A 1,026,001-nucleotide genomic window follows, 5' to 3' on the forward strand; every position below is an offset into this window, starting at 1 on the left:
ATATTAGGATTCATGGTTTATTTCCATGATAAAGTCATCTTTCCCTTACTTTCTCTGCTAATAAGCTCCGCATTCTGTATAACTCCGTAACTGTATTACATAATAAAGGAAAAACCAGTGTGCATGAATTGTGAGTGATTAAAATAATTAATTATGCCTTTTTTAGGTGTCATAGAAATTATAGTAAGTAGCATGTAATATTTAGTCATTACGAATTCACTCACAGCATCATGATGCAAATCATGTTAAATATTATGGTTACATTTATTATATTAGTTATTCATTTTCACCAAATAACTCAAGCGAATGGTTTCTTGTAATAATGTATAAAACTTTTATCTTTAGGTTTAACACTGGAATAGTATGCAAAGTAACTGGTTAACCGATACTTACCACCCATTCCTACTGTTCAAACAAAGGTCATAGGCTCAAGTCCTGCCTGGATAGGTTGGTCCCTCCTTATTTGTGAATGAGAATTAAATTCAATTGCTTGGAGGAGTAGACTAAATGATATATGTATCCACCGTTTTTGCTCGGTAACAATTTATTTTCAGAAAAGTGGATTGTTATAACGCTTGAGAATTACTGAATAAATTTTAAGTTTCAATAGAAACCAAATTAGCTCTAATGCGTAGTGAGGTAATGAGGGACTAACTAGAAAGTCAGGGGCTTGCAACTTTTTATATGTATTTAATTATTTTTCATTGAAAGACCTTTAGAAGAGAGTCTATTCATTTTTTACACTGGCCAATAAATAGACTAAATCTGTATCTTCCATCAAACTCAATATCATTAGCATATTTAATGATTGTAAGTTCCTTTCTTCAAAATATGTACTGGTAAAAATAACAAAGACTTTACGAGCTAAATTCATTTGGTGTCATATAAACTGACTCATTGCATAATTTTTTATAATTAGTGACAAACATTACATTCTTACATCCACACACAATAGTGGGTGCATAAAATATAATTCTGCATAAACGTGCTCACATACACCCAAGTTTCAATCTCTAAAGTTCCTTCAGGCTAATAATGCAGCAACTGCTGGCTGGATATTTAATTTGTACATAAATTATAGCCTTACTCTGGCTATATCACTAATTTTTAGTGCTAGAAAAAGTTAATCTCGAGAGTTTTCCATTAAATGAGGCTGCATATCCTTCAAGAACATTTGTCCCATACTCAAGAAGTGGGCCATTATGCGACTGTATTAACTTCACTGGCAACTAAGCACAGGAATTAAACAGCCAAAACCTCTTTCTTCAATGCTTCTTCCTGCCCGTTTTCTTCAGATCCCGATTCCTTTTCAGTCACTGCACTTGTTCCTTCAATGTCTCCAGGAGCTCCAGTAGATTCTTCTGAATTGGAAGATGCATGTACGGAATCACATGAAGTTTCACTCTCATTTTTTTCTTTCTTCTCACCTTTCACATCTGGAACAGCTTCCAACGATGATTTAGAAGGCTTTTCAGTGCCTTCCTTATCTTCATCTGAGTCATCACTGTCACAGGAACTTATGTCATCTATGTCAGCCACCCTGATGAATAGAGAATATAAATTGGTATCATGAAATGCTCAGTATCTGTATGGGATTAAAATAAAAAATTTTTTGTAAAAGAAATGAGAGACAGGATTAAATAATAAGATGTTCTAATATCCATAAATTGTAGCAAAATAAAGGAATATTATAAGGGTGAGGGAACATGAAACAGTTACCAGTAGTAAAATAATTCTTAACATCTCATTATGCAAAACTAGAGGAGATTATTTAGTGTAGCTAACGCACAACCTCTGTATTTGCAGCACGATTAAAATAAGTAACATACATCTGGACATGTTAGAAAAAAGAAGATTACGAATGACGGTGGCCTGTTGGTAAAAATTTTGGTAGGTACTCCTATCGTGGTGGTGAATATATACAATACCTTTAAGAATTAGATTTAAGGATTTAAAAAGGTCACAATGGCCAACTTAAATAAATATTATGGTCACTCTGAAAGAAATTATTGTGATAACTTTGCCGATGTTGGAACTTGGTAATTTAGCAAAATGGGCTTAATTTTCCAACTACATACATAACATCATTCCAAGTGGGAGATGAAAACTAATCAGATTATGATATTACGAGATTAAAACAAGAAAACAAAAATCATGAGAAATTATGGAGCAGCAATAAGTGAAGTAAAACGCACTAATCAATCAACTCACCATAGGCAGGACTTCTTAGAAGGCTTCTTTGGTTCAGGAAGCTTCCTCTTCTGTGAAGTTGATGGCATACTACAACTGGAAGTTGAGGCCTTCATGCCTGTAAAAATTTTAGCGAAAAACATGTTATAAAATAAGGCCATAGCCAGAAAACATTTTCTGGAGGAGGGCTTACTTAGAGCAGGGAATACATTTTGGAGTGCTCATTCCAGGAAGAGTTACACCAGTGACTTATCACCTACTATGGGCGATGGGTGCCAGAAGAAAAATTGTTGAGAAGGCGCATTAAGTGCCGTACCTGGGGCATTCTGTAACCAGATGTCATAATAAAACATCTGTTTAAACAGTAAAAAAAATGGTATTTTTGAGAAAAATTACTTTTTTCTGTTGCTCTTATTTGTATTTTTTTCCTTTTCTAAATGCACAGTCTCTATTCAAATTGCAAAATTTGTCAGTACAATCATTTCCCAAAAACTTTCACTAGTCAGGGGGTTGCAAGCGCCCAAGCTACCATATTTCAGGGGGGATTTGAACCCTTCAACACCCCAATTTCTATTGAATTACCAGTAATGTGCAAGTACTTTGCAGTCATGCAATAACCCAGCTACAAATTAAGAAGGTTTAGGGGCACCTGCAAACCTACAGCAGGTCAAGGTGGAAGGAGTAGAAGATTCAATTGCAGTAAACTGATGGTAAACTAGGTCTTTTCATACGTCAGCTTTTAACACACTGTCATTTATTACAACATTGAGGGTGGGCTTGATGTTTTCCACATCTAATATTCTATTTCAACTCTATGTCACTGACTTTAACAATGAAAATCTCCATGCTGTGAAATCAAAGGACAAGAAGTAAAATCTTACATGGACAATGATGAGAGGTTGACAGAATCACAAAATATGATAGGGGAGTATATTCAAAACCTTACCACAAATTATGATGCAACATTGAACATCTATGCTTTCAACTTACTTCCAGGCATCAACAACAAAGATTTCTACTGATGACAAACCACATTGACAAAGTACCTTGATCAACAGCATCCCATACTTTCTCACTGAGGTCTGATCTCTGCTTTTCATATTCCTTATCTTGGAATTCATGCTTTGGTTCAGCACATAATCTTTCTAGTTTCTTCTTCCGCTTTTCTGCAGCTTCTCTCTCACGGTCAGCTTGCTGAGCAATCCAGTTCTTTAGCCTGCGTGTGAATGAGGAAATGCAAAGTGTGAACAAAATTATGCACAACCCCAACAGAGGGAAAAACAAAGTTATACATAAAAAGTCGAAAGACAAATCCTACTTTTCCGAACTTTCGGAGGTCAAATTACACAATTGTATCAGTCATGAGTATCATTCCACAACTGGTATTGATATCAGTGATGAGTGCAGTAGGGCACTTCTGGGTTCTGTCCACATTGTCATTTTAGATGGTGGCGTTTCACCAACCATGCTGTAGGTGTCCTCAGGCCTAGCTGAAACATCGCCATCAAAAATGACAATGCAGATGGAACCCGGAAGTCTACCCAACAGTGAACCAGAACACTGCAAAAACCTACACCAGTGATGAGCATTTACAAACAGATAGCTTATCAGCCTTTACAGTGCCTTTGATTCGATAAGCCAGGGTAACCATCATCAACCAAAACTTGATGACACATGGACCATCAAAGAGATTATGATCCCACAACCAGAATCATAACCACTGATGTTGTATCTCAGTTTTTGCTATGATTATCAGCTGATAGTTAAAGAAAATAGAAATTTTTGTGGTGATTAGTTGAGTAGAAATTCTAATATAGTTTTAAACAACTGCAACTTACTTGAATAATCCATCTAAAACAAATAAATATAATGCTAGCATAATACTATAGGGTTCCTTTCATTACTACCTGAACACATATACTGTCTAATTGATATTTAGCTGCCACCTCCTTCTACAGTAATAATAGATAATTTGATACAACATCCCTTGGTAACACTCATGCTAGATGGCTTTAAGTTGAGAAGATTTCTGGCTAAGCCTAACATTTGTGATAATCACGGCACAAGTACATAATAGAATATGAATAGCTGTATGGAACTCATATAAATAGCCCACATAAGACATCAAGAGAGTTCAGGGAAATAATATGTTTACACAAGAATGATGTTTCAAGAGATGAAATAAATGCCACATGCATTAATGCTTCTTATTGTGTACGAGGAATTTAGCTCTTTATTAAATTATTTAGGAGGAAACGATGGATGAAAAAGGTCGATGAATCCAGTTTTTGCTTTGAAGTAGATGATATATAAAAAATGCATGCACAAGAGGACTAGTCAATACAAATGTGTAAAACCTAATGGTTGTTTCCAAAAGCAAGGTAATCACAAATGATAAACCCATTAACATCCAACACTACCTTTGTTACCAGCTGGTAGTGTATGCCTATACCTGACTTAAATAATATTTTCCATGGACTTTTAGAAAAATCAATAATCGAAGCCCAACAATTTGAACAAGTATTGAAGTATGAATTCGATAACGAAAAATCTGTCATTCGACAGTCATAGTTAAACCTATAATTTCATTTTGCCCCTTAAAAAGTTGGATCGTCACACATTGCATTTCTATGTTCATGCGTTAACAGATTAACTGTTTTCGTTACTGTTGTTGTAATTATTATTACATTTTCGGCGGTGGAATTACTGGTCAACAGTTTTTCACCATTATAATATTAGCCCTTTAGTCGTACTTTCAGCAGAGTCACTGTATCGTGTAGCCAGTATTACAGACATTATGAGCACAAGGAAAATCAAATAATTCCATATTTTCAGTCCAGGAAGACCAAAATCAAAATGCTTAGAGCTATGGAAATGCGGGCATTTCCAGAACCCAATTCTTTTCGATTGAATGTTGCGTGGGTTTTCGGGACCCCAATTTATAAGGTAAACCAGGCGAAAGTGGGCATATTTTGCCATAATGAATACAAGAAGAGTGTACCTCTTTTCCTCATTGATGTCCCTCAATCTTCTTCCACTCAAGTCTCGACAGGCCTCACGGTTGGTTGTCTTCTCAATTTGGGCCCCGATTGCCCGCAGCATTGAACCAAATCCTATGAAACGATATAATATTAAAAAGGGAAATGCACAAATTTCAGTCAATCGAATGAAAATTAAAAGTACCTCCTTTTCCTCCACGAAGGCGAGGAACTGCATGAATGACTCCATCGTTGATTTCATCCGAAGGGTCGACACGTTTTCCATTACGGACATAGTAGAAGTCTTCAACATTACCCTAGATAACATACATGGAAAATCAATAACAAAAAAAACTCAATTTCACTTAAACTGTTAACATGTTGAATATTGGCTACTCACAGTGTATTCTGGTAGAATTCCATCTAATATTTCAACGTTAACTTGTGGTTCCGTTAAAACAACTGTCTTTTTCAAGTGGCTTATGTATAAAAGGAGCATATTTGAAAATATTTTTCCACCACAATTATTGCCACTTTCATAAATACTCTACACTCTTTAGTAATGTAAACTCTATGGCCACTTTTTAAGCAAGTTGACGAGGATCGCTTAAATTTCTTCAGTTGTTCGAAAAAACTTCATAACATAGGTGGCGCCTGGATACGTTTTGTTTTCACTGCAAATGAGGCCAAGGGGGCGGGGACGGCGAATGATGATGAGGATGATGAGCAGTGTAAAAATAGTGGGATGAGCGTACAATATGGGCGATGTGGGTTTCCGAAGTGTGTCAATGAATGCATGCAACGTAATGAGGACCTAGTAGGTTTTTTCCATCGGTGCCTACTCCTGTTAATGCACCATGGAATAAATGCAATTGCTTCCAATCGGAGGCATCTGTAACTAATGTTTCATCGAACTGCTATTTATAGCTACCTGCTTTGGAGTTACCTCCAATGTCATCTCACTCTATCATTTATTTATTATTTTCATTAAATCGCTATATACTCGTCGTTATAACATACATTTTTGCCTCTAAGCCAACGTAACAGAATTTAGAATTCGTTTAAATTTGGAAGAGTAATCAAAATCCAGAGATTTATCCTTCTTCGCAGATTCTCTTCTTCAAATATGACACATTCTCTTCTTATCTCGCGATGTAGAGCTGTAGGAACACTTGTTTTGATAACATATCATGTGTTTGCAAGTGGCTCCGTGGCTCCAATGCGGTGGTTTGCGAGCCTACCACGCAGAGGAACGAATGAAACGACATGAGCGTTCCAAGTTTTCCTGCAATGATATCATCAGGGTTGGGCGTTGTGATGTGACGCTTTATATTGATACGGTGTTCTATTCTCTCGAGATTTTCGTGTATCTATACATATTTGCAGAAAAATGGGTAATTTTTAAGATGTAGTTGTACATGAAGCTTAATTTTTAAGGATTTAAATGTATTTGCATTGCAACCGATTTGTTTATATGTCCCCAGCTGGACGGTATTATGTGCGTAAACTTGGCTTGTTTATTGTTGTGGACTTAATCGCATTGATTTAATCTCTTGGATGTGATATTTTTCGCTATTTTTATTTGACGGGGAATTACTTATAATTATTATAGCGAGGAGTTTTCTCAATATTGATCTTAATTGGTTGACTTTTCGTGTGTCAACATTGCAACCCGTTTCCCATCATTGCAAAAGCAGTAAATAATACATATAGGCGTTTGGGTATTGTCTCAAATTATGGGCATTACTCAGTGCCGTGATATGTTACCACTGGAATAGAGTATCTAGCTCTTTGCAAATATTCGACGCTGATCCGTATCTTTTATTCACTCGACACCTCCGGAATTGCTTATTGAATACGCTAGGCAATTGCCGATTTCTAATCAAGTTTGCCGAGAAATGAATAAATACATGTTTATGTTATGATTGTATTAATCGTCTTTTTAAAACTTTTTGACGGTGAAATTTGGTTACTGTGATGAGTCGTGCGTATTTTACTTTGAAGTAAATGTTCATTGATGGAATCAATAGTACTACCTTTATCTTTTGCATTAAAAATATTTGTACCGACCTATGTTTTGAAAACATTTACGGCTTTAGCAGACTACTGTCGAGACTTATTGAATAAGTTGTTGAGACGAATGAAAATATATGTTTGGATGGATAATCTATAAGTTACATTTGTTAGTTTTCTCCACAATTTTTTAAATCTTGAGAAGTGTTTTTGACCATTTTTAGTGTAAAATCACGTCACTAAAAAATCGTGAATGTATTTACTTGTCCTTGAATAATTCAACCTATCACCGTAGTAAATTAAGTTTTAATATGCGGGTAATACATAGAAATGTTTCATTTCAGTGGAGGCCCTTGTGGAATTTGATTACGCTGCTCAAGCTCCAGATGAGCTCACACTAAAGAAAGGAGATATAATCACTGCCATAAAGACCGAACCTGGGAATGGTTGGTGGGAAGGAAGCCTCAAAGGTCGCAGAGGCTTGTTTCCTGACAATTTTGTCAAGGTTTGACATTTTATATTTTTAATTAATTATTTTTAGCTTAATTTTTTAAACTATTATGCATCTTAAGTACAAGTGTTGATTTATTTAGCTAGTTTCCCGAGATTAAAGAAATATTAGTTATTTGTGTAATAAAATGATCTCTGATAAATAATTTGTCTTGAAGTTGTTGTGAACCGGTAGTGGAAACAATAAGGGGTCGTGATCAGTTGAATATTCCAAGAACTGGAAGCTCGTTACCATGAAACAAGACTAACAAAAAACGTGGAAGGGGACTTAAAGAGGTTATACTTAATACTAATAAGGAATAACTGCTATTCTGGGTAAGGACAATGAGGTAAGTTACCTCATTGTTCTTACCCAGAAATGTTGTGAAAATAGTTCTTTGCTTGTTTAACAGGAATCCCTCAAGGCCTTGAGACAGCAAATGCATTAACTACTTTTAATAGTATTTCCACTTGATAACTCTGCTTAAAATAAGCAACTATCATTTGTTCTCATTGGTGAAGAGATGTGAGAAAAAAGAAGAAATTGCCAGACACAGTGCTGGCCGACAGACGTGAGACCTTTAATGATGAACAAATATTGTGTTCATTTGTAGAATTTATGGACTTCAGGATTTAAAGAAATACTTCCTTTGCAATTCTGGTATTGAGCTTTCCGTTTTATTCAGTCAAGTAAGACAGCAGTGTAACAACTACAATGAACATGATATTCATAGAAACAGCTAAAGCTTTAAATTGTAAGATCAACATCATTAAATGTGTTATAGATTTTCGGTGAAAATAAAGGATTCAATTTTAATCCAAACTATAGCATAATGAAAAACATGATTAATAACTGACAATGAGTAGTCATCCTCCACACTCAACGTATATTCTTAAAGCTTCACGTGTAATAATGTGGTTTAATAGAACACAGATCAATGCCCCAATCACTTATGGAGGTCATTTATCGGTCATGGAATCAATTATTTAATATTGATAACTTTTTAAAATATATATTACCAATGGAACAGTGCTTGCTATTTACTGAGCTTGTGCTTCCTTGCTATTTACTGAGATCTGGGAGAAGTAAAACTTAGCTGCCTAATTAAAATTATTTCAAATGACCTGGCGGCTTGGAAGGGTGGAAATGGTGGATAGGATCAGCATTAGTCCAGTCAAATGGTCTTGGAATAGATTCCATTTGGAAGCTCATGACCCCTAAATATGCTGAATGGCTGTGAGTGAAGGGGAGGTTTCATGTGGGTAACTTGGAGGAGAAAGAGAGAAAGGTGACCTATGCCATCAGAATGGTGACCTATGCCATTAAGAAGAGATAGATAATCACCCTTGGGTGATGTTTAGAAGAGATTTATGAATTCTGCCTGTGCCTGCTATGAGATCGTTACTTTGCACCCAAAATCGCCATCAATGAAATAAATTCTCACTATTTTAGAAAGAAAAGTGTCAATATCCTCCCTCTTTTCATGAGTTGGTATCATCATCAGGATTTTGGTTCCGTAATTTGTCCTGGGAGAACCATTCATTGAGGGAAGAAATAATTGACAGGAGAGTAAACAACAATGAACCCTGCGAGGCCCAGTACAGATTAGCAAAAGTTTGTAATGTCATCAACTCATCTGTGTAAGGCCATGAATTTTTCACGGGGAATAGAGAAGTAGGTGATATACCAAGAAGCATAGAAATATGTACCTGTCTCTTCATCAGTCAAACTCTATCACAATTGTGAGAAATGGCTCTTGCCAAACTGTACTAAACCCCTATTTGTAGCTGTTCACACAATATTAGAATGGACATGCATGCACTACTTAAAGTGGTGAAATTCTATGACATTTCAATTAAAGACTTCGTAATGTTCTGCCACTTGAATTATTTTCCTGGCTGGATTTATTAGAGGAGTAAAAAGGGCCTAATGAGATCAGCTGTATGGTATTGGAAGGCAACAAGGTCTATTTTGTAAACACATACTTCCTAAAATAAACTTCGTTCTCAAGGATCACAAAGCTGAAGATTTATGAAATCCCAATGAGACCAGAAGTTATGGTGCTGAAGTGAGAACTCTGTCAAAATATGGTGAAGAAAGATTACTGGAGGGATCTATTGTTCAATGTAAGACAGAGACAGTGAGGGTGAGGAGGAACATGGTGATAAATGAACTTATAGAAGAGAAGGACGTAGTAAGATTCTCTTAGGTATTAAAGGTGGCAATGGTGGTTCATCTGAGAAGAATGGAAATTTAAAGAATGACAAAATAGAGTGCTATCCTATTTTTTTTAATTTCCTAAATCGAAAGATTATTACTCCTGGAGTACGTACTTAACGTTTTTGGATTTTTAAAACACAATATGTATTTTTTGCAATTAAATAAAAAGTGAAAATTTTCAAGCATGCGAAAACGCGATGGGTAAGTATGAATGCTGGGAAAAGCCCATGTGGCATCATTCTGGTTCTGGCTGCCGCTGTGTGGGGCCACCTTGGTGTGAGGTTATGAGCGCTGCAACGATGTAGGCTGCTAACAGCTAGCTCTTGGCTTAAATAAGGATTATTAATACCCTGTCAAATGAAGGAAACTCTCCGACCACAGCTAATTTTAATTGGTGATTATTGCGAGATGTTTCCCTGATGTCTGTGCCTCTTGTATGCAATGGTAATCTCAGGCAACTTAGAATTGCTGACTACTCGTATAGCATCTGGGCCCCTGTGACGCCACGTGGAGTGGCATTGCATGGCAGCCTATGTGGCCTTTTTTAAATGAGGTTAAAATTGACCATTAACATTCGTCTATACTGGGGCTTCTAAAACTAAATAATTTGTATATTATGAATACACTAATGGTGGGTAACGAATCGCAATCAATGCCTTTCGTTTTCTTTGATGAAGGAAACTACCCTATTATGGTGGATGGCTAGATTTTAAAGTAGTTGAGATGAGAGGTAGACTGTGGAAGGATGGCCTTAGGGTGCTGAATAAGACTTCCAAGCAATGGGAGTCGTTAGATGAAGGGAGAGAGCACGAAGAAGGGCTGAACAGAGATGCCTATATTAAAGCTTGCAATTACTTGTATGGGTTGGGGAAATGCAGGGTGGAGAAAAGTTATTTCACGAAATTTTAATCCTGGATAGCTGATGCCAACGGAAACCAAAATTACTGTTGGTGTTTAGGTTGAAAACGCACCATTTTTAAATTACAGAAACTTTGAGCCAAGAGCTCTGATTGGCTGTGATTTTGCCCTATTGCTAGATGCCTTAGATACATCATGATCATTGGCGGACAAAGAATTTGAAGTTGTGAATGCCTAGAGCATGCAGTAACAAGGCAAACTCACAGCCAGTGTGAGTGCTTGGCTCAAAGTTTCTGTAGTTTAAAAATGGTAAGTTTCCAACCTAACCGTAATTGGTAATTTTGGTTACCACTGGCATCAGCTATCGAGGGTTAAAATTTCGTGATTTACTTTTTCTCCACCCTGCATATCAGGTTTTAGAATTTGTGAAGTGTTTAATTCACGTGATTGGGTTTCAGTGCTGACATATCAGCATCATGTAGAAGATCCTCCTTATTTTCATGCTCTTTACCCCTCATTTCTCTTTTTCTTCCCCTTCCGTTCAATAGTAACTATACGTACAAATTGGCTCTGCCATGTACTGCTTGTTACCTGAAGATGGTCTATCAATATTGAAATCCACATCAAAGTACATGTTTTATTTTGTGGAAGAAATAACCTCATGAATTCAGTTGGAACAAATTTGGCTTTATTTTTTGAGAATTCTCAGGATATAAGTTTGATTGCCTAAATAATAAACTGTAGGTCTGTAATGACCATTACTATGTAATTTTTTGTGTTCCTAATGATAGGTATGGATATTTATATTTTGGTTAATCGCATCTTGATTGAAACTTGATTGTTTTTGGTGAGATGTGGTGGAACCATTCCTTCATAAATGAAATAGGCTTTGCAGGTTTATTTAAAGATTTTAGGTTTAGGTTTGACTATAAATGTTAATTTTCAATCTTGAATTTCATTCCAGGTGATTAAAAAAGATGCCCCCACAGAATCCCATAAGGATGAAAAGAATGGTGTTGTTCTGAGATCAGGTGAGTTGTTTGCTCGGTGATCTCGTGTTTTACAAAAAATTTGACACTTGTCAGTCAAATGCAAATTTGACTGTCCATTAAAAGTGAAATTTTTCTTTTTACCTTTTTTACGTTATGATGTCTATACTTAATGATTGTATAAGTTTTGCTCTTGTGTTTATCTTTTTTGGCAATTGTATGAATATTTTTTAAAATGAAGTTATACATATTTAGCTGGCTGTGCTTCTGTGTAAAAAAGATTAAAAGTTTCTTGTTTTTATAATGGTGAGAAAATTGGCGATTCTTTCCATGGTCCATGCCTGCATTTCAATGACTAAGTACGTGAGATGTTAAGAAAATGGCTGAGATCAGTCTATTGAACTAAGTGCGAATGTTTTTGAAAAATCTATCTTGCAAGATGTTTTCAGCCCTGTCATTTTACTTTGCTTCAGCCGTTGGAAATTTAGAAGAGGCAATGCTATACTTTGGTTGAAAACAAGTTTCAGCCAAACTTCTCTTTGTATGCAAGTTTTTAAAGTAAATCATAATAGGGAAATCTATCAAGGTGAGGATTCAGTCTTGCACAACCCAAGTAATAAAACTAATGACTGAAAAGGCTTAGCTTTACTTATGCCTGGTTTGAAGTCACCTTCTAAATGTTGCTAATGCTGTTAACCCAACGAGCACTGCCCCTTTACTCAACCCTATTTGGCTGTATTTTCATCAATAATGTTGCTGCAGCCATTGTTGCACTTATTATTAGAGTGATTGTGATGACTAATGGATGCCTACTAGTCCTTACTTTTACTGCCAGTGATGAGACGTTATTAGTTCAAGAGGAGAAGATGGCTCTTGTGTTCAATAACTCATTTACGTATTTATTTGTTTTGTGCCACTGTCTAATTTAAAAAATAAAAGTTACTACTTTGATTTCACCATCCTCTTTTGAAGTCCCATGTCATTGATGTTTGAGATGCATGCGTCTAAATTATTAATGATAAGGTTATGACATGAAAAAGTATTAAATTATAGTAAGCTGTCTTTTCCCCCTTTTTTATGCATGAATTTCCACTATTTTCCCCTTGTGGTTTATTTTAAACCTTTCACCGATTTAACAATCTCCCATAGCCATGTGTCGATCAGTTAGAAAAACAAGATTTCTTTAGAGTGGGCTGAAAAATTACTTTTTTTTCAGGAAAGAATTTTCTGTACGCATGAAACATATCTGCTCATATTCGGGTCTCAGACACAAATTTTTTTCAAAATCAGATAATATTAACCTCTGTCGTCTGAGCCCTTAAGGTTTAATATGTTACAATTTAATATTGGCAAAATTTTGAGACAAACATCTATGGATAAGAGATCACTACTACCAAGTATATTTTGGCCTTAACTAATCTTGAGGATATCTTTCAGCATTATATTTGCTGAGTTTGTAGTTTGTGTAAATAATTTTATCATATCGCGGTTCAAGAGAATGATCAGCAAATGTCAAGTAAAGGGAACCTGTGCACCAGCCAAAATGTCTGTCTGGGTGTGGCATCACTGCAGTAGGGGATACTGAAAAAACTCAAGCGGGGTCAAAAGATACCTTGTGTTACCTTTACTTTTATGGTAATAAAAAATAATCAAGTCATATTCAAAGTTTACGAAGGTTTTAATTAAAGTGATTATGTAAAAATATCAGACAATGCCATGTTATGACATAAAAAAGTTAAAACTTTGGTTCTGCAATGTTTGACATTACAGGCAGCCCCTCAAGGGGGGGGGGGGGGTGCGTGCCCCCTGCACCTCCTATCTGTATCCACCACTGCATCTCTGCACATGTTTCCTTTTGAAAATTGAATTAGCGGTAAATGAACTACAGTGGAACCTCGTTAAAGCGAGTACGGGCTATAGCGACACTACCGCTATAACGAGAGATAGCCGATGCACCGTCAATTGACCCTATAATAAGCGTGTTAAAAAATTCGTTTTTACGACACCCTTTTGGTGCTGCCTCTCGCCATAGCGAGGGTTTCACCGCCGGAAGACTTTCATCAAGACTCCTTAACCTCTGTAATTGCTAGCAATCTGTTAGAAATGAAGTTAATGGAGTGCTCAGTCTCAAATTTATGTGGTAAACTGTCGTTCGATAAATAAGTAGTTAATTTTGGTGAAAATATTGTGGCATTAGCATTCGCGAATGCTTCATCTTCTTTTGTTCCTCGGACGGCAGAAAGCAGTCGGCAGCATACCCGCACGCCCGTGAGTTGCGTGAAAAGAAAGCATTTGATGGCAGACACCATGGCCAAAAAAACACCAAACACGTCTAAGCGAGAAAATAAAAATAAAGGTGTAATATGAGAGTGTCGAAATTAATTTATCTTCCTATTCGCTCTGCAAAATTATAAAAACACAGAAGCGCCCAAGGAATGCAGACGATGAATAGTTATAAGGAGCTTTGTTCGAGTGGTTTTGCCCATTCAAATCTGCGGGAACTTCTGAGAAAGGGGCTACGCCCAAGCCTAAAGTGGAACATTTCAGGGATAGATTGCGAATCGAGAATTTTAAGAGTGCAGAAGGTTGATTATACTATTGCGAAGCACCAAAGCGTTATCTCCCCTCATAATTACTGGTCATGCCTGCGGTGTAAACCCGAAGTCGTGGAAGAAAGGACTCCGATCATAAGTATCTTTAGAAGTATTCCCCGCGTCATATAACATAGACGAAACGGAACTGTTTTACATACAACTCCCCGACAAAACCCTTGCAGTATGAGGTATTTCTTGCAATGATGCCTCTAAAGGTAGGTAGTGCGCCTTAGCGATGATGTAGAATGTACGAAGCAATGATACTCAGCGTGAATTGTCCGGATGGACGTATTTATTCTCCGTTGCGGATTTACAAAGGTGAACTATTCGCGTCAGTGGTCGGAGTCGTACTGGCGCTCTCTTTTGTCACGTGGGTAGCCGAGCATCCCCTGGTGGCCGCTGGAAGAACTCGCAGAACAACTAACTCTCGTTTGCAGTGCCGTGGTAAACTCGGTGTATTACTTCAAATACGTCGCGAGCGTAACACTCGAAAAGAAACTTTTTTTCAACAACGGCAATTTTAATCACATCATTTTTCAAGCTTAGCAAACTTTTTACCGTAGATGATGTAGGTATTACATTATTTGATAGAAAAAGTCTTCCAAGGCGGGAACGTTATACAACCTTCCACCGTTTTCGCCTGTAGAAACAAATGTAATGCATTATTTCACTTCACTGCCGCTTAACGTACAGAAACAATAAACATACACCAATGGAAACATTTGAGGCATTAAATAACCACAATACTGTTTTATCAATTAATTTTTGAATTTTCAGTGGAAAATACCAAAATAATAGAATGATCACGTAAATGAACTAATTAAGTGCATCGAAAAATGGCTTCGTCGGTTGTGCATTGGCATAATGATTGACGAAACAATGCTTTCCATGATTTTTATTCAGTGCGGCGCTTATAAATTGTTTGAATAGTTAGTCATTCTTTGAGTAAGGAAATTTAGTGATGCAAAAAAACATCGCCTTTCGTCTGGATTTATGCTTACGTTTATCGGATAGATGTTTATCTGTCGCCGCACCACTCCTGTTCCTGTATATCTGTTCGCAACAGGTATATTGGCTATTATTTGCTCCACCTCCGGTAAAGCGACAATTCGCTATAGCGAGTGTTTATTAGTACACCGTGGGGTGTCGTTATATCGAGGTTGCACTGTAGTTTTCCAAATATTACCCCCTTTTAGAAATATGATTTTCAGATAAATATGCAGCGTAAAAGAAAATTGATTAAAGCTTTATATACTTAGCCATTGGGCTTAAGAATACCAGTCCTCTATCATTGTTGTAAGTTCTTTAAAAAGCGGAAAATGAGACCAATGTAATATAATGACCAATGGATAATATCTTCTTTCTTTGGTGATGATTTAGGCTTCGTCAAATTTTATGTTGTGTCTGAAATGCAAGAAATTTTCTGAGTTTCTGTCAGCTGGTTCAAGTATGATAATTTTCTGCCATTTTAGTAATGATTTGATGAAGTAAGATGTGATACCATAAAATTTTTATGTTCTGAACATTTAATAAATACTTAATCAATTGAAATGATCATTCCTTCTGTCTAGTTTTCCTTAAATTCTCCAATATGTATCACCTAGTCACACCCTTAGCTGGGCCCCATCTATGACCATGGGCTTGTTTCAGCTCTCTTTTATTTTTTACAGTCAGTTTTAGACAGATTTAGAACTGAATTTTGGGAAGCATTTATTGACGGCATCCTGAATCGTTTGTGCTGAGGACCTGTTTTTCATCTCTTATTTTGCATTTCTCCGTTGCAAAATTTTTTATGCTTGATAATTTGGAACATTTAATCCAATGACATACTTTATTTGAGATCTAATGCTGGGAAGTATAGTTTATAACTCAGCAGAAGCAAATAATATTTAGCAATAATTTATAATAATGGGACCATTGCAATTGACTATTAAAATGACACTTTGGGTATTGGTCTTAACACGTTGCGTACGGATGGCGAGAATTCTCGTCATTTAGGCGCGTCAACCTAAACAATTTTAAAGCGTACAATACGTATTCGTCAGTACGTTTTCAGTTGTTGTTCGTTATTCATAATGAATTGATGCATCATAGCGTTCGATTGCGTAAAGTTATATTCTAAACATTAGCATTTTAACCATGTTTAAACCAAAGGCATTACGCCCTAATAGGCACATATTTCCAAATCAGCGTTCCTAGGAATTTAAATACCCCGGTATGCAACGTGTTAAGATTGTTAATTATTGTTATACATGTGTTTGGCTAGTTAAAATGAATTTCTTTCTATAGCTTTGTATTGTCGTTTCTGAAAAGTGTTGTTTTAGACAGGTGAAGTACATCTCTCTGAAGAACAGGCTTCGTCTATGTGAAATTAATTTTTAGTGTGGATATATGTGTATATTTCCTCAAGCCTTCCTGTCTCATATTTTTAATGAAGAAAGATGAAGTATTGTTGCATATTATTCTTCTTGTACATAGTTTGACAAGTTAGAGGCGTTACAAATAGATTGTCATAACATAATAAATAGAGGTGATTCAAATCGCATGCATGGGTTTTGTGTGGTGGTATGAAATACTTGTGTGTCACCTAAAATGGATATTTGCTATTAATTCAGCATGAAAACTACAAATGTTAGGATAAATCTAATAATCACCCTATAGGTTTTAGATGTAGTGGAATGAGAATGATTTTTTTAAACAGTTAATATAATTCTTCCTTTAAATTAATAAATGTGCTTAATTATTTTCTTTGGCTTTCTCTAGGATCTAAACGACGATGTCGAGCAATTTTCAGCTATAAGCCAGTGAATGAAGATGAGTTGGAGCTAAAAGTGAATGACCTCATAGAGTTTATATCTGAAGTTGAAGAGGGATGGTGGAAAGGAAGATTAAGAAGCAAAGTATGTATATCTATGTCAGATCTAACTCAGTGGAGTACGTAGAATTAATAAGCTTGTGCAAAAATTTTATCTTACCTGAGAGTGAGAAAAATTAGTGTTATGGATTAGTTGGTGATGGTTTTCCGGGTTTACACCGCGTTGATTCATGTTTTTACAACGCGGTGTAAACCCGGAAAACCATCACCAATCAACTCACTGCGGAAGCCTCCGTAAAAGTTATGGATTAGTTGTTGACTTTACCAGATTTTTTGCCTATTGCCTTCTGCTATAAATTGCTCATGTAGTTCAGAACCATTTTGTGGGGAACCCTGTGTAGAAGTGCCTGCTTTATTGTGCTGGGAAAAAATAAATTCCTGTACCAAGGGGCGCAGCTAGGAATTAAGGCTGGGGGGTATTTTAGGTGCAACTAAGCCTGTGGGGTGTGGCATACCCGTCAGGGTAAGCGTGAGGTGCGGGGGCCCTCGCCCAGAAAATTTAAAGATAAATGGTTCAATATGGTGAGTTTTACAGCTCTCTGAGGGATATTTTATTGATACTTACACTCTTATATAAGTAATATCAATCAAATTAAGTAAAATGGATTAAACTTAAAAGTTTCTCTGAGCTCCGAAGGGGGGGGTTTATCCCCCAAAACCACCCCGTCGCAGCGCCACTGCCCATACCTATCTGTTTATCAAAATATCTCTCTTACTTTATCCTTATATTAGACATGGAAAAATAGTGGGGTTTGTATATAATTTTCTCCCTGTCGCTCTGAAAGATATCTATTCTCAATTGTTCAAGCAATCTAAGCCTAGTTGGTAGTCTCTTATTGCTCTCAGCCTAATTGGTTTAACATTTGTATAATGCTTTCTATGTACCCGTAGCAGTTTTCGATGAATCTCATAGCCTTCCTTTGTATTTTATAAAGTTCATGGATTGAGTCTTTCTGTGCCAGATTCCATATGCTTGCTGCTGTTTCTAGGTGTGGCAGGAAGAGTGCAAAATAGCACCTCTTTTTTTCTTTTTCATTGTAAAATATTCCCATAACTTAGTTGACAAATTCTAGCTTCTTCTGGGCTCTACCACAAATATTTCTTATATGTGTTCCCCGCGATATGCGTTCAAAGTTATCGTAACTCCCAGATACTTCACGTCTCTACGTTGACCTCATCTTCAACTTATATGTACTTGGGATTGGTTGGACAACCTATGCAAGAAATCTACTGCCTCCCATTTACTCAGATAAAGGTCTAGTCCCCACTCTTGGCTCCAGCCATGAACATCGTTTAAATTAATTGATAGAATGCTGAAGTAAGAGTGACCACTATTTTCATCATAGATTGTCAACATTGTCAGCAAATAAATGCTAATGTAACCATCAAACGTGTGGGAATGCACTCTAGCTCCTATTCCATTTTCTGTTCTAGAAATAGAAAATCTTCTGATTTGGTACATGCATTCATCCATGCTCACTCTAGTCCAACAAAATTCTTCATACATTCACGCATTAACTTATGCATGTCGAAATACAGTGAGTCCTCGTTCTACGTCACTCCGTTGAACATCATTTCGCGATAACGTCAAGGCTTTTAAATTTCGCGCGAGAAAAAAATGCGAAGCGGCGGGCGTTGCAGGTTGTTCGTATTGTGGGCGGTAATACAGTCAGTCTAAACGAAGTGTAAAACGGTACGTTTATTGTTAATTGTAGGGATGTGCGAATAGTATCCGCGAATACTCGAATACCTCGAATACTAGAAAGTATTCGATATTCGAGGTTTCGAATAGTTATGCGAAAAGTACCGCCTCGAATACCTCGAATACTTTGAATTTCGCGTCATACACTGTCGCACGCACGTCGTTGGTAGTTGACTCGGAAAAATGTAGAGAACTGTAGTCATTTAGTGCTCGCAGCGCCGTTTTACGCAAGTTGACGAATTACATCAAATTCGTGGATTTTAGCGGTGAAAAGAGTTCGACGAGGGGAACCGAAAATGGTCGGGTGAAAAAATCCGAAAATCCCCGATTCCCCCCACCAGGAGAACCTCAGTGCCGTGGGATAGCAACCTTAGGGCATTTCCCACGATCCGCTATCCCCCTCCATTCAGCACTCGCCTCACCCACTCTGACGCTTTCCTCTTCTCCGAAATCAAACAAAAGGTCCCAGCTCGCGCAGGGATCGCATTACGAAGACCCCTGCTTCGAAAAAAATATCGAGTTACGAGAACAATAAAAACGTGTTTCACGCCCTCCCCCCTTTTCTCACCCACTGACCTTTTTCTGGCTACCTGCTTCGAAGTTCCCCATTTCTGGAGGTCAACTGCTGTGTGAGTACCGTGGGATACTTACATTAGCGCATTTCCCAAGATCCGGTATCCCTCTCCATTCAGCACTAGTCCCCCCCCCCCTCTGAGGTTTTCCTCTTCTTCGAAATAAAAAAAAGGTCACAGCTCGCGCAGGGATCATATTACGAAGACCTTAGCTTCGAAAAAATACCAAGTTACACGAGAACAATAGAAACGTGTTTCGGGCCCTCCCTTTTCTCCCACACTGACCTTTTTTTTCCTACCAGCTTCGAAGTTCCCCATTTCTGTGGAGGTCAACCGCTGCATGAGTCATCTATTAGCACAAAAGGTGTCTAAGAATGACTTTCGTCAATTGATGTTACACCTTTATTGAATTGAAATATTAGTAATGTGCGCGTAATTTCAAAAAGAATAAGGCCAAACGCGACGTATTTCTGAGTTTATTTATGCATTTTACGCAAAGAAATAAATGTCAAAATACGACGGAGACTTAGCATTCTGGCAAAACTCGATATGAGCAGCAGAGCTTCTCGGAAGTTGATGCGGTATTTTTTTCCGAAAACATATATCAAGTTACAATTTATGAGTGGTGCTATAAATCTTTATTGTTACAGTCGCAGACAAAGGGATATTTTCCCAGAATATTTGGTTTCTCCCTGATAGCAATTCCAATTCATCTTCTTATCTCGTGAGAACACTCAAAGATGGACTAAAAATAATTGAAGAAAATCTGGTGGAAAAGAGCTTGTATTTTGCAAAATGCCTCAGATTGTCAGCTAGCACTTGGCAGCAGGAGTGGGGGTAAAGCGATGTTAGTTGAATTAATTATATGCCCAATTGTTTCCATAAAATTAAAATATTCATTAATGAGCTAAATTCCTGTTCCAATCATTTAAAGGAAATCAAAATTACTCCCCAAAATCTTGTGTTGCCTGCTGCATAGGCAAATGAGTCAAACATTCCAGCATTCATCATTTAGTATTCGAGGTATTCGAAATTCGAGGTATTCGAATATTCGAGCAATGATTTAATATTCGAATTCGATATTCGAATTCGAGAAATCTACTATTCGACCCATCTCTAGTTAATTGCGATTACGGTTTTAGCAAATTTTCTGCAAAATGAATTCTTAGGTAGGTGCACAAGGTTTTACTTGACATAATGGTTTTCAGGAACCTTAAAAGTGATTTCAAGGAATTTTTCCATGTAGAACTTGGAGTTTTTGTCGCCACTTTTTTCGCCGTGTTCACAATAATTTTGGTTCCTGTAAATGCGACGATGTTTCAGCGATGATGATGCCCTGGCGACGCTCGCTCGGGCGACCACCATAGCGAAGCTGAAGAGCAAATGCGGGATGATACAAAAATGGAGAAGGATTTACGTCAGTGCTGCTTTTGTCGTCGATGAATACAGGAACTGGTATTTATGCCATAGTTTGGCATTCCCATCGTAAAAAATGCCCCAGATATGATGCGCTAAAATTTTTTCGCGTAGGAAGTGTGAGGTCTAGAAGCCGATATTCACTTTTTACATTGTTTCTTATGGGATATTATGTTTCGATTAACGTCATTTCGTTTAACGTCACATTTTTCAGGAACGGTAAGTGACGTTAAACGAGGACTCACTGTACTGTGTAACGAGGTATAATGAGGACCATAATGGGAATGAAAGCCAAAAAGATCTAGTTAAAATATAATAAAGCTGCAAATTGATTACCCACTGACTGACTCATCACAATTCGCAGCCCAAGCTGTGATAGGCGTGGGTATTTGGCTTATTGGACGTAAAAGTAAAAAAAAATTCATCGGGAGGAAAAATCTTAAAACTTGAAAAAATCGATTAGTTTTCGAGATATATCGACTTGAATTAACATGGGAGCCTTATGGGACTAAAACGTTTTCGCTTTAGTTTTGTATTTTTCAACGTTTGAGGAACATGATATTCAATGGACATAAACTAGATTTTTTGGTTGATTTTTTGGTATGGTTGCCATTGCGACAAATTGATATTTAGTATTTTTTATTATAGTTTGAACGTTTTCTATGCTTTTCTTATGGAAAAAGTTTAGGAATTTTTTTGACCAACTTGCAATAATTGTAGGACAAATTCCTTGAAATATAAGGTGTAGGATTTTTTTGTTGATTTTTTGGGTATCTTGGAATTTTCATATGTCGAAACAATTCCGAGGAATAAACGATTTCGATTTAACATTGTCGTGATGGGCGAATTTTCAAATTCGGATTTCGGCCTTGAGACATGTGCCATATGAAAATTTGGAATCTCTTAGAAAAACCGTAGAGGGTACTTTGTACCCTCACGATCTACCTTACTTTTCCCGTAACCATCTTTGTTAATTCATAATAAAATTCCGAAAAATATCCTGCACGCGAAAAATCATTGTCGCCATTTTTTTGTGGAGCATACAATCTTGGATATCTTAGCAACCATTCAAGCTAGATGAATGAAATTTTCAGGGTAATACTTTTATCAATAAGGTCAACTTTTGCAATTATGACCATTTCACTCGAACGATTCATTAGCGAGTTATATCGATACTAATCTCCTTAGTTACGCTTTAATCGCCAATAACTTTTTTGTTAATCAAGTTTTGAACATGAAAATCATACACAATACAACTTTTAATGTGTTTTATCCGACAAAAGTTAAAACAAGCCGATCCGATGATTAAAACCGATATTATCATCGATGGAAGTGTGCATTCGATATATCCCTTTTTCTGAGTTATTTATATAGTTACGGAGATATAAATTTTAATAATTTTGTGAGAAAGAAAAGCTCTATGCACACATGTAAATAATTTCGATAGATAACGATTCCTATTGAAAATATATCGATATGAATTTATATCGATAGGTCTCTTTTTCTCCTTTGCTATTGACCGTACCTGTCCGTAATTTTCAGGGTAGTATCTGACTGGCAATATAAATGTTTCTTTATAATTAGGGCTCCATGGCTACCATAGTTTTCATTTTATATCGACATTTAATTTCAATGTAAAGTAAATGGCAATACACTCATATCGTTTTTACGTACGATTTCATTCAGGATTTCGAAGTGGTTGCTAAGGCTGGAAGTGATTGTTGATGTCTGGTAAACCAACTCTACTACACGTAATTATGCTTAAGCGTAACCAATTCATTATTTTGGTTTAAACATTGACTTATTTTTTTTACTTTCAATGACGTTTGCATGCATTACACCATTTCAAAATGCTTAACTGTATTTATGTATTTTTTATATTTGAATGTTTTTAACAGTTTTAATTTCCCTTTGATAATATATCTCCTTTCCAAAATTACATACTACATTATGCATCATTGAAATACGAAAAATTAAATATTCAAGGCGCATCCTTACCCATTCTTTCATCAAATCATTTCAGCCGCAGTATTGATTGCCTAATGTGCGGAATAATTTCAATCATTGTAACCGGTAATACTGACCATTATATACCAGGGTTGCTTTTTCCCGTGGTTATTTAACCACACGAAATTACGGATAGTATGCTATTAAAATATTTACTTACGTTTTCTAGCATACGTAGGGCCTATATGTTATGCCTTTCGCATACTTCTTTACCAACGCTGAAATTTGGGGTTACGGAGACTACACCCTCACGTCGTTTACGTCCCTTACGTACGTTTACACCCTCACGTCACGTCACCCACACACATCGTTTAAGAATGTTTTACATTATATGGGATTCAAATAGTCGGGAATCGATATCTAATAAAGCTCGCTTAAGGCGTCACGACAAATGAATGCCATAACCAAAAATTGAGTTAATTCGGCGAAGATAATTTGCTGTGAATATGTAATGATTATGAACAAATCTTGCGCGACCTGTTATGAAAGCCGTGTTACGCTGATTTGCGTTGGTTGCACCATCTATAGTGTGATAATAAAAATATATTTTAGAATATCTATTTTCATGTGTATTGTTAATAAAATAAACTTTCGTGCATGGTGATACTTTTGAGTGCCGATATTTCGCGTTCATATTGCCATCTCCCACCTCACAAATAAGAGCAGGTTTTAGAATAGCTAATTTTATGGCTGTGTGTGAAAATAATTTACAGGCCAGGCGATAGCTATCTTTCACATTATTCCGCACTCATGCATTTAAGAATAGATGAACAGTTATGATGTGTGTGATTTGTCGAATTTTTATAAATAAACCTCAAGGAATATGCGAACGCTGGATTTTTGAGGACAGAGCGTTTGAGCTTCTCTCGGTTGAAAGGTGGTAACATTTAATAGATCCGCGCTTTTTGGATTTCTGTCATCGAAATTAACTTGATCGGCTGGGCATTGGTGCATTGAATTGGTCTCAGTCCGATAGTAAAAAAACTGTTATATTTTTTAAGTATGTTGGGTTCAAATCTTCATAATCAGAAAGAGAAAAGCTACAAGTCTAGGACAAGGGTCAAAATACGAAAAATCGGCGATATTTCACAAGTGCTTCCGTGGTTAATTTTATATTTCTCTCCATTACGTAAATATTCTATTCAAAACGGTCTTAACGCTTATATCATCGTGGTTACTAAGACGACGTTAAGTATTGTTGAGCGTATCCTCCGTCTATTTCATCTATTAAAAGGATATTGTAAGTGTTTTCTTTCCCTTTTTAAGCAACTTATGGACCCAATAGTCGAACACGCGTGACACAAACATGTTCCCACCCCCCTCTCGAACCCGCTTGATGAAATCAAGCGCCTATCGACTCGTTCCAATATAATGTGAGTCAAACCCAATCTGAAAACTTCTCTGGAGCACAATAAACATTGCATGCACAGATATAATGATGTTATGGATTCAATCACTTGAAAGATAATTTGGTATCGTAATAATAACCTTACAAAATTGATGTAATCCATTATAGTGAAGCACTCAATTTGGAACTGATACTTCTACTCAGATTTTTAATTTAAAAACTGATGCTAGTAGCTGAACCAGAATCAGAACCAAAAAACAGTGTTATCAACCCATCTGTTTTTAGAATAAAATGAGTTACGGTACACAATATTACTTGTTTCATGTTTTAACTAATATGACCGAATTTATTGTAAAACTTAAACCAATAGGTAGAAACTCTGGAACGATGGCTTCATTGCCTGCATTAAACTCAGCTATAAAGGCAACTTTTCTGACCTCTGTCTTCCAAGTATCTGAAATATAATTTATGACGGTCACACCTAATGAATACCCTTCCATGGAATATGTGGATGAGTGTTTATGCCAATTTTGTACTTTTGTCATAGAATCCCAAAAAATGCCTATTTTATTGCAATTGTCAAACCAGACTGTAAAGGTATAAGGTATTCATTAGAGCTATCATTGATGGTATCCCTGAAAAGTAATGACAAAAATAATTGTGGGATCTGAGGTTAGCAATCCTTGGCACTGCAGTTTCATTCTATTTTCTTACTCCCCTTTATTCTTCAGCCTTGCATACTTTACGTCTTTCCATGCCTAATTCCTCTAACCCAAGTCTCCTCCACCCTGTCTGGTACAGTCAACTCTCAATTACCTATTCATGTCAATGAATGTAAAGTGAGGTCTGGATGATTGGCAAGCATGGATAATCGAGAATACAACAATTGCTGCCGCATTATGGACATTTTACTTAATGATGTGGAAAATACTTAGGATACATACATTTACATATACATACAGTAAAACCTCTATGTAGTGAACCCCTTAACATCATGAACCTCCATACTTCATACCACCCCTACGGTCCCGTCAAATTTACTTGTAAATTTATAGGCAAACCTCTCTGTAGTGAACCTCTTTATCTCGTAAAACCTCTACTCATCATACCAAGGAGACGCCCCCGAGATGGCCTAACTACCTCCGTAGATCATACCGAGACAACTAGGGACTATTAATGCAGCCGCGATTATGTACATGGAATGACATTTTCAGCAGTAAATGTTTCACGCTTATTTTTTTTCATTTACACCTTTAATATGTTGTAACTTTCACGTTAACCATTAGTTACGGCCATTTTGTTCAATATGAGAGCATACCTAACAGTAAGTAATAAAAAAGGTATCCAACTATCCTAATCATTTTAAGTGATTGTGGAATTAAGAGAGGTCACATTGTGTTCTCTTGAATCATGGTAAAAATTACGTGATAGCGCTCGCTTTCTGTTGTCATTAAATAATAAATATATGTTCATTAATGCATGCATTTTTATTTAAACGCATAAATATAATGGTTTAAATATATTACAGTAGAGCCTTTCATTTCCAAAGGATATGAAAAAAATGCTGCCTATCACTTAAACCTCTCTATAGTGAACATCCATAGATAAAATTGCTTAAATTTTGACCCTCTCCATTACGATGTTAAGAGGTTTTACTGTATTAATGAATTTTGTTGTGACAAAATCCAACTTATTTTGTATTCTGTTATCGTTGCCTTCAATTTTTTTAAATTCAATGTCTAGATATAAAAAAATAGCTCAGATAATCCATAAACCGGATTATTGGGAACTGGATGAACAAGGGTTGACAGTATTAGATTTTTCAGCGTGACGTAGCTTCTTATAAGCCATTCCAGCCTCTTTATACCACTTTCCTTTCTCATCCCTTTACTCATGCTCAGGCGTGCAACTAGGAATTAAGGCTAGGGAGAGTTTAAGGACTAACTAATATTGGGGGGTATGGAATACTGGAGATGCGGGTGCCCTCCCCTAGAAACTTTTTAAAATAAATAGTGAGTTTTTAGGCTTTCTGTGGGATCTTTTATTAATCCTTGCACTATTCTATAAGTAATATTTATCCACTTCGGTAAAATGGAATAAATTTTAAAATTTCTCTGAGTTCTGGGGGGGGGGGGGGGGTTATCCCCCACTGCACCACTGCTCATGCTACATGCTGGCTGGCCAATTTTTCATTCCTGTTTCTTTTTTCACTTCAGGTTGGAGTGTTTCCGTCAAATTTCGTTCAAGAAGAGGTTGTGACTGAGAGCCTGCTAAGTGATGCTTCTGAAAAGAGTGTCCCTAAAACCAAGGGCGACTCAAAAAGATTAAGTAAGTACCTAATTCTTTTCTTTCCCTGTCTTTTGTTGTTTTTTCCATAACTTTGTTGTTAATGAAAAGCTTCATGTTTTGTGAAATATCAACCAACTTTTTTTTTTTTTCGTTTCAATCAAGATTTTCATTTATCTATTGTATGCTTAGGGTCTGGCATGGTTCAATAATTTAACTCTCTTTTTTTTGTTTAAGTGGTGTGAAACAAAGCTCTAATTGTAACATCAGTGCTTACATTTTTTGGTGAAAAAATTCTCTGAAATTATTCTAAATACTCTGCTCTTTATCCAAATTCAATGTTAAATCTAGTGTAAAAGCAGTGATGACAGTTCTCTTTGCCTGTGTAGGGTGAATGCTTATTTGCTGTGATTTTGCTGCCAATGAAATGCTCAAAAATTTTTGTTGTGTTTGGCTTCATGTTAGTGTTTTATGTTAGAGTATAAAGATGGTTAAAATACTGATTAATTAATGGCTGATATTGCTGTCTGAGACTTCAGCCCAAAGTTTCACATTTACTGTATTTCTCCGAATATAGTCCCTCTCTGAATATAGTCCCCCCCCCCCTAATTTTGAGATTTCAGTTTGAGAAAATAATGTAAAAAATTCGTTTGAATATAGTCCCCCCTTTACTTTACCACCGACATTTTTGGGAAAAAAGGGGGGACTATATTCAGACATATACGGTAATTTTCAGGTTTTACTGCCAAATGTGCTAGTGAAACTTGGTGTCAAATTGAAAAATTGGAACGCTCTTGTGCTGAATGCTTCCCTCTCTCAAATTCCTAGTTAGATTATAGTTTGTGAAATCCAAATCATTTTGCTTTTTTTTTAATCTTTGAATCCTAATAAATAATGAAATAATAATGGAAAACTTCTCATGTATTGTGGTTCAAAAAAGTCTTAAAAATGTGATGTTTGAAATTTTAGGTTATGTAGATCCTCAATACCCTCATTACAATGTTCAATTTTACTTTACAAATCAAATATGTAAATATAAATTAGAATCACAAGTGTCCAGGGTAATTACTCACGAAGGAAAATCGGAAGTGACAACACATACCATTACTTCACTAATCAAATTAACGTAATTTTTAGACAGGATTGATAAGTATTCAGGACGAAAAATTCTCAGTGACTACGTGTGTGAACAAACGCAACTACTTTCATTACCTGACCCCCTTTTTGTTTATTTTCGCATCCTCAGCAAGAATTGTTGGCCATTATTATTATTCACCATTGTTTTTCTCCCATTGTCATAAAGAATTGTTACATCAGTGTCTATACTACAACTTCCTGGTAGATATAATCTCTGTTCTACACCCTCTGGTTGTTATACTCTCTCACCTGAATGAATTATTTCATAATTTGTTCAGTGTTTGATGCCTTTTGGGTGTCAAAGACTATGTTCATGCAGTGGCGTATCTATGAGGGGGGTTCAAGCCCCCCACTTGGGTATCCAATTTACTCTACATAGAACGGTTATTTTTTTCTGACCCCCACTACTGCTCGAATTTTAAACCTCACTTAGCCACCCTCTTGTCCCTATCCTGGATCCGCCACTGTGTACATGGAAAGAATGTAAATCTTCATCATTAAGCAAGGTAATGCCCGCGGAAGTAAGCTGCCGAGTTGGTGGTTATGGTAGAGGGAAGAAGTGTTTTACTGCAGGGAACTGAGAACGCTCAATAGACCTGAAGAATTTTACTGTCGCAAGCTGCCGATAGCCAAAATTCAATAATTTACAAAAGCTTTTAAAATTTGACTTGCATTCATTTTAAGTCTTGAGAATAATCTAAAATGACTTCGAACACCTAGCACTGGGGCTTTCACTCAGGCCAAAAATCACATTTCATTAAAATAATGGGACAGACAGAACAGAAAAGTAAGTTCCAGCAAAAAATTACATCATTCAGTTATCCTCTCATAATTTCCCTGTAAAAAAAGGAGAAAGTTGCCAACCACATTTTAGTATTAGGTGACGTCATGAGAGTTCCATTTCATAAACTTGTTCAGACATAACCATTCATTAAGACAGTGAATCACTCACATGAAGGTTAAAAACAGCAAACCATGGTCAGGTCAAAGAGTAGTGATCTGAGAAGTAGTGATCTTCTTGGTGGGAGTTTATGGCATAATCAACTTTTCAGTGGAAGGATTAATGCTGTTGATTATTTGCTACAAATATACTGAGAGGTAGGCAGCAGAGTGAACAATGGAAAGATTCTGGTCTCTTTATTTTTCAACCCCATGCGATAAACTGCAAGTATTTCTGGTAATCTAGATTAATGGGGAGGCATCCTTTGTTGATCAATGAGAGCTGTACGAATTCAGCAATTTATGACCTTTGTTATGAGATGGGCTACATTGTCACATTAGCCTGTTGAGATAGGAAGTGATGTCTTCATAGTATCTTTTGATTAATTTTGAATTTCTAGTTTATTGCATGATGGAGTTGGGTTTGTAGCTACTTGAAATGTGTTTGGTGGCACTGCTAGTGTTTTTTTTTGCACCAGTATGGATTGTCTGAGTCCGTAAGAGTTAGTGTTCACCACCAGAGTTTGAATAACTTATGTCATAAATGTGTGGAACTTCATTTACTTTTGTTAGCTATCTCATATTTCATTCAAGAATAGTCTCTTGGTAAAAGTTTCAAGTCAATAATAGATAAAGATTTTTAACTGATTCATTTCTCAGTGATCCAGTGTTAAATTCAATTAGAATTGAAACAAATTGAATTCCAAGTGAATGCTAACAGTGGAGTGCTCTCATCACTGTCACTTGCTTGACACCTGAAATTTTATTGTACTAAATTGAGCTACATTTCTCTTTCTTTAATGTCAGCATTGAACCTTTTTTTCTGTATGAGCAGCCAGATATACTCCAGAGTAAGGTGGAGAAAAAATTTTTGAAATAAGATATTGAAACCTTTTTCTTTATTGCATAAATCAAAAAACACAAATCTTGAACACAATTGATAAATATTTAGGACAAGAAATTGGGTGCGACAATGCGTAAGACTAAATGCCACTATTTCCATTATATTTCTCCCCTTGTTTGTTTATTTTCACGTCTTCCAAGAGAATTATCTTTCACCATTATTTGACTCTCATTAGTTTCTCCTGTTGTCAAGGATAATTGTTTCGTTAGCCCCATTTTAAAGAAAACGTTTGAGGGACTTAAAGTCATTTTCTTTTAAATGTCTTCGAAACACAACTCTTAAACTTTAATAATGCAGCAAAAAATTTTTGTAACATAACCTTCCTTAACTTCTCCAGTGGAAGCCCCTGTGCCTTCGAGTTTGACCTTTCCTTTTTTTTTTCTTTTGTATCTATGAACTCCACCACTGCCACCCAGGCCAGCTACTTATTTTAAATATCTGAATGGACTCTCTCCATCATTTTTTACTATAGTTTTAGTTGTTCTCGTGATTCATGAATTCACAGCTGATGAAGGAGCAATGCAATTCTGAAATGTTGGCTGATTAAAGAGTCCGAAAGCCTAAGAGCAAAACTTTTCCTGGGCCAAGAATTGAACTAGAGATTATTGCCTTTTCTGGCCACTGTGCAGAGCAATATACAGCAAAACCTCTTTATATCGTAATGGAGGGGACCAAAATTTGGGCAGTTTGATGTATGGAGGTTCACTATAGAGAGGTTTTTGCGATAGGCACCATTTTTTCATATAATTCGGGAATGTATTAGGTTCCTTGATTCTCATATCACTTTACCAAGGTATAAGGGGATAGATGTTAGGCCTAGTTGTGGTCCAAAAGGTGAAGGTCGGTGCTATTATTCCATGAGGGAATTTTTTCCCATTGCAATTCATATAAATTTCACCACTTTTCAAGTTCCAGGATTGAAATTATAAATAAAAGTATCATTTTAAGACTATTTTGCTACTTGCTTACGTGCTTATTTCGTAAATTTTGAGGACTAGGAGAGGGAACATCATATTCTTTAACCAATGGCAAAAGTTATTTTGTTTATAGTTGTCTTTTAATGCTTATTAGCGTGTTTGTTGAATATTTTTTCATTTAATTATCTTGTCAACTCATGTAATAGCATTCATAAACCTTTATCAGGCATTCCAAATGTTGAGGAAACATTATATCCTAGTCTGGGAGATTCACAAAGCCATGTCACGGAAACCCAGGGCACTGAAAGTGAGGCGGGAGTTCCATCATTGCCCCCAAAACCAGGTATTATTTTTTGCTAGTGGTTTGATAGGTGGACTCTTGAGGACTTCTTGGAATAACACTCCTGGTTCTTTTTAATGTACTAGCATGAAATCCTGGGAAAACTAATCATCTTAGGAATACTAATCAAAGGCAGTGTATGAGGTGGCTAATACTTTCTACATTATGACGGTTATGGGATAGGATAAATTCTAATCTTAGAATGTGTTTGTAGAGTAGCTGTATATGTAAACTTGGTTTCCGACAGCTAATTATGGGTTGAAGAATCCATCAAGGAAGTGGATAATAAATTTCCCAATACTTGACTGAATACCTTGTTACTTGTCTTGTCTCATCTAAGTGTATATTTGTCTTTCTTTATTGTAGCTTAAAGCATTCCTTACTGCTCTTACATATGCATGTGAGTGGTTTTAGCTGTAATCTTTAAATATCTTCTAGATGTGCATTATATGGTGGGGTACAAACATACATTACTATGGAAATTTTGTGAGATAAGTCTTAATCTTCTGTTGCAATCAGGCTGTGGCTTGTGGCTGTTGTTCCTTGCCATAGTTAGAAAGTTAATGAATCAGTTATCATTGCAGTATAAATATATGTGAATGGTCTTAAAAGTATTATCTATTATTAATGCCTCACCATTACTAGGATTTAATGAAGCCACACTTAAATTTTAGATGTGCATGCAAAAATATACTTAATTGGAATGACCTCATATTTCTTGTTCTGGCAAGTAGAATTTTTTATGTCTGTGATTAAATTATTAGAAATAACACTCAAATGTAATGTGTGCACGAACATGCAGTGAGTGTGTTTGAATGAACCACACATTAAAAATTATCAAGTAAATACCCAAATTTTCAATTTAATAATGTTCAGCTAATGTAGGTCTGTATAGCAAATTTTGGCATGGCTGCAGTCTTATTAAAGATTGATTTAATGGCCTCTGTTATGCACTGATAATGATGGCTATTCCACCAAATCAAAAGCACTGTTGCTCTGTTCCCTGACTATTGCCACAAAGTGAAAGCACCCACATATGTTTGTATGCATGAATGAATTGGCCAGAAAGTTCACTAGTAGTAACTGTTGTACATTTTTTGTATGCTTTCTTGTGTACTTGTTGTACAGTTTTGTTTTGTTGTACAGTTCTCGAAGAGAGATGGAAGACTTCTTTCTTTGCAGACTTATTGGCTTCTTATCCTTATTTTTGCTCTTTTCACCCATCAATCTACTCAGCCCTTACTGTTTTTTAATGTAAGATTGTTTTAGAAGCATGCTTTCACTTTCATAATCATTATTTTTCTTTTTTACGACTTATGGTGTTGTTCCCATAAAATGTTGAGTATGTGTTTGAGCACTAAGCCATTTAAAATCATTTTACCTTGAAATAGTCTACACAAAAAGTTCAAATGGATGAAATGCCTTAATATACCTTGAGCCTTACTTGAATTATGTCAAATACTCTTTTACATAATACCATGACAAGCGATTAAGTTAAGAGTGCCTAAAAAAATATCATTAATTTTCCTAAAATTGGCCATGTTGGACACTTATTTTAAAGTTTGTTGGAACTTCCTTGATCTATGTGGAAACTTGTAAAACAGTTCGTCTCTTTCCAATATTCATTGTACCAATGTGGTAGTTTCAAAGGAGCCATTTAATTGCAGCTTCCATTCCTATTCTCTCCTTAGTAAAATTGATGCAAACATTCACAGTGCACAGTTTATGTGTGCTCTTGTTTAAAATGTTGATTGGCTTGGTATTATTTACTCTCAACCGATGTGAACAATGTATTCTGCATCAAGTTTTAAGTAAAGAAATATACATTCTAGAATTTTTAACCTAATAGGTGTGGTGAGAACTTTTTATTTGTAGATCCATTGAATTTTGTGTCTGTTTTAGTGTGAAATAAGTGATTAATTAGCAGACTGGGGGGAACCATACTTCTTTGTTGTTCATCTCTTTCAGTTACCAGATTCTATGTACATATGTAACAATTTCCTGACAACTTTTGCCGACCCGTATGTCTGCTTTGTCAGGGAATGGCCAAAGAAGTCACCATAAAGGTTGACTAAAGCTGGGCAAAAATAATCTAAAACAGTTTAACCGAAAGTCTCAACTACAAATGTACTACATGTAGTAAAAACTGACATGACCTATGTCTCTGTTAATATTTTTAATTTTTTGTGTATTTTGAGTTTGACAATGGCAGTTACATGTTAATAACTTTATGTAAAATCCTTTCTCTTGACATACATTTTTTATTTTAGCTAAAGAGTACTGTAGAGTACTCTTTCCTTATGAAGCAGCCAATGAGGATGAACTTACACTTACCAAGGGAGACACAGTGCTTATTTTGAGTAAGGTGGTTCAAGACAAAGGATGGTGGAAGGGAGAGTTGAAAGGAAAGATTGGAGTCTTCCCAGATAATTTTGTGGAACTCATTCCTGCAGATGTGGTAATTCAACTTCATATCCATTAAATTGTTCATACATATTTTTGTCCTTCGGATGATATTCAAAGTAAATACTCAGTATGTTTTTACTGTCATTTCATTTGTCTTTACATATAATAAAAAGTTTGGTAAAAATGAGCTGGAAAAATTTGAGATGAATTGAGTGTTCTCTGTTTTATAGGTACATATTTGAATTTTAAAAGGGATTTAATGTTTAATTTGATTTCAGTTTTTAGTGATATGTAATTTAAAAAAAAATCAGTGATTCACTTTTTAATCAATCTCTGAATTGTGCATTCACATAGATATATTTATACTGTGAATTTGGTAGAATTCTAATTTTGCATTTGACAATCTCTGCCAATAAAATTTTGAGGAAGTGTTGAAATAACAGCTAAAGCCACTGTAAAGCACCTTGTGTACTGTCTCTTACAGATTTTGTGCTACTTAAAATGAAGGTGCTGATACAGCAAAACTCATTGCTTGCCCAATAGTTCACCATTTAATTTGAAATTGAAAATACATGATATGTATGAATCTTCCTGGGAATTAATTATTTTGGCCAAGCAGCAATTTACTATTTATCTTACTATGGTACAGTGGAACCTCGTTAAAGCGAGTACGGGCTATAACGACACCCCCGCTATTACGAGATATAGCCGATGCACCGTCAATTGACCCTATAATAAGCGTGTTAAAAAATTTGTTTTTACGAGACCCTTTCGGTGTTGGCTCTCGCTATAGCGAGGGTTTCACCGCCGGAGGACTTTCATCAAGACTCCTTAACCTCTGTAATTGCTAGCGATCTGTTAGAAATGAAGTTAATGGAGTGCTCAGTCTCAAATTTATGTGGTAAACTGTCGTTCGATAAATATAATGATTGACGAAACAATGCTCTGCATGATTTTTATTCAGTGCGGCACTTATAAATTGTTTGAATAGTTAGTCGTTATTTGAGTAAGGAAATTTAGTGATGCAAAAAAACATCGCCTTTCGTCTGGATTTATGCTTACGTTTATCGGATAGATGTTTATCTGTCGCCGCACCACTCCTGTTCCTGTATATCTGTTCGCAACAGGTATATTGGCTATTATTTGCTCCACCTCCGGTAAAGCGACAATTCGCTATAGCGAGTGTTTATTAGTGCACCGTGGGGTGTCGTTATATCGAGGTTTCACTGTACTATGTAATTACCGTATATGTCTGAATATAGTCCCCCCTTTTTTTCCAAAAATGCCCGTGGTAAAAGTAAAGGGAGGGACAATATTCAAATGCATTTTTTTTTTTTTTTTTTTTAACTTTTTCCGAAACTGAAGCCTCAAAATTAGGGGGGGAGGACTATATTCAGAAGAGGACTATATTCGGAGAAATACGGTAATTGTTATGGCAAAGCAGCAATTTACTATTAATAGTTGTACAGATTTTAATCGCTACTTTAATAGGAGAACTGGAAAATAGATGTGGTGTAGCATATATTTTAATAGGCTTGAATTGACTGCATGTTTGTTATTCATTGTATTCCCAAGGGTCCCAAGAAGGCAGATAGACTGACTGGTGGCACTGCTATCACAGATGCTGGTGCGAAAGCTGCCTTGAAATCTGAACCAGCTCATCAGCATGAAGCAACCACCTCTCATTCAGAGCCTGTTGAATCACCGAGTAAAGGTAATGGTAATTATTTGTTTTTCAGAGAAAACATTATCAATGAAAGCTGCACCAAAACATTTCATGTATCAGTTGAACACGGTGAAAGCATAACTATTTACCACTGCACTGTCATCAATTTGGTGTTTACATTGAGATTTATTATGGGCCTCACCTTCTTAACCTGATATTAATGGTTGGCAAACTTTTCTATATCTCAATGAATCTGATGATGATGGTCAGTAGAATTTTCTGTTTCTATTTTCTCCAATTTCTCTTGCGGGCCTTGGTGGCTGTAAGGTAAAGTCCTCGCCTGCTAATATGAAGGTTGCAGGTTTTGTGTCGTGTCTGGATAAGCTACCTCAATTCAAGTTTTCGTGCCTGTACAATTGTTAATTTTTGGGATCCTTTTTGGGCTAATGTAGGCATTTTTCTTTTTATGTGGAAAAATATAAATTGAAGCAAGTAAACTAGATGAATAACATGATATCTTGCTTTTGTTGTATGACTTTTATATTTGCCTAAAGTCAATAGTTTTTTTGTAATCCTTGCTAGATGTCATCTTCCTGAAATGTAGGTAATTAGGACAATTTCAAATCTTAGCTGGGGGAATTTTTAACATCACAGTTCATCTCAAATTTATGCAGTTTATTTAGTAGGCCACACCAGAATGGGGAGGTAGATTTATATATTTGTATTGAATTTGTTTGACTTCAGTCATACTACTCATGCTGGTATGAGTATGCTTGTTCATCTGCTCTGTTTAATTTAGTTCATATTTTTCTAGGAGATGATAAGCCTCAGATCCCACCTATTCCTGGGAAAAAGCCACAACTACCACCCCCTTATAAGAAGCCAGCTCGCCCATCAGCTGCGCCTCCCCCCTCTTCTGGTGCCAGCGGTATGTCGGCTATCAAACGCATCTCAGGCGAGTTTGAGGCTTGGGGAGCCGCAGGAGATTCCCCTGATGGTGCCAGGATGAGTTGTATGTCTAAGTCCAATAGCCACACCAGTAAGTTCCATGTCACTTTGATCATATGTGTTAATAGATATGCCTCGTTATGCACTTCACCATGTAGGCAGTTGGTCCCAGCATCAAACCAAACCACTGATGCCACGCTGTTTATGTTTCAACTAGGGATGGACGGATCCAGGATTATTTTCGGATGGGGATTCGGATCAGATCCTTGATTTTTGGAGCCGTATCTTTCGGATCGGATGTTTTCGGAGCCAAATGCATTTTCAAATTCCTGATGCTGAGATTCCCCCGTTTATCGTTCAATCTCTTGGGAAGAGTCACACTATGAGCCAGTCGTATTTTGCCTTTTTTATTTCCACGGCTGAAATTCTGCGTAACATCCACGAGAGATTTTCAACAAAACGGTTCATGAGTAGGACAAGAATCGCATGCGACGGCACATTTGAAGATAGAATCAGAACTCTTTCCACCCTTTAGGGGTGTTGCTTTCACTGAAGCTATTATTTAAAATTTCTGATCCAGATCCGATGTCTTCCGCGACTTTGGATCCGATGTATCCGATGAAGGGCAATATCTGCGGATATTTGGATCCGAGGTATCTTATCCGACCATCCCTAGTTTTAATCTGAAGAACCCATTCATGTTGTAGTTTTCAGATTGTTGGTTTATGAGGAGCATGCACAGCAGAGGCATGTAATGCTAGTGATCCATATTTTAGGAGTTTTAATGAATTAATAAATTAGCAATGAATTATATTTGTCAATTATGTTACATTTGTGATTATCATAGTTAACAACTGAATGTATTACTCAAGTGATATAGTATTTTTTCTGATCTATCAGCTGAGATCTGCCAGTGTGAAAGTGTTGAAGAGCATTTGTATTGGAAAATCATTGAAATGGTACATAATATAGCTATAAATTGTCTTGTAATGTGATGCCAAATATCCCTCTGAGCTTTTAAACAGGATCATACTGTAATTAATGGTGTATCTAAACAATATTTAGCAAGTTATTTATTTAATTTTTGACACTGTATCTGTTCGGTATTCGCGGCTGCATTAATGGTCTCTAGTTGTCTCGGTACGATTTGCGGAGGTAGTTAGGCCGCCTCGGGGCTGTCTTGTTGGTACGATGTATGGAGGTTTTACGAGATAAAGAGGTTCACTACATAGAGGTTTTACTGTAATTAATTTGTCTACTCAAAGAATTTCTTTTGAATGATGATAGCACAATATTAGCATATGGCTTATTTTTTACATACCTTTCAAAGAAATGTTCATTCTAGTTCAAAACCAATTTATTGTAATAATGTTTATCCTAACTTCACATTGTTTTTAGTTGGGTACTACCCGTGTTTTTACTCGTAGACTGATGTTTTGGTGCAGGAAATTCTATTTTTCTTTGGTAATTGTTATTGGGTTTATCTTTTCAGATCCAGTGAGTGCTGTGAGGTTAAGGAGAGTGGAAGCAAATGTTCCTGCTCCAGCAATCATATCAGAAAGTGCTGGAGGCTTACCTCCATCTGGAGAAATGGATTTTGACAGTGTCGAGAGGTCTGCAATGCTCTCGCATCCAACTGCGTCAAGAGCCAAGGCTCCAAGGAGAAGACCCCCATCTGCTATGTTCCCGGGCAAGGAATCTGTAAGTGTCTCTTGCACAATCATTTTTGAATGGTTTCTGCATTTTCTTCGGGTTCTCACAGCATCCAATGATTTTTGCTGTTAGCAGTTTTGCTGACTGCAATTTCAGTAAAACTGTTGCCGATAAAAGCCGACGGATGCTATTGAAATGAAAGGTAGTTGCACTTTTCCGCAATAATTTAATATGTATGGTGCGTTTCGGCTCACAGAGCCATCATCTGGTACTAGGCACTGTAGTACAAAAGAACATCACATTTATGCCTTTGAGGAAGGGATAGGGAGGATTTAACTAGTTTGAGGAAGGGGCAGGAAACAGGCGTGCAGTGGGGAGACAGTGAGAAAATATACAACTATAGGATTTTTCTCACTGTTAACCCACTGTATGCCTGTTTCTCTACCCTTCCTCAAACTTGTCAAATCCTCTCCCATCCCTTCCTCAAAGGCAGAAATGTGATGTTCTTATGTACTGCAGTGCCATCTGATCATCGTCGTGAAATTCTTGAAATCTTTTGTACTCGAACATTTCTGTACTCAAAGAGTGAGTTATGTATTCTATTTAGTCACCGCCCTCAGTTTGCAGTGACCATTTGATAAAATGTATAGGTAGAGATGGATATTTTGTGGCTGTGATTTAAAAAAACTCACATAAGGAATGAAATTTATCACTAAACTATGCATAGGGCAATGGTCTAGCCACATTGACTCAACATTCGGTTTTTCACATCTAGACTTTTCCCTCCATTTTGTGAGACTCCACTGTGAACCAAATTTCAAATCTATTTTGGATTTAAAAATAAAGCCTGAATCACTTGACCATTTCTCTGTAAATTTTGGTTGACCACTCAAAATTTCACTTAAAAATGATTATTTAACAAGATCAATTTCAGATGACACCAGCAATAGACTTTCCGTAGCTTTTTCTAAATCCTTGCATGTTCCTTTTCCTGTTGCTGAAAACCTCATTTTGTTAAGCTGATCCAAAAGGTGGCAGAAAGCCATTGTAACCCCTCATTTATTTTTCTGCAGTGAAAGTTGTAAATATTACGTGGACTGCAAAATTCATGGAAATAGTGATAGTAAAAATGGCTTGTGTGATCCAGGAAATGGATTCCTTTCACTCCAATTTTCGTAGTCTCTTTAGAGAGATCTGTGCATTTATACTTAGAGGGACAGAAAAAGTGATTTTATTGTTCAATTCCCTTTTGGGAGAAATTTGGAATCTTTGTGCCTCATTGAATGCGCTAACCTATTTCAGGAGGGAGGTGGCATGATGAATGGCACCTCCGAGACAGATGAAGCACCTGCGGAAGCACTGAGGACCCACGTGGAAAATGGTGCAGCTTCTGAAGACTCGGCGAAAGAGGTGGAAGGCACGCCGGCAGCTACAGCGAATGGCGGGAGTGTCGACTTACGGGAGAAGAAGAGTCCGGCAGGTGCGGCGAGCAGGCCTCCGTTCATGGAGGAGCTGAAGATGAGTCAGGCCAAGAGGGGGACCACCACGGCAGCGAGTGGCGGGACGAAACCATCCCCTGTCCAGCCGTCCGCAGCACCACCTGCCAGCACCACCACCACCACTCCCCCGAGACATCTGTCCCAGGTGTCCCCCCCTCACCCACACCCTGGCCATGGCGTGCACATACACCACAGTAGTGAGGCAGTTGAGAAGGTTGGTCAGGTGAAGCAGCAGCAACGGTCTTTCCAGTCAAGGATGGAAGAGGGTGAGTAACCAAAAAAAACCATAATACCTAGATTTTTTGGAAATTCCTCCGAGAAAAATATCGACCTTGCTTAACACTTTCATCAACATGATGGTCATAGTGACTGGTAATGAAAGTTCCTGCCATGCCGTATATAATGCCCGTCCACAGAATGATTAAATCCTTATGGATTTAGGGCACCACATGTGACTGGACCGATTTTCTTGGCATAGATCATAAATGAAGTGGCCACAATTCTTTGAAAAAGAGTAAACTTCATTTCAGATTATTTCCAGTGACATTTGAGTTATAATTGATTCTTGTAAAAAAGCACTTATGGTGTCAAAGGAAATACAGTAGAACTTGTCAAGTATGTTTCTGGAGGGACCACAAAAAGTGAATGTGCTATCCAGGAAAATGTGCTAACCAGGCAGGTAGATAATAGCAATTGGGGTAATTGCACACTGTGGAAAAGTCATCATAATTGCAATTACATTAGGAAGTTCTCGTAGGATCGTCTTCCTTAAATCTTTCCACATTGAAAATGAAGAAAATGAGCACTGCATTGCAAAAACAGTGCCATGTGAATGAAAATCAATGTTTCATGGATTTCCCTGAGACAATAACAGCGTCATTCTCCCTTGATTTGTCATGCATATATTTTTAAGACGACAAGTTGGGCTAAGTAATATCTTCTTTCTCACAGCTTTCTCGAATAATATGATGATAACTCTTGAGTATAACATTTGGTTATTTTAAAACATTGTAAATATTGGCAAAACTTTTTTACCATTAATCACGGCAACCGCCTTACGCATTCGTTCTTGGAATGAAACCGACACGATATATTGATATAACGATTAATAGAGCACTAAAAGATTTTTACAAGCACATTTTTATATTTTACTGTTTAAATTCACTTAAAAAAATTTGTCGAATGTAGTCTACTCTCTATTGCTTGTGCTTAGATCAAAGATTTTAGTGTTAAGCTTCACGTAGAGATCCAAAGCATCTCCTGCTCCCGCAACACTTGCAAAGCAATGACGCACATATCCCTCGCATTGAGAAATGCATTTAGATGCATCATGGTAGTAGGAAGAGAAGTGTGGGATGGAAGTAAGAAGATATATGGCTGATAATGATAAAATGACTTATGAATTTGAAAGTTTAAACATCTTAAAAAAATACGAGGAAACGATTTGCGGGAGTGCTTCATGGCAAGTAATTGAGTGTACTACCCAGGAAAGTGCCACTATTTAAAACGTACTAACCAAATAGTATTAACTGTATTTTGCTTGGATGGTACTGGGACTGAGAAAAACCGCCGTGTTAAGGAGGAAAACATGCTAAAGAGGAACATACTAACCAAGTTCCACTGTATATATTGAAACATCAAGGTGGTCAACATGTTAATTAATGCCACTATTCAGCAATCGGTATAGAAATCTAGAAAATTCTCTCTTATGTACCCAGAGATTTAGACGGAGAGAAATTGCTACCAGAGTACTGAGAGCTTATTTATTATCCATGCTGTGTAGGTAGCATATGCTCATTTCAAATAGTAATCACTTGTGAACATTATTTTGAAAGAAGGAAATTCCACTCGGACTAATCAATCGTCTTGACCTGGTTTTGAACCTGGATCTCCTAAATTTGTGCAAGGTGTTGTACCTCATTATCTAAAGCACCATCTTCCCTTGTGGAGATTTGTTTCCAAGGGAAGAATATGCTATGCCGTTGGGGGGTCTGGGTTAGAATTGTGGTCAAGACAAATGATATTTCCACCGTGGGAATTTTGCACTGTTAGTGCACTTGTGGATGTTTCCATATAAGTCCACTGGATAGTCTAGCTTAAGTTCCTTGAAATATTAAAATAAGAAATCGTAGATCTAGGGCTAAATATTTTGCCAGAAAATTCTACTTCTTTATAGAGCTAGGAACAAAGTGTTGTTCATTCCAAATTATCTCAAAGACGAATAAAGTACACGCATACCTTCCAGAGTCTAAATTTATTGTATGGAAGGTGCTTCTACTTTCATTGATATATAAAGGAAATATTATTGTCATTACGGAAGGTCCTGGGAGTGTGGCAACCCTATCAACTTTTCATCGATGTTATGCGGGTTGCACTGGTTCAGGATACCTATGGTTTTAGCCATTTCCAGCACCTTCTTCAGAAATTTAGCTTTCAGTCTTCTCAGCCTTTTTTATCCATGCTATCGGCTTAGTTTTCAATTTCGTTTAAACTTTGTTTATGTGAGTGGTGGCTGATGGCTCAAACAATGTTCCATCATATCAGGGAAATTATCAATATCTGCAGACACTAGGATAATTTTAATCAATATCAGTGGCTGATGCTTATTGAATTGTAAAGCCCCATAATTTTAAAATGCTCACAAAAAGCCAGTTTCGAATTGTCAACATTAATGAATATTATTACGGTAAACCTCTGAGTTGAATGAACTGCTAAGTACAGCTTGTTTTGATTTTTAAATAGAGATTAATGAGGTATATTCTGTTCTTGAATTTATTATTTAAAGTATTTGAGGGTAATGGGATCATTTAATGGTGTGCGTTAAGGTTGAATTTTTATAATGCATGTTTTGATGGGAAGCCTTTCTTTAGTTGATTTACTTTTTCTTTCCTTTTGTTCCTAATTTCTCTATCATTGTGTGATCTTCATAGTAGCATAGAGTAAGTATATACTTACTCTATGATAGTAGTAAAACTAGTATTTACTGCAATCTACCATTCAGTTGAAATTGAATCCATCATATTCAAGCATCTGAGGAGCTAAAGTAATGGCTATCATTCATGCACACCACCATCAGCAATCTGTTTTCAGCAAATTTTGCACAAGGGCAACATTTTTCTCGCATTTGTGTTTTAATTGACTTCTAGCTTGGGGTTCATTGGCTATCTCTTCCTAGTCACTATTTAATAATTTTAGCAATTTGGAGATGTAGGAATATGAAAATGCTAAACCCCCTGTAACTTATGTAGTCATTATTTAATTGTACATTTTTCTTTTTCATTGTAATTTTTTTTTTTAATTTTTGTGCGAAATTTGAAGGCAACTCTTGTCTATATGAATTTTCCATCACTCATCTTGATATACAGCGAACAGGTGTAAAATGAGTAATGAAGTATACTTCCAAAGCTTGTATTGGATTGTAATTGGTTGCATAAGGCAGCTGAAGCCTTACCCCACCCAACCCAACCAGTTTGCCCGTGGTACAAACAATATGCAAGTGGGAATGTTTGCATTATTTACCATACAGTCATATATGTTACTCATATATATTTTCAACTTGCCACTGGTTTATACAGGGTGGGGCATCATAACTACCTTTTTTTAGAATTTACTAAAACGCATTGTATGAATCAGACAATTTTTATTTGGTTTTAATAATGTAGGTGCATACCTAAGGTTTTGATTATACATAATAGTCTTGAAGATCAAGTCATGTAGATGAGGTCCTCCATTCTTGATACATTGAGTATACCGATTTCTGGTGTTTGTTATGACCCTTTCAAGCATAGGAGGCGTCATGTTGGCAATTTCTTCCTGGATGTTGTTGTTTAAATCTTGTAGAGTCCTTGCACGGTTCACATAAACCTGGGATTTCAGAAAACCCCACTGAAAAAAATCACAAGGGGACAAATCGGGAGATCAGGCTGGCCACTGGAAATCGCCCCTAATTGAGATAAGGTGTTCTGGGAACTGTTCTCTCAAAACAGCCATCGATGCTCTTGCAGTGTGTGCTGTTGCACCGTCTTGTTGGAACCAAATGTCCCCCAAGTCCAACCCATTTAGCTGTGAGAAAAAGAATTCCTGTAACATTCCTGTTGGGTTGCGATCTTAGAACATTCGCTCGAAAAGTAGGCCTCAACGGCAAACGCATGCTCCTCACTATTCCAACGCATGATGGCGATTGAACTGTGCTTCAATAAAACTTTATAGCACTGCCTGTCAAACAAGACCACAAGCACTTTGCTACGATACCAATCGACCGAATGCCGTGCATTACAAAAGAGGAAGTTACTCAGCCCCACCCTGTACCGGAATGGATTTTGGGAAACTGCGTGTAAGGGGGAACTGATGGAAAACTTTGGAAAAATCAAATTAGTTTAATTGAAATCTTGTAAATCAAGGTATGCCTTCAATATTTTGTCGCCTATTTTTTCAATGCAATTTTTTCTAGGGTTGTTGTATGGCATTACGTTAATGCCCTTAGTATCGAATTCATTTTAATTTTATTTTCAAATTCTCATTATATTTTTTTTGTTTTATTTTATCTAACTTCTTCATTGTTTTTATCCCTCTGGCTTGTGATCTGCATTGGCCATGGATTTTTGGTGGCTCAGTTGATGCATCCTCAAGTACCTCAACCTCTGTTCATCTCTCCACCCCACCTTTGGCTCACAAAGAGACTTCTCCGAGAAAACCCCCTCGGAAAAGCCGAAAGCCAACTTATGATGGTGACAGTTCGCTTGACCTGTCGGATGGTGATGGTGATCTGGTGATTGATGAAATTTTGGGTGCTTGTCTTTTTTTTAAACTTTAATTTACTTACATTTCAATAACCTTGACATTAATCCACAATAGGGTTGTGCACTAAAACTTTTTCGTTGCTGAATTTGAAAGTTAAAAAAGAAATAATTTTTCATCATTTTTCTCTTTGGCACTCTACAAGTGTATTATAAAATGCTCCAAAAGTAGGGAAATTTCAATCTGTGCTCATGTAGCCTACCAACATGTTGATTGGAAAGAGACGTCACTGGGTGGTACCTCTATCTTTGTCCCCTTTGTCTGGGGGCATTGAGAGAATCACGATAATTATTGATCCGATGGCTCAATTGGAATCCTAAAAGCGCAGCAAAATTTAGCGAAAGAGACCAGAGTGAAGGTATGGCACTTTTTCTCTCAGATTGCCCACAAATTTAGCATAAATGTCCGAAGTGCTCTATAATGGTGTTTATGGTGTTTAAGGGAATACGCCCTTAACATAACCATTTTGTCATGAACCAAAATCAGTGGAGTTGTCCTACATGGGAATTCTAAGCATTTATACTTCCTGCTGATGTCATGGCTTACGGTATGGCTTTTCAACAAAATTTTTTCTGTGTGTACTTTAAGCCAATTGTCCATTTTGCAGGGGACAAGAGCTTGCACAAATTGCATCGAGTAAAGCGGTGAATTCCTAGAATGCATGTGAGAACTCATGAATATGTGATGTTGAAATAGCCCGTTCTAATTTTGTTCATACATTCATGCAAATACATGTCAGATCAATTACATGCTCTATGTAAAACAACCTTATGAATTGTTCCTTAGACTTAAAAATTGGAATAATTTTTAAGTAACTCTCCCAAATGTAATTTACAACCATTTCTTGGCCCTTTAAACATTGGTGCACAACTCTATTCATGATTATTTTTAAATCAAAGGCTCAATTTTGTAACTACATTTAATAAAATATTCTATGCATCTTTATGATTTAATAAGTATTTCAGAGAGGAAGTCCAGCAATTTTGAATAGCTCTGATCTGTTGTGCATAATGGTGTTTAGCTCTCTAAAGTTGCTATAGCTTCTCTTAGCACGTAATTTTATGTCATTTTTTTAGTTGGATGGTGACACTTGGGCTTTATACCTTACAGCAGTGAAGGTTTTCTGCATTGTTGAGGTCAGAAAAATTAGGTTTTTGTTGACAGTGCCTGGTGCGCCAGATTCTGATTCTAATTCAACCCATGTATCAGAAAAATACAGAAAACCTACTGTTGCAATGTCACCATGTAACTCATATCACACTTTACTCAAAAAGGTGATGAGTTGAAGCAAGCACCTGTGATTCTAGTGGTCATTTTCATTGTTATACTGTTGATTTATTAAAAAAATGCTGGACCTCCTTCAAGAGCTACTTATATCGTGAAGATACAGTGAATAGTTAATGAAATATGGTTTTGATAATAGAGTCCACCATTTTTGATCTCCCTATATTTCATAGGTTGATAGAGGCTAAAACTCATCTCCTCCTGCTTATGTATACTTTGTGTTCATATCCTCTTTCATATTCACGAGGGTTAGATCCTGTATCATCCACTTGCATATGCCAAATCAGTAGATGGCAGATTTTTGCCAGAGGTCATTACTTTCTGTGTCAGACTAAGTTTACTAAAGTAACAGTACCATTTGCCATTCATCTACCGTAGACCCTCTGTTTGCACCCACCAAACGTTCTTGACTTAGATTTGTGGGTGGAGAGATTGGTGTAGTGTGTGCCTACTTTTGGATTGAGATATGCATCAGTTAATAATGTCTTGTATTTTTGACTTAAGGAAACAGACGGATTAGGGATGGCTTGCATGTGGTAGCCTCTATCAACCTATTAGATTTTCATGTCTGGTTAAGCTTCTAGTGCCTTGTGGTCCCATTTGAATAACTTTTGGTAGAAAAAAAGATTTATTTGGTGTTGTTTAGCCTGCTTCATTATTTGCTCTTATTATTTTGTAAATTTAGTATTTAGACTTTCCATGTAGCTTTCATAATGGCTGAGCTCTAGGTGTTGGAACTTGATAGTTCACTAATCTGTTTTATTTTATGTTTTCTTTGGGTGCCAAAGTAACTTTTTGTTATCTATGCATTTGTTCTACATATTTTGCATTTTAAATGTTCAACATCATTTCTTTAACTTTAAGTCTTACTGCCGGTTGTTATTGTAACTAACCTTACTCATGCACATCAAGTTTTTAAATATTTTACCATTAATTACCTTTATCATCATCAATTCTTTAAAATTCAATACATAATGAGGAATGTTTTTTATGTTGTTGATGCTTTTATACCAAGGCTACTTAAAGCAAAATCTGGCTGTATTTATGATCTTGTTCTGGATTGTCAGTATGACATTTTTCAAATGAGATTTTTTCTCTATTAGGTTTAAAGTAGTGATGGGTCGGTTCGATTCCTCGATTCTTCGATTCCTCGATTCTCGGCCAAGAACCGGAATCGAAAACGAGTACTTGCCAAGGCGAAAAATCGATTCCGATTCCAGCAGTACTTCAAACAACAAAATATACGACCGCATTTCCAATAGTCATTTGAATTTTCGCGCCACGTAACCGTAATAACAAAACACATATCTTCTTGGGATGTACGAGTACTCGAAAATTCAAGTCGATCGAGTAGTTGGTACTCGACTCGAGCGTTTCGAGTAGCATTACGGATGTCGAGTCGAATAGTTAAGGTTACAGAGCATTCGAGGCTAGTAGGTCCAGCAATCTGCCGACAGGAAGCGCTATCATGAAACTCATGTTATAATGCAGTTTTTAAAGCCGATAAGTCATTCTAATGCCTTGGCCTGGTAGTTTCAGTGGTTTCAGCTTGCCGAATACACTATTGTTGTTGTCGACGTGGGCGCCGAATACCTTTACGCCAGCCGCGGCGGCCGATCGTCTTCCTACCCCGCGCACACTGGTCCGAAATCGGAAAAAGCTGGAATAAAGTCCAAAATGACCTTTTTGGAGATAGAGACTTGAAACTCAGCGTCAATACTCATAAATCATTACCAAATATTGATTTATATGCCATTTTACATAAATGCGAACCTTTAGTGAGATACAGAGGCCCAAACATGACCAATTTTTCAATGCCACACGAGATATAGTTTTTCCTCAAAAAATCTTTGAATTTATCCCAGTGGTTTTGCGTTGGTATGAGTTTTGTGGAATAAAAAACGCAATATTCCTTTGATTTGGTGCTTTGCCTATGCTTTCAATGACTTTTGAAGATTCTGGCTCTCATCTGTCTGGTTTTACAACGCAAAAATGCCGACCCGTTTTTCACGTGAAATTTGACATTGCGTAGACATTATCTTTCGTTTACGAAAAATATAACTCGGAAAATTTAAACCACAATATTAAGTAGAGATATCTAAAGAGTACTAAGTAGAAGTCTTGAAAAAAAAGTTTGCGACGAAGGAAATAAGAGCGATTTATCAATCGCTCGTCAAGGCTGACCTACACGCCGCGGACCTCTGAGGCTCGGTAACTGAGGCCGATTTTTCAAGTTTTTTAAAACATTAGTCCTGAAAATCGTCATTTAAAGCATGGATAATCGTCTTCATTGACTTAAAACACTAAACTGAGGATGTTAAAAAGGATTATGTATAGATCGACTAGACCATTTAGCACATTACTCGAGTGAAAATACTAAGGATACGATATTTTTCGGAACCATCCCGCGCGTAAGAAATATGCCTTGGGTATTGAAGTAAAGTGAAGAGATTAAGTCAGCACGCTTAAGAGAGAGAAAAATGAACTGTTTCCGTGAAAGGCAACAAGCAATACCCTTTTTCCCTTTCCACTCTCGCCGAGGTGAGTCGCGCGGTAGGGGAAGTTTTCACACCACAAGGCTCTTTTAGCCTTTTCTATTACTGCGTCCGTCCGATGTAATATTCATTTGTAGCGTTTAGTTTCTTTCTTGAACTTAAAAAAGCAAGAGATTTAAAGGTTGATTGAATGGCGTGAGAAGTATAGCATTTTTTTTGGCTCTACAAAACTAAAGTATAGTTCTATAGTTGTTCGCTTCGTCCACTTGAATTCCATTAAGATTCAAGATCCAACAAATCGTTGATATAATTTTTAATAAAAATTCCAAAGTCCCCGAAATCTTGCAATTTTGGTGGGAAAGTACTTGCCCAATAACACACATGTGTAGCAAAAGGCAATTTTCTGCAGGCAGATATACTGTAACATGGAGACGTCAAAACCTGCTGGCTGAGCATGTAGAATAATTGGATTTTCTGCTTGAGAATTTGAAAGGGCCAAATATTACATGATTCATATACGTAGTATGTAATCTTTATTACAGCTATGAAAATTCCTGTACTCAGGGCTCTCCCTTGTATATATATATATATATATATATAAATAGTTTAAGTTAATGTCAATACACACAGAGACACAAAAAAGAAACACTCACATTGAATAAATAAACTTGTGAAGCTATCGAAGCACTTCCGGCTTCTTCGTCAGCTGAAGAATGAATGGTGAGGAAAGGAGAGGGTTGGAAAAGGGAAAAGAGGGGTAAGGGGAGAGGTGTATGGGGAGGGGGAGTTAGGAATAGGGGTTAGGATGCAACGTTGAGACCCGGGAAGCTATTGGCTTGAAAGTGCCAAATGCACGCCAATTCGAGGGTGTGGAGGTTGAGGGCGGAGTCGGTGGGAGGGAGGGAGGCAATAATGGATACTTTGTAGCATTGATTGAAAATGGAATCATGTGAAAGACAATGTGTGGGAACTGGTAGAGAGGAGTGGGGGGAAGATGGACAACAGGAGGCGCGATGATTGTTAATTCTGAGATTGAGAGGGGTAGTGCATAGGCCTATATAAAAAGCGGGGCAGAAGTTGCATTGAAGGAGGTATATGATGTTGGTGGAGGTACAGGTGGTGGAAGGAGATATCGGGAGGAATTTTAGTTTGGAGAGGAAAGAGGCTGGGGGTGGAGAGAGAATTTTACAGGTTTTACATCTAGGACGGTTGCACGGTGAGGGTGGGGTAGTGGGGACTGAATTCAATTTTTGAAGGGGGCGGGTGGCTTTGAAGATGGTGCTGAGGTTAGGTGGTCTCTTATACGTGATCCGTGGAAGAGAGGGGAAAATTTGTGAGGTGGATTTGTGGTTGGAGAGAATGGGGTACAAGTCCTTCAGGATGTCCTGTAAGGCATGAGCACCGGGGAAGTAAGTGGTGAGAAGAGATGGAGAGCAATTATTTTCGGTACGGGGTTTATTGGACCTGTAGGGTTTTTTTCTAATTTTGTTGATTAACAGTTTATCGGGATACCCGCGGCGTAGAAGAGAAGTGTGTAGATTGGAAAGGAACTTCTCGAGGTCTTCGGGGTTGTTGCAGATTTTGTGACCACGGACGGAGAGAGAAAAAGGGATTGAACGCTTGGTATGTGGTGGGTGGCAACTGTCATAGTCTTTCAAGCCAATAGCTTCCCGGGTCTCAACGTTGCATCCTAACCCCTATTCCTAACTCCCCCTCCCCATACACCTCTCCCCTTACCCCTCTTTTCCCTTTTCCAACCCTCTCCTTTCCTCACCATTCATTCTTCAGCTGACGAAGAAGCCGGAAGTGCTTCGATAGCTTCACAAGTTTATTTATTCAATGTGAGTGTTTCTTTTTTGTGTCTCTGTGTGTATTGACATCAACTTAAACTATTTATATTACGTGCCACGTGCATTTCGGATTTTCCAATACATTATATATATATATATATATATATATATATATTGTCGACATATTATGAGTGCCAATATTCTAAAGTAATACCTATCATGTAACACCACTTTTCAGGTATGTTCTGTTTTGAAATTTAGCTATTATATTTTAATTACATATTAATGATATGAAAGATTCCTTTGTCAACTGATTCTTTCACAGAGTAATATTTTTAAAAGTAGTTTTCTTGTTGCCTGGAATTAAGTGATATTTTTCTTGGAGCCTATGGCATCAGAATCGATGGAATCGGTATCGGTAGAATCGGAATCGAAATGTCAGAATCGGAATCGGGATCGGAATCGATAAAATTTTGGAATCGACCCATCACTAGTTTAAAGTTTTATATTATGCGGAATTTGGCTTTCTCGCCTAATATTCAAGTTTAATCATTGTTAACTTGAATTATCCAAAATAAATATGGAAGCATTCCTCTAATAATGAATGAGAAATAAGCGGTTTTAAGTCTGTAAAAATAATAATTATTTCTAGAAAACGTGGAAATCCAAGGAATTTTTTTAATGGCCTGGAGTTAAACAGCCTATGTAGCCTGTTTGCCTGATTTATTTGTTTTTGTGTGTATTTTTTATTACAGTTGGGCTACTCTGATAAATGAGGCTATAGAATGTCCAACTTTAGGTTTTTTTGCCCCAGATTTATATGTTTTTAAAACATAAACTTTGTAGTGGATTTTGTCTTGAGCAGCATAAAGAGGAGAATGCATAAAAAATGGAGGAATGTTGTATGTTACTTGTATTTGAAATTTTCTCGGTATTGGCGTTTAGTTCCATTTCATTCCATCAAGAGGTTATTTCTAGGGATGAGTCGATTCCACTTTTTTTCGATTCCGATTCCAATTTCGATTCCTTCAAATCGATTCCCGATTCTCGATTCCGATTCCATCGATTCTTACTCCTTATAGCAGGTGGAATATTGATTTATCTATAGTATTGCTGTCATTAAAATTTATAATAATAATATAATAAATAATAAAATAACTAGGGATGGACGGATCCAGGATTTTTGGAGCCAGATCTTTCGAATCGGATATTCTCGAATCCAAATGCATTTTCAAATTCCTGCGATTTCACAAAGTCATTATTCAAGTTTATTGTGGGTACATACAATCAATGGAATGCTTTTTAGATTTTCATACACATTTTAATATTTTTATAAATTATTTTATGGGCTTTCAAGTTGTTTTTTAAAAACATCTTACATACTCAGGGCCTTTAGTGTTACGCTTGGGTTTGGAAATGAAAATAGGAAAAATCTTAGGATGAACCACTGACCAGTGGCGTAGCGAGAGGACCCCCCAAAATATAAAAACACAATTACTTTCCTTCATAAAAGGGAACAAAATATTTACAAATCATGAATTTACAAAAATGAAAAAAAAAAAAATCTCTGAAAAGTGAAGTTTTTTCTATTAAGAAGGGCGTTAAAATTAGTTTGAAAACCTCTCCTTTGTACCCTGTTGTTTAAAAATTTTCCCCTCTGGTTTTGGACCCCCCCTTAACAAAATTCCTGGCTACCATCTGGCCATCGACTGAATTCAAATTTTCCTCACGCATGTTTCCCCCGAATTTTACTTTCTCATCGCATACGGACTTGTGTTTCATCCGAGAATGCTTCAGTATGGTGAGGTGGATTTAGCACATCCTCGCGATAATTTACGCCACAGTGCATGCACACGGCATTCATTGGTTCTCCTTATCTCAATGGAAATGTTTATACACAATGAAAGACATTTTTATTGGTGTATCATTAAATTAAATTGCAACTGCGCAATCAGCAACACAAATAACAGTATTTAAAACGGCATTAACGTAACGTGCGACGAGGTACTCAACCGCTCAGCATGAGGAAGGAGTGGGCAGCAAAAGCGTGTAAAGGAGAGGTGGAGGGGAAGGAGCAGAGGCGTAGCCAGGAATTTCAATTGGGGGGGATCCAAAACCGGGGGGGAAAATTGTTGAAAAAACCGGGCACTAAATAATGGTTTTTAAACTAATTTTAACACTTTTTATAATCGAAAAACTTAATTTGTTAAAGAAAAATTTTGTAAATTCCTGATTTTTCAATATTTTGTTTTCTTTTGTGAAGGACAATAACTGCGTTTTTATATTTCGGAGTCCGGACCCTTCCCATGGCTACGCCACTGGGAAGGAGCGCGTAAAGGAGAGGTGGAGAGGAAGGAGCACGCTCCCTCCGTATTTCAAACAACAAGGCCACAAATGAGGGACTCAAGGATGAAGAAGTCAGACCTTGCTTCAATGACGTCGTTGCCTTCAAAGTGAAGCCAGGCGCGCTACGTGATATATGTAGTTGGCGTTTCCAATCCGTCTCTAATTGTTTGAGGGGTTAATGCTGCGCTTGTTTCTTTGAAAATTATGCTGTTTGGACAATGTTGCATATCAGTAAAGTGTAATTGTAGAATTGTAGATAGAAAACTGAGTGGCAATCAATTAGAGCTGAAAAATAAACAGAAATATCGTCAGGAATGCCACTCGTTTGGTCTAATTCTTTTTTAAATCTTGTACATATCATTTAATTGTCGAACCTATCAAGATATCTTCGGGCCGGGAAAGTCACTCTCCTAGCATTTGTCGTCTAGAAACGGAGAATTGAAGCAGGTAGGCCAAAAAAGGTCAGTTGGTGAGACGAGGTAGGGATGAAACACGCTTCAATTGTTTTCGTGTGATTTGATATTTTCCTTAGAAGACAATGATTTTTGGTCCGTGTGATTTCGGATGCGAAAGAAAACAACAGAGGCACGGGCTGATGGACGGCCGAGGGTGGTTTTCTGAAATCTGCGACGTAGTTACTTTTGACGTGGTTATCATCCTACGGCGCTGAGATTCCTCCGATGATTGTTCAATCTCTTGGGAAGAGTCACACTATGTGCCAGTCGTATTTTGCCTTTTTTATTTTCTGGCTGAAAATCCTGGCCACGGCTGAAATTCTACTTGCAACCTCTGCGAGAACTTTCAGACAAAACGGTTCATGAGTAGGACAAGAATCACGTGCGACGACGCATTCGAAGATATAATTGGAACTCTTTCCACCCTTATGAGGCGTTGCATTCACTGAAGCTATTATTTAAAATTTCGGATTCAGATCCGATGTCTTCCGCGACTTTGGATCCGATGAAGGGCAATATCCGCGGGTATTTGGATCCGAGATATCCGATCCGACCATCCCTAAAAATAACAATAGCCGCGGTGGCTACATTCTCGTTTGGCCGCGGTGGCTAAACAATAATGTAGCGTTCAAGGCGTCCATACATACTAGTGCAGCCTGGCGGGTGCGCGGTGGCGGCCGAACGCAACCAGTCGAGTCCGCCCGGAGGCCGCGGCGGCTTATGCCAAGCAAGTATCAACTTCCTCAAGGGTTGCATTGATGAAACTGGGCTATACAAACGCGAATGTGTCTATTTTTTATTATTGACGCAGGCGCGTGTTAGTCTAAAAAAGTTTCATATATAAAAAAACCGCTCTCAGCGCGTATTTATAAGAAACTTTTTTCACAGGAAAACTCGCTCTCTGCACGTTTTTATTATCATCAGACTTCAAATATCATTCGAAAATAAAAAAGTATATTTCGATCTATTATACTTTAAAATTGGTGGTCCAGATGAATTCTCCGAATGTGATTCATAATCGTAACAATTTGATTTGCCGTGACCAGAGGTTAATAAAAGAACGGAAAACGCATGCCTTGCTTCCCGATCCCGAGGTTTCCAATTTTTTTTCTCTGAGAGTTGCTCATGAACACGCGCCATTTCAGGGTTCGTCGGTTTGTCGCTCTTGTCGATATTTTCATGTTTCCGAGGCCGCTTAGGTATGTTCGTCGCAGCTCCCGCGTGCCGGGCGTACCCTCCGCGCGGGCAAGGCTGACACCGCGGCCGCTTAGGTGTGTGGCAGCATTTATGTCCCAAACTTATAGTCTATGCTCAAACCATTTATCTTCCTGGAATCGATGGAATCGGAATCGACTTTAGGCGATCGATTCTCGATTCCGATTCCGTGCCCAAGAATCGGTGGAATCGAGAATCGACATTTGGAATCGACTCATCCCTAGTTATTTCCTCTCACTTTGTCCTGTGTGGTACAGTTAAGGAAAAGGGTTGATTGTGCTTCTAAAGGCTAGTTTAATATTGTTGTCAATTAGACGATGTATCTCTATTATTATGATTCTTAGAAAAATAAGAAATTATCATTAGCTTTTGTTTGGTTAGCCTCATGGTTCATTTATGTAGATAACAGCATATATAAACCATGGAATCACCCCTATAAATATTTATTCACTTATTCCTTAAGAGTTATTAATGCCACCAGTCAGCAGCCTTTTCCCCTGGCATCACTGTACTTTGAGCACTTTTGGGAGTGACTTTGTGGCACTAGTAGGGCGGATCGGAAGAATCGATTTTTTTCAAATCTATCTGGCCCAATTAAAAAAAGTTTTGGGACTGATCAAATATAAGGCCTGGAGTGGCCTCTTCATAGACCGTAGGTTCCTTGCCTGCGTTCTTGGATCTAAAAATATTGCAAACATTACAAAAATATTTCATCTTTTCTCTAAAAGTTGGAAATGTTGATTTGTTTAATGCCGATGGGAGGCCTAAAAAGGGACGAGTCGTCTCACTACGCATTCTATTTTATCTTCTGCCATCTGCTGATTTATGTTATCAAAGATAAGCGCTGTCCTAGTAGGACACGCAGGATGAACTTTGCTGTATTTAGGGTGTGGGAGGGGGAGAAGCGTGCAGGGAGGGGATGGGAACAGCCTGCTGCTCCTCTATCCGCATCACTGCGTGGGCGGTGGAATATTTTCTTCATGGACGTGCACTTAAATTAGGCATTTGTGGCTTAATAGTGGCAGATATGTCGAAATGCAGGAAATTTTTGTCCTCAAGGGCAGTAACTCTGCAAAATCTATAGGGAATGACCATAAAATATTATTTTTTTATATTTTTGACCCTTCCCCTAAATGGTATTTAAGCAAGGGTCAGGGGCTCACCTAGAGGTCTCAAAATTTTCAGGTCTTATTTTTGATCAGTCCCGCAACTTTTTTTCATTAGGCCCGATGGATTTGAAAAAAAATCGACTGTCTAGTCCATGGTTTTTTCATTAAAAAACACCTCTGCAAACCCCTTAATGTTCATATTTCAGCTTTTGCCTCAGGATTGCGGTGTAATGCAAATGGTTGCTCTGCACTGCCTTCTGGCGCATGGGCGTACCCAGCTGGGGGGGGGGGGCAGGAGGGGGCAGCTGCCTCCCCTAGAAGCAATAGTAAATTTAGTTCAAATGAAATTTTTGAACTAATTTTCTTGCAATCCTAGAAAAGTGATAGTAGTATCAAAGATGTAATTAAAATAAAAATGTTTTTTCGTTGCAAATAATTTTCAAAACAGATAAAGCGTGGTTTTAATTTTCTTGAAATTTTGGTTTCATAATCTTTTCCGTGTTACAACTTGAATGACCACAGCTTGCCCCCCTCTGGTTGTAATCCTGGGTACGCCGTTGTTCTGGCATTTTATTTTTGCAATAATTTTTTATTTTTGAATTTTGTACCATTTTGTCCCCTTGAAGCCCTCAGAAATCATATTGAAAATACATATGCCAAAGTATTGTGATTGGTTAGGTCTCTTGGTATAAGTTTTGGGGATCCTGGTTCAGATCCATGTAAAGACAAATGATTTTTTCACTTTGAAAGCTTAGTGTAGTGTGTCTCAATTCTGCAGTTATTGTATTCAGGCTTGTCTCTTGTATTTATCCAGGTAAAGGCATACCCTGTTTCATGTCTGAGTGCAGATTTGTTCATGCAGAATCTTCGCTATGAGTAGTGAATACTCTCATGTTTCAGGGTTAAAACCTTGTTGTTTGATGTCTGATGATGACAGTTGTACCAGCTCTATCTACCTACCAGAAGAAGGTGGAAACTATGAGAACATCTGAATACAGATACTTTTTCTATTTTATATTACTTTGTGACATGGCAATGTTAGAATTCTACTGAATGTAACCTTGTTATTAATGTTGCTTTGATGGTATCTTAACAGGCTCAGGGAAGTCAACGACTGTCATTTCTGGTGCAAGTCATGTTTCCATTAGTTCCACTGCTGCCGATTCTACGTCAGGAGCTTCAGCACCATTTTCAGCAGCAGTTGATACGTCTGCACCTGCAGTTGTCAGCAGTAGAATATCTGTCGGGGAAGGGCCTGCTCCTACTGCAGTAACGAGAAGACCTGTATCTGCATACGCGAGTGACACTCCGAGCCAGAGACGTGTAGCAGCACAGTTTAGCTCTTGGCAAGAGCCAATTCCAGATGGTGACTCAGTCAAAGTCACTCCCCAGATGTATCGGGAACTTAGGGAAAGGGTAAGATCCTTTGCTTCCTATCGACTTAGTCATTATTTTTCTTTGAATATGCACTTATCATCTTTACCACAAAAGTCCTAAGTTGGCACTTACTAAATTTTCATCCATGTTTATGTAAAAATAAATTTGTGGACTTACTCAGTTTTAACGTGAACCTTGGCTGGGTTCAACTTAACACAGTGCGTACGGATGGCGAGAATTCTCGTCATTTTTTTCCCGAACGTTCCGGACGGATGACGAAGATTCTCGTCATTTAGGCGCGTCAACCTAAACAATTTTAAATCTTACAATACGTATTTGTTGGTACGTTTTCAGTTGTTGTTCGTTATTCATAATGAATTGATACATCATAACATTTGATTGGGTGAAGTTATATTCTAAACATAAGCTTTTTAACCATGTTTAAACCAAAGGCATTACGCCCTAATAAGCACATATTTCCAGAATCGGCGCTCCTAGGAATTTAAATACCCCAGTATGCAACGTGTTAAGATGGAGTTCAACTATTGTCTCACATATTCAGAGAAAACTTAAAATGTTAATTTTTTGTGATTAGTCAATTAGTACATATAAATTCAGAGGTTAGGAAAGGAAAATATATATATATTTCAAAGCATTTTTGAAGCCTCTGCACTTCTTAATTTTTGTTCATAAAGTCATATGTGGTTTTTATAATGTCAATATTGTTGGTAATCACTTACGGTTTAACTATATGGAGGCTGTATAAACTTGTAATGAAACTAACTTTTTTTTCAAATCCACACTTCATCAGTCTCCCTAAAGAGTATTGAAAAGTTTGTGCGTAGCGAATCCCCCTCCAAATGCATCAGTTAATTGTGATAATAACTAGATTTTGTATTTGTAATGTTTGCTTTTCAAATTTGGCATGCCATAAGTTGCCTTGAATTTAAAATATCAGAGGTTTTTTTCAAGGAGTTTTGTTATATAGTCTGGCTGTGAAAATCCTTTGAATGTTCCATTTATAAAAATGTTAACATTTCTTTGGTATTTTTTTCAGGTGGAGCAGCTGGAGAATAGTTTAGAAAGCCAATCTGAGAGGTTTACGCAAATGTTTAACCAGTTGAAGGAAGAGTTGAGTGTTGAGCGTGAGAGAAGAAAAATTCTCCAGGAGAGTGTTAACCAGCTTCAAAGCCTCCTCACTCATGTATAGCACAGAGGGGTTTATGTGTAAAAGGTCGAAGAAGGTTTTATTCTTCTGCGAAGTGAGTTCATATGGTTGATTTTAGGGAAAAGGAATTTGCTGTCCTTGTGGCTTTGTCCGCAGATACTACGAGGTGAAATGCTTGCTGAGTAAACTCTACGGTTCCTCTGGAGAAATTTTTTTACCATCTAGTCTCTTTTGTAACCACTTCAGAGGTAATCAGATGTAATGTTGTTTTTTTTCATCCTTTTCAAAAGTTAAATTGCTGGAGATGGTTGAAAGTGTTGCAAAAAGATGTTGGACATGTAACAATTAGAAGTATGACTCTCCAATAGGGTGCTAGACCTAATTACAAGGCCTTATGTATTAAACTTTGAAGGCAGCCTATAGGTCTCTACAAATTTATGTAACAAGTGCTTTTGTTTTGTGTTATTTACCTGTTTACAGCGGAATCTTCTGTATTTCTGTCTTCAAAGGAGTTTTAATCATCCTACGAGTGCTTAACTTATGGCCACTCTTCAGTTTTTCTCTCTCTATCCGGAAGTAAATATTGTACAGTGTAGAGGAAAGTGTCAAGATTTCTCATGGCAGAAAATGGTCTTGTGTATCCTCAGCATAGAATTTTTCCTCTCGAATGGGAGTGAAAGGAATAATTTATTCACCAAAATATGGAGAGTAGACTCCATCAAACCATGTTGATTGGTGGTTAATTTTTTTGCAATGCACCACTCATCTTGTTTGTTTATACCTCTTGCTTGCCATTGTTTTCATTTTTTATTTTGGATAGCGTTTTTGTTGGAGTAAGCTACATGCTAGCTGAGCTCATCTATCAAACCAGACCTATCCAGTATGGAAAAATGTGAGAGATACTCGGACAAACCTATAGGGACATGCTGGTGCTGAATAAATGTGACTAGTCCCCAATTAGGAAATTGTGAAGATTTTTTTAGAGGGTGAGTTTGCAATTATGATGCATTTATACATATATAATATATATATGGGTATAGACTACTGCTGCAGTGTGTTTTCATTCCGTGTTAAAAAAAAATGTGCAATTCCACTGCCAGGGTACATTTTTTTATACATACTCTACAGCCATAGAGCAGGTTTCTGGTATATACTTAAAACAGTAGATTGTGCCATCAACTGGTGATTGCACTTGTAATACGCATAGTGTGACGTGAAGTTTTTATAATTTCCGCTGTTAAATCTGTGATTTAAAGGAAGTGTACTGCGAGTATCCTTTTTTTTACAATATTGTTTTGCTTCCACAATGCCAGCTATTGTCATTCCTGCAGTAAAACTCCAATCATTCCCAAGAATTGATGGGAATTAATAGATAGGATTGTTACTTATTCCATTATGAATGTAAACTAAAGAAAGGGACCTGAAATTCAGTGCATTTCATGTAAGTTAAGCTGAAAATATTGCAGATTTTAGCTGTGATTTTTGTGGTAATGCCGGAATTATTGTGGTGGATCGCTGAAATAGCTGTTGCATAGTTTTCTTATGATTCCTCAGATTGTGCTGAAGTAATTAATAAGAACTCGATGTGAGTTTTTTTATTGATTCCCGTAGCTATAGTTCACCTGTGCGCCGTATTACATTATTGCCTTCATAAATAAAACCAAGTCTTAGTTTTCAGTATTTGCTATGTATCAGCTCATCATTTATGCTAGAAAGTGTGTCTAAATTTTATTTTTCCCATCATCAAGAAATTATTAATTGGTAACTATTACCATTTCACTAATTTGTATCGTGCTATTCAGATTTAAAATCTTTTTAGTTTTTTTGTTACATTAGAATCATGTTAGTGATCTCATATTAATAAATTGATGGTGAACATCTATGTTTAGGCATCATTAAGCCCTTTATAGCAAAGAAGGGTCATGTCTGGGACAATATTATTTGAGAAGTTTACAGATTAGGAGAATTTTATAATATCACCACTGTATTTTGATCCTAGATTTTGAAGTGTAGGGAAAATGGTGGTGATACTATGAATTAGTTTGGAAAATATAAATGAATGTGGCTTGTGGTATCAGGAAACAGCTTTTTTGTTTTGCCCTTGAATCAATTATGAATGGCTACCGATTTAGCCGTTGAAAATATTGTTCCCTTATGAATTGAAAATTTCATTCATGAATCCACGTATAGTTTGTAGGCTGTGACCCATTCCATAATTGAAAGAAAAATACTTAATACCATGAATATTTCTTGCATATTTATTTGTTAATTGTACATATTGTAACCATTTGATTACATTAACTTTGTAATGAACAAGAAGCAGAGAATAGCTTAAATATCCCTCACTATTTTTTCTCCATCAGTATTACCAATTTAAATGTTAACTAACAAAACAACTAACGCATTTTATGTGGTCTTCAATATTCCCAAGTACACATAATGACAATTATTAATACATTGTAAAATGGCAGTATTTAATTTGATGAGTGATAAAGCCACTTCTCGGGGGTTTAGGAATCGTATTGAAAATTAATTGTGAATATGTTTGACTTAATCAATTTTTCCATTTTGTCGGTGATTGGGATATTTGAAATGTCCTATAATTTCTAAGATTTGTGATTATCCTTCCCAATCCATGGAGTCGTGTTGTTTGACGATGGTCTGCTGTATGTGTAAGTAAGAATGCATTGTTGCATGATGGCATTGTTTGTACTGTGCGTATGATGTGTGGAACGTTTGGTTGTACCACTCCAGCAAAGTCCTATTCCACTTGCTGAGAGTTGGACGGTGAGCATTATTTCTGCCGAGCGATTAACAGCAAAATGATATTCAGTGATTGGATTTATTTTTATTCTGCATGTGGTGAGCGATGGACAAGATAGAAAGTCATGTAAAGCAATATTTTTTTGAGAAATGGTGCACACGATGAAGGCGAGGCAAGATTTGTACAGTGTTTGGTCTATTTATTTAATAATCTAATGAAGAATGTGGGAGGATTGCCTAAAAATTGTTGCATTCTTGAACTGATAGAATGTAGTGATATTTTATAATTTTGGTGTCTATTCCTTTAGTGTACTGGTTTTGGGAAGTTAATTATCCTACTATCTGCCATAAACCATACCTCTTGTGCGCTCCCTAAAAAGAGTTGTATAAAGTATATTTTTATTGATGAGGTCAAAGCATTCTCATAATTTGTGAAGTCAATATATAATATGAGTTGAATAAATGTGGTATCACTCAGCTATCTCTAATTTTAAAAAGTTAAATGTTGAACTTCAATGACTATTCCTCGAATGCTTGTTATATCCTTAAACATATTTCTTATCCATGAGTAAATTATTCCAATTGTTTCATATCACTTTGCACAAGAAATGCATAAATATCTCTGCTTCATTATTTTGTGGTAAGCATTGAATCATTATTTTTTGTGTGTTGCTCAAATATTTTTGTACAGTTTTTCCTCCACAAGAATCAAGATTTATTTTGCATTGAAAAATTTGTATATTATACTTTTTATAGTTTAGCCAAAAGGTATTCTGTGGAGAGACTAAGGAATTTGCTACTGCTTTTGTTTCCATTGTACCAACTGTTAATTTGAAATCGACTCCAATGAAAATGTAAATTAAACATTCAACAGTACAATTTTCACTGTAGCATTTGGACGAATTTTTTACTAATTTTGATGAAATATTTATGGTCAGCCTGATTTTTGTACACTATTAAATGATGCAACAAAATAAACTTGGGGTGCTTTCACTTGTGTTATAATATTTTTATTTAATTTAGCGATAGAAACATTTTTCACCGCTACTTAGACTCATCCACAGCTGTGAAGTTAAACGCGTTTGTATTTTTCTTATTGTGCAATATTCAGCTTTTCTTTCATTTGGTTTGCAATGTACAACTTTTTTCATCAGAATATCTTCCTTATGTACTTTTAAGTTAAACAAAATTTAATATTATATTTTTAAGATGCCAGAGACCAAATAATACTACCTATATTAGCTCTCACCATGTCATTTTCCTTTAAGCCAGAAGAGTAGCTTTTGCAGTATTTTGTATATAGCCGGCTAAACCGTTTATTCAAACTCTTTTTAACAAAATCTGAGACTCATGAAAGTATCCTGGTATACTTTCATAAGTCCAGAGCGAACACCTCTAGTGTTCAAAGTTCGGGCTTTGCTCTCCGGCTGTGGCGCCATGCGCACGACCTGGACTGCTAGTCGCATCATATGCTCAGCAGTCCATACCACCTTGTCCGGTAAAGTCCACAAATTTCCACAGGGGAGAATGACGCCTCGGTAGCTTAACTGGCTAAAGCACTCGGCCGGAAATCGAGGGATCCGGGTTCGAATCCCGGTCAAGGCGAATGATTTTTCCTCTGTGGATTTTTCGCAAAATCTGAGAGTTGGTGATGTACAATTTGATACCATGCAGAGGAGAATGCTTTATCATTTTTAAATTTTCGTTATTGCTATGCTGCCATTGGTTCATTTTCTAATCTCTCGTCTAAACACGAGGCTTCTAAACCCTCTTGTCTCCTGGCAATCGGGTCTTAAAGTATCCTTTTCTTACGCAACATGTCTTGCACTGTCTCTTTCTGTTTCTCCTTCATCTATTCTTCCATTCACTTTCTCCATTCTCTTCTACATTCTAATGCCTCCAGTTATTTCTCATCCTCTCTCCTCAGCATCCGAATTATGCACAATGAAGCTCTACACTCCAGTCCTCACTAGTGTTTTCATTGCTCTATAATATGACGATTCCCTCAACAGCTCTTTCAGAATCGTTGGCATCTTTTTTCAACCAAACTTTGATTCCCTTATTATTGTGTCCACTTTCCTAAAATGTTCCATTAGTCCACATTATTATCATTACTGATGCATTGCACAGGTCAAGGTAGGTTTTCATGGAGCATTTTTTCGGATTTCCACGGCCCGTCTTTCCTCCCAACTTTGAGTTCTCTCTTCAATTCCCAATTGGGCCCTCCCCCTTCATCCCATCTAAAAATCCTATTCTATTACTTCCCCTCCAAGGGCAGTGTGGGGTGATTTGACGCCCTTGGTGGGGGGTCATTATGGGGAACTCCTTACCATAGGATTCAGGGATCCTCCCCCAGAATATTTTAGGAAATTGCATGCCCAGAAATGGATTTTAACGCTATTCCGACTGTTAAAAAATAGGTAAAAGTTATTAAGAAGCAATTTCGCAAGAAAAAATACTATGATACATGAGAATTTCACAGCTAATAAAATTTAATAATGTATTACGGGTCTATTATATGTATTTAGTGAATTTGTTCCTTGAAGCTGCACTGCAATCTAGAAAAAACCTCTAAAATAATCTTACCCTAATAGGTAACCCTTTCAAAAAAGCATCAGGCAGGGCCGGCCTTAGGGTGGGGCGACCGCCCTGTGCCCCGCGCTTAAGGGCCCCCCGTTCGTGAAAAAAAAATTAAAATATACGATAGTTTTGAAAACACAATTTCAACTATTATTGTATTATTAAGTCCGTGCTAGACAAAAAATAATATTATGAAAAAGGAATAATAATGCAGTAATTTTTATTGTGCAATTGCGTTTGTCAGTAAGCATTTTTGTAAACTTAACTAAGTAATTGCTTTAGGCTTACAACTAATTACCTTTCATTATCTAACTTATAAAAATACGTACTTATTGAAAAAGCACGCTTTTTGTGTTTATTTTATGTTATAATTGTATGAATAAATATAATTATAAATTTTATTTGTATTATACTATTTTGAACTCAACTGCGTGATGGTATCATAACGGCGTAATTACAAAGTCTAAAATAGGGTAGTTTCCTTCATCAAAGAAAACAAAAGGCAATAATTGCGATTCGTTACCCACCATTAGTGTATTCATAATATACAAATTATTTCGTTTTATAAATGCCGGTGTAGACGAATGGCAATGGTCCATTTTTATCCTCATTTGAAAAGGGCCAGATTGGCGCCCATGCGATGCCACTCCACGTGACGTCACAGGGACCTAGTTTCTACAGGAGAAGATAGGAGTTATACGTCGTCTGAGGTTACCAATGCATGCATGAGGCGCAGAGCTCAGGGAAACATGTCTTAATAATCACTTATTAAAACTGGCTAAGGTCGGAAAGTTTTCCTCGTTTGATAAGGTATTAATAATCCTTATTTAAGCCAAGCGCTACCAGCTAGCATGGTACTCTGCTACCTGCTAGCATCCTGTGACGTATCAGCGCTAAGCCTCGCCTCAAGGTCACCTCACCGGGTGGAGGGGGAACCAGAAATACGACGTACGAAGAGATTTCCCATCATTCCTACTAACGCGTCGCATTTTCGCGCGCTTGAAAATTTTCACTTTTCATTTAATCGCGAAAAATAGATATTATCATTTAAAAATCTAAAAGCGTGAAATACGTACTCCAGGAGTAATAATCTTTCGATTAAGGCAATAAAAAAATAATAGGAAACCACCCTATTGGGAGGGGAACACATACTTAGCCAGAGAGTGGTAGGGATTCAAAATGCTCGAGTTTGTAGATGGGGTATAGAGTTTAATATTTTAAGTGAAGGGCCCTGCACTGAAGGTTTGCCCTTAGCCCCGCACCTGCTAGGGCCGGCCCTGGCATCAGGTTCTCTTTTATCATGTGTTGTTTTTAATCCATTTGTTTTTTAATATCTTTTTGCATGAGTATGTTGTAAATAAGGCTACTAATGAAAACTTAGATTTTTATAATTGCAAAAAATACTTTGGTTCAAGTAATTGGTTTTCTTTTATTAAAGCTTCCATACATGCTTTACAATAGACTTAAGCTTTTTGGGGCCTTTGACGATTGCTGACCTGGCTAAAACGTCCCTGTTCCCCTCCTTCTCCCAAGATTCTTCAATCTAACACATAATTAGAGTTGGCATATTTACCCTGCTAAGTAGTACATACATCTTAACCTTTTCTCCCTTACATCTCATGTAGAGGCTGCCTCTTCTCATCCAACATGTTCAGCACTTGGTCGTTTCTCCTCCTCTCTGTCCACTTCTCTATTTTTTGCCATACACACATTTTGAAAGCCTCAAGTATTTTCCCATCCTCATTCTAACTGTCCATGTATCAGGACTGTAAAGTGCTACACTTTATAATGGACCCTTCACTAGCCTTTATTTAAACTCTTATATAACAATCTTCTCATCAGCGTTTTCCTGTTTATGAAAGTATACCATACTGGGTGTAATTTTCACGTCTATTGCTAATTAAAAGAAATATTACCATGGTGAGTGATGTCCCTTGCCCAATCTTAGTTTCTTTTCTATGTCCACCAAGGGAAAAAAGAAAAGAGGAATTCAGTTTGCTCTTGCAATGTAGCTTGCGGTAGGAAGGTACCTTTGACAGTGATGCAAGTGTTTTTGTTCCTCTTCAAGCCAACATTATGTCTATTAATGAACGCCTCCTTTACTAATACAATTCTTTCTGATTGTCTCACTGCTACATCCGTTTTCCTCTAATGTACTGCCCAAATAGCGGAAGATTGTGCCCCTCATACCTTTATATGGAGCCTCTCATTCCTAGCTTGCGATGCTTCACAAAACTTAGATCTTGCCAAGTTCCTTGCAGTACTTGTCCAATGTATCTAGTAAAGCATGGAGCCCTCTTGGTGGCTGGCTAATCAATGCCTGATCATCCGTGAACCTCACTGATTTAAACATCATTCCTCCTATTCACATCCCCATCGCATTCAGTCTCACTAAGCGAGTGAGCGCACTGAAATCACCTCACTGAGCAGTCGCCATTTTGGTAATCGCTGAGACCAAGAAGACTCTATTATTCCTACTGTTATATTCATAGTGGAAACACCAGGCTCACTTCCGCTCATTGTAGAGCAAAAAGGAGGAAAACAATCGAGAATCATGCTCAGGGGGGTGATCCAGCATCAAATTTGGGGGTGGTCATGACCAGTGGCGGATACAGAAAAAACTCAAGGGGGGGGCGCAACATATCTTGAGTTGTCTTTACTTTTATCGTAATAAAAGATGATCAAGTCACAGGCAAAGAATATGAAAATTTATTTAAAGTGATTATAAACATGTAAAAGACAATGCCATCTTATGATATAAAAAAGTTACAATTGTGGTTTTGCAATGTTCGGCAATACAGGCGGACCCGCAAGGGGGGGGGCACGCGCCCCCTATCTGTATCCGCCATTGGTCATGACCTGTATTCGGAGTGAATTGGAATATCCCCGGGAAAGGGGCATCCTACCGTGTAAATAAAAAAAAATACCTATATTTTAAACTATATTTGGAGAATAAAATGTAATTTTTAATTCTTAAAAACAGATGAAAATGATTTGGGATATAAAAACTATTGAAGTCATAAAAATTAAGATAAAATTTTGGTGGGTCATGACCCCTTTAACCCCCCTAAATCCGCCCCTGGTGATGCTACATACTATCACTTTCGGTACGCTCTCACCTCTTGAGCATGACGTCATGATCATCTGCTCTCTGAGCACAGTTGGACTGAATGGACCCCATGTTAATTCTGATTTTAATGTCTTCAGGGTAACGGAGAAGTAGGTACCTACTTGAAATGATGAGTGGGCCGGGGAAACAACAAGAGTTGGTAATGGGGCATCCATGAATTACGCCCGGACCCCCCCAAAATATAAAAAACTATTATTTTGTTACGTAAAAGAAAAAAAATATTGAAACATCATAAATTTACTTTTTCAGATTTTACAGATTTCTCAGAAAAATATTTTTCAAAAATCGATTGTTCGATTATACGCGGTTTTTTCGATTATGAAAAGTGTTAAAATTTGTTTAAAACCCTCTACTAACAATAAGTACCCTGTTTTTCAAAAACTTTCCCTTTATTTTGGACACTCCTCGAACGAAATTCCTGGCTATCCACTGGAGGGAGGGGATCGAACCAAATCCCACTAAGGAGGGAGAGGGGGTCCAAAAATCGCCAAAATCACCTCACTTAACTAATGGACGCACTCTATCGAGGCGGAAGGGGTAAAGGATGGCGGTGCGTGCATATAAATTCGAGCGCAAATGACCGCTCACCGCAAACGAAGACCTATCGTAAATTCCGGGCAGATTCCCCGGCTGGGGGGCAGTAAGTTCGCCCGGACACCGAGTGTCGCGCTGCTGTCGCTGGAGTGAAAATCGCGGGGGGTATCCCTTCCAATACGCAGCGCTCAGTAGCTCGAGCTCCTCCCCTTTCCCTGACGTCACACCCCGCCGCGGGTCGGGAGAGTGTTCCACACACCCTGAAAACAATTCAGTGCGGTTTTACACATCCGTGGGAAACGTTCGCGGTGTCGGTCCCTGGTCGTCAGGAGAGGGTCTGTCCTCAGATGACGGACTCGTTAGGGCATCGCGACGGCCGAGTGCATCGTCTTTTGACCTCGCCGTGAGGTCAGAACATTTCGCTGGAGATACGTTCGCGAAGGAAAAATTGCAACAAAAAAAATTCCTCACCTCGTGGTCGACTCGTTTTTCGCAAAGTTTTTTGAACTGCGTGACCGACATTCGTTTGTCACTCGCCTCGCTAATTATTACCCTCGAGTTAGTCCTGAAAACCTTTTTTTTGATCACGTTGTTTGTTGGTCCGAGATAGTGTCACCGGTGTGTTCTCCACGTGCCAGGGTGCTGGATAATTGGAGGCCGCGGAAATGGAAGAACGAAGGCTTGGACCTCTGAGTCAAGCGGATACATTTTCTTAGGTAGGTAAATACCTTTACGGCCTACTTACAATTAGTAGTTGAAATTTATTAAGTGATTCATTACCCTGACTGCTGTCTGAATTATTCGACATGTTAGGTAGTAATGACGTTATAATACCAGCTTAAATAATTTCCTGAATAGTCAGATTTGTCTTTCAGAACTTTCACTCTTTTGTTGGTTGCCATGGTAATCGTGGAATTTTCATCTCCATCCATCGTTGACATCACCGCATCGTGTTTAGGGGATGGATTGAATTTCATTGTTGTTCTTAACTTAAATATTTCGTTTTGCTAGGTTGTGTATCATGGTTGGATTTTGAGTTGGTATCAACTGTTGGTTTTCTTTGGGACCGTCCTTCAATTCCAAAGAGCTATTTTATATTTTACACCGTCTATTTTACATCAGTCCCCAGATGGCACAGAATCCTCCGTATCTAATTTGTATGCAGATAGTATCCATTGACTACCGCTCCGTCGCTTTTCGTCAATGGATACTATCTGCATACGAATTAGATACGGAGGATTCTGTGCCATCTGGGTCATCCCCCATGTTTGCCTGTGAGTAGGCTTGTTTATCGCAAAATGTGTGGATCAGAAAGGAGTGATTGGGAGTGGATTAGGAGTAATTTATATTTTGTGTCTATAATACATCGTAAATGTTTTTTGCCCATCTTTGGCTGTTCGTTTTCTTGAAATTTCATTTCAAAGTTTTGGAAGTCAAATATATTTTGTCGGAGAATTTATTTCGCGTTAAAGAACTTTCCTTCAAGAGCCTTTTAAACTTTGAATATGTAATTTCAAGTGAAACGAATAGCCAGAGGTGGGCAAAATACATTTACAGTGTATTTTAGATACCAAATGTAAATTACCCCTAAAACATGTATTTCGTATACAAAATACTTAATTGGCTCAAGACATGTGCGGATGTGGTGGATGGTAGGTATTTGTGTCTTCATATCTTTTCGTAATCTTATTTACTATTTATCATGGTTTATGGTAGGTCAAGTGAAGTAGGACGCCTCGAAAAGTTCTCAGCGCACTTTCGTGCATGGTGTTCGCACGACATTCCATTTTGTGATCTGGTAGCTCACATGCTATTTTAGCACTCCTTCCTATTGGGTTCATCAATATTTTGAGGATAAGAAAGATTTTCGGTGGTTTCTCGAACCTTTTATTTAAACCAGGGGTGCCGACTTACAAAAAATATTGGGGGGGCCCAAACCGGGGATCTTGCCCCGGGAAATTTTATAAGTAGTGAGTTTTAAGTTTTTTTAAGCATTTCAGAATAGTCATATGATCAGCATTAGAACCCTGATAACTCGAACCTCGATATCTGGACATTCCGGGAAAATCGACAAGCCTGACACATTTTTCCCTCACACCCATAACGAATTTTTGAGGGGGCTCGGGCCCCCTCAGGCCCCATGGAGTCGGCGCCACTGCTTTAAACTCTTATGAGAGTAACGATATGTAGCTAAGAGTTTTACAAAAAGGTTGTTGAAGAGGATAGAGTGCGGTGCGGAAACATGGACACTTTGGAAGGAGGACGAGAGAAGACTGGATGCATTTGAGATGTGGGTAACAGTGACGCAGCGAGGGTGGGTTTGGGGGATAAACCACCCCCCCCCCCCAGAGCTCAGAGAAATTTTGAGTTTAATCCACTTTACTTAATTGGATTGATATTACTAAAATAATGAAATATCCCTCAGAAAGCCGTAAAACTCACCATTTTGAACCAGTTCTCTTAAAATTCCGCAGCAATTTATTAATATCGCACATACCGCTTATCCTGGTGGGTATTCCATACCCCCACACACCCCGGTGTTGGTTGCACCTAAACCCCCCCAGCCTTGATTCCTAGCTGCGCCCCTGGTGGGTCAGGAGGGGAATTGAGAAGGTTAAGTGGACGGAGAGGAGGAACGACGAAGTGCTGGACGTGGATTGTGTGTGAGGATAGGCAGCTTCTAGATGAGAATCTGTGGGGACAGAACAAGTGGCGGGGAAGTGATATTGAAAACGGTATTAGAGGGTAGAATGTTGGGTAAACGAAGGAGAGGAAGGAAGAGAATGGGATTTTAAGATGGAATGTAAGGGGTAAACCTCATTGTGAATTAAAGAAGGAAGTTAATGATATGAGGCTGCCAGAATGCAAATCTAAAGTAGCCCATGGAAATCTACCTTAATCGGTAGAATACGTAAAATAATAATTATAATAACGGCATGTAAAATGGTCAATTTCATGGCGTTTCGATCGAAGAAAAATTGTGTTTCAATGATTCTAGTAAAACTTTGTCGAGGTCCGGTGAGGGATAGTAATTAAGCTGATGATAGAGATTTAATCATTTTTAATGTTAGCTGGCTATTATCTTTGCATATTCTTTTAACATTTCAATTCCTCTGAGTCATTACTTTCGCATGGGAAAGAGCAGTTTTAATTGGCCAGGTTACACAGAATGCAGGCGCCATCCGTTATCGTAAATAACGCGGAAGTAGATCTGGAGACAATTCAGAAGTGATCATATTGCAATCGCTTGAACAAGATGCGGTATATTTGTATCTTGCGTTTTCAACTTCGCGACATTAACCATTTAGTTCATTTTTCCTTCAAAGCATGAGCCTAACTTGGTCAACTGCGAAGTGTAATAATTCCAATTTCCCAAAATGTTCTGCACATTCTTGCAGCAGCTAATTCTTGTGTTCCTTGAGGGACCGAGGGGATCAAAGGGACCAAGGGGCACAGGCTCTAGGCCACCTAACCAAGGGGCACCCACCAAGTATGTGAGCCTTACGCCAACGTGGAGGTAAATCTCACTAAAACGGAAAACAGAAAAAAAGCATCATATATGAGGAGATTCGAAGCGAAGCCAGTGGCGGATACGGTTAACGGGGGGGACAGGGGGTGCGTCCCCCCCTTGCGGGGCCGCTCGCATTGCCGAACATTACAGAACTACAATTGTAACTTTTTTTATATCATAAGATATCATTGTCTCGTGTATGCGTATGATCAGTTGTCATATAACTTTCTTAAACTTAGCATGAAACTTGATCATTTTTCATTCATTTAAAGGTATCTAGGTAGTTCAAAATATCTTTTGCGCCCCCAGCCCCTTGAGTTTTTCCTGTATCCGTTACTGAGTGATGCTGGGTTGTTTTTTGATTAACGTGTAATCGTCAACATTGGCGTTAACAAATGTGTAACGCTGCTGATAAAAAAAAACACTTAATCCTTTGGCGTTGTTAATGTAGCTTTGAACGCTACCGGTGGCACGCCTTTCCTGTTATTACGTTACAAATTGCTACACCTTGAAACAGTGGGCCTCCCATTAAAATGGCCTCTAGGCCTCCCACATGTTAAATCCGGCCCTGTTGAGAAATATTATTTAAGGAATCCACCAATAAAAAATAAATTACTTTGGTAGTCATTGGAAAATGTTCAGATTGGCTGTTTAAAGATAACAAATTTATTAAGTATAGTTTTTAGTGCACCTCTGCGGTAAGAGGGTCATGTATTTTCAATTCGAATAATCATTTAACAAATGAGTGCTTCGAAAACTGGAATGTCTAATTTTCCATTTATACGACAACTTTCACTTGTTCGAGGAAACTTTGCGTTGGTAGCGATGCGTGCATTTATTTAGTTTCAAGGGTGGTTGCTATGGTAACGACGAATGAGGGCCATGACGGAGCGCTAGTCAGCACTCGAAACTGACTTGCTCTTTGATGCTGAGCTGGAAACATCCTTTAATCAAGGAAAGTTGGTATTTGCCATTAAAAATTTCTTTTGTTCATCATATTTTATATGAAAGTACTTTGCGTGTTTATTTTAACAAATTTTATTAACTATTATTTTATGAACAAGCCAGGCCTTTTTCATCGAAATAATCAATTAAGTACGAGTAAGTTTCCAGGAATCCTAAAACATCTTTTCTCATCTATCGTTCTACAACTGGAAAGTTGGTATATATATTGGTGAATTCAAGTTATATGGAGTGGAATTCTGTTAATTTAATTCTGCTCATTACCTCGCGCCATTTGAATTGGCAAGCATTGCAATATCATCACTTATGATTGCAGCGGATCAATGATTCTAATTTAGGTGAGAGTGGAGGTAACCTCATATTATGCTACAGGTGTGTGAATCTTAGCAGATCCAAGTTAGGGGAGATAACTTCTTCCCCTGGGCCATCTCGTAATTAGGTTGAAATAGGCGAGGGTAGAGGTCGTCCTGGACTAAGCCGCATGCATAGGAATCTCCACAGATTCAGTGTAGAGGGAGGGGCAGGTTCTTTCCCTAGGCAACCTTGTACTTTCAGTATTTTTAAAGGGTTGTGTTATAAGATTTCACCTAGACTTTGAGCCCGGGAATCTTCTGTAAGCAGCTGTGTGCCTTACCCACTAAGCTATCCCGCTCTTCTTATGTTAGATTTAGCAGTTTTAAATGGGAACACCCCGTGATATTGAACGTAAATTATTATTAAATTATTCTACTGCATAAAGTAGGTTTGCATGGAGTATTTAAGAATTATTCTGGGAGTCTCTCCTCCTTTCATGGACCTACATCTTCAAATCAAAATAAGGCGTACTCCCTTTCATTCTATCTAAAAATCCTATTATCTTCCCTCCCTCGTTTACCTAACATTCTACCCTCTAACTCTGTTTTCAACTTCCCCTCCCCCCTAATGACTCCATCCATACCTTCTGTCTCCTCCATATCTCATCTAGAAGCTGCAGCACTTCGCCGTTCCCCCTCCTCTCCGCCTTCTTCACCTTCTCCATTCTTCTCCTGACCCACATATCAAACGCCTCCAGTATTCCCACGCCCTTAGATTCCATGTTTCAGCACTGTAGATCGCTACACTCCTTATCAAACTCTTCACTAACCTCTTTAAACTCTTACATAACGATCCCCTCATAAGCTCCTTCCTGCTCATGAACGCCTCTTTGCTAACGAAATTCTATTCCTAATGTCCTTACCGTTAACGAAATTGTAAAATTAAAAACATGTATGGTTATTTTTAACGTAAATGGAAAATAAAAAAAGCTCAATAGCACTAATAAGATGGAGAAAACTGCAAAATCGCTCTAAATGGTTCGCGATAGACAGCTTGAATGCCGCGACGTCCATATATTTTTCCTTTATTTTGAGAGGAGCCCTGGATACCCCTGTTTCCCCTTATAATTGCTGGGAATTTTAATACCCCATGGTGTTTAAACCATCATAAAGGTATGCCTATGAATGATGTGGTTTATTTAATTTGCCTTGTATTTCTTTCACTCGGGAAATTGGGTTGCAAATTGCACAGTTGTAGAAGGAAGAATATTCTTTTTCTTTATCCGCGATTTTATTTATCTTTTTTGTATACTATATATGTAATTTTTTGGATTTTTCGCGGTAAAATTTTCCGTTTATGATTATTTTATATCCATGCATTTCTTCTGAGTATTCCTGCCTGCGTGTTATTGTCATATCTTATATTTTATGCATGTGATTTATTTTGTTCCCAAGTTGTTAGTGTCTGCTCGAAAAACAAATATGCTTATGATATTGTGTCCGTTTAATGTGCTGCTTTTTTACTGTGATGATTTCAGTGATAAAAGTCGATGATATGACATATATATGTATATTTCTAAAAAGGTATCGTCGCGGTTTTTGGCTTGGCTTCGGTTTGGGCCTCATCCGAGAATTCAAATGAGAGGTTCGAGGCGGAAGTAGGTATATTAGCACCTTGTTAATATCTCCTCATGAAATTTCGCGGGAGCAGTCTGGAAAATTTTTGACGCAACGGTTTACTTTTCGACATGGCCGAGCCTAACGTAGTTTTAAGGGGAAATCAATTGAAACCAGTTTAAATTCACAAAAAGATTTTTGTATTTTAATTAATCCTTTACGTCAGTCGTGGGAGTTCTTTATCGACTCACTTCTGTTACCGATCAAATTTCCATGAGAGCTATTTTCACCGGTTGCGTTCTCCCAATCCTCGAGTACTGCTCCGTTATTTACTCCACTGCCAGTCCCTCCAACCTTAAAATTCCTGAACGCCCAGTTAATTTCTTTATTTCAGTAGTCGTACACCGTGTTCCTCACCTCCGTAATTCTTCTCGCTCTGAAGTAATGTCTGCCCTATTATTGGTCCCACTATCCTCCCGTAGGAATTTCCATGATATTTCCTTCATTTACAATGCCTTAAGTGGCAAGTTTCGATCCTCAGATATGCTGCCTTTCTTTTCACTCCACATTCCCACCCGCTCCTTCCGTAATAACCACATACTATGCCTACCTAAATTCCGTCTTTCTCTCTCTCAGAGATCACTTTTTTACAGACTCCCTACCTCCTTCAATACCTTTCAATGCCCATCAGATTATTCAAGAGACAGCTTCGAAAAGCCATCTTCATCTTCTGAATCCCTTTTTTCTTTTTATGTCCTTTTTATAGTTTTTTTTTTAGTTTATATTAACTAAAGCTTCAGATTTTATGTTTTTTATTCAATGTAAAGGCCATTTTGGCTGTTTTTGAATCATTAAATAAATAAATAAAGGGCCGTACACAGGGCGGGTGTATGGCGCAAGGTGGGCCCTCAAGATCTCCTCTTTGCCATTTATGAACAAAAAAATTTGATATGATTAGAGTGGAAAATAGAAATTCCCTTTCGGCTCTCGTTCCGAGAATTATTTAATTTTCTTCACCAGGCCACCAAAAATGCGTAGGCTTTACGTTTTGCGTAGGGGGATAATGATTTCTTTATGATTATTTTTATACAAATATCAGGTAACTAGTCTATTCAATATTTTCACCCCGCTGATATGTGCAATGCTCTCCTGCGACGAGATTGCACTAATTGTATATGTGATTAAAGTATTTCCCTACTCAACAATCTCCAAAGCTGGTCATTTGGGAATTCCTACGATTTATGACGAGGGAAAGTTTTCTAGCTTAATACAACACGTTTCTAAATCATACATTATGCCTGTAATCTTTAGTAGCAAAGCTGTGTTTCTTATTTTTTGTTTGAATAAGTAGGGCACAATCGTATTTGGCTTAATTGTATCTAAATATCAAATAGCTGAACAGTTTTTTTTTCTTTCAATTTTTGTAAGCAACACCATCTACCGACCAAATTATTCTAATTTTATGAGTGTAATGTACTTGTAATGATGTATTATCGTGCTTGGAGACCCCCACTGGGAGTCAGTTGAGAGTTCCTGACGGTTAAAGTGTGCTACTAAGAAAGGGAACGGGGCTATTTAATCTCAAATCAGGCAGATATTAAAAAATCATGTCAGGTGACTATCACCGATTTCTCTGAAAGTTATAAATATGAAAGCAGTATCCTTATGATGAATAATGATGACTCTATCTCAGCTCACAACTGTACCGTCCTTTGAACATTGTAGTGTCAGGCCTCAGAGTAAAGAATGAAAAACATTGTAGTGTCAGGCCTCAGAGTAAAAAATGAAAAATCACATAAATGCTGATTACTAAGGAACTATGGCCCTTAAAGCAGTGGTTACTGTTTCATTTTGAAGAGAATTCATTTATGCACATTATGGCATACCTTGTAAGTCATTTGAAGCAATAATAAACAAATATGACTTGTTTTATGGCTTCCTTGTGTGTTTCCGAAAAACCTGGTGAATTTCTAAAATCACCGCAGTGTGTTTAGAAGAGAATGATTAGTGTCTCGTTTATGCATCCACATGGTCCATCCAAATGTTTCTCATGGCCCAAAGTAGAAGACTTATGTGAAGTGCCATTGAAAAATACTCTGTGCAAATTACGACTCATTCACAGTTTCCAGCCAGTAGCAGTGGGTGTATGCACATATTGGATACCATGAAAGTAAACAAGATTGAACTTGCTTTCAGTCAATAGATGTAACCAATCATTCTGATATGAACTTTTCACTGTTATGAATGCTAACATAACTTGAATGGAACTTCATTTTTCCCCCTTGAAGGTGTGCAATCTTGGTGTAAAAGAGTCGAAAACATGCCTAACTTTAACATGCCTTATAACAAAAAGTATAAAAATACTACCTTTTTATTTTTTAATTGAAAGCAGAACATTTAAACTACCCGCTGAGAAATTTTATAGAAAATAAAAGGTGACCTTTTTTAGTAATAAATTGTTAAATAATGACTAATTTTTATTGTTTAAACAAGTTCTATGTGTTTATTATAGCTTCAAATGACTTAAAAGTTATGCCAGAATGTGCATAAATAAATTCTCTTTAAAATGAAACAATAACCACTGCTTTACGGGCCATGGTTCCTTAGTAATTAGCATTTATGTGATTTTTCATTTTTTACTCTGAGGCCTGACACTGCAATGTTCAAAGGACGGTAACTTTATGACGGTTCAGTTCTGAGCTGAGATAGAGTCATCATTATTCATCATAAGAATACTGCTTTCATATTTATAACTTTCAGAGAAATCGGTGATGGTCACCTGACACATCTCTGCCTGATTGAGATTAAATCCCCCAACATTCAAAAGTTGTTGTTATGCCTCTACTTTGGAATAAAGGTTTTTCCGCTCTAAAAATTATTGACAAGCTGTGGTATAATGGTTATAAGCATATTTTCATCAAAGCATTAGGTTGCCATTCTGTGTATCATCTTCGCCAGGGTATTTTTTTAAGTGCCTATTAAGTACGCTCTTTCACCAAAATTCCAGTAATCGTATTTTCCTGTTTTTTTTATTTCCCTGTTCGACATCCCTCTCCAGCGAGTCATTTGAGATTCCTGCGGGGGAAAGTGAGGGTTGCCAGCGAATTTTCACTGCTCCACCGCAAGGCGTCGTGCGGTGCGATTCCCGGAATATTGTTCCGCGGGGCGAAATTGATTGAATTGGGAATCCATTTCCCTCTCATGTTGTGCAAAGGGGTGTGCGTTTCCCGCATTGGAACTGGAGCCGCATTTCAAGGGTGCGTGAGGCGATGGAAAATATCTGAATCATCGACTAGATTATTCGCTATTTGGCGGGGGAGGGGGGGGGTAAAGTCCTTACCTGTCACCCAAGATGTCTGGGAATCGAGTCTCAGCTTGTTAGGCGGCTTTCATTCGTGGCATAGATGTTCGTGTACGTTAAATCCATAATGACCCTATGCTGCTTTTAAGTAACATAAAAAATGTGTACATTTTCAGCTTTATTCGGTAAAGGTTTAAACTATGTGTTCTTTCGTATCGTAAATTTTAATGGTGAAATGTGTAGCTGTCACAATAATTAAGATTGTGAAGATAATTTTCATTCTGGGAGAAAATACATTTTATAAAAACTTTTATAATATGCAATTTCTACCAGAAGTAGCTCTGGGTTAGAAAAGGTTAGTTTTTTAGGGTAAAATCTCATGTGTAGAAAGCTAATGGTGCTCTTTATTGTAGGTACAGGAATAAATAAATAAATAAATTAATAGAAAAATTTAGGACATGAAATCAGATTTGAAATTTAAGGCAATAATTAAGATTGAGAAGACAATTTTCACTTTCATAAAATTTAATTTCTCCTAGAAGCAGCTCTGGGTTAGAAAAGGTTAGTTGTTAAGGTAAAATCTCATGTGCAAGAGGCTAATGGTGCTTTTTTCGTAGGTATAGGAATAAATAAATAAATTAATTGATTGGTAGAAAATTTTAGGGCATGAAATCGGATGTGAAATTTAAGGCTCCGTAGTCGAACATCTCGCTTGGGACTAGGACAGGGACATATACAGGATGGAGAAAAATTGTTTCACGAAATTTTGATCATGGGCAGCTGATGCCATTAGGATTCAAAATTACAAATGATATTTACGTCGAAAACGCACCATTTTTGAAACGGATGAAACTTGATCCATTTGCTCCGATTTGTCGCCTGTTAACTCTATTGCTGGATGGCTTGGATGCGTTGCGATGTCCGGCCGGCAAAGCATTGGAAGTCATGAGTGGTCCAGAGTATCCGGGAACGGGAGAAACTCGAGGCCAATCGGAGCAATTTGATCACAGTTTCTGCAGTTTAAAAATGGCGCGTTTTCGACCTAAACAGTAAAAGTAATTTGGTTCCTACTGGTATCAGCTGTCCATGGTCAGAATTTCATGACAAAATTTTTCTCCATCCTGTATATCGATGGCTAAGTTCTAACGACACGTTTCTCAAAAATCGCAACTTTTCATGAAAAGTATTTTTGCTCTCCTGTATCTCAAAAATAGCCACTATAATAAACAAATTTTGCAGAAAAAGAGAGCAAAATAAACAATTCATATTTTTAATCGTACACTGAAATCAAAACCAAAAAATCATTGAACTGAAAAAGAAACATATATTTGCAAACAAGTAGTTGTTTTTTGCTTGAATTTCATTTTTTAAATGTCATTACACTTTGTTTAAGATACCTGTCTCAAACTGGCCAAATTTTGAGATACGTGTTGTTAGAACTTAGCCATCGATGTGTCCGTGCCCTAGTCTCAAGCAAGGTTTTCCACTTCGGAGCCTTAAAATTCATGCCCTAAAATGTCCTATTTATTTATATCTATTTTTTCCCGAAATAAAGGCGATCCTAAGCATTGAAAATGTCTACCGCTCGCCGATTTAAGTTATCGTAGTAATGGCTGTGCACCTACTAGTACTACCGTGCTCCCTTTGTTTAAATTGACATTTATTTTAGAAATTGTAAATCAGAGGTCCGCTTTTGAAATGGTATAAAACCAACCCTAAATCGTGGAGTTAATAATTTTTTTAATGCCAAAAATAAAGGTCGATTCTTGCTGTTTTCTGGACTCTCGGGAAATAAATTTGCTTTGACTGGCATGGCTTAAGTCTGTATATCCCCAAACAGTTTGGAAAGGTATATTTGAACCCCTAAGTCCCTCCCTACTTCCTCCGGTCCTGATAGATCAGTAAAATCTTACTGGGATCTAAATGCACTTGCTATTATAGGCTTATTAAGTTTGATAATTTCGATAAAATCAATTCAGTTTGCCCGGATTCAGTAATTAATGCCGAGTGACTCTGAACACAATGGAGCGGTAAGGTCCCTAGGGATTTGTAGTCGCGCGCAACAAGTGACCCTTTTTCTGTTCTTGACCTTTCCCCCAGCTCCCGTTCAACACCTACCTCCTGTTGAATGCCCCTTTTTATCACTCCATGATCTCTTCATCGCAGTGGTCCCTTCTACCTCATATTACACAGCGAGAGCGTAAAAGAGGAAAGAATTTATCGCAAAAAGATTTTTCTATTGCACGTCTAGTTTATGAACTGAGTTTCTGGGGAAAGGAACATAGGATGACGCTTAATTCCCTCTCCACCGGTCGTGCTGTCTTCTTTTTGTGGCGTATTACTCGTTCAAAACTTGCGATATCTGCTTGAAACTGTTGAATATCTACATATATATAAAAGAGGATGTCTGTTTGTCTGTCCGCTATGCGTTTCCATACGGATGCACGGATTGTGACAACAGTTAGTACTTAGGTGCATCTCATGCTCTCAATTCTCCTTTAGGTCGCGTCCTTTGGGCCGTATTATCATTGCTATTTGTTACGTCACTTCATACAATTTCTGTGGTTGGAAATCCTGCCGGTCAGGCTCACCTCTTTACACGATCCAAGGGAATATATAACACAAAGGATTCTACATTTTAATATTAATCCTCTTGGTGCAAACCTTTTTGCTGGGGTGTGCGTTCACACGACGTATTTGTCTACGCACGTATGGGGACACAACGGTCTATATTTTGGACCGAGGTACAAGCTGAACTAGTACGTGTCGTATGGAAATCGTTTTTTCCATTGTTTGCTGTTACATACGCATACCATCATAATACCTGCTTTGTTCCTTTACCTAAAAATCCTGCTATGAGGCCATGAATTCCAAGTTCCAAGTTTTTCACTTCTGTGGGTACTATCCTTCCTGAGCAACTCCGGGTGGCCATCTAGTATGGAATAAAATCCTATAAGCAGTATCCCACGTCTCAGATTTGAAAATTTTACATCTGAAAATATATCAATTGATGCAATGCACCCTGAAAATTTCACATCGGTAGCGAAGTTTTTCTACTTGAGTTCATTTCAAATATCCTTGCGACTGAGAGACAGGCCCTTTTTATTGGAGCGGAGTGCACGTGACTTCCTGAAAACCAACCAAAATGCAATAGCCGGAGCCTAGACTACGAGGAATACAGTCTCTTTCTGACCTCCAATGCGCAAGCTTCACGGATAAGTTAGATGTGTTGCCAAGTAATTTTTGAGACAGTCCATTGTTTCCATTCACTGAAAAAGTCTTTTGAGGAAACATGACAACGATCTCCCCTTCCTCTCTCTCTCTCCCCAATCCACATACGCTAGTGTCGTAAGTCCGACCTCCTGCCGCGACGCCTCTCGAAACATTCCGAGCTTGCACGATTGGACCAGTCGCAAAGATATTTGAAAAGTATGATAGCAATACGAGACCGAACATACAGTTAAATTGGCATGGTGATGTGCCCTCTTAAATCTCTTTTATGATTGTGTGATAGGAAAATATTGTACTTAGGAAAATGGCCTAACTAGAATGAAACCTGATAATGAAATGTATTTTGCGAAATTATTTTGTTGCAAAAGAGGTGTGCCAGTAATGTTGATGACTTACTTCTACGCTTGTGGATGGATATTTCCGTACATATTTCCACACAATAAGTTATGGATAATCATGCACTATTGCTGAAGTATGTAAGTCTAATTCCAATTGATTTCGCAGTAATCATCGTGTGGCATATAATAATAATAATATTTAAAATGATAAAAATTAATTTATTCATTAAATTCGACTATGATAGTTTGTTTGCTTACTTTGTTTCATTAGAAACTTTGAAAGAATAAACCTATTATTAATGGATATGTTATTTAATAATATTTAATAATATTATTAATGGATATGATATGGCAATCTAATCTATTATATAATTATAACCCTCTTTTCTCGTCATTAAACGAAAATGGAACGCGATCGATATTAAACTCTTCCAGATATCTACTTGGTCAAAAACTAAAGTCAAGGTGTGCATTCAAAACCCGACACATCCGGCCTAGTGAAAAATTTCTCATGGCATCAACATGACGGGGATGGAGTGCATTATTTTCTCTGGGCAGAAAAAAGTCGAAACTCGCATATGATGAAGGCCTTGTCGTAGGAGCGTATCGCATTAGCTTATGGGAAAAGCTTTTCTTTCGAGGCTCGCTTCAATCTTCGCATAGTGCTGGAGTAATCTTCGTCCGCGAAGTGTCCTTAGAAGTACATGGGATTGTGGCGCGATATAATAGTAGGGGACGCGAGAGGAAGTTCTCTGTGGTCTCCCAGCTTTTCAATTGCACGTCAAAGGAGGAACGGCTTAGAAGTTTGTCGTCCTCTTTGCTTTTTATCTCTTCGTTTCGTCTTCCTACGTTTGCGCCGACGCCCACACCCGCTGAAAGTATTGCAGAGGCCGTGGCAGATAGGAGTTTTTTTTTAATCGATCGTAGGAATTCCTTAAACGATGGACGGAGTGGCTCAATTGTAATATCAGCGGAATGAAAGTATTGAAGAGGACATATAACCGGAAGTTTTTTGGATTTTTGCGTATTTGTGAAACTTTCTTTGTCATTGAGGAAGAGTTTTCGGATTTCCAGCCGGGTCCAAGGGTTTTTCAGCACCGACGTTTCAGGGTGACGATGGCAGACTTCGCCCTCGAAACGTCGCGACGTTTCTAAAGCTAAAAGGAGTTCAAACCAAAAACAAGTTCGAAGGACTCGGCACTACAACAACACTATAAAACGACCGTTGTCCGAAGGCCTTTAAATATGTATGACAGGTTAGGAAGTGGAGGCCATGGATCATCGAGGGCTCTTGCCTAGAAAAAGAGCTTGCTAGTTAATAAAAGAGTCCGTTTCCCCAGTTTAAGCACGCGATTTAAGTCCATTCTCCATGGAATGCACTCAAAGAAAGAAACCTTTCAGTGCACCTCTTTCAGTGCCCAGCGATTGCATAATGAGAGTCATTCGTAGCAATATTTATAAATTTTACTTTCTGGTGATTATTTTCTGTCACTAATATATCTGTTATCCACACATAAAAGTGAATGAGACCATATTGCATCCACCCGCTTGCCGCGTCGCCGTACTCTCCGCCGCCGCCGGCCAGAACCGGAGTCGTCCGTGCGTTCGAAAAAACGATTTAAAATTCGGGGTTGCAAATTGGTGCAAGGTTTGACTTTAGATTCACAATGTAGAAGCTTCAAAGAACGACATGATATAAGTTACTTAGTGTAAGCCGGTGACAATGTCTACTTTTTTTCTACGTTTATGTAAAAAAATGGGTTGAAAACAGGCTCCGCCATTTTGTTATGTATCTATGGTTATTGATGAAACAAAATCTTTAAAACCTTTTAAATGAAAGAATAAGAAGTGTCAATTAAGATGGTATAACAGTTTTGTCGTTAAAACTATTTATAAAACCACTGCACGAGGATAAAGTTGGCAATTTTCAGAAAAAATCGAGGGTGGTCGTTTTTCGCTAAATTTGCTCAACTTTGACCTCACATATATTGTTAAAGTGAAAACACAGGACCAAAATAATCTGGGTAGTTATGCAAAATTTATTTTAGAATGTGTATGCGAAGTTTCAACTTCCTAGCTCAAAAAAATCGATTTTGAGGTTTTGGCCAGCTTTTTTCGATTCTAGCCCACTGTGCGACGTTTCGAGGGCGAAGTCTGCCATCGTCACCCTGAAACGTCGGTGCTGAAAAACCCTTGGACCCGGCTGGAAACCCGAGAACTCTTCCTCCAGTCTATTCGCCGGGAAAATCTTAGATCCTTCATTTATTTGTCATATTTAAATTTCCAAGTTAGGTATACTGGAGGAATCTGCATTCAGGAGGTGGTATGGGAGACAATTTTAAGCACTTTTTGTCCATAACAAAGGAGTCGAAACTCCTTAGATACTGAGGTATTATTATTATTATAGTATTCTACCGATTAAGGTAGGTTTCCATGGAGTACTCAAGAAGTGATCTGGGAGCCTCCCTTTCCTTCCAGCACTGCCTTCTTTAATTCACAGTAAGGCCTACTCTCTTTCAATCTATCTAAAAATCCTATTCTTTTCCTTCCCCTCCCTCGTTTCCCTAACATTCTACCCTCTAACACCATTTTCAACATCCCCTCACCGCTAAGCACTAACTCCATCCATACATTCCGTCTCCTCCGTATCTCATCTAAAAGCTGCCTCTCCTCGCCAACCATATCCAGCACTTCGTCGTTCCTTTTCCTCTCCGTCCATTTCACCCTCTCCATTCTTCTCCATACCTACATCTCGAATGCCTCCAATCTTCTCTCGTCTTCTTTCCTCAGTGTACCTACACGTTTCCGCACCGTGGCAACGCAAAAATGTTTTTGATGTACTTTGTAGATACAATGAATACTGGTTTCTCTTGGGTATCCAGATTTTTCAACATTTTATGTAATACTCTGAATTTCAACATTTTATTTAATACTAAAAATTACGGTTGGATGAAAATTTGCGATAAATATCGAATCTCAAATTGGATGAGATTGCGTAATTGTATTGTTGATACTTGCAAAAACTCTCGTTTAATTAAGCTCAAATATTAATCGATGGAGACTATTATAATCACAAAATGCTTAAAATTACCTCCCCTTCCACCTCCTGTAGTGTTGCAAATTTTTCCGGAAACACCTTGTTTAGATTAGAGCTTCGACAAATTTTTTTTTCTATCTAAAGTATAAAAATGTTTCATTTGACAATATATATAAATACAAAAAATTTCATGGCGACACCTTCAAAGATTCAAACTAGTTATTCATCCCGAAAATTGACCAAATTTATTCTAGCGGATGTGATACGTCCCCTTAAATAAGTTCCTCTGGCATCACGCAAAGTATTTTATCACTTGCTGTGAATTTTTTAAACAGAAGATTAGCTGGAAGACAGATTCTTGGTAAAGGAGCTAAGGGGGTTCACGTAAGCGCGAAGTGATTACGATCTCTGTCACATCGTAACGTTTTGTAGTTTAAAATTAATAGAATTTGCAAATACTAATGTGACCGTAAAACGTTCAGTTTCTCGAATACGATAGGATTAGGCGTGTATCTGATACATATCTTTTAAAACAGTTGAAATAGGATTTTTGTTGTTTGGGGAGTGAAAAAATCGAGTGAATGAAAAAACAATCTTCCCGTCTTTACAAATTATGGAGAGAGGATGTTAAGAAGAATTAAACATGTGGAAGGTATGGCTGGTGATATTGGAGAAATTTTTAAAACATGGGCTACCTTGTTTAGTTAGGGCCACAACGGGGTCGTTAATGTCATATTTGTTTGGAACATAATGTAATGGCTAATGATGGCTGATGATCAAAAGGTAACCAAGGCATTATTTCTGTGCTATTGTTATCGCTTACCTAGTGTGAAGTAAAGATATTATTCCAGGAAATGAAGCTCATAAAAGTACAAAACCTTGCAATTTTTTCGAACTGAATAGATTTACACAAAAATTTGGGATTAGACTAATCCTACCCTCTACTTCAAAATCTATACTATGCCGATGGGCGCTTTTTATTTTTTATGGGTGAAAACTACCCCTAAATGGCAAAAGAAACTACAGTTGAAAGTATTATATCGGTAAAATTTAGCTTGGATTAGTTGTATAATGATTGTTTTATGCTTTGGAACATAATTTCAGAATATTTCAATCCTTAAAAATCACCCGGGGAGGGGGAGGAGAGGAAGGGAAAAGGAAAGAGGCGCCGCCGCGATAGGATCCCGACGACGCCTCTGGGAGAGGAAAGGTGCGGAAGGGACGGGAGGGGGAAAAACACCCCAACGATATAAAAGCGAAGAGGGCCCTACTAATTAGCGAAACCAGGCGAAGCCATTAATGTGCCAGTGATTTTAGAGGATTTTCCTATGAGGAAGAAAAATCCATCGATCAAATCGCTAGATAAAGCGCCAGTCGGCATGATATAGATTTTGATCCTTGGTCTATTCCCTACCTACTGTAAAAATTTCAAGTAAATCCATCCAGTTTAAAAAAATTGCCAGCCAAAGTGCTTCATTTCCTGGACTATACCTCTTGGTGTACCTGATGGGTCGAGATGTCTTGAATTTTAGAAAACTGTGAGTTTCCCGTGAAGTGCGAAGCCCCTTAATTTTCCTTGAGAGTAAATTTTAATCATTGTCTCGGAGGAGACATTTTTTTACCGTGAGTGCGCTTCAGGAGAGAGAGTGGCTGTCGTGATTTTTAAATATTAAAAAAAAATAATATACGCCTTGTTTGCGGCGGTCTTCTCAGCTTGGGTGATGAATGTCCTTTGAAGTGGCTCCTGGCCTTTTCTTCGTGATTTTCCCAAGGGCCATAAATTTCGGATGAGACTTAGTGTAAACATTTGGAGGAGAAAGATCAAGAAGTTAAACCACACGTCATGCCCCACGAGGGACTTGAGAGGGCGGTCACGTCGTTACCGACGTTGTTTGGACAGGAGCTTGGATAGGTACCCGTCCTAGTAAATTTACTTCGACGTTTTTAATGGGGAACATGCATGAAATTTGTTCATCATGCTACTGAGTCTCCTTGAAGAGACAATTTTCTCACGAGTCCAAATATATAAGTCAAAACTCTCCTGGTGTTTCACAAACGTCATTAAACGGTAATTAAAAGTGTTCGAAAATCGCTTGAAGTCACGTGACCTGAAACGCCTTCTGACGTCATCGGACGGTACACCATTCACTTCGCTAAGACAGTAGAGCGATAGAGCCTTAATACAAGATATCTAAGTAAAAATAGCAATAATTTTCGCCAGATATGCCTTTGAGCCCCAGTATAGACCAATAGGGTGGTTTCATATTATTTTTTTACAGCCTAAATCGAAAGATTATTACTCCTGGAGTACGTATTTCACGCTTTTAGATTTTTAAATGACGATATCTATTTTTCGCGATTAAATGAAAAGTGAAAATTTTCTAGCGCGCGAAAACGCGACGCGTTAGTATGAATCCCGGGAAATCTCTCCGTGTGACGTATTTCTGGTTCCGGCTGCGGCCCTGTGAGGCGAGTTGAGCGCTGATACGACGCAGGCTGCTAGCGGGTAGCTGAGTACCCTGCTGGCTGGTAGCGCTTGGCTTAAATAAGGATTATTAATGCCTTATCAAATGAAGAAAACTTTCCGACCTTAGCCAGTTTTAATATGTGATTATTAAGACATGCTTCCCTGAGCTCTGCGCCTCATGCATGCATTGGTAACCTCAGACGACGTATAACTCCTATCTTCTCGTATAGAAACTAGGTCCCTGTGACGTCACGTGGAGTGGCATCGCATGGGCGCCAATCTGGCCCTTTTCAAATGAGGATAAAAATGGACCATTGCCATTCGTCTAAACAGGTTTTTCTAAAACGAAATAATTTGTATATTATGAATACAGTAATGGTGGGTAACGAATCGCAACCAATGACTTTCGTTTTCTTTGATGAAGGAAACTACCCTATTTTCTATCCACTTCCTCATTCTGCCATCAGTGGATACCGTACCGTGACGTCACGCTCCGATGACGTCGTGCTTTCGAGCACCCGATGAAGATTAATTTTTAAAGGATCATAACTCGGCTATTAATTTTTAAAGGATCATAAAAAAACATTATTCATCAGCCATATTTTCGGCGAGTACATGTGAGGTAGGGACCTTCTCATTATAGTTTTAAAAAATTGTGCATGTTCCCCATTTTATGGAAGATTAAAGAATAAAATTTAGTCAGATACACTTTTATACAGGGTTGAAAAAAAATTGTCTCTCGAAATTTTAACCCTGGATGGCTGTTGCCAGAATGAAATAAAATTACTAACGATGTTTATGCCGAAAACGCGCCATTTTTAAACGACAGAAAATTTGAGCCAAGCGCTTCGTTTGGCCGCGAGCTTGCCGTGTTGCCAAATGCCTTGGATACATCACGATTTCCAGCATGCAAAGCATTTGAAGTCATGAGTTGTCAAGAGCTTCCGGCGACAGGGTAAACTCGCGGCCAATGGGAACGCTTGGTTCAAAGTATTTGTATTGTAAAATGGTACGTTTTCGACGTAAACATCATCAGTAATTTTTGTTCCTGCTGGAATCGGCTATCCTGGGTAAAATTTCGTGGCACAATTTTTCTCAGCTCTGTATTTAACTAGGCACACCCCGGTTTCACAACATGTTTACATCTTCAGGTCATTCATGCATTTACTTTTATAACAAGTCGGGTGCGCACATCCAACTATCGTAAAGGTTTTGTGCCTTCGCTAATCCTTCCTTTCTCGTCCTGCTTTACAACCCTCTTTAGCCTCTCGTTTCCCCACCAATGCATGCTTGCATTGATGTATACAAATACAAGAAATATGCATGCATGTTTCTTGTATTTGTATACGTCCAATACATTATCTCTTTCTCAGTAGGCTCTAGCAGGTTTTTCACGCCCCCCTTCATATGTGGCGTTTTCCTGCTGTGAGTTTTTTCCAATAAGGACGAAAGTCAATATCCATAGATTTTTTCCCGGGTTTGTTCACATCTTTTTGCGCTTGGCAGATGTAGCTTTGTTCACTCTTCATTTTTGTTTGTTGATTTTTTAAAATCATGCTTACGTAACTATATTGTTACAATTTGACTGCATTTAATTTAAAAAGTAACTTGACAATATTTCTACCAGTACTTGACAGTATTTCTTCGCAATAATTCCCCTCTTACCTAGGGAGATTCGAGGGTCTTCCCCCGGAAAGTTTTACGAAATTGGATGCCCAGAAATGGATATTGACGTTATTCTGTCATAATGAAAATGAAAAAGCAGGAGCAATTTCCACAATTTTACATTTATTAGGTACCTGATGATGCTGAAAAGCGAAACCGGTGGTATTAATAAATGTAAAATTGTGGAAATTGCTCCTGCTTTTTCATTTTCATTATGTCACGTTTCCACTCCATCTCGCCTGAAACCTCAGACTGTATGTTATTCTGTCACTTAAAAGCCAGATAATAGTTAATAAAAAATAGCAGTTTCTTCATAAAATTATAATGAAAAGTGAGAACTTCACAGCTTATAAACTTTAATAATGCATAATGGTTCTTTATCTATTTTTGAGTGTATTTTTTCCTTGAAACTGTGCTGAAATCTAAAAAATCCTCTAAAATTACCTTTTCGAATAACACTTTCAAAAAAGCATCAAGTTCTCTTTTATCTTCTGACAACTTTATTTTATTTTTTATATAATCTTATTACACAGAGTATGTTGTGAATAAAGCAACCAATGGAATTTCATAACGGCAAAAAAAACTTTGGCTCAAGTACTCTTGAGTCTTTTTATTTCACTTTTCATATACGCTTCACGATAGATGCGAGCGTTGTGGGAGCCCCCTAAGCTCAGGGCCCTCGGCGATCGCCGACCGGCCGACCTGGCCAGACCGCCCCTGGCCTAGAAATATGCATTTCCAATATAATATTCTCCGTGTCGCCCTGAATCTGAGCGTTGCACGAAGTCTCCGACATTCAAGCGGTTCCCAACTTAATTCTTGCTTCTTAAAACTGTCTCTGATTCTTTGTACGCTCTGGTGGCACACTGTTCGCTCATAGAAATGTTTAATGTGTCTCTTCGCTTTTCTTATTGTTTTATTTAGTACATGCAATTGTTTATTTTTTACCAATCCACCTCTAAATTCGCGGAAACCACTGAAAGAAAAACCTTTCGAATAGCCCGTACACGTGTTGGAAATCCTATCTGAATTTGGTTATCTGGGAGACTGAGGAAATGCAGACAATTTGTGAATATATAATTAATGAATTAGATATATCGATATTTATCGGAATTATATCGGTATGTATCGATGCATCGTTTTATTGAAATTTCACGAGGACATTCAGCGCCCGGCACATGGCAAAGCACCTTCGGTTAATAAGCATCGTGCGCCGTGGGCTGGTTAATTTTCTTCCGAAAACAAAGGTCGGTTAGGCTTGTAAGCAAGAGCATTGGCGACCCAACACTACCTGTAACCAAAGTCTACCTCCCTCCCATCGAGTATGTGATAGCAGCGAGAAGTCAGATGAGGAGCGCGTTGTTTTAAGCTCAGCACGAGGGACCGCAATGTTATGTTTCGTCAAATTCAAAACACAACCCTTGTATGTGTTTCGATACGGAGTTGGATGAGAAGTTGAGTTTGTTGGAGAGGTATAGGAAAGAGAAAGTGGCCGGTACGGTAGGAGAGGAAGTTTTATTAATTCCAACAATTATGAGTGGTATTATAACAAATAAAATGATAAAAAGGTTTGTGTAATTTACTTGCGTATTAAAAAAGTTACCTTACCCAATTTATGGTACTCATATGTCGCTATTCAAATCTCATTTCAATGCTTCATGCAGTACCTACTATTCTCGCTCATGCACCTAAATATCTAGTTTCAATATCTTTGCGATTTGTCGGAAACAATCATTGTGACATTCTTTAATACTTACAATTGATGATGACGATTACCGGTAAAGTAAGAGAGTGGAGAAATAGACATGAAAAAGCTATCCTCGTCAATGTTGATGGTGCATCCCTGCAAAAGAATAAATTCTTATTCCCACCCGCGAACAGGCACTCAATCAAGACTAATATTTGATATCGTGTCCCACTCATTACCTGATTAATCATGATACTCTCACTATTATTCTACTTAGCGTTTAACGTTAATTAGATTCAGACCATTTGGATTCCCAAGAAAATTGCTGTACGTGGTTAAAATTAGGGATAGGTCGGTTGGTTCAACTTTTGGATTCCACCGGTACTTAGGACCGAAATCGTGACCGAAGCCAAAAAGAGTCGTTACCGAAATAATTATCCCTAATTCTAATTCGAAAACGTTTTATTATCTGAAAAAATGAATGCATTAGGTCAAAGGTGAAGGAAATAATTAGGTTTGGTACCAATTGGTGCGATCTTTTACGCAGTAAATTCTATAGAAATGGTATGATGATACCTGTTCACAATAATCATGAGTAAGCAATTCGAAGTTAGACGCAACTCCTCACTCAATACTCATAACGGGTAATCTTTTAATAATATATGTGTATGTGCTCAGGAAATAACGGGATCCAAATTCTTTAATTCCTCGCTGGAATGGAGAGTGCAAAAGTCAATTTTTTTATTATGTCATTATTTCATGTTATTATTATCCATGCCCAAGAATTATGATAAAATTCTCAGCATTATTTATTGTTTACTCTTTCTATGGCAGCCGCTAAGGTTAGAAGTATTTTTAAGAGCTTCGCGAGTTTTGGCTCATACCTCATTGCTCTTTCGTGAATGTTTGGCCAAAAACAATACTGTAACCTCCATATTCGCCAGGTATTATTGGTCAACGCCAAGGTCAGTAAAAGGCTTTTACCGACCTTGGTCAACGCCAAGTCGAGTCACGCCACCTGTTGGCGATGCCACGAACTTTGAGTTTTCGATTTGATTTTGTTTTTTATCACTCCGCGAACGGGAGTGAATTTGTGTTTTCTGCCAGTCGTCCTGTGAACTTCCTTAGTGCATCATCCAAGGGCATCCCTGGGAGACGGAGCCATCGGCTTGCCCGCGGCACGAGCAGGACCGGTGAGTGGTATGCGCCAGCATTGCTCGACTTGGATCAAATTAATTGTAATAGTAAGCAGTAACATACAGTCCACAAACCAGTTAATCACGTTCGAGAGTGATCACCTTCCTTTGTCATCATTCTCTTCCGTTTGTCCTTCAACGATTTTTTTCTTTAGACAATCGTATCCCATGATGAAGCCGATTAAATGTGTTGCGAAGATTTTCAGAAGACTTCTCCCTTATTAAAAATTCCAATTGCTCTCACAATATAACCATTTGATCTTAAAAATTTATCCTTAAAACCGTATTTCAAAAGATCCCAACCTTTTCCAAAGCTTTCAATCAGCTCTAGCACATTCAACTAAGGTTTGACGTGAAAAAGTTGATGATTACTCAAAAACCGAAACCGGAGTAAAATAAATTTCATGTTGAATGACAAAGTTTTCGCTTACATTCTAAAAATTTTAAGTGTGTTCAACCAGGTTCCGCCTGGCGCAATCAAATCCAACATGTCACTTTCTTTTCTTATCTTTAATTGTAACTATGTTATAACTTCAACGTATCCCGGTGAAGAAGTACGTTAATGTATGCATGCACTGTCCATTAATGGAAAAAACTAAGCAGCAACTGTAGTATCCCTATAGATTCTCCATAAATTTTCATATCTAATTCCTGGAAAGTAAACTTGCGTCGTTTTAAAAATCATGGCTTTCATTTTTAAATCCTTTTTTTCATTTAGTAGTGAGCAATACTCTTAGGGGTCGGAGTCTTGAAAATTCCTCTCGCGGACTAATTTAATTCATTCCTTTCCTTTATCCACGCTTTTATTTGCACATCGATTTCCTTTTTTTTCTCAAACAAAAACGTATTTTTCTTCCTGGTAGAGGGCGATACGACTGTTATCGTATTCAGAAGGTTTCTTTTCCCTCTCCACAATGGGTTCCCGATTGATTGTTACGTTTCAATTCCGAGGATACGGAAAAGCACCCCGTACACCATGGCTCGGTTTAAATAAAAGAAAGCGAGAGAGGGAACAGATAAGGGGAATCCTAGTGTGATATAAAACTGAATCGAAAACCGCTTCCAGTAGATACGGCTTTTCTCTCCATAGGTTTCCTCGTCATTCTGTGTCACAGTCTCTGTTTAACTTCGTCGCAATTTTTCTCTTCCAAAACAGATTTCATGATCTAGCGTTCAATGCTAGACTCATTAACATGTTAAGGCGGGAACGTCTTTGAGTGTGACCTTTTATATTCATTATTATATATTCATTCCTTCATTCATTGTATTGCAATATTAATAATTTTATCGGATCGATTTTCGACGAGTTTATTTTGTTAAAATTTATGGTAACAAGATAGAAACAGCCGTTATGACGGGCCAGAAAAGGAAGAGGAGATGGAGTATTAGAAATTCGCGGAAGGAGAGTTAAGGGTGGTTCTTTTTGCTTGGTTCTTCAGTGACTGAAGGACCCAAAGAGGAAAAAATCTATTATTATTGTTGTTATTATTATTATATAAGTATTCCACCTATTAAGGTATGTTTGCATGGAGTACTCAAGAAGAATTTTGGTAGACTCCCCTTCCTTCATGATCTTCCCCCTTCAATTCACTGCTAGGAATACTCCCTTTCATTCCATTTAAAATCCTATTATCTTCTTTCTTCTCCCTCGTTTACCCAACCTTTTACCTACAAAAACTGTTTTCAACATCCCCTCCCCGCTCAGTACTCGCTCCATTCATACCTTCTGTCTCCTCCGTATCTCAGCCCCTATGAAAAAATTGTATAAACCTGTTTCAAAATTTTATACAATCATATACATTGCCATGGCAATTGTATAAATTGTATAAAATTTTGAAACAGGTTTATACAATTTTTTCATAGGGGAGGAGACAGAAGGTATGGATGGAGCGAGTACTTAGCGGGGAAATAATGTGTGATGATTGGAAGGAATGGAGGGGGGACTTAAAAGGTCAGCAAGGGTCAAGGAGTAAAGAATTAAGGTTTTAACAGTCATGCGCGAAGTAATTATGAACCAACCTTCGTCAATTCATTTCCTAAATGCGAGCTAAGTTGCTGCAGTCTCAACTTGCCACCCAAGCCAATCCTCTTCGTTTCGCTACGTGTCCTACATTCCTTCTCATTGATCGTTGCTTTTAAATAGGAAGTTCTCGGTCGTTCTCTTTAAACTTCCTGCGTGGAATTTTTAAATATCAGATTTTGGGCGATGACTTCATGTTCGAACAGCTTTACAATGAATTTCACTTTTATTTTTCTGAATATCCACATCAGGTCTGCTCGTGTGGCCTGTCTTTTTTCCCGAGCCTGTTTAATTTGATAATATATTTTGTCCAGTTGATGATTCCAACCTTACGAATATTCATACTGAGGGAAAGAGGTCGCCAAAAACTTACCGTGGGGAATTTGATTCACTATCTTACGCAAGATTATTACTTCATACCGTTTGCCAGTATTTCATTTTCCTTTGAGTAAACACCTGTTGGCATATCAGTACTTTTTTGGAATACGCATCGAGTTAAATCTAACCTCAAGGAAGGGGAAAATTATCAAGTTAGGAAAAATAACCATAGTTTCGATTCGCTGCCTCATTTTATTATTTCATTGTTATAAGCTCATTGTCAATACTTATTTTTTTAAGAAATTTTTAAAGGAATGAATACTTAAGGTATTAAATGGTAAAAGAATTAAAAATTAGCATGCTTTAGTGAGATTAGTTTCAGTTTCCAATGGCATTAAATACTCAAGCCTTTCCATTGGATATGAAGCATTCTAATCGCAGAAGTAGTTAAAAATGTGTGTGTGGATAAAAAATCAAAGATGCAGTTTCCGGCGTAATAAAGTGGAAATATTTTTTATTTAACATTAAGAGAAGTACTTTTGTATTTCCACGCTTATTTATTAATTACAGCCGACCCAGATTTTTTAGCACATAATGCCATTTTCAAGGTCTCATTTTGTGCCGAATTTACGAACACCATACGTTGCGGAACCTTGCAAGGTATTACAAAGTAATTTAATTATTAATTGACCACCCGCCCATTAGTACTAGTAGGCAAATAACAGGTAATATATAATTAACATCAATTCTTCAAATTCACGCTTTTGATTTTATCACATATAAACCTGTTTGTCTATCCAAGGTGGAATATCTTACCATTTAAAAAATTATTTAAGAAAAGATTGCTACATCACTCAATATTTTCGTTATTCCAGTTCGTGTTGAGCTTTGATTCTCGACAATTTCGCGGCGAAAACCCTTAAAGAAGGATATCAAGAGTAACGCGGCAACCCGATACAAAAGAGTGCCATTTTGAAGGTCGTATTATGTGCCGAAACCTGGGCCGACAGAAATAAGAAGTGTCGAAATAGACAAGTACTTTTCTTATGTTACATAAAAGAAAATTCAAGGCAACCTGAAATAACGTTCCCTAGAAAAAGGCGACCAGCATCGGTCAAGAAACGTCGGGGCTTCCCTAGCAGTGTAGCGGAGACACCCCCAGAAAGTTTTTTATACCTATTATGTTGAAAATCTATTAGTCGACCCAACTTCCTCGCACGTAAAATCCCCCCCCCCTCTCCATCAAAGCCAAATGGTACCTCCTCCTCTGCTACAGTTCCTTTCTCTTGCCTTGCTACTACTCCTCTTACCTTACTTTCTCTCCCCTAACCAAAACTTCCCCGTTTGGAGTTTCCGTGTGATTCTTCCCCCGGCCATACCCTGCCCTCGCTGCGGATGGGCTCCCACTTTTGACGTGCGGCGAATAGTGGGGGGTAGATGGCTATATTCCTTAGTGTGGAGAGAGAGGTAGGTAGGTAGGTACATGGGGGCTCCTTAGATCGATATTAACGGGAGAGGGAGGCGAGAGGCTACAGGTTGAATCGCTCACCTCCTGCCTCCCCTTGCGAGGGGCGGGCGGTCACGTAAATGGGGAGGGGGTCCCGGGGAGAGACAGGCTAGTAAGCGAGTGGCCGCGCGATGCTCATGAGTTCCGGTATTGTCTGTATTTTTAAAATATCGTCTCGGGTTTTCCAACGGGTGAGTTGATTGTAGTCCGACGTTTCGATCGCTTCCTTTTCAATCGTCCTCATTGACTGCAATTTTTAAATTCTCGTCTCGGGTTTTTCACTGGGTTAGATGCTTGTTGTCCGACGTTTCAATGACTGCCTCTGTCATCGTCCTCACTGTGCATTTTTTAAAAATCATTTAGGGTTTTCCAACGGGTGAGTTGATTTTAGTCCGACGTTTCGATTGCTTATTTTTCCATCGTCCTCATTGTGTGCATTTTTTAAAATCTCGTCTAGGGGTTTTCACCGGGTTAGATACTTGAAGTCTAACGTTTCGATGGATGCCTCTGCCATCGTTCTAATAGTGTTCATTTTTTCAAAACCGTCTCGGGTTTTCCACCGGGTGAGTGTCTTGTATGCCAAAGTTTCGATGGCTGCCTCTGCCATCGTTCTCATCGTGTGCATTTAAAAAAATCGTTTCGGGTTTTTCACCGGGTGAGTTGCTTGTATGCCGACGTTTCGATGGCTTCCTCTGCCATCGTCCTCAGGGTAAGACGACCCGATTTCAATTCAGATCAGCAATTGTTTATTTCCGTAAGTAGCAACAAATATGGCATAAAATATGTAACACCTTGAGAAAGTAACAAAAATATAACTAAGAATCCGGGGCGATTTCAATTCAGAACAGCAATTATTTATTTCCGCGAGAAACAATAAATATATCATCAAATGTGTAACACCTTGACAAAATAAAAATATTTATAGGAACCCGGGGCGGAACGCGGGAGCGATTTTTTTTTAAGTGCGAAAAAAGGTGCTGCGCAAGTGGCAATAACTATATCTCGACAGATATAGTTATTGCCACTGTTGTTTGTTTATAAGTTGAGAAACACCAATCTGGGCTATTTATAGTTATTGCCGCTTTTTTCGCCCCTAAAAATCGCTTAGCCCATTCCGCCCCGGGTTTCCCTACTCGCGGATATGCTTAGGCTAGCGCCTATTAAGTATTACTGGGGTTGAAAACTGGTAAGGGAGTGGTATTAGCCCGGTATTTAACCAACCCGTAAAACCACCGACAGGCCTCCACGGTACAATAACCTATATAAAAAAATCAACATTTCAAATATGTCGATACAATGACAAGGTAAAAATAAATAAACAGTTAAATAATGACAATCGTAAAATGGTGTCTTGTTATATTGCGGTATGTTTCGCGCCAAAAGTTGCCGTATTATTTCTGAATGGCTCGCGTTAATTTTCTGCCTTTCTTCCTTGATTTCTTCCTTCCTTCTTTGAAGGTATGAAATTAGCGCGAGACAATCAGAAGGAGTCTGAAAACTTTTTTGCGCGAAACAGACCGTAATGTAACAAAGAACAATTTTAGGATTTTCATTCCCTGAGGACTATGGCAGAGGTAGCCATCGAAACGTCGGCCTATGAGCAACCCACCCGGTGGAAAACCCAAGAATATTTCACCACTATCATACGCCGGGAAAGAAAAAAATCACATCGTGTGTATTTGTGAGCGCATCGCACTGTCAAACTTTTGTGCGACTAAAATCTATTTCGGACACGAAATGTGGGGATGCAAAATGATCACGAGAGAAAAATGTAATCGACCGCTTGAGTGGTAAGTGCGAGGAAAGACATGGATTACAAATGCTCCACTTTACAGACTTCATTTCTCTATTTTTAAGATTCTTTCTTTTTCATGCAGGGTGAAGAAAAATTGTCACGTATTTTTATCGGCAGAAAATTCCTCGTCAGTCTCCTGTCCATTCAAAACGACGGAAAAAAAACGCAGAGAAAAAAAGCGAATGTTCGTTCTCTTTCCCAAACACCAATCCGTAGTCTTTATATTCATCTCCCTTCCATCATCCCAGTCAGCGATAACGGGGTCTCAGGCCATTTCGGACCGATTTTTTATACTTTTTATTTTTCCTCCAATTTACGATGTTCCCAACAGGCCCGGACATTCGCAGGATCAACCCAAAAGGGAGAGAACAATGGCGCTTCTTTGGCGCCGTCGTATTCACAAGTTGAAGGTTCATTTACGTGTTTTCTCCCTGAAAATCTTGAGTGGAGGCTCCAGCCGTTGTCAGCTGAGCATTTCAGTGGTGTATATGAGCACAAATGGCGCCTTAAGGGCAAGCTATTTCTTTACATAATTATTAATAAGTATTCTAGCGTAGGTATACTGGCTGGAGAACAATTATGTCACGAAATTTTAACCCCCTATAGTCAATGCCAGTACGAACCAAAATTAATTACGGAATTTCTCCGAATATAGTCCCACTCTGAATATAGTCCCTCCCTAATTTTGAGGCTTCAGTTTTGGGAAAAATTAAAAAAATGCATTTGAATTTAGTCCCCTCCCCCATTTATAGAAAAAAGGGGAATCTAAGGAGGGGGGGAGCAATTTTCCCATCTCCGTGGTCCATAAAATCTTTAAAATCTTTCCGCTAAAAACAACTCTTGACATATTCTATGCATCTACATTCATATTCAGATAAATACAGAATTATGATTAGGTCGAAAACGCACCATCTTCAATTTATAGAAACTTTGGGCCAAGCGCTCCGGTTGGCCGCGTGTTTTTCTTGTTGCCGGATGCTCTGGGCAACTCATGACTTCGAATGCTTTTCCTGTCGGAGGTCGCGTTCTATCCTAGGCATTCGGCAACAGAGCAAGCTCGCGGCCAATCGAAGCGCTTGGCTCAAAGCTTCTGTAGTTTAAGAATGATGGGTTTGCGACCTAAATAGTATCAGCAGTGCTGTAGTTGGAAAAAACATTTAGGCGGTACTAACCAAAAATTGCAACAGCTGAGAATGTATTATACATCCGGCCGCGAAGGTATTTTATCCGGTACGCTTATAAAGTTTGGATTTTAGGGGTACGCCGTACCGGCCCAACTACAGCACTGAGTATCAGTAAATTTAGTTCGTACAAGCATCAACTATCCAGGGTTAAAATTTCATGGCACAATTTTTCTCTTCCCGTATACATTACTTTAATCGTTATCTGTTATGTCTGACTACGTGTCGTTAGCTATTATCTCTGACGTCAGCCTATGAGTAATGAGGAAGTGGAGATGAAGTTTGATGACAACCACAAGGAGAAAACGAAACAACTCTATCGGTCAAATCACGAGGCATGGTGATCTGAAGGTGACAGTCGTCAAGGGAAATGTGAATGGGTAATGACGGCCTCAGATACGTGAAGCACTAAATCACATTTATATCTCCTTCTAAGGAGAAAATTAGGTTAAAATCATTCATCAAACAGTCTGGGAGACTGCAAGAATACACTCTGGAAAAATCAGGGAATTTCATTTTTATGTTTGAGTTGCCACTCTGATATGACGTATTCGTGACCTCCTTCTGCAATTTTTCCCGTCCACTTGGTCTTGATCGAGATGGAATAAATTTTTCTTCAGGTGAAATGATTATTTTATCCCACTTTTGCTTTTCAATCCTCCCATCTCCGCGGTCCATTAGCATCCATAAAATCTATCCACTAAAAACAACACTAGGCATATTCTATGTATCAGTGGCGTAACTAGGAATATGCCTTGGGGGGTATGGGGTGATCTGGGGTGGTGGACCCCCCAGGGAAAATTTGTTGAAGTTTTTGAAAAATGGCATATCTGGAAATACATTTTACATACTTTTGGCTCTAAAAATTGAACTTTAAGCAGATGCAGTTATCATATGCCAAAACTAGATAATATTTTAAAAATTTATCTGAGGCTTTGGGGGAGATCAATCCCATCATCCCCCCATAGTTACGTCACTGCTAAAATTTATCTGAGGCTTTGGGGGAGACCAATCCCATCATAGTTACGTCACTGCTATGTATCTACATTCTACTTGCCACGCGAAAATACATTAAAATTTATGCAGCATATCACAGCAAAAATTATTTTTGCTCAAGCATCAAAAATCTTTCTGAAAATTATGATTCACCGATTACATTGAGCGTTTGAACTCTATTAATTTCTTGCTCCAAAATATGATTCATCATCACGTTATGAACGTTAAAAGGATTTATTACATGGTTTTTATTAATGGATTCTGCGCGTCAGTGTTAGTGGAAGAAGGTAGAAATTCCAAATGCTCCGCTTTAGACCTAATTTCTCTGAGGTACATGGTACTTATTTTCATAAATTATAATCTGTATTCTCTAGAAGTGTTTTTATCCAAAAAACAGGGAACGCGGGTTTCAAAATTTTCAAAAAGGTATTCTATTGTGTTCCTTCAATTGAAGACCCTCCCTCTATATCCTTTTCTCTGTGAATATCCGGGCTCTTCTTCGAGGTATTCCTTCAGGGGAACTTGATTTCATTGAGTCCCACCCGTTCTCCTTTCTGAATGGGGATGTATTTGTATTATTCATGATATTTGAGCTGCCTATTCTCTTGTAAACCGTGGATATCGTCAACTGTTATCTTTCCCCTTCAATCCCTCTGAGACATTATCATTGTCTTCTCCTTTCTTTTCTATCTTGCACGAAATATTTTCCATTTTTACAATCCCTCTTTATATCCCTCATCTGGTGAATTTTTTCATGATATCCTCAAAGTGGTATTATCGGAGTGTACGAAGAGGAGGAGGGACGATGAAGTCTTGGACATGTTGGGTGGGGATAGGCAGCTTCTAGATGAGATGCAGAGGACACATAATGTATGATGGAGGGAGTACTTAGCGGGGAGAGTATGTTGAAAACTTTGTAAGAAGGTAGAATGTCAGGTAAACGATGGAGAGGAAGGAAGAGAATAGGATTTTTAGATAGAACGAAAGGGAGTAGGCCTTGTAGTGAATTTTTTAATTGAGGGAAGCGCTTGAAGGAAGGGAAGGCTCCCAGAATGCTTAAGTACTGCACGGAAACCTACCGGTAGAAAACTGTAATGAATAAATTCTCAAAGGTGTTATCTATTTTAGTCAGAAACTCCTTTAATTTTAAAAATTAAAATTTTATTTTGTCAGAGCGTAGGTTTCCGCGGCGATGGTTTGATCTCTGCATTTCTCCAGGGTTTTCTTCCGCGTCAGATTGTTGGTTGACAACAGTTTCGCTGGCTATCCTGCCAGCGTCTTCAGGTCGAAGGTGTCGGCTGTTGGTTTCTGTCTCGCTTATATACTTTCACATAATCTTATCTTATTTTGTCATTTTCACTTTTGAACCGATTTCTGTGGTTTTATTTGTCTTTTTATTCAAATTGAGTTTTCGTAACCGTCGGTGTAATTAGGGGAGGTGTGGATTCAAAACACACCAAAGCTAAAATGAGATTTCGTATTAGGTATTTTTGAATTGAGGTTGCATTGAGCAGAATAGCCATTCGGAAATAGTCAATTTTTTTATATTTTATCATTAAAATCATGTTTTAATTTATTTCTACCATTTATTTAGGTATACATTGCAGTTTAAAACTGACTCTTCCATAAAATATTTCAAATTTTAAATTTAGTTTTGTTTTTAAGTAGATCTCTCCCTCAGATGGTAGGATAAGAATACGGTTAAGACAGGAAATGTTCAAGATTTTGATGTTCAGGATGGAGGAGCAGAGCAAATGAATGGAGATAAAAAGGAACGAGCATGTGCACGACGTGGTGGGCTAGGAGAATAAACTTCTAGATGAGATATGAATGAGACAGAGCGTTTGAATGGACCGAGTGATGAGAGGACCGGAGATTTTGATAGTTGTGAAAGCTAGAAGTAATTTAGGTGTGGGCTGGGCAGTATCTAGATGAAAAGAGGCCCATAGGCTATTCCACTTACGAGGTCCTTTCACCTCTTATTTTTAAGTTTATAAATTACAAGAGAGATAATAAAATACACCATTACTGCGATATGTGTCAATATGTTAAATGAAACATTTTCTGATTGTTACCAACCTATGTAAAAAATAAATAATGGTTTTCACTGTTTTTAGAATATTGTAATTGCAAATTTTTCCAGCAATTTGAATGTAGGACTGTCTAGGAATCTTGAGGGCATAGGCTGAAGTCTAGTCAGCCTATATGAAAATAGGCCCTGGTTATGGGTGGAAGTGAGAAGAATAGAGTAGATTTCTTGGATAGAATGAACATTCAAGGAGGTAGTTATATAAGGAAAAAAAGAGGAGAAGCCGAGGTCATTCGTACAATTTTCCGTGCCTTGGAAGGTAAATTACCGTTAATGATTTTGATACACACACAGATACTAATTTACTCACTTTAATTTGCTCTCTAGGACAAAAACGTGTATGCTACAAATGTAATAGAAAACCCTCAATAACTCCACGTATAAAGTTGTCATGGAAAAAACCAATAATGGGTTGTTGTTTATGTTTGGGGACGACAGAGATAAAACGCGGAAGTTTATATAATCTCTTTGTACTTAAAAAGATAAAGAGGAAGGATAAAGAAAGTAAACAAAACTGTAAGTAGTGATAAGATATTTAATTTTATCGCTACAATACGATACAATATCCGAGTTGATATTTAGCCTAATCAATCAATGCCCCGATAATTAGCCCGTTTGGTCCTCTGCCTCCACCTTCTATATCTTGTCCAGATTCTTTTTCATTTGACCCCTTCACTTCAAGCATGTTTTTCCATCCCCCGGGTCCTCAGGATCAGCTACAAATAACTTCCTCAGCCAACTTTCTTCGTCCTTGCTTAAGCTGTTTCCTTTCTATCTCATTCTTCTTCATTTAATCTCACTTGTTAAGACCGAGATATTTCTTAAATAATTGATATTTTTGCCTCAATTATCATTTTCCGTCATTAGCCGGACTATACTGTGATACGTTGTTCTCAAACATACATTTTTCTCCTCCTTTTTTGGACAAATCCCACGTTTCAGAACCGTCCGTCGGCGCCGGACCTGTCCCCCCTGGCAACGGCCCTGGTCCCCATGTCCGAAGTGTTCACCTGAAGTTGCACCCGGAACATTCGATCCATGGGGCCAAGTAGTATACACCCACTGTTTTCCCCCGTCCTATGCTTTTACACGCATGGGAATACAGAATTCTCCCTCCCTACTCTTTCGAAGCCCTGGCGGAGAGAAAGGGAATCAAAACAATCGCCCCCTCCCCTCATACCACCTCCCTCCCTCCACCGCGTCTGATTCCCCTACCTCTCGCTCAACCTCCCCTTCGCACAGGGCCTCTGCAGAAACCTCCCCTACCTCATTCCAATCTCGCTGAAAGCGCGCTCCTTTTTACCCCAATGCCCCTTCCGGGGGAGACCTCTCCCCCCATCCAGGAAAGCCTTCTATCATTTCTCACGCCCAAGTGCCCCTTTCCAGCCGTGCCCAAGTGCTTGAAATTACCTAGTACCACCCTCGGTGATGGGTGCGAGGTATTTCGATTCGCATAGTGCAGAACACGATCATCGTACTGTAATGTTCACTTCTACGATTTAAAATCAAATGAACCCAAGTTACTTACCTACACAATAGGGTGGTTTCCTATTTCTTTTTTACAGTCTTTATATCAACTCACCAACCTGTCTGTTTGTTTGTCTGTTTGTTTGTCTGGTACAAATCTTGTAACTCAAATTTGACTCACTTCCTGTGAAGCAAAAACGCTGAAATTTTGCACACTTCTTCATTTCCGATGACAATACATGAAAATATAACTTTTTCTCTCCAACCCCCCTTTAACCACCCCCCAGTCAACCTATAGCCCCCCAAAACATATTTTTGATCTAAGAAGTTCCAAATGGTCGATTTTCGTGTTTCGTGGCATTTTTAACATAGGGGTAGGCATTTAAAAGCATAGGGGTGGCATTTTGAAACATAGGGGGCTTACCATTCACTGAAAATTTAATAAATATAGTGACTTTTTTAATACGTCACTTTTGGTTTTTCGGGGTCACTGAGTTTTTTTGCTTTGTGTCATATATAAACGTTGCTCATCCCCTGTAATCTAAATATAAAGGCTGGTTTTTAAAAAAATTTTTTTATAACAGCTTATTATTGCCTAAATCGAAAGATAATTACTCCAAAGCGTGACATACGCACTCCTGGAGTGCGTATTTCACGCTTTTAGATTTTAAATGACGATATCTATTTTTCGCGATTAAATGAATAGTGCAAGTTTTCAAGCGCGCGAAAACACGACGGCTACGTATGAATGCTGGGAAAAGCCCGTGTGACGTTGTTCTGGTTCCCGCTGCGGTAAGTGAGGTGACCTTGGGGCGAGGCTTAGAGCGCTGATACGACGCAGGATGCTATCAGGTAGCAGAGTACCCTGCTGGCTGGTAGCGCTTGGCTAAAATAAGGATTATTAATACCTTATCAAACGAAGGAAACTTTCCGACCATAGGCAGTTTTAATAGGTGATTATTAAGAGACGTTTCCCTGAGCTCTGTGCCTCATGCATGGATTGGTAATCTCAGACGATGTGAAACTCCTATCTATTCGTATAGAAACTAGGTCCCTGTGACGTCACGTGGAGTGGCATCGCATGGGCGCCAATCAGGCCTTCTTCAAATGAGGTTAAAATTGACCATTAACATTCGTCTAAACCGGTATTTCAAAAACCAAATAATTTGTATATTATGAATACACTAATGGTGGGTAACGAATCGCAATCAGTGCCTTTCGTTTTCTTTGATGAAGGAAACTACTCTATTGCCCATCCTGTGAGGCCACCTTGGTGCAAGGCTATAAGCTCCGCTACGATGCAGGCTGCTAGCAGGTAACAGAGTACCCTGCTAGCAGGTAGCGCTTGGCTTAAATAAGAATTATTAATACACTATCAAACGAAGGAAACTTTCCGACCTTACTCAATTTTAATACCGTATTTATCCGTGTAAGCCACGTCTTCGTGTATCCCGCGCACCCCCATTTCTGGGCCGGCTCGTGAGGAAAAGAAAAAAACTTCCCAGCGCTTTTTGGGTGCGGTCTAATATAGGTACCCGTGATTCGTTGCTAAATCGATAAATTTACGTTTCCATGATCAATAAGGTTAAATAATGTTAGAAATATAATTCTTGCCAAGGTTTCCTAGTATCAATGCTAAACTCAGAAAAAATTAACGAAAAGAGTTTGAAGGAAAACAGAACGCGGCTTACATTAAAATTTGGAGGATTCGTGTAATCCGCGCAACCCCCTTTTTTCATCGGCTTTTCCGGAAAAAAGGTGCGCGCCTTCTACGGGTAAATACGGTAAGTGATTATTAAGAGATGTTTCCCTAGCTCTGTGCCTCATGGATGCATTGGTAATCTCAGACGATGTAAAACTCCTGACTACTCGCATAGCATCTAGATCCCTATGACTTCACGTGGAGTGGCATCGCATGGGCGCCAATGTGGCCTTTTCTAATGAGGTTAAAATTGACCATTAACCCATTATAACCCAATATTGCTTATAAGCAACATCAAAAATGTATACATTTTCTACTCTATTTAGGGAAATATCTAAACTACGCATTATTTTGTGGTGTGAATTTTAATGACGAAATGTTAAGCTAACAGGATAATTATGATTGAGTGCAAAATTTTCATGGTTTCAAAATGAAAAATCGTGAAATTTGATTTCTCCCAGAAGCAGCTCTGGGTTAGAAAGGGTTAACACTGGTCTAAACTGGGATTAGTACAACCAAATAATTTGTATATAATGAATACACTAATGGTGGGTTACGAATCGCAAATAATGCCTTTCGTTTTCTTTGATGAAAGAAACTACACTATTGCCACAGTACCCTCTGCCCTGTAATTTTCCGATCCCCGTAGCTACTCCATAGCTACCGTTGGATACTCGGAGGCTATGTGCTAGGCTTACTTAAGAAAGAATAGATACCTTTCGGATTGAGACGGAGAACAGCATCCAGAAACCTCGCTGTATAAATCTAGTTCCGACAAAAAAAATTAAGACATATTTTTCCAAACGGTTGGGTCTTAAATATTTGAATTATAAATTACTTCAATAAATACTTGGTGGAATTTATTACGCGCATTTACTCTTCTTTTTACAACGTTTTCATAAACTCGCTTTGTTGTTAGCCAACTTGTCCGGGTAAAATATTGCGACTCAATTTTAACCCACTTTCCGATTAGCTATCAGGCTGAAATTTTCAGGATAATTAGAACCAGATAAAAATGTAATCTTGTAACACTTTCATTGAAACTGTAACTGTATATTTATTTTTATTCAGAATTGAAAAGTAATAATGGAGATAAGTCGTTTTTGCCGCGAACTAATGAGAGAGCATGTAAATTTTTGTTCGATCGATTTTTCAACGAACTTTGATGCAAACAAATTTTTTTGTTATCACTCTATCATTCTCGTTACTGTGAATTATCGCAGGGCCGCCATCGGATTTTGGTGGACGTTTTTTTGAACTCGTTTCCATATTCAATTTTTAACTCCGGAAAAAATCGTGATAAATTTAAAATCATGCAAGCGTTAGAATATTGCATCGTCTCCTGGTTCTGAGTTATCCTGAAAATTTGAGCTTGGTAACCAATCGCAAAGTGGGTTAAAATTGAGTTGCTAGATTTGACCCGGACAAGATGACAAACAACAAAGCGAGTTCATGAAAACCCTTTAAAAATATAATAATCACTATCCCATTGTTGTCGGCATTGAGGAACTTCGAGGAACGGTTTAGCACTCATCAGTCCCGTTTACGTTCAAACTAAGCTGGAGAACGGTCACGAATCACCATAACGCACGCTCGTTATCACCATAGTTACGTTAATAATGCTGAGACTTAATCGGATTATCATACTCTAGAAAGTTCGGTGCGAAATCCATTGTCGTTCTTCGAATAGCATCGTTGCCGAGCGTGTCGTGATGCATGTCGGGCATGAAAATGATCGTTACGGAAGAAATGGTCGTCGTGTGAGGCGATCAAGATAACGAGTGGGATGAGATTCGACTCCTCCCACCAGTGTCTCCCATCATCTGGGTCGCAACCCATACGGAACAAAGACAGGAGATGGAGGCAGAATAAGGGGTGAGTCACTGAGCCAGACGGGGTGTGGAATAGTGAAGAACTTATATGAGGGGGTGAGATGCCAAGGGGACCGTGGCGTGGCCAGGAATTTCGTTCGGGGGGGATTCAAAACCAGGGGGGAAAATTTTTGAAAAACAGGCTACTAAGTAGAGGGTTTTAAACTAATTTTAACACTTTTCATAATCGTAAAAACTTCATTTATTGAAGAAATGTTTTGTAAATTCGTGATGAAATTTTTTGTAAATTCATGATTTTTTAATAATTTTTTTTCTCTTATGCAGGAAAATAATTGTGTTTTTATTTTTCGGGGGTGTGGGGGTCCCGATCCCCCCCCCCCCCGGCTACGCCACTGCAATTGTTACAAGCGATTTTGTTTTCTAAACAGAGTTAGGTATAAAAATTTGGTAAGGAAAAGAAACGAGGTCAAATGGGTGTTCAGCAGTGCATTTGATTTTCCACAATATGTCGGCCTAGAACAGAGAATCACTCGTATCCCTCCGTCACCAAGTTTTTGTAATTTTTTAAATCAATTTCTGCACCTAACTCTGTTTAGAAAGAAAATCACTTGTACCTCTTGGCCAATGGCGGATCAATGGGGCAGGATGAGTGGGCTATGGCCGCACGTAGTGGAAATGCCTTATATCCATGGTAAAATATAAACAAAAAGTGGCAATTCCCAAACTTTAATGTGTACCTTACTACATCACGGGCTATTGGCGATGCAAAGATTCTCCCCAGCGCCCCTGGCGGCCGCGCCTGGAAGCACTCTAACTCAGACACATTCGTTGCTCGTATATCTTTGTTTACGTTGCGGAAATCATGGACCACGATTATTTGTCGGTGCCGCACTCCCAGAAAAACTCTAGAAACACCACGTACTGTAGCGTTCCAGAGTGTTCAAGTTATAATGCCCCCGAAGTAAGCTTCCATTTTTTCCGTAGGAAGAAAGTTTACGGCAAAAGTGTGTTATAGTACTAAAGATGGGAAAACGAGTGTCCAAACAGAAATTATTTTAAGCACACACGTCCTTCACTAGCACGCATGTTGAAGTCAGTGATACCCTGGCCTGATCAAGCTACGATCCGAGCCAACCTACCATCATCATTTTCAAAATACAAGTTCACCAAGATTGTACTGGATTGCATGGAAATTCCTATAGAAAAATGTAAGTGTCTCAAATGTAGAATTTTAACGTATTCCCAGTACAAGAGAGGTCACACTGCGAAGGTCAATCTTGGCATTGCCCCATCTGGACTAATAACTGAGATAAGTTCTTTATACGGTGGACGAGCCTCGGACAAGTTTATTGTCACTGATAGCTGCGAGTTGGATAGATTAGACTTCCAAGATGGAGTGATGTTGGACAAAGAATACAGAATTGAAAATGAGTGTCGCCCGGTAAGATATTTTTGAATTTATTTTCTTGAAGTAATGTAATTTTGCAGGTGCATAAGTAAGATTGTCCTCTCTTGTAGAGAAATTTAAGACTCATCCGCCCTCAATTTCTTCAGAAGAAAGTCAGTTATCTAAGGATGATGCTGACATTGCCAGAGCTAGAGGTCATGTTGAGATTCAACGCCTGCGGGCATATGAAATGATACTGGGTCCAATATAATGGACGCTACTCCCATATGCTGATGAAATTCTTTTTATTGTGTGTTGATTAACTAATTTTGGACCTCCAATCATGAATATTGACAAGTTCATGTAATGCTATTACACACAAGTATTGTGTTTGTGACTAGAGAGACTGAACTGTGAATAAGAACTGAGAACTTTTTATCTGAGATCTGTTCATCAACATTTGTCTTTTCTCCTTGTTTTGTGTTATATTAACTTGCATATGGAATTGTCAACCACGTACTTCTCCATATACACTGCTTTTGAGAGAGAGAAATATAAATGAAGCAGTTGCAAAAGAAATCCTAGCATATTTTCTGATTAGATACATAAAATAAAGTTACGGGCATTACGGATCAAAAATTGGTAAAATGGAAAATATTATAGTAAAATATTGAAAATAAAACTTCACACTGGTAACTTACTACTGGCACATCAAAATACATAGACTATAACATCACAGTTGAGCAAGAGAAAAAGAACTAGGTGAAGACAATATTTCTGGACAAATCAAATAGTTCAAGAATACAAAAAAACACAATGACAAACACTAAAACTGAAAAACAAACATGTAAACATAAGCTGACTCAGTTTTAATTAAAAAAATCAGTTCTATGACAAATTTCAGGAGAAAAAAATGAAGGAAAAAGCACCTCAAGAGAGGCTTAAGAGTTAGCATAATGATCCTCCATCATTAGAGGAAGAAAATGATCAAAATGAACATAACACAATCTTCTTAAGAGATTGAACACATAATCCGAATGAAAAGGAACACGTACTTTAAGATAATCATTACCAGCCTGAGAATACACAATGTAATCACATTCTGGGATGCCACTCAAAGCCCTATTTGAACTTGGGCAAAATAGTCAGTATTCTTCTTCAAATTAACATTGTTGTCCAAGGTCTTCACTGCTCTTTAATCCAAAAACTCAGCTGCCGTCAAAGTCTCACCATCCTTAAATGTCTTAATTTCAACATTTCTTACTAACCTGCCATCAACCAAAGCTGTTCCATCCAAACTTGCTCTCACCCAAGGAATTTCTGGACGGACTAGAAGTCCTGATTCCACCACATGACAACCCTCAAGCTCCTCATACCTCTTTCTCGCGACAGTTTCAAGTTTGTTGCCTCTGTCTGTGTACTTGTTACCAGTAAAATTGCTGTAGTACAAATCTGCTTAACGTTTTTTCCAGTTAGCTTTAGGATTTACCGCATAAGTGGACTGGCTGTATGCCTTAGATGCTGGGATAGACATATTTCTGCCTTTGAACCAAGCATCAGTCCTCTGCGGGGTTGCGAAGAGCGAAGCCACTTGGTCTTAGGTCACGGTAACATTTTGCTCATAAAATTCCAGCAGAACTGCATCCACACTTTGGAGTTTTATCGGGGTGAGTGCTTCCACGTTCGAAATCACCTCGAAGAGACTCTCAAACAAGCTGAAGAGACTGCTAATGATATGGAAGTCCTGAGACGCAGAGGAGGAGGACCGGGAAGTACAGAACGAAAGTCCTTCACCCACTCTAATCCCCAAGTAAAACATAGATATTTTACTACCAGGGGCACCTGAAGTGTATAAAGGAGGTTAATGATGCGCCAGTACTAAAAAGTTACACAACAATACGGCCACACTCTAAACTCTGATCCCTCGATAACCGATCGGCGTAATTCTGAGATAAATCAATCCACTAATCCACGGAATATGGATGCTCAGAAGTCAGGCCCGAGGTGCGAAGGACCAAAGCCTGCACATGAACCACCGACTCTTTTTCCTCACCGAAATCACAAAGCCAGCATTGAAAACTTCTTCTCCCTCACGCATGGGCCTCACATACCCTGAGGTTGCTTTCATTGGCGTCCACAACCGATAACATCTTCAAGAAATTACCGTCTTCCAACGCTTTTCACGTTGAAACACATGCAGTAAATACGACAAAGGATGGAGTGTGTCTGAGTTAGAGTGATTCCAGGCGCGGCCGCTAGGGGCGCTGCGGTAATCTTTGCATCGCCAATAGTTTCGGCACTAGAAAATGACGTATAGTGTGTAAACCATGGCCGGTAGTGGAGTTTTACAGGGTGGAGAAAAATTGTGTCATGAAATTTTTTACCCAGGTGAGCTGATGCCAGTAGGAACCAACATTAGTAATTATAGTTAGGTCGAAAACACATCAATTTTTAACCACAGAAACTTAGAGCCAAGCGCTTCGATTGGACGCGAGTTTCCCCTGTTGCCAGATGCCGTGGACAACTCGTGACTTCGAATGCTTTGCCTCCCGGAGATCGCGATTTATCCTAGGCAACCGGCAACAGAGCTAACTCGCGGCCAATTCCCGCAAGGAAGAAGCGTTCGTTATGATGTTGTTGTTATCGATTTGAAATTGCATTGAATTGATTTTACTCTCGAAGATTGTATCAGTCTATAGTAGAAACAGGATCTTAATTAAATCTATTTTTGAGAACTACATTAGCTAAACGTCTTCATTTCTCGTGATGATATGGAAGTTAGGAGTTACAATGTTGGACTCAGATTTTGATTACTGCGCATTCAACTGAAGGGGTACTATGTGTGAGCTAGGAATCTTTGCGAAAGGAGCTATTCAAGTCAAACATTTCGCTTTATATTACTAAAATCTGGAATCGATAACGCCCATTTACGGGCTATAATTAACAATACGCCAGTAAAAACCTCTTTTTTCGACCGATAGGGAGACTGGTCAGCTATAGAAAAATATCTACCAGACTGAATAAGACTGAATATGTACCAGATTTTTCCCTGCATATGTCATTCATAATTGTAGATATCGTCTATACCTTCGAAGGAGTTTTAAACGAGCAATACCTCACGGAATAAGACAACATACAAAGTAAGATAATAATAAGTACCATAAGACTAAAGTCGAGCTACCTATGCGTCTTCTTAACCCGTTAACGCCTAGCGGTACCAAATGGTACCAGCAGGTAGTGCAGTGCTAAACATAACTTTTTTGTCGTTTATCGCAATTTGTTAGGGTTTTTGAGAGTTTTAAATTAATAAACATATATGCATTAATAATTTTCCGAAAAGTTTTCTATTCAAAAGCTGTAATTAACGCATTTAAAGCCGTTTTGAAAATTGAGAATTATCAACTAGCCCAAAAAACGGAATTTTTAGAGCAAGCATTTCAATTTTCTTTACTTACGCCTTATTTACTGTTAATACAAACTTTTATTATGTAATTATGATTGTTATAACATTTTTATACCGTATGAAGTATGGTTATTTAATGTGAGCCTAATATTTATGATGCAAAATATTTTGGTGGTACCTTATGGTACCGACAGACGTAACTATTAGTGGCAAAAGAATAAATTTTGCACCTAATGACTCAGAATTTCATTGACATTTAGTTACATAATTACCACAAAAATCGCAGAAACTTTTTAATTCAGGCGTTACCGGGTTAATGGCATTGATTACTTGATTCTGGGATGATAGAAGTAGTTTAGAAGCCATAGAAGGCGAGGGTAAAAGAGAAGCTAAAGTGCTCCCCAAATCTGCCCTCTTCAGACCTTCTACCAAGAGCCGAAACGGGAATTAATAGTGAGATACGGTTTTGCAAAGCTACTGAAATAATAGTGAAGTACTCACTCTAGGGTTATTTTTCGTCTATGAAACTTTTTGGTGATAACGCAATTGTAATTGGTATGACAGCATGAAGCCTTGTTGACTGAGACAGCAGCGCTTGAAAAGCGAGGAGACGAGAATGAGTTGGTTCGAGGAAGTCATTTGGAGGAATCTATGGGTGGAAAAAGTTACTCGAGGAATAAAGTATTTCATAAGTGCAGCAAAAAACCATGAAGCTGAATTTTTCAGTAACTTGAAACTTCAAACTTGAATTTTTAAAGCACTATACTCTGTTCATTTTATCTCTGCGGGTGAGCTGGTGTGGCCAAAGAAAGTGGAGATGAGGGAAGGGAAAGTTTCTCGACATGTGACTTTGCCTTTGCCAATCAGCAAACAGTAGGTTGCCAAACCTCACGCGTTCTTCTCGTATGTGACTAAGTACGCCTTCCACCTACGGTGCCTCATTCAGCGCGGTAGCTGACAATGTCATGGGCTTCTGTGAAAAGATTATCTCCGATGCCTTCCAAATTTGTAGATATATTGTCTCGGAGTTGGGGCCAAAATACCTCTGGCCTGACTATGACTCGCACGCTTTCAGTGACAAAGTAGGGCGGCTATGTACATTTGGCAACGTTATGTTCGCTCCTCCTCTCTTTCTCGGTACTACCCCTCCTCTATTAGCGAAGCTATCCGAGATTGTCCGGGCTATAACGAAAGCTCACCCGCAGACATAAAATTAATAGAGTATAGTGTAGGTGAAAGTACTTAGAGAAAGTAATTGGGCTCAAATACAGCTACTTCGTACACAAATTAATCAATTACGAGTTAAAATTACTGTTTTTAAAAAGTAATCAGTAAAATTAAAGTTACAATCACTATTACTTCTTGTAAAATTGTCCCTTCTAGAGACCACCTGGCAACTGTGGAATATTTTAGTAAAATGTGGAATAATTGAGTCGTATAAATCGCTAATTGCAATTTCACTTGCGTTGCATACAATTGTAACTCCTATAACATCACAAGGGGTGTCATATTTTGTGCCCATCATAAGTGGGCCTCAACGTAAGAGTAGCTGAACCTTAAAAAGCAAATGATGGTGCTCAGGGACTTGAAGTTATCTTCAGTTTCAGGTTAATCAGAGTAATCAGTAAAGTAATCGTCGATTACGAGCAAGTAACGATCACAACGAGAGTAACGATTACTCTCTCACCGCAGGGAGTAAATTACAAATAAAAATTACGTTTCATTAAAAGTAATCGTTACGAGTGCAGCTAACTGCAAAAGTAATCGTCGGTCGGTAGTTGAAGATGCCTCGATATACCGCTTCATTCTCCATTTTTGGGCTTACAATTAAGAAGTTTCAGGTTTGCTGTCCAAGTAAAAATAAATTATTACTAAAATTGCGGTATAAAAATTACATTTCGTAAAAAGTAATCTTAACAAGTCATCTGATTTATTTTTCTCCATTTATCACCAACACTGGGTGTCGATCCTGTGGGGGGACTAGGGGGTATGCGTCCCCCCAATATTTCATGCATAGGATATGTCTCCCTAGATATTTAAATAAGGTTATTATGAATAAGCGCTATTAAAAGAAAATACTTTTAGGGGGGTCCCCAGATCCTTCTTATATACCCTCCAAACCTCCCGGAAGCCCGTCTCCCAAAACGTTTTCACCGCAATCGTCGGCAATGTATGAAAATAAAATTAATGTTACCTCCAACTCTAATGTGCCTCAATTATTCTTCTTAATTATACACGATGTTGTTGTCTCTTTCAACTTATTTATTCAACTGCTCTGGTAACTAGTCAACAACCTTTTTACCCTTGACAACCCTTTGCTTATTTATAAACTTCAACACTTTCCCTTGTTGATTTAAATTAACATTTAGTTGAAACAATTACTATTTACTTCAACAAACTCCTTGGATGAAATCCTCAAGCAACATCCAGACTCGCGCTTCGTGTCACATTTTTCCAATCCGTCGAAATGTAGACATAAGGCGGGATATGAATCCGAGGATGACTCACAATCAGCCCGTCAGACGGGTGTGGGATGATAAGCTTATAGGTCTGGGCGCCTCCGCTCACGCGCTGTAGTCGAAAAGGCCACTCCGGCGGGACAATGCGTCTCCAGAGGGCTGAGCTGCTCGAATATAACGGCGGGAATCAAGAGGTTGGCGTCAGAGTAAACAATATGAACAAGGGCTATTTTTAGCTTGTGTTCTTGCGATCAAGATTTTAATGGCAAAGACCCAGATATAGTGATCCATGATGGGTCTGATGGCCTGCCTATGAGCCAGGGTAGCGGTTATTATCATGCTATTTATTTCGATTAGAAAATTATTATTATAAATTATAGATTATTAATTTCGAGATTAATTACATGTTAGATTCCCCTTACTAAATGTAATACCCGCTGAATTAGAGAAATGACAAGAATTTAATGGAATGAATTTATGGGTATTCATTTTTCTTGTCGCATTTTTCCATTTCGTGAAATTATATTGAAATTGGGGTTTCAACCTCCTCAACCTCTTGCGATCAAGATTTTAATTGCAAAGACCCAGATCAAGTGGTCCCTGGTGGATCTGATGGGCTGCCTATGCGAGGGTAGCGGATGTTTTCATGTATTTCAATTAGAAAATTATAGTTATAAATTATAGATAATTATTAATTAAGTTCGATTTCCCTTACTAAATGTAATACTCGATGAATTAGAGAAGTATCGAGAATTTTATTAAATGAATTTATGAGCATTCATTTTTCTTGCTACCTTTTTTCCATTTCGTAAAATGATATTGAAATTGGGGTTTCAATGTTGGCCTCAGCTTTTGGTTTGCAATATCACCTTGGAATCTTTGGTTGCTGTGCAGCGCTCTAGTAGATATCTATTCTTATATGTATATTATATGTACAAAAGAGGATGTCTGTTTGTCTGTCCGCTATGAATTTCCATGCGGCTGCATGGATTGCAACCAAAGTTAGTACATCGGTGCCACTCATGCTCCCAAACCCCGTAGTTCTACTTATGATTGTGTCCGTAGCGTCCTTTACGTCGTTTTCTCATTTCCGTTTGATACGTCAAATCATACACACGCCTCGCCATCAGCCAATTTAGCAGCTTGCAGATTAGTGTTCACATTGTAGTTTTAAAACATTTCATGGCTTAATTCTGTTTTTGGTGAAAGTGTTCATTTTTAGTGTATTTTTTTGCTTAACTTCCGTAATCAAGAGACATCCATGTATTCTTGAAGATCTAATTGTAAGAAACCAATATAATTTGCCGTTCCCCCCTTTGAATTTATGCATGACTTCTTATTAAGTTAATTTAATAAACGTGTTGCAAAAGCTCATTGTTTTGAAGTATTGTGAGTAATTATTCAAAGCAAATTAAATTTTGCCAGCCATTGGAGATTATCCGCCAAAAATATTTAAATTATATTCTTACGTCTTACGATGATTACATGAAGAGTTGATGTATTTAGGGTGCATTAATGCAAACAAAATTATTTACAAAGTTAGGAATTTTCATTGAGTGTACGTGTGGAATTTTTGCATATTTTTCATTGTTCCCAGCGCTTGAACAGTTTGTTGTTAACATTTTGCTTGGAGGCTTTTTTTTACGTGTTTGATGAAAACGAGATATAGTAATGACTACAGCATTCGTTAGTGTCGTGGTAGAACGATGATCAACATAATTAATTAGTTGTGGGAAATAAATGTCTATTCGGAATCAGAATTTTTCAAAAGTCTTACACAAATGCTACTTCCTCCTAAATACCTCGGATATGCCTCTACGAGCTGTTTCGCTTATGTTTCAGATATAAAAATGATACAAGTTAAAGTAGATGTGCTTCGTGGCTGCCAAAGGGATGTAACCCTCGGTAATAATTACCTTATGACTGCAATTCGCAAGGCTTGGCGAAATATCGGAGATGATGAGAGCGCTCCTAGCGGGGAACTCGGGCGCGAAATTAAACGAAACGCTGGCAGAGACGTATATCCATTCCTTTTTTTTGTACCTAGACATATTTTCTTCAATATATGAATGGCTTAGGCTTCAGCCGCATGGTAGGGCTAATCTCTTCATTCCGGCTCACCCAGGAATTAATCTACGGAGCCCTCTTAATTAATTCGAAATGTTTTCCGTGTCGTGAGGTTGGAATTAATTTTTTTCAAGAGCGTTATAGAGGGGAAAAAACATCAGTATGAGGTACCTCAAGGTTGCCAGATTTTGTGTGACGGTATTTTTTTTTTTTTTATTTACGTTATAACGATATCAAATGGCCCCTTGATGTGGGTAGACCTTTTAAAACTCCCTAGTCAGAAAGTTTAATGGATCTATTTTACCTGGAAATCGCCCAACTTTGAAACTATTCAGCTTATTCTCCATACTGTATGGAGACGACTTTTTCAGTGTTAACAAATTTTTATTTTTAGAGATATTAGGTGAAGTTGAACGATTTAATTTAATTCCCGAAAGAAGTGGTTTGGTAAAATATGAAACGTAGTTATTCATTATAGCAGCTTCAATTTTGAATAGCGCTCAAATCTAATCGTGTGAAATGAAAGATATTTTGTCATAAAATCAGTTGTGGATTTGAAAATTATAAACATGACAGATAAAGGTATTCCAGTCTCAAAATCCATGTTGCGAGAACGTTCAAAATTATCAGTGTACCTACAGTTACTCGTTGCGACATGCATAGATGGTAGGTGCATTGTCGTCTTCATAAATTTTTCTTTACGATATAAATTAATGGAAATTTGCACAGTTTCCCGACGTGTTACCTTCATTTAACTTGTTTAAAATATAATTACCTTATCCGAAATTGTGTTCTTTGAAAAACGGAGATAACAATTTAACGTTTTAATCATGAGCTAGTCTATTCCAATCGTCTATAGTATATCTCTGCTCTAGTATATCATTTCATCCCTGTATATAATACATAATTAATGCCATGATCTCTTTAACAACTAATCATGTGAGTGATAATATTAATATAACGGCTGGAGAAAAATTATTCCACGAAATTTTAGTCCTGAGTAGCTGATGCCATTGCGAGCCAAAGTTACTAATGACGTTCAGGTCAAAAACGCATCACTTTTAACTACAGAAACTCATTTCTTTCATCGTGCCCCTTCCTCTGAGCCCTTGTGTTAATATGCTCAATGAAATTCATAATTAATTAATCGCTTAATTATGAATGTTGGGAAAAGCCCGTGTGACGTCATTCTGGTTCCCGCTGCCGCCGTGTGAGGCCACCTTCGTGTGAGGATATGACCGCCGCTACGATGCAGGCTGCTGGCAGGTAGCAGAGTACCCTGCTAGTAGGTAGCGCTTGGCTTAAATAAGGATTATTAATACCCTATCAAACGAAGGAAACTTTCCAACCATTGGCAATTTTAAAGTGATTATACCTGAGCTCTGAGCCTCACGCATGTATTGGTAATCTCAGACGATGTAAAACTCCTGACTACTCGTATTCGTGATTCCAGCCAACTACACGCCAACTACCGGGCGAAAGTAGAATCACTGGTCCGGGTATACTTTTGCGCACGGCTCATTCAGAAAAGGTTCTTCTGTGGAGAAGTAGTGTCGTTTGCTTGCGATGGAGAATATTCCGATGACTTTTTTCCAAGAAAAGGGAAATCTAACAAGAATTGCTGTGTGCCACAGTGTTCTTTAAGGCCTGTAGGGACACCGTAGTTCGATTTCACGAATTTCCAAAGCAAGGCGATGTTTTCTATCGCAGGAATGATTGGTGTGAGATGGAGAAGGTCGATCGACGGAATTTGTGGATCCACCGGCTGAGAATCGGGAAAAAGATGACGAAGAGTATGCTGGTGTGTTCTTTGCACTTCATAAAGAACGATTATATATTACCGGGTACGTATACATTTTTCTATTTCACTTTTTTTCTCTTAATTTGTTTCAACGTGGCTGAGATCACGTTGTGAAGTCGATGCGAATGTTAACCTCCTTGTAGTTATCTATGTTTTAACGTGTTCTTTCTCAATAGATTTTCCAGCAAGACATCGATTTTTGAAGAGATGTGCTGTCCCGTCTATGAATTTACCAATATCGTCGATAGAAAAATCTCCAGTTTGAGTACACAGACGGCATGGACGACGAGGAGAGCCAATTAAGGTAGGTATTTCAAAGGAATGTATTATTTAATCTTGTAGTTTTCAGCCGTATATTAAAAATCAAAATTCATTGATTAGCAACCATAGTTAAGGCTAACTGAGTAGTAACAAGGAAGTGGTTATTAGCTGTTTTGGTTATAGAGTGCTGAACTTGCTATCTTTCTCGTATTTAGTGGTTGTGGTAGTATATTGGGACACTACATAAGTTGTGATTTTTTCGAATGAATTGTGGCTTGGAAGTGCAGCCCTATTTTTTATAGATGTTTAAAAACGTTGCCGAAAAATAAAAGTGCATACATCATGCAAAAGGTTGCATTATATCAGCGTGATGTGATGCAGCTATTGAAAAAAATTTTTATTTAGATATTTTAGGTTTTCAACTAGAGGCATGTAATTTAGATAAATATGGGAACAGTCAATCTTGAGTAATTGCGTGAGTAACACTAGAGAAATTGTTAGAAAAATAACAAATTATGGTATTTATGGTTATTCAAAAATAAAGTTTCCACTAAGGCCATACACTTGGTTGTTTACCTATTGGCCAAATTTCTATGGCATCAACTTATCGGATTGAAAAAATGTTTTCATATATTATATTATCGTTTTATCTCTTATAATTTGGGTAAAGATCAGTTTACATATTACTGTAGAGAACTAAATCTTCAGTCGTTTCTTTGGTCCATCTTAGCTAAGTATTACCAAATTCAGCACTGAAAGATGGTTATCATTTCATGTGTCTCACAGTAACAAACTCAGTTTTAATTAAAAATGATGATCATTGAAAGCTTTTATTAATTTTATGGAATTTATACTTAAAAGTCCCTAATCCGTCATTTACCTTAAACAATGAGGAAGGGGAACAGGAAATTTTTCGTTTTGGCCTCATCTTTTTAATTGTCTCAATTGCCCGAATTCATAGAGATTTGGAAAGAGTTTCACTGAGGACATTTGTCATTTACCATTCTTCTGTGAGGGATCTTCCGTGTTATTGTTTTTTACCAATGCCAAGTACTGTTTTTAATCATTGTAATCTGGTTATTTTTTATTTAGATCCAAAGTGGAGGGTTTGTGGAGGCAGTTGCTGAGTGTGATGAGGCCGATATCCACCAGATTATTGCAAGCCCCATTGATGAGCCCACTAAAGATTTTTCGATGTAAACTCAAGAGGTTGCAGCTGCTGAGGCCCTGATATCCATTGGAAATGGAGATGTTAGGGGTGTACAATGTAGTATTGGCACTCAATGTGTGAATGAGACAAGGGATTTTGGGTGCCAGGTAACTAGTGGTGACTTTCACTCGACGGTGGCTGACATGATCGTCAGTGAGAGGAACCTATACACGATGACTGGCCTCGATTCCTTTCTGCAATTGGCCAGTTTAGTTACTTTGTTTTCGGAACTTCAGCCTGACAACATGAGGTACTTCTTAAACAACAAGTGCAAAATAATTTTATCGCTCACGAAAATGAAGCTAAACTTATCCTTTGCCGTGCTGGCACATATTTTACACATTGTATGGCAGTATATAATAATTTTTTTCATTCCATGGCTTCATCATGTACTTGTATCACATTCTTCCATATCAAGTGTAATTTTATTTGTTTTTGCATTGTTTTGCCTTCCTTAAAAGGGGGGATGAATGACATTAGTTCCATGGTGTAACTCGGCTGTTATTGAAGTCTAAATCTAGTTTGAACATTGTAAATCAGCCCAGATATTACCATCGTATAATTATGGGGAGTTACACCACTTAGACATATTTTACTTATTGTATTGCACTGTATTATATATTTTGTCATTCTGCCTTCATTAATGTACCACAAACTTCCATATCAAGTGTATTTTTTGCAGTGTTTTGCCTTCCTTATAAAGAAGGATAAATATCATTAATTCCATTTTGCAAACTGGCTGTTATTAAAATCTAAATCTAGTTTGAACATTGTAAATCATCCAAGATATGACTATAACTGTTGGATATTACACCACTTGGGCATATTTTACTTATTGTATTGCCGACTTCTTTGGAAAACATATATCGACTGATATAAATTTTGTTATCTTGTTTCATTTAACTCCTTCAAGACCCCAGTTGCTTGCTGTCCATGTCACCAAGGTTACCTCTTTTGCATGTTAGAATGTATTTCTTATGTTCTCTATGTAGCTTACTGTGAATGACATCTTTTCACTCCATACTCCTTTTGAGGGAAGAAGGTACGTATTCCATGCAGGGACAATGGGCGTACATAAAATACATGAATTTCTTTTTATCTGCGCATATTTTCTGAGAAACAGATGCCATTATGGAAAAGCATTGGTCTAACCTTTGGGGGTATAATTGGTCTTAGCTAAAGGGGCTGCTGGTATCTCATGGGTCTGGGGAGGGAGGGGATAAATCCGCCTATGAGTCAGTATGTGGATGTATTGCTGTCATATATGATGAATTGATGATTTCATACAGGTAGGTAAGTTCTGTACATTTTTCAGTGGGCCCAATTTTAATCCTTAATCTGAGTATTTACATGTATAATTGCAGTCATATACGACCAGTGAATTGTTTAGGTAATACCTAACTAACTAATTATCTTTCGGCTTGATTATAGTTTTTGATCGAAGCTGTAACTTTATTTATTTTTTTTATTCGAGGCATAGGATAGAGAATTGAAGGATATGTACCAGAGAAAGAGGTCAGTGTAGCCCAAAGTGGTCGTGGTCTATGGTTAAAACAGCTCCTCTTTAAGGTACCTGGCACAAAAGTTTTCTCCATTCAGTTATATCCCAACAAAAACAATTTTAATGTAAATTTAATTTATTTTGAAATTAGTAAGAAGCTTGAAATTTCTCCTTTATGACTGCTTATTTGTTAAATTTCTTTCCTTCATATTAGCTTTCTTCTGCCATAATTGTATGGTACTCTTACCACTGACTTGATGGACACTGCAACATCCACAAAGTAGTAATAAATGATTGGCATTTTTTGCATTATTATTCATGAATACTAAAGGTTAAATTAATGTAGCATAAAATTATTAACCATTAATAGCTACTAATGTAACTGGGTTGTCTACGAATGGTTTCTACCTATTCCTAAACAATTCCCGCTTTGCGAGAACAATCAAACTTCCGGATCTCGATTTTTTCATCAATTGTTAGGCTAATGAGACCGTTTATTTGAAGCGGTTCCTTGGTAAGGCCACTTGTTTGAAGAACAAGAGCCATTATTTTTAATTCACAGCCATTTCCTTGGTGAAGCCCCACAGTGATCATCAAACCCGCGTTTAAAACGCTCTCCCCTTCAAAGATATTTCGTTGGCTGCAATTTCCACCCAAATATCACACAATTTCTTAATAGGTCACAAAAACTTTGCTACTCATGTTCCTTAGAATACAATTTAGTCCGAAAACGAAGAACGGTGCCGATATGCGCAATCGAATCCACAGCAATAAGGAGAATCACGGAGATTGCAATTGAAATGTGTTGTTGAAATTGAAATTCACGAGAAGTATACCCGGACTGACGGCCATTTTGGATTATGACGTCAGCGACGACAGCGCCGCTAGTGGTGATTTGGTTTCCGATATTCCGGTATCTAGGTTGTGACATCACGTGGAGTGGCATCGTATGGGCGCCAATCTGGCCTTTTTCAAATGAGGTTAAAATTAGCCGTTAACATTCGTCTAAACTGGGATTTCTAAAACCAAATAATATGTATATTATGAATACACAAATCGTGGGTAACGAATCGCAATCAATGCCTTTCGTTTACTATGATGAAGGAAACTACTCTATTGCCCATCCTGAATATGAGAAATTCACACTTTTGTGGCTAAGGCTGGTGTAAGCTTTACCCTTGCGTATCCAAATCAACCATCGGGATGAAATACCGACATGAGTGAGTGAGGGATGATGTGCGTATTTCAACCCTTATCTCAAAGTTTCTGTAGTTAAAAAAATGGCGCGTTATCGATCTAAACATCGGTAATTTTCCTGGGTTCGTGACACTATTTGACTTCACCCTGCATACAGTAGAATACTTACTAAAAATAATATCGAGAGTGTACTTACCCTTAAGGAGCTATTTTTACTCCTGTACACAGCTGGACAGTTCAGCTGAAATGCGGTGTCGCCTCAGCTCAAGATTGTTACGAGAAAAAAAGCACGTAAAAAGACCTTCAGCTTCCACGTTTTGAACGCGACGGCGCCATAGAAGCGCTATTGTTCTCTCCCTTTTGGCTTGATCCTGCGAATGTCCAGCCCCGTTGGGAACATCGTAAATTGGAGGAAAGATAAAAAGAATTAAAAAAATCGGACCGAAATGGCCAGAGACCCCGTTATCGCTGACTGGGATGACTGAAGGGAGATGAAAATAAAGACTACAGATCGGTGTTTGGGAAAGAGAACGAACGTTCGCTTTTTTTCTCTCTATCGCTTTTCTTTTTCTTTAGCATCGTTTTGAATGGACAGGAGACTGACGAGGAGTTTCCCGCAAATCCCGCATGGCGCCCTCATCAAATATTTTTTTCCCCTTTGATGATCAATCTTTCTCTCTCTTTGGGTTTTGCTATCGCAACCTACACACAGAGATGAAGATCGAGAAGAGATGGGTTCAGTGAAAGGAAATACATGTTTTGGGTCTCTTTTTAAAAAAAAAGAAAAGAGCCCCACGTGCCTAGTCATACGTATCTATGTTGCCAAAGAGCTTGCGATCATTTCCGAAAGCACCGGTTGCTAAAGATTTATTTTCTTCTTTAGTCCATCACAAAAGGCTTCACCAATCAGTTCCGAAAAGTGGATAGAGGATGAAAGGCTTAATATAGTACGAATTTCCATTGGGCCGCAGTTTACGATCTCCGTTTATTGCCGGCAGCGTGGTATGGATTATTTTTTCAAAATATGAAGTATTAAAGTGTAACGTATTGAAAAGATAATTTATTTTTTTATTCCACCGCGATTTTATTTGCTCTACTATGATTCTACCAATGCAGATTATGATAAAAATCAGGGAAGACATGGTCTTGTAGAAAATAAAGTTTTCTTCTTAACTCCTGCCCCGTCGCGGTATAGCATGTGATGATGCGTAATAAAGAGTGTTGACCCTATGCGAGATGGGCGTTATTCATGGCTCGGCTGTGTACGCAGATAATTTCCATGTTCCAGTACGTTCATTTATGTGAAATGGCTATGGATACCTACGACATATGGATACCTGAGAGGGGTTTTAAGACAAGGTTTGGTAAAAAAAATGCACTATAACGCAGTTGTTACGTAGAAAATTACTAATATCCGGACCAATCAATAATTAACACCAACAATATTGATATTTCTTTGATTAAGTTTCAATAAAAATTAGCAAATATAAGTGTAGCACTGTGATCCCTAATAATGGGAATAAATCATATTTTTTATTTTCTACATCCCATAAAAACAATAAATTATTGCCTCCGCAGGGTGTTTCAGGATGAACCTACAATAATTACTGCAGGAGGAGGTAGAGGAGACAATTTTAAGCACTTTTTGTCTATAAACATGGGGACGCAAGTGACTCCTTAGTTACTGAGCTATGGAAGCGCAAACATCTTTTTGGATGCGTTTTGCAGTTACCATGAAAGCGATTTTTTTTGGTATCCAGCCTTCTCCAGACATATTATTTAGTACTCCGGGGTTTTCAAGGACATGAAATAATTAAGGTTGGATGAAATTGTGCCTGAAACAATAGTTTATCCCAAATTCGGCGAGCTTGTCCAATCGGATTGTTGATACTAGCTCAAAGCTCTCGTTCAATTAAGATCAAACATAAATTGTTTCTGACTACAATAATCGCGATGTATTAACGGGAGAGAGTGGCTGAATTTGAGGAAGTTTTATTTCTCTTGACTTATCTTTCACTTACATCGCCCGAATTCTTTTACAGAATAGCGAATTAAGGCCCGATTGAACGACCCCATTAATTTTAAATTTGTTTTCTAATCGATGATAACTTCTACCTTAGATAAAAGTTGGTGTTTCAAAATTAGGTAATGAGTAGCTCTTCAGTTTCGAAATTTTTATCTTATTAGCTAGACTCTTATCTTTTAGTGGATAGGGGTTTGTAAAAATGTTATTCCCTTCTCTTTAATTGCCAATTCTGTTTTAAGCCTTGAATAAGGGTTCGTGATGAAGGCAGTGTGTTAGTATTGTATTCGAAATAAAATCTGCATTTGGTCCATGATTCAAAGGCTTTACCTCTTCAACAATAATTTCGCCAGTATGCCGGTGTACGGTTCAGTTCGTAACGTTCGGTTACGAGTGACGACTTTTGCGTACAAAAGTTTTTGCTTTGCTATTTTTTTGTTATCGCGCGGTGGATGAAAGCACATTTAGTGGCCGACCGGAGAATCCTCGATTGTAATATTCGCAGGAAAGACCTCTAACGTGGCTCAGTTTGGACAGAGCTCGCAGGACGAATATCTGCTTTTCCAATGGAAAGAGGGGTTTGAAGACGACAGCTTGAGTCACCGTTCCTCCCTCCCCACCGCTCCGAACTCATCATCACACCCACTCCCGTAATTTCAATGCCTCTCTTCCTAATGAGAACACAATTTGCTGTCAAAAGACTCCATGCACGTATGCTTTACGGGTCGCAGGTGTAATGACCTGGGAGAACGTCTGCCACTCCAGATGAGGTGGTTATTGGCGAGAGTAGGTGCTAGCTGCTATAACTGCTCCTACTCATTGCGTTTCAAGGTAGAGTACTGAGAGAGTAGTACTTATATGCCTGTTTACACGGTGCATTAACCCGTACGGGTTAATGTCTAAATGTATGAACGCGAGAATGAACGCCAAAATGCACCGTGTAACCACCCAACTTGTGCGAATGCATGCACAGAAAATAGAACCTGTTCTAATTTGGTTCATGCATTCGTACATGTTTCGTTCCGGTCCACAAAAATCATTCACGCAAACGTTACATTAACTCGTACGTGTTAATGTACCGTGTAAACAGGCCTTATGACCTGTTTACACGATGCATTAACACGTATGAGTTAATGTCTGATTGCATGAACGATTTTTGGTGGATCGGAACGGAACATGTAGGAATCCATGAATCGAATTAGAACAGTTTCTTTTTTCTATTCGTACATTTGCGCGAGGTGGGTGGTAACACGGTGCATTTTGGCGTTCATTTTCGCTCTCCTTCATTTACATATGAATTTTTGCAATCTAATTTACCGTGTAAACACTGTTTTAGATCGATGATGAGAATAACTATGGATTCCTACTGCAAGCTGTTATACATCTACGTATTCCCTTTAAAATGACGCATCACAACCTCTCGACCGGTCACATTTTGTCTTTTTTTGCATCAGATCACGCGTTTAATACCTACTTTTCATAAAAGTATTTGTGGTAGGCTAGATATTATGGAAAGACACCAAAATTCAATCAAACTAGATGGCACTTTTTCCACTTTGCGAACGACGTGTGGAGACTTTTAAGTAATTGTCGAGTGCACTCCCCCGCAAGTAGTGTACCTTCTTGATAATGACTCAGCATTCGAAACATGTCGTTTGTTGGTAAAAATTTAAGGAAGTGCCGTCTTGCTTGATTAACGTTACATTGTCACATTGAGAATTTCGGGGTTTATAGCACCTCGGTCAGAACTTGCCTGTGTCTTAATTATTGAAAAAAATCATCACGGATAATACTGAAGTCAGATATGTCAAATTTGAGGTACGGACAAATGTTGGCCAGGGACCTTGCTTGAGTATTTTATTTGTTCCAATTTCTTCTCTTAAGCACTCAATAAACATTTCCCAATTATATGCTTTAATCAATTCATTTATTTTTCACCCCCCGCTGGCCGAACTTATTATGACCGTAGTATTTCGTAAAACGTATGGTGTTATTGGGTCCACCGCATTTGCACGAGTCACAATATTAAGATCGGATCTTCATCGGCTTTCAAGTATCTTGGGAAGGTGGCGAAAAAATTCAGCCCCCCCAAAGAATGACATTTTTTTGCTGGCATGTGAAAATTAATTTTTTCCCCTAATATTTCGTTACCTCTCATAATCTTTTCATTTGCCCTTTCATCTAAGGTTTCATTTTTTCACGGAAATGCGTCATTGCAAGTGTGCTGAATTATAAAATTATTTGAGCTATCTGCACGTGTGAAGTTCGCGTCTGACTTCAAAGATTTCTATATTAAAATAGCAATTGTTTGGGTTCTTGTTCCATCCCATATCACTCGTAGTTGCTATATGAATATACATAGGCATAAAACGCCATGGTATTTATAGCTTATGATAATCGACCAGGGTAAAGGCCCTGGAGGGTGAATGAAGAATAATTGTTTCCCACGCGAAAGAGGGTTGTAATGAAGGAATGAGAAACGTGATATTTTGGTACTAGCGCAAAGTTTTCGAAAACAGACCTTCTCCTTCCATTTATCTAGAACCATTTATGGAGGAATTACGGAGAGTCAGCAACAATATGATTGAAGTAGATGAACAATTGAACCGCTCTCATAGTTAAGTCAATGTAGTAGATCCAAGTCTACGAGAAAATTGTGGATGGTAAAAGACACAAATAATGCCCTTAGTATTTTTTCAGAATGCTATTTTTATGCTATGAGGGAAAATGTCTGTGAAATGTTTGTTTCTTTAGTCTAATTTTCAATTTGATTATCTCTATAAAGCTTTTTAATTATGTTGTGCTAAAAAATCAAGAGGAGAAGAATCCTCAGCTATTCCCGTAGAATATAATTAAGAGGAATTTCCCTATTAATTGTCCGCCTGAAGGTTTATCGGTGATGATTCGAAGTAAGAGATATTTATTCTTCAGGTCTGCGTTCCTTTGTCTCCCTTCCTTGAAGCAATCACTTATTTAAGTCGTGCCCTCTCTTCGGTGATGTTAAATACCTCGATGTTTATAAATCAGAATAAATACTCATAGAGTTTTATCCAATGCTCATTAAACTGCACTGTATTTGATGATAAAATACAGTGCAGTTTACTCATAATGAACTTACCTTTAAATTGAAACACCCGTGGTGGGACCATTCGGTTTCGTGAGTTAGGATTTTCAGTAGCGCGTTGGTGATTATCTATGAAATGTGTACCCAATTTATCTCATTAATTTCGAAAAAATAATGCTATTAACTGCGTTCGGAATAAAAGTTTAATATAATGCAGGAATCTCAGACTTTGCTAATATTTTTTCGGTGAACTTTAATCGTATTTATACTAAAAAGTTGGCGACTGAAAATTGGATATTACTCGAAAATTACCATTGATTTTAACCCCTTCACTGGGGAGAGCGACTATAGTCGCAAGAGCGGACTCCGCTCCCCATGTGGGGAGCGGGACTAAAGTCGCGCGTGCCGTCGCGTCGCAATGTTATGCGGAGAAGGCGTGAATATTCATTCTTTAAGAATCATTGCATGTTTTTTGCTTTGTCAGAGGTTCTATACCAATATATTTTAAGTATATTGCCATTTTTGTGCGATAGCTTTACTATAAATTTTTTTTCGAAAACGGCATCTCCGAAAATCGGTGGATTTGCTCCCCACCAGGTGAAAGATAAGGAAATTTCTGCCCCCAACCAAGGGGTTAATTAAGTCGTAAAGCGGATTTTTATTCCTTTAGCCCTGAAAACATGCCCGAACTCAACTCCTTACTAAAATTGTTTCCTCAATGGGCTTCGCAAATATTGCTTTTCTTCAGAAAAGTAAAAATATCGCAGGAAATTTAATGAATATCAGTTATTATAAATTCCTTTTGGAACAAGAAACCAATACGACCCGTGGTAAAATTTATATTTGACAGGTCTACGGATCATTGGTCCCGGATAACGGAGGCAAATGTTTTTTTCCGATGATAATGGCATCCATTTTCCTCTTCCTCGATAAACTCACCACTTTTCTTAAAATGCAGCAATATTGAAAGTATTTCCTTAACTCTTTTAGAACTCTCTAAGGCAGAGGTGGGCAAATTGCGGACGCCGCATAATTTGTGATAGCCCGGCGCAGAATTAAAAAAAGTGATAGGGAATACTTGTCTCATGAAATTGATTATATAATTAAATGTGTTTGCTAGAAATCCTCCTAATATAAAATTAACCAAATAGATAAGTAGAATAGATATAAAGGAGTAAAACTTTGTCAGGTTCACTATTAAATTAATATGGGTGCGACCTGGGTTTTGTAACGTAGTTACATCTTCAGGTGTAATGACCCGAAGGTGTTACCCGAACGTATAACCTATAGGTAACCTGAAGATGTAACTACTAGAGGTGGGTTAAACTGTTCATTTTTATGAACCGTTCACTTTGATCCTGTTCAGTAAAAAGAACAGTTCAAAATATCGGTTCATAGTGAACAGGTAGGGTCATTCGGTAGAAAATATTGTTTATCATGCGTTTAGAGTACATGAAAGCTTAGTGTGGTATCGTAAGGCTTGTGGAGAGTGTTATGGTAATTTCGAGCAAGAATCGCGTTTTAAACAATATTTTTGGAGATGCATCCACATTAAAAAATTTCATCGTAGGCGCCATAAACTAAGTCCAAAGATCATCTTGGTAAAGGGGCCGAAAAAAATGTTCCACAATCGTGAGTTCAATCGTTTCCTAAGTTCATGAATCGCGTTTTAAACAATATTTTTGGAGATGCATCCACAAATCCACAAATGTTCAAAAAACGAAATCAAAATGAACGCGATATCCCAACTGAACGCCCCGAGGAAACTAATATTTAATCTAATATTTCGAACGGTTTGAAAGAACTGATATTTTAAATATCAGTTTAAATATTAGTTATGTCGAACGGTTCGAATGAACTGATATTTTAAATATCAGTTCAAATATTAGTTAGAACGAACGGTTCGAATGAACTGATATTTTAAATATCAGTTCAAATATTAGTTAGAACGAACTGTTCGTTTTCGTCGACGGAGGGGAATAGTAGAGAAAGAAGGGGAGGGGCTCGGTCGTCTACGACGCACTTCGGCGGCCTTGGATGGCCTCCGTCGTAACCGCCATCTGTTGTACCCACAACGCACTTGCTCGAGTAAGCTGCAGTTCAAAATGCCTCTTGATGATCATACCTACTGTACCGAGTATGCCGCAATTGTGCAGTGCCGACATGAACAGTGAACAGGGTGTTTTAGAGAACGGTTCATTTTCGAACCGGTTCATTTCAGTGAACAGTTCGTTTTGGCAGTTCGGTTCTTTTTGACCCATCTCTAGTAACTACGTTACGAAACCCAGACAAGTTTTACTCCTTTATTTCCCATATGGAGAGGTTTCACAAAGTTTAGCCTTAAGTTATCAGTTATGTAAAGTAGAATAGAACTTTAATTTTTATGATCCAATTTATATTTTCTCTGAAATTAAATATAATGCTAATTGATGAATACAATCAGTGTAAACGTGCGGCCCTCCGATAACCTCCGCTCATACAAAGTGGCCCTCGAGCCCACACAATTGTCCACCCCTGCTCTAAGGCCATCTGTATCATAGACGATACTTAGTCGCATCAATAAAGTACTTCATGTTTCTTTTATAATCGCTACTATCTTTCCCCGGTACTTCCATGCTTGGCCCATGCATCTCAGAAGCGCGTGGTCTTCCCCAGGGATCAATCCTTCCTTCTGAGTTCCTGCGCAGTAGGTGCGGTCATTCAATTTAGATTTATTCTTATTATTTTCCGATGTCAGTGGGCGTAGTATTTTGACATTAACTTTTATACTTGTTTTATTATTTTTATTACTACTGCGAAAATTGTTTAAAGTCGACCATAAAGTCGGGTGGCAACATAAAATCAGAAAGTATATAAAGAGAAAAAATATAAAATACGAAGTACCAGCTTGGTCGATAGATTTCATCGCACACAAAAATATACAAAAACCAAAATACAAACGTAAAATAGGAAGTCAAAAAAAGTTTTTAAAAAAGCTCTCAAAATCCATTTTGCACGAAACATTTTTTACATAACACACAAGAATATATGAAGACCAAATAAAAAAAACATGAAACACCGAATTCTAAACGTTTGGAAAAGCCCTCAGAAATCAATTTTATTAAACCTAGTCATAAATATCTTGGCGTTTGTTGGGAATGAGCTAAAAAAATCCATAAGAATTATACTTGGTCTTTGTGGTAATTTTCCGCGTTGTTTTTTCGCCATGGACGAAATGTTTTAAACTTATTTTTCCGCTAATTCACCTAAATTCCGCGCCCATGTTTTAAAAAGTACTCCGCCATTGATATTAGAGTTCAAGAATCTTACGCCAATTTACACGTTAAGGTGATGACTGGTTAGTTCTTCTTTTTTCGTGACGTAGGTAATTCTCTTTTGATTATAACAGGTTACTTTGTCTTTCTTCATGATAATATACTCGTGTGAAACGTACCCCATCTCCTGGAAATTTTCAGGTTGCATAGAGTGGAAATTTTTCAGAATTGCGTGGGTCACAAATAAAAAAAATTACACCTGAGAAAATAACATGAATATATTCTAATAATTCATTTATGTGGGTTTTAAGCAATGCTTACAGAAGTGAAACTATATCATTCCACGGGGTAGCGTGCTGATTGCTAGCTGCTGGCTCGCTTTGGGGAGTTTTCACAATTGTCAGCAACCCAATTTTGGTCATTAAATAATTATGAGAATACATTATATGTTCAGTATCATTGTGAATTGACTTTTTTTTCGATACTTTGAGCTTTTTTCCTGAAACGATAATCTTGCGAGACAGGCGACTAAAATAAAAAAAAACGTTTAAAAAGGAATCCTTAAAATTAACTGAGATTTTAATCCACACAATAAAACACCTCATGCATTCTAAAGATAAACCAAGGCAGTAAGAGATCATAAGTGTCTTAAATATCGGGATGGTACTCTAATTATAGACATTAGGCAATGATAGTTGTTTTACATTGCATAGATACAACTATCATGAAGTCACGCATAGCTAAAGTTACACTTTTGGCAAAATATTCCTAACACTAGGTCCTGTTTTCAATCTTGGAGAATAGCCAATTAATGGAATTGAGACACGTTGCTGTTTCCACTGTTGGTGGAAAACGAATGAAAAAAATCTTTCCGTGTTTAAATGAACCGTATGAAATGTTTCAATCCTGAGTTTTGATCTATCAAAATCGGAGCCGCCATAAGTTATTATTTTATTTATTTTATTATTAATTTATTTAATTTATAAATAGGGATATATAACAGTTTTCTGAGATTGCAATGATAGGAGCCATAAGGCTCTAACGAACAGGTGTTCTAATGTCATGGCCAGACCCTCCTGATCTTCGAAGAGGAATTTTTTTTAATTTTCAGGATTCCCAGACGCCCGCTTTGACGTGACGAGAATTGCGCTCAAAAGAGGTTAAGCGTCGAAGAAGGAACACAAGGGACACTAATGATAATCCCACGGATTAACCTTTGAGTGTGCCTAAGACCCTTTCAGACGGTCAAGTTTAACACCGAACTTTGCTCGATATATAGGAAGGCAGGAACATGAGTACGGAGGAAGGACCAGCATTGGACTGTAAGTTTGGAAGCTCCCGAAAGAGTCAAGCGCCCAAGCAACTAGCGATCAGCACGCTACTCCGCGTAATAAAATGAAATCACTTCTGTAAACATATAATGTAAAATTCTCATTACTCTACAGTCTACCCCGCAAGCCGCCTAAAAGGCGTGTGGCAGAGGGTGTTAGAACACCAGCCGTTTACACATAAAATGAAGTGCTCTAATGAATTTGGGACTAGCGTTTATTATAGTCTTTTATGGTTCGAGGGAAAAAGGAATTCGCACATCTATCCGTTCGGCAAAACATCTCTCTTAATGTATCGCTTCTATCGGACCTGGAAATACAGTGTAGCTCTAAAGTTATGTTCTCCGTGCCGCTCTTAAAGATATCCATTCTAAATTGTTCAAGCAATCTAAGCCTAGCGCCAGCCTCCGAGTCTCTAGCGGCTCCCAGCCTAATTCGCTTAACGTCTAGGTAACGCTGTCGGTTCGCTCGTAACAGTTTTTGACGAATCGCGCAGCTTTTCTTTGTATTTTATTTAGTTCGCGGATTAAGTCTTCCTGCACCGGATCCAATATACTCGCTCATAAATGTATTATCAGATTGAGTAATGTTATTCGGATCGATAGAAAGATTTTACTAGTTTAAATCGATTACTGCAAATTTGATTTGCTACAATCATAAGGGAATTACCGAATGTAATCGAATCTTCTAATGATCCACAGTAACGCAGTTCTCAGTAAAATCTCTCGTGCCCAAAACTATGATGGGGGCCATTTTGATAACTTTTTCCTCATCATGAAAAATCTGGCGCAAAGTTGAAAACAAGATAATTCGCGAGGATCAAACTGGCTGAGAGAGGGGAAAAATAACCTCCGGTTTCGAACTAATAAACTGGGGACGCAGATCCATCCCTGTGTTACCATTTGTCATCGCACGTCGAAGAACACGTGAAGGCTGGCATTCGAAACCTATTTTGGAGTCCCGTCTCAAGGCAAGGAGATCGTATTTCATTGCGTGAATGGAAATGCTCATTATTTTATCGAAGCCCGGGCTCATATTGCAAAGAAGTATCCTTCCCAAATATGTTGTACGTTTTTTCTTTCTTCTCCTTCCGGATTAATAGCCATCGCACCATTTATTGAGGTAGTAAACAATTATTTACCTGCCTGTTCGATGATTATACCGCAGGAATAGGGATTGATTTATTAAGGGATGGAGCATATTGATAGGTTTTTAACCTTTTTAAATAGGAAATAATCGTCTCAGCACTTATCTTTCGACGGCGGTATTATCTTCCGATGTCGAGAATGGAAGATGGTCATTTAGATATCACTGTTGTTTGATAATTTATATCCTGCGTGATATTTTTTCGTAAGGAGTTAGGACTACTGACCGAAAATGGCTGGAGGAAATAGCTTGATTTATACCTTCGTATTTGATTTTAATATATTGATGTGTACATTGTCCATTGTCACTGGGATGCTTCGGTGGAAATGAATCTGTATTATATGGAGAGTTAAATATATACGTTTAGCAATTCGAGGTCTGACAGTGCAGAAACGTGAAACTTCGCCTACCCTGGACCTCATGCCTTAATCTGTCCTTTGGCAATACATATATAATACACTGTTTTAATTATACCAATGAGCCTTTCAATGAGACATTAATTTCAAACACGATATTAACTTAGCAGAATCTGTCTTTACAAGCTATCATTGTTGTATAGAGGCACTCTTCGAAGGATCCTCCAATAAGTAAAAATGTAGGCATTAGGAAGCCTAAAGACCTTGGAACATGTGCATTTTAACAGAAATTTGCTTACGACATTTGAGGGAGTGAGAAGGCAAGGCATAAAAGTGATTTTTTTGTAAAGAGAGTTAGGTACAGACTGGGGCGGACGCAGGATTTTTTCCTGGGGGGGGGGGGGGAACAAGGGTCTAACAGGTCTTCTCATATTTAAGATTGAAAACAAAATACAATAATCACTGTAGAAAGTATTCTCTTTATTTTGATATGAGAGTTATTAGTATTAAATAAAATGATTGAGGCTCCGAAATACATAAAATAAAACGAACGTAATGATAACCGTATTAAAAATCTTGTCTAATTTTCAAGCGCCTGGGGGGGGGGGGGCACGGGCCCCCGAGCCCCCCCCCCTAAATCCGCCTATGGGTACAGATATTGATAGAAGGGTTATTAATTTCTTCGACATTAATTTATTGCGCATAGTGAGAATTATACACGCGAAAGAATGATGTTTCAGTTACACACCATATTTTTTCACGTAACCTCCGTCTCGTTTTATGGCCTTTCAGCAGCGCGAAACAGTAGCTTATTTTCCCTGTTGGTACCAATCCTCGATTAGGCCTCCGACCGCTGCAAATCCTGTAGCGTCGCCGAACCGCCTTCTGATTATTATTATTATTATCCATTGCTGCAAGTAGGATATTGCCTGGTGGCAGCATTAGATGTACATGAATAACAAATGTGTTCATACCAAGTTTCTATCTATCTAATACAAAGTTTAGAAACAGAATAAACACCCATGGTAAAAATAATACCCTTATTCTAATCTCATACAACTAAGAATTTAACATTGTCCCAATAAACCATTTTCAAATAATCCATTAAATAAATTAATTCCAATGTAATACAACTAAAAAATGAACATTGACCCAATTTCACACTCCCTTTTAAACCACTTTGTAATTAATCAATAAGTGATGCACACTTCTTCCTAAAAATTTTCGCATTTGCAGGGAAGATCTTATAAATAACTTCAGGTAGGTCTTTCCACTCCTTCATTCCTCTATGTAGGAAGGATTTTTTCAAAATTTCTGTTTTCTATTTTTTTAAATCTAATTTTGAATTTATGATCTTTCCTTCCTATGTAGCAGGGTGAGTCCAGCTTCAGACCTATTTCTTTCCAACCCCGCTCATTTTTAAAGGCTTTGCACACCCCGCATAGCATATTTATGGTTCTAATGTCCTCGTCCTTCGAGCCCAGCGACTAGCTATACTCCTGTTGACATCAGATACTCCGTTGACTTTGCGCAAACGTTTTTTTAATATTCCCCCCCAGTTTCTTTATCTGCATCGAGAAATTCAATGACGACACGCTGCTTGTTACGTATAAGTATCACTTGCAGACGCCAATTTGAAGCGGTCCTGCAGCTCCGTTATCTATCACAAGAGCCAGAAATTTTGCGTGCGCACCCATTAAACCTCAAATAATGCACACGTGACGTTTCGTATTCGCACCATTGTTGTCGGCTGAGGAAAAAATAATATTGCATTTCTTTCTGGGCATCCCTCGTACAAAAATTTGGTGTCCAGAGATACGAGTGAGTCCCTGTTCTATGCTGACATCGTGTGGAAAATGGAATGCACTGCTAAATATCCAGTTGATCTCGTGTGTTCTCTTTCCTTAATTTCAGTACATAACTCTGTTTAGAACAAAATCACTTGTACTCTATGGATTTTAACCCCCTCATATACTATTTGCATTCCTAGCGAAGGATGAAAACACTTTCCGTCCCTGTTTCAATGATTTAATAAACCACAGAACACTTAATTCTACAAAAGCCTTGCGAGCCATCAGTGGAGGAAAACCTCAAAAGGGATTCCAAAAGTCATCCTATTGATCAAGCTATGAATTTTATCTGGGTCGTATATCAGGACTAGCCATGGTGAAAACTTTACGGAGTCATCCGCAATGCACAGATTGTGCGGAAATTCTTGTCATGCATAGTCCACAAATTTCCGTGCAGGGAAAGGTTCGACCGGAAAAATGGTGGATCCGGGTTCGAACCCCGTTCAATGCAAGTGGTTTTTCTTCTGGGAAGTTTCCGCACAATTTGTACAGAGCACTTTTTCAGTCTCAATGAGGGATAGCTTCGGTGGAAGCCATAATTAAAGCACAAATGGTAATACCCACACTATTTTATTTACCTATCACTTAACCGACCATGGTTTCGACACTTGGTGTCATTTTCAAGGTACTTTCAAGGTCCTTATAAAATCGTTTCAGGCTTAATTTTGTGGAATAATGCTATATCCATGATTAAAGCACAAATGGTAATATCCACACTATTTTATTTGTCACTTAACTGACCATGCCTTCGACACTCGGTGTCATTTTCAAGGTACTTTAAGGTCCTTGAAAATGACACCAAGTGTCGAAACTATGGTCGGTTAAGTGATAAATAAAATAGTGTGGATATTACCATTTGTGCTTTAATCATGGATATAGCATTATTCCACAAAATTAAGCCTGAAAAGATTTTATAAGTTCGGTGAAAACCTTTCATGCACCAATTAAATGATAGTTGGAGCCGTAATTTTCTTAATCACGTAGTAATTTTCGCCATCACTTTTTCCTTCGTTTTCATCATCCTATCATTGTGGCCGATTTTCGTTCTATTGAAAACCGATGGCAGCTTTACAATATCTTGTTATTGCGATAAACGATATTGGGGTTCTGATGGGTTCTCAGGGGCGATTAAAGGCACGCGATCAAATGAACGTTTAAACGTTGGGATTCAATGGAGACATCCTTGGAATTTTTCTCCCAAAGTGGACATTCATTCTCCAACGGTCTTGCGAGCCATCAAAATTAGATAAAAAGGGTTTCAAAAATCTTGCTATTAATCCAGCTATGGATTCTATGTGGGAGTCGTAAAGTTAGGCTCGTAAGGAGCACGTTAGTGTCTCTGATTCGTACATGATATATGATAAATTGGTCACATCACTCGTCCACAAACGGTCATATTTTGTGTTTTTTTGTGACTTATATCTTATGATACAGTACAGTTCTTATTGTTTTAGTTGATATTTCTATTGCTCCTGGTTTATCCGGATTTTCGTTTAACCGGTATTAGATACCTACTCCGGATTAACGAGGTTATGCTGTTTCGTCACTTTTCGTGATATTATTATATTATTTCGTGATATATTTCGTTGTATTCGTCACTTTACTTGTATTTAATCGGCCATTTATGACAATCTTGTGACTTTGAAATGGGACATTGCGTGCGAAAGGAGGATGGCTTAAGTTTTGAGAAAGTGTCACATCTCGCAAAAAAAATAGTCGAGCGAGAGTGATGCATCATCTTAATCCCTTCTTCTTCAATTTATTTTCTGAATAACGTGTTCCTATCCTCTATTTATTTATTTCTGTGGCTCTTTTTACAGAGAATGGTAGGTGATGGAATGATACTTTGCAGTTTGCAATCAACGTTGAAAAGTGAAATAAAAAGTGATTATTATTTCATTTTGTAAAGTATCTAGTAAATTACATCGATAACACAGTTATCTGTGCTCGTATAATATCATTTTTTCACTTCCAATACATTATATTTCATGAAATATGTGTGCTTTCTGTACAGCATAAATGTTTTGACATCGCTAATTTTTCAAAATAAATGTATTGTTCCCTTAAATAGAGCTAAAATTAAGAAAATTTGATGACAAGCTACACACGTCATTATCGTGCTCCTGTATTTTTTCTGTGGAATTTCTTTTTTCTGTTTTAAATGGAATGGTAGGTAGTAGAATCATATTTTGTGATGATTATTTCAAATTGTAAATTATTTTGCTAAATACATTTAGAACATATCAATCGTTACTCGTTTACATTATATATTATATCATATTTAATGAAATATGAGTTCTTTATGGATGTTTTAACATTGTTAAACTTTTCAAATATTTCAATTTTCTCCCTAAATAGTGCTCATATTATGAAAATCTGATGACGAGATACACATGTCATTGCGTTATTTGGTATCGTAAGTTCATGACCACCTACTACTGGTAGTAAACTCATCATTTCAGCGCAAGGGGTTAAAGGTGCGGTTTTTTTGTGTTGCGAGGTCTTTCCTCCTTCCTCGGTTCTGTGCAAATTCCAGGACGAAGGCGTTGGTGGCGTCTCGGAAGAGGGCCTTTTGCCAGCCATTTCTTATCTCCCGAATTTATCTCTTGCCTCTCCTAGAGGGCGTGGCATCTTGACTTTTCGTGTCTCGACGCGGGCCCCGCCTGCGAATATATCCTCCTCTTCTCCTGTGGCATTCTTGAGCAACCTCAGCTTTGAGCTCGGCTCTTTACCTGGAATTTTCATGTCCACTGGAGCGAGTAGAGACATAAATTGAACAGTTAAAAGGAGGTTGGTCTCAGAGAAGAGGTATCTGTCATTTTCGTGGAAGTTTCAAAATATGTTTGTCTCGCTACACGTTTTCGAATGCTGGACACAAAAAATAGGATTCCCGTGCAATTCTTTCTGAAAATAAAAAAAATCAGCATTTTCCGCGGTCTCTTCCCCTGTGAAAAAATTGTATAAACCTGTTTCAAAATTTTATACAATTTATACAATCGCCATGGCAATTGTATAAATTGTATAAAATTTTGAAACAGGTTTATACAATTTTTTCATAGGGGTTGTGGCGATATTTGTTTAAGTATGTGTGCAAATGTAAGCTAATTCTAGAATATATATATGTGTCGTTTAGACAAAAACTGATATCACATTCGTAGTATCTACTTTAAGAATCATGATGAAAATCTTTCTAAGGATCTTCACTCGACTGAAGTTTGATTTTTTAACAAATTCTGTAATTTCAACATATATGTGATAATGATTGAATTATAATTTTCTGAGCCCTTATTTTGCTTTATCCGGAATTTTCATAGCCACTGGAGCAAATAGAGGTATAAATGGAACAGTTGAGAGGAGGTTGGTCCCAGAGACGAAGCATTTGTCATTTTCATGGAAGTTTGAAGTATGTTTGTCTAACTGTAAGTTCGCGACTGTTGGGCACAAACGAATAAAATTACCGCGCTATTAATTCTGGAAATTTGTCGTTTTAAATCAGCATTCCAAGCGGTCCTTAGTGGCGGAGATCTGCCTAATCGTCTAATAAATGCAAAATAGTTCTAGAACACATGCATTTGCTGTTTATGGTAAAAACTGATATAATATTCGTAATACTTTGAGAATATTGTTAATTAGGATATTCAACCGACTGGATTTTGATTTTTTTAGCTAATGAATGATACAATTGAAGTCCATTTACGTGTATATATATGTATGGATAGAATTATCAACATTTTCTGGGTCCTTACGTTGCTTTTTAAGTGCAATGTTGGCTAACCGTTTTTTTAAAAGCAAACGCGAAAGCAATTTTCTTTTTAATTACGCAGTCTTGAACCTACCTCCACAATGAGGCTCCACCACGCCGTGGCTATGAGATACAAAATATAATCGGTGAATGGCGAAGTACACCCTTCTTACCCTTTGAAAGTGCCATTCGCTGTGGGATGACACCAACTTATGAAGGTGCAAAAAATACCTGCGAAGTTGGAGATTAAGTCGGAGATTGGACTTGTTTTATTAAATGTGTATGTGAGGTATTGTCATGAGTATGTATCAAAATTATAGGTTTGGAATTTGGATGAGGCGACCGACAGCTGAGGGCATTTGCGCTATGAGGGAAGGGTATGGAAGGAAGGATGGAGAGAAACCCGGCGTCGGAGTTAGCCCGCTATTAACGAAATACGCCAAAAGGGGACCACGGCTTATTTTCCCATCCGACGGAAGGAGTTTTGCTCTTGACACGTCATTTACACAACATTCAAGCAGGGATGGGGCTGCCTCTGAAAATTATATGTCGCCGCCGGGATTTGAACCCACGGTGTTCGAAACCAACACTCTAACCACCACACCAACGCGATCCCCTATCAATGTGTAAAGTTATTACATGTATGATAAGTATCGAAGTGTATTTGCCGGTAGCCAAGTATGAACTGCATTTTTCAGATCCCTGATTTATTCCATATATTCGATTAAAAAGTGCTTTTTCCTTTCTTTTTATACGCTTTTTCTTAACTTAGTTTGTATGTTCCTCGGTTTTATCCAGGAAATCTTGTTATCGATTTTAACCCTCTTCTCATTGTAGCATCAGTTTGAAATTTTGCGCACTTGGTTTTTTTCTGATGACGATATAATACTAAATAATCAGGCATTAGAAATTTTGTTCCACTGTGCTCTAATTAATTTAAAGTTGAAATAGTTTTCCATGGATATAATTAGCTCTCTTTTGCGAATTGTCATTGATGAAACTCCTGTTAAACTATTCATCATCCCCCGCTTCATTAAAGATTTTTTACATCACAGTTTACAGTAATAATGATGTCATTAATATCCAGACATCTCTGGACTTTCACTTTTTTTTACTATTTTACATTTGCGAACATGCTGAGCTCGAGCCCGCAACCTTTACCTGGCCAAGACTTAATTTCGTAACTACCGAGGAAAACAGTGTGTTTGCTGACTCAACCGCAGCAACCCCATGTTTTCGTCTTATAATTCCTCAAACTTCCTCTTTTTTTTTAGAAATAAAGGATGAAAACTACACAAAACATGGGAAAAGGTATAGCCTCGTGTTTTCTGCGAGTGAAGGTGCCCGCATGTTGTCGGTGACATGTTATCATTTTGTTTGTGTCACATCATTCGCAGGCCGCCATAATCTCACCTTCCTCGTATCAGGGTTAAGATCTCACGGGCCTCTTTCCAGTGACGCTCTTATGTCATTGCCTTGTTATCACATGGTTTCAAAGGTTCTGCTGATTTTCAAAGGCTCTACTGGTTTCAAAAGCACGGTGCTACGTTAGTACTGACCATTTTCTGTGCCGGGCATACAGTTTCGTTACTGAAGTTCTTTACTCTGGCCTCTTGAAAATCTCTCAAGTAAATAAGATATTTACAAGGGTAAACGCGTGCAAAAAAACACGAAATACATTCCGATAGTGCAATAGCTTAAATCATTCTCGGCAAATCTTAACGCTGGAACCGCGAATGGTACATCCACTTTTGCCTCAATTGAAAATTCAAAGTATCCCCTTACCTTCAATATTTATGGATGTTGGATCGAGGTGACTTTTATTCGATTCAGGAGTATATTTCAGGAATATTTTGACGATTGATGGAAAACAGTATATGTAGTACCTGTAACAGCAGTTTTGGATATCCCATCCCATACTGTAATTGCTTCATCGATCAAAATAGTTTCCCAGCGATTGGAGTGGCACCGCAACTACTATAGTTGAAAATTCATCTCTTGTAGTATATTACTCCTAGTTCTCGCTGCTGCGACGAAATTTAACACAATAACGCAGGCGAATATTTAACGGAAGCCATATGGAATGCGATTAATCGCCTGACCAAAACAAGTATAAGATAAAGCACTTATTTTGTCACCAAATTCTCTCTCCAGCTCACCAACGATCATTCCTCGATGGGTTTTCGATAATTTCGAGTAAGTAAAAGGGTTCCATCGTAATAAGTGTAGTTTTCTAATTTTCACTCAATTTTTAAGGTGCTTAAAGGTTATTTTTGTATGTTTCATTTTAATTTTTTTCTTTAATTAATTTTCCGTAAGCAGTAGGCATTATAGATTAAGCTTCAAAGGATATGACAATACGGTATTACAATTTCGGTCTTTATGGGCAAGGACTTAAAGGAGCAGGGAACAATAAAGGAAGGCAAAAATCGTCCACAAGTATATGTGGCGCCGCTCCATTTTCAGGAAAAATGTTTGTTACCCATATTTCATATTTACTAATGCTTTACATCAATTTTTGAATGGCTGACAACGACAATAGCTTTTTAATCATGTTTTTTTAAATTTTGATTTGATATAGGGGATTGAGGGGCAAGAGTACGCATCCAACAAACAATTATAAAAATTAGGCATTCTCTCAACCGACAACTTTTATTTTTACACAATTTTTTCATTGCTACATCTACTAAAATTCTTCCATTTCTGCAGAAAAAATAAATATCTGCTGTTAATTCATCAATAAGTAAGTGAAAAAGAAATAGGTATCTCGCCCTTCACGTGGGGCAAGTTTCCTAACCATATGGGGCAAGAGTCCTAATCACAGTTTTCACATATGAACTTTCCCTTTTCAGAATATGTGGCACAAGGTTCTTTCCTCTATGTTTTACATTCATAACACATTATCCAATCAACAATAGGTGGATCTGAGTACAATTTTCCACGACGTCCACAGTGATGATCAGTTTTTCCGGTTAACCGAATTTTGCGTCTTCCGCCGCTAAGCACCGCAAGCAACCATTTACCTTGTTTTTATATGTATTCACGTTTAGTTTCTAGGTGTAGGGTTTGCTCGTAAGAATTTAAGAACGCTTTGAGTTACTGAGCTCCTAACTCCTCAGTGTCCTCCAAAATTTGTTGTTGGACTAATGCTTTCCGGTCGGTTTTGCTCTTGTAGTTTCGCATTTTCATTCAATAGAATTATTAAATATATACATGTGATATTTATTGAAGAAACTGTGAGGTTACAGAAAAAGCAATGGTATAAATTGAGCAGGAGTGGCGTCCGTGGGGCAAGAGTCCTCATGCGGGCACTTGACCCAGGACTCTTACCCCAACGGCACTTGAAACACTTAATACGTCATAGCACAATCACATGGTGAGCTGCGAACCAGCTAACTGCATGGATTTTCGAGCTAAGGAATGAATATATAGGATCGCTAGACAAACATAGTACTTAAATAAACGCCCAAAGCACAGATAAAAACTACGCTGTCATGCAAGTTAGATAAACGTTGCGTAAAAATGAAAAATAAGAAAAACTCACGATCTGTCGTTCGTTGTCTTCCATTGAACGCACACCTGTGCTACAATCGGTCACGGAAATGAAACTGATTGGCTATAAGTGGCATCATCCCGGTGTTTAGGGAACTATGTCGGAAAAGGAATCTTGTCCCATGCGGACTCTTGCCCCTCACTACCCTACTAACTCACTTTAAATTTAATTTTCGTCGAGACGGAGAAGTATGTGGATTTTAAGCAAATCTATTTGATCAACAACTTGAGCGCTCTTGTGTTTGTTAACTCTGAGGTTTCCTCAACACCAACGGGTTGGCGGGGGAGTGGATAAAAAGGATACCATTTTTCACCCTAAACCTATTATATCTTATCTTTGCTCAGACTTACGATCGGCTTATAAAAGCTATAAGTCAATTTTATACATTAAATCACTGCGTTGAGCCTCTTATAGAAGGGTCTGGGGTTCCCGAAATTGCAAATCTCGAGTGAAATGCCTTCGGATTCCTCCGTGCCAAAGTCTTCGAAGTGCGAGGTGGCCCAGGGAAAGGAACTGGCCTTCCAACCCTGAATGTGTGAAGTTCCCACGCTTCTGGCCTAGTACGAGGAGAGCTCTACCCTCACCAAATGAAAACCAACCTTCGGGTTGAATCACTGAGTGAGTGGGCGAGGATGCGTTTAATTCAATCCTTGTATTTTGAATTTGTTCTTTTCCGAGGTATTAATTTATTATTACATGTTATATGCATACATTATTGCATGCTACAAGTAGGCTGTTTCGTGGTGATGGCATTAGATTTAAAGTAAATGAATGAAAAGCCTATTTACCTGCGAGCAAAGTAAAGGCTCATAAAATACACCTAGAGCATACATAAAAATACACTAATTCGACCACTTTACAAAAAAAGTTTGAACGAAATAACCCAATGCCCAACTCTCCCTAATAAATCGCAATGGCATCAACCAAGAATCGAAGAACTCTTACCCTTACAAATGTTTATATTTTCGGGAAATATATATCAAAAATATTTTCTGGTAGGTCGTTCCACTTCTTTATTCCTCTCTGCAGGAAGGATTTTTTCAAAATTTTCGTTTTCTGCTTTTTGGGGTCCAGCCAGCCGTTGGATCATTTTATATAAGTATCGTTTTGTTAATTAAATTACAGCTTCAGTTGTCGATAACTGAAGCAGTAGAACGTTGACGTGCTTCATTTTTATTTTTGTACTATGATTTGTCTCGCGAAACGAAATTTCCATCAGAATGTTTTCAAAATTACTATTCTATAGCTGTCATTATAGCGAAAATATATCTCGTGAAGCATGGTTTTTTTGGCCTTTAACCGATGGGGTGCAATTCATAGAGCATATTTTGAAATGTTCATTAAAATAACTCACGTCTCGTTTCTCATACAAAACTCCTTAATATTGACGCATTGATGTTGGTCTGGGGTTCGTGTGCTCAGGTGCCATGTCGGGCGCCTGTTGCGTGCAGCGTGCCTGCGGCAGAACCCTGTTGATTCGCCCCGTGTGAAATATTTGCCCCAGCACGCCGACGGCGGCGCGACGCAACAAGTGTTCTTTTTATCCTCTCCCCCCTGCCAACCTGTTGGTGTTGAGGAAACCTCGCTGTCAGAGTTACGTACACAAGAGCGCACTAGTTGGCCGTGCAGTAACCAAAAGCAGAGGTCTAAACCGAATATCCAGCTTCAGTATTTAATGTAATGATAGCACTTCTTTCCTGTCTTCTTTATTTCTACCAGCCCTTGTTTCACCGTGTAATAATTCGGCCATTTTCTAGGTATTTTTCGGCCCTTTTGGATTACAGCCAGTTCGGTGAGATTTCCACCGATTTAGGCCGGAAACTATCTTCTACCCAACTTAAGTATTGTTACGGGAAAAATTAATGAATAAAATGCTTAAAAATAGATTTTCTGAAAATCTTGATACTTCACCGTCTTCGTGCGAATGAAATGTTTAGTAAATTAGATTATCTCATTGAATTTAATACCATGAATGATAAGGTATCGTCGCTGTCAACTATTCAGACCACAGCATTCATCCCTTTATCTCGGATTTTTGCATCTAAAATTTTGGTTTCATGCGTGTAAACTGAAAGTCGCTCTTTTTTGTGTGTAGTCTGATGTAGCAGAAATATCGATCGTCACCTTAATGCTGATTATTACGGTGGTTAGATCTACTGCGATTTAAAGGGAGGCTTAGGATTCATTTTTAGCGGTTTAGGGAAGGAAAGCAATGCTTTTTTATCGATGAATCTCATTTTCACTTCGTGATTTGGGTAACTTAAATGTTTCGGTGAATACACAGTTTTTTGGGTATTTATCAATGGGAAAATTTGTTTAAATATGGAAGACTTTACTCTTTAGCATATTAAATGCCCAGGATAAGAGTATGTATTTGTTTAATGAGTCATTTCATGAAGCAGCATTTAATAATTATTTCGCGTTTCATTTGAGGAAAGAAATTTTAATTCATACTCTTGATACCGAAGTCCTTACAGTGGTCAAATCGAGGGTGGATATCGCTCGTGACTTTTGTCGCTACATATTACGTACTGCAGCTCTTCCGAGATCCCAATTAGTGGAAGTCAAGTTATTTTGACTCGTGAGGAAGTGAAAAACTTTCTGGTGAATCATTAGGAGTTAGGAGTTTTTGAAATCGCGCATGATAGGACGGTAGTTATTTATAGTAGTTCTCAGATTATTACATGTATTTCTCTTGATCGATAAAAGATTTAAAATTTTCCGGTTCTTGATTTTTCGTTGCGATGATTATTTGCACAATATGAACGAGCAAGGCAGAGTCTCTATTAGTAGCTTCTAGACCGATATCGGGTGGTGCCGCTCTTGATCACTTAAAATGGCGGAAACAGTTTGAATGAATTGCCGTGAGGTGATGCGAGCTGATGAATTCGAAGAAACAGCTGAGAAACTCGATCTGAGGAGCTCATACTGGGACTAAGCATTTTTACGTTCACGCTCACTGGAAACTAAGCTCAGAAAAATTGCTAGCATGCAGCAATGAAATTGAAAAACTTGTAAAAATTATAATAATATTAACCTGTCTGTTTTAAAACCCGGAACTATTACCTCTTTTATCTAACACTTAGTTATTCTTAGGCTTAATTCTTTTAAATTTGTATTGTATTTTAAGTCCATTTATATAATAAGAGAGAAATGTTGCATGTAAAATATTAAAAGATTAAAAAATACAATGAGGATAAACTTACATTATTTAAAATAAAAATAGAAGCTAAGAAATGACTATAATTTTCTTGAAAAGGGAAATCACGCGGGTGAAGCTGCTTATAATTGAGCTTAAATCCTGTACGCAAAATATTAAATAAAACGACTGCCCCCGTCATCTTACCCCCAAGAACGTTGACAGTAATTGTTATTCTATTCTATTTATTTTTTAAATTTTTTGATGGGTGTAGTTAAAATCATTATGCTTCATAGAAGATATTGTGAGTTGAATTCAACGGATTCAGGCTTTATATAATGGAAGTTCGGTATTTAAATAAAAGATAGTTTCAGTTTTCCACGATTATTCAAAAAAAGTAATATATAAAATAAAAATTAAAATAACTGTGGAAATCTGCAATGATCCAATTAGAATTTTTATGTATAAAAAAGACTGGGTCATAAAGCTGGTTTCAATTAGCTTCTTGGGTGGAGAAAGGCATTCGTTGATGAGGAATTTTTTATTTCACGCAAGAAATAATGAGTATTTTTAAACGATTTTCACGGTCTTTGAATCAGAATATGATTAGTAAAGTTATTATCGTTAATATTAAATTAAAAAAGGCCAATAATTAAATAATTATTTTCGTAAAGGTGATGCGATTTCAATGAAAATACTTCAAAATGATTAATGGCCATAGTTTTCTGGGAAAAAATTATGTTTTCAAATAGTAATCCGGTTTAATTTCTGTTCCATTGGTAAATACAGAAGCGATTGCACTTCATCTTTAAATCATCCACGTTATGACCTACGAGATTATATGTTGGTCTCCGATAAAAATTCTGCGTGGCCATCTTTATACCGGAAAAAACCATCCTCACCATAAAAGTCAGACTAGCCAGTGAATGAAGTGAAGATAACCCTTTGGCTGTCATGCATCGTAGATAAGACACGTTCACCTTTTCGATTTCACCACTATTTCATTCGTGCGAAGGTGAGATAGGATCTGCTGACGCATGCGAAGTGGAAACATTTTTTAAACCGTAGAAGACCAATTCAACGGTCGATAGAGGAAAACAGGCATAAGAGAGCCAATCGCAGAGCTGCTTGCGATAACCATGCTACACAAGACTGTGTGTATCAACCAATTCCAAGCAGTCATCACTTTTCATGCCATGAGGACGGTAGACCACCTAGTCACTGAAAATTGTCCGAGATGGAGTAACTTACCCGGTTGTAAACCAAAGAAGCTTAGCTAATGAGGAAACCGCTTAAAGAAATTATCTCAATGCAATTATTTGGACGAAACACTAGAGGAAAGTGGGTACAGCAGTATGGTCATCAGGAAGAGAATTGCGTTCATGAACAGAAATAAGACTATGAGAGGATCGTTATGTTCGAGTTTAAAGAAAAGGTTAGTGAAGAGGTTGATCTGGAGAGTAGCTCTCTACGGTGCGGAGACGTGGACTCTAAGGAAGAAGGAAGAGAGAAGATTGGAGGGTATGGAGAAGAATGGAGAAGGTGAAGTGGACGGAGAGGAGGAGGAATGACGAAGTGCTGGACGTGGTGGGTGAGGAGAGGCAGCTTTTAGATGAGATACGGAGGAGACAGGAGGTATGGATGGAGGGAGTACTTATTGGGGAGGGGATATTGAAAACAGTGTTAGAGGACAGAATGTTTAGTAAACGAGGGAAAGGAAGGAAGAGAATGGGATTTTTAGATAGAATGAAAGGGAGTAGGCCTTATTGTGAATTGAAGGGAGAAGTACTTGAAGGAAGGGGAGGCTGCCAGAATACTTCTCAATGACTCCATGGAAACCTATCTATATTGGTAGAATACTTAAATAACCCTCTCCCTCGCATCAGCTTTGACACCTAGTTCCATGTCCTTCGATAAATTTGCCATAGGAATCAACGAAACAGTGTAGCGTAGCGATCCACGCAGTGTATCAAGAAAGCCGAATTTCCTTGGTTCGATCCCTGGTCCATAGAGACTTTTTAAATCGAGTTAATTAATGTTAATTACACCGCCGTGTGAACGGCGAGCTTGAAATCCATTAAGCTTGAACAACACGATCATTTTTTTCCCCCGCCCCTCAGAATGACAGCTTCAACGATAGCTTTTCAGGGATCAATGAAATGATCGCTCGACCTATCGTTTTATGAATCACACGGTCGTTTCCACCGCCTCTTTTTCTGTAATTACGACTGTCATTCAATTAAAAGCCAAGCGTGGAGTCACAATCGCGTTCAGCGGACATGGCAGTGGCGGAGCGAGGGATCCGAACCTTCCCGAAATATAGAAAAAATTCTTTCCTTCATAAAAGTAAACAAAATATTGAATAATCACGGATTCATAAAATATTTATTTGACAGATGTAGTTTATTCGATAGTGAAAAGTGTTAAAATTAGTTTGAAGCCCTCTACTTATTGTTAGTACCCTGTTTTTCCAAAAATTTCATCCCTGGATTTGGACCCCGTCCCGAACGAAAGTCCTGGCTACCCCACTGTGCCATGGGATCTGATTGGCTAAAAGACGGCGCCAGCAGTGGTTTCAGCGACGTAAATAGGGACGTGCCGAGTGATGGGAAAAGGATGGGATTTCTATCGCTCGAGCCATCGCGGAAAATGACGGAATGAAACGGTCTTTTTTTCCGCCATCATTAGAGCATTCTGTAACAGCATCTGTAACTGCCCAATGGAAGGGATGGAAAAAATGATCGCGTTATTCAGGCTTTACTTCAGCGATTTCCACCAAAAGAGAGACCTGCTTACAGTGGGAAACTTAAATATGGAAGTAAAGAAACAATTTATAAGAACCTACATTTGGAGTATGCTCCTATACGGAAGTGAGGCATGGACATTGGACAATGACCGCAGCGGAGAAAGCAAGGATAGAGGCCTTTGAAATGTGGTGCTACAGAAGAATGATGAAAATCAAATGGATCGACCGAGTTAGTAACGAGGAAGTCCTAAGAAGGGTAGGAGAGAAGAGAAGCCTCATGAAAACCTTAATAAGAAGACGGAACAACCTTATAGGCCACATCTTGAGACATGATGGCCTGATGAAGACAATCGTCGAAGGACAAGTGGAAGGCAAGAATGGAAAAGGAAGACCCCGAACAAAATATAAATATATGGAACAAGTAAAGAGAGATGTGAAAGAGAAGAAATACGTAGGTGTGAAAAGATAAGCTGATAGGACAACTGAGTGGAGAGCTGCGTCAAACCAATCCTAGGGTTGTTGACCAGTGATGATGATGATGATGACTTCAGCGATGATCAGTGCTGCAGAAAAACGATCGGTAATGCGACATATCTAATTAAAACCACGTACAGTGGTCCAGAGACCCCGAAATTAAGGCTCGACACAAAAATTTACATTCTTTCCCACCCATTTGAAGGGTCAGGGGTTATAAGAAAAATCCCATTTACTTCTACTAATGACCGTAACAGGTTCCAGTGGCACAGCCAGGGGGAGTTTTGGGGGATAAACCCCCCCCCCCCCCAGAGCTCAGAGAAATTTTTAAGTTTAATCAATTTTACTTATTTGGATCAGTACTTATAGAATAGTATTAGGATTTATCAAACATCTCTCAGAAAGCCGCAAAACTCACCATTTTGAACCATTATTCTTAATTTTTTTCTGGAGGAGGGCCCCCGAAACTCCTGCTTACCCTGTTAGGTATACAATACCCCCACACCCGTAAGTATTAGTTGGGCCTAAAACCCCCCCTATCCTCTATTCCTGGCTGCGCCCCTAACAGGTTCCATGGAATACACAGTTGGCAATGGCCAGTTGACAATGAAAAAGATCGCACTCGATTCAATCTTAACACTCTGAAGAAGGCTTGCTTGGTATAATGCAGTACATACATTAGAAGACGCTGACGGGCCTAATGACGGACGCTGGTTTCCTCCGAAGGAATCAGTGCGCATTACGGCCACCTTTGAGCACCCCGTGATGGTCGTTCGCTTGGACGGGAGAAAGCCATTAGCATTCATCATTTAAGTGCTGCTCCCCATTCACGGAGAAGCCCGGTCACGCGCGCCAAATTAGTGGACCAAAGAGATTCGCCCGATTTCGGGCTGCTCACCGCGCGCCACCTAAACGTGAACGGCTGGACTAAGTAGTCGGCACGAAAATGGCGAAGTTGCATTCGGGTCACGGACCAAAACTCGTCTTGAGAAAAGACCGCGAAATGGGCCCTCTTGATGATGATCACCGCCATCATTGGCTGAGATGAGGCAGGCCCTGATGGAATCACCTGAAATGGAAGGGTCATGAGGAATCCTATTGAGGACAGGCACGTTTTCAGGTGGGGAGGGAACTGTCCCCCAAAACCCCCCTAATTTTTTCCCTTGTTGCGGCTACCCGTGGTTCATACTCTTAAGGAGACCACTGGCCGAGGGACGTCTATCCTCTGAAACTTCGTTTTTCGATATAGTTTCATTTTGGAATTCCTGAAAAATTAAACTCTGCTTAATAAATTAGACCCTGTACATTATATATATCGTTAAATTTGAATCCTTGTTCCTTTATTATCTCGTAATTATTTCTGTGTCCTACTGCTTTATCGATATTACTTTTGTTTGATTTTTCAATTGCGTTTTGCTCCAATGGTGTTGCCCAGAGTGAAAATAAATATATATTCTATTCAAATAAAAATCCATGAATTTTACGTAGACTTTGCCCAAATGTCTAAGGGTATTTATTCTGTGACACTGCATTTTTCGGTATAGTTGCCTTTTATAATTTTCGCGAAGAAAGAAAACGATGAATTTTACTGTCATGATTACGCAAACGAAATAATAGCTGACTTAATGAAATGTATGATTTTCCGTTTCGTGCAACTTCCGTTTGCCAACAAAACGGCAGTATAGGCAACCCGTATACGTCTAATGAGTCAATTTTCAAATATAAGAGCTGATGGTGGATGTAAAAGAGAAGAAATACGTCGCTATGAAAAGGTAAGCGGATGGGAGAGAGAAACGGAGAGCTACGTCAAACCAATCTTAGGATGATTGACTTATGGCGATGAAGAGCTGAAGATTCTACATGATTGTTTTTTAACATTCTGAGCATTCCATTGAAACACCGTGCTATGTCAGGTTTAACCAAAAATCACGATAATTTTAAATAAAAAAAACACGATATTGGATAGTGGAAGGTTACTCGGGATTTCCACCGGGTCAGGTTCTCTAACTCCATCTCGGCCGACGTTTCGATGGACAACTCGCCCATCGAAACGTCGTCCGAGATGGTGTTGGAAAACCTGACCCGGTGGAAATCCTGTGTAACCTTCCACAATTCTATACGCCGGGAAAGCCTACGATCTTCCTTCACGATATCGGATAGCTAAACTACCCTCACGGCAACATTTTTAACTCACAAAAATATTGTGATGAAGAAATAAATTATTGTGTAAGTTATGGTTTAGCTTATCCACCGCATCCAATATCCGTGTCCAAAATTATCCACTGAACAACCATGAGCAACGTCATGGGGAGATGGAAAAACCGACCCTAATTATTTTTCTTCCGCACTCGCGTGACATAAATTGGTATGTGCGGATATAACACCACGAGTCCCTCAGAGCACGGCCGTTACATGAATCAGGTGTGGCCTCCTGGGGCGTTAATTGCCGTGTCCGCCCGGGGGAGTGGGGAGAGAGAGAGCCTTTGATCGATGCCACGGCCGTTGTCATCACGCGGGTGTAGGCGTGTCGGCTGGTGCTATTCGACGCGGAGGCTTCCGTTTTTGGCTACGAATTCTGGCTATATCCATACACCCACGTACGAGGTTTGTGAGGAAAATAATGAAACTAATTTTTCATTTATTATCCCGTTCCAATTCGAATAATTTTCCGATTATCACGCTCCTATTCTCTATTTCATTTTTTCTGTGGTTCTTTTTTAAATGGTAGGCAATGAAATGATATTTTGTAATTTGTAACAAACGTAGAATCGTGAAATAAAATGTGATTATTAGTCATGGAGAACTCGCCACTGGAATAGAATAATTTTAATCCTTCCGATGCATCAGGTTTCATTAAATATGAATTATTTATGTATACTATGTATGTTTTAACATTTTTAAGCTTACAAAATAATTATATTGTTTCTCTAAATAGTGCTAAAATTATGAAAATCCGATGACGAGATACGCTCGTCATTGCGCGGTTTGGCGTCGAAAGTTCATGACGAGCTAGACTCGTCATTACAGCGCAAGGGGTTAAGGTTTTTATGTTTAAAAAAAATATGATTCGCTTCTTAGTACAGAGTATTTCAAAATGATTAGCGGCATCGTCGGATTCAGGGGGAGGGGCACGGTGGCACGTTCAAATTTGGCTAGGTTTTAGAAAATGGATGCCCATGAGTTTGCAGGTTTTGTTTCAGCCGCCAAAACTGAATACTTTTCGAAATATTAGAGACGGAAAGGGTGAAAAAACAGGGAAACACCTAGATGTATGCAACCCGCTGCATAACGAACACCGTCAGTGATCTTCGTCCTAGCGACGGAGTATAAACAAGGTGATAGAAACTAGTGCACTTCATTCTCTACTCCTTCCTAATTTTCGAATACTTCGAAAAAGTATTCAATATAATTCAATAAATATTAATCTGGAGCTATATTTGTGTGAACGACTTTTATTCTCTAAAATTATTCATCATCCAAAATAATCACAACAGCGCATCGATTTTCTGGCCTGTGTAAGGGTATATAAAGTCGCAGCCTAACGTTACACCTTCAGTGATCTTCGTCCTAGCAACGGAGTATAAACAAGGTGATACACACTAGTGCACTTCATTCTCTACTCCTTCCTAATTTTCGGATATTTCGAAAAACTATTCAATATAATAAAATAAATATTAATCTGGAGCTATATTTGTGTGAACGACTTTTATTCTCTAAAATTATTCATCATCCAAAATAATCATAACAATGCATCGATTTTCTGGCCTGTGTAAGGGTATATAAAGTCCCTTCATTCTAGCTTTACTAGAGCTGTTAGAGCACGTAACTACCGTACAACGCTTTCTTTATAGTGCTTACACAACGCACAAGTAGTGGTATAGGAGCAGTAAAATGTATGTACCGCAATATTAGTTGACAGAACTGAATTTTCATGCGGTGAGTATGTCGAGTATGGCTGGGTGTCTGCTGTGACATCTCAGGTCTTCGGCGGTGGACACTGAGACTATCTCTCCCTTATCACATTGAGTATAAAGACGTAATGCTATGTTGCGGGTTTTATAAATTTCCGCGTTTTCCTGGTACTTTTCGTCGCTGATATCTCAAAAAGTATACAGCCTTGGCGGCTGAAATAAAAACTACACCTCGTGGTTATCCATTTCCTATCACCTAGCCTAATTCTGGCAGTGATACTTGAGGGACTTTCTTTGTAAGACGTTTATTGCCTTCAGAGTGAGAGCAATTTTAAGTAACCATAGATAACTGACAGACGGAGCTCCCAGGTGAATGCCTGGGTCGAAAGCTTCCGTAGAAGTGACAGTGTGACAGGAAGCACGCCGCTGCTCGTCCCTGATTGGCGCAGCAGCGCTTCTCGTGGTTTCTTCCGAAAAACAACTGAATCATCTTTTGAGCGTACAATTTAAATAAATAAAAGATCGTAGCGCCTTTCCACAGAATTAAAAGAAAATTCTGTGGAAAAGTTCTGCGATCATTTATTTATTTAAATAGGTCTAACTTCCACCAATGGAAGCCCGAATCAGTTGAACTTATTTTGAACGTACTCATAAACCCTCCAAACTCTTCTCTCTTTCTCAAGCTATTTACGTACTTAAGGTTCGTGATTTTCTTCGTCATTGTGCCTTTCTTTATCCGTCCCAATTTCTAATTTCTTTGCATTCATGGGAGACTCCAAGTTTTTCATCCATTATATTATATTTCACGTGATTACTGTCTCTGCTGTAGCCTCTGGAAGATGGCCGTGTGAACTTTCGATGTCGGCCAATGTGAGTAAAGTTAGTGCGGCAGATTACTGTTATGCATTTTTAATCTCTTGACTATGATAGATGGTCTGATATAAATTGAAAATAGATAGAATTTGGAGTGCGTAGAGGGTAAGGGAATGATGAAGATTTGGGAGTATAGAGAAAATGAAATTTATGAGTTACTGCTGTCAGCGCTGTTTAGGGCGGAAACGTCGACGTTGAGGAATAAAAAATTATAAATTCATTTATTTTTCTAAGAGTGAACTGCTTTAGAGCATAGTATGGATTTAAAATAGTGTGAAAAACAATTAGTAGGGAAATTATGTTATCAGTCACTCAGGAAACATTAAGAGAAATTGTCATAGGAATTGTTTACAATAGACATGAAGGTAACAACGCTTTCAATCAAGTTATTGGAATAGGATCTGAATTGCTACTTCTAACAGAAAAACGATCATTAAACTTATCAATAAACGAATTAATGAATTAACTTATTGTTAGAGTGTAACAAAGTAATAAAACTCAGTGACTCGGTCACATTAATAATTTCAATAAACGGACAGGAAGGGATATGAGATGGAAAAGTGAGGTCATCGAGGTTTGTCATAGGGAAGGTTAGAGGAAGTGAGGTGCGCAAAAAGTAAAGGGTAGGAAGGAGTGTTAGTATTTTGGGTGAGTTTAGAAAATGGCTAGACGAGATTAGGAGGAGGGAGACAGGGTGGATGAGAGATTACGAAGCGGAAAAGTGATGCTGAAAATATAGGGAAGGAATTTGGGTACGCGTGGAAGGTTAAAATATCGTGTCACCAGGCCTTTGGTGAGGAAGAATGGTGCCCTTCAGAAATAAACGGCACTGAGTGTATTGTATCATATATGATACAAAATGGGTTAAGACTGAGATGGAGTTGCAAACCGTTAGATTTATTTATTTATCAAAAGTCCACCCGTGAACAGCACAATGAGTCCTTTACATCGACGGTGTCAACAATAAATATCGTTAGCTATCACACACATCCATGCTCTGGATTGGGGAAACCATTTATTAGGCGGGACTCGAGCCCGCGACCTTTGGTATGCTAGGTGAGGACTAGTCCTCCTTGGCATCAAAGCCGACAAAATACGAGAGGAACGTATATTTTATGTTGGTTTGTTCACATTATTAATGTAGTGAGCTTTGTTTGAGAATAAGAATGCAAACAAGAAAAACGAGTTGAAAAGAGGGGTCCGAAAATGTTCTGTTGAAAAGAATTTAGACGTGGGTTTTCTTGAGGAGAATAGAGCTACGAAAGATGTCCGCTGTCGGGTGGGATTCTTGGAGGAAGCAGGGAAGTTTGAAGAAGATTGATGAACATTGAATATTTGAAGGGAAGAGGTCTCCTTAAGATGGGAAGGAATTAGAAGGTAGAGAAAAGAATGAGCTTGAGAAGCCCACACATAGAGATGGATGGTGAATATATATTTTATTCTGCAAACGCACCCTCTTGCACTCAATTTTTTTCTATTGTGTCGCCTCTGTTATATCAAGATTCTTTCCTTTAAGATCCCCTCCGCGTTTTATTTCCATCTCCGCGTTGTCATCCCATTCGAAGGAAGCTGCTCACAATATTTACGCGAAGACTTCTCTTCACTGAATGCAGTTAATTTATATCTATGTTTAAGACACTTTAGTGACAGTAAAAGGATTGTCGCTGCTCCTGTCGCAACTATTCGTTATTAGTGTCAAAATTCGTTCTATTTGATAAGTTTAAAAAATAGGTCACCGCTGAATTTTTAACTTTTTTGCTGTTATTTGGTTCGGCATTTATCAAATACATTTCATTATTAGTGTCAAAATTCGTTGTATTTGATAAGTTTGAAAATCAGGTTACCGCTGAATTTAAAAAATTTTTTGTTGTTATTTGATTACTTGTCATGTATTGAATGGCTTTATATTTCTATTAAAATTTCAATTACGTTTCATCTTATATTTTATGTTGTTATCACATACCCGTAAAATGATTCTTTAAGTTTAAAATACCACGTTTTACAATTCTTAATGCCAATACAGTCTTTATTAGTCTTCAGTTGTGCAAACCTAGTTTTTTTTTATTTTTATCGAACGTTTTCATTTTCCAAATTTTCTGCTTGGTTAAGATTGATTGATGTCGAAGTTATACATTTAATGTTTACCCTTTTGCGGTTCCTCCTTAGCGTAAATATATGAGAACTTATCCTTATAAACGTACTTTATAATTATCCTACCCTAAGCGTACAAGATACGAGGGTGTATTGAAAAGTAAGGCCTCCAACGACCCCAATGCCAAACGCGAGCCGCTAGGCAAAAATTGACTACAGCATTGCATTCCTTGGTTCCTACGCTGAAATAAACATCCACTCGCGTTACCTTAGGTCACTCAGTCGCTGTGTAGCAGTCGTTAAGGATGAAGCTCCCGCTTAGTGCGCACGCCAGGTGCGAACTACGCTTAGTCACTCGATTTTTGTAATCGAAAAAGTTTTCTTCGATAGAAATTCGTCACCTGTTAGTGGAAGTATATGACGAGAAGTGTATGGGCATCAAAAACGTGCGGAAATTGTGTCGGGAGTTTTATGATGGACGGGAAAACGTCCATGACGAGCAGCGGTCGGGGAGGCCGTGTTTGCCGGGATCAACTGCGGCTCGAATTGACGAGATGGTGCACAATAACCGATAAATAACCCTTCATGAGATAAAGGAAGGTCTTAATGAAGGGCGTGGCAACTTCTTCATGCAGAATATTGTGTCGGAGGTACTCCGTTACGACATGGTGTCTTCCAGGTGGGTCCCGAAGAAGCTCACCGATGAACACAAGAAAAAGTGCGTCCACATGTGTCACATCAAACGATCGCCATACTCAATGAATTTGGCTGGGATATCATCGACCACACTCCTTACAGCCCAAAAGTTGCCCCGAGCGACTAACACCTTTTTTCCGCTTTCAAAAAACTCGTGGGACATAGATTCAAGGCAGACAAGGAAATGCAAGACGTAGTCGACAGCTGGCTGCGAGACGCGGCGGGAGAGTGGTTTGACGTCGGTATTAAAAAACTGGTTAAAAGGATGCAAAAAGTAATTGATCATCAAGGCGTCTATGTAGAAAAATAGCAAAATGATCAGCCTTTCCAATGATATACGCAAAGTTGAGAATAAATTTATTTTCCATTAAAAAAAATAGTAGACCTTACTTTTGTGATGACTTACTTGATGACACTACGCATTCCTGCTCGCAAAACCCGTAATACTGACGCTCTACACCAGCCCAATTTCCGTCTGGCAATATCTCATAGATCCCTCTTTTTCCGCCTACCTTCTATTTTCAATTCAATCTCCAATACTTCTTCCTCTCTTGACATCTTTGCCTCCCGCACCAGTTTTAATAACCAAGTGAAAAGTCTATCTTTTTGACACCGACCTTTGGTATGTATTGTGTATGTTGAAAATGGTTGTTATTTTTGATATTATTTTTATACATGTTTATTAATTATTTTTTCGTAATTTATTTTGTTTATAAACCCAATGTAAAGGCCTTAGTGCTGTTTTTGGTGTGATATAAATAAATGAATAAATAACAAATTTTCAATACCCGCTCCTATTTAGCTTGCCACAAACGTGATTTCCCATTCAAATTTCAAATTAGTGAATTAAATTGCGATTACTAGTGAGAATAAACGACCTCGTTGGGCCTAGAGATCTCCCTCGGTTAGTCGTGCCTCAGATCGCAATTGCGAGCTACCCATCCTCTTGTTGAATCTGCATCAATTGCCTCATCGCAATGGTTCAGATGTCCGCTCCCGGCCGGGCCAACAATGATGTGCGCGGGCCGGACACTTGGGAACATGAACGGACCCTAGGCCACTCACCGTGTGGAATTGGAAATGTCGAAAACAATGGGACGCAAGACAAAAGACTCACGCAAACGCGCACGCTTTTGCTTTATCCTTTATCCCGCTGCATGTGAGACGACCAGCGCACACGCATGGTTTTGACCCTTCCGGGGTTTGCGAAAGAGTCTTATCAAATCACTGCAGGCTATCAGCCTTTTAACCTTTTGCGAGTTCCTTTTATATGGTAAGGCGATAAAATGTCACCGGATATAATTAATTGCAGTGAACATCTAAGGCTCCTTAGTACTGGATGTTTTTATCGAGGTGATCTCCGAGTTATGGTAACAGAATGCAATGGAAATTAAGGTGCTGGGAATACAGTTGGTTTCTGGTAAATTAAGTTAAATTTTACGACCGCCATACTGGATGACGAATAATCGAGGGGTTAGATACTTACATTATTGGGAATTTATGCATGGTATTGTACCTCATTATCACGATGGGTATAATACCGCAATTCAACTAACGTTTGGCCATCAGAGTCTAAAATAAGATTTTAATAGCAGTTTTTTATTCGCCTCAAACTATGTACCTACCCCGAGGCTGTTAAAACAATTATGCGATTTGTGCACATTTTAATTTTTTACATTTTGCCAAAGATTTACCTACCTTTACCTATTCACATTAAAGTCTTTAAGCTCGTTTATTTATATCTCGTTATAAACCTTTAACTTTTATCAACACATTCAATATATAATATAAATATTCAATGCTTTTTCCTATTATTTTAATATTTAAATGTTTTAATAATAATTTTTGATCCAGATTCATCAAATACTCTATGACAGAATCATCACAACTTATAGATGGATTTCTAAAAAAATATTCAAACATTTATTTTTTCTCCGTGTTCTCATTCGATATACTCGACTCCCTCATTAGATATAAATAGGTATATAGATCCGGATCATTATTCGTACAGGGAGAAAATTTTATTGACGAAAAGGATCGGCGTCCATGTACAATGCCGAAGGGCAACAGTGAAGCGGAGACCCTCTCGGCATAAGCACGTGACGTAATCAACTTATCTATACTTACCCGGGCTTCTGACCGCGCTGCGGACATTTATGGAAACATTAAAATTCACTCAATTGTCGAAAAACTAACAACCATACTAGGCCCATGCGCAAGGTCGAAGAGCAGCAGTAAATCGGAGACTCACTCGTCATGAGTTCCTGACGTCATAAACTTATCTACGAAAAGACCGTCGACTTTTCGTCGCGAACAGCTCCCGAAGCAGACAATATTTATTTTTCAAACCCTCATCTCATCCTAAAATAAAATTTGGTGAACTAGTTCATCAGTCGATCAGAAACCAGTATTGATTTATTTCTTTCTTGCGTTAGCTTTTCCCCGTCTGCCTTGACCGTGGGATAATTTGCCCGTCCGTGTCCGTTTAAAATGAAATCGATAACACGCTCGCACGTGCGTGCTTCTATTTATAAACGCTCCGTGCCCGAGTAATGACGTCGCATCGCAAGGTTTGGAAGGGATTTGGATGGGTCCCTGGGCGTGGAAGAGGTCGCTTCCTGCTCAAGAGGTCGCCGTGTCTTTCTGTTGCGAGTACCCGAAACCGAGATATGTAGGCGGGCCCACGGTTGCATGTGACTGGTTTCAGACTGGTTTGAGATCGTCAAAAACCAGTCGCGTCGTGTGCGCCTCCCCACTCCAATACATTGTCGACGTCACAAAACAGTTGCGCGCGCAACTGGTTTTCAACGGTTGTGTTAAAACAGTCACACCGTGTGCGCTGGGCCTTAGTGGTCTTTTGCAAGTGAAGTATGCAACGCAACTGCAACCGCGATCCCACTGTTGTATTTGACTGGTTTGAGATCATCAAAAACCAGTCGGGTCGTTTGCGCCTCGAGACTCCCCAACATTATCGAGGACACAAAACAGTTGTGCGGTCCACTGTTTTGCAACTGTAGTTGCAGAACAGTCGCACCATGTGCGCTGGGCCTTACTGAAATGAAAGATGTTGTAAGAATTCTTATTGACGATATGAAGAAACAATGAGAGTCATCTGATAATGGACAACAATTCTTGTTGACGATGCGAGAAAAACAAAAAGGAAGTATTGTAATGAAAATAGTGGCGTTCGTTTGCACGCTTCGTCGCTCCCGATGTTTCGCCTAAAGTAATTATTAATTGTGTTCGCAATGTGTGTGTATTTTGATTTGTGAAGTAAGATACGTGTTGTCGCTCCAAATTTTCTTCGTGAGTATTAACCCTGGACAATTGTGTCTCTAATTTGTGTAAATTTGATTTGTCAAATAACATCACTCCCAAATTTTCCTCGTGAGCACTTTTACTGGACAATAGGGTAGTTTCCTTCATCAAAGAAAACGATAGGCATTGATTGAGATTCCTTACCCACCATTAGTTTATTCATATTATGCAAATTATTTGGTTTTAGAAATACCGGTTTAGACGAAAGGCAAAGGGTCAATTTTATCCTCATTTGAAAAAGGCCAGATTGGCGCCAATGCGATGCCACTCCACGTGACGTCACAGGGACCTAGTTTCTACACGAGAGGATAGGAGTTTTACATCGTCTGAGGTTACCAATGCATGCATGAGCACAGAGCTCAGGGAAACATGTCTTAATAATCACCTATAAAAACTGGCTAAGGTCGGAAAGTTTTCTTCGTTTGATAAGGTATTCATAATCCTTATTTAAGCCAAGCGCTACCAGCTAGCATGGAACTCTGCTACCTGCTAGCATCCTGCGTCGTATCAGCGCTCAGAGCCTCGCCCCAAGATCACCTCACTTGCGGCAGCGGGAACCAGAATGACGTCACACGGAGTTTTCCCGGCATTCATACTTACCCATCGCGTTTTCGCGCGCTTGAAAATTTTCTCTTTTCATTTAATCGCGAAAAATAGATATCGTCATTTAAAAATCTAAAAGCGTGAAATACGTACTCGAGGAGTAATAATCTTTCGATTTAGGCAATAAAAAATAACAGGAAACCACCCTATTGTGTTTGTGATTTGTATTTATTTGATTTGTCGAATTAAAAAGTGAAAAATACAAAGATGTTAAAGTAAACGTTTAATCATATTTACATTGACGCAAATTCATTAATTTGACTATTTTATAGAAGCTACGGTGAGAATGAAATTTTAAATTCACATTTTTTTCGGCCAATTCAGAGGGAAAAATGTAAAAAAATGGAGGATTCCCAAAAATTTCCTTAAAAAACGTATTTTTTTCGGCAGGTTGCAGTGGAAAGCCTTCACTCCATGCAAGATCATTAAAGTGAGTTTTCAATTTTCCATGTACTTGTTTTAAATGAAATGGAAATAAAATTCTTTCTCGAATCCAAGGAACCTACTGCTACGACTGAAATAATGCTGTGAGTCAATCTGCGGCCTTTCTAGACGTGGACGGGCGAATTAATTGGGGAAGGTCACGTGTTTTTCAATCCTTGCCTCGAAAGCAGAATCCATAAATCGCTCTTTTCTATCATTACTGTAGGCCATAAAAGTTTGGTGGAGTGTATCTGAGTGTAGTTTGGAAGAGAAATGGTCAAGGCGTGAACTAGAAGGGTATGATTTCTCGTTAGCAACGTTATCATCAAGTGAGGTTTAACCGATGAGAATGTTTTTTTAGAACTTCGATTGCATTGAATCTTGGGTCTTTCATTTATCTTTGGAGTTCTAGGGGTTGGAAAAACGCCATTATATTTACTATTTATGGAGTGGTTGGCGACAGTGGCGTAACTATGGGGGGGATGAGGGGATAGATCCCCCCAAAGCATCAGAGAAATAAAAAACGTTATTTAAAATATTGCCTAATTTTGATATATAAGAACTGCATCTGCTTACATTTAAATGTTTAATGCCAAAATTACTTATGTAAAATGTAAATTCAGGCATGTCATTTTTCAAAAATTTTCCCGCTCCAGGCAATCTCATTCCCCCAAAGCATTCCTAGTTACGCCACAGGTTGACGAATATAAAGGTGGCGTTGTTATTCACGCATTTTTTTCAGAATATCCATTTTTGTCTAGCTGAAATTACGCTTGTCCAGCGATGAGTTGCACTCACGGTAGGGAGAACCCCTGCCTTGGGTTCCAAGGACTGTGCTCTAAATATCAGCCGCAGTGGTGCTTTTTCATCGGAATTCCGATCGCAGCGTTCCGTGTGGTACAAGCGTCGTCATCATCTTTGAGGGTTCGAATCTCGCCCGAAAAAGTTTCGGTCCACTTCCCCGGATGAAAGGAAAATCGATGGGAGCCCACGTGCTTGCTGCTATTTATAAGCTCTCCTTGTTCGTATTGTCGTCGGAAGCTGCGGAACCTCTTTGCCATTTAAGGGAGACAAAAAATTTGCTGCGGGGACCCCCTCCCTTATTTTTCTCGCATTTTGAAAAACTGAGGGAAAAATGGGATTGACCGTGGTGATGAACGATAGCCTTGGAGCACATATTTCGCTGAGGCGACTTTGGTTATCTTTGGTTGTCTTTGTGCTGGAATCATTGACACTGTTGGATAAGCTAGCAGTCTCTTTCCTGATCCCACGAACATCTATATATAAATCGCTAAGTGCAGAAAGGCATCATGTCTAAGTCGGACGATTTTCATTTTTTTCTTTAAGTTGTTGCTAGGTACAAGACTCAGCGTTTCCTACTAAAAGGAAACGAGTCATGGTAATAGCACCGAGCGGATATGTTTCCTTTTAGTAGGGAAACCTTGAGTTTTGCACCTAGTGACAGCTTAAAGAAATAAAAGAGAAAAATCGACCAACTTGGACGTGATGCCTTTCTGCTCTTAGCGATTCAAATATGAGAAGGTGAGAAGCCAGTTGGTACTGGTGATTTTTCTCTAAACAGAGTGTGGATTCCGTAGTTTCTTTTAATGTAATAACGAGTTATGGCAATACATTTCACCGCATAGTAAGCATTGACCCTTATGGGATTGTCGATGTTTAGGTCAAAGTAGGTAGTGTCTAATCCTACCCAAGCACCCCCATTCCTGCCACGCTTCGCTCCACGCTTGAAACCAGTGATGCCCCCTCCAGATATTTAGAACCTCCTTGGCGACAACGCAACGACCGGTAGCGCAGCAGTCAACCTGGCTGTTGAACAGGACGTTTGACACCTTTAGTCCAGTTATTAGTTTATTTTCGATGCCGGTAAAAATAAGCCCACTTGCAGAAACAGCAGGATGAAACGGAATTTCAATATATACTGTATGAAACTGTATGAAAAAAATATTTTACCCTTGCATGAATGCGGACGTATTTTTTGTTATTATGCGTTATATTTATATGACCGTGTGGAGTGCACGGTGGCATAATATAAATTATGGCATAGGATAAGTGATTTTAATTAACGTTACTCCATCCAATTTTTTCTTGACTTAAAGAATTTATCCTTTTTATCTAGTTAAATGACTGTAAATGAATAACGTGCGATTATCATCCCTTTAGCGCCCAGTGTAGTCACATGATTTCGGGTCTGTTTGAGAAAATAGTCCACAAAAATATTTTGCAGTATTACTTTAGACGATCATTTATGCAAGATTTTTAAACATCTTCAAAATCGCTAACAGAATTTTATGGGCGGAAATAGGTTAATGGATTTGCGAAATTGTCACTCCTCGCGTCGCTGACGGCAGAGCGATCCGAATTCCACGGGAAAAGAAGCCACAATCAGGGCTATTTACCAAAATTTATATACGTGTTTATATAATCCGTTGTACTCACGAATTTTCAATGCTCCCTGTGTGTGCAAATACTCTATTGCATATCCTGAGAATAAGTGGCTCCCTCCGTGATTATCGCCACGCTGCAAACAAAACAGATCTATCTATGGAAACAGATTAAAATGTGTCTCCATTGGCAACAAAACAAACCTCACTCACCGTACAACTACCGACTTTCTGATTTATTTCCATTATTTATAAAATCAATAGTCTTCTTAAAACAGCATGAATTTGCTATTAATGCATTGTACTGCTACCGCCAACTTATTTATAGAAATATGCTTTGCATTGAGCTTTAAGAGTTCCTTGTTGCATTACAAATTATTATTAATCGCCATTGTTTAGCATAAGTTGCGGTTTACGATGATCACCTAACAATCTCAGGGTTTAACTGAAATCCGGAGGTTATAGTGACAATATAGATTGCTTACAAGTCTTGCATTTGTGGAAACTTATTCACTAAGAAGCATTTGAATTTAATTTTCGCTCTGAGCTGCACCGTTACCGCATCACTTCCTTCATAATCGCAGAGACGGAAGTGCATATCTATTTTTCTCTGTATCATTTCCCCGCCGCTATCTGCCGTCTACTTCCTGGGCACACATGCGTCGCGCATTCATGAAAGGGGTCGTGGTTAAATTTTAAAATACTTACTCAGTGTTGATGATAGATTTTCTAGTCCCACCGTCAAAAAGTATCCTATTCACAACCTATTCTCTTCCTTCATTATACATGAAGACTTTAATTGAGACAGTTTTTTTTGATGCAATTGTCTACGTTAAATTGATTGAAATGAAATGTTTGTGGAACATCTTTGATAAACGGTCATTTATTAATTACGTGAGGCGTAGGGTGGGCCGAAAAAACGTTTCTTTTCCCGATCAAATTTGCCCTGTGCGGGAAAGTTGCGAAATGATATAAGGATCTCGCACACAAACTTTTTTTCAAATCGGATGATATAAACCACTGCCGCCCGAGCTCAAAAGTTTAAAATTTTGCGAAAAATCAGGCTGATCTCAGAATCAAACGGTTAGGAAGACGAATTTTATGAAAATATGGGGTAATGGATAATATAAAGAGTGGATACATGTTTATGGTTTATAAAATTGAAATTTGAAGTTTATTTGACATAATCTATGGTTTAAACAATGTCTATGAATTAACAACTAAATTATAGTATAGACCACCCGGACATCACAACTCATTTTTGCCTACGTTTCTAAAATTCCATTTTGGGGGCTAAATCTCAGATAAAATAATATTTATTTCAATTGAATTTAAGTTTTTAGCAAATAAGTCATCTTATGGTAGTGAATAATCCCACAAAAAGTAATAATAAGGTAAATTATGTTAAATTAACATCATTCATGATAATGAATAACGTACCCGTGGAGCTATTTTCAACAAGAAATTCAGCCAAGGCTGAGAAAGAGCAGAACCTGAACACCAAGCATTTCACTCAGTAGCTTTCCGCTAGTTTCCTGAAGAAACTACCCATCACTGAGGCGTTTAGGAGGGATGAGGGGGTCAAGCAGGTTCTCGCCCAATCTCACGTGGGGGATTGTGGACGGATCCTAGCAAGTATCACATAATTTTTTCCTCGCAAGAAACACTGTACAATTGCAATCTTTGTATTCTTAAATATTAGTCTTAACAAATCTCAAATAAAAATAATCTTTTTTTTTTTAATCCTACGCAATGAATCAATGATAAACGTACTTAGAATGAAATATATACGCATTTTGAACAGTCTCACGTGTGGTTAGATGGAGGGGGTTGAGTCAAATCTCACGAAATTGAGTCAAATCTCATTACATCGAAACTTGAAGCTTGCACGCGGTGGAAGGGTCCGTATCATCAATAGCAGACACTTTGTTGCTTCCACAAAATATTTATAAAAAATTCTATTTAATGACCGGTTTCGGCAGTTACACCATTATCAAATGTTATTAATATTTTTCGATATTTTCTTTATTTGATAATGGTGTAAAAGCCGAAACCGGTCATGAAATAGAAATTTTTATAAATATTTTGTGGAAGTAACAAAGTTTTTCGCATTCTGACTCAGAAATGATGAATAACACCCATCTAGTGGAAGAAGCACAAAATATAGGAGTGATTTCCGTTCTGTTATTTTTGTGTCCCCCTTCGTAACATTAACGAGTCGATTAACGCTTGAATTCTTCAAGCGGGTTACCATTGGTAAATAGAAGTGGTTGTGTCCCTTGCGTACATTAATTGAGTGGGTTGGAAGTCAAGGGGTACAAGCGATTTCTCTTTTCTATACAGAATTAGGTACAGAAAACAAACGAGATCAATTAGATACTTAAGGCCGTATCACACTAGCGACTGCGACCGCGATTTCGGCTGCGGCTGCGACTGCACCCGATCACACATTGCGGCCGACGCCACGGTCGCGCATGCGCACTTATGAACGTTTCTGCTTGTGGCTTGTTTGTTTACGAAAGCCCAAAGAATGGATAGAGAGCAGCAATTGTTGAAATTTTTCCTAAAATATGTTAAAACGTACTTCATTATTACTCACCTGTGTACTCGGGTCCAATATCTTATATGCTGGGCTTCCATCTTCACTTTAAAAATCCGAGATTATCTCAGCGTTATCTCACAACCTTCTTGAACTACCATCGCTTCGATAACTAAAATAAACACGTCTGCCGCAAGCGCGCGAGATTGTAATAGAGCTCTCTGATTGGCTGCGAATGTGACTGCGACTTAGAAGAATAGCCGGTCGGCTATTCTTCTGAGTTGCAGTCGCAGCGTCGACTTCCTCGCTCTGATTGGTCGACGGGCCCGTCGCAGCCGCAGTCGCGGTCGCAGTCGCTAGTGTGATACGGCCTTTAGTAGTGCATTTGATTTTCCGCTCGATGTCGGCACAGAACAGAGACTCACTCGTTTACCTTGGGAACCAGGTTTTTGTGTATTTATTCTAACAATTAACTTTGCCTAACTCTGTTGGGAAAAAATCACTTGTACCCCTTGGCTTCCAACCCACTCAATTGTTCATATAGTTTGAATAGCGGAAAAGTCAATCATAATTTCGTTTAAATGGAATGAGCAGACGTAGTGTACCCCTATTTGCCCTAAACAATGCTTTACGTCGCCTTAGTAACCATTTCAAAGACGATCGAGCCGAGAGATCTTTTCAATTGAATGATATAAGTACGTAATGGAGAGAAATTTAAAAATAAATATCTGGTGAGCATATCTGACTACCATTTTTCAATTATATTTAATCATTGATTTCTCGCATCAAAAGCCTAAATCGATTTTTATACGTTCCCCTCCTCACCCGCCATGTCTGGCACTTCCTTGTACCTCTTTCTATTCCGTCTGGATCACTTTCTCCATCCTTTTCCGTGGCCCCATCTTTTAACCCCTTAATCTACAACGGCACATGAAAAATTCAACGACCAATTCGAACTTATCGGGGCGTGATGCGACGTAAATCCAAGTAAGCACCCCGCCAGCACACAATATAATCTCGCTCGCGCGGAACAAGTTGGGCGACACATTCTTCGTGACACCTGCTAGCCGAATCTCCTCCCTCAGGTGTAATTTGGTGGCACAAATTCGCTGCATGCCGACGTGAATAAATAAGTGGGAGCAGGGGATGAGTGACGTATGGAGAGCGGCTTTGCATAATTGCGATGCGTCAATCCGTCCATTTCGATCGACCGATGTATCCATCATGTTTGCCCGGGGCGGTGGAATGTGACATCAAAGGGGTGCAGTTTTGGACGTAGGGGATTATTATCATGTATATAATTTCGGTTCATTTTGATGGAAATTTTGCTCGGAGAATTTCGTTACCATTAACCGTTTGCAAACCAATGTTCCCATTTGGGAACCGATTTATAAAAATTCACAAAAATTATATTTCGTATCTGTGCTTACTTTTATAGCTTTTGTGATGTAAATAAAGTATGGAGGTATTTTTTAAAAGTGAATCGCATGGCTTGTGTATACATTGGTCGTTACTTAAGTATATAGGTACCTTTTCAAAATTGGTTATTTTCATCACCTCTGTTTGCGGTTTATTCGATATTTTCGCCTGGACTCGCTCTCCAGTAACAAATGTTCATTTCAAAAGATCAATATTTGTTACATTGTTAAACTTAGTTATTTTAGTGTATATTGCGTGCATAAATGTGTATTTAATTTTCAATCGAATGCAAAATTGTGTCGCGTGTTCCTATTTGGGAACATGATTGAAAACGTATTTAAAAATTTTTGTTCGGGTTTTCTTTCATAATATCTCTTAATTGGTTGTAAAATAAATACGATGTGCAAAAAAAAATAAAAATGATTTGGTAAGTAAGGGTCTTTAAAGGGTTAAGAATAAGATTTGCAGCTCTTCATGAGCAACTAGATTAAAATTATGAATCGAAATGAAAGGTGGTTACGCTTTTTCACAATTGTTGGGGGCGTGAGCAACAATTGTTGGGGGTTTGTTTCGATATTTCGAACTTCCACTTCATCACGCTTGAATCAGTTGAATTTATTCGAAATTATAAAATTATAAATTTTGAATGACTTTACCTACTCTTTGCACACTATTTTCTATGGCGGTTCTTTTCTGGAAATTTGGTCCATTTTTTATTTTGACATCAGTAATTTTCTTTTACTTATAAAGACACCGCGAATCAAATTCGCAATCAAATTTCGCAATCAAATTCGCAAAATGAAGTTAAAACGTTGCATTCTTATCATTGGCGGTGGCCACATAAGTTTGACTATCTGACAATAGTTCATTATATTTTCATCCTAATCCTCCATGTCTGAAATAATGATGATGCAGGAGATTTGAGCGATACCATTAAAAGCTAAAATTTTAGCGGCACATCTCGGAGACCCGTAATTGAAGCAAATGGCTGAAACTTCTTATGGAGGAATTTATGACAGTGAAGATGAAATTTTCGCATTCGGCGCTGCCGGTGACGGAGTAGCGATCAAAGGTGGCGATGATATCACCTGCAATTATACACTTAGGTACACCTGTTGTTCGAATCTCACCTCGTGTACAAGGAAGGATGCAAATGAACCAGAAGCCTGGAATGTCATTTTATATTTCTGGCATGCAATCCGCTCAGAATCTCATACTCATATGCATAGCACCCTACGTAGTGTTTACAATTTGTCTTAATTTAATTTTCGTCTTAATCTATATTAATTTAGTTCAGTTTTTTATTCTATGCTTCTATGGATTGTATTTTAATTTTTGTTGTGATTGATTTGAGAAAGTGGATTTTTTGGTTAATGATATTTATTAATATTAAGGGGGATAGTTGTTTTGGTGAAGATTGAAATCTGATAAAGCCACTCTGTGGAAAAGGAGGGATTTCGTTGGAAAAAAACTGTTTTTAGTTTTCACTTAGGGGCTTTATCAGATGGCACGCCTACTTTTCACATCTAAGTTATTTAGCTGGGGGTGAATTTATATTTTATCCCACCCGTGCGTGTATATGTAGTTGAGGTTTACCCTCTTATTGCATGCACCATGCACTCTCTTGCCAAGTCATTATATCATAGAACTGCAACAGGGGTTGAGAACAAACTTTTTGTATTTTAACCTGTTTGTATTAAAACTTGGATTATTAATTAAAAACTGGATGTGTAGTAAACTAAACAACTCTTGTACAGGATTAAAGACGGGATTTTAGGTAGCCATCAATTCTGTGGTGATCTTTTATCATAGTCATAAATATCATCGCAGGTAGTCTACGGAATGTTATACTTTAGGTATATTTATATCGTTCATTTTATCAACTGCCCCATCTATAGAGGCTTTCTATGTATCGATGCTGCTGCATCACAAGCTCTTGGAAAACCGTAATTGACGACAATTGATTTTCTCTCTGCTCGCTTGAGAATATTTTGTCGGTAGCTCTAACGAAAAATGTCGATTATCTCTAAAATAGTTACCTTTAAAAAATAGCCAAATCTATTCTTGACACATTATGAATGGAAACATCAATCCCAAGCAGCAGTGTGATATTTTAAATATTATTTTATGCCTATTTTGTATTACTCAATAATAAAAATGACATATCTGATGACACATCTCATACGTCGAAAATGATAGCATATATATCACTCTTGTGGTAAAAATTGTATAATTTTCGACGTATTCACCATTTAGTTATCATCATCTAAAATAGTATTTATTGGCAATGCTAACTAATATACCAAAAAATACCTTGTAATCGATTAATGAAAACTGCTTTGGTACGGTGACATGGAAAATATTCACTTGGCAAAGTTTGGCCAGTTTATAATACTTATGAGGAGCCATTTTATTGCGATCACTTTTTTATTATTAGCCACGATATCACATTTTGATGTACGAGATTATTTTTATAATAAATATTTAATGCCCGAAAATATAAAAGTGATATTAGTAACATAAATTTTATATTCTTTAGATTAAAAAATGACACATGCATGGAATGTTATTTGCATTTTTCATGAATGTTCGTAATTACAAACGTTTATTCTGAGTTTTCAATGAACGCATTATTTTTGTTTCAAAATTTTGTATGGAATTAAAAAAAAATATTTACTTAAAAACACGTTTCGTTTATATTTAAGCTGAATTACTTTTTTTAAATACCTGCATTTATTTGTGGTACATCTACGCATGCATTATGTATGCATGGATTTTGTCTAATTGCATTTTGTGGTCCTGATTTAAGTATGAACATGATTTAATATGTGCGATCAATTCGATTTGCGCAAAATAACCTTATCTTTGATATATTTGCACGCAACTGTTAATGAAAATGTTATTGAATTCGTCGCACAATTTTATGTTGGTTTATAAACTATTACCAGGACTACCAATTTTGAAAATTGTTGCTCCAGGCGGAAATTCTTTTGGCATGACCGTATTGCATCGTAGCATGCACGAGGGCCGTTTTTTTCAAGCTCCGATGGGCCATGAACAGAAGACGAAATGATTGACTAAAAATTATTTCATAGCTAAATATTTAGCACTTTATGGTGTCCTCTCGACATAATCGCCGCGGCGATTGAGGAATTGGTCGTGGCTGTAGACAAGCTCCATTATAACTTCTTCATAGGATGTTGCCGCCAATGACTTCCTATGGATGTTGCCTTTGTCCTGAAGCTCTTCGTCCGTTTGAAAACGCTTCCCTCCTAGCCACATCTTTATTTCAGCGTAAAGATGGAAATTACACGTCACTAGGTCGGCATTGCACGGCGCGCCGCGGCGGGTGATCGAAAATGTCCCATTGAAATTGCTTAAGGAGCAGTTGGGCTGCATCAGCACTGGGATGACGGGCTTTGACATGGATCAGAAAACTTCCTGAAGTTAGCATGTCTCTTCTTTTGTTTAGAATGGGAACGCATTTAATGTTTCACCCTGAGCAGCTGCATTAACGTTAAAATTCTCTTTTATCGGCATAAAGGTGAAGACAAGTCAATGCTGAAGCCATTCGGCGAGTTTTCCGGCTGTCGATCCGCAGTTTACTCATGGTGGGAGAATTGAGTGAGGCAGTGTAGTTAATGAGATTGCTACAAACCTTTAACTTACAACTTACGGTCAGAAATTACTTGAGTGTGTGGTGTTGAGGACGTGTATTTGCCCTATCCGCGCAGTACCTGCCTCTCGCTTGGGTGGTGTTTTTGCTGAGCCATCGGAGGTTGAAAAAAATGGCCCTCGTAAGTACAGGTAGTTGTTGATAAAAAGGAATGAAGAATATATATTAGTGCTCCGGACTTTTTAAAGGCCGTTTTATGCGATACACGGAATTGCGCAATCTGACGCACGTGCGAAGGCGCAATCAAAATTGCGTCGTGTAAAGCGGTGAATTGCCAGAACACATGCGAGAATGCGTGGATGCGAGACGGCAAAATAGCCCCTGTTCTAATTTCGTTCATGCATTCGCGCAATTCCACGCCATTTTAGAAATTAACGCAGCTCTAACCTGCGCAATTCCGTGCCCCGTGTAAAGCGGCCTTAAGAATTGAATGCAAAATCTTGGGACGACGTTTCCGTATATTTTTGTGCCTTATCCAGGCTATGTTTTGCAGTGGATATTATTTTTTATTCTAAATTTGCTTATTCAATAAACAAATCATTATCATTACAAAGAATCCCTGATGAAGGTATCAAAATATGAAACGATGGCCAACCTTTATGCATTTAATTCTTAAGGACCTACACTCCATGGCACAAATTAACGTTAAAAATTAAAGTCAAGCGGAAGAAACAAATCTAAATTTATATTATTAAGGTAATCATAATAAACTTGCCGACGAGGGAATCGCTTCTTGTCTCAACAAGAATAATCCACACTATTTCCTATCCAATGTCAATGAATTATTTGGCAAAAATGACACTTCAATTAACCCAATGTTACTTCTTAGTAACATCAAAAATGTATATATTTTCCGCTCTATTCTGGAAAGATTTAAGCTAACTGTTCTTTTGTGCTATAAATTTTAATGGTGAAATACGTATCTACCGCAATAATTATGATTGAGTAGAAAACTTTCACCTTTTTAAAATGCGAATTCTTGAAACTAAATTTCTCCCAGAAGCAGCTCTGGGTTAGAAAGGGTTAAAAAAAATTATTGATCACCCAGTTTAAATTTCCTCTACGTTAAATTAGGCTCTTTCTAGGTTTAATTCTTACAGACCTACTCACCAATGCAGTAAACAACGTTAAAAATTGATGAGGTCTAGAGAAAGAAAAAAAACTTAATATAGAATGTATTCATTTAGTCGTTGCTATTCTCTTTGATTTCCAGATGACCCTCAGTAGGTGGTCCTGAGGCCGCGTCTCCCATATACATCGACCGGCAACCCAGTTCGGCCCTTGACAAAGCTTCCAACACCTCGCAATGGAGCCAGAAGATAACCCACTGCCCAGGCGTCCGGCTCCCCGGCAACCGCGCCTCCTACCGAGGGCGGGCCGTGTGCCTAGCTGGGCTCGGGGCCGAAGCCCCATGAGGACCGGCCGGGGACACCGAAGGATACCCGTCCCGCGGAGGCCCGGCCCAGGCGGTTGCGGGCCCGAAGGCTTCTGGGCCGTGCAGGAAGGTGGCGTGACGGCGGGAAGGGGTTCATCGCCGGTGCCCGGAGCTTACGGATACCACAACGGAGGGCCGTCTGACTGGAAGGGCCCCTTGGCGGAGGAGGGCCCTTCGCCCGTTCCCAGCGTCGGGCAGAGGAGGGCCCAGGGTCCGGTGAGGGGTCACAGCGTTCCGGACCCTTATCACGGCGCGGAGGCCGGGGAGGGTTGGGAGGAGGTGGCGTTGCCTCCCGTGTCCACCAGCTACTCACTGCCGGAGCTGCCGAACCTGTCCGAGGAGGAGAGGCAGTGCATCATGGAGGTGATAAGGAGGGACGAACATCTGAGGAGGCAGGACGACCTGCGAGTCATGTGAGTACATGACCACTTTAACTATGATCATTTTCAAATATTTATACACCAAGGATTTTTTTTCCATATCTTGACCTCGTTTAATTCATGTTAAAATAGTCCTTGGAGTGTAGGTCAATGTATGTTGTGCAAAAAAGTTTTAGCCAACGTTCCTGTTTATTTTAAACTATCATCAGGGCTTAGATTTGCACAGATTTATTGATAAATTAATTGAAAAATATGTGCAAAGCTAAGCCCTGATGATAGCTTAAAATAAACAGAAACGTCGGCTAAAACGTTTTGCATAACATACATTGACCTACACTCCAAGAACTATTTTAACATACACCAAGGATGAAGTTCGCCGGATTGCTGTTCATATGTCTTTGATAGTTGTACGAACATTCCACTCATTGGAATTAGTCTAGAGCGAACACCTCTTGGTGTTCAAAGTTCGGGCTTTGCTCTCCGGATGCGGCGCGGTGTGAACGACTTGGATTACTAAAAAAAATATGGAACAGGAGTATAAGAGTCGCAGATTGCGATGCGCAGGGCACATAATACCAAGAGACCAAGATGCCCTAGTAAAACAAGTCTGGGTGGAAAACCCTGATGGAAGACGACCTCCAGGAAGACCGCGAAAAAGTTGGAAGGATGAGGTGCTGATTGATATGGGGATAATGGGGGTCATCGAGTTGGGTGCAGAAATTAGAAAGAGTTGGAGGCAGACAGTTGGCGAGGCTAAATACCATTTAGGGTACAAATGGCCATGGGAGTGAGCGGGTGAAATGCAATGGTCCGATGTCTTCGCGAATCGCATATTTCCTATCCTTTTCTTTGTTCTCCTTCTATTTGGTTGATTTTCACGTTCTCTCCTGAACTGCTGAGTGAATAAACGGATGACAACACCTCTCTCTCTCATCCCTATCAATGCAAATACAGACAAATATCGACAAAAGCTGGCGATTTTATCACCTGTATTTTCGCACGTATTTGTCCCTGTTTTGCGAATCGTATCACCCATACAATAAAGGATGCGAAGAAGTCAGAACCATTTGTGCCATTCAATCCGCTCCGAATCCATTCGCCATGTACATTATACCCTGTTTAACGTTTGTGATTTGTTTTAATTTAATTTTTTGAACTATTATAATGTGGTTCAGTTTATTTTCAACGATTTGATTTATTGTATTTGATTTTTTTTGTAATGGAGAACCCATAATCATATACCAACACGTTTTTATTCTGCTGCAATGGCACTAAATTGCATATTTGATGCGAAACTGAAACGAGGATCCAGGAGGAAGTAAATGCTTTTGGAGAATATTACAGAATTTATGAATGAAATGCGATCCGATGTCTTAGTTTAGGCTTTGTGGAAAAATTCATTACGAGTTAATGATGGTCTCACTTCAAACAGTACCCGTTTAAAGACGTTTTTATTCTTTTTTATCTAACCGATGGAGTGAAATAAATTTATTGCTCTGAGTTAGTAATAACTGTGGAACCTACAATGGCCACAGAAATATAGAAAAGTATGCAAAGGAGCTCGAAATGATTCGTGAGATACTCTCGATTAGTTATTTGACATCAAGCGATCTAATGATTTGCAAATACACGTATTTTTCTGAAACAATGATAAAAAAATAAGAGAAAACAGCTAACAAATAAATGGCATCAACAATCCCATCAAACACCCATTGTCATAGCATAAAATATCACTCAGAAAAATGTTTTCAGTATGACGTAATAGCGCAAATGTGGATATTTGCTTGGAAACTGAAAGGAGTATTATAAACGAGATAAATTCTGTTTCGAGAATGCCACGGAATTTAGAAATTAAATGCAATGGTCTGATGTTATCGCGCTTCACATATTTCCTATCCTTTCCTTTATTCTCCTTCTGTATGGTTTTTACATTGTCTCCTGAGCTGTTGGGTGAATAAACGGATGACAAGATCTTTCTCTTCCTGATCAATACAGATACTGAAAAATATCGAGGAGGCATTATAATTCACCGAGTATTTTCAGTCTGATGTAATTGTAAAAACGTGGATATTTGCCTGGAAATTGAAAGCAAGATCCATAGCGACATAAATGCCGTTTTCGAGAATATTTCTGAATTCATAAATTGAATGCGGCTATATATATCGTCTCAGACTCAGCGTTGTGGAAGTTCATTTCATCGTTAATGAAACGAAAAACTTTGTTGTATTCCACCAATTTATTTTAAGGCACGATTAGTTTCGACGCAGCAATATCACCCCAGGGAACTCGAGGATTGACATTAAATGCGGAGTTTGTGCTTCGCATGTTTCCAATTCTTCTTTGTTCCCCTTCTGTCTGGCTGAGTTTTACGTTCTCCCCTGAGCTGCTGAGTGAATAAACGGATGACAACACCTCTCTCTTCCCTATCAATGGAGATACAGATAGAAACCTCTTTTCCACGGTCCCCTTTTTCCCCCTTTTTTCATTCTCTCGCTCGCTATACGCATTTCCGCTCCCGTCAAACGGTCGACAATGGTTCCAAAGTTGCATCGCAGATATGGAGAACGGAGGAAGAGAAAATATTTTTCTTTGGAAAGGAGTGTTGTTGTTTGTTTGGGGGTAGAACGACGAAAAAGGATCCTTACCAATTTTTTCCCGCTATTTTTTTCCACTTTCTCTCCTTCCTCCTCCATCTATCTCGCGCCCATGATCCCTTTTTTTCAGTCTCTTTATATCCCCTGCGATGGGGAATGGTAGGGTTGAACGAAGCGAACGCCTGCAAAGAGGATTACGCGACCAGGCTTTTGGTCAAGAGGGACGGAGAAAAGGCTTGGAGGAGCGTAAAAAATTCACGCGTCGATCATTTCGCTCCGTAGGATTTTTGTGTTCGTCCCTTCGAGCTTATTCTCTGATGCTTCGAGCGACTGTTGCTTTCCTTGTATAGTTATGTACTCGCTTTCGCTCGCTAAGAGGCTCCGCCCCCTAAAACCCCCGGAGCCGGCTTCGCCGTCTAATTGTTTTGGTGTTCCAATAAGTTTAATGCGAGACATGGCAAATTTTCCACTTTTTTCATATAAAAATATGAGATCTATTTGGGGAAAATCAAATTTTCAATAAGAAAATCGATAAAATTTATTCAGATTTATTTTAATACGATGTCAGAAATGCGTCATATATTGGAGTCATATTTTTTTACATTTGGTGCACTAGCATGCATTTCGAATTTATGATGGTTATGGTCTCACTACAATCAATACTCCACCAAACTCGTTTTCCTCTCTTTTTTTAACCTTATCAACGGAATTGAATAAAAATTGATTGTTCTCTGTTAGCATTGACCCTGAAACCTACAATGGGGTGTTTGCATGGATTTTTTTAGCGATATATGCGGAAACTTCACTTCATCCTAGATACGGAAATGCTATTTAAACTCAAATTTAGGGTAATTTTGGCCATTTCTGGCTGCGTAAAAAATTACCCGGTTTGAACGTTCGCGAAAACAAGAAAAATGAACATGGCCGCCTGTGACGTCACGTGCCCGTAACTTCGAGTACTTGCCGTACGGGTTTGCTATAGTTTATGGTTACGCGCTCTCTAGAACGAAAGTCAGGGATAAACTGTGCGCAATGTCGGCGTATAAATGGTGTTTTGTACCAAAGTGTACAAATACAAGCAGCAGGAACCCTAGCAAAGTGTTTTTCGCGGTTCCGAAGGAAGAGAAACGGAGGAAGAAATGGTTTAGAGCTGCAAGGAGGGACTTCAATGTCTCTCTGAAATCAACCCTTTATTGTTGCGAGGACCATTTTAAGGTATTTTAATATTTATTACTGACGCTTATTGAATAGATGCTAATGTATGTATATGACACGTAAATTATTCATGATGAAGAGCCTTTAACATCTGCTGAATGAATCTATTAATCGTACAAAATAGCCAACGTAATGAAATGGAAAATAGATGCTTCCAAAAAACTGCATATTCAAAGGATGTAAATTTTTACGAAGAAAACCTTGGAAGAAGCATCTAGTAGATCAGAAATAAACAGTTTGAGCTATGATTTTGGTATATACAGTTAAAAATATATATGTACCTAATGCTTTTGTTCATAGATGGAGGACGACATGGAAAATTTCATGAGGTGCAAAATGGTAGGAGGGCATAAGCTATTGAAAAAAAATTGCTTTTCCCCACGTATTTGGCTGCCAGGAAGATCGGCAGAGAGCATTTGCGTCAACCACCCGAAAATTACCCATGAAGAGGACTCAGCAGAGATTAATAGATGACGCACTGAGTGTAAGTTATACATATGCAGCCCTCCCTAGGCTGGTTCTAAAGATATTTGTAGCCTCAATGTGAATTGATGAATATTACAGTCTTATTATGGGAACTCTTTACAGATACCTACTTTAAGTGTAGACTGCATTGTTTAAATTTGCCCTTTAAATAAATTAATATTTTAATTAATGAATAAAATAAACGATAATCACCAAATAGAAACAGTTACAGAGACATAAATGTGTTTTACAGGTATAGACTGACTAATATATGATATGCTGCCACATCATAGGCGGATCTAGGGGGGGGGGGGGGGCACGTGCCCCCCCAGACCCTTAAAAATGTGCTAGATTTTTAATACAGTCCCATTATCATTGCCACATCATAGGCGGATCTAAGGGGGGGGGGGCACGTGCCCCCCCAGACCCTTAAAAATGTGCTAGATTTTTAATACAGTCCCATTATCATTTCGTTCGTTTTGTATGACGAGGTATCCTTGTGCCTGCCCTGAACAAAATCCTGGATCCGCCCCTGTGCAACATTGAAGTCTAATAACATCAGAGCAGTTAATATTTCTGAAAAATATTTCATATTAATATGTGGCATCCATACTCTTGGCGTCTAACTATTGGCTATACTTGGATTCTAACCCCGTCATATCTGAAATAAAATGGGCAAAATAATAAGCTTGAAAGTGAAATAAAATGTTGTTTACCATATATTTAATTCTATACTTATATGCCCAGTAGGAGTTTGAATATTTTCATATAAGCTCAAGTGATTATTGAAAATTTTGAAGTGAAGAGTTTGGTGCTGCTCAGGTACTCAATTTAAAAAAAATATCAACTTGGTACTATGGAGATAAGGGTCTCGTTAAATGTATGTCAGTTACTTGCAAATTATTGCTTGAATTATACAACTCATAAAATATATGCTTTTCTCTTAGGTTGATAAACATGTCCCTCCCCATATAACCAGTCACGATTTGGATGAGGAGTCAGTGGACATAGAACTAGACTGCTCTGAAGCTCATGAGGGTGGAAATGCTGCATCCAACTATGAGCCATTGACTCTTACTAAGACATTTAGTGAAGCTAGTGTTCAAACTTCTGTTTCTCATAGGAGTAAGGGTATTAATTGCAATATGACAAAAAAGAAAGTACTTAACATTGCCACATCACCTATCAAGTTACAGAGAGATGTGTCGACATCTCCACTGAAGAGAATAGGTGGGGCTGTGGATGAAGAGGAATTGGAGTCAGTCACAACAACTGAGGGTGTGGAAAATGGCAGTGGGAGTGAATATGAGCCATGCTCATCTGAGAGTGATGAGTTTGGTCATGAATTTCAGGACCCTGATGCAATTCTCTCTTGTGTAATTAGGAAATCCAAAATGTCTATTGGCGTGCCAGATGAGTGGTTTCCTCATGCAATGTCTTTGATAATGAAATACACTAAACTTGGCCAGAGAGACATTGTATTTACTCTCATGAAAATCAAGGTAAATGATTCTTTTGAAAGGCTTGCGGATTTTGCATATCATGTGGCCATGCATGTAAAATTTTTTACAGAACTGTGCCAATCCTGGCACACACATTGAAGGAACTGATCTATTGGCCTGATAAGGTGACTATAAAAAGGCAGCTTCCCATACCTATCATTGTACTATGGAGATGAAATCATCAGGTAACTTACCGAAGTGCCTTCGTTCCTCTAACTTCCGGAATGCTGAAGTAGTCATTTCCCTTCAAATACTCCGACACCATAAATACATCTTCTTTTGGTAGATTATTTGTATTTCCATTATCAAAATTTACCTCTAATGCCATGTTTTCGACAATTTTCCCAGTCGCAATGAGGCCTCATACGGGTAACTACGGGCAAGTGACGTCACCAACCGTTTCTTCTCCCGCTGATTTCCTTGGCATTTTAGCGATTTTATTATTCATTTAATAATATATTTCTCCATTTTAATGCATTAAAACCTATGTTTTTTTTCATCTACTTCCTTTCCTATTTACGATAAAGAAATATTTAAGCGCAAAAAATTTTTATGCTAACACCCCATTGCCACAAATATGTAGAACATGCAAAGGGAGCGACATGTCGTTCCATTGTCATCATGTCAACGACATGTCGCGACACGCATTTATTGTTTTTTCAGGCCTGGAAACTTACTGGTGTTTAAGGTTATGTTCTCTGAGTTGGTGTCAAAGATGTGTGTTCTTAATAGCTCAAGTAATGTAAGTTTTCATTTAGGGCTTTAGGTGTATTGGGCACAGCACGACGTAGATAGGAGTCTCTTAACGTAGTTTTCTATTGCTATCTTTTGAATTCTTAATTTTTGGGGACACAACTGCTCTTTTGCATGAAATTACGCCTAAAAATAAAATTGATTGTATTCGGAAGCGGACTATAATTTTTCCCTGGGCGTAAATTTCTTGCATAAAAAATTACATGTGCATTAGAAATTGAAAATATACTTGTTCTAATGCTAAATTGGTTTTCCCTGAGAAAGCGTAGGAACCGCACAGAAGTGAATAGACTTTAATTTCTCACGAGGGTTCGCAAAAATAGAACAGACAGGTATCTATGATGAACTCTAATTATGGGGATCATTCTGACGAATAATTGAGCTTATTTTATTGCTAGCTATAGGCGTAAAATTAATTCGGAATAGTATTGAATTACTTATACGCTCATGAAAAACTTTCTTTGCTTCTTCTTTAATGCAAATTATATCAAGCTAAAGGAAGAGTTGGCTTTCAATTTAGTATGGAATACAGAACTTGGATCACGTATCCTGACGCGCCAAGAATAAGTTTTCATTTCATGGAAGCATTTCATCTTGGTCACCATGACCCCCAGCTCAATTTATAAGGAATTCTCCATTAGATTCTCAGCGTATGTGCGACCAAGGAACTGGGAAGAAAGATCGTGCTTTGAATGCATAATTTAACTCTTGAATTGTAACCTTAATCAAGGGAGATAAATGTGAAAGGATATCTTGCCATCGTCAAATTGTGCCTTTATTCTAATCAAACTGCCTATGTTGATTAGTGTAATCCGAGGAGCCGCCTTCTCAAACTGGGTGAGCGGCGTCTCACTCACTGGTTCAGCCCGAAGGCTGGTTTCCTTTGGTGAGGATAGAGCTCAGCTCGGACTTGACCAAAGGGAATGTGAAATTTACTTAATCAGGGGCCACTACTGGATCATTTTGTAACCTCTTCAAATGTAAAATTGGAATCAGGTATGGCATCCTAAAATAGGCTCAGGCTCAACTTTATGGATGTTTATTTTATCGTTAATGAAATGAAAAACTTTGTTCGCCAATTGATTTATAGGTACGACTAGTTTCAACGCAAAGGCGACTTCTTTAGGTACCTAAAAATAAATTGGTGGAATGCAGTAAAGATTTCCATTTACGATCAAGTATATCAGGTATTTTTTACATTAAATGTCGCTCAAGAGCCGTGCATGTAATAACAATTAATTATCTTGATTTGACCAAATAAAGTTTTTTAAAGAGGCAACACTCTCAGTTTTTAAAAGTATTTTTGGGCCAAAATCAACACAATTTTCACGAGAGATAAACTACTTTCGAGGAATAAAATAATAAGGCTTAGATCACAGCCACGCGCTGTGCCGTAAACGCCACGTATGGTGTTTCCAAGCCCCCGTCACGATCAGCCGATAGGTCCTGTTCTTCTTATTAACATCGGCTTTCGTGGCATATCGAAACTCTTTAGCCCCGAGGTCAATTCACTTCCTTGAATCCATCGTATTAGGTCATGGAAAAGGAAATGCATGCCTATCGTACTATTCTCCAATATCCTATGACGACTGCAACCCACCAAACCTCATCCAACACAATATGATAGATATCTCGCGCCTATTCGTAATTTGATGGCATGTAACGTAGTAAATAATGAAATATGTGATGACATCATTTATTTCTGGGAAATTCTCTGATAAAAAAATGGCACTAGATAAATATCTGTTGGCACTAATGGCGGTACTTGTTTGTACTGTAAAACATGTAGGTTTCAAGTGCAATATGTATTTTATTCTGATAAAAAATAATATTATTTGCATCATAATTATTGAATGATCATAAAAATAAAACGCAAGTACCTCACCAAGCCCCTGATTTATTTTCAAAGCTAGTCAAAGTCTATCAAAAGCTATCTCTATGTATATGGTGTAAAAGTTGACTTAAAATTTTAGGTAAAGTTTTCATTGGAATAAATTTTAATTTTATCGTACAATTATGTTCTTTATTTTTCTAATAGTATGGAAGAATTATATGCATGAAGGTAGTATTTAAAATTTTATGGAGAAAAGTGGGAATGAAGTATTTATTTCGAAATGCGAGATCCACAGAGCATCCTCTTCGAACGTAAGTTGAGACGTTAATTGTGGTTCTCTTGTTTATGGTATGGTTTTGCTTCTGAAATTCTAAACTTAACCATGTCATATCATTCAACTACCCTTATTCAGAATTTGGTAGTGAATCGCCTTTGTTTTTATCCAACCCTACGCATAGGGATTACAAACGATTTGTAAACTATTTCTAAAATATGTTAAGTCGAAAAAACTTTGCAACTACATCTGACGTTGTCGCACACCCAGATCGAGATTTAAGTTACCTAGGTGAAATCCACTTAAGTTTTTTCTAATCAACTTTTTCATTCACGAGGTCACGCTTCAAATAGGGTAGTTTCCTTCATCAAAGAAAACGAGAGACATTGATTGCAATTCGTTAACCACCATTAGTGTATTCATAATATACAAATTTTTTAGTCTTAGAAATACCGGTTTGGACGAATGGAATTGGTCAATCTTATCCTCATTTGAAAAAGGCCAGATTGGCACCCATGCGATGCCACTCCACGTGACGTCACAGGGAGCTAGTTTGTATACGAGTAGATAGGAGTTTTACATGGTCTGAGATTACCAATGCATGCATGAGGCAAAGAGCTCAGGGAAACATGTCTTAATAATCACCTATTAAAACTGGCTAAGGTCGGAAAGTTTTCTTCGTTTGATAAGGTATTAAAAATCCTTATTTAAGCCAAGCGCTATCAGCTAGCTGGGTACTCTGCTACTTGCTAGCATCCTGCGTCGTATCAGCGCTCAAAACCTCGCCCCAAGGTCACCTCACTTGCGGCAGCGGGAACCAGAGCGACGTCACTCGGAGTTTTCCCAGCATTTATACTTAGCCGTCGCGTTTTCGCGCGCTTGAAAATTTTCACTTTTCATTCAATCGCGAAAAATAGATATCATCATTTAAAAATCTAAAAGCGTGAAATACGTACTCCAGGAGTAATAATCTTTCGATTTAGGCAATAAAAAATAATAGGAAACTACCCTATTGTATTTTATTAGTTTCTAGGATAAGTGCGACTGGAGAAACATTCTTATTAGGCTATAGAGTAGTGTGCGTTTTAGTTAAAAAATGTATTTATTGGATAAACTGCATGTTATGGCGAGGTCATAGCGATGTTGTGTGGTCTAAAGGTTCAAATACGCCTCGGAAGTGTTCGGAAGAATCGTGTTCGGGTGTACCCTCTCCGAATGAACTCCCAGAAATGTACCCCTTCTTTAAGCTGATCGTACCCCACGATTTATTCGCTGGCTAGGGCCTTTTGCCATGAAGCGTGAAATAATATTTGCGAAAAGTTGGGATTAAGTAATTGTTCTAAGAGATTGTTTTCAGAAATTTCTTAACCCTCTCTTGCATGAGTTACTAAATTCGAGCGATCAAAAATTTTCAAAATAGCGTTTCTACGTGTAATTGACCATAATACTGAAGTAATATAGTTGTAAATAAACATTTTCGCCATGCAATGGCTAAATTTTGACACCTCATTATACGAGAATATTATGCTACAAACAGATCATCGTGATTTAATACGCTGTAATTATAAATTGGATCTTTTGCGTTGAAAAATGTTCAAAACCTTTTTGAGTGTTATTACGTATATCTTTTATTGTTTATGTAACGTTCGTGGGAGCATTTTGCGGGCTTTTTGTGACTACATTTGGTTAAAAAATATTTATATATGTTATCAAGTTCAAGATTAATCTCAGGAAACCAACTCAATGACATTTAGTGGCATTATTGCGATAAACATTTGGCGTCCTCGTATGTGGGCACCGTGCATGAAAGGGTTAAACGGTTTCTCTGCTCCTCATGTGGAAGCATCTCTTGACTTGCGAGAACCTTTTTGACATAGAAATAGACTTTTTTCGCAATCAATCGGAAATGCAGGGGTTGCAATCACTATTTCTGGAATATGTTGAATCGAAAAAAATCATAGATTTCTCTTAGATAACTTTAATCTTGACCAGAATCGTTGCGGTGCATCGACGTTGACCTGACAATGTCGCGCATCGAGGAAACTGGTCAAAGATAAAAGTTATATATGTGTGATCCACTAAGTTTTTTCGATTCAACTTGAAGACATTTCATGAGGTCATCCTTCAAACTGTCAATTTTGTTAGGTCCTAGGATAAGTCCGACTTGAGAAATATTCTTATCGGTTTATGTAGTACTTGTTATGTGGCTCATTTCTCCTTAGCAAATAAGAGCTTATCACTTCTTCTAGTAGAATTTGTGAAATCTTATACGCACAAATTTATACACCAAGAGTGGAGTTCGTAATGAAAAAATATTTAGGCAAAAATAGAAACCCATTCTGAAGTTCACCCTGAGAATATGGCTTGGAGGTATATCTGGTGCACATGCCTGACCGGCAATCGGGAAATCCGGGTTCGAATCCAGGTTAAGGTTTCGTCAGGCACAATATTGGAATTGCTGAGTTCAGGCGCAATGTGCCTGACAGGCACAAATGTGAAAAACATTATTAACCCTTGGCATGGCTCATTGGTACACCTTCTAAGTTAAAAGTACTACTATTAGTGTAGTCGAACACTGACATGTCTTTCGTGATCTGCATAGACCCCTGTACCTGCCGTAATACGGCACCAGAACGATCCGGCAAGGTGCGATTTTAAGTGCTCTGTAGGCTATTAAGTATTATTATATCTAATGTATTTTAGCGTGTGAATTTATAAGATCAGTGTTTTTACTTTTGCCATCTTATTTATTTAATAATGCTTATATGTTGCATTATTGTGCCATTATTTTGCTTACTTATGCTAAATAATTCGTCACTGATCAGTCGGCATAAATGCGTGAAGTGAAAGGCTGCATCGAGTGTGTCAAAACAATAAGTTACTACAATCTCCAAGGGTCTATGCCGCCTAGTGGTGCGGAGAAATGAAAAAAAAAACTCGCGCAGAGCCCGTCAGATCCATTGCACCCGACGGAAGGTTAAGCCAAACATTTTTTCATGGCGAACTCCATCCGTTGGTGTATTTAACTTTGCACCCGTGCACGTGACTGCGTACAAAGTCACTTGTTTCATGAAGTGCTCTGAATATTTACGAAGTTGTATTTTTTTCCTAAACCACGTCTGAAGTCATGTCGGAAACCTCTCCATCCAACGCGTAAAGTTCTCCCTGCTCCTCGAGTGGAAGAATTTTCCTGGACTACGGGAGACCTGTGCGTTCTGACCTAAAAATAGCGGGGACGAAAAAAATTGGGTCGTTACTTTTAGGCGGGACACACTTAGTGCGCGCCCTCTCCGACATTGCCTCCATTGCAGAAGGATCGTCCACCAGAAAGTTCCTCTTTTTTTATATAAATAGCAGGGCGCAACCCCCTGTGGTGGTGGTGGTTCGGGGAAATAATGGCAGTTTTATCCGATGTTTGGGGGGGGGGGGTTTATTCCGGAAAGGGGTCGAGAGAGCTTTTCTGCTGGTGGGGGTGGGGCGAATTGGGGGCGTCGATGGATGGCTGGGGCGATATTACTCCAGGGCAACGGTCGGAAACAAGCCAATGAGGGCATTGGAACCGCGCTTGGATATTGGGGAGGCGTAAGTGTACTTTCGGAAATGGTATCTCGAACCTGGGGGAGAAAAAAAACTGGGCGTTTTCGAGCGATTTCTCCCTCCCCAAACATGGTCGTAATAAGATAAGCTTGGGAGATCCGGCGAGACCTTTTTGTTTTTTCTTTTTAAGCCGGCGCTTTTGGTCGCCTTCTTGCGTAAAAGGCAACATAGTCGCCAACATCTGAATGGCTGATGATTTCAGGCTTAACTGTGTGTAACCTTTCCGAACAGAATCGATTGCTTTTTGTAGAATGGAAATAAAAACTTGTAAAACTGATGGATTTAGACTTAACTGTGTGAAACCTTTCCGTCATGGAAAATGCTCTTTCCGGCCTCGGTGGCGGTGGGGTAAAGTAGGACGTGGGTTCGAATCCCGCCTGGAGAGGTGGTCCCTATCTTGGTTATGGATGTTTGTGTTGTGCTTTGTTACTCCTCTGTTGTAAAGGCCCCTCTGTGCTGTTTACGGGGAAGTTGAAAATAAATAAAAAAATAGCTATTAAATGAAAGAGTAAATTTTTTTAGATTCACTTATATATTTGAAAAAGCACGACCTGGGTTTCGTAACATAGTTACATCATCAAATGCATGTATCATGCATGCATCCCCTTTTACATCAAGATTGATGTAATTAATGTCGCAACAGACTTGATATAATAAGAAATGCATACATGAAAGATGCACTTGAATGGCTTTTCATTTTCCATCTGAATGGCTTTTGTGAAGAGACTGCGGGAGCCAGGCGCTCAATGCGAATTCATTGTAACTACCAGCATCCTGCATCATATACTCTGACAGATATGCTCATCTTTACTCTTTACCATTGAGACTGTTGCTCCCTACATCCAGGAACGGATTCAGCAGGGGTCATGACCTGGATCCGGGCAGCATGGAATATCCCCCGGGAGAGAGGGGCGTTCTTATGTGTGAAATGTTTTAAAATAACAATTTTTTACGCATTTTGATGCCCAAAATTTCATTTTTATTCTTTTAAGATGAAATTAAACAATTTTTGACATGTAAGGTTACAAAGAGTATTGAACCATTAAAGATTTAAAAAAAAATTATTAAATTGATGCAGAGGAGTCATGACCCTTGTGACTCCTGCTAGAATCAACTCTGACCTCTGACGTCACACTGTTTTAAATTTTTATCTGACGAAAAAACTCATATATATATGAAGATTTCTGCTTGGGGCTTTCCCAGCGCTGGATTGCAGTTCTCTCTATAGTTTCCGGTGTAGCTACGTCGAAGTTCATCTCAGATGTCGTTTCGTGGCCCATGCTGGCCACATCTTCAGATCAGGTCTGCCATTTATTGGGGAATCTTTTATAGTAGCTTATACAATCATGAGGCATGTTTTCCTAGTGGTCCGCAGCGAACTTTTCATGAAAACATTTAGCTGTTGAGACCTCTATTTTGCCATTGAAACGCATCCATGTACTGTAAAATTTATTTTCAATTTCCTTCCACTTACTTTGGGGATGCCTAATTTCTTTGTTCCCCGTTTCACATAAGCGATCCTGGCGGCAGCGGGTATGCAAACACTTCTTAAAGAATCACTATCCATACCGTGTTGTATGTAAGAGACGTGGTCTACCATATTTCATGAACCCTCTTGGATCCTCTGTTGAGCATAAGAAAAAAATTGCCTCGAGACTTAAATCGTGTTTATGTGCTTATTGCCTAAAATTATGATTTATAATTAAAAAATTCAAATTTAATCGTTAATTTCGATGTTTCTATAGAGATAAGGAGGGAACTGAAGGTATGGATCGAGGGAGTACTTAGCGGAGAGGGGATGTTGAAAACAGCGTTTGTGGTTAGAATGTTTGGTAAACGAAGGAAAGGAAGAAAGAGACGAGGATTTTTTTGTTAGAATGAAAGAGAGAAGACCATATTATGAAGTTAAGAGAGAGGTCCATGGGGGAGGGGAGACTACCAGAATACTTCTAAAATAGTCCATGCAAATCTGCCTTAATCGGTAGAATACTTTCATAATGAAGTCATTTAGGTAGCCTAGTTACTAGAGCAAGTGGGATAAGAGTGGGTAGAGTTTAGAGTTCGTAAGTGGAAAGAGTAGGCCTTACAGTGAATTGAAGAGGGAATTACGTGAAGGAAGGGTAGTATCCCAGAATGCTTCTTAAGTACTCCATGGAAGCCTACCTAAATCGGGTAGGATACTTTAATAATAATTTCAATGTTTTTTCAAAGCCGTAATTTGGTATGAGTACCCATTACCGTCGTAACCATTACTTACAACTTAAAACAAGTGTCTTATGGAGATCTCTGCTTGAGAATTGCGAATATTTTTCACCTGGGATTTCCACTTAGACGAATTTCATGTTGGAGATAACTCTAGAAGAATAAAAATTTTTGATGAAAACACTTCATTTCCATTCCACGCAGAAAGATATCTCCGTTCTTGTATCCCGTCGTATGAATTCAGCCGAGGGAAAAAAATCAAAATGGAGAGTTAATATCCAGCTGTTGTGGATCTCACGAAGTTTCAATGCTGCACATATCTTTGTTACTACCTTGCCTCCAGTATTCCGGAAATTAAATTTCGGCGTGCCAGTCTTCCTTCTTTTAATTTTTATTCGATGTTGTACCATGTTTTATCTGCATTTTTTGACATGTTTTCGGGTAGATAGACCGAGAATTTTGTAGTCGTCAGAGACAGTCACTCTATGGCATTTAATTAAGTTCTTTATTGATCAAGTTCTCATTGAGAACAGAAATCAAAGGTTTTGTCTACCATCCCTGTATTTGGTGTTTTGATCATTAATTCCTTTACTTTTTCCGGAAGCTTTACAGTTCATTGGAGTGTCTTACTGGAAGATTTTAATATTTGTTAAGGTCACTGTTATAATTTGGAAGTAGTCAATTCTGCGTAGAAACTTAGTAGTTTAACATCGTAGGTCAGGGAAAAAAATCATAAGGAAATTATAATTAGAATATTTTTTAGTTTCCTTTATTCATGTTCCTTAATAATATCTTAATTTGTATTTGTTTGCGGAGATTTTTATGCAAATACCAATATTATAAATTCCTTGGATGAGCCATGAGCTATAATTTGGACAAATTCTACTATTTTAAATAATTTGACCACTGCGTACTCATTGTGGATTCTGAGATAGAATTTGAAAGTGAGGCAAGTCATACTATCCATATTTTTCCTCTCTGGTTTCCGGCTACGCAACTTTGTCATGCATTCTTTGTACATATACATCCATTCTCTTTCCATATTCAAGAGTGTACTTGTTAATTGTTTCGTGCACACTCTAACCGTCGTTTTTTCCAAAGTAAGAGTAGATTATGTTGTTTCTATAATTTATTCATCACGGCTACCGTATTCTGTATCTTCCTATAGTTCCTGTCATCGATTGAGAAGTTATTCCTGTCTGGATTCCTCATGTATTATCGACGTCATATTATTGACTGAAAAGTTTTCAATATTGTTCTTACCTCTTTTGTAATGCAAGTATAAACCCTGATCTTGCCAATTCTCGCAACCTTGTTTATCACTTGCCGAAGTAATTGTTTCTGATTTGTCATGCTCTTTACAGTTTTCAGGTGTTTGGGAATCAATTCTAAAACATGTAGTACCTAGTTCATGTAGTTAAATTCAGAGCTCAATGAAAGTTCCGGCGTTTTTGTCATGAAAAATATTAGTGAAGACCATCGTTTGTATACCATGTCGGTTTCTACATATCTTCCAGTATTTTTATGAACTTCTCTTCCGTCTTAATCTGTGGTAAACGTAGATCTAGGGCAAAATTTTCCCAAGGAAACTGACTGATAATCTGTCTATCCTTTTTTCCCCTCCATTTTTTTCTACCGGGAATAAGTTAACTCTGGTGAATATGGAATTGAATTTCCGCGGATTTGCCTCCAATCCAAGATCAAAAAACGTGAGGTATCAGTCTCTATCTGGGTTAAACTCGAATTCTTCCATCTCGAGTGTCTCGCAGTCACGGAGGCAAGTGAACAATATCCATAGACTGGAGACAAGGGAGGCAAAAGATGACGATGGAGAAAAAGAAAAGGAAACATTGAGCTCCGAAGTGAATCCTTTCTCCGTGTGTTCGGAACGGGGGGACTAGATGTTCTGCGAGGGATCATCGGAGCGAAAACGAACAAAGGAAGGTGATTGACGGCGAGAGAAGTGGTTCGGGTCTGTTCCTTCGACAATCGATTCCCCATTGTTGTCTCCGACCGAACTATAGATATATCGAAAAGGGAACAACGGCTCATTCCTTCAGTAAAGGCGAGTTTTCCTCACGGTGAGGACGTTCTTATTATCCATTTTTCCTCATGCTGAAAAATATTCCTCTTTTTGTCCTAGGGATAGTGTTTCTAGGTCAAATATTCTCAGAAAATCTCCGCCCGTGGAGTCTAATTTAAAAGGAATATTTTACGCAACAACGTATATTAGCTCGAATATAGGTGGCAAAAAATATTTAAAAATCTAAGATTGGAAACAATATTCAACGATGCTCTTTTTTCAGGTGGAGTGCGAAATGATAGTACTTATAACAGGGGAGTGTGTCATCATCAGGACCATGGTCATCATAATGAATTGTGCTGAAAATTTTTGGGGAATTTACCAAATGTATGCAGCAGAATATCCGTGTATTTTTTGTTTAGGAGTTTTGAAAATACATAGGTTCCGGTCGTTCTTTTCCTTATGCTCAAGTTCATCGTCTTAATGAGGTTACATTAATGATAAAAAGTAGGTTTTACTGAAAATTGTGATTGAATTAGTATATTTTTTCATTTTTTTAATTGAGTATTTTTATGTTTTTTTATAACTCTCCACATTGCAATTGCCGTCGTTCAAGGAAGCTGTACTTAGCGCTATCAAAATCGTGCCCAGGACAGGACATTCATTGTTTCTCCAAATTAGGAGACATTTATACCGTGGTCAGAAGTTACTAATAAAACGGATTCTCTTAAAAAAATTCCTTATATCATAATAGTCACAACTTTACTCATTATTAACATGTATAACATCAACTCGGTTGATTAATTTCATTACGCTGAATATATATGCTTTTTATCATATTCAATGATTGCTTTCAAAATATTCTCGTAAAGAATGAAATCTAGAGAATAGCGACTTAATAATATTGCTGCATAATGCTTTACTTATCTACACGTCTTAACTTTTCAGGCGTCTTAAAAATGACCTTAATCGCGGAAACAAGGGCCACTACGACCCTGTGCGAACATTCACGTGGGAAATAACGCTTTATAAACCTCTCGAGTCGGAACCATAAGACGTGAAAACTTCAATAAGCTATCTTTACACCGTAATAATTAGATTTGCTTCCATATTGAAAGCGTTTATGCGATGCAGAAATTTTAAAGATAAAAGTGACAACGTAAAACTTTTTATTTCACATTAAACTGGTGATGCGTAAATATTTGTAACATTATTTGGGACATTTTCATCATAAAACAATCCTCGGTGATTTATGATTCGTGAAATTGATTTTGACAGGTTGTGTTAATTGACAGGACTAATTAATGTGTATGATCGTTTTAAATCTTTTCTCCCTATCGACTTTCAAAATGCCCCTTTGTATAGTGAATACATATTTTTATAAAACTCTTATAATCTTATTTATTAGATTTGTGATTTTATCATATAATGTTTTACGCCTTTCAATTTTCAAAATTCACGATACATTGTGCATACGGAATTTTTTCCAATTGTAAAATCAAGGACAGACTGCTTCTGCTGATATATGGAGCGAGGAGTACATATTATAAGCTTTGCTATTTCATTTTAGAGCCCTGAGGTTTATACGTATTCCATTCTGTTGAAAAATACAGTCATTTTAACGATATTTGTGTCCAAAAAGTTAAACTGTTGCTATTTACCGGCAAAGTAGACGACCACAATTCTTCGACGTTGGGCACAATTCTGCATAACTACGTAGCTTGGGAGTTATTTACGTTGTCATCAGACTTGGTCTAACCGTAAAAAAATTCTTATGCTAGTCACTATTTTTTGGAGATTTTCAGGGTGGAGTTAATTTGGATTCATTTGAGTTCAGCATTCTTTCGGGCTGCATCCGCGTCCGTTGTCGAAGAACCACAACAGTTTCGCCAGCTCTCCTGCCAGCGCCCTCAGGTGAAGGATGAAGTGAAGCTTTTAGTCCTCTCTTATAAAGTCAATTTTTGGCGCCAATTCGGTGGATTTCTTTCGACCAATCAGGGAACGTCCTCGTATTTGCGTCGAATATACCTTTTCTACGCGCTGTGCAAAGGATAGCCATCCTCCCTGTTAAAGTTCGCTGGTCTTTTGACTATCTCAATGGCCTCTCTTATTATTCTCGGGAAGTACTTGTCTTCTCTCAGACAAGTACTTCAAGAATGCTGAACTCAAGTAATCACCGCGGAAACCTGCGTACGAACATTGGATTCATTTATTTATTAAAAATCGAATATTTACTTATTTATAAAGATACTGCGTAAGTATAAAATAGTTTTAGGCTTGATGAGGTGGAAATACCGTATATTTATGATAAGATATTAACTAAAAATGGTAATTTTCATAATTAATATGTAATTCCACTACCGACAATGGTTTTGACACTATGTCATTTTCAAGATGACAGTGTGTAGAAAATGATAGATAATAATGTCGAAACCATGGTCGGCAGTGGAGTTATATGAGGAGATGAAACGCCAAGGGGTAGAAGTGATTTTTTTAAACAGAGATAGATACAGAAATTGATAAAAGAAATGAAAACTTGGTAGTCCAGTTGTACGAGTGAGTCCTGTTCTATAATGATATTGATTGGATAATCAAAGGCACTACTAATTATCAAGTTGATTTTTTAGTTATCTTAACCCAACTTTTAACAATCTGCCATTGTTTAGAAAAAAAGATCAATTGCACCCAATTTGGCTTATCACCTCCTAATATATTAAAACGTGAAAATGCCTATCTGTTCTTTATATTTTATCATGGATGCTGCGCAAGAATTCAAAATGGCTGGGTGGAAATTGACGTCACTATATTGTACACTCCCTTGGGAATAAACAGCGAAGAGGAGTGGTTAGGGAGGACGCCAGGCTTCTTCTTGAGGACGTCCCTTGAGATGTAACCGAGATGCTTCCGGAAGGACACGTACCGTGAGAGAGTCGAGTAATACTTTCTCCGAAAGTCAGACCTACCTCCCAGGGTGGATCGCTAGGTTCGAGGGAATTGGAGGGAAATGTGAAATTGGTGCTGAAGGAGCTTCGTTCTTTTCTTGGGTTTAGTGTCTCAAGAGGGATCCAGTTGGTGCTTTGGGTGGTGGCGTACCTATCCCAATCCCGTGGAAACTTTGGAGTGGATTGGAAAGTCTTGGCTAAGTGCTAAAAGGGAGGTTCAAGAATATCGGTGCAAAGAACTCTGTGGAAATACTGATGAGATCGCTTCCTGTAGGAACCCGAGCGAGCCTGACAGTTTGGACTCGAACCTACTACAGTAGTATCTCGGAAATCCCGGCAGATATCGGACCAGTGCAGCCGGATTATTGATACATCACAAATAATGACGCAATTAAACGGCAGAAGCTATGTTTTATTGTATGCATAAATGCAGCCGCGTAGATAGGAATTACGGCTTGGGGGGGTTTAGGAGAAACTAATACTGGGGGATATGCAATAAGGGAGGTGTGGGTGCCCTCCCCCATAAATTTTTTAAGATAAATGGTTCAAAATGGTGAGTTTTACGGTTTTCTGAGGGATATTTTATTAATATTTACACTATTCTATAAGTAATATTTATTCAATGAAGTAAAAAGGATAAAATTTTAAAATTTCTCTGAGTTCTAGGGCGGGTTTTATCCTCCAAAATCCCCCCCTCGCTGCGCCACTGCATAGATGTCTATAATATATTGTACCTATTATGCACTCACTACACTATAGCATTCACGCAATTTAAGTGTTAACGTAAAGTTAAATTACAATAAAGAAAAAATAAACTTACATTACAGTACTGAATTTTTTCGTATCAATAGACCGCATTATTAGATTGACGTGGAAGGCACAATAGTTGGTGCATGTCTCCCCTCTGAGTAAGCACCACTTCCCTTATTTTCTGCGCTCTCGTATCAATGCTTTTTATGGAAATTTGTTTTCTATACGAATCACGTTATCTCGTTTCCATAAAAAACGATTTGATGTAAATTATCTGTATTTATCAATAGGATCATTGAACTATTTTTTTCTATTTCGTACCTACTCTTAGCACCCTGTCGATTCACCTGTCGATATAGTATATATTGCGTGCTTTTAGACTGCTCCTGGTTTGCTAAATATCTTCCACTCTTTCAAAAAGACAAAGTTCCATTCGTTTAGCGGTATACGTGAAGGGAATCGGAAAGTCTGAAAAGGAAGGGAAATTGAAAAATAAAGTGGAAGATGTATCTGCTGAATGATATTTGCATAAAACCTTTTTATTGTATCTTCTGGGAGTACCAGCCTCTTACTCAGGTAATTGTTTGCCAAAAAGACTTTTCTCCTTTAATTTCCTGGATATTTTTGGAGCGAGATTTTATTTACCCTTTTCAATAGAAGGCAGTGAGAAATATGATGCTTGCCAAAGTAAATATTGGTATAAACCCCCTTTCAGTTATGCTGCTTTTATTGTTTCCCTCTTCTCAAGTGAAAGTTGAAATGTATTTATTCGCAACCGATTCAAACAGCTTGTATACTGTTTACCCGTCGTTATGTGTAGCGCTCTGATGAGATTATTTGAACGTTTATTAATCATGTTTGCCAAGTTCTTTTGAGAACCGCAAGTTTTCTCACAAAGAAACACAAATTTACAAAAATAGCGCCGGATACTGATTGCCTAACAGGCTTTATTACCATATTTCCAATTCATCAGGAAGAATCCGGAAAGTTTAATAATTAGGTGGTGCGAGAGAATTGTTTATTTTATACACATTCGTTATTGTACATGAATATTTCTCGAGGCGAAGTTACTAAATTTAGAGGTCAATAATGACACACGACCAGTGGGACAGTCTGCATATTGTTGAAGGTGCACTTAACACAGTCACTGAATTTGAATATTTTATACCAAATTTACTTTCGGGTTTGTTGTTGTCTGTTACATGAAGCTTCTGTAAAAAATATTCTAGAGGTCAAAGGAATAATCTGAAGATTATTTAATCACTCATTAGTAATTGCTGCGATTGATCAAAGCTATAAATATGAGAGAAGAAGGCAAGATTTCCATACTTCAAAGGCCAATTCTTATATCTTACCTCTGCACTTGATTAGAGACTTTCACATTAATTGTCCTTAAAAAAAGGTATGTTATCTTAACTTTAAAATTATCATTGTACAATTTTTATAAATACGGCTGAGCATTGATTAAGATGTAGGTAATAAACCAAGTTAATAACGAGGTCGTGCACTAATAAAAGTTGGTGACGAGAGAAGTCTTCTAAAAACCTCAAGATTTAGATGGGACGCCTCAGTCGGCCAAGTCATGAGGCATGATGACTTGCTAGTCCGGTCAATGAACGTCAAAAATCCCCGAATAGAAGGAAAAAGTCGTTTAGTCGCAAAGTTTTTTCTCATTAGCGCGGCCTAGCTTCATAAACTCACTAAAACCATGGGGAATGGCAGAGGATCTGGAAGCCCCCCCTAAAAGTTTCGTTTGTACGTTTTTCAGGATCATCTAGAAGCCGTGACATTTAGCGGATCAAAGCAAGGAGAAAATATGAACTATTTAAAATAAACCACAGAAAACGTCCTCTAAATATTTTTGTTCAAGCTGTAGTTAACGAGTTACAGGCGTTATAATAAAAAAACCGCATTTCGACGGCTTCAAATGGACGTTTTAATTTAAATTAACTTCGATATAGCAGCAAAATTTGTAATTTATTGAAAAGATATCTTGTATGATATTAGGCACGATGTGGTGGAAGTTCGTAATATTGTTGAAATGACACATTGCAATATTTCCACTTATAGATTTATTTTACACTACGCGTTTCGTCGTTACTGCGACATTTTCAAGTGTGGACACTTGAAAATGTCGCAGTAACGACGAAACGCGTAGTGTAAAATAAATCTATAAGTGGAAATATTGCAATGTGTCATTTCAACAATATTATTGAAAAGAAGTAACTACTGTAAGTTTTTACTGTGCTCTTCGCGAATTTGGATGATCCTGGATCGTATCCAGTTGATTCAGTTTTCGTCTTAACTTCTCTTTTCCTTACATCTCCCGCATTCTTTTGGCTTAATGCGATTTCGGGTCTGGCGATGAGTGCGGGACCCTTATTGCTTCCCTATCTGCTTCCTAGGATCCGTCGCCCGGCCCAGCATCCGCAACCGACTGACCATGAGTCCAATCCGCAATCACTCTTTCGCATCACGTGCGTCGCTAAGCGCCGAGGGAATTCCCCCGTCTGCCCCGGACCCTCCTATCCCCTTGCGCCATTGTCCCGCACCTGATCGCCCGTGGGGACTTCAAAGGCGCACCTGGCCTCAGCGACGGAAGTCTCAGAACACAAACACACTCGCACCACCGGCAGAATGACGATCATAACCAGTCTCGTGGGCCCTGACGATTTCTGAATTTTTTCATTCTATTTTTAAGGTCGTGGACGTCAGTGGCGCAGCGAGGGGGTGGTTTTGGGGGATATCCCCCCCCAGAGCTCAGAGAATTTTTAAAAGTTTAATCCATTTTACCTAATTGGATTGATATTACTAATAGAATAGTGTAAGGATGAATAAAATAGCCCTCAGAAAGCCGTAAAACTCACTATTTTGAACCATATCTCTTTAAAATTCCGCAATTTATTAATTTCAACCTACCGCTTATTCTGGTGGGTATACTATACACCACACACCCCGGTATTAGTTGCACGTAAACCCCTCCCAGCCTTAATTCCTAGCCGCGCCCCTGGTGGACGTTGAGGAAGAGGGTCGGGATTAGACAAGAGGCGCTCGAGACGTGGTTGTGTTAGAGAATGGAGAAGGTGAAGTGGACGGAGAGGTGGAAGAAGTGCTGGACATGGTGGGTGAGGAAAGGCAACTTTAAAATGAGATACGGAGGAGACAGATGGTATGGATGAAGCGGGTACTTAGCGGGGAGGGGATTAGAAGGTAGAATGTTGGGTAAAAGAGGTAGAGAAAAGAAGAGAATAGGATTTATAGATAGAATGAAAGGGAGTGGGCCTTATTGTGAATTGAAGGTGGAAGGAAGTCAATGATGGGAGCAAAGACTGCCGGAAAAATTCGGGACTCCTTCAAGCAAATCCACCTTAACCGGTCGCAGGTAGTGATGAAAAAATTTCGGTCACAATCGATTTTTCGAGCAATCGATTTTTAATCCGATTGGAAAACTCGACTTTTCAACTATAATCGAAATTTTGAACTTAAAGATTAATTAATCGAAAAAAATCTATGGTTATTTAAAAAACAGTATGTATACATGTATGATTTTACACTTTCCTGGCGAACAGGATATTTAAACTTTTCTCGGGTTTTCATGCGGGTAAGATATTCGAAGAGCGGGTCAGATATTTGGCGCTCATCGGATATCTTACCCGCGCGGAAACTCGAGAAAAGTTTTAAAAGTGTGCATACATTTTTCTATTATTCAATCGAAAAACATTCAAAATGCTCATTTGATCCGTAGATTAAAATATCGCATAAAATCTGCTTAAAATACATGCTTGAATTTTTAGCGGTAATAATTTACAAATAAACGCACTTAATAGTTTAGGATCACCGCTTGTAACCATTCTGATTCGAGGGTCCTAGAGTATTCGAAATAGATAACCCATTATTGCTCATCTTCTGAAGCAATGTTGGTTCAGTTGATTGGATGTCAACATGTGAACTTGAATTGTGTGAGCTTCAGCCGTTGTTTTCTAACTTCGGAAGAGTTTTTATCGATGGTATGTCATATTCAAGCATTTAAATAACAGCAATCCTTAGTATGTGGTTAAAGTACATGTAATTATCGTTAGTTTCGTATAATTGAACCTCTGAATAAACGTTAGTTTCGTGCATCAGTTTCTAGGTAAGCGTAAACGTGTTCTTGGGGTAGAACGGCTGGGACGGAACGGGGAAGTAAGAAAAATGAAAAAAAGAATGATGGGTTGGGAAAAGACAACTCTATGTTTACACTGCAGCGATTTTAATTAAAATCAGTTGAAGGCTGAGTCGCTTGTGCCATTTGTATGAAGTTGGTTCACAGCTCGTGTGCAGGAGTGGATAGCGAAACAGATGATTCTGTATTTGTGACTGAATGTTGTAATTAGGCTTCAAAAAAGACAAAGAAAAGGTGTACTGCACTTAAAAATTCATTGAAATAAAAGGACAAGAACATAAAAGTTCCGTTTTTCTTTCCGTCTTTCTACATATTTAATTTGTTTTGCATTACGAATGCTACGTATTTCATTTTCGCACTACCCCAAATCCATGCCTGGGGAAGAACGGGGAAAATTACATACCTTTTTGATTTTGGGAAAAATATATGATTACGATTTTTCCCACTGTATTATTGTATTTTTTTGTTCAATACATTTCAAAAGGTCAATTAAAAATGTGAGGCAATTTTCTTAAATCGTTCTGTGCTTTTTTTTTTAAATGTTTTGAACTTGATACCCCATTCTGCCCCGAGTTCCCCCGTTAGAAGTAAAATAGATGGTCATTGAAAAAATGATGTTAACTTTCCTTCATTGAAAAATATGCTTTCCGTGAAGATTATTTTTTTTAATTTTTTTGCTGGTAGAAAACAGATTACTTTAGATTTTGACTCCGTTTCCGCCTAGCGTAGCTATTTGGCTACTGGTCATTCCGAGAAAGCTCTGTGATGAATGCATCGACAAAATATTTAGAAGGATTACATAAAACGGCCGAAGGAGCTTAGCACCTAAATATCTTCAAAAACGCCAGCAGACATTTTTCTGAGCGGAAATGGGTAAACTGAAGACGAATTCCGAGAAATTACCCTCTACTCCTCAATTTATACGCGGTATCCAGTAGCCGGTTCAATTTCTCAGAGATTCAGGTGTGGAGGAAAAAAGTTACGCCCTTTTTTTTTGCGATACATCTGGATACAGTCGTGTAGGTGGTCAGTGCCCACTTGTTTCGCTAATGCAACCGCAAATAAAAAAAAGACTCCGTAAGCAGCGATCTTCGCTCGAGATGATAACCACAAAATGATGGGAGTTTTTTGGAGCAACCATGAACATTACCGAGAGAGAAAGAGCTACTGTTTTTCCGCAAACGCAGTAAATGTATCCTTGGAGCCTGGTGAGGTTCTGTCGGCTATCATTACGAACGCTACCGAGAACATCTGAATTTTTTCACCTCGAATCGGATTAAGAATCTCGGTTTCGATGTTCTCTTTTTACGTCTATCTTGGCCACAATGAGGAGAAGTGAAAACGATTTTGAAACCTCGTGTGCAAACCCCAAAGATTAGGTAGACATCCTTGACGTATCTGCGACAATGTAGGCCGGTACTAAAAAGTTTCCGCCGCTAGAAATTGGTAAATCCGTTTTTGTTGGTTGCTGTTAGTTTTATCATTCATTCTACTGATGCACGTGCAAACTTGTGTTTTAAACCCCATCTTTTGGAGCCGTGAATGTATCGTGAAATCGTGTGAAAATTTATGGACACAAGGTGGCAAATAGCTCCTACTATAGCAATAACATGATTTCACGCTCTATCGAGAAATCCACGCAGTTTTCTTTCGGACAAAAATTCCGCAAAAATGAGGCGATCTTTAGAAAGGAGCTATCTCCCCCTATCCTGAATGTGTGAAATTAACACTCCTTGCCAAAGTTTGGGGTGAGCCCTACCCTAAGCAACCTTTGGGTTCAAACAAGTAGTGATTTGTTTTCGCCATTACTTGTATGTTCTATATTCTTTCTTCTACTTCTGGCCATCAATTAATATTCAATTTTATTTGGATTTTTCAATTAAATTATCCTTGGGAAAAGGTTTACATTACGGAAAAACAAAGTTGAATTGTAATCAGTCTCATGTATACCAACCGCATGTAATGATTTTGCTGAGGTGTATTTGAATGCCACTCAGTAATAATGCTTCATTTTTTCTGCGCTGTTCAATAAGTATGCTAAATAATATAGTAGAATAGTCGTTCCAGCTAACGAAAAGAATTCACCCTAACCTTGATATTCCAATAGTAGTGGCCCAGGAATGATTTTTCTATCTTCATACAATTTTTCTATTTATTTCAAGCCTTCAGATATGAAAATAAATGAAACTTGATATTTTTTCGTGCTAAATGTATAGCATTTAGAGTTTAATTACTATCCCTACTAGTAGTGGCAGCCGCTATTTCCATACTATTATTTTCACTGAAGCAACAATATTTGTAAGTCTTTCATCAGACTTCGTTCAAAACAGGCTGATGACATGGTGCGGTGTATAATTACAGAAACAGCATTCTACGGATATTCTCATTGCAGCTACTTGTATTTTTGGTACTTCGCGAATTATGAATGCGCAATGACATATTCACGGGAGAAAAACGTGTGCCCTTCTTTTCACCGCAGATTCGGTGGTGAAATCAAGATATTTTGGTGGATAAAACGCTAATATTTCGGTAAAAAGTGAGGAGGAAATCGAGTTTTATTCACATGCTATGATTGTCCTTCAGTATTAAATGTTTAATATTAGTAATCAAGCAGCCGAAAAGAAAGTGCAATAAATTCTCATTGCACGCTTTGCTGGCAGGATTATTTCATGCCGTTTAATTTGGAATTTCTCTGGTAATTAGACACAAGCCTCGGAAATAAGCTTCAAAGGGATCAGAATGTGAGGAGAGATCGCTCAATTCAATTCTGCCCTTTACATTCCATGGGCTTCCCCTCCATCGGAATTAAGTGATAAATGCTCGTCTTGGCTTCCAGTTCAGCACGTAACAGGAGGCTTTAACCTGACTCTAGCCCACGTTATCCTCCCTAAGTTGTAGAAAGGAGTGCTCACAAGACTGACGGAGAAGATAAAATAATATTTGGGCGCTACGGAAAATGTATATACCAGCATCTTGTAAAATTAATAAGTACCCTAATTATTTGCCTGCTCCTCAAGAAGCTAATATGCTAATTATTTGTCATTCTATCCAAATTCTACTATTCTCTATAACTGTAAATAATTTTGCATTATTAGGGACAAAAATGGAGTAATAAGTCACCAAAGATACAACTTCCACCGCGGAAACGGAGTCTTTTCTTTGTCTTGCGGTGTAAACATTAACTAATATCTTAAAAAATTGAAATTATTATCAAAATTGAAATATGAGCTGATGAAACTTCACATGACCTTATCATAACAATGGCAAAGGTTATTTAAGGTCAAAACAAGTTGTCTGATAATGACAAGTAATGGTGTCGGATCGAGTAAATACTGAAAATATGCTATTGGCTGTAATTATTAGTGAATGTGTTATTTTATGAAACCAATTTCTTCAGAATCCAAACATTTCAATTATTTTTCTCGAAAATATTACGGCTTGTCGGTAATATGGAAATAGATGCTGTTACTACAGATAGAGAAAATCGTATTCTCTCTAAATTTAAGATCTTTAGCCGAAATAAATGATCATATTTGATATATTTGCATATCTGAAGACTGAAATAAATGGAAAAATTGCATGAAGACAAAAATTGCATCAAGTGAAATTTTGTTTATTTCGACATAATATTATTAAATGAAGCTTATATACTTAATAAAATTTAATGTTTATACTTTAAGATAAAGAAAGAACCTCTTTTCCGTGCCGAATGTTGTAATTTTGGTGACAAATTACTCCATTTTCATCCCTTATAATCGAAAATTATTTTCAGTTAGAATACATTAGTAGCATTTTAATAGAAAGACAGTGATACAAATTAGCAGCATATTAACTTCTTAAGGTGCAGGCTTGTAAATTTTTATAGACCTACATCTCAAGAAATTAATCTGCTAATTCATTAAATTGTTGTCAAGGATACCTAACCATTAATTCAAAATGAAATTTTTAATGATTAGCAAGCTTCTTTGCACCTGCTGGTGGTGGATGCTAAGGTTATCCTCTTCCATCTTATTTCCTTACGAGGAAATGTGGTGATATTTCTCTTACCGTTGGATATGTTTTGAAATTTCAACATAAACAAGTTATGCATCCATAATTTGTCAACAGAATGTCTCCTTGTTATTCTCATGGAATGTGTGAGTTAACCCGGTAACGCCTGAACTAAAAAAAATTCTGCGATTTTTGTGGTAATAATGTATCTAAATGTCAATGAAATTCTGAGTCATTAGGTGCAAAATTTTTTCTTTTACCACTAATAATTACGCGTAGTGGTGCCATATGGTACCACCAAAATGTTTTGCATCATACCATCCCAAATATTAAGCTCACACCAAATAACAATACTTTATACGATAAAAAAATGTTATGCCCATCATAATTAAAGAATAAAACTTTTGTATTAACAGTACATAAGGCGTAAGTAAAGAAAATCGAAATGCTTGCTCTAAAAATCCCGTTATTTTTTGCTAGTTGATAATTCTCAATTTTCAAACAGCTCTAAATACGTTAATTACAGATTTAAAACAGCAAAATTTTGGGAAATATATTATTGAAAATATTCTTATTAATTTTAAACTCTCAAAAATCCTAATAAATTACGATGAATGACAAAAAAAGTTACGTTTAGCATTGCGCTACCAGCTGGTACCATTTGGTACCGCTAGGCGTTAACGGGTTAATTTTTCTTTTAAACCCTGATAAATCGTGTAATTTGACTTTTAGGATGACCTCATAATTTACGCAGTCCCTTCAGGTCAGAGCCTTCCAATTTCAAGGATGCTCTGCGAAACTAATATTTTTACCTCCTTGCGTCCGATTCTCGCGCCAAACACCGATATGCCCGTAGTGAAACCTTGACCGTCGTGGGTAAAAAGACTGAAGGTATGCGTAAAAGTGACGGCAAACTTATGAGCGAGGCATGCACGAGTGAATGCGCCTCGTGTCAATGCGTTGCAAGTTTGTTCCGCAGCTGATCAAAATGTGAAGCCGTTTATCGTCGTTCCAACAGCGCGACGAAACTATACCCGTGTTTGCAAAGAAAAATTCATGATCGAAAAATATTGCAAAAAATAAAAAAGAAAAAAAAAACGGTTTAAAAATACGAAATGAGAAATGAGACTGCTTGCCCACAAAAAAAATCCAATGGGATGTAGATAAATAATAAAAGTTGTACGATGACTTCCAAATTCCGGGGTTTCTGGGTCATCGTGTACATCGCCGCGGAAATCTACGCATGGATTTAATAAAAATTCTATTTTAGTTATGGCATTTTTCGCTCTATAACTGAAATTTAAAATGTATAATGGACCGTTATTTTTGGCCACTTTTCCGCTTTATGTTCATGCCGATTAATTTTAATTTTTAATAGCGCATTGTATTTCGATGCATCAAGGTTTTTCTATTGATTTATTTTTAGTTTTAGTCTTCTTAATTTAGTGTACATTGCAAGTGTTCCTTAGTAGCCTTACTTTCAACCTCACTCACACTGGTACCTGTGCACTCTTGAAATGCAATTCCTTTATTCGTGCCTCTGCGCTGAAGAGGTAGATTGCATCGTACCGAACGAAGCAGCTGAACAAATTTTCCGGACCGCAAGGTCCAGCCGAAGGAGTCGTGAAGTAGTGCATGAAACAAGTGACTTTGTACGAAGTCACGCGCACGGGGACAAAGTTCTATAAACAAAGGAGTTGTGTCGTAGTTTGTTCCGCACGAATCGGCGCTACCGTTGTGAGGTGGGAGTTTCGCAAGGAGGTTGTGAATATCTGGAGGCGCTGCATTCGAGTTTTAAGCGTGGTCAGAATTCCGCCATCTTGGTTTGACAATTTTCGGACTTATTGTTAGTCTCAAACAGTGTACGTATATAATTATGTATTCTATTCCTTATATCGCCTCTGATTTATAAAATGAAAATGCAACAATCTCTTCTTGATTGTCGTCGGAGTTTTCCAATCGTTCATCATACTACTGTGTATATTGAACTGTCCATATAGTCATATCGTGGTGATGATATATCGTCGTGAACATACGTTCGTACTATTATTGCGACCGGTCCGCCATAGTGAGATTTCCATTGGCTGTAATCTTGTTAATTACCCGTATAAGTGCAGGGGATGGATATTTTACACTTGTGAAATTTTATTTTCGGCTAAGCTAGTTGCACTGCGGAACCGTGGGGATTGACAATAATTTTCTTTTGGGAAAAGGTATTCGAGGCATATTTTGTCGAAGCCTTCCCATAATGACAGAAAAAAGGTTTACTGTATTCGTTTGCGAAAGTTTATTTTAACGTAACAACGATCATGTCTGAATATATCACCAAATAGTTAGCATTGACTCTTATGGGATGATCAATATTTTGGTCAAAGTAGGCGTAGGCTATGTAAGTATTTATGCGTAGGCTATCCTATCCAAGCACACCCATTCCTGCCATACTGCGCTCAACGCTCGGAACCAGTGGTGCCCCCTCCAGTATATTTACAACCTCATTCGAGTTTCGGGTCATTTTGAAGATTCAGTGCACGTGACTTGATTCATGACGATGATTCGATTCTTCAAATCGTTCATAATGAAATAAATTATAAAATTACATGGCTCCTGAATTGAATAATGTTCACAAATGCAGCAGGGAGATTAATATACTGGGTATTTCAAAATGGAATTGACAAATTTGAAAAATCAAATGCAAACGTTCTCTCAACGCACACCAAACCAGGGGCGGTCTGGCAAGATCGGCTGGTCGGCGATCGCCGAGGGCCCTGAGCTTAGGGGGCTCCCAAAACTCTCGCTTCCATCTTGAAGCGTGCATGAAATGTGTAATACTAAAAGACTCAGATTAATTGAACCGAACTTTTTTGCAATCATAGCATTCTGAGTTTTCATTAGTTGCTTCAAGGTAGTTGTTAAAATTGATTGCGTAAAGCTTTATATAAAAAAGTAAATAAAATGAAGGTGTCATAAGATGAAAGAGAACCTAATGCTTTTTGAAAGGGTTATTTTAGAGCTTTTTTTTATTTCAGTACAGTTTCAAGGAGAAAATTCACTAAATAGATAATAGAACCGTAACACATCATTAAATTTAATAAGCTGTGAAGCTCTCACTTTTAATTGTATTGGCGGGCATGGAATTTCCTAAACTTTTCCGGGGTTGGACCTCCGAATCTATCGGTAAGGTGGGCCCCATCCGAGGGCCCCCAATAACCCCAGGCCACCCCTGCGCCAAACCGTTGTATGTGGGACTTGCTGCTCAAGAAAAGCAGGCCAGGTCAATGTTGTTGGGATGTTAACAAAACTTTGTCTCACTTGCTCAACGACTTCGTCAGATGTGCTCGGACGACGTGATGATTTATTACTGAGCACCCCGTTTCCACAAAACATTTATGCCACTCATGAACTGTGGGCCTACTATGAGGATCTTCACCGTACTTGTTACAAAAATCACGCTAAACCGTTGTCGCCGACTGTGATTCTTCAAAACCAAAACACTGCTAGCTCGGGTCCTGCAAAGGCAGACATATTTAACGTAACCGCTGCCAGTTCTTGTTACAGCATGATTCTGCGCTAGCAAACTACGCGAATCAACACTTGATGCGTGGGTTCCCTTTAAAACAACACCAAAACCAGCACTATACCTTTTTTTTTGTTGATACATTTGTATAAATTTTGAAAGTCGTGAAGTCCTTTTTGAAACTCCATGTATTTAAAGTAGAGAATACACTGATAATGCTGTTTATTTCCTTACGTGTTCTTGTGTGTGCTCAAGTTTAATGGAATCCATGCGTAGACGGTGTTGACTTTCATACTCCCGCCGCCGTGAGTTATTCAGTGGACGATGCGTGGCGCCACCTCCGACGCGCCGGTCAGCTGATCGCAAGCAGTTGCCAGGAGACGAGACGACGGAGGAGACAAGGACAGTCAAGCAAGGAAGGAATTGGTGGCAGAGACGATTGGAGGTGTAACCTACAGACTGTACTTGCTACCGCAATATAACAATTCTCGATCTCACCATTTTCCTCGATCAGCCACAAAAAACAGCAGGCCTGCAGCGGCAACAGACGGTTTACTGAACCTCATCTAATTGGGGTAACTTGCAGGTGTAGATAAGTTTCTATCACCTCATGGTGTTACTCACAGCAGTGTAATCACTTGGCAACTGTTTCTGTGGTCAGTAACTATTACCCCGCGAGCAATATTTAGCAAAAAATTCTTATGCTCAGGGCTGGATAAGACCCTGGGAAACGAAGAATGCTTATGTAAAACCTGAAATTTTAATATCTACTTAGCTAAAACCCGTAATAATTTTCGCACAAGTTATTAATATATATTTAGGCATCATAGAAGACATCAATTGAGTTTAAAAAGTACATTCAGATAGTGAAATTGATATAATTTAATCATTTTATTCGTATGTTTCCAACTATTTGAGCCGTCGTTAGCTCCATTTTCATCTAAAGAAGTTGATTTGAATTCAACTACGGCAATAATTTTTATTAAAAATTCTAAAGTCTACTTCTTGAGTCATTTGCTAATGCATGCTCCATTCTAAGCTCGTAATTAAAATGCAATTAATCCACCATCCATCTTGTCCGGTATAGTCCACAAATTTCGGCAGGGGAGAAAAGGGTATCTTAACTTGCTGAAGCACTCGACCGGAAATCGAGGGATCCGGGTTCGAATCCTGGTCAAGACGAATGATTAATTTTCTCTGTGGAATTTTTGCGTAAATACAGTGACGCTAATGTTGGCTCAGGCCGCGGAGTAAGTGTAAAAAGTAAACAAAAACTCATCGACCTATCTGCGCGATCAGTACTCTAATATACCTCTCAAGACATAAAGGCAATACGGGCGTGAAGTTGGTATTAATTATTTGTTTTGATCGAATTCGGTTGTTTCTGCGGAACTCCGATAAGAATGTAAAATGAATGCAAGCCTTATGACTAGAGATACGTGAAAATCGCAATTTCATTTTTATTTTATCGCACTTTCTATCGCACTTTTATTCTATCGCACAGTTTATCGCATTTTGTAGCGTCTATTTTTTTCATAATGAGGTAGGTGACGATGAAATGTAGTGAAACACAGTTATATGACAAAATACAGAGTATTTTAAATAATTATGATGTAGAACAATAATAAATTAAGGAATAAGACATGTAGAGCTTGCCCGCGCCCACTTGTAGTTCGCGGCCACGTAGAGTCCCAGCCAACTAGCAGCTGGCCAGTCGCTCACATGCTTAAGCGGTGAGTGTCAGCGGAGCATTTAAACTGCGCTCGGCACAAAATGTACGAATTTAGCCGTCGAAAAGGCACATTTGCGTAAAGATATCATAAAAGTCCAGTCGTCGCATCTATGTCGCATTTATTTGCGCACGTCGCATCTATATCGCATTTGCGATTTTCACGCATCTCTACTTATGACTATTCTGTCCCATCTCTTCATTCCGTCACGAGCGTGGTTGCCGGGTAACATTGGAACTCCAGGCATCGCGTAGCCGACGCACGTCCTCAAATGCTTCAGTCCGCAGAGCATGAAGCCAGACACTACCCACTGCGCATGCGCCACCGATCTTACGTCTTTTTTCCCATTCCCCCTCCCTCTCCTCCATTCCCTTCTATTGTGTCTGTATGAGTGAAGGATATCTAGCAGCGATGAGGCAGTGCGAGGAAAAAATCGAAGGTGCGTGGGAGGGATAAATCAAAGAAGGCGAAAATAGGTAATAGAGATTTTTGAACGATCCTCACCTCCTTTTAACGCATGAGAATGATTTACATTTACGGATTTTACGGGTCTATCAATGTTCAAAAGGCCGTTTTACAAGGGGCACGTACTTGTACAATCTGACGTGTGTACGAAGACTCAACCAAAATTGCGTCGTGCAAAGCGTTGAATTGCTATAATACATGCGAGAATGCGTGGCATGAGATGGCAAAATAGCCCCTGTTCTGATTTCGTTCATGCATTTGCGCAAATTCCTAGAAATTAATGCAGTTCTAACCTGCGCAATTCCGTGCACCGTGTAAAACGGCGCGGCCTTTACACGTGCGACGCGGCTGGAGCTGAAATAAATTTCGCTGCCCGCGGGAAGCAAGAACGGGTGAAACACTGAACATTTCCTGCCTCCACAACGGTTGAATTGATACATGAAATGATATCATTATATTTCATATTTATTTGTCACATCCGCGGATGTAATAATTACTATTTACTACTATTTAACTACTATTAGATTAATAACTACGGTCACGGCAAAGAATTCGTCACGCACGTTAGGCCCATTGTGCGAGATCATATATAGGACCATAGTGCGCCTCGTCGACAGTCGCATCGGTCAACTCCAAAGACGTCAAATCTGAAATTTCGGGCACGCTTGAATTTTTCGATTGGCTATGACTGTTCGTGTCTCGGGAAGTTCGTAAGTTTAGGACTTACTGCATGTGGATGAATCATAACCATGATAAATCACAATAAATCATAAGAGAGGACTAATCTTGGCTCCTGAGTCGAACCGGTTGAGTAGGAGTCTGTGGCACATTAACTTAGAGAGAATATTCATGCTAAGGCGGCAGATGTAACTTTCAATATCTTTTCCCATCATTCACTCTTTCCTATCCGAATGAAGTCCGTTCAAACGTCGCGTACGCGGAGAAAAGATCATCTGAGTCATGATGTTCCGTGGAAATGCCGCTCTCCTCACAAGGCGTCGGTGGTGTAATGGTCAGCATAGTTGCCTTCCAAGCAGTTGATCCGGGTTCGATTCCCGGCCGACGCACTTTTTTTCGTTTCTTTTGAGGATATTTCCCTTTTTCTATTTTTCTCTTTTCCTTAACTTTTTGGAAATTACGCTTGTTGTGTATTTTTGATAAATATGCTGTTCAGGTTCTATAATTTATAAAATTTTCTGAATGACTAAATAAAATTATTTTTCATGGACAACGCCAGTTATCACGAAGGGATATTTGTGGTTACGGGAACTCTCTTGAATTAAAATGGTTGTTTTAAGTGTCCTCACTTTCACAAGTAAACTGTCTCATCTCTCTGCATGTATTAAAACGAGGGAACTTTCATTCTCCACAGCCTTAACTTTATTCTTGTCCATGGTACTATTTGGTACTGTTTATTTTTATTACTTTTATTCGTAGAAAGGTTGCTATGGCCTCTTAATTTTTATTTCGCAATAATTTATATTGCTGGCGAGGATTCGAAATCAGTTATTTACATGAATGTTTATTTAATGATTATTTTGAATGAAAGACCCGATTAGTCAACATCTTGTTAAATAATCCTTAGTTATCTTCCATTCTTTCGGCTGAATTCGAAAGTGTTGCCTTCTGACGGAACGTCAATGCTAAAAACGGTTTGTGGTAAAGGTAAGAACAAACCTGGGTCTTATTACCTTGCGAGAAGTGGCCAGTGGGAAATATTTTTACTTAAAACATGAAATGGTAGATGAAAAAAGCATAAACTGTTAATAATTCTGTTTTCATTTAAAACGTATTCAAAACCACACTATTCTCTTATGATAGCCCTGTATGGTGCGGTTCAGTATAAGCACAATTTCTTCAAGCGTTGCACCACGAAGCATTTTTTTGCAATGAGCTGGTACGTAACACCCAGCTCTCGGATGATTATATTATCAGTAACTTTCGTTGTTGATGATAAATGAATTCATGAAAATTTGAGGAAATATCTCCACAAGAGCCTTGACCTGCAATATTACAAAACTCAGGGGTGGTGACTCGTGTAGAAATCTTTCATTGAACCATTTATACTCTCGAATGTAACCTAAGCGTTTTTCGTTGTTTCTATTCTTCACCCACATTTGATATAATTATAATCCTTTCAAGCGACAGTCAAACTTACGTGATTATGATTACAGACTGTAAAAATGAATTTGAATTTCAATATCACTAGGGTAATACTTTTTAGTGCACACAATTTTGAAACGTTTTTTCTGTGAATTATTTTATTTGAACAGTTTCAGCACCAAGCAGTATTTAAGAAAGAATTATGTGATCATAAAAGGGCATCAAAAAGAAATCAATCGTTATTCAAATCGACTATTTTCGTGGTTTTTAAAAACATGGAATGGGTCATTCATGAACGACATACCTAAAACCCTTATAATACCGCTGCATATGCATACCGAATGACTTTACATGCTTCTCGATGCTCGTTGAAATTCTTAAATCAAAATGGATTATTGCTATAACTTTAGTCATAAATACACTTGCTGCCATAAATGTTTGCTATATCACCACGTTGAAGTGCATCAACCCGAAGTTTGGATTAAATAGGCGAGAGTAGAGCTCGCTCCGTACTAAGCCACAGGCGTGTGAATCACACACTAAGGGTAGGGCGACCAATTTATTTCCCAGCTACAACTCGCGATTGCTTTTATTTTTATAAGAGCTCCAGGAAACTTTCACTCGGGATATGAATGCGGGACTCATCGGTCTGAACCCCAAGCTCATCCGCTAGGCTACCACGCTTCCACGTGTACTAAGAGTTATGAGCAACTAAAGACTGTCCCACAGGTCGTGTGTCATGTTTGACCTCCAATTTTAGCAACTTCGCCTGAAGCAATATTCATGAAAATTGGCATACTTATGGAGAAAGATCCTCAGGTTTGTTGAGTGCAAACAAAAGTTTACAATTTTGACTTTTTGGCCTCACAATGTGCGTCCAAACAGAAATTTTGAATTTGCCTTATGGGGTTTCAATGTTAAAAAAATCGACATGTTAAAAAAGTCTGAATTTCATTGACCAAGATGTCAATTATTAGGTTTTCGGACATGAGAAAACCGAAAATAACACTTTTATTTACGAAAACCTAACAGTTGACCATGTGAGATCACAGTGAAGGTCCTAGGGGTGGAAAAAGAATGGCACGCCAATAAAGGTGTCGATTCATACGTTTTAAAGATTGCCCAAGTCATTGGTATTGTCCAAATACCTGTCTTATCCGCTAATTTACCTCCAAGGCTAATACGGAGGTGAAAGGTCATAGAGTTAAACGTCGAGCCATCATGGCAACCAACTTCTGGAATCATTATTATTATTATAGTATTCTACGAATTAAGGTGGGTTTCCATGGAGTACTAAAGAAGTGACCTGGGAGCCTCCCTTTCCTTCCAGCACTGCCTTCTTCAACTCACTGTAAGGCCTACTACCTTTCAATCTACCAAAAAATCCTATTCTTTTCCTTCCACTCCCTCGTTTCCCTATCATTCTACCCTCTAACACCATTTTCAACATCCCCTCCCCGCTAAGTACTCCTACCATCCATACCTTCTCTCTCCTTTGTATCTCATCTAAAAGCTGCCTCTCATCGCCAACCATATCCAGCACTTTCGTGGAACCATAGGCTTTACAGAGGTCCCACTCAACCTTGAAATCCTTAAAACCGTGAATAAGCCGTGAATTTCGTACACCGTGAAAAAACTTCGAAAAAGCCGTGAATTTCGTCCCAAAGCCTTAAAAATCTCTCGAATATTGATTTTTAGATCGTAGAACTGCGAATGATAGATTAAAAGATAAATCGATATTTCGATCATATTTCATTCGCACTTTCCTATCCGAATGACGTCTCTTCAAACGGCGCGTACGCGGAGAAAAGATCACCTGAGTCATCACTTTCCTTGGAAATACTTATGTATTATAAGGCGTCGGTGGTGTAATGGTCAGCATAGTTGCCTTCCAAGCAGTTGATCCGGGTTCGATTCCCGGCCGACGCACTTTTTTACGTTTCTTTTGAGGCATTTCCCTTTTTCTATTTTTCTCTCTACCTTAACTTTTTGGAAATTACGCTTGTTGTGTATTTTTGATAAATATGCTGTTCAGGTTCTATAATTTATAAAATATTCTGAATGACTAAATAAAATTATTTTTCATGGACAACGCCAGTTATCACGAAGGGATATTTATGGTTACGGGAACTCTCTTGAATTAAAATGGTTGTTTTAAGTGTCCACACTTTCACAAGTAAACTGTCTCATCTCTCTGCATGTATTAAAACGAGGGAACTTTCATTCTCCGCAGCCTTAACTTTACTCTTGTCCATGGTACAATTTGGTACTTTTTATTTTTATTACTTTTATTCGTGGAAAGCTTGCTATCGCCTCCTAATTTTTATTTCGCAATAATTTATATTGTTGGCGAGAATTCGGAATCAGTTATTTCCATGAATGTTTATTAAATGATTATTTTGTAGCGCAGGCGTGGCCATGGATTTATCTGGACACGTCTTTTTAAGGGCAATTATTGGTCCGTGTGCCATGATGACACATTGACCTGTATCAAAGCCGGAAGACTGGTAACCAGAGTGTTCATTAACACTTGCGAAAATCCAGACACCTCTTAACTTCTCTGGCTCCCTGGTCCCTCCATTTTCCCACTCACAACCTTTAGCCGGAGCTGAATTTTGTAAAACGATATGTGATGTCAGGAGAGATGGCACTTTCATTGCTGCGTTTGCATTGATGTCTGTTGCGTTTCTTAAATTTGTAGTTAACGTGCCACCGATGATTGTAACGCGATCAATATTTCTGCCTAAAATGGTTTATCTACAAACCGTGAATTCGAAGACATTGAGACCGTGAAATCCTGGAAATAACCTTGAATTTTATAATTTAGATTGATTGGGAACTCTGTTTGAAATTAGAGGTCAAAAATGACACACGACCTGTGGGACAGTATGTTTAAATTAGATATTACAATTTTTACACTTGCCTCTGTCTTCTTCATCTTCGATGTTTATGAAGTCTCTGGTACATTTGTATCTGAGAGAACCATCCGCCCACCACCTCAATTTCCGCCCAAAGCGTTACCTTCAGTAGTGATATAGTGCCCGAGATTCGTTATGGATGGATGATTTCAGAGCCTGGCCCCTACCCGTTGATTTTTATCAGGATAATCACCGACTCCGATCAGATTCCTAATATAGAGGTTGAATTTATTTTTCGCTCGTGTGGTTTTCGATGCAAAACATTTTCGAAAATGACTACAGGTCGGTTATGATCCGATGGAAAAATATTTGTTGAATAAGTAAAACGGTTTCTTCGGTGGAAAAAAACACCGAGTGTACGACAGACCAAACTACATATTGCGGGGTCAAGGTCGTTACTCGCAAGGAGACTTCTTCCCATGGACAGAGGTCATGCATTTGTCAACGAACGACGCGCACTACAGAAATACGAATCTGAAACTCATCATGGGTATCGCCGTGGTAACCTACCCAATAATTCATTACTTCTACATGCTACCAAGCACGGCGTAACTAGGAATATGATTTGGAGGGGGGGATGAGGGGCCCATGGGGCATCTCCCCCCCCCAAGCTATCGGGGTCCGAGAAAATAGGGTAGTTTCCTTCACCAAAGAAAACGAAAGGCATTGATTTCGATTCGTTACCCATCATTTGTTTATACATAATATACAAATTATTTGGTTTTAGAAATCCCACTTTAGACGAATGGTAATGGTCAATTTTAACCGCATTTGAAAAAGGTCAGATTGGCGCCCATGCGATGCCACTCCAGGTGACGTCACAGGGACCTTGTTTCTATTCGAGTAGATAGGAGTTTTACATGGTCTGAGATGCATGCATGCATCAATCATATACTCCCTGAGCTGTGAGCTCTGTGCCTCATGCATACCAATGCATGCATGAGGCACAGAGCTCAGGGAAACGTGTCGTAATAATCACCAATTAAAACTGCCTGTGGTCGGAAAGTTTCCTTCTTTTGATAAGGTATTAATAATCCTTATTTAAGCCAAGCCCTATCTGCTAGCAGGGTACTCTGTTACCTGCCAGCAGCCCGCATCGTAGCGGCGCTCATATCCTCGCACCAAGGGGGCCTCACACGGCGGCAGCGGGAACCAGAATGACGTCACACGGGCTTTACCCAGCATTCATACTTAGCCGTCGCCTTTTCGCGGGCTTGAAATTTTTCACTCATCATGCAATCGCGAAAAATAGATATCGTCATTTAAAAATCTAAAAGCGTGAAATGCGTACTCCAGGGGTAATAATCTTTCAATTTAGGCATTAAAAAAATAGAAGGAAACCACCCTATTTTTTAAAAATGACATGCCTGGATATGAATTTTACATCATTTTGGTACTTAAAATTTAACTTCAAATAGATGCAATTATTGTGTATCAAAACTAGGCAATAGTTTTATAATATTTTTTTTCTATGATGCTTTGGGGGGAATCTATCCACCCCATTGTTACGCCACTGATACCAAGTAAGCCGCCTTGATAATTGTCTGGCGGGGGTGTAAGGACACCAGCCGCGTACGTATCAAAAGGAAATGTTCCAAAGAAATCACGCCTACGCTTTTATTACAGCCTTTTATCGTGCGGAGGAAGAACGAATTCCCATTCCTATCCGTTCGGCAATATATCTCTCTTAATTGATCGTTTCTGTCGGACCTAGAAATATAGTGGCCTTTATGATATTTTCCGTATCGCTCTTTAAGATATCCATTCTCAATTGCTCAACCAATCTAAGCCTAGCGTATAGCCCATGGCTGTCTGTAGTGAGCTTTGACCCCACCTATTCAAACAACCTTCAAGTTTTTCACTAGGTTCTAACCTTAAACTCAGCTTTTTGAATGAGCTTCAATATATCCTATTCAAATAACCGTCTGGTTTTTGAGTGAGCTCTAACCTCACCTATTCAAACGATATTCAGGTCCAGTGAACTCTAACCTCACCTATTCAAATAACCGTCTGGTTTTTGAGTGTGCCCGAATCTCACCTATTCAAACGAGATTCATGTTCAGTGAGCTCTAACCTCACCTATTAAACAAACCTTCATGTTTTTGAATGAGATTTACTCTCACCTATTCAAGCAACCTTTAGGTTTTTCGGGGAGCTCTAGCCTCACCAATTCAAACAACCTTCGATTCTTTTGAATGATCTATAACCTCACCAATTAAATAACCTTTATGTTTCTGAATGAGCTTTACCCTCACCTATTCAAGCAACCTTTAGGTTTTTCGATGAGCTCTAGCCTCACCAATTCAAACAACCTTCGATTCTTTTGAATGATCTATAACCTCACCAATTAAATAACCTTTATGTTTCTGAATGAGCTTTACCCTCACCTATTCAAGCAACCTTTAGGATTTTCAGTGAGCTCTAGCCTCACCAATTCAAACAACCTTCGAATCCTCACCTGCTCAAACGAGCTCTAACCTCACCTATTTAATCAATCTTCAGGTCCTCGAGTTTTCCGTGGTTATCTCTCCCGCACTACTTACGCACGCATTCAACTCACCGCCCTCCCCTTCAACTTACCACCCCTCCTTTCCCCCTCTCTCTTCCTTTCTCCTTCCCCCCTCTTCCTCCTCCCCCTCACACACAGTCGCTGACTGGCCTTCCCCGCCAACCCGTGATTATTTCTTCTTCTTTTTCTCTATCCCTCCTCTCCTTATATTTTCTCCTCTCCCTCTCTCCTTCTCGCTGGCGCCGGGAATACTCATCTACTCCACCGTTCCAGTCACCGGGAGCATTCCAATCTCTATTTTCTTCCCCTTCCACTCACAAACACCTCCCCCACCCACAAAAGCAGTCCACCCTCCTGCGTTTACGTCCCGAACAACTCCGCCTATTCCACGTGCGTTTCGACCTCGAGCCATCCTTTCGATTCCATCCAAATCCGCCGAACTCTCGTTTTCACCGTCTCACTGAATCTCATACAATCTTATTTATAATGCAGGCGTAAATAATATTACCATAAAAATATTATTCTTTAGATCTATTGTATGTTTCACTCGTTTCCGTAATAAATTTCTTCGAGAATAGGGGCCAAAAACCTTTCGTCGGGGGGCAATGAATCTGATAGGCACAATGCGAGTGTTTTTTCATTTATTCGCGCCACTTAGCGGCACAGAACCTAGACGCTCAAGATAGCTGTTTGTTTTGACAGGCACTATGAGGCCTTTTGATTTTCGCATTTATGCCAACAGATCAGTGGCGGATTATTTAGATTAATTGAACAAAATAATGGCATATAAAATTAAAATAAAACCATCATTACCTAAATAAGTTAGCAAAATAAGAAAACTGATCTTATAGAATTCACTCGATAAAATAAATTACATGTAATAATATTTACTGGCCTAATGATCACGTTAAATCGCACCTTGCTGGATCGGTCTGGGGTCTTATGACAGCGTATAAAGGGATAAATATGCGTAGTAATCATCATTGAAGTGTTAGTGCTACACTAATAGCTAATTATTTTTTTTTTCCTCTTCTATTCTTGTCCTTGTTTAATACATTAAATAATATTTCTTGGAGTTTAGGTCAATGTAAAAACAAGTTATAGCCAACGTTTCGATTTATTTAAAATCATCCTCAGGGCTATGAAAGAGAAAACATGAACAATATAAAATACAAAGATGACAACGATATTCAATATTTTTACATAAAAATGTTACGATCGCGTATTTTATACAGTAATATAATTTAAAGTATACACATATATATATAAGAACAGAAAAGAATACACAAAAATTTTTGACATACCTCTTATCTTTGTACATATGTATTGATGTTTTGTTACTAAGGTATTGCCAAACCTAGTTACCATTAATTTTGATTTTCAATAATTTAATACACTAATAGCTTAAGCTACACTAATAACGGTGCTTTAAACCACTGAGCCATGCCAGTTAATAATGTTTTATCATCTCTGTGCCTGTCAGGCACATTGCGCCTGAACTCAGCAGTTCAAATATTGCGCCTGACGAAAGGTTAATTCCTTAATTTTTCCGGCAAAAATTATTCAGCATGACGTATACCTACAGCACGCTAGGCCAACCAATGCGATCTATGTATCTCAAGGTAAGGCTCACGATGTCTCATAATGCCGCGGCTCTCATAAAATCAGATATTAGTATTTACATTTACTTAATGTTTCACTCGTTTCCGTATCAAATTTCTTCCAGAATTAGGGCTTTCATTTCCTTAATTTTTCTAGCATAAATTAATTGGCATGACGTATATTTGATACTATAAATCTTTAATCCATATACAGGGTATTTCAGGAGGGTTCTGCAATACTTCAGGAGACGGTAGGAAAGACAAATTTACGCATTTTGTGTACTATAAACATGGGATCGCAACTCCTTATTTAGTGAGCTATGGTAATGCAAACATTTTTGGGATGCACTTAGAAGTTACCATGAATACAGGTATTCTTGATTATCCAACCTTTTCTACATTTTATTTACTACCCTGAATTTCTGAACATTTTATAATTTAGGTTAAACGAAAAATTGAGATTATAATTGCCTGTAAAAATTAATCTTTGAGCTTAATTAAGAGAGCTGTGAGCGAGTATCAGCAATGCGATTTCCCAATCCTACCCATTTTGAGATTAATGGTAGTGTAACGAGATGGTCGCGTAACTCCTGCTTTGTCGTTTTGGTCACCCATTAAAATAATATTCTGGTAAGCACTATAGTCGGCTATATAGTAATTCCGCCATACAATAGAAATTAATTTATTAATAACTCAAACTTTAATTCTTTTTTAATAACTGCAATACTAATTTATTTTTGAATTCTGCTCCTCCAATACCAGATTTTTGAAAAAAACAAGCAATGAACTCTAGTGCAACAACAAGCAACAACTTGTATGCAAGCACTTTTGGATATGTTCAGAATAACTTTGTGCGTATTGTGGCGATAGTAAAGAGCGTGCTGTGGTTCCTGTTAGCAGCAATTATCGCGATCACGTCAATGATTTTTATTCATCCCCTCCTCAGCGTTTTTGTGATTCGTCAGTGAGGAGTCGATACTCTGAATCACAATAACGCAATGTTGCCACCTTAATTTTCTCAGGAAATCATTTCCGGTGAGCATGGCCGTATGGTCGCCGTTGAAATGAGTTCACATGTTTTTGCTGGCCTCAAGGTGTATGCATGTGGAATATAGTCGGGCTGTAAAATTTCTCAGAGCGTAAAGTTAGCGGAAAACTCGATGACGTATGCCTTTCACCAAAGAGTATCGGCAATGTTATAATCATTAATGTTATCGTAAATAGCATCTTAAAATTAGTGTAACCATCTACAAACATCTACATGATACCCAGCGAGCCACCTATAGGGTGTTTGGCAGGGGGAACTTTTGATAGTTAATACAATTGTAGATAGATGTTGATAATTGTTGATATTAGTTTCAAGATAGGAAGTGACGAGGACCATTGATAGAATGTGATTCCAGGAGCACCAGCAGTCTAATGTTTGTCTGTAAAGATTTACAATCAGCAATTTTTAGCTTAATTTACCAGAACTTTGCGAAAGGCAAAACTTGCCAACTACTTATGAAAGCAATCTGCCTATGAAGCTAGATCATGGAAAACATGCTGTTAGAAATAAGAGAATATAATTAAGAATTGTCATATGAAATATAAAGTAATTTTTAGGCACCATTCATTTATGTAATTATTTATGATACAGCGTTTGTCCCTCGGAGTTTACCTGAGTCGGTATCTGAACAAGCGATGTTTTGGTCTCTGTAATGACCTTATCATACCTGCCCATTCATATGGTGAACGATACCGCACAAGAAATTTAAACAGCTAGTTAGGCATGAGGTTGCTGGAGACCTAACTGTACCTTCCGTGTCTTCCCTAGCTATCTTAAGTACCCTATAGTACCTTTCAGACACCGGTTTGCACCTGGGGTAATCGGCCTCAACATTTTCTACGAAGAAAGATGCGTTTTATGCGGTACATTTTCCCATTAATCTTCGGATCCCTTTTTCGATCGTTGAAGTCACCCCTTGGTATCGAAGCACTTCGGCTATATAATAATAATAATATAATAATTTATTCTTCCATGCATACATATTTATTACAGATTATTACATCCATTCAAGGAAGTAAGGAAGCGTGTAAGGCAATAAGCCTGTGTTTAGGCTAACTTCAAATTTCATAAATTGCGGAAATGACAACACATACAACCAAAATACACAATACCTTGAGGAAAAAACATTATGTGCGTAATAATATCATAACTAAGCTGACCGAAAGATGAGGGCCTATCTAAGGGCTTTGTTGCGTCATCGTTGTCAATCAACGTTGTTTTCTAATAAATATACCAAATATCTTCGGGATGTCACATATCTACATCTAGGTGATGCCCTGTGAGCTTCCTGTAGCGCCCTAGAGGTAGCTCATAGATAATGTGTGATGTCGTGCCTAAATGCGATGGATACGCCGCATGCTAACCGCATGCTGCGTACCCCGAGGAGTACGCAATGAACCAGCTGGGTGTACGCCGAAAATAATCGGTAATGGCGGACGCCAGGAACTATGTACCTCTTAACCTGGAAATAAGCATGCATACTATATGGGGTATTTGCAACAAAGTTACGCTACGTTATATTTTGTAACTGTTTTACCAGTTTCTGTTGGTACAAGTATTTATGACTAAAAGTGACTCCTACGCGCAGTGAAATAATCTAATAAAATGTGCACGTTACATTTTTGGTGGTGCAATATTAGTTATATACATATAGAGGTGTACGGAAGGAAACCGCTGCTCTAAAATGATTTATGAACATCAACAATTTTAAATTGTAAATGCAAATATTTTATTGATTATGTAGCCATGCGCCAACTAGCTCAGTTTGCGTTCTCGCAGATTTCAAAATCAAGTTCATAAGAGTATTCCAGTCCGTAATTCGCGAATGTTTTTTTTCTCTTTCCTTTTTCCGTCTGGAAAGTGAAAGGATTGGTGGGGAGGGGAAGCGTTGGCCTGGCTGGTATAAGGATGTATAGAGGAGGAAGACGAAGGAGTGGTATAAGAATTGTGTGGAGAGGGAGGGGAAGGTGGATGAGGAGGAGGGGGAAAGCACGAGGTTAGCTCGTAGTCATGGCCAACAGGCAGCGCTGTTGTCGGCGTAATGGCGCTGAAACCAGAAGAGACGGAGGAGAGGTATGAGGAGGAACTCCGGAGGGTCTCGGGTGTGAGGTGTCCGCCTGGTTTTAGCCGAGGGCTGGTGTGGGGAGTCAGAAGCGTGGTGTGGGGCATAGGGGAATGTTGTGGGAGAAATAGGGATGGGAGGGCGAGGTTACCTCAGGGGGCAGTCGACCGGTGAAGCCCAAGACGCGAAGTCGAGTTATTCTTGTGTGCGTCGGCGACCATCGGGAAGATATACTCGCCGCTTCAACCCCTTTCCCTATACAACCTGTGCCCCATAACAGTGTCTTTGGCTTATTATCTTCTAGTAGTCTAAACCAAAAGTGTTTTACGTATGTGGCGTGTGAAATATATGTAAATCTATACATGAATGATTACTTGTGAGAGTTCATCGGGAGTGTGAAATAAGAGAACATCTTTTCTCTGATCCGCGATATTCGTCCGTTCTGTGGTTGTTTGTGATGTAGTTTCGAATATCACTCGTTGGAAGCTCCGGACCGGCCATGTTCGTCTTCTCCAACCTTCGCCAGTGGTCTCCATGGGAGTAAGGCCGGACGCTGGGATATCCGTAAGGAGTGCGGGAGGAGGATGGCTACTGTTACCGTGAGGAGCTCCAGGGAGGAGGAATGCAGGTAAAGGATAAGTGATAGAATCTCGGACTGGCCGGTTTATTCACGTGAATCGCCTCCACGGACTCGGGATGTTGTGGAGTCCGATGTCCATCAGGTTTCGCGGGACCCCTATCTTAAATCAAGCACTTGAGCGTGTAAATGGCAGTGCGTATGCCAAAGTAGGGAAGCTGTGAGATCTCGGCGTGTCGGGGTAGAGAGGATTCTCTAGTTATCCTTCGGGTAATTGGCCGCATATCTCCCGACGTTTCGGACGAAGAACAACATACGCTGGGGATCTCCCGAATGTCTACACAATGTATGATAGGATTCTGGTCGAATAGATCGCCGAAGGATGAGCAAACGAATCTCGATATTAAGTAGTGATCTCGGATGAATTGTCAGCGTGAAATCTTACTTGAACGTTTGCAATTGGGATCTACATCTACATAATACCCTGCGAGCCACCTCTATGAGCCACCTCTAGTGGCAGGGGGTGATCAATCACCAGCATGCCAGAGTATTCCCACAGGCACACCGTACGGTCATGAAAATGTTGCTCATAGTAACTAATGATACATCCAAATCTTCTGTTATTTCATTCATTTCAGCAAATGAAATGAATATAAATGGCTATAACTTCTTCCTTGTAGAACGGTCTTTACATCTTTCAGCTTATTCATGTGAAATGCTTACTTGTATCAAATGGGCTTTAGTTTACTAACAAGGAGACATCGCCTAAGTGATGTTCGGGATCTGCACACGGATGTTATTAACTGAAACTATATAGGTAAGGTAGAAAAAGTATCACGGCTTTCTTCCATATAGGCTCGGGTTCGAGAGATATTCGCTTGTTAAGATTTCGCGCAGCATGACATCCCTTGAGTAATCACTAATCTCTTAACTACGGCCGTATTTTTCTCTCTTCTAATTTTTGAAATCACTATTACATTTTATCCCCATTCGTTTTATTTAGTTACTTCGTGATTTTTTAAAATTTAATATCAATTTATGGAGTTTAAAGGAAACTCCGAATTGTGCCTTACCTCGGCGATTACTCAAGGGATGTCATGTTGCACGAAGTCTTTACGAGCGAATATCTATCGAGACGTCGCGAAATCTCCTTGTAAGACGTAAAAAAAGTCCTCAAGTTTTGTTCCACTGAGCCCTCCAACCATCTTTTTCTAAGATCGTGCCTCCAACCAAGAAGTGATTTTTTTTTACAAAGACACGCGCCCCGGTGCTAAGTTTACCCATTATGTGATAGCATACCGACCGGTAGTTGGGAGATCCAGGTTCGGCTCCTGCCTTAGCGAAATGATTTTTTCATAGTAAACTACCTCCCTGGTGTGTGTAGGTTTATCTTTTCTCTTCGTTTAATCCGATACAGATGGGGTTTAAGTGCGATAATCATGAGGACACAACGCGCAAATGTATATTGGATCTTTTTATTTCTTTTCTAGGGAATTCGAAAACAGAAGGAAAAGTTCTTTTTAATGATTAAATTGAAAAAATGCGAGTAAGACAGGTAGGTTGGAAACCTTTGCCTACGCAAGTCCTTTACAACGATTATTGTGAGTAATGTTTAAATGGATGATTTTGAGGAAGGAAGCTACTGATGTAATTCCCTATGCTTTCCTGGCTAACAGAATATAACGAAGATATCATGGGTTTTACTCTTGTTAAGGTTCTCCTTGCTTCTTCCGACGTTTCGACGGGATTCAGTGGATGACTTATGCGGCCGCCAGGATTGGCAATAGTGTATTGTAAAGTTATTTAGGCAATTATGCGTCTCTTCTGTAATTTTAGAATGGGAAAATAGCTTCCCGAAGCATCTCAAAGGCTGAATCACGCTCGGGTTTGTACTATCGCTAAATCCTGAATAATTTTTTCCATCCCTACAAGAGGTGTGGATGGAGCGAGTACCTACTTGGCAGATAAGGATGTTGAAAACAGTATTAGAGGGAAGAATGTTGGGTAAACGAGGGAAGAAAGGAAGATAATAGAATTTTTAGATAGAGTGAAAGGGAATAGGTCTTACAGGAAATTGAAGAGAGCAGTTCTTGAAGGAAAGGGAGGCTCCTAGGAATACTTCTTTAGTACTCCATGGAAGCCTACCTTAATTGGTAGAATATCATAATAATAATTCTTGAAAAAGCATTAAAAATTTGTGTTTAGGTTTTATTTCATAATATATCTAAATTAGTTGTTAAATAAGTTGGATATACATAAAAATAATAAAAATCAGTTGGTAAGTTGTTTCGGTATTAAAAGGTTTAAGTACCCCATCGTAACCTACCGTAATTGGTAGAATACTCTAAAAAAATAGAGGAACAGCTCCAGTAGGTAGGTGTCACTTTTAGTCATAAATAATTGTACCGACAGAAACTGGTAAAATAGTTACAAAATATAACTTAGCGTAACTTTGTTTTAAATGTCCCTTATAATATGCATGCATATTTCCTGGTTAAGAGTTACATACTTTTCTGGCGTCCTCCATTACCCCCGATGGGTACGCGTACCCCACAGCTGGGAACCGCTGTTTTAGAGTATTAACCCTGAGTCACACGATCATTTACCCATCCCTTTGGAGGGACAGTTCCAGCGATCCCTCTAGCGATGGCGGAAAAATGACCGTTTGACGCGGCAATTTTCCGCGATGGCTCCAGGGATGGGAATGCTATCCCTTTTTCCATCACTCGTAACGTCCCTTTTTACGTCGCTGAAACCGTCTTTGGAACCGTACTTTAGCCTTTTAGAACGCACGGCCGCTTACAGCAGTGGTATCGACACGTTTGCATTTTTATTGAGTGACAGTTGTATTTACGTAAAAAGATGGAAAAAGGGGCGATGGCAATGACCATGAGATTAAGAAAATGATGTGTCGAGGGATAACCATTCTTGTCCTTGAAAACCTATCACTGGAGACTACTCTGTGAGGTACAAAAGATATGATAGTGGGATTCAGGATTTAGGAGATATCTCCATGGGCCATCCAGAACCATAACTCTAACACAATAGCCCCAAATCCGTAAAATAGAGAATAATATGCCGTCATATGAAGATTATCAAGTCCTTTGTCGAGAATGCTAGATAAAAATTATCAGATTCTGTTGTGAAATTATTTTGCTCTAGCAATTCGATAATTCTTACATGGTCGAAAATCTGTACCTTCGACAATTGAATATATGTCTCATAATGTGTGTCCATCGGACCTTGAAATAACGTGCGCTTACAGAATTATGTTCTTATAAAAATATGTTGAAAAAGGTATTTTATCTCTTCTCTATTTCTTTTACAATTGCTCTAGCATATAGCATGTGAGCTTCTTGCGGCTCCCAACCTAGCCCAATCTCAGGAACAATCCGATAGCCAATGGCAGTTTCTTTGAACGATTCGCGTGTATTTCCTTTGTAAATTGATGATCGTTCGAAAGATATACATAAAATATAACTTCTGATGAATGTGCTCGTAGAGTGTGGTATTTTCCTTTCCAATAACTCTCAAACTGGAGTCAGCATCATCAAATAATGCCTCGTTCCTACTTGGAAGTCTTGATTCAAGCTTGCTGAATGACTTTCGAATTTATTGTATCGGTGGCCTTAGCCTGTCCTCGCCTTGCTCCAAAGCTGGATTTCATTTCCTGCTGTGTCCTTCAACCTCGCCTCGAAAGTTCATAGTCATGTCGAGTCTCTCAAAACGATACCTTCTGGGAAATTTATCCATTTGTGGGGCAAATTACGGCTAAAGAAGTCGTTTGTAATTAATGGTTATAAGAAATTGAGCGCAGTAAGATATTGAAACCACTTTTAACATTTTTATCGCATCCTTAACAAGAAAAAGGCAAGTAGCATATGCATCTACATAATACTTTGCGAGCTTGATTCGCGATTACTATTACCACCCTAAGAGTGGCTCGCAGTTGTAGTAATCGCCAAATTTTTTGATAATAGGGTGTCATTGACTATAAATAGAAAGTTAGGGCTACCCTACTACCTGCGGGGGCTGGGCAAATAATATACTTTGTGTAAGAATAATTATAAAATCTTCATAAATAATTGCACAAACGCTTGTTCAAATAATAAGTAGGACAAAGCCTTACATAGCATGAATAGCATCATCATCATCACTGGTCAACAATCCTATTATAGGATTGGTTTGACGCAGCTCTCCACTCAGTTCTCCTATCAGCTAATCTTTTCACACCTACGTATTTCTTCTCTTTCACATCTCTCTTTACTTGTTCCATATATTTTGTTCAGGGTCTTCCTTTTCCAATAAGGGTGAAATATACAATGAAGAATATGAGAACAAAAATCAGTTGCATAATCTGAAACCAGCCAACCAAAGCCATTTTGTCCATGATTTAAACCAAGGTTAACATAATTGTGTACTATCCGTCTTACGCTTAAATTCGTAGACACAATTAAAATGAAATAATCCATCTGTGTGCGGGGATAATGTTGCCCACATGGTTTTGGGAATCAAGTTTGGGCTTGTCTTGCGATTTTCAAGGGCCGTTACCGCCTCAGCTGGTGGGATGTTTATTCCTCTAGAAGCACCACTTTCAGTGGAAAGAAAAAAAAAGTTTTTCAAGTTCCTCCGGGTCCAAGCAGGTTCCTCAGACCGGAGTGGAAGGATTGGAGATGGAAGCGGAGGACGAGAGTCAAGTGGATGTCTGGTAATCAGTGGGTGCACCAAAAGCCAACGTCCATAGGGAGGACGAACGAGTGTTTCTTATATTCAGAAAGAGGACACGGCTTCAATTAAACCTAACCTTAAAAAGTTTATTTTTGGTGGTTCAGGTGGCTATCTTGTTTCCTCTTTTCTATTTTAGGAATTTGAAAATAATTGATCCAAGCATTTAGCTGACACGGATGATAACACTAGAATGACCGGAGGCGGTCAATTGACCGTTCACGTTTTTCTTTCGCTCGCCTATTCGTTATTACATGATCTGTGACGCTGAGATTTTTTTAGTATTAATATTTTGGAACAACTAATGTCAAAATGAAGTTTTTTTTGGGAAGAGTTCAGGTCAAGAGAAATGTCAACTTTTGCCTTTAATGATCAATATTATTTTGTTTTTATACCGTTATTTAGCTCTCTTCGTCTATTCTTGGTGTCAATTTTGTCAAATATTATATAGCGTGCAATTTTCCACTCGCGCACACTACTCAAAGGTTCTCATGTCTTTAAAACAGTTGTTGATAGTCCCTATAGTTTAACCTTTTACTGCACATTTTGTATAAAAGCGACCTTTTTTGTTTTGACGTGTGCATAAATAAGGTCTCCCTTTAGTTTCTCGTTCATGTTTAGTAATGTAAAACACAAATGATGAACGCAATCGAAAAAATGTAGAAATATTACATTGAATTGAAATGCTTGTTCTGGGATTTTGTCCTTTGGAACATGCATGCCATTTATTTCCACTCCCATTTGGCATATTGACATTGTAGAATAACCATTAGAAAGTAGGTAATTATCGGCATAAAACACAGGAAAAATCTACACTTTTTTAATCTGCGCTGTAACCTTTAAGACCGGATGTCTTGTTTTCGAACTTACCCATATGGCCGGTTATATTTTCCAGCAAGCTTGGTTTTTTGGAGTCAATTATAATTAATTCAATTGCTCAATAACTAATGGAAACATCAAGGAAATTGAGTTTAATACCTCGTCTACTGATGTAGTAGGTAGTGCCTTGAAAAAGTAGTTACGATAAGTATTACAGGTGGCGTGTAAAGATAGAATATAGAAGATGCGAGTAAACTCGTGATCCTTCCACAATGTGTTAAATTATATTTTTTTGACACCAATTAAGCTGGTGTTATTAGCCTGCTATTTATGCAGGTATAATTATTCTGAAACTCTGTTTGTGTTGGAATCGGATGGCAATGAAACGACTGGCGTGCTTAAAGGTTATCATTTGAAATTTTAGACGACGTTGCAATTTTATTCGAGCTAAGTAAAAATGATTTAACCAATTTGTACTGAAGATTAAATATAGGACTCCTGTATTTATTAAAATTTGACGTTATTGCGAAATAATGTTTGTGACGCACAAATTAAAATGATGATTTCTTACATCTGTGTGTTTTCTTCTGCCCAGGTGTTTACGATGCTTAAATGGGCTTATTATTGGCGTTCCCTTTCATATCTTCATTTGGCCCTAAGAGCTCTAACGGTGACCGCGAGCCAGTCTGGGATGCGTTGCCAGATTGACTGAAATTTCGGCTAAGGGATCGTTTTCCGCATCGCGTGTCCATGTGGTTCAGGGAAAATAGCGGCTAGCAAAGTTTTTTGAGTGAAATAAACAACAATTATTTTAAAGTATACTACCAATTAAGATTGGTCTCTACGTAGTGCTTAAAAAGAATTCTGGGAGCACCCATTTAAGTACTTCCCTATTCAATTCAGAATAAGGCCTACTCCCTTTAATTCTATCTAAAAATCCTATTCTCTTCCTTCCCCTCCCTCATTTACCTAACATTCTACCCCCTAACACCATTTTCAACACCCCGTCCCCGCTAAGTACGCGCTCCATATCTTCAGTCTCCTCCGTATCTCATCTATAAGCTGACTCTCCTCACCCACCGTCTCCAGCACTTCGTCGTTCCTCCTCCTCTCCGTCCTATTCACCTTCTCCATTTTTCTCCACAGCCACATCTCAAACGCCTCCCGTCTTCTCTCATCCTCCTTCCTCAGTGTCCACGTTTCCGCCGTGTAAAGCGCTACACTACAGATCAGAATCTTCACTAGAATTTTCTTTTAACTCTTACATAACGATCCTCTCATATAAATAAGATCTATATAATTCTCTTAACTTGCTTTGAGAAAAAATATCCCTGAATAGGAGCTCCACTGCGCAGCCTGAAATGGCAATAATATCGGTACTCGTGTGGCTAGATATTTTATGTCAAATGGCAGGATAGTGGCTCGAAAAGAGGTCACTTTGGGTCAAATCCCGGTCTAGGAGAATGCATTTTTTGCATCATGTACGTGAGTTTCATATATTTCACAACATTTTTAAATGTTGATGGAATTAATTTGATAATATTATATTCACAAACCTTTAGATGCCTTAAGTTCGCCTGAGTTTGCCGACGTAGGATTTATATATATCTACTAACATTATGGATCCTATCAAAATAGAATGTTCTCACGAAAGAGTGCGTGATGTATGTAGTGGATTCATATTTCAATCGGGTTTCTTCGGGGTGTGGTTAAACATCCAAAAGTATCTCATTGTCGCGCATCTGTTAATGTGGATCAGTGCCGCGGTCTGTGGGCCGTATTTTTCACCCCATAATTTCATGTGATCCAAGGAACTTTTTTATATTTTAAAATTTTCACACATCAGATTCGTGAAGCATTTATGCAGACGGAACTTTGAAAGTTTCCGGGTTAGAATCTTTCTGTTTGACTTGATACAGAATTTCTTTATTCGCCAACATGCAACGTGAGATTATTCGTTGTTTTCATCCCTTTTATCGATATTAGGTTGAACGTTCGTCCCAAATGCTCAATAGGGTTGCAGACGTCTGATTTTTATTATTTTTTTGTTTTTTTGTTTTTGGGAATGGCACGCTCTCCATCTTCAAGAAAGTATCTCGGTCAGTTAATATTTCTCATTGAATTTATTGAATCCGAATTGTTCCAAACGGTGACTCCAAAACTTAAGGTTAGTGCATTTGTATATTTTGACTACCATATTCATGCTTGTATTCTATAAGTACCTTTTTTGAATTTTTCCTGCATCTCAGAATGTGCATTTTGAGTATTTTTCGAACAAAAAGTCGAGATTTTTATTTGGATTTGAAATCAATTACTCGAAAAATATATAATAAACATGTATTTAATGTTTAATAAGCATGTTCGGATTCATTATATTAATAATAATAATTATTATTTATATATATCTGCTGATGTAATGGATTGTATCTAAATTGAATGTTCTCGTGAAAGGGTGCAGAAATGCGTGTAATGGTTTCATATTTCAATCTGGGTTTCTTTGGTGAAAGTTACACCTCCCTTGCGTTTTTCATCGCGTTACCTATACTACCGCACGATTATCGCGGCCAATTTTCCTTCCGCCGCAACCTTGCAGTGAGCTTGCTGATTGCAGAGCGGCCTGTGTTTATTTTAATTTCGCACTGCAGTCAAGCGAGCCGGGAAAACGAAACCGAAGTGCACATTCTCTTCCTGTGGTGTATTATAATTCCAAGCTCCTATTATAAAAGTATTCTACCCTTTGAGGTCGGTTTCCATGGAGTACTTAATATTTCTGGCAGCCTCCCCTTCCTTCATGGACTTCCCTCTTCAGTTCGTATTAAGGCCTACCACCTTTCATTCTCTCTAAAAATCCTATTCTCTTATTTTTTCATCACTACCTAAAACCGGTTAAGGTAGGTTTGCATGAAGTAGTCGCGCATTATTCATGCAGTCTCTGCTCCCATAATGGACTTTAATAATAATAAAAATTAAGGTCTTACATAAAATTACAAGGTAAAATTAATTACATAGGTACGTGTGCAGCAATTTCATGTAAGTTAATTTTAACGATGACATTCCACCGAGTTAAGGCGCAAACCATTCAATGACAGTAATAGTTTGCTAAGGTTCGATCGGGTTATTATGATAGTGTTCTACCGATTAAGGTGGGTTTCCATGAAGTACTGAAGAAGTATTCTAGGAATGTAATCTGAGGTTTCAGGCGAGATGGAGTGGAAACGTGACACAATGAAAAATGAAAAAGCAGGAGCAATTTCCGCAATTTTTAAATTTAATAGTACTACCGGTATTACAGCATCATGTACACCTTCATTACAGCAGCAGGTACCCATGTCTTCAATTCACAATGAGGCCTACGACATTTATTTCTATCTAAAAACCCTATTCTCTTTCTTCCTCTCCCTCGCTTATCCAACATTCAATCCTCTAACAGAGTTTTAAACATCCTCTCCCCGCTAAGTACTCGCTCCATCCATACCTTCGGTCTCCTCCGTGTCTCATCTAAAACCTGCCCCTCCTCAGCAACCATGTCCAGCAATTTCGAATCCAGTCTAAAATCGAGTTTTATATGCCAAAGATCGAGGAAATCGAGATCGGGCCTTGATCTTCGAGTTTCGATCCAAAATCGATTTTTCAACTTCGATCTTGAACATATCTAATGGTCTCAGCAGCGTCAATGTAGGTCTATGACAACGTCATCAGTCCCATGTGGCAGACTTCTCTCTAAAGCCGATAATGTTGGAAAGGCACGCCCTCGATCTTCAAGAAAGTATCTCAGTCAGTTTATCTTTCTCATTAAATTTATTGAATACGAATTGTTCCAAGCGGTGACCCCAAAACTTTTGTGTGTTAGTGCATTTGTGTGTTTTACTACTATATTCATGCATGTATTCTATTAATAGATTTTTGGGACTTTTTCTGCATCTCAGAATGTGTATTTTGAGTATTTTTGGACAAAAAGTCGGGATATTTATTGGGATTTAAATAAATTACTCGAAAAATATATGATAAACATGTTTTTAATGTTCAATAAGCAAGTTCGGATGCATTATAAGTATGTTTTTTTACGAATTGTATTTTTTTTAAATGTCGTTATTTTTCGATTAATCGATTTTTCGCCTCATATTTCGATTTTTATTGAAAGTCGAGTTTTTGCATTTCGATTAAAATCGATTGCTGGAAAATGATCTTCTACCACCAACTCAAGCACAGCGAGCGTCAACTCGACCGTTTCCTGAGGCGTTCTTGTCAATGCGATTAGTGCCGGTGTTAGTGCGACCGCTTAAAATCCCTCTCTCCCCCTTCTCACAGAGTGTCTCTCTCTCGCATCTTGTGTGAGCCTCTTTTGAGTTTTTGCGTGAGTAGTGAAGCAGCGAGGTAATCGCGTGTTTCATTCTTTAGCCGAGATAATCACGCTGATCGATCGACGCTCAGCCTCTCCCCGTTGATATCCACGAAAGCGGAAGTGACGGCCAGGATTGGTTTCCCACGCTCATCAATCCTTTCGAAAACCTTTCATTGAGCTCTCACCTCAGTGGTATGAAATTCCCAAGTTAAATAAGGTCAATTTTTAAACAAAATAAAAATAAAATAAAAAAAAGGTGCGAAATAACTCACTTTGTAATGTTCCGCAAAGATTTATTATTCTGACCCTGGGTTTTGACTTCTAGATAGTATCTATGAATAGTGCGAATTCATTCACTCTGTAATGTTCCAAAAAACTTTATTATTCCAAACCTGGGCTTCAATTAAGAGATTACTACTAGTAGTTGAAGAAGAGCTGTTAAAGAAATTTCTGTCAATGAAGAAAATATTATTTTTCTTGCATTTTACACTGTTTTTGGGAAAAGCGTGTTTTTAATCTTTTTTTAATTTTATATATCAAGTGCTCAGGCCTCATATGGTTGAACCTCATATTTACGGTGCGAAATAGCTCACCTCGTAGCTTTCCACAAAAACTACTAGTTAGCCCTTGTTAACCCTAGGTTTCAACTTATAGATGGGTCATTCCATGTCAACTCAACCAGGGTCCCACGCCCACCATCTCAGATTTTGATAATTTTTTCCCTGTTGTTAGTTTCAACCTTAGTTAAGAAAATTCCAAAATATTAAAGACCCATTGCAAGTATTTTCCAAGATATGAGTGTTTTAAGTCAATGAGGCACACACAAAAATTCTGCGCACCAGTCAAATTATTCAAAACTACCATATTTGTGCCCCTGTGAAACCTAAACCAAACGAGTGAAGCTAGTAAACAATTTAGAGCTCCAACTCCAACCGGAGAATGAATACCTCGATTCCACTCAAAGCGGATAGATCTCAACAAAACTGGTTAGCAAAAGACATAATAGTCAGATAACACTTTAATCAATGTTGTTGCCTGAAAATGTCTAATTTATACATTCGTAATCAAAACAAAAAAAGTAATAAAATATAATTATGTACTTGTAATAAAAAGCACACATTAATATTTCACTTCTAAAGAAAGTTAAGAAAAGTGCGTTCCGGCAGTGATAATTTTGCCATGACGTCACTGATATTAATGTGTGCGATGAGTTTCGGCTCACGGATTAATGATCTGTTACAAGATCCATTATCTGGTATTGCATTCATTTTAAGGATTCATTTAACTAGCTACTACCCAGTTTATTAAATAAGATGGAATGTGAGCCTGCCGTTTATTCGCGTTGCTAACAATACATATTATCTACCTTATCGTAAACAAATAGATAGTTTTCTACAGCTGAATCAGAAACGCGTTGTACGCATTGATATAACTGTGAAAAAGTGCGACCACCTTTTATTTCAATACTCGACTGTGTGACTGGATATGCCAACGCTTGTATTCCAGTACTTCTGAAATAGTCGTATTTGAATCGACTTGCGTTGTCTCAATAGAACTTCCTTCGTGCATGGTTTTGCGTGTCTGCTAGAGATCTATCCGCTTTGAGTGGAATCGAGGTATTCATTCTCCGGTCGGAGCGGGGTGGGTGAAAAAAAGTGAAGCGCGAGTTGCGCAAAACGGAGCAACATGCATTCGCGAGCTTGAGAGGGTGATTTTTTTTCTTGCTTTATCGCCAGCGTGCGGCCACTCTGCGCTTTTTGACGTCCCTGAGGGAAAGCTGGTTGTTCAATGGACAGGGATGGACTATTAGGTGTAAGACGTCACGGAATGGCTATCAGCATTTATCTCTGCTGGCCTCTTTTGTAGCTCCACTTAGAGGAGCTTGCATATCAGAGTTAAATGTGTGCAATACTCGTGTTCGTACATGAATAGGTGGGTATGCATTGAGACAAGAGTGGTGCTTTGGCAGAGGAATGTGAACAGAAAACTCACATATTCCTCGCTCATTATTCAGAGCAAGTTTTAAAATTAAGTTGAGCAAATGAATTATCTTTCTATATATTTTGCCGTTGTGCTGCAGGTGTAAAAAGAATTCTAATTTTTAGGATGCGGTCGATAATAACGTATGGTGAGTAATGTTAATAAATGGCAAGCTAACATTCGGTCTTACTGAATTAATTAAATAATTACTGGTTAATAATAACTGAATTCAGGCAGAAAATAAAAATAATAACCGAATTAAATTAACGAAAATTTGTATCACAGCTTAATAGCACCAGTTCTGTTGGAACAATGTATGATATTAGCCCCAAAACCGGTTCATATATTCCTCTGCTTTTTTACTGGGCATGCTGTAATTGCGTATGAATGGAATAAAGTTGTATTATTATTTTAAATCATTATATTAAATAGTCCTCTTATACGCTGTATATGGTGACTTTTCTCTTCTCACGCTTTGGAAAGCAAAACTTCGACGCCTTGTTTATTTTTAACGGAAAATCATCTGATTTTTCTTGTATTCTTACAGAATGGAAATTTAGTCTCACCCGAAAAATTAAATACGTTTGAAAGACTAAATTTTTGCATATTTTTATTATCTTTCAGAAATAAATATCTCTGTTGGAGATCATATTGTAGGACGCCACGTAATGAAAATTGACTGAGGTAATTTTTGTCCAGACGTCCCACTTAGCTGTTGCCTGATAAAAAGCCTGATCACCACGAGGAGTTGAATTTTCGGTTCGCTAGAAATTGTGGTGGAGCTGCCAATTTGCTTTCTACGGAGTAAATTATACCACTTAGTCTTTCCCGGGAGCTGGAATTCTATCGGCATTGTTTTACAATAACTTTCCCCGTCGGCGTAGATGGAGTTTTCTTCCCCATAATCGACATTATTAGGCCCCTTCACCTACGCGAATTAAGTTTTCCTTACTGGGAACCCTACAAGGGAAATAGATGCCGCTACACCTGTAGCTCTCCGCTAGAGGCTCTGAGGCTGCGCGATAGGCTAAGATTGCTTGAGCGATTGAGAATGGATATCTTTAGGAGGGACACGGAGAACATCACATTAGAGCTCCACTATATTTCCATGTCCGACAGAAGCGATAAATTAAGAGAAATATTTTGCTGAACGGATTTGTATGGGAATTCATTTACCCCCGAACCATAAAAGACTTTAATAAATGCTTTGCTTTGTATATGTAAACAAACGGTGTCCTAACACCCCCGTTACATGCCTTTTTAGGCGGATTGCGACGTATGTGGTTGCAGCCAGCCTGCGGGAAACAAAGAGAAATGGTAGTAGAGAGAAGGCGTTATCCATCGAAAATAGCTTGTTGTTACTTCTTGGATATTTTAATCATATTCATCGTCAGGAAGCGTAATGTTTAGGAGTTCTCCACTACCCTCTCCTCCAGAGAACTCTTGTCTTGTCCCTTCCTCTTCATCCTCTGGCAGCCTGTCTATTCTTAATTATCCGACCCTTACTTTCTTCTTCAACCTCGTTTACCATTTCATTGAATGTTTCCTTCTAATAACTCCTTCATCAATAATTTTCTATATAACCCAGCCTGGTTTGTTACCTTGTTTTGCCTCCATCTATCGTCTATCTTCCCCCACTCCTATTAATACGTCTTCATTCCTCATTATATTTACTTAATTTAACCTCCTGCTCTACAGCATTCTTCTCTCAAATCCCTTAATCCATTTTTATCTCTTTTTCCAAGCTGCACTTACACCAAAACAGTGTGGCTAAACGCAATGAAAATACTTAGCCAACCTTCTCCTGAGCTCAATATCCATTTTTATAGACATCAAGTTTTTGTTTTCGATGAAAATATCTCTGGCCATCGAAATTGAGCACCCTGACCCAATGGGTGCAAGTGCAATTTTTATAATCTTGGAGATAAGAGCAGTAATAGTTGGTGGGGTGCACAATATAGTTGTTTTATCAAATGGACACAAGTGAATCGCTGAATCTACACAGAGTGGAGAAAAATTAGTAACGAAATTTTGACCTTGGATAGCTGTGTCCGGTATAAGCCAAAATAACCGATAGGTCCGAAACGCACCATTTTTAAACTGCATAAACTTTGAGGCAAGCGCTCCGATTGGCCGCGAGTTTGCCCTGTTGCCGGATGCTATGGACAACTCATGACTTCGAATGCTTTGCTTACCGGAGATTGCGATGTATCCAAGGCGACAGGCAACAGGGCAAACTCAGAGTCAATCGGAGCGTTTTGCTCAAAGTTTCCATAGTTTAAAAAGTGTGCGTATTCGTCCTGAACGTCAATAGTCATTTTGGATCCTACTGGCATCAGGATTCAGGCAGCTATCCAAGATTAAAATTTGGTTTGACTATTTTTCTCCACCCAGCAAACATATCCTTGTCTACGACTCCTTTTTATCCCTATGTTACAACAGTATTGTGTTCCCTATTGACTATTATGTGCATTTATATCCAAAATAGTTGGTGCAAATGACCCTAGTTGTCGAGGCACCCTAAAACAAAATACTACTACTCCAAAATAGTAACAATTGAACGTGTACCCCTTGGCTTCTGTGGTCCTCAATTCTACTCTCAATCACCTTATCTTATTTCCATTCCTGTGTAATTTTACATTTCAGGATACTTCTAAGAGTGATCTTATGTATCTCCTCTGATAATAAATTGTGGTAATCTCTCTCTACCCTAATGGTAGATGGGATTTTCCCGCATGTTTTTCAGCCATTTATCTTCGGTGCAAATTAATTGCGGTCTCTTTGTCGAATTATCTTGGGAATGTTGCCCAATATGTATCTCCTCAGAAAATGAGGTCGGTATTTGGTGAGAAACATACATCTTAGAGTCTGAAAAACTCCGCAATTAGTGTGCGTCATTCTGGAAGGAAATTTCTCTTAAAAAATCCCTCAATTTTATGTTTCCGTTTCCATGGAAACTGCCATTACCTTGGTAGTGGTGCAGTCAGGAGATTTTTTTCCCTTCAATTTCAAGAATCAGAACATGTCGGAGCTGTTAGGAAACGTTACGTGATCTCCTCTCCTATAATCACTAGTGGCCACAGCAACTTACCTTGTCCTTGACCCAGTTTTTTTAGTCTTTCTTTAAGTCTCGTGGATGTTGGCGGGGTAAGTTAATTGATTAGATTTCGTGGACCGTATCTTTTTCCTGTGGAAGTCTCTTTTGATTTTTAGGGGAAATAAAATATTTCAGAAATTAAATAGTCATGATTTCATCGCTGGGAATTTTTCTTATGAAATATATATGGTGGTGATAATTGCGTTAAGCGTCTTACAGATTACTAGTAGGATTATTAGTGCCACACTGTATTAATAAATGATTGCGCTTCTTCAGATTAACTGCGCTTCACTCGATTTTTAATTGTGCGGAGCAGTGTTGACTGCTACTTTTACAGTAGTAAAAAGAAATTTAAAAAACATACTTTTTCCAAAAACTTCTGGTCAGGTTTATTAAAAATAACTGTAGAAGATCGTGATAAGTTCATACTGCCTTTGAAGACCTAGAAATAGTTTAAGAATGCGCTGTCATCTAATTCTGATCTGCACTGAAAATTTCAAACCGATCCGGCAATGGGAAGTGGGTTAAAAACCAATTACAAGATTTCATCGACGCAACGGACAAACAGGCTAAGCAAGTTAAGAAAAAGCATAGAAAAATTGCTCTGGTGATTGAATCGCGTCCGGCGATATCGAAATTCGTGCGGCCCATCAACGGCTTCGCGTGTTTTCTCCACGTTCGCATACTTTTACCTTTTCGCAACTCCACAGGTGTGGGCGTTATTCATGTCAAACGTGAGAGACGTGTTGCCCATTAACACTTCATGAAGTTGACGGGGCAATTGCGGTCTATTTTTGCGTCTAGGGCGTGGTCAACTCGCTCGTTATACCGCAGTTGACTAAGGTTTAAAAATAAATAATCGGAGAGATTGCTGATAGCACGAGTTGAAATTATCGTAACGGATCAGGAAACCTTTTTTTCTACCTCGGTTTTGGCCGTCAAACGTTGCTTTCCTCGGGATTTACCGCGACTTTTATTATATAGCATTCTCAAGTTGGCCTATGGATGTGTTGTTACCCTCTACGTATTTAAATGGTATTACAAAAGTCGCTGACGGGCATCCTGATTTCTCGGAAAATAATCTATCATTAGCGCGGGTAATCAAAATTAAAATTCCTGGTGTCGTGGTCTTTTCAATGCAAAACTTTTAAATGCTATTTTTCGCAATGGGCTTCTGAACCGATTACCTGAAAGTGAAATGAAAAATTCTTTCCGTCAATATATATATTCGGTTATTAGTGACTTTCGCAAAAAGAACAGTCTTTTAGGCAAAAATTAACGAAAAAGAGTAGAAGAATTCGAACGGTTGCTAAAACAGCAGGAACACGGCATTGTGGGAAAAGGACGTCACCAGTCATACCGAGTTGCTTGTGCATTGTTTACTACGGCATTCACTGGTGTGGAACTGCAGAAATTGCAACTGCTACGTAAGCTATGGTTTCTGTAGCTCAAAGTAAGTGGTACTCTGTACCGATGAGTATTAATACATTTTATAAACTCGCCTGAAATGGTATGTGTCATGGAGCCGTACTGTACTGCCTGGAAAATGAAATAATAAACTTTGCAAGGTTCCCTAATATTTGATTAAAAAGTAGGACCCGAATTTCCTATCATGTTTACATCTCCCAAAAATGTAATCATGTTACGAAACCCGCATCATGCTTTTTAAATATTTAGTAAATCTTACAAAGTTTATTATACAATTTTCCACAATGAAAAAGTTTCACAAAGTTAATCCTGATAACATTAGTTATTCTGTTCTGCCTGTCAGCATGTTCGTACATTAGAATGATCTCAGAGGATCTGTGTGTCAATGAGCCTTTTTAGTGCCATTTGAGGGTGTTAAATTTCAAGAATTTTAAAACACGCTAATATCTAACGGCATACCTTCACCCAAAATCATTTGATGTAATTACTAGTGGAATATCTGAGTTTTCTATGATGGATATCAGCTGGTAATTAACCCTTATCCTTTTAGAGCGTATCATTCTCTATGTAGGTTGATGGATACGCAGTTCCGGGTTCTTTCGCCACATTTTTTCTACAGTATGGAAAGCCATACTTTCGTCTTCATGTCTTTTGTCGGCCTCGGTGGTGGAGGGGATAAGTCCTCGCCTACTATACCGAAGGTCGCGGGTTCGTGTCCCACCTGGATAGGTTGCCCCTTCCCGGACATGGCTGTGTGTGATCGTCCGTTGTTGATTGTTTTATCTCCCGATCTAAAGGCCTCATTGTGATGTTTTCAGGGGCAATTGAGATAAATTAAAAAATGTGTGAGGAGCTATGTTTGCCGCCTCTCTGGCGGTCCTTCCCCTGAGCACTGATAGGTCAGCAATCTTTTCCACATGTTGCTGATTAAATAGCCATGGTCTCTATTAATGCTATCGGTGTTGCGGAATTCTAAGGCTTCCCTGATCTGCCTTGGATAGCAGCGACTCTCCTTTGCCACTATCTTTGCTCATTCAAAATCAGTCTTATGTCTCCCATCACTCCAAACGTGTTCTGCAACGGCTGAGAAATGGTTTTGTTCTGTGGCCTTCACATGCTCCTTAACCTAGTCGCGATTCTTCGGCATGTTTCTCCAAAATATGAGTATCTGCAGGAGTACAAGTCTTTGCAAAGCTACTCTGGGATGCGATCCTTTGGTCCCGATACTATGTTTTGGGTCTTGGTCACGCCATTAAATATTGTGACTACGTCATGCTTCCACAGGATCCTTGCTATTCATTCCGACACTACCGCAATGCATGGGGTTGTCAGTCGTGATGCGGGCTTGGTCGATTCCCCCCTCCTCTTTGGCGTGGCGTACCGGACATGATGGTGAGTGTATCTTATCCACCTAGGCGGCCCTTCTGAGGACCATTCGCTGGTTGTAGCCATTATGAGTAGTGCTGCGGCTAGGTAATTTTCAAGGGGACTGCATAGAGGAGACCCAATTCCATCCGACAGAAGGCTGATTTCTGTTGCCATTTCGGTCGCATTTTAATCAGTTTTCAAAAATGTCTGGTGATGAGTGCAATACGATCCAATATTTTGCAGTATGGTGTTTGCAAATGCAAGGAATAATATTAAAGAGTTACGAATTCGATAAATAAAATCATCATGAATGTAAATATTGCACCTTATTTCCCCGTGAAAATCTGATCGATTTGTTCGTCAGGGACGCGGTGGCTGACAACGCATTTCCTGGTCGACTTGAGGATCCTCTTTTGTAATATTCGTGGTATTTCTTCTCCGAATCGAAGGAATTCGGTGTCCGAAATAGTGAAGGCTCGTTGGAGTAGAGAGCCTTTAAGGCAGTGTTGGTGTCATACCACGTTTTAGTATCGGTCGATGTGAGTTTCCTTTACAGGATATGCCCAAGATTTCCATCGTCTATCCTCTTAATCATGACGTCCAGGAAGAATAACTTGCCGTCTCTCATTCTTTTCCATAGCGAAACGGATCCTTTCCTGTTGCCTGTTTAGATGTATCAGAAATTTGCCCTACTCTTCTCCACCGTGTGGCTAGATGATTAATGCATCAGCGACATATCGCAACCATGGTTTGGGTTGCTTGTAGTATGTGTTGACGGCCTAAACTTTTGTATGATGAGACTGGCCATCACAGGATAAGGGGACGATACCATCGCTGCTTCGTCCGATTGATCGTAGTAAATGCCATTTCACAGGAGTAAGTTGTTTCTTAGGCAGTGCTCCACAGGCTTCAGGAAATCAATTGGAATTCCGGAGCTGGCCGAGGTTACCACTATGATCACTGATTCGTCGATATGCACGTTCATAATAAAGCAACACCACATCGAAGCTGATCATGATGTCTTCTCTTTTGATGGTGATTCCTCTCATAATATCCTGGAAGTACGTAGGAGCGTTTTTAACGTAATCCTGTATAGCTTGGACTAAATATTGGGCGAGACGATGGATTGGAGAGTAGATTTGGCCACGCAACAATTTCTGTATGTAGGTCACTCGGATAAAGTATCGTCGCCGTAGTGCAATTTCCATTACCGAATGGGTAAATTATGTATCGGGGAATTCTTAATGAATAGTGCTTGATGCTAGTTTTCATTTTGGATCATATTTGCTCTAACTTAAGCGGAGCCTAATACGTAGCCTGCTTTAATTTTCCGTCGGCGCACAATTGAGAATTTACGCTGTCTCTGCCGCTGCTACTTGCCCTAGATCCGCTCATTATGGAAATTAGCATCGTGGTCGACTATATTCTGCTGGCTTATTCTTGTTTGCTTACTGTATAAGAGGCACCAAGAAAGACTGTGGATTCAATTAACTCGTTATAAAAAAACTGTTGAAAAAAGTGACTTGCTCTTTTTCCGTATCACGTGCACTGCACGTCGTGCAGTTGATTGTACTACTCTCTAAGTGATGAAGGAGTTGTCGATGAGCCAACACAATGATAGGTTACGGGATGGTGGTCTCAGGTTCGATTCTTGGTCATTTATTTCTAATACGTGAGGAGCGCCGTGTACAGTATTCCTGAACTGCATACTCGTAGAATATTTCAGACTTCTCCCTATTCTCTTAGTAAAATTATCTAGCCTTTTTCTATGGATATGTTTATTTCACTACGTCCTAGATCTGGGATTAAGCCGCTATGATCTTGCCGAAATCAGTCTGTGAGTTCTAATATTTTTGGACTTATTATTTAAAAATATATAACTAATGCACTTTTTCATACCGTGCCACGATGGCCTATTTCTCTAACATCTGAATCAAGTACCCAGCACCTTGTCTTGCCTCATTTTGCAACGTTATAGCGTGTTGTACTGTAATTATGCATGTTTATTTGCATCTATTCCCTTAAGTATTTTTTTTTAAAGAGTTCGAATTCTGCCTGAAGGTATTTATCATGCTGGTTACTGACCTTTCTTTGCCTGCAGTCCGACTGATACGTAATATTTCAAGAATTTTCGGCCGACTTGAAAGCATAAATATTTTATTGTCGTGCAAGCTCCTGGGCACTCGTTGCGATTCTGGTGGATGTGCGTAAGTATTGTCCTTAGAGAACTCGAATAATGCATTTTTTTCATGCATTAAGCTCTCAACCCATGAAAATTTATCCTGTCGTGCAAGCTTTGCTAATTGGCAAAAAAATTGGAACGGTCTTCACAGTAGTGATAATGGAATTCTGTTTAATTAGAGTGCATGCGGATGGAAAATCATACGGGCATTCCTTTGGATTCGTGAAGATATCTCGGTAAGTGCTTTAAAGGATGTAAGCTGCATTATTATAAGTTTCTTCCTCAAAGTGACGCCCGAGTTGACTGAGCACATTCTTGTGCATACTTTAGCTTACGAGAAAATAGGTTACCTGAATTTTTCAATTGTGGTGTCGCGAATATTGTTGAATGAGCTTATATTTGCAGATTTTGCAACGCGGTTCAATAATTTAACATTTAATTTCTGTATAGGTGTATATGCATTATAGTCTTGTGATTCATGGAGCTATGCGGGCTCAAAATTGGCTTTTGCTGCGTAACGGCGACAGATACGTCAAAATGCACGAAATATTTGCCCAAAAGGGCAGTAACTCGGCAGTGGCTCGGTTAAATCTGGGGAATGATCATGAAATATTCAATACGTCGATTTGTTACACTATCCCCCATGAATGGCCGATGAACGAGGGTCAGGGGTTCATATAGAGTACTCAATTTGTTTTACTTTATTTTTTATCTACTTACTCCACAGCTTTTTTTTCAATAGGCCAGGTTTCCTTAAAAGAAATCTGCGAAGTGTGTAAGCGCGTGTATAGCGTTGGCTTTTGTTTTTATTTGTTATGCATATATTTATTATACATTGCGTATACATTATTATACATTGATTTCCGTCATTTCTTTCCTTTTCCCTTTCTCATAATTTTCCCAGTAAAGAGTGCGGCAGAGCTGAATTTATTTTATTCAATCGCAGCGGCTTAATCAAATGATATCACCGGATTTGCATCATTGCATCCGGATTTGGCGTCATTCTCCAAGTGGTGCTAATTACATGGCCGGATCACTTTTCATGAGTGTTTAATGAAGAAGCATGGCTTTGAGGAAAACATTCTTGTTCAATTAGAGTGAGTTTTTAATTTCCTCTTGTGCTGTACGTATCGTGAAGCTTTTTGACGTTGCCGGAACACTGTTTAGACGGACGGCTTGCGTAAAGGTTAACTAGTCTCCTCTTCCGGGTGGACGATTACTGTTGATTTTCATGCGAGGCTTGACGTACAAATTGGAATCCTTTCACATCCACGGCTCTCATGGAACGAATACGTGCACCACTCTCGTATTTGAGCAGGTAGGGCAATTCAACTATTTGAGCAGCGCATTAGAGGAAAACGTATACAGTAGTAAGGACATCAGGAATATAATTTCATTAGCAAAGGAGTCGTTCATGAACAGGAAAAAGCTTATGAGAGGATCGTTATTTAAGAGTTTAAAGAAAAGGTCGGTGAAGAGTCTGATCTGGAGTGTAGCTCTATACGGTGTGGAAGCGTGGACATTATGGAAGGAGAACGAGAGGAGACTTGTGGCGTTAAAGATGAGAGTGTGGCGAAGAATGGAGAAGGTAAAGTGGACAGAGATGAGGAGGAACGACGATGTGCTGGTCATGGTGGGCGAGGAGAGGCAGATTTTAGATGAGATACGGAGGAGAAAGAAGGTATGGATGGAGCGAGTACTTAGCGGGGAGAGGATGTTTAAAACGAGTGTAGAATATAGGTAAACGAGGGAGGGAAGGAAGAGAATAGGATTTTTAGATAGAACGAAAGGGAGTAGGCGTTATTGTAAATTTAAGACGGCAGTGATGGAAGGAAAGGGAGGCTCCTAGAATACTTCTTTAGTACTCCATGGAAACCTACCTTAATCGGTAGAATACTAAAATAATAAACCGATTCTTAGGTAACTATTCCTGTCATTGAATGGTTTGCGGCTCAACTTGTTGGAATATCATCGTTGAAATTGACTTTGATGAAATTGTTTCACACCTGCCTATGTAAGTGAAAATTAGAATGATGAATCAAATGTTTCAACCCTAACATATTAAAGGAGTTATGAGGACCTTAATTTTTGTTATTATAAAAATATTCTGCTGAAAAAGGTATGTTTTCATGGAGTACTTAAGAAGAGTTCTAGGAGCTTCCATCATGTCCTACCTCTTCAATTCACTACTAGGAATACTCCGTTTCATTCTATCTAAAATCCTATTCTTCCTCACCCTCGTTTACGCAACATTCTACCCTCTAACACTATTTTCAATATCCCCTTCCCGCTAAGTGCTCGCTCCATCCATACTTTATGTCATCTCCTTTAGACAAAATATTTAAAAATTATTTACTGGTAGTTTTCAACGTGGCATCCTGATTGGGTAACCCGGACTCAGTGATTCAAATACTGCTCTGGTAGAGGGGGACTGTAGTCAGAGGAAAGCTGATGAAAACTCAGCTATTCACTGCTGCTGCTACTGCATCTGGTAATTATAATCGAGAACTTGAACTTGAGGGTTCCATGTCCCTAAAAATTACGTCTTTGGATGAGTGTATACAATCTATCCAGTAAAACTGAACACTGTCCTTATCGCAGCCTGCCGTAGGTGTGAACGCTTGCTTGATCAGGGCTCTTGACTAGGCCCGGCTTTGCCGCTGTCCGGCATTCCATTCCATGAGGTTGGTTCGATGTGAACCAGCGGCATTTTATTTTCCCTTAGAGATTGTATGTCTTTCAAAACTGGTTGAGCGACACGAGTCATGCCTTGGAGTATTCGGAAATCTGTCTCGCATTGTTGCATCTCCTCCGTCTGAGGGCAAGTACCTTCCTTATTCATTCTGGAGAGCTGGTTTTTATCTAACTTGGGAAGTGGAGAATTTTTCCTGCGGAATGCGACGTGTTTATCTTCTGCGTCTCTACTCATCGCTCAGTGTTTTGCTCACAAAGGATACACAATTTTTGTCTCTTTTTTATTACAATGAAACCTCTCATTTGCGAACGCTAACGGAATTAAGAAACGTGCTCATGTGAGAGGTGTCCGTAAGTCGGAGGTGACTTAAAGAAAAACCTCTTTTTTAAGCTTAATATCATCCCGCAAGTATTATAGCGTAGGAATTTAAGCCAGCATAATGAAATCCTTTTATTAAAAAAAACCTCTCCATTTTTGAGAGATAGATAAACTCGATGATTTTAGGCTTTACTTTGTGAAAACCCATGGTAAAGAAATGAAAAGGTATGGTACATTTTTCACAGAATTTATTTAAGTCGACCGGTTTCGTCGCAAAGGCGACATCTTCAGGTACAGAGTTTGTTATTTTAGTTGTTAAATAACTATCAAATTTACTAATTTTTTACAACCAAATAAACTACGAAATAACAGCCAAAATAACACACTCTGTACCCGAAGATGTCGTCTTTGCAACGAAACCGTTCGACTTAAATAAATTCTATGAAAAAAGTACTATGCCTTTTTAATTCTTTTGAGAGATTGGTGGGAAAACCCATGAGGATGGTATCCATAAAAGAGTAAAATTTTGCCTAAAATAGTCCATCTCCGTAAGTGGGAGATTATGTTTGCTAGAAGTTCTATCCTCATAGCAATGCATTTCATTCTGCCGGGGATTTGAGTTCTGTCCTTAATTCAGAGGTGTCCTTGAACATTGGTTTCACTGTAATTTGAACGTGAATTCTTTCTTTTTTATTTTATTAATGGAAAAACATTGTTATAACCCTCTTAAGTTTTATGCATAAAAATGATGTTCTCGTATTCATTCATAGCCTTCACAAAGGTGTCTTAATATACCGAAAAGTTGGAAAAATTTGGATTTAAAATTCTTCAAAACCTATACTCCAAGGCACTGAATCAGCACAATAGATGATACTCTAATCGACTAGAAAATTTGCTGTCACCCCTAGTGCATTTATATAGGTTTGCCAAACTTGCTACTCGCGACCCTGATGGTAGAGTGATCCATATTTATCCGGGAACTAAACTGCAATTAGAGCTCTTGACCGATATTTATATCCCAGTTGATATCACTCCCCGAAATAATTACATTTCCATTCTATTCTTCGCTAGTAGTAATACTCGAACATTTGACTCAGTAAACCTTCAAATAGTATCAATAAAATTAATAAAAATTATTATGCTTGTATCTGAAGTGTTCCATGAATTGGCTCTACGGCTACCTTAGCATTATTCATCAGTGTGTGCGTATGAATATCTATACTAAGCAAGGGACGTAAATTACATGTGGAGATCCTCAGGGTTCAGTTTTGGGGCCATTGCTATTTCTTATTTATGTGAAGGACTTGTGTAATGGTAATTTTAAAGATAATGCAGCATTTTGTTAATCAGCCAAACATATAAAGAACTACGACTGCACTCATCTCCGTGCTTCCATAATATTTGATGTCCAATTAAAGAGCGTCCGAAGTGGCAGAATAAATCAAGCTTCCACGGGATGGAATTGAGCCTCAATGTTTTCTCGTTGACTTTGGTAATTGCATCTGCTGCGCGGCAAAACTTACGACTTTTTCCAGTTGGCAGTTGAATGGCGATGAAATCATGCATGCAATGATTTTCTCTTTTCTTTTGTGACAGTTCGACCGTTGTATTTGTTTTGATTCTGCTTTGAGTCTTTCATTTATCCTTTCAGTAAATGTTCTTTTTCATTTCAATAAGATAAGAAACATTTTACAGAAAAAATATGTGCTCTCATTAATTTTTTCGCTACGAATGTATTTACCCGAATCCAAAGTGATATCTTCATCTAAGTTCTAGTACAGTACTTCTATATTTTAGTGAATAATCTCAGCAAATTGATTTTTCAAACGTGCTCACTTTTGAACTACTGACTGAAAAAATTTATATTTTGTATGGTGGAAGTGTGACAAGTGGTGTTCAAAACTCTCACGTCAACTTCTTCCAGACTCAAGGCCCAAAAACAGAGCTCTAATACGTAAGTGACGGTGTGATATTAAGATAAATCTACGTACTACCTTACAAGTCGCCTCGAAGGCGTGTGGCGGGAGCGATTAGGACCACCAACCTCTAAGAAATAAAAAAATATTGGCACATTCCGGGAAAGCAGGGCTGCAGAAAGATACCTTTTAAAGAAATATAATATGTGGCTTAAACTCCCTCACGTTCTAAGTGATCACAGTTTTTGCGTCATCCTCAGTAGAAAAATTAAATAGTTACTACTTTGGAGCCAAAAGGAGCAGTAGAAGCGGAGGTCACTCGTATTTTTTATTTTAAAAAGTAATAAAAATAAAAAATAAATGTATGGCTTTTACTGTGTTATTTTGTTCATATTATCCCAAAACCTTAAAAAGATAGACTGCTCAGACAAATCTTGTTTGTAATACCCTTATTTTTTAGTGTTTACCTTAGGTAAAAATGCATTATTAAATACCCCTCCTTCTTGTTTTTTCTCATAAATTCGTGTAAACTGTTCAAAGCATTTACTTTTTCCTACTGGAAAATTATTTTACATTTGCAAATGATGCATTTCTGTGCTCGCGTTCGCAAATTTTACTGCCGAGCAACGTAGACAGTACTGGTACTCATTGTCGGAAACTTAGCTCTCCTCCAGTCTCTGTTAGATTATCATAAGGTGCCCTGGTTTGGAGAAATTATTGGGCCACCCTCGGAGAACGTACTATTAAAGGATATACCTATGTGCCTACTTTGTTTGGCCACCGCCGTTCAAACTTCGGTATTGGAAAAGCTCGCAGTCTGGTCGGCCGGATGAAAATTGTAATTACCGCCGTCTAATCGCGGAGAAAACATTGCGAGTGCACGAGGAGATAATTGCCTCGCGTATGTGGGAGGAGTTTACGGTGCAGCATCTGCACTTGTTGGTTCATTAGCCGTTGAAGTTATGGAAAAGGGAGGGAAACGATTGCAGTCTCGAAAACGGGCGGCTCGCTACTACTGTTCAGGAGAATGATTCAGGGTGCTTGATGGTTATTTTTCGCATGCATCGTCGGCAAACGCTACCGGGAAAAAAGGCGTGACAACGTGGTAGTGTTATGGCTGGACTGAGTTGTCGGTTGGCCAATTCAGACAACCGTTCATTTCCTGAGCCGATAGCAGCGTCCTTCAATACGTTGCTAATTTATGTTTTTAATTTAGTGAGAGCATCAATGGAGAGGAGTTTTAACGTTTGCGAGAATTCATATTGTTGTCCATTTATCGTTTTGAACGTGGGGATGCAACCATGATTACAACGTAAGAGAGGACGATCCTATTGGCTAGTGGTCTTCTTTCACCGGCCTTTTTCTGAACTTGTTGTTTTATAATTCAAATTACACAGGCCAAAAAAAAATTTTGTTTGAAAACTTTTTAATTTTAATAGCTGATCTTTATAGATATTTATGTGCCCAATCCAAACCTGGCCTTAGTTATTTTGTATCACCCATAGTTTCCAAGCAATATGTATTTAATATTTAGTCTAATACCCCTGTATGGTATATAGGAAAATCAATGAAACACTGTGTTAAATCATAAAATTGTTTGTATTTACTGTTCACTACATCGTGATAAAATTGTTTGTATTTACTACAGCGTGATAATACAGGGTTCACTTTTCAACTGGAATTGGTCTACATTTTCTTTCCCTTTATTCCTTGAAGCTTCTTGTGTAGCTTTTTCTGCAATGAATCGCTTGCTGAACTTCTCGGTGAAGTACCAGCAGTAATCCCCCATTATCTTCGTTCATTAGACCTACTTTTTCAATTTTATTATAACTATAAAAAAACTGTTAAATTCTAAAAATATCGCTTGATTTCATAAATGCAACTGTTAATTGTGAATGAATGTTGGGTGATACAACTTTAAAACCATCATATTTGGATTCAGCAACTTAAAAAACATAAGAATAAGGTATTTTCAGTAAAAAAGTTTTTTTCATTGTTGGCCTGTGTTATTACCGATGCCATATTTTTCATGATTTCTTTTTGCTATAAGCCTCAATGTTCAGAAACGTTTTCTTTTCCATTGGTAGAAATTATGCTCATCTATCCTTAGGTATCTTGCATTTTCTCTCTAACTGCCTAAATGATGCTGTACTATTTTCATCTTATTAAATAGTTTTATATTGGAAGATTTTTTTTCGAAATATTTTTATTTCTTTGAACAATTGTTGACCAATGTTTCAAACTTCCTCCACCACCATATTTTCTTTTTTCATTCTTCTTTTATACTTTCTTTTCTCTTTATTTCTTCCCTCTATGAGTCTTATGTATTTATTTCATTTATTCCAAATTATTCATTCTCAGCAAATACTTGAAGGAATTATACCAACCAAAGTGAGAGAATGCCGAATTTGTTATTAATTTTTCTCACAACTTTATGAAATAAATTCCTTGAGTGATCGGTTAAGTTCAGTGATCTAAAAAAGATAAATTCTTCTGCATATATGCCCGTAACTAAGCGTTGATGGGTGTGATATCAGGAGTAATGATCCTTGAGTATCTAAATTAATATTGCGGATATAGCGCTAAAGACACCTGTCTAATACTAAGTTCTCTTCCCAAAGTTTGGGAATGTCGGATTTTTCATTCAATTTCTCACGAATGTGTGAAAGAAATTCCATGAGTGGTAAATTTCCCGTGGTGATCTAAAAAAAAAGAATAGTTCTTCTCGATACTAGATACTTAGTGTTCATAGCTGTGATAATTGACGTGATGATCCTGAAACATGGAAATGAATATTTCGGTCCTAGCGCTTAATAAACGTGCCTCAACCTAACTTCTCTTCGGCAAGTAAATGGACGTCTTGCGCTCCATCAATTGCTCTCCTGGGAACGACTTCGAAACAGATTTTCGCCTGCTTAGCGTGTTGCTCTGACTCGGCTCTCTAATCTCCTTCGGGCGAGAAATATAAGCCTCGAACTCCAAAGTGCGAACTAACTTTTGATAGTGTGCTCGTATTGCGACGTGAGAGTTCGGCTTTCGCTTGCAGACGAAGGGATTGTTGGGCATCTTTGCGGTTAAGTTTTAAGATGTAGGATTTGCGTGAAATGTTCTTGCTCGTTTATTCAGACAGTCCTCTCCACGCGTATTAATTATCGTGCGGGAAATAACGTGACTTATAAACAGTTAAAAAACAGATACGGCATGTGTTATTATTATTATAGTATTCTACCGATTAAGGTAGGTTTCCATGGAGTACTAAAGAAGTATTCTAGGAGCCTCCCTTTCCTTCCAGCACTGCCCTTTTCAATTCACTGTAAGGTCTACTCCCCTTCAATATATCTAAAAATCCTATTATTTTCCTTCCCCTCCTTCGTTTCCCTAACATTCTACCCTCGAACACCATTTTCAATATCCCCTCCTCGCTAAGTACTCCTCCCAACCATACCTTCTGTCTCCTCCGTATTTCATCTAAAAGCTGTCTCTCCTTGCCAACCATATCCAGCACTTCGTCGTCCCTTTTCCTCTCCGTCCATTTCACCCTCTCCATTCTTCTCCATACCCACATCTCGAATGCCTCCAATCTCCTCTCGTCTTCTTTCCCCAGTGTCTACGTTTCCGCACCGTGGAGAGGTACACTCCAGATCAAACTCTTCACGAACCTTTTCTTTAAAATCTTACATAACGATCCTCTCAAAATCTCCTTCCTGTTCATGAACGCCTCCTTTGCTAGTGCAGTTCCTGTGTAATAGCTGGCGAAAATCGCGTGGAAATAATGAAAAGTATATTGTAAAAGGTTCGCATCTTACTTTATTACAAATACGGCCGTTAATTATTGAAAGCATTTTAACCAAAAAAATATGTGTGGCTCTGACTTGGAGGAAGGAGTCCATAGTAAGAATGAATGAAAGTAGTGTGTTTCTCTCTAACAATGAGTGGCATGTAAATAGATGCACTACTTTTTTTGCGGTGGCTCACCAGTCGAAACCGGTTTTCCACGTAAGTTCAATGAATGGTGCAAATTTTTTTAATTTCATACATTTTAATCATTTATACAGAAGTGTGTATTTCGTTCTTTCAAAATCAGAATATGTAGGTGCAAGAATAATATTTTCTTGTCGAACGTAAATATTTATACGATTGTTTTTATACAAAATCACTTATGTAGCAAGTTTAATCAATTTATACCAATGTAGTTTGGAATCCATTAATTATGTTTCTTTATCTCTAATTATATTTTTATTCGTTAAATTGTTTTCTCAATGTCGTTTTAATATGTCACTCAGTTACGTGTCGATATGAATGGCGTAAAAGGAACGCTTTAGCAATCCATGAGACGTAGAGAGGTCGTGTCTGTTAAAGTGTGAAGGACTTTGAAAAAACGTTGAACTCTCTTAAATTAGGAGCGCCTACTATTCCTTTATATTTTCCTCAAAAGATAAAAAAAGCTTAACCTGTATCATAATGGAATTCCATGATGTTTGGATGTTTTTCCTGATTTTTTTTTGGCTGTCGTGTTACTTGATATCCTGGGGAGAAAACATGATGTAGATGAGGAAAAACATAAGCTAGTAACCAGAGTCGGTAATTGGGGCGAAAATATTTGAAATCTGATGTGTATTAGGGATGTGGTGTGATTGGGGCAATGGAAGAATGACAAGAAGCTTTGTGGATAGTATGAACTGTGACAGGGTGTACGGTCGGCGGAGTCATAGAATAGCACAGGTGATTAAGCTTTCTTATGGCATGGTCAATCCACCTGTTCTTCTCTTGCGAATATTCTTCCTTGCTACACTGTGGCCTTTCTTCACCTTCTCATTTCTCGCTATATTCTTTGTTATTAAGAACCCTGCTCCAGTTCTTTAAATTTGCTTCTTTCAATTTAATTATGTGTTTGAATTCCGCCTGATTAAGCCTCAAACAACTGTGTATGTAACGTAATCGGCATGTAATTTTCGGTACGTTTAAAGAGGACCCTTTTCACCATTTACCTGTTTGTCAGATTGGATACGTTTTCTCTGTATTTTTCTGAGTTGTAAATTTTTGTTTGATAATTGGGGACTCGAACTTAATTTGAGCAAATGCATGTCGGTACATTTCTTGCGGAATTCGTCCAACTATAACCATGTTTATGCTGTGGATAGTATTAACATAAAGACTACAGATGAAGTGAAGTACCTGGGAGTTACGATAACCTCGAACCTCTCGTGGGGAACACATATAAAGAATGTTTGCGGCATAGCCCTGACGAAATTAGGATTCGTCAAGCGTATTGTGGGAAGATTTTCGGATGAGAAAGTAAGAGAAAGGTGCTATTTCGCTCTCGTCCGACCACGCCTTGAATATGCTGCGAGCGTATGGGACCCGGTGCAGAAATACTTAATCCGCGAACTGAATAAAATACAAAGGAAGGCTGCACGTTTCGTCAAAAACTGCTACGGGCGTACAGACAGCGTTAACCAAATGTTAAGCGAATTAGGATGGGAGCCACTGGAGACTCGGAGGCTGCGCGCTAGGCTTAGATTGCTTGCAATTTAGAATGGATATCTTGAAGAGCGACACGGAGAACATAACATTAGAGCTACACTGTATTTCCAGATCCGATAGAAGCGATACATTAAGAGAGATGTTTTGCCGAACGGATAGATGTGCGAATTCCTTATTCCCTCGAGCCATAAAGGACTATAATAAACGCTAGTCCCAACTTCGTTGGAGCACTTCATTTTATGTGTAAACGGCTGGTGTCCTAATATCCCCTGCCGAATAGGTCCTTACCCTTAGCCACCTACCAAGCATGAGCCTTCCGCCAATGTAGAGGTAAATCTCACAAAGTTGGAAAAAAATAAAAAAATCATTCACGAGGGAATGGATGTGAGCTGTTTTTTTTTGTGGTTAACATGTAGTCGTCAACATTGATGTTAATAAATACTTATTGCTAAAAATTGTTTTACTTGCTTTCCCCGTTATTACGTCACAGATTGCAACACCTTGAAACTCTGGACCTCCCGCCGAAATGGGCCTCGGGCCACGCAAATTCTAAATCCGGCCCTTGTAACCCCTGCGTGACATGGACGTCCAAATCTCTGGTCTAGAGGCTGTGATTGCTTTGGCTCAATGTCTTATACCGCGACTTGCTGTTCGCAAAATAAGATCGACAGTATTCACCCTACGTCCGTGTTTTTAATGAGGCTATCGGGAAGTTGGTGGAAGAACGAATGGTTGTAATTTACGTTAATTAGGTCCGCGGTTGACTGAGCTCCGAGAAAGTGTTACATACGTCCAAGGGATAAAACGCACATGCTATCCGAGATTTCTATCTGTTGAGTGACAGCCTCAGTGTTCTTGTTGGAACGGAGGAGTGCGGAGAAAGCCATACTTATAACGGAGCACGTGTATTAATGCGTGAGCGACTAGGAAGCCTGTGTTTTTTTTGCATATTTGATGTGAACATGCTCATTTCGCCGCTTGTTTGACATTATTCATGAGCTTGCGAAATTATGTCTTGGTTACTCAATCTTGAGAATAAAAGTTTAGCAGGTTACCGTTTTAAACGTTTCGGAAGTCCAGAAGAAATGATCGCCTCTGATTCATTTTCAAATGGGGTTGGTTCGAGATACAAAGTATCCACCATTCACAGAAAATTAAAAAATATGCTTTTCCCATTGTAATTTTTCGTTACACGGGCACAGAGAATAGGCTTCACTGGCTACTTCCTGGAAATGCACTTTTTTTTAACTCCAAAGACGAAAACTAAATTATTGCGCTAAAATTTTGAGGATTGCCAGAATAAATGCATCGTTTTGACCAAACACTGATATTGTGCTCGTTATATCTTACGAATCATGATGATAGTAATACTTAGGCTCTTCACCGTTCTATACTTAGAATTACTAGGTGATGAATTTTGTAATTGCAGTGAAATCACGCGACATATTTAATTGGATATGGCGCTGCTGTCGGCTTAAGTAGCTTGTACAACTGCGGAATTAAAAATATATTAATTCTCCTACCTAACTCTGAGGAAGGTGATAATGTGCCACCGAAAATTTAGTACTGTGAGTGTTATCTTTTTTGTGTCCTATGATGCTGCCCAACCTGTTTTTTTTATGTTAAGAAATACTTCTATGCATAAAACAGCAAATTATGAGGACTTTAATGAATCCTACACTGTGAATATTTTTACATTATTCGCCGAAAATTTATATTGTTTTGAGTTCACAGTTTAGTGTTTAGCTTAGCTGGTGAACTCTGTATTCGTCCAACAATTCATTACTAATTAATGCATCATTAACTGTTGATCCTTTTTTGCTCTATTTTTGTATCTGTTAATTCAAAACAATATTCGTGCTTAAGTTTGAAAACTTAATTGTTTTTGATCCTTGCTTATAAATTATCACATATTTTGGGTATCCATTGTTACTTCATAAATAGGTGCCTTTAAAAATATACGTTTTATTTGAAATAAAAGCATATTAAATGCTGAGAGAGAGTGTAAATAATGACATGGACGGATCAAAAAAGGAATGGCGATGTTCTAGACATGGTGGTAGAGGAGATAGATTCACTTACTGGCAGCGCCGAAGGCGTGAGGCTACCGATTAGCCAATCTCACATCAACCAGTGAGATAGCTGAAGTACAAAAGGTGACGTGCACATATGTACTGTTGTAGTCTGTAGTGCTGTTTGTGTGAAGATGAAACTTAAAATGTAAATGGTACTTGAGATCTTTGAACTCAAGAAGAAACATTAATTTTCATTGTTATTATTTCTCTTTTATTTATTATTATTATTATTTTGATACAATTGTTGAATATTAACAATTGATTATTATTTTTTGTGATTTTCTTTTTTTATTATAATTTTTTAAGTCCGCAACAGCGAATTCAAATATACTTGAAAATGTGATGCAAATGCATTTTTGATAGACGGAGGAGATAAGCTATGTAAGATAAGATACGCTATGACTGCTAGAAAAGATATGTAGAAGACTGAGGGTCTAGATGGAGCGAGCAGTTTTCGAGGAGGAAATGCTCAAAACATGATAGATGGAAGGATATTGATTAAAGAGTGAAGCGGGAGGAAAAGAAGTGTTTTCATGAATAAATTGAATGCTATACGGCTATATGCGGGGTGGAGAAAAATTTTCTCTCGAAGTTTTAACCCTGGATAGCTGGTGCCAGTAGAAACCAAAATTACTGATGATGTTTAGGTCGAAATCGCACCATTGATTACTCAAACAAATCATGATTTCACTATTGCAATTCCGGGTGTAGCTATACTGTTGCGTGCTGACTATTGAACTCAACGTTTCGTTCATCCTGCTGGGAACGTCGTCAGGAGACTGAAGATGTAAACATTTTTTTCTCGTACCGTTGGAAAACTGGTCAATTGTTGTCATGGGTTTAAAAAATATAAATTAAAATAAAAGAACACAATATCTTTGAAATATCAACTATAAAAACGGGATATGAGGAGAGGAATATCGTTATTCAAATATTGTTATATGTGGGTCTAATTATATGGACAGACCAAAGGGAAGATAGAGACCAGGCTGAAAGAGCTTAAAAGGGCGCTGAAGGCAAGACAATGGGAGACTTCAGCTATCGCCGAACATTTCATGTCGGGGCCAGGCCACAAGATCCTCCTAGATGAATCCATAGCCATTGAAAGAACATCTGCTTATTATCCACGTTTAATTAGTGAGGCAATTTAAATTTCTAAACGAGCTTTAAATTTTAATAGGGATAATGGGTATAATTTGAGCCATGCGTAGCAAAGATACCTTTCACAAAAAATTTTAAGGATCTATTTGTTTGAGGTACTTTAGAGCATCCATGATTATGGTGTAATAAATATGCTCGGGCATTTATGTATTTGGTACTTATTTACCCTTAGCCATAAATGTAAGCACTTAAATGCTCTTTCTTCCTGACTTCAAAGCTTCTTCATGTCTGCCTCACGTAGACACCATTACAAATATAACAAAGATGAAAAAGTAATTTTGCTTAACACTTAATATGAAACTGCCATAGGAGAGATTTTAAAATGAATATCTTAAAATTATGCAATGACCGCCGTGAATTGGACTCGTGAGAGCAGTTATAAATTTTAAAAATTATTGAAAGCCAGGACAGTACTCTGATAAATGAATATCTTTCCCCATCCTTTTCCCCTATTCTGGCGTCCATTTTAAAATTCATCTGGTAACTAGGTAACAAGAATAAGATAAATAAATCATAATTTGCGCCTGAAGATGAATATAATTTATCGAAACCCGGGTCGCGCTTTTTAAAAAAGAAGTGGTATAAGTATTAGTGTAAATTCCAAGAAAATTTATAATGGAATACCACATTGTTAGTAATGAGTTAGTGGATTATATTATTACTGCACTTTCTGCTTACGGTAGATAACGTACCATTCATGCGAGAAATACCATATCAGTCAGCTAAATTACTACTTTACGTGGTAAAAGCAGTGAGATTTCCTCTTTAAGATTTTCAGTCGGGTAAAATCTCCAAAAACTGCAGTAAATATTGGACCGCTGTTTACTGGCATTACGTGTGTTAGGTTTTACGCAGTGTTAGGGTATAAACTGACCGGTAATTTAGGTAGCAATACTTGATTTTATATTCAGTGTCACGGTGATTTATTGGTAGTCCAACCAGTTATGCATTCCATGGTTATGTTTCCGAAGAAAGTAATTTCCTACCCTATTGGTTATTTAATCATATGTTTAGATACACTTTGGTATCTAAACATATGATTAAATAACCAACTTTAAATAACTTTATGGTAGGCTTAGGTACACTTTTTTCTCCTTTTTGCATGATAGAAGATGAATTTTAATCTTCCCTTGGGCATTTCCTCTTTTTCCATGCCATTTTATTTGTTTCTCATTTCCGCGATGCTCGTTTCCTTCCCGCAAAACCTTTAGTCGGATTTTAGAATCTTACGTAGATCTCCTCCGAAGCATTTCGTACACTCTTGTTATCCCTGGATCTTTCTTTTGCCATCAGTGCAACCGCATTCGGGGTCATAAATTATGCATTCATAGCTCACAGGTGCTCGGATATCCTGAAGAATCGTGTGAGCAAGAAAAAGGCGAAAGGCCTTGGGTGTTCACATTACACGAGGCGAGCGAGTTTTTTTTTGTTCATTTTCGTTCGGTTTTTGTTTTTGAGCGCGTTAGCTGGCTGTCGATACATTTTGAAATCTCCTAAGAGACTCTAAGCAACGAGCTTGGATCAATGGTGCATCTCATTTGCTATCACTGCGCGCGGTTTTTTCCTCAATACCTCTTCGTATCGTGTGTTTCATCCGCTGTATTCTCTCTCGTGGCCTCCTGAAAATAAAAGAAAAAAATGGGCACATAAATCCGATCTCTCGCTACATCATTCCTTCGTATCTTGCTTCCCTCGGGAAGCATTTCCTTAAAATTTAACGGATAGGTCAAGAAAAACGTTAAAAAGTTTTCCCTTTTGCTGAAATTCGAGGTAAATTATTTTTTTGTGAGCAAATGCGTAATATTTTTAAGTAATAATCCCTTGGGCATAATTTTGACAAAGTCAATAACATAGCAAAGATATATCAAATATAGACATAGATCACTGGTGTTAGCTAGTGATGACAAATTGTCGGTCAAAATCCATTTTCAGAGCTATCTCAAAGGAAGGTCCAATGTACTTTCTACTTATTATGAATTTGCTTACCCAGTTATGACAATTTTAGATAATGAGAGGACTTCAGTTGCAAGAGAATTTCACTTTAATCCTGCCAAAATATATCTACGTACGTACATACGCAATACGCATGTAAAATACTACATATTCTTTTGTCTTCTAATTCCGAAGAAGAAATTACGTCACAAAACCACATTATACTATTGATAATGACGCTTTCTATGTTGAATCAGGGGCCTGCCTCTTTTAAATAAGTCAGGTTAAAAAATGAATTTTCTTGGTACATATTAAGACCTATTAAAAAAAAGTGATTCTTCTCATTTGTGTAGCCATGCAGTGGGAAGCTATATATATTTCCCATTTCTTTTGATCGTAGTCGAAGCCCTTTGTGCGAGTAGCCTCATGCGATTGGTTTCGTTCACTCCTCATGTTTTCCTTTGTTCTATACGCCCACAGTGTGGGTTATTTTGATGACACACTACTTCTTCCACCATAATTTTTTACGTATTCCGAAATACGCTTAAACTGATTGGTATTGTCAACCTCAAGTCCTTCCACTCTCGTTCAGAATCGGTTACAATATTATGGTGTTTTTCAATGTGGTCACTCCACGTAAACAATCATATCGGAAAAACGCAGGCGCATATTTTTTAAGGAAGTCAAATAATTAATAAAAATTTAGGCTGTGAAACTGGCCCTGCGAAGCTTTTACCGAGTTTGTTTTTCGAGGATTAGTGTCCAGATTTTGGCTCAGTTTTTCAAAACAGTCGATACAAAAAAAAATATAAATCGTTACTGAAAGGTGGCCGAAAGTGGTATGGGGGGGTTTAGGGAAATCCGTCTGTTGTCCCTTGAGTCACATTTCGTCATTTGAATGAATGATGGGATTTAACATACATTTCAGTGGTACTGCATCAATAATTTGCCTTGCAGCTGCGCTCTGTTAAAATCTTTTTTTTTTGGAGTTTCCTGCCTGTGCGTGATAAAATGGTTTCCCATTTCGAGGAAAAACCTATTTCAACGCTCTCTGGGATTACCGATACTCTTTAAAAAGTTATCGAATTGGTCTAAAAATAGCCCAAAAAAGGGTGGTATTATTGGGGAGTTTAAAGTAAAAAACAAAAACGTTTGAATTTGGGAAACTAATATTATTTTCTGCAATATGTCATTAATATCTAGTCAACTAGCATGGGCCCTTAAAATTAATTTTGGTGTATAAAGGAAAAAAATTGTAGGGAACTAGGGATATTGACCTTAACCTAATAATGGAATATAATATTCTGCAATAATTTAGCGTCGAAAATGGAATTGTAAAGAATTTTTGATTAAAAATAGAATAAGAATTTAAATAATAAGAATTCAAATTTCTTTCGGGTATTTTGAGATTTTTCACTGGATTTTAGGTTTTTTAGTGCAGTTGAAGAAAGGCGTTGATTTTTTTAGACCGAATTCGTCAACTCGCTGGTTTAAAACGGAATTTAATTGAAACATTAAAAAAAAACCTTAGAGCATAAAGTAGCTATGAATATTTTATTGGAAAGAAAAAATATTTCTTCAAAAAGTAGAGTAATTAGTTTTAATTTAAAATACAATATATGACGGAGAAAAAATATTAGATACAGATGTTCAGTAATCGTACTGAGTACGCATAATGGCGTTGAGTGGTTAAAGTTGAGGAGAATTATTTTTAAACTAACGTTGTTTTCCCAGTTTTACTACGAATATTCGGTTTCGACTCTATTAATGGAGATATCACGTAATAGCTGCAAATGATAGTCCTTCATCGTCGAATGATTTTACACACGTTTTAATTAATTTGTGGTTAAAAACGTGCAATATTCAAATTTCTTTCGGGTATTTTGAGGTTTTTCACTGGGTGCGCTGTTTTGGAGAGGACTTACATTATGCGCCAGTATATTCTATATAGTACTGTGTACCTCGTTTAGGGTCATCGCTGGCTATTCCTGAGGTTCTTAACGATGAATTTGTGCACGAGAGATAGTTCATTTTAGCCTCGAGGAAAATTATATTTAGACTAAGGGTTTTTCCCCAGTTTTACTATGAATATTCGGTTTCCATTCCATACATGCATACATAACGTATAGCTGTAAGTCATAGTTCTTATCTTCGAATTTAAAATAAATGAATTACTTAATTTGATTAAAAACCTGCATTAATCAAAATACTTGTTGATATTTCGAATTTTACACTGGTGTTTGTGCGGCGTTTTTTACTGATCCTACATTATACGATAGTTTGTTCTATAGTTAACTGTGGATCGCCACAGACTACTACTGTGGTTCCTAATTTTTTTAATACCAGTTGTAGGTGTTCAAAGATCACCCATAGTCCAGTGTACTAATTCCTTACAAACTTGTTAGCTTCATGCCAAGGTTTTATCGGAGAATCACCCAGCGAAGTGAGTCCCGTTTGGCATCCACGTCAGATTCCTGGTATAATAGAGTTTCCTTTGGCTCCGAAGAAGATTTGATCCCGCATAATTTTCCCAAGCGCACAGTTCGCGTCCGGCAGAAGATAGGATAATGGAACGCGCAGTAGACCCACATACCTCCCTCGTGGGGTCATGCGTATCGAATCTGCTGCCTCGCTCTTCTCCTAAACGCCTGTGCGGGAATGCGCTGTGATGGAAAGTAGTGAGGCCGCAGGGTCAGCGGAAGGATGGGGTCAGGTGGTGATAGGGGTCACTCGGGCCGGGGAAAGAATCCCATTCTTGACGTGGCGTGACTATAGGAAACGAGCCTGCCCTTCAAAACGCTAAGGAGGTTCACTGGAATGACGGGTCTAGCTCGCGGTGAACTTCCGATGCCAAAATATTACTGATGACTTCAGGCTTGACTCTGTGAAACCTCTCCATGTTGGAAATATCCTCCAAAAAGAAGTGGCATTGAGGCCTTTGGTCGAAATGTCATGGATAGAAATTAGTAAATTTAGTTTTAATTAAGAAGACTTCTACAATTTTTCCAAGGGTTTCAGACGATTTTGGAGATGGTCGATTCTATGAGTTTTTGTCGTATCTCGTCTCGCGCACCCCTAACATTTGTACGAATCAGTCAGTGGTTAGAAGTGAGTTTTATAATGCATAGATTCTTTGCTCTCAAAGCTCCACAAAACTGCATGAAATCATCCTTTCTGTGATTTACTTTCGTTCCGCATTCATCGCAACTGTTTATTTGGATCAGCAATTAGTGCCAACAACACTCTAGTCAACGAACAGTGGAAGCAATCTTATTCGAACAAATACTACAAAATACTGGATTTTTATCTCGGATTAATTTTGAATCGCGTTGACTCGGTGAAACCTAAACCCATCCCACTTCAATATATTTTCCGCACAACGTGCTCCTATCCTCTACTGGAAGCCTGGAACTGTTTGGTATTCCTAAGATTCACTTTAAGTAGGTTAATAACGAAATTATAAATTAAATTAAATTTTGAATGAACGAAACAAGACCTGGCAGAGTGATCAGAAAAGGCCGTGGGCCTTAGCGAAAGCTAGTCTATATCTGCAATCCTAGCCGTCTCAATAGGCGTGTGGTGAGGAGTGTTAAGATACCAGCCGTATAAGAAAAATGAAGAAGTAAAAGAAGAAAATGCTCTTACTAAGTTCCGCCTTGCTTTTATTGAAGTCTTTTATTGTTCGGGGGAAAAAGAATTCCCATACCTGTCCGTTCGGCAAGATATCTCTCTTAATTTATCGTTTCTGTTGGGCATTCACTGAATCTTACAATTGTAAGTCGGAAAATATAAGTAGTTAGTCACCAAATGGAACAGGAATTTAATATAAATTTTTGGGCAGCACACCAGAGGTAAAAGGTCATAACAGTAAAGATATCTGCAAGAAAATTGCGTTTTCCAAGGAGGTCTTTGCTAACAGGAAAGAGATTGATCTAAGAGCTATCTATGTCTAGGAAAAAGTGGATCGTTGGGATTACCAAAAGTCATTTCAATTTACCTTCTTTTTAAAAAGCCATTTTATAAATCTACATTGATGCTTGCAAATTATTGTTGAAGATGAATGCTGTAGGCGTAGTAGTTTTCCCTAGGTTGAGTTACAAAGTTCATGTAGTTGACAAAATGGCTAATTTTACGGTGCGCGGAGTCATTTATTGCACTGGCGTGTCTTAATTTTTTTTTAAATTTTCATAAAACAAAAAATAAATCCGAATTTAAATGAACTTTTCTTAAAAATGATGTATTATTCATTATTATAGCATGCGCTTAAGCCCAGATATAAATTTGCGAAGTACAGCGGCACATCTTATTGACGCCGTCAGTAGCTAGTGATAGGTGTCAATCTGGCCAGGAAATGCCTGTATTAGACGTGGAATGTTGAAAGGAAACGAACCTGACGCGAAAAAGTTGATCTGAAATACAAGGAGTATGTTATTTTAATGAAAATTTCCAAATTTGCCTTTTTTACGTAGGTACTTACATTTGATCTATTATAAAATGGGAAGACATTATGAAAAAATTCAAGAATATTTTATTTAGTAATATTAATGATTGCTCTTAAAAATATTTAATTCTTATAAAAAATGCATGAGTTTTTTAAAGACATTCCTATATCCCTCTTGACTTTTCTTATTTTCCCTGCCACAATCAACATTATAGCCATGAACGGGATGAAATATGAGCCCCGTATTTTCAATCGAGATAGGATAGTAAGAAGGATTTACCTATTTTAGAATTGATAAAAAAATTTATTATTTTTATTCTCACCTAAACCTTTGCGATGCATTTATAACGTCTGTAGAATCAAAAACACCCAGCCTAACACCTACAGAGAAGAAACAGAATTTAAACGAGAGTTGTCTGGGTGCAAGCTCGCCAAACTCCCACGGCCAACGGGCCAATCCGTGGGAAGATCTGCGTCGCCAGTCATAACCTCGCCACCGAAAGAAACAAGAGATGGAATATCTAGGAAAAAGAAAACGAGAGAAAACTCCGTCTTCCGGCGGAAGAAAAAAAAACAGGCGAATTCCACGAGTAATTGAATTGTGAGAATTGAGTTTAGTTGTGTTGTGCGACGGACGGTCATGAACTAAAATTTTATCTCAAAGATTCTTCAAGGGCAGAAGTATAAACGGAATTTCATGCCATCGCTGACAGACTAATGTTCGTAAAATATTCAAAATACTTCCCTAGTGATTTCAATGATTCAATTTCCTAATTTACAACTTTTAGCTTGTACATTGGTTAATATTCCATGGTACAATCATTTTCATGGGTGCACTCACTGAGAGCTTTTACTCCAAGAAACTTTGGTGTTTTCATTTATAACATCATCACTGGCCAACAATCCTAAGATTCTCCAACAATCAGAACAATCCAACAATCTCTCCACTCAGTTCCACTATCAGCCAATCTTTTCTCACCCAGTATTTCTTCTGTTTCGCCTCTTTCTTTACCTGTTCCATATGTTTCCTTCGAGGTCTTCCTTTTCCGTTCTTGCCATCCACTTGTCCCTCGACGATGCTCTTCATCAGTCCATCATGTCTCATGATATGGGCTTAAGGCTGTTCCGTCTTCCTATCGAGACATTCATGAGGCTTCTTTTCCCTCCAACTTATCTCATTACTTATTCGGTCATTCCATTTGGAAATTTCAAAATAAATGTTTTAAAGTGCATTCCTGGAGCTGAGGAAATAAGTTCCGTTTCTATATTGGTGAAGAATACTTATAAACCCCCACCCTCTGCTTTATTAACTATTGGGCATTCATTATGAATTACTCTTAATGAATATTGCTCATTTTTTCAGTAAAAAGGCGAGAAAATGAATGCAAACTTTGTTAGATATAACTGCTTCGGTGCTCCTCTTTGGATTGATACCACTCGCATATACTCAGTCAGCCATAGTTTTCATTGCATACTCAGCTTTCCATATCCGCATTGAAAATGGCTTTTATGAAAAGTGTAGGTAGGCACCATACCTCTCCCCCGAATTTAATAATTATCGCAAATTTCATCTTCGAACTTATAAGCCAATTTGCCGAATCAATAAGTTGTAGAAATGGTGATTGTCATTTTGAACCGGAGCCATTTTTCCATGGTCATAAAATTTATGGATGAACACGCTTCCTCTCTTTATTGGAATCATTGAACACGAATAAACAATGAAATAGGACCATTATTCACATCCGGTTTCTCTACAGCAGCGCCCATCGTGGAAACGTTTTTTCGGGATTGAATTACAGTGAATTCAGGTTAATGGGAACATATCCGGACCGGTACTATTTGCCATAATAAGCGGCTACCTTATTTATCTGAACCATTACGAACATGTGCATTAATGGTTGTTGAAATGAAGACAATTCTAAAGGTGAAATATATTACTGATCTGTCCCCTATTAGTTAAACTGTAATTATTAAATGGCGCTAAAAAATTAAACAACTGTCTAAGATTCTTAGAGTAGGTTAAATATTTTGTACTTATAGGTATTTTATGCCTTTCTATGCGTAGGGGATATTGTGTTTATCAGCAATGCAATGGTAAGAGAGTTGACGGAAGGGGATACGTGATTAGGATTGTTTCATTGGAATTGCGAGTGTACGAAATGATTTTCTTGTGTTTATTTACTTGTACGAATTTTTCTCGCGGGTATTGAATGAATACCACCGATAAATGGTCCATTTAAACGGATATTTGTCCCACTTAATTTGAGAAAATTCGAGGTAATTCCTCGATTTGATTCTTTTGTTGGTGATTTATCCCAAGGAAGTAGTTGCCCTGCTATCCGTCGGCAATTGTATTGCTTGACACCCAGGGATTTAACTGTAAGGTTCTTATAAAGGGATTGGGTTATAAATAATAGTAATAATGCCTTTATTCGGGCGAGGCGTAGGCTAAGAAGTCCCCTCTTCCACCTAACCCCTCGATAGCGTCAATGCAAACATATTAAAAAATGGTATTTAAACCTTTACTATACAAAATATATACAATATGCACTATTAGTGAAATGTCAAAAAAGATAAACAAGTATGTGTGAACATTTTGTGTGAAAAAGATTCCTGTGTGTGGGAAAAAACATGAGTATAAGTGCGATGGTGGTTGGCGTAACATGGTGAAACTCCTTCATGATGCACAAAGGTTAAGAAAAGACTTCGCTGTTCCACAAAATAAAATATATTTGCGACCGGCTTCGATACAGCGTATCATCATCAGGTGATGATACGCTGTATCGAAACCGGTCGCAAATATATTTTATTTTGTGAAACAGCGAAGTCTTTTCTTAACCTTTGTGCATCATAAGGATAAGGGTGTAATATCCTTCAGCGAAAAAACCCACTGCAGGAAAACGTCCACACAAGAAGGGGGCGTGAAAAACCTGCGAAAAACTACTGAGTGAAAGCTAATGTCATGTTACATGTTAAATACAACATAGTTAATGAGGTACAAAGCTAGAGTTTATAGCTCAACCCAGAAACAACTTGCACAAATATGGGTATGGTGCAGAGTGGAGCACTTTAAGTTTTTTTCTTTTCACTAAAGAAATCTTTAAATGTCAAATAATTTAGTTTCAGCGACTTTTCAAATGACAAAACATATCTTTGGATTGAATGCTGTCATACTATTCATTCATCCACCAGTTCCTTTCCCTGGGCCTACTAATTGTAAGCAGCCGTTCTTCCCGCTAATAGCGAGGCTATCATCCCCCCTGGTATTGCTTATCGAATTATAGACTCGACGGAGAGTCTTGTGCGCTAATGTCCGTGGAAATCATAAAAAAGAAGTATTAAAAAAAAGATGCGATAAATTCGCAACTGCGATTTCAAGTCAAATAAAATAATGAAGAAACCCAGTTTATTAACAGAAAAATAATAAAAATGAAAAAAATAACTGTAAAAATATCGATCTTTGAATTCTGTTGCCATTTCTTCAATCATTTCATGTATTTTGCTAAAAAAGTATTAATTTTAGGTTTCATTTTCGTACAAACAGCATTTTAATACCGACAACGCATACACATGCGCCAATCAAGTTAAACATTTTGTAAACTGGACGTTTGGGGTGAGTTTTTGATTCACCGGTACAGCATTTGGAAATGATTGTCGTGAGGAAACGCCAGCGAGGCGATACCTAAATCAAGAAATATCGCAGAACTCTTGTTTTAGCCAGCTGGTTGTGTACATTCTTGTCGGCTTGAGAGGTTTTTTTAGTGGTTCGTTTGTCACGCAAGTGAGCGTTTATAAGACACCCTTTGCAACCAAGAGTTCAGCCGGCCGTGACGGAAATCCGAATCATTTTATGCCTTCTCCCACGCTCCCAAGCGAAAGGGAAATTTTAACAGTTTTTCCCCCCCTTGTCCCACAGAATGGAAGGAATTCTTTCTTTCAGTTCTCCTCGCCTCTAAAGTGTGGCATTTGGGCGAATAAAAACTAACCAAGGACTTATGTCGTTTCGTTCCGTTGGATTGTTTATTCCTCCATGATAAATCAGATAAAGCGGGTTTATGAAATTGTATGGTAAGGCAGTGGCGGATACAGAAAAAACTCAAGGGGGGGGGCGCAACATATCTTGAATTGTCTTTAATTTTATCGTAATAAAAGATGATCAAGTCACAAGAATCCCTCTCCCCTCCCACGCAATTTTATTTAAAGTGATTATAAACATGTAAAAGACAATGCCATCTTATGATATATGAAAATTTTATTTAAAGTTATTATAAACATGTAAAAGACAATGCCATCTTATGATATAAAAAAGTTACAATTGTGGTTTTGCAATGTTTGGCAATACATGCGGACCCGCAAAGGGGGGGCGCGCGCCCCCTGCGCCCCCCATCTGTATCCGCCACTGTGGTAAGGTAGTTGGGGGAGGCGACCGACAGCTTCGGTTTTGTACAATAGGATTCTTAGATGGAATGAAAGGGAGTAGGCCTTATTTTGAATTGCAAACGGAAATACATGAAGGGAGGCTGCCAGAATGCTTCTTATGTTTTCTTGGGTAGTACACAATTACTTATACCACTTATTTTTTACAGAGCGCGACCCGGGTTTCGATGAATCATCATCATTTTCAGGCGCAAATTATGATTTGTTTATCTTATTATTGTTGCCTTGTTACTTGTTGAAGTTTAAAACGGACGCCAGAATAAGGGAAAAGAATGGATAAATATATTCATTTATAAGAGCACTGTTCTGACTTTCAATATTCATTTTAAAATCGCTCCTATAGCAGTTGCATATTGAGCGTTAGCAAAATTACTTTTTTCATCTTTGTTATTTTTGTGATCACTTAAATGTTCTTTCTTCCTGATTTCAAAACTTACTCCTGTCTGCCCCACGTATACACCATTGCAATCGCTGCATTTCAGTGAATACACTCCACATCTATCCAATTGGTCTATCTGATCCTTTCATTTAACAATCAGTCCGGTCAGAGTGGCATAAAGTTTAAAAGCCATGCGGAATTTGTCCTTGGGTAAATGATGAGCCATTTTTAGTGGTGCACAGTGACGTACTTCGATGCACTTTCTCAATGGTAGCCTACCTTGATCGATAGAATGCGTTAATAATGGTAGTGATGATGCTAGGTGAGGATGGTACCCTAGCAATATTAGCGGGGTGTATGGTAGCTTAGTGGGTAAATCACATTCAAATCACGAATAATTTAATAGCAATTGGTGCGTTTTCTCCTCTTGTATTGATCCAGTCATCAAGGGAAAGGAACTGCCACCATCATTTCCTGAATATGTGGCATTCATAAGCCTTTGGCTTAGTCCAGGTTGAGCTCTACCATTATATATCAAATTCAACATTCGGATTGGATCCATGGTTTAGAAAGTGAGTGAGCCCTTATTATATCATATCTATTTCTCCATGAAATCCAATCCAATCAATCGTAACCAATCACAACTTGATCGTTAAATCCGAGTATCTGAGCGCGATGGAGTGGAATTATTCCATGTTGAAATAAATGCTTTCAATTTTCCGCGATAATTCGAGCTCTTCTGCATATTTCTACTGTTAATTATAAAAGCCTTCAACTTATTATTTATTTTTCGTGGAAAATTGCAAGTATTTATTTCAACATCGACTTGATTAAATCCGTGTACGGCGGGTGGCAGCACATCTAGTCCACTGACGAATCCTCTATTGTAAAATTCGTGACACGTTTACCATGAGAGAAAACCACTTGTCGCGTTGTTTACGACTTGTTCCTCTTTCCCTCACTTTTTTCGATTCAGTCTCAATCCCTCTCTTTCTCTCTCCGAGGCATATTTTTAGGGCGTCCACCTATCGAAGGGGATATTTCTTTTCGGGGTGCATCCCGCTGGCCTTGAACTTTCTCTCTCTCTCTCCACTGCCTCCCCTCATTCCCCTCCACCCCCCTCTCCCCCCTTGCCCGAAATAGTTGCACTCCTCGACGCGGCGGCGCGCTCCGGCTGATTGTTGTGCCTTTGGCCTTCGCGACCGGGAAGATGAAAAACGATTCGATCACTGCCGCCCGCCTTGGGACTTTCTACTTTTCCCCTTGACTTGCAGTGGCGGTGAAAAACCTCTTTTGTTTCCTTAAGGCCGTTTTACACGGGGCACGGAATTGCGCAGGTTAGAGCTGCATTAATTTCTAAAATGGCGTGGAATTGCGTGAATGTATGAACGAAATTAGAACAGGGGCTATTTTTTCGTCTCGCATCCACTCATTCTCGCATGTGCTGTAGCAATTCACTGTTGTACACGACGCAATCAAAATTGCGTCGATTCCGTGAGAAAAAGTAATTCGTCTTGAAAAAATTGCGACGATTGCGCAATTCCGTGTACCGTGTAAAACGGCCTTTAAAGATGAAGCTGGATCAGTAGTGTGAGTAGAGAACGTAATAAGTTACGAACAGCTGTAGTAATTTATTCACACTATCTTATTCGCTCAACCGGTTTCAACGTTTCGCTCAATCGTTTGGCCGTTTTCTACGAAAAACGATGAAACTGGTTGAGGGAATTAAAACGGTGTGAAAAATTACTACAGCTGTTCGTACCTTAATACGATGAATTTCCGCAAAGTGAACAATAGATGTGAATTAAGTTGCGTTTACACTGTGTAACATGTTATATAAAACAAGTTACATGTATAACGTGTTTTACGAAAAAGTTACGAATCCGTGTAATATATTTCCGGTAACATTGTGTTTTAAAACTCGTGTCGTACAACAAGTATTTGGTTTTAAGTATACCGGGACTAGCCACGGTGATCACTTCTAAAGGGAGTCACCCGCAATGCATAAATTGTGCGAAATATTCACCGAGAAAAAGTCATTCGCTTGTATGTATTTATGTAATCCTGGTCATGACGAATGACTTTTTCTCTGTGGTTGTTTCGCACTACTAGTTTTTGGTTTCCCGCTTCGTGTGGGAAACCAAAAACTTATTGTTAACACGATATTTTGTTTTATAACAATGCTACGCGTAACATGTTACACGGATTTGTAACTTTTTCGTATGACATGTTATGTACAACTTGTTTTATATAATATGTTACTCAGTGTAAACGCACCATAAGCGAACGCTTCCCTCCCGTTCCATCTATCTTTTGCGTGGCATATTTCTCGTTCAGATTTTATGTTACCACCTTTAAAATATCAGAGTATTTTAAGAAAGCCGTATTAGTCTCTCGAATTTTTTTCCGATTGATTTTTCAGGTTATAATTTTCATATTAGAAGTGCAAGAAAATGTTCAGAAATCTTCTCCGTATATTATAGCAATGCGCCACAGAGGCGATGACGTCAATTTTATACGAGTGTCACGTCACGAAAAAACAGCAAAATACGACTTATGAAGAGGGGCGGCATCCGGAGCTAATGTGTATGATATTTTGACGTGTTACACGGGGTACGTGATTCCGCAGGGTTGAACTGCATTAAATTACTTATTATGGCGTGTAATTGCGCTAATGCACGGACGAAATTAGAACAGGGGCTGTTTTGGCATTTCCCGTCTATTGTCTCTCGCATGCTTTTTAGCATATAGTAAGCATATTTATTTATTTTTTTATTTATTAATTACCATACCACCGAAAACAGCTCTTAGCGGCCTTTTAATTCGGGGTTATTTAACATGTCAAAATTTTAACGCACACAAACATCTATGCCCTGGATGGGGGTAACTTACCCGGGCGGGACTCGAGCCCGCGGCCTCCTGTTTGTCAGGCGAGGACTTTACACCGCCAGCACCGAGGCCGGAAAAAATATTACCCTCTCGCGTTCTCTGGGGCGAAGGGCATTCAAAACCGATTCTCGGTATATCCTTACTCCATGGTTCTAGCAATTCACCGCTTTACTCCTCGCAATTTTGTCTGCGCCTTTCTACACACGTCAGGTTGTTCAATTGAATGACCTGTGTAAAACGGCCTTAATGTTTCAGCTGGTCTCCAACGAATGAATATTGGGCGCTAAGGGTTATGACGTGCAAAACAGAGATTTTATATAATGTTGGTATGTTTCCTGGTACAGGGTTAATGTATTGAGATGCGCTATGGTTGTTAATCTACCTCGGTGTCGCGTTGTGGACCAATTGGAGGTGTCGGCGGCGCACAAGTCTAACGCAGATATAAAGTAATCGTGCCGCGGGTCACGCTGAGTGGGGCACGGTAAATGTTAAAGTATCCACGACGTCGTTGGAGTGAATGCCTGGAACTTTGCCATGAAAAAGTAAAGCACTGGTCAGTGTGATGTCGGCTCTTAAGATTTCACCTCTTTTCCATTCGTGTGGTATTATTCTGGAATTCCAAACTGGGTGACAACGATTGCAAAGAACGATAAAACCGGATGACAGATGACTTTAAATCAAATAAATGTTTCGTGAGATGTTCTATACGCCATTGATTATTATGGAATTATTCTACCGATTAAGGTAGGTATCCATGTAGTGTGGACGAAATATTCTGGCAGTCTTCCCTCCCTTAAACTTCCATTTTCAATTCGTAGTAAAGCCTACTCCATTACAATTGCGCAATCTCATCCATTTTGAGCTCAGTCTCTCAAACCTCTCGTTTAATTAAGCCCAAATATTAAGAGTTTCAGACAATTATAGTCTCATATTTTCGTCCAACCTTAACAATTTAATGTCTTTAAAAATCCAGAGTATCAAATGAAATGCCGAAAAGGCTGGGTATCCTAGAAAAACTGTTTTAATGGTAACCTTGAAGTTCATCCGAAAAAAATGTTTGCGTTGCCATAGTTGAGTAACTAAAAAGTTGCGAACCTATTTTCATGGGAAAAAAAATGCTTAAAATTGTCTCCCTTATCCCCTCCTGAAGTATTTCAAGTTCCTCCTGAAACACCCTTTATAGCCTTAGTTTTGCATTTCTTAATCCTTTGAACTCAAGTTGTAATCGTTTGTGACTAGTTCGTATCGAAAAGACCATCGACAATTACGCCGCTAAAAATACGCCCGGACGCCGCTTTGAATTTGTACTGCCTTCATCGATGTCTACAATCCATTATCTAAATGCAGAGAAGCCAGGCGTATGAGGGTGATTCAAGAAGTCATTAGAAGAAGGAAGGAAAACAAATTATTCTCGGTCAGAATAGTTTTTTTTCAAAATAGTTTCCTTTACGATCTATACGCTTTTCTGCTGTAAGCGCTTTTCCAAACATTTAAAGCCGTCCAATAAGTAGACCTACGGAAGCTCCTCAAAATAGTTATTTTTTTCGACGATGAGCTCTTTTTTTAGACGTAAACCTTTGTCCGCCAAGCCATTTCTTCAAGTTGGCTTGATAAGTTCCTGAAAAATCCCTCTCATTGCCTGGATTTGATACAGGGCTAGCCATCATACGAAAGATTCCCCGTTATCTCTCCCGGATTTGTTGTAGTTGTCGTTCCACGACTCCTACTGCTACGAGAAAAATCCGAGGGAGTGGAGAGTAACTACCTCCTACCAGCCGACGTTTCTTTTTTGCTCGAATGTGAAGAAAGTGGGCTATTCCTAATAGGCGGTGGCATCAAGGTCTGTTGCTGGAGGTGCCGGGAAGGTCGGCGTAATCGTTGGGACGAAACAGCGGCCGAGTTATTGTGGTCCAGCATGGACACTAGCCACCTTGATTTTATTGCTTATTTTTAAACGGGGATTCCCTCTGAGTACACATCAGAAAGAGTGATTTTTGGCTGTTGGTTGTGGGGTCTAATTGTGTGAACTATAATCCTTTTCAAACATGCTTGCGACTGGCCCATTGGTGCAAGCTCGGTATGTTTCGAGCGGCGTCGCGGCAGGAGGTGGGACTTGCATAAAAAAAGGTGTGGGATGAATGAATGAATGCAGTGGCGTAACAATGAGGGGATAGATCCTCCCCAAAGCCTTTGAGGAATAAAAAAAATATTTAAATCTATTTTCTACTTTTGACATATAATTAAGTTTAACCTATCCTTAAAATGAAACCCAAATTTAAGTGCCAAAATGATGTAAAATATATTTTCAGCCATGTCATTTTTTTTTAATTCCCGGACACCCGTTGCTTGGGGGGTCGCTTCCACAAACCCCCTCATCCCACCAAACCATATTCCTAGTTACGACACTGAATGAATAAATGTTTATTATGCTCTTGGATAACCTGTTAGAGGGAAGAAAAGAAAATGCACATCATGTTCTGGGGGGAGAGAGAGAAAATTAAAGTGTTACGCATGCTAACAATATACACTTTCAAATTCGCGCAAATGCAAAACTTCGTACCAAATACTCACGGAGGCAATCTGCCTCGGATAAGTCAATGCTTTCTGCAGGCCGTCACTCTTTCAGCTTTGACGAGGACTTTCCTTGTCTCCAGTGATTTAAGAGTTTTATCGCCTCCCTCGTTCCGTCAGCGTTGGCTCCCGAAGACTCGATTCCTTCTGTCTCTTTTATTTTTAACGCGTTTGCGGTGGCGAGAAAGGGCAGAGGGTGGGGAGAGAGGATGGAAGAGTGCTGGGGTGGAGGAGGGATGAGTAGGAGCCGGCTGAGGTGAAGGGAGTGACTTGGAGGAGGAGGAGGAGTTAACCACAAGGGCATTGTCCTCTCTCCTCTTCTTCTTCTTCCCTTCACTCTCTCCACCTGTTCCTTCCTCCGTCCGACAACCTGTCTCCGATGCTGCTTCTCCTCTTCTCTAGATCGCTCGTTACCTTTCGGTGTTGCTGTGGCGTGTTGCGCTCTTCTTACCACGTTCCGACGAGCAAAGCTCGATTTATCAATAGTCCATATTTCTTCGGAGACAGCAGTGGCGTAACTTGGGGTATGAGGGGATAGATCCCACCCAAAAGCCTCAGAGAAATTAAAAAACATATTTAAAACCATTGTTTAGTTTTCACTTATAATAACTGCATCTGCCTTCAGTTAAATTTTTAGTGCCAAAATGATGTAAAATGTGTTTCCTGGCATGCCATTATTTTAAATTTTCCCGAACTCCTGTTGCCTGGGAGGGGGGGGGGGGGGGGGGGAAGGGTTTGCCAGCACAGGCCATTTCATCCCCCCCAAAGATTATTCCTAGTTACGCCACTGGGAGACAGCAGCTATAAAAAACAGGGATGGCAACAGAAACTAAACGAAAGTCAAAACCAGTAAAATTTCAATATTGGTAATGAAGGAATAAAACTTTGTAATGTAAGTGAGAACTTCAGGCTTGACTTTGTGAAACCTCTCCATATTGGAAATAAAGGAGTAAAACTTTGTCAACTTCACTATTATATTAATATGGGCACGACCCGGGTTTCGTAACGTAGTTACCTGAGTGAGTTACCCGTAGTTACCTTAGTGAGTCACCTGAAGATGTAACTACGTTAACTCCTTTATTTACAAAACTTTGTAAGGTGGCTGCGGTATTCGACACCTACCCGAAGGTCGTAGGATCCATTCCTCGATGCGGCCCTTGTTTTCGTAAATTGTTTCTACCTTTCATTTTACTGCAGCCTGCTGTTCAGCATTATTTCCATGATTTACAATGAAAATTTTATTTTTCATGTTAGGTTTTGTGACGCTGCCCTTGTGAGTGAACTACCCCGTTGTTGAATTTAAAATTTAGTGAAAGTGCTCGAATTAAACAATTTTAGTGTGATTGATTACCGTAGCAATTTAACAACATATTACTGAAGGAATTAGAGGCGTTAGTCGAATTTTATTGCCATGAGAAAAATGCCTAAACAAAGAATCGAGCCCGGGAAGAGTTTCCGGGCCACTCCGCCGACTACTGTGCAATCCAGGTTCCGAATATTATGCTGACTCTTAACTTTTCACTTGACCGAGTGTATTTCACATTTTGAACTTGAAAAAATGGTAAATTTTCGCGAGTGGTGATGAATTTCACCTGACATACAAGTAGATGACGGAAAGCGACGTCTTTTCTTTCCACGCGTATTACATGAGGTTGACCTGGAAAAGTGGGTGGTTGCCAAAATCATAGCCGCAATGCCTACGTAAGAGAACATGGAGTTGAATACAATATTGCAGATAACTTCGTACGTAACACGTGAAAGTAACATTGAAATAATTTTTTCCTTCGTCGGCTACCTTGTTCTGCTAAATTAGAATCTCATTTTTTCGGCCCGTGCATACTGGCCTTCATACCAGCATTGCTCGCCGTCATTGAGGCTATTTTTATTTTGAATTAACAAAACCTATCTTAACTACCCAGACTTAGCAATTATTATACTTGACGATACTTGGTAGTGCTTTTTTTTAATTATTCAGAATTTTACTTCAGAAAATTTTAACATTTAGAATGCTGAAGGAATTTCTGCGTTGCTGGATAAAGGGAAGCCCATCTCAAGTCAAACAAATGCAAGCATCTTATTTTTAACATTGAAAAATTAGGCATCCTAGGTGATAATAGTCTTTTTTTGGGAAATTGTTTAAACTTTTTCTGCGTTGCGAGGAAATACGTACGGAGAGCCTGAAATGTATCAATATTGTAGCATGTTAGTGTTGCATGAGGCATAAAAATTCTTGCAATAACAAAAAATTACTTTGCAACTTAATGAATGATTATTGAACAAAGACTGAAATTAAAGTTACGTTTTCCATAATATCACGAGGCAATCATTGTTTAAATTGACTTAAAATTACAATACTTGGTTATAATCCACATAGTTTGCGATTTACTCTCGCGGAATTTTGAAGTCTTTGTTAATAAATTCATTACTTCGTAGGTTTCCACTCTTTGATTTGACCTCAACTGGTTGCTAAGTTTACATTGCTCTTTAATTCCTTACGTTTTAATCGATTGCCCTGTCAAACGGGTGTAGCAGAAAGAAGCTCAAGTAATCAGCAGAATTGGTCACAAGCAGTATTTGGTTGCGAAATGTTCTCCTCGCACTGGGTCAAGGCGCTCTAGGTTAAGGTGAACGAAGGAAGAGCAGTGATTCTTGAGGCTGCTTTCGTATGCTTTAGTTATTTGGACTGGTTGCTGGCACTATTTCAATGCTTCACTGCTCGTCAATGTGTAGGAATATCCTTGTAGTAGTCGTATTGTCTCATGCACTTCTTTAGGCTACTATTAAATGCAAGGTCAAAACGTCGTCAGTTTTTCGGGGTATATTAACAGATTAATATTGATATATTTGAAGCGAATTATTCATTTTAGGTACATCTGGGACCCATTGGATGAGATGAAAATGCTCTTTCGCGAGGCGGTGAATAACCGTTAACGGTCTGACTTCATTTTCGCACACCACTGACTAAAAATGACGGCAGGGGTCGCTTAGTCTCCCAACTCGGTACGGTATATATCCACTTGGCTTATTATCTCTCAGACTCGTGAGTGTAATATCCCCCCAATCACAGCACAACTCACCTCAGAAAACTCAAACATTGCCGCCCACTCTACATGAGTTGATGGCGTCATTTGAGTTCTGGTTTGTTTACTGGTTGAGGAGAACCTTTCATTGACGGAATGAATAGCTCACGAGAGTATGAATAAAAACGAACCACGCGAAGTCCGTGCACAATTCTAAGCTTTAGGGAAGACGCGGTGATCCGCTAGGTAAGAATTCGTGACGTCATCCACTTAACTGCAAAAGGGCGATTTTTCCTTGCTGATAGCTTGAGAACTATATGGAGGATTCATATATCCCACTAATCACAGCTCAAATCAGCTCAGAAAACCCAAAAATTGCCGCCCACTATACTTGAGTTGATGGCGTCATAAGAAGTGTGGTTCATATACTCGATCAGGAGAACCCTTCATTGACAGAAGGAGGACGTAACGTCACAAAAGTGTAAATTAATATAACCACCAGACGTCCATGCAATACGCTGAGGAGTGGCAAAGACGAGGTGACACGAAAGGTGTTCGTGACGTCATCAACTTATGTGCAAAAGGGCGATTTTTCCCTGATAATAGCTTGTGAAGTAGGTGATGGATTAAAATACGGAAAATTACGGATTAATTTATTTAAAAAATCCTCTCAGATTGGAAAATGAATTAAAATTGGAGACCGAGCCCATGAAGAGTGCCTAAGGGAAACAATAAATGGTATGTGCTGGAGCAAGCTTTCTTTTACCTATGAGTATGCGATTAGTAGCCGCGATTTTCTTGACGCTTTCCAAGAAATGGTTAAAACAGTGGACAAAGTGTATCAAGTCATCTTGATTCCAGGGTTGTAAAGATGGTACAATTATGGACGTTGAAGGTCAAGCATGCAGGCAGGTCTTTATTGCGAAAGCCGGACTGGAAAAAGAATCCCAAAATGGTCGCGAAGGTTGAATCCACCTCGAGCAAGTTTCCCTCTTCACGCCAATGGCCTGCAAATTAAAAAAAGAGAAAGATCCGTGTCAATGCATTTTTTTATTATTGGTATGATTATTGTCTTGCTCAAGCTGCCGTACTTTTTCGGAAGTCGCAATGTTAAAAAGCAAGGATTTGTGGACAAAAATGGAGTTTTAAATGTCCTCGAGTTTCTTAATTCGTGTTGAGGCCATCATCAGAAATAATTCTTTTAAGTCGATGGAGGATATTTAGGGGCAATGTCGGAATAAGTTGGGAAAGCTGATAGCGTCCTCGTACAGTGGAACTTGAGTATTACGAACATCAAGGGAGCAGTTAAAAACTTCGCATTATCCAATAATTCGAATTAAAGAAGTCCTTAATCAATAGGTCCAAAACAAAATTCATTTTTCCAATCAAAATTCTTAATTAAATTGACAATCTTGAAATTTAAATACTTAAACTAACGCCTATTAACAAGATTAAAGTAATCTCAAAACGGAAATATTTATTTCAACAAACTACGAAGTAAATTGTAGTAACATTTTTATTCTAACCTTAAAATGTCCTCAGCAACATCTGAACAGCTTTGCTTTACCAACTTAACTCGTAATCGTATAGACTAGATGTCATAGCGTAATACTCTGCAATAAAATCATAATAACTAAAGAGATCAAAAACATTGGAAACGTACTTTATTGACTAACAGAATATTGAAAATTAACGTAAAGCTCCTGGGATGCAACCATAAAACAGAACCCACTGTTTTCCAAAAAAGGGTGATATTTTAGTTTGTATCCTCGAATGAAGTCTTTTGCCTGTTTAAAAAGATTCTACCTATATTCTATATAGCATAGTTGGCCCGCAATCGAGAAATCCGGAATCGAATTAGGATTGAGCCGAATGACTTTTTGATGAAGAATTGGTTTTGTATGGTATTTGGAGCAGGTGACCTACTACAAGCGCCATGGGGAAGGTTAGTGAAGGAAGGGTGAAGAGAAACCCGGCGTCGGCAATAGCCTGCTTTTAACGAAAGGCGCCAAGAGAACCACGACTTAACGTCCCATCCGACGGACGGAGTGTTGCGATTGCTTGATGTACCCTCCACAAGGCACTCGAGTAGGGATCTAGTAGCCTCTTTGAAATATCTTAGCTACCGGGATTTGAACCCGGACCTGGACTTGTTGGAAAGCCAGTATTCCAGCCATCACAACTACCCATTCCTCTGCGGTGACGAGTTCAGAATCTAATTTTCTTCAATTTATGCGAGTGATCTTGGTGTAAAGGATGATTCCTCAGAACAAACTTATTTTTGGACGAAGGAAAGAAGTAAGGTACACCGCCGAGATTTGAACTCGGAACGACTGGGTAGAGAGCAAATTCTCTAGCCATCACACTAACCTGATTTCCAATGGGGAATTGCATCCTTTTTGTAACTATGGTAACAAGTAGGGATATGTTCCACTCTATCTTTCCTTTGATCATCTCTCTTGAGACGACGTTTTTCGTCATCCGCGTATAGATCGTTTTACACGGGGCACGTCATGCTCAGATTAGAACTGAAAACATTTGATGGACTCGCGAGAGTACGAGCTCGGAATAGGGTGGTTTGCTATTTTTTTACTGCCTAAATCGAAAGATTATTACTCCTGGAGTTCGTATTTCACGCTTTTAGATTTATAAATGACGATATCTATTTTTCGCGATTAAATGAAAAGTGGAAAATTTTCAAGCGCGCGAAAACGCGACGGCTAAGTAGGAATGCAGGGAAAAGCCCCTTTGACGTCATTATGGGTCCGGCTGCCGCCGTGTGAGGCCACCTTGGTGCCAGGCTATGAGCACCACTACGATGCAGGCTGCTAGCAGGTAGCAGAGTACCCTGCTGCAGGTAGCGCTTAGCTTAAATAAGGATATTTAATACCCTGTCAAACGAAGGAAACTTTCCCACCGTAGGCAATTTTAATAGGTGATTATTAAGATGTGTTTCCCTGAGCTTTGTGGCACATTAATGCATTGGTAATCTCAGACGATGTAAAACTCCTATCTACTCGTGTAGAAACTAGGTCCCTGTGACGTCACGTGGAGTGGCACCGCATGGGCGCCAATCTGCCCTTTTTCAAATGAGGTTAAAATTGACCATTATCATTCGTCTAAACTGGGGTTTCTAAAACCAAATAATTTGTATACAATTAATACACTAATGGTGGGTAACGAATTGCAATTAATGCCTTTCCTTTTCTTTAATGAAGGAAACTACCCTATTATACTAGGGGCTATTTCGCCATCTCGCATCCATGCATTCTCGCATGCGTTCTAGTAATGCACCGCACCACACGACGCCATTTTGACTGCGCCTTCGTACATACGTCTTATTGCGCAATGGCGTGCCCCGTGTAAAACAGCCTTAATAATAGGGCTATGTTCCACCATATCTTTCCTTTGAGACGATGTTTTCCATATCTCTCTATTGAGACGATGTTTTTTGTCACCCGCTTATGAATAGTTTCTCAGAATCCTTTCTCGCAAATTCCTTGCCCCGATACGCTGGTGGTTGCGTCAGATCTTTTTGTTTCACCGTGGAGCGACTCCTTCTGTGGCCGATGGAAGTCTCGTTCGTTCTCGCTTCTACCCCATCCCGTCTCTTTGTATTCTCTGCAGTCCCCTTAATATTCGCCCGGAGCTCTTGCACGCCTTCCCCACCAAGTCTCATGATCCCTCACCGGGACTGTATGCTTGTACAATATACATATATCATTTCAACGGCTTGAACACGCATTTCGAGATTTTCCATTGTCCTCGTCTTTGATCCGAGGTTGGCCCGGCCGAGAGCAAATCGTCCTCGGATCTTGAGGTAGACCTTGAAAGGTACCGCAACTGACGTCATCCGGCGCGTATACCTCGTACATGTATATTTTTTTTTTCAAGATCTCCTTGCTCCGAAGCGATCTCTCTCCCAGGTTTGTTCGTTTATTTTCTGTTAGACGAGGTATGATTCCTTCTCGTCCGGCCGTGTTTTTCTATTTTTCGTGAAGTATTACCCTTTTAAAACTCTGATTATCACCAAGAAATCTCCACTGTAAATGTAATACATCTTTGTCAATATTTGTTTGTACGTCATATTGAAAACTTTACATCTGATGAAAGACTGAGGCAACATTTTCCATATTTATATTAAGGTAAATTCTCATCAAGTAATACTATAGGTTCTGACAATTTCGAGAGAATCGCGTAAATTATCCTACCTTCATTGGTGGAATACTTAAACAATAATACCTGTATGATAAACGAAGATATATCGTTTATTATTGTCACTAGTTATGTCCCAAACAAAGCGTCTGTTATTGATAATACGGAGCCCTTCCACTACGTACAAGCTTCAAGTTTCGATTTAATAGACAATTGCGTATTAGGACTTTCTCGGTACACCTTGTAGCTGGCATCGGAGTTTTTGTATTTTTCATTTTATCAAATAGATAACTCACCATCTAATAAACTGTAATGGGGCATTTTCCAAATTTAGATAAAGGTAAATGCTCATTAAGTATCACCCTTGGCGCTGAAAGTTTCATGACGATAGCCTTAGCTATAGGCAAGTAATTAGTCACTAAAATAGATCAGTTGAGAAGGGGTGATCGGTTCTGGCGTCATAACTATTCAATTTTTTCATGAGTATTTTTTTCGACCAAAGTTCATCTCTCTCGACGAGTCGTGAAGACAATTGCATAATATTACCTTCTCTATTCACCTTGTAGCTGGCGTCGGAGTTTTTGTTTTTATTTATTTTTTCTCCGTCGAGAGTTCGGACACCTTTCTTGACGAGTAGGTTCGTGAGATTTTGGCTAAAGGTGTTTTCGTTTTTTTTCGGCGTCATTCGCCGCTGTGCAAATATCTTCGGACCACTGACGAGAGGGAGGTTCAAGAACACTTGGCCTGTCTCATTGTGTTTCGTTTCTTTTGTTGACTCTTGAAGTTAAAAAAAAAATGTCTACGAACGTGTGGGACGAGTTATTTGCGGTGAATGACTGAATGACAGCAAGGCATTTGAAATCAAGCATTTATGTTCGTGTCAGGGGCGAATTTAGATGGGGAGATCACAGGGATCATGATCCTCAAACATTTTACCTAAATTTAATTTTCTTTATCTTTAATTGGTTTCATAGTTTTTGTGCATTTGTAAAGGGAGTGTGTATGCCAATGAATGTCTAAAAGTCCCAAATGTGAGAGAACTTTGAGTTGTATTTATTAAAAAGCGTAGCTCTCTTTATTGTAAAAAAGCCCCTCTCTACTATTCCATACACCCCGGACCCAGTTCATGACCCCCCCCCCAAATTTGATGCGAATCCGCCCCTGGTTCTTGTCATCTTGCTAACCTCTCCTTATTGCGTGTGAAAGAAAAGAGAAAAAATAGAAAACCCTACAAATTTCCCGTTTGAATAGAAATGAGCTAACGTGGATCTTCCCTTTGCCAAGCCAAGCCAAGCGGAGTTTTCTTATATAGGTGAAATCCAAGCTCCCAGCCAATCAGCTGTCTTCCTGGTGTATCTCGAACGGGGTTGATTCAAATACTATACTTGAAGTTTTTGGTGAAAAGTTTCAGTCCAGATCTTCCCTTTGACTTCGCGACTTGTAGCTCGACGTCCTTCGGACGGGAATGAGGGAAACTTTAGCTGCGCTGAGGCACCCGTATAAGATGCTGCCTTGTTAATCATGTCCTCAAGTACTGCATTGCGCTTTGTTGTGACTCCTTTGAAGTGAGTATTCCTTTTGAGCCTCTGCCTCCTTTGATTTGCAAACGTTACGAAGTTGAAGTGCTCTTTCTGGGGCGGCATTTTGAATTCTCTATCTCGCATATCCATTATTATTCCTGATAAACAAAGGGCATGCTTACTTTCTCAATATTTCCATTAGTTGTTTGAATAAAATAGTTCAGTCCGCGATAGTTGCGCCCTTTAACCTCGTTTCGTTATGCTTTTTCGGACTAAAATAGTAGTGTCAAGGTAATGCATTTTGAACTGCTAAGTAATTTTCGTTTGCTTTAGCAGAATGTATTCCTTGCTACGTTGCAGGTCGTACATTTGAAGTTAAAAGTGCACGTATAAGAGCGAAGTTATGCCGAAGAATTTGTGAAGGTATTCCTTTTTCCCTGCAACATTGGAGGACTTTAATGCATGTTAATTTGAAGTCAGGTAGCCAAATCTCTTACAATGTGCACTTAAACGTTTTTTTATATCATTCTCGCACAGGTTAATATGAAGTGATGTTCTAACACCTACCGCCAGGCGCTTATCGACACGCCTTGTAATGGATAATGAGTGTAGCTGGAAATACGACGCATGTTGAGTGAAAAACTTCACTAAATACGGAAGATACATGGTATTGTGACGTGCAAATATGATACCTACCCACTCGATGGATACAAAGAAAAAAATAACGGACAATAGAGCGAAAAGAAAATAGAGAGCTCGTCGCTATCAATTCAAGAACACGCTTTATCACCAATGTCGGCCATTTATTAAAATTCCGTCACCGATGTTAGCGTCGCTGGTGGTGATTTGAGTCGCCAATAGGGTTGTATGGGGATGTTACATGCATGCCTGTCTTAACCGCTTGAATACCTGTGGTAATAATCCGCTCCTAGCTTTGAACGTTCTGATTAAGGTAATGTAGGTACGTGCAATTGTTCGTATGGGTACACCTGAAGCCCGACTTGAGTCGCCGCGTTGACGGCGAAATTCCCGGAAATCGATCCGCAACACCGCTTGCATATAATTTCGAAGAGATTATCCGTTGTAGCTGATGTGGCAGGAGGTCGCTTTTAAGTGCTTTCCGTTTCCCGGAAATCACTCGAATGAATAGTCATCGTCTTCCGTCTCAATCGCACCCTCTTCTTCCACTTTCCTTCCTACCCAAATCTTTCTCATCTACTCTCACCGTTCGTCGTCATACTTTTTCTTTCGTACCTTGACTTTCTCTCTCTTCCCTGACTCATCCAATACTGTTTAGCCAGATTTTCTCGCACGAATTGACTGTTGTAGCAGTGGCTCAAAAGCGACATCTCGCTATTATCCTCCACAGAGAAGCATTCCAAGAGTGATAATATGCCTTGTGATGGTAGGAATACGAGGGGTTGAGAAGCCAAGGGGTACATGCAATTTTTTCTCAACAGAGTTTGGTAAAGTTAATTGTCCGAGGGCATACATAAAAACTTGGTTGCCAAGGGATACGAGTGAGTCTCTGCTCTGTACTGACATCGAGTGGAAAATCAAATTGCTTGGGGGTGGATTCAGGGGAGAGTGTCGCAGGGGTCATGAACACCATAAAACTCAAAACTATTACTCTAATAAATATTTTTAAAATATTAAAAATATTTTATAGTTTAATAGTTTTTGTATCTGTATAAAGAGAGTGCATGTGCAAATACATGGCTACAATTCCCAAACGTGAGAGAAGTTTGAGTTGTCTCTCCAGCGGGATATTCCATATTGCCCAGACCCAGGTCGTGATCCCCCCCAAATTTGACTCCGCTCCTGATCTTACTTCCCCAACTTGGGGTCTTATTCAACTTGTTCCGCTAGCTGGTAGTGCATTGTCCCACCGTGCATGATAAAAGGGGAAAGTTTAATTCTGAGCTTCATTTTTGACCTTAAACCAGTGTAGCATGAATTATACCTATTTTTTTGCTTTATCCGCGTTCTTATTGCTGCAAGTCGACCGAGATCTTGATTTATTGCGAGGCTCGACAAGTATGTAAGTGTGTTGGAAGGTCAGAGGGTGTGATATGCACGAATGCTTGACAAAAAAGAAGTATGCGCTAAAGTTTCAGGCGAGACGACCTTAATCTCTATACCTTGGAGAATGTCTGCCATGTGTTTTTCTTCTCGAGCCTTGAGTCTTTGCAGCGCCGGGAAATATCTTTCGGCTACTCTATGTGTAGATATACATTTGACTTCTTTTTTTAGCATGCGAGAATCCAGCAGCCCCTCTGTCCATTTAATTTCAATTACTATTTAAAAAATCTTGCCAATTATTTATATTAATAGTCCATTCTAGCATGGGCATACTCAGCGAGAGGTAGGAGAGGGATGCTAAGAAGCAAAAATCGCGAATGTCTTTAAGGAAAATAATTTTAAAAACTAATAAAGAGCTGTTACAGTTTCCTTAAAATGTTGGTTTTATTCACCTTTTCCATGCTTAAATCTTACCTATAACTTGAACAACCATGGCTTCCACTCCACCTAGTTTTGGTCATGGGTACGCCCTTGCCTTCTAGGTAAGAAAGCAGAAGTAAATGCTCTAATTTAAATCTCGTTCTATTTTTTGCATTAGTGATATTTTTAAATACTCAAACATCTTCGGTATTTAATAAATAATTTTTGGGTTTCTTGCAGAGCAATAAAATTTGTGGATAACAAAATTTGTCATTGAAACACTCTTCCAACGTCCTCAGTGCAGTAATGAATTGCAACTCATGAAATCAATGGAAATTCATTACTGTTGTGAGGAAGATGGAAGAGTGTTCCGTTGAAATGTTGCAAAACAAAAATTCTCTTTCGAGAATCGTTTATTAATATAATAAGCCAAGAAAAGACAAATCTTATATTCTTCCCCATTTGCTTCCAATAAATTTTATCTGATCATTTTAAGATTAAATGTTCACAGGAGTTACGATTTTTACTTTCTTCGCGTGCGACCAAGATAAAGTGGCCAAATCTGAAGAAAGTGATGATCCTATTTGCCAACGATAGTGTTTGTTTTAATCTTGGTTATTTCGTATGATTTTTCCCGCCTGGTTTTTACTTTTTAAGAAGTGTCAATATTATAATAAAATCTATTTATAATTCTTCCATTTGATAAATTTCCCATTCCAATAATAATACTGAAGCCGTGGATTTCAGTGTTGGCTTCGACTTTTGATTACTGGTCAGATGGAATGGGAAGCTGCGTCAAACCAATCTTAGGATTGTTGGCCAATGACCAATGTTTTACCTACTGTAGGGAGCCATATTACCTACGGTGGACGAAGTAATAAAGAAATAGTGAGTAGAATATTTCAGGAGAAGATGCCTTTCTAAAAAAAGAAGAAATCCGTACCGCTGAGAGTACAAGCGCAGAAATTAGACAACAATTCATCAGAAGCTACATATGGAGCATGTTTCACAATGGAAGCGGGGCTTGGACGTTGATTGCAGCAGAGAAGTGTGGTGATACTGAAGAATGATGAAGATAAAATAGATCGACCGAGTAAGTAATGAGGAAGTGCTGAGAAGAGTGGGAGAAAAGAGAAGTCTTCTAAAAACCTTAAGCAGAGGACGGGACAACTTAGTTGGCCATATTATGAGACATGATTGCCCGGTGAAAAACACTCGTGGAAGGACAGGTGAAAGGGAAAAGGCTAAGAGATGTTAAGAGTTACATAGGAAAAGTTGTAAAGACTGAATTGTAGAAGAAATAGGTCGTTATGAAAAGTCTAGCGGATAGTTGAGCGGAATGGAGAGCTGCGTCAAACCAATCTTACGATTAAATCGAAACTTGAAGCACGTACGTGGTGGAAGGGCTCCATATTAATAATGAAAGATATTTTGTTTCTTCCACAAGTTTATAACAATTTTTTTATAAACTTGTAGAAGCTTGAAACCAAACCTCTCCCCCCGCCCCCCAACCCCACGTTAGCATATACATATAAACCTGCTACCACCACAAATTTTATGTATTTGATAAAGGTGTAATAGCTGAAACCGGTCAAATATAAAAATTTTTATAAACTTGTGGAAGAAACAGAGTGTTTTTCATTATTAATCTTAGGATTTTTGACTTATAATGATGAACGGAAATTAATGTTCATGATAATGAGATCTATCAAATCCATTACTTCTCAATGCTTATATCCACGATTGTAAATATTCTTCTCCTTACTTCCAGGATTAGGGTACTAAGCCTGTTCCGGCTCCACATTACCATCTTTTTCTTGGTCTTCCTATACTTCTCTTGCCAAATGGTTGATATTCCATTGCTTTTTTTGGAATTATTTCATTTGGCATTCGGAGTAAATGTTCCTTCCATCTATGTTTGTAGTCTTGTAGTTTGTCAGTGACTGCCTGGACACCCAGTTCATCTCCTATTTGAGTGTTTCTTATTTTATTCAATCTTGTGCAGCCTTTTGTAAATATTCTATAGTAAATATTGAGACTTAATAAATCGCTCTCAACTCACCGCTACGGGGGATCGGGTTGGTGTGGTTACTAGAGTGTTAGCTTCCCACCCGGTGGGCCCGGGTTCAAATCCCGGTAGCGGCAGAGAATTTTCAGAGACTGCCCTATCCCTGCTTGAATGTTGTGTGGAGGACATTTCAAGCGCAACACTTAGTCCGTCGGATGGGACGTTAAGCCGTGGTCCCAATGGCGCCTTTCGTTAAGAGCAGGCTAAAGCCGATGTCCCACGGTCAAATTTGCGTCAAAATATTTGCATCAAAATTTGATGCAACTGACACGCACCCTGTCCCACGGTCAAAATTTTGTCCAACTGGCTTTTGGTCCTATCGTTTGTACAAACCACCGATTTGTACAAATGGATAGGACAGGTTCTAATTTTTCATCCAATTGGATGAAACCAACCAATCACAGGACCTTTGACAAAAAAGCATCGCCAAGCGCTGACACACAGGCCAAATAGACCAACTTATTTATCGTCTGCATGAGTATTTTAATTAATAATTATGTATATTATGGACACAAAAATAAACTTTGTTGTATTCCACACAGTATGCATTAAAAACCCAACCGGTTTCCACCTTTTCAGGTCGTTATCTTAATCGTAAACCTCTAGATAAACACCTGAAAAGATCGAAACCGGTTGAGTTTTTCATTAGTATTGTATGGAATACTAAAAGGTTTTAAATTTATAATATCACCATACCACGAAGTGAATTCACAAAACATTATTTCAAATATATATATATACGTTCGTGATCGTCTATTTCATCGCCTGGTAGGGTAAAGGTAAATATGAGCAAAAATTTGTCTTAGTGATAGGCGATGGAAGCTCTCAACTAGGAAATCCGTAATAATGAGTTGATCTTTAATAGAAAGGAAGCGATCTTTAGAATCGCAATACCAGGAGGGATGTTTTGGAAATAATAAAATATTTACTTAAGATATCGAGGCCGAATTTTACGCTTTGTGGAAGGCATACAATGCGAGCGAGCAGCTCGAGAAATGACTAATATGAACTGACGATTGTACCTGTGGAACACTACAGCTGCCCGTTTCTATTACTATGATTATAGGATAAGGACCTTATTTTAGAAACTGCTAGATTAGGAGAGAAAAATGTGATTTAAATGCACGCTTACAGCACTATTCATAACATCTCCTCAACCACAATGTCCATCATTTATTAATAACATTTTCCTCGCGGGAATAAACTGCCTCACGTTTGTATCCTGGCGTTTTATTCTGCCCTCAACCTTGCTGATAAGGGACATGAAAATATCCTCACTTGTCGTCAATTATTATCGATAATAAACGGGAACATCGGCGACCAACTCCTTCTCCAACATGTTTAGCATGCTTATTCCAACGCTTTCATACCCCCTTTCCAGCCAAGGCCAAGTTCAGCATTCCTTCTGTTTTCTTTTTTCGCATCTTTAATGTTCAAGAGGCCTGTTCAGACAATTTCGCCTGCTAAAAAAGAAAGAATCCTCCACCTCCTCAAGTTTCCTAATTGTATACATAAATATCGTCTTTCGTTTGTTTTTGATCAAAATGAGATGCATCGTGGGACACCCCCAGTCCAGTTGTATCAAAATATTTGCATCAAAATATTTGGACAAACATTTTGATGCAAATTTGACCGTGGGACATCGGCTTAATGCCGACGCGAGGTTTCTCTCCACCCTTCCCTACCTACCCTTCGGTAGTCGGTCGCCTCCTCCAAATACCATACCATACCCCTCACCGCTACGCTGCGTACATTTTTGAAAGTCGGTTCCAAAGCGCCCGAAGTGGCAACGAGCGTAAAGCTTGTAGAATACTGCCTACGGCCTCCTCCCTTAGCCCCCATGGTGGAATCGCGGTCTCGCTGTGCATTGTAATATTCGTGGGAAGGCCCTCTCTTTGGGGACACCATTCGGAATGGAGTCGTGGCAATCGGGGGGCAGCACGAGGACAGCAGCGTTCGGGTGCGATTGCGTATCTCCCCCCGTGCGACTCGGTATGCATTCCGAAGGTAATGAGAATTGTGTGGGGGTCATATGCTGAGATGGATCCATATCGGGCCTCCAGTGGTGCATAGTGTATCGCTATTTAGATGTGACTCAAATTGGGTCTCGATATCCAGCAGATGTGCAGTTTTATGACGAAATTCGATGGGTAAGGTGGGAACGAAGAATCCTCATTAGCCAATCCCAGGGATGGCGAGTGAAACGCAACGGAAATGTTTCGTTTCGATGCGAAGGGAAACGAAAATACGAGGCCTAGGGTTAGTTTCGTTCCTGCACGAAATTAAAATCAAAAAGGAGTTTAGTTTCGACCCGGAACCAAACTTCACCACCGGGAACGAAACTAAGTTCTAACGAAACTAAGAAACTAACGGTTCACAACTAAGTTTCGATCCCGGAAGTTGAATGGAGGGGCAAAAGAGGGAATAGTTTCGACCAATTTCATGGCAGAATGTAGAGGGGTTATAAACATTTTGCTTCGTCACAGTGCGACTGAATATAGCATTATGAGTGGAAAAGTACCCCATGCATCACCTCTACCTCATTCAACGATAATTCGTACTCGGTGTGTCGGTCGAAACTAAAGTGTTCGAAGGTGAAGCTTGTGGTCTCTCCGGTGCGAAACATAATCTGTGTTTCGTTTCGACCTAGAGTTTTGGTATAGTTTCGACCCGAGGTAGTTTTGACTCCGATTTCATTTCGATCCTTAGTTTAGCTCCCCGGGTTTAATTCTTTTTCGTTTCGTTTCTACATTTCGCTCCTGGGAACGAAACTGATGAAATATTACTGGTTTTCACTTTCGTGTTTCGGTTGCCATCCCTGGCCAGTCCACAACGATTTACCCCAGCGCAACTTGGGTTATTTTGAAGGAGCAGCATGATTTCTGGGTTGTGCTCCGCGTCGATTCATCTTCGTGACGACAGTTTAGACGACGTCGCAGGTGATGCCTTCAGGTTTGAAGTGAAGCGCCTTAAAACTTGAAGTAGCCTGCTGCATTGCCGACGAAACTTCCTTGATGCACCTACTGCACCTCTAAGTGGAAGTCTACATCAACAATTGGGTTATTTTGAAGTTGACCAAGGAACGGCATGCGCAACTCACAAAAGCTTTAATTACGCATCAATATAATGGCATGAAGCAGTTTTCAGGGACATTCAAAATTTTTTAGATCTGTAGTGTGTTCATGCAGTAACACGAATAAAGAAAATATTTAGAGGCTGATGCACTACGAACAGTGCTTAAATTTATATGCATTGAAAGCTAATGTTGGGAGTATAGGTAAATGAGTGTAAAAAGTAAATCAAAATTTTCACCGGTAACGCAGTATTTACCCTTTAAACTTGTAGTATTCGCTGCAGGCAATATTTTTGCTCCGGAACCATGGAGAAATTGGAACCTGAACACCGCGGAAACCTACGTAGTCACAAGATTTTTTCGGTGAGCTATATCATTGAGACGGCTTTTTCTTAATGGGTGAATGGCTTCTATTTTTACGAAATTTTACGAAGGGATGCATTTCCATTACACGGATTCCGGAGATTGTGATATTATTCTTTTTAGCCTTATTTAAATTTATGTTAAACCTGTCGTGCAATATTAAGTCATTTGTCCATGTATTCCATGGGTAAAGGTATTAATTATCATTTAATTAAATTTTGAATTATTTAAAACTCTTAGCAATAGAGTATGATGCTATCTCTCCATCATAAATCAAAGCTTTTGATGCGAAATTCTGCGGTTTAGGAACAATTATCTATAGATCCTGCTTTATCGAAGTATATCCGATAGTAGTTTGCAATTCTAATGGTGCTGAGAATCATAACGGGATTAATATATTCGGAGAATGCAGTGCTTCTCCATCTCGCTAACTAACGTTAAAAGTAATAATTGAATTCCATCTGCATAATGCAGGGAAAATAATCACCTCCCACGTGTACGGTATCAATCAATTATGCCTCAGGAAGACACGATTGCTTCCCACCACGGATACGAGTAGTTTCGGGAATACTGTACCCATCTCTGAGATCGAACTCAGTTTTTCCAATAATCGCATGACAGCTCGCCGCTATCACGTCGCTTGATTTTTTTCCGTTTCGACGTGGTCGTTTAGGGCGGAGGACTCGTGTTCGATCCGCTGGCCTTCGAGGCCGAATCGTCCAATCAGCGGCATTAGCATCTACGGACTCCTGGGCATCTCATCTTTCAATCAACTTATGCAGTGGTGTCATGGAAAATTAGCAGTGCCGGAATACACTGTTTTTTAACTTATTTTAGAAGTGAAGTATTACTGTGTGTGTTTTTATTACAGGTCATTATTTAAATTTTATTACAAAAGTTTTTGGTTGCGAATGCATAAATTTAAGGCAACAAAATTGATAAAAATGTTATTTTAACAATTGCAAATCAGCGGAAATTCAAACCAAGCCATTGTTTATGCCGCGCGCATCGTGGTGTATTGGATGCCAACTGTATTTTAATATCTCCGGATACTGTTGTAAATAAAATTTGTTTTTAGGAATTTATTTTGATCTAAGATGTCAAGTTTTCCTGTTTTTCTGTTAATAATTTGGAATACAATTATTACTGATAGAAAGAAGAATCCTGCACAGGAAACCCGAAATGGCGTAATTTTTTTATAACCATGTAATCATCATAAAAATTCGCTGTAAATTTTTGGTATCTAATATTATTAATAGCTTCAGAGTGCTTCTGTTGTATTAATTGCCGTTTTATTTTCGAAAGTAATTAGATTAGTATTTGCCGTTAATTACATAATTTATTTCTCGCTATCCATGAAATCCTATAGGTGTAATGCTTCAATTATGCTTTTACTCACATTTACTTTAATTTATTGTGATTGAGTTATTAATTTGTCCTCTTTCTGCTTTCAGGTAAGTGTCACACGTGAACCTTCGCTATGGGTTGAGAAGTTACTCTTTGGGAGTGTTGGAATCTGTGAGTATAAAAAATCACCCGCCATTGCAGAGGTCCACTTATAATGGGAACATTAGTTTCATTTCGACATTTTTGACAGATGGATGTATCGAATCCCTATACCATGGAAATTCCGAGGTATTAGCATTAGTTTTAAAACCCGAGCAAAATTTTTGAATGAATTTTCAAGCAAGTTCCCCAACGGGAACACGCCACAAAATTTTGCTATTGCATGGAAAATAAATATACACTTGACCAAAAAACTAAGTTCAAGAATGTAATATATATTGATCTTTTGAATAAATGAACATTTGTTATTGTAGAGCGAGTGCGGAGAAAAATATCGCATAAACCGCATACTTACTTCAGACGTGATGAAAATAACCAATTTTGAAAAGGTATAATTAACGACCAATGTATAGACGAGTCATTATTTTTTATTTATTTTCATAGTCCCGAAAACAGCTCATATTAGGCATTTTTACATCGGGGGAAATAACATGAAACAACGACTATCACACACAACCATGCCCATGGTAGGGGCAATCTGCCCGGACGGGGATCGAACCCGCGACCTTCCGTTTGACAGGCGAGGGCCTAACCCCGCCGCTGCCCATCATACAATTCACTTTAAAAATAAACTACCAAACTTTCATAACAACAGTTATAAAAGTTATCACAGATACGAAATATAATTTTCATGAGTTAAAAAAAATCTGTTCCCAAAAGGGAACATTGGACTATAAAAGGTTAAGAAAAAAGGAATATACAAACTTATACAGTGGGAGTACAGGTAGAATGGATAGAAAATGAGCGGAGCCTCAGCTACCGGAAGACATTTCGAAATTTGTCATTTTCCTTGAGGTAATTCCAACATAAAAACTTACTGTGCTACGGTTTAAACTTTCTGTGTATTGAATCGAGATTTGTCAACGCTTTCCATAATATTTTAAATTAGAATTTATCATCCTAAAAAAATGGTGGTTAAAATATTCAAATTTAGACATGAAGGCAAGTGTCATCAGAGGTATACAAATGCTGAAAATATGACCATGAAGGTACCTGCTAGGTATGTGTTAGGGAAGCAAAAATAAACAGAGATGCTCGGAGTGCGGGAATGGAAGAGTTTACAAGTGAAGAGGAAAAGGAGCTGGCTATGTGCGATGTACAAAATAATGAGAGAGGAAAGAGTATGAGATGAATTTGGGAAGGACATTATAAAACCAAACTTCGTGAGATAAAATGATTGTAAAATGATTAACGTCTGTGGAATAGCATTCCAAAGAATGTAAAAGATTCTATGTCTCGGTCTTCTTTCAAGCAAAGATTTCTTCAATTCATTAAAACCCTCGAAAATGTATGACCTCGTTTTGTGTTCTTGTATTGTTTTTCATTGTAATGTGTCTGCCTACTCCTGTGGTTACCATTAAATATTTTTAGTTTGTATAGATGTGGGTTTGGTAGCAATAAGTGATGGTGCTAAAAAAAACGCCTGCAAACTCTTGAATAATGTGAAATACATAATATATCGCAGTTGCAATACTATTAGCATGTTTAAAAATGTATGTCCATACTATTGGAAAGTATTAACTGGTTTTCAAACTTGTTAAGTATGCATTTATTTATTCGTCATTGAGATTTCAACTATTCATTATTAATGTTTTATAACATTAACCTCAGGTCTGTTTGAAATCGAATGCCATATTTGTTGGAGTAAATGATTTATCATTATTCATGTTCTAATTATTTAGTTATGTAATTATTTTTTCATGTTCTGCCCTAAATGTTGTGATGTGTATATGTGCATACTTAGGTTTTCTTGCTATGATTGTTTGAGTTAACTTCAAGATTTCATTTCTATGCCCTGATGTGTTAGTTGTGCTGAATTCCATTCAGAAATATCCGATATATTTTGTAGAAGTTTATTTTGTGATCTCTTTTGTATGTAATATTAATCTTATGTTCTTAATGGACAATTTGTCCAAGAACAATAAATATTATTATTATTATTATCAGTTCAAGTTAGAATGATGGTCACAACGGACAAATGCAAAGCAGTTCTCATTGACCAGGACCATACGGTATTGGAACAACCTGCCAACAAATATATTTTATCGCTTCCCGAAAAAGTTACGTATTTTTAAAAATCGGTAAAAAAAGTAGGTTCAAAAGGTTTGTTGAAATGTTGTCGATCGTTTTACTCGCATGATCATGATATCAACAGGCCTGTGGCCTGCTTGTAACATTTAATTATTATAATGATAATTTTTCAAAGAGCTCAAGTCACTGGAAAAGACCGATCTCGTAGAAGTGATCCGTCCCCTCATGACTTAAGCGAAAAGTCCACTGGGAAAAATCCCTCGCCTTGACCAGGGTACAATGGGATAGTTTCCTTCATCAAAGAAAACGAAAGGCATTGATTGCGATTCGTTACCCACCATTACTGTATTCATAATATACAAATTATTTGGTTTTAGAAATACCGGTTTAGACGAATGGCAATGGTCCATTTTTATCCTCATTTGAAAAGGGCCAGATTGGCGTCCATGCGATGCCACTCCACGTGACAACACAGGGACCTAGTTTCTACGCGAGAAGATAGGAGTTATACATCGTCTGAGATTACCAATGCATGCATAAGGCGCAGAGCTCAGGGAAACATGTCTTAATAATCACTTATTAAAACTGGCTAAGGTCGGAAAGTTTTCTTCGTTTGATAAGGTATTAATAATCCTTATTTAAGCCAAGCGCTACCAGCCAGCAGGGTACTAGGCTACCCGCAAGAAGCCTGCGTCGTATCAGCGCTAAGCCTCGCCTCAAGGTCACCTCAAAGGGCAGCAGCAGGAACCAGAAATTCGTCACACGGAGAGAATTCCCGGCATTCATACTTTCGCGTTGCGTTTTCGCGCGCTTGAAAATTTTCACTTTTCATTCAATCGCGAATAATATATATCGCCATTTAAAAATATAAAAATGTGAAATACTTACTCCAGGAGTAATAATCTCTCGATTTAGGCAAAAAAAAAATATTAGGAAACCACCCTATTGATTTTCTCGCTTACGTTTGATCGCCTTGACCAGGATGCAAATGATTTTTTCTAGAATTTTCGCACAAAATGTGCATTCCGGGTGACTCCGTAAGGAAATCATCGTGGCGAGTCCCGGTATTCTTAAATTTAAAAAAATCCTTCATGACTTGGTCGCCGATGAAATTTTACGCGTGCGAAATGAATTGGTTCTGTCCTCCTGGTATTCCTCCTGCATCCGGCAATGCTCTCACTCATGCCTTTCAGGAATTCCTTTACGGTGTGTTCGAAGGGCATGACTCAAGCATCCGAACGAAATTTCCACTCCATTGCGAATCATCATTGCCAGGAATAGTGTGGTTTCCTATTTTTTAATTGCCTAAATCGAAATATTATTGCTCCTGGAGTATGTATTTCATGCTTTTAGAATTTTTAATGACGATATCTATTTTTCGCGATTAAATGAAAAGTGAAAAATTTCAAGCGCGCGAAAACGCGACGGCTAAGTATGAATGCTGGGAAAAGCCCTAATGACGTCACTCTCGTTCCTGCTTCCGCCGTGTGATACAACCTTAGTGCGAGACTATGAGCGCCAATATGATTCAGGCTGCTATAGAGCGTTCCACATTTAGTTGACAGTATGGGCTCTTATGGAGAATCGTTTCCCATGTTAATCTCCATAAGGCCAGGAGCGCGGTGTTGTCAACAACAGCACGAAAATTAAAGTTGCGTTATGCACTGATTAAAAAATTTATTCTAATGTAGAAAAAGGTGCTGCATTCATTGGCGCCAATAGTTTTTCGATAAAAATTATAACAAAAGCTATAAAAAACATTTCCGTAAATTTCCGTCAGAAACGTGTATTTTTTTACTTTATCTTCTTCTCGCAATTTCTGCCTGACCGTTGTCTGTATTGAATTGAATTTTTTTGCAAAAAATTTTTCACACTATTTTCTGCTTGAAGGTCTTCACCAATTGTACAAATATTGAGTTTGAATGTTGTTATGCCGACGTAACACACTTTAGGACAAGAAAATTTTGATTTTTGCAAGGTAAAAAGTAGTCACTTACTAACTTACGTTTCTTACGTCGTAGGTCCCTATATGCTGCGTACCAAATGTGAAGAACACTACAAGGTTACTTTTGGTGAAAAAATCATTAACTTACATCAATTCTGAAGCGAGTTACAAGGTTTTTATCTTAAGAAAAAATATTACGGTGCCGCTGGGCGGGCTTCTTGCTTTTTCTTGCGCGCAGAGGGAAAATTCTCGGGAGGGAAAGGAGTTTTTTGTCAATGCATACTATGAAATGTATTTATGTATTCGTTTGATATCCTAAACAGAGAATACCTACTCATACGTCGTAACAGCAGTGTTTTTATCTGAATACATTGATACACGAAAGTAAGCAAGCGGCTTGGAAGTAAGACTCTTTCGCCTTGGGTGTTTAGGTCCCATCGGGGAAACCAAGAAAAAGAATATCTCATAATCTGTACCAAACACTACCCCATCCAGTGCACGCATTTACAAAAGGGGGCTTGGGTTTTTTCTGAGTTCCTTTCATAGGGTACCATAAAACCTGCCCCAAAAGCGACCCAGGCCGAAGGGGCCGAGGGAAGAATTTACGAAGGCGTTCAGTTTGTCATTGCATTTTTTTGGAGTGAACAAGTGAGTGTTATGTGGTGTATTGACCTTGAGAATTGTGAAGTGTGTTTTACACTTATCTTTGCTGTAACATGCCCAATCAATATGTCCAATACAAAGAAGAGGAGAAAAGGTGAGAAGCTCATAAGCCGCGAAAGACGATTGGTGCTCAAAGTCTTCTCGTACATAAGGAAATCTCTCAGCATTAGTGAGGCCTGCCGAGAAGCTTCGAAGGCTACTGGGTGCTAGGAGTTCACTAATTACAGAGTGAGAAAGGAAAGCTCCCGTGGTCCATTGGTAACTCCTTCAAAAACTAAAGAAATTAGACAGCCTTACAAAAATTCGAGGGCAGTGATTTCCGACGGTTTGGTGAGATCGGGAATTAGAAGGAATGTACATGAATCCTTCGTGAAAATTATTCCTCCGACTTTAAAATCCATCTGAAACCCGGTGAATATGGATAGTATTCTCCCAGATTACAAAAGGACAACACTATATCGTCTTCTTTTGGACATAGGCTTCGTGTACGAATGCAGGGGGAAAAGAATCATCCTTATCGAAAGGGATGATATTATTAGTTGGTGGCACAATTAAATATCTAAGGTAGCTAAAAAAATATCGTCGCGAACTCAGGACGAGTGTATTTACAGGCGAAAGTTGGATTAATTTTGGACAAATAGTGAACATAAGTTTGCGAAACAAACAATTAAAAAATCCGCGTCAAGCTTTCTTTGCTGGATTAAATACTGGGCTTGGCCCCCACTTCCCGAGGAGGACGATTTGCAATTATACACGCAGGAACGGAAAATGGGTTCATAAAAGGAGCATCGCATGTGTTTCTGTACAAAAAGAACTCAATGGATGAGCATGAAGAAGTGGGTGGCGAGTGTTACGAGGGATGGTTTGAGCACTCACTTTTTGCAAACTTACCCGAAGGATCAATTATAGTGGTAGATAATGCCTCTTATTACTCAAGGAAATTGGAATCCTTGCCTACTACAAGGTGAAGGAAAGAGAACATTAAGGAAATTAGCTTTGAAGATGTCAGCTTGAAAAGAGATCTTTAATTTACAATAAACACGTCGCCTTTCATGTAATACTAGCTAGAGCCAAAAAATATTGCATAATATGGAAGGAATAGAAATTTTGTCTCATTCAGGAGCGGCTATAATTTTTATTATCCTTCAATTTATTGTTATTTTTTACATTACAGATTATTCATTATTCAGTTTGTGCATTGAATAAGTACGTACATGAAATAACAAAAGACTTTTCCTTTTGTACTGCAGCAAAGGTATTGTAATATACGCTAAAAAATTCCTTAATTTACGCAGTCTTTCTTGCGATCCCTAACTCCTTTTTGAACTAAACCGTTTTGGCGCCAAATTATGTGTGGTTGCATACACTGCTAGGATGCCTGCCGGCGGAGCAGAAGCTTGGCAACACTGTTATCCATAAGGCCCGTACTGTCAACTAAATGTGGAACGCTCTATAGCAGGTAGCAGAGTACCCTGCTAGCAGGTACCGCTTGGCTTAAATAAGGGTTATTAATGCCCTATCAAACGAAGGAAACTTTCCGACCATAGGCAATTGTAATAGGTGATTATTAAGAAATGTTTCCCTGAGCTCTGTGCCGCATTCATGCATTGGTAATCTCAGACGATGTGAAACTGCTGACCTCTCGTATAGTATCTTGGCCCCTGTGTTGTCACGTGGAGTGGCATCGCATGGCCGCCAAGCAGGCATTTTTCAAATGAGGTTAAAAATTGACCATTGCCATTCGTCTAAACTGGGATTTCTAAAACCAAATAGTTTGTATTTTATGAATACAGTAATGGTGGGTGACGAAACGCAAGCAATGCCTTTCGTTTTCTTTGATAAAGGAAACTACCCTTGTAAGGGCAGATCAATGAGAGAGGTGGTGTTACTTCACACCCTCGCCTATTTTTGGAAGTACGGTCGCTCTCATTCTCATTTTATATGGATAGATCCCCGAGAGACAATTAAACCCGCAAAAATATTTTTTAATGTATCATATATTGCATGTATCCGATTTTTCTGTGTGCTCGAGATCTGATACTAATGTATACTTTTGAACTATGTAGTTAGTGGACCAGGGGTACAAGAACAATAAACATTTCTTTATCTTATCTTAAAATAATCGCGATTGAACGTGAAATTTTTTTTCCGATATAGCCCACGATGCGATGTGTGGCATAATTCGCTTAAACAATGCAGAATGCAATAATATTACAATATATGTCATAAATATATAAACAAGTAAAGTTTTCTGGTTGTAATGTTGCCATAAATTGTGATGAAAATAAATTTGTTGCCATGATTTTCTTTCGTAATCCTTCCCGTTTAATGATCGCAGTGCCGTCAGTGGATTTTGATGGCTATTTAAAAAACTAATCTCCGTATTTTTTTAAAATTCTGAATAAAAACCGAGATACAGTTCCAATTATAATAATATTGTGAGATTATTGCATTGTCGTCTGATTCGCGAGGGTGGAAGCACAGTTATGCACAGAGATGGGGCTGAGGCAATCAGAACCTGGTGAACGGTGGAGTGGTATTTTTGAAATTAAGTGAAATACTCGACTATGAATCGGTCTCAATGCAGTATAGACTATGTACAGCTAGATGTGTGGGAGTGGTCTCTGATAGAAGGGAGATTGGATGCAGGCATTTAACAATCTGCAAATAAAATTCACCATCTCATTATTAACTTTGTGGTTTTCCATTATATGTTTTCTTGGACATTTAACAACTAATTATGCCACTAATTTTAAGAGTGGTAAAATTAATAGTGAAATGCCCAAGAGTGCTAAAAGTAGTGGTATAAGTAATAGTTAAACGTCCAAGAAAAAATAAATCTGAATATAATTTAGCAAACAAGTTTGGTGTATTGGAGAAGCGGGATTAATGTTTTCATAACAAACTGTGCCCGGAAATTTGGTATGATTACGACGACGCTTCACAAAATACCAGAATTTATTTGGCGTGGCGGTTATAGTTGAGCACATGCCATTGGCAGAAATATTGTATGTGAGCAACTACTTAAATACGAGGCATATTCATAAAATTAAGGGCCGTTTGGTCACAGGACAAAGCATTCTCATAAGAAACAAATTTTATTGGCACTTTTAGTCGGCTATTAACCTTCTTCACTTTTATCTATATAATCACCGTTCATTTCCTCTAATGATTTTGACTGCAGTGTGAGCCTGTGGCTTACAATTCGTCCAATTGGTTCAACTCTCAGGCGGCGAACTTCAAGAAGAAAATTCAAGATTTTCGTGGGGAACTCTTTGACCACCCACGGTACAGTCCTTACCTTGTACCTAGCGACTACTTCCTCTTCTTGCACTTGAAACAGTGGTTCGGATGACATCATTTCGAAACCGAAGAGGAAATCAACGGCGTTGTTAATTGGCTTAATTCTATGGCGGCGAGCTTTTATGTAGAGGGGTTAAAGAAGCTGGTTCAGCGGTACGGAAAATGCTTGGAAGTGAGCGGCGATTAATGTAGAAGCGAAGTAGGTTTGTAGCCAACTAAAAGTGCCAATGAAATGGGTTTCATATGAGTATATTTCTTCCTGTGACCAAACGGCCCTCACTCTATGAATATGCCTCGTGTAAAAAAATTCCACGGTAATATCATATACAAGCCTTCTATTGCTTCTTAAATTTTCCAATGCGACTGACTGTAGCGGTGATAATTATCATAAGTTAAATGAATGAAGAGCAATTATTTTTTTATAAATTTTATTGCAAATTGTCGTCTCATTTTTAATTGTATCGTTAATGACTTCGGTGGCATGTGATATGGACGTTACTCATATTTGAATAATTAGAGCTGTTGATTTTAACAGTCATAAAATGTACCTAGTGTTCTTTAAACCCTAGGGCTATCATTAAATGAGACGCCGCCACCTGTTATTAATTCCATGAATTTATTAGTCGTAATGGCCTCATCAATAGAGTATGCATTCAAATGGGCTGCTATACATTTTATAATATGTGCATTTACCTTTATTGTCCGTATACTGAATAAATAAATATACTGAATTAAAAAAATGAGTAATCAAAGTGCCGTAGGCTCGAGAAAACAGGGAATAATTGGAGCTCACCGCATAATGAATCCTTTCGGGGAAGAAAATGACCACTTCATTAGTATTTATACCTCTATTTCGTGAAATCAATTGTAAAACTTTTTTCATGACTTACGGTCGAAAATAAAGTATTTACAGTCGTATTAAATCGGAGCTTCTTGATATTGCATACGTCACAAGCATCATTTAAAAATTTATATCACATGACTTTATTTTAAATTTATTTATGGAAAGCCAATGAATTTTGTTTGAAGCTATTATGCTGTCCTTGTGTAGGCTTTCATTGTGGGGTAAACTCAGCGGAATGGTTTCTGGGAATTTCTCCTAGTTTGTCCATTTCCATTGACGACAGTTTCGCCGGTATTGCAGGCGGCGGGAATTTAAATGACTGAAACTGATTGCTCTGTTATCTATGAGACTATGAATGCGAAAAATGCAAAGCATTCACACAATTTACTGAGATATTTAGAGAAGGTTAAACATCATACACTTTTAACACGTGGTTTTCCGCGGCGTGATTTCAATTACAAGCTCATGTCCACTCACACATTATCATATACATTCTCGTGAGCCTTCACGTTGAGATGCGTCTGTTTATACCTTAAACAGCGATGAAAGTGACGATGGCAGTGGTTACGTTCACAGGATTAGTTCCCTATGCATGTTGTTCCGTAAGACGCCTTAACAGTAAGGATGCCAGGCGTTGATGAAAAGGATTAAATATATAAAAAAGTCCATGTTTGAGATGTTTGGCTACTGAGTCCTAACATTTAAGGAAGTTCTTAATTGGTCGGGAACAAAACTGATTCCCATACCTATGCGTTTTGGTAAAATATCTCTCTTATTGTATCGTTTCTGTCGGACCTAGAAATATGCTGGGGTTCTAATATGATGCTCTCCGTGTCGTTCTGAAAGATATCTGCTCTTAATAGCTCGATCAGCCTAAGCCTCACTGGTAGCATCCAAGTATCTTGCGGTTCCCAGCCCAATTCTTGTAAAATCTGTGTATCGCTCTTCGCTCACTCTCCACGCGGGGATCTCATTTGTATTTTATTATGATTAGGTGTTAAGTCTGTCTGCCCTGGCAAGTGAATATTATAAAGTGGTGTCTATTGTTAAAAATCTCCATATCTTCGTGTAAGTATTTGGCAAGTACCACCGGTGCGCAGCCCATTTAAACGGCTATTTATCCCAATCAAACAATTCGGATCCGAAGCGACTGGCGAAGCGTTCGGTCGTGGTTTTAAAAACCTCCCACTCCCCGCTTCTCTGGTGTTCTTCTTACGAGAGTACATTACAAATATCTCTGCGACTGAGAGGCTGGGCCAAGTTTTTCGGGAGGGCGGTTTGAGGACGGAAGGCACGTGGCTTTCTGAAAGCTCACCAAAATGTGACTGATGGAGCCTAGCCTCCGGGAAATTCCATCGCTTTCAGTTCTTCGTGGTGTACGCTTCGTGAGTAAGTCAGCAGTGTTGCCAATTGGGAGGAGGGTTTTTGAGACTTTATTTCGTTTATATTCACTGAAAAAGTCTTTCGAGGGAACATGGCAACGCCTCCCTTTCTCTCTCCCCGTCCCATTTCCCACCCCCTGCCGCGACGCCGCACGAAACATTCCGAGCTTGCACGAATGGGCCAGTCGCGTAGATATTTTAAACGAACTCTAGCACCAGACATATGTACGGCCGTTTTCCCCAATAGAGAAAACCTTCCTTCGCAAGTTCAAGGCAATTTCGCAAATGCCCCGAAGACTTCTCCTAATTACCATGGGCGACCTTCCCCCTTAAATTGCTCTCCCTCCTGCCGCACCTCCCTTTCCCTGTCATTATCTCGCTGTTACTCACTCCCCTTACGTGACCCCCTGATGGTTGGTCTCGTGTTCAACGTATAAATCTCCCCCTCCCCAGTCCTTTCTTTATCCCTTTCGTCTCCTTCCCCTAAGAATTTTTGGAGTTCTGGGAAGAAAACAAAACTTTGAAGGAGCTGTTAAATAATTACGCAAGACATACCATGTAATAATAGGGATGCTACCCGCTGATAGCTCCAAGTCTCGAAGACTTAAAATCTTTCCTGAACTCATTTTCCCGTTGTCTTTTAGAAAATTAAAAGGACATCAACATAAAACCCCGCAAGCTGACCCAATAGGCGTTTGGCGGGTGGTGTCAGGACACCAGCCGTTTACAAATAAAAAGGATATCACCAAGTCTCGAAGACTAAAAACCTTTTCTCACGAAATAACGCCTTGGATTCTAAAAAAAAAATTTGTTCAGGATAAAAACGAATTCCCATACTTAATTGTTCAACAAAATATCTCTCTTATTTTATCGCTTCTGTCAGACCTGAAATGTATTGGGGTTCTAATATGATGTTCTCCTCGTCGCTCTAAAAGACATCTATTCCCAATTGCTTAAGCAATCGATATGGAATATTTTCCTATGAACTGGCTTGAGGAGAGTTGTGTATTGAGGAATCTCTGATAAGGCCTTGTATAGCGAAAAGGGACCCAGAAAGAGCTGGATTAATAAATTTATCTTTTTATTTCAATGAAAACTTGTGTATTTATTGAGGAAGCTTCGTCATTGGAGTAGAAACCTTCTCTCCGTCCACTTCACCTTCTCCATTCTTCTCCGAGAGCATCAATGAGAAAGATATTTCTTTCGTCGTAATTTACCTTCCATGTTACCTTCCGTCGTTACCGAAATGTTTTGATTAAAATGAGTCCTGGTTTGGAGGAAGAGTTCTCGGGTTTCCAGCCGGGTCCAAGGTTTTTTTTCAGCACCGACGTTTCCATTCACCGTTCACCCTGAAGACGATGGCAGACTTCGCCCTCGAAACGTCGGTGCTGAAAAACCCTTGGACCCGGCGGGAAACACGAGAACTCTTCCTCCAGTCTATTCGCCGGGAAAACCCTAGATTCTTCACGATTCCTGGTTTGTTTTAAGGAGACAATGATACCTGGGGAGAAGAAAATTATCTCCTTATAATTAATTGTACCTTAATTAGGTGAAATTAAAAAAAAAACATATTTCATCAATTACTGGACGAAAAGCATGTTAAATGTCGTCTTAGATCGAAGCTTTCTGATCGTGTATATGTCACTAGCATTATCCAAAACGTTATATCGTATGACTTTATTTTAAATTGATTTAAAGCCAATGAATTTTGTTGTAAGCTATAATGCCAACCTTGTGTAGAATTTCGCGGTGAGGGGGGTAAATCACCAAAATATTTCGATTAATAAGCTCTTATAAAAAATTTTTTTTTAAAAACCAGCCTTTATATTTAGATTACAGGGGATGAGCAACGTTTATATATGACACAAAGCAAAAAAACTCAGTGACCCCGAAAAACCAAAAGTGACGTATTAAAAAAGTCACTATATTTATTAAATTTTCAGTGAATGGTAAGCCCCCTATGTTTCAAAATGCCACCCCTATGCTTTTAAATGCCTACCCCTATGTTAAAAATGCCACGAAACACGAAAATCGACCATTTGGAACTTCTTAGATCAAAAACATGTTTTGGGGGGGGTTGACTGGGGGGTGGTTAAAGGGGGGTTGGAGAGAAAAAGTTATATTTTCATGTATTGTCGTCGGAAATGAAGAAGTGTGCAAAATTTCAGCGTTTTTGCTTCACAGGAAGTGAGTCAAATTTGAGTTACAAGATTTGTACCAAACAAACAAACAGACAAACAAACAGACAGGTTGGTGAGTTGATATAAAGACTGTAAAAATGATTCCTCACTTGTTTGAATGACATTTTTGTGACAACAATGATCGCGATGACCCTTGATGCACTCGTAGGAATATCAGGGCAGCTTGCAGACGTGCCTGTCCGTCCCTTCCCCTCCTAACTCCATGGTCGTTCCTTCCTCCACGTCTCCGCCGGTGGTATCACGTAGACAAATGAGCATCGGATTCTATCCTCCCCCCCTCAACCACAGACGTCGTCGTCAATCCTCCCCGCCCTCCCGCTTGTCTTGCTTGCCTCGCTCGTACGCATGCAGCGACGTGACATGTCGCGGAATGCTGCAGCCATTATTCCCATCTCTCCGCAACTCACCCACCTGATTTGTGTGGGGGAGGTGCCGATACCGGCCTCAATGGATTACCTACTGCTACTACTTAGATTGGTTGAAGCGTGAATCTATGCTAAGGAGGTTTGTTCAAGGAACAAACTATCATTGGCGTCAATCCTGTGTTGGAAGGGCTTCCTCCTATATGAGATACGTAGGATATGTCCCCCAGAGAATATAATTATGACTTTAATTAATTATTTAAATAAAAGATGGTAGCACTTTTCCTCAATATTTTAATGCGTACGACGCATTTCGGCTCACAGAGCCATCATCTGGTACAAGAGATGGCTCTGTGAGCCGAAATGCGTCGTACGAATTACAATACTGTGGAAAATTGCACCATGTTTTGTTTAAATATGTCGAACTTCCACCACATAACGCCTGCATCTGTTGAATTATTAATTAATTCAATAATGAATTAGCATTTTTATCCTGATGGGGTGTAACATTGGGTATAAATTGTAGCACTTCTTTGTTACTCACTTCTTACCATCCACATCACCTTCTCCATTCTTTTCCAACCGTATTAATAAGTAAGATATTTCTTTCACCGTAATTCACTATTCCGTTCTATCTTCCGAGCCATCTTACGAACACCAACATACTACGGTAGATCTGGTCAGTAAAATAAGAAGTAAATAAAACACAATATCCATGAACTATTTTTTCCGGGGGAGGAGGAGCAGGCTTCGATCCTGTAGGGAACTCGTCTCATTCAAGCAGGGATCTGGCAGTCTCATGAATTTCTTTGCCACTGTCGGGATTTGAATCCGAGCCCATGTTTTGGGAAGGCAACAAAGGCCACCACAACAAACCCATCCCCCCATTGAATCTTTACTCTTGTGCGTAACAAATAGAAGAAAAAATGTAATGTCAAAATTCTGGCCAAGGGATTGAGAGGCGCCACTCAATTAGTTGTGAAACTTTTCTGACCCATTGGAAAAAAGTATTTTGTGGGCGTTTTCATCACCACGAGCGTTTGGAGAGTAGCGATTACCGCTGCAAACACCTGAAGTTCGTGCGAGTCATATGCAGTGCTGGTCACGCAAAATCCTGATCCAGTAGTCAGCCAAGTGAGGCATTTTTCCGCCTCGGGGGTTTTCGCATCAATCGAGTCGCAAGCTTTGAGATTCGGCGGTCGGTTCCCCAATCCCCACCCGTCCCTATTTGAGATATCTCTATTTCTACGTTCCCTTCTCTTGCACGATGTGGGAACCCTATTTTGGTCACGTAAAATTTCTTTGCCCGAGCGGATAGATTGATCGGTGGGTTGTATTTTCATAAAAAAAACGGCATTCACTTTGCTCACGTTATACACCGTCATCCGGGAATATGTTCCGCCTTCCTCGAATTCCGCAACGCATTGCATTCGGCTCATGGAGTATAATCCGTTGGAGTATATTTTGGGCCTTCGGAGAAAGCTCCTCTTTCAATATATTTTTACTGCGAGGGTTCCATGAATTGATTCTCAATTATTGCTCCGAGTTCCTGCTGCTAAACGTCGTTACTATGCTCAATATGTACATTGCCGCTGGTATTTGCTAGTCGGGATAAGTACCAATAAGGGATTCACCAGCGTAAGTCGTTGCCTGAAATATTTAAGCATGGAAATAAGGTAAAACTCGCGGTCGTAACTCAGGGAAACTCAGTAAATGATCAAGCATAAGTATAACGAAATCCCACCTGTACCGAGGTGAGTACCCGGTCCCTCGGACTTTCCTATGATCGCCAACGTTAATTTCCCCGCATGTAACGAGTTCGGATGATAGGAAATCCTCGCTGTTACGAACTATTTTTGGGGAATTATTTCCTCTATAAAACAAATTACGGCCATCTTCGCTAATTAACCGTTCCTTACCTTATCATCAGGTGTTCTAAAGCGTGGTCAATGCCGCGTAGTTCTAATTTTGATCATTCCCTAGCAGCAGTTCGATTGTAAGGGTGGGACGATGGTTAAATGTTACGAATCTGTTGCATAAATAAAGGCGATTTACGGAATATTAGCCGGCAATCATGTGCTATTTGAGGCAAAATCCTTTATTATGGATATCAGATAGTCCCATTTCCCATGTATCAAATAATCCTATAAGAAAATAGAACGTTGGTCCCGTGCAATTTGTTATAAGCGAGTTTTACTGTATTTGTGATTTAAAATCGCTCGCCCTCGACTGATCTATTTCTACGACGAATTGCTCCTTTACAACTTAACACTACCACCGTGACAATTTCAGGATTTTTGAATGTAGACCCCCCTCAATATATGTTCAGCAAATATAAAAATTTGTTGTATGGAAAAATACTGAGGTGAAAATAATAAATTTGAGACCCAGGCCAATGTTGGCTAACTTTAGCCAACATTGGCCTGCGTACTACCTTAATTATTCCCAGTTGATAGCGTACATTTTGAACGCTTGATTCGTCGCCAATATAGACAAAATACCATCGGCGGAGAAGGAATGATCTGTCCTCTTAAGCGAGGATTACTGCCGTCCTTATTTTTTATCGAGAGGTTATGGAATACAGGTGGCGCCTTCGCCCCCAAGAAACTTCCGCCTGCCTATACTCAAAAAGATATTTGGTATGAACTCTACACATTCTTTAAGCCACCAGCACAGAATTGTCGTAACATTTTTATGTTTAAGTGTTTAAAAATGTTGAATCAAAAAAACTTGCAAATTTCACGTAAATGAATTTTAATAACGACCAGTTTCGTCGATGTGCGACATCGTCGGGTGAAAATACAGGATGCAAGAAGAGTATATTGATGGCTAAGTTGTAACAAGTATCTCAAAAATATCAAATTTTCAGGAGAGCAAAAAAAAAGATTATTTTCTTTCCTAATTGTACGTTAAAATTAAAAACAAAAAATTCATAAACCTGAAAAAGAAGCATAAACTTGCAAACAAAGAGTTGTTTTTTGCTTGAATTTTATTTTATATTTTATTACACTTTTTTAAAGATACCTGTCTCAAACCGGCCGAATTTGAGATACGTGTTGTCAGAACTTAGCCATCGATATATATACCTTGTATACATTGAGTCAGTAGGGGATGAAGGCTGGCCAAGACGGGGAAGCTGAGAAGGAGGGCATGGTGGTTAGTTATGCAAAGTTACCAAATGGGAGGCACACAAGGTTACAAAATAGGAGGAAAACATTGCATCCCCATTTGGTAACTTTGTATGACTTAAGGACCACCATACCATGCTTCCTAGCTTTCCCATCTTGGCTAGCCTTCCATCCCTACTGACTCAATGTACTACATATACCTTTAAGGTTATACTCTTCTTGTATATAAGGTTCAATCAATATATATTAGCTATGTAGTATCAATAGACGATATTAAAATCATTTATGTGAAATTTATACGGTTTCTTGATTCAACATGGAGCAATTTATGGTTTCTTGGACAATTCACTTTTACTTATACCACTACTTTTTTATATTACGCGACCCGGGTTTTGATGAGCAATCATTATTCATTTAGACTCCTGAGAGCAGTTGGAAATTTTAAAAATTATTGGAAGTCAGAACAGCACTCTGATAAACGAATATCTTCACCCATCCTTTTTCCCTATTCTGGCGTCCGTTTTCAAATTCATGTCTTCCTCCGTTAGGTAACTAGGTGAGAGTAATAAGATAAATACATCATAATTTACGCCTGAAGATGACGATTGTCATTGAAACCCGGGTCGCGTTGTATAAAAAAGTAGCGGTAAAAAGAAGAAACCTTAGAATGGAATACCACGCAGTTAAGAATGATTTTGTGGATCGTGAAGCAATTTCAACCAAGTCACGCCTCAAACTATCAATTTTATTTGCAAAATATGAAGAACTCAAGGAGGGGATTCTTTTTGAAACATATTGTATTTCTATTGACATCTTAGGTGGTGATATAAATAAATCATTCTTTTTGTGCTTTTGCATACTCAGATTCTCGGAAAAGAGCGAATACCAATTCCACCGTTGGATGTGTTGCACCTTTCCTGACTGATCAAAGGGAAACCGTAAAACCAACATTTCCTCGTATTTGTTTCCCCCCTCCCACTCTAACAATCCCATTCGTATCCTGTGCTGTGCTGGTGCCCTGGACTGCCGCTAAGCGCCTCTTTTAGCAAATATGTGAGCTCCTGCCTCACCGCTCTGTGTCATGCCATCGTATTCCGAGTCCTCTAATTTCCACTGTAAACACGGCAGCACAAAACCCCTTAGGCCTTATTCCGGGTGCTAGAAGAATGTTTATTTGTATGAAGGGCCGGAAACGGTGGCTTTTTCATGTGAGACTATTGATGACCTACCCCATGCACTGGAGAATTTCGACTCGTTAAAAACTTTTTGAAGCTTCCAGGCGGAAAATTTCTGGGTCACTTTAATGCTAGTTTGTACAAAAAATAGCATTTAACTAAACGTAGGGAGTACCTATCACTATGCTTTAGTGCCATAAAGACAATTTCGGCGTTCATAAATAACATTTTACTGGGAAATATGGATGAATTAACTGAAAAAACTAGCTTGAAGTTTCACCGTTTTCGAATTACCGTGGGAAGTCTAGGGTGCATATTGTCTTATTCTTTCGTTTAAATATTTTTCTTCCGTGTTTGTTAACTGTATCTCGAAAGAATACATCTTGAGATTAAAAATAACATGGTTATAATGAAAATTAGTTGAGTTATTTTCCTCTCGACCTCAATCTTTAACGTAAATTTTTGTCTTGTAAGGTTGGTCTTTAAGGGTTAGATGCAAATTTTTTTGCTATTCAAGACTATGAATGAATATGACTAAATTAATTTGATACATCGATGCATGAAATTTTGTTAAAATGTTTTTACAATAATAAAATAAAAAATAAAATACTTTAGTTATAAATTTATCAAAGAGAAGAGACTAGAGATTTGACGTAAGAGTTCTGTTTCCTTTTCCCTTGTTAGACATATACGCCCTTCTAAACCTAGTATTTGATTGAATGGCATTTCTGGAACGTACCTCTAAACCTTGAGAACCTAAGATTGGATTTATCAGTCGCTTAGAATCGTCGTCCTTGTTTGCTACCCCTGTGACCTCGGCGAATACCACCCATGTCACGTAACGAGGGTCATGGTTTGGCTTTCGGCAATGCTAGTCATTTTATTAAATTTACCACCCCCCAAAATCTGAGAATAGAGTATTACATGAAAAAACTCCTACCTTTTCCCTTTTTTGAGGATTTTTAATCTAGAAACTTGAATATAAGGCAAAATTTTGTTTTTCGTATTGACCCACATCATAAGGTCAGAAGGTCAAAATTACAAAATTTATTTGGCTCTCAATAGAAGCACAGCCTTTAACATAGTGTGTGCTAAATGTCATAAAAATCGCAACATTTTGAATTTAATCAGAATATTCAAGCGTGATGGAGTGTAATTTTTCCACATTGAAATAAATACTTGCAATGTCCCTCGATTATTAAATACCTAGGTAGAAATGTTACTACATCATATTCACCTTGAAAATAATGTAGTAACATTGCTAATTAGGTATTTAATAATCGAGGTACATTGCAAGTATATTATTTTCAATATGGAAAAATTACATTCCACCACGCTTGAATATTCGGATTTAATTCAAAATGGTGCGATTTTTATGACATTTAACGCACACTATGTTAAAGGCTGTGCTTATTATTATATGATCGTGAAATATTGCAAGTAATTATTTCTATATAGCACCAATTTGAGTTCCTAAAATTGGATGTCAAAATGGCACAAAATCAATAGTATATTCTGTGTATTTGTGACCTGAATTTAAAAAAATCGTCTGGTGCTCTGCATTGAGTCCAACATTGCGACGTATCATATTTCCTCTTAGCGTTTCTTCGACTCTTTCACGATGACTTATTTTGCATTAAAAAATTATTTGTTCGTGCGTGTAATGTAACCCAATTAGCTTTCCGGTAAGTCACGAAGGCCGTGAGGAAGCAAGTAATAAAAGCTGCATTATGTGTATTGCAAACTTGTTAACAAGGAGTCTATGGTACGGAATGGGCTTCCTGCCTTAAATTTTTTTTTTAATTTTCTGGAAGGCATTTTTAGAGCACTAAAAGCAATCGTAGAATGACTTCCCTCTAGCTGTTCTTCTCGAGCTTTGACCTATCAGCGACGGAGGAAATGGTAACTTGCAGAAAAGATACAAGACGAGTATGTGCTTCCATCATTACCTTTGGGCTTCCCGGAAAATGGAATGGAATTAGACCGTAAATAATGTTGAGCATCCTTGTGCGAAATATTTTTTCCGTGCGGTCTGTACCTAAGCGGTCGTCATGTATTTCGGAAATAGTGGTTTAAAGTACTCGCCTACCCTAGACTCCCTGAATCCAACTATAATCTTACGTAAGATGCTGAATGCATGTGTCCGCGGAAGCGGGCTCTATTTTACGAATGGGGAACATGCACATTTTTTTAAAAGTATTATAATAAGTAGGATCGTACCTCAAATGTACTCGTCGAAAATCTCGCGGATGAATAATAATTTTCAGCTGAGTTATGTGTCGTGAAAAAATTGTCTATTCAGTGAGACTTACTAGCGTGATGAACCAATTTCATGCATGTTCCCCATTGAGCTTGAGGTTTTCGCATGATATAAAATATAATGCACAAAACATCGTTGTAAATTGAGCTAAAATTAAATAAACCTATGAGGAAGTTCTCTAAGAAGTGTGGGAGAATTCCTCTAAAAATCTTAATGAGTACACGTTGGCCACATTATGAGGTCTGATCAAAACATCGCAGAAGGCAGACGGAAGGAAGAAAGGGCAAGGGACGAATATATTACATGGTTCAGGTTATAAAGGATCTAAAAGAGAAGAAATACGTCCCAATGAGAAGGATAGCGAGCTGCGTCAAACCAATCTTAAGATTGTTGACTTATGATGACGACTTTTTTCTTAATTTTTTCACTTACATGTTGGGTGAGTCCCCTGCCCCCCTCCTTGTATTCGACCCAGATGGAAATGGTGGATTGCGATTGATGTGGAGACGGGGGAGGTGGAAATGGCTGGGACGTGGGGCAGGGAAAGATAGAGTTGCCCCTCGCGGCCATAGGTGGACGCGGCAGAGCAGAGAGAGGTCCGCTGCGTGACCGGAATTCATGTGAGGGACGGGAACATCGCACGATTGGGATTGAGCATTTGAGAGAGGAAAAGGCACTCTGGGAATCCTTGCTGCGATTGGACGGAGCTTCAGTCAATCATCGATGTATTTACCCTCGATATAAAAAATATCGAGGTATCGATATATAAGCGATACGTCTGCGTATGAGAGAGGAAAAGGCACTCTGAAAATCCCTTGCTACATCTTCATCTACATCTACATAATACCCTGCGAGCCACCTCTAGGGTGTTTGGCAGAGGGTGATCAATCACCAGCATGCAGCATGCATTTGGACTCCCACATGCACACCACACCGTCCAAAAATATGACCGTGAATATTGCTTCGATTGGACCGAGCTTCAGTCAACCAGCGATGTATAAAAGATCGATGTATTGCTAAGCGGTGCTTCTGTGGTAGGTATGACCGTGAATATTGCATTACTTTCATACAGACGGTAGCCTTATTGGCAGCTACATCTTTGCATCCTCTGCAAAGGGAATTGATTTGAATCATAGTGTACACCAAAGCAGTTGTAATGCGAAGAGAAACATTGACAAGTTACCAGCTACCTTGCGCCCGCCGCAATCTCTTGACATCGATAAAGAATGGCCAAGATAGTAGGAAGTTTGACGTATCGACGCCCATCGCGAGAATAGTAATAATTCCGAGTATTCTCAAGTCCGCCGCAAGAATTGTTGTCGCTGCGCGCATTAAAATCAGATTTCAAAATCGCCACTCGCAGCGCCACCAGTCATCTATAACCACTTTTCACGAGTAAATGCGCGGCAGTAATTCGCAACTGATTGTGAGCCAAAAAATCATATTAACAACGCCTCTAACGCATGCAAGGCGATTGTCCACTGAAAAGGAACTCTTCCATTACGGTTAATAGCGAAAGTCACATTGAAAGAGATACAGCTGCCTAGTGGTGCTGCCGACTAAAATGCGCGCGAAACAGCAATGCCTTGGGTGAATCGCGAATTCCGACCGGCAAAGCATGAGTTGTCCTGAGCATCCGTCTTCAGAGCAAACTCGCGGGTAATCGGAGCGCTTTGCTCAAAGTTTCTACTTTAAAAATGGTACGTTTTCGACCTAATAATCATCAGTAATTTTGGTTCCTACTTGCATCAGCTATCCAGGGTTAAAATTTCGTGACATTTTCTGTCCATACTCTCTATGCTTTTGGAGCTACTTCTATGGGAATATACTTCGACGTGTATACGAGGCTTGAAAATCAGCGCACACCCCTCAAAAGTACCGATTCTTATTAGAATGTATATCGATAAAAGTATCGATAAGTAGTATCGATGTATTGGCACGTGCAATTGCCCAGCAATCGCGAGCGTCTTCGCTTGGAGCAAGTTGGCAAACGTATCAAAACTAATGCCCCGTTCAGATTATAAGTGTTCCACCGATCGTTGGAACTATCGTGCATTCACTCGACGATGGTTAAAACCTGTGCTGCTCTTCAGTGCTGAAATCTAAAGTGAACGAGAAATTGACGGTTAGCACAGCTGTTGAGGTAATGAGGGTTAAGATATTACTTTGTTCAACGTGTATTTAACGTATAATTTTTCTTCAGCCCATATTCTTCCTTGCTTGGACAAATCCATGAAAAAAATAGAGCGATGGGAGCTTAACAAACTTTTCGTCCTTCTCTTGTCGCGTCCTCTTCCTGTTTTACAGCGCTTAACAATCGTAAAGTGGCAACGTTCGGAACTACGTGAACTATTGTCCGGTCATGCAATCACACAGCTAGTTCTGCCAACTATCGTTAGACGATCGCTGGGACAATCGTAATCTGAACGAGGCACAAATAGAGTAGATATCGACTAGTAATATCGAGAATCAGCAGTAATATCGATGTATCGTATCATCCCATTGCCCAGCACGGGCGAGCATTTTCTTCCTCTTCGCTTGGAGCAAGTTGCCTCGTTAAGGACTGAGTGATGCCGCTCGATATCTTCGCCATCTCGGCCGCTGCAGACCCTCTTCGTCTCCTGCCAACTTCCCCACTGCCGCCTGGGGAACGGAACAGCCCTCACACCATCGCTAAGGTTTTCATTCTCTTCTTCACTCTCCGCACGCAACGGAAACGAACTCTCATTTTTTCCCCCTTCTTTTCATTTCCTGAATCGCCAACGTCTTGTTTCTCGGCCGGAGGGATGGGTCTGATCCTGTTTTTCTTCATTTCTGGTGGGATAGGTAGCTCGAACAAGTCGGGAATCGACGAGAAACCGCTTGGTCAATACGTGAAAGGTACGCGGATGAACAATCACTCTCGAATAGCTGACGTGCGAAATGGCGAAAGTTAATGACTACAAAATATGATGATCTCTAACCCTGGAAAATAGTCATGCAACCCCCACATGTTGTGTTCACCCGGATTTATGGATCCTACGGTATATATTCGTGGATCTCTCCATTTCCCGGGTTTTTCGCCGCGTTTTATTGTCAGTGGTGACGACAGTTTCGCCAGGATTCCATCAGGTGTCTTCAAGTCGAGGTGCACTCGCACGCATCTCTCTTTGGTGTTAGCTCCGCAGCTCCCTGCCAGAACTGGCTGTCTCCTGAGTGCTTCATGTGTTGTAAGTTTCTGGCAGCAGATAATCACTTAGTTAAAATTAAAATGAATCATGGCATATGGAGAAAGGGACAATTAGGGGTTAGGGATATGGGTTGGGTTTAGGGCACATTTTGGTGGTCTGTATTTAGTGACTCAAGTTCAACAAACGCTGATTCCAAGAGACATACAACAAAAATGTAATTTAACATAATAATGGAGTAAAAATAACGAACAATAACAAAGCATCACGTGGAGCTCCTTAGGCTTACGCCTCTTCAGCACAACTGGGGTTGAACACTGGTACGGGAGTGGTATTGGCCCGGCATTCACCCTAAGGACGGCGGGAAACCCGTATAACCGCCGTCAGGCCACCACGGTACAATAAACTTTGAAATATCAACTTGCCAGGGTTAAACTACGTTAGTATAATAACAAGAAATAAACACTTTCATAAATAAATAGATGAATAAAATAAACAAATAGATAAATAGTCTCTTCTCCTACTTCACTGGTGTTTTTGCCGCGTATATATAGTTCTCCTTCCTCGCGGCCGTGGTGTTGTTGGTCGGTTACCCTCAGAGTCCTCTATATTGCCATATAATAAAAGAGTAGTGTTGAGAGAGTAATCTAGAGAACTCTGGTTACCCTTTCTGCTGCGCCGTCACTCTCTTCCATGCTGTGCTTCCATCCGTCTTCTCTATTGAAATTCTTGGGCGTTAAAATGATCTGTATTGCCTCCCTTATTAGGCTGGGGTAATACCTCTTTTCCTTTGCGATGAATTTCGCTTCGTCAAATATTATCTTGTGATGCTCGCTCCAAACATGCCCGGCAACTGCTGAGAGGTCGAATTTCTTGTTCTGTGTGGCCCTCTAGTGTTCCTGCAGGCGGATCTTCATGGATCTGCATGTCTCACCGATGTAGGATTCACCGCATGAGCATGGTATGCGGTATACCCCTGCGTTATAATAATCTCAAGAGGTAGACGTCTTTCGTAATAACGTATTTTTATTGCTGGAAACTTACTTTTGAAGGCTTAAGACTGTTCGGTCTATTTGAAATGCATTTCTATTAAACTACTATTGTTGAATATAAACTTTTGGGCTATGTCACCGCGTCATTCTTGGGTGGCCCCAAAGTTTCCCGACCGATGCTGGTCGCTTTCTCAAGGGAAGAAAGCGACCAGCATCGGTCGGGATCAGTTGGTGCACCCAAGAATAGGGTGGTTTCCTATTATTTTTTTATTGCCGAAATCGAAAGATTATTACTCCTGGAGTACGTATTTCACGCTTTTAGATTTTTAAATGACCATATCTATTTTTCGCGATTAAATAAAAAGTGAAAATTTTCAAGCGCGCGAAAACGCGACGGCTAAGTAGGAATGATGGGAAAAGTCCGTGTGACGTATTTCGGGTTCCCCCTGCCGCCTTGTGAGGTGACCTTGGGGCGAGGCCTGAGCGCTGATACCACGCAGGCTGCTAGCAGGTAGCACTTGGCTAAAATAAGGATTATTATTCCCCTATCAAACGAAGGAAACTTTCCGAACTTAGGTATTTTTAATGTGAGACTATTAAGAGATGTTTTCCTGAGCTCTGTGCCTCATGCATGCATTGGTAATCTCAGACGATGTAAAACTCCTATCTACTCGTATAGAAACTAGGTCTCTGTGACGTCACGTGAAGTGAAATCGCATGGGCGCCAATCTTGCTTTTTTTGAATGAGGTTAAAATTGACCGTTGCCATTCGTCTAAACTGGGATTTCTAAAACCAAATAATTTGTGTATTATGAATACACTAATAGTGGGTAAGGAATCGTTATCAATGCAATTCGTTTTCTTTGATGAAGGGAACTACCCTATCGACGCGGCGACATAGCCCAAAAGTTTTTATTCAACATGACGAGTACCCGCGAAATTTTTAACTAAGAATTAAAACTACTATTGTTGTTCATGGTGAAACAAAAACCCAGTACTGTTCCACAAACTTTTATTTGCTGAAGACAAGTTTCGATGGCTGTGGCGTCATTATCGCCGTAGCCGTCAATATCATATCGTTCTACCAAGTCACGCCGAAATCAGTTGATTTCATTTACTGTTGTTGTTCTTGTGTTCTTGTACTGTATTTAATTTTTTTGTGCAACTCAAACTCAAATTAACTACTTTTCCTTGAATATTGTTGAGAAAAATACTCTCACTTTAGGTATTCACCCTTTTTATCGGTAAGGAAATAATTTGTGTCGAATTTTTAACTACCTTCTTCCCCTCTTTCTTGTGATTCTTCCGACCCACATCGCTAATCTCCCCATTAAAAATTTTCTATCTCTTAGCTTGTAGCAATTGAAGTCATTTTTAACCTCTTCCGCACCATCTTCTATTTTTTTCAATTAGAATAGGATAGCAAGGTTCCTCCCTGAAGACCAATCACTCCAAAGCTCTTTCGGGATCTCTTCGCAACTTTTTCAATCATGGCGTCATTAACTACTTCGCTTATCTTCTGGAAGAAAATTGGCGGATTTGTGGGATGAGTGTCTTGAGGAAATGGCTTCTTGCAATTTCCAAATTTATGGAAAAAAATCCGAGTGAGTTGAGTTCGTGTTAAAAATTATTTATATACCGTTTCGACGGCAAATCAGAAATTGGGGATCGGGGGTAGTCATATTAAAAAATTTCTCTAGCTCTATTATTCGCTTATAACTGCAGTGACTTGAATGTTTAATTTTAAAGTGTCTTGCACATGCATCACTGCTCTATTATTTCATTACCTCACGCTATAATTCTAAAGTGTTGAGACCATTTTGTAGGTTAAGTGATTTGTCGGTTGGTTTATTATTTGCAGTGATTTACAGTCAGCCACATACTACCTCATTGAGTGTAGAAGAATTAATTATCTTTATAATTTTTGTAACCTACGGAAAGGATTCAATTATAATAAGCTTTCTTCATTTAACTTTTAGCGATCGTACCGACCTGAAAACGTTTTCCCTTTCAACTTTTTCGAAATGTTGTGAACTGATAAAACGATCTCGGATGGAAAATTTTCAAAATCAGATAGCATCAATGACTGCCTCTGGACCCCCCAGAATTAAAAAAAAAAACGAATATTCAGACGGAAATTTAATTCAAATTCCACTAGAGGCTGTGTTATTTTTATGACGGTCATGTTGTGGATGGAAGACTGTAACCTTGTTGACGCATCTTTTAATTTGAAAATGAATTTTAATCTAACTCAGCGGCGGATCCATGATAGGGACAAGGGGGGACCGAATGAGGCCAGCATTAGTGGAGTCCGAGCAAAATTACCATTCTATGCAGCGTAAATTGGATGCCGCCCAAAGGGGTAGCTATGGATTGTATTTATGGATTCACTGGATTGTAATTTACCAAAAGCGTGTAAAATTGGCTCTGAGTTTAAAGTTAATTTTTATTTCAATGCGTTAAAGTAGGTATAAATATCACAAAAACTTTCGCAAATACTTTTACTTTTGTACCAAGTGGAAACCCCCAAAAATTTCGATTTTATCTGTTTTGATCTAAAGGGGGGCTATAGCCCCCTTGCCCCCCCCCCCATATATCTGCCACTGATCTAACTCTGTGGTGCCTTAAGAGTGACACGGAACGGCGTCATGTTAGAGTCACACTCTCATTTCCAGGTCCGATGGAAACGATAAGACAGAGTTTGCCGACGGGATGAAAGTGGTAGTACTTTTTCCCCCGACAATAAAGGGCTATAATAAATGTTGAGGCGAACTCAGGCAGTCAAATATACCAGACAACGCGCTGTAAATTTCAGTATTCGCTTAAACGGCTTGTGCCCTAAAATCTTCCACCACGAGGCTATCCAGGAAAGTTCCTGGGTAATGCGTTGGTGTGGATGCAAATTACTTGATAGCATTGGTGGCATCTTAATGGCGTAGTTCGTAAAAAATTTAAAGCGCTGAGCGGAGTGTGACTGTACCTTTATATCCCGAAACAAAAGTTGGTTGAATGTTTCTCCATTCACGTATCCGTTCTCTTCCTCTTCATTGGAGTGGTGATGAAGGTGATGGCCTACACCCCGTTGTGGAATAACTTGGCGCAATCAAATTGATGGATGGTGTAACTATGATTTTTTCAATGGATCGGAATTCGATGCGGAAATCGTTTTGATGTCGAATCCCTGAAAAGAATAATAGTAGTAGTAGTATTTGGATTTAGGGTGCGTCGACGGCAAGGTCATTTTGCACCACTACTGTGCGATTTAATTACAAAAGTTATGTATAAAGTAATCTACTGCATCCGATGTCTTCGTTGAAAGTGTGCATAATTAGACTTTATTAAAAATGTTTATTTCTCTGAGAAACCGAAATGTACAGATTAAGTTGGTAGGGTGGTCTCCTAAAAGGGTTTTTAGGTCTCCCCCTAGATTATTTCGTCTTCGCGCTTCGCGGTACTTAACACAATCTAGCATGATGTGTCTAATACTTAATGGACATTTACAATCCCCACATTGGGGAGGTTCCTTCTCTTCAGTAAAGAGATACGCATGGGTCAGGGGGCTGTGCCCTATCCTCAATCGTGTAAGTACTACTTCCTCTCTCCGATTACTACGAGCTGAGGAGGGCCACGCTGCTACCATGTCCTTGATGCCACGGAGCTTGTTATTATTTAGAATCCTCCATGACTCCCTCCAGTGAAAAGAATAATGACCTCAGTGATTCATGAGGATTCGCAATTCCTCCCCACCAATGTCGCGTCGTGTCTTTGTGTGCTTGGCTCCATGCATTGTGTTTTTTTCGGCACTGGCGGGGTTATTACCTTTGGGCGTGAGCCGCTTCTTTATGGGATAATGTCTTGGGCTCTCGCTTCGATATCCGCATAACCCGTTCTTGCAGCATTACGTCACACACGCCTCCGGACGGAGAAAGAGTTCACCAATCCGCCTTCGCGAATAACTGCTCTTATCCCCTTGCGCGGAGCGTCGCGTCTTCCCAGAATTCCACGCTTCGTCTTCCCCCGCTATCAATCCATTCTTTCCTTATCCGTTGTGCGCCTCGATTTTCGCAGAAAAAAACGTGCTCGTGGCTTCATGTATTTTTCTGTATTGTGCTCGCAGTTTTTAGTAATTGTGATGTCATTCAAGATTTTTTTCCATAATTTTGGGCAGTGTTCTGTCGTTACTACAGCATTAAAAGACTGCAAGTAATAAAAAGATAGCGAAAATTCGCATTCGCGAAAATCCCTACTTAAACTTATTCCATCTTCTTTGATTACCGGAATGGGTTAGGCACCAAAATTTGAGCCATGTTGGTTAAATAATTCAGGGGAAGAAAGAGAAATATTTGCACGGGATTTGAAAATTTAAGTGGAAAATTATTGAGCCAGTAAATTAACTCTTAAATCTTTCTTTTTCACGAAAAGAAAAAGAGAAATTCATCCACCCATCTTGAAATTAAATAATTAAAATTTGGGAAAGACACAAATTACTCATAGGACAGTAAAGAAACGAAATGTGTAACTCAAGTTGTAAGGCAACGTAAGTACCTATGTAAAGGATTGGTGAATACCAAATTGAAGTGTATAGTATTTGTAAGGTATTAGCTTGAACTGTTGCTCTTATTACTGAACGAATTATTTCCGTTACTCAATGCTAATTGTACTGGTTCATAGCGGCTTAGTTATCATAGTAGTTGTTACCTAGAATGATGCTTTTTAATCGTCCCCTCAGATATAATTGTGATCAGCAAAAGTTGGAGTCCCCTGATAATCTCTATTGTCTCCGGCTTAACTTTGTGGAAGTTCATTTCGAGCAAATGAAAAGAAAAAAAGTACTTTTCCACCAATTTATTTTCACGGTACCACTTGTTACGACAAAACGGCGTCATCTTCAGGTACAAAGGGTTCAAGCACAGAATAATTCTTACATATCACAAATGCGAGGTGATTACAGTGGGGCAGGAAGAAGTTAAGTGGGATGGCTGGGGAAATTTGTCCAAAAAAAAATTAACATAATTTGCGTATGTGTCCTGCTAACGAATTCTGTGGAATAGATACTTTCCGTAGTGCATTCGATTGAATCGAAGAAAAAAGTGACACTACTAAATCCATACATTGCTAGTTGCGGTGGCTGGCGTAATGACGATTCCACCTTCAAATTTGTGGCACCCTTTTCTCGAGTCTTGAAATTTGATATGGTATGTATGCTATTGTACCTATGCTATTGTCTAATTTTGTTATGTTTGTCTTTGCAGGTGAGTATCCAAAACGCCCAGCACATCGATGAGGTTCTACGAACATATTCCTGGCGTAGTGAGTTTGAAAAAAATGTATTTTGATTTCAAATCACGTCCTTTCTCATATTCTGGTTTTATAATTTGCTTTTTATACTTGCTCACATAGGATTCCTGACTGGGCTTGAAACTTTTGATTGTTTCATTTATGTATTTACTCCTCACGTAAATAAATTGTTCGACTTTATGGCTGAAAATGTTTGATATAGTTGATGGTAAAGTAAGCCTGATAAGTAATTGTTAAGTAACCTAGGCTGCTCTATCTCGTTCAGTGTGACTTTCGTCATTAACCGTATTGGAAGTCATCTTTTTAGTTTGACAGTCGCCTCGCATGCGTTTAATGTGTGGTGTATATGATGGTTTATTGGCTCAATTGCGTATTATTGCCGTGTTTATCCTCGTGAAAAGTGGAAATCGATGACTTTTAGCGCCACGAGTGGCGATTTTGATGTTAGCGAAGAATCAAATTATGCACTTCGCGAAAATTAGCGAGTAATTAAATTATGCACTTAGTGAAAGTTAGCGAAGAATTATTTGGCGTCTGATTTTAATGCGCGCGAAGCGACAACAATTCTAGCGGCGGACTCAAGAATCTTCTAATGTAATATTCGTGGTCTTGACCGAGAGGCTGACGGAGCGAACTGTGGGAAGAAGTACGGTAGTCGTCGGGGTCGCTGCTTATTCTATCGGTCATTTACACCTCTTTCATTTTCACATGCGAGATGAGAGATAGGCAGGCGGACTTGGCTCGTTGAGACATGCGAAGGGTGTTGAGGCGCGTTGCGGTGGAGGAAATGTGAGGAGGGAGGAGGTCGACTCTTGGGTATTCCCCATGTCCAGGAGGAGAAGCATTCGGCTGCGTTCGTTGATCGTCGAGTGCGTCAACCTCCACAGTACAGGCCTTAACTGAAGCTTACGGAATTGCGCAGTAGACGATTTTGGGACTTGAAGTAGTCTTATTATAAAAATGCCGGTCGGAGCAGGTGTATACTTAACACTTTGCGTGCCATGGACGTAATATTACGTCCTGTTAATCTTTCTGAAGGTTGCCATGGACGTAATATTACGTCTTTCTATTTAATTGCCTTTGTACGCGTGAAGCCGTAATATTTCGCCCGTGGTACTTTTCCACCATACTGCTTAGGTGTTCTGTTATTTCAAAAATCAAATCCTCGATGGAAAAATAGTTCTTTTAATGTCTTGAGGACGAAAAGTCCTCTGCAGCTACCGGCATCCTTATCTTAGGCCGTTTGGTGTGAAAATTCTTTTGCGGAAAGAACCTTTCGTTGAGGGTGCAGTGACCCTTTTTGTCATCCAGGATTTATAATGTTTTTCTTGGAACAATGCTTTTTTATGATTTTCATGCTTTAAATAGTTCAAATTGAGTGTAATAAAAATTATTATGCATGTTATGGCGGTAAATAATATGTTGCAACTTTTTTTTATTTTTCAAAAACAGTAGGTTTTCATTTTTAAATTATGTATATAAAAATTAGCGATAGATGTTATTCAACTCATTCACAATGAAGAGAAAAGTCCCATTTTTACTGAAATACACACCGATATAAATATATTTTTGATGCTAATGTTTTAAAAAATGTACAAATTTAGTAAAAATGGCTGGAGTTTTCAGTAGGGCTTTAGAATTAGCAGCTGACACTGGCAAGTGTTAAAATAAAATATTCCTGAGAGATTTTCGGCTACTGCTTAAGGGAACATGATTTAAATGGCAAAATTTGAGATCAGGTGATGGGTTGAATTGACTGACTGCGACGATAGCGTGCGTGAAAATTTTGGAAAGCGGTGTGAATCACAGTTAGTCATTTGTTTCATGCGCTTTTCATTGGTGTTTCTTCAACTCTAACCATGAATGATGGAGGAGGACTTCGGAAAAAAGACACACTTAGTTATAGATAATATGGAAACGACTCAATGTCAATACAGTTTGTGTCTGCGTGAAGCCTGAATTTCACGATCAATTTTTTCCATCCCTTTAGAGGGATAGCTCCAACGATGGCAGAAATAATTATCGTTTCACATGATCATTTTCCGCGATGGCTCGAGGGATGGAAATCCCATCCTTTTTTTCCACCACTCGGCACGTCTCTTTTTCCGTCTCTGGCATCGTCCATCAGTCAATCAGAAAGCTCGGCCACCAACAGCGATTGTTATGTTCCGCTTGGCTTTCAATTAAATAAGCGATGGTAAAAGGCATGGTGGAAATGACCGTGTGATTCAGAGAAATGTGGTTGGAGCGATCACACTTCTTGTCCGTGAAAACCTATTGCTGGAGCTATCATTCTGAGGGACCGAAAGATTGATGGTGTGATTCAGGCTTTATAGTTCTGTAGAAGAATGGTAGATGGTGTCCAGTACGCGTTAATTTTTCTGCTTCAAACGCCTCGCGATGTTTCAAGCGAATTTTTTTAAGTGCATAATTTAATTAGTCGCTAACTTTCATTAAGTGTTCATAATTTAATACTTGATTAGCTTACATTTAGTGCACAATTTAATTCTTCGCTAGTTTTTTAAATGTATAATAAAATTATTCGCTAATTTTTGTTAAGTACATAAATTAATTCTTTGCTAACTTTCGTCAAGTGCATGATTTAATTCTTCCCTAATTTTTGTTAAGTGCATGTTTTAATTTTTCGATGATCTTTTCAATGTGAAATCGTTCCGTAAGAATCTTGTTCTTGCGTATTCCCCCTAGCAGCATGAGGAGAGGGAGGGGCAGGGCAGGTGGTGGCGTGCGTTACGCGTCGTGTCCGGAGGAATGCGGTGGTGCCAAGGGCAGAGGGAAATGACTCGCCGGCAGCCACTCACTCTCTCTCTCCGTCGGAATTCGGCGCCGACCTTCCACCACGCCCGGCCACTCCCAAACTAGCCCATCTTTTATTAATGTCGTTCGCACGACTGTTTCAAATCGTATTTGCAATGGCAATAGCAAGAGAACTACATAGAAGAGGTCCCGTTCGATCCCGTAAAAGCATGATTTATGACTCTTGGGCGATTTTTAATCGGTTTTCATACATACCCGCAGCCAGTGGCGTATCCAGAATAGGGCAAAGGGGGGCTAAGAGGGGGTTAGCCTACCAGCAGCATTAAGGGCCCAAAAAAAATACAATTCTATCTAGAGCAAATTTGATACTCAAGGGGGGGGGCTCTAAATTCACTTCGGAATTAAGAAGTAGCCGATATAAACGCCGGTGAGTAATCACTAAATATTCGAAATCACTGCGACTGTGAATACGGTAAAGATAGCTTGGGCTGTTATCACTTATACCAACTACCAACAGTATAATAAAGGATGTCTTATTCATATTTTATGATGAATAAGACATCCTTTAGCAAATTGACAGCTAACGGCTACTACATAGCCCCCTAAACCCCTCATTGATCCGCCACTGCCCACAGCCCGGCGATGATTGTTGATGCTAGTGATGGCCGGAACTGTGATATTCTAATCACTTCGTTGCCTGTGACTGCTATTCATCTGTATCGGTTATTCTTAGCTGTGATTGCGATCACCGCGGAGAATCACTCATAAAAGTCAGCCGTGATTTGTGGCTATTGTGTGCTAATTCGTCCAATTCTAATGAATGAGCTCTCCGCGAAAGGAACCAATAAACTTATTGAAAATTGGAAAATTAGGCAAAAAATGTTTTTGAGGGAATTGTTCTGATTCTGAGTTTATATTACGATAATTAAGTAAATTTGATATGGTAAAGGATTTTTCCCGCCGGCATTTTTTATGTACTCAAGCCGTTAGCTATATATTTGGTAAAGGATGTCTTATTCATCGTAAAAGATGAATAAGACATCCTTGGTAGTTGGTATAAGTGATAGCAGCGGTAGCTATCTTTACCGTATTCTCAGTCGCAGTGATTTCGAATATTTAGTGATTAAGTCACCGGCAGTTATCGGCTACTTATCTTCAATCACAGGTAGCGATATATCGCTCATCACTTGGTAGCAGCCTGAGCTATCTTCACCGAATCCAGTGATCTAATCACAGTGATTTCGAGCATTAAGTCACCGACAGTGACTGATACTTTTCTGTAAAGGGGATCCAATCACAGCGATATATCGCTCATCACTTGTTGAAGTGGTCTATTTCTTCTAAATATTTGCTGAAATACGTCGCTATAAAAAGGCTTACGAATAGGAGAGAGAAATGGAGAGCTGCGTCAAAGTTATCTTGGCTAATTTTGACTTTTGGACTATTTGACTTGGAGATTTTTGACTAATGACTAATGTGGCCAATATATTTAGCTCTAGCAACGCGTCTGCTCTTTTCATGGTCGAAGGTTTCTTGGTGATGGAAAGCAACACGTTTCATAATGGCGTCAGTATTCTTGTACTTATTCAAGTGTATTATATGTATGGAATTCACTGTACAAATGATTTGGTAGCGGTTCTTTCTCTGAAATATGTGCTTCGGCCACTTTTCGCATGTATTTTCTCTCTTTGTTGATACATATTTCATTTTTCATATATTACTTTTTGTTAAATGAAGGATTAAAATAATTATTATTTTCTCTTCCGGTGTTACTGCGTCCGACCATCGTAATGAGGATGTAATCCCCCGCTAGATCAGGATTAAAAAATTAGCCAACATTTGCCTTATAGTCTCTTGGGCGATTTTTTTATCAGTTTTCATATATGCCCACAGCCAGTGGCGTATTCAGAATAGGGACAAGGCACAGTGGTCCGAAATCGGAAAAAGCCGGACAAAAGTCCAAAATGGCGTTTTTTGAGATAGGGACCTGAAACTTGGCACAAATACTCACAAATGACGGTTGATTATGGATTTGTATGCCATTTTTAATAATTTTGATCCGTTGTTGAGATACAGCAGCTCAAACATGACCAATTTTCAAAAACTCGCGCGAACTCGCTTTTCTCCGAAAACCTTTGAACTTAAGCAGGTGGTGTTGCAGTTGTATGATTTTTATGGAATAAAAAACACAATATTCCTTTGAGAAGATGCTTTGGCCATATTGTTCATGGTTTTTGAAGATTTTGGTTCACATTTACATGGTTTTACAACACAAAATGGCGTACTCATTTTTCGCGTGAAATTTCAAATAAAGTAGACATTATCTTTCGTTTACGAAATATGGTAATCGGGAAATTTACATCACAGTGTGAAGTAGACATTTATTAAGAATACTGCCAAGAAATCTTGGAAAAAAGTTTGCGACCACGGAAATGAGAGCGATTTTTCGATCTCGCATCAAGTCTGAGCTACGCCACGCGGGACTCTGAGGCTTGGTAACTGCGGGCGATTTATCAAGTTTTTTTCAGAATTACTTCTTAAAAATCGCCATTTGAAGCATGGCACATAGTCAGTATTCACCCTGAACACTATTACCAAGATAATGGATCGATCGATTTACCGTGTAACGCATTACTCTAGTGAAGATGGTAAGGATTAGATTTTTGTCCGTAACATTCTACGTTCACGAAGTATGCTTCGGATATTGAAGTATTGTTAAGAGATTCAGTTGGCATGCGAAATAAAGAGAGAAATAAACAGCTTCTGGGAAAGGCAACGAACTATATTCTTTGTCCAAACCAGTAGCTAAACCTTTTCCTTCCTCCCCTAAACCAAGGGTGGTGGCTAATGCCAGCTCAGCTACCGAAGAAGTACTTTTTATGTTCTGAACTTTTCTTCTCTTAGATCTGTAACACGAAGAAGCAAAGTCTTTCTCGGGCCGGCCCAATGAACCTAACAAAGCAATACTAGTAGGATATAGAGTGGTACATAGAATGCATTACATATGGAATAAGTATAGATATTCAGAAATTAAATTTACTTTAAAAGTTCAAAATATAACGTAAATATAATACATACCTGCTGCCTTTGAGGAACCAGGAAAGTATTGACGGACAGATTCAGGGATAATTATTGGCTCCGCGAGCCATTCCTTACTTCGAAATAAAAATCGTTTATTATTACGGCAACATTTGTTCCATATTTTTTCGTAATATAGCCAAAATTCCAACCTAAGAAATTCTCGGAGACCATCAACAGCTTCCTCATAGCTGTGGACATTGTGTCCGCGACAAAAAATCCAGTAAGAGTATTTTTTTTCTCGCCTGATGTTTTACGCTTCATTTCTAATATTTTATTATGCAACTCAGAACGATTTATTTGATATGAATCCATTGCTACTCTAGAAAACAAATCAAAATGATAATTGCCATGATGATAATCTAAAAGTGATATAATACATTGTTTAAGAAGTAGGCAAACACACGTATATTTGGTATGGAAATTGGTACAACTTACCTTAAAAATTTTCAAGCTGGAAAATCACAGTTCCGTCCAACTCCGAGAATAGATAGTAATTATTAGTGATAATTCAATAAAGGTCGAACTAAATCACTGGGCTAGATGAATTTTAGAATTGCACTAGAGCACGACACGTCACTAGGGCAACAAACACGACCTTTCTTCACCGATTCCAAAATAAAACTGCAAGTTGACGTTACGTCTTTGCCTTGAAATTCACCCCACCAATGAATTTACTATAACCTAACACACAAACAGACTTCCGAGTCTCTTTTTTGCCTTTCAATACTTTTGCCTTTTCGTAGGATCCCCAATTATAAAAAAATACCACACACAGGAAGTACAACCGATGAGAATTTCAACACACTGCCTGAAAAAACACCACATAGCATGAATGACTCTAGTGGACTGAAGCTCGTGGTTTAAGAAGGTCCCTCAAGAGACGAGAAAATATCTCGAAGGGGTCCTGGTTTACGCTGACTGTTTATATGGAATCCTATATTCGTTGATTGCTGTCCAGAAAAAAATTAAAAAAATAAATGCAGAGCGAAGCACATGGCCCCTTCGCTTAGGACGCTAAGGGCTAAAGAGGCGGACCAAACACACTTGGGGCTCGAGGTGACGACAAACAAGGAGGAGACAGAGAGAAGGCATTGAGCTTAGAAGATACCGTATCTCAAGCTTAAGTAGCTGACCTAGCAAAAGATTTAAGAGATCTGCTAGATTTTGGATGATGTTGAAGAAGAGGACTCAGACATCGGTGACGACAGTTCATTCGGGGATTGAAAGTTGAATTACCGTTAATGAAAAAAGACAATCTAAAATCTCATAAAAAAAAGCGAAGTAAAAGGTGAATTCCGAAGTATGTATCCTCTTTATATTCCTGTTTATAACTCCGCATTAAATTAATTCTTAAGATTTAGAGCTAATGATTGGTAATCCATTAATGCTACATTGTTTTTTTTACTGAAATATTCCACTACGAATTTAAAAAACAGGTTCCAAACTTTAAAAACGCAAGTGTTTGATTTCATAATGATTTTTGCATTTACCAAACGTGTTTCTTGTATGCTGTATAACAATGGATGAAAAGTGAAATTTGACAAAATGAATTTAACTCTTTATTTACCATTTTAGTATAATATTTAATTATGAATTCAAGGATGAAAAATTATCTTTTCTTTCTCCTTCACACATTCTCTTAGTGTATGGTGACATCAAAAAGTAAAAACCCGTGTAGAAGGACCCTTTACATACCTTTGTCTTTAAAGGCCTTGCGTTATCATAAAACGCCACTATCCGCGACCCTGCTCGGCGAGGGTTGAAAAGGGAGGGTAGCTACTGGTTTGGACAAAGAATATAGTTCGTTGCCTTTCCCAGAAGCTGTTTATTTCTCTCTTTATTTCGCATGCCAACTGAATCTCTTAACAATACTTCAATATCCGAAGCATACTTCGTGAACGTAGAATGTTACGGACAAAAATCTAATCCTTACCATCTTCACTAGAGTAATGCGTTACACGGTAAATCGATCGATCCATTATCTTGGTAATAGTGTTCAGGGTGAATACTGACTATGTGCCATGCTTCAAATGGCGATTTTTAAGAAGTAATTCTGAAAAAAACTTGATAAATCGCCCGCAGTTACCAAGCCTCAGAGTCCCGCGTGGCGTAGCTCAGACTTGATGCGAGATCGAAAAATCGCTCTCATTTCCGTGGTCGCAAACTTTTTTCCAAGATTTCTTGGCAGTATTCTTAATAAATGTCTACTTCACACTGTGATGTAAATTTCCCGATTACCATATTTCGTAAACGAAAGATAATGTCTACTTTATTTGAAATTTCACGCGAAAAATGAGTACGCCATTTTGTGTTGTAAAACCATGTAAATGTGAACCAAAATCTTCAAAAACCATGAACAATATGGCCAAAGCATCTTCTCAAAGGAATATTGTGTTTTTTATTCCATAAAAATCATACAACTGCAACACCACCTGCTTAAGTTCAAAGGTTTTCGGAGAAAAGCGAGTTCGCGCGAGTTTTTGAAAATTGGTCATGTTTGAGCTGCTGTATCTCAACAACGGATCAAAATTATTAAAAATGGCATACAAATCCATAATCAACCGTCATTTGTGAGTATTTGTGCCAAGTTTCAGGTCCCTATCTCAAAAAACGCCATTTTGGACTTTTGTCCGGCTTTTTCCGATTTCGGACCACTGTGCAAGGGGAGGGCTAAGTAGGGGTTAATCTACCAGTAGTGGTGGGGGTCCCCAAAAAATACAATTCTATCTAGTGTAAATTGGAAAGTAAGTAAAGCAAGTGATTTTCTATCTCATGATGCGTTACGATATTATTTCGTGAAATTTTTATCGAGCAAAATATTTTCATTTTATCAAAGGGCGATGTATATCACTATTTTTATCGGATAAATTATTATCGCCAATAGTCAAAACTCAGAATGGAATTTCCGATGCCTACAAGTATCGTGATATTTTCCGATATTTCAATAATGCTCCTACGACTAGGTATAGCCACTATTTTCAATCGCATGAGAAAGGCGAAGTGCGTGGGTGTTTTCGTAAAGTCTTGTGATTATCCGTTTTGAGGCGTCACGGTGCTGGGGGAAGGAGTCTTTATGAATTCGCTGCACGGATGCACGTGACGAAAAGTTGTCGATGTGATGGGAGAGCAGCATTAAGGGCGGTGAAGGACACAAGTACGAATTTTCAATGAGGGTTTATCGATGGAGTGAAAAAATTCATTCCCGAATCCATCGTGCTTGAACGAACCTGGTGCGCACGTAGGAATGTGTATATATTTTTATTTCTCCGATTGCACTCCTTCATATATTTACACAACGCCGTAAGCGCAAACATACAGATAAATTCATAGGATAGGAAATAAAAAGGTAGGAAATCGTAATTGAAAAAGGACGAGGACAATAGTGATAGACAATGGTCGAAAGGACAAAGAGGGTAAATATAGTTTTCGTGAAAATTACGTAAATATTACTTTTCTTCTACTCAAACTATAGAAGTTCAAATTATCAGGGTTTTTCTCATAAACAAGCTTTTCTAGCACATTTTCGGTGTCTATAAACAGTTTATACATTGTTATATTCGTTATCAACGAATCTCTCCAAATTATTGTTGGATGTGGTTGAATCCGTAGGATAAGCCTCTTGTTTAAAAGGCATATTATTATTGTTTTATGTGATAAATCTGTCTCCTTTGGTCGGATTTGTGTGATTCCTTATCGGGACTTACAGTATGAGTACAAGTTAGATGGTTAAATTTGTGGATTAAACTTATAACCTTTTTTATAAGTACCTATAGCAAAAATTATATGTCGACAGAAACATGTGACCTATGTACCATAAAAACATAGCATTTACTGTTCCTATAACTTTTAAAAATAGGCAATATGAAAAATCGCAAATTCAAAAGTTATGAATAGCTTAAAATATTTTTAACAAGGTGACATGTTATGGATAGCTGGAAATATCTGTCGAGGAAATGGAAATTCTTTTTTATGAGGTGTCGTTAAGTATATGGATATTTCTTCATGTGATCGCTACTTAATTTCATGATTTAATTAATTATTTATGATATAAATAATTCATTATTCTTTTTTTAGTAAGTTCGGATATTTTGCTGCATCTCTTTCAGGTATGTTCGCCTCGTATTGTATTTTTATTCTAAAAATATCCAATTAGCAAAAACACCATGGCTATTTTTTCAAGATCAATGAGTCCTAACGTTTTTCTTTTTTTTAACCTTCCGTTCAAACATTTACTTTCGATGACACGACAGCGGCCGTCCCAGCAATATTTCCAGCAGGACATTTTTCCTGTTCACCTCTTCGTTGTCTACGCATTCTCGATGTAAAAAGAAAATGTTCTTCCTGAAAAAATCCTAAGGGAAATCGGTCGTTGTCTGATAGGGATACCGGTAGGCTAACATAACTTGGGAAAAATGAAATATCTGCTCTTATAGGATTTAAAAGCGCCTTTCATGGATTTTCATCCCTTTTGCTGGGGACAGTGGTACCAATTGTAAATATTGCCAATGAAGAATTTGTTTGATGTTTTGTGATAGAAATGTTGATAACTCGATGATACTTCCTCCAACAATTTATCTAGTCATTGAGACTTGTTGGCGTTGATGGATAATTAGGTGGGATTTTTAATGACTAATAATATTAATGTTGTAATTTTTATTTTCTATAATTTTTACTTCTTAGAATATTTGTACACATTTTGGTACGAGGAGACAACTCCTAGTTTTTTCATAAATACGCCAACACACATCAAAATAACTATGATACATTTATTCACGCTCCTTTTGTTTATATGCGTATGAGAAATTGCTCAGTATAGCAATAAAATTTTTATGATGAGGTACTGTATGCAACCATATAGCTTGCTACATTAGAATTCCTGTTAGATAGGGGCTGGAAGCCTTCTGGAGCGAAATGAAAGGAGCGGGATCGTTAGATGTGGGGAAGAGCCATGGATCTATTTCATAGCTGGAGAAGGATATACAATTGAGACTAGTGGAGGTGGAAAGTAATATTGGTATGTGACAAATAACTCCGTTAACGATAGAGAACATATCTCTAAAGATAGATAGCTATGATAAATCGTGGAGCATTTGATTAGGCTCAAACTGCGGCTGCAAGTTCCTCAGTTATTAGCGTTACAAGAAGTTTGGCAACAGGGTAGTTTCTTTCATCAAAGGAAACGAAAGTCATTGATTCCGATTCGTTACCCACCATTACTGTATTCATAATATACAAATTATTTCGTTTTAGAAATACCGGTTTAGACGAATGGCAATGGTCCATTTTTATCCTCATTTGAAAAGGGCCAGATTGGGGCCCATGCGATACCACTCCACGTGACGTCACTGGGACCTAGTTTCTATACGAGAAGATAGGAGTTATACGTCGTCTGAGGTTACCAATGCATGCATGAGGCGCAGAGCTCAGGGAAACATGTCTTAATAATCACTTATTAAAACTGGCTAAGGTCGGAAAGTTTTCTTCATTTGATAAGGTATTAATAATCCTTATTTAAGCCAAGCGCTACCAGCCAGCAGGGTACTCAGCTACCCGCTAGCAGCCTGCGTCGTATCAGCGCTCAACTCGCCTCAAGGTCACCTCACAAGGCGGCAACCAGAAATATGTCACACGGAGAGATTTCCCGACATTCATACTTACGCGTCGCGTTTTCGCGCGCTGGAAAATTTTCACTTTTCATTTAATCGCGAAAAATAGATATCTTCATTTAAAAATCTAAAAGCGTGAAATACGTACTCCAGGAGTAATACTCTTTCGATTTAGGCAATAAAAAAATAATAGGAAACTACCCTATTTTCTGAGATTGCCGTCCTACTCCGTGGGATCGGAAGTATATCACACTTCATCATCATCATCATCAGTCAACAATCCTGAGATTGGACTGATCCTGATGCAACTCTCCATTCCACCTTCCTATCTAATAGCCTTTTCGTAGTAACGTATTAATTTTTTTGCATCCTTAATAATCTGCCTTATGTAACTCATTCGGGGCCGTCCCTTGCCCTTCTTTCCTTCTACCTGTCCTTCTACGATTGTCTTCATCAGGCCATCATGCCTCGTAATGTGGCCAACTAGTTTTACCATCTTCTGCTCAAGGTTTCTCTTTTCTCCCGCTATTCTTAGCACTTCCTCGTTACTTACACGGCCAATCCGTTTTATCTTCATCAATATTCGGTAGCACCACATTTCGAATCCTTCCAATCTTGACTTCTCTCCTGCTGTCAACGTCCAAGACTCGCTTCCATAGAGAAACATTCTCCATATGTAGCATCTGATGAATATTTTACATTTATGGTAAGGTATTATTATTATCATATCCATTCTAGATATCTCATTATTTAATCTATTTACACCCGGTGGCATGTGAGATTGTAAAATTGGAAGACAATGACTTAGTGTTTAAGCGTAGCCTGGTTGTTCATCGATATTCGACTAGGGTCAATTTTATTAAGCTCCCTGGCGTTATGCCGCGTCACTAATCAAATTAAACATCGAAAGGATTACTTTTTGGAACTATTCCCCTGGAAGGAAATAAACTCGGTTTCCTTATACCCGGTTCACCCTGCTGATTTCAACGAATTTTCTTCTTTTCAGAGAGGTCAATTAACCCCGAATATCAACTCACGCACCATTATTCCTAGCATGAGAGGAGGGGGGTGGATTAAAAAAATATCAATCGACCTTTAAAATTTCTTATTTCGTTGTTTTCCAAAAAAATAAACTTGATACTTTTCGGTCACAACTACTTAGCTTTGCTTACTAACTATGGAGATTAATAACCAAAGGGACGGTTGTTGGTTCACAACAGCTTATAAAGGCGTAAATTTAGTCATGTTTAAGTAAGACTATAATTTACCTTAAAATTTGTAAGTAGCAAGTATCATTATTTAGTCCATCGAGAGGCCTATAAGCTATCAAATTTCCTCATAAAATCGATGTCATGATTGATGCCCGGTTTGTGTTGCGACTGAAAGATTATCACATATATAGGTCTGGTTCAATGGTGTTTCCCCAAGTTGAGTTGTTTTGTGATAAAACAGTAAGGACATCAGGACAGAAGAAGGAGGAGGAACGACGAAGTGCTATGAGGTGGGTAAGGAGCTTTCAGCTTCTAGATGCGATACGGAGGAGACAGAAGGTATGGGTGGAGGGAGTACTTAAAGGGGAGGGGATGTTGAAAACAATGTTAGAGGGGAGAATGTTGGGTACACGAGGGATAGGAAGGAAAAGAATAGGATTTTTAGATAGAAAGAAAGCCTTTCAGTGAATTGAAGAGGGAAGTCCAGAAAGGTAGGGGAGACGGCCAGAGTAACCCTTAAATACTACATGCAAACCTACTATAATCGGTAGAGTACTTTATTAATTGTAATGATAGCCTTTATACGAAATGCTTTTTTTTATGACGCTGCCTCATCGGTGCTGCTGCCACATAAATATTCACAAATGCAATGTATAGAATATGGGCTTACTGGATAACATGGCAATAGACCGAATTCCAATAAAAACGTTGTATTTTATTCAATATGCGCAAGTGGAACCTTTAAGAAGGTAGAAATGTATTCGCATGATTAAGATTGTGAGTGCTTCAATTTGCTAAACAATGTGAAACGTCAATCATTATTAAATTTCTAGAAAATTAGAAATGGGGAAAATTAACATAATAAGGAGGAGATTTGGATTTTTTAAAAGAAAGAATGAAGGGGAGCAGGACTTATTGTGAATTGGAGAGGGAAGTACATGAGGTGAAGGAGACTGCCAGAATACTTCTTAAATACTCCATGGAGTACTACCTTAATCAATGAAATGTTTTCTAGTAGTTTAGTGCTTAAACTAAACATTTTCATGGATTTAAGTATACCGGGACTAGCCTCGGTGATAACTTTACGGGAGTCACCCGCAATGCACAATTGTGCGAAAAATCCACAGGGAAAAAATCATTCGCCTTGACCGGGATTCGAACCCGGATCCCTCGAAATTTGTGGACTATGGTTGCGTTTTTCTTCTCCTTTACCTCCTTTATAACCTGTCCTTGTACGATTGTTTTCATCAGGCCATCATGCCTCATAATGTGATCATATAAGTTTTCCCGACTTTGCCATAGTAAGACTCTTCTTTATTCCCACTTTTCTTATTAAATCCACAGGTCTTACTCGGTCGATTCATTTTACTTTTATCATTCTTCGGTAGCACTACATTTCGAATGCTTCCACTCTTTTGACTTCTATGCACCTCTCATTAGTATTATTAAAATGTTACTGAATTCAGTTTTTAAACTTTGATTATTTTAGCGGATGGTATGTCTTTATGAAACACGTACAAAATTTTTTAGCCAACGTTTCGATATATATTTTTACACTGTCTTCAGGGCGTTTTTGATGTGAATTTTTTTTCTAACAATAAAGTTATCATATTCATCGCGAAAAAGCCTTGAAGAGAGCATAAAAATATATCGAAAAGTTGGCCAAAAAACTTTGCATTTAATTCTTGAAGAATATTACATTTTGACGACTAGTAATAGACTGATGATACAATAGTATATCCTATAGGTAGTTTCATAAGAATTTGTTGCGAACGGAATTTTAAGCGATCCCGCCAAGTCAAGGTGTGTTCTTCCCTAAACTTTAAGGTAGAATAGGATTTGGGGAAGAAAAAGAGTCGTGCTTTGCGGAAAAAAAAGGCACCGGAGCGAGAGTGTTTCTATTTACACCCTTTTTTCCGGGACACCCCGTGGAGGTTAAAAGAGGGACGAAAGATGAGGGAGGGAGGGGTGTGAGGGAAACTCTTTTCGCGTTACCCAGGGCGATTTCCGCCGTTTGGGCAGCGAGAGAGCGACGGCGCAGGTCGGGCGGGAGAAAGGATGCCGTTGTCATGGAAACGGGAAATACGCTCGTCTTTTTTTATTTTATTATTTTTTCTCGCTCTCTTCGTCAGGGTTACGTGTGCGAGGGGGTCTAAAAATATGAGCGGTGCTGCTGCTTGTATGTGCCAGGATCTCACGGCTTGGGGGTCGGTCGGTCCGAGGTGAGGTTTTTTTTGTGTGGGGGGAGGGGTCGAGGCGTGTGCGGAGGGTCAACTGCGGCGCGTGTTAGTGCAGGATTCGGAATTCGCAGCTCCTCCTGTGTGTGTTCCGCGTGCTTTTAAAGTGAGAAATTACGTCGTGACTGGGAACTTCGAAATGTAAACATTATCTGCATGCTGGAAATCGTCTCAGGCGATACTCTGTGTTAGTTCTTAATCCTCTTAATGCATAGGTCTTCAAATGCGGCCCTCCGGCTAATTTCTTGCGACCCCTTGAGGCTAAAGACAATATTTTATCGCGCCGCACAATAAAAATGTATATTATTAATAACACTACAGAGATTCTAATTGGGGGGATCGGGTTGATGTGGTAGCTAGAGTGTTGGCTTCCCACCCGGCGGGCCCGGGTTCAAATCCCGGCAGTGGCAGAGAATTTTCAGAGACTGCCCGATTCCTGCTTGAGTGTTGTGTGGAGGACATTTCAAGCGTAACACTCCGTCCGTCGGATGGGACGTTAAGCTGTGGTCCCCGTGGCGCCTTTCGTTAAGAGTAGGCTAATGCCGACGCCGGGTTTCTCTCCACCCTTCCTTCCACACCCTTTCCTCATGGCGCAAATGACCTCAGCTGTCGGTCGCCTCCTCCAAATACCATACACCAGATTCTAATAATTATTCTGTAAAACATAAAGTATATTAATCAATAATTTAACCCCTTAAGTATTGCTATAATTATTCAGCCAATAAGACCAATTGATGAATATGCCATAATTTTTTGAATTGAAGTTTGGTCAAATCTACCAATTGCTCCTACAATAAATCTGGTTAAAATAATAATATTTGTTACCATCCCTGTAGTTAAAATATCACTCGTCAAAAATAAAAATAGTGAAAAATCGCATTTATTGATTGAAATTTTTAACCAATAAAGATTATTGCACTTTGAAATTGTATGTTTTTAAAATTTTTATTGATGCTGTCGTAATGTGATGTGGAGTATTGTGTCCTTCGGGACATGTTAAATCGATTTTTGGTCCTTGCATTTAAAAAGGTTGAAGACCCCTGTCTTAATGGAACGCCATTGTAAAATTATAATCAATTTAGCAGTATTTTGTTGATTTTAATGGGGTCAGCTCCATTCTCACTTATGAAAACCATCCTGCGAGATGAATTTCTTAGTGAGTTAGCAGCGGATTTCATTTAGTACAGAGGGACCCCTAAGGCGATAATATGTTACCTGATTATGCGGGAATGTTGTTGAAAAGTGTAGTTGGAAAAAAATGGCGAATTACCTACAAGGGGAGACCACGTACCTTGCTCCGCCCTTTTCAATGCCGTATTTTTTTATGGCATTCGGAATGGAGAACACATCTCTGAACTGGTAGTGGTTCCATGGAATGGGCCTTTGCTTGGCTGTAATTAATTAATTTTCAAGCGGTACTTTTAACAAACCTAATATGATTCCAAAATAGCGCGTCATAACATAGGTCATTTGGTGAAGTGGTTAGCTCGTCGACTCTCACCCAGGGTATTACGGTTCGGGGATTCGTCACGGTACTATATTTTGTAGTCTTCATTTTGATCATACGGCGACTAGTGTTTCATTTATATTAATTGCCGCAAGCATGGGCAAGAGAGAAATTTTTCAATCATCGTAATGGCGTTTAGGGATCAAGCAGTGTCATTTCAAGTAATTTCGCGGAGTGATTTTCTTTTTACCCGATTTTTCTTAACTTGCTTCGTCTGTTTCTCTGATTCATCGATGGAATCTTGCGATTGATATTTAACCTATATCCCTCTGTGGGATCGGCTTGCAATTTTGTACGCTTGCATGCTTCTTATGACGATATATTATTCAATAATCATCTATATGAAAATTTGCCTCGTCGTGCTCTAATTGATTAATTAAATTTTCATATGGAAAAGTATTTTCAACTTTTCTCAATAGATGGTATTAGTTGTAATTTTTGGCAGAAATTCCTTGAACAACACTGATTTAATCGATTTCACTTCATTTACAACTAAAAAGTAGAAAACAAAATCGAAATAAAAAAAGACTAAAAGAAATTCGCTTTTTTACAGTAACTATATAAAACGCACTGATAAGTAGAAAAGGAAGGTTTTCATCACTAGGAGAATTAAGCTTTGGTGCCAATCGTTACTCACCTATGAGGCTCATTTATGTTTCAACCTATTTTCTTTGCGAAACCATTCTAATTTAATGTTCTTGGTGTCGTTCATTTCGTAATTTTCCGTTCCACCACGTGCCAGTGACTGCAAAACTTGTCTTCCAGATGACGTCTATGAAATTTTTAACGCTCCTCATTGTTTCCACGGCAACATAGCGCAGAATGATTGTTCTCTCGCATTCCATCTCAAATTAGATCGCTATGATTTCTGTCGACACGTTCTAATTCACTTCGCTGTCCGCCTCTCATCTGTTATGTCTTGTTCCATACCTTGTGAGAGTTTCCATTTCAAAGTTCATGGCGATCGCTGAATAATGTCATGCGATATTTTGAGGCCATTCTCGTTCAAGGTCGTTTACGTGCGACCGGGATTTTATTTTTTTTTCTGGCGGTAACCTTTTTAAAGATTTCTATCCGGAGTCGTGTCTGTCCTGGCTCGTGCGTTTCCGTCTCCCTAAACAACAGTTACGCAGGTGTTCATGAGTCTTTCTTTACTTTATGATAAAATTGTACCAAATCATTACCTAGACTAAGTTACATTACTCATTTTTATTAGCAATTATAGTCACTTTTTAGAAGCAAGCTGTTACATTGGCATTGGAAATTACAATTAATAAAAAAATTGAAACTGACGATATACATGATTCCCTGCTCATAGCATTCTATCTTGTGGTATCGAGTATCTCATTGTATCTTATAGTATCAATTTCTCCGAAGCCATAGTCTTCGGAAAGCTAAGGCACGCCTTGAAGATTCTTGGTTGGAATTTATCATGCGAGATACAGATCTAAGAAGTAGGTATTGTTTATTTTCAAATTAGAGCTCGGTTATTCCTTTCTATTTATGGCAATAAGTTTATAAGTAGGTACTCTAAAAATTGGTCGTTTTATAGCTCATTTACTTGTCTTAACTAAATCACTTCCATTTATTTACCCCAGCCGGCAGCAGCCTGTGCTCTCGCCAATGCCTATCCATAGGTGTCGCTCACACTCAAAATAAAATTAATCCAGGTCGCCTTGGGTCTTTATTTGCTTCTGTCATCTCCTCACCTTTAACGACTTCACTTGAATGAACGTCAGTCTTATCATACCTATCTGAGAGAGAATCCTCACTTGAGAAATTTGCTTCTGTCCAGGATTTTGTACTTCGGCATGGTGCGACGTTCATTGCTGCCGCATAGTTCAACTTTTAAGATTCAAAGAAAATTATTACTTGTGAAAGGAAATTGAAAGCTAAATAAATCGTGCTTTTTTGTGGAAGATCACAATCTTTTTCAAGACCTTCCCGGTAATCGATAGCAACTAAAAATAGGAATATAAAAGTGGTTTTTAAGCCATCCCCGTTCCTTAATTTTAGCTAAATTTTGCATCGCAATGCTTTCCTATTTTTCAGTTTGTGTGTCTAATTTGAGAATTACTCTACTTGTGAATATTGATGGATCTTCTCCGTAGAAATTTTTTCCTTCATAACGAATTCACAGTTAGACTTCGCGTCGTTTTTTCCCATTATAAAAAAATTAGCGAGGTTGCGTAGGGTTATTATTTATTTCTATCTTCTCCCAGCCTTTAATGACTTCACTCGAGTGACTAATCATACCAAATAACCTTAGCGAGCGAGCAACCTTAAACCATGCCGAGAACTTTGATTCTGTCCAGAATTCTTTACTTTGGCGAGGTGTTACGTTCATTACTGATTGTTCAATTCCTGAGATTCCAAGAAAATTGTTGCGTATGAAAGGAAATTGGAAACTATAGAAATCGTGACCTTTTGTTGCGGTGGATCTTAATTTTTCCATGGTCTTCCTATCCATCGATAGCTGTTAATGTAAGAACATAAAAGTGGTTTTCAGCCAAATAACTTGTGGTCATCCCTGTTCTCTACTTTCATCAGCTATTACATGCTTCTGTTTCACTCTTCTTCAGTGTGTGTGTCTATTGTGAGAATTTATCTATTTATAGAAATAGATGAATATCCTCTATGATCAATTTGTTCTTCTTAACGAGTTCATAGTTTGTCTTTGCATCATTTTCCTCATCTGGTTTGCAGAATTTTCTTTTTTATTTTCATTTTAGCTACACCCAGTTGATTACGAGCTGTTAATCAGTCATTTTTGCTCGAGTTTCTTCGCGCAAAAATTCATTTCCATGGATGAAATGCCGCTAATGTATCCGCATGGTCAGCAGAGGGTGTCATCTCCAAAGTTAACTGCATCATTGAATTCATAAATTTCTCAACATCGATTCCAAATTGGCCAGTTAAGTGGTCAAAGTCGTTGGAGGGTGCGGTAAGTAAATTAATCATTCGTTTAGTCTTAATTTTTTTCACTCGCTCTGGAACGGAAGTTGGGAAGCTTCCATTTCCGCGGCGCTAGTCGCCTTTCATCTGTTTATTCGGGTCATTTATTTCGGTGCGGGGGTAAGCAATCGCGTTGCCGTTACGCATCTCCAAGTGTTTTTCCTCCTCGGCGTACCGAAAAGTAGCGATCATGCTTCACTGAAAAGGGAGCCAATTTGAAGCTCGGGAGGAATCGAAAAAAAAGACACCATCACCGACCTGACTGGCCGGCTGCTCTTCAGGTCAGACCCTTTACAGTCGAGCGGGCAAGAAAGAAATTGAGGTTGTTGCGGGAGTGACTAATTACCTAAGCTCTTGCCGAAGCGTCGGATCTTCTTTTTCTTCCATCAGTGTTTGTGACGCAGCGAATTGAACGCAATCCTCCGCTGATTGAATCCCTGTGAGGGACGAATCCAGATTCGATCTATCTCGTTTTAATCCGGCTTTTTTTCTGCTATTCATTGACCTGTAATGAATCCACTGACGTAAAAACGAGGTAGTCTTTTTGGTTGTGTCATTATTTGCGTAGAAGATAGTGACATATCCATGAATAAGTTGTAAAAACACGTATCTCATATATAGCAACTTTTCAGGAGAGAAAAAAAAGAATTATTTGTTTTTAATTGTATATAATTTTAATTGAAATTAAATGCCGAAAATACATAAAACTGAAAAATAATCATATATTTGCCTGAATTTGATATTTTATTAACAATATTGGCAGTATTAACTCAGACCGGCCAAATTTTGAGATACGTGTTGTTAGAACTTAGCCATTTATACGTTCTAGTGAAAATTTCGATCGAACGATTTCAGGGGAATTAAATCAACCGTTTTTGTGATTACTTAGCTTTCAGCGGTGTCGAGGTTCCAATGTCTCCATAATTTCAGGTGATACCGCGTCTGTCGTTGGTTTTAAGAGAACAGTTTCGATGGCACTGCTGACAGCGTCTTCGGGTTCCAATGACTCCATTCTTCTGACGTTACTTCTTCCACCATCTTCGACCTGGAGACCCTGGCCGCAATGCCAGCGAAACTATTGTCTTTAAACCAACAACCGACACGGTAGCACCGGAGGAATGGGACTGATTTTGGCGTGACTTGGTGGAAACTGGAAAGAGCAGATATTCATGGTAGAACAAAAAAAACAGTACATTTTCACAAACTTTATGGTGCTGTCGACTAGTTTCGACAGGTATAGCGTCATTCTCAAAGAAAAACTGTTTATAAAACGCTAAACAACACTTGGCTGAAATGTGGTATGATAAATTCATTAAATACGCTTAAATTTAGCTCTAAATAACATAGGTTTTGTAAGAATACGTGTTGTGACTGAGAATGATGTAGAGTCAGACTGACAGCCTGGTGTCATTTTTAAATTTATTTTTTTTATTAAAAGATTTCCTTAAAGGTTTCTTAACTTAACTTAAAGGTTTCCTTAAAGGTTAACTTAAAGGTTTCCTTCGTATTTTAGTATTTTTCTATTGGCGCACAGGAAAATTATTGCTGGGACCTATGCTGGAGGATATAGAAATCGAATTTTTCACCTTTTTAATCGGGAAAAATCATTGTTTGTATTTTCTTTTACGTTTCATCTTTTCCCCAGAGAGAGTTCGCTTGCTAAGGGCACCTATCCCCTCAGTATCCGCTCTACGGTTATGGGAGGAGTCCTTCTTTCCGCATCATGAATATTTCATTGGAAGTGCGAGGGGTATTCGTCTTCTGCGTGAATCTTGTCCTTATGAGATCGGAAGGAGCTGCCGGGTGGGATTTATATCCTATGCCTGCGCTCTGTATGTTCGTTACCGGCTCTCATCGGCTCTGGCGAACAGACTTTAAAAGAAATGGCTGCACTCTGATGCGTGAGTTTCATTTCCGTGAAGACGCTATGCTTTGAAAATGTTTATTTTTATTATTATTAGTGATATTATTTTAGACTTTTTGCATTTTCTCAGCTGGTTTACACCAGCGAAGCGCTAATCTCCAGATTAGTATCTTCACTAGTATTTTCTGTAAACATGCAGGCTGATTCTCTTATTATATCGGCTTGAAACTAGCAACTTAATTTTAATTGCATTGTATAAACCGGTCACAGTAGTTTTTTACACAAAACTTCCTAAACTTTTCAAAATGTAAAGTGTTTAATGATTTTTTGTCATTATGACTCTTTGCAACAAGAACTTATTTGTTCTAAGGATTCTAGGGTCGGTTTATTTGTAAGTATTAATTTAATGTCTTCCCTTGGGGCCAAAGTTAGGTTATTTACTTGTTTCAACATCATGGGTCTGCTAATATGTTTTTCATTCTTCGGGCATTTTATTTCAAGCCAATTAGAACCTCAATTACCTTGGTGATTCGGATTCATAAAAGAAATGGTCATAGTTTTTCAAATGTTGTCCCTACGACCGTGTCTATTGAAGCTGACATTTTGTTGGATTTCAGGTTAATATTTCATTTTTGTTTGGAAGAACGCACCGCAGAGGCAAAGTGGATAGAAAATAAACAAGTAATTTTTTTTGGTTCCTTATTCGTATTTTATGGAAAAATTGCGAGTAGGTACTCTTTACGATGACATCATTCCATTGTCAGGCCGCTTTCTTTCGTAGTCACACTCCATTTAAATTGCTGATCCGTGGAACAAATGGCGGAAGTTGCGCAACGCATAAAGTGGGTGTGATCACGGTTTAGAGCTTCAATCATGCAAAAAGCTTAGAGTAAGCAAGAACGCGCTTTAAGTGGCTGACATTAATCTAAATCTGTGGCCAACATTGAAATATCCTCCAAAACTTCTAGAAAATTTTCAATAATGTTTGAAAAATAGGGAAGGTTTTCAAATGAAATACTTATTTTTTTTAAATTACCAAAGTCATGATACGTCTCCTTCCAATGAAGATTCACACCACTAGTCATACGGAATAACTAGGAAATTAAATTACTAACCTCCTTTGGCATAAAGGAAAATATTCATTGATTAGATTGTGATATATGTTGCCAGATGTCATATTAAAAGACATATTTATAATGCATAAAAAATTAGCATTTTTTTGTGACTAGCATTGAATTTAAAATTAAGCGGTGCCCAACATCTGTGGTCAGCATTGATAAATGCTCCAAAATATTTGGGAAACTTTAATATTGATTGGATTATGGGGAATGTTTGCAGATGAAATACTAATGAAAAGATTTAATGGAAGTCATAATACGTCTCCTTCGGGTTTAAAGTAAATATTTTTTGTTAAAAGTTATACTTTTGTATTTTCTTTAATGCTCTTATTTTGTCTCTTCTTGTAATTACATTCTCTTCACAAGATAGATTTTAATGGCCACTTCTCATATTTAATTACATATTTATAATGTATAAAAAATAATAACTTTTTGTGACTATCATTGCATTTAAATTTAAGGATGGTAGCTTACACACTGATGTTAACTACTGAAGCTACCGTAAGCTCAATTACATTATTTAAATTTTTGGTGTCAAAGTTGTGAATATTAAACATTTTAATTTATCTTCGTAATAAATAATATTATATTAATAATAATATATGAGTAATAAATTCATTATTATTTGATTTATTATTAAAGTTACCATTCGAAATAAAAGTCATGTTAGCAAACGTTCGCCCGAATCAGCCGATTGGACCCGTTAGAGATCACGTAAGCTAGGATTTTGGTATTTTTCTGTAAACCAGACTTCATGCTTTGAGAGGAAGGAGAGTTCAGTTAGCTCATGTGGGGTCAGTTGACTTTTTTTTTACGCATGCGTTCATTCAGAAGACATCGAAAGACATTTATGCGGTATGAGCCACAAGAGAAAGAAATACAAGGGGCTAAGCCATAACTTAGGACGGAAGGATCGCCCTCTCATGTTTATGCATGATATCGATTCGAAACAGTTTTTCGGGGCTCTTTTGTTTTTCTTATCTTTTTAATGCTCCATTTCGACCGATCTTTCTTGCTAGCCGCGCCCTCTTTGATTATCATGCTGCTCCCTATCACTATCTTTCTTTTCGTGGCAATGCAATGCATTATTAACCAAAGAAATTATTTGAAATTTAGAATTTTAAATATTTAGAAATTATCATGCTGGAAAATTGGAGATTTAGTACTCTTCTCCCGTCATATCGCGTCTCTCTCAGTATTCGTCATCACGACGATGATCTTGTCCGCGTGATGTATGGACCCCGGAGTGATTTTTTTGCTGGTAGTTTAAAAAACATTTGAGCCCATTCCAAAGCCGCTTATGAAATCATAGAATTTCTTCCAGCATTGATATGTGCACGTATTTAAAGACGTAATGTTGTGAAGTCTGCTGTTTACGCTTCGACCAGAAGATTGTTTTTTGTGGTTGAGCTCATCCTTTAGCCATTCACTGGCCCAAAAGTATCCTACTTTCAGGATTTGCCGGTCTCGGCGGCGGCGGCGTAAGATCCTCGACTACCAATCAAGAGGTCGCGGGTTCGAGTCCCTTACGGATAGGTTGCCCCTACCCAGGGCATGTTTGTTCGTACACGTACGAGTTCTTGCACGTTAAGTAACTATTTTCAACACCCCAATCTAAAATTGCCAATATGTGCTGTATTCGGTGGTATGGAAATAAATAAAATGAGGGACCCAGTTATTACCCTGGACAATACTTAGGCTTCACTCAAAGTGTGACCCATTAACTTTGATCCTAATAATGCTGGTGTAGAGGCAGACCGTGGGCCAAGGGAAGTTGAAATGTTAAATGCCTCTCCTTTAGTTTTTGATTATGATTGATAACCTGATTGAGGATTTCGTTACCATTGAAGTCATATTCACTGAGAGATCCAACCGGTAGATTTCTGTGGAAGGGCAGCGTGGTAGACTGGGGGCTTGGCTCATGATCGAAGGATCGAATCTTTTATCTCAGGTGCCTTTGGGCTCCTCCAAACTAAAGTCCTCGAAGTTGACCCGGTGAAAAGGAACTAGCCCCCATACCGTAAGCGTGTTACATCACACGCTTTCGGCTTAGTCTGAGTTGAGCCCTATCCTCACCTATCCAAATCAATATTCGTGTCGAATGAATGGGTTAGGGGTGAATGAGCCCTTATTATATCATATTTATCTATGAAATCTAATTCAATCTCTCGACACCGGCGCCAACTTGATATAAACCGTATAAGGCGGGTGGCAGCGCATCTAGCGGCAGACTAACCAAAATCATATGTAGACCCATCATAATTTGTCATCTAGTGGCGCGTGGTAGTGTAAATTTATTGATAAAAAGTGGGTCAACTACCGATTTACTTTCTTGTTCAACATTTATGTATTGAAAACTTTTGGATTAAACTAAGTCGTTTCTACGCATAATACTTTTGTGTTCTCAAAGGTTACATAAATGGAACGAGAGCTTAGAGAAAGTCAGTGTCGCAGCGAGGGGGGTTTTGAGGAATAAATTCCCCCCAGAAGTTAGAGAAATTTTAAAATTTAATCCAATTTACTTAATTGGATAAATAGATTACTTGTAGAATAGTGTGAGGGTTAATAAAATATCCCTCAGAAAGCCGTAAAACTCACCATTTTGAACTATTTGTCTTAAAAATTTTCTGGGGAGGGCACCCGCACATCCCTTATCCATAAACGTGACCAGTTTTCCGTGCATAAATGTTAAACAAGAAAGTAAATCGGTAAGGCTCCTAAACCCCCCCTAGCATTAATTCCTAGCTGCGCGCCTGAAGCGAGTATTTACAATACGATTGCGCAATCTCACATATTTTGAGATTTATTTCAGGAAGTTCGTGTACGATAACGCACCCATTCGAATAAAAAGCTTAATTTAATCTTTTCTCGATATTGTTCAAAAATGTCGTTTCTACGCATCAAGATTTTTATTTTCTCAAAGGAAATATTACTAAAACGAGAGCTTTGAGTGAGTATCTACAAAACGATAGTGCAATCTCACACATTTTGAGATTAATTGTATCAGACAATTATAATCGCACATTTGAGTTCAACCATAATCATTCATTGTCCCTTAAAATCCCGAGTTTGACCTGAATTAATGTGGGAACATCCAAAATAGAACTTTTTGATTATTATGTCAACCCAAGCGACCGTTTTCTCTGAACAGAGCATGATTATTTCCACTTGGCCGCTTTGTCTGTTCGACTAAACAAGCTATTTAGTGGATATGATGATCGTGTTTACTGTAATAAAAATCTATGTTTCAAAGTTTTAGTTTTCACATCTCGGTATGAAATCCCCTATAATCAGTGACGTCATGGCAGAATTAGCAGTGCCGAAGCGCACTTTACTTAACTTTTTTTTAGAAGTGAAATATTACTGTGTATTTTTTATTACAATTTATTATTTAAATTTTATTACTAAACGTTTGGTTTTTGTTACGAAGGTGTGTATTAGAAATTTTGAGGCAGTGAAATTGATATGAGTGTTATTTGACTATTATATCTTTCGTCAACCAGTGCCAGAACAGCATTCCGGTGCCATGACACCACTGCCCATAATGGAAATCGGAGATATCGTATTTTCTATGCCTTTTGCTTTTACGTAACTAAGTTTTCATGATTCTACTATTGGTGATTTATTTCACCATTTGAAGCAATGAAAGCTTTAATTGCTGGGCATAGTTGTCGCAATCGCTCGGTTGAGTGCCCACCGCCCGTTTCCGTTTGCATTTTGCTCAGTAGCCATTAACGGATATCGGTCACAGTGCGTTTTCATTGAGTTAATATTTCAGCCCCTTAAACTCAACCATCAGATATATTTTTCTATGTTGAAATGGGGGTGTAAAGGATAGAATGGAATTGGATGCCCTTTAAGAGATGAATTAATATTAAAAATATTTATCCAGCTCTTAAATGTCCCCTAATGTCAGCCCTTTAAGAGATGAATTGACATTAAAAATATTTATTCAGCTCTGTAATGTAATGAATGCACATGCCCACCGTTGATGTCACTTAATGAAGACGTATTTTTGTGGTAGTTTGCGAGAATTATCAGCGGTAGAGGTATTAAATACTAATATTTTCTGGGTGCTTGTACGATATATAATCCTTAGTATCAGCGTTTTAATGGAGCAATAATTGTTTTATCTATTGTATGTGTATTGTAATTGTATTGTCAATCCTATGTTTGATTAATTCATATATTAAACAATTATTGGAAAGGTGTTCAATTAGAATTTTTCCTCGGTTTCCACAGTTTTTTTTGTCTGAAATGGAAGATATCGATTGACGGCAATAGTTTTTAGTGCCTGCAAGGTAAGCGATCTTTTCGACACGGAACCGCGGCAATGGAATTATTCATCTGGTTAAGCGGGTTTATTTTCTGGTTTAGGAAGGAAAGCTTTTTCAGGTGTAATGTATGAAGTGAGCAGCAGAATATGATTTTTATATGTACCAAGTTATTTTCCTTAAATTTAAGGAATGTTTAATTTTTAATGAAAAAAAGAGGATGGGGGCAAAGGTGTCGGAATGACGAAAGCCGCCGGGGAATCATATGAAATGTCATGATTTATTATCGATCTTCAGGGAATCATCCGATAAGAGCAGAGGTTGCGGACCAACACGCCCCAATCACTGAAGCTTCAGTCATAGACCTAAACGAATGTGTCATATTGAACGCTTTGCCACTGAAGCACTTGCTATCAGCATATACCCGAAATAATGCCGTTAATTTATTTACATGTATTCATATGTATGAATTATTACATTTAGAAGCCGTTTCTTTCCTTGTTTTTCAGTGTTTCTGCTACAATTGTTTATTCATTAGAGCGTTACGAAATATAAATTTGCACGATCTGCCTTCGAAAGAAGGTAACACCTATAATTCTATACGGAACATAATATTGTAACAAGTACATAATAATATAACATAATGTATTGGCCTTAAATATCCAATTTTACGTACGTTTATGTGTTATTAAGATTGCGATGACGAGATCGCCGATGAAGCACTGTAAAATGCTTGCTGTTTTTGTTAAAAAATGTTCTCACACTGTTACGCCTGAGAGACTTTTCGAGGCGTCATTGGGTCTTGCGTAAATACTGGTGGATGGCGGTGTTAAGGCTTGGGTGAAGAAGTTATGGGTGTGGGGACGAATGACGATGAAGGAAGAAGAAAACACGAGAAAAGTTTTCGGAAATTTATATTCCCCCAACTTTTATGCCATCAACTATTTTGTAGCCGTTTACAGAAATGGAGTTAGGAAAGTCTTTCGGAGCTTTAGGAGTTTCCAAATTCAAGCATTTGATTGATTTTTATGATGCAAATGCTCTCCATTCCTCTCTCCTATCCGCCAGACTTTTCACAGCGACATATTTCTTCACGTTTTTACATTTACATCTACATTATACCCCGCAAGCCGCCTGAAAGGCGTGTGGCAGGGGGTGTTTGGACACAAGCCGTTTACGGAATTAAAAAAATGAAGTGCTCTAACAAAGTTGGGACTAGCGTTTATTAAAGTCATTTATGGTTCGGGGAAAAACGAATTCCCATATCTATCCGTTCGGCAAAACATCTCTCTTAATTTATCGCTTCTGTCCGACCTGAAAATATAGTGAGGCACTAATATTATGTTCTCCGTGTCGCTTTTAACACTTCTCAATTGTTCTAACAATTAATTTATCACTTCTATCGGACCTGGAAATATAGTGTGGCTCTAATAATATGTTCTCTGTGTCGCTCTTAAAGATATCCATTCTCAATTGTTCAATCAATCAATCAATCAAGCAATCTAAGCCTAGCGCGCAGCCTCCGAGTCTCCAGCGGCTCCCAGCCTAATTCGCTTAACATATGGGTAACGCTGTCTGTACGCTCCTAGCAGTTTTTGACGAAACGCGTAGCAATCCTAGTTACGTCTACATCTTTAACATCTCTTTCACAGCAATTACTATCACTTAAATTTGGGTAATTTTTGAGCCAATTTTTCGAATGATTTATGAACTGGCGTCGAATATCCAGCGATTAATTTCGCGGCCGAAATCAAAGGCGCAAAATCCAGTCGTTTCCAGACCTTGAATCCGAGTAGTATGCTAGTGGAACTCGGCGCCGCGCCGGGAAACAGCTTTTTCGCGTGTGAGGTTCGTCGTTTGCGTCGGCATTCTTGGAGCAATCGGTTGGAGACGGAGAGGAAAGGCGGGACTCAAGGTCGGACTCACGCGAAATTTTACACGCCTGGATTCTCGGAGCGGTAGTCTCGGATCTGGCGAGATTCTTAAGAGATCGTCCGGTCCAGTTGCTGTAGCTCACCGCCTCAGTAGGGCTGCCTGATGGAAACTTCACGGCTTGGATATTATAAAAGAGGATCTTCAAGCCTCTAAATGTGATGTCAACCACCGCGCATTAAAGTGGGATCACAAAAGTCGCCACTCGCGTCGCTGACGGACAAAGTGATCCGAGTTTCACTGGGAAATAAGGTATAATAAGAAGTGTTATCCTAAATTTATACACATGATGATATAGTCTATAGATTTCATTACATTTCAATGGTATTCCTCACAATTAAAATTATTATTCCGCAAAATAGTAATCAGGGAAAGTAGTAGGGAATAGGGAAATGGTAATAGTAATAGGGGAATAAATAGTAATAGTAATATGGAAAAAATTGGATCGCATTGCACTCATCACCGCGCCGCTGACATTTTTGAAAACCGATTAAAATGCGACCGAAGTGGCAACATATCAGCCTTCTATGGAATGGTATTAGGCCTGCTGTATGCAGTCCCCTTGCTTCTCGTTATCACATTAATACATAAGCGGCTGTTTCGTAACCGTCATCTCGTAAACGGACTGTTCATAACCACGACAAATCCGAACGGCGAAAATTGGTAACAAAAAAATTCGTAAATGACTGTTTCGTAAACACGTCAGTTGGTATAAAAGCGTTTCACAACCGTTAGTGTTGAAATCATCTCATGGAGGGTATGAGAAATATTAATACCCAAACTGTGCGACATTAGCCTAAAATTGCAAATTTGTGAATGTTTTCCATTCTCAGAACACATTTCGATTGTGTTTTAACTATATCCTTGTCTGAAATGCTTGTGTATGATTTTTTTTACGAGAAATAGCCGTTTACGTATTGACGAGAGCCAACTGCACGACCGCCTTCGTAGGTAATGAGGGTGCATTACTCATCGTTAAATTCTATGAAGTTCATATAAACTGGCTTTGTTGTTTGTCGTCTTTTGGGTGAAATTTTTCATCTCAATTTTAATTCATTTTTCCGAATCGCTATTAAGCTGAAATTTTCGTGATAGCTGAGAACGAGATGAAAATACAATATCCGAACACTGTAATATGATCAGAACTGTATGTTGATTTTTACTCAGACTTTAAAGTTAAAAATTAATATTAGTTTTAAAAAATGGCCGCCAAAAACCTGCGACGGCGCTTAGATCAATGGAAGGAAGGAGAATGATAGAAAATCTTAGCAATAAGTTTGTTAGCGTAAAATTTTATTAAAAAATTGTCGCGATAAAAAAGTTGTTTTTTTTTAAATATATAATTTTATTTTTATATTGTATACGTCGATTCTTTGCTTACGTTAGCATATATTAAAAGCTGTATTTGCATGCGTGAAATGTCGATAAATCAATGGATATGATCTTTATTACCGTCTAATTTAAATTTGATTGTTTAATTTTTTTGTCATTAATTCATTTTTCACGCGTTTTGACTTCAATTGCGATATAGCATTTGGCGATATACTATTATGTTTCGATGAAAGCCGAAATACAAGGGACGCGAGTTGTTAGAGCACAGTGACGTTCTACATCTAAACTTTGCTCATATTATTATGTTATCCGCTTTAATGCTAAGTCAACAACTGCAAACCAAGCCAAGATTATTTGTAATGTCTTACCTGCTCTCTCTAAAGTGGTTTTAATTACCCAAAACGAGTGAGGAAATAGGATTACTCTCTCAAGTCGCGTGTGAAGTACAATTAAAGTGAACCTTGATTTCATCGCGTCGGGTCATGATCAAGGCAATAAAACTCAAAGTGTGGTATCCTCTGTGTGCTTTTATGGAGAGTAATTTTGAAAGCTGTCAGTATGATTTCATTTTGCAAATAAGGACATACGTAATGATCCCTCAGTGAAGAATTTTCCTCCGTAAAATTTTAATTGCAGGAGACCCTGAAGGTAGTTATTATCTTTTTTACTCAATTCCTCTTGCGAATAAATTTCTCAAAATTTCTTCAAGTGATGCGTAGTTTTTGAGTTCAGTGTGAACTTCACATAAATATTTGCTATAATGATTCTAATATGACGACTCTTCTATATGATACTACTATGGTGAATAAAATGGTTGAATCATTGCATGTACTATGTATAATAATGCAGGAGGACGTTTTTGAACGTCTAGTAATAAGGTAATTTTTGAAATTGTCGCAATAGTTGATTTCTTAGTATGCCAATAAATTTTGTTTTCTACTTCTGTCTGTCTGATTGACTTTTTCAATTGTTGTAGGTTATGATCTTATCGCTTATGCGCGAACCTTATTTTCGTACGAACTCAACTGCTTCTTAGCTTAGCCATATAATCACAGTAAAAAATGAACTCTTCATCTTTCTTCCTTGAGAACTCATTGCTGTGACAGAAGGCAGTAAGAAGCGTAGAAAGTGCGATATATCTTCGCGTAACTTGCTGTCGAATCGAACGACTGAGAAATTACGTCATAGCAGTGTGATTCCCCGCTATCTAAAAAATAGGGAGAAAGAGTTAAAAGCTTTATTGCTTGGAAGTTTTTCAAATGAGATCGAATGCTTCTTAGCTGAGAAATATTGTATTATACCTAAGCTAAGAGGTTTGCTATAGCTTTCTCATCTCTCCCGTAAGCTTTATCTTTTATTTTTTTTTGTTTTTTACTAAGCGATTTTCTAAGACCAAACTAGGGCACGGAGGAGTTTTATTTATGATACTCGGGTGTGTTACTTTCAAACGTGTGTGTATATTTCCTCGAGATATCCTTGCCGTGTGAGAAAGCAATAAGTAACGTAGAAATTGCGATACATCATCGCGTAACATCTTGTGGAATCGCGCGACTGAACAATTACGACACCGTAGTGTGATTCCCCGCTGTCGAGAAAAATAAGGAGAAAGAGTCTAAAACTTCGTTGCTAAGAAGTTGGAAAGACACTTAAATTCATTTCACGCTTCACAAGTGACCTCGATGCGCCCAGTTTTATCCGCGTTTTCTTTGTTTCCTTTCCGCGAACTTGGTACTTTTCGATAGCTACGAACGACCGTGATTCATTTTTTTTAAAGCGGGAAGCAGATTTTTATTTTGTTTCCGTAGTTCGAAGTGGTACTGTTCAATTTTCTATTTCTTTTTTCCCTAGTATCCTACTCTGCCCTCTTTTTATAAATATTTATATTCCCATGTCAATTATTTCCCGATCAAATTCTTGTGGATGTCCGCATGGCCGGATCTAGAAAAAAAGAGGCCCTAGGGTAGTCCACTTATCAGGCACTTTATCCTCTCTTTTTTATAAGTCTATAATTTAAATACACGAGAGATAGTAAAATAGGTACTTTATATTATTTATATCAATATGTTAAATGAAACATTTTGTGATCGGCTCCAACCTTCAGAAAATATTAGAATAAAAAGCCGAGAATACTAAACCGATGATCTTAATCAACACATTGTTATGTTTGTTTATTACTAATATGTGTAGAAAATACTCCTTGTTTTCTGTTCATTATTTTAGTGTTCACTGTTTTTAGAATATTTTAATCTGAACTATGCTAACAATGTTGAGGCCCCTCTTGATTTTTGGGGCCTTAGACTGAAGCCAAGTTAGCCTAAAGAAAAATCTGGCCCTTGATGTCTGGGAGGGTTTACTGCCACTATTTCAGTTCAACGATATTAATTTCGTGTATTTTCTCTTTCTTCCGGTTTATGCGCGTTTATTTCCTTGAATTAAGATCAAGTGTGTAGTAACTTATTTCCATAATATTCGCAAACGTGTGGTTACTCTCATTATCGTTTTTGCTCGTTATGTCAAAGTGGAAAGGATGAATCCCGTTGCTTATGGGGTGGTTTGAGAAGTCCGTGACTTTTTGGATATGATATATTTTTTCGGTATAAAATTATTTTATTTCTCTAGATAGTCTCTTTTTAGCGCGATACAGTTAGTTTGCAAGCGAAATTCTCTTTTTTCCGTTATTGTTTAAATTCACAAGGCTGCCTGATTTTAATGACTGTCGAACTCAAACTAAAAGACGGAACTAGCTCAAATTTTCACAGCTGTTTACTAATAGATGATAACTAACGGGAGTATTGTTTTTTATATAAAATAGGTGAGAAATGTAAAAGTCACGGACTTATCAAACGACCATAGTATTTATTAATTCATACTATGAATTTAAGTATCCTCATTCCAGTGTCTGTACTTACTTTCATGGCATAATTAGAAACTATCAAACATATTACCAAATATGTTAATTACCATATTAAGAAACATTTACAAGGTGGTACAAGGTTGTATTTTTTCGTAAAGGTGGAAGAAATTTTTGTTTTTTTTTCCGTTGCATATTACATTGCGGTTAAGCAAGTCGCTTCTTCTAATGGGTATTTATTGTGCTGATGGTTTGGTAGGATAGAGTTAACAAAAATTAGTCGGTAATTAGGACATTTCTTCATTTTTTTCTTTTCCATTTCCAAATCTTGCTGTAATCCTATAGGAAATTTATCAGTACAAGTTGATTATATGGGTTGAGTTGCTTTCATAATAATTAGATGGGCAAAAACATTAAACGATAAAATACATTTTTCATTATCGTTTTAATCGTTTTATTTTTCGTTATCGTTTTTCGTATTAATTAATTTATTTGCCAAGCCATAAAAACTTGTACTTTTACTTCTAGGGAAGAACCTACAACGAAAAATGCGGATGGTTCGAAATTGGAATGAATGATATAAATTTGAGTATCATTCCGATCTCTGTTCTTAATTTAGGGTATAATTAGAATCTATCAAGCATATCATTCATGAAGAAAAAAGTGGCGGATGGTACAAGTTTGTATTTTTCATGGAGGTGCACGAAATTACAGCCTTTTCCGTTGTTTATTTCATAATGGTTTGTGTTTTGAATTTTTTAATTTCAATTCTATCACCATTTTAAAGTTTTCTATGAGGCCTTCGTGAGTGGGAGCGACCCTATCGCTCGGCCAGCATAATAATATCGTTGGATTCTCATCGTTTTTTTTAAGTGTGTGCCGCAGTTAGATTTAAGTTCACCGTTATACCAGCTTATGCAAGATACATGAATTCGAAATTGAAACTGTATGCGTTTAGAATTCATTCCAGTTTCCGTCGTGAATAAGCTATTTTTTAATCGCATGCTCGCAGAATTTCTTTCGTGATGCTGTGATCACGAGTATGGTAATGAGCCGACAACCGCGTGATTTCGTCATCGAGTGAACGAACGCATTAATACTGCATAAGAGTTTCCATCGGTCACGCGCGGTCGGAAAAGATCATAAGGAAAACATGAGAGGAAGGGAAAACTCATTCGCGCTCAGAGTCATCTATGGAGCAACGTCGACAATACTCTCTTTCGCTAAAATCCCTCCCGTTATCGCTGGGGAGACCGGAGTACGTTAACACACTGGTCAGTGTTCAAAATCCGTGAAATAAAACGCATCACTAAAAAAATACCTACCGTTTGCCAGAATCAATCAAAGACAGTAACTACATGTATACCTTCTTAAAGCTTGTGAAACTCTGGCAACAATAATATATTATAGGGGACATCTCAAAGAAGTATTTTAAGCCATATTTAATATCTTTTGTTAGCTTGATTTGGTTTTTAGAGCGTCGTACCCGCAAGAATTTTAGTTCGAAAAGATTTCAAAATGTCACCTATGAAGGTAAATATTTTCTTATCTGATATAAAAAGTAAGTGATAACTTAGAAACTGTGCAGAATTGGGCATTCTTTTAACATGGATGATTCATTCATCCTCATTTTTTATAATAAAACTAACTGAAAAATTTATTATCATCCTGATCGACTGAGTCGAAGACAAAAAATGGTGGAAATGGGGTATTTAAGTGGCTTTAAGATTTAACTCGCATATTTGTTGATGGTAATTATGTACTTTTGAAATAATTACATTTGGAGGGTTGAAGTACGTAGGCATTTTAAGACAGCTTGTTGGATTTTCTAGGAAATGCATCCAAATATGATACGCGTGCAGAAAATTTATCCACTTTGAAGTCATTGAATTAGAAATTATAACGTATGAATATGAAATAAAAAACAGTAGGTACTTGCAAATTATCAATGCATTCAATTTGAGGAAGAGGCTTTAAGAAAAAATTCCATTTTAAACTAACAAAAGACATTATACAGACGTACGTAACGTAAATTCGCATTCCAAATTATTAACAGTGTATCACATTTAGGTTAAATAAGGTATGAATAGGTTATTTAAAAAGATTTTTCTGCCTTAATGTCCTTCAAATGTCGAGGAATCGAGCTCCAAACGGTGCACGAGTTTGCAATGAGGTATTTTCGTACACAATCGCTCTGTGGCATGGAACGTGGGAGTACCCAGCGGGGGGCGAAAGAGGACAGCTGCTTCCTCCCCCCCCCCCCCTAGAAGCTAAAATTAATTTGGTTCATAACCAAAGTTTTGAACAAAGTTTCTTTTTAAGAAAAATGGTATTAGTATAATACATGGAATTAAAATAAAAATCATTATTTTTTCGAGCAAATCATTTTAAAAACCAATAAAGCTCTATCGTATTTTTTAATTTTGGTATAATTAACCTTTTCTGTGCTAAAATTTTACAAGTTGAACGTCCACGGCTTGCCCTCCCCCCTCCAGTTGTGATCCTGGAAACGCCCTTGGCAGGGAATAAATATTGAATATAGTTAATATGCGTGATTTTATTTATTTATTGAGTTTATAGCTTTCCCAACTACATAATTATAGGAAAAACTCAATATTTGTACAGAATAAATGGAGCTGGTAAGTTTTTAAGTGCAAATGATCAACAAAAACATAACTTATTGCACAGACGTTTCCTTTTCAGGTACTTTCAGGTTCTTCTGTTGGAAATTTAAAATCGCTTTCGGTGTCCTCTATGAGGCACTCACAACACTGCTTCTTCATTGTGAATAAAATGGGGCAATACAGAGGGTTCTGATCTCGCTCTGGTAGGGAATACCCCTTGGGAGAGCGGTGGACGCACGTAGAAAGCAGAGAACGAATCTTTCTCCGCGTTCATATCCCGGTGATTCGAATTCTACCCACTTCTCCCTCCTCCTGGGAAATCTATCGGAGGGAAAAAAATATAAATCCTGATTCCTTGGCGAGGTGTATTTTTTTCCCAGCGGTTGTTGGAGTTCCGTCACCTCAGGGAAGCGAAGTTTTTGTTTAATTTTCTCCCGTGACGAAAGACTGCTGTGAGACATCGACGGAGGATATTTGTATCCTGTACAGGGAAATTGTATTTGTGTCCAATATTTTTTAATCTGTTCTGATTTTCAGTAATTAAGACATCTTTTCTCTCAACTCACCATAGATTGGAGTACTGTTCATTGTAGTCATAATAAATCCTTGCGTGGAAATACATTCGATTTGCGTTATGACCTGAGCCATCTGAAAACTACAACGTTTAAACAATTCAAGTACTCCGATCTTCCTTGCGTACCGAACATGTGCTATCCTGAGGAATTTACTCCGCAATCAAACAATGTTGTGACGAAATGGGTTCTCTGAAAATATATGGGGCCATATCTTGGTAGCTAGATTATTAATGCGGCATTTTAAGAGTTTAGGCGACAAGAAATAGTTGCATTTAGCATATGAAAATGAATCTGGTGTACTTTTGGTTGTGTGCGAGAATTCAGTTTAAGAATTATGTTAACCATTGTATCGAATGCTGTATTATGCGCTATAGTTTTGGTTAGTCGTCCCCGTTAACTATGAAAAATGAACTGCAATGCGCCTGAACATCTGGATTTCTAGTTAGTATGCATACATAATTTGTTATACCTATCTGTTTTCATCTCTTCTGAGTTCCCAGTGTTCTCTTCGCCCTGGCATCTTCGCCGACGTCTTCCTTCGTGCTTGCCGAGTCCGAGAGTCCGCCGCGCGTGCATGTCGCTATTACGTGAGCGCGTGCTGGTGTCACGCTCTCTGGCGTGCATACCTCATTCGTCTTCTCTTCCCCTTCGGGCGTGCGCTGCAGTCCGCATATTTGCCGCGTTGAAACGTGGGAAAACGATTACCCCGACTCGGACATGAAGCTCGCGGCTTAGGGGCATGTACTCGTAAAATGAGGGATTATAAGCACCTAATTGAGATTTTGAATGGGAGGAGGTACGTGGTATGGCCACCGGCTGAGTTTTCTTAAAGCCATGGTAACAGCATCTCGACTTTGCTTAACTTGTCGTAACTATGGAGATTTAAACTCAGAAAGAGCATAAATGCTTGTATAAGCTATGTAAACCGGCGTGACTCTTCTTTTGATGGTAATTAGTTGAGATAATGTCAAATTTCTCTGGAAATTAACCAGTAACAAGACGGATACCTTCGCGTAATTGAGGTGATTCAAGTGGTAATTGTTAATTCTATATCAATTACTAAAACGCAAGGTCCACAGTACTCATAAGAGCAAATATTTACATGTTGGGACTCTTGAAACATTAGAATCCTCAATATGATTAAATTTTACGTTTTATGTCTTACACAAAGAATGATTTCACGGAATTATGGTCCGTGGCGTCAGATAAGTTGTTATTTTAAGATGTTTCTTCGATGCTTTTACTCTATTAGGTAATCTTATATATAAGAAGAAAATGTGTTCATCTATAATTTAATCCCGCTGTAATCAATGTTAGACTCCATAGTACAACGTGATATGTGATATGTTAGTTAAATTGCAGGAAAAGTCGGCGACTTTTTTAAAAATCTATCCTAAATGAAACAAATTAAACACTCGTGTGAAGTTTTCCACAAATCTCTCCATTTCAACACTCATTCTGAACTTAATGCTACCATGTTTATTTTTTCGGAGCATATTGAATTGATTCTCTTGCGTATTTTACCTGGCTCTAAAATTTTTAAATTGGATCGCTGTATTTTACCAGGAGCAAAATTTTGTTTTTTGATATAACGCAGGTGTTGACAATTATCTTTTCTATTTTCCCTGGAATTTCACTCATGTTAACTCAAAGTTTGAAGAAGTAACATGGAGGTATACGTCGTGAGTACGAGATAAAACATGATCTACTCAGAAAGAGTGTCGCGTACTCTTAATCTTCATGCTATATTCCTCGTTCTGTTTGACTAAGTCGTGCAACTGCACGTGCTAGACTTCGCACGACTCATTATCCATCCTTTTTTTCCGAAAAGTAAGCCTCTGCATCCACGGGCTTGATAGTAGATAATTAAACAGCGGCTCTGCTTCGCGAAAGGTAAGCGTCCTTCCCTGCATCTGCATCGCTAATATCCTCTCATCCCCGCATTCCATGTACCCACGAGATGTTTTGCCGTGATGAGAAGCTGGTGTGTGCGTGTGTGTGTGCAAGAGAACATTCAAATTCAATTGAGTTCCGTTCCCTCGTATATCCGACTCGAAAAGTCGTCTTGCGTCGATTCCGGTGGCCTTTCGTCTGACCTTTCCGCAAATTTGATGGCTTCCGGCGGTTTTTCTCATTTTATTCTCATGCCACTCACCTCTCCTCTTCCTAGGCGATGGTGCGCCGACTGGGTTCATGGACCGCTGACCAGGCAATGTCCCCGCACCCCGGCGTATGCATATGAATTTCCTCGTCAATTCGTAAGGATTCTCTAGTTACAGGGGGTATGGTCGTGAACAGTGGTGTAACTATGGAGGAAGATGAGGGGATAAATCCCCCCTCAAAGCCTCAGAGAGATAAAAAAAATATTTAAAGATATCGTCTAGTTATGACATTTAATAACTGAATTTGCTTAAAGTTAAATCATTAGTGCCAATAATTATGTAAAAATGTATTTCCAGGCATGTAGTTTTTCAAAAATTTGCCGTTTACCCCTCCTCCTATCGCCACCACTGACCATTCCATCCCCCTCCAAAGCTTATTCCAAGTTACGTCTCTGGTCATGAACAATGAGCAATGAAGGAACATTCGTGTTAGAAGTGGACATTTTAGCGTAGTTGTTATTAAAGTACTACCAATTAAGGCCTTGAGCTCAATCAAGCATCCGAAAAGCCGCAAGTCTAGTTCGATTACTTCCCTGGTAAATATTTCTTCATAGAAGTGCATGCAATAACGCCTATATAAAACAAATTTTTAATTTTTTTTTCAAATGTAGTCTTCTGATAAAGGCAGGTTTCCATGGAGCACTTAAGGAGTGTTCTGGCAGTCTCCCCTCCCTTTAGAGACTTTCCTCTTCAATCATCAATAAGGCTCTATTTTTCCTCTTTTACGGTCTTAATAAATTGTCGTATGTAACACATTCGGGGCCGTCCCTTGCACTTCTTCCCTTTCACCTGTGCTACAATTCTTTTCATCAGGCTATCATACCTCAAGATACGGCCAAATGAGTTTTCTTCTTTGGGTTTTTCGAAATCCATGCTAAAGTCTGATTTGATCTGAGGTTTTCGCTGCGTTTCTCCACATTGTCAATGACTTTCGGGCGCTCCTCCGCGCAGTCTTGCCCGAAGGTGACAACAGGACCTCCAACTACCCTGCTGGCGTTTTTAGGTCAGAAGTGTCATTGCGTTGAAATTGGCCATCTTACACAGGAGCTTGGGGGGTTATAGGCTGGCTCTGATTGGACGGGTTAATCCTATGGTCGCAGGTGGGCTCTGATTGACTAGCCTTTTACATAAAACTGAATATCACCAAATAAACCAATAGAAGCGGAATCTGGGGACAAATCGCTTTTACAAAATACAACTAAACGATCTTCAGGGTTAAACTTCATACGCCTTTTAGATGTTAACACATTCGAAGAAACTGTTGTACAATGCTCCTTTGAATAAGATTGGAAATTATTCATTTGAATAGTTTTAAAACACAAAACATCAGGTGTAGGAAAACTCTCCAAGCCACCAATACTCATAGTAACATTATTAGGTATCCTTGCAAAGCAATTGGCGAGTATGCGAGCATGATTGGCCTTCAACACAGTACAATCCTTTAGGATTTTATCCACGGGTCTCCGAGGAGGAATCTGAATTAGATATGAAGACCCTTTTCCAAGCGTTAGCTTACGTGTAACTGTCTTCTCTGTTGTAGTGTTTTGGCTGCATAATCATGTCTACTGCCTGTGACCCTGACAAAATGTTTGGTTAAAAGATATTTCATTGCTAAAGTACACTTATGGTTACTTTTCGACATAATCTCCTTGGCATCGATCGGGCCTGTGGAAAGTTTATTATACCATCTTCATGTCAAATTCACCGTTGCTCACGTGGATGATAAATGATTACCGCTGTCCGTCTACAAATAGATCCATTTTCCTCTTCATGGAAGTCAAACAGTAGTGAGATAAAGTTTACTACGGAGTTAGACTGAATGGTGACCGTGAATCTATTGACTGAGGCGACGTGTGGAATCTAGCTGTTTGAGTCTTTACAGAATTTGTCTTTGAGTTAGGGTTTGTCATCAAGTTGGCGAAGACACTCTCCTTGTCGTCTGAATCAATAAATTCCAAATTTCAAAGGCATCCAATCCGTGGGAGGGAGAGAAATAATTTATCACGAGTGTGTGTCAAGGGAGTCGCGAAGTAAGTTTCACGCTTGAACTTTGTTACTCTATCTAGTGGATTTCGATATATGTGCCAACGGCTCCGAAGGATTCTTCCCGGAATCCAAAATTTGATCACCGCAAGTAGAGCTTCTTGGTGTGCTTTCCTCGCAATTAATTCTCGGGAAAGTGTTGCGAACCTTGATGAATTGACGTTTGAGGAAGGAGAGACTTACATGTGCCATTATAATATATGTCATTCATATTTCTTGCATGTCATTAGCTTGATTACAATTATTTAATCCTAAAACTAGTCATTTATATGTAATTCATCGCATTTTTTTTGCCCATTTGTTTCGTATTTAGCGTTGATTTTAATATGCAACCCGCAAACCGAGAACCAATTTGTTTGTGGAAAATTATGTTTTAGAAATTACATGGTACTAATTTCTTTAATCAAATCTGCTGGATAAATTTATTAAGCCTTATTTGTTAAATATATTTATAAGTTACTAGCAGGCCACCCGGCGTTGCTCGGGATAGATAGTACCCAGGGCAGTGGGTAACTTGTAATTCATGGTCACGTAGGAGGATTTATTTTCTCTTTGAGCGAGTCAAGAAGTGCGCCTACGCGGCAGGATATCCTACCGCAGAAGTTTTATGACGTGGCGTCACAAACACTAATGAGACAACCACACGAAGGACGCGTCAAACGCAACCATCAGTAGCACTACTGGGTTTGATAGCATAAGATGCACCCATGCGAAAACCTTAGTCGCAATCCGTTTAGCCGTATGGAAACGCATAGCAGGAAGACAAACAGACATCCTCTTCTATATAAAAAAAATCTTCTATATTATTTCTACTGTATAGATACCTTTTTCTCAACTTATACGCAACCAAACTCTACCAATGAGGTACCAAAATGCTCAGAATTTATCAGAGAACATGCGACGGTATATCTTACTTCCTAAATATTGTTATTGTTTCCTAAAATTGGTTTTTAAATAATAAAAAAAACAAAATAAACACAAAAAAAAACAAAAACCTGTAAATATTCCTGACGTTAACGGCGCACAAACCGATACATTTGTTCATTTGCAACAATATCTCGCATTCTTTAAATAACTTTTATCAAAATGCGGCTGAATCCACATTCAAGTCTCCTGTTGATACGTAAGCATGAGTCATCATGTGCGTTTAACAGAGGATAGTGTAATTACTTCTAATGTTGTGTTTAAAGAGGTCCTCTGACCTCAATTTGTACATGAAAATACCAATTAAATTTGTGCATAAGACCCTGCCTTTTTTTCTACATTTTAAAACTAGAAACGCGCCTATCCCTCTGTGGACCTGCATTGAAGAGAGCGGGGGAAGCCCGCTGGGAGCGGGCGCAGCACGCTCGTATACATATAAATGTGCTACTTCATTCATTAACACGGCGCCTTAAGCGCAAGCACACAAACAAATTCAGAGGTAAGGAAAGAAAGGGATTGGAACATGTAATGGAAAAAGGACGAGGACAACGGTGGTGTAGTAGATGGAAAAAAATCCAGAAATCAGAGGGTAGAAATGCGGCCTGACTGGGACTCGAACCCAGATCCTCCTGCTTGCCGGCCAGGTGCTCTACCAGTTGCGCTACCAGAACGCTTAGATTTACCATGATTTCGGCGGGGGTTTATCCACAGAAAACTCCCCTTGCTTTGGCCCACAAGAATACACATAAATGTTTGTATACATGCACATTTATAGAGTTTAAAATATACATTGTTTAAGAATATAAATTCATAGGGTAGGAAAGAAAGGGATATGAACGTTTGGCTGAAAAAAGACGGGGACAACGGTGGTGTGGTGGATGGAAAAAGCCAGAAAATCAGGGGGTAAAAATACGGCCTGACTGGGACACGAACCCAGAACCTCCCTGTTGATGTGCTCTTGTCAGTTGCGCTACCAGGACGCTTAGATTTACCATGGTTTCGGCGGAGGTTTATAAACAGAAGCTACTTTACTTTGGCCCACATGAGTGACCCATCGATGATACTCGTTTTAATTTCCTATATTATTTTTATTATGGTGGATATTGATGATTGTGTTCAGAAAATGGTGCCAATTTGTCTTCAACATTTTTCATTGTTACTGCCCGGATCCTTAGGAAGAGTTGTGCGAGTAATATCCAGTTATTTATTAAATTTTATATTCGTTACGTATTTTTTTACAAGAACGCATTCAATAAAGCAACTAGGCCGTGAGTTTGTATCTTCAACCGTCATATTCGAAATTTGTGCTAATTTAGCGTTTAGCAAAGGAATCTCGGTGTTCTGATGTAAGCAGTGAACGCGTTTCCTCCCAAGAGAAGGCAATAGGTGCGTACATGTTTGGAGATCGGCATGTATGTGTGCGACTCCCTTTGATTTAGATGAGTCAAATACTCAAAGGCGAGGAACTTCCATGTGTACTAGAATCTGCGCGTCAAAGTGGTGTTGGCATTCATAACATAATTTTATCCACGGTGATGAATCAATTCCAGATTTCCGTTACCGTTTCTTGTTTGAAGTAAAAATAAAATAGAAAAAAAAACACCCCATTTCCAAAATCAGTATGATGGTGCATTGGTGATTAGGTTTATTAGAAATTATTGTTGAATACCCTTGAATTGGTGGGTTACGATTGGCACTTACGCTTAATTAGCCGGGTGATGAAAAATTAATGCATTTCAGACAGGTTTTTGGAAAAAAAATCGTGCTCTCTTAAATATTGTTATTACATTTTTATTTTTTGCCTTTTAGTTGTGAGACATGTATTCGATTAAACCACAGCTGTTAAAGAAATTTCTACAAAAAAATTAACTAACGCCATCTACGGAGAAAATTTAATATTATTTTTCCATTTGGAAATTTAGTTCATATAATTAGAGCATAATTTAACAAAATTTACCATGTCTAATTATTGAATATCGTTTAGTCATCAGAAGGAAGCAAATCTGCAAAATTTCAAGCCGATCAGACGGTTGGAAGTGGGTTGTAATCAATTAACAGATTCCATCGATAAAACAAACACACAGACGAAGCAAGTTAATATTAAGAGTGTAATAACTTTTAGGCTGAAATTCCTCGTGAAAATATGACAGTGAACATTTTTATTTTTCAAGGAATGTAAAGCAATTTATTTACTGAAATCTCTCATATTTACTGGTTGGGTACATAAATATTTCAATTTTCAGAATGTGACATAAGGAAACCCCAGAAGATTTAATTGTCTGTTTAATTCACACAATTTGAAATTAAAATCTCGTTCGTGATGTGCGATTACTATATTATCTCTGATGATTTTATTTTTGTAAAAAAATTATTTGGAAAATTGTGCTTGTGTGCCGTTGATATGCCGCTAATTTATTTTTAAACCGTCAATAGGAACCGACGCCTGTGGCGTTCAAGTACGCCGCGCGACCGGCTGTGTACCTCTTGCTTTGTTTTTCTTGAATGGCCTCGTGTATTCGCGCAATGTCATTTTCACTGTTTATAGCGTGAGTTTTTAAAGCACAAATTATTGTAGCTAATTTTTCTAGATCGCCAAGAGGAACCCGACACCAGTGGCGTATAAATTACGCCACGCTACCATCCGTGTACCGCCTGTATACCTTTATATCCGTAACGCCTATTTATGTACTAGCTGGAACTAAAGATAAATTTTGTCGCTCATATCGTACCTGGAAATATTGTGGGGATCTACAGTCCGGCCGCCGAGAGTTGTCCGATGACAGGCAACAGGGGTAGGGGGCAAGGTTGCCAGGTAAGAAAGGGAAACGCCCACCTCACATGTAAGCAAAAGGCTTTCCTGAAGAATGGAGGCAGATGGGAAGACGAGCTTGAAGGATCCAAAGGAAGAATGCCTTGTTTTGTTAATTCGAAGAAAGGGCTTTTTTTTGATGGTTCGGGCTTGCTTGGTGCTTCATATGCATGTGACCATGGGCGTACCCAGTGAGGGGCAGGAAGGGGCAGCTGAACCCCCCCCCCTAGAAGCCAAAATCGCAAATGTCTTTAAGAAAAATAATTTTTTTCAAGCAAACAATTTTTAAAAACTGATAAAGGGCTGTTACAGTTTCCTTAAAATGTTGATTTCATTCGCCTTTTCCATGCTTAAATCTTACCTACAACTTGAACAACCATGGCTTGCCCCCTAGATTCCATCCTGGGTACGCCCTTGCATGTGACAACGTTGTATGACTAGGTGAGGGTGTGAGGAGCATTTGGGGGACGGCGATTTGCTGCAAACCGTGCTGGCGCAGGGCTCTCCGCTCCTCCTTCGGGCAACTCTCGCCGGCTGGACAAATATGATGTGTCGCTCCGTGTCGCTCTTAAAGATATCTATTCACAATTTTTCAAGCAATCTAAGCCTACCGCGCAACCTTCGTATAACCACTCGGAAGGGAAAAGTAGTAGTGAAAAAACTTTTTTTTGTAACCTCGCAACCATTCTCGGTAAATTCAACAGGTTCAGTTCGAAATGAGAAGAGTTACACTCTAGCGTGACCGGAGCGTGCTTACGGTTGGGGATTGGCTTAGAATGTCACTCGTGTGCGGGGAGGGCAGCTCTACGACCTATCCCTCCTCCTAGCGAGCGTGCTCGGTGAACGTGCGCGTAACACGGGGCGCGTGACTCTCGTCACGGTCGGGCCGAGTCGCGATTTATTTTTTTTTTCGGTCGGTGCCGTAATATCTGGATCTTGGAGCGGATATGTCAACTAGATCGAATTGCCCGTGATGCATGTTTTGCTGTCGTCCGTTCGGCACGATTGCCGAAGGGAAGCGATCCGTTTTTTGAGGGATATTCGCCCTAGTGTGGAGTGACGTTCTGAGTGGATTGTTTTCTTTTCCCTATCGCACGTACGTATTCAATTGGAGTGAGTGATTTAGGTGCACTTAAGTGTGCGAAAATTCTACAAAGGAAATATAATTTACTTTGACTGGGATTAGAACCCGGATCCCCCGATTTTCGGTCTAGTGATTCAGCTTAACGAGGCGTCATTCATTTCCGTGGAATTTTGCGGACTATACCGGACAAGATAGTCTGGACCGTAGGCGTATTTAGGGGTGGCGGGGGATAACACGGGGGCACGTGCCCCCTTAGGCGCTTAAAAAATTTCCAAATTTTTTATACGGTTATCATTACGTTCGTTTTGTTTAGTGTATTTACGGAGTCTCAATTATTTAATTTAATATTAATAAATTTTATATTGAAATAAAGAAAATATTTCGCACAGTCGTTTCGTAAATTGTTTTTTATCTCAAATATGAGAAGATGGTTTGCCTGTCAGACCCTGTGACCCCCCCCCCCAGAAAAAATTCTGGATTCCCCCTGGTTTGGGGTACTGAGCACATTGGCTGTGGCGCAGTTCACACGACTTGGCCTGCTAGTTGCATAATGTGCTCAGCAGTCCAGACTATCGTGTCCAGTATAGTCCACAAATTCTCACGGAGCCTCGGTAGTTTCTTCGGTTTAAGTACCAGATCAGAAATCTGGGGATACGGTTTCGAATCCCAATCAAGGCAAATGATTTTTTTCTATGTAGAACTTTCGAACATTTGTTCATAGCGGGTGACTCCGTAAAGTTATCGCCGTGGCTAATAATTCCGGTGTATTAAAAAATGCTCTCGTAGGTATGGGTTCGTTCTTTAATTGTTTTCGCGATTATTCATAACTTGCTCCGTCTGTTTGCCTATTTTATCGATGGATTCTTGTAATTGATATTTTACCCACTTACGAAGCGAACAACCCCATTGTTGTCGGTATACAAATAGCCCATTGAGTTTTGAGGTGGTAGTTTTGGGTTGCTGAAAGGAGCTTCTTGTTAGCGTCGTGATTCCTAACCATCCTTACCCTGAAGAAAAATTCAGTATCTCTAGAGATAACAGAGGTGTCTGAAAGTTTCCTAAAGACTTAAGATTTCCGTAATTGCAAATTTTTATAACTAAGGATATTATCAAATATGTTAAATTAATCTTGTTGTAAAAGAAATGGAACCATATGGAGTTAAAACATCAGATACAATATTCTTATTATTATTAGGAAGATTGTTTCTGGAGAGAAAATTGTGGTAACTGGAAATAGTAAATACGATAGTAAATTCATTGCCTTCAACAATACAGTACAACAAAATGATTTTTTTACAATAAGGGAATAGGAAAGCCGGGGTACCTCAAAAGAACCTGTGCTGAAGCAGCCTTCGTAATTCTATCGCTAACGTTTCTTTTTTTTCGTTCAAAAGTGATAGTAGAAAGTGAAAGTTTCATAAAGGAGTAGCAGTAAACAATAAATACCAAATAAATCTGCATCAATACTAGTAAAATTATAATTACAAAACAACGAGTAATTCTTTTCAATGAGAAAAAATAAAAATGAGACCAAAACATTAAAAAGAGGCCAGTCACAACCGTCTACTTCCTTGTATAATAGTAATGTACTTATAAAATTACTTTTGTACCGTACACTGCGATTTAAGTATTCTTTTCGCCTTTGTTGTGATTCAACCATTAAAAGCTACTGGATTTGGAGTGGCAAGGGTGCTGGAAAGAATTGTACCATACTGTTGTCGTACGTTCGATGTTCCTTATCGTACGTCAGTCAAATCAAAGCAGGGACAATATGTATCAGAAAACTCGGTCAATATCCCACGCGTCACAGCCCTTAGAGTGACACAGTTTAAGTGGAATGCCGTGTTGCATCGACACTTTTCACTGCGACGATATGTTTACCTCTTCTGTTTCTCTTTCATGTACATCGCCAAACGGTACACCAGCTATAGAATATTTTATACTCTGTCATGTAGGCTCGAAAAAATAAACAATCCGCGTCATGTTGGGAACTGCTATGAGTTCCGGTGGAGAAATACTTAATCCGTGGGCGAAATAAAATGCAAACGAAAGATACGCGATTCGCTAAAAACTTCTACAGGCGCACAGAAACAGTTATGCAAACAGATTTTGAACAAATTAGCCTGGAAATCGCTAGAAATATTCCTTATTCACAGTTGAATTTCTTAGGCATTGATAAATTGGCGTTACATTTAAAGCAATGAAACTGAATGGTAAATTGAAATTATTTCTTCAAGTCTCTTGGAATACTTCAATCCGAGTTTTACCTGACAGGAAGTAGAGTTAAAAATCTAAAAATAATAATTTTTTTCATGGTGTCCAGTGTAGGGTGGACCGGGGCACGTTTACGCGGAATTTTTGTCGATGAATTTTATCATTTTTGTTTGAACTGAGGAAAATTAAGACATCGTGATTTTATGAAGGAGTTAATGAAGTAAAAATTTGTGTTTTGAGTTGTTGGTTTTCACTATTTGTGTTTTAAATCTTGAAATATTTTTTTAAGCCCAAGTCTTGTGTAAACTTGCTCCGGGAGTGCAACAGACTTCAATTAGTTTCAAAATTAGTTTTCTATGCAAAATATCTTACCATCTGTAAAATAAAGAAAATTTATTACATGCTGAATATCAAAATGAATCTGAACAGGCGTGAAAATAGAACGGTATTATTTTAAGGTATAACAGACGAATCTGTAATTCAATTAAAAATAAATGATGATTTGGCATACCGAACGGTCTGAAAATTCTACAAAGGTTTGAGACAGAGTGAAGCAAGAAAGCTCAAAGGTCGCGTTTACGCTGTAAGAACGTGCGTAAAGGTGCTCCGATGGCAATGCGTGAACGTGCTCCGTCGCCAAGTTTGTATTTATTTTTAACGTGTGAGTAAAATTAATAAGATTTCTGTTTATATCAGAAGCGGATAAAGAAAAACTCAAGGGGGGGAAGTTATCTTGAGCTACCTTTACTTTTATTATAATGACAAATAATTGAGTCACATGCAAAGTTTAAGAAAGTTTTATTGAAACTGATAATACACATATAGCAGACAATGCTATCTTATGATATTAAAAAAAGTTACAATTGCGGTTCTGCTATGTTCTGCAATGCGGGAGGCCCCGCATGGGAGGGGGGTGCCCCCCATATGCATCCGCCACTAGGCCATACAAATACAGTTCCCAGGAAAGGATAAAATTCTGCTCCTGTTCATATATTTGTTTATCCTTCACCAAGTTCTCTAGCGTTTCAATTATTCGTGAAGAAGTAATAGTATAAATTGAAAGTTTCATAAAAGAGTAACAATAAACATAAAGTACCAATTAAATTAGAATCATTACTGATGTAAGTATAACTACAAAACATAGAGTAATTTTTTGCGAGAAGAAAAAATGAAAATGAGATGAAAAGATTAAAATGAGGCAATTCACAACCGTTTACTGTCTTTTATAATGGTGATATACTAATAAAATTACTTTTGTGCCGTAAACTGCGATTCAAGTTTATTATTTGTTCATAATGTGCTTTGATAAGTAACGCACAAAATTTACTCACCTTGGCGAAAACACGATATCCTTTCGGTATGCCAGGCCGATGCTCGACATGCGCTCAAAATCATGTGAGAATACCACCTAGGAAGCAGCATTAATATGTCATGACTGATGATGCGCAAGTTATAACTCCTTTCGGAAAAAGTACATTCCTCAAACGTGCCCCTTACGTAAGCCCCCCGGTCTACCCTATATGCTCTAGGAAAAAAACTATCCGATGGAAATTTTGGAAGCGAAATGACCTCAGTGCTCTATTTCACCGCCAGTGTCTTATTAATTTTATCTCGGTTCCATTTCTTCCGCCTATTACACTACAGGCCATTTTCCATTATGGTGGTGTGAAATCACCGTGGTTGAATTCTCAATAGGGACCCATTTCCGGTGCCTTTCTCGCTTCGCCTGCGAATCATTTCCACCCTCAATAAGGAATCCTCCACATCCAATTATTGGGCTTCGATCCACAAATTTTCAAAGGGCCGCCCGGTTATGTTTGCTGGTGCGGGGGTCTCGAAATATCGAGACGGAAGTCTGTGGCGTGCAGCGGAAAAAAAGATGGATGCCCGAGAAAAGAAAGTCGTTCCTCCGAATGATTAGTTTTGTTTTATCTATTGATTGATCTGTTATTGAATTGTATCGAGTGTCTCAATCAAGGGAAATGGGAAAAATCTTGTGGGTGAACTTTCTTGTTCGAGGAGATTGATGGAAAGTTGTTGAGTTTTTGTTCTTCGAAAGTGCAAGCCCGCAAGTTTCAACTTAAAGAGTGAAATTCGTAAAAACGGCGCTCGAAAATCTGCGATGTTGGATGTTATGTAGAGCTAATACAGTAATTATTTTTATTTCACGTGGTTATCTTTTATTTTCGATAGCAATTCCCTCCATAATTAAATTATTTACATAGATTTATGTGTGGTTAATTGTATTGTTTATAATATTTCAGTCTAGATTCCACCATAGAATATCGCATCCGAGGATGAGTTATTAACAAGAATTGAATGTTATTGGAATAATTTAGCAATTCCATTAGTTGAATAGCAATAAAATAAATCTAAACATTATGATCCCTCGATATGTATGCGGTTTAAAATTTTTTCACACAGGCTCTCGTACGTATCCTGGGTGGTGTAACGTCTGGGTGATTCCACCGAGACGGAATTCTAACCCACGACCTTTGATTTGGATGGGGAGGACCCCACTGAGACCGAAATTTATTTAATGTAGAGGTTTATACTTAAACCTTCTCCTCTTTATCATTAGAATACCGCTAAAATATTCAGGAAATATTTTGAATTGAATAGTACAGGAATAATTATCCGATAACTATTCAATACACATTAAGTGTTCGCTAAGATATATGTGTGGTTGAAGGTAATAGGCTGAGACATAATTTTTAAATTATTAATGAGATTTTTCTTTTACAACCTGATAACTCCGAAAATACTACGATGATTGGCTTGTGTATATTTATAAATATTCAATAAATAAATATTTATATACGAATGCATATATATAGCCTGCCTTTACGTTATTTGTTAAATAAACTTTAATCCTCTTTCTTCGAGGTAGATAATTTTCTAGGAAGATGTAAGGTTGAGATATAAGTTTGACATTTTTCTATGTCATCACTTTAATCCACTTGCTTATTTGAACGTCAGTCACGGTATTAATTAACAGATAACTCCGAAAGTTCTACTGTGAGTGGCCTCCGTCTCTATAAAAATATGCAATATGTTTTGCCTGCATTTCAGTTATTTGTTAAATCATCTGTTGTCCTCTTTTTTCGGGATGGATAATTTTCTAGGAAGCCACTACCTCGAGGATAATATTTATTCCATCTTACCGCGTATTGCGCGCCTTGATGTTGTTTGTTGAAGCGGTCGGCAGCTTCCTCTGGACCCAAAGAGAGAGAGAGAGAGATGCACAGCGACTCATCAGACAGATACCCTATCTTTGACCGGGACGAGATCCGTTACCAACCCCCGTGGAAGGAGAAGAAGGGACGCGGCCAGATCCCGTTATTCGCATCGCTCCGCTGTTGTGCTGCCGCCAAAGCCCCCTCCCACACCGCGATTATCCCCCGTATCCCTCCTCACCTTCCTCACATTCACCCTACTCCAACATCCGTGTGCTTCTCTGGCCGAGATGGAGTCTTGCCTTCGACGAAGGAAAGAAATCTTCTTCCTTCTATCACCTGCATAACCCCCTAATGCTGCTCCTATAAAAGTAGTTTTCACGAAACAACTAAAAAATATAACTGATGACTTCAGGCTTAACTGTGTGAAACCTTACCATTATAGAAAATGAAGGAATAAACTCAGTTAGGCTCACTAATGTATTTGAAAAGTATGACCTGGGTTTCATAACTTAATTGCATTGTGCACCGGACAGCATAGGGGGAGCTGGGTAATAGCGTACACTTAAGCATCATTATTTAATATTATTTCAATTGAAAACTTCAATGAAAGCGGCAAACATATTATTTTGAAGGAAATTCGTTTTCCCACCAGTACTTTGCTTCATATTTGGAAAGTTTAACTTACTGTGAGTGTTTCACCCATTTAAAAAAAAACCTTCACACTGCACTGTATTGTCTCAAGTGTCGGGGCAATTCCGTACGCCAGTTAGGGACAATACCGCTTTGTGCGGTATTGCCCCAAGATGAACGATATTGCAAAGACTGAGGGAAAAATATTTTTGCTTCCATTAATATAATCAATGCTTCCAATAATATCAAACCACCGATCTTAGTTGCAATAAAAGTCAGCTTACATAAAACTAAAAAAAAAATCCTTTTCTATTTACGATTTAATGTTTTATTGTAGCATCAAAATATGAAAATCCATAATTAGTACAGACAAACTGACGACATGACCATTGAAAGTCTTTCTAATTATTTTGGTGTTCAGACTACCGTGTGTTCGGACTATCGAGGTTCGTTATATCGTTCGCCTGAGGTCGTAAATTTGCCATGAAACCCTGGTCGTGCTGTTTCAAATATAGTAGTGAACCTAACTGAGTTTATTCTTTCATTTTCCATAAGTTAAAAATAGGATAATGATTCATCCTCGATCATGCGAACAATCGATAAGTTGCTGGGGAAAAAAAGTGATGCCAACGTCAAAACTTTTACTTGATAGGTCGTGAGAAGCTTACCCTGGACCTCTTGGATGATACAAAAAGATATCGTGCTGTCCAATTCATATTAATGTCAGGAATTCTAATACACGTGTTTCGATTGGCTTGGAATCATCATGAGGAACTGATACTTAACAGTGATACGTAGTACTGATACCAGATGCTGATACCGAGAGCTTGATGATAATTGCGAAGCAATCGAAACACGTGTGATTGAGTTTGTGAAATTAAAATTAAGTGGACAGTACGATATCTTTGGGTATCATTTAATATGCTATTTCACGATTTATCACTGGAACAATTTGACTTCACTGGAATAATTATATTCACTCCCACCATGGGTCAACTAAATGAGACAATTTATCTTTAGATTAGTTGTTTTTACTTCTTAGTCGGGGCAAGGAAATTTAAAATGGCAAGAAAAAGTCATCTATTATTTCCTATTAAATATTTATAAAACCTGATTATCCTAAATCCCTGCCCAGTGAACTTGTCGTTTTGGAATCCATGGCTTCAATTAGCATTTCATTTGTAAAATGTGTGGTCATTGAGCTCTGCTTTGAAGTCAGTTTTGATTTATAAATTCTATTCAATGGTGAAATTAGTTACAAGGAAGAACTTCGGGGAAATTAAAGACTAGCTCGGGAAAGGGTGATTTCGAGGATAGGAGAATTATAATTTTAAAAAGTTAGTTGGATTATTTATGAGCGCGTTCTTGTGGATATTTTCATAATGCTCTCGTTATTCGTTTTTACGGAAATTTTCTTCCCCAGTACCCCATTCGCATTGGTATCCTAAGTAATCAAGGCTGCGATTTCAAAGCGAAATGCTCACCCGTCCTTCACGTACGCATACATGAAAGGTGTTTCCACATCAAGCGTGCTCCTTCACTTCTCTCCAAATCTGATACAGGTCCCGGTCGCTTTGATGCCTTTAAGGTTTCGTCTTCTTCCGTCCATCTCTGCATTTGGGAGAAAAGCCAACTGAGTCATTCTTTGATCTTACCATGAAGTCTTCAAGTTTTTCCTCTTGGCGCACGGAATTAAATTCTACTTAAGATACTTAGGATCTTTGTTATTTTTATTACAAATTGTGGTCAAATAAAATGAATCACTCATCTACATATTACCCCACAAGACGGCTATAAAACGGGTGTGTATGCTTATCTTAGGATACCAGCCCTTTTCTTACAGATAGCATGTCGATGGCCAAGTTCTAACAACACGTATCTCAAAAATAGCAACTTTTGAGGATAGGGAAAAAACGATAAATTCTTTTACTTGTACACTGAAATTTAAAACCAAAAGTTCATAAAACTGAAAAATAAGCGATCATTTGCAAAAAAAAGTGTTCTTTTTTGCTTGTATTTTATTTTTTTAATGTTATTACACTTTGTTTAAGATCCCTGTCTCAAACCGGCCGAATTTGAGATACGTGTTGTTAGAACTTAGCCAACAATACGCTCAAACGAAATTTCGACTCGCATTTAAGTCCTTTATTGTTCGGAGGGAAAACAAATTCCCATACCTATTCGTTCGGAAAAAGATAATTTATCGTTTCCTTTGGACGAAAAATCCACTCAGAGAAAACCATTCGCCGAGGCGATTCCTAATTCGTTCAACATCTCTGTGACGCTTAGCTGAACATAGCAATACTATAATGTGTAGTTATAGATATTAATCGTCGTCGGGCTTACTTTGTGGAATTTTCCCGTGGCAGTGGGGGCAAGGTTTGTTTTAACCTCTTGACTGTGGCGATGAGTCATTCGGTCATGGCGGTTATACCGGTTGAGGACAAATAAACCGTGTTGTGTGAAAACTAATGCGTTTAAATCTCTGTCTTCTGTGTCTAAGTTGGACCTTTGTGTTGGGAATAACTACATTTCTTCTGTTCACATATACATGCATATCCGATCAAAACCATTAGGGGACATCCATTAATTACGTGAGGCGTTTAGGGGGATGAGGGGTCAAGCCGATTCTCACCCCATGTCACGAGGGGATGAACGAAGGTCCCGGAAAGTATCACGTAATTATTCTTCTGCAAGAATCAGTGTAAAATGTGATTACAGTCTACGATCTTAGTAATCTTCAATAATAGTCTTTAAAAATCTCAATTAAAATAAATAAACAAATTTTGTTTTGTGAATAACCACGCGCAACGAAGCATATATTAACGTATATACACTGAAAATGATCCCGTTGAACAATCTCCCTCAGATAAGATGGAGAGGATAGGGGGTTGAGTGAAATCTCACGATATCTCTCTAAGGGGGGAGGGGAGGAGTCCAAAAATCCTCAAATTCACCTCACGTAATTAGTGGACGCCCTATTATACCAGCAGATTAAACTTTTTGGCTCAACCAGCCGAGCTGTCTAGTAATCAATGCTCTGTATTTCTTTAACCATTAATGCATTATTATTCATTTCCATCTTCTCACCAAAGTATGAAATAAAGGGAGTAACTCTTTGTGCTTATAAATATTTTTACAGCTATTTTTGTTACGTTCAGTTGTGTGTTGAGGAATTCATTACAGAATATATCTGTTGCCTTCCATATCAGTAAGAAAGTCCGCTTGACACTAGAAATGTTGGATGTTATGAGGATCGCCTAAATTCTTATTTGTTGTATATTATTACTCTCCGTAAAACTGATGACTTCTTTTGTAAAGTAAACCTCAAATTTCGTTACCGCTGAAAGTTTTGGTAATTGTTGATTGCCTTTGAAATAATCGTTTTTTTGATGGTTCTGTCTCCATTAGCTGTTTTTATTTTGCATATACGTCTGACGCTTCGAAGAAGTAAAGGTTTAGTGCTCTAGTGTCAGCGGGTTTTATCGTTCGAATTTGAAAAAAAAATCGAATATGAGAGTTCTTCAACTTTTCCGCGCGGGGCAACTTGTATCCTGGAAAAAGGAAATTTTCGGCTCACTCCAATGTGCACTACGGTTGCCTCGTTTTGCCACTTTTTTAGGAGCGAATTGTAATACCCGGAAAAATTTGCGTACAATTGATGAATGTTACAAGTATGATATTTTTCAAATCGGTTAATATCTTCTGTTCGGCATTTTGCCTTAAATTTTCGAAATTTTTTACGAAAAATATTAAAAATTTAAATAATTTAAATAAGGTTGGAGCGAGCACATGTTTTTGCAATGGAGTATAACTGTGGACTTTAATTTTTATTTTATACGAAATACTTCTTCTATTTTACTATTATTTATCGATAGAATGACCTTATATCGTGTCCCTGAAAGGATTTTTATGGGGTACGCAACCCGCCACACACACTCTTATTTTACGCATTGCATGAAATAAATGACGCGAATTAGAGCTTTCTATGTGCACCCATTTATTGACGTTTGTGATGTCTCCATCTTTTTATCAGATCGTATTTGCTGCTTTACCAACTAACTCCTCAAAATTTGCACTGTATTTGCGAGACCCTTCTCTTCGCGAGATGTTCACCTTGGACGAGAACGAAATTGTTAAAGCAGGGGTGAAATCGGTTTCCGAAACTATTCGGGAGGGGGATCGTTGATGAATGAGAGTATCCTGCGGTCTGGGGAAAGTGGTTTGGAATCCCTAGAGTTCATAAGCGGGAATGCTTATTATTGAGCAGGGGTTGGAGGTGCGGAGAAGGAAGTCAGTCGAAACTTTGGGATGCTTCAACCATTCGCGTCGCTTGATGCCTTCATCTGAGGGGGCTTGTCCTTGCGGTAAACCGCGACGGACCGCATATACCGGCGGATTCGATATCAAGCGAGATATCAGGTCGTAACTATTGGCGACTCAAATCACCACTAGCGGCGCTAGCGTCGGTGACGTAATTTTCCAAGATGGCGGACACATTGGTGATAAAGTATGTTGCTATTGTTATAGATTAGATCGCAACGAGCGTTATATGGCTATTTTGCTCCATCTTCTGCTATATTTTTCCTTAATATCTATCGAGTTATTAAGTATCGTATTTGCACGTCACAGTACAGAGGATTTTCCGTATGTAGTGCTCTTTTTCATTAAATATATATCGTTTTTGAACCACTCTCCATTACATTGGTGCACATTTATCTATTCCGCTGGTTCATTATTAACTTCATTTTAGAGCTCTATCGTAACTTGTTCTTGTTGTAAAAATTTCAACTTGTAAAGCGTCATGGAAAACACTAACAAGACGATGGTCCCACCGAGGAAAACGATGATGAGGAGAAATTAAGCGTTTCTCAATGTTATTCGGTCGTCTTATCGAACTCTGAAATAGGAACTCCGTTCCCATACATTTCCTTCAGATTCCTTTTTTGAAACAGGTTACTCCATAAAACTTCCTCTTGTAATACCCATAGTTTAACTGTGCTATTAATGTCCTCACTTATTTTTACTGCAATGGCTTTGTAATTATAAAACTGCATGCTAACTAAACATTACTTCATAAACATTTTATCATTGCTCTCTAACAAATCACTTGTGTTACGATTGGGCCCATGATTGAACTTTGATTTAAATGTCCTCACTTATGTTGACTTAAATGGCTTTGTTTTTATGAACCTGCTTTCTATCTGAACCTTATTTCATAAACATTTTTCATTTCTCTTCCTAAGAAATCACTAGAGTGACGACTAGGCCCATGATTGAACTTGATATTAATGTCCTCTCTGTTGTTGACTTCAATGGCCTTGTATTTATGAACCTGCATGCCAACTGAACCTTACTACATAAACATTTTATCATTGCTCCTCCTAAGAAATCACTTGTTTGATGATTATGCCCATGATTGAACTATGATTTTAATTTACTCACAGTTGTTGACTTCAATGGCTTTGTATTTATGAACCTACATGCCAACTGAACCTTGCTTCATAAACATTTTATCATTGTTCCTCCTAACAAATCACTTGTTTGATGATTAGGCCAATGATTGAACTTTGATTTTAATTTCCTCACTGTTGTTGACTTCAATGGCCTTGTATTTATGAACCTGCATGCCAACTGAACCTTACTTCATAAACATTTTATCATTGCTCCTCCTAAGAAATCACTTGTTTGATGATTATGCCCATGATTGAACTATGATTTTAATTTCCTCACAGTTATTGACTTCAATGGCTTTGTATTTATGAGCCTGCATGCCAACTGAACCTTGCTTCATAAACATTTTATCATTGTTCCTCCTAACAAATCACTTGTTTGATGATTAGGCCCATGATTGATCTGTGATTGTAATGTCCTCACTGTTGTTGACTTCAATGGCTTTGTATTTATGAACCAGCTTGCTAACTGAACCTATTTTAAATTGACTTCAAAGTCCTTTATGTTATCCACCTGCCACTTCTCTATGTAGTGTACCATAAATGTTTTTCTTTCCTCCCAAGTTTACATCCCTGATCTGAGTAGAAAACCCATCACTTAAGTAATAGTCAACACTCATATAAACTTCATTACCTTGGTACTCTCTACCTACCTCTTTCTTGTATCGTGTTTTCAAAATGTCCAAAAAGTATAATAAAAAATTGAATTCACATAAAATTTTCTTCAATTTTGCTTAAGGCCATCCTAACTTTCTGTGGTATTGCTGGTACCTTAGCTCATGGAATCTATTTTACCTAGTTACTTGTTCTTAGCTAATTTTGATGAATAATGGGGGAAAGAGTCGAGGACATTGACAGAAAGTAGTAAGTGGGCTGTGATGATGAAAAGTACATTGGAGTGGAGTGGTAAAAAAGTAGGTCTTAAGGTAAGTACTAGTAAACAAATTGTTGCAGTATGGAGAAGAATTTAGTCCAACTTAGCAATTGCAACTGTATCGTAGATGAAAAGAAAAACTTTTTTGTATTCTTTTAATGTTAAAATAAGTTGTGTTCACACAGTTGATCCTGAGTCAATATAGTTTATTGTCTACATGTTGCACCTTAACTTTATTTAATCTATCCACTCCACCATCACTTTATAAGAGTCCAGTCACACCAAGTGATAGTCATCGAGGGGTATTTGTAAATTAAACTCAATAATGCTGGCCTTGTTGTGGTGGGGTAAAGGCCTCGCTTTGCAAGCAGAAGGTCATGGGTTCAAGAACTGCCTGAGATGGTTATCCTCTCCAGTGCATGGGTAGTTGTTATTGTACATAATTAATTTCTAAAATACTCAATGTCCAAATGGGTCCAAATAGGCTTTTTAGGGGTGCCATTAAGTTTTATAATTAGGAATGTATTATCAGTACAGTTGGGGTTTGTTGCATTCTAATTTACCAATTTCAGTACATCATTTTAAAAGAGGGCTTTTCCTCTGTGAAGCAGTTGTAGAAATTAGGGATAAGGATTGCCCACCAATAATCAGAAAAATTCTGTACTTCTCAGACCCCTCTCTAACAGGAAACTCTCTATAACTATTTTATTGCCATCCCCACTTTAAACTTGTATTCACCACCAATGATAGGAAGCATCAAGTCAAAATTGCTTAGTCAACATTTGAGAGTAAAATCGTTCAGGTTGAGTCTATTTTGAGTATTTTTTTTAGGGAAAGGGGTCAGTGAGTAGGAAGTAAGAAAGAATTAAGTGGGCTGGAATGGTTACTCACAAGTACAGGAGCTGCATGATACCATTAGGTCAGGTCTGTACTTAAGCATGCCAACTGGATTTTTAGTTATTAATTACTGGAGAAAAACCAAAAAATCTCTAGGTGGAGAGGTAAAATAAGCTATAAGTGGAGGGAGTGATGAAGGAGAAGGTGCAATTGGAAGAAATGATTGCATTGGCTTATTCAGTCACCATATCCATATTGCACTTCTACCTTATTTAACCTCTCTAATCCACCTTACTCTTCATTGGAGACTTATAGATAAGCACTTCTCATCAAAAATACATAAATAATGTTAAGGCATCCAGCTGGCCTTATAAGAATAGACCTGACTTCAACTCATCGTTTGAGAGTATGTTAACCAACACACAACTATCAGTAGAGTGTCTACAGAACAACTATCAGAGCTATATGAGTACCTATTGATACTGAGATGCTTCTTCTAGGCAATAGGAGCATATATAAGAAGCATGGTGAACCAAGTGGTACATGACGTATGGTTAGAATAAGATACATTATTATCATCAAAGGTGGTGGTTTATTATTTTGCTCACATAGTAGGGAGAGTAACAAATGGAAAATATTTCAACTAGGTACTTATATAAATGATTTCTACATCAAATATCATATACTCTGAGGAGCTCCAAAGAATATAATATGAAAGTCCTAAAGGAGAGTCAACTATAGGTGATAGTAATATACTATAGTAATATCACTTGGTTATTCTGTGGGAAGCTACTTCTGCAAAACTGGGATTAAAAATGGAAGAAAGTTTGCATCAGTTAGAAATGGTGGTTTTTTTTCAATCAATTAGCCGTAAAAATGTGATTCCCATGCACTATCTTTTTGATATTTCGATTGTTAAGTTTATTTATTTATATGTTGTTGTCATCTGTATGTATCATACTCCAGATGGGGATATTAACCTTAGTGTAGATAATTTAATGATCCTGCTTGATTAAGTGCTGAAAACTATAAGGAATCTTTGATTTTAAGAGGTGAAGTTAACACTGAGTTCTCAAACGAAGAACGTTATCAAGTAAGAAAATTTATTAATCTAATGAACTGTTTCAACTTAACTCACTGCACCATGTCTCCAATTAGGATATCAAAATACAATGAATGTGTTTAGAGGACACATTCTCCCTAAATAATATTTCTTGAAGAAGAATTTCCACCAAAAAACGCGTCCATGACGCCGAGAGATGCCGATCATTTTCACCTTGCCGATCATTTTCCTCTTGAATGAAAAAAGGGATACATATGAAATGTACGACGAAAGTAAAATAAAGAAGGAGGAATGAAAGGAATTAAACTATAAATACTTTAGACTTATTAAGAGGTTATTACAGTTAACTTCTGAGAAGAAATAATGGAAATGACTGCAAGCGAAGTTCGAATACGTGAGAGGCTGAGTTGTGAGAACAGAAAATTCAGTTACGTTACAGTTAAGAGTTACATAAAATATACAGTTTTGGAGGTATCACTGAAATGTGAGATAAGCGAAAGATCTATTAAAGAGGGATAATTGTCAGGAAAGAAGCCAACAGGCGTCAGGGATTACTATAAGGCACTACTCAGCCTATATTCGGCATATGAATTACACGTAAACAGTCCACTCCATCACCATCGCGCTGCTTACATTTTTCGCCGGTAGTTGGCGTCTTCCGGGCTGGAATCGCGAATAAAAAGACTACTAGCTTTGCTTAACGTTACTATAGAAAAGACTGCTAGTTTAGCATGCGGATTAAAACCTTGTCAAGAAGACGGAGCAACATTATAGTGCATATCTTGAGACATGATGACCTGAAGAAGACAATCGCCGAGGGAAAGCATATGGCAAGAATGGCAAAGCAAAACCTCGAATGAAAGGACCTCCCTCGGAGGAAAATAAAGAAAAGAAATACGTAATCGTAAAAAAAAAAGAGCCGATAGGAGAATTTGGCGAAGAGCTGCGACTAACCAATATTTGGATTGTTGACCAGTGAAGATGATGGGATTTGCTTGAAGTATGATAAGATAAATTGTTCCCGAGTTTTCAACCGGGTTAGAGAATTCATTATATCCGACGTTTCGAGGTACGTCACGAGTCGTAACGTCGGGCATATGAACACTCTCAGCCGGTTTGAAACCGGGGAGCTTTTTATGAAATATTTCAGATCATTTAAGCCAACCAATTCTAATTAAAAAAAAGCAGGCGTGTTATTACAAAGTTTGTTATTTTTCGTACATAGTTCATCATATAGTTCATTGAATTAAACGTAAATTAAGGAAATGGTGAGTGAGGGGAAGACTCCTGAACGATATAAGGAGGAGAAAGAGGACTCGTAGGGGGTGAAATTACGTGCTCTAAAAGTGCGGATACATACTTCCGAGTCTCTCTAAAACGTATCTGATTTTTACACCAAGGGTGTAATTCTAAATGAAACAGTCATTGAGCTTAGCCGAAACTCAAAACTGGATCTTTCGATTTTCTGTCAGATAAGATACCGGTCACAATTGCAATGCATTGCATTTCAAGTTTTGAAGACCTACTCTACAAGATACTGATTTGATATTTTACATTGAGATCAGGGAAAGGAGAAAAATCTTTTTTTCAGAGAATGCATCTTCATTTTGCATTTTTTTAAACTGCGTTATTTAATCCACTCTATGATTGTCTCTCATGACAAAAAGAATGGTTACCCAATCGAGAAGTTCTATCCTGCTAGACGTTTTCCCTCCTTGACGTTTTCGATCGAATTCACGAATCGCACCATTGTTGTTTTATTGCCAACGGCTTAATGTTGCATTTAACTTCCCTTCAGTTCTCTCTCAAGCGTTCTGATTTCTCCCTGCTTCGAGAACGTCATTCATGACCGTTTGTTTACGTCGCAGCCAATTGGAATCGAATCCCTTATTTCGCTCCCAACTGGATTTTGGAAAGGGCCTCCCTTTCTGCACCCTTTCACCGTCACAATCGCTGTTTGGCCCTCGGAGGCACTCACGAAAATTGCGTATCAAGCCTTCATCGTGTTTACGTCGGAAACAAACAATTCACAATGCATAGCAATCGAAATTCCTCGAATTTAGAGCTTTTCTGTTTTCAATTTGTGTTGTTGGCCTTTGTTTCACGGTGCTTCCAAGGGCGAGGCGGTGTTGATGTTTTCAAATACTTAATGTGCAGGGAATGCACGAAGGGAATTTCTGTTCTGTGAACGTTTTAACTTTGAGACGATTTCCCTGAATTGCCCAAACTTTAGTACTGCCTGAAAATTCGACAGCAGTGTGGTACATGAACCTATTGGTGAATGGATTCAATAGATTTGTTGCTATGTAAGTAGTTGCTGGTAGATTAAGGGAATCCATTAATTGCGTGAGGTGATTTTGGCGATTTTTGACGTCACCCTTCCTTCTCGGTGAGATTTCGTGAGATTTGGCTCTAGCCCCTCCCTTTTATCTCACGTGAGATTGTTCAAAATGCGCATTCTGAGTGTAAATACGTTAATCTATGGTTCATTGCGTTGGACTTCTAAAAAAACAATATGTTCAATTATTTTCATTTAAGGTTAGTTAAGACTAGTATTTAAAATTACTATGATCGTAATCTAGAATCACTGTCTAGCGGAAAAAATGACGTGATACTTGCCAGGATACCCCTCTCCCCCACTTGAGGTTAGAATCGGCTTAAACTTCCCCCCCGAATGCCCCATGTAATCAATTTTGCTTTCCCTAAGCTTTCTGTTGGCATAAAAAAATTTCCTAGGTTATCATCTTGAAATACTGAGAGCAATAAGAGTAGACTCGGTTCAAAATTAGCCTGTATCTCAAATATAAGTCAATACTCTGTTTTGCTCGGCGGCTATGCACCCCCAGACCCTCTGGACATTTCTGGTCACTCTGCCAGTTATTACAATTTTTGTCTCCATATTGTTCCTTAATAATAGTTTTTTTTCGGTGATATCTAACCCTAGCTTGATGAAAATGGGTCTGTTCAGAGTCCAATAAGTGTGAAATATGATTTCCATGTTGCATTTCTCACATTGTACGTGGGTGAAGTGCTTTCTAAAAAGCGTATTTTGGAATGGTCATTTAAAGGGTATTGCCTTCTTTTATCCTGCGGCAGTCTCTAAGGCCGTTTTACACGGGGCACGTCATTGCGCACGTTATCATTGAAAAAATGTTGAAATTGCGACAATACGAGCTTGGAATTAGAGCAGAGGCTATATATCCGTCTCGCATTCTCGCATGTGTTCTAGCAATTCACTCCTTTACACAACGTAGGTACTTAAGATTGCTCCTTCTCACATTGGTACCTACTTCAGATTGCGCAATGAAGTGCCCCGTGTAAAACAGCCTTTATCCTTATCATGAAAGCAAAACATGTCACATAAGTTAGTTACCTTAGTTGGAATAATTCGATTCGTACGCAATCTATCAGTTGTTTTTTTTGCGACGAAGGTCCTGTTTTTAATCCTCACCTTCATCAATTTCTTCTCGCTGACCACGCTCGATTTCTCCCTAAACTTTCCTGTCTTTTGTTACGTAACAACCCCTTGGACCCCCTCTTCTTTTCTCGCCGCTTATCTGTAGCTCCACCGACGAAGAACATATCCTTTTGACCTTAAAAACCTTGGACCTCACAATAAGGGAGAGAGAAACCCTTTTTCGAGGGTGTCTTTGGAACCCTCTTGTTTCGCGAAAAAAGATTAAGCCGAGTGAAGTCTTTCGGCTCACGCCTGGCAACACTTTGGATTCTATCGATCTATTCCGAGCCCAGGGGCAGTGTGCTTTCAATTTTAAACATTCCAAACCATTGGAGGAGGATCTGGACATAGGTGGCTACTACCTTGGTGGGTCTTATTTACACTCAGTCTTATGCAGCATGGTTTAAAAATTAATTTTGAGCTTAATTAAATGAGAGCTTTGAGCGAGTATCAAAAATACGATTGCGTATTCGAACCCATTTTGAGATTGTTTCAGACAATTGAGGGGGTGAGAAGCTAAGGGGTACGAGTGATTTTCTTTCTGAACAGAGTTGGGAACAGAAACCATTCTTCAAACAAAAAAAACCATTCTTCATGGTAACTGCAAAGTGCATCCAAAAAACATTTTGCAGTGCCATAGCTGAGTAACTAAGGAGTTAGGATCACATGTTTATGGATAAAAAGGCTTAAAATTGTCTCCCATACCACCTCCTGAAGTATTGCTGAATCCTCCTGAAATACCCAGCATATCTCATCAGAAATATTCCTCACTCAAGATTTCTAGCCCTTCCTCGTTTTTCATCCTCTCCTTCCACTTCAATGTCTTCATTCTTCTCCACACCCACATCTTGAATGCCTTCAGTCTTTTCTTGCTGGTACTCCTTCCCAAATGTCCATGTTTCGGCGTCGTAAAGAGCTACACTTACATGAAACGATTCACTTGCCTGTTCTTTGAACTCTAATATAAAGATCATCTCACTAGTTCTTTCTTATTCAAATTCGGCTGTTTTGTTGAAACAATTCTCTTCCTTACCACTGTTTGCTTTTTCCTCTTAGGGGATATCAATTAATTACGTGAGGCGTTTAGGTGGGGAAGGGGTTTAAGCCAATTCTCACCCAATCTCGCGTGGGGGAGAAGAGGGGTCCTGGCAAATATCACGTAATTTTTTCCCCGAGAAACAGTGTAAAATGTAATTCTAGAGTACGATCATGGTAATCTTAAATACTAGGCTTAATTAAGCGTCAATAGATATAACTAAACAAATTGTTTTTTGATGAGTCCAACGCAATGAAGCATAGATTAACTTATTCACTCTGAAAATACGTATTCGGAACAATCTCAGCGTGAGATTATAGGAAGGGGGTCGAGCCACATCTCACAATATCTCACAAAGGGGTAGGGGAGGGGGACCAAAAATCGCCGAAATCAACTAAATGCATAAAAAAATGTACGGTTTCATAATATAGTGTCATCGTCAGGTTTAATTTTTTTTTTTTTTCATTTTCATCCGTAATAGAAAGCTTTCATATAGGTATCTCTGAAATAATCAGTTATAGTTTAAAAAAATGTTCGAAAAATAGACAATAATTTAGGTACTATTAAAACAATATATTCTCAACAAATTTCATGGTATTCATAAAACATTTTTCCACGATGTAAGTCCTCCAGAGCCAATGGCTCGGTATCGACAGTCAGATGGTTAAAAGTAGGGATGAGTCGATAGAAAACGTCGATTCTCAATTCCATCGATCCTCGGGCACGGAATCGGAATCGAGAATCGATCGCCTTAAGTCAATTTCGTTTGCATTGATTTCAGGAGGATAAATATTTTGAAAATAGACTCCAAGCTTGGGGCATAGAGACCATCTCACACCTGAGCACTTGTGCACTGTAAACAATCCATGTCTGAAACAGTTAAAGTGTTTATTATTGTATTAAATATGTGGTTATATTACTTTAAAACAAATTCGCTATTTTCAGTAAATATACTTTTAGGGTCACTTTATTATCTATGTTATTGTATTCCATTCAATAATTTAATTTGAATGACAACAATACTTCTGACAAATCATTATCTCACCTATTAGTATGAATGAGAATCGATGGTATCGGGAATCGATTTGAAAGAATCGATATCGAAAAAAAAATGGAATCGGCTCAACCATTGTTAAAATAGGTGATCGCGGCATTGAGTCCCTTTTCGCCTTTGTGCCGCTTTCCTCCAGTGACTCCAATTTTCAACGCCCACTAGTCCCATCTTCCTACATCCTCGGCTGAGCTTCCAGTGGGCGTCGCACAGATATTCCCCCCCACCTCCTGCGTGACTCCCACAGGAATCGGGGGGGAGTGTAAATTGCACCGGAGTGATGAGGGTGAATTATTTCCCAGGGATATGAAGGGTCATGGATCATTTAGACGAATCGGGGAGAGGGCGATGAACTTGGGATTCCGAAGCGTAAAAAAAGCCTCCGATGACGTGTGTAGGAGTTTTCCTGGTGTGTGTTCTACTGTTCCAACTCTCTCCTGCACGAATATTACAGAAGAGGATCCACTAGTCAGGCCTCTAAAAGTTTTGTCACCCACCGCGCATTTTTATTTATTTACAAAAGTCTCCACTCGTGTCGCTGACGGACAAATAGGGTAGTTTCCTTCATCAAGGAAAACGAAAGGCATTGATTGCGATTCGTTACTCACCATTAGTGTTTTCATAATATTCAAATTATTTGGTTTTAGAAATCCAGGTTTAGAAGAATGTTAATGGTCAATTCTAACCTTATTTGAAAAAGGTCAGATTGGCGCCCATACGATGCCACTCCACGTGACGTCACTGGGACTTAGATGCTATGCGAGTAGTCAGGAGTTTTACATCGTTTGAAATTACCAATGCATGCATATGGCACAGAGCTCAGGGAAACACTTCTTAATAATCACCTATTAAAATTGCTTGTGGTCGGAAAGTTTCATTGATTTGATAGGGTAAGTATAAATAATCCTTATTTAATCCAAGCGCTACGTGCTATTATGATACTCTGCTTACCTGCTAGTAGCCTGCATCGTAGCGGCGCTCAAAGCCTCGCCCCAAGATCATCTCACACGGCGGAAGCGGGACCCAGAAATACGTCACACGGGCTTTTCCCTGCATTCATACATATCCGTCGCGTTTTCGGGCGATTGAAAAATTTCACTTTTCATTTAATCGCGAAAAATAGATATCATCATTTAAAAATCTGAAAGCGTGAAATACGTACTCCAGGAGTAATAATCTTTCGATTTTGGCAATTTAAAAAAAAAATGGGAAACCATCCTATTGGTCGAAGATTTTACGTGGAAATAAAGTATAATTAAGAGTGTCAACCGAAATGTACATTAATGATGATGTGATCTATCAAATTCATTGCTTTTCAATGCCATGCCTCGTAGTGACAAACATTTAACTGTAAAATATTGGATAAAAGTGGATCGCATTGCACTTATCACCTCGCCGACATTTTCGGAAACTGATTAAAAATGCGATCGAAGTGGAAACAGAAATCGGTCTTCTCGGAGGTGGAATTGGGCGTCCTCTTTGCAGTACCCTTGCTCTCCTGTTTAAATTCGCGTTGAGTACGTAGTCACTTTAGTGATGATATTCGCTGCGATTTTGAAAGTTGCGTCAATCGATGACTGCGTCGCCTCCGGAAATTCATGAGAACTCATAGCGATGACTGTGCGCCTCAGCGAGGCTAAAACTTCCTCATTCAACGATAAATGTGAGTATCTCGGCAACCAATGGGGGAATTGAATGATCCATGGAAGTTTATACTTCGGCTCTAAAAAAATACTTCTTTGGCGGCGAAGCTTACATTTTATATAAAAATTAAATTGTTGAAATAGGGACTCACTTTTTTGGGAATCTTGTACATTCATGGTGAAGGAAAAATTTTTCCAGGAAGTCAATTTTCATAAAAAAAACTTGTTTCGCCACGCTTTGGAGTGGAGGGTGTAATAAATAATAACTGCTTTTAATATCTGCCTCATTACGTTACTGATTTAAGTATTTTATTTCATTAGAACCTTACTGGTAAATTAGGAATGTACTAAGCGAAAGATTTGAGATTTTCTTGGGGGGCGTTCATTAATTAAGTGAGGTGATTTTGGCGATCTTTTTGCCCTACCCTTCCCCCCCGTTTATCGTTTGATTATCGTGAGATTTGGTTCAGATTGCCGGTTTAAAAATGAATTAGTTACAATATTTCGAGCTTTGACAACTCGCACTATGGGTAAAGTACATTGTAAGAGTACACGAGGCCATTCTAGACCAGAATGTACGCACTATGTTGAAATCCTTGGTTTTCGGAAATTGGCCGACTTCACACGCCAGCGTGCTCACTCGAGGGATAACGAGTACTCCCTTGGTGGATATAGTGGTCGTGGTTAGCTGGTTTCCCAAGTCGCCTCAGACGATGCCAGCGCTTCCGATATGCACGCGACTCCTCCCTCGCGCGAGTGAGTGCTCTGTGCGTGATCGTGAGTCGCTTGAAATAATAATAATCTCCTCCTTCCTTTCACAGGCGACTCAAGGCCGAGCTCCAGTTCCTGAGGAGGAAGGGCGCGCTGAGGGCGGACTGGGACCCAAACAGCAGCGGCGGCGGCGGTGGCGGCTCCGTTCAAGCGGTCGGAGGCAGCCCCAGCTCGGTCATCAGCAGCGCCGGAATCGGGCTGGTCGGCGGACTCGGCTCAGGCCTGATTGGTGGAGGAGGGGGCAATGGTGGGGGTCGCGCATGCGCCAGGTGCCGCGCGGAATTAGGCAGGATCATCAACCGCGGTGCGTTTTGTCGCGCGTGTCGCCTGCGGGTCTGCAAGGCGTGCCGGGAGTACAACGTGAGGGCCACCGACTGGGTGTGCTCCGTATGCCACAAGCACATGTGAGTTTCCCACTTTTGCTTTTTTTACCTCGATTTATTTAACCCCTTGCGCTGTGATGGCGAGTCTAGCTTTTCATGAACTTGCGATGCCAAACCGCGCAATGACGAGCGTATCTCGTCATCGGATTTTCATAAGTTTAGCACTTTTTGAGGAACAGTATAATTATTTTAAAAGCTTTACAATGTTAAAACATTCATAGCATACATATATAATTTATATTTCATGAAACATGATAAATTGAAAGTATTAAAAAGATTTCATTAGAGTAGCGATAGCTGTGTTCTCCATGTTTAATAATTACGTTTTATTTCACGGTTCTACGTTGATTACAAATTACAAAATAACATTTCATTACCTACCATTTAAAAGAGAACCACAAAAAAATAAATGGAGAATAACAGCACGATATTCCGAAAATTAATCTTTCAAATTAATTTCTCGTTCCCGGAAAAATCTTGCTACTAAAGTTTCGACCACTTCCTGATTAGATTCAGCGCTGAAATAATCAAGATAGCTCCTAGTCCGATTACAATCCCATGTTAAGGCCTGTATGCGCGGTACATTAACGCGCACTATTTAATGTCTAAATGTATGTACGCATGAATGAACTCGAAAATGCACCCAAATTTTGCGAGTGCATGTACAAAAAACATTAGAACCTGTTCTAAAAATTTGGTTCATGAATTCGTACACATTCCGTTCCGGTCCACAGAAATGGTTCTGCAAACGGCGTACTCGTACATGTGAATTTATCGTGTGAAAAGGCCTAAATGCACCTTTGAGACCTTCAGAAGCACTCTTAGCTGCCATCATCGACAGCTTGATTTCAAAATTCCACCATTACAAAGCTAAAAGGTCTAAAAAATTATAGCATTATAAAAAATACCATTAAAAACACGTTTCATAAAAAGAAGAAAATAATAGGCTACAGCTTCTTAAATTATTAAAAATGTCAAGTATTTTTGTTGAAAAGATACCATAAGTTTTAGCAGAACATTTCACATATCAAAAACGAAAAACGTGGTGCGCAAGCAAGATTATATGTATTCGCTTTTGTTATGAGACAAGGATGATATCTATTGACGAATAAGTATTAATTTTATAGTATCCTCCCCGAAATTGATGCCTGGATCCGTCTCCACAATCTGTGCTCTAACCTCCTCGCAAATCCTATATCGTCATGTGATTAATGCGGCATGCTATCTCTTTGAGCGTACGAGTTTTCTCCGCGAGTCTTCTCCCTCCCCTGTGATAGGTGCATCGGCTTATCACGCTCATTTACATACATACCTTCCGTTCCCGCGCCACGTCGCGTCGCCACGCGCGTCTTCTGACTGCTCCGTACTAGAGTTTTTATTTATTTTTTAAATAGTTTTTCTTCAATTCGCAAGCATTTTAAAATCATGCATTTCGTTGAGTCATCTATATATTTCGTTTGCATAGTGCTTAAAGTTATAGCCATCGTTAGTTATTGGCGGGCGCTTTAAAAAGTAACTATTATTGAACGATAGAGTGTATAGTATAGATAGTAAATATTATTGAACGATAGAGTGTCGACCTGTGACAGTGATCATTAGCCTGGGACAAGTGTCCCTTGCCAATGGTCTCCTCAGCAAATGCAGCTTGGGTAGTCTCCACAGGGAAGAATATTTCAGATGGATGAGGAAAGGCGAATTATCGAGGGAAGCGTTTATCAGGGAGGGAGCAACTTTGACGACATGCTTCCCTCATGGCGGAAGAGCAGAAAAGGCCCGGATTTTCCTGGAATGTAACGGCGACGCGATAACTTTTCAACGGCTCGCTCTCCTTCCAACCGTGGAATCACACTTGAAACTGGTATTTCCGTCGACATGAGCCTCGCACTTGAAGGTGAGGGAGTATGCTTTTAGCAGTATCGAGAACCCCGCGTGGTGACCCTCCATTATGTATGTCACATCTCGCATGAGACGGGACGCATCCACTAGCGATGAGTCGATTTCTCTTTTTATCGATTTCGATTCCAATTCGCATTCTTTCTTATGGATTCCCGATTCTCTATTCCATCGTTTCTTATTCATTCTAAAAGGTGGGTTACTGATCTGTTAGTAGAATTGCCATAGTTAAAATTGAAGAAATAATGTATTTAAAAAAAATCTCAATTGCCCCCGAAAACAGCACAGTGGCATTTACATCGGGAGTTTCTACAATCAGCAATAGTGGATCACATACATCCACGTCCTGGAAGGGGCAACCTATCCAAGCGGGACTCGAACCCACGACCTTCGGTATGTTAGGCAAGGACTTCTCCTCGCCACCACCGAGGCCGAAAAATGAAATATCAAAGGCAATTAAGTGGTTCAAAGACTATATTTATTTAAAAAACTAATTATTATTATTATTATTATAGTAATATATCCTCAGCTTTAATAGAATAATAAACGCTTTCACCGTTTCAGATATAAATTGTTAACTTAATGATTTAAAGTGCACTATGGCGCAGATTTGAGGCGGGCTTATTCCCAAAGCTTATAATATATTTTCAAAATATTTGTCCTCGTGGAATCATTGGAATCGGAATCGACTCTAGGCGATCGTTTCTCAATTCCGATTCCGTACCCGAGAATCGGTGGAATCGAGAATCGACATTTGAAGTCGACTCATCCCTAGTATCACCCCAGTGGACTACAATGAGTTAGTGATGGAAAAATCGATTTCGATTAAAACCGAAAATCGAGTTTTACTTGCTAAAGATCGAAGGAATTGATATCGATCCTTTAGCTTCGAGTTTGGATTCAAATTCGATTTTTAAACCTTCGATCTTGACAATTTAGTTTGATCTTAGTAGCGTCACCACCGGCCTGTGATGACGTCATCCGTCCCATGCGATAGAATTTTCTTTAGGGCCAATACAATTGGGAAACACGCCCTCCGTCATCAAAAAAACATTGCGAACCGTTGATATTTCTGAAATATTTTAGTAAAGCCGAAAATTCATGGAAATTTTGGGATCACCGCATGGAACAATTTTGTTCCATGCGGTGATCCCAAAATTTTAATGTGCGTGAATTTGTGAATTTTTACTACCAATAATTCACCACTCATCGCCTCGCTTAGGACCCGATTGAAAACCGATTACTACCGAAGTCTCGCGAAATGACCTAGCCGTCGACGCACCATAAATCTTAAAACAACTACTTAATACTACTGCGACCTAAGTGGCAGCAGAAATCATCCTTCTACGGGATGGTAATGGGCCTTCTCTTAAGAAGTCACTGTGGAGGAATTTCCTATGCGCCCGCGAGGAAGATTCGCGAAGGAATCTCCGGAGTAAATCCAAGTACGATCGCATCAGAGAGAGGGTTCGAAATTATATTGGAAACCGGTCGCGGGAATGGAGATGGGTGATCTATATGGGCGCGGTTTAACTCAGATGAAGAACCGCCGCCCTCTGCGCTCCCACCGGGGAACCAAGAAAGGAGTGTTCGTACGAATTAATTATTACCGGGCTGAGGAGGGTGGAGGTGCCGCCGGAAGCAATCTTCATAATGGGTTAATTTAAGGGGCCTTTGATTTGCGGGGGCACGATTACAACGCAAAGCTACTGGCTCAAAGGATAGATATCTAAAGGGAAAGATTAGGAGCGTGGTAGGTTAGTGGCTAGAGAGAGTGGCTGCTGATCTATACTCTGTTCATTTAATCTTTGCGGGTGAGCTGGTGTGGCTAAAGCACGTGAAGGTGAAGGGAGGTAAAGTTTCTCGATACGTGACTTCCCCTTTGCCAATCAGCAAACAGTAGGCGTGGCCTCAGTCAGTCGCACTCAAACCTCCGTCGAGTGACCATAGTGAATTTTCTCGTGGAGCAGTGTTGCCAAACCTTACGCGTTCTCCTTGTATGCGTCTAGGTATGCCTTTCACCAGCGGTACCTCATTCAGCGCGGTATCTGACATGTCATGGGCTTTTGTGAAAGGATTATCCTCAATATCTTCCGAAGGAGTGGGTACATTGTCTCGGCGCCGGGGCCAAAATACCTGTGGCCACCAATGCCTCACACGTTTTTAGTGGCAAAGTAGGGCGGCTATGTACATTTGGCAGCGTTAAGTTTGCTCCTCCTCTCTCTCTTTCGGTACTACCCCTTCCCCATCTACATTTACATAATACCCTGCAAGCCACCTATAGGGTGTTTGGCAGGAGGTGATCAATCACCAGTATAGAGAATGCGATTGGGCTCCCACATGCACACCACTCAGTACAAAAAAACGTCACGCATGCTAACAAATTATGCTACCACATGCTGTTAGAAATAATAGTAAAATTCAGAAACATTCATTTAGTTATACATAAGTTAGTAGGCTACACTACAAATCATCTAATCTCTTTGTGAGTTCTAACGCTGCCGTTATAATCTCTTATTGTTCGTGGAAAAGAGGCATTCTGAATCTGTCTGTAGTACCGTCTATCCCTCTTATTTTATTTTTATGATATGATCTTCCATTTTATGTTGGCATTCGTAAGATACGGATAGCTTAGTTAAAAAAAGACAATGCTATTGAATTTATCTAAAAAATTTTAGTCTATTTTACAATCTGCGGTCTGACAGAGATTCCCATCCAACTTTATCTAAGAGGTCAGTTACACAAACAAGACTTTCGCAACGACCTAAAAATACATATAGGGAAATAAAATCAGGCGATCCAGGAGTGATGGAATGGAATTTTTCCTTATCGAATGCAATGTAATCGTGGAAAATGGCAAGTGTTTGTTTCAAAGCAAAAATGCGTTTGCCAGGTGTGGGGTTCGAACACACGCTCCCATTCGGGAACCAGAACTAAAGTCTGGCACCTTAGACCACTCGGCCAACCTTCCGACAGTGTTCGGGCTCAAAATGGTCTCCGGTTCGAAGTTCGGGTGAAATCTTCGGACACCCTCAAACAAACAAAGTCCTCGGATATAGAAACAAAAGGTAGTTGCACTTTTTATATTTATTTAAATGCGTATAAATTATTGTGAATAATTGCAATCTTCTATATTATTTTTACTGTATAGATACCTTTTTCTCAACTTATACGCAACCAAACTCTACAAATGAGGTACCAAAATGCACAGAATTTATCAGAGAACATGCGACGGCATATCTGAATTTCTAAATATTGCTATTGTTTCCTAAAATTGGTTTTTAAATAATAAAAAAAACAAAAACCGGTAAATATTCCTGACGTTAACGGCGCACAAAATGATACATTTGTTCCTTTGCAACAATATCTCGCATTCTTTAAATAACTTTTATCAAAATGCGGCTGATTCCACATTCAAGTCTCCTCTTGATACGTAAGTATGAGTCATCATGTGCGTTTTACAGAGGATAGTGAAATTACTTCCAATATTGTGTTTAAAGAGGTCCTCTGACCTCAATTTGTACATGAACATTCCAATTAAATTTGTACATAAGACCCTGCCTTTTTTCTGCATTTTAAAATTAGAAACGCGCCTATCCCTCTGTGGACCTGCATTGAAAAGAGCGGGGAAGCCCGCTGGGAGCGGGCACAGCACGCTCGTTACCTTTTATTTCAATGCGTCGAACTTCCAGTGAATCTCGCCTGAATCGTTGAATTTATTCAAAATTCTCGAAGTGCGAGGTATCCCAGGGAAATAAACTGGCTTATCTATGCAGGGAAAGGATCTATTCTTCATTTTTAGTTTTTTTTTTTTAATTTATGGCCTCAATAAACCACTGGTTAAATGTATAATACTGAAAGTATATCTTTATGGAGTAACTATTTTTATCAATTCTATGGGGATCCATATGGTGGATTTTCGCGTTGACAACCTCAAAGGATCTCAGTGGATTTGCGATAAAGTTCTTAGGTCTTGGTATGCTTAGCATAAATAAAAGTATATTTGGGATTTCATTGAAAGCAATCGTAAAAATGAAATAACTTTTTATTCAATCGTATGTTTTAAATTTTATAAATGAGGATCCTATAGATTGGAGTTATCATGATATATGAGAGAGCTCTTACAAAAAAGCACCTCGAGGTCCGTGCTACATGGCTATGTTACTGCTTATATTTTCATAAAAAAATAAATTAATATCGTCATTTACGGAAAATATTCACTCTTGGTTCTTTTTCACTGCGTGATTTTGTTCTATTTATCTTTCATATCAGTTGAACTCTACGTTTATGTTCCTCTCCACCCCTCCACGCTAAGTCACTGGAGAAATGTCCGAAAAAAGTGGTAAAATCAAAGATCAAAGGGACATTAGGGTTTTTTTTCAATTCCATTACGAATTGCGTGGCTTTTGATGGTGATCAAATTTTCCCAATCAAAATTAGAGTGGGAAAAATAAAACAAGAGGCTATAATTTGCTAGATGGTGTTGTTGGCGCCTAACTTACTTGGATTCCTTTTAATTTAGTTAGTTGTAATTCCGGGAAAGAAAGTAATTAAATTACGTTCCGAACAGTGATATGTAATTATAAATGCTTTGATATCGGTAATTTCATTGGGTTATTTTGAATTCCGTGCTGCCGTGTGCGGGTGAGGGGAAAAGCATTAGCATTGGGGCGTATAAATGGCTGAACTCGTGAAAAGTCGTTACCAGTAATGAGGGCGACAAATCGGGGGGGCAAAGCTTCGGAACAAAAATGAAGCTTTGTTCTGCAAGAGCAGTGGAGTGTCTGATGCATTCCGAATCGTTTATGCTTTCTCTGTTGCACTATGCCGTTTTTTAATTTACTAAATGGTGTTTGGTGTTAATTACGTTCATCTATTTCATGCCTTTAGGTTTGACAAAAAAGGAAATGCCTGCTCGTGTAAAAAAATGGAGGAAAACGTGGCGAGTCGTGTTCATTCGTGGGTAGGTAGAGGAATTAGTTTCAAATCCTAATTATATTTAGTCATTCGAAATCTCATTTTCACTTTATTGAGGGAAAAGCTGTCGCATAGATCGATCTTTATCTCCTCTATTCCGATTTAACTGCGGAATTTTGTATTGAAATACTATATAGCACGCAGAAAGTATTAGCACGCATACGAAGAGATTATTTTACTCCCTTCCCCGAATGTATGTACTCTTAAGTTTCAGAAGCGAAATATTAGATTCATCGCATCATCTAGATAGGTTTATTCAGGAAATTACCAGTCCAGTTAATAAATGTGCAATGCATTGTGCATTCACTAACTTTAGTACTATGCTTTAGTGTAGCAGTATGTATAAACTGAATTCCTAAGCGTTTAAATACTTTCCATTGATATATTTTTTTATTTATTCCTAATGAAACGTAAACAAATACATTCTTCTTATGTGTAGTCCGAAGAAGGGATAGTCTTATGTTAACTCAAATTCGGTAATTTTCATATTAAAGAGGAAGAGAAAGAAATATTTGGATACAGTTTGAAGTCAACAATGCTTAAGTTATATTTCTTCATGGCTATAACGGTAATAGTATAAACATGCTGCACTCATATCCATGATTTTATCTAGGCATAGACATTTCTGTCGTTATCGAGTCGTTAATTATATACCCTTTGCTTTTTTTGAAATTTGGTTGAATGATAGATGCGCAGATCATTCACCGAGGTCTCCATTTTCTTTGCATTGGGTAAGGCTGGCATATATTAGATTTTCATAATTATTTTTGTCAGACACATTCCATGACACTAACGGCAAATATCCACATTATTTTGTAGAAATTTCTCTAATAGATATAAATATTCCTTACTCAACCGTTCCTAAATGTGTGTAATGCCTAAGGTGCCTTTAATATTTACTTTAATTAATCCTAATTCACCCCGTTGAAACTTTTCGCGTTTGCGATAATTTCTCCTAATGGCTATTGATGTATCGAGCTGTAATTACTGATCAGAATGGCAATATATCGGAGATTTTTTATATGTAGGGAGCTGCGTGAAGCTCTTGCAATTTTAGAGTCCTGAATGTTTCTATGAATATTCTCACTATTCATTTTCCACGTTTTGAAAAAAGCCATGCGAAGGCGTGGTTTTGGATGTCATTCTTAAAATTTTCTTCGATGTTAATAAAATGTTATCAATGCTATTAAACATTAAGATTTGACGATATTTCCGCAAACAACTTCTATCGATCGTATTCCATGTCGAGGGTCTGAAATCATATTAAAATATTCGTTTATGTTACCACTGACTGAATCCACTGAGCACAGTACTCTTGGAGCCTCATGAAAGATTCCTTGACAACCTGAGGATTTAGTTTTATGTTAGTATTTTTATATCGCGACTCCCTTTCGAAGGGTACGTGATGAGTGAAGACAACTCGTTGTCATTGACAATGAATTCCTGCAAGGCTCACTCATGTCAGATCAATTTGTTATCTCGCTCTAAAACATCAATTTTTTCCCCGTAATGAGTCTATAATAAGTATATTTTAATTTATTCTATGGTGGTAATTCAAGAGTGTCAGCATTACTCCCTCTTCTAAATTGTATGGAAGCTTACAATGAAATTACAACTTTGTAAAATCATTGTAAATCGTTGAAATTGTAATCCTTGTGACCGATTTCATGGAAGAGTCCTCACGATCAGGGAAATTGCAACAAACCCCGAGTTCGTAACACTCTCTGAAAGACTATACATTGTATATATATAGTATACATCACATTCATGGCTTCGGTTAGAGTAACCACTTTGCAATAGTTGGAAATAAGTTAAATTTTACACGCTTCTCGATTTTTTTATTTCCTAAAGACTTTTAATCAGGGAAACTAAACTACGGTAAATAAAAATTAAATCGAAACTTGAAGCATTTACGGGGTGGAAGTGTTCCATATTAACAATGACGACTAGTTTCCTTTATTTCCTTACCTCAGCTCTGGAAGTAACAAAGTGTTTTCATTGTTAATACGGTAAATAATAAAATTCTAATAAACATTTCCAAGTGATTTTTATTTCAAAGCGTTGTGTCTGAGGAACCTCATTATCTGGTCGAAAGAAAATTACTTTGCTTTTCTACAAAACACACACTTTATTGCCGACTAGTTTCGGCAATAAAGTGTGTGTTTTGTTGAAAAGCAAAGTAATTTTATTCCAACCATATCATGGAATTCTACTAACAATTGTAAGTAAAGGCCTCAACTATTCAGTCAACCTCACTATCGTATTGGAAGGACGTCGCAAGATTATGCAATGAATTCTGCAGCCTCGCGAAACCTTTTCACTACGTAGTGGCAACCTACAGCTGGTAAATACAGCCGTTAGGAAGAGAACCCAATAAAATTCCAGTCTTCTGTGAGGAAAGTAGTAAAGTTCTCTCTCTTACGTATTCTATCTTGAAGAAACGAATCGCTGCATTTCGTTCCTTTATTTCCTTACCTCAGCTCTGGAAGGCTTCCTTATTTTGTTTTCAATTTTTAAAGGGATCGCGATGAATGGTCGCTCTGAGTGGTGGGCTTTTTTCGCATCGGTCGGAGAGGCAATACGTTACGTGACTCCAGAGAAACTGCTTCGGTGCCCGTCCCCTTACCATTCTCAGGCCTACCTCAGTCTCTGAGCGAAATTTTCGGAAAGACACTTTTTTCCATTTTAAATTGTGCAAATGAAATCCTATCTTCATTACTCCCCACTTCAACATGTATGAAATTCGGATAATTTGACCAATTAATCAGAATTACTATTTGTTGTTAAGAGATTTAATTTTGTGGCATCATCAAAGTCATTTCCACTTAGTGGAAAATGTGCACAACTCATATAACGTGGCGAATTAATGAGAATCATCTATTTTCGGAGATTAATTTATTTTCAAATTGCTGAAATGTATGGCCGAGCCGCGGGAAAAAAATCTCATCCACCCTCAAATGCAGCCAATCAGCTCGGACTAGCATATCGATGGCTAAGTTCTGACAACACGTACGTCAAAAATAGCAATATTTCTGGAGAGCAAAAAAAAAACGATTTATTTTTTTAATTGTACATAATTTTAATTGAAATTAAAAACAAAAAATTCATAAAACTGAAAAAGAAGCATACATTTCCGAACAAAGAGTTGTTTTTGCTTGAATTTTATTGTTTGTTAATAGTATTAGCAGTGTTAACTGGCCAAATTTTGAGATACGTGTCGTTGGAACTTAGCCATCGATATAATGAAATGTTTCCGTAGTATATCAGCGAGAAACAGGTAAAACTACCAAAATTGAAGGCATGACCGTCTTAGCACCTTGACAAACTCCACCACGGACTCGATGCTGAGAACACTGTTTGCGCATTTCGCGGTTACTACGTGGGACGCCTTCTGTTCTCTCTGTGTATTCTGTGACCCCCTTATTGTTGCTCTGAGGACGTAACAATTTTGCGTGCTCAGGCCCTCTCTTAAACACTCTGCCTCTATGAAGTTAAGGAGGCCCTGCCGCGACTGCGCGGTTCAAAGCAAACACTTAATTATTAAATTCATGATTGAATAAGTGAACTTTGTAATTCCCAGAATACAGAAATATATTGAAATTTCAAAGTTTATTAATTTAATCATAATTATCCAATATTTCCACCATGCTATTTCAATTTACGAAAAAATGCGTTACATGAAAAGCTTCAATGTCATCGTTTTTGTTTTGTATTTTTTCGTGTCGTTCTATCTGCTGTTGAAAAATTGTTCTCAAGGTGAAAATTAAAAAAAAGTTAAACTTTTGCGCCAGTGTCTTCGGCGAGGTAACCTTTTCAACTGAAGTGATCAATTTGACTTGATTAGATATTTTCATAAATATTCTTTTTAAGTTCTGCTTATAAATTCGACATCCATTGGTGATAAAAATCGAATATACGCCTCAAAACACAAGTGACATCATCTTAGAACACCTCTATACTTTCAGGTCTAACTGAACCGGTAAAATAAGAGAGATATGTTCCGCACGGTCATGCGTAGGAACTCCTTTTTCCCCAGAATAAAAAAGGAAATCAATTAGTCGTATTCTAATAATCCAACCGACGAACTCCTCAATTTTTTGTACTTGCGCAGGTATATGGCTGTTGTCTGGACACTTCCTGTTAAGGGGGCTTGCGGGGTATTGTGTAGGGGTGGGCAACATGCAAAATTTACGAAAAAATTCGTTACATGCAAAGCTTCGAGAACATCATTTTTATTTTGTCTTTTTTCGTGCCGTTCTATCGGCTTGTTGAAAAATTATTCTCGTCGTGAAAATTAAAAAAAGTTAAGCTTATGCGCCAGTCTTCGGTGAGGTAACCTTTTCCAGTTTGTGGTAAAGCTAAACGTTGACAGTGGCCTCATCCAAATAATATGAAAATTCATAAAATGATTGCGCAATTTTATAAATGCCATTGGTCGCGCAAAAAAATTGTCACTCGAATATTATGAAGTTTTGCATTGAACTCAGTTCACTAAAATTGTGAAATTCCGATATTTCCTGAATTTGGTTGCATAGTTTTTTTAAAAAACCTTTTTACTGAAACATTTTCTTGGTCCTTCTTTCCGAGTGCCTCGTCTGTATGCTTTTAACCCATGAACAATCTTTTTTACTCACGGCAAAATCGTTAGTCTATTCAAACTCAATGAGTGCTCTTTTATCCTCTTCTTTGACCGTGAATTGATTCTACTCTCCGTCTCCGTCGCAAATCCAAGGTCTTTTTCCCTAGTCTGCTTTTTCCACCCGACTTTCACTATAATCTGATCGTTCTCAACAGATCCATGGCTTTTCGTACGTTCTCCGACCCGTGCCTTCTGATTTTGCGAGATTTCCTTTTCGTCTTTTCGTTTACCTTTAGGATTGCGTCGTTATCATTGCCTATCGTTTTCAAATGAGAATAGGTGACTGTAGTACCTATAAGTCGGAATAGGGTGGTTTCCTGTTTTTTTTATTGCCTAAATCAAAAGATTATCACTCCGGGAATACGAATTTCACGCTTTTATATTTTTAAATGACGATATCTATTTTTAGCAATTAAGTAAATGAAAAGTGAAAAATTTCTAGCGCACTATCAAGTGTGAAGTCTTAAAAGTTATTCCTAATATAGGTCTTGGCGCTTGAAAGGGATGGTTAAGGTGTAGGATGGAGTTTGGGTGTCGAGAAGTGTGGGTGAAGATGAAGGTACATGTGAGGTTGGACCCTTGATTTTCCTATCGTCCCCATTGACCCCGAATAAAAAAATCGTTGGAATCCTAAGATTTTTGAATTTTGTACCTACCCTTTACACACAACATCACCCTAGCGCTGCACCACTTTCACCCTACCCCTTTCAAAACATAGAAGAGAAACAGAAGAAAGACACAGGTTCAACCACTCAGGAGAAGAAGATCACCTGGACGAGGAATCCTTCCGGACAACCACAACACGAAATAAGACAGTGAAGACGTACATGGTACCCTTACCCACCCTGGAACCTTTCTTTCCCTCCCCCTATTGTTATCCTATTACCTGTTATATTTTATGTATTGTTAATCTCGCGGAAATAAACGTTGTTGAACTTGAACTGAGAGTTATGTTATACTTGATATCGTTGTTTGTAACTACGAAACGCGTAGTGTCAAAATAAAACTCGGTGGAAATATTGAAATATCCTATTTTACTAATATAAAAGTGTTTTTCTCTTATACTACAGTGTCTTGTAGCACATAATGGCTCTGTGAGCCGAAACTCGTCGTACTAATTATATCATTGAGGAAAGGTGCAACCACCCTTCATTTCAATGGTTGACTAAAATGAAGAATTCAACCCGGTGGGAATCTCGAGAAAAATTTACCCTCATCATTCGCCTGGAAAGCATCAAATCTTATTTCATCATAAGATTCCCTTGGGATCACTGATCACTTTATTTTAATCTTGCGGTTCCGCCGCACGTACCTCTTCCCTCTACCCCGATAAAATCTGCGGTCTGCCCATCGTGTTCCCCGACCCTTTTAACAAGGTCTTTAGAGATGCATGAGCATTGCCGGATTCCGTTCCCTTAATGAGAGGAGGCTTTTCCGTGGGATACGTGCGAAGACGAGAAGAGATTAAGGGTAAAAAAGGAGCCGTCAGGGTTGAAACCCTGGGCTCCGTCGCTTGGAGCTATCTCGGAAAGTGTAGTCAGGTCGGGAATAATGATCGCCATTCACTCTTTCTCTCCTTTTAAGTATTCACGCCACGCAATTAGTGAGACGTGTGTGATAATTCTGTTCCACTTAGACTTTTACTTTCCTTGCCTCGATGCATTAAGGGGTTAAATGCGCGTCTACGCTAATAAAAACAAATATTTTGTATTGTGAAATGTGAAAAAATTATTATTCTATATAAATTTAATACTCTACGGCTTAGGTTTCGCCGTTGTACGTCATCATCCGGTGAATTTTGAAACCTATGTTGTACAGTACTAAATTAATGAGAAATTATATTTTTTTACATTTCACTATATTAAGTCGATTCCATGAAGTCGCTCCTTAGACAACGAAATATTTCGCACAAACTCTTCCATATCAATGTTTGAGGTAGGTTTATCTTGAAATATGTGATAATATTTCAGGAATTGATTACGGATTGATATATCAAGGCTTTCATGTTCACAGTCATTAATAGAGTATTATTAACAATTACATATTATGTAAAACAATGTGGGCAGTGTCCAAGTGGCAAAAACAGCAATCTTATGTGAGAAAAAAGTTTTAATAGAAAATTTTGCATTGTCTACAGAGAATTTGGATGATACAATCCTCATATTTTTAAGCGAGCTACTTTTCCAGCTACTCAAGTCGACCGTGTTGCCATTTTCATGTAACTATCATGTATATCTACAACTACATGCTACGCCGTGAGCCGCCTAAAAAGGGGTGTGGCGGTGTTTTTTTTGGACACCAGCCTTTTTGGTTTTGTGGAAAAACGAATTCTCATACCTACCCGTTCGGCAAAATATTTCTCGTGTTTTATCGCTCCTGTCGGACTTGTAAATCTAATGGGGCTCTAATATGATGTTCTCTGTGTCGCTGTCAAATATATATTCTCAATTGCTCATAAGCAATCTAAGCCTAGCGCGGTGCCTCCGAGACTATAGCGGCTCCCAAATGTTATCGTATATAGTGCTCTTACTTCAATTACAGCATTTATTTGCCAACAACTTGGAATTTAGTTTTGATGTGTGCCTTCGTATCATTTTTATGATGAGTCTTAACCGTTAACCGGTGACGTACAATTCCTGTTACACTACCTATGACGTGCGGTCTGGGAGACCGCGATAAATCAAATAATCATAAAATGTTGTAACGTCATTTCTATTGCTTGGTTTAATTTTTATTTAACTGCTTAACTATTCTAAAACTTACATTTAATTTTATGCGTTCTATGCATACGAGTACTGGGTCAGTTTTGTATCGGGACATTCGATCCGCAGGGTTATCAAAATGTAGGCTCTTATGAAGTAAAGTAAATAGCTGTTCTGACATTACTGATCCGAATTTTCCTTGACAGTGCCATCAGTGGCGGATATTCTGAAAAAATTGGTATTATGTTATGATGTAGGGGTAACAACATATATAATACAACAATATACACTCCAATTTGTGACTCATTTTTCTCTATGGTAAAAAATTCCCAACGTTGCTATTATTTGGGAACGGTAACTTGCATTGATGAAATGTTAATTGCCTTCAGGTGCCGCTGCCGTTTCAAAATGTACAAAACTAAAAATCCTTCCTTAGAAATTATTAATTGTTCTTATGCATGATAAATCACTACGAATTGTTTTAACAACTTTTTGAATCATTTCCAACATCATTACATTTATTGATTTTCCTAATTTAGTAACGTGCAATCTATCAGACCGCTAATCGAATTCAGTTGCAAATTTACAGAAATACATAATAAGAACGTTAGATTTGAAGACTGCTATGTCCTTGTTACCCAGAAATATGAAGCTAACGAGAATTATTGTATTTTGAAATGTTAATTTGGAAAATATTCATATTTTAGAAACGCAGCGGTCTCTTAGACCGCACGTCACCGGTTTAGTGAGCGTAATTAATATTAATACCACCAATATTTTTTTTTCGCCAAAATAACGTTACGAAACGCTTGTCACTGTCTTTATTTATACACATTATATCTGTCAGGATTCTCATTGCAGTTTCATAGCTGCAAAGATTCTAAGTCACCTCATCGGAATGGGTCTATGTCGTTCATCATTACACCGTCGGATGTTTTTTTTTATTTGCGGAGAAGATCCTCTCGTAGAATGTCTAACGAGAGGGTGCTCGTCGTACATACACACCTCAGCGCCTTGAGAGGTGCTCGGCATATTCTTTGCAATGAAGGAGACGAATCATCCATCTTCCAAGACGAAGTTTCTGGAGAACAAGAAGGGCGGGGAGTTCTTCAAGTGTTTACCTCGCTCATCGTTTGCTAGGCAAACAAGCCTTTCCACATTCACCAAGAATGAGTTGACTGACATGAAGATGAACAATTACTTGAACTAAAGGGTTATCACAAAAAATACCGCAGTTTTGAATATCTATAAAGTAAAAATTGGGTTACTTGCAGTTTATGTTTTCTTTTTTTTTCGAATTTGATGGAGGGAGTTATGAGCGGGGAGGGGATGTTGAAGACGGTGTTAGAGGGAAGAATGTTGGGTAAATGAGGAAGGGGAGGAAGAGAATAGAATTTTTAGGTGGACTGAGAGGGAGTAAGCCTTATTGTGAATTGATTTCCTCTTAAATAGTCCATGCAAACCCACCTTAATCGGTAGAATACTGAAATAATAATCATCTCAAACGCTTTTTTGCGTAATAAACTTCAATGTGTGCACCTTTAGTCACTCAGCCAATGTCTAAACGATTCTCAACTTCTGTCCAAACATTAATGAACATTACTTCGTTAATAATTTTCATGACCTCATTAATCCTGTTAATTAAGTGGTTTAGGTCGCGAAATTTTTTTTCTATAATCAACGTATTTTATATAATCCCACAAGAAAAAATCGCAAGGTGTGAGATTTGGTATTTTCCCTTTGAATTGCTGAAACAGTACCATTCTTTGGTGTTTGGTGATATTGATTAGAATATATCTTATCATTTGGTCCTTGTACGAGGAAAACAATTTATACAGCCTCAAGAAGTTAATAGATTTTCGTCATTGAGTGGTATAATTCTATGTTAAAATGCTTTCGAAATAAACTGGTAACATGAAAGTGGTGAAAATAAAATTGTCAAATTCTTGATCCTGAGGCAATACTAAATCTTGTATATTGCTGTCAATTAACTGTTAAACTATTTGACCGAAAGGCATCGAGCAGTTAGGAAATAATTGATCGTAAAAAATAGGTTAAAAAATCGATTGCGATTTAGTGTGAATGATTTGTTGAAATGTTGCGTTATTAGTAGCCTCGATAATGAGCGACGAGTGGGAGCCTGGAATGTCGGATGGCGTAAATTATCGTACCCGATAGCGAACCCGAGAAAAATCCTTACGTATTATTCGCCGGGTAGTTGTTAAATTATTTATCACAACAAGACTGTGAAAAGGACTAAAATAAAAATAGTACCTAAATAAAAAATGCTGTAAAAATATTCCGCTGCTATTTTTGCCTCGGTGAGGAATCTGTGACCAATGGTAAATCACGGTCAAAATGTTAATTTAAGGTCAATATCAGATCAAATATATTGCTAATGAGTAAAATGTAGGCGAGAAGTCACCATGAGGATGAAGAATAATGGAGTAAATAAACTTGTCGTTTCATTTCGGTTAATTTACTTGGTAAGAGGGCGTGCGCTACTTTGTTGATAAATTGGAAAAATTGCTGGATGTGATAATATATAAAAAATATGAATATGATATGTCATTAAATATTAAATATACGAAAGAAGCGTAGAATTATAAAGAGAAAGATTGAGAATGCGCCGTGTACCATAGGTGGCTTTAGGAGGGGGGACACAATTAAAAAATGGGACTTTTGATACGGTTATCATTTATATCGTTTTTGTTTTGTGTATTACGCAGCCTCAGTCATTAATTACATTTCAATAAATTTTATGTCAAAATAAAGAGAATATTTCGTACAGTAATTGCTTTTAATCTCAATGAATAGACCGTATGCCTGTCAGGCTTTTGTGCCATCTCTCCAGAAAAAAAGCCTGGATCCTCCCTTGCCGTGTACGCAAGAACAGCTCGAATAGCGAAGTCCTTTATGTGATTTCGGACATACTGGAAGAAGTAGTTAGGTAACAGGAACTGTGGGAAATGAACTTTGAAAAATATTCTCGCCATTTACGGTGGCCGATAATTATTTGTGCCGGTTGCAGTATAAACCCGAGCAATCATCATATCCAATACTTAATCTTGTCTGAGCGAACGGCTACAATCGATCGCAGGACTCCCCAGGGGATAAAATTCTCCTTCTCTGGTCTTGTTCTCGTTACGTGGAGTTTAATCGTTACCAGCGTACACGCAGACAAACATGTAAAACTCGGATTATGGATGTTCTACTTGGAAGCTCTTTATTTCTCTGTGATTATTTTTTTTCAAGTTTGGATTACCAATAATGCCGCACGATTAGTCATATTTAATAATTAAATGGTTATAATTTGAGAAATTTACATTAGTAAGTACCCAACATTTAGCCAACATTTACGACAATGTCACCGTTGTATTTTTTGATGTCGAAGAGCATTTTGCTGAAAAATACTGTGATTTCCGAAGATATGCGAATCCAGTATAGACCAAAGGTTTCATCATTTCCAGTAGGTAATCTTTTCAGAGAGAACGGCTCGCATTGACAGCTTGACTCAGGAATGTAATTCTACTCATAATTCTACTTAGGGGCTCTCACTTTCTTAATTTTACTTACATTTTCATAGTTTTATCCTGAACTTGCGTTGTTATACAGTGTTATCATGAAAGAATGTTACGGTTTCAGTAATTCATAGGAAAATAGTGGGGTTAGGGTGGCTTAAATATTTTCAGAGGCTGCCTGATTCCTGCTTCAGTGCCTTGAGGAGGGCTTTTCAAGTGCACCACTCCGTCCGTCAGATGGGACGTTAAGCCGTGGTCCCTTGGCGGCTTAGGGGTAGGCTACGACGCGGGGTTTCTCTCTTGTCGATCGACTAAGGGCGCTTACATTGAAATTTATTGATATGTTGGAAAACTTTGAGAGGATAAATTCGAAAAATAAAAAAAACATAAACTATAAGTGACTCTGTTTTCATTTTCATCATGTTCAAAACCATTCCAAAAATCATGTTCATTTCGGAGCACACATTAGTTAATACCATTAGTTATAGTTACCACCGGAGCACACCATAGTTATAATAATGTTAATTTTTAAATTATAATAATTCCTTTTTTCAAATATGACAAAGCTTTTAAATTTTCAGCTGACATGGGTGTACTAGAAGTGATATGCATTAAAATTAGTATTGACGTTTATTACTAGTTTTGGTTTTGCCTGACTACCATTTCAAATATTCACACTCTTTTGGTAAGTTAGTAATTTTTCTCGCGGGCATAACCTCTTAACTGATAAACTGCTTGAAGCAAAAAAGCATGGAGAGCACAATTAGTCGGGATAAGCGTCATCTTTCCCCCATCCTTTGCCGTCGACGCGTTTCAAACGTTAATCCGCAGAAACGTGTGTGTACACGTACCCAGACAAACACTCGGATGAAATAAAACCTCTAAAATACGATACGATCTGCTGAACTACTACTCTCTTCTCCAATTTTTTCCCCATCGCATAGGGGCACGATTTTTTCCGAACGGATTCTTTTATTTTTCTCTGTCTCTCTCTAAACTCCCAGAGTCCCTTTTCATTAGCGGTTGTCATGGGAACGGATTAACACGCGGAGATCAAAGGGGAACGGTAGTAGTAGGTCGCTCGTTTACGAACGAGAGGATGAAACTGCCAAGACGAACACGAGGTTCGCTGCGACCCCCCCCCCCCCCCCCAATCATTAGGGCTGTTCCCTTGACCGCACATTACCGGACAAATGGTGGGCCATCCGAAAGCGACAACCTCTCTTACTACCTCTGGTACAGAGAGGGCATCAGAGCCAATATCTCCGCCGGGGGATAACCTTCCAAATGACCATCCCGACGTTGGAGGGTGCAGAGACAGGGATCCTACATGGGAAGAGGCGGTCCGTTTACAAAAGAATGTGTAACGCGGAAGTGCTGGATATGTTCACGTAGAGACCTACTTCAAGTTCTTATTTCCAACATCCCGAAGAGGAGAAGCTTGTAGATGAGCAGGAGCTAAAACCTTTCAGTAAATGCTTATTTATTTAATGTGAAATCAAAAATCAGACGAGTGGACCTTTCTCGTTGGACTTTTTAAAAGAAAGGGTTAAATTATAAAATTGCATGAAAAGAAAACAAAACAACTTATCATTAAATATTCTAAGTAGTAATTAAGTATTCTTAAGTTCTTATTTCAAACAGCCGGGAGAGAAGGAGTAACTGGATGAGGACTTCCACCCCTTCAAAAAATATTTATTTATTTCACCTAAAGTCCATGAACAGCCGGGACTTTTTACGTCACACGTTTTAACAGGGAGAACAATAATAGAATTCAATTAAAAGAAAACTAATCAACATATAATTAATTGATCTAAAATAATATGTAATGCATCCGCTATTGTAATTTAGAAGAGAACAGGAAGAATGATTTTCGAGAGGGAGTCTGCTAATGACAAATATTTTTAATCGGCATTCCCAAAAATTAAATTTCTTTGTTTGTTATTTTTATTTGTATTTTGATCGAGTATGTAAACAGATGTTCTCCTTAATGTAGCTGTGGTGATAAGATAATGAGACTTTAATTTTATAAATATTGATTCGTCTGCAATACTGTTGTCTCCTTCAAAGTTGTCCACATTACATATTATGCGCTTGTGCCTGCGCTTCTTCCAATGCTGGAAACACTTCCAAAGCTCGATCTTTGGGATAGCCCTTAGTTTTGCCAGCGATTTCTTTTAACCCTTTTACTGCCGGCCCATTTCAGGTGGGATGTACGAAGACTGTTAAGGTTATTTTCCGGAATTTGCAACATTTCAGATTTAAAAAAGTTCAGCTACTCAATTTTATTTAATGCGTCTAGATTTTTTCCCAATTCTTGATATATTTATATCTTCTAACCATAGATAGATCATGGGGGTTTACCTAAATTATATTCGTTGAAAAGGCCACAATCACGAAAAAAAGTGAAATGAGTCGGGCCGATAAATCGGACCCTGGTAGTTTTCGCTCAACCAGCGAGGGCCGATATATCGGCCCGTTGGCAGTAAAAGGGTTAATGTTATCTGTGCTTGTAAAACGACGACCCTTAAAGGTTTTCTTTATTTTTGAAAATAGGAAAAAGTCACTCGAATATAGGGCGAATAAAGAGTCTTGGGCATCGTAGCAGTATTGTTTTTGTCCAAATATTCTCGAAAGAGCAAAAGGTGCAAAGTGTGAGCCGGAAATCAGTGGCGCAGCGAGGGGCGGAGGTTTGGGGAATAAAACCACCCCCAGAGCCCAAAGAAATTGTTAAGTTAAATCCATTTTAGAATCGATTCCGAATTTTCATTCATCGCCTGATTATGCGCCCTGTAACGAACGCGAAAGCTTGCACGACAAAGCGCAATACGCAGCTGCTCCCGAAAGCCGTTAGCAACGATGCCTCTCGCTGCGAAAACCTTCGTTCCATAAATCCATTTTACTTAATGGACTAGTAATGCTTGTATAATAGTGTTGGGATTAATCAAATATCTCTCATTAAGCGGTGAAACTAGTCATTTTGAACCATTATTCTTAAAATTTTCTGGAGGAGGGCCCCCGCAACTACTGCTTACCCTGGTGGGTATGCAATACCCCCGCACCCCAAAGTATTAGTTGCGCCTAAAGCCCCCCCTAGCCTTAATTATTCGCTGCGCCCCTGCCGAAAATCACCGAGCTCATGAAAACGTGCCTAACCTTAGTCGCTGCCACGTACAAAGTAAAATATGACTGAAAATGTTATCATACTTCAGGGGCATTTATACCAAAAATGATGAAAATTATGAAAATCGGATACTGCAAACTTGGGAGGGATTTAAAAATTTAGTTCCCTTTATTTTCTGAATACACCTCGTACACTATATAATTGAGCAGTTGGACATAGGGGATATATCCAGGGAGAACCCTTTCAGTAAATGCTATTTTTGAATCGGCACTTCCAGATATTAAGTTTCTTAGTTTTCAAAGCTCTGCATGAAACAATTGACTTTTTATGTTGTCAAGCGAAGGGGTGCAAAGTTATGTACTCCTAAGAAGAAATTCGCTTAGAAAAAATATTCGCCTTATCCGGGATTCGAACCCGGATCTCCTGATTGTCAGTCAGGTGTGCTACCAGTTACGCCACATAGGACCCTCATGGCACCGGGAGATCCGGGTTCGAATCCAGGCAAACCCAAATGATTTTTTCATGTCGAATTTCATCTTTGGTACATATAGTTTTATTTTTAGTAAATTAATTTTTGTAAAACTCCCACGCTATATCACATATCTCGGCCATTAGACTAGTGAAACTTTTGATGGTGCAGAATGCTGTCGCATCAATAAATAACCATAATCAAACCAACTTTTTTTACTTTAATGTTTCAGCTATTTTCGAGCATGTTTTTGATGTCTGTTTCTATGTAAATTTTGTAATACGTTTTAATTTTATTTAACGACGTCTCAAAATATCAATTACGTTATAAATTGGTTGCTTTCAGGGGCGTGTAACCTTTTCATTGATTAAATCTCTTGAAACTTTTTGCAAGGACAGTAGGCTGGGATCAGATGGGCCCCGAAAAATAGGAAGTCACTGGTCCACGCCTCTCCACCCAACCGTCTGGGATGCGGTCTCTTTAAACTCCCTTCCGTCAAAGTTTGAAGAGTAAAGAATACTTCATTATCATCGTAAGTCAATAATCCTGAGATTGCTTTGACTCAGCTCTCTTATCCGATAGCCTTCTCATAGTGACGTAAAAGAATACTCGTATGCGGGTTTGTTTTTGTTCACGTCACCGGAGCGTCAATTGAGAGGACACTCATCCCGTCAGTCATGCCGCTTGTCGTTGGTCTGTTCACTCATGGTGGTATTGCTTTTTGAGAGCGTTGCTCTTCAGAGCTTAACACAAGGTTAGGACCAGCCGGCGTACCCTGCGGTTATCAGCTGCGAAAACGGGCGCGAATACCGTGTCGATTGTTTATTTGATCGATTGTTGTGTTTCGACTTTCGACAAGGGATTGTGTGCGTAATCCCTGAGGATGCAAGTTCCCTTCTGTTTCTATCCAATTTCGAAAATTCCTCTCATACATTCTGTACTCAAGTACAATCAGTTTTTTTTAACGAGAAAAAAAAATATGAACAAAAATTCCATATTTTTCGGTGTTATTCTGCTGAAAATACCCTTCTTAAATCGGTGTAACCTTCGTGGCAAAAAATAAAGGCACCCCCACTAGCCTGAGTGACTTATTCAGAGACGCTAACAGCAACGATCCGCTAATTAAATATTTCAATCCATTTAATTTGATTAGATTGTACCAATTTAAAGTTTTTTTTCACATGCATTCTGAACTGAATTACTCTTAATTTTTTATCGAGATAACCATGTATCAAATAATCCATATTTTTCAGTATTTTTGCTAAAATACACTTTTTAAATGGATGTTACCCTCGTGACAAATAGTAGAGATACCCATGCAAGCCTTTCATGGTTGATGTGGAAACTCAAATAGCAAATATAGGCTAATTTTGCAGTTTTTTTTAAATCGGTCTCCATCATCTTGCTTTATTTTATTAACTAATATGAAGTTTTTTTTTGTGCTGATGTCGAGGTGTGGGAGAGGAGAAGAATGGAGAAGTTGAAGTGGAGGGAGAGGAGGGGGAACGGTGAAGTGTTAGGAGTGGGCGGGTGAGGAGAGGCAGCTTTTAGATGGCATAAGGAGACAGAAGGTATGGATGGAGCGAGAAATGAGCGGGGAGCGGATGTTGAAGACAGTGCTAGAGGGTATGATGTTGGGTAAGCGAGGGAGAGGAAGGAAGATGATAGGATTTTTAGATAGATTGAAAGGGAGTCGGTCTTTTTGAGAATTGAAGAGGGAAGTGCTTGAAGGGAGGGGATACTGCAGGAGTACCTATTAGTACTCCAAAAGAACCAACCTTAATCGGTATAATACTTTATTGAATCTAATTCGTCAGTATTATACGAAGTGCTGGACATGGTGGTAGAGGAGAGGCACCTTTTAGATGAGATACGGAGGAGAAATAAGGTATGGATGGAGCGAGTACTTAGTGGAGAGGGGTTGTTGGAAACACTGTGTTAAAGGGTGGAATGTTAAGGAAACGAGGGAGGGGAACGAAAAGAATAGGATTTTAAGATATAATGAAAGGGAGTAGACCTTAAAGTGAGTTGAAGAAGGAAGTACTTGAAGGATTGGGAGGCTGCCAGAATGCTTCTAAAGTAAGTACTCCATTGAAACTTACCTTAATCGGTAGAACACCTACTATAATAATGAAGTCATTTTGGTAGCCTTTTGCCTTGGTCTAGTGGGAGGAGAGTGGTTAGAATTAAGGGCTCGTAAGTGGAATGAGTGAAAATAGGCCATCGGTCGAGCTAACGAGAGATATATGCGTTGATCGGAAGCACGGTTACATGAATGCTAAATGTGGCGTACGGATATCCCATCGGATACCTACCTTAATCGGTATGTTTACCCTCCCCCCCCGTCAATGATTATTATGAAGCGACCCGTGGAGTAATTGTTCATTCCATCCGAATAGCCTTGCTGTTTGAGGAAGGTCTGGAGATCGAGGTTGGATATTCCGGAAATTCAATTACCCTGACTGCTCCTACGTAAGCATCGATGAAGACCTCTGAAGAGGTCAGGCAATTTTTTTCGTCCCTTTAATTAAGTTCTAAGAGAGTTGCGAAGAGGGAATTCTCCCCTGGGTCCTTGTTAAATTGGCTACAGTAATGAAGGCTGCTTTATTATGAGGGAAAGAATAAGTCCCTTGGAGCTGTTCATTTGATGGGAAGAAGCTAAGGAGAACTTAATGAGATAGGTCACGGTTTCATGCTAGTGTTGCAATACTGTGTACGTATGATTGTGAGCTGTTTCTAAATTATAACTAGGTTGTCTAAGAACTTAATTTGGGATTAAAAGAGGTTCATTGGATATTTATTTCTGAGCTAATTACCCTTGTAGACTTAATTTATGGAAGTGTTCATGTTGACACATGGCGACTTTCCCGGTTTAACTGAATTACTGTACTTGATATGGCTCCTCATTAAACGGGGAACGCTTTGGGAAGGAAATATAAAGAAGTACTTAGGGGTGTCGTAATAATGTGGTATGTCGGAGAACTGAGTCCCCACGAGGTCCACATTTTTAACTCATTCCGAGATAGGCAGATATGGCAACCCTTAATTAAAGTTCGAAGGAAGATTTGCCACGTGTTTTTATCGTTGCTAGGAGCCAAGTGCATTTATTCGCTTCGTTTTGGACACCATAACTGCCGATATTTTTCAACAATGACGTTCACGCACAACATCAAGAGTTGCAAAATCTGGGCCAAGTTTGATATTGAACCCTGAAACAGAACAATGGGGAGTTTTTTTGCGCCCTGAAAAAATCCTATCTTCTCCTACGTGCCAAGGTGCTAAATTGCTGCAGGTATCGGAGTGCGCAAGTATTGGACACTTAGATTGCACCTGGGGACGGCTATGCTATTCTGCCAGCTTACCCGCGTTAACTTTTTAAATTTGCTAGGCACCTAGGATTCAATATGTGCCTTTGCTTTGGGGCCGTATGAGTATTAGTCCCGTGAAGATGGCGTCAAAAAGGGCCTTCGTAGGAAAATTTAGTAGTAGTTTTGATTATTATCTCCTCATGTATATTAGGCTGCTGAATCCGAACCTTAGGTTTGTTAACCAAATTTCGCAACGCAACATCGCAAAAATAGCAAAAAGACCAAAATTCCTAACTTTTTAGCTTATTTGTCAACTACTTTCTATCCATCTACTGAAATGGAATGAGAGTTCTGTTAAAATTATAGTGCATACAATTGCCTACGAATTTTTTTCCCTGATAAGACTGTTTTCTACCACGAACCATCCACACTTCAATCTTATTTGAAAATTGCTCGTTTTAGCTCAATTCCGCGACGAAATTATTTCTCCGTAATTAATCAATAAAGCCGATGATGGTTGTATCTTTAGTTTAAGTGATTGGTTACTGTGTGTATTTTTGCGATGAATCTGAATATAACGTTCATTTTTCCAACATGTCAAATTCAATTTGCAAGTAGCCAAATATTTCATGCTGTATTTAATTTCCTTAAGTGGTCATAATGTCTTTTCTTTCGGTCGTATATTCGTGTGCTACCTTATGTGTTCCGTCTTATCGTCAAATCTTTGAAATGCTTGAATAAAGTGGGGGTGTAACGAGTCGAGTAATTGAAACCGTAATTGAGAGCAAATTGCCCAAAAATAGTGGAAAATTGTATTTTATTTAATAAATTTTTATTTTAAATTAATTGCATAGCAAATACTCTTTGTTTGAGAAAAACACTCGCCTTTTTCATCCATCCTTTACGATAAAGAATGTAAATTATTTATAGCATTCGTTCAGTTTTGAATTTTATGGGACCACTCGAAATCTGCTTCACGTTGTTCTTTTCGTGTATCATTTGCGACCTATTTCGGAGCAGCATCTAACAAGTGATCTTCATATACGAACAAATATATTTCTTTGATGCAGTTTATTAATTACAACAAATACATTTTTTCTAGCTATCGAGACGACTGTAGTTCTCCTTTCTACCAAATATCGCTCATACATACCTATGCAGCATTAACTCAGCTGGAACTTAATTAACTAGCAACTCCAAATAAATAATCAGGTCTTGAGGGATATTTACATCAAGGCTTTTTATATTGCTCATAATATTAATTCTTTTTCGTAAACTAAATCCAACCCTAGCCATTGTTTACATCCTTTTGATCGGAGTCACAAACACAGCTAAAATAAATCTGCGAAAGAAGAAAAGATTTGTTTTAACGACGCCACGGTCGTCAGTATAGGACAGCAGGGTAATATCACTTTGATATCCTCATATAATGGCATTCATGTGTACAAGTCCTCGATGATAACTCCTCGATAAAATATAAACAACGAATGGTAATTTCCACTCTATGATATATAATTCCACTGCCGACCATGGTTTCGAGTCTGTCATTTTCAAAATTATGAAACAGACGTTCCAGAAAACCTTGAAAATTACATAGTGTTTTAACCATGGTGGATAGTGGATTTATATATTAATGTGTGCAATTATCATTTGTTGTTTATATTTCATCATGGATATATCGCATTTCCACCTCGTCAATCCTGAAAGGACTTCATACGCATAGGCAGATTAAGGGAAGGGGCGCGAGGGAACGTGCACCCCTCATCCCCCCCCCCCAATTGCTTTAAAAATAATTAAATTTAAAAAGAAGAACTTTGTGCTTTCACATTAATATTTATTCACGACCATGGTTTCAACGTTAGACGTCATCATCAGGTGAACTCTATAGAGGTCCATCACATCCTTTTATACCATGTAATTTTCACCTGATGTAGAGTTCACCTGATGATGACATCTAACGTTGAAACCATGGTCGTGAATAAATATTAATGTGAAAGCACAAAGTTCTTCTTCTTTAATTTAATTATGAATCGCTTTCACCAAGTTACGCCTCAAACAATCAGCTTTAAAAATAGACAAATTTTTATGCTGTTATCATTACGGTCGTTTTTTTTGTGTATTACGGACCCCCAGCCATTTTATTTTGTATTGATATCTTTCATATTAAAATAATGGGAATATGTCGTGCAGTAATTGTTGTATGTTGTTTTTAATCTCCTATGTGAGAAGACCGTTTGCCTGTTAGATCCCACCCCCACAAAAATTTCCTGAATCTGGCCTTGTTCATCATACGGTAACTCCTTAATTTTCGCTCGCGTGTAGACGGACAAACGGCTGATTAATTACTTCTCGCGCGCGGAGACTCCCTCTGTATAAGGACATTGCGCCTGTCCGCGCGAGCATATGACTCCAAAGCAGCTTTGAGCTGCAGAAGGCCTGATCTAACACGCCCTCTCTCTCTCATCACTCGGTGCGAGTTAATCGTGAGGTTGGAATGAGCGACGTGAGCCAACGACGAGTCGGACGTCCTGTTCAGAGGCGAGCCACAAGGGAGATAGGGCCCGCGGCGAGCCTTCTCGTATTCCCGCGGAGAACACGGCACAGCTTTCCGCTAAGCCATAGGACGAAAATCAATAATTCATGCTGTCGGCTGAGAAGACTTCATGCATGCCCCGAATTCGAACGAATTTCCTCGTCGTTAGCGATTTGGGTATTAAACCATTACCGCACAGAAAATTTTCTGCATGCGATTGGGAAGATTTTTAGGCTCGTTGTTTCTATGGTCATGTCTAAAGGCCGTTTTACACGGTACACGGAATTGCGCAATCTGACGTACGTGCGAAGGCGCATTCAAAATTGCGTCGTGTAAAGCGGTGAATTGCTCAAACACATGCGAGAATGCGTGGATGCGAGACGGCAAAATAGCCCCTGTTCTAATTTCGTTCATGCATTCGCGCAATTCCACGCCATTTTAGAAATTAATTCAGCTCTAACCTGCATAATTCCGTGCCCCGTGTAAAACGGCCTTAATAATCCAGTGAATGGTTTCGGTGATACATCAACTTGTTTCTTCGGAATGGACCTAGCTACACTGGGCGGTAATAAGGCCAGAATCTAATGTTCTTCAATTTCTACGAGTGACCGTGATAGAAGGGATGCATCTTCAGATATACATGTACTTATTATTGGTTTATGGAAAATTAACATGATCTATATGGAGCCATTTCCAGTTTACTTTCATGATAATGGATTTTACGGACAGTTAGGCGTCCATATTGAGTTTCCGTCTCGCACCCGTCTCTTTCCGTCAGTGGGCTGATTTTGACCGGCTTAACCCTTAGCTACACGGGCCCGCGAGGATAGAACCAGTGCACGCTTGCGGCTTTTTTGCCGCACTTTAATAGTTTTGGTTTTTCTAATTATACCTACATTCAAATGTTACGATATTTTAACGCATTGAGATAACTTCAAATATTAAAAAATTTAAGTATTTTCTCTTTCATTTATAAACGAAAATAAAGAATATTAATATGCAAATCTCTTCATAAATACTTTGAATAATATTTCTAAAGTAATTGCAGACGATAATGCTCATGGTCGAGGAAAAAGTACAGGAATAGAATACCAAAGTGTGTTACCAATTATATACCAGTATACACCAGTTCTACGGAGTAAACGCGCTATTCCGAATATACGAAAAATGCTGCAAAATCCCCGCTTAGCGTTTAACTAAGGGTTAAAAAATGAACTAATAAGTGGATTAAGTTATTGCAAGCTTCAGCTACATAATTGTGATAATTCGACAGCAAAAAGGATTGATTTTCTTTCAAGAATGTGTCAAATGCTCAAAACTCGCTTTCGCTCGTAGTTGGGGCTCTCCTTCGAGACTCCCCGCAAAATGCCTTCGGCCTTTTATGATCTCTTTGCTTGGTCTTACAATTTTTGTGTGTTATTCGTTACTAGAGGCTGGCTTTTATCAATTGGCTAGATTAGATACAAGCAATATTTACACTTACACAGTGGTAGTGGTAGCAGAATAGTGTTGTAGTCGTAGCTAAGTTACCGGGTTGTCATTCGCGTCGAGTCATATTCATAACGACAGTTTCACCGGTGTTGCAGCGGGCGTCTTCCGGCTTGGAATCAAATTTTTACTAAGAATTGTGATTTAAATCTTGATATACGAAGACAGTACTTGCAAAGTATTGAAAAAAGTATGTATTAGACCGAAGAATCATATGGAAAACTACATAAAATGCTTTAAATAGTTTCATTTTCTTAATGCTAACACCCATATTCGTTTCCAATCATGTGTCCATTATTACTTTTAAGTTTTAAGTATACCGGGACTAGCCATGGTGATAACTTTACGGGAGTCACCTGCAATGCACAAAGTGTGCAAAAAATCCACAGAGAGAAAAATCATTCGCCGTGTACCAGATTCGAACCGGTCAGGATCCCCCGATTTCCGGTCAAGTGCTTTAGCCACTTAAGCTACCGATGTGTCATTCCTCTCTGTGGATATTTTCGACACTACCGGACAAGGTGTTGTCCACAAGATGGTGACCTTATCCGGTAATTACCACAAATATCAATACAAAGGAATGATGTCTTGGTAGCTTAACTGTATAAGTACTCGCCCGGAAATCTTACTTCGAATCCCGGTCAAGGCGGATGATTTTTGAAGTGAAAACTTCTTATGTTGCGTTGAGCACTTTTGTAGATGGGTAAAAGACATTGGACTCGCGTCACCGTCACCGCTACTACATATATGTATAATTGTGTATATTCTGTATGTACACAGTATACTCGCTATATACACAGTACTTGTAGAGAGGTGCAAACCATTAAATTCGCATCACCGTCTCCGTCACCAGTCCATACTCGTGCAGGAGAGTGTACTCGAGACAAGAATAGTGAAGGCTATTGCAACACAACTCAATTTCTTTTAATACGTTCAATTTGAGTAGCTTATTCGAATGTTGTACCATAAAATTAATTTATAAATATGAAGTGTTTTTACAATTGTATATTGTAGAAATATAAGAAAGGAAACACGTGGAGAAAATTTTAAAATAATTGTGTCCAATATCGCAATAAATAAATGTTTTACTTTATTATATACATGATTCTACTTTCTACTGATTAATAAAACACTTCATTAGAAATTATTGCTTAAATTCAAAAATGCTCACGCTATTTCAAGTTTTCACTTCTGCCGGCTCTCCCGGAGTGCAGCTTTTTTTCTATGCTGATTTTTCGCACAACATTACGTTTAAGTTTTAAATTATGGGTCAACATAACCCGACGCGAGTAGTTACGTTACTATATCTATCGCGACTACTTAAGGTTTAAGAAATGCGTGTATTAAGGTAGTTAGAGCGCTTCGATAAAAATAACAAAACTTTGATGAAACTTTGGTCGCATATTCTTTGAAAGACGAACTCTCGATGATCCAAAGTAAAAGGAATTCCCATCTTCCATTTTTGAGACATTTTACGATAAAATTAGGATACTTTAACATGGAGAAATACGGATATTTAGACATAGAGAAGTTGTTTGTAGCAAGACGTTGTTGACTCGGCACTCATTAGATGCAAAATTTTGTGACTAACCTAATTATGTTTTCGAGAAAGAATAAGTTTATTATAAAATAAGAAAGATCTTCGCGAAAAACAACTTCGCAAAACGAAAACCCGTACACTGGCTTCGCCTAAATTACGCAAATAAATGTATATGGATTCCCGACTTTTACATGTGTCTTATATATCTTTTGTTTATAATTAAATGTATTCATTTAGGATATGCCTCTTTGATTATGAATATTTAGTCAAGGTGTGTCGTCAACAGTTCCGTGTGCAAAGGTTCACAGCGGTATTGAAACTAGTCAAGTTGGCTACTGTAAATACCTTTTAAAAATCATTTTTGACGTTTGCATTGTGCTGGTGTGCAAAATTGTTCTCATATTTACATCTGAATTATGTTTTCTTCTTTAATTATTTTCGCGACCCTCTTGTGTAAATAATAGGTATCCCGAGTGCATCACTTGACTTCGGCCGGTGCAGCTCTTAACTACCTTAAATGAATAGTATTCGAGTGGACGAAGCCGTACGGAGGCTTCCTGAACGTCATTCTGCCCATTTCCTCGTCTTGATTTCGCTACATTTCTCTTTTACCTCTCCCTACCTGTGGCGTTTTCCATCCCTCTTTTTGTGGTGAGTCCTCATATTGTAGTGTCTTGTTCACCCGTTCACTACCTCTTGCACCAGTCGGGTATAAATCCTTTCCTCCCACGGCTTGCTTCATCACAGCCTCCTTTCTAGTTTATTGACGCGCTTCCTTCCCATTTCCTGGGATCGTGCGGAATGTATGGCTACTGGCGGAGTTTTCTCCTTGTCTAACATCTTTTGCTCTCAGAGGGGTGTACGTTGTAGTGGAAACATGTGTTCTCACGGAACTCTTTCTTTGAAATCAAGTGCATGCTGCATGATAGGACAATGTTTCAACATACTTGTTAGTGTAGAGCGGTATGAACGTTACAATTTAAGTAAATTCGTAATTCTTTTAAGAATCTAACGTTGTAACGCAACTTCAATCGGTATTTATTCTAAAACGGAATATATTTCGCAGAAATATTATAATATCTCAGATATAAATGGAAGTATCGTGGTAAGAGTTATTTTTTTTCGGATATTTCAAGGAATATTCGTAAAAATATATGGGAAGTACATTTCCTGTGGGTGACTAGCCATAGTAGGAAGATTAAGTACCTACGTCAGAAATGGAAATACACGAGACAACGTGAAGGTAAATCCTAAGATTGAATGCTTGGCCCCAGTTAACCAATGTTTTCACCGATAAAGTAGGTAGGTTGTAAAACGGGGATAGGGATGTAAGTTGCACGCATGCAGTTGCGAATGTGTGTGCGTGGACGCAAAATATGTGAAGGCAGTTTTATTTCTTTGGCGGTTCCTTGGTAGATGCCGTGTTTGAAGATACTCTTCAAGTAATTAGAGGTTTAGCTGAACTTTAAAGCTTTATATAGCCCTTTAGATTTTAGCCAATGAATTAGGTTTTCTTATTTGCACCTGCCAAAACTAAAATCCTTTTGATTCAAAATGTACGCCTAAAAGTAATACTGAAGTTTTTATGCCGTTGCAATCATTCATTGAAAATACGAAGAAGGAGTGGGTTAGCCGGACATTAGCGTAAAATCCAAGGCAACATTGAATTACGTGATATGAGATCCATATAGATACGAATACTATTTGTATAAGTCTCGAGTGTTTAAACAATTATCAATGCCCAGATAGCTTGCTATCGGACCTGAGAAAAAAAGGAATATTTTAGAAATAAAGCAATACAAATCAGTAAATTTCCATGCAATTTTAATACGATTTAACACGTTAACATATTGAAATCCAGTTGTATTGTTCCTGAAGACGGTGGAAGTGAGACTAATTTTTAACAAGCCTCGCAAACTTCGAATTTTCTAAAATACAAGGTACAAGTTTAATTTTAATTCTCAAGGTTTACCATATTTAATCACTAATGAAAACTTTCGGGAGATTTGAAGTCTTGAGTAGATTGTTTTAGCGGAATCGGGTCCTGTATTTCGAATATTAAAAGCCGAGAAACTTACTCCCTTAGAGAAGTGGATGAGAATGTAGAAAATTCTGAGATTGTCACGTCAAAGAACATATTTAATGACATTATGATTCCAAAGAGAAATCTTTCTCTTGAATGTCGGCTTTCACCTAAACTTCCTTATAATTTCTCGCACATTTTCAATATTTCGGTCCTTCTCTTTTGTTTGCGTACATTCTCTTTAGTACCTATTCTCTTTTTCGTCCTCTTCAATTTACCCCCCCACTTCTTTGTGGGCAGTGAGCTCGCAAATTTGCGGTTATGGTAGTACTCGCCATGAAAGATTCAAGTCGCCGGGTTGAGGAAATCTCGTCTGGACTTGAAGGAAGTTTATCCCGGCGCGGATTCGTTTCCCCCAATCTTCTACATTTCTCCCTTTCACTGCTCAGCTGGGCATCGTAGATTGGTTGCGTTAATTGCCGAGCAACTTTGGAAAAATCTTCATTTCTCCGAGGCTGGAAATCTGCGACGATTTTAATTTGGAGCTCAAGGTAATTTTCTTAATTGTCCCTTAAAAGACTGAAACTTTGCCATCGACTTTGTTACCATAACGAGGACCTAACGAAAGCTTTTCAATTTTATGAATTTCAACACGACTTTTCACTGATTGTATATGGGCTAATTACCTGTTGAAAGGCGAAATTCAATCTCGCAAATTATTTTTAAGAGAATTCTATCATGAAGTATTATCATCGAGTGTGTGAAATATTTTGTCAGAATCAGAAGATGAAATTTAAAAAATTCCAGCAGATTGCATAGTTTTAACTATAAGTTTTAGAGTTCATTTATGGTTATGGCATCATTGCAAGATAAAATGTATGTATCTCTATTCCGCATCACATCCTTGTGTGCAGGCAACCCAACTTACATAAATTACGAAGTCTTTAACAAAATGCGGACTCAATGTAAAAGGAAAGCGTCCTCGCGAATATTTTTCATCCCTAAAATTGCTCAGTAGGGAGCTACGTTAATTATTACGATTCCATAGCTGTGATGATATTCCTAGAAATTTCAGTAGATAACTAGTTTGATCTTTTTAAGTAAATAAAAGATTGTAGCACTTTTCCACCAAATGTTTTACTCCGTATAACGCGTTTCGGCTCACCGAGCCATCATCTGGTACAAAACACTTCAAAACGTTTGAAGATCACCTTCATACCCTTGAGAAAGGGGGTTGGGGAGGATTTGACATCTTTGAAGAAGGGGGTGGGAACAGGCGTACAGAGTGGAGACAGTGGGAAAAGATACAACTAAATTCCACCAAATGAAGCATGAATCTGGTGAAATTAGTTTCATATTATTTATTTATTTATTTTATTTATTTCACACACCACCGAAAATAGCACTATTCGGCCTTTCGCATCGGGGTTGATAACCTCTAACAATCAAGCGTGCACAGACATCCATGCCGTAAATCAGGGTAACTTACCCAGGCGGGACTCGAGCCCGCGACCTTTGCTTTGGAAGGCGAGGACTTCACCCCGCCACCACCGTTTTTAGTTTTACACTGATATAGCGACAGCTATTCCACCAATTGCCTCTCTTATAGAGTACATAGTTAGGTGTATATTGATAAAAGTTGCTCATGTTGCCAAAAATATGTGGTTTAGAATATTTTTCATCCAGTAACTGTAGCTTATCCTGCAGGTAACACTGCCTCGTGCCTTCCTGTTCATCCCCTAGTACCCTGTCTTCACTTCTAAACCATCCGTCATTTTCTTTCGTCTTCTTCTTCTTCCTCGTTAATCCTAGGCTTCCATTGAATCTTTCACCTATTCCTCATGCTATCAATGTTTTCTTTCTCTTGGCAATGCACACTACCAGAACGACGAATTTCGCCTTTTTGGTTTATTTAAGTTAGAGGAACAATATAATTATTTTCTTACATGAAAAGATTAGAAATATTTTTTACACATAGAGTGCGAACTGCGATATTCATTTTCTTTTCTACCCCTCGGAAATTGTAACATACCTTTTGGCCGCTTAAATAAAATCAAAGAATGAGTTATATTTAATTTTGAAAAGCTATTTTTAATTTGAGGACATCGTTCTCTTTCAAAAATAGAATGAAATGAACCAATCAAATATTTTGCCCGTGGCGAGCTGAAGAAGACGACCGTTTCGCCGTTCTCATAGTTTTTCGCGTGTTCTTCTTCACTCTATCGACCCTAGAAGCTAAACGTTTACGTTTAAACGATGTTTAATGCTCCATTGTTGTAGTCGAATAAACTCTGAGTAAAACGATATATGACACGACCCTATGGACCCTTCGACAGGATTTTATACAAGCGATTTAAAATGTTCTCCCTTTTTTGATCCGATAGTAGTGACAATAGTTAAAATTATACTGATATTTTATGAGCTATATGTGTGTGTATTGACATTGATTAACTAAATATATCATGTGTATATGATGTTAAATGACCTTTGTATCAATAAATAATTTCATTGTTGAAAAAAAGTTTTTGTTTTTAACTCTACGATGATCACCAGATGTCTCCTCCGTTGGGTATAGTTCGTGAATTATTATGCTAGATCTCTGTTATTCGTCATCGAGAGAATTTGAAAAGAAGTTAATTTGATTGCCATTTTCAAATTCGACTTTATTTCCACGTAGAACTCACATCATCCAGTAGTCGGCGACGCGAGTGGCTTATGTGAATAAATTTAAATTCGTGAATGGTACCTACGCATCTGGTAATAAGGTAATATTTGAGGAGGCGACGCACAGCCAGGGTCATACGCCATGAGGGAAGGGTAGGGAAGGAAGTTTGGAGAGAAACGAGGCATTGGCCTACTCCTATCGAAAGGTACCAACGGGACCACGGTTTAACGTCCCATCCGACGGACGGAGTGCTGCACTTGAAGTGCCCTCCGCGAAGCATTCACAAGCAGGCATTGGGAAGCCCAAGGGGACTGCATAGAGGAATGTTCTGTTGAATGAATTCTATGTTCTGAAAATTCTGTTGCCACTTCGGACGCATTTCAATCGGTTTTCAAAAATGTCCGCGGCGCGGTGATGAGTGCAATGCGATCCACTTCCTTTTCCAATATTTTGCATTAATATGTTTGTTATTGCGCGGAATATCATTGAAAAGTAATGAATTTGATAGATCACATCAGCATGTGTTTACATATCGGTTAATACCCCTAATTATACCTTATTTCTCCGTGGAACTCGGATCAATTTGTCCGTCAGCGACACGATTGGGGACGTTTGTAAACCCATTTAAATGTGCGGTGGTTGACAACATATTTAGAGACCGACTTGAGGATCCTCTTTTGTAATATTCATGGGGAAGCCTCAAAAAAATCTTTGCTACGACTGGGATTTGAACCCTCTGGATAGGAAGCCACCATGCCAACGCGATCCCCACGTATATTGTGTTCGACAGGAGAATCGTCTCTGGTGACTTTCATGCATTCTTCTCAGTCCCCGAAGGGATGTAAAGACCTGCAGTCCTTGCGCAACTAGCTGTATCACCTTCCTCATGAGCCGCGGCGTTTGACATGCGGTAGTCCCCCAGGCAACGTTCCGGGTTGCGATTCAAGCTTTTCCCCTCAGTTTGACCCCGCGCGTATAGCGATGGCCGCCCTCCCCTCCTGACCCTCCTTCCGCGACCCCACCTGCGGTCACACAAACGACCGGTCGTGCGGGATTTTGCACGTAATGATTTCATTTGCTCACCATTCGCTTGCTCCGTTTCACGTTCTTCTACATTGAAAAGAAAGTGCTATGTACTATTTAACTCTGCAATAGAATTTCGCTTTATTAACTGCTTCCCTGTACCTAATTAGTTCCGTAGGACCGACTGCAAAGCGAAATTTATCGGCATTGTGTTATGGGCGAGGATTCGGTTTTAAAGGCATCAGTACAATTTTTCTTCGTTAAATTATTTTTTTTAAAGAATTATATAATTCATGAAATTCGTGGGGCTACACTCACATGTAAAATCAAGTTAACTTTATCATTGGCCCTTTCGAAGAAGCTCTTACTTCCCAATGGAATTGGCATCGCGACGCGACGCGAGAGGAGACTTATGTAACTACATTTAAATTCTCCCACGCATTGTTTATTGATTAAAACCTTATGATTTACAACTGTTGATGATAAAGGGATGAATTATCTGCACATCTATTTTTCGAGGCATATTTTGTTTGGTCACAGGAAAAAATATACTCTTATGAAACATACTTTATTGGTACTTTTGGTTAGCTAGAAACCTAGTTCGCTTCTTTACATAATCGCCGTTCACTTCTAAGCATTTTTCGTACCGCTGCGCCGGCTTCTTTATCCCATCTGCATAGAGTCTCGCCGCTTGAGGGTTGAACCAATTAACTACGCCGTTGATTTCCTCTTCCGTTTCGAAATGTTGTCCACCAATCCACTGTTTCAAGTGCTGGAGGAGGTAGTAGTCGCTAGGGGCAAGGTAAGGACTGCACGGTGGGTGATCAAAGAGTTCCTAACGATAATCTTGAATTTTCTAATCGGTTTTGATGAAGTTAATGAATTAACCAATTGCTAATTTAAATTAAAAGAAATGAGCAAAAGGGTTGCTAAGGGTCACGATACGGGCAATAAAAAAATAATAGGAAACCACCCTATTGAATGGAAATGATTAGGGATGGTCGGATCGGATACCTCGGATCAAATATCCGCGGATATTGCCCTTCATCGGATACATCGGATCCAAAGTCGCGGAAGGCATCGGATATGGATCCGAAATCTTAAATAATAGCTTCAGTGAATGCAACTCCCCATACGGGTGGAAAGAGTTCCGATTCTCTCTTCAAATGCGCCGTCGCATGCGATTCTTGTCCTACTCATGAACCGTTTCGTTTGAAAGCTCTCGCAGACGTTACGCAGAAGAATTTCAGCCGTGGAAAATAAAAAAGGCAAAATACGACTGGCACATAGTGGGACTCTTCCCAAGAGATTGAACAATCATCGGGAGAATCTCAGCGTCAGGAATTCGAAAATGCATTTAGTTCCGAAAATATCCGATCCGAAAGATCCGGCTCCGAAAATCAAGGATCCGATCCGGATCCGAAAAAAACCTGAATCCGTCCATCCCTAGAAATTATGTTGAAAGAAAATTGTGTTTTGTAGCTAAAAGATTCGGAATAGCATGGTGTATTTGAATGCTGTATAAAATAACCCCTGTTTCTGAAAAAAATTAGTTGCATTACCTATTGAACTATTTCCGTATTATGTCAAACGGTTATTCTGTATTTGCTAAGGGACGCTTCTCTCTGTCATTCACTTGGTTGTCTCTGCCCGCCAAGATGGAATCCGCTTATTCCTTTCCGGTCCTTATCGACTCCTGTGCTCTTAGAGGTGGTTGCTGGCAAACGTGTGCTACGAAACCACACAACCTCCCGTATCACTCTAATCCCCCGCCCCAATCTCTCTTCCTCCTCATTACCTGTTTGCCTCTTCTGCTTGCCAACCCTCTACACTCACTCTCAGCCTCGTCTTCCTCCGATTCTAGCAACGATTAACCCTATCTCACGAGCATAAATACCCTACACTCGGCTCTTCCACTCATATGGTTCCATTGATTCCCACCGGTCGCTATAAATAGCGGCGCTCCAGTAGCTTGAATACAGTCAACATAGGTATTAGCCCTCAAAATATACTCTACGCTTTGCATGTAATTGTTTATTGCTCAAAATTAAGCTCAAGTAATTAATATTAAGCTCAATTACATATGTAATAGTTAAAAAATGCTGTAAGTCATTTACAAGTGAAATGTACTCCCTTCAAAACGATATGAAAGTATTTTAAAATGTGGTTACGGTGCTGGAATACCATTCTGAAGTTCCATGTGGTGCGTAGTGGAGCCTCCTATGGTAATATAAACTCTATGCTCACGAGCTTCATTTTCTCTCTTCATTCGTCATGGATTTGGCCTCTAATGGTTGCGATGAGTAAACCTAAGGGAAGGGGGGGGGGATCGGGGGTGTTATTGCGCCCTCGGCTGGGGCTAATGACGGGGACTTCCTCACCGGGGGTCCTGTTCGGGTTAATGGCTGGGGCTAATGAAGGGGGCTCCTATTCGGGGGTCCTGACCAGGAAAACTTGAGAAAATAAAATGCCCGGACTATATTTTGAAGCTATTCTGACTCTTAAATATTAGATAAAATTTAATGAAAATGTCCGTTTCGTGAGATAAAATACTATGAAAATTGAAAATCTCACAGCTTGTAAAATTCAAAAATGTATAACGGTTCTATTATCTATTTAGTAAATTATTTGAAACTTCATTGAAATCTAGAAATCCTCTGAAATAACTCTGTGGAATAACCCTTTTAAACATCAGGTTCTCTTATCTTCCGACACCTTTATTTTTTTTAATTTTTTATTCAATCTTTTTCCACTGAGTGTGCTTTAAATAAAGCAACTAATGAAAATGTGAAATTTTAATATCGAAAAATGCTTTGGTTAAAATAATGTGAAAATGTTTTTATTATGACTTTCTCATATGCTTCACGAAGGACGAGAGCGTTGTGGGGGGCCTCCTAAGCTCGGGACATTTTGCGATCGCCGACCAGCCGACCTGGGGCCGTATTCTGTATTTCGTCGGTGCCGCACCGGTCGGTTTCCCTTTCAAGCCCACCGACTGGACATCAAACCGTACCGACAACGGATTCCGCACCGACGACGTCACTTTCAGCGATTCAGTAAGGTCGTCGGTTTCAAACCAGTCGGTACGGTTCCCTCCCCTTCCCAAACAGGGAAAATCCGAATAGGTATATCCGAAGTTTCACGTGTCTCCACCAATGAAAGAAGGGTAAAAACAAGTGAAGACTCATTGGCACAGTTTGTTGTCGTCATTCTCAATCTTTTTATTTGCGGAAATTACGACTTAATGCTAGATTAGGATAAACGATATTGGATAAGTTGTTAACAATGCTTATATAATGTGTGGTAGTAATGCTGTACCTACAGAATCGAAGGAAACAATATTACAACATCACAATAAAGTTTGTATGTGATGGAGATTGTTGTTGCTGGAATGAATTATTGAAACTATCCTTGAGATCGTAGTTTCTTTTTTTTAAAATATTGGTTCCGTATATTGCTATTTATTCATGATTTGGTAATATAGTTGTCATTAAGTAAGTTCCGTCTAAATGTTATCAACAGAAGGTTATGCCATTGGCACTGTAGCAGACGAAAATAACATACCATGGAACGTGAACGTAGGATTCAAAAGCAAATGTAAATGTCATATTAGAGGAAATTGTTATAAAAATATGGAGCTGGGTATAATTAAAAGAAGTGTAATGACGAGGAAGTAAAGAAATTGTGATTGGGTGAAATACATATGTTTAAGTTGCGCATTCCAAGTGAGAGAAAATGATAATTTTGCGGTAAACCTCATACTTATTAACAAATATCTTCTTTTATCGTCAAGGGAATCAATGGCTGACGATAAAATGAAATATAATTGCCTGTTACAAATGAAAGAAACTGATACCGTTGCGGCAAACTTCATACTTAAATGAAAAGATCTTATTTCTATGCCGAGAGAAACGCCAATTGATGATTGAGTGAAATAACAGTCGCCTATTCGGAGTGATATAAAGTGATAACATTGCGGCAAAACTCATATTTAATCAAAAATATCTTTTTTATGTCAAAGGAGCAAATAAATGATGATAGAGTGAAAGAAATCCTATTACAAGCGAGTGAAAGTGGTAACATAAATGAGAGAAAGTCATTATATAGTGGCAAACCTCATGTTTATTAACCAATATCTTATATTTATGTCAAGGTAATCAATATAGATGATGACACAGTGAATTATAGTGGCCTATTTGAAGGGGCAGAAAAAGATAACATTGCAGCAAACCTCATTTACTCGGTGATGAGATAAAAACAAAATAAAACGTACAATGCGCACCGGGGAGTTGATGAAACCCACTAGTCGGTGGCCGTACCGACACCTTTTTGCTGTCGGCAAGGCTACCGACAATCTCTCGCACTCATTTCGGTGCCGCACCGACCGGGTTCGTACAGAATCGCACGACTTCTTACCGGGAGTCGGTGTGACGTCGCACCCGACGAATCGGTGCCGCACCGATCGGTTTGGAGTTACAGAATACGGCCCCTGGGCAGACCACCCCTGCCTAAGGGAGAACTAAAGTACATACAGTACGCCACCCAAACATCATCAAAATCTACATTTCCCTATCATTTATCGGGTGCATGATTGTTGAATGCGTACCCGTTGAATAAATTTAGACTACAGCCACAAATTTAACTCACGCATATTATAAATCACATGATAGATAGATTATCAGTAGAATAGCCAAAGAGAAGAGGGAATTCCACAAAATGAGTGTGAATACTTCCATAAAATTCATCAAAATTCTGTGTTTTGGATATTTACTTTTTACTGTAGCAACTCTTGGATTTATCCGTGCTTGGTTATGTTTAAGCATCGTAAATTATTTATTGTATAACGGGTATAGCATAACTTTGAGCTATGGAATTTATAAATTGGTATTTTTTGTAATGGTATTCTGATATTCTTTTATAATATGTACTCATAATGTCTCACGAAATATATCGTGTGTAGTTATGTTTAATCGCTGTAAAATGTTTGTATGTAAAATATTTAGCTTTACTGTGAGTATTAGAATTAATACATCGGGAATTTTTGTTATGATATTTTGATTGAATAATATTATAATACGTATACAAATAACGTCTCATACTCCATCAACTGGAAATGAAGGGCGGCTTTAGAGAGGTGCTTCTGATTCAGTTACGGTTCAAAGTTGCGTTTCCACATCCTTCATGTGAAAATCGCTCAAAATCTCTCTTGTCAAAGTTTTTTTTAATGTTAAAGAAATCCTTTTCAAATTATTTTTGGCGGTTCATTTCTCTGTGGTAGTTTATATTGGAAGGTGCATCCTTCATTTGTTATTAGTATTCTTAATTGTAATTCATATCATTCCCATCTAAATCATCATTATTTAAACGGCTGATGTTCTAACACCCCCTGACACACGCCTTTTAGGCAGCTTGCGTGGTATGCTAGTGTATAGATGTATATCTATGATGTTTGTCTACATTAATCATTTCTTTTCATTTCAGGTAAGTATCCCGTCCATTTATATCCTGCGTTCAGCCGTTCATGTGTATTCGGGAGAGTGATAAGTATATCCTTATTTATGCTTCTCTAGTTTTGGTGTGATTAATTGAAAGTTGTATAGATTAAATTTTCTTCGCTTCTTCTGTGTTGCGAAACTTTAAAATTATATCCTCTGCCAACATATCCGATGGGGGGCGTCCATTAATTACGTGAGGTGATTTTGGCGATTCTCGGACCTCTCCCTTCAGTGATATATCTTGAGATTTGGCTCGATCCCCTCCCTGTAATCTCACGTGAGATCGTTCAAAATGAGTAAATTTAGTGTAAGTACGTTAATCTATGCTTCATGGCGTTGGATTTAGAAAAAAAAAACAATTTTTTTGACTATTTTCATTTAAGATTAGTTAAAGCTAGTATTTAAGATTACTAAGATCGCAATGTTACTCTGTTTCTTTCGGAAAAAAATTACGTGACATTTGCAAGGACCCCCACCCTCTTTGCTACGTGAGATTCGGTGATAATCGACCCCTCCCCTAAACGCCTTACGTAATTAAATGAATGCCCCCATATGTACGTACTTCCCTTTTATTCACGGGTTGTATTTATTCATAGATATCGTCGGAAACATGCCACTATTAAATCTACTGTTTGTTGAAGGAATTTGTCTGATAAAGTTAATATCAACCGTTGCAATGTTAACTCGATTAAAGCAAAGGATTTCAATGGATTCTTTGAAATGAATTTCAGTATTAATGCGCATTTCTCTGGGATGCTATTTTCAAGGGCAAGCTGCTAGCGTATCACTTGCTATTTAAACAACTCTTGGCAGATGGAGATAATTCAGCTTATGCATAGGTAAGGAAAGAAAGGGATAGAACATTTAATAGAAAAAGGACGAGGACAAAGGTGCTGTGGTGGATGGAAAAAGCAAGAAATCAGAGGATAAAAATGCGGCCTGACTGGGACTTGCATAAACCCCCGCCGATTTGGAGAATAAAATCACTTGATGAAATCGTAACTTAATTTTGAATAACGTTAATCCATTCGGATAAATTCCAAGGCTTGATGTTCACAATTACATTAATGTGCCGTTTGTAAGCGGATTCGAGAAACAGAGATACGTTGTAGTGGAAGATGTACAATTCAGTTTTGCCTTCTTTACGTTGTGAATACATACAACAAAATTTTTATTGCATGTATTCGGTGCCGGCTAGTCCAAAAATGACTTAAAAATCTATCAAAAGGTTGAGTTGAACAGGTTGGTATTTTTCTCCCATGAAATCGTTTTGTTAGATCACTTTTTCCTTCTCTCTGAGGTCGTGCAACTGCGAATCCGAATTTTGTCGGAAATTCACGTGTCCACCCAGACTCCGTATGAACTGTATGTCTCTTTTTTTAGAATTGGGGAAGATTGAGTTGCGGCGTAAAATTCGAAAACAAAATCGCTTTCTTTGCATTCGTTATCCCGCATATTCGATTTACCAACTGTGAGGCACGGTGAGCTATACTCTCCATATAGAGTTCTTTCTCAGTTACTTGGAATGAAGTAATTAAGTCATTTTCTCTCTATGGAGGTACAATTTTATCTGCGTAGAAATGCATTTAGAAGTCAAATTTTGCGAATAATAATCTCTTACGGTAGGCATTTTTTTCTTCCCATTGTCATGGAAAGTTTTAATTCATGTGTTTCGATCGTAACCAACTTCTTTTCAAATCCGGTCTAACTGGTCGCACTATGATTTACGGGATTGGGTGGAAAATTACATAGATAAGTCAGCAGACTCATGTAAGTGGTGGTTCTGTCTGCGAATGACACATTTGTTTGCATCTTAATATAACATTATTTATTTATCTTCAGCGCGGACAGATTTATGATGGAGGGTTTTAGCATACCAATCTTTATGTAGGTACAGCGGCGTCGGCTGAAGTCAAGTAATGTACTCAAGCTACCTATTATTTACCCATAAGAGTCGCCAAAAAAAATCTAAACGGAAGAAAACGTAATTATGAATGGAATATGAGCGCAATTTTCCACCTCAGCGCAATGAAAACGTCAAAAATGATTTTTAAATGAAACCTTCACAGGAATTACGTTCCTAAAATTATTTAACCTTATTAATTATGGGAACGTTAATTTATTGATTTGGCAACGAATCACGAGTTCTTACCTCACCCAAAAAGTGCGAGGAAGTTTTTTTTCTCCCTCACGAGCAGGCCCAAAAATGGAGGTGCGCGGCTTACTGGAGTAAATACGGTAATATTTCCGAGGCGCTCCACCTACCTTAAGATTTCAGTACTGCGAATCTCTATATTCCATTCGTTTCCTCTCAGCGTCCTGCGGTAACGGTCAAGCAGCAGTAGGTTTCCCTGAAGTGAAGGTTAAAGTGGAGTTCTTAGGGGTTCCGAGAGACAGGGGCGGAGGTAATAGTGTGTGAAGAGGTTGGAACGGAATTGCGGAAGGATCAAGAGGATTTGGAGGAATAAACCTGGAGGACTTGATGGATGTAGGAAAGGCCAAGGAGTACTGTGGGATATATAAGAGGTGTGGAAGTCCTCCATGGAAAGCTCTAAGAGTTGAGCAGCTCAAAGATTGGACCTCTTTGGATCATTAGTTCCCATGCAACGAATAGGGCCGGATTCAGCATCAAATTCGGGGGGGGGGTCATGACATGGGCCCGGGAAGTATGGGAAAACCCCCCGGGAGATAGGGGCGTTCTCCCGCGTAAAATGTTTTAAAATACAGTTAGTGGCCCATACTTGGGAAAGATTTTATGTTCTAGCATAATTAATAATGCTGTAAAAAACAGTGGAGGATCCAGAATACGGACAAAGAGTGGCCTAAGATGGGGAAACCTCCCAGCATTAATGGGAGTCCTAACAAAATAACCATTCTATCCTGAGTAAATTGGATAATATAAAAATAATAATATGGGGGCGCTATAGCTCCCCCTAGGCCCTCTCTGGAGCTGCCATTGAATGTAACATACCAAAAACGTGTAAAATAGGCCATACGTTTAGAGATAATTTGTATATCAATTCGTTAAAGTAGGTTAATATATCGGAAAATATAACTAAATGCTTTTGTACAAAGTATAAACCTCCTAAATTTTCGGTTTTTTCTAGTGTGTTCCGACCAAATAGGTAGGGGCCTATCCCATAGCCCCCCCCCCCCCCCCGCCGCCGTTGGTCCGCCTTTGGTAGGTAATAACCACTAATTGCAAATGTTAACCAAAACTCTGGAGAACCATTGCACTTTGAAAATAAGGAATTATTAACTCACCATTCTTTTTTATTTTTATTTTTTTTTGTCCCTAGTTAGGGATACCTCCAGGGCCGGAGCCAGGATATTTTTCTGGGGGGACACAAGGGTCTGACAGGTGTACTCATATTTGAGATTAAAAACAAAATGCAGCAACTACTGTGGAAAATATTCTCTTCGTTTTGATATGAAAGTAATTAATATTAATTTAATTATTGAGGCTCCGTATTACACAAAGTAAAACGACCTTAATGATAACCGTATTAAAAATCTTGCCTATTTTTTAAGCGTCTAGGGGGGGCACATGCTCCCCTTCCTTGGGTTCAATTCTGTCCCTGTGGTCTTATGGTTTGATGGATAACGTGTGCAGCCAATAAAGTAAGGCCGGTTGGATCGTGTCCCCGTCGTGGAATTCTTTACTAACAATTTTTCAGCACATTCACTTGTTTTGTTTTTATTTATTAGTCTCTAGTCTTCACAATTTCTCATACATTCAATAATGCGCGAGATAGAAACTGAAAACTGAAGCTAGTACGCTGTAAATACACCCGAAATAATCATTAAATCCAGCAAAAATTGCGACAAGTGATAAATATGCAACAATTAAGCAACTTCTCCCAATGAGTGCATGTCTATTCACTCACTTAGAAAATGTTTTGGTGCGCAGCCAAAGACAACAAAAGGAGAAAGGGAAACTTAAATTCTTGGAAAAACAGAAGTGGCGCCATAAACTTTGTACTAAAACCTTTGAATGTGGCTGTAAATTTTTTCCTCATTCCGCATCGTTCCTCTTAAGGTGTCATGGGTTGCCAGCTGGCTAGATGAAAATCATTGTCGTCTGTCATGGCGTTACTGGGTATCGAATTATGCCCCACTATTAAAAAAAAACATAAAAAAAAGAAGTCCCTTCGTGGTGATGGCATCAAAATACGTCACATGCTTTATTTATAGCCAATTGTTCTCGCTTTCTCAGCGACCGCTAGCTGAATTATGACCCCAAAAAGGTTGTCGTTTATTTTCGCGGCTTTCAGTGATTTACTGCCATTGTGGTCAGAAATGTTGAATTTGATCTTTCGTGAAAGCTGGGAAGGGCGTAAAAATTCGTACTCTTTGTTATGTCTGGTTTGAAATCCGTCGTTTTATTATCGTTCTGCCACAATCCCAAAATTTCATTGCCAAGTGCTACATTTTGGGCTGTGAATTTTTCCGCGGAGTGCCTGAGCGAAGTGAATATTTCGGGCGTAAAGCTGAAGTTAACGTCAGTGTGATTGAAAAAAATAACCAACAAGTACAGTCAGTTTAAATAACATTTCCAGCACAACACCGTTCCGGCGAGTTCAGTGACTCACCCCACAGAAACAGTTAACAAAAACCTAGAATTTCTTTTGCGCATGTTTGCGTTGTCGGAGTAAAATGTGGTTTAGGTAAAGAGGACACTTTAAACTACCAATTTTACATGAGCAAGAAACAATGAAATACAAAAAAGATGCAGATTTATGAAAAAATGTATTATTATTATTTTTATTTCTTTGTAACAAACTGTTATTTTATTTAGGATTTTCTTTTCGATATTAAAAAAATGTGAATTCTTACCTGTGAAATTAAGTTTTTCTGTGTTATGTTAAAAAGCAATTGAAACTTTTTTATCATTTTTACTTTCTAATTTGAAAGTTGAAAATAACAAAATTATTAATTGATAATCTATGATTAGGAGGTTTACACTTACGTACGACTCATAGAAGAATGACTTATTGAGGCAGTGTGTGTGTTGTTGAGATATACGATTGTTATTGGATATACGAGTGTTATTATTAATATTATATTTTGCAAGTCACAAGTTGGCAATTTGCCAGGTGGTAACAGTTAATATGTAATGAAAATAGAATAAAAGAAAATTCATCGCCAAATTGAAACTAGATCAATGAAATCGAAAATTTAAAATAATCAAAGAAATTAGTTTTCCAAGATAAATATTATACACCTGTTCTTCAAAATCTTTATGTTGCTAGGATAGGGCTGAAACAGTTCTGCAGGTGGTCTATTCCAATCATTAATCGTCCTATTGAGATATGAGAATTTTTTGACGTTGGTCCTTTGTGACCCGCATTTCATTTTCTATTGGTTATATTTCCTACCTTCATAGCTGGGGTTTTCAATCTCATCTCGTAGTTCCCCCCATGCTTTATCCCCCGTAAATTTTTTCGCGTACTCTTGAGCCTTAAAAAGCAATAAATTGGAAATAAAAATAATTTTTTTAGTTATGTTCTTTGCTTGAGGAGGCTAAAAAACAATTGCCGCTTGCGATGTATCCATAATAATCAATTCTGACTGCGTTCGAAGTTGAGCCGCTTCTACTTTGTTTATAGATCGATAAAAATTGCCAATTTGTGATCAGAAATAAAAATCAAGTTTTAGTCAAGTTCTTTGCTTGCCAAGATTAAATCGACAATTGCTGCGTGCAATATATATCCATACCCATTGACTCTTACGGTTTTCGAAGTTCAACTGCTTCACCTTTTCTTAAAGGTCGATAATAATAATCAATTTGTGATCAGAAATTTGTAGTTATATTCTTTGCTTTAAACGGTTAAAGCAACAATGACCGCTTGCGACATATCCATAGCAGTTTACTCTTTCTGCGCTCGAAGTTGAACTGCTTCAAATTTACTAATAAATCCATAAAAAATATAATAATATCAATATTTTTGATCAAAAATAAAAATCAATTCGTAGTTATGTTCTTTTCCTGCAAAGGGGAAGTCAACTATTGCCGCCTGCGATATACCCATAGCCATCCACTCCTACGGTGTTCGAAGTTGAACTTCGCTAGTAGGTTGATTTAAAAGTAGTCAAATTTTGATCTGATTTGAAAATCAATTTGTAGTTATGTTCTTTACTTGCCAAGGTTAAATCAACAATTGCCACCTGCGATAAATCGGTTGCCATTGACTCTTACTGCGTTCAAAGTTGCACTGTTTTAACTTCGCTCATGGACTGAATGAAGACCACAATCCATTCCTGCTCACTTCCTAGACACGTAAACCTAGCTTAATGAACTGCGATTTCACGTCTGCGTGAACGACCGAATTGCCGCCATGAGATGACTTTGCGGCCCCAACAAGTGTGCTGAAATTTTATCACCGTCACCTCGTAGTGCGATGGGTATGATAATAATCATCGTGCTTCACGCGTGGTTTATGTTCTCGAGCGCGAAGTGAAGTGAAATGAAAACCGCAGACCGCTCTACCGCTGTGCTGCTGCGACACTCCGGTCCTCACCACCGACGAATGCCGGCGAATTTTTATCATCGCTTCGGTTCTGCGAAATTAATTTCGCTAATTGGTCCGGCGTTTCAAAATATGCGGGAATATTTGCCACGCCGGGTTAAAGTGCGTAATTTACCACGGTATAAACATGGCTTTATGCCTCATTTCCCGGTTAAAGGTGATTTTATACTCCCGAGTTGCGATGCTAGTGAAGGCAAGAGTGGAGTAAATATGTGAGGTTTGTATCAGAGAGTTGTCATTAGGGTCTTTCACTCAGAGTCGGTGAAAAAAATATCCTAACCATTCAGCTATTCTCTCAGTGTAACCCTCTAGTAGTCGCGTGGAGTGTATATGACCCGAGAGGATTAAAAAAAATGGATTTAATGAATAAAAATTTCTTTCATTTAAATAAATTTTTAATCCCAATTAATCTCATATCGTACTTTTCTCTTCCTTTCCATGCCATTTATGTGTCCGGATATACGAATTACCTATCATAGTTAGGCGTTTTATCCCGACGCGAGTGTTTTTCGTCTTGAATAATACCGCTCTGCGACTCAGCGCGAGCGTTTGTGACACAAACTAGTAGTTGCGAAGATTTCTACGGTGCCTAGTAAGTCTTCACATCGCAAAATATTTTACTCTAAATAATTTTTACATTTACTTAAAAATATTATCCAACTTTGGTCTTTTGACCCTATATTATTCATTCTATTTATTGCTAGTCTTCATTTTTTTCCTGTCCTTTTTACTGGGTCCTCCTTTTTCAATCGTTACGTATAAGTAACGTAAACTACTGCAGCCTTCCGTGTAATGTCCTTTATCTCCTGTTTCGTTGGCGTTTCAGAATTTTCCTCATACTTTTTGTGGAAGCTTACTTGCAGATGCGTATTTTTGTACGTTTCCATAAACTTCTTCGTTATATTTTCCGCATCATGTATTCATCTTCTCGATAATAAGTGATCGTCAGAAAGAAATTAATGTAAATAGTGAGCCCCCGTTAATTATCGTACCTATGTCAGCACATGAGGTGGCGAATATACTTTTGAAAACATTTATAATGCACCTCTGTGACATGACAAATAGTGGCCAGCTGGAGATATTATTATCTTAAATTATAATAAATTTTCATATGATTTCAATTTAAATGCCTTAAGTTTTTGCCTTATTTTCAATCTCATTGATGTCGCAAGAGGTGGCCAATTTACCATATTTTCTTTGGCTTATGGCACTTAATAGTGCCCTATCTGCTCCTCTTCTTCTGAATACGTCAGCGTTTAATACTTCATCAACTCATTTGTTGGTCAGCACCCCTCTCTACCTCCAGTTGTCGAATATTCTTCTCTACTCAGCTATTGTTTTCTTAAATATACCTGATATTCATAGGCGGATTTAGGGGGGGACACGGGAGCACGTGCCCCCTCCTCCAGACTCTTAAACAATAGACAAGGTTTTTAATACGCTTTTCATTAATTTCATTTAGTATTGTATATTACGGAGCCTCAATAATTTAATATGATATAATAATAACTTTCATATTTAAATAAAGAGAATACTTCGTGCAGAAATTGCTGTATCGCGATTTTTATCTAAAATATGAGAAGACCGCTTGCCTGTCGGACCGCCTTGTGCCCCCCTCCCCTCAGAAAAAAATTCTGGATCCGCCCTTGATTGTATTGACCCTCGAATAAATTAATTTGACTAGCATTGGTGAAACACCATGGTCAATATGCTTCACCAATGTGTACCCTGATGAAAATTTTTTTTTTAATATGAAATTCATCAGAGGGAAAAGATTTGCCGTGCTATTATAATTCGTGGGAGTTACGAGCGTAGGTAGAGAAAAGTTGATTGGAAGACCTTTCACGTGGCCGACCCACGGTCCCTGGTCCGTAATTGCTTCATTATTTCCTAATTTTACATTTACCTGTCAATAAATCTTTGATGCTTTATGTTTCATTCAAATCCACGCAAAAATGTATTCCTAAAAAAAAACAACTTGCCCACATAGCCATTTTTGCAACTAAATGAATGATTGAACTCAGGCGTGAGGTACTCACGGGACAGTTTCACTCGAACGTTTTGCATTTTTAAAAACTATTTTAGATTCATCCTGAAACACCCTGTACATTACATGGAAGTAAATGTTATGTCCTTAAAAACGCAGAGAATTAAATAAAATCTCGAAAAGGCTGGATATCTAAGAAAAACAGTTTTCATGGTAATTGCAAAGTGCATCCAAAAAATGTATCCGTTACCATAGCTCAGTAACTAAGTAATTGTGACCCTATGTTCATGGACAAAAAACAATGCAAACAATTCTGCAAAAAATGAGGTAAGTGACCCTTCCCGTCACTAACCTCCCCTCTCCCCTTCCGCTCCAATCACCCGACCACAGAGTATATATCCCGGCAAATTCTTATGTTTATCACTAGTCTTGAAAATGGTACAGTGTAACCGAAACTAGTCGGCAATAAAGTGTGTGTTTTGTAGAAAAGCAAAGTAATTTCCTTCCAACCATATAATGGAATTCTACAAAGTAAAGGCCTCAACAATTCAGTGCAAAGAGCCGATATCCAATCCTTGGTCATCTCCTTTGCTTCTTTCTAGATGAGGTGCCCGGGTTTGATGTGCTGCATGTCGGAAAAAAACTCAAAGCAACAAAAACATGTTTGCGTTGCCAAAGCTCAGTAACTAAGGAGTTACGACCGTCTGTGTTTAGTTTATGGGACAAAAAATGCTTAACATTGTCCCCACCACCGCTTCCTTTAATATTGCATATCCCTCCTCATGTACCCTGTATATGTATATTTTCCGAAATTGGTCCATGTTTCCCTTGTTAATCCTTCCTATTCCTGACCTTTACTCCCCCACACTTCGCTTGCATCGCCCACGACAAAGTCATCTCCGTTCCGCAGTCGAAATTCGAGTCAAAAGGAGGCGTTGAGGCGTGTATTATACACGCATTTTGGAAAATTGACATTATGTAACATTTTCGGTGGGGAGGGACAACTGTAATCTTTCTGACCGAAAAGTTCGGGTCGGTGAGCGCGCCTACTCGCGGCCTTTAAATGCCTTTGAACGAATATCCGGCCGCGCAAAAGGGTAAACTACTCGAGGGAATCTTCCTTCTGTTTATTTTTTTCAACGACCTAACGTTTGCCCCCGCGCGAAATTCCATCTCGTCACACCTTTTCGTCGAGCGAAAAGATTCAAGTCCTCTTCCCTTTCATCTTCCCACACTTTGCCTGTCAAGTTTTCCAAAAAAATAGACTGACGCGAATCTTGTCGATTAACTCCTCCCAAAACGTGTCATCTCGAATCTGATCGCTTTTTGCATTTCAAAGAGGAATGTTTCGGTTCATTGTTGCGTAAATTGACAGGCAGGGTGTGGTTTTTGCAATACAACGTTTGCGTTGCGTTAGATGATGAGAAATATCCTGCTCTTTAGGATTCTTTCTTCGTTTAGTCTGTCTTAGCTGCCGTTCGAATTACCTTGCCATGAGAAAATAAAAATCTTTATGTAGGCTTTCACGGGTGGTTTTTGTGATGATACCGGTCTTCCGGGTTTGTAAAAAAAAAGCAGCGGAGACAAAAGTTGAAGCATTCGAAATGGTGCTACCGATGAAAGATTCATGCAATTTTCTACACCTCGGAAATTCAAATCTAACTTTCGGCCGTTTAAAAAATCAAAGAATGGGTAAAATTTAATTAAAAACAATATTTAATGCAAAGGTGTTTTTCTCTCTATAAAAAAACAATGAAGTGCGCTAATCGTATATTTTGCCCGTTACGAGATGAAGAGGACTACAGTTTCGCCGATCTCCTAGTTTTTTCTCGTGTCCTTGTCCACTCTTTCGACCGTAGAAACTAAACTATTACGTTTATACGCTTCTTAAACGTAATAGTTTAGCTAGTTTAACTGTTTATTGGTGTAGTCGAATAAACGATGAGTAAAACGATATATTACACGACCAAGTGGAGCTTCGGAGCAGAATTTCTTACAAATGCCTGAAGTTCAGCGTTCTAATTTTTTGCGCCGATAGTAAGAGGTAATAGTGGCAATGGCGAGAGATCAATGATATCCTGAAGCTACGCAACCCACATACCATTGTTGCCGAAACAAATACCCATTTCTCTCCGTTCGGCAAAGTATCTCTCTATTTGTCGTTTCTGTCGGGTCTTGAAGTATACTAAGGTTGTAAGATGATGTTTTCCGTGTCGCTTTGAAATATATCTGTTCTGATGAGCTCGTGCGATGTGATGTGTAATTCTACCACGTAGCGTCCGAGTCTCTAGCGGCTCCCAAACTAATTTGTGCTAAGACTGTGTAATTGGATTTCTGTTCTTTCTATGTATAGGTATAATTAGCATTTTGAATTGAATAGGGTCGATTCGGGTCGAATCAAACCCCATGGAAATGAAGGTGCTGCTCTCCTCCTTTGTGGTGGATTTTAGAACCTTGCATGATCATCTCTTCCCCTGTAAGCTTCATTGAGTTTTCTCTATCCGTAACTGATCTTCTTTCAAAGTAGTTATCTATATCTTTTCATATGGAAGGTTTAACACAAGAACCGCTGAACTTTCCAACCCACCAAAACCGCGGCATGGGACTTTTTTGTCCCATTGACAAAATACGTTGATCCTGTCATTTTTAAGTATAATTGACGGTTTTTTTGTGGTTTGTGTGAACAAAACGCGTGTTTATGTAACATTAGTTTAAAACGTTTTATTAAGTAAAACTAGGAATACAGTAAACTTATTTTGACGTGTTGGTTGCAAGCTCAGACCTGCAGATGCGCCGGGCAGAGGTGACGCGGCCGGTGCTGCGTGAGTAGGCGGCCGGCGCAGTGCACAGATTATTCCCTTCTGCCCTTATAACTGGCAGAATAACGGTATCTGTGCATCGATCCCCTTCGTTATAAACTGTTATTATGCTAAATACAAAATAAGTGTAAAAAAACTGAAATGGTATCTTTTCCCCATATGGGACAAAAAAGTCCAATCCCGCGGTTCTAGAAAAATCGTCGTTTTTCTCGCGAACCAAACATCACACAATATTTTCGATACGACCATTCGAAAGAGTATAACAAATGAGTAAACGTCAGTAAATTTCAAAGGGATCAAACCACTAGTACATGAATGGCAAACATTTGCAAAGGGCGATGGGATAAAAAAGTCCCGTCCGCGGTTCTAGTGTTAAGCTTTACTGGGATCGTTACTTATTCGATGAAAATTACATCAACCACTGGAGTAAAAATGCGTCCTAAGAATTTATGGAATATATTAATTTTTAATACCTCCTCAGTCCATATACGAGATGATTGAAACTCAATTTTGAGCACCTCTGTCAATTTTTTCACCTTTTTTTTTATTTTTACATTTCTTCTTTAGTATTACTCGAGCTTCTATGATAAAAAACTATTTTAGGTTTTCTTGCATAAATTTCGAAATATTTCCTCGGCCATTATCTCGGCACTTTGAAGCGACCTTATTCAATTAATTTAACATGTATTTAAGGTAGACATTATTGGTGATGTTATTATTCCTGATGTTCTTGATGGATCGGTTCCAGCAAATCTTTTTTGAAACAACTAGTTTCATTGATTATTTTACCGTGATTATATGAGGACATGCTATGAATATGCATTAGTATATTTGAAGTACACCTCTTTTCCAGCAAGAATGAACTAGAGATATGATAATGGTACATGATCGGGATGAGTACTATTAGAAGTGTCGTATTTTTAGAGGATGGTTGATGGAAATAGGTTTGACGTCTTTCACTGTTGAGAGACTTCCTTTGTAGAGTAGTACCTTCCATTATCGTACCTAGCTTCGGGGTTAGCATTCTTGAATGATAATTATGATATGCATTGTATGGATTCTGGTGATGAATTTGATCCATTTGAGATTTACTGTCCCTTCAGATAGGTGGAAGAGTATTTTCAGAAAATAACTATGGATTAGCTAACGGTAAACCTTTTAGGAGTGACCCCCAAGTGCTTTTTAAGTGCAGTGATTCCACTCATATGAAATCCTTCAAGTACCTTCTTTGATGTGACAAGAATAACGATTTTTCTTCTGTTGAATTCATGCACTTTATATTGAAGCGGTAAAAATTTTGGTACTTAGATTTCTACATATCCATGTGTATAAAAAACAAGAGCGAACGTTTGGGGTGACTGCCAAAGTTCTCACAGTTCACCATCATGAACAAGAGTGATGATAATTGGTTGATATGCAAATTAACTAGATAAAATTAGGAACTGATTTTTAACTTATTAGAATTGATTTTAATCGTATCAAGTTTATAATCATCTCTCTCGAATGCACCCAAGTGCATCAATGCAAATAAATATTCAAATATTTTTCAAGGAATTTAGATTTTTGCGGGATTGAGGAGGGCCTTTTTAGTTATTTTAATGCTTTTTTCGCTGCGACTTCACTGTGATTAGAGGAAAGAGTGAAAGTAGACGTTTTTATTACTACTCTGATCGTTATTACTGGTTACCCATCGTAAAATTAGGCTAATGGGTTCATTTAACGGTAGATTACATGTCATAATAATTACCTGGATAATTAATGCTATAAAGAAGATTACTCGGGTCACAATAATCGCTAGTCATATCCTTAAACTCGTAAGCATCCTGTCAGCTGCTCTTTCCCATTTGAAAATGGATCCCGTGCTAACGCTATTCTTTTTTGTCGGTGCCCAAAATTCTCTGTTCCATTTTCTCTAACGAGCTTCGTATATACTTGATTTAAATAATAATGTATTTGTTATCAGATAATATTATGTTGAAAGTCGTGGCTTCCCTTGAGTAAGTGGTCTGTAACTCGAATGCGCGTTACTGTGGATTACGTTCCGAGGAGTGGAAGGTTGGAACAGCAATTAGATGGAGTGACCATTGTTAATGGCGTTTATTTGGCATTTAGCTGGCTTTCGAATGCTTATGCACTTAATCGAAGTGATCATCGATCAATTCCTTTCGGTTTATCCTCGAAGAGCGAATGCGGATAACACGAAAGGGTCCTTCTGTTTGTTACCACTTCATTTGCTTGTCGAAGCACAACGGCGGTTAATGTTTTCGGCTTTTGGCTAAAAATTGGCGTGTTTACGTATCTGGAGAGGGAATTGCCGGGAAAATTTTTCAACGTCACTTAGACCTGTTATAAAAGTTGTTGAATCACTTTCTCAACTGGTATTTCGATTTTCCAAAAGGGCGTAATATTGGAAGCAAAATTAATTCAAATGCATTTGAAGGGTTATTGTAAAAATAATATTACAAAATAAAAGTAATTTTTTATGAAAGAAATTATTCTCGCTACGATTTTGCGAAAAACTTTGATGCAAGAAAATTTATTATTATGATTTTCATTCATTCTCCTTACTTTAAATGATCACAGCGTTGCCATCGGATTTTGGTGACTATTTTTAAATTAATCTCTTTGTTTAGCTTTCAATTTTAAAGCCTCGTTACTATTCATTATGTAACAAATTCAATTAAGTGCTAAAATCACGGCTATCAAGTGAAATTCGTTTTTTTTATGTGTTTATGTCCATACATGTTATTTTTATGCGAAATGATTAATTAATAGGGAGGCATAATTATTATTACAGATACCGTACCATGTAATATAGGTTTAAATGGAAAATGACACACCAATTTTTCTCTCTCCAGAAGAGGTCTATAGTTTTTTCCTCCTTTGGATTAGAGATTTGGACTTCCTGCAGCCCAACCAATTGGAAGGCTAAATCCGGTCGGCGAATTGGTAATGCGCTCATGCTGCAAACTTTGATGATAAACGAACACTATCTTTTTTGTGAAAAATGTAATTGGTTTCTGGTGGAGGAGAAGGAGGAACTTCCTCGTCCAGCGTACTTTCCAGGTCCCTATCAAGTAATGGTAGGGGCATTTCTTTTGGAATTTTATTTCATGCTGCACTACCTTTGACTTCCCATTGTTCCCGAAAATGAAAATTTGATTGTTGCTGGATTGGGTAATGGAAATTAAAGAGGGTATGATTGCTCTATTTGGTTGTAATTAATTTATAAAACTTTTTGAGGATAATTTTAAGACTAAAACTAATAAAAAATATAACTTAGACCTTGACCTTGTGGAAGGAATTCTATGCGTAAAAATTGATAAACTAAAGTAATTCCAATTCTATGTCCTTACCTCAGATAGCTCTCTGGTTTCTAGAGCAAGTGTTTTCTATGAATGCATCTATTAACGCATTTGCTAAGCTCTTATGGTTTTAATTTTAATTTACACTCTTTTTATTTCGATTTGCTTGTTATAAAATGCACTGAAATCTTTATTTCATTATTTATTGAATTATCTCTTTTGACGCGCTTTCATGGATTTAATGCTTTTAATTATCAATAATTGATCGACAATAATAATTTGCAATCGAATTGGTGAGCGAATTACATTGAATTAATATTGATCTTTTTTCGTATTTAAGTAAATTACCAGCGCTACACTCGTGAATATTCTATTGGACTTTATTATTTTACATACTGTCTCCAATTTAGCATTTTGAGTTTATTTAGAGCTTCGGCGATTTTGGTTTTATGTTACAATGACCTTGTATGAAAATGTGCATAGTTACAAATATGTTTACGTGATTTGCACATGCTTAGTATCAGTTTTGTATCAAAACGTAGTGTGTATACTTCTGTGAGGCTTAGTACGAATCATTTCCTTTCTTAGGGGCATAGAGAAAAATGTTAACAATTGTCAACTCAATACGCTACCTTTGTACAAAGGCAAGCTCGCACGTTTCTTCAAAATGTGCTACAATCGAATTGAAAGTGTTGCATAGCTTTTGCACGAATTAAGTTTGGTAGACTGGGTGCTTAGCTTTGATGAGGAAGGGTTGCGTTCATAGTATACGGATGGTTAATTCAGGTAATTTTTGTGTTGATTTCGGGAAATTAACACAATTCGGGAAATCATATAATTAAAAAAATAAGCTTTGTTTATTCGTCGTAGGGAATGTCAGTGAAAATACTTACCCCTGTGCAAATATCCCCATACTAAGAAATGATTATGAATGCCTTTGGGCTAGCTTTCTCCGAAGGGGATGTGTGTATGGTGGGCTATAAGGGAAAAAATGTTTTGGAGAGCTGAAACATATCGCGCGTTGCGTTGCAGCGCATGAATAGCATTTTCAGACAAAATATATTTTTTAAACTGTAAAATACTCAAATTCTTTCCGAAATTTAATAGAAAAGCATGTTTTAAGATTCGGATTTTAATTTATTGTTAGTAGCAAACTAGGCCTGAAAAAGCACTATCAATACCATTTTGAAATTTAGGCACGATTCAGACAGCTACAAGCCTCTTGGTTGCTTGAATGATAAACTTCTTGTTCTTTCTGGCTATAGCCAACGCGATTTGCCGAAAAAATTGGCGAACGGTTTATGCATTCGTACTCTCATTTTCATTCGATAGCTATTTCGCCAGGAATACTTCGCTTCGTGTCTCTAGCCACGAAAAAATAATTCTCGATCTGTCTGGCGTGCATATAGCGAACGTAAGCATTCGCCAAGAGCGAATTTCGCAAGCAACGACAATGAAATAGAATCGGCCCTCTTATCATTAATGTGTGACATTTTCACGTCTGATTCTTAGCCTGGGGTGAGCTCTACCCTCACGTATCCAAACCAACCTTTGGGTTGAATCACCAAGTGAGTGAGTTAGTTTTGATGAATCGAAATTTCGCCTATGTACATTGAAGACTTGTGCTTGAAAAATAAATGATATCCAAATATTTTATTACTACAGCTTACTACACTTGTTTTGATTGTTACACAACCATCGTCACGCTCTTAGTCCACTTCATTCTCTTATTGTTAGTACTAGATAATAAATGTGTAAAAATCGAAGAACGTGCAGTAAGCTGTTATGAAAAAGTTTGTGGCTAATACGATACCTTCGTTTATCATTCGGTATGTTGTTCCACGACATCTCTCCGCAAAAATTTGACTTTACTCTTGGTAGTTTACTCATGAATATATGATTATAACCGATAAACCTCCAAAGCCTTCCTCCCTGGTTACGTGCCTGCTCAAAAGGAGTATGTGAATGGGTTCGTTATGTCCTGGGTAATCATTGCATTTCGCTTTCCACTTTATGGGTCTGCGGTCGTTATATTAATTCATACCCTGTCATGACGCTGGCCCTGGCGAAAACTCTCTCGACTGCTATCGCGGATTTAGACATGAATAAGAGCTTCCGTTCCCGTCCATGATTTATTGATGGCTTATTGATCGGTCGAGAGAGTTCCGCTTAGTCACTGTGCGGGCAGCCCAGCATCTTACATCCTCTTCCTTTACAGTTGCGCTACACGTTCAGTATCGCTTGGAAACGGTCCACCAATGCAGTTTAAATTCATAAATCGGTGACTTTGTTATTTATCCCCTCAAAAATCAACTAAGGTAAAAAGTAATAACATGATTTAATTGTGAATCGTTGAAACGCCGAGTTTAATTCGAATTTCTTTTACAATTACTTACTACTAAGCTCTCCGCCTCCATGGGTGATTAGCGGGTGGCGTTGGATACCAGCCGTTAATCTATACGAGCATAAAAAAATAAGTTGCACCCTCTCTTAAAATGTACAGGTATTCCCGGCTTACGAAAAGGATACTGAAGTCGAGTTCGCTGGTCGGGTTGGTCGTAAGTCGGGTATGACATATTATGTATTTTCTCTGCCACGTATGTTTATCTCATTCACACCATTCTATACTTGTTCCAAAGATTTTTAATTCAAGGCCTTCCTTTTCCCGTGCTTTCTGTGTACTCTCCCTCGAGGATCGTCTTCATCAAGCAATCATGCCTTAACCCACCGTCAGTCGCGTCACAATTTGGAACACCAATAAGTAACAGGCGTGAAAATGTTACACATTAAGGGTAGGAGGGCCTGGTTCCATTATTGCGCCGCCTCGCACTTCGAAGACATTATTTCGGGATGTTCGAATGTTTCACCCGGGATTGGAACCCGGGACCCATCGATCAGAAGCCAAGCGCTACCAAGCTCCCAAATACATGTTAGCCAGCCCAAGTGTGTGAGTCAGTATTACATTTTCGCAGTAAAGATGTAGATATACAATATGTAATAATAAATAAATATTTAGCATAAGTAGAAGAGTATATATGAGAAGGGCATTCCACCAAAATAAATATCTATTTACAGTGGGCAATTTTAGCATAGAATTAAGGAAAAACTTATCAAAACTTACAACTGGAGTATACTTCTCTACGGAAGTGAGGCATGGTAAATGACATCAGCGGAGAGTGAAAGGGTGGAGGCTTTTGAAATGTGGCGCTACAGAAGAACGATGAGGATCGATCGAGATAGAAATGAGGAAGTCTTAAGAAGAGTAAGGGAGACGAGAAGCCTCATGAAAACCTTTATAAGAAAATGAAAAAAAAAAACAAATCAGTCATATCTTAATTCTCCGTTGGTCGCGTGGCGTCTTCCACACGCCAGGCCATTTTCTTTGTCCACAATGTGTTTCATAGTTATTAAACTCGCATTCTTTGTATCTAGCTATTTTATGATTCTGAAATAGACACCAATATGATTACATGCTTTGTCACACTCATGGAATAAATTTTGATATTTTGTTGTTTTGGGAATCTGGTCGACGCCACGCGACAACTCGTGTTACAATACGTTACATGCTAATAATTGCGTGATACTCATCGGAAAGTTTTCAAATACGTTTAAAATAATATAAACTAAAAACTATCTAAATCATTAAATTTTTGGACTTGCGATTTATTGCTACGAATTTTATTGTTATCGATTTTATATACTTTCGATGAAAGAAAAACTGCAAGAAACGTCTACACAGTAGTATTCAACCTTTTATTAATACAAATATCTCAATCATTGTGAATCAAGTGAATGATTTATTGTAGTTAAAACTGTTATTTCCACTTTCATGCATTTTGTTTAACCGTTCAACAATGGTGCCTATGAGACGCCGCGCGACCAACGGAGAATGAAAAAACTGACCGATTTTGTTTTTTCATTTTCTTATCAAGGTTTTTACGAGGCTTTTCGTCGCCCTTACTCTTTTTAGGACTTCTTCTTTTCTATCTCGATCGATCCTCATAATTCATCTGTAGCTCCACATTTCAAAAGCCTCCACCCCTTAATTCTCTACTCCTGTCATTTACAACCTGCCTCACTTCCGCAGTGAAGTATACTTCAGTAGTAAGTTTTGATATTTATTTCCTTAATTCTAAGCTTAAATTGCCCGCTGTATATAGATATTTATTTTGGTGGAATGTACATATAAGCTATTCTACTAATGTTACGTAATTATTTATTGTTACGTATTGTATACCTACATATATTTGCGAAAAATGTATTATTCTCTTGCGCACTTGGGCTGACTAACATGTATTTGGGAGCTCGGTAGCGCTTGGATTCTGATCGATGGGTTCCCTGGTTCATATCCCGGGTGAAACCTTCGAACATCCTGAAATAAAGTCCCCGAAGTCCGAGGTGGTCCAAGAAATAGAACCGGCCCTCGTTTACAGGCCTTTGACTTAGTTTGGGGTGACCTCTACCCTCACCTATCCAAACCAACCTTTGAGTTGAATCACCAAGTGAGTGTGTTATTTCTGATGAATCGAAATTCTGGGTATGTAAGGTAAAGGCTTGAGTTTATTTTCATCTAATTTCTGTGTGCCTCTCGTTTCGGATGGTTGGGCGCGGTATCGCATTTTCATTTTAGGACTCTTATGTTTTGGCTTCGGAAAAAAAAGTTCCGTTTGATCGGAATGCGCCTTTGGGATATTCGGAGATGGGTTTACCCTTCTCCCTCTTTCTCTCGAGGTCATTTCGTATAATTGGATCGTTCGTTACCTTTTTGTACCCTCGGGATACCTTCCTTTGTCTGTTATTCTGCCTTGCCGTCTCATTTATTTCTCTTACTATTCCCTCATCCTAACTATTTTGATCTTATTTTTATCTTATTTACCATGCCTATTGATAACACGTGGTGGGCAAGCAGTGGAAGCTTCAAGATGAGATACGTATGTGACCGAGGGTTTTTTGATGTAACAAGTACTGCGCGAGGAGATCAATCAATTGAAATCATTTTATAGGTATTTAATCGGAGGAGGGGCAGGAAAAGAATAGAATCTTTGGATCGAGTGAAATAATACAAGCATTATCGAGAATTGATGTATTAAGTCCAATTTTGAAATATAGGTGGACCGGAGTAGTTTGAAAAATGCTCTAAATACTGTAAGCGTGCCGGTACAATGCATTGATGAAACCATTCTATCTATTCCATTTGTATTGAATTATCTATTCTTCCTTTCTTTAAATGGAAACAGAAGTAACCGAGTTACTGGAAAGATTATTCTGTCGGATATTATCCCTGTAATTGTTACTTTCTCGATCGTCATCTCAGGTGATGATTTCAACTTTCATTCAAATTTCACATTCATTCACATTTCAATGCACATTCAGCCTTTGCAAGTGATTTTCTGCGTCGCCTGTTTTCGTTCTCCATATTCATGTCTTCTGTACCATCGGTAACACAGTGAAACTACTCAGCAATAAAATTATTCAAGCAATAGCACGTGTCAATTGGAAATGCATTTATTTAAATGTAATTCCGAAGAAAAACGCCTTGCAATAAATCCTTACACTTTGACTCCAAGCATAATTATGGTTTAAGATAATTAATGCATCATTCATCTCGTGATATGGTATTCAGGGTGTACTTTTTTCGCTCTGTATTTGACTCTGGATCTTTTGCTCTTGTGAATAATCTCCAAAGTTTGTTTTATTTTACAGAAAACAAAAATACCATTGACTATTTCAGAACTAAAAATATCTCTGAAACTTCGGAAACCTTACTTCTTTTAACATTTTTTTCTTACGATATCCCATTCCAATCCTAGAATATATTAATTAGACGAGTGAATATTTCAGCCGAGTGGGATCGATTCAAATGAAATGGACATTACCGTCTGATGACAATATAACCACGGAACTGAAAAATTGTGACTTATCAATGTTTAGATTGTAATATCTTTCCATCGTCAGTGGGAGAATTATAGGTTCAAACTAAGGTTAAATGAAACGAATTGTTTTTCACGTAGATATTTTTTCCTCTCAGGAAGTTTTTGGGGTCACACAGGTATCAATATTCAGTCCAACTTGTGTTCAATCCAAATAATTTTAAGAAAAAAAAAAACTCGGCGCTCGATAACCTTGCTGTACTTGAAGGCAGCTTATGTAAATTGTGATATCAGTTTGGAAGATGGCTTCACTCCTGATAAGCATGCATCCGAAGGCGTAAGCGCTTACCCAGGATCCAAGTTACGGTCGTTATTGGGACGCTACGACGGCTACTCTATTAATTCAACCTTAGAGTGAAATGAAACACAAACCGAAGCCGAAGCCATCACGATAGGAGTTGCTTCCGTGGTCAGAGGCTCTCTACTATTGTAACCTCTCTCAAGGCTAAGATCAATCGCTTTATCAATGCCTTCATGATTCCCAACGGTTTACCGGTAATTTGCGTTCCTTGTTGTTAGAAGCGTGTTTTCTCAATCTTTTAAAGAAATTGCTGTATACTCGGTATTGTTAGACTGACACCATTATTAGGACCTTCGATTATGGGCCTTGATTCTTACTTTCGTTGCCTTGTGTAGTGTGTGTAGGTGGAGAAGAATGCTCAAAATTATTCAAACAAATTTACCTGCTGAATATTAGTCATGGAAAATTGTTTCAGTAAAAATGAAAGGTGATGTAGATTTTTGTACTTCTGGAGTGTGTTTTAATGGGCAAGAAGACTTACGAATCCCAGTTCAGAACGGAACTTGCCGTAACGTGACTTAAAGTTACTCCGAGCGATAACAGAAATATTCCGCCAATCACAGGTTATATTGTGCATCAGTCATGAATTCAATTTTGGGGGTCTTTCGTATTTTTTATCTTACTGTATGTGAAGCTTTATGATTCTATTCACCATTCATCAAGTCACGTGTTAATAGTTCATTTTTTAATGACTACGAAAAGACGTTCTCTCGATTTTCTCTGGGAAATAGTGCACTAAGTTCCTTCTCTTTGGAATCACGGAGCATGGAACGGAAATACGTTCACATCCTAAGCGCTGCATATAACGAGTAACTTTGTACGCAGTATCGCGTGCGCGTGCAAATCAATGCCAAGGTTAAAAAATGAGGACAAGAATAAAAAAGTTACAGCGTCTAGCAACATGCCTGACCACTAATCGGAAGATCTGAGGATGAATCCCAGTTAAGGTTACGGTTACTATGGATGCAAGTTCTTACGAGTACGTCCGAATTTGTCCGAACAAGAAAACACCTATTTTCTGATGAGAGTGTTTACTTTGGCAACGACTGCCACGTCAGAACTTGCAAGAGGTCGTCAGAAGTAGTTGAGCCATCAAATAAGTTTGATTTTTTTCGCCCGACCTGCGTCAGTTTTTGACGTTTTATATGTGTGTGTTTAAGTGATTTTTTGGTGATTTGAATTTCGAGTGATTTTATTTATTTCACTATGGAAAGGGATAAATTGATATGTCTTGTGTACGAGAATAGGTGTTTGTGGAATATGTGAGACAAAAATTATCAGAGCAGAGATATTTCTCGGCAAAAATAACTTCATTAACGGACTTTCAAGAAAATATAAATCATCAAATTCGTCCATCTTTACAGTGCGGCAGAAGCGTACTGACTATCAAAATATCAGAAAACGCGCCACCCTGTTCCGACGAGGATTTCGGACGTACTCGTCAGAAAACATTTTCGTCAGAACTCTCATGCATAGTATCCGTGGCCTAATCTTGAAGAGGTGAAACAGTTTTCTTACCTGGGAAGCCAAATAGGGTGGTTTCCTATATCTTTTTTATTGCCTAAATCGAAAGATTATTACTCCTGGAGGAGGAATTTCACCCTTTTAGATTTTTAAATTACGATATCTATTTTTCGCGATTAAATGAAAAGTGAAAATTTTCAAGCGCGCGAAAACGCAACGCCTAAGTATGAATGCTGGGTAAAGCCCGTGTGACGTCATTCTGGCTCCGGCTGCCGGCGTGTTGAGGCCACCTTGATGCGATGCTATGAGCGCCGCAACGATGCTGGCTGCAAGCAGGTAGTAGAGTACCCAGGTTGTAGGTTGCGCTTGGCTTAAATAAAGATTATTAATACCATAACAAACAAAGGAAACTTTCCGACCATAGGCAATTTTAATAGGTGATTATTAAGAAATGTTTCCCTGAGATCTGTGCCACATGCATGCACTGGTAATCTCAGACGATGTAAAACTCGTATCCACTCGCATAGAAACTAGGTCCCTGTGACGTCACGTGGTGTGGCATCGCATGGGTGACAATCTGACTTTTTCAAATGAGGTTAAAATTGACCATTGCCATTCGTCTAAACTGGATATCCAAAACCAAATTATTTGTATATTATGAATACTTTAATGGTGGGTAACAAATCGCTATCAATTCCTTTCGTTTTCTTTGATGAAGGAAACTATCCTATTACCAACGATGGACGAAGGAAGAAAGAAATGGTCAGTAGAATAGCGTAGGCAAAGAGGACTTTCTACAAAAAGAAAATATTCTTGCAGCTGAGAATGCAAGCATGTAAGTAAGGAAAAAATTCATCAGATGCTGCATATGGAGCATGTTTCCATTTCCACTCCATCGGTTGGGAGTTGTTGTTGTGTTCAAGTACTTACTTGTAGTCATACTTTGAATCATCGTACGTACAATAAATAGGGAGTGCTAAAAAAAGTGGGAAAAAAGAGAAGTCTTCTAAAAGCATTAAGCAGAAGACTGTACAACTTGGCCACATTATAGGACATGGTGAACTGATGAAAACAATCGTAGAAGGACAGGTGGAAGGGAAGAAGGGTAAGGGACGGCCCCGAATGTCTTACATAGGACGGAATATAAAGACTGTTTAAAGAGAAGCAATGCGTCGCTATGAAAAACTAGCGGATAGGAGAGAGGTATGGAGATCTACGTCAAACAGATCTCAGGATTGTTTACTTGTGGAGATGATGATGAAGCCGAGTGATTTTTTTCGTGAAGAATTTGGAAGTGGTCGGTGTAAATCAGTGACGTCATGGTAAAATTAGGAGTGCCGGAACGCACTTCCCTTAATTTTTTTACAAGTGAAATATTTCTCCTTTTATTATGATATTACAAGCTATTATTTATATTTTATTACAAGTATTTTTGTTTTGGTGACGAATTACGTACCAATGTATATATAAGAAATTTTGCAGCAACAAAATTGATGAAAGTGTTATTTGACTATTATGTCTTTTGTTAACCAGTGCGAACCGCGTCCTTTCCCCATGACATCACTGGTGTAAATGTGTTCATCTTATAAATCATTATCAGTTCTTATATCCGCATTTAATGTACTCAGCGATCCAAATATTTACCTGCCAGTTTGTTTGCTTTTTTCCGGGCTATTGGTGCAGTTAAATATGTCGTTACGCCGCATCGCCCTCTCGAGAGAGCAATTTGGTGTGAATTTCACGGGTTATAACTTCGGAGCACCCATCAGTTGGTCAAATTAAACGAGAAGCAAATCCAATCTCTTCGCGGACCATTGAGTGCTTGACCGACCGAATTTCCTATCTGTAGACGTATTTCTCGTATAACATGCCTCGGGGAATGCTAAATCAACGTGATTGAATCAAACAAAAACTGTTCATACGTCATTGGCGTAATTTAAATTTCTCCCAGGGTGCCTCGAGATCTAGAGTAGCTTAGCTGAATAGCTTTATGCACGCCTTATTTTTATTTTTTTATTCTTTAATTTTTTTATCTTAAAATCAAATTCATGTAGTTTTTTTTAAGCTTTCGGGAGCATAGGCGTGAGCATAGACTTTGATGTAAATGATCACACGCTTGACCAGGCGAAAAATGTTAACTATTAAGGTAAAAAAAAATTAAGTATCTTGTGTTTAAAAATGAGGAGCGGGGTTTTAACGCTTTATATTATTTATTACACCAAACTTACCCCCATAGACATTACATTGATGGAATATCAACTCAAACAGTTTTACATAGAAGCCTACAAGTGTTCAGTCTGAACATCATTCCTCATACTGTACACGTCGAGACAATATGCGAGTTCTTCCCAAATGTTGATTAGGTATACCTCTCAATTGTAGCAAGACTGCTTGAATCCTGTTTCTTAAGGCCGTTTTACACGGTACACGGAATTGCGCAGGTTAGAGCTGCATTAATTTCTAAAATGGCATGGAATTGCGCGAATGCATGAACGAAATTAGAACATGGGCTATTTTGCCATCTCGCGTCCACGCATTCTCGCATATGTTCTAGCAATTCACCTTTTTACTCGACGCAATTTTGATTGCGCCTTCGCACGTACGTCAGATTGCGCAATTCCGTGTACCGTGTAAATCGGCCTCAACGGAGAGGTCAGCTGGTAGTGGAAGCACGTGTGCTACTATCACCTGGAGGATCACAGTCTAACTTAATACGGGACGCACGTCGCAGAGTTACTCAGTTTTTACAAACTGTAAGACACAAAACGCTCTCTGTTCAAAAAGCTTTCTGCTTCGCTTCGCCATATTTGGCACTAGCGCTATCTAACGGATGGCGGCGGAAACATTGGGTGCACATGCGCATTGTTGCGTACGAGTAAAATTGCTTGAGTTGCTCTTTCATATGATTTATTATTGATAGCTGTAAGTTGTCTTTCACAAATTATATAAAGCGTTGAAACCCCGCTATTCATTTTGAAACACTCGGTATATGGGCAGGCTAATAGAGGAAAAGAGACTCTTTAAGGATATCAGAAAGAGAATAAAAGAGGTGTTCATGAGCGGTTGAAAGGATCGTTATGCAAGACTCTGTACATTGATACGGAAGAGGATCTTAGCGCCTTAGGGCGTGGAAGCGTGGAAATTAAGTCAGGAATAGGAGGAATGGGTTGAGGAGAATGGAGTCTTAGAAATGAACAGGGAGGAACGCAGAACTAATGGGAGAGATGAAGAGGAGACAGAAGGTTTAGATGGAGCGAATACGAAGGGATGCTAGGAGCAGTATTAGGAGAAATGAATAATTGTATAAGTGAGGAATGGGAGGAAGAGAATAGGGTTTGAGGAGAGAAATAGGAACATTTTCGCATGTGTCAAACCGGGAAAGGAAAACCATTGTGGGCGTATACATTCGTAATGTCCCATATGCCGATGCCGTTCACAAGTCGATCCGGTTCAGCGAAAGAAACCGGAGCGAATCCCTGATATTAAACTTCGTTGAGCTGCGGAGTATCTGTGATAATGATCTTCTTTACGAGGAATGATCTCCATCACCGAATCATTTAAGGTCCAAACGTGATTGATTCCGGTATATGACTGTTCGTTTTCTTTTTTTCATCCGTTGTCGAGAAATCGTGCCATTGTCGTCGATTTCCTCAGTAATTTTGTGGAAAATGGCTGTCAGGCATTCTGACGTCATTATTCACTCCTGTCTATCATGGGTGGTTCATAGCAACAATCTCTTGCTCTCACTTCACAGTTAGCTCAATTTGTTCCTATCCTTAGTCTTGATGCCACCGTAAACTTTTCGCTACGGTGGAAATTTGAAATTTTATTATCGTCGCGGTTATTTTTCAACATGCTGAATTTTTGGAAATAAAAATACATTCGTTGTTCAACTAAAACCTATAATCCCAAACCCTTTATACCCAAAAACATTATCTCTTGATTTGAGATAGTCTTTTTTTACTGAAATTTCTAATGGATATGAGTTTCTGTTTTTTATTTCATTCTTAATATATTGGAACGATAATGTACTATGCTACCATGGGGAACAATTGTTCATTAAATTTTTTTTAAGCTTGAAATATTATTTTTATTAAATTGCGTACATTGTATTGCAGTACCTGTTGATTGGGTATAGTATTTTTACTCAAATATCTAATGGATATGCGAGGCTATGTTTCTTCTTTCATCTGGCGTATTGATCAAACAAGATAGTTGTTAATTATATGGATTATTTTTACCTAATTTTAGACTCCAAGAAGGAAAAAGGCAATGACTTTATACCGATTTGGTCTAAGTGTTGTTTTACTTTTTCTAGATCCTCTCTGATCCCCCAACACTATCCTTATTCTCTGAGTCAGTTTGCCCTGTACCCTAGGCATATGGTTTTTATTTCTCTTCCGAAGGCTTAAATTTCCAGGCTCGTTCCAGCTTGCTGGCTTTTGACGCAGAATTTGCTCGTAATCAGCTTAAAGGCCTACACTGTCTAAGGCTAAGGGTCTTACTTACCTTCGTTTTCTCAACGCTTTATTTTATGTATCGTTATATACCTTTACGAGCATGGACTCGCATTTTGCTGCTTTACTTTGTTCTTCACCAACCGTTTTGTACTTGCGTATTCTGTAACTCCTCTCGCTTCAAATCATGTCAGGTCATTCGAAGGAATCACAAATTACGTAAATGTATACAAAAGTGGTCTTTACGCCTGTGTAGAGGCGGAAAGGTGAGGGCAATATTGAAAGTATGACGTCAGTATTATAATGGAAATGGAAAATATCGGCAAATTAAATATTTTTAAATAAATAATTTGTGTGAAAATCCTGATATTCCCGGTTAATGTGTGAGTGTAAAGTCAATGGGAATAAAGTTTACGATCGAAATAAATACTATGGTAGCAATTAATGTCGTCGTATCATTCGATCAGTTTTATCACGTGAACTCGGATTCTGCGATTTCAATCTTGGTCCCATTTGATGGAGCAGATTTATGCCATATGATATTTTACTTTTTTAATTTTTGCTCTACCCATGCAGTGCCAAAATATTTCGATGACAACTTTCTTATGACATCCAGTAGCTAAACGCGGCTGAATAACATTATTTTAAGATTCCTACAAGTTAATTTGATTTAAGGTTTGTCTGTCTTGAGCAATTGAGAATGTATATCTTTTAGAGCGACACGGAGAACATCATATTAGAACACCACTAAATTTCCAGATCCGATAGAAACCATAACTCAGTAGAGATATTTTGCCGAACGGATTTGTCCACGAACCGTAAATTCCGTTAGATCATTTCATTTTTATGCGTTAACGGCTGGTTTCCTGACACCCCTTGCCACACGCCTTTTAGGCGGTTTGCGGGTTAGTATGTAGAATTAGATGAAAGTTCCATCCATCTCCCCTTCGATCGAATCGAGGTTTGGATGCATAAATTGAAATTTGAATCAAAACCTCTGAATAATCATTTCCGAAGAACGTCCGGCCCAAATGCTCTAACCAGCTACGGACTTCCGTTGTCAAGAATTGAAACCTAAAACTATAATGCGCTACATTATCTCATTTCAGAGAGGAGGCTCCCTTTATGACTCTCTTGTGGTTTATATATTTGTGAGAAAGAGTAACTCAGTGAAAAAGGAATTTTAATTAATTTACAAATGAGTTATTTTTTAAAATTTTATTATTGTAAAAACATTATTTTAACCTTCTATGACTTTTATGTATCACAGTTATGTACTCATATTCGTTCATAGCCTCGATTAAGGCCGAAACGTGGCAAAAATTTGCATTTTTAACTATTCTAGACCTAATACTTCAAGATAAAATTGCACTTCAATGGAAAACATTAAACGCAGAGGTCAAGAGAAGGAAAGAAAACTCAATGAATAAAATGAATATCCTTTTCCCTTTTTGTGGAGAAATATTTTTTGTCTTTTCGATTCTCCGTATGTGTTCTTTTTTCCTGCTCATTTGTTTCCGCGAAACAAGTACGTATATTTTTGATAACGAGCCCTTAAAATGTTTTCCTCCGCTCCCTTTCCTTCATCATCTGATTGACTTATCTTCTTTTCCGAGATTTGGGATGCCTTTCACATAGGACCACGCCGTTAAATCTGTCATTGGGTCCACCCTTTATTCTCTCCCTCTCTCAAAGGGACCGATTTCGCGTGCGGTGAAAATCCAGAATGAAATTCCTTTCACTCGATTCCACTCCATCCTTTATATACCTTGGTCCAGTGTCTTTATACCCCTTTCATTTGTACCCTTGGTGGTTTGTGCGGCACCGCCCCGTGATTTTCGAAGGGGCGATGAGTATTTTTACGGGCTGGTTTATACCGATGGGATCATTGTGTAAGATCGTCGGGTTAAAATAGGACGAAGGGATTAAAAGAAAGATTCCTGTGGAGTTAATTTTTTTATCGTGCAAAACTTAGCAGTAACCGTTTGATTTAAGCATTAAGATTTGCTTTTAATCTAAACGTGTAAGAATGAGGAGATGTTAAATGTTGGGCACAACAAAAGGAAATAAAATAGCCCATATAGTTTGAGCATTTTTACCGTCACATATAAACTACATTTTTGGACAACGTGGAACAAAATACCCCAAAGAATCTATGAATTTGCGATGCAATTTATTCTAGAGGGTAGCGAATCAGAAATATTAACGTTTAATGTTACACAGTATGATTTGTAGACCTTGAAGTAATTCACTCCGTTTACTAATTATACAAAAACAAGTAATTTATTACGGCATGGTTAAGAAATTTTCAGTAAATAAATTTCCTTTACAAAATAAAAAAAAACAAATCGACTGAAAAGACAATTTCTTCGTATATAATTTCATTTGGTCACCGAAGTTTTTATGTTTAGCTTATATTGCATCACTTCATCATCATTACTACAAAAGAGGTGAATCTTTTTCTATTAAACATAATGCTTAAAACGTTGACAAATCGATAAAAACGAACTTTTTGCGGTTATATTAGCATGTAACTGCAAACTTTGAGAAGAAATTGTATTGATTACACTGTGTTTCAATATTTGTTTTCACACCAATATGCCTATAAAATAAACCTTAAGTATGAATAATTGCATTCACCTCGTTTTGAATTGTAATAGCTTCCAGTTCCAATTTTATTTATCAAATATTCACTTACCTAACCCGTCGGCTAACTGCGAGACTTCAATTAATCAGTCATGCCATATTATTCCAATTACTCATATCATATTATTTATGAATGATTAATCATTATTCCGCTTGCTCATATGTAACTCATTTGCGACCTTGCCTCGGATTGGCCCCGTTACTCAAAAATCACTTAATCTTTGGTAGCGAGCGAGGATTCAGGGATCTAAAGAAAGCGAGCACCGTTGTGCCCATGGGCATCTTATTTTAATCAGTTTGTCCCTTTTCCTCTTGACGTATTCATTACTGCCGTCAGTCATTCCGAAAGTCGGTTTCATCTTACCCACGCTAATCTCCTATTATTTTTTGTATTATTTTTCATGTCGGAAAATGAGATTATTCTTTGTCGCAGGATTTGTCATGGGCGAAATTTATTCCGCGGAGGAGAATAATATATATATACATCCGAGTAGGAAAAAAATAATTTGATCACCCAAAGTCTCTGGAGGAAAAGCACTTTGTTGCCGTGTCTTTCCTCCACACAACGTCATCCGCGGACGAGCGGACCTTAATTTTATTCTTTTCCTGAAGACGCAGAGAGATCCAGTCAAAGGTTAGAAATAGATTAGTCTGAGGATAGGGAAAAACCGCGGCGCTGTTATTTTCCCCGTAAGGTCTGTTTTGGAAGAGTGAATGAATATTTTTTTCTTTCATTTCCTTGTGATGTATTTTAAGAAATCCTGTGGTAAATAGTTTACCTCTCCCGCCCACACTTGTAATGCATTCAAGAATTATTTCATGCATTTATTCCGTAGTATGTTTTCTCGTACTTGTTTCTCTTTTACATGCTCCACGAAGTCATTTTTTGTTTAGAATTTTATTTTAGAGTGGAAAGGGATGTAAAATCTCATTCTCCTGTTTTTTAAGTTTTTATTATTTTTTATGTTTTCTCTTACTCGCTTTCGGATTCGCTGACCTGAAGCTACTGGAATAATTGAGGACCTTGGAAGCCATTGGGAATAAGTGAATTTTTTTGGAGATATTGCAGATAATGATTAGTGGGCTACACAATATTTTTGTAGCAAAGAGATATATGTAAATCACTGAATTTATATTTTTATGCTTGTAGCTGATGCACTTGTAACCCTTTGCCACAGCAGCATTGTGTAACCCACCAGCTATTCATTATCTGTGCTTATCTCAAAAAATGAAAAAATAACGTATACCCCTTAATTTCTAGGGTCCTCAATTTGATTACTCTGGTAATATTTTTGTGCAATTCCTCTACGAGGTGTTAGCATTGTTGTATGAGGAAAGGCTATTGAAGGAGAGAAGGGTTTGGATGAAGTGTGTATTTAGGGGCGGATGAAGTTCCTAGAGAGTGGGATGATTTATAAGCGGGTAAGGGGAGGATTCGGTTGTTGATAGAAGCAGTATTAGTAAACGAATATGGAACTGAGAAAAGAGAATAATAGGTATAGGAATGGAAGTCACTCTCACTCAGGCTTAAACCTTTACCAAGGACCCAATTTACGGTCGTTATCGGTGAGCTACAACGGCTACTCGATTAATTCCACCTTTTAGTGAAATGAAATGCAGACCTCCACCGAAGCCGTTAAGATTGGGATTTTTTCCGTGGTCGGAGACCCTCTACCGGTGTAGGCTCTCTCTGGGCTAAGATCAATCGCGATATCAATACCGTCATGATTCCCAGGGGTCAACCGATAGTTTGCTTTCTCTGTTGTTAGAAGCATTCTTTTTTTAATTTTTGGAAGTAATTTTTGTACACTGCGTTGTTAAGACTGATACTCATGTATGGTAATGGGTGTCTCTCTGACTTAGTGTTTCAACACAATGGTCGGTTAGGATAGGTGAGGGTAAAGCTCACCAAGTGCTAAGCCACAGGCTTATAAATTTTATTCATTCAGGGTAAGGGGACTACTTTCTTTCCACAGGCTTCTTCATAATTAGAGTTGCTACATCTACCCGTTTCATGGCTTGTTCCATGGCATGACACTGTTCACTAGATTTAATTCTTTCAAAAATGTATTTCGCTTTCGATTTCTCACTCATAATTTTTCAATACTTTCTCTAGCTTTTTATCCATTTATTTAGTGTTTTTTGATCAAAAACCTGAAGTTTTCACTCTCAAAATCTCAGTATCTTCCATTTTGGCTACTATCCATGCCCACTTAGCATGGCGCATTTGCGGAGAAGGAGCCGGAACTCAGTATTTTATTCAGTAACCTCACTCTTTATTTTTTTAATATTTGGTCACCTATTGCGAATCGTTCGCTTTGTTGTGTGCCATGCTGCAGAAAGGGAATTTTCATTAATGTAAAAAGGAAAACCTACTGCACGTGAATACGAATCTTCTTTTCGCTTTCAAACATCTGTTTTTTTTAGGAAATCATAATGCACCTCCACCCACAGCTTCCTCCATTCTGTCTGTAATCGATGTCTTGGAACGTAATCGTCTCTCGGAGATTTTGTTGAAATGCGCTGGAGGTGGAAGAGAAATGCATACATTAGAGATTGGGAGTCCCGCCGAGCAAAAGGCATTATTATTGAGGAGTCTGCATGGGTGGATGTAACCTGAATCGGATATTCCTTTCGGATGGCTCTCCTCCTGCACGGGAGGAAAGACTGGGATTGCGAGACGCAAGGAAATGGATCATAACCTCGCGGCATTTTGCTACGGTTGAGTTGACGAATTCACTTTATAACCTTCCGTCACTATTGGAATTCCTGCCGTGGCTACACTTTTCATAGCAGTGGTATTAAAAAAAAGGCTGCCCTCACGGAAGAAAACCTTCAATTTTATCTATTGTGACGAATCCAGACAAGTGAGGCGCCTACTTTCGGCCGAATTCGGAAGTAGAGCTCCGAGGATAACAAGAAATTATCCTAAGAAACCACGTTGACATATCAATGGTATTGTTGGGTATCTTATGATTTATCTTGTTATTTTGTTGGTATTAAGCCATCATTACGTCGTAAGTAATATATTTTTTGCATTCATATTTATGCATAAAACCTTTTAGTTTCCATTCTTTGCTACAAATCAATATTAACTATGACGTGTGGGTTTAAGGCGTTTATGGTAACAAACTTACAACACCTTTTTCTTTTCTACCCTACTTCGAAGATTGAAAGGCGAATTAAATCGATTAAAGATATTTAGGCGAATGAGGTAGGAATATTATAAATTAAAAAAAAAGTAAATCAAAGTGAATAGGCCTTTTTGGGGCTATATGAAGGAAGCTCAATTTGGGTATGGGGTGAGGTGGGGGCGATTTGGAAAATACTCATTGAAAATCTACTTTTACCGGTTGAATACTCAAACAATAATTATTGATGATTTTCCTATTAATACTTTATTATAATTATTCTTGATTAATTACAATTTTTACAAGTCACGCTCGCTCCCCCCAGAGTCACCCACTGTGCCATGTATAACTCTCCCCTAAGGCAACCCGAGGTTGGAAGTAGTTGACTCTAGCCTCCCCGCCTCTCTCGTGCTGTAGACGGTTTCGACCTCGAGTATCACAATAGAGGTCTCTCCATTCGGCCATTAAATATGTTATCACCCACCGAGTATTTCAATGAGTTCACAGAAGTCATCACTCGCGTCTAGGGCTTGCATAGCGATCCGAGTTTCACGGAGAAATAAGCTATAACTGTGGCTGTTAACCGAAGCTTATATTAGTCATGCAATTATTAAATTATTTTACTTGTTTAAGTAGCTTTGCATTGAGTTTTTCCGAGTTTGTTAATCCAGCCCAGATTGTACCTCTCTCTACAGTTCTCACTTAATGGCTACTCTCTTTATTTTCCTAATCCTATTCTCTTCCTTCCCCTCCCTCCCTTACCTAACGTACTTCCTTTTAACACTGGTTTTATGATCCCCTCCCCGCTCACTACGTCCGAACGTTCTGTCTCCTTATTTCTTGTAGTAGTTATCCCTCCTCACCCACAATGTCTAGCAGTTCGTCTTTCATCTTCATATTCGTCCATTTCACTTCACCCATTCTTCTCCACAACCATATCTCAACAGCCCCCAGTATTTTATCGTGCTCCTTCCTGTATGTCTACCTGTTGATATGCTCTATCAGGACTCCCACTCGGCCGTGAAAACCTTAAAACCGTGAATAAGACGTGAATTTCATCTACCGATGAAAAAAAAAAAACTGGAAAAAGCCGTCATTTCTTCATAAAACCTTAAAAATCTCTCAAATTTGACTGTAGAACTACGATTGACAGAACAAAAGAAAAATCGTTGCAGAAAAGTTTCTCGGGTTTTCCACCGGTTGATGTCGTCCATGTCTCCCGACGTTTCGATCCGCGACTTGCTGATCATCCTCAGGGGATCTTCCGAATGCCGTTCTTCAAAATTTTTTCCGTATATATACACTCCCTCCGAGTTCAGGTGTAACCTGATTGGTTCACGCTTGTGGAGGTTTTCCCGCCATTTTTGTCGTATATAATGGACTTCATTATTGGTCTCCAAGCATTGCTGATTTGGAAACCAGTGTCCCTGTTGAAGTTGTTGCGGTTGATGCGGATCTGAATGGCTTCCTTGACAAGGCGGTCCCAGTAGCCATGTGCTCGGCATAGCAGTTTCGTCTCCTTCCATTGTATGGCATGGTCTTCGTTGATGCTATGCTCCGCCACTGCAGACTTTTCCGGTTGGGCCAGCCGTAAGTACCTTTGATGTTCCTTCGTTCTAGTTCTAATGAAGTCCATTATATACGACAAAAATGGCGGGAAAAACCTCCACAAGCGTGAACCAATCAGGTTACACCTGAACTCGGAGGGAGTGTATATATACGGAAAGAATTTTGAAGAACGGCATTCGGAAGATCCCCTGAGGATGATCAGCAAGTCGCGGATCGAAACGTCGGGAGACATGGACGACATCAACCGGTGGAAAACCCGAGAAACTCTTCTGCAACTGATACGCCGGGAAAACCTAAGATCATACAAAAGAAAAATGGATTCGTCGATCATATTTCAAGTTCAGTCAAGCGCAGACACTTTTCACGCCTTTATCTGCACACGTGTATTCGAAGCGCAGTAATTGCTCTGTGTGCCATGACGATACATTGACCTTAAACCTGTGATTGGAAGACCGGTAACCAAAGCGTTCCTTAACCCTGCCGCAAATTCAGACACTTCGTAACTGCCACCCTGCTGCCTCCATTTTCTCACTCACAACCCTTAGCCGGCCCTGAATTTTTTTTCTAACTATAGGTGACGTCTTCCCACTGTCCCTATCTGGGATTTTTCTTCCTCATAGAAAAATTCTCCCCGGGATGGTGGTAGTAAAATTGCGCACGCATGGTTTCGCTAGGTAGGGCCTCTTCTGCTTCCATAGCATTGGAGTGTTTTAACCCTATTCCACTCCCTTCCAACCCTTTCCTTTCCCTGGAGGCGTCGGCGGGCTCCGATCGCGACGGTGTCTCCATCCTTTTTCCTTCCACTCCAGCCCCTCCCCGGGTGTCCTGGCGTATAAGCCTCGGGCCTGGTTCCGGGCCCCGGTGGTTGTAGCCTAGAAGAGCTCCCCTTGAGCTCTCATGAGTTTCTATAGGTGACGTCATCAGAGATAGCACTTTCATTGCTGCGTTTTCATTCATGGCGTCTATCGCGTTTTTTTTAGTTAACGTGCGGCCTGTGATAGTTACATGGTCAATATTTATATCGAAAATGGTTTATCAACAGACCGTGAATTTGAGGACATTTAAATCGTGAAAACTTAAAAAAAACGTGAATTTTATAATTTATTTAGATTGGGGTTCCCTTACAATCATGCACCTTCTCATTTTTTTTAGAGAATTTCAAAAATTTGGAACATTAAAAATTGATGGTTTGAGGCGTAACTTTGTGAAAGCGATTCATTATGAAAAATGAAGAAGAAGAATCCCCTGAACCTCCCCTTCCACCTGCCATACCCTCCCTAAGGGATCCTCCTCCCCCTAACTTCTTTCAGCCGTACGACTAAGTTCTTTCCCCCTCCCTCATCTCTGTTGACCAATCCGTTCAACCTAGATACCTTCCTCCCTCCCCCTCATAGCCTGGTATAAATTGATGTGATGGACCTCTGTATAGTTCACCTGATGATGACGTCTTACGTTGAAACCATGGTCGTGTAAATGTGTGAATAAATATTTCATGTGAAAGCAAAGAGTTTCTTCTTTTTCATTTTTCATTGGAACCTCTATGTCCCTTGGATCTTAATGGTTTAAGGATCCCTGAAATCACCGATTGTTGCCTCCGGCTGGAGATGATGATCAAGGGAAGGGAAGTGTCTTGTTAGTCGACCCTTTTTCGTCTCGTTAATGCAACCTGTGGCCTCGTATAATCTTTTCTCTGTCATCCCTGTCTCGATCCTCGTAATTTCATACCCTCACCTAATCCTTAATTTTATTCTTCTTCGTATCACAATGTCTCATAGTCTTCATCATTATCATCACTTTTATTCTATCATTTAAGACAGGTGAAGAGGACGCATCAATCCCGCTCGAACTATATTTTTGGTGGCGTATTACCCGCTCATTACCTGTAGTAATGATCTTAAGTTCTTGGAGTTTAGGCCAAATAATTCAAAACTAAATTATAATTAAAACTTAGTTAATTTAAAATGAATTAAATTTGAACTTAGTTAGGTAATAACATAGTTACTATATCAATAATCAATCCTGTGAAAATTGGGTGTGTCAAAATTCTTGTGTCTTCCCTCTTTTTATTTATTTTTTTAAATTATATTATTGTAAAAAATATATTTCTTGTAGCCTTTTAATTGTGTATCAATATTTTTCAATATTTTTTTTATTTAAAGCCCTGAGTATGGTTTAAAATAAACCGAAACGTAGCCAAATTACTTTTTAATTATTTGGCCTAAATTCCAAGAACTTAACATCATTATACATAAAAGGTCAAGACAAAAAAATATCTAATCACTTGTAGTTTCATTCTTTTTTCAGGGTGTCTAAAATCAGTCATCCTTGGCACCTGTCTTATTGTCCGACGGTTCAATTCCATAAAATAAATAGACAAAACATAGCTAAACTTGACTTGGTCCATTCACTGTGAAAAAGCCTCGCAAGATAGCAAGAGACAGAAAATGATAACAATAACAGTAATGATAATAATACAGAAGTAATTTTATCATAAAATATAACTCGAAAGTTTTGTTTCCCTTTAAATTTTTTGTTCAGATTTTTTGACTACATGAAAGCATAACAGAATTTCAAACCTAATTTTAAACAATATTTGGCGTATGCACGTTAAAAATAAATATTGTGAATAATAGTGAAAATTGAAATAGAGTCTAAGAAAAAAATTTAAAAATTTCATGCAAAATACGTACATTTTAAAGAAGAATTATACATTTCATGAGTATACATGATATATTCGTGCTTTTTTTATTTTGGAATTTAGAAATTAATCGACGAAAATTTGACGAATAAATCGAAATTTCTAACCGCAATAACCCATTCCCACTAGTTAAAAGGAAGAAGTGTCCATGAACTACGGTATAGCTGAGCGTTGAAGAATTGTGCCAGAAAACGAGGATAATAATCTTTGCTATTCAAGAGTTTTATTCATTCTCAGTTTTTGTCCACATTCCTTACTTACCCTTCTTATTCTCCGAAAGATTTCCTCGGGTTTCCCTTTTTTCTTAAACCTAGGCCATTTATCAAGGGTGGCATCCAAGGTGTTCGAGGGATTTCCTGTCATATGTCTTGCGATGCTAGCTTTCGCCATATTTCAAACTTTGTGCGGTTGAACGGCCGACGGTGAAGCAGTAAATGCGGAAAGTTTAATGAAGAGGCAGCGATGTGATTCTTAACTCCTTAACATTAGTGCACGAAACTCGTTAAAATCGTTTCAAACTCACTCTGATGAGAAATTATGGAGTTACGGGTAGTTTCCCCTGTGTATTTGACGTGAATGATAATTGACGTAAGCATTTACTTTGTTCGTATTCATAAATTTTCTCATTCCTTCACTCTTTAGGGAAACACGGAAGTGGAATTAACTTAATTGAATACGATGTTGGCTGAAGGGTAAAACTGGTCATCTATAAGAGGCATGTATAGTGGAAATCTTCGGCTAAGATACTTTTTAAATCACCGATAAATTGTCCCTGAATTGAGGCCGAAGGTATTCAGTTTTTTCTCAATTGTTTTTACTTACACCATATTCTTGTAGAAGGCGAATACCTTTTTTGTAGCGAGCGAATCCATTGTTTTGATTTTACGTAGAACATATTCTGATTTTATATTTAGTAAAATAATCGTTTTAATGAAAAAATTCTGAATTTAATCAGATGCCACTCTCTTTTTTATTGTATCATCTGCTTAGCTTTTTGTGTTCCCGTATTTCTTCAATATAATTACCGTATGTAAAATAAACCAGTTGGATTTGGAATCGCACGCTTTCCACTGATTTTTCCATGGCTTAATTTTTTTCAGTTAAGCACCGATATATTGATCTTGTTTAAAAATCAGCGTTCTTATATTGATCATGGGTTAGGTTCGATGCATTCGATGTTTTTTATCTGCCAATGGAGACAGAAGATCTCAGTTCAGGAGCATTCCTAAAGACGAGCTAACGCAGTACACTATACTGCAAGTACTATTTAAACAAACGAGTAAAAAAGACAAATCAAAGCTCTCCACAACCACCTAGTTATTCCATTACGTGACCTTTTAGTGCAAATTTCAAGCGTCCGCAACTTTAGAGATCAGTAATTATCAGTGGCGGATCTAGAGAGGGGCTTGTGGGGGGGAGCTACAGTTCCCCTTGGATATCCAATTTACACTGTAAAAAATGCTGTTCAGTTGTCGAATATATACAGGAGAGGAGAGCCCTCTAACCCATCGTCCCTACTCTGGACCCGCTGCTGGTATGTATGTATCATCTATCCTTGGCAGACTCAGCTTTTGGGGATAGGACTAAGAGTAGGAGCTGCACTCAAGTTTCTTCACGTGGTAAGGTCTTCTTTTCAGAAGGATTGGTTATAATTGGGCTATAAATTAACTACGTATTCCCACGGCAATGTATAACTTAGATGGTATTCAACCTCGCCACTGTCTGCTTCCAATTCTTCCGAACTTCGGAATCCTCCTCGCTGACTCTCATTCTCCTCATATCAATAATCACCTCATCCTTCCACCTATTTTTTGGACGTCCCGGAGTTCGTCCTCCATCAGGGTTTACTGTCCAAGCCTGTTTTAATAGGGTCTCTTATTCTCGTCTTAAAATGCGCCCTACCCATCGCTATCTCCGGCGTCAGCTACAACCTCTGGTAAATAGGTCCCTGATTTCCCTATTATGTTTCATTCTTCAAGTTCCATTTTCTCTTGTGGGACCGAAAACCTTCCTTCACTCTTTATTTTTGGAGGTATTTTGCTTCTTTTCCGTACTTTAGTCGATAACTCATGATTCAGCTCCGTGGATAAAGATAGAGTATACTGTAAATTAGCCTAGGAGAGTTTCAAAAAAAAGTATAAATACTCTTCATTTATAGCATCGTTTGTTTTTATCAAATATTATCTTGGGCCGTAACTCAATTTGGTAGATTCTTTAGATTAGAGATTAATATTGAGAATAAAATGAAAATCTAAGTGAAAAGAGGTGGCCCCGCTTTCAGATATGTTTATGATATAATGTAACTAACCCCCGGGTAAGGTTTTCCAAGGATAATGGGAAGCCGCGGAGCAGGGTTCATCTCAAATCTGCGGTAACATCGTCTTCGTTTAAAATTTCAGCTCGACGATGTTTATTTTGGCGAAGGCTTTTTGAATACCGAAAGCTTCCAAGCGAGCCGTGTGGGGCAATTACTTTGCCGGTCGATAATTGAGGGTCAGGTGGTTTTGATGGAAAGTAAACTTTACTCTTGTCTGAGTGTACGCTGATGACTGCTGTTGCAGTTAATTCCTCCACGTGCCCTGCCGGAATAACAAAATTTAATTACTTCCGAGAATCAAATCATTCTCAGGAATAAAAGCCGTGGGCAAACTTGTGGCAAAAGAGAAAATAAAACAGACTGTTTACCATCTCTTTTTGTCCATCAGCGAAAGAAAAATGTGTGTTTAACTTCAAGAAATTGCGCCGCACAACGCAAAATGTCCAAGAATATACAAATTAATATAATTTCGAATATTTAGTCGTGTTTTTATCTTAAATTAAACGCCCTTTTCATATTTCTGAAAAGCACGGTATGTTTTAGTTAAACTGATGCTGTATATTTTATTTGTTATTCATTTTATATATTTGTTTGCTAGTAATCAAGGGTCATCTATTGTGAGGTTCTAGCAAAAACGGAACATTGAATTCTTGGGGTGACAGGAGTTAAAAATATCTGTATCAACACAGAATTATGATAGTTGTTGTTAATTAGTTTCCAAGTTTGTAATATTGTAAAACAATATCTGCATATATGAAATCGTAAATGAATGCATTCAATAACGCATGCATACTCATCTCTAAAATATCTAACAGTTTCTCCTTCACTCCTGTAAAATGAGCCTCAAAGTATATACGTGATGGAATAGTCATACTTTTTCATTTCCGCTGAAATTTTATTTGAAACTCACATCATGCTTTTCAGCACACGTTGACGTATTCATGTTCTTCTGTGAGATGAAATACGTCGTTCGAGTATCAAATGAAATTTCAGTGGAAATTACAAAGTTGGATTATTACAATATGATTTTTCAACATGTCCATCCGGGTTACTTCTGAAGCAACCAATTTTACTCGAAAGGGATAAATGTCTTAAGCCATTCCCTATTTGCTCACAAAAAGCGGTCCTTTATTCACCTACTATCTATCCAACTCATTGTCAGTAATAGCGAAAAGACTTTAGACCCCCAGCAGAAATCCTCGAATATAAGTGGAATCGAGAAAGGAACTGCCCAGCTTATCCTAAATGTTTCATTATTCACACACCCTTGCCTTAGGCCGGGGTGAGATCTATCCTCACCAATTCAAACCAACCTCTAGGTTTAATCTTTGGGTGTATATAACTTGTTCATTGGGTGTTATTTTGATGCACGTATCTCATCTTAAATGTGTTATTATATTTTTCTGAATGATCATAATTTATTGAATTTTGACTTATTGCTCTTTTGAGTCGTTATTTAATTATTTCAGTCTCTTTTAATATTCAGCCGTAGCGCCACTAATATTTTATTTATACACTAATATTTTTTTTACTGAGCATAACCTTTCATTACTTTATGCTGCGATCACCTGAGGCGATCAATCTCAAATCGGAATGGATCCCCTGAAATCCAATTTTGTACGCAGATGGCCTTGCGGCTGAGTATGAACGTAAATTGAGAAGTTAGGGTACGACCGAGGGTTGGGGTGGGTAAGAATATTTGAGCGACATAAACCTCCTAAGGAGCGCTGGAAGCGAGAATTCAGGAGAAGCTTTTCCCGCACTTCTTCTCACTCTGAGCGAAAGTAAGATATACCTCGCAAATTTATTCGTCAGGGTTTTTCCACTTTCCTCCGTCTCATCGCTCAGGATTTCATCATAGCAAGTCCCTGGAACTGGTGCCCTAACCCAAAGAAGGAGTTTTTTCAAGGGGGGGAGGGAAAGATCAGTTAGCTGCCCCCCCTCCCCTTCTCCCTACCCTTCACCCTCACATCTAAAATATAATATCTTCGTTAGCCATTTTTTAGATTGATTAGTTAAAATTAGACACCGCATGTATGCTATTAAGAATTTTTATTTATGAAAAACACTTGTAAATAGCTCTTATGTTAACACACTTATTCATATTTAAACATTATTACTCTTGCGTCTAAAAACACATTTCTTCATCTTCATATCACACATTAAATTTCACATCGAAAATGATATTGATAATATTAATACACTAAAATAGACTCATACTTGACTAACACAAATAATTTGTATGCATTGTAACTCAGTTGCTTCTACGCAAAAATTTGTTTATATGTAATTGTATTGGTCGCGTCTTAAAATGAAGAAAATGATTTGGTTCAGAGTGTCAGTGTCATAAAATTGATATAATGCGCAACATAATCAAATAAAATAATACAGTGTTGATTGAGGCATTACAATTTTGAAAAAAAATTATTTATATTAACTTTTCAAATTTTGCCGCCCCCTGAAATCTGCCGCCCGGGGCACGCGCCCCCCCTACCCTGCCTGTTCCAGGTATGGGCCCTAACCCCTTCATCTGACTCAGCATATTTTTCCACCTTAATGTTTCTCCTCCCAACCCTCATGCATATCCATCCCTCGTGATCTTTCCACTATCACTCTTCATCCTTCTCGCCCTCATATACCCACCGGCGCCGTCTCCGAAAAAAAAAAAACATTTCGCAAAGTTCTCGCATCTAACGGGCACTTTCCCATAGTGAATCCATCGTGATGGAAAACCCTGAGGAACCCTTTTTCGAAGCGGGTTTCCGGGTTTTACGTTATGACTCAAATTTTATGACTTAATTTTGTCGACGTATCTCGCAGCCGCCCATATTGCCGAGCGTGAATGAATTCGATGATGGATGCTTTTTGGCGGAAATAATTTAAGGACCAGAGTTATTTTTTTGTCGGGCGGTATGCCAGAGTTGAAGGAGAAGTGGACTGAAAGCAAGACCGTTACGAGACTGAAAGTTTTTGCATGTAAAAGACTCTTTCTTTTTCAAGCATACGAAGTATTGCGTTTGTTTTCGGGGATCGGGTTGGTGTGGTGGCTAGAGTGTTGGCTTCCCACTCCTTGTGCTCGGGTTCAAATTCCGACGGTGGCATTGGATTTTCAGAGACTACCCGATCCCTGCTTGAATGAAATGTGGAGGACATTCCGAGCGCAACAAATGTAGGAAAAGTTTCCTAGCTAAAATGTAATTGCTATTACAGGCAGGGGCGGATCCAGGATTTTTTCTTGGGGGCACAAGGGCCTGCCAGGCAAATGATACTCTCATATTTGAAATTAAAAACAAGATGCAACAAATACTGTACGAAATGTTATATTTATTTTAACGTGAAAGTTATTTATATGAAATTAAATGATCCGTAGGTTCCGTAATACAAAAAACAAAACTAAGGTAATGATGAAAACTTTTTTTAATAATTTGGAGGGGGGGGGCACGTGCCACCGTGACCCCCCTCTAAAGTTGCCTACGATTACAGGAATGAAGAATGAATCAATAGTAGTAATGAGAAGTCTCCTTGATTTTCGTGAATCATTAGCAATTATTCCAGGGTCGGATTATCATTTGGAGAATGATTTACGGATGTTGAACTAGAATAATAGAACTCCACTCAAAAAATGAGATTACCAGATCCCTGCTTGAATGTTGTGTGGAGGGCACTTCAAGTGCAACGCGTCCGTCGTGTGGAACGTTATACTATGGTCCCCATGGCGCCTTTCGTCAGAGCAGACTAATGCCAACGCTGGGTTTCTCTCCACCCCTCCTTACCAACCCATCCCTCATGGCACAAATGATCTCAGCTGTCGGTCGCCCCCTCCAAATACTATACGTACCATATACGATTGTTTTCTGAAGGTGATTCTTGTAACAAGAAAATGCCGCTGGATCACCTAAAGTTCTAACCTGCTTTTGTATCAATGATATTTTAAAATTTTTCGGAGCGATAAAAAATATATTATTATTATTATTATCATATGAAGAGGAACGAGGTTTTATTCATTGTGAGCGGGGCTTGGGAACTTCTACACGAGATACGAGCCGAATTTTTCATTCATAACTACAGGAATTGAATTATTTTGGACAATTAGGGATACAAAACAACTTAAGTAATAAAAATAAAAGAAATTATGATAAAATTTCGAGGGGGGTAATGAACCATGTGACCCCCCTAAATACACGATGAAAGAACACAAATGGTAATTTCCTTTTGAACATAAATGGTAACTTTTCAATCCCAAAACTCTACAACCGATCATGGTTTTTTTGTGTCATTTTAAAGGTGATACAATCAGCGCTCTCTCAGAATTTTTACCCAGGCCAAGAATGGGAGCATATGGAATTGGTGTGAGGGGAGTGGGGGGTGGAAACAGTTTTGGTGAACAAGTGAATGAAGTGTAGCATCCTCATGACGTCAGGGTTTTGGCTTCATGGGGATGCGTAACTTATAAATGGTGAGTCAATACAAAATAAAACATCATCACAAAGTCCCTCCGGGCTATTCGCAATTTCGAATTTTTCCATGAAATCTAACTTAATCCCTTTGTCATAATTAAAAAGTGTGGAAATTACCATTTGTGTTCTTTCATCATAGATACATCGAACTTCCACCAAATCAAGCCTGAAACGATTTTATACCACCCTAAATCCGCTACTGATGCTTTTATACATTAGTCCCTCCTTTCTTTATCCCATTCACCATAACTTCGTTCCTACCTCCAGTGCTTCTTTCTTCAACTTTCCATGTATATCCCTCCCCCAAAAGAGATAAGGCGAATATCTACGTTGGAGGAAATGGAGAGGTTATCGCCTCAATATTATTTTCCTGCGAATGTCATGACAGCGTCGATTAAAAAGTCTTGTCTTCGAGTGTGCAGTTATTGGTTTAAGTTCGTAGCCTTATAATCCTCTCTTCACGGTTTGATAACAAAACCGTTGCCACGGTATCTCTGCTCCCCTTTTCTTCGAGGTCGTGTGTTGATCTGTCGGAATACTTGGAGGGGACTTTCCGACCTAATTATACTTCCGACTTATCCCACCTTCCTTCTTCTCATGAGCCTCCAGGGGAACTAGTTAGCGTCTGAAGTTGATGAACAGCTCGAAAGACTTGTGTTCCTCGGAGGGGTGTCAGGAATGGAGGTGGAAAATAAGGGATGATGTACCCTTGGGGATGAAAACTTGATCTTTCTCTAAACGGGGCGGAACGTGACTTATTGTTCATTATTCTCCTTTTTTGTTTTCGTATTTTATGAAGGGTTTTAATAATTGTATTCGTTTTATGAAAAATATGCCTTATCACACATTTTTTTCAGCTGGGTAAAGTGATGTCTTTTTATCTAATCAGATCTTTATATGCCGGCCTCAGTAGCGGCGGGTAAACGTTCCATCCTGTCAACCTTGAGGTCGCGGGTTCGAATCTCACCTGATTGAGTTTACATCACGCAGAGCAGGGACGTTTAAATGTCCAGAATTGTTAAATGTAATAGGAGTATTTTATAGTCTTAATTTCGCAAGTTAAATGAAGTTATTATTATAATTAATGATCTTGGTGTAGTGTGGGGCTCCCAATCCTGGGTTTTTAGATTCAAATCCCGGGTTAAGTACGATATATATTAAGTTTAATCCTTGATGCTTAATCTTTGGGCTGTAAGGGATTAGGTCGTGCAAATGGGAATTCTGTTGGACATCGTTTTCTGCGAAATGTTCATATGTGTAGCACAAATATCATGTTCATTACTTTGCTTTATAAGCATTTGGTATTACTATCATTATCAATGTACTAGCCCGGAAAAGGCGTGTGGTAAGATGTTTTTGGACATGGGTCGCTTATGTGTAAGAAAATACAATATTTTTAATTAAGGTGTAGGTTGTGATAAATAAGTCTACCTTAGTTCCACCTAGTATTAATTGAGTTCAGCACTTATGTTCTAAAGAAAAATGAACCCGTCTGTTCAGTAAAGTATCTCTTTTATCGTATCGTTTCCGGCCGAACTGGAAATATGGAGTTGTTCTAAGGTGATTTTTCCCCATGTCCTTCACACCCTCCATCGGGTTGAATTACTGAGCGTGTGATGTATGCATAAAATACTTTTTTTTCGATCGTTGGACGCCACGTGTCCCTGTCCCCAAGAATCCTCTTGACGATTTGATACATCTGCCCCGCTGTGAAGAGGATAATAACTAAGGCTGGACAAAATACAGGCCGAGGAGTATTTGAAATATAAAATACCGCTCCAAATGTTATTGAAATAAAAATTACAAATTACCTTTGTTTTGGGTATTTTGAGAAACAAACTATAAAAGAGTATTTTAAAAACCTTTTAAAATACAAAATACATTTGTATGGACACTAAGAGATCTTTAAAAAATATAGCCTGCCTTGGCACGTAATGGATAGTTGCAAACGTGAAGAAAACGATGATAACGAAAACGAAGTGGTATCTGAAGAATAATGTTACAGAAGTGTTATCACAACTATTTCAAAAGTATTTATAAATGCATTTTTATATTTTAGAAGCGGAAAATACCAAAAATCTCTATTTGAATTACAAAATACATTCAGATCGTGTATTTGAATTACCAAATACAAATAACAAATATATTTCAAATGCGTATTTTAAAACACTTGTACCTGAAATACTACTCAGCCCTGGTAATTAGCGTATCTAATTTTGAATCCGTCTCTTTTGTCTTGCAGGGAGATTCAGGTGGCCACTGGTGAATGGATGAACGAGTTCGTGAGGAGGCCGAGTAGGAGGCGTGACAATCGAGTTTACGTACCGGCATCGGATATCGTGAAGAGAAGCATAAGGAGATCCTGGACCATTTCAAGTAAGTGACTTTCTTAACTTCATAACTCCTTTAAATTGGCAGTTCACGCTCTAACACATTTAGACAAAATATTTATTCCAGTCATTGCGTTGGATTTGTATTAATTGTGCCAATGATGTCTACATCTACATAATACCCCGCAAGCCGCCTTAAAGGCGTGTGGCAGGGGGTGTTAGGACACCAGCCGTTTACAGATAAAAAAAATGAAGTGCTCTAACGAGGTTGGGACTAGCGTTTATTAAAGTCCTTTATGGTTCGGGGGAAAAACGAATTCCCATATCTATCCGTTCGGCAAAACATCTCTCTTTAATTTATCGCTTCTATCGGACCTGGAAATATAGTGTGGCTAAATGGATGATGATCTAGTCAAATGGAGACATTGAATTGAATTTATTCAGATTTTTTTAAGATTTCATTTTAATTTTTCTTCTTATTCTAATGCGTAATAGCGTCATGATTCAGAAATCAAATGAATTGAATGACCTTCGATTTCTATTGATGCTCACGTAAATAAAGCGCCTTTCTTTACTTGTATTCCGAGGTTTTGAAAAATTAAAGGCGAACAAATTTCGGCAAACTTCGATGGGAGGTATTATGTCTGATTGGCTTTTGACGACGATATAGTTTGTTCTCATGTTATTTAGTTCGATTGGGCATTGTATTTCCTTAAGATTTAATGCGAAGTAGAGTGGGAATTACAATAAGTTGAACCTTACGTATAATTTTATTTAATTTCAACTTATTTTGATTTTTTATGTTTATAATTAATGAGTTACTTATAAATCAATTCAACTGATTCAGGCGTGATATGGTGGAAATTCGGCGTATTGGATTAAGAAGACTTTACTTTTTTTCTGCAATTATATGATTGCGGTAAAGTGCAACTGAGCCTGCGGAAAGCAACTGTATTTCTCCCCTGCCCCGGATGTTTAAAATTTACCCGCCAGTGTTTTAAGCCTGAACCACACGATCATGTTTTCCGTCCCTCGGAATGATAGCTCCCGCGAAAGGTTCTCAGGGACCAAAAGAATGATCGCTCGACCCATCATTTTCTGAGTCGCACTGTCATTCCCACTGTCCCTTTTTCCGCGGCTTTTCCGTCACTTTACGAATTTACAACCGTCATTCAATTAAAAGCCAAGCGTGGCGTTACAATCGCTGCTAGCGTCTGTGAATTTTGATTGTGGGTCTGAAATGCCTGGCATTCTACCTCATATTTATGTGAAATACCTTACTACAATTTAAAATACTTACTACAATTATCTTAAAGATGTCTGTTTGTCTGTCCGCTATGCGTTTCCGTACGGCTGCACGGATTGCGACCAGAGTTAGTAAGTAGTTGCATCTCATGTTCCAAATCCCGTAGTGCTACTTTCGGTTTCGTTCTGAGCGTCGTTTTCTCATTACAGTTTGTTACGTTATGTCATACAAATTCTGTGGTTGGACATCCTGCAGAATAGGCACACTTCTCAGCTAGCTCAAAGGGAAAACATAAAAATCCTGCCATGTAACCATTAATTCCAAGGTTCCCACTTATCTGGGTACTATACTTCCCGAGCAACGCCGGGTGGCCAATAAGTAACTTGTAAATGTTAACATAATTTTATTAGTTAGTCTTGATAATGACGGTGTAAACGTTGAAACTAGTGGACAGGTTAAATAAATTTTGTGGAATAGTACTGTGTTTTTGTTTCACCATGAATAATTTTATTAGTATTTAATATGCATTTTTTTCCGTTTCCAATCATAATACTGAATTTGAGTGTGTCAAAGTTGGCCTCAGCGTGAACTCGCTGCGGAGTCACTCTGAGCGCTCTTGAAAATTCAAACTCTTAAGCTCCTCTAAACTTTGCACCGGTGATCTGCCCTGCTTTTAATTCAAATCCCGCTCTTATTATCCTCCTCGAGAAAGGAAAGTCGCTCAGTTTACGGCGCTGCCGTCGCTGGAGGAATGAATCTCAAACAACTGGCGCGACATCTAACCGTCGAAGGGAAAACTTCTTGCTCCTCAGCTGGCGATGAGAACTCTACGATCGCCTCACCTCATTTTCTTTCCCCTCATCCAGTCGTTCTTTTTTTCTCGTGTGTTTTTTTGCTCTATTCTCTGTAACCCATCCCACACCGGTTTTGCGCTAGGAAGCCACGAGTTTTCGCTCTACCTATAAAGACTTGCATGGGATATTACGACTTTTTAAGTTTTTTTCATAAGCTTCTTGCACAGCTCTTCAAGATGCCCTTTTCTTTATTCTCCACTATAGTTTAACGTAAGTGACTCATGCCAGTTTAGAATTGCCGGCCTCTTTGGCTGCCATAAAGTAAGTCCCCGCCTATAAAAGCGAAGGGATCGAGTCCCGACTGGGTAGGTTTGCTGCAAATGAGAGCAAGGTGGTTCGTTGATGGGTTATTGTTAATTTGTTGAAAAACTGCGATCTATAAGGCCAATATTTGCTGCTTTTGGTGGTATGATAATTATTAGTAAAAAAAAATTTAAAAATACGTGTAATCATTCATTTATCTCTCACAAATAAAAGTTTGTTTGAATATACGGAAATAAAAAAATATTCGTGATGAAGGAAACTCTTCTACCGCAGAATGGTTTTGTAACGGAATAAAAAGTTTTAAAATATTGATTTATATGTATATCTCCTATGTATTCTTGTGTTATTATGGGTCTGCAAGAGAAGAAAGTGGGGAGGAAAATTTGTCTTAACTTAGATGAAGAATGTGGGTAAAATGACCTAAAGCAGTCCTCATAATAACATCCATTATCATTGGCATTCAAAAAACCACGAAATTTTCCCTTTCCATTGGTATAATGTGAGTAAAAAACGCATAGTCACGACATTTCAGAAGAATTGATTTCAAAATTAGCCGTCAAGTTTGATCCCAAAAATGTCGTTACGTTTAAAATACACATTCATTCCCTCACGTTTTAGGTGCGTGCCCCTATTTTTTAATTGAATGGAACGCCTACAAAGCAAGAGGGAAACAGTGTTACCGCATCACCGGCGCGGGATGGCAGGTATTTCAGACCCCGTTTATAGTTTCTCTATCCCCTTTCCCAATTCATAGCGGCTGAACTTCGCTCTTTAGCATGTTTAATTTTTCGCGTACTTATCTTGTTCGTGGAAGATACCAATGATATCATTCACTAACTTAATATTCAGTCGATTGTGGTCATCATCGCTGGTCACCAATCCTAAGATTGGTTTGACGCAGCTCTCCACTCAATTCTCCTATCAGCCCATCTTTTTACACCTACGTATTTCTTCTCTTTCACACCCTTCTTTACCTGTTCCATACGTTTTGTTCGAGGTCTTCCTTTTTCCATTCTTGCCATCCAATTGCCCCTCGACGATTGTCTTCATCAGGCAATCATGTCTCAAGAAATGGTCCATAAGGGTGTTCCGTCTTCTTATTATATCAAGGTTTTCATGAGACATCTCTTCTCTCCTACTCTTGTTAGGAATGGCATAATTTAAAAATTGAGAGATCCGTGTTTATCCGTTGTTTGATTCGTAAGCTACCTGCGTAGGCTACCTACTCCAAGTAGGTGGCACTGAGGTGGTTAATATTTTTCCAGGTTTTTTTTTCTGTTTGAGGCCTCTGTCAGGATGTCGAGTGACCGGTTTACCAGGGGAATTGGGAATTATGCTTGACTTTTTTTAGTCCCTGGATTTATCCATGAATTATAAATGATTTTTTAAAATCAATCTGTAAATTCAAAATATTTTGTCTCAAATTCAGCACACACAAAATTTTTTGTGTCCAACTTACAGTTTCTGGCTTAAAATGTGTTTTTCGTGTTTTATTAAAGACAATTTATGTATATCAAGGCTTTACAATGCATTTATTGCGTTTCAAATTGCACGATATGAAAACTTGTATTTATATATCTAACTCTTTAAATGATGACGAATTTATTGAGGTACGAAGTGAGACATTGGTAAATCAAGTGTAACATTTCTATTACAAAGTGTACGTCTTATGTGGCCTCATCTGGGCCTGGTTAAATAAACCACAAGTCAAGTCTTATAAATTAGGAACGTAAATACATAAATATAGTATTATTTAAAAGAAAAAGCACAGTTTTCAAATTCTTAATGTATCGCAGTAATCACGTAAATTTAACCTTGACTTTTTTTTTTAATTTCCCTGCGAAACCTGATGTTATGCGTGGATGTTCCTGCTTCAATTGGCTGGACTGGAATCTTAATACTGGACCCTGACTGTGAGCCGCCACCGTCGAATTTTTACCTTCGGCGCTCACGTCTAGGTTTCTCACGGGGCGGGGGAGGGGGGGGGGTCGCCCTGCGTTGGGCCAATGGCCAAGGAGAAGCCGACGGACTCGAGTCGTGCCCAGTGCCAAACCATTCCGCCGTGGAAGAGTGCCGCGTCACGTACGCGAAGGGACGTGATTGCCGGGGTAGAATGCGGTGTAAACACCGGTTACCATGGGGAGGGCAGAGGGATATATAGAGGGCGTGCACCCCTGTACTCAAGTCACCTGGCGAAAAGTCACGTGAAGGTGTTGCTCGCGGACAACAATGATGTCACTATCGTGCGATGATTCAGTATTAAGAGACGGTGCCTTGCGTGCGTGAGAGGCTAAGGAGTGTGTAGCGTATAGGGGAGGAGATGCATAGTTTCCTAGTGACGTAATGGCTATTCATTGGTTCAGCAGGTCCGCGGGGTTCGTTGTCCCCCTTGAGGCTATATCCCCATGACCTTTACCGCTCGTCACTTCCATTAAATATAGAAGACGGATCATGCGATAGTCTTGTGATTCTTTGAGAATTTCTTGAAATGTACTTGCAAACGCCTCAACGCGCTCGACTTCTCCGGTTGAAGGTTATATGCGTGTAATCGAGAGGATAGATGACGTGCCAAATCTTAATGGGGTGCCCTCCTAAAATTAAAATAGTAATTTTTTCCGTGTGTACATAAGTAAGTTAAAGTTAGTAACGTATGCAAAATGTGACTTAATAATTCTCAATATTATTGTTGCTACAGAGCTTCAAAGTTCCCGAAAATTACTAAATTATTTCGCGCTACAAGAACGCCCTGTGACGTTAGAATGCGAGTAAACAGATTCGCTCCATGACAATATCAAACAGTAACGACGATAACAAACAGCTTCGACGATACTGGTTCATAACTTGAAGACTGTGTCAAAAGCAGTTTTGAATAGTTTTGAAGATTTTACGGTGTACGTATTGTTCAATGGCTGGCTTCGACTTCGTAAAGGCGCACTCTGGGAACATTCTGAAGGCAGATGAATTTATGGTCGCTTATTTCTTCTCCGAAAATGAAGATTTTTCAGCGCGCAGCTGCGAAGCCACGAAATTGATACGTAACATAAATTAAATCAACAACTCGTTCGCTAGTAATCTAGAGCTCAGTTTGTTTATGATTTAACCACGGTCATTTACTCATTGTTTTCAATGTGTACTGGGTGCAATATTGGAATATGTGCAATTAAAATTTTAGAAGTAAAGAGGAATACAAAGGAACATATCCGACGCAGAGGTCTGGAAGAGAGACGTATTTTTTGGTCTTCAGAAAAGTTGCTATTTTTGAGATACGTGTTGCTAGAACTTAGCCATCGTTATGTCCTTTGGTGATTTTGAAAATTTTCGATGAAAAAACTGCTCCAATGATGTAATCCGAAGCGGAATCATATTTTTGATAATTAAGATGTACGACAAGTGTACGAGAAAATTGAAGCAAAAAAACAACTCTTTGTTTTCAAAGTATGCTTCTTTTTCAGTTTTATGTATTTTTGGTTTTTAATTTCAATTGAAATTTTAACAATTAAAAAAAATTGCTATGGTTTTTTTTTACTCTCCAGAAAAGTTGCAATTTTTTTTTAGATACGTGTTGTTAGAACTTAACCATCGTAATGTTGTGAATGGTGATTTTGAAAGTTTTCACAGAAAAAAACTGCTTTAATAATGTAATGTGAGGCAGACTATTGGTGAGAAATGAGAGGTACGGGAAGCGTAGCTGGATAGTTGAGCTGGAAAATGTTTTCGGGGAAATCGCTTTTAATATCATCCGGGTGAATGAGCAGAATCATTTGTCAGCATCGAATACACATTTAAGAGCGAAGTTTTAGTTCATATCAATTGGGCAGTGAAATATCATGGTTGTAATGAGAGTTAGGCGTAATGTACTTTGTAAATAAGTAAAAATATGGGCTAAATTTCCATTATATTTTTCAAAATCCTATGCTCTATTTTAACAACAACTGCTATTTCCGTCGAATGTTAAATTGAAATTTTACGATGCGTAACTATGCGATGAAATTATCAATGAAGCTAAGATAAAAAAATTATTTCACTACGAAAGAAATACTGTATTTAAATAAATGATTTGATATTAACATCTATTTACAAGTGATCTTCCTTAAAGTATTCTTTGCTATTGTTCAACCAATGGATAGCTTGTTTTCATGATAGGTATACTTCGGGAAAATACTGGAAATTTTTTAATGCTTGTGTATTCCGCTTAATTATAAGGAAACATAAATGGCTACCGAGTTTCTTGTGGTAATAAGTAGATATATGGTTTGGATAAAATATAATTTTTTTACCGGAGAATCAGTGCCATCCTTCTGCAAGTTTTGAAATGTTTACAATTTTATTTTTATTTCTTTATTGCACGAGATAAAATGATAATTTTATGCTATGATTATGATCACAGACTCCAATAATTGGTTTACCCTTGTTGCTGTTACGAGGATAATTAACTCATCTTTACGAGGATCTATTATGCATCATCCCTTAATGAATTAAGGCTTTCAGAATTTTCCGTTCATAACAATGAACTCAATCGACTGTGCAAAGCTCATAACACAGGAATGTAGCGAGAACCTCAAACCGAGGAATTTAATCCAAAAAAATTCCAATTATCGGATTCAGTTGAGAGACCAAATTGAAATTGAAATGAGGAATCCACTAGCAGCCATACAGATCATTTTCCGGAATTGTTCATAATATCCGGAGTACATAGGATGACTCCCGTTGGAAAATTAGCAGCGAAATTTTATAGATTCAGCTCTATAAAATAAATATGAGAAGTCGGTTAAGTAATTTGATGAAACATTTATTCAATGGAAAATATAAATTTAAGTCCTTTCAACAATGGTGGATGGCATGAAGATGATTTTGAACAAAGGGTTAGCAATAATCGAGTTTTCTCCCTCTTCACTTCACCATCGATATTCTGATATTTTTACTGCTGTTACACATTTTTTATTCGTGGAAATTGATTAGTATGTTATGAATTTGGAGTATGGGCGCAGATAAAATGTGTAAATTAAATTCAGGTTCACCGTTTTTTTAAAGACTTCGGCATTTTTCACGAATATATTTATTACAAATAATATGACGCCTACGATAGGCAGTAGCTTTGCTGGAAAACGTAAGTGTAAATGTGAGGAGGAGGTTGGCCAGAATTCTTCCATCAACATCACTGATATTTTAAAGAGAGGTTATTTCTTTAAAAGAAAACAATAATATATCCTTTGGATTATTAATCGTTTTACCGCAATTCATAAAATTATGTTAAAACATAGCTTACGTATAATCTCGATTTTTTCCGTGACCAGATTTCAGTTTTTTAGTCCTTGATTGATAGCATATTTTGCCTTTGAAGGGAACATTGAAAATCATACTCGTCACTACATTACTTTTAGTTTAACCCCATCATTTCATGAATCCGCCGAAAATTAGAAAAAAATTAAATAAAATTAAAAAAATAAAATTATGAAAGTTTGAAATGCTACGTTGATTTATGTAAATGTAGGTTTAAAATATTGTAAATTGCGACGTTGAGTTACGTAGTTATGAAATGGGAAATTGTGTTTACATCCATGTAATGTACTGGATGTTTCAGGATATATCTGCAATACTTCTGGAGTTGGTAAGGGAGACAAGTTTTAGCATTTTTGTCCATAAACATGGGGTCGCAATTCCTTAGTTACTGAGCGATGGCAACGCAAACTTTTTTTGGATGCTTTTTGCAGTTACAATGAAAACAGTTTTTCTTGGGTATCCAGTCTATTCGACATTTTATTTAATACCCTGAATTGTTAAGGAGCATTATATAATTAAGGTTGGTCGAAAGTGTGCGATTATAATTGCATGAAACAATTGATCTTTGAGCTTAAACAAACGAGAGGTTTAAGTAAGTATCAACAATGCGATTACACAATCTCACTCATTTTGAGAATAATTCTTTCAGGCTATGATAACCCCACATTTTCGTCCAACCTTAATTATGCAATGTTCCTAAAAAGTCTAACAGTATTAAATATAATGTCAAAAAGGCTGGCTGGATAGTAAAATATTTCCGTTAAGGAAGTCTCAGTTAAAACTTATACTACCCTTCTTTGAAGAGTAAAGAAGTTTGTTGTATTCGTTTTGCAGGCAAAAGAAATGAAACATAACGGAAAATACACATTTTCGTGTTTAGTTGCGTTTACATCGACGCCTTCAATTGTTGAGCATCTGCTCTTCAATTCCTTAGGCCTCAAAAAACTCTTTGTACTGCATTAACCACTCCTTACGTTAGACGTAAGGGGAAGGGAGTGGAAAAAGGCATAGTTTTTGGATAGAATGAAATAGATAAGCCTAATAGAGATCTGAAGATGGAGATTCAGTGTGGGAAGTCGGACAGACCGGAGCGTCATTGATAACATGTTCCAATTATAAGTACTATAACAGGTATTTACCCATATAGTTGTAGTAAATAGACAGTGATGCGAGCTCGTAACCCGTAACTTAAGATATCCGGCGGAAGTTGTGACCTTTGTCCTTTTCATTTTGAGTCATTCACTCTATTTTCACCCTCGTCGCAATACCTGTTGAGCTTATCTTCCTCTTGCACTGTGATATATGGAGTGGTTATCAGTGGCGGCGCGACGTTTACTGCTGTCTGTACTCGCTTCTTTTCTGAACGAAAGCTATCATTGCCTTGCTTCATCGGACAATTTCGCCTCGGCTACCATTTATGATGCATATTTTTTGCTTTTGCCGGCTAAAATTATAGGTATTTACCGGTGTTTATGCCCAAAATTCATAAATCTTAGTTATTTACGACTTACGAATAAGATCTTAACTTGTAGTGCACTTGGCCACCCTCACCTACGTGCTGTGGCGAGAAGTAAAGCCAATTAGTTTGCAAAAGTGGAGGATTTTTGAGGACAGATGCCATTCAATGAATGATTTTTTACTGAAAAATTGCCAATACGTACTCTAGAAGGTTATCTATTGAGAGTATTTTTGAGTTCAATGTCCCATTTGAACAATTCCAATTGTATTCAACGAAAAAGCATACGTGTTGCATGACTTCTAATGCTATGGTATTCTAGTCATGATTAACCTATATATCTATTATTTAGCAAAAATCGTCGAATTTACCAACAATGACTTCAATTACAAACAAAACTTACGTATTTGGTGGTACCCTTCAAATAACCTGCTGACTAACTTTCTGGAATTTAGAGGAAAGAGTAAGATAGGAAATTCAAGTTGGTTTGAAGATGATTCAGAGTGGATTTCAATGTATTCGGCATGGAAAACAATGTAATTTTATCGGACTCTAAAATGTTTCTGAGGATTCAAGTTCCTCTTATCATCAAGGAAGGTCATTAAGATCGAATTAATGTCTTTTTCTGGTAAAATATACGACAGATAAGATATGGCAAGAGATATATATCCTCACTAAGATATGCCGTCAATGAATATGTGATCGGAATACCGGTAAACAGGTGCGATTTCATCTTCATTCATAAAGTCAAGAAACTAAAGTTCCACATGGTAGAAATCCTATAAAATTCATTTTTTATCGGATAAAGCGTTAAAATCATGATTTTTATCATCCTCACATCTTTGATATTTTTTCGCAAGTTTCGTATTCAGCATGTATGCATTGACGAACTCGCCAGCATTCATTCAAAACAGTAATTCGTGTTTAGTGGCATAGTTTCACTTCAAAATGGTAGACCCAAAGGTTAGGACCAAAGCACTTGCAGTTCAATTTTTCTGGATACACTAACACCCCTTGCATAAAGAATTTCGATGAATGCCTCCAGTTCAGGTATTGATGTGGACCAGGAATTTCCTTGAAGAACACGATTAGCTTCTGCTTTGGTGGACTTACGTATGTGGAGGAGTATGGAATTATCAATGAACATACGCAAGGCGCTAGCAACTCTTTCACCGCTCACGTGACTTTTTGCATAGGAGGTTGGTCCAGCTTTTTCCTTCAGAGCATTATGCTGAGGTTTACGCCCAGGAAGAAAAGTGCCTGTGTCCGCTTTCAACCACACCTTTCCATAGGGGGTTGTGTGTTGGTTCTCTTTTGTTTCACCTGGGAACAAATGTAAGCATGTAACAGCTAAAAGGACTATCAAAATAAGGATAGATAATACTAGTGAAATCCATATAATAAACCTACCGTTTTGATTACTGCTGGCGGCAAAGTTTTCCTGTGAAACTCCTTGAGATTCCTTAGTGCAACGACTACTTCTAGTTTTGTAGAATCTGTATTTAGAGCACTATGCCATTGCAGCATTAATGATGGGCAAAAGTACTTGAAACATAGTTAGTAAGAAAGAAGTATGGCAGTATAGCTAACCATTACTATCGCTGTTTTTTTCGGAATTCCTTCCTTGGGTCTTGGGCACTTCCGTTTCTACCCCAGATTCACTCGACTCTGAATCATTGCCTACGGTAAAAGACGGTGAAAAGGTTTGAATGATAAGTTACAACAAAATTAATGCTATCGCGGCAAGTTCAAAGGCTATCACCCTACGTAATACAATTTTTCTCGCTTAGGGATCAAATTGATCCCTGCGGACGTTTAAGGTGAAAATGACATTATCTTACAAAGTAAAGAAATCTGGTGGTTCTTCTTCTTGGTTCATGAATTAACTTAAAAATGTGTAAAAGTCACGAGAGGAAATCACTCTACCTATTTTGGTTTCCAAAATAAATACATTGCAAATCGAAAAAGGATCAAATTGATCCCATCGGACGTTCTAGTGTTAAACCAGTCAGCGGTGGATTTGTAAAGTTTCTCTAGGATGTGCCCTCAAAGTGCAAAGCATCCACTGGAAATCATCATTAGTGAATCATCAAAATCATTATTCCTTATCATGGAGGAAAATATTGTTTCACAATATGCTCTGACTAATAACGAATATTTAGCCCGGTAATAAGTACAACAGTTGATTTAATAAAGATTTTCTTCGATAGCAGAATAGAAAGAAAACATCTGCCACATGCAGGGGACTGCCAAGTAGGTACCATTTGTGGTCAAATGTAAGAATACATGATTGGCTTCAGGGTCGTGCAAAGAACTTGCTACACTCCAAGCAACGAGTGTAAATATTGCCCTTGATGTTTTTAAAACGGAATGGTATCAGGAGATGTAAGTGTCCATGACTTCACGTTACTTTATCATTCCGCTGTGTAGTATTAGTTTAATTCTCAATCCAATCTCCTTGGCACTTATTTTTCCACCGTTTTATTGCGTAAATTTCAACATTAGTCGATCTCATTGGATGTGTGCAACCCATCCTAGAATATTGCTCTCCCATTTGGTCAACTGCTTCTCCCACCACACTAAAACTTACTCAACCGTCCACTCAATTTCTTCGTAGCAATAGTACGACATCGCATACCTCACCTAAGACTCTCTTCATGTGACAAAATACTACACTCCCTTAGATTAATTACATCCCACCCACCGCCGATTGACATCCTGCATCAAATTTCCTCACTGCATCATGAGTGGCTCCTTTAGATGCATTGATCTCCTGACATTCTTTTCACTCCACATTCCAACTCGCAAAACATCCAATATTCTCTTCACCAGGCCAATTTACGTCTGTCAGTATCCCATAGATGACTTTTTTTACAGCTTACCTTCTATTTTCAATTCCATCTCAAATACTTCTTTTTCTCTTGAACTCTTTGCCTCCCGCAATAATTTCAATAACCAATTGGAAAGACTTTCTCTTCGATACCCACCTTTCGTATGTATTGTATATGTTTAAAATGATTGTTATTCATGAAATTACTAGCTGACCCGGCGAACTTCGTACCGCCTAACAATCAATGAACTTACAGTTTAGTTACACCATTTTATAAATCAAAAGCGGCTGTATCGTTTTTAATCATGCTTAATTTATTATAATAAAATAAAGATACAAATTCAATAAAACTACGTAAATGAGTATCAAAATTGCTTGTCAGAAAGATATTTTCTTTATTGAATCTACATAGGGTAGATCGGAGTAATTTTCTTACGTTTTAGCTTAAGAAATTTTGGGCATTGTGTTTTTATAACGCAGTTAATGAAATAAAAAGTATACGGATTCAGTTGTTGGTAATTTGTGTTATTAACCGTAAAAAAATGTTTTTAGGTCTAAGTCCGTAGCGTAAACTTGGCTCGTTCACGGGGCAGGTTAACGCAACGCTAGACCGACGCTTGACTGATGCTCAAAATAGTGTAAGAAAAGCCCCTATGAAGCAGCATTCGTATCAAATGACTTCAGGCGCGCCAGTTTTAGTACCTCTGTTTGGAAAAAATGCTCTGTAAACGTGCTGTATGCGTATACGCACCACGGTGTGCCCTACACATTCGGGTTTAATGTATTGCGTCAAGCGCCTTCTGATAAACAACAGTTTTTGTTTTGTTATCAGGCGCAAGATAAAGCGAATGAAGCTAAATAAAAATAGCGAAGCGAAGCAGGGACGCAGCAAGGGGGGTTTTTGGGGGTTAAAACCCCCCCAAAAGCTCAGAGAATCTATTTATAAAACAATTGGTTATTAATATTTGGGGGACGGATGAGTCACAAAATTTTTAACTGTTCACACAGCCGCAAAACCTACCATTTTGAACCTTTTATCCTAAAAAATGTCTGGGGAGGGCCCCCACACCTCTCGCTTACCTTGGCGAGTTTTCTATACCCTACAGACCCGCCAGTATTAGCTGCGCCCTTGAAGCGAAGGAAGAAATACAGCGGATGGTTTACCGACTCGTAAACATACCACATATTATTTACCATGAGAAAATCATGGGTTTTCACTGACACATGAGAACAAGCATCACAAAAACTGAAAGACTGACCATGCGATTTGTTAATCGTCATCACGAATGCAACACGAATTGGAAATTGAATACGTTTAAGCTCAAAAGGGCCTATAAGTTGGGATCATGGAATCTTCGGATTGAGAACTTCCTCATCTTTGAATTTTCCTTTGAGTATAGTGGCGTGAATCACTTCCATTATCAGTTTTTTAATAACCAAGCACGTTCCGTTGGATAGTTTTGGTTGGTTTAGGTTTCGAAAGATCATGAACACAGAGCCTACCTTTAGCTGTAAATCTTGCCGTGGTAAGCCAGGTGCGTCCAAGGACTTTAAATATTCAGATAGATTGTTGGTGACTTCGTCTTCGTTTATTACAAAGTTAAAAGCTTTGAATTCATGCAATGACGGACATTACTGATAATCAACAATTGCTTGGGGATTTGTTTACACACGCGGTAGTTATGTGTTTGTTGACAACTCAGTCGAGCTGAACTTACCTCTAATTTAATTATTTTAATACTATTTTAATATTACTTTAATATTTTTAACATGTTTGAACATTTAAATTGTTTTTAATATTGTTAAAAAGATCAGTCAATACATCAGTAAAAACGAAAAAAAATCTTACTTTTTTGACCGTCTTAACAATCAACTCCTAAAAACATATCTCTAACAATAAGATAAAGTTGAATTTTTTGTGTGAACTTTTCCTATTTTTTAATGTCCTATATGTTATCCGGGGCTGAGACGAATCCAAAGAGCCTAATGTCACTAAAATTGGTGCAGCCGTTCTCGAGTTATAAGTGTTCTAACTAACACGATTTTCGACTTTCTTTTATATATATAGATAGATTTTTATACTGTTTTTTAAATAATATTTACATAATTTATTTTGTTTATAAAACCCAATTTTAAGGCATAAGTGCTGTTTTTGGGGTTAATAAATAAATATTCTATCGCCTTACCTTTTAAATTCGTCTTCTTTCATCATTCTATCACCCAATATCTTCAACTTCTCTATCTTTTTCATTCTATCTGCTGTTCCCTCGCTTTTTATACGCGACTCCATTTATTCCCCATCAATGCCCTTGCTCCTCCATAACTGCGTAAGAAATTTTAGGGCTTATTCGTTTTCTCATTGAAAAGTGCTGACTTCTTCCCGTATATTTTTTTTTATTTCCTCTCTTTCTCTCTTCGTCTAACCGAAGCGGAAATTTTTCCCCTTCCAATCCGTTGGAGGTGGCCTGCATCCGTTCCCCCCGCACCAAATCCTCTTCTCTTTCTTGAGTCATGCTCTTTAGAGTTTTTCCCAAGACTCCGAGACGCGCGTTTGAACCAAAGCCGTATCTTCCGGCCGGAGCCTCAAGAGATAGAGAGATAAAAAAGAAAAACTATCGCCCCGTTCCACATTCAAGTCCTTTTTCTTCTCTTACCTCTTACAGAGCGGTGAAAAGAACGCTCGGAGTCCTTCCCACGCCACTTCACCTCTTCCTATGCCTTGATTTCCGATCCGAACTCGTGCTCATTCAACCTCCTGGTTTCCCGCTAAAGGCCGTTTTACACGGTACACGGAATTGCGCAATCTGACGTACGTGCGAAGGCGCAATCAAAAATGCGTCGTGTAAAGCGGTGAATTGCTAGAACACATGCGAGGATGCGTGGATGCGAGACGGCAAAATAGCCCCTGTTCTAATTTCGTTCATGCATTCGCGCAATTCCACGCCATTTTAAGGCCGTTTTACACGGTACACGGAATTGCGCAATCTGACGTACGGGCGAAGGCGCAATCAAAATTGCGTCGTGTAAAGCGGTGAATTGCTAGAACACATGCGAAAATGCGTGGATGCGAGATGGCAAAATAGCCCCTGTTCTAAATTCGTCCATGCATTCGCGCAATTCCACGCCATTTTAGAAATTAATGCAGCTCTAACCTGCGCAATTCCGTATCCCGTGTAAAACGGCCTTAAAGGTGTGCCTACTAAAGGTATGGTATGGTATTTGGTGGAGGCGACCGACAGCTGAGGTCATTGCGCAATGAGGGAAGGGTATTGAAGGAAGGGTGGAGAGAAACCCGGCGTCGGCATTAGCCTGCTCTTTACGAAAGGCGCCAAGGGGACCACGGCTTAACGTCCCATCCGACGGACGGAGTGTTGCCCTTGAAACGTCCTCCACACAAGACTCAAGCAGGGTCTCTGAAAATTCTCTGCCACTTCCGGGATTTAAACCCGAGCCCGCCGGGTGGGAAGCCAACACTCTAGCCATCTCACCAACCCGATCCCTACGCCTACTGAAGAATCACTCGTTTTTACTCGAGTACCTATTCCAATGATTCTTGGATACTCGAGGATTGCTATAATTTTTTTTCCCGGCGAACAATTACAGTAAAGTATAATCCGTCTTCGAAAAAAAGTCTGCAGTGGCGGAGCATAGCATCAGTGAGGACCATGCCATACGATGGAAGGAGACGAAACTGCTCTGCCGGGCACATGGCTACTGTACCGACTTGTCAAGGAAGCCATACAGATCCACATCAACCGCAACAACATCAACAGAGACATAAAATAAAAATACTTTGTTCTATTCCACACTTTATTTTAAATAGTACCACCCGGGTTTCTGCACATCATGCTACCTCACCGTGGCTTATATCAACAGAGACACTGGGTTCCAAATCAGCTACGATCGGAGACCAATAATGAAATCCCTCACATGCAACAAAAATGGCGGGAAAAGCACAACACGCGTGAACAAATCAGGTTACACCTGACCATGGATGTATATATGCTTGTCAAATTTTGATGAACGGCATTCGGAAGATCCCCTGAGCAAGCCGCTGCTCGAAACGTCGGGAGACATGGAAAACCCGAGAAAATTTTCTGCTATGCAAAAGTTTTCTCGGGTTTCGCACCAGGTCAGGTCGTCCATATCTCCTTCCAACGTTTCGATGAAGAACTCGCCCATGGATTCAGGAATCCAATCTTAGGGCGATGGGCGAGTTGTTCATCGTAACGTTGGAAAGAAATATGGAGGACATAACCCGGTGCGAAACCCGAAAAAAAATTACTGCACTCAAGGAATTACCTGCGTTTGCATACTTAAACGTAAGCCGACTCGATAGGCGTGTGGCGCGCCATTTTATGCTCGCAAATTTATGGAGAATAAACTTAACGAATCACGAGCGAAAGTAAAAATTCCATTTTTGCGGAAATTCCGATTTGAAATTTTGTATTATTATTTTTTCTGATTACTTTATGGATCAACCAAATATTTAAGTAGTCATAGTTCCTTAATCCTCAGACATTTTATTATCAGACTGCACCATTTTGCTTTTCAAAATATAGTGAAAATTTAGGGTATTGTCAAGGTTTTTTTTATTTCCGCCCACTGTGTGGCAGGAGTGAATAGCCTAAATGAGGTCGATACATCCAAAACACTTTGTTATGTTATGCGATGTATATTTTGAAAATGTTACTTTTATATCCTTTAAGTATCATCTACGACTAGTTGTGGAAATAACGTTGCATAGATATCCCAGTTGTAGTATAATTAATAGTAGCGGTCGATTTTTTTGCAACTGGTCAATTTACCTGTAACTCCTCACCATGAAAATGTTACGCTGTAACGAAATCATGGTCGGTCACAATAAATTACCATGTGGAAATAGCCAAGTATTTATTTCTTCCAATCTTACTAGTTGTAATATCCGTGATATTAAAAATATGTTGTTCCAAGCAGTGTCCACAGGTAGCATATTTTCTGTATAGAATTGAAGTGGACGAATGTTTTTCCTGTTTCTCTGGGGATTTTTGAAAAAACCATAATAAGCACACCCACCGTCTTCTAATTAGATGCTCTGAAGATATCTAAGAGATGTTGCAATATGGACCTCCATGTCCTCTGTTTACATGCCTTCAAAGTCGTTTGCTGGTAGTTTTCACTATGCAAGCTCTGCAGTGGTGAAAGTATGAAGAGTAACCTTACTAGCATTTCAAGTGCTACAAAGTTGATCCTCGTAATAGATCTTCTTTTTTATGAAATATTGCTGAAGTGAACAAAAGTACTGAATCAGACCAATGTGCAAGTGTGACCTATGTGAAACAGTTAATCTTTGAGCTTAATTACACGAGAGCTTTGAGTGAGTATCAACAATACGATTGTGCATTCTCGCCCGCTTTGAGATTAATTGTTCCAGACAATTGTAATCGCACATTTGCGTTGAAGCGTAATTATTTAGTGCCCTTGTAAATCCAGAGTATTAAATATGATGTCAGAAAGGGAGGATATGACCAAGAAAAAATGTTTTGTTATAACTGCAAAATGTATCCAAAAAATGTTTGCGTTGCCAAAAGCTCAGTGACTAAGGAGTAACCCCATTTTTATGGGCAAAAAAATGTATAAAATTGTCTCCCCTACCATCTCCTGAAGTATTGCAGGTTCCTCACGAAACGCCCTGTTTCTGTTTATGAAATACAACAACTGTTTTCATCGTCAAAATCTCGTGACAATTCCAGGAAATAACTCGTGAGTAATTGGTTTAATTTACGAATCGTCCTCCATATTTTACCTAGCCATTTAATTTGAAGGAAATCGCAATCATTTCGTTATACTTTTAAGTTTTATTTCGATTGGTTTACTGTATATGCTTTTAGTAAAACTTTCCAAATCATCAAACCCCATTACTTAGTTATCCCTCGAATGGGTAGACGATTGGCGCCTGGAACCTACATGCTTACAATGGCGTTGGGAATATTTTCCTCGCCCAGTACCTACATTATCAATTTTATCTCAGTTTATGATCGCAATCATAGCGATCTGAGCGATAGAGTGAAAATTTCTGTATTGCCCACACGTTGAATTAATAGGTCAATTGGATCGAGCGTGCGATTGTGTCGTAGAGTAATTCACCCGCCTCGGGTGTGGTTAATCGTCGTATGATATGTTTATTAACTTGTTATGGACAGGACGATTGCAATAATTAGTTTTGCATACCTTTATCATGTTTCGTATATATTTTTATTTTTATCTATGAGATTGTAAGAACCTGTTTCTTACGGAATTCCAACATTTAACTCGTGCGTGTTTTGTTTATTCTAATATTATTGAAAAGGGAATTATCACAGGTATTAGGGTGTGTTTTGTTCGTTGATCCAAGTTTCTCTACCGTTAACACGCATGATTGGACAATTTTGGGTTCTAGAAGACATGGATGTCGTAAATACGTAGAAATTTTCATTTTTATATTACCAAAACATCAGTAAAGACTGGAGTGAAATCAGAATCTGCTCATAGTATTTTAATTCCATTCAAAATTTCATGATGTGCACCATTTTCGTGCTAATATTAGTTATTATTCTGTTGGGCGTCTGGAAATTTATCTTTACAATTTTTTTTATTTAAATTTATCTTAATATTTATTAAAATGTTGCTTATTTTCTGCTTTTACAAATATGTTGCCTGTTTACTTTTCGATGTCAAAGGTTTAATTCATTAACGGGTGATGGATAATAAAATGTCACAGAGATGAGTTAATTATTCTCGTTATACCAACCTTTATTTTAACTCCGGCTAATCGCAGGAGAATTTAATCTGAAACTTTGCCTTGAACATATTCCCATACCTTTGCAGTAATTTAAGGATTAGTAAATGCCAGTGTGTTAAGTATATTATGTAAAATGTACCACCAAATTACTTCAAGTGGGTTCTCATTTCCTTCTCTCTGGACTCGCTAGCAGAAAAAATTGTGTAAACAGCTCGATTTTTGTGTCGGTTTATGATAGCAAGGAAGTAATCCCTAGGGAAATATTTGCGTATTTATACGCTGGAGGCCCGGTGGTGTTTCTCGGGTATTTTTGAGTACACATAACTGAGGTTTATCTCGCACGAGGAAAGTAAACTTTGCTCTAATGTCGTAAATACAATATCTCCAAGCATTGGCGAACGTATAAGCTGTGGGAAATTTGTAAAATTAGAACTATTATTTCAGCTCCGTTCTTTGTGCTGCCCTAAAAAACATCAAGAAAATTGTTGTAAAACTTATTAAAATGTTGTTTATTACCTACTTCTACAAATATTTTCCCTGTTTTTTTTTATCGAATTTTAAACTTTTCAGCTTAGCGTTTATAGGTTGTCATTTTTTGTTACTCAAAACTCATTTGAAAATTCTTCATCTAAGAGTGAAAACTGGTAGTAGGCCTTACGGATGATTCGTAATTTTAAATAAATGCTTATTTTTAAGAGATTTATTGGAGGCCTGAGTATTTCAAGGCGAAAATCGGCATGGCGACCACCGTAACTGAATAGCCACCGTTGTTGTTCATGGCCAAAACATTCTTCTGAGGCATTTACATTATTCGATAAAATTTAGTTAATGATTTCATTCTTTAAACCTATTCCATTTAACTTTGTACGTATCTTTAGCTTTTTTATATATTTTTACGTCTAAATATTGCTTACTTTTTTTACTCTTGTATTTTTCAGGATTGAGAAATTTTGAGTGCCCATTTAAAAACCGTTTGCGTACCAGTCCACTTTGCTATATGTGTGCTCACGCTTAACTTTTGTCGGGGCGTTAGAGTATAAAAATCAAATTACCAGCTTTTCACCGATAGAGATCTCCTCCGATGAATCTCTTACAATACTTGCTCAGGTGCTCCCTCGTAATAACATCGTGTTTAGATTTTATCTTCAATATAGATCATTAAGTTATTCTCTGATCGCATTTTCTCCAGCATCATGAGCCATATACCATTCCCATATCCTGTTTTTGAGTCGGCTTGCCATAAATATATCAGTAATTATCTGCAGCTATCTCGCTAAATCAAGTGACCTCCTGACTTGCAATATCCCCTCTATTTTGAGCATGAGCTAAGCAGCCTTCCTGCTACTCAATGGTACTCTTTTTTTACCCTGCAGTGAAACACTTTAAACATAAAATTCTTTAACTTTCTAATGACTAGGTTTATTCACTAAAAAAAATTGAACATTTATTTCGATGTTATTTCATTTTAACAGAACTTATGCAATAATTCCTGCGTTAATTTTTGCCGAACACATTTTTGTTAATTGCTGGTGGGTCAATTCTGGTCTTATTATATTGGAGACCTCCCAAATATACCTTTCCTTTGCTTTTACTAGTTTCAAAAAATCAAAATCTTGGGAGTAAATGAATTATTACTATAATTATTTTGTTTTTTTTTACGCTTAAATTCCATTGCCTGAGGTTAGTATAAAGCATTATTGGTTGTAGGCCATGGGAGGGCGCAGGTCTAGATTTAGACGTAAAGAGGCCCTATACTATTCCACTTATGAAGCCGTTACACCTCCCATTTTTAAGTTTGTAAATGAAATAATAGATAATATAATAAGGTGCATCATCAGGCGATGAATGAAAATATGGAATTGGTTGTCAATTAATTTACTCGCCCAACCTCCCCCATCCACCGGAGTAGTGGGGGAGGTTGGACGAGTATATTAATTGACAACCAATTCCGTATTTTCATTCATCGCCTGATGATGCGCCCTGTAACGGACGCGAAAGCGTGCACGACAAAGCGCAACACGCAGCTGCACCCGGAAGCCGTTAGCAACGATGCCTCTCGCTGCGAAAACCTACGTTCAAAGATAATATAATACACCATTACTATCATATATATCAATATATTAAGTGAAACACATTTTTCAATGGTCCATGAACACTTCACATAAGTATTAAACCTGCTTAACTCACAAGGCGAGAATCAAATGATCGTGTACGCAATCCTAAAATAAGAATATTTTCCGATAGCATTAACACGGGTGTCGTATTAACGAAAGTAACGCTAATATAACCGAATGTCGGGATAACAATAGGTATGTTCTTTGTCTATTCCAATCTTCACCATCCGCACTTTATTTTTGCAAGAACATGTTACTAAGTAGCATGAGGGGCGTCGATATTTGCTGTAGCAATCAGTTAATCTATGAATTATACTTAGGTGCAGTTTAGAATTAACAAATGAACAGACCCGATAAGGCAAACGCGTTGATCTAAACAAAAAAAATATATATAATCACTCATTTTTATTTTATGTAGTCGCATGGGCAGGTTTTATCGTGATATTTCTAACCGGGAATTAGTTTTCTGCTTTTAGCATTAATTGCAAGTTTTGCAAAATAATGACCGCAAAATTATCACCTGCGCGTACATTTCTCCATACGATGAGTGCGGTGTATTTGATGATAATATAGTGGTGGCTTGTGAAAAATCTTTGATGAAGCGGTGGTTCTTTTGCGCTCTTGTTGAGAGTAGGCTTGCACCGTCGCCAAGATTCCCTAACCATTCCCTCTTGAGCGGAATAATCTAAGCTTTTGGCCACCTATTATATAATACGTTTCTTAATTTGTTGCTGGCTGTTGGCACTAACAATAAGTCGAAGAATTCTCTTCCAACTAATTTGAGAAATTTTCGTTCCATAACTGCGTTAATGTGAAAATTACATCAATCCTTGTTAAATGAAGCTACAATGTGGCGTAATTTTTATATTAATTCGATGGTGCTACTTGCGATGAAGATTTATGTACGTAATAAGTATCCCAGGGTACTGGGTTCAAATCCCGGATGAAGACAGCCCAGCGCAAAATCCTCATATTGCGAGGTGTCCCTGGGAAAGGAAGTGGCCACCATACCTTGAATGTGTGATGTTCACGAGGGTATGGCTTTGTGTGGGGTGAGCTCTACCCTTACCTAACCCTTCCAATCTCCGGTTTCAATCACTGAGTGGGTGAAATATTTGGCGTAAAACCCCGTGTAGTGTGTTGCTTTTTATGCATTTTAAATTCAAAAATGTCGCAAGCGACGTTCGTTTTCATTTATGAATGGCGCAAATTCTAATTTTTTTTAATATTTCGTACCTTGAATGACTGTTATGCTTAAACCAACCCTTGGTTCGGATTTGAAATTTATATGATACTATTCTCACTATTCTTTTTCTGTTCATCCCTGGGTTATATAGATTTGTATTCTATTTTCCGTGTCATTTGCTACTCACAATTTCTTTATTTTAAAAGAAACTTTTAGCATCGTACATTCCCTGATGTGTATCATTTTTAGAATCATACATTCCTAATATATGTATTTTTACTGATTTTGGGGGCCTATTGCGGAATAAAGTCACTTTTCGGATAGGAAAACCTGATTTAACTCTGGAAAGTAAACCAATAAATTCGCATTTACCAGGCCCATAACTATTTCCTGAAGTAACGATAATGGTTCCATTATTTATCCCTCGGTTGGATGCGACTCGTTAGTATACTACAAGGATATCAGGTGAACGAGTGCGGTGGTTCATCCGGAATCGAACCTGAGATCCCCATGTCAGGAATCCTTCATTCTAATCATTGAGTCACCACTCCGCCCTGGGCACTCTTATGCAAGAAACCTTGAGGAACAACAAACTCATGAGTCAGTCGCGTATTCAATTTTTGTGGTTATAAAACGTTTATACCTGAATCGGTTCGTTGGAGCAGTTATTTTCGTATCTTGATCAAAGGTCGGACGAAATGTTCTCGAATGGTCTTGTAAGTGTCTGTTAAGTATTGATTCAATTGGAAACTCACTTGAAACGGGAACAAAACGCATCTTATCTCTTCCGTTGAGTGCACTTTCTGCCGTTTCTAAGGTATCACGTCGGCTCTCTCTCTGGGTATCTGTGATGTATTGAAATGAACAAGGCGTTTCCTCCTTGCTTACCGATCCATCAAGGCTGCGTTGCAAACGGAGCGGAGATTAAGTTAATTATAGATATATTTATGGAACTGGAACGGTGAAACAGGTTATATGTGAGTCATGGCTCAGAGCTTATGAAGCTGGGGTGTAAGATGTTATTATCGTGAATAACTTGGTGAATTCGCTATTCCCTTAGTCGGAGCATAATTTTGCCGGGAGATGTTACGAATTTTATGGTACCCCTCTTAATACACCGAAGTTCTTTCGACCGAATAGGCTGCATTAATTGAATCTTATGTGCAATTCTGGCTGTTAATGAGACGCTCGAATTTTTATCAGAACGTTTTCACATCTCTATTGATAGTAGGTATGTACTACGAATGGAGCTTTTGGCAAAACAAAAGGCCATAATATATTAGTGGTTGAACTGAATTCATTGCCCTATTTTTTGTGTATAGGGCCAGATTTTTTCGTTACCAAATGACACTGTTTAGTTATTATTAAAATTGCCAATGTATTTTTTACACCGAAGTGGCCTGCGAATTAATGCCAAACAGCAGATATTTGCCGACAAGGTACCAACGCATAAGAAAATAACTTCAGTTTATTTCGTTTGTTCATGTAATTTTCTTCTAATTTGAGTACGTGATCAGATGATAAAATAAGTGACTCAAACCCATAGGCTCTTCCATTGTTAATTGGAAAACGTAGCATCGCCATGGTGAAATTTGTTTTTTTGAAGGAAACCTATGTTATTTGAAGATATGTCACGTAAGCCTGAAATAAACTCTTCTTATTCCCTTTTCAGTTTAAAAATAATGAAATTATCGGAATTGACTGTGCCTCGAATGTTCGCAGAAGTAAGGATATCAAGAAAAGGATTGCGTTAGCAAAGGAAGTTCATGAACTGTAATAAGCCTATTAAGAGCCTATGAGTTGGTTTTTATGCTAGAGTTAACGGAAACGTCTATGGAAGAGTCTGATCTAGAGTGTAGCTCTTTACGGCGGGAAAACTTGGACGCTGAGGTATGAGGACGAGAGAAGACTGTAGGCATTTGAGGTGTGTATGTTGAGAAGGTTAAGTGCACGGAGATGAAGAGGAACGACGATGTGTTATGTATTGTGGGAGAGGAGAGGAAACATCTAGATGATTTACAGAGGTGGCGAATGGAACGCGTAAAAAAGCGGGGAGAGGATGCTTAAAACTGCATTAGAAGGAAAGGTGTTAGGAAAGTAACGTAGGGATAGGAAGAGAATAGGATTTTTTAGTTAAGCCAGAATCTAGGGATCAATTTTTCCATCCCTTTCGAGGGACAGCTCCAGCGATGGCCCCAATGATGGCGGAAAAATGGCCGTTTCACGCGATCATTTTCCGCGATGGCTCGAGGGATGGAAATCCCATCCCTTTTTCCATCATTCAGTATTTATTTCGCTGAAACGAATGATGGCACCGTTCTTCAACCAATCAGAAGCACAGCCGCTCGCAGCGATTGTAACGCCATGCTTCCATGTTTTTAACACGGGAAGTGTAAGAGAAACCGATGGGAAAAGGGACGGTGGTAATGACAGTGTGATTCAGAAAATGATGGTTTGAGCGATAATTTATTTGATACCTGAAAAGCTATCGCTGAAGCTATCAATCTGAGGGACTGAAAAAATGCTCGTGTGATTCAGGCCGTAGATTGAGAGGGAATAGCGTAGGTGTCGAGGACAGATTTCTTCTGCGGGGAAATTTCAGCTGCGTAATTTTTCAACTATGTCCAGGTAATAACCAGATGAATATGAAAAGTTTTGGTGGATTTTATGTAGCTATCAACTGTGGAGCGCTAGGCCTTATCTAAAGCCTGAATCACACGATCATTTTTTTTCGTCGCGAAAGTGATCACTATCGAGATCACTTTTCCCGTCGCGAAAAGCAATCGATCTAGTGATCATTTTTCTGAATCACACTGTCACTCCCGCCGTCGCTTTTCGCATCATTTCCAATATCGCAGCTCGTTGTCATAGGACCCACATCACGAAATTATATAGCGTGTTTGTTTATTTATGTCGTTCCCACAATTGTCAAACGTTGCGCTGCAATCGCTCCATACGGGCATGCGTTCCGATTGGCTGATATGGGGTTTTAGTGACGGTTTTAGCGACGGAAAAAGCAACCGGACTAGTGATGAAAAATAGCGATGGGAATCCTCATCGCGATCGCGAAAAACAATTGCCGGCGACGATCATTTTGCGCAGTGATCGCGATAGTGATCACTTTCGCGACGAAAAAAAATGATCGTGTGAATCAGGCTTAAGTGGGAAGTGTTAGAGGCATGGTTATTTATCATTTTGGTCTTATATGAATACCTTCATCGGTGAAATACCTTTTTTATTATTATAAACCATAACCTGGGTTAAAATTCTAGTAAATACACTTAATCGTCGATACCCTGCCCATTTTGAATATTCTTGGCCCACTTCACTTGGCCGTAAGAGCGATCGATATTCCTGTTACCACTCCAGTGTATTCCATTCGAGCGCCCCTCTCTACAAAAATACTCTCGTAAAGGTTAAATGGTCGGGAGATTAAGTACTGATATGTTGGTATGTAGCTGGAATCCGTGGAGCGTGTTCATGTGGTTGAAGGACAAACGAATGGAGATGCGCGAATCGGCCTAGGCAAAAGTCGCAAAGTGCCTCGCAGTGAAATTAACGGAATTGGTTCTGGGAGTCGCCTTACTTTATATTTTATTTATTCATACGGTCTTCTGGAAGTTCTTTTTCGTTCTATTAATTTGCGGAACTAATATAATTTTATCTCTCTTTGTTCCCGGTGATAGATTTATCTCAAATAGTTTCTCCAAGGCACCGTCCTGGGCATTTCATGTCTACTTTCTGCGATTAGTTTATATATTTTATTATTTGAAGTAAACTGGAGTATTCTCGACTAATTTTTAAAGCCTAATTTGGAAAAGGTGGAAAATATTTTTGTAGGTGAAGCGATATTTGCTCGTAGTAAGTTCAACGAGAAATTTTCCTTGTCATTTATTAATTGCATACTGCGTAATTCTTTCCGTTCAAATTTTCCCCTCAAAGTGAGTTGTACTTCAGCAACTTAAAGCTTTTCTTGTCTGTTTTAAAACTACTTGATTTCCTGAGTCAGCATGTAGACGAGATAGCAAGAGCACGTTTTTTAAATATTTTTTTCTGTTAAATGACTCCATTTGCTTACCTGTTCGATAACGTGTTTGTTTTATTTTATTTTTTGGCTTAAAAATAAAATGTGATACATCTCTGCGTCACACGAAATGACGTTTGAGCCGTGCGAGTAGTCAGCTTGCCTTATTACCCTATAATTTGAACATTATTCGTCCGTGGAATTTTTTAAATTCTCCGCTTTTTGTGTTTTTATTTAGTCTCCGGTTTTGATATGTATTCTATTAAAAATTTTGTTAGAATATTTTATCGCATTTTGTTGGTGATGATGAATGTTATTTTTGATTGTTGTTTTCAAGTAATATACCAATTAAAATAAAGTTCTATTGCGAAATGAAGGATAAGAATGGTTTTGAAATGGTAGAAGTACAAGTATTTGCAGCGCATCATAATGTATTTCTGATGGTGGGAATATCCTCAAATTAAAATAAATTGCTTATTTTTTGACAAGCTTACGATTTTCTCTAAGCTATTTTATTGTTCTGCAGTGCTGAATTAGATGATATGATTAATTGCGTCAGAAGAATGCGGCGGAAGTTATGCGGTGACAAGATAATTTAGGGGCAGTTTTTCAGACTCCTTGTGCGTGATTGGAACGGTTCCTAGTTAATCAACATCTCTTTGATCATTCTCATCGCGATCGCTTCCCATAGCCCTACGATTTTCTGCTCTACTTTCTTTTCTCGGAACGAGGGCAACGATAATGAGTGGAGAATCGTAGTTCCCTGTGCAGGAGTCAAAAATCATGCACCCCTAACGGTATGGTATTTTTAATAGAAGACCGGTGCTTCAGTCATTTTCGATTCGAGAGAAGGGTGGGGAATTGATGGTGAAGACTTGCCTGCCACCGTCACACAGTGTTCTGAAACGCCAAAAAGTTGGCCATAAATGTATATTATACCCCAATCATCGTGGATTTTATCGTTTACGGATTTCTTCGAGTCGCTTATTATTTATCGGAAGTTATTTACAGCTCCCAAGAACAATAGACGTTTTTAATGTAAATTTTTAGTTCCAAAAGACAGAACTTCGTACTGAAAATTGCTTTAGTTTCCGTCTGGTTAGGGATTATTATTGGGTTTTTAACTTATACATACTAAATCGATATACATCTTGTCCTTATCCGTCAATTTACATCATGAAGTAATAGCAGATCGTTTATTCTTCTTCTGTTTTGTAAGATCTAGAATTAAAACTATTTTAACAATTCTTTATAACCAACATGCGAGTACTTGTCAAAAAGCTGTGTATGATATAAAAATCTTTAAAATATCATTTTAACGAGCTCGAACATTACAATATGTTTCTTTATACAGGGGTTCCAAATAACCGATCCATATTCCAATTTCCTTCGTACGTAAGATGTGTAAATGCCGTCTCAGAATCGAAATATTTGACATGCGATGCATAAATCTCAATTATTTATATTTATGTCATGCTAATATTCAATATATGAGTGGTGAAATACATCTTGCTATCAGAGGTGACCCCTAAATGATTCAGTTCATTAGACCTATTTAGTTTGGACTCTTATAAATGGTAATTGTATGCGATCATATATTTTCTCCGTGAAAAAGGTAAAGCAAAAAATTTATCAGCATCAAAAAATATAAACGTATGTTTACAAGTAACGTAAGGGAGTATACCTGTCGTCAGTATGTCGACTTGAAGTCTTTTTGTATCTTGAAGATGATGTATTAACAACGAAACCTAGGTCGGAATAAAACTTTATACTCGTGAAAAATTGCAAGTGTTTTTTAAGAATAAAACGCGATCTTGGGAAACTTTGTGGTATTCCATCACAAAATGTATTCGGTGAGGAAACTTTTACTACACCACAAAATAAATAAAACTTGAACACGACCCGGATTTCAACGACTTAGCGTCATCATTGATTGAACCACCTGATGATGACGCTAAGTCGTTGAAACCCGGGTGGTGTTCAAGTTTTATTTTATTAATGGAGCGTGGTGAAAGTTTCCACACTGTATAAATTTTGCAAGTGTTTATTTCAAAATGGAAAAATTCCGTTCCATCTCCCTTTTTCTGCTTATTTCATAATGTTTTTACAAACTCTCTTTGTTGCTTGCCATCATCTTGCCCGGGTCAAATCTTGCAACTCAATTCTAAACCACTTTCCGATTGGCTATCAACTGAAAATTTCAGAATAATTCAGAACCAGGTTACAATGCAGTATTCTAACACTTTTATTGTGATCGGAACTGTATCTAGATTGTCATTCGGAATTTAAAATTAAAATATGTAAATTAGTTAAAGAAAATTGCCATCAAAATTTTATGGTGGCGCTGCGATCATTTATAGGAACACAAATGAAAGAAATTCGTAACATCAAATTTGTTTACGCCAAAAATTTGTGAAAATGTTGTTTTTTTATAAAAATTATTTTTATACTATTAATAATCAGTGAAACTATATTTTAACAGCGTTCGTCTCCTTCTTTGCAGCATCCCACAGGAGGTCGTTCGGAGGCCCCCAAGGCTCTCCAGAACTCCGAGCGTACAGCAGCCTGCCGCGCGGCGCCTCCTACCTCCCGGCAGCCGCCGCCGAAGCCGCCGCAGACGCCGCGGACGCCGTCGCCGCCGACACCGCGCGCCGCTCCGCCGACAACCGCGAATCCCCACCGCACCGGCGCCTCCCAGCCCACCCCCTGCTCTACCTGCTGCGACGCGGGAGCTCTAGCGGGAGCGGCAGCATCGGAGCCGGCGGGAGCGGAGACCGACACATGGACGCCGTGCCGACCCGAAGGTGCGTCTCCCAAGACGAGGACGTGATGCCGCCCATGCCGATGCCGCTATCCAGACGGGACGACGGAGACTCCATCTTCTCCTCGGACAAGAAGTTCCAGAACGACAGTCCGGGAGGTAGCAGGCGCGGTATCGGTCGTAAGGGCGTCTCCCTCCGCAGACAGCACGCGGTGTCGACGGGCTCTGCCGGTAGCGCCGGGGAGGTCTCCTCGGAAGGCGAATGTTTCGTGCCGAAGAGTCCCAGGGAGAGGAAGGGTAGCGGCGGTGGTGGAAGCGGAGGCGGTGTTGACAGGTTCGCGAGGGCTCTGGAGAAGGCCAATTCCAGCAGGTCCTCGAACGACAGCTCCATCCAGAAGGTGGGTCGAGGGGAGAGCCTGGAAAGGAGGTCCTCCAAGGAGAAGGACGCCTCGTCTTCGAGCGACAAGGAGGCTAGGCAGAGGCCCCATCAACAGAAACAACAGCAGCAGCAACAACAGCAACAAAAGCAGAGACAGCAGCATCATCAGAGACAGCCGACGGAGGAAGAGGAGGAAGATGACGACGAGGAGGAAGATCCAGTGGAGGACTTTGACGTGGAGCCGCTGAGTGGCACCATCTTTCGCAAGGTGACCATCAAGAGGAAGAAGAAGAAAAAGAGTGTGGCGGACGAGGAGGTGGTCGCCGAAGGAGGTGAGTGCCCGTATGACTCTACATTTTAACATATCGATGGCTAAGTTCTGACAACACGTAGCTCAAAATTTGGCCGGTTTGGCACAGGTATCTTAAACAAAGTGTAATAGCATTAAAAAATAAAAATCGAGCAAAAACCAACTCTTTGTTGGCAAATGTATGCTTCTTTTTCAGTTTTATGATTTTTTTGTTTTTAATTTTAGCGTACTATAACAAATAAATAACTTTTTTTGCTCTCTTGTAAAGTTGCTATTTTTGAGATACGTGCTGTTAGAACTTAGCCATCGATATGCGAATGTATTCGTTAACGTCAGACGCTACCGTTACCACTGAACTCAAAGATTGGTATGCTGCTGCCTGCGTCATGGGTCAAGCCAAGGCATTGCGCATTTAGCGAACTTGTGAGGGACCATGAGCATTGCGTTGCATTGCGGACGAACTCTCGTGCTTGGGGGGTATCAAACCCCCTCAAGCACGAGTTTAGCCCCGCTCGCAGGATGTTGTGACCAAGGGGACTGCATAATGTAAATATTGAATAATATAATTTTGTAATATTCGTGGCCGTGCCCCTCAACCAAACTTTGTCTGAGCTATGTTCTTCTTTATGATAGGGCGGTGAGAGTTAATATTTTCCATCTAAAATTTGGTTCAGCGTTCAAAATCAGCAGTGTCGCTCGGGATGCACAAGGGCTTCGTAAAAATGAAATAATTTTGAAAAGCGGGCGGTGCTCAATCAAGAGTGACCCAAAACCTGTGATTTCTGGAGGGGTTAACCCCCGTAATCGTACTAGGGAGAACAACACTTCCCCTGCGGCCTTCATTGTTGCGCCCCATTGTTGGGTTTAAATACATTTAATCGAATGTTATACTCACATTAAGCAGTGGCATATCCAGGATAGGGACAAGAGGGGGGCTAAGTAGGGGGTAACGTCTCCGCAATATTGCGGGTGCAAACAAAATTACCAGTCTATCTAGTGCAAATTGGATATTCAATCCAATACGGGAGTGTGAGGAATTCAAAGATAACTCACTCCGCATTAGAATTTTGGGCATTTTTATTGCTTAAGTAACATAGATAACAGTTGACCAATTTGGATGGTCACGGACTAACTTCTACCAATCACATGCGCGGCGCAAAGTGACCGGCATTCCATTTTTTTGAGTTCAGTGAGTCGTAGCCTTGTTCTATTGCTCAGTATTTCGAATCCATGATTCGATTAATTAATTAGGGAAATCATTTCTAATTAATCAATCGAAATAGGTTTCTAAGTGGGTTTAATATCAATTCCCCGCTTCCAATTATGGAAACCATTGTTTGATCGGACGAATCTTAGTTGCGATTAATTGAAAATAAGCTTTTATCGATGGTAGACAGTTTTAGTTATTGAATTTAGATAATGCATTGTTGAAATATTTTGAAATGTTAATACTATCGAGTTATTTATATTTTTTATGTATTTTATATCTATTCTTGTTCTACTACGAATGATAATGATTTGCAACCATCATAAATTAATGCTTCAATTAGAAAGTATTCTAATCCACTAAGGTTACGGTGAAGGGGTGTATTCGTGCATGGCATGTAGGTATTGCATGTTTTTTTTTATTAATTCTGGAGTTATTTGGATACCCACAAGTCAAAATGTGTTCGAAAAGGTTATCTGAATTACAGTGAATTATCCTATCAAAAATATTTTTGTATGGGCATTGCGTTCGCTACGATTACCATATGCAAAGACAACTTTTTCAGCTTTAATCTAATAGACTTAGGGAAACATTTGAAATCAAATTGCTTTTTCATATCCAATTACGTTCTAGAGGAGCGTTTAATGGTAAACCGGTTATAATAACGAGTAGAATTAAAACGCAGTTTAAAAAAATATTCTGCTTTGTATTGTAATTACTGTACTAACGGATATAAATGACTGTTACAGCTTCACCTCCTTGACTTTCATGTTTCGAAATACTGATATTAATCTTATTATGAAAAGAAGTTTACGAACTTTATTTTCTCTGGTAAAAGAATTGTAACGGCTATTAAATTCATTTTTATCTCAAATTATAAGTCTGGAATTGTCAAGCTTGAGCTATTATTACTAAACCTGGTTTATTTAAAAAACGTTTCATACTAGAGGTTGCGTGTGCTTTAAAATGGTAGATTGTATTGTTAATTTGTGGAAATTAATTGACTTTTCGGTAAATAAAAACCTTTGTAGCAAAGAAATTCAATGAATGGAAAGAAGCGGGTTCCGAGATACGTTTGTTATGCATTTCTACCTGAGTAAATTTGGAGTTCTACTCTTCTGCAACAATATTGTATTGATACAAATCTCTTTGTCCGATTATTTTCTAACGCGATTTTAATTCAAACTTTAATTTTATTTGGTATTTTTCACACTTATTTTTCCTCTGGTGGTTACACGTCATTCGCTCGATAATATATGGTGTTAGTGTATCTTCAATTCAAAATTTGTGGTCTCCATCCGCTTTGTAAATTTATGTTATGCTTATGTGATTTAACGGAGGCTAATTATTCAAATTACCTTTCGTAGTTGTTTATTTGGAGGAAATGGAACTCAGGTACGCTTTCTATTCGATGGGAATGTTGTCACAATTGGTTGTAGGATTTGATATGTCCTCCATTATTTTTATGCCTTGTGCACTGAAATACTTTCCATTCGAGTATCAAACATATTGATGTGTTTTTCTCGAAAAAAATCGTACGAATTGCGGACTTGCATAGTATTTTGATTTGATTATGCATTGAAGCAATGCTGCGTCTAGCAAAGAGTACTTACTCTATCCTATTTGTGATGACTGCTTTATAAATCATTATTATTTTATGTTTGCATAATATATTTCAATATGTGCGATTACAAACTTTCGTGGTATGATACAGTTATCGTAAATTATTTTGTTTGTTTGATCATGAGGCTTCTGTTGTTGTATTGAATTTACTCCGCTGTTTACTGTAATTGAGTTTGGAATTGGAGTCCGTGATTAACTCATATTTTTTTGTTAACTTTTTGTCCTATGGGGTTTCGACTGTTTCATTTTAGTATCTATGCCTGTGTTCGAGATCCATTGATGTTTCCTTTGTGACATAATTATTTTCTGAGTATTTTATCCTCATAAATACCCCTCAAACGTTTGCCTGTTCCACTAATTAGCATTTTCAAACGAATCAAAACTAAGAGAAGTTTCCGTGGCAGGTCTAAAAAAACTCTCGTAACTCGACTTGATGTCATGCATTGCTTAGGGAAATGAATACTGAACCGTTTGCACCATTTTGTTTGGAAGTAAATTGTTTACCCACCGCAGCTGTTTTAAAAATCCTCTTATATGTATTTTTTTCGAAGCTACAATCATGCAGATGCATTTTGAAAATATAGATATTTGCAGTTGCATATGTGGAGGTTCTGAGTGGCTTTTGAATCGCTTTGAATAGAGTGGAATAAAACTCCATTGTTGCCTTATTTTGTACTGAGCAATGACTCGACTTATTCGTTTCCAGTACCTACCTTTTTGAGTACTGGAAACGTTTCTTGTGATGCAAAGATTTTATAGGGCGAAATAGAAGGAAATTTTGTCATAATTCTTTTTTCGTTCATGTTCAGTTTTTTCGCCGTATTCTTCCATATGTCATGAATGGTAGTAATGCGAAGGGGTCTTTGATTTTCGTGAATCACTAGCTATAATTCTACGGGACGGATTATCGTGTGGGGAATAATCCATGGATGTTAGAAGAATAATACAACTTCTTTAGAAAAAAATGAGGCTACCCGATCCCAGCTTTAGTGTTGTGTGGAGGGCACTTGGTGCAAAACTCCGTTCTTCGGATGGGACGTTAAGCCGTGGTCCCCTTGGCGACTTTCGTTAAGAACAGGCTAATGCCGACGCCGGGTTTCTCTCCACCCTTCATTCCCTACCCTTTCCTATTGTGCTAGTGGCCAAAGCTGTCGGTCGCCTCCTCCAAATACCATACCATCAAATAAGATGTGATGCTTTCCCGGCGAATTATGTGGGTAAACTTTTCTCGGGATTCCCACCGGGTTAAAAACTCCATTTCTACCGACGTTTCGATGTCCAACTCATTACGCAACAGAAAATAATCTTACTAAAAGGTTAAAGAGGAAGATAGAATAGGTATACTTAAAAAATATATAAATAGCTCCGATAAAGGAAGTGATATTATGCATTTTTGTAAATTAATTATAGTATAATAAACTTAATCGATTGAAAAAATGTGACACGGCAGCTAATAAAACAAATTTAACGATATTAAGCATCCCTGTGGATGAGCTCCGAGTCAGAGTTTTAACGCTTTAACGCGGTTCGAAACGCGAGAAAAGTTTACCGAAACCGTAAACCATACCATAAATGGGCTCCTCGGCCGAAAACGTAAACGGTGCGATGTCATTTGCCCGGGTCAATTTTGGGACCAACTGCTTCATCAGTGAAGGGGCGCATCTATTTATGCGTGCGATCGAGTGTTGATATTAATTTTATTCTCGCCGCGGCGAGCGTACGGATTGCAGAATCACACTAGTGGTGCATACGAGGATTATTCAGATAATACGGTCAAATAAAATATTATTTTTGGCGTCGAAAGGCTAAGCTGCAACTGTATAATTGCATTGCTTTCGCGTTTTAATTCTATTCCCAAGGGAAATTTTACCATTCGTGGCTTATTTTATCATTCCTTCCTTCGTTCCACATGCAGACCGCTGGATACTCGGAGGTCGCGCGCTAGGCTTAGATCGCTTGAACAATTGAGAATGGATATCTTTAAGAGCGACACAGAGAACATAATATTAGAGCTACACTGTATTTCCAGGTCCGACAGAAGCGATAAATTTAAAGAGATATTTTGCCGAACGAATCGATGTGAATAGGTATTCGTTTTTCCCCCGAACAATAACGGGCTTATATAAATGCTACTTGTAATTTTATTTGAGCAGTTGCTCTTTATATGTAAAATGGCTGGTGGCATAACACCCCCTGCCACACACCTTTAAAGGCGGCTTGCTGTGTAGTATATAGATGTGTCGAACTGAATCTTCGAATACGTCGGGGAGTAATTTGACCGCTATTCCTCACGCGCCCTTTGCAATCTGCCTGCATTCGCTGTTTGCGCATGAGCACGAATATTACAAAAGAGGATCCTCAATTCGGCCTCTAAATGTGTTGACACCCACCGCGCATTTAAAGGGGTTAACAAAAGTCGCCACTCGCGTCGCTGGCGGACAAATTGATCTGAGTTTCTCGGGGATATAAGGTGTAGTTAGGGGTGTCTACCGAAATTTATGTTGGGGAACCCGGGGCGGAACGGGAGGCGGGGCGGAACGGGGCAAGCGATTTTTTAAAAGTGCGAAAACAGGTGCTCTGCAAGCGGCAATAAGTATATCTAGTTGAGATTGGTGTTGCTTATAAGTTTGTTCGTTATAGTTATTGCCGCTGTATTTCGCACTTAAAAGTCTAAAAATCTAAAAAATTCGCACTTTTTGATCTGTGAAATCCATAACTTTTCGGTGCTATTCCAATGCAAAATATTGGAAAAAAGTGGATTGCATTGCACTCATCACCGTGCCGCGGTCATTTTTGAAAACCGATCAAAATGCGACCGCAGTAGCAACAGAAATCAGCCTACTGTGGGATGGAATTGAACCTCCTCCATGCAGTCCCCCTGCATAAGAGACTGCACTCGTGGAACGAGAATTGAAGAGGTCAAGTGATGCCGTGCCTTTTGATGTGACCGGTATGATGTCACGTCTCGGTATCGTGATGCTCTCTGACGTCAGAAGTGCGTTTGAAACCGAACACATTTACGGTGTTTCCTCCAGCGCCGAGCTCATTACCGCCGCGTGGCATTCTGGATGTAGAACATGAGGTTATGATGTTCACGGGAGATATTTCCCAAGTGACCAGGAACCTCGGGCAATTTGGTAGCACATTCAAAACGGGTCTCCCTTCCAGTGACCGTAATTGGTTTAAGATAACTCATACCTCCCTTTTGATCGCTTTTGTTTTGTTTTTTTATGGTGACTAATTACTCGTTAAAAATACTAAGTTCTTGAGGTAGACTCTGAATTAAATATTTTCAGAGTATGTAGAATACAATATTCAAATTTTTCCTGTTTCTGTTACATAAAAAATGTACCTGAAAAAACCCTGAAGAAATAATTTTATAGTTTGATATGCTATAAATGTTGACCATTTATTACTCTACGCAGTGTATATCTTAAGGAATTTGCAATACCTCAGAAGGTGGTAGGAGGTAGAATTTTAAGCATTTTTTTCCCATAAACATGGGGTCTCAACTCCTGAGTTACTGCGCTATGGCAACGTAAAAATTATCTTTGATGCACTTTGCAGTTACCATGAAAACGGTTTTTCTCGGGTAACCAGAATTTCCGACATTTTATTCAATACTCTGGATTTTAAGGATATAAAATGATTCAGGTTGAACGAAAATGTGCGATTACAATCGTCTGAAACATATTATCTCAAAAAGGGTGAGATTGCGCAATAGTATTGTTGATACTCGCTCAAATCTCTCGTTTGATCAAGCTCCGAGATTTATTGTTTCTTAGGTATAAGGTCGTCGTTTTTTCTTCGAAAATAGCTCAAAAAATAGATGTTGGATAAAAAACTGGTCTCTTACAAAAATGATATATAATAATCAAAGTATTTTGATCAATATTGAAAAATATTTTTTTAAATGTAGGTCTTTTCATTTTTCAATCTAGCACAATCCGCGGTAAAAATCTTTTTGATAATGTCATCGGCTAAAATTTGATAATGATGGTAACGTATTTTTTTATATTTCCAAAGTTCGTTCAAATTTTTCTCCGGGGATTTGTGAAAGCAATCATGTTTCCGTGAAACGCTAAGCGAATCTCTGTTTCATCATTCTGTGCAAATGGCTCCGATGATACATCGTCCCATTCAGGGAATGATTTTCATCGGAAACTGCCTCTTTATTTGATTTCATTCCCCCTCACAATGTGTGTCACCCACTCGTGAGCTACAACCGCAAACAACCAAATGCTCTTTGCCCTCCCGTTATTATTTTTTTGTGGCTTTGAAATGCCACGGGGTTAAGTAAATCGGTGATGACCTCTTGACTTCGTGGAGAAATGTATTCGGGCGTGATTACGGTAAGAGAAATCGCTTTTGCGATCCTCAGTTGAAAGAAAATCGATCGTGAATTGTTCCACTTTCGCCTTGAAACGAATTTTCTATCGTCCTATCTTAACCGGGCGTTTTCGATCCAGGGGCGGATGCAGCATCAAATGGGGGAGGGGGTCATAAGCTGGGTCCGGGGAGTATGGAATACCCCAAAGAGGGGCGCAATGGCAAATAGGGACGTTTAAACGGTAGGGAGTGCTACAGGGAAAAAACATTGTTAATAACAATCAAACAGGCATGATAGGGAGTATGGGGAGTTAGATATACTTACTCTCAGGGATGCCGACTTACAAAAAATATTGGGGGGGGGCAAACCACGGATCTTGCCCCGGGAAATTTTACAAGCAGTGAGTTCTAAGTTTTTTTTGCATTTTAGAAGAGTCATATGATCAACATGAGAACCCTGATAACTCGAATCCCGATATCTGGACACCCTGGGGAAAATCGACAAGCCTGACACATTTTTTCCTCACACCCATAACGAATTTTTGAGGGGGCTCAGGCCCCACGGAGTCGGCGCCACTGCTTACTCTTTGATACAGATGATAAAACACTTGATTTATTTTATCAAGCGTTCTTGCTGAATTTTATCGAACATCTCGACATTGCAAACTTTGGTCAATATACGAAAGAATTTGGTAAAAAAGGCTGCATACATTAGATACGCTTCAGAGTTAGGTAACTTTCACCGAAGTAACTTTTAATTTTACGAAAGTGCTTGCTTGTTTGGTAGCAATTATCAAACTCTATAGTCTGGTCTGATCGAATTGACTAATCATTTTGCGAAATCTATCGAACGGGTTGTCGTTTCTGTTTTTATCGAACTGCTGTGGCCATTTTGATAGTATTTATCACACTGAATTTATCAAACTGGGTTGATATTTTTACCGAAATATTCAGTGTTCCGTGTGAACCCAAAATTTCGGTAAATTTCATCAAAAAGCGACACTAAACTTTTTTTTCTTCAATGTTAGCTCTATGTTAAATACAAGTAAAACTTATCTCACGCATGGGACTTGTAACATTGCATTTTCATATACACTCCCATTACTCCTATACAAGGACGCAAGAACTGCTAAATTAATACAAATTAAATTATTGAATTGGGGGGGAATGTCATGAACGAATCCTCGTGATCCCCCCTAAATTCGCCCCTGCATTTCGATCCCAGTTTTCATTTTAATCCCTTTTTTTTTCTTCTTTTTCTTCTTTCCTCGACACTTCAGCCGAAATACGAAATTTTTTCCTCAGGATTTACTCCGTGGTAAAGTTTTCAATTTAAGATGAAATTAAATTCGATAACGGTTTACTTAGTGTACATATACAATACATATGTACAGGGTATTTAGGGAGTCTTTGAGCTTAATTAAACGAGAGCTTTGAGCGAGTATTAACAATACGATTGCGCAATCTCACCCATTTTGAGATTAATCGTTTCAGACAATTATAATCACCATTTCGTCCACCCTTTATTATTTAATGTCATCAAATTCCGGAGTATTGAATAAAGTGTCGAAAAGGCTGGATACCGAAGAAAAACTGTTTCCATGGTAACTTCAAAGTGCATCCAAAAAATGTTTGCGTTGTCATAGCTAAGTAGGTAAGGAGTAATGATCCCTTGTTTATGGGCAAAAACTGCTTACAATTCTCTTAACTACCACCTGATAAAGAATTTCAGATCCTCTTCCCTCCTGAAAAATCCTATATGTTGAGTAATATGTGCAAATTTCAATGTTCTGTCGTTACATTTTAAACGAATAATTCGTCTTCTTTCTTCTTCCTTGGCACTACAGCCCGGTATGGGCTTTGGCCTCCCTCAAGACGCCTGTCAATCCTCTCCTGTTCTGCACTTTCTCCCACCATCTGACAATCCTCATAGCCTTTATGTCTTCTTCCACATCCTGCATCCATCTTTTCCTCGGTCTTCCTCTTTTTCTCTTTCCATCCATATTTCCACGTAGAATCTTCCTAGGCATCCTTTCTTCACCCATTCTTTTTACATGACCTAGCCAAGCTAGCCGTTGGGTCTTCACAAATCTCACTATGCCTTCGCCTCGGATAATATTTTCTATTTCCTTGTTTGTTCTTATCCTCCAAGTCTGTCACGGGACCATATAACTTTCGCAAAACCTTCCGTTCAAATATTCGCAGAGCTTGCTCGTTTCCAGCGGAGATATTCCACGTTTCTGCTCCATGTGTCACGACCGGTCTGATAAGTGTCTTATAGATCTTGAATTTCATCTCCATAGATAGAAGAGTTGACTTCAGGAGCTTAATAATAGCAAAGTAAGCTCTATTTCCAGCCATCATCCTCTTGTTGATCTCTTCTGTCATTGAGTTCTAACTGTTTAAATTAGTACCGAGGTAGCTGAAATATTTTACATTTTCAAAGTTGTACTGCCCAAATGTAACGTTTTGAGTCTATTCTCTGTCTTCCGTGGTCGACATTTCAATCCCACTTCTGCATAATTTTCTCGAATCTTTCTTCGACGGCTCTCGATTGGTGTATCTGACCTCCAGTTAGTGATCTTTTATTTGGTGGATATGCGATAACCATGTAAGTAATTCCTTTGATTGCATCGCACCAAATCTTATTGAATTTTTGTTTTCGCTTTTGTTATCGTTTGTTACAAAGTTTTGCAATGCATACAAGTGTTTGGGGAATGAAAGCATATTTTCAAATTAGTGCTTTTTCAAACAGCTTGCAATGACCGCGTTTCCTTATCCTTTTTCCTATCGCGTGTTGACGTCATTCACAGGATTGATTTGTTATTGAGTCGCTTAAAAAATTAGTTTGGTGAAATTTCCTGTCTTTTGTCATGACTCTAATGCTTTTACATTCCAATAATCACTGTATAAGTAAACCGCTATAATAGTATAAACCTATGTTTACCTAGTATAACTGTAATCATGGTTTATTCCCATGCCAACCACCATTGTCGCATTCGATTCCAAAATTTTCTGATTTTTTATGTAACTTAGCGTGGAATGTAAAAATATTTTAGTTGTCCTTTTAGAGCCGTAGTAAAATGCCAGAGTATAATTCAAAATCTTGCATAAAATGGTATTTTGTACTTCGTTTCATAGTTGAACGTACTTAAAATCGTTCTCGCTCATTTAAATTATTTGTGAGGATTCTCGAAGAAATGTTGGTTTACCTCAGAAACTGGCTTCGGTTCTTTTTATTGTGCAATGGTACCTGTTGATCCACAACTATGACCTATACCTATTAAAGTATGCGCGCTGACGTGGTGATACCCTAGCTAAACTTGATTTCGACGTCCATAAATTGCAACTTTCTACTTGGTATTATCATCTTGCTAGTAGCGTTGCGAGAATAGGTATTCAAAGATGATCAGCCGTATTTATGGAGTGATGGCATAGTAGCGAAGGAATTGCCCATTCACTGGATTGTTTACTGTTCCCTCTTCCCTCGTAAGATTAACGATCATGCGTAGTTATTTGTCAGCCACGTGTATATCAAATCGTTAATGTCATTAAGAATGCTGCAGCTCTTCTCGGTTTTCATCCTCATCCGCGTCCCCTTCGGAGAAACACTTGTTTTCCCAGCTATCAAAGGAGGTGTTCTATGTTTCAACTGATGGTTTTACTTGCGCCGTTACTTGTTCATCTCTTTGAGTAACATGAATTTCATGAAGAGACGCGAGTAATTTTTTACGCAAAAGGAGGCCGATACCGATCAAAGTGCCTCGAAAGGAAAGGAAGTTGCGTAGAATGTGATGGCTTACGCTGGCTTACGGGGAAGTTATAAATTGATAATACCTGCGCATGTAAATTGAAATTATATTTACTCCTAATCATCAACATCTGTCAACAATCTTAGGACGCAGCTCTCCTACCCGGTAGCCTATTTATAGTGACGTATTTCTTCTCTTTTACATATTTTATAACCCGTCCTATGTAACTTATTGGTGGCCGCGCCTTTTCCTTCTACCCTTCCACCTGTCCTCCTATTATTTTCATCAGGTCATCATGCTTTACAATGTGTCCAACTTAGTTGTCCCGTCTGCTCCTAATATCATTTTAGAATCTGAGGTAGTATGTTGCGGAATTATGAATTCTACTGTAACAATATTTTCGTAAAAAAAACTGCACTTATTGTATTTTAATGCTGGTTTTAATCTACTGAGGTGGATCTAAAACCGTGTGTCACGAATAGTGTTAGCAAGGCTGCGAAACGAAATGTCTAGGTACCGAAAACATAAAAATGTCAAGGTGCACACTTACTTTCTCTCGAGAAGTTTCACGTATCATAAAATTTATACTTCATCATTTAAAGAAAATGATTTTAGCTGGGATAATTTTTTCGCTAGGTGAAACATTAGAGATGAACGGTTGTGAAGGGTTTTCTGTTAATACGCAAATATTTCTGGAAGTTGCCTTGGTATAAAATGGCTTGGTATTATTGATCACCTTGGAAGTAGATGTCTTGGTTTAACTGGTGGCATACCTGACCGGCCGTCGTGAGATCCGGCTTCGAATCCAGGCTAAGGCAAATTGTATTGTATCATGGCGAATTTCATTCTTGGCGTACATAAATATTCTATCACTTGTAATAAAACCTCTGAGGAACATACTGATGAGAATTCGATTGTGGTAGCTGTCTTTTTAAGTGAATCGTATCTAAAAGTGTGCGTATGTAAAAGTCTAGAACTCGTATCTAAAAGTGTGCGTATGTAAAAGTCTAGAACTCTGTGTGAGCATTGGGGCAGAGTTCGTGGATCTTCGGCCGGTGCTTAGATCGTGCCGGGCTCCCCTCAATTCGTCTGGGGTGCATTATTCCAAAGAGGCGTCGGAACGGGTGGCTCGTAGGATTTTTGAGCACTGTAGGTATTTTTTAGACTAGAGGGTAGGTCATCTAGCGGGGTTATCAAAGATTTAATTGAACGTAGCCTCCGAGGAAATCCGCAATGCGAAATATACAAGAAAGTAAGCTTAGAAGCGTTAACGCCGGACAATAGCGTCATTATTCCCAAAACGCGTGCTCCAGAGAAAGAAAAAATATCAAATATTATTAGTACTGCCAATAAAATTCTCCCGCTGAGTATACAAAAGCCTAGAAAAGAACCAACCGAAACTCTAACTACAATATATGACATTAACCTTGTTGTAGTTAATTGCCGTAGCGTAAAAAACAAGCGCGCCGAAATCGAGCATATTTTTCAGGACGCAGACGTAGTCATGGGGACAGAGAGCTGGCTTACGGAAGATATATGCGACAGCGAAGTTTTTCCTCCAGAATATAAAATTTACAGATGCGATCGACGCAATAGAACAGGTGGCGGAGTTTTTATTGCAGTTAAATCCCATTTACAAAGCGCCGCCCACGAAATAATTGACAACGAAATTGAAAGCGTATGGTGTACAATTAAACAACGAAACAAAAGGAGTATTCATGTTTGCTCTTTTTATAGACCGCCGAACTCCGAAGTCGATATTATGTACCTTCTAGAAAATCAAATATCCGCATTTACTCAGAGAGACAGTAAAGGTGTAATAGTAATCGGGGGAGATTTTAATCTTCCATCCATAAACTGGGATACTTACACTGTAAAACCGAATTCAAGGAATAAAGAAATCGGCGAGGTATTACTCAACATACTTGCAAATCACTCTCTCGCCCAAGTAGTTGACAAACCTACGAGAGGAAACAAGCTATTAGACCTTTTAGCAGTAAGCGATCCTAAGTTGATAAAACAAGTCGATATTATTGACGGTATAAGCGACCACAGAGTAATCTTTGCAACGTTAAAAGTTGATGTGGTGGCAGCCGTAAAACCAAAACGCAATATTTACCTATTCGATAAATGTAACTTCACTAAATTTGGCGAGATGCTTAATGACTCCTACAAAAAATTCGTTGTTACATCAAAGGACCAAAGCACAGATGTAATATGGACACGTTTCTTAGAAATTCTGCGCCAAGGAATCAACGAACATATTCCGCAAAAACTGAAATGTGATAATAAGGAACCTCGCTGGTACAACAACGATGTCAGAAGAGAACTTAGGAAACAGAGAAAACTATACAACTTGTACAGAAAGTCCATCACGTCTCGTAATAAATCGAAGGAACTTGAAGCTAAAGAAAGCTACGCTGCTCAACGCTCAATAACCAAGAAATCAATGCGAACTGCAATGCGAAAGTTTAAGAAAAAAGTACTTGGTGAATTACTCGAAGAAAATCCGAAATACTTTTGGTCGTACGCGAAAGAGCTTCAGGGAAAGCATTCAACCGTAGATTCGTTATTTGATAAAGATGGTAAACTTGTCACCGAAAATATTGACAAAGCTAACACTTTAAATGCCCACTTCGAAAGTGTATACACTACTGGCGATACTCAATTCAATTTAGACATCCCATATACTGAGGATTTGATGGAAGAAATATCTATAAAACGTGATGGGATAACTAAACAACTACAATCGATTAAGAATAGTAAATCTCCGGGTCCGGAGGGAATACCCGCGCGTGCCCTCAAAGAGTTAGCTCCACAGATCGCGCCTTACTTAGAGATCATATTCAAGAAGTCACTCTCCGAAGGGAAGTTACCGCCCGACTGGAAAATTGCAAGTGTTACACCCATTTTCAAAAAGGGAAACAGAAATGACCCAGGCAACTACCGTCCAATTTCCCTAACATCAATTATAGGCAAGATACTTGAACATATCGTTGTTAGTAATATCATGACTTTCTTGGACAGACGTAACTTCCTCCATGACTGTCAGCACGGATTCCGAAAAAATAGATCCTGCGAAACACAGCTCGCGCTCTTTCTTCACGGCGTTATAAAATCTGGTGAATCGAAAAGACAAGTTGACGCACTATTTCTAGATTTTAAGAAAGCTTTCGACACTGTACCTCACAACAAACTTTTATACAAATTACAGTCATGCGGATTAAACGAAACAGTTGTAAACTGGATACGCGACTTCCTCAGAGATCGTAAACAAAAAGTAGTTCTTGACGGAATTAGCTCTGATGTTGTAAAAGTTACATCAGGTGTTCCACAAGGTAGCGTAATCGGCCCCCTGTTGTTCATTATATACATTAACGATCTTTGCTCCCGCATTAGCAGTAAAATACGTTTATTTGCTGACGACGCTGTCATCTATCGCGAAATTAGTGATCACTCTGACTATGGAAATCTATCATCGGACTTAAACAACGTTCATTTGTGGAGTCAAGAGTGGGGACTCGAACTTAATCTGAGCAAATGCATGGCGGTACATTTTTTGTGGAATTCGTCCAACACTAACAATGTTTATGCAGTAGATGGCATTAACATATAGGCAACAGACGAAGTGAAGTACCTGGGAGTTACGATAACCTCGAACCTCACGTGGGGAACTCATATAAAGAATATTTGCGGTATAGCCCTGAAGAAATTAGGATTCGTCAAGCGTATTGTGGGAAGATTTTCGGATGAGAAAGTAAAAGAAAGGTGCTACTTCGCTCTCGTCCGACCGCACCTTGAATATGCAGCGAGTGTATGGGATCCAGTGCAGAAAGACTTAATCCGCGAGCTGAATAAGATACAAAGGAAGGCTGCGCGTTTCGTCAAAAACCGCTACGGGCGTACAGACAGTGTTACCCAGATGTTAAGCGAATTAGGCTGGGAGCCGTTGGAGACTCGGAGGCTGCGCGCTAGGCTTAGATTGCTTGAACAATTAAGAATGGATATATTTAAGAGCGACACAGAGAACATAATCTTAGAGCCACACTATATTTCCAGGTCCGACAGAAGCGATAAATTAAGAGAGATTTTTAGCCGAACGGATAGATATAAGAATTCGTTTTTCCCCCGAACAATAAAGGACTTTAATAAACGCTTGTCCCAACCTCGTTAGAGCACTTTTTTTTTTTTTTAAATAGATGTAAACGGCTGGTGTCCTAACACCCCCTGCCACACGCCTTTTAGGCGGCTTGCGGGGTATTATGTAGATGTAGATGTAGAAAACGAAAAGCAAATTATCTTCGTAATTAAGAGTGTACTTTGATGGTTGATTGCTAACAGGCAAAGATACAAGTGTTTTTTTAGCACAGCAAGGCATAAATATAGCGCCGAAAATGAATATATAGGAGTTATTTCTGCGGTTTTGATGACCCCGATATGTGTGTCACAGGACCTTTTGTATCTTCCAATAACAAGATTAAAGCCCCGAACTCTTAGCTCAAATCTTTTTCTCTTTTTCTTCGGTAAATACGCCTGGTTTCGATATGCTGCTTTGGAACCCATATTACCTAATCAGTCGTCGCTTATCAGCGATTTGTTTACAATGCGGTCATTCAGCTTATTATTTTATCTCTAAGCGCGTGACTGACGTCGCATCTGTGAACAGTTCGTCGTTGGTCCTTTTCTTACGCAAAGGTAGCAATGGAGTTATTTATTTTGAGTGAATATTTGGTCTTCTTTTCGGTAACTAACCCTATTTCACAACTTATGGCTGCTGAACTTCGCCATCGAACTAGATTTTTCCTAGTTTTTATGTTATGATACATATTCGTTTCAGTCGCTAATTCCGGCCACTTTACGTGCAAATATTTTCTAACTCACCGAAACTTTAAACAATATCGTACTTTCACCGAATTTAAGCAATTATTTCCGTGACTTCCATCTGCCATGAATCGTGATAGTGGGTATAGCTGTTGTGAAGATATGCACTCAACTTCAAACGTATTTCTAACTTGATGGCTTTAAAGCTGGTCTTACACGTTGAAGTTGACTGCTATAACATTAGTAGACTATTCGCGCGTGTAGTCAGGGCTGCTAATATAGTAGTAAACGATTGAGGCCTTGATTCGGTCTATTAGCGAAATTAAGCCTGTACAACTATGAATGCAGAAAGAGTCGATGCCGGGAATGTCAATGTAGGAATCTCAAAATGGGTGATGTGTTCCATTTGTATTGTAGATACTCGCCGAAAGCTTTCGTTTAACTAAACTCAAAAGTTAATTGTTTCAGACAGTAATAAACGCACATTTTCGTCTCACCTAAATTATTTCATGTCCCTAAAAGCCATAGTATGAAATAAGACGTCGAAAAGTCGGGATACCCGAGAAAAACAGTTTTCATGGCAACTGCAAAGTGCATTAAATATTGTTGCGTTTCAATAACTCGGTTACTAAGGTGTTGCGACCCCTTATCTTAACCCTACAAACCACGATCACAGTAAATGATGCATTTTAGCAATAAATTGGCAACTATAAGGCATTTATAGAGATACTTGAAAATAGCATTTTAATTTTATAGCACTTTCAATTACAGTTTATAGCATTTTGTAGCATCTATTTTTTCTGTATTTTTATCATTTTGTTCAAGTAGTTGACGACAAAGTGTGACGAAAAACATTTATTTGAAAAAATACTGAATACTGGGGTTCAACAATTGTAAATTAAGGAATAAGGCATAAAGTAAATAATTAAAATTGATATTAAGTGCCTGAATATCATTTACGCAAGTTGAACGTCAACATTGAACAAGTTTCAAAACTCTCTTTCTTCAACCAGTTGCGTCTGTATTTCACAACTAGATTGTACTGGCTGAAAAAAAGGCATCATTGTAAAGTATGAGTGCATAAAATATATTACTTACGACGTTATGATACCTTTTTACCAATAAAATAACAATAGAAATAAGAAAATACCCAACAATGCCAATGCTTTGATAACGTGGTTTCCAATGTGCTTTGTATCCTCGGAGCTCTTCTTCCGAATTCGAACGGTAGTTGGCGTTCTACTTGTTTATATTCTCGAATAATGGTGTAATATATATGCGAAAATGAAAAGGATAGTGAAAATGACCACTGGACTTATACGTGAAAAATGATCGTGCGATTCAGTCTTAATGGAAATGGTGAAAGTTGTCTTTTTTTTTAACTTCACAAAGTAAGTAGTTCTAACAATCGAGTGGCTGCCATAGGAAACATGTCCTTTCCGTGAAGGATTCAGGTCAAGTGGGCTGTGATGTCATCGAAACAAAAGACGGTGTTGTGGGAGAGAAGTCCTTGACTGACGGAAGCAAGCGGTACAATGCCGTGGTGGTGATATTCCGGCCCGCGAGTGGGCGTCGGAGACTGAAGGGTTGAAAATGAATGGGATAGACTTGATGGGTGGTGAGGCTGCTTCGGCCAAGAAAAAGGTTGCAGCGATTATTCTTGACTGACCTCCACTTTTCCTCGCGTCATGTCGCTCCCACCGACGGATCTGCTTCGTGTCCACTCTCCTCCTCACATGGGAACTCCCTCAAGTGTCACCGCAACATCTCATTTAAATTTTGCTGGTAATTTTGATAGTAAATAATAATTGTAATATATATTGTATGATTTTAGGCACGATGTGGTGGAAGTTCTTAGTATAAGTAAAATTGGAAATTGCAGTATTTCCACTGAGTTTAATTTTTGATACTTGATAATGTTGTTTGTAGCAACGAAACGCGCAGTGTCAAAAATAAAACAGTGGAAATGTTGCAATGTCCAATGTATGTCTTTGGGGATCGGGTTGGTGTGGTGGCTAGTGTGTTGGCTTCCCACCCAGAGGGCTCTGTTTCAAATCCCGGCAGTGCAGTGGCAGAGAATTTTCAGTGTGCCCAATTCTTGCTCGAGTGTGGTGTGGAGGACATTTCAAGCGCAGCAGTCCGTCCGTCGGATGGGACGTTATTCCGTTGTCCCCTTGGCGCCTTTCGTTAAGAGCAGGCTAATGCCGACGTCGGGTTTCTCTCCACCCTACCTTCCATACCCATTCCCTAGTGGCGCAAATAACCTCAGCTTTCGGTCGCCTCCCCAAAATACCATACCATAGATGTCTTTATTCGGGCGAGGTTGAGACTAGTAAGTCCACTGTTCCACCTAACCCATCGATAGCGTCAATGCAAACGTATTTATAAACGGTAAATAAACATTTACAATACAAAAATATATAATATACGCTGTTAGTTAAATTTCAAACAAGATAAACAAGTACATGTGAAAATTTTGTGTAAGAAAAAATATTTCTGTTTGCGGGAAAAAACATGAGGATAAGGGAGTAGTATAAACTCAGTGCAGGGAAACGCCCACACAAGAAGGGGGGCGTGAAAAACCTGCGAAAATCTACGGAGTGAAAGCTAATGTCATGTTACATGCAAGATACAACATAATTAATGAGATGCATGGTATACACAAATTTCACACAGGCATAAAAGGATACGGATGAGGTGTAATTTTTGTTTTAGCAATGTACTTTTCGAGATATTAGCGACTGAAAATACAAGGAAAGCGCCTAAATCTATTCAATCCGAATCACAACAAAAATACCGTCAGTGCTCTACATACTAGCAAGGGAGTACAAGCGGCTATCGTTGTGTTGCGAGTTGCATATTTTTCTTAGCCGAATTCCTAGTATTACCCATCGCTAATCTCCATTGACGTCATGGCAATATTAGCAGTGCCGGAACGCACTTTCTTTAACCTTTTCTTGAAGCGAAATGTTACTCTGTGTTTTTTTATCACAAGTTATGGAAACATCATAAAAGATACACTGAGTTGTATATTCCACAAAAGTTTATTCGACCGACCCAGGTTTCGACATGTACACTATGTCATTTTCAAAGGTGGACAATGTGGACTAATTCTTGGAAGAGAGTGTTTCAGAAAACGGCCGATCAAGTACAGCAGTGAGAGAATGCGGCCAATCACAACGCATCAGCGATGAAATAGTGCTACATAGCGCGGTTAATGTACCGATATCGGCACTTCGACCTGAAGACGCCTGGTGTAATCCAGGCGAAACATTGCCACCCTACGACAAACAACGCGGCGAGAATCCGAAAGTTGGTGGGATCATCTAAGAAATAAGCCTTCTTTTACTTCGAGAACAAATGAGCGGTGCAAATGACCCTGGAATTTATACACCCCTAAAACGTAATTCTACTACTACCATTCACCACGTATTCCGCAGTAGTTAACGTCGGTGCAGTGGGGTTAATGGTCTGGATAAGCAAGCGGGAGATGAGCGCAGTGGAAACGGGGCATGTGCGAGTGGGAGGGCGGGCGGAAGACCCCCATCTCACGGATCGTGCTCTTTGATTCGATCGATACCCTCGGACGTATTCTGCAAGTCACCCGGACACCTGGACCCATCGCCTCTCCCTTCCCGTCATCCATCATCCCTTTGCGAGTGGGCTTTTGCCGCGTCTCGTGAATCGCGCGTCCAAGGATGACGAAACTTCAATCACGTCGACGGCCGCCCGACAAAAGGGTTAAAAAGTACGTATATTTGGGCCCTCAATATTGCCTGTTTTTGGACGACCGTGTGAGTTGACAAATCTTTGTGCGAAACGTAGGGTACTTGACCAAAATCGAGTATTTCTAAGATTTATGCAAGTGATCTGCACTCGCGTAAGACTTAGATTGCTTTCATGTACATCTACATAAATCCCTGCGAGCCTCAGGTTGGGTGTTTGGCGGGGGATGATCAATCCGCAGTATGCAATAGGATTCCCACATACACACTACACGGGCTAAAAAATGTTACGCATACTTTAAAACGCATAAACTTTAGGTATTTAGAAAATAATTTTCAGAGCGACCCTGAGAACATCATCTCCAATTGTCTCTATGTTTCTAGGTCCGGAAGAAGGAAAATAATAAGAGATAATTTCCTGAACGGAAAGGTATATGTTTAAAGTTTCTACAAATTAAGGCAGGTTTCCATGGAGTGCTTCGGAAGCATTCTGGCAGCCTCCCCTTCCTCCATGTAGTTCCCTCCTCAATTCACAATAACGCCTACTCCCTTTCATTCCGTCTAAAAATCCTATTCTCTTCCTTCTTCTCCTTCGTTTACCCAACACTCTTCCGTCTAAAACTGTTTTCAACATCCCCTCCCCGCTCAAAATCAGTACTCGCTCCATCCATACCTAATGTCTCCTTCGTATCTCATCTAGAAGCTGCTTCTCCCATTGTCTAGTATTTCGTCGCTCCTCCTCTCCGTCCGTTTCACCTCTTCTTCTCCACTTCCACATCTCGAACTCCTCCAGTTCGGAAAGGCATAGGAATTCGTTATTCTACTGAGTAACAGTAACGGGAACAGAAAAAAAACTCAAAAATGAAAGATAATTTATCTTTCATGTGTAATCAATGCGCATGCATAATCGTAATTTTATTTTATATTTTATGATGAAGCGAAGTTCTCTCTTTATAATTCTGCCGCAATATCGGATTCCCAAGCAGTGTGTTCTCTCATTTGCTCCCAAACGGTCTATATACGAAGAGACGCCAGGAATTTCTAATAGCGGTTATGTACGCAATATTGGTCGAAAACATTCACTTCCTCGGGGTATTCTTAAAATACCGATGGTGAATTATTTGTTTTCCAATATGGTACGCCTTGCTCATTTAAAACCCCTGTGGAGATCCAAATTTCATATTCGATATCTGCCGTAGTGATTAAGTTAAGACATAATGCTTAGATGCCTTCGGTACCTCAGTTATGTAATATTCTTGATGGCATTGTCTTAAATAATGATAAAAGGTAAGGGCGGACCTCCAAGTTAAGATGAGGGAAACACTCACATTATTTGAGGGGTGATTGAGTGTTGCTAAAGCTGAAGGATTACGGGTAGACATGAGAGGATTAGGAAAATAACAAGATTTTTTGACAAAATGAAGGATACAGAAAATTATAAATAAATATTACGTGGAGTTGGGGACAGGTGTGGTTTATGTTTAGGGCTAGTGTCTCTTTTCGTCAATTAACATACTCATTCGTTATATTATCCAAAATTATAATTTTCGTATAAAATCAATTATTCTCTTAGGCGGAATTTTTCATTGCTGCAACGAAAGAGAATTTCCTCTCACGATTGTATTTTATGTTAATAATTAGAAAACTTTTAGTTATATTTGGGGATCCGGGGACCTTTTTTTATTCTCTCCAGCTGTATAACATGGGCTGAGTGTCGTTGGATCTTTTCTTTTTATTTAATAATTTAACATTTCACATGATTTTATTTTTTAGGTGCAATAAAAATTGAAGTGAATCGGCGAATCCTCTCAATGACAGAGCCCGAAATAAAAGTAGAGGGAGAGTGGAGGTGGCTTGGAGGGAGGTGTGTGTGAGAGAGTATTTTTCTGTTTATTTTGAGGCTATACAATTATCCCGATCGGTTTTCATTCCGTTCGATAGATTCCGATCGGTTCCAACGCCATCGCACTTTGTTGTTTTTGAAAATCTTCTCTCTGATTTCGATTGCGTTGCAAACCATTTGGAATAGACTGTTCGGTTTGAAAACCGATCGGAATAATTCCGAACAGTGTCGGGCAAACTTCTATGAGAATTCTAGACTGGAATTATCACACATAACTGCCGACTGGGGCTTCCAATTTTTTTTTAGTACTCCTGGAGTACATATTTCACGCTTTTAGATTTTTAAATGACGATATCTACTTTTCGCGATTAAATGAAAAGTGAAACTTTTCAAGCGCGCGAAGCCGCGACGGTTACAAATAACAAGCTTGTAAGTATGAATGCTGGGAAAAGCCCGTGTAACGTCATTCTGGTTCCGGCTGCCGCCGTGTGAGGTTACCTTGGTGCGAGGATATGCCACTACGATGCAGGCTGCTAGCAGGTAGCAGAGTGACCAGCTGGCTGGTAACGCTTGGCTTAAATAAGGATTATAAATACCCTATAAAACGAAGGAAACTTTCCTACCTTAGCCAGTTTCAATAAGTGATTATCAAGACATGTTTCCCTGAGCTCTGTGCCTCTTGCATGCAATGGTAATCTAAGACGGTGTAAAACTCCTATCTACTCGTTTAGAATCTAGGTCCTTGTGACGTCATGTGAAGTGGCATCGCATTGGCGCCAATCTAGCCTTTTTCAAATGAACTTAAAATTGACCATTTACATTCGTCTAAGCTGGGATTTCTAAAACAAAATAATTTGTATTTTATGAATACAGTAATGGTGGGTAACGAATCGCAAGCAATGCCTTTCGTTTTATTTGATGAAGGAAACTACCCTATTATGAACTGATAAGGGATCCAAAACTCGCGTTGAAGCTTCGCATGAGTAGTGTGCAGTTGGCTGCCACTGTTTGCATGCGCACATGAAGCTGAAGGGGGATTGTCTTAGCGGAGACATGTTCCGTTGGCATCTTTCTTTTCTCCTCGTGGCTTCTCCCTTTCCACTTCTCTTAGGCGAGCGTGTCTCCGTAGCCTGTCTCCCCTCTCGTGGAGGAGGTATGCGTGCGGTGGCTTGTGGTTACCGAGTCGGAGGATGGGGGTGGGGGGCGAGGAGGAAATGGGCTGCTCCTGTTGTTGGGTGTATGTAGATCGCGGGGGAGGCGTACATAGTGCAGTGGTGCCAAAGCTTGTGTGATGGGGGCCGTGCATAATATTGATAATAATACTTGAAATTTTCTGCGACCTATGTGTCAAAAGTTATGTGTTACGGCGTGTATAAAAAATAAGAAAGTACGTGTAAGTTTATTTTTCATACTCTATATCAACCGGCAAGGGTGAAGAATTGGTTAAAAAGCATAATTTGTTTGAAATTTATAAATTATATAGGTATTCAGAATGGTACATTTACAGAATACCCTGCGAGCCACTTCTAGGGTGTTAGGCAGGAGGGTGATTAATCACTAACATGCAGCATGCAATTGGATTCTCACATGCACACCGCACGGTTCAAGAAGCGTTATGCATACCAACAAATTGTGCTACCACATGCTGTTAGAAATAATAATAAAATTCAGAAAGATACATAAAGGTGTACGTAAGTTAGTAGGCCACACCACAAGTCATCAAATCTATTTGTGAGTTCTAACGCTGCCGTTATAATCTCTTACTGATCGTGGAAAAAAAGAATCTGTCTGTTCTACAGTCTATCTCTCCTATCTTTTTTATATGATCTGATCTTCCGTAGCATGTTGGCGTCCGTAAGATGTGACTATGATATGGTGGCCGTGCTGCAGTGGATTTTTTTCTATTTTCACGGCAGCGTGAGATAAGTGATTGCGCGGTAAGAATACTCCGGAAGAATCATTTACCGTAGTACACTGAATAATCTGCCGATAGCACTCACTTCGTTCAGTACAAAAATCAAACGATACCAATTGAATTACCTGAAAATTTAATTCAAAACCGGACTTCTCAGCGGGCGCATAATACTTCGCCCGCCGAGAAGTCCAGAATATGGAAATAATAGCGATAAATGAACTCCAGTAAGTACTAGGCTAGTAATTACCAATTTTGCCTGCCGTTTGTTATTTAAGGATCGTTTTTCGGTGATATCTAACCTTCACTGGATAGAAAATTTAGGGCGTTGGTGGGGCACTTTATAAAGATAGCATGGAGTCTTGTCATGTAAAACGAGAATCACAGTTCAAGACGAGAATTTCCACAGTTAATGTACAGCAACAGAGATTCGTGTGCAGTAAATTCTATCAAATATTAAAAAATAACATTGACTATTGCAACTGCGTTCAATTGCCCTAAAAGAACTAAGAGGAAACGAAGGGTACAAGAAAAAAGAACGCCCCCGGGTGGGCTCGAACCACCAACCTTTCGGTTAACAGCCGAACGCGCTAGCCGATTGCGCCACGGAGGCGTTGCAAACTGATGGCTTCCATTTATGTAAGGATTCTTTTTTTCGCTGGTATATAACCATGTAAACTTTTGTGCGTGGTCATTTTCTCTTACGGTTTTAGATGAATTTAGAGGGGTTCGATTCTATGACTTGATGTCGTATCTCGTCTCCTTCACCCCAAGCATTTTTATGAGCGAGTCAGGTCGGAAATGGGTTATTTATTACATATATTGGTAGATTTTTCTCAATCTGGTTCAATTGATTGGAGAATCAGCTTTAGGTTTGGTCGATTTTCAATTATTTTTCAACTTTTTTGAGCTCGTACTGTCGTCCTCATTTGTTATCGGCGCTTTTATTCCGTGATCTTTTTACCGAACCCTAAGGCAGGGAAGCTAATTATTTCTTTTGACTGCCGTTAAGTCTTAATGCGTAAACTGCGACTCAAATCGCAAAACGGCTCGCCATTCGTATGGAATTTAGCTCGTCGCGACGGGTCGTCTCGGCTTGCATGGAGTGTGGACGCAGTGCTTGGAGGCAGTGAGGAAGGAGGGAGTGAGGTTGAAGGGGATGATAAAGCCGACCAGCTTGTTTAGGGAGCTCTGCGGGGAGGTGGCGGTGGTGTCATTTGATACTCTGCTAGTCTCCTTCTTACTCTCCCCCGCCCGTCGACGGCCTCTTTCGCACTCGTTTGGTGCTAAGCATGACGAGTCGGCCTGTTGTTCCTCATGCACCCACCTCCTGTCCCACCTTCGACTTCTTTGTTATACTATTTGAGCGTTTTGATTTCAGTCGCCTTCTGTTTCGCGGGTGGGGGGGGGGGGGGGGGCAATTCACAGGTTTTCAGGAATTATTGCGTAAATTAAAAAAATTCTGAAAATTACGTATTAGTTTTATACTTAACATTGGCAATCATCCTCATAAGGGGCAATTTAGTAGGCAATACAATGCATGATAGCCTGATGAAAAACAATCTTAGACGACCCCGAATTCACTACGTAGGGCTGTTTTTAAACCTTTAGTACCTATTTCCTAGGTACTACGCTCAAAGTGCCGATGCATTATTGCTGATTTTGCAGTAGGTTAGGAAAAAAATGAGGCCTCAAAAACAACTAAAGGTATATATGGGTAAACTTTTCTCGGGATTCCCACCGGGTTAATGTTTTTATATCGGCCAACATTTCAAGTACCGTCTCGGCACTCATCATCAGGGCTGAAACACAGAAATGAGTAAAATAATACATAAAGTGAAATGAGTGCCGAGACGGTACTTGAAATGTTGGCCGATATAAAAACATTAACCCGGTGGGAATCCCGAGAAAAATGTACACATATTGTTCGCCGGGAAAGCATTAAATCATAAAGGTATATAGTATTCAAAAACCCTAGGAAATATTTATTATGTGTGGTGTCACCTTTTTAATGTAGTATTTGACGAATTTTTGGTAATATGAGTTAATTTTTATAATTAGGTCCGTGGTCCGTGGCACTTTTAGCGAGAGATAGAAGGAGTGCGATGGCGCTCCTCGGCACTATAAAGGCCGTTTTACACGGTACACGGAATTGCGCAGTCTGACGTACGTGTGAAGGCGCAATCAAAATTGCGTCGTGTAAAGCGGTGAATTGCTAGAACACATGCGAGAATGCGTGGATGCGAGACGGCAAAATAGCCCCTGTTCTAATTTCGTTCATGCATTCGCGCAATTCCACGCCATTTTAGAAATTAATGCAGCTCTAACCTGCGCAATTCCGTGTACCGTGTAAAACGGCCTACACGGTACACGGATTTGCGCCATCTGACGTGCGTGCGAAGGCGCAATCAAAATTGCGTCGTGTAAAGCGGTGAATTGCCAGAACACATGTGAGAATGCGTGGATGCGAGACGGCAAAATAGCCCCTGTTCTAATTTCGTTCATGCGTTCGCGCAATTCCGCGCCATTTTAGGAATTAATGCAGCTCTAACCTGTGCAATTCCGTGTACCGTGTAAAACGGCCTCAAGGGTTAAAACATGTAAAAGAGAAGAAATACGTCGCTATGAAAAGGCGAGCGGATAGGAGAGAGGAATGGAGAGCTGCGTCAATCCAATCTTAGGAATGTTGACTAATGATCATGATGATGAATTATCTTCAGGTAAAGACATCTACGTCTGTATTTTTTATTTATTTTTTCTCGTCTCCATCGCCCACGAACAGGCTTTTTACGTCGCATGCAAGGCTTTTTAGATGGGACGGTGTTTCAACTGATAACAATGAACGGTGAAAGTGCATTAAAATTTGCTACGTTACTTTCCTTTTTCCTTAGTTCCCTGATTTGCCTGGTTAGCATATTTTATTGTTCTCTTCCAGGCATTATAGGTGTAGTAAGAATGAAACGACTTATTTTGAAGCTCCCATTACATAAGGCACATTGTGAATAGTAGAAAAAAAATATTCACCTCTCAACACGTCCAGTAATTCCCTGTGGTTGTGAATCATTTCTTCGCAAGTCTAGACGCATGGACACTGAAACTGTGTTCGCAATGGTATAATACCGTGCTATGAAAATATTAAAGCGATCTCAATGGAACATTCTGATTGAGCGAGTAATACTGATACTGTGGTATGTTACTAAGGTATGTAGTGGATTTATGCCAATGTAAAAGTTTGAGCTTTTCGGATAGGTTTTTTTCCCTTTAGGAATATTAGCCGTAATTATAGAGTCTATAGCATTTAAGGTCTAATCAAAGGACGTAATAAGTTGAGAATGACTTAATCGTGCACTTAATATGTGTCTTCTTCGTGAACATCGAAATCTTAACTGTGGGTCCCAGCTAACTTTATTGAAGGATTCTTTTATTCTGCACCATTGCATTAAGTATTTTGTATTATTATGTTATCAGTGGAGGATATGTAATATCATTAGGTTTTTGATAGTTAATGCACAAATTTCCGTCCATAAAACTCTTGCGAAGAACCGTTACCTACGAGTTATTTACGAATCAAATTGCTGCTTATCTGGCATTACGCCACGGGAGAGATAGTGATCTTGCCATAAAATTCTCGGCAAGTGTGTGTTTCCGATATTGGTCGAGGAATATCTTATCGTGGATACAAGTGTCATGGAAACTATCTCGCGGAAAAATAACTTATCTGAAAACTTATCTATAGAATTACTGGAAATTACTCAGGTTTAGAAATGTTAGTTATTCATACGATTGAGGTAACAGTTGTGAGGAATAAAACGTGGAATATTTCCGCTTCATGAGTCAAACTTACGAAGAGAAATCATTTTGCCCACAATTCGTTCGGAAAATAAATTATATATTTTTATAGCTAAAGCAAGTAAATGTATATATTTGCTTGAAGTCGTGAGTTAACCTGTACGGCGTGGATTAATAGTTGAAATAAATGGAGTTTTAGTTTCACAGTCTGTTTAATACACGGATATGAAAGTTATCGCTTCATCTTTCATATTTTACTAAAATAAGTCTATTATAAAGATAATAATGCTTCGGGATTTTCTTCCAAGGTAGTCATTAAACTGCTAAATTTGAGAGGGGAGTTTTATTTTGTAGGAATATAAACCAATTATAAGTGCATGGCAATTAAGGTCTTTGTAGGAAGCATATGAAAATAAAAATTATTTCTTGCTGGGCGTGAGTGTAAATTTTATGAATGAACCTATCCCTTTAATAAAGTGTAAAGTTGATTCAGGATTTCCGTAAACACTCATGGCATAAGTAAATGAGATGATAATACATGTACATGAAATTTAAAGGTGTCATACATCTATCATTCTCCGTGCATACATAGTTTGATATGAGGATTTTGGTCAATTGCCATGCTAACTGTGCGTCTATGTATTTAAGCAGAAATTTTCAGACTGAAAAATTGATTTGCAAAATAGGCAATCGTCTATGCTCAGCGTATTGTGATTCGTTGAATCAGTGAGAGCTGCCTGTGGTACCTTTTTTAAACCCTATAATATCATTTTTTCAATAAATTATATGTGATTGGCTACTAAGAACATGCTTTGATGATGAAATCTCAGAATCATACGCTTTCGGGCTGCGTGAACGGACGATGGTGGATCTCGAAGGTGATTTTGAGATCATCTCGTGAGGATGCGATAGGCAATCAATTTTAGGGTGGGTCAGAAACAGTCACTGACCTCCAAACAATTGAATGACGATCGCCATGTACTGGGCTCGAGTGAGGTTGGACTGAGATCCTCCACATCGGGAAAGACGTCGGCCCAATTATTTTGCATGGGAAAGTGGAAATTTGGAATGCGAGGAAAATACTTTTTTGAGTGCTCAAACTTTCTCATGAGCACATAATGTGTGCGGTCCTCGGAGCGTTGGAAAGTGCGTCAGGCACCTTCGGCTAACTAGTACGAGAATTATATTAAATTTAGATACTTGCTGAGAGGGATTTGAATCTCTGAGTTTGTTCGAACATTAACAATACAAGTCCTTTATTGTTCGAGGGAAAAAGTAATATAATTTTGATAGTCCTGTTGAGATGTTGTAGATGTTCGGTAAAATATATATCTTATCTTTATTGTTTCTGTCTGAATAAGAATAGGATACGCCGAGAGTACTTATTGAATATATTTATTTATATTCCCCTCCCCGAACTCGGCGCATTTAAAGTCTTTTAAATCAACGGAATCAAACGAATAATAATGGACGATGACGAACACCCAGCCCGTAGATAGGAGAAACCTACCCAGGCGAGACTCGAATCCTTGACCTTTGTTTTCGGCTGGCAAAAATTAAATCCCTGGTGGCCTATTTCCTTGTCCCTGAAGTTCTTTATGTATCATACACTTTTCAATTTTACCTCAACATTTCCTCGGATACTAAGTTTCTAATTTAACTGACATGTATATGTTGGCAAGTGTCTCTACGACGTATCATGAAAAGATCAAGATATTAGCATAAGTATATCAATTCCTCACACCTTACCGATGTTTTTGGTGACGTATTATTGGTTTAAAGCTGTTGTCATCGTCTTAAAATTATCAAATTTTTAAAAGTAAACCGTTGGCAACATTTACGTGTATGTCAATTTAAATATTTAACCTTATTGTTTTAGATGTAATTTTTCATGTTTGAAATTCAGGAAAAACTTGACCAATGCATAATCCCTGTAAGTTTCAAGACGATAGCCAAGTTTTAAAAGAGTACAAATCCCCAAAAAATCGGAATATACGACTAGTAGAGAGAAAGCGATGCGTTGTTTTAAGTTTTAAATTTTAAAGGCATTATAATTTCGTTCGATAGGAAGTGATGTGTATTCTTAAATCAATTGTATTGATCACGAATGTTCTATAAAGTATTATCCGGTAGGCCTCAAAATGTTGTCTCCCACCGCGGATTTCAAGTGTTTTACAAAAGTCACCACTCATGTCGCTGACGGGCAAAGCGATCCGACTTTCACGGAAAAATTAGCCATTTTCAGGGCAGTTAACCGAAATTAATATTCGTGATGATGTTATCTGTAAAGTTGACTTTTCAGTGATACTCCTCACGGTGGTAAATATCATCATCAGCTGGTTTTCTGCCCTTCTTTACTGGCAGGCAGGGATGGCAACAGAAACTAAAAGAAATTCAAAATCAGTAAAATTTCAATAGTTTCGTTCCGACAGCGAAATATAGAAACGGAAAGAAATGGATTTAACCCGGGGGGCTAAACTCAGGGTCAAAACGAAATCGGATACAAAACTATTTCGGATCGAAACTAAGGTAAAACTTTCGGACGAAACTAAGCGCAGATAATGTTTCGCACTGGAGGGACCACGTGCTTCACCTTCCAAATGTTTTGTTTCGACCAACACACCGTGTACGAAGTATGGTCGAGTGAAGTAGAGGTTCGGCCTACCGCCATTAGATGAACGGGGCACTCATATTTTTACCCATGCTCCTTATATACATATATATATGAACTATGTTTTCACCACTAACGGGAGAACGGTGAACGCAAACTGGCCATTCGATTTTTAAGCAGAATGTTTGACCTTTCTGCACGTATGTCAAACGTAATGGATCGAAACTATTCTCTCTTATCCCCCTCCACTCCACTTTTGGGATGGAAACTTTACTATCAGCAAGCGGAGTTTCGATTAATTTAGTTTCCTTCACGGGAGTAAAGTTTCGTCCCGGGTCGAAACTAAACTCCTTGGTGATTTTAATTTCGTGCAGGAACGAAAATAAACCTAAGTCTCGTATTTTCGTTTCCCTCCGGGTCGAAACGAAAAATTTTCGTTTTGTTTCACTCTCCGTTTCTGCTGGCAGGTCCCAAACACCGAAGTCGTCTCCACCTCACTCTGTCCAAGGCCTCCCATTTAGTTTCCCTGTAGCTTCTTCCTGACCTCACCACGTCCGTCATCTTCACCCTTCGTCTTCCTCTTCTCTTTTCTCCTTCCACCGTTCCCTCGACTGCTGTTTTCAAAATCCCCTTGCCTCTCAAAAAATGCCATACTGAATGTCATTTTTTTTTCATTACTGCTCTTACCTATCCAACTCTTTCCAGCACCTCCTCATTCCTCATTTTATCCAACCACTTCACTCTCTCCAGCCTTATATTTATTTATTAATAATAAAATAAGTTCAACAGATTCAGGCTTCAATTGGTGGAAGCTAGATACACTTAAATAAGAAAAGGTTCGTTGACCTTTTTCACAAAATTTAATTGTGGTAGAAGTTTCATTTCATAATAGGTAAAGGGAGAATCTGATAGATTGACCACTCTTAATTTTGTGTAAAAGAGCTACGATCTTTTATTTTTTGAAATAAATAATAAAATATTGTAAAGTATTGTGAGCGGGCATAAACGGATCGATTGGGTATAAACGGATCGCTTTGCTATCAGCGCTGCGCTGAGGGCATTTTTGAAAACCTATGTCGCATAAGTGAAAAATAGTATTGGGTTATTGTTTAAGATGGTTACGATTTGTTTTGTTCGTTCGTTCTTTTTTTGTGGACATGTAGGTACATTGTTTTGTGATTGTAAAACTATTAACTTTTCGATGTCTTGAACCGTACATTTATGAAGTAACTTTGATCATTAAAATCAATGTATAAACTTGAATTTCGCCGATCCCACCTGTGATACACGAAGTGAATTTGTTGTATATTAGGAAACGAAAATTCCCGTAAAAAAAAGCCCGAATTGGCAACTGAAATAAAGTTTCTACACGGCCTCCTATTTGTAGTCCCCTCATTGGTATCGAATTTATGTGGTACGAAATCAATTTATAAGGCGTGGGCAATAGAGAAAGAGAGAGTATTTCACGCCTCGTGGTCGAGTTCGGTGCGCGAAGATAGGAGGCAAGGAGGAAGACAGGTGCAAAGCGGAGGGGAAGGAGGGGGTGGGGGAAGATGAGGAAGGGGAGTGGGAGGAGGAGGAAAAATAAGTCCACAAGAAATGAAGGCAGAGGAGGGGTGGGGGATAAGGAGGAAGAACCTGGCGGCGGGTAGAAACAAAAGCGAAGAGCTTGCCGTGTGCAACAGGGCGCTTGGCTCCTGTTCCTCGCTCGGAAGAAATGCATGCTCCACGAGTGCGCATCGGCTTCTGCGCATGACGCCATAGCACGTGATACACCTACTCACCTCTCCCCTCGTCCTACTGAAGAATCTATTGGGTTTTTGTTTACGATGATTACGATTTGTACTTTTTTGCCTTTTTTCTTATCATGTACATTGTTTTGTGATTTTAAAACAAATACGTTTTCGATTTCCTATTATGAGATTTATAAGTAACTTCGAACATTTAAATCTATATGTACTCTAAAACCCACTTCCGACCACTCACGGGCACGTTTGGGGTGAACGAGACGAGATACGACAAAAAGTCAATGAATAGACCCCCTCTAAAATCGTATGAAACTCTAGGGAAAATTGTCGGAACACTAAATTTTCCATTATTATCTATTACAGCGTTGCCAAGTGCCTCCATGCCACTAATATTTGGGGAATTTTGGTGTCAAAAATAGAGGATAATAGGGAATGTCACCAAAGTCATTTTGGCAGCTATCTGTCTTTGTTTGGTATGCATAGGATTCAATTTAAGTAGGTTAGATAATACCGAAAAAACGATTCTCAAGGAACAGACGGAAGGCAAAAATAGTGAGTCAGAGTGACCGGAGAATGCCACAGTGGAGGCAGAGCTCCCACAACGAGCGATAGCCAGTTAATACATAAACTTAAATTTCGCCGAATGCACCTGTAATTACGTGGTGGATTTCTTGAAACTAAGGGAACGAAAATGGCATTTGCCGGCCTCGGTGGCGGCGGGGGGTAAAGTCCTGTTTTCGGGGAAGGTGGAAATAAGTAAATGAAATTCATATTTCCCGTAAAAAAAACAACATCTTGGCACATCTTGGCCTCAACCACCTGTTACTGCGCAGCCAGCATGCAGGCCACGAATAGTACAAAAAAGGGTCTTCAAGTCTGTCTCTAAATGTGTTGTAACCGACCGCGCATCTTAATGGGTTTACAAAAGTCGCCACTCGCGTCGCTGACGGACAAATTGATCCGAGTTACATCGAGAAATAAGGTATAAATGGGGGTATTTACTGAAATTTATACACATGTTGATGTGATATATCAAAGTTATAACTTTTCAATGATATCCTTCTCAATGACAAACTTCATTCTGCAAAATATTGGATAAAAATGGATCTCATTGCACTCATCTCCGCGCCGCGGACATCTTTGAGAACCGATTGAAATGCGACCGAAAAGGCAGCGGAAATCAGCCTTCTATGGAATGGAATATGACCTCCCCTATGTAGTCCCCGTGATGCAGGCTATTATGTATTATACCGTTGAGGTTCCTCGGCTGATACACCCCGAAAATGTCTCTGAGTAAAAAGAACTCGAGAACTATCTTCAGCTTCATAAACGAATGCGTCATCTCCCTTCGGGTCCCTCATGCCCTCGCATCCATGATTCATCTACAACAACGCACTAGCATGTAAACCACTTCAATAGGTGTGTGGTGGGAGATGCTTGGACACCACCCATTTAACTCTATAAGTTCTTAACAAATAACGATTGCGTGGTATCTGTTGACAAATACCCCTAACAACGTAACGCATTGGCAACATCAGCATGTCTGTGACAACACCCTATCATGTATTTAAGTCCCGCATCATTCAATGGGTATTAATGACGGAATCTCCATACCTAGGCTTTATTCGGAAGAATATCGGCGACTCTATGGGAATATATGCTAGGTACAGTGGCGTACAGGGGGGATGAGGGGATAGATTCCCCCCCAAAGCCTCAGAGAAATTAAAAAAAAATAAAACTAATGTCTAGTTTTGACACATAATAACTACATCTGCTTAAAGTAAAATTTTTATTGCCAAAATTATGTAAAATGTGTTTCCAGGCATTTCATTTTAAAAAATTACCAGATTTTTTCCTGGGGGGGAGGGGTCGCTATCCCATCAGCCCCAAGTCATATTCATAGTTACGCCACTGTCGGGTGCATTATATCGTTTCAGTTGTACCTGGGAATAAATTGCGAACCTGAGATGTAGTACTAGTTGCCACTCACAATCAGAAATAAATCTGTTCTTAATCGCTCGAGCATTCGAAGCCTATCACGTAGTTTCTTACGGCCGTATTCATAGATTTCCGCTAAAACACGCTAGTAGGGCGACTAACTTAGTCGGCTACTAAGATCTTTTAGTCGCCTACTAAGATTTGGTATTCATGGATTGTATTACGTGAACTACTAAGAGCTACTAACTTAGTATGCTACTAGCCAGCTCGGCAGCCGATACTCGGTAGCGATTTGGGTTCAACCCGCTAGGCTACGCTTGACAACACTGCATCTGACTCCTCCGCGACGCGGAAAATTCGTAAAACTATCAAACAAAAGAAATTGATTCAGCAAAATGCATTGAAATTTCTACTTCATAATGGATAATTCGATGTGATATCGCATCTCAGACATATTTTTTGATTGCTGTACACAAAAATTATGCAGTACCTTTGGGAAAGGGTAGATTTATGAGTAATACCGAAGCATTTGTATGTTTGAGATGCAGTTATTGCTTTACAAACGGCCGTATACTTATTGATCATATACATTGCATATTGTTTAAACTTCCGATATTTGTTTCCATTAGTGTATGCGTGATTAGTATGGAAAAACATAACTAGCAACGTCAGTATTATACATATCTGTTTTCGGAAAGCAGAAATACGCCTCAATGTCGGAGTAGAAACGAAAACTTTTGCAATGCAGAAATGAAACGTTAAGAAAATAACGTTGAGATAAATGTGTGAATGATGCACATTTATTACGTTACAAACACCTACGTGCGAGCAATTAGTAACATATGTTTGCAACTCCTAAAATGTTAGTCAAGGAAACAACAATCTGCTTCGCTACATTTAAATATTTCAAATATTGACAGCGTGCGGAAATATACGGCATATAGTTCTAGAGGTGGTTATTGTTAAAAACAAAGCATAATTAACGTTACTTATTTCACATTTTTATTGCTGATCATATCACAAATAGCACTACAACGCACACAACATTTCACTTCACATTTCACGAGCTGTCTTTATGACACTTATAATCCGTACATTCTGAATCAACTGGTTCAATGAATAGCTTGACTCACACTTAATTTAAAACACTATAACGTAACTCTAGTAAACAATGATAATCAGTTTTCCAATTACTCTGCACACACCAAAAGAATTTGCACTCGTTGACGTTCGAAAGAATTGTTCACATCTCACTGCCCACTCATCACTAATGATTTAGAATCAGTTGATGTTATTTCACATTGCCATTACGTAGACAATGAAATAAATAGGCTGAAACAAATTTTTAAACCAGAAATTGTAACATCAACAAACTTCCAATCTCACTCTCCACTATCACTCGTACCGTAACCAAAACAAAAACAACAGCGCAACGAAATACGCGAAATGTAAACACTGCCGAAAGCTCACGATAAAGTGACTAGAATAAGTAATATAATCAAACACAAATTATAAGCGTACAAACGAATGAAAATTTATAAGCGTTTGCTGTATCCCTAAAGAACAACTGCTTCAAATATGAAACATATATCCCCTTCGCAACAGCTAGTAGATACCTTTGATCGAAATGGTTAAACCAGTATGAAAGAAATAAATAATTTTGTCGAAGCTCATACACTCACAAATCACTTCACTTGTCGCTTCACTCTTTACTTCATCGTCTATATGCAATTAATTCACTTAGGGGCGCATTGAATGTACAAATTGTGTTCACTTACACTAGAGGCACAAGTTCACTGCAAGTCGTAGCTTCCTCGCAGCTACAAAAAACCTTCAATTCCTGTCAACAATTACACTACATACGTTGCCTGCCTTACTTGAAGAATGGATTCTCGTATTCCATTTTGGCACTAATGCATAAAAACTCTATAACAGTATACAAATAAAACCGGAGTTCGATCATCCACAACGGTCCGCCATATTTAGTAGCTCCCTTAGACAAGGCCGGAGGGCGACTAAGAACCGGCTACTAAGATAGTAGCATACTAAGCTTAGTAGCCCTTACTAACGATCTATGAATACCATTTTGCTAGTATGCTACTACTTAGAACGCTACTTGGGCGTTAGTAGCTTACTAAGGAAACTATGAATACGGCCGTTAGGTTTTAGCGGCTTCCCAACATAATTCGTCTGAAAGCTGTTAAACTCTATCATTTCGTTCGAACTTTAATTTTTCTTAGCATTTTAGTTACTTGGCGGATTAAATTTTTCGACGCCGGATCTAATATGTTTGCAGCTTTATTTGGGATTAACCTGTCGGACAATAGTAAATAATTTAGGTGCGCGTTGTGAGAGATTTGACTATCTGAGTTCTTCCAAACATTTATTGAAATTCTTTAACGCTCGTAGGAAAAAGGAATTCTAGCACGTATCCCTTAGGCAAAGCTTCTTTCTAATTTTATCTGTCCAACTTGGAGGTACAGCACGTATTATACCTGGTATATATTTTCCGTGTCACACTGAAAGGTCTCCGTTTTTAATCTCCCAGGTAATCTAAACCTATCTTGTAGCCTACGAGTATCTAGTCTTGTTCTAACCTAATAAGTGTTAAATCTGCGAGAACCCATCATCGACCAAAATATCTTCTAGAACCTTGTGGAACAAATGCTACGCTTTATTTTCCGTATCTAGAATGTTTTTCTTTCTTGTGTGCTTTTTGATGCAATCTTTTCGAGCGTGCGCGCACAATTGGATAAGCGATCTGGATACCTGTTGGTGGTCATTCCTTCGGCGTCAGCTTGTTTGGGAGCGTTGGTTGAGGAAAAGTCCACGCCTTCCCTTTCTGCCTCCGGGTAAAATTTCGCGAGTCGTCAAAAGTTCATGGCAGCCGTGAGCAACGCTCGCAAGCGATCACCTGTACGCCTTCTCGACTAGCGATATATATTCGGCGCACCCAGCAGTCCCTAACACACGAGTAGCCTCGCCTCCGAGGCAAGGAAGGTTCGGTGCGCGGCAGAGAATCGTGCATGAGTGGGAGGGGGCGTGGTCGGCGCAAGCAAATCTTGCCCCGTTACTCAGCTGTTTTTCATTTCCTAATGGGCCTTAATGTCGTTGATTAAATTCGGATTTCATTTTTCTCGCATTGATTTGGCGGTGTTTACCCACCTTAAGATTAGACCAGCAAGTTTTTGCAAGTTGCGGGAGCAGAAGTTTTTCCAGTCTTATTAGATACAGAACAGCATAGATATATAACCATCTATTATTTTATTCAAAGAAGTTCTTTCCCGGAAAACGAAGGAGTTTAATTCTTCGTGGGTTTTCGACTGATTCAGATCTTCTGCTACCGAAGTTTCAATCGCGATTTTCGCCGTCGTGTTTGGGTCTGATGCCTTGATGATCAATCCTCTGCAGACGAGTTATCCATGAAACGTCGACGCATTTACTAAGCATCAAACTTTGCGATGGAAGAGAAATATTTTTGCATTCGATTCGCTGGGAAAATCTGAAATAATTAAATATACAGGAAATGTTATTTTATACGCATCGGTTTAATACCGGTGCATTTGCCGAGTACGGACGTCCCCAGAGGCGCAGCAGCGACGGGGGGGTTTGGTGTATTAAACCCCCTCCCCCAGAGTTCAGAGAAATTTTTAAGTTTAATTCATTTTACTTAATGGATTAGTATTACTTATGGAATAGTGTTAGGATTAATCAAATATCTCTCATAAAGCGGTAAAACTAGTCATTTTGAACCATTAATCTTAAAATTCTCTTGAGGAGGGCCCCCGCAACTTCCACTTACCGTGGCGGGTATGCAATACCCACAACACCCCAAAGTATTAGTTGCGCCTAAAACCCCTCCTAGCCTTAATTCTTAGCTGAGCCCCTGGACGTCCATACCTGTATATGGTGAGCGTAAAGTCTTGCCCTGATTGTTAAACTTTATTGCAGAATAACTGTTTAACATAAGAGTTTAAATTTGATGCTGTTACATAGGCCAGTGTTACTATTTTTTTTGAAAGACTTCTTGCTTAGGTATACTTAAACGTGTGCCCCCTTGGTAGCATGAAGAATGTCGAAGCGGTATTCCAGTTCCCATCAGGTGTTTTGTTACATGTCTTCTGACACAGTACCCACAGCAGCTTGTATCCTAGTCTTCAGTTCGTCCCGCGTCAGTCAGGCCCGCGCTAGGCCTACTACTAGGCCTACTAGGGACACCGGTACGTATCCCGGTGCGCTCTTCAGCCTAGAAATCTTAGGCGCCCTCCTGTTCCGAAACTCACAAAATATACAGTCCGAATACCAATATTAAGCAGTTAACTTGATTTCAATGATGTCTTATTTAACAGCATAATGAACACCGCCTTGAGTAAACAAAATAATAATTTTAATGAATATAATTCATGTTGGTAAGATTAAATTCAATCTCAAGAGCGTATGGATTAAAATTTTCAAATTTATTTATTACATTCCCACGCCCCCAGAACCCATGGTAGTCCTCCCCGTGCATAGTGCTGGCGCCCTCTTGCCATGGCCGTCCACCGCCCTAAGAAGGGGTCCAGTACGGGCCTGACGTCAGTAACTCGTGTAGTGAAGACTGTCCTTGATATAGCTCCAGAAAACAGTTATTGTGTCAAACAGTTATTCTCTAATAAATTCTTACACACAGGGTTTATGCTCTCCCAGTATTTTATTGCGGGCTGGAAATTTCAGTATCGAATTTCATCGCTCTAACCGTCTCTTTACCATACCTTGTAAACCCTCCCGCTTACAGTTCATTCCCCCATCTAGGAGATTTCCATTCGATTATGGAGCGGTTCGTTATTCTCCTTCTCCCCTCTCTGTTAATGTCGAGATTTCTTACCCAGAATGCCTTATGCAATCGTTTAAATTGTCCGCCCTCTTCTTTTTCCGTCTCCAAATTTACTTCCATTCCCCTCGCCATCCATTACTTAGACACACATCCAAACACATCCTCTTTATTTTGTATTCCTCGCGTGGGCGAGCCGCCTTCTTCCTTACAGCGGCGTTTTTCCCCTCCGCTCCGCTGCCCCCGCCGTGGGTGGGTGGGGAGTTTGACTTTTGTCCCTGCTCGGCCAGGCGGCAAGGACAGCAGCCGGCATCGCCAGACTCCCAAGTCCGGGATCGAGAGAGGAGATGGAGGCATGGGAAGGTAGAGAGGGAATTGTGGAGAGTATATTATGGGGAAGAGCATGCGACGCGAAAAGGCTCTCTGCGCGTTCGTGGTAATTCGTTCGTAGAGGTGGGAGTAGTCACAATTATTGCACTAGTGCAGCGGTTCCCAGTCTTTGTTTCCTTCCGTACCCCTTTATATATATGTAACTAATATTGTACCCTCCAAAATGTAACGTAAACATTTTATTACATAATTTAACTAGGGGTAGGTGACACTTTTAGTTATAAATAATTAAATAAATAGAAACTTTATTTTAAATATCTCATTGAAATGTTTATATTTCCTGGCAGTGGTGCAACTGTGGAGGGAAGATGAGGGGATTTATCCCCCCCCCAAAGCCTCAGAGAAAAAAAATTTTTTTAAAGCTATTGTCTAATTTTGACACATAATAGCTGCATCTGCTTAAAGTTAAATTTTAAGAGCCTAAATGATGTAAAATATATTTTCAGGTGTGTCATTTTTCAAAAATTTTTCGTGGTTGCCTGTCCCCAAGCTGTCCTCTAACTCCAGACTACTTGTTTAGGATCTAGGTCCCTGTGACGTCACGTGGAGTTACATCGCATGGCCGCCAATCTGACCTTTTTCAAATGAGGTTAAAATTGACCATTAACATTCGTTTAAACTGGGATTTCTAAAACCCAAATAATTTGTATATTATGATTACACTAATGGTGGGTAACGAATCGCAATCAATGCCTTTCATTTTCTTTGATGAAGGAAACTACCCCATTATCATCAGGCTTCATTGGTCACCCTTCCCTCATCTTTTTCTCCCCGTGTCTCCCTTCTCATATTACCCTTCCGCCTATCATATTATTCCTGATATGATTTTCCGGTCATCATGCATATCCGTCATAATTCGCACCTCAAATCTCCTCGGGAGGGTAATAGTTCTCCACTCCCCAAGTTCATACACGTAAGCGTAGGGGATGGGGGTGGAGGGTTAGGCATGGTACCTCCACCCATATATTATTGCGGGTGTTGTGCCGAGTCCGCAATCATACATGGGTGGAATTAAGAGGGGAGCGGTTTTATGACTCGATTGGCTGTTCGATGAGAATATATATCGTCGCGACGTGTTCAGGCGGTAGAAATGGCGAGTGTAACTGGCTCAGTGATACGAACGATCATTGCGAAATTATTTGTCGATTTTCTCTTTTTTGTACCCGTGTTAATTTCAAGCATGACGCAGTGCATGTCTTTTGTTATTCCATTTGGGCTCCGTCATAATCTACGAGCGAGCGAGAGCTATTGAACTAGGGTGCAGACAGATTGGTCGAACCTATCTTTGGAATTTTTTTCTTGGTTCCCGCTGAATTTCTGTATATTATTCCGAATATGTTTTTGGATTCGGCGATTATTTTTTTGTAAAAGAATGACTTTTTCACACGGCTTTGTTGCTGTCCTAGGATATTTGACTGCGTAGAAGATGGCGTATAGCATTAAATATAACATTCCTTGTGTAAAAATGCTGTTATCAGTAATTGAAATACATTGTGAATCAATTATTTTAATTTTTATGGTACTTATTATATGGTTATTTGATCTAGCGATGGCTAATGAATCGGGTACTTCAAGCCAGCGTATCGCAATTTTCCAATATTTTGCATTAAAATGCTTGTAATTGCGAGGAATAGCTGTGAAAAAAAAGCATTGAAAAGTAATGAATTGGAAAGATGTAGTCATCATGTACATAAATTTCGGTTGACACCCCTAATTATACCTTATTTTCGCGTGAGACTCGGATCACTTTGTCCGTCAGCGACGCGAGTGGAGACTATTGTAAGCCTATTAAAATGCGCGGTGGGTTACAACGGATTTAGAGGCCGACTTGAGGATCCTATTTTGTAATATTCGCGTCCCTATTACTACACAATTATCACTCTTTGCTACAATATTGACTTAAGACCGATATCACTTGCTTTGGAAGCGCCACATGAATTGAGGGGGTGAGAAGCCAAGGGGTGCAAGTGATTTTTTCCTAAACAGAGTTAGGTACAGAAATTAATTTTTTAAAACGAGATCGAGTAGATATTTAGTAGTGATTTTGATTTTCCACTCGATTTCAGCATAGAACAGAGACGCACTTGTACCCCTCGGCCTTCAAGTTTTTGCCTATTTCTTCTATTAAGTTTTGTATCTGACTCTGTTTAGAAAAAAATCACTTGCACCCCTTCGCCTCTTACCCCCTCAATTTCCTTTTATATGTCGAAAAGGCATTGGCGTGACTGGCGGCAAGCATAACACACAGTTTTGTCTCCTTCGTTCGCCCGCGGTCTTATCCTAGTGAAGCCAAATAAATATTTAACATAATGAAATCATTTAACTTAATTCTAGGCTCTTTTATTTTGACCGACATTGGTTTCAGCGCATAATGCCATTTTCATGGTAGATAATTCTTGGATGTACTTGGTGCTTAGAAGAATATTTACCAATTTTTTTCTTAACAGATATGACCCTTTTTGCATATTTATTTATTATCAACTTCCCCGTAAACAGCACATAAATACCTATAACAGCAATGGTTTCCAACATTAACTAAGTACAACACAAACATCTATCTCGAACCCACGACCTACAGTTTGGCAGGCGAGGACTTTACCCCACCGCCACCGAGGCCGGCATATGAAAGTATCTGAGAGTTGGTTTGATGGTATGAAACACTTATGCAATCGATTGGACGATCATGGTCGACTTATTCGCCAAATTTATGAAAACGAAGTCGAAAGGTTAATATGATGAACACAATCCAAGTGGGCTAAATCTCTGGTTTTCTCTGCCTTCATGTGAAGTCACTGTGATTTGTGGGGTCTTTCATGCTTGAAGGGAGAAGATACATCATTAGCTCTTCTACCTTTCGTGGAATCAATGAATTATCCTTCATGTCCCTCGTCTGTGGCACGCTTCGAGGTCGAAATTCGGTTTTCCCCTTTGACCGGATGTCCCAATAGTTTCTTGGTTATTGTAGTGCTTAGAGAGCAGCTAACTTTCACCTTAGCGTCTCATGGGTCCAATCACATCCAGGACTCTCTGTGAATTTAAAAGACGAGGTCGAACAGCTTTGGAGGCCAACGGAAGCCAAAAATCAATGTCTCACGTGGTTTGTTTGAGTCATGATGCGTTTACGATAAATCCATTGTTTCTTGAGATAACCTTCCGTGTGTCGTAATCAAAGATTTCTATGGGAGGATATTGAAAGATAAACGCTGCAGTAAAGAGAGGCAGACAGTAGATACGTATTCCTCAACTTGCTGCGCAGATTTACTGTTAATTTCCTTATTTTTGATGAAAGTGATCATTTTTGTAGGTGATTGGCCCTGCGTTGAAGCTATTTTACTTCGGGAAAATTTTATAGTCAAATATTAATCCTCAATGGTAAACTTCTGTGAATAGAAATACTGTGATTAACATATCTCATTCAGTTATTCGCATTTGCGGTTATTCAATACATTATTTTTCATGGTAAACAATATCCACTTAAGTTCCATGTAAGATATTGCGCCTATGAATGTATTATGTGAAACGGTCTGCAAGAACAGCACTTGTAATTTTTGCTGCCTGTCAGTATTTCGTTCTTAGGAGGTTTAAATATTTACAATTCTTGATATGATGCATCCGCAGCTGTTAAGGCCGTTTTACACGGTACACGGAATTGCGCAATCTGACGTACGTGCGAAGGCGCAATCAAAATTGCGTCGAGGATAGCGGTGAATTGCTAGAACACATGCGAGAATGCGTGGACGCGAGACGGCAAAATAGCCCATGTTCTAATTTCGTTCATGCATTCGCGCAATTCCACGCCATTTTAGAAATTAATGCAGCTCTAACCTGCGCAATTCCGTGTACCGTGTAAAACGGCCTTTAGACTTGGTGAATAATATTCTAAAGATAGATGGTTGTATGTTCCACAGAAGTTTTAATAACCAACCCAGGTTTCGGCAATACACTTTGTCATTATCAAGGTCATGCGACAGAGTGTATTGTCGAAACCTGGGTTGGTTATTAAAACTTCTGTTGCACATACAACTTTATATCTTTATTATGTTTCCTGTCACCAAGTTCCACCAAATATCGCCGTGTAGCCTTAAGTCGAATAATATTCTTTTAGAATGTGTAGAGTTGTCTTTTGTATTCTTTGCAGATCTACATTGTTTATTTACCTTAGGCGTGATTCACCACCTTCGTTTTCAAAATAATGTCTAATTTACTTCCTCTGAAAATCTTTTTTCTTCTTGTTTCATCTTCCCGTAGGAAGTCTTCGTGTATTTATCGACCCATACGCTGACACAGCGGCGTTCAGCAGATGCAGATAAGGGTTTATCTTGTATTCGATGCACGGACGTCATTTTTTCTGATTCATTTATCTTATTATGCGTAGTATAGGCAGTGATTTTTATTGAGTCGAGTGAGAATTGCTACCTCCGGAACATTCGATTATTTTCAATGCATTGTAGTGGCAATTTTATTGTGTTCTATTTCTCTCGCCAATATTTTATGATTGCGGACTCTTATTCCCAATTAAATTGATTTACTTCCATGGTGGCTCTGTTTTCTTCCATTATTTAATGAGATTAAATGGTTAACAACCTTTGTCACTATTGATTTTGATAATATAAAGATTTGGAAGCTTTCTCGTGGTGGCAGTTCTTCATTATGTTTATAAAATAAGAAGCTAAGTCACCTCCACGAGGTTTGATTTAAGAAGGACCGGTTTTGGAAGTACCGTGTGTTGTATTCTTAATATTACATTTGAATCTTGGAGATTAGGTCTTTAGACTGAAATGCATTTTTTTCGACGTTTCCGTTTATTTATAAACCATCATCACGGCTTGAAATGAAAATTAGTAGATCATTTTGGTAAATAAATAAAATAATGTGACACAGTGATTTTTATACGATAGTATAATAAACTAAAGAAATATTCAGATGTAAAAAAGTAAATAATACTATAATATTGACATACCTTTTTGCAATGTTTATTGATGGTAATTAAGCAAATGCAATTAATGGTTGCCTGTCAAATTTGATAATTTAAATAATTATAATAATAAAAATAAATTTTCTATTTCATATTTCGTCAAAATTATGTTTTCATTTTCATTTCAATCTATAATTATGGCTTTTGAATAAACCGAAAATTTAATAATATTATAAAAGTAATAATCGTCAAATATTGAATTTTAAATTGAAGACCTACTCTGCAAGATTCTAATTTAATACTAAATATAGGGGTCAGGAAAAGGGAAAATATCATTGTATTGTCAATGTGGAGGGAGGAATTTGAACTTGGAAACGAATCTACGGGGAGGGAACGTGAAAAGCAACGAAGGATATGATCGATTTAATCGGTATCGAAAAGAAATCATCGGAATCAGTCAAAATTCGCTATCGACCAATCTTTATAAAATACTCCATCTTTTCCTATTAGAAATGGTAATAAGCTTGTTTAAACAATTAATGTTGGCGTCAGTTGCCAGGTGACAGGTTTGTTTGGTTGGTTACGGTTGTTGTCGAACGGATGTGTAGACAGAGATAGACTGAATAATTATGGTAGTAGAAATAAATTCTTGATTTGTGGAAAATCTGTATAACTGAATGTGAAAATGGTAGCCAATACCAATGTTAATGATTTAAAGTAAATAATACTACTTCTAGCAATACCTAACCGTCAATCGTTTCCCAGGTATCCCAAAATATGAATAGGATTCCATCTTTACCTGTTAGAAATTGTAATAAGCTTGTTTCAACCATTAATATTGTCCTTGGTTGCCAGGTGTCAGGTGTGTTTGGCTGGTTACGGTTGTTGTCCCACGGATGTGTAGACGGTGATAGACTAAATAACTATGGAAATAGAAATAAATACTTAATTTGTGGAAAATCTGTAAAACTGAATGTGTACATGGCAGCCAATACCAATGTTAATGATATAAAATAAATAATGCAACTTCTAGCAATACCTGTCAATCGTTTCCCAGCTATCCCAAAACCTGAATAGGATTGTAGTCTCTCTTCGATTGCGCAGGGCTATTGTGTGAAAAGCGTAAGCAGCTGTCGGAATCCATTGCAGACCAAACTCCCGGCGACAATAGGGATTGCGTAATAACCTCTCTCATTCCCCTCGTTGTATCAGCTCACAGCCGATGGCTGTCGGGCGTCGTGTTCCACTGTGATTGAACTCATTGAACGGATCCCCATCGCCCGAGTGAATTCGTTTCTTTCGATGAGTCCCTTTTTTTGTGTGAGGCAGCATCGTGATTTCCTCGAATCCAATAAGCCCTAGCCACGCAAGCCGCTCATTGGCGTACGGTAATTTAGGGTTTTTTATCCCCTCCCCCAAACCGTTTTTTTATGTCTCTCCTTTCCCGAATTCAGCGGTGCTGCAACTGTGGTCGAGCTTTTTAGCATTTCGTTATTTCAGAGCGGGTCAGATTTCGTTGTTATTTTTATAGGTTGTTTGTCGTTCAAGAGATTATCTATTGTTTCCCGATTGAAGCTTGATGATTACTGATTAGTCATTTTATTCCAAGAATAAGTTTCCCCCGGTGGGTAAGGAAAAAGAGATTTTACAAGAAAAACTGAGTCACGCCGTTATTTGAAAATTTAAGTCAAGATTTCATTCCCTTAAGTTCACAACGGCAAAGTCACATGGAAATTGATATCCCGTTCACTGATTTTCTACCATTAAAAATGTATTATTGCAAAGTTTCAGGCACCTACCTCAGAAAACGTCATTTCATAATTTGGGAATGGTGGGTGAGGAGAGGCAGCTTGTAGATGAGATACAGAGGAGGCAGAAAGTATGGATGGAGTGAATACATAGCGGTAAGGGGATATTAAAAAGAGTGTTAGAGGGTAGAATTTTGGGTAAATGAATGAGATGAAGGAGAGGAATAGGATTTTTAGATAGAATGAAAGGGAGTAGGCCTTATTTTGAATGGAAGAGGGAAGTCCATGAAGGAAGGAAGAGCTGCAAGAATTCTTCTTACGTACTCTTTGGAAACTTACTCTAATCGCTTGAATGATTTAACGATTATATCGATCAAGGTAGGTTAAGGTAATCATTTTACAGATAATATCGCTCTTTCCACGTCTCGCATTGCACCTCCTCCCTCAGATTTGTAAAAGGTGTATTGATATTCATTCTAATTTGAGTCATGACCTAGGTTCGGGGAGCATGGTATACCAGGAGGAGCTGGCTGTGACTGACTTCACTGAGTGTCGCCCATCGAGTATTTAAATGGGATTAGAAATTCGCCCCTCACGTCGCTAAAGGTATAGTGATCCGAATTTCACAAGACAACAATCTCCAATGAGAGCCCGCAATAGCATCCCCCTTGACTTATCCAGTTTACATTATATAAAATGGTAATTTTCTGCAATTGTCCAGGGTTCCCACTCAACCGTGAAAACCTTAAAACCGTGAATAAGCCGTGAATTTCGTCTACCGTGAAAAAACCTGGAAATAGCCGTGAATTTCGTCATAAAACCTTAGAAATCTCTCAAACTTGACTGTGGAAAAACGATAGACGGGTTAAAAGGAGAAAAAAAACGATATTTCAATCATGTCTCAAGGCCGAGTAACGTGCAGCTGCTGTCCACGCATTTAACTGCACACGTGTATTCGAAAGCGCAACTATATTAATTAGTGCGTGTGTGCCATGACAGCACATTGACCTTATTATTGAAGCTTGCGATTGGAAGACGTTAATCCTGGCAAAAAATCAGGCACTTCTTCACTTCCCTGCCACCCTGCTCTCTTCATTTTCCCACTCACACCCTTTTAGCCGGACATGAATTTTGCTAACGATAGGTGACGTCATAAGAGATAGCCTCTGTCATTGTTACGTTTGCATTCAAGGCATCTGTCGCGTTTGTTACATTTTTAGTCAACGTGCGGCCGATGATTGTTACGTGATCAATATTTCTGCCTAAAATGGCTTCTCAACAAACCGTGAATTTGATGACATTTAAACCGTGAAAACCTGGAAAAAACCTTGAATTTTATAATGTAGTTGGAGTGGGAACCATGTTGTTGAATATATACAAGAGAGGAGATTCCCGTAAACCCAGAAGTTCACAGATAACTCCGTGCGCATTATAGAAACTTACCACGAGGAAGAATTACTAGATTTATTGCGTAAACATTTGTTTAAAAAAACTTAATTCTTTCGAAAATTAAGTAGACAGAAGATAATTAGTGCGACAAAACCCAGAGAGAAAAAAATCATTCGCCTTGACCAGGATCTCTCGGGCTCTCCGGCTGTGGCGCTGTGCGCACGATTTGGACTGCTTGTGGCATCATATTCTCATCAGTCATCACCACCTTATCCGATAGTGTCCACAAATATCCTCAAGAAGTAATTATGCCTCGGTAGCTCAACTGGCTAAATCACTTGACCGGAAACCGGGGGATCCGGGTTCGTATCCTAGTGAAGGCTTATGTTTTTTTTTCTCTGTGGATTTTTCGCGCAAATTGTGCATTATGGGTGACTTCGTAAAAATATCACCGTGGCTAGTCCCGGTATTCTTAAAAAAAGACAATTAGTAAGGAAACAACCTTAAAGTGTTGTTATAAGCCTCATAATTTTCCTAATTTTCTTAATCGCTCGGACCCCCACTACTGGGAGGTTACCCCCCTGTGCCCCACCTAACCCCCATTTAGCATCATAGATTCCCACTGCATTTATACACTGGTCATTGTTCAAAATCCGTCTGGTAGAGCGCCTCACAAGCCAGACTAACTTGGGTCTCGAGCCAATACGACTTTGACGCTTAGTACATGTGAAAACTCTTTGAAAGGCAGAAAAACATTCTCTCGACCGTTGGCAAAGTGATTGATGTGTAGAAATGGATCATGATCGGCATACGTTTGGTTGAGTGCGATAGGCGGAGATATCTACCTCAGAGGTCTTACATTAATTTTTCGGGTAAGGAAACGTCCGTCCAAATGTCTGCTGCTTGCCTCATTGTGTATTTCCTCCAGATGCCGAGTCAGCTTCGGCAGCGTTGGTTATACATCACATTTGTCGGTATCGATGCTATCAAGAGTGTAACATTACTGACAGGTTCAGCTCGTATTTTCGATTGTACCCATTCCTGCATTGTTTGTCGACCTTATAAATCTTTTTGCATCGCCACTTTCAGTGGCTGTAAGAAAGCGCTATTATACCTCAGGCGATGCATGGCCTTTCCACCAACGATAAATGCATTGAAAATGGGAATTGATAATTTTGAACATTTTTTAGTCCTCTGATTTATTGCCAACGTTTTTTTGTTCAATGATTGGCGTTAAAATAAATAAATAAATCTCGAGTTGCTTTGTTTATAACAGAAGTGGTATAATTAACAGTTGTCCAACCAACAAACCTCAGGTTGTTGTTGATGACGAAAGCGATTAATAATTTTTAAGCATACGAGGGGTGATTTTTTTTCAACATCCGATGGTTCATGAACAGAAGACTGAACAGATTGTGTGAAAATCATTTCATTGCTAAATGTTGAGAACACTTTTGGTATCTTTTATACATTATCGCCTCGGCGATTTAGAAATTTGTCGCGCCTGTGGAGAAGCTTTACTATAATAGGATGTTGCCGCCAATGACTTCCAACGAATTTTGCCTTTGCCCTAAAGCTCATCGCCCGTTTGAAAACACTTCCCTCCTAGCCACTTCTTCATTATAGTGTCATGATGCAATTCACATGGCACTATGTCGACATTGCACGGCGGGTGATCGAAAGTGTCCCATTGAAATTGCTCAAGTAGCGTTTGGGCTGTATCAGCGCTGGGATGACGAGCGTTGTCATGGACCAGAACACTTCCAGAAGTCAGCATGTCTCCTCTTTTGTTTTGAATGGGAATGGGCGTAATATTTTACATTGTTTTACACTCTAGCCAAGTGCTTTAAAAATATTACCTTATATCGGCATAAAGGTCAAGACATGTCAATGCTGAAGCCTTTCGGCGAGTTTTCTGGCTCTCTCACCGCAGGGCACACTTGGTGGGAGAATCAATTGAGGCAGTGTAGTTAATAAGATAGCTACTAGCCTTAAACTAAAAACTTACGGTCAGAAATGACTTGAGGGAGTTGTACGGAGGAAGCGCCGTTGCCTTATTCGCTCAGTACCCGCCTGTCGCTGGCATGGTATTTTTTCTGTGCGATCGTAAGTTGAAAAAAAATTCGCCCTCGTGTATTCGTACGTTTTCTGCGTTCGTTGATTAATACAAATTAGCTGGTTTAGTGTTTAGATGAATAAGAATTTGTTACCTAAAGCCAACGTATCCCCCTTTCGTTAATGAATTTTTTTTGTTCGTGTTTCATGTCGTATTTACAATGATTCCTATACCTTCAGATGCTATTGGTCCGTGTGGATAATGACCTCGACTGTCGTGAAACGTGGAATAGGCACACGCGTGACCTTCACTGGGTGATAAACCCCTCCACGTTTCTGTATTTCCGAGTGAACATGAGAGGTCGAGCCGCACGATCTGGATAGTGGACAGAGTGATAAATGTCTCTCCGTGGCTATCCGAGGATGGTGAATTTTGGCAATGAATGAGACTTAATACCTACGTGGGCGACTGCTTGGGTGATGATCAGTTCTGATCCAGAGGAATTATCGAAGGCTTTCCCGGCGTATCGAATCGTGGTAAGTTATTCGGGCATTCCACCGGGTCAGGTTCTCCAACTCCATCTCGGCCGGCGTTTCGATGAACGAGTTGTCCATCGTCATCAGGGCATGAAATAATGACAATGGACAACTCGTTCATCGAAACGTCGGCCGAGATGGAATTGGAGTACCTGACCCCGTGGATTGCCCGAATAACCTTCCACGAGTTCTGATCCAGCTCCAGGTGAAAATGCCAAATAATAGGCACAGATGGTTATCATAAAATAATGGTATGGTTTTGAACATTGAACAAACTCACAGTTTGTATTTATTTTATTCTTCGAATGTTTCATCTCAGTTTTTTTACATAATTAATAAATTTAAATATGCGCTCGACAATAGAGAAACCTGGCGTCGACATCAGCATACTCTGAAGTGCCGGCTTCCCACCCATTGGTTCCGGGTTCATAACTCGGCGGTGGCAGATATTGTTCAGAGGCTGCCCGATCCCTCCTTAAGTGCCTTGAGGAAGGCACTCCAAGTGCCGTACTCCGTCCGTCGGATGGGACGTTAAGCCGTAGTCCCCTTGGCGCCTTTCGTTAAGAGTATATTGAACCGGACTATATAGAGTTATCATAAACGAATTTGAGCGAAAACGGTTTTGAGCTTGGTTTAAATGAAAACAGAATTAATATCAGTTTGCTTTTTTTAATTTTCGTATTTGTCATCTAAAACAGTTTTTATGTATTTGAAACAAATCTCAATATGTGCCCCCTCAGCCCTTCGGTAAGAGAGAAACCCGGCGCCGACAGCCTAATCCTCACGAAAGCCGCCAAGGGGACCACGGTTTAACGTCCCTTCCGACGGGCGGAGTGCTGCACTGGAAGGCAAAATATTTATTTCAAAATAGAAAAACAATCAACTCCATCTCGCTTGAATCTTTGGATTTATACGAGCATACGAATAAGATTTTCTTTCCCATGTTAAGATTTTCGATCTGAAAATTTCTGTGAAATTGCAATTTCCAGAATATTATTTTGCGAAAACTCGAATCTCTCTGTTAGCAATGGAAAGTGCTTATTCCGGAATTTTCTCACGAAAATTACAGTCGTCTCCCTGTGTGGAACATTATCCTCGGAGCAAAATAAAAAGATTTCCTCTTGTTTTATTTCGCCTGGTTAGCGGTGCAAGGGACGTGGAAGGCCTTGGTCACTTTTCATGACTCACTTAACGTGATTGTGGGAAGGCACTGGAAATAACACACTCTCGCTCTCCACCCGTAAACCCCTCTCTCACACATACACACACACACACCATATCCTCCCTTTCCTCCTCTTAAAGCAGACATCTCATTTCGCTACTCCCCTTTAAATCCCTCACGAAGAAAATGGGCTTGTGCGCGCAGTCTATTCCGGTCGAAGGTCGTCCTTAAAGTATAGAGATGCTGTCGTAAAGAGATGAAGCGCGCGTAATTTCTCTTTTGATGCGATTTCTCGCTGATTTACCGCGATTTTTTCCGTGAGGAGAAGAGGCGAAAGGTTGCCTCGCTTAAAATGACGCATCACTCTTGCTAGAATAATATTTTTTCTCGCGAAATTTCTCGTTTAATACTTGAGGTACGATCTAAATAAATTTCGGGTCACATTCAAAAGACTTTTTATTTATCTGTATCTCAAATTGGAGCATCCTCTATTTATATTTTTCGCTGACGCACCTTCAAAAGAAGAAAGGTAAATATGCCACATGATTAGCCATATTAGGGGACCAGAGGATGCCTTTTAATACCTTTACGATTATAAAGCGTCCTACTCCATAAATGACTACTGACGCCTTGAAAAATAATAACTATATTTATAATATTAATGCCACATAAGTGAGACATTGGAGCAAACACTATTTCACAATACTTTCTACTTACATGACTAGCACATTTTACCTCATTATTTTCACTAATGCTCAAATTTTGTGTTCGAGGTACACGTATAAGTACACTCAATGTAGTCTGACAATGTTAAAATCATTACCTAAGTTTCTAGCTGGTAGTACAACACCAGAAAATATTCAGCGGACAAGTGAAATGATCACGACTTGTTCAGTAGGAGCGGTGCGCACAACACTACCTATTTTTATTAGAATAATAGGTTGTAAATAAAATTATTTAGGTAGTATGTAATATATTATGTATGTAACAGATATAGTCCAATATTGATAAATGTCTGCTAAAATTTCCATAAATTCCAAGTCGATAATGTAAGTTTCCATCAAGTAATTGGTCGCGAAATGAACACAAAATACAACGGTTTGAATGTGAGTAATGTATTTTCTTAATATATATTGCCTCAATAGTTTGGTAACTTACTGCTAAATCCTTTATTTTCATGTTACCTTGTCTCTAAGCTTCAAAATTTGTCCCTTGAAAGGCTTGTGACCCACCCTTCAAAGTAAACCTTGGCCCGAATAGAAACTAGAAGTTTGTCTGACACACTCGTCGTGCAAATAGTGCCTCGTCCCAACATCTCTTTCCGGCGAAAATAATCAATATCGACTCACCTTGAATTCATATTTGAGTTTCGTGCTTGGCTCTAAAGCTTTCCGAATTTTCTCCACGATTGCTTTCTTCTTTGTGATGCCGTAGAAAAGCTTCATTCCTCATGAACTGCTGACATGCGACAGGCGTAGAGTGATAATAGATGAGGAAGTAGGCCACGGAAAAGACCGCACGTGCGTAAAAAAACTAAATAAAAAACACCGAAAAAAATTTATGAATTTCATTACTTTTCACCTTCTTGTAAGAACGAATATAAGTCGACAAAATGTAGCGTTTCAGTCAAACATTCCTTTCTGTTGAGGCCTTATATTTTCTATTTTTCCTGATAATTTAATCTGAATCGTAAGATCATTATTTTGTCAAGTGATTCTCTGTATATTTTATAATGTAGCTAATTTCAATGCAATAGCTTGAGTTTATTATGAATTTTACAATGATGAATTCCCTCTTATAATTTTCAAATTATTAACGTTATGCATATTCGCTATCGGTGAACGAAAATTCGATATTAAGGCATCTAAACAAATATTTTGTATTTGTTCTAAACTAATAATAAATATAAGAGATCTAAAATACTATTTCATTATTGTTCATTAGTGCTAGGCGTTGAGAACAAGCTACCATTGAAAATCAAAAAAAATGTCCTGGAAGCGTAATTCGCATGGTATTCATTCAATTGTTACCAATCGTTGGGTGAAGTTGAATCTAAAAATTCTTGAAGGTGTCATGTTTCAAAGTTTTTAAAAATGTATTCGCATGTCAAAAATGAATTTAGGGATGACTGGGTATCACAGTTAAATAATGGAGTACATGATGAATATCATGTCCCCTTTAATAGCTGTATTTCGCTATGAATTGTCTAACAATTAAATTAAATTTTGTAGTTTTATTCTATTTTACCGTTGCCTAGCCAGGACCGAAAAGTTAAAGCAATCGGAGTGAGAAGTTCAATTTTATCTCGTGGTTAATTGACTGAGTAGGGTTTTTACTGGCATAAAAAAATGTCAAAATGATGTTGGCGGAAAGAATATTACTTAAAAAGCATGCCAACTAAAATAATGAGTTCTTATTACCTAAACTTAAGAAGCCCTTTTGTCCGGGACGATTTTGAGGAAGCAGTCGTAGTTTGCGTATTTTTTCCTGGGGCTCTGAAATAATTTTTTTTTTCATCTTTCTCGTTCGAAGACTGGTATATCGCCATTAATTTCGCAAGAAATATGTGGAGTTGCATTTGATCTTGTTTTTCTTTTGCAATCAATCAAGTTGCCGACAACCTGAGAGAGTAGGACCTTGACTGTTTTCTTCTGCCCGGTTGGCGTAGACTCACGTTACTTGGGCATTTACGTATGCGTCAAGCTGACTTCCTAGTAAGTTCCCGACCGTTTTTGTGCATTAATGTCTCTCCAACCTTTTGCCAACTTTACCTTGTTTGGAAAAGTGGCATTTGACATTAGAGCAGCATTTAATCGTGAGTGTGGAATTAAAAGCAAAGTTCCAACTCCAGTACACTGTTGGACGTTTGTCCATAGAACCGTGGTCTCGTCTATTCTCCTATCTATTATTTTCCGTCCCATATTTTAGTCTGGAAAAACACAATGCAAAGGGTTGAAGATATTTTAATGCTCATCATCATTGGTCAACAAACATAAGATTAAAGATCGTAAGATTTCCCGGCGATAATTATTGATAGAATCTTCTCGGGTTCGGCATCAGATATGGCTGTTTAAGGCCTTAAATAGCCCGAGCTTTCCCTTTCGATTAAAAATCGATTGCCCCAAAAATTGATATCGACCAATATTTTTCCATCACTATTTCCAGCTCCACGAACGAATTACAATAATATTATCATCATCACTGGTCAGCAATCTTAAGATTGGTTTGACTTAGCTCTCCTATCAATTCTCAAATCAGCTAATCGTTTCACACTTACGTATTTTACCTCTTGCACATCCTTCTTTACCCGTTCCATATATTTCATTCGAGGTCTTCCTTTTCTGTTCTTGCCATGAACTTGTTCCTAGGCAAGGATTTTTCCTCATTAAATTACCATAGTTTGAATGTTACCATGTTTGACGTCCACGTGAAATGTTCAAGTTGTGTATGTTTTGGCAATTTACTAACTGTAAGCGAGAAATTTATGATAAGAGAGGAATGATAATAACTCCAAGGTCGTAATCATTTCTTCAAGTCGCAAATGACCTCAGCTGTGGGTCGTCTCCTCCAAATACCATACCAGCTTTTACATTAAGTGTAGTTAGATTCGCGACTGCACAATACCAGACAACGTTTTTCGCGTATGTTATCAGAAAAAAAATTATGCTCTTATAGACGAAAAGCATCTGGGGTTTAACCTCAAAGTTAGGGTGGAGAGAATATGAACAACTCAATCCTCATACTGGGTGTTTCAGGGAGGAATCTGCACTACTTCAGGAGGTGGTAGTGGAGGCAATTTTAAGCATTTTTTATCCATAAACATGGTGTCGTAACTCCTTAGTTACTGAGCTAACGCAACACAAACAATTTGTTGGATGCTCTTTGCGAGTATTATGAAAACGGTATCCGGCCTTTTCGACATTTTACTTAATCCTCTGAATTTTTAAGATTTAAGGAAATTAAATAATTAGGGCTGGGAGAAAATGTGCGATCTTTGAGCTTATTTAAACGAGAGATTTGATAGAGTATCAACGATATCACTACGCTATCTCACCCATTTAAAAATTAGTTGTTTCAGACAATTGTAAACACATTTTTGTGCAACCTTATTTATTTTTTGTCCATAAAAATTTCCCTTAATCGAAGTGGACATTAAATAATTAAGGTTGGACAAAAATGTGTTATTATTATTGGCTGGAACAATTTATCTTTGAGCTTAATTAAACGAATGGTATGTTAGTCTACTTCAACTTGCGTAGCAGGTTTTATAGTTCAATGAAAATATCGATGAATTGAATCGTAATATCTATTTGTCCAATATATATGTGATAAATCGTACTGCTGTGCTAGTGCTAGCTGTGTCCAGTGATGTTTTCGTGAGCATTTTCAGCGAGCCTTTTCTGTTTTTTGGATGTGGGATTAGCGGTAAAAGAGAGAGAAAGCTAAACATTTATTTAATGTTCTCATGAAGTAGAGGAGGTGAAATTATTTCTCCTTTGTTACTTCCACTTCTTTTGTTTTTCTACCTGTGCCATCACAAAGTGCATCGTCACTCCTCAGTAAATAATAGTAGCATTATGTTGTTCTAGAGCCACGGCTATACAAGTCTACTTCGACTTAAATAGCAGAGTTTAGAAAACATCAACGAATCGACTTGATGGTTCAATTTGCCTACAATATATTGAATTAATCACAATTAATCGAACATTATCGAATTAATCACAACTATTAATCTAACATTATCAAAATCAATCCAACAACTAAACGAGCATTATCGAATTGATCGCAAAGATTAAACGCACATTATCGAATTAATCGAACAGTATCAAATTCATCACAACAATTAATCGAACTGTTATCCGTGTCCAGCGAGTGGTGTTTGCGTGCGCATTTTCAGCGAGCCTCTCTGTGTTTGTTGGGTGTGGGACTTGCGGTGATGGAGAAAGAAAATAAGAGATAGGAGATGTAAAGAAGAGGTTGTTGTTGCGTGTGCGGACCTGCACGGAGGCTCCGCCCACGTCTTCGTCCCAACTCCTCTTGAGCTCACTCTCTCTTGCTCTCCAAGTGCTCTTGTTTGGGTCTGCGGTGGTGCGGCGAGTCCTGACGTCTGCTACGCGGCCTCCTGCTGGTGAGTCTTTGTATCGGGTGCGCGAAGCGGTTTTTGTATTCTAAGGACGTTTCCGAAAGTACCGATTGTAAAATCTATGTTTTTCGAGGTTATTTGGTGGAACCTTGACATGATAGATTAAAAATTAAATTGTGTTTTATTTCGCACAGATTTATTAAAAGACTCGTCCGATTTCTACCTATATAGGTCATTATGAAGAGGTAATCATAATAATAGTTTACTGTATATTCTCTTCCAAATAATTTCCACTCGATAATGACGTGGTAAGTTTGAAAGCGGTCGAGTATTTTAATACATCTGTGTGGAATGCAACAAAGTTTAATTTTTAATATATAATACCGGTATTAAAGTAAGCGATTCTAGTAAGCCGGGACTAGCCTCAATAATAACTTTTCGGAGTCACCCACAATGCATGAATGTCCGAAATTCCACAGAGGAAAACACAATTCGCCTTGATCGGATTACGAACCCGGATCCCTCAATTTCCGGCCGAGTGCTTTAGCCAGTTAAGCTACCGAGGCGCCAATCCCATCTTTGAAACTTTGTGAACTGATATGCAAAAGTTTTATTTTCCAACTTAATTGCGTGAGGATATTTTCAATCGAGAATTTAGCGCATTCCCTTGCATTAATAATCATTATCGAAGGCGATTTCTGGTTTATTTTTTTGCAATAATAATCCCAGTCTTAGCCCAATCTATCTAGCATTAATGTAATCGATCAGTCTTAGCCCAATCTATCTAGCATTAATGTAATCGATATGGCCGCTGTTGACGGTTTTTTATCAAAAGATATAGGAAAAAATCGTTTTTAATATCCTTAAACGTGTGACAAAGGGGTACGCGTGAAAGATTGGATTAGCCCATACGGTGACATTTTGGCCTGAAAGGCGTCCTTGTGTTAAATCGCTCCTTCTAGAAGTGTCTGTTGCATATTTTTCTGTACTTTCTCTTCCAAACAATTTAGTGATATAAGTTGGAGTCGAGGAAAAGTTGGCATGATTTTTACGGTTTTGGGTACAAACATTGAAAGGTGGTGGTGTAGAAATCTTTCTAGTAGTTTTTATCATGATGTACTTAGTGTGTTCATGTACCAAGTGTATACCTTGTGTAAATATACTTTCTTCTTTTGTCTGAAGTTTTTACTTGCATGTATCCTCATACTTACAGAGCTTCTTTGTATGTGATATTAATTACAAATCAATTAACATCAGGTGTAGAATACGGGTGTACAAATAATTAGAGGAATTTTGATATTGAGTAAATTTCTTGTAATGCTGTTGTTTCTTTGCAATAAAGATAAGCTTGACGGCTTCGTATCTATTTATTCAACTAACTGTTTCTCTGTAATGAGATTAGTCTTCAGTACGAGGCGGTATTTATTTAACTTTGTGACGGAACCAGTCCTCTAAATCGTATTTGGTGGAATGGTAAAGTTTTTTTTCATATCGAAACTGTCAAATGTTTACGAAAGAAACTAAATCTGTGAAATGTTTTGAATGGTTATTTATGGTATGTAATCGCTGTGAAGGGTTTAACATTGAACTTTCTGTGCACTTGTATGTATACATTGTTCAAGATGACATCTGTCCATTATTCTATATCTCATTGTTTGACTTGGTTTTAAGCAATCGGTGATGTAGAGATTCTAAGCAGAGAGTATATGCTGTAGAAGAGTGTAGTAATATTGGTGGTGGTTTTAACGGTGACGGTCGTGATTAAGAGAATACAGACTTTTCTTCCTTCAAGAAGACTGGAGTATTTCTTCTTATTATCTTACGAGTACGTGTGTGGTTGTGGCGCTGGAAGAACGAAGAAAAAATGTAACATGGGTCGCATGGAATGTATGTAGGTGGCGTCGGTGTCTGCAGCTATGGTGATGGTGTTGTGGGCTGTGTTTTTTTTTAGTCGAGTTTGAATTTTGTTATTGCTGGTATGTCTCGAAGGGACTGGAGACATTCTCAGTCGTAGAGGGACACTTGGGAGGCTGTGGAGCAACAGCATAGCATCCTACGCCCCGCCCACAATCTACTCTCTCTATTCCTTTCTCTCTACTGCCCCTCCTCCCGTTGACTCTCTCCCCTCATCTGCCTACCCACACCCCATTCTCCTGCTCCTTTTGTTTTCTCTGTCAATGTGTATCACCTTGCATATCTCCTCTAAAATAACTGCCCGGCTTTCACGAAGCCGATGCAGTCATAACGTAAGGATATTCAGGATATACTTGAAAAGATTGGTGCGGTTTTATAACCCATTATAACCCAATATTGCTTCTAAGTAACATCACTAATGTATTCATTTTCAGCTCGATTCAGGAAAGATTTAAACTGCGTGTTCCTTTGTGCTATAAAATTTAATGGTGAAATATTTATTTAGCTGCCACAATAATTATGAATGAGTTGAAAATTTTCTCGTTTATAAAATGAGAAGTCTTGAAATTTAATTTCTCCTATAAGCAGCTCTGGGTTAGAAAGAGTTAACATGGTTTAAATGAAAATAGAACACCCCATACATCGAAGCCTTTTGTTTTCCTATCTGCCAATGTATTCCCCTTTCATAACTCCTCTAAAATAACTGTCCCGCTTTCACGAAGCCGATGCCCTCATACCATAAGGATATACGGGGTTACTTGAAAAGATTGGTGCGGTTTTATAGCCCATTTTAACCCAATGTTGCTTCTAAGTGATATCAATACTGTATTCATTTTCAGCCCTATTTAGGAAAGATTTTAACTGCGTGTTCTTTTGCACTGTAAAGTTTAATGGTGAAATATGTAGATGCCACAATACTTATGATTGAGTAGAAACTTTTCACATTTTGAAAATGAGAAGTTTTGAAATTAAATTTCTCCCAGCAGTAGCTCTGGGTTAGAGAGGGTCAAATAGGTTTCCAATAATCCCCGCAGTACCGAATCATTGCTAAGCTAAACATTCAATCCCAATGTTTACAAAGGAGCATTTGTATCCCCGAAGTAAATTGTTGAACATTCATCACTTGAATGTTTAAAATCATCAATAGTAAAAATTTTGAATGAAGATGTAAAACCGTTGTAAATTTTCGCAGATTTTTTTATTTGGTACGACGCGTTTTGACGCTAAGGTGGCATTCTCGAGAACCCTTAGCGTCGAAATACGTCGTACCAAAAAATATGTGAAAATTTGCATAGGTTGTGCACCTTCATTCAGATTTCCTCATAAATTTTCACCGAGTGAAAGCCGAATCGATCGATTCCGTACAAATTTTGGTTAACAGCCAATATCATAGGTAATTTCCCCGTGGAATTAAGATCTCTCTGCCCGTCAGCGTGGCTAGTGTCGAATTTCGTAAACCAATTTGAATGCGCGCTCTGTGACAACTATTCTTAAGGCCGACTGGAGAATCCTTTATTGTGTATTCGTGACCACAGACGTGAATAGAGCGGAAAATATATGCGTTTTTTATGTAACTTAGGAGCAACATTGGGTTATAATGGGTTGAAAACGATTTAAGTGGCAACAGGAACCAAGCTTTTCTAGGATAGGGCCTCCTCTTTCTAGTCCTATTTGATGCAATATGTCAATTTTAGCACGTTGCGTACCTACAGATGGCGAGAATTCTCGTCATTTAGGCGCGTCAACTTATACAAATTTTAAAGTATAATATAGATATTTGGTAGTACCTTTTCAGTTTTCGTTCGCTACTTATTATGTATGGACGTATCGCGATTTTTGATTAGGCTAAGTTATATTTTAAAAATTAACTTTATAACCAAGGCAGTTCGCCCGAATTGGCGCGTATTTTCAATTTCAACACCTCTGTCCAGTTACGTCGTTCCTCTACATTTACATACCCCGGTACAGAATGTGTTAGGATTGCAATACTATGAAAGAATGTTCCTACGTTCAGTCCCAGCCAGCTACAATGCAATCGTGCATCGGGTGTTCTGGAATTCTCTGCAAAACTATCGTGAGCCATTGTGTTTTCACTTCAACCTGAGATATCCTCCCTCTCTACGCTATAAATTCACTCCCTTCAGCCTTCCCCTATCCTTCGAGACATCACTTCATCCACCCACCCACCCCCTTTTCTCTCCAGCCTCCCCCTTTGCCCTCATTTCGGCATATCCATTGCATCTCCTCGCATCGCATCATTAATCTGGAGTGGGGCGGAAAATATCCAATCCCACCCTCTTCTGCTTCATGCCCTCTCCCATGGTCGTTAATGTCGTGGGTGCCCGTTCTGATTATTTTTATGCATGCAACCACTTCATCGTCCTGACTTTGTCCTTCGTCCAAAGGCCTTTCTCCTCCATTTCTTCTCCCCATATTCATGAACCCTATCGCTGAATCGATCCCGTTGATAAGGCAGGTCTACTTCCAAGTAATTTACCGAGCCTCGAGGGTGTTTTTGTTCACAGTTTTGGGTCCATAATTTGCTCACTTGCCAAGTTAACGCTGAATTTATCTCAATTCTGCATGAGGTAGCAGGATTTTTACTTCATAAAATGCAGGACATTTTTTTCATTTTCCCCACAAAATTATGCAATGTATCGACTTGATTTTGAAATGTGCATATTTAATAAAATGTTTATAATATTTTAACAAATCATGCTGACGCATAGGATATCCTACAAATTGTTGATTTTCCTCTTCAATAGAGCTTATCTTCTTCCCCTCATATTTTGGTTTCACAAATTGTTCGCTCGCCATTCAGACACAACTTTCAGTGCAAAGTAATGAGTCCCTATATGACTAATTTTCAATGTTCATTAGAGCCTATTTCATCAACCCCGTCTGCAATTGACTACATTTCACTTTTCGAATGTGTTGAGATTTTTAAACTTAAAATTTTCATGAAAAATGATCCCGTATTCTATCATTTGTACTTAATTATACCCTGAATGGTATGATGGTATGACAAATTGTTATACTTCCAAACCCAAGGACCCATTTCCAATACATTATGCTACCTACATTATTGTAAGTCATTGCGCCATGCATTCCATATTTTTTCACCTTCTTTTTATTACTCGTCCAAACAACATGTAGACTAACTTGCGCCGACAGAGTCTAATTTACAAGATAGTTAAATTCACTTACACCTCTATTAATATTGGAGAACATCCAAATATATCAGAACTCATCAAATCAAGTAGTATTATTTTATCAGAGCCAAATAGTTAATAAAAACAACATCATAGCAGATCACCCTACGCAACCGGAATGACTTCACGACACATCTAGCCCGATCGACTTCTATCCTATCGGAAAGCCTTTTTTTTTAGTCGATATGAAGCAGTCTGATACGAACGGATTGTCTTGCCGATAGTAAGTAACTAGCGTAGAATCCGAGTTAAGTCTCCCGATCCGCTCGGAACGGGGGACTCTGAAAAACCCTCCTGACTGCTCCAAGTACTCAAAACGTGTCAGTGTCTTTAATATTTCGTATAAAATCAGCTCATCGCCTTAACCTAACCTTCTGTAAAAACACACGTGCATATTTACAAACCCACGTGAAATATGTCATATTTACAGATGCAAACCATTAAGATTGTTTTAAGTACCCAAAACATTTCCGTGTATTTAATTTTTCAATTCAAGTCAGCTCATCACCTTGACCTAACAGTCTACAGAATGACATGTGCACACTTTTAACTCTATCCAATGTCATACTGTCTCTATCTATCTTTCGGTCGCATTCTAATTTTCCCATCGCCTTTTCTAGCAATTTCTTCGGCTCTGTTGTCGCATTCCTCTTCCTCTAAGCTCACCGCCTTAATTATTTTACGCTAGGGTGCCACCTCTCTATCTACTTCACCCACTCTCCCTCCGACCCACTCAACCTTCTTACCTCATCTCAATCCTTGAGAGTGTCGCCCACTCCGTTTCCCTTTCGAAATAAAAAAAATCCTTTCGATTTCCCGTTTCATTTATAAACACGACCCAGTCCCTAAGTCCTTTTATTACCACCACACCGTTTAATTTTTATTTTATTGTAAAAAATCCTTCTCCTTTTCTTTTTCCCCTTATATCTTCCCTCCGCCTGAAAAATAAAAAACAACAACATGGACTCGATGGTGGATTGCAGATGATTCCGGTGGAGGCATAGGCGCGGGAGATGCCGGCCAGACGACTCCTTCCTCCGCATCCTCCACGGTCGCACCCTCGCCCTCGCTGGTGCGGTCTGAGAAGTCCCTCCTGCACCACCACCACGCGGGGGAGCTGAGCCGGCGCCTGGGTGCGGCAGCCTTCACCCACGACGGAACCGCGCCCCCTTACGAGGCGGGAGGCGGTTCTCCGGCCCATGCCGCACTCCTGCTTGACTACGTGCTTGACGAGGGGAAGATACATCCTGACGGAGAGGACTACAAGCTCGTCTTCATCAGCTCGGACTCTTCCTCGAAGGCCTCGACCATAAACTCGGACGAGGAGGAAGTCCCGGCGGAAGACTGTGACTGGGACTACTTCGAGCCGGCGAGGGCCGTGATCGTGAGGGAGATGGGCGACGGGGGGCAGTCAGTGGTGGACCCGGAGGAGCACGTCGTCGTCGGGGGCGGCGGGGGCGGTCTGTTGGTGCGGCAACTACAACACCTCTCACGCTCCCCGCTCGCCGCCTCCTCCCCCGCGGCCTCCGGGCCATCGCCGCGGTCCTCGCTGCTGCCCCCGGGGCGGAAGCCCCTCCTGCCCCCGGACCAGCACCACCTCCTCACCACCCCCTCGACCTCCCCCTCTCCCCCGCCCCCCACCACCACCTCCTACTCGTCCTCCTCCTCCGCCCCCTCTTCCCCCACGCCGCCCCCGCCTCCACCCCCGCCCGCCTCCGAGGAGGTCAGTAAACTGCCGCCCGCCACGCAGTCCGGTACCGCCGGCCAGGCGGTGGCCGCTAAAACCCCGCACCACCACGTCTTCCGCCACCACAAGCAGCAGAGGCGGTTCCTGCAGCCGAAGGGCGTGGTGGAGACGGCCGCCACCGAGGGAGGGGAGCCGGGAGAGGTCGTCTCGCTGGCCGACCACATATTCTTCGTGGAGCCGATGCCCGCCGCGGTCGTGGCGGACCGTCAGGGCAGCAGCTTGGAGGGCCCGCCGCAGACGACGCCGTCGCAGCCACCCGCGGCGCCGACGCCGCAGTCTTCGAGCTCGGCCGTGGCGGCGCGGAGGGCCCGCAGGAGGAGGGCAAGGCGCGTGGGGCGAAGCCGGAGCGAGACGGACCTGGCCCGCCTGCACCTCCGACTCGCTCCGCCGCCGGGAGAGGCGCGCCTTCCCGGAGAACGGAGCGGCTCCGAGGGCTTCGTCATCGACCAGGGCTCTTCGGCCACCACCACCATCTTGACCGCGAGCGGCGGGGCGGGGATACGAATGTGGACTCTTGAAAGGGAAGGCGGGGACCAGGGACGGACCATCATTCCGGTCCCCGTTCCCGTCCCGGTCCCCGCGTGGCCCCACCAGCAACAGCACCCTCAAGTGTTCACTCTGCACGACCGGGCGGATGAGATAGAGATAGATCTTCAAGGGCCGGCGCAGGGCTCATCAAGGGCCGGTGGTGATGCTGTGAGCGTCGCGGACATAGTGTACCTCGGCCCGGCTGGGAGTAATGCAGTGAGGATAAGGATAAGGAGCTTTCAGAGGTCTTCGCAGGACGAACAGGCGCAAGTCGGGGCGGCCACACCCGCTCCTTCGTCGTGGTACGCTTGGCACCACCGCGTCTTCGACCAGCAGGCGATGTATTCCTCCTCCGTGACGCTATCGCCGCCAAACCCCGCTGCCGCTCCAGCGGCGACTCCCCAGTACCCTCCGTCGGGAATGGGCGCTGCCGATGCCGCACACAGTCTAAGTTTCGTGACGAATAGTGTCACACAGGATGGATTAGTGTCTAGCGACCATCAGGGTTCGTTAAACGAACCGGTTCAATCGGTTTTCGTTCGCGAGAATGACACCGCTCGTAGTGGAGAAAAGTTTGATGAAGTCTTAAGGGCGGGGCGCGAAATATCTGGGCTCGGCGTAGACGATATAGCGTCGGTAAATTTTTCCAAACAGCGGTCGAGTGTTGTCGAGTGCGAAAAAGTTGACGAGTGCGGGAAAATGGTAGACAGCGAATGCACAGAATCTGCAGTGGGCGAAAAATTAGTGCCTTTAGGCAATCAGGTTCCATCCAAAAACAATTATGATAACAATGTGCAGCGGAAAATGGTAATTGAGAACGATGAAGACGGTATCGACGCTCTCGCTGCATCTCTGTTAGCGTCGGGATCGGAGGATGAGAAAACAGTTCCGATAAACAGAAAGATTTCATCCGAAATGAATTCAATGCGCGAGAATGACACGAAATTGGGCGAAAGGATTATTGAAGAACCTTCCGAGGAAAGAATCTCACGTGCTGGAGACTCGGAGGAAATTCTTCCGATCGATTCATCGAAGGCGATTGCTGGAATCGACCTATCGCCATCGGAGGATACACTCGATGTATCTTCTTCCCCTTCTCCTGCAGCAAGAGCAGATGGCTCTAAGGCAGCAGCAGGAGAGCTCTTGATATCGCCCCAAGAGTCCACCGAGTGTGAAAGTGTTACCGTGGGAGGTGGGAGGGAGGGGGGAGTGGAGGGAAAGGTGGGGGTAGAGCGTGGGTGGGTAACTGAGGCGAATGGCCCGGTGAGAGGCGAAGGCGTCGGAGAAGAGGGGAAGAAACAAATGCTTGGCATGGACCGAAGTGAGGAGGAAAATTCGGCGGAAGAGGTAAAAGAGGATGAGGCGAAGTCCAAGCCCGACGAATCGACTACGTTCGACACCCAAGGTGAAAACGGCCTGTCTGCCGATGGCAGTCATTCGTCAGGGGACGTAAAAAATAGTCCGGAGACAGAGGTGGTTGGGAAAAAGAACGGAAATGGCGAAGTTGAGGATGAATGTGTGGGACAAAATTTGGAAAATTTTGTAAATAACGTTGAAGGAGAACGTGATAATGATTCCATGGAAAAAGTCGCTAATATAAGAGATGAAACATCTACTCTGCCCGTAGATGCGAGCGAAGACATTGATACTGTGATGAAGAGTGAGGAAACTGTTGATGATCACAAAGATGAGTCTGAGGTTGGATTTCACAGCCAAGAGCTTAAGGAAACGATGACGAAATGCGATTTAAATATTTCATCGCAGAAAACAACGGAAGGACAAGAGAACGAAAAGCCAGATAGTTATAAAACAGTGATAGAATGCAATTCAAATATTGCTACGGATAAGCCAACAGAAGAAGAGGAGAACGAAAAGCCAGTTAGTAAGAAAACAGTGATGGTATGCAGTTTAAATATTGCTACGGAGAAAACGACGGAAGAACAAGAGAAAGAAAAGACAGATAATAAGAAAACAGTGATGGAATGCAATTTAAATATTACTACGGAGATAGAAAATGAAGGAGAGGATAACGACAAGACGGATGATAAGAAAAAATGGATGAAGTACAGTTTAAATATTGCTACGGAGAGAACAATTGAAGGAGAGGAGAACAATAAACCAGATTCCGCTCAGAATCTCTCAAGAAACAGCCCCGTAGACGAGTTTAACGCGAACGAAGCGGACGAGCGGCTCCTCTCCGGCGAAGACAATACGACTCGCGCAGAAAAAACACTGGAAGATGATGATTCGGGAGGCTCACCCGAGGAAGACGAAAGCGCAGGGGATGACGGGAAGGTTAACTCGAGCGAGAGGGAAAGGAAGGATGGGGAAGGAGGGGTGGATGAGGGGGGGAATAAGAAGAGTGTGGGGAGGGGAGAAGGTGGAAGGGGTGGGGAGGAAGGGGAGGAAGAAGAAGGGGAAGGTGGAAGGAGAAGGAGGAGGGTAAAGAGTGGGTGCGAAATGGGAGAAGGAGAAGAAGAATCAAGTGACGAGGAGGAAGATGTAGAGGAGGAAGAGAATGACGTGGATGAGGGAAAGGGCAAGAAACAAATGAGTACTGCCCCGCGCACCGCAGTTAAGTCCTCTGGCGGCGGTGAAGTCGTAGAAAAGGATGTTGGAGTCCTTGAGGAAGACTCCGCGCCGAGTAATGCAATTAGGTCGGTGGAAGAAGAAACAGAGGAGTCAGTCGTGGAGGAGCCCATCCGACATGCGGAGGAAAGTGCAGAGGGAAGCGTCGCTGAAGAAATCTCGGAGGAAGAAAAGGGCGTAGGTGCGAGGCATGGAGGAGAGGAGGTCACGATGAAGATAGTGGAGGGTGACCGGAGTGGGGTAGAAAGACAGGGTCAAGAGTCGAAAAGCAGCGAAGAATGTGAGGAGGAAAATAAGTACGAATTGCGCGTAGGGGATGGAAAAACAGCGTCGGCGGAAGTAGTGCAACGTACGGATGAGAAGACATTGTCAGTGGAAGAAATGAAAATAGCATTGGAAAAGAGTGAAGAGTTGAAAATGATGGAGAAAGATCTGGTGGGAAAGATCCATGACGAAACCGAAGACATTAATGTGAATGACGAGAAAAAAATGAAATCTAGCGTGTCTAAGGGCTCGCATGTGGAATGTGAGGGAGTGAAGAGTAGTGCTGAAGAGGATAATGTTTTGAAAGAGGTCGCTGACGAAAATATCGACGGAATTCAAGATGAAAATATGGAAAATGAAATTCTCAAAGAGAAATCAAGTGTCTCAAAACACTCGGGGAGTGAAATAGAGGAAGGGAAGGTTTTACGAGTGAATACTTTCAAGGACAAGGAAGAGACCGAAATGGAGGCGGTAGTTCCTGAAGAAAGCATTGATGATGGAGACAAAGAAGAGGAATCAAAGCGACCGAACGAAATAAACCTAGAAGCGAACGCTGTTATCGTCGATTCTGAAGCCACGCATACCGCGGAGGTGGACGAGTCGGAAGATAAGGGAATAAAACGTGGAGTGGGGAAGGCTGTCAAACACGGCAAACAAAGCGAAGATATCGCGGGACCGGCGACGTTGGGGAGTCGGGCGGTATTCGCGATAGAATTCTCAAACAACGCCGCGGAAGAGGCCAGTAGTGTTGGTTCGCAGTCGAACCCGGAGGCGATAGAATCGCGAGGAGATGGTAGTGTAGACTCCGAGGCCCTGGAAGGACAGCCTGTCGGTGAAAATGTCGTGAGTGAGGGAGGAATGGTGGGCAATTCTGAAGCGGACGACAATTCCGAAGACCGTAGTGCATTGGAGGAAAAGGTGGAAGAAGAAATAATAAGCGTGGAATCTTACCGAACTGCGACCGTTGTGGAAGGAAAAGACGAGCCTAAAAGTGAGGAGGAATGCGTCAAGCAAGATGGTGTCGTAATTGAGAGGACGGAAGGTGAATTATTGGAGGAACCATCTGAACTTCGAGTGGAAGAATTTGTGAATCCACAATGCATGAGGGAAATGTCTGAAAATTCATCAAAATTATCAGATGAGCCGGACGCTTGCCGAGATAAAAAGGAAATATCTATCGTGGACGCCATTATACCTTCTGAAAAACGTGAAATCATGGAGGAAACCAAGGGTAGAGTGATTGTTGGTAAGGAAGAAAACGTTGAGAATTCAATAGATCCCATAGTGAAAGCCAACGAAAAATCCGAGGAGACGGATGAAATTCTAAAGTCGGAAAACATGATTGGCACCCCTGAAATATCTGAAAAAATAATTTCGAAGAGTGATTCCGAGGATATCTTAGAAGTATGCGAGGAGAAAGAAATTGTCGAAGAAAATGTGAATAGAGTAAATATTGGCGAAAGTGTCGAGAAAGAAGATATTAAAGAAAATGTGAAGACGGACAGTTTTGAAGAAAGCATGAAGACAGTAATTGCTGAAGAAATTTTAAAGGGAAAACCTGTAGAAAAAATCAAGAAGAGAGGAAAATTTGTGAAAAAAGCGAAGACAAAAAACATTTCTTGTCCTTCGGATTTCTCAATGAAAGCGGAGAACGAAGCAAGGAACGAAACTTCTGAAGGGCCTTCGCAGATCTCAAACAATGGAGTCGCGGAAAGCACAGCCTCCAAAGAGACGGGCGAACGAGAGCTCTCGGGCTTCGAAATCGTGACCTGCAGCGGAGAGAAATCGATTCCGGAGAAAGGCACAGACACGACCGTGTCCGCGGGCCAAACCGCTCTTCTATCGGAGGAGGGGAGCGAAGAGGAGGAAGGAGAGGGCCACAACAGCGCCTCCGTCGTGTTGCTCTCCTACAGACCCCTATTCGAGCCCTCCGCCTCCGGACCGACGGGCGAAAGTGAAGCTTGCGAAGGCGTCCATTCCGGCGACCGCGTGGGTGACGACGACCCGCCCAACGGCCCAGGTGCAAGCGGTGGGACCTTATCAACGGTGGGCGGAGTCGCCTCTGAAGTCCCCACCTCGGGAGATGTCGAAGGCGGGGAGGAGGCAGTGGTAAAACCCCCCGCTACCCACACCACCGCCTCCGTGGCCATACCGTGCACTCCGCCGACTGCTGCCGCTACTACCCCGGTGGAGGGGAAGGTGTTCTCGCTGGAGAAGGAGGAGGAGGAAAGGGGAGAAAAGGAGGGGAAGGCCACCCTCTTGGCTTCCAAGAAACCTCCCTCAGTGCCGTGCGAGACTCGGTTGGAAGCGGTGCGCGTGGAGGAAGATCACAAGGGAGGATTATCTAGCGAGGTGACGACCGCAGGTGTGAAATCCCGGAGGAAGCGAAGGAATAGAAAGAGGCGCAGGAGGCGAGGTGGGAGGCAGAAGGAGGAGGAAGCCTCCGCGGGGGTTGAGGAAGAGGACGAAGAAGATCACGGAGAAGAAGAACCGAGGACTGAAGAGGAGGCGGTGGTGTTGCCCGTCGAAGCGGAGGACCTTTCCCCCGCCATGGGCGATGGAAGGCCCGATTCCGTGCAGCAGGAGGGCGAAGCCGCAGCCCCGGGCAAGGTGGTGGTAGAGCTCGCCCCGGGGGAGGGCAGTGGGGGCGAAGACAGCATGGCGGCGCAGGATTCGGACGAGGGCGAGACGAGCAGCGGAGAGTTCGACCTGGCCTCCGGGCCGAGGTGGAACTCGATGATGACGCCGCCGTCCGTGTCCTCGAACTCGGATGCGGCGGGCAACTCGGAGGAGTCCGATTCGGACGACGAGAACTTCTCGCGGGTGTTCGTGGTGAACCCAGTGGACGATGAAGAGGACGAGGGCGTGGGAAGAGGCGAGGAGGACGAAGATGACGACGATGAAGAGGAGGTGAAGGCGGAGGGGGGCGTCAAAGGTGCGGACGCCGGCGCCAAGCAGGTGGTGGTGAAGCTCGAAGGTGCGGTTTTGCCTTACGGGGGAGCGGGGGTGCGGCTCATGCACATCCGCACCCTGACGGACGAAGACCATGTACCCTCAAATGTTTGCAAGGCGAAAGATCCTTCCGTGGAGGTTATTCACGCGCCCCTCACCGAACAGGACGAAGTTCGCGCATCATCTTCGACTTCTCCGCTCGTAGATTCCGATTATTCCGACAGAGAGCGCGGAGATGCCGATAGCGACGAGAAGTTGGACGGAGAACAGAGTGCCGTTGAAATTTTCGCGGAAAAGTTGGGCGACGTGAGCGCTGCTCGTGGCGACTCGCTCGAACTGTGCGCGGAGAATAGTTTAGGAGAGGATGATCATTCTATCCCCACTTTGACGAAGCTTTCGAGCATCTTGGAGCCCGATCCCCCCATCATTTACGCCTTGCGGGACGATTCTCGCGATACGTATCGAGAGCGCTCCGAATCGATCGATAAGTCGAACGAGGCATTCGATAGCAGCGCAGAGGCGGAGATGGCAGACGTCGGCGCCGGGCGCCACCCTCCTCCCTTGCCCCAGGTCGCGGAGGAGGCGGCGGGGGCCGTACACGTGATATCTCCCGCAAGCGGCGGGGAGGCGGGCGGTGAAGCGGGGGAGAGCGGCGACCACGCGGTCGCGAAAGCGGGTGGAGGAGGCGGAGGGGCGGATCCCGGCGGCGGTGGCGTCGTTGCCATGGAAACGGAGGGGGCGGCGTTGGGGGCGGTGGAGGCAGAGGACGACGTCCCCGCGAGCGCCGGCGAGACGGGTAAGAAGAAGGACGTAGGATCCGGCGATGGAGAAGAAGAACGGGCCGCCGACTCGAGTCCGGCGGGCGGAGAAAGCGGCGGCGGAGATCCCGGTGAAAGTGCGCCAATCGGAGAGGATGCGGATGGTGTCAGTGGTGATGGTGGCTTGGAAGTAGGGAATGGCAGTGGGGCAGCCGTTGCCCCCGGGGAGGAGGAGTGCATCTCCGGGCCCAGTGTGTGTGATGTCAGTGGTGGAGAAGGCGGCGGCTCTGTCCGTGTCGCTGATTGTGGTGGTGGTGATTCTGTGCTTGTCAGTGCCCTCCCAGTGTCTATAGGATCGAAACGTGACCCCCGTGAAGGTGAGGAGGCGGGTGACAAGGAGGATATATCTGTGAATGATAAGGCTGTGATTGTGGAAGCTGTCTGTGAATCAACTGTGGCCGATAGGTCGGCCGTTGGCGCTGCGGCGCCCTCCTTATTGGAGGATGCCGACGCCGGTGATTGTGTCATTAAAGGGGACGAGACGCAGGTTGATGCTCCCGTAACGAGTGAATTGTGTGAGGAGATTAGTGTCATGGGTGATATTGACGGGGAAAATAAGGAGGGAAAGGTGGAGGGAGAAATTGAGGAAGACGATACCGTAGACGTGTTTTCTGAGTCTTCCCCTAAGGGGTCGGAGAGCGGGGAGGTCGAGCAAAAAATACGCGACAGCAATATGTCGGAGGAACCACCACCAGAGGTTCGCACAGGGGGATCAGATGTTTCTGAGGGGGTTGTGGGGAGTGAAGACGCTGAGGATGGAGATAATGCGGTTGAAGGTATCGCGAGGGTAGACGACAAGGATAAAACAGGGCCGGCGCCGGGTCCCGTCTCGCTTAGATCCGTCTTCGAGTCCAAAGGGGAGCAGAAGCCGGAGAAGGAGGGCGAGTCGATGGATGAAGAAGAATATCGAATATCGCCACAGTTACACGCGAAAGCTACGAAAGCCGAACTGGTTTCGTCACCGCACGGCTCGGAGCGGGGGGAAGACGAAATAAAAGGCTTAGGAAGCGGGGATGAAGAGATCTGGGGGTTGGAATCGGATATCCACAGCGGGGAGAGGGGCATTGTTGTGGATGAGGTTGAGATTTCGCCCGCGGAGGGCGCTCCGACGCCGGCGCCGGCTCTTACCCCCCGCGAGGAACAGGCGGGAGGAGATGGTTCGGGCGGCGGCTCAGAGATGGCGCTGGCTATCGCGGTCGGCGAGGGTAAAGAGGTTGAGGGGGGAGTGGAAGGGGAAGGACCGGAAGTGGAGTTTGGGGGGGAGGAAGAGAGGATTGACCCCGTTCCGGCGGTAGGACTCGCGGACCGCCTCCCTCCCACCAGCGACACAACACCTGCCCCCGCCCCCTCCTCATCGTCCCCCCTGCCCCCGGTGTCCCCGCAAACGCGCCGCCGCTCTTCTCTCCCGCCCCCACCGCCCCCGACGCCCTCCCCTCCAGGTGAGAACGCCCCCGAGGGAGGGAGAGGTTCAGTTGACGCCTGGAGGGCGCCGAGCGAAGACGACGGTGTGTTCCATCGAGGGAGCGGGTTCCGCTGGAGGACCGTGGGTGGTCGAACCGCCGGTGAGGGAAGGTGCGTATCCTTAGAAGACATCCTGCACCCGGAAGCCAGGTCCCCCACCTTCGCCGCCTCCGGGTTGGGTAGCACCAGCGAGTCGGCCATCACCACTACCACCACGACGGGGGGCGGCGGGGTGTACACGAGTTACGTGATGATCACGCAGGATGGCGGAGAAGGGCTGAGCGCTGGGGATTCCGAAGGCCTGAGTCACGAACTGGAGGAGTCGGAGGACGGGGAGGGCGCGGCCGAGGAGGGAGGCGAGGAGAGACTCCAACGCGTGAACGTCAGTGTTGTCGAGGTGAGCGTCGTGACGAGCGAGACGACGACGCTCGTGTCCGAGGAAGAGGAGGACAGGGACGCGGTGGACGCCGAAGACGACGACGAGGAAGAGGATGAAGTGTCGAGCGACGAGGGGGGCGTGGTCCTGAAGCACGCGAACTGGGAAGAGGAGGAGGACAACAACAAGTCCAACAGGGGCCTCGCTGGTTACTTCACGCTGACTCTAGAGACGGGCACGGCCTCGCCCACTCCGCCCAGGAGGCCAGAGGTGATGAGCCGAAAGACCATCCAACTGAAGGATCCATCTGGTATGGGGAACGGGGTGGTGGATTTGCCCATCGGCGGTGGCGACATGAGCGGCGGCGATTCCTCCGTGGACTCGGACGACGGAAGGAAGGGGGAACGGGATGCCGTCAGAGTGGTGACTGGTGGAGATACTCTGTCGGCCGTGGTCTGCTTGGAAGAAGGCCTGGCGGATGACGACTCTTGGGTGGAAGAGGTTGACGCCACGATAGACGACATTAGGGACGAAGACGACGATGACGAATTGGGAAGCGAATCCGCCTCTTCCGGAGACGAGGCTTATTTCGACCGGGAGGAAGAGTTGCGAGGATATAATAGGGCGATAGATTTCACTCTCCACACGATCCTGGAGGAAAGTGGGGAAGAGAGTGAAGCAGAGTCTCACCTAGCCGCCAGTCAGTCCAAAAATCAAGCCGTCAGTCAAGGAGGGAATAAAAAACAGTCTGCCTCGAATGCAGAAGCGGATGCTTCCGAGTTGGAGAAGTATTATTTCTTCGATTTGGGAGGCATGAAAGGGGGCAATCAGCAGGAAGGCGAAGCGGACGACCAGAAGTTTGCTAATGAAGAGAGCGAAATTAGCGACACTGTCTCGGAAACGTCATGCAGCTCAATCTACAGCGAGGGTTTGGAAAGCATGGGAATGTTAGGCGCCGGTGCTCACGATGGCTTCAGCGAAACCGCTGACAGCATATTAGGAATGGATCCTGCGGAACTTGCTTCCTCGAGGTTGGAGAAATATTTCATGACCAACATTTTGGGTTTGGAGCCACCGAGAGGCCTCAGAGCTCCTCTTGGTGACGAAGATGCCTTTTCGGAAAACACTGACGAGAGCGGTAGCGTTGGCAGCGATAGCGAAGGAAGACCAAGCCCTGAGCAGAGGAGGAAGAGACTGGTGAGGGCGAGGGGTGCGGGTAGGCAGCACCACAATTCTGGAGGCAGCGGGGGCGGGGCCGCAAGCGACGCAGAGGCTGCGAACGGAAGCCCTTCTGGAACAACTTCGGAGGGGGCGTATTCGCAGCAGTTGACCCACACCCACTCTCAAGCGCACCACCACCAGCAGCAGCAAAAACTACTGGGTCAGCAGCAGAACCAACAGCAACAACTGAACGGCAGCCAACAGGATCTCGGCGATTTGGAAGGCTCCTCTTCCGGATCTGACTCTTTCGACGAGACCGCCTTCGAGAAGAACGATGGACAATTCGACACGGTCAAGAGGAAGAAGAAAAAGAGGAAGGACAACAGGCATTCGGAAGGCGAAACAAAGGAAGAAAGCGTCGCGCTCTCCGGTGAGGATCACGAAGGCGCGAAGACGCCTCAGCCCGACCTCGCGACTGTCGCCGAAGAGGAGGAAGATGGAGGCGATGACAGAGTTGGAGGAGGCGAAAGAGAGAGGGACGATGAAGTAGGAGCGTTGGAGGCGGAGAATAGTATTGGACCTGGTGGTCAGGCTGGTAGGAAACAGGCTAGTAGGGACAGCGGGTTCATAGGAAGTTGTGACGATCTCCTCAAAGACCAACAGCAGCAAAGAGCGAGTGATGGGGAGCAGAGGAGTAGTGGATCGGATAAAGATACTAAGAACAGTGGTCAGAAAGACAGTGGTGGTGTGGAAGAGAGAGTGACCTCAGCTGCCTCAGCTAGGAAAGGTGAAGTAGAAACCCAAGTGCCTAAGGAGGGAGATGTTAAACCGTCATTAGATGTGATAGGAGAGGCTGAGGTCGCACCTCTACCCACTCCTAGGCCAGTGCCTTCAGGATCTCCTGCCTCTATTACTAGGACTTCCCTTTCAAGGAAAGATAGTTTTAATAATTGGAGCTCTGATGAGGAAACTAACCTAATGATGTCCAAAATGCGTGCCTTTTTCAAGACAATGGTGGCCGGTAAAATGGCTGCTGCCAATTCGTCAGGTCTCAGGAGATCTTTAAGTAATAGCAGCAGACAAAGCAACGGGGCGGACGCGCACAGCGCCAGCTCTTCCACCAATGGAGATGTAGCCGAACCTACGGAGAAAGTGAAGCCTCCTCAACTGGTATATTTTGAAAACGAATTGACGAGGCTTATGAAAACAGTTCCTGGGATAAGGGACGAGCAAGTGAGAGAAATAGTGGAATACTTAAGTAGTGAAGACACCTGGAGCGATTCTTATGATTCTTCAGACTACACCAGCAGTGATGTGGAGGTTGCGGGAATGGGTTACCATGGCAGAGGTCCATCTGGACCGCTCAGGTCAGAACTTCAGCAACAGATTTCCGCCAGTTGTCAGCAAATCATTAAGAACTTTGACAACTGCGCCGTCGAAGATGTGGAGGAAGAGGAGAGCTTCACACGTTCCAAAACTGCCGCGAACCCAACATCCGACGCGATGAACAGGGAAACGGCGTTCGTTTACCAAAGGCTCGTCGCATCTTTCGGGAAGGTAGCTGGTGGCGTCGGAGAGCCAAGCAGCTCTGATGCCTCAAGCACGCCGCACTCTTCACCACCGCTGATAGCCAAAGTTATGCATCACATCGGAGGACGCCTCGTAGCCCTCATGCACGAAGTCTCGGCCGCCGGCTCGGGCGAGGGTCCACACGCATCGACCTCTTCGTCGCCCAACTTCACCAGAAACCTTCCGGGTGGGGCCGGTAGTCCGAAATCGGGCAACAACCAGGCCGCGGCGGCGATGGCGGCTCGATACCGGCGTCTCCTTCGGAGGGAAGCGGCAGCGGCCGCCAAAGACGACAAAGGCTCGGTGACTTCGACGAGCGTGGAGTCTGAGTGTCCCAGCACGGATACCGAGGAGAGATCAGTCGACTCGGACGCAGATTCCTCATCCTCGTCCCCTCCTCCCTTGCCCAGATTGCCTAGTCTTCCGAGGAGCAAGTCCCACGATTTGGGCCAGTGGCAGCGACTCCTCTTGACCGGCGAGGGGAACCGAAGGGCTAGCGAGGCGCACTATTACTACTCGGGGATAGGTTCTTCCGGCGGCGCTTCCGGCGTCTCTGGTGCCATGGGTCCATCAGGTGTCCACCACGCAGGCGGTAGGGATAACAAAGAGTCCCTCAGGTCCTCCAGCAGCGGCGTGTCCGATCTGGCCGAGGAACGGGAGGAATACGAAAGACTGAGCTGGAAGGGCAGCTTCGAGTCTGCACTCGCGGCAGATTCGAGGACCAAGCTCTCTATGGAGGCGAAGCGTAGGAGCGCTGGGTCGGGTTCGGGGTCAGCATCCGACCTGTGTTCGAGCAGCGACCAGTTGGACCACCGCGGTAGGGTTAGGAGTTGCGGGAGCATCACCAGCGCAGGGTCTAGGGGGTCGCTGCTGCAGCAGCAGCAACAGCTGGGCGCGAGGGCGAGGTTATCCGGTAGCGGGGGCGATCTCTTGGCTTACAGGTCGTCCGCGTCTCGCGGTGGGACAGTGGCGGAGGAACACGAGGGCGAAGGTGATGATGAAGGCGACGGAGACGCAGCAGGGTCCACCGGGGCCCTCGCCAGACGGCGTCGAAGCGTGCCCGACGCGAGGGGTCCCCCCGGGGAGCGGTCCACGACGTTGCCCAGGAGCAACACGGCCGTGAGTGCGTCGACCAATTCGTTACCCCGCTTACCCACGGGCAGTGCACCGCCTCACGGCACGGCAGCGGCCGCCATCCACAAATCGCAAAGCCTCATGGGACACCACATGCAGCAGGCCCACCAACAGCAGCAATCCCACCACCACCACCATCACCTGTTCTTGCAGAACGTAAAATCCGCTAGGTATAGGCCTCCAGGATTCAGGCCCCCACCAGTGCCCCCCGTACCCCCCAAAAGGGCTGTGTCAGTGCCTGGATTGAACCATCAGAGTCGCGGCAGAGGAGAGAGGAGGAGGCAGTCTTCCGGAGGTGAGTTTTTTCATTTTTTGATTTTTTTTCCATTTCGTTTTTCCCTTCAATGTTTATTTTCCGTCATCTGTTTACATTTATTTTTTGGGGCACATCCACAAATTTTTTCAAGTCTCCTTAAAAGACACGTCATTTCCGTTTAACCGATTTTATTATCTCGTTTTGAGGGACTAAATTGGTAGATTGAAAAAAATACTTTTTTATATTCCTCGCAGTAATTTTTAAAAGCTGCTGTTACCTCTTCATAATGACCAGAAATGGTCGAACACAGTAGAGTTTTTAATAAGTGCTATGTCGAATTATACAAAGTCTATTTTTTAACCTACTATGTCACCATTTCACGAAGTCAACTCCCGAGCGTTGATTGGAGGCGTATTAATTCTTTTAAACCCAAACAATCATCATCAAATTTTTCGTGTGTATATAATAGAGATATTTCAACCAATGCCTGCATGTCAAATATAAAATCTTTACCTACGAAAAAGTAGTGATACGAGATTTTAATTTTTGACTTTCTCGCAATGTTTACGTGTGTTTACTTTATCTACCTTGAAAATTTCTAGGTGATAACGTTAGTTTTAAACGAGTAATTCTTCATGAATAAGGACGGCTCTAGCGGAAGGTATGTCTTGTCACGTATTTTATAAATTATCGTAGTGGGACTTTTTTACGTGCACGATAGGGTCAGGATTTGCCACTTACGGTGTTGGATGTTAGAACGGTGCTTGTATCCCCGAAGAAATGTACTAAAGGTCGGGAGTATTGATTTCTTTATCTCTTGTTTGTTATATTCTTCATTGAATTGGTTGTATGGCTATTATGAACTCCTGTCCCTCGATAAAAGAAAAAGATTACCTCTCCGTCGTTGAAATTTTTCTATCTTTCTTTTAGCAATTTTTACTTATTTGTTTACTTGTACTTTTGGTAGTTTTTCCTTGTCATCCTGGGTATTTTTCAGGATTTCGGATGTAGAATTTGTTCCGCGCTCAAGACGATAAGGATTTGCGCATGAGATTAGGATCTACGCATCCTTTAGGATTTATTCATGCACAGGATATACGACCGTTTGAGGTCGAACGATGAATTTCGTTACGTTTTCTATAACATATCGCCGAGCGACTTCTTTTGCACGAACGAGATGGTTACGATTTACGCTTTTACGAAGTAAGCTGTCAGAATTTTACTTCTTGTCCCGATGAAAATATATTGCAACTTATAAATACAACAGAGTATGTATGCATTGTGTAACTTATTGCTTAGACAACTAGGAGATAATTTTCCCATTATAGATAACCGTCCTCGTTCTTATAAATTTTATGAAATGAATCGCGCAGCTAACGAATATCTGAACAGTGGTGAAGATTATCTTTGAGCACTCGCTTGCCATTTATGCTATGTATGAAAATTGTTTTCAGCCAAATATCCCGTATTGTGGCGTTAATCACCGTTATCATCGCTGAGGATTTGATATGAATAATCTATTTTCAACCTTAATCTATTGAGAGAAGTATAAGTACTTCGAATTAACATTTTATGACTAGATAATATAACAATTGAGTATAGTGAGGACAGAATCTGCTTGCATAATCTGTAGTAAACTACTTCTGCAGTTGGTCTTTGTGCATTTCTGTTGTGAATTTTGGCCTGGAAATTAACATTACCATGGGATGGAATTTTCTTCAATTTGACTTATTTCCTGTCATAAGCTGTTATATTTCAGTGAATATTGTCTTTGTATGTCTTGTCTTGTGTATTTCTTGAGAGATGAACAGTTAATATGTAATAGTTGCACCCGACTTCATTACGTAGCCTACTTATTTTTTACAAAAACGTTTTACCTTTCATATATAATTTTCCATGAAGTATTTTTTTACTGTGAACAATATTTATCGAAGTAATTTATGCTTTAATACTGATTATAACGATAATATTCCAATGGGCTTACCTAAACTCGCTTCATACTGAGCAATATTATTATAAAGCAATTCTTTGGAAAACACTGATTCTCGCGTGTATTGGAATGAATATATCCGTATTGTATTGCGAAGCCCATCAAAGGGGGTTTTGGTAGGATTCTTTTAAGCAATTTTCCAGGAATACTGATGACTTGGGGCTTATTTTCTGTTTTCATTAGCGGTCGCCACGTACAGTTATCGAATAAAACTAACCATTCTCGCAGCGATTGTTGAATTATGTTCTTAGGGCAAGCTGATTTTATTGTTAGTGGTAACTAAGCCATAATGCCGTAAGAACCGCAGCATGAACGCCCTAGTTTTTGATCGTTTATTGTTTACAGTTGCCCTCGTATATTTATCATTAAAAGCATTTTGGTAAGTCAGCGATCTAGGTGAACATTTTAAATCAACAATTTCGTGGAGTTAACATTCTCGAAGCTTTTACCAGAGTGTTTGTTTTGACTCGATCAGCCGGTCGTCGGGAACTCTTTAACTCTATAGCCCCAGCCGGCGTTGAAATCTTATTCGCTTTGACGATGAGTCAGCCAGCCCTCTCGTTCTGCTGTGGGGAGTGCCAACGTGAGGTGCTCGCCGGAGCAGGCACTGCCGGGGGAGGGGAGGGAAAGGAAGTAGGGGGGGTGTAAGGGGGAGGCGGGAGGAGGAGCATTCTCACCTGTGGAGGGGAGGGGGAAGTTGTGACGCTGCACAGCTGTGTGTGTGGAAGAAGGTTAGAAGGCTTGCTTGGAAGGGGGGATGGCTGCTTTAGAAGTTGTCGAAATACGAGTTGTTTTGGAAAGCCGGATCTGGCTATTTCTTTCTGTTTCGCCTCCCGCTCGAAGGTCCCGAGTAAAAGGTGCGTAAGGTAGGGCAGGTTTGGGAATAGTTTAGCGCCCAGCTAGCACCTTGTCCTCTTCTATCGTCAGTGCTATACATCTACATAATACCTTGCGAGCCACCTCCAGGGTGTTTGGCAGGGGGTGAGCAATCGCCAACGTGCAGCATGCAAGAGGACGGCCACATGCACGCCGCACGGTCATACAATTATTAATTAGAAGTCACATGCTAAGTGTTCCCCAAAGTTAATTTATGCTAATTTTTCCTAATTACCGGCATGTATGATTGCACACGCCGCATTGACAGTCACTGCCGTTCCCTTACACACACTCGTCGAAGGCCTTTTCCTCCACAGGACTGAGCCTTGGCAGCCAGAACCCCTTATCCATTGCACATTTTTCGGGGAATACCGGAGAGAAGGGACGAAAAAGTATGCTTTAAAAAACAAAATAATGCTAATTGAAAAGATTTGAAGTCTCCATTTTACCCTCACCTCTTGCGGCTTGAAAAAATCCGGCATTGAAAAGGTGGAGCAAGGTACGTGGTCTCCCATTGTTTGCCGGGATTCGAACCCGAATCTCCCGATTGCGTGTCGGTTCGCTCTGGGAAGATGGTTTGGCGGTGTAACTGGCTAAATGTAATCGGAGGATCCGGGAACGAATTCCGGCTAAGACAAATATTTTCATATAAACTCAAAATGGGTGAGACTGCACTATCGTATTGTTGATACTCACTCAAAGCTCTTATTTAATTAAGCTCACGAATAATTATTTTGGACAGTTATGATCGTCCAACGTTATAGTTTTCGTCCAACCATAATTATTTAATGTCCTTAAAATCCAGGGTATTAAAACAATTAAAAAAGGCTGAAGAAACAAGAAAAACCGTTTTCTTGGTAAATAATCTCTTCCCGATCAATCAAAAAATGCTTAAAAATTGTCTCTCCAGCACCTCCAGAAATAAAGTCAAAACGTTTTATCATTTGAAGTAGCAAACTTAGTCACCTCTGCTCCAATTAATGAAACTTTGAAGTTAGCGGAAGATATGTTGATCGATTTTTCTATTAATGCAGTAGTCAGAGATGAACAGATCACATTTATGAGTGTCTGTACATTACAAAATTACTCTTTATTCCGTAAACAATTTGCACTCAAGAAGATGGATTTGCTATGGGATCACCTTTGTCTCCACTTTTACCAGAAATTTTTGTGGACCACCTTGTGAATTAGCTATTTAATTAGCCATGTTACGAGTACCAGTATGAGTGGTCTTATATACAGGGTGTCCCATTTATCTTGACCACCCGAAGTAACTTAATGTCCAGGTGCAAATCCAAAATGTGTCAAACAAATGTTCATTAGCCGTCAGGGGGACATTAATCAGCATGGCTGCCTTCCTTGTAGCTTTGTTATTTACAAAAATATGAACAGCGGTATGTCTTTTTTAAATGGAGGAAATAAATTGCCGAACAAAAAATAAATGGTGCCATTTACGAAAGAAATACCGCTGTTCATATCTTTTTAAATAACAAAGCTACAAGGAAGGAAATCATGCTAATTAATGTCCCCCTGACGGCTAATGGACATTTGCTAGACACATTTTTGAATTTACATCTGGATCAAAAGTTATTTCGGGTGGTCAAGATAAATGGGACACCCTGTATATATGTATACTCTGAGACCTTACATCTCCGACCTTTTCGTTGCTGGTCTTTCGTCGGTCTTCGCTGCTATGGGAATACCGCTGTATGACGCTGGAGGAAAAGCCGGCTGGTGGTGGAGTGTCGGGGGATTTCGCGAATGCCCCGAGGACTGACTCCCTCCCTCACTCGGACAGTGCGTCTGTCGTCACTAGCTAGCCGAGAAAGCTCCATTTGCACTTCTCCATGCGGTACAACTAGCAGCTGCTTCAGTCAACACTTCCCAATAGTCCTCACTCTCTTTACACGCTTTTTCTTAACTTCAAAGCACTGCAGGAACAAGTGACTGTGTACGCAGTCACGCGCACGGGTGCACTTAAATACACCAACGGATGAAGTTCGCCATGAAAACATATTTGACTTATCCGGGATTCGAACCCAGATCTCCCAATTGCGGGTGAGGTGTATTAGTCAGTTAACACCACCAAGCCTGGTAGTTAAATTATTTGGGAGAAGTTTCTTTAAAAGCTATGGTTTAATCGGTTGCATGATTCACCACAAAAAAGTAGAAAATAAAAATTGAATATGACTATAAAAACACCCTATTACCAAGAAAAGTATAAATTTCACTAAAATGTAAAAAATAAGTTTTTCGTCACTTTGAGAGGAAAGCTTGGTTTCTGATTAAGTTTAGATATTTATATTGCCGATCCATACTCAACTATAATGTTCTTCTACGCTCAATTCCAAGAAACTCATTCAGAACCCATATGCTATACTGCGAGTGATTAAAATTTTATTTTTTTATACTTGTAGTGCATTTTATGCCGTTTTTAGAAAAAGAAAGTTTTAAAATATCTTTTTTTTAAATGTATAATTATTTCCCTTACATAACGCGAAGCAAATTTTTTCTCTCATGAGGCAGAGTAATTATAACAATGATTTCGGAAACGGCAGAATTTCATTCGCCAGGAATTTTGAGATGATCAGTATTTGGTAAATGAAAAAACCTTGTTTGTGTCCACAGTTTTTATTAGCCTACTACGTGTCTCAGAGAATCAACTTCGCCATCATCAGGTACAAATACATTCTTCTTATGACCTGATGAAGAAGCTGATTCGCTGGAACGCGTTGTGCGCTAATAAAAATTGTGGACATGCACAAAGTTTTTTCATTTATCATTGCAATATGCTCCACAACGTCTCGTCGAACACCTTTGAATACATCTTATCAGTATTTGCCCATACTATTGAGGCCACGGAACTGTTGCTTATTAGACTTTTGTTTGAGTTTTGATTTCTTTTGTCCGACTTTCTTATGAATTGAGAAGACAGGTGCAGGTTTTATATTGAGTAGTTAATTTTTTTCGGAGCATAATAATTGAATATATTTGACTAATAATAAAGTTAACGAACTTCCACTAGTTAAACTCACCATAATTCTTAACCACTTCATTTTGCCATAGCTTTCGAATGTTCTCAAGGCTTAGTCACAGATGCATCAGGTTAAGGTTAACGCAAATCAGACATTATGAAACCGACCCTCAGCGTGTTGCATCTACTCTTCGGGAAAAGTTGGAGTGATGGCTTCGGTACCTTTGATGATGCGTAGAGAAAATGCTTTGTTTCAAAACTTTGCTGAAGGGACTTCTGCTCTTTTGGATTTCCGGGTTTCTCATAATAAAACATGTAGTATTGAGGATGCCATTTGGACGTAAATGTGTAATCAGGCGTTTAAAAAAAATAAAATGAAATGGCCCTGAATAATCGGTATCTACGAGGAAAACATCTACCTGTCGATAGCCGGGTATCATCATCATCAGGTCTTTGATGATGAGTCATTGCATTGGTATGAATTCAGTTCCACTTATTTTCTTTTTATCTCATGTTGGTCGTTAATTTCAAAACGTCCAATTAGTGGCAGCTATGTTACTTATAGTATATTATTAATCATCATCATTAGTCAACAATCCTAAGATTGGTTTGACGCAGCTCTCCATTCCTCTCTCCTATCCGCTAGCCTTTTCATAGCGACGTATTTCTTCTTTTTTACATTCTTTTTAACTTATCCTACGTAACTCATTCGGGGCCTTCCTCGGCCCTTCTTCCCTTCCATTTGTCCTCCAATGATTGTTTTCATTCATCATCATCTTAAATCAACAATCCTAAGATTCGTATATTATTGATAAGAAGTATAATAACTGCTATCAGTGCGTCTTTGTAAGTGTAACTAGGTTGAGAGGACCTTTTCCTCCCGTTAATCACCGCAGGTTTTTACACCCTAAGTTGGTTGAATCGTTTATAAACGAACTTATATTATTAGTTCCATTTTGGAAACTAAGGCATTTCACTGGGCAGCACTTCGACGAGCAATGTGTCGGGCAAAGCCTAGATATGTCGTCCTATTGTGCACTCACATGAAGCCCGTGATAACTTAAGAGGCTTCTCTTAAGTAATTTTATCCCCCTTCTCTCCGCTATCTCTTCTCGTTTCATTCTTTGGCCATGAAATGCCTGCCACGTGAGATGTATCCAAGATCGCGAGAACTGAAAAAAATGTTCGAGTGCTTGCGATTATCTGGGAAAGAGGTCGCTAAACGCGTCACTGTCTTGATCGATGTGCCTATATATACTTCGCACGGTAAACCATGCTTATTTGTATTCCGAGGGTCTGCAACGACCAGTCGTTGACGGCGAATGTGATCGGGCGAATCTCACGATATTTTTTCTCTTAATAGTCTTTTAATTAAATGTGAGAATGAGTATAAAATTTTGGTGTATCTCAGTCAAAAAAATCGGAAATTGCATTTTGCAAATAATGCTCCCGTGGTGAATGAATCTATGTAATGTGTCTATAGCCTCGCTCTTTTTCGCACTAGATAAAATTTACGCTAGATAAAATAGTAAATATGGTAAAATTAAATGATTTTTGAAGAACGTTTGTTTATATTATTACTCTCTTCGTTAAAACTTTCGCGGATGCTCGTCATTATGATTAAAAACTTTTGGGCTATGTCGCCGCGTCAATGCTTTGGATGGCCCCAACGTTTCCCGACCGATGCTGGTCGCTTTTTCAAGCATTGACGCGGCGACATAGCCCAAAAGTTTTAAATCATAATGATTATTACTGTCCTTGGAAATTGTGATCTTATTTCTTTGTTTTAACTGATACACTTAAAAACCACGATGTAGTAGATAAGATGACAAGCATTAAAAAATTTTACTTAGGACCTTTTATAATAATGAATAAAAACGCACTGCATTTTATAAAATACCATTTTTCTTACCATAAAGTAAGTTTCTAAATTTCTACATAAATGTTTGTTTTAATAGCGTATTTCTTTGAAAAATTAGAATTCAGACAACATGGAGGTGTTGTTGCAAGCCGTTTTCTTTTCATATCTTTATGATTACAGCCGAGAACTCGTCGTTGATATCGTTATTCTTACTTTCAAGGCTCCGTGCCTCTCGGAGATAAGCGGATGGCAAATGTTTTTCTCTAGATTTTCGTTTTAGTTCAAGCGAATTTTAGTTTAAAGTGTGATGGCTTACGAGCAACGGACTGAAATATTTCTACCATGTGAGGACGGAAAGCGGTCGTAAAACTTGTGGAAAGCTCAACCTCGCGGCGAGTGTGGACAGGGCACCCTTGAAAAAATGGAGGACCTTACCTGCGCCTCATGAGGATAAATATTTTCCCCTCGTCTCTCCTCACACTCACTTCAACCTTTCCCTGGCAGTGGAAAAGACGCAGTGGACAGGTTAATGGCGAGCAGGAGCGATGTATGATGAAAGAAACAGTCAATTCGTGTAAATGGTGGTAACTTTGACATTTTACTTTTGAATGTCCCGTCTATATCTTACTTTACCTCGCGATATTCTATATATTTTTTTTACTTATCATATTACGGTTTACAGTGGCTGATTGGCACTGAATTAATAAATTTATCATTTTTGGTTTCCCAACAAAAAAATAAATAGGGAATAAACCATAATTTTAGTCGTTATGTATGGTGTAAGGATAACAGAAGAAAAAAGAAAGGCTTGGAAACAACTTGTTCGCAGAGAATTAAAACCTCCATTACTTTTATTCGATTGAAGAGAACTGAAATTAACTTTGTGGAACAAAAAATTATTCCATATCATTTCCGAAGAAATTGGGCATTTTCGAATTTTCCTTAGGAAATTTGACTTTGCTTCGAAATAAGCGTTCATTTTCGAAATTGCATTTAAAAATCTGCAATTTTCTGTTGGCTCTAATGAAAATGCTTTTCATTGCGTATAAAAATGTTAACGTTAGTTTGAAATATTACGTGATGTGGATAGAAAAACTCCTACAAGGTGCACCGTATTGTTATATTCATGATAAAAATAAAGCATAGTAATGTTAATATGGAATTTTTCAGTTAATTTAAAATTTATGCAATTTTTGCAAAGTCAAAACTTTTGTTATTGGCGCTGCAGTCTGCTCTGATGGCATGATAATCGTAAACGTGAGTAAATATTCACTGACAAATTTACATCCTGCATATTCGATCGTTTATGTTCATATGAGTGACTCAGAATTTACTACAACGATAATTTATTTCCCAAATATTTCGATGCAGTTCGTGTTATCATCTCCTGAATGATACTAATTGCACTGGAACTTACCGGATATCATTATTATTATTTTGGATATTTGCGACTACAATTTTAATATGCGCGACTTCTGCCAGATTGAACCTGAAAAGAAACAATCATTACCGTATTTTTTCTATGTAGTATCAAAATATGATTTCGGTCTGTTTATTGTAGATGTTTGAAAAAGATCTTCAATTGGAAAACGTGGGATGAAGCATTTAATTTGAATTTGCGTAGCCAGGGCGTAATCTCTGTAAATACTCTGGGAGTAGTGAGGTGCAGTTTGTCCTTGAGAATGGACGATGAACTGCTTCTTCCTTCTTACTCCTACTCACACCTTCCTCACCCTCTCACTTACGAATGTCTCTGCTGTGTTCCTTTTCTCCTTCCAACCGTTTGAACCCGGCTAGACCGGTAGAGTAGTCAATATATTGCAGTGGATACAGTGATCTCAAATACTTGAAAGTTTATTTCTATGTAAAACTTGTAAGTATATTTTGTAGCAGGTAATTTTGGTATTTAACCATATATATATAACCATATATATATTCCAAAATTGGTAAGTACGTGCTAGCATCTTTATGCCTTTCGCGCTTATTGTAATCGGTAATAACTAGTGAATTTAGCGAGAATAAAATCATTATGGTGCGCATTAGAAGGAGTTCTTGTTCGGAGGACCGGGCTTTAATCATGTGTGATAGTTTATTACGACAGTAACAAATGTCGGAATGTCTTTTTATAGGCCATTTATAGTTTTATATGTGCTTTTGTGCTAAGCTTTTGTGAATAATGAAGTGAGATAGAAGAACTACTTCTTAGCCGTCGCTAAAGCAACGTTGATGGATAGGACGAATTTGGGTAGCTTCTCTTGTTACCTATACATCCCAAAGGTTAACCATATCACTCTTCATTACGTCTAATAACTATTTCCTTTGCTTCTCTTTCATGCTTTTCAACATTCTCGTTCTGCTCTATGTCTCATGTCCTTTTATCCGGCCGTATTCCATCTCCATCATTTCCCCTGAATTCCGTCAATCTGTGCCTGCAGTTAAAACCCTTTTTCTGCTCTAGTTTGTGTAGGTAAATGAATTTCAAGGTGTGTTTTGTCTTCTTGTGAGACAAAAGTGTCGCCTAAGCCTTTATAAAAAAACCGTTTCCGTGCTTACGCTCATATAATTATGAATAACCTCATTTTGGGCGCTTATGCATAGTGTAGAAAATTTGTGTTGCGGAATTTTCACCCTGGATAGCTGATGACAGTATCAACCAAATTTACTCATGATGTTTAGGTCAAAAACTGCTGAAAATGAAAATTTTTAAACTGCTGAAACTTTGAGCCGAGCGCTCCGATTGGCCTCGAGTTTGCATTGTTGCCAAACGATCTGGACAACTCATGATTTCGAAGGCTTGCTGGAGATCGTGATGTATCCAGGGCATCCGGCAACAGGGCAAACTCACGGCCAATTGGGGCGCTTGGCTCAGTGTTTATGTAGTTTTAAAATGCTGTATTTTATTCGACCCAGACATTATTGGTAATTTTGGTTCATACTAGCATTACGTATTCAGGAGTAAAATACAATCACAGGCGAATTTCATCTTTGGTGTACATAACGTTTCACCCTTGCGCGTTAATGCGTACAAAGTCACTTGTTTGATGCAGTGCTTTGATTCCCATTTTGTGGGCTTATCCTGGCCGTGGGTAAATAGGCATTGATTATTACCGAGAGGACTAGGTGATTTGCTGGCCCACGTCACTACACCTAACACAATTTCTTTCTTTACTTTATGTCCCATTATTTTCTATCTCTCTTTACTCTCTAGCATACATCCTTCCAGCCATATATTCTTGCCCCATTGCTTGCCGTTGTCCTCTATGCTTCCCATCCCCTATGTAAGGCATAAACCCTTTTTGTATTCCGCGTGGGTGCGGGTGAATGATGGTAGACCCGCCTTTCATCCATCCTTTTCCTCTATCCATTCTCTCAGCCTTTTTCCACCACCCACAACTGCATACTCTCTCTCTCTTATCCCACTTCCTTTCTCTATACATCGCCGTGCGCTTTTCTTTTTTTCTTCTCCTATCCTGTCCTTTTGTCTCCCCCGTGAAAATTTATACACACAATGTGAGTGCACGTGAACCTCGCTCCATTTATAGTCCTCACGGTATTCGTGTGTGTTTATGTCCGCGTGCGTGGCCGAGGTACTTATCTGTGCGCCGCTCGGCGGCTTGTGTCCAAGCGGCCCGTCGTTCTTCTTCGTATCTCCCCGCGGTCGTCATAGCTCGCCGCCCGAAGGTTGCCGAGTGGTCTAGCAGGTTTTTTTCCTGCCGTCATCGGTTGTTTTGTCGTCGAGGCGACGAGTGGTGCAAATTCCTGATACCTTCCGCCTATTGTTGGTGCCACAAATAAATATCTCTTGTTTTCGTGTTTTTATTTCCTGATTCTTGTCGTTCAGGCCATATTTTATGCGAATTCTCTCGACTTACTTCGTCTGTTTCATCGATGAAAACTTGGAACTGAATTTTAACCCACTTCCTATTGTCGGATCGGCTTGATATTCTGCACACTTGCTTACTTTTCGATATCTCAACTGCATAAACGCTCAACATTCGCCCACCGTATCAAATCCGCTCATCTAGATAGCCCTTATAGTACTAGATGAGCGGATACTATCCGGCGGGCGATTGTTGAGCGTTTATGCAGTGTAGGTATCGTTTTGAGAGCAATACCGTGTTCAATCTAGTATGCTTAATTTTTGTATGATCATGAGCAGGCTTTTTTCATCCGTCATCGGTTGTTGTTGTTGCCGGGACGACGAGTGGTAAAAATTCGTGATACCATCCGAATATTGTCGGTGCCATCAATAAATATCTCGTTTTCGTGTTTTTATTTTTTGAATCCCGTATTGAAGGCTATTTTTTGCACGATTTTTCTGAACTTACTTCGCCTGTTCGTCATGTGCCATCGATAGAGTATTGAAAATTGATTTTATACCCACTTCCATTCTCGGATAGGCTATATATATATTGTGTACTCGCCTGTTTTTGATGATAATAAAATATTTCATTGTAAGACATTTTAAATTTTGTTCGGATGAAAATCTTTGAACTTCGTAAGCCATTGGCAGTTTTTGACGATCGTTGATCATAATGGATAACCATCTTTGGCCATTGGTAGTCGATGACTGTGGTTCGATGTAGAAGCCATTTCATTGATTTTGTGCATAGCACTCGATAAAATGGCTCACGGAGCAAGCCTAGAATCCGAAAGAATGGCCTCTTCCGTTGCCTTGGAAACGGGGGCCTCCTTCGTGGCAAAACAAACGCGGCTTGGCATCCTCGAGGTTACCGGTCATTGCTTGTTTTTTGCTCTGTTTTCCTTGCCCTTCGGCCACTTTAGGTGCGCGCGTCAACTATCCTTTGTTCTTCCCCATTTTTGTGCCTGCGGACATTGTTTATTGCCTAGGTCGCTGCATCGGTTTCATTGAAGGTTCAGGAGTGCAGTGCACGTCGCTGTTGTTTGCGCTACCGCTCTGTTTTTTCGATGCGAATGAGCCTTCTATTAGAGGTCATGATGTCGAAGAGAGAGTCGGAAAACGGAGATGAAAAGAATGCCTTTTGGGTTCCTGAGAGAGAAACGAAGCGGAAGGAGTCTACAGTGCAATGCATATACTTGAGGGCTCCTTGATATTTATTTATTTATTTAATTAAGGAGTTGCTCACATACAGCATTTCTGCCAATTTATAGTGACGCAGTAACAAACATGAAATTTTAACATAAAATATCTGAACAAAGAGTACAGGCATAAAGGCCATTTTACACGGTACACGGAATTGCGCAATCTCACGTACGTACGAAGGCGCGATCAAAATTGCGTCGTGCAAAGCGGTGAATTGCCAGAACACATGCGAGAATGCGTGGATGCGAGACGGCAAAATAGCCCCTGTTCTAATTTCTTTCATGCATTCGCGCAATTCCGCGCCATTTTAGAAATTAATGCAGCTCTAACCTGCGCCATTCCGTGCCCCGTGTAAAACGGCCTTAAGATAGTAGAGAACAAAATAGAAGGCACGAGGAAAGGGAGGTGGAGAGGGAGGTTTATTTATTAGCCGAAGAATGGGACATGGCGAGTTTGGCAAATGAGTTTAAGGGCAGAAAAAAACGGATCTATATTCTGATCTGGTAATGAATTGAGCAAGGAGCGAAGGCGGTGTTGGAGTGAGCGCTTAACGAGAGATAGTCTAGGGATAGGCCTATGGAGTAAGGAATGTGTACGAGTTGGTTGGCAAGGCACTCTGAAATTAATGGATGAAAGCAAATCAGAACAATCAATGTTTGAATTTAGAATATTGTGAATAAGTTTTAAGTCTGTTTTAATCCTTTGTTGGGAGAGATCAGTCATTGATAGAGAAATAGGAGTGAGCTGGTGGACATGTCACGTAAGTGGGGAACTCTGCGTCTTACGATTCTGGCGAAGAAGCTGGTTATACTGTCAAGAGAGGTGAGGTTAGAGGGAGCTGCGATGGACCATATGGGAGAGCAGTATCCGGTGACTGGAAGGATAAATATTATCCGATTTGAGAAAAAATTAGGATCTGAGACCCTGATATAACAATACCCCAAATAAAATCAGTCCACCCTAGTGTGCATCTAGGAAACAAAATCCTATCAAATTGATTGTCGTTTGTCATTCCTGTACTCTAAGCAGTCCCTGTAACATGCTGAAGTTTATGAAAATGCATTATCGAATGATCATCAACATAGCCTTCTTTTGATTAGGGTCTTTGCGTATTGGCGCGAGAACACCATTGAGCCAATTGAATTGAACATTGACCCAATTAACCCCATTTCAAACACTCCCTAATAAACCACTATGTAATTAACCAATAAATGATGAACACTTATTCCTAAAAAAAATGCGTTTGCGGGGAAGATTTTAAAAATAACTTCAGGTAGGTCTTTCCACTCTTTTTAGATGGAGATATAAGTAAAGTAACTTGCTTCTTAGCAAACTTAATTCAATCTGGTGGTCAACCTTAAAGTTATAATGCCAAGTTACAACATCCTGGTGGTCTACAACAGGTAGAATTCCCTTTAAAGTAAAATTTATCATCATCATTGTCACCTGGCCGATTCACAGATTTCAACCTTTGAACGAGAGTCGACGACTGCTGGCGAGAAAAGCAGAAACTTCAGCCGCAGAAACGTTTTAAATAAAAAAAACATTTGGGAATGAAACTCGTTCGAATATATCCGCGGATGTTGCATACTTCTCAATATTTTCCCTTTGATCGATAAGCATGAAGTCTGCATATTCTCCATGGTATCCAATCGCATTTTATCCGAGCCACCGTGCGTAATAAACGGCTATGCTTTCTACTTTCTGCCTTCTTTCTTGCAAATTATCGGGTGTGGCCGGAGAATGCTTTTCGGTTGAACGAAGATCCTATTGTTCCAGTAATAATTTAGCATCACTGCGTTGCCCTCATTTTAAATCGTTTCCTTCCAAGAGTTACGAAGCTTACGATATTTCTATGATGCATGAAGATACAGTAATGCTTGAGCTTTGGATAGATCTTGGATAAGACCCTCAATCGGTTATCAGAGTAATCGCGGGTAGCCAATAGGGTAGTTTCCTTCATCAAAGAAAACGAAAGGCATTGATTGCAATTCGTTACCCACCATTAGTGTATTCATAATACACAAATTATTTGGTTTTTGAAATACCGGTTTAGACGAATGGCAAGGGTCAAATTTTATCCTCATTTGAAAAAGGCCAGATTGGCGCCCATGCGATTCCACTCCACGTGACGTCACAGGGACCTAGTTTCTACACGAGAGGATAGGAGTTATACATCGTCTGAGGTTACCAATGCATGCATGAGACACAGAGCTCAGGGAAACATGTCTTAATAATCACCTACTAAAACTGGCTAAGGTCGGAAAGTTTTCTTCGTTTGATAAGGTATTAATAAACCTTTTTTAAGCCAAGCGCTACCTTTCAGCAAGGTACTCAGCTACCCGCTGGCAGCCTGCGACGTATCAGCGCTAAGCCTCGCCTCAAGGTCACCTCACCGGGCGGGAGGGGGAACCAGAAATACGACGTACGGAGATATTTCCCGGCATTCATACTTGAGCGTCGCGTTTTCGCGCGCTTGAAAATTTTCACTTTTCATTTAATCGCGAAAAATAGATATTGTCATTTAAAAATCTAAAAGCGTGAAATACGTACTCCAGGAGTAATAATCTTTCGATTAAGGCAATCAAAAAATAATAGGAAACCACCCTATTGTTTTGCATCCTGTCGCCACGCTGCTTCGATCCGATAAATCTGTTTTCAATAGCGGCGGGAACAATGACTATCGTAAATCCACCAAGAGACACTTTTAGCTTGTTCTTTTTTTATTTATCAAAACATTGGTTATGCGCAGAAATTGGAACGGCCAGTCATCTTATAACATTCGTTATCGATCAACCTTTTTTTTCTCCCTCGACATTTTTGAGAAAAATCAAAAAAATTGAGTTTGACTCTACATTTCTGGCTTGGGTTACCTCTATGTCTTTTCCCTCTGATGGGTATTTATTGCTCGGTAGTCTCCAATAGGTTTTCTCAGATTTAAACGAGAGGTCTATCAGTTTGTAGCCCAGGATTTTATTCTGCTAGACTTACAGGCAGTACTGCCTTTGTGTCTCCCACTACTTCCTGCAGTTGTAATAGAGCGTCTTTTATCAATATTAATGAGCTGATGTGAGGGTAGTTCTGTAAAAGTGTGGAGGAAAGGCGGTGGTATGTGCTTGATCTGGAGTGAAGCGATTTACTGTCCAGAAATGTGGACGCCGAGGAAAGCTATCTAAACCAGTGGTATGTATACCTTTTAGTTTGAATGGGAAAAATTTACCGCGTAAATTTTCTTCTTTTCCTGTACGTTCACTGAGCATTTTATATTAATGCCCACGGCCAGGGTACACTGCAGGCTGTTCATACATCAATTATCGGATTAAAAAAATCGAATAAATGCCCACATTATCAATCAATCCCGCATCACGAGTTACGCCGTCAATACAGGTACATTAAGGTTTGGCAATCAGTAAGATCCTTAATACTCCTTCACGTTTGCAAGGTTTTATTTTTTGATTATTTTTTTAGAGCAATGTTTTATCTCTCTAAATCCCTAGGTTTTTTCAACCGTCGATAGTAATAATAAGCATGCTACCAAAAATACGAAAATCAGTCCTCCTGAGAACCTGTCATGTTGTCCAACGGATCCTTTCCATTGAATAACTGAAAGAAACCTAATAGAACTTGACGTAATCCGTTCACTACGAAGAAATTTTGCAAGATTGCAGTAGGAAAAAAGAAGATTATGATGATAATAATGATACTAGTGATAATAATAATAATAGTTATAATGATAATCATAAGCAACCACATCAATTCCGTCCACAGCGTATTCCTGCGCTGAAATTATCGTTCGAAATATTTTTCGGTGTCTCTCAGACGTTCCCTCAGGCCCTGCAGGATAAGGGACATTTTTTAGTGTCTTTCGCGATTTCCCAGTACGGTCATCTCGAGTCTAAAGTGCAGGGAAGAAAAAAAAGAAGAGTGAAAAGATCTAGAGCCTTGTGATTGACCGGTCTTTCGGCCTTTCCTTCATTCGTCCAACTCCCCTCTCTTCCTCTCGGAGCAGATCCAGAAGTTATGATTCGCCGTGAACATGCCTTATTTTCTTCCTCTCCCTCGGAACGCAGTCTTGTTCATCCTGACCAAAGGTTTTTGACGGATCGACGCGCTAGCTCTGTCCAAGCGTGACCATTCGCGCCATGAGTTGACCGGGAGGCGGGGTTGGGAATGATTTTTTTATCGCCATGCGGCTTGAATCATGTAAACAGTGGGAATGCCTGACATGTTGGACAAGGAGATGATAACTCGATAGCAGATTGGGAGGGGACAGGGTTTAGATGGAGCGAGTAATAAGCGGGTGTAATATTTAAAACCATTTTCAATGTGGCCAAGCAGTAAGCAAGGGTAGAAGCCACGGTTTACGTGGAAAATACGTATCGTATTATTAATGACTGTTTGGGAATTGAGGATATTACACGCATCGCGGCATCTATATATACAAACGAGGATGTCTGTTGGTCTGTCCGCTATGTATTTTCATACGGCTCTACAGTTTGCAATCAAAGTTAGTATATGGGTGCATCTCATGCTCTCAAACCCCGTAATGCTACTTTCGGTTGCGTCCGACGCGTCCCTTGCGTCGTTTTCTCATTAGAATTATTTGTTAATCACAGCGTACAACCTCTAAGATTGGACATCCTGCCGGAAAGGCATACCTCTTGGCAATGTCAATGAGAAAATATCCTCTCTGATCATAATATCCAAGTTCGAAGTTTCTCCACTTCTCATGGTACCTTCCCGAGCAACGCCGGGTGGCTTGCTAGTTTCCTAGATAGATAGTAAATAAGTAAATATGTGCATCAAACAATACTATGTTAATATCTGAAGACCAGCAGTCAGTGTAAAAGACACATGAAAATCCTCGACCTCCTAACCTCACGATACATTTAAATGCCATCTTTTTTTATCCACGTCATTTCGTAGCAAAACCCCTTCGTGATGTAGTATCCGTAATATTCCTCCTGTGACACTGACACTCATTCCGTTTTATTTTCTCGACATTAACAATCGGAACACGATCCTATTACAGATTTATTTTCTGAACTCTTTTACACATTCTTTTTATTTTTTGTGTTGTCCGTCGCGTCGAAAGCATTGATGGCGAAAAGCATTGCTATAAGCGAAAACCTCCCCCTCCTTTGGAGCGCGGCTTCGTCTTTAGAGGTCCATAGCCGTCGGCGTCCGCGCCGTTCGATCCTCGGCGGCGTCAAACCCTCGGGAGACAGCCGCGTGCATTATACGTCCCTCCTGAGGCGGGCTCCCACTCGTTTGGTGCCATATATGGCGGCTCCGCGGGTCGGCTTTATGGTTTGAAAGGCGGTCACGAAGACAGCGAGGGAAGAGGGAGGAGCAAATAAAAGCAATGGAGCAGTTATTCTTTGTCCTTCAAAGAGTGTAGCACCCCCCCTCTACTCTTCTCTCTTTCTTAGTCCGAGCGAAGGGTCATGCGTTGCTCTCGAGATGTGGATATACGTCTGGCCGTTGCTTTACTATCTTCCTTACCACGCCATTGTTAAAAGCTTCGCAGTAAACGTAACACAAGAACTGATAGCTTCAAGCTACAGTATGCGAAACCTTTCCATCATCATCATCCCTATACAGGGATGATTTTGCGAACTTCCCGATCGTTTTCCTCTTACTAATTCTTCTTCCCTTTTTCGATACGCTATAAGGCGTGCTCTCTTTCATTCCAGTGGCGTAGCCAGGGGGGGGGGGTCCGGACCCTCCCCACCCCCCGAAATATAAAAACTAGGGATGGGTCGAATAGTAGATTTCTCGAATTCGAATATCGAATTCGAATATCAAATCATTGCTCGAATATTCGAATACCTCGAATTTCGAATACCTCGAATACTAAACTATGAATGTGAGAATGTTTGACTAGGTCGCCTAAGCAGCAGGAAACCCAAGATTTTGATGAGTAATTGTGATTGCCTTTAAAGGATTCAAACAGGAATTTAGCTGATTAATGGAATATTTTACTTTTATGTAAACAATAGGGTAGTTTGCTTCATCATAGAAAATGAAAGGCATAGATTGTGATTCGTTACCTACCATTGGTGTATTCATTATATACAAATTATTTGGTTCTAGAAATACCGGTCTAGACCAATGGCAATGGTCAATTTTATCCTCATTTGAAAAAGGCCAGATTGGCACCCATGTGATGCCACTCCACGTGACATCACAGGTACCTAGTTTCTACACGAAAGGATAGGAGTTTTACATCGTCTGACGTTACTAATGCATGCATGAGGCACACAGCTCAGGGAAACATGTCTTAGTAATCACTTATTAAAACTGGCTAAGGTCGGAAAGTTTTCTTCGTTTGATAAGGTAAGGTTTGGTAAGGTATCAGCGCTAAGAGCCTCGCCCAAGGTCACCTCACAAGGTGGGAGGGGGAACCAGAAATGCGTCACACAGACCTTTCCCCATCATTCCCACTAACGCGTCGCATTTTCGCACGATGGAAAATTTTCACTTTTAATTTAATCGCGAAAAATAGATATCGTCCTATAAAAATCTAAAAGCGTTAAATACGCACTTCAGGAGTATTAATATTTCGATTTAGGCAATAAAAAAATAAAAGGAAAGCACCCTATTTGAGCATTACGCCAAAATGCTAAGCCCCCGTCGTATTTCTTCGTCTTTCCGGCATTTATTTTCCTGCGTAAAATGCTTAAATAAAGTCATAAATATGTCGTGTTTGGTCTTATTCTTTCTTAAATTACGCGCATATTACTAATATTTCAATCCAATAAAAGTGTAATATCAATTGCCGAAAGTCATTGATAGACACCTTTTGGGCTAGTAGATGACTCATGCAGCAGTTGACCTCCAGTAAGGGGGAAATTCGAAGCAGGTAGGTAGAAAAAGGTCAGCGGGTGAGAAAAGGGGGTGGGTGCGAGACACGTTATTATTTTTCTCGCGTAACTTGATATTTTTTTCGAAGCTTAGGTCTTCGTAATACGATCCCTGTGCGAGGTCTGATCTTTTGTTTGATATCGGAGAAGAGGAAATCGTCAGAGTGGGTGAGGCTGGGTGTGTGCTGAAGGGAGGGGGATAGTGGAGATCGTGGGAAATGCGCCAATGTCACCATCCCACGGCACTGAGTTCCTCCTTGTGGTAGTTTCATCTCCTGGGGAAGATTCAAAATAATTGCCTGTCGTTATTAGCCGCAAAGGAGACATGGTAAACACCTCGTCTTATTTTTATCAAAAGACGAATGCGGGAAAATGGTCAGTGGGGGAGAAAGAGTGAAGGGTGAAACGCGATTCTATTATTTTCCGGTAACTTGATATTTTTTTCGAAGCTGAGGTCTTCGTAATACGATCCCTGCTCGAGTCGGGACCTTTTGTTTGATTTCGGAGAAGAGGAAATCGTCGGAGGGGGTGGGGCGAACGCTGAATGGACGGGGATAGCGGATCGTGGGAAATGCGCCAATGTCACTGTCCCACGGCACTGAGGTTCTCGTGATGGGGGACACCTGGGATTTTCGGATTTTTTTCACACGATCAATTTCGGTTCCCCACGTCGAACTCTTTTCACCGCTCTAACGGCTCTAACCCGCGAATTTGATATAGTTCGTAAGGTTGCCTAAAACGGCGCTGCATGCACTAAACTACTAAAGTTCTCCTTTTCCGAGCCAACTACCAACGACGAGCGAGCGACAGTGTATGACGCGAAATTCTAAGTATTCGAGGTATTCGAGACGGCACCTTTGGCATAACTATTCGAGATCTCGAATATCGAATACTTTCTGGTATTCGAGGTATTCGAGTATTCGCGGATACTATTCGCACATCTCTAATAAAAACGCAATTATTTTCCTTCATAAAAGAAAACGAAATATTGAAAAATCATGAATTTACGTAGTATTTATTTCACAAATGAAGTTTTTTCGATTATAAAAAGTGTTAAAATTAGTTTAAAACCCTCTACTTAGTTGGTACCCTGTTTTTCAAAAAAGATTTTCCCCCTATTTTTGGACCCCCGCCCCCCTGAAGGAAATTCATGGCTACGCCACTGTTTCATTCTACCCATAAATCCTATTTTCTTCCTCGTAATGCCCTCCTGGTTACCCAACAAAAGGACGATTTAAAATTCAGGCCACTATTTATGTAGATATCACTAGGGGTGCAGCAGGGGCAACATGCTTACCCCTGATCTTAAAACTCATTTTTCTCGACTCAATGATGCAGTTTTGGTGTGTTTTTCTGCCGTCCTCGTGTGACGTATCTTTATTATCCTCCTCTAGCGATGCTTTTTGACGGAGATAAGCCTTATCTTATCTCGTATTGCTTGAAAATGTGCTCCGTGAAAACGGATAGTCTGGACTAGCGCTTATGATTTTATTTTTCGAGGCGTCAGCTGTAGTAGCTTTGAATTAACGCGTTTCCTCTAGGAAGCGTTTTCATTTATCTCTGTTGTCGACGTTGTTAATTTTAGACTTTTACTGGCATTGCAGGAATTGTAGGAAGTCGTCATTATCTCCGCGATAACTTACGATCCAGTGCGTATGTATACTAACAGACATCCTCTAACGAAAGTGCACGCACTCTCTATTTTCCGTACATCCAATCAAAATTAATATTTAGAACACGTTTTTAAAATTTTATTAATTTCATTAGAATATTTCATAGGTTTTTATATAAAATATCATTTCTCCCACTCTGCATGGCACTTCCTCATTCGATTTCGATCGATCCATTTTATCTTCTTAATTCTTCGGTGGCACCACATACATTTCGAATACTTCCACTCATGGCTTCTCTGTTTCTGTCAACTTCTAAGCCTCCCTCCCAGAGAGAAACACGCTCCTTATGGAGCAACGGATGAATCGTTTCCTTACTTCTATGCTTGTATTCTCAGCTGTAAGTGGATTATTTATTTTTTAAGCAAGCCCTCCGTCCAAGTTTAATGTATTGACGGAGTCTGATACACAGTTGAGCAATTAGCATCCGAAATGCGTGCGCATTCATGAAGGAATAACTTTCCAACAAAGGCAAAACATTCAAAAAGACAAGACTTGCCAGCGGTTAGTAATTCCTACAGCAAATCCATGCAAGATTAGAACTATGGAAAAAATAAATACATGCAATGAGCCGACGTAGCGATTGACGCCATTAATTCTATTATTCGAGACATCGTTGCTTGGTATAGTCTGAGCTAGCTGGACTAAAATTAACTAACTCATTTTTAATTGTGTGATAATCCGTTTTAAGGTTTATGGGTTGGATTACAATTTCATATATCACTTCTTTTTTTAATAAAGCGGCCTGGGTTTCGATGGATAATAATCATACTCCGGTGTAAATTATCTATTAAATATAATCATGCATCATGCGCATTATGATGACTGCGAGTCAATCGCAACGCGTGTTGTAAGCTGTGAAATTGAGTGGACACTACGCTATCTCTGTTTATCAAATTACGTACGGTATGTACTAGGCATCTGCGGCATATCTTTAATACCTTGGATATCTTAATAGGCGTAAATTATCTATCGAGCGGAGAGAAGAGTAAAGGATTTACGGCGGAGATGATGCATGAATGGTGAGGTATGAAAAAATGATCAAAATAGGGAACATATTTTGAATAAGAGTCAATTGGAAGAAGAGAATCCGAATAAGTAGAAAAGAACTTTTAAAGACAGGACACCGTTGTCAACATTAAATAGATACATCTGCATAAATCGATGAGAGATTCAGAACCTCTAGGATGTTTGGCATGGGGTGATCAATCACCAACATGCAACATACAAGACGACCGCCACATGCAAACCACACGTTCATAGTTCACATGGACTGCCCATTCACGCCCGACTTCTTGTGTGGGGGTTTTCGTGCTGTGGGTTTTTCGCTGAAGGATACTACACCCTTATCCTCATGTTTTTTTTCCCACAAACAGAAATCTTTTTTCTTACATAAAATTTTCACATATACTTGTTTGACATTTCACAAATAGTGTATATTATATATGTTTTGTATTGTAAACGTTTATCTACTGTTTTGAAATATGTTTGCATTGACGCTATCGAGGGGTTAGGTGGAAGGGGAGACTTCTTAGTCTCAACCTCGCCCAAATAAAGACATATTATTATTATTATTTTATCTATTTACATAATTTACAGCTATTTAGATAATTTACAGCTATTTAGATAATATCGATAATATAGATTACTAGGCGTAAATAATGTAAATAGATAATTTACGCCTGATAATCTATATTATCAATAATGATCATAACTTATCGAAATACGGGTCGCTTTATTTAAAAGAGAAGAAAGTTATCAGTAATTGTTATCCAACCAAGAAACTTAAGTATAGCTGGAGTCTGATATACGGTGAGCAATCAGCATCCGAGAACCTTCAACGTAACATCCCTCGTCGGCGATAGCGCTGAATGCTTTCCCCGAAAAGCTTTCCCTCCGTTCCCTTTCGAGAGCGTTCCTTCAACCCTCATCTTCGACGACGGGGAGGCGATAGAAGGGCGCTTTGGTTCCTGGTAAGAGTGCGTTGGCCGAGGGACCTAAGATTTGCGATTCAAATGAGGTGAGTGAGGGCGTTTGAGAGCGAAAGAGGCTTGAGGGAAGACGGGGATCGTCCTGCGTCTCGTTCAACGTTCGAAACATCCCACTCTTCACTGGACCTGGTTTATCGCTTTTCTCCGGGATGCTGAATTTTTCCATAGTAACTGGGGTATTTTCTACACTTGCATAACCACATTGCATAAGGTATTTACTAGGTATTTACAGCATACCTTAAATACCTTGGATTTTTATATAAATATAATGGCATTTATTGACATATGACATTTAAAATCAAGCAATGCATGATCAGTGCAGTATAAAATACGAAAACGTCAAACGTATGTAAAATAATAATGACATTTAACATCAAACAATATATGATCAGTGCAGTATGACATTACAAATTTTACGTATGAACAATAATGATGACATTTATTGACACTTGACGTTTAAAATCAAGCAATACGTGATCAAATCAGTGTAGAATATTACATAGTTAAGTAATAAACAAAAAATTCTTATGTTCATTAATTATGTATCTTTTATATAATAATCGTTACAATTTTAATTGGAAATATTTTTAAAATGAAGCAATCGTCCCGTTAGTCCGTTATAATTTGTTAGCTGGTGCCAGTTTTTATAAAGTTCACATCCTGTTTTAAATTATCTTTTTTATGTCCTTAGTCAAATTGTTTACAATTATTGTAATATCATTTTATTTTTATTTTATCGTACAATGTACAGACTGTCCAACTATTCGTGTGTTATTTTTGACCTGTAATTTTAGTAACTTCGCCTCAAGCCTTTGCAAAAAGCAATATTCATGAAAATTGGCATACTTATGGGGAGAAAAGGTCTTTAGTTTTGTTGAGCGTAAGCAAAATTTTACAATATTAACCTTTTGGCCTCACAGTGTTAGTGCAAACCATAATTTTGAATTTGCCTTATGGGGTTCCAATGTTAAAAAAATCGAGAAAGAAAAAAGTCTGAATTTCATTGACTAAGATGCCAATTTCTATGTTTTCGGTCACGAGAAAACCGAAAATAAATTTTTATTCACGAAAATTTAACAATTGACCCAGTAAGATCACACTCAAGGTCATAAAAGGGTGGCAAAAAATGGCACACCAACAAAAGTGTCGATCCATCGGTTTTAAAGGGTGCCCAAGTCAATGATATTCTCTAAATACCCATATTATACACTAATTGACCTCCTAGGCTAACACGGAGGTCAAAGGTCATAGAGGTAACCGTAGGGCCATAATGACAATCGACGTGTCGAAGCATAGGTTTTTAAGGTTACCCTAGCCAGTTTTGCTGTTCCTAGATCCGTGATGTTGTTATTTTGACTTCCGAAGGTCATAATGGGGGTCAAAGGTCATGGAGTTAAAAGTCGGGCTACCATGACAACCAACTTGTCGAACAGGTTTTAAAGGGTACCCTTGGTAGTTGATTCATCTGATAATTAAGTCATCAAATTTTCCACGCTAAAAATATCTTAAATATGTAAGGAAACAAATTTTTTTGTCTATACTTAACTTTTAATCGTCGACTAGTTTCGATACACTGTATCATTTTCAATACTAGTGATAAAAGACTTTTCGACGATGAAAAGTTATGTCGTAGAAAAAGTTTTTTTTCTACTTCAAAATGGGATTACACAAAGTAAAGCCCTCAGCCATTCAGTGCATCGATACTTTATACACACCTCTGATCCGTGAAATTACATAATGGGAACCTCAGAGTTATATTTCCCTATCTCTGAATCAGATTGCGTATTTGAGTCAGAGTAAATATCCAATTATTGAAAGATAATTTAAAGTTCAGATGCCTGTGGAGCTGTATTTCAATTCGATTTATAATTAAAAATTAGAAAATTATTATAGGGATTCCTTACCTCTCGAGATGGTTATGAGAAGTCAGTTAAAGTCTGGACGTGATTGCCAATAAATTATTTTCATCGTAGAGACGTTTATGTACGAGGTTAGTGTTTTCATCATGACCTTTCTGAGAATTTTACTACCACTTTGGAACAAATGAGCAGGTTGATGCTTTATGCATATAAATAAATATAAATCAATTCGGTCGTTCTTCGAAGGTTCACGTTCTCCAATTTTCGTTTTATAGCTCAACCGGACCACTTTTTATGAGCATTACCTGAGGAAAGTGGGTAATATATTTTTGCACTCCCCCAAATTCGTTGTTAGTTATTTCCTAGTATATTGAAGGCTTGGAAAAAAATCGGTGAAGGTAGGATTTGTATAGCTTTAATGACTGAAGAGTAAATACTATTTCAGAGACTACATACCCCGAATGGGTCGAAGAAATCCTCTGTGTACAAATTCAGTCGTTTATAAATACGTGAAGATACCACTTACCGTTCAATGCTACTTAAGAGTTCTGCTTTTTTTTTGGAAAAAAATATCTTTTAATTATGGATCTCCAAGCCACTAAATTTCATTCTCAATGTACTCATATGTTCCAATAATGCATTTAAAGTTGGAATTCCTTTGATTAACCACCGGCTTGTTCAGCATTTTTTTTTATCATTGTCGATTGCGATAAAGTTTGAATAACATAGAGAGCTTTATTTTTCACACTGAGTTGGGCTCACACATCGCTTAGTGGTATAAGGGAATACATTTGACCTGTAAATGTTAAAATTCGTTTTTTGCTCTAAATATTGGTTACATAGGGGTTGTTAGAGGACAGCTCTCAATGGAATATAGCATTAAAAAGTTTGATTGAATTATGAGATCTGCATTTCGGACACTTCGCTCGTTAATCACTTCTTTGAGTCAGTGAGACTTATGTGCCGGAATGTATTTTCCCTTTATTCCGTCCATCACGACAAATTAACTTTTCCCCGTAAATGGGAAGGAAGGTTGACGCACCTAAATCTTGTCGAATCAAGCGTCCGGCCTTGAAAAGGTCCCTTTGGGGCGGTTTAGTGCCTGCTCTCCTTTTTTTTCTCCTGCGGGAAAGTAGCGGCGGAAAAACGTCGTCTTGAGGGAAGATTGGTTCCGTCGCTGTCTCCCGTCCGCCCTGCTCTTTCCCATTTCACGGCGAAGGTTTTGCGAAGCGTTTCGGGACGGACGTCGTAAGGGCTTTCCCCTCCAAGCGAGCGATTACATCCCAGGCCTCCCGACTGTGGAATCCGCACGTGATAAAAAGAAACTTGCGAATCGCCTTTTTTAAGTGTAAAAAAAAGTGAGAGTGACAACTGAACTACGATTTGCTACGTGCCAGTGGTGGATCTAGTAGGGGGAGGGGGCCAAAAGGGGCTAAAAACCCCCCCCCCCACCGAATTGGGTCGAAACATGCTCTAGATAAAATCGAAGTTTTTGTAGGTTGCCACATTGCTCAAAAATATTTATTATTAGTTATATTTTCCGGTAAATTTATGTACTATTAGTACGAATTGAATTGCAAATTAGTTTAAACTTAAGGTATACTTTAGTCTTTTTGTAATCGAATTAGCTTTAAACACCTGTTTTTGAGCCTTAAAAATCCCAAATTTCCAAAATCCCCGAACCCCTCTTCAGCAGTCTCCTAAGAAGAGCCGTCACTGCTACCTGCTAGGCGGTGCTTTTTCTGAAATGTATGGGGTTTCCATGTGAGAATGGTGCGGTTTTGAACATGTTTTCAATCAAAACATAATTAATTACAGTGTGTCTCTTTATTTTTCGAATTAGAAGTATCGCACAGTTTTTTTTACATAATTAACAAATTTCAATATGTGCGCTCTTAGTCGATCGAAAAGATAGATGTCCAACGTCGACATTAGCCTCAACAGCCTTAATCTTCATTCTACTTCGGCTTCATCAAGATGCCGCATCTTTTCTGCTCTATCAATCTTTTTTTCGTGACGTATAACTAGTTTACACCTTAGTTCACGATAATTACTATGTAGAATGCCGCCTGTCAACGTGCTGTCACCCAAAGCGTATGTATTTAAATGAGTTTATACGGGAGGGCAATTCATCATATGCTACATATGGAGCATGTTTCTCTATGGAAGCAAGGGTTGGACTTTGACAGCAGCAGAAAAGTCAAGAGTGAATCATTCGAAATGTGGTGCTACCGAAGAATGATGAAGGTAATATGGATTGACCGAACAAGTAATGAGGAAGTGCTTAGAAGAGTAGGAGATAAGAGAAGTCTTCTATAAACCTTAAGCAGAAGACGGGACAACATAGTTGGCCACATTATGAGACATGATGGCCTGATGGAAACAATCGTAGAAGGAATAGATTTTTTTTGTTGATAGAATGAAAGGCATTAGGCATTTATGTGAATTGGAGAGGGAAGTCCATGAAGGGAGGGAATTCTGCTAGAATACCTCTCAAATACTACAAGCAAATCTTTCTTAATCGGTGGGATACATAATAATCGGTGGGATACATAATAATCGGTGTAAAGGCTTCATATGTATAAAAGAGGATGTCTGTTGGTCTCTCCGTTATGCGTTTCCATACGGCTTCACGGATTACGGTCAAAGTTAGTACATTGGTGCATCTCATGCTTCCAAACCCCGTAGTGCTAATTTCCATTGCGTCCGACGCGTCCTTTGCGTTGTTTTCTCATTACCCTTTGTTACGTCACGTCACACAACTTCTGTGGTTGGACATCCTGCCGGGTAAGTACACCTTTTCACTCGCTCAAAGAGAAAACATTGCAAATAAATCAATAATTATTCATTAACCCTCTCGGTGCAAACCTTAAGTCGTTTTTGGTGTACACTCGTACGGGTGCACGTATCGATCAATGTTGTTGAGCGGAGTATAAGCTGATCCCGTGCGCTTTTTATGGAAATCGTTTTTCCACTGTGTGTTGTTCAGCGTGCCTTAATTTCCTGCTATGTGGCCATGAATTCCAAATTCCAAGTTTCTTACAATTCTGGGTAGTATCTTTCCCGAGCATCGCCGGGGGGCCTGCTAGTATTTAATAATAATGTGGTACTTATAATAATGAAGCACTTAATAAAAATAGAAGTCCACATTCAGCTTCCATTCACTGGTGTTGTGTCCGTTTGCTTTCCATTCGTCTATTCCTTGTCCCACGTTTACGAACGGGATGTTTTCCCATCCATATGCTACACCAGTTCTCTTCTGATTCAAAGTAACATAAGCAGGCGAAATGTAGTGGAATGACATTCTATGAGTATTAAAAGAAAATAGAGATGGCACTTTTCCACGGGTTTATTTAAAGTAAGAGGAAGGAAAAGAATAGGATTTTTAGATAGATTGATAGGGAGTAGGCCTTACAGTGAATTGAAAAAGGCAGTGCTGGAAGGAAAGGGAGGCTCCTAGATCACTTCTTTATTACTCCATGGAAATCTACCTTGATCGGTAGAATACTCTAATAATAATAATATTTAAAGTACGACGCGTTTCAACCGTTAGGTCATTATCAAGTACAATGGTACTTGTCTGTGTATCAAGTACAAATTGTACTTGATAATGACCTAACGGTTGAAACGCGTCCTACTTTAAATAAACCTGTGGAAAAGTGCCATCACTATTTTCTTTTAATACTCGTATGATTCGTCAGCAGCAGGCGACAACGCTTCTTCCTTCCAGACTATGGAGTCCCGCTCCGTGAACTGTATTCCTCTTTCCCTTTCCCTTCTCCACGACTCGGTTAGACCGTTTTTCACGTTCCCATTCTTATGCCTTCTGGGTCCGGCGCTCCCATCCCCTCCGAAGACACGCCCCTGCAGCCTCATTCTTTTTTTTTCTTTCACTCTCCGTCCCGACAATGAGATCTCCACCCCCGCAGGTCTTGGAGAGCACCGCAGACCAGGGCCCTGCCCATTCAAGCCGCGTCCCTCCGTCCTTTGCCGTGAGGTATGGCGACGAAGTGGGCGGTTGGAGCGAAATGTCTAGCGCCACTTGTGTCTATGGCGTATTCTCTCTTGCTCAGCTCCACCTCGTCTCCCGCACATATTCAGCTGTGATTTACTCGATGTAACCCCTATATTGGGTGAAGATATAAGTACCATTCATTTGCATCGCGAGTAAACAATCGGAAGAGATGTTTGACGAAGCTCTCCACTCTGTTCTCCAATCTATTTATTTATTTCTGTTCCACCGAAAACAACATCATTGGTATTTTAAACTGTTTTTAATGTAATAATTAAATGTACAAAAACATCCATGCCCGGCTACATAATCAGGCGAGAATCAAACCGGCAACCTCTTGTGTGGCAGGCAAGAACTTCACCGGACTTCACCCCGCCGCCACCGAGACTGGCAACCTTGTCTTATCTTATCTACTAATCTTTTCATAGTGGCATATTTCTTCTCTTTTACGTCCGTATTTACTTGTCCCATGTAACCCATTCGAGGCGGTCCTTTGCCTATTTTCCTGTCTACCTGTCCATCGACGATTGTCTTCATCAGGCCATCATGCCTCATAATGTGGCTAGCGATTAAGTTGTCCTTTCTTATTCTCTGGGTTCTCTTCTTGCGGAATAGTGCCTATGTGAACGTAGATGAATGTAGCATTATTTCTGTATCGCGGGTTGCGTGAATGTAGGAGACTTTCTTGTGCTTTAATCGATAATAACTTGAAAACTAAGGTTCATAGGGCGCTTGAGCAAAAACCAGTATCCCCCAAAAATCCATTTTCTATCGCACTGTGAACTTTGAACATTACCTGGAGGTGACGCTTTCGTACCTTCCCTTGCAAAAGATTAAAATATTTTGTTGTATTCCACGCAGTATTTAGATATTAATTTTCAGGTTATTATTAAGAGGTGTGAACAAATAGATGCATTTGACTTGACCTGAAAAGCTCGAAACCGGGTGGATCTTTCAATTTATACATACTCTGAGGAATAAAACAAAGTTTTAATCTAATATATCACGATTCCACTAAGTGAACTCGCAAAGCAATTGATTTCCCTTGACAGTTTCGAAATGGACCGTCTCAGACCAGTGGCGGATACAGAAACAGAAACAAGAGGGGGGGGGGGGGGGGGAGGGCGCAAAAGATATTTTGAGCTACCTATACTTTTATCGTAATAAAAAAATAATCGATTCACATGCAAGGTCTGAGAAAGTTTTGTTTAAACTGATTATACACATATTCAAGACAATGCCATCTTATGATATAACAAATTTACAATTGTGGTTCGGCAATGCATGCGAATCTGCAAGGGGGGTGGGCGTGTCCCCCATATCATATACCATATCCTCCTATTGCCTCGGATATTTGCTCGAAACTCCGGCGGTAGACGATGGCGCATCGTGACCTTAGTAGTGGGAATCGTTGAAGACGGGAAGGCCTAGCGTTTCGGCGGGAGATGAGGGGGGATTGTGTGGGTTAGGGAACGTTCGTGGCCCGTGGCAGTGTTTTGCGGTGATGGAGCGGGCTGGCTGACCTTCGGCTTTCTCCCGGCCTCCAACAACCCCGACCCCAAATAACTCTCTCTTTTCCCTCGACGGACGTTTTCAATCCGAAGGCTTTTAGCCCTGCCTGGCTCTTTTATTATATGTATAATATGCAGAAATCATCATCACCGCTCAACAATCCTAAGATTGGTTTGACGCAGCTCTCCACTCATTTCTTCTATCAGCTAATCTTTTCACACCTATTTTTCTCTTTCACATCTCTCTTTATCTGTTCCATATATTTCATTCGAGGTCTTCCTTTTCCGATCTTGTCATTTACTTGTCCTTCGACGACTGTCTTCATCATGCCATCATGTCTCAAGATGTGGCCTAAAAGGTTGTTCCGTCTTCTCATTAAGGTTTTCACGAGGCTTCTCTTCTCTTCCACTATTCTTAGGAATTCCTCATTGCTAACTCGGTCGATCCATTTAATCCTCATCATTCCTCTATGGTACCAAATTATTTTCCCATAGTAAAATGGATGTTTTGAATGAAAATGATGGATGGTACGAGGGGTCAATAGGCGAAATTGCTTCATGTTTAACAAAAAAAAGATTTCACATAAATAATTATAATATCGGCATGTCGAATTGGCGATGTCGCGCTGCTACGAAACTGGTCGATTTTAGAATTATTTACGTGAAATCTGCAAGGTTTTATATTTACACATGTTTCCCATGTCAGCGCATGTAGAGAAACTTATTATTTAATGTAATTTCCCGAAAATGTGGTGGGGAAAGAACAATTTTTTTAACGGGATGGGAAGTCAATAAAGGAATGTTTGAAGGACATATGTTGAATTCCTCCCTTTTCAATGCCCTCTTAAACACTCCTTTTGCCCTTGACATATGAGACTCATGCATTCAACTCACGTGTGAACTCACGTATTAATATTTGTTTGCATAATTGTTATTTGAGCACTCATTTATTATTTATCAACTCAATGTATAAGGCCTTAGTTTTGTTGTTGGCGTAGAATAGATAAAAAAATCATCTATTAATAGCTTTTTACTATCTTTGCTCCCATTTATTTAATTATTTTCGTCAGTTTTGGGTCATCTTATTTCTCCAATAAATGTTAAAGTCACTTCGTATATTTCATTTAAATTGAGGTTGTATTGATTTATTGAGTTGTACATTTACATGGAGGCTTTTGTTAATATTTTCTTAAGTTGTGCGGATATCAAAAGTTCAAACTTATGGACATATTTTGCTCGTACTTCACGCGAGTTTCATCTGATCTTCGATAGTCTTGCTTTTTGAGCAGGCACCTTGATCTTCATGGGATGTGTTCCTATTACGTGACCCAAATGCCAGTTAGAGTAATGCCAAGGCGCATAATGGTTCTGTCGTAATTACGTGGTGATGAGATCTATGTTTAACTGCGGGATCATAACCCGACTGTCTCCATGCATCGTTGAATATTTCGAGCTCCCTATCTTTTGGCTCAGAATCCGTGTAACCCAATTGCATGTTGAAGACAGCGCGTGGAGGTCTCCGTGGGTGGATTTCGTCTTGATTTTGACTTTGATCAAGGAACGAGTATGTAATTTTATCATAAAACTAATACGGTGTGGTACCTATATTGCATTGCACCGTGGTCCATCTGCTATGATTCTTTTGCGAAATACAGACTCTGCGACGGACCATTCTGATGCAGGATATCCAAACAAATCCGTCCGAATCAGACTTTGTTGAACGCTATCCGATATCAGCCTGAGAGTAAATGTAAACAAGAGCGATTTCTCCCCTTGCACAGAAGACCAAAGTTGAAATTGCAATGGGTGAGATTTGTTTTTCGGTTTTATTGACTTACTACGATGATTACGTTTGTTTTCATGTTTTTTCTTTGAAATGAAAATCTTATGTATGCTACATTTAATAATCAGGAAGATAGTGATCTATCACGATTTTGTTCAGGATTGAATACATTTTCAATCAGTAGTTGAATCCTTCACTCTGATTTTCATTTGTTAACATTTTTATTATTTTTATTGAAGCTTTTATTTATTTATTTGATAGGTTTATCACATGAAGCATTTCGGTCATTGAAACAGTAACATGTTTATAATGAATTCAAGGAAGAAGTGTAGCATATAAACAACAACAAAGTATAAGAGACAACATTAAAAAATAAAAATAAAAAAAATCAACGAAAATTTGAAAGGGGAAGAAGGTACGTAAACCTACCATAATCGGAAGAATACCTTCAATAATAATGATAATAGAAACGTTGAATTAGGGGCTTCAGCGTCTGTCTCAGTTTTCGGGCACTGATCTCCACTTGATAGCTCTTTCATCTATTTATTCTTGGGATATTATCGTGGATATCTTGCCCGGAACTTGGTGCGAGTGAGGTCACCAAGGTTGGGCATCTCATCCGGAAAAGTAGGCTTCCGTGAATTTTCGATTCGACAGATTCCCCTCCGCTGGAATTGATGCCGTGGAAAGCCGATTATGTAGGTTAGTTGTCGACGGGAAAGGGAGATGCCCAGCCGGGTCTGCCTTGGTGTGCCTATTATCTTCGGACAACTTTATGGCAGTCGCTTTAGAGTCGGCGTTTTGGAAAATACTGTACAATTTATACCATGTTGTATTTTTCATTGCAATTTTTGAAGTTAAGAGGACGAATCACTCCGTCTCTTCCATTCGTATATAGTCTTTTATTCGTGACGTATTAATTATATATTCCCATACCACCGAAATACACTACATATTAGCTTATGCCATCGGGTTTTTCAACAAGTGAGCAATTACACCTGCAAGTACAGCCTAGGTTTGAACTGCCTGAACGACCTAGGTTTCGAAAGTCATCATCATGGCAACAGGTTTATTTTAGTAACAGGAAGATGAAATTCCTTCCAAACTACCTTATTGCATCTAAACTTGAAAGTACAGGACACTTATTTCACTTAGACCTGTGACAAAGAGTGACTTGTGACTATAAGGTTGAAATGTCAAACTAGTCCGTCATAAGATACGTATTTCTCTATGACTATGAAATTAAGCTCTGGTTATAATATTTAGATAGTTCTAAATCTGAAGGTTTCTAAAGCCTTCAGATTTATTAACAAACGTCGTGTTAACCATCAAGACTACATATTTTTTGGGATTACATAAGACCTTTAGTGCGAAACGATGATCATTAAAGGATGGTCAGCAGTAATTGTTTTCATCGCAAGTTGAAATGTAAACTTTTCATGCTAAATGAAAAATGTATCATGGTGAACACCAGATGATGAGATGCTACGTTGAAATCTTAGTCGCACATTATTAAAGGGCATAGGTTAGTCCTATTTGATCCCAAATCGTATGCCCTTAGTACGGAAAAAAATCCCGGAGGGGGGACTTTTCACCCTCTTATTCAGCTATGTGGAATTACAAAGTTTTTAAAAAATATTTCATTACGTATTAAAGGCCTTCTCAAATCATCATTAAATATGTAGTCTTGTTTTTTTTTCAATATTTTTTCTATATTTGCAGTGAATTACCCTCCCGTTATTCTCCCTTAGCCCAGCCTCGTCTCATGGGTAAACTCTTCTTTAGGACGTAATGTAGCGGGGAGAGTGTGGGGTGGAAAGTGGGCCCGATGTGACTATAGAGTGAGGAAGGGTGAAATCGTCCGTTCACGGACCACCAGCAGCTCTCGCCATTGATTCGGAGCTCTCTGTGAACGCATCTCTGTTAAGTGACTGACTGCCTCTGTCTGCGACGCTCATCGGACCAGCACCGACTCTGACTCACTCAGCTTCGCTGGCGTTTTGCGAAATTGCCTCCCATCGCCTGCGACAAAGTGCAAGTCACTCGTGTCTCTTATATGCTTTTAGATATTCCAAGCGTGGAAAACATATTCATTCCCATTAAACCATTAGAAGCAATGATAATCTCTGCGCAGGTTGATACATTTTCTCCATTCCGTCATATTTTTAATAATTTAATCTTGAAAAGTACTCTTTTTGCGCGTAAATTTAAGTTTTCCGTGATTTTCGTTAGAATAATTTGGTATTTCGGTATGAAACCCAAGTTCGATCTCATAGTTTGCAAAATCAGATAATTTTGTGGCTATTTTACGTAGTTTTATTGTGTAGTCTATTGTGGAAGACGCGGATCTCTAACTATCTCTAAATAAATATCGCAATTGAAGATTGTTAGGAACTGATTTTTCAGTAAAATTTGAGTATTAATATGCTATGTGGCACGGTGTGGTGAAAGTTATGGATATTAGTTAAATTAGAAATTGCAATCACTGAATTAATTTTATCACGATACGTTTCGTTAAATTAAATTAATGTTGAATTCACTTGAGAATGTTGTTCTGACATCGAAACGCGTCTTGCTAAAATAAATTCAGTAGAAACATAGCAATATCTTATTTAAGTAACATAATTAGTTTGTTGGAACCTTCGGGAGAGGGTAAGGGGGTTTAATCGCGTAGCGTTAATCTGCAGCTCGAGGCGGTTGCCTAGGAAACCACCAATCCGCATTTATATAGTGCGTTTTTACATTGCCGAAAAATTTCTAAGTGATGGAAACTGCAGCTGCAACAAAACTGTGTTTTTCCCATTAAATATGGTCAATTGAACCTTGTACTTTCAACGCGGCTTTCTATGTACATGGACCGATCATTACTACTAGGTGTCATTTTCAAGAGGATGACGCTTTGTTGTTGAAATCGATCGAAGTGCATGTACCACTGACAATGAGTGGAAAATACAATTTGTTTCATTTTCTATGTTTAATGTTCAGAATTTCCACGAAGTATCATCGTCATCCATAAATATTGTTTGTTTCTCCTAATTTTACAGTTCTAAAAAGCTAGACAGCAAGATGAAGATATGTAACCTTTGTAAATTTTCATGGATTTTTTTTATTTTGTAGGACGCGTTTCGACGCTAAGGCTTCATTCTCGAGTATCGCCTTGTACAAACCAAAGATTGTAAAACTTTACAAATGTTGCATATCTTCATTCAGGATGAATTCTCACCAAATGAAAGCCAAATCGATCCATTCAACTTGAAAACAAAATTTATTTTACGTTACAATCATTCCATTCCAATATCCACGATAAATTGTCACGTGAAAACAATTTTTCCTTTATTTTGTATCGAAGTATTAGTATTCTAAAAGGAACTACATACCACATCTTCTGCCTCAGGGGCGCAGCTTGGAATTAAGACTTGGGGTGGGTGGGTTTAGGTGGGAAATTAATAAATTGCGGAATTTTAAGATAAATGGTTCAAAATGGTGAGTTTTACGGCTTTCTGAGGGATATTTTATTCATCCTTACCTTATTCTATTAGTAATATCAATCCAATTAAGTAAAATGGATTAAACTTAAAATTTATCTGAGCTCTGGGGGGGGGGGGGGTTATCCCTCATAACCCCCCCTCGCGGCGCCACTGTTCTGCCTGTCTCTTTCCCAAGTCACACGGATCTTTTTCAGAGTCTCTCCCTATTAATTCCTTCGCTCCTAACTCGTTCTGTATTTTATCTCCGTGCTCCATCTTGCGCGGACCCTCGGACTCGTCTGTTTTTGGGCATCATCCCGGGTTACGAGGAGGAGGGTAACACTATGGGTTTTCGAGCCGTTGTGTCTTCCCGAGCGAAAGTGTGCGTGGGGGTTTATGAATCTCCCGGCGGCCTTGAACGCTTTGAACTGGGCGGACCACCGACGCCCACGACTCGTTCCCATCTCCAGATCCCACGCTTTGTTTTCTCTCTCGTTTCCATACGCGCTCTGCTTGCTCGGGTTTTATCGACGCAGGTCTCATTGTCCGATAATAATCGAGCAGTGATGTGGGGGGAGGTATGAACACCGTGGAAAAGTTGTGGGAAAATGCCGTAAAAATCATTGCCACTAAAATTGCCAAGTGTATTCTACCCATTGAGTTAGGTTTCCATGGACTACTAAAGAAGTGATCTGGGAGCCTCCCTTTCCTTCCATCACTGCCTTCTTCAATTCACTGCAAGGTCCACGTTTCCGCACCGTAGAGAAGTACACTGCAGATCAAACTCTTCACTAACTTTTTCTTTAAACTCTTACATAACGATCCTCTCAGAAGCTCCTTCCTGTTCATGAATTCTTATCGATATAATAATAAATTTAACAATGCCATTTCTGATCGTAGGCATAAGAAGGAACAGTTGCACTTATGAGGCTCTAGTAATGTAGGTAAGAGTACGTTAATTGAAAGTCTGATCGGTAAGGGTATGTTTATTACCCCGTTGTGGGTAAATTTGCGTTTTAGGGGTTATATCCAAATTTTCATAAAGTGATATTGTTCGAGGAGTTTGACTATAAGTGCCATGTTTCATCACTGTTGAAACTGCTATTAGAGGGAAAATAATTCACTGCTCTCGTTAAATGTGAAAATGGGAGACTAATTAAATTCACCAGTCTCGTAATATTTGTATCTAATTTTATTTTCAATAGATGATGATGCGTTCCGGAATCGGCTTCCATTCGTTTGCGCGGGGACGTCGTCTAAGGAAGAGGAGGTTTGACAATCATTTTATTTCTAATATTTTTTACCGGAGAGATATCATGGAACAGTATATCAAATGATGAATGAAGATACCATACTGCCAACTTAATTTTATTTCGCAGCTCTAATACAGGTGTCTCGATTGGCTTCCAATCATGGTACCGGAACGAGCCAGAACGCCGTTCAAAAAGGTTGATTGGTTAACAAAAGACATAATACTTTTAAATAAAACTTGAATCAATTTTGTTGCTTCAAAATTTCTATTGTATACATTCGTAACCAAAACAAAAAATTATAATAAAATCTACTTAATAACGTGAAAGAAAAGAACTTACAGAGTAATATTTCACTTCTAAAAAAAATTTTGGGAAGTGCGTTACAGTACTCCTAATTTTGCCGTGACGTCATTGCTTCCAATCACTATTAGGTACTGTTGCATCAGTGAAATAAAATTAAGTGGTCAGTAGGACATCTTTTTTTTTATCATTTCATCATTTCTATTGGTGAGTGTGTGTTGTCCGTGATTATCAGTTAGCCATGATTAACCATTTGATAGTAAATCGGCCTTTGGCGTTTCTCTAGCTGTGATTAGATCGCAACAAATTAGTTTTCACTGTGTAGGTTTTTGCAGGTTTTTCACGCCTTCCTTCTTGTGTGGGCGTTTTCCCGCAGTGGGATTCTACACCTATCTCTGAAGAATACTACACCCTTATCCTCATGTTTTTTCTCAGAAACAGAAATCTTTTTTCTTGCACAAAATTTTCACTTATACTTGTTTATCTTGTTTGACTTTTCACCAATAGTGTATTTTGTATATTTTGTGTGTGGTAAACGTTTATTTGCCGACTTTAAATATGTTTGCATTGACGCTATCGAGGGTTTGGGTGGAAGAGGGGACTTATTAGTATTATTATTAGATCGATCGGAAGCTAGTGGTGAGTGCCGTGCGTGGGTGGGTGTGGGGTGGTTTTTTTCCCGGGAGGTCCTTGAGCCCTTAAAGGTCTCTCTCTCTCTCTCTCTCTCTCCTTCCCCTCGGATACATTATCCCGCTCATCCTCCTTTCCACGCCACTTGTCTCATACTCCCATCGAGAGTGTCTTTCCCTTCTCTTTTCAATTCCTACTCCCAAGGGGAATAATATATCGAGGATGACCCTGTCCGTTCGAAAGAGTAAAATACGAAGATCCGAAGTGTGATTGAGTGGAATTTTTCCATACTGGAATAAACTTTTGGTTTCAACCATTTTTACCTTTAAGGTGATGTAGAAAAAAATCACTTACTCATCATTATCTTGTATAATGCTAGGCACGATGTGTTGAAAGTTTTTAATATAAGGTGGAAATTGGAATATTTCCACGGAGTTTTATATTGACGCTACGCGTTTCGTTGCTACAAACAACATTATCTAGTGTAACATAAGTTTTTAAGAGTTCTTCCTTAATATAGGTCCCCTTCGAGCACCAAGGCCTTTTTAAGGAAGAACTCTCAAGACTTACTTATGTTACATTTGATAATGATGTTTGTAGCAACGAAACGCGTTGTGTCAAAATAAAATCAAATGGAAATATTTCAATGTCCAATTGTTCTTATAACGCATTATTAAACTTTGTGGTATGCCATTGTAAGTTATCTTGGATAATTCAACATTACATATACCACAATTTTTATTTAAAAGTAGTGGTATAAGTAATATTGAAATAACCAAGAAAACTGATGTGGATACATCGAAACCTTGGGCTAAATAAATTTCATAGTCGTAGAAAATGCCAAGGGTTTATTTCAGTACGTTCCAAAGATGTTTAATGTATGATATTCGTATATTTACGCTTTAATTAGTTATGAATCGGTTTTCAGCATTGTCGGCAAAGCGGGTATGGGAATAGTGTGTAGCTATCCATCTATTTTCAATGAATGAAACATAGTATTTGCCATCGCGATTATTTGGATTAGTGTTGAAAAGTGGATCAAATGGATATGAATGAATCAAACCATCACGAGCATGAAATTCGGTTAACAGTTCTATTTTATTTTATTTTTAAGTTTATTGATAATATCCACGCATAGTAACATTGCCAATTTATGGTAACTCAATAACAAGCAATTAAAGTAAATATAACGTGAAACAAATGCATCAAAATACGGAAAACAAGTGCATAAAAATGAAGAGAATAAGAAGAATCGTAGGAAGTGATGCCATTTATTACCGTAGAGGTGAGATAGAGCCAAGTTTGTGAAGGCGCTGGGGAGTAAATAAAAGGGACCAAACCTCGGAGAAAAGGCGATAAGAATTGTTGGGAGGGGAAAAAAAAGGATCGTTGAATGATTTTCAATCTAGGAAATGGTAAGTGGAACATGGAGATTTCATTATATTTTTTGAGTTTACCATAAGGCCTGCTCCCTTTCATTCTATCAGTACATCCTATTCTATTCCTTCTTCTATCTCGTTTATCTAATATTCTACCCTCGTATACACTGTTTTTAAAATCCCCTCCTCGCTTAAATACTCGCGCCATCCATACCTGCTGTCTCCTCCATATCTCGTAGAGAAGTTATCCCTCCTCGCGCACCTTGTCCAGTACTTCGTCGTTCCTCTGTTTATCCATCCAATTCGTCTTTTTCATTCTCATCCACAATCTCATCCAGTGGCTAAGCGAGGAATTTTTTACGGGAGGGGTGCAAACCAGGAGGGAACATTTTTGAAAACCAGGGTACTGAGTAAAGGGTTTTAAACTAATTTTAACACTTTTCATGATCGAAAAAATCTTTTATAAATGCATGATTGTGCAATATTTTTTTAGTGATGCAAAGTAAGTGTGCTTCTATATTTCGGGGAGTCCGGACCCCCTGGACCCTCCACCATGCTACGCCACTACCCTCATCTCGAAAGCCTCCAGTCTTTTCTCCTCCTCAACGCAACTTAAATCAAGTAATACTAAATGCGAAAAGACTTCTGAATCGTCAGCCGCGAATCTATCGTATTTCATTGTATGTGGTGGCTGGAGTGAACCCATTCTAGTCACGTGATATATCCAAGACGATATTATTAAATTTCCTTTTTATTTTCGCTCGCAGCATGAGTCTCCGGGATAATGGCGTCTCTGCGGTGGTTTTATTGCGAAGAATACGTGTAAATCTGGGGTGGAACGGGGTCATTTCTCGCCGTAGTCTTATCCGGCCGCTCTCAAGGTCTTGGCGTGGTCTCATGGCGTTCCAATTAACGGGAGAAAGTGATGCTTGGTCGGCGATGTTGCCGTTCAAAATTAGTCCATTTATGAAAAAAAAACGGGTTGCTCACTGATGAAACAGTATGACGATTGCGTTGCACATACCAGCTGCGTCGTGTCATATGCATGCCTGCTTCGTGACGACCCGTAGTGTTTTCAGCGGGTAATTAGTTTCAATGTTCAAATATTCCTCCATGCATAGTTTTCAAATTTTCCTAATGTGTCCGGTCCATGCTTGGAAATTTATTTCTTCGTTGGAGGGCATATATTAGGGTAGTTTCCTTCGTAAAGAAAACGAAAGGCATTGATTGCGATTCGTTACCCACCATTAATGTATTCATAATATATACTAAGTATTTGGTGTTAGAAATCCCATTTTAGACGAATTTTAATGGTAAATTATAACCTCATTTGAAAAAAATCAGATTGGCGGCATTGCGATGCCACTCCACATGAAGTCACAGGGGCCTAGATGCTAGACGAATAGTCAGGAGTTTTACATCGTCTGAAATTACCAATGAATGCCTGTGGGACATAGATCAGGGAAATATCTCTTAATAATCACCTATTAATATTGCCTATCGTCTTCCTTCGTTTGATAGGGTATTAATAATCCTTATTTAATCCAAACGCTACCTGCTATCAGTGTACTCTCCTATTTGCTAGCAGCCGTCATCGTAGCGGCACTTGGTCAAGGTGGATTCATGCAGCGGCAGCGGGAACCAGAATGTCGTCACATGGGCTTTTCCCAGCATTCATACTTGCCGTTGCGTTTTCACTTTTCATTTAATCGCGAAAAATAGATGTAGTCATTTAAAAATCTAAAAGCGTGAAATGCGTACTCCAGGAGTAATAATCTTTTGTTTTAGGCAATTAAAAAAAACAGGAAACCACCCTGTTGTGGCAGGCGGTATAACCGCCCAAACGAGTGCTCTCTGACCTCGCGGTGAATGATCTCCCCATACTTATAGCGGGTGGCAGGTGTGATGATAATGCCCGTATCCTCCCCTCTTGGCTTCCCGCAGCGTGTATGACGTACTCCCGACGAAATATTATTCCATTCGCACGAGCTGCCCATCCGTCTGCCGCCTCTCTTCAGCAGTAGGATGCATACATTTAAAAACGGCCAAAGCCCATTCCGCCAAGTTCTAGCCCAACTACTCTCTCTATTGAAGATAGAGAAAAATTGTGTCGCGAAATTTTAAACCTGGATTGCTGATGTCAGTGGGAGCTTTTTTGTCAAAGATGTTTGGGTCATTCTACCACAATCGTACAAAATTATGCCAATGGACTGCCATAAAAAACCAAAACTGGTAAATTAAAAAATATAGTGGCATATTATTTTATGTACATTTTTACTAATTTTAGTGACAAATTAGCAATGAAAAAAAATATATTCCCTAAATTTAATGTCCACAGATTATGATTCGTCATGTCCGTGGAGTGTCCCACATATATTTCCAAAGGGGCGTTTATTGTATTAACAGCCTTTACTAAATAATTTAATGTAAAATCCATGATTAAACAAGTTACAACAATATAAACATTCCAAAATAGTTTTTTTGGGTTGCTTTTATTTCGTACTATTTATTATAAAATAAAAACATTGTCCTGCCTAAAAAAGAAATGTCCGTGGACACACAGGAAAAAGGGGGAATTATTCATAGGATATGGTGGCAGCCCTAAACAACCAGTGTGTCGAGAATGATATTGTCAGCTATCTTGGGCTGTTTGAGTTTATACTTGCTTTAGTGGATTTTTTAATGCTGGAAGAAAAAAATTTTCAGTTTTTTGAAAGAGCCAAGATCGTCAGTCATGTCCGTGGAAAGGTAAAAAATAGTAAAAGTAAAATCTTTTACTAATTACAATTGAGATGTCTTTTGCAGCTATAAAATGCAAGTTCAATGTGGTAAAGACAGTTCCCTAGCTTATTGTTAAGTCCCAACTATAACTTAATTTAGATGAAATCGTCATGTTCGTCGACATCATGCTCGTGAAATCTGCAAGTCCATGGATATGGCAGATGGTAACGGACATGATGATACCTACACTATCACTAGTTACAGAATTTCCGATGACAAATTAAAAAAAATTCTCGTGAGTAAACACAATATTCCTCTTCTGCTATGTCCGTGGACATATATATATCATGTCCTTAGACACAGCAAAAGTAAAAATAATAAAGTGTAAATATTACTAACGATCACTTACGTCATTAGATTGCATGATTGACCTACTGTAATTACGCAATTTTGGTTCTCAATAAATAAAAAATAATTTCTTTAAATATTGCCTGTAGAAAATGTACTTTTTTGGAGATCTACACGTTTAGGTCGAAAACGCATCATATTTTAAAAAAACATAAACTATGAGCAAAGCGCTACAATTGGCCGCGAATTTGTCCTGTTGCTGGATGTTCTGTACATCTCATGACTTCGAATGCTTAACCTGCCGGAGTTCGCGATGTATCCAATGTGACATAATTTTTCTCCGCCCTGTATGTGCGTCTACAAAGTACTTAAGGCGACGCTTTGAATCTTCATCATGAATAAATAGCTTCACCATCAGCAGATAATATTTTTTTTGAATCAGCTCTCCACTCAATTCTCTTATCGGATATTATTTTAATACCTATATAATTCTTTTCTTTGATTTCCTTTATCTACTGCTCCATATATCTCATATTATGCCTCAATTTGACGTTCTCCTCTTCCACCTGTACTTCAACGATAGATTTTAACATATCATTGTCTCTCATGGTGTGATCGATTAAATCGTCCCGTCTCATACACATGGTTTAAAAAAACTTCTCTCTCCTACTCTTAAAACACCTGCATTTCTTAAAACGACCGATAAATTTGGTTTTCATCATTCTTGTAAAGCCCAAGAAATAAATACGTTACTGTGCGTGAAATATAGCCATTAAAGTAAAACAGAAGCTACCCAGTAGAAGCTCTTGTACCTGCATAAGTGTGGGCCAAAACATCCCATATTTTGGGCTGATGGACTCGTGCCGTTTTCACGTCTTTAACTATAGAATTTTTCATATCTTATGATCCTCACGCGTTGATCGTCAGTTGTTTCCTTGCCGGTTCGACTGGAATCATTCCTAATGCTGTCTCTCGTGAGAGTCAATGTTTACACATGACTCTCTTCCATGCTCATTGGCATTGTCTGCCAGACCGGTTTCCGCCGCTAGGTCGCATTCGTTGGAATTCTTTCCTCTTGGCTTACTTTCGTGTGACACATTCCTCTTTACACTTAGATGCTGGCAGGAAATCCCATCTGTCGGTATCGATGGAGCTATCGGCATCGGCTATCGATCGTTGGGCTGTCCTGCTGTATTTTTTATTTATTTATGCAGAGTGTTCCAAATGAAATTGTTTAGTCGGGATATGGTGGCGACGAGGCTCAACATAGGAGTCAGTAGTGGCGGATCTATGAGGGGATAGAGGGGGATTAAGGGGGTTACAGCCCCTCCTTAATTGGGTCGAAACATACACTAGATAAATCGAAATTTTTGGAGGTCACCAATTTGAATAGAAGTATTTAGTTATTAACTCCCCCGACTCCCAGCAGTGGCGATCTAGGTTTGGACCTAGGGGAAGTAGGGGGCAAACTCTCACTGTCACATAGTTGCTCCCAACGAGTGGCAATATGTATGTGAACACAACAGTGTGTATGTGACAACAAGTGAAAAATCATTGTGTCACTCAGTGTCACTCGAGTACCATCGAAATCGAAAATTTAATCATTATTGGAAACAGCCTACGTTTTCCTCGACAGAGAAACTTAAGTTTTCACGAGCGAGTAACCGTGGAACCTGTAAGTAATGTAATGAATATTTGGCTCGTTAAATTGCCATAATGGTGATAAAAATACTGAAAATTGATTGCTGATATCGTAGAAACGGAAAAAAGTTTTGGTGGACGCAGTATTTCGTCGATCATCTCTTCGTTATGTCAACTCTCATCGTCAGAAAGATTGACAATTAGAGTTGACACAACGAGTGCCATTGAGTTGGCAAGACCGTGTGAAAAGATGACGTGAAATATGTCCGTTGTAGAACATGTTCCGTTCATAAGCGCTGAGGATGCGTCTCGGTTAAATGTAGCCGATACCACTCCCCTCCTCATCTCTTCAACCTCTCGCAACTTTCAATGTTGGCAATCGTGGTGATCCAGATCGGCGACTACCGTTCCGTGTTTCTGTTGGTCATTCTTCCGACCTCTCCTACTTCCACATAACTCGTCCGTCTTTGGTTGCGTTTTCCTTTGTCGTTAGTGAGTCAAAACAATTATGAAACAGAATTTCCCTCATTAAACGACATCGTCCACCAATAACCGATTGTATTGAATGTCGTAGATGGACATCTCCTTGTGAATAAATAATGCGTTAATACTATGTTTTCGATGCCAATATTTTGTTTTGATTTCTGCTATTTCTTGAAAGGCAGTGGTTATGCTCGCCTAATTTATTATAAAATACTTTAGGCCATATGCGTTTACCATAAACGTTCGTTTTTTCTCTGTTCGTCTTCTTTTTCGTAATTTTATAATTCCATTATTATTATATGCAATATAGCAAAGTTTTCTTTCAGAAAAAATATTTAATGAAGGCAAAATCAAAATTCTTACAGAAAAGCTTGGGTGTATTTTGCGATATTTGGCTAGTGTTGGCTTCACACCCGGTGGACTCGGGTTCAAATCCCGGCGGTTGCTAAGAATTTTCAGAGACTGCCCGATCTGTGCTTGAGTTTTGTGTGGAGGACATTTCAAGCGCAACAGTCCGTCCATCGGATGGGACGTTAAGCCGTGGACCCCTGGGCGCCTTAAGCTAAGACCAGGCTAATGCCGACGCCGGGTTTCTCTCTACCCTTGCGTACGTATCTTATCTTTTCTCATGGTAAAAATGACATCAGTAGTCGGTCACCTCCTCCAATTACCATGCCATACCATCCCTTTTTAGAGTTTTCAGTATGTTGTAACAATCATGAGAATTCATAAAAAAATGAAAACAGAATACGACTCTAGTTTATGATGGAACCTGCTTTTAATGCCTCCCCCAACCTCTTCTATCTCCTACTTTTTATATACCAGCCTCGCTCTCGCAATTAATGTCCTCTTACCATAAGATCACCTGCCGTTCTCATTCGGTAGTGCGTGCTTCTTCTGGATAATGGCGAGAAGCCGTTTCCTCTGGGAAGCGGATGCTTGAGCATAAAAAAAAAATAAATACGTGATGTTGGATATGGGCGAGCGAAAATAAAGCCTTTTCCTCTTCGATGCGCCGCGCCGTGCTACTAGATTATATCCTTCTTTCCACGAATCGTGTCCGCGTGACGTTCGTCCCTTCTTCATGAACGCGTGATGGATGGCGTCAGGCGAACGTGTGTATTGGGCTCCGACGGGATGTCGCCGCCGAAGAGCACGTGGAAATAGCACATATTGGTTCGGATGGATTGACTTATCTTTTGCAAATTCATGCAATGTAGTAAAGTTTAATTTTAAAAAATTAAATAAAAGAGAGAAAGAAATTGCAAAAAAGTAATAAAATATTTAAAAAATAATGACAAAAAATAAACAAAAAAGTATTTATACAATGTAATAACGTCAATATTGTTATATCAATGTTATGGCTACAAAAAAGTGAATATTTCTGTATTAAAATATTTTAGTTATAAATTTCAATTTCACGCGAACAACACAATACATCCAGCATAGAACACGTGCGCCATTTTTAATTATCCATTGTAAACTGGCTGGTTGGGGTGAGCCAAGGCTCACCGGTACAGCTTTAAATCAGGTCCATACTGTTGACTAGGTGTCGCTATTATTAGGAGTATGTTAAAATGGGATGGACTGAAATGGAGATAAAGCATTTTCTTTTAATATGAGCGCAAACAATTTGGACCTCGTCTTCATACACGCAGTTGCAGGCGGCTAATTTTGACGAATTTCGTTTTTTTTTAGTGGTCAGTATTTATTTAATGCAACCCAAAAACAGCACAAGACAACAAAAACATCACGATAACAAAAAAAATTAACAAATAGTGAGAAAAAAGTTGGAAACTACGAACAAATTAATATTCAACGGTATTATCAAATGAAACAAGTAAAGCACGGTAGTATTCATTGGGTACTTCGAGGAGTAGTGGGAAAATTACGATGGAAATGGCGCTAGATGAGGGAATAAAAAAATACACGTTTAGAATAGGAGTTAATGGAAGAAGGTAGTCTGAATAGGAAAGAACGTTTAGAGACAGAGAGGCGGGAATCGAACAATGAAATAGGTCCCTCGACCTCGTCGTGCGCGAAGGAACACGAAGAAGGGAAAGCGAGAGAATGTCACATGATCTATATTTGCCATTAATAATATTTTTTAAGAAACTCCTGTCAATAGAGCGTGAGAAACGGGGAATGAAAAATTACGACACTAGTTTTAAATCTCGATGTTTATTCTTCGTAAATGAGCATTGAACTTTCATGACAAAAGGATATCAGAGGCATCAGAAGAATCTGCCCAGACGCATTGCATTCATTGAAGTATTTTATCGTGCGAAAGATAAGCGTATTCCCATATCTATCCGTTAGGCTAAATATCTCTCTTCATCGTTTTTTTTCATATTCTAATTTATTTCTAGTTCTAATTTATCGTTTCTGTCAAACCTGGAAATATAGTAAGGGGTTCTAAAATGGTATTCTTCGCGACACTCTTAACCCGCCGTTTACACATACAGTTGAAGTGCTCCAACGAAGTTAGGACTAACATTTATTGAAGTCCTCCATGGTTCTTGGAAAAAATGAATTCCCATATCTATCCATTCGGAAAAACATCTTTCTTAATTTATCGTTTCTATCGGCCCTAGAAACATAGTATGGCTCTAATATTATGTTCTCCGTGTCGGTCTTAAAGATATCTATTCTTAAATGCTCAAGCAGTCTGAGCCTAGCGCGCAGCCTCCGAGTCTCAAACGGCTCCCAGCCTAATTCGCTTAACATCTGGGTAACACTGTCTTTACGGCCGTAGCAGTTTTTGACGAAACGCGCAGCCTTCCTTTGTATTTTATTCAGTTCGTGGATTAAGTCTTTCTGCACCGGATCCCATACCCTCGCTGCATATTCAAGGTGCGGTCGGACGAGAGCGAAATAGCACCTTTCTTTTACTTTCTCATCCGAAAATCTTCCCACAATACGCTTGACGAATCCTAATTTCTTCAGGGCTATGCCGCAAATATTCTTTATATGTGTTCCCCACGTGAGGTTCGAGGTTATCGTAACTCCCAGTCTGTCTGCTGCCTTCGTCTGTTCGTCTGTTGCCTTTATGTCAATACCATTCACAGCATGAACATGGGAATAGTTGGACGACCTTCCCAAGAAATGTACCGCGGTGCATTTTCTCAGGTTACGAAGATCCGAAAATCTTCCCACAATTCGCTTGACGAATCCTAGCTCCTTCCGGGCTATGCCACAAATATTTCTCGTATGTAGGTCGTTGGCAGTGAGAGGATGGAAAGGCATGAAGAGTTAATGAATGGTGCTGCTCAAGGATCCGCCAATATTGTCGGAATATCGATGTCAAGCCATCTCAATGCTCCCAATTCGAGATCGTACAGGGATAGTTGCTGCCAGATGATCTTAAAAAATACTATAGATTCGATCCTGCGAGGATTAATGGCAGAAATTTTATCTGATCGAAAACTAGAGTCGATTATGTGATTGCTATCGTTCAATTCTAGGTCTCTGGTACCGGCCGCTGCTGTGGGAGATAGTTATTTTCCATTATCGTTCCGCGCCACGTTTTACCTTGTGTGTTTCCAGTAAATCATCTTTTATCAAGATCCTCTGCCATACAGAGGCTGATTAATTTTTGGCATTTCTGTGTTCCTGGCCTACTTCCAAACCTCCACGAATGCAATTGTTGCTAGAAGCCGCGATAAAGAATATTTCCGAGTTTACTTTTGCAGTGGCTGATTAATATTTGCATTTCCGCGTTCTTTTATTGGCTCCAAGCCTCCAAGATTGCAATTGTTCATATAAGCCTTAAATTAAAAATGTAGCTGATTATATACTTTCCATTTTACGTTTTAAACGTTGAATTAATTTCGTTAGTTCACAAAAGAAAAGACACGCTTGCATTTAACGAGAATTACAACAATATTATTGTATTGCAGCAATATTATAATTGATTCCCGAAACAGAAAAGTTTTAAATCAAAGAGAAATATTCGGAAAATTTTCAAAGCAGTTCTAATTCAATCGAACATTACCGTACTATAAGAAAGCGAGCGCTGTAGAAATAACATTTTTCGAATTTTATAGTGTCCAAGCACTCAGGTATGCTGGGTTGTAGAATACGGCAATTCTCTTCGGATCGATGTCTTTTCATTTGTTTAGCTGTAAATATGCAGTTGGGTCAACGTGAGAGAACCTTAAACAATTTCATTACTGTGACGTCTGAGCTTAACAAAAATAAGCCTTTACGATAACATTGTCTCAAATTTTCTATACTATTACGTCAGGAGAACTTCTTATTCGTACCTTTAGACTTTCACCAAAATTGGTATCTATAGTCTGATACTTGAACGTACGCTCCGAACGGTCTCTTTGCTTTAAAAATTTATAGCTGATGGGAGTTGTTTTCGTAGAATTACTTTTTTGTTACGCGATTGCTGTCCATAAGTGGACTAATTTTTCTTAAGGCCTACGGAAATCAAAGTGATTGTCACCTTTTTGCGGAGAATCCAACTTAGATACGTTGCCTAGCGGCGATGTAGGATAACCCTTCCGTGCACTTCCATTGTCGCTTGAGCAACTCTTCTGACGTCACCAACGAGGTGAACGTGCCTTTTGCTTCAGTTGCGTGGTCTGAATAGGTCGACTTGTATGTTGGATTCCTCTATGCAATCATAGAGCTAACCTTTTCTGGTGTCATACCTTCGGGCGATACTTGCGCTAGAAGTACTTTTCTGTTCCTTCTACGAGCTTGCAAGTAACGAGATTGAATCAAAACAAGTACTTTGTGTGAAAAAAATGTTTACCTGTCGTAGACGTAATCTTTCGATGCTTAAAAGCAAAGTAAAGTTTACTGGAAATGTAGGAAATTCAATCTTACTTTTAATTCTCAGCTCAATGTGCCGACCATAACGCCAATTTCATGCAGCCTTCTTTATTTTCTGCAATTACACGTGTATGTTCTTATATCTCAAAAAGTTATCGGTTAACGGTAATAGTAATCGGTATATGACACTCACATGGGCATTAAATTAGTGTTTAGTCAAAATGATACTTAAATTCTGGCTTTTAGGAAATGAAAGTTTACTGTCTATTACGTACTCAACTGCGCAATTACAAACTCAGACACACCTATTCTTTTAAAATAAGCAGTAGGTAACCATACCCCCTCCTGTCTGCGACGTGCTGAGTTTTTAAGCTAGCTTTTCCCATTGCGCTACTTTCGGAGCTTTATCCTGATTCAGCTTACGTTTCTCATTCGCCCTTGACATTTTGAAATGGCGGAGTGGCTAACCGTTACCGTGTGGTCTTAGAGTGAGTGAGTGAGTGAGTCAGTAGTTTTTTTTTTTAATCTCGACGACCGGTAACATGAAGTGAGTGTAGCGTTTGGTGCGGACATGAATTGAATCCAGCGTATAAATCATGCAAGTGTCATGCTGTTAGTCTCCTTTTCGCGCTCATGTTCCGTTTCCTACTGAATGTCAGCGATTGAAAGTGATTGCCTGTGGGATATTTCACATTGGACATGTTGGCGGACAAGGCTTCTGTCATTATCATTTCCATCCCTTTATAGTGCGAAGGACAATGGAGAAGTTTTAAGTGACGGTGTGGGAGGGAAGCGACTAAGTGCTATAGATTCCAGCCCTCTATCTTAAGCTACTGTACCTTTAGGTCCGGTTTTATGACTTATTGTTAGCGTCACCCTGAGCATGAAACTGTAGTAACTTGAGAACGTTTAAAGTGAAGCGAAGTAAATTAAATCGATTCAGGCGTGATATGGTGGAAGTTCGACGTATTGAAATAAAAGGTATTTGTACTTTTCCACAGTTATGGAAATTATAATTTTAGAAAAGTGCAACTACCTCAAATTTCAATAAAGGGAAGTAGTTCAGAATTACATCTGACGAAGCAGATGTTCTTAAGTGGAATACATCGTTTACGTTGATCTTCAAGCACCGAAAAAAACTAAATAAGATATTTTGTATAAAATCGGCCTATAATAAGAAAAAATGTGATCGATGCACAATGAATGAACTTATTGGCTAACGTATAGATCATTGAGGAAACCTAAGTGCCATGTACGACGTATTATTTTTATTTATTTTTTATTTATTTCCATTTTCCCATAAACAGCACATTTACGGCCTTTACAATGGGGAATTAACAATTAACAATGAAGGACATTCACACACGCCCATGCCCTGGATAAGGGTAACTTACCCAGGCGGGACTCGAACCCGCGACCTTCGGTTTGGCAGTCGAGGACTTTACCCCGCCCGCGCCGCCACCGAATTAGGTAGTGTTTAAAACCTTCTCGTTGAAAAAAATGCATAAATGGGACCACTCATGTTGACGATGAAACGTTGAGAAGTCTATTCATGTCGTGCATGAAAACATCCAATTTTATGTGTGCATAAATTGATCGTTGGATAGGTTTACTCATCTTCAGCCCCCCATTTCATCATTTCTCTCCATCCAAAGCTAAAAATTCTACTTCTTTGTGGTTCTTTATCCCCTTACCCCTCTTAACTTACCTCCAGTAACTTCTCGGTTCGTCTGGGGGGAATTTTCCTAAAGTTCTCCTCGTAATTGTCGAGTATCCTCAAAATTTTGCCATCCCTCTGTGTTCTCCGTGTATCTGGATATCGTATCATGACAGTATTAGCTTCAGCTTGATAACACTTACCCTATATGTGAAGGGAAGTATCATTTTTACGTATGAGTATTATTATAAGCCACCCTATGTTTTCGATTTCGTAATTTGTTAATTATTTGTTCAACTTAATTATATCTGTATGCATTGAAAAATATCTGATCAAACACTACATAAGGATCTGTCCTACTTATAAACCCTCTTGTCAGTGACCGGTGAAATTTAAAGTGGCCGCGATTTTTTAATATTTAAATGACTCACTGTGTCTGTTATTTTTCGAGTCGAAGTATCTTCCCTTGGCGATATTATAATGAGAGAGCCGGGTGATCCATGATGATTGACTTAGTGAGATATGAAGAATCTGATCCACCTGTTGGAGGCTGTGGAACCATGTATGGATTTGAAGGGAACCGGTTTGGCGAGAGAAAAAAATTGTGAAATTACTCCGGGTCATCAAATTTGAATAATCAGTGCAAATTCGTTGTTTATGAATAGTGTTGGTTTGATCAGGGTTCTGTTGTCCGAGTTACTGCTGTTTTGACATTTGCGATGAATAAAAATAAATTGAAATCGTTTATTTTGTGGCGGAGATAATAAAATATTTCTACTTTATTTACGAGGTTGATACAAGAATATCTCGTCTGTTGGGCACGAAAACAATCGTAGAGGGACATGTGGAAAGGAAGAAGAGCAAGGTGTGGTAATCGGAAGATACTCTGCGTGGCGGGAAAGGAGGCGGGACGCTACTTTTTCCCGCCTTAGGGTGCGTGGGTCCAAGTAGCATTTCTTAGAATTCGGACCACGCCCGAGGGTACTCTACCCTTTCCCGCTGCGACCCCTTTCCCTCCACTCGCACCCCCAGAAAATAGCTATATAGGGCAGAAATTGTGGCCCACGGTGGACAGTTTTTCGTGGGAGTACAGCAAGTGCGGAGTGCTTGGGCAGAGCGAGTTCGTCGTTCGGGGACTGCTGCGACTCTCCTCCGGGGACTCTTCGGGACCTTGACGCGGGAGCTGCGGTAGATCTCGAACGACGACTCGAGTGGGAATCGAACCGGGTACAACAAGGTCCACGTACATCGGCACCGCCTCTCCCTACTCGCCGCCACGTAAGTTCTCTGCCCAAGCATTCCACCTCCGTGCGCGCCAGCCTCAAATCCCCCCCGTGCAAGTGCAAGAACTGAATAAGAACGAACAATAAAAGCTTTGTTAATTACTCCCAATGAGAATTTGATTCGCTCTCCCTTCGGGACCTTATCCAGGCAGAAGACCTACTAGTAGGTAGCAGTGTCGTCCAGTCGCGACAAAGGCACGGCCCCGAATGAGTTACGTAGGATAGGTTTACAACCTCCTCAGTCCCGGGACATATCTACCTTCATTTTTGGTCTGAATTTCATTTTTTCTGGTTAATTAGATGTTAACCTAAAACTTAAACTATATCTGTGGGCAATATGCTGTCGTCAGCCAGGAAGCACTGAACTTGCGGTGATAACGACATTTCGCCTAGCCAATCGCAGTAGCGTAGCCAGGAATTTCGTGCGTATGTGGAGGGGGTCCAAAATAAGGGGGGAAAATATTTGAAAAATAGGGTACTAAGAAATGGGTTTTAAGCTAATTTTAGCAAAGTATTGAAATGCATCCCCATGGCGTCATAACCCTGACCTTCACTCCGATCTACTCGATGTATGTTTTCGTCCTTCACTCACTTGTTCACCAAAACCGTTTCCCCTCCCACTCCCCCACACCTATTTCCTTATGCCCCCACCTCCTACCTTGGCCTGGGTATATATACTGAGAGAGTACTGGATTTTTCACCTTGAAAATGACACTTACGTGTTGAAACCATGGTCGGTTGCTGAGTTGTGACATTAAAAGTGTGGAAATTACCATTGTGTTCTTCTTTTTATCATGGATAATTTTAACACTTTTCATAATCGAATAAAAATCATTTGTTAAAGTAAATTTTGTGAATTCATGATTTTTCAATATTTTGTTTTCTTTTATGAGGGAAAATAATTGTGTTATTATATTTCTGGGGGGGGGTCCGGAACCCCCCCCCCCTCCCTGGCTACTCCAGTGGCTAAGCGGGACAAAATTTAAACGCCGATGTATTGTATACAATACGCCTGGACCGAGGAGGATAAAAAGCATTTGAAAGAGAAGAAATACGTCGCTATGAAAAGGCTAGCTAAAGAGAGGAATGGAGAGCTGCGTCAAACCAATCTTAGGATTGTTGACTAATGATGTTGATGATCGTATTATCTCCCAAGTTCATTTTACGAGGACCTCGCGTGTCACTGTTGTGTTCGTGACCACCCCTTTTATTGGAGCCATTTAGCTTCTCGTCCCTTCTACGCCTCACGGTTAGCGGCAATCCACGCAACCACTGACTAGATGTGGCTGACGGAATGGAGGATTGGTCTAACTCCGTCACGAGTTTGTGCTGCGATGCGTTAATTGCCGCACGGGAAATTGTTTTCGTGCGTATCCGACTGATTTGCGGACTTCTCGGAGGGCTTTTATTACCATTATTACCCGTGCCGATCGAAACAAGCCTGGGATGGGATGAAAATCGTTATATACGGAATGTTTCGTGAGCCAGCTCTTATTTTTTCCGTTCACACCTCTACATTCCTCGAAGGGAGTAGATTGTTAGATTATAATTTAAGGTGCGAAGAAAAGGCTGCCCTCTTGAAAGATTGTAACAGATAAGAAGTGACATCTTTATTTTTGCACCGATTTCTTTGGAATAGTTTATTATTTTACATGGAAAAGTAATTCCTCCGTTCCTTTTTGCTTCTGATTATCTAAAATAAGTTATTTTTTATTGAGTACATACATTTATGTTCAACGAACAATAATAAGTGTAGCCTAACCAGTTCTGCTCGTGCTAAATTGCTAAAATTTCATGAGTTCTTTTTAGTTCACATTGCATATGCTAGTTATAGGGTTCATGGATAAAATTATTGGAAATGGCCCATGCATCCATTTGAAGAACTAAATACAATATGAAAATAGAAATGGATGAAGTTGCTTGGTAATTTATTTAGTGTCTCGACTTTTTTGTACTACGGTATTAATCGTTAGCTTACCAAAAAATAATTGCGCTCGGGCTCAGTTATTTTTTTCAGCTTTTCAGTGACCACTATTAATAACGAATACTATTATCGAGTTACACGTAGCCGTCACAGCAAGTAACTCATAAATAGTAAGTCACGTGTTTTGTAAACACACACTACGTGCCGTTGAATACATCAGAGGATTTCAGAGCGCACTTCAGATTGCCTTGCATGGGGTAATTCACATCCCAGCTCGCACCTCGCGTTGCTATCGAGGGTGCATGAGCGGGCGGCGATGTGGATTATTGATTGATTGGTCGACTACCCGTTTATTGTCTCGGGGCAGGCGATGACCCCTTGGCTGCATGTCATTTTTGACACTTGCGCTGCGTGAACCAGGAATTAGTAGTAGTATTCAACAAAATAATGTAAAAAATGATCTAGAAATTTGAGAAAAATAATAAGATATACGATACTTATTGGAAAAGCCTGCTTCTTATTTAATAACTTAACTGCATCAGAAAAATGCCTGTAAAATCCCGCAACATACTACGTTATTTGGTCCCTTAAGAATTTGTATATAACGTAAAACCTTACGCTACAATAATGTTAAAAAAGCGACTCCCAAGTTAAATACAAATAAGTTATATGATATATCCCAAAAATCTTTAAAGAATATAATTTAAATAAAACACCGTTTGTAGGAAGTAAACATACATAACTGGATTCTAAACTCATGCCAAAACAGTAATAGATTTTAAAAAATAAAGAACATTTTCTAGCTATGGTCCTTTCGTAATAATAACTTTAACATTAAATTGAGGATAGAAAATTTCCGTTGTTATCGGATGTAGCACCCCGATGTAAAGGTCAAATAGTGCTGCTTTTGGGGAGATGGATGTATTTACGTAAAGAAATAAGTTGTTCAGTATGGTAACAAAAAAGGAAAACTAGGGAATACTAACAATGCATTCTGGAGATTTAGCAGGGAAAAGATAAAATCGTCATTTTCATGAATATTCATAACTTTTCACCTCATCGAGAGTTCCATTGACTACAGTGTAAATTATGTGGGTGCGGTTTCGTAGTGATGGATATAAGTAACTGGTCAAGAGTAAGTGTTCACGGGACTAATAATAAATGATCTTGCGTTGGGGCGGAGGGCAGCGTGGTTATCGAAGGTCGATAAATAATATAAAAAAATAGGTCTATATCTATGGTCGAAGATCTCGTGTAGCTCAATGGAAGGAGACGTCATCGTGTTTGCGCATGTGTGTATTTAGCCAGCGCGTTGAGTGCGAGAACTCGCGAGGTCCTTCACCTTTTAGTGGCAGCAGCACACCCCTCCTCCCATCGCCCCTCCCCCTTGGCTTCCGTCTTCCTTACCCCTTCCACCTTTTCGAGCGGCTGACGAACTTGGTGCGATACGGCCCGTTGCTCCGACGCATTCTCGACCCTCTTTCGGTCGAATATGCCTCGCGAATCAAGTCCGCCCTCAACTGAACTCTCAGATCGCGACCTGCTCTTTAAGGTGGCTTGAGGATTTGCTAAGGGGATGCATCATGGGCGTACCCAGCAGGGGGCAGGGGGGGTCAACTTCCCCCCCCCCCAGAAGCGAAAATAAATTTAGTTCAAAACAAAAGTTTTGAGCAAATTTTCTTTTGAAGAAAAATGATATGACTATTAAACATGGAACTAAAATAAAAAAAAATTTTCAAGCATATAATAAAAAAATAATAAAAATCATTATTTTTAAAGCAAATAATTATAAAAACTAATAAAAATTATTATTTTTCAAGCAAATAATTATAAAAACTAATTAAAAAACATTTTTTCAAGGAAATAATTATAAAAACTAATAAAAATCATTATTTTTTTAAGCAAATAATTATAGAAACTAATAAAAATCATCATTTTTTCAAGCAAACAATTATAAAATTAATAAATTGCTGTCATAATTCCCTTAAATTTTTGGTTTCATTAACCTTTTCTGTGCAAAAAAAGTTACAACTTGAACGACCACGGCTAGTTTTACCCCTCCCTAGTTTTGATTGTAGGCACGCCCATGGGACGCATCACTAGCGTTCAATCCGTGTTTTTGGTATGGTATTTTGGAGGAGGCGACCGACAGCTGAGGTCATTTGCACCATGAGGTAAGGATAGGTGAGGAAGGGTAGCGAAAAACTCAGCGTCAGCATTAGCTTGCTCTTAACGAAAGGCGCCAAGGGGATCACGGTTTAACGTCCCATCAGACGGACGGAGTGTTGCGCTTGAAATGTCCTCCACTCAAAATTCAAGCAGGGATCGAGCAGTCTCTGAAAAGTCTCTGCCCCCGCCGGGATTCGAACCCGAGCCCACGGGGTGGGGAGCCAACACTCTAGCCACCACACCAACTCGATCCCCACAGTCTTTTTTTCGTGACGTAAACTCACGTCGGAAACTCTAGCGAGTCGTAGAAGTGGGGACAGTGTCACAGCTATGCTAGGCTGTTTGGGATGGAAACCGCAGAAATTAAGAACCAAAAATAGGTCTGAAAAGCGATAATAAAAGAGCGAGTTTGGGGAAGGGAGTGGTAAAACATTGGATTCTCCCTGGAGGAACGATCCCAAACTCAAAATTAATCTCCAGCTGTAAAGGCATATCATCTTGAATTTTTCTTGTTATGAACATTTTTTTAAAGCAAATTTGGACGGGAAGAGCGGCGAAAGAAAGCGTCAAATGAGATGAATGGAGGAGATGAAGGATGTGAGGAAAAGGAATTATGTTATTTTTAATTATTTGTAATTTAGAGATAAGAAGACGTGCATCAAATCAATCCGCGGATTGATGACTACTGATGATGAGGAAAAGTAGACTTTTTAGACTAAGTTGCCCGCGTCTCAGGTTTGAGAACTTTGACAAAAGCAGGTATGAAAATTTCTCAGATGCATACTTCATATTTTTAAGATACAGGCAAATTGTTGAAAAAGACAGTCTATGTGACTACGTATGTAATTTACGACTTCTTAACGGAGTTTAATGAGGTTTTCTCCGACTTTACACCAAGTTCAGAAAGCCAGAGGAAACCTTAATATTTAAAAAGATCCGCCAGGAAAGTAAAAAAATCATTTATTTCTTAGCGATTTCTTAAATTTATAATTTTTCATTTCGTAAATTAAAAAATCGTGTCGCGTTGAAATCCCGAATATTTTGATTTACACTGTGGAACTCCACATCGAGCGCAGATTTATGAAAATGAAAATTTCATCGTCACCGAGGTGAATTTCCGGAATTTATGGTTAGAATTCCTGTATTCCTTCCTGTTTTTTTTTCTTTTTTTTGTTCCTCCATTCCTCCCTTCCAAGCCCTGCTTAAGTCACTCCTCCCTCCAGCAAACAACTTGGCGATGGAGATTAATTTGAACAAAGGCAATTTTGAGCTCGTGAATTGAGGTCGGCGTGGTGATTGGTCCGGAAACTTTTCAGCGGTCCGTCGGATCCTGTTATTTTAAAGGAGCTGTCGCTTCAGTGATCTCCGTGTGTCAGTAGAGATGAAGCTATTTAATAACCTTCTTGCGAAGTTAGTGACTTCAAGTGAGTCTTCTTGATGTTTATGGAGCACTTATCTTTTGAACTGAATTATTAGTTTTCTTCTCGTTCAATATTATCTTTACCGCCATTGATATCATAGTTGACTGTATAGTGATCGTTTGAAGAATAGTTTCCTTATCGCATTGCCTTACTTAGATTTTTGACATCTAATTGTAAGTGCGTCAGTCATGCAAATAATATTTTTCACGTCGAAATAGGCATCTACTATGTTGAATAAAATATTTCCCTAGGAGTAAACATAATACGTGAGTGAGCAAGCTAAAACGTGCTTGTGGTTTTCCTTTTTACCGAGTATCAGTAGCTATTTAATTGCCTTCGTACGAAGCTGCTGACTTCAAGTGCGTCTCCATGATGTCTATGTAATACCTATCTTAAAAACTAGATTACTTTATATCTTTTCAACGTTAAATTTTATGTTTACCTCCATTAGTAACAAAGTTGGCTGACCGTGATCATTCGAAGTAAAATTCATGACGAAACACCATAAAATGTATTTTTTTCCGATGATGAGCTGTCATACTTCGTAATTGCTTGAAGAGCGTGATTCATTGTGATTCGCAATCGAGTAAATTATCACCAGAAAATTCGTGAAATCTACCAGTCATCCAGTAGTACGTCCTTTGGAAGAAATTTCTTAAAATGTTATTCCTGTTTTAACCTTGTCATTCCGTATGTACTCGGGCGATCTACTTGGTAAAAATGTTGTCAGATTGAACTTGTGATATTCCCGGATATTTTCTTTCTCCATCACTTATTCCATTCTTTCAGCTAACTCCGCATGGAATACATGACGTTTCGCCTTATTTTGATTTTTGGCCTCGAAGTGCGTCACTCATGCAAGTAATATTTTTTTTTATCAATAGTCACGGAACGCCAGAAATAAGTATCTACCTTGCAGAATAAAATATATTCCTTGGGGAAAATATGGTGCGTGATTGAGTGAGTTTATGCATGCCTGTGTTTTTCCTTTTTATTGATTTTTGTTATGCATTTCACTCATCGATTATCCCTTCTACCTAGTCCCTTCCTTAATTCAAATCCTTAAATTGCCCACCACTCTGTTTGACCTTGGGAAATTTATTTTAATAAGCCACTGCAAGGCCGCAGAAAAGTTTAAGTAAGTATTTGTTTTCCATCGAAAAGTCACTGTGGAGGCTCGTGCAGAAAATTATTCGCGTAGTGGAAGTGATAAGTTAGTAAGTCACGCAATTCGAATCGACCCGTTGATTATGCGACCCTTACACGCCGGTGCTGGCACTATTCATGGTCAAGGTCATTGTTAGGTTATGAGGCTTCAAGGATAAATATCGATCCTGCAATGGTTGTGATTGTCGCGTGCGGGATATTTTTAGCGCTATCAAAAAAAACATTTTTCGGCGCCAAAGCAAAGAATTTCGGATGGGAAACTTCTCTAGAGGTTTCTGATTGCGCGTGTTTGTTAATCAGCAATGAAAATAATTAATCCTATATCGTTATTAATGCAGCGTAAATTCAATTTTAATTAACATAGGGAGGAAGGGCGTTGTTGAAAATTCATTACCGACCCGTTCTTAATAAACAAAAATCCGGATGTTTTAAAATGTACCTGAGCAATCTAAATTGCATTAGCGCTGTCATAGTTACAAATATGCTGGTAAAAAAAGGCAACGCAGAAAATTGGGCTCGGTAAGAATTACGATATCATAAAGAAATAAGAACAAATCAGATAAAGAGAATAGGCGCCGATGTGAGTTTTGTCGTTTCAAACTTTCTAAAATATACTTAATAATACTAAAGTCTTTAAGGGTACGCTTGTATTAATCCTTGTGTGGTTTACATTTAAACCTACATCATAATATGAGGGACACCTCAAGGGTTTATGTAGCGCTTGTGGTTTACTCAACATGTTCCGCGGTTAGGGGCCATGCTATGTGATGCTTTCATTTAATTGCCGCCGTGTTAACGAATGATAGCTTACTTGTTGCTGACGCGATTTCGCCTCGCGGTCTATTCCCGCCACCAGTAAGAGCTTACCGCTTTTTCACGTAACGTATGAAGAAATTTGAGATGTAGAAAATAATCCCAAATTATCAACTTAGAATATATGCGTGAATTATCAGTAGTAAAACTTATAAATGCACGCCCATTATAGTTTTGGAATCTCCGCTTGGAAAAATTCGGTTTCACTAAAATTTTTAAGAAAGATCAACTGATTGAGATGCTGTCTTCATGATGGAAGGCGTGCCTTTACAAAATGACCGCCCTTGAATAAAGTAGGTAGTGATATTATAGGCCGGTAGTGATGCTGCTGAGATCAAATGAAATGGTCAAGATCGAAGTTCAAAAATCGATTTTGGATCGAAGATCAAGAGTCGATTACGATTTTATCTATCTTTGGAATTTAAAACTTACTTCCGATTTCAAACGAAATTGATTTTTCCATCACTAGCTAGCTACACAGACCCTTATTGTGTACAGTGGTAGGATTTTTCATAAAATTGCTCAGGTTTCCCGCAGTTTCGTTCCCTCCGCTTTTCCTCTGGACAAAATTTCCATTCACCATGTCCCGACCTTTTCTCTTGGAGAGCCGTCGCGTCGTTTGTCCGAAGTGGGAGTGGTCAACTTGTCATCCTGTCTGGGGTAATTGACGAATTACTTCATCTTCGCCTCCAAACAGTCTCCTTTTTTTTCTGCTCCAACGGGAATGTGTGGCTTTCTTTCTTCCCTTTTAAAAAACCTTCGGCTTCGTGAAGAGACCGCTTGGGACGCCGCCTGACCGACACGGTTTTTTTTCACAGAAAATTTCCCCTGCCAGGAGGGTCCATTAAGCTCTGAAGAGACGCACACAAGTGGTCTCTGGTCGTGGGGGAGTTTTCACCGTAGCATGTCCTTTGGATGCGGAGGGCACTTGTGAAATGGCCTTCCAGCTTTTAGTTGTCTCTTCTCGGTGAGAAGTCCTCTCTCACATTGTTGTAAAAAAGTATGCGCCGTGAAGGAAAGGCAGTGTGCTACTGTCGGCCTGAAATGAGGTGCGGCTATTCTTGGTAAATGTGTCTGGATAATTCTCTTGTCACTTAGCTTAGGAATGGAGAGGGCAGAAGGTGAATTTACCATTTTATCAATAACAGACCCTTTTTTACTTCCACAAAATATTTATAAAGTGTAGGAAGTAACAAAGTGTCTGTTATTCATAATATAGAGCCCTTCCACCACGCCCAAGCTTCAAGTTTCGACTGAATTTACCATTATCTACCTTCTGACCCGCAGGCCGCCTTCATAAGCTTGTTGTGGGTGCCATAGGCTCAATTCGCGCAAAGTTATTGCATTGTTTTTGCTTTCCATTTATTTCGCACTATGTGGATTTTTGTTAGTCGCGGGCCATGTTGTAAATTAGTTCTTACGTTGTAGCTTTAACAATGAGATATTATTCTTGGGGCACGCGTTAACTTAGGCATAGTACATTGATGTAACCCGAGATAGGTTAGGGTATTTAAGGTCACCCCGGCGTAAAAAAATATACTAGAGAGAAATACAACGTTAATTAACTTACGAAGACTTAATCATATGTGGCAAACGTCCTGAAAGCCGACGTAGACGGAGCTAAAACTTTTATTCGTAATACAATATGCTATGTAATCACCCTGTCATGTTGGAGTAGTGAAGAATCATTTCATATCATTTCAGTAGTGCCATTCACCTTCCACGCTGCCAGACTGCCCAAATGTTTTCAGCAGTAACGAAGAGATCTGTTCCATCGATTCTCCCTTGACCCGTATATTACCTATCACAGCTAAAATTGATCTTTATTCTACCTAGCCCACCGAAAATAATTGTGGGTAATGCTGCTAACAAATTGTCAGCTATGTGATGAAATTGTCGGACGACAGTTCCTACGCGTCTCATTTTGTGACGTATCTTGTTATTGTGGGATTTAACTTTTTCAATTACATTTCTCTTTAAATGTCTTATTTTTCTCTAATCCCGAAAGCATTCGTCGACGTGATGCATCCGAGTTCGATGATTATGATGCATGAATGGATTTTTACAAATGATTAGTAAATTAAAACTCTCCGGAAATCCGGGTATGCCCCAAAAATACTTCCATTTTCCTTCTACCGTCTTACTTTGTTACAAGGCTACTTACTTACTTACGAGGTTACACTTTGTATTTTCGTCGATATAAATTATAATAAAAAATGTATTTAAATTGGTCTTGGAAGGAAAATTTAAGTATTTGTGGCAAATTTTTTTACGATTTTTTATTTACAGTAAATTTAAGAATTTCGCCAGATAAAGCCTGTAACGGGCTCAATGTATTAGTGAGTTTTTTCTCAATTTTTTTCTGCATCTACCAAGGATTAAATTAAAGTTAGATAATGCTCTGGGTTTCCCAATAAGAGGAAATACAGACACATACAAAAATTTCTGCTCAAATAACAAAAACAAAAATATACCTGACGCTATTCTTTATGCCACAAAAAGTAAAAAAAAGTACACGGAAGCAAAAATTACCCCAAGTAAACAGTAAGAACATACGGAAGCGAGCTAGAGGAAGGGAAAAATCTTCCAGATAACTTATTATCGCACATTGTAAAAATAAATATAATTTTACGACTTAAGTTCCCTCTGAGGTAATAATAATTAAAAAACTTTTCTTTGAAAATGGATAGAGTAGCGTAATCCTTTTATGTTTGAATGAGCAAATATTATCCTTTTTTATTGTGCCATTCATTAAATTTTTAATTTGTTTTGTGTTTGGTTCTTTGATTTTAGCGGTGGCTGGTGGTGGTTTTTTGCTTTTAATTTGCTTAGAAAGAGAATCAAGTTTTTGCTTGGACCACATTGTTCTTTATCAGTCGTTGTCAAAACACCCGTTGCTATGAGTTGTTTTCTTAATAAGTTAGAGCGATAAAAGTTTTTTGCTACTTGAATTTCACAGTTTAATATTTTTTGGTATGTAGCGGTATTAGGTGTATATTTTATGTTAGGACAGTGCCTTGCCGAGTGAGGAAATGGTTATGCTAGTTATGTGAGTTTCAGACGGAGTTAAAGAGAAAGGAAGCGATGCGCACAGGTGGCAAAGCGGTGAGAGTACGGTCGCGACATCTCTGCTTACGGGCACAGCGCCTTGCAATGTTGCCAGATTTCCGTCGTACGAACTCCCTACTAAGTTCTGTGGAGTACCATTCATTGATTTTGATGAGTGTCCTACGCGTTAGTAGATCTTTGGCTTCTAGCACCTTTGAGCCAATTAAAGCATACGATACGCAAAAGATGGTGATAACTTTCCTTCGCTTCACGGCCTAAGAAAACTTTCATTAATGACTTGAAGAGATGCTGGAATCGACTGTGCAATTTCCCCATCTCATTGTCAGTGGAGTACCTATAGGTTTTCTCCACGAGGAGGACTCGTACCGCGAAACATCGGCAGCCATGAAAGAGATTACCAGGTGGAACACCCGAAAACCCTTTACTACCAGCATACGACGGGAAAGCATCATACCTTTTTTCACATTTGGGTTGGCTACCTAAAATTTAATCTTCTTACAGCTGAGAATACAAGCATAGAAGTAAGGAAACAATTCATCAGATGCTACACATGGAGTATGTTTCTCTATGTAAGCGAGGCGTGGACGTTGACAGCAGCAGAGAAGTCAAGAGTGAAAGCGTTCGAAATGTGGTGGTACCGAAGAATGACGAAGATAAAATGGATTGACCGTGTGAGTAACCAGGAAGTGCTAAGGAGAGTAGGAGAAAAGAGAAGTCTCCTAAAAACCTTAGGGAGAAGACGGGACAACTTAGTTGGCCATATTTTGAGGTATGATGGCGTGATGAAGACTGTCGTAGAGGGACAGGTGGAAGGGAAGAAGGGCAATGGACGGCCCCGAATGAGTTACATAGGACAGGTTATAAAGGATGTAAAAGAGAAGAAATACGCCGCTATGAGAAAGTTTGCGGATTGGAGAGAGAAATGGAGAGCTGCATCAAACCAATCATAGGATTGTTGAATACTTATGATGACCCAAAATTTAGCCGCCAAAATCCATACTTCCTAATTCCTAACGAGTTGGGGCTTAATTGGTTTGTTCTGCATTGTTTTTCTCCGTCCGTCAGGGAGTTTCGGATCCCGCCTCCTTTAGCATCTCTCAGCGCTTTCTTTCTCAGCCCTTTTCCAGCCGTTGAGGAGCTTCCATCATAACTCTTCCACGAGCAGCGTACTCCGCCCCCCGTACACCGTAATGCGCTTAGCGTGCACGGGTCGTGACTGTCGGCCATTCCATTTGTTTTTCCTCTTTTCTACTCTGTGCGACGGTCTCTTTCATTAAAGTGTCTTACGGACAGGCGCCTTGGTGCTAATTGTCGCGGGCGGGCTTAAAAAGCATTCTTGAGGGTTTTTATTTACACTTTGGACCCGGCGTTGCGACCGTAACTACGTACGGGCAGATCCGTTATTCGTAATAATAATTGCCTATACTCGTAAGGGATGCGAGCGCATTTATAACCAAATACTATAATATGCAGAGCCGAGGTTAAGATTTCGGGTATCCGAAGTTTAAATCATTGAAGTGGAAGGTGACACATGGAAAGGAAGGTTGGACGCAAATGTACGATTATAATATTGTATGAAACAATTCATCTTGAAACTGGAGTGATGGCGCAATCGTATTGCTGATATTCGCTCAATGTTCTTGTTTAATTAAGCTCAAAGATTAATTGTTTCAGGCAATTATTATCGCTCATTTTCGTCCAAACTTAATTATTTAATCTCCTCAAAAATCTAGAAGAGCAAATAAAATGCTGAAAAGGCTGGATATCCAAGAAATACCGTTTTCATTGCAACTGGAAAGTGCATCCAAAAATGTTTGCGTTGCCATAGCTTAGTAACTAAGGAGTTACGACCCCTTGTTTATTGGACAAAATATGATTAAAATTGTCTCCCCTACCACCTCCTGAATTATTTCAGATTCATCGTGAAACACCCTGTATATTGTCGATCATATTTCTGTACAATAAATCTCCGCTATGTCGTACAAATGTGGAGAAAAATGTTAAATCGTCCTTGTTTTTTAAGTGTCAACTTCTTCACTAAGATCACATGTGCAGATTATGTTATTTGCGAGGATAAAAATTATGATGAATATTATCCTCTATGCGGTCCGCTCGATTAGGGTGTGAATAACCTTAATTCTTGATCCGGATTTGAGGCCGTATGTAATCTAAATGCTCCCCTTGAAAGTCTACCCCCATTGTCAATCAAAGACACTTTTCCAGGAGTCCATTTACCGTGGCCGTCAGTCTGTTTGTCGCAGTCATTACGCCTTTGTTTGTGGAAGGAAGCCGAAAGGAAAAGTGCGAACAAAAGAGCACTGACTGGCGTCGCTTCATTTGTTCAGGCACCCCAAACTTCCGAGTGCAATGAGCCGCTGAGTGTTTGCACGTAAAGGTTTTCCAGTCGGAAAGTTCTCAATACAGCCACGCCCCCGCTTGCATTGCCTCTCAGTCTTTAAAGCCGTTCTTCCTCATAGCATATTCTTCGTAGAGCCCATGTCATACACAAGTTCAGCTCTCATATAATTTCATGAATTTTTCATTTGGCGATTTTGTTATTTTTCACTAAAAATGCTACCGTTTAGCTGATAAGGGATATATTTTCAAATATATTGCGGATCACAGCGTAAATTAGACTAAAAAGGCATGAAAACTGTTCCCATAAAAGCAAAATCTGTCTCCCTAATGAATATTTTAAATTCAGTCATATTTATAATGTATTAAAAGAACGAAGTTATCTTACTCAAATGTTTGTGTGGCCTTCTTGAATATTTTCACGCTTCAATTTATTTAATATTATTCACCAATCGATATCTCTTCGTAGAATTTTATCATTACAGCAGATATTAATCCTGCAGTCAACCAAATTCAGTTATTTGTCCCTTCATGGTGGCACTAAGTCACTTAAACACCGGTCAAAATGAAATCCATACGATTCTACCATCAGTTTTACTGCAGGTAGGCTGATGGATACACTCTGCAGCTAAGGTCTAATTTCAGACAGCGGCGATGCCTGCAGCCACAGTTTAATTTGCGATAATAATTGCGACTCTCCACTGTTCTCCTCTCTCACCAACGAAGTCAATTGACCGCCATCAACCTGCAAATGGAGCCTCCATTCCACTGAAAACAGTTCACGTTACCCCAGAGAAGGATAGCATCCTATAATGCCTCAAGCCTACTTGAGGAAAGGGCAATTCAGGAATCAAAGTAATTACCCTCATTTCACCTAGCTTGGGGGACTGCATTGTTTCTCGCTATTTATTAATTCTCTTATCGTCTACCTTTTCGAAACGAACACGAACCTTGTGACTCTCCAGTTTGTTGTGATTTTTTTGTGGTGATGTTTGTCTTTTTTTAAGTATTCCCTCTTAAAAACTTGCGCAATTACCTTACAGGAGTATTCACGGTATAGTCGACGGAGTCTAATATAAACGTGATAGGCTGTGTCTAATTTCGTGACAGGTTATAAATGTAATGGACGGAGTCTATTGTAGACGTACATTACTCCTGTGTTCCATCTAAAATTGTGCGTAATTAATAGTAGAATAAATTATTAGGAAGCTACCAAATCAAAACTGTATTAAAAAAGGAGTCATTCCTAAATTTTAATGGAAATCAAATAAATTTTAAATTACCTTTCTCTATGGATTATATGCATGGGGTCAACCCTTATTGGGAATTAAGGAGGACATTTCAATATGGAAAGGAGAGCTGACCTATGAATATAGTGAGGTTCTAAGGTGATGTTCTTCGTGTCGCTTTGAAAGTCTTACATTTTCGATTGCTCAAGCAATCCAGGCCAAGCACCATAGTCTCTGAGTCTCTCGAAACGCTGTTGCGGCTTCCAACCCATATCATGTAATAGTTGTGGAACGCTTTCTGTTCGATCGGTGAGACGTTTTTGACGAATCTCCCCGCTTTCCCGTGTATTTCATTCTGCTCGCGGATCCATCGCAGCGAGTGATTCGAAGTGGTTGTTAGGGCGACACTGATTTCCTGGACTCGCCACGTCGCGTGTATTCTGACACTGTCCCCGCATCAAGGCTTTCGTGCAGCCTAACTTCCACGTGTGCCTCCGTTGCGCATTACCATGTTCGCTTGATATCGAGGCTCGCCATTCACGTCGGCCATTAAGCGCGCAATCGCGGAAACTGGCGGACCTTAGCTCCTTCCGCTGGGAATTGAGGATGGGACTGCGGGCTAGAGTTTACTTTTATAATAGATACAGTCTATTATAATGGTTTATTACTCCTGTGAAGCATAGAATATGGTGCTATTATAATAGTAGAATGAATGATTAGGAAGCTACCATATCAAAACCATATTTAAAAATGCCGGACATTTTTTTTCCTAAATTTTGATGGTCGACGCGACTTTAAGGGTAAAATGTTGTTTATACGAGAGAGAGGAAGGGAGGATGGGATTTTTTTAAGATATAATGAAAGGGGGTGGTGCTCATTTTGAATTTAAGAAGGAAGTCCATGTAGACTGCAAGAATACCATTTAAATATTCCATGCTAACCTACCTTAATCGAATTATAATTGAGGCGGTGAGAAGCCAAGGGGTACAATTGATTCATTTTGTAAATCGAGTTTGGTACGGAAATCAGGTAAAGAAAACGTACGAGATCAACTAGATATTAAATAGCGCAATAGATTTTTCACTCGATATAAGCACAGAACTGAGACTCTCTCATATCCCTTAGCCACCTAGATTTTTATATTTGTTTTATCAATTTCTTTACCACCCTCTGTTTAGAAAGAAAATCATATGTACCTCTTGGCTTCTCACCCCCTCAATTAGTATTAGATAGACAGTGTACGTCTTTAATTATTCGTGCAAAACTACCTTAAGCGGTAGTATACTTAAATAAGTAAATATCCTCTAATATAAAACATTTTCAGTTGAGACAAATACTAATGATTTCAAAGTTTTATCTAAACAGCATGAAATTTTCAAGAATGTAACTTAACTTTTAAATGAGTAATTATTTGTCAAAAAAGTAATACCGGTGGAAAGAGAGTGATTTGTCCTCTTAAAATGGTCTCTCGGAGACTTAGCGATTACCGCCCAGCCGCCCAAGTTCACAGAATGAGGCAACGTCCTTCCCTCTCAGCCGTTCCTCGCTCACTTCAAAAGCTCTCGTCCGTAGCCGAGTGGGCATATGGTAGTCCCCTGTAAGAGGGTCGTCGGCGCTGACCCAGACCAGACCTCTCTTCTGTCCCTATCCCAACCACCCCCACAACACACACTTGTGCTACCGCCGCGCCGGTCGCTTGTTCCAACGGCAGATATGCACGTTGACCGTGTCTGCTTATCGTCCTCGCAGCGAGCGGTGTCCGACAAACACGTGGCTTGGAGGAGGCTGTGTTTGATGCAATGCATGGACCTCGTATCAGCTTGAATACAGGTTATGCCTCGCTCCTCTTGAATCAACCTCTATGATATGCTTTTATTTGATCAGTAGTGAGTCTAAGCATTGAGGAAAACCTGAAGTGTTGAAATTACGTATCCCAGGGGTCGACAACATTTTAAGATGGAAGAGACAAAATTTACGCCACCAGACGCATTTCGGAAGTGCTTTCATTTGACTACCGGCAATGCATTTACTATAGGGGCGCCTTATACTCTCTCCTTTCTACATTACTACCGTTTTTATCTCATTTCCAATATTTCATTTTTGTTTTGAAAATAAAATAATATAATTATTTTTTTTGCGCATGGAATGGGAAGGCAGCAATTTGACACCGATAGAGCCGCCCGAGGCTCGCGAGTCGTTGGTTGCCGACCGCTGACTTGTACTAATTCCTCAATTTGGCAGACTGAAAAGATATATTTATTTTCAAACTTTCACACTTCTCCTTCTTCGTGAATTTTGAACTTCATCGTATTTTGAAGAGCGTATTTTTTATCTTGTTAATTTTATTATTATTATCCCCATGGAGGATATCGTTAAAATTTCCTTCCTATCACCTTCCCCAAGTCTGATCTTCCTTCCCTCTTTATCTCACTGCACAATGTTTATGGCTGCCATGAAAAAGGGCCCTCAGTCAGCTGAACCGCGCTGAAAAAAATGTATCTTCTCGTTTTGCGAGCGCGGTGCGACTTATTCGGAAGAGTTAACACATCTTGTCTGCGATCCCACCGTAATGAAAGTAAAAGCATCCTTATATCTCTTCGTTATGTCCCGCAATCTCGCACCTTTTTCCCTAGTACGTGCCATGACGTACGAGTACGCTGGCAATTGCCTTTCTGTGTGGTGAGGGCGCGTGAAAAAGGCGGAACTTATATTGCTGGTATTCTTTAACAACCGGTCGAGAAAGGGTAATTTTTTCACTCGCTATGTTCACTCCGATGGATCGTGTTCCATTGAGTCCATCACTCGAACTAAGTGCCGAATTCTTGCGTGATATTATTTTATTATAATATCAAATCTTTCCGATTTAATATTTTCTATTCCGCCATCGTGGATCGATTCCTGCTCAAAGAGCTTACGTTGAAAATTGCCGTCATTAATTATGCTCTAATATATACTTCATTGCTACGATCATGACCCATCACGGTTTTACGACATGAGGTGAGACCATTTAGAATTTTTATTGAATTTATTTTCGTGAACTCGAGTCGTATAATGTTATTCATTGCTCTTAATAGGCCCATTGACCGGTGAAATCATAGCTCCACGTTTTTTCTTCATATGTAGCACGATTTTTGGTATCTTATTATTCGGAGTGTCAAACATCTTTCGTTTTGTCGTCCGTAGTCAGTGTAGGTGAAATGATCTCAATTTTTCGCAAAGAAATTTCACAGATGTGATATCTAGTTGTGATTATGAACGGCGTAAGTTGATACGTTGTTCTTTTGATTCGAATTGCGACTTATTAGCGTCGGAACGGTTTTTCATGTAAGTAATAGCACTGTTTCTTACACTATCGTAGTAACCTATCTCTAATTATCACTTACAGGAATTGGTTAGAATGTGGGCGTAAGAGGTTAAAATCCACGAGGAGATTGTTAGGAAGTTCGAATGCTGGCCGTAAATTCCTTTTTAGTGCGGGGGTTGAAACGAATCCACATGCCTATCACGTTCGGCATAATTAATCGTTTCTGTTGGACCTGCAAATGTAGTGGGGTTCTCGTATAATGTTGTCCGTGTCGCTCTTAAAGATATCCATTCTCAATTGCTTAAGAATCTAATCCTAGCTTTCAGCGGCTCCCAACCTAATTCGTTTTACATATTCGTAACGCTATCTATACGCTCCTGAGCGAATCGTGCAGCTTTCTTTTACATTATATTAAGTTCACTCTCGGCTCCGGATTCCATATGCTCGTTGCATATTCTAGGTGAGGCCGGACCAGCACTTAACAGCACTTTACAATTACTTTCTCATCCGAAAATATTCCCGCAATACGCTTGACGAATCCTACCTTCTATAGGGCTCCTCCACACATATTTCTCATGTGTGTTCCCCACTAATGTGTTCCATTTCGTGTCATTATTGCTTCCTTTAGCAATGAGTGACTCGATGTAGCATTCATTTGAAGCATGGGGGAAGTTCAGAGTTTTATGCTGGGGAGGCCAGGGGTTTAGGGGCTATGTAATACCCTCCACTTAAATGGAGGGGTTCCCGGGGCCCCAGTATGGAAATTTTGTTTAAATTAGCCTCTGAAAACAGCATTTTAGATGCTATCCTAGAAGAAACAACACAAAGATGTTTTAACCCTTTCAGTCATTGTGTCCATTAAAATGGACATGACATTTACGGGATTTTAACCTTCCAATGTGCATACTTATCCATAATTATGGACATTGACCATACAATATACTTCGCAAAAAATTTTCAATCTTTTTGGCAAAGCGTCCATTACACCACAACTAAATTTAAATAGCAAAAAGAATAGTTTTCATCAAAGTAGAGAAAAAAAAGTCTGAATGAAAAGGTTAATCTTATTCAAACTTTCGATGTTTTTTTTTACTTGAGTGTGCAGATTTCGTACAATTTTCGGACAAATTACCATTTATTTGTTAAAGTATTTCCTGGAGTTTAGGTCAACGTATGTTATGCAAACAAGTTATAGCCAACGGTTCTGTTTATTTAAAACCATCATCAGGGCTTAACTTTGTTCATATTTATTGATATTATATATATATATCGATATTACCATTTATGTTGGGGGTCCAGGCTCACCCTGGGATCCCCAAAACTCCACCTATGAATTCTGAAGATCCAAAGTCTCTTCGATTGCGGTCGTTTTCGTTCGGAAGTACAGAATAACTACTTTTTCCCGAATTCCTTCTCCTTCGCTGACGTCGACGTCACCTCATCGGAAAGAGGAACGTGAGTTAGCGACTGGATCGTGAGGGTAGGTGGGAGGACACGCTATCTGGCGTTCGAAGGGACGCATCAGCGAGCCGCCAACAGGAAGAAGGGCCGAGGAAGGCAGTGCCCCCTCGTGTTACGATTCGATTGGGCGACGCCGCGCGGACTAATTTCACGGGTTCACCCGCACTGCCATTATGTGCCCACCGACCACCCGCGCACCCAAAGTCTCCCTCAGACAGCAAGAGTGGTTCACGAACCTCTCCATAGGAGTATTCCGAGAGCCGATCCGATATCAGAGGATACATGCCAGCGTGGGATATAGCCCCTTATCTCGGAATCGGGCTGTCTTGTGAAATGAAAGTGGCATACTATTCCTCTTATGTATTGTATTCCACTCACCCTATAACATACTATGGAAGCCACCGGAGAGTCACATGTGCACACCATTCATCGACACACGTCTACTTGTGTCGCGGTTTTCGTGTTCCATTCTGTGTGTTTCGCCGATTGTTATGAAACAAGTCAACAAACGATAACGCGCAGGATTTGAGAGTTATAACGAGTTTCCGTGAGTCGCATGAATGGAAAGCACCCACTAGGTAACAAGCAACAATCACAGTGATGTAAGTAACAACTCTGAGGCAACAATCACATACCAAAGTAATATCAGCTACCTATAGAGCACGCCACTGAATATTGGAAGATCATCTCAGTGTTCATATGAGAAATAGCTCTCTCAAATCTTCTATAATAGCACTTCACAACACTATGTCCCAAGCTGAAATATAGCACCGAGCAGTAGTGATGGGCAAAGTCGATCATTTTAGTGATTCAATCATTTTGACTCGAGTCACATAAGTGATTCAATCAATTGATTCAATCACTATGATCGAAAAGACTCAAATGAATCAAGATCGAAAAGACTCAAAGGAATCAAGATCGAAAAGACTCAAAGGAGTCATGATTGAAAAGACTCAAAAGGAATCATGATCGAAAAGACTCAATCAATGGATGTAATAAATCACTTTGAATAATCGAATAAATACTGCCTCATCTGCGAAGAGCATTGGTAACGCTGATTGCTATCCATATTATCATTTCATATACTATTTTGATTGTGAATTCCTAGATGAGTAAATTAGATTGCAAAAATGAAGGAAGTAGTGTCATGAAAATATTTGGGAAGGCAAAACTGCCACAGTTTCTTAACACTAATAAAATAATTTCTAACTATAGTTGATCAAAATATAACACAAAATACACCACACACTATGCATGAATCTGATCTGCAGGATAATTTTATGAACGGCACAATAAAATGTAACCAGCTTTAACTTCTACTTCTTAACGTTCTCCTACAGGAGTCATCTTAATATTTTCCTTTTACGTGTATTGGTGTTATTAATACTGATAACTGCTGGAAAACATTTAAGAAAAAGATTACACAAGTATTCAGTTCTTCATAACATAGTATTTAATTTTCTCACAACTATTTCTGCCCTGACGAAAAGAGATCGAGCGTCGATCGTTCCAAATTTTGAAACAAACCGGAAACCGAGATGATTGATATGAAACCGGAAGTCGGAGTGATTGATGATTGATGATCGACTTGTTTAACGAAATGAATCATGAGTCATTTGATTCACCTAGTGATTCAATCTTTTTGATCGAATCGTTCATGATCGACCCATCACTACCGAGCAGGTTTAGTAATACCAGCGCGACATCCTGAAGTTTCTACACCACGGTGACCCCGTCCATTTTTCATCCTCCAAATCTGGTGAAACCTATTCGGGTTTTCCACCGGGTGAGTTGCTTGTAGGCCGACATATCTTTAGCTACCTCTGCCATCGTCCTCAGTACACAAGCCATTCACCGGGTAGAAAACCCGAGAAGATTTCACCAGTATCATACGCCGGGAAAGAGCAAATCCATATAACTCACCATTTCCCCTAAAAATCAGTCGCATTTTTATTTTTCCACTTTTACAAAAGTGAAAATTTTAATTTTGAACATTTTCAGATGTTTTTTGTCTATTTTTAAACCAGGCCTATATTGATGAAGGTTTTCTCGACACACGCTGAGAATTTCAATATGATAATATGAATTTTGAGTAATTCATCACCAAAATAGACAAAATACGGCCTGTCCAGACGTAGTGACTAGTCCTTTCATAAAAGCTCTCCTTAATGGAGGTGAATAATTTATAGCTTCCTCTACGATATTTGTATTGATTGGGGAAAATACTAACTAATGCACCAGCAGTGAATATTGGCGTCTAACCTTAGGTATTTGCCTTAATTATCCTTTATGCATAATATTTAAATGCATCTTCTAGTATTTTCAATAAGAATGAGCTAAATTGGCATTCTGGTTGTATCTGGTGATGAAAACATGATTTAGCCTTAAAGCATTACTTTTTACGTCAAAATTCGTTTGTAAGTCTTACTCAAATCTTTGAATTGAAAGCTGATTTCTATGTAATTACTAAATGTTAAGCATCTCCTTGCACACAGGAAGCAAAGGAACTCGAGCTGCAGGTGTTGATCGACCTTTATTTCAATCTCTTACCTTCCAGTCCTCGTCCTTAAAGAATTGAGGTTACAGATTTTGGGCACAGCTGAGATCGTAAAGAGATACGTCGTGATACTTAAAGGGGCGAAGTTGGCTCGCTGCCACCTGAGATTTCTTTATCAGTAACATCAAGATCTCTTTATCAGACTACATTTGCCCGACTTCAATTGGCACCATCGAAAACTGGATGAGACGCGTCCATGGTTTCACATATCAACAGATGGTTAATGAGGACGTGAATTTCATGGTATTTTTATGCGTTGGCCCATTTTTCTAGCTGATGAAAATTCATTATTGCACGAATACTGCTTCCTTACTAGTATATAATATCGTGCTTCGTTCCATGTTGGGTAAAATTCTTCAATTACTCGAATGCACCTGGTAATTACGTCACATAAAATATAGTTTTGATATATTAAGAAATTCTCATCGTGAAATCCGGCAATATTGAAAGTTAGACGCTTTAGTTGTAGTTTTTATAGTTTCATTTTTATACCCTTCAATTACATTCTGTCAGTCATGTATCGCTCAAAATTTCAAATGCCAAAGAACCCTAGACTTTGAGGAAAAATGGAATTCTCAATAGCCGTTTTGTGTATTTCTCGTTAGCTATGAAAATGCATGAATAATATTTTGGGAATTACATCCGTTTTGTATTCAAGCCTTATCAATGGACGTATTAAATTCGTGAAAGGTGTTCAATTTAGCGGATATAAACCCGGCTGTAGGTTTCTTTTTACCGTGTTTTTAACTGTTGAATAATCTAATCGCATCGTTGTAGTTATCTTTAAATTTTAAACATGGTGATACCTGTAATTATGGGCGTAACAAAAAAATCACCATGTAATACTAAAAAGTAGATTAGTTTTCGCTCACTTGGAAATCTGGTGATTAAGTTTTTGTGATCTTCGTAAGCCGCCAATACCTTTCTTCATGATTTAAATGCCTTATGATATACGTAAATGAGTTCTTCATGTTTTCCAGGGCAGCTAGTGCCAGCCAGAGCTCAATTCGGTGTAGAGGGTCTACTCGAACCCATGTTCACACAGTTATGTTCTTGACCGGCCCCATGATTTGCGAGCGCACAAATTTATACGATCTCATAGTGTTGACATTTTTTGCACTAGTTAATGCTCTCACAACCGCGGGAAAAGTATAAATATCGCCACCAAAACTAATAATCCTATGAAAGCTGCGCAAATGACAATCAAAAACTGGTGATGAAGAACTACATATCACTAATTTTGACTGTAAAATATACAGGTATCTCAATGCAGGGGCGCAGCTAGGAATTAAGGCTAGGGGGGTTTTAGGCACAACTAATACTGGGGTGTCTGGGGGTGTGGAATACCCGCCAGGTTAAGCGAGAGGTGCGGGGGCACTCCTTCAGAAAAATTTAAAGATAAATGGTTCAAAGTGGTGACTTTAATGGCTTAAGAGGGATATTTTATTAATATTTACACTATTCATTAAGTAATATTAATCCAAATAAGTAAAATGGATTGCACTTTAAAACATTTCTGAGCTCTGGGGGGGGGTTTATTCCCCAAACCCCCCCTCGCTGCGCCACTGTCTCTATGGTCCAGCTGGCAGCAATTAATACTACGGGTGCGGTGATTTTATGTTTTTATCATAAATAGTAGTTAAAATTGCCAGGTGTTTTCCATGGAAGAACGTGAGTATGTACCCGAACTAGTGTTCACACAATCATGATCAAGGACCGAGCGAAAAAAATTCGAGCCTGGCGTCAATGGAGTCAGTAAATGAGAGGACATAAAAATGGACAGAATGGATACACTGAAGGCGGTGGGAATGATTTCCTCAAAATTTCTCGAGTGTGTGGCGCCGCTGCGTTCGCGAGAGAGGCTTCGATGCGGAAGCCCTCTCTAGTTTTGCGCGAGTTAAATTCAGACGAGTGGGCGACGTTCCCATGCGTGAAATTTCGTGCTCGCTGAGTCGAGCCCGATTTATTTCGGTCCCTTTTAATGGAAATAATACGGAAATTGTTTCCGAAAACTTTCCTGACCACATTGTGCTCTTCCCGGAATATATTCTGGGCGAAAAGCATGAAAATTATCCACCTTCACCGGATTTTTGGCTGTGAAAGATATCTCTCTGGTCTTTCTGGCGATTTCATTGGTGTGGAAACATAATTAATGCTATGAGTTAGGTAATTTGTATCGTTAAGAATAGTTCCAAAACTTTCGTACGTTTTCCACATTAGGTGATGATGGACCCATCAATAGCATTTCAAGAACAGTTAAATCGATGAGAAAGAAATCGATATTGACCTATACTTTTACGTCCTAAGCCTCATATTCAGGTTCATTCATAGAAGTCATGTTCGTCCGATGATGTTAACGAATTAGCATGGTATGACCGGATGTAATTACCATGATTTTTATGAATTTTCGCTGATTTCTTTTGATATTTCACTCAGCACCAATGTTTGGCATGGAATCGGAATTAAATTGATTTTTCTATGATTGCATTTCAGGGGCAGATCCCGGAATTTTTTCTGGAGGGATATTATCCAATGGATAGGGAGGTCCAATTTGGGGTTGGAGAATTGCCGCAGGGATTCAAAAAATGGTCCATGCTAACTTGCCTTATCTTGTACAAAAATAATATCACCGGTCAAAAGTGTCATAATCTTCTAAAAAAAAACATGTTTGAAGACCTCTCATGATCATCTATTTATTGGTTGAAGGAAACAAGATAGCACATTTTTCATAACTTTTACTTTCGTACTTACTACCCGTTTGAACATGTGTTACCTAAATAAAACTAGTGGAAAAATTGCTATCTTGTTCTCTTCAATCAATTTGTATTCTTTCCGCTACATCTCGCCTGGCTCAATTTTGTCACATGTTGAATTTTTGGGGTGTGGTTCCCACGGTGATAAGTCGATTGAGTCCTTAGGATGCGTGGGTGTGTTATCATAATCAATTGCCCAGCTCATGTATCTCCTTCTAAAGTATGAACTGGAAGCCCCTTTGGAGACGTGCATACGATTGCCCCGAACTTATCTGTATGGATTCCACCGAGTTTGGTGCGTGACTCCTTGATTTGGAGGTCACTCTCGACCGAGTAATTTTTCTCTCCTTCCCTAAGGTCATGATCGCCACTTCGCGTGAGCGATGTTTCATAACCGTTTGCGTTTCTCACCGCGCCGAAGGAAGTCCGGCGAGAATATTATTCGTTTTCTTCGTTCACGCCTGCTCGCGTCCAGCCGTAATCCACTGATTTTCCCTCGTAATCTCGCGATGTCATCTTTTGTATGAAGTGCTCAACGGGACTCGCTACCATAACGACCCGTAGCGACGGCTAACGGCGCGTGGTTAATCAAATGCTTAAGAATAGCGATGTGCGATTTTTATACTTTAAATTTCTGCCATTCCGGAAATGTCTTTTATTTTGTCGACATGAGAGTGATAATTTCTTGATTCATTTATGCAGGGATAGAAAAAAAACTCACAGGTTTGTTGCCAGAATAAATTAGGCTTAAATATTGCTTTTCAAAAACTCGTATTTGACTTCTTTACTGATCATGACTTAATGTAATTGCCATCAATTTATACGATATCATACCAATAATTTTATCGAATTTCCGGTTATTACCTTTTACATGAATATTTAATATTTTTCAGTCTTAAATTAGTGTAATTGACTGTATATTATTTGGAATCTCATTTAACTATGGACCTATCCTTAGGCAGAAATTCAGGTTCATTCAAAGAAGTAATGTTCGTCGAATTTTTCCATTATATTAACGAATTTTCATGGAATCATCGGATCTAACCACGGTTATTTTTGCGAATTTTCGCTTTTTTCTTCTTCACCCGATACTTGAATGTAAAGGTTTGGTACTTTTTTTCTGACAAATTATCACTTAAGTTGGGGGGGGGGCAGGTTCCCCCTGGTCCCTCCAAAAACTGCACTCATGGTGCGCAGCCACCGTGGGCGCTCTTTAATATGATTACTTTGATCTATTGCCCGTTCATTAGTCGAGAGGAAGAAATCAGTGCTGTCATTACTCCGGCGGTGCACTCTTGATAAGCCTGTGAGCTGTGATCTTCAAGGGCGCGGGCGAAAGTGTTGGGTCGTCGCGTGCGCATTGCGATGTTGAAATCTCTTTCTCCCACTCCTTTCATGTCTCTGTACTCCCCACGCCGCCCGTTGACTCCTGCGACGATCACCACGTGCCGTCGAGCGGTGGGCCCCTTAATGAGCGCGCCGTAATGGCGCACGCTTAACAGCGCCTCTCGTGGCACTTATGGTCGGCCGTAAAAGCGTATTCGACGCTATTCGACGGGATATCTCAGCGAAAGTTGTCACTCCCTTGCACTTTCCTCCATCAATCACTTAATCATGAGCGTAGAGATTAGTATTGTTTCGAGTAACCGTTTAAATGAAGTAATTAAGAAGGAGAATGTCGCTTTGCTAGATTATTTTGCCCTCTTACACGTTCCTCATACCAATATTTGTAGCGATAATTTCAAGATTCAAACATAAAAACGAATGAATAAGGGGAGATTAATGGTAAATATATTTCCATTATCCAAAGACAAAAATTGCGAGTATAGGTTTTTTTGTCATTATTAATGTATTTTACATCACTCTAGGTGAAATTTTCTGTAGTGCCAATTTTAATTATACAATATGTAATATTTTGGTTTAGACCCACATCGTGAGGTCAATAGGTCAAAATTGTAAAATTTTGCTTACATTCAACAAAACTTGGGACCTTTCCCCATAGGTATGCCGGCTTTCATGAATATTGCTGGAGAAGAAGTTACTACAATTAGAGTTCAAAAATTACACACGACCTTTGGGACAGTCTGTACCATCCAGCAGTTTTATGCTGTTAGTCTTGATGGTGAAAAAAGTTGCCGAGGCGTTGCCTTCGCTCGAAAATTAAACGTTATTCCGTGACCAAAGTCCATGATGACACACCACAGCAACTTTTGATGTGGTATTTTTGTAGGAGGGGACCGACAGCTTTATTCATTTTCGCCATGAGGGACGGGTGTAAAGGAAAGAGATGAGAGAAACCCGGTTTCGTCAGGGGACTGAGAATTAACGTCCCATCCGACGGACGTTGACGTCGAATAGTGAGGTGCGAAGAATTCAGCGTCTATCTCCTGCGTATCCGTCGCGTTAGCCGTGCAATGGGAAAAATGTCTTAATACTCTGACCATCTGGTCGACAATTTTAAGTTAGCACATTTTTGATTAGTTTTGTTTACGGACGAAATATTGAACTAATGCCTAGGTCCTCTGCGTTCATGCGATTTCGTGGATCCCGAAACTGATGCTAGCCTTGATATTTCTAGGAATGAATCTCAAATCATTTCATCTGAAATCTCTATTCTGCTGTCTATTTCCATTTATATTCCTCTGCCTTTGTACGGCGCGGCAGTTGGCTTGGTATATTTTTGACATCGTCTGGTATAAACTTCCCTCCGAATTTACCAAACTTGCCCAGCCTATAGTTTTCTCTTTGTTCTTGTTAAGCCAAACTTATCTAATTTATTTAAAACGCTGTCAATATACTCTATTCTTTTTTGCTACCAGTCCCTCGTGTAAGGGTCCCACACGCATACAATATATTGATACTAATGCTTTGATGTATTGCCACAGCGTACGGCTCATTTAATGGCACCAGTCACTGTTTCCATCCAGCAGTGTAATACCAAGGAGTGTTTCCTTACCATCATGGATGTCTAATATTGCAACCGAGCTAAGCATCTATAGCAGCGCTTCCCAACCTTTTTTTCCTCCTGTACCCCTCTGTATGTATTTAATCAATATTTTTACCCCCAAAAATGTAACGTTCAAATTGCGTTACATAATGTCACTACGGGTGGGTGACACTTTCAGCGATTAATAATTGTATAAATACAAAGTTTGTTTTAAATGCCCCACGTATACATATCTCCTGGTTAAGAGATACATAGTTCCTGGCGTCCGCCATTACCGATTATTTTATGCGTATCCCCGATTGGTTCGTCGCGTACCAGCGGTTGAGAACCGCTGATCTGTAGTATAGAAGCGATAAATTAAGAGAGATGTTTTGCCGAACGAATAGATATGGGAATTCGTTTTTCCCCCGAACCATAAAGGACTTTAATAAACGCTAGTTCCAACCTCGTTAGAGCACTTCTTTTTTTATAGTTGTAAACGGCTGGTGTCCTAACACCCCCTGCCACACGCCTTTTAGGCGGCTCGCGGGGTATTATGTAGATGTAGATTCATATCTTCCTTTATGTGGGATATCAAGCATTATACCATCCTCAGCTCTGAATAGCAGTGTCGCTTTACAGTTCAGTTAATTAGTAATGTAGGTGACTCCTTAAAAGAGCAAACGCTTCTGATACTATTGAAAACTCCAAAAAAAAGGTGTTTTTTTTGTCCACACCTGCTCTGCAAAACATATATTCAGGAAGAAATAGGTCGGCACGCCCACAAACGTTTGGAGAACAACTCTGTTGCGATGGTTATTAGGTCAAACTGGTTGTTTGGTGAGTTCGGCAATTTGGCCATAAATCGGGTTCCGACCTCTTGTTACGCTTGTCAACTGCTGCTCAAGGTTCGCTGAATACGTTTGACTCTCTTTTCTCGCGCTCTGATCATTCTTTTGATTTGCCAGCGGCACTGATGATGAATGTAATCTCATACCTATGCCGAGAGCGTCCTCGGATTCACGAGACTTCTTCGCGTGGGATTCATCTCGAGTAAGTCAGCCACTCCATATCCGGCGAGAGGGATATTAGCAGACTTTTTTAAATTTTTTTTTCCTCTCGGCAAGTCGACCTTCCCGATAAAATGCGAGAGAAAAATATTTATCTCCGAACCGTTTTCGCATCATTCACACCTGGTATGCAGCGCCAATGCAAACTCTAACATTTTTTTAAATCTCTAGCTTCTGATGCATTTCATAACTGATGAATTGTTTCCTTACTTCTATGCTTGTATTCTCAACTGTAAGAAGATTCTTCTTTCTTCAGGAAGCCATATTCGCTATTCTACTGACTATTTCTTTCTTGATTTATCCATTGTCATTTATTGTAATTCGGCTTCCTAGGTAAGAAAACTCTTCAAGCTTTTGCTTTCCTAGGTTAATGTTTGTCCTAGCCTCCTCTCCTTTGCTGCATCTTATATCTTGGTGTTCTTTTTGTTGATTTTCACCTGATATCTGGCCATTTTGTCCTTTCCATGTTAGTCCAAGTCTTCTTCAAGTCATTCTCTGTCTCGGCTATGACTGCTATGTCGTCAGCAAATCGCACTATACTAATTCTTTCTCCGTGGATATTGGCACTCAAAGTGTTCTCCTTGATTTAATTGGTGGCTTTCTCGATGTAGGCATTAAAAAGTACGGGGGACGTTGCACACCCTTATCTCACTCCTTTTCCCATACTTTATTCTGCGCAGTTGGGTTTACATTTAGTGTAATAAAATAAAAGCTAATACTGGCAATTTTTGAAGTCAGATAATGAATATATATTTATAATTCATCTTTCCTTACTCACTGAAATTTGTATTTTTTCATGAAATGACTGCGACAAAGACTTTTTTTTAAGGAATCGTTTAAACTTGAAAATAATATGGAATAGCAGCATTCTTCTTCTTAATTAGTCAATGGAAACTCTTTCTGAAAACAAATTTTTGTCACAGTAATTTCAGGTAAACGAGGGATAGGAAGGTAGAGAGTAGGATTTTTAGATAGAATGAAAGGGATTAGGCCCTATGGTGAATGGAAGAGCTTGAAGGAAGAGGAAGATACCAGAACCAGAAGGGGAAGATATAAGTACTCCATGGAAACCTACCATAATCGGTAGAATACTTTAATAATAAATTTCACGATTTTACTACACATTAAAAGGATAGAGTGAAGTGCGATTAATTCAGGGTTCATCTCCGGGGTTTCTGCCGCGTCAGTTGACTTTTGATTTGTAATAAATGTTAGGAATTTTATAAATCAGATAGTGACAACATACAGAATTTGCCTTGCCTTACTATATCATTTTCCATTGTTCTATCACAAAAGTATGCCGACAACTGTCAGAAACAGTCAAACTGACACGATAGAAACCCGGAAGATTGACGCTGAACCAGACATCGTGGAAGAGTGCAGTGTAGTAGGTGCAATTAATTGTTTTTTTTTCGTAATTTCTCCGTGTATTTTCGCTGTCGATTGGGTTGGCCAGATCGCTTCCTGGGAGGGCGGCGATGTGGTGGTCCCTCGTGCACTGTAAGCCTACAGGATGTGGGCGATGCTCGCTCTTATGGAAACAGTCGACAAGCGGCCGAGGTCACCGGGCTGTGATTCCCGTATGGCCGACAACCACACGAGGGAGAGTGAAAGGATAGCTGGGCGCATACCTCACCCACGTGCACCCGACTCATTCCGCCGTATACGGTGCCCACGACGAGACGGGCTGCCACTCCCGTCTGCGGCTACAATCCCCGCGAAAGCTTATGGCAAAGGTCTTCAACCCGCGGTCCCCGGGCCCCATTCGGCCCCCTGGCTAGTTTCTTGCGGCCCGTATAAGCTAAAGAAAATATTTTATCGCGCCTCACAATATTAAAAATATATCGACACACTCGTCGAAAATAAAAATTTCTAAAAATCGTATTGATTGATTGAACTTTTTAACCACCAAAGATTATTGCACTTTTAAATTATGTGCTTTTTTAATTTATTGATGTAGTCGTTAAGTGACGTGTTGATTGTGGCCCTCCGGACGATGTGTAATCGATTATTAATTATCGTCGTCGATAATTAATAATCGTCTTTGCATTAAAAAAGGTTAAAGAACCCTGGTTCATGGCATTGCACAGTAGACGAATTTGGGACTGGAAGAGTATATTTTCCGAAAACCGGTTGTCGCAGATGGAAGGATAGCATCGTTTAAACCTGTGATTAGCTGTCACATTGCGTCTATGAATAACCTTATTTTGCCTCGAAATGTATTTTCGGAATAAAATGATAAAACACATTGTACAGCCCACTGGTTTATTAATTATAACAACGCGTTTCAACGCTCAGCGTCATCAACAAGTCAAATTGAAATAATAAGTCAAGCAGACAAAACAAGTTGACTTGTTATTTTACGACGCTAAGCGTCGAAACGTGTCGTTATTATTAATAAACCAGTGGGCTGTACAATAAGTTTTATCATTTTATTCAGCATGCTGTTCCACCATATCTCCCTAAACACAGTTCGTAGTGGCTAAATTTGTCTTAAAAATTCCTTGAAGGTATACTTTCGAATGACTTCGATGAGTTATTAATATCAATATTGCTCTATCTATCACCGGCTATTTATGTATCTTTGGCTTAAAATTTCATCTTATTTTTGAACGATTTATTTTGTTACCGCTTCAATCTTTTTTTAATCTTCAATTTTTCTCTCTTTTCAGGTAAGTGTAACTTGTCCGTTTTGCAGAATTTTCAAGTTTTGGATGATGGAATTTCAAAGGGTGAGTTATCATTTAGAACTCATAACGATTCATATAATTATTTCCATTAAGTTCTCATTGCTTTATTTTGTGCCGATCACGACGTACCTACTTCATTTTTATGGCACTGGTTATATATTATAATCTCTGTATCTACAATCTACATCTATCGAACCGTCTTGGCAGTGGTGTTACTAGGAATATGCTTTGGGGGAGGAGAATGGGTGGCGACCCCCCAGGTAACGAGGGGTAAGGAAATTTTAGAAAAATTACATACCTGGAAATACATTTTACATCATTTTGGCACTTATAATTTGTATTTCACTCGAAATTCCGCGGGAAATTATCTCAACAGGAAAAAAATTAGTATACTATTATTTCTCTGAGGCTTTTGGGGGGGGGGGGGGGGAAGGATTTATCACTCTCATCCCCCAATAGTTAGGCCACTGCTTCTACGTATGTCTTGTATCTCACGCTACATTTAATTATCAGTACGTAGAATTTATTCAGTGACAAAAAACTACAACTCTTGCGTTGATCAATTATGCAGACCATCATAAGGAATTGGAAAGGTTTTAAGATTGAGACAATGCTTAATATGATGAGCAAGGTGGTGAACATTATGAAATAAATATGAGGGACAAATCTTTGGTTTAGTATTAAAATTTTTTGACTCTTGAAATAGGTCATTGTTTTATAAATTAAGTCCGATACACAATTATTGTGGCTAATTATTTTTGGTTGAAAAGCCTTTTTTAAATTTTAATATGCCACAATATAGTCACCAAATTAAGACAACAGGCCTTTGCGGGAAGATTGAGATTGTCTGCATGGATAAAAGTATTAATCTATTATCATGATAACATTCTATTTGTTTTATTATCATTGATGCAGTTTCTTGAAATGTAGCTTTTGCTCTTCGTGTTCTTTGATGGATTAGATGCACTTCGTTTGATGTATGGATTAAATTACGATAGTGTTAATTTTTGTGCTGATTACTTCGATTGGAAATTTTATTTCTACAGAATTGAATTCCGACGAAGAAGGTGACATGTCAGGAAATAAAATCCATTTTGAATTTTTATTATTCTGCCGTTTCCATTTACGATAATAATACAGTTGGTGTATCGATATTGGCCTCGGATAATGGTTGATGCGCAGCCCTTTCGTATGATCTTGTTTATATATATATTACCTCTGAGTGTTTACGCTGATCCTTGTATGGCGTGCGCCGTCCGCCATGTTACCTCATCCGCGGCCATGCGCGCGAGCCGATGGATATTATCTGACGTATAATACTCGGGGCCTAACGATCCCAAATTGCTGCACGGGCCTCTTCCTCACTCTGTTGATTTCATTATCGTCGTGCGGCCACTCGGCGGAGGGCGAGCGCATTGCTTCCTTCATTTGTTTTTTTTTTTCAACTCCGTCGTCCATTCATCGCATCCCCACACCCGTTCGCTCCTCGTCAGTCCATTGTCGGCTGCGGCGCTCATTGTCCCTCGTTTTGGATTTCGACACTAGCGTGGGCGGAGGCAGGCAGTAGTGTAGTGGGAATGGCGAATAAGGACGAATCTTCGGTAACAATGAGCTGCGATTATTTTTATTTTTTTCCTGCGAATCGATTCTTTGGTGCATGAAATAAAGAATGGAAATGGACAAGGAATAAATTTAATTGAGCGGGAATTGAATATGTTAATTTTTGGGTGGGTGTAAAATATTTATTTATTTGATTGGATGTAGAGGATGCATGGGTATCCATACGCTACAACTTAACTTAACGTAACTTGAGGTATTATCAACTAGACTCGTCAGTGAAATATTCCACCAACAATATAAGATAAGACCTGTTAATTATATTTATAGTTTAAATATTTATCGTGATGATAACGTTGAATAATTCATGAGGTTGTCGATAATTATGTGGGGGAGCGTGATAGAGTTGCCACTTGGCTGGTGATGGAGGGGTCCCGGACAAGGAGATTGTACATATCTGGAGGCGCTGTTTCCGAGTTTTTAGCGTGGTCAAATTTCCGCCATCTTAGTTTGACAAATTTTGGACTTAGTCTCCTCCTGATATTTTGAGGTGGCTAAGTTTTGTTCTGAAAATGCACTACAATAAGTGAAAAATGCTACCATAATCTTTATTATTTCGCCGCTGATTATCACCAGATTTTTCCCACCACTCGCCATACTTCTATTAATGCATCAACTCTGTGTCATTTTAGCCACTTTACTGGTGGGTATATCCTTGAAAATATACTTTTGTACTGTATTTGTTGGATTTCCATTGCCTGTAATAAATTAGACATCAATATATATCAGGGAAATCAGCAGTTTACACTGGTAATCGTATGTTTTCTGTTAAACCGGTTGAAGAACGTAACCGTGGCGATTGATAATAATTTTTCCGTGGGAAAAGATGTTTGAGATATAACCACGCGAAGCCTACCAATGAAGTAAGAAAAAAAGGTTTACAGCATGGGTTCCACAGCTTATTTTAATGTATTAGGAATAAGAGAAAAATTAATGTTGACGTGACAATCGCTTCGACTATCACGACTCACAGCTTCAGCTAAAGATTCATCGTTTATATATGTTTTGCTCACGGCACTAAAAGCATCAAAATTGAACCTCTGTTTCGCTGCTCAGCTGTGTCCAAAGATGCCCTCTTTTGAGCCGATTTGCTGACAGATGGGAAAGAAGGGTTCAGCGCTGTGGTGACCTCCCTCTTGACTCGGTTTGACCTTCTTCTCCGTAATTCAGCATCCCATGCTCTGAGTCACGGGTGAGAGAGCAGCCGGATTTAAGAAAACAAAAAAAATATTTAATGGAAGCTATGCTGGGGGTTTTAGCTCGCGTGGCACTGGTTCCTAATTTATTCTTTATTTTTTTAACCTCCACCTACGTCCAGTTTCTGGAGCCTTCTGAATTAGGCTTTTCTACTTTTTAAATATATATTTCACGTTCTTAAATCCTTTTTTTAGAGAATGCCATCTGATTGCCACTCATTCCGTTATGCTTCTATTACGTAGATGACAAATACAATCCCTATCGTGGTATTCAATCGATTTCAAGGCATACGTTTATATCCCCGTTCAATACAATGGTTCATTATGTTTAATTAATTTTTATTTTTTAATTAATTATAATTTTATTGCTCCCAAACTTGTATAATTATTAGAACACACAAATAGAGAAGCCCTAATAACTAAACCTATGTTGGGGTAACCGAATACCGTGCTAATGTTTGTAAGAAAAAATATTAAATATTGCATTGATAAACATGGTGGATATTTTAACAGCTGTAAGCGTACATTAGATTTATTTTACAGATTTACTTTACACATTCATGCTGTAACGATTTCATGTACATTTTTAAAATGAGATTTCAATATCATCATTTTATTCAATAAACCATGGACGTAAAAAAATTAATGCGAACAATAATTAAAATATTCCATCGATCACAACTCAGATCGTGCATTGATCATGAAATATCACGAAAGTTACCCGCAAACATAAAGCGAATAGATTATAGATGGACATAGAATCGTGTGGTATTACGTGGAAACATCGAATTGGAAGTCCCTCGCTAGGTGAGCATCATGAATTTCCGGATGTTAATAGAATTGTAATTCAATATTTTTATTACACGTGGAAAGTGATGCCCTGAAAATAAATGGAGTGTTTTTTTTGGAATCACAAGTCACGTTTCGTGTTTACAACGAGTTCCATTTGTTTTTATAAACAGGGAGGAGTTTGAGTATCGTGAGTGATTACGGTATAGCTTCCCGGTATAAACCTTTTACAGGTTTATTGGTCAATCATACTCTTCCTTTACTATGTGCGCCGAATAATCCATTTGCTACGTACCATTTCATTTTGAAAACGTCATGCCCATTTTAACTCGATATTTTCCCCTATTTAATTTTATGTGATGATTCTCATTTTTCATCGTGGGTCTGGCTTTCATAAAAAAACTCTTTCAGTCATCACTTGAATTATATTTCTCATATGAATTTAATACGAAGATTCTACCGTGATGGAATGAAGTATTTTTATATTGAAATAAGTAATCGTAATTTACATCTACATCTGCATTATACCCTCCAGGATGTTTGGCAGGGGGGATAAATTTTTTGCAATAAATAGACAACAGTGAGGGATAGTTTTCTAATAAATTTTACACGATTGTAAGATTTATTAGACGTAGGTTTGAATGTTACTACAGCATCTTCACTTTAAAGGTGCTTTAGTAACATTGATACCCAATAATTATTTCAAAATTATATGAATTTGATAATATTTCGAATATTAAGTAGATTTTTATTCGGCACCGACCACAGTATCAGCAGCTGAACGTCATAGTCATGTACACAAATGATGGAATTCGCCGTGAAAAATTCATTTCGCTTCGTCGGAATTCGAACCTGGGTCTCCTTACTAAGTCGTGCTTTCTAAGCGACTGTCGGAGAAATCAAACTGTATTTTGTCGCTATTTCTCTAGTGACGTTTTCCAAGATTCGCCTCGGAAGAAGATGGCTTCGTATTGTAACTGGTAGTTTATCTGACCGGAATTCGGAAGATCCGGGTTCGAATCCCGGCTAAGCCAAAAGATTTTTGTCATGGCGATTTTCATCCTTGGCGTACGTAACTTTACGTCCGTGAGCGTGACTGCGTGTAAAGTTAACTTGTTTCGTGCTGTACTAGTCATAGTTGACGTACTAAATAATTAAGTAATAAGTTCTTGAACCATGACTATAGCTCTCAGTCGTTGTAATCGCGTTCGGTGTTATATGAAAATGTGTGAAATATAAAAATTAAATTAAAATTCGATAAAATTCGCATCACTAATTAATCAAACCTATTCAGACGTGATATAATCAAAGGTCGGCGTGTGGAAATAAAAATTAGTTGCACTTTTCCTCAGCTGTTTTGGTATTTATAAAATTATAATAAATTCCCGAATTCTCTTCCTAGGTGAATTTTAGAAAATGTCACTGGTGGAATGGCGGAAAATTGGGGTTTGTTTGTGGAAGTAATAGTGGAAAATTACATCTATATTTTATTGTAATATTCGCATTGCTATTCGCTCGATAAATATTATTTTTTTATAAAGGTGAAGGTTGGTTGTTTTGTGTAGAGTAATGACCGTTGTCGAAGTTTGGTCCTGTGTTTGGTTTGTATATTTCGAAGTTATGAACGTCGACTTAGGATTGAAGAGTATATCGTGTGTTCCGCCTTTTGGAAGCGAACTCGCCGCAGATGTTGCCGTAACACTCCGCCCTCGCTTTCCGTTACACATTCGTTTTTGGTCGTTCTTGCGTAACGCGTCTTAGTCATCGGCGGCGATTGTTTTCCTCGAGGTTCCCTCGGCCACGAAACAGTCTTAAAGCCCGCGATAACTTCGACGCAATTCTGCACGAAACCGTGGACTCCTTGCTAACCTTTACATTGATTCGTCACTATACATTGCGGGTCCCACGTTCCCGGGTTTGCTATATTGTCGTATCCCGCTCGTCTTCGAACGAGATATTAGCGACAATACGAGCGTCTCTCGAATGGAAGGATCTGGTGCCGGAAATAAAGGAGTCACTCTGAATAAAAAAAATCAGTGACTTTATTCCCTTTAAGAATGAACAAATATGTTCCCAGGCACTTGGCCGATCCAGCCCAGCGAGTCGCCGCGCCACAACTCAGCCGCGAGCCAAGCTAGGCATACCCTTTTAATCTTCCCCAAGGGAAGGTCCAAAAAACCCTCTTATCTACCCCTGGACCGACATTCCCCGATCACGGGCGGGTCATCTCGTAGACTTGCACTTTGGACTAGTATGCCTACGTACAGGCTCACAATAAGCAATGGCTGCTGGATGCTACAATATTATGTTATAACATAGCTAAGAGTGGGCATATCAGGCGGAAAATTTTCGAGTATACTGAAAAAAATGAGTAACTATTTGGAATAGAATTTTAATAAGCACACTACATTTATTATTAAAATGATATATTGCAAATATTTCCACTTATAGTTTTATTCTTACACAACGCGTTTTGTCGTTACAAACGACATTATGTACAACACCATACAAGACACTACATTTAAACGGAAAAATACGTTACGGTGTACTTTTTCTGCGAGGATGGAACTAGTACCTCCTAATTTTTATTTCACACTATAATCTTTAACTCTGACTCTATTAGGGTTACACAATAGTGAATTTAGACCATTCCGACGACTCTTTCGCCGAGGAGTTGAAAAATAACTCGATTCTTTAGAGTTAACTATTTACAGGGTTTTTTGTTATAACATGGCTAATTGTAAGAGTAAACAAATTTGTAATGTATGGTATAAAAAACGCATTATTATTTGGAATGGAATTTCGATGAGCACACTACATTAAAACAGAAAAATGCCCTACTGGACATATTTCGCTACAAACTCGCCTCTGAAGTGAACAATAAGATACTGATAACGCCAAAATCCGAGCCAAAAATCTTATCGCATTTTTCATGCAACTCAAGGCGGTGGTAGCTAAAAAAATAAATTGATAAATCCCATCCAAACGACCTCATTCCCATGATTATATTTTTTCGCACTTCTTGAGACCTAATTAAGGCCAAAAATGTGATCAATCCAAGCAAAGAGACCGCAGTGAGCATAAATGTGCCGCACTTAATTTCGTGCCTCAAATTAATTTAGCAGCGTTTCCTTCTCACATCATACAGGTTTTTTTTTCAAATTTGAAAAATCACAGAAAGAAATTTTCCGGTTGCCTTAAAAGCAATTAATCGATTTTTTTTCCGAGACCAAGAAAAGTGTTTTCACATTGCAGCGAGTTTAATTACATGAGTTCGATGTCCACCACACTTTTGCAAATCATTGCACGTCAGATTCAAAATTTAAGAAGCCAGAAGTGGGAGCGAATCATGACTGGAATGTTACCTTCCACTGGGGAAACATGATAAGAATATGCACCTAAATAGAATAGAAATTTCGACGTAAACAAAATGTTTTTTAAATATTTAATTCAATGGTTTAACTATTCTCGCTGCACTTATTGTTATTGTCTGCTGAATACAACATTATCAAGTGTAAAATATCTCTTAATCATTCTTCTGTGTGGTGAAACTAATGGTACATAAATTAAATTTGATAATCACTGTGGGATGCGAAGTTTTTAATCATCGCCTTATCTTACCCTCATTATCAACTAGTTTTCTGCCTTTCACCGGCGGGTACCTAGCACATGAATTGTCTCCACCTCCTCTTGTCCATGGCCTCACCTTGCAGTTGTTTTTTTCCAATAATCCAAGGTTCTAATGTTCATTTGTTAGTTGTATGATATTAGAATTAATTTATTATTTTTTCCTATAGGTGTCCTTCTGTTTCTTACTTAGTTATTAGATTGGTACATTTGTTATTCATGTATGTAAACCTAATGCTGCCACCAAGCAATTGCCTAATTGCAGCAATATGAAATAATAATGACGAAAGTCAATGCCCTTAGGTTTCTCTCACGTTTGTTCACATTTTTTTTAAACTTGGTAAATGTAACTTTGCTCATTTTGCATTTTAGTTTGCTTTTTCTAAAAAGCGTACTTCTATGTCTCTTTTGCCGTAATTAACTGCATTTAATTTCAAGAGTATCTTCACAGTGTATTAAACAGCAAATATTTAATGTACGACGTGGTATTAGATAGAAGATGGGACTCTTTAGTCCCAATCTCGCCAATTAAAGTCGATGTATTGTTTATATTATTATTATTTGAGGTACGTGAAAATAGCTCATTCATTTTAATTTTATAGCACTTTCAATTAAATTATATAGCATTTTGTAGCATCAATTTTTTTCTTTATTTTCATAATGTATCACTAGAAGTTGACGACAAAGTGACCTCTTTGGTTACCTTATACCTTCTTTGTAACCTCACTGTGTCTGTCATCTTCAGCCTTCGTCTTCCTCTTCTCTCCTTCCACTGTTTCTGCGACTGCTGTATATAAAATCCCTTACCCTCTTATAATATGTCCGATCCAATTCCACTTTCTATTTATTATTGTTTTTAATAATTTTCTTTCCTCCCAGACTCTTTCCAGGCCCTCCTCATTCCTCATTTTAATCACCCATTTCATTCTCTCCAGTCTTCTCCACGCCCGCATCTCCGAAGCGTTGATCCAATCCCTATCTCCTCTTCCCTAGGTCCACGTTACGCACCCATACAACACAACACTCCACTATCTACTCCAGTCAACAGTCCTACCCTACCGTACCTTTTTTATTACCACGTTGTATTATACTCGCTTTCTTGTTTGTCTGTTCGGGAAAATCTTGCAATTCAAATTTCGACCACCTCCCGACTACCTAGAGCGTTGAAATTTTCAGGATAGGCCAGAACTTGATGACAATGCAATTTCCTTACTTTTTTGCCAGGATCTGAACAGTATTTCGTGTAATATTTAGGAATAAAACTAATTACGTAACTAAACGTAAGATTATAAAATTAAGACTTGCCGGTCAATATACATATATCAGACTTGTCTCCTAGAAAAAGCGGATATAATATTACTGCGAACCAAGTTTTTCGTTTTTGATATCTGAAATGATCCTCTAAAACTTATTTTAACTTCCTCACCAATCACATTTGAAATTTTCAATAATTTAAGGTGCCGCAGGCCGTTATTTTCTTCTTTTTATTAAAACGTGTTTTTTTATAAATATGATATTTTTATACGTAAATATTATTTAATCATCACCATACCCCAGAAAGCTGTAGCCCCATAATGGATGCTTATTTCCAAATGAATGTGGTAAAACCTCTGCGTAAAATAACCCTGGACGTTCATTCAAATTCGATTCTGCGTTCACCTCTTGCTCTCCCTTTAGTGGCTGGATTCGGCCTGGGAGTCGATTCTCCGCCATGGTCACAAGAGCCCGTTCGCTCTCTCGAGTTAATTTCGAGAGAAAGTTCTCGTCCATTATGCAGGCAATCTCGCCGTTCGAACGCAACTCGGTCATTTCGCATGAGGCAGCTAAGTAGTCTCTTTTTTTCTTCCTCCGTTAAACTCAACCCAAGTCGTCGGAGGAAGGTTGAGGGGAACGTTTGTGTGATTAGCTCCGCACATCGATCGACTCGAGCTTCTCATTTCAGTTGGGCCCTAGAATTTACTCTTGCCTAGGATTGACATTTGATATGACAAATCGTTAATAAATTCCCCCATTTGGGTTTCAATAATTCTTAAATTCTGATTTCAATATTATTCTTATTAGATTTATTTTTGAAATTAATATTACAAATGTGATGAAAATGTAATGTCAACTATATCGGAACCAGTACTGTGATTTTTATTCAGAGATTTATATGTTATGCTTGTAATATTCCTTTCTGTACAATAATAATGGTACCTTCTGACAAGCCTTATGGCTTCGAAGGGCCACGTTTGTATAAATGAAAAAAAGGCATTCTCTTTCAAAAAATGACGATTAAGATTAGCGGCTAAAAATGGAGTTGACCCTCTAGTTTTATTCGGTACTTAGTAGAGGCCTTTCAATCTAAATTTTAATAGTTGAATTCGTTTTTTAACCAATTACAGTGAAATGACTTTGTAACGAAATCCTACGAACCGCCGAAACACGTTCGTTAAACTGAAATTTCGTTATACGGGACGGACAATAATTTCCTTATACTGAAGATTTCGTTACACCAGCGTTCGTTATAAAGACATTTCACTGTATTACTTACTTAATCTGAAACGTCATCATAATTAAATCCAACGTAACATGGTTCGCTTTATTTTCGAAGAATACTCATCCATTTCCCTTTAATTCGTGGAAATATGGAACCTAACTCTGTCGTCACTTCTTAAACGCCGGTCTCAACAACTGAATTTGGCGTAACTTAATATATAATGAATCAGACTAATTGATGATATTTCTTTCAATCACTGCACACACCGAACATCAATCATAAAGTCGATCATAGAGGTCTTAAAATAGCTTTTATATTTTTCGAAATGATAAAAACATCTACTTTGCTGCTAGTTAATGTATAAAGAAAACGGTGCTTCTCTCAGCTGATTACTGTGATTGTCGAGTTTCGCCATTTTAAGTGATAGGGAACCAAGAGATGCTCTTAATGAGTGAATCTCCATAATTATACCAAGAAAAGTCAGGTTATGGTTGGCTATTGGAATATTTTTCCATTTTGTCGGAATTGAATCCCTTTAATTTTTTAGCTCAATTGCAGCTATTTGTCGACCCCGTCTTACTTATATTGGTTTTACTATGGAGTGGAAAACTCGTGAAGAGCCTCTTTTGGTTCCCTTGCAACTAAGAATGGAGAAACTCGATTTCATAGTTATAAATTGTGAGAAGTTCAAATTTTTCTAAAATTTTACTTGAAGGAAAGACGATGATATTGTTCACCAAAAGGTGCAAAAAAAACCTTTTTAAGGCCTCTAAAATCGAGTGCACGGTTGGTATCCGGTTTGTGATGTGATTGAAGGATATTTATATGTGGTCACTTTTTCTCTCTTTGATACTTTACCAGTGCGTTTTAACTGTTAAGTCATTTTCCCTCGAGCTAATTACTGTCCGTCTCACGACCTTCCCATAATGCAACATTCTAACCGTTTAATCTTCTCTAACCTTCATTTATTTCTTTGAATTCTGCTGTGGTTGAAGGATATTATCCGTAGTAACTTTTTCTCTCTTTGATACTTAACCAGCACGTTTAAACTATGAAATCTTCGTACCACGTGGTCATTATTGCCTGCGTGGTCATTATTGCCCTTCCCACAATGCAACATTTTCACCGTTTAATCTCCTCACACCTCCATTCATTCCGTTGAATAGCCCACCAACCCCCTCTTGCGGTAATTAAAGCAGACTCCTCTCAGCGTCGCCTCACGGGGAGTGGATTGTTCCCACGACACTAATCTACATCGGTGCCGTTAGGTAAGCGTAAAACTCCCCGTGAGTATTTTTTTTGTCAGGAAAGAGAGCGGTTTTTCCTCCATTAACTTTTTGTTTTTAAATCTCCCTCCATTCCCAGCTCCTTCGTGAAAGCACGTGGATAATGGGTCTGTGCTTGCGGACGAAGTAGTTCGGAAGGGTGGACAAGGCGTGTTCGCATCGCGAGGAGTCGTATTCGTTACATTAGGTCTTGTTTTGCCACTCCTCAGGTAACGTCCAAATAGCCTCCTTGATCCTCTTAATGTTTCTTCTGAGATCGCGCGTGTCTCCGGGCCGTAAATGGTATGGGGAGGAAAAGGAATGACTGAGCTTATTTGACCAAGACTTCAGAGGAGTTAGGTGATAACTATCTCTTAAGGTGCGTTTACACTGTGTAACATGTTATATCAAACAAGTTACATATGACTTGTTTTACGAAAAAGTTACAAACATTTAACATGTTATGTATAGCATTGTGTTATAAAACAAAATTTCGTGTTGTACAAGTTTTTGGTTTCCCGCACGAAGCGGGAAACGAAAAACTTGTTATATAACAAGATATTTTGTTTTACAACACAATGTTACACGTATTTGGAACTTTTTCGTAAAACATGCTATATGTGACTTGTTTTATATAACATGTTGCACAGCGTAAACGCACCTTTATATACAGTAGCTAGTTACGATGAATTGTCTCGTTTCTATTTGACCTTTCTTTCATTTAAGCTTATATTTCCATGTACCCCAATAGGGAGGTAACACTCTCCATTTTGCAGAAAGCCCTCTTCGCCTGCCCTTTTCTACTGGCTATTACTGTCTTGCTCCGTCCATCGTTGTTAATTCGGCTTCCCTAGTTAAGAAAACTTTTTCTCCTCTTCAAGCTTTTGTTTTCTTAAGTTTGTTGTTGTCCTTAGCCTCTTCTCTTTTGTTGCTTGCTAATATCTTCGCCTTCTCTTTGTTGATTTTCAACTAACATCTGGCCATTTTCCTTTCCGTATTTGTCAAATTCTTCTTCTAATGATTTTTTGTCTCGGCCATCGAAATGTGGCTGACAACAACCTCGTGCAGTTCGTTTTTATGACACAAACTTTTTCAGTGTGTCGAAAAATATCGAATGGTTGCTTTAAAAGTAGGTAACCATAAACTTTAACAAATGAGGTTCCAAAAATATTTTCTCAACAAGTATCTTCATCACAGTAATCATGTAACTTACCGCTTATTTGAAATTATTTCTTATTAAAATTTAGTGAAATAGCTTTTGAATTTTTAAGCACGTTTGGGCATTTTCAATTTAAAAAAACAACTGTTAGATTTGACTTTAAAATATGTGGTAAATGAGTTCATGTCATGCGGTGAATGAGCTCATGTTTTTGCGGAGGAAATTTTGTAGAATGCAAAAATGGGGATTTTCGGCTTTTTATGAAATTCGTGGAAAAAATTGTTTTGGTATTATTATAGAAAATTTCGTGAAGAAAATTAAGACTTGGCTTGAATATGAATTAGGAATAAAAAGTGGGATAAAATAGAGAATTTTTTTTTTTTTTTTTTTTTTTTTTAAGTTTGCGTGTCCCTTTTCTTCCTTTCTGGTTGGCTCATTTCAATTCTCCCGAACTCCATCGAGCAGGTCATTCAACTTTTTCCCCTCAAAGAAACGGAAGACGAGAACCTTATTTTTTTCAATCCCTCCTCTCCCTCTACTGCTGTGTGTTAATAGAACTTTTAGGAGATTCTGGGTGATAGCGTTAGCTTTTTCCGCTCTTCCGCGGATAAATTAAGCTAATTAAAAGTTTGGCCCCCATCATTTATTTTTTTATTTTGGCCTACACTGATTCGGGTAGCTTTTTTATTCGAAAAATCACATCGCACTTCGTAGCGAAATTAATGCGGGGACATTATTATCTTATGGTATCTTCTTTTATCGATTCTCACGTGTACAAGAAACAGATATTAAGACTAGAATAGTTTTTTTTGCGTTTTCTGTTCAAATTGAGTGTAGTATTTGTACTGTAACCGGAATAAATTACCCAAATAAAAATATAAAATGAAAAGTTTTCCTGGAAAGTCTTACTGTTTGATTCAAATTCCAGTTACGCTCTAAAGTATCATTCGCTGTCGCCTCTAAGCCCTAAATGAAGTTTGTGGATATATCCAAGTTTTTTTATGTTTTTAATGGCGTCATTTGGAATGAATATAGCGTTTTGGAACTACTACAATATTTGAACGTGTTTGCATCGTTTCAAATTTTTAATCTTCAGTGTCACTTCCTGGTATTTCTTAATGGTAAGAGAAAATTCCCTTTGCAAGTTCCATGCCATATTTTTACCAGCCAATGCTTCGACTAGATATATCAGTATTTACGTTTTGACACGTTGTCATTGAATTCATGAATTTGTCTCTTCTTTGATGTTGAAAAAGTGATTTCTTCAATAAGCGTCTAGAAATGGCCGGTAAAATTGAAGTGTACATTGTACAAAGCATGAGTTTCTTTACTGTTTCATCGCAAGTATAATCTCAACGTATTTTAAAGGTATATATGACATGCTCAGGCTTCAATCGGTTGAACCACATATGTGACGTGCGAAATAAAATAGTCTAAATTAGTATGTGGTCACCTTGATAATGACTGTATATTAGTCGAAACCCTGGGTGGGAACAATAATGTTTTTGTGGAGCAATACCAAGTGATTAATGTTGCACATCGTATTTGAGAGGCATGGTAAGATTTTTTCGCGGCCGTGACCTCGAAATGTAGCCAAACCCATGCTCGAAAGTAGAACTTCCTCAACATAGAACATCGCTTGCAAAAGAATTTGACATCATAGTTTCGTGAAACATGGTTCCACTGGATAGGCGGGAGTTCCAGATCACGAGGAAGCATTCGAGCGTTTAAATGGTTCTGCCATGAATTCCAGAGCGCTGACCGAGGATAATCTCATTTTGTAGCTGGGATACATCTTTTTGCCAACTGCTCCACTATCAGCGCAGTCTTTTCCATTTCTCAGTAGACTTGCCCCTTCAATTTTCGATCACTTTTTGCTTGACCGATAGGAAATAATGAATGGAGTAATCTCAAATAGTACCAAAAAATTTTTTCCACGAATTTTTCCCCCAACATGAGCTCATTCACCGCATGACATGAGCTCATTCACCACGTATTTTGAAGTAAAATCTGACAGATGTTTTTTTTAAACTGAAAATGTCCAAACGTGCTTAAAAATTCAAAGGTTTTAACATTAAATTTTATTGCGAAATAATTTCAAATACGCGGTAAGTTATGTGATCACTGTGATGAAGATATTTGTTGAGAAAATATTTTCATGATGGAAACCAGACCGAGCCGCGGAAACTGTTTTGGAACCTTATTGTTTAAGTTAATGGTTACCTACTTATAAAACAATCATTCGATGTTTTGTCGGCACTATGAATAATTTTATGTCATAAAAACGGAAAAAAACGAGCTATCCTGTCGCGACTATCTCCAATTTTATTTAAAATTGTCACGCTTGTTGTTTTTTCGATACAAACTATGCGTACAAAATCGTTTTCTGTAATATTATTTTCAAATTAATCCTGTTAAGCTACGAACGCCCACGCAAATGCATGTACATGAGATGGCGCAAAATTTAGACGAGAATATTATCATCGTATGGTAGTATCCTCGTATAAATTTCGTATTGGATATTTTTTGTCTTTTTTATTTATTCTCTCGTCTACAAGAAACGGTCATAATAGTTTTTGTTTGCGTTTTCTGTTTCAATTATCTACAGTACAAGAAGGAATTGCGCAATTAATGAATACAAAATGAGAAGTTTGGAGGAAAAGTAATCCAGTTTGATTCAACATCCAGTCACAAAATAAAATATCAATCGCAGTCGACGCTAATGCCCTAAATGAAGTTCTAATTTTAAATTCTGTGATACACGTGATACGTGATGGCATAACTTTACGTACGGGCAAACGAGCTTTTGAAACTCTGCAGCGTAAAGGCGTGAGTAGCGAGAAAAAATGCGCATCAGTTCGAAAAGGTAAAAATTCAGTCGTACTCTAGCTAATTAACTTCGGAATCTAATGAGCCACGAAATAATTCATTTTCGGTTACTACCGCGTCGATTTCTGTGGTAAATGCTATAGTTTCGCCGGCAGTAGTGCCAGCATCTTCAATATAAGGGCCTCATCGATTAATCTTCGACCTGAAGACGCCAGCAATAATGTCAGCGAAACTGTTGTCTTTGCCATTTGAAGCTTTGGTAGCCGAATATGAAGAATTTCATCGCACATCGAGGAAAACTCGTTCTCGCGTTAACGAATCACCTGCATCGGTTGTTAAGATTTCTGGAGTTTCACACCGGGTTAGGTCCTCCGTATCTCCTTCCAGATGGGCGAATTTCTTATCGCCCTCGAGGAATCATCGTCTTCAAGGATTCGGAAATCCCCAACCTTTCGATGTGCATCTCGCCCATCTTCTTTAGTGATTCATCATCCAATGATTGGATTCATGAATCCCTCAAGACGATGGTATTGTTGCTTATCGATACGTTGGAAGGAGATATGGCGGAATAGAAGAATCAACAACTTTGCTATTTTCACGTAGTAATTTATTGACACCGACCATGGTTTCGTTACTGAGTAACATTATCAAGGTGAAAATTGCAGGTAAATTGACAGAATATATATAGCAGAAGGTTAAGTAGGGAAAATTACTGGGAGCCGTTGGATTACCCAACCTTCTGCTATATATACTGTCAATTTACCTGTATTTTTCACCTTGATACTGTTTCTCTGTAACGAAACCATGGTCGGTGTCAATAAATTACTATGTGGAAATAGCAAAGTTGTTGATCCTTCTATTCCTGTGATTATGGATTTCCACCAAGTTACGCCCGCTACGATTAATTAGATTAATTATAGATATGGAGGTCCTTATACGAGAAATCTTCTCTGCCATTGTTTGCCGGGAAAACAATCAGGCATCGAATGACGTGAATTTCAAAATTCTCTTCGAATGGGCGCGAAGTACATGAACGAGTGCAACATTAAATCGAATTGGAAAAGATGCAGTTTGAAGATTTGAGTATTTTCGTTTCTCTCTCGAAACATCTATAGGACTATCACGAGGGGAAAGAAAGAATTTTTAGTCCTCCTCTGCTTTCCGATGTCGTGTTCTAGGCGACCGTTACCTCACCTAAGCGAATGAGCGCTTCTTCGAGAGTGGATGTGACCGCGATAGCAGATCGCCAGGAATCTGCCCTTGATCCATTCCTCATCCCCTTTTGCTCCCCTTCTCCATCTCTCTCGCACTTTCCGCATTCTGCCGTGATCAACCGCTTCTCCTCTTGTATTCTTTCCGGATATATCCCACGGATATTACAACAAGGAATTCTCCGGTCGGTGACTTAAATGTGCTGTCACTAACCGCGCATTTGAATGGGCCTATAAAGTGTGCAACCTAAGACAACTATAATTCCCACGACAATTTTGCGGAAAGCTAAAGGTCCGTGGTTCGATTCCCGATCTAGGGTAATTTTTTCATGACAAATCATGTGATCATCAATCATCATTCATCAAATTTCACTTCGGTTCACGCGGCAGACATCGAAATATTACACAAAGTTAAGGCTGTTTACAGAAATTTATGTGATGATATAATCTATCGGATTCATCACTTTCCAATACTGTTTCTCGCGAGTTCAAACACTCTATTCCAAGAGTGGACAGGAAAGCATCGCTCTTCGCTGGTCTCCGCTTGGCGGACATTGTTAAAACCTATTAAATAGCGATCAGTTTGGCTTCTAAATCTATCTATGTGGCCACTCACACCCCAATAGGTTTTTTGCCTAGTCATCTACTGCTTGCCATCTGTCTCCTCTCTGCATCGGCTCCGGTATTACGTTGAGCCTTAGCTTATCTTTCTACTTTTTATCCCCTGTTTGATATTCAAGCCTTTAGTGGATTATCTCTTTATAGCCTAAAGAGGGCAGTGAGGGATTTGCTCCTTATCCCGACACCTGTCGTTAAATTTTTTGCTTATCCCAGCCTTTCCCAGTGTATAGAATTTTGGAAAGTTACTCGAGATTTCCACCGGGTCAGGTTCTATAATTCCATCTCGGCCGACGTTTCGATACCGCCGTCATTCGTATAAAAAGAGAACGATTTTCAAGATTCGACATGCCCTGATGGCGATGGACAACTGGTTCGTCGAAACGGCGGGCCGAGATGGAGTTGGAGAATATGACCCGGTGGAAATCCCGTGAAACTTTCCGCAATTTTTTGTTATCTAATGTTTTCCTGGGTAAATGAGGCTACGAACCCGGTCTCACTCGCTGACACCCCGTGTTACGGGTAGCATCGTATCATCAAGACACCTGACGCATGAGGAAGGTGAAGCCTAAAACTTGGGGTATGTCACTCAGTGCTCTCAGCCAAATTTCTTTTTGTATTCAGTCCACTATGTTGTTTAATTATAAAGGAGCCATCGGCCTCAACTCAGGAGGCTAAAAGAAGGGAATAAGTCCCTTCACGAAGAGCAATCTGAGGATTATCATCGTCTGAAGAGCCCAAGACTGCTGAACAGACAAATGCTGAACGAAGCTCAGCAGCAGAAAAATACCTAGTTGACTTAATTATGAAATGTCCGGCATATCTATAACTTTTTCAAGTTCCGGCCAAGTGCGAAACGGAACGAGAGGCATCCACTAACCGTGGTTTGTGAAATATTCTGTGAAATTCTTACATAAATCATATTCGTCTATGAAATCAATGTTAGATCTCTCTTCTACGGAATGGAGAGAGGTATCCTGGATGTATTCCCTTAAGCATGTCTGTTCAATTCATGTAAGTGGTGTGGGGTCACCATCTTGGATATTGATAATTGAAAATGAAACATTTTATGTATGTCCACAGTATTTATTATCGTACTACACGTTTCAGCGAATCACCTTCGCCATCATCAGGCGATTTATCGTCAAATGCAGGTTTCGTATCTCAAGGCATCAGCATTCGCAGGAAACCTGCCTTTGTACCTGATGGTGGTGAAAGTGATTCGCAGAAACGCGTATTGCGATAATAAATATTGTGGACATACACAAAGTTTTTCATTTTCAATTATCATTGCAATATGTTCCACAACATCTCGCCGAACACCGTTGAATACATCTAGGATATTTTTCATAAAAAATAATAAGTTGTTGACTTATAATGAAACTTTACAAATTATAATTTTCTAAGTAAATATTCCTTGATGTTACAACCATTTAAAAAACACCAAAACCGGCCGTTTTGGCGATGGAAAAGGATTATTAGGACAAAATCTAGGTTAGGATATTAAAAATGTCTTCCTTCTGACTTGAATTCCTATCGACTAGGACTTTCCTTTCACATTGGAGTTTGTATGAGGGGTATAAAATTCGGAGCCGGTTACGCCCTTTTTTCGCCACGAGCGATATGGAGAATTTTAATCGTGTCATTCGCGCGCGATAATTGATTAACGGAATCGACCCTGCTTCCACACGCCCAGATCATTTTTCCCACGGAGAGAGAAATTCTAAAGCGAGTCGGGGGACAGTTGTTCATTGGGGGAAGGGTATTGGAAAGCTTTTTACTATCCGACCTCTCCATTATCTTTATCCCCCTCTCCCCCTCACAGACACGGGCTTTCCCTCTCTCGCGAGAGAGTGACTGCAGCCCTGGAGGCTGGGCGGGATTGTTTCCGCACTCCCGCAGCTGTGGCGCTCACCGCCCTCCTGCTGAGGGCCGCTGCATCTCTTATCCCATGTCACGTGCGTGCGAACACGTGCTCATACGTTTAGTGATGCATTAATGTCCATCAATATCGATTTTTCGACCAATCGATTTTGAAGCGAAATTAAAAGCTCGACTTTTCAACTTAAATAGAAATTTGAATAAATTGATTCGAAATTAAATTTTAAAAATTGATAAAATTTGAAGTGGGGTCATGGCCCCTGTAACCCCCCTAAATCCGCCACTTTAACTAACATTAATTCCATTAAATTTCTATAAATTTGTACAATAAATTTGCAGCACGACCCCTGAAATCCCCATCAATCCGCCACTTTAACCAACATTAAACTAATTAAATTTTTTTTAATGACAAAATTTGGAGGGGGTCATGACCCCTGTAACCCCCTCCTAAATCCGCCACTTTAAGTAACATTAATCTAAGTAAATGTTAAAAATTTGATATAATTTGGGGGGGTTCATGACCCCTGTGCCCACCCCACCCTCAGATCCGCCACTGTCCTGTGTTAGTGAGGTTCAAAGTGCTGAGTGTCCCTTTCCTACTCCGTCTCTTCCCTTCCCACTGGCCTCTCCCTTCCCCTCGCTGATTGAGTGTGATCGTGAGAGAGCGAATAGACAGACCTCTTGTCCCCCTCTTCGCCGCCCGTGGAGAGATCACGACCGCAAATCAAATAAATCACGGCTCGTGTGGGAGGCGAGGGAGGCTTAAGCCAATGGAAGGAGGGTGGGGAAGGAGAATGGAAATGCGTACTCAATAGGAGAGACCGCGAGGGAGATGCAGCGGCTACAAACACATCGGACCCATAACGCATGATGTGGATGCATCCGTAGCCATATTGGTCAATTCCTGTTATGGATATGAGCACATCGAATGCTAAAGAGAAATTGTAAGCAATATTGAAATAAATACTTGCAATTTTCTACGATTATAAAATTTACTACGACGTAGTTTTCAATTTTACTACATCATCTTCAAGGTCTCTAGACCTTAATATCAAGTACATAACTAAGTATTCCATTTTAAGTTTTCCTGGTTAGTTAACTTTTACGTGTACCACTTTATGTACCTATGGAAAGCTCATTCCACAAAAACTCGCGATTCATAGTCCATTTTATTATAAGGTTAACACGAGGAATAAAGGAAGTTGGTTAACTTTTGCTTATACCACTACATCATGTAAAAAAATTAGCGGCATAAGTAAAACTTGACTAACCCAGAATCCTTATAATGGAATGCCACACAGATAAAGTTGAGTTTATGGATTTTAAATGGTGGTTATTTACTCGGTAACAAAGTATATACTTTATGTAAAAAAGTATGGGTATAAGTAAAAGTGTACTAACTTTAAGTAACCAAGTTCGTAATAAATTTTGTAATCGTGGAAAATTGCAAGTATTTGTTTCAACATAGAAAAACTCCAGTCCATCACGCATGAATCTTCGGATTGTATTTGTTAGCAATGAATACGAATTGTACACAGAAAATAGCGGGAACTAAATTTTACAATTTTTCGCGATATTGGAGAGCCCGGCTGTAATTTTTTTATAAGTATATTGGTATACATGCCTCTAAATTATGACGTACGAAGTAAGACCAATTATCCCTCAATGAATCAGGGGTAGATTATAAGCATTGGGAAATGAGAAGTTAAGCATTGGATTCGTTAAATATCCATTAATCTAGCAGTTTCTCTGCTTGTGTACATGAAGTTTGCACACAGCGTAATAGAACATTAGAAAGAGTAGGAGAGAAGATGATAGAATGAAGAGGGTGATATGGACATCAAATATGGCAAGGGTGAATACTACGTGTGTTCAGAAAATATTGAGAACAAATATCTCGCGAGTTTGAAAAGTCCAATTTTCAAATTTTGTTTTATTATGTTGGTACACATGCCCCTCAAGTATATTTTAAATAAAAGGTTTGATAACTAACCTCTTCCTTGTCATTGTAAATGCGTAAATATAATATCTATTATTTAAAAGTATTGAAGTAATTTTGGGTGTATTGAAATTCTTATCTATCGCAGTAATCTCTTAGGATTAACCTGGAATTCTGTAAAATTATGCATGAATGTTTCTGCTTTGATTAAACACCCTTCCTTTCAAATACTCTTTTTCAAATATGGAGAACGGACAGTGCCCTTCTATGGAAGTAGTCTCTTTGGTGTGAAGCATAATCGTGCGACGCAATAGGTTCCGTGCGTCACACTTCGTCTACAGAGCGAAAACGGTATTTACGAATGAAGAGAACGACGCGACGCCTCGTCTAAAATGCGGAACCCGACTTTCACCGCGCAAAATAGTTCGCCCGCGTACCGCACGGGGACCTCTCCGGCGCTGCTGAGCGGGGCGTAAACGACGTGCGTGCCTCAAATAATCGCCATATTTTCTCACGAACGGAGCTGGAGTCCCTCGTGCTCGTGCCGGCGTAAAAATCGAAAGATACCATATCCATTTGATCGCCACATCCCACCGGAGCACGAACACTTGTGGAGCATGCGTGCATTTGCTTTCGCGAGACTGCCTGCTCGTGAACACGCGTATCTCATTTGCTATCGACCCCCCCGGGGCAAAGTGGGAGAAAGAATGGATTGAAAGGCTGTGTCGGACGTAAATAGGTTTCCGACACCTAGGCGCAGTCATGGTTACTTAATAGGTTTTCTAAGTGTTCGTTAATTAAAAGTGGAAATCGCGGCTATAAATACCTATCTCATATAGTACCTATCCCTTAAGCCTCAAGTGACTTAAATGCCCCAAGGGAAAAGGGAGTGGATCAGCATCCAAAAATTCCGTAGAGATATTTAAAATTCTTATTAATATGTGTGTGTGTGTGTGAGATTTACAATGTGCCCTTCATCTGCATTAAATTGCACTCGTCTTTGGTTATTTACTTTTAATTTTATAAACGTGATACCCTGAGTATAATTTCTTAGGACCTGAATCGATTCAGAAGGAGTGGTATGGATTGAAAGATTGCTTTGGACGTAAATAAGTTTCCGAAACGTGGTCGCAGTCGCGGTTAATTGATAGGTTTCGACGTGTTTGTTAATTAAAAGTGGATATTGAGGCTATTAATAATTATCAGATTTATCGCCTATTCACTAAGCCACGTGTGAATGAATGGTTTAAAGATAATGGGAGTTCCTAGGTAGAAAATTGAAGATATATTTAATGTAAGGGGAAAGCAGTGACATCTGGTTTCGAGTACTTCCGCACGGTTATCTATAGTAATTTATAGTGCGTGAGTATTTGTGAAATTATGGCGTAAATTTTATTCTACGATGGCGGTTTTTTTTCAACCTACGATCGCCCAGCAAAAACACCATACAAGCGACAGGCGGGTACTGAGCGATTAGGGTAACTGTGCATCCTCCGCACCACACGGTCACGGACACGGTCATTGTTGACCGTAAGTTATTACTTTAGCTGTATGCTGTAAATAGGTCAGCGATGAATATGTTGCTCCGTTTGTCGCACATGGATTCAAAAGTGTTTATTTTCTCTTGTATAAAGTTCGATGTCTAATTGACCTATTCAATCGTTCATCCATATAAACTAGCCCAAGCTACGTATGACTATGATTATGACTAACCATTAAATTTTCAGGAAACGCCCCTTTAAGATGCATTCAATTGGTGCAATAAGGAAGAAGAAAAACAATTTTTTTGGCTATTTTTACCCCATTAAAGTTTAAATTATCCTAGCATGAAAAGCAAACTACTGGTGACAATTTCGCGAACTTTTTATGATACTTTTTAATAAAATACTTTAACACTCTCTAAGTAATAATGTATTACTAAGTAATGTGTAAACTTCATTTAAAAAAACTATGAAGAGAAACGATCCTCGTTTTTTGCCCCGTTTTAGTCTATTTATAATTTAAATAAAGTTAATACTACTGGGGTTACATTTATATATTCTCGATGTACTTCATGGCCTCTATAAGAAATAATACTCAGCGAAAGGCAATATTTTTTTCGTTTATTATACTCCATTGCCGTGTCGTCGTTTTTTCCATTTCTTATAAAACTTCTCTCTCTATTAATATAAAACATACTAACTTTAAAAATATCGTTGTTACCTATGCACTAAAAATTCGTCCAAAAACTCCAGTTGGTGAGAATAACCTCGCGAATATCTTTGCTGGAGTCATCCGCTGCGAGAGAGCTGCTCTTCTCAACTCCCTTGTCCAAGTCCTTGGAAATTATTCTTACCTACTGAGTCATGTTTACCCGCTCTAAAGTTAATTGCAGAGGACGAGAGCATTTTCAAATAGGAGAAAATGAATTTCTTAACCTTCGAAGCCCTGATTAAACTTGTTAATATTTGAAGAATTCATGGATTATTCATACGATCATGGCGAAGGCTGTATTTTTGATCTCATGAAGGGAGGGAGTAGTCACGAATAAATGTTCTTTTCATCCAGCACTTTATAAACACACCTTTATGATTGAGGGAGGCTATAGCGTGTACCTCATTGTAGCAGTAAACTTTAACAACCGATTATTTTTAATTTTTACTACGTGGTGTTATTTTATTGGTCAAATTCATGTCCACAAGCAAAATTCACATCATATATTTAAATAAACATTTAACTATTTAGTAACATGCTTTGGCTGATGCTTTGGTAAAGGGTGATTTTAAGGCAGCATACATAAAAATCATTGACATCTTCAAATGAACATCCTAAAAGCAGCTTAGTTTCTCTATCTGAAACTTGATTGTTTTCTGAGGAGTTTCAATTTGTGGAATGAAATGGAATAAAAAATACTGTCATGGAACATATAAGTATTTTAACTTTTAAACGGGTTGCAGACCATTTGAATTTCACTATTCTCTTGTGTGAATACTTAAATATCATGTATTCCGATGATACTGTTTTGAAGATAATTTTTCATGATGGTTCACAACTTATGGCCAAGCCCTGAAGAAGGAAGGATTTTCTTTCAAGATCGGTCTAATTTCTGTTTTTTGTTTTTTGAATTTCCATTCAACTATCATTGATGATGCGGCTTTATTTTTTAAGTTTACGCGAGTGTGTTTTGGTTTGAATGGTAGATTTTTTCTTGTTTACATAATGTTGATCCTGGTTATTTCCGAGAAAATTTAATTATTTTTCTGGATTGTTTACCTCTTAATTTGTTGATTGTCTTTGAAATCTACATAATTGACCCACCTTTGAATTTCCAACTTCAAGTTGTCAATGCATGATTGTTATTCATTTGCATGCGAACGTCTCTCTAACGAAGAGGTTGAATTAATTTCGCTCTTCCTTAATTCTTGGTGAATATCTATATATATAAAAGAAAGTCGAAAATCGTGTTAGCTAGAACACTTATAACTCGGGAACGGCTGCACCGATTTCAATGAGATTTGCTTCTTTGGATTCGTCTCAGGCGGGGTTAACATATATGCCATTAAAAAAAGGATAATTTCACAAAAAAAAATTCATCTCTTTCCTATGGGCATGCTTTTAGGAGTTACAGTAACACAACAATTGATAAGTCGGTCAAAACTACAAATTAAATAATTTGTTTTGTTTTTACCACTTTAATGACTGAATTCAGTAAGAATATAACATTTTAATTACTAAATATATTCAAAATATTAATTAAATTGAAATTACATTTAAAAAATTTAATTCGAGCTGATTGTAAGCCCAGCCGTGGCCCAGCTCGAGTTGACACTTCACTACCGTGTTTGTAAACAAATCTCCAAGCAATTGTTGACAAACGGTAATGTCCGTGTTCCTGTCGAGGAATCGAGTAGTTTTAACTCATTTCCTTGGAATGATTGCAAATTAGTTTCAGCGGAAGGTGAGCTCATCAACAAAGAGTTCCAGAATATGATTGATCACCAAAAGAATCAAAGATGGTTGATTTAGCGAGCAAGAACGAAGATGTGGATGACTAAAACGAGGTAAATTCAAATAGTTCGTACTCTGCATGGATTCGAATCTTTTAAATGTATAACAAACGAAGACGAAATCACCAACTATCTATCTGAATATTTTAAGTCCTTGGACGTACCTGGCTTACCAAGGCACGATTTACAGAGAAATGTAGTTTCTGAGCTCATGATCTTTCGAAGCCTAAACCAACCATAACTATCCAACGGAACGTGTTTGATCATTAAAACAATTGGTGATGAATGTGATTCACGCAACTTTACTCAAAGGAAAATTCAAAGGTTAGGAAGTCCTCATTCCGTAGATTCCATGATCTCAACTCATATGCCCTTTTGAGCTTAAACGTATTCAATTTACAATTCGTGTTGCATTCGTGATAACGATTAAAAAATCGCATGGTCATTCTTTCAGTTTTTGTGTTGTTTGTGCTCATGTGCTAATGAAAACCCATGATTTTCTCATGGTCAATTTAGCGTGCTATGTTCACGAGTCGATAAACCATCCTCTGTATTTCTTCCTTCGCTTCAAGTGCGTAGCTAGGATAGGGGGTTTTGGGCGCAGCTAATACCACGGGTCTGTAGGGTATAGAAAACTCGCTAAGGTAAGCGGGAAGTGTGGGGGCACTTCCCCCAGACATTTTTTAAGATAAATGGTTCAAAGTAGTGGGTTTTGTGGCTGTGTGAATAGTTAAATATGTTTTGTTTGTTAGTCATCCGTCCCCCAAATATTAATAACAAAATCTTTCATAAAAAAAATTCTCTAAACTCTTGAGGGGGGGTTTATCCCCCAAAACCTCCCCTCTATGCGTCACTGCTTTGCTTCGCTATATTTATTTAGCTTCATCCGCTTCATCTTGCGTCTGATAACAAAACAAAAACTGTTGTTTATCAGAAGGTGCTTGACGCAAGACATTAAACCCGAATGTGTAGGGCTCACCGTGGTGCGTTTACGCATGCAGTACGTTAACGCAGTGCATTTTTTCCAAACAGAGATACTAAAACTGGCGCGCCTTAAGTCATTTAATGCGAATGCTGCTTCATAGGGGCTTTTCTTGCACGATTTTGAGCATCAGTCAAGCGTCGGTCTGGGGTCGTGTCAACCTGCCCCCTGAATGGGCCAAGTGTATGAAACAGACTTGGACCTAAAAACATTTTTTTACAGCTAACAACGCAAATAGCCAACAACTGAATGCGTATAATTTTTATTTCATGAACTGCTTTATTAAACCACAATGCCCAAAATTTCTTAAGCTAAAACGTAACAAAATTTGTTGAAAAAAATCCGCGTAAACGTGCTCCGATTCACCCTATGTAGATTCAATAAAGAAAATGTCTTTCTGACAAGCAATTTTGGTACTCATTTACGTAGTTTTATTGAATTTGTATCCTTATTTTATTATAATAAATTAAACATGATTAAAAACAATACAGCCGCTCTTGATTTATAAATGGTGTAAGTAAACTGTAAGTTCATTGATTGTTAGGCGGTACGAAGTTCGCCGGGTCAGCTAGTTTTATTATAAAATAGACCGTAAATTTCGACTTTTTATGGAATGTGTTTTCCATTTTCCATGTGAAGGTGGACTGGCTTATATAATAGCGGTCTCACTATCTATTTCTTCTTATCTTACATTCATTTCTTCAATTCTTACGGTCTTACTATGATTTATAGTGCTGGAAAGAGGATTCGCCCTCGTTTTTTAACCACACAACTGAAAAATGATTCGTTGAATCCTGTGGCGTGGAAAATGTAGAATCCTGGCTCATTTTTTCCTCAGTATATTCCGAAAGAGAAATCACGAATCGCATTTACGTTCGCGATAAATCGCAGGTCGTGACCTTCCCAGCGAATGTCTTGTTTGAGTTCGTAACCATGGCTCCCGTAATTGACATTCATTTTGCGATCCAATGTGAGATTTCCACAAATAATGCCCTGGTTTAGGTCCAGCGGAAGTGTTGTTGGAAAGGCTTGCGAAAGATGTTTCAGGTCGAAAGCAAGGGGTCATTTTTGCTTCGTTCATTTCTATTTAGTTGTTTTAAGTATTTCAAGCCTACCTGTTAGTCCCTGAGAATAATGCTAAGAATATAATGAAGATCTATCACAATAAAAATGAGGTCAGACGATTTTCAAAGATTCAAGAGCTGCGCATTTTAGCTCGATATCATTACGTAGGAAAATGATGTAAAAATATATTCAATATCGAAGATATTTTGTGAAGCTTATTTTATTTACCTTCAAGTGTGCTTTTTATGCGTGGTTAAACATAATTACTACCGCGTTGAAACTTAAACAATGGATTTGAATCAGATGAGCATTGCGGTAAATTTTCGCTGTAGGCTGTTGCCACACGAGTATTCGGAGTGGCTTCTGGTCTGGGGAAATACATTTCTTGGGGGTTGACGTAAGGCTATAACCTTACCCATCAGGGGGTCAAAGGGGTCTTGTAACCACGAATTTTCACGGTCGCTGTTGTATTGTTTTAGCTAGAAAGCTAGATGCATTCTTATTTTCCCTTAACTTGAGTTTGATTCCATTTTTATAACACTGGAATTTCTATTTGCGGAATTGTTTATTTTTTGCTATATATTTATATTTCTTTAAAGACTGAGCGCATTGATTTAAAAATTACTTTTTAATCTATGATGATGATGATGATATTAACTGTACAATCCTGTTTTGTTTCCTGTTGTGTTTCCACCTTCATGTTGTCATTGCAAGATTGTCCATTAGTATCATGTAAAAGTATCCCTTACGAAGAGGTGAAATAAACATCGCTCTTTTCTTATTTCTTGTGAAATTTTATAACAATATATACCATGTAGGTCGAGCTGTCGTGGAATGTGTATTCCATAGCTTGTTTAGATTGTAGGTACATTTTGCGCGTTTTTTCTTACGGGATTTCCAGTGTCTCCTTGTGGATCTAGTTGGCTATTCGTTTTTTTTCCAAGAAATGTCCTTCATTGGAAAGTTAGTGACAGAAAATTGGGCATGAATTGGCCTTTTATCCCAGTTTCACGGCTGTGTAAAGTGGCTCAATTGTGGTCAAAAAACATAATTTATAGTTATTCTCAATATCAGAAAGTACGTCTATCGTCACCTTGTCCTTCCTATAAATCAAGGCTCGTTATACTGATTTTCCTCTTTTTGAAATAATCTACTTGGGGAGAAAGATTTTTGTTATCGCGGCGGAATGCTCTTCATCACTTAAGGGTCATTGTTCAAATGCTGATAGGCTCGTCACAGGAAGCATTTTTGAGCTATACGGGAATAATACTGTGATTGATGTCAAATGACGTTAGCTACATGAAAATGGCGCTGAAGTCGGGTACAGAAACTGGAAATAAATTTTGATTCCAAATATGGGAACTTAACTATCCATATTCTCTCTATAATTTTCTTGTTATCCTGCATGGATGTCATCTATGACAGATAAATTGCTTATGCATCAATGTTGAGTACTGATTGTTCTAAATGGCGTATTAGTTGTGAGCCTATATTTGTTTCGAGATTTTTTGTCGGATGTCGTTTACAGTTTTCTGAATGCGTTGTCATGGCCGTCGGTTGCTTACTTTTCATTTGCTAAATGTTTTAAATAATGATATTGCTCTTGGAATTTCCTTATTGACCTCGGCTTTTGGTTGCTACGCAAAAGGTAGGCCCCTATTTTTTTTAATAGAGAAAGGTTTTGTTTTCCTTGTGTCGAAGCGGTGTATGGTAAATGAAGTTTATATTCACAATAATGCTACAATTTTTTTTAAGTTATAGGAACTCGCGCCTCATTCGCCCTAAATACTTACTCAGGGCCTAAAATTGATTTTTTTGGAGGCTTAAGTAATATTTCCGTGTAAAATGTGACATTAATTCCTTAAGGCAGTGGGGGGTCGTTTTTCTTTTGTTTTGACGTGTATCTATGAGATACGGTACCCGCGATACGATTCTTTCGTTCATCTCGACCGGGAATCGAAGCACGGACTTTCCGCTGTATGTACTCATGTGAAACACATTTTATAGGCACTTTCAGTTGGCTAAAAAACCCACTTCATTTTTCTACATAATCGCCGTTCACTTCTAAGCATTTTTCGTACCACCGCACCAGATTATTTAACCTCTCTGCATAGAGGCTCGCCGCCTGGGAGTTGAACTAATTGGACTAAGCCACAAGGTCAAGCTGCTGTCAAAACCAATAAGAAAATTCAAGATTTTCGTCGGGAACTCATTGACCACCCACCGTGCATGCCTTACCATTGCACCTAGAGAATACTTCCCTTTCTTGCACTTGAATCAATGGCTCAGTGGACAACATTTCTAAACCGAAGAGGAACTCAACGCCGTTATCAATTGTTTCTAGTCATTCCTCAAAGTAGTTAAATTCGTGAAAATGTTGAAGTTGTTTCGGGTTTCCCACCGGGTTAGGCTCTCCATCTCTGCCGACGTTTCGATGACCGAGTCGTCCATCGTCATCAGGGCTTATGGCAAGCCCTGAGGATGGCAAGCCCTGATGACGATGGACGACACGGACATCGAAACGTCAGCAGAGATGGAGAGCCTCACCCGGTAGGAAACACGAAACAACTTCAGCATCGTCATACGCCGGGAGAGCCTCAGATCTTTCCAAATACATGAAAATATTTACCGTTGAGGACTGATGCGGGGGGATATTTGCTCGCATTCCAGTCGGCGGGAAACGAATCGGGTGGGTATCTCAAGGCCTTCCTTCCGTGTTCGCGGCGGCGGCGGAAGTTGAGCTCCGTTAAAGAGCGTTTGTGTGTCCGGAGCGTTGTAGGAAGTGCGTGAGGAAGAGAAATTTGGGCCAACATCATCTCCGCTCTCACGGCATTGACCGTGGGAGGAAACCGCTCGCGATGTTTGGAGAGGAAATGTCTGATGGCGAGATGGCCATTGGGAGGTCGGACGGAAAGAGGCATTTTCCACGCGAAAAACGACCGATTTTCCTTGCCACTTCGCCCTTGCTTAGCTGAGTGTTTTGGTTCTATGAGGTGAGGAATGATTGAAAATTCATGAAATTGTTTCATTTAGGGCTTGATTACCTTTTTGGATCATAAGGAACGATTTTAAAATTTTATTTAATTTACCAGTGGCGTAGCCACGGGGGGTTTTCGGGTTACAATCCCCCCTTTTAAGCCTTTAAGGAGACGCCAAAAACTTTGTTTACATCATGTCAATAAATTCTCGTACAAAATTACTATTTTTGAGTCTTAAAAATCACGTGTTCAATATTAGAAATCCCAAAAATTTCCGGGTAGGACCCCCGGACCGCCCTTTGCCGTGGGGTGTTTTTCATAGACACCGGAAGGGCTCCGAAATCTCAGGTAAACCCCCCCCCCCTCCCATTTAAAAATCCTGGCTACGCTAGTGTAATTTATTAACACAGCTTGGAGACAGAAGGAACCAGTAAAGTATTTTAGTAAAGATTTCATTGAAGTATTCTACCGATCAAGGTAGGTTTTCCATGGAGTACTGAAAAAGCATTCTTGCAGCCTCCTCTTCCTTCATCTACATCTACATAATACCCTGCGAGCCACCTCTAGGGTGTTTGGCAGGGGGTGATCAATCACCAGCATGCAGCATGCGTTTGGACTCCCACATGCACACCACACCGTCCAAAAAACGTCCCGTATACTAACAAACTATACTACTATATGCTGTTAGAAATAATAATTGAATTAAGAAACATGCATTAATTTTTACATAGGTTAGTAGACTACACTACAAGTCATGCAATCTATTTAGGAGTTCTATTGCTGCCGTTATAATCTCTTATTGTTCGAGGAAAAAATGACATTCGGAATCTGTCTGTTCTACAATCTATCTCTCTTATTTTATTTATATGATCTGATCTTCCGTAGTATGTTGGCGTCCGTAAGGTATGGTTAACTTCGTCAGAAAAGACACTGCTCTTGAATTTATCTAAAAGGTTTAGTCTATTTTTCAATCTACGGTCCTACAGAGATTCCCATCCGAGTTTATCTAAGAGGTCAGTTACACTAACAAGACTATTTCTATAACAAGACTTCATGTACTTCCCTCTTCAATTCACAAGAAGGCCAACTCCCTTTCATTCCATCTAAAAATCTTATTGTCTCCCTTCCTCTCTTTCGTTCATCTAACATTCTACCCTCTAAAACTTTTGAGTCAGAGAAACTTATGCGAAATTTTGTACCATCATTTATAGGAAAACAAGAAATGAATTCATATGATTCAGGCGTGATCTAGTGTAAGCTCGACGTGTTTAAATAAAGGTGGTTACACTTTTCCACAATTATAGAAAAGTTCAACTGCCTTTTATTTCATAATGAAACGAGAAATATTTTCGTGATCGCCTGTAAGACTGATGAATATCGTGCTCCCTCTGTGTCCAAGTTTTTTTAGAGCAGATTGATGGCTGATTCACACAATTAAAAATTATTGAAGTATTCTCCCGGTTTAGATAATTTGTTTTCGTAGAGCATTTGGGTACTCCTCCCCCGGCTTGCTCCACTACAAATGCGGGATTTCATTTTCGACCACCAATAAGGCTTATTCCCTTTCATTCCATTATGAATCATATTCTCTCCCTCACCATCTCTGCTTACTAGTATTTTCTAGTATATATTACTACTGCTAGTATTTTCCATTTCATACTGCGACTTGAATAACCTCCCCTCTTTCTAATCACCTGACTTCCCGAACTTTGTTTACGACGCATTAATTTGTTGAAACATATTATCAGTCGTCTTAAAGTTTCCAGGGTATGTAGAAAGATTCATCATCAATATTTGCTATTATCTCAAATTTGAAAACTTTTAATTGGTATTTTCTGATGTGTACAATTTCATCGTCTGTTGGATTTTTTTTGTCGCCATTTTCCATAAAATATATTACTTCACAGAGAAGTCTCTTTTGCTCGTCTCTTAGCCATTGAACTTCATAAATAATATTGAACCAAGAATGAGCGGCACTATTTAGTCCTTTTCCTTCTGTATCTCCTCTAGTTTATTCTCCTCGCCCACCATGTCTTGCACTTCGTCTTACCTTTTCCTCTACGCCAATTTCACCTTCTGCGATGATGATATAATCAGAAAATAAGAACTGAGCACTGCGTCTTTCTTGGCTGTATGTTTTCCCTACCTCCTTTTTCATCATTTCCACCATTTACATCTTCGCCGATAACTTCCAAAAATTCATTTCTATGTGCTTCAAATCTTTTGCTACCTCCGCCTAAAATATTTCTCCTTTTAGAAATGACCTTCCTTTGAAGTAGTATTTGTTTTTTAAGTAATTGTACGTAATTTAGTGGAATGTAGTCATAGACATGACGAAAAGTTAACTGACTATACTTCACACTTTTCGACTGCCCGGCAATAATTTTCAAGAAGCATTTATTATACGCTAGTCATGTAGCCTTTTTTCTTCCCTAAATATTGACTCGTTCAAATGGTAAATGTATACTTGAAGATGATTGAAGTGCAGTGGAAACCTAAGTTGGAAACAATGGGAAATAAAGGTTCAAAGTTTGGAGTATCCTTAGCTAATTTTGATATCTAACCCTGAAATCAACAACATCATACTTAAATAGTATAGAATTAATTGTTTCTTAGAAATAGGAAATCTGACTGATTTTAACGGAAAATCTGTGGAGAACCGAGCCTTCATGATTATACATGCATTGCTAACACTTCAAATTTTGTCACTCACAAATAAAGGAATTTAGCCACAAGCAAAATAACATTATCATCTGAAGTATTGCTAACATTAGTGGCAATGCAGGGATAAGATTATTTTTTCTACAAATGGAATAATATCTGATAAAATTTAAAAATTTTAAAACGTTTTCTTCTGGCATTAACCATGGGTTGGTTAACTTCATAATTTTTTTGCAATTTTTATAATGCATTTATGTTCTCGGAAAAGGAAATTATAAGATTTTTGGTGCTTATATGCAAAGAATCGTTTTACATTAGTCTGATTTGGCTTCGTTATTGTGACATTCCCCTCACTTATTCTATTCCCAGCTCTTTAATTTGGATAGCAGCATGCATCCATTGTGCTGTTACCTGTTTTTTTTTAATTCAAACGGGTGTCCAGCCCCAGGCCGACTCAACCAGTGCGGAACGCGAGGTCTCAATTCAAATATCTAACGCTCCCACGCAGGAGAATCGTGAATAATACCCAGTTGATTGTCGGATGCTCCAAATCCATCTGCATTCATGCCTTGCGAACCGATTTCACGTAATTAACTGGTCCATAAACGAGGGTTGTTTGATTTTAAGGACGGTTTTAACGAGGGACAATGCTGAAATATAACGAGGTGAAAGCCGAAAATGCAAATCCAGCCAACTAAGTTGCTAGAGGTGAATTATATAGCTTTTGAGCGAACCGTTCTTTCGACCGATACATTTTTTGTGTTTGTTATTTCGATCGATATATTTTACGTATTTTTTCTTTTGTTCGATATATGTTGTACGCTAGTATTTGTTCTTCCTTTCGATGTATTGTACGTATTTGTTCTTTTGATCGATATATTGTTATTTCGATTGTTAATATACGTATTTGTTCTTTCCATCGAAATATTGTACGTATTGTTCTTTCTATCGATATGTTGTACGTATTTGTTGTTTATATCGATAAATTTTACGTATTTGTTGTTGTTATCGAAATATTTTACGTTTTTCTTCTTTCCATCGATATATTGCCCTTAGGCCTCACCCTTTGTTCAAATAGCGGTCGCGTTAATGTTTTCATTATACTTAAGCATCATTAAAATTTGCTTTTTTCACCAATTTGAAATTTCCTTATGCGAACAATGTCATCGCATGTTGTAATTTTAGGGAAGGTTGTATCCGTCTACTCTGTTTGGATAGTTTTGGTATTCTCATAGATTCGAGCGCGATTATTTTATTAGGTATCCAGAACCATCACTTTAGAAAATAAATTACTTTCTCGCGTTTCATAGCACGTTGATGGTCGAATGAAGCGACAACGTTAGCGCAGCGGCGTACTGTCCCCGCAAAGGCGTACGGCGTGCCGTAGGCTTTTGCGGAACTGTACCTCTAGGTGAGACGATGGAAGATCTTGGTGTCCTGGGGTTTTCCTTGCCTTCCTCATCCTATCCCTTCACCACCTAACTCTTCGACTCACTCCCGTTCGCTTTTTATTTTATTTTTTTTATTTTACTGCCCATTGTCTTTCCTCGCAAGCGGAGCGGGAGGCAGGCATTTACGTGTGCGCGGTTGCCACATCGTCTCCATCCTCGACATTGACCCTCAAGAATACGGGTAGGCGTAGGATATATGTTGCATCTATAGGTGTCACTTTTAAGGCGATCTAGACAAACCATCCGAATTCCCATGATTCGCAGTCGTCAATTGTATGTCATCAAAATCATAACTAGGCAGAATTTTTCAGTTTGTATTTCATATCGGAAAAACAATCTGTGAAAGTATTTATATTTTGTAATTAAAGTAAATTAGAAAACTATTTTGCAACTCCGCACATGCTATATTTTGTTTACGAAAGTTATGCTCAAAAAGTAATCTAATATTTATGTTAAAGTAGATTGTAAGTGGAAGACATATAATAATGAATCACACATATTCAATGAGAAATGTGTCACTATGTATTTCTATTTCATTAAAAAATTTCGGAAAATTAATAGCTTACTTAAATTCAATGAGAAAAATGCCAAAATTCTTTTCTATTTCTTTAAATTGATTTTTTTCTCTTTTTCCTACACATGGACAACTTGATGGTTTCATGCGTATGCGAGAGTTTTAAAGTCAAAGGGTACAAATACAACTCATCCACTTCCTTACCTTATCAGGTCATGTGGTAAAGGTCAGGTGTGCTTGAATAATACCGCCGACTATAACGAACCTCCTCCCAGATGTATCGTTCCCTGGGTTGGAAGTTCATCCGAAGAAAGGCTTCGTGACTGCCGGGGTCAATGGGGAAGCAACAGATGCCATCATTTCATCACGCTGGGAAGGAGAGAATTTTGATGTAGGGAAAGATAGGAGGAAAGAAAGTCGTATCGAATGTTATCACTGATTTGAGTACAAAACATACCTCTTTAGAAACAATAGGGTGAGGGTAAATCTGCCTGTTCGATATTGATTTGTATCCTCTTTTGTTCTCATCAATGCCTGTATTTTGATGGCTCGTATCTCTCCAGAAAATTCTATATTATCCCCCTTGCATTCCTCCTTTCATACCTTATATTTTCGCTATCCATTACGATCAGCATTCTAAGTGGTTGAAAGAGGAATCCTCGTGAATATATCACAAAATCGCCCCTAGAATATTAAAGGTTAAGTCACTGGTTCCGATTTTCCTTACGTTAGGCTAGAGACCTCCGGAAATAAAGGAGTAAAACTTTGTCAGGTTCAATATTATATTAATTGGACCTTGATTGAATTGATTATTAATTGAATTATTATATTGTCGAACCTGACAAAGTTTTACTCCTTTATTTCCAATATGGGGAGGTTACAAAAATTCAAGCCTTAAGTTCTCAGTTATACATATAGAGACCTCCGGTTTCCTCTAACTGAAATTTGCTAGACCAAGTTACGTCGCAGCGACGGATAACTATGTTATGAGTGTGTGTCTGTCGGCATTTTACCCTCCAAATATTGGTTGGCTTATGACGTGCAATGTAATTTAATGGAGTGAATGCAATGAGAAAGCCATCCCATTTTAACGTCTACGTCCATTGTAGACGTATTTTTACGTATTTATCCGTGGGAAAGATCCGCTGAATAGGGGCCAAGCCTTTTTGGCGATTGATCACAAGAAGGTGATACATTGTGTTGAAACCAGTCGCAAGTGAATAAATTGCTGTGGAACGAGCAAAGTTTTGTTCTTTCCTGATATTGATGAAAGAGATCCATCAAGTAATGTATCCAACGATGTCATATATAAAAAAATTAGCTTTTAACCTACCATTCGTCGACTTTTTTTTCAAACATTGATCAACTCGTTTGTGTTAAATCGCAAATACTGCGTGTCGTGATTGCCATACTCAAAAACCATGTGATTTTGAAGTTTCGCATTGGGCCCGTACGAATCAGGGAAATGTGTCAGAGCTGTTCATGGGATATCTTCACTTGGGCATTCGATACAGGTTGTTTTATCCGTGGGAAAGATCCACTTAATAGGGACCAAGACTCTTTGGTGATTGATCACGATTCACAGTCGAAGACCCTCACGATCACCTCGTGAAATTTTTCTTCGCTTCTCTCTACGAGCCAATCGAACGAGGTTGCTATTGCTATCACTTGTTTTCCTTCATTGTTTGAGCTCCTGAGAAAGGGACGAACTATATCTTATTTTCCCGAACGATTTGCAGTCGTAGATTAGAAGACAAACCCTCCCACTCTACGAAATGGTATCGATGAAGAGTCTTAATGGAGCATGAATTCTGAAATTATATTCTGAGAAATGTTAAAAGGTTTCCTGGCAATGAAGGAATATTTACTGAACAAAAAAATGCTAAAAAAAATCATTATAAACGGAGGAAAAACTTAGCCTCATTCCAAGCTAATAATCATGGAAAACTAGAATCAAATACAGAGTTTTTCGGAAGGGATCTGCAATACTTCAGGAGGTGGTGGAGGAGACAATTTTAAGCATTTATTTGTCCATAAACATGGAATCGCAACTCCTTAGTTACTGGTGACATTATTTGGTTAGCTATGGCACCGCAAACATTTTTTTGAATGCACTTTTCAGTTACCATGGAACCGGTTTTTTTTTGGTATCCAGCCTTTTCGATATTTTATTTTATTAAATACTCTGGATTTTTAGGGAAATTAAATAATTAAGGTTGGACCAAAATGTGCTACTACAATTGCGTGAAACAATTTATCTTTGAGTATAATTAAACGAGACCTTTGAGAAAGTATCAACTAAGTAATATCAACTAAGTAATAACTATTTTCGCAATCTCACCAATTTTGAGATTGTATTATTATTGGTATATCCGTAGGTACGTTTAAATATTTAATAATAATATGTTAATGCAGTTAATTCGGTTGGTAGCTTTCAACAAGTATGCAGATAAATGTTTTTAAATGATCTCCAAAATGATTTGCATTTTTTAATTTTAGCTGTGAAAATTATAATAATCCATATAAATGTTTCGCCATCTTAGTTCCAAATAGTTGATTTTTCTATTCATGTTGCTCTTGAAATTATAATTTTCGTTTTTAAGGGTTTTTAACTTAGGAAAATTAATAATTTATTTAGTCATTTAGTTAGCTTGAGTAAATTGTATCAAAAAGCACTTACTTACTTTATGCGAATAGTACGTGAAACAGTCTGAACCCAGTATTCTGCCGGAGTATTTCGTTCTCCTTTTCTCGGTATAAGGGGAAACACAACAAGTGCAGTAAAGTTTGAACGTAGTTTGATGGTCACCTTGTTCATCTCCATGAAGCTTTCCAGGGATAACAGTTTTCCGCTCCGGTTGCCAAGCAATGACACGACCATCTTCGCCTGGGGGACAGCGAGGAGAGCGAGAAGCCAAAACAGATGACGAGCGCCGTTTTCATTGCCCTTCTTTCTCTCAGATTCCTCGGAAACTCACCGAAAGGATGTCGACGCCGACCATTAAAAAAAGAAAGAAATTACGAGCGAATAAAACACGGGAGTGCACGCTTGTAATTATCCGAGCACAGGCAGAAAATACTACGGGTACCACAAAAAAATGTGACTTAGAACGGCCGTAAAAATGTGCTTGGTGCATTTCATTCTTGGTTGGGCGCTGGACAAATAGCATGGTTAACTATTCTTGCAAAAAAATTTCAAATATCGATAAAATTCTAGAGAATATCTGAGATAAAAGATTTAACATTTATACCTAGTACCTAATCATGATTTCAAGCCAATCGAAGCACCTCTTGTGTAGGGCTTGTGAAATTAAAATTAAGTGGGCAGTATGATATCTTTGTGTATAAATTTTTTTGGTGTTCCCTGAAATATATCTCCGGAAAAAGTTCACTTTGCCCTACTCACTTTGCCAATCGGCTGATTTTTTTCTCTAAGGCACGTTGTTCACGAATTTTATCAAAACGTGGATTGTGGTAGCGAGTATAATGTAAAAAGAGGCGTATTTTTTCGTCACTAGATCCGTCCATTATTCGCATTGAAAAAATGACGAACATTTCGCGGATGAGTTGATGACGTCACCAAATCATGGCGAACGTGTCGCCGTTTCTCCGGCATCACTCGGCCTTATGCATGGGCCGCTAGTAGTTCGCTGTTCTTTACACACTTATGAGAGTAACTTATATAATACAATAATTTGATGACCTCTCTGATGACATCAAAGTATTATAAGTGGGTCGTTACTTGTACATTTTATTCTTCTATACTTACGAGGAAATGGCCGAAGAGTTTTTTTCGTCCTAACTTACATTTCTCTCTCCGTATACCGAATTATTTAAATGAATTACGATTGCTGGTGTGAGTGGACTACCCCATGGTATTCTTATGGAAAGTTTATTCTTAACATCGAATCAGCCAGTATTCACATAAGCCAATACCTAATGGGTATAACTAGACTTAACCGAAAACCCACTCGACCCGACTTTTTAATTCTTACCCCGTTAAATCTTTTAATAAAACATTTTCAATTTTCTGCGATGACATTATTTTAATGACCAGTTTCGATGTCTTTTTATCATCTTCCAGTGGTAAAAATGGCCACTTTTTCATTAGATAATGGAAAAAATAACATTATCTGCCGTGAGTCTACTAAAAGAGTCCATCTACTATAATGTGATACAATTATTCTAAGTAGTTTTCCCATCGTAAAGAAAACAAATTATCCTTCAGTCGGATTTGTTTTTGTTTTTAAAGAGTTGTATCTTAATTCTAAGGAAGAGATTTTTTTTAACGTTATGCCTAATAGGTTCTACGTTCTTATCTTATTTTTAATATTTTTTACTCTCGCCTGCCTACTTTCTCGCTGTTTATTGACGTATTTTTTGATTTCTGAAAGTGTGGCTAGCAATTCTCATCCTAATGATTTATCCAATGGTTCTATTCCCGCGAATGAATTTTCCTGTTTCCTGTATTTCAACCCATCGCTACGAAAATAACCTCACATTTCACTCGCCTTCGCTAGTAATCAAATGACTTCGTAATTTATAGGAGCGGAGTTAGGTATCACTTATTGTTCCATTGTCAAGCCTCGCTTACAGTGAAGGAAGTCCTTCCTTGCTCCTGAGCAACAGGTCTGCCGTGTCAAATGAAGGAACTGCGCTACATTTAGAATCGTGAAAGAGCCGTAAAAAGAGAGTCATATAATGCAGAATGACGCTCGCGCTACTCATGTGTGCGTTAGAAGCCAATCGACGAGTTCTCTGGGATGCATAAAATTTGGAGCAAGAAGTTTGGTGCTAATTGCCGCGCTGTCTTGCCCTACGAAACAAATCTTCACCATAGCTTTGGAAGATGACATTTTTTCTTTGTTTATTCGTAAGCCTCTCAGTATAATTATGGATTCCCATTTGTTAACAAGCCTTTGCGTCGCAAAAAAATAAAGATCACCCACTAGAACGCCAGATGCCTCCATATTTAGTGAATACAGGGACTGCAAGGCATTCTCGCCTTCATATATCTTGCACGAGCCATCTAATTAATGGCGCTCAACTTTTTCGCTAGTGCACGGGAAAATGTTCTTTGTTCAGGGTTTTTAAAAATGAATAACGGGGTTTTAATCCTTTATAATATTTATTACGCTAAACTAGCAGCCATAAATTATACATCAAATGAAAGAGCAGCTCAAACAGTTTTACATGAAAGCGTACAGTTTTTCAATTGCTGCTTCAATCCCGTTTCTTAATTCGGAAAGGTCAGCTGGAAGTGGAGGCAAGGTTGTTATCACCACCTGGAGGATCACAACCGAACTTAATGCTGAGCGCACATTGCAAAGTAACAACAGATTTCGTCTTTCCAAAATGTAAAATATGAGCTTTCCCTTCACTGGTCGCGATCTTTGCTATTAGCGCTCTCTAACGGATGGCGGCGGAAGCATTGGGTGCACATTCGCAGCGTTGACAACGAACAAAACTGTGTGATTTGGTTTTTCATTTGACGCAGCATTTATAGTTGTAATTTAAGTGTAATAAATTATATAAAGCGTTCAAACCCTGATATTCATTTTGAAACGACCGGTGTTGTCAATGGTCAAATTGTTAATTAATTCGTAAACGGCGGTAGTTAATCGCGTTGTAATACAAGGTATATAAAGTTAAATATTAAAAAATTTAATAATATAGACTAATTAAGAATAATAACTATTATAAAGCGTCTAAACTCCGCTTTTAATTTTGAAACGCCCGGTGTATCAGCGCTTTTCGTCAGTCCAATTGTTTTCTTCAGTATACATCGGTATCAATGTTTGGACTTTACTTTGTGACGTGTTCATTGAAAATATGTCTGCGTTGTCCAGAACATCCGGCAACTGGGCAAAATCGCGGCCAATCGAAGCGCTTGGCTCAAAGTTTCTGTAGTTTATGAATGGTGCGTTTACGACCTAATCGCCATTTAAAAAAATAAAAAAATCATAATCGCGCCATCCTTTACTTTTAATGTTCCATTTGTTTTTTTTTATTACGTTTAGTTGTTCAAATTAGGAACAGTCAATTAGTTGCTAAGTTTAGTTTTTATTTTTAATATTTTTCACAACATTGGTAGTGGTGGCCTAGATGGCTACCGGGCCAATTTTTCAAGCGTCTTCGGGGCATCATTCTCTCTTCACCTAAACGTCATTAGTAATGTTGGTTCCAGCTGGCATCAGCTCTCCAAGATTAAAATATCGTGATGTAACTTTTCTCCGCCCTGTATATATCAGTAACCTTCACAAGTCCAATTGTTTTTAAATCGAAACTAGAAGCTTGAACTTGGTGGAAGGGCTCCGTGAAGTGTCATCATTGCTCCAGTGGTTTTGTTTGGTGTACATCGACATAAATGTATGAACTTTACTATGGGTCGTATTTATTGAAAATGTGTATATCTTCGTCAGCGGGAAGCAAGGGAGGCGGGGCAGGAGACGGAGCAAGTCAGCCTTGAGTGAAGTCGCTGGCGGAACCGCACCTCGCCTTGAAGCCGAGTGTCGACTTTCCACGCCCCAACCACCACTCCAATCCCCACCCTCAAGCTCCAATCTCCACGTTTCCTCCCCTCCCGCCACGCACGTAAAGAGAGAAAGACATTTTAATCGTCTCGGAGGAGACCGGCGACACCGAGCGAAGAGTCTTCCACGACGTCAGACCGCGAGTGTTCCTCCAATAGTCGACTCAAACGGTAGAGTGGAGTACGCAAAGCCGCGGTTGTTCAATTCAAAACAATTTTGTTGTTAAATGGATCGTTTATTACAGTAACCCTATTGACCGACATTTTTTTCTATTTTGACTATTTATCGTTATGAAGCTACAAATTTAAATATATCGTTAGGTGCAGAAAACTCAGGTCAGTGAATAACTTGGTAGTGAACGAAGAAAAATGACTAAATTAAAATATATATTTTTTATTTAAGTTTTTCTTTATTTCCATAAAATTTATAAATTTTTACCAAATTGTTATCAGAGGATACAGGGAATCGAGGGAGCGAGTACTCTGCGGAAAGGGGATGTTTAAAACAGTGTTAGAGGGTAGAATGTTGGATAAACGAGGTAGAGGAAGGAAGAAAATAGGACTTTTAGGTGGAATGAAAGGGAGTAGGCCTTATGTGAATTGAAGAGGGAAGTAGTACATGAATGAATGGGAGGCTGCCAGAATGCTTCTTAAATACTCCATGGAAACCTACCTTAATCGGTAGAATACTTAAATAAAATGCTAAATGCCATTAGTTCATCTTGAAGAAGTAATTTGCAACCCCGCTGAACCTATTGTCTTGAACACAGGGCAAGCGACGACATTCCAAGAAAATGTCTGTAGGACTTCCATTTCTCTTCCCCTGCGGTGACAGATATTTCATTCCTGCGTTCGTATCCAGTGCTTCACTTAAGCACTCTTTCGAATTCAGCGCCTATTAAAAAATATTAAATGATGATCACTACATAACTCTAACTACTGCTCATTCACAAAATTTAACAGACAAATTAGTTAAAAATAAACAGAGAAAGCTGGCTCCTTTACAGTTCCAATGTTCATATCGATGGCCAAGTTCCAATAACACGTATCTCAAAATTTGGCCGGTCTGAGTTAATATTGCTAATATTGTTGATAAGCAATAAAATTCAAGCAAAAAACAACGCTTTGTTTGCAAACGTGTGCTTCTTTTTCAGTTTTATATATTTTTGGTTTTTAATTTCAATCAAAATTATACATACAATTTAAAAAATAATTAGTTTTTGCTCTCCTGAAAAGTTCCAAAAAAGAATTTTTGAGATACGTGTTGTTAGAACTTAGTCTTAGAATGATTTACTACAACCACATTAATCGGTGCTCAACATTTACCGTGAGGCAGAAGGAGAGGGAAAGAGTTTTAGGAAATTGGAATTCTTAGCAAGCATCCCCATTCTCTGGCGATGACGTAACGGCCCTCGATATCTTCGGGGTGGGCAAATGCTGGATTGCTGCGGGAAACAATGGGAATGGCCTGAAGAGAGGGGAGGGGTTGAAGGAAGTCGGAAAGGCACGCCGTCGAGACCGCGGGGTCAAGGAGGAGTTGAGAGTTTTTAAGGAAAAAGGAGAAACTTGAAAGGCCTCTTCTTTATGTTCATTCCATCTTATTTCTTGCAAACACCTCTTGTACCTCCCTCATTTCAATTTCAATTGAAATTTCAATTTATTTCCGTTAGCCTATCAGGCCCTTGCAACACTAAGTTGTTTAAATTAAAATTATTAAAGCTGAATTCAACTTTACTGTCGACGTTAAATATTCATTAAAGCTAAAGTAATTGAAATGAAAAATAAGTAATATTATAAAGGTTCATGAACTTAAATTTTGTTGAAAGCCGCGGCAGAAATAAATATGAAATGTGGAAAAACAATGTTCTAAAATAAGAAAAACTTAAATAAATTGATATATACTCAAATCAATATTTTTGCAAATATTGATTACGGTGCCGATATGTGCCCATGTGTGTAAAGTAAAATGGTTTATGAACTTAACTTTAGTTTACAGTCACAACAGAGAAATTTAGAAAAACAATGCTCTAAAAAGATAAAATCGTAACTAATTGGAGTATACACAATATTTTTTTTGCATACATATGTTGTGTCTGGTGCCGATACTTACACATCGGCGTTAAATAAAATAGAATGGTATCGTTAATAATTCAGTGCTGGTATGTTCTGCCCCATGATGCAGAAATGCATTCCATCTCAAAATACAAAAAGAGGTAGAGAAAGGCAAAATATTCTTTTACTTCCGTGTGACAGCGGAGAATATAAATAATTTCGTATCCAATTTTTTAAGAACTATTTATTATATTCAGGGTAACTCATTTTCCTCTGAATTACCCTCATTCGTGGAATGCGAATCTCGTCAAAAAAAATCCTTATTTTTCCTTTTTAAAGGCTTATTTTCTCACCCCAATGGTTTTCTGAGGAAGGAATCCGTGCGCCGAAGCGAGACACCCACGAGGGGAGAATGCTCAAGTTCTTCATCTGCCCATTTCTCAGTGCGGAGGAAATGAGTGGACGTTGCATTCTGGGAAAAAATCGGAAAATGAAATGTCCTACCCTCGACTCGGTTTTAGAATTTCTCATGCAAGAAGCGGCAATGGGGTCATTTATCTTCCGCTTCTATCACTAAAAGCTGATAAATTCTGGTAACCTGTATTATCTCGAATAGCAATTTAATTAGGAAGTTCTATAGATAAAATAATTTTTTGGCGTGAAAAAACTTATTTCAATCCGTTCATCCGTAAATTGAATGTGGCTACGTCTTTTACATCAGCTACTTGGTACTGTAGATTACCTGTTGATGGCGCTTATACTATAACTGTATGTGGTAGTTGGTTCTCAATTTAACATTGGAACTACTCCATTGTAGCAGCAATAAATGTTGGCTACCATTATTGACATTGTTAAATTGGTAGGTACTTGTAATTAATTGTAGCGTGCGTAACTTGGTGGAAATCCTTATTGCAGGAGTCGAAGGAGTAAAAACTTCGCTTTTTCCACATGGTTACAGACAGTGTTACTCAGATATTAAGCGAATGAGGCTGGGAGCTGCACGGAGAACATTAGAGCCCCACTATATTTCCAGGTCCGACAGAAGCGATAAATTAATAGAGATGTTTTGCCGAACGGATAGATATGGGAATTCGTTTTTCCCCCGAACCATAAAGGACTTTAATTATTGCTAGTCGTAATTTCCTTTCCTTTCTTGTGTTAGAACGGCTGGTGTCCTAACACCCCCTTCCACACGCCTTTTAGGCGTCTTGCGGGGTATTATGTAGACGTATACGGTGAAATTTCTTTTAAGCTTATGCCTCTCGAGACTGGAAAATAGTGTAGCATAAGATATCATTCACTTCTTGTAATATTTCTGATATTCTATTGTTGGATATTTCTTAAAAACTGGAGGATATGACTTTGAACTCGCGATTTGAATGGTTGTTGATAGACGGCCCCGATAGACTGATGCGGGCGAATATGACCTTGGCAATTCTTTTTATCGCACCGGAATTACTTTCTCGTATATGTGTATTATGAATGGATCATTTTAGAAGGAATGGGTTTATAGAAACTGTTTAGTTTTATTTATATTTATAGTTTCGTGGATTGAGAATTGTATTACTCTACGTTATGTGACTAATAGATTGATTAGAAGCCAATAGGCCTAGTTGTGACATGAAGAAGGACGTATTTGGATAAGGGACAAGTAGGGGTGGTTCATAAAATACTCCTTGTAAACCAGCCGTAACTCCTAGAATACATTAACTTATTTAATATTCCACCAGTTTTTTATTTCTCGGCGAGCACCCACTTGCTATAAATTGATGCTCAATAAAGGCAACATATCATTAACCCTGATGAGGTCTCTGGTACAGGAGAGGAAACGTTAGCCATTTGGTATTGACGCGGGTTACCTCCCTAAATCGATTTATATTGACATTCTGTCCTTGGTGGCGGTAGGGTTAAGTCGCCTGCCGAACAAGAGGTCACGGGTTCGAGTCACGCTTGAGTCGGGAGTTACTATACATGGCGTGGTTGTTCATGCACGTGTAATTGTTAAATTGTTGAAAACCCCCTGTTAGAAAGGTCAACATGTGCTCTTCTCGGTGGTATGGGATTAAATATATAAATTCCAACATGAGTTTTTTTTTTACTGTGCACTGAAATTTTGGAAAGTCTCTGACTCGCAGATTCAAGGGGAAGGACCTCTCTAATATTTAGTCTTTGATTTTTTGGTCAGTTGCGGTTGAGGACTGTCCCTCGTCAAGGCTGAATCCGAATTTGATGCATGTCTCGGTGGTGGATGGATTTCCAATTTCAGATACCTACATTTGCGTACCAAACCACGATTATTTTATTCTATCTCTCTCTTTCTCCATGGATATCTCTTTTCGTTTCCCCCTTCACGAATATACTCGATTTTTCTACAAGAAAGCATCAGATTCAAACGAAACAGGTGATATTAATTCTCCTCAATATAAGTTTTTCTAATTCGATCACCCTGGCGGAAGCTCAATCTTATTAAGGATTTTGATCTTATATTATTGGTAACATATTAAGTTTAGTCATTTGCGTAGATTTTATCTTTATTTTTCATTTTCTTTTGCCTGTGAGAATTCTTATTTAGCTTTGAAAAATGAAATCATTGCATAAAAATTAAATTACGCTGATCGCAACAGTAACGGCCACAAATGCAAAAATTCAAATCTCCCATGAATGTACGACAACATATATCGAGTGGCACATGTTGGCCTCAACCACCAGCGACTGCGAAATCAGCATGCGTGCTCTTGTGTATAGGTGCTCCCCGACTTACGAACAGGATAATTTCCGAGTAATTGTTCGTTGGTCGGATTGTTCGTAGGTCGGAGTTGGCGTAAACGGGTATTAAATCATCAACCGGCAAAAACCTAGCATAAAACCAGTGGTGGATACTTATGGGGGGAGCAGGGAGTGCGCGCCCCCTCCCTGCGGGGCTGCCCTTATTGTAGAACATTGCAGAACCACAATTGTAACTTTTTTTATACCATAAGGTGGCATTGTCTTGCATATGCGTGTAATCAGTTTAAATAAATTTATCTTAAAATTTGCATGTAACTTGATTATTTTTCATTACGATAAAATTATAGGTAGCTCAAAGTATCTTTTGCGCCCCCTTTGAGTTTTTTCGTATACTATAATAAATGTATATAAAGTCATCTCAGATGAAGAGTCATTAATAGTCTCAGTATTTTATTATTATTACATATTGCTGCAAGAAGGCTATTCCCTGGTGGCAGCATTAGATTTACACACATGTATAGTAAATCTATCTATGTAATAACAAAGTAAGAAACAGAAATGACACCGATAGTAAAAAAAAATATAAGGAAGGTGAATTTTGCAATCCTAATGACGTCGGAGCACAAATTTTAGGGATTATTTCAAAAGGTATTTTCCAAATTAATTTTGGTCGTAACTTCGGGTGGTCTTATTAGTGCGGGAGTACTTGTATAATTCCTCAGCGGGTACACCCACGCGCCTTGCCACTTTCGCTCGCAAGGAACCGAGCGAGGAATGAGAACCCAGTCGACGGCAACAACAATGTGGGAGGAAGTCGGCTTGGCTGCGCCACTCCGATTACCCGGGAGGATGAAGGAGACTCCCCCCGCCTCTTCTCGTCTCTCCCCTCGGCCCTTTGTTGCTCTTGGTGCGGGGGACGAGGCAAGGGGTGGCGGAGTCCTCCACCGGAGACGGCCGAAGGGTTGACAACCCCGCTCGCCCGCCCTCACACCTTCCCAACCGCTAGACTGTGGAGCGCACCTTGGATCTCGCGACTCATACCACGTCCCTCACGCCTAACTTTCTGACCCTAAGGTCTCTTTCTCCCCAACATTATGTTTTCTACTCATAATACTCTAGTTTATTCATTAGAAAACGCTTTTATTCTTAACCACAAGAGTTTTATAGAGTACGTGCCGTCGTATAAGAAAATTTCGTGCAAAATAAGCGCACATAAAAGGAGTTACAATTATTTGCACGGTTTTAATTAATGCATGGTACAGTTAATATATTAATATTTATACTGTGAGGCAATTATGAACATAGTGATTATTATCATGGATGGTCATCATAAAAGTATGGTGTGGTTTTGAATATGGTTTAAATGAAAACAGAATTACTTACAGTTTATATTTTTTTAATTTTTCAAATTTGCCGTCTTAAACAGGTTTTTACATAATTGATAAATTTAAAAAAGTATTCGCACGACTGGAGAGAAACTCGGCGTCAACAATATCCTTCTCTTAAGGAAAGGCGCCAAGGGGACCACGGCTTAACGTCCCATCCGACGAACTGAGTGTTGCACTTGAAGTGCCCTCCAAAGTCCACAAGGCACTCAAGGAGGGATCAGGCAGCCCCTGAAAAATCTCTGCCACCGCCGGGATTTCAACCCGGAATCAAAGGGTTGGAAGTCGGCACTTCAGGAATCGGCTAATGTCGAAGCTGGGTTTCTCTCTTGTTAGGCGATTAAGAGCGTGTGTATTGAAATTTATTAATTACGTTAAAAAAACTTTGAAACGACAAAATTGAAAATAAAAAATAAACTGTGAGTAATTCTATTTTCATTTAGGCCACGTTTGAAACCGCACCATTATTTTCAGAGCACTCAAGCAGGGATCGGGCAGCCGTTGAAAAATCTCTGTTACCGTGTCCCTACTGAATTACAGAAACCGCACCGTTCCCTTGTGATAACTCTGTATTGCTACTTTAGAACACTAAACAATAGATAAGAATATTTAAGCATTCCACATTGAATTTATGGAAATTATAGGTATTCAAACCAATGGTATAACCAATTATAATATGTATTTTAATTTCCCTAGCTAACCATACATGTATCTCTTTCTTTTGCCATCCGCATTTGATGATACGGAATTTGTAATCGAAGTCTAATCACGTCGAATGGCGCTACCTTAACCGAAAATAGCTACGTATAAAAAGTATTGACATTAAAATGTAAAGATTGGATTATTCACTTTCTATGTAACTTAATTTTTCTTAGTTGGCTTGATGGATATCGTCAGTGGTGTAAAATCTTTTTTTCAGAACATATGCTCGAAAATTTTCGTTTTGGTTCAGGATGTCGCAAACTTTCTTTCTTTCTGGCTTTCGGTCAGTTAAAAAAAGCAAGACAACCGAATTTCGGAAGCTCCATCATCCAAACGAAGTTAGCACTTTCAAAACAGCGGAAATCATTAGAGAGACTGTTTATGCTAAGTTGAGTCGTATGTCTACTCTAAAAACACCTTCTTTCTGCAGTATTTCACGTACCTAATTTGTTCCAGAAAAGTGTCTGTTTTTTTCGTAAAAGATCACGTTTCCCCAATGTATGGTGCTATGGTGAATGTGGTATTCCCAAAGTTGCCGATTCTATTTTTCTATTCATTTTGCACATTTTTTATGCTCCTAAAATTAAATAAGTTGTTGTAAACGAGGTAAATCTCTGCAAGCTTCGAAACCAAGGGCTCAATTGAACATAGATGGGTGTTGTTGTGTGCTCGGAATGTTAGAAATACTGGTATTTCAGATTCGCACAGGTACAGCATGCAGATTGAGTATCTTTTGTATATCAAATATTGGTAATTAGTAACTTCTTAAGTTTTTCGTATCCAAACTATTGTGTGTGTGTGTACCCAGCTAACGTTCTGCCGTGCTATCGTCGTCTGGGTTCGTGGCCAGCAGCATTGCCGTCGCCAGACTCTCCTTGGCGTCTTCCTCCGGAATTAACGGGATTTGTGCATTGTCCGCTTGCCTCGCCGTGTCCTCGCCTTGGAGCGGATGCGACTCCAAGGCATGCGGTGACAGAATCGACGCGCAAATAATTTGAACACGGAAGAGCGCCTTTTTTTGACCCCTTTCGATATCCGCGTCCTACCATTTCTAAAGTTTTGCGTGGATTTTCACATGGGAGATGTAGATACCTGATAGTGATCGTAATTATTCCGTTCGGTTTTCATTCCGAAAAATTGATTTCGACTGGATGCGGCTTTCGATAGCAATTTTTCGTGTTCGAAAATTTTCACGCCGACTTCTCATTACGAGGACTCGCCCTCTAAATGAGAAATTTAAATACAACAAATTCTATCCCGTTGTTTATCAATCAGAAAACAAACCGTTCGGAATTATTTCGATCAAGTGTCTAGCACACTCACTTAGTTATCGGCGAATTTTCATCAATTACGGTACTAATTTCTCCCAAAGTATTTTGAAAGTATTTTGGGAGAAACTTCTAACATGAAGGAGGATCATATTTGACCCCTTGTATTTTGAGATTCAAAGCATTGAAGAAGAATTTCCAGAATATTTTTTAATGAATTCATTGACGTTCATCCGTTTATTGCTCACCTACCGTTTTTCGTTGGATTAACGTCCCTACATCTTTGAGCATGCCTTTGTTGTATATGATTTCCCCAAGGCCAATTTAAATTTTTAATGGTTTTGGATATGTGTATTAAATTAGATTTCCCCTTAAATTTATATGAATTCTTATGTTTCTCTTTTTATCGGTATTTTAATTTCTATTTTTTTTCTCTTTTCAGGTAAGTTGTCCTTCTCCTGCGTCATGTCTGGTAAAGTTTCGGGCGAGAGATGTTCAGAGGGTGAGTTATCGCTTTCAAAGCAAAAACCCCTTGGGGTTAATACTGTTTGTATTTATTTTTATCGGTTTCTTATTGTATCGATATTTTTCCTTATATCGATTAGGGTTTCCCTCATTTTTAAGATGGGTGGTATTCATATAATGTTGTTTACGATAAAATGTAATGTTGACTTCCTGAACCACGAAGAAGCCATGTCGCCATTTATCATGCGTATAATTTATATTTTATTCTCATTTCCTATTTTCATATAAGCTAATGAAATAAATCTCACGCGCTCCTTTAGAGCTCCTTTCGAATGATATGAGTATTTGCAAAAATAATTGGAAACTCATCTTCTTATAATCGACCTTCTAACCTTAAGAATTTTAATTATGAAAATGTTCTGCCTAATTATGATGATGTTAATATTATCTTACTAACTAATTTGGCTATCGTTTCACATAATTTACTTGTGAATTTGGAGCATTTGCATGCAACAGGGAAGCAGATCATAAATATAATCAAGTGCGGAAATAAAATGTTTTCTGTGTCAATATCGTTTTACACAGAGAGCTTTTATCATAAAATGAGTGACCGTAAAATTTTTGTGGGGATTAAATGCGACTGAAATAGCTGGCAGTGAAAGACCGACTTAAATATCATTGAGGGCTGGAAGAAGATAAGCAGAAGCCTTGCAGCGCTGACGAGAGTTAAAAAGTGATAAACAAAAAACGTGCACCCTGCGCCATTTTGGTTTCCATGTGCATCGACTCGCTCGTAGCCGGGGTGATATTCGAATCTTTTCTTTTTACAGTAATGGGCTTAAAATCAGAGCCCTGTCATTTTTCTACCTTGCACGCTGTCTTCCCGAAGTGCGCAAAGCCGTAGTAATGAAGAGCAACGGACTGATTTTTATTTCGCCTGCGGCCGATGCAATTAGGCTGCAGTTTCCCGCTTCGACGACAAAGCTAGCGATAGGCGCGTTATTGGAGTTAAGAAGGCTAGAGCCTTTTCTTAATATTATACCGATTTGTCGCGAAACTCAGCTCACGTGTTGTTTTTTGATTATCCTGGATAAATCTTACCCTAGAAAAAAATCTTTGCGGAGATATTTTAGTTTAGTTTTATATTTAGTCAGTCATAGTTTTATTTTTATTCAATGCAGTTATAACTAATACTCTAATGGGTCATAATATAAATTAGGCTATAAAAATATTTTTGAATATTCGTATATATCTTCCTCTATTGCATGTGTAACACGGAAAGCATGCTCAAAAGGAACACAAGAAAAATCGAGAAACCTTTACGATTAAGTGTATAGGGAAAATGCTTTTTTTCACACCTGCTGAACTCACGATCCAGAAATAATCAAGTCAAATAGTTGTTCAAGGGAGATAAAAGTTTTAAAAATAATCTTCTTTCGTGTCTTTCACTAAAACGAGTGCATTGAATCGCAAATCATTTTTGCCTGTCCTTTGATGTAAAATGGACCTACTTTTTTACGGACGTGTTTATTTACATGGACTCTCGTTTAGCAGTGATTGCCGTTTCAACCTCCCTTAATAGAGGTAGCTGGTACTAACTGATGGTATGAGTAGGGCGGAGGGAGTTGCTGGCCACAAGTGATTGAGATAATCCCTCTATTATAATCCCAGCTACCCAACCCTTTTCTTTCCGAATTATCCGCAACATGAAAGAACCCTTACTTGGCATCTAAATGATTACAGAGGCGGCTTTTAGATGAGATACGGTGGAGATTGAAGGATTGGATGGAGCGATTACTTAGTGATCAGGGGAAACCGAAAACGGTGTTGGAGGGTAGAATGTTGGGTAAGCGAGAGAGGGGAAGGAAGAGAATAGGATTTTAAGATAGAATGAAAGGGAGTAGGTCTTATTGTGAATTGAATATGAAAGTACATGAAGAGAGGGGAGTCTACCAGAATAATTCTAAATACTCAATTAAAAACCTGCTTTAATCGGTGAAATAATTTCATAATTATACATAATTACACTTGCACCTTATTTACCGGCAGTAAATCTGATACATCTTGGAATTCCGAATCGCACCCATCTCTTTCAGTTAGTGGGGCTATTTTACCACCTTAAAAATAAATTAGTGGACGGATTAGGTTAACAACACCTTAAGTAGCGCATTCTTATGTATTTGCAAACAAAATGATTCGCAGTTTTTTTATTAAGAGCTCTTTATTTGCCCACCACGGTAGGGTGTAGCCAACGGTGGGTGTAAATAGATTAAGTGACCCAAGTAATTCACCTTCCATGGTAGAATACTTTATTAATAATTATAATAAATCCATGGAGATTTCAATACCCATAAGTATAAATGGCATGATAAACATAATTATTATAAAGGTTTCTATGGCAATACTTGTATTTGTTTACGAAATATTGACGATATACTTAATTTTGACGAAGAAGTCGTAGAATGTTCGTTATATCATTAAAGCACGAGACAATATCATAAAAATAAAATTTCAGTTATGTTATTGTACTGCTTCATGACTTAATTACACACATACTGGTACTTTCATTGAGACTGGTACTCCTTAGCATAGTGATCAGGAACGTGATTCCTTTCAGTTGGCTCCGTATTATTCTTCATGAAGGTGTTTGTCTCCGGCTCGGACGAAGGGAGAGGTGAGACTCTTAACAGTGCCTCGTGGATCGCCGGAAGCCAGTCACCTCTCGCCGGGGACATGCCGCGAGTCACAGATGAGATCCTCTCCTACTCGCGCTGTTGCCACATCGCGTACTCTACGCCTTTGATGGCTGTTTTTTTTACTTCCATTGCATCTTTGAACTCGAGAAGTGTGCCAGATATGAGCCTATCGCATTAGCATGCAGTCATTGCACATTGGCTCACTCTCATTTGCAAATTGAAAAGGGAGCTGATATGTTTTACGTGGGTCTAGTTACTTGGCTGGACCTGGCTTTTAAGGAGTAAGGAGCGAGAAAAAAGTGAGCGTCATTTTTATGAAAATTTTCAAATATATTCTGCCCACTGCCCTTCACGTACCAACGGTCAATAAGACTAGGCTTTTATTTAACGATTTAGGGACATGGGGTATGATAGTAAGAATTTGTGTCCAGGTTTCTATGGCAATACTTGCATTTGTAAACGAAATATTTATGATTGATTTTATACTGTATTTTTGATAAAAAAACAGTAATGGAATGTTCGTTATGCCATATAAATCATGATAAGAACATAATTTCATGTACTTCATCGTTCTACTTCATGACTTAATTACACATGTACTGGTACCTCTTGAGAAACATTGAACAACAAAAAAACTAGGAGGCTGAGGATATTGAAAGTATATCAGTGAACGTAAAAATGTACAGGCTGTCATAAGCCTTTTTACTGTAATAAGGTTGATTTCTTCGTTTTCACGATAGGGCTCCTCAAACATAAGTGTCTCGCTTTATTTTACAGACTAGCATAAGTCGGAAAATGCTAAGTCTTTGTAACTGTACGTGATTTTTTTGCTTGTGTTTGTGTTAATATGAACATCCTACATTTATGTAAATTATCTCCTGCCGCCAGAAAATGGCATTTGATAAAATCCTATTTTAAAACATAAATAATAGTAGTTAATGTGCCAACACCTAGAGTTTGTAAAAAAAACATTAAATATGAGAATCAAAGGGGAACAAGTGATTATTTTTGTCTAAACTGAGTTGGGAATAGAAATTAGGCAAAGAAAACAAACGAGATCTACTACATATTTAGTACTGTATTTGATTTTCCCCTCCATCTCAGCACAAAACAGAGACTCACTCATATCCCTTGGCCACCGATTTTTTTTATATATTTCTTCTATCAATTTCTGTGCCTCACTCTATTTAGAAATAAAAATTCCTTGTACCCTTGGTCTGCTCATCCCCTCATATAATTTATATTAAAATTGATATTTTTTTCCGATCGCGCTGTCGCAGAATTATCCACTGAAATTTCTTCTTGAACGTTAGGAGTGGTCCTTATATCCACTCGGTAAAGGGTTGTCTCGTCACTCGCTATTCCGCTCACAACCGTCTCGACGTCCGTCGCTGTCTCGAGATGGCCCACTCTGATCCATCCGAGCATTGTTGGGCATTCTTGAGGGTGCATGTGCGGAGTCCAGTCCATACTCACGCGTACTGCTTGCCAAGCGACAACAGGTGACGCCTTATCATTCACGTAGTCATCATCCAGACTTTCATTATCTATTTACCTCTATACTTTTCCACAATTATATTATATATTTTACTATGTACTATACTATATACTATACTAAATACTATACTATATACTATACTATATACTATACTATATACTATACTATATACTATACTATATACTATACTATATACTATACTATATACTATACTATATACTATACTATATACTATACTATATACTATACTATATACTATACTATATACTATACTATATACTATACTATATACTATACTATATACTATACTATTTACTATACTATATACTATACACTATACTATATACTATACTATATACTATACTGTATAATTTACATAAATAAATTAAACTTCTTCTTGTCCTAGCGTAGGCATATAGAAACACTTGGTTATGCAAGAAAAATAAATGAAAAATATAAGGAGTGAAAAAAATCATTCGAAAAATAACCGTAGCTCCGTAGCCATAAAACTCACCTTTTTGAACTATTTATCTTTAAATTTTTCTAAGGGAGGGCCCCCGCACCTCCCGCTTACCCTGGCGGGTATTCCATACCCCCTAAACCCCCTAGTATTAGATGCGTCTAAAACCTCCCCTAGCCTTAATTCCTAGATGCGCCCCTGGAATAAAGGGGCAGTCGCTGTTCAAGAGCGTCATGCTTTCCGCCAAAGTATAGTATAGTGTTCCCTTTCAGTGGGAGACTCCAGTCGTAGTCTGTGATGCGAACCCCTGTGCGTCCGCTTCCACGAGGGTGGCTTAATTGGTCCCCGATGGCATTGCGTGGGATTGTGGGTAACGAACATTATCGCGGGAGGCGTATCGGGGTAATAAACACTTGCCTCCTTCTCGCTTTTGAAACAGGAAAGCTCCTCTGCGACCATCAACGGGTCCAAGGTGATTAAATCTCTGAGGGGAGAGAGGAATGGATTAACAGGGCTTGAATGAATCACCGCTGCTTGAACGAGGAGTCTCAGATATAGGGACGTCTTGAAGGCCGATGGGCAAGTAAGAAGCCAACGACCTCTCATGACATAGTGTACTGTCGAAACCTGGGTCGGTTATTAAAACTTCTGTGGAACATTCAACCGTGTATCTTTACTATGTTTCCTGTCACCAAGTTCGACCAAATATCGCCATCCAGCCTTAAGCTGATAAGAAGGCAACGACCTCTCTGCATATGCATGTTGTTTCAGGAGGAATCAGCAATGCTTCAGGACAGTGTCGAAACTATGGGGGGGGGGGGGGGTAAGGGGATAAATCACGCCAAAGCCTCAGAAAATTTAAAAATATCTAAAACTATTGTCTAGTTTTCATATACATAACATCTGCATCTACTAAAAGTTAAATTGTTAGTGCCAAAATGTTGTAAAATGCATTTCCAGGCGTATCATTTTTCAAAAATTTTCCCGGACCCCGTTGCCTGGGAGGGGGATCACCACCCCACGCCATCTCATCTGCCCCCCAAGCATATTACGCTACTGCTTCAGGAGGTGGTTGAGGAGACATTTTTTTTTAGCATTTTTTGTCATAAACGTTGGGTCGCAATTGTCGCAAATTGGGGTTACTGAGCTATGAAAACGTTTTTCTTGGGTTTCCAGCCTTTTAACATTTAATTAACTACTCTGGATTTTTAAGGACATAAAATAATTAAGGGTGGACGAAAATGTGCTATCATAATTGTTGGAAACAATAAATCTTTGAGCTTAATTAAACGAGAGCTTTGAGCGTTCATTTGAGTATCGAAGGTAGGAGCTAGACGGGACGACGAGCGTGAAGGATCCAAAAAAAAAAAGAATCGTTTGTTTAGGGGATTCGAAGGAAGGGCATGTTTTAGTGGTCTAGGCTTGTTTCAGTGCTTCATATCAATGTGACAATGTTGTACGACTAGGCGAGGATGTGAGGTGCGTTTGGGGGACAGCGATTGGCTGCAAACCGTAGGGTTCCTTTTGCGCTGTCATGGGACAACTCTCGCCAGCCGAACTTCAGTTACGCCACTGCCCCTTAGTGATCTTTGTGGTGAGGGAAAGTGCCCAAGTGCATGATATCCAGATGCGCATGATGAACATTTTGAATAAATGCACCAGTCAGAGTGCAAAACGTTCCCGCACTCTAAGGGTTAAAAATCTGTGGTGTGAAAAATGAATAGTGGTGCGGAAAACGAGGCAACCTCTATATTTTGCAACAAATAATTATTCTTTAATTATTTAATATTTGTTGTTATAAGTGCACTTTAAATTGGCAGTATTGCTGTATGTGTATCTCTTTATTAAAATAAAATAAATAAAATAAAATATCTCTGTAATGAGGGATATAGCCACCACCACCGATCTCTCAGCCCTCTGTCATCCGCCTCCCCCTTTTCACTCCCCGCACCCCGCATCCTCACGGCCGGGAGAGGGACATCGAAGGGAAAGGTGCCCTCCTGTCACCCCAAATGGCAGAGGTTCGGAAAAAAAACGAGCAAATAATTGGAAGAGGAGAAGGGGAGATTCGCGCGGGGGAGAGAAAGAAAGAGATTAAGGACGATGCGAGGTCCGGCACAGCATCCTGGAGGGAAGAGCGGCACACTTTTGAGATCCTACTGGACGGACAAAAAAAAATGAGCGGCGAATCTTCTCTTTCTTCCACTTTTCTCGCCCCGTCCGACATTGAAGGAAACGTCCCCTGGAAGGTAGGCCAAAGTCCCGGCATTCGTAAAGGTCGCTATAAACGGTGAATGATCATGCTAAATGATCACGACGATCATTCACAGGATCATGCGAGAAAAATAGAACATGTTATAATTTTCACTGAATGACCATGCGCATGAAGGTTCCTTCGCGAATTGTTCCGTTATACTCAGTGAATGATCATGCGCGTGATCATGCTGAATCATCATGCGAATGGAATCATTCGCCGTGTATAGCGGCCTTAAGACCCAGTGGAGGTGATTGCAAAGACCACTATTTAGAAAAAAGTAAGCGAACAATTAAATGAAGCACTTGAAGAACGATAATCTTCGTGGCTCTGGGATCTTAAGATTAACTAAAATTAACGGGCACCAGGCGCTATCTACGAGGGTGGTATCATAGTTAGGAGCAGGGGCGAATCCAGGATTTCTTTCTAGGGGGGGGGGGGCACAAGCGTATCCGGGATATTTTGTTCTGTGAGGGCACAAAGCTACCTCGTAATACAAAGCGAACGCAATGATAATGGGACCGTATTAAAAATCTTGCGTATTTTTTAAGGGTCTGGGGGGGTCATGTGCCCACCTAGATCCACCTATGGTTATGAGCCTATCAATGAAAGTATTGAAATAAGATTTGATGCTTTCCCGGCTAATTACGTCTGTACACATTTCTCGTGATTACCACCGGGTTGAAAACTTTTTTCGAGCACCGTCTCGGGCCTCATCCTCTGGGCTGCTGGATGTGGTTTTATTGAAACGAAAATTAAATTAAAATCAAACAACATTCAGTAACCATGAGGATGAGCCCCGAGTCGGGGCTCGAAACGTTGGGAAGAATGAAGATTTAATTTAACCCGGATAAGAGTTTACCACAGTGAAATAATTATTTTATGCATATTTTTTTCGACTTAATCCCCTATTTAACCAATGCTATTTTCCCAATAGGCTTGTAACTTTATTGTTGACGGATCGCTTCGAAGCTCGTGTATTATACCAACCTCGCATTAATCTTTGGAAGAATTTAGAGCAATCCACCCCGTAAAGTGTGCTGAAATTGAGTTGTTTCTAAGCTGCGTATATGTCTTTTCTGAAGTTTACTTTTCCATTCAGTATTAAGTGAATGTTATTTTTAAACCAAGATGTCTTCCTTCATGATTCACGTTTTGAGTCAACAAAACACGGAAGAAAAGCTCGTGAAACAAAGGCGCGTTCCAGAAATTTCACCCTCTCTCCAAGTTTATAAGGCCCTACGATAATTATCCCTTTGGCCAGCTTTCGCCGAAAGTTAAAAAAAAATGATTTTCGCTATTGATCTATAGGTGTTGGAATCTTCCGCTTTTCTATGGTTAATTTATCTCTATTTTTTCTGTGTACCGGTCTTAAGGTGATTCCGATAAATTTTTTAATTGAAGGTATTGTACTGGTTTACGTTCCGGCGAAGAAAGTCTTTGAGCCTCATTTACAAGTTTGTAAACATTAAGGATATTGATAACCTCAGGGTAATAGGAATATTGTTCTAGCCCACATGTTTCAGTGCCGAATATGTAGGTATATTCAAGATAAGTTTATGGCCCCATCCTGAGTTCGCGTACGACGTCAGTCTTCTTTTTGTTATTACGTCACTCTCTTACATTATTATCCTCTCATCAGGTTATTCTCATTTATGAACGTCTCCTTTACTGAATCAGTTATCTTCCGGACATCCTTACTGCTTTGTCCGTTGTATACCGGAAGAATTATCTGGTTTCTTGTACACTTAACCATCAATGTTGCTCGTGGGGGGGCATGTGTTTTTTCTACGTTGATTTCAATTACGTGGGCACATTTAGTTTCAGCTTACCATTTTTTCGGTTTATTTTTATGAATTAGCAAACGTATTGCAAGACATAATTTATTTTCTCACGATTGGCAATTTTCTAGAAAGAAGTGGGCAAGTATTTTTTTCTCTTATGTATTATCTAGTTACACCATCATTAATCTTCCACATTTTTAATCTCTTCCATAATTTCCTGCCATATGAGAAGGAACTCTTTGCATGCTACTATTTTTCTTCTTTTTTGGGAACATTACTTAAGTTTTAAATGAGTTAATCTATTGTATTTAGTGCCGTGATTTCCCTGTGATTGGCTGCGGAGGGAAGTTGTAAAATATAAAAATAATACTTTCATAAAATTAAAAAAAATCGTTTTAGTATATTTATCGTTTTTAAATCATAAACTAACAACATTAGTGCTCCTCGACGTAAAAGTAGGTCGGTGCTTTCTTAATACTCAAATTAAGTGACCGCAGGGCGTCGTGGAAGACAAAACGTGGCATGTGTTTTTTCATCATATGCATTTAGGTGAAGTGGAGGAAAGGTCATAGACTGTGTGAAGTAGGTCTCTTCGGTTTTTGCTGTTGCAACTGAACGTGTGATTCTCGTGGTGGCATGATTCCGACCTCTGCCTGAGGTTTTTACTTGCACAAGCCACAAAGGCGACTTAGAACTCTGAAAAATGGCGATGGATGAATTGTTCAGATCCGCGGTTGACCTACATCGGCTCACGAAGATGGTTCTTGTTCCATGGGTCGAGTTATCGATAATATCATTGTTGGAACTGAAATCCAGACAATGGAATGTTGATATCCTTTGGAGAAACCAAAAATTGCGCATCTGGCCATCTTGCGCTCCATTGAAATGCATGGTTAAGTTTGTAACTCTTTGCAATTTTAACAAGCGGCAACGTTGATTTTAATTACATGAGCTCATTTAGTTTCAGCTTACTATTTTTTCGGTTTATTTTTTATGAAGTAGCAAACGTATAGCAAAACATAATTTATTTTCTCACAAACAAGTAGTGATTTAAATATTTCTCTGTCTTCACTATCTCTTATTGTGTTTATTCACTTAAAGAAACGTTTTGGCATTCTTGGCGAACTTCTTTGTCGATAATAGCAATCGTATGTATCTTTTTTGAGGCACTATGATATCAGTTATGTTCTAATTGTGTTCTCGGCTTTACATTATTCGATTTGTAAGTTACCTTCATTAAAATCCTACTATTAAGTAGGTAATCCTACTATTACGTTTGTAACTGTGCGATCCAGAGCGTGAAATTTGTATATTTTTAAGTTTTTATATCGTTGACGACATGCTTCCCGGGTTTCCGACCAGTTGAATGGATCATTCTCCATCGTTTCGGCAGCTAATTTTGCTACCGTCAACATGGTAGAAGACGGTAGCATAGGAGTGAGTTTCCGGAAAATTTGAGATGGAGCCATTCACCAGTTTCAAAACCCGAGGAATATTTATAATTTATTTCTAACAATTTAATGTTTATTACAATTATTTATTCTAGCAATTTAAAACACATTCTCTCGCAGCAACCTCTTACATGCCGAGAGTTTATTACAAAAATTGTCAACTGATTTTATTTACGAAAAGTTTGAGATAAAACCATTCACCCGTTTGATAACCCGTGAAGCCTTTCTGCAATTTACACATAGTTTCTCTCCCAGTAGCCTCTTTAATTCCGAGAGAGTATTACAAATAATGCAGAATAAATATATTTTATATATAAAACAAGGTTTTTATCGCGAATCGCGAACTTGGAAGAATACAAATACTTCTTCTTTTTCGGTATTTTTTTTCCTATGATTCATTCAATGAGCTTTGATGAAAAACAAATTCGTTGTAATAAATCTCTATTATTCTTAATCCTTAAATGATCGCAGCGCTACCATCGGATTTTGCGTGCAATTTTTTGAACAAATCTCCTTATTTAATTATGAATACTGAATGAATTTCGAGAAGCAGTTGAAATTATAACATAGGAAAATTGCATTTTTTTCAACAGATAAAATCATAATAAAGATGTTAGAATATTGTATTTTTTTCTTGCTCTGTGTCATCCCGAAAATTTCAGCTTGATTAGGTGATCGGGAAGTGAATTAAAATTGAGTTGCAAGATTTCACCCGCACAAGATGACAAACGACAAAGCGAGTTTATAAAAACGTGAGTTTTAACTAGTTTTACCGTTTGGTGGTCCATTACCAGATTGTCACTCACCAAACGTTCCATCCTCTTCCGCCTCTCTTCCCTCATCCAGATCACATTGACCCATTCTCTTTTCCCAACCACACTTTTACTAACCGCGCTCTTTCCTATCTTAATATAAACTCTAAAGGTCGATAAGATTACATTCAATGCATTGTTATTTTTATTTAAATTTATTATGTTTAATTGTGTTTGTACTTTTTATGTTTGTTTAATTAAGCCACTGTAAACTGGCGAATATGCTGTATGTGGGCAACTTGATAAATAAATAAAATGAAGTAAATAAAAAAAGTTTATCACAAAAATTGTCCCTCGGAGAGGTTCTCCCGGTGATGGCCTCTCAATTTTTTCATCTCGAGTAGGTATCCTCCGCGTGTCCACTTTCACGCCGTTAGGTGTCCATTAGCACACTTCTGGGTCTGCCTCCTACTCCTCCTTCCACCCCACTTTGCACGTGCCTTCCCCGCGAGTACTCATGTATGTATTTATACGAAGGCGGCGAAAGAGTCCTCCCTCCCCCCCCATAACGAAAGTTTTATCCCCCGCGGGGCGAGTATGAGAATCTTCGCAAGGTCGCTGGATTATGTCGGGTTTACTGTTATACGCGGCCCAGAAAATTTTCTCTCTTCCCCTCCTCCATCTCCGCCTCATTTCATACACCTTTTCTCGGGGAGAACTGCTCCAGTCAACGCTCCTACCCTCCGCTCGCGTTGGGGCTGCGACGCCGCTGTCGCCTCGCTGCGGTGGAAACTCGCACTAGAAGCCTCCGCCGGCATAGTCGCGTATAGAGCTCGCAATAGAAGTGTCACCAAAGGATCGCGTTCAGGCATCGCAGTATCATAGATATAAATACGATCATTATTATTATTTATTGAGATCAACAGGATAAACTCTTTAGATGAAAATGTAAGTTATTCGAAACGAAAATAAAATATATAGGATGAAACAATCATATTAAATTACATTTTAAGGGATGAGTGTGTTTGTTTAAGTGTCCCATGGGATTTCGATATGTTATAAGTAGAAATTTTTTACATGAATTACTATGATGAAAATACCCCTTCACTTGGAATCGAACCTTGGACCTTAGGCTTAAGGAACCTGGATAACGTAGTGGTCTACTCAGTGGCCCGGAAAGCCGAAGCAGCAGCATTCCAGGACAATTTTGTTCCATGTAAATATCACCGCAATTCACGTGGCAGGTTCGAAATATTATTCAGTAGAAAGTATTAGTAAAACAGTTATATTTGTGCAACCCGCAACGCCACAAAGTTACGCGAATATAGCCACTTCCGCGTTCTTCTTCGAACTTATCAATGGAAAAAGATTCTCCGCAAATATGAATCGGCCATTTTATTGGCATTATAATGCCGGGATATATTGTCGCAGGTTACCTTAATTTAAGAGTTTTACTATTTCCTCCTTTCGATTATACCTATCGATCGATGTGTCGTGGCAAAAATGTTTTTCTTTTCAAAGCTCATATAATTCGAATGAGACTGCTGTATGGAAGAGAAATTACTTGGAATCCCATGCTGCAAATTTTACATCCCAAAATGCTTTATACTTTGTATCGAATTTTGCTCTTCCCCGTTTAAAATGAGTGGGAGTCGACCATGCTTGGATAGCCTATAGCCTGGCTTTTACTACTCCCGCGCGCGCTGCATAGGAATCCACATTCCATTGTTTTGATTTAAATGATAGACAATCAACGATGACTAAAAAACCGTAGCTTCTGTGGGAATCAATCGTCAATTCTAATAGGTATGAAATCATGGAGGTAACATCGTCAATGAAGAAAACTATTGTAGTGCGCTGTAATTATCCCTCGAGCAGGTGCGCCTGATATTTTTACACGACCGGGCGCGTGGCGCACTTTGTCCACGATATAGAATTTATATGATAAGTTTCGATTTTTGTTAAAATTTATCTTTATTTGTAGAAATTAGTTCAAGCTTGTACATTTATAGGTGATACAGTGATATAGTTGGTACACGGCCGGTCGCGGCTGTCGAGTTCCCATTGCCGATCTAGAAGCATTTTCTACAATACTTTGTTTTTTAAAAACTCACGCTAGAGACAACCAAAATGGCATTGTAAGAATACACGAGGCCATTCAAGAAAAGCAAAGCACGAGATACATCGCCGGTCGCGCGGCGTACTTTGTACGCCACGGGTGTCGGTTCCTCTTGCCGATCTAAAAATAAATTAGGTACAATATTCGGGGTTTGAAAACTCGCAATGTAGACAGTCAAAGTACATTGTTAGAATACACGCGGATATTTTATACCAGAATGTACTTACAATCATGGTCCTTATGTACGATGCGTATATCAGGACCATGCGTACAATATTGAAATCCTTGGTTTTCGGAGATAAGCGTACTTATACGCCAGCGCGCTCGCTTGAGGGCTAATCAAATAATGGCAACAGTTTATGGCTTTGTTATCGAATTCACGCTTCTGTTGACAACTTTTTGGGAGGCAATAATATAGGTAAATATACATTTCTCTTGGGAAAAATCTCCACTTTTTTGTTTTCTCCGTTTTTTGTTCCTCATGGAAATATTTTGTTGGAATCTGCGGATCCAATTTCCCTTTAGTACCAGCCTTTTCTTCTCCTGTCCATCAACTGCATCCCAGCGAATATGTTATTGAAGCCCATCGCTTCGTTCATTTGGTTGCCGACCGCAAGAAACCTACCTCTTCGAAGATGTTGATTTTCTGTACAGAGTAGAACTCATTGGCAAACCGCAGGCCGTACACGGGAAGGAATCGAGAAATTCACACCCGGATGGATTTTTAACTTGGGTAATATCTTGACATCGTGAATGAATCGTGTTGACATAAAATATGTTCTGATTTATTTAGTTTTAACCGCTTTTGTTAAATACTGTGTTATTTATAGCATATAGAATGATACTCCTTTGAAATTTGATCATAGGTAATTATTGGAACGGTGCTTTGTGAATTCCATTGCATGTAAATCTTACACTTTTTATACTCCACCTGGCAGTGGCGTAACTAGGAATATGCTTTGGGAGTATAGGATGGCCTGTGGTGGCAACTCACCCCCCCCCCCCTGGCACCGGGGGTCTGCGAAAAGTTTTGAAAAATGACATGCCTCAATATACATTTTACATAATTTTGGCATGAAAACATTTTACTTTATGCAGATGCAGTCATTAAATATCAACATTAGACAATAGTTTTAATTTTTTTCTCTGTGGCTTTAGGGGGGGGGGGATCTATCTTCTCATCCCCCCCCCCATAGTTACGCCACTGCCACCTGGTGATTTATTTGCCCAACTGATTTCAGAAAACTAACTTTTCTTATTAATTTGATATTGTTTCTAAAACAAGCCTCGTATATAATAGTAGAGGAGTATCGTCGAGTACTTAAGCCAGCTAAGCCATTGTTGGAATTCCGTTTCATGTGAACTTTATTAATCTTTCTAATAATCTACATCGTGATTCATCCGTCTGATTTCAACACGCATACTTTTCTTATTAATTTGATGTGGTTTGTCAATCAAGTCGCCTATATTTCAATGGAGGATGATGCCTCGGTAGCTTAACTGGCTAAAGCACTTGACCTGGGGTTCCGGGATCTTATCCCGGTCAAGGGAATGGTTTTTTTCCCAGTAGCATTTTCGTACATTAATGATGCTTTTTAAACTTTCCAATGCCACTCCTCGCGATTAAAAATACTGTAATGCAAGGATTGAGAATAAACATGATCTCTCCGTACTCACTGCCATGCTGTGGACATTTTTGGAAACCAATTTAAATGCGCTCAAACTGGCAACATGAATTAAACTTCTACTGGACGGACTGGGCTCTTGTCTTCCTAATCCCCATGAATCAAGTGTTTGCGTTGTCTCTCTTACGTCTCTTCTGCATTTAATCACAATGTGGCGATGTTTATAATATACTCACTTCCACTAATATCCACCAATGATATCATTCGTACTTCCTGCATAAACCGTGTTTTTAATCATACGTCCTCCACGTTTAGCTAATGTTACGTACTATGTGGGTCAGGGGAGGCGAAGGATGACGGAAAGAAGATGGGAGGTTGGGCATTAATTAATCTCGCACGTGATCCCCGGGAATTTCCGCTGTCAGTTTCCGGACGTTGTGCAGATTTTTCCTTTTCTCTGGAATCCCAGATGAAATTTCAACAATGGATGCAGGGATAATTTGGTGAATTTTTCCTCTTTTCACATAATGGTTGTCCCCTCTCATAATAACAAAGGGGAAAGTACTTACGCAAGCATCATTCAAGTCTATTTTTTTTAAGGGATGAACTGAAATTGCACAATCAAATGTGTCTAAGCTAGAATTTTCTTGGTGAAAATATTATACTGTAATAAACAGGGAAAGGGAATGATAGAGTTCCTATTCATTCAATGGGAACTTGAATCTGAATATGATATTAAATATACTAAATTAATTTCCTCGAGTAGGTACTATTACAGATGTAAAATATATTTCAACGCCGTCATATTAAGAATACTTGAATTGGTGTCTATTTACCTATATGTTCCCAGGACGGATCTGTTATGCTGTAATTTGAGGATAGTTTCAAAGTTTCCATTTTCGTTCGATCAGTGTCGTTATTGGTATAAGATCATATTGATTTTTTAATATGACGTAGAATGTCAAAACCATGGTCGGTAGTGAAGTTTTATATAAAATTGTGGAAATAACCATTTGTATTTTAAATTTTATCAAGGAGTAATAAAGTTCGTCTCATTTCCACCACGTCAAGCCTCATTCCATACGTTTACATTTTGTTCAGATAAATTCGTTTAAAATCCTTACAGCTTATTTCGGTATTAATATATACTATAATAATACGCGAATATAATAATACTATATAATAATATATATTCTATAATATTTATACGCGAAATTCGGATCACTTTGCCGACAGCGACACGAATGGTGACTTATTAAATCCACTTGTATGCGCGACCGATGACAACACCACTAGTGGCCGACTGAGGAATCCATTTTTTAAATATTTGTGCTAACATGCTTTAGCCTTGCACATGAGGCCGCATTTGCATCCAAAGCCGTTTTGAAGATTTACCCCGGGTTTATCCGTCGTTGATCCCTGAATTAATAAAAATTTCAAACTTTTTGACGTTTTTCTCCTGCCATCGTTCATCCTATCATTCGTAGCTCTCATTTTTTTCTGCCGAGTGAGCGTTAGGCTGAATGTGCGCGCCACCGCGACTCGCTGGTCGTGTGACCTCTTTACTAACGAGATCATTTCCGCCGGAGGTCTTGCATCGGAACTACTTCGTTCATCCTCTTGCGTCTAAGGGTGATCGAGATTCGTTACGAGCACTCTGCCTCTTCTCTTTGCGTTATTAATTCCTTATTTCCTTCCATTATTCCTCAGACTGACATCTCTTACTGCTTTTGATCAGTGCCCTCGCGTAAAGCCGAGGAAAACCTACGTGTACACTGTATTTAAAAATTGTAAACGTACATTTTGCATCTGCTATTACCCGCAGGAGTAGCATGAACCGACTTCCAGAATTCACCGTACATGCTGAGCTTTCTTATAAATAAGTGAACTTTAGACTTGTCTTTCCCATAGAGGTCTGTTTTTCGGTTCTCTGCATTTTAAATATATCTTAAATATATATAAATTATACCTTGATAAATCGTCCCACTTGGACATGATCCCTTTCTACAATTAGCGATTCATAAATGGGTGCCTACATAGAAAGTAAAAACATGTGAAGAAGTTTTCCATTGCTGCAAGTGGTTTATGGACCCTCCAGAATGTTATTAGAATGTTGATAATTTCAGTTAGGACCACGGTCGTATGTCGTCGGTGTAGACCACCGTGGTTAGGACTTGTATCATTATTATTATTAAAATATTTTACCGATTAAGTTAGGTTTTCAAAGAGTACTTAAGAAGAATTTTGGAAACCTCCCCTTCCATCATGCTTTTCTCTCTTAAATTAACAATAAGACCTACTCCCTTTCATTTTATCAAAAAATCCTATTCTCTTCCTTCCCCTACCTCTTTTACCTAACATTCTGCCCTCTAACATTGCTTTCAACATCCCCTCCCCGCAAAGTACTCGCTCCATCTATGGTAGCCAGTTTTAACTGATTTTGAATTTTCTCTATATATTCTTAAGGAATATTACAAATGCAAAAAACAAGTTAACCCATTTTCGCCCGGAAAACTTTATGTATGCGGTTGTGAATATATTAAGGTACTTTGCTCCTATGGTCGTCTTCAGTAATCTAGTGAAATATTATAGTGATTCATCATCTTGTTTCTTCAGAATGACCCGTGGCCAAAAATCTACATTGGGTGGTAGCGAGGTCAGAAAATAATGTTGTTTAATTTCAACGAGCGACCCTGATAGAATGGATGGATCTTCAGGGCAAGTCTATTTTTGGCCGAAGGAAAGTTAAAGTAATCTATGCAATTTTCGTGTTTACTTTTATGATACTCGCATGTAATTTACAAACTGTAGCCGTCCTTAGTGAATTTACGTTTCGCACCCGTCACTTTCCGTCACGGGGCATATTTCGATCGCTTTCAATGAACTTATAAGTGGATTAAGTTATAATAAGCTTTAACAGAATATTTGTGACAATTCGACTGCAAATAGGAGTGCGGGTTTTCTTCTAGAGCCTCATTTGCCCAGAATGTTAGGATGTAGCGATATGGCTACGGTGGATGGAGATGAGTTGAAGCCTCATGTTATGAAAGGTTGAGTGAAATTTTAGTTGCTCGAATTTTTCATAAATGTTACTATCAACTGTAAGTTTGGCGGCGAATTAAAAGAAATCAGTCTTTCGGTCGAAATATGTATTTAAAGTGTTTTAATTTTGTCTTGTTGGCCTACGAAAGATTTTAATAATGCCATGTCACGCGGTCATGTCAGAGCCACGTGCTTCTATCCGTTGTCATTCTGTTTTCATTTTCTCCACGGGGATTTTTGTTTACGTCGTGACCTGTTATGATATCCCCCTTCAATGTTTCATGCATTAATAACCATTTATTCCTCATACTTCTTCACCGCTGTGCGTGATATAATCCTTTTATTCCCCTTTCGTCGCAAGCAAGAGAGGCAATTCCCGAGAAAGCTCGCGCCCAACCTTTTTGAATCGTATAGCGTGATTCGGCCCTTGGCCCCTTCTGTCGGTCAGAAGAGTGTCCCAGGGAGCGGTCGTAAATCACTTGTCATAACGCTGGATGGGGATAAAATCGAAACCCATCCCTTCTAATCTCTCCCACATTGCCTCTCGACTGTCAAAAATTACGACCCGTATACTCTTTGGTCACAATACTCTTTACTCACTTTCTCTCTCTGAGGAGGATCTATCCCCCCCCCATGTACCTCCCTCGAAAAGGCGCGTGGCAATTTCTGGTCGCTCTGCCAGTTCTTACAATTCTTTTCTGCCATATGTTCCTAGGGCATAGTTTTTTTCGGTGATATTTAGTGTATAAAAGTAACTGAGACAGACGATATGTAATTGAATGATATCCTGATTAAATAAAAAAAGAGAGATGGAAAAAGTTGTCCACAAATTTATTTAAATACGTACGATTCGTTTCGAACGCCACATCATTCTCGAGTACAATGGTAGTTGAACTTATGATGGTTCTGACATTTGTGTGAACACATGATAAGCGACAGAGAAGGCTCTTCGGGCTTCCAGCCGGGTGGTATCTCTCCATACCGCAGACGTTTCGACTCGAATCGTGATCCATCCTCAGCCCTGAGGATGGAACGCGATGCGAGTCGAAACGTCCGTAGAATGGAGAGAAACCACCCGGACGGAAGCCCGAATAGCCTCCTTTGACTATATTCGCCGGTATAGCATCTGATCTTACTTACATTATAAGTGAGAAATTATATTGAAAAGTTATGAATTCGATGTATCGTATCATATCGAATAAAAGTTTTGGTTCATTATCCTCATTTAAGGAGTAGGCCTTATTGCAAATTGAAGAGGGAAGTGCACGAAGGGAGGGGAGGCTGCCAGAATGCTTATTAAATACCTGAAAAATCTACTTTGATCGGTAGAATGCCTTAGTAAAATCCTGGCTCCTTCTGTCTCCATGCTGTGTTAATAATAATAAACCTGTGTGAAGTACAGAGGTAACTTTTAGATGAGATACGGAGGAGACAGAACGTTTGCATGGAGCGAGTACTTAGCGGGGAGGTGATGTTGAAAACGGCGTTAGAGGGTAGAATGGTGGGTAAACGAGGGCGAGGAAGAAAGAGAATAGGATTTTTAGATAAAATGAAACTGAGAAGGCCTTATTGTGAAGTGAAGAGGGATATAGGAGAGGGAAGGTGAGACTGTCAGAATGCTTCTTAAGTACTCCATAGAAACCTACCTTAATCCGTAGAATACTTTAATAATAAGGATGATGGGCTTACTTAGTACGAAGGACGTGGTGAGATTGGCGCCTTTTCCTGACGACAGCTCCTCTTCCCCTAATGCACTCGGTAATCCCCGCCTTATTTTGAGTAGAAGCCTCCCACGTGGGTGCCTTCCTTCGCAGACCCCCCGCAGCGGATAAGCTCGCTGAGTGATGAATGGCACAAGAACCAGTGCCCTAACATTAGATACCACTCCCCCATTCTCTCTCTCAGCTGGTCCCCGCCTCGGACCCCTGGGTGTCAGCTTCCCCTGCCCATCACCTAATGTGATGACGATCGATTCGAACTCCGGTACATTTCCCTCTAGGGGTGATAACACGCGCAGGAGCTGACTCGCACCACTGAGTGAATGGAATTTTTGGGGTTTGTTCTGTATTCCCACATGAAAATCACATAATTCGGAGAGCTGTTGAATTTTCAATTAAATCGTTTGTGAGTCATTCATTGCTCGAGGTGCCGACAATTACACGTTAGAGACTCGTTTTCGCTCGGTGCTCTTGCAAATTTTGTATGCTGTTTGTTCCTCAGTGATCATTTTTTTCGGTAATATCTAACCTAAAATACGAATCCTAAGTATGCCAAACAGTTATTAGCTTCCAGGCTATCTGACTGTTACAGATATGGACTAATGGCTACCACAATGAGTTTGTTGCGGTATTAGGAATAAAGCTTTATCGCGAACTGAAGAGACAAGTCCAATCTGTACTGGCTCTGCTAACTCGAAAAGCACCCTATGTAAATTTACCATAACCTATAGGCGTATTTTGGGGGGGGGACACGGGGGCATTTTCCCTCCCCAGATGGCTAAAAAATAGACAAGATTTTTAATACGGTTCTCATAACATTCGTTCTATTTTGTGTGATACGGAGCATCAGTCATTTAATTTCATATTAATAGATTCCATGTTAAAATAAAGAGAATATTTCGCATAGCGATTGTTGTATGTTGTTTTTAATCTCAAATGTGAGAAGACCTGTAATACCTATAAGTACCTTGTACCCTTGTAGTACCTGTAATACCTCCTCAAAAATTAATCCTGGATCCGCCGATGCCTTGACCTGTAGAATACTTTAATAATAATAGTTACATTTTGATGAAAAATATTTGAAATTTTCACGAAAGTGACATTTTTTCTTAGTTTCTCAAATCCACGTCCTTACGTCGCTGCATGAAATCCGTTCTTAAGTTTTATGGTCGGCATCCCCTTTCCTCTCCGCCTCTCGGGGCCTCTTTGCGGTGACTTGGGTCGTTTTTTATTCATCCCGACTTCCTGCTCGCGAGAGAATGGATTTCGAGTGTCGTTTGTTTTGGTAACATTCCTTTACGTAATTTTTTTTGTTGTATTTAGCGCTTTCCAAAAAAGAGAGTCGCGCCCACCTATGCGTTTAAAGAAACGATTCACATGCGTCCTTTCGCATTCCAGAGGTGTAATGATGAATGATTGAATGGATTGCTGCGTTTGAAGGGATAATTATATTCCGTAAAGTTCCTTGAGGATGTGAGGAAACTCCTGTGAGCTCTGTTTATACGTATTTTATGGACCTAATCGAAATGCGCTCTATATTCCTTTGGACGCCATAAATGGGTGGACAGGGCTAACCCCTCTCCTTTGGGTCTGTATTTACATGTATGTATTACCCTGCAAACCACCTACAGAGGTGTATGGCAAGGGGTGAGCCACCAGCAATATGCCCAACACCATCCCTGGGGATTTAAGGACTTCCATGAAATCGCATTACGCAACATGCACGCTACTAATGACACATACGCAATGGGATTAATCTTATCATACTTATGAGGGCAATCTGCCTACGAAGTTGTTTCCTGTCAGCAGAAGTTCCCATGGAAAATATATGTGGTAAAATAAGGCAATATATACAATTCAATTCTGGGTGAGCTATGCCTTTATCTGTCCGAACCACCCATGCATTGAAGAACTGTGGTATGATTTATTATTTAATTACTTTATAATTTGTTAAGGTAGTATGAGGTAAAGAGAAAGTCTTTAGGGTAAAACTGACAATTTCAGGTGAGATTTGGTGGAACCAATCCATCATAAACGAAAGAGATCTTTCAAGCTCCACGGAATTTTTTTTTTAAGAAATGTAAAAATTTTCATCGGAACTACCAATATCTAATCTAATCTTCCGTATACGTGGATAAAACGGATGTCTGATGTATAATTTTAGAAAAAAGCACAACTGTTGAATCGGCCGCATTATGGGATGTGATAGCCTGATGAAGGAGATCGCCGAAGGATTAGCCGGTGCAATGAAGACCAGATTAATATCTTGGGTATAACAATATGTTGACATATATAGAAAAGGTGATGAAGGGCGTGAAAAAGAAAAGCTTTTGAAGTATGTAAAGATAAATTCGTAAGAGAACTGAGCGGAGAGATGCGTCAAATATTGGTAGATCAATGATATTTTTAATTAATGAACTCCATTTGAATTATCGTCAATTAAATAACGGCAATCTTTGTATTTATAATTTTTCAGAATTAATTTCTTGGAATTTTTATCTTTTTATGAGTTTAATATCACTGCCATTGTTGGATTCTCAAATAATTTGATATCCTGGCAGAAATTTTTGAAAATATAATTGAACTCGTTGGATCTGAGTTTCTCGTATTGCTTTCGCGCAAGATAATATATGAGTCATTCCACCTCAATTCAACATTCATTTGTCCGTTAGGGTTACATATTTCGATGAGAATTTCTGTTTGGGTCCCCATTCGTCTCAAAATAAATACCGATACCGTTTTGCGAGAAAAATTGCATTTTTGAGCGCGTTTTATTTTTTCGCATTTTTGCCAAATTAATCATGCCTTGAATCATACGATTCCTTGTATTTCTACACCAAATTGTCGAAGAGCCATCATCTCTAGCATTTCGTAAAAGAAAGACTTTGCGTAGGAGGTAACATGTTTCAAACATTGAATAATTTCCCGCCATTATTATTATATTTAATTGTTGAAATTTTTTTAACGAATCGCGCTGATTACCTTTTTATTGTATTAAGTGAGGGCTGATCCACAAGCTTTTCGTGTATGTGTTCCCTACGATACGGTTGAAGTTATCATGACTTATATATATTTCATTTCATATGTCTCCTTTATGTTATCGCCATCCACAATTGATACCACCTTGTCCGGTATAGTCCTCAAATTTCCACAGGGAAGAATGACGCCTCACTTCATTTGAAGATTATACATATCTAAAGACATGCTAGCCTAAAGGAGATAATCGTCGAAGGATTAGTGGGTGCAAAGAAGAGCCGAGGAATACGTTTAAGTATAATAGTGGGTACGTTGAGGTATAATAACGGGTAACAATTTAGGTGAAGGATGTGTAGACGAATAGTAAAATGTACTGAAGGATCGCGAAATTAAAGTATTCGTGGGAAAATGCCAGTAACCTTTTATTTATTCATTATTAATCCCTCAGAGTCGTTTTCTGGCTGATATACTTGTATTTTGCATAACTTCTTCCTATATTACGTCCGCTATGAGGTCGGATGCAGCCATCGAGGAACTCGTTTATTTTCGCCACATCCTCGCGGAAAACAATCTCTCTCGCCGAGTATAACTGTTGAGTGTGGTGTCATCGCTTGGCTTTAAGTGATTGCAGCATCCTCTCTCTCTCCCTCCGAGTGTTTTCATGCGATTACGTGGCATTTGTGGAACTCTATAAATTCCTCTCCCTTGGGATGTCGCGGGGCAGGCGACAGGATGTGCAATTAAGCTTGGAAAAAGCCGCGACGCCGAGGGATCCCGCATTAAGAGATAGAAAGCAGGGTCGCGTAATAAGAGGAGGTCTGGGGTTCGATTTTTGGGTGGGGCTATCTGCCGGAAGTGCATTGCGGCTGTCGTATTTCCGGCCGATAAGTGGTGTTAACGCTCAGGGCTCCCGCAAGGATACCGAGTGGAGAGGTTTTTATGTCCCCGAAAAAACAGTCCCTTCTCGGTCGCGCTGTGAATAAGACGTAATCGGGAAGCTACTACGGAGGATGTCCGTGGGGAAGCGCTGTGCTTCCGAGTGGTTATGTCATAGTCGTTTGATATCGAACTTTCTATCGAAGTGTATCCGTTGTTCATGACTACAGTTCGAGAGTTATGACAGCAGTATTGTTTCGAACTTCGTCTCAGAAAGTGCTGTGATTCAGTCTTCACTGATTAATTAGTGTTACCTCTGAATGTCCCTGTCTTTGCGTTCTACGTATTTCAACGAGTAATAGCCCTTCCATTTCGTTCTTTACTTGCGATCCTTTATTGTAAGTGCCAGGACAGCAGTATTATTTCCATATTCGTGTCAGAAATGGCTGAGATTCAGTCTTCACTAATTAATTAGTGTTCTCTCTGACTGTTCCTGCCTTAGCGTACGGAATTTTTCAGCGAGTATTGGCCTTTTGATTTCGTGTCTCATGCTTGAGGAATCTCTTGTAGTTATCGTGCTAATTTGATAACCGTAGGTGTCAAATATAGGGTACCCTTTTCTGAAAATTTGCTGTAGATATAAAGATTGCTAATCCTGTATCAGAAAGAACTACTTGTGAACTACACAACATCTATGGCCTCTTCTCTCTTAACGTTGGCTCGAGTGTTGTAGCAGTGGCAGTGTTTTCGTGTTTCAACTCAGAAAGTGCTGTGATTTGGTTTTTCCCTTTTATTCAGTATTCCCGCTGAAATTCGCTATCCTTACGTGTTTAAATTGCGTATTGGTATTGGTTTTTCGGCTTCGTGAATCATGCTTGAGCTATCTCTTATAGTGATCGTGTAAATGTGATAACCGTATGCGACAAATTTAATCTTTGAGTACCCTTTATAGACGTAAAGGTGTGAAAAGTGCCTCAAGAACAGAACAAACGCTAAAACTAAGTCGATGTTGAAGAACCGCAGGAGTTGGCTGTGAACTATTCAACGTAATAGCCCCTTCTCTCAAAACGTCAATTTTATTTTCCAAACAGAACTTTTAGCTTCTGAACATTGGCATCTCACGCCAGTAGCTTGATCTGAACTGAGCTCACTTAGTGAGGGAGGCATAAGAAGATCACGGGTGAGGTTTTCAGACACCCACAAGAGTGGTACGTGGTAGCCCAAGGAAAGGAAGTGACTCGCGTCCCCTGAATGTGTGATATCACACGCTAGGTCTGGGCTGAGCTTTACCCTCGCATATCCAGAATCGGGAGTTAAAATACTGAGTGAGTTAGGAACAGGAATCTCGCATTGTTGTGCCGCGAACATGGTAGTGGGATCGAAATCTGTGGACAAGACCCCGAGGAAATACTCGACCTTCGACGACGACGACGATGACACGCCCTCTGGAGGTTGCTGTGGGTGTTGCCCGTGTTGCCCCAAAGGCAAGAGGTCGAAGGTGAAGAGGAACAACCGGCCCAAGACCCTGGTCTTCGAGAGGATTAGTCAGCCCTTCAAGGATGCCGCCTCCTCGCCCATTCCGCTCATCAAAGTTGACCTCGTGGACGCGGGGACATCCCCGATCGACAAATGGCGCAGGTCCTCCGAGGCTTCGACCGCCTCGCCCACGGAACCGCTGTGGAAGAGGCCACAGTTTAGGAGGCAGTCGCTGCAAGGTTTGAGTGGCCAGTATCACCCCTATCGAATCCAAACTCGAGATGGGCACTGCGTGAGCGAGTCGGCAGTATACTTTGCGACTCCGCAAAAAGAGCGGAGTGGCTCGCGAATCAAATTTAACCCTTTATAACCCAATGTTGCTTCTAAGCAACATCAAAAATGTTTAAACTTTCAGCTCTATTTTGGGGATATCTAAACTAAATATTATTTTGTAGTGTAAATTTTAATGACGAAATATTTATCTGCTAGTATAATTATCATTGATTGTAAAATATACAAGTTTTCAAAATGAAAAATCTTGAAATTTGATATCTCCCAGCAACAGCTCTGGGTTAGAAAGGGTTAAGGAGTCGCGACTTGCTCTTCGTCCCTAAAACGTATCGCTGGAGCTATCATTGTGAGGACGGAAAAAATGATCGTGTGAATCAGGCTTTCGTAAACTTTTTTTTTCAGTATCGCAGCTAAATATTAGCTTCGGGGAGGTGGGTTAAATTAGGGAGAGGTCCGCACATTTTATAAAATAACTATATTTCGTCCTATTTTGCTTTTTCGATTAAAGTAAGTAGTAAATATGGTGACTAGTCTTGTTTCTGTAGTACGCAAGAAAACGTATCCTTATGTCATCCTTCCCTTTGCTCTAAGAATTATTTTTGTTAAACATATCCTCGCGACGCCTATCCCGCATGTTGCGGGTGACACGCCGCAACTATGAGGGTGATACTAAGTGGTAGTAAATTCTAAATCAACTGTGTAGGAGCCGCATGTTATTAAAACCGACTAAAACTGATATCTGTATTCTGCAGCTCCATTAGGAAAGAAAAATTGTCGCAATATTGAAGTTTTGAGGAAAATAAAATGTGAAAATACTTTTGATGTATTTTTACTATTTTTCTCATGAATAGTTCATGTCTACGATTTTAATGCAACAGAGTTGCAGGTTGTAAAACTAGAGCTATGTTTATGACATTATATTATATGTATACACGTGTAAAACCAAGGAAATTTATATCCTTTCCATAACTACCTTTAATACTATTATTCTATTCGATGATATAGCGTCCTTTTTAAGAAGTTTTGAAATTTTCTGACTACTGTATGTAAACCATATTGGCATTCATAAAATATCTTAACAATTACTTTTGAGTTAAAATATTCGTTTGACATTCAATTAAAAATGGGACAGTAAATTCTAAATCTGATTCGCCAAAAGAGGTGAAATGGAAAATGACAAATATCCTTATAATATAAGAGTTGTTCAGGTTAAATCTGGTCTAATTCTGACATATTGGTTAATTAATAGCCACTAGCAATTTTCCAAAATACTTAAATGTCACTTCACGAATGATTTATATTTTTATACCATCTTCAGATGGAGAAAATGAAAAATGTTTTGATTGCAGTTGTAAAGTGTAAATAAAGTAATGATGAAATTTGCCATTAACTTTTAAGTTACTAAAAAACTTTTAATTATATTTGAATGGCTCCAACACGCTTAAGGCAATGGATAGTGGATAATTCGGCGTGGTTTCTTTCTCCCAGCGGAAGGGTACGTGTGGAGGTTCTAAAGGAAGGTGTCTGTAGCTTTGACCAGGTCTACTGCCTAATTAATATTTCGTTCCGCTTGGCAAGTGCTTAGGATAAGAGGTGTCTCGGAATTGTGGTTCTCCGCAGCGCACGAAAAGGTTCGCGGAGCTCCAACGCGAGTTTTATTTTCCGCCCGGCAGAAATGTTTGAAAAACAATTGAACGCTTCGATCTGAATGTCTGGTGTTGTTTCCACGCACGATAATATACGAGTCGTTCCACCTCAATTCAACATTCATTTGCCCATTAGGGTTACAAATTTCGATGAAAATTTATGTTTGGGTCTACATTCGTCTCAAAATAAATACCCCGATACCGCTTTGCGAAAAAATTGCATTTTTTGCGCGTTTTAATTTTTTTCTTAATTTTTTGCCACCAAATAAATCATGCCTTGAATCACGTAATTCCTTGCATTTCTACACCAAATTTTCATAGAGCCATCGTCTCTAGCTTATTGTAAAGTAAGACTTTGCATAGGAGGTAAAATGTTTCAAAACGTTGAATAATTTCCCATAATTTTTATTATTATTATTATATTTAATTGTTTAAAAAATTCTTTTTGACGAATCGCGCAGATTACCTTTATAGTGTGTTAAGTAAACGGCTTTAGTCATTTTGTGAATTGGCACCTCTCTCTTATCGTTTCATCCGAACACCTTCCAACAATACGCTTAACGAATTCTATCTTCTTCAGGGCTAAGCCACGAGTATTTCGTGTATGGGTTCCCTACGATAGAGTTGAAGTTATCATGATTCCTATATATTTTATTTTACATGTCACCTTTGTGTTATCTCCATCCACAATTTATGCATGTTGATAGACGTATGAACTACGCAAGAAATGTGAGGCCGTGTAGAATGCCTCGTCAAATCTTGGGGCTGATCCTTCTTCCGTAGATTAAAATCATTAATAATGCATGGCTAAAGTTAGCAACGGAAAAAAACAGTGTGGAAAATGGCGGAAAAAGCAATGGAAAAAGGGACGGTGGGAATGACCGTGTGATTCAGAAAATGACTGGACGAGGGACCACCCTTTTGGTCCCCGAAAAGCTATCGCTGAAGCTATCATTCTGAGGGACGGCAAAAATGCTCTTGTAATTCAGGCAAAGAGACATAATTTATCTTATGACCGAAACGCTTCAAGCAGGAATAGCTAGGCTAAGCTATGAGTTCGCTAATTTAAGGCCTGTACATTTGCCTCTAGGCATTGATGCATGCGGTGCGAGTCGTTCGATTCACCATCAATCACGATCATTCGATCGATCCATTTAAGAGATTTCGATAGTCGAGGATTATGTTCTGCCGGCCTGTTCTTTGCGTTCTGCGTCCAATTAACGTCACAGCTAACGGAGACGTCTTCTGAAGCGGAGGTAATTGATGGTGTGCAATTTAAGCACGATTGGACAGAGACATTACTCTCTCTTAGACTTCAACGATGGCATAGCGGGTGGCAAGGGCCGTCAGATGACGGTGATACTGCGGCTCACCGTGTATTCTCAAGCATCGGGTTATGATTGACGATCGCCATGATCCACGCAGTTTTTATCGCCGCCAATCTGAGGAAATTTTTACGTAGAGTTTTTCATCCCGAAATGGAATTTGATGTTAACTTCCCCGCATTCATCGAATTTGTATCTTGTATACTAATGTGTCTTGAGGCAAATACAACGCTCATTCCATCTTTTCTTTTCATGATATGCCCATTGTATTAGTCGATATTGTACTATAGCAGCGATTTAATCAATTTTCCAGATCACTGATCACGATTTATTACGTTTCTTTTCTTTAATTTCTTCGTAAGATTTTACACACAAAATCGCGAAATTCTGAGTTCTTTTCCTTTTACAATCAACATCAACTCTTTATTTTCGATTTCTCCGTGGCAACCACAAGGCTAAAAGTTGTTAAGGGTTTTCTTTATCAACAAGACCATATCGACGGCTAAGTTCTAACAACACGTATCTCATTTTCGGCCGGTTTGAGAGAGGCATCTTGAACAAAGTGTAATAACATAAAAAATTAAATACAAGCAAAAACAACTCTTTGTTTTCAAATGAATGCTTCTTTTTCAGTTTTATGAACTTTTGGTTTTTAACCAATTATAACCCAATGTTGCGTCTAAGCAACATCAAAAATGTATGCATTACATGTTCTGTTTAGGAAATATCTAAACTGCGCGTTATTTTTTGGTGTTAATTTTGATGACGAAATATTCAGCTGCCATGATAATTATGATTGGTTGCAAAATTTTAAAGTTTTCATGATGAACAATCTTGAAATTTGAATTCTCCCAAAAGTAGCTCTGGGTTAGAAAGGGTTAATTTCAGGGTGCAAGTAAAAAAATTAATCTTTTTTTGTTCTCCTGAAAAGTTGCTATTTTTGAGATACGTGTTGTTAGAACTTAGCCATCGATATGTCAATATTTGATTGCTTGCTTAGACAGCGTCACTTTTTATTTCTCAATGCATGTTGCCGGAACTAACGAGTACCAATTACGTAATGAGTTGCGAAACGTATGTAAAAGATATCTGCATTCATCAAATATCTTTTCAATTACTTTTTAGTTAAAACCTTCACGCCGAAAAAAATGGCAGAACATATTCTAAATCTTATTCGCGGAAAGAGGTAAAATGAAAAAAAAATTTATAATAATTTAAAGAGTTGGTCAGACTTAATCTGGTAGAATTTTTATTATTGGGCAATTAAAGTTTACTGGTAATTTTCCAAAATACTTCAATTTCGCATCATAATTTTCATAATTCATTTCCCCAGCATTATTTCGCCAACTTTAGTGCTATCTTAACATAACTGAGTGGATTTGACCAAAAGGCTACATTTGTAGATTACTCATAAAATAGTTAGGCCAAGAACGTAATAAGTTTCAATTTTATCTGCATCCTTATAGTATCACGATATTTCTATCAGTTTTTGCGGAAGGGGTTGTTCAATTAATACGTAACCACTCCTAGGGATGAGAGCATAACGAGTTTATTTTTGATTCGGCAAATGATTTTTTGCTTTTATATGGGGAGGAGTCAAAAATGGCCAAAAACGTGCTTACGTAATACTCGATCGCTCAAAAAGTGGTTTATGTATTATGGCAGTATTCAGGAATTTTCCTATGCCAAGACAATCGTCGACGTAAGAGCTTATTTAAAATATGGATATTCAATGGATTTTCTTGTAAATCTAGCGCGGAAACCCTATTTTTTTGTGGTTTTCAGCTGTTAAGGCATGATGAAAAGAGCACATGTTGAATTTTGTGTGAAATTGAAGTTCTATACTGTCTTAATCTCTTGCTAATGATATAAATTATAAATCGGTAATGTTTAGTAGATTTACCACTTTTAATATCTTCTTTCTAATCACAAACAGTTCAATTAGTCCATCAACCTAGCAACATCAAGAAATACGACCGCATCATTATGCACCAAATCCTCTCTTTCTTTACGATTTAGAACTATTAGCAACGAATTTGTGAAAATTGTGGACATTAATAAATATGTTAGAAACTAACAAATAATCATTTCATCCTCTTTCCTCACAAATGAGGATTATGTGTGTTTTTTTGTACATAATCATATTAGTCGTATCAGTCACATTTTTCTATTCCGAGTTTAAGTATTCAACTAACGAAATCATAGGGATAACTGGGGCTGTCTAATTGTTCTTTCCATATCGTGTTTACATGCTAAGTCTGTTTGTATTCGGAATTGAACGTTCATGTACAATTTCATCATTGGTCTTCATACTTGTGTCTTTTTCTGATCAACCACCTTAATTCGTCCAATTCATTCCGTGTTTTTTTCCTTTCTTTAGTCGCGAAGATGCTCGCCCACCTACTAAAAAAAAGCTCACCTACTAAACTGATCTTCTATATTATTTCTACTGTATAGATACATTTTTCTCAACTTAAACGCAACCAAACTCTACAAATGAGGTACCAAAATGCACAGAATTTATCGGAGAACATGCGCTGGCTTATCTTACTTCCTAGATATTGCTATTGTTTCCTAAAATTATTTTTTAAATAATAAAAAAAAACAAAAAAAAACAGTAAATATTCCTGACCTTAACGGCGCACAAACTGATACATTTGTTCATTTGCAACTATATGCCGCATTCTTTAAATAACTTTTATCAAAATGCGGCTTATTCCACATTCAAGTCTCCTGTTGATACGTAAGTATGAGTCATCATGTGCGTTTAACAGAGGATAGTGTAATTACTTCTAATGTTGTGTTTAAAGAGGTCCTCTGACCTCAATTTGTACATGAACATTCCAATTTAATTTGTACATAAGACCCTGCCTTTTTTTTCTACATTTTAAAATTAGAAACGCGCCTATCCCTCGGTGCACCTGCATTGAAAAGAGCGAGGGAAGCCCGCTGGGAGCGGGCGCAGCACGCTCGTATTGGATATACTGCTGATATTTAACCTGTATGGTCTACGTATCTGCATTACCTACATTCTACTCGCACTCAACAGTACCAATCAATTTTCAATTGATCCATTGGTTTCGAAGTTAGCGGGGATTTGCATTGTTTACAACAAATCCATCCATCAATTTTGATGTTATAAACTTTTTATTTTCTACAAAGTGTTGAAGATAGATATGCATTTTTATATCAACATTCAAAGTATTTTGAACGAAAACTATGGGAATACCAAGCGTTCAAAGTTAGAAAAATTGCTTTTACGAGCAAAAAAAAAACCGGGTACTTTTTTGAGAAATAAAGCACAAGAAATACAATGGAACCAAATATTTTTAAAAAGTAAAATGGACCAACGTAATAATAAATTCTCTATCGTATGCTTTTTGTTGAATTGAAAGCGATTGCTTCGTTCAGAAATTAGAGCTCCTCAAACTCGGGCGTCTTGCTTTTTTTTACAGAGTGTATATCTAGTGACGCCGCAGAAATGATTTCTGCCGCCTGCACATTGCGCACTTAACTCAATGTACACTCCTACGCATATCCTGTATATGTACGCTCTTCCTCCCATAACTTCCCTTTCGCTAAAATCTTACAGACCAAATAAAAGTGTGTGTGTGAGTTCTGGTACGATGAGCAATCCCACTGGAGCATGCGCTTTTCATCGCTCGCTTGTTTGAGCACGTATCCACTCATCCGTCTTTCCGCTTGGTCCTTCGACTTGCTTGCCTAGGAGATAGTTACCAAGACCCTTAGCAGGCCTTGTTCCCGCAGCTGTCAAAATATATATTCTTTATCTTATAATTCAATTATTTTTCCGCATGTTACCGGTGAAAATTAACTTTTTACAAGTTGTCAATCAGAGATCTTGCAAGTTCATCATGCAACTGACGATTTTTTGACGAATATTTCGATAAAATTAGGGCTCAAGGTTACCCAAATGATTCATCGGACTAAGTACGTTAAATTTATTAATTAGGAAAGGAAAAATGGCAGTTATTTCAATGGGTAGTATAATGTCAGGAAGTGTCATGCTTATGTACGTATAGAACCTTGTCGTTCCCCTTCCTGTCCGTCCACTTCACCTTCTCTATTCTTCTCCAAACCCTCATCTCGAACGCCTTCAATCTTTTCTCCTTTCTTTTCTTAGGATTTACTTTTCCGAAACAAAAATCACTCCTCTCCAGATCCAAAATTTTCACTGACCTTTTACTCTTTTACGTGACGACCTTCTCACTAGCTCTTTCCTATCCATTAACGCCTCCGTGGTTAATGCAATTATTTTCCTGCAATTATATCCTTACTACTATGTCCGGTATCTTCTAATTTTCTACCTAAATATTTTGGCCACTCCATATGCTCTGATTTTTGCCTATCTACTTCCATTTTACGGTTCACATCCCTTGGTTGAAATGCTTAAAAAAACGCTTAGCTTTGATCTTCTTGCAACGTATATCTAACGTATCTACCAGCTTGCAACTATCTCGCCGAATGGCTTATCAATGCCTGATCATCTGCGGACCTAACTGATGTATACATCATTCCATCCATTTATATTAGGGAGTTATTTAATCGCTGAACGAAAAACTTAATTCACTTGGTAAAATAATATATAAATTTATTATGCACTAAGCTTTACTCTCGTGATATAAAAGCAATTGCAAAGAACTTGGCTCTGCAAAAAGGGCAATATTGTACGTGTAAACGAAACGAAGATAATTTAGTTATTTTACAAAAAAGAGAATAACAAACAAGATTTAAATTTTAATGATACGCCATATTTTCAGGCTGCAAAACACGTAATAGGATAATAGAAGGGCGTACAATTCCCAAATTAATGATAAGAATTATAAAATTCGCAAATGTCATCCCTTCATCGAGAAAATTAACAAGTCTTTCCGCCAGGAATACTCTTCTTTTGCTACATGGCGCCGTTGAGTCGACGCCGAGTCTACTGAAAACAAGATCGTTAATCTCCCATAACATGCTCAGTGCTAGGATGCATACTCGATTCTAAATCATGGCATTTCCATTCTACATTTTTGGTGCTCAATTTTTAATAATGGTGGGAGTTTCGGTTTATTTTGAAGATTCGATTCACGTGATTCGATTCATGACGATTCGATTCCTCAAATCTTTCATAAAGAAAGAAATCGTAGTAATTCACGATTATTTGGACTTTAACATTTGACTCTTTAGATTAAATTCCACACACCCCGACAGCAATAGAACAACATGCATTCAAAGGAGTTTACAGTTCTACCCATGTTCTACCAATAGTGGTGCTGTTTTGTGTGGCGCAATTTTTAAAAATCATTGCAGCAATTGGATTACTCTAATTTAATTTTAACCCATTCATCGTTAATCCTGGACGAGGTGAACGCTCTCGTTCCTTTTGAGTGATTTAACCAGAGAATTATGAGTCAACTCATTCAGCTCATCCCAATGAATCCTTCGAAATTAGCGATTCATTCATGAACGACTCGGCTCTAATTTTTTAATCGTCTGTGACCAATTTGCGCCATAGGAAACCGGAGCAGAGTCTGAGCTTATCTTTACTGCCGGCACACGCGTCTAGGTCTCCTTGACTTGCATAATGCTATGTCCTAAACCACCAGTTACATTAATAGAGCAACTTTAATCTCCTCGCTCACTTCTTATTCGCTTCAATCTAATTATGTCCTTACGCGTAACGTGTCACGCCAATGATTTCACATATCTGCTGTGCTCACCTCGGCCACGGTGGACGAACCGTGAACTTTTAATGAAGAATTAAACAGGTTTTGAGGTGGTGTGGTCGACAGGGCCCATCGTCCGTTTCAGTTGTTCACAATCTTTCCTTGATGACCGCCGAATGACGGCAGGAATGTCAATAGCGGCGTTGTTATATCTGCGAGTCACCGTCATTACTTCTAGCAGCGAAATAATACAAAATTTAATTGTAGTAGTGAAATGATACAAAATGAAAATATTTTCTGTAAAAAAAACAAAGCTTTTATCTAGAATTATAAATATCTAGAGAAATAGTTATAAATATCTATAGAAATACACATTTTTTGTCAATCCAGCTGCTCAGTTTAAATGGTAGACGGTGAACTTTGTACGCGAGTATAGTTTCATAAAGTAATAATTGCGAAACAAAAGGGGAATCTTTAGTTTAAAGACAAACCGTCAAATGATATCGGGATTGTCAATAGCAGCAAACGCGGATTTGTTTTATCTGCGAGTCATCGCTTTTGTCACCGACAATACTTCTAGTAGTGAGAAATAATACAAAATAAATTTTTAAAGATGAGGTCATGAAACTACGAAATACAGTGAGCTACAGTTAATTGCATTTTAATTGACTTTAAGTATAAATTCAATATTGTAGTGGAACATGTACCCGACGTTTTTCGTTTTATTTGAAACAATTTAGTTAGAGACTGTCGGGCTCGTAGAAAATTTATTGTATGCTTTTTATGTCGCGATAGAAACATTGTTTTTTTATAAAAGTTATTTTTATTTAGCATTATATGGTATCGACAGTTTTCATTTGTATTTTTGGACCTATTAGAATTTTTTGTCGATTTTTTTCTATGAATAAACAGGATGGAGAAAGATTGTGTCTCGGAATATGAACCCGCTGGATTGGATAGCTGATGTCCGCAGGAGCCAAAATTACTGATGATGTTTAAATCGAAAATCAGTGCTGTAGTTGGGCCGGTACGGCGTACTCCCTGAAATCCAAACTCGTTATAAGCGTACCGGTTAAAATACCTTCGCAGCCGGATGTATAATACTTGTTCAGCTGTTGGAATTTATTGTTGAGCACCGCCTAAATTTTTTTTCCAACTACAGCACTCTCGAAAATGCACCATTTTTGAACGACAGAAACTTTGAGCCAAGCCCTCTGATTGGCCGCGAGTTTGCCTTCTGATTACATCGCGATCTCCGGCAGACAAAGCATTCGAAGTCATGAGTCAGTGCGCTGTATCAAAACTTTGTTGAGTGCACTTCAGCTGTGCTGGGATTCACGACTTCGTACATTATTTGGTGCGGGTGCATAACTTGTTGTTTTCAGATGTCGCAGCAATTAATTTTTCGTGCAGCCAGTGTAGCTACACGTGCGCAATAATTTCAATGCGCTAGCATTTCAACCATATCGGTCACTCGTCCACTTGTGGTTTGTTTTGGTTGACGTTACGCGCGTGAGCACGTGAATCTCAGCGGTGCCAGCTGATAGCTGTCCACTTCAAATTTCCTTAGGTTGGCATTTGTGTGCATAACTCTGGAAGGCGAGACCATATAGCGTTCGCCCCTTGTACTTCTGACGTCGACACAATATAACGTCGTGAAGAAGGAAAGCTCTCATTTTCGCTTAAAGTTATACATATTCGCCTTTGTCTTCGGGCACTTTCGCGTGATGACGCTACGCCACCTGATGTTTCGCAAGCAGTTACTTCAATCGAAATAACAGCGGGAACCACATTCTGCGAAGAATAATGATAGACATAATATATATAGGCTCGTCACCGGGCTAATTTTTGAGTTATTATACAATTAATGCCATAGTTGAAGTCGGATTACGTTCAGTACGTGAAAATGGCGCTACGGTACGCTCAGCCCTTATATCTTAGTGTCAACTTAAAAATATAGGGATTGAATTGCCCACATTCTCTGAACCTTTATTTTTCTCTTTCACCTAGGTGTATGTCGTCATTGATGGCAAAAAAAATTTATTTACGTTAAAATAAAACATAATTGTACTTTTCCACTTTGATTTTTAACTGAACCCATTAAAGTAATTGTGAAAAAGTGCAGTTTTGTTTTATTTTAATGTGTCGAACTTTCACTGTATCGCGCCTGAATAGGTTGAATTAATTTTTTTAGTAACGTGTGCGGGAATAATTTGGTTCGGATCGCTCAGCCATCAACCTGCCTATTTAAATTCCATACGTGATGAGCAAAATTTTACACGTGGTCACTCAAAGCGCTATGGAACTATTGTAACCTTTGCTTAGGATGGCCAGTCGTCGTAAATGGCAGTAATGGATGTGTAATCAGTCGTTCGTATTACGTTTTGTTTAGCCTTCGTCCGGTACTCAGTGATTTAATTCGAACAAAATTCACTAACTCATGTTTACAATTACAATTTATGCATATGAGAATGCTTTCCTGCATTAAATCTCCTCATTAGCTAACTGAAGTCTTCCATTAGGTACTCAACATTCATTCTATGTTCATGGAACTTGTTAATACCATTCCTATTATTAGGGTTTCAAAGTTGTAGATTTTACTTTTTTTCCTTCCAAATCCTTTTCTCAAGTTTAAGTAAATGGTATTCCATTTTTGGTTTCTTTAAAAAGTATCTTTTACGTAAACCACGCCTTTTTAAATAAAGCGACTCGGGCTTCTATAAATCATACTTAACTCTTAGCTATTTATCTTATTATTGAAACCTTAGTTACGAAACGGAAGAAGGGATGAATTTTGAAACGGAAAGATGGGTAAATTTATTCGTTTATGATAGTGTTGTCCTGGTTATTGTAAACTTTCAAAATTTCTAACTGTTCTCTAGAAACTAATTCGCGGCGATCGTTGTACAATTTTAATATATCCATTTTAAAATCACTCCAATGGCGGTTACATATTAGATGCTCAGCAAAATTACTTTTATAATCTTTGCTGTTTCTGTAAGCACTTAAATGTTCCTCATTCCTCACAGTTTAATACGAACGGCTCATTTTTCCCGACTTTGGGGGAACTTAGCCGTCAAATTGTTTCTTTTTCTGCGTTCGCCTGATAGCTCACATCTCGTGGCGAATACGGTCTGGCTATGTCAGCGTGTCGACAATTATGAGCGATTTTTGTTCTCCTCGGATGTGGTGCGGCTAAACTGCTGTTCCGTGGCAATTACGCGGTTTCCTTTCGCGAAATTGGAAATTACATCTTTCTTTTCTTAGGGTCCCACCGCGCGGGCTCTAATGATCCACGCTGTGCTACGTACGAGTGCGATGTACGTAGGTACATGTACATAGGTATATCCCTTTATTCTTTGATGCAAGTGGTTGACCTTCAATTCAAGGCCATATTTCGTCGCGCAATTCCTCGTGCAGTTATATAAATTCGTGTACGCTAATGAGTAATGTTAAAAAATACAGAAGAACTATTAAATTCGCCGCAACGATTTCAAGGTGATAACAGAAAAAATGAAAAAAATGAAAATAAAGTTACCGAATCGGTACCAAAAAAAAATACCAAATATGAAATAAAAAAAAAATATATGAAATCAGTGCATTAATTCGCAATGCTTTTGTTTATTTTTTTCAATATATTCCTGAATCATGTAAAAAGTATTGGTTTTTAAGTTTCTTCTTCACTCAGACATAACTTAAAACCGGAAACGATACATATTAGCCAATTATCATTTGTAAACTAGCCGGTAGGTAGCTAAACAACATCTGAAACATTGCTAAATATTGCAGTGAAGTGCTGTCCACAGTTCATAGTTAGTGTGAACGAGAGTCGGCTGCTGCATCTGGGTCCGATATTGAAATGAAAAAATCTAACATCACCCAATGCGCCTTATTCCTACGACGTATTTTTTCATGTTGCGAATTTCCATTGTAAGAATTATTTTCAGTGAATTTGTCCCTCGTGAAAAGGGAAAGTAAAATAGTTGAAGTTATTAGTAAAAAATATTTTTGCATATATGTTTGGGCGAATATTGCTTGGCCAAAAAATTAATAGAGCGAGGCAAACGATAGAAAAATCAGAAATTCTGAAATGAGTCGGTTAGTAAGGAATATTCGAGTATTAACGTGGAATCACTTCATTTCGATTAAAGATATATATTTATTAATAACGCATTCAAATTATAGGAATCTGTAAATATTTATTGACATTGACAAAAATAATTTTTTATGCTTATGTGTAATAAATGTTTATTGCAGTATTGGAGACTGCAGTTAAACAAATGTGGATAAGCTAGTACCCCTGCAATGAATGGGGAGTATAGATTGAAAATAGTTTGATAAATAAACAAGTAAAATTATTTTACTAATGTTCAAGACATTTTTTTAACTGAGAAGGGTTAGTAGAAGCTGGCACGAGGTTTTTGGTAAAATTTGTGAAGAGCATAGAAGATTTTACGATAATCTATCAAATGGGAACGATGCCATTGTTATGATGGTTAATGGGTCTGCTTCCTTGTAAGTTGTATTTGTAAGTTGTATTGAATGGGGCTATAAACGTCACTATTATGGTTAAATTACGACCATTCGAGTAATATTGATGCGTTTTCTTAAACTTGTTGATCACCTCTCATTTATTCACCTTCGTAATCACTTATGATTTCAATTGTTTTGCTATTAAACTACTGCGTGGTCCCAATCATTTGCTCATATCTAGTATGTCTCCATTGCAGATGACGCCGTTGGCAGCACAGAGGCAGTGGGCAAAGGTCTGGGCAGTGCGGCCGCTGGTTCTGCCGCACCCACAGCCGGCTCCGCGCCCCCCACGCCCGGCGGTGGCAAGAAGGTGTCAACTGGATCGAGCCACGGCAGTTGGCCCACGTCGCCTCCGCTGTCGCCATCTGCCGGGGCAAACCACAACACCGCTGACGACGAGACAACGAACGAAAGAATACCCAGCGTCCAGCATCAGTCTTCCACACTGTCCTCGCTCGGGGTGAGTTTCCTCGCATTTCCTACTTTATCACTGCAAAGGGAAACATTGTATGGGAGTCCTGTTGAGAAAGAAACAAACCATGTCCCATAAATTCCCAAAAGTCTATGTGCGTCTGTGCTTCCCTCACCAGTTAGTTCTCTCCACTCACCAATTAATGGGGCGAAATCTTGAAAAACTCTGCAAGGTTAGCACAAAGCAGAGACGGATTCAGCATCTAATTGGGGGGTAAATTCTCATGACCTAAGTCCGTTGAGTATGGAATACTCCCCCTAGAGAGGGGGTCGCTCTCCCGGCTGAATTTGTTTGAATCGCCAATTTTTACGCATTTTTGTGGCCTTTTTTTCTTAACAAAAAATGAAATTTAACAATTTGAGATACTTTACGATGGAGAAGAAATAAATAGCCCACTTGAAGTTTGAAATAATACAACTCAAACTTCTCTCGCGGTTGGGACATGAGGCCATGCATTTTCATATACATTCCCTTTACTCCTTTACAAGAATACAAAAATTACAAACCTAATAAAATTTTAGTAAAATTTTGGGAGGGGTCATGACCCCTTTGACCCTCCACCCCTGAATCCGCCTCTGGCTCTAACTAAGTGCACAAGAACTGTGGGTCTCACTTGAGGAGCTTTTCGTTTCCGAAGGATGGTATTGCTAAGAAGGAAGAAAGTTTTTCAGTCCCATCCCACGCTGCCCTAATCGACCTTCTGAGATGAAAAGCTCTTCCAGCCAGCACCTCAATTCTTTTGCACTGTGTGCTCTCCCTCATGAGTTTTTCAAGAATTCCCCCCCAGTCATTCAACTGGTGAGTGGAGTGTTGGTGCACACAGACTTTTGGAAACGATAGTACTATGTAGTTTGTTGTCCTTAGTCGTTAGTTCATTGCAATCCATTCTTGACTCTCATGTCGAGAGTCAGTGTGCATCATGCTGGTGTTCCTAGTTGCTAAGTGATGGATCAATGGGGGGACAAGGAGACTATAGACCATTCAGTCGAAACACGCACTTGATAAAATAAAATTTTTTGGAGGTTGCCACTATATACAAAAATATTTAGTTATATTTTTCGATATATATATGTACCTACTTTAATGAATTGCAATACAAATTAGCTCTAAACTATTATTAGGGTATATTTTACATGCTTCTGGTATGTTACAATCCAGTGGCAGATCCAGAGAGGACTTTAGAGGACTTTAGCCTGAGGTTTGTTCAGACCCCCACTACTGCTGGAAGATTACCCCCCGTTTTGCCTCCCCCCCCCCCCAATGACCCTATCCAGGATATGCCACTGTTATATCTTTATAACAGTCATAACTGGGCTATGGTGGTGGTCAAATTTCAAGCCGTTTTTAAATTAAAATAAGAATGTACACAGGCCTTGAAATACTGGAATAGTCTTTACACTTTTATGCAATGTGAAAAATTTGCAATATTTTTCTAAATTAAATTTCTTCTGTACTCCGTATCGAACTCCTTGGAAGTATACTTTCCACTTTACTCTAAATATAGACGCTATTACATTGTTTTTATTCTAAATATGTATAAAATTAACATTTTCATTCCAGCGGATTATTGAGTGATTGAAAAACTAGTTAAGCCTAATTAAGGAAGTTATTTGAACATTCAAATTTAATTATATATCTCGTAGTTGATTATTACGAGTAGACTAAAAGGAAAACTCTGAAAAAGCTAATTTGACCCAGAAATTGTGAAAAAGTCATGCAGTTTAAAGTCTCAATGGAGAGGAGACACCCCAAAAAAGGAAAAATACTTTTGATCTTTTTGCTCGAAAGCAGCATATGTATACTGCAACAGTCCTTTTAAATGTAATAATTATGCATGTAATTGAAACTGGGTGCAAAGTAACGTATAGTTTGGTGTAATGCTACATATTTTTCTCATTCACCTTTCCCATAATTGGTTCTCCATCATAGTCATATCAATTACATCAACTTTGTTTTGGGAATGGAGGTAATTTTAGTTTATTTCTCATGATTTATTTCTTTTTTCTTTCACATAATTAAAACTTGTTTGTTTGGTGAGTTTTACATTTAATTTCAAGTAATTAATTGGCATTGTGTTCTACCTATAGTTTCTGTGCAAAGGTCGTATTCTTTGTTTGCTCTCTTAAGTAAATATTTCCTTTTGAGAAACTTCTATGAAAAAACTGCTTGCTTTTGGTGGCAAGCATTGGGAAGAAGCAATTCTCCATCATCAGCTTCTGCTCTATTTTTTCCAAAATAATGTACTCAATATAAGCTCTAAAGCAAGTTCCTTGATCTCATTATCAGTTTCTACTATTCATTACATATTTTAAGCAATTGTTATGATTGGTCTCTCCTTTTGATTACTCATGAATGAATTTGGCAAAAGCAAGTAATGGGAATAACAATATGCAATAATTTTTCGTAGGGAATTTTCTCCCTCACTGTAACTTAATTTAATAACTTTATCCAATAACCGATTTCGAAGGGATCGCAAATGCGGCCAGTTGGCCTCAATGTCAGCTTTCGAGCTCCTCGGAATCACTCCTGGTGTGGTTGTCATCCTCGTCCGGTGCACTACATGGTAGTAATGTGGAATCTTTGCCTCTTGTAGCTGCTTTCTTACGATGCCAGCTTTTATCAAACATGTTAGTGGACAAAGTAGTGTTGGCATTTCAAAAGTATGTTTTAAGTAGCAGTTCCCAGCTTGTGATCTACCATAATCTCATAGTGGCCCATCCTCACTAGTAATATACGTTCCCATAATTTTTTTTACCATGTAGAAGTGTGGGCATGGGTAATATTACCATTAAGTTTGTAACGTTTTCAAATATCCACTACTAACTTTATACCTATTTACTATATATCCACTATACTTTATATCCACTACAAATAATTTCATTACACTTCAAAAACAAGCTCTATATTTTGAAACTTGGGAGCAAAAAACAACATCAACAAGCCGCCGTGACTATTACAATCCCATTTGTACTACCCGTACTACCACTCACTGAGCCACTGCCATGAACTGCAACAGTGGGGATCTTGAGTTCTGCCGTATTCCTTTCCTCCGGTCTCTTTCCCTCTCGTAGGCGCCTCCTTTTTCTCTGCGTCCTTTTCTTCTTTCTGCCGATCTTGAATTCTGCCGTATCTCCTCCTCCGCTCTCTCAATACACCACAACTTTAGTCTTTCTCCCGATCTTTCTTTATAACACGTCTACCTTCTCCTTCTCTCCATACACGACTCCCGCTTGTCTATTTTCTCTCCACGTCCCTCACTACCATTGTTGGTTTTAAATTATTTACAAACAACATGGTGGCTTGTTTACATTCTGTTACAAGTTGTTTAAGTTACAGCAAGCTTCAATATTCGAAGTTTCCGCAAATTAATATTGTACAATATCACCATTACAGTTCCAAAAACATCCAACTGGAGTTTTCAGTCTTACTAAAACATTGCTGTTGCCTGCATGCCACACAGGGGTCATCAAGTTTTAAACAGACTGCACCTACGTACATATTTTCAGTGACAGCATTAGTTTTTGTTGTCAATAGCATATTATTGGTTCATGGCATATAGAAATGTCATTTCAAATGAATGAAAAATGAATTTCACTCTGTTTTGAAGTTCTTTGGTCTTAATGACCATTTCGGTCATGAAAAATGCCTAAATAATTCATCCTGGTCATCTGTGGCCTCAGAAATCCACAGGGATTGGCACTGTGGCAGGTGGTGATGTCCAGTATAAAATGGGGGTGACATATGCTGAGTAGTCTGAGGGGTGATTTAGAAAAAAATACCTCTCAAAACACTGTTTTAATGCATTAAGGAGGTGAAATTAGATCTTGATATTATTGTTATAAATTCAAGCAAAGTGTATTTGAAGTTAATCAGTGTATGAAAACAGCTAGAAACACAGTTATTTTCAAATAAATATGAGGTGGGACGTGTTCATCCTAGTAATGAAGCCTGTACTGGCCACTATGACTGGCGTGGCAGTCACCTTGTTAATTGCATGACTTTGAAGGAAAAACTTAATTTTACTTTGTAATCATTCTCACTCTTGCTTCTGAAGGAATCATGTATGAGAATAAATTTATTATGGGGGCATTATAACCATTCTTGGTTCCCGTGCAAAATATCCTAAACATGCTTTACATTCATGCCGATGAATGTTGAGCTCGACTATAAAGTTAATCTGTAGCCTTCTTCCAGTAGTACATAATTTACTAATTCCTACCAATAAATGTAAAGGAGTTTTTATGCCTATCTAGCTCAATATAGCTTACCCATATCATCTGTGAGGAGTGCTATCAACTAGGTGAGGTTGTCCATTACCATCCAACTTATTCCTTGTCATCAGATTCAGGGTGATGATGGCAAAACTGTATATGAATGAGTGAAATTAAGATACAAAGTTACCATATGAGTATCTATTGCCTTTTGAAATGCCATCATATTTACTGAAACTAATGATACCTACCTCAGTTTTTTTCTTCGATTTTGCAATATTTGTTACAATGTCACCCACTATTATTCACGTAAAAAAACTCACCCTCAGAGATCAGAAAGCATTTTAAAGCTCTCATTTTAACAACAGGGTTAAAATAATATTGATTCTCATACATACTTAATTTTTATTGTCACATTTTTATAAACACAATCATACCCCTTACCCTGGAAACTGTCTGCAAATTATTACATATATCCCTATTTGAGCTAGTATCTAGACTAAAAATCCATAACAGCTTTTAAGATTATGTAAATAATTGCTGCTATTTCTTGATATTAAAGTTAAGTTTAATATCTTGATATTAAAGCACTCATTTAGAGTTTTATATGGATTCACCTACTTGCTAGTTAATTTAAGTAAAGATTATTATGAGTATTGCTAACTATAGAGGAAACTTTTCTGTATATTGTGAGTATAGTGGGTGGGTGTGTCCAATACCAGTATGTAATTTGAAATGCAATTTGTTAGTGTGTTGGTATGAGTGTAGAAATTGCTTTCTTTAGGAGTAATGATATTATTCACGATAGCCATTTCATTGAAGATGTATATTTTCCAGCTTCGGAGCGATTCGATGGCCAGTGTTTACTCTGGTGCTGGGGAAGGCAGATACGGAACTGTGGCTGTTCGTGGTGAGGTTGAATTCGCCTTGCAGTACAATTACAAGCAGGGAGCGTTGGAGATCTTGGTGAAGCAGTGCAGAGAACTAGCTCCTGTGGACACAAAGAGGAATCGGTCCGATCCGTGAGTATTCACCATGTAATCCAAACCAATTTTTGGGGACAGCTTCTTTGGACCTTTGAGTGCTAATTCATAGACACTATACTTTTTTTTAGTGAGAATTCTGGGTTTTTCCCAAGAATGCATAAATATTGTGTTAATCATGATTTTCACCAATTCATGCATAATTTTCATAATTATTTTCTTCTGCTCATGCTTCTCCTGTGAAATTTTTTTCAATGTGCATGTTTATGCCTCATTAATCTGATAAATTTAGGATTTGGATAGCTTTCTTAACTAATTTTCAATAATGTGTGGTGGAATAACAGTACTACACCATTGAATTCCTCGAGCGTGAATGAGTCATCAGCAAAAAATCTCTGTGTAATGTTTTCATCAAGAGTATAAAAATTTTACACAACACTTATTCATTACTGAAATTATCCCTAGTAAATAGCATCCCAAAGTGAGGGCAACAGGTGGGTCCACTAAAATAATGGCATCAATCACTATCAATTATTTTGTCATCAAAATAACACCGATTTCAGGGTATTATAACTCCACTTTTGTGAAAAATATCACCACTTTTGGCTTTAAAATAACCCCAACTTTTGCATGTCCCTAGTCCTTCATAAAAAAAAAAATTAATGGTAATTTTAATTTTCAATTAGTTATTATTAAAGTTATCGACTACATTTTTCCATTTTTAATAGATGTTTTGGTCACTGATTGTTTATCATAAAATTTTTAATATTTTTCCTAATTAATTTCCTTTTAAAATCTGCCTGATAAATTTTTTGAATAAAATATTTGAGTGAATAGTAGGTGGACCATGCATGATAGCATTCCATCAAAATTCTGACTCCTACCTCAAGAAAATGATAAATTTTTTTGGTAGCATCAGGATTTCCCAATGGTGATAATGTACATTATTTTCCTCGATGATACTGAATTAAATTTTTTTCTAGGTATGTGAAAGTCTACCTTCTCCCTGACAAGTCAAAGAGTGGGAAGAGGAAGACCAAAGTGAAGAAGCACACATTAAATCCAGTATTTGATGAAACACTGAAGGTGAGCTAATGCTATACAATTTGTACTTCCATGTTCAGGTTGGTATGCACATAAATATTGCCGTATCATCTGTTTTTAAATTGTTCCAGCATACATTGCATTTTCTGTAAGCTGTATTGCATCCTCCTTCATCAATGAATGCTTCAATTTATTTTTACTGCTAATTTGGGCTTCAATCAGGTCTCTGAGCTTAAGAAATATCTTAAGCTTTAATGGTTAGCTGAGAATTGATTAAATTCTTTACATTAACATTGCTAGGGGGAGTTAAAATGCTAATTTTTGTGAAATTAATTTTTTTTAAATTTTACCTTCCTAAATATAGTGGAAAGGGTTTTTTTTCTTTCTTTATTAATTCTTTCAAATTATTGCTTCCCTCACCTGAGAGCATTTTCCACTGGCAGCTGTAGTTGATTATCACATGACAGGGCTTGATTTTGTTGTGGTAGGGGTTGGTTTTTGCACTAAGTATGAGTTGTGTTCAGAAAATAATGGGAATTTTAGTTATGTATTTGAAAAAAATATTTATTTATTCATCTGCATTATTGTTTTTGCCTTCAAATAGTCCTCATTAAATACTGTACACTTGCATCAGCACTTATTCTAATCCTCAAAACACTTCTCAAACTCAATCTTTGTGATAGTCTTTGGTTTTGTCAGCGATTTCTTTTAATGTTATCTGTGCTTGTGAAATGACGACCCTTTAAGGTTCTCTTAAATTTTGGAAATAGGAAAAAGTCACAAGGAGTAATGTCGGGCAAATATGGAGGCTAGGGTATCGTTACAGCACTGTTTTTGGCCAAAAATTTGTAAACAAGCAATAAATTGTTGAGCCGAAAATCACCGAGCTCATAAAAACACGTCTAGCATTAGAGGCTACCACATACGAAGTAAACAATGAATACAGCTGAAAATTTTATCATTCTTCAGTGGCATGTTTTCCAGCATAATTCAAAAGATTTTGTTAATCAAACTCTCCAAGCTCACAAGAAATTAAGAAATTTGGTATTTTTGAACACACCTCATGATCACTCTTGCCACATTTTAATGTCCATATCATCGTCTTAATTCTATCACCTTCTTTGTATCCTCCTCTTTTTCACTTTCAATTACGCTACCTCATTAAAACCTTTATGTACATACACACAGCTGCTACAAGATAAATGGGAAATTAACATTTCCTATTTTCTCAGTTCCCAATGCCTATCATATACCCCTGAGGGATAATTAGCCATCCTTCCTTATGCATTGGTAAATCCAGTCTTTACTTTCTCAGGATAACTGCTGTAAGTCCGTTTCTTTACTGACCCATTATTCCAAACATTCACTCAATCCATTTTAACATGTACATGGTTGGTGTCTCATTCAAACATGGGCACACCCAGTGAATAGAAATTGCTCCCCTCATCCCCCGTTTCTAATTGTGGCCTTGCTATTCCCAATATCTTTCAGTTTTCTACCCACCTGCATTCCATATGCACACAGTTTATTCAAATATGTTGCATAAAATTTGCCATGTATTGATTACCCCTTTTTGGCCTGGAAATGTTGCCATTTTTATTTCTTTGGGTAGGGCAGTGGAAAGTTGGGGTTTGCATCAATTTTCTCCAAATCAGTTTCTGGGCTACTACCTCATTTTCCATCATAATATTGAAGCCCTCAAGCTCTCATGGAAGTGGCTGGTATTCATTTTGTATTCATCTATCAGTGAGTCACACTAGGGGCTGTGTATATTATGTCATAACTAATGTGATTAACTCAAAGGATATGAGTGTCCAAAGGTGCTATTTTTGGGAATTTATACTGCTTAAATTTCAGGAATAGAGAATCAATCATAGTAGAAAGGCTGGTAATGGAAATTTGTCATAAGTTAACACTCCTTGACAGTAACTAAGTAACTAAGAACATACTTTCGGAGTCGATGGGGGGGGGGGGGGTCTGGGGAAGACCCCCCACCACACAGGCAACCAGGAGTCCGGGGGTTTGTGACCAGTCAATATATAGTGTTTCATCTCACTGCCATGATATTGTAACATTTTAGTTAATATTCCACTTCTCTTACTTAACAAATGATTTTTATAACACTTTATAAAGAAATTTTACAATTTAAAACTCGTGAGCATAATCAACATCAACAAGCCGCCATGACTATTACAATCCCATTTGTACTATCCGTACTACCACTCACTGAACCACTGCCATGAACTGCACCAGTGGGGATCTTGAGTTCTGCCGTATCCCTTTCTCTCTCGTAGGCGCCTGCTTTTTCTCTGCGTCCTCTTCTTCTTTCTGCCGATCTTGAATTCTGCTGTATTTCTTCCTCCGGTCTCTCAATACACCACTACTTTAATTTTTCTCCCAATCTTTTATAACACGTCTATCTCTTCCTTCTCTCCATACACGACTCTCCGTTTTCTTTTCGCCTCCCTCACTACCATTATTGCCTCCCATTATTGCTTCCTCACTGTTGTGATTTAATCTAATCACTCGTTAAATCAATCACAAACTTTCAACGAAGTCCAATTTATTAACACATAAGACATATTACATACTCAGTCTTACAACGTACTGTGTCCGTGACGTACCGAGCGGTGACTACAACTGCTCACGACTCACTCTGCTCAGTCCCTGTGCGCCACAGGCGCTGGTGGCCAGTATGTGAAACACACCTTTGAGGCACTCACAACACTCACTACTATTGTTAATTTTAATTCATTTAAATAAACAACATGGCAGCTTGTTTACAATATTAACACATGATCTTTAACTTTAAGCAGATGAAGTTATTATACGTCAAAACTAGACAATAGTTTTTAAAATATTGTTTTTTATTTATGTGAGGCTTGGGGGGGTATCTATCCCCTCATCCCCCCATAGCTATGCCATTGCTCCTTGCGGTTGCATGCTGAGTGCTCTATGGATCTTTCCTTTTTTCTGTTCATATTTTATTTCTTTCTGCCATTTTATCTTATTCTAGTTCCACATTACACTGAATGGACTGGAAACAAGGACCCTTTGGCTGACGGTGTGGCACAGTGACATGTTCGGCAGGAATGACTTCTTGGGAGAAGTCATGATGTCCCTGGAGAACAAGGTGTTTGATGACCCATCACCAAAGTGGTATCCCTTACAGGAAAGAGTAAGTACTATGATAAATATCAACTTCATTTTACCAAATATGAATATGCATACTCCAAGTCAATTACTGTGAACACGTTCATTGACCAAAATTTGCTTCCTGGGGTGCTTGGAAGGGATGCAAGTTGCATATACTGATGTTTGTAACTTACGAAATGTCTTTCATAGGAACTTGGTAATTATGAACCTCCAGTTTTTTGGTCCTGCAAACTTTGTAATTACGAGAGACTATTGTAATGCATTTCAAGGGGTTTGCTTGGAGAGGGTGCCACCTAAGACTTCAGTATTTTTGGGATGTGAATACCTCACTCCCCGCATCCTACCACCTTAGACTGTTCAAAGAAGAATTTTTAGGGATTTTTTTATTTTTACATCCATGCATCCATGAAATTCATTATTTAAAACTGTGACTTTGGATCAGCATTATGATCACATTTTGGAATTATGTAGTTGGAATTCAGGAGGCTGAAAATCCTTTAGCCATTGAAAATTTAAATCTCTTCCAGTGTATACCAAGAACCTCCTTGTTCTATGTGGCTCAATCTGAAATTATTGAATGCTTGTACACACGAGTTTTAGAACTTAATATTTACTCCACGAATCAAAAATTAAACTTTTTGTGTGGTCCATTTCTTTTAATTTTCATGGCTATACAATGTGTCATCAATATTGTTTATTTAAAGTACCCAGTGATGCTATTCATCAAAATGCATAGTGGTGACCTTTGCATAAAAAGAAATGGAAAATACAAAAAGTATTACTTTAGATTAAAAATTTTGATCCACCACATCTCATTGCAGTTTGTTTTGATGCGTTTATGCCTAATGAACGTATCCAGAAATAAAGCTTCGTTGCCCTTTGCTATATCATTCTTATAGATTGAATAAATTTCTAATAATTTCTAAAGTGAAGTTCAAAAATATTGCTGCATTGAATGCTACCATTAAAATTTTATACGTTTTTAGATATTTTTTTATTTAATACGATTTAATTAAATGCGATTTTGGAAATAAATTTATGTCTTTTACCTCTTGTCTCTTCATAGACTGAGCCATTTGATGACTTACTGTGCTACAAAGGAGAGATGATTGTTGGACTGAAGTTTGTACCTCCTGATGTCACCAATTTGCACAAGAAAGGGCGAATGTCGAGGGGATCATTGCATGTCCTCGTCAAAGATGCGAAGAACCTATCGGCTGTCAAGGCAAATGGAACTTCTGATCCCTTCTGCAAAAGGTCAGTCCTTAATCTAATTGGTTTAAGGTTTAACAAATCTTGATGAAAGCGCACTAAGTGATAATATAAGTATGTGGCCGATCGAGGAGAACGCACAAAAATGGTACTAATAAAAACATAGACACACGTAAAAAAGGGACACTCACAAAGAAACGTTCAGACGTTTCAGCTGGTTGACCCGCTATCCTCAGTGCTGAAGGCGAACTGCTGCAGGCAGGGTAAGTTCCTCCAGAAGCCCTCCTTGGTGAAGTAGTGGGGGTGGAAGAAGGGGAAGGGGAGAGGGGGGAAGGGAGGGTAGGGTTTGTTTTGGCTGTTAATGGGCGATGTTTAGCCCGGGCATTTCAAACACCCTTTCAACCCAGATGTGGGCCATCTCCCTCGTCCTCCCCTCGATGATAGTTGCCCTCTCTGGCAAAACTTCAATGAAAGTTACTCCTCGATCGGCCACATACTTATATATACTTTACATCGTAATGGTGGGGACCAAAATTTGGGCAATTTGATGTATGGAGGTTCACTATAGAGAGGTTTTAGTGATATGCACCAATTTTTCATATCCTTTAGAAATGAAAGGCACTACTGTCTTTTATACCATTATATTTATGCATTTAAATAAACATTCATGCCTTAGTGAACATAAATTTATTATTAAATGACAACACAAATTAAGTGAGCGCTATCGTGTGATTTTTACCATGATTTGAGAGAAAATGATGTGATCTCTCTTAATTCAACAGTCACTTTAAATTATTAGGAATCTTTTTTTTTTATTTACTGTTAGGTATACTCTCATACAGAACAAAATGGCCTTAACTAATGGTTAACGTGAAAATTACAGAATATGAAAGGTGTAAAAGAAAAAAAAATAAGTGTGAAACATTTATCGCTGAAAATGTCATTCCATGTACGTAATCGCGGCTGCATTAATGGTCTCTGGTTGTCTTGGTACAATTTGCAGAGGTAGTTAGGCAGTCTCGGGGGTGTCTCCTTGGTATGATAAGTGGAGGTTTTACGATATAAAGAGGTTCACTATAAAGAGGTATATATATATAATATATATCATGGTAAATCTAAGCATCCTGGTAGCGCAACTGGTAGAGCACCTGGCCGGCAATCAGGAGGTTCTGGGTTCGAGTCCCAGTCAGGCCGCATTTTTACCCTCTGATTTCTGGCTTTTTCCATCTACCACAGCACCGTTGTCCTCGTCCTTTTCTATTACATGTTCCTATCCCTTTCTTTCCTTACCTGTGAATTCATTTGTGTCTATGCGCTTAAGGCATCGTGTGAATGAACGAAGTAGTGTATCGGCCATATTGGCTTATTTCACTTGGGCTCAGCGTGCCCTGAAACGCATGTTCCTGTCTCTTTCCTGCTATCGTGTGAGTGTGTATCTTTCCTTTCATCCTTGTGTCCTCGTCCATTCCTTCTGTTGGTGAGTGGTGAGCTGCCCCAGTGCCATCTATGTATTGGTTACTCTTGTGGGCCAAAGCAAAGGGAGTTTACTGTGTATAAACCCCCGCCGAAATCACGGTAAATCTAAGCGTCCTGGAAGCGCAACTGGTAGAGCACCTGGCCGTCAATCAGGAGGTTCTGGGTTCGAGTCGCAGTCAGGCCGCATTTTTACCCTCTGATTTCTGGCTTTTTCCATCTACCACAGCACCGTTGTCCTCGTCCTTTTTCTATTACATGTTCCTATCCCTTTCTTTCCTTACCTGTGAATTTATTTGTATATAGTGTTGGCTTCCCGCCCCATGGGCTCGGGTTCAAATCCCGGCGGTGGCTGAGAATTTTCAGAGATTTCAAGTTGGATCCTGGCTTGAATGTTGCGTGGAGGACATTCCAGGTGCAACACTCTGTCAGTTAGATGGGACGTTAAGTTGTGGTCCCCTTGGTGCCTTTTATTGAGAACAGGATAAAGCTGACGCTGGATTTCTCTTCACAGTTCCCCTTATGACATAGCACAAATGACCTCAGCTATTGGTTACCTCCTCCAAATACTATTCTAATCATTAATTATGTTACAATCTCTTATAGTGCTCTACTTTTTTGGTTTAATCTATTAGCTGAGAGTAGTTCTCTTAACCTCATTGGATCGACTATTTCTCAATTCCTAATATCCTGTTGTGTTTTAAATGCTAATTATTTTGTGTTAGAAAAAACTATGGCATCTTCAAAATTGTGGTAACCGTGGCATATTCAGTGCCAGTGTCTACTATGATGTGTTTAAAATATCTTTTGTGCTGAGAGAACAGCCTAAAATTTTTGTAAAAATCTCCTACTGCGTGACACAAATAATCAATGAGAATACTGTGGGACTAGCATTGCCTCTAAGAAATCCAGTCACTTGAAGACCATTGTTGTGTTTGCTTTCTAAAGTTTCTTCCTATGTTGCCTCCCTGATGGGTTTCCCTTTCCCTGCATGCACTGCAAAGATTTCCTCTCTAGAAAACTCAAAATTTGGAAACGTCAAGCTTAGACTATCTCTCCCAACGGCCATTCCCCAACATAGACATTTATAGAAAATTTTCTCCTAGTTCAAATAGTTATTATGAGGACCCCCAACCCATGCTTTGAATTTAGTCTCTCATTTAGATGATTATCCTAATTTAGTCTCTCATATAGATGATTATCCTTATATTTATTAGCAGTTTTATTCATTAGATATTCCTCATTTTTGCTACCCTTACGATTATTAGCAAGTGTCCAATGAATGTAATAAATACGTGTACCAAATTTACTCACTAATTAATTTACATAAAGAATCCTCTATTCCACTTGCCATGAGAAATCAAGAAAATTATTTTCAATGTAAGTATCATGAGTTATCATATAAATAAATAAAAATATTATATTGCATAGTATGAAGATATTTTTTAAAGAAAAATAAATATTTTTAGTCTGAACTTGAAGGCATAGAATTTCAATTTTTCTAGTTATCTCATGTTCACGTTTCATGATAGATTGTTCAGGTTTTCAAGGAGATTATTTGCCACACACCTATGTCAGACATGCTTATGTTCCCCACCCACAGAAAATGGATATTTCCCTCCAGTTTTGGGATTAGCTGAAAGTTGTACACCCCATGGCCATTATGAGTGAGATATTTGAAACTCACTGTAGAAGAGGAGTAACAGAACTTGCCGTGAAGTTTTTACAAATGGTTACCATGAATTAGTTATTTATTGTGACTCATAACATTAACCTAAAATTAATGTTTTCTAACTGCTGCTAGCTCTCATGTAACTTAAGGGAACTAGTATGGATTCCATCACTGCTCATGTGGCTGGTTTGAAATGGTCTTTTGGATGTCTCAAAGCAGGCATGCAGTTAGGAATTAAGGCCAGGGGGGTTTTAGGCACAACTAATATTGGGGGGTCTGAATACCCGCTAGGGTAAGCGGGAGGTGTGGATATCCCCTCCCAGAAAATTTTTAAGATAAATGGTTCTGCAACCTCTGTATTGGTTACCTCCTCCAAATACTATTCTAATAATTAATTATGTTACATCAGAAAGCCGTAATATAATGTAATGTATCACGGCTTTCTGAGGGATATTTTATTAATCCTCATACTAGTCTATAAGTAATATTAATCCAATTAAGTAAAATGGATTAAATTTAAAAAATTTCTCTGAGCTCTGGGGAGGGGGGTTTTATCCCCAAAAACTCTCCCTTGCTGCCACTGTCTCAAAGTCTCTACTAATGAATCAGAGAGGGCAAGTCAAGCTAGGGAAATATACCCTTTGAGTGCAATGAATATATATATTGAATTCTATACACAGAATACGTATATTCTTGCGGAACAGATCACCTTATTTTATTGGAAAATTACTGGGCTACTTTACATAGATATTTCTAATGATTTTCTGAAATATGTTTAAAGCTCCTTATAATTGTTCTGTCATTCATGCATCCATTAATTCCTGTAAAGTATTTGTCAAAACATTGCACTTTCTGCATTTATGCAATGCTTGTGTTTTCTCTTTGCAGTTACCTTCTACCTGATAAGGGCCGAAGCTCAAAACAAAAGACTGCAGTATGCCGAAGAACCATCAACCCTGTCTGGAACCATACATTTGTGTATGATGATGTCAGCCTACAGGAGTTGTCTGAGCGTAGCTTGGAACTTACAGTGTGGGATCATGATAGGCTAGCCAGCAATGAGTTCCTTGGTGGGCTGCGATTCAACCTTGGAGCAGGTAAGATTTTTATTATTGATATGTTTCAGTATTGTGATGTTATTAATACATTACCCTGTTTACATAACATTGATCCTTGTGTGTGACCTAATGTCCATGTACAAAAAACATCCCTTGAATACTTATCCTTGCTAATGTAACTTGTGGCTCCTAACTATGCCATATTATCTATGGTAAGAGTTGCTGTCGTAGACCTGAATGGAAAAAGAAAATGACTACTGACATTTAATAACTATTTTAATAGAAAAATCAAGTCAAATAAGCTCTAGCAAGATGGAGAAAGTTAAGCACTATACAATCGCGGAGATTGTCACCCTGCTCCACATTGATACCAGACTTTTTAACAGCATTGCAATTTTTTCCTCAATGTTCATTAGGTAAAAGAAAAATCGTAGCAGAGGTAATGAGTCCATTTCATAGAGTTATAGAATAAATGGTGTGACAATTTTTACTGGCTTGAAAAAGTTGAACGCTGAATAGGCATAAAAAATCACAGCATAATTGTAAATGCATGAAGCTGAATCTTACCACCCTGTTAACACATTGCGTACCGGGGTATTACCGGGGTTTAAATTCCTAGGAATGCCGATTCTGGGTGGAGGTGTTGAGATTGGAAATATGCCTTTGGTTTAAACATGGTTAAAAAGCTAATGTTTAGAATATAACTTTACCCAATCAAACGTTATGATGGACCAATTCATTATGAATAACGAACAACAACTGAAAACGTGCTAACGAATGCGTATTGTACGCTTTAAAATTGTTTAGGATGATGCGCCTAAATAACGAGAATCTTCGTCATCCATCCGGAACGTTCGGGAAAAAATAATGAGAATTCTCGCCATCCGTATGCAACGTGTTAAAAGGCTGAAATTTGCTCGCCAGAATAAGGCTGTCCCTTCTTAACTCAAGCATGCCCCAGTCAAACATCTAGTTTTGCTGTGCTGTTTTGAGTGCCTTGTTGAATGCAATGATAAGTACAAAACTCCATCGATCTGATTGGATTCTGAGCGGTGTCAATCCTGAGGTTGGTTACCATGAATTAGTTGTTTATTTTGCGTTGTAATATCAACCTAAAGTAATGTGTTCTAACTGCTACTGAATTCATAGCTCCTATGCAACTTATGGATACTAACATGGATTTCACCACTGCTCACACAGCCAGATTGAAATGTTACATGGTCTTTTGGTTTTTTTGCAAGTCTCTGTTAATGACTCAGAGAGGGGAAATCATAGGAGGGAAATTTATCCTTTGAGTGCCATGCAGAATCACCTATTTTAATTGGAAAATTATTGGGCTACTGTACAGAGATGCATTCCTTACGATTTTCTGAAATATGCTGGAAGCTCCTTGAAAAAGTTCCATGTATGCCTCTTTTCGCTTTTTTACCTTAGTCTTTTTTTGGTAAGTGCAGGCTAATGTCTAAGCCAGGTGTCTGTCTAACCTTTCTCTCCTGCCCTCTTGTATGCTGCAAATGATATGAGCAGTCAGTTGTCTCCTTCAAAATACCTCCCGGCATTGATTTGTATAACTTTGCACCTAATCGTTTGCGAGTGTAAAAAGCTGTTTGTTCATGCAATACTTTGAAAAGAGTTTATATTTGTTTTTTTTCCTGTCAGGCAAACACTATGGCAAAAATGTCGATTGGATGGATGCAACTGGTCGTGAGATGACACTGTGGCAGAGTATGCTGGAAAGGGCCAACTTCTGGGTCGAAGGAAATCTTACGCTTAGGCCAACCCTGGATCACCGTTCATCACCCTCATCAACCCTGGCTTCGTAGACTGAACACGAAAATCCCCCTCCCGGTGGGGAGTCTAAAAAATTCTCTCTTTCTCAACCAAAGCTCCATTGACACCTTAAGTGGTTGTCGCTTGTGATGCACGATTTCCTATGCCTGGAAAACCAAGGTGCATGCCTTTGAGGTGGCATGCTACCAATTGGTACGACTTGGGCAAGGGCAAAAAAAAAAGGTTGTTGAATTTTTTCACGCTCCGGTCCCTATATCTCGTGAGGTAACGAGAGGGCTTATGACCACTGGAGATGATATAGTCTCTCGTTGAGCGATACATTTTTCAGGAAGAACAAATATGAAGTCAAGAGATGAGGAGTAATTATTGTTGGTACAAATCACGACCTCTCTCCTTTGTCATTTCAAATCAATGTGGTGGTAACGAGGCTATTTGGTCGGATGAGCTCAGCTCATTTCAATGCCCAAATGAGCCGGAGAATTAAAGAGTACCTAATTATTTATTAATCTTTTTACTTCAATCAATTTTCACTTCCCTTCCCATGTAGATCATAGAACGTGGCCGTACTTATTTAAGAATATGCACAAATGGCATATTTTTACTTTTATACTTGCAAAAGAAACTTCTCTATCAATGAGCAATATGCCGAGATTTTACATTGATTTGGTACCTATACTTTTCATGATCCAGAACTTCAATAATTGTGATGAATGTGTCTCTGTCTAAAGTCAATCCTTTACCTTTCTAACCAAATTCAACTATTCTTTGAGACTGACAAGGGAATCATTCCAGTAATGAGTTAGTATTCTGTATAGAAATATTGCTGATTAGCGAAAGCTTTTTGGCAATACTCGTGGGCCCGAACGTTTTACAATTTGGTGTAAAATTATGAGCGTGAGCATTAGTTCCATGGAGCCAAAGTGATAACTTTGGATTGAGAACAATCTGTATTATAGCTGTATAATGTTGTGGATTAATTTCTTGTGTTTCTGGCTTGCCATTTTGTGAAATGTTTAAAAGAGAGGAAATTTTACTGTGTTATTTTATTTTAGCTTTGATCTCTTTAATGGCACAGTATTGCATGTGACTGAGGTGAGATAAGCAATATGAGTGTCACACTGCTAGGAGGAATTTCTGAAGGAAGCTTCCTGAAATATTTAATTTTTAAATGTTCCTAAGAGTGTGAAGTGAAAGTGATAGTGCGAATCAATGGTGTTCATCGTTAATAATGTCCATATTCAGTTGAAATATAAAAATCCATTGTGGTGATGATGTTTTCTACTTTGATGGATAAATGTGAAGACCTATGTTTTAAAACTTTCGGTGCCTATGTATTTTGCATGGGTGGATCACATATTTAGATGTGATCATATTTGATTCTAACGATTTCTTCTTGTTGCCATATCTGTGTCGAGAAGGATGTAGCTCTCCAATTTTTTTTCCTGAGACTTCATTGTTAAGTGCTGTGAGGTCTGAACTCTCTCACGCAATATGTGTTGGCAACTTGATATAATTAAGTGTACTTTAAAATCATCATGGTGCTGTCTGCAGATCCCCTGCAGTATTTACATAGGTATGTAGATTTTCACAACATCTGTAAATGTCAGTTACACTGTATGGTGAAAAATTCTCCAAGAATTGTGATTGGGGGTAGAATCTGGAGGAAGCACAGCGTTGGTGAATCTTAAGGACCACCGTGAGCATTTTATGCCCCTATTATTCTGTGCTTTTTATGCTGCATTCCAGTTTATTTTGCTACATTTTGTGCTTATTAATGTGTGAACAGATTTTTTTTGTTAATTAATATGTGAAATGTTTTGGGATAGGAAGGGCTAGAGCTATCATCAACTGCAAAGTCATCATAGATAAAAAATGGGCCTAGCGTACCATATTTTATGACTTCAAATGTATATTACCATTAAAAATGTTTAATTAAATTTCCATGCTGTGACTTCTTATTTTTTCCCCATGAAGTACATAATACCTTCTCAGCAAGGGTACAGCTAGGAATTAAGGCTAGGGGGGGTTACAGGCGCAACTAATACTGGGGTGCTTGTGGTATTGCATACCCACCAGGGTAAGCAGGAGGTGAGGAGGCCTCCCGCCGGAAAAAAAAATTAAGATAAACGGTTCAAAATGGTGATTTTTACGGCCTTCTGAGGGATATTTTATTGATCCTCACTCTATTCTATAAGCAATATTAATCCAAACAAGTAAAATGGATGTAACTTAAAAATTTCTGTGAGCTCTGGGGGGGTTTTATCCCCCAAAACCCCCCTTGCTGCGCCACTGCTTCTCAGGTCAAGAAATGATTAACACAATTGAGACTGGATTTTTTTCGGAACTTATCCCTGTGGCCGGATATTTTTCTTAATGATTGTAATGTCCCGCTTCTTGAAGTTGCGGTGGTCGTATTTTACATAGGTGGTGTCTGGAAGCAAATAATCACTCATAAATATTTAAAGTCTTTACCCAAAATATAATTGATAATTTCAGACTTAACTGTGTGAAACATTTCCATTATGGAAAATGAAAGAACAAAATATGTTAGGTTCACTAATATATTTGAAAAAGTATGACCCGATGATGTAACTATGTATGTTATGTAACTTTATAAAGGCACAATCCAGGTTTCATAACATAATTATGTTGTCACCTGATGATGTAACTTACATGTGCTTACCAAGTGGGGGGCTGGAGAGGAAACCTTCCCCCCCCAAGAAATGAAAATAAATTTACTTCAGAACGAAAGCTTTGAAAAAATTTCTTTTGAAGAAAAATGATATCAGTAGAAGACATGGAACTAAAATAAAAATAATTACTTTTTTCAAGCTAGTAATTTCATAATCTAATTAAGCGCTGTCAATTTTCTTAAAATTTTGGTGTCATTAGCCTTTTCTGTGCTAAAATATTACAACTTGAACAACCACGGCTTGCCCCCTCCCCTAGCTTTGATACTGGGTACACATAGGATCAAAGCTAGGGGAGGGGGCACTTACCTGATGATGTAACTATGTTATGCTGCCTGGGTCGTGCGTTTTCAAATAAATTAGTGAACCTGACAAATATTATTCTTTTACTTTCCTTACTTAAAGTTATTGCCATTCAAAATCCAAATTGGAAATCAATTCAGTGAATAAACATCAAGCAGTGAGTTTGTACATCTAGAATAGCCAAAAATTAAGATATCACCAATGTCTTGGCAAGGAGAGTAACTGCCGGTGATGGCACGTGTGGATATCAAGGCACTTTAATAGCATGCACCATATGGCTCGCACTTAGGGCTTTTGCACACTAAGCCACCATGGAAGCGCCACCATGAAAGTCATTGAGCTATATGTACAACAGCACACTGGGCCACTGTAGTGACTTGGTCGCGCTCCTGGAAGCGCGGCCAAAATTGCGGTGGCCAGAGCCCCCGACTTTGCTCGCCACCACGAACGCGCCACCAGCCGAAAAGCATTGAATCATAGGGAGTACTGCACACTAGTGCTACTCTGTGGCGATACCAGTAGTTTTGTATGTTTTTTTTTCTCCAGTGTAACTTGTGATCATGGCGAGGCTTGACGTGGAACGCTTTATCTTAGAAGTGCAAACCATGCCAGCGTTGTGGGACATGAGTTGTGAAGTGTACTCAGACAGAGATGTAAAGCGTAAAAATGGGTGTATCCAGTATTTTCTCCTTGTTTTTTTCCTTTTATTCCGCAAGTAAAAAACAAAAGCAAACCCACAAGCTAATTCCACATCCACCACGATTAATAGGATATGGTAAACTAAGCAAGCGTGGTGGCTGATGAAGTGGCTCACCACTCAACGTTACTCGCCACCAAACGCGCTTCCAAAGTGGTGTTTCCATGGTGGCATCACTATGGTGGCCTAGTGTGCAAAGGCCCATAGACTCCCACTGACTGCACCGTCAGTGAAAGGCTATAGAGTTACCAATAGTCAATAACTGACCAATGATGGACTGGTGTGCCCCTGTGACTGACTGACCACAGACAAGTGACAACTATTAGTGATTAGTGAGATGCCTCTCCACTTTGCCATTATATAAGAAAGGTGAAACCAGGATGTTTTCCACAGAGAAGAGAGGGAAGAAGACAGTTTGCCGCACAGCTCAAAAGTGAAAGGTACAGTTCCCAATGGGTAGTTAGACTTAGCTAGCTATTCTGAGATACCACAAAACAACGCACATATCGATGGCTAAGTTCTAACAACACGTACGTATCTAAAAATTTGGCTTTTTAGATGGGTATCTTAAACAAAGTGTAATGTCAACATTTAAAAAAATATAATTCAAGCAGAAAACAACTCTTTGTTTGAAAATATATGCTTCGTTTTCAGTTTTCATGAATTTTTGGTTTTAAATTTCAGTGTACAAATTAAAAATATGAATAGCTTCTTTTGCTCTCATGAAAAGTTGCAATTTTTGAGATGCGTATACTGTTAGAACTTAGCCATCAATATGCATATTTTGGGAAAAAGAATTCTTCCATTATTACTCTAGCTTGGTTTTTTGCAGCCAACTGTAATTGATTTACTTACTCAGTAATTTACGAAGGCAATCACATACTCGGTCTTCTGATGTAATCAGTGCTCAGACCTAGAAGTTAAGATCTATCATTATGGGTGGCATATAAAGGCAGAATGTAGAAAACATGAGTTTACTTGTGACCCATCCTCAATGTGTTAATTTGACGTGTGGTGACTCGGTAAGTATTGTGCTGCCTATCAAAGAGTCTCCGGTTCAAATCCCGTGAAAAGCTTTTGAGAAACCTTGAATTTAACCCTTGAAGTGTGAGGTGGTTCTCGGAAAGGAACTGACCTCCCTCCCTTGAATTTTTTAATTTCATATGCCCACACACAGCTTAGTTAAGGGTAGGCTCTACCCTCACCTATATTCGTAGCGACCCACTTGGCTGAATCTGCGGAAAGTGAAATATTGAAATGATTTCGTGATGTCATAAGATGGGTTGAGGAAATTTATCCCTTTTTACAGTAAACCTTATTCAAATTACAGGTAGAACACTCGTCAATTTTCTGGTTCTGTAACTTTACAACTAATGATAAAATAAAAATATGAATAATTTTTTAGTTTTCTTTCATATTTTTATGTAAAAAATTATGTATTGAAAAAGGTTGGAAATCGAAGATGGAATTTATCCCAAAATTAGGATATACTGATAGTTTGTTGTCATTACAAATTTGCCAGGAAATCGTACATTACAACAAAATAGCCATATTTTTCCTTTGGATCACGGTGAAAATTAAATGAATATTTCGCTATTTGGCATTGTTATGAAGGTTAACTACAATAAATGAAAAATGGGTTATCAGAGCATAGGTGCCCCTAGGTCACTGGTATCCTCAGATTCAAAGCAGCGGAGCCTCGGAGCACAAAAACCTCTAAGTCGAAGATGGCTCAAGAAAAGGAACTGATGTATTGTAAGTACATGCCTCAAGAAAAACATTTTCTGGGGTGGCTGAGGACCCCAAATCACACCATCCACCACTCCCCAAAATTTATGACATTCAAATTTAGCAGATGTTTGCTTAAGGGACGTCAGCTTTGCTCTAAAAAGGATATTTTTCAAGCCAGCTATCAGTGTCATATGTATTGGCAGGAGGTATGCTCGTAAATGGTGTCATTAGACTTTGTTTACGTTATTCCTCGCAACTTTCGTGCTTGTTGACTGCCTATTGAACGGATGTCTTATTGTTCCTCTCCCCGACGGCTAAATAGTCGTAATGCACCCCCTCCCATTATCCACCTTCTTTGTACACCACCCACACCCAAAGGGAAACAGAGCATTGAGAAGAATGGTACGTAGTCGTCCTCAAACAGCATCGGCTCGAGTTAAGTTGGGCAACTTACAGGCTTTATCAATACTTAAGTCATATTAGCTAATTATCCCTGAAACAGGTGGATTTAGTTAATTGCCAATACAGAATTGCAAGTAACTTTTAATTAAACTCCATATATACCATAATTCTACCTGATAAAGCTTGAAGAAACTCTCGGATAGCTTTCAGGCACTAATCAATTTTTGGGCATTGCTTTGAAGTTAGTGATACAAAAACACTACCTTTAAATTACCAGTTATTCATTTTTTCTGAAATTAAGGGAGAGGAGATTTCTCCCACTCGTTTCTATATCCGACACTGGGTACTGTGTGTTGTGTATGATAAGGTTGCTGTCACTAAACTCTGGCATTTGCCATCCCTTGTGTGGTCACGCTACAAAATATTAGTCTTGGGTAAGTGGCAGTTGGTGAAAGGAAGGGGTCATATACGTCGTGCTGCTGGATTTAAGTAATTTGCCGTCATTATTGTGGGGACAGACACAATTGAAAAATCATCTTGAAGTGAATTTACTTTGATATCTTCCTTTAAAAGGGTAGTTTCCTTCATCAAAGAAAACGAAAGTCATTGATTGCGATTCGTTACCCACCATTACTGTATTCATAATATACAAATTATTTCGTTTTAGAAATACCGGTTTAGACGAATGATAATGTTCAATTTTATCCTCATTTGAAAAGGGCCAGATTGGCGCCCATGTGATGCCACTCCACGTGACGTCACAGGGACCTAGTTTCTATACGAGAAGATAGGAGTAGTACGTCGTCTGAGGTTACCAATGCCTGCATGAGGCGCAGAGCTCAGGGAAATATGTCTTAATAATCACTTATTAAAACTGGCTAAGGTCGGAAAGTTTTCTTCGTTTGATAAGGTATTAATAATCCTTATTTATGCCAAGCGCTACCAGCCAGCAGGGTACTCAGCTACCCGCTAGCAGCCTGCGTCGTATCAGCGCTCAACTCGCCTCAAGGTCACCTCACAAGGCGGCAGCGGGAACCATAAATACGTCACACGGAGAGATTTCCCGACATTCATACTTACGCGTCGAGTTTTCGCGCGCTAGAAAATTTTCACTTTTCATTTATTCGCGAAAAATAGATATCGTCATTTAAAAATCTAAAAGCGTGAAATACGTACTCCAGGAGTAATAATCTTTCGATTTAGGCAGTAAAAAAATAATAGGAAACCACCCTATTATTGAACCTAAGCATTTGAGAGTGAACAAAATGGAAAATATTTTCATATGCACTCCGCTATTATGCCCTAAATATTATTCGTTAAAATGTTATTGTTATGCTAGCTATGATATAAGGCTAAAATGAAGAAATAATTATCGGAAAAATCTAGTCTTATCATAGTTTTAATACTTTGTCTGCGGCATTCGACGTATACGATGTATTTTTTTTTTAACTTCACCGCAAAGTTAGACTTCATTTTTTTCAAAGCGTTTTTCCTAGGGCCGTGGAAATCTACAATAGATCCATAAAAAAATAAATTTCATCGCACTAATATATAATGTGTGTATTTTTTTATAAACTGCATCAATTCAGATAATTTAGTCAAACCCATTGACGAAGTAAAGCGTTGAAAAAGTTGGCGCCGGTCAACAATGAAGGAGCGCTACCAAACGCGCCTTAGCAACTAATCGTTGAATCAGTTAGCAACCGCTATTTCATGTAACAGCTAATCGAAAGAATGACGGCGGATAAGGGTGAGGAAAGTGCATCGGCGAAAATGAATGGACAATATCCCCATAAGCAGCTAAAGCTCATTTTCCTGTTGACTTTTCCAATTATAACGGAATACCCAAAATGGCTTATTCAGCGAATACTTAGGATCAAGAAAAAGTGAGTTCCTCAGAATGAATTCAATAATTGAGATAATTGCGTGTTTTAAAATTATAAGATTTGCTTATGTTTTGTCCTGTTCCTGTTTACATTTTTTCCCTTAAAATACTAGGTTGTACTACGTGATCCGTCTCCTAGTATTTCAAGCAATGATATTCTACGATTTCTTCACCGGAAACGATGGTGATGTGCGCCTGGTGACGAAAAGGACCTCTTTCAAATTAGAAGTGATTATTTTTTTTCGCATTTTTCAATATCTATACTGTACTTACGGAATTTATATTATTACAGATGACAATTCACGTTTCGGGTGAAGAGATTAAATAATAAAAAAGGTGTATGATTTTTTCCAGAGTAATAAGACATTCATTTTATGTTTGCAGGCAAAACTAAATGATGATGTTCCATTCGTTAAATACCGTCGGCTGAACGTCACTGAGTATATTTTAATCTTATCCGAGAAGGGCACCCGAAGGTAAGCTATGAGTTTTATCACATTAAAAAATAATAAGTATCACCGAAAATCATGATTAAAAATATATTTTTGAAAAAAATGTCTGTGTGTCCGGTTTTGGTGTATCTTGTTTGAGAGGAACTCGTCGATTTATGATTCCGGGACTTTACATGGATTTCAGAATAGTAAATTGCCATTAGTAATTACCTCTGCTATCATAGTAAATCACCCCTGAAATTGTTCCATTTAATTAACCCCTTGCGCTGTAATGACGAGTCTATCTCGTCATGAACGTGCGATGCCAAACCGCGCAATTGACGAGTGTATCTCGTCATCGGATTTTCATAAGTTTAGCGCTATTTTGAGGAGCAATATAATTATTTTGAAACCTTAACAATGTTAAAACATTCATAGTATACTAAAATAATTTATTTTTCATGAAACATGATGCATTGGAAGGATTAAAATGATTTTATGCGAGTTGCGATAGCTGTATGTTCTTCATGTTTAATAATCACATTTTATTTCGCGGATTTACGTCGATTACAAATTACAAAATATCATTTCATAACCTACCATTTGTAAAAGAACCACAGAAAAATAAATAGAGAATAGGAGCAGGATATTCAGAATATTAATCGAAGTGGAAGGGGTTAATTGCCAGTAATTATTACTTTAGTTGATACGCTTGAATTTCACCAAAATGAGCGTAAAGAAATCTCTAAATGGCTTTTATATACATATTCATATATTATTCTTGGAAATTTATTCTGAAGCTGGTGAAATAAAAACTTTCACCTTGAGCCCACTCAGAATGATCAGTTTTTACAAAAATTACGGTAGGGGCAGGGATACTTCTTAATCTGCTGGTTAGAGTGTCTTGAATGCGGTAAGGTAGCTCTCACTAAAGAGTCGCATTTTCCATACCTTGTTTGGTCACGCCACCAAGTAATAGCCTTGGTTGGGTGGCTGCGGTAAATAATAATAAATATCCAGGTTTTTTTTCACCAATTTCCAGTCTTTCCTATCCTTTAAATATGACGTTCTGTTTTTCCCTCAGGCAAGACAGCGACTTTTCTCACCCCGTAAAACACAAGAAACCTGAAAATGTGATGAATTATTCAAAAACAAGAAGCGGATTAATATACAACCGCCAATGAGGAGATGTCACCGAAGAAGTACGAGTACAATGTGGTCAAGGAACGTTGGAAATTGTGATATGAAGGTTTTTTTGGCTAATACTCTTCATTTTAAAATTCTCTAGGCAACCAGAAGAAAAAAAAGTTGTTGTTGTACAAAATCTTTATGAAAATTATGTTGTTGTCTGTTCGTTAAAATTGTCTCTGTTATTTTAAATTATTTGAGTCGCAGAAGTGATATAACTTGGACCAATGATGCTGCCTACTTGTTTTATAATGAAGAGCATAATACCTGATTTCATTAATGTATTGATCGGGTCCATTTTAATCTAAATTATGTCACACACAACTGTATTTATGATTTTTTATTTGAACTTTAATCGCAGTTTAGATGAATGGTTAATAAAATTGGATGTAGTGTGTTCAACAACTTTGACTCCTTATTTTCAATGACCTAGTTTTCCTCCACGGAAATATAGCCTCATACTTGGGACGTGAAATTTCAGGCGGTCAAATGGGGCGGATTTATGTTAAGTACAGTGGCGCACAGGGGGGATGTGGGGATAGATCCCCCCCACAGCCTCAGAGAAATAAAAAAAATATTTAAAAATATTGTCTAGTTTTGACATGTAATAATCTGCTGAAAGTTAAATTTATAGTGCTAAAATTATGTGAAATGTATTTTCAGGCGCGTAATTTTTCAAAAATTTTACCAGATTTTGCCTGGGGAGGGGGGAGGTTTCCATCCCATCCCCCCCCCCCCATGCATACTCCTAATTACGCCACTGATTAGGGTAAATATAAAACTTAAGCAATATTATCTCGCAGTTTTCCGTGTTCTTCTTGATTAGATGATCTTTCTATCTTTCGGGTTCTAGCCGCGTTGTTTTTCACAGGGTGACAATAGTTTCGCCGGGATTGAAGCCATGGATATCGCATTATTCCACAAAATTAAGCCTTAAACGATTTTATAATTTCAACACTTTTCATAATCGAAAAAACTTCGTTTGTTAAAGAAATATGTTGTAAATTAATGATTTTTCAATATTTTGTTTCCTTTTATGAAGGAAAATAATTGTGTTTTTATATTTCGGGGGGCGGGGGAGGGTCCGGATCCCCTGGACCTCCCCCCTGTCTACGTCTTTCCTCACATCCCACCCTTCAACAACTTTGTCAACTGTTGTCAACAAAACCCACGTCTCCAGTCGTGGATGGAAGCCAGGAGACACTGTTGTCACCCAATGACAAACAGCGCTGTGAGAACCCGAAAGATGGAGCGATCAAAAATATAAACAGTCAACTGTTGAAGTTATTCTTATCTAGAGATTTGATCAATGGACATTTCTTCCTCATAAAGGAAAATCCTCTAAAATCGCTGGCACATTAATGGCTTTGCCTGGTTTCGCTAATTAGTAGGGCCCTCTTCGCTTCTATAGCGTTGAGGTGTTTTTCCCTCTCCCGTTCCTTCCGCACCTTTCCTCTCCCAGAGGCGTCGTCGGGCTCCCATCGCGGCGGCGCCTCTTTCCTTTTCCCTTCATCTCCGCCCCCTCACCGGGTGATCGGGCGTATAAGCCACTGGCTTGGTTCCCGGCCCCGGTGTGTTGTATCCTCGAAGGGTTCCCCTTGAACCCTCATACTCCCTCTGTTAAAGTTATTCTACCCGGCAGTGGCGTAACTAGGAATATTCTTTGGGGGGAACAGCTAACTTGCGGCCGCAGCATAGGGGGAGCTGGTTAAGGCCATAGATATTTTATGTTCAAGGCTCGAATAGGTGCACCCCCAGCCAGTGGCGCAAGTGGCGCAGCGAGGGGGGGTTTTGGGGATAAACCCCAACCCCCCCCCCCCCCCAGAGCTCAGAGAAATTTTTAAGTTTAATCAATTTTACTTAATTGGATCGATATTACTAATAGAATAGTGTAAAGATTAATAAAGTATCCCTCAGAGATCCGTAAAGCTCACCATTTTGAACCATTTATCTTAAAATTCCGCTATTTATTAATCTCTCACCTACCACTTATCCTGGTGGGTATGCCATACACCCACACACCCCGGTATTAGTTGCACCTAAACCCCCCCAGCCATAATTCCTAGCTGCGCCCCTGGCCCTAGCTATTCCCGGAAAATGGGCGTCTTCGCAACAGTGGCGGGTTCAGAGGCCACAAATTTTATCGAAATTTTTAAATTTTTATTAGTTTAGTATCTATTTGTATCATTAAATATCTAAAATTTAAATCTCAATTTTATCCGTTTTTAAGAATAGAAATGAAATTTTATGCACAATGGGTACCTAAATTTAAAATTTTACACAGGTGAACTTTTTATTAATGGATACTGAAAAAAGTTTACAAAGTTTAAGGTGGTCTATTTCATACTTCACGGACCCAGATTATGACCCCCCCCTAAATTTGATGTTGAATCCGCCCGAGCTTTGCAATGCGGTTGGCAATAACCATTTCAGCAGCAGATCATGCTAGGCATAAAACTAGAATCCCAGGGTGGTGTCCTTGAAATTCAACCTTGAAAATGACACAAAGTGTCAAAACCATGGTCGGTCGTGAAGTGTTAAATAAAATAGTGTGGAAATTACCATTTGTGTGTTAATCACGGTGTTGAAATTAGTTTAAAACCCATCACCTGTTTTTCAAAACTTTTCCCCCTTGGTTTTGGACCCCCCGAATGAAATTCCTGACTATGCCACTCACTGCCCGTGGCTGTTGCTTCTTTATTTGCCCATTAAATATTTTTTTATTCTTAACATTCTGTCGGGCGCAATGACATGCACAGTGTGAGTTTTTTTTTCCTTTCTCCATGTCACTAGGTGGCATAGACCCTTGGCGCTTATAACAGCTGTTTATTTTTTACATGCTCTATTCAGCAATTCACTTCTTTCATTTATGCCGACAGATCAAAGGCAGACACGAAAGACATCAGGTAAGTGTTCGACTACACTAATAATGATGATTTAAACTTTAAAGGTATACTACTGAGACATGCTAAGAGTTAATAATGTTTTTCACTTCTGTGCCTGTCAAGCACATTGCTCCTGAACTAAACAATAGGGTGGGCCGAAAAAAGGTTATTTTTCCTGATCAAATTTGCCCTATGCGGGAAAGTTGCGAAATGATATAAGGATCTCGCACACAAAATTTTTTTCAAATCGGATAATATTAACCACTGCCGCCCGAGCTCTAAAGTTTAAAATTTTGCGAAAAATCAGGCTGATTTCGGAATCAAACGGCTATGAAGACGAATTTTATGAAAATATGGGATAATGGATAACAAAAAAGAGTGGATACATGTTTATAGTTTATGAAAATGAAATTTGAAGTTTTTTTGACAAAATCTATGGTTAAAAAAATGTCTATGAATTAACAACAAAATTAGAGTATAGACCACCCGCACAACACAACTCATTTTTGCCTACATTTCTATAACTCCATTTTGGGGGCTAAATTGCAGGTAAAATAATATTTAGTTCGATTGAATTTCATTTATTATCAAATAAGTCATCACATGGTAGTAAATAATCCCACAAAAAGTAATAATAAGGTAAATTATTTGAAATTAACATCAATCATAATGACGAATAACGTACCTGTGGAGCTATTTTCAACAAGAAATTCAGCCAATGCTGAGAAAAAACAGAACCAGAACCAGAGAAAGAACAGAAATCCAGGTTAGCGAGACCTTAGGGCCACTCCTTGGCAATTAAGCCTGACCCTCCCACTCATTTATGATCCTCATTGCTGCAGGAATTCTTCATATTTTCAATGACTTTTGCAAAGAAGAATTTTGTAGCATACTCCAATTTTTTAATACTTTGAAATGAATACTTTGTTTTTTTCTGTGCGTAAGCAATTTTTAAATGAATTTTCAGGGTCAGTGATAATAGACTTCTGGATTTAGAGTCTTAGTACCTGTGTCTACTACCTTTGTTATCATCAATGCCAGAAATCTGTTGAAAATTCCACAGTGCTTAAAAAAGTTAGTTATTCTTATCAAAGAATAATGTATTGAAAATCAAAAGCAATAATTGGTTGAAAAAAACACTTGCAATGCAATAAGTTGACTGTGGATGTGGACCACTAAGATAGGGTTAGAGGACAAACCACAGACCGGGGTAATGGCCATGGGCCCCAAGTTGATTTGGGTCCAAAATCGGAGAAACAAGAATATCAGGGCAACTTCTCCCCAAAAAAAGGCTCCATAAAGAGAGATTTAAAATATTCTTATGCTACTTGTAGCTCGGAAAATTTTGTCCTCTCATAGGTGCCAGCAGAAATTGGTTAACTTCTGGTAGCACCACTTAGGTTACTATATGTATATACATAGTAAAGACACACCAAGTTTCATGCCTGTAACTTCTCATTCATCTAAATGGTGACAGCTGCAAAATGAAGAAATACAGTAAATTTGCCTTCTCGCAAGGAAGGAAGTCGTGTGTGATCCATTAATGGTGAGCCACATCAAACGTGTAAATAAAAGTAAATTCATAAAATGGTGAAAAGAGTGAAATAGGATGCTACTAAAGAGTATGAACTGCAGCATGTGTTTCTTTGTGTGCATTATTAAAAAGATGGTATTGCATGTCTAAGAGATTGGCTTTCACCAAGGGCTGATCCAGGATTTTTTACTGGGGGGGGGGGGGTTCGACAGGCAAAGTGAACTCTCATATTTGAGATTAAAAACTACATCCTACAATGCACAAAATATTCTCTTTGTTTTTATGTGAAAGTTATTATTATGAATGAGGCTCCCTAAAACACAAAACAAAACGAACATAATGATAACCGTATAAAAAAGTTTGTCCAATTTTTAAGAATCTAGGGAGGACACATGACCCTCTCCTTAATCTGCCTGTGGTCTTTACCAATCTTAGGTTGATTTTTGGGGAATAACTTAGAATTATTGGAGATTGAAGGAAAATAAAATGTCCCCTGAACACAAGGCGAGGCACAAAAGAAAGAGTTAGGATTAATGAGCATGTGTCGTCGAGTCATCTTGAAGAGTAAATTTCACAAAGAGAATTTGTGCTGAAATACTATGATACAATGAATTTATTTGTGAATACCATAGGAGTAAAAAATAAGACAAAGCGTACCTACCAAGTGAATAAGCCTCATTTCATCACATACCTACTGATAAAATCTAAAAACTGATTGTTGCTTTGAATTACCTTCAAAATTACCCCTTTTCCCAGCCTCAACTCAGGGCAGAAACTTAATGTAGTCTACTATCTTAATCCTTGAATATGTATCCGTTTTATTCATGCACTCAAATGGTGGGTAGCCAACCAGGATTTCATCGTTCAACCCCTCAAGACGTGATTAGTCCACAAATTTGCCTATTGGCTCTTCATTGATCATTTCTGGAGGACGATATTCCTGGGTGCCACATGTTGTTCCTCACCTGATAATGCAACAAAATAAATTGTCATGAGATAAATGATTGGTGCTTCCATGATAGCATCAGTGCACAGCACATACAAACTCCTGCCATAGCTACTTACAAAGACCTAACCGAGACCCCAAAGAAAAAATATTTTGTCAATTTTTTCCAAGGAACAATAAAAAGTTATGGTACTTTTCACACGATTTATTCAAGACGACTGGTTTTGTCGCAGAGGCGACATCATCAGATACAGAAATCGTTATATTAACAGTTATTTTGTTGTTGCTTATCTGGTTGCTATTACCTGTTGGTAGGGGAGGGTTGCGTTGGGGTTGGACCGTTACTCAGCTTCAGGGGAATTTCCAAGAGGGAGGAATAGTTGACAAAAATATTCTCATTTGCTAAAATTCCTTTCGTCATGTGCTTCCTAATCTCCAACTCCTCCAAGCAGTCCATCCTTCTTCCCTTTTCCTCAAGGTGGAGAATTTCCGGAACAAAATCGCTCCTGTGGTCACTCTCCCATAGGTGTTTCGCGAAATGCGATTTATCTATTTCCCCGTTTCTCAAATGCCTTCCGTGTTCCTCTGTTCTTAATCGGAACAAACGTCCAGTCTGGCCTATGTAACAGGTCTCACAGTCACTGCACTTGAGTTTGCAAATGCCACTTCTATCATTTATGTCAATTTTATCTTTCGTATTGCATAATAACGCCCTTAAGTTAGATATGAGTTAAAGTAAAGCCAGAAACAATCGAGTTTTTTTCCAAGGAGGATGTAAATATCTGGAGGTGCTGTTTCTGAGTTTTTAGCGTGGTCAGAGTTCTTGGGTTGAATTATTGGAGATTGAAGGAAAATAATATGTCCTCTGAACACAAAAGAAAGAGTTAGGATTAATGAGCATGTGTCGTCGAGTCATCTTGAAGAGTAAATTTCACAAAGAGAATTTGTGCTGAAATACTTTGAAGCTTTGTTCTGAAAATGTACTACATTAACTGAAAAATTCTACCATAATCATTAGTATTTTGCCAGTGATTGTCATTGGATTTTCGCCATCAATCGTGATACTTCTATTGTTGTATAAACTCTTTGTTTCCAAGCCACTTTACTGGTGGGGATATCCTTGAAAATATACATACTTTATTGCTATAATTGTTAGATTTCCCTTGGCTATAATTACATTAAATACCAGTATAAGTGCAGGTAAATGACTAGTTTACTCTAGTAAAATTTTATTTTCAGCTGAGCTGGTTGTAGAACATAACTGTTGATCAATAATAATTTTTTGCTGGGAAAAGATGTTTGAGTCAAAGGTTTAAATTGTGTGTTCCATAAGTTATTTTAATGTATTAATGAGTTATGACCAAATATTTCACCAAATAATGACCCTTCTGGGATTGTCAATGTTTTGATCAAAGTGGGCGTGGCTTGTCCTACCCAAGCACCCCCATTCCGACCACACTTCGCTCCACGCTTGAAACCAGTGGTGCCCCCTCCAGATATTTACAACCTCCTTGATTTTTTTTAATATCTGCGACTGTTTAGCAACAAATCAACGTTTTAGAGTGCATGGGTGGGGGCATTCTAGGCAACCTGGATGTACCGCGGTGTCGAGGCGATGGGACAAGCTGCAGGTTGCTCACGCCTCCTGTCTACTTATCCTTCATCTGAAGGCAGGGAGGGTTCTAGACATTTTTGTAGAGAAAGCAAACAATATTCCACCCCCTATCCCCTTCAAAAATAACCTGAGATGTAGAAGGGATTCTCTCTGGATACATTTCAAAATAAATGCAAATACTTTAGGAATAAGGGTCGAGACTTAAATATGTATCAGCATGAATTTATAACATGCCTGGTCTTGTATATTGAATGCAGTATTTTTAGGGCTGAAAAACCAGTGCTTAAGGGCCCCCAGTTGCTTGATACCCTACGCGGCTACGTTTTTTGCTACTCTCCATAAACTGGCCCTGTCTGTAGGTGGTATCATACTCTTGTAGATACTCGAAAATGGAAATGCTCTGGATCGAAAAAATGAAAAAAATTGAACCGAGTACCTATAGATAAGCAGGTACAGTTTATGGGGCAGATTAAGAAGGGGGATGAGGGAGAGTTGGTTGCCCCCATAATTTATGGAAAAATTGAAAATATAGTAATTTTTAGCGTGACTCTCAAATGATATTCTTTTCACCAGATTTACGCGCAATGTTAAAAAATAATTGATGAACACATTCCCTCCTGTGGACTCTCCTTATGATCAGAAGGCTGTTTCTGATTGTATCATTGGATACTTTAAAAATGGTATACAACGCTAAAATCCATTCTCATATTTCTTATGGCATTCTGTTTTGGGGAAACTCACCTGTGGCTTAAAGAGCTTTTTCAGCCCAAAAACAAGCTATTAAAGCTATGCACCATGTCCCTATTCGCACTCCAGGTAAAATCTTCTTTGCTAAATCAAATATCCTCACCCTCCCTTCTTTGTATATCCTTACATAAGTCTGCTTTGTTAAAGCAAACCCTTCCCATTTTCTTCCAAATTCTACCTACCATGATCACCTCACCCGTTCAAGAAATAACATCCACTCAAACCAGTATTCCAGTTCTCTCTGTCTGAAAGGTCCCAACCGCTCTACCTTGATCCTTTACAATAAAATTCCCAAAGAAATAAAAAATAGCAACTCACTTTCTGTATTTAAAAAGAAACTAAAACTTTTCCTAGCTGAAAAATGCTACTACAGTGTTAATGAATATCTGGAGGATGCATTGTAAGGTAATTTCCTTGATGGCAACCAGAATGCCAATTTTTTTCATGCTTCTGTTAGTTTTTATTAACCCTCTGGACTCTGTTTTAATGTTGTACATATCATAGTTAAATGATTATCTTGGGATTTCCCAAGAACTTGGTAATTTCAATTTTCATGTATGTATGAAATTGTTTGTAAATTTTATATTGACTATAATCTTGAAATGGTGAAATAAATTTATTATTATTATTTTTATTTTAGACGAATTAGCTGATTGCACCAGCATGTTTTTCTTTTTTCTTTCGTTTTAATACTTGGATCCTTTCCATTTGAGTTTTCGTGTGTAATCGGCTACGTACGCCACGTTGGTCACGTCATATACTCATTACCAAAGTAGCTGTGACCGATGGCGTACTATGAGCAGCCAAAACAAAGGCTCATTCTTTCGTCATAATGACCACGTGGAGACTAAGTACATGTTTCGGTCATTATGACCGAAGCAGCGCTGAACGTGTTAATATGTAAAAGCCAATTCTTTGCACATATCAGATCTCATACACATTATTACTGAGAAAAATTGCATAACATCAAGGTGTTGTGGAAAGTAATTTACAAAATAACAACCCAAACAATTGCCTTCATCTGCCCTTAGTACTTTGGGAAGACAAAGAAAGATACAAGGAATAAGAACATTAGGAAATTGAAATAACTGGCCTCGGTAAGGGATGAATAGAAGACTACAGTTTACCAATGAGTACTAGAATTGCATCAACCCATTTCTGCCTACTGTAGCCATGGAAAGCGTAAAGAGGGGAGAAGTAATGTGAATTGTACTGTACCCATAATGTGAATTGAAAAGGGAGGTCAAATTTGGGAGGGAAGGCAGGCCGTGTTGATTCTCAGAATACTCCATTGTAACCATCATTACCCGTTACAATTCATATAAGATAATCTAGCATCAAAAATGATAAGATTGACTTAATGAGAAATTAAAAACTACACATGCTTAATAAATGCTACCAGGGGCGGATCCAGGATTTCTTTCTTGGGGGGCACAAGAATACCCCATAATACAGAACGACTGCAATGATAACGGGACCATATTAAAAGTCTTGCATATTTTTTAAAAGTCTGGGGGGTGGGGGGGGCACGTGCCCCCATGCCCCCTCACCCCCGATATCCACCTATAAATGCTACATATGAAGATGTTCCATTTGGTTTCTTGGATGACTGTGAACCATTTTTTGAATCAATCTATGTTTGAGAAAAAACTGGTTGACAGGTTGTCAAAGAATAGAATGAAATATTCAACAATTGTTTCAAAAACATGAAAGAGAGGTGTGTGACTAATTTTAAGAATAGCTTTAATGAAAGTCTTATTCTGGTATCTCAAAAGAACAAATCCTTTTCATGAAAATTTCAAGACCCATCTAGAAACTTGTTCTACATACATAAAAGACCTTCAACAGGAATCAAATTTAACAGGAACCAGGTTAATAAAATAGTCCGTTGTAATATTAAACATTTTATTCAATAATAAAATATATTAACAACATTACAAAATTGGAAATACTTCACGCACATTATTCAAAAACTTTCTCACAAAAATAGAAGCCATATCAGATCATATTTACACAACTATGAAGTGTACCCTTCTCTTTTTTCATTAATGAACACCGTGGTGAGATCATTTGCACGGAGTTTGAGGCACTGCCATAAGACACTCGTCATGAATTAAATAAAAAACAATAAGGGATAATGATAAATGGAAGAAAGAAAAAAACATTAACAGAAGCGTAGCACAATCAGGATTTCCTCTTGACAGAATTGGGCATCACACTAAAAAATAATGATGTGCTGGTCTATAGTACCACAGTACTTTTCATCACACTATAGTTTTTTTTATACCAATAATCCATGGTAAACATTAAGGGAATGAATAGTGGGAATAGCAAATGGTATGAAAGAGCTAGAAGAATAACTATATGGTTCTGGCGGAGGATTAGGGAGACAAATACTCTATACAATTCAAAATGAAAAGAGTCATTAATACAGCGTGCAAAATTATTAAATAGAATAACCATTTTTAAACAAACAACAACATTAAAAAAAGTAATAAAATGGAATGTAGGCTCATAAATAATTAGGGAGTTGGTTTAAAAACAATTAAAAATGGATGGAGATCGTTTATATAACAAATGATAACATAAATTGCTTGTAATTAACCATTGGATCACTTGACTGCAATGATTATCCAGAAGCAAACACAAGGTCCAATAACTCAAGTGGCAGTATACACATTCCAAGATGATTCAGGAATAAAAGAAACGGCTGTCTGTCTATAATAATTACTTGAGACTTATTCATGAGATCTAGGCATGAAAATCATGCCCATTTCTGGAATACTACCTTGGACTGAGTTACCATCTAGATTTCGTGTTTCGAAAGAAAAAGGCATTGTTCAGCTTCTTCTTTGCCATCGCTTTATTCATACCGAAGTACCAATACAAGGGTCCTTCGATATGGTGTCTGAGGTTATCATAATCTGTTGACATATACCACCTCGCTCTTCATAATCTATCACTTCCATTGATGCATCATAAATTCATATATCCTCGACAATACTTAAACTTGAGGAGATGTCAATCTTCCCTATGCTTCAAAATGGGATGTTACTCCATTATTATCCCATATTTATATGAGGCAAAGATTCATATCCTTCTGGAATAAGTTAGCCTTTTCAGTGTACCACTCCCAATGCCATTATCAGACATGCTATCAAATTCAGTGGGACAGCACCTTAAACCTTAGGATTTCTACTTTGTCCACGCTTGAAAATCTAACCCAAAAGAGTTACTTTCACAGTTAAAAGTGGAATAAGATAATGTTTTCCCTTAACTTAAGAATCAGCGTTTTTGGAACCCTCAATGACCACTCAGAGGCCACTATCACATGCAGTGGAATGGTGCATAGCTAGCCATCTGGTGTTGGTGCATGCTCATCCCCCCAAGATGGTGCCCGCTCATTGGGTAGCCACCGTATTGTTGCTGAGGTTGGTGCTGGTGGCCCCTGGACGTTGGCGACAACATTAGATGTGGTGGCGTGGGAGGCGCTGACTCTGGACTGCTACAGAAAGTGGACTGGACCTCTTTGCAACCCTTGGGGTACCCTGCCGACCAGTCACCACTCACGTTAGGTGCCACGGTCGTGACTGGACCTTCTGGCTTGAGCCCAGGGGGTCTGGAAGCGGCCCTCCTCTGCTGCGCGGCCGCGCAACTACCCGTACTGGACGTGATCATATTCCTACCCTCCCCACCTATGCTGACTGTAACGTGTCCGACGTTGAGCGTCAAGCTACCAGACTCGTCCAGGGTGCCGCCAAAGTGGCCCTCCCCACCGGAACCAAGGCTTTGGGTCAGTGCCCATATGTAGTTGTGCGCGAACCTCAACGTCTCGATCTTGGTCAACTTGGTGTCCTCTGGAAAGGTCGGCAGGACGCAGCGTAGACGGTCCAGGGCCCGGTTTAGGAGGTGCATCCGGTTTCTCTCCCGGTCGTTGGCTTTATTTCTCCTGACCCTTTTGAGCCGGAGGATCTGGGTCGGGCTGCGGTTCCTGAGGCGACTCCGGCCGCCTCCTGTTCCGGACCTGCGCGGGGTGCTCTGGAGGTGATTGGCGGTGGAAGAGTGAGGCGAAGGGGAGAGGGTTGAGGAGGAGGTGTCCTCGCCACAGTCGAAGTCGGAACCGTCGGTCGAATCCTCGTCGTCGTCCCTGAAGGAAAGGCCGGGATCGAAACCAGAGTCGGGGCTGCTGGCGGGATCGTTCTTGGTGTGGAACATGGCGTCAGCCGTCATCTGCCTGAGAAAGTAGGGAAAGATCACATTAGACTATGATTATGAGTGTGCGGTACATACATGGTGGAAAAAATTGTGTTACGAAAGTTAACCGTGAATAGCTGATGCCAGAGATCAGGACACCAAGGTGGGTCCTCTGAGGGTTACAACGCACCGGGGCCGGGAACCAAGTCCGAGACTTATACGCCCGTACACCCGGGGAGAGGTTTGGATGAGAATGAACAAGGAAAGAGGCGCCGCCGCGACAGGAGCCCGACGACGCCTCTGGGGTTGGGATGGGGAAGGAAGGGAGGGACGGGGTGAACACCGCACCGCTATAGAAGCGGACTGGCATCAGCCATTAATATGCCAACGATTTTGGTGGATTTTCCTATTAAATAGAAAAATCTATCGATCAAATCGTTGGATATAGCTGATGCCAGTAAGAACCAAAATTACTGATGATGTTAAAAAACGCGCCATTTTTAAACAACAGAACCTTTGAGCCAAGCACTCCGATTAACCGGGAGTGTGCCCTGTTGCGATTTCCGGCAACACAAGTTAGCATATTTTGCAAATAAGTCAGGTTCATTTCGTTATTGCTTCACTATAGGTAGGAGGGTATTAAGGTGAATTGACGTTTTAGAAAGGTAGTTATATAGAATGGAAATATTGACCCATTTTTGAGGAAATAAGAAAAAAGGCCTCGGAATTAAATGTTTATGTCCATTATCTCTCGTGAAAACATAAATATATATCTGCGCGAGGTTGAGTGGCGCGTGTAGGGTGATTAGAAAATTAGTAGACATATTGCTCTAAGAACAGAATATCTCAAGTACTTATATCAAAAGGAAATAAATCTAAATAGAAGGATCGACTAGATAAGGAGTACAAATGCCAGAGGAGATAAATAATTAATTTTGACATTAACTAATAATAGGGTAGGTATACCCATTTCGAGTGGAGAGCGTAAACTAAGCGAGGAATCGTGAGATTCTGGTGAGAGATTATGCGAAGGATAATGAGTTTTACACTGTGGAATTAGAGCAGTTTTAGTACAACCGTGGGTGATTCGGAAAGCGTTTCATAGCTGATTTATTAAAAAATCCCACGTCAATTATATGAAATAAGTGTGAAGTGCTGGCTCGCAAAATGCAGGGGCTTCAACAACATATTCCATCTTAAACTCAGAATTCTGTCTCGAAAATATATGACATCATCGGCAAACTCTTTACACACATGCCTGCCGCATCAATGCAACTTGCGCCAACGAAAATTACCATCTGGTCTCATATTTAGGGCACTCACAACTCGTATCCATTAATTTCATCTACGCGTGCTGCTGGACCTGAACTTGTGGAACACCCTGCCTAAACGTATGAGGCGCAGAGACTTAATAAATAAAAACAATGTACGTAAAAGTAATTGTTACTGCACCAATGATATCTGTGTATTGAGCACTTAAAAGTAGATCTCTATCTCCATGGATTGCCACACGTTAATTTTCTATGCGCAGAAGTTCGAAATACCGGTATTGGAGATATCAAAACTTGGATGTTACTGATCAGAAAGTTTTCATTGTGAACTGAGATATTTCATTTTATTGCTGAATTTTGGGAATAATCAAACAATGACTTCATGACCTTATATTACCTCTTTGTTCATCGGTCGCGAATAAATTAAAATTAGAGTTAAAATCAAGATAAATTAATCAAGAGAGATCAATTAATCAGGCTGTACGAAATAGAAGAATCTATTACTATACTACGTACACTACGTTTACGGCCCAAAATTTTACATTTGATAAAATTCATTTGTTGAAAACGATTTATTATTCAACATTAAGGAAACGTTAATTTAAAATCATACTTGAGCATTGAATTCAACGATTCAGAGAAGGATATTGTGGAACAACATAGTTAATAATACTTCATTATCTAAACTTAATATTCTAATTTATCTTTTCTTTATATATACTTTTCTTAAAAATTTGCTGACTAAATTTCCGACTCATAAAAATCCCCTGGAAATGATATGATGCTCCGTAAAACGCTAAATAGGCAAAATAGCGGAAAAGTAGCGATGGTTGTGGAAATTATGACGATCCTGAGATGTTAAAATAATGGTATTATTCAATATCGTTTATTTTACAGTAATTTTAATTAACTTTAACGAAAATAAATCGTTATTATGCTCTCTCAAGGTTTTTAATCTCTTCTTTTGACATTCAGACATCATGTACTGTTGAAAAGCTCTACCGTGCTCGTAGAAAGTAGCTCAAATATGTTCGGGAGAAACGATGAAAGTTAAGTTTTGTTGAATAAATTTGAAGAAGTAACCCTATGATACTCAGATAATAAGTATAGCAAGAAGGATGGTAGTTGGATGGAAATCAAGACGATAGCTCTAAGAGAGAGGCAGCAGAAATTAAAGCTAAAGGTTTTCCTCATTTCTGGCGTGGGCTAGGTTTCAATAATACCCTAGGCCCCTGGCCGTTGTGTCCAAATTTTTAGAATCTATCATATTTCAGTTTTTTAAAATTACGATTCTCCACACAATGTCATTCTATCGTTATTTATTTTCTCCCACCAAATCTTTGGACAAATTTTCCTTCCTCTCTCTCGAAGAATATAATTGCAAACACTTCACCTCTCCAATTAGCACAATATCTCAAAAAGCACAACGATGCCAATTAAACTTCAGAGTTAAATTTGTCCCATTAAAATGTTTTAGGGCAAATAGACATATATTGAGATAATTTACCTATTATTGATGACTTTCTTAGTGAGGAGACTAAAGATTCATTTCTTATGAGAGCTTCGAAATAATGAGGTAAAAAATAAGTATTTCGTCGGAATATAAATTATTCGAAATATTTCTACGCTACAGGAGACTGCAGTATCATGATTACCTGCACCGCCATATAGTTATCTTAATAACCGCGAGGGGTTAGACAAATGTATCTCCTAAACTCCAACATTTATCCGAATCTGCAACAATTCTCTTCTGTTTGTGTTTGAAATTAGAATTAAATTTTTTATCCTTTCCAATGAGTGATATAAAATTTTGATACTTGCTCAGTTGCGATGTGAATTTCCCACCTTAATTGTAACACAGGCTCTAATTTTCCTTCAAGTCGAACGTTCTCCAAAAGTTCACAAGCAAAAAGAAACATAAATTCTTAGTTGCTAGTGCGAAAGATGGTAAGATAAGTTTATGCCATTGCTAAATTAACAACGCCCTGTTGATGCCCATTAAATATTTATTTCTCAGTATTTATAGGATAACATATTACAAAACGAAAATGCCGGGATTCGGTGAAAAGTGAGGTAAAGTCTAAATAAAAAACAGTTTATTTGTTTGAGAAACACAAGTTCATGATAAAATCAAATACATCCATAAATTTATTTGTTGACCTTTTTGTAGAAAGATGTATTTTATTTTCGCTCGGACAGACGAAATCGTTTGCAAAATGGTATCCTGCAGTAACTATCCCTCGTCATTAACATTTGCAAAAATTGTTAAATCTTACTTTATGGCTTAAGGATTGGTAACTCTTTGAAAAGTATGTATGATTTTAATGTTCATTCAGTAGCCTTGGGAATGGGCGACGAGTCGAAACCCGGAACGTCGCGACGTCGCCGACGCGTCGGCGCTATTCGAATATCTTACTCGCGCGGAGACCCGGGAAAAGTTATTAATTGAAAAGTAGTTTCCCAGGCAAAAACCTCACAACTACCCTTGCAATATAATCTATCCTCTGTGCGAGGAAATTGATGGGGAATATGTTTTTCATAAAACAACCAATTTAAACTTTTAAACTAAGAGTTGACAGTGTTTGCATACTTCTTGATCAAACCGGTATGGGTAAGTGATAGAAAATGCATTAATATTGCGAGATATCTTTATAAACGAACAATTGAATCCCATCATTCTCACTGTTCACCTTCTCAATCAGCACAACTAGGTGTTGTCTTAAGGCAGGGTTTAGTAACCTTCACATTGCAAGCATACCCATTGAATTATCGGTTCACATAAAAAACTCTGCATACTGCCCCATTAGCACCTTAAATTTTATGTGTCAAAGTTATATATGGGTAATACTTTCATCGCAAGGATGCCGATCCCTGACATGACGAATTAAAACAACAGCTGTTTTTCTTTTATCGTGCCGCAGATGGTCGACCCCCGGGTAAAAAACTCAAAGACTCAAAAGAAAAAAAAACTCAAATGTTACTTAAGTCTATACTTACGAAAAGTCGTCTATTTTGTATCTTGTCAACTCATAAGTCATTTATAGAAACACGAATCCTAAAATTCATTTTCTTAAAAAGATGGCTGTGTCATGGGGAGGGGGATAACCCATCTTGCCTTTGCACCCGGGAACTGACTTGAAACTCAAAACTTCAGCGTATAATTTCAGAGTAATTTTTTAATATATTCTTCAGTTACCGATAAATAACGTGGGCCGAAAAGTCACTTGTTTTCGGGATCAAATTAGCCTTACGCGGGTTAGTTGTGAACTAATGGCAGGGTCTCAGTTGCGATATGTTTTCGAAATCGGATGATATTTACTACTGCCTTCAGATTCATTCTCACTTGTCTCACACTAAAAATATGTTGTCAATTGGCATGCATCGTTTAACTTCATAGATGGAAGTTATGGGCATAGTTGAAAAGTGTTCATGATTCCATAGTTTAATTAGCCTCGTGTCTATAGAAGTTAGTTTCCAGTCCCGTGCTATAAAATAGCCGTCTCTTTTATAAAAGTAAAATTTAAGATTAAATTTTCTAGCATAGTTATAAATTGGCGAGTGAGAGACAATATATAGATATTTGGGCATATAAAATTCAGTAAAGACATGATTAAATTGAGGTCTTCTTCTAAAACGGCCTTTATTTTCAATAAGAATGAATTTCAAGACTCGAGTTTAGAACATCTAGTCGTGAGTTGCCAAGAGATGCACAAAGTAAAAAGCTTTCTTCATTTTAGCCGTAGTAAACAGTTCATTTTCCGACCCACCTGACAAATTAATTATTCGTTAAAATAAATGGGGTCCCTCTCTCTGAAATGGCTTTTTTTACAAGAAAAATGAATTTAAAGACTCGATTACAGCATAGAGTTGAGAATTACTAGATTCACCTATTTTGCCAGAAATATGGACGGAATTTGCTCTCATATAGTTAAGGTGACATCAGGTGTCCCACAAGGAAGGGTAATTGGTCCTCTTTAGTTCATTATCCAGCGTGGATAAAAATTTTATCACGAAATTTTAACACTGGATAGCTGATTCCAGTCGAAATTAAAATTACCAATGATGTTTCAGTCGAAAACGCACCAATTTTAAACTACAGAAAATTTGAGCCAAGCAGGGCAATAGAAAACTTTTCCTTCAAAAACTTCAGTAAAAGGATATTTTTCCGGCTAACACTAACAAACTTATTTTTCATTAAAATGGAGAAAAATAAGTTGGACACTCACCTTTATTTCCTCTCCGATGTCAGCAGAGGGCAGCTCCGGCGAAATCCGCCACTGGGGCACTGAACTTCCAACTCGAAGATGAAAAACGCTGATCGAGGAAACTCACGGAAGATAAAAACACTCGGGATTATCCGGAAAAAATTTAACCGCACCAACACGTCAGTCCAATGGGAAAACAGAACCGTTGAAAAAGAGAGAGAGTTCTGGACCTCTTCACCGACGCTCACGAAATCTGACCGGCTGGAACACCGGGAGACCTTCCCAGCAACCGGAGATGTTCCTCCGGTATACGCACACGCCGTTGGCCCGTCGACACAGCCTTCAACGATGACTACACGCTACGGTCGCTACCCGGCGACTGACTGTTGTGCAGACCGAATTGGAACTGAAACCGTGTTGGAAGGCTCGCGATGCATTTAAAAGCTTTGGTGAGGCCTTCCTGAGAGGGTGGGGAGGGGTCTCTGTCTGCATAGGGGGCGTAGGCCAAGAGGGGAGGGGTACGTGAATGCAGAGGGCATTGGAGTGTGGGGGAGGCAAATCGCACCATGGAGGGGAGGGACAGCACTATAGGGATATGAGGGAGGAGCGCGCCCCTACCCCCCCCCCTGCTTGTGCGATAGGGGGGGGAGGGGAAGGGGGACGCATTTAGGGTTTAGCCGCGAGGGTGGGTGACGTAGCAGGCGAATTACGAGTGGTAGGGGAAGTGAGATAAAAGCAACGTGGGTTAGCGGGTGGGGTGAGGTCGATTCACGCATCAAAAGGGAATGGGGAGATTTCTCGCTCTTTAAAGGGACTCAGCTCCCTCACCCCACCGGCCGCCGCTGCTTTTCCCGGTCCTACTCGGCGGGGGGTCCCGGACGGGTCGGTGCCTCCCCCCTCCGTTTTTCTAGAGTGTGGGTGAATTGGACCACTGACTGCTCCACAGTCAAGGGACGCTCGTGAATCTTTAACCCCGTCCACACCAGTTGTTTGCTCTTCATCTGGTTTCATAGCAAAAATAATATCAGGTAGACAGTACATCGATGGCTAAGTTCTAACAACACGTATCTAAAAATAGCAACTTTGCAGAAGAGCAGAAAATACTATTATTTTTTTACCTGTGCCCTGAAATGAAGAACCAAAAGTTCATAAAACTGAAAAAGAAGCATTCATTTGCAAACAAAGAATTGTTTTTTGCTAGGGATGGTCGGATCGGATACCTCGGATCCAAATATCCGCGGATATTGCCCTTCATAGGATACATCGAATACAAAGTCGCGGAAGACATCGATTCTGGATCAGAAATTTTTCATAATAGCTTCATTGAATACAACGCGCAATAAGGGTGGAAAGAGTTCCGATTCTATCTTCGAATGCGCCGTCGCATGCGATTCTTGTCCTTCTCATGAACCGTTTCGTTTGAAAGCTCTCAAAGAGGTTACTTAGGAGAATTTCAGCCGTGGAAAATAAAAATAGAAAAATGCGATTGGCTCATAGTGTGACTCTTCCCAAGAGATTGAACAATCATCGGGGGAATCTCAGCGACAGGAATTTGAAAATGCATTTGGATCCGAAAATATCCGATCCGAAAGATCCGGCTCCGAAAATCAAGGATCCGATCCGAATCCGGATCCGAAAAAAATCCTGGATCCGTCCGTCCCTATTTTTTGCAAGTATTTTATTTTTTTAAATGTTATTACTCTTCGTTTAAGATACCTATCTCAAAACGTCGAATTTGAGATACGTGTTGTTAGAACATAGCCATAGATATACGATCGAGGAGGCGCTTCTGATTCACCAATTTCACCATAAATCTTGACGGAATTAGCTCTGAGATATATATCAGATCTACAACGAAATCCATTGGACCGACTGAACGAGGTGCGTCTTCGAGGCAAAACTTTTCTTTTTTGAACTTGGCGTAACAAACACGAGCGGTCCTATCGGCTATAGCACCCACTCCATGTACAGTAACAATGATGCGAGAAGCTTCAATGACCTTATATTAAAGGCAACAAGAAGGAGGCACCGGAAATGCTCACGTTTCTCAACTTTACATTCTATTTTAACGATCTAAAATGTTACAGAAATTTATCTAAAGAAAAAAGAAAAAAACAGATTCCGGTAGAAAAAAATATTCTCCTTCGAAAGCCTAAAAACTTTGTGATACACAGTTATTGACATGTAGAATGTTACAATGTAAAAAAACGGCGGAGACTTTGTTGCCAACCTAATGGTTAAAGTGACATCAGGTGTCCCACAAGGAATCGTAATCGGTCCCCATTTGTTCATTATTTACGTAAATGACCTATTCTGTCGAATTACCAGTAAAATTCGTTTATTTGTTGTCGGCTATGTCATCTATCGCGAAATTAGTGGTCACTTTGATTTTTAAATTCTGTTATCGGATTTAAACAATTTTCATATGTGGAGCCAAAAGTGGGAACTCAAACTTGATCTGAGAAAAGGCATGGCGGTACATTTCTTGCGGAGGTCGTCCAACTATCCCCAAGAACATGTTGTGGATGGTGTAAACATAAAGGAAACAAACGAAGTGAAGTGCCAAGGAGTAACGATAACTTTGAACCTATCGTGGGGAACATATATAAGACATATTTGTGGAAGAGCCCTGAAGAAGCTAGTATTCGTCAAGCATATTATGGGAAGATCTTCGGACGAGAAAGCAAAATAGAGGCGCTACTTCGCACTCGTCCGAGAATATCATTTCAGAGCTCCACTATATTTCCAGGTCCGAGAGAAACGATGAATTAAGAGAGATATTTTTCCGAATGGATAGTTATGAGCATTCGTTTTTCCACCACACGATTAATGCCTTGAATAGATGCTAGGCGTGTATAATTTCGTCAAAGCATTTCATCATGTTAAATAAAAACTTTTGGACTATGTCGCCGCGTCAATTTTTGGGTGGCCCCAATTTTTCCCGACCGATGCTGGTCGCTTTCTCAAGGAAATTTCTAAAAACAATTGCACTTGAGAAAGCGACCAGCATCGGTCGGGAAACGTGGCCACCCAAAAATTGACGCAGCGACATAGCCCAAAAGTTTTTATTCATCATGAAGAGTACCCGCGAAGGTTTTAACGAAGAGCACATTTTAACATGAAATGGATGGTATCCTAACACCACCCGCCAAACCTCTATTAAGGCGGCTTGCCGGGTAGTATCTAAATGTAGATGAAATCTTCATTATCAATGACGTGGCGACGAAAGTCTTCACGACCTAAGACGCCACGCCATAAAGCCCTCACATCTCATCAAAGTCATCAAAATGTGGTCGCTTTTCTTAAGTAATCAAAATCTGCAGAGATATCCTTAGGCAACAGCTGAATCAAATGAATTCCCCAAGAACGCTCGCTTAAGTGGATAAGTAAAGAGATTGCGTAGAAGTAAAGCAAAGAGGTAAATAAATGTGACAAAACAACAAATAATAAATTGACATAAAAATACATGCAGGTGAGTAATGCAGTGATTCTTACAGGTTTCCTTGTGCGCCAACTTTCCTGGGAACAAATTATAGTATACCGTGGCAAGCCACGGTAAAAAAAATTACGGAGTCACCCGCAATGCACAAATTGTACGAAAATTCCACAGAGAAAAAAAATAATCGCCTCAACTGGGATTCGAACCCGAACTTCTCGCCTTCAAGTTGAAAGGTTTAACCACTTAGGCCACTGCAGCGTCTTCCTAAGCTGCGAAAATTTGTGGACTATGTTGAGAACGTTTTAATGTTTCATTTGGCTAAATATTGTCCAGAAAAACGGATGAACGCGGTAGGAAACCCGGAAGTATCACTGCCTACAGTCAAAATCTCAGCGGAAGCCTACATGGAATCAAGCAGGTAGGTACTCGCCTACTAACTCACATTGAATATTATCCTCGGAAATAGTTCTCAATCCCAGTCTTCGCAGGTCTCAAGCAGGCATACACTCAGGTTTGGGAAGATATCTCTTACACAAGCGACCGCTCTCGTACCAATGAAAATGGCTGAAATAAGAATGTAAAATTGCACTTATGCTCACTCACAAACATCGTAGATTAGCTCAAAGGACTAAATTTCCAAGCAAAAATAACGTAATTCCATAAAGTTTATCTTTGAGGTGTGGGAGTTGGGGTGTGTGTGATTTTCCTTCAATTTATTTCTTCACGACTAATTGAAGATAATTAACTATACCTTAACGAACTAAAAACCATATTTACTGCTAAAAATCCACCAATTATGTATCACAAACTGTAAAGATAATGAAATGTATTTTAGATAACATTCGATAGTTCCCATGACTGCCGATAGATATTGCAATCTTCGTTGCTACTGGCTACGTTCAAGAGAAATTTTGTTTCCCTCGACTAATGACTATATTAGTTCATTCACGCTACTTTAAGTTGTTGAGAACAAATACTGGGTCTTCTCATGTTCTCAGCTATACATGTATATTTGAGTGAAGTTAAGCTGTTTTGAACGAGCCCTTAAGAGGACTCATCACTCTCGCACATTCGACCGCATTTTGTCTTTTTCTGACAAAATACTGGATTGTAACTTAACGCTATCAACTCAAAAATGGGGTGCTATTCAAGAGGTTATCATGAAGGTAAAATTGATCGACCGAGTAAGCAATGAGAAAATGCTGAGCAGAGTGGGAGAAAAGAGAAGTCTTCTAAAAACCATAAGGAGAATACGGGACAGATTAGTTGGAGACGTTGTGAGACATGATGACCTGATGAAAGCAATCGTAGGACAGGTGGAAGGGAATGAGAGCAAGGGAAGGCCTCGAATGAGTAAGATTGGACAGGCTATAAAAAATGTAAAGTAGAAGAAATACGTTTTCAAGAAAAGTCTAGCAAATAGGAGATGTCCCCTGAGAGGAATGGAGAGCTGCGTAAAAACAATCTCAGGATTGTGTAATATTTCAAAATTGTTTGAATAAATCTCAGTATTGTTGTCTTATGATTATGATGATTACGGAGTAATGAATTATGTCAAAATTTTCTTGAACTTCAAATATAAAATGCTGCATCAGAGGAAAATGCTGTGGTTAACTTTTCAAATTGGAGGTGCGTTACCCCTTCTTCACCTCCACCTGTCCTCCTACGATAGTCTTCATCAGGCCATCATGTCTCATAATGTTGCCAAATGATGGTAATGTTGTCCCGTCCAGGGGGGAATCCATGAATTTTATTCTGGAGGGGGCTCAAGGGTCTGGCAGGCAAACGATCCTCTCATGCTTGACATTAAAAACAAGACGCAACAATTACTTTGCGAAATATTCTCTTAATTTTAGCATGAAAGTTATTTATTCTTTCATAAAAGAAAACAAAATATTGAAAAATCATGAGTTTACAAAATATTTCTTTAACAAATGAAGGTTTATCCATTATGACAAGTGTTAAAATTAATTTAAAACCAATTACTTAGTACCCTGTTTTTAGAACATTTCCCACCTTGCTTCCCCCAAAATTTCCTTCCATGAATGAAATTCTAGGCTACGCCAGTGGCCCGAGAATTAAATCATAAAACCCTATAATTACAAGTTGACAGCGTAAATTTCGAATAGACCATGATATCACACAATCTTAGTGAATTCTCCGAAATAAATTGGAACACGGGACGGATGACATTAGTCAGGTAGTGACGCTACTGAGATAAAATTAAATGTTCCAAATCGAAGTTGAAAAATCGAGTTTAGATAGAAAATTGAGCATTATGGATCGAACTGGATTTTCTCGATCTATGACTATATTAAAACTCTGTTTTCAATTTTAATATATATCGATTTTCCATCACTTTCCCGCAGGTCTAAATGCCTGGTTACACGATAAATTAACACGCACAAGCTGTATGAACGCGTGAATGAACACGAAAATGCACCTTGTAGCCACTCAACTTATGCGGAAGCATGAACGAAAAATAGAACCTGTTCTAAATATGGTAGTTTCCTTCATCAAAGAAAACGAAAGGGATTGATTGCGATTCGTTACCCACCATTAGTGTATTCATAATATATACATTATTTGGTTTTAGAAATCCCAGTTTAGACGAATATTAATGGTAAATTTTAACCTCATTTGAAAAAGGTCAGATTGGCGACCATGCGATGCCACTCCACGTGACGTCACAGGGACCTAGATGCTAATCAAGTAGTCTGGAGTTTTACATCGCCTGAGATTACCAATGCGTGCATGATGCACAGAGCTCAGGGAAACATGTCCATAGTAATCTCCTATAAAAATTGCCTATGGTCGGAAAGTTTCCTTCGTTTGATAGGGTACTAATTATCCTTATTTAAGCCAAGCGCTACTTGCTAGCAGGGTACTCTGCTACCTGCTAGCAGCCTGCATCGTAGCGGCGCTCACAGCCTTGCACCAAGGCGGCCTCACTTGGCGGCAGCCGGAATCAGAATGACGTCACTCGGGCTTTTCCCAGCATTCATTCTTAGCCGTCGCGTTTTCGCGCGCTTGAAAATTTTCACTTTTCATCTAACCGCGAAAAATAGATATCGTCATTTAAAAATCTAAAAACGTGAAATGGTAATCCAAGATTGCAATAAAAAATAATAGGAAACCACCCTATTGTTTCATGCATTCGTACATGTTCCTTTCCGGTCCACAAAAATCATTCACGCAAACATACATTAATTCATACATGTTAATGAACCGTGTAACCGGGCCTACAGGACCAAGTTTGGAGGAGATCTTCTGGGATAAATTGAATGAAGACGCTGAGGGACTGTGGAACACGCTTCGATGCGGACTATACCAGAAAACAATGATGACAAGGACGCTGGATTACTTAGCGAAGAATTTCGGAAGGGCGCTTTGGATGAGATCAAATGAACAGGACAGGAAGAGACAAAGGGGGTTCATGGGAGAAGATGATGCGATAAAGGCAGTGGAGCCCGATGAGGGAGAAGGAAGTTTGTTGCATATGTGAGGGGGAGGAAAGCGGGGGCCGACCAATCCCTGGTCGGGTCTCTGCGCGCAGACTCCGGGCGGCCCGGCGGAACTTCGCCGGGCGGTGGGCGGGGCTTAGTCGGGCAGTCTTTTCCCCCTCTTCTAGGGGTTCTGTGACGCCAACTACATCCCCCGCATGTAGAGCGTATTTTCCCCGCGAACGTGAATGTCGCCTCTGACGAGACATGATGAGTCATCGCTTCCCACTTACCGAAAAAATATCACCGTAGGCCGACAGAAGAAATGCGTGATCATTTGGGTACGCATTGGAGTCACCGACTCAAAAAAGCACCTATATTCTATCGATGTGTGATAAACACACATAAAAATTGTAAAAAGATTCATTATTACGCCCGTTAATTAGTTGAAATTGGCTAATTATTCGAGGCAAAGAGAATATTTCCCAGAATTTAAAGAAATGTTTGTGTTTCTTTAATTAAATCCTCTCTCTAACAATAAGTCTTGTTGGGTAAATGGAGGAGCTAATAGTATTTAATACATGTTTTCAAAATTTAATGAAAAGTTTTACCTACGTTTTTCTTTGAGGCATAATCTCCTTTTTTTAAATCTGAAATTACGACCACGAGTTCAAGTACATGCATAAGAACTCATGAACATCAAAGTAAACGGTGAAACCATCTAAGTTAAGCCTGAATTATACTAAGGGGTTTTCCGTCCCTCAGAATGATAGCTCCAGCGATAGGTTTTCAGGGACAAGAAGAGTGATCACTCGAGCCATCATTTTATGAATCACAGGGACATTCCCACCGTCCCTTTTTCCATCGCTTATTCCGTTCTCTGTAAGTATTTAGCGCTATCATTCAATTAAAAGCCAAGCGCGGCGTTGCAATCGCTGCTCTGATTGGCAGTAGGACGGCGCCAGCGATGGGTTCAGCGACGTAAAAAGGGACGTTCCGAGTGATGGGAAAAAGGGATGGGATTTCCATCCCTCGAGACATCGCGGAAAATGATAGCGTTAAACTTTAATTTTTTCCGCCATAATTGGAGTCATTGCTGGAGCTGTTCCTCGAACGGGATGGAAAAAATGATCGTGTGATTCAGGCTTTAGTTAAATTAATATATGTTGCATATCAATAAAAGTTTTTACTCTCAATGGTATTCTGTGCCTGGCGTTATCCTGTGGAACTGCTTCATCATACACAGACGAAAATTGCTTTGATGTTAGCAAACGCTTCAGTGCTATCTCAAAAGTTTTTAAATAAAATTTCAGTAGGAAGTATTGGTTTGTATATTTTTATTTTATTCGTCAAAATAATACATCGGCACGAATTATATGTTCTTGAAAAGGTGGGTCTGAAGAATGATTTCATTGCAATTGCTAAAATATATTAGATATATTTTTCCTTGGGGTTTTCAAAATATCCCCAATATCCAAAATCGTCCACTCCGCTAAGGCATGAAAGCACAAACTGATAAAGAATAATCCGTCTAATGACGGACCACGAACGAGATAAATATAATCGCTCCCGTGAGTCTGAAGTGATGCTTCCTTTAATCCGTTTCGTAGTAGGCAGGGCGGAAGGAACCCTCGTACTGTTTTTCCGCCGAATGACCTCACTGCGAGACACGTAATCAGGAACGGGATGATGAGGAGAGTGTGAGATACAAAAGGAGCAAGGACCCTTAAAATACAGCCCACGCGTGTAAAGAGATTGAGAATCAAAGCAATAAACCTACTATGATAAGGGTAACTGGTACGGATAAAGATGTTGTTAAAAAAAATAGGTTGGTTGATATCTAATACCGTCAACTGGGGTAAATTTGGCCTAACTTTTCATGAATTCTAGGAAAAAATACTTATCTAATTTTAAAATTAATAAACAATGTATATAGTGATTAAAATTGTCGAAAGATCATATACCTTCAATTTAAGACTTCTGATTTTCGAATCTCGATTTAAACAGTTAACGTTCAAAATCCCTTCTATTATATGGAACTAAAACCCAAACTAATTCAGGAGCGAAGCTAGTTCTGCTTCATGTCGACTGATGCAAGAACTAAGTTGATTACTCAATCCAAATCTATGAATCGTTTTGCGTAATTGAGCCAAAGTTATTAGGAACGGACTTACCACAGTTGACTGCATAAAAGAGTAGTGATTTTTCTTAAATTAGTATTTTTTGGGAAAATCACCAGTCTCTTACATTATTATGATGTACATCCACCTGATGGAGACTGAAAACACGCTTTTGAATGGAATTGTGTTCAAATATAAGTTTTCCTTACAAAATCAGTGCAAATAAAACTTTTAGTTGGGACGTCGAATTAAATAAATTCTCATGATAATTGATGTAGATAGTTGAAAATTGGTAAGCAGAAGATAAATCATAGGAAATTTTGATAATAAAACAGATAAATATACTTTTTATCTTCCTTTTTTAACGCTAAAACCGCTAAAGCAGTTGACTTTGAGATAAAGTTTCGATGAGTATTTTTACCCTTTAAATTTAGCTTTCAAGATATACCTTCTTGAGTTTAGAAATTATTCAATATCCCTTTCAACACGATGAAACCACAGACAGATGAAAAACCTTTCACAAGTTAATAAACACCGATGCTTTAACTATGAGTGCCCATAAAGGAGATTAGCAGACTTGCTCCTGAGATCCTCCTCTAACTATGCCCCTTTAAGCATCTACGAGATGCATGACGTAATTGAGGCAACCCTAGCATAAGTTTTCCACTTTACGTATTTCCACATTAGCACGTCAAATTATCCATACGCTTTGAAATAAATGTAATGAATTACAATTCGTAAGAATAAAATGAAGAAGAGCAATGGGTGACCAAGAAGGAGATTACATAATGTGGTTATGGGAACCCTAGTGTTTTGGATTTTTCCACCGAATGAACTCATAGTCCCCGGGACCGTAATTAGAAACAGGAATAGAGTAAGGTAGAGAAAAGGGTGAGTTAGAAAAGGAACAAGAGTAGGTACTTGAAATACAACCTACGCGTACATAGGTAATGGGAGTCAGGTATATACTAAACTAAGGGTAACTGGAACGGCTACAATCGAGCTGAAAATAAATTTTTGTGGTTTCTTTTTAAAATAAATAAAATAATTCCTAGTAGAGAAGTCGAATTATTCATGCCCATGGAGATTGATACAGAATTTTGCAAATAGTAACAATTATATGAATATCTGAAAATAGGAGAAGTTAAAATTAATTTTTTATACACTATGTTTAAAATGAGGGTGCCATTAAAAAGGTTTGCTTCAAATCAGGTCTGCTATTTTTTTTAATCCAACAGATTAGCTTCAAAATCTTTATTTATCTTGGATTGATAAAATACTTTCAATCCTATGTACCACAACATGAAACCACAGGCAAAAAGAACCCTTTCTTCAATATATTATTTATTATTGTAAAGTCTACGCCTACACCTAAATGTGAGCTACGTTTAACCATGAAGGATATTCTGAGACTGGCTTCCGTGATCCATATATCATGGCCCTTATAATCCTTTACGAGGTACATGATGTGGTTGAGTGAACCCTAGCAAAGTTTTTCCATCGAACGAACTCACAGTACAGATGTGGCCCGTGCTTAGATACAGGAAGAGATAGAAAAGGAACAAGGGCCCTTGAAATGTAATGCACGCGTGTGTATAGAGTAAATTGGAGTAAAATCAATATAATAAATTAATGGTAAATATCACGGCTAAAATATGGTTTAAAAATAATAAGTTTTTGCTATCATTTAATATTCATTTTGAAAATCAATGAAAATATCATTTACAGGCGGTACGTCTAATCATTCATCCGCATGAAAATAGATACATAGATAAACAATTTGCCAGAATAAGATAACCCTGAGATATTGAGAAAAAACGAAGGAAACAACCATACTTTCGTGATCCTGATATCATGGCCCTTATAATCATATAGCAGATGCGTATGGTTAAGTGAACCGTAGCGCAGCTTTTCCGCCGAAAGAACTCCAATTGCAAGGGCAAGTAATTAGAAACGAGAGGAAAATAACATGTAGGTGATTGAAATAATTCCTAGTATGTAGTCAAATTATTCATGCTCATGAATATCGATGCATAACACTTCCGATTCTTTTTCATTTATTGTTTTTCACAAGTAATTCATCTTGTTACTGCAAATAGTAACAAGATGAATTACTGAAAATAGGAGAAATTATATTCAGTTTTTATGTAATTAGCTTAAGATGATAGAGCCATTAAAATTGTGCTTCAAATATTTATCTGATATGTTTTTTAATCCAAAAGATAATCTTTAAAATTTTTATTTTCCTACAGTTTGAGAAACTTTTCAATCCCACCTACCACAAATGAATACCACAGGAGGATAGAACCTTATCTTCAGTACATTATTGTAAAGTCTACGGCAACACATAAATATGAACAATGAGTGACTATGAAGGACGCGTAATCAGATATACTTCCGTGATCCTGATACCATTTCCATTGTAATCCTTTACGAGATACATGATGTGATTGAGGGAACCTTAGCACAGTTTTTCCACCGAACGAACCCACAGTGCCAGGGCCCGTAATTAGAAACAGGAAGAGATAGAAAAGGAACAAGGGCCCTTGAAATGTAACCCACGCGTGTATATGGAAGAGATGGGAGTCACAGCATGTCCTCCCTGCAGCGGGGGACTCGTCAGATCCCTTCAGCGCTGAAGAGGCAACGCCCCATCTCAGCCATCTCCAGCAAGCAAGCGGGTGGAGAGGGGCAAGTGGAATAAGGGTTGCAATGAAAAGGACCTCCCCTTCTGGAAAATACCCTTCCCCCCTACCCGATTCCCCATCGTCCTCCAGGCGTCCTTTACCCCTCCCTTTTCAATTCCACCCTCTCCCTTCAAATCCACCTTGAAGTGGATGAACCCTACTAGCCCCGTTTCCTTCCCAAGAAAAAGGGGCATCCCACCACACTTCCTCCGGCCATTGATCACAGAAAAAAGTGGAAGTATGGGAGAAAAGAATCTCTGTGAATGAAAAAAAATTCGCTACTCACGACTCGGTGGCAGAGCCACTTAAAAATTCACTTCCGCGTACAAAATTATTGACGTGCAATACAATTTCGGTAATCCGGCCTTGCGGTAATTCAGGATGTCCAGCAATCCGGAGTATAGTGCTTGCGACCTCCCTTCAGCTAATTTCACCAGTTTTAAAGAAAATATTCTTCAATACATGGTACGTATTTGTTTTATAATTATGTAGGCATGTAACTAGACTCACCCCCGGAGCATTAGGGAGTGTTGGCGCCACTATATTTTTTTATTTATTTAATCATTCAAAAACAGCCGAAACGGCCTTTACATTGAATATAAACATGAAATCTGCATATTTAACAAATATAAACTATAAAAAGGATATTCGTGTATTATGATTCTCGCTTGTATTTCAACAAATCAAAATTAACACATAAATATTACAAACAATTGCCCTGGATTACTATTCATGAAGAAAGTCGGGAGCGACGACACGTACCATTATTTCACAAATCGAATTACGCACAAATTACGGACAAAATAGGGTAGTTTCCTTCATCAAAGAAAATAAAAAGGATTGATTGCGATTCGTTACCCACTATTAGTGTATTCATAATATGCAAATTATTTGGTTTTAGAAATCCCAGTTTAGACGAATGGCAACGGTCAATTTTAACCTCATTTGAAAAAGGCCAGATTGGCGACTATGCGATGCCACTCCACGTGACGCAACGGGGACCTAGGTTCTATACGAGTAGATAGGGGTTTTACATCGTCTGAGGTTACCAATGCATGCATGAGGTGGAGAGCACAGGGAAACATCTCTTAATAATCACTTATTAAAATTGTCGGAAAGATTCCTTCGTTTGATAGGGTATTTATAATCCTTATTTAAGCCAAGCTTCTACCTGCTAGCAACGTAGCCTCGCACTGAAGTGGCTTCATACAGCGGCAGCGAGAACCAGAATGACGTCACGCGGGCTTTTCCGAGCATCCATATTTAGCCGTCGCGTTTTCGCGCGCTTGAAATTTTTCACTTTTCATTTAATTTCGAAAAATAGATAGTCATATTTATGCATAAAAGCGTGAAATACGTACTCCAGGAGTAATAATCTTTCAATTTAGGCAATTAAAAAATAGGAAACCACCCTAATCCATCGAAAAGTCGTCAGTGATGGAGAACGAGGAGCTTACCCGGATGAAATCCCGAGAAGAATTTACAGCCACGATTCGTATTCCCTTTCTTCCCCTTGCGTTTTCTCCACCACGATGCATATCACATAACCGGTGCAATGTGTAAACGTTGATAGAGAAAATCCACGCGGATATTGCTACCCGAACTCGTGAACACCTCGGGCTCATGAATTGGCCGATTAATTTGGTCATAGTAAGCTATTGCTGGGAATTGGAGACTTAACAGATTTCCTATTCTTCCTCAATATTGCCTTTAAGGTCCATGACTGATGAGGAAATCATCATCATAAGTCAACAATCGTAACATTGGTTTTACGCATCTCTCCTATCCACTTGCCTTTTCAAATTGACGTATTTCTTCTCTTTTACATCCTTTATCACCAGTCTTATGTTACTCATTCGGGGCCGTCCTTTGCCCTTCCACCTGTCCTTCTACGATTGCTTTCATCGGGCCATCATGCATCATAATATGGCCAAAGGAGTCTTCTACATAAGGTTTCCAGAAGACTTTTCTCCTACTCTTAATACCACTACCACATTATATACTTTGTCGATCCATCATACTTCGGCAGCAGAAAGATGAAGATAAACTCATCAAAATATCACCAGTATATTGTTCAAGTGGCAAATGAAGAGCACCCTTGCCAATTTTTGCTATTCATATTACATACTCCTCGAACATCAAGCACGCACCTACGTAATCGCCGCCGGCTACGAGACTGACTTGATTTATCTTCTCGCAGTGCGAAAAATGATGCAGAAATGGGGGACAGTGCACACGGTGGTCTACTAGGGCTAATTCCGCAGCGTATTCATATTATTCGCATAATGTGGCCACTGGCCAACTAAGTTGTCCCATCTTTTCCTTAAGGTTTTCATAAGACTTCTCCCTCTCTTCACAGTATATCCTCATTATTTACTTTGTCGATTCATCATACTTCGGTAGCAGAATAATGAATTAACTCATCAATACCATAACCTATGCATTGTTTGATTGATTAAAATAGGACATCCGCGCCGATTTTGCTATTCGTACTCTTCGGGCATCAGTTGCGTACCTACGTAATCGCCACAGACTACGAAACTGACTTGATTTACCTCGCAAGTGGTCAACTAAGTTTTCCCGTCTTCTATTTATGGTTTTTCGAAGACTTCTTTATTCTTCCACTCTTATTAGCACTACCTGATTACTGTTCTTTACGTCGATCCATCATACTTCGGTAGCAGAATGATGAAGATAAACTCATCCAATTTACTATCGCTACATTGTTTAAGTGGTGAAAAAAGGACACCCACGCTGATTTTGCTATACTCCTTGGACATCAAGTACGTACCAACAGAATTGCCACCGGCTATGAGACTGACTTGATTTATCTTCTCGCAGTGCGAAAGAGGATGCAGAAATGGGGGACAGTGCACACTGTGGGCTACTAGTGCTAATTCCGCTTCGTATTCATTCCTCTTTTCTCTTCCTCCAGGCTGTTGCCTCCCCAGTCCACCCACTCCAAACGCCCATCGCGAAACCCTATTCTCCCCACTATACACCCCCCCCCCCTACTGAGCTCCCTTTCGCTACAAAGACCCATTTATCTCCTGCGGTCCGGAACAAGAGAGAAAGAGAAGGCTCCCTCTTCAGACCAAACCATCCCGCGGGCCTTTTAACTCGGAGCGGACCTCGTACCATCCCTTGCGGTACTCCTTCCTTTTCCCCCGCAGGCGGAATACTCAACTCTCCCCTCCCGCCAATATCTCCTGAACATCGACCGAATTTCGCCTCTGGGGGTTTTTATGGGGCCTGTCCTTCCTCTTTTAAGCTTCGGTCCCCAGAGCAGAATGGTGTACATTATCGCCTCACTACATTTACTTCCCCCTTTTATCCTTTACTGGAACATTTCTCACTTCTCCTCTTGACAAGTCCCCCTATCTTGGTGCGTCTCTTGCTTGCATATATATGCGTTTACATATGTGCAGGTCCCTGTCGGTCCACATTTTTACCCTCCAATTTCTCGCATCAAACATTTTCTATTTCACTTCCATGATAGTCCGCCTCTAGGAGCGTAGAACAGGAACGAAAGATGGACAGTTGCAGAAACCGCAGAAGGATTTGAGTGACCTACTATTATTTCTCCGTTGACTTCGCCCACTGCGTGTTTTGTTTACATATATACATGCAAATTACATACATTCACAGGAGATTAAATAATACGATAGGAATACACGACATAAAATGGACAAATACAACAGTAAAGAAAAGGACAAAAGCCAGAAATCGAAGGGTAAAAAAATGTTACCTCACTAGAATTGGAACCCAATACCTATCTATTACGCGTCAATTGTACGTATAATTAGGCTAAGAGGGCACGGTGGATTAGAACAGATACATCGGAAAGTAATGGGTTCCAACTAATCGGCCCCATTTTTTTCTATCGGATATCTAGCTTCTAACATTCCACTTCATCGTTGTCTTATTTCATATTATGTCATGTGCTCCCTATCTTTCACCTCATACCATTAAAGCATTCTACCGATTAGGGTATTTTAGCATTCTACCGTTTAGGGTATATTAGGGTATTATTTAGATTAGGTTTCCATGGAGCCATAGAGTATGTAAGACGTATTCTAGCTTCATCCACTTTATTAGTGTATTTTTCTCTTCAATTCACAATAAGGCTTACTCCCTTTCATTCTATCTAAAAATCCTATTCTCTTCCTTCCTCTCCCTCGTTTACCTAACATTCTCCAACATTGTTTTCAAAATACCCTTCCGCAAAGCAGTGGCGCAGTGAGGGGGGGAGGTTTGGGGGATAAAAGCCCCCCCAGAGCTCAGAGAAATTTTTAAGTTTAATCTATTTTACTTAATTGGATTGATATTACTAATACAATAGTGTAAGGACTCATAAAATATCCCCCAGAAAGCCGTAAAACTCACCATTTTGAACCATTTATCCAAAAATTCCGCAATTTGTTAATCTCGCACATACCGCTCATCCTAGAGGGTATTCCATATTCCCACATACATATTCCGGTATTAGTTGCTCCTAAACCCCCCCCCGGCCTTAATTCCTAGCTGCGCCCCTGCCGCTAAGTACCTACTCGCTCCATCCATAACTTCCGTCTCCTCCGTATCTCATCTCGAACAATTTATATTGATTTATACACATATACCTACGCACTCTATCCTTATTTTTTCTTACTGAAACGTTTTTCACTTCTGGGAAAGCCCCGTTTTGCCGACGTTTCCCTACAAGACCCCATTACTACGCCCTATCTTGGTAGTACGTTTCTCGCATGTATAAACACGTGTTCATACGTATCTGGTGTGCGAGACCAAATGTCGCGTTAGCTTCTCTGGGAGGGTGAGGGGGAAGTTCTCTTGTTATTGGGAGGAGGGGCACCAAAGCACTCTTCCTACCCTAACACCAGCCGACAACCCTCCCCGCCCCCTTTTTATACATTCGCCCGACTTCAATTGTCACGCGAGTCTCTCTCTCTCTCTCTGCGTCACTCAATTCTCACTTCGTTTCTTCATTTTCGCACCCGCACCCCTGACTCTTGACCCCCACCCCCTTTGAATTTTCACCCCTGGTTAATCTTTGATGTGGTTGCTCGCAACGAAATCAACTAGGCGCTTAAACAGTGGCAACCATTAAAGGAGGACAAGGGTAGCTGAATTCTAAAGAGCCATTAGATGTTACAGTGGTCGTGGTATTTTAAAATAATATCATCAACTGATTTAAAATATAGTACCTAATACTGGCACAGTACATGGCCACTTGTTAAGGGAACTTTCGCAAGGAATAGGGAAAAAATACTAAAATTAAGTTCAGCTTGAACTGATAAGCACGCACGCTTTTTCTTCCAGTGATGAAAAGCTTCTTATTTTAATATTTTTTACCTAATTTTTATTGACGATTTACTATTTTATTTCATACACTATCAGTGAAGGCCTGCGTTGAGCTAACTTGACCCTCAATTACAAGATAATTTTTGCATCCTTCCGAGTGATAGCAGCTTTTCAGGGACCAAAGGAATGATCGCCCCACTCATCATTTTCTGAATCACACGGATATTCCCATCGTCCCTTTTCCATCGCTTATTCCGTCGCTTTGCGTATTTAAAACTGTCATTCAATTAAAATTCAAGCGCGGCGTTACAATCGTTATTGTCGGCCGTGCGTTCTGATTGGCTGAAGGACGGTGCCAGCGTTGGTTTCAGCGACGGATAAAGGGAGGTGCCGAGTGATGGAAAAAAGGATGGGATTTCAATCCCTTAAGCCATCGCGGAAAATTATTGCGTTAAAAGTTGATTTTTTCCCGCCATCAATGGAACGATCGCTGGAGTTATTCATCCTAAGGGATGGAAACAATGATCGTGAGATTCAGCCTTAATGTATTGTTATTTAACCGTCCTAGTTAGAGCTCGCGGTATTACACAGTTCAAGATTTTGAGACTGAAAGAGCTAATTTGATTTTTAAAAAGCGGTTAGCAAGGGTAGAGGGCAGGGATGGCAAGTGAAACGAAACGTAAGTCAAAACCAGTAAAATTTCAATAGTTTCGTTCCCGGGAGCGAAATGCAGAAACGAAACGAAATATATTTAAACCCGGTGAGCTAAACTCAGCGTTGAAACGAAATCGGAGTCAAAACTACTTCGGGTCGAAATTATACTAAACCCCTGGAACGAAACGAAACGAAACGCAGATAATGTTTCGCACCGGAGGGACCACGTGCTTCACCTTCGCACAGTTTAGTTTCGACCCACAAACCGAGTACGAAATATGGTTGAATGAAGTAGAGTTTCGGCCTACCGCCATTAGATGCACGGGGCACTCATATTTTTGCCACTGACAGGAGAATGATGTACGCAAACTGGACATACGATTTTTAAGCTCAATGTTTTAACCTCTCTACACGTATGTGAAACGTAATGCCTCGAAACTATTCTCTTTTATCCCCCTCCACTCAACTTCTAGGATCGAAACTTAACTATTAGCAGCGGAGTTTCGATTAATTTAGTTTCGTTCCATGGAGTAAAGTTTCGTCCATCGTCGAAACTAAACTCCTTGGTGATTTTAATTTCGTGCAGGAACGAAACTAAACTTAGCCCTCGTATTTTCGTTTCCCTCCGGGTCGAAACGAAAAATTTTCGTTTCGTTTCACTTGCCATCCCCGGTGGAGGGTTTGTACAGGTGGGATTGTGCACACGATATCTGTTTCCAAATTTAAAATTGGTTTTATGGTTTCAATTAATTTGAATTCCCCCAGGTAATCACCGTAATTTGTGCCTTGAAAGGGCAATTTCCCTGTCGGAGCACCCATAGAACTAAGGGGAAGCGTCGGCTGCACCGATCAAGCTCCACTATAAGTCCACGGTGTCCATTGCGACTTGGAATTCCTCTGCTACATTTAGGGCAGATTACAAATTACAATTCATCTGCTAAAATATGCATTGTTCACACATTTTACCCTGTTATCTCTCCTAGAAACGCAGTTCGGGTTCTCAATTTTTGTTGCTGTTTTCCCATGCCTTTTATTTCACTCAGTGAAGTAAATTAACAGTATCACTGTCTGTGGTAACATAAATAAAGACGTTCGATGAATCACCAAAATAAAAACCAGTGATTATGATGTAATTGCTTCCATAAACCGTTCGTTAGTCCGACGTGATGATACAGTTAATCCCAAAAAAAAGTAAATTGTATGTATTTGTATTTTTCATATTGTTTTGATATTTTGCATGATGTTTTTTATTTATATGAAGTGTAAAACATGTAATATTATTGACAAAGCCATGCAATGTTCATATGCTTAAGGTGACTGAATAAATTGAATTGATTTTGCCGGCCTCGGTGGCGGCGGGGTAACGTTCTCGCCTGCCAAACAAGAGGTAGCGGGTTCGAGTCCCGTCTGCGTAGATTTCCCCGGTCCAGGGCATGGTCGTTTGTCTACGTTTACTTATTACAATTGTTGAACACCCTGGTGTAAAATGGCCAATAAGAGCTGTATCCGGTGGTTTGAAAATAAAATAAATAAATAAAATAAAAAATTGAATACTATATAGAAGTGAAAGTCTCAAAGGGAAGGGTCTCCTGCTTCATGCCCGAAACCATTTCAGTTCCAATCGAATATCTCCTCCCCCAAGGGACTTGCGTCAGTTGCCCACGAGAGGGCAGGGATTTCAGTGGATCAAAATATTCATTGTGCCCAAGTGTTCTCGTGGCCTCACTCGGAGATGAGATGCGGCGCGTGCCTCGTCGATTGGATTTTTTATCCATTCACTCATTCAGTGCATTTTTGAAGTGTTTAATCCAACAACACCGAATGGTAGTGTATGAATGCAATCTCCATGATCCACTCTCGAGTAATAATAAGGAGCAGACACGCTTTGAAGCACCAGTATGGCGTGGAATGGAAAGATATAATGGTGGTATATATTGGAAAAGCGTGCATTTAATAGCCATTAAAGCTTTGGGGAACTCGCACAATTTCATAAAATTACTAAAATTAGATGGTCCCAACCAATCCAATCATATGAATCCATCGAAGCAGCATTAAACTTAAGAAAAAAAAAAACATGCGAAAACCATAAAAATCGTGAATAATGCCTATTGGTCATTTAACTCGATTTCAACGTAATGTAAGGTTGTTGTTTATACTGCAAAGGAAAAAAAATTGGAGTATCAATTGGTTGATGGCCTGCAGAAAGGAGTTGAATCTTTTAGCATCCATTTATGAAAGCTTAGCTGCACAAATGTTTTTGTTACAATATAATTGTAAAGATTGATTACTTAATGGACAAGTAAAAAAAAAGTTGTTTATATCGATGTAATCAGTATGAAATTCTTAGGATGCATGGAGAGTTCTCTTGATAACCCTTGTATTTCTCATTTAGAACTTTCTTGCGAAAAAAAATTTCATATTCGAGATGTAGAGATTCAAAAATGTTGGCAAAGCTGTGCTTAATGTACCCTGAAAGTTTTCAGGAGATTAACTTGAACATTAGTAATGGGTCGCAAAAAATAAATACTAAAAGTGGACCGGATGAGTGGGAGTGATGCGTCCTCTTAATATTTGAAAATTGACTGCGGCAAACGTGTTAGGGCATTGTAAATCAGAGTGCTAGCTGGTGCACACGACGCCGCGGCGGTGACAAATTGAGAACTTTAAAGATTTCATGGGGAGCCGTATTTTAATTAAACTTCATCACTAGAGTGTGATATGGAAATTGTTTATTTTCCGCAGGCCAGGATGTCTATTAATTCATCGATGAATGCGTGAGAAAACGGATTCTCGATAGCAAAAAATATCTTCAGCCACTCATTCATTGATTAAGAACAAATAAGCGCGGGAGTTTCTGCCCACTCAAAATTTTGTGTCGCAATCTGATGTTTGGTTCAGTTTCCGATTAGTTCGCTGGAAAATGCATCATTCATCGTTAGCACCACATTTTGCATCCTCCCTTGTCTTGACTTCTCTGCTGCTGTCATCGTCTAAGCCTAGCTTCCATAGGGAAGCATGCACCATATGTAGCATCTGATAAGTTGTTTCCTTACTGATATGCTTGTATTCTTAGTTGTGAGAGGATTCTTCTTTTTGTAGGATGCATTCTTCCCCTGCTCTATTCTACTGAATTTTATAAAAAAGAAATTTTCTTGCTTCGTCCGTCGTTGGTAATAGGGTAGTTTCCTCCATCAAAGAAAACGAAAGGCATTGATTGCGATTCGTTACCCACCATTAGTGTATTCATAATATACAAATTATTTGGTTTTAGAAATCCCAGTTTAGACGAATGGCAAAGGTCAATTTTAACCTCATTTGAAAAAGGCCAGATTGGCGCCCATGCGATGCCACTCCATGTGACGTCACAAGATCCCAGATGCTATACGAGTAGATATGAGTTTTACATCGTCTGATATTACTAATGCATGCATGAGGCACAGAGCTCAGGGAAACATGTCTTAATAATCACTTATTAAAATTGCCTATGGTCGGAAAGTTTCCTTCGTTTTATAGGGTGTTAATAATCCTTATTTAAACCAAGCGCTACCTGCTGGCGGGGTACTCTGCTACCTGCTAGCGGCCTGCATCGCACCAAGGCGGCCTCACACGGCGGTAGCCGTAACCAGAATAACGTCACACGGACTTTTCCCAGCATTCACACTAAGCCGTCGCGTTTTCGCGCGCTTAATAATTTTCACTTTTCCTTGAAACGCGCAAAATGGATATCGTCATTTAAAAATCTAAAAGCGTGAAATACGTACTCCAGGAGTAATAATCTTTCGATTTACGCAATTAAAAAATAGGAAACCACCCTTTTCGGCTTCCTAGGTAACTAAAATCATATCTTGACGTTATCAGTTCAGTTCTGGAGCAGCGGTGGAACCGAAGTTCCCGACCTGGGAGTTGTGAGCACAAATGAATACTGGATATTATATGCACTTTATGTTCCACGTTCCAAATGAGGTTTCCAACGTTTCATATCAGTTCCAAACCTTCCATATCGGTTATCTAAGTTCCACATCAATTCTTGATAGCAACGCGACAGTATCTTTGGAAACGACACGTACCCTAATGTCCAATTACAGATCTGTGATACGTCCTCTCAGTGAAATAAATTCTCATACCCCGCTTGATAATACTAAACCAAAATCGCAATTCGATTATGTCTACCGGACCATTATTTTTGAAAAATCCTACATTGTTGCTTGTGCTATGCAATTACGTCCTAGATATATTAATATACATTTCTTTGACTATTTTCTGTTCCTGATTAACTTTAACGAAACATAAGGCCACCCAAAATGGTGCTTCCTGTTAAAATTAATTTTTTGTAGAGTGAAATATTAGATGCCAAAACTTGATATAACTAGCATTGAATAATTTTAAAGTGAGCATCATAAATAGAATGTAATATGATATGCATACATTACATGTGACATGGGTATAAGGTTAGATTCACTTCAATTAAACTATATTTATGGTATCTTCTTCTTTTGCTAACGGGAAATATTTGAGTCGGTTGTCCTTCGATTTTTGACGAACATTTTGTTTAAATATTTATGATTCTATTGTAAAAGTAATCAAATCACCGTGCAGTGAATTTATGTTCATAAGTTGCTTTAATATTATCATTATTAAGTACTCCACCGATTAAGGTAGTTTTGCATGGAGTATGGAGGAAGCATTCTTGGAGCCTATCCTTCCTTCATGCACTTCCCTCTGCAATTCACTCTGGCTCACTCCTATTCACTCTATCTAGGATACCTGTTTTCTCAAGCCTTCTCTCGTTCTCCTTCCTGAGGGTCCAAGTTTCCGCACCCTTAAATGCTACACGCCAGATCATACTCTTCACTAACCTTTTCTTTAAACTCTTACGTAACGATCCTCTTAGAAGCTCCTTCCTGTTCATGAATGCCTGCTTTGCTAACGCAATTCTCTTCCTGATGCCCTTACTGCTGCATCCATTTTCCTCCAATGTGCTGCCCAAATAGTTGAATTTGTCTACCTTATCAAGTTTTCCCCCACCCACTTTTACCTGGAGTCTCACAACTCGCGATGCATTACAAAACCGCATGACCTTGGTCTTTTTGTGATAAATATTTATAGCGCTCGTTTAACGCATCCACTAGAGCCAGAAGCCCCCTCGCTGACTGGCTAATCAACGCCTGATCATCCGCGAACATCACTGATTTAAACATCATTTTTCCCGTTTTCCCTCCAGCTTCCAACTCATCCCACGCTTCCCTTACCATCTCCTCAGCGTATACGTTAAAAAGCAGCGGCGATAGAGGACAGCCTTGCCTCACACCTCGGCCAATGCTTGCCCACCCAGATTCTCCGTTCACTACCCTCACTTGCGCAGTCTGGGCCGCATACATTTTACGAATCAGTCGTCTATCCCTCCAATCTACACCTATTCTCTTGAGAATATCCATTAACTTTACCCAGTTCACCCTATCAAATGCTCTTTCCCACGCTTCCCCCAGCGTACGCGTTAAAAAAGCAGCGAAAGATGCAAAAATAAATTGGTATTATTCTTATTATAACCCCTGGAACTTTCTTTTCAATAACCTGCCCAATAGAGCCACAGGTCTCGTAACACCCATTTTTTATCGGACGGCGGTAACACCTCTTTCAATCTCTAAACACCCTCGACGCACCCTGTGAATGTTGCACCAAGAGTGCCACGTGAACGGAAGAGGACAATAAGTGGGGACGACGAAGATCTTCGTGAACGTAGATACTATAGACGATATCTGCAACCGAAGATCCCGATATGGAGACCCGGGAGTATAAGGACGAACTGGGTATTTTATGCGCTGAAAGTACCACGTTCCATTCGAGTTACCTGCATCTCATATTACATGTGTGTGTTCAATATGAGTTACATAAGCTCCATTTATTAGTCTTCGATCTATTGCTTCCTGACCGTTTCCACAGGATACAGTACACTCCCTGTAATGTAATTCCAGGTCTGAAGATAGAAGAACACTCCCAATTTTGTAATTTTACACACATTAAACCATCAGTGATCTAGGTTTCAACGGATAACACTCATTCTTAAGGTTTCGAAGAGCAGAAAAGTACCAAAATATATAGCTGTTGCAGCTGGGGCGAGGGAAGCGAAAATCCAGGGGGTGGGGACATGGGGGATAATGAGTACATACACTGTTTTCGTTTTCGGGGATCGGGATCGGGGATCTTGCCCCGGGAAATTTTATAAGTAGTGAGTTTTAAGTTATTTAAGCATTTTAGAAGAGTCATATGATCAAAATTAGAACCCTGATAGCTCGAATCTCGGTATCTGGACACTCCGGGGAAAATCGACAAGCCTGACACATTTTTCCTCACACCCATAACGAATTTTCGAGGGGGTTCGGGCCCCCTCAGGCCCCATGGAGTCGGCGCCACTGTTCATTGTAGTTTTTTCGGCTTCCTAGGTAACAAAACTATTCCGCCTGTGCGATAATCCCTCTTAATTTCTTTCCATGAACCTCTGCATCTGCGACACAGCTTTCGTAACACCCAATTTTTTACCGGACGGCGACGATTACACCTCATCCAACCCCTAATAACCACCCAGGACGCCACCTACCCATTGAGTATCAAGAGCGCCACGCGACCGGAAGGGGACTATCAGCGAGGACGACGGAGAGCCACGTGGACGGGGAAGAGTAGTTCAGGAAACCCCCGCGAATGCGCAAGGGGCGTGATAGGTGTCCCACACTCGTGTATTATGACACCACACACACGCGCCGCCCGCCGGCCCTGGATTGCCGGCCAGACACAGGGGTGGGCGGGCGACCAGTTTAAGGGCCGGAGCGTGTCGCATTGGGGAAAATTAAGCGTGGAGAGCTTTCGCGCCACGCGTCGCATTAGCAAAGGGACGAAACGAGTGTTTAGTGGATGGGTCCGGACACCAGAGGGCATTATTATCGATGCGACCTCAAGAAATTCGTCACGCTCACGAGAGGTCGAAAATCCGTGTCACAAAAGGGGCCATGGGGACACAACTTGAAAAAGCTCACCGGATATAAGATTCACGAGCGATGTTTAACACGATTACGACTTGTTTACCTATGCATGTAGCGATGATCGTTCGAGCGAGACACGTGGGTCAAAACAAGGCGTGAGAACTTCGTTGCTAGGTTGATAGGGTACACTACCGACGAAGAGGACAATACTGGGTGCCTTAACACGTTGCGTACCGGGGTATTTAAATTCCTAGGAACGTCGAGATTGGAAATATGTGCCTATTATGGCGTAATAACTTTGGTTTAAACATGGTTATAAAGCTAATGTTTAGAATATAACTTTACCCAATCAAACATTATGATGCATCAATTCATTATGAATAACGAAAAACAACTGAAAACGTACTACCGAATACGTATTCTACGCTGTAAAATTGTTTAGGTTGACGCGCCTAAATGACGAGAATCTTCGTCATCCGTCCGGAACGTTCGGGAAAAAAATGAGAATTCTCGCCATCCGTACGCAACGTGTGAAGGGAGTGTATGACATCTACAAGTGATGGAAGCTCATAGAGGAACCTCTACCATCGACCAAGAAACCTTTAAATTTGATTTTTGTTTCCTATTCGGATGCATTTTATCGGTTTTCAAAAATGTCCGTAGAATGATTAATATTTTTCAATATTTACTACATAAAATTAAAAATAGCGAGAAATTGCATTTACAAGTTATGAATTTGATTAATCACAATATCACGAATAAAACTTTTGGTCAATAGCCGTAATTTTAGCTGATTACTTTTGGAAACTCGGATGACTCTGCATCTCAGCTACAAGAGTGGCGACTTTTGTAAACAATATGCGGTGGGGTATAACACATTTGAGGCAACTGGAGAATCTTACACTGTAATATTCGTGGATGGAAGGTTGAGAACGGGGTTCCTGCATGATTTTTTTCATATCTAACAAGCGCAGGACATAAAATTATTTTCTGAATTCATCAAAGAAGAATGCATGTGATTCTGCGTTTCCCTTCGCGAGATATTGAAAGATAAGTATAACAAATTTTAAAGCGCGCCGAAAACTCTGGAAGGATAGGAAACGCCGCCGCGATGGGAGTCCAAGGAGGCCTTCAGGGAAAGGATAGAAGGAACGGGATAGAGAAATCCCAACGCCGTCATCAGGGCGACGGGATCCACTACAAGTGAAACCATAATTAAAATTGCAAACAAAATTGGAAGATTATTCTATAATGAGAATAATTCATTGATAATTTCGTTGGATCGCCTAAGCTTAGCAGTGGAATTACATGCCACAATCGACAACATGGACTCATATAGGAGCTTGATTGATGTAGCCTACACGTCGCAGTCGTCCCAAAGCAGCTCCACCAAGGAAATGGCTACGCCCTCCTCACGCTACGGCATTTAACTGCTCCGGATTAGGATTAGCCCCGAGTCGGAGCTCGAAACGTCGGCAGAAATGCAAAAATCGTAATTTTCAAGGTGATCCTTGAAAATGTCACAATGTGTTGAAGCCATGGTCAGTCGTTGAGTTTTGGAATTAAAAAGTGTGGAAATTACCATTTGTGTTCTTTCATCATGGATATGTCGAACTTCAATCAAATCAAGCCAGGAACGATTTTATGCAAGCAGAAATGCAGTTTCTAACCCGGTGGGAATCCCGAGAGAATTTCACCCAAAACGGATCGAAGGCTGATATTGCCATGCAAACCATTGGGAGTCGTAGCGGTGATTGAGTCATGTTTTGCGAAAGCAAACCCGACGCTGAAAAAGGTTTACGTGGTAAATCACCCCCAAATATCCTTTCCAACTGATTATCCACACCTCTCCGTTATGCCAATGCGCGTGTGTTCTTCGGATCATTGGGCGACTAATGGAAACATTCCCCTCTATCTCCGGTTGACATTTGGCATTATTCCGTTTTCACGGATTTTCCCTAATGTTGGACGAGGCGATGATGCGGTCGAAGCATGGCGGGTCACGTCCCAGCCGACCCCAATGGACTAAGCCGTGGCGAATTGAGCCGTTGCGTTGATCGCATTGCCTTCGACGTGGCGGGTTTTCGGAAATGGGCCGATATTGGTGACTTCCTCGCCGTATTTGAAAGCGAGGAGACTGCATAGAGGAGGCCCAATTCCATCCCATAGAAGGCTGATATCTGCTTCCACTTCGCTCGCATTTTAATCAGCTTTCAAAAATGTCCCCGGCGTTGACATCCCCAAAAATGTCCCCCGGATTTTTTAGTGAAATGAGATCCATTTTTCCCAATATTTTGCAGTAAAATGTTTTTTAATTACGAGGACTAGCATTGAAAAGTTATTAATTTGATAGATCACGTCGGAATGTGTAAACATTTCGGTTAACACTCCTAATTACACCTTACTTCCTCGCGAAAATCGGATAAATTTGTCCGTCAGCGACACGAGTGGCGACTTTTGTAAACCTAATTAAATGCGCGGTGGTTTAAAACGCCATTTAGAGGCCCACTTGAGGATCATATTTTGTAGTATTCGTGATTGAAATATTGAATATCGTCGAGAGAAAATAAATAGGATGTCTTCTGCTCCGAAACACAGGATTCATAGCCAGTCGCTGTAAATAGAGACGCTTAATGTGCTAGGATACATATACGCATAGGTGGATCTATGGGGGGGGGGGGGGAGAGACACTGGGGCCCGTGCTTCCCCAGTCCCTAAAAAAATATGCAAGGTTTTAATACGGTCCCATTATAATTACGTTCGTTTTGTATTACGAGGTATCTTTGTGCCCCCCAGAAGAAAATCCTAGATACGGCCTTGCTTGTGCCCCCCCCCCCCCCGCCCCCCCCCCCCCCCCCCCGAGTAAGAAATCTTGGATCCGCCCCTGCAGATACGTATTAGCCCGCAAGAGATACCCTATGCGGCGACTTTAATCGTTTGTTGTTATAAATTAAGCTCATGTCAACTATCAATTAACATATTACCATAACTTATCACCCTGATACCGTATGTGTAATTTTTTAACTGAGAGAGTGAATTTATGCCATAACTGTACAAATAATTTGTTGAAAATAAAGTTTTGCCAGTCCTATCGTCAAATGTAATTAGATTACCTTCTTGAGTAGTTGGCAAGTTTTGCCTTTACATGAATGAGGAAGTACATTTTGTTAGTATGCGTAACATTTTTATGACCGTGTGGTGTGTTATCTGGCAATCCTCTTGCATGCTGCATACTGGTGATTGATCACCCCCTGCCAAACACTATAGGTGAATCGCAGGGTATTGTGTAGATGTGGAGTCGGAAGGAGTATCAGGGTTTCCACTCCAGCTGAATTGTAAAATTCGCGGTTTTTTCCAGGTTTTCACGGTCTAAATGATGTCAAAGTCATGGTATGTTGATAAGCCATTTTAGGCAGAAATATTGATGACTTTACATTCACCGGCCGCACGTTAATTAAAAATTTAGCAAACGCGATAGACGCCGTGAATGCAAATACAGCAATGAAAGTGCTATCTCTCATGACGTCACCTATCGTTAGCAAAATTCAGGGCCGGCTAAAGGCTGTGACTGGGAAAATGGAAGGAGTAGGGTGAAAGGGAAGTTGAGAAGTGTCTGAATTTGCGCTAGGGTTAATGAACACTTCGGTTACCGGTCTTTCGGCTTTGGTACTGGCTTAAGGTCAATGTGTCATCATGGCACAAGGACCAATAATTGCCTTTCGAATATACGTGTGCAGAAAAGTGCGTGGACAGTGTCTGCTCGTGACTGACCTTAAAATATGATCGATATATCGATTTTCCTTTTGATCTCTCATTCGTAGTTCTACCATCCAGTTCGAGAAATTTTCAAGGTTGTATGACGTAATTCACGGCTATTTCCAGGTTTTATTTCACGGTAGAAGAAATTCACGGCTTAATCACGTTTTTAAGGGCTTCACGGTTGAGCTGGAGCCCTGACTATGTTCTTGATATAAATACTAATACTGCTACAACTATTCTTAGTCCGTCCGTCGGATGGGACGTTAAGCCGTGGTCCCCTTGGCGCCTTTCGTTAAGAGCAGGGTAATGCCGACGTCGGGTTTCTCTCCACCCTTCCTTCCATACCCTCCCTCATGGCGCAAATGACCTCAGTTGTCGGTCGCCTCCTCCAAATACCGTACCGTGACTATTCTTAGTCGGAAGTGTGATGGCCCCCTGAGGTGGTTATAATTTGAGCGATGACCTCACAAAGCTTAACCCCCACACTATAATCTCTTCTCAAGATCCTGGTTTCGCACAAAAAACGAACCGAACACGGCGACACTGTATCTTTCCCACGCACTTTAATGCGAGACGAAAAATTTTCTGAAGGGCCCTTTCACTTTTTACGTAGAGCACTAATATGGATCTCATAATCTAATCGCCCCCCGTGCGGCGTGCCACTAGAGGTCGCTGGCGGGGACCGCAGACACGTGCCCCCGGCCGATGCGCCACGCGCCGCCGATAAAAGAGACGCACGCCCGTCCGCGCTCCGACAATTTCACCCCCTGCCACTCACCCGCCTCAATTTCCTCGGCGGGAAGTGTGCGCCCACTTCCCGCCACTTTAAACGATCCGCGGTCCTTTTTCGACCGACGGTCGCCCTTGCACTCGAGGTTAACAATTTGTGGCTCAAGAGGCTGGCACACTTGTTTTGGGTCCACGGTTCCCACGTCCGACACTTTTAATGATGATAGGGTCAAAAGAGGAGTATAATTACGTGTTAACAACCGTGCTGGGGGCCGATTGTGTAACTTGGCTACCTTTCGATCGTTAGAGATCCGTTCACTCTCGATTGAGTTCCCGGTATTCGAACGTTAGCTGTAAGTGCGATTGTGTATGGACGAGCGTCAACAAGCAATCGAAAGTTACGACGTTGTCATATTTACTTGGAATTGGGAATAAGTTTCGCGATTGTTTTCCTTGAGCGCATGCGCAGTAAGGCCGAGAGTGGCTGTGTTTGTTTTGAAAAGCGAAACTAAGTAAACAATATTGGTTTCAGATACAATCGGCCAATTAAGTTTATATTATTGAAAGAATTTAACTTTGCGTATAAATCAATCTTTCTCAATTCAGTATTAAATACCTTCCTTTCCGTTGGAGCGTAACTGATATTTGGGATAAGTAGTTTTTACTCAGATATCGCTGACTATTTAGAAATGCCGCGGTAAGTCTCCATTTCGTTACTTTTGCAATTCGCTAAATAATAACTTGTATCATTTGTAATTGACTTAATTCATTTAGAGGAAATATATGAGCGGATATTCGATATTGATAGGCTCTCGTCTTCGCCTTTGTGTGTCTGTAAGGATCAATGCCGCAGAATATTGAATATTTGCAAGAAATAAAAACTGACGAGTGTGAATTAGTACGACGTCTTAATAACAGTCGTAAGGTAAACAGATAAAAGAGCACGTAACTCATGAAATAAATAAGTACGTTAATATTCTCAATAAAAAACATTCTCATCATCACAAACCTTTCACCTATTACTTGAAAGAAAAAGCAAATATGCAGAGTCATCTTTGATATCTCTTCTCGTCTCAAACACCGGAATATCACTTCAAAAATTTACCCTTTCTGAGGAAACCATATCGCATCAGAGACATTAATTGAAGTACATAAACCTTATAAATTCAACTTAATTTACGACGTCATTGAGATGTTAAAATAAACTATTTGAATACATAAATTAAATCATTTACTTGTCAATAACCGCCCGATGATCCGAATTAAATTAAACCTCGTAGAGAATATAATTTTGGCAATTTATTATAGCACAACTATAATTTACCTAATATACTATAGTGGAACCACGTTTAAATCAAGCATAAAAAAGGATAATTTCAATTGAATTGCACACACATTACATAGCGAAGCAATTGTAAACGTCCTCATCTTTGTATCGTATTTTGTAGTTTATTCACGCTCAAAAACTTTACACTAGTGGTTTAAAATGCCACGACATTAGTTTCACAAAACATGCCAAAGTCATTTTAAGCTAATAAATACACGTATAACTTCCTGAACATTTCCAACAAGCATAGTTATATATATATTATATTGTGACAATTGCGAATCTTGCTATTATGGACAAACGATTTTCCACGTAAATTCACGACAAGGGTGGAAGAACACAAGGCATCCTAGAAGAATTAAAGATTATATGATTCGTCAGCCTTCGCCCGACACCTGTTGGAAATGGGGCATCAAAGCGGCTTCGAACCGGAAATACTGCATTTTATTATTACAATTATAATTAAAATTGTTACAAGTAGGCATTTAGCCTGGTGGTAACATGTACATATGATGAAAAAAAAACAATAGAAAACACTGAAAAAAACAATAGAAAAATTGAAAAAACAATAGAAAACATTATACAAAGCCCTTGGTCCCTACTTCTTCAGCCGCTTTTTAAAACTATGTAAATTTTTCGGGAAGGACTCAAATAGTTCTGCTGGTAGGTCGTTCCAGTCCCTTATGGTCCTATTTAAGAAGGAGAACTGCTTCGCATTTGTCCTTTGTGATCGGCACTTTATCTTGAACTGGTGATCGTTTTTACCAACAAAGCTGGGTGTTGATATGTCCTTCCCAAATTCTTTCCATGCTTTTTCCCCACTCATAATTTTAAACATGCCACATAGCCTGCTTCTTTTCCTCCTCTCTTGTAAACTCTCCCACCTTAGAACTCCGAGCATTTCTGAAACACTTTCCGTTTTTTTATGCTTTCCCAAAACATACCTAGCAGCTTTTCTCTGCACCTTCTCCAATTCCTTGACCTCTCCTTTGAAATGAGGGTCCCAAACAAGAGATGCGTACTCTAAAGTGGGTCGTACTAGAGTTGTATAGGCCATTTCTTTCGTGGCTCTGGTGCTTCCTCTGAGGTTTCTCATCACCCAGTGCAATACTTTAAAAGATTTTTTGGTCGTATGCTCGACGTTTAAACCCCATTCCAAATTCTTTGATAAATGGACTCCTAAATATTTAAAGCTGTTAGATTTTGGAATTAAACTACCCGAAAATTCATAATTTCTATTTACGCATTTCCTTCTTTTGCTGAAGTTAACATATTTGCAATTATTTGGATTTATTTCCATCCCGTTACTAGATACCCAATCCATTAATTTGTTTAAGTCATCCTGAAGACTTTCCTGATCAATTTTATTTTCTATTTTCCTATAAATAATACAGTCATCCGCAAAAAGCCTTATATTAGAATTTATTTTTTCCGGGAGGTCATTTAGGTATACTAAAAACAATAAAGGTCCTAAGACGCTTCCTTGAGGAACACCGGACGTTACCCTCACTGTCTCTGAGCATTCATCCCCTACCTTAACTCTTTGCGTCCTGCCCTTGAGGAATTCATCGATCCACAAGATGACTCTTCCATCTATTTCCATTGGCAACTGCCTCATCTTAAGCATAAGCCGTTCGTGATCAACTTTATCAAAGGCCTTAGAAAAATCTACTATTACCGCGTCTAATTCTTTTCCCGCATCTATTAAGTCGGCAATTTCATGGCAAAACCCTAACAGTTGGGTTTCAGGTGAGTGGCCTTTTCTATATCCATGTTGGCGGTTATACAACCAATTCTCGCATTCCCATAAATTCCAAAGGTAATTTGCTATGATCTTTTCTAACAATTTGCATACTACAGAAGTTAGGCTTACCGGTCTATAATTTTCCACTAGATCTTTATCTCCACCTTTGAATATTGGTATTACTCTGGCCTTCTTCCAGTCACTTGGTAAGGCATTGTTGTTCATTGTAACATTGAATAAATGGTATATGTAATTTGAAACGGCCAAGCCACCCAATTTCAATAAATCGATAGAAACTCCGTCGGGTCCCACTGACTTATTTTTTCTCATTTTTCTAATGTTGCCGAAAATTTCTGACCTCGAAGTTTTAATCAGTCTCGAAATATCCAAATCTTTGTCTTCCTGTTGCCCTTTTGTTTGGGTTACATCAGTAATTTTGTCCGTTCTGGTTTCCATCCTTGAGAAAACACTAGCGTACCAATTATTGAGGGCATTGGCCTTCTCTTTGTCATCTGTGATTATGGTTCCTTTGTCGTTTTTTAAAACTTCTATTGTTCCCTTATTATCTCTCCGCTTCCTCATGTATTTAAAAAACATGTTGCCATTATCTTTAGAAATTGTGTTTTGCAAAAAAAATTCTTTGGCAATTTTCTTTTCCCTATTTAATGTGCGTATCAGCATTTTGTACTTTTATAGCGAATCCGAACTTTCATTCCGTTTCCTATGACTAATCCTAACTTTTCTCTTTAGTGATCTGATAGTTTTGTTGTAATATTCGGGATCAGTACTAGCTTTGATGACTTTTTTTAGGAACAAAGAGGTTTAATCTTTCTTCCATTATCTTCTTAAAATCCCCCCAGATTTCTTCTACGTTTTGACCACCGCTCACCCACTCAGGGTACCTACTCCTCAAAAAAGACTGGAATCCAATACTGTCCCCACGACTATATTGCCATATTGTCTTTTTCTTTTGTGCCGCCTCACTCTGGGCTTCTTCCCATTTGAGATATGCACACACGGCTAAATGGTCGCTAATTCCCGGAAGGACATCGACTCTCCTCACCCAATTGTCTGGCCTTAACAGCATGACGTCAAGGGTGTTTTCTCCTCGAGTGGGTTTATTTACGACCTGTACAAAACCCTCTTCATTTATGAGACGGTTGGCTACTTCCTGTGCCCGCCCACCCCCTACTGTGACCTCTTCACCGGACCACCGAATATAGTAAACTAACACGTACAAATTGTATTTATCGATGTAATTTCACTACTTATTCACGTTATTAAAAACATAACACAATGATGTATAAATTAAATAGAATGTTTAATTCACTTAATTCCACATGAGTTAATTTCATTTCAATTGCACACACATTACACAGCGAAGCAAATGTAAACTTGCTCATCTTTATACCATAGTGAACTAATACGCACAAATTGCAATTATTTATGTCAATTCACTACAAATTCACGTAATCAACAACATAACACTGCGATTTATGAATATAATTGATTGCATAATTCACTTAATCCCAAAAAAAGGACAAACAACGTGGCCATGAAAGGTAATAAACATTTAAGTTCCATCCCAAACCTCACCTGCGAACGATTCGATAGCCTTATCGTCAAGTGATGTGTTGACGAAGAGATGCTTTCGATCGAGAGCCGGAATACTTTCGAACGTAAAGTTACACAATCGCTCCTTCAATTGTTTTCGAGTTGTTGATCTAAATTCCACGGGAACCGGATCGTTACGTTCGAACGTAAAGTTACACAATCGGCCCCCTGGTTCAATCAGGGAACTATTAAAAGACTTGAATCAGATACTTATGATCAAGAGGACTAAATGGAGAACTCTTCATATAAAGATAATAATGTTAACATTTTCTTTTACCTCAAATATAAAAACATATTCTCTCGGGAAAATATTAAGGTAAAATTTTCATTTTAATGCCTCATTGCAGTAGCGTTTATCAAAATAATCCGTCACGAATGAGCATCGGTCGAAGGAAAGCGATACATCCTTTTAAAGGTAAGTTGGCGGTTACTAAAACGCGACTATAATGCTCAATTTAATCGTTGGGAGTTCACCATGGTAACATCCTCTAATGTGAGAATAGGGTGGTGTCCTATTTTTTTAAATGCCTAAATCGAAAGATTCTCAATCTATCAATCCTAGAGTACATACTTCACGCTTTTAGATTTTTAAATGGCGATATATATTTTTCGAGATTTAGTGAAAAGAGAAAACAAAATTTCAAGCGTGCAAAAACGCTTCCACTGTTCCCTCGACTGCTGTATTCAAAATACCCTTCCCTCTCAAAACATGCCCTATCCAATTACCTTTTCCCTTCATTAGAGTTCTCAGTAGTTTTCTCTCCTCCCCAACTCTTTCCAATACTTCCTCATTCCTTACTTTATCCACCCACATCACTCTCTCCAGCCTTCTCCACACCCACACCTCGAAAGCATTTACCCTTTCCCTATCTCTTCTTCCCAAGGTTCATGTGTTTCACATCCATATAACATAGCACTCCACACGTAGCATTTCCCCATTCTCTTCCTCAGCCCTAAGGTAATGCTGCTAGAGAATACCTTTATGATACAGTATTTATTAAAACTCAAGGAACCGAACTCTTAATCCTTTAGTGGGCTTTTTGGCCACATGAGCGGCCCACAGTGTTTCATTCGTTTGCCGTTTTTCTTATGATGGCGTATTATACATGTGATTTTCAGTAGCTGCACTAAATTTTGTTCTCTAAAGCCTCACATAGTTGTTTGTTAGTAATCGGTACAAGGTTAGCAATAAATAGCGCTCGAATGGAAGTGAGCGTATCTAGCCCACGCGCCTGTGTAACATTTTTCTGTCAGCATCACTAATACTTGTGCAGCAAATTTTGTATGATATTTGTCTGCTTTGACGCGTGAAGAATATTTGGCACGTTTATGTTAATTTTATGGGTACCTCTGCAAGAGGCCAGTTTTCTTGCATCCTTCGCAGGGTAGGGGTGTAAGGAAAGGGGTGTATTGTATTCCACTATTAATTATAAATGTGTTCCCTAGTGAAAAAAAGTTTATTAAAAATAAACAAAGTTCAAGTTTATTTTTTGCAAAAAGAAATTTTACAAAACTTAAGGAAATTAAAAAAATTGAATTTGGGTCACCATTTTGGCTCGCGCGCCCAACCGCGTAGCAAAATTTAACGCTGCCATTGAAGGTTTAAGGTCATTATCAAGAGGTAACAGAGCGTTCTGTTGACTACTTATAATAAGTTAAAAAGGTAGAAACCGGTAGAGTTTTAATATGTATTGTGGAGAATATAATAAAGTTTACATTTGATTCCAATCCCTCGACTTTAATTTGCTCATCGATCTCGTTCGATGATCGATCCCTTCGTTGTTTGCCCGATATATCGGATGTGATCGAGCGTCTCTCCTCATCGCTGGCGCCTCCAGCGAGTCACGGGTTTCCCCCCCCCCGTCCTCGAATATCAACAGTGACATATGTCGCCTCGGGTGGCGTTGATTACTCTCCCGCCGGACTCGGAGGATATATAGATTGCGCGATCGCTGATGGAGCACACGAGGAAGGAGGGCAAATCAGCGCACTCCGTATCACCCGCGCCCCCCACCCCCAACCACCCCTCCTTAAACACCTAAAAGGGGATGAGGAGAGCACTCTAGCCACTCTTTTCGTCCTTTCGCAAAATTCCTGTTTCTACCTTGAAAAAAAAAAAAAAACAAATTAAAGCGTCACTGTTGCCACCTGCTCGTCATTATTATGACTCTCAGCTAAGTTTATATTTTTTCGAATCAATCGTCTCAAATAGTTTTTGAACGTAATTAATAAATTTCAATATGTGCGCCCTTAGTGGATCGACAAATCATCGATACTGATATTATTTCCACCTCGACAACGCTCAATAGCAACGAAAACAATATACATATCCCTACTATTTTCCTATGAATTACTGAAACCAGAACATTCTTCTATGGCAACTCTTTTTTTACATATGTATAAACCAGAAGAGTTTTGCAAGCGGTGCTTCACGGCACTATCAGATTTAGCATTGCGTATCGGAGAGTTCACCTGTATTCGAATGAACCCGAAGCTTACCTGAATATCGCAGCCCAAGGATATTGCCGAGGGGATATATCTTGTTGCCTATGCAGGCATCAACCAACGAAGTTAAGAAATTTAATGCTCGGAAATTCCTAAATCCTCATCGCAAACAAGGCTTATACAGTTAATACAAATGATCTAATTGATTAATGTGCGGTTAATTAAATCAATGATTTCATTTATGCAAAGGATAAATAAGTATAGTTTAAGATTAATTGGAAAACAGAATCAAAATATGGTTATGTGATAAACATGGTAAATGAAACACATTGTTCATTTCTGTACGCATTATGCAATACTCGCATCAAATTATGGTATAAGCATTAAATTAATGATTACTTCGTGAAAATCCGAAAGTTAAAAATGTTGCATTAAAATTGTCCATTCCACACAGTGCAAGTGCCCCATTCGATTTCAACGAAGACGCGTCATGTTTAAGAGAGGGAGCCAAAAGGAAGTGGTTGGAAGAGCCTTCCTGGAGATTGTTGGCTCCCTTCCCTTGAAAATGAAACATATTCGTTAAAATCGATCGGCGTACTTATAGTGCTGTGTATAAAGTACGAATTTGTTTCATTTAACACGTTATAATTGGGTATTTTCACAAAGTATTGCCTTAATTAATTTGATGATTAAATCACTATTGGATAATGATTGCACATATGACAAACGATTCTATACAATTATCTCCACTACTGGTACCACATTAGTTTCAAAAACTATCGAACAATCCCATAAATTCTCCGCCATAATTAATTAATTTTATTATTAAATCACTATTTGATACGATGATTGCACATATGACCAACGAGTCTATACAATTATATCCTCTGCTGGTACCACATTAGTTTCAATAACTCTCGAACAATCCCATAAATTATCCGAAAAACCCTTCTGAATACGGAAATTTTTTTCTGCTAGCCAAAAATAACTTTACTCTATACTATAAATATTTCGTTACTAAATCGGAGACTCCCTAAACATTCAAGCATTCACTTATAAACCAAGGATTATTCAAGGAAAAGCTTTAATCCAATTTTAAGAGGCGGATCATTCAAATAACTTTAAATAACACATTTTTGTTGAATAAATACAGGGATTTAATTTATTCAGTGAATATTTCTGCTTTATCAGGTTAGAAAGCTAACCCCTTATTTTGAAGAATTCAATTTTCCCTCTAAAATTCTTAGCAATTATAATTTTTATTCCATAAGTTACAAATTTTGCATATAAATGAAATTAGCACTCATCAAATCGCTGGCACATATTTGTTGTAGATATTTGTATAAAATAATATTAAGTATGAAATAGCATTCTTAAAATCCATTATCTGCTTTCACAATAAAATAACTCTGAGCTCAGAATTCTAAGAGCCTGCTTATTCGTATCCCTAGGGTTTAATAATAAAGGCAAGTCAGTTAAAAAACTAATTAAACGATTTGAATTTGTATTCTGAAAATAAAAAGCACGTAAATCATTCCAATAAGCTCTTCGAAGGTGACGCAATTGCCTCAAGAAATACCGTAGCAACGTGAAAAACCCACCTCTCTAGGGTAATATATGGCGGACGTCTTCACTTGAGCGCTAATTTGTAGAACCCATAAAAAAAATGACGAGATATATGGCGCCTGTTGAGAGTGGACTAATCTGGTTGAACTTACCCATCGCTAGATTCGAGAATGATCGATGATGACGTATTGTAGCGACGCCACGTCAGACCGCTATCAATCTTAGTCCAGCGGAGCTCTTGCTGCTTGTAGTGATTTGGACCGCTTCAGACCGCTTGCATTTCAATGTTTTACCCCCAGAAAAACTTCCACTCAATAGATTTTCAACTTAAATAGAGCATCATTAATAATGTTATAAAATTCCCCTTTCCTAGGTGAGACAGGGGGATATACCTTTTCTCATCGATACCTGTAGTAATTTTAATATATCTAATTCGAAATTTGAATGCAAACCTTCTATATCCCTTATCAGTTGTCACCCTAAACGCCGAACCACTGAAATCACAGTGTTTAAATTTCTACCTGGAGAGTCCATTCATGACCTATATTTTCGCTGTTTCGAATTGCGAATGTGCCGTACGACTCATGCTTGCGAGTTGTTTGATGCTAATGGCCCATCGCAAGGTATCCATGATGCCTTGTGAATAGTTTTTGATTTTGGGACAAATATTTTTTCCCTAGCAAGGCAACTACTATTTGGATGATGTGAGGTCCTTCCACGTTATCTCTACCTCACAGTATATATTAATTAGGGCGTGCATTATTGATGTACGGTAACCAAAAGCCGGAGTCAATATTAGAAGCCACAACACTGGTATTATTTTAGATAATGAATACAGCAAATTAATTACTTCTTAGTAGATTTCATTTACAATCTGATATTTTTCCTTCCTTTTAATCAAAATTCTGACGATATTGGTGAGTGGCTTCGACAAAGGATTCGAACACGCATGACTACTACCCTTAAGACCAAAGTAATTCTACTAGCGAACTCTTTTTATTATTATTTTTTTAATACATCGAGAAAAATAAAATTCACGGTATTTTGCTCGGAATTTATTAAACTATTTTTGACCTCGAAAAAGGCTACAACTACCCGAAGTCATTAGTGATCTGCACAGTCTAATTAAAAATGCGTGCAATTAAAATGGTCGAAATAGACGTAAGAAAATTCAACAAAGCAAAATTCATTCGCGTAGGCCTAAAATCATCTTTGACACCAAAGTTCTTACCATTAATTTTGTTTTACACCTAACATTATGAGATGTTTATTTTCAATTTTGGAAGAGTTTCCCTCATCCACTGCCTTTATTTCTAGTATAAAATATTCATATATAAAGGTTGCTCATCACAGTTTTGAGATTGTCCCCCATCGATTTGAGAATAAATGTTATACAGTCACAGCATTTCGAGTGATTAAAAGCTTTTGATATTTTCACAAGTGAGATGTACTTTGACTCTAGAAACGAAGTCCGAAGAAAATTTCACGGCTGTATTTTGCCTAAATATAATAAATTATGAAAGCGAAATGTGATTACTCACCCAAGGTCTACGTGGTTATATTTTGTTAACAAGTGCTGGCTTTCTGCAATCCATTTCCAATATGCATCTCATTTCAAGGATTTCAGTAATCAATGAAGAACACCTGCAAAAAATGAAAAATATATAAATAAAAAGATCATACCATGAAGTACCGCGGAGCATATAAAAAAGTAATATTTATCATGGTAAATAACACCTTATAGCATTACTAATAATTGATAATGATGTTAGGAATTATTGTTTACGTCATACTACCGGAACTAACTACCTTTCTCAAAGGAAGCGAAAAGTAGCGCGGAAAAGTAGATAAATTTGAAGCAAAAACCAAGATCCCTTGAAATCATAAATCCAGATTCGTTAATATGCGATTGTGTGCACTTGTAATTAATATTAACTTTATGTAAAAACAAAATATTTCATTTTTCATCAATTAACTGCACAAACTTGGGAAGAGTAAGGTTTCATTTCATGATGCCAAATTTTTGGGAGATGCATTCAGTTTGCAAAAGGAGTGCTGACAGAAAAATGTAATGCCATCTACTCAAGGAAATAATCACGGACTGCTTTTGCGATGTCAACTGCAAGTGCACGAAAAAAGTAGAATCTCCACAGAGAAAAAAAAATCAATTCCCTTGGCCGGGTATCGATCTGGGTTCCCAAATTCGACGTAGGCATTATATTTTTTAACTACGAGTATTAAGGTATTACACCTCAATTTTGTGGTCTATTCGAGGGACCCGGATTCTAATATCCATTTAGGAAAATTATTTTTTCTCTGTGGAATATTTACACTCTATACTCCGTAAAAAAAATTATATTAATGATATCCACGATGGTGGTAAAAGGGTACCACTAAAGAATAGAATTAAAGAATTAAATTTAAAAAAACAGAAGCATAAAATTAGATAGGAAAAAATATATACTCGAAATCTTTGAGATACGGCAAGTTTATGTTATCCCCCATCAGGTAGAGAATCACGTTAGTAAAGGAGGCGTTCATAAGCAGGAAGGAGTTTAATAGAGTATCGTTATGGTAGAGTTTAAAGATAAGGCTCGTGAAGTGTCTTAAGTATAGCACTTTATGGTGAGGAAAAACGGACACTTCGGAAAGAGGACGAGAGATGATTGGAGGCGTTCGAGATGTGGGGGTGGCGAAGAATGGGTGTGAAGTTGACGGTAAGGAGAAGTCACGACGAAGTGCTGGACATGGTGGGTGACGAGAGGCAACTTTTAGATGAGATTCGGAGGAGACAGAAGGCTTGGATGGAGCGAGCACATAGCGGGGAGGGGATATTGAAAATAGTCTTATGTTGGGTAAACGAGGGAGAGGAAGGAGGAGAAAAGGATTTTTAGATGGAATGAAAGGGAGTAGGTCTTATTGTGAATTGAGGAGGGAAGCACACGAAGGAAGGAGAGGCTCCCAGAATGCTTCTTAAATACTCAATTGAAATCTACCTTAATTAGTAGAAAACTGAAATAAAAATGCCGTCCTCGAAAAAGTACTACTCCCTAATGTATTCTCCTAGCTAACTACCTAATGAATTCGAGTTTGCGGAGAGCGAGAGTGTTCCTTGACCTTTTTTTATCTAATTCTCAGCTCTCCCTCAACTGTATCCATGTTATCCCGCGCCAACTATCCCATACCTCGCGGACATCCCCCACTCAAATCCACTAACCCCCGCCCGCCCACTTGTAGCCCGACGGTAAACACACGTGCACGGCGAATGGATTGCTTGAGTGGCGCGCCGACCTCGCGATGCGAGAGCGTGGACGCTTCGTGGACGCGTTGCAGGAGGAAGACGGAGGAGGAGAAGGCGGAGGAGGGGGTAGGTTGAGTTAGGGGGCGTTGTTTAGATATCAGAGGAAATAATTATAAGAGCGCTCATCGGCTTTTGCGCATGGGACAAAGATTAAAGTGGAAAGATTCGAATTCAGGTGATCGATCTGATGGGTATGGTTGCCTAACACGATAGCGCTTGCACTCATGTTGTTTGTTTCGACTGGAAACTTTGTGCATAGATCATCAATTTACATAATATTTGAATAAAAATATCGTTTTTCATCTATGAAGTGTAGAAAAACTTGTGCTCAAATTAATGGTTTTAAATGCATGAAGCTAAATTTTTGGGAAACGCATACCATTTGAGACAAAAGTGTCAGAAAGAAAATCCGACCAAGGAAACAATTAACATAAAATTGAATGCTTAAAAAGAAGGAACAATATCAGATTAAAAATGAAAAATACTTATTAGTAATTAATTTTCTTTATTTATTGTCTAAAATAATGCGATTGTTGTGGCTTTTAATGTTGGGTTCGGCTTTTGGTTACCATAGACCAATAATGCACGCTCTAATTAATATGTACCTACTCTAAGGTGGAGATAACGAAGAAGGACCTCAGATCATTCAAATAGTAGTTGTATTGCTAGGGAAAAAATTGGTCCCAACATCACTCAACATCATCAACATCATCAAAAAAATTTCACAAGGAATCATGGATACGTTGCCATGCGCCATTAGCATCACACAACTCACGAGTCACGCGGCAGATTCGCAATTCGAAACATTTGAAACAGCGAAAATATAGGTCCTGAATGGGCTCTCCAGGTAGAAATTTAAACACTGTGATTTCAGTGGTTCGGCGCTCAGGGTAACAACTGATAAGGGATGTGGAGGGGTTGCATTCAAATTTGGAATTCAATATCTATATTAAAATCACTACAGATATCGATGAGAAAAGATAAAGATATAACTTCCTGTTTTACTTATGAGAATTTTATAGTATTCTTATTGATACTCTATTTAAGTTGAAAATCTAATCAAATGGAAGTTTTTATGAGGGTAAAACATTGAAATGCATGGGTTGAAGCGGAATGAAGTAAAAGAGATTTACTACGCAGCGTAGACTTGTGCGCGCGCTAGAAGAATCTACATTTTATAGAGGCAAAATAGGGAGTATAAATATTCAAGATAATGACAATGTAGTTGGCCTCAGTATGAAACAAGAATACCTGATTAAAAAAATCGTAGAAGGACAGGTGGAAGGGAAGAAGGGCAAGGGATGGTCCTGCATGAGTTACATAGGACAGGTTATAAAGGATGTAAAAAAGAGGAGGAATACGCAGCTACGAAAAGCCTAACGGAGAGGAGAGAGGAATGGCGAGCAGCGTCAAACCATCATTGGGTTGTTGACGAATGATTATAATGAAACAGAATGTCATAGAGAATAATTAATGCGTGCACGTCATATGAGACCCCAAGGGGGGTTCTTTGAAGGATACAACACACCGGAGCCGGGACCCAGTTCTACAACTGATACGCCCGCGCTCCCGGGGAGGGGAGTGGAATGGGAATGGAAAAGGATTGAGACGCTGCCGCGATTGGAGACCAACGACGCCTCTAGGGTAGGGATAGGAGTGGTAGGGTAGGATAATAATAATAATAATAATAATTTATTATGACCGTTCAATTATTACCGATAAAACAGTCCATAGCAATAGACCTGATCTAGTAGTACAAGATAAAACTCACAATGAAACGTACTTGATAGACATTACCGTACCTAATTCGCATAATATCACTATGGCCTACACCAGCAAAATGGAAAAGTATGAAGAACTTAAAAATGAAATCAAGAGATTGTGGAAATCAGATAAAGTACACATAATACCCATCATTATCTCCGCCACAGGAGTAGTGCCTCATTCACTCCATCAAGGTCTTCAAACTATTGGACTGCCGAAAAACTTGTTTATTACCATACAAAAAGCAGCAATTTTAAATACTTGCCGGATTGTCAGAAAATTTTTCAAAACAGAGTAAAGAGACGAGAGTACTTGGTGATACCCGTACCTCGCTTACAACCAGCAAAAATGCTGTGAAAACATAAAAAAATATATAATAATAATAATAATAATAATAATTAATAACCCAACAATCCTCCCTGATTTCTTCACAACAGGGATAACATACATGAAGCCCAAAACAATGAATACGGAAGATCCAACACAATATCGACCCATAACATGTCTACCTACTATATACAAAATACTCACGTCTTGTATTACAAATAAAATATATAGCCATATTGACCAGAATAATATACTTGCAGAAGAGCAAAAAGGATGCCGAAAGTTCCATATGGGATGCAAGGAGCAATTGACAATTGATTCTGTAGTATTACAACAATCACGCAAAAATAACAGAAACCTTCATGTTGCTTATATTGACTACCGTAAGGCGTTTGACAGTGTCCCACATAATTGGCTCTTAAAAGTTCTGACTACATACAAAATCCACGGCACCATCATTAAGTTTTTAGAAGCAACTATGGCAAAGTGGAAAACAGCCCTAATGGTCAATATATCGGGTAAAGGCTTTATAACACCAACAATTGATATACAACGGGGTTTATTCCAAGGAGACTCATTGAGTCCACTTTGGTTTTGCCTGGCGTTGAACCCATTATCAAATGCCCTCAATAGCACTAAATATGGATACAAAATAAAAAATAGTACAAACACCAGTTTTACTTTGTCTCACCTTCTCTATATGGACGATATTAAAATCTATGCCTCAAATGAAATACAGCTCAAGTACCTTTTGGATGTCACAAGTAGGTTCTCCGCGGATATAAAAATGCAATTCGGATTGGATAAATGCAGATTGCTTCACATAGAAAAAGGGAAAATCAAGCATGGTAACTTCAATGTTACAGAAGACGAGTCAATAATATCTATGGAAGCAAATGAGAACTACAAATACCTTGGATTCCTGCAAGCAAAATCAATACAACATAAACAGATCAAGAAGGAATTAACCACTGAATTCCATAAAAGACTAACATCCATCCTTAAAACAGAATTAAATGCACGAAATGTAATCAAAGCCATCAATACGTTTGCGGTACCTGTGTTGACATATACATTTGGAGTGATTGACTGGACCAAAACCGAAATAGCAGGCATAGAAAGATCAATACGTACAACATTCACAAAATTTAATTTACATCACCCAAAGGCTGCAATAGAAAGGCTAACGCTACCCCGCTATATGGGAGGTAGAGGGTTAATAGATTTACAACAGCTCCTCAAAAACCAAATTCATGGACTAAAACATTTCTTCTACGATAAATCAAACAGTTCAAAGCTTCACAAATCAATAGTATATGCCGACAACAAATTAACACCATTAAATCTAAAAAATGGCACGACCGATGAAGCAACCAACACAGGAGCTGTTCTATTAAATAGAAAGGAAGTATGGGCCCAGAAGGAATTACATGGACGACACATCAATGACCTCAATCAACCATATGTTGATAAAATCTCATAAAACAAATGGTTGTCATTGGGTGAACTTTATGGAGAAACCGAAGGGTTCATGCTTGCAATACAAGACCAGGTCATCCGCACTAAAAATTATGCAAAGTACATCCTTGGTGATAAAAGCATAACAGATGACAAATGTAGAAGGTGTTTTCAAGTACCTGAAACAATCCAGCACATTATATCTGGCTGTAAGATGCTAGCTAATACGGAATATTTAAGTAGACATAATCAAGTTGCAAAAATTATCCACCAAAAACTGGCCTACCAACACAAGTTAATAGATACTAAGACCCCATATTATGTGTACCACCCTGAAACAGTGCTTGAAAACGGCGAATTTAAAATCTATTACGATCTGCCTATTCAAACAGATAAAACTATAGTTAATAATAGACCAGATATAGTGTTGATTGACAAGAAATATAGAACTTGCTACATAGTTGATATTGCCGTGCCACTGTCGCATAACATCGAAAAGACAATTACAGGAAAAATTAACAAGTACCAAGATCTGGCAATAGAAATAAAAAGAATATGGAATATGGAACAGGTTTATATAGCTCCAATTGTCATCTCAGCTACCGGTATCATCCCAAAACACATACAAAATAGTTTCAAAATACTCAACCTCCATCCAAATACTTACATCAAACTGCAAAAGGCTGTAATAATTTCAACCTGTCATATCACGAGAAAATTTCTCAACGCAATTCAATAGTGAAGAGTTACCTTGGTGAAAACCCGTGCTCTTAACACTAAAGCTACTCAGTGAAAACTGAAGAAAATTTAAGAAAAAACATAATAATAATAATAATATTTATTGTTCTTGGACAAAATTGTCCATTAAGAACATAAAAGACATTACAAAATAAACTTGTACAAAATATATGAGATATTTCGGAATGGAATTTAGCACAACTAACACATCAAGGCATAGAAATGAAATCTTGAAGTTAACTTAAACAATCATAGCAAAAAATACCTAAGAATGCACATATACCCATCGCAACATTTAGGGTAGAACATGAAAAAATAAATAAATAACTAAATAAATAGAACATGAATAATGATAAATAATTTACTCCAGTAAATATGGCATTCGATTTCAAACAGACCTGAGGTAAATATTATAAAACATTAATTATGAATAGTTTAAATCTCAATGACGAACAAATAATTGCATATTTAACAAGTTAGAAAACCAGTAAACACATTCCAATAGCATGAACATGAATTAAAAAAAATACTAATAGCATTGAAACTGAGATATATTATGTATTAAACATTATGTAAGAGTTTGCAGGTGTTTTTTTTTAGCACCATCGCTTATTGCTATCAAATTCACATCAATACAAACTAAAACGATTTATAAATGGTAACCACAGGAGTAGGCAGACACATAACAATGAAAGACAATACAAAAGCACAAAACGAGATCATACATTTTCGAGGGTTTTGATGAATTGGAGAAATCTTTGCTTGAAAGAAGACCGAGACATAGAGTCTTTTACATTTTTTTTTTGGATAGGGAAAAACCCTCGCCCACTGCTAGCGTAATCATACTTTTATGTGCCAACGATTTTGAATAACTATCAACAAGTAAAATCCAAAGTTCAAATCGTTGGAATCATACGGCACACAGTGTGAACGAAACCCTTGGGGCGGGCTCGCGGGTTAAACTCCTGGGGCAGGGTCTATAAACGCGAGATTTTTACCTCTGCATCCAGAAGGGGGAGGACAGGAAGGAGAAGGGAAGGAGGCGCCGCCGCGATGGGAGCCCGACGACGCCTCCTGGGAGGGGATAGGGAAGGAAGGGAAGGGACGAGGAGTCCCGCACCGTCACAAGGCGGGCGGGCCCTACTACTAGCGAAACCAAGCTTACGCAATTAATATGCTACCAATCCTAGTAGATTTTCCTATGAGGAAGAAAAATCTATCGATCGAATCGGTAGATTATCATAGGGCACTCACTGAAGAGGTAAGCAAAATGGATTAGACGCATAATGTCCGTTATCATGTCCTCTGTATATCTAGAGGAATGATTATAACAGCATTGCTGACTGCAGAGATCTCCAAAACTCTCGTCTCAATTCAAGCTATTGTAATTGCACCCTATCTAACATCACACATCTCCAATTTGGCCGGTTTGAGACAGGTATCTTAAACAAAGTGTCATAACATTAAAAAATAAAATACAAGCAAATAACAACTCATTGTTTGCAAAAGAATGCTTCTTTTTCAATTTTATGAACTTTTGGTTTTTAATTGAAATTTTACCTGTCACGCAAAAAATTCACCGCACAAGCTTTGACCCATACGTCTGCTAATTGAATGTTATACTTCCCTACTGGTTAATTCTTTGTTTGTTTTTATATTGTTATTGTATTGTGTCTAATTCGTCTATGTCATTGTTAAAAGTTTCACTGTAAATTGGCGTCACGGCTGTATGTGAAATTTACTTAAATAAATAAATAAAAATAATTTCAGTGTGCAAGTAAAAGAAATTAATCGTTTTTTTGCTCTCATAAAAAGTTGTTATTTTTTGAGATAGGTGTTGCTAGAACTTAGCCATCGATACGCTCCTCTTCTTTTGGCAGATTTTCGAAGGTAAACAGGTTTCCTTTTGTTAGCGACCATCGTAAGACATTCACGAGATAATCTCAGACCCTTTATAGCTAAATCTAAATAAGTGAAAACCAATCACATTTTTCGTTTGGACGCAGTTTACTTGAGTACCCGTACCCCTCAGGGCATTGCAGTGAGTATGCTGTAGTGCGCCAAGGATAGCGAAAACACGCCTAAACTGAAGGAATAAGTGATGCCTAAGGTCGAAGTACGTGTACATAATCAGAGTTCAGAGGAAAAGCAAAGAAAGCGATGGCCTCTGCCCCAGCGATCATGTCCGAAAAAATAGGAAATCACGTCATATACCCTGAGCCCAAGCACATTAGTTGATTATAGCCTTTATTGCTCGAATTTTTTAAACTTTTAGTGATGAATGACTCAGTTAGGGTGGAATTTATTTCCAATAAATGTCGCCTTCTAACAGGGTGGTTTGGATTATATTTACGACTTTAGCTGAAAATTTCCCGGTGAATCACGCATAAAAATAATTAATACACGAGTAGTTATTTATTGAATTCCTCCAATTTTAACAAAACGAGATGTACCTGAAACCAATATGAATATATATATTTAAAAAATCATGATTTCTGCATCGTATGGCATTGCTCTATATAAGCATATTTGTTTTCTCGGCTTGCTCATCACCTTTGCTTCCAACCATGATATTGACTACGTGTAACTTTGCAAGTATAAAGAAAAACATCAATACCATTGCTATTTTCCATCTAAATCTAAGCTTTTGAATTTTACCACGACTTTATGATTACGATAGTGACTCACGAAAATATGAAAGCATAAATTTTTCATGACTCGCGACCATTTCATTTCCTCCCTCTTCATGAATATCCTCTCAGCTTTAAGTAGTTTCTTTGATCTTCTACGCTCACAAAAAAACCACCCTTTCATATCCATTTGTACGGGTTGGGAGGTAAACCTTGCGGAACTGTTTGCAAGCCCAGTCGGACGTCGAACCCACGCCTCATGTCAACCTCGGAAATGGTTGTGCAATATAAATAAAAACCCAGAGAGGCGAAGCCACCCTCATTGCACAGCCGTGCCGTGCACTATGTTTACTATACTGTCCGTCCTGATAAAAAAAAGCAGGTATAGAAGGGGAAAAATGTACGGAGAGGATAAAAAAAACATGGTTCGTTACGACGATCCACAGAGTCAATGCAAGCGGGGTTTAATAAATAAAAGAGATTGGGGGAGAAGCCCGGGAGGGATTTTCTCGCGAGAGAGCCTTCTGAATTAGATTGGGTATCATTGCGGCTTTTTATCGATTTCGCTGTGCAAACACCACCCGTGTCATGGAAGGGGCTCGTGTTGGATTGGTCGCCAACGCTGGCAACCACTCCTCACTCTCCCTTCGCTGTCAATCAAAAAGTGCTGGTCGCGCTCGGGGAAAAAAATCCCCATCCATCCACCAAGCAGGTCGAGTTCAGAACGTTGCGAATGAAAACAACGATGTCTGTCGGTTTGTTCCACGATCGCAGGTGCAGATTAGCGGGCAATAAGGGGAAGCTTCACGTGCAAAACACGTGAAATGACAACCTCACGCCACCTAAAGAGGGACACCGGCGTGAAGAGAGTTCGATCACACCCATATCGTCACAGAAATCGCCAAGATAGAGGATGTATGGTTAGTAAAACTCATCCATTCACATCGAGTACTAACTCTAGAACGAGGATACACGCATATAACCTGCAGCGGTGGCTGGCTACACCAGAGCCTAGTAATATACCCCCGGGGTTGAAGGCATCCAAGCCTTCTTCGTCGCCTGAACGCTCAGTCGCTTACCAAGGCCTTAGAAACTAGGGTGATGCCCTGAATATATCCAATCCGAGGGTAAACATTGTCGGGAGTGGTGGCCGACCTTCCCGGGGGCAACAAGGCAGCCGTCAGCCGCCGAGCCCTGAGAGATATGCCGGAAACGGTACGTCGAAAGCCGGGGAGTCGAACGACAGCGGACAGAGAACGCCTTAAAGCATATGCAACACCACCTAGCACTGGAGTGATGATGGCAACAATGAGCCCAGGATGCACTCCGTTCAATTAAATTACAGAACTTTCCGCTTCAGTCATCCGAAAGCTGTTACTCCATATCGCGCAAGTGACTTCCCAGCTTTTCTGTTCAATTATAGCGATTATGGTTAGCATTTGCCATCATAGTGTTCGTCATTCATTTTTTGAATCCTGGATTACTTTTTACGGTCTTCCAACTGTTACATCGGTTGCAAATACAGTGAAACCTCTATTCACGGGCAACTCTGGCTGGCAAGGAAAGTATTCAATTCCACAGCAGAAGGATATGCATTGGTATAAGGATAGAACCTCTAGTACACTGTATATAGTAGTATCTATACGTACTCTTCCACTTATTGGCACGGATAATTTATAGGCACAGTTTTACTTTTTTACGGACACCATCGCCGTGGGGTTACTGATTGATCTTTAAAAAATTGAGAATTTAATTAAATAAAAGGATTTCAATAAGCTGAATTCAATCCCTACACTATAATTCTTGCGGGACAAGCGTAAAAATGAGGTTTTATTTTGCTCACCTACGACTTACGGACACATTTTTGAGTACCATTAGTGTCCGTAAATGAGATGTTTCACTGTACCTTTCATGAACCTCCGTTTTATTATAAGCATTATTTTAATTTTTATTTTATTTAAAAAAAGAGAACCACATGCAGCATATACTTGCCATTTTATAACAAGTAGAAAACAATGATTACATTTACAAAAACAAAAAGGACAACAAGAAACTACAGGTACAGACAACTTCGGTGACAGATAGGATAGGGAAAGGCTTATGAAGGATTTCAATGGAAGTGCAAAGGGGTCGATGTGTGGAGGGAGTGAGTTCAACACAGAAGCAATGCGGTTGAAAAACGAACGTTTAGTAAGTGAAAGTCTAGGAATAGACATGTGGATTAGGGGGTGAGAACGGGTAGGGCGGGGTGGAACTTTAAAATTGATAAAAGGGAGCAATGCAGGGCAGCCGATGGTGGAATTGAGAATCTTATAAATAAGTTTTAAATCAGCTGTGTGCCTATGGGTAGTGAGACTAGGGATGAAGACTTTCATTTTATATTAAGAGAAAATTCATACCCACTCGACTGATCATATTGTAATTAGGATATAAGGTTTTTGCGGCTTTTCTCCATACGAGTCACGGTTTTCGATCGTTCCTCAATGTTACATGGGTCAGACCGGACCATCTATCAAAACCAGGATAAGGGAACATGAACGTGCCACGGAGTAGAAGTAGTACCGCCTTTCCACCGTCTTGGAGCATATGTGGTAGGATCCTGGCCACACAGTGGATTTCGATCAGCCTTTAGCCCAGTGTAATGAAAGCCGTTAATATCCTAGGCTAATCCGAGAAGCTGTAGAGATAAGTAAGCATCCTGAGGACTGCAACAAAGAAGACGGCTACACATTAACCAACACACGGAAAAGGGTCTTCAAAATCAATGAACAATCAGAGCGCATCTGATATACAACCAATCAGATCTGACCTCCGATCCCCAAAGTACCTATATAAGGCAGCCAAATTTATGCATCCCTACTTCTGACCTTGCCAAAGCCAGCAGGATGACTGGAGAAACTGTCTTCACGTATGGAAAACGCAACGCGGAGGAACACCCGAAAGCCGTGACTCACGTATTGTATCTTTTTTGGAACGAATGACTAATTTAAAACTGATATTATCAATAAGATAGAAACAAAGGTAGTAATTTTCCACATTGATAAACTCAACCGAATTCAAAGCTCACTCCTCATTTTCGAGAGCTGTCTCGGTAAGACACAAGTAGAAAACTGTATCTCCATGACAGGAATATCTCCATGGCCTGAGAGACAGCTTTTGAAAATGAGGTCTGAACGTTGAAACCCTTGAGTTAATAAGTAAGCGTGGAAAATTACCACGACTGTTACCATCTTATTACAATGAATAATTTCACGTTCTACAGTAAAGAGTCATGAAATTCTGGCTCCAACAAGACAGCTCAAGTAAGCAGCGCATCAGTTTAGAAATAATGATTGACTTTTTCGAAACTGTGGTCATGCATTACACCTCAGAAAATGTGGTCATTTTATCCCAATATATGAGCAGAAAACAAGGTAAGGGCGATGATTTAGAAGCGGTGTTTATGGTCACGAAACGAATCTAGGATCAAAGTGGTGAAATCCCGTTTTTGGCAATGTAGTTAAATCCGTGATATTTTATGGTTGCCATAAATTTCACGCACAATAAATCCGTTAGTTCTAATGAGAGTGCCTGCCTCGGTGGCGGCTGGGTAAAGTCCTACCCTGCCATCCAAGAGGTCGCGGGTTCGAGTCCCGCCTGGATAGGTAGCACCCATCCACATAATGATTGTTAGTGCACGTGTCATTGTTAACTTGTTGTGAAAGCCCCCTATGTTAAGGGACAATATGCACTGTTTTCCGTTGTATGGGAATAAATATATGAGTATTCTCTCGTCTGTGGCCAAGTCTAGGGTGAACTCTGCCCTCGCCCATTCAAAGCACCCTTTAGATTGAATCTATGATTGAAAGTAAACTGCTGGTCCCTCAAAAAACCAACATAGATATGCAAAGGTAAAACTTTCAAATTTGAGGTACAATCAAATTTTGACTGAATCAAGGGTTTACAATATTTTACCTGAACATTTCAAGTCACATGAGTGATTTAGGACCTGCTTTCGGATTTCCAGCCGAGTCGATGACTCCATGACCTCCAACGTTTCGGCTCCCGACTCTTGCACTACCTTCAGGAAAACGAAAGTCGAGAGTGAGTGAGTTTAAATGCTGGAGGCCGTGGAGATATTGAACCGGATGGAAACCAGAGAGCAATCAATATCTGAATACCATTCACTCGAAAAGCACCACGTCATATTTTCTATTTGATCATTTTAATTTTATTCATTGCCACACCACAGAAAAGAGCCCTGTATATGTAGATTTTCATAACATTTAACAATTAAACGTATACACGAGCATCCATGCCCCTGATAAGGGCAACCTAGCCAGGCGGGACTCAAACCCGCGATCTGCGGCCTAGCATACGAAAACTTTACTCCGCCATCACTGAGGCCAACAAGGCATGTTTCATGAATAAGTAAGTTTTACGCGGTTATTTCGTCGTGAAAATGACAGGTCGTGCGGAAGTGACGCGGCATTTTCTCAGCAGGTGACTATAAGACTTTCTTTTCTAATGGCCACAATTTTTAAAATTATTTTTCTCCGATACCTATCGTTCATTGGACTTTTTCATCTATAATTTTGGTCGTCCATAGTATTCATCGCCGATTACTTACTGTATTAGATTTTAGTTTCCTCCTCTGACGCATCCACTTTCCATCAACTATATTATTTCATATTAATTTAATTAATTTTATATCTCTTACATCCTAATAAACCAGCCCTAACCTATCAATTCAAGATAATTTTGAACGGTACAAGTTTTTATATCTGCATAAAAATGAATAATTTTTTATGAATTAATACGTTATTTTATACGGGTCTTCATAATCGAGGGATCCGGGTTCGAATCCCAGTCGAGGCGATTGATTTTTTTCTCAGTGAATACCACACGTCAAGGGTAGCGGAGTCAGTTGCTTTTCCTGGGCCACTTCGTACTTCGTGGATTTTAGCTTTAAGATTAGTTTGGCGCAGTTCTCCACTCAATTGTCCTGTAAGCTAACCTTTTAACGCCTACATAAATCTTCTGCTTTGGGAAACATGGACGGAAGCAGGTGATAAACAATTTAAAACAGAAGATAAAGAAAAAATACATGGAAAATCCTGCCAATTCATTTTTCCGTATGAAATGGCTATAAATTTCCACTCCAGCTCATATTTTCACTTATTAATCTAATTTTTAATTCCAAGAAATTTAAGTTAGTCTTGGTCTACAGTAACACAGGTGTGTCAACCTATCAGTAGAAACATCTCCCACCCACAGCGTCGACCCGAAGATTTTATTTATTCATTTAATTATTCAAAAACATCCCATATAGCCTTTAAAGTTAATATAAAACTTCCTAAAACTATACATAAACTAAAAATTCGAACAAATATAAACCATTTAAAAACTCAAAAAAGAACTAAACATAAAAATGCAGGTAAGGGTAGGTAGACGAAATGGTGTTGAAAAAGACGAGAAGTCTATAAAAAAGTGATTTCTGGGAGAGAGTAAGACGGAATTTAGGTTGGAGTAGTTGGTGGCTGTTACGAAAGGTGCAGGTGGGAATGTGGAGTGAAAAGAAATAGAGTTTTTCTTAGGATCATTACTCACCATTTAACGCATTGTTAGTGAAATAAAGATACTACATCTTTAAATAGGTACTGACCATTCTTGCGGGTGGTAGTGGGACCAATGGTAGGGCAGACTTCATTTCAGATTGATTTGGATAGGCGAGACTGACTGACTGAAGTTAATTTTACCTGGGTTAGGTGAGGCCAGATGGACCCATCTTCCCCAACCCAGGGCTCTCTATACTGAGTGTCAAGGCATAGCAAAGGGGTGGCACGCAGGTTGGTAACATATCTGTCTTTCAGCAATTATTTAGATTCCAGATCATCTCTGGATCATCCGGCGAAAGGCCTTTCGGGCAACGTGGTTTGGCGAGAGACAGTATAGTAATAGTGGTAATTCGGTTAGATTAGTTACGAGGTGTGATACACTTACTCATACCTTATCCAAAAGCGTGTTATATCACACAGTCAGGGAGTGCAGAGTTCCAGTTCATTTCCCTGGGCTGACGCGCAATTAGCGATAGGATGCTGTCTGAAGGCTTCACCCAAGACATAAACTGTAGACCCACTGATAAATAACCCATAATCTACCACCTGTATCAGTACGCTTTCCCTAGAGAACACATGCACAAAAATATTTTCAGGCGCAGCCTTAAATAAATCAGTATCTATCGAGCGTGAAGCAACATAGTTCTAGCTTAAAAAGAGAAACTGAGCAGCTAATACTTGCTAGTAGGTATTCGAAATGTTTATAGAAAAAATCTTTGTACCATCCTTCTTTTCTGCATCTACATAACACCCTACGAGCCACTTCTAAAGTGTTTGGCTGGGGGTGATCAATCACAAACATGCTGCATGCAAGAGGATCGCCACATACACACCCCACGGTCATAAAATATTACGCATAATAACAAAAAGATTCGTTCATATTCATGAATAGGCAAAACTAGCCGACGGTTAGTAATTCCTATAGAAAATCCATGCAAGATTACAACAATGGAAAATATAAAAGCATGCAATGAGTTGACCTAGGGAGTGACGCCGTTGATTACATTAATCAATACACCGTTGCTGTCCTTAATAGTACGCGTTGCGCGAAAAATCTACAGAGAAAAAAAAACATTCGCCTTCACTGGGATTCGCACCCGTATCCTACCATTTCTGGCATAGTGCTTTAGCCTGATAAGCTAACAACAAATTATTCTACCTAGTTGATACTTGTGGACACAACCGGACAAGTTTTTATGGACTGCAGAGCATATGATGCCACAAGCAGCCCAAATCGTGCGCACAGCGCCAATGCCGGAGAGCAAGGCCTGCACTTGGAACACATAGAGGTATTCGCCCTTGACTAGTTATAAGTATGACGGGACAAGCCACGGTGATGACTATTACGGTAGTCACCCGTATTACACAAATTGTGCGAAAAATCTACAGAGAAAAGAGAGACCGGGATCCCGGAAACGGCGAATGATTTTTTTCTCTGTGCATTTTTCGCAAAATTTGTGCATTGCGGGTGACTCCCGTAAAAGTTATCTCCGTGGCTAGTCCCGGTATACTTAAATCCTTAATAAAATAAAATTAAAAAAGGATGAAAATTTTAAACCTCTCTATTTCCTTTATTTTCCTAATAAGATGGTATAACAATTAATAAGAAACACTATATCGATGGCTAAGTTCTAACAACAAGTATATCGACTTCGGCTGGTTTGAGACAGGTACCTTAAAAAAAGTTTAATAACATTAAAAAATAAAATACAAGCAAAAAACAACTCTTCGTTTGCAAATGAATGCTTTTTTCAGTTTTATGAAATTTTGGTTTTTAATTTCTGTGTACCATTTTAAAAAATTAATCGTTTTTTTGCTCTCCTAAAAGGTTGCTATTTTTGAGATACGTGTTGTTAGAACTTGGCCATCGATATTAGGTTTCGATAGCAGTAGTCCGCATCCCCATAATGACGACGTCGGAATTCTACATAATTTCCCTTCCGGGCCGATCAGAAATTAAAGAAATCCTAAATGTTGACTAGAATGGCTCCACATTATCTTATCACTCCCCAACACAGAACTATTACCTACGAAAAATCTTTCCTTGTCGACGGAGCACGATTGTGGAACAGTATTCCAAAGGATTAAAAATATTCTGTGTATTCGTCTTCTTTCAAGCAAAGGTTTCTTCAATTTATTCAAACCCTTGAAAGTGTATGACTTCATTTTGTGCTTCGGGTATTTTTGTATTATTTTCCCCTATAATGTGTCCGCCTATTCCTGTGGTTTCTAGTTATACCTCTTTGTAGTTTGTATAGATGTGTGTTTGGTAGCAATAAGTGAGGGTGCTAAAAATATACCAGAAAACTACTTGAACAATGTGAGATATAAAATGTGTCGTAGTTTCAATACATAAGCATGTTTAAAAATTCATGTCCATGCAACTGGAAAGTATTTACTGGTTTTCAAACTTGTAAAGTATGCATTTAGTCGTCATTGTGATTTCAACTTTTCATAATTAATGTTTTATAATATATACCTCAGGTCTGTTTGAAATCGCATGCCATATTTGTTGGAGTATCATTATCGATTTATCATTATTCATGTTCTACCCCACATGTTGTGATGAGTACGAATGTACATTACGTATACTTAGGTTTTCTTGCTATGACTGATTGAGTAACTTCAATATTTCATTTTTATGTCCTGATGTGCTAGTTGAGCTGTATCCCATTAGGAAATATTTGATATATTTTTGTAAAAGTTTATTTTGTGTGCTATTTTGTATGCTGTAGCCATTGTATGTTATTAATAGAAAATTGTCCAAGAACAATAAATACTATTATGATTATTATTATTATTGTTATCCCAACCCTGCAGAAGTCGATGACCTCCTTTTCGCGATGACACCATCTTCTTTTTCTTCGCTCCTACAGTCTTCCCTTCTCCTGGAGGTTCGCGAATACAAATCTCGGACTGATGAGTCTGCCTCCAGAAGTATATCCCTGCGGGCCAATCCTGGGTTCCCGTTACTAAGTTGGTTACTTACTTCCGTTATGTTGATTAGTCGAATCGAAGGATTTTTCTCTGACTATTCTGATAAAGGATGGATTTACTAACTTTAGAAAGAAGAAATTGAGTTTCGCCGGAGCGCTATGGCACCTTCTGATGTCAGCGTAATTAAATTTTCCCGTCCATTCCTATACCCTCACCCATTCATTAATTATTTCCCATATAAAGCCTGAATCACACGATCATTTTTCCAATCCCTTTCAAGGGACAGCTCCAGCGATCGCTCCGATGATAGCGGAAAAACCGACCGCTTCGCACGGTCATTTTCGCGATGGATCGAGGGATGGAAATTTCATCCCTTTTTCCATCACTCTGCATGTCCCTTTTTCCGTCACTGAAACCACCGCTGGCACCATCCTTCAGCCAAATAGAACGCACGGCCGCCAATAGCGTTTGTAAAGCCAGTCTTGACTTTTAATTAAACGAGAGTTTTAACTATGGAAAACGATGGAAAAAGGGAGGGTGGGAACGACCTCGTGATACAGAAATGATTTGTCGAGGGATCACTCTTTTGATCCCTCAAAACCTATCGTTGGAGCTATATGAATCGCTAACTGAAGAAAGGCTTTATGCCCAAGTCGGACGATTTTTATTTTTTATTTCTTCAAGTTCTTACTAGGTGTAAGTCTCAACGTTTCCTACTGAAAGGAAACACGGCATGCTCTCATGGTTTTATGAATGACACTTGTAAATACGGAAAGTGACGGAATAAGCGATGGAGAAAGGGACAATGGAAATGAACGTGTGATTCAGAAAATGATGGGTCGGGCGATCACTCGTTTGGTCCCTGAAAAGCTATCGCTTGAGCTATCATTCTGAGGGACGGTAAAAATGATCGTGTGATTGAGGCTTAAGTAGAAATTAGTGGCAGGCACAAGGAGGTCGTTCAATAAATGGAATACACTTATTATATTCCTCAGACTTTTCATCATTACACACCTACCAGTTTCAACACTCTTACGTGCTATAATCGAGGTAAATACTGCCCTAAATTAGGGGTATTTAGTCCTATCCGTTACCGTTATGTTCACTGATTAAAACTTAAAAGGGTAGAAATCGGCCAAGATAAAAAAATAAAAAGTGATTGGAATTAAAAAAGTTTATTCTTTATTTTTTTAACCATGAACTAAAAGTTCCGCTGATTTAACTCTCGATCCATTGAAAATACTGAGGTTAGCCCGGAAAGCGAATTGAATTTCATTTGTAAAGAAATTTTAAAATGTGCTCTTCAATCTGTGTTAAATGGCTGACGTCTATTGAAAATAGGGCTTATACGCTTAATTTTCTTAAATTGAATTTAAATGTCCACAAGTTCACAGATGATCGTATAACGATGTTTGTGTTAATCATAGGAAACGTTTATTTTATGGGCACTAAATTTGAAAATAAGCATTTTCATATGAAAACATGGTAAAAAGCGTCTCAGCACACAAAAAAGTAAGTAGTAACGCCTGAACATATAGGCCGTTCAGACAAAAACCAATGCAATGTTCATTTTAATGCCTTGTCAATCACAATTAAGACTATTCAGCTCCTTAACGACTGCTATTAGAATCATTATTAAATGAATGCTGCATTTGAAGTTAAATAAAAATAGCTTGAGAGTCGGTTAAAATAGAAGGATGAAATGTTAACCTAAAATTTAATAATCCTCCATCTCTGTAAATTAAATTTGCTTTTTAACCGTAAATAAATGTCATCTACGATGGATAAACAATTTTTATAAAATAAGCGGAAAGTATTTGTTTCGAAAGTATTTGTTCTCGTTAGAAACGATTAAAATGTCACAAATACGAAAATTCCTACATTACCCCTAATGGTAATTTGTCGAACGACGATTCAAAAAAATCTTTATCTTTTGGTAATAGCATTAAAAAAATTAAAAATTTTAGCGGATTATTACTGACTGCTATGCTGATCAAAGAGAAAGAAAATTGTTGACATCAACTAGAATTGTAATTGTATTGTGACTTAAATTTGTAATGAAGATCGTAGAGACCTGGTTACACGGTGCGTTAAGACGCACGAGTTAAAGTATGAATGCATGAACGATTTTGTTGGACCGGAACGGATCATGTACGAATGCATGAACCAAATTAGAACAGGTTCAATGTTCTGTTCATGGGTTCGCACAAGTTGGGTGGTTACTTGGTTTCATTATCGTGTTCATTCATGTGTTCTTCCATTTAGACATTTACTCGTACGTATGAATGTATCTTGCAACCAGGCCTTAATATGATGTATTAATGGTGAAAATAAAATTTCGGAGCATCAACTTTTGCATATTGAGTTATTAGCAGAATAACGGTGAAGTTGATGTGAAATCACTTATGTGACATTAAACGCAGCTACGGTCAGCCCACTGGCTCTCCGATTCGATCTGAAGGTGGGTTCAAATGAGAAATGAGATAATCCCCAATCACAAAAGATAAGACACGGTATTTATCAGCAGAGATTCATAGAAGTAAAATAATACGAACGAAACACTATGCAAGATAAATATTTGAAACTGCAGAGATTGAACGAATAATGCCACCTGCGAGAGAATATTGGCTCTAATGTAGAAGATAAAATAAACAAATAGAAGATAAAAAAGATGTCCTTCATGCGGAAGAGAATCGCGAGTCTTGAAAAGAAGACTCGCAAGTGATCAGCAAATGGTTGGATGAAAAATTGTAAGGATGACTCTGAGCATCCCACTATCAGCAAAGCATTTCACAAATGTCATTTCCCTTGAAATTATTGAAGGAAGAAAATTTCAAATATCAAATATTGATAATTTCAAATCTTAAATCACATTAAATGAGCACCAAATCATCGCGTAAACAATTGTAAAGAGTTCATAGTGATTTCAATGGAGCATGCATAGTAGGCAAAAGATAGTAATATCGTATATAAAACTTCATTCACAACAAGCAATATTGTAACTGATTTATTTTTAAATATGCTTATCAAGTAGCCTGAATCTGGAGATAAGAAGGATTTATCAGCTAAAAAAGAATTTATGGGTATTGCGTACAATTAATCGGGTCCTTTATTTGGCACTTTCACCTTTATCATTAATTTGGTCACGAGGACTATCCACAGTGAAGAAAACTCAGTCGTTCATCTTTATATATTGTAAAATGAGTCATGAGAAATTTTGCAAATTGTCAGAGTTGGATCGGCTGGATCACAGTTACGCAAGCAAAATATTATCTAACGAAAAACATTAAAGGGGTTTCCGGAAATATAATAATAGCTATTTGGAGTAAAATACAGTTACGTAAGTCTGGAGGTATTTGAGATGTAGTGAAATGGAGGTGCCGAAACAGAATCGATCTTATTAACGAAGAAATGAAAACTTAAGTATTGTTATGTATTCTACAGCATAGTTTTTAGCGATGTTTTGTGGAAAAACATGACTGGCAATCATTGCATTCCTTGACGGCACCATTTTCTTGTGCAAAATTCGACGGGATTTCATTTATTTTTCAATTTTTAACTGCGCTTTACTACTTTAATCTAGCTGAAATAGTTTTTATAGAGGCTTGAATATAAATAACCTAATATTACCACATTTTTGTTGAATACTCAATGAAATTATGTTTTGAAAGATTCAAAGTTTTATTAATGTTAGAAATAAAACCAAAACAAATTCATAAACTATACCCTACAATTCCCCTATTAATTTTCCATCTTCTGAATATTTTCAATATTCTCATTTATTACAAAAACGAAGGACATATCAAAAAGTTCGGAAATCTCGCTTTTTATCATGGCTTCAAATTGACTGTGACCGGGCTAAATATTTTGTATAACTCAATCGCTCTCCAAGACTTACTATTGGGTTAAGAAACTTCGAAATATGTATTGTCTGATTCTTTCCCGGCGAACGATAGCAGCGAACATTTCTCGGGTTTTACACCGGGTAAGGTCCTCCATATCTCCTTCTAACGTTTCGATAAGCAACTCGCCCATATTCTTCATTGGATTCCTGAATCCCCGAAGACGATTGGAGAGTTGCTGGTCCAAAAATTGGAAGAATATATGGAGGATCTTGGCCGGTGCAAAACTCAAGAAATCTTCATTTTCGAAATATCTCTCGGGGGCCGATTCACTGTACCAATTTCGCCATGCCCTTTCCTCAGTTTTCTGGGGCAAGGTCTCCGAGTCTCGCCAAAATTTCCTCTCCCGTGTACATCGACGCCACTTATGCGATAGAAGCCCTAAAAGCAACCCCCTGTCAACCGCACCATCTCACCTGCGATAGAATCGCATCTTCCTGGCCCCACTAAACCCATCCTGTCACCATCGGACTTATCTCCCGGCTTCCCCGTTGTAATCGGCCGATCGAGGGGCAAATTCGGTGCTCGGATCGGGGATGTGCCGTCGAAGCGAAGCTAACCAAACGTTCGGATAGGGGAACCACCACCCTCGGAGTAAACCAGTAGCGGGCCACGTGGTCGATGGATGGAGGGAAGGGGGGAAAATCTTTCCAGCCGCATAGCCCTCCATCAGCCTCCCATTGTCTCCTGTTGGAACGAGAATCGTATTGCTCACTAGGGGGGGCATTGATGAACAAAAGATAGGGATGGGATGAAATGGCAAAGGAAGCCATTGACATCGCTAGGGGTGGCTGATCCACCCCTGCGCGTAGAAAGGAAAGGGCATAACAGGGTGGTTTGGTTCTGGCTGGGACGTTCATTCACTATTCTGCAGTCCTAAGATTGGTACACTATATCCTACTTCATCTAGTGTCTTCCTTCTTCTACACCCTAGATAGTAAGATAATTTTTCATAATATTTTCAAAATTTGGCAGTTCAATCAGATCCAAAATCATCCCTAATAATACTTTTTCCACATGCTGTAATTAAAATTTAGAATAACATGCATTCTGAAATTTAGGTAAAAAATATAAATATTATTAAATTATTCTCCGATTAAGGTAGGCTATGGAGTTCTCAATAAGAATTTTGGCAGCCTCCCCTTCATTCATGGACTTCCCTCTTAAATTCGCAATAAGTCCTACTCCCTTTTATTCTATCTAAAAATCCTATTCTCTTCCATCCTCTCCTTTGTTTACCCAACATTCTATCCTCTAACACTGTTCCCAACACCCCGATCTACGCAAAGTACTCCCTCCATCCATAACTTCAATCTACTCCGTATCTCGTCCACAAGCTACCTCTCCTCATCCACCATGTCCAGCACACATAGCTGAATTTGAATTTCTTAACCGGTGTAGAGCCCGAGAAAATACATCCATATTATTCGCCAGGAATGTGTAAATTCAAAAACTTGTAATACGAACATGCAAAACCAATCAGGACTTGCCCTTCCAATATTTCTCTACCCCAATGCATGTGTTCACACTGATCAGAAAAGGGATGAATATATACACGTCAAGCATTCAAGATTGGTACACTGCCGCTCTTCTTTCCATTTCTACTTTTCCTGATGTGCTTCTTCCCAGAATATTTCTTCATTTGTTCCTAGTATTTATCTTCGGACTTCATTCATTGCAATCCTATGATTGGCAAAGTTCAGTCCTACATTTTTTTATTTCCCAAGGAAGTTATAACATTCCCTGGTATTCAACTTTGTGGAAGTTGAAGTTCACAAATGAAAAAACGACTTCGTTTTCTTCCACTAATTTATTTTCACGGTACGACATGTTTCGACCTTGAGCGGTCATTTACGAATACAAAAATTTGTCAAAAGCGGGTAAATTTATACCAGGAAGGGACTTGGGGAGGTTTCCTAACACCCTCTTCCCCCTCCACCCTCCCCAAGTCCCTTCCTGGTATAAATTTACCCGCTTTTGACAAATTTTTGTACTCGTAAATGACCGCTCAAGGTCATAACATGTCGTACCGTGAAAATAAATTAGTGGAAGAAAACGAAGTCGTTTTTTAATTTGTTCCCTGGTATTCTTATTTCCATTACCCCTCTTTATTTTCCCAGAGTACTGATGCTCAAGCCTCCAATCATGATATTGCAATCGTAATATTGGTACTGAACTTGACACTGCAAAAGTTATAAAAGTTATAAATTAAATGAGCTATTGGAAAAGTTACAAATTCGATAGAACCTCACGAAATAAAATGTCAACAGCTTTATGGCCGAGAATTCGGATCGCTAGATCGTCAGCGTCGTGGGTGTCGGCTATTGTGAATCCATTTAAATGCGCAGTGGGAAATTACGCAATATAGGCCATCCTGCTTGGCATGAGCTCACTTTCCCCTCCGTCCCTTTTCCCTTACCCCTCCCACACGTTTCTCTTCCCCTCTTCCGCGCATACAGTGGACGTAAGCTTTCGCGAGAATTGTTGTCAGGATTTTGTCGGAAGGGGAGGTTGGAGGAGGGGAATATGGAACGGTCCAGGTGCGCGGTCAGTGGAGCGGGTCACATCCGATTGTATCTTCCCTTTCCCTCATTGTACTCACTCTTTCTGCGTGTCCCGCGTACCGAGGAAGATCGGAAGGACAACAATGATTGCCTGGAGGCGACAAGTGAAAAATAAGGCCTTCATCGAAGACCCCTCCCGCGCTTGTCGTACTCTACTTACCCATTCTGGACTGTCACCCCATTTACATCGACGGGCATTTAAAAAAAATAGAGGACCCGGACAGGACCTTGCCGACGTAAATGCTAGGATGATGCACCTCTTCATCTACCGTAATCCCAGCTTAAATTGCTTTTTTTTCCTAGCGTTCATCCTCGGAAATGTTTCGACCGGCCCCCAGTGAAAGGTGGATTTAGGGAGAGCTGCCTTGGAGTACTGGTTGAGTGAGTTTCACGGCTTATCTTTGTGGATAAACGTCTCATAATCAGGACTCGATCAAATCAATTGCGCTTAAAGTGTGGTAAAAACAGTATTTGACCTCATAGAAGTATGGTATCGTATCAACGGGTCTCGAAGCGTAATGAAATTTTAACGTATCTCCACGAATTTATATATATTATACGAAGTAATATTATAATTTTATAATCAGAACCTCATGTTACGTCCTCATCATTATAATTAAGAGTTCCTAAGATTGTTTTGACGCAGCTTGCTGCCTGCAAACCTTTTTATAGTGACGTATTTCTTATACATCCTTTAAAACTTGTCCTTGGTAACTCATTCGGGGTAGTCCCTTGCCCTTCTTCCCTTCCAAATCTCTTTCCATAATTGTTTTCATCAATCTACCATGCCTCATAGGATGGTCAAATAAGTTTCCCCGTCTTTTCCTTGCTATTTTTCTTCTATTTCTCTTTTCTACCACTCTTTTTAGCACTTTCTCATTACTTAAAGGGCCGTTACATTTTATCTTCATCGTTCTTCGGCAGCACCACCTTTCGAGTTCCCCCAATCCTGACTTATCTGCTGCAGTCAACGTCCAAGCCTCCATTCTATAGAGAAACATGCTCCACATGTAGCATCTGATGAATCGTTTCCTTACTTTCATGCTTGTATTTTCAGCTGCAAGTACGTTCTTCTTTTTGTGGAATGCCTTCTTCGCCTGTGCTGTTCTACTGATTATTTCTTTCTTTTTTCACCCATCATCCATCAAAACTCTTTCACCTCTTTCAAAGTCTTTTATTTTTCCGCTTGAAGTAAAATGCGTTTTTCTTTTTTACGCATTTCCTATTTAATGGAACGTATTTTATCTTAATTTAATGGTATTGGCTCCAAAATAATGTGTACACAATTAGAGATAAGACCATTGAATTTGTAATCATGTGGTTCCAGTAAAGACGGCAGGAAGTTGAGACAATGTTTTTAGATCACGCGCTTTTTAATGATTTCCAAAAATCGTCATGCCGCGGCGCTAAGGAAAAAAGCTGCCGTCTACTTCCGCCCAGTTCAATGCAAGTGTTTACATGAACGTGTTGAAGAGTGTAAACAACTCGCTTCCTATCCAGAAACTGTTCGGTGTGCAGTAACTTCTTGTTTTCGTGAAAGGAGAAGACAATGAGAGATTCCCGGATGCACCACTGGCAACAGTACGACAAATCGGAAAACCGAGAAGCTGGGGATCAAGAAATATAGTCTTTACGAAGCGTAAGTTAGTGTAATAATTAATGGGGAATACACCATGTAATGAAATTACTAATATTTCGAAATTCTTTCCCAAAGCTTAGGTTGTTAACATTGAATATGTATTAGTGTAAGAAAAATATTTTTTTTTGAATTAGAGCTCGTGGATTCAGGCTTACTTTGCAGAAGTTTACCTCTTAGTGTCTTTGATTAACATGGATGATCGTAGGATCTCATCTTTATTGTAATTGCATGCTTTATTATGTATACCAAGTACCGATGGAGAAGTAAATTATTTCCAACTTGAGGTGGAATGCGGATTCTACTGTGTTGAGGTGTTTTCAATGAAGCCATTGGAAATTCAACTATATAATTATGAAAGAAAGTGAAATGAAATACTGACTATTGGCGACTATATCCATCCATGATACTACATAAGCATGTATTTATACTACTCCATATACTTTTTCAAAAGATTTATCCAACATTAATTCTCACACTAAGCATTTTAAAATGTTTTACCTATAACTATAAAAATGCTGACCTTCATAGTTGGCATACCCCACGCGTCATTTAATCAAATACGAGTTTTAATAAATAAAATTTGCCCGTAAAATAAGCGCACCTACACGATTTACCATCGTTGATTATGCATCAATTAAAACTCTGATAAATACTGTTATAAAGAAAGAGAATTATTAAAGTGTAGGACACCCATACAGCCGAGCAAGATTGATGTCCTATATCTCTAAAAACTGTTATCCATGATAAAAACTACAAATAAATGAAGTTGAGTTTTTTTTATCATAGTGAGGAAATTGTCATTTGTAGTTTTCATCATGGATATAGCGAACTTCGACCAAGTCAAGCCTGAAACGATTTCATACGCTCTCATCATTTGTTAATTTCACAAATTACTAAGACCAACTCTCCATGTTAGAGCAAGTTACAATAATGATCATGCTGAGATTCCACAATTCCTATATAACCACCGCGATTAACCAGCGATGTGATCACTTGTATCAGCTTTAAATGTAGAAAGCAGGGGGAGAGATACAATTTACGATCTACCCTAGATTAAATAAAGCACTAAAAAATTTTGTACTCCCTAAATAATAATTTATGGTGAGATTCATTAGAATATTGAGCTGCGCAGCTTTAAAAAAAAATACGTGCCCCTCTCATACCGAGGATAACGATAATTTCCGCGTCCCATTATACATGGAGGGCGGGTGTCCCAAACCAAGCGGATGCGGCAATGAGACAGACCACGCCCAGAGTAAACGCTCTCACGTGCTATTCCATCATCCGACACTGGGGCGAGTGGTAAAAGCTATGAGGGAGGTGAAAAAAAAAATTCTTCCCTCCTGTTCCCCCAAGGCAGGTCATATCCCAACCCCCCTCCCCCGTTTTCCCCCTCTCCTTCCTGCCAACCCCCCTCTAACGAGTGTGCTTCGACGCCGGGTACCCCCTCTCCCCCACCCCACGTCCAAGCGTCATATCCTACCCTCAATCATCCAGTATCACTGCCATGAATCCCACTCCATTAGACTTCTTCCTTCTACTACACCCAAATAGCAAGTGCACGGCGGTATATTTCTTGCGGATGTCGTCCAACTATTACGTGACCAGTCTACCGCGTTCTTCTCTGACGTACAATAATTCACAGGGTCCATTCCTCTCCTATTCTTCTGTACACCTCCACATTTCTCACTCTATCGGTCCATTCTGTCCTCAGAATTCCACTCCAACTCCAGATCTCTAGGGCCTCTATTTATTTATTCTTGTGCCACGGAAAACAGCACCATTTTCCTTTTACACTGGGTGTTTTACTTAAAAATCAAACGTACGCGAACGTCCATGCCATGGATAGAGGCACCATACCCAGGTGGGACTCGAACCCGCGATTTCTTGTGCGGCAGGGAAGGACTTTACACCGCCGCTGATTTTGGGTCTGATTGAACGACCACGCTTTTCAAATTATTATGAACCATAGAGTACTGCTGCACGCACGATTTTTTGCCTTTTCCATGTATAATAATGTTTATATGGAATACTGGATGTGGATTTACTTAATTCGTGTCAATGGAATTCCTAACCGTGTCACCGATCACCATGGGATATGATATTTTAACTGCTTTTTCATGGAACTCACTAATCATCTACATCTTCGTACTAACCCGCAAGTCACCTAAAAAAAGGCGTGTGGCAGCGGGATATGACCCAAAGTCACTTCTCAAATGGTGTAAGGTGGATGGAAGAGCTGATAAATATTAAGTAAAACTCCTTTGCTTATAAATACAGAAGCATCAATGTCACAATTCCTCTTAATATCACACATTTTATTACAAAAAACCAACAACTGGGGGGTGCCAACCATAGGGAATTCTATCCTATGTAGGATGGATCAAAAAAGATACGGTGAAGAAGAGCCGGAGGGACGCATAAAACTGGCGTGGAAGAGGAAGAAATGGAGGGCTGGTGTATACCAATCTTAGGATTCGCAACAGTATGATGATCCAAATATTCTATGAGTTCAGGCAGATATACAAGGATTGTGAGAATCACCTAGGCCTATTTCTCCTCCCAAATTGGAAGTCCCTTTTAATTCACAATAACGCTCTTTCATTCCATCTATAAATCCTTCTCTATTTCTCCTCTTTTCACGCTTACCTAACGTTCCTCCCTCAAGAACGGTTTTTAATAACCCTCTATCCGCCTTGTACTCGATATATCTGAACCCTTTACTCCCAAGTATCTTCCATTGAATATTTTATATGATATAATGGACATTATCATTTTTCTTGGGCTGCAACCTCAACTCGATGGAAAGGCTTGATGTTCCTATGATCCCTAGAGCTGCACTGGCAGGATTAATTCTAAATTACTCCCGGTACTACACTGTAATAAGCTGACTTCTACAATAATGACAACGACCATATTTGTCGGGAAATAACCGGGTCCGCACGATTTGAACAGTCTTTAAACCAAGGATGGCAAGTGAAAAAATAACGAAAATGTTTAGTTTCGACCTGGAGGGAAACGAAAATACGAAGCCTAGGTTTAGTTTCGTTCCAGCACGAAATTAAAATCACCAAGGAGTCTAGTTTCTACCCGGGACGAAAATTTATTATTAAACTAAACTAATCGAAACTCCGATAGTTAAGTTTCGATCCCAGAAGTTGAGTGGATGGGTATGAGAGGGAATAGTTTCGACCCAATACGTTTGACATACGTGTTGAGAGGTTAAAATATCGAGCTTAAAAATCCAATGGTCAGTTTGCCATCACCGTTTTCCTGTTAGTGGTAAAAATATGAGTGTCCCGTGCATTTAATGGCGGTAGGCCGAACTTCTACTTCATTCAACCATACTTCGTACTCGGTGTGTGGGTCGAAACAAAACTGTTCGAAGGTGAAGCGCGTGGTCCCTCCGCTGCGAAAAATTATCCGTGTTTCGTTTTGACCCGGAGTTTTAGTTCAGTTTCGACCCGAAGTAGTTTTGACTCCGATTTCGTCTCGGCCCTGAGTTTACCACCCCGGGTTTAAATCCATTTCGTTTCCTTTCTACATTTCGCTCCTTGGAACGAAACTGTTGAAATTTTACTGTTTTTGAATTTCGTTTCGTTTCTATTGCCATCCCTGCTTTAAACAGACGTCTCATGACATTTTATTTCCCGAAAAATATGAGTAGCTGGGTAGAATAGTGAAACATCCAAAGGAAGCGAATTATTCTCATTGCTGGAGTGTTCACTTACCCAAAATTATTGACAGCCATACTGATGCGGCCTTGTCGTGGTGGAAAGGCTTGCGCTTTCCTAGGACCCCTAGAACTGCACTGGCGGGATTAATTATAAATTTTTCCCGGTTGGGCCACCCATGCTAGAAGAAGTCGATGTGTAGAAGCCAGACGAGAGGTAGTCCACGTGATGGTGCCATGGTGCCACGTAAATAAACGCAGTGGGAATGGAAATGGGAAACTCTGCCAAACTATCTTCTCCCTGAAAATATGGAGTAAAATAATCAAATGAATCTCAGAAACTCTTCAAACAGGGCGAGTGTCGTTCACGGCTACGAAGTCCACCAGATCCTCGCGGTCATCAACAATCCGAGAAAACCTCGCAGAGACTTAAAACCTTCATTGATATTGTAGAGGGAAGTTCATGAAGGAAGAGGAGGTTGTCAGAGTACTTTTTAATTACTCTATGGAAACCTACCTTAACCCATAGAATACTTTTAATAGTAATAATATATTCTCCAGACCATATATTCATCCACCGGTAGTGAATCCTAAAAGCCCAGCCAGAGTATTGCTGTAGTATTTCCTTACTGCCTGGGCCAATTTCCTGCAGCCTCGCACTTCCTATCCGCCGTTCCACCCTGTTCCTCACACAATTCAGTTACTTTTTTTCGGCAACACAAAAACTTCTTTTCTCCTCCTCCCCGTTCTCCATCTTCCTACCCCTTCTACGGTAGAATACTTTATAATGAACATTATAATTGCGCTTTATGATATTAATCTATTACGGAGGATCGGTCGTAAAGCGAATTCTATCGCGTGTTGGATTTCGCGGTAATATTTACGGACGATAAATGTTTAAAAAATCCTCCCCACATGCCAATGGTGCTACATTGAAGATAAATTTCGGAAAAACAATGCGTAGAATTACATAATTTAGGTAATAGTGCGAGTGGAGACAAAATCGGCCAATTTTGAAATCATAGAAAGCGCATTCAAAATCAGCTCAGGTCCTACGCCGAATCCATCGCAAGTCGAACCCATCGCAAAACGTGGGTCTATTTACTGCGTACGATACATATTCTGCGTCCTACTCCCTGCCCTCCTTTCTCATTCCACTGCGTGCTCGGCCACCTCCATTACGCGTGAGCTATTCATTCGAAGGCCGTGAATCAGAGCTCTCGGGAAAACAGGGACGCAGAACACCCCAATGCAGGGCTAGCGGGTGGGTAGTTGTCGGAGGGTTAAGGAGGAGGGGTAGCAGCCCATGTATATAGACCCCCTTTCCTAGCACCCCACGAATTCGGAAGCGACGGGTTCCAGCGAGAGTGTTGAGGACGGAATATCAGCAAGGTAATGGGTGCTGGGAGTGGAGTGAGGGAAATTGGGGCACTGCCTTTTTCATGAGGCCTGTTTACACGATACCATAAATACTGTAAGTAATATAAACTCTAGGCACGATACATTAAAACGTGCAATTTAATGCCTCTTTGCACGAATGATTTTTGTGGACCGAAACGGAACATGCACGATTGCATGAAATAAATTAGAACAGGTTCCATTTTCTGTACACGGTATATTTTCGTGTTAATTCTCCCGTTCATTCATTTAGACATTAACTCATACGAAATGGGGTAATTTACCGTGTAAACAGGCCTATATGATGGACAAATTGGAGGCAGAAATAGAGTACAAAACCAATTCTAGTGTACTTGGGGATATATTATTTAATAGGCGATCGGTTGCCGGAGTTCAATCAGAATTATCTTTGGAGGAATGAGATTGTTCACCAATGTGATATTATTGTTGACTATGATAGTTTAAATAACAAGAGAACACCGTTTTTTTACGAATTTCAATCCGAGCAGCGTCTTATAGTAGGCTGAAATCGAAAAAGGCAGGCTAAACCTCAAGATGCTTTTTTTTAGTATGGAAGTTAAAACTTTGCACAGTTGTTGTCAGTACATTAGCGTATGTTTGGTGAATACTGTTTTCATTGCTTTTTTACTACAAATTGCATTGCCGCAAGTTGAAAAAATTTCCCGCATTGATTTTTTTCTCGAAATACAGCATGTTAAAACCTCTTGTAATTATTCAATATTAGCAAAAATACACTACACTCTTAAACGGTTTGTTACTGTCAGTTCCCATAAGCTTTCAGGACTAAGCTATTGTGTTTGTGGTCGATACGTTACAAAATGATGGACTCATAATTTATGTGTTTATGTAGCATCATAAATAAAGGATCACCGAATTACCTTGAGATATTAACACCACACATGCCCTTGATAGTGGCACAGTCCAAATACCCGTCCTATCCACTAATTGACCTCCAAGGCTAATATGGAGGTCAAAGGTCGCAGAAGAAAACGTCAGGTCATCATGACAACCAACCCACAGTGGTCCGAAATCGGAAAAAGCCGGACAAAACTCTAAAATGGCTTTTTTTGAGATAGAGACTTAAAATTTCGCATAATTACTCATAAATGATTTCCAATTATGGATTTGTATGCCATTGTACACAAACTTGAACCGTTGCTGAGATACAGTAGCTCAAACATGACCAATTTTTCTAAACGCGTACGATCTCGTTTCTCTCCGAAAATCTTTAAACTTAAGCAGATGGTGTTGCGGTTGTATGATTTTTATGGAATAAAAAACACAATATGTCTTTTATCAGGTTCTTTGGTTGTAATTTTCCATGATTTTTGAAGATTTTAGTGCGTGGTTATACAACGCAAAATGGCGTACCCATTTTTCGCGTGGAATTTGAAATAAAGTAGGCATTATCTTTCGTTTACGAAATATATAATTCGGGAAATTTACAATCAGAGTGCGAATAAGAGATTTCGCAAGAACACTAGGAAGAAATCTTGGAAAAAAGTTTGCGACCAAGGAAATGAGAGCGATATTCCGATCGCGCGTTAAGTCTGAGCTACGCGACGCGGGACCCTGAGACCTCCTAAGCTCATAATGGGGATCAAAGGTCATGGAGTTAGCTACATTTTGAAACATCAGGGAAACTAATATCCCCAACTATAGGTTTTAAACGGCTACCAAATGATTGACGTAGGTCACGTAACACACATACAACATTATCAACATTAACTACTTTATCCATTTCCAAAGAGATGATCTGTGACCGCCGGCGAAGTCGTATTTAAGATTCCACTAGTTCAGGGGTCTCCAATTTACTAGGCCACGAGGGCCACATTCCAAGTTCCGAATCACCCCGCGGGCCGGATAGCAAATTTACCGATGACTGAGGTATTCGATACCAACGTCTACTGAAGTATCCGGTGGCGAATTCCTTATTTATGAACAGTTGAAGGCGACTTTAACGTGCAGTACAGCGCTGCAATGCTCCTAGCGGCGTCTCACAGAGTTAAACAAGCGAAAATCGCGCGCTACTTGAAACGAATGCGTGGGCCGGATGAAAGCCCTTCGCGGGCCGGATCCGGCCCGCGCGCCGTATTTTGGAGACCCCTGCACTAGTTGATTAATAAAACTCAGAGGAAAATTTGGTGAGACTGTGCAGGATGCATAGATTAAATATCCATCGAGGAAGGTCGTAAGTTTTTTTTTTCTCTCTCTCTCTCCGGGCGGAGAGGGGGGGGAAAGTAAGCCAAAATCAAGGGTTGATGTGGGGGAGGGGGTGGTGCGCGGGGGTGGGGAAGTGAGGGGGAGGCCTGCTGCAGGTGGCTCTGCTGTGGGGCTGTTTTCTGGACCGACGCTGGAAAAGTGGGAAGGGTAAGTGCTCTTGGTATTGGGGGTAGGGGGTAGAGGAAACAGCGGGGGGTGAGGGGGAACTCTTAGGGGCTGCTCACGGGGAAGGGGGTTGGGGGAAGTTTACGAGGGGGCGGGTCTCGTCTGAGCGAGCAAGCCAAGCGAAGTTCGGCCCGAATGTTATGTTTCTTCGATGGTTCGACCTATCGAAGAAGAAGACCTGTGACGAACCATTCTGGTCAAGATAACGCATCACTCCTCCTCTACCGGTCATTTTTTTGGACGAAAGGTTCTCGGGTTTCCAACCGGGTCGGGGTCTGCACCACCACCATATATTCCATGGTATTCCCCGGGAAAAGCTCGGGTATTTTTTTTTGCTACGTTTTCTGGTTTGAATTTTAAGTTACCACATTGAAATTTTGAGATCGTATACAGTAAAACGTTGACGAAATTTGAATTTACCGAAAATTTGAAAATATTATAAATTACAAAGTATGCCTCGGTATTTTCCCATACGTATTTATTTTCAAATTACATATGTATACAAATGGTGGTCAAGGCTTCTACTCTGTAAATATTTAGGAAATTTCCAGATGATAACTCAAGTAGAGGCGACCCACAAATAAGGTCATTTGGATCGTGAGAGAGGGATGAGTATGGTAGAGGGGAGAGTGTAACCTCAGACGATTGTTTCTCCAAAATAAAAATCTTTATTTACAGTTTTTTATCGCCTCAATCCTTCAAGCAACACTTTCATTTGCTTATCTTCTTCGCTATCCCTCTATCCTTTTCCATCAACAACTACCTAGCAACAGTAAATAAGAGTTTTTAAATTTCAAGAGTTATAAGAGAAACCCGTTGTCGGAATATGCCTGCTCTTAACCATAGGCGCCGAGGGAATCACGATTGAACGTCACATTCGACGGACGCAGCGTTGCGCTCCAGTCCTCCACACAAAACTCAAGCAGAGATGGTGAATAATCTCAGACGGCCAAAATCGCACTTGTGGCAAGACTACCGAATTGCAGAGTTGGTAGTGATGGGTTAGAGATCATATCCAATATCCGCATCTCTCAACGGATCCGTTTCAAATCTACACGAAGAAATTATGGATACAATTTTATATGCCAATTTCCCAATACTATAGAAATCATTCCATACTTAAGCTACAATAAACAGTCTAAGGGCCTTTTTACACGATACGTTAACACGCACGAGTTAATATCTGTTTACGTGAATGATTTTTGTGGACCGGAACGGAACATGTACGAATGCATGGACGTAATTAGTGCAGGATCTATTTTCCGTTCATCCATTTGCACAAGTTGGGTGGCTAAACGGTGCATTTTCGTGTTCATTCTCGCGTTCAAGCATTTAGACATTAACTCACACGGGTTGATATACCGTGTAAACAGGTCCTTAGTGCAGGTTTGAAACGTATTCGCTGAGTGTTGCAGATTTTGCTAACACATGAGTTCCGCTGTACGGAGTAGATGACGAAAAACTATGTTCTTGTAATGTTATTTTGGAATAATTACTTTAGTAGGTACTTGGAAATCGGCAATGAAACTTTGGAAATAAAATCGTATTGCTGAGTTCTGCTAAATAGAGAGTACGGCGGTTTCTTGAGACCATTTTACACGCGGCATGCCATTGCGCAAGATGAAACTGATTTATTTTCTCATTATGCCGTGCATTGGCGCGAATGTACGAACAAAATTAGGACAGGGGATATTTTGACATATCACATGTATGCTCTCTCGCATGCGTTCTAGCAATTCATGCGTTTACACGACGTAATTTTCACTACGCCTACGTACACACATCAGATGTTGAATTTACGCGCTCCGTATAAAACGGCCTTTAAACTCTTTATTTATTTTAGGGATGAGTCGATGCCAATTTGAATTCTCGATTCCGGCGATTCCCGGGAACGGAATTGAGAATCGATCACCGAAAGTTGATTCTGATTCCAACTGTTCCAGGAAGATAAATATTTTGAACATAGACTGTAAGCTTGGCTATGCACCTGAGCCATTGCGAACTGTGCATTGTTAAGTTAGCATACATACTTACGAGATCAAACTATTGATTATTATATTTTGTATTCCATAGAGTTCTTAGAATCACCGTAGTAATATTAATGAATAATAATCCATTATCTTATTTATCACAATTTTTTATAAAAATTAATAATAATATACAATTTTCATTTTTTATAGCAATTTTGTCTCTAGGAGACTTTCCACAATTCTTCAACAATTTATGTCCGAAACAGTTAATTTTTTTATTATTTTATCTAATCTGAGGATATATAATATTACTATAATATTAATTCGTTATTTCTAATAAATATATTTGTTGGACCACATTATAGTCTTTGTTATTTCATTTCATTCAATTATTAAATTTCAATGGCAGCAATGCTACAGACAAATCAACAGCCGGCCTGTTACTATGAATAAGAATTGATGGGATCGGAATCGATAATTGGGAATCGATTTGAAAGAATCGTAATTGGAATCAAAATCGAAAAAAATTGGAACCAACTCATCCCTAAATTATTAATTCCTTTATAGCCATACCACCGAGAGCAGTACCATTTTACCTCTACATCAGGGTTTTCATAGCATTTAACAATTAAATGTACACGAAAATCTGTAATTGTTATGTACATTAAACTGTTATAATTATAGTAACTTTATTCCTAAGATGAGATAGGATATAAAAAGCAAATTCAATGAGTTTCATTCTTAAAAGGAAAATATTTATCTCTTTGCTGTTTATCTTTTCATTTGTTCATCGATTTAAATTTATTACTATACTAATAGAGTTAAATGATTGATGAGCTGTGAACTGTTTACAGAAAATGCTCAGATCGGATGTAAGAAAGTTTTTGATGTAATTAATTAGATAAATGGAAGTTTTTTACGAAATAAATTACATAAAAATTTAATTTAAAAAAAAACTTAATTTCAAAAAAACTTCCTATTCAAAAAGTAAATAAATTACATGAAAAATTCCCATTCCCTGAGAAATGGCAATCTATCTATGATAGGATTCGAACTCGCGACTTCCGCTTTGGTAGGCGAGGACCTTATCCCCCCCTCCAACGGGGCCGGCAATAAATGAATAAAAACCATCGTACTAGTCATAATTCTATCCCCGCCACCTACATCCCAGGATTACTTTTGGCCATCAAGCCACGAAGGCCGAAATCGCAAATCAAGCAAGCCTTCCAAATGGTAGTGCTGGTAGCGAGGGGGGCAAGAGATCATATCCTTTCCCCACCCCTTACCCCCCAGACTTTGGGTCGCAGCTGCGCTCTGAATACCCCTGACACCCCCCGCCATACTCCCCATCCCCTGTTGCCTCGGTCGCGTGCCCCTGATTTCGACCCCGTCCCAGTGTGTGTGTGTACAGTTCCGACGCGCACATTGTGAACTGCAGAGGCGACGACCATAAAACCACCCCTCCTTTCCCTTCCCCCGAAAACCCTGCCTATATACACTCCACGCTTACAGTCCCTTCCCCCCTTACAACCCTTTGGCCTCCCCTACCTTCCACGGGACACACAAAACCCTTGAACCCTGAACCCTTTCTCTCTCTAGAGCATAAAATCATCACGGTCCGCCGTCCCTTTAAAAAACTACGATGAGGCAGGTTCAACGCAAAGCCTCTTCCAATGAACCCCAGTCCCATCCCCCTAGAAAATGTTTACGTCGGTCTTCACTTCATAACAGACGCTTTAATCTTGGTGGGTTTAAAATTTTGTAATCCGCGGGTATTACAAGCTTAAGTCTTATAGTAACTTTATTCATTCTCAATGGTCGTTACGTAGGTGAGAACGATCTTTTTTTCATACTAAGCGGTTTAATCCGCTGGATTATCAAGTTTAGTCCAAGACGATTACAAGTTTAACTCCCATAGCGACTGCATTCCTTCCCTATAGTCAGTTAATGGTTGAGAATGACCTTCAATAGACGGTTTAATCCAGTGGGTCGAAAATACTAGTCCAAGGGGATTACAAGATTTAGTCCCATAGCAACTCCATTCCCTCGAATGACCAGCATAGGGACATTGACTGCACCACTAATCTGATCGTCCTTTTTCCATCCAAAAGACTGAATGGTTTTAAAATCTCTCCCTATATCTGAGGATCCGAATATTTAGATCGGACGGTGAGTTTCACGAGCAGATTAAACGGGGATTACTGAGATCACAAAGAGCATGAGTTGTCACGTATATCTGTACGTACCTGTAAACTACTTCAAAATCAACACGCATACTCTGTATGTACTTCGCAGTAAAAATGAAAACGGTTTTTTGTTAGGTATCCAACCTTTTATGTGCGATCATATTTGCCTGAAACAATTAATTTTCAAGCGTAATTAAACGAGAGTTTCAATATTAGAGATTATGTTCCAGACAATTATAATAGCACATTTTCGTCCAACCTTAAGTATTTAATGTCCTTAAAAATCCAGAGTATTAAATAAAATATTGAAATGGCTGGATACCCAAGAAAATAAACATTAAATGGATAATAAGGGCTTTGTGATCCTTTATTTGCGGTCTAAATTGAGCAGACAGATATTCGAGCCATCAGATAATTTCCTCCCCTTAAATGAGAACCTTTGAAAAATCTTCTAATTTAGAATTCTTATTAAAAGGTAACTAAATATCGCTGACTTATTCGCTATTTCAGGATAGCAGCCTCTAATAGCAACAGTAGTAAACGCTCTGAACCAGTTTTATTTCCCTTAAATAATAAACATCATTTTAATTCATACGTATGTCTGTGGTACCTGAGCCTATCACCGTAAGCAATTTTTAGTCCCCTGTCGACCACCGCATTTCAAATCTCCTTAATGCTTTTACTGTGTTGTGCTTTCCTATAAACTCGATTATTTAAATTGTGCATAAGCTTCATGAATCAATCCGTTTTACTCTTTTTAACTCCATAACATAAAACAAACAGACATGGTTCGACAATAGGACGCCTTTCTCTTAATAAATTTCACTCCAGCTCCAATGCGTTAACCAATTATTGTAAACATAAAACAGCCCTCTTTCACTGATTTTTCAGATTAGAAAACCCTTGCAACGTTATCACAAAGAATGGACGTAGTTAATTATTCATTCTTGAATGATGTAGAGTTAATAGTGATGAAAAAGCTAGTTTACATTTGTATACATACAAATGCAAATATTCGATACGCCATTTATCTAATTGATAGTACGCGGTTAGGTGCTCCCAGCTTCGGAACCGAACAAGGGGTCTACCAAAGATGAAGAATAATAAAAGGGATGGTTAGATATCCATTTTGCACGCTGGTATCATTCAGGGGACGGCGGAAAATTAGCCATTCACCCTCCTCGGTCGGCATAATATTTTTTAGGTCACTTTTGGTATTCTTTCTCGTTGAGGACCAAAACGAATTCGAGGGCATCCGTACTTAATTCACAGAGGGTCCACACTACTCGGAGTTCGAGAACATCGAACTCCCGTTGCATTTAACCCGAATTAAATACTCGAGCGATGAGCCCCGTTTCCTGTCCGTCAGTCACGCTGCATCATTAAACGCCCTCTACATGCATACGGAACCCTCCAGGCAATGACCATGACGTTGGACACGGAACAATGACAATGAAATAAAACTCTCATTTTTTATCAGTTCTTCCAATGTGAAAGGTAGCCTTGTTAAATAGAGCCCCTCCTTAATTTATAGTTATATACAGTGTGCTTAAGGAGAAATCTGCAATAAAACTCTGCAATATCTGAATCTACAATATACTATTTCCAGGAAGTAATAGGGGATGCAATTCTTAGCATTTTTGCCCAGATAGATTGAGTCTCAACACCTAAGTTAACAGGGCAGAAATTTTTTCGGATGCACTTTTCATTTATCATGGAAACGGTTTCTCTTGGGTATCCAGCCTATTCGAAATTCTATTCATTCTAGTTTTTTTAAATGATATTAAATAATTAAGATTTGATGAAAATTTGCTCTTATAATTGTGTGAACAATTAATATCAAAATGGGTAAGACCAAGCAATCGTATTGTTGATACTCGCACAAAGGTCTCGTTTAATGGAGCTTAAATATTAATTGTTTCATACATTTTAAATCAATAACCAACTACTAATAAACTTTGAAGATATAGAAAATTTTAATGATGACCATGATTAAGTCGTTGTCTCGGGCGTAATTTCATGGAATCGACTTACCATTATGAAAAGTGCCTGAAACTTGGTATTTTCATTTAAATTTATTAAAAGACAACCTAGTTTCCGACATGGCACGCCATCACCAGATGATTACATGCCATGTTGAAACATTTAACCAAATGTACCGCAGTTGTTAAGGACTAATTTACGATCACTGTTTCGTCGATCAACGTATTGACATTGGAACGGTGCGTACACCAGGTGATGACGTGCTACCTGCCACGCCAAAATCTAGGTCTTCCTTCAGTAAATTTATGTGCAATTATCAAGCTTTTCTATTCATTACATTAAATGACTCAATGGGAAATCGCCGTGGTCTGCAGCGATGCTTTTCGTCTATGTAGTGAGCCCACTAAAGAACCATCGAGTTATTCCGGAAGGAGATGAGCCCTAAGATGGAGGGAAACTAACGAGGTTAGCGCTGTGAAACCATCGATGCGCGACTTGCCACACTTTTATCTCGTGATTAAATAGCTATCATTCCGATGTCCCCTAGGGAGACATCGCCTCCCGATCCCAATCCTTTGATCTCTGGTCGTGGTGACTCTGCGCTTTGCCCGAATATTCTTTCCGGGCGCCGTCAAAAAGGTCCGTCTTTCTCTTTCGGGAGGGTGAAGGCGGAACTCCAGAGGGTTTCTTACAGATGGTTAACATTTTCACCCCTTTTGTGTCCGATTTCAATCGTTCGGACCTCGAATGGGGATTTCAGAGCGGGACGCCTGGTTAAAGACGGAAGAAAGGAAGGCCGATCATTCAACCGCTCCACAGGGTAAGATTCCATCCCGTTAAGAAACCTCTTAGGAGCATCTCGGACGAAATTAAATATCTGCATATTTGAAGATGATTGGAGGATCAATTTCCATTCGCTACGGTGGCCAAAAATACCGCTTCCTCACTCATCGTTTTGGTCATCTTCTCCACGCATTTAACGGAATGAAATGACCACAATTGATGAGGACTCTTGTATGATCACTATTTTGTCGATCGACATCTGGAAATTGGTACGCTACTTACATGAGCTGTCTTTTTGGAGCCATAAAATTACCCAGCTACCACGAGGTCATTACCAGCACCATCAACATGTGATTAAATGTATCTTTACAAAAGAGCTCGAGTATTTACGAAACGAAAAGCCAAGGGAAAGATTAATTAATCCCAGTAATCATGTTGCGGTTCATCAGTTTCGTGAATACAATATCAAAGAGTATAATACTGCAAAAATGAAGAAAAAGGCGAAAATAATACGCTTGAATGCGTAATGACGGTAGCAACAGGAGTAACGGGTACAAAAATCAATGGAGAATAATTTAAAAACAACTTACTGTTAGCATTCAAATGGAAACAAGGAAACCCGAAGAAAGAAAGAATTTATACTGTGAAGTACAAGATTTACTCTACAGAAAACGTTCTCGAATCGTTTTTAGAAAAAAAACACCGCTTTTATCCTTACATGTTGTATTCTTTCCTACGTATAAACAACATTTTTGTCAATCAAAATCAGTAAAAACATCTGAGGCGTCTTTACAAAACCAGTAAATAAACTGGCATCTGCAAGATCATTAACCCTTCCGTGATTGTGCCTAGAAAACTTACGCGAACGATTGTGCGAGGTATCACAAGTACCCCATTTGTAATTCATAAATTACACGAATGTTGTATTTTAGTATTTCCCGTGATTCAACACCATGGCTCTTTTTTAATGACATAATACCTTGTTTTGTATAATTTATAAATACATTGTAGGCTAAAGTAAGGTTTTTACATTGATTTTGTGCGAAATGGCAGGAATATTTCATATTTTGCATTTGGAACTGTACTACATTGACTACCATGCTATGAAAAAACAAGTAAAAAAGGTGCCATCATGTGAATAAAGTACAAGTGATATTTTTCTCAACAGAGTGTGGTAAAATCAATTGTTAGAAGAAATAAACAAAAACTCGGTAGCCAAGGGATACGAGTGAGTCTCTGTTCTGTGCTGACATTGAGTGGAAAATGAAATGCACAAGTTATATATGTAGTTTATCTTATTTGTTTTCTTTACGTAATTTCTGTACCTAACTCTGTATAAAAAAGAAAACACTTATACACCTTAGCTTATCACCCACTTATTTGTCCTTAGAATTAAATAAAATATTGTCAAGCGCCAATTTAATACTTTAGAATGTCGTTTTTTCTGCGATCGATAAGAGACTATGACGGCATTGTTAGGACTTACAAATGGGTTAGTTTGCTGGTAGTGTAGCTCACCAACTTACGTATTCCTTAAAGCGTGTTTCTGAATTTTCCTAGTATTTCTAACAGAATGTTTTGCGTGTTTTAGCTTCATAGACATATTGCCTTCATAAGTGGGATGTAGTAGATTATGTGCCATATGTAGCGTACATGACGTGTATTGTATTTTAGTGGAAATGAATTTTAATCCTCCGATGCAGGATGTTCATGGTTAACCTCATCGTTTTGTAGGCCAAAAATACCGTTCATACAATGGGGGCGGATCCAGGATTTTTTTCTGGGAGGGGGCCACAAGGGTCTGAAATGTCTTCCTCATATTTGGGACTAAAAACAAAATGCAACAATCACTGTAGAAAATATTCTCATTATTTTGATATGAAAATTAGTAATAATAAATAAAATAATTGAGGCTCCGTAATACACAAGATAAAACGAACGCAACGATATAAAAATATTATCTATTTTATAAGCGTCTGAGGGGGCACGGGCCCCCGTATTCCCCCCCCCCCCCCCAAATCCGCCTATGGCTCCTACCCATCGCACTGGTAATGTTTTCTCTTCATTTAACGATATGAAAAGACCACATTCCTTGAGGTGTAACGTATGACCACACTTTCGTCAATAAACATCTGTAAACTGATGCACCGCTTACTGATGAGCTGTCTCGTCGGAGCCGGGTAATTAAACGGCTACTGACAGTAATTCAGATGTGATTAATTTAATCTTTACGGAAGAACGTAGCCACTAGAAATCATTGCGAAGTGAGGTGGGAAGGAAATCTTAAGGGAACGCAATTAAACGCGCCGATCAAGTTGAGGCTCATCGATTTCGTGAATGCAGCATTGAAGAGTAAAAATGGAGAAAATGCAAAAAGTCTGCAAAGAAAATGTGTGAATATGTACTATAAAATTGATGAATGTAGAAAAAGGATCAAAGTGCTCAAAAGCAATGCAGAAAACTGACAAAAGAACTGACTGATAGCACGCAGGTGGAAAATTACTGCGACTAGAAATGATTTTGAATTAACATTGAGATGCTTTAATAAACGCTTAAGAATACATGGTGTAATACGATCCACCTATAGGATGTATGGTATGGTATCAAGACACACTCTGCTACATGTAGGTGCTACAACAATTGCACTACAATAGTATTCAGGCCTAGAATGAATTATTTTGAAAGATTGCAACATAAAGAAAAGCTGCGAGTATGCCTATCTACCTTTTAGTAATACCAGGCATGTCATTCGGTAATGTAGGATGTTAAAAATCAATCAAATAAATATTATACAGGATTTCACTGTGTCCAGGAGTTCACTTTATAAACCCTCATTGAAGCTCTTAATGCGATACTATCTCCAAATATGAGGACAGCTTGTTAGGTCTGGTGTTTTGTAAATGCCAGGTCATTCAAAAAAACGTAAAATAACAAATAACAATGTTCCCTCCCCTTCTTTAGCTTCAGGCATTTATCTTATATGGTTTCTCTCATAAATGAAGCTTCCCAAGATTCATTCTGGCTCCCAGAAGGAGAAGCAACTTTTTTATGCCAGAATCTTGAATTTAGTGAAAATAATCCCAAAGTTCTCCCAACTCGGTGTAGTTCAACGTGTTCCTTAAACGGTTTTCGTGCTCACGTTGAGGGATGCAAGCATATAAGACCACACATGGTGCGTCGGACCATAATCTATTATCCATTGTCACACTTGAAGTTTGGTAAATCAATATTTCTTTTTGATTAGCCGCGCAACCTGTAGATTAAATTTCAACGAACAACACCGAAGGCATCTTAAAAAAACGATCTATGAGCCTCTGCTCTACTTTTCGTGGAAATAAGCATTTTTTTTAGAATGAAGTATCAAATTTGTCAGAAGATGCGGCCACCAACGTACACTAAGAGCAGTTATCCTAGCCGATATAACGGTTTTGCCAATCCTACGACAGAAGAAAACTAAACCTTACGCAACATGGGTGGGCTAACCATACTTCTCCATAAAGATCACCGACAAAAAAAATTGGCGCGCATCGTGCACTTCATACGGGAAACTTCAACCATTCAGCTAGACCCTGTGGGTGATCCTGAGGTCGTTATCGTAACGGTAAATCATTATTCTGCATTTCCAAAGCCACGCGCTCGTTTTAGACTGTTTCACGGTCACTTGTCCGTTGTATCAATGAGATCATTCTATGCGTTACATTTCTGAACGTACTTACATATATACACCAAGGATGAAATTCGTAATGAAGAAATGATTTTGCTTAGTCGGGATTCGAATCCGGATATCTCGATAACAGGTCAGGCATGCCATCAGTTACATCACCAAGTTATCTTCTTATAAATCCTTGTTCGGATAAGTCAGCCTGAGATTCGCCCTGGAAGATGATGCCTTGTTGATGCAACTGGTAGCATACCTGACCGGCATTCAAGAGCTCCGGGTTCGAATCCCAGCTATCCAAGTCACTTTTTTGGCGAATTTCATCCTTGGTGTGCATAACTTTGCACCTACGCGTGTGCCTGCGTTATAAGTCACTTTTCTATGCAATACTCAACTTAAATAATGGCTTATTTGGCATGATATGACTAAATTATGAAATCAAAATAAACAAAATAACATTGTCAACCATTAATTGACGGGGTGAGAAGCTAGGGGGTTAAGGTGATTTTTTTCTCAACAGAGTTAGGTAAAGTTAATTGTTAGAATAAATACACAACACTTGGTTGACAAGGGATAGGGGTGAGTTTCTATTACGTGAAGACATCGAGTGGAAGTTCAAATGCACTACTAAGTATCTAATTGATCTCATTTGTTTTCTACAGTTAATTTCCGTACCTAACTCTGTACAGAAAAAAGAAATCACTTGTACCCCTTGGCTTCTCACCCACTCAATTATAAGATGATTCATTGATATGGCCATTACATTGTGATAATGAATCAACCTTTACTCGTGACATGGTTTTCGTGACGAGTACTACCGGGGGAGTATGTAAATAGATGTGGAGTAATACGCGAAAAATCGTTAGGATGTTGATTTCTTCGAGTGCCACTCCTAGTAGTAGATATACGAAAAATCTGGTTTCGTGGCCAACGCACCTTTGCCAACCAGTAAAAAAGGCCTTGATAGGACTCCTCTTCGGGCGATTGTTTACTACCCAAACCACTCCCTCAACCTACCACCCCCTCCTCCCACGCCCCGAACTCAACCGCTAAAGCGGTCCATTGAGCGTCTCCCTCAATGCACCTCCCACGGCGGGGCGATGGAAGATGGACCGTGTCCACGGCGGGGGTCTTTGCGGAAAGCGGCCTGTCTGAAAGGACCACACCGACCGGCTCCAAAGTCTAATCGCCCGTGTACGAATTGAGGAAGACCGAAAGCCTGTTACCAAACACGCCACTACCGTGTATACTCCCATGCTAAGCACCTTGACCCACGAAGGCTCATCTGCCTTGCGAAGCGGGATGGAAATGTTTATGACAGAATAATCGTCCGTGCATCCCCAAAGATGAAGAAGATGACGGCAAGATGTTACTACCGAGGCTGGTTCTTGAGTAACAGCGTTTTCTTCCACTCTACCGCACACAGTAAGACGTTACGGAACCGCAATCGAACTTGTGGATATCCTGAAGGGCTTTGGGTAGTGGAAAAACTTCAACTTAAAGAAGTTTCAGGAGGGGTATCTGGTAAAAGGTCTCATGCTGATATCATTGAGATTATTATGGAGGTGGGTCCTACAAAAATGGAGTTTTTATCTCTTCTTTTTTTGAGACTGTACGTTCGTTTCTTTTACGATACTAACGATTTTTTTTACATTTCCTGTGAGCCCAGAGTTGCCATGATGTACTCTCAAAGCGTCCGAGAAATAAAAGAATTCAATTTGCTTATGATCAACCTTGCACCAAAATCACCGCGCAGAGACGATAGTGCTGGTATACAGTACCGCAGAGGAAAATAGCATATAGTCTCACAAAAAGAAAAGAAAATATTCCATTTTAGTGTCACCCACTTCCATAACAAATCAATCTAGATATATAAAACACTATCACATCAAAATACAGCAACTCATGTTTAACTATGTGGTATTCCATTAGAAGATTTCTTGGACGAATATCTATTACTTATACTACTTATTTTTAGATTAAGCGTCCATGGTTTCGATGATTAATCATTATCATCATCAGGCGTAAATAGTTAAATTAAATTTGATGATTATTATTCAAAATCCGGGTTGCTCTTTTAAAAAAAAAGAAGTGGTATATACAATAAATATTCATCCAAGAAACCTTACTAACATACCAAATTATTCATATATGGTACAGAAAAAATGAAAGTTAACAAAATATTGTGACGATATAAAATACTGCTTCGCAATTCATGTTTATTACGACATGAAACGTCAATTTAAGGGCCACTTGAATCGTCAAACCAGAGAGTTTCCATCTTCGCCTGTATTTCTCTCTTTAGCGCGGCACGCTTCCTATTTGACTTCATTTCATCCATTAGGAAAATGATTTACTACCCCTTCCAAATAAACTCCCTGAATCAATTTTTGCAGAATCACCTACCCCTCAGTATGCCTCTTACCTGATTGAATACATCAACAGAACAGCGTTCAAGCATCAGTGATACATGAATACATTATCGATACTTTCTCACTGAGAAGAGGCATTTTCAGGTTTACGGATATTATTAATTAATAATGAAAGACGCTTTGTTTCTTCCACAAGTTTATATATTTTTTTTCTATTTTATTACCGGTTTCCGCTATTACACCATTATCAAATACCCAGAATTAAAAAAATTACAAAATTAATAATAGTAAGTATTTTATAATGGTGTATTAGCCGAAACCTTTATCAAATACCCAAAATTAACAAATTAAAGAGAGTATTTGATAATGGTGTAACAATGGAAACCGGTAATAAAATAGAAACATTTTTATAAAATTGCGGAAGAAACAAAGTGTCTTTCATTATTAATATGGTGCCCTTCCACCACGTATGTGCTTCAAGTTTTGATTTAATTTCCGTATATTGTCCAAACGCCTCTTTTGTTGATTGTTAAAAGATATCTATTGGTACACCTCTTCTATAAATCTAACTAATCATTTTCAAATCTGGCGTTAGAAAAATTTCTATCAGGACAAAAATGATGGCGTCATCAAAATTGCGGCCTTTGTAAACTGGCTATAAATGTTCTAAACTAAATCTCACACGACCTATTATGAATATGACATCTAATTCTTCCTATTTAAAAAAATTGAATTAATGTTTAAGTATCAGCACCAATATAATCATTTTCATTTCTCAAGACAATCAGTTAAAACATTAACAGAGGTATCAAAATAGAATACGTTGGGTGATAAAATTCATGGGAAGGATATAATTGGATCTAAACTATCGCGGAATTGTTAAAAATATTTTCAGTTTAATATACTTCCAAAAACAGCGATTTCATACGACATCTGATCCTATGGATTGATAAGCACATCAAATTTCAATCAAATCATGCTAAACCAATCATGGTGAAACATTCTCCTGCCAGACGGCGAGACAATCCTGACAGGTGATAGACGCCAAGCGCACACTGGAGAGGGAAGGTCGAAGTTTATCCAAACGAGAAACCCAAGTCGGGGAAAATAATATCGGCCCACGCATTCGTTCGTAATATTCCAGCGCCCGCGCACAATGGAACAGGTGAACTGCGGTCAGACGGGAAGGAGTATTTTTGAGAGCTCGAATGAAAGGTAGGAGGGAAGGCAGTTTTCACGGTAGTTATAGGAAGACAGACGTCGAGACGGGCGGCGTGCTGCTGCTGGAGGCACAACGTGCGCGCGCACACTCACGAAACAAACGAACAACGATTTTGGCGGCGCCGTCGGCGGTCTCTGAAGCTGGCGTTCATCGAAGCAAGTGAACATTGCGCGATTCACAACGGCAAAAAAAGTATTGTTTACGCAATTGAGGATGAATGCAGGTGGAGGAGAGGGATACATGGGTAATTTGTAAAACTGCACTCAAATGACTGACAATTGATCCCTCAAACGTCTGCGAAATTTTGAGTGTTAACCACTTGAAGAAATTTTGCCCTCCACTTCATCTGCTATTTGAAGAACGAATATTCCATTTGAAACCACCACCTGCAGAACTCGAATCCCTTTAGAAACCAACTAATTTAGGATGCTAATTCAGCCTTAACTGTGGCGTAACTAGTAATATGCTTTATGGAATATAGGAATATGGGGAGGGGGGGTTGAGATGGCCTGGGGTGGTGACTCCTCCTTTCCCTCATGGGGAAGGGAAATTTAAAAAAAATAACATGCCAGAAAATATATTTTACAGCCTTTTTTGGCACTCAAAAATTAACTTGAAGCAGATACAATTATTATAAGTGAAAACTAGACAATGGTTTTGAATATTTTTTTTTCTCTGAGGCTTTGGGGGGGGGATCTATCCCCATAGTTACGCCACTGAGCCTTAACGTTAGTTAAAAACAAGAGGAGAAACCAGGAGAAAAACACGTAGGATTTATCATCTGTTTAAGATGGCAAAAAATATAAATATTGCAGAGTTCTCTGCTAAGAAAAGGACAAAGGAATGATTGCTATGCACAATGCACATAGATAATGTTGCTAGAGATATGTAATCACTTCAATTATTGGACTCCCGACTTTAAATGGCCTATGCATAGTAGTATTCACCTAAATGAAAGAAAATGCACATGCATGTAATTTTTTAAAGTCAAATAACATGGTTTTCTTAAACATTTCTAGTTTAAATTTAAAATATGGTTTAGTATGAATTCTGCTGGTTTTTCCGGGTATTCTTCCGCGTTTATCCATTTTTAGGACGATATTTCATAAGAATAGAAGGAAGCGGAAGAATACCCGGAAAAACCAGCAGAATTCATTATAATCTCCGCGGAAGCCTACTTGGAAACTTTATGGTTTAGTATGGTTGGCACAAAAATAGATGGAAGATAGATGATATTAATACATTAAAAATGTAGCACTCTAGACGTATTTAAAGCTGCGTAGGACGGACTAGGCGTAGTTGTATAATGTTCTGCTCTAAAAACCCAAGCCGTGATTGCATATCCTCAGAAAGGCGGCTTCAACAACCGCGTTTTCAACCGGAGTCCCGACCCGCCCGAGGTAAATCATTTTTTCATGCTGAACATCGTAACCTTCCATTCCTCTTTCGCTACGGAGTAAAAAAAAAAAATGCACGCAAAGGGATATTTGAATTTCATCCCTGTTAAAAAGAGCAACAGCTCAACATTTATTCACTCACCAGTTTAATTGGCTCAATAATAATCTCAACCTCTAACACTTTATTTTGTACAAATCTTTTTAAGTAGGCCTGCGCAATGGGTAGCTCTACGCGGTCTAACTTCGATGAATAATATTAATAGATGGGCTCCGATTCAGACGGCGGGGATAACATAATCGAATCTCGACTTGAAAGTCACTTCAAATGCATTATGTTGATTACAGATGGTCGTAATTTATCACCGTAGACATTCGATGGTCCTCATTTATTGAAGATTCTTCGATTGCCATGGGTAAAGTAAATTACATAAAGTAAAAATTAAAGTAAATTCATGGTTTCATTTGTGGCTAATTTTACTCATGGTAATGAGAGCATATAATGATATGCTGTCTTCTTGATTGGCAACAATATATGGCGATTTGGAATACCGAATATTATCTATGATCGAAGGAATCGTCTATGGCCGACAATCAAAATAAAGTTCGTAGTAAATAAATTGAATTCTTTCGGTCAGAACTTCGGGGAAATTCATGATTTGTGAAATAAACTCTCTTCACAACGCGTAATTATAGTCGATGCATTTAATCATTACTGGTAATCTTCGGTGTTCTAAGAAACCGGTCGTATCATGAACATATTTAATTCATTTTCAATTTCTGCATTCACTTTGGAGGTAGACCAGAGTTGCCAATGTAAATGAACATGAAGGTTTCGGCATCAATCGCTCATGGAACGATCCCATTGCCATCCTTCAGCTTAGCGACGGGTACAAGCAACGAGAGCGCATCCCCGTCAAACGAGGCCGCTCCGTGAAAAATAAAATAAAATGGGGCGAGACCAAGTCAATAATTCGGACGCTCATGAATCGGCAATGAGCCGACTCAATGAACCAATGGGCTAGGGAGGAAAGAGGAGGAAAAAAGTAAACAAATACACCGAGCCGAAGCATTCATCCCAAAGGAGAGAAAGAAGAGAGAAGGGACGCCGAATTATATTGCTAAAACAAACAACGATCAGATTTTCATCCGTCAAACGCGCCCGCCGAGGCGAGGAAGACACGTGGTAGGGCCACGATGCATGCTATACTATACTGGGTGTATATAGGGGGGGAGGAAAAGCAGGTGTCTCGACTACAAACTGTTCCCCTCATCCCCCCCCCCCCCAGTCTTTCACCGAGCTTGCCCGTAGCCAGGCTTTTCCGTCCCCCCTCTTGTGTCGGAGTAAAATCACGGCCCCCCCTCAAAAACCTCCCCTATCCATCCCATTCAAGCCGGTAGTGACCTATTGGCCTCGGGGGTTGTAGTCGGCACCAGCCAACAGCGTTGGGTAGGCAGCTGCCGACTCCTCACAACACACTGGTGACGTCAAAAAAAAGAGGGGGTTAGATCGACGCCATTGAAGGTGGGGGAAGGGGTGAAGTTTGGGGGATGAGGGTTACGGCGTCGAGGGCGTCGCTTTGGAGAGTTTGGGTCCTTAGGCGTCTGGTACAGCTAGTTCTGCTGGTATATATATACGTAGTTGTGTCCCATTGTGAGGACGGCCTTCAAAATGTCTCCGCCTCCGGTCAAGAGGCATGGTCGCAGTCAACGCACTTACGGGTGAGGGAGACAAGTGATGCACTCCAGAGGAATAGGGATAGCACCTGCCATTTTTCAAAGTCCGATGAAAATAAGGTGCTAGAAGTATTATAATCATAAAAATAATAATATGGTTCTCGAATATTGCCTATTAAGAATATACTGAAGTTATACCTTACTAGAAAGGCATGCAAACATGATCTCTTGGAAAACATTTGAAGGCCTGTTTACACGGTACATTAACTCGTACGGGTTAATTTCTAAATGTATGAACACGAGAATGAGCACCAGAACTCACCGTGTAACCACCCAACTTGTGCGAATGCATGCACAGAAAATAGAACCTGTTCTAATTTGGTTCATGCATTCGTACATGTTCCATTCCGGTCCACCAAAATCATTCACGCAAACGGACATTAACTCGTACGTGTTATTGTATCGTGTAAACAGGCCTTTACACTCATACTGTTGTTCTCCACACAGCCGTGACGCCAACTTACAGTGATAATTTTAACAAAAAAATATATTGGCCAAAATACAATAACAATATAAAAACTAAGCAAGAATGAAACAGTGGAGAGAGGAAAACATTCAATTGCCTTACTGATAAGATTAAGCTTGGATGATGACATAATTGCATGACAAGTAAAAAGGATAGATGGAAGAAGGGAGTGAGTTTAGAAGGGAGTAGGGGTGATATAAAGGTGAGAGCTTTGTTAGGGGCTATTGATAAATAACCAAAAAAATCAGGAATTGCCGACGAAGCAAGTTTACGGATGCGTCACTTAGGAGGGTTTCGTCGGAGCGCCTGGGACAACCAGTCCTTTTTTTACGTATGTAGCAGTCCCACATTGTGAAAGCGACCTTCAAAATTTCTCTGCCTCCGGTCAAGAGGTACGTATTAAACGAACTGTCAGGTGAGTAGACACTCCAAAAGAATTTTACACTTGTGGTACTTTACAAGTCCTCGGAAAATAAGCGCGAAATCAGCATCAAACATACTGTGAATCTGACTCCAGATTGTTACAGTTATCCTTATGCAGTGTTGTGTAATTTTATGATTCCTAGACAAATTTACGGCCAAATGCTAGAGGTTGATACTTTTTTTGGACCGTACTACTTTCAGCTGTTCATGGTACTTAAATAATAATATTGCGTATTTGTTGGGCGAGTTCTTTCTCTTGTTTAGCCTCTCCTCATGCATTAAATTTTATCAGAGGAACGCAGTGCTAAGTTACTCTTAAAATTAAGTAAAGGGGTATATACGCATATTTACAAAATAAATACAAAATTATTAAATAAGCAAAAGTGAAGAATAAAAATTATAAAAATCTATAACCGTAATGAGGTATGAACAAACAGACGGGAATAAAACTTCAGCATATCGATATTCGATCCTATTTGGAAATAAAACCCATTGCAGGAAAACGCCCACAAGCAGGAGGCGTTGGGGAGCGTTAAAAATCTGCAAAAACCTACTGAGAAAGACGTAATGTTAACGTGGATGTATAAAAATACAAGAAAAGTTTACCCATTTCCGGGAATGAGAAACTATAAAGAATCAGCAGGCCATAAATATGATAACTTTATGTAAAAATACTGATTTTTTAAAATTGGTATTTTGATTGGTTTTTTTGCTAACGAGCACTGTATTATTTACAACTTGATTTCTATGGAGTTTAAAAATCTTCTGATAATACATGACAAATAATCAATTTTTAGCTTCTTAATAAAAAGTTGGAGGAACTTTCGACGTAATTACGTGAAATGTGTATTTCCTGATATTTTGTATATATGCACACGTTCTGTTGGAGTGTGGAAAGAACAACTTTTTTATTTGCGTGAATGCTACATAATGTATCTTTAGCGCCTTACAAGGAAGTATTTAGTGAATTCATAGCCATATACATAGCTGTTAGTCTTAACTTAGTTACTCCATAGTACCTACAATTACTGATAAATATGCCGCATTACTATAAACAATCATTATGCTGGAAAAAATAAATTATGCATCCAATATAGGGCACGGAGGCTGGAAGTAGTGATGATGGAAAAATGTGGATCAAAATCGATTTTTCAAGCAATCGTATTATCATCGAAACTAAAAGGTCGACTTTAAAAAAAATCGAAATTGGAATCAAAATATCTGTTAATCGAAAATTATCTACGCTTCTTTTCTGAAAAAAATTACAGGTCGTGCAAAAACAAATTTATTATTCATTCGAAAAACATACACAAAATACACATTCGAGATGTAGAAAATACACCAAAAATCTACTTTGGATAAGTACATGCGTGAATTATTAGTAGAAAAAATTTACAAATGCACCCTCATTAAATTTTTGCGATCACCGCTTGGAACCATTCGCCTACATTAATTTTTTTGAGAACAATCAACTGATTGAGAAACTTTTTTGATGATCGAGGGCATATATTTTTCCAATTTTACCGACCTTAGAGAGAATTTTTTCACATGGCACGGATGACATTATCATAAGCCGGGATTGAAGGTGCTGAGATCAAGCAGCATGGTTAAGATCGAACTTGAAAATCGAGTTTGAATCGAAACTCGAAGATCATGGCTCGATCTCGATTTCCTCGATCATTGACTGTTGAAACTCAATTTCGATTTTAATTGAAATCAATTTCTCCATCACTAGCTGGAAGCTTCAAACGACCCTAGTCACTTCATGTTCATCTTCTTACATCCAACTTCCTTGAACTGAGCAGCACTTCGGATTTCTATCGAGAGATAGAGTGCGAAGTGCTACCAGCGTCTGGTCTTCATTACGGAAGCTAGTGTTCGGATGTTTTTCGTCATCATTCCAATCAGCTAGGCATCCTTTTCAACCCGACCCTTCCTCTCCAAACACAAGGGGACCAATTGCCTAAGGTTTCACCGAGCCTATACAAACAAGAGGAGGGAAAAACGTAGTCGTCCTTAGGAAATGTAGTAGGGGTTCTCGTTCGGTCCTGTCGCCCGAGAGCACACTATCGCTCACGGGTGCTTTTGTTTGATCACGACAATTAGTTTACCAATCATTCAAATCACGCATCAATTTTCTCATTTTCCTCACTGTATAGAGGGTTAGGTAAAAGATACCGGTATCGTTGGTAGGCTGCTAGCTCTAAAATATTCCGATCATGAAAAAAATCATAATTATGATAGAATGGTTTTACAATAAACCCCAAAGAAGTTGCGTGAAATAAAGTTGCGCATCTATCTATTCGCGTCGGGTCATACCGATCCAGAATTTAAACGTAATAATGGTCACACGATTGTAAATAAATCTGTTTTCAATATGAAACTGAAACCATTTAAAATATTTTAAATTGTTTTTCCATAGAATTCAGTGGTCTAATACAAACTTTCACTGATAATTTGCAAGTTCTATGTTCGTATACTAACTTTTAAAACAAACGCTAAAGACGAGTCGTACAGCGGTATTTTTAGAGACGCAAACACTCACGTCGGGTCAAAGCGCTAAATTATGATAAGATTATAATACAAATATCCTAACTTAAAAAATGGTATGGAAAGAAAGGGAAAAGTTCGTCATGTGATTACATGGGACGAAAATTGCTAAAATATTTAACCGAATGTAACTTTATTCGTTAAAAAAAATCTCTCGGGTCATACAAATCCGACGCGACTATTGAAGGGTTGAACACTCCAAACGAAGTAAAAAAAATATTTAAGGGATTTTTTAATTATTTTTTTTAACTCAGCGAAGAAAATGTCTGATGTTGGGCCAGGTAACTGTCAGGAAACGTGGACACTGAGGAAGGAGAAGGAGAAAGCTTGGAGACATTCATGGTGTCGGTATGGAAAAGAATGGAGAAGTTGAAAAGTCATCGTCATCATCAAAATCACTGGTCAACAATCCTAAGATTGGTTTGACGCAGCTCTCCACTCAATTCTTCTATCAGCCAATTTTTTTACACCTACGTATTTCTTCTCTTTCACATCCTTCTTCACCTGTTCCATATATTTCGTTCGAGGTCTTCCTTTTCCGTTCTTGCCATCCAATTGTATCTCGACGATTGTCTTCATCAGGCCATTATGTCTCAAGATGTGGTCTACAAGGTTGTTCCGTCTTCTTATTAAGGTTTTCATGAGGCGTCTCTTCTCTCCTACTCTTTTAAGGACTTCCTCATTACTAACTCGGTCGATCCATTTAATACTCATCATTTTTCTGTAGCACCACATTTCGAAGGCCCCTACCCTTAAAATGTACGGAGAGGATATGGAACTATGATGTACTAGACCTGGTGGGCGAGGAGAGGAAACTTCCTTTAGACATACAGCGAAGACGAAAGGTTTTGATGGAGCCAGCCAACGTTCTTCAGCGATAACTTTAAGTCATTTTATCACCGCAGGAAATTAATCTAATGTTCTCGACTCACCTAATTTTTATGTACGTATTATCTCTCAAAATTCTCCCATCAAATTAATGGATGCCACTTATTCTCTGGGATACAATTTGACTACCCCTATAATTGTAACTTAAGACCGTGCAATTGAAGATAGAAATACTTTGCAGCACCTTTCTTCTGATATTTTGCTACCTTCGTGGACATTTTTGTAAAATTTAAGCAAAAGCAAGGAGATCGGTAAATACAAAAAGTAAAAATTTCATTTCTACAGGGCGATGAACCACAGTACGTATAAGTAAAAGTGTATCATCCGTATTACCATTATCAGATTAAAAAATAAACAAAACGCATATGTTAAAACGCATGCTTCGTGTATGTGGCCTTAGAATAATATACAACAGTAAAGAAAAGTGAAATACCATCGAAGAACATAGGCTACATTTTTAGGAGAAATTTTTATACCCTAAGTTCCAGGTATTAATGATATACATGAAAGCGTATTTTTACGATTGGAGCAGATGTCACGTCACGTATTGCATTGATTCACATAGCAAGACTACACCCTAGGCGAACAAATTTCACACATGATACTCGTATGAGTTGGTTACTGTCCTCAGGAACCAATCTCTCTCAGTAATTTTCGTTGGAGGCTGCGAAAAATTGACACACAGGTTTGAACCACGAGCCTGTAGATTAGTGATACTATGCCTAATGCAGTCCACTAGATCAACCACGCTACCGGCTGTGCTCCAGCAAATAGAAAAACGGATGCCCTGCCAATCGATTTGTCAACCCTGGCACGAAGGTAATCTGGTCATGGGGCAGGCTGCGGCGATCCATGACGGGTAACGACAGTGGCAGCAAGAGGTTTCGGGGTTGACGAGAAGTGATAGACAAGGAAAATAGAGTAAAGGAGGAGGGCCAAACACTCACTCGAGTTTACTTTTCACAGATAAAATAGATTCGGCAGGGCGCAGTGAGACAGGGGCTGCTGTTCCCCAAACTAACTTCATCGAGGGGTATTGTCATATAGCTCCCACCTCGTTTCTATTTGATCAAGGCAAGACATGTAGTGGCCATGACACAATAGGTCTTAGAATCCTTTCCTGTGGCTTTCCAACGAGAACTGGGTTCGTCATTTTGTGACTTTTCTTAGGCACAAATATTAATTTGTATTCATATTTTTCGAGCAATATTTATGCAACTTTCTCGCGGTTAAATTCCCGAGGATAATACCTACATATTAGGGAAATGTAAGAGTTTCTAATCAAATAAGAAAATGGATTTCCGAAAATTTATTTTATTGAAGTGAAAACTTCTTATGTCGCGCTGAGCACTTTTGTAGATAGGTAAAAGACATTGGACTCGTGTCACCGTCACCGCCAATACATATATGTATAATTATGTATATTCTGTATGTACACAGTATACTCGCTATGTATACAGTACTTGTGGAGGGGTACAAACCACTGGACTCGCATCACTGTCACCATCACCGCTACTTCATATTTATGTAATTGTATATTCTATAATACACTTTTGTGGATGGGTAAAAGTGTAAACTTCATACGTCGCGTTGGGCACTTTTTTAGATGGGTAAAAGACATCTGACTCGCGTCACCGTCACCGCTACTACAAATTGTGTACATTCACTTCATTATAAATTATTCCATGCGGTCAAATATGCTCACGTTATTTTAAGTCTTCACTTCTGTCAGTACTCCCGGAGTGCAGTTTTTTTTTGTCCCCGAAACACCGAATAGCTCATGTTGGCCATTTTACGTCGGGGTATCCAAAAAATTAAACAATTACACGCATACGAACAGCAATGTCCTGGGGGCCTATGCCTGAGTCCGTTCGAAATATCTCGTATGCGAATGCACTCGCACGACCGATCTCGCACTACGAGCGTTCAATGCGGAATTCGGTATGCCCGAATCATCTTCGAGGAGAGTGGTGCGAGGGAGAAATGATTTGTTTATGGCAACGTGTCAACAGGCTTAGGGGGAGGGGAGACTCTTGTTTCAAGACGTGGCAACGCCGGAAGGGTAACGGTAGGGGCGGTAGGATAGGGCTTCCGGACGGCGTGCAACCAATCATCGTCCACCTTTCTGTATGAAAAAGGGAAAACCTACCCAGGCGGGACTCGAACCCGCGACCTCTTGTTTGGCAGGCGAGGACTTAACCCCACCGCCACCGAGGCCGATAACTAATATACGCATTTAACTTACCCGAAAAAAATAAATTTTTTAATCCAACTTAGGTTTCCTCGTATTCAATTTTTAGCTATTAATGGATGATACTGAGGACACCTAAATAATAAACACCTTAAGTTGATAATTTTGATAAGCTCGACATGACACCTTGGCACCTAATCTATAGGTACTAATACTCAATGCGGTACAATATTAAATTATGAATATTAAATTTTTGGAATTCAATACATTTGCTACAGATTCCACTGTTTTTATGGCACCCATCAGAACCTGAATTTTTTATTGGATTATGCAACCTGATGGAATTCCTTTGGCTCGTATCATTCCTTACGTTTTCTTGCTTATGCTCACTAATGGGTGAAAATATATTAGTTAATTCACACATTTATTTTCTCCAATATTAAAAAAATATTATTTGCGAGTATTTAGTGGTGATAATACTGGCGAGATATCGTTTTTTTGAGCTAATTCCAGCGAAGAGATCAACTGCAACGAGTTGACCACGTTTTTATGCCAATTATTTTTCTCTATTACTAAAAGTCATCCAGTCATCTAGGATTGTTTTAATTATCATAGTGTCGATGGCGACAAATGTTGTTATGAAACTAGCGCCAATTGAAGGTTTGCTCGAGTTTCAACTCGAAGGTTCACTGTTTCGCCTTCTGTTTACCAACGTTTATTTTTAATTCGTCCTGCAGCCTCGCATCAAAACGATGAAAGGCTGATAAAAGCACCCGGTGGTCTATGTTCCGTACCAATAGCGCACTTAGTATGCATTGCTTTTTACTTGCTCCGGGCGATTTGCGGGAACGTAACTGACATGGCGACAGGATTCGACCCTCACGACTAAGCATTAAGGGAACGCCAAGACTTACATGAGGGGCCCCTGCACCCTTTAGGGCACGTATGTGGAGGAAGGGGTTCTTACGATGGACGCATAGGGGACAGAGGAAGGATACTGGTTCTGTGCTGGGGACAGGGGTACGTTGGATCACCCCTACTCCACTTTAAAGCGCGGAATGTAAACGAGGGTTGATCAAATGCAGAGGGTTGACTGGAGAGTGGGGAGTTGGGCACGAGATTAAAGATTAAGTCCCTCGTTCGCCATGGTTTTGCGGTTGATTAAATAGCCTCTTTAATCGAAACCGTGAGATCTCGTTGGACAAGGTTTGAGAGCCTCGGCATGGCCATTAATACTTAACGAATCGCAATGAGAGAGAATTAACAGTGTGACAAAGGGATGAACCAATAAAAGCATGATGCAATTATTCTACGACATGAATCGAGAAGTAGATGGTGAGGTATACGTATGAAGATTGAAATTGGCTTTGGCTGAGCTAATTCATAATGAAATATCGTATGCTTGGGAACGCGTAATTCGGATGAGTGATAACCACTCTCCGATGCCAATGGCACGCAGGCGATCGAATTAATCACCTTATTATTAAGTATGATTTTGGCATTTGTCAATGATGTCTTGCAGTTGGACTCGGGCTGTCTACCGGGTGAAAGAATCTATTGATGACGACGTTTCAAAAACTGAGTCGGCTTTTGTCTTCAGGGCGTCTTCAGGTCGAGACTCATGACGTCCACCCTTCCAAAGTAACATCGGAAAAGTGGAGTGTGTCTAGTTCTACGGGCAGGGACATTAATGCTTATTAAGCTTAAGAGATAGCTACAATCAACTGCTCCAGTCAAAATTTTTCTGATAAAAGTAACGTCAACAATATTTCTCATCGCGTAAAGATGAAAATTTTTAAGTACCGGCATAAATTGGGGTAGCCCCTTCTGCTAAAAAATTGGTCCATTCCTTTTGGGGCATAATCATTTAACAAATCGCATTAGTAATTTTTCAAAGCTAGTCAAGTGAGTCGTATGATAAAGGTTCTATACCAAACTGTCGCCTCTATTACAGGTCGGCCAATAGAGCAAGAAGCTCTAACTACAGTGTCGATGGCGAAATGGGGAGACAAGTTTCGTTTCAGGAACACGAGAAGCCGACAGAAGTTTCACATTCGAACAATCTGCTTTGGAGCAGATTGTTCGAATGTGAAACTTAAAATTTAGTTTATCGTCAACAAATACGTCCAAATCAGAGACAGAAGAAACTCGCTCGAGAACAGCACTGTCTAAATTGTTAAAAAATTGTGTCGCATTTTTTTAAACGAGAAAGACATAGCTTTGCATTCGGAGGGATTTGGATATAAATTCCATGTCTCACATGTATAGTTCTGCAGGTGGAAGCGTATTGTACGAGGCTTTCTTTCATTTGTGAGTCGGGGTCGGTGGGGTGCGAAATATTGCCTAGTCATGGACTTGACAGCGCCATTATCGGCTCACGGCAATTTGCAGGGCATTTGAGAGCGAGGGTGGGGAATTTCGAGAGGGGAGGGCAATCGGCTTTGAATTTTCGAAGCGGATTACATCGGTAATGAGATCCCTGACAAAAAAAGAAGGGGTTTTTAAGAAATCCTCTTATGTACCAGTAGTTTTTAGAGCCCGTGTCCCTTAGAAAGCCACTCGTAGGAGTCGGAGAGGGGAAAAGGGACATTTCGAAGCGCCGGGGATCAGGAATTAGCATTAGCACTCTGTTGAGCGGAAAATGTATCGAGTGTGTCAAAAGAAAGTATAGCCCACTTTGAGTAGAGTCCAAAAGCTTTTAAAATCGCAAGAATTGTGTTATTTTATCATAAATAAGAGCGCCACCCTAGTGGTTGTCGTAAATCTTATATTTTTAATTTAGTGATCGATAGAGAAACTATCTGACAAAGGAGGATATAAAAAAATTTGTGCGTACATGAATTTTATACGAACCTTTATATTTAGAATGTATTGATATGTATATGATTTTTTCGTTAAATACTTATGAGTATTCTTTGATTGTATGGCACGGTAATCCTAAGATTTTCTTCCTTGCTTCTGTAAAATTATTAATAAGGGAAAATTACCTACTGTTTTTATACCATCAACTTTCATTTTTGGATGTTATTAAATGAAATAAGCTTAAGTAAGCCTTAAAAATTATCCTCTTATATTCTATTCTCTCCTTCATAGAGATATATTACAACAAATATAGTCACTTTTTCAAACTTTAATCTATATCTTGAAGTGTTATTTAAAGTGAGACAATCTCACCTCGCCTCGGAGTGACTTTATGCAATTTAATGAAATGCATTTAACTTTTGAGTTGGAGAGCTATTTGGTCAAATTAATGCCAATTTAGTACTCAACGATCACTCTACATAATGTGAAACACTGTTACAGCTGTAAACGTCATCATATATCAAATTGATCAGATGACTGCTCAGGAGAAGGAAATAATTTCCAACTGGCGAGATCAATAACTAAAATCTTAGTAATGTCATACGTAGGGGTAAGAAAACTAGCCATGCATTTCCATTTGTCATCTTGATAACCATTTTTAGCAGAAAGTTTAGTCAAATCACATGATAACTTACTTTGATTGGAAATATATCGTCTACAAAAGGTGAATAAAAGCTATTCCAAAAAGCACATCATAAACATCGTAAGACATGATAACCTGATGAAGAAAGTCAAACTAATCTTCGGATTGTTGACTTACGATGATGACGACAAATATTACCATAGCAACGACAATTATTTACCATAGTAATGAATACACTGTTCACAAGATCTAAGATCTTTCATCACCTGTCCAACGTATCCAAAGACCATCCTGTGCTCACCTTATCTTCTTTTCGTTCTTCAACGACTACCTTCATTAAGCCATCATGCCTCGATATGAGGGAAAATAAGGCAACAGCGCCTGAAGTTTTTTTTTAATTAAACACCCTTCATTTTTATAAAATATGATACATATGAACAATGAAGAACTTTTCCCCGAAATATTTCTTTGAACCAGATTTACATGCCGATGCCATATGGCACCGATGAGCGTCAGCCGAAGATTGGTTTTCCATCCATCGAACAATGATTATTTATTGATGTTTCCTTATCACGGCTGTACTCGTAACTTCTGTATTGAAAGGTCTTCATCGTCCTTCTGTAGTAACATATTACGAATGCTTCAACCCTCGGCTTCTCTACTGCTGTTCTCGTAATGTGCCTCGCTGTCAAAAAAGCAGCGAAGTCTCCAACTACTAATGTGAGAGAATCTATGGCTATCAGGCCCTATAATAGGGTGGTTTCCTATTACTTTTTTATTGCCTGAATCGAAAGATTATTACTCCTGGAGTACGTATTTCACGCTTTTAGATTTTTAAATGACGATTTATATTTTTCGCGATTAAATGAAAAGTGAAAATTTTCAAGCGCGCGGAAACGCGACGCGTACGTATGAATGCCGGGAAATCTCTCCGTGTGACGTATTTCTTGTTCCCGCTGCCGCCCTGTGAGGTGACCTTGAGGCGAGGCTTAGCGCTGATACGACGCAGGCTGCTAGCGGGTAGCTGAGTACCCTGCTGGCTGGTAGCGCTAGGCTTAAATAAGGATTATTAATACCTTATCAAATGAAGAAAACTTTCCGACCTTAGCCAGTTTTAATAAGTGATTATTAAGACATGTTTCCCTGAGCTCTGCGCCTCATGCATGCATTGGTAACCTCGGACGATGCATAACTCCTATCTTCTCGTATAGAAACTAGGTCCCTGTGACGTCACGTGGAGTGGCATCGCATGGGCGCCAATCTGCCCCTTTTCAAATGAGGATAAAAATGCACGGAAAAAAAAGATTTGATTAAAACTATCGAACTGGTGTGATAGGGAGTATTTTTGTTAAATATACTTAAACTTTGATGCAAATTATTAATCACTTGATTTATTTTACCAAACGCTAGCGTGAGCTCTTGATATATTTCATCAAACATTTTGGTATTGCATAATTTGGTCAATTGTACGGAAGAGTTTCGTAAAAATAACCGAATTAATTCAATACGATTTTGAGTTTGATAACTTTTATCGAAGTTATGATTAATTTTACGAAGGTGATTGCTTGTTTGGTAAAAATTATCAAACTCTACATTGCTATGCAAATTTGGTTTGATAGAATTTACCAAGTGTTTCGTAACCTATCGAACGGTCTATCGTTCCTCTTATGTTTATACCAATACACATTTGCAGTTGAAAGATTCTTAAACAGGCCTTACATAAAAGATAAGTTGGTAGAAATGCTTTTGATTTCATTATTTGTGATGGCGATAACGTTTTAATTTTGTTTACGTTCATTTTTCTGTTTTTTTCCTGCTTTAAATTGCAATACTACCCGTTAGCTGGTGCATCAAAGACATTGATTGAATCGCATATTATCATAGATATTAAAGCTGTAAGGAGATGTTTGTGTATTTCGACACATTAAAACTTTAATTATAGGTATTCCTGAGGTATAATCATTCGCGATCATGTTTAATAACGTGATAAAAGCCGTGATACTACACCCAATCCATGCTAAGGATATCACCCAGCACGTTAAAGCCATCTCTATATCGATGTAATAAGCCTGCAAATAAAGTTATCTTGCGCATCTGCACTAGATATTCATATGGAGTAACTACGTAATGCAATTGTGTGCATCAAGTATTCCTCTTAAGCATACAAAGGGAAACTGTAGCCACACCTTATTCACATTTCAAAACAAAGGTTAAATACTTACAATAATAATATATTATAGCGTTTAAGTTAGCGATTATTATGACAACCGATTTAGACTAGTTGTTAGAGTCCGTTGCTACCACGCGGAGGGCCCACGTTCAATACTTCATGCAGGCTTCTTATTTTCCCACTTTTTTTTGTATTTTTTTTGCAGAAACTTACGCCAAACTCCTAATTTTAATGTTTTTAATCATTATAGTGTTTTCTGGGTTGAAAATCTTTCACATGTGCACGCTACGTCGATTTTATTACCCTTTCGATTTTGATAGTTTTTATCGAACTGCTGTAGCCATTTCGGTAACAATTACCAAATCAGTTTGATAGAATTTATCAAACGGGTTTGGCAATAATTACTGAATTTTTCAATGTGCCATATGAACCCAAAAGTTTGATAAATTTAATCAGAAATCGATAGTTCTAATCAAACTTTTTTTTCCGTGTGGATCATTGCCATTCGTCTAAACCGGTATTTCTAAAACGAAATAATTTGTATATTATGAATACAGTAATGGTGGGTAACGAATCGTAATCAATGCCTTTCGTTTTCTTTGATGAAAGAAACTACCCTATTGTAGATTACATTGGTATTTGATTGGATACAGAATTCCGCATTAGAGCCGTGTCGTTCATGAATGAATCGTTCATTTGAACAATTCAAGGGCATGAACCGAATGAATTGAATCTGCGTTTTCCACTCGAATCGTTCAAAATGATGGAAGATTCAAATCTGCCGAATCCAAATCGTTCAAAATAAACGATGGAAGATTCAAATCCAAATCGTTCAATAAGAACGATTTGAATTCGGCTTGACTCTGTTGATGCCACCCATGAGAGGCGGTGAATCATCATTAGATTCTGAAGAATGGCAATAAAAATGAACTCTTCACCATAATTACTATTGATTTGACTCGTAGGAATGTGCGGTATGTATTTTAGTGTGACGGAACTAAATACACAATGATTTCGTAGAACGTTGTATTAGCTTTTTCACGGAGTAATCAGTGCTATAGATATTCCTATGACGATTCCTATGAGTGAAATGAAAATTCTTTAGGCACGGGAAATTAAAATTATTTCTTCACTCTCGCAATTAAATGTTTTTATTAAGTATGAAATCCTTTGAGAAATAGTTGCATGCAATCGAGAAGTTAAAAATTTCTGTAATCTGACGTATTAAACTTCGTTTATAAGGTATTTACATTAAAAGCAATTGCATTTCATAATTAATTTATCGTTGGCTACGTATTTTGTATTGCATGGCATTCAAATAAATCGAAGAGGTTTTAAAATCTGAAAACAATTCATTAGAGATGCCATCAAAATGAAAAATAAATAGTACCGTGAATTGCTGTATCCGTCATAATATTTTAAATTCATTAGGTTGACAGACTCTCATGGATTCAAGCATAATTAATACATTACAAATACATATAATCTATTCTCCTTGCATTGAAGATTCACATAGTGATTCCCACGGCTCATTATGAACGATTTAAAGAACCGATTCATTTCCGCGAATCAAATTCCATGAATCGAATCCTACAAATGAACCGAAATTCCCACCTCTATTCCGCATTATGAGCTCTAAATGCCATCCCTATCTCCAAGCTGCGAGTCTCCGTCGCAGTCCTTCAATAGAATAACAAATTTCACTTTCAATTTGAGTAAGAAAGTAACTGTAGCACCGTGAATTGCTATACCCGTCATAATATTTTAAATTCAGTAGGTTGACACACTCTCATGGATTCAAGCAATACTAATACATTACAAATACATATAATCTATTCTCCATGCATTCAAGATTCACATAGATTCGAGATTCCCACGGTTCATTATGAACGATTTAAAGAACCATTTCATTGCCGCGAATCGAATCCCATGAACCGATATTCCCACCTCGATTCCGCATTAAGAGCACTGAATGCCATCCCTACCTCCAAGCTGCGAGTCTCCGTCGCAGTCCTTCAATGGTATAATACATTTCTTTTTCAATTTGCATATGAAAGTAACTGTAATTAACTCAAACCTGACTTAGACTTTAACTTATTATGACACATAATATCACTCTGGTATTTTTTAATTATTATTCAAATTACCAGAAATATTTTTTTGAGTCCTTGAGTAAAATACTGATTTCCCCTATGACTTCAATTCACATATCTATGTGGATTCAATTATGAGATAATTGGACAACCTTGTTTTTTCGATTGTTATTAATTCGTTTACCTGGGTGAGCGATACTCCTTGAACAAGCATTGACCAATGACTTTAAGAACTTCCCTTACGAAGCAGAGCCATCTACCTTGCTCAGCTATAACTTCCTTCATGAAAGATTGTTACATAGATTAAAGTCGAAATAAATGGACATTAAATCTATTAAACTGGAACATATCCCTCTTTTCATATTTTAATTTTATTTTTTTCATTATTAATATGGAGCCCTTCCACCACGTAAAAGCTTCAAGTTTCGATTTTTTTTCACAAACCAGGGAGATAAAATTAACCTCTCCGTAAGATCAGTACAATCTAATAGGGCATTGTTTCAAAAGTCGTAATACTGATTTCATATGGACACTGTTGTACACATGGTCATTAAAATTTAAAGGTGGCGTCATATAATCCATGATTATCTTTTAGTACTGGCGTTTTGAAAAAAAAACAGGTACTTGTAACCCACGGCGAGGAAGAGCAGGCCATTTTGAGTTAGAAGCAGTCTATTCTCTGAAACCAGGTTGTCGGTGGAAAGATTGCAATGTCTCATATTGGATCCAAATCGAAAAATGATGGCTAAATCAATAATGCTGTTATTAATACGTATACATCACATGTAAATGTAGATTTCTATAGTTTTTGATCAACTGATGTCATTTTTAAATTATGTTGTGTATTTGCAGTAAATTAATTGTTTTAAAGCCTTTGTTCATACAGTTAACATTTCGAAAATCGAAATGGAATTTGAGATGATTTCCGCAATTGCATATACGAATATCACTACGGATAAAACTGAATTAGATATTTTCAAGCATAAATATGATGAATACGATAGTTTAACTATGGATAATTTCGTTATGGATTGTTGCAAACATGGAGAAAACAATTCTAAGGAAAACGAAGTAATTTCTGAAGGATAATGTCACAGAAGTGTAATCAGAGCTACTTCAAAAGTATTTTTAAAATGTATTTTATATTTTACTACGGGAAAATACCAAAAATCTGTATTTGAAACACAAAATACAAGATACACTAAGGTTTGTGTATTTGAAATACCAAATACAAATCACAAACGTATTTCAAATACGTATTTTAAAATATTTATATTTGAAATACTGTTCATCCCTGGTTGCAAGAGAATAAATTATTGTGAATTATAATTATTACACTAGCACTAGTTTTATTCTTTCCTAATAGTCATAAAGAATGTCCATCAAGTAACGCCTCAACCAAGCGCATTTTAAATCTTTGTCAGTTAAGTTGCCCACGAGCGAGAGCCTTCGAAGAATTATCTGCAATTTAAAAGCAACAACAACACTTCTACATATGTGAGTTCTGTTTATCCCTGTACTTATTCACGTGAGGACGTTAATGACTCACACGAGATGCAAATGCATTTATCACTCTTCCATATATGACGCGACACATCCTATGCTTGTATGTACACGATCCACGCGGAAAAACGCCCACTTGTTTGGACAATGGCGCGTTTGAAAGCGAGCCGGCATCTCTTGAGTGCTCGGGATACGAGGACCAACAATGGCGCGCGGACCGGATCCGCCATGACGACGCGGCCACCTCGCCTGCCGCCCCGATTGTTGCCGAGCTATATAGGGGAGGGGGAGTTGCAAGGGAGGGGGAATGGGGTGGGGGAAGAAGGGAGGGGGGAGTCAAACACGGATACATCGTAAGAGGGGAGAAGAATGAGCGAGGAAGATGGAGAAGGGGGAGGAAGAGAATAGAAGTTTTTGTGTGGCCGAAAAAAGTAACTGTATAGTGTGAGGAACAGGGCGGAACGGCGGATAGGAAGTGCGAGGCTGCAGGAAATTGGCCCAGGCTGTAAAGAAATACCGCAGCGATACTCATTTTCAAATCGCTGGTTGGGATTTTGGGATTCACTACCGGTGGATGAATATATGGATCTGGAGAATATATGAGGGGGTGGGAAGCCAAGGGGTACAAGTGATTTTTTTTCTCAACTAGAGTTAGGTAAAGTCGTTTAAAGTATACCGGGACTAGCCGCGGTGATAACTTTTACGGGAGTCACCCGCAATGAACAATCGTGCGAAAGATCCACTGAGAAAAAAATCATCCGCCTTGACCGGGATTCGAACCCGGATCCCCCGATTTCCGGTCGAGTGCACCTCTTTGTGTTCTATGTCCGGGCCTGCTCTCCGGCTGTGGCGCTGTGGGCACAATTTGGACTGCTTGTGGCATCATATGCTCTGCAGTCCAGCAACACCTTGTCCGGTAGTGTCCACAAATATCCACAGGGAAGAATGACGCCTCGGTAGCTGAACTGGCTAAAACACTCGACCGGAAATCGAGGGATCCGGTTTCGATTCCCGGTCAAGGCGGATAATTTTTTCTCTGTGGATCTTTCGCACGATTAGATAAAGTCAATTGTAAGAGGAAATACGCAAAAATTGGTTGCCAAGGGATACGAGTGAGCCTCAGTTCTGTGCTGACATCGAGTGAAAAATCAAATTCATTACTAAATATTCGGCCATTCTCGTTTGTTTTCTTTAGTTAATTTCTGTACCTAACTCTATTTAGAAAAAAGAAATCACTGGTACCCCTTGGCTTCTCACCCTCTCATATTTCCTCAACCTAGGTTTGCCGACCTGGTTACTGTGTTTATTTTTATGATGAACAAATTGAAAAGCGTTTCCTGGGGAAGGTGCCCGTCTTACTGGCAGGTATTTGAAACCCATAAACCCCTCCTTCCGGTCGGGCCAGCCAGGGGCGCAGCTAAGAATTAAGGTTATGGGGGGTTGTAGGCGCAACTAATACTTAGGGGTGTGGGGGTATTGCATACATACCAGGGTAAGCAGGACTTGCGTGGGCAGTGCCCACTGAGCACTCCTCCAGAAAAATTTCATAACTAATGGTTCAAAATGGCGAGTTTTACGGCTTTCTGAGGGATATTTGATTAATCCTAACACTATTCTATGATTACTACTGGTCCAATTAAGTAAAATGGATTAAACTTAAAAAAATTTCTGAGCTCTGGGGGGGTTTTATCCCCCAAAACCCCCCTCGCTGCGCCACTGGGGCCAGCAAAAATGCTCCCTAGGATACTACAAATCCTGACAGTATTCTTCGGAGGTAGGGAAGCTTAAAAAGGTCTGCTATTGGGATGAGGAAGGAAAACTACTAGGCTTCAGGCCGTCATACATACACCGGGCACGTAATTGCGCAGGTTAGAACTGCATTAATTCCTCATTTGGCGAGCAATTTCACGAATACACGAACGAAATTAGAACAAGGGCTACTTTTCCATCTCACGTCCATGCATTCTCTAATACATTTTAGCAATTCACCGCTTTAAGGCCGTTTTACACGGGGCACGTATATCCACAATTGACGCTTGTTCAAAGGCGCAGTAAAAAATGCGCCGTATAAAACGGTGGATTCCCACAACGCATGCGAGAATGCATAAACGTTAGATGGAAAAATGGCCCCTATTCTAACTTCGTTCGTGAATTGAAGTAATTGCACGTAATAATTCGAAATTAATGCAATTATAATCTGCGCAATCTCGTGCCCCGTGTAAAACGGCCTCAAGAAAAGGAGGAGAGAAGAGAAGCCTCATGTAGACCTTGCCTCTCTGAATATCATGGTCTTACATGAACTCATATTGCTTCGTCACTCCGTACTAACTTCCATTGAACCAGTTCCTTTCTCCCCTCGGTGTCATCCCCTGCCCAACATTAAACACAAAAGTTTAGCCTCTTCCCACTCACATCCACCCTAAAGGGTAAGAAAGGTAAAGAACTAAGCGTTCGCGGCTAGTGATGCTGGCACATCGTAGCGTTTGGTGGGGACGGGTGATGTGAGGATGGACGAAAGAGGGATGTCAAAGTCGGATGCTGCTCTGCGTAGGGACTGCGTGCCATTGTGATACTCAAACTCAAGAACATTACTTAGAGGAGGCCCAATTTCATAACTTAGAAGGCTGATTTCTGTTGCCACTTCGATCGCTTTTTAATCGGTTTTCAAAAATGAACGCGGAGCGGTGATGAATGTAATGTGATCCAATTTTTTCTAATATTTTGCAGCACAATGTTTGTAACGACGAGGAATAGTATTGAGATTTTATGAAGTTGATAGATCACATCATCAAGTATCTAAATTTAGGTTAAAATCGCTTATTTTACGTAAGTTCCCCGTGAAGTTCCTTGGATCTAATTTGTCCGCCAGCGACGCGAGTGGCGAATTTTGTAAACCCATTTAAATGCGCGGAGCTTGACAACACGTTTAGAGGCCGTATTTAGGATCCTCTTTTGTAATATTCGTGCTAAAACTGGTGCGCATGATGAAAGGAATGGGCATGGCCCTTGTATACCGATAAAAGAACCATGCATATAAGGATTATGGGAATGGGATTCCTCTCGGGGCACGAAGTGTCTCATGCCCCTTCCAAGCAATTTAACAAGCATCGGTGGTTCAGTGGTAGAATGCTCGCCTGCCACGCGGGCGGCCCGGGTTCGATTCCCGGCCGATGCAACTTTTTTTCCAGCCTCGGTGGCGGTGGGGTTAAGTCCTCGCCTGGTAATCCAGGGGTCTCGCGCTTGAATCCCAACTGGATGGATATTCTCCCATCGAGGGCATGGACTTACTCATTGTCATTACTAACTCGGTCGATCCATGTGATCCTTATCATTCTTCTGTAGCATCACATTTCGATCCTAGGATTGGTTTGACGCAGCTCTCCACTCAATTCTCCCACAAGTTAATCTTTTCACACCTACGTATTTCTTCTTTTTCAACTCCTTCTTTATAAGTTTCATATATTTTGTTCGAAGTCTTCCTTTTCCGTCCATGCCATCCCTCGACGACTGTCTTCATCAGGTCATCATATCTCAAGATGTGGCCTATTAGGTTGTTCCGTCTTCGTATTAAGGTTTTCATGAGGTTTCTCTTCTCTCCTACTCTTCTTAGGACTTCTTCATCATTAACCTGATCGATCGATCTATTTTATCCTCATCATTCTTCTGTTGCACCACATTTCGAAGGCTTCTTCCCTAAATTTCTCCGCGGCAGTCATTGTCCATGCCTCACATCCGTAGAGCAGCATTTTCCAAATGTAAGTTCCAGTGAATTGTTTCCTTCCTTCCATGTTTACATTTCCCGCAAAGCTGGATTTACGCGACGAAGTTTGCTACAGCAGTTAACTACCTACGAGACATCTAGCGCTCATACTGCGTTGACGACTTCGTTACCTAGGTTACTATTAGAAATTCCACGCTCATTTTTTTTTAACTCGGCGATTACCAATCCTCGTCTCCTCCATTCCACATCTATATCCACGCACTACTCTGCAAGCCACCTAAAAAGGCGTGAGCAGTTAGAACACCGTCTACGTATGAAAATTAAATTCACAAATAAATTTACGACTAGTATTTATTTAAGTCTTTCATGGTTCAGGGGAAAAACGAGTTCTCATATCTATCCGTTCGGCAAAATATCTCTCTTAATTTATCGCTTCTGTCGGACCTGGACATGTAGTGGGTCTCCAATATGATGTTCTCCGTGTCGCCCTTAACCCATTATAGCCCAGAGCTGATTCTGGGAGAAATCAAATTTCAAGATTTTTCATTTTGAAAACGTGAAAATTTTGCACCCAATTATAATTATTATGGCAGCTAAATATTTCGTCATTGCAATTAACACCACAAAATAACGCGCAGTTTAGATATTTCCTAAATTGAGCCGAAAATTTATACAATTTTGATGTTGCTTAGAAGCATCATTGGGTTATAAAGGGTTAAAGATATGCATTCGCCATTGTTCAAACAATCTAAGCCTAGCACGCAGCCTCCGAGTCTCCAGCGACTCCCATCTGGGTAACGCAGTCTGTACGCCCGTAGCAGTTTTTGACGAATCGCGCAGCATTGGAGATAGTTCGTAAAATGTCATTAGAGACCGTTGCCCGATGTCATCAAGTGAGCACCTCATGAAGTTTACATAATCGAGTTGGGCCTTTTAAAATCTCCCCTACTAATTAATTCCACCACACGGACTGAGTCTGTCCTAGGATGTGCTTTATCCTGAATGACGAACTCGTTTAAAAAAAATAGGGCTTGCGGAGTGTATTTCATTCCCAAACCTTGATTTGAAAAAAAACACGACCAGCGGTAGCTTGTGGATTTATCGTCTCGTTTGCAACCCTTTGTAAAGGCAACGACCGTATATTTTATTGTGCGAAAATTTGTTCGAAAGCAAAAATCCACATTCTCCCTTGAGCCATTTCATCGCTGCCTCCGTAAAAGAAGAAAGGAAAAAAAGATTTGTCGCGGACGCAAGGGTGATACCAATCGATTTTTTCCGATATTTCTCGTTATATCGCGGTTGAGCAACCCTTTTTTTTCTTCACGCTTCGACCCTCGGTGAATCGGGTATCGGTCTGACCGACGGATATTCACGACCTTCCATGCATAGACCGATTCGCATCGCGTACGAGAGTGAATGGAGTAGAAACGCATAACACAAGTTTTGGACGACAAAAATGGATTCCATTGTTGGAGGGAAAGGTCCCTGAATTTTTAGATACGCGCCTGTGTAGGGAATGAAAGAAATCGCCCATACATCGGCACCCCTTTCGGTAGAAAATGGGCTCGGGAGTTCTGAATGGTAGATTTTCACCTCGCCGCCGGAGGCATCTGTTTTATTCGTAAAGGGGTGAAATGTATCTGTCGTCGCCTCCATTGAGACCTTTGTCAGTGGTGCATGACTGTGTAAATGGCTTCAGGCGCAAGACGAATCAGCACCAATGCTCCTTACAAGCACGATGCATCAAGCGAAAGTGGAGGCCTGTCGGAAATTTAAGCAACGAAATAACATAAATTCAAACGTTTCAGGGGTGATAAAATGGAAGTTCGACATATTGAAAGAAAAGGTATTTGCACAACCCCTTCCTCAAACTTGTGAAATCCTTCCCCACCTATTCCTCAAACGTATAAATGTGATGTTCTCATATACTGTAATGTCTTGTACCAGATGATGTTTCTGTGGGCCGAAACCCGTCATACTCATTAAAATAACTGTGGAAAAGTTCAACAACTTCTTTTTTTCAACGAAATAACATGCCTAATATGGAGCTATGTACAGACAATTACTTCCATGTAAGATACATTTATCTTCTGCGGGTATCCAACGCGTTGTGCGGCATTAAAAGACGGTATTGCTGGCAATCCCGACAGCGTCTAGAGTTCAGAAGTGACTTTATTGAGAGAAGTGGTTCTCTTAACATAATATACGATAGCTTTTCAAAAAATACGTAGACTGACATTATAAAACAAAATGTAATTCATTCAGAAGTTATATTTCTGGGTATCCTTCAAAGTATTCTCCTTCCCGGTTCACAAACTCATCCCAACGGTGTTTCTACTTTTGGAAATAGTCCTATAACGCTTCTTTTACGATTCCCGTCAGTTACATCTACATATTATCCTACAAGCCACCTACAGAGGTGTTTGGCAGGGGGTGAACTATCGCCAACATGTACCAGAGGATTAAAATTTACTTCCACTAACATGCAGCACACGTTATGTACTACATATGACACATATATATCATACATACATATCCCATAGCTGTCATATGCACTACATATGACGGCTATGGGATAAATCTTTATCCTACTTATGAAGGCAACCTTCCTATGAAGGTAGAACATGTAAAAAAAGCTCTTAGAATTACTAAGAAAATTCAGAAACATGAACTAAGGAATAAATTAATTAGTAAACTCAACTACCAGTCAACTGACCTATTTCTAAGTCCTTACCCCGTCGCCATTACCTCATTGACATCTGACAAGAAAGTAACTTCGAAGAAACGCAATGAATGTTCAATTTTTCGTTCAAAATCTCATAAAGTGAAGCAAATGATATCCCACAGTCTTCGGCAAGCTCTCCGATTATCGGACATCGATTTTCCCGAACCAGGCCGGTGATTTTGTCGTCGCTGGAATCGTCAGATGATGCGGAAGGATGTCCACGACACTCATCGACTTCAGTAGACTGACGGCCAGATTTAAAACGTCCGCATCACCTGAAATATGTCGCATGATTCATAAAAATATCTCTATGAGACATCTTGAGCATATTATAAGTTTCTCTTGCAGATTTTCCTGCATTGACATAAAATTTCGCAGCGACACTTTCCTTGATCGAGTCACTCATATTGATATCAAACTTAAAAAAAAACCACCCCACAAACAACTGAGTAGCGCAGTGACCAATAAACCTAACTGCATTCACTAAACTACGCTGTAACCATCTGATCTCTACAAACATGGCGACACCAACCAGATTCTACTCGATGTGACCGGGTCCGCGCAATTCAAACAATTTTTGAACAACCTCATTATTATTATTAAAGTAATCTACCGATTAAAATAGGTTACCATGGAGTACTTAAAAAGTATACTAGCAGTATCCCTTCCCTTCATGTACATCCCTGTTCAATTCGCAATGAGGCCTACTCCCTTTCATTCTATCGAAAAATCTATCATTTTCTCTTCCTTTGTCTCCCTTGTTTTCCCAACATTCTACCCTCTTAGGCTGTTTTCAACATCCCCTAACAGCTCAGCACTCGATTTTATTATACGATAAAACCAGTGTTTCAAAAAAAATCACACAGGTACCTAAGCCGCAATCGACAGAAAATAAAGTGATGAGAACGCTGATGGATAAAATTATACGAATTATTATGGGTTCTACATATATAATAACTCACCATCTGAAATTCTCCCATCCATAACTTGACGAATCTGCAAAACAAACAAGGGACACTTGCCTGAAAAGAGAGAAAAATTGAAGATTAAACAATGATTAAAGCGGTGACAAAGTAAATTGTTGAAATATAAGATAAATTTTTACGACGCACGGTAACAGATAGACTATTATTGATATCACTAGGCATCTAAGTCATTCGAAAGTATACCTGAAAGGGATATTTTAAGATAATTTAATCACTGTCTCTCTAAACACAGTTCAACTGTGTTTGGCGAGATATGGTGGAATAGCATGCCGAAAAAATCATAAAACTTATCGTATTGTTCACTGATTAATTTTAACGACGCGTTTCCATTCTAAAATTCTACCCTCTAACATTGTTTTCAACATCCCCTCCCCGGTAAGTACTGGGAAACACCTCAAAAAGATGGAATTATGCTAACCGAAAAATATGAGTAGATGGGTTTGAGAGTAGTAAATCGAAAGTGGGCATTTTTTCAATTGGTAGAGCAGTTGCCTATTCAAAATTATTGTCAGCCATACTGATGTCGGAGAATCACGTAATTTCAATTTAGTCTGCAGTTATTGAATGTGCAACAGTATATAGATGCGTAAATAGCGTAATAAAAATACCGTATATTTATTTCTCCGGGTAATAAGGCTATCAGTGTTTGATAAATCAATGAAAAAATATTATCACTGCCAGTGTAGGTCAATTTTGTCCAAATAATGCAGCTTACGAAGCGGACGATACAAAATTATGTGAAAAATTAGCGGTTAAATTACCAAACGAATTATAACAGCACGTACAAAGCCATGAATGGTTCATGAATAATGAATCGTTCAATTTATAATTTTTCTCGTCAAATCGGTCAACCATTAATTAATTGCATAATTTCCATAAGCTATGGCACTGCAATGCTATAATATCTATTTCTCGTTAATATTGCTGTATTAATCTAGTGGTAGAAGTCAATCTAGTGGTCCAGAATTCAAATCCCGGGAGAAGCCTTTGAACACCCCCAAACAAAATGCTCGCAGTACGAGGTTGCTCAGGGAAATTACCTAAGCCATAGGCGTGTAATATTCTCACACCTGTTGCTTAAATCGAGGTGAACTATACCATCGCCTCTTCAAAGCAACCTTCGAGTTGAATCACAAAGTAAGTGAGGGAAGACAGCACACTAATTCAATTAAACGGGTTACATCGATGACCAATCAATTTGCCCGCTTCGTACAGCGATTTCCCTAGTACCGAACTCCGCCACGTCCGAGCGCTGCTTACGTGCAGCAGCGACATCTCTGAAGCTTAATTCGAACTTACTGCCCAGAGGATAGGAGCAAAACGGGACTTTCAAAAAGCCTGATTTTTCCGTAATTTATGCATATAATTAGCAAGCCTATTTTAGATTTAAAAGGTGTTAAACGAAGCCAAAAGGTTTATAATCTGAAATAAAACTTGCTTATTGAATGAGAAAAAAACACGTAACAGGGTACTATAAGGGATTATATGTTAACTCCAGGTTTACTCTGACGGCCTGGTCATCCATGTTAACTTAAGATCGCATATTAGCCTAAGATAGACTATTAGCCTTAGATCGCGAAGTGGTAAATCAAATCCATTGCACTTTAAAATCAATGAATAATACCAAAAGTCTTGATTGAGATATGATTAGAATGAATTCCAAGAAAAATGAAGAAAACTTACCAATTAAATTTATCGAAAGAAATATGCTTTATATTATTTCTGCCAATATCACGGGCCAGAGGTATATCAAATCACGTTATAAAGAAAAAAATGCAAGATAAATTTAGAAACTGTATATCTCCTTGTTCGGATAATAAGGTTGTCATCGTATGGTAAATCAGTGACACAAGTATTATCACTGCCTGTTTGGGTCAATTTTTACCGAAAAAGCTGCTTAAGATGGCGGTTATACAAGATTAAACGAATGATTAGTCGCTAAATTACTAAAACAAATTATAGTATCGCCATTCAAAGCCATTAATTAATGGTTCAATGGTTCAAAATGTAAAGTACCTGTAGATGCTTCCACTGCTCCGAAATCACTGAATCCCAAATTGAATGTCTTTGCAAGTAGCATGGAATTAGTATTATATGTACGTAGATACTACGATAATATGGCCACGATCTAAGATACCAACGACAACCGTTTGAACTACGCTTAGAAGAATTATTTGACTACTCTCGGAGGCAGAAAGCTTGGACTCGTCAGGGATACTCCAAGCCTTAGCTTTCTCCACTAAGCTGGCAGGGTGAAAGGTAAGAGTCCATGAAGAATATCCGGTATGCGTGTGCCTTAAGGGTAAGTGCTTGCTTAAAAGCCATAAATTTCAATAACGTAAGTATCAAAACGACAAAGAGCACCGCGATTCCATTTCGCAACCATATATGTTACCCTTTCGCAGGAGTGACCATCGGATAAATAATGGATGGAAAGACTTCTCCCACTATTATCGTTCCAGGAAATCTTTGCCACTGAGGAACTGAGGGGAAGGAAACAAGCGTGACTTTTCGGGGACCACTGTACCACAATACACAACTCTTATGGCCACTTCATTTCGCTGATTCCTATTAATTCATGATATTTCGGCATAAAATCCTGGCATGCGAATTTCCCAACATCTAGGTAATAGACATACCTCAATTACTATCACCAATTAGCTTCTCAGCATAGGGACTATTACTGACATATCTTTCACTTCATAAGCAAAATTGCTTTTTTTTGTCATTAAAATTATTAATAATGGAATTGTACCACAGAGCAACTTCCATTGCCCATCCAAAGTGATCACACTCAACAGGTTGTAAAGTAACACTGATATTACTATTGAGCTTAAATTCATAAAACTATTGCCTTAAAACTTTATAAATGCTCTTTTGCTACCTTCACAACAAAGAGATCATCATACGAAAAATGATTAGTATTCTTTCGAAGTTCAAATCTTTGCATTTCAAGCTTCCGGTTTTCTATCACACACGTAAGCATTTAGTTGAGGTCAATTATCACTGCCTGTGTATGTCACTGTCTATCAAAAGGGTGGTTTCCTATAATTTTTTTATTGCCTAAATCGAAAGATATTACTCCTGGAGTACAAATTTCACGCTTTTGGATTTTTAAATGACGATATCTATTTTTCACCATTGAATGAAAAATGAAAAATTTCAAGCGCGAGAAAACGCGACGGCTAAGTATGAATGCTGGGAAAAGCTCGTGTATCGTCATTCTGTTTTCCGCTGCCGCGGTGTGAGGTGACCTTGGGGCGAGGATATGTGCGCCGCTGCGATGCAGGCTGCTAGCAGGTAGCAAAGTACCCTACTAGCAGGTAGCGCTTGGCTTAAATAAGGATTAAGGATTACCTTATCAAACGAAGGAAACTTTCCGACCTTAGGAAATTGTAATTGATGATTATTAAGAGATGTTTCCCTGAAATCCGTGCCTCATGCATGCATTGGTAATCTCAGACGATGTAGAACTCCTGATTACTCGTATAGCATGTAGGTCCCTGTGACGTCACGTGGAGTGGCATCGCGTGGGGCCAATCTGGCCGTTTCCAAATGCGGTTAAAATTGGCCATTGCCATTAGTCTAAAGTCTAAACTGGGATTTTTAAAACAAAATAATTTGTATATTATGAATACACTAATGGTAGGGAACGAATCGCAATCATTGACTTTCGTTTTCTTTGATGAAGGAAACTACCCTATGCATTCTGTCAAGTTGGTTTCAATGAATTGGTTTTTTTAGCCATGGCATGTCGGGCTAGGTTAATTTAAGGAAAAGTGATATGGGAAGTTAGGAGAGCAGTTTTTGGAGCTTTATGGTCTAGTTTCACTAGGAATGTGTAACCCCAGATACAAGAGAGTAACTCATTTTCAGTAGGGGACAAAGCCTTAGAAAAGGTATTTAGTGAAGTTTTTAGACTGTGAAGCAGAGGAGATATTTTTTTTTAGCTCTTTGCGGACGTTTTTGTTACTTATGAACCAAGGTGCGCCGATTATCTTAGCGATGCCGTTATCTGTTGTGGCCACTTTAGATGGGTCGTTGCGGCGTGAAGTCATACCGAAGAGGCGTAATAGAGGAGTTTGATGGAGCTGGTATAAAGGTTTTCTAGCCTGCCGCAGGCCCGAGGCAATGATGGGTCTAATTCCGACGTAAGGCTTTGTTTAAATGTCATATGTATATATATTATCCTCATCCATTGTATTTAGGAAGTTTTCACAGGCTTCGCTTCAGTCAATGGATTTTTAAACGGCAAATTTGCAGTGGCTATATTTCCCACCGTCTTCAGGGCACAGGATGTCTTTCTAATCGATGAAATTAAACTTACGATTTTAAGAATGTCATTTTGTGTCTTGAAGATGGCGGTAAACTTAACCACAGAAACTTTGGGATCAAAAATTATTTACCTGGTAGGAAGCCTGAGTAAGTCGAATTAATCAAAGAGATATTTAACTTATCACGGGAATGGATTGATGCTCAATCGGCAACTGATGATAAGCAGTTCACAGAGGCGTTCGAGTTCTTACAGTCTTCTCAGAATGCGTAGGTAATATCACTGTCTCGCATTTCGTACCGAAGATTTTTTTGGCCATCTCCAATCGTATCAAAGGTCACGGAAGGAGTTGTTCCGTCTGCAATTTACTCCTCTCCGCAACATAACCTTGAGGTCCAAGTAAGGATGCTGAACGTAAGGTAGCCGTCAAGAGGAACCGGATCATGTTCAGTTTATTCACCATGGGAACCACCAAACACTCAAATGCCGAGAGGCCTGTCAATTGCATCTATATGATACCACCGAAACAGCTTTATTAGGCTCATGGGGGGTTTAACATCAGCCATTGATCAAAAAATTTAATGTAATCTAAAAAAGTGCTCGTTTGAGATATTGACTATTGTTTACCACTTGAAATTTAGAGAAAAATTAAATTTATCAGTCGCGTAAACGTCTGACATTGATTTCCCAACTTGACTGGCTCAATTAAAAAACAATTTGAGTAAAACACGAGATTAGTAACTTAGCGCTTCCGATTCAAATCGATTGTTAATTAGAGCGAGAAACTACATTTTTATTTTAATATCTTGTAAAATAAAATATAAGGGAAAAATAAAATTAATTTTATTTGCATTCCTATCAGTAACCTAAGACCTAATCAAAGGAATGGATTTATGTTCACAAAGACTCCTCGTTTGCTTTCCCGATCGGCAGTGTGTGGCATTATAGAATAGTCGAAATTAGTCACTTTTTTACCATAAGAACTCCCCTAAAAAGAGCTCACTTCAGCTAGAACATGCATTTTAATAGTTTTGTTTTAAGTCTTTTACTGAAATTAAGTCCTTTAACGATAGGAGCAAAGCGAAATCCTATTATTATCCGTTCGGTAAAATATCTCTCCAATATTATCGTTTGTGACGGGCCTAGAAACATAGTGAGTTTAGAAGACCTCCGTGTCGCTACGAAAGATGTCTGTTCTAAATTGCTCGAGCAATCTGAGACTCGCATGTACCCTCCCATGTTGGTCTCTAGCGGCTCCTATCATCATTCGTGCAAAAGGCGTGTGGGGATCCCTTTCCGCTCGTTGCAGTTTAAGACGAATTGTGTAGTTTACCCTCGTATTTTATTAACCCTTTACATGCTGACGTTATTAATGCAGATCTGTACCCCAGTGCTCGCAATTTTAAATACTTTCTTGTTTCTTCTTAGCAAACAACTTTTGATGCGAGGAATGGGTGTTTAGGATCATTTTCAAGAACGAATATTATTAAAATAAGACATTGCAATATTTCCTCTGAGTTTTATTATCACACTATGCGTTTCGTCGTTACAAACAACATTATCAAAACGCCATCCTCCACCTTACCCCCTCCCTTCAAGCACCAAGGAGGACTTGTTACGTTTGAAGTTCGTTAAATAGAATAATGATGGGAAATACGTTCGTTTAGTATAAGTACAAGGAAAATTGTTGCTGGTGAAGGTGGCTGCTGAAAATAGGTGAGAGATGTTATAATTTCAGAAAGTAGTAATAACGTAATGAGAAATTAATTTATTTTCTATTGAAATATATAGAATTTTCTGTTGAAATTGAATCGCATGATCAACTTGCTAGAGCTTTTTAACATCGTAATTTCATGCGTAGATGCTGTCATACCCATGAATGAAGTAATATTGCTTTCTAGCTACGGAGGGGCGGCCGTGCTTTCACACATTCCAGTATTTTATAACTTATCTTTAGCTTCGTTTTTGAAGGAAAAGTATATTCTTTAGAATATATCAATTCCCAAATAATACTCCAAAGTATTTTTTGGAAGTGTATGTCGGGGTTTGACAGTTAGCAGAAAAAATATGGTCGCTGGCCATTATAGAAGGCGGTCCTTAAAGAAAAGACGAGGAACATAAATTGCTGAAAAGAGAAATATGCTCATTTCCTGGAAAAAGTGGCCGCTGAATAGAGGTGGTCGCTTCCGAAGATTTCACTGTATTTGAAAGACGGAATCTTCATGGATATCAATTGTCCCCAACTGGTGAGTAAGCACGAGGTATACAAGTGGTAAATAGACGGAAATCGGCTCTTTTATCAATAATTACTAAAAGGCCAACTAAATGGCATTATTAACCGTCAATTTTAATACTCCATATTTTAAAACTTGCAACCCTGGGATAAAAAAATCATGCATTTATGTAACGTTTTTAATAGAGACGATATGTTTTCCCCTAGGATCAATTTTAAATTCTTATTATAAAAACATATTTTTATAAAGTTCACCAGCTCAGAATTAAAATTGAATTCCGTCGTAATTATGAGCCATTTACAGAGAAACCGCACTAATTATTCAATTTAATTTTGTGAAGAACCGTTAGCTGAAGCAATTTGTTTGATTGTGATCACTTCTTTCCTGAAGTTGTCTGTTTACTGTGGAATGTTGAAGGCGATGAATTAAGAAATGAAAAGCCATAAATTTGTGTGAGCAATGACTTGAACTTGCTGGGATGACATGATCGGTGTAGCAGGGTTGCCGAAAAATGGAGAAGGAATGCCGGTATTTATCTTTATTTGGTTTTATGATCTAGATAATTTAAGCAGTGGTTAGTGTCTATTTCACAGGTTAATTAAATTTTAGGATGGATATCATTCATAAAATACAGAAACATATCATATTCCGATCAGTTCCATTTCAAACAAAAACATTTTTATACCTTGAGAACGGATACCTCCGCGGTTTATGGTGAAGTTCTTCATTTTTATAATTTTCCATTTTGATTTTCATGAAGGCGTATTTCAATGGAAACGATGAAAGATGCACTCACCTTCTGAGGCGTTCTAAGCTCCTCGATGCACTTGAGAGTCAGGGCAATTACCCTGTGTTCAAGTATAATGACACAGACAAGTTTATGAAATTAATTTTCTCGGGCTTACCAACGGGTACGAAATTGGAAGTCATCCAAATTTGTCATCTTGGCCTGAGAGAACTTCATTCACACTATTTGCCGGGAAAGTGTCAAACCACGCGATAAAATTTGATCTCAGAGTTATATTATTGTTGACACAAACATTCTACATTAAATGAGATATTTAAGACCAAATGTGGAGATTTCATCGATGTATGAGGATAAGATGCTTTCGGCAAAATGTTAAATTTTCACTTTGATTAAACCGATATTAATCATATTCTACCCCGTCGTAATTATATGCCGAGTTTATGGTTACTTCACGATATATTCATTCAAAATTGCCTCTCCCTATTCGATAGTTCGCAGACATGAAACAAGCAAGGTCTAACATCTCATTTCTCAGTTTTTTCTCGCTGATATCAGTGAGTTTCGACGGCTTAGGAGCCGAAACAACGCAATGTTCACTTAAAAAAATTGTCAATATAAATCCATGGTATGGAATGACTTCGAGTACACGTTCAACATGTAAAACGATAGCTGACCAGAAATGTCAATTTCGTATGTTCAAACATCGATTCCCTTGTACATTGCGAATCCATACTTAAGAGTCGTGACTCGGATATTCAGGTTTCACCGACTCTTTCACCGATGTGAGCAAAACAATTCTATTTTACGATCAAAACGTCGAGGAGCGTTACGCCTGCTTGGTGAAGGCGAAGGCATTATTAAGCAACGGCCCTCTGCATGCAATGCTTAGCGGTTATGACACATTACACAACTATAGGAAGTCTTCTTTCGATAAATAAATTTAATAAATTTATTAAACGGATGAATAATTGCTTATAACTCAAGTAATCAATAGCGTCTAAAATTTTTTAGTGAGCTGCTTCTTGTGCCAAACCCAAATGAGTCCGTTTTGCATGTCTATAGTACATAATTGCAGTGTATATTACTAAAAATTGTTAATTTTTTATTTTTAACTATTTTTTATTATTAAATTTATTTATTTTTCCTTTTATGTATTTTTAAATCTTTTTCAAATAACTATTCCAATATGTATCATACTTCTTAATATATATTCTCTGTTAATATGTATTTATAACTACATTGTTTTACATTGTGATAATTGAGCAATATAGATCAATTGTAATGTTTTAACCCTTATGAACCCAGAGCTGCTTCTGGAGGAAATAAAATTTCAGGATTTTTTCATTTTGAAAACTAGACAATTTTGCACTCAATCATAATTATCGTGGCAGCTAAATACATTTTCATTAAAATTTATACCAAAAAATAATACGTAGCTTAGATATTTCGTAAATAGTGCAGAAATGTTCAACATTTTTGATGTTGCTTATTAGCAACATTGGGTTATAATGGATTAAAAGGGTTCAAGCCCGCGAAATAAACAATATTTATATTCTCATTATTATATAATTTTACTAATATTTTAATTAGCATGAAATAAATAACTCCAACAAATATGGGTAAACATTATTGCGTTAATAAGTTTTGAACAAACGGTTGTCGTTGAAAATTTTGTTTTTAGCTGATGGCACTTAAGCCCGCAATCAGATTAACGGAATGCTATACACTTGGATCAAGGGGGACTGCTATACTTAGACTTCTTACGCCTCTTGGTGAATTAATGTGAGATAAAAAACTCAAATTTATAGGCATTGGCGGCACAACTCGGTGAAAGTTCTATGAAAGTAACTCCTATAAAAATGAATATTACCACCAAAATTATACAAATTTCAACAACCAACCATCGGATTGCTGACTGATGGATTCTCGAATAGGAATATAGACCTCTAAGGGAGAGTTTTCTGGTATCTTTTTTCTCTGGTGCATGGGTCATGGAGCTGAATTAGGATTTGAAGTTTCTTTAGGGAAAAATAACAAATACGAATTTTATTCAGCCGTCAGTCGTGTTTGTAATATCAAATGCAAATAACTAATACATTGCAATATTTGAAAGATTTTTCAATCACGCATATTAACAATTTCCACTTCACAATCCAGAATTTCATATCAATAGGTTTCTAGTCCATTTCCTGACCTCTATATTCAATATCGAATTTGAATCTTGGACTGTAAGTCTTCTAGGCTGACTGATGATGCTGATGAATATTGGTTAAACAACTGAACAATCATCAAGAAATTTTGAGAGTGCGTTGAATAGGACAAAGTCCACATTTACCTGTATCTTGAATTGGAAAGATTTTACTCGGTATTATCTCATATCTAAATGTTTTACCCTTGAGATGCTGGAAATGGTCCATTTTATAGACGCTGACAATTTCAAGACAGTAACATAAGATTAGCTTCACATCCATGGGCGTACCCAGCGGGGAGCGGGGAGGAGGGCAGCTGCCCCATCTAGAAGCAAAAGTAAATTTAGTTCATAACGAAATTTTTGAAAAAAATTTCTTTAAATTCAAGGAAAGTGACATTAGTATAAAATATGTAATTGTAAGCGCTGTTATAATTTTCTTGAAATTTTGGTTTCTTAACCTTTTCTGTATTATTATTTGTGCGACCACGGCTTGTTCTCTTCTAGTTTTGATCCTGAGTACGCCCTTGTTCATACCCTTGGCGTAGGTACAAGACCTGCACTCCAAGATTCAAATTTGATATCGTAACAAAAGGTACAAGTAGGGAATATGCTCAAAACTTCAATCCAGTTGGGCATGGAAGTGGGATAAATTTCCTATCACCATCGCTAATCGCCAGTGCTCACTAAGGTTATAGTGTTCGCTTCTCAATGGTTACCGAAATAGTCTTAGATTTTCGACCGAAATAGACTTATTTTGATGTGATGGAATGTGATGGAATACCATATCTCTAGCCGCCAGGATTGATATCATTATAAAGCGCTCACGGCAAGTTTTCTTCCATCTCTACCCAAGGGCATTAAAAAAGCAACACATGAAGAGGGCGCAACACTTCCTATCGACCAGTCGCATTTGTTATATTTTAATGCACTGTAACTCGTTTACAACTTCTAATATTATCTAGGAATTTTCAGGGTAAACAGAGTAAAGAATCAAAAAATTTCTTTAATCTCAAATTTAAAAATTTCACATCTAAGAAAATACTATATCATATCGATAATAAGGATCTATTCTATATTCTGTGAAAACTTCAAGATTATAGGCATAAAATTCGCTGCGTCGTATTATTAGGCTTAAGAGGGCGCATCACTTCCCCTTGAGCAGTCTCTATTCGTGACGTGGTCTGATAAAAATCATCGCTGATGGGCAGTTGTATAGAAAGATCGGTTGAGCCTCCTCTGATTCGGATAGATACATTGAGCAGGTGATGAAGAATGTAAAAAAAGTTATCTAGTTTTTAAAAGGCTACATGATAGGATATTTTAGTGGAGAGCAATTAAGAGAGATATTTTGCCGAACGGATAGGAAATCGTCTCTCCCCGAACAATACAGGACTTAAATAATGCCAGCCATAATTTCGTTAGAGCATTTGCTTTTAGTATGTAATCGGCTGGTGTCCTAACACCCCCCGCCATACGCTCTCTTAGTCAGCTTGGGGGTAGCATGTAGATGTATATGAATATAGTGGCGATAAACCATCAAAAGGATGCATTACTCCCCCTTTCTCGGTCCTATTATATACATTTTTCTGACATAATAGGTCCTCTTCAACTTAGGTTATGACCATGAAATTTTCAGCACACACAGGTGAAAATTTTCATATTTGAGACGAAGGAAAATGCTGTGTATTGTTCGTGCCTAAAATATTTCAATGCGATACTTTAAGGTTAAACAAGTAATGCGTAGCAAAAAAATACAAAACGTCCTCATCGGGCGAAACTTCGTTTCGGCATTTCCTTTTTATTAGCTGTCCTAACAACCCCCGCGGTACGCTTATTGAGGCGGCTTGAGGGTTAGTATGTAGATCTCTTGGACGCAGGGGCAGCCGGGGGTGATCGGTGACCATCAGCTAGGGCTAATAGGGCCCTTATGAGGCCCTCCTTACCGGGATATCCAGGGATCCTCCTCAGAAAAATTTTAGGAAATCGCATGCCCGGAAATGTATTATGACATGGAAATTTCGTGAGATCGGTGTTTACGAAGAAATATGGGGTGTTAACCGAAAGTTATGCATATATGATGATTTCATCTACTAATCCTCGCAATTACAAACATTATAATGCTAAATACCGAAAAAAGTGTATCGTCATGCACTAATCACTTAGCCGTGGACATTCATCTACATATCTACATCTACATAATACCTCGCAAGCCGCCTAAAAGGCGTGTGGCAGAGGGTGTTAGGACACAGCCGTTTACAGATTTAAAAAAATGAAGTGCTCTAACGAAGTTAGGACTAGCATTTATTAAAGTCCTTTATGGTTCGGGGGAAGACGAATTCGCATCTATCCTTTCGGCAAAACATCTCTCTTAATTTATCGCTTCTATTGGACCTGGAAAAATAGTGTGGCCCTAATATTATATTCTCTGTGTCGCTCTTAAAGATATCCATTCTCAATTGTTCAAGCAATCTAAACCGATTAAAGCCGATTAAAATGCGACCGAAGTGGCAACATAGATCAGCTTAAAATTGGATGGAATTGGGCTTCCTCTATTCAGTCCCCTTGGTCTATGACATTGGCTAGTACTATAGCTATTTCGTTGCTCATTGAAGTTTGTGGAACTCGGCAAAAAACGACATTCAGTAGCTCCGCGGATGAGCTCCTAGATGGAGCTCGAAACGTTGGCTAACATGGATTATTTAACCCAATGGGAATCCCGAGAAGAGTCGGTAAACAAACTACATTCAGTAGCTCCGAAGATGAGCTCCGAGTTGGAGCTCGAAACGTTGGCTAAAATGGATTATTTAACCCGGTGGGAATCCCGAGAAGAGTCGGCAAACAAACTACATTCAGTAGCTCCGCGGATGAGCTCCTAGATGGAGCTCGACACGTTGGCTAACATGGATTATTTAACCCGATGGGAAATCCGCGAAGAGTGTACCAAGATTATTCGCTGGGAAACCATCAAATTATATGGGTCTCGTTAAATCACCCATTTTTAGCATCGCGGCCCCCTAACTTCGGGGCTCTCATCGATCGTCGATTAGTCGACCTGGTCAGACCACCCCTGCTTGGACGCTTCACTAAATGAATTCAAAACAAATAAGCGACCAGCCTCCCCGCAACCTCCGACCCAATGCCGACTGCAAGCGATCATCCCTTCCTCCGGTGCAGGAATGCTCCCCACCTCGCATCACTCCTCCGCCGCCGAATCGACACGGTTCGCCCCGCGCTGCCTTTTCGCGAGGCTTGGGTCACGTGCGAAGATGAGAGAGCGAGGCGGGTGGGTGGGGGGGGGATGGACCCTATAAGAGTGGGCCACGCGACCGACAACATGGAGAGTCTTAGAAAGTCTTCCGCAGAGACGGGAGGCGACTACGGATTCCCCTTTTATACCACCACCAACACGCGCGTCCAAGAGGAAGAAATAGTCCGCCCACGATTTTTTTTTCCACCAGCCATCCCCAAAACAAAGTGCGCGAGAGAGTGTTCGAGGTGAATCAGTGCACCTTTCTCTCCCTGTTGATATAGAGAAAGAGAGAGACAGTGGAGTTCGCCTCCTCTTCCTCCGCCAATTTTGGACTTCTCCCCCCGCCTCTACCCGTGAGAGACCCTTGTGTTTATAAAGGGGACGAGGAAGAAGACGCCAGGCGCCAGTGGTGGTGGAGTGGTGAGGGAAGCGGGCAGACGAGGCGCCCTCCGCGGCTGAGTTGGGAAGCATCGCGGACGAGGTGAGTGTGGACTTCAGGGGCGCAGCTAGGAATTAAGGCTTGGGGAGGTTTTAGGCTTTAGGTTTAAGGTTCAACTAATACTTACGGGTGTGTGGGTATTGAATACCTACAAGGGTAAGTAGGAGTTGCGGGGGCCCTCTTCCAGAAAAAATTGAAGAATAATGGTTCAAAATGGCGAGTTTTACAGCTTTCTGAGGGATATTTGATAAATCCTAACACTATTCTATAAGTAATACTGATCCAAATAAGTAAAATGGATTAAACTTAAAAATTTCTCTGAGCTCTGGGGGGGGTTTTATCACCCAAAACCCCCCCTCGCTGCGCCACTGGTGGACTTAAACATTATTTATTATCCCCTGCGATCACATAATTATTATTATTAAAACATTCTAACTATCAATTACACTGCGGAATTTTTCATGAAATGTAACAATTAAGCTTACACGAACAACCGTGCCCTGGACCGGGGAAACCTACCCAGGCGGGACTCGAACTCGCGACCTCTTATTCGGCAGGCGAGGACGTTACCCCGCCGCCACCGAGGCCGGCAAACTATGTGTCACAGTGCGTGTCCAATACACCGCGCTTTTATCAGGCGTACTATGGTCCATCATTTCTTATGTTACCCTATTCTTCTACATACCTCTTCGTTCTTTACCTTGTACGTCCATCTTATCTTCATTGTCCTCCTCTATCGCCATGTCTAGTGGGCCTTCAGCCTTTTCTGACCGCCTTCCATTCCTGATAGGATTCATTTATTGATTTTTTTAGGAAAAATAATTTAACATTTAAGAATTTAACGCTATTTACGTTTATAAATAGTAGGGTTCTTAAAAATATGCTTCATTACAAGTGCAAATACCATTGTAATTTTTTTTAAATACGCTACTGAATAAAAAAGAGTGGATACGAGGAGAACCGGAAATAGACGAGGTAGTGATACAATAATAAAAAATAATAATAATGTCGAAGTCATTATTTCAAGTGAATTTAGGACTATTTAGTCCTTTCTTACAATTTATTTGTTTAACAATCCATGCCCTGGATGGTGATAAATCCACCCATGTGGGATTCGAACCCACGACCTCTATGTTGGCAGTCGGGGATGGCGCCACTGAGGCCGGCCAAACAGTTCTACCCCAAACGGGTAACGAACCCTGGCACTCTGGTACCGTAGACGACCACCTTAACCACTGGACCACTGATGATTCTGATGGTGTCACCGATGAGGCAAGAGAAATTGAAGTCCTCCAGACATTTTATCGGGATGTCATCGCGTGTGTTGTACTCATGGCAATGGGTTCACTGGGGTTGCAAATTACGACTTCAAGATAGACCTGTGCTTTTAGTTTTATATTCAAGTTTTCTGCCGTCTAGGGTAGATCTTCATGGAGAAGTAGGTCTTCAAATAAGAAGTAGGCAGCCTCTCCTTCGTTCATGGACTTTCCTCCTTAATAAGGCCTACTCGCTTTTATTGCATCTAAAAATCTTATTATTTTCCTCCCGCTCCCTCGTTTACCCAGCATTACACCCTTTAACCCTGTTTTCAACTCCTACCTGCTAAGTATCCGCTCCACCCATGCCTTCTGTTTGCTCCGTATCTCATCTAGAAGCTGCCTCTCTTCATCCACCATGTCTAGCACTTCGTCGTTTTGCGATCATATTTATTATTAAAGTATACTAGCGATTAAGGTAGGTTTCCATGGAGTACTTGAGAAGAATTCAGAGGTCCTTCCTCCCCATCAACCATTTCCCTCTTCAATTCACAATAAAGCCTACTCCCTTTCATTCTATCTAAAAATCCTATTCTTTTCCTTCCTTTCCCTCATTTACCTAACATTCTACCCTCTAACACTGTTTTCAACATCCCCTACCCGCTAAGTACTCCCTCCATCCATACCTTCTGTCCCCTCCGTATCTCATCTAGAAGCTGCCTCTCCTCACCCACCATGTCCAACACTTTGCCGGTCCTCATCCTTGACATCCCCTTGACATTCTCTATTCTTTCCCACACCCATATTTTGAAAGTCTCTAGTCTTCACTCCTCCTCCTTCCTAAGTGTCAATGTTTCTGCACCCTTATAAACAGTTCAGCGTTATCATAGGCAATGCATATACTCAACAGCGAAAGTTCAACTTTGAAATTCATAGATTAGTTTTCAAAATCATGGATTGAGAGTATTTCGAAGTTATCTTAGGTTAAAACTTGGCTAAAATTAAAAATTAAAATCCGATTCTAGGAAAACATGAGATAATCTGGAGATGAGTGAAATTTTATCGGGGCTTCCAACGGGTTTGTGATTTCAAGTTTTGTGAGGTTTAGATCAGCCACTCAGTGATGATCAACAGGAACTGTGACGATGATCGAGCCGATGATGCAAACTTCGAGAGAAATAGATCCACTTACTCGGTCGAAGACCCGAGAATTTTCACTACACTTATACTCAGGGAAAGTAAAGTATCATTTACCTGAAATTAATAGGTGAGCGAGGTAGCCTGGTGAATGGATTATACATATTGGCTTCTGACCTAATAGTCCCAGGTTACATATCGAGTGAAGTCTTCAGACACTCAATGTAAGAAATCTTCATAGTGCAATGCCACCTGCCTAACGTAGTTTCCTAACTGATTTCCTGACTCCTGTGTCCGTTCTATTATTCCCACTTAGAAATCACATTTTCTTTGAAGTAGAATCGAACCAGGCTACCCAAGTCGGCGTCAAATCACAAGAAGCCTGTGCTGACCAATGTACTTCCGAACAAGGTTTCTATTTTTTATGAGAATCATTTCAAGTTAGTGCAAATACCAACAATAACCGTTTTAACTATAATTTTTTCAGGTAAAATTGTTTATAGGCATCAACAAAGTTGTAGAGATGGTTTGCTACGATAGTATTTTAATCTACCAGGATTTATTTTGTCGGAGGTTTAAGTGCATAACGCATAAATAGTCAACCATATAAGAGATAAATAACCAGTCAGACTAGAAGCTAGTTCAGCCTGTAATCATTTTCTTTGAAGTTTTAACAAATTTCTAATTCTTTCAATTGAAAAACTGTGACTCAGTTTAAAAAAAGGATTAAGAATCACATATCTGTAACACATTTCAAGAACTTAAGTTCTCTTTTTCATGGGGAGCAGTCTAATTAATGTGAATCACAGTCCCCTATAATACCATTCAGATGTACGGGAATATAAATGAAAAACATTAATAAAACGGGGAGACAAATTCCTTAGTTCCGTTTAATTTTGTGTAAATATAATTTTTTTCTGTGAGCGACCTTTCTGCTGGACCTGAAATAATATTGCAAGCTATAAGCGTATAAGGCTGTGGCCTCGGATAATATAGGTATCACTGCCGAGTCTTCACGCGGAGGAACAGGGTACTTCTTGGCTTAACGAGTGGCACTTATAGTAGAGAGCTTGTGTACTCTGCGGTTTCGAGTTTCAAGATTAAGAGAGGGTAAATGAATTGAAAAGCCATTGAAATGTAGAGGTATTTAAGTACTGGGGGGACGAAATGTATTGATGAAAAGATAGGATGAGGGGCAACTCAATGGCATGTCTTGGGATGATGATAATTGATTAGGAAATAATGGTAATTGTAGGGTGGGTTACGTCAGATGTCTTTACGAGAATGAAAAATAATTAGAAAAGAGGGATAAGACATCTCTGTATTTTCTCGGGTTTTATTCCGCGTCGATTGGCTGATGGGCAACAGTTTCGGGTAAGATTCCTCAGGTCATGAAGGTGTCTACCGTACGTCTCTTAAGGCGATTCCCTCTCAACTCCTGAAATTAACATTTGACTTTGCAATCACACAAGATTACAACGAGCTACTGTTTTAGAATTACTAGCAGAAAATCCAGCGAAACTCATTAAAACAGCATATATTTAAGTTTTAACGTCATTACTTGTCGCAACTTTAGTTACATTACGAAATCCATATGAGATATTAATCGACGATTCAGTATCATTATCACGGGGGCTACTTGCGTAAGTCTTCTCAGAAAATTTAATTCAAGTGACTCAGATTTGAGGAAATTATTGCCATTAACTTGCGGAGTCTTGGATGGATTTCTATTAAAATTTACAAGTAGTTTTTTATAGTAGAAAAAAACAAAACTGCGGGAATGTAGTGTTTCATAATGTATGAGTTTATGGAAAATATTAGCAATGGTAATCCTAATCAATGTCATTTCAAAGGCTGAATCGCTCAGCATGCGATCAGGAGCCAGAGTTATGTGACTGTAACGTATTTTTTTCAAGGACTTTAGAGAAAGTGCCACGCACTTTAATTGGAATAACACCAACAGGTATATGAAAACAGTTTTCTTCTCGGAGCGAACCTGACCATAATATGGAAAAGTTTTTTATAATTGAAATTACAGGCATGGGAAATTACAAAAAACTTAGAAATTAATTAGAAAAAAATTAATTTCTCATAGTAAATTAGTTAAATTACGAAATCCATGTAAGATAATAATAAAATATAATTCTTCCTACTTAATAGGCTAACATACCATATAAAGAAGTTAAGCATCAAATGACGATATTGAGAAAAATTATTCACATACTATTATACCTCTACGTTCTGAGGTTAATCCAAAAATATTAAGAAAAATATTTGGTAATCAACTTGTTTTAAACGTGTTATCGCACTTTGTAGGACCTTGTGGGTTAAATAAAAATAAACTAGGGACAATGGCTACGGCAAAATATATTCATCTTATTTATGAGAAAAATGCAGCTCCTTATCGTAAAACCAACAATGTACTAGGATGCAGCCAGAAAAGTTTGTAATATATAAAAATAAGATTTCCTTTATCCTGGTGCAAACATCATCAATTACCGTTCAGCATTTCTCATTACCAACACAGCATCAGCTCTATCACAGCGGGATACCAAGACTTCTCTGAAAAAAAATCCGTCTCGTTTTCCAATATGAGCTTCATTATTTTATCTGATCACAGGTCTGCTAAAGATGTGATTATGTACCATCTTTGAAAAGAATAATGCACAAGGATGTAAACAGGGAAGTTTATAAAGTATAGGGTGTTTTAGGAGAAATCTGCAATACTTCAGGAGGTGGTAGGGGAGACAATTTTAAGCATTTTTTGTCCATAAAAATGGGCTCGCAACTCTTCCTTTCTCTAATCTCAAAATGGGTGAGTTTGCGTAATCGCATTGTTGATATTTGCTCAAAGCTCTCGTTATAATTAAGGTCAAATATTAATTATTTCCTACTACTATTATCGCAAATTTTCGAAAGATCTTAATTTTTTTACATCCTTAAAAATCTAAAGCATTCAGTAAAATGTCAAATGGGCTAGATACCCAAGAGAGCCCGTTTCCATGGTCACAGTAAAGTGTATCCATAAACTGTTTACGTCGCCATAGCTCAGAAACTAAGTTGCTAGAGCTGCTTTGTCCGGGTTTGCGTCCTTCGTGGGACCTAGTGCATCAGAGAAAAAAAAATTTACTAGAAATATTTTTCGAAGAATGAATTTTCTGTATTTGATACTGTGTAACAGCCGAAATCAGTCACAGAAATTTTTATAAATGCTTTGTGTAAGTAACAAAGTGTTTGTTATAATATGGAGGCCTTCCACCACGTAAACGCTTCAAGTTACGATTTAGTTTCGAGAGCGAGTTTGCCACATAAAACGAAGCTTTATCTCAGAGTGTTTTTTTGTGTATGGACAATATTGCCATGTTTGATTGATATGGATTCAATTGTCATGCAAACAACGACGTACCCTGAATCAAAACTAGGGGGGGGGGCAAGCTAATGTTGTTCATCATTTAAAATTTAAGCATGAAACCAACATTTTAGGAAAACTATAACAGCGTTTTTATAAATTATTTGCTAAGAAAAATTATTTTAGTTACATGTTTTATACTTACATCATTGCTCATTGGTTTAAAGAATTTTTTTTGAAAACTTTTGTTTCAATCCAGTCCTGATTTTTCTTTTTTTGCGATTTATGCATCTTAGATGGACAATGGACAAAAATAATTTTCATGGACAAAAAAATTGTCTCACCTAACCCCTCCTGAAGTATTGCAATTTCCTCGTAAAACAACCAGCATATAAATATAATAATTTCGTACATCCTGGATCTAACGTCATTGATCACGTGTACCTTTCATTACCAACGCTACATTGCTAAATTCCAGAACGGTCGCGGCGAGATACCAAGACTTGTTGAAAAAAATATCCGTCACGTTTTCCTATATGAGCTTCAGTATTTTATGAGAAAGATGCTTTTTATACGACGATATATGCCATAACAGAGTTTTCTCATTGGGTTTCAGGTTTCGCCGGTTTAACGGTAGATATTTTCCGTCTGGAGATTTCAACGGTAGCAACAGTTTTTGAATCTTGGTGTTTGGATCGGAATAAGATTTATTTCCATCGCTCTTTTTCATCCTATTTCAAAACCCGAAGGAAATCGGTAAACACGCGTTCTACAGCAATAAATAAGGACCCAGCTCTCTCTCCCCTTGAGGTGGCATTATACTGAGCAGAGTTATCTCCGACGTAGAAGTGGCTGCTGAACGTTATCCGATGCCTAATCCAAATCTTTATGGATGTCTTATAGAAATAAAGCCCTGAATTAACGCCTTTTTCTAGAAAATTATCCTTTCATCGGCCTTCCAGTTACAAGTTCTCTTCATTTTCCCAAAAAATTTCATCTATTCCCCTCCAACATCATCTAACACCTTTCCAAGAATATCACAGCTTTCAACATCCAAAAATTTCTCAAAAATATCTTCACTGACTCTTTGGCCTTCTTTAAATATCTATAGCGTTTTGTGGCACTTTTTACAATTTTAAATATATTTTCGAACCAATTCAAACTCGTCCAAATTAATAATCTCCATTAGCGCTTAATTACTACGTATTAATCTCACTATACTGATTGAACTGTTTAATTAATTTTACCAAAACGAATTATCGATTTGTTGGGTAATCATCATCAACATAATCAACAATCGTGATATTGGTTTGATGCAACTCTTCATTCCTCACTCCTATCTCCTAGCCTTTACATAGTGTCGTATTAATTTTTTTGCATCCTTAATAATCTACCTTATGTAACTCAGAGCAGTCCTATGCCATTCTTCCCTTCCATCTGTCCTTCCACGATTGTTTTCATCAGGTTATCATTCCTCATGATGCGGGCTGCTAAGGTTATCCCGTCTTCTGCTTAAGGTTTTTAGAAGACTTTTCTTTTCTCCCACTCTTCATAGAACTTCCTCATTTTTTACCCGGTAGATCTATTTTACCTTCATAATTTTTCGGTAGCACCACATCTCTAATGCTTACACTCTTGACTTCTCTGCTGCTGCCAACATCCAAGCGTCGCTTTCATACAGAAAACATACGTAGCATCTGGTGGATAATTTCTTTCCTCTAATGCCTGTATTTTAACTTGGTAGGAAGCCTGAATAAACTTTATCAATTGCTAGCATGATTTAGTTTTTTAATTTGTTGTGAGTTAATTGACAAGCAGTTTCGCTTATATAATTCAATTGGCAAGTTTATTTCCTTTAAATCTAAAAATCTCAAAGTGAAAGAAGTATGGGGAGTAACATAAATCTGTTCGTAAGCATTTTATGTATTAAATTTTTCACTTTTTGCCCACGACTACTTATTCGATGAGTAAACTCGATAGTATCAGAGCTAGCTTCTGTATATCTAGAGGTTGACTCACCATCCGCAACCCGGTGGAAGCACTTGGTGGCTATAAGCGCCAGCTGTTAAGCAATACAGCGTAATAAATTTAAGTAAAATGAGTAAGACTAGGTTTTAGTGACCATGGTGAATCTGTTGAGACCTTTTGTGAAGAATAACGAATTTTATATTCTCTACTTCCTCAAATCAAATTCCCTCATTTCACGCTCAATTTCGAATCTACGGTGTTACGTTGAATTTTCCCCAAATTTCCTTGAAAATTTCTGCGAATATTTCGCCCCACAGCTCAATTTACCCTTTTAAATACGGAACTTACTAACTGACTTGTTATATTTTTTTTGGAAAAACCTATTTATTTAACAACTAATTAAGATATATTATGAAATAAAACCCGAACAAAAATTTACGAAGCGTTTTCAAGCATATTCTCAAATGGGAACACGCCAAAAAAGGTTTTTATTGCTTGAAAAACAAATATAACTTGACCAAAAAACTATTTTTCACAATGTATTATTCATTGAACTTTTGAATAAATGAGCATTTGTTACTGGAAAGCGAATTGAGAGAAAAATATGAAATAAACAGGACACTCACTACAGAGGTGATGAAAATAACCAACTATGAAAATGCATTATTATCGAACAATGTGTACATAAGTCGTGCAATTCACTTGTAGGTTCGAATATTTTCGCGGCTTTGATTATATGATCTCTGCATTCTCTTCGGGTTTTCACCGCGTCCGTTGTGTTTTGGCGACAACAGTTCCGACACCTTCGACCTTCAACCTTGAACATATTCAACCTGAAGACGCTGACTGCAATGTCAGTGAAACTGTTGTCGCCAAAACACAACGGACGCGGTGAAAACCCGAAGAGAATGCAGAGATCATATAATCAAAGCCGCGAAAATATTCGAACCTACAAGTGAATTGCACGACTTATGTACACATTGTTCGATAATAATGCATTTTCATAGTTGGTTATTTTCATCACCTCTGTAGTGAGTGTCCTGTTTATTTCATATTTTTCTCTCAATTCGCTTTCCAGTAACAAATGCTCATTTAACCCATAGAGAATGCAGAGATCATGCAATTCACTTTTTAAATAATACTTCCATACTTTATTTACATAAAAAAAGCTATAAAAGCAATCACAGATACGAAATATAGTTTTCATGAATTTTTACATATCAGTTCCATAATGGGAACATTGGACTGTGAACGGTTATAAGATAGATCTTATCTTACCTAGACTGTAGCCTGGACAAACGCCACGCGATGATACCTTCACTCGCCTTTCCAACGAACAAAAGGAAGAGCTCAGCGAGTCATCATCACCTTTTCAAAGCGATCCGAGAGCGTAATAAGCGACCATTTGCTCGGACAGACCCGGTGGTGTGGGGCGTCAGGTGGGAGGTAGCCGGAGTGGGAAGTCCTCGAACGCGCAAAGATGAAAGTGCGACCAGGCGAGACCACCGCTCATCGACAAGAAAAGAAAAACGATTCCTTTCTCTCTCTTCCTCCAGACGCGTGGGTAGGACCTTAGAGTAAATAATATTCGAGAGGAAATGAAAATTCAATTTTTATGAACGATACCATACAAATTATCAAGATATAATGTAATATTGTTGAAATCATGGTCGAGAATAAATTTGTCAGATGCGCAAAGTGACTTTTAATTTCCTAATTAGTGGTTCCACTGAGGGAAGCCGCGATTATTAGGCAATTTTCACGGGCGTTACAAGTGGACGCGAAGAAAACAAAATCCCGGACCGAAATTGTAATCCTAGAGCTCAAATTACCTCAAATCCCCAACTTTACAAGGCTAGTACGAAAAACAGCATAAATGTTTTTAAATATTTAAATACTGATACGTCTCCGTATTCAACAGAACTGAATTTAATAGATGTAAATTTTCCAATCGAAGAATTTAATAGATCGAAATTTACCACGCACCATAACCTATCTATATATAACCTATATATAACCTAAAGACCTCGCGATTAGGGATTTTATCTCCTGATTCTTGGCTGCAGGGGCAGACACTGAATATCACTCTTTTTTCTATTGAAGCTGAAGAAATCCATGGGCAAAAAATTTAGCAGAACGTAGCTCTCTATTCCTCCCTCCTATCCACTTACCTTTTTACAGTGAGGAATTAATTCTCTTTTACATCCTTTATAAACTGTCCTATGTAACTCATTCGAGGCCACCCCTTACCCTTCTTACCTTCTTCATATCCTTCTACAATTGTCTCCACTTCAATTACAATTGTCTCGTCTTCTCATTAATGTTTTTAGAGGACTTCTCCTTTCTCTCACTCCACCCAGCACTTCCTCATTACTTACTCGGCCGATTCATTTTATCTTCATCATTATTCGGTAGCACCACATTTCGAACGCTTTTACTCTTGACTTATCTGCTGCTGTCAACATTCAAGCCTCGCTTCCACAGAGAAACGTGCTGCACAAGTAACATCTGATGAACTGTTTCCTTACTTCTATGCTAGTAATCTCAGCTGTAAGAAGATTCTTATTTTTGTAGAAAGCCCTCTTCGCCAGCGCTATTCTACTGACTATTGCTTTCTTGCTTCGTCCATCGTTGGTAATTCGGCTTCCAACGTAAGAAAACTCTTTCGTCTTTCAGAATGTTTGGAAAATTTATTTTTTCTCTCACTATTCATAGCACTTCCCTCCTTATTCCGTCCATCCATTTTATCTTACTCGTTCTTCGGTAGCACCGCATTTCCAATGCGTCCACTCTTTACTTCTCTGCTACTGTCAACATCCAGGACTATCTCCCAAGAGAAACCTGCTCATGACTCGTTACTCTAGTTGCTCGGTGACTAAACGTGTGTTTCAAACACTCCAACGAAAGAAAATTTCTCACAGAAATCCTTTCTAAAAATGCGTCCTTCAACAGAGTCATCTCTTGCAACAAAATTGTATAGACAAATCCAATTCATTACAAAGATTTGGATAGGATTTTTGTCCTCCATCTCGTCGGTGGGTGCTCACCAATCAATTTGTCCGATTTATACTAATATTTTCGTATTCCAAGGGCCGATTCATCTACAATTAAAGCCTCATTTTTTATTCATGAAGTCATTTCAAGCTCAATACAGAAATTATCACATAATTCTTCATTTCACTTGATCCACAAAAAACCTCCTTCATAAAATAACGCAATAGGCACAACGTATTTAACGGAAATTAAAGATACATTAAATGCAGCCACGGCGTTATTTGGTGTACTGACCCACCAGAGTATCAAACGGATATTCTAATCTCCTTCTTCTCTAATTCTTTTGTAGATAATTTTAATCTATAGAATAATTTTAGAGCTTATGCAATCATAAAATTTCGCATCGACTGATTTTTCTAATTGGTAGAGATTTCAAATTATTTAAGAGATTTTAAAACCGCCCTCGAAAAATTTACGAACCTAATTCATATATCAATTGTATCACATGCTAGTGTAGAACTGATAACGATACTCTAGCGTTGAAACACGTGTTTGTTTGTACTTTTTGTAGAGAACCATTGGTAAAATTTTCATTTGTATGTTTGACCATCAGCTTACGCAGTTCTTGAATTGTTAACTCACGAAAAAGTTATTTTATTACATTAATACTCGTGAGCCCACTCTGTATTAAATGATTAGTTCTTCCCTTGAATAAAGGCTTTTCGTCTTTTTAGTTGAAAGACTTTTGTGTCCGAGATTACATCGTTATTTCATAAGTTTATCATTTAATACAATCATCAGCTCTATTAACTATTCATCAGCTTTGTAATTCGCAGTTCAGAACCGAATATAAGCAATGTTATAAACTATAATAACAATAACATGAAAGCTATCGGTAATTTGCTCTACACTGACTACATGTACGCTTTTCATCTTTCTGGTATTCTGCTGCTTGTTGCAATTGTTGGTGCAATTGCTCTTACTTTGCAGGAAAAGAAAAAAGGAGTTAGAAAACAGTACGTGTTAAAGCAATTGACACAATCTTCATCTGTAAAATTGATTAAGGCTAAATTTGGAAAAGGAGTAGAATGGAAATAGGATTAAATCACTTTTTGATAATTGCTGCTGTTTTGTTCACTATTGGAGTGTGTGGTATTTTCATCAACCGTAAGAGCATTATCAACATGCTGTTATCAATAGTATCGGGGTCAAAGTGTTGGTACATGAAAAATTCCGCAAACACCATCGTCCCTACATTCTCCTAGTTCTCCATGGAGACTGGTTGGCAGGATTATACTAGGAATGCAATGCCAAACAATCCGAAAGCAGGCAGTAACCGTGAGAATGGACCCCTCCCTTCTGCATTGACGGCTGCTCGTTAGTTACGCATTGTCCACATTCTTATCCATTGTCGCCGATCCGAGGGAGGCATTTCACGACTCCAAAGTCGCCGCGGCAACTCTTGCGGGATGCGACCTTTTAGTTTGGCTCAATACTGGGAGACTTCGAAATACAGCCTCGTTCGTCTCCCTGCCAGCAGCCATACGTGGAATCCACCATCAACTATCGACACTCCCCATTTTCCATCATCGTGGACAGGGGCAAATCATCATCATATTTACGGGGGGTCATGAATTGGGTCCGGATATTATGGAATAGCCCCATTGACTATTTATTTCCATACCACCGAAAACAGCTTTATACTGCCTTTTACATCGGGGTTAAAACATGTAAAAAATTTAACGTACACAATAAACCATGCCCTGGATAGGGGTAACTTACCCAGGCGAGAATCGAACCCACGACCTTCTGCTTGGTAGGCGAGGACTTTACCTCGCCGCCACGTAACCATTAGCTTTCGTCGTAGTTGAATTTTTCACTGACCAAAAAGTCATTTTGTTGCATGGAATTGCACGAAAAAAATTAATCCTACTCCTACATTCAATGATTAGATCGTCTCTTGCATAGAGAGTAATTATTTTAGTTCAAAGGATTTTGTGTCCAAGGGAGAGTTTAGAGATAGGGCTTATTTTATTTTTGAGCGTGTTTTTTTAGAGTAGGGAGTGGTATGCTGTACGATAAATACAACTCAACTTCTCTCACGTTTGGGACTAATAGCCATGCCTTTGCTTATATACTCAGTTTATTCCTATACAAGGAAAAAGAGCTATAAAACTAATAAAAACAAAACTTTTTGTCAACATTTGGGAGGTTTTTGACCCCTATTACTCCCTTTAATCCGCTACTGATCGTAAAGTATTTCACGGAGGTACGAAATAAAGTCGAAGCAAAAGCCTTCGACGACAACACTACATTTTCTCTTAATACATCAAAATCTTCCGAAAAAAGGCTTCACTACACCATTTTTTTAATGAATGTACAGTAGTGAAAAAAATTAATCATCTATAAACTGCCAATTTTACGAAAACCAAAAAAATACATGTATTAAGTTTTTAGAATGTCGGTATGTATGCATTTTGCGCTGTCACATTTTAGGGTCTATCTCGGTCGTACCAAGTGCTACGGGAATAGGGTTTGTGAATGCGGTCTACGCAAAAACTTTGCACACTTATTTTAGACTTGGTCCCAGTGCTGTAGCTTGATATTGCGTAAAGTTGCGGACAAAAAACGTACACAAACTTCTCCGACTTCTACGTGGATTTCATAGACCAAGCGTTATTGACATAAAAAGAAAATGGTCCAAATTCAATTCCAAATGAGCTAATGAGTATGTTATCTCAAAAGTGAGATTGCGCACTCGAATTGTTGATCCTCGCTCAAAGATATCGTTTAACGAAGCTCAAATATTCATTGTTTCAGACAATTATAATCGCACATTTTCGCCCTAACTTTATTACTTCATGTCTTTAAAAATCCAGAGTTTTAAATAAAAAGTCGAAAAGGCTGGGCATCCAAGAAAAACCGTTCTCATGGCAATACAACGAAGTTCATCCAAGTGTTTGCGTTGCAATAGCTGAGTAACTAAGGAGTTGCCGGCCCCTGTGTATGGAAAAAAAGGCTTAAAATGTCTCCCCTACCACCTTCTGAAGTATTGCAGAATCCTCCAGAAACACCCTGTATATTATAACAAAGAAGCACAGTAATCGTTTGTCACTTACTTCATCAGCAGTATAGGAGGCCTCCAGTGGCTACTTTCATAAAGATGGCAAATTCCGTTCAGCGTCCATCTGGATTTGGGTGTCCAAGTCAGGGTCTGATATGCAGTTTCCCTCGATAACAAGCCTACAATGGGGAAATAGAGACCTACATAAGGAATTCCTTTGCCGGTAAATTTCTTCACATGAGAGTATCATGCAGATGACGTGGAACAACATGCAGAGGGAAATGAAGATTAGAAGCTAACACCAATTCTAATTAACCTTTCTCATTGAACCACTAAATATTTTTGTTAAGGAACGCGTTTCAAATCTTTTGAATCACCAATACTCTTAATGAGGGGTGTATATGATTTTTAAAATATGCACGAGTATCAAAAGGCATTGTATCGGACTTCGAGTAATGTGTAGAGTAATGTGTCAAAACTTACATAACTCTAAATTCCGCAACAGTTGTAACATGCTGAAGTTTTATCAGTAATGGCAAAAACTCACTGAATTTTCCACCTATTTTATCAATCTAGGGACAGTAAAAACCGATATTTTTAAGATACTTCGTGAATACTACGGGATAAACATTTGTGTCTCACATGAACGCGTTTGATTATAATTTGTTGAAAATTTATGTAGCTCTCTAAAGGGACGGAATTAAACTAATTTATTTTAATTAAACCTTGCATAAAATCACTTATAAAGACGAAAAAAATATTTCAGCCCATAAATTATCAGTTTTTATTGGAATTTTGGTCGAATGAATAGGAAAAAAAACAAACCAAACATCTTAACACTCTCGCCTGTAAAAAAAATAACTGCATAGTAGGTGGTCGAAGCCCTTAGGGACGTACCTATGCTAATAGGCAATAGGTAAAAGAAAATTGGGTAGTGAGAAGACTAGAGAGAATATCAGGAAACAAGTTTAATAATAATATAATTATCTTTGTGTCGTGCCTCCATTATTTCAGTATTTGAACCTATGTGTCGGCCACATTTATTTCTCTTGCGGGTATGACGGGTTGGTTCTAATTAACATTTAGTATCTATTACTGAAAAAAATAAAGCTATTGTAGGCTTTAAATCTTTTGGACATCTTTGAGCACACAATATTTCAGTAGAGTATAATTTCCAAGGTGTGTTTGGGTAGAGTAGTGTCCAGAAAGTAGAAGTAATAATTTCGCCACTTATGATAATTGTATTAAGGTTTGGTTACGTTTTTTACAATTAATCGTGGAGTATTATTTCTAGGTACGCATTCCCTAAATATACAATGAGGAAGTCAAGGACGCAAGAATGGAAATCAGTAGATGAAAAGAAATTATCTATTATACAATATATCATCGATTCAAAAACCCATAAAGTAGCAGTTTTGATTGATCTTTTGGTCGATTGGACAGAAGAAAACCAATACACGTCTTACAACTCTCACCTCTTTGAGAAATAACTCTGTAGTTGGCGGTTGAAACTCTGAAAGACGTACGCTAATATGAAAAAAAAAATTGTGAGAAGACCGGAGAGAATCTCAGGAAACAAGTTTCATAATAACATATTTCTCTTTTAGTTGTACGCATAATTGAGACATCGGGTAGCTTTCTTTTTCGCCACCATAAACATGTTCCTTCTCCCGATTGTTCGCCGGAGGCTAAAGAGCCAAGATGAGTCGATACTGGTCAAGTAAAAAAAAAAACTTCATAACTTCCCGATGGAAAGAAACGGCTTACGGAATGAATAGGCCGAATAGATGCGCTGAACCTTGAAATCTGCCTCTCTGTGGGATCCGACCCAGACAGCTTATTATCTCACGTCGCCTTTAGACAGATGGTGTGGAAGACAAACGGTAAAAAATGAGCGGGTCTCCAGAAGTGAGAAGTAATAATTTCGCCACTAATAAATTAGGGGTGCCACGTGCGCCATTGAGTGAAGAGTTGAGACGTTTAAAGTCACAAATGAATGAGCGGTAGCCAAGGGATGTTGATTTGGTGAGAAGGCTCGAGTATAAGCACCCCAACAGACCACACGCAGGTAAAATAGACAGTTTATTTTACGAAAAATGAACAATCAATACCACGATAGCCAACAGGGGTGGATCCAGGATTTCTTTCTGAGGGGGGGTGAGCACAAGGATACCTCGTACCAAAACGAATGCAATGATAATGGGACCGTATAAAAAATTTTGCACATGCCCCCGTGCCCCCCCCCCCCCTAGATTCGTATATGATAGCTAAAATATACCATTTTTTAAAATATCGTAGCGATAAATCATCGGAAGGACGAATCTTTAACCCTCCTCCGATATTTTCATATGCCCGTTGTAATATTCAACTAAAACTTAGGTAATGACCATGAAATTTGCAATACACTTAGGTTAAAAATTTTCATATTTGGAACGCGGGAATTTGCCAGGGCGTATCGTGCGTACCAAAATGTTTATTTATTATTTTAAAGATGATATCTGAAGGTTTAAACAATTCGTCGCATGCTAAGTATAGAGCATGTTACTCTATGAGAGCGAGGCATGGAAGTTAACAGCAGCAGAGAAGTCAAGAGTGGAAGCATTCGAAATGTGGTGGTACCGATGAAGATAGAATGGATTGACTGAGTAAGTAATGAGGCAGTGCTGGGAAGATTGGGAGAAAAGAGAAGTCTTCTAAAAACTTTAATGAGAAGACGGGACAACTTATTTGGCCACATAATGAGTCATAATGGTCTGATGAAAACAATCGTAGGACAGGAGGAAGGGAAGAAGGGCAAGGGACGGCCCCGAATGAGTTAATAGGACAGGTTATAAAGGATGTAACAGAAAAGAAATACGTAACTATGAAAAGGCTAACGAATAGGAGAGAGGAATGGTGATCTTCGTTAAAGCAATGTTAGGATTTAAGAACATCAATGATATTCTGTAGAGATGGGCCAAAAAGAACCAAACTGCCAAAACGAACTATTTACTGAACTGAACCGGTTTGAATAATATTTTATATTTGTATAATATAATAATAATAATAACAAATACGTAGCAATAAACGAGTATACAAAAAAGGAGTGATGCAAGCTCATAAGAAAATTTATTAGACCTTTTACTTCCATTTAGATTGAGTTTTAACACATTGGGCAATTAAAGGATGAATTGCTGCGCATGGTTAACAGGGGTCAACATCTTGCAGAAAACTTTCATACATCCTCAGGAGATTCCACTATAATTTTAGATATTTTCTACATTCAGCATCCAAAATCTACCTCCTTTCGAGGCCAAGCAATTGCCCAGATCACTTACTTCAGTTCCAGAATATGAAAAGAAAATTTAAGGCACACTCTTCAATGTTCTTATCTGATTTTTAGATGCCAAAAACTTTTTAAAAAGTAACAAGAAATTTCTGCAAAAAATTCCTGAATTCGTAAAATAATGCGGAAATTCTCATAATCATCTCATCATCAATTTATTTATTTTTTATACGTCCTCAAGACCACTCAAGCCTCTTGGGCAAGAAATTTTTCAGTCAAGCGTGAAGAATCAAAGATAAATAAACACTCTTTCACTCATGTCTTCATTCTGCACGCTTCAAAATTACATTCCAAGCCGATATAATATACACACTATTACATTGACTTGAATTAAGAAACACGTCTGCAGTTGCTTTACCATGCGGAAATGCTAATGGCATCTCATCAAAGAGATCTCTGCCTAAAATGAACCCTCCATCGGTCTGGGAAAGACCTCTTTCGAGTATTGGAGACAAATGTAAACAAACTCTGTGACGATGATTAAATTATTGTCCACTCACCTAGTGATGCGACACGAGAAGTGCTTGCATAGCTGAGAGTACTCCTGACTTAGACCCAGACGCATGAAGTTTATAAATTTGGAATATGGGTCATTTCCTCTCTCTGTGTCCCCTCTCACCGCGAAATATTTTTTTTATTTCAGTCAATTTCCGAATTACTGGAACACTTAGAAAACAATACATTTTGCTCCAATTAACCGTTTACGGTCGAACGTTCCCAATATGGAACATTTTAATAAAAATTTATGAAAATTATATTTCGATCTGTGATTATTTACATGAACTTTTTTCATGTAAATTATGTATGGCAGAATTTTTTTTAAAGTGAATCACATGAATTATGTGTACATTGATCGTTAATAATACCTTTTCAAAATTAGTTATTTCCATCACCTTTGTAGTGAATGTGACGTTTTATTTGATATTTTTCTCGACACTCGCTGTCCGAGGACATATATTCAAAAGATTTATATACATATTACATTTTTAAACTTAGTTTTTTGGTCAAGCGTATACTTATTTTTCAAGCAATAGCAAAATTACGCGGCGTGTTCCAATTTGGGAACATATTTGAAAATGCATTTAAACGCAATTTTTTTCGGGTTTTCTTTCATAATTCGGGTTCAGGTTTCATCTCTTAATTAGTGGTAAAATAAATAGCACATAATAGTAATAAAGTCAGTTGGTAAGTTAGTTCGGTCTTTAAAGGGCTAACAAGCTGTCTCATTTATTATAAGTATTCCTCAAACAAACACACAAGAATGTTGAAATCTAACAACAAAGATTATTTGAGAATTAAAATGCAATATTGTTATTTTATATAGGACTGAAATAAATTATGAAAAAATGTCAAGACCGTTATCATTTCCCAGTTATTCAGAGAGTATATTAAAAGTGCTTTTAAGAAAAGTTTCAGTTCAAAACAAATGGTTTCCCCGATTATCTGGTGGCTAAAATAACCGGAATACAAGGCTCTCATATGAATGTTGCGGGTGTGAACATGGTTTAAATGAAAACTGAATAACTTAGAGTTTATGTTTTTTTTTCGAATTTGACGTCCCAAATATATCTTTTACAAAATTAATGTATTTCAAAATGTGAGACCTTAGTCGCTCGTCGAGAGAGAAACCCGGCGTTAACATTAGCCTAAACCTCACGAAAGGCGCCAAGGGGACCATGGCTTAACGTCCGATATAACGTCCAACGACGGACGGAGTGCTGCACTTTAAGTGCCCTCCACAAGGCACTCAAAGTGGGATTAGGCATCCACTGAAAAATCTCTGCCACCGTCGGGATTTCAACCCGGGATCAATGGGTTGTAAATCGGCACTTCCGGAATAGGCTAATGCCGACGCCAGTTTTCTCTATTTTCGAGCTATTAAGGGTGCACATAATGAAGTTTATTAATTACGTAAAAAAACTGTTAGAGACGACAAAATAGAAAATAAAAAAATTAACTGCAAGTAATTCTGCTCTTTCAAAGAACACGTTAAAATCCGTACCATTATTATATGATAACCCTGTTTAGTAAATCTTGGAAGGAAACAACCAGGAAGTAACCTTTGAAATGGATGTTAGTTCCACTTTTTCACAATAATTTAATAAATTAATTAATAATTGAATGAATTAATATTTATAACTAAATAAATAATTTAATTAAAATAAACAATATAAATAATGAATATTCTAACTGATTCACTAGATTAATATTAACTACTAACTAATAATTTAATTATTGTGGAAAAGTGCAACTATCTTTCATTTCAAAATGTCGATCTTCTCCTGTATCACGCCTGAATCAATTGAATTTGTTAGGAAGTAAAACGTTGATTAAATTCACTGCGGTAGCCTGGATAAAAAAAAAGCAAATGACCATAGCGTAGCCCGCAAAATTTATGAGGTCGCTAAACACTTGCGACTTTTCGGTGTCCTTTTTTTCGCGAATTTCGACACTTTCTCTCCCCTCGCACAGAGATTGGAAGATGATGAGCAGACATTGAAACCGACTCACGGGAGACTGAATTCGGCAGCGTGGAGTTAAACGCGGGGACAACGAGTGATGATACGAGAAGAAGTTACGCAACCGAAGACCGTCGTAAGATGCGTGCTTGAAGTCCGATCGACACAGCGTCACCGTGACTGGCGGAATGAGTAACGATATAAAAAAAAGAAGAAGCGAAAACTTCGGGAGCCCAGCCCTTGATTTACAAACGAGGAATTTAACTAAAAGGCTGAGGGTGAATCTTTTTCATAAAGCTTCCCTCTGAATGGACAATCGTGCGGAAATTGAGTAAAAGTCAAACCAATCGAGGTCGCATAAGCGCGTCTGTCATCATTGGGTTTTTATTATGAAGATTATTACGTAATGTACTGCTTTTGGGGTTGGCGAATTTCCCACGTCGTGTCGACTAAACCAACCTGAAACTCGATGCACAATTACATTGATTTGAATGATTTGAATTAAGAAACACGTATGCGCATCCATTTCCATGTGTGATTTTTAATGGCTTCTCTTCCCCGAAAATGCCAAAATGTTTAAGATTAATGTTTTAATCGATTCTTGGTCGATGTAATTGTGGTTTACTATGGAAAGTTGGATATTGGGTTATTTGGGTAAATCTTCATTTTTTAGTTGTATGCTATTAGAATTAACGCATTTTTATATATTATAGGTGAATTTTCTGTTTTTTTCTTTGTTCTTAGATAGGAAGACTTGTCATTCATTCATTTTAAATTTGCTGCTGCCTTTAAGCAATATGAAATAAGCTACCACCAGAAAATCGCCTACTTGTAGCAATATGTAATGAATAAAATAAAAAAAAATATCATCCAAGAGATTACTTCTATAAACAAACATAGGAGCCCTCAATCTGTCTGGAAAATTTATCTTCTGCCTAGCAATAGTCCAGATCACTATGTTAAGTTCTAGAATATAAAAGAGAAACTTTTATGGCATACTGTCTAATGATCCTATCTGATGTTTAAATTTTTAGATGCCAAAAATTTAAATTGCAACAAGAATTTTCTGGAAAATATTCCTGAAATTTTAAAGTAACCCGGTAATGCTCACAACATCTCATCAGCGAAGGATTTATTTTCTATGCGTCCTCATGATAATGTTTCGCACCGGAGGGACCACGTGCTTCACCTTCGGATAGTTTAGTTTCGAACCACACACCGAGTACGAAGAATGGTTGAATGAAGCAGAGGTTCGGCCTACCGCCATTAGATGCATGCGGCACTCATATTTTTACCACTTTCAGGAGAACGGTGAACACAAACTGGCCATTCGATTTTTAAGATCAATATTTTAACCTCTCTACGCGTATATGAAACGTAATGGGTGGAAACTATTCCCTCTTATCCCCCTCCACTCAACTTCTGGAATCGAAACTTAACTATGAGCAGCGGGGTTCGATTAATATAGTTTCGTTTCCGGGAGTAAAGTTTCGTACCGGGTCGATACTAAACTCATTGGTGAATTTAATTTCGCGCTAGGTGTTGTATTTTCGTTTCCTCTTGGTCGAAACGAAACATTTTCGTTTTGTTTCAATTGCCATCCCTGGTGAATACATAAGCAAACAAGTGAATAAAAGAATAATTTACATTGCCTATCACTCCCGTCTGTGCGGCCTTCTTCCGTGATATTTAGTTTGAAACTTCGATATGGATAAATTTATGTACCAGCAGTCGGTCAAATCTTATTAATAAAAAAAAAAACGTGCGATAAAATTATTTTTTCTATCGCTTTTCTGCAGCAGTACCTAAGCATTAAGTTAAATTTTAGAGTGACATATCTTTGTGTGGAACTCTGGACACTCATTTAAGTGAAGAAGGTTTTAACGATTAGCGTTGCATTTGCAGTTTGATTTGATCCTGAACTATCCGGAGATAATCTCGTTGGTTTTGTCAATTCATATCCTGATAACTTAAGCCGCGATTATCCATGATAACCTGGCGCCTTAAATTTAATAAAAAATCTTAAGTAATTCACCCCTTATCGCTACCATTAAGGAACTGACGTGCACTTGTAAGTGGGCTGTTTACTCCTTTGGACGAAATTTCGGAAGTTTAAGTTGAAAAAACTCATTAAAATGCACACTCAGATACCAATGATTAATGCGCCAATCATCTCTGTTTCTTGACGACTGCCGTATCAATCGCTTCGGTACTTGCCCGCTCATTCAATTCAGACACTTGTAAGTAGTGGAATTCACTCAAGTAGGTGTTCATCGCATGAACCAATTGGTGATGCACTCTTCTCAAAATCCAGCCAATCGGAAGAGTAACCACTCGCGTAACAATCAGTATAAGTGCATTCATCATACTCTCATAGTTGGTTGGGGCTCCGTGAAATTGTACCCACCCAATTCGATATGCTTTCTCATTGCAATCTTTCATTCATTGCTTCGGCGTAGCCCGAAGGCTCGCAGAATTGGCTGCAATGCGGAGAATACGAAAATTAATTGATTCAGTTCGGAGGATGATTGACGGGCGGTGATTCGAAAATTTATGCTGTCGAATCGTTCGCATGAACGACAACTTCATGCTCAATACGAAGCATATCTGAGCCATTTAAATTGCTCAAGAAGTAGGAGGTGACATAATTCAAGGAAATAAATAGAGGTAAGCCAGCGGCGTACATTCACGGAGAGAATTGAAATTGCATACGAGGTGAAAATATTTCACAAGGGTTAAATCTTTTTCCTGGTCATGGAAAAAATTCTTCCCCACTTGAATTTTAGCTCAAAGTTGCGTGGCATTTTCTTCACATTATCAAGTTATGGGAGTACCTAGCAATGGCTGCAATAATTGAAAATTACTCATCATAAGCCACATACCAGCAAGATATGAAGTAAAAAAATGAAATTATGCACCCAAGCTAAAAAAAGCTATTTAAAATTAAATAGATATGTGATACATATCGACATCATTGAATTTGTCACCAGACTGACTGTAAAACGTGGTAAACACAAATGACGAAGGTTTTATTCATAGATGGCGGGATGGTGTTTAAGATATTGTACGCCTCAGGTTTTGTAAATATAATTTAATTATACATTATGTAATTTTCGCGAGGTTGTCTAGGCTGGAAAGTTATGCGAATAACCAGAGATGTCGCTAATAACTGATAGTTACTCATCGTAAACCACATACCAACGAGAACTAAAGTAAAAAATTAAATTATATGGTACCCAAGCTAAAAAAAGGGATTAAAATTAAATAGACATGTAGATATCGACATTAGTAAAAATGTCACTAGACTGACGGTAAAACATGGAAAGCACGAAAAAATTCACTCACTCGTATAGACTGCGGGATAGTATGTAAGATATTTTACGCCTTAAATTTATATAAATATTATTCAATTAGTAGGAACTGATTCAAATTTCTTAAAGGTTGGTAAATAGTTCAGTGGTCCCGACTAATGTCGAAACCATATGCCACCACGTGGGTTCGTATGTGACAGAATATTAACCAAATAAAATTAACATGACTGAAGAGTAAAAAAAACCTCATGTGACACGATTTAATCCGACTCTAAGGAATAGTAAACGTGATATGACCGAAAATTGAGCTATGTTCTTCAGTTATCTCGAAGCTCCTCGTGAAACGGCGGCGATATTCGTGAATTTTAGCGACCCTAATTTACTCATCATTCAAGAAAATTCATCGCACGGCGTTTGAATGTAATTTTCACAATGACTATAGAGAAACACTAATCATGTCATTCCAATATTTTACACGAACTGGATTTCAAGACAAATTTTGTTAAATGCAAAACAGTTAAAAGATCGGAAAAAGTATCTGAACCTAATAGAAATATAATCTTCACTGGAAAATGTCTTTCAAATGTACCATTCTACGGAACAAAATGGGGATAAAGTTTGATGTCCACCAATCAATGAAAAGGACGAGGTTCAACATGGATCAAAAGTGATTTGCTTGACATAGGGAGAAAAAAATGTCTCAGATTACCAATCTTAGGACTCTACAGCTATGAATGATTGAACATGAGGTACCCGCGGCAGTGGCGTAACTATGGGCGAGGGGACGAGGGGATTTTTCCCCCCAAAGCCTCACAGAAACAGTTACAAAAATGCACGTTACAAGAGTTACAGTTAAAACAGCTATTTAAAACTATTGTCTAGTTTTGAAATGTAATGACTGCATCTGCTTATAGTTAAATTTTTAGTGCCAAAATGATGTAAAATTTATGTCCAGGCATGTCATTTTTCAACAATTTTCCCAGATCCCGCTTTGCCAGGGGGAGGTCACGCTAGGCCGTCCCATCCCCCAGAGCATATTCCTATTTACGCCACTGATCCGCGTCGTTTCTTCACCTTGGGAACGGCTTTCGGTCGTTACTCCGCATTGTCTCGTCTAAAGGCGACGACAGTTTCTCCAGCCATTCCGCTGGCATCTTCTGGTCAAAAGTGTCGATGTGTTGAAACTTGCCATCTTACATAGGAGGTTGCGTGTTGTAGATCGGAAATAACGAAGAACCCAGAAAATTGCAACAGAGAATACGAATAAACAACGTTCACTAACGCAAGGAAAAAGGTCTTTAGAATCAAGGGCCAATGAGAGCCCACATGCGATCATAGGATTAACCCGACTAATCATAGCCGACATACGACACGTAAGTGTCTACATAAGATGGCCAATTTCAAAGCTTGAGCCCTTCTGGAGATCGGGTTGGTGTGGTGGGTAGAGTATGGGCTTTCCAACCCGTGGGCTTGGGTTCGAATCCCAGCGTTCCCGGCAGGATGTCTGGAGAAACTGTCATAGCCTTTAGACAACACTACGCGGAGGAACTCCCGAAAGCCGTTACCAATATCAAAGATTGAATATCAGGATTTTTTGCTAACTACTAGAAAAACCAAATACCCATATCAGAATCACACAAGTTACTTCAGTAAACTTCACTTTGAGCGGCACGTGAAGTAATACAATATCGATTCCGGCGCGCTTAAAATTTTCCTGCGGATGTCTCTTGGGCGGACGTCCTTGAAGGAAACCGGAGACTGTCCGAATTAACATCTCTCCTTGGATGGCATGCGAGAGGCAACGTTCTGCCCGGGCTGGCTCTTTCTCAACGCGACCGGGTCGCCTAAGTAACGACTTCCTTTCATAATAACTCGGCACTGGGAGGGATTTAGCCTTTCCATCGACGACAACCCTTGCTGTCCTCGAAACCAAAGATGCATTGCTGACCCCCTACGAACAATCCTCGTCAAAGCCTGAGAATTTTCACGAAATTTTCGTATCTCGCAAATAAAATCTAAAGGCTGAATCACACGATCATTTTTCCACCCCTCAAAATGGCAATGAATTGTAGAGGGACCTTCTCATTTTGTATATTTACTATGTTTGGGACTGAGTTTATAATGTATTACTAGTTTATGTGTTTCCATGTGTATGGTTTTTCCTCATTGCAAAGTCATGTTTTAACTTGGATAAAACCAATCATGTTGCCACCAGGGATGGCAATCGAAACGAAACGAAATTCAAAACAAGAAAAATTTAAATAGTTTCCTTCCCGGGAGCGAAATGTAGATACGAAACGAAAAAGAATTAAACCTGGGGAGCTAAACTCAGGGTCGAAACGGAATTGGAGTCAAAACTACTTCGGGTCGAAACTAAAGTAAAACTCTAGGACGAAACGAACCGCAGATAACGTTTCGTTTCTGCGGAAACGGAGGGACCACGTGCTTCACCTTCGGACAGTTTAATTTCGAACCACACACCGAGTACGAAGTATGGTTGAATGAAGCAGGGGTTCGGCCTAAAGCCATTAGATTCATGGGGCACTCATATTTTTACCGCCAACATGAGAACGGTGTACGAAAAATGGCCAATCAATTTTTAAGGTAAATATTTTAACCTCCCTACACGTTTGTCAAACGTGATGGGTCGAAACTATTCCCTCTTATCCCCCTCCACTAAACTTCTGGGATCGAAACTTAACTATGAGCAGGGGAGTTTCGATTAATTTAGTTTCGTACCCGGAAGTAAAGTTTCGTCTGAAGTCAAAAATAAACTCCTTGGTGATTTTAATTTCGTGCTGGAATGAAACTAAACCTACACCTTGTATTTTCGTTTCCCTGCGGTTCAAAACAAAATATTTTCGTTTTGGTTTCAATTATCATCCCTGGTCACCCCTCATTGTCGCTTTTCCGTGAATGATTTTTTCCAAAGCACTGCATACAATAGGTAATTTTGTACGCAGTCACGCGCACGGGTGCTACGTTATATAAACCAAGGATTAAATTCCTCATTAAAAAATCACTAAGCTTAGACGGGATCCATCTATCCAGCCGGGTTCAATGCAGTGCTTAGGATAACCTGTTTTTCCTCTAATGCGTTGCCCAGGTACTTGAATTACTCAACCAGATTATAGGAAAAAATGCTGATTATCGCAAGAATATACGTTCAATAGTACTAACATTTCTTGAAAAAACCTATTACACATCGGAATTCAAACCATGTGTTGATTGAGGATTAGGTACCTTGAAATTTTTATATAAAACCTCGCTATATTGATCCCCAAACAGTAAACTCTCAAAGCCTTCAAATCTATATATTAGGCGAGACGACACATTAACCACCACATAGAGACACATATCATCATCAGGTAAATATATGAGTATGAAAAAAATAACCTAGTGGTTGCATACATGTGTAGCAGTAGCAGCATACGTATATGAGCCTGGCAGTACCTGTTGTAATAGGAATAAAATTTACCTATACATATGTACTGTAAGTAGCGGCAAAAACACACATATGTATTCACTATACAATGCATACATATGTGGCAGCGGTAGCACACATATGTATGTACTCTGGTGATGATGTAGTAGGTATACATATGTACCTGTTCTTATGTACTGTACGTAGCAGCAACTGCATACATATATATGCCCCATGCATATGTAGTAGCCCTGCTATTCATTTGTACCTGGTGATGACCTAATGGTTGAAACGCATAGTACCAGAGTAAAACTTGTGGAAAAATGCTATCTTGTTTTCTGCAAGGAATTTGAGTACAAAATTAATTCAGGCGAGATGTACTAAAAATAATATATGTATATTAGTAAAATAAAACAACATTGCACTTTTTCCACAAGTTATACTTTGGTACTACTCGTTTCAACCGCTAGGTTATCATCAGGAACATACCTACAAATGTAGTAAAACTTGTGAAAAAATTCCTATTTTGTCTTCTTCAACCAATAAATATTTTTTTCCAAAACATCTCGCCTGCCTCACTCAATTCTGCACTAAAATTTATCGGAAAAATCTTTAACACATCGGGATCCAAACCAAGCGTTGATTGAGGAACTTAGCTAGCAAGACTTTGTGTAGTACCTCACTATTCTGATCTCCGAACGGTAAACTCTCGATGCTCTCAAATCTATAGGTCAGGCGAGACGACACATGAGATCCTTCGGCTCGCTCCGCGGGAGGAAAAACGGTCGACATGACGCATTCACACCATTCGCCCTTTCGTGATCTGACGCTAAAATATTTTAACGTTCGTGCCTCCCGGCCGGTTTCCTCCGCTCGCGACTCGTTCGGGTATTAATCTCGCCAGAAAGACGTGAAGGCGGGAATTAGCGATTGCAAGGAGCCGTACAAGTAGCGGGAGGAGGGGTTGAGGAGGTTCTGGTGGGTGGCTCAAAAGCGTTTCGTCACGAACTCTCCGGAGGAGTCCTGAGGTCGCGGATGGCAAGCGACCCCGCGAGCGCCATTTCATCGCTTCCCGTTTCGCATTTGTTTCTCCTCTCCTCTCGCCGCGCCACGCGAGACGTCAAACGGTGAAAACGGCAGCGATCGTATTTTGCGAGCGAGCATTGTCTTCGGATGTGTGACCCCTATTTTAATCTTGATTGTGTCAACTGTACCTACCGGCTTTGCGGTGAATGAGGTCTGATTGGGAAAAAAGCACGATTGACATTACTGAGGGGGTTTTTAAAGCTATATTTGAGGAGGGATTACGGACGTAAAAGTTTTAAATAAAAATCAAATTGATTAACATAAATAAAAGGAAAAAGATACCTGCTTGTAACGCAAAACGTTTGTTTTGTTAAATGTCGAAACGGCAGTGACCATATTTTGCGCGCGAGCATTGTCTTCGAATATTGTGACCCCTTCGATTAGCATTTTAATCTTGATTATATCAAATGTACGTATCGGCTTAGGTGTGAATGAGGGTTGACGTGCGACAATGCAAGATTGACATTTCTGAGGAGATTTTCAAAACTGAATTTTAGGAGGAATTGGGAAAATAAATCGATTACATAATTAAAATAAAAGGAAATATTTACTTGCTCGTAACGCCAGAAGTTTGTTTTGCGCAATGGCGAAGCGGCAATGGTCCTACTTAGCGAGGGAGTATTGTCTTCGGATATTGTGACCGCTTCGGATAATAATTTCATCTTGATTGTGTCCACTATAGCTGCAGGCTTTAATGTGAATGAGGGTTGATGTGTATAACAAGGCACGAATGAAATTTCTGAGGGAGTTGTCAAAAGCTATATTCCAGGAAGGATTACGGAAATGAAATCGATAAATAAACATATAATTGATCAATCAAAATAAAAGGAAGCAGGTACTTTGTTTGTAGGTTGCTTTGTTTTGTTCAATGGTGAAACAGCAGAGGTCGTATTTTTCTCGCGAGCATTGTCTTCGGATATTGTGACCCCATACGATTGTATTGCCATTTTGATTGTGTCTACTAGGCCAACCAGCTTCGGTGTGAATAAGGTTTTATGTGCAACAACGCGAGATTGACATTTCGAAGGGGGTTGTTAAAACTGAATTTGAGGAGTTATTGCGAAAATAAAATTAATTAATGAAAATAAAAGGAAAGAGGTGTCTGCTCATAACGTCAGATGTTTTTTTTGTTCCAAATCCTCTTTTTTTTCTTAAAAATAAAGTTTCTTTTTGCCTTCTTACTTCGAGTAACTTTCCCTGTTTTCTCATTTCTCAACTTCTCTTGCCATGAAAAACTCCCTGACAACATCATTATCAACATCGATGATTAAATATCAAACTTTACATGCTATACATTCATTTTTAATTCGTTTGTTTATTTATTTATATCAACCAGATAACGGCACAATGAGGTGTTTTTAAGTGGAGAGGGATTTTGACAAATAACGAGGAACAATCACAAATACCCATGCCCAACATTGTTTCATGCATGAGTTGATGCACTGATCAGCTTATTCACTCAAATTGGGGACTCGAACCCGCGACCTTCTGTTGGCCGAGTGAGTACCGTAGGCGAGGACTTCTTTAGAAGACTTTGGTAATACCCAATAAAATTTTACGGTTAGGATGACGTAAAATGACCTGTTTTTTGTGGGGAGATTATTATTAATTGCATATTTAATTGCAATTTCGTCATTTTCAAGCTACTTTACGCCCTGAAAAATGTTAACTTCTAAAGAGACGAATTGATGTCACGTCAGGCATAAATTATAAATTTCTATTACGAAAAATGCTGGTTAATTTAGTCAATCTGTTCCATCTGTTCATCCTCTAGATCATTATCTAGAAATGCTGGTGACATCAGCGTGAATCGTGAAAATAATATGACTAGCCAATTAATATGAAATTTCTCTCTTCGGGAGCGGATTAGTGAGGTGAAGAGCTAAATTTCGGTCCATTAGCCAAGGTCCGAGTCCTGCTGATGACAGAGACACTCTGCCACAAATAACTCGTTTAAAACTTACGTTTTCACGTCGAATTTTTATGGCACATAGATTTAAATTTTGTAAAAAAATATATAATTTATACTTCTGATAAAACAATTAGGAAAATATTTACAGATCTGACAAACAGAAAAATCGACTGCTCCTAGTCGTAAAGTAGTACCCCAAACAATCACTCCATTCAGGCGTATAGATCTTGAATTTCTAGTCCAGAAATCGTATGTGTAAAATGTGAGCCGTATAATGCCATATATTAAATTTTTATAAAAATGCCAAATAAAGAGAAATTTTCAATTTGGGGTCTCCATTTCCATGAACTCGAATGCGTTCTCGAAGAAAATCCCCCCCCCCCCCCCGTGATCCTGAATTACTCGATTAATGATGAAGTATTTCGCTCAATGAAATTTCGACTCAAGATATTTTTCTCCATCTAACTCCTTGTCATTGGAACTAGGTTATATTAAATTTTTACGAATATTTGTCGATTTGAATAATAAATGTTAAATAAAGTAATAAATGTTTAATAAATTTATGAATTATGCGTGGAAAGTTTTAAATTACATATAGCACTTAGTAAATTCAGACAAGGATAAAAATATGATATGAATCGAAGCACAAGGATATGCCGGGATTTACGAGATATTCTTCCTCATGAGGGGTGAAGGGCTCGTAAAGAATTTGAAGGAGGGAAGTGTGGGTGGGAATGCAATGATGAGATGGGGGAGACAGAGTATAGAAAGGCATACGGGTGAGGCCGCCAATCCATCCAGAATCCCGGCTTTAATATCTTCAAAGTACCCACGCATGAGAAAAGGGTGGGTGAATGTGGAATGAGTTGGAGTAAGGTGAAAGTTCACTTGAGTCTACGAACACTCTGCACGAAACTATGAATACATTATTTCATGAGAGATTTACAGACCCACGACCGTCTCTGCGACACAGTCGCGACGACACTCATAACATTCCTCACACAACCGAGTCTACAGAACTCAAACCGACTGAAGGATCACGTTTTCATTTTACCAATTGCACATAAATTTGAAAATATTCGGATTTCAACATAAAAAAGCGAATCAAAGCACATCATTGACAAGGTTTTTATATGTGTCCAAGCCAAAACCTGAAAGGTTTTTCAGCTTTGCCTTTAGTAACTCGTCAATGCATCTAAATATATCGAGAGCTAATAGACTGTGGCATTGCCTAAAGTCAGAGAACGAAGAGCCCAAAGCTACGTGATCTACTCAGAAAAGAAAAAAAAACGTGGACAAGGTGTAAATTTTAAAACCAAATTTAGTAAAAGAACGCGATGAAACCAAGAAAGAAGACAATACAATTCTTACAGGATCACCAGCTTTAAAATAAGTCGTAGGTGCCATAATTATTTAATGTCTTTAAAAATCTAGAGCATTAATGCCGAGAAGGCCAAAATGAATACCTAAGAAAATCCGTTTCCATGGTAACTTCAAAGTGCTGCCAAAAAAATGTTTTCGTTGCCATAGCTCGGTATCTAAAGAGTTGCGACCCCAAGTTTATGGACAAACGCTTAAAATTATCTCCCCTACCACCTCATGAAATATTGCAGATTCCTCCTGAGTATTATTGCAGATACCCTGTAGAGTTACGTAGTAAATGCTGGTTCGATAAAAATGAAAAAATCAATTGTTTTCCCCAATTGTTGGATGTAATCAAGGCCAAATTCCATCCAACGAGAAAAAAAATGAATATTTTTGAACGGCAGCTGTGAAGAACAGAAAACGTCATCCGTAAGAGGAATAATTTTGTCGTTATATATGTTTCAAGAAAAAAAATAACGAAGGGTTGGCGAGAAGACATTTTTTTGTGGGCCATAAACAAGCGTGGGCTCTTCCATTTGCTCGCACTTGTGTTATCCTCCGGACGACACGTCCAATCCATCTTGGGGAGGCTCGAGGTCGACCGCATCCAAGCCATTTCTTTTTCCCAAGAATTCCCGCGTGTGTCAAGGCGCACGACGCCTTTCTTGCATCCCGACACTGCGAGGCGCCGAAAATTTCCCAACGGCACGAGCTTCGGCTTCTCGGAACTCAGAAAGGGACGCAAAGTTCAAATCCACGGCTCCGCACTCCAAAAAAATTGTCGATTCGTCTAATTTAACCTTTCTGACGAAGTTTTTTTTTTACGCCGTTGTGTTCTGAAGAGCTCGTTACACTGTTCATCAACACTAATGGATTCTCAACAATCGAAAGCTTGTCGAAAATTTTGCATAGATTTCCCTATGAAGGTTTTCTTCCCAAATTTAACCTTCGTCTTCAATACGAAGATTAGTTAGAAATACCAGATTCTGACGGAATTCATTGAACTTAAATACTTCGGTAACAATGACCAAATCAGTTTGATAAATGCAATTGAGAATTCTATATTTAAACGGCCACAGCAGTTCGATAAAAACTACTTAGATTATAAAATGTCGAAATTTACGATATAATTCATCAAGAACGTTTGATAAAATTAATTAATTCTTTTTATATTCATCAAAGTTTAAGTATATTTAGCGCAACTGCTCCATATCATACGAGTTTAATGGTGTTTAATAAATCTTTATTTTTCCGTGCATACTGAGGCATTTTTCCTCTAATTCCATCAATAATCCCTATTATCTTCCTAGCCTTCTTATTACCTGCTTGTCTGAAATTCCTCTCTCTATCCCGGATTTAACATCCCCTCCCCTCTTAGTACCCGCTCTATCCAAACCCACTCCGCACCTCATCTACGGGTTGTTTCAGGAGAAAAATGCACAACTTCAGGGAGTAATATGGGAGACAATTCTGAACATTTCATTTAGTCCATAAACATGGGGTCGCAACCCCTTAGTTACTGAACAATGGCAACGCTAACATTTTCTTGGATGCACATGAAGTTACCATGAAAACCATTAATATTGGGTATCCATCTTTTTCGACATTATATAAAACTCCGGATTTTTAAGCACAATCAATAATTAACGTTGAACTAAAATGTGAAATTAATAATTGTCTAAAAAAACTAATCTCAAAATGGGTAAGATTGTGTTATCTCATTTTTTATATTCCCTCAAAGCTCTCGTATTATTGAGCGCAAAGATTAATTTCTATAAGTCGATTTTTTTACATGACAATTACTTCCATGAGAGAAATGCCGATATCCTATCTTCTTAAATGTTCAAAATATTTCACGTAAAATTACACTTAATCACTCAGTTTATCGACCAAAAGGTTGGAGTTGAAATGTGAGGTTAGATCACATCCCAGACTAAGTTGAAGATATATGAATTCCACATATGATAGGACAAACAGTTTCTTTTCGTGGGTTACTTCGATGATTTTCGTTTGGGAGTATCGAAAGGCTTCTCGGGATATGATCCGTGCACCTTTTTGGTCGTTAACCTAGTACTCTTGTCAACAAGATTTTACGGTACAAAAAATATATGTACGTTGAATCGTTTTAATACCTTTGATCTCTCTCGCCCACAAAGATACACTAAAAATACTAGGAAGGTATTGATTTTGAACATTAGCCATTCTTGCTTCTTTTCCCGAGTATATTATTTGAATACTGAACCTCTTCAAGCTGTTTCCAGCAACCTTGACAACGGATCGGAATTTCGAAGGTCACTGCGGAAGATTCCGAAGATATTTCAACCAAAATGATACATTAATGGCTTTATAGCGGAAGCTGTAAAAGAGCAATCAATGATTAATTTTAAAATATGTTTAAAATTGCGCAATCATTGGAAATTTTGGCTATTTCATAGAGATGATTAAAGATCCCTTTAAATCGATCACTTATGTGAGTGTTGATATTCCATATTAGGCATCAAATATGATTTTAGCCGTTAAATGTCATAGGTCAACTGCGGAGATAAAACTCTTCTCTCAAATTTCAAAAATTGATAGGAGACACCGCAATTTAGGTGACCAATTAAAAGATACAAATTTTTCATGAAAAAATGGATGTAACTAGTCATTCAGATACTGAAGTTCTCATTTATTGCCATGTGACTCAAGAGTCGTGAATAGAAGCGTACTTCAATTTGTGTATTTTTGAAAACAAGTAGACAACTATTACCCATAAGGAAATGGGAAAAACGTAACGAATTTCTTTGAAAATAGCATAACGGAAGCAATGTCAATGTTTCGGGTAGAATCGTTAAAAAAATTTCATCCGTGTTTGTTTTTCTAGTTTTTAATTGCAGAAATTATTTTTCCGGGCACTTGCTCAGTCAGATCACTGAGATATAAAGATTACTTTGGATGATGATAAAATGGATATGTATAGAGGAAGTCCAACGAATAGTAGGAGAGAAGAGGAGCCTCGTGAAAGCCTCGATAGAAAGACGAAAAACCTCATCGGCCATATCTTGACACATGTTGGCCTGATGAAGACAATCGTCGAGGGACAAGTGGACGGCAAGAACGAAAAAGGAAGACGGAGAACGAATATATGGAACAGGTAAAGAAGTATGTGAAAGAGAAGAAATACGTAGGTGTGAAAATATTAGCTGATGGGAGAATTGAGTGGAGAGCTGCGTCAAACCAATATTAGGATTGTTGACCAGTGATAATAGTTTTTAGGTAAATAACTCAAATTCTCACGCTAGGGTGCTCTGCCTCTGCTCTCCCCGGAAGAGTCCTGCGGCCTTTTTTGGTCACTCTCTGTAGCGTAACACCGTATCTCCTTCCGTTGTTAAGATAATATTATAATTCACGAAATAGTAAAAATGCACTATTTGGAAAAATTATAAGTTCTCCAATTCGCCAAAAAGTTGGTTTCTCAATGCATCACGAGGCCTAGATTCGAAAATGATAATTATAAAAAATCTATTGTTTGACCCGTCACTGCCTCCAAAAAAAATTTTAATATACCTACGCGCTCCACGTATTTCTTTTGCCATATCTGATATGTTTGTGTAAAACTTAATTTAACCTTTTCATTTAACATGGTTGAAAATATCATTACAATTTGAGGGCCTCGGACCGTTATTTTTATCTTTAAATAAAATGTTTTTTTACTGATATTTTATAATTTAAAGTATTACTTTAATTCACTCTCCGTGCCTCAAAATTATCTACTGCGGAGCTTTGCTAAGACAGTACCTCATATTCGAGGTTCTCAATCGAGGAGTCACGTTGAACCTTTTTCCGTTCAATTGATCATAATGTGGATGCAAGTAATTTTCCTCCTCAATTCAACCCACCATTTATTACACCCTAGCACCCGCAACAAATAAACATCATACCCTCATCACAGCTGACGGCATTTTTGCCTAATAACCAGCTGTCATATATATTTCCAACAGTTACCGCACAGTGCTCCAAAGGCTTGCGAACCTTGCTAAATACTACGCTGATTTATGGAGACATTGTGCAATAAATAGTTTACGAAAGGCAGCGTTGGTGGAGTTGCTAGGCATGGGTGCTTATTCATTCAATCCTAGTGGTATACCGTCAGAGGCGCTATTTTCATTTCTGGGCCAGTGGCAATGGAGCTAATCCATAGTCTTTCTTGAGGTCGGAATCTCTTAATTGAATGAACTGTAGCGTGATCCTAATGTTATGATGTAATCAATTTTTATGTTCCGGTAACTCGATAATACTAATTTAATGACAGATGTTATTCAAATCTCGATATATTTCCATCTTCAAGAGTGTATACGTTAATGAAAACAACATTTTCGATGGAAATAACACACCTATATGTAAATAAATTAACTGCTACCGTGACTTTCTAGTTGACAACTACAAAAAAGAAACTAATGGGCATTGATTCTTTCTTCAAAACTTCGGAAAAACAAAGATGTCTCTACTTATGACCTGAAATCTTAAAAGGTACTATTCTATCATCAGATGTAATTTTAACGAGACATCGCAAAATTATGACATTAAATTACTTTATATCGGTTATTTTGGCAAAATAAAATTTATTTTGGCTCATATAATCCTAAAATACACGGCTTCTGTCAATGTCCGCGTATATTGTTTCCCGCATAAAGCGTTGCCTCCGTGGCACAACCAAGGTTAACGTTATAAATGGACATACACTGGTTTTGTAGGTGTGATACCTTAAAAAGATATGTTCGCAACTGCGCGATCCAAAATAAAATACCGTTCACTCATAGTATTTTTTTAGTTTTGTTTTATAATTATCAATAAATAATATATAATAAGTTAATAAATAAATAATAAGTAATTTATCATCATCACTGGTCAACAATCCTAAGATTAATTTGACGCAGCTCTCCACTCAATTCTATTTTCAACTAATCTTTTCACACCTACGTATTTCTTATCTTTCACATATATATTTCCACATATATTTTTTTCTCGAAGTCTTCCTTTTCTATTCTTGCCATCTAGTTATCCCTCGGCATTTGTCTTCATCAGACCATTATGTCTCAAGAAGTGGCCTATTTGGTTGTTCCGTCTTCTTATTAAGGTTTTCATGAGGCTTCTCTTCTTTCCTACTCTTCGTAAGACTTCCTTATTGCTAACTCGGTCGATCCATTTGATCCTCATCACTACACTTTAGCACCACATTTCGAAGGCCCTACCCTTTATTTCTCCGCTGCTGTCATTGCCCATGCCTCACTTCTATATATGAGCATACTTCAAATGTAGGTTCTTATAAAATGTTTCCTTACTTCTGTATTTAAGTTTCCCGCTGTTATCAGGTCTCTTTCGGTGGAATGCTATCTTCACCTGGATTATTCTGCTGATAATTTATTTCTTGCCTCTCCCGTCGCTATCTATCCTGTTTTCCAAATAACCAAATTCATCCGCCTCTTCTAGTTTTTATTTCCCAATTGCTGTGCCAGTCTTTACTTCTTCTCTTCTGCTGCATACTAATATCACTATCGGATATGTTAGGAGAAAAAAAAAACAAAATACGACCAGTCAAGAGGTTGTGTTGCGTTCTCTAAAGCAGCCGAGACTCCTCGCATTATATTCAAGCATTATAAAATTAATATCATCGATGAAGAGGTTATCTTAAGAGGATGACAGTTTCCAGAAGTCCCAGATTGCCGGTTTGAAACGACACCACGCGGATTTTGTTTACTTTTCCTTGTTTCAGAGGCAGTCGTTAAAACTTTAAACTGAGCCCCATGAATGCGACAGCCTTGATGTACGCTTTCGTGTCGGAGTGACGAGACGTTTTGTATACGCGTAGTTGTTTTTTTCTTTTCTTTCATAAGGACACCCATTTTCCCATCTTTTAACGCACGCCGTGTCCCATCGACGCGACGGTATTCTTGCAAAACGCATCTCCGTTGTTGCGTCCAACTCTCCCGCCAATCTAATGAACCGAGAATGGAAAGGCGAAGGGGCCGTCCCCATTGGGCTGCAAGCCAATTCCAAGCGCCTTCTTCGGGATGAAATGGGCGGGAAAAACGGCATTTGACGATGAGTCGCCAATGCTATTGCAACTGAGACTCCGTTCGAAATGAGGAAAAAAATAAATAAACAAGTGCTTTATGGGCATATTACGCATGCGCAATGCGGTAATCGCGATTGGATGCCGTAATGTGTGAAAGGAATTCAAAAGGTTGGACAAAGCAAAGAGCTGTCATTCATTGCGTTGATATGGGCGTAGTTAATTGAAATAACATATCCGATGGCCAAGTAAGAAAGAACATATCAATTATATCGTTGAAGTATGTTACTACGTTGAAGTTACCTTCATTAAGAGAACCAGTCATTTATTGTTACGTAATATTCCTTTAAAAATTTCACCTACGCAATTTCCAACAGGTAGCACTTTTCAATTTCAGATACAAGTAAATTTAGGCAACTATACACTTTTAAAATTTAAGGTGATAGGGAAGTTTTAAATGAGTCATGCGTCAGGAAAAAAAAACATAATTCAGTGTAACCCTGATAATACATCCACTCTATATGCCGTTGTCCCGCGTAAACTATTTATTTATTTATTTATTTAACACTAAAAACAGCACTAGGGCCTTCACATTTAGCTACATAAAAGCAAATGAATAATAAACTATGTATAGATATGTGAAAAAGAAACAAGTATAAAAATAATTTCATAAATAACAATGACGTTTAGCAAAATCAATATATACAAGAGGGGGTATCAAAATAAAAGGCGAATTTCGTTTCTCTGTTGAAACTGGTGCGGGAGGCAAAGAAGCCAAGAGTGGGAGAAGTATTTGAGAGAGGATTGAAAAGGGAAGGTAAACGATAGAAAAGGGAGTTTTGCGAAATTGATAGAGAAAAGGTTAGTCACCAGTTAAAAAAAAAAACATTCCTTTCGTTTCTAAAAAATTCCGCTTTAAACATTCCCGCTCATAAAGTCTTTTCTCATAAAAGTTCGATTTCCCATAATCTGAAAGCTCCCTTATGACGTTTTGAGCAAAAATATCGAAGATTTTTGCATATAAGGTGCTCTTTCTGTTATAATCATATTATTCTAGCTAAAGTTAGGCTAACTATATGTTTTTATGATCATTCACAAGTATCATGATAATGTTACTTTAATAAACACAAGGCATTTGCTCAATTGTGATGTAATCAATGAAATAAAATTAAGAAACGCAGTTTTGCCGGGAAAACCAGTTTTACAGCAAATTTACATCATTCCCAGGTACAAAGATGGAAGTTCAGGCACTATCCAGAAGAAACTTCACTTTTACCACCATAATTTCGTTGCAAATTTATTCTATCCTCTCGGACGTTACGATATGGAGGTTTGTTACGACGGAGTGAAAGGGCCAGAACCAGATGATTTTTAACCAGATGTTAACAACCAAAATATTGCGTATTCAGAATTAAGAATGTGCGCAGTGAAGTTTTCTCGGGTTTCACACCCGAGAAAACTTCACTGCGCACAACGCACATCCAAACTTGGATTCCTAAATCCCTGATGACGATGGGCGAGTTGTCCATCGAAACGTTGGAAGGAGAAATGGAGGACCTGACCCGGTGCGAAACCGGAGAAAACTTCACTGCAATTGTTCGCCGGGGAAAAAAAACAAAAATTATAAGTATGTGGGCGTTCATCCCGACAGCCTTACACAATGTGCAAAAATACGTAATAGCAAAAATTTGTTTTTTTACGCTGCATTATTCAATTTTCAACGGAATGAAAAGTGGGCTGATTAGGTTAGTAGGAGGAAGAAAGGCCACGGGGAAATGGTTTAAGAGTCGGTGTATCAATCACAAGCTCCCTAACTCTTCAATTTAGCCAAATGCTAACGTCAAATGCCGAGAGCCATAACGTAATTGTATTGATAAAGGCGAAAATGGCATCATAAGCTTCGCGAGGGGACATTCAGAAGTGACGTTCTTCAGTAGGACATATGGGACTCTATTTATCTCTTTCTTAACAAGGCAAGCGGGGTCAAAAAAGCCATGCAGCCGGTGTTAACCAAAACATTTTCGTCTCCAAAGTGAAAAATCGTAGTTTATGAAAAGACAGCTCTAAAATGCGTCATTGAATACCATGCGGCAATAGTTTTATGCAAAGGCAAAGAAAATGGGACAATCGTAATTTTAATAATTATAATTTTTATGATAATAATTCGCGTAAAATTAATGAAGCTGATGCACGGATCTCTTCTGAAAAGATAAATACGATTGATACTTAAAGGATTTGTTTCACCCTTTCAGTTTCCAGTCAAGGCTCACTGTTCACCCGAGATTTCAAGGCGTTATTTTCCGGTTCAAAAATTCCTGCATAAAAAGATATTCTTCCCGCTAAGGTAGAGTGGCATGGAGCATTTTTCACGGAGCACCCCACCAGACCCGTTCCCCAAATTGAAATTCCAAATGGCTATTTATTTTCGGGGCATCGGGTTGGTATGGTGACTTAAGTGTTGGCCTCCCACCCAGTGGGTCCGGGTTCATATCCTGGCGATTGCAGAGATTATTCAGAGGCTTCCCGATCCCTTCTCGAATGCTTTGTAGAGGACACTTTAAGTGCAGTCAACCGTCCGTCGCATAGGATGTCAAGCTGTGATCCAATTGGCTACGGCTTTTAACATACCCTCCTCCCTAAATGCTCGATCCATCCAAAGCCTCTCTCCTCCAAATTTCCATCACATGTTTCCTCTCCATTTCTAGCACTTCGTTTTACCTCTTCCTCTCCGTCCACTTCACCTTTTCCAGCCATAAATTTCAATAAATTACGCGCAAGATAACTAGTGAAAAAGTTCACTGAATTGCAACTAAGGGTATGCAATAATATGGAATATATGTGACATTAAATATTTGAACATTAAAGCCGATTGAAAGAAATCAATACCCCTAAGCCATACTCTTCACTGGGTGAAGTAAGGGGGGACAGAAATAGGAAATATAAGGAGTTTTGGAAGTTAGTACGGACGTCAGTGGGGTGAAACACAACGATTTAAACTAAAAAAACTAGGATACACGCGCAAGCTCACTCTCTAACCTAGCAGATTTGCCAAGGGAACATAGTCCCGCATAGGCTTGGGAGGCACACAAAGCTTCATAAACCTGATAAATATTCTATGTAGTTTATAAATCAGATTCATCAAAGAAGTCATTCATCATAAATCATGTTGAATCGATTTGATTAGACGGTTTCAATATCTGGAAATGTTTAAGTTATGCTACAAACATGCAAAAAGTTTCTTTTAACGTAATGGGTGAAAACATTACTGTGTGTTTACTATATATCTTTCAATGACTCTTGGAAGATACTGGCATGTAATTCCACTCTCTTATAACATACATTTTCAAATGAAAAATTATTAAAAGATACGATTTTATGAGTCATAAAGGGCTATATAGAGTCCGTGAGGGTACAAAACATGTCGCAAAAACTAATATTATGTTAAATATTCAGCATGAGCCTAAAGCCCCATGGGAATAAATATGCACGCTCATTTACAGCTGACCTGACTACTATTTCCAGTTACCGGAATAAATAGGCATAACGAATTGGAAAAGACAATTTCGACAATGATTATCCCACATTGGCTCATCTCGTGGGGGTTATGAATCTCTAGGGAACAAATTTCCGTAGCTCGGCAAGGAATTTCCTCCGCGGTCTCTTCCCTGAGCCATAAATAATTTCTTCTAAGCGCGAGAGGAGAGTGGAGGTCGACCCTGTACACATCGTTCATCTCAACAGTTAACCCAGGGAAGCGGACTCAAATTGCACATACGAGCTATGATTGCAGTTTCGATTCCCAGAACAAATGGCTTTCAGAAGACGGCACCTATGCTTACAAATACCCCGCTGGCCAATTACTCCAAAACACTGTAGTTGTTAAAGGTGCATGTAACTAAATAAAAAAGACTTATAAAGACCACGATTTTTCCAAAAACATTTTTAAAATGAACTAAAAGGTAAAACAATAAGCTTTTAATCACTTGGAGAATAAAGTGTGGGCACTGATAAGGTTAATCAAAAATTAGTGTAGGAGATCGTTATAAGTTAGTAAGATTAGACACGGAGTATTAATATCTAAACCTAATCAGCCTCAATCTCAGAGTGATGAAAGCTTATTTATTTGTTTTATAGTCCATTTTATTTTTTTGGAAAAAGCGTGTTTTTATGGTTTATTTATTTTATTTTTATTTTCTCCTTTTCAGCGATGAATCATATCATCAATCAATTCATTGAAGTTAACGAAATCTATTGAGAAAATAAAAAAAATGGAAATTTAGCTAAATAATTAGAGCAAAATAGAAAAAAAAATTCAAATTCCTTATCATCTAATCTTGTATTGTCATCAGAATGCAGTAGGTGTGAAATTTTCAAGCTGATCTGACAGTTGGAAATGAGTTTATTCAATCAATTACAAGATTCCACCGATGAAACAAATTAGGTATGTCAAGAAAAAGCATGTAAAAATAACACATTAATTCCTGCTTTTGGCGATGATTTATAATAAGAACACGCTGCTCAGAGAAGATTCAATGGTCGAATCAAATTTTGTCGGTAGAGCCAATGTTTCGATAAATTAATTGATGGCCTTCAGGACCATACCGCTAATTATTTCATTCATTCAAATATTCTGAACAAATATTTACAAGTGGAACCGTTTGTGATGAATATTTTGCGTATTGTAGTGTGATTCAAGCTGTAAATTTTTTCACGAGTTACACTAAAATTATTCTGAGACGGTAAGGACGTTAAATATGATGCAAATACTAGCACCATGTCAAAAATTCAGCATGAGCCGTAGGAAAGGGAATCACATATGCAGGAGGTCTTGTTACCTTGAAGTCTGATCTTGTACAGAAGCTAACCAGAACTTTCAGCCACCATCACGCTAAGTGGTAGGGTGTACTATCTTATGGTTAGCGCTAACCTGATATTATAAAACTGGCCCTTACTATAATCACTACTAATCTGACTTGATAACGAATTTAACGAACTCCACGCATCCATCTATCAAAATTTTTCTCTAACTCTCTTTCTGTTATTATGATTAAAAACTTTTGGGCTTTGTCGCCGCGTCAATTCTTTGGGTGACCCCAACGTTTCTCGCTCTCTTTCTGTTACTTGTGAATGAAGATACAAATATTTGGATGCAATCAAAGTTGATGGTTTACTTTTCATTGAAAATATCGATTCACAGAAGAGGTAAACTGCAAACTAAAACGTTCTGCTAGGTTTGTAGACATACTGACCAAAAAACTGGTTCTTAACAATAAAGTGTAACATGCAACAATTTGACAATGATCTTCGCACATTGGCTCATCCAAGTCTCATGCAAGTAGTTTAGAAGAATACATATGAGGGGGTGAGAAGCCAAGGGGTACAGGTGATTTTTTCTACACAGAGTTAGAGGTACAGTTAGGGACCCCGCGCTCTGGCAACTTTTACAAAGCAACTATTTAGTTGCTTTGACGAAGTCCCAATGAAACACACGGCAGTGACTGTGGCCTCGTGCACGGGCGACTTCTTAGTCCACAGTCACTGCTGTTTGTTTCATTTGAGCTTCCACAAAGCAACTAGATTGTTGCTTTGTAACAGTTGCTGCTGCTTGGGGGTCCTTAATTGTTAAAAGAGATATACAAAAATTTGGTTGCCAAGGGAAACGAGTGAGTCTCTGTTCTGTACTGACATCGAGTGGAATATAAAATGCACTACTAAATATCAAATTGATCTCCTTTGTATTCTTTACCTGATTTCTGTACTTAACTTTGTTTAGAAAACAAAAATCACATATACCCCTTAGCTTCTCACCCAATCATGTAATAAGCAATTACCACAATCATTTAAAAGGGAATATTATAAGGAATATGAGTCCCTAAAAGCCAAGGTGTACAAGCGCAATTTTTATTATTTTGGAGATAAGGGCAGATAATGGTTGCTGGGGTATATAATTGTTGTGGCGTATGGTATAAGAGAACCACTGTTAGTATATGAAGGTTGCTTCAGGAGCAATCTACAATTCTTGAGGAGGTGGCTGTGGAAAAAGTTTTAAGCATTTTTGTCCGTAAAAATGGGGTAGCAAGTCTTTAGTTACTGAGCTACGGCAACGCAAGCATCTCAAAATGGGTGAGATTCCGCAATCATGTTGTTGAAACTCACTTAAAGCAGTCGTTTAACTAAGTTAAATTAAGATTAATTGTTTCTGACAATTATAATTGCACATTTTCGTTCACCTTAATAATTTCATGTCCTTTAAAACCAATAGTATTAAATAAAATGTCGAAATGGTTGAATACCCAAGAAAAACAGTTTTCATGGTAACTTCGAAGTGCATTTAAAAAACTGTTTGCGTTGCCAAAGCTCACTAAGCAGTTGCGACGCCTACTTTACAGACAAAAAATGCTGAAAATTGTCTCCCCTACAGCCTCCTGAATTATTGCAGATTCCTCCTGAAACACCCTATATATACATGTAAAATAGCTACCAAGCCCCTTACAGTCACTTCATCTTTACAATTGCTATTTTGAGTGTATACTTCTTGAGTTGATGCTCACCGGATGATGATGGGATCAGTATCGAAAGCGGTATAATTAATGTTTTCCCCACCAAATATTACCTGCAATTATCTCCAAATTTACAAAAATTGTACTCGAACCCATTGGTTTCAAGGGTCCTCATATAATGATTTCACAACAACGCAGGTTTTTGCAATCACGCCCACTCCGATCCAATACAACGGCATACTCGGAGACGGTCCTCAACCGTTCCAAGACCTTCTCCGACGGACGCTATGTTTATGCGAGCGCGTATCACTTTACCACCGCGACATGTACGACTCTCGACCACGCAACCAACCCTTGCCCGCGCCCCGGGATACCCGAGGGGTGACTAATTAATGAGATACGACCGGCGTTGAGCTCTTTTAATGGGAATGAACGGGACAGGCGAGGTGGGAAGTCTAGGTGAGACCCCTTGCGGAGAAGAGGAGAGGCGCCACTGGATGTGGGAAGAATACGTCGAAACGATTCGTAGGAGACCTCTCCGATGACCCAACGTCTAGAGAGGTCGCAGGCGCCAATGTTGGGATAGGGACGTGTTGAAACAAGTATAAATGTCGACGTCAAAACATCAAAGGATCGCCTGTGATTGTCACTGTGAAAGTATGAAGGTTTATTGTATGTATATGTAAATTGTATATATAATAGGAATATTAAATTGGTTTTTTTTTGTTCACGTACTTTTTATTCATTTTATTCATTGTATAAGGACACACGTTACAATGGTGAAACACAGATGAGCTGCTTTCGTTTAAAACTATTTTGTGAAATTTACTGCCGAGCATTATCTTATTTTCATTAAACGGAAACCCCTTAAAAAGATTGTGTCTTCTGGGGTGCCTAATTTCACTGATTTTATATGTATCTCGGTGTAATGTTTGGGCAGTAAAATAAACATCTTTATTATTATTGTCTGTACATATATGTAGAAACATGACGGTAGCGGAAAACAGCACATTCTTCTATTGACTTGAAAATATGATGCCATTTTTCAGACGTGAGCGTTAAAAAAACTGAGATTAACATGAATGATATGAATGTATTTTGATCATCTCGATTTCACCAAGAAAATTGCGGCCAATTGCTACTCATTCGTTTGCCTCAATCTGCTGAGCAAGCGCAGATACATTGCATAATAGAAGTGAATTAGGTGAGACATCTCCAATAGGTTAAAGAAGAAATATATTTACAGAGGATGCAATCGAGAAGACACGATTTTTTTAAACGATTCATTGACGACCCCTAGGATGACACAATGTCTAGAAAGGTCACCGGAGGCATTGATGGGATAGGGAACTGTTGAATTAGATAAAAAAAGTCGATGTCAAAACATCAATTTATCACGCATGACTGTCCTGATGCGAACATATAGATTTATCGTGTATCCATAAAGGTAGCAACGAGAAGGTATTATAATAGAGAATATCTTGTTACTCCCTAGAAATGTTTTGAGGTCACCATCCGGTAATGAGTGCCAATAAATTGAGTTGGAATATATGAAGCGTGTTCTTAGCATCTCGTCAAGATTTAATCAAATGAAATGTTGACTATTGATATTCTTTCGTTTTAATTTGAGGATCAAGTGCAGATAATTGCATACGAGGAAAAAAAGTGGAAGGAGGGGAAAAAATTAAGAGATATGTTTACATGATAGACACTAGCGAAAGGGAGTCGTCAGAAATGACATCGAGAGTGTAATCGCTCGGATGACACAATGCGTATAGAAGTCACTGAAGCCAGTGATGGGATAGGAAGCTGTCGAAACAAATAGAAATGTCAATGTCAAAACGTCAATGGATCGCGCATGACTTCATTGCGATATCAGATATATTTCTTATGCATCGAGAAAATATATAAAGATAGTAAAAAATAATTGATACTTGTATTGATTAGAATAATGACCAAAGAAGGTAATTTTCTAGTTGTAAACGTCAAGCAATAACATGTGGAATGGAAAAAGTATAATTAAAGCATAATATTTAGATTTCCCATGATTCAAATCGTCTGTAATCGATATTATTTTGTTTCGATTTGCAAATAACACATATATTGATTGCATACCAGAAGAAAATCACTTAAAAACAGTCCATGCAAAAAGAATAATTTCTTCGAGTCTACACTTAATTGATGGACAAAGGTTTCAGCCACTATTAACAGCAGTGTCGTCATAAGTGGCTGTTGTCATATTCCTTATTTTTCAAATTATATGGATTTTTAATATGTATATCAAATCATGAATGTATTCAGAGCTTCCGCAATGGTTAGATGGAAGTGATTACTAGCATAAATACTCGTTTAAATATATTAAGAAGAGATATTTTACTGGGGAAACCACCTCTGAAATTAGGAATAATAAGGAACGATCAGAGTGTAGTCGTTGGAATGACAAAATGCCTGAAGAGATCTCTGAAATTTTTTTTAATATATGCGGGTCTGAATATTTCACAGATAGATACTGTCACATAGGATACTCTTACGGAGATTGAGGTATGCCGAGATCGATTTGGTGTGGCGGCCAAGATATATAGGAGAGTGGATATGTTTCGCAAAAAAAGAATTTTATTTCTGACCGCTTTCGATACAAATCCTCTTGTCATCCGATGAGCATCAACTCAAATAACATTATATTCACACTAAATAGCAATTATTGGTGAAGTGATAGTGAGGGACTCAGTAGCAGTTTTACATATGTATAGGGTGTTGTAGGAGGAATCTGCAATACTTCAGGACGTGGTTGGGGAGGCAATTTTAAGCATTTTTTGTCCATAAACATGGGGTCGCAACTCCTTGGGTTACTTAACTATGGCAACGCTAACATTTTTTCGGATGCACTTAGAAGTTACCATGGAAATTTTTATTCTTGTGTATCCAGCCTTTTCGTCATTTTATTTAGTACTCTGGATTTTTAAGGATATTAAATAAATAAGGTTGGACAAGAATGTGCTATTATAATCGTATGAAACAATTAATCTCTAAATGGTTGAGATTGTGCAATCGTGTTTTAAATACTTCCTTAAAGCTCTCGTTTAAATAACCTTAAGGAGATTCCTCCTAAAAAATGTGTAAACGCAGGGCTCTTTGATTTGAATAGATGATGATGATAATAATAGTATCGAAAACGATCGGGGTATTGAAAGTATTTTTGTAAAAATTTGACAGCCTCTTAAACCTGCCACTAACAATAAGTAAGCCTTCAATTAAATCGAAAATTGAAGCTTGTATGTGATGGAAGGACTCCATATAATCAATAACAGACACTTTTTTACTTCCACAAAATATTTATAAAAATTTCTATTTTTTGACCGGTTTGGGCTGTTACACCATTATCAAATACAGAAAATATAAAAAATATGGTGGGAAAATGGAACGTTTTCATTAACAAACGTAGTATATTTAAACCTGTCCCCACCATATTTTTTACATTTTCTGTATTTGACAATGGTGTAACAGCCCAAACCGGTCATAAAATAGAAATTTTTATAAATATTTTATGGAAGTAACTAAGTGTCTGTTATTGATAATAAGTAAGCCTTTCATTAGATTGAGCCCGAGAGCACGCTATATTAAATTCCGATTTTAAAACAACAATAGACTGTGTAGCATTATCATTATTAATGGTGATTGTATCACCCCATGGAAACCTATCTTAATCGGCATACTTCTTAAATAACAATAACTATCGAGTATTGTTTTAATCAACAAAAATATTAACTACTTTTATTATCTTTATGTTGCTTTCTCCACGCATACGAAATAGATTATGAAAGTATGTTTACATAATTATAGCTAAGTTTTAACGACACGTATCTCAAAAATAGCAACTTCTCAGGAGAGGAAAAAAGATTAATTTATTTTTATTTGTACACTGAAATCAAAAACGAAAAGTTCATAAAACTGAAATTCATTTGCAAACAAAGAGTTTTTTTTGCATGTATTTTATTTTTTAGTGTTATTATACATGTTTAAGATAGCTGTATTTTAACGCCCGAATTTGAGATACGTGTTGTTAGAACTTAGCCATCGATATATAAGTAAATAAATAGAGGGAACGAGTTTGTGAGGGAGATGAAGAAAGAGCCCATATGTCACAGCGAATGACGATCGCACATAAAGGCTACGGCGGCGTTTGTAACGGGACACGGGACTGCGGTCTGCTAGACGATTAATCGCGGGAACGACATTGGCTAATTCAGCGGACAACGCCTTTTACACGAATGATCAACGTCAAGGTGTCAGGCAGGAAACACGGCCCCAATCGAAAAGGCATCTCTTGTCCTTTATTGGATACAAGAGCGTAGGTATGCCTGAATGGCGTGATTATACGAATGTGAATGCTCAGGCGTGCATTAAGACATCCGATGCCAATGCGCAGACGGGAGAATCAAAGAGTTACGTTCTAAAAATAAAGTTACGATGTACCAAAAATAGATTTCCAGAAAAGAAAGAGGTCAGGGTGTGTCTGCATTAGGCTGTATGGGATTCCACAATATTATTATTATACATTGCTGCAAGTAGGCTATTGCCTGGTGGCAGCATTAGATGTACATGAATAACAAATTCTGAACAATACATAGAAACAGAATAATGCATGAAAATATTACGAGTATCGCACGGAATGGAATTGGTTGATTCGAAGTTTGATAACTCTATATCGTCGTTGACTCGAGTACGTTTCAAGGCCGTAGTGCCATTTACCAAAGCAGTATTGAAATATTATTCGCGAAATGCGTCAATTTTCAACCATAAAAGGTTGAAATTGCAACTACAATTTGAATCGTTGCTCTGCAATTGAAATCGTAGTGTTATCCCAAAAGTACATATTGACCCTCAAGTTCAAACTATCCAAATTCCTATATATAACTAATAACTTCAGGCTTTACTTTGTGAAACCTCTCTATATTGGAAGTAAGGAAAAAAACCTTTGTAAGGTTCACTGTTATTTAATTATGGGTACGACCCGGGTTTCGTAACTTGGTTACATCGTCAGGTGACATCGTTTTATTTCCTTACTTCCAAATTCCTATATGCTAATGAATACACCAACGATTTTTTTATTTAACCACTGTTAAAATAAATGACTTTCTTAAGAAATACCTGTCAATAAATATATTTTTAACGGTAAGAAAAAAATTTAACTGGTAACACTTTGCTTAGTTACATAGGAATTTCAATTAGCCTACGGGGAAGAATGCAAATAAATGTGTTCGTGGAGCAACAAGAGAAAAAAGTTGCCAATATTGATTGTGGCGCTGGCGGTGTACAATATGCGTAAGTAGATGATATATTGGTATAATTCAATTAAATTTCACTTTATTCTCGTAAAAAAATGGGCATTAACTGGCAATAAATTTAACCATAACGTCAATTGTCGTTGAGGTTCGATTTTTTAAGATCTCCCATCGATTCTAGTTATAGTCACGTATGCTCTTCGTATGTATCGTCCCTAGTATATCATCACTTATTATTGTTATCGTCGCGTCAATTGTATCGAAAAGTAAGTCACCTGTTAATCATGGTATCCGATTTTCGAGAGTGAATAACTGCCGTGGAAACTCAAAAGCCGAAAATTGTTCATTTCCGCTATTTTTCGCCATTTTAGATCGTGAGTAATAATTGATGACCGTAAAACGGCGACCGAACATCAAAAGCGATTGAACGTCATTGAAAACAAGATCTCATGATTGATAGTACCCGCATGATGTTAGAACCAAACGTCTTCATGGACAGTAATGGATACCGTGTATTTACCGCCGTGCATACCTGGGGCGGATTAAGGTCGTTGTTTTAAGAGGTAGGGGTAACGAGATCATTAATTTCCGCGGCGACTTGGTGGTATGCAATACATCTTGGCTATATTGCGTCTGAGGTCTGGCAGGTATGAGTAGACAAGTGCTTTTAGATACTAAGCAATAATTTTTATAATAATGTTTGTTGAGCTGGTGAAATCAAACTTAAATTAGAGAACCAACTCACTGATTAATATATTTTCAATTTTTGTATAATGCCCCTTCATAATCCGCCACTGAAAAGGGAGTGTCAATTCACTTAGGCACATGATCTACATAATATACAAAAAGGATGATGTTCGCTAGGAAAGGCTTTTTAACTAAGCCGGGATTCGAACAAATATATATCGAATGCTGGTAAGGCGTCTTATCAGTAACACCAATTAATCAAGTCCACACTGTGGTCATGGGATGGAGTTCGTGCTTACTAATTGTAAGCCACTGTCGGAGAAATAAACCCTACTTTGTCGACGACGACGAATTTCAAATCACTGCATGAAACAAGTGACTTTGCACGCAGTCACTCGCACGGTTGCAAAATTATGTGCGCCACGGGTGAAGTTCGCCGTGAAAAATATTTGGCTTAGTCGGGATTCGAATTCGGATCTCCCCTGTGGAGATCCGAGTGGAGCAGTTAACAAAAAAGGCGTTTAAAATGTTAAATTGGGTGATGCGAAATCAAAAGGAAAGCGATCGCACTTCAAAGAAAAAGGTGTATAAGACACTAATCCGATCGATTTTAGAATACGCGTCACTTGCGTGGGACCCGTATGAAAAGGGGCTAACAGAATCCATCGAGAAGGTACAAAGAAAGGCATCAAGGTATGCAATGGGGAAGCATAAAAAGACCGAAAAAGTCTCTATAATGCTGAAAGTAAGGGGATGGGACTCGCTTGGACGGAGAAGGAAAATAAATGGGCTTTGCGCTCTCTTCCACAGAGTTACGGAGGAAAAGTGGTGGTATATGGAACTACGAAATAAGATTGAAAACCCCATCTATATAGGTAGGAAAGGTCACCAATACAAGATAAAATGCCTCAAAGGACTGATGTAAAAAAATTCTCATACCTCAACAGGACGATTAATGAATGTAATTGACCTTCTGCAGAACTGTTTCAGCCCTATCCTAGCAATATAAATATTTTGAAGAAGAGCTGTAAAAAAATTATCTTAGAAAATAAATTCATTGCTATTTTAAATTTTCACTGATCTAGTTTCATTTTGGTTTGTATTTTCATTTAATACATTTTAATTAAATATAAACTTTTACCACCTGGCAAATAGCCAATTAGTAACCTGTATAATAATATAATATACAAATATATTCAGAGGTAAGGAAAGAAAGGGATAGGAACATATAATGGAAAAAGGACGAGGACAACGGTGCTGTGGTAGGTGGAAAAAGCCAGAAATCAGAGGGTAAAAATGCGGCCTGACTGGGACTTGAACCCAGAACCTCCTGACTGCCGGCCAGTTGCTCTACCAGTTGAGCTACCAAGACAATTATATTCACTATGATTTCGTGCACTTAAGGCGCCGTGTGAATGAATGAGGTAATATAATATATAATAATATAATATAACAATATTTTTCATGGCGAACTTCATCATTAGTGCATATAACTTCGCGCACCCGTGCGGTCGACTGCATACAAAGTCACTTGTTTCATGCAGCACTTTGGCATGATCGAAAGTTCAGTGACGGGACCCCGTGGCTGAGAAGAAGAGAGCGGTGACGCGTTATTGACCTTTGACCTCGATATGTGGCTTACCTATCCCCCTCGTCCTCCTCACCCCGTCCATTTGGAAGCAGTCCAGGGAAAGTGCTCCTCACCCACCCCATGCAACTCCTCTCCGATTGCTTTCCCGATGGCCCTCTGCTCATCCTCACGTCTTGGTCCCGAAACACGGCTCGGATTTACAGTCGAATCCATGGGGGGTCGCGCAGTCATCAAGATAAGCATTGTTACCCCAAGAGTCCACGTACTGGCGCCATCATCGTCGTCAATTTTTAACGCTATTCGGCGTGACGACGAGGCCCGATATTAAATGAAGCCGAACAGGGTTTTTAGTTAATTTCAGCATAAAGGTGCGTTTACACTGTGTAAAATGTTATATAGAACAAGTTACATATGACATGTTTTAAGAAAAAACTACAAATCCGTGTTACATGTTAGGGGAGACCGGGGTATCACCGTACGGCGGGGCAATAGCGTGCACCATAATTTTAGACCCGCAGGAGTATGTGATAAGCACTGGGAAGTACTGCTCATAGCGGAAGGAAAGCGAAACCGATAAAGACAATCTGGGAGCTTCTGCCTATACGCACGTGCATGCGACGAAAGTTTTTCTGTTTTGCCAACTTTTCTTATAATTTTAAAGGCTAAGGGCCCCCGCGTACTAGCAACTTTTACAAAGCAACTATGGAGTTGCTTTGTGGAAGTTCAAATGAAACACTCGTCATTGACTGTTACCCCGCGCACGGGTGATTTTTTAGTTGCCGCAACTGCCGTGTGTTTAATTGGGACTTCCACAAAGCAACTAAATAGTTGCTTTGTAAAAAGTTGCCAGTGCGCGGGGTCCCTAACTTGAACTGAGGTAAGGGAAACATGTTATTAATGACTATTCATATTATTAATGATTATTCAAACTAGTGGCTTTGAATAGCCCATATCATTGTCGTTTGCTAAGCAAACACTTATCTTCGGGAGTCTGGGATCTTCGGTTAATATTGAATGTTAGTTCCAAAAAAGGAGTTTTTTTGTCCAGAAATTGACATAGCATCATAGGCGGATCCAGGGGGGGGGGCACGGGGGCACGTGCCCCCCCCAGACCCTCAAAAATATGCATGATTTTTAATACGGTCCCATTACCATTGTGTTCGTTTTGTATTACGAGGTATCCTTGTGCCCCACCCAGAACAAAATCCTGGATACGGCCTTGCTTGTGCCCCTCCCAGAAAAAAATCCTGGATCCGCCCCTGCATAGCATAATCAAAAATCATCAGGTCTAATTGTTATAATCCCACATTAACTACCATCGAGATATCAATCATAATATTACACATTTGCATTATTCATATTACATTTACATTATTCATATCATTTATATTTGCGGCGTAGCCCTGGAGAAATTAGGATTCGTCAAGCGTATTGTAAGAAGATTTTTGGATGAGAAAGTAAAAGAAAGGTGCTACTTCGCACTCATTCGACCGCACCTTGAATATACAACGAGCGTATGGGATCCGGTGCAGGAAGACTAAATCCCCGAACTGAATAAAATACAAAGTAAGTCTGCGCGGTTAATCAAAAACTGCTACGGGCGTACAGACAGTGTTACCCAGATGTTAAGCGAATTAGGCTGGGAGTCGCTGGAGACTCGGAGGCTGCACGCTAGGCTTTGATTGTTTGAACAATTGAGAATGGATGCCTATAAGAGCGACATGGAGAACATAATGTTAGGTCCCCACTATATCTCCGGGTCCGTCAGAAGCGATAAATTAAGAGAAATATTTTGTCGAACGGATAGATATGCGAATTCCTTTTTCCCCCGAACCATAAAGGACTTTAATAAATACCATTCGTAGTTTCGACAGAGCATTCCCTTTTTATATGCAAATGTCTGGTGTCCTAACACCTCCTGCAACACGCCTTTTAGGCGGCTTGCGGGGTAGTATGTAGGTGTAGATGAGACGTCGATTGCTGATGACAGTGGAAAATTGACCTCTGACAAGTGTGTGCGATCAAAGAGCACCAGCGCACTGTCGTATTAATAGCCATTAGTTGCAAACGCTTTCTTCCGTGTTTTTTTACTCAAACCGTGAATCTTTCATGAGGGCATCTCGGCATGTTAAATATGAAAGATATCATGATGGAATGGAGAAGTAAGCTCCGCAAAAAAAATTGAGGCAGTTTTATTTTAATTCATAGAAGATTAATGGGTGACGTCCATTAGGCGATAATTTTATATCTATTTATGACTAGAAATTAATTTTAAAGTTAATTTTTTCTTTTAGTGCTTGGATTTCTTTTCCGCTGATTTTTCTATAAAACGGCCTTACTCTAGTACCACAACGTATTAGACCGACTAGCACCAGAACGACTCCAATTAAAATTCAACGGCCAGTGGCTTGGTTTGCTCTCCCAATTTAGGCGCCGGATGGTGAACTTCACCAAATATTATCTCAATTGGTTGGAGATTTTAATGCTTTCATCGATATCCAAGGTATCGCAATTGTATTTTGCATCATCAAAACAATGAGGATTCAAATATTAATGTCCTTAAGGCATAAAGGTAATTTTTCACCTTGTGCTTTGCAACGACGATCACGTGTAATGGTTTATCAACAAAATTTATTTCTTTTGATTATTTCAACGTAACTATTTTCCAAAACAGTAGCCTTCCATCCATTTCCATCCAACTCTTCAACCAATCTACACAATATTATTATTATTCGCATACCACCGAATACAGCACATATTGGCCATTTTACATCGAGTCGTTCAACAAATTTAGCATTTACACGTGCACAAACAACCATGCCCTAGATCAGTGACGTAGCCAGGAGTTTTGTTCGGGGTGGGTCCAAAACCAGGGGGGAAATTTTTGATGAACAGGGCACTAAGTAGGAGGTTTTAAACTAATTTTAACACTTTTCATAATCGAAAAAACTTCATTTGTCAAAGAAATATTTTGTAAATTCATGATTTTTCAATATTTGGTTTTGTTTTGTGATGCAAAGTAAGTGTACTTTAATATCTCACCCCCCGGATCTCCCCACGCTACGCCACTGCCCTAGATAGGTTAAACCTACCCAGGCATGACTCGAATCCGCTACTTCTGGATTGGCAGGCGAGGACTTTACCCCACTAAATAAATCAGCAACGCTATCAAATCAATATTTCAACGCAACATAGTTACATAGCTGTTTTCGATGACTCACTTTTATGGAGAAGAATACTCCAAACGTATGTTCTGATAGATTATTTTCTTACTGCAATGTTTCAATTTCCCGCTGCAAGTATATCTTTATTTTTGTTGAATGCTCTCTTCTCCTGGGGTAAACAGTGTCTATTTCTTTCACCGCCAGCCTTTCACTTTCTCTCCCGTGCGCCCGACTGTCCGGAACCAAGTTCACCCACACGCCCACACAGACACAGGCGATTGCAGCGGAGAGACACGGGCAGAGGTCAAGCGATGCTCCACGATCAGCTGCCATAATAGATGGGGTCTTGTCGTGGAGGTGTGGGGCCTCTTTCCGTGACATGCGTATGCAACCAACCCAGACGGGAAACGAAGAGCCGTAGCGGCCACATGTGACTGTACCATCCTCAAATCCAATCAAAACTTAGCGTCGTTGATTTATTTATTTATACCATACGCATTTTATATATTCTATAGACACTTCGAAATGTTCCTCGACGAGGTAAATAACATAAAAACCCCAGGTTGGGCCCAGGAATCACAGTACACAAAAAAAGATTAAAAAAAACTCACAGTAAGTACTAAATTTTCGAAGGCGTATTACCACCTTCCTCAGACCTAACTATGAGGAAGGTGGTAATACGCTACCGAAAATTTAGTACTTACTGTGAGTGTTTTTTATCTTTTTTTGTGTACTGTGATTCTGCCCAACCTGGGGTTTTGTTATATATTCTATTTATACATTTATTTAAGCACAGATATCATATCATGAGACAAAATAAAAATTTGAAATATGAAGAAAAACTGAAAATAAACATGATAACCGTTTCCTGAGCACTGCACTGAACATGTATTTCCTACCTAGTCTGAAGGCCGTTTTAAACGGGGCACGTCATTGCGCAATCTGACGTGTGTACGAAGACGCAGTCAAAATTGCGTCGTGTAAAGCGTTGAATTGCTAGAGCACATGCGAGAATGCGTGGACGTGAGATGGAAAAATAGCCCCCGTTCTAATTTCGTTCATGCATTCGCGCAATTCCAAGCCATTTTAGAAATTAATGCAGTTCTAGCCTGCGCAATTCCGTGCCCCGTGTAAATCAGCCTTAAGATTTGTTTAGGAAGAAGATAGCTTGGTGGTGTAACTGGTAGCATTCCTGACCGACAATCGGGAGATGCGGGTTCGCATCCTGGCTAAGCCAGATGATTTTTATTTTTTACGAATTTAATCCTTGGGGTAAATAAAGTTTCCTGAATTTCGAATTCATATGAAAAATCAAAATAGAGAAAATCAATATAAAATAACAGCGTAGTATTCAAAAAATATATTAATAAATAAACTTATGGCATATTAATATGATATAATATGAATGTTGAGTGTAATGGCTTTTACAAATGACCATTGCATCGTGAGTTACCCGGGCAAGGGCAGGGGGAAGGGCAAGGGCCCGAATGAGTTACAGAGGACAGGTTATAAAGGATGTAAAAGAGAATCGTGAGCATCTGGTAAATACGTAATTCGTAAAAAAAACTTAAATTCCACTTGAGTGTTATTTATTACCTTTTGTAAAAATTTCCTCTTAACACGAAGAAATACGTGTAATTAAATGTAAACCAAATAAATTTTCGAATGATTTCCATGTACTCACGGCTGTTGCTCGGAAATCGTTTTCTTATGCTCGAAGACAGAATCAAGTTAAGAATCGCATAATTCATGTATCATTCATTTACTGATTGATTTAGAAATTTTAAAGTGCGTGTATTTAACTCACTCAGGGCCATACCTTGCCCTTTATGAGGAAAGGAAGAAAGGCAAGGGCCCGAATGAGTTACAGAGGACAGGCTATAAAGGATGTGAAAGAGAAGAAATACGTCGCTATGAAAAGGGAAGCGGATAAGAGAGAGGAATGGAGAGCTGCGTCAAACCAATCGTACCCAGGATCATAACTAGGGGGGCAAGCCATTGTCTAGGGGAGGGCAAGCCATGGTCTACGGGGGGCAAGCCATGGTCTAGGGGGGGGGGCAAGCCAAGTTGTGACATTAGTTTATGAGATTAATTCCTTGAAAAAATAGTTTATTTTAGTTACATATCTTATTCTAGTACATATCATTTTTCGTAGGTTTGGAAAAAATGGGTTACAGAAAATTTGTTGAATACTTTCGTTTTATTTCAGGACTGATTTTTCTTAAAGACTTGCATATTTTGCTTTTAGAGGGGGCAGCTGCCATCCTCTGCCCCTCGCTGGGTACGCCCATGATCTTAGGAGTGTTCACTAACTCTTGATTAACATTGTGGTATTCCATTATAAGTTTTCCTGGATATCACACAATTACCTACTTATACCCCTTATATTTTACAGAGCGCGATCTGGGTTTCAATGAATTATCATCATCTTCAGGCGCAAATTATGATTTGTAACAAATAAAAAAAATTATTTTAAATTATGATTTTAAAGTAACTAGGAAACAATAATAAGATAAACAAATTTCTAAACTACTAAAACAAAAACTATTTCCGCGGATACCGTCGCAGAAATTTCCATCATGAACCTTTTCCTCACAAACTAAGGAGGACCTTTTCAGCTGCCTGAGTCAATTCGCCAGCAATATCCGCTTGCTCATTACCGAGTGATTTACGGGTTGTAAACATTTTGCCCCACGGCAGTTTTAGTGCCCCAGCCATCATGACGATCTGCACTAGTAGACGACTCCTTTCTCCGGCTCCAAAGCCTATACACTCCGTCTCGTATAACTCCCTATCCAAGCCAAGTCCGACAGTGAACTGAGTGTCGAGTTTCACCTTTACGGGGATTCCCCATCCTTTACAAAGGGAAAGGGGTCCTTCCTTTTTCACAAACGTTCTCCACCAGTTTCGACCATTCCCAGCCGCGAACGGCAATTATTTCTCTCCTTTCGTTTCGGTTCATTAGCATAAAAACTCCGTACACCACGTTCCAATCGAATAACACATAATTCTTTGTGAGGAAATCCTGAAACATCGTCGACCATCTCGTGCGATCGAAAATATTAGTTTTAGTTTTCTCCGTGTATTCCAGACAAGCAGAAGAAAGATAAAGATATAAAAAGTGGTATCACTCTTGCACCCCCAAATAAAATCAAAATAATTTAATGAATGATTTGAAAATCTACCTCCAGTGACGATACTACTAAAAATAAGTTCAACAGATTCAGGCTTCAATTGGTGGAAGTTAGATATATTTAAATGAATAAAAGATCGTAGCACTTTTCCACAAGATTTTTAATGCGTACAACGCGTTTCGGCTGACTGAGCCATCATCTGGTACAAGACCTTGAACCAGATGATGGCTCAGTGAGCCGCAACGCGTTGTACGCATTAAAAAATCTCGCGGGAAAGTGCTACGATCTTTTATTCATTTAAATTATTAAAAATGATTTTCCCACTGAACAAAAAGCTCTTCCCAACTCCCAACTCATTTATTTTCACTACCTACTTGAGAATATTTTGTGCATTTAATTAACAGTTTACAGACCAATGTTACCATTTGGGAATAGGCTTATAAAAATTCATAAAAATTAAATTTCTTATCCGTGATTACTTTTACAGCTTTCGTGATGTAAATAAAGTATGGAAGTATTTTTTAAAGTGAATCGCACGGATTGTGTATACAATGGTCATTAATTATCCCTTTTCAAAGTTGGTTGTTTTCATCACCTCTGCTGTGAGCATGCGGTTTATTCGATATTTTTTCCAACAATCGCTGTCCAGTAAGAGCATTGCTTAAACCTAGTGTTTTGGTCAAATGTATATTTATTTTTCAAGTAATAGCAAAATTTGTTTCCATTTGGGAACATACTTGAAAACTCATTAAAAATTTTTGTTGGGTTTTCTCTCATAATATCTCTAAATTAGTTGTAAAATGAATGGGATGTGCAAAATATAATAAAAATGAGTTGGTAAGTTAATTCGGTATTTAAAGGCATTAATCAGACTTTGTTTCAACCCCAAGGCACATTTACATAAGATAACGTACTTGAAGATTTAATGCGAGATTTATTTGACTAGTGGAATTGAATTTAATGGCCAAAGCTATCTCAAAATTTCGATTTTTGGGAGGATAAAGGAGGAAAATATGGATCATGGATGTACTGAAGTCTAATAGACTTAATTTCGAACTAAAAGAAAGAAAAACAATGTGGGATAGTAGCAGATGATTAATAACACTAAAGGGTTATTTTTTCGTAAGCCTAACTTAATTAATAGGTAACTTGTAACAAACATAATACATAACAGTACTTTGAGGAAGAATAACAGATTAAATGGTAAGATGAAGAGAGGCAGGATATATTCTTCCCCATTAAAAATAATATTGGAAAATAAAATAGACTGTAGCCATTATATTCCAGGAAAGAATATAGGTTTGAAATGAAAATTTATTGCAATCTACCCTAAGTGAGACATGGCCTTAAATTCACAAAGACTCATTATTTTAAAATATCTTAATACATGTCACTAAACTATTTCAAAATCCTCGACTTACGAGTTGAGTCAGGGTAAGTAATTGTCCAGTGTGAAAATACATGCGCCTGAGGCTTAGTCCGCGGGAAGCTTCACTCTCATCTATCCAAACTAGCAATTAGTTGCATCTATGTGTACGTGCCCCCCGGACGCTTAAAAAATAGACAAGATTTTTGATACAGTTGCCACTACGTTCGTTTTATTACTAATATTAATAACTTTTATATCAGAATAAAGAGAATATTTTCTACAGTAATTGTTGTATTTTGTTTTTAATCCCTAATATGAGGAATACAGGAATACCGAATTACAAAAAATATTGGGGGGGGGGGGACAAACTGGGGATCTTGCCCTGGGAAATTTTTTAAGTAGTGAGTTTTAAGTTTTTTTAAGCATTTTAGAAGAGACATATGATCAACATCAGAACCCTGATAACTCGAATCTCGATATCTGGACACTCCGGGGAAAATCGACAAGCCTGACACATATTTTCCTCGCACCAATAACGAATTTTTGAGGGGGCCCGGGCCCCCTCAGGCCCCATGGATCTGGCGCCACTGTGAGAGGACCTGTCAGATCCTTGTGCCCCCTCCCCCCACACCCAGAAAAATCCCGGACCCGCCCCTGGGATGAATCACTGAGTGATTGAAACTATGATTGATCCGATATGATTTTTGTAAGTTATGTGTCGCAACTGAGGAAAAGGATGGTACATTTCACTATAAGTATGACTCAACCAGTTGGAGACTTTATTACTAAGATTGAATCACACGGTGTTGCAATTACATTTTGCTTTATCATAAGGAAGAAGATCCAACCATTAACAACTTTGAAGCCTCTCTCAAGTCGTTATTCCAGCAATCGAATACCTCTGACAGCTGACGACTGACCATCCATGTTGAAATACTACAGCTGATTGCTCAAAAAAGAGATAGAGGCCAAAGAAATTCTAAAGGTTATGGTGACTTATGCTTACTTCTCGTTTCGACGCATATAGAAAATTGGCATTTTGGTGAGGGGGCTTGATTTCCTCGGACCGAGGAAGATTTAATGAAGAGAAGATTTGTTTCGCATGGCCAACCGGAGACGATAGAATTGAGAAAACGATATTCATCCCTGCGCGTAATCATCATTTTCAAACTATTTAATTAGTATTACGTTAAAAAACTAGTTAAACCAAGTTGTTTACTTCGAAATCGTTTAATGCGATTGCATTTCTCGGGTTAAAAGTTCACTTGAAACCAAGGAAACTTGTTAATCGGCGGGAAACAGCCTTATTAATGTTATTTCAACTAATACCATTATTCTATCAAGATTTGGCACAAATATATGTGCTCAAACTTTGATCAAATGAGCTTTGAAATATTTTTTCGAAAATCTTTCTGAATGGGTAATTTGCATTACACTAGAATAAGTTAGTTAAAACAAGTTGTCTATTCAATGAGATAACATTCTTCGAGTTTAAAGTTCACTTATAACCACGGTAGCTTAATAATAGACGCTTTTGGGTAACAGCCTTTTTAAGACGAAGATTATAAGAAAAAAAGATAAGAAAATATTCCACGTAGCCGGGATATTTTTTATTAAATATTTTTTCATGGCGAACTTCTTCCTTTGGTGTGTTTAACTTTGCATCCGGGAGCGTGACTGCATACAAAGTCACTTGTTTCTGCAGTGCTTAGCCTTATTAACGTTATTGCAAGTTATATCATTGTTCCACCAAGGTTTAGTAGTACTATAAGCGCCCAAACTTAAATCGGTTTAGCGATGAAATATCTTTTTGAAAGATATTATTAGTTAAGGTTTTGACAAGGATGTAACGAATTTCCATAAATTTAAGCCTGATACGCTCATATAGGTACAATTTTTAATTCCCCGTTCACAAAAAAGTATCTTGGCTCAATTTGACCCAAAGACTTGCATTAAAAACCAAATAAATAAATAATGGACTAATTAAATCACGAAACAAACGGTGCCTAAATCAGGAAATCGATTTTAGAGGACTTATAATTGTTTTTTAGTCTTTCTATAGACAAAACTGTCTCCCTTGCTAATGATTAATTTCAAGAAAACTTTGATTCCTCATTGAGAACCAACGGACACTGTCACTGAGTTAAATCTCCATCGTTACGTTAAGTCAGCTTATGTTCTTGTGAACAAGTCTTCAATAGGGTGGTTTTCTATTATTTTTTATTACCTAAATCCAAAGAGTATTACTCCCGGAGGGCGCATTTCACGCTTTTAGATTTTTAAATGACGATATATATTTTTCGCGATTAAATGAATAGTGAAAAATTTCAAGCGAGCGAAAACGCGACGGATAAGCATGAATGCTGGGAAAAGCCCGTGTGACGTCATTCTGGTTCCCGATGCCACCGAGTGAGGTGACCTTGGGGCGAGGATATCTGCGCCGCTGTGATGCAGGCTGCTAGAAGGTAGCAGAGTACCCTGCTAGCAGGTAGCGCTTGGCTTAAATAAGGATTATTATACAATATTAAAATGAAGAAAACCTTCCGACCATAGGCAATTTTAATAGGTGATTATTAAGAAATGTTTCCCTGAGCTCTGTGCCTCATGCATGCATTGGTAATCTCAGACGATGTAAAACTCCTATCTATTCGTATACCATCTAGGTTCCTGTGACGTTGCGTGGAGTGGCATCGCATTGGCGCCAATCTGGCATTTTTCAAATGAGGTTAAAATGACCATTAACGTTCGTCTATACTGGGATTTCTAAAACCAAATAATTTGTATATTATGAATACACTAATGGTGGGTAACGAATCGCAATCAATGCCTTTCGTTTTCTTTGATGAAGGAAACTACCTTATTACCTGTCGTCGTATAGTAGCCATATTGTTGTCCGTCCGTCCAATAAAGACGATTATGGAACACACTCGACCTTTTAAAGACGCAAAACAGCGTCACCTCCGTGTTTGTTTAATTTTCGCCAATTCTCTCAGAGGAGGTCCCACCATTTCATCGTGTTCGGGTCCACCCTTGTTTTCCGCAAGGCCATAAATTTCGCTTGCGATGGACCGAGGCGAAATAGGTGACAACGTGCCATTAAACCGCGAGGAAGGAAAGGCGCGTCCCTTTTGTGTGATGGCTGATGCGGGTGGGGACGTTTCTGCGGAGAAAAGATGACTTACGACTCGATGGGAATAATGAATTCCGCGCTTGATTAACCCGTAGCCATGCTTTTAATATTCCGCTGCTCTACAACCTTTTTCCGCCCAAAATCTCATTGTCATATTCGTCATAGTTGCAGTCATGAATATAGACGCTAGATATAGACGGACGCTAGCCCAAAAGACAATTGAAATTTTTAATGTAAAGTATTTTCGAAAATATATAAAAAAAAGTCCGCATAATTTATATTTAAAGTTAGAAATAGAACAACTGCACTAAAATACTATTATTAAATATGGAAAAACCACTGCTACAAGCATTCACTACAGTATGCAAAACAGAATTTAGTGGTTAGAAAGTTAACATTTAATTTTAAAACTAGAAACAGAATAAGATTTTTTTAATGTTTTTGGGCAGGGTGTGCCAGAGATGGCACGCAGTAACCAAGAAATAATTTTTGAACTTCGTTGTGCGATTACTAGGCCCATTTATTTAAAAGCAAAGGTACCTCTAGGCTTAAGTTCCTTCAAAGGGGTTTGCCCGGGAGAGACTTCCAGGCGGAGTGTCTCCGAGTAGGTAAGAGCAAGCAGTAGGTCCATCACGGCTGGAATGTGGTCCCGCGTGGGTGGCAGGGAGGAGAGGCGATATCGCAGGTTCCGCGAAAGAAGCTGCGATGGGAAAATTGCACTCCCGGCCACTCTAAAGTGAAAACTTAGACGAGCCATCAAAGGTTCACAACATGGAAGCTTCGCCTTCATGGAAGGCGATTGCCTTCCTCTATAACAACCGGCTAACTTATCGCGTGGCCTCAGGCGATCACGGAAGGAAGTGCGATGTCGTGATTTCATTTCTTTAAAATAACATTCTTCCCTTAGCGGATCATTTCTTTATTTTTCTTTCTATGCTGCCATCATTTCTCGGTATAATCTCCACCATAACTTTCCAATAACCTTTTCCACATCATTCATAAACAACTTCTCGGCAACCAAACACGTTGACAATTTCATTTTTTCCGAGTATTTGATTTATAAATTGTTTGTATTTTCCTACTTATCCATATATTTATTTATACAAATAAACACACATCTGGAAGTGACTCAAGCGAGCATTATAAATCACGTGTATTATTGCAATCATCCTATACCTCTCTCACGAGAAAGACGGGCTACGTCCCATCGAAAATAAGAGTAAATAAACTATTGTATTTTAATAAACTAATAAATAGTTAATAAACTTGGAAATCGTCCTCCTTATATACGAGTGAATGCGGTATCAACCAGGGAAGGAGTTACTTGATTGGTCGAGGAATTCCCGCCTTTTTTCCCTTTCCTCACGAATGCTCCTCAAAATGATGACGATGGACAACTCGCGTATCGTAAAGTCGGCTGAGATGGAGTTGAAGAACCTGACCCGGTGGAATTCCCGAGTAACCTTCCACAGTTAATAAAATATTTATATTTTCATTATTTTTAAGTAAGTTTGAGTAAGCTCCATCTTTATTTTATTTTTTATTTTCTTTCAATCGAACTGCATGTATTTAATAATAATAATAATAATAATTTCGTCTTCATTTTTCAAGCGAATTGAGGACAACATTGTCCTCTCTTCCAATTAACTTGATAGTCAATCACAAACATCCATGCCCTAGTGATGGATATTGATTCAAACCCGCGACCTCTAGGTTAGCAGGTGGGGATTTTACCCCGGCGCCACTGAGGCCGTTGTTTATGTGCTAACTGTAGAGCAAGAATGAGTTTTATTTATATGTTCATATTTGAAATTGATTTTCATTGATGTTTTCTTCAGCATCTGGCTACTGCGAACTCACTTCGAGCGTTCTCTTTGCATTTACTCTGACAGTGGAGCGGACTGAGAACCCATATCTTGAAATATGGATACGAGTTGACGCTGCAGAACAGGGTAGCACACACTGACCAATCATATCCGTGAGGTACGCCAATGCGTGTCCTTCGTCAAAACCAGTCGAAAAAATATTTTTAAAAATCGGAAGTACAAGATATTATGAATCACATCAATTATAACCGATAAGTGTCGAATAGCGTTTACTTTACTCTGGATAATATTTCATTAATCATTTGTAGGAATCATACACTCGACCTTAAGGAGTGGCCAGCAATGTTCGCGAAATATCGGATTTAGACCAGCACGTTAATCAACCGATAATTATGATTTCAAAGTTATTGACTGGCTCACATCATCCTCAACAATCCAACAACAAAAAGTCAACAATCCAAGGAGTGGTTAGATACATCTCTCCCTTCCGCTTTCCTATTCCATCATTTGAAGCAATTATAAAAGGAAATTTCTTCAAAATTAAAGATTAGGTAGTGTCACGGGGAAATTGAGTTACTAAAAATCTCACTGAATAACTAATGAAAAATCTGGAGAAGTTGGGGAGAAAAGATATGAAACCTTGAAACCTTGCGTAAGACAGGTAGGTTGATGAAGAAACTAATGAGGAACTCTCGAATAGCGGGCGAGAAAATTATGATGAAGCCATCATTTTAAGAACTAAGAAGTGATTAACCTCGGGAGAAAGCTAGGGTCGAGAAATGGGAAGCAAGTTTATGGAGTCGAAAATATCCCGAGAGAATTATAAAAAATAAACCTGAGAGATGAAATGGTGTGAATTAAATTATATCCTGACATGGGATGCTGCCTACTCAATGTAATACGCTAACTCAACATTAGTGTAATTAAAGTTACGCTTTACTGAGGCAATCATAGCCAAAACCTACGATATGACTGGTATAAATGTCGGGTTACGGAATTGCGCAGGTTAGAACTGCATTGATTTCTAAAATGGCGAGGAATTGCGCGAATACATGAACGAAAATAGAACATGGTCTATTTTGCCATCTCACGTCCATTGGCGTACCCAGTGATACCCAGCGTACCCAGGGGCAGGTGGGGGCAGCTGCCCCCCTTGAAGTCTTTAAGAAAAAATCAGTACTAAATTGAAACGAAATTATTCAACAAATTTTCTTTAAACCCACGAAAAGTGATATGTATTAGTATAAGATATTTAACTAAAATAAAACTATTTTTTCAAGGAAATAATCTTATAAACTAATAAATCGCTGTTATAATTTTCTTAAAATGTTAGTTTCATTCACCTTTTCCATGCAAAAATGTCACAACTTGGCTTGCCCCCTCCCCCTAGACCATGGCTTGCCACCCCTAGTTATGATCCTGGGTACGCCCTTGCTCACATCCACGCATCCTCGCATGTGTGCTACCAATTCACCGCTTTACACGACGCAATTTTGACTGCACCTTCGTACACACGTCAGATTGTGCAAGTACGTGCCCCGTGTAAAACTTTAACTTCGTTAAACCACATCACTGATTATAAGGATACCGAGGAAAGTGAGTATTTGTTTCGTCCGCACCACTTCCAGGCATGTACACCTCCCATCGTCATCATTACCGCTGGAAGGGAAAATCCCGCACAAGTTCGACCGGGGGAAGGTGAAGATCGTGACGAGCGAGCGGTCCTCCATCTCCGGATCCGATATTTCGAACATGTAAAATTTTATGACTTGATGATACACCCTCATCGCGTCATCGCAGCCACACAAGACACATCCTCCGAAGTTTCACCTCAAAATGAAAAATTTAGGTCGGACGTACACACTCTCACCTCCATTTAGACGTGGCATCATCGTACATGTTTTGGAACGCCATACACGGGATCAGTTTTCACGAAATCTCCGGAAATCACGTGGGACATTCAGCTGTTCTCGCTGGGACTCTTATATCTATTTCGAAAATAAAGTGACTCGAGTATAACTGATTATATCTAAATAAGAAACTATGGTGTTTAAATAACCCCTTCGTTAACTATTATGACACTCAATTCTTTAATTCGTGTATACTCTATTTCCTGTGGTGACCCAATAATTGGTTTCAGAAAAATTTTAAAGCTTTTCAAAGATAGAAAAATACGCCAAGTTAAAGTTTTTCAATAGTTAAAAAAAACATGTATAAATTTCATTTAAAATTTGGTGATTTTATGAGCGTACCTACTACAACTACGACATGTTTATAACCGTGCTTTTTCATCTGAAAGGACTATACTCAATTACTAAATTCATGTACAGTCATTTTCTTATGGGGACACAATAGTTGGTTTCATAGATTTGTTAAAACTATTCAATAGTTACAAAAGCATACACAAATTTCATTTGAAAGTTGGCTATTTTATGGACGAAACTACTGCATCTATAATAAGTTGTTAACGGTAATTTTTCATACGTAAAGAGAACAAATTTATGACACCTAAATCACAACTTCTGGAGTGAAGTCCAAACACAGGCCTGTGTTTTCAATTTTACCTCGTAAAAATTTACTAAAGTTAAACGAAAAATTAAGCTTTCTGTGGCTGCATTGAGTATTTCTGTGCAAACATTTCTTACTTATTTTAATTATAAGCTGTCAAAGTCTGGTCGCCATAATTTTTAAGTGGACTGTGTATGCAGTAACGCCTCGCTTTACAGTGAACACAAAGTTAATTTTTGATCATTTCCCCACATCTTTATACAGTAAAGCTTTGTGTTTCCTCCACCAAATATTTTTTCCCATATGTGAATATTATGTCTCGAATTTCACTAATCAAGATGATTTTTAGGTAATTTATATATTTATCTTGATCGCGTAACTGGTTTTTACATTGATGGCTTGGATTTAATTAACCTTATAAAAGTCATTTAATATCAGGTGTAAAATACTCCTATGCCAGCATTCCTGAGAGAGCCATCAGCCGCAAAAATAGGAATATAAGTGAATTCACGGTTAAAATGATCACGATACCAAAGACTTGTCTTGGGCAGCCGATGAGAATATTTCTCTTCCACAGGAGACGGGCTTTGGTATTTTTCTCAAAAAAACACAAACTTGAAATTTTCAAAATGTCAAAGTTTTTCGTATACCAGGTTAGACTTATTTTTAGAATGGCCCTGGACAAGTGAATAAATTCATCTTTTGAAGGTATGATGGTCCTACCTATCACACAAAATTTTCAGTACAAAAGTGACCCTCAGTCCCGTTTTCATCCTTCACCTTTCTTCACCTTCACACGCTACACCTTGAAATGTTTATTTTATAGAGACTCACTTGACCTTCACACATACCCTTCCAAAATCATGCTGTTATTCAATGCAACATTGATAAAATACTTTTGATATATTCACAAGGTAAGACCGTAGTTTACCAACTTCAAAATAACATAAGGCTACTGCTAATTTGTTGTTTGAATGAAAATAATTAGTGATATTTAAAATATTAGACATCAATTTCCTTGCACAAACTAATGTTACCAGCACCCTTGCGCCAAGAGTGGCGAAAATTTTGTTTTAATCAAGGAAACGGGTTAATCAAATTGGTATTTTTGTACCAATTAATTCATCTTTAAAATTTTATCAATTTTACACGACAAAAAGAAAACATGTAATATCAAATTTGAAAATTTCACCCAAGTACTTTCTAAAATGTAATGTATGAGAAGTGGTAAAATGTTAATAAGGGCCTATTCGATGAATCAGAAAAAAAACTTTTAGTTGATGACTTAGGTTTTGTGCAAGTGACACGTCACCGTAATAGACAAAAATACAATCGGTTGATGGAGAGTGATGCCTCTCTCCCACGATAAAAACCGCCATTTTAACTTGAGTGCTTTTTTCCGTCGAAAACGTGTTAAAAAACGCGCGATGTCGACATATCGACGCTAGAAAATGATGACTATCAGGTTATTATGTCTTTCAACATTTGGGCTCAAATTTCGACGAGATTGAAATTTCTCCCAATATGGGCATTGTTTGGAAGTTCAATAAGTGATACACAACAGCGCGTGAGGGACGGCTCACTAGAAAAATACGCAATACATATAATTAATATAGAAGAACGGAAGACAATTATCATAACTTAAATTGGGAGTACGCTTCTCTACGAAAGCGAGGCGTGGACAATTAACGCAGCGGATAAATCAATGATAGAGGGCTTCGAAATGTGGTTCTACAGAAGAATGATGAGGGCCAAATGGATCGACCGAGTTAGTAGTAAGGAAATCCGAATAATATTAGGAGAAAAGAGAAGCCTCATGAAAACCTCGACAAAAAGACAGAGCAATCTTATAGGCCATATCTTGAGACATAATAGCCTGATGAAGACAATCGTCGAGGGACAAGTGGATGGCAAGAACGGAAAAGGAAGACCTCGAACAAAACATATGGAACAGGTAAAGAAGGAAGTGAAAGAGAAGACATATGTAGGTGTGAAAAGTGTAGCTGATTGGAGAATTGAGTGGAGAGCTGCGTCAAACCAATCTTAGGATAGAAATGTTGTGCTACAGAATAATAATGAGGATCAAATGGATCGACCGAGTTAGGAATGAGGAAGTCCAAAGAATAGTAGGAAAAAAGAGAAGCCACATGAAAACCTTAATTAGAAGGCGGAATAACCTCATAGGACACATCTTGAGACATGATGGCCTGATGAAGACAATCGTCGAAGGACAAGTTGATGACAAGAAAAGAAAAGGAAGGAAGAACTGCAACAATTAAATATGACTCGCTAACTGCAGAAAGGCATCATGTCCAAGTTGGACGATTTATCTTTTTTTATTTAGGTTGTTGCTAGGTGCAAGACTTAAAAGTTTCCTACTATAAGCAAACATGTCATGGTAATAACACCGAGCATATGTTTCCATAAAATGTTTCTTTTTAGTAGGAAACGTGGAAGTAAGGGTGGAGAGAAACCCGGCGTTGGCTTTAGCCTACTCTTAACGAAATGGACCACGGATTGACGTCCAATCCGATGTATTGAGTGATTACTTAAAGTTACCCCACAAAGCAGGGATGGCAAGCACCCAAGAATGGAATCTTTGCCACCTCCGGGATTTGAACCAGAGTCCACTGGGTGGGAAGCCAACACATGGGCGTACCCAGCGGGGGGCAGCAAAAGTAAATTTAGTTCAAAACGAAATTTTTGAAAAAAATGTTCTTTAAATTCAAGGAAAGTGACATTAGTATAAAATATGTAATTTAAAGTGCTGCTATAATTTTCTTGAAATTTTGGTTTCTTAACATTTCTGTATTATAACTTGAATAACATAAGCTTTGCAAGCGCAAAAAATCTCAAGATCATGTCGACCACCTTCCCAAGAAAAGATATTCATAAGTATACATGGGTCTCTCCAAATGGACAAGTAAAAAACCAAATTGATCATGTCTTGACTGAGGATAGACATAAAAGCTGCATCACAGACGTTAGAAGCAAGAGGGGAGCAGAATGTGGAACGGACCATTACTTGATAATAATAAAAGTAAGGCAAAAATTGTGCAAAAACAGAAGAGATATACAAAAGACAAAACAAAAGTTTGATCTCAAAAAACTTGATAACCCAAATATTAGGAAAGAGTTCATGATTAAACTTTCTAACAGGTTCCAAGCCTTAGAAAAGGAAGAAGAGGATTCTATAGAAGGAAAATGGAAAGTTATTCGAGATTCAATTCAGGAAGTAGGGAAGGAAGTAGTTGGGTTCCAAAATAATAGAAAGAACAAGAAAACTTGGTTCAATGAAGACTGTCGGCAAATGATAGAGGAGAGAAAAAAAGCCAAGGCAGGACTACTTACAGATGACAACCATGAAAAAAGGGAAGAATATTTAAGAATTAATAGAAAGACAAACAAGACACTGAGGACCGCTAAAAGAAATTTTGTGAAAGATCAGTTAAAGAAAGCGGAAGAAGACAGAGCAAATAACAATTCTAGAGAATTTTTCCGTTCGGTGAGATATTTCAAACAGGGTTTTAAACCTAGAACATTTGGGGTCAAAGGCAAAGATGGTAAAATTACCTGTAACCAAAAAGATATCCTTAATATATGGAAGGATTACTTTAGCAACCTCCTTAATGCGGGTAGGATCCCAGCAGAAGAAGAAGATGAATTATATATATATCCTCAAATACAGATCCAAGATCCATCTGAGGAGGAAGTATGCAACGTGATAAAAGCTCTAAAAAACCACAAAGCTCCTGGAGAGGATGGTATACCAGCAGAATTCCTCAAGGCCGGGGAAAATGCTCTCTTAAGGAAGCTGCATGCACTAATAGTGAAAATATGGAACGAGGAAAAAATACCAAAAGAATGGAACCTCTCTATAATAGTCCCGCTGCATAAAAAAGGAGACAGGTTAGTATGCAGCAATTATCGGGGAATATCTTTAATAAACACGGCTTACAAAGTACTGTCCAAAATACTGTATAACAGAATACAGGAATACTCGGAAGAAATTATAGGAGAGCACCAGACAGGTTTTAGAAAACAAATGTCTACGATTGATCAAATTTATATCATTAAACAAATCTTATCAAAGTATTGGGAGTTCAATAGAGATGCGCACCTCCTCTTTATTGATTTTAAGAAGGCGTACGACAGTATCAACAGAAACCAAATGTGGAAATATCTCAGGAGAATGGGAATCCCAAACAAACTAGTCAAACTGGCTCAGATATGTACAGAAAACTCAAGTTGCAAAGTACAGATAAATAATGAATTTTCAGAAGGTTTTGATGTAGTCACGGGGGTACGACAAGGAGATGCACTCTCACCATTGCTTTTTAACCTGTCATTAGAAAATGCACTTAAAGTCGTAAAGGAGCAACAACCGGGGATTGAAGTCGGCAAAAAGATAAATCTGCTAGCTTTTGCAGATGACGTGACCTTATTGGCGGAGGATGCAAATGGGTTAAAAACTCTTGCAGAGTCTCTGATAAAAGAAACCAAAAAAGTAGGATTAGAAATTAGCGAAGAAAAAACAAAATACTTAATTGTTGGTCGACACGCAGAAAATATAGAAGCAGAGGCTTTAAAAGTCCAAAATTATACCTTTGAAAGGACAACAAATTTTAAATACTTAGGAGTAACCATAGAACAGGAAAATAAAGAGGAGGTAGAGATAAATGCAAGGTTACTTCTCGGGAACAACTGTTATTGGGCTCTTAAATCATTGCTAAAATGCAAACTTCTGTCAAGAAAAACTAAATCAAAACTGTACAAGACAATAATACAACCAGTAATACTCTACGGATCCGAAACCTGGACTTTAACAAAAAACCAGGAGAGGAAATTGATAGTTTTTGAAAACAAGATCCTCAGAACAATATATGGTCCTATTAATGAAGATGAAGTATGGAGGATCAGAACCAACAAAGAGCTCAGAGAATTATATACAGATCCGGATATAATAGCGCAAATAAAAAGCAGGAGATTAAGATGGGCCGGTCATGTAAAGAGGAGAAAAGATGAGTCCATGCTAAGAATGGTATCTGAAAATCAACCCCGAGGAAAACGTCCGCTTGGGCGACCCCGACTAAGATGGCAGGACCAAGTGAAAAGGGACTTAGGGAGGATGAGAGCAGATGCAGAATGGATGGCGGATAGAGATAGATGGCGACATGTTGTTGGTGAGGCCAAAAACCTCCTGAGGTTTGAGTGGCCACATAGGTAAGGTAGGTAAGGTAACTTGAATAACAACGGCTTGCCACCTCTAGTTTTGATCCTGGGTACGCCCTTAATCCAACACACAAGCCACCACACCAACCCGATCCCACATATCCACTGTGTCCCAGTTATTGCCCCGAGAAATAAAGGGTCATTTAAATTCCCTCTTTTCCTTCCACAGCGTTTTCGTATTCTATATTTTATTATCATGAATTTTCAAACAATTGTTTCAAAGTTTGCGCGTAATTTGGACTATATGTCATCGGCAACCATTTTCAAGCAGGTTTTACCGGTCATGATTATGGGAACCTTGCCCGTATGACTCTGAAGAAAACGTCGATCAAAACTCCCAAATCTTACACAGAATTTATACACTTAATTTTGAAGATCCAACAGCTCTCCGAATATGGTCCATTTTAATCGGTAATACAGAATAGTAGCTCTTCAGAACGGGCATCGAGGTCTGGCCGTTCCCACTAAACCTCCGTTTATCCTACATATTTTTCCTGCCTCGCATCACCCCACTACATACCAGTAAACCGAAGTGATAGAGTGGCGGTGGTTGTTATTCCTATCGGTGTAACGGCGAAGTAAACCGCGAAAGAGAAAGTGATTGTGGATCGATATGTTTCCAGATGCACGCGTACGGAATTTCGGGGGAAGGGAAATATCCACAGTGAACGAGAGTCACGGGAATAACATCTGACTGAGCGGAGATATCAAACGAAAACAATAATGCAAAAAATATTCTCAAGTATTTAATCCATGACCAGTGAATCAGTATCTACGAAAAATATATTGACATGGATGTATGTTTTCCAACCAATTAAAAGCTTGAGCACGTGTAACCATGGAATCGTTCATTACAGAAACGCCATGACCAATTCTTTTTTCTATTTTGGCCTTTTAGCACATAATGAATCTACAAATTTAAATACATAGCTCGGTACAGGAACACTAGAGTACAAAATTTTATGAATAACTTGGCAATTAACAAATAAAAAATTAATTTATACAATATGATAATTCTGTGTAAATTAAATTTTTCTTGGTTCCTCTAAAGTTAACATATTGCTGGTTATGGGGTTTCTGTAATAAACTAAATAATTGATCTGTCACCATATCAGGATTAAGCCGTGACGTAGCTAGAAATATGCCTTGGGGGTGAGGGGGTGGGGGTGGGATGGGCTGGAGTGGCGCTTCCTCCCCCCAAGCAAAATCTATTAAATTTTTTTAAAGATGACACGTCTGGAAATGCGAGGGAGGTTATTTTTTCAACCTCTTATAGCTCAGCAAAAACACCATAAAAGCGACAGGCGGGTCCTGCGCAGGTAGACCAGTTGCGCGGCCTCCGTACCACACGCACAAGCCATTTCTGACCGTATGCTCTTAGTTTAAGGTTAGTAACAATCTCATTAACTACACGACCTCAATCGATCTCCCGCCAAGTGTGCACTGAGGAGAGAGAGAGCCAGAAAACTCGCCGAATGGCTTCAGCATTGACATGTCTTGACTTTTATGCCGTTAAAAGATAATTTTCCTTTTTAAATGTAGCGTGGCGTCTACCAGACTCCAAAAACAACAAAATATCAATATTAATTCCATAAATGTGACAAAACATGTTTAATTGTATTGGTGACTATTTCAGACTCATAAAATAATAAAGTACAAAGAATATGAGTTTCCTAACCATGAAAATACGATGTGGGCAAAGAAAAGAAAATGGGATGGCGCCTGATAGACACCACGTGACTAACGGAAGGTTAAATGATGGGGTGGTGGTGCAAAATGACCGTGGACACACCCTAATTCACAATTCTACCCCTAATACTTGTGATACCACTACTGGTGTCTGATATTGCGTAATGAAATTAGAACTATAGTTCAATAAGAAATAACACTATTAGTATCTGTTATTGTGTAGGTATTAATCCTCGGTCATATTAAATATTTTTTTCTTTCCATTGCATTAAAATGCAATGTGGCTAGAGTGTGAAACAGTTGAAATTTAAGCTGATGCAGCTGTTATATGTCAAAACTAGACAATAGTTTTAAATTTTTTCTCGGAGGCTCTGGGGGGGTTATCCCCTCATTCCTCCCCCCCCCCCCCCATAGTTACACCACTGGGATTAAGGAAAACTGTCACCCCAATAAGAACATGGGAATAAGTTAATGCGGTAGGTGAGATATTATCGGAAACCGTAACGTCAATAAAAAACGACATCTTTTGCTCCAAGTTTAATTCCGCGCGTCACGCTTCAACCGCTTCGTCACTATCAGGAAGCTGCACTGTAAAAATGATAAGGAGCAAAAATCAACAGAGGCAGATGGAAATAAAAGTCGGTAAAATTATTTATGCGCTCTACCTCATGGTTTTTGTACGATACCCGAATCGTACGAAGTATGCTCCGTGTTTAATGTGCTTCAGAATTCCTTAACCAACCAACCAGTCTAAAACTTTTTCTTCAATGACCTTTTGATACTCTATATTTTCTAGGCATAAATTGGCAGACAATTGTTTGATTTCTGCACCCATTAATAACTTTTGTCATCGCTAACTATTTTCAAACAGGTTTTACAGGTCGTGGTTAGGCGAACCTTGTCTGTATGGCTCTGAAGAAAACGTTTATCAAAAAGCCCAAATCGTAAACAGGACGGGTATTTTTACGCTTCGTTTTGTAAAGCTCGTGCTATTCCGATCTGGGAACACGAAGCGAGGACCGTTCTGAGAACCAAACGCTATCCTACTTACACTGTGGTCCACACCTGTGTTCCCACGGGCCTGTCCTTGCATACGAAATAAGCGGAGACGCATATGACCGAGGATTAATACCTACGCAATAACAGATACTAATAGTGGTATTTCTTATTGCTACGGGAAAAGTGATCCCTCTAGTGATCATTTTTCCCTCCCGCCGTCGCCTTTCGCATCACTTCCGATATCACAGCTCGTTCTCATAGGACCCTCATCACGAAAATATATACCAGCGTGTTTGTTTATCTATGTCGTTCCCACGATTGTCAAACGTTGTGCTGCAATCGCTCCATACGGGCATGCGTTCCGATTGGCTGATATGGCGTTTTAGTGACGGTTTTAGCGTCGGAAAAAGCGACCGGACGAGTGATGGAAAATAGTGATGGTAATCCTCATCGACATAATTACCAGCGACAATCATTTGCGAGTGATCACTCCAGTGATCGCGATAGTGATCACTAGTAATGACGAATAAATCATCGTGTGATTCAGGCTTAATATATAAATTTAGAAATTTCAATCCTTACCCTCTTGATTAATTCTTCTCGGGTTTTCAGCCAGGTTAATTCTGTCGTATAAGCCGATGTTTCGAGAGACGACTTGTCTCCCATCTTCAAGGTCGTATAACTCTTTGAAAGTCCAATTTCACACTAAATGGACTTTTAAAAAAAAGTTACTTTAAAGTGTGAAATTGGACTTTCAAAGAGTTATACGACCTTGAAGATGAGAGACAAGTCGTCTCTCGAAACGTCGGCTTATACGACAGAATTAACCTGGCTGAAAACCCGAGAAGAATTCATCATTAGTATTCACCAGGAGAAATTAAAATAATGTCTTACCCTCTTGAGACTGAATTTAATCTTAACAGATGGAATTATATTATTTTTAACTATCATTTTCTTTACTCAAGACGGTGATAATTATGATGTTAAATGAGACATCATTGAAATCAGTAGCGGATCCAGGATAGGGACAAGGGTGGAGGGCTAAGTGGTAGTAATCTCCCAGCAGTAGTGGGGGTCCGAACAAAATTATCATTCTATCTAGTGTAAATTAGATACCCAAGGGGGGCTATATATCCGCTACTGATGGAAATCAAGCTCAAGCTGCTCAGTGTTGGTATTCTGTCTGTAAAATTTGTCCGTTTCGGAACAGGAGGGCTCCAAAGATTTCCAAGCTCGAGGGCTCACCGGGATACGTCCCGGTGTCCCGGCGGCCCAGCACGGGCCTGTCCTATACATTGTACATTTAAACTCCACAAAATAGGCGGGCCTGTTTAAATTTTATCAAAAAGACTTATTTCTTTGTAAAACATTTATTTAAATTGGTAGGATGGTTTCCTGGCAGGGATTCAAGGTCTCCCCCCTGTATTAGACAGTCTCCGCACATCACGGTATTTGTCACAAACTGTCAGGATACGCCGAATGCTTAAAGGGAACCTACACTCATCACACTGAGGAGCTCTCTTCTCTAAATAATAGGAGAACTACGGCAGGTTTACGATTTTTCAAAATGCATGTCTCTGTTTTGGGCAAATGCGCTTGTATTCAACGCTTATCATTTCTATTAGTTTGTTCAGCCCTTCTTGGCCAAGATATTTTGCACCTTCCATTGCTTAAGAGGAACAGATTTTTGAACTACCCCAAAGTGTTTTTTCACAAAATCACACGTTTTATAAACGAATAATAGCCAAAATATTTGTAGTATTATTAGAATGAACTATTGTAATAGCATTCCTAATCTACGTATTAATATTTAAAATTTATCTTCGTGATCAGTACAAATCATGCAATTAAGTAAAATAAATATATTTTAAAATCACATGTATATCTGAGGTCACATCCGTGTCCCACAATTACGCGCAGAATCGCTATCAAATAGCATTGCTTTCGGTAGCTGAAATACCCCCATGGTCAACCAAATGTTAATTGCCCTCACATTAATTAACTTCCATTTGATTTTTAAATTACTGGCTATATTGGTGTTTGGAATTGTGCTACTTTCATGAACTTTCATAATTTTCGACGCACAAATATATGCACGAGCACATAATCAAATTCAAACAGGCAAAATAATAACCCGTAAAAAGTGACAACCGATAAACGGTATCAATATTTAGCTCATCTGTTGATTTTTACATTGAAATGTGACGTAAAATAGTATCGAATCATCCCAACTCATTCAAAAGAATTCTAAGGGCGCTAGGTAATTTTAAATAAAAATAATATTTTTTTCCCTGCAGAAAATTAATACTTTATTATAATTAGCATTGAAAATTATTGTTAAATAAGACATTGCAATATTTCCTAAGGTTTTTAATAGCACGAAGCGTTTCGTTGTTACAAACTACATTAATAAGTGCAACAAAAGTTACTTACAATTACAACGTTGTTTGTAACACCGAAACGCGTCGTATCAAAATAAATCCAGTGGAAATATTGCAATAGTAATATATTTAACTAATATTAAAAAATTTCACCACACCGAGCCTTGTATCATATAAGATATTGCTAAATAAACTACGAGTACAGTTGCGACAGGGAGTAAAGAGTGGAAACTCCACGAAATATCTCGCGAGATTTGTTTCAAACGGACAAAAGTCGCGCCATCCCGCAAACTCCCGTCCTTCGCCATTCCAAAAGTGTCAAAAAATCTTTATTCTTACCCGACAACGGCAGTATCCTGCCTTTCGGTCGACTCGCCGGCAATTTGACGCGGGGCCATCAAAATGCCGCCCCCTCCTCGGCCATCAAAGTGCTAAAAACAGTGAGGCGATCGTTAAAATGGATGAGAAGATTCTCGTCCCTGCTTCCCTTGAGAAATAATACGATCCTCTCTTCCTCCTTCGAGGACGTGGAGTTGAGGAGACACGTAATCAGAGACCACCTAACTTCTGGACAGAGAAATATTCACCGACTCATAATAGGCTACATGCGACGGAAGAATACCATCACGAATATTACAATAGCAGATTATATTTGTTATAGTAGTGGTACACGAATTTCAATCGGCGAATGTTTACTATGGGGGGCGTGGAAGCCAAGCAGGTATAAAGCTTGGCATCTCATCGAGGTAAAATAGTATTAGTAACAAAATCGAGGGTTAAGTTCAATATTAAAACTTTTATCCTCAGAAACACCAGTGAAAGTCAATAATTTTCCGATTGTACAATGATTTATGGATATGAAACTTGTAATCATACAATTTAGTGCATAAATATAACCTCGGCAGTTAGTTTTTAGGTTTTTATTATGTAAGATTGCTATTTAATGTTCGAAATGGATTAAAAAATATCCTTTCCTGTCTTAATTCTACTTATTAATTTTCCTAATTATTAACTTTAGCCATTAAATAATATAAATTATACTTTTAAAAACTTGAAAAAGCTGTTCAATTTAATCACAGCTTGTTTTCATATAAGAATTCGAGGCACATAATTTGACTCTAATAATTGAATTTAATCAATATCATCAGGACTCATCCGTATTAATTAATGAAACTTGGAGCAGCCTATAAATTTTAACGCGCAAGAGAACGATACAGTTACTGGGCAACTTATTAGATTTAACTAGATGCCGTGCGCACTGCGCAAAAAGTTACTTGAATAGCACCTCCTACGGAACTTATAAGTAATCATTCGCATCATGTTTTACTGATTCGTCATATCAGAAAATAAGTCATTTTTTACGACCAAAGTTTTATTCTTTACATATAAAATCGTTTCAGGCATGAATTGGTGGAAGTACCATAATGATAAAATATAAACTACACAATTTTAATTTCCACAATTTTTTATAAAAATCCACTAACGACCATTGTTTCGAGATTCTATCTCATTTTTAAGGTGAACATACTCTTGAATTTGGCTCAGAATGTCGAAATCAAGGTCGGTAGTGGAGTTTTATATAAAATTGTGGAAGTATTTTTGTAGTTTATATTTTATTATGTTTTTTTTCTTTTATTTTCCAATAGCGGAATTATTTTTTAAAATATACGATTGCGTTCAAAAATTTACTCAAGAAGTAAGAATCGTGAAACTCAGTTGCTCACTCCACAGCAACCATTTATTATTCCTCCCACGAGATTTATACGAGTCGATTGTGAATATAACGTTTCAAAAGAAACATATAAGTTTCTGAGGTTCATTGACACTCGATTTTCGAGAAATGACTTCCCTCCCAACCTCCCACTGAGCGTCAACAATACTGGAACAGAGCGAAACATCGCAGGAATGCTTGATACCCATAACATCACGACTCATACATCGCCTTACACCTTTTCCTGTTTTGGTGCGGACCGCTATTCGATTCGAAAATATTTTAAGCTCGTAGGATAACTTTCTCTCGACTTCCTTTCCAATAAGTTCCGTTCTCACCCGAAGAGTGACCTTCTTTCACGAAACCAATCATTAAGAGTTACGTGAATGAGATGGTGGGGATGATTTTTTTTCAACCGTGAAGCTTTAGACACCCATGAAATTTTGAAGCATTTTCATGTCCGGTACGTTAAAAGTTACTTAAATGGCAACTTCAACGAAACGTATTTAAAAGATGTGTGTTCATTTACTCTAAATAAATCAGAAAAATTGCATAGCAGCTGTAGTCTGCAATACAATAAGTCGCTCGTTCCCCTGCTTCGGGGACAGCAACTAATTATTTTTTTAACATAAAGAGTTCTAAAAAAATAATGAGGAGCGTGTAACAATAAAAATTACTTTAAAAAGGTACAATTGCGTTTAAAACGTTACTCAAAACGTAGGTAGTTTATCTATCGTAAAACTGCATGCTATTCTACCTATGTAAAATTTAGCGCAAACTATTTTCGGTAAAATTTAATTAATTTACGAAGATCTTGACTTCCCCAGCTCTTGGGAAAAAAGCCCATGGGCTTGATGAAGTAAGTCTTAAGTCGTCAATCAGAGAAAAAAATAATATATTCATCTTTAATTGGCAGCAGCTAAAGCTGGAGATGTTATTATCAAAGGTGCTCCAAGGTTCTTGGTTTGCTAAGACTGTATGACACTTTTAGATGCAAGGACATACTTCTACATTTTTTCCGCCCTCATTCAAAATTGCAAAAGCTTAGAATTTATTACAATTAGCGGATATTTATTCCATTATCTCCCAGATTGAAAAAAATTAATTAGTTAGTTAAACTTCATTCACGAGAGATATTATTAATATGAGAAAATATAAGTTCTTTTGGCTTTCTTTATAAGCAAAAGCTTATGAAGTTATTCATGAACCTAAAACGATGTTACTGTGGGGGAAATTATTACTTCAGTAAGCTCTAGCTTTACGATATAAATGTGTATTGGTGGTACAATCGGAAAGGAAATTCCATCGTATGTTATATAAATATTATTTCAAGATGAGGACTCAGTTTCCAGAGCATCAACGCATATGAATTCTTCTATGTTAAAAAATGTGTTTCATTAGCACATAAGACGTTTAACAACACGTAATACATAACCGATGACGTTTTATACTAGATGAGACTACTATAGCGAAAAACCGGCGACATTTGAAAAAGCACGCGCAAAATTAGCTTAGATCGCGTGCCGAATTCATGCTTAGTCGAGCTCATGATATAGCGAGAATCTACTGAGTTCAGTAAAAATTAGAGTGTGTTCACGATTCTACGGAAATTTGATGCGTATGGGATATTGTTTCATCTACTTAACTATATTTCTCGACAGAGTTCAGTTCACTAAGAACTGCTGATAATAATAAAATCTGTTGCTTTGATTTTTCCTTAATAATTAAGGACCCTTGTAAGTACGAAAAATTTAATCACCACTTCTGCTGTAGCGTAGCTTAAAATAATATCGTTACTTTTTTGACGGATCAATATTTTTTCTAATCATTAAATTCATTTTAACTGAAGGCGAGTCGGACAACATCGGCTGAAATTTTCCAGCTTCGCACGACCCAAAACTCGTTTCTTGCAACATATAACACTGATAAAAACTCTGAACAACACGACTGAAGCCACAATCACAGCTTCGAGACGCAGAAATGTTGATCGTTCATTTGTTGCCAAAGGGTGACAAGAGATGGTCCGAGGTCACGCAAGGGATTTGAGTGTGAGAACCGGAGAAAGCGCCTGGAGTCGGAAGTGGTCGGAAATGAAAGGGAAAACAGAAAACGATCACCACCCGAACATGGAAGCGGGCTCGTTAGCGCATTTATTGTGCTGAATTATTATCTCATGTCTTATCCAGTAGGTACTGTAGACACTTGCTTTACAATTCGTTCGACTTATGATCATGGAAGAAGGCTCGTTATCGTATTAACTGTACTCATATCCCCCGGATCGAGTGCTTTAGCAAGTTAAGCTATCGAGGCGCCATTACCCTCTTCGGAAATTTGTGAAATTTACCTTACAAGTCCGATAAAGGCTACACATTTCCACAAGGGTAGGAGAATGCCATAGTTCGAATTCTGGTCAAGGCAAATAATTTTTTTTCTCTTCAGATTAAATTTTCCACATAATTTGTGTATTGCGGGAGACTCCGTAATGTTATCACCGTGGCTATCCCCGTCGCACTAAAATTAGACGGAATTGATATCTCATTTCTCATAGAGTACAGTAGACCGCTTTACAATTCGTTCGACTTACGATCATGGAAGCGGGCTCGTTAGCGTAACTACTACCAGAAGATGACGTTTACCGTGGAAACCATGGTCGTGATTTAATAAAAAAATTGGGTTGAAAAACGAAGTATAAGTTATACATTCAAAATATGCTTAATTATTTTCTCATGTCTATAATGCAATATAGTAGTATAAGAATACAGTATAGTAGACCCTCGATTTACAATTTGTTTGACTTAAAGACGGATTCGTCAAATGATCTGAACTGATTTTGTGCGTGCTTTTTACATCATAAAGTTTTTTTTTTCAATTTTGTTTCCAATGCCATAAAAAGCCATTAGCTTTACAGCATTTAATGCGGTGATGCTCTTTAAAAAACCTCGGAGCAATAAATATCGTTAAACGAGGGTCTACCGTGTATTATTTTGGGTTAGTCAGAGGCGGATTTAGTGGACAGGGGTCATAAACACCCCAAATTTTATAAGTTTTTGAAACATTTTGTTAGTTTAATAGATTTAGTATACCTATTTATAAAGGAATAAACCTTTTACATTGAACTATTTCCACATTCTCTGTTTTATGAAACGTGTATATTACATAATATATATATTATAATTTTTTAACTTGAAGTTGGCTATTTAATCTTCTTTCATCGTTAAAATTCTTAAATGTCTAACATTTCTCAATTTCATCTTTTTTTAAGTATGAAATTATGAAATATTAGGCTTCAAAATGGGTATTTTTAAAACTTTTGCACGGGAGATCGCCCCTCCACATATATCAGGAGGTATTCCCTACTCCCTGGTCTCAGGTCACGACTCCCCCAAACATGATTCAGGTCAATTGAAACGTAGGCCGCTCTGACAATTCACGCGGGGAGACCCAAAAATATAACACATACAAACGTAAGCTATCGTCGAAATCAGTCAATTGTACCCATCAGAAAACACTTGGTATGAGACCTTGCTTTCGGAGCTTAGAAGCCGAATACCACTCTTGAATATAATAGGGTAGTTTCCTTCATGAAATAAAACGAAAGGCATTGATTGCGATTCGTTACCCACCATTACTGTATTCATAATATACAAATTATTTGGTTTTAGAAATGCCGGTTTAGACGAATGGCAATGGTCCATTTTTATCCTCATTTGAAAAAGGCCAGATTGGCGCCCACGCGATGCCACTCCACGTGACGTCAAAGGAACCTAGTTTCTATACGAGTAGATAGGAGTTTTACATCGTCTGAGATTACCCATGAATGCATGAGGCACAGAGCTCAGGGAAACATGTCTTAATATCACCATATTAAACTGGCTAAGGTTGGAAAGTTTTTCTCGTTTGATAAGGTATTAATAATCCTTATTTAATCCAAGCGCTACCAGCTAGCATGGTACTCTGCTACCTGCTAGCATTCTGCGTCGTATCAGCGCTCAGAGTCTCGCCCCAAGGTCACCTAACTTACGGCAGCGGGAACCAGAACGACGTCACACGGAGTTTTCCCGGCATTCATACTTACCCGTCGCGTTTTCGCGCGCTTCAAAATTTCACTTTTCATTTAATCGCGAAAAATAGATATCGTCATTTAAAAGTCTAAAAGCACTAAATACGTACTCCAGGAGTAATAATCTTTCGATTTAGGCAATAAAAAAATAATAGGAAACCACCCTATTCCTCTGAGGTTTGAGCAGTTCTCAAAGGCATTGAAGAACATCATTGATCCTTTGCGCTAACAAGCGTTGTGACTTGTTTTATGTCGAATGGTAGTTTGACACTTTCATAAAGATTCAGGGGCAGGGTATAAAACTTCGTTTACCGTCAACAATCAAGGAGTGATATACTACCGTTATGAAATGTTATAGTATCAGAGTTAAGGTGTAATTTATTAGTTACAAGATTCTGATTCGCTTGCTAATTGTCCAACGCCGAGAGACTATACGTTTACGATGTCTAGCGATGAAACGTTACCCAACGCGCACTGCGAGCATCTGAATAGGAAAACTTACAGGCACCTCATTCCTGCACTGGGAGACTTATTGCCGTATTGAGGCACTACGAAGAGCATTACGCGAACAGAATTGCCAATTTACGATTGCTAATAAGACACGAAGGAGAAATACCTTCCCATGAAAATACCATGGCACTCAGAAAAGGAAATTTTGCACTTAAGCGAAAGGGCATCCATAAATTTTCAGTCCCTAGTCGTAGTCAGCACAAAAAAAAGCAATTGCGATAAGGTCGCTGCGATCGACAAATACCTAAGGGGCTATGATAATTCATTCACATCCAGAAAAAAACTTCTTTAAAAACATGAAGCCGTATTGCGATTCGGTACGCCTTTTATCGTTTCATTTATTCAAGGTTGCGGGTCGAAATTCAAATGTCGAGGTCGAATGGGATGAACATCACATGTGGAGAATCTTTTGCATAATCTGATCCACTTAGCCACCAACGGGTTCAAGGATGATGCTTTCCCGAAAGCTTCAAGCTTCCCTAGAGACCCTCAATCATTTCCCTACTCCAACTCACGCTCACCTAGCCCCCCAAGCAACAACCACGCACGGGATAAAATTAGATCGGCGTCAACTACTTCCAGACTTTGATTTCCCATAGAGAACGCCATGTTTAGTTAAAACTGGGGGCAAAAAAACTCGTGTAACCCTTAGCGAGTGTAAATTATAATTTAAAGCTGCCAGAATGACTTATATCGGCATTTCCTCGTGCCGCTAAACATTTTGTATTGACTCCGATCCGCATACAATAGAGACCATGACCTACGAATACCTCTAATAAGAGTGCATAACGCACTTCTTTCTTCGTGCATCATTTTCAAATAAGGACGCAACGATTCCATGGAGATCAAGGATGTTAAGCCACTTCCAGTGAATGGCTAGTAACAGCAATACATGATCCATTGTCTTCCAGATGAAACAGCTCAAGTTATCTTTGACTAACGTAAAGGACGGAAGAGACTTTTTTCTTGCAAATAGTGCAAAGTTAATTCCATAGTACAGCAATGACATTTTCATACCTTTAATATTCACTCAGAGCCTCAAGTGGCACGAATACGTTACCCAAAATAAGCGTGTATCGTAGTTAAACTAAAAATATCGAAGTAATAAATACATAGGAAATAATGTACAGACATATGCTTACGAAGCTAAAAATACGCAATGGACAAAAAAACCATAACTTAACTGTGCATACAGCAAAAGTCAGTAATTCGTTAATTTATACAGAATATCAATGTTTATCGCACCATCATTTTTATCGCTCTAAACCCTAACACAGAAAGTTATTGCCAAGTCATTCATTACTTCGGGTTTCTTCCATTCTAATCGATTCGACGACCCACTCATTAAAATCTTACACTCTTCTTATCTCATTGTATATTCTTATATCTTCTTATGTACTCATTGCTTCCTCAGTTGAATGATATTCTGTCAGCAATCCTCCACAGAATTTTCATACCCGTGGTTTCAAATAATAATCTCGTTACGGTGTCGGAAATGTCTAACCTTACCACTTCTACTTATGTTAATATTGGTTTCCCTAGCATCTTGTATGAGTGGTATGGAAGCCAAGGGGTTCAAGTGATTTCTTTTTTCTATTCAGTGTTAAGTACAGAAATTAGGTATTGAAAACAAACGAGATGAATTAGATATTTGAAATAGTGCATTTCATTTTCCACTCGATGTCAGCACGGAACTGAGACTCACTCGTATCCCTTGGCAACCAATTTTTGTGTGTTTCTTCAAACAATTAACTCTACCTAACTCTGTTGAGAAAAAAATCACTTGCACCTCTTGGCTACTCACGCCCTCATATACTATATCTTCCCCTCCTTCAAATATGATACCATTATTATTTTCTGTTGTTTCAGATACAGGCCAACAAAGATGATGTCGCCGACACTACTGATGACAGCACTTCTGTGGTATTCTATCTCTTTCGCTGATGCTGAGTACCACAGCCGTACGTCGGTATTGGAGCGCAGCAAGCACTTGGAAGAACGGGCCACTCCGGTGCACGTATCGCCACTTTTCGCTGCGTTCGCGAGGACGAAGAGACAGGCGGAGGACCACCATGATCATCATCACGGTCACCATGACCACAAGGACATCTGTAGCCACCCGTTTCATTCCTTCCTCTGCTCCACCTCAAAAAGGAGGCGGATGTACGACGGGCGACCCTCGAGACCCATTCCAATAACTGCAAACGTCCCCGACAACTCCCTGACAGGAGACAGTTCGAATCCGTTTGGAGAAATACTTCTCCCTCTATCGGTGTCTACAACAACCACGCCAAGACCAACGACAACAACAAGAAGAACGACAACAACTCAAACCACAACACCGAAGCCATTAACCACGACCACAAGACCCACGACCACAACAAAGAGACCGACAACCCCAAGGCCGGCAACCACGACAACGCGTCGAATTGTGACAACTACAACGACAACGCCAAGGCCAAGAACTACTCCTGAGATCCCACCTCAAGGTCAAGATACATTTGCCGTCGGCTCCAGAGTTCCAGCACCTTTAGAAACAGCTCAAGCAATTAACATTCCGAGGGTGGATCATTATGGTGGCAAAGACCCGTGCACTCATTCATTCCATTCATACCTGTGCACCTCTTCCGGATCAAAAAGGAGAAGGATCTACAATGGTAGACCAGAGAGACCCGTTCCAGTTCCAGTAAAGACGCCAGATAATTCCCTCACCGGCGATAGCTCAAACCCCTCCGGGGAAATCCTCCTTCCTCTCTCAGTCACGACAACAACCACAACCACTCCAAGACCCACAACAACGACAACCACCACCACCAGAAGGCCAATAACTCGACCACCAACTACAACAACACAGAGACCAATCACCACGACTACGCGCCGCGTCACGACAACCAGGGTGACAACCACCACAACTAAACCTCCAACCACAACTGCACGTCGTATTATTACAACTAAACCCACCACTACCCCAGCACCGCCTAAAGAATACCCTGAGCAGGGTCAAGACTCCTTCCCGGAAGTCTCTAGAGTTCCAGTACCTTTGCAAACCGCTCAAGCCATTAATGTCCCGAGTGTTGACCACTATGCAGGTAAAGATCCGTGTACCCACTCATTCCATTCTTACTTGTGCTCGTCTTCGGGGACAAAAAGGAGAAGAATCTATAATGGCAGGCCTAATAGACCCGTACCAGAGCCTCCAAAGATTCCGGACAACTCTCTGACTGGGGATAGCTCAAATCCATTTGGAGAAATTCTACTTCCTCTCTCGGTAACGACCACAACTACGAGAAAGCCAACGACTACAACGACCACGCCACGTCCTACGACGACGACTAGAAGAACTACCACGCCAAGACCAATCACAACCACAACAACGCGTCGCACAACAACAACTAGGCCCACAACAACGACACCAAGACCAGTGACAACGACAACGAGGCCAACGACTACAACAAAGAGACCTACAACCACGACAACGCGTCGAGTTACCACAACGACAACACCAAAACCTAAAGATATTCCACAGCAGGGACAAGATACGTTTGCGGTGGGATCTAGGGTCCCAGCACCACTAGATACGGCTCAAGCAATAAATGTTCCGACAGTGAATCATTACGGTGGAAAAGACCCTTGCACTCACTCATTCCACTCCTATCTGTGCACTCCTGGGAACGGTAAAAGACGAAGAATCTATAATGGTCGTCCTTCGGGACCGGTTAAAACGCCTGCAAAAGGTATAAAAGAACCAGATAATGCTTTGACAGGCGATAGCTCCAATCCATTCGGTCAAGTATTACTTCCGCAGTCTGTGATAACTACAACTACACAAAAACCGACAACTACAACGAGAAAAACGACCACAACACCTAGACCCACGACAACTACGCATAGAACAACGACGACAGTAAGAACAACGACAACACCGACAACAAGGCCCACAACCACGACTAGAATAACTACAACCACAACAAGACCAACGACGGCTAGAATCGTGTACACCACGCCGACTACTCCTAGAACAACCACACCTACCCCGTTCATTCCGCAGGAGGCGAGACCTATAGAACAATCAGTTTTGGCCCCGCAGCCGAAGAAAGATGATCACAAATGCGAGCATTCTTTCCACTCCTTCCTCTGTAACCCGACCAAGTCGAGACGGAACAGGTTCGGCGACAGAATCAGGAAACCGGAAGCATCGCAGATAAACCAACAGAGAGTGATTCCTCCGACTCCACCTCCGCAGAGGCGTAGGCCAGTCCCGAGGGACCCCATCATCACGGGCCAGGTGCTTCTACCTCTCTCGGTCACCACGAAGGGTCCCTGTGTCCTGGGAGATCCCAGACCCGAGTGCGACCCAGGTATCGGAGCCGACGCCTCCTCACCCACCGCCACGGGAGTGAAGGTAGCCCCGCCTCCACCGCCCCCGCGGCAGGCACCGAGACCTCAGCCTCCTCCACCGCCCCCGAAGAGGCCACAACCTCCTCCCCCGAAACGACCAGTTCCATCTCCGCCCCCACCGCCGCCTCCACCTCCCCCACAGCGACCTCCGCGGCCTCCGACACCATCAAGACGACCCCCTCCTCCCCCTAGGCCCGCCCCAGCGGATTATGCTCGCAGCCCTTCAGCAACTAACGTCGTGGAGAGCACGTGGGCCTCAGGAGACGATCCATGTGCTCACGCCTTCCACTCTTATCTCTGCTCCACTACCAGGACGAGGGTGAACAGGAGGAGGTCTTTCGGGAAACGATAAAGACTACGTTCACGTGACTAGGGGACATTACACCTGCAGCAACGACGAAAAATTTCAATACAGCCCGGAGGCCCAGTCCAGAATAACTACTTAACTTGACGTAACTTGACTTAATGTGATCCGAAATGATACCTGAAAGGATAGATTCAAAAAATTAACGTTATATTCCGCAGGAGGCTAGACGAATATGTTAACGCATATTTTTGAGTCCATCATGTCACCATTCCACAAAGTGAACTCGTGAGCCATTGATTTCATACCTGAAAGATTCCATTAATCACAGCTTCTTCAGCGCATTGATCGTGAAGTTTATTACAGTAGAATTTTGTTTATTTATAAGGCTATAAAGATGGTGCCAAACAAAATTTTTCGGTTATTTTATCGGGGAACATTTCTGGGGGGCGGATTTATTTAGAGCGAGAAGTCTTAAGAGACTTAAAATTTCTTGGGGTTTGAACCCGGGACCCCCACCCGCTATGATCTTGATTTCTCTCGATTTACATGACAATATTTCCTTCTTGTGGCTCTTCCTTTCGAGATAGTCGACCATTTCTCAACTAATGAAATTGCGACCTCCACTTACGCCGTATAAGGTTGCTGTGGGCCATCAGCCATTTTACGTTTTCCATAGTTACGCCAAGTTGAGTGGTAATTAAGGCTTTTGACCCTGGTCGAAAGCCATTTTAAAAGAATGAGTGCCAGATAAAATGGAACTCCGACTCAAGGGCTAAAATTTAAAATCCTTCCCAGGCAATAAAATTCCGTAAACTCATATTTCCTCTCTGTGGAGTACTTATTTGTAGTATGTACTTCAGCTGAGGCATCCAACCAATGATGGAAGAATTTTGAACCAAAAATACAAAACCGTGTTACATCTTCGACTCGAGTGTTAAAAATGTCTGCTTTGACTCTATGAAAATAACTAAGAGTGCTAAGTAAATAGTGCAGCCATTATTCACTAAATCCCTGAGATCAATATTCATTTCCTAAACCAAATCCTCCAGATAATCAAGTGACAAATATCAAGTGACTGCTTAGCCATAGGAAAAATTATGTCATATGGAATAATTATGAAGCCCTATACTCATCGCGGATTCAAATGTGGACCAATATTACCATGACCTACGAATTATAACCATTATACCACAAGCCTGCGGTTCAACTAGATTTCTCATAACAGAGCTATGGACATGAAATTTGAATGTCATGGAAAATGAAATGGACAAGCTTGGGAAGTTTCTTGGTGGAGCACCCTAGCCCAAAACCTACAGTGGTAAGCCTAAGAGATTCTTAGTACAGAAAAAATGACGTAAAACGAAAATGACTGATATTAACAAAAAGGTGTATCCATTTTTCACTGATTTTGTTTGTAAATATGTTTTGGAATAAAAGTATAGATTTCATTTTAGCATTTTTTCTGATGTATTACATTTTTTTCCCGAGGTAAAACCAAAATGTACTCAAAGACTTAACTCAATATTACTATGAACGTACTTATAAATATACTCAATATTAACTTTAATTGTCGAATGGAATGGGAGCTTGGAGGTTTAAGCAACATAAAAAAGTATATAGGCCATTAAAATTAGCCTATAAGCAATTAGCAGAATCATAAAATGTACATATCAGTGAACAGGTAATGAATAAAATTTCTAGCTGAAGTCCATTCTAGCTAGCTACAGTTAAAGTTGGTAATGATAAAAGACCAGGACGATGATGATAGAAGACCAGGTTTTGCATGGAATTTGTCCATATATATTTTATTTTTCTATTAATATTTTTATAAAATATTATATTATGGTTTTAACGCGTAGTTCACGAAAGGCATTGCTCTATGGCCTTAATGAACAGGCTTCCCTAGAATTTTACGTTCCAGAGGTTTTTTGCTCCCATTCTACGAGAGTATTTATACCTCGCAATACTGAAAACAGTGTGTTCACCACCGTAATTTACATTAGGCCAAAGATTAAACTTCTTAATTTAAAGCTGTTGCTGACTATATTTTTTAAATGCATACTGTCAAAACGTATATTTCGGTAGGATTTTAATTCTAATCCATTTCACTTTATTGCATTAATATTACTTGTAGAATAGTGCAAGGATTAATAAAATATCCCCCAGAAAGCCGTAAAACTCACCATTTTGAACCATATATCATAAAAAATCTGTGGGAGGGCCCCCGCACCTCTCGCTTACCCTAGCTTCTATACCCCCAGACCCCCCAGTATTGGTTGCACCTTAATCGCCCTCCCCTAGCCTTAATTGCTAGCTGCGCTCCTCGTAAGAATGCCAACAAAATATTCTCATTTTACTCTTTCTCACCAGACTTGGCCAGTGTGAACCAAACATGCGTCAATATCGTTAGTCACTACCCAATATAATGTTTTGATGGGTATTTTCTGCTACCAAAAATTGATAAACCGTTAGCCATGAATATGTCATGTACATGGATGAAAATTAGCGGAAGCGTAACGAATTGAGACTCTCATCGAGTTAGAATCAAAATATTGTCATCCATTTTAGTAACCAGTGAAAATTTATTTATTCATGAATACTCTCGGATGTCTGACGGAGTAAGAATTTCTGTGCCTAACGTTCCGACGGAACACTGCCATCTTAATCACGCCATTTTTGCTAAATTGGCCGTGCAGCGTCATTAATTTAAAATACCATTTAATTTTTAAATTTTAAGAGAAAAAACTTATGCATTTCCTTTTTTAATATCCCAGACTTTAGAGGCTTGTATGATGATTCTGCATCGTCCTCAGTTCATTCAGTTAACTGCTCTGAAGACGATGAAAGATTGTTCAGTCGAAACGTTAGCAGAAATAATTCTTACACGGCCAGGAACCCGAAAGTTGATTGAATAATTATCGGATTTCTCACCGGGTATTGTTTCTATGCTACCACTGATTTCAGTAGAGCATTGCCTGGACCTCGGGCATAGAATGAATTTCAATAGTACCAATTAGGGCCAAATTGAATGGCACTCGAGGGTATAAATACCGACAAGAACTTGGCTCCGTATCCTACCCCTGAAGACGATGGCATTCTTCGCAGTTGATACGTTGAGACTATTCAAGAATAATATCCATACAATAATAATAAAATTTCACCATTGGCACTACATACATCTGCAAGGCTAAAGTCATATAATGGATTAAACAAAATTACATACATACATGAAAAGTGAACATTATCAAGTTCGTATGTTTCCAAAAGATATAATTTAAATAAAATACAACATTGAAACAGAGAGCAGAGGGTTTATACGTGAAGCAACACAGGTATTCCAGTTACCCTGTACGAGTTAACCTTAAAATGCATCCTCAATATATTCTGAAACACTTTAGTATTTTTCAGCCAAGAGACAATATCCATTTAATGTTACAAAAAACTTCCTTTTATCCAAAAGATATTCAGCATATCCGTATAACCTTATATAGAAAACCAGAGAATATCCAAAGTTCCCACATTTAGATATTCAATGAATATCCATTGCTAACATCCATACATCATTATAGCACAGTTACATTTATATCTACACAATATTTACGGAGCACCAAAAACCCAAAAAGTACCCCTCCCAACTGTTTTTTTTATTGAAATTCAAATTTGCTTATAGTGTATCGTCCCCTACATGAGAATTTAGAATTCGGTCCCCAAAGTTTATACCTTTTCCAGATTTATTACAAAGAAATTCTCTCCCTCACATATTTGGAATCAGGATTAGAAGGAGTATATGTTAGACTTTTCGCAGACCTTATTGAATGATGAAAATAACAAATATATGTACCCAAAACAATACCCAGTGTAAAATCTTATATTTATTCCAGCAGATCGTAAGCCGAGGACTCAAATTCTATAGCCCGAAAGTTATTTATAAATAAATTACGCCAAGAGCAGATAAAATATTACACCAGTGAACGTTTTCAAATTAACGGAAGCGTCGAGCAATTCTTGAAAATGAAATTTTACCCTAAATAATACAGACAGTACGATTATACTAGTCTTTCAAGATAATTTGAAGTAAATGGGTAGTCTTCATATCTCCAGTTGAACTATTAGAACTTAAATTCCCGTAAAAGTATCTAAGATTGGACACCCATGAATTACCGAAAACCCACACATAAGGGAGGATATATTTCTTACGCTCAACCAATCACTCACTCAGACTCGTGGGAAAATAAGACAAGCGAACGATGATAAGCGCTCTGAAAGCGGACGGTCGCCGAGAGAAAGAGAAGCATCACTCAAGTCTCCACAGTGGGTATATGGGTAAAAAAAGAAAGTAAGTATTAATTTATTTCTTTAGAAAAAATATTTAAAAAATAAATGGTATAATAAATGAAGGACGTTACAAAACCAATTGAGCAAACGTTTAAGGTCATCATCAAAAGGGCATAAAAAAAGGCTATCTACCTCAAGGAAACGAACCCAAGGTAGGTCGCTCGACGGAATGAACGGAGAAAGTGTCATCTTCTGGATGGAAGCAAAGAATCCAGGAATGATGGCCTGTGCTACCAGTCCGTTGACGGTGCCATGGATACGAATCACGAGTCCCATGAGGAGGAGGGAAGAGAGACGCGGATGAGTAAGGTTACGTAAGGTCGATTGGAGATAGACTGAAGGATGGCGTCCGACAAGTTGTGTGGAGGAGACAGCAGGCCTCGAAATGGAGGACATTAACCGGGTGATGCTCAATGTTGAAGTGGCAATGGGACAGATCGACTCTAAAATATCAAATGATCCTTGTAAATCATGAGAGATTTAAATTACTTTGGAAATTATTCCATCATTTAGAGGACCATCAATATGCACAATAGGAAGAGCACCTTGGTTTTCACGAATTCTAAATTATAGTCATACTTATTATGACACGAAAATTTAACAATACCATACGACATTTCTACCAAAATATTAATGCGCAAGATAAAAAAATTATCGATAAAAAATCTAATTATATAATAATAATAAGCACAGTAGGAAGAGCACCTTGGTTTTCATGAATTCTAAATTATATTCATACTTATTATGACACAAAAATTTAACAATATCATACGACATTTCTACAAAAATATCAATACGGAAGCTAAAAAAATAATCGAAAAAAATTCTAATTTAATATAATAATATCCACAGTAGAAAGAGCACCTTGGTTTCCACGAATTCTAAATTATAGTCGTTCTTATTTTATCTACAAAAATATTAATACGCAAGCTAAAAAAAATATCGAAAAAAATTCTAATTTAATATAATAATATCCAAAGTAGGAGGAGCACCTTGGTTTTCACGAATTCTAAATAACATATTACACCTAACTACAGGATATTTTTCACGACTTGGAATCAAGATTTCAGCCATCAACCTCTTTGTAATATAGCATCGTAAACGAAAATCCTGAGCTTTCGGTCTTAATAAGCAACAAAAAGAAGATATTAACAACTCAATTCTCAGGGGTGATCAGAGGAAGCTAACTATACGAGGTAAAAGGAAGAAAGAAAATTAAAATAAATATCCATATACGAACGTAAGAAGAGTAGAGGCCGTGATTTGATGGACACAAGGAAAAAATAATGACGATTATATTAGCACGAGGATTTTGCAATTAACCTCCTGGTTGTCAAATATAGCAATGAATATTACTTCCCTACAGAGTATTCCTTGATGCCAAAACTAAGTCGGCCTTCATAACAAAAAGGCCGCTACTTTGCTGCATCATCATCATCATCATCACTGGTCAACAATCCTAGGATTGGTTTGACGCAGCTCTCCACTCAGTTCTCCTATCAGCTAATCTTTTCACACCTACGTATTTCTTCTCTTTCACATCTCTCTTTACTTGTTCCATATATTTTGTTCGAGGTCTTCCTTTTCCATTCTTGCCTTCCACCTGTCCTTCGACGATTGTCTTCATCAGGCCATCATGTCTCAAGATGTGGCCTATAAGGTTGTTCCGTCTTCTTATTAAGGTTTTCATGAGGCTTCTCTTCTCTCCTACCCTTCATAGGACTTCCTCGTTACTAACTCGGTCGATCCATTTGATTTTCATCATTCTTCTGTAGCACCACATTTCAAAGGCCTCTATCCTTGCTTTCTCCGCTGCGGTCATTGTCCATGCCTCACTTCCGTATAGGAGCATACTCCAGATGTAGGTTCTTATAAATTGTTTCTTTACATCCATATTTAAGTTTCCCGCTGTAAGCAGGTCTCTCTTTTGGTGGAATGCTCTCTTCGCCTGGGCTATTCTGCTGATAATTTCTTTCTTTGCTGCAAGAGCATAAATACCAGAGATGGGCAGTGGCAATCAATGAATCAGAAACATGAACCATTAGAAAAGTTGACCGGATTAGAATAGATGCCTTCGAGGTCAGGACAGCGAATAAGATAAAATGGATGACTAAGGCGAGGAAATAGCTCGTGTACCTAAGAATTGGTGAACACGGGGAACTACAGAGCACCAAAAGCCAGAAAAGGATCCGGTTGATAGGTCATAAGTAGTGATACGTGAAAATCGCGTATGGGATAAATGCGATATTGATGCGATACACGCGAATAAATGCGACATAGGCAAGACGATAGGCATTTTATGATATTTAAACCGCATATTTGCCTTTTCGATGGCAAAATTCGTAAATTTTGTGCCGAGCCTGCCCCTCGCTGCGCCACTGGACGTTGGGTCTTATTGCTTCATACATGGTTTTCATCAGCAGCTACTAGAGAGGTTGAGAGAGAACCCGGGTAGCTTCTACGATGTCAACCAAATATTTCTTGCCATCTACCAAAAAAACTGAGTTTGGTAATGCTACACTCCACACAATCTGGACACCAGTTAGCATCGTGGATGCAGATAGGTTTTTCCGCCAGTACAATCTAGCTGTGACTGACAGACGCAGCCGGTTGAAGGAAGAAAGTATTGAAACTTGTTCAACTTGTGCAAATAATATACAGGCTACTATTATTTTTAATCATTTACTGTATGTCTTATTCCTTAATTTATTATTGCTATATCCCATAATTATTTAAACTATTCCGTATTTTTTCTAATAGCTGTGTTTCATCATCACACTTTGTCGTCAACTACAAGTGATATATTATGAAAATAAAGAAAAAATTGATGCTATAAAATGCTATAAACTGTAATTGACAGTGCTATAAAATTAAAATGAAAGTGCTATTTACACGTATCTCTAGTCATAAGTCGTAAGTCACAATGATTGCGTGAGAAAGATAATGGAGGGGAAAATAGAAGAACTTGTCTCACGAGGAAGATCAAGAGGTTTATTTATTTATTCATCAAGTTGTCCACATACAGCATATTTGCCAGTTTACAGTGGTACAATATAACAATCATAAAAAGTACAAACATTATTAAACATAATAAATTTAAATTAATAACAATTCAATGAATTTAATCTTATTGACCTTAATAGTTCCTATAAAATTCGGAAGGAGCACGGTATGTAAAAGTGTGGTTAGGAAAAGGGAACGGGTCAATGTGGTATGGAAGAGAATTTATGAGGGAAGAGAGGCGGATTGGGATGCAACGTTTGGTCAGTGACAATCTGGGAATGGACCACCGAACGATAAAAAACCCGTTTTTATAAACTCGCTTTGTCGTTTGTCATCTTGTACGGGTGAAGTCTCGAAACTCAATTTTAATTCACTTTTCGATCATCTAATCAAGCTGAAATTTTCGGGATGACACAGAACAAGAAATAATGCAATATTCAAACACCTTTAATATGATTTTAACTGCTTCTCGATTTTTTTCAGTAGGGGAAGGACAAGAATAGGATTTTTAGAGAGATTGAAAGGGAGTCGGCCTTACAGTGAATTGAAGACGGCGGCGCTGTAAGGAAAGGGATGCTCCCAGATCACTTCTTCAGTATTCCACGGAAACCTACCTTAATCGGCAGAATACTATAATAAAATCCTAATTTAAACATGGAGATTAGTTTTAAAAATGTCAAATTCCGATGGCAGCGCTGCGATCATTAAGGATTGGGAATGATAGAGATTCATAACAACAAATTCATTAAAGTTCATCGAAAAAATTATTGTAAAAAATTTAGGAACAAAAGATGAAGTACTTTTATTCTTTAGAGTTCTCGATAAAAACCTTGAAATGTGATTTTATTAAAAATTATTTTTATTTTACATTATTTGTCATACTCTCTCAGAATTAAAGAGGTTACTGCGAGAGAAACGATGTGCAAATAGCAGAAATGGCTTCACGGGTTGTCAAACGGGGGAATGGTTCCATTTCAAACTCGTTGAAATTCAACCAGATGATAATTTCGTTACACTCTCCACTTTAAAGAGGTATGTGAGGGAGAAACGATACGGCACGGCAGAAATACTTCACGGGTTGTCAAACGGATGAACGGTTCCATCTCAAATGTTTCGTAACTCGGCATAAGTATGGAGGAATGAATGCGTGTGAGTGAGTCTGCATGGAATTTTAAAAGTTAAATTGGAGATGAGGTCGGGACAGGCAATGGAAGACTTTAAAATGTTTTCAATCCAATTTGAGAATTAAATTTGGAATATTAGATATTGATAGTGTAGGCAAAACAGTATCAGCTGGCATGTTACGAAGATGAGGGACTCTCTACTTCTCTAGTGTAACTAGGAATACGTTTTGGGGGGAATGGAATGGCCAGCCCCCCCTCCCCCCGGCATCGGGGAATCCGGGAAAATTATTTAAAAATTACGTGCCTAGAAATACATTTTACATCATTTTGGCACTGAAGATTTAAATTTAAGCGGATGCAGTTATTTCATGTCAAAATTAGACATTAACATTAAGATTTTTTTATTTCCATGAGGCTTTCGGGATTAATCTATCCCCTCATCCCTCCATAGTTACGCCACTGCTGTACTTAGTCTTTTGTTTGAGGTTATCACAAACAAACACAATATAGATGAACATTGGGGAAGTTGAGGACATAGCTTTATGAAAATAGACAAACAGAGGGCATAAATGCAGAAGACCAATCGTATAATTAAAGTAGGTACTACGTGTGAAAGCGTACTTCCTCGCTCCTTTTCTAATACAATCATTTCACCATTTCCATCCTCTTTCGCAATTTTTCGTACATTCTTTTTTCGTCGTCCTTCCCCAAGTTGAGATGTATGCGGAAATAGAAATGACTCGATAGGAATGAGTTTTCGTGAAAAATAGAGTTTCTGGGCAAAAATATAAAAGATATTCATGGAAGATATATCTGGATGGTTTCTTGCTATAATGAATTCCTAATGATGTGTGTTAGAAGAACAAAAATGGCGAACGATCGTTAATAATTTCCTTCGAGAAGGCAAAATTAGGATGAATTTAAATACATAACGGGACGTAACCATAATAGATAAACACAAATGGTAATTTCCACAATTTCAGTTCAAAACTCAACAACCGACTATGGTTTCAACACATTGTGTCATTTTCAAGGTGATACAAGCATAACACTCTCTCTGTATTTATACCCAGGCCGAGGTAGGAGGTGGGGGCTTATGGAATTGGTGTGAGGGGAGAGGGAGGGGTAAACAGTTTGGGTGAACAAATGAATAAAGGCCGATAAGTGAAGCTTAAGATTATGATAGGATAATAAGGCCGGAGTTTTGAATTAAAAGTGTGGAAATTACCATTTGTGTTCTTTTATCATGGATGCATCGAACTTCCACAAAATAAAGCCAGAAAAAAAATTTATGCGTACATAACCGGACCGCGAAAGGAAGAAAATACGTACATAGACATGAAATAATAATTGTTTCAAAATTCTATTTTCCTCTTCGTGAATGTACGTACCTACCACTAAAATTGTTTTTATTGCACTATAAATTATTTCAACACATTTTAAAACCCAATATTTCGTTTAAAACTCCTGATTGTATCCATTTTCATTTCAAGGCCTTATGAAGTAAAACAAATTTCCGAAAATTCGGGAAAATTTTCATTTTAATTTTTTTCAACACAAGACTTAAACTCCAAGAAACTCATTTAATAAGAGGTCAAGTAAAGAAGAATAAGAAGAAAACTAATTTTATTTAAAAATTAATAATAGGAGGGAGTTCGTAAGTGTTACAATAAACCATTAAAATTACTTGCAAAATCCGGGGACGCGGAATACTATCAAATCAAAATTTGATGTTGCTAAGTAATGATTTCCAAAGACACAAATTTCGAAATAAATGGCAGTTTCCCTTTATTTACTACCCTATTCACCACCTCATTCTCCCGTAGGAAATATTCATCTAATGAATGAACCTCAACACTATTTAAAAGACGTGAGTCTCTTGCCTTCCTCGAACCCTCCATCCCAGTCTTGGCTGCTCGTGACCCAACGGAAGAACAGTTGATGATCCCCGCTGAACAGGTTTCTCCCTTGATATTTAAGTGGTCTTATTGAAATTCCCCCTCATGCGTCACGTCGTGATTACGCCCGCGGAGTGATTTATGAACGCTTCCCACTACTGTGCTGCGACCCGTAACGTACGACGAAGGAAATTAAGAAAAAAGTTGAATGTAAATATTTCTCGCCGTATACCGTACCCGGCATTAGGATAAGCTCTTCCTATGGTGCATACAGGAATGGCTTGCTGTGCCCGAGGGACAAGCAAGCGGTAGTTGAGGGCGACTGTAAGGCTGGGGAGAAGCGAGATTCTGACCCATACACTGGGAGTGATAGCATCAGAACGCCGTGCGCAAGATCGCAGTCAAGTTTGTCGACGGCTGTTTGACAGCCACTAATAGGCCATGTAAATGTAGAGGCTTCGTTGCGACTTCCCGTAGAGTCTTTTAAATACATCACATAATTGCTTTGTACGTCTAGCCAGGGGTAATTACATGGAATTACCGCACACATAACTGGGGAGAAGCATAATTTACCAAAACAAAAATATAACCTAAAAGTAGAATCGAATAAAAACGTGCCTCAAGCTTAGTAAAGGATTATTGGCCAATAATTATGTTAATGATCCTGATGGCGATGATGATGATAAATACTGAAATACAGCAAAAAATGCTTTCCTCCATAGAAGAGTATTTTGTTGACCTTACATTTATTGCACATATTACTTACTTTTTGTACGTACTGCAAGGGTAAAATAGCATTATTAACTATTATTACAGGTAGGTTCGAAGATTTTCGCGGCGTTGATTAGATGATCTCTCCATTCTATTCGGGTTTTCACCGCGTCCGTTGTGTTTCAGTGACAACAGTTTCGCACAACAACAACAACAAAAAACAACAACAAAAAACAACTACAACAACGTTTCAACAGTTTCCTTCGACCTGACTGACGCTGACTGCAATGTCAGCTAAACTGTTGTCACTAAAACACAACGGACGCGGTGAAAACCCGAATAGAATGGAGAGATTTTTATTATCTACAGGTGTTAAACCTATTAAGATATGTTTATTTGAAGCATTTTACGAATCAACCTGCCTTATTCGGATTACATGGAACTTGCACGTTAGCTCCTTTCAAAGAAACTTTAATTCTGTTAATACAATAAGCGAAGCGGACGAGAATGTGGCGGAGTAAAAATGCAGGAGAGAAGTGCGCGAGTAATAGGAGAGTGCGAGAAAGAGAGCGAACGAGCCGTCAGAGAGGTTACTTGGCGGATGCGCTGACAAGTTGCGCAGTAGAGTGAATTTACCTAGCGGCGAGTTCTGGAACTAGAATTTATGCAAGGCGCACATTTGAACCGAAAATCCGCAATACCGCCTGACTCCCATCCCAAATAGGACTAGTCTCTTCATTTAATAATGAGGCCTATTTACTTTCATTTTATCAAGGAATCCTATTCTCTTCCTCCCCCATGTTAAGATTGAACAAGATTCAATGCATACAAGAATTGCCGTAAGAAAATTATCTCAGCAACAGATCAAATGTATGTAAAATGGCATACAAATCTATAGTCAACCATCATTTATGAGTATTTATGCTTTAGTTTTAAATCTCTATCTTAAAAAAAGTCATTTCTGACACGAGTCCGGCTTTTTCCGATTTCAGACCACTGTGCGTCGCTCGCTTCGATTGGGACGTTAAACCGTGATCCATAAGGCGCCATTCGTGGCTAATTCTAAAGATAAGTTTCTTTCAACGATTCCATCTTCACCATTCCCTATGGCGCAAATCAATGTTATTTAGATCTTACTTAGGAGAACCTTGTACGCAAATGGCCGGAGTAGTCGGTCGCATCCCCCAAATACCTGCTCTCTTCTTACTTAAGAGACTTAATCTATGACACCAGTCAAAGGGTCAATGCAGTGCGCGTGATGGAGAAAGAGCCCAAGTCGTTAATCGTTTCTTTTAGGGTGACATACCCAATCCTTTTCCGTGATTACGAGATTTGGGAAATATTTATGCTCAGAGTTGAGGCATTGTTGTAGCCAGGGATTTCGTCCGGGGGGGTCCAAAACCAGGTGCGGGGGAAAATATTTAGAAAACATGGTACTAATTAGAGGGGTTTTCATTAATTATAACACTTTTCATGATCTAAAAAACTTCATTTTTTACGTTAATCTTTGACGAATTCATAATTGTTCAATAATTTGTTTTATTTTATGATGAAGAAAAGTAACTGTGTTTTTATATTATGGGGAGGGTTCCAAACCCCCCGGACTCCCCCACTTGATACACCAGTGAGTTTAGGATTACCACTCCAACGTGATCTGAAATGAATTAAACGCACAGAGTTAGGAATTCACTCTCTTTTAATTTTTCCTTTTTTGTCCCTCACGGATTCGATTCCCGTCTAGATAGGTTACCCCTATTCAGGACATGGATATGTGCGATCGTTTACGTTAGTTTTAGAAGCTACCGATGTAAATGTCTCATAGTGCTATTTTCGGAGGTAATTGAGATAGTTAAAATGTAAAATAAATAAACAGATGACATAAGAATACATTGATTGAGAAAGATTTATTTACTTTTTCGCCATTGTTATTAAAAACAAATTTTCAAAGCTTATATTTAAATTGATATTTATGGAATGAAATACATTTTACGATTATGATACAGAATACGATTTCAAAAGTTCAGCACAACATTTTTCGGGAGATTTTTCACCAATTTTTAAGAAATGAGGGTGTGGGTGTGATCTTATATGTTAGCTGTTGAATGTGACTGGCAGCAGGCCTTCTTGTGCAAAAGGCCTCGTTGTGTTATTTTTGGGGAAAAAGAGATAAGTAAAATTTAAAATAAATAAATAGATAAAATAAAAATATCTTCATTGAAACTAATTTATCATATTTTCCTGCCACTGTTAGTAAAAATGAATGTTCAATGCATACTTACATTAATATTGATATTTATGGAATGGGTATAGGTAAGATATTTATTTCAACGCCATTTTTAGTAGGTTTTTCTCTAATTTGTAAGAATTGTGGACGAAATTTAGAAAATCTTATCGATAAAAATCATAACCCTCCACATAAATCCATGCACCCACTGAAAGGGAAGGTGATGAGACATCGTAAAAAAAATGACGCACGTTAATTTTACTCCTGCTGCCAGTCAGATTCGGATGGCCTCCAAAGAGGTCGTTAAAAATGAGCATTTATGGGCCAAAGCATTCGGCGCCGACTACTCTTCGGCATTCCTTCTTAAGACCAACTTCACGTCAATGGCTATGAACACTCCTGTGCGATGACGCAACCGATGAAGCGACGGATAAATATCACCACCTTGCAAAAAGGAAATAAGTGTAATGAAATATCCACAAGAGAATTCTCGTATCAATTTGCTCAAGGACGAAATAGTAACACTAATATTGCAGATGTATGAAAAATCTCTAAATGGCTAAAATTTAATTGTTATTACAGGAATGAAAAATGATTCAATAGTAACAAAATATAAGTCCTCCTCTATTTTAGTGATTTAAAATGCTCATTTCATATTTTTTGCATTTTTACCCGTTAACCAAATGTTTAGTATTCGTGGCGTTACATACGATGGATATACACGATAGTGCGAAGTTGTGATATTGTAACATTGTTTTGTTCTCATCATCATCACTGGTCAACAATCCTAGGATTGGTTTGACGCACCTCTCCACTCAGTTCTCCTATCAGCTAATCTTTTCACACCTACGTATTTCTTCTCTTTCACATCTCTGTTTACTTGTTCCATATAGGTATTTTGTTCGAGGTCTTCCTTTTCCATTCTTGCCTTCCACTTGTCCTTCGACGATTGTCTTCATCAGGCCATCATGTCTCAAGATGTGGCCTATAGGGTTGTTCCGTCTTCTTATTAAGGTTTTCATGAGGCTTCTCTTCCTCGTTACTACTGATTAAAAATTCACCGAAACTTGAGGGTGAACTTTAATTTCAGTTTTTGGTTCGGTAAGTCATGTCTATTATGTCCCTCTAATAGCTAAAAAACAGCATCTTTTTACAAAAAATCAAGATATTTTCAACCTATAGTTACCAGACATATATGAATGAATTCGTACTTGAGATGCGAGACAGTCTGGCCAGGTCGGCTGGACTCTTGAAATGGAATTTACAAACAATGAGAAAATAAAAATAATCACTTAATTGAATAAAAAAAACATTTTTATCATGCATGGATAGCATCCGAGCCGTTGGAATATTCTCGGAAATCCAGGTTCTTATTTTAAGCAGACTCGGCGCGGCGGTGTGAATTGTCTCCGGTAGCAATGGCGAGGCGCACACCTCCTGTTGCGCCTCGATACTCGTGATTCAAAATGAATCGTCTGACACCTGGCGGCCAAAAATCGAAGGTTTTGGAAGAGTAATCGCATGGACAAAGCTGTTTGATATCATGTGGTTTTCTTGATTTCTAGACAGTGCCAGGAAAGGTCATCAATATTTAATTATATAGCAATTAATGTCATCAATATTTAATTATATAGCTTCAAACAAATATCGTCTTTATCTTCTTCTTTCTCTGCAGTTTAATTTCCATTAGCAGTGGCGTAACTATGGGGGGACGGCTAGTAGATCCCCCCAATTCCTCAGACAAAGAAAAACATTATTTAAAAATATTGTCTAATTTTGACATATAATAACTGCATCTCCTTAAAAGTTAAATTTTAAACGCCAAAATTGATGTAAAATGTATTTCCAGGCATTTCGTTTTTCAAAAATTTTCCCGCAACCCCTGTTTCCTGAGGGGGGGGGGGGGTCGCCACTCCAAGCCATACCATCCCCCCCAAAAGCTTCGTGCCTTCAGTCACAGGCCTTTGTCCAACATCAGCGTATTTTAAAATCCCACAGGCTTCGATTATCGAGGGAATCGTTCAATTTTGATGAATAAACTCGCTTTCGCCCGCAGGAGGGACTCTGCCCGAGAAAAGGCCCGCGGTCTCTGCCAGTTCTTACAATTTTTGTTGAACCCTACGACGCTACTCAGTATTTCCCTCCATTTTTGAGATAATATTTCGCGAAATAGTGAATTTTCACGATTTGGTCAAAATTAAAAGTGATCCCATTAGCCTGAAATTTGGTGTTTCTCGACGTATTACTTAGTTTAAATTCGAAAAAATGACAATTATGAAAAATAGAATTTTTGACGGAAGCGGAGTGTGGTAGGAATGGGGGTGCTTGGGTAGGACAAGCCACGCCCACTTTGACCAAAACATTGACAATTCCCAAAGAGTCAATGCTTATTATTTGCTGAAATTTTTGGTCATAACTAGTTAATACATTAAAATAAACTATGGAACGCACAATGTATGTTGTTGTTTTAGTGTAGTCATGATATGATTTCTTTGTAAAATGGAACTATTTTGTTATATTTTCTGTTAGTTTATAGCTCTCAATGAGTAAGTTGAGTTGATTTCATGATTTTATGTTTAATTAATTCTATGTTTAAATCTACTCTATGATTTTGTAATAGTAAGTTGTATTTGTTCTTAGAGGACAAGAGTCCTAGAACAATAAATATATTTTCTAAATCTAAAATATTTCTAAGTGTAAACCTTTTTTTCTTACTTCGTTGGTGGGCTTCGCGAAGTTATGACTCAAACATCTTTTCCCAGGGAAAAATTATTGTCAATCGCCACGGTTACGTTCTACAACCAGATCAGTTGAAAATAAAATTTATCGAGAGTAAACTAGTCATTACATGCACTTACACTGGTATTTAATTTTATTATAGCCAACGGAAATTTAACAATTAGAGTAATTGAGTGTGTTTTCAAGGATATCCCCACCATTAAAGTGGCTAAAAGACACAGAGTCTATACATCAATAGAAGTATCACGAATGATGGGGAAAATCCAATGACAATTACCGGCGAAATACTAATGATTATGGTGGCATTTTCACTTAATGTAGTTCATTTTCAAAACAGAACTTAGCCACCTCAAAATATCAGTCGGAGACTAAGTCCGAAAATTGTCAAACCAAGATGGCGGAACTACGATAAAAACTCAGGAACAGCACCTCCAGATATTTACAACCTCCTTGGTTTTTGCCAAAGAGTTATTAAACCAATATTAAATCTCTGAAGATCTCTAGGAATCGCATTGTATGCTATTTTTTTATAAATGTCATTTTTTCGATTTAAACCAAAGTAATAAAAGTTATGCGTCGAGAAACTACAGAGAAATATATTACACAATTGATGGGTATTCAGGAGGCTATTTTGCTTAAAACACACAAGGCTATAAAATACACTGGTTAATTTAGGGTGATCTAGTGTAAAAAATACATTTTATTATTTTGAGGTAGTGGGTACGCCTTCTCCTGGCTTAACCACCGGTGTACCTATCTATATATTCCACTGATTTTGTAAAAGGAAATCTGCAATTGTTAGTGAGGAATAAAAATATATAATTATTTTTTTAATGGCAATAAAAAAAAGATTGAGTCTTGGGGGATGCGTGATGCAAGACTAATGAATGGTTTTTAGCGAACGGTTTATATGACGAGGGAGTTGTATAACTTGATCGAAGGAATGAATGACTCGTTAGTCATCCAACACCGTCCAAACATAATGGGCGAGGATTGAGTTATTATATGGAAGCACGCGTTGGAGTTCAACGTTTTGCAACTCGGAGCACGGCTCGCTTTCACCCTCCGAACGATTTCTGTGCCGTTGAGTGAAGCACCTATATTCGAAAGCACCCATTATTTGAAACCCTGCCAACGATCCGCCGCTCTCCCCAAAAGTAAAAGCTCGCGAAAGATTGCAATCGTGAACTGCATTCCGGGATGCACTCTTTGTAGGTTGAAACAGACTAATAAAGAAAGTAAAAAGATCCTCCCCGCGAAAGTTTAGGGAAAAGCGCTGGTAAAATATAACAGGATGGCAGCTCAAATGAAATTTATCACTCAGTCATTCAACCCCAAGGTTGGTGAAGGTAGCTGAGGGTTATTAAGTAATGAGGGCTCAGGGGAGCCCTACGAGGGTACAACACACCGGGGCCGGGACCCAGCAATCGTGCTGATACACCCGATCACCCGGGGAGGGGGAGGAAAGGAAGGGAAAAGGAAAGAGGCGCCGCCGCGATAGGAGCCATTTCGACGCCTCTGGGGTAGGGTAAGGGTTGGAAGGGATGGGACGGGGTAAAACACCTTAACGCTACAGAAGAGAGAAGGGCCCACTAAATATCGAAACCAGGCGAAGCCATTACTGGTAGCTGAGGGTATAGCTCACCCCAGACAAAGCAACGGGCGAGTGAATTTTCACATATTCGGGGGCCAGTTCCAGGGGTGTCATGGTGCCGGAACGCCGTTGCGGCACTGGTTAAGAAAAGACATAATAGTCAAATAACACTTCCATCAATTTTGGTGCCTCGAAATTTCAAATATTATTCGTAACCAAAATAAAAATATTTTCCGATTTGTTTATTCTATATTTACTGAAATAATTGAAACAAGCAGGGTAGCAGCAGGTAGGGCAAGCAGCCATGAGAATAAAATAAAATGGTAAATTTCCACACAATTTTATTTACAAAATACCAACCCGGTTTCGACACGTAGTGTCATTATCAAGGCATTATCATTATTATCGAAACCGGGTCGGTATTTTGTAAATAAAATTCTGTGGAAATTTACCATTTCATTTTATTTTCATGGATATAAAACATTTCCACCAGATATCGCCGGACACTGTGAATTAAGGGTAGTATTTCATTTGTAAAAAAATGGTTAAGGAAAGTGCGTTTCGGCAGTGCTAATTTTGCCATGACGTCACTGGCCAGTTCATTTACTTGGGCCACCTCGGACTTCGAGGATTTCGAGAAAGCCCAGGAAATGTCGAAAAGTACCGATTTATACTAATGTCACTGCTACACGGCAATTTAATTACAAATTCTTTCCTGAATTCTTTCCTAACGCGGATGGGAAGCGCTAGTTCATGAGCTTCTTCGGTTGAGGCAGGATCGAATGGATATTTTCAAAGAGATTTTCACTTCGGAGATTGTTTATCATACTTTTTAGGAAGACCTATATTATAATGAAACAATTACACCTTCTTTATTTTTTCATAATAATAATAATAAAAATAATAATAATAACAACTTCCGTTGTTAGCTGTAAAATATATCAAAGACGTAATTCACCGGGATTCAAACCCCCATCTTCTAATTGCCGCTCAAGTATGCTACCAATAGCATCACATGCAACATTGAGGCAGAAGCTGAAAACATCTGATCGGCAATTGGGAGTCCATGTTCGAATACCGGTAAGGTCAAGTGACGATACTAAAACAGCAGTCATACAAGGTGCAAACAGCGTCAATTATTTCAACCAATTCTTAATTCGACGGGAAACGGTTCTCATTCCGTGTCTCCAACACGCTATGCATGTAAATATGTTGCAAAAGCAGTAAAAAACAACACCGCAAGCGCTCAAAGCCGACCCAAACGAAGCTTGAGTATAACTAGTATTACGACACGACGCGCGTGTCACACTAGAGAAGTTTTTGTCTGCATCTACAGCTCGGTCGACCGATTCGAACGCCAATGTGGTTTTCAAAACGTAATTCCCCATTGAGCAGTGACTTAATAACAATAATTAGATTGAGGCAATCGCTTCATTCAACTAAAGTCATTTCAAATCACTTTACGTACGCTAATAAAAAACCACGCTACTTCAGAAAAAGCATGTAAAGTAAATAAATTAATGACGACCCTTGCATAGAATAAAACAGGACGAATATAGTTTATGATCTGGACAATCTTGCCAACATTACCCGAATTTCGAACACACACCGAAATAAAACAGAGATGAGATTATTCATTTTAAATCAGGCACATAACAGAGAAAGAAAATTAACAAAGGAACCGTTCGTCGATGCACACTTTGCGGGCACTGCTATTACACAATTGAAGATATGAGTGTCAGCAACAGGTATAACCAAAGGTGAAGATTTTATAAAAATAAGAAATAAATAATGGTTCTTACTCTCTGAGAGCAGAACGTATGTTTCCAGCAACGTCTGCTAAACTTGTTATCGAGAAAAAACAATGCCTGCTAGCAAAGAAGAGGAGGGATGAAAATCTCAATTTTGCAGAAACTGGTCTTCTTGCTCTCATATCTTCAATTCGCCTAATTTACTTGTACAGTCGAAAATGGGAGTACACTTCAGAACATACTTCCACAATTAACGTTAGAGGCATACGCATTAGAAAAATGCAGTACTTTACCATGGTATTCCTCAAATCCAAATCTGATCCTTACGAATTCAGGCAGGGAGAGGGCTACACTGCTTTGGACTGCTAGCAAGCACAAGCGAAAATGGGAGTACACTTCAGAACATACTTCCACAATTATCGTTAGAGGCATACGAATTAGAAAAATGCAGTACTTTACCATGGTATTCCTCAAATCCGAATCTGATCCTTATGAATTCAGCCAGGGAGAGGGCTACACTGCTTTGGACTGCTAGCAAGCACAAGCGAAAATGGGAGTACACTTCAGAACATACTTCAACAATTATCGTTAGAGGCATACGAATTAGAAAAATGCAGTACTTTACCATGGTATTCCTCAAATCCGAATCTGATCCTTATGAATTCAGGCAGGGAGAGGGCTACACTGCTTTGGACTGCTAGCAAGCACAAGCGAAAATGGGAGTACACTTCAGAACATACTTCCACAATTATCGTTAGAGGCATACGAATTAGAAAAATGCAGTACTTTACCATGGTATTCCTCAAATCCGAATCTGATCCTTATGAATTCAGCCAGGGAGAGGGCTACACTGCTTTGGACTGCTAGCAAGCACAAGCGAAAATGGGAGTACACTTCAGAACATACTTCAACAATTATCGTTAGAGGCATACGCATTAGAAAAATGCAGTACTTTACCATGGTATTCCTCAAATCCAAATCTGATCCTTACGAATTCAGGCAGGGAGAGGGCTACACTGCTTTGGACTGCTAGCAAGCACAAGCGAAAATGGGAGTACACTTCAGAACATACTTCCACAATTATCGTTAGAGGCATACGAATTAGAAAAATGCAGTACTTTACCATGGTATTCCTCAAATCCGAATCTGATCCTTATGAATTCAGCCAGGGAGAGGGCTACACTGCTTTGGACTGCTAGCAAGCACAAGCGAAAATGGGAGTACACTTCAGAACATACTTCAACAATTATCGTTAGAGGCATACGAATTAGAAAAATGCAGTACTTTACCATGGTATTCCTCAAATCCGAATCTGATCCTTATGAATTCAGCCAGGGAGAGGGCTACACTGCTTTGGACTGCTAGCAAGCACAAGCGAAAATGGGAGTACACTTCAGAACATACTTCAACAATTATCGTTAGAGGCATACGAATTAGAAAAATGCAGTACTTTACTATGGTATTCCTCAAATCCAAATCTCATCCTTACGAATTCAGGCAGGGAGAGGGCTACACTGCTTTGGACTGCTAGCAAGCACAAGCACAAGCGAAAATACACTTAGGGAGTACACTTCAGAACATACTTCCACAATTATCGTTAGAGGCATACAAATTAGAAAAATGCAGTACTTTACCATGGTATTCCTCAAATCCAAATCTGATCCTTATGAATTCAGGCAGGGAGAGGGCTACACTGCTTTGGACAACTAGCAAGCACAAACCCAAAATTTTTTTGTGCAACGTCACTAAGCTCCGATGGATTACGCAAACTGCAACGCGAGGATAAGGCGAAGCAAACAGGTGGAACACTCCATTAACCTCTTTGTATTCACAGAAATGCCGTTAAATTGGTCGAATTCACTATCCGAACTAAAATCAACGTGAGGCGTGTTCCGACATTCTCTGGCACTACTCCTACACCGATGTAGCAAAACGGAAGGAAAAACAGCACTACCACAGCAAACAAAGCAGTTATTTCGGATTGGTCATCAACTGCTTCCGTTTGAAAACTTCGCGGGAAACAGTGAAAGGTGCAATTTCCACTTTCAAAACGAATTCCCTATATTATGTATGTTGTAAGCAATAAAATAAAATTGATGGATTGTGGCCTAAAATAGTACATTTTGATATCATGTGCAATCGAGGAGACTCACGTAAGAACTATAGCCTTAACTTCAATCTCAGGTGGAAAAATGTCTTCACTTATAAGGTTTTCTTTGCGTAAACGTAATCGAGAATAATTTTCGATGCATTAAAATATGAATTATCTAGCTGAAATTGTAACTAACGCCATCTATTGAGAAAATTTTAAACTATTTTCGATATGGAAAATAGTTTTGATTAATCTGAGCACAATGGAAAAAATTATAAATGCCTGACAAATTAATATTGTAATGTAATCAAAAGCATTAATTGGGCGATGTTTCAAGTCGATACAACGATGGGAAGTGGGAAAAATAAAATACAAGATTCCAACGATGAAACAGGTAAACAAACGTAACAAGTTAAGAAAAAGCGGATGAAAATAACATAAAACACAATGATGTTTGTGATATAAACACCTTATAATGGTTGATTAAGACAAAATATGTGTGGTTTCGTTTCTTCAATAAAAATGTGGATATTGTGATAGTTTAAGCACAAATTTAACCCTAGATGTTTAATTAACAGATATTCTCTTTACGCAACTCTCCAAAGAGATAGTAAAAAAGAGATTCAATGGTTTATAACATTATACCATGGATAGCAACAAGAGACCTCAAATAAATTCCACAAGTTAAAATATAAACATCGAACCTGTGCAACACCAGAGCTTGAATTCATACCCATGGTCTTGGCATCCAATCATCAATTTCTCTTGTTTAATGTCTCCTTTATCCGTGGTTAACACTGATTAAAAAAATAAGGAAGAAATATTTTCACGGACATCCGTCTGTGCGGAAAAATGACAGGGATAAGTTCCAGATCCAATTTTTTTATTCTTTTTATCGCCATTCTTATCATATAGCACATTTTCAACCTCACTCGTTGACAGGGATGATTCATATTCACGTGGTCATGATAATATTGTCTTTCCAGCTGTCCAGAGCTATACAACGCAGGCGTTCCTTCCTAGCGCGGTTCATCACGGATATCGTGGGCAGCTTAGGGCAAAAACGAACATTGCAATCCTAGCTAGACGTTCCGGAGGTATTATAAGACATATTCATTTCAATTAATATACATCATATGTAAAAAAAATTGTACTTGCGTGGAAAAAAAACAATAAATGATTCTCTCAAATTAACAACAAAATTGAAATTGCCCGCAAATTTCCAGGAAAGAATGCACTTTGAGCAAATATGTTGGAGTAATTCACTCAAATAATTTGCAGCCTTTATTTTCAGCTCCAGCTTTTTCACAATTAAAGACCTTTGTTTCGTATTAGTGGGGATTAATTGGAGTTCGACCGACACTCAGCTTTCATGGAAAGAATTTACGCCATTGTATAGCCAGCAGATTGAAGAGACATTCTAGCACGTAACCGAAAATAACCCTTTAAAATCATTTGAATTCTGGGGTAATAAGGGAAAATTCATTTGGCCAAGAAAGGATTCAATTACATAGATTCAAGCACAAAAGCTTCTTATATTTTTTTTAAATTGGTAATGCAGTAAAATACTAAAATAAGTGCCTTGAAAGTACATTGTACACAATAATATCATGTGTGCTGACTGTTAAGAGGCACGTTTCTTTACATTTCAAGGGACTTGAAAAAAATAATATGATTATATTGTACATAATTAAAACCCTTGACAAATTAGAAATCTACATTCTGACGATCCGATATCTTCCTGAAAATAAATACAAAATTATCCACTCAGACATTCCCTCGTGAATTTAAAATAAGCAAACACGAAATTTGCCACCCACTTGGACTGAGTTGATGACATCATCTTAGTTCTGGTTCATTTAATTCTTCACGGAGAGGTAAGTAGTCTCTATCAAGATTGTAAATAACCAGCGTAATACTATAAGTCCAAGAAAAAGGCCGAGGCGCATCTGAGAAGCGGAGAACTTCCCGGCATGAGTTTTTGACGTCATCAACTTATCCGCGAAATGGTTTAACGCCATCGATTTTTCATCAAGAATAGCTCGAGAACTAGGTGACGTATCGAAAAGCTAATGAAATATGAGTCTCTTTATTTTTAAACTCTATCACCATCGTCCGTAATATAAAATTGTTGGACAAGCCCACAAAAATTTGGAGGCACACATGATACATATTTCTCTCTAGACTTCCAGCGTGTCATCAAATTACACCGAATGACTTTCATGCCATTCATATTATTTCATAGGCTTTGAGAGTGTCCAGAAATTTTCTCTCGACACAAAACGGGAGTCCTAATTGAGTCGAGGACTAGCACCAATTCGACTATGGGAGTTGCTCACATTTGTCACTGAAATTCGATGACCAATTTGTCGCCATTTGCACTGCACATACCAATAGCTGCACTGGAACACATTTATGTCTTCCCAACAGAATGGCGACCACCATAGATGTGTGCATCGACCATTATGACTTCACAGACGGTCAACATCAAGACCGCGGTGGGCCACTTTTCAGAGGTTCGATGACGTCGTCTTCGATACGATAATAATCGTAAATATATACGTCACTTTTTATATTCCACTATTGAGGCAGTTGATCCAACATCATCCCAGACTACTGACGTCACACTGATTATATTTTTGCCTGAGGAGCCCATTTATGGTTTCAAGCATGCTTAGAGGGAGCTCACACCACCCTCACGAATGTGTACCTATCTGTTAACTTTATTGTTGTATTTTGTGGATAACCATGGAGTGCGCAAGTGACTTATGGTATGGCGGTGATTATTTACCCCTTCAAAATACCCTGGGGATGGCTTTCAGGGTATTATGTATATGTAGTTCTCTGGGGTTGCGTAAACTCCGTGGGACACATGAAGCGTGTGACGATAATGGTCCAGAGCTAGCAAACTCACAAAAATGTAAGATTTTACACTTTCCCGGCGAACAGAATATTTAAAATTTTCTTGGAATTCCGCGCGGGTAATATTTTCTAAGAGCGCCGGAGTTTCGGGTACCGACTCGTTACCCATTCTCACGGCTACTGAATCAATATTTGAAGTGACCGTTGAAGATCAGCATCAGGAGGGGCGGGATTGGTCTAGTCCCAATTGTTGTCGCGAAGGACCGTGGACCAGCGTAGACTTAGCTCTGGCAATCATAATTCTTTTAAGAGTTCTATTCCAAGAGCTGCTGATCAAATATCCGGTGTCCCTGTTGACATTTTTATTTTCCAGTCTTATCTC

General features: G+C 38.9%; 7 protein-coding genes and 4 non-coding genes across 16 annotated transcripts; 8 read left to right on the top strand and 3 right to left on the bottom strand.

Annotated features, from left to right (window-relative positions):
* Positions 1–662: 662 nt before the first annotated feature.
* Positions 663–5,866, bottom strand: LOC124160734 (replication stress response regulator SDE2). Of its 3 annotated transcripts, none has more exons than XM_046536729.1 (7): positions 5,755–5,866; positions 5,569–5,707; positions 5,374–5,485; positions 5,192–5,303; positions 3,237–3,406; positions 2,212–2,308; positions 663–1,540 (listed from the first exon to the last, which is right to left on the bottom strand). In XM_046536729.1, exons 2-7 carry the CDS (start codon positions 5,665–5,667, stop codon positions 1,243–1,245), a joined length of 888 nt encoding a protein of 295 aa, XP_046392685.1. In that variant the 5' UTR covers positions 5,668–5,707; positions 5,755–5,866; the 3' UTR covers positions 663–1,242. The 3 variants fall into 3 exon arrangements, with proteins under 3 accessions (XP_046392685.1, XP_046392684.1, XP_046392683.1); XM_046536728.1 differs by having other exon boundaries at positions 5,569–5,702; positions 5,750–5,866; XM_046536727.1 differs by having other exon boundaries at positions 5,569–5,697; positions 5,745–5,866.
* A 535-nt stretch (positions 5,867–6,401) lies between these two features.
* LOC124160733 (SH3 domain-containing kinase-binding protein 1) lies at positions 6,402–60,739 on the top strand. 3 transcript variants are annotated; one of them, XM_046536724.1, is made up of 14 exons: positions 6,402–6,562; positions 7,526–7,686; positions 11,714–11,780; positions 17,096–17,232; positions 26,469–26,580; positions 30,662–30,778; positions 33,046–33,233; positions 34,757–34,895; positions 35,662–35,886; positions 37,288–37,496; positions 38,751–39,213; positions 43,561–43,734; positions 55,535–55,854; positions 56,873–60,739. In XM_046536724.1, the coding sequence occupies exons 1-14, from the start codon at positions 6,559–6,561 to the stop codon at positions 57,023–57,025; spliced, it is 2,469 nt and encodes an 822-aa protein (XP_046392680.1). In that variant the 5' UTR covers positions 6,402–6,558; the 3' UTR covers positions 57,026–60,739. The 3 variants fall into 3 exon arrangements, with proteins under 3 accessions (XP_046392680.1, XP_046392681.1, XP_046392682.1); XM_046536725.1 differs by lacking the exon at positions 30,662–30,778; XM_046536726.1 differs by lacking the exon at positions 43,561–43,734 and having other exon boundaries at positions 6,403–6,562.
* A 5,542-nt stretch (positions 60,740–66,281) lies between these two features.
* Positions 66,282–561,325, top strand: LOC124161372. The gene is made up of 8 exons (XM_046537686.1): positions 66,282–66,706; positions 169,329–169,963; positions 381,180–381,533; positions 468,766–468,899; positions 497,371–498,339; positions 559,814–560,462; positions 560,559–561,258; positions 561,293–561,325. The coding sequence occupies exons 2-8, from the start codon at positions 169,422–169,424 to the stop codon at positions 561,323–561,325; spliced, it is 3,381 nt and encodes a 1,126-aa protein (XP_046393642.1). The 5' UTR covers positions 66,282–66,706; positions 169,329–169,421.
* Positions 204,938–205,009, top strand: Trnag-ucc. Its single transcript has one exon. It is a non-coding gene; the product is annotated as a tRNA-Gly (tRNA).
* Positions 207,903–207,974, top strand: Trnag-ucc. Its single transcript has one exon. It is a non-coding gene; the product is annotated as a tRNA-Gly (tRNA).
* Trnan-guu lies at positions 522,069–522,142 on the bottom strand. Its single transcript has one exon. It is a non-coding gene; the product is annotated as a tRNA-Asn (tRNA).
* Positions 561,326–563,544: 2,219 nt separating the features above from the next.
* Positions 563,545–763,583, top strand: LOC124160735. Of its 2 annotated transcripts, XM_046536730.1 has the most exons (8): positions 563,545–573,724; positions 744,768–745,030; positions 750,091–750,275; positions 751,220–751,322; positions 754,297–754,458; positions 755,503–755,693; positions 759,682–759,890; positions 761,511–763,583. In XM_046536730.1, the coding sequence occupies exons 1-8, from the start codon at positions 563,566–563,568 to the stop codon at positions 761,672–761,674; spliced, it is 11,436 nt and encodes a 3,811-aa protein (XP_046392686.1). In that variant the 5' UTR covers positions 563,545–563,565; the 3' UTR covers positions 761,675–763,583. The 2 variants fall into 2 exon arrangements, with proteins under 2 accessions (XP_046392686.1, XP_046392688.1); XM_046536732.1 differs by lacking the exons at positions 750,091–750,275; positions 751,220–751,322; positions 754,297–754,458; ... (1 more) ...; positions 759,682–759,890; positions 761,511–763,583 and adding an exon at positions 747,510–747,674.
* A 5,591-nt stretch (positions 763,584–769,174) lies between these two features.
* LOC124160885 lies at positions 769,175–771,374 on the top strand. The gene is made up of 4 exons (XM_046537002.1): positions 769,175–769,351; positions 769,464–769,578; positions 769,735–769,826; positions 770,866–771,374. The coding sequence occupies exons 1-4, from the start codon at positions 769,200–769,202 to the stop codon at positions 770,963–770,965; spliced, it is 459 nt and encodes a 152-aa protein (XP_046392958.1). The 5' UTR covers positions 769,175–769,199; the 3' UTR covers positions 770,966–771,374.
* A 9,229-nt stretch (positions 771,375–780,603) lies between these two features.
* Positions 780,604–788,761, bottom strand: LOC124160264 (neurogenic differentiation factor 6-A). The gene is made up of 2 exons (XM_046536077.1): positions 788,388–788,761; positions 780,604–782,930 (listed from the first exon to the last, which is right to left on the bottom strand). The coding sequence occupies exon 2, from the start codon at positions 782,924–782,926 to the stop codon at positions 782,024–782,026; it is 903 nt and encodes a 300-aa protein (XP_046392033.1). The 5' UTR covers positions 782,927–782,930; positions 788,388–788,761; the 3' UTR covers positions 780,604–782,023.
* Positions 788,762–896,643: 107,882 nt separating this feature from the next.
* On the top strand, positions 896,644–896,714 carry Trnag-gcc. Its single transcript has one exon. It is a non-coding gene; the product is annotated as a tRNA-Gly (tRNA).
* A 17,056-nt stretch (positions 896,715–913,770) lies between these two features.
* Positions 913,771–1,002,734, top strand: LOC124160754 (mucin-2-like). Its single transcript, XM_046536766.1, has 2 exons — positions 913,771–914,148; positions 998,451–1,002,734. The coding sequence occupies exon 2, from the start codon at positions 998,467–998,469 to the stop codon at positions 1,001,329–1,001,331; it is 2,865 nt and encodes a 954-aa protein (XP_046392722.1). The 5' UTR covers positions 913,771–914,148; positions 998,451–998,466; the 3' UTR covers positions 1,001,332–1,002,734.
* Positions 1,002,735–1,026,001: the final 23,267 nt, after the last annotated feature.

This window comes from Ischnura elegans, chromosome 6 (assembly GCF_921293095.1).
Source record: "Ischnura elegans chromosome 6, ioIscEleg1.1, whole genome shotgun sequence".
Taxonomy (NCBI): domain Eukaryota; kingdom Metazoa; phylum Arthropoda; class Insecta; order Odonata; family Coenagrionidae; genus Ischnura; species Ischnura elegans.

What these genes read in the sequence shown, in the direction of transcription:
- LOC124160734 (XM_046536729.1), bottom strand. Translation starts at nt 5,667, where the DNA reads ATGCTCCTTTTATACATAAGCCACTTGAAAAAGACAGTTGTTTTAACG. An exon ending in GACATCAATGAGGAAAAGAG is followed by an intron (nt 3,407 to 5,191) that starts GTACACTCTTCT and finishes ATTCACACGCAG; the next exon opens with GCTAAAGAACTGGATTGCTC. An exon ending in ATGGGATGCTGTTGATCAAG is followed by an intron (nt 2,309 to 3,236) that starts GTACTTTGTCAA and finishes AAATTTTTACAG; the next exon opens with GCATGAAGGCCTCAACTTCC.
- LOC124160733 (XM_046536724.1), top strand. An exon ending in TGGTGTTGTTCTGAGATCAG is followed by an intron (nt 11,781 to 17,095) that starts GTGAGTTGTTTG and finishes GGCTTTCTCTAG; the next exon opens with GATCTAAACGACGATGTCGA. An exon ending in AAGGAAGATTAAGAAGCAAA is followed by an intron (nt 17,233 to 26,468) that starts GTATGTATATCT and finishes TTTTCACTTCAG; the next exon opens with GTTGGAGTGTTTCCGTCAAA.
- LOC124161372 (XM_046537686.1), top strand. Translation starts at nt 169,422, where the DNA reads ATGGAGCCAGAAGATAACCCACTGCCCAGGCGTCCGGCTCCCCGGCAA. An exon ending in CAGGACGACCTGCGAGTCAT is followed by an intron (nt 169,964 to 381,179) that starts GTGAGTACATGA and finishes TTCCTTTCACAG; the next exon opens with GCGACTCAAGGCCGAGCTCC. An exon ending in TCCGTATGCCACAAGCACAT is followed by an intron (nt 381,534 to 468,765) that starts GTGAGTTTCCCA and finishes TTTGTCTTGCAG; the next exon opens with GGAGATTCAGGTGGCCACTG.
- LOC124160735 (XM_046536730.1), top strand. Translation starts at nt 563,566, where the DNA reads ATGGGAGAAGGAGAAGAAGAATCAAGTGACGAGGAGGAAGATGTAGAG. An exon ending in TATTTGATGAAACACTGAAG is followed by an intron (nt 751,323 to 754,296) that starts GTGAGCTAATGC and finishes ATCTTATTCTAG; the next exon opens with TTCCACATTACACTGAATGG. An exon ending in GCGATTCAACCTTGGAGCAG is followed by an intron (nt 759,891 to 761,510) that starts GTAAGATTTTTA and finishes TTTTCCTGTCAG; the next exon opens with GCAAACACTATGGCAAAAAT.
- LOC124160885 (XM_046537002.1), top strand. Translation starts at nt 769,200, where the DNA reads ATGACGGCGGATAAGGGTGAGGAAAGTGCATCGGCGAAAATGAATGGA. An exon ending in ATACTTAGGATCAAGAAAAA is followed by an intron (nt 769,352 to 769,463) that starts GTGAGTTCCTCA and finishes TTAAAATACTAG; the next exon opens with GTTGTACTACGTGATCCGTC. An exon ending in TCCGAGAAGGGCACCCGAAG is followed by an intron (nt 769,827 to 770,865) that starts GTAAGCTATGAG and finishes TTTTTCCCTCAG; the next exon opens with GCAAGACAGCGACTTTTCTC.
- LOC124160264 (XM_046536077.1), bottom strand. Translation starts at nt 782,926, where the DNA reads ATGACGGCTGACGCCATGTTCCACACCAAGAACGATCCCGCCAGCAGC.
- LOC124160754 (XM_046536766.1), top strand. Translation starts at nt 998,467, where the DNA reads ATGATGTCGCCGACACTACTGATGACAGCACTTCTGTGGTATTCTATC.